Consider the following 1,088,392-nt stretch of genomic DNA (forward strand, 5'->3'; position numbering starts at 1 on the left):
TTTAGAGAAACAAAAAGTAGCAAAACACTAAGGGCCCGATGTAGGTAATCCTCATTTACCGACTCTAGAATACCGAATTTTACCGATTCGGTATTCTAGATTCGGCAAATGAGATGTAGCTAAAAATTCTGTATTTTTTACCGAATCGGTAGGATTCGGTAATTACCGAATCGGTATTTACCGATTCGGTAATTGCCATTGATTCCTATGGGCCTTGAGGCCCATAGGAATCAATGTCAATTCCCAATCGGTAAATACCGATTCGGTAAATTTACCGATTTGGTAAATTTACAGATTTGTCACATTTTCTGGCCCCTACATCTCCATCTGCAAATACCGGTCAGTAACGGCCGAAATCGGCCGTTACCGACCGGTATTTGCCGACCTACATCTGGCCCCTAAGAGTTTTATTCGTAGTGCATGATTTTACAAAATGTATTGTTATGGTTTTAATTAACTGAAACAATAAACCTTTTTCTATCGTTACACTGCTGATGACGTCACATATTACATCACTAATGACATGGTCAGTGACATCACTGATGAGATCTCAAATGACATCACTGATTACATCATCCACTTAATATCTGATACACCTCCTCACACCCTAATATAACCTTTCATACTCTCACTCTAAAATACAGACTACCATTCTCAAAACCATAGACACACCAATAGAACAAGACACCAGCGCACATCTGATTCAGTCTCTATAATCCTTGCGCATTTCGCACCAACATTTAAATCAAAAAGCTTTTTTTCTTCCTCCGCACAAACACTCCTTTTCAATCCAATGGAGTGGTGTAGACAAATTTTAAGACTTTATTTCGTTAAAATCAAGTGCTTCACAGCCGACGCGCGTTCAGCCCCCTGCGGGCTTCCTCAAGGCGGATTTTCAATATGTTCAACACCGTACTTGTCAACACTTTTATATTCAGTAGTCCTGTAGTCTTGCGGTATCTCTATTTTTCAAAAGCCAGCTTCTGGATTGAAATGTTGGTGCGAAATGGCCAAGGATTATAGAGACTGAATCAGATGTGTGCTGGTGTCTTGTTGTGTTTTAGAGGTTGACACTCTGTAACACCATTGGTGGGCAGATTGTCTAAGGCTAATGCTTGAGGCGGATAAGCATTGTACACCATAGCTGCACTCAATATTTAAGAAATACAGGTTTATGACATCGCTTATGTACAGGCAAAGACGCTTAGTGATGTGCTGATCAAATATAGAAAATCCGCCTTTCTTGAGATGTACACATCAATAGCAGTTAGTATACACACACTCACTGATTCATAGATCAACACACTCACCCACTCACTCACCCATACAGTCATTTATTCACAGTCACTCGTCAAAACAGCCACTGATATATGCACTCATATCTATACAGACACTCACACACCACCACTCCCCCTAAGTTACTCACCCAAAGAATCAATCATACTGCCATGTGGAGAAGTGTGGCTCAATGGTTAGAGCGGCAGACCCTGATGCAGAGGTCTGGCCCGGGACCAGGGTTCAATTCCTGCCTTGGCTGGTCTCGGTGGATCTTGGGCTCATAATTCCTCGGACCTGATTTCTCGCCTCGGTGCCTACTCTAAGCATGGGTCCCACGCTGCAACTCTGGGCAATAGCTTCCTTAGTCTCCACAACGGCCCCCTACAGCGCTAGGGATGCCTGGTTGCACCCTGGGGATGCCCAGGAGTGGACATTTCACGGGGAAAAACCAGGAAGGGTTCCCTAACGGTATGAGTACAGCGCCAGGACACTCAGGAGTATCAGTGCGCTTTACAAGTACGGCTACATTTACATTTAATTACCTATACAATTATACACACACCACCTCACTTATTCAAACAGATACTAACACATACTTACTCTTTAATACTCTCTGTTACTGCCTCTATGGACCAAGATTATAAATACCTCCCTCCTTCAAGGAACCATCCCAGAAATCTTTAAAACAGGACAGGTGTCCCCTATCTTAAAGAATCCAACGTCCGACCCATCAGACTTAAATAACTATCGCCCGATATCCAACATCCCCCCACTCTGGCCAAACACTTAGAAAAATGTGTTCACACGCTGCTTAGCAACCACATTGAACAATTCAACCTGCTCAACCAATACCAATCAGCCTTCTGTGCAAGTCACAGTACAGAATCAGCCATGACCCACATAATCAACGACTCACTAAAAGTCCTTGACCAAAACGAAGCCTGTTTACTGATCTTACTTGACCTTTCATCGGCATTTGACACCATCAAGGGCGACAACCTGCTAGCGCTCGTGAAATACAGAATGGGATTATCGGGACCTGTGCTTACTTGGTTCACCTCTTTCCTCCAAAATAGATCTCAAAGATTCAAGGTTAATCAATCCTTATCCAAACCTGTCCCAGTCACTTTAGGAGTACCGCAGGGATCCTCCCCCTCACCTTTCAACCTTTTCATGGAACCACTCACCAAATTTCTCAGCCTCTCCAATGTCCACTATCACATGTACACAGATGACACTAAACTCTACATAAAGATCCACTCACTTGAGGGTATCAAATCTCTCAACTCAACAATACAAAAAAACTCAAACCTGGTTGGCCGAAAACCATTTGAAACTAAACACCTTCAAAACTGAATTCCTCTTAATCACCCTTCCAGCCAATCGACTATCATCCTCGACTGGCTGAATCACCTAACAACACTCAAAGGTCAACCTCTCATTGTCGGCTCAGCGATATCGCTGGGAGTCACGCTGGACAGAAACCTAAACATGTAGAAACATATCAGCACCTCTACAAAAGGAGTACATTTCCACATGACCACCCTGAGAAGACTGAAACCTTTCCTGCCAGCAAATGACTTCAAACAGGCAGTCCAAGCTCTAGTAATCCTAGAGTGGAATATGGGAGTGTCGCTCTATACGGCCTTCCCACATCGGCGACGGCCCCTCTAAGAGCCTCAGTCAACTCAGCTGCTTGACTCATCGCAGGCTCCAACTCCCGGAGTCACTTTAATATCTTCTTCCCTCTTTAAATCTGGTCACAAAACTGAGAGACAGCGATAACAGAAATACACTGCTACCTCACAGAAAATTCCAGTTGAAGTGCGCCACGCTCATAGAGAGCGAGGGCAAGCACAGCTGTGTTTGACAGGAGGTGAAACACTAGACCGCCAACTCGCTTGGCCGTCTTGAGCAACCATCTTGAAATACCGTGACTGCAAGGGAAACATACCCTGTAACCACAATGCGACCAAACTAAAGGGAATGGCTCTACGAAGTCTAGAATAGAGGCGCTTATACATCTCACCTCGTTCAAAACGTGTCTTTAGACTTTTATGGGTCCATGCCGGATCACTCCTGACAAGAATTCATCTGAAAATCGCATGTATGACGCACAAGGCCTTACATCACAATACTCCGAGTTACCTAGCTCAGAAACTGGCACTCTCTTGTGGTGATAGTTCATTCAGGTGCTCCAGGAACCTTGTTCTAAAACCACAATGGTTTGCCAAGAAGAAAACTTACAACCGGACCTTCTCAGGAATGGCTCCCAGGATTTGGAATGGTTTGCCCACAGAAACAAGACAGAACCCTTCTACTGCCTCCTTCAAAAAAAGAAGTGAAATTAATTCCTGAACTACTTACTTATCACTATAATATAATTATTAGTTTGTATTAGTTATCACTATGTATTTGAATCACCTATATTTTGCTATGCTTGTATTTATTTCTTACATCTACCCTGTAAAAAGCTTCCCGATACACGCAAGGGTCTTGTTCGCGCTATATTTATTTATTTATTTTGAAGGTTTTATATAGCGTGAACAAGACCCTTGCAGATATCAGAGCGCTTAATGATGTGTATGCTTTGTGGCAGTCAGTGCACGCAGAGGGCAGCCAATATGTGAACGGCAAGTGTGCCTGCTACAGGGAACAATAATTGTAACATTGGAAACATGAAAGGGGGCGCATGAACACAACTTATATAAAGAAATGCCTTAGGTGGAGTAAAGTTTAAATACTAGTGCGTTGAGGTGATGCACAATGTTATCATAGCTGTTAGTGAAAATGTCCTGCGGCAACGTGGCCTCCCCTTTACGATTGTGTCAGTCACACCTAAAACAAGACTTCAACAAGTCCTATACCCCTTAAAAGAAAGCCCAAAGCCAAACCAATATCCTACCAAAAAAGCCCTACTGATGGTCCACACTAAAAATTGCAATACAAGTAAAAACAAAAAAAGTTTGAAAAAACAAGCACTGCAACAGGAGGCAGCACTAACAAAACTGTGGCATTAAGGGGAGGTGGGAGGGATGAATGCTATATTAAAATGTAAGCAGCTATGGTGCCAAAGCTAGACACAGACAAACAGTAACAGAGCAGGAAACCTTGAAAAAAATAGTCCTCCAAAGAACAGATATAGAACCAGAGCATAATGATAAAGTACTTAGTCCCTGCTCTGTTGGAGGGACAGAAGGGAAAAAGGAGAGACAAAGAAGCAGAACGGACACCTAGCAAACAAGGATTTTTAAAAGGCAGAGACAAATGAAAAGCAATGACAAGCAATGGGCAAAGTTGAACTCCACCAGACATATACAGCGGGTCGCTAAGAGACAGCCCAAGCTCTGTCTAGGCTCGAACTAAAAACTATAGAATGACTCAAGAACAACTCTTTTATACTTTCCCACCTCTTACATAAAGACAGTAATGATGTGATGAATTTTTTTCCAGAAATGATTTAATGGGGTAAATATTTTCAGGGTGTAATATTTTAATGCTGAGAAAGCGGTCATAGATGCCAAAATTCACAATTTTGAGGGAAGACTAAATTTTGAGAGCTAAAAGCACCTTTATTTTAGCGGGTTCCCACTTAAAATTGCTTTCACTTTACTGTAAGTCAGAAAGGAAAATACATGTCTCACTTATTTTTTCCGAAATGTCCATCTTTGCTTGTATCATAGAAATAAACAATCTGTTTATGTAAAATTAAATTTTGATCAATATTTTTGATTAAAATATTGTAACAACTTGCTCACACGTCATCATCGTTATGCCTATTTTTATTAAAACTATGGCGGAAGAGTAAGGCTGCCACTTTATTTGATCAGTAATTTAAATGGAAGCACATTTATCTTTCCATAAAAAAAATCTCTTTTGAAGCACATTTTTCCAAAACAATGGCAAGATCAAGTAGTTAGTATAACATGCATTGCCATAGATTTTAGACGTCATTAGTGATGTAATATGTATAGTCATAAGCTGTTTACCATAGCAGTGCAAGTTATTCCTATGCCAATTACATATAACTGGTGAATTGCATTTTTGATTTAAAACCTAAGGATTAGAAGATCAACATATAACTCCAAGTTAACCTTTGTTTTTTTTTCAGTGAATTCCTAAGGTTTATTAAAGTACATTAAAATATTAAATATTACTACCCTATTTAAGTATAACTCCACTGTAATCTTTGTTTTTTCAGTGAATTCCCATTGATTAACCTAAAGTAATATCTGCTTGCAGCGTCTGTGGTCAACCCCTCCGCCAAGAGCCAGAGGATGTGCTTAATGGGGGGGGGGGGGTGATTCCTACAGCCAACACCCTGTTGCAGAGTGGCAACCAATCATGGACACCCATCCCTCATCTTCCTTTTTGTTTTCCAGTTACCGCAAGAGTGCAGGGGCCCACACAGGCTCTTGTCAGAGTCCCGTGGGACAGACTCACTGAATGTTTACGTTTTTGGTCCCCAATGTGGGCCACCTCTGGGGCTCCCCGCTTAAGGTCCAGGAGTCAGGGTGCCCTACTCTTCCCCTACTTTTCAATTTTTAAAAAAAGTTTCAGGACACAAGGGCCGATTCATCTAGTGCTGTAATGGAGGCCAAAGCATTTTCTTTCATGTTGCGGCCAGCCAATGACATTGTTCGGTACTGCTGGGTCCCATGTATAAAACCGGTATATGTACATACCTACACACAAAAACACACACACATACATATACATATATATATATATATATATATATATATATATATATATATATATACACACATATACACACTTACAGACATACATATAAATATATAAAACTATATACACATACCCTTTTGTTTCCAATTTTTCCATTATTACAATAATTTTTTTTGCTGAAATGTTACATTTAAAAAGTTACATTTTGACAATCAGCAATCACTAATACTAAAAGTAGCATTTTCATTACTGTTTTAGTTTTTTCACTTATTTAACTGTACTGAACCATATATAGTGAAGGTAAAGTACATTTCAGTACGTTAATAACTTAATGGCATTTACCTGTGAAGTAATGACTCCTTACGTGATTTCAGCAAAACTTACCTGAGCTGTAAAGACTCCTGATGTAATTAATACCTGAAACGTAAAGGTAGCACACACACTGTCTAGATTACAATGGTTTTAGAACTAAAGAGGCAAGGATTTGCAGAAGTCATAAAATATGAGTGAATTCAAAACGAAATACACAGTGCCCCATTCAAATAATCAATTTCTGCTTGCTCAAAATGTTGCAGATATTTTATTTTAAGGTAGAACACTGAATTTCTGTTTACTGGGTGTGTAGATCATAGCCTGTTTGGAGGGGCACTGCTTTATTTTGCCAAGAGTAATGTTTAGTAACAAATTCTATCTTTTGGACATTGTTATTTAGGTTGAACAAATGTCATTTATGATGTACTATATCTTATATACCCATCAACCCCTGCAGTGTCCAATCATTGTGAATGGCTCAACTACCAAATAGTGAGCCAGTAGTACCTTAAGAGAATGTGGTTTCCAGCCTTTGCTTTGAATAAGCTGTGTCCGAAGGTGTCCAAGTGCATGCTATCCCTAACTCCTTATTCTCTCTGTTGCATTCTCCTGCCCAGCCCCAACCCCTACTGACCTTACCAGGGTTTTGAGGCTGGTCGTATATGCAGTTTCCCCCCCTTTTTTTGCTGGGGCATGTACTCTGTCTCTTTGGTGAGGGTAAAGTCTTTCCGGAGCAGTTTAGTTATAAGCCTAATGGACCAAGAATACACAAGGGATATGGTGGTGAGTAACCCGCTCAATTACTACATACTGAATATACTAACCACCTTAGTATGGTATTGAAATGTTATTTTTTTTGTTTAGTAAAAACTATGCAGTAATAGTAAACAAACCGATATATGTATTTAGTCAATTTTTATAAAAGCCAAAAAACCACAGTGCTAAATACGATCCCATAATTGCAACAAACCCAGAAGCCAGGTTTAATGTCTATCAATATTGATTCATGAGCTGTGTACGGTACCCCCAGAATCTTTGGAGAGACAGGCTCTGTCTGGTAGGGGACAAAGTGTTTGTATATCAGGGTCTATGGTTAATATCTCTGGGACAACTGTAGATTGTACGCCTATGGGCATGGAGGGTGATCCAGCAGGGTGCTCGGAGTCATTATATTGGAGCTGTGTACGGTACCCCCAGAACTTTTTGAAAGACAGGTCTCGTCTGGTATGGGACAAAGTGTTTGTATATCAGGACCTTTGGTTAATATTTCTGGGACAACTGTAGATTGTACGCCTATGGGCAAGGAGGGTGATCCAGCAGTACTGGATACTACTAACATCGCTATTCTCCAGCAGGGCAGTAATTGTTCTCTTTTGGGGCCTGGTGTCTCCGGTCTTTCCAGCTGTTATATTGACAGTTGGAATATTGCGGGTACCAGGTCCGAATCAGATTGTCTGGGTTGGACTGAATTTTTAGCTTTCTTTGATATTATCTGTTTACAGGAAACCTGGTGTAGGGACTTTAAAGGATATAATGGTTTTGTCTCTTACCAGTTACCTGCTACCGGTTCCCTATCAGGTAGAGCTAAGGGGGGCCTTTTGATTTTGATTTCTGTCCAAACTCCTCTGCTGGTCAAAAAATATGTACATGTTGGGGTACACTCTCAGATTTTATGGCTGTACAATACAGGAGGCAGGAATATTTTATTAATACATTTTTATAACAACGTTTTTGATGATACTAGGGATCAGGTGGTTAGAGCACTATCAAGCGCATTGGATGACATCCTCAAGGATTCCAATGTGGTCTTTGATTTGTTATTGGCAGGGGACTTTAACGCCACTACCTGCCCACTCTCAGATGCCAAGGTATGTGGGGCGGTGGATTGTCATGGAGATGGAGTCCTCCATAATCAACATAACCATTATGGAGATGCTTTAAACAGTCTCCTTGACTCACATAATATGTATATTATGGTTAACGAGAAAAATGTACAGGAGGAGATTTGCCTCACTTTTACAGGCCGGGGAGCGAATTCTGTTATTGATTTTATTTGTATCTCCTCGAGTCTTGAGGCCTGGGTTATGGCACCTAAAGTTATAGACATCCAGCTTAGTGACCACAATTGCCTGATAGGAGAGGCCATGCTATGGGAAAATAAAGGGACCCCCATCCCGGGGTGTACTATTAACAACATTGAGGCCGTGCGACCTAATGGCACTAGACTCCGGTGGAAGGGGGATAAGGCTGAAATCATGTCCGATTCAATCATTACTAGTTGCCTGGCAGGAATTACAGGGATTTTAGAAGACAATCAAGGTACCACCGGCTCTATTGAGTATTTTATTGGTATTAATGCGGTCATCGACTCCAAGCTTACTAGTACTCTTAAGCACAAGGAGGAACGCCTGTGGGGGTGGTTCAATCCAGCTTGCACCGAGGGAGGAGCCAAGCTCGCGTCCGAGATGGCCGCGTTTTAGCTCGGCTCCGTTCACTCTCCTGTCTGCAACAAATATCCTGTACTTTATCCTGCCCCGGGAAGTATTCCACGATGTGCAGTGGAACGACGATAACTCACAGGCACTTACCGTTTGCTCCGGTGATTCCTGGGTGTCGCGGATCCTGAGTTACGCCCCTGTCTGCTTCGGGGCCTCCGGAGCGGCCGGGCCTGGCACTCCTTGGCGGCACCCGGGCTGGACGGGGTGCGGTGGCCGGCCCTTGGTGGTGGTGTGGAGTCGGTCGGAGGGGCCGATGTGCTAGTAGACCGATTGCGGCCTTCCGGGCCTGGTCCGGCGATCCTGCGGCCCGGTGTTGGGGAGCTGACTTCCATGGACGGGGTTGACCGTACATCTGGCTCGTTTCCCCTTTGTTCTCCGGCCCGGCCATTTTGAGTTCCTCCGCCCGGACTCGGAGAACGGTGCCGGCGGCGTGTGGGGTGCCGGCGCATCGCCTTCTTCTGGTGGCTCCCCTTCCTGCCCTGGTGGCACCTCCGCTGGTGGTTGCCGGTATCCTGTTTTGCCCCGCTGATATCCGGGCGGGGGTCGGTGTTCGCAGCGGCCCCGCCGGGCTTCTAAGATGGCAGCCGGCCCCGTGACTCTCGGCCTTGTGGGGACCGGCGATGCGGGTCCGCCGCGCGGCACGTTTGCTGAATACTGTGAAGGTGAGCCTACGCTTGGCGACATCCTCGCCGCCCTGCGCTCCTGGGGGGCATCCATGACCGCACCGACCGCTATCCTGGAGAGGGGTCCCTTTGTTGGGCCTGCCGGGCCCCCCTCGGTTTGTGCGGCTTCATCTCTGTTGTGTGTTGCTGGAACTTTCCTTGGGGTCGTGGACCTGGAGGCTGCTGTTGGTGTGGAGGTACGGGGGTCCGCTGCGCTTCTTCGTCCTGTGCCTCCTTCTACTCCGGAGGTTCCCCGGCTGGATCCCGTCTGGACCGACCTCGATGGGTCTCTTTTTCCTCTTTTGCCTCACATGGCCAAACGAAGATCCTGTGACGGCGCCGCTGGACCGGCTTTCTCCGTATCCTCATCGGAACTTTGCCTGAAGTGGTTACTGTACTTTTTGGATCATCCGGGTCGCGATCGCTATAACTTGAGTGTACTTTTGATTCGACTCCCTGTTATTCACCTCCGGTTCCATGTGATCTGGTTCCTGGTGTGTTGTACGACCACAGTTTGCGAAAAACGAGGACAGGGTTGAGCTGATCTTGCCTCTGTGGACTGTTCTTTTGTGGTATGGTTGGATGATCTGTTCATAATTGTATGATTATGTTTGATACGTCTTTACGTTCCTGGAGTTTATCCGTGTGTTTATTATCTTCCCGTGGGCACTGAGTATTTTCGGGCGGGGGGGTGGGAGCTGAAGGGATTTTGATTATGTGGCTCCTCTCCCGCTGTTTTTCCTTGTTTTCCCTTCCCCCTCTTTTTATTCTAAGTGATTCTTTCTTTCTTATATTTCTCTATATTTCGGGTTCTAATTAGGGCGACAGGCACGCTGCTGGGGGGTAGGCCATAGCCTTCTGCAGGGGTGCAGGGTGGGCTGTGCGGGGTGGTCTGTTTATTGTATTTTTCCCTGTTCCTCCTTTTGGTTCTATGGCTCTTATGTATCCCCTAATTTCGTGGCGCGGTGTCGGCACGTAGCCCCCCGGGGTGTTTTTGCTGGCATGGCCCTTTTGGTATGTCTGCTGTCACGGTTTACTACGCATTCATTTCTCCTGTTGCCACTAGTTCCATGTGTCGAATTAGTATTGGGTGCTTTGTTAGCCGTGGGGGGCGTGCACTGACGCTGCGCCCTCACTTTCCCCCTCCCCTTTTTTGCTGTCCTCTCCCTCCCCTTTTTTTTTCCCTTTCCCCCCCCTATTTTCTTTTCCTCCTTTGGGTGGTTGTAACGGAGGGCTTTTAGTTTTGTAAGCGTATTTTTCGCTGTTTTATTATTCTGTGCCCTGGTAGTGGTGGGTGGGTGCTGAGCAGCGATTGAGATTGTTCTTGATGTGGGACTCAAGTTCTGCCTTTGCCAAAATGTACTGTTCTCTTGGTCTTTTCCTGTCTACGAGACTTCGGCTTGCTCACGGCCCACCACGGCCCTCTGGACTTTACAGATTGTCTTTATCCTGTGACACCCTTTTTTCTATTATAAAATTAACCTACTTTTATCCTGTCCGTGTCGGCGACTCAAAGACTTGTTGCCTTTGCCTTTCATATGAGCTATTTAGAAATCCTGTTGTCTCTCCTGTATTGCCTCGTATGTCTCCTTATTGTGGTGGCCAGCCCGGTGGGTTGTAGGCCCGTATCTGTGAGCGCCTTCTGTACAATAAAGGTTAAAAAAAAAAAAAATAATAATCCAGCTTGCACCCTGGCCCTAAAGGAACTAAAGTCAGCTTTATCAGTTACGCCCAGAGAGAAGGGTTTGGTTGTAGATCTTAGAGCCAGATACAAAGAAACCCTAAAACGGAGGAAATTGGAACTCCAACAGGAGGCATGGGACAACTTGACCCTGGCTGCTGAATTGAATAATTGTACCCTGTTTTGGAAAACAGTTAATTCCCCATTCCTCAAAGATGATAAGATCCCCGAATTAACTTCCAACGTTATGAAGGAGGAGTGGGTTTCCCATTTTTCTAAAATCTTTGATTCGGACAGTGCATCCAGGGATTTAGGGGATAGGTGGCCGCATACGCCACTCAATATCACCGTCCAGGAGGTTTTAGATAGCATAAGGGTCAGCAAAGGAGGAAAAGCACAGGGTCCAGACGGGGTCCCAATTGATGTTTATAAATTGGTCCCGGAAGTATGGGGGCCTCTGCTAACTAACATCTTCAACGCAGCAGTCCGTAACGAGGTGCCCCCTACCTGGGAAGAATCTATCCTAGTCCCAATATTTAAGAAAGGAAACCGAGGGGACGTTAAGAACTATCGTCCAATTTCCTTGTTGGATTCTTCCGTAAAAGTAATGAGTAGAGTGCTTCTAGTAAATGTAAATGTAAATGTACAGGAATTTCTATAGCGCAAATCACCAAGCGGTTTCTAAGCGCTTGCTTAGGGAACCCGTCCTGGTATTCCCCTGTGAAATAACCCTAGCAGGGTATCCGCAAGGTGAAAGCCAGGCATCCCGCCGCGAGGGGCCGTTGTGGAGATTAAGCAAGCTATTGCCCAGAGTCGCAGAGTGTGAACCCGTGAATCGAGTAGGCACCGGAGCGAGAATTGTCGAGTCCATGGACATTTTAGGACTCAAGACCCCGCCGAGCCGGGAATTGAACCCTGGTCCCGGGCTGACCTCTGCTTCCAGGTCTGCCTCCTCTAACCAGTGAGCCACACTTCTCCAGGTTGGAAGAATGGGTGGAGGCTAATGGCATTCTAGCAGAGAGACAGTTTGGGTTCAGGAAGGGTCGTGGTACGATTGAGCAGTGTCTAAATTTAGACCTGCTCATCGGTAAATATACCCTAGCAAAGACCGGCACTATTTATCTCTGCTTTGCGGATTTGAGTAGTGCCTTCGACCTGGTGGACCATGGCATTCTCTGGGCAAAGCTAATCGAAATAGGGGCACCCGAGGGCATTGTGTTCTTCCTAGCACGTCTTTATGCTAAACTACGTGCTTGTGTCCGTTACAGTTCTAACAGGGAATGTACTACTAAGTTTAAAATCGGGCGTGGAATTAGACAGGGATGTGTGTTGGCACCACTGCTTTTTACCCTCTTCATCAATGAGATTGATTCTTTTCTCAAATCTCTGGCAGTGGATGCTCCCAAAATCAATGAGGACAACGTCCCTGTGTTACTGTACGCGGATGACGCGGTTCTAATCTCACGCACCCCCATCTGCCTTCAACTGCTGATGGATGGCTTTTCGCTATTTATTAAAAGCAGAAAGTTAATGTTAAATAAATCTAAAACTTATGTTATGGAATGCGGGCGAAGGAACAGAAAGAAACAGTTTTCCTTTTTTATAGAGGGACAGAGGGTCCAGGCTGTTGACACTTTTTCGTACTTGGGGGTCACTTTCTCAAATAATAACACTTGGGCCAATGAACACAAGAATGTCCGGGCTAAGATGGCGAGGAGTGCTCATGGAATATTCACAATGGCTACGAAACTGGGAGACAGGCGGGTTCATGACATGCTTAAAATGTTTCAGTCCCGTTGTGTCTCGATTGCCTTGTACGGAGCGGGCATATGCGGCTACGCCACGGCAGGGTCTCTTCAGGTTGAGGAGAATGCTTTCCTGAAGAGACTTTTGTGCCTGCCAAGCTCTGTTTTTAATGTTTTAGTGCACAATGAACTGGGCATTTACCATCTTGCCAACTTGATCCTCCTTAGGCCACTGATGCTATGGCGTTCCATTTGGATAAAAGAAGAGACCTCATTGTGCAGAGCCATTATTTCTGACTGCCTTTCTTTGGACCATCATCTAAAGATCCCATGGTTAAAGTATATTGTGGATAATTTCCGTGAGATCTTTAACATTAACATCACTGCGGATCGATGTGGGACCACTGAGTTGTCTAAAAACGAACTTAAGCACTGTTTTTTACAACAGCTTTCCACCAGGAGACATCAAAAAAGCTCTGAACTCTCAACCTGTGTTCTTTATCATGATTTAAATGAATTTGTGGGTTTTCAACCGTATTTGTCACAGGTGACCTGGAAGGCACATCGGTTTGTGTTGACTAGACTGAGAATCGGAGTAGTCCACAACCTTGTTGCTTTCCCCTCTCAGCATTTACATCCTGCTGGCCCTTGTCCGTGTGACAATACCACCCCTCAAAGCACTGTGCACTTTCTTTTGCTCTGTCAGTTGTACAAATACCTGCGGATTGCTTATTTGAAACCCCTGTTTGTGAAGTTTGGAGTTAGGACAATACGAGACTGCATGAGCCTGCTTTTTAACTTGCATCATCCTGACGTTTGTTTTTATACGGCTACCTTTCTCCTTAAATCAATTAATGTAAGGAAAAGTATGCTTTTTTAACCTTTTTAATTGCTGTATCACCTGCTTTTGACTGTTGTTTTATATTGTTGTCTTTTTATGCTGTGCTTTTATGGACTTGCCTTTTGTTCCGAATAAAGCCTTATGAAATGAAATGAAATGAAAAAAATGATTCATGAATGTAAGGAAGATGTTAGGTAAATGCCTACCAAATGTAGCCGAGGACCTACAGAACGTAAAATATCACAACACGAAGAGATGCAATTGCAAAATTGTCATTTATTGCCTACAAGGGTTATGGGAAAGAGAGAAGTTCACAAGTGCAAGAAAACAAGCACATACCATTTAGTCCTGTACATCATGTGTGAGCAGTACTGAATTTCCATAGTGGGGAAATGTATTTTAACATTTAACAGGAGTTCAGATTCCACAACACCTCCCTTTTGAGCTGCCATTGTGTTGAAAAGGCGAGACTATTACTAGATTAGTTGCCCTTACTATTTTTAATTCAGATCCTTAGAACTCTGGATGTCTTGCACATTCACTGCTACTCTGCACAGTGTGCAAAACCCCTGAGTTGAGCTGTTCAATCCAGGGACCCCCTTGTAGTTGTATCAAATGTGACAAATGAATGGCTGGTGTTTCGGTAATACTCACAGTTTCTTATAATGAAAAATAAAAAATAGACACAGATCAATGAGTTAATTTTGCTCAATAATGAAGACTAAGCAACCTAACGAGTTACAATTACATGGCACTTCATTAAATCATTTTAGAAAAACAGACATTTGTACCTCTAACAATATTACTGCTGCGTGATTTACAGTTTTCAAATTATTGACCTCAACACTTGCTTTAACACAAGACAAAATTTGTATGAGAAATGTCGTCCAAAAATCTAAGCAAAAATTTTACAACTATTACATGCTAATCCCAGGTGTTCTATATATCCAAACCAATAATGAGGACGTCTAAAACATTAAGAGTTGGAATGTCGGAATAGCCTGTGGAATCTCAAAGGAGACTTACATGGAAATGTGCATAGTTTTGCCAACCAAACATTAAGGCAGGCTAAATAAATGCTTTCTAACAATGGTGGTCAGAAGTGTATAAGACCCTGTGGTCTTTGCCATTTTCATTCCATATTAATTCTCAACCTAAATTGCTTTCACCTAATACTGTCACAGGTATGCAGTAAACACACTGCAAAATTTTTTTAGGAGTAAGATTTTAAAAGTTTAAAAGAGTATTTTTCTTCCACCCAAGCCTGTATCACATTACGCATATATGAGTAGGGGATTGGAGAGCAACATTAGGGTGCAATTACCAAAACAGCAGGCTTCTGTATCAGTTCATTTAATAAGACATATCAGAAATCATAACATTTCTTCTACCTTTAGCTAAACTCTTCTAAGGCTTCCTCGGAGCCTATGCTTTTGACAATTTACCCCTTCATTGGCCTTGTGTTACCAAAAACAATAACAAATAAAAAAAAAGGCTACGACCTTATGGCCAAAAGTTGCTCAAACCGTAAACAGTTCAAGTACACAAAAAGGCATGAAAGATGAGAAACCTTCATTTATGACTTTGCTTTCAATTAGAGTATGCCTGACCTGAAATATGTAGCTTAGAGCTAGGTTTCTAATTTGACAGAGCTTAAAGAGATAACTTTTTCATTGTGAACGTAGCTACATCCAGATTTCAAACACATTCTTTGACTGAGTTCCCGCCAAATATTGCTTCCTAATGAAAGGGAAGGCATTTATCGTTGAGAAATGCACAACAATTGCAATCTCCAAAATTCAAAATATAAAAACATGACAAATGCATATCAAATCAAATAAATACAAACAATCCTGTCAAAATTCATTCTGTGGTAAATAAGAGAAAAAGCATAATGGCTTGCCCCCTAAACCCGCTGCCTCAGAAGTGTCACTGCCAAATTGCATTCAGCACCGGTTGTAGATTGGAATTGGTTAACATGTGGCATTCATGGTGTGCTTGCATTTCTTGTAGTTTCGCATTTTTTAAATAGATTTGTACTTGGATAGAGTTTTCATAAATCAGCCTTTTGCTTAGATTTGGACTATAACATTTCAGAGTTGTTAAAGCGAGTTGAGCTGTGCCACTGAGACTGTGAAGTATGTTAATCAGTGATGGGTGCACTTCCTCTGCATGGAGCAAAATAAGTAAACATACAGATATTTGTTTTAATTCTGATGACTAACAATTCGTTAAAATGGCAGAAATAGAGAAGTCTGAAACTTTCTAGAACATTACCAACAGAACAGTTCACATAAAAAGGTCTTTGGCTCATACTTTGCATGCCTACAAAAAAAGAGGCATGTAATTGTCCTAACCATGACAACACTTTCACCACTCAAATTATTTCTGTTCTTGAGGCTTATAAGGTGTTAAATTGGTGTCTGACACTATCTCTATACCGAGAAGTTCAGGAAAGCAGATGGTAAGTAAGATCTGAGGCAATTACCTAGTCACTAGTGATTTAAGGTTGGATAGAAACAGCCCAAACCATTTTATAATCATCTGCCCACAATGGCACATTTGTAGTTCCATATACTTGGGAGAGGAAACAATAACAATACATGCCTTCCTTAGATCTCCAAATCACGTTTCTTTGCACTACAAAAAGGAAGCAAGCTTTAGAGGTACCCTGGAAGAACAAAGATCAAATCCTGCGTACTTACATTACAATCCAGTACTTTCAAAATAAACCACACTTGTGGCGTGAAGTACATTTGTGAGCTTTATGGAAGTTAAGAGCTTGGAAATCTGGCATTTCAGAATGAAACTTTCTGTGATCACCATCAAAGTAAACTGCTATCAGAAAAGTATTTGTAAGTTTGCACTTAGATGGTAAAACCAAATTAAGATAGTAGATACAATATTCAATTGCAAAAGTACTTAGCAGCCTCCAAGTTAATTTTACAATTAGCTAAATCAATTTATTTTACAAGCTAATCAAAATAGAACACTCTTTAGGGAAAATAATACTGTGTCCATAGGCGATCATTCAAAGAGGATCCATGCTTATTCTAACTTAGTCATGTCAACGGAAATATATAACCAGAAAACAGCTAATTACATCAAGGTAACTGGGTGTAGTTTCTGTTACTCTTCCAGCCCATTCCAAACCAGGATGAAATAGGATTCAACTTTATTTGAAACTCGGTGATTCAGACAGGCAAACGGACAGACCATAATGCTTAAATTCATCTGCACGCTCCCCTTAAAAAAAAAGAAATCAGTAAACAAATATTTTCCTGTTGGATACCAAGAACTAAAGTGGGTAGAAATAACGTACACACAAAAGCAAACATGAAGAAAATCTGGTTATATTAGAACCCCATTGTGCCATATCCACATTTACAGCGTTGGTTTTCAAATATCCATAGTCTCTATTGAAAAATGTCAGAGAACAAAAAAAAATATTCAGCTACTTTGTACAAAATTATTTTTTTCTTCTTTTTCCTTTTTACATAAAGCTTCTTTACAGTCAAACTACTCAGTTTTAAAAAGTTGTTTTAAGAAAGGTGTTAAGGTTTTGTTTTTCCTCTGCTTACTTAGGCAGCACTGCTTCTTACAGAGATGAGAGGAGACATAGAGAGTAGAACACAAAGTGAATATTACAAGGAGCAGTATTACAGTTTAAGCTGTTTAAAGGTGTCAGCCCTGAGGAAGCTGCTTTGTCCCGAAAATGTAACACAATTTTGACACAAAATAAATTATGGTGTGTATTTGTTCGCCCATCATACTGTGAAAAAGATTTCAAGTATTCAGGATCGACCAGGAGCCCCTTTCTTCACTCGATGATGTAAAAGGCAATTGAAAAGTAGAAGGGGCCCCCGTTTGAATGGAATGTGCTAAAAAGATACAATTATTCAGACTGAATAATTAGAGTGCTTATTTGCACACGCCCCTTTCATGCCGCTTTGCAGGTGATAAACAAAGGTGTCATCCCTCAATTTCACCAGTTTCACTGCTTTGAAAACTCCACACTCCCACAGTTTTGCGACTGCAGCATTACTGATCACCTGAAATGGCAGCACCAAATGAATACTGCTCCTTTCCACATAGTAACATTATGTAAAAGAGCGCCATGCAACTAAACCTCGTCTCTCTACTTCTCTCGATGTCCTAGTGCGTCAGCTGGCGTGCAGCATCAAATCACTTTAAAATGAGGACTGACAGAATTATTATTTATAAAAACACAATTTTAAAATATACAAGACAATGGACGTTATAAAGGGTGTGTTTGGAAGCAGAGAAGATCCAAAGCAACACCTTGCCTTATGCATATCCAAAAGTACAAAAGGGACCAGTGAAGCTTAATCTGCGTGGTTCCTATACAATCATTACAGGTGAAACTTAAATTCCATTTTATACAAACAGATTAAAAAAATATTGGGAGTGAAGTATGGTTGGAACCTTTGCTCTTGTTGCTTGATAAATGTAGGCAAAGGAGGAGTATTCTGTTAGTGCAGCCCTCCAGAGCAAAACCTATTCCCATCCACCCCTAAATAACAAAGGTATTGTCTACATAGAATATTTTTCCAATATTATTTTACCCTATTATGGACCTCAATATAAATTCATATGTTTACATAGGAGTCTATGTCTAGCACTGTACACATTCACACATCTCCCTGTATATGGTCTATATCAACATAAACCCTTTTATACATAGGTGTAACGAGGTATTGTTAAAGGGATACCTTTAAGAGAACACATCCTATTACTAGATGCTCAGTGCTATGAATCACTGCTAAATCACACCCAACTAATTTCTTATTCTTATGGACAAGTGTGATAGTAGGCACTTTTTGGCAGTCTCTGCTGCTTTTCGACAGTCTATTGTCTGCTGGGCCATTAATTAAACTCGTGCAAGGAATATTCTCCACTAAATACACAAATGGATAGCAAAAGGATTTATCCATAAGAAACAACTGCGCGCCATTTGGGACTGACTGACAATTATGCAAATCAAAGACTGAAATGTGTTCTTTCACCAATAATATACATTTACTGGATAGAATGGAATTTGGTTTGCCTGTCAGTGTGATTTCATTAGATTGATAAGCTAAATATGTGTTTGATCAACCTCTTTTAACTGAATGCCTACTTTTCACTTTAGGTTATGGATATCAGATATTGAGGAAAGAAGTGTGTAAAATATTATTAAGATGTATTGCAGATCAAATCCCGTAGCAGCAAAAGAAGAATAATAAAGGGGAAAATGGTTAACATAGGTAGCCACCACTTAATGGAGTACTGAGGCCATCTGTAACTACAGAGTACTTAATCAAAATGTCCAAACACAGTCCAGTCACAAACCAACAAGTTTCAAATTAGCCCACATGGTTCTTTGCGCATCCAGCTACATAAGGAGAACCTTATAAAAGAGAGTGATGGTTGTTTGGCAACTACGTCAGGAAAATAATTATCTCAAGGCTTATAACAGTACCCAGCAATTACTCCCGAACTCAAAAATCAGATACAGCAACATTGCACATTTTCAGCTGGTGTTTCCCTAGCACATTGGGGATGGTGCCAACAACAATGACCACACAGGCAATTGGCTGAGTCTTTCAACAGGATTGCAAACCAGTTACTGCTCAACCACAAGCAAAATTAAGACCCAGATGGTACCCTACATAAAGGCAGCAGGATGAAGTCTCAAATAGTGGCGAAATTACTTTCCATCTGCTGTAATCTATGTGCTTACTGGTACCAATCTCAGTTCATCCTAAACATTGATATTACAAAATATGTTGCATCTAATCCAGCGTGTATTTATCCAAAAAAACTGCAACAATGCAATTTCTCTGCCTTTAGTTTTTCCTTTTCCTGATACGAGGACACTGAAAAAGCAACATGAGCTGGTACAAATCAGCATGCAAGCAGGGCAAATAAGGTAAAGTTTCCTTGTACTTCAGTAAAATAAATTCTTATATAGCACTAGTACCAAATGAGAGCTGTTTAACGTAGTGACTAGCTCAAGGGGCTGCCAAGTCGGTTTTCACGCTGCCAAGTCGGTTTTCACTCACGAGTGAAAACCGACTTGGCAGCCCCTTGAGCTAGTCAGTCCTTAACACTGAGCTTTTCAGGCACTGTTTCATTGATACGGAGTTGGCCTATGATCTACATAAAGAAACTATGAAAGAAACTATGAAAAAAACGAATGCTACGGTTCCTTATCTGCATCTCAGAACAAGATTTCTGGTACTTTAAGTCAGTAAGTCGGATGGTAAGTAAAATGTATTAAAGAGGCAAGGATTATTTTTTACTCCAATTCAACAAGAGGGATCAAACAAACTTGAAATTTATTGCGGAACCTCTCGAAGCTTTGGGAACAGTCAACAATGCATATTAAAACAAATAAAACATTCTCTGTGTTTTGAAGATTAACATCAATAGAGAGGACATATTTTTCTGTGTCTAGCTCTGCCAGGTCCAGACATGTTGTGCAATATATAATCTTGATGGAAATTTAAAAGTAGATTTGTATCACTCAAAATGGCTTAATGTAAATTGCCATGATATGCTGTGGATTAGGTTTCTGGTAGGACATATGTTGAGGATACCTTTTTAGTTGACTCATTCCTCCAATCAACTTAGTCATCACTAACGACTAAGATGCAAACTGCAGATTTACTAGATTTGTTTATTGAAGCCTGAGATGCTATGGAATAAGTTCACTGAGCAGAATATATAAATAGATGCCTTAACCGTAAAGGTATTCACCTTAGTCAGGAAGTAATGTTTGCCCAACACAGCAACTGGTGCTTTTACATTTTAATAAAAATAGCTGGTTAATTTACCGGCCAACTTCAACAAGAGATTCTGACGATGCATCCAGAAAGACAAGCCCATTTTTTTTCAAACCTGCCCTAGCAGTACAAACTATTCTTTAATCAAAGGTTATATTTTTGGGCCTGATTTAGAGTTTGGTGGCCGGTTACTCAGTCATAAACGCGACTGATATCCCGTCCGCTTCCTTAGTAGTGCATCATATCCAATGGCACTTGTAGGACGGTGGACAGGATACCTGTTTCGTTTGTGACAGAGTAAATAATCACCAAATTCTAACTTGGGTCCTTAGAGTAGAACCCCTCTTTGGTTTTAAAATATTGCCTCGCAGTACTGGGAGAAGGTAATGGTGGCATTTCATGTCACATTTAAGTAAACTACTGAAAATTCGCAATGGAGTTACTACATTTAAATTACAATTCATTTTGACCACTAAGGAATGCTACTTTGAAACAGTAAATGTTTATATTTAACGGATTTCAAATCGTTGCTTTAAATACTTAAAAGCAATAAATGCTAGCCCGAGAAAACGTAGTTTGGAAAATGGGCAAATTAAGAGCTACATAATGGTCTTGTGTCACTTTCTAAAGCTCTCCTCATTCTCTTGCGAACCCTCTTTCCCACACAAAAGCTAAAAAAAAAAAACAACCCAGCCTCCAAGGTACAACAATTAAAAGAAGTACTAATTTAAAACCAGCATGCAAATAATACTTTGGTTCCAGCCCTAGTGTCAAGTTAGACCAAAACGCACCAAAAATGTGCATATTTTCACAGCAAACACGCACTGGAAGGAGCCTTGAAGAAACAGCATAGCGGATGGCCATACTTCACTCCTGTCAATATTTAATTTTACAACTGTACATGTCCATAACAAAAAGGAGGTGGCCCGCGAGGGGCATGGTGTCACTACCTCCGGCTAGGCAAGTGGACACCATTTACAAGAGGCAGGAGCGCAGCAGGAAGTTCAAGCTGCGCTAACAGTGAGAAGTGGTCAGATGGGATGTGAGGGTGTGGACATCCAGTGATCGTATTCTCTTCCATCCAATGCGGATCCAGAGGTCCAAGGACACCGAGTACTTTCATGTGAGTCTTGGAATAGAAAATGTAGTCAATCACGCCCTGGGGATAGAGAAGAAGAAATGCATTGAGATAAAAATAGTGGGTTGCAATTTGTTTAATTTTACAAGACAGACTGACATCTTACATAAACAACCAGATACTCAAAATGAAAAAGTTACTTATGTTTGGTAAAGATCTTCTGGTGGAACATTTATCTACCTGTTGATTTCTCACCTTTTTGAAAACCCCCAGACACCAGGCTGAAGCTGGAAAGTTAGCAAAACATTCCCAAAATCTAGCTGCTCGATGTGGTACATGTGTAGCGTCAATGGAGCCATACAGCATCAACCTTGTGAGTTGGTTTCAGGCCTCCTCCATTATTATGAGCCCTTTGAGTCAGAGACTGGGACAGCATCTGAATTAACATATGTGTTCAGTGCAACATTTTTCTGATTACTACTTCTTCTTGCAGTACTTCTTCTACCTGTAGATTCATCATCTTTTGAAAAGATACCAGGGCATTAACTGCTCCTAACTGGTGTGTCAGGAGAAGTGGTTAGACAAGGACACCCTGCAGCATGGAACGAGAAAAAGGGCCATCCTTTCTACTGCCATGTCCAAGCAGTAGTGCTTTTCAAAAATGTGAAGGGAAGCCAATGTGGCTGCAAACTAAATATCTGCCACAGGATCTCACGTGGCCAGTGCCTATGTTGAAACTTTCAGTATGGTAGGAATTAGTGGTTACTCCTCTAGAGGTTCCTTTTAGCACGAGCATATCACATTGAATGCTCTGGGACGATCCGACGTGACAAGGTCCTCTTCGGTGCTACCCTACTTGCTGCCTACATATCCTACAAATAGCCATTGTCAGAAATTATATATCTTTTGGTAGGTGAAATAATGGGCTACTCCAGGACAGTACAGTCAAAGTAATCTCTCTTTAACTTTAATGGGATGGGGGGGGAGTGAAAAAAGTGTGACCAGCAATAGACTGCCACATATGAAACGGTGTCACTGCCTCTGAAAGGAAAGAGAGTCCTCAGAACCCATCTGTCTCATTAGAAACAGGTGGAATGTGGATAAGCAAACCCCTTGCAACTTGCAGACACGTCTTGCTTAAGTGACTGCCACAAAAAACAGTTTCAAGGGGCAACGGGTAAAAATGGCAACTGTGTAGGGGTTCAAATAGGACCTCCATCAAGAATGTCAAAAACAAATGTAGGTCCCAGTGGGGCATGACAATAGATGCAAGGAGGAAACAAATGTAAGCCCTTTCAAAATTCTTAAAACAAACAGGGGCTTAAGGAAGGAATGTTGATCAGGAAGGTAAATGCAAAAACAACAGTTGATGGACAGAATGCAGAACAATGTCATACATTCACCCCAGTACAGAGATCTGGGCCTAAATCCGTCGTTTTTTTGCTCACCATGCCATTCCTGATATGCATATGGCCATTTCTGAACTGGGGTGGCCTGGTGAGCAAAATAACGATGGATTAAACCCAGATCTGTGACTGGGGGTGAATGTTTTGCCAATGTGCAACATTCAGTCTATCACGTTGTGTGTTTTGCTGTTCGCCCTATGTGGGAAGGCTATGCCCAGACGTGGGTCCCGTGCTCGCTATGCCACTGGAGTCAAGCTATCCTGGCTGATGACGGCTGAAAGCCAGAAACTGGTCCTAGGATGCTTGATTCCGGTCCAGGGAAGACATGGCTTGGCAGTGCGGGCTGGACTGTTCCCATGAGGTACAGGGTCAAGACTGATTTGCATATGGCCATGCCTGCATTGGGGTGGCGTGGTGAGCAAAATAACTATGGATTAAACCCAGATCTGTGGCTGGGGGTGAATATTTTGCCAATGTGCAACGTTCCGTCCATCATCTTGTGTATTTTGCAGGAAAGTACATGAACATTGACAAGGTGTCAATGCAATCTTTATATATGCTTACTGTAGAACTTGCAGGGATAAAATGAAAGAGAAAAAGAAAAATATAACACATCTGAAAAGTCTGCCTTCAAATGATCCAAATTCTCAATTGCACACCAGGTAATGTAGTGGTTCCACTGGGCAGTGTACAAAGAGTACATGGAAGCACGATAAGTTGAAAGAATAACATTGTCCACATCCGGTGGTTGCAGAAAGGTGCTCAGGTCTCCTGGAATTAGACTAGAGACTTTGGAAGTTGGGGTACACAACCAGCAGCCCCCTCCACGACTGGGAGAGGAGGTCCACTTTGAAAGATAGTTTGACAGGAAAGACTGGAAAAAACACAAAAGTTCTATATATCACACACTACTTGGTCAGGCTGAGGTGATTGGAATACTTGGCCTGGTTTTTGGCACAATTTTCTCAACATTCAAGAAGTCAAAAAGTAAGTGGGAAATGTATAGTGAAGCAGAAAATTCCACAACAACCAAAATGTATCCCTTCAAGCTCAATGCAATACAAACTAAGGGGCACAGAACTAAGGGCGGTGTTCATTCTCCCAAGTAGCTAAGTAATCCACCTGTGTACATCACTAGAAGATGATGTTCTGGATCAAATTCGAAGGAAGATGTCACTCATGGTCAGCAATATGGCACCAACTCAGGCAGTTGGCTCTAGTGTTCAGGAATACTGCTAGATGCTTAGTGGCCATGACCTTGTAACCAGGCCCACAGCCTCAGAGATTGAAGCCCTATGCCTCGCTGCTTATTGAAATGCCACATTGTGGTCATTTTGTCAGTCCGAACTCAAAGGGTGAGCAAGATAGAATTCATGGCCAAGGGAATCAACCTCAGCCTGAGCAGGTTTATGAGTAATACCAGGGCCCCCGCAGACCTTAGATCTGCAGATGAGCACCGCGCCCCAGGGAAAATGTAAACATTACTATTATGGCCACTGATGGTGGTGGAAAAAGGTTTCTCTTGTACAAAGGTATCTCATAAGACCACAACAGCAAATCGATCACCATGTCCAGGGGTATTCTGTTAATGTCTGAAGTCACTCTGGCGGGAGGCACCTCTGGAGAGCCATCCTGGGCGCGACACATGTGCCTGGAACTAGAGAAGGCAGACTTTTATGTTCGAATGTGGCAGAACTGTGTCACTTTTAGGGCATACAAGCTGGAAAGATGCCCTAACTGCCTGACAAATGTTCTTCTAGAACGCAAGATCTTCAAATGTACCCAGCACTAACTATTCAGGAGACAAACTTAAGTGTAAAGATGCTGGGCTGTGGTGCAGTACTCCTCCCCACATTAACCCCTTTATCAGTAATGCTGGGTGAACCATGAACATGAATGGATCAAGATTTGTGTACCTAAATTACCTTAACCATGCAGGGGTAATGAATGTCAACCTCAATTTCAACATCTTAGTTGTACTCACACGTTCAAGTGAATTGGAGAAAAGGTACAGCGAAATATCCCTAACCAACTTATCAAAAAAGTAGTTGCCAAACTACCCGATTACATATCCCTGCTATTAAAATAATATTATTTCTTGCTCTTGATTGTTGGTAAAAGAGCGAGCCAAGGAGTTTCCTAGTTACTCATGCCTTGCTGAAGATGTCAATGGTCCAATTACTAATCGCGCATGCCAGTGCCGAAGGTGTATCGTAATTCTATGACAAGACCAGAGGCTTCGGATTGTGCCTTCTTCCTTGGCTTTATTTTTTCACAAAAGCAACACCAAACATTAATAAACTACATCTCCCATGAACACTTGGGAAAAACAGTCTTAAAAGTAGTCCTTCGTCTGTGTCCGCACTCTGGCCAGCTCCCACAGACCCTCAGTGCTGTTTCCTCTTCCTCTTTCTTCGCTGCTCAGAAGCAAGATAAGTCGTTTTTTGATTTTCTCCTCTAGTGTGAGCCTCTAATTTTCAGATATCCCTTATAATCGCGGGACGCTTAATGCGTGCCTAACGCGATTTTGACCCCAGCAAGTAGTGCGGTGTGGTACTCCCGCCACCAGGGGGCAGACTTCCCTCTCTCTGGTCAGCACGAGTTTTCCCCCAGAGATCAGTGAATTTCGAGCGCGGTGCCCTCAGAGAACTTTGCTGCCTTCTGCACCTGGTGTGACACCCTGAGGGATCGGTTTTGCCCGTTTTTTTGTGAGGTTTGAAAGCCCTGGTGGGTCTGTATTAAGGTTGGCTGACACCCTGCGGGGTCGTAATTTGTGCACCTTTCAGTGGTGCTGTGGGACACTGTCCCGGGTAGTTGCCCTGGAACTGGGAAGGGCTGGAGTGTCCCCAGGGCTTTGCCTATACATTGTGTGCCTGTGAGCCACCCACATTGGTCTGGGCTCCCTCCCAGCGTTAATTTTGTGCCTGTTCGGGGTCATTTAAATTCTGCTGCCTGGAGCTCTTGAGTACCTGCTGAGCCTAATTTACCTCATTATGCCGGGAGAGCAGGGCCAGTACCAAGAGGAGGACCCTCTTAATTACGTCCCCTGGGATGATTACTTTTATCAAGCGGTGGACGGTTCCATTTATAAAGCGGTAGATCAGAGGAACAGCGCCTCACAGCGCGTTTGGATGAGGCTTATGCGAAATTGGTGGCCCTTATTCCCACACAGGCCCCCACTCCCGCCCCCTTCCTCCTCCACTCCTAGCAAGAAGCCCTACACTGGAAGGGTTGATGTTGAGGCGTTTGCGCGTTTAAAAAGCGCATTCTCGGCGCAAGAGCCTCCCCAGCTGGCCCAGTTGCCCCCATTTGACAATTTCCCTCCTACACCTAGGACCGCTTCTCCTGACCCTCCGGACGATGGGGACTCCCCAGATACGGATGAGGAAGCTAGATCCTGGCGCCAACTCCGGCCCCTGCAGGGACATCTGATATGTTGGACCCGGACGACATTGTCCACCCTCGGTCTTCGGACTGGGTACCCGGGAACAAGGTAGCCCATTATGTAGCGAGTCGCCTGCGGAAGCCCATTGATAAGGACGCTCGCAACCGCCTTAGGGTGGAGTGCCCACGCCCCACCTTAGAAGGCAAGGTGGCGTTGACTCCTGACATAGGTCAGAAGATGGAGAACTTCTAAGCGAAGTTTATCAGGGACCCTAAAAAGGGTATAGATTGCTTGTGGTGTAACTGCCAAGATAAACTGCTAGACACGGTATGGCCGATGACCAAGATCTTGGACATGGCTGAAGAAGCCAAGGTGTCAGGGTATCAGGGTATCTTATATCCCCGTAGGTTCTCTCTAACTGGGCACAGAGGGCGGTTGTGTTCCTCAGGAACGCCAACTGTGCGCTCTCCACAGAGAGGTGGAGGTCACTCCTTATTAAAATTGAACCCAAGTTGGGTGACCTCGCCTCTTCGGATGCTGGTGCTGTGGCGCAAGGGGGCCTGTTCGGGGACCCCTTCGTCAAGGAGCTAGGCAAGTTCGTGGCAACATTTACCTCCCTTGACAGGGCGCAGTCCAATATCAAGAAGGTCTTAACCCCTCGGGTTTTCAAGAGGGCTGGACGTGGTAAGGGCCGCTTGTTCGGCCATGGCAACAGCTCCAATCGGGGGCAAGGCTCCGGCCGTGGGCAGTTCCAGGATAACGCCAGCTTCAATAACTTCTACCCGACAAGAGGACAGCGGTTCCGTGGCTGAGGAGGCCAGAGAGGCCAGCAGCAAGGTGCTGGAAGAGGTGAGTGTGCTGCCCTCGGTGAGCTTGCAGGTTGGGGGACGCTTGGCGCAGTTCTTCTCTGCTTGGGTTTCCCTCACAAACGATGCTTGGGTGCTGCAGACGGTCCAGGGCTTCCAGTTGGAGTTTCATGGCAGTCCATGTCAGTCTCATCGCCCCCGTCCCATTTCTTTCTCGCAGCGAGATGCAGATTTAGTGCCAGAGAGGTCTTCGCCCTCCTCCAAAAAGGGGCGATTTGTTGCGTCCGTCAGATTGGATGGTCATACTCGACCTGAAGTACGCATACCTGACGGTTCCCATATTCCCCCATCGGCGTTTTCTGCAGTTCCGATGGGACGGTCAGGTTTACGAATTCACCACACTCCCTTTCGGACTCTCCTCCGCTCCGTGGTGCTTCACAAAGGTCCTTCGGCCGGTAGTGGAGTTCTGTGGGTGCGAGGATGATCGTATACCTGGACGACATGCTGTTTCTGGATCAATGTCCCGAACAGCTTTTGTCTCAGTTACAGACGGCGGTCAACCGCCTTCAGGGGTTAGGATTTGTCATCAACGAAAGGAAGTCCTTCCTGGTTCCAGTTCAATGTGCAACCTTTTTGGGGTACAATATAGACTCTGTGGCCTCCACTTTGAGCCTTCCCGCCAAGAAAACGGCAAAGATCAGGCACGAGTTACGTCAAACTCTGGCAAAGCCACAAATATCTCCCCGTCAGTTGGCACGGTTGGTCGGTCTTCTTTTATCGTCGATTCAGGCCATATTCACGGGGTCCTTGCATTACAGAGCCATGCAGAGCCTAAAGGAATACCACCTCAGGCAGGGCCTAACGTACTCTAAACTGATTCCGTTGACGGAGGTGAGGGACGAAATGAGATGGTGGCTTACGCACATGGAGGCCTGGAATGGCCGCACGATATTCGGTTCGGCCCCAGACATAGTGATCGAATCGGACACCAGTCGTGCTGGATGGGGGGCCAGGTGCGGAGAGTTTTCCACAGGTGGCGTCTGGTCCACTCACGAGCAGTCTTTACACATCAACTGCTTGGAGTTACTAGCGGGGTCTTTTGCTGTGCAATGCTGGACGAAGGACAGGGTGCAGTCCTGTGTCTTCCTCAGGATGGACAATGTCTCGGCAGTCCGGTATATCAACCACCTGGGGGGTACCCAGATCCAAGATGCTGGCGAATTTGGCCAGGGAGTTTTGGCATTTTTGTCTGGACCGCCAGGTATCGGTCACAGCAGAGTACCTGCCGGGGCAGGAGAACAAGGTGGCCAATTGGCACTCCCGTCACCTCCTGCATGCCAGTATGTGGAAGCTGGATCCTCAGGTGTTCTCCCTACTGTCGGAGAAGTGGGGTCCCTTCTTGGTGGACCTGTTCACGTCGCGCCTGGACCATCAACTTCCGAGGTTCTTCAGCTGGCGCTGGAACCCTTTGGCGGAAGCAACAGATGCTTTCCTGCAGGAGTGGTAGGGGGAACAGGGGTATGCGTTTCCCCTGTTCTCCATGATAATGCGAGTGTTGGTGCTGTTGCAGTGCCAGTTGGCGAAGGTAGTGTTGATTACGCCATGGTGGAGGTCTCAAGTTTGGTTTCCAGTTCTTCTGGAACTTTCTTGGGATTTTCCAATCCTACTCCCCCTCTCTCCTCATATTCTGCTCAATCCCGACCAGATTCCCCATCGGCTAGTCCAGGAGGGCTCTCTGAGGCTGATGACCTGGAGGATCTCCGGCATTGCTGGCCACTCCCGGGCCTTTCAGGAAAGGCTGAGGACCTGCTCTCCAAAGCATGGGCAGAGGAGGATGAGGAGATATAGGTCAGCCTGGCATAGATGGTGTCGTTGGTATGTGCAACGGGGTTTTGAGCCCATGGGGGCAGATGTGGTCCACATCCTTAATTTTCTGGCCCGTTTGGCTGAGGAAGGTCTGGCGTATCGGTCCATTAATACCTTCCGTTTGGCGATCTCGTCTGGTCACATGGTGGTGCAGGGTTCCCCAGTGGGTGAACACCCCTTGGTGTGCCGGCTCCTGAGAGGGATTGCCTCTCGCTTCCCCCGGAACCACGTTACTTTGTCCTCTGGGACGTGAACAGAGTTTTGAATCTTTTTCTGTCCTGGCAACCGAATAGGTTTCTTTCTCGTAAAGAAGTAACAGCCAAATTGGCAATGCTGCTGTACCTGGTATCCTGCAGGTGTGTTTCAGATGTGCGAGCTTTAGATATCTCTGCCAGAGTGTTCTCGCCGGACGGAGTGTCTTTCACAGTAAGTAGAAGAACTAAATCTCATACAAGGGTTATTTCTTATCCGGCTTTTCCAGACTCCCTTAAATTGTGTGTAGTGCAATGCCTCCGTGCTTATGAAGAAATGACTAATGACTCCTGCCCTCAGAGCAAAAGACAGCTGCTCATTGCGTTGCGCAAGCCGTACAAAGCAGTTTCTTCCCCAACCATTGCCAGGTGGGTGCGTTGGGTTATGCAGGAGGCGGGGATTGATACTAAGCAATTTGGTGCTCATTCTGCGAGAGGGGCGATGGCCTCTAAAGCTTTTGCCCTAGGGGCACGTCTGGAGAATCTGAGGCGGGCGGCCGATTGGTCCTCAGATTCCACCTTTAAAAGATTTTACTTCAAGGTGGTGTTTGAAGTGGCGAGGCTAGTTGTCGACAAGCTTTGAACTGGCATAATCTGTAGGCCTCCGGTCCTGCCATCGAATGAAAATTTGCCTAGCCTTGGTGTTGGTAAGTTTCCATTCTATTGAGGACTCGGAGGCGAGGATTATCCCTCCCAATGACTTCAAAGAAGTGGACCCTCCCCGTAAGATTTTAAGTAATCCATTTATATCCTGTTTCAGCCTGATGTCAGTGATGCACTTGTAAAGTATTCTCTTCTTGTACTATGTTCTGTTGCTTGAGGTTCTGCCTCCGACACTGCCTCTTTTGCAGGGAATGACGGTCCCAAACAGGATGCGTGAAAACTGACCAACATGTGCTTCGCACGAAGAAAGAGGAAGAGGAAACAGCACTGATGGACTATGGGAGCTGGCCAGAGTGCGGACACAGACAAAGGACTACTGTTAAGACTTTGTTTATCCCAAGTGTTCATGGGAAATGTAGTTTATTCATGTATGGTGTTGTTGCTGTGAAAAAATAAAGCGAAGGAAGAAGGCATAATCCTCGCCTCCGAGTCCTTAATAGAATTGAAACTTACCAGCACCAAGGCTAGGCAAATTTTCATTAGTACCCTTAATTGTTTTCTATTTGAGGTCATGATTAATACTGGCACAATAATGGTGCAATCCGTTATTCCAGGCAATTACAACAATCTCTAGTCTATATCAATTTTACAGTCAGCTTTCATGATGCAAAGAAAATATAAAGTTCAAATTTCTGTATTAAAATTATGACTATGTATTCACCTTATTTCAACAGCACAAACTGCTGAAAAACACATCTTACATTATGACTACCAGATAAATAATAATAAACATAGACATAAAGGACTACACATAAATTAAAAACCCGAAGGACTAGTTATATCAAATCTGTTGTGTGCCATTTTGATATAGGAGGTGTTGTTGCTACAGTCCATGCACTTCTACCAGTCTTCCATGAGGTAACATGCATATTGTCCTTTGTGTATTACAAGTGGCCAGCATCAGTTTTAAATTTGTCACAGCTTAACAGCCAATTTGCTAAATGCGTTCACAGTGTGTAGCCGAATGCTAAGTCATCTAAGAGAAGTAGAATCATTGAAAATAGTCTGTACCTTTCAAACAGTGACTGATAAATAAAGTGAACATACTTGCTAAATTCAAAATAAATCAAAGAACTCATTTACTGTATTTCATTTAAATATTACAAAACTATTTAAAATGGTAAACTGAAAACAAACATTTTCTCTGAAGTCTGGCACTGGTACCGACAGGAATTAGAGTTGCTGTCACCACCATCAATGAGCTAAACACTCACTGAATGGCTGAAGCCCAAAACGCAAAAAAGACACCAGGATCCTGGTCCTAACGAAGAAGATACTTACCTTCGGTAACACTTTCTGGTAAATATTCCATCTAAACGCAGACTCTTCAGCTTTGGAATATTTCCCAGGGCCATACCGGACCTGAAAGTTTCACAGCAGTACTCCTGTTGCTGGTGACAGGCAGTTTCACGTTGACCTCATTCGGCCCTGGAGATGAAAGAGTCGAATACAGGTACCACCCTTGCACCCCAATGTCAGTTTCTTACTTTAATCCTTACATGACTTTGGACGTAGAGGACAAAACAATTGGAGGTACGAGTGTGCAAATCACTAATTCAGAACCTCTTTAGATCGTAAAACGAGACCACTCCAAAGAAAAAGGAGGTGGGAGAGCACTGATGAGTCTAATAAAGTATCCACCAGAAGGAACATTACCATCCTTTAAAATAGATTCGAAAGCAGTACCTCCCAAGGAAGAGGGTCTGTGAAGTGGGCTCAGAACCGAAAGTCCTACAAGGGCGAAATCCCATTCCCATCAAAGCAGTAGTGCTTTGTGACCTTGTGCACTGATGTCCTTGTTAAGGTTATTAGATGACAAGATGTCAAGAATAGGCCCTCCACCTGCCGATGCAGTGGTAGCAGCCTTGGCAGAATGGGCCCTAAACCCTTCTGGAGGCTGCTGCCTGGCTAATAGGCGGAAGATCTTAAAACAGAGGATTAGCCACCTTGACAACGTCCTTTTCTGCACCGCATGACACCCAAAAGGCTGGTTGTCCACGGAATGGTCTTTGATGTGATCGATGTAGAAACTCAAAGCTCTTTTAGGGTTCAATAAATGAAGTACCTCCTCCTCTTTTGAGTGATGCGGAGGGGCACAGAATGCTGGAAGAATGATGGGCTGCCCATCGTGAAAAGAGGTAACAACTTTAGACATAAAGGCCACCCTGGCCCTTAACATCAGTTTGTCAGAGAAAAAGGTGGCATAGGTTGACTGCACAGAGCGCCTGGAGCTCTCTCATGCAACCAGCTGAAGTGATCGCAATAAGGAAGGCGGTTTTAAAAGTCAGAAAACGCAAAGAGCAAATGGCACGAAGGGTGTACACACGGGGAATAAGGACCAAATTAAAATCCCACTGTCATCACAAATGGTTTGGGAGAAAACATATGTATCAAATCTCTAAAAAACTGCATCACAACAGGTGATTTAAAGGACAGCTGGTCTGGTATAGGCATAAAGGATGGAAGGGCCGACGTATAACCTTTAATGCTACCCTATGCAAGACCTTGCTGGGCCAAAGATAATACAAACGACAAAGAATCAGACATTTTAGCTTGTAGGCGGTCTGTATTACAGACTGTATACCAGGCTACAAATTTGTCCTGTGCCCTGAATAAATAGATTTTAGAGAGAGATGCCTGAGCGCAAGGATGACATCCACAATCTCAGAAGGTCAACTCCTGACACTGAGTCTCCATGCATGAAGGTGTAGATTCTGTAGGTTGAAGTAAATAGATCCTTCTGAGACAGTAGCCTAGTTGGAGGACAGATTTTCATGCCCAGAAGTACCACGCTCTCCAGGCCAAAACTAGAGGCGTTAGGATGACTAAGGCAGGGTTGTTCATGATCTTCAAAACGTAGGGAAGAGAGCCAGTGGCGAAAAGGCATTCAGGAGCTTTGTGCTCCACTCTAGCCTCATGGACCACTCTACCCTAAATGGGTCTCCTAGAGAGAGAGGGGTCTTGGGAACTACATCCTGCAGACATTTTGATACCGTGTGTTCTTGATGGTGATAAATGGATCCAGTTGGGGCTTTTTCTACTGTCAGTTGATGTCCTGCGCCACCTCAGGATGCCCTAGCCATTTGCGATCTGCAAGTCGTCACCTGCTGAACTCGTTCTGCCTGGCACTTAAAGATTCCGCTGCTATGCGGCTCATGGCACCACCAACATTCTAGGTCTGGACCTACTTAATGGGTTTCCTGAGTAGTTTGCTTGCATGTGCCCAAAGCACCTTTATATACTAGGACAATTGAGGAAGTTGGTTGGGTGGAAACAAACCCTACCTTTTCGGACTTGCCAAATCAAGATGTGCCACTCTTCTCTTTGAAGGAGATCATAGAGGGACTGGGCAAGTTATTACCAGCTAAGATGCACGGGCTGGATAAGATTCCTGGCGACCTTTTTTGCTCCGAGCCCTCAGTCTGGGCACCCTACTTGTGGTCCCTTTTTAACGTTGTTTTACAGGGCATGTCGCTGCCCTCTACTTGGGCAGGGGCAGAAATTATCCCAATTTATAAAAAGGGTTCAACGCTTAATCCAGCCAACTATTGCCCCATAAGTCTTTTAGATGTTAGCCAAAAAATCTTTGCACGTGTACTTCTGGGGCGTTTACAATCTTGTTTAGAAGAGAGTAATGTATTAACACCTCTACAAGCAGGGTATAGGGCCAAGATCTCTACTATTGATCAGATCTTTAGGTTACAACTTATCCACTGGAAAACCGTGGTCCTAGAAGGTGGTAGCCTCTACCTCACATTTGTGGTTCTTAAATCCGCTTTCGATCTAGTCCAGAGGGATCAATTGTGGGATATACTTCTGGACTTGGAAGTTCCAGAGTATCTCTGCTACCAGTTGTAATGCCTTCACCAAGATAATTATGCACGAAAAAGATATGGCAAAAATTTTGAACTTTCTCCCCCCTTCCCTGTAGAGAAAGGGGTGCGCCAAGGATGTGTCCTGGCCCCAACACTCTTTCTTTTTTATAAACGGCCTAATAGAATCCTTGCTGGCTGGAAAAGATATTGATGCACCTAGGTTAGCGAACCACAAAATTCCTGCACTTATGTTTGTGGATGAGATGCTTTTATTTTCCAAATCTCCTATGGGCATGCAAAGGGTTCTTGATATATTTTGCACTTCTTGTAAAAGCCGGGGATTCGAGATCAATTTACAAAAAACAAGTATATGGTTTTCAACGCGAACACTACAAACTGCCCAAATCCCCGACTAGATGGAAGGGCCCTAGAGAGGGTGTCTAGTTTTGAATATTTAGGGATTACACTAACTGTAATTGGAATGGGGGACACAAATTGAGAAAGCTAGTCTAAAACTGACCCAGTCTACGGGAGGTATTATAAAGGTATACAAGAGCTGCACACAAAACTGGATAGGCCCTGTAGCAGAAATCTACAAGACACAAGCAAGGGATGCGGCCTTGTATGTGGTAGAATTATGGGGCAACTGTTCATCTACCTCTTTATCATTGACAGAGAATTCATTTCTCAAGCAATTGTTGGGTCTCCCCACTAGCTCTCCATTAACACCCCTCAGGATGGATCTAGGGATTAGCCCTATAGTAGATGTAGCCTCTTCTAGACCTCTGCTATATTAGTGACGCCTTTGGAGTACCCCCGAACTAGCCGAATACAAAGAAGAGCTGAAGGATGTTGTGATGTATTCCTATAGGTTCTGTATCGATCCCCCTATTCCTGACCCTATTCTGGTTAACAAGTTAACTAGCAGCCATCCCATGAGGCAGAAAACCCCCATGATGCAGGAACCGTTATCTGATTAAGCCACACTACGGCACAGGAACGTGTTATCTGATTAGGTCATAACGCTTGCCATCTAATTAGACAAGCGATATTCCTCCAGCCCCTGATAAGGCATACGGAGTTCTCAAAACAAATCAAACCTATGACAACCTGGGAAAAACCCTGCAGCCATTGTTTTAATTTCATCGAGAACTTCAGCAAAAGAATGTGCTAACGACCAAGTCGTATGACATCCTTATTGACGTATCTATGTCCATCCTTACGTCAATCTCGGCACCTTAAAGGTATAACTATTACCGATATTGCCCTATGCAAACACACGCGGTGGTGACGAGATCGGAGCAGCCAGACTTGCCGAAGCCCAGAGCAGAGCAGACCCCGCTGGCGCAGCCCCGCCTTCCTGACGCGCTGAGAACGAGACGCTGCTTTCTCCTGCCGAGAAATCCAGCTCCGGCGCTTCCGGGTAGCCCTCGCAGGCAGCCTGGAATATCGAGACCAGAGACGAGAGATACCATCCCTCATTCATCCTAGATTCCAGGTACAGAACTGAATAACCCCTCGCAGAGAATTCTTTAGTCAGTCACTTGGCAAAACAAACTTAACTTAAACTGTAACTTTCTATTCCCGCCCACGTATTAGGCTTAGGTCAGGTACACGGGGTAGGCGTAGTTAGAAACACCAGTTGAGTACGATTAGTCAAATGTATATGTGTATGTATATATTTTATCCATTTTAAACCATCATATGGCTTAGAAACCATATCAATGTTTTTACAGTATTATTTTATACTTCTGCTTTTATTGTATGCACTTTACTTAACCATAAGTATTGCAATAATATCGATCCAGTTCTCTTGTATGAGAAAAGAGACTGATCAATAAATAACATCTTTTATTGAACACGCCCGTCTCTTCCTTTTCTCTACAATCTGGTGAGACTAAGAATGCACGTACTGACTGAGTAAAATAAGTCGTCTTTTGTTTTCACACGACTCTAGAGATACACTCTTGATTAGGGGAGAGCAAAGTTGTCATGTTCTATGGTTGTCAGAAACTAAATCCCTTCTTGTCTATCCAGGGACGTTCAACTCCTCCTTGCCTATTCGAGAAAGTTTCTAGTGAACTCTGAGCTAGCTGGCATACCCAAAACTTTAAGTCTAATATCGACAGTAGTAGACCTAGTTAACGTCTGGTCTAGGCCTATACTATTGAAGGTATTATTCCAATGTGCAGAGCCTATTGGGATAATAGGAACTACACTACATGGCGCCCAACTCGTTTGGATAAGGCAATAAAACTAACGTAAGACATTTAGAGTAACTCAGTCGTGCTTTTTCACTCAGACCCCTTTTCCCCATAATACTCCAAAGACGTCTGGAGTGGGCGAAAGGTCATATCCGCCAGACCTCGCAGGAGGGAACTCCTATGTATGGTTTTTGGTTTAATCAACGTTGAAGGATACACTGTTCCAAAATATTGTGCATCTAATCTTTGTTTCCATAAGAAACCTGATCTGCAAACAAAAGTAATAACCTTCCTGTCGGTAAAATGGTAGACAGTGATGATGAAAGAGAGGCAGTTAGGATAGCAACTGAACTCGCAGCAGCTGATAATGCACTGCAAGACGCTGACCAGGATATAATACTCATCCCGGTCAACACAAGAAAATCTATAACTTTAAAACTTATAGAAAATGGACTGACACCTAGAGGTGGCACAGTCATATTCGTAATTGAGGCACACGAATATCGGCAGACAGAGGTATACTATTCATGGATACATTTTCCAGCAGCAAATGCTGTAACAAAGTACTTCCACTATTACAAAACAGAGGAACCTCCAAATGAGTACACTCCTTTCGAGGAGGTGGAAGTACCACTTAAATTTCAAGAGCACCTGCTCTTATTTAATGGCGCCCTAAAACATAATAATCACATCACCAGGCTCGGTCCCTTAGGTAGACCAGGAGCAACGTGGCCGGTCCTAGCCGGATACACACCACATCCAGACATCGAAAGAATGCCTGCACCAGAGCTTTTGATACAGCTAAAACAATTAATAAAAATACATAGACAATTAGTCCAATATGTAATGCGGACTTCAACAATTCAACCAGCAATTAAAATTCCACAGCTGACCCCTCACCAGGGGAACACAAACAAAATTACACCACAGAACATACAATCCTGCCTAGGTAAAGTACCAGCTAAACGGGAACAAATACCATTCTGGTTGGCACAAAAAATCACCCAAATAGAGGCGGTGTTTCCAGACACCACCCCGTTACAAAAACACAGGATTCTGACTATCTGTCTTCCAATGGGAATCGCACCACACGTGGAGGACTGTGACACTTGGGGTAGTCTTTGCTTCCATCTACACAAAAACGCACGGTGTTCCATCCATTTCGGTAATACCAGATGTGCTAAAACAAATTCAAGACGAATACGGTCCAGAACCTGCCTTAACTCTTGGTATGAAATTACTAAAAGACTTCAAGCAGGTCTCGGCTATATTATTAGCCAACATAAAGGGAGAAGCAGCAAATGTGGCGATCCGCCAGAGGTTAAAGGAGACAGATATAGCAGACCAACCAGCTGAAATTGCCAGAATTATAGAAAAGTCCTATGAGGAACTAGGTAGAGATAGTTTAGGTGGAATACCAGTAAAACCACAACTGATTGAAAGTCCTGAAAAAATATTTTTTAATAATAATTCAACATCACAAAAAAAGAGCTGGGATGGAAACAAACCATCCAATCCTAAAGAAAAGAAATTCCAGTCCAGAGGAAGGTCTCCTCGGCGAAGAGAAAAGTCTCCGAACCAAAGACACAGGTCACCCCAAAGTGACCCCTCTGGGAAAAGATACAACCTTAGAAATAGGGATAATATAAAGAAGCCTGATAGATATCAAGACATTGATACACGTCCCTCTCAATCTTTTCAGACTTCCTCGCAGAAATCGGAAAGAAGAGGACGATCAGAACAAAGAGAAGAGCACGCCAAGTCCAACGACAAGGAACCTGCTCATCTAAAAAAGAAACTACAATTTCCAAAAAAGAAGGTAGCCAGTATCAAGGTAGTTAACAATGCCGAGAATACTGAGGACACAACTGAAAAACGGAGAATGGGCTCAGACAATGCTAGACAGCGCAGCAGAAGTGAGCATAGCTCGCAAAGTCCTTATGAATCATCTGGAGACAGTGGACACGAATGAATATCTTCAAGTGGAAACTGCAGACACCAGAGTTAGCAAACCTCACAAAATATATGAAATAACTTTACGTATAGAAGGGGATAAGACTAGAAAAATAAGGGGACTATTTTGGGATAATCTCTCCAAGGGCTATGACATCCTTCTAGCTGAAAAAGACTGGCCACCAGAGTTTGTCAGGGAGTGCCCTCATGGCGAAGAAATAATTATGCCTGCCTTCTCAAATCATATCCCAATTCATAAAAAATATACACTTGCCAGAAAGTGGGCAGTAGCTCAAGCTCCTGCTTTATATAAAAATCATGTAGGATGGGATGAGGACTCTCCTCCTCACAAAATCCAGTTAAAATCACAACCTACTGCACAAAGACAGTACCCAATTAAGCAAGAAGCTAAAAAACAGGTAAAAGAAATCCTAGATCAGCTAGAATACCAGGGGGTGATTGAAACTTGCACCTCACAAATGAACAACCCTTTGTTTCCGGTCTCCAAACCAGACAATTCATATCGTCTAGTTTTGGATTACCGACACCTTAACTCATGTTGCAAAACATTTGCAGTACAAAACTCGCATAGTGCTGCACTAATGAATAACATAGTGCGCAAAAAATACAAAACAACATTAGACATCTCTAATGGATTCTTTTGTCAAAACATAGCACCAGAGAGCAGATATTTGTCTGCGTTCTCAATAAATGGCACTCAAAAACAATTCTGTCGGTTAGCCCAGGGGTACAAGAATAGCCCAGGGGTATTCTCAGCGAGAGTAACAGAGTTACTACAAACATATGATGACGAAGCATTATCTTATGTCGACGACATATACCTAACAGATGATGACTTGGATACTCACTTGAAGAGAGTGAACACCATAATACTTGGGTTCGCAGCAGAGGGTTACAAATTCAACTTTAAAAAATCCAGAATTGCCCATCTGACAGTCCTGTTCTTAGGATATGAATTATCAAGTGAAGGCAAAAGCCTGGCTGACAATTTCCTAGAGAAATGTGCCGTACTCCAAGCACCTAGAACACTAAAAAACCTACAGTCAATTCTAGGCTTCCTAAATTTCGGAAGAACATACATTGCAAACTACGCAGAAAGGGTCAAACCCCTTTATGATCTAATAAAACCAGATTTTAAAAGAACCAATTGGACTCAAATACACACAGAAATTCTGAGATCCTTACAAACAGACATGTTAATTAAAACAAAATTAGAAACACGTGATAACACACGCAATCTTGTGATTCGAGTCATCCCAGGAAGATGCGGATTCACATACCTGACCTCTAATGAGGGAGAAAAGGTACCAATTGCATTCAAATCACACTTGTACACAGAAGCTGAAAAGAAATTCAGCATTAAAGAAAACATTGTTCATGCAGTTCAAACCGCAATAGCTAAAGAAAAAGATAAAGCTGACGGTAGACGTATCACAGTCATAACAGCAGAATCAGCCTTTGAGGCATTAACAACCCCGTGTAATTTACCAACCACAGCATTGAATCCAAAGTGGATACAATGGGTGAATTCAATTACAACGGACAAAGTATACTACTACTTTGATCCTGAACTAAAGGAATAAAAAAATCTAGAATATGAAAGAATATTCCCTCTGCCAGCCGACATTCTGCCATTACGACAGTACGCCTGTGTAATCTATACAGACGGACATGCTCAACCCTCCGTTTGGGGAGAACAAGCATACAACCCCACATGTGAGATTACAAAAGAAGTGTGGCGCGGAGGTAAACTAAGACCTCTATTAACAAAAACACACTCAGTAGAAACTAATTCAGAACAACAAACTGAAATATTAGCATTGAAAATGGCGCTAGATAATGCGGATCGCGAATTCCCGACACTTATAGTGTCCGATTCATATTACTGCGTCAAATCATATAACAAGGATTTGCAGACATGGATTCAAAACGGTTACAAAGATGACACAGGTGCAACAATAAAGCAAAAACTGCTTTGGGAACAAATAGTTCTTTTACAAAAAGAACTACCAAAGACTCACGTGACACACTCACTGAGTCATCAGCGTGATGGCGTTCACGTTGCAGGGAATTCATTGGCTGAAACAGCCAAAGCGGTAGCAACTAAATCGGCTTCCGTAGCTCGAAAAAAGCGTACAGTGAAGTATATTGACGATGAAACAGTGCTGGCGGTGAAAACGTCATCAAAAGGCGACTGCTCAGCGCTACCGATCAACTATCCACTCAATTATACATACATAATCGATGCAAACTCCGTCCCTTTTGCTCGAATCCCTGGAGTGGGGGATACAGTGATTCCAAACATAGACAGGAGAACCTTGTTAATTGCAGACGCACATATGGGCGAGGGTCTCAGACACCTCAAACTAAAAGATTCTCTGGAAGAACTACAATCAGTGTACTGGTGGCCAGGCATGAGCCTGCAGCATGACATTTTTGTAAAAAAATGCCCAAACTGCAACAGAGATCGCAGTGGCGAGAGAAACGGTATACTACCGTGGCGTTTCACTCCAGAAAAAATCAACAGTAAAAAGCAAAGCGTCCGATTAACATATACAGGCTAGTTTCCACTTATAATGTAGATCCTCAGCACTCGGCTGACGTCTGGACTGTTATACAAAGATTAGCAAGTCTAAATGGCATATACGCTAGGAACATGCTACGTTTGACCAATGTTTTCACATTAGCCCTCAAGCCTGTGGGGAAACATGGCCAAATGTGCATAGCACAGCGGGATTCTTCTCACTTCCTTCCTGAGGGATACGGGATGGTGTAAAGAAAAAACCAAGGCAGAAAGCAATCTATAACGGAAAGGGTATTAGGTTCGGGAGCTGGGTGGGTCAAACATCTAATAAGTGTCCAACGTAGTCTAAATAACCTGCCAAGAAATTCTCTGAAGGGACTCAGTCCGTACGAATTATTATTTGGAACTAGGATGTTAGTCTTAGACCTCGACAGTCAGACTTCAGTGGTGAAGGAAAAAAGCTTTGATATCAAAGATCGTTTGGCTATTTTGCAGGACTTAAACGAAACAAGAAAAGACCTGAGCAACATAAAGTTGAAACAGCAGCCAACAACCACTGAAGAACCACCACCTGTCCCAGCAAGACCTGTCTGGATTCCAAAAGTCGGGGATCTAGTCAGAGAAAAGATCGCGGTAAAGAAGGAATTTGGGCCTTCTTACAGAAAAGCAGTTCCTGTCTTGTCTATCAACGGGACAAGATCAGTTGTACTACCGCCACTTGCTGGTAAAAAGGAGAACCGAGTTGTATCCATCGACCTGGTAAAACCACAATCATGTGGCCGATAACAAACAGTAGGCCAAGTGGACTCCCAATAAGTAGTAGAACACCAAGATTTGCTACAAACACAGAGGTTCAATCTAAGAGGCTAATCACATTCGAAACGCCTACAGAAGAACAACAAGGACTATGCAACAATGCAATGGAACTTAGACCTCTGAAAACCCAAATAAAAACATTTAGCAGAGACACACCAACCTACAATGAAGTAACAAACGAATATGCAAGAAAAAGTAATCCTGAAGCAATTGGAACAATTGACAGAACTGCATCCGGCTACTTCATTAACTTCGATGATTCCTCTGAAGACCTAAGTGAATCAAAAACACAGCCATCAACAAAAACCTTTAAAGATAAAGTTAAAGTACTTTTGAAACAACTGAAAGAAACATATCTGATTTCTCCATGGATTGAATTTTGGGTGGGTTTTGGTGCATTTATCCTCATACTTTGGCTCATCATGGTACTAACTTTGGGACGCTTCATTGAGGGAAAATATGCTAAAATGGACACAGCAAGTCAGAAAATCAACTTGATCCTCAAACCACACACATCTTCACACGTCGAGAAAAGAGAACTTTCTTCAGTCAACTTCACAGCCAATCCTATACCGGGTGGGGTAGCATGGGACAACACTGACTACGAAATTTATGGACCGGTTGAAATCCTGAAATATCCACACCAAATTAAGATCTCGTTGAGTGACTTTGTAAAACCAAGCTCATTTGCTGATGATTGGGACTTTGAAAGTATAAATAATATGATGTCTGACTTAGTAATGTCTGCTAAATTTACCAAACATGATTATTTGCAGGGTTCGACAAATTATGATAGTATGTACTGTTATAACCACTATGGTAACCATTTTCTACATAGATCTGCACAACCTAGAAATGTTTTAAATTATAATCAATGGGAACATTGTGCAACCCCTCCAAAAGGAAGCTCAAGAACCGTTTATGACAAATATTCATACTTTTCAGGTTTTAACACAAGTAATGCTGAAACATTTTATTTCAAATTGTCAAATAAGACAGGGACAAAGACCATGATAACAAACACGAAATTGATATATTCAGACTCATTCTTTGAACAAATGAATACTTTTGGTTTTGATTATTGGGACAAAAATGTTGAAGTAAAAAGTGTTTGGGGTACAAAAGAATGGCAAGTACAGGGTGTAGAATCTTTGTTTCGAGCCTGCATGATCCCAGAACAAATTATATTTATAAATGACACTGTTCAACAAACCACCTGTCTTGGCTTAGCCAAAATCAAAGACTTAAATAAACCGTCTATTCCAAAACCAACAATGAACAGCAATAGCTCTACAGATGAGGAGATAGACGTAAATTATGTATTAAACCAAAACAGAACACATCCTGATTGGAAACAGTGGTTGATCTGGCCCACAGATACTAATAACTGTCAAGATAGATTCCTGAACAAAACACAGGGGTTCAAAATGACCAGGCCAGACCCTAGATATTCCCAAAGACAACACCCAGGGATAATAACCACCTACAGTGTGGGCAAATTATGCCTTCAGTGGCTACAAACTTCCACACTGGCAGAAATTAAGCAACACCTAACTTTACTTACTGATGGTGCTGACTTGCATGATTTCATTATGGGACCGCGCAAACAGCGTCAGAAACGTTTCATAGCAGCCTCTGTATATGCAGCATACAACGAGGCCTGGAAGGTTACTCAAATTGAGACAGCGGAAAGAATACGGGAAATTGACCGTATTCATTTGGAAAAATCACTTTCTGTAGTGGACAATGGGTTAATGACTCTGTCCTCCAGAATTTTTTCTCTGGACAGCATTGTGTCTTCAGCAATCGACATATTATCGCAAGACTTACTGTTGTTACAACACGGTCAGTCTCAATTGCGTTCTATTGTACAGCTTGGCTGGACGTTACAAAATCTGCGTTCAGGCTATGTGCCTTGGCGTTTAATCAACACAACGTCACTATTCAATATCTTTAACCTTACTGATAAACAAATCAGTATGGCACAAAAGGGTGCTGATTATACAATCCTGAGCATTGAGAAACTTGAGAGATTACCAGTGACAATGTCAGAACGACCTGTCAGTGAATGGATAATACATGGGATAATTAATATTCCAATATCAACCTTCAGGTTTCAATACTGCCAAAAATATATACAGGCTGGCATGTACGAAAAATTGGGAAAGGGGTACATTAAAACAACATGGAACCTGCCCTATTCACATGCATGTGTCAGTAATAAAGGACAGAAAGTGTTTCTTAGTGGCAATAATTGTGCGATGTCACTAAGCGGTACACTTCTGTGTAACGGAATTAGTTTGCATGGAGCCTGTGAAGGGAACTCAAATAACCTTTCATGTTACCAGCTAGGCACACCTGCAACAGAAATAGAACCATTCTTTCAAAGACTCTATAATGGGAGTTATGTTCTAATTGTGGACCGCAGATGTTGTAGTCTTATGCCCGGGACTCCTTATCTCGTAACTACGACTGCGAAGGTCAAGTGCTGTGGACGCTTATTGTTCCCCAGCTCCCTTCCAGACAGGGAGGCAAGGGCATGGCCCAACTTGAAAATTACTTCTATTCGAATAGATACTTTAAGCAGAATGAAAACAGTGCTTCTTCAGACGCCGACCAAGCTCACGTCATCAAAGGAAACGTATGATCTCCTAGTCGCAAGGACGACTGCAGAGATTCACTCATTGCTATCAACTAGTTCCCCCATACATTTCGCAGAAATCCTGAATGAAATCTTAAATATTTCTGATACCAGTGGAGTCTCAAAGGTATTTATTTATTTTTTTTTTTATTTATTTATCAAACAATAGCACATTACATTGCAAACAGGGCCCTTCACCTACATCCCTTCTCGGGCCGGCGTTAGGCCAGGTCTTCTTAACAACGAGACAGTAGTGTTTACAACAAGGGTACCAAGAAGAAGCTCCCAGCTTGGAATTGTCCAGTGTACAAGCCGGTCGGTGAGGTCCCAGTCTCAAAGGTATTTAAGACAGTATTTTCGATGGCATTAACACCATTCAAAGCCATACTGGGTATTTTTCCAGATTTCGTCCATTCGATTTTTGGCGGACTTCCCCTCATTTTGGGACTAATTGCAGGAATCCTATTCTTAGTCCTAATATTTCGTTATGGCAAACCGTGTCACAGACAAAACACCTGCGACAAGGGAAGAAACAATCCGAGCCATTGGATACCGGGACCGGATATCAAAAATCCTGGGACTATACCGGCTTAGAGACCTGAACATGACTTGGTTTCTTTCATTTCGACCAATGTGGCATCGATGTGTTTTACCTGTATTAAGGTGCTTGCTATGCGGAGAAGAATGCGTGTTAGACACCTGTCTGACACTACAATCAGATGCGCCAATGGATGCAGAAACATTGTTGAGTCCAATAAAGGCTCATGCTTTGTGCTGCCCTCAACGGCTACCAATCCTGATGACGGCATTCGTGGAAGCTTCACCACTACGATTAAGGGGTAGTGAAGTTCAAGATGAAAGCAGCATTGATCAGGTACGACCTTCTGTCAGCAATCCAAATCATAACGTCAATGGAGACAATCATGCGCACGAATGCATGGTTACACCTTTTTCCGAGTTAGTGGAACTCTCCCAGGAAGCTGTTGACAGCTTTTTCGACAGTCTAAATGATATGATGTTCTCACCAGAGCAGAAATAGAGACTTTTGAGCAAGCTCGTACACGGCGTTCCCTGAATTTGGCCTTCAACTAGAAAAGCAAAATACCATGAACAATTTTCCCTCCAGTTCACGGACAGCAATTTTTTCAGCAGCCCCAAAATATTTTTGCATATTTTTCGGGACACTATCTTCTGCTTAAAGTAAGAACTATTCTTAGAGAACTGATATTTCTAATTTTAGATAGTTTATAGACATTATCTGCCCGCTGGTATGTTCATAATTATTTTATTCTGTGATGGAATGGTCTCGAACCTTTTTTCTGTATTAAGAGCCATTTCATGTGTAAATTCTCATATACAAATTAGTGATAATGTATAGATATGCGTGATTACTTTAGCATTATTCTACAGCTTGAGTGCATATATTACATGTGACTGTTTTTTCCGTATATTTGATAATTTCAAAATGCATTTATGTATTTTGGGGTGGTAAGGTATACACGATACTCTACAGTATGTTTTACTATGCATAGATTCGTAAATATGTCCATAGTTAGCGTGGAGTGGGTGTGATGTATTCCTATAGGTTCTGTATCGATCCCCCTATTCCTGACCCTATTCTGGTTAACAAGTTAACTAGCAGCCATCCCATGAGGCAGAAAACCCCCATGATGCAGGAACCGTTATCTGATTAAGCCACACTGCGGCACAGGAACGTGTTATCTGATTAGGTCATAACGCTTGCCATCTAATTAGACAAGCGATATTCCTCCAGCCCCTGATAAGGCATACGGAGTTCTCAAAACAAATCAAACCTATGACAACCTGGGAAAAACCCTGCGGCCATTGTTTTGATTTCATCGAGAACTTCAGCAAAAGAATGTGCTAACGACCAAGTCGTATGACATCCTTATTGACGTATCTATGTCCATCCTTACGTCAATCTCGGCACCTTAAAGGTATAAATATTACCGATATTGCCCTATGCAAACACACGCGGTGGTGACGAGATCGGAGCAGCCAGACTTGCCGAAGCCCAGAGCAGAGCAGACCCCGCTGGCGCAGCCCCGCCTTCCTGACGCGCTGAGAACGAGACGCTGCTTTCTCCTGCCGAGAAATCCAGCTCCGGCGCTTCCGGGTAGCCCTCGCAGGCAGCCTGGAATATCGAGACCAGAGACGAGAGATACCATCCCTCATTCATCCTAGATTCCAGGTACAGAACTGAATAACCCCTCGCAGAGAATTCTTTAGTCAGTCACTTGGCAAAACAAACTTAACTTAAACTGTAACTTTCTATTCCCGCCCACGTATTAGGCTTAGGTCAGGTACACGGGGTAGGCGTAGTTAGAAACACCAGTTGAGTACGATTAGTCAAATGTATATGTGTATGTATATATGTTATCCATTTTAAACCATCATATGGCTTAGAAACCATATCAATGTTTTTACAGTATTATTTTATACTTCTGCTTTTATTGTATGCACTTTACTTAACCATAAGTATTGCAATAATATCGATCCATTTCTCTTGTATGAGAAAAGAGACTGATCAATAAATAACATCTTTTATTGAACACGCCCGTCTCTTCCTTTTCTCTACAATCTGGTGAGACTAAGAATGCACGTACTGACTGAGTAAAATAAGTCGTTTTTTGTTTTCACACGACTCTAGAGATACACTCTTGATTAGGGGAGAGCAAAGTTGTCATGTTCTATGGTTGTCAGAAACTAAATCCCTTCTTGTCTATCCAGGGAGGTTCAACTCCTCCTTGCCTATTCGAGAAAGTTTCTAGTGAACTCTGAGCTAGCTGGCAAACCCAAAACTTTAAGTCTAATATCGACAGTAGTAGACCTAGTTAACGTCTGGTCTAGGCCTATACTATTGAAGGTATTATTCCAATGCGCAGAGCCTATTGGGATAATAGGAACTACACTACAATGTTATGAAGCTACAAGGTGCAGGAAAACTCCCTAGGCTAGCCTACATTAGGAACACTTGCCAGGTTTTGGGGAGGGTAAACATGTGGACCTCTGGAGGAGAAACCTGTCCTAAGATCCCCAGAAAGGTACTCCTCGAGACCTAGTGCACAAATGTGCATTATGTTGTACATTGAGAGATAAAATATATGATGCTATAGGCAGTGGTGCACAAATGTGCTCTGTGTTGTACACTGGGAAGTATTATGAAGTTCTTACTATTGGCTTTGACATGGCCTCATGTCATCCTGAATTCTGACTATGCCTTGCTAGAGCATTTCTGCTCACACAGACAGGCCACCAGAGTGGTTGGGGTTAATCACGTTCAAGGTTTGTTTTGTGAGAGATTATTTAATGTACCCTGGAGAGCTTTCGTAAGCTTTGTTAAGATAAAGGCTGGAACATGTGAGAATGTAGAGGGAACGTGGGAACTCCTCTTGCCGTGGAATGCTTGCCTGGAAACTGGCAAGTTCCAGTAAGTTTCTTTAGCGCAGAGGGAAAGACTCTCAAACCTTCTAGTGATTTGAGATTATAAACCTGAGGGTTGTGGACTTAGAAACAGGGATTTTGGAATCAGAATGGGGACGGACGCGACTACCTCGCCACAGCGGAACCCTGGTAGCTGAGGCTTTTATCCCCTGCTGTTTAAACCCCTGGTCTGGAGTGAGCTGAGATGCAGTGTTTGCACCAGGTGAAGTGTTGAGTTTTGATTATTGCCATTTTGATCTGTGCCAGTGGCTTTGATCATTTGAGATGTTTTCTTTGTGATGTGTGAGTGAGCCAAGGTGCACATCCAAAGTAATAAGTTGATGTATTTAGTGTATGTATATATATATATATATATATATATATATATATATATATATATATATATATATATATATATATATATATATCTTTCTGATCTCTTGCAGGACGTCCCGTATTATTTGCTTGAGTTTTATCTCATATTATTAGCTGCTTATATTTCATATTATTCTCCATGTATTTAATTGTTGCATTTAGCAAGTGTGTTATTATTGCTCCCCAGAGGAGGGGATACGATACTGACCCTTAGAAGAATGGAAAGTAAATGGATAACTAAATTACATCAGTAGACTCAGGCTTAAAGGTGGACAGAGAATTCCATGTGTTTTCCACTGATTAATACCTTTACATGACATTTAGGGGTGTTTTTCCTTTCTGTATTTATCAATAGCATTGTCAACAGTATACTCTATATTCATGTATGTTTATCTAGTTTAACATCTGCCAACTCATACTCATATGAGAACATTGTGATATCAAATATACTTCCTCACACTATCCTGTACTAGTCAAGAAATGTGGACAGAGAAGTCTGTCTTTCGAACTCACTAAAAACAATGTTTGATATCCATAATATGTATGAAAGGTAGGGGTGTACTATTTTCTGTATGCCCAATAACACTGTCAATATTAATTCTGTATGTATTTATGTATCTTTTGCTAACATCTGCTGACTCATATGCATATAATCTTGAACAAAGAAAGAAGAATTTTTTAAACATGTGCATATAAAATGTTTGAACATATGTCTAATGTATAGAAAAATATTTAATGCAAACATACATATTTTTTGAATGCATCTTCTCTTAATATATTGTTAGGATACAGTCTTTAACTTTGACTGTTCACTACATAGGATCAGCATGGCTTTATTTACATCAAATATGGTGGGAACACACTATCACAGTGCAATAAGAATGTCCTCTCAATAAGAGGTATGTGAGCTAAAATTGATGATAAATCCAGTCAGGTTACTAATAAGATAGTCTGTCTGGTGCGATAATCCGCTGTGTTTACAACAAGACAACATGTCTTTAGTATGGGGCTTTTCTTTAACACAAACAATGAGTGTAGCATGATACAGCAATATTTATTATTTTTCTTATGTTAAGACACATACCTGGCTTTGCCCTTAACCTAATCTTCGGAAAGAATGAACACAAACTTATATAATAGGATGCTATGTTTGCCTATACTTTTCAGAAAGGAGCTTACTACGGACTCCGTTTCTCTTACTTTATATTTTTGGACTGGTTCTCGAACATTCTGATATTTAGGTAAGATATAGCTACCAGTATCACTCTTCCACCCTGCAACAAGACTTAAGATTTTTTTGTCTCTACTATTTTGTTTAATTTTACCACAGGGGTGAGTTATTTTTATTTTGAGTTTACAAATCCTCTTATTATGTAACTTTACATATGACTTACTTGCCTCAGTCTTCTGTGCAGACATTTCTCTTCTTATTTAATACAAGAACTTCTTTGATCCCTAAAAGAAGTATTTGCATAATGTATATCCAACTATTAGTCTATATTACTTTGTCTTTGACCACCACGGTGTTGCTCTTTTTCAGTCTTTGTACCACCCTGACATCATGTGCTATCTTTCTTTATATATAGTGACTCAACCCACTCTTTGACTTGGGATCAGTGGCCTCTTACCACAACTTACTACTGGCAGCGCTAACTGCTTGCTCATTACCATCAGGTACACGTAAGGGATCTATTTTGGTAATATACAACTGTACATAGAATAATGGGTTACATGACCTATACTTTTGCTTCTGTGTACCTACTAGTCCTTTTTTCTTTCACCAGTTATGCAGTGTGCTACGACACATCGTGTGATGGTGCCACTTCCAGGGAGTCTGCGGCAGATCATAACAGATTACATTTGGATCCTTTTAGATGAACTTGTGATTGCTTACTTGTCTCAGAAGACTATTATGTCTCTACTCTGGAGATCAAAACAAAGGTTCACATAAAACGTATACTTTCTGCTTCTGTCCGTTATATAGCCCCTCACTTCTTTTATTAATTGTACCGAATGCGATTACACATAGTTAGAGGAGGGAGTCTCCTATGGGGTCTGTGGACGACCCTCACAGATGGCATCCGGATCCTTCAACTTGCATTTCAGACTGCTTTTCTAGATTTATTGAAGGTTGGTCTTATGAGATTATTGTGTCTCTAACTTTGACACTTTCTCTACTGTGGAGACGGATACACTTTTTAATACACTTTTTATCTTGCTTGGAAACAATGATGTCTGGCACTACAGGCTGGGACCTTTTCCTTTCTTCTCTATTGGGTGTTGACTGAAACTGAGTTCTATGCAAAGGTTTTTCTTCACTTATATCTTTTTACACTTTATATCTAATCACAGGTGTTGGCTTTCTAATCTTACTATCTAGATCCCAGTATCTTAGTCTAAATAAAATTTCACATATAACTTCAGATTTTTTTGCTTGTCCATGTTCTCTGTTCTCATTTTTCTTACATTGGCTCCATAAGTTTCATTTTTCTTTTTTGTCTCTTATATATTAAGACTTGTTTTAATTAGTACCATATTGTATAAATCTCAAGCCTTAAAAAAATTACATTGTGGTGAAACACGTGTTGGCTGTCTCCGAAGAAAGAACCTATAAAAGTTAAATATACTGAAGAACACAAGATTGCTTACTTTGTTAATAACCTGTACTACTATTCAAGCTTAGTCCTTACTGTTTGGACCATTCCCGAAGGAGATGATTGCCAGAGGCAATGACATTTCCCAGGATTTATCCTGAACACCAGCTTTAAGAAAGGACTCAAAGTGTGTAGAACAGGTAACACTCAACAGAATTTCGGTCCGAGAGTTTGGGTGGCTTTGCCATACATGGACAGTTCACAGAAAACTCCTCTCACAAACTCCTTTACTAGATGTGCAAAGCTGATATTAAGCTTTCAAAGTCAATCTAAACCTAAAAAGTGCTACAATGTATGCTTAACGTAGGTTTTTACTGATAAATACTAGTGTACAGATTCAGTCGAATATAGCGGGTAAAGTAGTTTTATATTTATCTACAGTATTTTTCTATAGTACAGTTTCACCAACAGGTATTAGTGCGCTTTACAAGTAACTGCAACCACATATACCAGATAATGTTTTAACCGCATTAGCAAGAAGATCAATTGAGCTATACAAATGCCAGATATGATTAACCTGTTCAAGAAGATGAACTAAATTATGAGGGTGAGGGGTCAAGCTGATAGAAGGGAAAGGGGAGTTAAGGAGGGAGGGTAGACAGATCATAAGTTACTAAAGAATACATGACTGTAAGCAGTGACTTGGAGGAAGCAAGTTACATAGGAATTGAAAATGGTTCAAAAAGACATAATACAGAAAAACCAAGTTAAGTATGGATATACTTAAATTAAACTGGTGCTGATGTTGTATAACTCAGTGATGTTAATTGGTCTAGAGAGCTCTTGGTTCAGGTATACACTAAACAGGTGGGTCTTGAGTCTCTTTCATAGAGAGGATGTCTGGCGCCATTACTAAATTGGGTAGGAAGGAAGTTCCAGTTCGAAGTGGCGGCAGCAAAAAATGACTGTCTTTGAAATTTGGGTGTTCAATAGTGAAAGAGTCCTTGTTGTGTGAGAGTTTGGAGCTACTGGATATTTTTAAGAATTCTGTTAGTCTGCACATTTGAATGCTTTTGAATGTGAAGTATCTAATTTTTTTAATAGATTCTAACATCAAGGGAGAGCCAATGGAGATCTCTCAGTATAGGGGACATGCAGTTACATTTTCTTTTCTCTGACATCATTCGGGCTGTGCAGTGTAGGACCAATATCAGGGGTTCATGGTTTTTGCTGGGTGGCCAGTTAAGGTGGAATTTCCTGTGTCTAATGTCGATATTATGAGAAAATGTGTGACAGTCTTGACTTGATCGTTAAAGTCCAGGGACCAGAGGTAGATTCGCAGAATTGGGCCATTTGGGACAGGAAAATGCTTTTTTCAAATGTACAAAATGCGATTTGGTAACTGTTTTATTGAGTCGGAATTTGCCTTTATTTTTGGAATCGGTCCATTTTGGTCATCCATTCCAAATACCGAATCGCTATGGTATGTATTACTGTTTTGCAAACAAATTCCAGTTGCAAAACAGTAATATTTTATCACCATTTTTAAAGTGGTGGTTATTCATTTGCAAATGAGGTCCTCTTGGGATCCTTTCCCCTTTCAGAATGTTGACAAAATATGTTTTAACAGTCAGTACAGGGGATCCCACACGGACCACTGCCTGCTCTTGAAAAACGTCAACAATTCATTTTCTTCTTTTTAAATGCACCTCGTTTTGCTTTTAAAAAAATGGACTGCATTAAAAAAAAAAACATGGTCTGCTGTGGGTTAAGATTACCAATCACATGTGACAGGAATGTGATTTAAGAAGATACATTAATGTAGTATTTTAAAAAAGCAGTATAGCCTCCTCGAAAACGAGCAGAACTAACACGAATTAGCTTGAGGGCTGTAGCGCGCTGTATGCGGAAAAACCTACCCAGTCTAGGAAACCCCGGAGGTAGTGATTGGTGATCTTTATGAATACATAATATTAGACTCCAACCACTATGTATATTAGGGAACCTTAGTGCAGATGAATTGCCACATGATCATCATTGAAATATAGTGGCAAGAAACATGTTGACCCAAATGTACACTAAAATTCGAGCTGTTACAGATCATTATCTCTGCTGACACCCACCACCATTTTTAATGAGACAAGTGGACTCGCCTTTTAAATTTCTTGAGTACACTCAGTCTATTTTAACACGCACTATTACCCATATGTAGTACCACCTACACCAATCTAACCGGCAGCCCCACTCCCACACTTCACATAAGGCATAAAAATAAACGTTCTCTGGCAAAAAGCCCCTTTGTGGGTGCCTGTCAAGCATTGCAACACCGGCCCGACGAGAAGCAGGGCCTATGATTAAGCTCAACACCTTCTCGGGTGTTTGAGGGCCCTTGCTGCTGAGCGATCAGACTCCCCAGGTTGATTCCTGAGTTCACAATAGCATAGTCATTACCTTTCTTCAAAAGGAACTGCATACCCCTTGGTTAAAGTATTGATGCCTGTAAATTATAATTAGGGGTCATTTACCAAGCGTTACTGTTGAAGCTGGGGATCTGATGCACCAATAGAAGACCTAGAGGTAACCCCCTCCCCCCCTTTATTTTCTCTCCCCCCTTCCTATCCTTCCCTCCCTTTCCTCCCCTACCCTCCTACACCCCCCCCCCGCTCTCCCCCTTCCACGTTGCCCCACCCCAGCGACACCTTGGAACACATAAAGAGGTGCACAAAGTGCTGACACAGAGATAACTGACAAGGGAAAGGGAGTGGCAGGAAATACACTGAATGTTATTCTTATAACTAATGCAAACATGGTGCAGTGCAAATGTGAACAGGATTTTCAAAGTGCCAGGGAAGTTGAGGGTGGGGGGTTATGCCTATAACAGGGGGAAAAAGAACTGCAATGTTATGTATAATTTGTGATTGAATAGACATACGGCATATAATGTATGACAGATGCAACGATTTAAAATGTAATTGCTACTGAAGAATGCAGAAATAAAAATATTTTCAAAAGAAAAAAAAGTGGTCATTTACCAAGCCTACATGGGTGATCAAAATGTGCCATGCCACAATCACTGGTGATGTTTTGTACCTAAATAAAGAGGATGTAGTCTTACAGCTAGAGCGGTCGACCTCGAAGATGGGAAACCAGGTTCGAGTCTCAGCAACGACGCTCAACATCCTGTGATTCTGGGCAAATCACGTAATCTCCCCGTGCCTACAAAAATGAATGTGTCCTTCTGTAACGAAATTGGTGCTCATGCAAAGCGCTCTGATACCCGATGTCTCGGGGCTAGTATGCGCTATATATAACTATAAAAAACAAAACAAAATGTATATGTATCATTGCCCCACTCAATATTAGGCTTTTACCATTCAGGTCCCAGTTTAGGAGCCAGGTTAAAACCTGGCTAATCCTTCCCCAATAGCAACAAATCACCTTATTGCCTCCTCCAACGCCAAGACGCCTCAGCATTCATGAACTTTATAAGCGCTTTACTTACTGAAACACAATTTCCGTAACGTGATAGCGTTTAGAATTGCCAGCTGCCTGGAAGTCCCATTGAGGGCTCATTTGAAGTTTCAAGCCCAGCCAGGGCTCCAGGAGCCCAGATACTTTCTCTATCTTGAGCTCCATTCTCCAGGCCACCGTGTCCCAAAGTGCCTGGGACGGAATCTCACAGGCCCTGGGAGGCTTTCGCTGCTTGCCAGGTGCAAAAGCTCTGACCAGGTCCAGGTGTTGTATAGCGTTTTAGGACCCTAGTGAAATTTTCCCGATTCATGCCCTTATATAGGTATGAAATACTGTATCCTTTTATAGGCAAGAAATCATAACCATATTAAGACATAGCTCAAGTAGTCCTAATACGGCTTGGCTACTTCCACTAGTTCTGAAAATCTACAACGTTTTCTTGGAAAAAACCCGCCTTCAGCAGTCAGGGACTTCCCCCTGCATATTAAGTTATCCAAGAAATCATGGAGTTTTCAGAGAATTAAGTTTCTGATGACATTATTATGTCCAATTTTACGTCAAACTCGACACCTTCAAGGTATAAATATGCCTACACTTGTCCAAACAAACAGACGGTGGTTTGGAGCAGTTAAGACTATCTACTTGCTGCAAGTGCCGAAGAAAGCCAACCCTCCAGCTGATGCACTGAGAGACGCTGTACTTACTCCTGCCGAGAAATCCAGCTCCAGTGTTTCCAGGCTACCCTTGCAGGTTACTGGGAAATCGAGTCCTGAGAGAGAGATACAAGACCTCCTACATTCTAAAACCAAGGTACGGAGCTGATTAGACCCTAAGAGAATTCTTGGAATAGATTCTTGGCAACTAATACTAAAACTAGGCTACACCTCACTTACTTATTCCCTTGTACTAGACCTAGGTTAGGTACACCAGGGTAGGCATATTTTAGAAGCACCAGTTGAGTACTTTTAGTCATTATTTATCACTGTATGTATTTTATGCATTTTAGGTATCTTATGGCTTAGAAACCATATCATGCTTTTACAGTACTATTTTATAATACTCTTCGTATTATGTGCTCTGTACTTTACAGCAAGTATTACGATTGCAGCAGTTCATTTCTTATGCTTGAGAAAGAAGACTGTTCAATAAATACCCTTTTATTGAAAACGCCCGTCTCTATTTCTCTGCACCTCTGGTGAAACGAAGCATGCACGATTGACTGAGTGAAATAACTATCTATTGTTTCCGCGACTCTAGAGATATATTTCTTATTCTTGGGAAACAAAGTTGTCATGTTTTAAGAGGTTGTCAGAAACTAATCCCTTCTTGTTCATTCGAAAAAGTTTCTAGTGACCTCTGAGCTAGCTGGCACACACACAATTAAGTCTAGTATATTCGGTAGACACCTAGTTGACTTCAGTCCTACGTCTAAACTACAGGATACACTATTCCAATGCACAGAGCCTATTGGGAATATAGCATCTACACTACACTGGGTCAGATAGATCTCTTGCAGGTCTGGGGCTGGAGGCCCCCAGCCGGGGCCTCCGTTCACCAGCCCTCAATGTTCTAAAGTGCTGATGACAGGGTCCCAGGAGAGCTCTTTTGCTCGGTCAGGTGAAGAAACTGATCGGGCCCTAGGTCCGAGCTCCGGCCTGCACTGGGCTTGAACTTTCCATCCATGAGCTTAATTCTTTGGCTGCTCAGGACAGGGTCTCACAGGCCTACCATGCCAGGTAAGATACACTGATTAGGCCCTTGAACCTCTCTCCTTGTTGCCGTTACTGCAGGGGAAAACTGTTCTACCTGCCAGAACTGTATTGCCCTGTTATTGCCCACAGAAGCGGTGCTTTTTTTCCAGTACCGCGAGTGAAGGCTTCTCCATAAGGGACTACATCGCCCAGGCGTCCTTGCGAGGCGCGCACTGCAGACGTCATCTTGCAGTGCCCGGAGGCGCTTAAAACACCGGCGGGCTTCCCGCAGCGCGGGTGTGCCCGGGCACTGCCCGGGCGAAGCCAAGGCCGGGCCCATCCGTGCCGGTCATAGCTTGACTAGACTGGGCCACCTCTCTGATATCTGGACATTGATAGATTCTTAGCTGCTTGGCAAGCTTAATTACTAGAGTGGTTGGATTTTTTTTCCTTCTTTTTTTCACTCTATTGTATCTTTTGTTTGGTGACTTACATTTTCCTTTTCCCCATAGCTCCGATAAAGGGAAGTATCATGAGTAAATGTAAGGGGCCCGCTGCCACACTAGATGCGTTCATTATTAGGGCAGAATCTCTATTAAATCATGAGATTCAAATTGCCGAAAGGAGACTATCCCTTGAACCAATACACTCACAAAGGTGCTCACCTAGGCTCTCTGGCACACCACATTTATCACCACTGGTTTCCTTAGACACAGGAAAGGAGGATGGACTGGTTCTTAATTGTTCTAACCTATCTGGTTCTACAGGGCTAAATGATACAACCAGTTGGCCAATGGGAACCAGATTAAGAAACCAAAACCAGACATTGGTGAATAAAAGTAGATCCTAAGTGTGCAAAAAAGAAAGTTCCAGCTCCTAGGAAAGCTAGGGCTAGGGCTGTTGGGGGTTCAGCACAAGGAGGGAAAGAAAAATCTAGTCTGGACCCTACTAGAGTTCTCGTGAAGAGTGTATGTACCCAGACAGAGCCCCATGGTGACCAAAATTACCCTGCCCCAGCCAACTACCTCAGGGATCTCGAACCTATTGTAAAGCGATCCCTGGATTCCGCTAAGGAAGTTATGTTATCCGATATAGTGGATCATATTAGTGAGGCGTTAAGGCCGCTGGAAGAGAAGTTGGGCCTATTGCAAAATACTATGGGACTGCTGAGCTCTGGTAGCCACCTATTTGGTGACTGTGCTCAGAAGAAAGGGATGGATAAAACACACGGAGACTCACCAAAAGATAGTGCACAAGCAGTAATTAGGTCCATCCCGCTTGAACCGGAGATAATTACATGCCACGATAGGGTTAGGAACAGTCCTAGATTACACAACAAGCCCACAGTAGACAATAGAGCAGTAGCAATGGTGTCTGAGATAGGAGCCAGCATTGAACCTCAACGGAAACTAGGAGGCTCCCGATATGGTGTTCCAGTTTGTGATAGACGTGGCACCTAAATAGACAAACCACTACTATTCAGTCCTAAAGGTACAGACCTAATCCCGAATGAGGATGTTTTAAAGATTTCAGCTGCCTCTTGTCCCTATACGCTACTTTTAACGGGGATACCGGCGCTTAGGAGGGAACGGAAAGAGAATTGGAGGAACTTGAAAAACAAAGTGATTGATTGGCTAGTAAAATTCAGGCACTTCAACCCAATGAGAGAAGCTGATATCCTAATGGTACGTAGGGTAGGCTGGGTGGGAGAATCTAGGAAGGACATCAAAGGGGATTGTGTGGTGGTAAATTTTAGGCGTCCACACATGGTTAAGACCATTCTAGCCACCAACGATATGACTGATTTGGGGAATACCAGCATTAGCGCACTACCGTTGGGCTATTTTTATAGACCGACGGAGAGAGGTAACATAAATAGTAATGACCCAAAGGTTTAATTGAATAATTGTTTTGAGGTCTAATCAACTCTTGAAGATCTGGATTGACATCTAAAGTCTACATATCCTGGGTTGGAAATATCTACAGCAACCAAGAATGAAAATTGTTTGGAAAGGAGACTTGCACTTGACTCACGAAGGGCGGAGGTCCATCAGCCATATGGGCCAAGGGATCCTAGGGCTGAAGTATTTACTCCTATGTCGGCAGGTCACTGTGAACCACAGGTGGCAAAGACAGAGGTTCCTCTGTTTAATATGCTAGACATTACTGATCCACCCATAAATACTGGGATTTTGGGAAACGATGTACTGCGGCCTAGGGCCTCTAGCAATACATCGAATCTGCATGTTACATCTTGGAACATTGCAGGTTTAAAGAGGAATATGTTGGATCTAACTTGGAATGATTACATAGAGACTAATGATGTGATACTCCTGCAGGAGACCTGGCTCTTAGACACACCCCACAGAGTTGGCTTTAAAACATTTTGAATGAGTGCGAGCCCCTCAGGAAAGGGAAGACCGTCGGGGGACTGGTGATTTGGATTCGGGTTTCCCTAGATATTATCATTGTGCCTCTGGATGTACCGTCTCAGGATATATTGGGCCTAAAGCACAAGTTACTACTTGTGTAACGATATATCTGTAAGAGACATTAGTTAGTGATAGATTCCTTACCTTAGAATATCCCCAGGCGTCAGACTGGATCCGGAAAATTTTGCGTAGCAATACCCCTGTGCGCCGGCAGGCGTCGTCCACGGCTCCGCGTCCGTTGTTGGCGTCATTAGCGCCGGAATGACGTCGTCAGAGTACTTAGACGCAGCCCTCGCGCGCTGACGTCAGTTCTGATACACAGCTTTTACGCGCCAGATACGCAGAGCCATGATAGAACCAACACTGGTGCCATGAAACTAGGGCCCTGAAAGGGGATGACCTTAACCCTAGATATCGGTTCACACAACAGGGAGGATGGGTGGTTCGGTAAGGAATCTATCACTAACTAATGTCTCTTACAGATATATTGTTAAACAAGTAGTAACTTGTGCATCTGAAAGAGGCACGTTAGTGATAGATTTCTTACCTTAGAATAGATACCCCAGCAATACCAACCCCGGTGGTGGGTCTGCGAACCAATAATCACACCAGAAAGTCCTGGAGGACGGAACGGACAAAGACGCCATCCCTCCGGACTTGGCTGTCCAGGCAGTAGTGTCTCGCAAACGTGTGCAGCGAGGCCCACGTAGCTGCCTGACAAATGTCCTGCAAGTCGTAGTCGCCGTGGCCCGAGTGGAATGAGCCCTCAGCCCCACAGGAGGTTCCTTCTTGGCAAAGGAGTAACACGCCTGGATGTACAAGATGATCCACCGAGAGATGGTCCGCTTGTGCACCGCCAGTCCCTTAGCGCACACGTAACCAACAAAGAGTTGGTCATCCACCCGGAACTGGCGTGTGCGATCCAGATAGTAAGAGAGCGCGCGTTTCGGGTCCAGAAGGTGGAGCCTCTCTTCCTCTTTCGAGGGTTGCGGAGGCAGAAAGAAGGTGGGCAAGGTGATGAGACTGCCCGATGTGGAAGGCCGTGACAACCTTGGGCAGGAAAGAGGGTCTCGTCCGCAACACAACCTTGTCCGGATGGACAGAGAGGAAAGGAGGTGTGGAAGAAAGAGCCTGGAGCTCACTCACTCTCCTGGCAGAGGTGATGGCAACCAGGAAAGCAGTCTTCAAAGTAAGAAGACGGAGAGGACAGTTATGGAGCGGCTCAAAGGGAGCACACATTAGGTAAGTAAGTACAAGGTTCAAGTCCCACTGGGGCATCACGAAAGAAACAGGAGGAAACGTGTGTGATGCTCGTCAAAAACCTATTTACAATTGGGGACTTGAACAAAGATGGCTGATCAGGTAGCCTTAAGAAGGCGGAAAGGGCAGAAAGGTAGCCCTTGATAGTGTCCAGAGCAGACCCCTGCTGGGCAGGAGAAAGAAGGAAGAGGAGAACCTCAGAAAGGGGGGCAGAGAGTGGATCCACAACCTTTGCTGTGCACCATGCCACAAATCTGTTCCACCTGCAGGCGTATACCGACTTTGTGGAGGGACGCCTGGCTGCCAGAATGACATTACAGACTTCAGGAGGCAAGTCAAATGGCCTCAACTGTCGTCGCTCAATCTCCAAGCTTGTAGGTGGAGACTGGACAGGTTCGGGTGGAGGACCGTCCCCTGCTGCTGCGACAGAAGGTCCTCCTGAAGAGGCAGACAAATCGGGGAATCGACAGACATGCTGAGTAGCTCTGGATACCAATATCTTCGTGCCCAGTCCGGAGCCACAAGGATAACCTGGGACCGGTCGCGCCTGATCTTCTTCGGCACTCTGGGCAGAAGTGGTATAGGCGGAAAGGCGTACAATAGACCGCAACTCCACTTGCGACGAAAAGCGTCTCCGAGCGAGTGCCGCCTTTGAAATTCCAACGCGCAGAACTGACATTGCTCGTTCTCTTCTGTGGCGAATAGATCTAACCAAGGCTCTCCCCACTGTTGAAAGAGACCTTGCGCCACGTCCGAGTTTAGACGCCATTCGTGATCCATCATGCACCGACGGCTGAGTTTGTCCGCCCTGGCGTTCAGAGAACCTGCCAGGTGTTGAACCACCAGGGTCACGTCCTGATGTTCCAGCCACTGCCAGAGGCGTAGAGCCTCCTGGCATAGGGTCCACGATCTTACCCCGCCCTGTTTGTTGCAGTACCACATGGCGATGGTGTTGTCCGTGAACACCTGCACTACACTCCCCCGGACAGAGGGGAGGAATGCCTTCAGCGCAAGACGGATCGCCACCAGCTCCAGAAGGTTGATGTGGAGCTGGGACTCTGCCGGAGACCAGAGGCCTCTGATCTCCGCCTCTCCCATGTGGCCTCCCCAGCCCTGGAGGGACGCGTCCGTCACAACTACGTGTTCCGGGTGGGGTAGGGAGAGGGATCTGCCGCTGACCCAATTGCGGTCCGTGAGCCACCACTGCAACTGTCTTGCAGTGCCCTCCGAGATCAAGATATGGTCGGACAAGTTGCCCTGGTGCTGGGCCCACTGAAACTTCAGGTCCCACTGCAGAGCCAGCATCCGCCACCGGGCGTGATGCACCAGAAGGATGCAGGAGGCCATCAGCCCCAGAAGCCGCAGCGTCAACCTGACCGAGACTCGGGATAAAGGCTGAAAGATCAGAATCAGAGCCTGAATATCCCAAACCCGCTGTTCGGGAGGATAAACCCAAAACTGCACTGAGTCTAGAACCGCTCCGATGAAGAGGAGCTTCTGAGAGGGACACAGGTGTGACTTCGGCACATTGATGGAAAACCCCAGCAGGTGCAGGAGATCGGTCGTAGTCTGGAGGTGGCTGACGACTGTCTGGGGCGAGCCCGCCTTCAACAACCAGTCGTCGAGGTAGGGGAAGACTGAAACCCCTAACCTGCGCAGATGAGCTGCGACCACCACCATCACTTTCGTGAACACCCGTGGGGCGCTGGTAAGGCCGAAGGGGAGCACGGTAAACTGAAAGTGCTTGTGGCCTACCGTGAACCGCAGGTAATGCCGGTGGGCCGGCAGGACGGGGATGTGGAAATAGGCGTCCTGCAAGTCCAACGCTACCATCCAGTCTCCTGGGTCCAGGGCAGCGAAGACCTGAGCCAAAGTCAGCATCTTGAACTTCTCCTTCCGTAGGAAGCCGTTGACGTTCCGTAGGTCCAAGATAGGGCGTAAGCCCCCTTTGCCCTTCTTGGGTACCAGAAAGTAGTGGGAGTAACAACCACACCCTACTTCTGGCCCAGGAACGCGCTCGATGGCCCCCGTGGCCAAGAGGGCCGTGACTTCCTCTTGCAGAAGTTGCAAGTGATCCCCCGACACTCGGTGGTATTGCGGTGGCATGTTCAAGCACACACAACCTAAGTATGTTCAACGGTTGGTTGTGTATCTTTTGATGGAAGGATAAGATCAGACTTCACTTTAGTTGTTTCTTTCCTTGTTTATTATATCCATTGACAGAGTTTGTTTATACACGAAAACCAGCCGACACGTGTTTCGTCAAAAAGCGGGGTAGACCCGTGACTCTTCAGGGCTGGGGAAATAAAGTAAAGTCAGAAACTATTTTTTTGTAATGGTATGGGAGTGAAAATGGATGGGTACGTGGAGGACGGTAAAAGGATGGCCAGAGTGAGGGGATGTGCTGGGAAGGAGAAAAAAAGACTATAAGAACAGTCATTAAGAAGCGTGGACCCAAAGGTGGTGCTAAAAGACGGGCAGAAGGTGATTCTATGACGTGGTGAATACCCGAGTGTGACATATAATGCATAGTGAGTGCGATCTAAGATCTGTGTAGTGGTGAGCTGCTATTTGTATTCATCATAACAGTATTAATGCAGCGACGCAAGACGCAAAACCACATGGTGTGTGTCATGTGGGGACAAGGTGACAAATTGAAAATCCAACCAAACTTTAACATCAATAATGTTCAGCAGTTTGTGCTGTAGAAAAAATTGGGAAGAAAGCATAAAATCGAAATAACATAATATATACAAGTAGTACATGTTTGGAGTGGTGGTGCGTGGAATGTGGTGACCTTAAATAATCATGCACAGTTCCATAGTTCATTTTCTTATTTCAATGCTTAGTGACTGATACGACGCATCTAAGAAAACATACATTTGCAAAATTTCTTTTCATGATATTGGTAGAGTGGTAAAAAATATATATGCGAAATCAATCATTTCCTCAAGCTTAGTGTATTGTAAGATCAGCAGGCCTCATCTTCATTCTGGGGTATCTATATTCATACTAGTACATGTGTATGTTTTCCCTAATCATGTGTAATGTAATTTACTTAAGAGGTGAGGATGATGCATGTCATAAAAGACTGGTGTGCTTGGTTTGTACCTATGGCGAGTAGTGCACACGAACAGAAGCAGAATCATTCTTTCGGGTTTGTTAATTATGCTTTCTTTAGTGGTGCCAGTAAGAATCCCGTTAGAAAGACTTTGGTTGTGGTTGTACAAATCTACCACTCCCAGGGTTCTACATGAAGTAGTCGGAGACGAAAATGACGGGACAATAGGGTGAAGAATGTTTAACAAAATGCGTAGGCCTACCTGTCGGAATTAGGGCTGCGGGCAGTATCTATAAGTTAAAAAAAAAAAACCAGAAAAAGAAGGGGTGGCATGGATGATAATGGACAAGTAAACTGTGAGTACTTAAGCAGAATATTAAATAACTACGCGTTAATCAGGGTAAGGAGGAGGTTGGACTCACCGTCGGACCGGTGATAATTCCAACCCGGTCCTAGTCGGGTGTCAAATAATATACGTGGACGTAAAGGGAGTACTTCCTTTGTGTCCAATGGATCTATGAAGTATAGATTGTGCCGCCGTCGGGTATGTGGTCGGTCACACAGGGGCAAGCAAATCCGCTTGGCCCATCATTTCAGCTGTAGTGAAAAAATATATATTGTTTAGTAAATTCCCGCGCTCATTTGGGAAAATAACAAAAAGCGGGTAATTAAAAAACGTTCGTCTCTCAATAGTATAGTGGCCGTCTATTTTACCTTGTTGCCAAGCCGATTTAGAGTGGAGTCGTCTGTCGGTTCTTCGGAGTGTGTGAGACCCGAGTACCATGCGTGGCTAGTATTATGGCGAATATGAATGACGTCATAGAAAGGCGCTAGGCTGCCAGTAGAAAGACTAGAATGGTATTTTCTGGTTGTTGATTACAGAGGGAATACTAGAGGAAAGACTATGCGAACCCAATGTTAAACGAGGCATGCTCGTTTCATAAAACTCCACCAAGGTTGCATTTCGAATGTGTGTGAGTTTATTATAAATCATCATGCTATAACTTAAATTCTGGGAAACTACATGGCGAGAAGGATACATAAATTAAGCAAGGCAACATTAGCGTTAAGTTTTATGAAACGAGCATGCCTCGTTTAACATTGGGTTTGCATAGTCTTTCCTCTAGTATTCCCTCTGTAATCAACAACCAGAAAATACCATTCTAGTCTTTCTACTGGCAGCCTAGCGCCTTTCTATGACGTCATTCATATTCGCCATAATACTAGCCACGCATGGTACTCGGGTCTCACACACTCCGAAGAACCGACAGTCAACTCCACTCTAAATCGGCTTGGCAACAAGGTAAAATAGACGGCCACTATACTATTGAGAGACTAACGTTTTTTAATTACCCGCTTTTTGTTATTTTCCCAAATGAGCGCGGGAATTTACTAAACAATATATATTTTTTCACTACAGCTGAAATGATGGGCCAAGCGGATTTGCTTGCCCCTGTGTGACCGACCACATACCCGACGGCGGCACAATCTATACTTCATAGATCCATTGGACACAAAGGAAGTACTCCCTTTACGTCCACGTATATTATTTGACACCCGACTAGGACCGGGTTGGAATTATCACCGGTCCGACGGTGAGTCCAACCTCCTCCTTACCCTGATTAACGCGTAGTTATTTAATATTCTGCTTAAGTACTCACAGTTTACTTGTCCATTATCATCCATGCCACCCCTTCTTTTTCTGTTTTTTTTTTTTTTTTTTTAACTTATAGATACTGCCCGCAGCCCTAATTCCGACAGGTAGGCCTACGCATTTTGTTAAACATTCTTCACCCTATTGTCCCGTCATTTTCGTCTCCGACTACTTCATGTAGAACCCTGGGAGTGGTAGATTTGTACAACCACAACCAAAGTCTTTCTAACGGGATTCTTACCGGCACCACTAAAGAAAGCATAATTAACAAACCCGAAAGAATGATTCTGCTTCTGTTCGTGTGCACTACTCGCCATAGGTACAAACCAAGCACACCAGTCTTTTATGACATGCATCATCCTCACCTCTTAAGTAAATTACATTACACATGATTAGGGAAAACATACACATGTACTAGTATGAATATAGATACCCCAGAATGAAGATGAGGCCTGCTGATCTTACAATACACTAAGCTTGAGGAAATGATTGATTTCGCATATATATTTTTTACCACTCTACCAATATCATGAAAAGAAATTTTGCAAATGTATGTTTTCTTAGATGCGTCGTATCAGTCACTAAGCATTGAAATAAGAAAATGAACTATGGAACTGTGCATGATTATTTAAGGTCACCACATTCCACGCACCACCACTCCAAACATGTACTACTTGTATATATTATGTTATTTCGATTTTATGCTTTCTTCCCAATTTTTTCTACAGCACAAACTGCTGAACATTATTCATGTTAAAGTTTGGTTGGATTTTCAATTTGTCACCTTGTCCCCACATGACACACACCATGTGGTTTTGCGCCTTGCGTCGCTGCATTAATACTGTTATGATGAATACAAATAGCAGCTCACCACTACACAGATCTCTTAGATCGCACTCACTATGCATTATATGTCACACTCGGGTATTCACCACGTCATAGAATCACCTTCTGCCCGTCTTTTAGCACCACCTTTGGGTCCACACTTCTTAATGACTGTTCTTATAGTCTTTTTTCTCCTTCCCAGCACATCCCCTCACTCTGGCCATCCTTTTACCGTCCTCCACGTACCCATCCATTTTCACTCCCATACCATTACAAAAAAATAGTTTCTGACTTTACTTTATTTCCCCAGCCCTGAAGAGTCACGGGTCTGCCTCGCTTTTTGACGAAACACGTGTCGGCTGGTTTTCGTGTATAAACAAACTCTGTCAATGGATATAATAAACAAGGAAAGAAACAACTAAAGTGAAGTCTGATCTTATCCTTCCATCAAAAGATACACAACCAACCGTTGAACATACTTAGGTTGTGTGCGCTTGACCTTGCATACAGACATACAGAAGGCAGAGCTCCTCTCCCCCTTCTCTCCCACAGAACAGGGTTATCTCTGATCAAGCAGCACCAACAACTACTAGCTACAAAAATTACCTTATACTCACTATCTGTTGAGCGCCGTGCTATTTCTGAATATTGTGATAACCCTACGCTGAACTGTGTATTGCGGTGGCATGGCTGGAGGGGCCGTCTCGAAGAGGAGGGAGTAGCCCCTTCGGGCGATTCGCAGCACCCACCTGTCCGACGTGACAGTGCGCCAGTGGAAGAGGTGATGGCGAACTCTGCCCCCCACTGACGTCACATGGGCCTGAAAGCACGGACTAGGAGGGTTTTGAGGCGGGTGCTGCAGGGGAACGTGTGGACTGGCCTCGCCGTTGTCCCCGACCGCAGCCACGGCGGTTTCTACGGCCGCCACCGCGCTGTGTAGCAGTCTGCGGTACGTGGCTGCCAGCACGAGTGGGAGCGCCCCTTCCTTGGCCACGAAAGGAGCGAAAGGCACCAGTTTGCTGGCGTGGGGCCGAGAGGCCCAAGGACTTGGCCGTAGCCCTGGAGTCCTTAAAACGTTCAAGCGCATGGTCTGCCTTGTTGCCAAAGAGGCGACAGCCATCAAACGGCATGTCCAGGAGTGTGGCCTGGACATCAGCCGAAAAGTTGGCAGACCTCAACCAGGCGTGGCGTCGAACCGCCACCGTTGTTGCCATCGCTCTGCCCAGTGAGTCCGTGGTATCCAGCCCACACCGGATGAAATAGCGCGCTGCATCTCGACCCTCCGCAAGGGCTAGGACGAGTTTAGCCCGGGCCTCCTCCGGACATTGTGGCAGCACGTCCGCGACCGTGTCCCACAGGGTGTGGGTGTAGCGGCCCAAGAGGCATGCGGTATTGACTGACCGCAGTCCCAAACTCAGGGACGAGAACACTTCCTTTCCCAATTGTTCGTACCTCTTGGATTCCCGATTGGGCGGAGCCGTCGGGAATGCGGTCTGGGAAGTGGAGGCCTGGATGACCAGGCTCTCGGGGGTGGGATGGGTGGACAAAAAGCAAGGGTCGCCCAGGGCCGAGCGGTAGCGTCTGGCCACGTTCCTATCCACAGGCTGACCTGTGGCAGGCTTGGACCAAGTGCCCACAAGAACATCACACAAGGCTTCATTAAACGGCAGCAGAGGCTCAGTGGAGCATGCTTGCGGTTTAAGGACCTCAGTGAGGAGGTTAGTCCTCACTGCGGCGACAGGGAGCATCAGGCCCAGGGCCTTGGCCGCCCGCGTCAACACTATACTGTAGGCAGCCCCCTCCTCCGTAGCCACGGTGGGAGGGGAGACAAATCCAGTGTCTGGCAAAGTGTCAATTCCACTGTCCTCCCCAAGCTCATATGTCCAGTCCTGTTGAGACTGGCACTCCTGTGCCAGAGGGTCCACAGACCCCTCCCAATCACCCTCGTCACCCATCTCCTGCAATTTAGGATCAACAGATGGGGCCGGTTTGTGGAAATAGAAATCTCCATACGACGTCGAGAGCGGCGCCGGAACCGAATCAAGGGTAGGATCGGGGACGGCGCCCGTAGGCGGCGACACCCGCAGGGCCGGCGCCGGTGAGGTCGACCGGCGACAACCCGGATCCGGAACCGGATCCAGTTGGGGCCTGCGGCGCCAGGACCGAAATCGCCGGCGGCGCCGGGGCCGAAGCACCTGACGGCGTCGGAGCCAAAGCACCGACCCGCTAGGCCCTCCAGCTGGGGCGTTGGGCCCGTAGGCGCCACGGGACCCGGCGGAGGAGGGAGGGACCTCATGGCCATGAGGTACCGCTCGAACTCCTCAGGCGTTGTACCGTGCCCAGGGACCGGAAGGTATCGGGCAGGTGGCGACGCCCGCGACTCCATCGCGCGAGCGAAGGGGTGGGTCGGAAGAACGATGACGTCTCTCCGACCGCTCATGCCTCTTACCTGAGGACCTGGATCCTGAAAACCAATGCCGACTCTCGGAGCTACGAGGGCTCCAACCCCACGACCGGTCCCTCGACCTCCTGTGGGACCGGGACCTGGAACGGCGTGGGGCCGACTGCCGGAGCTCCGTTTGCTTGCGAGACCGCTCCCGTCTGTCCTTAGACGTCAGGGCCCGGCAGTCGGAGCAGGTGCGGTCGTCGTGGTCGAGGCCAAGACACTGAAGACACCGGCGATGGGGGGTCGGTAACCGACATCAGTCGGCTGCACTTGGAGCAGGGTTTGAACCCGGGCATCCCTACCGGCACCGTAGGAATCGAAGACTCGAGTAGAAAAATGATCAAAAAGACCAAAAAGTTTAGTCAAAAAATAACTGAGGGGTAGAGCTTCTCCAGATCTGCGCTAGTCACTGTGACGACATGAGAAAGGGAGGAGTAGTTAGGCAGCTGATGATAGACAAGCAGCCCCGCAGTACAGGGCTGATACTGTGCACGCACAGGGCTGCTTTAGAATGTGACGCTTTTAAGCGTCATTTGTGGGCGGTCCCAGAGGACCCCCTTCTTTTGCAGAATAGGGTTGTCAGCTTGTCAGCCCATACTGCTTAACTTTTAATGCTTCCAATAGACACATGCATTAAACCTGCCTGACGTCATCTGAAAAACAGACCAGGCAGGCAAAGACAGGGAATGATTTTAGGATCATTCATTTAAATAAGATATGAATTACTTTTTGCAATTATCATCCAAATCACTTTTAATTAGAAGGGAGTAGCCCCTTCGCCCACCCCCAGAAACCATAGCTGCTGCTGTGGTAGCAGGGTATGGCTCCCGGCTAGAAACACTCCTTAAATAATGGAGGCTCACTTTCTGAGGGGAAGCCTGATGGGCAGTCTCACCACACGGGTAATGGATGGCTGATGCTGCTTTCCTCCCACCTCCCCAGCACTTGCAGGTGAGTGAATTTTGTGAGAATTGCATGTGACTCTTGGCAGTGGATCACTCAGCTTGTGCATCGAGGCATGCTGCTAGCTGCGAGAATTAATGTGAAGGGCAGGACATATTAATCATCTACACTATCAATGCACCTTACAGCCCTGGCTTCCTTACGAGGGGTCTACACCTGTCTGAGGGTCGCTTGAACGTCACTTGTCATTGAGCACTCCCAGGGCACAGATGGGGCTGTCACAGGGGGGCTCTGCACACTTCATCCTGCCATGGTCAGACATCTGATCGCTCGTGACAAGTGCCCTTCCCACACCCAAGTTACCTCCACAAAGAAATGCTGCTTGTGCACCTGACCTTCCCCACCTTTGGGGTGGGCACCTGGTCAGCCCTAGGCCTGAAAAAACTCTGGAAGCCTGACTGTGTGCTGTGCATGGCTGTCTGTGGTTTCCCATGGCTGCCGATGCGCACAGCCTCCACTGCTCAATTTTGCGGCTGGGAGAGCCACCTACCTGTCCACGAATGCTGGATTCCATGCTGGCTCCAATTGGCTTTGCTATCCGATCTGGGAAAGGGTGTGCTGATGTGACTCCTCCTGTGCGCAAGGGTTGCCCATTCTACAGTCCATAGAATTGGTCTGTCTCCCCCATTCTTCGGCATCAGACTATGACCTCAGATGAAACGTGGCAACCCAATGAATTTAAGTATATTACTAAGCAGAGGAAACTAAACTAATCAAAATGTCCTTAGTTAAGGTGAATGAAGAGGGAAGAGCCCAGCACCGAATAGTCACCCGGAGTGGGTATGGGAATATGGCGCACAGACATCTGACTCCCTGGCATCGCTTAGGAGCCAAGTCATTCTGATCAAGGCTTACCTCAGGAGGTGGTATTAGTCCAGTAGTGGTCCTGGGCATGCTGGGATCAGGTCTTCTTGAAATCAGGTTGCTTGAGAATGCAGTCCAAAATGGGTGGTGAGCTTAATTTAGGGCTAAATATAGATGTGAGACCAACAGCCCATAAGTACTATACAAGAAAATCAAAATACATTTTGAAGAAAGAGTTCGAGAGGGTCGGTGCCGTGCAGTGCTGTGGAACTTCGGTTGGCCTGTGACAGCAGGCCTCTTGGCCAGTACATAGAGCTGCTTGCTTCAGGCCTGATTGTAGATGGAAGGGAGCGCCTCCAAAGCCCTTAGTGTGCCGCATGTGTGTGGGGCTGCTGGTGCTAAATCATTTGTAGACAACCAAATTCTTGGTCAGGATTTGTGAATAGGAGAGCAGCTACCTTGCTGTGATTGACTGAAAGTCATTTTCTGAGTCAAGCTTTTCTATCCATCCATGGGTGCCCATGCCTCCCTGGGGTCCAACTGCTCCTCAACTAGTGGGAGGGACAATCTGTGGGAGGGTGCCTGCACTACATGCTGCACAGCACAGTGGCCTCCCCCTCCTGTACTGCTCTGCCAGGTGCAGGGATGGGGCCACGATCCCTCGTAGCTCAGCAGGCTGACCAGAGGGCCGTAGCCAACATCAGCAGTCGTCCGGAGGCAAGGAGCATCCTGAGCTCTGGCCTTATCGTCAGCTGCCGCCTGTGTACTCTGGTCGACCCGAGTCATCTGATAGCCGGGATCGTCAACCAGGTGACCACAGGGTGGTTAGCAGACTAGATGGCTGGTTGGTGGCTGGCCAACCAGATGACTGGCTGGCTGGTGCAACTAACTGGGACTTGTGTCTCTCCTGGTTCTGTAAGCTTGGGGGCTCAATAGTTGAGGAAAAATGGCTTCCCAGGCAGGCCCGAGCAGAGAGGGGGTTGGCAGGGGGCTTAACTATCCTTAGCGCCCCAGGCTCAAGCATCAAGGAGGTGGAAGGCACCAACACCGGGCAACCTTAGCCGATAGACTGGGGTAATAGTCCCTTACCAGTACATGGTTGCTGTGGACTGGCGAGAATTCTTGTGTCCCTCCAGAATGTGGAGCGGAGAAAGGACCCCTGTGAAGGCTCCAGGGAAAGGAGGCATTGGACAGAGGAGGCGTATGGGGCTCATGCAGGCTGAACAGTTCCAGTAATCTCCAATGAGAGTTGGACAAAGTCATGGCTGTGGCCTAGGAAGCCTAGTAACCGCAGGCCAGGGCTCCAGTTACTGGCATGGTCATTTTTCCTACCCAGAGCAGGGTGGCGTTGGGCATGGAGGAGTCTGGGACTCCTGCAGGATGAAAAGCAAACGTAATTCCCATTAAAGACAGCCAAAGCTATGGCTTTCCCTTGGGAAGCCCAGTCCCCTCAGGCCGGTGGTGTCAGCCAGCAGGACCTGCCCGGGGCAGGGTGGGGCCCCAACTGCAAGGGTTTGGCAAGTTTCAAGACGTCCACCAGTTTGCTGTCTGGCTATTATATTGCCAAAAACTTCACCAGTGAAATTTCATTATTAAGGCAGATCCAGCCAATGGACAACTATGGATGATGAAGTGAATAATTATTGCACAAGTGCTATATATAATAAAAATATATACAGGTGATTGATAGAGACATTATAATTTAATAGAGACATTGTAATGTAACAAGCAACACAAGTTAAGAGTGTCAAAAACCCACAATAAAATTAAAAAACAGTCCAGAGTAAAAGTTTGCCTACATTTCGACCCACAATACAAATTTAATCAGAAAGGGATCAGCATCAAGAAGGAATAGTGTAGGAGGCACCAAACAATTTGCGGCCACAGTCCTACGATCCTAGATGTGAAACATATACAAACTTTTACTGTGGACTGCTTTTTAATTTGATTGTGGATTTTGACAGTTTTAACTTGAGTGTTGCTTGTTACATCATATTGTCTATATCAGTCACATGTACATAATGTTATAATGTATAGCACTTGCACACCATTTATTCACTCAAAAAGGAGAAGGAGGGGGCCAGTGCCTGTGCTCCTCAATAATGAATCAATACTAATAAAGGGCCACTGTCCCTAAGAAAAGACAGAGGAAGTTGTTTTAGAGAGATCGGTAAGGAAGTCAAAGTGACTTTTACCTGGTGCCCTCACACAATCCGAGGGATGTCATGCTTCATGATAGGGACATCCTCCTCGTCAAAAATGACACCTTAATAGTGTTTTAAAGAATTTCCAATATTAACTAACCTATGAGAGGAGTAGGTCTCACAGTAGTGAAAAAGGAATTGTCAGTATCAGGACATGCAAAACTTAACCATACATGTTCTGCCTTTTACTTTCCTAACTCCTTGCCTTATGGGCTACCTAGGGCCTAACTTAGGAGTGACTTATGTGTAATAAAAGGGGATTTTAAGGCTTAGCCAGTAGTTGGAAATGCCAAGGCGAAGTGGAAGTAAACTGCACATACAGGCCCTGAAATGGCAGGCCTAAGACATGTTTGAAAGGTTACTTGTGTGGGTGGCACAATCAGTGCTGCAGGCCCACTAGTATCATTTAGGCTACAGGCTCTGGGTATATAATATACCACTTTACAGGGGACTTACAAGTAAACCATATATGCCAATTAAGTATACACCAATGTTTAGGCGAGAAGCACATGCACTTAAGCACTGGTCAGCAGTGATAAAGTGCTCAGAGTCCTAGGGCCAATAAAAAGACTCAGCAAAAATAGGAGGTAAGCAGGCAAAAAGTTTGGTTCAAATTAACTAAGCCACTAAAGTACGAGTTCAAGTCAAGTCAAAAGGTAAGTTTATTTAGATCATAATCTTTAAACCAATATACAATATACAGTACTATATGCATTAAAAAATATTATCTATTGACAACACTTCAACAAAACTCTCATTAAAATCTCATTTCTTAAAAGAAGGGTGTAAATGGCGTTCTCATAATCATATGACATTTGGAGAAGGGTGCACGTATTGACAATTACTCCAAATGATTTTTGTCCTAATAAAATTCTTAAAACAGGTTTTCTCTAGACATAATTCTATCTAAAACATTAAAACCTAATCCTAACTTAATATAAAACTCTGTACAACCTTTATAAACTTCCCAAGTGCAATTGCAATATCAAGGTTTGGGAGTTCGGTAATTAGCTCGAGTGCTTGTCTCCTATTTCTTATATCATATTTTATAAATATTGGACGCAGCCAAAGTTTACGCTGTTCTAAAATATTTATACAGTCCAACAAAAAGTGCACGGTATCCCCTTTTGTACCCAGCCTGCATTTACAGTGCCCATTTGGGTCCAATATTTTGGTTTTGAGTTATTTGTATGATATCCATGGGTTAATCCCAATGCGTAATCTTAGGATTTCTTGTCTATACCACGGGTTAGGCAACAGATCCAAGTAAGGGAACCAGGTTTCCTTTCCCCATGCGTTCATCATAAAATCCACTGATATTTTATTTCCAAGATATTCCCTGTCCATGCTTCTAGTAACAGCTTGGGCATTGGATCTTAGTTCGTGTTTTGAGCACTCTATTGTCAGTAGGTCCCGGGATATATCCACTTTTATATTTCCACAGGCTAGTAGCAATCTCTCCCTACACATTTTTGCCCAATTTAGGTCACTTTGTTGTATTTCATTTCGGCAGCACTGTGCAACCTTTTGATCATTTCCAAGGCGATTCCAGAATCTAATTACTGCACATTGTGCCTGGACCCCCCAAGCAGTTGTCCCTAAATCCGTTCTTATGACTTGCACCATTGCCGATTGGGGTAGGGACAAAAGCTTTTTCAAGCATTTTCCTTCCTCTACGTCCCAGACTCCCTTACCGCTCAAATAAAGGATTTCTGCTCCATTGAGGACTTGTGGTGGAATCCTCGCATTAAAAGCTTTCAATAGTGGTCGATGCGACTTGTCCCCATAATCCCGGTTAAACATTTTTAAATTTTTTTTTTTTTTTTAAACAAAAAAGTCGTTTTATTGCATGAAATCAGCCCTCTGAGAGAGGCCTCCTTTCAGGGGAGCGTGAAAGAAAAAACTTATATTTGCACAAGATGCAAGAAGTGCCTGGGAACAGGCATCCTCAACCCTTTAGCACCGCGTCTGGACTTTATTTTTGGGGCAGGCTCTAGGATGAATGTCTTGCAGCCATTTCATTGGCTGTCAGCTGATTGAATGCCAGAAGCACTGGGAGCCCATATTGGATTCTGGCAGTGTACAAATATTTGATATGAACATTTGGCGTGAAGGTGTGCTTTGGTTGTTTTTTCCTAGTTGTCAGAAGGGTATTTAGCAGGGAAAGCAGGGAGGGCAATTCAGGGGAGATAGGCAGAGGATGGGACGGAGCTCAGCCTTTCCTGGAAGCACATAGACCTGGTCACGGTTACAGAAGAACCCTCTGGTGACACGGGTAGTGTTGCACCCGGGCCCTTGCGCCAGCCGAATTGAGGGAGGTGCGCAACACTGGATGCAAGTGTCAAAAAAGCGCATTCCGTATGAAGAGAATTTAGTACTCCCCTTTGCCAATAGCTACCTGAAACTAAGTCCCATAGAAATTGGCTTGGCTTGGCTTGCCAGGAGAGGCTGAGCTGACGGAAGGCACTTGGGAACAGTGAAATGTTTTGTTGGGTTATTCAAGGCTTGGTGAAGAAATCGGATGACTCGGACGTGACCTTCCCGTCTTTGGTCTCCACTGTCTTGACCAGGACAGTGCGCTTTGTCCTGGAGCTCTCCAGTGGTGCAGCATTCACAGCGTAGGCGCCACTCGAGAATGTATTGCCATATCCCGATCCAAAGCCGCTGCCGCCATATCCACCACTGCTGTATCCACCACCGTACCCGCTGCCTCCGTACCCGCTGCCGCCATACCCGCTGCTCACTGAGTATCCGGAAGTCTTCGTCTGAATGCTCATGTTCTGCATACCCGATTCAAACCTGTTCTCCTCTCCTTCCAGCAGCTTCCTGTAGGTGGCGATCTCAATGTCCAGGGCAAGCTTAACGTTCATCAGCTCCTGGTACTCGCGGAGCTGGCGCGCCATGTCCTGCTTGGCCTTATTCAGGGCTGCCTCCAGGTCGCCCAGTTTAGACCTGGCATCTTTGACAGCAAGTTCTCCACGTTCCTCAGCCTCGGCGATGGCAGCCTCCAGATTGGCACGCTGATTTTTAAGGGCATCAATTTCAGACCCGGCAATTGAGGTTTGTGCCTTCGCTTTTTGGGCTTCAAGGTGTGTTTGCCAATTCAATTTTTTGTCTAACCACACCCCAAGATATCGATATTCATTTACCAGTTCTAGTTTAAGATCCCCTAAAAACCAATTAAACTTAGATGCTTTTTTCCCAAAGCATAACATTTTTGTCTTGTCTAGATTTACCTTTAAAAATAGCTTTTTACAATATTCATTAAAAGAGTTTAGTTTCCTTTGAAGACCGATTTCTGTTTGATCCACTATTACTAGATCATCTGCATATAGCAGACACGGCACCTTTTTGCCATCCATCCTTGGGCTGGCGCTTCCCTTTACCTCAAGGCATTTGGGTAAGTCTGATAGAAAGATGGAGAATAACTGGGGGGCCAGTACGCAGCCTTGCCTTAGGCCGTTTCCGATAGGAATTTTCTGTGTCAGTGACCCCTCAGTGTCCCTAATCACTTGGGCCCAGTTTTCCCGGTGTAGTTCTTTTAATACCGTCAGTAAGTCACTTGGGATATTTTTCTTTATTATTATCTCCCAGAGACAGTCCCTATCCACCGAGTCAAATGCGGCTCGGAAGTCCACGAAGCAGCAACAGAGTTTTCCGTTCTGCTCCGTCGACTTCCTTGTCAATGCCCATAGGGAGAAGCAGTGGTCTATCGTTGAATGTCCTGCTCTGAATCCTCCCTGTTCAATCGGAATTACTGAATTCTCCTCAACCCAGTCGTTCAGTCTATTTAAGACTAGTTTTGAAAAGACCTTTTCCCTATGTCTAAGAGGTTTATCAACCTGTAGTTTTACGGTTCACCTGGGTTACCCTTTTTATGGATAGGTCTAATTATAGCCCCCTTCCAATTTGTTGGCATTTTTCCCTCGGTTAGGATTAGTTGGAAAAGGTGAGAGAAAAACTTTGCCCACCAGTTTGTTTGAAATTTAAGGATTATGGCTGGTAGGTTATCCGGTCCTGCCGCTCTGGTTAGGTTCAGTTTCTTAAGTATTTCTGCCACTTGATCTTCTGTAAAGTCTAATTTAAAATCATTTGAGATTTCCTGCCAACTTGGTGGCACTCTTGCTCCTGAGACCCGTCTGGCTTCATACAATTCCCTTATGTATTTATCCCAGGCTGCCTCGCTTATGACGCAAATCAAGTCTCCAGCTGGGGGAGATGATGCTGCTTTTATCAATTTCCAAAATTGTCTCAAATTCTTATTTTCAATTGATTCTAGCAGCTCTCCCCAGCATCTCTCTTTATACTCCCTTTTTGCGTCAAGAACCATCTTTTTAAACTCTATTTTTAGAGAGGTTATATATTTTTTCCTTTCTTGGTTAACTTCTTTCTTTTGTTTTCTGGCTTCTGCCCTTATCTCCCTTTTTTTTATTTGGCAGTCCATTGAAAACCATTTCAGACGGCTTGCGTGGTTATTTAAGCTTTTACTTTTAGTCTTTTTTAATTCTATCCTTAGACATTGGACTGATTGGGCAATTTTCTTCTCATACCATTCTAGCTTTAGCTTTTCTAAGTTTACTAGTTCTGTTTTTTGTTGAAACACTTAACTTTTCCACATGTTCTTCGGTTACTGTAGTTGTTGCTCTTTTTGGGTACTCCATTTCTTGGTGAATCACCTTTTCCCTTGGTTCCACCCTTCCCCATTTTAGTTTTACGGTGAGCAAGTTATGATCACTACCCTCACCGTGAAGAACATTAAAGTCCTGCACTAAGGGGAAATTCCAAGCTGGCATAAGGACATAGTCAATTGGGGAGTTTTGTAATCCTTTTTTAAAAGTCTTCTTTGCAGGACAGTCTGTTTTAAACCTGCCATTTAGACAAAAGAGTCCCTTTTCCCCCCAAAAATTGACCAATTCCCAATCCGGCTTTGAGGGGTCACATTGTGGAAAATTAGCGTGGCTTATTCCATAAGTATCTAATAATTCTGTGTACCAACGGTCGGTCTTCATTGGATTTAACTTATGGTTAAGATCCCCTAAAATTAATATTATGTCTGAGGAATACCTTTCAAGGATATCCTCTACGTCCTGTTTGAAATTTCCCATCTCTCTTACATAGTCACCTACATTGTCCCACTGTATATATACATTTATGATAATTAGCTTTTCATAGTTCTTATCCTGGGAGAGATGGTTTATCCTGCACACCAATAACCATTTACATTTTACTTCTAACAATGACACATTTCTTACATTTTTTGTTGAAATAAGTCATTATTCCCCCCGAGGGGCGGCCAAACCTTTGTCTCGTTGCTGGGCGATTTAGCTGATAGTAGCCCTCGAAGATAGGGGTTTCTCCGCATGCCCAAGTCTCCTGTAGGCAGGCAATTGCTACTTCATTTACTTCATTCTTTATTTGTTCCCTTTTTAGGACATTGCCTAACCCGTTTACATTCCACGTTAAGAGACTTAGGGCAGACGGCACCCCCCTCTCCTATTAGATCTCGCTTAGTCCCCCAGCTGCCCCCCTTCCATCCATATCGCACTCAATTGAGTCACCTCCATAACTGCAATGGCTCCAGTTGCCCCACCAATCCTCTTTTGCAGTATTATTAATCACTATCCTTAGTTGGTTACCTGCTTCATCTTTGCCCTGGTGTAATCTCACCTGTCTCTTCCTTAAGCCTGCATGACAATTTAGGAAGTCCCTTCCTGAAAGTACCTTACCCCTTAGGTCTTTTTCAGTCAGCACCTTTACTCCCTCTTTAAGGATCTCACTGGCTGCCCTCAAATCTTAATATAACCATACTTTTGTTATATCCCTGCCTGGCATGCTGTCGATGAAGCCCACCTGTCTTAGATCTTTTGTATCAATCCCACTCAGGCTTACACATTTAGAGAAGATAGCTAAAACTTTTGATCTATTTAGGGGTTTTATTTTCCTTAACTTCTTACCCCTTTGGGCATCCTCAGCTGATTCTAGGTAGACCCATTTATTGTTCCCCTGATCATCTCCCATCTCTAGGGGTGCTATGGTTGCCTGTCTTGGACCTTGTTTCCCGGTTGCACCCATTTTTATCTCAATTGACTGGGATATATTTCCCAGGTTACGATATCTCGGGAGGGTCTGCCTTTGGCTTTTCGGTGGAGTGGTGATTCTCTGGCTTAAAGGTTTGTTCTTTTGTATTTTCTCTTTTGGGTCCTTACCAGTCTGCCTCTTTCTCTGTGTAATTGGGGTCTTCCTTATCGCTTCCCTTTCCGAGGGACTGGTCTGTACAAAGGACCGAGCCATTACATTTAATGTACCTCCTGTATCCTTACTCTTGATCTTTCCCTTAGGCGCTACCAGTCTGGCCTGTTTTTTGCCTACCCTACCTTTGGTATAGGCTCTTCCGTAGTCACGTCTCCTTCTTACCACCATTGGGCACCTAGATATATATACATTATCTGGGGGTTCTACAGGCTCGCTTCTCACGGTTTGTTCAGTTACTTGGGGAGTTCCTACTGGTCTTAACAAGGCAGGGATTTGGCCTTTGATTCCAGTCAACTCATACTGTATTTTCTTTAAGTATTGTTTTTGGGCATTCAAAACCCCATTATTCAACAGTGAAACTTCAAGGATCCCTTGCAGAATTTTTTGTAACATTAGAAGGAGGTCCATCATTGATGTGGTGGGGGCAGTTAAAAGGTCGGGTCCTGTTGGCTGTTTCGCTCGGGGTTTGTTAGGTTTCCATTTTTTCCAGAGATCTGCGTATTTAACCTATCTCCCCTTTCTTCACTTGATGGTACTTGGTTGGAGTTTGCCCCCAAACAAAACTTGTCTCAAGGCTGTCTCTTCTCATATGCTCTTCATTCTCTGCAGTTTGAAAGGAGGACAGTTTTGGGGATGATGAGAGCCGAGGTAACAGCAGATTTGAGTTCTGACTATGGATTGATAAGTTTATTAGCAGGGGGTTCTCCCGCTCGTCTTCCAGCTCACCTTCCAATATTTTTTCTGATGTTTTTTCTGATGTTTCTCTCTGGTTTTGATCCACTTGAGGCCCAACATCTGCATCTTTGTTTGTTGTCTCGAGGTCGTCCTCCTCTTCCGAGTCTACATTGATTGCCGTTGGGATTTGAGCCTTATAGTGTTTACCTAGAAAAACCTTTACAGGGTTAGGGGACTCGGTGGTCTTCTTTTTAGGAGGTATTAGGGTGCGCCCCTTTTTGCATAAGGGGCTTTTTTAGATCCTTTTTTACATTTCCCTTGCTTGCGTCTCCCCACGGAAATATCCTCTTGAGACATCAGACTCTCTTGACTCTCTTCCCTTGATCTGGATCCTACTAGTATTTCGCTCATCTCCAGGCTGTTTTCTTGCACGTCTTCCCGTGCTTTCTGTCTTAAGTTGGGGGCCATGCCCTTTGATTGGTATATACCGGGGGGGGATTATTACTTTATCCCTATTAATTTCCTTTTCTTCTTACTTTGCAGTGTGGATAAGAATCACCAGTTAATATTTGCTTGAGGCATACACACTTTCACACTCCTCCACACTGTAGCTCACTTACCTCTGTTGTGCACTGACTGCCAACCTGCCTTGCCCAGAGTTGGTTGGATTCCCCCCCTTCTTTTCCTTCTGGGCAGGTTTTTTCCGTCTTTTCCCCTAGCCTGGGGTAACTAGGAAAAGAAAAAAAAAGAAAAATCCAGTGGTTCCTGTTTCGGGCGTATTTCCTTCTACACGCCCCCTCGGTCGCAATTAGCATCTGCTCACGCCCAGGTTTTCTCCAGTCCCAACTGGGGGCACTTGGGAGCTTTTCCGTGCGTCACAGGCTTCACCCATACAGGGGGTGCGAGGTTGGGGGTAGTTAATTTGGCCTGCCGCTTTCCGTTCCTCACTTCTTTACTTTAGTGACCCGAGCAGGCTGCAGGAGATGTGCCCCTCTGACCTTACAGCACACCCCGGCCGTCTAGCATTCCGTGTCCGCCCAGCACTCTGCGTCTGGTGTTAGCGGGATTACTCGCATTCAATGTCTGTTGGGGCTGGTGCTTTTATCGCACCGCTTTCCAGCATTTTCCGGCGTTCTCCCTGTAATCACCGCGTGTAATTATCGCGGTTACAGGCTACACACCCTCGGTTTGTTTTTAGCTCCGCGGCCGCAGCCGCGTTGTCCACGGGGTTCTCGCGCCGTTCACTCCGGCGTCTCCTCCGTGTTCGACTCGTTGAGCCTTCTCCTCCTCCAATGACGACATCGGTGCTCCGTTCTCCGTTAGGCAAGGCGGGGCATGGCACAACAGAGTTCAGGATGAATCCCTTCAAGCTTCAGGAAGTACAAGTTGGTCTAAGGGGCTGGGCCCCTGTGGGCCTTCTGTCCTGTCCAGACTGGCGGGATCTTTTCGTAGACCCTCCTTCCCCGGGTGTATTGATAGAGTATCTATTCTACGTGAGGGAATCTGCGGCTAGTAGTCTCTATCAGATGTACGAGTTACTTACCTTCGGTAACGATGTATCTGGTAGAGACGATTCTAGCTGCAGATTCCTACACGTAGAATTATCCCCAGGCGTGAGACTGGATCCGGAAACTTATTATATGAGAAGGAAGATGGAAGGAAACCTCCTCGACCTGGAGCAGCCATCGCAGTGGGGCATAGGAACACCAGAAGCCCCACCTTCCCAGAACCAAGAGGATGGAAGAACAGCAACCAGACAGAGCCACCGTGAAGAAAAAAAGAAGGCACTCACAGAGGACACTGCCCCCACCAGAAGGCGAGTACCAAGGACCAGCCCTGGGGTCCTCGCAGAACGGGGAGGAAGAGCAGGCCGTGAAGGAATCTGCGGCTAGAATCGTCTCTACCAGATACATCGTTGTAGGAAGGTGGATACCGGACTATGGTTACCCCAGATTTTTTGCCTTGTGTTTAGCTGGTTTTCGACTTAGTTGGCCTGGGATCCTGCTAATCAGGGCCCCAGGCTATCTGCTCTCTCTTAAAATGGACTCCATGTACCCTAGGTGCATAACTAAATTGGTACTGGACACCTTATCAGACCCTGTACAGTGCACTATAGGTGCCCAGGGCATAGGTGCATCCAAGGCCTACCAGGGGCTGCAGCATATCTTTTGCCACCCCTGGCTGGTACTTAAATCGACACAACTGGCTGTTCACACAGCTGGGGCAAGGTGGTGTACTCACCCCTCGCTTAGATATAGTATACCTATGTCTAAACCTATATCTGGACACATAGACACCTATAAGTCACTCCTATGGCAGGCCTTTACAATCCTCGAGGCAGAGTGCTTGGTTTTATGTGAGATGGTGCTCTAGCATGAGCTGAGCCTGTCTGCAGAGGTCGGAACCATTTCCGTGCAGCTGTTCCAGTGATACTGCCATACCATATACTCTTAAGTGCATTATAATCCTCGCGGTTATTGCTAACTTTGGTTTGGCTTTATCAAAACATGTCGTGTTTGGGGTCATACACTTTGGAATACTAACCCCTCGCCAGTTCTGGCGACGGGGGTAGCATTCCACCCTTCTAGAGGGAGAAGACATGTTACTTTACTTAAAACGTGGTTAATCCTAACCAGAGCCTCAGCATCACAAAATGGATGCTGCTGCCCCGACACAAGTCTGACCTCCTGCTGCTGACCGAAACTTGGCAGGGGAGGTCTGGACAAAGGGTTTCCTGTCACAGGGAGGTGCTACACCACCCCAGACTGAAGATAGTGGATTGGAGCAGGGAGGGTTGAAAGAAACTAGACACTGCCTGGGGCGCACAAGGCGTCCCAGGCAAAATCCAGTCAAACCGGTTCTGGGGCACTCCAGCCCCAGTCCTGGCGCGAAACTGGACAAAGGGAAAGGGGTGTAACCACCCCCTTCCTGGGTCCCACCCATAGGAGGGACCTAGCAGGTAATCCAGCCCCTTGATTTGGAATAAAGGTAGGAGCTGTGCAGATGCACATCAGATTATCCAGACTGAAACTTATGAAACGAAACTCTGGACCCTTCGACATCCCACTCGACATGAAAGACTGAAGAATCTCCCTTGTGGTCAAGGAGTGACCACCCTGTGCAAACAGGCATCATCCAGCACCTCGACGTTTGCTTTGTTGCAGTTCCCGCCGGAACTCGAGCGACAGAGATCGACAAGACCCAGCGTGCCTGCCTTCTAACAGCCCTATCCACAGTCCCTGCAGAGCTGAGACCCGTGGAGGCGACCTGAAGCGTGGGGCCGGCCATCTTGGAAAAACTACGAAGCGCTGACCGTGCAGCATCCGAGGCTCCCTCGAAGCTGTGCATTGGAGTTTGAGAAGCTCCAGCCCCGAGCAGCTTTTGCACCGAAGCTCCCCCTCCACACTCATCGGGTGCTGCGTGGGGCCCTTTTGCATTTTCCTGCTCGATGCGTTGGTCCGGTCGCTTGCCCGTTGGCTAGTGGCCCCAGTACCGACGAACCTTTGAATTTGCTCTGCTAGTCTGGTTGCTCCAGACTGGCCCTCGCTCTCCTGAAAAGGAGCACCCGCTCAGACCTTGCTGGTCCGAGTAAGAAGCGATCTTCGAATCCTGCGTGGGTTGCATTTGCCAAGGCCTGTTGACTCCGATCCGGAAGCCGACACCGCCGACAGCGAGAGACTTCGCGGGACAGCTCGTGATTCACTCCAGGACATCCTCGGTGCCCCAGAGACCACGTGGCAGCAGAGACAAGCTTCACAACGAGCACCTGATTGCGCCCGACATTGTCTGGTTCCTTCCTGGTTCCTTCCTGGTCACTGGCTAGTGACCCAGACTCTGTCCCCTCTGCTTTCAGGTACTCTACATCTTCGATCCACCCTTGGATCACACCGGACACTTCTCTTCTGGACGCCTGCAGCATCTTCATCTCCAGGCACCATAGATCTTCGTGACGAAACCCGACACATCTTTGCACCTGTGCACCCGCTTCCTGTGGGTGAGGTAACTCTTGAACGCCGGTGCTCCTGTAGTGGTTTACACCTCTAGTGTCTAAGTCTAAAGTTTTGTCCTTTTAGTCCAGTCGGAAGACTCTTAAAACTGTAACTCGATAACTTTTACGCACCATTGACTTTTTATTGGTGCATGCGTGTGCTTTTAGCGCTGCACCCGAATCCCGCGGGCTACTCCGGTCCTAACTGCTGTTAGTCCAGTGTAGTCCCAGCGATTCCCAAGGCCCTAGGCCTTAGCACTGATCGATTAGTGATACTTATACCACTTTTTTGATATATGGTTTGAGTGGCCACCGGTCTCATCCATAATTGTGCAACTTTCATATGTTATATTGTGCTTTTGTTTAAACGCTTGTGCTTCTTTACTCAAAGAGTATTAGGGATTATTCTGAGAATAAATACATATATTTTTATAATATAGACCTTGTGTGGTGTCCTTTCATTTGATATTACAGGATTGCATATGGTAAAACAGCTGGCTTCACATGTCCTCTTGAGTTAAGCCTTTAGGCTGCTTAATCCATGCTACCTCTAGGATAGCTGGTCTTTAAGGTTGACTTACAACCACCACCATAAGGGATTGTTTGGACTGATATAAGGTGCCCCCAGAATTGGAGACATCATACATCAGACCAACTTCTCACAATCGTTATCGAAGGTAATTAACTCGTACATCTGATAGAGACTACTAGCAGCAGATTCCTTCCCTGGGGAAGGAGGGTCTACGAAAAGACCCCACCAGTCTGGACAGGAAAGAAGGCCCACAGGGGACCAGCCCCTTAGACCAGGGAGGCAACCTCGTCCCTACCAGGCAGAGGACCCCCACAAGTCAAAAGCCAGCAGCCCCAGAGGAATGTAGGAGGAAGAAGGAGAGTGGAGGCCCCTACACTCACACAGAGGAACCAAGGACAAGGCCGGAGAGGCCGAGACACCCCACTCCAACTCCAGGGCAACCGAGTTTCCACCCAACGCCAGGACAGGCAGAGGAACAAGAAGAAGCCCCAAGGGCCCGAGGAAACCAAGGAAGAGGCAAGCCCACCCAGAGGGATGTTAACAGCCCAGCCAGAACGGCAGTTAAACCATAAGCCGCCAGAATCATGAAGGACACTGAAGCAGCCCAACCCTCCACACAAGAGCAGGAAGGAGAGGAATGGCCGGACCTACCACACTACAAGGGCCGCGCACACAACCTCAAGAAGCAATAGCAACATACAGAAATGCCATGAAGAAGGGGCACCCGAAGGCGACCAGCACTCCCTAGCAGAGCATAGCTATATAACAGCTACCACTACCCCACATAGGCTACGGCACGTCGCGAAACATGGGGAATCCTCTTTGGAAGAACCTCCGCAACAGAGGAGAAAGCAAAAGTAAAGCACCACGGGAAAAACAGCCCCGGGGAAGGCTTGACATCAGCCCAAGAAAAACAGAAGGCCTAATCTCAGGGCCAAGTCTGTGCAACAAGTCCAGCAAAACACACACACACAGGCAACAAGGTCCGTCCAGCAGCCAACAATGCCAAAGGTCCATCAAGGACCAAATGGCCAGCAAATATCGCCTCCAGCAAAGACGCCCAAAGGGCCTAAACCCAGCTCAGTTCAGCAGTCACCGAGGAGGGGAAGGAGGAGGAGGAGGAGGACAATAAGGCGGAGGAGGAAGAAGCCCCACCAGGAACCTCTGGATGGCAGAGTCAGCAGGAGCATGGAACAACAGGCTGCCATTAAACGGAAAGTCAATGAGCCGTTCCCGAATATTCTCAGGGAACACGCCATCCCGAAGCCAAGCATGGCGACGTAGGGCGATGGAGGAAGCCATAGCCCGGCCCAACGCCTCCGAGATGTCCAGAGCGGAGCGGAGAATAAACGCCGCTGGCTCTCTGCCATCCACAGCATGATGCCATAAGTCCACCTGGACAGTCTCCTGGGAAGTCGCTGGACGCAGAGACTCAGCTGAGTCCCATAGACAACAGGAGACCCTCGCCAGAACACACAAGGTGTTAAGCCGCGCTGGTCGAGGCGAACATGTTGCGCCCCCCAGAGTCCAGCCAGCAGACCTCCCGGGATGGCGGAGTCAACAGTGGCGGCACAGAGGAAAAAGCGGTCCTCAAGAGCGGACTGGCCGGAGAGGGATGGAGCGAGAGGTACACCGGGTCACGTGGACCCGGAAGGTGACCTGCAAAAGGTGTTGAGGCACCGGATCTCCCGAGGCAGGACGCCTCCAAGCTCCCTCCAAAGTAGAAAGGAGCGAGCCCTCAAAGGAAAGTAAGATCTCCCTCCCACCAGAGCCCTGGTGGAGAATCTCCAAGAGATGGTCAGTCGGAAAATGAGCAAACTGGTCCCCCATGCGCAGAATGCCCACTGCTGTGGACACCGCGTGCGCGAAGGCCGCACCCGCCTCTGTAGGTCCCTTCGGAGAAGAAATCAGCTCCTCCGTGGGCGACGGCTGTAGACTAAGACGGCCGTCCACAAAGCCAAGCGGGACGGGCAAGGGCCAGAACTGAAAGTCAGAAAGCACCGAAGAATGGGGTATCTGCTGCTCCTCTGACGAGCACTCGGCCTCAGTTAGGGCGGGGCCGCCCTTCGACGCCAGGGAAAAAGACACCAGGCGGCGGGCGGCCAGTCTCCGGCGAAGAGGACACCAAAATGCAGCCAGCCTCCGAATCAGAGGGAGCGCCTGAAGACTAATCCGCTGCATGACCTTGGCATGGAGCCGTGGAGTTCGACCCTGAGGTGGGACGCCCACACCATCCGGCAACGAAAGAGAGGCCGGGGACTGGAGTGGGGCCAGAGCCTAAGAGGCCAAAGGGTGGCGCTTGAACGGCACCGACTCGACCTCCGACGAGGCAGCCACCTGCGTGGAGGGACGAAAGGGACCGGGGGAGTGACCCAAAGTCCTCCGCCAGCCTGTGCCCATAATGTAGCGGAGGTGGTCCGGCGACCCATGTGGAGGTGCCAAAGATGCCTCAACCTCCCACTCACCTTCCGACGCAGCAACCGACTTCAGGGAGGAACAAGAAAGGCCCGGAGGGGGACGGGGAGTCCCCATCCCACCGCGGCCCATGGCGGGACGAGAAGAGATCACCGACCCGTGTGGCGCAGCCGGAAGCAGACACCGGCACCTGGATGGCGTAAGCTCAGCCTTGGACGAGGCCTTCGCCTTCCCAGAGGGCCGAGTGGGACTCAGGGATGCGACCCGAGCCCCGGCGACCCCGGAGGGAGTCCCACGGAGACTCCCGCGTGACTTTGCAGTGAGGCAGAGGCTCCGTGGTGCGAAGGAGGGACCCCAGAGGGGCCGCACCCCAACAGCACCACATCCTCCAAGCCTGGATCCGAACCAGTCGGCGCCGGGGCTGAAGCCACCGGTGGCACCGCAGAGGGCCCCGCGCAAAGCGAGGGAATCGTCGGCGCCCCAGGAGGGGAAGGAGGAGGAGACGCCAGCGAGGCCCGCAAAGCCGCAGCGTACATCTCCATCTAGACTCTCGACGCCCCCTCACCAGCAAACTGTGGATAGGACAACACGCGGGGCCGCATCGCCCGTGGAGAGCCCATGCCCCTGGAGGGCCAAAGACCAGCCCCGGGAACAGACTGCGACACTTACGCACCGGGGAGCGACGCTCTCGCGACATCAGAGAAGGACGAGGACGACGACCACGGCTGTATCTGAAGCTGTCTGCCAAAGCTGATTGAGGGGAGGAGGTCGACCTGGAGAGATGCGCCGAAAGAAGTTTCATGCGGCGCTCCCGCCGCGACTTCGGCTTCAACGGCTGACACGCCTCACAATCAGTGGTGCCGTGATTCTCTCCCAAACACCACATACAAATGAGATGAGGGTCCGTCACCGACATAAGACGCCCACATAACGTGCAAGTTTTGAAGCCCGAAGGCATTCGCACACTTTTCCACCAGATAAAAGACAAGTGGTAAAGAAAAAAGGGCCCCAAACAGTCCCCCAGCAAGACCGGATCCGCGTTGCAAGCGGAAAAGGAAAAAACTGATGTAGGCGCGCCGGGGCGAGGCTTATGTGACCTCGCTGACGTCACGTGCGCGGACGACGCCTGGGCAGTGTCGCGTGTTGTCACCCCGCCCCCGGCGTGCAGGGATGCTGTAGTAAAAAGTTTCCGGATCCAGTCTCACGCCTGGGGATAATTCTACGTGAAGGAATCTGCGGCTAGTAGTCTATCAGATATACTACTACACTAACACATATTTAGATTTAGATATTTAGGTAGTAAGGAAATAGGGTGTATAATATGTAGGCTTTCCTGTTTTCAGTTTCTATTTTTGGTAAATTCTGGTGATGTTTTGTCAGTGTTTTCCAGTGATTTCAATACTTTAAAAAAACAGTGCTTTTAAGTGGTTACTCATTTTCGCGCAATAAAAAACAACTACAACAGTGTTTTACCGGTGTTTATGGAACACTTTGCTTTTTCCATTTTTCTTCAGAAATTGTATACTGCTCTACATTTCAGAAGCTTAATAAAGTCATGAAATACTTTCCATTGTCCTTTGATTCTGCAGCTCAGATTTAACAACCATTTGCAATGCAATAGGTCTTGCATTTATGCGAGTTTAAGCTATTGGCATTGTAAATGACAAAGCCTTTTATTTACGTTTTAAAAATTAAAACAAAAATAAAAGGCATTGTTCTTTGCAATGTCAATAGCTCAAACTTGCGTAAATACGAGACCTATTGCATTGCAAATGCTTGTTTTAAATGAAAGAGTGAATTTGTCACTCAGCAAGGTGGAAGTTACAGTCTGTGTTCCAGAGTCGCTACCCCTCTCCTGCTCAGAGTGTTGCATTGCATTGCATCATCGATATAGCGCCCTCACACGTGTAGTGTGCGCAAAGCCCTGTTTGGCACTTCATTTGGTGTCTTTCGAAGGAATGGCTGACTGCGCACATATTGCATTTTCTGCATTGTCTTCGCATGGGTACCATTGGCCGCCTGTGCCATAGGAACCAATAACTAAATATGGTGCCCCCCCAGCTCACATACAGCTCCAATACCTTTGGGTCGAGTTCCCGCTATATAATACTGCAATGGCTGCTAAAGTGAATGGAGGGTGAGGTCTATTGCGACTGCGAGGTGTCTGAAATACAAGTGTACTTCAATTAAAGCCCTGTGCTGTACATCGCTTAGAAACGGCAGAAGTGCGGTATGACGTGCCACATAAAACAAGCTACCATTTGTATTGTTATTAAAGTGAATTGATACTTGGAAGAGAGGTTCCCCATTTCTTAAACCCTCTGAAGAGACAGTTCCGCTCATGAGCCCAGTGTGCGTAGGCGCTTGTCCCCCAGAAAGATCCCACCCCGGGAATGGTTGTGCTGTTTGTATGAGACTTGACTGTGTTATGCATATAAGATCGAACTCTCTAGACTTTGAAAACAGAGAAAGTAAATATGAAAGTCAGACCTACATGGAAGTAGAACCTTCCTTGAACACCGGTGACACGCCTCTTAAGTTGACGGTGTGCAAGCAATGATTGTTTACAGAGCTAATAGTAAAATCTCTATGATGTTTCAAAACAATATCAAGAGGATAGTGCATAGTTACACGCTAAAGAGGAGAGTACCAATAGCACGATGCCATGCCAACCTCGCACACATCAACTGCTAACACATAAAACACAGGCAGGCACTGGGGCACTCCTGCACTCCCAGCTCCTGACAGGGCCTCTTTTTCACTGCAGACATAGAGGCATGTCTACAACTGCAAACCATAGGTACAACCGGAGGCTTCATAGAGAAGGGCACTCTGGACTACCGACAACACCCAGAGAGTGCGAACATGCAGGTAGGTGTTACTACCAGGGATCAACAACAGACAAACGCCGGCCTTCTATGAACCCAGCGGAAGAGATTGTGTCTGTTCCTAAAACAAAGCTGTTTAAAATGTAAAATTTCCGAGTCTCCCGCATGAATTGGGTCTCATCTCTATTGACCTGTATGATTTAGCCCTGAGTCCCGAGATTCGCCCCAAAGCTTTCAAATGTCACCAGCTGCCACTGCATAAACTTCCCTTCATGCAGAACAAATACAAAGCTTTCGGCTGCAGTACAGTGGAGAAGGCCTGGGCACCGGAAGTACACGTTTCACTTTCACTCATACATGCGACCGGCATCAAGGAAGGACAGACACACACACACACCGGGCTTCCTTCATGCACAAGCTTCCCTAATACACAGCAAGTACAACATGGGGAGACGCAGTTCAAGCTTCTCCCACACACAACCCACACACACACTAGGTACAGCACAGGCAGCAACAGTACAAGCATCCTCCATGCATAAGCTTCTCCCGAACACAGATGGTACATGAGGAGACTCAGTGCAAGCTTCTATTACACACAGTCATACACACACACACACCAGATACAGCACAGGCACCTGCAGTGCAAGCATCCTTCAAGCACACGCTTCCCTCGTACACACCAGGAACAACATGAGGAGACGCAGTGAAAGCTTACATCACGCACAATCACACACACACACACACACACACACCAAGTACAGCAAATGTAGCAAAAGTTCAAGCGTCCTTCGTGCACAAGCTTCCCTCACAAGCAGCAGGTACAGCATGAGGTGATGCAGTGCAAGCTTCACTCAGATACATGGTGGTTTAAAGTTCTATCACACACAATCACACACGCACACCAGGTACAGCCGAGACAGCAACAGTGCAAGCATCCTTCATGGACAAGCTTCCCTAATACACAGTAAGTACAACATGGGGAGACACAGTGCAAGCCTCTCCTACACACAATTGCAGACACACCACATACAGCAGTGTAGGAAAGTGGGGTATTATGCAGTGAAGCTGGGTAGGCTTCACTATGCAATACCTTCACGCCACCTCAAGTAGGTCCTTTGGATTCACTCTATAGCTCAGTTCGGTTAGTGTGACCCAGAGCAGTCAGGCTTTACTAGAAGAGCAGGTGTTAAGAATTTCAGAGTACCAACATAGACAATATGTAGCTGACACAATTCAAAAGAAATTCGACACCAATTCAGACAAGCATTGGCATAGCCAATAGGTCTCACCTTTGGGACCTTATACGTGTTTAGCCATGCAACAGTTGATGTTGTTGCACCAAGGATATTGTGCTGGATAACCAAACACTTATAAGGTCCCAAAGGCGAGACCTATTGGCTATGCCAATGCTTGTTATATAGGTGCTAGGAAATGTAATGTTTGTAGTATGATGTATGCACCTTGATTTATGCTATAGATGTGCTTTTATGCTTATTAGGTTTTTACCTACTGTTTTATTTCTCTACTGTGGTCTAGGTTTGATTTATTCCCTACTGCAGGTTATGTTATTAAGTTTGTTTCCTAATCCAAGTTATGTTTAGGAGATTGTGGTTTATCCTATTTTAGCTTATGAGGTGGGCGCAGAATAGAGTTCTCGCCTTATGTGATACTGTACCTGTTATGATTTCTATTACAGGTTGACGCTGAGTATAGTGTCTGCCAGTGATTACTGGTTGTGTTCTAAGTTCCTGATTTATTCTTACCTTTACTATTCTTTACCAAGTGCTAATTCTGACAGTGGCCCACGTTGCCCTGTCGTGTGTAAATAATCCCTTGTAAATATTGCCCGTGCCAGTTGGCACAGTGTATATTGTGTGATTACTATCCGATGTGTTTTTATTATAATACAAAGGCTTTTTTTAATATATAACCTTGTGTGCTGTTCCTTTTGCGGTGTGCCTAGTGTGTTGTTACTGTGTGTGTTGTGCAAATGCTTAACACACTGCCTCCGGGATAAGCCTAACTGCTCGTGCCAAGCTACCAAGGGGGTGAGCAGGGGTTATCTTTGGCGTGTAACTCCCTTTCCCTGACTAGAGTGGTGGTCTCTGCCTGGCTTTGGCGAAAGCCTTAGTCAACCAGAGATCCCCATTTCTAACACACATGCTGTGGTCTTGCCCTACCATGTCAACCTACTGGTCACAAGTAACAAAGATTATAAGCGAGACAATGGGGGGCCCTACCCGATGCTCAGTAGAGAGTTGTTTGTTGGGCCTGTATCCCCGCCCAAAAAATGGCATGGCAAAGACTAAATGTATAGACCTGGCCCTCTTCGCAAAACGTCAAATAACAAAATGATGGAAGTCCACATCCCCCCCAAATATTTCAACCTAGTGAGAAGAAGTTGTACAATGGGGAGGGACGGAGAGAAGTGCACTCAGCAGGGAGGGATACAGAGGCCTGAGAAAGAAACCAATAGCGATAGAATGGGACACCGCCATTGAAGCTTTCAAAAACAAGGACCAATCGGCCACTTGAACATATTCACTTTTACTCCTAACTTCACTCACCAGTACATTTAGCTCCTAGCTAGGGCCAGAAAATCGTCATAAAAGTGCAAAGATGAATAACTAAACAATGAGATACATATACGCCCCAAATCTGATACCTCTTCCCATGTACACCAAGGGTCATGCCCCTGGACGTCCATGTAAGACGAACCGAATATAAGGAAATGGTAAACCCAAACGCAACATAAAAGACACAAACAGGGCCACTGTTAGTACTCACACTCTGCAGAAATACAAGGGGTCACAAGAGGAGGGGAGTTGGGAGGGAGTTACACATTTCATGAGTCTTAAATGTATAGTACAATCATCTAGCTAATTCATAATAAATAACATGAATGTTTTTCTTTTTTCCATAAAAAGGTATTGTAAACACGTAAAACTAATGTTGTTCTTTCTCTACTACCAAAACTATACATGTAAATGTCTCTACGACCAAAGTTATACATGAAAAATAAGCCTATCAAGCCACAATGTTCAAATTATATACCTTATGCTGTATGTGATCAAGAAATGCCAATAAAGTTTGTTTAAAAATAAAGGAGTCTAGTCCCAGTCAGAAGTTAGCAAGGCTGAGTTGTCTTCTTGTAACTCTGCACTAGCCAATGGGGCTACTAGCCTTTTCCACGGGATAAACGGCAATTGCGTGTTTTTACTGTTGTAACATGTAAAAGTATGTCTCGCTTTTAAATAAACAGCAACCTGCCTTAGGGCTCGCCAGGCCTACCTTAGGTATAACATACAGATTTAAAAAAGGAGGATTGGGCTTTGCTATTGCTTTAAATGGCAAACTCGAGATAGCAGTTTGGAAACTGCCCTTCCAGTCTGTAGTGGCAGACTGGGAGCCATGTTTTACTTTTGCCACACACAGGGCAGGACCGGACTGGCCATTGCGGGCACCTGGCTATCCCCTGGTGAGCCGCAAGGGTGGGGGCCGGTTTTGGGCCCCTGTGGGTCGTTTTTGCAGCATAGCTGCAAAATCGGCCCTGTAACAAAATCGACCGAAAACCGGCCCCAGCAAAGAGCTTGGTCATACCCCCAACCTCCCCCCTGGGGGGATGGCCGGGCACTTTGCCAGGGCCGGTTGTAGTGCCCAGTCCGGCCCTGACCCAGGGTGCTACGATCAGTGCTGCAGACCCTGGGATGGTACAAAGGGGGTGGTGATGGACAGAGCATCTGAACCAATCAAACACTCACACCCAGTCAACAGATCTGGGTTTAATCCATCACCGTTCTTTAGCCCACTCTGCCACCCCAGTTCAGACATGGCCATATGCAAATCAGTCTGACCCTGTGCCTCATGGGAACAGTCCAGCCCGAACTGCCAAGCCATGCCTTCCCTGGACCGGAATCAAGCTTCCTAGGATCGGTTTCTGGCATTTCAGCCATCTTCAGCCAGGCTTGCTTGAATCCAGTGGCAAAGTGAGCAAGGGACTCACGTCTGAGCATACCCTGCCACACTTACAGCGGCCAAAAGCGGTACAAAAGGGGGTGGTGATGGACGGAGCATCTGAACCAATCAAACACTCACACCCAGTCAACAGATCTGGGATGACACTAATTTACAAGTCCTGGGTACCATATACTAGGTACTTTCAAGTAAGTTAGCTTATGCAAAGTGAGTGTAAGTCAATCAAACATACACACTTTGTGGTCATGGCACAGGCACTGAAGTTTGGTAGGCAGCATCAGTCCAAAACGTTGGGCGTTACCATTAAGGGTGGGCAGTGAACTCGGCTCCGCCGATTTTTTGTCACTACGCGAGTGTGCAGTTGAGAAAAAAAAACTGTCACCCACCGGCGGAGCGAGGTTTGCCTGTGCCGGCACCCACCCCTAACTTTTACCTATTTGTTTATTCCATTTCCCCTAATTATTGGATTCTCGTCTAGCTAACAATTTGTTGTGTACCTCCTGTCCGAGAGTGAGGAGATGGAGGGTGGCATGGGGTAATGGAACGGAAAGCGAGACAGCGAGATGGAAAGAGGCTTGTTATGGAGAACGAGTGAGGCCCAGGGGCAGAGAAAAGAAGGCTGGCGCTGGTATCAGGGAAGCACAAAAAAATTGAGGAGTGGGAAGAGAGGGATGAGAATAAAATGTAAGAGAGAGAGGTGTGAATGAGTAAAGCAGGGGAGCTAAACAGGAGGCATGTTTTAGGGGAGGAGGGATGTTTAGAATACTTTATATGAGCCGGTATGAATCGCTGCATCTTGTCAGACTTGCGTCTGCACCTCTTTCCAGGACACTAGTCATGTGGCCTGCCGATGGAAATGGACCCACTTCGTACACCCACATTACACCCTGGCTCCAAATCAGCCCTGTTTACAAGCAGGTACCGATGGGTTTTCAAACCCTGATAAACTGGTTTCTTCGTTGCCAATGCAATACGAATGCAAGCTATATGATGTCAGTTATCCGTACAGGACTCGGATCCTGGCTGTCCAGTCTCTGGCCCCATGTCCATCAGGCATGGAAGAGCCCTGGCCTCTCTGGGCAGTCCCTCCCCTCAAGGTTGATGGCAGGTCCGTGCCACTTATGCCAGGCACAGTAGAGACCCTGCATGTCTGCCCTCAGTGCTCAACTTGACATCACCTTTTAGGCGCTGGCCTCCATTATTGGAGGGTAGAGAAGGCTGTGAGTTTCCACAAGAAGTATAGTACTATAATAGTACTACTAATGGCAGGACCGGTTCTAGGACTTCTGAGGACCCGGGCGAAAGGGAAGATATGAGGCCCCTCTAATTGCATATTGCATCACAAGTAGTCTAGCTTTTGGGACCTTATAAGTATTTAGTTATGCAGCACAATATCCTTGGTGCAACAACATCAACTGTTGCATGGGTAAACACTTATAAGGTCCCCAAAGCGAGACCTATTGGCTATGCCAATGCTTGTTGTCCAGGTTACTGATATCCACATTAGGTCACTTCAGTGAGGCCAAATAAGATCAATAGTACTCTGATGTCACTTTCTGTGATGTCACTTCTTGCTGCTGGGCCAGTCATAATGATCCATCCCTGCTGCTGCCAAGGACAAAGCGGTACAAAAGGGGGTGGTGATGGACGGAGCATCTGAACCAATCAAACACTCACACCCAGTCAAGAGATCTGGGTTTAATCCATCTCCGTTCTTTAGCCCACTCTGCCACCCCAGTTCAGACATGGCCATATGCAAATCAGCCTGCTCTGTCCATCACCACCCCCTTTTATACCGCTTTGTTCGCCATAAGTTGGCAGGGTATGCTCAGACGTGAGTCCCTTGCTCACTTTGCCACTGGATTCAAGCAAGCCGGGCTGAAGACGGCTGAAATGCCAGAAACCGGTCCTAGGAAGCTTGTTTCCGGTCCAAGGAAGGCATGGCTTGGCAGTTCGGGCTGGACTGTTCCCATGAGGGACAGGGTCAGACTGATTTGCATATGGCCATGTCTGAACTGGGGTGGCAGAGTGGGCTAAAGAACAGTGATGGATTAAACCCAGATCTGTTGACTGGGTGTGAGTGTTTGATTGGTTCAGATGCTCCGTCCATCACCACTCCCTTTTCTACCCTCCAAGGACAGGACTCTTAAACATCAGAAAGTAATTTGAGCAGAATGCATTTCTATATTTTAACCAAGAAAAGGGAGGAGCTTGGCGGGCATCCGAGATGGCCGCTTGAGCACAGCGCTCTCCGGACCCTCGCCGCTCCCGGCATTTTATCCTGGCTGAATCCTGATTTCTTGCAAGAATTCGTGTAGGGGACGTTTGGCTGATTACTCTGGCACTTTTCAGAAATCGATTTGGATCTCGTATTCCTGAGATATGGTGCTCTGAACTTTTGGGCTCCGCCCTTGAGGTGCGCCCGGGACGGGGTGCGGTTCTGTAGCCGTCCTGCAATTGAACAACAACGGCAGGAGATCTGGCCTTGTGGGTCCCCCCTTCCTAAGTTTCGGTTTCGATTCCGTTCCGACTTGGGCCACGGAGGTGGATGTCGTGTTGCGACTGAGACTTGGAGGCAGATCGGCTGTTGGGCTTTCTTGTGACCTATTTGCTGGCTTGGCGACCTCTACCCGAGTTGTGCCCCCTTTTTCATGTACTTTTGATCCTGTACTTTGAGTGTCGGGCCCGTCGAACCTGGTGGCTTGTCCTGTGACGCATCTTCAAAATGGCGGGCAGAGGGGACAGAGAGACGCGCAAGACGAAAACACCTCTGCGCGGAGCTCCAGTTCAATCAAATGTCATGGACCGTTATACCCATTCTAAGGGGTCCCCCGGAGCTGCCCTGCCTGGTTCTAGTATAGCGTCCGAACGAGTTTTGGAAGAGTCGGCGGAGCCCTCCCTACAGGATATCATGGGCGCCATCTCGGGTGTGAGGGAATCCATCGGCCTACAGTACGAGGCCTTGGCCCACAAACTTGACACCGTGGCTATTGAGGTGAATCTGATTCGTGCTGATCTCGGCAAGACGAATGAGAGGGTACAATCACTGGATATTAAATCTTCTAGCCTTACGAATGACGTCTCGGAGCTCCAAACAGAGATTGGCAATCTCCGTCGGGGGAACGACTTCATGACCCGTCGCCTGGAGGACTTTGAAAACAGGGCGCGTCGCTGCAATGTTCGCCTGGTTGGTGTACCGGAGAACCCTGAACCCCACTCGGTGGATCTCCTGGTTGAGGATCTGGTCTTGAACCATCTGGCCCCTTCTGGTCTCACAAAATTTTTCACGGTGGAACGCGCACATCGTGTTCCAGGGGGCAAAGTCAAGCCGGGAGCCCCGCCGAGACCCATTGTAGCGAAGCTTTTTCATTATAGGGACCGGGACGCTATCCTGCAGGCCTCGCGGGTGAAGGGCCCGGTGGCCTTTGAGAATGCTACGGTGAACTTTTACCCGGACTTTTCCCAACAGGTTCAGAGACAACGTATGGAGTTTCGTGGTGCCAAGAAACGTCTTCGGGATCGGGGCCTACGTTACGCCATGCTCTTTCCCACCAGACTCCGGGTCGAATACAATGAGCGTACCCTTTTCTTTGATCGGCCTGATGCTGTTAATGACTGGCTGGACTCATTGCCTGACCGTCCTCCTGAGACGGACTCCGCCGCTCACCCTGGTGGTGCCGAAGGTGGTGTGGAGATCTAACTGTTCGGCTCTTATGTCTTATTTTGAATACATTCTCAGGAGTGTTGGCCGGCGTCCCTCTACATTGTGATCATTCTGTCTTTTGTTTGTTATTTTTGTTCTTGCTGAGGTCGGGGGGAGGGTGGAACGGAGACCTTTCCTCCTCCGGGGTCTTTGTGTAGAATAGGGGTTCTTGGGCGACAGGCACACTGCAGGTTGGGGTGGCTCTTTAGCTTTTTGCAGGGGTGCAGGGTGGGGGGTGTTTCTCTTCAGTTTGGGGGAGGGGGGTTGGGAAGTTTTTTCTTTTCTGTGTGTTGTTTTCAAGGCGAGTTGCTCCTGTGTTTGCTGCTGTTTCTGATGTCTAGCTCATGGACGGGGGGTCTTGGCTCGGGCGGCTGGGATGGGGGGTAGAGGGTTGAAATTTCTTTCCTGGAACGTTAATGGCCTGGGAGATCGTATTAAGCGCAGTGTGGTCTTAAAATGTATACGACGTTTGTCACCGGACATTGTTTTCATGCAAGAAACCCATTTGATTGGTAATGTTTGTTATGCAATGAATAGATGGGGCTACCGCCTTGTGGCGCACTCGGGGTTTACCTCCGGATCTAGGGGTGTGGGTATTCTTGTTCGAACCTCCCTCCCCCTGGCGATCGATGAGGTGATTCATGATGACCGTGGGAGATATACTGTCCTGGTGGGTAGGTATGAAGGCCGCACCCTATCTCTCTTCAATGTTTATGTTCCCCCGGGTTTGCAGACCTCTACTTTTACTGACTTGGGCCGTGTTTTGTTAGATCTCCCTGATAGCACTCTCTTTCTGGCCGGTGATTTTAATTCGGTGCTTTCCGGCCTTCACGATCGCCATCCCCCTAGAGATACCCCGCAGGCTCAGCAGTGGTTGGGTGGGTTTTTAGATACCTTTGGCCTTGTGGACTGCTGGCGATTGTTGCATCCTACTCAGCTCCAATACACTTTCCATTCTGGGGCTCATGGCAGTCTGTCTCGGCTGGACTATTTCCTGATGCCCGCAGCCCAATCGTCGGCGGTTCGTGAGATTTTACATTTGCCGAGGGGTATTTCTGATCACTCGCCGCTCTGGCTTCGTTTCGAGGTTGGGGTAGAGGCGGCGGGCCGAGTGGCTCCCATTAACCCTTGGTATCTTTCCTCCCCTGAGACTCGTACCCTCTTGCTCAAGTCCATGGATGCATATTTCCTGGAAAACGAGGGGTCGGTCTCTTCGGCTGTGTCCCTGTGGGAAGCCTTTAAAACTGTGATTCGTGGACAGGCCCTTTCCTTGATTGTTGAAGCTAAGAGGGCTGGGAGGAGGGAGGTGGTGGACCTTGAGGGGGAGATATCTGCTTTGGAGGACGAGTTGGAATCTGGTGTCACGCCTGAGAAACTCCATGCCCTGGGTCTAAAACAGTTTGCATATAAATCTCTGGTCACTGACGCTGCAAAGGTGATGTTTCGTGAGCAGCAGGGCAGATTGTACGATGTGGGTGACAAGGCGGGCAAACTCCTAGCGTGGTTGGACAAGAAAGAAAGAGTTAATCGTGTGGTGCCCGTGATTCAGTCGGCGAGTGGTGAGAATGTGATTGATCCGACCGCCATTGTTGATCGTTTTGCGGAATATTTCCGTGTGGTATATGCTCCCGTGTCTGTGAGGGATGTTGCCGACTCCCGCCTTCTTCTGCGTGATATCACTTTGCCCTGTGTCACCGACTTGGACCGTATTGCTTTGGACTCCCCTTTTACGAATGATGAGATAGCCAATGCAGTTCGATCGCTCCGTTCGGGCAAAGCATTGGGCCCGAACGGTTTGCCTATTGAGTTGTACAAATTACGCCCCGATAAGGTGGCGCCGTATCTCCGCGCCATGTTTCTGGAATCTCGTGAGCGGAACATACTTCCTTATGATCAGCGTCTGGCGACAATCGTCGTCATTCCCAAAGAGGGTAAACCACGTGACCTCTGTTCCTCGTATAGGCCCATATCCCTATTAAATGTTGAACCTAAGGTGTTGGCTAAACTTTTGGCGACCCGTCTCCTTTCGGTTCTTGGGGAGTTGGTCCATCCGGATCAATCTGGCTTTATCCCGCATCGCAACACTGCTCTGAATTTACGTCGCCTCCACGGCGCGCTGGCGAGGGCGGGGCTTTTGACTGAACCGGCCATTTTGGCGTCCTTGGATGCCTCCATGGCCTTTGATACTGTGGAGTGGCCCTATTTGTGGGCGACACTTGAGAAATTTGGATTCGGGTGCGAGTTTATTAGCTGGGTTAGGCTGTTGTACGCGGAACCTCTGGCGCAAGTTGTAGTGAACGGTAGAGTGTCGGCCCCCTTCTCCTTGGGCAGGGGTACCCGTCAGGGTTGCCCCTTGTCCCCTCTGTTGTTCGCGCTCGCTCTTGAACCGTTGGCGGCCTGGCTCCGTTGGGAACCGTCCCTTAAAGGTATTCGTTGGGCCCCGGATTTCGAAGACCGCGTCTCGCTTTATGCGGACGACATCCTCTTGTATCTTACTTCTCCTCGCAAGTCTTTATCTGTTTTATTTGACGTTCTTGCGTCCTTTGGCGCTAACTCAGGCCTCGTCATCAACTGGTCTAAATCCTGTGTATACGTTTTATCTGGTATCTTGCCTCCGTTGCCGAGTAGACTTCCTCTTCAGGTGGTCCGGGATGGTTTCAAATACTTGGGGGTCTTTGTTACCTTGGATCCGTCCCTTCGGTTTGATCGTAATCTCCTTCCCCCGTTGCTTAGGCTCCGTTTGGACGTTGCCCGTTGGCGCAAACTTCCCCGGTCTCCACTGGGTCGGGCGGCCCTGTTTAAGATGATGTCACTACCGCGGTTTCTCTACGCTCTCCAGAATTATTATGATCCTATCCCTAAGACCTATTTTCGGGAGATTGAGAGCCTTCAGAGGCAACTTATTTGGGATGGGCGACCGCGCATTGCTCTCGCGAAACTTTCCATCCCGTGGTACGATGGGGGCATGGCGCTCCCCGATATTAAGAGATACTACTGGGCTTCCCATCTGTCCGCTATTAATCACACTATGTTCTCGCCGGGTCGCAATCCGGCGTTTGAGATGGATAAACTTCAGCTTCCGGGAGGTGACTTTAACAGAGTGCTCTATTCTCGCTCCGCTGGGCGCCATCTTGTGGGACCTACTTTGACTGCTTTGACGGTGTGGCGTGCTGCGAATGTGAGCCTGGGCTGGGAGGATCGCTTGACGTTGGCGACGCCGCTTTATGCTTCAGAACGTCTGGGCGGTCTTTGGTCTTCCAAGGGTTTTGACCGTTGGGACTTGATTGGGATCTCTAAAGTGGGGGATGTATACTCTAAGGGTTCTGTGCGCCCGTTTCAGGCCCTCCAGGCTGACTACGGCCTGAGTAGTCGGGAATTCTTTCGTTATTTACAGATCAGGCACGCTTTGGTTTCGGTGTTTGCTCCTGGTGAGATTCCGCCTGACTCTTCCCCACTTGAAGACCGTATCCTTGACGAACATCTTCCTGATAGCACTATCTCCCTGATCTATAAAAAGTTGATTAACAATCGGACTGACTTATTGGCCCGACTTCGGGAACAGTGGATGGGAGATGGGTTGGAACTTGATGATGAGGATTGGCAATCGGCCCTCTCCTCTCCGAAGGAGGTGGCTATACCGGCTCGACTCCGTCTGGTCCAATTGAAGATCCTTCATCGGGTGTACGTGACGGGACCGCGACTGATGGTGATGGGCTTTTCCTCCGATGGACTGTGTAAGCGTGGATGTGGTTTGCGTGCTACTTTCCTGCATATTCTTTGGGAGTGCCCGATGGTGGCTGCTTATTGGGTGGCTGTGCTTGATCTGATGACTGTGGTGACAGGGATATCCTTGCGTCCGGAACCTCGTCGCTGTCTTTTGAATGTTTGGGAGCCCACGGACTGTTCGGTGGCACAGACTAGATGGGCCACCCTGGGCTATATGATTGCGAAGCGAGATATTGCGCAACTCTGGGGGGCCTCCGGGCCCCCTGCCCTCTCGCAATGGGAGGATAACATGGATTGGTCCATGTTCCGTGAGAAAACTGTCTATGTGGCCAGGGGCAGACCCAGGGCATGGGTGAAGGTGTGGGGTCAATGGAACGAATACCGTGGCGACATTTGTACTCCTCCCCTTGTGGACACTATCGAGATTACCCTGTCTCCTTAGGCTAGCGTTCCCGGAATCTTCATACAGGGACTGAGCTGGTGTCTCCGGCTCTCCCCCCTTCTTCTTCCTGATCTCTGCGCCCCTCCCCCCCCCCCCCCCCACTCCGAACTCCTTAGTGCTTAGGATATTGCTACTGCACTTCCGCTGCTGTCCCCCCCGTTCGTCCCTTGGGCTGACCTTCAGTGATACACTCTCGCCTTTTTGTATGTTTGTTCTTTCATATATATAAAACCTGTTTTTTGACCTGTATATAATGTGGAGTATTGCATTGTTGATTGACGGTTACCTCTGCGGGCATATATGATATGTGTCTACTCCTTTTAGCGGCTGGCCCGTGTGGTTGTAGGCCCATCCTTGTACCTTTTTGCTTGCTCAAATAAAGGTTTTAAAAAAAAAAAAAAAAAAAAAAAAAAAAAAAAATAATAATATATCAGATTAAAAAAAAAAAAAAAAAAAAACAAGAAAAGGTGGAGAGAAAATCTACCCAGCTACCTGACAATGCCTAAGAAGTGTGATGCCCATTTAAAACTCAATTACACAGGCAATGTGGTCTGGTGAGAGCCTGGTGCTCAGCTTACATCTTGTGAGGGTACAGCAGGCGCCAATTCAATTCAGATATACACTAAATGACAGACATTTAGCAAAATAGTTAGAGCTGCATGCAACCCTTAAGCAAACAGGAAAGAAAGGTGAAGGAAGTTTCTGCAGCGGACAGTATAGGGAAATTCAAATATTCCAAATAATAAGCGACGGAAGAGCATTCTTAACAGGAGGGTGCGATGGCACGCTTCTGCTGGCCTCAACGGAAAGACATTGCAAAAACTGGGAAGTTTGACATTAAAAGCACTTCACACGTCAGCTGGTAAGCAGCGACTTCACGGAGGCCCAGCACATACACTGTGTGGCTGCACGGCATGTGATAAGAGAGGGGCAACTGTAAACTGAAAGCAGCCTCCCACTGCCAACCAAGCGCAGCAGGGCAGCCGCCACCAAACAGCACCAATGAAGATGCAGTGCGCATTAGTAGGAACATCTCCACAAGGACGGAAGGCAGCCGCACACAACGAGAAGGCACAGAGACAGAAGACACAAAGAATCACGCATGGTCTCTGCCGGCGAGAGCAGGCACAAGCCTAGAATTATCCCGGCGGAACAATCTTGGCAGAGATGGGGGCCAAACACACTCCTAGGGAGCGCTCTGCATTGAGACTATGCCAGGGACGGGCTGCTGGGCATCAAGCACTCACTAGCATGGTTGCACACGATAGGCGCATGAAAAGCATTTTCCAGAAAGCCATACTTCACCTCTTCCACACAAAAGGGACAAATTTGCCGCCAGGTATGATGGTTTTTGCACAGCTTCTCCGGACTCCCAGAGCTTTCTCTAGATTTCCCCTGCAATCACGGCCCCAACCCTCACACTGCAAGTATGCTGTCTACATTTGCTTCCCAAATGTCTCCCTCCAGTCACATGAACTCAGCAAAACAAGCCCACGTAACACACTTTACACACATGTAACAGACTATAAAAACTAACAGATAAAGGCAAAGTCACGCAAGAAGCCTCGGAAAACAAAGGTACGCACCAAGGCTCTGAAAACACAAATTTCAAAATACTCTGTGGTGGGGGAGGGGCTGTTAACTGAGGGGGAGCAGGAGGTGAGTCTGCGAGTGGTACGCGCGGCAAAAGTGAAAGTGATCGCGAGCGATGTGTGCCGGTCGACCAGAGTGAAAATATTTGTAGCGGTCTACTGGTACAACCACGATGAACATAAGCAAATACAATAGTACTGCAATTGCGGTGGGCAGTAGTAAACTGCTGTTCACAATTGAACTGCGCCAGTGTAGTGTTACGTTATTTTTGTTCTCGGCTGAAGCAGTGTTTGGAAAATGTTGGAACGTTCTTTCTCCACAGCTCAGGCTCGCAGCTAGAAGTAGAGGTTGAGGAGGAAGGGGAGGGGGCAAGGGGGCTTCAATATGATGAGATTTTAAATAACAATGTGGTTTGGTGGCGTTGCCTTTGGTGCTTGGAAATTTACGATAAATGGCTTCCTTTGCAGCTTGTTTAATATTTAATACATTTGTGAAAAATATTATGGAATTTAAAACCAACTTTACAAGGGGATTTGGTAAAAACTGAATAGAATGTAAGTTCGCTGGGTTTCAAAGGAGACAAGCATTGGCCGCGCGGCCGAGAAAGTGAAACTGACCGCGATCGCGCGAATCCCAGGTAACTAAGGAAACAAGCATTGGCGCTGATTTGCTGACGGCAAAAGTGAAAGCCAGATGGCATCTCTGCTCGTCATTGTGCGCGTAACCACATGCTCTATGCCACCCAGAAGCTGTGGTCGGCTTTTTAAAGCCCACTCACTAAATGTTTCCCTGGTGCAGCGCATGCGCTGGCTCAGGTGAGACCTAAAAAGATGAGGGGATAGAAAACAGGTGAGCAAATATCCATTTCTTTCGTGTGCAAATATCCATTTCTTAAAAGGAAAAATTGCAGTCAAACAATGAGGAGAGAATGAACACATAAAAATACAATTCTATTGAAACATAAATAGAGTAACTCCAACATTCTAGATTATTCTTGTTGAGTGGCTCCCTTGTATTGATTCATTTAAGGAAGGCCAAGTATCCGGGCGTATTTAAAGTGGAGGGATGCTGGAGATTCAAGGGGTTTTCAAATCACTGTTTAGGTCTCGTGTGGCATACTGCGCACATGCGCAGTCCAGCTTGCGAGATTTTATATTTTAGAGTGTACTTCACTAGTGGGGGTTAAGCCCCGCCCCTCTTCTCCATTAGCTGACAACCTAAACGGTGGCCAGCCATTGGAGAAGAGGTCCCAGTTGACGTTCTTCTTTGTCTTTTAGCCCCGTCCTTTTCAGACTGGGTTCCTTGGCTTGCGTTTGTGGTAAAAGCTTTCTTATCTTCTTTATGGGTCCAGATGGCCCCATAAAGAAGATAAGAAGCCTTTTAAGTCAGCAGGAAGTCCGGGAGCCCAGTCTGAAAAGGACGGGCTAAAAGAGAAAAGTTTACTCGAGCGATGATTCTAGAGTTGTGGTAGATCGAGTTGATTTGGTATTTCGTTCGCGAGCGATGATTCTAGAGTTGTGGTAGATAGAGTTGATTTGGTATTTCATTTTCATTTCCTGGCCCGATCCTCGAAAGCCTTGCTTTTATCAGTAGTAGCGAAGAAAGATGGAGGATGGATCGCCAACCCCGGAATAAGAGGAGAGAGCCCCCTCCACGCGCACACACACGCCGCCCTCCCTCCACGCAGACTCACATCACCCGCCCCCCCTCACAGACTCACTCACTCTGCCCGCCCCATCACGCACACTCACGCCCCCCTTCACGTACACACAGGCCGCCCGCCCCCCTCCACGCACACTCACGCCCCCGCCCGCCCCGTCCTAGTTGCCCATCACTGCCATGGAGGGAAGCTGCCGGTGATTAATGGCAACGCTGCCACCCTGACCGAGCAAGCAGAGATTGGCATCTGGCCTCAGCCCCCTCCCTCCAGGAGCCATCGGGACACCCGCTGCCCCAGCAGCAGCCCCTCCTGCTGCAGCAAAGCCTACCCTGCTGACCCAGCCCCCACCCCTTCCTAGAGCCCCAGCACTTGCCCTCCCCATACCATAACACCCCACTGCTTCCACCTTGCCCCTAAGGGACCTCTTCTGCGCTAGCAATCCCCTTTCCCTGGCCTCCCTGTATCCTCTGACAGCTTATCCCGCCCCCCGCAGCCCTACATCCAAAACCACCATCCGCTATCACCCAAGCACCCACCCGCTGCTATAGCAACAACCCAGCCACTGGGGCACCAGCTGCCCCTTCATCTATCCTCGCTAGCCCCCAGTGCCCCCAGTACCGCAGACCTGGCACCCCCAATTGCCCCTCCCGCACCAACATCCACCGTTCCCAATAGCACAGCACCCACCTGCTGCCTCAGCAACCACCCTTTCGCCGCTGCAAAGAGCCATCCCCTGACCTCTGTGACCCACCCCTTGTAACCCCCCACAATGCCACCCCCACCCGCCTCGACAGAGTAAGAGCCCGGGACCGCACTCCCACCAGTGACCTGCAGGCTCTACGCTCATTCAGCTGTTTTACTGGAATTCGAACCTGGGTCCAGCATATTACACATTCACAGATCGTCGCAGTCCGTGCATCAACCCTCTCAGCTATCTGAATTGGAATTTCCTACCAGTAGTTAGCGGACAGAAGTCCGCATCGGGTGCACAACCCACTCGGCTATCTTACCAGGACTGGAATGGATTTACACGTGGCACCCAGACTGTGGTGAACAACTCTGCGATCTGACTGTAGTGGAAGCCTGGGAGCTGTTACTGCAAGCTCCAAACCTGCCAAACTACCTTGCTTGCACTGGGCCCGCAAATGGTGCACGCACTTCTGCAGCTGGCACTCTTGATTTGCACTGACGCTTCTGAACCCCCATCAGGGCACTCAAAGCTAAGACCTGCACATTGCACTTGGACCTTCCAGCGGCAGGTGCATTAACCCACTAGCCTTTCATATTGGAATTTGAGCGGTATGTCGCTTTGATTTCCCCTCGGGTGCTTCGCCAACCTGGACTAGCATCATCGTAGAACTGGACCCCCTGGCCTCGCATCGCCGCCCCAGGTGCATAACCCCAATGGACTAGCTTCCCAGGAGTCGAGCCTGTGACCCGGGGGCCGCACCCGGATCTCCGCCGCAGGCGCCCGAACCACCCTGAAGATGCTGCCCGGCTCCATTTAGATCTCCGGGGAGAGCCGGTCCAGCGCCGCGGTGAAGGACGTAGTGGACAGCCTGCGGGAGAACTCAGTGCGCCTGCTCTTGCTGCGCGGCTGCCGCCTCTCCGACCGGGACTTCGGGCACGTCTGCCGGGGCCTGGCCGAGTCCCACTCCCTGGCCCAGCTCAACATCAACCTGGGGGTGGTGGGCAGCCTGGAGCGGGTGCGGCTGCTGGCCGAGGCCCTGCAGACCAACCGCTCGGTGCAGTCCCTCTTGTGAGTATGAATGACTCTCTGATTACCACTACAACAGGTGTGTGTTTATAGCGCCTAGTGCCACCAGCTGTATTCAGTCAGTCAAGAGGTCTTTATTCGATTTGCATCATAGAAGACAAATACATATAAAAAAAAGCAATTCATACACTTTTACATATAAGATAATAAATACATTACATTTTAAAACCATGTTAAAAAAAGTATTACATTTTTAGACAATGATGAACGAGAAGACCCCTTGCTACATAAAAACAATGCTACTTTAAAGCTAATAGTCATAAAAGCTGTACAATGGGAACTTCATTTGCCAAGGTTACGGGTTCGGATTGACCACGCCCAGCTCACAAATTTTGCTACACCAATAGCGATGGAGGGGGAAGTATCAGTTTTAAGAATCCTAAACGCTGCAACAGCAGATCTGGTGCCTAGTAACCGACAAACTGGTAAAAGCCAAACTTTCCTGGGTAACAAATACTTGGGGCAGCAGAAAAAAAGATGTTCAATGTTCTCTACTGCTGTTACACAGAAGGGGCACTTATCACTACCACCAGTTGTCCATGAGTGCGTGAGCCCCCACACAGGTAACGAGCCTACTCGTAGTTGGTGGTACAGTTTGCGATCGTTTGGCTTGGTGATTAAGTCCCAATAGGCTTCGTATTTAGGGACATCTTTTACGACCAAAAATTCCAGTGACATGGTAGGACCATCAACCATAGCGGATCTCCTCTCAGTGATCCAATGCCAGTAAATATCTTTAAGTGCCTTTTTTGAAGGAAAGGTCGTGCGTGCTGGATCAACCCATAGTGCCTCCAGGTTCAAATTTTTCAGGAGCATCCTGAGGTGACAGAACCAGGGTACCCTGTGAGACCCTTCAAGACCCCTCACATCATCGATGGCCTCAGCGAACAGGGATAATTCCGGTGTAGTCCACAGACGACGCCAGAACGCCAGTGGTCTATACCGTACCTCATCCTCTATGGATTTGACACCTAGATCTAGCTGCAGGGGTAAGCAGGGTGTTGATTGTGGGAGGCCAGTTGCCATTCTCAGGAACCTATTCTGAGCCACCCTCAAAGAGGATAAATCACTATACCCCCACAGTTCAGCACCGTAGATAGTTGCAGGAATTACCTTGGAACCATAAATTTTAACCAACGTTGCCATGGGTTTGGTGAGAGATTTTGCATACTCCTTCAATAAGGCTCCCCCAAGTTGCGCATGGTTCAGGGTCATAAGATCCATTTGAGGTTTCCAGCTCAAATTCTCACTTAATGTGACACCCAGGTATGTGAAAACCTCCGTTTGATCCAAAATGGCTCCGCTCATCGACACCTTGGCCTTCACAGCCTTGGGGCCTCGCAGAACCATAAATTTGGTCTTATTGACATTCACCTCTAACTCGTGCTCGCTGCAAAAACACTCAAAACGGGCCAGGGCGGACTGTAGTCCCTGCCTCGTTTTAGAAATAATAAGAGTGTCGTCCGCGAACATGAGGAGGGGAATTTTCCTTCCAGCAAGGGTGGGCGCGTCCGTTGGATAGTTAGAAAAATACTTGGTCACCCCATTAATAAACAAGGAAAAAAGGGTGGGGGCCAACACACACCCTTGTCTAACCCCCTTAGCAACTTTGAAGCTGTCAGTGACTTCCCCTGGACCACCCCATCTTACTTTGGCGTAGGTGTTTGAATGCAGATTGATCAGCAGCACCACCAGCTCTTTGGGCATGCCTAAATCCAGCAAGACTTCCCAGAGCTTAATCCTGGGTACAAGGTCGAAAGCTGACCTGAGGTTCACGAATGCCGCAAACAACAGGCCTCCCCCAAGATGGACCACCTTCCAATATAATAGCATAAATCAAAAAACTTGCTCTAAGGTCCCCATATGTTGCCGAAAACCCGCCTGGAGAGGACTTAAAACATCATGGTCAGAAATCCAAGTCTGGATCCTACCCAAACGAAGGCGAGCCACAATCTTTTGTACAGCATCAATGAGGCTTATGGGTCGATAGTTGGCCGTTACTGAGCTGTCACCCTTCTTATGAATGGGGAGGATCTCCGCCCCAAGCCATGATTCAGGGACTTTCGCACCCCTTGCCAAAGCATTGGCCAAGAGAACAATATATGGGACCCAAAGGTCCTGTTCCTGCTTAAACATGTCAGCTGGTATGCAGTCAGGACCTGGAGCTTTACCCCCCGGGATAACCCTTAACACTGCCCTCACTTCAGTAGACGTAAAAACCAAGGCTTCGTTGGAGGTAATGTGCATCAGATTTGCGGGACTGGAAACATTCTCTTTGAATTGATTCCCATAGTACTCAACCCATTCCCTTGGCTCAACACTATTTGAGGGGGATCTATCCTGTGGGCGATTGCCCCATTTAAGCTGCCGCCAGAATTTGGTCATATTATTACTCTGGCAAGCCTCCAACAGTTCCTTCCAACAGGTCTCGTCCCAATTCTTCTTAGCAGTGGCCTGAACAGCTTTATAGGTGGCCCTGCAACTACGGATTAAGGTCTGGTCTCTTAACTTTAAAGCCGCGTGTAGCGCCTTTTGTGACTCCCTGCAGGCGCTGTCATACCAGGTTAGGGGCTTCGGCTTGTTCCTACTAGGGCCAGTAGATCTAATAAAGAAGGTTTTAAGATTTAGGAAAAGATCCCTATGTAGTGAAGTAATGTTATCCAGAAGGGCCGACTCCTGACTGAACCCGCTGATTTGGGTCATTGTATCCCTCAACATGGATCTAATCCTTAACAGAACCTCCTCATCCAGGGCTATTTTGGGCCAACTAACCCTTCTTTCATTGTTGGTTAATAAGACCTGTGGCAAGGACGCCTCTGCCACCGTGGGCTCTGCAAAAGCACCTTCTTTAATCGATAGACCCAAGGGATTATGGTCACTCTCGGCTCTATTTACTACCACCATATCCAGCAAACTGGGCCACATTTCCACATTCACCAGGATATAGTCAATGCGAGAGACAGATCTACCATTATCAAAAGTCATTGCCCCCATCCTATCGGACTTCAGACGCCCATTAACTGCACGCATTCCCTGGTTCAAACAAAGACCCTTCAAAAATATGGCTGATTGAGACCATTTCTTGATGGGTTGTAGTTCCAAACCCGGGATGCCCCACAAAGAATCCTCGTCTTCGGTGAGCATACCATCGTCCAACCCCATAGGTTCGAAACAGGTATTAAAATCCCCCAATACCACCCTATTTGAATTCACCGGAAGTGAGCTTAGGAATCCGTCCAATACCAATGCAACAGGAGAGCATTTTCCCCCTTGGATACCCCGCATATAGGTATTTACAATCACCATATTCCATCCAGAAGACGAGATTACCCGTATGGCCAACATATCTGGGTTATCCAATGGGAACTCCTCCACTGTTACTCCTGCATGTTGGCGTACCCAAATAGCTAGACCACCCACTGGTCTGCCCCTTGCACCCTTCACAGCTGGTCTAGAATAATTCAGAAACCCAGCACGAAAAATACGCCCGATGGCCCAGGTTTCCTGGAATGTCCAAATGTCAGAGTGGTCTATAAAGGTCCCCCAATCCGGCAGATCAAGCTTTGATTCAAGTCCAGCAATGTTCCAGGAACATATCCGTAACTTCGGCAGACACAGGTTGGTTACCCCCTTCCCCACTCCTGCCGAGCCAAATATGGCTGGGCATGGTGGACAAAGAGTAGGGCTAGCATCAAAGCAAGAAGGTTGGGAACTTACAGGCAAGACTGGAGATAATAAATCACCAAGGATGGCTTTGTCAGCATTTAAACCAACGGATAACCCCTGTTCAGATCCCTCAACAAATATACAACAATCAACGGAAGGGAGAACAGTTTTGGGCTCAGTAGATAAAACAGGTAAAGGCCACTCATATGCTGGTTCTGATAGTGGGTTTGATCTAGGAGTTAACGTACCCGGTGGGCTGCCAACAAAATGCCCCAGCTGTCAATCGCACCCATCGAAGCAGGAGAAGATATTAAATCTGTTGGAAGTTTCTAACGGGGTAAATGGAATCAAATGGTCCATTCTCCTGTTCCCATACGCTTGGTCCAACCTCCCTGGTGGCATACAATAGTTTCTAGCAGGCACTGTATTCCACCCAAGGTCGTTCCTAATGGGCAAAGGTCTAAAGGCTTGCCCTGTGTAGCTGTTGGTGGATGGCATATACATATTAAGTTGAGTGTCAGCTAAACCTCCCGGGAAGAAGGGGGGGGCACACAAGGGATCTTGGGTAAAAAAATGTTAGATCGTGTGGAACTATGGCACTGCTCGAGTTCCCCGAAGACCCGTTCAGTATAAGTCTGACTGCCTCTGGGTCTCTAAAGTTTATAACTATAAGGCCTCCCTTTAAATTTTTTTCCCTACTGCCCAATCAGGGGATGCGCCTGACGTGAACAATCTCTCCATTAACATAGTATGGGAGTGGTCTGTTTAGTCCCAGCCAGTGCAATGTTTTGTTTTTTAGTTGGGAGTACCCCTCCCTTTTACCAACCTCTAGGGTTGGGACGCCAGTGAGCACGACCACAAAGGGCACAGAATCGGGGGGCAATTCAACATTAGGGCCCTGCAATTTATCATTGATAGGTCGACTCAACCTTCCCCGACCCGCTCGTTGGTTAGGGGGTGTCAGACTTTCCCCTCCCTTCTGAGGTTCTCTAACCGCCAATGCAGATGATTTTACTGCTGTCACCAAAGGGACCTGTTGAACAACTTGCTGGGTAGCTGGTACTCCCGAATGAGTATTAACGGGGAGATAGTTAACTCTAGTAGTGCCCTTAGCAGGACCCTTGGTGACAGCCAGGGGCTGGACAGGAGCAATTTGGGCCTGAACTGTGACCATCGATGGAGGGGCTGGCTTATCGTTAATCAATAAGGGCCCTGCCCCTACATTATCAACAAACAAAGACTCAAGATTCCCCAGCCTTTGTTCCACCCTCTTCAAAATATCCAATATTGGGTGCATAAAGGACCTAAGTAGGAGCTCGATAGACTCACATGGAATGTTGGACATTATATCTTTCTCTAAAGGGGGATGGGCTGACCTCGTTTCACATACTGAATCAGTGACAGACATTATATCAGATGTGTCTAATACCTCAATGGACGGTGGTACCAGCACCACAGGGGCCGGTGACACTCCCACAGAAATATCTTTGGCCTTAAACTTAGATACAACTGAAACATTAGATTTTAATGATTTGCCGAACTCTAAATGACTGAGCTTGCATCTCTGGGGTGCCCCCCCCCTCTTCTCCGTTTAGCTGGAGGGGGACCATGAACTTTGGGGACGTTGGGCAACTTGCCCTTCTTTTTAGGTAGCTCCCTGGCTGGAAGAGAAGGCACATTAGATACATTTGGACCTGTAGTATAAATACTTGGGGACACCGCAATGGGTGTAGGTGTGGTATTTACAACAACTGGATGCGGTGAGGTGTCTCTTAGGAGTAATGGAAATTTGTCCAAAGACAGTGGGTCCTCGCTGGAGGGGACAGAGTCAGAGTCCGGCAAAGTGGGAACGGCCATCAATTCCAACAAGGGTCTAGTTTTCATTGATTCGATGAAGCGATGTCGCTCGGACCTGCGCTCTGCCATCTCAATATCCTTGTCCAGCTCCGTAAAAGCCCTTGTGAAATAGCCCTCTAGTGTTCCTTTACTACTACCCCCCGCAGACACCGATTTATCACAATTAGAGGTCATAATGGATATGTCCTACCTACCCAACTGCCTGGGGGGCTTGTAAAGGCGAAAGAGGGGTGTCCTGTCCCGTCCTCCTCCGTCCCCGGACGGCCACAGACAGCCCGCCCTCTGCCCGGGCTCAGCCCGGCGCAATCCCGCGCGCGATCCCGCGACGCGAGGAGTGCGCGCAATTTCAAGCGCCTCCGGTGGCGGGAAGTGACGCTGTCGGCTCCAGCCGCAATGCCCCCAGGGAGTTGTGGTTCCCCTCGCTCCGGCCGCTAAGATGGTGCGCGGCGGCGAGGGAACCAGCGGGAGTGATGGTAGGCTCTCCTGAGTCTACTTCAGCGGGACCACGGGCTCCTGGATCCTGCCCCAACAACAAGGTCAGTGAACTTCCACCCGCTCCACCGGGAGTGCGCGCAATTTCAAGCGCCTCCGGTGGCGGGAAGTGACGCTGTCGGCTCCAGCCGCAATGCCCCCAGGGAGTTGTGGTTCCCCTCGCTCCGGCCGCTAAGGTGGTGCGCGGCGGCGAGGGAACCAGCGGGAGTAATGGTAGGCTCTCCTGAGTCTACTTCAGCGGGACCACGGGCTCCTGGATCCTGCCCCAACAACAAGGTCAGTGAACTTCCACCCGCTCCACCGGGAGTGCGCGCAATTTCAAGCGCCTCCGGTGGCGGGAAGTGACACTGTCGGCTCCAGCCGCAATGCCCCCAGGGAGTTGTGGTTCCCCTCGCTCCGGCCGCTAAGATGGTGCGCGGCGGCGAGGGAACCAGCGGGAGTGATGGTAGGCTCTCCTGAGTCTACTTCAGCGGGACCACGGGCTCCTGGATCCTGCCCCAACAACAAGGTCAGTGAACTTCCACCAGCTGTATTCATTATTGCAGGTTCATACATATGTGCAGACAAACACTCGTGCAGTCCCTCTTGTGAGTATGAGTGACTATCTGATTACCACTACAACAGATGTGTGTGTATAGCGCCTAGTGCCGCCAGCTGCATTCATTATGACACGCTTGTATTATGTGCAGACAACCGTGGTGCAGTCCCTCTTGTGAGTATGAATGACTCTGATTACAACTGCAATTACAACAGATGTGTGTGTGTATAGCGCCAAGTGCCACCAGCAGCATTACTTATAGCAGGTACGTACGTATGTGCAAACAACCGCTCGTGCAGTCCCTCTTGTAAGTATGAGTGACTCTCTGATTACAACTGCAATCACAACAGATGTGTGTGTATAGCGCCTAGTGCCGCCAGCAGCATTCATTATAACAGGCTCGTAGTTGTGCAGACAACCGCTCGTGCAGTCCCCCTTGTGAGCGTCACTCTCTGCTACTACGGATTACAACTGTAATGTTAATATGTGTGTATGAAGGTATAGCGCCTAGTGCCGTCAGCAGCATTACTTATAGCAGTCCGCTCTCCTGCTGCCCGTGGGAGAAGAAGATGGACAGGCGCCTGTGGCTGTAGATGAGACTCAACATCTTGACTTGCGTAAACTGCTAGCTGTGTCTTTGCTAGCTGCGAAGCGCGGTGGAGACAAGGTGCGAGAAGTGCGGGAGGCGGGTGTCTTGGGTGAGAAAAGCAAGGGTAAGACCCGCGAAGGAGCAGACGACAAGATCACAGATGGCGACGTGCAATCCAACCGGCAGATTTACTACACTACCCACAACACCTTCCCCGATCTCCAGGTATCGCTCTTTCGGGCCAGCTAATGACAGTAGCCCCGTGTGTGTGTGTGAGAGAGAGAGAGAGATTGTGAGCTTGCATATCTCTCAAGTCCCAACTACTGTTTGGTGGTCACTGGCAACTTCCCCACCACAAGATTTCTCCTATAGTCCACCATGCAAACCATCCTCTCACTTCATACAGTTGTTAATCTCCACTGATTTCAACAATGCCAAAATTTAAGACTAACAATCTAACCTTCGTTGGAGTATCAGCAGTTTAGTGGCATATCCTTGCGTTTGTAGTGCATGCCCTGTGTTATGAAAGTTGATGTTTTGTTGCCTTTTTCCATTGTGTCTATAAATTAACCTCCTTAATTAAACATTAATCATATCCTTCCATACTACCTTGCCCACCTAGTCCTCATGACTGTCTTCCCCAGTACTTGTTTGATGTAATCCATGTCATCATGTTATATGATTTACAAATTAACTTCCTAATCATCATATAATGTGGGGCTCTGTGTGTGTGTGGGGCTCTGGGTGTGTGTGTGTCTCTGTGTGTGTGGGGGGCACTGTGTGTGTGGGGGCACTGTGTGTGGGGGGAACTGTGTGTGTGGGGGGCTCTGTGTGTGTGGGGGGCTCTGTGTGTGTGGGGGGCTCTGTGTGTGTGGGGGGCTCTGTGGGTGTGGGGGGCTCTGTGGGTGTGTGTGGGGGGCTCTGTGTGTGTGTGTGTGTGTGTGTGGCTGTGTGTGTGTGTGGCTGTGTGTGTGTGTGGCTGTGTGTGTGTGTGGCTGTGTGCGGGGGGCTGTGTGTGTGTGTGGCTGTGTGCGGGGGGCTGTGTGTGTGTGGGGCTCTGTGTATGTGTGTGGGGGGGGTCTGTGTGTTTGTGGGGGGTCTGTGTGTTTGTGGGGGGTCTGTGTGTGTGTGCGGGGGTCTGTGCGTGTGGGGCTCAGTGTGTGTGGGTCTGTGTGTTTGTGTGTGGCTCTGTGTGTGTGTGTGTATGGCTCTGTGTGTGTGTGTGGGGCTCTGTGTGTGGGGCTCTGTGTGTGTGGGGCTCTGTGTGTGTGGGGCTCTGTGTGTGTGGGGCTCTGTGTGTGTGGGGCTCTGTGTGTGTGGGGCTCTGTGTGTGTGGGGATCTGTGTGTGGGGGGCTGTGTGTGTGTGGGGTTCTGTGTGTGTGGGGTTCTGTGTGTGTGTGGGGTTCTGTGTGAGTGTGTGGCTCTGTGTGTGTGTGGGGGGGCTCTGTGTGAGGGGGGGCTCTGTGTGAGGGGCTCTGCGTGTGTGTGGGTCTGTGTGTGGCATTTGCGAGAGATTAAGCTATTGGCATTGTAAATGACAATGCCATTTATTTATATGTTTTCAAAACCAACACATAAATAAAAATGTTGTCATTTACAATGCCAATAGCTCTAACTTTTGCAATGGCGAGACCAATGCATTGTAAATGCTTGTTTTAATTTGGTGTTAGAACTGTAGGACGTGGTAGAGGCAGGATGGCAGGATTCTGCCTGGATTCTCAAACTCCCCAAAAAGACAGCACCACTTTTGTTTATATTTCCAACTTTATGGGGTTGTCCAATTTGGGGAAAAGAGGCCAGTCTCTCCCCATAGTTTACTATACACAGTTGTTAGGCTGTGTAGAGGTGTCAGTGAGATCACAGTGTCTTCTTACACCCTACTATGCACTGTTATACTGTTAAAAGGTCTAATTTGAAGTCTACTTTATACCCACACTCCACTAATGGGGACTATAAGGCATAAGTACTGTAATAATGGAAATTGTAAATTCTTAAAGTTAATATATTTGTATCACCAAGGTCAATCAGCTTCAATGACTGCTTTATTGAGAACAGCCAGAGTACTTTATTTGATTTATCCAATTTAATCAATTTGATCAATGCCAGTGCATTATGCGCTAGCTCCGATGTAACACAAATCCTACGCCACTATAATAAGGGGCGCAACTGGGCCTTCAAGGTTACCTTTTTCATGCCCACATCCATAAAGGTAATAACGGGGTACTCTCTGGGAGCTCAGCCAGCTCTCTGGCAGATTTTGCCAACCCTGTTATATCGCCATACCCCCAAAGCTTAACCCCTTACAGTGCAGCACCAGAGCCTTGGCTTCCTAGATTTTCAGAACAGGATCAATGGGCCTAGTGTAGCTAGTATGCAGTTCCTTTAAAATGACTCCAGCTCTTTATATATGTTTTAGCATAGCAACATCAAGGCCCCCAGGATAAGTTGGATGTAAGTTTGATCCTCAGATTTGTAAAAGAGTCTACCTGGTCCAAAAACTCTCTACCTAGGGTTAGCTTTCCCTTAAATCTTATGCGATGAATGAAAGATATAAATTGAGTCTTGTCAACAATTATGTGCAAGCTACGCTTCACACAAAAATCACTCAAGCTAGCCAAATGTTTTTGGAGGCCACTGTGTTTTTTAAATGAACAGAGTGGCATCCGCAAACAACAGCAACAAAACTTTACCATTCACCAAGCTTGGGGCATAAGCCCCAACATTTAAAAGATGATTAGCCAGCCTATTCACATAAAAAGAAATTAAGGTAGGAGCTAGAACACACCCCTGGTGGACACCATTTAATACTAGAATTTTTTTTGTCAATTGTCCCTGAGAGTCCCACTGTATCCAGGCAAAATTATGTTCATGTAGTGTGACTAGCAGAGATAATGTATCAGAGGGCATACCTATTTCTTCTAATGTCGCCCACAGCTTGCCTCATGGTACAAGATCAAAAGCAGATTTTAGATCGACAAAGGTGACAGAAATGTCACCCTTGCCAATTAGGACCGTCTTTCAATAGATGATAGCAATACACAAGACCTGTTCAATCGTTGAGGTCTTAGATCTAAACCCTGCCTGCAGGTGGATTATTATATCATTACTATCCACCTAATGCAGAATCTGGGTCATAACCATACGGCAAAACACCTCCGCACCAGTATATATTGGGCCCACACATTTACATCATGCAAAACAAATCTACAGGCACACTGTCAGTGCCTGACGCTCTCCCAGAAGAGAAAGTTTCCAAGCAAATGTAAAACATTCTACATGCAGAAAGGTGGCAACATAAAACTAACTATGGGGGGTACCAATAATACCTTATTCAGAAGTGGGGCCTCTTCTTGGTATAAGGCTGAGAGATGGGTTAACCATTATTGTTGCTTAATATATTTCATGGAACAATTCATAATCAAATTTTCCAAGCTAATCAATACCTCTAATGTCTTAATTTGTTCAGAATTACAAGAAAGCGCTTTTATTAACTTAATTCCAAATACACACTCTTGCTGGTAGATTGCAAGAGCCGAACAGAAAGTACAGCCCAGTCGGAGTCCACAAAGGGAATTGTGTGTTCAACTCTAGCAAGCATCTCGAGAGATCGTAAAAATATTATTGCTTTATATATTTAATTAAACAAATCATAATCAATTTTACTAATGTAATCAAATAGACGATATCGTGAGAGGGTTGGAGAGCCGACCAGGAACCACATCCCCTTCGGAATCCACGCAGGGTATGAGTGTCCAACTCCAGCAAGCGTCTCGTGAGAGCCACCAGCTTTTTAAAAAAAATGTATACAACCATATTTTAATAACCTTTTTTTTTACAGATTAACATTACATAATAAGTAAACCCATGGAAAAAACTATAAACAGTAGATTAAAACTAAATATAGAACTCTAATCAATAATCAAACATTAAAAAAATTGATTTATATAATCAAATGTAATGCTATGTAATATTGAAAAAATGTTTAACTCTGTTTCTAAATTATATTTACAACTTTAAGCCAAGTTCCTAAAAAAAGTGAGTGTCAGTTTCAAAACAAATAACCTACAATGGACAGCTTTTAGCTTTATCAAATACCTGAAACTCACCGAACCTACACTGAAAAATTACGTTGATATCAGTAAAAAACTGGGTCCTGCAAACAGTGCTTACTCTATGGAGAGAGTTTATGTCATACCACACTGTTTGCAAATGATGAAACTTTCATAAGAAACATACCAAAGACTATTAAAAAGAATCTACTAACATACAGTATATGCAACAATTGTCAAAAAAGACACAATTTGCTTAAAAATAGCCAACATCTGAAGGTGCTAAACATACTACTATCTGCACCCTTTATGCTGTAGTGAAACCCAGCCCAGGTACTCAACCAAACAAGCACACGTATATAGATTAGTACCTGGTGCACACAGTCTTAAGTTGTGTAGAAATTGTCATGCTGACATGATTCTGCCTAATAACTCAAGGCTGCTTAGAAAAGTTTGCATCAACTACGTAAAAACGTACCCTTGTTGAAAACGTTTTCTGCAGTACCTAAAACTTGTGTGTAACATAATGAACACAAGTCGTCAACTGTCACCTGCACACAGAATTACTCTTGAATACAAAGATATACAATATGCTCAATACCTCTACACACCTATGGTTCATTAGGAGCAAATGTGTTTTGTTCCATCTTGTCTGCGACAATGTGGAGCACATGGCTCCTTCTTTCACACACTCTGTGCCTGCTCCACCATACAGCTATATTGGAAATCAGTCACAGATACCCTCACAAGAGTCAGCGGACACCCTGTCCCTTCCGGAACCCAAACAATGCCTACTGAACATCTGGGAGGCAACAGATCTTACAGCCATGGGACAAATATGGGTGATATTGGGAATGAGGCTAGCAAAGCGTAGCATAACTGGATACTGGGGGTTGGCAACCACTCCTACCCACGTGAACTGGTGCAAAGACATGGATATGGCGGCAGAAAAGACGGTATACGTGCACAGGGGATGTCCAAAAAAGTGGATAAAATTGTGGGGAGGTTGGAATGCTTATAGAGGCGGAATATGCAAACAGCAGACAATGTCTGCTGACCCAGAACTATAATCAGACGGATGACTTCTGTATGTATAGAGATATGAATGGAGGGTACTAGGTGCATGTACGGTTTAAATACCAGCAGTGTCGACAACTGCCAATGATATGTATTACTGTACTGGATTACTTTAATAACTGCATAATTGTGCAATGCCATATATTCTAAATAAATATGATTACAAAAAAAATTAGTTTTGTAAACACTTACACCCATTAGCTGGACCCATGCTGTACACAATTAGGTAGACAAGTAATATGGTACTTACCAGTTAAAATGCAAACTATAAAATAAACTAACATACACCTTGGATGATGTCATGAGTGATGTCATGAGTGACGTTATTTGAGATGTCATGAGTGATGTCATAAAACATATCATGAATGATGTCATATGTGAGGTCATAAGCAGTGCATGGCGGGGGTGCAAGTCATAGTTAGTGTTACTAACTTTAACTGGTGAATGTCTGTGTTTTTTTCTTTTAGTTCAAAACGTTAATGTTCAAACTCACAAATTCACCTAACTGAAACGTTAATTTAACCTTTGGATTTTTCCAGTAAATAAAGTATATATACACATAAAAAAGCAACATTTAAAAAAAATTCTCTGTAAATTTTAAGGAAATTGCAATTGGAGGCTTAAAATTATGTTGGTACCCTCATCTTGACTTGGGGGAGCAGCTCAAGTGGAAAAAAGAAGATCTAGTGTGGATGATTGGTGATCTCAATTGTAGCACTGGTATACGCTGACAAAAAGTGCATGCATTCAGAGCAGAAAGAGACAATGATGTGCTAGTGTCCAGCATACCGCTTCAACGTTTAGAAATAAAACTACATTTTGATACCCTGAAACCTTCTCTTGATGTTGTTTTGGATGTACTCTTGTTTCTGTATTTTTGTGTATTGTTGTGAGGTTTAAATCATAGAAATTGCTTAGGTGGAGGTATTCAGGTTCCAGCAGTGACTAACATACACGGTCTTGGAGGAAACTGACTGATACACGGAATAATTTTCAAGCATGTGGTGGGGTAGAGGCAACAAACGTATTCAGTATGAGGATCATATGAGGATACTTTTCAAGTCTAAAGAACAAGTCCTCGAAAGAACATCTTTACATTTACAGGAGAATCAGCTATTATCTTAAGTAAGGAAAATAGCAAAGACTTTTTCCCTCCTTGGAAACAGCTACAGGCTCAATGGAGGAACTTTGATATGCCTATGGTTATGAATCGGATCATATATGATGGAAGAAAAGAAGAACGTCCTCAAGGGTTTTATTATATTCATTATAACAATATAATGATATTGGGGCGGAGCATAGCCGGCAACCGAGATGGCTGCCTGAGTCCGGAGCTCTTCCGCTCTGAACCGCCATCCTTCATTTATCCTGCTGACTTAGAACCCTTAACGGGGCGTCTCTGTGCCCAGAAGTGATCGTGATCGCTGTGGTCCTGTTTGCGGCGGAGAGGCTGGAGCACGTCGCCTGGGGGACGGAGATCTGCGGCCCGGTGCGGAGGCGAGTGGCAGGCCTGTGAGACCGCGGTCTCGATTTCCACGGCGGCCGCCCCTGGAACTGCACCCGCCGGTGCGGAGAGCTGCGAGACCCTGTGCGGAGGAGGGGGACGCGGCCCAAACTTTGGCGGTGAGCAGGATTGCGTGATTGGCGCGGGGGGGGTCTACCTCTCCACTTGCCCCTGGTGTGGACTATTCAAGAGCCTGACGCTGAGGCTGATGAGCGGAATGGCTGGGGCCTGAGGGGCCTGGAGGTGCAAAGAGACACCTGACCTCGGTGGATATACTGTGACTGGGGAGAGCTGCCTGGGTGCATCGTGAACGCCAGTACTTGCTTCCTCCTTAGAGCACCCCATTGGTGTTGTGCAGGCGGTTGGATGCAGCAGAACATACTTTTCACGCATTAGCGGCTCCCTATTGATTGAGACAGGGGACCCTCTCCCCCCTGCGAGGCCTGTGTCAGGGAGACCGGTGTACCCCCTTGCCTGCGCTTTTATTGGCTGCCCCGGGCCCCATTTGATGCCAGCTTTATTTTTCTCCCCAGTTTGTGGGCTTGTGAGTGGTCATAGTGGGAGGAACTCGGCGCCCCTGTGGATTACTTGACTTTACTTGGATATTCGAGCGCAGCTCCTACCTGTTCACCCCTTTTGCTGATATCGGGCTGCTTCCTGACGACTTGCTGGACACGTGGGGGTTGCGGGTGCTCCTAACTCTCCTGCTGCACCGCCTCTCCCCCCCTGAGGGACATTACGACTCACTTGGCCCGAACTTTACTGGCGAAGTGTGCATTGACCGCGGAACTGCGCTTGGGGCCTGGAGGGGCTTCTACCTGCAACATGGGGCGACAGGATAGAACACAGTCGAAGCTCTCCTTTACGCAGAAAAACTCGAAGGCGGCGGATGGCGCTGGGAGTGGCGGCACGACTGATGGGGACGTGCTGGAGGGGACGCAACAACAGGACCTTAGAGAGATACTCCTAGCCATGGAAAAGAACCTTCAGGAAGGCATGACTGCTATTGGCACGAAATTGGATGCCCTAACCTATGGTATGGATCGCATGGCTGAGAGGCTGGATAAGCATGCAGAGATACTGGATATGTCGGAGCGTCGCCTTACTGAGGTTGAGGAAGCCCACACCACGCTGGAGTCGGACAATAGACAGATTGGCAGGGCTATGCAGTCGCTCCTGGATAAAACTGAGGACTTGGAAGCCCGTTCGCAACGCTGCAATCTGCGCGTTACGGGCCTTCCGGAGAGCACTCCTACGGGTAACATGGAGCTTTTTATGGAAAACGTGCTGAAGAAACTGCTGGGAGATGATGCATTCTCCCACATGTTTGTGGTGGAGAGGGCGCACTGCTCCTTGGGGCCACGGCCGAAGTCAGGGGCTCCCCCGCGACCCATTATAGCCAAGCTATTGAACTATCGGGATCGGGATGTTGCACTTAAACTGGCTGGAGAGAAACAGCCTTTGCAGTATGAAGGCTCCACCTTGTCCATCTATCTTGACTTCACGGCTCGGGTCCAGGAAGCCCGGAAGCAGTTTGCCCCTATGAAACGCCAGCTACGAGATCTGGGTGCAGATTATGCGATGCTATATCCGGCAAAATTGCGCGTCAATCGACAGGGGGAGTCCCTGATTTTTACGGACTCTAAGGCGCTGCAGAAGGCCCTGAAGGACTGGCAGCGAGAGAAGCGACAGCTGAGACAGGAGGACGACGATCTGGAAGGGGGCTCCCTGGAGAACCAGGACTGATTGAGACATGCTGCGAGCTGATTGCTGTAGGATGGGACGCCTCAGGTTTGGTTGATGTTTTATTAACTTTAGGCTGGCAGAGGTATCTTCTGGCCCAGGGGACCTGGTGTCCCCCAGACTGCTGTGTTTAACATCTATTTCTCAGGTATTGACAGCTCTTTTATACTGAACTTGAACCATTTTGCCTTGAACCCCTGATGTCACTGCACCACTCTCAGGGCTATGTATTTGTCTGTAAATCATTGCCTGCTGGAATACGCTTGACAGCGTGCCCTTCTTTGTTGCATAGCTGCGGTTGCACGGATACTCCTTTGGGCCCAGTGAACTATTTTGATGTGATGCCCTTCTGTTCTTATGTCCTTATGGTTTTCCAAATGAGTGCATCGTGGTGTCATTGCCACGCTTTCCTTTTTCAAGGTTCTGGGGCGGGGGGGGGGGGGGGGGGGGGGGTGACGGGGGCAGTTTTTGTGCTAGTTTTGTTGGGTGCCACTGGCACGTGTTAGTTCGGCTACTTCTGCCCTCGTGTGCTTACCACTGCTACAATTGTTTCTTTTGTTGGTGGGGGGGTGGGGGGCTGGTGGGGGGGGATGGATGTTGTGTGGGTGGTGGGGGTGATTGTGGCTGTATTGTTGTTGGGGGAGGTGAGGGGGTCTGCTGGTTGGGATGGACGGATGAGCGTGGCCTAGTTGGGGTAGGGCAGGCGTGGGTGGGGGGGATGGGGGATACTGTTCTGGGGGGTTTTCTCAGGCTTTGCAGTATGAAGTTGCTGTTGTTTGAGGCATGTGGGCGAGCTGGATGGGGTGGCAGAGAAGTGCACACAATTTCCCGCGTTTCTGCACGGAGTGTGGCAGGTGTGCTGTTCCCTATTTACATATGGCAGGTGCCATGACGGATGCGGAGGCGGCTCCTGATACACTGCGGCTCCTTACATGGAATGTGAGGGGCTTAAATGATCATCGCAAGGTCCGCAGAGTTCTCCAATATTTGGCAAAGCACGGGGTGGATATTGCGATTTTACAGGAGACGCACCTTCCACCAAATAGTCCCATCCTTGGTTACAGAGGGCTCCGTGGTAATGTCCATGCTGCAGGTTTTACTACTCATGCCCGGGGGGTCCTCACTTGGTTTAATCCTGGGTCCTCCCTTGCTTGGACACCGGTGAACACTGATAGTGAAGGCCGTTTTGCAATTACGATCTGTTCTGGTAAAGGATTAGACAAATGTATAGTGAATACCTACGGTCCCAACTTTGATCTCCCTAGTTTCTACACTACTTTGGCTCAGAAAGTACACATGCTAGTTGACAGGGTCGTTTTCTGGGGAGGGGATTTTAACTTGACTCTACGCCCGGAGATGGATAGGTCGGATGGCCCGGCGCGGACACCTTCGGCCTCTGCAAGCACATTGTCTACGCAATTGTCTAACCTTGACTTGAGTGATGTTTGGCACCATAGTTATCCGCTACGGGGCGGATTCACGCACTACTCAGCTCCTCATAATATACATACGAGGATAGACTATTGGTTTGTGTCCTCCTCTTTCTTTCAGAACATATGCTCCTGTGAGATCTTCCCGCGGACCTACTCGGACCACTCGCCTTTGCTGCTCTCTTGCTGTGTGCCGGTGCGGCAGATTCCACCTTTTTCCTGGCGATTTCCCCCCTACTCCCTGCTCGACCCTCTATTCAAGGAGGAGCTTTTTAAGGCACTGGAGACTTTTTTCGAGGCTAATGTGGGCTCTGTCGATTCATTCCAGTCGGTCTGTGAGGCGTTTAAGCTCTACGCTAGGGGAGTTACTATTTCTAAACAGGGGGCATGCTGAGGTCGATTAGGGGACACCTTGCACTCTTGGAACGGAAACTTGGAGATTTGGAGGAGCTGCGATTACGGTCTGGTGAGGATTCTGTTGATCGGGAAATTGCTGGGGTTCTATGGGAATACAACGATGAGGCAGACTTGGAGATTAAGCACCTAGGGAAGTATGCTATTGCCAGGACTTATTGTGAGGGTGAGCGGCCAGGCGTGGTACTGGCCCGCTTGGCTAGGCAAAGCAGGGAGAGCTCTTCCGCTCCGATGATGAGGTCCGGGGAGCGACGAGATAACTGCGCGCTTTCGGGACTATTACGAGGCCCTGTACGCATCGAGGGGACCTGCCCGGAGGAACGAATAGTAGGCTATTTGTCGCACATACAGCTCCTGTGGCTCTCTGACATGGACCGTAAGTTTTTGGCTCACCCCTTTGAGAAAGAGGAGATCGAGTTGGCGCTGTCCTCCATGAAGGGTGGGCGCGCTCCAGGCAGTGATGGCCTCACGGTTTCCTTTTATAAGGCATTTTCCGACCTGCTGATTCCCCATCTGCTTAGCTTGTTCGGTGATATGGCCAATTCGGTTTCCATGCAGCCCTCCATGCGTGAGGCTATTATTGTGGCAATCCTTAAACCGGGCAAAGACCCGAACTAATGTGCCTCGTATCACCCACTATCTCTAATGAATGTGGATGCGAAAATCTTTGCTAAATTGCTCTCTAACCGCTTACAGCCTATGGTCACTACTCTGGTGGCCCCAGAACAGTCTGGGTTTGTGCCTACGCGCAATCTTATTTATAATATTAGAACGGTCTTTGCTGCTTTCCAACACACTCGCCCGGAGGTGCCGGCGGTTGCTGTATTTTTAGATATGGAAAAGGCATTCGATTCGGTGGAGTGGACTTTTCTGCACCACGTTCTTCGCAGGATGGGTGTTGGCCTTCTATTCTTGCAGTTACTATCGGTCCTATATTTTACGCCGACGGCCCGTATACGAATTGGCCCGCTGACCTCGGACCCCATACAGGTTGGTAGGGGCACGAGACAGGGCTGCCCGCTTTCCCTGATACTTTACTCTCTGGTCGCTGAGCCCCTTGCCTGCGCCCTCCGAGAGTACCATAGCCATAGAGGTATCCGCTTCCCTACGTACAGGCTTATCGTTTCCACTTATGCGGATGATACGCTCCTCTATGTTAGGGACCCCGAGGATCATCTCTCTCCGGTGCTGCGATAGGTTGTTCGGTTTGGCGCTCTCTCTGGTATTCGAGTGAACTGGGCGAAATCGACCATGTTTCCGATTACAGCGGCCACGGTGCAGTTTGACCCCGAGTACCCATTACAGTGGACCACTGAGGCGGTCCGGTACCTTGGTGTCCGGCTCCATACTGATTCGGAAATTGTTCTCCGGGAAAACTATGGCTGCGCTGTTTCAAAGCTGGAGGACGATGTGGAGAGATGGATTTCCCTCCCGCTGTCTCTTCTGGGAAGCATTGCGTTAATGAAGATGGTGGTGCTCCCACATTTTCTTTTTCTGTTCAACACTATCCCTATGGTTCTATCTGTTCATTTTTTTCGTAGGCTCCAGTCCCTGTTGGTGCGACTTGCATGGGCGGGTAAGCAGCCCAGAGTGGCTTGGCATATCCTGGTATGCCCGTATGCGGCGGGAGGCCTCAACGCCCTGGACTTGGAACTTTGCTACAGTGCGGCGCAGTCCGCTCATGCCTATTCGTGGATTCACGGACCGCAGGCGCCCCTTACGTCCGTATTGAGCAGATAGTCGCTGCTCCGGCCCCTCTGCCGGCCCTGTTGATGCAATCTCGAGATCGCCGTACGGGACTGGTTGATTCTCTGCTGTCGGTTACCCACGCCTGGCACTTCATGATGAACGCCCAGGCATGCTCGCTGCTATATTCCCCAAGCGCGAACCTTGAGTGGTGCTACTGGCTGAGTCCCTGTAAGGAAAAGGGAGTGATTCTGGCCCTGCGACGGCTTGGTATCCTTAACATGGGAGAAATATTCTCGGGCGGCGCGACGAGAACCTCTGGACGAGGTGGCTAACGAGGTTGCGGACCCCCCTTGATGGCGCGCTTTCAGTACCACAGGGTGCGCAGTGCTCTGTGAGGCCTTCTTGGGCCTGACATGACGGAGCCGGTGGCGGTGACTACCTTTGACTATGTGGTTACTGTCAAGTCTCCACAGAAATTAGTTTCCAATCTCTATCGGATAGCCCAGACGGAGTTATATGCGGACTACACTAAACCACGGCTGGCCTGGCAACGCGATCTTGGCACAGATCTGGCCGAGGAAATTTGGAGCTATTGCTGCGCCAGTGTCCACAAAATCTCCCTTAATGGCCGCCATAGACTCACGCATTTCAAATTCTTGAACAGGACGTACTACACGCCGGAGAGGCTCCATAGGTAGGGGCTTCGCGACCCCCCAGAGTGTGAGAGGTGCAGGGCCCCCCTGGCAGATTTCCTTTATGCAGCATGGTCATGCCCCGTGGTCTTCTCCTTTTGGCAATCGGTTTATACTGAGATTAACAAGGCTGCGAGCCTGACATTGACCCCGGAACCCTTACTGGCCCTCCTGGGCTATTCCAAACCCTTACGCCCTTCCCAGAGACGACTTGTAGATATGGTGCTCCTTATGGCCAGGCGCTGTCTTGCCAGAGCTTGCTTTAGGAGTGTGGAAGAGGGAACTGGTTTATTGCTGCCCCCAAACTGAGCTGTATAGTGAACTGATGCCCCCCAAGAATAGGCCTAAAAACTTCTGGGCGACAATACTGGAGGGTGCGTTCACTTCGGATTCTCCTGCTGGGGCTGACGGAGCTGAGGATGAGGTGGAAATGTTATTTTATTCCTGCTTATCATGTTTCACGCTCTCTAGGAGTGCCTTCTCCTGAATCGCCGCTGGTCCCCCGGGATGTCGGCTTCTTGGCTGTGTATTACTAGAGATTGTTGTTTTGATACACGCTGCCGGCCCCTGGGTTGTAGGCACGTAGCTGTGTTACATGTGCAATATTCAATAAACCTTTTGAACTTTGAAAAAAAACAAAAAAAACCAATATAATGATATTTCTATTATAATACGTTTTTAAAATATTCATTATCTATAGCTGAAACTAAAGATGCACTCTTACAGCACATTTTGCAGTGAAAAATTATCCAGAGTTAAAGATTTTGCTGTGAAAAGAAGAGCTCTGCTCCGAGAATCAACCTAATTGACTTAAATGTACCCACTGACAATGAGGCGAATGACAACTAAAGAAATACATGTTAATACTGCTATTTTCAAATGTTATCAGGGCTTCCTTGCTTGACGGCGGGGAATGATTCAAGTCAAGTTAATCTCCAAAAAAATCCAATTCTGAGCACAGCAGGGAAATACGCAGGTGGACCAAAAAAAACGTGGGTGGCTTAGAAAGATGTGGCCAAACAGGATGGGGTATAGGAACATGCATTTAATTCAGTCCACCCGTTTCTCAGCATTACCCTCAAGAACTGAAGTGTACTTATATTATGGGTGGACCTAGAGTCCAAAGCACCTGAAGCACCTAACCACGATAGTGAAAACAGTGTGCAAAGAATGTCCAGCTTCAGATTCTGCAATGCTTCTCGCTACAATTTATCAGAAGTAAAAGCAGTCCCCACTGAACCAACGATATGGCGATAATTTACACTCTATTATAAAGAAAGTTAGGAGTTTAAAACCAGTTCCTTGTGGATGCAGATAACCTGCTCTTACCTAGTCAGACTCATAGGAAAAATGGGTGTTACTAACTAGTAAGTTGACAGCTTTTAAACAACAGTGTTTTCAGTTGGCAACCAATGTACCCTCTGTAGGAAGGTGGATATCGGACTATGGTTACCCCCAACTTTTTGCCTAGTGTTTAGCTGGTTTTCGACTTAGTTGGCCTGGGATCCTGCTAATCAGGGCCCCAGGCTATCTGCTCTCACTGTAAAATGGACTCCATGTACGTTAGGTACATAACCAATTGGGAATTGGGTCACTTTGTGAGCCCCTGAATAGTGTACCTTAGGTACCCAGGGGATAGGTGCATCCAAGGCCTACCAGGGGCTGCAGCATATATTATGCCACCCCTGGCTGGCCTTCCAAACTGACACCACTGGCTGATCACTCAGCTGGGGCAAGGTGGTGTAATCACCCTTTGTAAATGTAAATGTACATGTATTTATATAGCGCAAATCACCGACACGGTATCTAAGCGCTTGCTTAGGGAACCCGTCCTGGTATTCCCCTGTGAGATACCCTGGCAGGGTGTCCACAAGGTGAAAGCCAGGCATCCCGCCGCGAGGGGCCGTAGTGGAGATTAAGCAAGCTATTGCCCAGAGTTGCAGAGTGTGACCCTGTGAGTCGAGTAGGCACCGGAGCAAGAATTGTCGAGTCCGTGGAGTTTTTGAGCCCAAGACCCGCCGAGGTGGGGAATCGAACCCTGGTCCACGGCCGATCTCAGCTTCCGGGTCTGCCGCCTCTAACCACTGAGCCACCCTTTGCTTTAGATATAGTATATCTATATCTAACCTATATATATATATAGACACATATACACCTATAAGTCACTCCTATGGCAGGCCTTAACAATCCTGAGGGCAGAGTGCTTGGTTTTATGCGAGATGAAGCTTTAGCATGAGCGGAGCCTGTCTGCAGACCATGTCCTTATAGCTGTTCTATGATATAGCCTTACCATATACTCTTAAATGCATTATAATCCTCGTGGTTAAATGCTAACTTGGGTTTGGCTTTATCAAAACATGTTGTGTAAGGTGTCAAACACTTTGGAATACTACCCCCTCGCCAGTTCTGGCGACGGGGGGAGCATTCCACCCTTCTAGAGGGAGAAGACATGTTGTTCCTGTTAATCCCGGTTAACGTTAACCAGAGTCTCAGCATCACAAAATGGATGCTGCTGCCACAGACACAAGTCTGACCTCCTGCTGCTGGGAATCCTTCCCGCGAGGGAGGCTTGGACAATAGGTTTCCTGTCTTGGGAGGTGCTAGCACCACCCCAGACAGGCCATAGTGTATTGGAGCAGGGAGGGCTGAATGAAATGAGACACTGCCTGGGGCACACAAGGTGCTCCATGCATAGCCCGGTTCAAACCAGTTGCTGGGGCACTCCAGTCCCAGCTCTGGCGCGAAACTGGACAAAGGGAAAGGGCTGTAACCACCCCCCTTCCCTGGTCCCACCCATAGGAGGGACCTAGCAGGAAATCCAGCCCCTTTGATTAGTATAAAGGTAGGAGCTGAGTCTAGAGACTTTAGATTCATCCTGAACTGAAACTTGAAACGAAACTGTGGACCTTCGACATTCTACTGCAACTAGAAGACTGAAGAATCTTCCTTGTGGCCAAGGAGTGACCACCCTGTGCAAACAGGCACCAACAGTGACTTGCCGGTTTGCTTCGTCGACGCTCCCGCCGGAGCCCGAGCACAGAGCCAGACAGGAACTGGACTTCCAGACTTCTCTGACCCCGATCCACATCCACAGGAAAGCTGAGATCCGTGGAGGCGACGAGAGACGTGGGACCGGACATCTTGGAAAACCTGCTCATTGCTACTTGTGCAGCTTCTGAGGCACCCTCGAAGTTGTGCATTGGGGATTGAGAAGCCCCAGCCCCGAGCACCATTTGCACCGACGCACAGCCCTCCACACTCACCGAGTGCCGCCTGCTTGTGTTTTTGTGCTCGACGCGCCTTTCCGGTACTTGCCCGTTGGCTAGTGGCCTCTGTGAAGGCGAACCTTTGAACTTACACCGCTTGCCTGGTTGCTCCAGGCTTGCCCCTGCTTCCCTGAAAAGGAGAAGCTCCCCAGACCTTGCTGGTCTGAACAGAAGCTCATCTTCGATTCCTGTGTGGGTTGCATTTGCCAAGGCCTGTTGACTCCGATCTGGAAGCCGACACCACCGACAGCGAGATCCTTCGTGGGACAGTCCGTATCCAGCTCCTGGTCATCGCCGACGCCTCCTGGTCCACGTGGCTGCAGAGACAAGCTTCACGACATCACCTGATTGCTTCACGACATCGCCTGGTTCCTTCCTGGTCACTGGCTAGTGACCCAGACTCTGTCTCCTCTGCTTTCAGGTACTCTTCATCCTCGATCCACCCTTGGATCCAACCGGACACTTCTCTCCTGGTCGCCTGCAGCATCTTTTTACAGGTCTCCATAGGATTCAGCGACGAAACCAGACACAACTCGACACCTATGCACCCGGCTCCTGTGGGTGAGGTAACGCGAGTACTCCGGTGCTCCTGTGGGTATTGACTATCCAAGTGTCCTGGTTTTCAGTAGCTTTCTCTTAGTTCATCCGGAAGTGTCCTAAATCAGCTAGTTTCTAATCCATACGTTCCCATTGTATCCCTATTAGAACCCGCGTGTATGTTTAGACACTGCACACGCTTCCCGTGGGCCTCCTGCTTCCCAACTATTGTTAGCTCAGTGTAGCCCCAGCGATTCCCTAGGCCCTAGGCCTACTCCCTGTTCGTGACGTGGTTCTTATACCACTATTTTAGTATATGGCTTGCAACACCCCTAGGGCTCAACTGTATTTTGTGCAACTTATTGTATGATAATTAAGTAACTTTTTATGAGATCAGAGGACAAAGCACATAACGAGTTCAGAGGGGTTGTGTTAGTAATAAATACATATATATATTATATATAACCTGTGTGGTGTCCTTTCATTTGGTTTTCAAGGGGTTACATATGATAAAACAGTTGGCTTCACATGCTCTCTGAAGTTTTAGCCTAAGACTGCTTTGTCCATGCTACCACTAGGATAGCTGGTCTATAAGGTTGACTTTACAACCATCACCATAAGGGTTGTTTGGACTGATACAGGGTGCCCACTAGAATAGTGGACATCCCATATAAGGCCAACTTCTCACACCTTTCAGTACTTATGTAACCAATTTGTCTGAAAACAGAAATCAGCTTGATATGTTTCAGGCCCTTTATATTTAAAAAAAACAAATGTAAGTAAATAACCAATGTTAGAGCCAACTTTGCCATTGTAAGTAGTTAAACCATGTACCAAGCTTTTGACTAGTAATTTCCTAGCCAAGATGATCATCCCAATACCTTAACTGATAACCAGTTTACAAGTATCCATTAGCGGGTTTAAAGTGTCTCTTAACCAATTGGTTAAAGTTCACAATAAACATGTTTCAAACTGATCCGATGCAAGATTACACTTTTTAAGTCCTAAAAATAGAGCAAGCCATCTGGAGAACCCTCTGGCATTCCTGGCTTTAGTAAAAAACAAAATGCTAGTACTATCTTGAGAAATAAAGCTACACATCTTTTTCAGCCTCAAATCAATGGACACATTCAGGAACTATATTCTCAATGTGCCATATGAGATCTTAATTCCAAGACCTTAATAATGCAATACTCTTATTTGGGGTTTCGACTCTGTTTTTCTTTAAACCGGATTACAAACTGTATGTAAAAAGTGCCTGAGGGGTTTGCCTGCATGATTCGCACAAGATAAAACCTCGCACTACAGTGCAGGTAAATGCTAATCACGTGCTGTTTGAACCCTTTAAAGTGGTGAATAACATACATTACTTGCGCACAATTTCAATATTAGGTGGAGCAAATGTTCAATGAAGTACAAATTATACATTAAACTCAACTTAACCAAGATTCATCAGAATTGGGGTGAAACTCTTCTGTCTACAGAACTACTTAAACATGGATTTTCTGGCTAGGTCAGTGCTCAGTTTCATTTGCCTATTCTATAGTGATTAGCTGCTTATTTGTGTACGTATTCCCCAGTGCTATGCTGTTCAATGTGTACGTTATATTCCGAAACAGGAGGGTGGGACAGAATGGCATGTAATTGGAAAAAATTTAAGAAAATAAAATGCATTTGGGCATCCAAGTGCTATAAACAAATGTGTACACTCTTAAAATACATCTAGATTCACATGACTGCTAGAATTAAGTTAACAATCGTAAACAGAACTCAAAGTTGCCGTATCGTGACACATCTATTTTGAAACTCGCATACAAGAGCCAAGCCATAAGCTACTTACCTTCGGTAATACCCTTTTGGGTAGCTATTCTATCTAACCACTGAATCTTCACCTTCTGAATCTACCTAGCAGGCGGACTGGATCTTGAAACTCCTGCAATGGCTCCTGTGCACTATCAGGAGTCACCATAAGCCTCTGTCGCAACTATGTTCTACCTCTGGACATTATGACACAGAGCTGTATACAGGTACCTTGCCTGAGAAATTACATAGGTTTTTTTTTGTGTTTCCTGCACTTTCAAATGCAGTGCATGTTGGAAGGATTGAGAACAGTGACAATGTGCAAAATCTAATTTAAAGCCTTAATAACTCCCTATAGTCTACTCCACAGAATGGAAAGGGGAGGGGGCGGGTGAGGAATCTGCAGTTAATATGAAGCATACACTAGGAAGCGCATCACCAAAGAGAAGTAACTCACTCTTCTGATCGATACTTCCAACTGCAGTTTCCCCAGCTTGTGAATCGATAACAAGGCAATGCCCTCTCCAGGAAGGTCAGTCTGAGGAGCAGACTTCACACGATGAAGTACCAAAGGACCAAGTGGGCAAAATGACACGCCCTGCTGTTGTGATATACGTACTAACTGGAGAAAGTATGAACGGGATCACCATGCAACTGCCTGGCAGATGTTCAAAACAGTGACCGCCAAAGCGACATTTGGGCTGAGGTTTTTGCCTTGATAAAAGGGGGCATAAAGCCTTCCGGAAACACAACTGTCTGATGCAGAGAACAATCCACCGCAAATGGTCTATTGTTTAAACGGAGGGAAAAAAGAGCAAATTGAATAAAAAGGGCTAATCCGGCAAATGAAAAAAGCCTGAAAGGTCCGACAAATAACCTTTAATACTTCCCACAACAAAGCCTTGTCAGGCAAAACAGAATACAAACAAAGGGACATAAGACATCATAGCCTGCAGAAGGATCCACATGATATCCCTCGCACCACACAACTAACGTGGAACAATAGCCTAATTAGACTGAATTTATGGAAGAGTGGCAGGTAATCCGGACGACATCCGCCACTTTGACTGAAGATCACAGAAGGGATAGAAGATCTTCCCGAAGAGGAAGCTGAAGAGGAGGGTACTCATGGAGAGTCACCAGGTTCAAGTGTCAATCTAGAGCCACGAGTATTAGCTTTGCTCAGTACCACCTGACTTTCTTTAGGACGGATTGGATTAGCAGCAGAGACTGAAATACATATAGGAGGCCGGAATAACCACTTAAGATGGAATGCTTTCCCTAGAGATCCTCCCGGAGGAAATTCTTGAGTTAAAAATGTTGAACATTGAGTGACCTGTTTGTGAAGAGGACACGCCGTGAGGGCAACGGCTCCTGCGGCTCCTGCCCAGTCCTGCCATTATCCCTACCTGCTATTACCAGGAAGCCCCGAGCGCCGTGAGGGCAACGGCCGGGCTAAACTCCAACTCCCAGCTGCCCCTGCTACCGGCACAGGAGTGAGCTCATCGGCGCGCCTGGAGGCGCCTTAAGCGGAGGGAACACCTCCCGCACCGCAGGACGCGCGCGGGAGAAGCTCGGGAGAAGCCCGGGCAAAGGGCGGGCCCTCTTTGGCCCTCAGTGGTCGGAAGAGGTCGGGTCGGGCCACAGACCCTGGATCTATTTCAAGAACTATATCATTCATGTGAGACTTTGGACTCATTAGTAAGTTTATTCTCTGTTAGTATATTAATTGCTTTATAGGTTTAAACTGTGATTTTACTGGTGGTTTGATCTACTATTTTAAACGTAAGAGTAAAGCTGTTAGCGTAATGTCTAGCCATACTAAAGACATGCCAGTTGCTGGTTTGAACACTATGGATAACTTTTTGGTTAAAAAGGTTAACCATATCAACAATGAGCGCACGGCCTTTTTAGGACGTAGTAATCTTCCTGTATCACCTGAAAATATGCCCACTCAAGTGATAGAAGGGACAGAGGGAATTACAGAAGGGAACCCATACTCAAGTAGTGAAGGGGCAGTTAGGACTGTGGTACAGGTACATGCGGAGGTGCATTCAGATCTGCAAAACTCGTCTATTGAAGAATCAGACTCGGCCCCTCCAACACTAAGACCAATAAGAAAGTGTAGAAAGACCCAGGCGAAACGAGGGGGAAAAACTACAACAAAAAAAAGAGCGGATACTTCCCGTCCTAATGTTAGTAAGTATATTAACGCTGTTATAGGTGTTAGTAATTTGGAGGGTAATAGTGAGGGGGGTTAAGCTTAACTTCAAATCACTATGAGAACCTGATTAGCACACTACCAAGTAAGATGGAGGAGAAAATCACGGAATTGGTTAATCCACTACTAACTAGACTGGATGCAGTAGCCTCTGAGGTTGAAAGGCTGGGAGGACTGTTGGCGGCACATCTGGCTCCTGCCACTGCCCCAAAAACTATTCCTAACAAAGTTGTGAAGGGAAAGGCAGACAGGACCGAGAGTGTGCAGCAGCGGTGTCCCCAAGGCTTGGTAGAAACCAGGGCTGTTATTAATCCGTCACCAGCAATCCAGACAAAAAAACAAGCACCAGCACTTTTGAGTAGCAGATCAGTGCCAACCCAGAGAATAAAACTTAGGAATGTAAATATTCCGCCTGACTGTGTGCCCTATGTGGTGGTGTTGACAAATGTCCCATGCTTTGAAGAACATCCTGCTCTACCACATGGGGAGTCTAAAGAATCACTGAAAAACAGAACAGTGGCCTGGCTAAACAAAAATTGTGGTTTTCCAACTCACTATTATGACCAAATTATTTCAACAGAAAGGGTCAACTGGGTTGGTACCTCGTGTAAATCAACAACTGGGGACTGTGTGGTTATTAATTTCAAACATCCACAACATGCTGCTACAGTGTTATTGCGTGCATCCTCACTAGTGTATAGCCCAAATAGTGTTTGTGTGCGTCCATTAGGATATTTTTATTCGCCAGGGCCAATTACCCCCAAAGATTCTGGAAGTTCCAGGCTAATGTCCCAAACTCGTCCACCCACACCGGCAGCACCATACATGTATAATACTGCTAGCCATGGGGTGAATGGATGGCAGATGCCTGTACAGAATAATAATGCTGTTGATCAGAGTTGGAGAGGGTTTAATATGGCCACACAGAATAGATTTGAAGTGTTCTCGGGCCTGGATGCTTGTGATTGACTGGAGGAGCATGAGGGTCAAAGTATTGCACGAACTCCAGTAGATCAGCCTATAGAGGCAAGACATCTCACAATACACAAAAATATTGTTATTTGTTTGAATGTTGCCGGGCTGGCCACTAAGATGCAAGATGAGAACTGGATTAAATATATTAAATGTTTTCAGATTATATGCTTACAAGAGACTTGGTCAGTAGAGTGTGACCTTTTTATTGAAGGTTACAAGGCATACTTTGTACCTGCTACAGCAGTAAGCAGAGGCAGGCCAAAGGGGGGGGGGGGATGGTCACGTTTATCTCTGTAGCTATGTCATGTACAATACAAAGAAGGGCATCAAGTAACCCTGGTATTCTAGGCTTAGTTTTAACCAGAGATAATTGTATGGTTGGTCTGATCAATTTTTATAATTCTACTAATACATGCACAGCTTCTAATAATCTAAAAACCTTAAATAACTATGTTAGTTCATCAATGAAGGACTGCTCACATAACCTAATGATCATGGGTGATTTTAATGTTCACCCCTGCGGGGACCCCCTAAGGAAAAATCTTCAGGAAATCCATTGTGCTAGACATGAGGGCCTGCACTTGGAACATACATTGGAGGGGGACTTTTTTAATGATTTATTATATGACCATGATCTTACTTTAACAATGGCATTGTGTGATCCCATGAAGCGCTTTGATATTCCAACTTTCAAAGGGCATGGGAAAGGGACATTTATAGACTATAAGTTATTAACAATGCCAATGCAGGTTTTTGCAGATTCATTCTCTATCGAAAATAATGAATTCAGCGATCACAATACATTGACTATCCACCTTAGGGGTCCCTGGGTGGCTAATACAAGTTGTAGCCTGTCCATGGGCAGGGTAAGGACAACGGATGGCAGACGCCGCCTAAAATGGGCTATGTGTACTCCTGATCTCATATACAAAAACATCAAAGATACCTGTAGTGCTGAAATTAATAGCTGCACTCAGGATGACTCTAATCCAATGCAGGTCCTGTCTGCATTTCAATGTCTTACAGACAAAGTTTCTATCTTAATGACAGACCCAGCAAAGAAGTCTGGGATAGAGGGACCGCGTTGGTTTAATCAGGAATGCTCTAAAGCTGCGCGCAACCTAAGGTCTGCCTTGGCAGAAAACCCCCGTAACAAGGAGACAGTCAAAGGGTGTCGCAAAGAGTTTAAACTAGCCACTGCTACTCGCAAAGAATCTCTGAGGAACGAGGCGTGGAATGAGATCTTGGATCCACAAACCCTGAAAAATAGTTCTAGATTCTGGGCGGTAGTCAAGAAACCATTCCTGGTGCAAGATCCAGGAGAGGGACTAGAAAGTGTCATAACCAAGGAGGAGTGGGTAGTACACTTTAAGCAACTATATGGCGGCACGGTGGACAATATTACGAATACCGACCCCGATAACGGGGCAGCCTCCTTCAGAGTAAATAGAGGAGAGGTATTGGAAGGGATAGAGGTGCTTACAGCTGGTAAAGCGCCAGGGCCTGACGGGATACCCCCTAACCTTTTTAAATCTGATCCCAATTTTTGGGCACCGATTGTTGAAGCTGTTATTAATGCGGCCGCTAGAGTCGGGTGCCCATTTTCTTGGGGGGTTTCCACCATTGTCCCAATTTTTAAGAAGGGGGACAGGGGCAGCCCACTCTGTTACAGGCCTATCTCCCTAATTAATTCCATGGCTAAAATAGTGGGGAGAATCGTACTGCAGAGACTTTCCGACTGGGTGATGGATAATAACATCATGTCTATCTCACAGTATGGCTTCTGCAGTGGCCGATCAACCATAACACAATGTATACACCTTTACTCAATACTCAGCAAATACTGTATTGCCCAAAAAGGCACAGTCCACATAGCCTTCATGGACCTATCCTCAGCCTTCGACTGTGTGAACAGGGGAAGGCTTTGGGGTTCCATGAGGGAGAAGGGAGTTGACAGTGGGATTGTGAATTTTCTCGTTGAACTACATAGCAATACAAGTGCGAATGTTAGGTATTCCCAAGAGTTGTGCGTAACTGAGAATTTTAGAACTGGGAAGGGTGTGCGCCAAGGTTGCATGCTAGCCCCTTTCCTTTTTAATTTTTATATAAATGAACTTGATAGAGTTTTGCAGGAGGTGAAAGCTGATTGTCCTAGGGTGGGGAGAAGGCGTATTCCCGTTCTTTTATACGCAGATGATGCGGTCTTAATATCTAGAACTGAAAAAGGTCTCCAATTGTTACTTAATGCTTTTAAAAAGTTTATGGAAGAAAGAGATCTGCTGGTTAATAACTCCAAATCATTCATTATGCAAGTTGGTAATCGACCAAAAAGACAGTACACATTTAAACTAGATAATGTAGTAATTCCATTTTCCAATACATTCTCTTATCTAGGAGTTCTTTTTGACTCTAAACTGTCGTGGGGCCCACAACTTGCAAAGAAAAGATGTGATATGGTTAGGGTTAATGCTTCTATTTTTAACTTTGCTTCAAAATTAGGGAAAAAGCCAACGCTTGCAATGATGAAATTATATGATGCTAAATCAGTAGCAACTGCAGTCTATGGTAGTGAACTCTGGGGTTATATGGCTTGTGAACAACTACAGATTGCAGAAAATGCATTTTTTAAACGCCTGCTGTGTGTCCCGGCCGCCACTTCCAACTTTGCAGTTCATGAGGAGTTAGGAGCAGAATATTTGAGGGATGTTCTCTCCCTGCGCCCATTGACCTGCTGGCTGAAATTATGGCTGAGCCAAGACATCCCCTTAACACACCTGATTGTAAATGATTTCATTTCTCATGATAAGGCACTAGGCACCCCATGGTTGAAGTATTTAAAAACCAGTTTCTGTGATTTGGGCCGCCATGAACTATTCGATCGTCCGACTGAAATTGTAAAAGGGGATGTTGAAGCAATTAAGCAGTCCTTTCTTCTGCGACGGAAGGCTGCAGGGAGGGTGCTGAGTTACAGAAAACTAGTGTAAGGAAATATATCATGGCTAAAACCTGTATGACAATGGAGCCTTACCTACTCGGTACATTTAGTACGCATGAAAAGTTTCTGCTAACAAGATTTAGATTGAATTTGTTCCATCATCTGCTTATAAGACCAAACAAATATGCTTTTAATAAACTTCCTGCATCCTGTGGCTGCGACGGAAAGTCTCCACAGGACATGTTACACTTTATGTTTTTATGTAGATTCTATGAATATCCGCGTAAGCGTTACCTGCTCGTTCTTTTAAAGAAACTTAATTTTAACCAGATACGACCATCCTTTTTATATTTACAATTGTTGCATAGTGATAGCATCCTCCAAATAACTGAATTTTTAAAATTGTCTCTTAGAATGAGAATTTGTCTGGATCAATGAATGTTAATATATTAATGAATTACAGTTCAGTTCTGTGGAAGTAATGTAGTTAGGGAAACATTTTGTAATTACATTTACTAATGTTTAATGTATGTATAGTATGAAATGTGTACTTTTATGGTTGAATCAAACCGAAATAAAGTCTCTTTTGAATTTGAATTTGAGTGTTTTCTGAGGTAGCAAAAAAGATGGACGTTTTTCTCCAACATAGGCGTTGGAGAAAAACCTATGATATGGCTAGCAAGAAAGTTTATAAAGAATCACTGGCGCTTTATAAATCCATGATCATAAAAGCAAAAAAATTATTCTACACAAACCAAATTGACCAAGCTAAAAACTCCAGCAAGCGATTGTATGAAATCACCAAAACATTGTCAGGTAACGCCCCCGACCTTATTCCCCCTCCGTCACAAGCACTATGTGATGCCTTGGCAAAATTTTTCTTCACCAAGGTGGACGATATATACCAAGCCTTTACCTCTAAACCACCTATGGTGCACGCGGCTCCACCCTGCTCCCCTCCGGCAAATGCTTTTACTAGTTTTCACACACTTACAGGTGACCACATAAGGACTATCGTCTCAACTATCAAAACAGGTTCCGCTCTTGACCCCTGCCCTTTCTCAGTCCTACCACCAGTTATGGAGTCCATCATACCAGTGTTGACACAAGTCTGTAACTCCATTCTGTCATCAGGGAGTTACACGAATTCGTTAAAAAACACCTTATTGAAACCTTTATTAAAAAAACCCGGCCTAGATAAAAACGAATTGAAAAATTATAGGCCGATTGCCAGTCTTCCTTTTTTAGCCAAAGTGGCTGAAAAGGCCATGAACTCCCAATTTTCAGACTATATTGAGAGACACCGATTGCTGGATGATACACAATTCGGCTTTCGGAGGTATCATGGGACCGAAACTGCCCTTATTAAGGCAGCAGACGATGTCAGGGCTATCCGGGATCAAGGTGGGACAGCAATCTTAGTATTGCTGGATCTATCAGCAGCCTTCGACACGGTCGACCACAACATCCTGGTCGACCGTGTCGGAAAGCTGGGCATTTGTCAGTCTGCCAGAGACCTGCTTGCCTCCTTTCTCGCTGACAGAACTCAAGCGGTCACTCTTGGACCTTTCCAATCTGCTCAACTCTCGCTGCCATGCGGGGTTCCCCAAGGCTCATCCCTTAGTCCGACACTATTTAATATCTATGTGTCGGACCTTGCCAATGTCATCAGAGCATATGGGATGAGCCTAACATCCTATGCGGACGACACGCAGTTGGTATTGGCCATCAAGGGAGATGGAGGACAAGTGGCACAAAACTTCAAAAACGGATTGCTTGAAATAGGAGAATGGATGGCTACAAACTGCCTCAAGCTCAACTCAGAAAAAACTGAGGTAGTTATCTTTGGACCTCTTCTCCCAGTATGGCCATCATGCTGGTGGCCAGCAGCCTTTGGTTCACCCCCCACTCCGACAGCCAAAGTCAGGAATTTGGGAGTCATTTTTGACGAAGGTCTCAGTTTTATGGACCATGCAAACAAAGTGGCAACTACGGCCCACTATAAACTGAGAATAATCAGAAAGATTCGCCCCTTTCTTCCGGAGGCATCAATTAAAACATTGGTTAGTTCTCTAGTTTTGTCATCTCTAGACTACTGTAACGGTCTATTTCTGAATGCTCAGGTCAGGGTCACAACAAAGTTACAGTCAATACAGAATGCGGCTGCACGCCTGCTTTCTGGAACTTCCAAATTTGATCCTATATCAGAGACGATAAAGCGATTTCATTGGCTAACGATCCAAAACAGAATAAAGTTTAAGTCCTTATGCATAGTCTATAAGGCACTCAACAACCAAGGACCGCATTCTTTTAAGGATCAACTGAAACCTTACATACCCTGCAGACAGCTTCGCTCTTCCACTTTACATCAACTAGTGATCCCACGATCAAAAACAGTGTCCTGGGTGACCGCTGCTTCCTAGTGGCTGCACCCAAACTATGGAACACTCTTCCTCAAAACATCAGGACAAGTTCCTCACTCTACCAGTTCCGCAAACTTTTAAAGACATGGCTGTTCAATCAATGAGACTTTGAGTATGAGTATGAAACGGATGAATTGTTAGCGCCGAGACGCCTGCGGGTATTCGCCGCGCTCTACAAATGTCAAAAATAAAATAAATAAATAATAAACAAAATAAATAAATCTACAGTGTGCATGTCCCACCTTGTGAAGATACCCTGTGTCAACTCCAGATGCAACTTGTGACCTGGAAGATGAAGCCTGCTGAGCGAGCTCATCCACCTGATCTTGAGGGACCCCACCAGGAGATTTCACCGTCAGGGAGACCTTGTGTTGTTCTGCTACTGTACAGCCTCACATCATTCAGACAGAGCTACCCTGCTTGCTGCAGTACCAAATGGAGACTGTTGTCTTTTAGCAGTGAGGTCAACCTGCTTTGACGGAAGGATAAATGCCTTGAGGGCCAGGCAGATTACCATGCACTTCCAAAATACTGATGTGATGGAGCTGCTACATGGGAGACCAGAAACCTCTGATCTCCAGGTCACCAGGTGACCACCTCAACCATCAGTGCAAGCATCAATCACCACTGATATTTTGGGAGGAAGAGGGGACATGCGTTTCAGGTTGCCATACACCTCCCACTACTGAAAGTCTTTGGCTTTGAATAAAGATGGGCTCCTACCTCCGAAAAGACTGATGTAAAGTCCTAAGGTGCCAATATCAGGCCATAGATAGGACTGTAAATTAGAAGTAGTCCGACCCAACTACAAAGCAAAGATAATTTTTGTGGGCCTGCAGGTCCAGAACATTAAAATTGACATCCTGCAGTTCTAGGGATATCGCCCAGTCCTTAGGATCCAAGGCCAGCAAACCTGAGAATGTGTCATCATTCTGAACAACATCTTCTTGAGGAACAAGTTCTATTTTCTGAGGTTTAATATTGGTCTCAGACCCTCATCTTTCTTTGGGGACCAATAAATACCTCCCTACCTTGGGTACAATACTGATTGCTCCCTTGGTAACCAACATCACCACCTCTTGGAACAGAAGAGCAACACAATCTGCAAATGTCTTGAGCAAAAAATGGAGGGGAGTGAGATGGCAAGCACAAAAGGGAAAGGCATAACCTTGTTAAACAATACTGAAGGACCCACTAGTCTGACATAAGCGAGTGCCAGTGGGTTAGACATTGCTTGATAAGACCTTCCTGGGGGGCCATTGTTGGCTGATGGAGGAAATACTAAAAGGGCTTAGTGGCAGACATGCTGAGAGAGGAGGGGAGGGCTGCTGTTTATGATTTTATCCCTTTCAACCGCCCCTGCCCTTGGAGGCAGGAAAAGTGTAAAAAGGATTTGACAGCTACCTCTACCGTTAGGTAAGGCCCCGGGAATTGCCTCAGAAACTTGGAATACTGTTGATGGAACTGGCAAACAAGGATAGGCAACCAAAAGGCAACTCTGCTGTCCTTAAATGTGTTCCAGGAAAAAATGTGCCTTTCGCCAAACAAATGAGCCCTGGGCATATCCATAAGTGAGGCTTAGATGTCTTCAGAAAACCCAGTGGCACACATCCAAGCATGGCATCTGGTTCCTACAGCCCGTGCAACACAATCTGTGTTATCCAGGTGGGACCACAAAATAGATTTTGCCGAGGCCTGGAAATCCTTGGACTGTCTGAGCAAAGGAATTCCATGAGATTTCAAGCAAAGCATGTAAAATCTCACTCCCAATGTCCAGAGGGCATAAGTGACAGGACCCAATAGACAAACATCATTCAAGGAACTGTGCACTAAGCTACTGGATGAAAAGACTCAAGACCAAAATGCCTTTTCTCTTTACTCCTCTGTCCGGTCGGAAAATATGTTGGATTTACTTTGCTTCAAGGGGCCTGAACTAGAAGAATCTCAGAAGTAGGATACTGTTTTAGGAACGTTGGATCACCTGCATTTGAGCTTGGGCCATCCAGAAATCGACTGACGTACTGGCATACTGGAGCAGCCGCCACAAGTGAATCAGTCCAGGCTTCCTTTCATGGTAATGAGGGCTTCAAAAGCTAGACCACAATATTTTGGCTGGATGGTTGGCCTTAGTCTCTGTTGTAGGAAACTGCTGATTTAGCACCTTACAGCTCTTCATACCAGCATTGTAAAAGAAGCATACTATTTTGTAGGGATCCCTAAGGGTAAATACAATTCTGTCTCTAGCAAAGGTTGCATCATTGTAATGAGAGGGGAGCAAGAGATCTGGCTCTTCATCATCCTCTTCACTGTGGGGAACATGCTCAAGATCAAAGACGACAATCAGAGCAAAATAGGTTGGGTTTTTTAGCTCCCGAAACACTACCTCTGAGGCTAAGAAACAGGAGGAGAGTTTTCCACATACTGAGGTTAAGTCTTGTTTATTGTATAGTGCAACATTGGCACACCCTAGCTGAAGTCAGTTCAGCATCTGAGATCAGATTAGGAGTGGAATCCTGTACTGGCATCTCTGGAGCCGGGATTGTGCGAGTAATCAAACAACTGTTGAGTCATGGCCTGACAGTTTGTATTAGTACAGGGTTAATCTGTGTCAGTAGAGGATCCGGCAACTGAAGGCCCTGACAGATTTGTGAAGCCAGGAGGTGCACATAAGAAATCCATGACCATCCCGAAGAGCTGTAAACAGCATGGCTTTCTTTTTTTTTTTTGAAAACCTTTATTGTACAGAAAGAGCTCACAAATACGGGCCTACAACCCACCGGGCTGGCCACCACAGAGCCGAATGTCAGGAGCAATGCACAGAGTATCACAGTATACAAAGGCAAAGAAACAGGAGACATAACAAGCATCTTAGAGCAATCACAGGAGATAAGAATTAGAAAGGCAGTTTTCTCATTTTTTAAAGGACGGGTTAGGGAGCACAGGAATACGGCGGGCCTAGAGACAAACCAAAGGGGCGGGGCCGCGGCGGGCAGCAATACAATGATCGTAAAAAACACAGGAGAAACAAATACGAAATAGGCATACCAATAAGCACCGGTCAAAACAACAGACATGAGGAAAGGCCATCGCACACATCGTCCAATGCCCGCCCACCGCAGCTACCACCTATCCCACCGAACAGCACAGAAAAGGACCCAAATACAAGAACAATACGAAACGGACCCCCAATAAAAGGAAAGAACCCCACCTAAAGGGGGGGGGGGGGGGGGAAAGAAGGGGGAAGAAGGAAAGGAAGGGACTCTTATCCAAACACCCGCCCCCGGGCGACGAAACAGGAAAACAATAACCCGGTACAAAATAGACATTAAAAATACAGAAAACACACCCAGCAAATCAGAATCATCGTGATACCGGAAAAATACCCCAGAAAGACACCAGGGGGACAGACGACGAGACAGAGCCCCGAAAGAAGGGATACACAAGGGCCATAGAACCAAAAAGGGAGAAGAAAGGAGGAAAAAGATCCCCCAAAAACAGCAACAGACCCCCCCACCCACCCCACAAGCCCACCCTACACCCCTGCAGAAGGCTACGGCCAACCCCCCAGCAGCATGCCTGTCGCCCTAAATAGAACCCGAAATATAGGAGAAAGAAACAAGGTAGAAACAAAGGCAAAAAAGAAGGGCCAGGGAAAGGAAGGAACATTACGCACGGGAGAGGGCAAAAAACAGTATTATCTGCAACCATCCCACCACCTGTGAAAAGGGGAGAGGCAGAGCCCACGGGAAGTTAAACGACATCAGGATAAGTTTCAGGAGTCCCACGAAGTTACACAACATCAAAACAGCACATGTCGGTCATAGATCAAAAACAAGTCTACCGCATATAATAAGTCATTTCAGCCCTGTCCGCTTTTGTCCAAGGTTGTAATCATCCAAACAAACAAAGTCCAAACGACGAGGGACACAGGGTTCAGGAGGAAATCCAGCGGCAGTCCTGAGGAGAAACGTGAAAGAAAATACGGAGGATATAAAAAAGTTACGGTACAATCTTCGCACCGCAGGCACAGTTCTATGGACAGGTCCAACGAGGCAAGTCCAGCTGGGTCGGCACAGGCGCCCCGGCCGGGGAGCCGACGTGATGAGAAACAGAAAGGATCATCGAGGCCTGGACAGGATGCAAACGGACCGCAGCCCAGCGGCTGAGGCAACAAAGCAGGACGACGAAGGGCGTCGGAGAGTCTCCAATTCAAGGATGCGGTCTCCGCCGGAGGCACAGAGACCAGGAGCACACCAGCCGTACCCTGCAACAAGGAAGCAAAATCCAACGATGGGGGCCCGCATAAATCGAAAAGTGGGTCCGCCTCCACAGGGGAAACAGGCGCAGCCACGGAAGTCCGCCAGGAGTATAGTGCATCCAGGACAACATGAAGTGCAGGAAACCCTTCACAAGAGCCGACATCCGGGCCGTGTGGCGGGCCCCCAGTGCTCGCCCAGGCCCGGCAGAGACTCCCAGGGCCGGCCGCCATCTTAGGAGCCCAGCAAGCCCTCGGTCGTCGGGGGCCCCGGCCGGAGCAACACCAAAGCAAAAGGAGGTCAGCCGAACTGCGGCGAGGCGCCCCAAGGCAGGAAGGAGACCCACCAGAAGAAGGATTTTCGGCGGCCCCCTCGTGCCGCCGGCCCCGTTCTCCGAGCCCGGGCGGAAAATCCAAAATGGCCGGGCCGGGGAACAAAGGGGGGACCAAGCCGGATAAATGAGGAGGCTCTCCCGCAGGAGGCAGCGTCCGCACCTCGAGGCCCAGGCCAGTCGGGTCCGCCAACGGGCACAGCCGGCCTATTCGCACATCAGCCCCCGCAACCAGAACCACAGCGCCAGCAAGGGCCGACCATCGCGCTCCGCCACGTCCCGTCGCTGCCAGGAGGTCCAGGCCAGTTCGCCCCGAAGGCTCCGAGCGGGACCACCGCACAGGATCGACAGCACCCAGGATCACCGGAGCAACGGGTAAGTGTCCGCAAAGTGCCCGCGGTACCGAAACACCGCAAGGAGGGCTTCCCGGGGCAGGAGAAATACAGGATAATCGAAGAAAACAGGTGGTTGAACGGAGCCGAGCTAAAACGCGGCCATCTCGGTCGCGAGCTAGGCTCCTCCCTCCAGCATGGCTTTCTTAACACCTGCAGTTTGCTGCAGATTCAACAGTGGCCAGGAGAACTTGTGGCACATCGGCTCAGAACAAAAATCAGATCAGAGTCTGGCTTTTTGAGCGCTGCCTATAAACCCTTTCCTTAGCGTGAGAGCATAGAAGAGGTGAAGCTCCCCATCTTGGAACTTGTTTCCTTTCTGACTCGTCTTACAACTTGTTTTTGGACTTGCCTCAGGTTGGTGAATGGGAATGAACCTGGAGCAGCCCCAAACTTGGAGTGGGACCGACCCGGTTTCTTATGCTCAGTGATCTAGAATGTAGCTTCTTATTCTCAACTGCACATTCGCTGCATCAATAAGCGTTGGTTATTGGACAGGCTTGGTACTGCAGCATCAAAATAAATGGCTTCCAGGCCCTTAAATAACATTAGCTTTCAGCAAAATGTAAACAATGGAGTTTTTGGGTCACAACGACCCTGCACACTGTCAAAAAAGTTTAATAAAAAACACTTCTGAAAGAAGTTTGAAAATTTGAAGTAACTAAACGCCAGAGCTGAAGAACTGACATCACTCTTACATACCGCTCTGTCATTTAATTTATTTTTTATTTTACAGAGTTTAATATAGCGTGAACTTGACCCAAGTCTGGTATCAGAGCGCTTTACATAGCACCAGTTTCGTTACATGAGGACACATTCATTTTTGTTAGGCACGGGGAGATTAAGTGATTTGCCCAGAATCACAGGATGTTCAGCTTCATTGCCGAGACTCAAACCCAGTTCCCCAGATTCGAGGTCGACCGCCCTAGCTGTTACGCCCACTCCTCTCCCCGAGACATCCGGTACAAAGGCTAGACGGAGTCCAGTGGTCCAATCTGCCAGCGTGCAGACCCTATGCACATGTTTCCGGATCCAGTCTGTTTCACTTGAGAAGAGGCAGAATTAGATGAATCTGTGATTAGAAAGATCCATCAGAATGATACTTACTTTGAAATCAAAGGTATAATTGGTGTAAGGCATCAAGTTGTTTTCATAGGCGCTCCTCAACTGAAAGCCATGAGATATTCTCCCATCTGAGATAGGGCCATTCTTTCCATTGTTGTGAAAGTTCATGAGGCATTCATTGTATCGAAGTTCCTTAAAGTCTTTGTGATTGTCCGCAACTACTCCACTGCTCAAATATTCCACAACGCCTATGCATAAAAATAAAAAAGGCAGAGTTTAATTAAGCAATCTGAAAGAAAAAAATGTTGCTTCAAAACACTGATTATTTGTAGTGGAAAGCCAAGTCTGGTGGTGTAGGTTATTCAGTCACAATTTTGGTGAGGCTTAGGTAGCTCCTCACCTTATTATGCTCTAACTTTGGCAAAGAGTAAGACATTATCATCCTGTCACAATTGAAGTGTTACATGCAGATGTACCATTAGTTATAAAGAACAAGTAGCCAACGTCAGTAATGTTGTTTCTGATGACTACTCTAACCACAGATTCCTTACCTTTTGATTCTTCTCAAGCTCCAGTCTAGATACAGTAAATGGTTGGCAATAATTCCAACCCACCAGTAAGTGACACAATCAGATTCCATGGCGGCTCTGTCCCGCCACTGGAAGTGACACAAAGCTGCAGACAGGTGTCAGTTTATCAATAGAGAATTCCAAACTCGGCATAGGCTCACACAAAGCATGCGTAACAAGCATTGGCATAGCCAATAGGTCTCGCCTTTGGGTCCTTATAAGCGTTCAGCCAGTGTTCTTGGCGTTGCCAATGTTTTCAAGCTATGTTATAGAGCATTGTGGCTGCTGTGCAGAATGTTGAAAAGTTATAATAAAAAAGTATTATAAGTATTTTTGTTACCTTGTATATAACCAAGAAGATATTATGTACAACGGAATGACCCAATTAAAAAAAAATGACAGTGTAAAGGTGGTTAAGTTAAGAATCATGATATTCAAATTTAACTGCGATTTTCTGTGATTGTAATTTCTTACCAATAGCTTTGATCGCAAGTTGTTTATTATAACATTTTCAACTGTGTAAAGCGTTCTGACGTGTACAATAAGAGGTCGGTGCTATAAAAGTCCTCAAAGAAATAAAGGCCTTGCATACATCTTTGTGATACGCTGCTGTATCTTGCAAACTCTTATTTTGGTTCAATGCTTATTCTGTGACAATAATAAGTGCATTGAGAAGAGTCCTAAAGTCTGACATCCAAAATCGAAAGGGAGTGCACGCTTGGACATCATTTTTTTTTCTAATTTGCAAGACGTTTTTATTGAGTAGATCAAAGGGGCGAGCAAGAGTTTTCTGAGATATAATGTCTGTGTTTGGGGAACCCATATAGGGGTGAGAAGTGGTTGTGAATGAGCGCCCCGTACGTCTGGCCAGCAGCGTGGAGCCTCTGTAAACAGCCGGGTGACACGAGCACAGACGCATCAGTCACAGGAGCCAGGCACGGCCGACGCACCAGTGGATAATGGTGCCCTAACTTGAGACTTTAAGCAAAGCCAGATAACCTCATCTCACATAATGTCCGCGTGTTAGCCGCCCTGTAGTGCGGCCACTTCAAAGGGAAGAAGCGCCTCACAGCCCTTCCCCCACAAGCCCACTTGTGCATAGAAACAAAACAATGTCAGTTCCCTAATCTTGGTGGGAAGAAGAGCACATGGGCAATATGACTGATGAGGCTCCTGTTTTCAGTTGTACACGACGTAATGCGTACAACTGTTCCAACGTGCGGTGAATGAGGTGTTGTACCCAACTAGAGCTGTTTATTGTGTTTTATTTCTTTTTCGGATCACTAAATGGTTTTACGGAAGAAGAATCAATTGATTTACCTCTTTAAAATCAAGGAATCAGATATAAAACATTTCAATTTGTCAGATGCTTCTTTGATGGGGAGGGGTCCTTTTTATAAGCTTTTATTTACATCTTCCAATAAATAAAAACGAGGAATGCAGCTGCCACCCTGCGCGCCGCTGCTCGCTCCCTCAAGCAAAACTGTGGAAGTGACACATTGGAAAGGAGGTGGGACATGCACCCGCCTTTGGCCATTTGCATGCTTTCATTATTGAAAGCCACACACAAAGGCCAATCCAATGTGTGGGAGGTGTGTGGACGGAGTGAGACCCACACAGTAAAGTTTGCTCACAAGAATCCTCCCATAGCACAGCCCATGTGCGCTGCGCTAGGCTCGACCTAAAAAGGATAAAGACCAAATTAAGGTCCAGCTTTAGCATAATAAGAGGAGCAGGTGGAAACATATGAAAGCCATTTAATAAATGCATCACAGTAGGTGACTTAAATAAAAAGGGCTATCAAGCAAAATAAGAAATGTCAAAAGGACTGATAAGTAATATTTTACTGTGTCCAGCAAATCTTTGCCAGACCAAAGACAAACAAAAGAACATCAGGCAGCTTAGCATGAAGAAAACTGGCCTGTCTGTCCTCACGATAGGTAACAAACCTAGAAAAGAGGTAAGAGTAGATGGACTAAGTTCATAGAAAGAATGCGAGCACCCAAAAATCAGATCCACCACCTTTAGTACAAGGTAAAACCCCCTTAGTAAGTTCCATTCAATCTCTATGGATGGAAATGTAGATTGTGGCTCTAGACTGCAGTGCAGGAGTCTACCTTTCTTTTGCGACAGAAGGCCATATTGAGGAAGCACTGAAGTAGAGGGTAGATGCACAGAATAAACAGGCTGGGATACCAGACTCTCTTACCCCAATCTGGGACTATCTAGGCCCCATCCCTCCAGACTTTCTCCAGGACCCAGGGGATCAGAAGCAGCAGATGAGGTAATGCATAAAGTAGTTTCACTGAAGGTAGAAAACATCTCCAAAAGACCACCGAGGAGAAAACCCTAAGGTGCAAAAGGATCAACATGGAAGCTTCACAGTGGTAGCATAAAGATCTGTAATGGGCAAACTCCACTGAGGTATGATGCCCTGAGTCCCCTTCAGGAGCAGAAGACGCCTCTGTGTTAGTCCACCCTGGTGTTCAGGGAATCCACCAGGTGATTGACCATTAGAAGGATCTAGTGGATACCCTGCCACACCCAACACTCTTGGAGGAACGAGAGAATAAATCCCATAAACAGCCTTGCTAGTGTCAGTAGCACATAGAAATCATGTTTTCCTTAGAACCTGGAGGGATCTTCCATTTATTTATTTATTATATGAGGTTAGAATAGCACACAAATCTCTCTTGGAGTACCGCGGTGCTTGCGCAAAAGGCCATAGCAGAGTGAGATTCGGAACAGCCATGTTTTCAGCAACTTCTCGAAATTCGGGAAGTCGGCAGATACAGCAATAAATGGACAGCCTTTTCCAATGATCGGGGGCTAGGTACGAAAAGGACCAGCAACCATATCTAACCAAGCAGATGTGAGGGGTCTGGAGAAGGGCTTTATTGGAAGACTTTACATGTATCGGAATAGTATCGGAGTCTGCAGGAGAGCAGGAGAGGATTCATAGTAGCCTTTCTGTGTGCAATATCATTGCTTGAAGACGCTTTGTTTCCTGATGGGCATCCAATGCAATTTCTTTTTGTAAAACGTATGTTTATTGGCATTTTGTTAAGTAAACAATATTTGCTTTACAACAACAGGAGCATCAGTGTCATATAGTACAGTACGCGTGTAACAAGAGGGAGAGAGAGGACTAGATAGCTAGTCCGAGTCCCCGAGGGTTTATATGTGATTAATCAAAGAGGACTAGCTTAAGTTGAACAGAGTGTTACAGTACTCTAATTAGTTCTGTCACGGGCACCTTGTTGGTGTATTCATGAAGCCCTCACCCACCAACCTAGTTGGTGGCATGCTTCATCATCGGGCCCACCCAGTGATACCTAGTATGTCCCGGGTGCGCTACGACGCCTGATTACAGCGGAGCTGGTATATTGCTGAGAGTGCAGTGAGTGAGGTTGAGTGAGTTGTGATTTAAAACGGCTTGGTGGTGGTCCCAGTACCCGAGGGTAAATTAAATTTTAATAACTGGGCCGTCACCAGCGGTTAAAAGTAAGGCTACAGGACGCGTGAGGGTGGCGAGTTACTGTCCCCTGCGTCCTTCAGATGGTCGACATGTTTCAGCCAGTGCCTTAAAGTATTCTGGCTGAAACATTCCCATACGCTGCTGTGCCAACTGTGGAAAGGGGATAAGCTATAATGATCTGTACAGTTTCAAATAGTTCAGAGGCTTAATAAGTCCTTTCCTCCACTATGTGGTTTCACAGTCCATAGCATTGTATCAAATTGGCGCTCCACCCTTCCAACCGGGAAGGTACTCCAAAGAAAAAATGAAAAGGAAAAACAATTAACCCAATAATCCCCCTATCCACTCCATCCTCCCACTAACAAGGTGTGTGGTGGCGACTCTACTGATGAGGGCTGAGTGTAAGGCTGGGCAGAAGTGTAGGATGTTAGAACTGAAAGAGATGCATGTCTCTAATAGACGGGGCACACCGCCATCGGCAGGCCCCGTGTAAGGAAGGCAACTAATGGACCCCACCTATATTCAAAGCTTTTGTAATCGTCGCGGAATATGTCTGCCATTCTTTCTAGGCAGAGGAGTTTCCAGAGTCGCAAATGCCAGACTGAAAAGGTAGGGGCTGCCTTCCTCATCCATGCTGCTGCAATTGTTACTTTCACTGCACCTATACATGTCCACATGATGGCTTTGTCAGCCCTGGTCTGGTGTTCTAGAGAGGGATCTTGAATACCTAGGAGGACTCCCTCCATGGTGGTCGGTATAGGCTATCCCAACATGGTTTTAAGTTGAGCTAAGATTTCCTCCCAGAAGGGTCCTATGGTGGGGCAGTCCCAACAGATATGTTGAAAATCCCCCAGAAGCCCACAGCTCCTACAACATCTATCTGATGTGTTTGTGAAGATTTGTTTGAGTTTGGCAGGGTAAAGGTACCAGTCCAATTGAGTTTTCAAATGTGCTTCCCTGAGCTCTAGGGAGTGATTAAACTTCGATATATCGGACCAGAGTGCCGCCGATTCCTTTGCGTGTATGTTTAGCTGCAGTAGGCCCTCCCACAGAGACATGTATCTCGGTTGAGGCATGTGTATGGTGGAAAGTAGATACTTGTAGAGGAAGGAGTTCACCCCTTTCATTGAACCCACTGTTCTCACATACTTTTCAAACCCCGTTTTCTCCCTAGTGGCATTATCCCGTATGTGAGGGGTGAGTGCCCAATGTCGAAGGTAGTGGAAGTGTTTTTCTGGTGGTAAGTGAAATTCCCGTCTGCAATTATCAAAGGTTAAGATGTCGTAGTTATGGAATAACTGATCAAGCATAAAGCAGCCTCCTTCTCTCCAAGCGTCGAGCGGGCTTTCGTGTAGGGCTGGCGGAAAGGCCAGGTTAAAGTAGATCGGGGTGTATGGGAAAGGGAACGAGGTCCACGCCTCATCTCCTGATATTGAGTCCCATACCTTCTGTACAGTGCGCTTGGGGGTACTAATTCGATAATTCTCGTTTCGGTGCCTACTCGAGTCACAAGTTCACACTCTGCAGCTCTGGGCATTAGCTTGCTTAATCTCCACTACGGCCCCCCGCGGCAGGATGCCTGGCTTTCACCTTGGGGACGCCCAGTACGGGTATCTCAGAGGGAAAAACCAGGACGGGTTCCCAAGGCAAGCGCCGAGATGCCTACGGGTAATCGAGCGCTATATAAGAACGCATAATAATAATAATAATAATACTAATGTACACATTTGCTGGTCGCTCTTTCTTAAGTTTCCAAATCAGACCCCATACTGTCCTCCCCGCCACTCCCCGGTCCATATGAAGCCAGTGTTTCCCTGATTCCCGTTTAATCCACTCTGTCACAATTCACACTTGCGCCGCTTTATAATATAAACCTATATGTGGCAGTCCCACCCCTCCCTTCATCTGGGGCTCCGCAGAATGGAGAAGGATAATCGCGCCCGTCCTCCTTGCTAAATTAACTTTGTGAGCAATGATTTGATTTTAGACAGAAAGGTTGAATCCAAGTTTATAGGCAAAGCCTGAAAAAGATACAACAATTTGTGCAGCAGTGTCATCTTGACCGCGTGAATGCGGCACAGCCAAGAAATTAATAGGGGCTTCCACCGCTTAAGGTCATTCTGTATTTGAAGAAGCACAGTCGGGAAATTGGCTTTGTAGAGCCCTTCTACTCGAGGTGTCAGTTGGATCCCCAGGTATTGTAGGGAGTGGATTGACCACTGTAAAGAGGATTGGGAATGGATAACGCGCGCCTCACCGTCCGGTATTGTAAGCTTAAGTACGTAGGATTTGTCAAGATTGACCATGAAGCCGGCCATGACTTCGAATTTGGCCAGTTACAGCTGCAGGGCAGGTAGTGAATGTGACGGATTCGCGAGTGTCAGGAGCACATCGTCTGCAAAAAGCAAAATTTTGTGATTGTCCCCTCCTAAGGGTATGCCCTGTATCGCCAAATTGTTGCGGATGGACATTGCGAATGGTTCAATACTCAGGGCAAAAAGCAGGGGTGACAGAGGGCACCCCTGCCTGGTGCCTCTCGTAAGGGAGAATGGGGCCGATAACACCCCATTGACCTAGACCTGGGAGAGGGGTTGGGAGTAGTTGGCCTTAATCATGCGGATGAATTTGTCTGCGAAGCCGAAAGCCGTAAGGACCCGAAACAGGAATGCCCAGTCCACCCGATCAAATGCCTTTTCGGCATCAAGCCCCACCAAGACAGCTGGTATCTCCCTTTTGTTGGCTTTCTCAATTAGATGAATTGTACGTCTAATATTGTTGTGTGTCTGGCACCCCTTAATAAAGACAGACTGATCGGGGTGGATCAGATCTGGAATCAAGTCTTGTATCTGGTTCGCATGGATAGTGGAGTACATCTTTGCATCCAGATTTAAGAGAGCTACTGGACGGTAAGAGGCACAGAGCTGTACTTTTTTCCCGGGCTTGGGGATGACCATGACTACTGCTTCGGCCATCGAGGGGGTCACTTCACCTGACTCTGCCATCTGGTTAAAAAGGTTTGTGAGGTGAGGGATGAGGTCGGGGGCGAAGGTTTCATAAAAGTGGGCTGTGAGGCCATCCAGCCCCGGGGCCTTGTGTAGTTTAAGAGCTGTGATGGTCGCTCTCACCTCTTCCACAGTGATTGAGGCCGTAAGTTTATCATTCGTGGCTTGTGAGATTCGGGGGAACCGCAGGGCCCAAACATAGCTGTTCTGCAGGTCCGGTTCTCAGGGTTCCTTGGTGTAGAGTGTCTTGTAGAATGACCCAAAGAGGTCTGCCTTTTTCCTGTCTTCATGCACTAGGCCATTATTCCCATCCCGCATGCCCCCAATGTATTCCCTCTCACGTTTCACTCTGAGTTGCTTCGCTAAGTGTTTGCCTAGCTTGTTCCCTTGAGTGTAAGAGATGTGGCATAGTTTTAAGAGCGTGTATTCTGCCCTATTATAGATAGCCTTTAACTTGCCGCGCAGTGCTGTGAGGGAGTGCAGAATCACCCTAGTGGAATTGTTCTTGTGTGTTTGCTCCGCCTGTCCTAACTCCCTCTCTAGTCCTTCCCTTTCCCGCACCCGTTGTTTATTCAGGGAGGAGTTAAGTTCTATAAATTTACCTCGAATAACCGCCTTAAAGGCGTCCCAAGTGTTACCCGGAGAGGTGTCTTCCTGCCTATTCACCTTAAAGTATTCTGTGATTGCTTCTCGTAATTCTGTACGCAATACACTATCTGGTGTGAGAGAGATAGGGAAGTACCATTTGGGGGACGTAGTTGGGGCAGATCTCGACTGTAAGCAGATCGATAGCGGACAATGATCCGAGATGGCAAGGGGGAAGATCTTGGCCTCATTAAGCTTGCCCACCAATCGCTGGTTGATAAAAATGTAGTCTAAGCATGAGTAGGTGTGGTGTACGTGCGTATAAAATGTGTAGTCTCTAGTTTGGGGGTATAGGGTGCGCCAAGCGGCTCGCAGCCTAAAGTCGTGCATTCTTCGCTTAATTTCTGCAGGGAAAGAGCCAGTTTAGGATCTGTGTGAGTGAGTGCTGTCTACATCGGGTTGCCAGGTAAGATTAAAATCCCCCATTAAAATCATTGGCACTTCCACAAAGTGTTCAAGTAGAGATTGAGAAAGCTTGTTTGGCCCGCGTTCAGTGCATACGCTGCTATAAAGGTGCATAGTGTGCCCCTTAGTGTGCCTTTAACCAGGATCATCCATCCCTCGCTGTCCGACTGGATGTCTAGCTGCTGGAATTTCGTCGAATTGTGAAATAATACTGCCACTCCCCTTGTTATGCGCTGACTATTTATAAATAAGGGGGTACATTTTGTGTTTAAGCCTCAATTCATCAGCTTTCTGTAAATGTGTCTCTTGGAGAGCCACTATGTCGAAGTGGTGATCTGTGAGGTACTTCCAAACCTTTTGCCTCTTCTGTGGGGAGTTGAGGCTCCTAACGTTCCACGAGGCTATAGTAATTACCCTCTTTCCCAATGGAACCCCCCCTCCCTTGCCTAGAACCACTCCCTCGCATCTTCGTAACAGACATTGTGGAAAGAGTACCTCCATGCCCCTGCTGTAGTATACAAGCATCTGCCATAACGCCCTCTTGTAAATTGAGTAGAGAATGCCATCACCAAACCCCCATCCCACTTAAGTAAAAAAAGAAAAAATACAATCCCCAATAATACCAACAGGAACATGTGTCGAGTGGAAGATGATTCCTCGACTGTAGGTGGAACTAGGCCTGGGCAGCAAATTCCGTTCTGCTCCCGGAATTTGCGGAATTTGGGTAATTTAGCGTTCCGCTGAGAACGTGAAATTGCCCAAAATTCTAAGTTCCGCGGCTTTGCGGAATTTTTTGCTTGTTAGCATTCTCAAACTGTGTATTCGCGAGATATTTCCACCCGAGCACGCAAACAGCGATTGCGAACAGGAAAAAAGCATTGCGAACAAGCAATTCCGCGTACTTGTGGAATTTCTGCGTGTCCACTGAGATTTCTTACCGTTTCGCGGAATTCTGCGTTGAGCGACTACGCAAATTCCGCCCACCCCTAGGTGGAACCACCTACTCAGATGGGTTGATGGATGGCGTGACCAGAGTTCCCAGCCGCATCCACCTCGGGGGCTCCCAAGTAGCTCAGTTTGCCGATTGCATTAGTCACTGCTCTTGATCATCGTCTGGTTTCTCCCAACTTGAAGAACCTCCCGGAGATCAAGCAGATAATGTCTTCACTGCCATCGATATGTCTCTCTGGGCTCAAACACAAGGATCGGTGCTCTTGTAGTTGTACGCTCGCAAGTAGCTTAGCAAAGTTCTCACTTGTGGTTACCTCTCGTGGACGTGTACCATTTCGCAGAGGATTAGCTATTTTGGCTAGTCCCCTGTGAGTCATCTGCCGCTGATTCACGTTCAGTAACCTTAAGGCCCAGTAGGTTCAGACCTTCTTTTAGGTCGGTTATGTGGTGTTGTTTGCTGTTAAATTCGTAGCTCAGGCCGAACGGATAAGGCCAGCGATACCTGACTTTGTCGTCTCGTAACTTGGGTGTGATGGGTCAAAACTGCTGCCTCCTCGCTAATGTTGTGGGGGCCACGTTCTGATAGATGCTGTAAGAGTGCCCCTGGAAGGAGATTGTGTTATTTTTCCTAGCGGCTGAGAGGACTGCCTCCTTCACCTTGTAGGAGTGAAATTTCTCAAGGACATCTATCGTGCGTTTCCGTTCTCCGCCTGTTGGTCCGCCGACTCTGTGCGCCCTCTCAAGCTTGATTTTAAGGACTTGTGGACTGACAATTTCAGCTAAGAGGTCTTATAGGAACGCTTCCTGATCGGGCCCTTCCGCTCCCTCCTCCAGGTCTCGGACTCACAAGTTGTCTCGCCTTACCCTTCTCATATTACTCTACTTCAGTAAATTACCATAAAAGAGGTACAAGATGAATAAAACATTAGGACATTAAAATCCTAAAAACCATTCAAAATACAGGATATATCTAAAAAATAGGCATAATGTATGAATAAAAAAACAACACATTAAGTCTGATGCAATAAAATACCACTGATAAAGGTTTCCATGCATATAAAATCATACATTTTGTGTGATAAAAGTGGCTTTGCTATCTGTTGAAATAGAAACCATATTTTTCCTATTGAGCCACAAGCAGTATTAATATAAATCTTGAGATTGCAAAGATCAAAGATGGGGCTGGGTCTGTTGGTAAAACTCTTCATGTCACCTCATTTTTAGTGGTGCCAAGGTTCCTACATATAGGGATCAGCCATTTTGACCATGCCCTTCTATTTGGACAAAAGAACAACATGTGGGTTACTGTTTTCTTCTCGTGTCCACATGATGGGCAACCCAGCTCTGTAGGGATAGCAGATCCTGCGCAGCCTGAGGTGAATGCACAAAGTGGAAGTGTACCATATCGAAACTGCACATATTGCTTCTTTGCCAAATTAGGTTACATTTTGTCTAACAAAGATTCAGCATTATATATATCCTTGACCACAAAAAAGGAAATTGTTGAGTGCCCTGTGGAAGTGTTGCTAAAAGAATGTTAAGCTTATAGGACTCATACTGACTTTTTAAATCCTTTGGACTAATACCTGGAAAAGATCCCTCAGTATTGTGCCACAAATCGGCTAAGCCTGAGGATGCATCGGGCTGCCAGACCCTGCTGTCTGAATTCTGGGACCTCATGCCCGCTATATCCAGCCCACTCGACATATGGGGGCCCCCAGGGTCATACCTCCTGGCCCGCTCCCCCATTGCCCTGCTACCTCTCCTGCGATCCCCGCTGGCACCCCGCCTGCGGTGGCCACCGTTGTAGGATAGTAATTGGCCTTCCCCCCCGTCCCTATCCCTTTCCAGCTGGGCCCGTCCCTCCTGCCTGGCCTGAGCGCCTCCTATTAATCACTGTTCACTGTCCAGACGTACCGACATAACATCTGTCATGTAGTTGTTTTCTGATATTTTGTATTATTGGCCCTCCTCGCTATTTTCAGTTATGCTCATGTATGTGGTGCTTTGATTCGGTGCAAGAATGTAATCTGTATGCAATTTTGCAATAAAGGTTTTTTTTTAAGAAAAAAAAATTGGCTAAGCCGATCCCCTCAAGTAATTCTTTTATAAATTTAAACCACGGAAAATTAATAGCACTGGGGTGTTTAAGTATTTCCTCCATCCCACCGCGATAATGTGACAGTTCAGGAATGGCCAACAGTCTCCTCCAAAAAATTCAAAGTTAGGACTTATCCCTGTGTTCAACCTCAAAGGAGAAAAAGGAGTGCTAGCCGGGAGGCACAATAATTGCTGCAATAAAACAATTCTCAACCAATTTCAATGTTTTTGGATATATGAGCGCACCCAGATCTCGAACCTTCATATTGAACTGCTCCCAATGCCTGGTAAGAGTACAACTGGAGGACCGGAGAGACAAATTTGCAATGAGACCCTTTTTGCAACATTTGAAGCCTCACAACATGCTGCTCCATTTTAAGCCTCCGTTTTGCGATGTGGTTGGCCCAATTCATATTCTCATCAAGTGTAATTTCGAAGTATTCAAATAAGTTAACTTTATCAAGAGGGATACTATCCAAAGTAGGATTTGGGTGTGTTGTATGACATGGGTTAAAAACCAGATACTTTGTATTACTAATAATAACGTCTTGCCCTCTGAGCACACCGAACAATGTTAAATTGGTCCAATATTTTCTGGATCCCCCATCAGCATTTTTGCTAAGAGAACAATATCAGCAAACCCTCATGTTTGCTAGTTTGGGGACATCATTGTCACAGCCATCAAGATATACAACCAAGTCAAGGGCGGGGCTAACAGGATATCAGTTGTTTGTTAATAAAACTTTCTAACATTTTTGCAAGCAGAGGCAGTAGTGAAATTGGCTTGTAGTTTGATAAGACCTCATGATTAAGTAAGGGTTTTTGAGGAGAGGAGATACTTGGACACACTTGCATTCTGTTAGTACTTTTGCAGAGTCTAGAGAAAGGTTGAATAGTACCATTATGGATGTTGCTAGATAGTGTGCAAGACTAGTCCCGACACTGGGAAGGCAAAGATCATAAGGCGAGCTGGATTTTACGAGCGCTAACACCTTCAACAATTGTTCCGTGGAACAGCGATCAAAGTCACCCAAGCTGGCAGTAGCACTGGCGTGTGGATGGTTCCAATCGGTTTCCATGTCTAAGGCAACAAGGCTAGAGGGGGCGGGGATGACCCCTTATAGATGGTGTCGATTTTTTTGTTAAACAAATCTGCGAAAGAGTTGTAGAGTATTTGATAAACTGGGCTAGTGGTCATGCAGGCGCATGGTTTCAGAAAAGAGTTTAGCACTTTATAGAAGTCCTTAGAGGAGTTGCCTGCTTATGCTTTGATGGAAGTTAGGTTTGTCCTTCGTGCCATTTTAATCGAATTATGATAGTTTCTGAGTATAGCCCGGTATGCTATTTTGTTAGTGAGGGATTGTTGAGGAACGCCATCTGTGCTCCAGGCACTTACATTTCGGTTTTTCTAGCTATAGGTTTTCTGTGTACCAGGGAGTGTGGCTTCTAGGAGCAATAAATGTCTATTTTTTGATAGGGGCTAGATGCTCAAAGGTACCGATGAGCGAGTTGTCGTAGACAGGAAGGGCAGTATTCATCTCTAAATCAGGTGACAGAGTGAGGGCCTTAAAAGTCTCAGAGAAAGTGGTAGAGGAGACCATCTTCCAAGAGCTGGGAGGTGTAAGCTCCTCTTTGTTGGTCTTACTTAAGGCATTCTTGCATGCACCAGATGAAGTAATCAGGTGATGATCGGAACAGGTGATGGGCAAGGGAGGATTACATGTTGTTTCCAGTATGTTTGTAAAAATAAAACTGAGTGTTTCCAGCTCTGTGTGTTGGGCCCATCACAATTTGTTTGAGCCCAACAGTCTTCATGTCAGCTAATAGCTGTCTCACACCAGGGACATCATTGTCCTAGGTGTGATAGTTAAATCACCCAGCATTAGAAATATATCAGTGGCCAGAATATGAGGTGCAATATAATCAATTAGAGTCTGGGAAAAATCTTTCCTGGTGCATGGCAGACAACAGATCAGAGCACCTCTCCAGACCTCAGTGACAGAGATTGTGATTTTAAAAAGACACATCTCTATCCATGCTGCGAAAAGGATGTCAACTAGTTTGACTTTTATAAAGTCATGAAAGACAATAGCGATTCCCCCTCCCAAACGCTCTTCTCTGTCTAGTTTGACCAGATAGTGGTGTTCAGGTATGGCAAAGAGAATATAGGTAGAGGTGTGCTGCAGAGCCAGTTCTTTGTAAAAAAAAAAAAAAACAGAGCTTAGGGCAGAGTGTGGAGATAAGGTTCCATATTTCTATAGTGTGCTTTACCATGGACCTAACATTGCAATAGAGGCCATCTATTTTCGTTGCGTTTCTATGTGGAGAGGAGTGTCTCTACTGCATATGAGCCTTCGGGGGAGGCAATGTAAGAAGGATAGAAGATAAAGGTGTTGAGCTTAGAAAATTATCAATCGCCACAGGCAGGGAGTCTAAGCAGGAGAATCTACATTGTGTACATGCTGCTGGTTCGTCTAGAGCCGGGAAGGGATGAGTGCAGCATATCACCTGTTTATTAGCTTTTATTTGAAGCATGTGAATTTGGTTTACCTCATTGGGGGAAAACTGCAGATTTAGATTTATATCTATGCTTACCATAGGCTAAGGGCAGGGGAGAAATAGGGAAAGGTGCAGGGGTTCTGGCGTCTGGCCTCATCTAGGCGTGGTCAGGCGCAGATGGGCTTGCCTTTGGCGTATCAGCATCCTGCAGCTGCTTAAATGCAGTACCCTGCTGATAGCCCAAGAGTCACCCACCTACCCAAGATGGCGGAGGTTAAGTGGCCAACAGTAAGTAGGGAAATGCCCACAGAGGCTCTCTCTGCAACAAACAGCTAGGCCACGACGGACCGGAGAGCAGAAGGAATGAGGTGAGAGTAATACAAGTAGGAGTAGTGAAGTTAAAACAGCAGAATTTAAAAAATGAATAGCGCAAGTGGTGCGAATGACACCTCAGGTAATACACAGTGTGTCAAGGAAGGCATGGAAGACAGAAAGGCTTTGAGGCCTAGGCTCATGGCACACATCTCCAAAGGGCTGATATGATGACACTGCTCCTTTGAAGGAGGAGGGGCGCGCAGCAAATGTGATGAGCTGCAGCATGGCAACGACAGAGGCCAAAAGAGCTCAGCTGCAGTCATACTGGAGGGCCAGATGGATTTATGGGGCAAAACGCCTCACCAGAGGACCCGGACCCATCCAGAATAACTGCAGCATCGCCTTCTCAAAGGCTCTATTCTGTAGCACAGTAGTGGTAAGCACATTGACTCTAATTCTGACATTTAGTCCAAATCGATGCTGTTGCCGGAGTCAGAGCTTTTGAATACTGATTGTGCAATGGAATGAAAACAGCAGGAAGGATTTAATCGGTTTGACCTTCTTATGCATCCATTGCCACTTGTCTTCCTACTTTATCCAGGACTTACCAGAGTACAGCGGTTTGGATTGGTTTCGAGACATCGATGAGGACCGGGCCCACCTCTTATGCCGGCAACAAAGCTTGGCTCAACACCATCTGATGGCCTTCGGTTGAGGGAGAATTTGTCAAAGAACTTAAATACATGATTGAAACTAAGGCACCATAGACTTAACCTGTTGGGTTTTATGGACTAAACGGTTCCATCCTCAGCCACGCTGCTCATGTGCTAAAGACGGAACCATTCTGTCGTAGCACCCACCCAATGGAGAAGCACTGGCACTCCCTTCGTGCCTGGCTATCTATGGGCCCCAACCGGGGATGGCAGCCAAAGCGTTCCACTGCCACTCCCGCACTCCCCTGGTGATCTGATGACGTCAGCACTCTTAATTCTAAAGTAAGGAATCTGCATCCAGATAGATTTTCTACCAGATGAGGTGTTACTGAAGGTAAGTAACTTGTTCATCTGATAGAGATTCCTTACTTTAGAATAGATACCCAAACAAAACCTCCCCGGAGGTGGGTATGCGGACCAATTTCACCAGAGAAAATCCTGCAAGACTGAGTGGGCAAATCCCCATCCCTACAGACCTGACTGTCCAGGTAGTAGTGCTTGGTAAACCTGTGCAAGGAAGCCTCTGTTGCTGCCTGACAGGTGTCCAGGTCCCGAACTCTGCATGTTAACGAACTGGCAAATGCAAAAACAACAGTTGATGGACAGAATGCAGAACAATGTCATACATTCACCCCAGTACAGAGATCTGGGCCTAAATCCATCATTTTTTTGCACTCCACACCACCCCAGTTCAGACATGGCCATATGCAAATCAGCCTTGACCCTGTGCCTCATGGGAACTGTCCAGCCCGAACTGCCAAGCCTTGTCTTTCCTGGAACGGAATCAATCATCTTAGGACCAGTTTCTGGCCAGAAACCGCTCCTGGGAAGCTTGATTCCGGTCCAGGGAAGACATGGCTTGGCAGTTAGGGCTGGACTGTTCCCATGAGGCACAGGGTCAGACTGATTTGCATATGGCCATGTCTGAACTGGGGTGGCGGAGTGAGCTAAACAAAGGTGATGGATTAAACCCAGATCAGTTGACTGGGGATGAGTATTTGTATTGTCAACGCTCCGTCCATCATCACCTTTGGTTTTCCTTGTTCGCCCTAAGTTGGCAGGGTATGCTCAGACGTGAGTCCCTTGCTCACTTTGCCACTGGAGTCAAGCAAGCCCGGCTGAAGACTGCTGTAATGCCAGAAACCGGTCCTGGGAAGCTTGATTCCGGTCCAGGGAAGACATGGCTTGGCAGTTCGGGCTGGACTGTTCCCATGAGGCACAGGGTCAGACTGATTTGCATATGGCCATGTCTGAACTGGGGTGGCGGAGTGAGCTAAAGAACGGTGATGGATTAAACCCAGATCAGTTGACTGGGGGTGAGTGTTTGTATTGTCAACACTCCGTCCATCATCACCTTTGGTTTTCCTTGTTAACGCACTGGCAGCAGCTTTAGCTCTGGTGGAATGAGCAAGCAACTCTCCTGGGAGTTTCTTCTAAGCCAACGCGTAGCAAGTTTTGATACAGAGCACAACCCATTGTAAGATGGTCCTCATCTGTATAGCCCATTCTTTCTCCGCTCCAACATACCCCACAAAGGGAGATCATCCACCAGGAACTATCTTGTGCGGTCAAGGTGTAATGCCTGAAACCCCTTGGCAGCACCTGCGCAGCCGCATCCCACAGAGCGTGAGAATAGCATCCCAAAAGGCATGCAGTGTTCACAGACCACAATGCCAGGCTGGTGGAAGAGAACATTTTCTTGCCCAAGTTGTCCGGCTTCTTGGATTCCCAATCTTTGGGGTGGTTGGGAATGTGCTAGGATTTTAGTGGGAAGTGGAGGCTTGGACTAACAAGCTCTTTGCGGTAGGGTGTTCTGTGACAAATTTGGGGTCACCTGGAGCGGGCGGTGGACTATATGTCCTGCTCACAGGAGCCTCTGTGTTTGGCTTGGACCAGGTGGATGTGCGATGATGGTATCAACCGAGTAACGACAGGCACATGTAGGTTTGACTGCTTGCCAGGGAGAACAAAAGACCAAGGCAAACCACCAAACGAAACAACTGAATTCATTTTGACACTGCCCCAAGATTACAATAAAAGTCAACAGTTGGGCCATAACCTTTATCATAGACAGTGTTGCGTTGATTAATATCATTCCGGTCCAGAAGTTCAATAGCTTGTCTCCTGTGCCAAGCCTCAACCCATCAAACAGGGTGGTATACACGTGGGCTGCTTCTAAACCATTGCAGAGTCAAGAGTCATTCACATCGACGATGCAACTGTCATGTATTCCTATAGGTTCTGAATCGATCCCCCTATTCCTGACCCTATTCTAGTTAAACTAACTATCAAGTTAACTAACAGTCAGCCCATGAGGCAAGAAAAGCCCCCATGATGCAGATACCGTTATCTGACGCAGTCACACTACGGCACAGGAACGTGTTATCTGATTAGGTCATAACGCTTGAGATCTAATTAGACAAGCGACATTCCTCCAGCCCCTGATAAGGCATACGACGTTCTCATAACAAATCAAACCTATGACAACCTGGAAAATCCGTGCGGCCATTGTTTTGATTTCACAGAGAACTTCAGTAAAAGAATGTGCTAACGAGCAAGTCGTATGACATCTTTATTGACGTATCTATGTCCATCCTTACGTCAATCTCGGCACCTTTAAGGTATAAATATTGCCGATCTTGCCCTATGCAAACACACGCGTGGTGACGAGACGGAGCAGCCATACTTGCCGAAGCCCAGAAGCAGAGCAGACCCCGCTGGCAGCAGCCCCGCCTTCCTGACGCGCTGAGAGACGCGCTGCTATCTCCTGCCGAGAGACCCAGCACCGGCGCTTTCGGGCAGCCCTCGCAGGCAGCCTGGAATATCGAGAGCAGAGAAAGAGATACAATTCCTCATTCATCCTAACTTCCAGGTACAGAACTGAATAACCCCTCACAGAGAATTCTTTAGTTATTCACTTGGCAAAAACAAACTTAACTTAAACTGTAACTTTCTATTCCCGCCCACGCATTAGACTTCGGTCAGGTACACGGGGTAGGCGTATTTAGAAACACCAGTTGAGTACGTTTAGTCAAATGTATGTGTGTATGTAAATATATTTTAATCATTTTAAACATCATATGGCTCAGATCCATATCAATGTTTTTACAGTATTATTTTATACTATTGCTTTTAATGTATGCACTTTACTTAACTATAAGTATTGCAATAATATCGATCCATTTCTCTTGTACGAGAAAAGAGACTGATCAATAAATAACACCTTTTTATTGAACACGCCCGTCTCTTCCTTTTCTCTACAATCTGATGAGACTAAGAATGCACGTACTGACTGAGTAAAATAATTGCCTTGTGCTCACACGACTCTGGAGATACACTCTTGATTAGGGGAGAGCAAAGTTGTCATGTTCTATGGTTGTCAGAAACTAAATCCCTTCTTGTCTAATCAGGGGAGTTAATTCTTTCCTGAACATTCGAGAAAGTTTATAGCGAACTCTGAGCTACGCTGGCAAACCCAAAACTTAAGTCTAGTATCGACAGTAGTAGACCTAGTTAACGTCTGGCCTAGGCCTTTACTGCTGTAGGTATTATTCCAATGCGCAGAGCCTATTGGGAAGATAGGAACTACACTACACAACAAAAAACAGTATCAGTGCATGCTCAAATTCACGTTCTTCAAGGAGCTTTGTCCAGGTCATGCCTACTCAGATGGCACTGCTGCTAATATGAGACTGGTATTTCTCAATTCCAACCTCCACGCTCAATCTGAAATTGTGCGTCCGTTACTTTAATTGTTTCATGGCCTAGGAAGGTTTAGGAAAATGAAGGTGCAACTTCATATTAATTAGGATTTTCGCCTTATCGCCCAACGGCACCGCAGAGTCGCTTTTCACTGGCGAGAAGCCATTGAGAAAGAACTAGAAACGCTGTTGAGACATGACATTATTCAGCGCTCCACCGGTCCTACGCCACGGGTCTTGCCCATATTGGTGGTGCCAAAAAAGAATGGTGGAGGTGCAGTGCACCTCTGTATTGATATGTGCCAAGCCAACAAAGCAATCGAGAGCGAAAGACATCCTGGTCCACACATAGCAGACATGATCATGAAGCTGAACGGTACTTAAGTCTACTCCCGTCTTCACCTGAACAAGCGATACCATCAACTCGATTTGGAAGAACTGTAGGTACATGACTTCTTTTTCGACTCATGTTGGTTTGTTCAGATACAAAAGGCTGAGTTTTGGAGTGTTGTCAGCTGCAGATAAATTTCAGGATGTTAATAATAATAATAATAATAAACAAATGTATAAAGAGCATGGCTACACTAACTAGTGTGTCCCGGCGCTGTCATACATCAAATAGTTCAACCTGTCACACATGCTTTTAATTATAGTGAGGAGATACTGGTATTTAGAGCAAATCAAAATGAACATGACAAGGCTCTTACACATGTATGCCAGATACTTGCTGATGCAGGTCTCACTCTGAGCGCAGCAAAGTGTGAGTTTCAGACGACCAAACTTAAATTCTTTGGGTTCATATTCTCTGATGGGGGAATGACTCCTGAGCCAGATGAAGTACAAGCACTGTCAGCTACTTACCCAAAGGTCGCCATGCAGAGATCCTTCTTAAACATGGCCAGTCATAGCTCAAGGTACATTTGTTACCTTGCTACAGTGAGTACGCCATTGAGAGGCTTGACACAACGAAATGTCCCTTTAGAGTGGTTTTCTGAATGCGATCAGATTTTCGAAAGGAATAAAATATGGAATTGAGAATGCAACTGCAATGGCCTGTTTTGACCCCAAGTTACATACTAAGATCACAGTCAATACAAGCCCGATGGGCCTGGGGGCAATCCTTGCTCAAAATAACGTCATCTAATTGCTCAGATACACATTCTGGCCTATACCAGTCAATGCCTGTCTGACACAGAACATGCCTATTCTCAGCCAGAGAAAGAGTCTGGCTGTAGTGTGGGTCTGCTAAAATTTGTATGTGTTTCTAAATAGAAAACGTTTCACTATCATTATAGACCACAAGGCGCTGCTCACTATTTTTGGAAACCCAAATGCCAAGATGCCCCTGGCGTTGGGAAGGGGGGTTGAGACTGCTAGAGTATGAGGATGCAACTGTACACAAGCCGGGTAAAGATTAGAACCCTGCAGATTACTTTTCATAAGTACCGCTACATTGTTACAGTTTGACATCGGAAATGGGTGAGGAGAACATTAACTTCATTGTGAGGTCCAGCAAGGCAGCAGCCCTATCCATTGGATAGGTTATTGAATCTACTTATCCTCCAAGACTTAATTCCAACTCTGTCGTGGAAGAATGCTCAACCATTTGCAGACAATGTTGAATTTAAAAATTTCAAAAATGTACTGAATAAAATGTCTGTTAACAAGGAAGGTTTTGTTTTGAGAGGCCAGAGAAGCGTCATACCCGAGAGTCTGAGAATGCAAGTCGATGAACTAGGCTATGAAGGACATTGGGGCATTGTAGCCACCAAAGGAGCTCTAAAAGACTGAGTGTGGTTACCATGCTTAGACGAGTGAGTTAAAAGGGAACTAAAAGAGTCCCATCTTTGCAACTGCCTTTCCCCCAAAGTGACGTAGCCCACTGACAATGTCTGACCTTCCTGCACATTCTTGGAAAAGAATTGCAGTTGATTCTTTGGGCCTTTAGGAAACATCCATCATCTCATGGTAGTCACTGATGCATATTCATGCTTTCCTTTAGTAGACAAGTTATCATCTGCAACCCATGACAAGGTCCATCAGCATCTGGACAATATCTTTGCAGCATGGGGCATCCCTGCCATTCTCTAATCTGATAATGGTCCTACGTTCAACAGCAAATAATTCAATGAGTTTCTAGTCAGACTAAATGTCAAGCATCAAAAGAGCACACCTCTGTGGCCCCAACTCCAATGGTGTTGTGGAACGATTCATGGGTAACCACTAAAAGGTGAGTCAACAAGCATCGATGGAGGGAATTGAGTTAAACCAGGCCCTGTGTCAAGCCCTCCAAGTGTGTCGTTCAACTTATTAATCCAAAGTCCTGCCACTTTGCTTTTTGGGAGAGCCATCAGAACCAAACTCTCACAATGGATAGTAGGCCAATCCTTGAATACTGAGAACGTTCATGTCACAAACAATTCTCAAAAGTGGAAGATGTAAACGTATGACGTTCGATATCGACGAGCTCAGTAAACAGTCTTCAATCAAGATGACAGGGTCCTGGTCAAGCAGAAACAAAAGCAGAAAACAGACACTCTGTTGTTTATTCTCCGAGGGTGGTGACATGCAAAGGACACATGGTGATGGCACATCATCTTGGAAAGTCCATCACATGAGACTCGTCACACTTTAAGCACCTACCTCGATGTTCGTCAGCTCCTGCAATCATGAATGAAGCAATCATGGCTAACATCCCAGCTCAAGCAACAGAACCTGTGCCCTTGTAACCAATCAGAGTACAATCAGCAATAACTTGCAATATCCATGGCCTGAAAGATAGGTGCAAGGCAAGATTAGCAGCCGCTCATCTGAATTGTCATTGGCTAGATATCTGCTTTTTACAGGAATTGCATTTGACTGAGCACACCAGCATGCGCTTGCGACTGGGGTGGATTGGGGTAGAACACATGGCGTGCTACTAGAATTACGCATGGGGGTTGCTACCCTTATCAGCAAGAGCTTGCCCTGGCGTATGCAAATGGCCTTATGCGACACGCAAGGAAGGTATGTGATGCTGGCTGGCACACTTGGGGTGCCCACTCAGGCTCATCTCCATTTATGGCCCTAACGTAGATGACCCTGACTTCTTTGCAGAGATTTTGAGACTGATAGACACCCTGGGGCCCGGCGTACTACTATGGGGAGGGGGCTACAATGCAGTTCCTGACCCTAGGAAAGACAGGTCGGGCAGTCCCCGCCGCCCACTTCCCAGAGTGGCAGCGCAACTCCACTCCATTATAGTAGATAACGAGCTGGTAGACATTTGGAGGAATTAGAATGGAGACAGAGAGGAGTGTACATGCATCACTTCCGCTGGCCCCTCATGGTTGAGGATTGATTACTGGCTCGCTTCCTGGGATGTGGAGGCTTGGGTTTTATGCTGCTGTACACTTACCTAGAACCCTCGCAGACCATTTCAATGTGCTTATCGAGCTCTCCATGCTGGAGTGCCCAAGCAGGGTGTTCGGGTATGTGGCTGCTGTCCGGAGCCCTGCCGGACCAGGTGTTTCGGGTGGCCATTAGGGCTGCAATAGTGGTATACTTCGAGCTTAATGTGGGCACCGTGGAGTCCTTCTCTGTCTTGTGGGAGGCATTCAAGACGATAATAAGAGGAGAATGCATAGCAAAGCAGGCAGGGGTTCAGCGCTCCATTAGAGGACAGTTGCATCATATTGAAAAGGAGATACAAGACCTAGAGCGCAAATGTTTTACCACCAATAACGTAGAGGTGTTGAGCCGCTTAAAAGGCAGGATCAGAGAGTTTGAAGAGGCAGCATTGAGAGAAAACTATTCTTTTCATAGGGAGGAGAGCGCCAGGAGGTATGGGGACGGAGACCAGGCAGGCAAGACCCTAGCTGGCCTACTTAGAAAACCCTGGGCGAGTGATCATATTATGGCACTCCACACATCTGAAAATGTGACAATTGTGGGTCAGGAAGCGGAACAGGCAGAAATGATCTCATTCTATTCCTCCCTTTATGATGTGAGGCAGCTGCAGGCCCCTTCAGGTCTTGAGTCATTTTTTAACCTGATACCGCTGCTCTGGCTTGGTGATGGGCACGGGCGTTTTCTAGATGAGCCGTTCACGGAGGAGATGGTGAATCAGGAAATCAGAGCACTCCCAGGAGATAATGCTCCATGCCTGGATGGCCTGTCAGCTGCGTTTTATAAGGAATTTGCAGCATTACTGGCCCGGCATCCTATAAATATGTATGGGGAGTCACTGGAGTGCCTGGCCCCCATCGCTTAGAGAAGCACTTATCATTACAATATTAAAGCCTGATCAGGATACGCAGAGCTATGAATTCTACAGGCTGCTGTCCATGATCAATGTGGACAACAAAATCTTGGCCAAACTAATTGCTTCGCAACTCCTCAATATGCCTCCTTTCATAATGCGGCCAGATCAACCCAGTTTTGTCCTGGGTAGAGCAACAACGCACAACCTGTGCACCTATTTCCCATCCTTCAAGAGACAGCGACTACGCTGAAGGCAGCAGCTATTTTCCTAGACGCCACCAAGGTGTTTGATTCTTTTGAATGGCCATACCTATTTGCGTTGCTGGCCCACCTGATAAGCCCTAAATTCATTCAGCTGGTTGGACTCCTCTATTCTCAGCCTACTGCGAGGCTCCGAATTAATGGGGTGACTTTCCCATGTTACGGGTCTCTCAATGGATGAGGCAGTGGTGCACGCTCTTCCCCATCCTCTTTGCTATGGCCATGGAGCTGTTGGTGCCCCACCTTAGGCAGCAAGCACCATACCCACCGACGTTTGGCCTTCATGCCCCAGGTGATACTTGCCTCCTTGTATACAGATGATGTTACTCTATATGTGAAACCTTGACACACTGATTGAGAATTCATTAGATTCTGTAGACTATCAGGCATGTTCATCATTTGGGCAAGGTCAGTGATTTTCCTGCTTAGGGAGCCCACTGTGCAGTTTCGATCAGAGTTCCCCCTTCGCTGGGCGAAAGGCATAGTGAAGTATTTGGGCATATGGCTAAGCCGAAAAGTTGATGTGCTATGGAGAGCGAATTATGGTCGCCTGATGGACTGGCTGGAGCGCCATCGATAACAATGGCCAAGGCTGACACTGTCCTTGGTGGGACGCTTGGCCGTTGCCAAAATGGTTATATTGTCCAAATGTCTTTACTTTTTCATTAATCTTCCCCCTTCCTCTTTCCAGCAGCTTCAGGCGTAGGTGTTCGAACATGATTTCATTGGCATGGGCGGGGAAACAACCTAAGGCCTCCTGGGAGACACTGATGCTTTTTTTGAACAGGGTGGACTGGGTGCACCAGACATGGACATTTTTCTTTTTGATAATCAACTTTATTTGCGTTTGAAAGACCAAGCATACAAAGGACAGCATGTAAGTACATAGTATTTCAAAGTCCATCTTTGGCAAACAGCAAAAGTCCTGGCCATGATGTAGCACCACCGAGCGTACCACCCCACCTGAGAAGCAATGTAATGAGGTAGGAAAAAAATCAGACATGTGACTCAAGACAGTAGGTTTAGCCATTTGCCCCATACCCGAAAGAATTTCTCAGGGCATCCCCGGGCCTCAAAGAGGGGCTCCTCTTGGGCTGCGCACCAATCCACCCCTTGTCGACACTTTCGTATAGTAGGGGATTTGGCCTGAGCCCAAACCGCAGCGACGTCTCAATTAGCCACCAGTGCAGTGCCCAGAAAGCGCTTATTGGCTCTAGAGCCGTCCAAACCATCAAAACCACCCAGAAGAAGGATTAGAGGATCATGAGGGACCTGCCACCCCAGAGTTTGTGTGAGTTCAGACACCACGTCTGACCACAATGGAGCGAGCCAAGGGCATAACTAGACGACGTGGTAGAAGTCGGCCGAGGCTTGACCACATCATGTACAGTCTAGGGAGGGATGCAGTCCTGCCCTGTGTAAGCGTGCTGGGGTGAGACAAGCCATGTGTAGGTAATATAGTTAGACGAGACGCAATTTAGAGGAGGATGTTGGAACTGGGGTCACCAGTCCCCTAGGGTAGCATGGCACGAGCGGGTAGGCATCCGAAAGCACATGTGTTAAGCGATCATGCAGCACACACTCACACTGAGACAGAAACCTGGGCACGCAATAAATGACTCCACTCCAGAGCTTGTATAAAAACAAGTGATTTGTATTAAGATAAACAATCAGATAGACAGAGCAGGATCAGGGAAATCTTAAATTCATTTAAAATACATGTGTCTCAAAACTTGCGATCAATATTAGATGAATAAATATCCGTTCTGCAATAGATATTAAATATTGGATCAATAAATAGTTAAATACATTTTTAGTGGGACACAGGCCCGACCTACGCCTTGCTTCTTGGTCAGTACCTGAAAGGAATACATCTCAAAGTCATAAGAACAACACTGCATTAAGCATCAATATCCATTTCCTCAGGTAAACAAAGGGACAGTTCCATAACAGAAACATCTCCCCGCTGTAGGAATAAACAATTCGTTAAGTGTAGTTCAAACATTTCCTTAAATATGAAACATTTCATTTGCCACAAAAGTATGTGGACGTAACTCTCCTCCTGTAATAGGAATTAAACATTTCATTAAGAATAATTATTCCATATAACAAGGTTGGGCATCCCTTTGGGAGAACTTCTCATTGGGCCCAGCTAACCATTGCATTAGCCAGCACTAACTAGGAGAAAACATTGCAATCTAGGTAACCATCCCCTTGTGCAGGTTTAACTGTATCAGGGCTACACCAACATTCCATCAGGGAAGTAGAAATCCCTACATTGAGCAGGTGTAAGTAGATCTCTGTTATAGCAGGGGTATGAGACCCTTCCCTGGGCAGGAGTAAACATTGCCTCAAATGAGGTCAACACCTTTCATTAGGCATAAAGTATTTCTTTAGGCATCACACACCATCCTATTACCTGATGCCTGAACAGGCAGAGCCTTCCCCCTATTAATCAGGAGCTTACAGGTAAAACATTTCCTGCAATAGAGATAATCCGTTTAGCAGAAGTAAAACACTTCACTGAGGGTAAAACATTTCATTAACCATTTCCTTAGGCAGGAATGAAACTCCTATGGCAGGAATAAAAACACGCCACTGCGGATAAAACATCTCATTGGGCAGTGTAACTATATCCTTATAGCATGAACGTTCCCCTACTCAGCAATCAACAGTTAACAACTCTTCAAGGCAGAGATAACCGTTTTTAACAGGCAAGCCTGAGCTTAGAAGACTTGGTTTATGCATGTAAAGCCTTTTAGTAAATGTAAACATTTCTTTTAAAGCAAGGAGCACCTCACTCCATAACTGTGGGCATGTGCTTCACCTTTCAACCAACATGAATAAATGTTTCATTAGTCAGCAGACACAGTTCATTATGCAGCTGTTGGCGTTTCCACCCCCAGGCCAGGATCAACATTCTAATTCCTACATTAAGCAGGCATAAACCTTTCAGCACCCAAGAGTAATCCTGTAAATAAGTAGAGGTTATAACACTGGGGCAGGGGTGTAATAAAACTTCTATAGTTCAGAATAATCCTGGTTCCAAGCAGGAATAACCACTTCAAAACTCTTCCCCAATCATAGGTAACATCCCCCTAATCAGGAGTAAACATTACAGGGAAGGAATCAGGCATAGGCATTTCATTAAGTAACTTATAAATAGAACATTACTCATTGCTAGAGAGCAACATCTCATTAAGCAAGCACAAACCTTGCTTTAGATTAGTAAAACATTTCTGTTAATTAAGGTGAACATTTCAATAAGCAATTCAGTAAAGCATTCTCAATGAGCATTTTACTATGCCTTGGACTCCCCTATGCAGGGCTAAGCCATCGCAGGTGAACTCAGTATGTCTTTAGGCCTACGCAGGAACCAGGGCCCAAACAGTTCATGAATGGCAAGCCTGTCCTCAGGCATAAACAGTAACTTAATGGCCTCCACGTCACTAGAGGCACATAGGGGCCAACAGGTGGGCACTTAAGGTCAAAAATACAGCATTTCTCTGGGGCCTACAAGAGAGCGCTTGGAGGCACAATTACAGCGCTTCTATGGGACATTCAAGAAAGCGCTTGGAGTGAAATTACAGCGCTTCCCTGGGCACTACCTCAGTTCCTCACATGACAGCGCTTGGCCACAGGCAATGCTGGGGACAGCGCTTCAGCAGGCAATCAGGTTTAGATAATAGCACCCTCCAGGTACAGCACTTCACAAGGCAGCAACCCCCTTCAGTACCTCAGCACTCTTCACAGGGACAGCAAAGGAGCGTTGGGGGAGCAGGGAGTCAGCGCTTCACAAGGCAGCAACTTCTAGAGCCACAGAAGTTCTTGGTGACACAGCGCTTCAGGGGGATAGCGCTTTTCAGGATTCACAGCGCTACGATATAGCAGGCAATTCACAGCAGAGGTAGCGCTCGGCAGACAGTTCATTCCAGGTAGCGCTGCTGAAGGGCACCACAGAATATAGCGCTTCAGGCAGGAATCACGCCCAGGATTCTAGCGCTTCACAGACAGCAGGGTGCAGGGCTATAGCGCTTTGGCCCACACGAGGTGGGGGCAAGACCAGCAGGTCTAATAACATTCAGTTCAGGGTGCTGCAGTTCAGGCAAATATAGCGCTTCAGAAGGCAGAAACCCCCTCCATTACTTCAGCGCTCTTCACAGGGTCAGCAAGGGCAGCGCTAGATATACAGGACAGGTGACACCCCAGTAGCAGGTTAGCAAGGGAGACCCCAGGTGACATCAGGAAACGCAGGGTCAGTACCGCGCCAATACCTGTTTGCTTCTTGAAAAGTCCTGTGATGATTTAATTTCTTCTTAGCGCTTTAGGTTTCTTGCGCCCTTGTAAATAGAGGCTTAGTTTCTTGGTGGCGTGATGTTTTTTGCGCCCTTGTAAATAGAAGCTTAGTTTCTTGTTGGCGTGATGTTTCTTGCGCCCTTTGGTTTCTTGTTTCCTTGAAGGGGGTTAAGTTGGTGGCGGGTGTTAGATCTCCTCAGCCAATCAAGTGGTCCCTGGGGGTTCCCTTCCGCGGGGTTAGGTCAGTGGGGGGGCGGGGGGGTACAGGATGCCTCAATACTTGTAAAGCAGCACTCTAGGCCCTGTCATTTCCAGCATCATAAGACCCTGCCCTGACCCCCACTGCCTATCCTCCTGCGTAGGTTCTTCCCCAGGTCTTCCCCTCAGTCACTCTGACAGGAAAGTTTTCCTTCCTTTCCTTATACAGTGCCAGTTGACAGTTGGCAGTGGCAGTTGGTGTCACCTCACCTGTTCCAGAAGGTTCCAGGGGGTTCTAGGAGGTTCCACCATTCTACCTGTGGGCAGGCTGGCAGGCTAAGTTGATACATTGTTTGGAGGGTTCCAGCCAGGCCCTAGCCTCTAGAATGCGCCCACTAACCCCGCTGCTGTAAATAAGAACAATTCCCAACAGGTATCAATTGGAAGACAATTTCAGCAGGTGTATGCAATATGCATTACAAAAGGAAGAAATAAGGAGTCACTGCAATTTTAGGAAACAGGCGGGTATTATTCACCACTTTTAAGAGCAAGGCGGGTCTGTTGCAAAGTTATACAGTTAAACAGCACTGTACAGATCAATTGGTGTGACAACCCGGTGGCACTTGGTGAAGGTGATATATACATGAATATATACAGTGAATAGTGGTGGTAGTGCAAGTGCTGGGGTGAAACAGCGTGGTCGGCGCGTTGTGACAATAAGTGAAATATACAGAGTAATGGCTCCAAGGATCAAGTTGTAATCACTTAAAACAAGAATGAGTCAATTTTCAGGAGTACAAAACAAGTAGGGCTCAATAAAATTAAGCTGTGTGGTCGACGGCGTTTCGATCCCCGTCAGTCGGGATCGTCATCAGGACTGGGTTGTCGAGGGAACAGTGCTGTAGGGTAAGAGAAGGGCTAATCAGTAGGGGTGGAGGTGGCCGCATGTAATTAAGTTTGGGGTTAGAGGCGCGCTGGTGGCTGGCAGGGGAGAAGCCACTGGGAGAGAGGGGGTGAACCTGTGCGTTAGGTAAGCGCAGGCGGCGTGCAGGTAACTGGCAGGTAGGTAGGAAACTGGCTAGGGTGTCAGGAGGTAGCAAACAGTCTGAACTACAGACCGAGTCTAATGGTGGCGGGGGCTGTGCATCGGTATGAAAGCGCGTGTAGCAAAATACTGGCGCCACTGTTTAAATCACTTACATGTCCGCCCAAGGCAAAGTCGTGCGGATGGAGGGGCTGGTATGTAGGGTCCAATGCTGCATGAAAGGGGAAGCTTAATTAGAAATAGGATGAGGCAATGGAGCGAAACATGTCCCCAACAGGTAACCAATAATTACCTGAATGGCGATTTGGAAGGCTTGAGGCAGCGGGGGTGATCGGCGTCTGAGGAAAGGAAAACGGGGCAGAAATAATTAGAAGGCCGGATGCAAGGAGCTGGCCGAATTAGGTGGGGTCGCACAAGGAGTGCGAATGGCTTACCTGAATGAATCAGGACGCCGGGGCGACTATCGCGAAGGCAGCGTCTGGCAATGAATGCGGGAGCTTAGCGCGGTCCGGTAGCAGCGCTAGGGAAGATAGCCGAAGGAAAAGGGGCGGGGTGAGCGAGGGAGCACTTAATCTCCAGACCACAACCCACTCAGATCCCCACTGACTTCATCATGGACCTCCTACGGGTCGCCCTGCAGAATAACTATTTCATGTACAAAAACATCTTCTACCTACAAGTGAAAGGAGTATCTATGGGCGCTTGCTTCGCACCGAACTTTGCTATTCTATTTGTTCACGACATGGAAAAATCTTTGATCCTAAACTCAATCAATCTGTACCGGCCCCAAAAAAGAAACAGTTGAGTCAGTTAATCCTCATATTTTATGAGCAGATTTTCAGACAGGACCCCCTTTTCTGGTTTGTAATATTTTGGGGTCATGGACTCGGAGCGGGAATTTGAAGTACTTGATAGCCACACCGAATCCTTTAGCGTGGAATATTGGGCTATACAATGGCGGCCTTCACCAGATCTGCTTACTATAATTGATAATATCTCTTCCATAATTTCCAGGAGTTGACTTTCCTTTGTGGTGTTCCTTAGAACTGAACTGAAGCCTGACCGGGGCAGGAAGCCTGACCGGGGCGGGAAGCCTGACCGGGGCGGGAAGCCTGACCGGGGCAAGATGGCCGCTGCATCGTTGTGCTGAGAGGTCGCACATTTCCTCTCTCCCACAATGTGCTAATATATTGAGAGAAACGCCGCGCTACCCATGAAGGAGATTTCTTTTAATGGAGATCGGACTCAGTTGGATTAAAAGAGTATCCCCTAAGAAGCAGGCTTTGCGGTTTGGACAGGCTTGGGTCCGTATAAGGGAAGCAGTGTTGAAACTTTTATCCAAGCATCTCCATATGGCTCCTAAACCACCCACCCGCATGGTTAATCTGGAGAAAGGAAGCGAGAGGGGTAAGAAACTACCTGACACCCCTGCGACATTGAAGATAGGAGCAGCTGGGAATTCAAAGGTGGATACCTTTCCAGGAAAGAATACTGGCGCGATAAGAAAGACAATCCCCCCCCCGGCGGAGAAAGCGAAGAAGGGAGAAGTGCGGAAACAAAGCGTGAACCCCAAACCAAACAATGCAGGTGAAAGCCGATCTGCGAACAAAAGCAGCTCAGCAAAAGGAGACGAGCAAAGGTCTCGTGAAACGGGGCTGCGTCAACCTACCATGACGGAGATCCTGTCAGTGAAACTCCCCGAAGCAGTAGCAGCGGTGATGCCGGATTCCCTCCGCGAAACAGACGCTGTCACTCTGGTTGCTGGAAACGTCCTCGAGGACGCTGACGGAGAAGACGCTGTGAGGGCGGTTGCCAGGCAACGGGCTGAGCCGGCGCGGAGAGCAAGTCAGTGTACTGCAGCAGCGCGGACTGACGGAGCACACGCTGGAGCAGAGCAGCTGGCTAGAGATGGAGGTAAAGGGGAGAGCGAGTGGGAGCACGGCATTGGAGGCATTGGAGAGGGGAACACAGGCACAATTGGAGGCACTACAGCGGATATGCTTGGCGCTCTAATGCAAGTAGAAAAGGAGATAAATGATTCAAAAAAAAAAGACTGGCTCATGGGGCAGCCAAGAAAGCTTAGTAGGGCAAAACCTTCTAGGAGAAGTAGAAAGCACCAAACATCCCCAGGGGGGGGACGGGGGGGGAGTCTGCACTTCCCTAGAGGGGGAAGGCGAGTTTTATTCAGTAAATGAAGATTCAGATTCAATATCATCGCCAGAATCTAACACAGAGGAGGATGAGGGCACTGAATCAGGTATAAGTACGTCTGGCAAAGAGTCTACAATGAGGAAGAAGCATGCCAAAGTAGAGAAACGACTCCTATGGGACTACTCAGCGACTTCACAAGTATACCAGGAGGACGACGCACAGGCAAGCATGGCAGAGGGAGCAACGGCTGGCAATACCCCCTCTCAACGAGACCCTTTCCATACTTTATTTGTGACTCTCAAACAGATGCAAAGCGAAGCAAGAGTAGAGAGTCGCAGAGCGAGGCAGGCGTCAAAGAAAATCCAGAACAGCCTAAGGAAGGTCAATAAACTATATGATGAGCTGGTGGACCGGGTAACAGAGGTTGAGGAGCGCACCGGCAAGCTGGAAGATGATGTTGGGAGATGGCAGTCATTTAAGTCGGAGCAGGAGAAAATGGCAGAGGACATGCGTTGGAAGTTGGAGGACTTCGAAAATAGACAGAGGAGAAACAATGTCCGTTTGCTGGGTGTGGCGGAAGGGTCAGAAGGGCAGGATGTCAGGCAGTTCGTGATAAATCTCTTGAGGGGGGCATTTCCAGATTCCCAGTGGCAGTGGGAAACGGAAATACAGAGGGCCCATAGGTTCCCATTCACAGTAAGGAAAATGGGGGGTACAGGAGGAGTAGGAAGAGACGGGCAGAAAAACCACCCGAGGGCAATACTAGTGTACATTGGAAATTTCTTGCTCAGAGAGGAGATTTTGAGCAAAGCAAGGCCAGAGAATAGGAGGACCTATGAGGGCAACACCTTTTTTGCCAGGCCCGACTTCTGTCATTTCACTGTAGAGAGGAGGTGGAAGCTGAGGCAAATGATTGCACCCTTTCAGGCTCTTGGTATGGAGGCGTATCTACTCTATCCTGCCAGACTTAAAGTAATTGTGAGAGGGAAAACCTGGATGTTCACCTCTGAGATCAAAGCAGAGCTCTTTTTAGAAGAGATGAGGAAGCAGAAAGGGGGGTAAGAAGTACAGGCATGCATAATGAATCCGGTTAGGAGATAGAGGGATCTATGGGTGGCACGGCAAGGTAACCGGTTGGGGGAGGGAAGCGACTTGCACAACACAAGGCGGGCACACATAGGTCTATTACTGACCTATTTGCCTGTAAAGGGGAGGGGTAGAGCAGGGGTGGAGAGGGAGGGAGGGGGGGAGTGTGGGGGGGCTGGAATGGCAATAGTTTCTTTATGATTATGATTATGCACATTGTTATGTTTTTGAGAGACACTGAAAGTACACAGCTTGGTTTGTTGACGATAAATAATGTTCATCATGTGTGGTATTCACCAATGTTAATACAATGGCATGTAGGATAGCATCAATTAATGTATGTGGTTTAAATGACCCAAATAAGAGGATGAGAGTGGCTGCGTATTTAAAAACTTTACGGCTGGACTTGATATGTTTGCAAGAAACCTATATAGAGCTAAGTAGGATAAATATTTTGGAGCAACTGGGGTTCAGGCTAATGGCTAGCTCCAAACAAGAAACTAGGACTAGAGGCGTAGCAATTTTGGGTAGACAGAGGGATGTGGTAGTGGGGAAGAAGAAGGAAGATAAATGGGGAAGATGGGCTATCGCAGAAATATGCTTCAAGGGTCAGAAATTAACATTAGTTACAATCTATGGATCTACCGAAGATGACCCAGAGGTATTTCAGTTCCTTGATGCGGAGCTGCCCCAGTGGCCTGAACCCATAGTCTGTTGTGGAGATTTTAATATTCATGACCTAGAGAGCTCATTCACACGAACAGATGCAGTTTATAGAGGGAGGAAAAGGAAAGTGTTTAGGGCTCTGGCAGATATGGTTCTGCATAATGCCCTGATTGACCCTTGGGTAAAACAACATCCTCACCTTGATGGAAGCACCTTCTTCTCTGCCCCACATAAAGTACTGGTTAGGCTTGACTACTTCCTGATAACTAGTTGCTTATTATCTGTGACACAAGTGGAGAAGCTTCCTAGGGTGATTTCAGATCACAGTCCAGTGATTCTCACCATTAAAAGTAATCAAACACCAAGAACACCTACACAGTGGACTTTTGAGAGAGGCCTTCTAAAGGATCCGATATATAAGGAACACATGACGGGCTGGATTAAATGGTTTTTGGATATTAATAGGGGGACAGCAGCCTCAGGAATAGTATGGGACACATTTAAGGCGGGAATAAGGGGAGAAACAATTAGTTTTGTCCTGGGAAGACAGAAAAGAGAAAAGGAAAGGAGAGAGATGGTAGAGCATAGACTGTTAAGAGAGGAAGGAAATTTAAGTAGGGCTATAAGACATAATCTACCTCTAGAGGAGTGTCTGCTTAGAATTATAGCTCTAAAAGCTGAAGCAGTTGAAGGACTGGCTAGGCAGGCGGCAGACAATTTTCTGACCAAAAAGGAAAAAACATACGAGCTTAGCGAGCAGGTGGGGCGCGTATTGGCAATTAGAACTAGGCAGAGAGCAGCTGAAGCAGGAGTGAAAGAAATACGGGACGCACAGGGAGATTTGGTCATGGAGTCTAACTTAATAAGAGATGTCTTTAGGAAATTTTATGCAGACTTATACACTCCAGAAGATCCACCGAACCTAGTGGAGATTGACAAATATTTGAGCGATATATACCCACCGATGTTATCAGAAGAGGATAGGGAAATATTAGATAGACCGATACAGCTAGACGAATTGGAGGAAGCTCTTGGTAGCTTGCCGATAGGTAAAGCGGCAGGGCCAGACCAGATTCCGCTCGAATTTTATCAAATATTTAAAAATGTGCTCCTGGGAGATATGTTTCTAATAATGCAACAAGCACAGTTAGGGGAACCCAGTCCAGAGTCATGGGGAGGGGCTGATATAATAGTTATTTTGAAAAAAGGAAAGCCACCAGAAACACCGGGGTCGTATAGACCAATCACATTAATGAACTCGGATGTCAAAATATATTCTAAAATTTTAGCAAAAAGACTGGCTGGGATTATAGAGCAGTTAGTAACCCCTATCCAGCATGGATTCATTCCCGGAAAAGGGACTACGCAGCATGTAAGGACTGTGATTACGATGCTTGATTCTGCAGATATCTTAGGGGACCCTGTCGCTGCACTCTTCCTTGATGCCGAGAAGGCATTCGACAGGGTCGCCTGGGAGTATCTTTGGCATGTTATGAGGTGGTCCGGGATGGGAGAACCTTTCATAAAAGCTATACAGGTACTTTATAACAACCCAACAGCAAGAATAAGAGTGAATGGAGGGCTCTCTGACAAAGTAAAAATTGCTAGGGGGACTAGACAGGGGTGTCCCTCCTCTCCCCTGCTGTTTGCGTTATATTTGGAACCATTACTGCGAAGACTGGAAGTTAATGAACAGATACCACCGATGAGGATAAATGGCTGCACGGTGAAGTCCTTAGCCTACGCAGATGATGTAGCAATTTTAACTCCTAACCCTACTTCAGCTATAACAGAGGTGGAGATAGAGGCTCAGAGGTTCGGTAAGATATCAGGGTACAGTTTAAATAGAGCAAAAACTCAGATTATTAAGAACAGATATACTGTATGTGCTGATGACAGGGTGGTTAATTCAGCCGTATATCTAGGAGTGTTATTAACGGCGAGCCTGGGTAGGATAGTAGAGATGAATTTGGCCCCTCTAATAGATAAAGTCAAAAAAGATCTAGAGAGGATGAACAATTTGCACCTCTCTCTCATGGGATGCACGAATGTTATCAAAATGCTAATCTTGCCTAAATTTTTGTATTTTTTTCGCACTATTCCATTAGTATTTGAGGCTAAATGGTTTAATGTGTTAGAAAGGGTGCTTAATAGATTCATCTGGGCACATGGAAAAACTAGAAGAGCTTACAGATACATGACTCTACCGAGAGAGGGGGGTGGGGGGCCCCCGACTTCAGGCTGTATCAGATGGCCACAGCATTACAGTATATGCAGGGGTTAATTGGGGGTGGAGGAAGCGATATAGGGGTTACGACTATGTCTACAGAACTCTATGCTATCGTACTGGGGGCAGAGGCAGAAAATAACTTTCTAAATAGGGTTGAGTTTGGATACCACAAAAGGACTAGATTCAAGACTGTAGTGGCAGCATGTAGGATATGGAATGTATTCCTTAAAAAAATGGGGCTGGGAAGATATAATAGGTACGTTAGACTTTACAAGAACAAATCTTTCCCGGCAGAAGTCTTTGCAGATTCAACAATGCTAGGCTGGACACAGAAAGGGATAGAACAGATTGGGGATGTAATGGATGGGGATGGGATAGTCCAGTTTGCAGACCTTACTGTGAAGTATGGGATTGAGAGGAAGGACTTCTTTAAATACCTTCAAGTAAGGAGTTTCCTTTGTCATAAGCAAGGTGGTAGGTTGGGGTTTAATAGTAATGAAGTAATGGAAAAGATAAAAGTAGGAGGGGACTGTACAATTAGATCTTTTTATGCAAGTTTAGCAAAAGGGAAGATGGATGACTTGGAGAAAGTTAGCAACAAATGGGCTGGAAAATTGGGTGGGGAGTCCGGAAGTTTTCAAGAATCCTTGGATCTGGGATGTAATATTTTGTGTTCGGGTCCCCTGCAATCGCAGCATTATAAGACGTTATTTTCGCTGTATCATACCCCCGCCAGAATAGCTAAATGGGGAGGCACCACTGGCACTACATGTCCACGCTGCAATGCAGGAGATGCAGATATTATTCATATGTTTGCTACCTGCCCTCAGCTTTACACCTTGATTAAAAGCGTAGAAGATTTTCTTAGTAAAACTCTTGATATAGGAATTAAACTGACACCTAGGATGATATTGTTTGGGATAGATAATCAAGATGGATTTGAACAGAAAGAATTCATGTTTATAGCTACTGCAGTTTTGAGATTGACAATAGCAAGAGTATGGTTAGACAAGATACTCCCTGGAATGCAAGTTTGGTTGGCAAACTTATTAGCCAGCTACAACCTTGAGAAAGCTATATATGCACGGAGGGGGAAAAAGGGAAGGAGACTTGGGTTGAAAATTTGGGAACCAATAACCAAATGGAAAGAAAGGATGGCATTATAAGATAATGTGAAAGAATAACGAATCTTAAATGGTGCTTTATGATACCTTTATAGTGTTTATACTGTCTTGAAAACTTCAAACCAGAGATATGTAAAAATATTTGATGTAATTTTGCAAAATGCATAAAAGTATGATGTGTAATACAATGTGCATGTTAAGAATAATAAAAAAACTTTAAAAAAAAAAAAAAAGAAGAAGAACTGAACCAGTGGCGGGCATGTTCGTATTTTTGTAATCGCTCTCCTGTTATCTCCCCTTATTTGTACCTGCATCCAGCTCAAGGAAACAGGCAGGATACTTGCTTACCATGGGATCAACAAGTTGTATACCCCATTGTCACAACTGTGTCTTGCTTTTAAGCAGTGCATTAACTAGGTTAAAATCAGCACTGCTGGAGCACAGGGCAATGCCTAATCCATGCATGGCACCCTCATATAGTTTTCCGATCATAGAGGCAGTGCTGGGTAAGTAGCATGATTTCACATAGGGATCGACATCTCCCAGGTTCATGATTTTCGAGTTGTAAGCTTTAGAGCAACATAAGGAGCCAAATGCAAGCCAGAAAGTGGGGGAGGCAACCTGTAGAAACCAGGTGTGGCCTTTTTGAATAGCAAAATCATCAACCTGTTTGCAGCGGAAGGCTCCAGATATTCCAAAAGCAGCTTTTGAATAAAGTCTGTTTCAAAAGAAGATGAAAAAGGAAGATCCAATCATTGGGGAATGACAACAGACTCCTAGAACTGTCCCATAAGATGGACGTCTCTCTACATGACAAATAAGAGGAACTAAAATTCTAGGGATCTTTATGGTGACGGGACCAGGAGACTTACCTGCTGGGGAAAGGGAGACAGGGACTGTGTGCCACAGCAGGCCTTGGTCATAAAAGCTTCGCTTCCCATTTCCTGATCACTTTAAGGTAAATCAGAGAACGCTGATCACCAGTAGCAAGTACCACTGAAGGGTCATACCTCATCTTCCATGGTGGAGGAGGGTGGGTTCTCTAGTGAATCGAGAAAAGTTCTTCGAGCTGCAAAACTACACCGACAGGTAAGAAACTATTCGTTTTGCAGCGTGAAGCTTTTCTAGATTCACTATGCTGTGCATAGACTTTGTAGCGGTTTGCTAGTCTTGTGGTGGCTGGGTGGAAGATGAACCTTGGTTTGTAAATAGATGCTGTAAGACCTTTTATCCTACTTGTGCTTCTTTGTTCATTTGGATCTCAACACAGTAATGTTTTGTGAATGTGTGAACTGAAGACCATGTTGCAGCCATGCAAATGTCTTGGTTTGGAGTGTCAGAAAGGCAATTGTTGCTCTTTTCTTTCTTGTTGAATGCGCCCAAGGTGCTTCTTCGAACGTGTGTCCTGCATACTTGTGACACAGTTGTATAACTTGTGCTATCCATCTTGCGATTGTGTTTTTGGTTACTGGTCTTCCCAGAAACGTTTTTGCAAAGGATACAAATACATCCTTTGTTTTCCTGAATTCTTTAGTTCTTTCCACATATTACATGACTGCTCTTCTTGTGTCAAGTGTGTGTAAAGCGCTTTCTGCTTTGTCCTTTGGATTTTAGAAGAAGCTTGGTATCTGTATACTTTGATTTATGTGGAATTTTGATACCACCTTTGGCATGAATTGTGGGTCTGTCCTCATGACAATTCTGTTACCCTGTATCTGAAAGTAGGGCTCATGTAGTGTTAGTGCCTGCAGTTCGCTAACTCTACGTATTGATGTTATTGTCACTAGAAATGCTGCTTTTATCGTAAGCATTTGCAGCGTTGCTTTGTGCAGTGGTTCGAAAGGTGCCTTCATTAATTGTGCTAGAACAATGTCCAGATTCCATGTTGGTGCTGGTACCCTTTTTGGTGGTGCAATTCGCTTTGCCCCTTTCCATGAATCGTCTGACCACATGTGAGGTGAAGCTCTTTCCCGTTTCCCCTCTTGTGCACGCGACAATTGCTACTACGTGTACCATTAGTGATGTAAAGCATAAATTACTTACTGTATAACATTTTCTTGCAGCCGGTTTTCTAGCTTCTCTTAGAACAGCCATTGTGCTTTCGGGTACTTATAGATATGCAAATTCCATGTCTTCAGGAGCCATGCCGCTAGGCTTAAGCTCTCTGGTTCCGGGTGAGGTACTCTCCCATTTTGCATTGTTAGCAAATCTTTTCTTCTTGGAATTTTGTGCATTGACCCTTGTGAAACTTCCATTAGTTCCGAGAACCAGGTCTGTCTGGCCCACTGTGGTGCTCTGAGAATCATTGTCATCCTGCTGATTCTGCACTTGCTGATCACTGTGTTCAGCAATGGTATTGGGGGAAAAGTGTATGCAAATATCCCTGACCAGTCTATCCATAGCGCATTCCCCAGGGACCGGCTGCAGGGTCGCCTGGATGAGTAGTTTTGTCATTTTGCATTCTGTGGTGTTGCAAATACGTCTTCCTGTGGGGTCCCCCCACTTTTTGAAAATCTTCTGGTCTTCTGTTTGGTTCAGGTCCCACTCGTGGGATGCTGCTGTTTGTCTGCTCAGTCTGTCCCTTTCTAGATTGTCCTTCCCTGGTAGGTGTATTACTAGCATATCTATTCCGTTTGGGATCGCCCAATCTCCACATCTGCTGTGCTAGATTTTAGAGTGCGACAGAGTCAGTCCCTCCTGGTTTGTCGATCTAGAACATAGTTGTGGTGTTGTCTTTTTGTATCAACACCTTTTTCCTGTATAGCTCCTTTTGAAAAGCTTTTATGGCTAAGAACACGGTTTTATGTTCCAAGATATTGATGTGTTTCACCGCATCTTGTGGTGTCCACAATCCTCTTACCTTTAGATTGCCCATGTGCGCTCCCCATCCTATTAGGGAGGGATCTGTTGTTATGGTCACTGATGGTGTTGGAGGTGTGAAATGCCTCCCTTGTGCTATACTTGCCTTGTTCCACCATGCCATTTCCTGTTGAACTTAGTTTGTGACAACCACTAGATCCTCCCAACTCCCTGTAGCTTGTGATCATTGTGTTTGGAGCCATTCTTGAAATGGTCTCATGTGCAGACGGAAGTTGGGAACTAAGTGAATGCATGATGCCATCATTCCTAGTCATTCCCCCCCCCCCCCACAGTCCTCACTGTCAGACGATACCCCTTCTGGTATAGATGAGTATCCTTTATTAGAGCTGTTATCCTCTTGTCGTTGGGGAATGCTTTCCCTAACACAATGTTTATTTCTGCGCCCAAGAACAACTTCTTTCGTCTTGGTTCTACTAATGATTTTTCCTCATGTATGGAAAATCCCAGCTGAAGTAGCGTCTCCATCACTTGTTGTATATGCTGTTTGCATATGTTTTATGAGTTTGCTCTTAACAGCCAGTCGTCTAAGTAGGGGTAGACATGAATTCCTTGTCTTCTCATATGTGCTGCGACTGCTGCCAGGCACTTTGTGAACAATCTTGGCGCTGATTTTAGTCCGAAAGCTAGCACTTTAAACTGGTAGTGTTGTTTAATTATGACAAACCTCAGGAAACGCTTGTGTTTTCTGTTTATTGGGATGTGTAAATACGCATCTTGTAAGTCTATTGTTGCCAGGTAATCTGCCCTTTGCAACTGAGGTACCACTTCTTGTAGTGTAGTCATTTTGAATCTTAGCGTTTTGACAAACTTTTTTAGAAATCTTAGGTCTACTATTTGCCATAATGATCCGTTCACCTTTTGAATTAGGAAGTATGTTTAATACACTCTGCTGTTCCTTTCGCTGTGCGGTACGCCCTCTATTGCATGTTTTCTCTGAAGTTCTTTCACCTCCTTGACCAGGTGAGATAGTTCTTCTTTTGAATGTGTCCTTTGCCTTGGCCGTCTGTGGTTATTTCTTTCCATTTTTGCTGAAAAAGTGTAGGAGGCAGAAAAAGTCTGCCTCCTACTGGAGTGGTATGTTGGAGGAACTGTAAGTTTGTCTTTTTGTTTGTTTGTACCGTCACTGTTGGTTTTTGTGAGAGTACCTCTCTGTGTGTGCAGTCACTTGCTAGATGTTTGTTGTCCACCCCTTTGTGGCTGGCCTCTGCAACCGGGATGCCCTCCAAAGGACCCTCTTCCTTGAAATTGCCAACCTTGTTGCTGTCCTTGTTGTGTACTCTGGTTCCCGGCCTGGTATGTTTGCTGGTAACCTTGGTGTGAGGTAGTGGGTTGTTGTACCTCTCCCCGCTGGTCTTCTCAACGGTGTGCCTCTACGCATACCTCTGAACTGCAGGGCTCCCATGGACCTTGCTGTTATGTTGTCCTTTTTTAGTTGATTTAGTTTGTCATCAACCACCGTTCCAAACAATTGTTCGCCATTGAATGGAGAATTAATTATGTTGCTCTGCACTTCTGGCTTGAAGCCCGATATTGTAAGCCATGCGTTTCTTCTTTCTGTTATGCCAATCATAATTTGCCTGCTTGATGTTTCGGCTGCATCAATTGCTGACTTCAAACATGTGTTAGCAATGTTTTTGCCCTCTTCCACTAGGTGGCTTGCCCTTTTCTGGAACTGTTCTGGTAGGTTTTGTCATTAATATCAAAGGGAGAGAGAGGAACAAGGTATAGACTAGTTAATTTCCCTGTTGGAGTATAAAGATAATCAAGAGGAGCTAGCTATATGTATAGGAATTCTGTTGGTGTATGTCAGAAAAAAACAAATTTGTTTTATATGAAGGCCCTCACCCAACAACCTAGTTGGTGGCATGGTTCATCATCGGGCCCCACCCAGGGCACCGAATGTGCCTCGGGTGTGCTGCAATGTCTGTTTACAGCGGAGCGGATTGTAATAGGTGAGTGTGCAGTGATGGTGTTGTGAGTGTGGAATAAAAAGCTGTTTAAAGGGTCCCAAGGTCCACAGGGTTTTTTTATTTGTGGGCTCTTGGCAGTATTTAAAAGCAAGGATATGGATGTGATGTGGAGGTAATCATGGGCTCCCACATCCAGTGTAGTCAACTAGTTTCAGCAAGGCCTTGTGGTAAAACTGGCTTTCATCAGGGCCATTATGTGAGTTTGCGAATTAAAACAGGAGTATACAGAGTGGGTACAGGCTCCTATGTGACACACACGCTAAGGTGCGAGAAGTGTATGGGATGGTTTCCTCTAGAGTTGTACTCTCATAGCCAAAGAGTCTGACTCCATGAGTCTCTGGAGAGGGGTCCAGCTTACAATCACACTTTTGTCTCAGCTCAGGACCCGCAGCTCCACCTACTTGGCCATTACAGGAATTCCGTCGGTCTGGTAGGTTTTGTGACAGTTCCCCAACCTCCTCCCAGTATTAGTATGCATGCCTGTTGAGCAGAGCATTAGAGTTTGCAATGCGCCATTGATTTGCCACAGCTCTCTCCATTTTCTTTCCTACGAAGTCCATCCTTTTAATTTCTTTGTCTGGAGGTGGTCCCACTGTGGTGGGCACATAGGCCCTTTTTCTTGCTGTTGAGGCAATGATAGAGTCCGCTGGTACTGATCCCCTAATGTATAAAGGGTCTTTTGAGGAGTGTTTATATTTTTTCTCCGCTCTTGGTGTTAGGGCCTTGCAGACAGCAGGCTCCTTGAATGCCTCTTTCCCCTGGTCTAAGACACTAGGCAGCATTGGTAGGAATTTGTTCCTAGATTGTGTAGGCATCAGGGTTTCCAATAAAAAACAAGCTTGACGTTTCTCTTCTTCTAGCTGAACCCCATAAGTTTCTGCAGCCTTCTTTATTACCTGATTTACATGCCAATGTCATCAGGGGGTGATGGTCTCGAAGGGTACGACTCTACAGACTCTTCCGGCGACTCTGCGTTGAGGTCTTGCCATTGGAGCTCTTGAGTCTCCACTTTCGACGATTCTGCGTATGCTTGTTCGTCCTGTTCGGCATCTTCCCCGAAGAAGTAGGAACCTTCCTCTTCTTCCTCAATTATTTCGGGGGTTCTAGGTGGTATGGCATCTTCGGCAACCCTTTGTGTTTCGGTTTCCGTTGATCTCGGCCTAATCTTGTAGTGCTTCAAGCTTTCGTCGGTCTATTTTGCGCTGGAGGATATTCGCCATTTCGGCTTCAAGCCTTCTCCTATACTTCTCAATCTGGGCCTCGTGTGTTTCGGCGCCGAAATTGTCCACTTTTCGTTTCTCGACTGACGACGCCAGGGCGGTCGTCAGATTTTGCTTCGGTCTCTTTTTTTTGACGCAGAGGCGTCCTTTTCCAGACTGTTCTTTGAGTTCTTGTTTTTTTTAGAACCTTTTCTGCTCCGGAGTCCTTATCGAAGAATCCTACGGTCTGCTTTTGCTTGGAGGCAGCTACTGTCAACGAATGCTTCGACGCCGAGGATCCTTTTTGTGGTCTAGAGTCTGATTTTCAGGACTCTTCTGTTTTTTTTAGAGGTCGACAACTCTCTTACCTCCTTCAAAGTCTTCTTTTCGACTTCCACGACCAATACCTTGGTGTCCTTGTCGCCTTCTGGTCCTTTGGGGACATTGTCTTCCTCCTCGCTGGAGAGGCCCAGGTCTTGCAGTGTTGACGGTGGTCCTTGGCCCTGCACATTGTAGTTTGCGCGCCGCTGTCTTTTCCTTACCCTCAACGTCTTCGGGGTGAAGACGGAGCAGGCGTTACAATTGTCGCTTCGATGATCCAGCGGCAGGCACAGGTTACTGACTGGGTGTGAATCCTTCTGTGTGTATTTGTGGTGACAGTTCTTGCAAAACTTGAATGGCGTCTTGTTCATTACCGCGCCCAGGGAGCCCCGTGCATGCGCATTCTCCGGTCAACGAAGTTCTAGATTTTCCTCTTCTCGTCGAACTGCAGTTGATGGCAAGTTACCAGTGGAGATGTAAGACCCCGGTGTTCTGTTCTCCAAAGAATTTTCTCCGTTTTTACATGAATCTTCTTCTTCAACTCGAGAGCTTCTCCATATTGATCCAGACCCAACGGCGGAAATAAGAATCTAAAGAGGGCTACCAAAGGTGGGGCTTCCGGAGGAAGTCTGTCGACATCACAGAGACACCAAATGGTACTACGTCGTCGACGCCCAGCAACAAAAAAAGAAGAAATACTACAATTCCGGACTCAACCACTAGATGGCGGAATAATGCACAGCATAGTAAATACAGAAAATATTCACGCTGGAAAACCTGACATCTTAGGAGGAGAAATGCTCAATACACTTGACAAAAAGGAAAAATTGGGACAGTAGAGATGTGCTTTATAAAGCGTATGTGTTGTCATGTCCAGGGAAGAGGGTAAAAGAGCTGCAGTGGGGGCTACCTGGTGTCACAAAGTTATTGCTCTGAAATTTTCTGGCTACAGTCTGATACCTATGTCTGTTAAAAGGGTGAGGAATCTACTGGAAAAATTGTGCATCAGAGTTCACAATACTCCTAACTCATACACTTATCATCCAACGACTCCTTCCCGTCTTCCCTCTGATCCTATCATGCCAACCTCTAATTCTACTCATATACTAACAACAAAGCAGATTCAACCTGAGATTGACAGGATATTAAGTACCGTTTGATGTTAATTAAGATCTAAATCCAATAGAGACACGGCCAACCCAAAACACCTTAAAGATTACCTGCTCCTTGACTGTAAATACCGTCATAGGCTCATCCCAACTTCTCAATAAAGTGAGCAATATATTATTGCCACTCCACATTTTTGGGAAACACCATTCCCATCAAAACCAAACTAATGAACATCTTGATATTCTAGAACTCAGAAATAAGTCAACCACAAAAGAAAATGTTACTTTTGATAAAGATATTTCAAGTTCATATCTAATCTCCCCGCATATGCCTCAAATTATAACTTATCCTACCAGGTTTCCGACTGTCCCAGAAAACTTTTCCCCAGGAGTACCATTCCAGCACTGCAATGTGGCGCCATTCGTCTTCAGCCATAATTCCAAAGCAGAATGTGATGACACTGGAATATATCAGGTGTCAACTGGCATGCTGGCGTCAGTTGCCGAAATGTCTTCTGCGCCCCATTGAAGAGTGAATAAGGGTAATTAAGAGTAGCAACAACCGCGACAAATACAGAACACAATATTTGTCATACCTTGAGAGCTTGTTAATCACAGAACTATCTCGCAGGGAATACGAGAGGGCAGAGTGGAATCTGCAACAAAATAAGGTACCCACCAGAAGGAAAATGTTTCTCATCTATACCAGTCCGTATGTAGCTTGTTTTTCAAACTCCTGCCATCTAGTGTTGGCCTCGAATGATAAAAGTTGCTTTTATTTTAAGAAGGGTTTTCAGTTTCTTGCGATATCTCCCCTCTAACCTATAATACACCAGGCCACAGACTCCCCACCTCAGACCCTCCTTTCTCCCTGGATCGTTAAGTGTATATTTAGAGGAGCAAAGAATTATAAGGTCTTGAAATCGAGAGAAGAAACCTGTAATAATTGTGTGAGTATGAATGATGCTACCACTTGTGTAACTCTCAACTCGCATCCGGGGAGCCAGGTAGGGCGCATATGAATCTACAGCACCATAACCTGCAAACCGATTATACCGGGTAGGCAACATTTTCTTTTTCAGCACCTGATGCGCTAGTTCATTTGCTGTACATTGAATGAATAGTCCCTACATCCCCGAAGGGGTAGCTTGTGAGCTGAAGCAGGAGACTTGAATAACAGTACTTTTAGTACAGGTTGTCCAACTTGTGATTTTTGTCAGGTCTGAATTTCTACACAGTAATGCTTAGTGAAAGTGTGTAAAGATGATTATATAGCAGTTGTGTGTATATCTGCTAGCAGAATGTTACCTAGGAAGCCACCGCGACTCCCCCTGTGAGTGGAATGTGCCCTCCGTAAACTATGTAGTGATCATTCGTCTTTGTGATTGTGAATGCATTAAACATTCCACTCAGCAAGCCAAGTCTTTCAAAATACAATTAGCAAAAAGGTTGCACAAATAGTGGTTTGTTTTTCTTACTTGAGAGGGTACAGTTAACATATTACGTAACCTTAATCCTCGGAATTTAACATGTGACAAATATCCTGCAATCCGGGTTCCTTACATTTCTCCATCTTCAGATGCTTCTGAGTGCCCTACGTTTACTGTTATGTCCATCCGGGGATCCTATACCAAGTTCATCCCACCCTTTGTTTATTATTTTTTGGGGGAGTTTTATATACAGCGAATTGGACCCGAAGGTTTCCCAGCTCTTTACATAGCACAAGTCGCGTTACAGAGGTTAGGCACGGGAGATTAAGTGAGTTGCCCAGAATCACAGGAAGTTGAGCGTCCCTGCCGAAACTAACCCGGCTCCCCAGATTCAAGGTCGACCGCTCTAGCCCTTAGGCCACATCCTCTACCCTTGATAACCTTTCCTTTTTCTTGATTTTTAGTGTTGTCTATTAAGTTATTGAAGAAGGATTCCTGCACTTGTTTTGTGCATGAACATGTATTCGGGTGAATGAGCTGTAGTCCTTGAGAAGCTCTGAGAGAAAGTCCCTCTCGAGATTTGCACTTTAAGCCTATACCCTTTAGTGTCGGGTGTGCATAATATGGAAACCCCGATGTTTTTGTGCGGGCTGTAGCCCAAGACTGTATTGAGTATACTTTGAGGTTTGATGTTTGGGGGTTTTTATATAGCGCTCTGTCACTCCAGGGAGCATCCTGGCGCTTTTGACTTCATAGCTGATAGATTATCTGAGTACAAGTTGTTATGTGACGTTAGACCAGAGTTTTGCACTTTGATTCTGACAGACCATAGATCCAGGTTTTTAGAGATTTTTTGAAGATCTGTTCTGATGTAGTTAAGCGGAGGTGCGTAGGAAGTATGTTCCAGGCCTTGGCTCCAAGAACTGCCAGTGATTTTCCGCCCTTAGTGGCAAGTCTAAACTTGGGGACAGTCATCAGATTGGCCGTGGCTGACCTGAGTACTCTAGTAGGATAATATCTGTGAAATATGTTGGACAGATATTTTGGGCCACGGTTGTGGAAACATCTAAATGTGATCACAAGGATTTTGAATAATATACGCCTCTGGATGGGAAGCCAATGCAACTTGTCCAGGGCAGCTGACGCTGACGATTTTCTTGGCCACCTTAAGACCAGCCGCGCCGCCGCGTTTTGAACCATCTGTAATTTATGCAGGGTGGATTTTGCCACCCCTGCATACAGACTATTACAGTAGTCAATTCTTGATGTAATTAAGGCAATTGCTACTGTTCGGCGGGCAGACAGCGGCAGGTAATCAAAGAATTTGCGTAGGCCTTTTATGATGTTAAAACAGACAGCCGCTACTTCTTTAGATTGTTGTTTGAAGGAAAGCATGTTGTCAAATTTTATGCCCAGGTTACGAGTTGCATTGATGGTATTTGGAGGAGCTTCCTCATCAGATGGCCAGCAGGTGTGTGGAGAAAAGAGATTGTTTTTCCCAAATGGTAGGATCTCTGTTTTAGCAGAGTTGCATTTAAGGTGATTATCGTGCATCCAGTTGAAAGTCGCAGTCAGACACTCTGTTAGAACCCGTTCGGCCTTATCTATATCATCCTCTAGGATAAGGACCAGTTGAGTGTCGTTGGCGTATGCAACCGTATTAACATTATAGGAGGCAATTAAATGGATCAGGGGTGCGTTCCAAACTTGTTCTTGAGTTTTCTGCCTTTTCCGTTAAGTGAAAGTAGTTTGAATGTTGCTTGTTTTGTGTCAGCTCCCTGTCAGTATATTCATTGTCATTGCTTTATGGAGATGGCTAATGGTAGTGCGGACTCGCCTGTCCCTACCCTCACATAGTGGGCCGGGAAGTCACACAATCTTCAAAACATCTGACATTAAATGGATGAGGTCTTAGGCCATTCATCTCTCTAAATATACTGGCATTGCTCAATTTCTCCATCTACCCCCCCCCCCCTTCACTTGAGTTTATTATCATATGAAATGTTGAGGCATTACTAGGCCTTTCCTATGTTCCTGTGATAGCCTTTGTATGTGCTCGACAGTGGACACAGTTTCATGGTTATTTTTGGAAGACAAGTGTTAGGCGTTATCCATGATACCTCATTTTCTTGTCGCCGAACTGTCCCTCTGGCATTTCGGAACTGTCATGAATGATCTCTCTTCAGGCCCATCGTTCCTTGGACTGGAGTTCTTGTCTCTGTTATCAAGACAGATGCTTCCGTTTCCAGTCAGCTTCATGCCATTCAGGGTTCAAACTAGCCTTTCCACACTCCTTATTAGGAAAATTGCAGCCCCACTGGGATTAACCATCTATATAAGGCTTTAAGTGGGATGAAAAAACGGGGGGGTCTCTCAAAGGGGCGTGGCCACTGTAATCAAGGGCGTGGCTTAAAAACACATAAGTTAAAAATCTGTGCTTACCATAGTGTGCCACCCGACTTGTATTTTGTTGTTTCTGTCATCGCATCGCAACATCATACCTACAAGAAGTCAGGACGATTGGCTTTATCAATGGTTGTTAGTGGCATAAGATAAATAAGCCGCAAATATGGCTTGTGGTATTTAATATTGAAAAGCTTCCACTTAAAGCCCTGGTGACACCACGACAATGTTGCTGCTCCTGAGTTTCAAAAAGAGAAGGGAAATCCTGAGAGAAAATGACTCTCTTTAAAGGATTTCCCTTCCCCTACATTGTGCTCAGCACCGGTAAGACCCAGCCCACTTAAAGCCCTGCATCTACATTAAATAGGGCGCGTTATCAAGCTGCCGCACGGCACTGATGCTCCTCCGAGGACTGCCCGCAACATCCTTCTCATTGAACACTCTACCTGCATGAGCTCAGGGCTTTATGTTCCAACCACACAACCCTTAACCACGCATGGCTGAACAACAATGCGGTTTTAACAACGACTGCATCTTAACCACACATGCCTTTACAATGAATTTAGTTGTAATGACATATTTGGTAAAGGAATATGCGTGGTTAAGATTCTGCACTCCCCTGCCTTCATGGTTGCACCATGACTTGATTCCTCAAGTGGACCTCGCTCATAACTTCCTGTGCGGCTGATGCTGGAGACCTCCCTCATATTCACACACTTACTCTGGCTGCTTAGGGACTCCTCATTGTTACACTGTCAGTGCAAGCATTGGTGGTAGCTGGTGATCTCCTCTTTTGGCCTCCATTTGTGGTCCACTTGCGGCCTGTTGTACAGCCGGCTGACCCTGCGCGCCTTCACTCTTCGCTCAGCATTATGGGGAGCTCTCCTCCCATTGTTTGCACCATGCTGTTCGGCAGTAGCTCGTGCTTGGATTACCTCCATTCAGTGCGATTGCCTGCTGTTCCTTCTCCTCCCACCTCAGCTTTTTTCTGCCTGACCATTCCCCCTCTGTCTTTTCTGCTGCAGCTGCTTCGATTTGTGCTGCTAGTTCCTGTGTATGGTTCCAACACTCCCTCCTTAGTAAACATGTGCACACTACAATGGGATGTGGAGATCCAAACAGAAACAACTTACCATTGAACCAGCTTGGACTCCATGCCATCAACGCTCCCCTCCGACTCCACTAGCACCTCGGAATATGTACAATGGCTGGCCCCCGCACTCCTTCCCCCTCCCCCCTCCTCCCCTGCCCTCCCGTGGCACTGCAATGATTATGGCTGAACTCCGAGCCGACATTAAGGTGATTGATTCCAGAGTTGATATTCCGACACAACGTTTTGATGCCATGTCTGAACAACTCAACCGTCAAGGTGTGAGGCTCGATGGTGCGGAGGGCAGAGTTTCGGCAATCGAGGATGGCAAGGCTGAAACAGTGAAGCTCCCTGAACGTATGGAACAAATCCTCAAGACCAGTGCAGCTAAAAACGAGGACTTGGAGGCGAGGTCCAGTCGTAATGATATCCGTATAGCTGACATATCGGAATATAAGACGTCTATTACTGACACCGTTCAGGTCGGAAAGGGCGCATCGAACACGGGGTCTCCGGCCTGTTCCAGGGGTGCCACCGTAGCGGATTATTGCTAGGCTCCTAAATTTCAGAGATCGCGATAATGCATTATAATTGGCCCAAGACAAAGGTTCACTGCAATATCAAGGATCTGTAATTTCTCTCTTTCCGGACTGTACTCCAATGGTTCAAGAGGCCTGTAGCAAATTCACAGTCGTTAAACGCACTCTCCAAATGATGGGGCTAAAATATGAAATGCTCTATCCTGCTCATCTTCGGGTGGAACTTTATGGCTGTCACCTTGTTTTCTACACCCCTGCAGAGGTTTTACAATTCTGTAAGAAGCACTCCTCCGACATGTCTTCACCTGGCGGGGTCCAGATGCTGCCTCCTCTGCTGTCCTGTCACCTTCTTCACCTGATGCGCTCCTGCCGTAGCTTGTTTTGCACATTTTGCGGACTCATAAATCTGGTCGCCCTTCAACAGTCTTCTAGATGTGTTGTCACTTCATTGATAAGTGCCTTTTGGTCCAGAAAGCAATGTTTTGTTTTTGTACTGTATGATCTTTCATTGCTCACTTGTTTGATGACCGTTATTATTGCATGCTTATTGCTCTTTTTGGGCTTTGCTCCCCGGGGCGTTGTCACCCCCTATGGTGTACACCACTATGTCTGTCATTTTATTTTCTTCTAGGGTTATTTGGGTTCTCCAGTCTCTGTTTCAGCTGGAGTGGGATACAGTTGTCTGTTGTTTTGCACTATTTCTCGCTGAAGCTTTTCTAATGTCATGGTACGTTGCAGGTTTACCCTCACAATCTTTGCTTGTATGCTAAATTGATCTCAGATATTATGCCTTCAACCACTGGTAGAGATTCAGTACTTTCAATCTCCTGCATGACATGGAACATCAGAGGTTTGAATAATCCCAGAAAAGGCAAACAGGTCCTCGCTTATTTACACTGCCACGGGGTACAGGTGGCCTTTCTCCATTAAATGCACCTGGCTCCCCGACCAGATTGCAATTATGCATCCTCATGGTATACTCATTGTCACTTCTCTCACTATAGTTCTTATTCAAGTGGGGTGTGAATCGTGATACAAAGCAGTGTCCAATTTCAGGTGATACGGACTGCCTTAGACCCTGATGGTCGTTATTTCTTTGTATTGGGGAGGATAGCGGGTCGGTCAGTCTTGCTTGTTAATGTACATGCACCAAACACGGACTCTCCTGATTTCTTTACTGACTTATCTTCTCTAATCAGCCAATATCAAACTGACTATATCATACTGAGCGGCGACCTATATCTTACCCTACAGCCAGAGCTTGATACCACCGGCTCCACAGCAGTTACTAAGCCTCATTCCCTACAGACACCAACTGATCTTCTTGACACATTTCATTTATCAAGCCCAAGGCGTCATAAATACCTGAGTCAGCGTGATTACACTTTTTACTCTGCCACACATAACGTGTGAACTCGTATTGATCACTGGTACATGTCCCAAGGTGCTCTCCTGTGGCTGCATACTATCGCAAATTTTCCCCAGACACTATCAGACCACGCTCCTGTGATGACCACCTTACACGTACCCTTACATGTCCCAATGGTCCATCACTAGCGTTTTCCCTCTAATGCACTGTACGACACGGTCTTTCGTTAGGAAGTCCAGGAAGTTATTATTGAATTTTTCTCCACCAACGTTGGCTCTGTGGTGAGCCCCTCTAACCTGTTGGAGGCCTTTAAGGCCTGTGTGAGAGGAATCTGTATCTCAAAACATTTGGGAGTGCTACGCAGTATTCGGACCGATCTTGCTATGGTAGAGAGCAAGCTCCGGGCATTAGACTCCGCTGTCAGGGACGTGACACACTTGCATCAACGCTATGATAGATCTAAATTACTACACGAGTTCCATGACCTCGCAAAACATGAGGTCGCTTACCTGGAAAAGTATGCTGGAGCGCTCTGCTATGGTGAGAGTGAATACCCCATCGAATGCTTGCTTGTTTACTTCGTCCCCCTTACTATGCCACATATGTAACCCACTTGCAGCGACCGGACGAAACAGAAGTCACGGATGAGGATACCATTTTGGCAGACTTCACTGGCTACTACAAGACACTTTACAAGTCTCGTTCGGACCTCAGCCAATCTGCCAGTCTGGATTCCTATTTTGACCGTCGTTTATGATGGAGTATGGGGCAAGGGGGATGTACCGGCATCCTGGAGAACAGCAATTATTGAACCTCTACATTAAAAAGGCTCTAGCAACGATCCTGCCAACTATGATCTAATTTCACTAAGGGATTAAGCCAGGAAGATCTATGGCAAATTGCTCCTAAATTTTCAGAAGATTGGGTAGAAGAAAATAAAATTATTTCATCACTACAAGCTGGCTGCAGGAAATCGCAAAGCTACGATACTATACAATACTGCCATAAAATACATGTACCAAAAAAAGTGAAACTGTATATGACGTTTATTGACCTCAAAACTGTATTCGATTCAGTGGTCAGACCATGGCTCTGGTGTAACTTGCTAGGTTTGGGTCTCCTAGAGAAACTTGTGACTGCCATAAAACTTCACAGGAGAATCTCATCCACAGTTAGATATGAGCCTGGTGGAGAAACCACAGTGAGCTTTGGGATCAAGGTTAGCATCAGACAGGGCTTCACATTGACACCAGCCCTGTTTAACATCTTTATTAACAACGGGGACAAATTTCTACTGCCCTTGAATTTAGATGTACCAATTGGTGAGGGGAATAAAGAATTCCACCTGACTGTTTGCTAACAACGCAGTACTCCTGGCCTGCACTGACCTGTCAACGCACAAATCAGTGAGAGGATTCGAAGATTATTGTAATGCGAAGTACCTCATGATTAAGCCAAAGAAAGCTAAGTTTATGGTCGGAAACTGCAGGCAAAATTCAAAGAATATATTTAGAATATATAGTAGATCCCTGGAACATGTGGTCTGCTATGACTATTTAGGCATCAGAGTCGATAAAAAAGCTGTCCTGGACTAAGCAGCAAGTAAAAAGTGAGTCACATGGAGGCAGTGGTCACAGGATCCTATGGGGGTAGAGCTATGGGGCCATAAAAGGTTGCAGGCTTGATCAAATGTGAAAAACATTCTAAAAGATGTTTATTATGTCTCAGCTCATGCACCCCAATGGTTGCACTTAAGATGGACCTAGGCATGACAACTATTGAAGCATATTTGTCTCTTAAACCAGTTTAATATTGGTTAAATAGATGAACAACACAGAGCTTGAAAAATACAAGAGAGTTACATGTAAATTATACAAAACCAGTAACTCCTACAATTTAACTTGGTACAATCATGTTACAAAAGGACTGTTCTCATGCCGTCTATTTTACTAAACAGTATAAGAGCAGTGCCAAGGTTGGATGGGTCTGGCAAGCACAGCGCTCTGTCGGAGAACGATAGGGCTGTGTGTCTGCTTTTTTCCAGCTCCATCATATCATTGGTTCCGAATGCCTGAATTGCACATTTTAGGCTGGCCTTAGTGAAAACACCGGCCAATCTTACATGCGCAGTCCAGTTTTCATAACCTCAGCTGGTCCTGGTCGTCCAACAGCAAGAGAGCTGTAGCCCCTAGCGGAAAAATGAGTGACAAAACGGGTAAGTTTTAGTTTAACCCCTTGCCTGCGCTGAACGTTCCCCGCTAGTGCGGAACGTTCTATTACGCGGGCGGGGCCGCGACGTCTAACGGACGTGCGCAGCACTACCGAGGTAGTGCACGCGACGTCCGTTGGGCGTCGGCAGCAGCGATGGGGTTAATAATGAATCTCTCGGACTGTGGGGGCTCCCAATGAGGGGTCAATGCCCCCACAATCCAATAGAGGAAAAGCCCCTGGCAGATGGTCAAACAAAATCAGTGGCACAACCATTGTAATTGGAAACAGGGATGAGAGGAAAACGCAGGACACTTTATGATGCTTTGAACTATTTCCTTGCAGGCCAGAAGGCACTTTCTGTGTCCTCTTTTTATAAACAATAATGTGAGGTATAGTAAGGCTGCAATTGTATTTTGTCTCTGCACTGATTCCAACTCTATTTTCCTCCCAGCGGCTTCACACTAAAAAATTCTGATTATTGTAATTAAATGGAGAGGGTAGAGGGGTTTATCCGTATCCCTTCACCTCATTGCCTAGTCTTTAATAGGGAGCATTACTTAATACAGATAGCCAGCACTCTGATTCCAGTTATATCATACCTTAGATTCTATGTCAGAACTGGAGGCGAGGATTATGCTATTCTTTCTCCACTTTATTGAAAAGCAGTCATTTTAAGTTAACAAAACAAACTAATATTCCCATGAAACATAGGGAATTTAGAAGAAAAACGATAGAGTGTCCATAGGTAGAGTGTCCCCTCTCCACTGCACCAATCACAGGGCTCCGCTGTATAGATAGTCCTCTGTTACCGTCCATTCCCCCTCTTTCTTCGCTGCTTGCAGCCAGATAAGTCCTATTTATTTCACTCTGAGTGACTTGTTTCTATTGTGCTGGTTTCTTAATGATTCGTGCATACTATGCTACTGTTTATTTAAATTCTTCATTACTGTCGAATTTGTGGTATGTTCGTAACTGTCTTAGGGCAGAGTGTCCTCGACCCTCTCTAGAAGGTAAAGTGGCGGCCACCCCTGACATCAACCCTCGCATGGCCACTTTCCTTCAGAAATTCGTCAAAGATCCTAAAAAAGGCATCAACAGGTTTCGGCAGGCTTGCCAGGTCAAGCTCCTGGACGCTTTGGGCCCCATTACCAAAATTCTGGACATGGCAGAGGAAGCCAAATCCTCCGGGTTGTTGATCTCCCCTGAGAATCTCTGCTCCTGGGCCCAACGCATAGTGGTGTTTCTTGGAAATGCCAACTGCGCCATTTCGACTGAGTGGCGCAGGTCCCTCCTGATTAAAGTGGACCCCAAACTTGGGGATTTGGCGGATTCCGAGGCAGGCCCCGTCGCCCAAGGAGGCCTCTTCGGCGAACCTTTTATGAAAGAGCTGGGAAGATTTGTAATACCTTTACATCTCTCGACATAGTGCAATCCTCTATCAGAAAGGTGATTCGCCCTCAGGTTTTTCGTGGAGCCGGCTGAGGCAGGGGCCACTCGTCCGGCCGCCCTAACCAACACAGAGGACAAGACTCCACCAGGGAAATTACCAGGACAAGCCAGGTTCGGAAAATTTTACCCTACAAGAGGACGTCGAGGCAAGAACCGAGGTGGTAGAGGCTGTGGCGCATCCAGCTCTTCCTGTGAGTGTTGTCCCTTCTTCCCTTCTAAAGGTGGGGGGCCGCCTGGCTCATTTTATCCAGGCCTGGACTCCTCTCACGGGGATGCTTGGGTTCTCCAAACCGTGTAAGGGTTTCACATAGAGCTTCACGGGGAGCCCTTCCAGCCGGTCCCGCCCTGGCCTCTCGTGTTTTCCTCTGCCGAAGCCGTGCTGGTCGATCACGAGGTGCGTTCTCTTCTGGACAAAGGGGCTGTGGTAGAAACCCTACCCCATCCCAAGGGTTTTATCAGAAACCTTTTTGGGGTGGACAAAACGGACGGGGTTCAAAGGCCCGTCATCAACTTGCACGCGTTCAACGAGTGGTTGGTTTAACGCCACTTCAAGATGGAGGGTATCCATCTTCTTTGCAACCTGCTCAGGTCAAACGATTGGCTGGTGCGTCTCGATCTCAAGGATGCCTACCTGACCGTGCCCATCTTTCCCCCTCACCGGAGGTTCCTACAATTTCACTGGTGAGATAGGACATACAAGTTTGCAACTCTTCCTTTCGGTCTGTCCTCCGCTCCTTGGTGCTTCACCAAGGTTCTCGGTCTGGTGATCGAACGTCTGCGGGCGTCCGGCATGCGACTCATAGTTTACTTGGAAGACATCTTGTTGATGGCACAGTGTCCCACGACCTTGACTCATCAGCTCCAGACGGCAGTCAACCTGCTTCAAAGCCTGGGCTTCGTGATCAACGAAGCAAAGTCCACACTCGTCCCTTCTCAGAGGGTCATTTCCCTGGGGTTTTCGATCGACTCCCTGGCGATGACTCTCAGTCTACCCTCCTGCAAGTTGACAAAGATTCGTCACGAACTCCAGAGAGCGCTGGCGCAACATCAACTCTCTCTCAGACAGCTGGCCCGCATCATGGGACTTCTGTCGGCGTTGATTCAAGCCATCTTTCCCGGGCCATTTCATTACAGGGCCCTGCAGCGCCTCAAAGCCCATCACCTTCGCAAGGGCTTCTCGTACTCTCGCAAAGTGCCCCTCTTGGCAGAAGCCAGGGAGGAGATTCAATGGTGGCTCTCCAACATGGAGGCCTGGAATGGACGTGAGATTTTTGGTTCCACGCGCGATATCCTTATAGAGTCGGATGCCAGCAGGTCCAGTTGGGGGGGCGCTGCGGCAAGTTCACGACTGGAGGTGTGTGGTCACCACAGGAGCAACAGTTGCATAGCAATTGTCTGGAGCTCTTGGCAGGGTCGTTTGTGATCCAATGCTGGACCAAAGATTCAGTTCGGTCCTGTGTACTGCTCAAGATGGACAATGTATCTGCGGTTGGATACATCAACCATCTCGGGGGCACGAGGTCGAGAGCGCTCTCGGACATGGCGGCAAATTTTTGGCAGTACTGCCTGGACTATCATGTGTTCGTTACGGCGGAGTACTTGCCAGGTCAAGACAACCAGATAGTGGATTTTCGTTCTCGCTATTTTTACGACGGGAGCCTGTGGAAATTACCCCCTTGGGTCTTCGTGGACCTCCAGAGACTCTGGGGACCGTTCTCAGTCGACCTGTTTGCCTCCCGGCTGGACCACCAACTTCCCCGGTTCTTCAGTTGGGAACCGGATTCCCTGGCGGCGCAGACAGATGCATTTCTTCAGAACTGGAGGGACGAACGAGGCTATGCCTTTCCCCCATTCCCCATGCTCACGAGGGTCTCAGCCCACGTTCGTCGCCAGAATGCAGACGTAGTCCTCGTATCTCCTATTTGGAGGTCTCAAGTTTGGTTTCCGGTTCTTCTGGAACTTTCTTGGGATTCTCCAATCCCACTCCCCCACTTTCCGACTCTTCTGCTCAATTCAGACGACGTTGCATACCCGCTGATTGCGCATGGCTCTCTCGCTCTGATGGCACGGCGGATTACAGGGGACGCTGGGCGGTACCCGGCCTTTCGGGTGCGGCTGAGAGGTTCATGTCAAAGACATGGTCAGATAGCACCATCAAATGATACACTCTACTTGGAGGAGGTGGTGTCGTTGGTGTATGCGACAGAGTCTCAATCCCATGGCAACAGATGTGACTTCTATCTTGAATTTTTTTGTCAGCCTGGTGGAGGAGGGCTTGGCTTACAGAACCATTAACACCTTTCTTTACGCCATCTCAGGGGGTCATGCCATGTTGGACGGTTCTCCGGTGGGCGAGCACCCTTTGGTCTGTCGTCTTCTTCGGGGCATTCGCCTTTCTCTGCCTCCTGAGCCTCGTTACTCCAGACTCTGGGATGTTAATCAAGTTCTGAACTTGTTCCTTTCCTGGGAGCCTAACAGGTTCCTCTCGAGGAAGGACCTATCGGGGAAATTGGCAATGCTTCTGTGCCTTATTTCATGCAGAAGGGTTTCAGACGTTAGGGTCCTGGATGTTTCCAGTAGGATCTTTTCTTCCACGGGGGTCACTTTCACAATTCGGTGACGGATGAAATGTGGGACAAAGTCCGTCTCGTACCCTGCGTTCCCAGATACTCAGAAGCTGTGCATGGTCTCTTGTCTCAAAGCGTAAGAGGAAATGTCAGAGGAGTTTCATCCACCCAGAGAACGGCAATTGCTTATTGCGTTGAAGAAACCTCACAAAGCGGTTTCTTCCTCCACCATTGCTCATTGGGTAAGGTGGGTGATGCAAGAAGCTGGAATTGACCTTCGGCGCTCACTCTGCTAGAGGAGCAATGGCCTCCAAGGCATTTACCCTGGGAGCTCATCTGGGAGACATTCTGAATGCAGCAGACTGGTCTTCAGACTCTACCTTTAAGCGGTTTTACTTCAAACCGATTATTAATATGGCTCACTTGGTGGTGAGCAAGCTATAAACAAGCATAATCCTCGCCTCAGGTACGGACAAAGAATGAAAAATTTCCTAGCTCTCGTAACGGAAAGTTTCAATTCTATTAAGGACTCAGAGGCGAGGATTATCCCACCCAGGGTTCATGTTTCTCAGTGATACCTTCCCACCTTCGTATCGGGGTAAGTAACAGCTTTGATATTTTGGTCTTCATTATCATCTGCTGTTTGCTTCGTTGTACTGTTTCCCCTACAGGTTAAGCCTTAGCCATGACTGTCGCTTATACTCTATTTTGGTCCGCAGGCGATTCTGGTAAACAAGATTCATGAAGCCTCCTGGCTGGCTGACCTACAGCGACGAAAGAGGGGGAATGGACAGTAACAGAGGACTATCTACACAGCGGAGCCCTGTGATTGGTGCAGTGGAGAGGGGCGCTCTACCTATGGACACTATCGTTTTTCTTCTGTATTCCCTATGTTTCATGGGAATAGTAGTTTGTTTTGTTAACTTAAAATGGCTGCTATTCAATAAAGAGGAGAAAGAATAGCATAATCCTTGCCGCCAAGTCCTTAATAGAATTGAAACTTTCCGTTAAGATAGCTAGAAATTTTTCATTATACCCAATATATGAGTCTCTGGTTAGCATCAAAGTATAAAATGTAATCTGCTCGCCTGATTATCGAAGGGCAGCAATAGGAACATGTTTGCACTTTACCTCTATCCACGGATGGCCATCAACCTGGCTGATAGTTCACCAATTTCTGACATTTATCTATCCATATAGATAAAACTAGGACAGTGGCTTATGCTTGTAAGGATGATTTTACCTCGCAATAGCATGAAGCACTTTAATAGCTATTATTACAGCTGACATTGACATTCATTAGTATCTAATTTTTAATAATTCTTTGCATGATTTGTTTTTAGTCCATGAAGCTTACAGTTGTTTTATATAATTCCAATAGGTAGCACTTTATTAGCCGATTTTCAGAGTGGAGGATACTAATGAGCCATTTGTTCCTATCTTTTTATAACCCTCTGTACAATGAGTTATTATGTTTATCTCAGTCATCTTTTAGTAGCCAGATTACAGCTATCAGGCCTCATTTTATTTTTTTAGTGATTTTCAAAAACCTTTATTTAAGGTAATCAATAGTGAACACAGCCTGGCGTCTAGAACCCTAGCAGGGTAGGGTAGAGACTGACAGACCCATCAGGGGAATCAGCATAGGAATAAACAGCAAGTCGCCTACAACCACTTCAGGCCGGTCGCGTAAAGTCAAACATTGCACGCAGGCTAAACAAGCTGCAGAAGGGTCTTATAGCTGAGCAAGGCATGTGGTTTTGTAATATAGTCAGGAACATGTAAGTTCGATCTTCAGGGGCCCCAGGAAGGTGCAATCGGGAGTGAGGGATCGAGAAGGGTGGTCGCACCCCTACGGGGGTATCTGCCCCAAGCATCCCTTGGTGTGTTAGCTAGCCCACTGTGTCAGATGTACTACGCATTAGAATGTGTGAGTGCTCCTGTGGCCAGGGTGGCGTTAAGAAAAAGTAAAAAGAGAAAAACTAATCACAATTAAACAGAGGCGGAACAAGCTGCAGTGTGGTATGTGGCATGGGGCGTCTAGCGTGATCAGGGCACTAAAACGTGTGGTGGGATTGAGGGGGAGGGATCAGTGTCCGGTGTATCCGGAGCCATTTGCGGAGGTATCTTTCAATCGTTGGCAAAGGGCTGAAGGGCCCTCAGCCTTGGGGGGCTAAAGCAAGTAAACTCAATGGGCATTAAGTAAGAGATCAGTGGCTGCCAGATGCGGTGGAATTTCTATTTAGCGTTGGCTATATTATTAGAGTCTCTCGATTGCCAATATGTGCCACACTCTGACAAACCATTGGGCCACTGAGGGGGGACAAGTTTTTTTTGTGTAAAACTTTTATTTTTCGTTTTAAGAAGGAAAAAAAGAAAGAGAGAGAGAGAAGGAAGAAAGAAAAAGATCATCAGCGACAATCCCGCACAGCCCCTCACACAGGAGGTAATCATAGTGGTTAGGACGCAAGGCATTACTATCAACAGAGTGCACATCATACAGATCAAAAGGCCGAAACTGGAGGTCTCTAGGCAGTCCCAGCAATTTCCGAAGAGAGAGGCGTAAAGCAAAGGCAAGGCAGTGTAGGGCAGTCATATAAGAGGGTAGGCTACAGCAATCATCGTAGCCGATAGCGCAGTGCGTACGTCCGCCGCCAATGCTACGAGATGTGATGAATGATAACAGAGATCAAGGAACAAAACCCCCCTCCCCCCTCCCCTCAGTGGTGGTGACAGCATTCATCTCATCAGGCAAACCAAAAAACAACACTCAGACTTGGAATAGGTGGAGGGCTCGAAACGAGGCTGGACAGACAGCGGACGGGAGTCCCCTGGAGAGGAAACGCACCAAGGGTCCCCAGCGAAACATAAAGTTCTTGAAGTTACCCAGGAAGATGTCCGCCACCCGTTCCATGCTCAGCAGTTTCCATAACCGTGCATGCCCCAGGGAGATCGCCGGGGCCTCTAATTTCTTCCATGCTGCCGCCAAGGTGAGTTTAGCAGCACCGATACACAACCATAGAATTCGCTTGTCTGCTCGGGTCTGGTGTTCGAGCGCAGGGTCTCGAAGACCCTGTAGTGTAGCTCCTATCTTCCCAATAGGCTCTGCGCATTGGAATAGTACCTACAGCAGTAAAGGCCTAGGCCAGACGTTAACTAGGTCTACTACTGTCGATGCTAGACTTAATTTTTGGGTTTGCCAGCTAAGCTCAGAGTTCGCTAGAAACTTTCTCGAATGTTCAAGGAAGGAATTAACTCCCCTGATTAGACAAGAAGGGATTTAGTTTCTGACAACCATAGAACATGACAACTTTGCTCTCCCCTAATCAAGAGTCAATCTCGAGAGTCGTGTGAGCACAAGGCAATTATTTTACTCAGTCAGTACGTGCATTCTTAGTCTCATCAGAATGTAGAGAAAAGGAAGAGACGGGCGTGTTCAATAAAAGATGTTATTTATTGATCAGTCTCTTTTCTCGTACAAGAGAAATGGATCGATATTATTGCAATACTTATAGTTAAGTAAAGTGCATACATTAAAAGCAATAGTATAAAATAATACTGTAAAAAAATTGATATGGTTTCTGAGCCATATGATGTTTAAAATGATTAAAATATATTTACATACACATATACATTTGACTAAACGTACTCAACTGGTGTTTCTAAATACGCCTACCCCGTGTACCTGACCTAAGTCTAATGCGTGGGCGGGAATAGAAAGTTACAGTTTAAGTTAAGTTTGTTTTTGCCAAGTGAATAACTAAAGAATTCTCTGTGAGGGGTTATTCAGTTCTGTACCTGGAAGTTAGGATGAATGAGGAATGGTATCTCTTTCTCTGCTCTCGATATTCCAGGCTGCCTGCGAGGGCTGCCCGAAAGCGCCGGTGCTGGGTCTCTCGGCTTGAGATAGCAGCGCGTCTCTCAGCGCGTCAGGAAGGCGGGGCTGCTGCCAGCGGGGTCTGCTTCTGCTCTCGGCTTCGGCAAGTATGGCTGCTCCGTCTTGTCACCACGCGTGTGTTTGCATAGGGCAAGGTCGGCAATATTTATACCTTAAAGGTGCCGAGATTGACGTAAGGATGGACATAGGTACGTCAATAAAGATGTCATACGACTTGCTCGTTAGCACATTCTTTTGCAAAAGTTCTCTGTGAAATCAAAACAATGGCCGCACGGATTTTCCAGGTTGTCATAGGTTTGATTTGTTATGAGAACGTCGTATGCCTTATCAGGGGCTGGAGGAATGTCGCTTGTCTAATTAGATCTCAAGCGTTATGACCTAATCAGATAACACGTTCCTGTGCCGTAGTGTGACTGCGTCAGATAACGGTATCTGCATCATGGGGGTTTTCTTGCCTCATGGGCTGACTGTTAGTTAACTTGATAGTTAGTTTAACCAGAATAGGGTCAGGAATAGGGGGACTGATTCAGAACCTATAGAAATACACGACACCCACTCCACGCTAACTATGGTCATATCTACTAATCTATGCATAGTATAACATAGTACAACATACTATAAAGTATAGTGTATACCTTACCACCCCAAAATACATAAATGCATTTCGAAATTTTCAAATATACTGAAAAATTGCAGTCATATATATTGTATGCACTTAAGCTATGAATTAAATGCAAAAGTAAACACGCATTGTTATGCATTATTGCTTATTGGTATATGAGAAATACACATGAAATGGCTCTTAATATGGCTATACAGAGAGGAAGTTCGAGACCATTTCATCACATAATAAAATATTTGTGAACCTACCAGCGGGCAGCTAAAGTCTATATAAAGTATCTAAAAATAGAAATCTTAGTTCTCTAGGAATAGTTTCTTACTTTAAGCAGAAGATCAGTGTCCCGGGAAAAAATATGTAGAAAAATATTTCAAGGGGCATGCTGAAAAAATTGCTGTCCGTGAACTGGATTGTAATTGTTCATGTGACTTTATTTTTAAAGTTGAAGGCCGAATTCAGGGAACGCCGTGTGCGAGTTTACTCAAAAGTCTCTATTTCTGTTCTGGAGAGAACATCATATCATTCAGGCTTTCGAAAAAACTGTCAACAGCTTCATGGGAAAGTTCCACTAAGTCGGAAATAGGGGTAACCATGCATTCGTGCGCATGATTTTCTCCATTGACATTCTGATTTGCATTGCTGACAGAAGGTCGTACCTGTTCGATGTTGCTTTCATCTTGAACTTCACTACTCTTCAATCGTAGTGGTGAAGATTCCAGGAATGCCGTCATCAGGATTGGCAGCCTTTGAGGGCAGCACAAAGCGTGAACCTTGGTAGGAACCAACAGTGTATCTGCATCCACTGGCGCATCCGATTGTAGCGTCAGACAGGTGTCTAACACGCATTCTTCTCCGCATAGCAGACACCTTAGTACAGGTAAAACACACCTTTGCCACATTGGTCGAAATGATAGAAACCAAGTCATGTTTAGGTCTCTAAGCCGGGAGAGTCCCAGGATTTTTGATATCCGGTCCCGGTATCCAATGGCTAGGATCGTATCTTCCATTGTCGCGAGAGTTTGATCTGTGACATGGGTTGCCATAACGAAAAATAAGGACTAGGAATAGGATTCCTGCAATTAGTCCCAGGATCAGGGGAAGTCCGCCAAAAATCGAATGGACGAAATCTGGAAAAATACCCAGTATGGCTTTGAATGGTGTTAATGCCATCGAAAATACTGTCTTAAATACCTTTGAGACCCCAGTGGTATCAGAAATATTTAAGATTTCGCTCAGGATTTCCGCGAAATGTACGGGGGAATTAGTTGATAATAATGTATGTATCTCTGCAGTCGTCCTTGCGACTTGTAGATCATACGTTTCTTTTGATGACGTGAGCCTTGTAGGCGTCTGAAGAAGCACTGTTTTCATTCTGCTTAAAGTGTCTATTCGAATAGAAGTAATTTTCAAACTGGGCCATGCCCTTGCCTCCCTGTCTGGAAAGGAGCTGGGGAACAAAAAACGTCCACAGCACTTGACCTTCGCCGTTGTAGTGACTAGATAAGGAGTCCCGGGCATAAGACTGCAACATCTGCGGTCTACAATAAGAATGTAACTCCCATTATAGAGTCTTTGAAAGAATGGTTCTATTTCAGTTGCAGGTGCGCCTTGCTGGTGACATGAAAGGTTGTATGAATTCCCTTCACAGGCTCCGTGCAAACTAATACCGTTACACAGAAGCGTGCCGCTTAGTGACATAGCACAATTGTTGCCACTAAGAAACACTTTCTGTCCTTTATTACTGACACATGCATGTGAATAGGGCAGGTTCCAAGTTGTTTTAAGGTACCCCTTTCCCAATTTCTCGTACATGCCAGCCTGTATATATTTTTGGCAGTATTGAAACCTGAAGGTTGAGATTGGAATATTTATGATTCCGTGGATTATCCATTCACTGACAGGTCGTTCTGACATTGTCATTGGTAATCTTTCTAGTTTTTCAATGCTCAAGATTGTATAATCAGCACCCTTTTGCGCCATACCGATTTGTCTATCAGTAAGGTTAAAGATTTGGAATAGTGACGTTGTGTTGATTAAACGCCAAGGCACATAGCCTGAACGCAGATTTTGTAACGTCCAGCCAAGCTGTACAATGGAACGCAATTGTGACTGTCCATGTTGTAATAACAGTAAGTCTTGCGATAATATATCGATTGCTGAAGACACAATGCTGTCCAATGAAAAAATTCTGGAGGACAGAGTCATTAACCCATTGTCCACTACAGAAAGTGATTTTTCCAAATTGATACGGTCAATTTCCCGTATTCTTTCTGCTGTCTCAATTTGAGTAACCTTCCAGGCCTCATTGTATGCTGCATATACAGAGGCTGCTATGAAACGCTTTTGACGCTGTTTGCGTGGTCCCATTATGAAATCACGCAAGTCAGCACCATCAGTAAGTAAAGTTAGGTGTTGCTTAATTTCAGGCAGTGTGGAAGTCTGTAGCCATTGAAGGCATAATTTGCCCACACTGTAGGTTGTTATTATCCCTGGGTGATGTCTTTGGGGATATCTAGGGTCTGGCCTGGTCATTTTGAAACCCTGTGTTTTATTCAGGAATCTATCTTGACAGTTATTTGTATCTGTGGGCCAGATCAACCATTGTTTCCAATCAGGATGTGTTCTGTTTTGGTTTAATATATGGTTTACGTCTATCTCTTCATCTGTATCAGAGCTATTGCTAAACATTGTTGGCTTCGGAATAGACGGGTTATTTAAATCTTTGATTTTGGCTAAGCCAAGACAGGTGGTTTGTTGAACAGTGTCATTTAAAAATATCATTTGTTCTGGGATCATGCAGGCTCTAAACAAAGCTTCTAAACCCTGTACTTGCCATTCTTTTGTACCCCAAACACTTTTCAAATCAACATTTTTGTCCCAATAATCAAATCCAAAAGTATTCATTTTTTCAAAGAATGAATCTGAATATATCAATTTTGTGTTGGTTATCATGGTTTTCATCCCTGTCTTGTTTGACAATTTGTAATAAAATGTTTCAGCATTAGTTATGTTAAAACCTGAAAAATATGAATATTTGTCGGTTCTAGAGCTCCCTTTTGGAGGTGTAGCACAATGTTCCCATTGATTATAATTTAAAACATTTCTAGGTTGTGCAGATTTATGCAAGAAATGGTTGCCATAATGGTTATAGCAATACATACTATCATAATTTGTAGAACCTTGCAAATAATCATGTTTTGTAAATTTAGCAGACATTACTAAGTCAGACATCATATTGTTAATACTTTCAAAGTCCCAATCATCAGCAAATGAGTTTGGTTTTGCAAAGTCACTCAAGGAGATCTTGATTTGGTGTGGATATTTCAGGATCTCGACCGGACCATAAATTTCATAGTCAGTGTTGTCCCAGGCTACCCCACCAGGTATAGGATTGGCTGTGAAGTTGGCTGAAGAAAGTTCTGGAGAAAGTTCTCTTTTCTCGACGTGTGAAGATGTGTGTGGTTTGAGGACCAAGTTGATGTTCTGACTTGCTGCGTCCATTTTAGCATATTTTCCCTCAATGAAGCGTCCCAAAGTAAATACCATGATGAGCCAAAGTATGAGGATAAATGCACCAAAACCCACCCAAAATTCAATCCATGGAGAAACCAGATATGTTTCTTTCAGTTGTTTCAAAAGTTCCTTAGCTTTGTCTTTAAAGGATTTTGATGATGGCTGTGTCTTTGGTTCACTGAAGCCTTCAGAGGAATCATCGAAGTTGATGAAGTAACCAGATGCAGTTCTGTCAATTGTTCCAATTGGTTCAGGATTTTTGTTTTTTGCATTGTCACTTGGTACTTCAGTATAGATTGGTGTGTCTCTGCTAAATGTTTTTATTTGGGTTTTCAGAGGTCTTAGTTCTATTGCATTGTTGCATAGTCCTTGTTGTTCTTCTGTAGGCGTTTCGAATGTGATGAGCCTCTTTGTTAGGACCTCTGTACTGGTAGCAAACCTTGGTGTTCTGCTACTTATTGGGAGTCCACTTGGCCTACTGTTTGTTATCGGCCACATGTTGTGGTTTTACCAGGTCGATGGATACAACTCGGTTCTCCTTTTTTCCAGCAAGTGGCGGTAGTACAACTGATCTTGTCCCGTTGACAGACAAGACAGGAACTGCTTTTCTGTAAGAAGGCCCAAATTCCTTCTTTACCGCGATCTTCTCCCTGACTAGATCCCCGACTTTTGGAATCCAGACAGGTCTTGCTGGGACAGGTGGTGATTCTTCAGTGGTTGTTGGCTGTTGTTTCAACTGTATGTTGCTCAGGTCTTTTCTTGTTTTATTTAAGTCCTGCAAAATAGCCAAACGGTCTTTGACATCAAAGGTTTTTTCTATTACCACTGAAGTCTGACTATCAAGGTCAGAGATCAACATCCTAGTTCCAAATAATAATTCGTACGGACTGAATCCCTTCAGAGAATTTCTTGGCAAGTTATTTAGACTACGTTGGACACTTATTAGATGTTTGACCCACCCAGCTCCCGAACCTAATATCCTTTCTGTTATAGATTGCTTTCTGCCTTGGTTTTTTCTTTACACCATCCCATACCCTCAGGAAGGAAGTGAGAAGATTCCCGCTGGGCTGTGCTCATTTGGCCATGTTTCCCCCCCAGGCTGGTTTGCCTGAGTGAAAGAAATGGTCGAACGTAGCATGCTCTTAGCGTATATGCCATTTAGACTCGCAAATCTTGTATAACAGTCCGGACGTCAGCCGAGTGCTGGTGATCTACATTATAAGTGGAAACTAGCCTGTATATGTTAATCGCAAGCCATTCTTTTTGCTGGTAATATTATCTGCCTTGATTCGACGAGGTATTAAACTGCTTCTCTCCCCTCTGCGATCTCTGTTGCAGTTTGGGCAGTTTTTTACAAACATGGTGTAGTGCAGGCTCATGCCTGGCCACCAGTACCGTGATTGTAATTCTTCCAGAGAATCTTTTAATTTAAGGTGTCTGTGACCCTCGCCCATGTGTGCGTCTGCGATTAACAAGTTTCTCCTGTTCATGTTTGGAATCACTCTATCCCCCACTCCAGGGATTCGAGCAAAAGGGACGGAGTTTGCATCGATTATGTATGTATAATTGAGTGGATAGTTGATCGGTAGTGCTGAGCAGTCGCCGTTTGATGACGTTTTCACTGCCAGCAATGTTTCACCGTCAATGTATTTTAATGTACGCTTTTTTCGATCTACGGGAGCCGATTTAGTGGCTGCCGCTGCGGCTGCTTCAGCCAATGAATTCCCTACAACGTGAACGCCATCACGCTGATGACTCAGTGAGTGTGTCACGTGAGTCTTTGGTAGTTCTTTTTTCAAAAGAGCTACTTGTTCCCAGAGTAGTCTCTGCTTTATTGGTGCATCTGTGTCATCTTTGTAACCGTTTTGAATCCATGTCTGCAAATCCTTGTTATATGCTTTGACGCAGTAATATGAATCTGATACTATAAGTGTCGGGAATTCGCGATCCGCATTATCTAGCGCCATTTTCAAAGCTATTATTTCAGTTTGTAGTTCTGAATTAGTTTCTACTGAGTGTGATTTTGTTAATAGAGGTCTTAGTTTACCTCCGCGCCACACTTCTTTTGTAATCTCACATGTGGGATTGTATGCATGTTCTCCCCAAACGGAGGGTTGAGCATGTCCGTCTGTATAGATTACACAGGCGTAATGTCGTAGAGGCAGAATGTCGATTGGCAGAGGATACGTCTTTTCATATTTTAGATTTTTAGAACATTGTCAACCATGCTATGCTTGATAATTCATATCCTACGTACAAGACTGTCAGATGGGCAATTCTGGACTTTTTGAAGTTGAATTTGTAACCCTCTGCAGCGAACCCAAGTATTATGGTGTTCACTCTTTTCAAGTGAGTCTCCAAGTCATCGTCTGTTAAGTAAATGTCATCGACATAAGATAATGCTTCATCATCATATAGTTGTAGTAATTCTGTTACTCTCGCTGAGAATACCCCCGGGCTGTTCTTGTACCCCTGGGCTAACCGACAGAATTGTTTTTGAGTGCCATTTACTGAGAATGCAGTTAAAGATCTGCTCTCTGGTGCTATGTTTTGACAAAAGAATCCATTGGAAATGTCCAAGGTAGTTTTGTATTTTTTGCGCACTATGTTATTCATTAGTGCAGCACTGTGTGAGTTTTGCACTGCAAAGGTTTTGCAACATGTGTTAAGGTGTCGGTAATCCAAAACTAGACGGTACGAATTGTCTGGTTTGGAGACCGGAAACAAAGGATTGTTCATTTGTGAGGTGCAAGTTTCAATCACCCCCTGGTATTCTAGCTGATCTAGTATTTCATTTACTTGTTTTTTAGCTTCTTGCTTAATTGGGTACTGCCTTTGTGCAGTTGGTTGTGATTTTAACTGGATTTTGTGAGGAGGAGAATCCTCATCCCATCCTACATGATTTTTATATAAAACAGGTGCTAAGGCCACTGCCCACTTTCTAGCAAGTGTGTATTTTTTATGAATCGGGATTTGATTCGAGAAGGCAGGCATAATTACTTCTTCGCCATGAGGGCACTCCCTGACAAACTCTGGTGGCCAGTCTTTTTCAGCTAGAAGGATGTCATAACCCTTTGAGAGGTTATCCCAAAATAGTCCCCTTATTTTCCTAGTCTTATCTCCCTCTATACGTAATGTTATCTCGTATATCTTGTGGGGCTTGCTAACTCTGGTGTCTGCAGTTTCCACTTGAAGGTATTCATTCGTGTCCACTGTCTCCAGATGATTCATAAGGACTTTGCGAGCTATGCTCACCTCTGCTGCGCTGTCTAGCATTGTCTGAGCCCACTCTCCGTTTTTCAGTTGTGTCCTCAGTATTCTCGGCATTGTTAACTACCTTGATACTGGCTACCTTCTTTTTTGGAAATTGTAATTTCTTTTTTTGTTGAGCAGGTTCCTTGTCTTTGGACTTGGCGTGCTCTTCTGATCGTCCTCTTCTTTCCGATTTCTGCGAGGAAGTCTGAAAAGATTGAGAGGGACGTGTATCAATGTCTTGATATCTATCAGGTTTTTTAATATTATCCCTATTTCTAAGGTTATATCTATTCCCAGAGGGGTCACTCTGCGGTGACCTCTGTCTTTGGTTTGGAGATTTCTCTCTTCGCCTAGGAGACCTTCCTCTGGACTGGAATTTCTTTTCTTTAGGATTGGATTGTTTGTTTCCATCCCAGTTCTTTTTGGGTGAATTATTATTATTAAAAAATATTTTTTCTGGACTTGTAGTCAGTTGCGGTTTTACTGGTATTCCACCTAGACTATCTCTGCCTAGTTCTTCATAGGATTTTTCTATGATTCTGGCAATTTCAGCTGGTTGGTCTGCTATATCTGTCTCTTTTAACCTCTGGCGGATCGCCACGTTTGCTGCTTCACCTTTTATGTTGGCTAGTAATATAGCCGAGACCTGTTTGAAGTCTTTTAGTAATTTCATACCAAGAGTTAAAGCAGGTTCTGGACCGTATTCATCTTGAATTTGTTTTAGCACATCTGGTATCACCAAAATGGATGGGACACCGTGCGTTTTTGTGTAGATGGAAGCAAAGACTGTACCCCAAGTGTCACAGTCCTCAATGTGTGGTGCGATTCCCATTGGGAGACATATAGTCAGAATCCTGTGTTTTTCTAATGGGGTGGTGTCAGGAAACACCGCCTCTATTTGGGTAATTTTCTGTGCCAACCAGAATGGTATCTGTTCCCGTTTAGCTGGAACTTTACCTAGGCAGGATTGGATGTTCTGTGGTGTAATTTTATTTGTGTTCCCCTGGTGAGGGGTCAGCTGTGGAAGTTTAATCGCTGGCTGAATTGTTGAAGTCCGCATTACATACTGAACTAATTGTCTGTGAATTTTTAGTAGTTGTTTTAGCTGTATTAACAGCTCTGCTGCAGGCATTCTTTCGATGTCTGGATGTGGTGTGTATCCGGCTAAGACCGGCCACGTTGCTCCTGGTCTACCTAAAGGACCGAGCCTTGTAATGTGATTGTTATGTTTTAGGGCGCCATCAAATAAGAGCAAATGCTCTTGGAATTTGAGTGGTACTTCCACCTCCTCGAAAGGAGTGTACGTTTCAGGAGGTTCCTCTACTTTGTAATAGTGGAAGTACTTTGTTACAGCATTTGCTGCTGGAAAATGTATCCATGAATAGTATACCTCTGTCTGCCGATATTCGTGTGCCTCAATTACGAATATGCGAAAAGGGGAAACAAGGGAACCCTACTCACAGCGGAACCAGGGCAAAGTGTATATCCAAAGAACAATGGTTCCTGTGGCATACGAATATATAGAATATACAATACTCGACAGCTTAAATAAGCAATATTCACTTGTAACAGAGAAGGGTTTGGCAGAAAAAGAAACACACATATGCAAAATTTATAAGAAAGACTTCTTATATTTCAACTCATGAAAAGTATCCATATTTACAACAGCAACACATATACAAAAGGTTGTATGTACAGTGTAAAGTGCAGTGCGTCCCAAGTGATTATGTGAGCAAAAACAAACACAAATAATGAATGATCTATACAGTTTTGCGTTATGGGTATTTACACAGGGAAATGACCAAGCAATCTGATACAATAATTGTTAGCAGTGACTATATGAAATCACAAATCACTGTGCTAATAGGTTCCTTCCCTATAGCGTCGACGGCGTTTCGACCTGCTTGATGGAGGTCTCGTCAGGACTAAGCAGTGAGGGACATCTAGGGAAAAGGTGAGAGTGGTTTTTAATATGTGTGGTTGCTGTACTCTGTAATATTGTGTGGACTTAAAAATGGGGATTAAAATACCTCGTAGTGTCTCGGCTTAACGCAACCCATGCGTGATAAAGTAAATTAAATCGGACTTACAGTGTACCCAGCCATCAAGCAGGTCGAAACGTCAGATTGCTTGGTCATTTCCCTGTGTAAATACCCATAACGCAAAACTGTATAGATCATTCATTATTTGTGTTTGTTTTTGCTCACATAATCACTTGGGACGCACTGCACTTTACACTGTACATACAACCTTTTGTATATGTGTTGCTGTTGTAAATATGGATACTTTTCATGAGTTGAAATATAAGAAGTCTTTCTTATAAATTTTGCATATGTGTGTTTCTTTTTCTGCCAAACCCTTCTCTGTTACAAGTGAATATTGCTTATTTAAGCTGTCGAGTATTGTATATTCTATATATTCGTATGCCACAGGAATCAATTACGAATATGACTGTGCCACCTCTAGGTGTCAGTCCATTTTCTATAAGTTTTAAGGTTATAGATCTCCTTTTAATGACCGGAATGAGTATTATATCCGCGTCTGCTGCTTGCATGGTAGCATCAGCATCTGCGAGTTCAGTTGCTAATCTAACTGCCTCTCTTTCTTCATCACTTTCTGACATTTTACTGTCAGGATGGTATTATGTTTGTTTGCAGATCAGGTTTCTTTATGTAACAAAGATAAGATGCACAATATTTCGGAACTGTTTTATCCTTCAACGTTGACTTGACCAAGAACCATACATAGGAGTTCCCTCCTGCGAGGTTTTGGAGGATATAACCTTTCACCCACTCCAGACGTCTTTGGAGTATTCGGGAAAAGGGGTCTGAGTGAGAAAGCACGACTGAGTTACTCTAAATGTCTTACGTTAGTTTTATCGCCCTTTCCAAACACGTTGGGCGCCATGTAGTGTAGCTCCTATCTTCCCAATAGGCTCTGCGCATTGGAATAGTACCTACAGCAGTAAAGGCCTAGGCCAGACGTTAACTAGGTCTACTACTGTCGATGCTAGACTTAATTTTTGGGTTTGCCAGCTAAGCTCAGAGTTCGCTAGAAACTTTCTCGAATGTTCAAGGAAGGAATTAACTCCCCTGATTAGACAAGAAGGGATTTAGTTTCTGACAACCATAGAACATGACAACTTTGCTCTCCCCTAATCAAGAGTCAATCTCGAGAGTCGTGTGAGCACAAGGCAATTATTTTACTCAGTCAGTACGTGCATTCTTAGTCTCATCAGAATGTAGAGAAAAGGAAGAGATGGGCGTGTTCAATAAAAGATGTTATTTATTGATCAGTCTCTTTTCTCGTACAAGAGAAATGGATCGATATTATTGCAATACTTATAGTTAAGTAAAGTGCATACATTAAAAGCAATAGTATAAAATAATACTGTAAAAACATTGATATGGTTTCTGAGCCATATGATGTTTAAAATGATTAAAATATATTTACATACACATATACATTTGACTAAACGTACTCAACTGGTGTTTCTAAATACGCCTACCCCGTGTACCTGACCTAAGTCTAATGCGTGGACGGGAATAGAAAGTTACAGTTTAAGTTAAGTTTGTTTTTGCCAAGTGAATAACTAAAGAATTCTCTGTGAGGGGTTATTCAGTTCTGTACCTGGAAGTTAGGATGAATGAGGAATGGTATCTCTTTCTCTGCTCTCGATATTCCAGGCTGCCTGCGAGGGCTGCCCGAAAGCGCCGGTGCTGGGTCTCTCGGCTTGAGATAGCAGCGCGTCTCTCAGCGCGTCAGGAAGGCGGGGCTGCTGCCAGCGGGGTCTGCTTCTGCTCTCGGCTTCGGCAAGTATGGCTGCTCCGTCTTGTCACCACGCGTGTGTTTGCATAGGGCAAGGTCGGCAATATTTATACCTTAAAGGTGCCGAGATTGACGTAAGGATGGACATAGGTACGTCAATAAAGATGTCATACGACTTGCTCGTTAGCACATTCTTTTGCAAAAGTTCTCTGTGAAATCAAAACAATGGCCGCACGGCTTTTCCAGGTTGTCATAGGTTTGATTTGTTATGAGAACGTCGTATGCCTTATCAGGGGCTGGAGGAATGTCGCTTGTCTAATTAGATCTCAAGCGTTATGACCTAATCAGATAACACGTTCCTGTGCCGTAGTGTGACTGCGTCAGATAACGGTATCTGCATCATGGGGGTTTTCTTGCCTCATGGGCTGACTGTTAGTTAACTTGATAGTTAGTTTAACCAGAATAGGGTCAGGAATAGGGGGACTGATTCAGAACCTATAGAAATACACGACAACCCAGTAGAACATGGGCCATGGAGTCAGCGACAGGGTAACCTAGAATGTCTTTGATATAAGACAAGATCTCTTCCCAGTACGGTCGGATAATCGGGCAATCCCACCAAATGTGGCGGAAATCCCCAAGAAGGCCGCAGCCCCTCCAGCACCTGTCAGAAACAGCTGGGAAGATGCGATGTAGGCGGGCGGGGTGCAGATACCAATCCATGAGAGTCTTAAGGTGGGCCTCCCGGAGCTCCACGGAATGGTTATGCGCAGCAATGTCCCGCCATAGACTCGACCACTCAGCACCCGAGATGTCTCTACCCAGGAGGTCCTCCCAGGTACTCATATAGCGGGGTCGAGGCACCACCGCGGAAGTGAGCAGGAGATTGTAGAGGAATGAGATGACTCCCTTCATAGAAGAGGTGCGCAAAAGGAAGGCCTCAAAGACGGAGGGGGGTCTCTCGTGGCCGCCGCATGGACCGCAGGGGACGTAGCCCAGTGGAGCATCTGGACATGGTGGAAGCGCTCGTATCGCGGCACTTCATAGTCTCGCATACAATTGTCAAAGGTGAGAGTAGCGTGGCCATGAAACAGATGTGTGAGAGCGCAACAGCCACCCTCCCGCCAGAAATCAAAGGGTCCTTCATGCAGCGCCGGAGGGAAGGCCGGATTAAAGTGTATTGGAGTGAAGAGAGAGGGGAACGTATTCCAGCGGTCATCACTAGTCACCGTGTCCCAAACCTTTAAAGTAGTGCTAGTGGGTGTACTAATGTACGCGTTCCTGGGCCTGTCGTGTTTGGGCATCCATGCCAAATCCCAAATCGAGCGACCCGCCACACACCTGTCCATGTGCAGCCAGTGCTTTTACGAGAGTTGTTGGGACCACTCCACCAATACCCGCAACTGTGCAGCCTTGCAATATAAGTGCATGTCAGGGAGGCCCCCTCCTCCTTCCTTCGGCGGTCGGCGAAGAGTGGCAAAAGAGAAGCGTGCCCTACCTCCTTGCCAGACAAACCGCAGCATCTGGGTCTTAAAAAGACGGAAGAAATCAGCCTCAAGCGGTATAGGGAGGGCCTGGAAAAGATATAAAAACTTTGGGAGAAGAACCATTTTAAGGGCATGGATCCTACCGAGCCACGAGATGTACTTCGGCTTCCAGCGCTCCAGCTCTGCACGAGTCTGCGCTAGCAGCGGGGGAAAGTTAGCGGCGTAAAGCTGCCCAATCGAGGGAGTACAGGAGAGATCGAGAAGCCCACGCCAAGGGCGTTAAGGGCCGTAGTTGATCCACCTCCGCCTTGGAGAGTGTAAGATTAAGGATAAAGGATTTATCATAATTAACTTTGAAGCCGGCCACGCCCTCGAAACGTAGCAAAACTCGCTGGACGTGTGGGAGGGAACGGGCCTGGTCCTCAATAGAGAGGAGGACGTCATCCGCAAATAAGGTGATCTTATGCTGCTCCCCGGAGAAGGGGAGGCCCCGTATCTCTTCATGTTCACGAATCGCCAGCGCCAGGATACTGAGGGCGAAGAGCAAGGGGGAGAGGGGACAGCCCTGCCTGGTGCCCCTCGAGTGTGTAAAAAAGGCCGAGAGGTGACCGTTCACCGCAACTCTCGAGCGAGGGTCGCTGTAGTTTGCTCTCACCATCGAGATGAATGTAGCTGAAAAACCGAAGGCCTCCAAGGTGTGAAATAAAAAGCCCCAGTCCACCCGATCAAAGGCCTTTTCGGCATCAAGGCCCACCAGGATCGCCGGAATCCGGAATCTGCGCGCCTTCTCAATTAGATGGATGATCCTCCTCGTGTTATCATGGGTCTGGCGCCCCTTAATAAAGCCAGATTGATCGGGGTGAATGAGAGCCGGCATCAGGTCCTGGAGCCTCCCTGCTATGATGGAAGAGTACAATTTGGCGTCGATGTTGAGGAGGGCAATCGGCCGGTAGGAGGAGCACTTGGATGGGTCTTTCCCCGGCTTTGGAATAATGGAGATCACGGCTTCGGCCATGGAGCCCGTTGTCTCCCCAGCGTCCGCCATGGTGTTACAGAGGGATACCAGATAGTCGCTTATCTCAGACGCAAAGGTCTGGTAAAAGAGTGAGGTGTAGCCATCCGGCCCAGGGGCCTTGTGGGGCTTCAATTTGGCAATAGCAGCCAGCACCTCCTCTCTAGTGAACGGGGCCTCCAACAATCCATTCCAATCCGCGGAGACTCGGGGCAGCGGAAGCTCCCCCAAATAGGTTCGCTGGGCACCAGGGTCAGAGGGCTCCCCCCTGTAAAGAGCTTCGTAGAAACGGCCGAAGAGCTCGGCCTTGGCCTCATTTCGATGGTGCAGGGTCCCTGCCGAATCCAGAATCCCCCCCCACATAGTCCCGCTCCCGTTTGTCTCGAAGCTGACGAGCCAAATGTCTCCCCACCTTATTCCCCTGGGCATAGGAGAGGCGGCGAAGTTTCAAGAGGGTGAACTCCGCCCTGTTATTATAATGGGCTCTAAGCTTCCCCCTGACCGCCGTTAATGGGGGAAGGGTCAGTCTAGAGGGGTTCTGCTTATGCTTCTGTTCAAGAACGGAGAGTTCACTCTCCAAATCCTCACGTTCTTTACGGCGCAGCCTGTTAAGTTGGGCGTTAAGGGCCAAGCAGGTGCCTCTCGTGGAGGCCTTAAAGGCGTCCCAGGTGGTAAACACCTACGTGTCAAACACGGGATTAAGATCGAAAAATTCACGTATGGACTTGCGCAGCTCCCTACAAGAGGTGTCACCCCGGACAAGCGGGGCCGGGAAATACCATTTGCGGAGGCCATCCCCCCTCGCTGCCCAGTGGAGGCCTAGCACTAGCAAGCTATGGTCAGAAACCGAGAGCGGGAACACACGTTCGTCGCGGACATCTCCTCTAAGGGACTGGCTTAAAAAAATGTGGTCCAGGCGGGAATAGGTGTGGTGGACATGGGAAAAGAAAGTGTAATCTCGGGAGAGGGGATGGAAAGAGCGCCACCCGTCCACCAGCCCCAGATCACCCACCCGCCGTTGAGTAGCAGCAGAGAATACCGATCTCTGACTGTGAGAGCTATCCACATCCTTGCACCAAACCAGGTTAAAATCAGCCAACACAAACAGGGCACCTTCCACAAAATCTTCCACCCTCCCCAGTAGATCCTGCAAAAAGCTATTCTGGCCCACATTCGGAGCATACACCACCACAAAGGAGCACATCCTATCAAATAACAACCCCTTGACCATCAGCCATCGCCCCTCCTTTTCGCTGCGCACATCTAAGGGCTGAAAGTGAAGAGTAGATCGGAAGAGAAGGGCAACCCCCCTATGCTTCGAGGTGGCCGAGGATCTATATATAAGGGGGAAGTTTTTATGTTTGAGGCGCAATTCGTCCTTGCGCGCTAGGTGAGTCTCCTGGAGACCCACCACATCTAAATGATAGTCCTGCACGTATTTCCAGATTCTCTGACGCTTTTGCGGGAAGTTCATACCTTTCACATTCCATGTGCCTACACTAAGTACCATGGCGTAAGTAAACCTCCTACCTCGCTGCGCACATCCTGCCAAAAAACCCCACTAATCCCCCTCCTTGACTGGTGTCGCTCCACAATAATCAACAGCAGTCCAACAACATACAACCGTCCACACGCATCCATCTAGGTCACCACCACTGTCCCCCCATTCCCCAACACCCCCCCTCCCCGCAGGAGCCCACCCAACCAACAGCACCCCCCCCGGTCCTTGAAACCCCCTCACAGAACAACAGAACAGGGGGAAACACAGGGGAGAGGCATGGGAAAAGCTCCCCAAACATTTTAAAGAAGTCGACAGTTCCAGATCGTAGGAAGAATCGGGCCGCCGTAGGGAACAGGGGCCCGGGGGATAGTCAGTGATCCCCCAGAGGACCGTACCGGGGTGTCTTCCCAAAAAGTACATAAGTACCCATGGTTCCTGATCTGAAGGTGTCCCTCCGACACAAACCATTCAGTCGACCAGAGGTCAGGCCGCTCCGGAGCTGCCCTGTGATGAAGCCACCGTGACCGTGGTCACGGACGCGACTGCAGCCCCCCGCTCATGTTGACTAGCTGCAGGATCCGGCCTCCTCAACGCGGTCGCGTTGCCCAGAGGAAGAGCGTCTTCTCCGCCTCGACGGGGAGCCCCCCACCTCTCGGGGGAGGGGGGGGGGGACGTCCTCCAGTCCCAGGATATCTTTAGCAGCCTGCAAGGATCGGAGATGGACTAACCTATTTTGCCATCTGAAGATGAGCCGGAAGGGATGGCCCCAGGAGTAGGCCACATTTTGATCGCGAAGGAAGGAGGTAACTGGTCGAAATTCGCGCAGTTTCTGAAGAGTCGAGGCCGCCAAGTCCCGAAATTGCAACTCAGGAAGCCCCCGTGCCTTCTTAAGTATGCGTTCTTTCAACTGAAAGTCGTGGATACAAATGAGGATGTCAGGAGGGGGAGCCCCGCCGCTTCTAGGCAGGCCCACCCAATGGACTCTACCCATGCGAATTTCGTGAAGGTCCTCCTCTCCTAAAATCTGCAGGAAAAGGGCCTCCACATAGCCCCGCAAGTCTCCAGCCTCCCCATCCCAGGGCACCGCTCGGATGCGGATGTTATTCCGCGGGATCTATTTTCCAGGTCCTCCGCATGGGCCTGGAGATCTAAGTTCTGTTCTGTGAGACGGATCACGTCCTGCTGGAGCTGGTGCACTTCGTCAGCCACCCCTAAGTCGTGGTCCTCCAACGTGGCCACCCGTTCGCCAATGTCATCCACATCCCTCCTCACCTCGCGGAGGTCCGAGGCGAGTTGGGAGCGGAGCTCCGAGATATCCTCCTTAATGGCGGAAAAGAGCTCCAGCATGAAGGCTTTGGTGGCAGGCGCTTAATCGTCCCTTGGTTTAGGCGAGGTGCTGGGACCGGGCGATGCCGGCTGCTGAGAACTCCTCGGAGGGGCGTCTTTGCCCGGTTTATCTTTACGCTGCCTGTTAGCCATGGCCTCCGCTGATTGAGGTCACCACTCCAGAGGGCGCTGAGGACTGTCCGCTCAATTCCGCTGCGGTAACCTGAGGGCAGGTCCCAGTGCCAGGAGCAGGGGCGAATACTGGTGATCCGACGCAGGGCAGCTAGCGAGTCAACCAACCGTGTGGTGGAATCAACACTTTTTCAGGCAGACGCCCGTCGATGAGCACCCGGCAGGCACCGGTTGGCGTCTCACGTTGCGAAGATCCACTCTAGGCCTTCGGTGCCCTGTCTGCCAGATGGGTGGGCAAGATCAAAGTCTCCGCGAGGCGGTCAAGCAACGGGGTGGACCAACCACACGCGTCGGTCTCAGCACTGGTCACACTCCATATCACGGCCACTCCCCACCCCACAGATAAGCCAGAGGGGGGGGGGGGGTCTCACCCTGCAGATCACTGGTGCCCTTCCGTGCAGGCGAGGCTCATGGTTGTATGCTGGGGCCTCGGTTGTGCCAGGTCTCTCCCCCCACTAGGCCCACCTCCAGCAGTCCACAGAGCACCTCACCTCTCACTGAGGAACCGGGCGTGCCCGTCGCTGTATGCCGCTCCTCAAGCTGTCCGCCGGCTCACCGTGAGGAGCCCTCCGAAGAAGCCAGGGTCCAGGGCAGGAGGGCCGCACCGGGGGTCCGAGGGAGCTGCAGGCCCGCGATCCCCAGGCTCGATTTTCGCTGCAGTGGCTGCCGTGTCACAAGGCCTACACGGGACCCAGGGGTGCCGCCTCAGCGTCGTCAGGGAGAGTCACTGGCCTGGAGTAGTCCGCAGTGTGTTCCGAGTTGAGCGCAGTCAGGAGAGCCGGGCCCCCAGCCCCGTGGGCCCAGACTAGCGCTGCCGACCAGTAATGAAGGCCGGGGATCCCCGGGCTAAATTTCCGCGACCACGGGCCGCCAGGCAACCACCACTCTTCTCGCTGCCCGGTTCGCCCTGCAGGGGCGGAGGACCGGCTGCACCGTCGGCAGGAGTTGGCTCCACGAGGGCGTCTGGGGTCCGTCGCCAGCCCGCCGGGGCAGAGAGCAGGTCGTAGGGTCCGATGGGCACAACGCACGGTGCCCCAGGCTGGAGCACCGCGCGAGGCCCGCAAAGGCTCCGGAGGCACTGTCCGTCCGCCGCCCTCCGTCGCTGGCGCTCCGGGAGTCCCCAAATTCAGCACCGGGGGTCCGGAGGATAGAAGCGGCAGGGGGTACAAGGTCCGACGGTCCAGAGGGGTGCTATACAAGGCGTTACAGGGTTCGGCGTCGGAGGGACTTAAAAACACGTCCTACTCCGCCGCCATCTTGGCCACGCCCCGGGGGACAAGGTTTGTTTCCATGTACACGCTAGAAGCTGGAGCGCTGCTAGGAGCAAGTGGCGTATGAGGGCCAAGTCCACCCGGTCATTGCCCCCAGGGTGGAGGGACGTATACCTAGTATTACCAAGTGTTGCAAATGTGGGATCGGGTACCCCACAACGCCCTTAATATGTCCCAGGACCTCTTTCCAAAAGGTGGTCATTACCTGGCAGGAACACCATTTGTGATGTAGAATGCCTTCCTCCTTCCCGCAGAGCCAACAGAGGCTGGGGACTGTGCGGTATATAGCAGCAAGGCGAGAAGGCGTATAATACCATTGGAGAATTAGCTTATATGTGGGTTCACAGGAGGCAAGGCGCCGATTCCTTTTTTAGGATGTCCTGCCATAGCTTATCCCAGTGTTGCAGCATCCAATAGGTTTTGGGGATTAGTCCCCGGGTGCCCTCAAAAGCAAGTACCAGTTTCTCGAATAGGGTGAAGGGGCACGTCGCCGCCGCCGCACAAATCTCGGGGGCAGAGAGCCAGTGCCTCAGTTGCACATACTGATGTCGCACCGTGCAGGGCAGCATGTATTCGAATTGGCATGTATCAAATGTTTTAACGTAATCCCCTATAAATAAGTCGCGAATCATCCGGCACTCCTCAGCCCGCCATCTACTGAACGTGTGTTGGGAGGCCCGGGCAGAATTCCGGATTTGGTGTGATGGGGGTGTTCGGGATTGGAAATGAAGTCAGATCCTTTGTAACAGCTATTTTATCCCAGACTTCTAGGACTGTTTTAGTTGGTGCCGCAACATACACACTTCGGGGTCGGGCGTGTTTAGGCAGCCAGGCAAGGTCCCACAATTGCCGGCACGCCACTGCACGCTCCGTGTGGAACCAATGCTTCTCACTCTTCAGCACGACCCACTCGGAGATGTATCTCAAATAGGCTGCCCAATAGTATTACTGTAAGTTTGGGCATGCTAGGCCTCCTCTATCACGCTGGCGCATTAATAGTGAGGGCGCTACCCTCGATCGTTTCCCATTCCACACAAAGGCACACAAGTCACTCTGGAAATGCTGGATGTCCACCTGTGGGATTGGTGTTGGCAGTGTTTAAAATAGGTATAAAACCTGCGGTAAGATGTTCATTTTAATAATGTTGATGCATCCCAAACATGAGATATGGAGGGGCTTGCACCTCTGAAGGTCAGCAGGCACTGAGCGCTGGCAGATCGCCCAGTTTGTGCAGGACCAGGAGGCGAGCCTGGGGGTGATCTGAATCCCTAAGTACTGGATGGAGTCCACCGTCCATTGGAAGGGGGCCAGGCCGTGCAATACTATGGCCTCAGGGATCGTAATATTGACATTGACATTTAAGATAAATGATTTAGATTGATTTTGAAGCTGGACACAGCTTCAAAGGTCTGAAGGCTTTCAACTATACATGGGAGCGAAAGTTCAGGTTGAGTCAGCATAACCAGGAGGTCATTAGCGAACAGATTGATCTTGTGGACTTGGCTCTCAAATATTAAGCCCCTGATCCCCTCTAGTTCTCTCACTCGGATGGCCAGAGGTTCCACTGCTAGCACGAAAAGCAGGGGCGAGAGTGGGCAGCCCTACCCAGTGCAGTGATATTGGTCCTGTAGCCCGCCCATTTACTGAAATGCAAGCTGTTGGGGCCACATATGACGCCATGATTTTCGCGAGGAAATCCCGCCCAAGGCCGATCTTAGTCAGCACAGCGAGGAGATAGGACCAGTCTACCCTGTTGAACGCCTTCTCCGCATCAAGCGAAAGTAGGCACCTGGGGATATTCAGGCGTTGAGCTTTTTTGACATGGTGTGCTATGCAGCGGACATTGTCCGCGCCCTGCCGGTGGCGGATAAACCCCAATTAGTCGGAACTGATTGGGTCAGGGAGGTAGGGGTCGAGGCATGTGGCTAATATTCTGGTAAAAGTCTTGGCATCCATATTGAGCAGGGCTATCGGGCAGTAGGAGCACTGCACCGGGTCCCTGCCTGCCTTAGCGATAAGGGAGATATCGGCCATTGCCATGGTGGGGGTGAGGCCTGTGTCACCTGTGAAGGAATTATACGGGCATAGGAGGTGTTCCTGCATCTGTAGGAGAAAGGAGTGATAAAAAAGCACAGATAGCCCATCTGGCTCTGGGGCTTTACCCAGGGCAAGACTCTTAACAGCGGTACAGAGTTCTTCTGCTGTGATGGGGCTGTCTAGGAGAGATGCATGGTTTGCGGACAAAGGTTCCTACTCACAGTCAGTGAGGTAGGAGTGGAGTCTCGTGGGGGAGGGGTTCTTCCTGAGAGTAGAGCTGCTGATAGTAGTCTTGAAACACCTCAGAGTTGTCCTTCTCTGCTGTTGCCCATGTAGTTGTACCTGTCTAGATTTTGGCGATGTGTGTTTTTGCCTGGCACTGCCGCAGTTTACGGGCCAGTAGCCTGCCCACCTTCTCCCCTACTTCATAGTATTTCTGCTGCAGGGCCAGCAGAGCGCGCTCCTTCTTACCAACGCGGTAGGCTCGTAACTGGCCACGCAATAAGGCTAGCTGCCTATTAATACTTCTGGTTGGGGCCACTTTGTCCGAACACTCTAGCATCTTGATCTCTGCTGTGAGTTTCGATTCTACTAGTTTCGCTTTCCTCCCTCTAGCAATGGAAATGGACATTATTGTGCCCCGGATCGTCGCTTTGAACCCATCCCACAGTGTGTGCAGAGAGATCTTGGTTGAGGTGTTGAGGTGGAAGTATTCCATGATACTCTTTCGTATCTCTCCCACATCTACCGAATCCCGTAGCAGATGCGACGGCAAGTGCCATTGGGACGGGCAGGCCGGTCGAGAGGACTGATCTTCCAATGTGAATTCGAAATGAGCGCAGGCATCTAAGGAGGGATGGTGGGACAAAGGTGTAGTCAATACGTGAATAGGAAGTGTGCACATGGGAGTAGTCGCAGTAGTCCCGTATGTCCGGGTGTTTGCATATCCAGGCGTCCACCAGACCCCATTCTTCAATGTCCCTCGTGAGGTGTGCCGACATTGCCCCAGTGTTGTGAAATGTCGTGTTACTCCAGTCAAGGGTAGGGTCCCAGACCAAATTGAAGTCCTCGTCCACCCCTTCAAGCTGTTCAGCTAGCACGCACCTAACGTACACGTCTTGGACAGTGTTTGGGGCACAAACATTAAGTAGCATCAGCTGTCGTTTCCCCTGCTGCAGCTGCAGTTTTAGATATCAGCCCTCCCCATCCCGGGTCACGGAGGTGTAATAGTTGGTCTTGCACAGCACTACCACTCCCAGAATCTTAGAGGAGCATATGCCCAATATCGTTGGGGATACTTCGGATGCGCCATGCAGTGTAAGTCTGCCTTCATCAAGTGGGTCTCCTGCAGCATTATAACGTGTAGGTCATGGTGAAAGATGTGGCGCCATATTTGCTTGGGCTTGTTTAGAGAATTTAGACCCCAAACATTTAAGGAGAGTAGTCTAGTGTCCCCCATAGGAAGTTGATGATGGGGGCATTCCCAAGTTATGTGCTGTGTTGACTTTGATAGGCAAATATATATTATGTTATAGGTCGGAGCTACCATCCCCGCACCCTGTGTGCGCCGTTCTGCCACTTTCAGGCGGAGTGAGTCCCTGTCCTTCAGGCCTTCATCCGTGTAGAATGTCAGCGCATGTGGAAGGAGTCACCAGCCCGCCCATATCTCCTCTCCCCATCCACATCCACAATGACTCTGTTTTCATTGTTACGACTGTCGCCATGTGCAACCGGTAAAAACATCCAAACTAACATTAAAAACCAACAGCGGGCCAACAGGGCCCAGCAATACTTTCTCTGACTGAGTAGACCGGCACCAAAGTGCTCTGATGCCGCTGGAGGGGTCGTCCTCTTCAGGAGAAGAATCGGGGAGGCCGGTCATCAGGGGTGTAGATGGAGTGCCAAAGTACATTCCATGCAGGTCCAGTGTGTCCTCGGGCCCGCCAGTTACCTCTATAGTTCCTGGGCGAAGAACTTGTTGCCGACTTCAATGCTGATTTGGCATCTCTGCTCGGTCAGGACCAGGTCTTCGTGCATCTGATATGACGTGTTTCAGGGTGGGTCACCCTCAGGGGGATTCAGCAGTGGAGTGGGCAGGGGAGGGACCTCTGCTAAGCGAGCAAAGGTGGTCGATGACATCTATTTTTTCTGCTTGGGACGATATTGGTGTGGCTTGCTGTTTATTGGTGTGGCGTTAGGGTATTCTTGTCCATCCGGGCTTGAGATCACGGTTTGAGGCGCCCATGGAGGTAGAGCTTTCCTCTGCAAGGCAGTCATCTGCTATACCCGGCAGCGTCTTGGCCTCTTCCAACGAGTGAAGAGAACGGCGCCTGGCCTTCCATTGGAACAGGAGTGCAAAGGGATGACCCCACTGGTATCGGATACCCTGATCCAGCAGCCTGTCTGTGATAGGTTTAAAGTCTCGTCTTTGAGGAGAGTGACCGACGGAAAGATCCTGGTAGAGCTGGACCGTGAGCCAGTACAGTACAGGCAGTACAGTACTATTCTACTCATGCTTTGTCACTGACCTTAAAATGGCAGCCGTCATGCACGGTCTAAAACAGGTACTACTGTTTCTGCCCTGTAAACTCGCTATTCTGCTCGAACTGATCAAACTCTTCAAGTTATTGCACCCTGTATCTGTATGTGTACGCACCCTGTGACCTCCAGCTGGTAACTGTGCCTCCAAAATCAATCAATCTGTGTTCAGTACCTATCGAGTACCTATCAAGGAAGTTGTGTCTAGTGTCCAAGTCTGGAGTGACTAGTTAATTAATCAAGATAAGACAACCTGTATCTAACAGTCAGGAACTTCCAGGAAACAGTATTTCAGTGTCTACTAGAAATCAGGCCCAGCCTACACCTAATGTTCAGCAACTACCAGTGATTAAAAAATAACAACAGTAACAACAGTGATTGCCAATGTGAATACATACCTGTGTGTTCCAGTGTACAGCAGCACACCAGTGCACACCAGCGTCTAGCTGTGCACACCAGCACACAAGTGCACACACCAGTGTACATCAGCGTCTAGCAGTGCTGTTGCAAACAGAGCAAATAGAGTAAACACTGAAGAAAAACGGTAATCACCCAAAAATGGCCGACAAAGAAGCCAAGAACCTCAAGAGACTAAAAGCTGATCTTCCAAATCCAGGTTCACCCACTAAAGGCAAACGTGACATCAACACAACGATGGATACCATATTAAGTAAACTAGCAGAGGTCCATGATCTTGTAAAATAAACGAAAGAAGAAATCTCTGCAATTAGACAAGATATTTTTGATACCAACGTCAGACTAACAGAAACAGAGAACAGAATCAGCCAGTTAGAAGACACTGAAGCCAAAGTGTGTAAATCCCTCAAAAACCTAACTATCACGACAGACTCTATCACAAAACCTCTGTTAGGGCTCGAAGACAGAAACAGGAAAGGGAACTTAACAATTTTTGGAAATCCTGAGGTGAAGAAAATCATTCAGGCTCATGTATCACTTTTTTGGAAAGTTGGTTTGCCCAAGCCACTAACGTGTCTTTCAATGAACCCCTAGAGTTTGACAGGGCCCATCGGGTCCCAACATGAATCACGCAAAATCAGAAAAATCCAAGACCAATTGTATGTAAACCTCTCCGATATCAACACGTGGAACAGATCCTTGCCTTCATGCGTAAAAATAACCATATCCTCTGGAAGAACAACAATATTTTTATCTCTCAGGATTACAGCAAAGAAACGGTTGACACTAGAAAAGGGTTCCTAGCACTTTGACCAAGATTAAAACACCTGAACTACCAGTTTGCCTTTGCGGGTCCAGCAAAATTATGTGTAATGATTCAGGGATCTCCCCACTTCTTAACAGACTGAAAAGGTTCCTCGACGGACCAGATGATCTTTCTATAGACACGGCAGCCTCTGGGTCTTCTTCATAGTCTCTTAAAGCTCCATTATATCAAATCTCCATTATATCAAGAACCCTGTAGCGAGCTACTTAGCGATATTTTGAACTTTTTCAGCCTTCATAAGAATATGTAATCTTCTGGCCTCATCCGAAGCTACATGACCATCACTGGATACTCACAAAAGACTCTTTAATCTAACTTGATGTATTAATGTTGCAGGCCTTTGATTCTTATTGAAGGTTGACACACAAGAGGATCTCTATTGACCGTCACCTGCTCTTCATTGACGTCATTTTAAGCTAATCTAAGCAAACTTGATGTGTAACCGTGTTCTGTGTTAATGGCGCAGGTCAAAGTCTTATGCCCGGTTCGAATTTCCAGTCCTTATTGAATCTGGCTTTTATACTAGACCCTCAATACAGGACATCAGGTAACTTGTTATTGTTTATCTAGTTCGATAACTCTTATCGTCCACCAATAGCCTCTGCTAGATTATGGGGTTAAAATTCCATTACTCACTTCACTCAATGTTATACTGTTAAAATACGTAATGCATAGACTAGCAGTACGTTTATGTACTGGAACAGCTACATTATTGGGCTACAATTCCACTACCCACTTCCCTCTATGCTAGACTGTTAATATGCAAAATGCATAGACTAGCAGTACGTTTATGTATGGCAATGAGCCATATCACACTCTAATTGCACTAAGTTCTCAGTTCTTAGATTCTAAAGTTAATATTCCTTAAGCCATAGCCTGGACTCATGCGTCCAAGACTCTTTTGTCTGGCTTCCATGGGAGGAGAGCTCTCTTCCCTTGTCACCACATCAGTTATCTACCTTCAGGGTTAGGTGGGAGGGTTAGGGTTGGGGTTTTGGATCTTATTTTTGTTATTTTATTTTTCTTTACTTGCTGTTTTTGTCATGCTGTTCATAATTGTTTTCCTTACTCAAGTGCCTTGCCTCTGTCCTCAAGTGACGAGTCTCGCAGTGATTTTCACAATGATAACCTTGCACATACAGGCGATACTACATTGAAAGGTATGCTTTATATACATGACGTATCTTCTCACCCAAGTGCCATGTTCTCGCATTCAAGTGCAATGTTTTACAGTACTATCCTTGTATATTTACAGGGTGTCTTGATGAATAGTAAGCATCATATAAGTGACATGTTTCTTTACTTAAATGCCAGACGTTTTTACTCAAGTGCCATCTTCCGCTGTGATAACCTTGTACAAAAAGGGAACAACCCACCATGTGGTATACTTCACATTTTTCTCTCAAGTCAAATGTTTTGCTGTGACAATCTTGTTTATGTATGTGGTACCTCTTCGAGTGGTACATGAAGTGTACAGATGGCCGATCAATACAACCTCTTCTCATATTGTGAGTAAACCATACAAAACTTGCTTCGGAGTTAGAGAATCAATTATAATGTATACAATGCACTTATGAGGTCGCAAATTTCCACAGGTGCTTTAGCCCATAGCAATCTCAAGATAGTCTCACTGAATGTTAAGGGCTTAAATCACCCTATCAAAGGAGGAAAGATCCTTGATTATCTTCATAAACAGAAGGGTGACGTTTTCCTACTGCAGGAAACGAAGATCGACCCCATACAATTTACAGTGATGTTGCTGGCTCTGATGCAATAGGGAAGAAAAACTGTGTCCTGAATTTGGTAGCTAAATATCGAACATAGATATAATGACAAGCACATCTGACACTAAAGGGAGGTGTATCACAACAAAATTGACAAAGGACAATACTGAATTTTACATTACTAATATTTATTGCCCCAATAGGGATGAATTGGACTTTTGGGAAGATCTAAGCAAACAAATTGAGACAATCCCAGATATCCACATATTAGCGAGTGACTTTAACTTGCCCATGGACCCGACCTTAGACAGGGATTCACGTTGTCCTTTTCGTACCAACAAATCCCACAAAGCTCTTATTAATCTTTGCACACGCTTCAACTTGATAGGCACTTGGAGGTTACAAAATCCCACAGGGAGGGAATATACCTTTGACTCATCCCCACATAACTCCGATTCACGCATTGATTACCTATTTATTTCAGGCAACGCCATAGCCAGGATAAAACAAACTTCGATTGAACAGAGGGTGATCTCAGACCACTAATGTATTAGCTTGTCTATATCTGACCCGAAGCTTTTTAAAAAGCAACCTCTCCGTAGACTCAACAATGAAGTCTTAGAAAAAGAATCTCATAGGCAAATCATTGAAAGCGCGATACAGAACTACCTCATGGTTCATAAAATAGGAGACATGTTGGACATCACAAGATGGGAGGCATTGAAGAGCACCATTAGAGGAGAGATCATTGAAATTAGAACTGCCATGAATAGAGACTCCAATACCAATCTTGAAAAATTTGAAAAAGAGATTGCCATGCTAGAAGAAAAACATATAATATCCAGAGATAGCATAGTCTTGAATGAAATAGTCAAAAATAAATATGTGTATGGGACACCAGCAGAAGCTATCATAGCACTAATCCCTAAAGAGGGGAAAGACCCAACACTCCCTAAAAATTACAGACCGATATCTCTAATGAATTTAGACTTCAACAAAATATATGCAATGGTCCTTGCTAAGCGCCTTCAAAAATTTCTACACAAACTCATTCACCCTTCACAAGTTGAATTTTTAAAAAACAGACTATCCAGTGATAATACTCGTATCCTAGCTCATGTCCTAGGGAAAGCCAAACTTACTGACTCGCATACAGTCGCTATCACTTTGGATGCCGAAAAGGCTTTCGACAAAGTTGATCGGGCATACTTGAAAGCAACACTTGATAAATTTAATTAGGGTGAGAAATATAAACATATGGTAATGGAACTATATTTTAACCCCTCGGCAAAGGTCAGAGCAGGAGGTTGCCTCTATCTTCTTTTAGATTAGAACAGGGTACAAGGCAAGGCTGCCCTTTTTCACCCTATCTATTCCTCCCTGCAATTGAACCTTTCCTCTATCATCTTAGGAACAATCAACAGATCACAGAGATACGTTTCAACAAATGCACTGTCAAAATAACTGCGTATGCTGACGACGTGTTAGTTGTCTCCGAAAATGTGGAAGGAGCTATCCCGGAACTTATGTCCTCAATCGATGAATTTGCTGCAGTATCTCGTTACAAGTTGGATAAAGATAAGACGGGGGTTAAATTCCTGAACAACCTTAGAGGGAAAGAAATTATTGGTAACTCGGGCCTCGTATGGCAACCTAAGTGCTTTAAATACCTAGGCCTAGACTTCATGAGAGATCTGATCACCACCCTTCAGACCAATGAAAATGCTTTCAAAAAAATCTCTTCACTGTTAGATGGCTGGTCACCTACATTTTTATCCTGGTTGGGAAGAGCTGAGACATTAAAAATGAGGATTACTCCTCTTGTTAATTATCTAGCTAGCATGCTACCTATGACGTTTTCAAATGACTTCTTGAGCAGGATTTATAAACTTAACATGTTTCTTTAGCAAGGTAAGAGACCCAGAATATCTATGAAAAAAACTTCAATTACCCAAAGAATAAGGTGGTCTGGGCCTTCCGAACTTTAGGAACTATCAAACCGCGTATCTTTGTAAACAGGGATCTAACTGGCTACTCGCTAAGGCTGACTACACCCCAGTCTGGAAGGACATAGAAAGATCAATCATTAACGATATGCCTTTGCCTGCTCTCCTCACCATGGATATATCCTTACCCCACTCAAATTATATCTCGCTTAATACTAAAAGAGCCCTACTACGGCTGGAACGCTTCTCCACATTCAAAATTAACAAATCCAACTCATCCTCTCTCTGGCACAATCCGAACCTGAAGGTTGATGGAGGTATGCTCTATTTGTGAACACTGGTCTAAAAACGGCATTAATCTAGTCAAAGACATATTTACAGGAACACTCCCCTTACCCTTTTCCATGCTCCAGTCTCGTCACGGGCTAAACCCGATAGATATTTATAAATTCCTAAAGCTAAAATCTCTCCTCACGATGCACGCTATTAAACCTTCTGATCCGTCGATACTATCAAGGATGCTACAGCTACAAAAGTCAGGACACACAGTCTCTAAAATATATAAACTTCTATCCCCTAAGCCTTGCAAATCTCACATGAAGTGTGAAGAAAAATTGGAATCCGAAGCCAACTCTAGCAATATCCCATTCAATTGGGAGAAGATACACATCACCCCCTTCTCAAATTAAATCTCTCCAATATTATCGCAAAACAAGCTGATGCTAATAAATAGGGCATACTGGACTCCAGAGAGGATTCAATCTCAGTGAGAGCCCTACATGCTGGAATTGCAAATCTCACGTAGGTAACCATGCCCACATGCTCTTCCATTGCCCTATCCTGCAAACATATTGGCATAAGATCTACAAATGTATAGGCAAAACCTTCAACATAACCCCCCCAAGGGAATTTTCCTATGTCCTACTAGGTGCTCTGGACCCTAAGATCACAGATGTGAATAATCGATACTTGCTAGATCTTATGCTCACTTTAGCCTGTAAAATTGCTTTGAACAGGTGGAAAAACTCCAAAGAAGTCTCATTTAGGATGTGGCAAGAATGATTATCCTTCCTTAGAGGAGCAGAAAGCGTTGCACTCCACGCCTCTCCCTGGCGTGAATCACACCGGAAGCTGTGGAAGTCCCTTGACGCCTTCTCTTTCTTATATGACCCTCCATGAAAGTAGACTCAATTTCTCATAATGTAATACTTATAGAAGGTTATATTCGCGATGACACTCCTGTACTTTATTTTCCACTATTACAATTATGAAATCTGTACTTGCTTAATATACTTGTACTGTATAGTAGTTTTATTACTATCCAGGTGATAACTATGCTTGGCTATCCACATGTATGCCACTACAGCTTCACTGCGACCAACATGGCAAGGCACTTGAGTAACTGGTTGCTTTCTATTTGTCTTCTATTTACTTTACCTTATATTTCTTATGATTTGTCAGCTCTCCCATTTTCGTTTCTGGTTATCATCTCATCATTATGTTTATCATTATTATTGTATCACCATTATTTATTTGTTCATTTCTTTAAAATTTAATAAAAAAAGGACTTGTGATATAAAAGAGCTGGACCACGTGCCCTTGGAACTTGATCTCTGTCTTTTTGTGGGCCGCAAATAATCTCTTCTTTTCAGTGAAGAAGTTCACCCTGGTCAGGATGTCCGCCCGCTGACTTTTCGAGCCGTTTGCATGGAGACTCTGTAGGCCCGATCAAGGGCAAGTGGGGATGTATCATTGTCTCTTCTGCACCGGCCGGGACACCCCGGATGCGAGTATTGTTGCGGCGACTCCTATTTTCTAGGTCTTCCTGCTTAGTCTGGAGCTCAGTGTGTTGGTCTTCCAGTGCACTGACGCGCTTCAGCAGCATCTGGTGATCTTCTGACCTGTTGTCCACAGTTCGCTGCAGGTCGTCTACCCTGTTTCCAATCTCAGTCAACTCTCTCCAGATGTCGCAGAGGCCCAACTTAAACTCCTCTATACGGGAGGAGATGTCCGCCTGTATCTCCAGTAGGAAGCGGCCCATCCCCTGCATGATGGGCGCGGATGGTTCGCCTCAGGCCGGCGTCGAGTTCGAGGCTGAGGTCTGCATTGTCTCTCCTGGCTGTGGGGCCTTGTTCCACAGGGATGTTAACGGATTGAATTTGAGTGTCTTAGAGCGTGTCATAACAAGTGACTGGCAACACTATGGCACAGGACTCCACGTGTAGGACCGCTACTCCATTATAGTTGCTGCCCGACAGCTGGGGTAGCTGAGTTGTGAGTAGATAGAGGGGCACCTTGTTCTCAATAGCACCCTCGGGCGTCCCAACCTTTCTAGTCAAAGTCCCATGGCACTCTTCTGGGCTGCCACTGCCCGGTACTGTGCTTCAGGGTAGGGGATGGGAGCTCCGTAGTTCCACAGGAATGGTAGTCGAGAGGGCAGCTCCCACCGGCTATCGCAGGTACACCAGGGGTCACCACAGGTCAAATGTGTGCTGTCTTAGTAGGCTCCTTCCACGTCACCCAGCTTTAGCTTACCCGCAACCTGCAGCAACCTGCAGCCTCCCAGAAGGCCCACCACCCCACCGCTTCACGTGTGTCGGCAGGAAGGGCCACCCCAGTCCAGTTCAGGCGGTCCAAGCAGCAGCGTGGGTTATGCGATGGTGACGTTCCCTCGGGGCTCTGGGCTTCGTGCTACAACTGAAGGCACCCTGCCCTGCGCCAGCCAGCCAGCCAGCCAGCGGGGGAGTCTAGTTCCACACAAGGCCCAGCCACTGTCCTCCGCAGGGTTTTCAGTGCACAAGCCTCGACCTACCGCCTCTCCGGCTGCCGGGGCCCCCTGGGTGCAAGGGCTGGAGTCCACTTCCAATAGGCCAGTCTAGCAAGGCCCGGTGTGCTTATGGTGTTGCCTACCAAGAAGGGCACGGGCCCCCACTAGCCTAAATATGGCGTGTTCAGGCGCAGGCATGATCTTCTACGGGGGGCACATCACGGATGTCTAGTCTAAAATGGCTTGTTTGCCCCCACCCGCAAGTCGCGTTGGTCCAGGGGTGATGGTCGCGGTCCGTCAAGGCAACCACGACCCCAAACTCTCACCAGGCAAGTTGTAGCAGGCCCTCCGAGCAGTCGCTGATCCCTGGAGTCCGCTCGCGTTCCGCTGGTTAAACCGCAAAATGGCAGCCGCAGATCGTGGTTCCCTGCTGCTGTACTTTCGCGTTACAGGCCCGCCCCTGCCGCCCCAGGAGGAAGAGGTGCTGTCTGGCAAAGTCACTGGGGGCTTGGTTACCCCCTGAACGGGCTGTCTCAGGCTGTTATGTTATGTTAATTTCGATTTATATAGCGCCAAATCACCGACAGGTCTCTTAGCGCTTGCTTTGGGAACCCGTCCTGGCTTTCCCTGCGAGATTACCCCTACTGGGCATCCCCAAGGTGAAGACCAGGCATCCCGCCGCGGGGGGGCCGTAGTGGAGATTAAGCAAGCTATTGCCCAGAGCTGCAGAGTGTGAACCCATGATTCGAGTAGGCACCGAGGCGAGAATTATCGAGTCCGTGGACATTTGGGCTCAAGACCCTGCCGCGTCAGGAATTGAACCCTGGTCCCGGGTCTGACCTCTGCATCAGGGTCTGCCTCCTCTAACCAGTGAGCCACACTTCTCCACTGGGGGCATTCAACAACCCGTGGGATACGGCTGCCGACTGTAGCACTAAGATGGAGGCTGCCGACCTACGATCGCTGCCGTGGATTCAAACGATTCGAGGATCCAGCCGCTCGGTCAGCAGTCAGGTAAGCCCCCGCAGGTTCCGGGAGTCGTCACCAGAGCTTCCGACCACCAACACTCCTTCGGTGCGCTGTGCTGCAATATAGCGGGCCTCAGTGAGACGAAGTTTGCCGGAAAAATGCCTCACTCCATTGCTCCCATGGCCATGCCCCCAGACTCATTTACTAAGGAAGAGATATTTTATTGATTTAATGTAATCCTTTTAATCATCATATGTTGCCTTACTTATGAGCATTGCACTTTACGAGCCATCCATAAGGATGACGATAGCTGTAACAATTTCTTGGGTCTTCCCTTTACGCCATCCCATTCAGGAAAGTCACTTGGACTGTTTGGTAGTTTCTTATATTCGGTGATGATCATGAGGGAGATATTTTCTTGATTTTTAATAATAAGAACACTTAATAAAGATAAAAATGGACTTGTAAAATGTTGAATTATAGCTATTCTTTGTATAGTTACAATACTCTTGCTTTTGTTTTGTTCTATTTGATTTTTTTTTAATTTGTAACCAGTTATTTCATGATGCTTTTATAAAGCTGAAACAATGAAGAAGTTGTATGTTTACATTGCTCCACAAGTCAGTTATTCGCACTGTGGCCTCATTGGACTGCAGCTGTCTCCACCACTGCAGGTCAGTGTGCTTTGCTTCTTTGATGCCATGCTGGTCTATCCAATGCGTAGGTGGCTTTGCTGTGTTTTAGGCATCAGACAGTCAACTTTCTCCACCTTAGTCATTCCCTGCAGGAGGAATTTGATTGATTCTGGCAGGTCTGACCAGCAAGGGGCACATGGAGCAATACAGAGATGATTCTATTGCCCCGCCAACTTTAGGCATAGTCCTGGTATCGGTTTTGAAAATAATCAATTGTTTGCAAAAATGTTATCCATACCGTGGCCTTCGGTCCCTGACATCACATGAGTCTGGGGCAAAGGGTACTGAATGTAGCAGTTGACCTAAAGGTATGTTTGTAAAGTTTAGCTCTGCTATTAATCCCTTTACTATGAGTGTCGGCCAATGGCCGACACCCGCACTACCTCCCCAATGAGTGTTGGCCCCGACACCGCAGAACTGTATGTAAGAAAAGAGCCACTCTTGTGATTTTGGCACCCTATGATGACACTCAACCACCACCATTTTAACTGACTTTAGTGTGTTATTTTACCTTAGCCTTAATGTAGGTTGGTCCTGCATATGCCTGCTTCTCTTCTGTCCTGTAATCTTGCTGTCTTTCAATGGGAGCTGTTACAGAGTGGAACAGTCTTGACAAGAGCAGAGCGTGTGGGATGTGCATTTGAAGACGTGCAGTTGTGCAGGAATGTGTATTGTATTGTGCTTTGGTGAAAATTATGAGTTCTTACTATTGGCTTTGACATGGTTTAATGTCATTCTGTTATCTGACTTTACCTTGCTTTATGGCAGTGCTTTCTATTTATTAGCTTTGACATGTTTTCATGTCATCTTGCTTTTCAATTCCATCTTGCTTTGGGCCTTTCTGTGTGCATGGCTTAACTAACTCCATTTTCATGACTGAAGCTATTTTCTGTGCTTGCACGTAGCTGCAAAGTGGGGAGGGCATGTTCTACTCTTCTTCCAGTTTTTCGCACTTTACTGACTAGAGAAAACTTGTTCTTATCAAAGGAATGTACATGGTCTGTCTCAAAGCCATAGCAAAGGCCTGATCAACCGATGCCGTGGAGCAGACTGGTACGGGCTCTCATGAGAACGAGAGGCAGAGGCTTGCTAGAAGCTTCGTTCTGTTCGGATTTGTATTAAAAAGGGGAACGTCCACTGGTCTGGCAGGAGTTTGGATTCTGAGTGAGGGCAGACGTGTCTATCTCGGATTGAATCCTGATTGCTGAGCTCTGATCCCCGGCTGTGTGAAGACTCCTCCCGGCCAGAAGTGCACAGTGTATGCATCAGGTGAAGTATTGAGTTTTGTGGTTATTGCCACTGTGATGTGAGCCAGTGGCTGTGATCGTTTGAGGTGTTTTCTTTGTGGTGTGGGAGGTGCAAATCCAGAGTGATCCTCTACTGTATGTATGTATATATATATATATATATATATATATATATATGCAAAGAACTCCACAAACGCCACTTCCTGATCCACCCAGGACCGGCGAGGCAAAGTAGGAGACGGACCACGTAGTTCACAGGCTCTTCACTTTATTGTAGCTGGTAAAAACAGGAGGGCAATACGCGTTTCGGGCTTCAAGAGCCCTTGTTCACATGCAAAGAACTAGTGCAGCTTTTTGTTTTTTATAATGCTCGAGTGACCACATTGAACACCGCCCTTCCTCTGGTCACATGACCATAGACATAGACAACATATACTGTGAAGTAAAGGTTATTTACTGTGCAAATACGCAAAAAGACGTTCTGGCATACTTAAACTTTTGTCAGTTAATACTAGACAAAATAGCATTTATCATTTCATACATAGAAGTAATTTTATGTACACTATTTAAAATGCAATTTCATATATATACACAAAGTTCATATATAAATACACATCTGAAAAGTGCGATATAACAGGATAAATCCAAAAACAGAGCCAAAAGAACGTTTAAACTCCATAATAAAATATCACAATGTCGTTAGGGCTGGTTCAGAATAAAGTGCGAAATGCAGTGCTGGACTAGATCCGTGTCTAACTGTGCAAAAAGTGCAAACATACGTGCTGTAGGGATTCACAGTATTTGGATTCTATAAAGTGCATGATAAAGTGACCTGTCTGAAAAATTCATAAATGCTTAAATTAACAATTGGGAGTCCTCATAATTTTGTCATTTATAAAAAGCATCAATATAAAATATTTAATACAGGTAAAAAAGCATTATGTTAAAAAGTGATAAAAACACCCAAGTGCTAAAAAATCCTAAATGGTGATAAATATAAATAACTATCTAGAGGTTAGGAGTTAATGACTAATGTACGCCGTGGATAACAAGGAACTTGACTATCCACGGCGAGTTGACAAAATTAGATGGAAATAGAATAGTACCACAAAAAGTCGGATTACATGAATCGGTAAGGCCAATAATCAACTCTAGGTAACAGGGAACCTGACTACCTGAGGATAGAGAATATAGAATCAAGGGATACAGTTTTTATAGGAAATTGCGCAAATCTTCAGTATTATTGAGTCCGTTAGGCCACTTACTATCATATTCCAGAATGAATCGAGATTCTAGTTGCCTTAATTTTAGTTCTCGATTACCACCCCTTCTAAAGGGTGGTACTGAGGCTACCACATAATACAATAGGCAATTAACATCTTTGTTATGTGTGCTCTGGAAATGACGGGCCACCGGATAAGATTGATCACAATGCAGAATAGCTCTGATACGCTGCAATATTCTGACGTGCACCTGCTGCTTAGTACTGCCAATATAATTGAGGCACAGGTGCACGTCAGAACATATACAGCATAATCAGTCTTGCATGTGTGATTTCCAACAATAGGCGTTTCCTCTGTTTTGAAAGGGGTGCTGTAATGTGTTTTGTTGCAGCCAAACTGGCACGCTCTACAAGTAGAGCATTTGCGAAACCCCGAAGCTGGTTGTAACCAGATGACCCTTTGTTTCAATTCTGGGCTACTCTTGTCAAGTATAGTGCCCATACTCTGTGCTCGCCTGAATGTTACCAAGGGTTTAGTGGCCAACATACTTCCTAATACTGTATCAGTCAAGACTGTGGGCCAATTACGATTAATTATTTGTTTGATCTTTTTTTCTTGGTTGCTGAATGCAGTGATAAATCTCGGGCAATTATTGGAGATTTCTCCTTCAGGGGTTACAGGCTTCAATGTGTTTTCAGAAACTTTTGGGAATAGCGAGGACCAGGAACGTTTATCTGCTCTAGCCAGAGCACGATTAAACACAATGTCAGAATATCCTCGAGCTTTTAGTCGTATCCGTAGATCTTTAACACATTTAAGAAAGTCAGATTGAGTGCTACAAATTCTTTTGATTCTGAGAATTTCTCCCAAAGGTATATTGTCAATGGTGTGCATAGGGAGGAGACTGGACGCATGCAGGGTTGTATTGCCTGCAGTGGCTTTTCTGTGTAGGGTCGTTTGTAACCTGTTATATATATATATATATATATATCTTTCTGATCTCTTGCAGGACGTCCAATATATCTTATCAGTTATCAGTTATTGCTTGTTTAATAATCAGTATAATTATTGATTCATGCCATTTAGATTATAGTTTGTTACATATATTTCAATCTTATGTATTTGGTATCTGAGGTGCGGTTTCTTTTGTGTTAAAGTCTTGCAGTGCCAGGAGTGGTAAGACATGCTCAATAGTGTATATTATTCAAAGGTGCAGTGGTATATTTGCCTCCCAAGTGGGAGTGCAGGTATTGGGTGTGGCTTATTGGTGAGAAGCCACATTCAAAACATTTTGGCATAGTCGGCAGGATGTAAATGTTGATTTATAAGGGGAAAACATGTTTTTCTAGAGAATTAAAGGCAGGCTCTCAGATTCCAATTGGAATTCTGGGAAGAAGGGGCTGGATTCCCTTAAGTGTTTATTATAAAATGCATGAGAAGTATGTTTAGCTGCAGCGTGAATTTGAGACATGAGAGACACGGTTTGTTGAAGCCCAAAAATACCTCTGCAATGTTAACCTGTCAGAATAAATTATTGCAAAGATAAGTGGGAAACCAGGGGAGGCGCTAGGGGGCGCACAGCGGGATGGCTGCCTGAAGAGACAGCTCCGCCGGGCAGACATAGGCCCAGCGCAATTCCAAGCGTGAAACAGACGAAAAAAAACTGTAGCTGTGCAGCATCAAGCGTGGGAATGCATCGGGCGGCCATGTGAGCAACATAATGAGCTGCCGGTACGAGAAACGTGAAGATATGAGCCAAAATTTGCGGCGGCGGCTGCGAGGTAAAATGGCGGCCGTGGAGGAATGCTAAGACTGAGAGACGCGAGATCGGAGATAAGGCGGAGATGCTGCGTACACCCAGACAAGGCGGAATGCCCGACTAAGCGGTAGGAGCGGCTGCATAACATAGGAGGCTGGTGGAGCTCCCGATGATTTAGAGGCATATAACGGCATAAAGACGGGACTCTAACGAGGTAGATCTTACGAATCCAAAATGGCTGCGCCCACTGCTCAGAGTGAATTGAACATCACCGTAAGGTAGGAGCAGCTTTCCACCACCACTCTAATGCAACTTTGTCCTCAGCGCTATGAACTGGCTACACACAACAGACTGCATGGGAGAGGTGGACCCGCAATAGTGGGGAGAACAAGAAGCACATCCCCTGCGCATGTGAATGAGACGTGGAGATATGGGGGAGAAGCTGGTCACTATCACTGCGAAGGCGACTTGACCCCACCGCGTAGCAGACAACAACGTACTGTAAAGATCCTCCCAGCGCAGAAGTCCACGTTTTAACCAGGAGCTGCGGGAACTGGGCTGCTGTTGCATGCCTTGCTAAATAGCGCATCTGAACCGAGCTACTATAAATCTGGGCATAGCCTCTTCCCGCCAAGGACTTTGAGAGATCAGCCATTTTGTAGGACCCAGGAAGCGGCGAGTTGAGGTCCCTGGATGACAGAAAACGGGGAGCAAGGTAAATGTAGCGCGACGAGCCCAGGTAGATCCCATATGTTGAAATGCGGCATTATTGCGGGGCAGAAAGAAGACACCACACGTGCCATCCATAACTATAGCCAGGGCTTGCAATTTACGAAGGAGGCCTCCGGTGGTCAAGTAGGGGGGCAGTGAGCGGAAGATTTGCAGCATGTGATAACCGACCATCTTGCGATATCGCATACCAATTGACTCTCACTGAAATATTGCAGACAACTTCTCGAACCTGAGGGGAAAGGGCGTAGGGTGCTGCATATCAACCATCTCTTACTACAAGCGCGCCAAACCGCCACATGCAAACGGGGTCCCCGCCACCTGATCTCAAGTACAAAACGCACACTTCTTGAATACCGGTGCGTGAGTGCCCCATAAACAACCACAATGGGGAAACCAGACATGCAGCAAAAAAAAAGCTCAATTTTGAGTCCCGCAGAGCAACACGTGGCCCAAATGCAAATTCGGATGCGGATACTGAAGCAGATATGGCCACAGAGAGTAGTATGGAAGTCATTCTGAAAGCCATCCAGACAAATTTGCAACACATCAATGGAAATCTTGACAGCCTCACATGTAGGGTAGACAACATGGCCGACAAGCTAGACAAGCAGGGGGAGCGGTTGGATGCAGCCGAGAATCACATTTCGGCGGTAGAAGATGAAGCACATGTCACAACGGGTAAATGGAGCGGTATGGACAAAGTGCTCAAGGTGATTAAAGCAAAAGCGTTAGAAGCCCGCTCACGTCGGAACAATGTAAGGATCGCAGGGGTCCCGGAATCAACAAACACGGGCCGAATAGAGACCTATGTGGAGGAATTGTGCCGAGACGTATTCGGGGCGGAAGCGTTATCACCGATTTTCATAATAGAGCGGGCGCACAGGTCCCTAGCGCCACGGCCGCCACCGGGTGTCCCACCAAGACCTATTATATGATCCTATCACTCACCAAAGACCCTAACACCGCCAAAACCAACTTACACGAAGGAATGAAAGAAGTAGCCGAGTGGATGAAGCACAGCCGTCTGAAACTGAACTCAGACAAAACAGAAGTCCTCATCTTAGGTACCTCCCCCTCCGCCTGGGATGACTCTTGGTGGCCAGAAGTCCTTGGAAAAGCACCCATCCCGACGGACCACGCACGGAACCTGGGCGTCATACTGGACTCCTCACTCTCGATGACCAGACAAGTCAACGCCGTTTCATCATCTTGCTTCAACATTCTTCGCATGCTCAAAAAAACATTTCGCTGGATCCTCACTGAAACTAGAAAAACGGTCACCCACGCACTGGTCACGAGCCGCCTGGACTACGGAAACACACTATACGCCGGTACCACCGCAAAACTCCAGAAAAAACTCCAACGCATCCAGAACGCTTCAGCCAGGCTCATACTAGACATCCCGCGTAAAGAACACATCTCTGGTCACCTGAAAAACCTCCACTGGCTCCCCGTAAATAAGAGGATTACTTTCCGCCTCCTAACCCACGCACACAAAGCACTTTACGAACTTGGGCCCGAATGCCTCAACACAAGATTGTCCTTCTACACCCCCTCCCGTCAGCTGCGATCCTCCAACCAAGCCCTTGCCACTGTACCTCGCATCAACAAAACCACCATGGGAGGTAGATCCTTCTCCTACCTGGCAGCTAAAACCTGGAACTCACTTCCCACTCACCTTCGCCTTACTCAGAACCACCTAGCATTCAGAAAGCAACTTAAAACTTGGATATTCGACAAGTAATTCCCCACCCTTCCTCTAGCGCCTTGAGACCCTATGGGTATGTAGCGCGCTATATAAATCTCTTGACTTGACTTGACTTGATATTGTAGCCCGTGTGCTAAACTATCATGATTGTGACAACATACTAAGGATGGCGCGCGAGAAAGGGCAGATCAACTACCAAGGCATTCAGCTACAATTCTACCCAGATTATACCATTGCGTTACAACAGGCACGAAGAGAAATCGCTGCCGCCAAGGCGAAGCTACGGACCATGCAGGTAGACTACGCCATGTTATACCCTGCGCGGCTAAAAGTGACATGGGAAGGCAAACCGACGATTCTTACTACTCCTAGGGCAGCTCAGGAATTTATTTTAAAAATAACGAACAAGCGAAAAGCAATGGATCGCGAGGACAAATAGCGGGATTCCGACTAATTGGGACCAAACGCTGAACTGTTATTACACACTGCAAATGTGGACATCTCCACCGACGTGGAGGATGCATGTAAGCTGGGTCTGAGTTGGGCAGGATTACGGAAACAACTGTTGACACAGCCTGGAGGGGTAAGTGACCACATTCTACTATCTATCTAACACCAGGAAGAATCTGAACTCTATACACCCGCTGCGAAGGGGGAATAGTGATATTTACAGCATGCTGTTGACACTATGACTGTACTAATACACTGGCGATGCTGCACAGTGGGACAACTAAGCATGGCCTGGCCCAAGGCAGGACTTGTTACACTGCAAGATAGTGGCTATTGCAGGCGGTCGGGGGTCAGTCTTGGTATTCTTTACCCCCTAACAGTTTCAGAGATCTGCTCTAAGTATGGTCCCCGGGATTGATATGTCTGGAACCTACGGCCAGGGAATGAAGGTCGGGGAAGGTGGGACACACTACGGGAGGTAAGGATCATAATTGGGCTGCACGATGGGACAACTGAAACCACACGCCCCCGGACATGCACACAGCTGATATACTGTGAACAACTACTGTTGCTCTATGGACACCAGTGACACGATTGAGCAACATGCTTTGATGGCTGTGTATGTGCGGTGCAAAGGAACGTTTCAATAATGCTATTATGCCGTTAGATTTATTACCAGTTACATGACTAGAACGTTTGTTATCAAATGCGTCTGTGATGATTACTAATGTTTGCCCCCATCCATTAAGTTGGGTGGTGTAATGTACCCTCGGTGGACCTCCATATGGGTGTTCCCCAAATACTTTCTGGTGAGTTTGGGTGTTATTTTTGGATTAAGGCTTTGGCATTATTAGGTTGCTGAAGTGGGTGGGGAAGGGTTCAATGGGGGGATTGTTAAATTTTACGGACTGAAGCATTTAAGATGCATTGCTGAGATTCATGATGTTAACCATATTTACGAAGGAAGTTCTGTACTAGCACTTGATGGATATAGTGATATAGGGAGACAATTTCTGCATGTATGTGGCGGAAAATTAGATAACCCAGCAAGATGCCGATAGATGACACACACACAGGCAAACTGCGTCTAAACTTCATCACCTGGAACATTCGAGGCTTCACAAATCCCAAGAAAATAAGACAGGTATTTGCTTGTCTGGATCGCTGGCGTATAGACATCGCACTGTTGCAAGAGACCCACATTGCTCCGAACACTCATAAATACATAGGTCACAGATGGGCGGAAGCATCGCACTCCTCTACATATTCCTCATATTCTAGGGGGGTCACCACTATGATAAGAAAAGGTACAAATTTCAAAGTGGAACACATGATAAATGACAAGAATGGGCGGTATGTCATACTCACGGGAATCCTACGGAGGCAGCGGGTAACATTGATCAATCTATATGGGCCAAACGTGGATGCACCTGAATTCTACACGGAGGTCTGGCAGCACTTACATGATAAACAAGATACCACACTGCTTTGGGGTGGAGACCTTAATCTGGCATTGCATGATCATATGGAGTGCTCAGGCAACACTACTGAGTCGCATAGGCAGGCACGGGCGAAAGTGTTAGATATCATGACTGAACTTCACATACGCGATATCTGGAGGGAGAGACACCCAGCCACTAGAGAGGCTACACACATAAATGCTGCATATGGTAGTTGGTCTCGCATTGACTACTGGCTAGGCTCAGTTCACACACTACCTTGGACGCGGGAGGTTTAACATATGCCCAAAACTCTATCGGACCATAACCCAGTTTTCCTATCCCTCCAGATTCCACACTATTCCCCACCTCCGTTCAGCTGGCGTTTCAACGCCAAAGCACTCACTGACACGGTATATGCAGACACAATAGCAAAAGCTACTGTCGAGGATACATGCCTGTTATAGGAGGCTTTCAAGGCCACACTAAGGGTAGTATGCATTAGTATGACGGTGGGAATATTACGAGACATTAGGGGACACTTGCGCTCTGTGAAGCTCGGATGAAATTGCTTGAAACACAATATGAATGTACACAGGATCAGTCTCTACTAGGAGAGCTAAGGCAGGTACTGACAGAACATCAATCCTTCGCCGAGGATGAACTCAAATACATTTTCAAGCGCCCCACAGCTAGAAGGTTCGGCGAAGGAGGTAGGCCCGGCAGGATGCTAGCCTCAAAAATATGTGAAGGGCGTTGCCCACAAATAATAACGCAGATCCGGAAAGGTGATGGATCCATGTCCACAGACACTGAGGGTATCCTCCAAGGGTTTGTGCATACCTATAGTGAGTTATACTCATCACAACCTACAGCACCACCAGCGGAGGTTATGTCATACTTAGAAGATGTCGCCATTGCATGGCTTTCGGACACAAAGGAAATATCTGGCGCTGCCGATAACAGTGGAGGAGGTAACGGAGATCATTAAGACAATACCAAATGGAAAAGCACCAGGCCCGGACGGGTTTACATGTGAGTTTTACAAAACATACGTTGACATGTTAGCCCCGCATTTAGTAGCAATGTACGGTAGTGCCTTCAATCAGAATATACTGTCTCCAACCCTGCGTGAAGCAGTGATAGTAGCCCTTCTGAAACCCACTAAGGAACCTGAATTGTGCGATTCATATAGGACCTTTATCACTAATAAATGTCGATTCCAAGATTTTGGCCAAGATTCTTGCTGTTAGGTTGCAACCTCTCATGACCAGTCTGGTTCTACCGGATCAGTCTGGTTTTATACCGTCAAGGGCCACCACACAACACCAGGACACTGTTTACGCTTTCACACTATTTAACACCAACCACCAAAGCAGTAGCGGTTATGTTAGATGCCGCTAAGGCCTTTGACTCTATCGAATGGTCCTACCTCCTCACAATATTAGACAGGATGGGATTCCCCCAAATGTTCCCGAAACGGGTAAAGTTATTATACACAAAACCGGTAGCCAGAATTAGAGTGAATGGGTACATGTCGGAACCGTTAAACATCGCCCGAGGGACAAGACAGGGATGTCCGCTATCACCCCTTTTATTCGCCCTGGCCTTGGAGCCACTAGCTTGCATAGTGAGGCAAAAGCATAAACAATCAGCTCTGCAGTTCCCCTCTAGGCCCTTACATATATCACTGTATGCAGATGATATGCTACTATATGTCCGTGATCCTGAACAAAATCTGGCACCACTATTGAGGGAATACATCAAATTTGGAGGGCACTCAGGACTACAAATAAATTGGGCTAAGTCTTCGATCATTTCCCTAACAAACACGACCCAGCCACATACAACGGAGTTCCCCCTAGAGAGATCCGATTAAGTACCTGGGTGTATGGTACCACAGAAACCCGGAGATTGTCATACGCACCAACTATGAACCGGTAATATCCTCTTTAGAGGATAAAGTTAACCGATGGATACAGCTACCGCTATCCCTAGCAGACCGTATTGCGATTGTAAAAATGAATGTATTACCCAAATTCCTTTATTTATTTAACAACATTCCCATTACCCCTCCTAAAGAAGTTTTTAAACGCATCACATCGCTAGTACTAAAATTAATATGGGCGGGCAAACAGGCACGCATTGAGTTACAAACCCTGACACTGCCCTATGCTAAGGGGGATCTGGTGTACCGGACTTCTTGCTATACTATCTGTGCACTCAAGTACAATACGCTACATATTGGTACCACCCGATACCGTACTTAAGGCACACAGCAGTGGAAGAGGGAGACGCACCGCCAATACCCTTAACCGCTGTTATAACGCACCGACGCCCACCACTGCATGCTGAAGACATTAACACAATTGACACAACTAATGCAGCATGGCGCCGACTAGGACGGTTAACCCATAAGATACCATTATATGCTCCGGCGCTTCCAATACATGATCATCCAGAGCTTTCAGTAACTGGGGAGAAGGTAGGCATGGAACTGCTACAGCAGGTAGGGATAGCCACTTTGAGACCTCTATCACGAAGGGAAGTTTAAGACACTGCAAGACCTTTCTTACGTAAAGAATCAGACGCTGCTGTTCCGCTTCACTTATTACAGAGTACAGGAAGCCATTAAGGAATTGTACTCAGAATACCCTGCTGAACCAGCGCGATTAGACACCCTACAACTGGTATTAACTTCACCGAATACTACACACTTAGTCTCTCGACTATACACTATAGCACAGAATGAAATTCCTATTACCACTAATAAGGCAATGGAGAGATGGAATGCGGTGCTAGATGACCCGCTTACAGAATTGGAATGGCAAGCTTGATGCACTTTAGTTCGGATGCTTACACCAAATGGGAATCTGCGAATACTGCATTACAAATATTTGCATCAAACATACTATACGCCAGTCAAACTCCTTCGATATGGACTACGATAAGAGGCAAGGTGTAGCAGGTGTGGGTTAGAGGATGCTGACTTTGCTCATCTTGCGTGGCACTGTCCGAAGATTAGAGCCTACTGGTTGGAGATCACCTCATTAATCACTGCAATGGTGGAGATAGAAATAGTGTGCAATATGCGTACATGCTTATTAGGGCTAGTTGTAAATGTGAGATCTGTAAAGAAGATATTTTGTGCGATAGTGCTGTTATTAGCCAAACGCCAGATTTCAAAATGTTGGTGTAGTGTAAAGATTCCCGCAAAAACAACAATTGATGGACAGAATGCAGAACAATGTCATACATTCACCCCAGTACAGCGATCTGGGCCTAAATCCATCATTTGTTTGCACTCCACACCACCCCAGTTCAGACATGGCCATATGCAAATCAGCCTTGACCCTGTGCATCATGGGAACAGTCCAGCCCGAACTGCCAAGCCATGTCTTCCCTGGACAGGAATCAAGCATCCTAGGACCGGTTTCTGGCTATCAGCCGTCTTCAGCCAGGATAGCTTGACTCCAGTGGTGTGGAGAGCAAAAGAACGATGGATTAAACCCTGATCTGTGACGGGGGTGAATGTTTTGCCATTGTGCAACATTCCGTCCATCATCTTGTGTGTTTTGGTGTACAGATTCCCACCATCAAGCAATGGATGCATGATTTGACCTACTCTAGAGATACGTTGGCGACCGATGAAGAGGAACTACATGTGAGAGCCCGACCTAAAGACTATTGGAGGTTTTTCACAGATTATGTACGCACCAATTCCGTTACTTAATTACATACCTTATTTGTATCCTTCTCCCCAATTTAGGCAATGTAGTATGGAAACAGACTCTTTTTAATATATATTAACGACACATAGAAGATAAATGCAGAAATGTAATGGTCCGTAATGGTTGTTATGCTTGTACCTGGTTTCTGTTTTTGACATGAAAATCAATAAACAGATTAAAAAAAAAAGATAAGTGGGAAACCTACCAGACTGTGGCAAAAAAAGGATATGGTTTTTATCATGCAAAACAAGTATAGGAAAAGCAGAGGAAGGGTTCATAGGAGAACAGTGCGTTCAAAGGATGGAATTGACTGGAACCCTGAAATGTGGGATATTCTTTGTTTGACGTCTTTGGAAAAAGCGCTTGAAATTGTTTGGTTTCTTTAAGAACATAATGAATAAAAAATAAAAAAGAGCACTTGCAATTGCTTTGCTAGGAAAATTAATGAATTTGGTATTTTTCTGAAAATGCCTGGAATGAGTTTCGTGTTGTCCTGGTTGTTCTTAATTTGTAAAATGTAACAAATGTAAAAAGTATGGTCTGATTAGAAATACTAGAATGTACAATATTTCAACATAGGAAGTTAATCAACATGAGAGAAATGTTAGGAAAAAGAAATGTGCATTTAAATCAAAGGCAGTTTTGTGACTGTTCAGGCCAGTATGAATTTGTGCTGCACAGACACTCATTTAAATGTGCACTAGGGCAAGAGAAATACAGACTCATGGTCTGACAGGGGGCAGTTTATAGCTTTGAGATGAAATACAGTCTGTATTTCAGTGATGGTGAAGTGCTTGCGTCTTTAAGATAGATGTTTGGGAGGCTTGCAGTGAGATCATTCAGCAGCACTGAGAAGAGGTCAGGCTTTCTGTGAAGACTGAGGAGGAATTCCTACGGGAGGGGTCATCCCAGCTCCTCGCCCCAGCAGACAGACAGCTTCTTTGAGATAGATGTTTGGGAGGCTTGCAAAGGCGCAGGTCCCCCCCCTCCCCCCAATAAGGAGAGTCGCAGAGCAGACGAAAGTTGGCAGGCATGCATGGCACTTCGGCCTTGGAGGAGATGAGGTGGGGGCTAGAGGCAGCAGAGGAAGAAGGCTCTGCTTGTTATTTTTGGCAAGGGACCCAGCAGGTTCCGCGGAAGCCTTAGAAAGGAGGGGCAGCGCTTAAGGGGGATAGAGAGACAGCACATAGAGAGCAGCTGCTGACAGTTTGAAAGAATGAAGTAGGAGAGAGGATACACAGAGAGTGAGTTTGAGGGTGTTATTTTACGAGCAGAACAAGTTGGAAGGAAAACTGTCCTTTTGCAAACCTTGTAACAGATTTGAATATTAGATGAAGAGATGTATTTGAAGAGAGAATCAAACATGTACCCAAGCCAATTGTTCCGACCAGCTAGGATGAGTCAGATGTAAAAAAAATGTGAGTTTAGAGAACGTGAGGAAAATTAACAGACCATTTTAAAAAAATGTAATTTAACGATCGCTGTTCGTAGGTATAAATTAGACATGTTGATGAATAATAAATTCTGTTTTACAGAAAGGAATGTTATTATAGTAAATGAATGTAACTCTGCACAAGCAGTTTGTGCAGAATGCTTTTAAAATGTGGTCAATCTAGAAATGGGACAGTGTATTTTGTGTGCCAGTTCAAGAGAAATGTGTTATTTTTTGTTTTGGTAATGAACAGGGAAAGGAAAAATATGTTTTTTTTCTAATAGTTACAGATATTTTTATGTGTTATTGCGCATTGACAGATGCTGAACAGAGGGCGATAAAATAAAATACAATGTGATCTCTCAGGTCCTAATGAAAAGTCCAGGCGTGGAGATTGAGAATACAAGATTCCCCAGAGTGTGCTGCAAAATGCAGTTACGGTGCACGAGAGAACCTTAAATTTCCTTACAGATGACCAGACTAAAATCTTGGAGAAAGAGGTGGTGACACAATTCAGATTTGGTGTGCATACCTAAATAAGAGCACCTAGTCAGATAAAGATCATACAAACAGGTGGGTAGAAAATGAAGGGATTTCCCCTAGATATATTCAGGATTGTGATTCTTATGTGCCAGAATGCACAAGCCAGACAAGTCCTATAGAAGGTGAAATGCCGGTTGAGGAAAGGAAAATTACCGGAGTAGATGAAGTGTCTTGGTTTTCTGCCAATAGATAAAGGGAGCACGTATCCAGCAGTGAGTGGAGAAATAGTCAGGAAGGAAACTGCCCCAGCCCTTCTTGCTGTGCAGAGAAAAAGAGAGTTTCACCTCAAAACAAAGGATTCAGAGATTAAAGAGTGGGTAGAATTCTCAGACAATTCCTCAAAGCTAGAGGAGAGCTATGCAGACAGTGATGAAAATATTGTACTTCCAGAAATGCAAGACAGAAAACGTGTGCTTTTGAAAAATGTTTTTTTGCAAGAAGAGTGATGCTTGTTTCTTTTTTCAGATCATCTTACTGCGGCGCCTTGGTGTGCGTGGTGCCCAGTTCCTGTATGAGTGGGATCCCCCCCCCCATTCCCTTTGCCCTACTCCCTCAAGCCTGGAGTGATCATCGGACAGTGAAAGCTGACATCCTGTGGCTGAACGGACCGGATGGGGTCCTCCTTTGCAGAGCGAACTGAACTGATGTGTTGCAGATGGAGATTACGCGACTAGCGAGAAGGCTGCGTGTCTTTTACACAGACTTGCTGAAATTGTTTTATTGACATGAGATGAAAACATAATGCATGAAGGCTGTGTGTCTTTCACACAGATGAACTGTTGATTTGAACACAAAAGAAGGTGAACAACTGAGACGTTGTGTTGCACTTTGAGCACATGCAAAAACAACAGTTGATGGACAGAATGCAGAACAATGTCATACATTCACCCCGTACAGAGATCTGGGCCTAAATCCATCGTTATTTTGCTCAGCATGCCATTCCAGTTTGAACCCAGCCATATGCAAATCAGTCTTGACCCTGTGCCCCATGGGAACAGTCCAGCCCGAACTTCCAAGCCAGGTCCTCCCTGGACTGGAAACAAGCATCCTAGGACCGGTTTCGGGCCTTCAGCCCTCATCAGCCAGGATAGCTTGATTCCAGTGGCATGGAGAGCACGGGACTCACGTCTGAGCATACCCATCCCACTCGGGGTGACAAAGGCAAAAACAGCAGTTGATGGACGGAATGCAGAACAATGTCATACATTCACCCCAGTGAGATGTTAGCATATAAATAAATAAGCTTCTAGGGGAGCGATGGAATATAGTTTCTGGTAACAGATATAAAAAAGTTCTAAGGCTCCAGCCTCATACGTCGTTATTTCACCAGAGTACATTGAAATATTGATTATTACTTTGCTGCTTCTAAAGTGGCAAATTCAAGACCTACAGATCTGACAGACATTAAAATGACTTTAAATAATTCAATTCAGCAGCAAGTTGCAATCAACATCGTAAATTTTGCAACTAACATCAGACTCAATTGACAGGAAGCAAGTATCAGTCAGTGCTTAATTTATCACAAAACAAATGAATGCAAAGGCCCTTGTCAGGAGGCCAGTGAAGTTTGCACCACCCACTGCCCTTGCCAGCGCTGCCAATGACTTTAGCAACACAACTACTAACTATCACACTCTTACAAGTCTGATAATTCAGACTATTCCAGGCCCCCAAAGCTATAAGAATGGCTTGGGTGGCAGGTATCAGTCATTTTTATAGTACAACTGTTGTTGTGCTCATCTCTAAATTAAGCAGACAGCGCCACCATGTGGAGACAGTTGACAGTTGGTGTTGACAATTAAGTGCCAGTGCCGAGCACCGGAAGCCACCAGCTCAAATTAAGCACTGGTATAAATATGAGGTGAGTCAAAAAAAATCATACTGACTTGTGGAACAACATCTGTAGACTCACCTGAATCTGGCAAAGAATTGAGATCAGCACACAAAACCAGCGGAATGGCATTGAGATCCATTGGGGGGCTGCTTGGTCTAATTGCAGACTTCTCTAGGATCATTTTAAGCTCAGAGATAAACATCATTGTCTGAATCAGCTTCACATCTGAAAATTCCGGGTCCCAGTGCATGTGTGCATTTGCTACTAACAGTAGTTGTTTATCCGCAGTATTAAGAGGCTTCACTCCTGTGCAAAATGAATAAAACATTATCAATGAAATATATGTAGACTGCCAATTTTTACACTGACAAAGTATTCATTAAAAACAGTATACTGGAAAATATCAAACAGGCAAAATAAAATGTTGGACATAAGTGTACGTGATTGATACAGCCACAGTTACACTCCACAGGTTGGTGTAATGGTACAATGTATCCGATATAATGGAACAAGAATTTGTATATTACATTCTCATTGCACAATAGGTTTGGAGGCAAGTTGTTTAGCAAATATTTGGAAAAATGTTACTTCTCTTGTAACTATGTTTGTAGCCTGTGGTGCTTCAAATTCACATGCTCTGCATACTCCTGCCAACTAGTGTTGGGTTCAACCTGTAAAAGTTGTTTTTCTTTGAAGATGATTATAGTCTTGGGATGATTTGTGACTTTTCCCCCCCAGACTCACAAGGCACATGGACAAAGGATTTAACCTCTGATTGTGTTTTCCCTCTAATGAGAAAGTGAAGAATCCAATTGGAAACCGAAGTAAGAGGATCAGAGTGAAGCAGCCATTTACAATGTAATGTATGTATTGTAAAAACACACAAGTTACTACTTGTATAACGATATATCTGTAAGAGACCTAGTTAGTGATAGTTACCTTACCTTAGAATATTCCCATGCGTCAGACTGGATCCGGAAAGTTTTTCATCAGCAGTACCCCTGTGCGTCGTCGGTAGGTGGCGTCGTATGGCTCCGCGTCCGTCACCGAAATAACATTAAAGAGACTACCTAGGCGCCACCCATGCACGCTGACGTCCATTCTGTACACGACTTTCCGAGCCAGGAACGCAGAGCCATGCAAGAAACTGACCACTGGTGCCATGAAACTAGGGCCCTGAAAGGGATGACCTTAACCCTAGAAATCAGTTTGCAGAACGGGGAGGATGGGTGTGGCGGTAAGAATTCTATCACTAACTAATGTCTCTTACAAATATATAATTACACAAGTGTTAACTTGTGCATCTGAAAGAGACACGTTAGTGATAGATTCCTTACCTTAGAATAGATATCCCAGCAATACAGACCCCGGTGGTGTATTACACCAGAAAGTCACGGAGAACAGAATGGCCAAAGAAGCTGTCTCTCTGGACTGGATTGTCAAGGCAATAATGCTTGGTAAACGTAGCTGCCTGACACATGTCCTGCAAGGGAAAACCGCGTCCCAAGGCAGTAGTGGCTGCCGTTGCCCTGGTAGAATGGGCACGCAGCCCCACAGCGGCTCCTTCTTAGCCAACGAGTAACATGCTTTTATGCACAGAACAACCCACCGAGAGATGGTTTGTTTGTGCACGGCCCGACCTTTTTTGGCGCCCACGTAGCCAACAAAGAACTGATCATCCACCCGGAACTGTTATGTGCGCTTTAGATAGAATGAGAGCGCACATTTTGGGTCCGGACGATGGAGCCTCTCTTCCTCTTTTGAAGGATGCAAAGGCGGAAAGAAGGTGGGCAAAGTGATGGTCTGCCCGATGTGGAAGGGCATGACAACCTTTGGCATGATAGAAGGACGGGTCCTTAAAACCACCTTGTCCGGATAAACAGAAACAGAAGGAGGTTTGGAAGAAAGAGCCTGGAGCTCACTCACTCTTCTGGCAGAGGTGATAGCTACCAGGAAAGCCGTCTCGAGAGTGAGAAGACGCAAAGGACAGTTATGAAGGGGCTCGAAAGGAGCACACATCAGATACGTCAAGACAAAGTTTAAGTCCCATTGAGGCAGTATGAATGGCACGGGAGGAAATGTGTGCGTAATGCCTTTCAGAAAACGGTTAAGAACCGGGGACTTAAAAAGAGAAGGCTGATCTGGAAGCCGTAGAAAGGCAGAGATGGCCAAAAGATAACCTTTGATAGTGCCCAGAGCAGAGCCCTACTGGGCTAAGGATAGAAGGAACAGAAGGACCTCAGAAAGAGGGGCAGAAAGGGGATCCACAGCCTTTGCTGTGCACCATGCCACAAATTTGTTCCACCTGCAGGCGTTTACCGTTTTAGCGGAGGGACGCCTGGCTGCCAGAATGACATCACAGACTTCAGGAGGAAGATCGAAAGCTATCAACTGTCGCCGCTCAATCTCCACGCATGGAGGTGGAGGCTAGACAGGTTCGGGTGGAGGACCGTCCCCTGCTGCTGCGACAGAAGATCCTCCCGAAGAGGCAGTCGAATCGAGGGATCTAATGCCATGCTGAGTAGCTCGGGATACCAGTATCTTTGTGCCCAATCCGGAGCCACAAGGATGACTTGGGCCCGGTCACGCCGAATCTTCTTCAGCACTCTGGGCAGAAGTGGTATAGGTGGAAAGGCATACAACAGACCGCAACTCCTCTTGCGACATAAAGCATCGCCGAGCGAGTGCCGCCTTGGAAATTCCAAAGCGCAGAAATGATGACATTGCGCGTTCCCTTCGGTGGCGAATAGATCTAACCAAGGCTCTCCCCACTGGAGAAAGAGACCTTGCGCCGCGTCTGAGTTCAGGCGCCATTCGTGATCCATCAAGCACCGGCGGCTGAGTTAGTCCGCCCTGGCGTTCAGAGAACCTGCCAGGCTTTGAACCACCAAGGTAATGCCTTGATGTTCCAGCCATGTCCAGAGGCGCAGAGCCTTCTGGGATAGGGTCCACGACCCCACCCCGCCCTGTTTGTTGCAATACCACATGGCGGGGGTGTTATCCGTGAACACCTGCACAAAACTTCCCCGGACAGAGGGAAGGAATGCCTTCTGCGCAAGTCGGATTGCCCGGAGCTCCAAAAGGTTGATATGAGCGCCGGGACTCTGCCGGAGACTAGAGGCCTCTGATCTCCGCCTCTCCCAAGTGGCCGCCCCATCCCAGGAGGGACGCATCTGTCACCACTGTGTGCTCCGGTTGGGGAAGGGAGAGGGATCTGCCATTGACCCAATCGAAATTCGTGAGCCACCACTGCAATTGTCGTGCAGTGCCCTCCGAGATCTGGATATGATCGGACAGGTTGCCCTGATGCTGTGCCCACTGAAACTTCAGGTCCCACTGTAGAGCCCGCATATGCCACCTGGCATGTTGCACTAGCAGGATGCAGGAGGCAATCAGGCCCAGGAGCCGGAGGGTCATCCTAACGGAAACCTGGGATAGAGGCTTAAAGATCGGAATCATAGCCTGAATATCGCGCACTCTTTGCTCAGGAGGATAAACCCTAAACCGCGTTGAATCCCGAACCGCTCCGATGAATGGGAGCTTCTGAGAGGGACTCAGGTGCGACTTCGGCATGTTGAAGGAGAACCCCAGCAATTGCAGGAGTTCGTCCTTAGTCTGAAGGTGGGTGATAACTGCCTAGGGCGAAACGACTTCAACAACCAGTCGTCGAGGTAAAAGGAAGACTGACACCCCTGACCTGCGCAGATGAACTGCGACCACCATCATCACTTTCGTAAACACCCGAGGGGCGCTGGTAAGGCCGCAGGGGAGCACGGCAAACTGAAAATGCTCCTGGCCTACCGTGAACCGCAGTAACGCCAGTGGACCGGCAGCAGGGGGATGTGAAAATATGCGTCCTGTAAGTCCAATGCTACCATTCAGTCTCCAGGGTCGAGGGCAGCCAAGATCTTTTAAACTTCCGGAGGAAGCGATTGACGTTCCTGAGGTCCAAGATGGGGCGCAAGCCCCCTTTGTCCTTCTTGGGGACCCGAAAGTAGTGGGAATAACAACCACGTTCTACTTCTGGGTCAGGAACGCGCTCGATGGCCCCCTTGGCCAAGAGGGCCATGACTTCCTTTTGGAGAATGTAGGAGAGTAGGGTCTGCTTTCCTATGGTCACACCAATTTTTGCTTTTTGCTTCACTGGTTTTCGACTTAATGTGGCTGTGGGCCTGCTAATCAGACCCACAGCCTGCTGTTCTCTCTCTAACTTCACATACATGTACTTTAGGTACATCACCAATTTGGTATTGGGTCACCTTATCAGCCCCTGTACAGTGTACTATAGGTACCCAGGGCATAGGTGCATCCAAGGCCTACCAGGGGCTGCAGCATATCTTTTGCCACCCCTGGCTTGCCATCCAAACAGACACAACTGGCTGATCACTCAGCTGGGGCAAGGTCGTGTAATCACCCCTTGCTTAGATATAGTATACCTATGTCTAAACCTATATCTGGACACATATGCACCTATAAGTCACTCCTATGGCAGGCCTTTAACAATCCTGGAGGCAGAGTGCTTGGTTTTATGTGAGATGGTGCTCTAGCATGAGCTGAGCCTGTCTGCAGCTTTCGGAACCATTTCCTTATAGCTGTTCCAGGGTATTGCCATAACATATACTCTTAAGTGCATTATAATCCTCGCGGTTATTGCTAACTTTGGTTTGGCTTTATCAAAACATGTTGTGTAAGGTGTCATACACTTTGGAATACTACCCCCTCGCCAGTTCTGGCGACGGGGGTAGCATTCCACCTTTCTAGAGGGAGAAGTCATGTTACTTTACTTAAACGCGGTTAAATCTAACCAGAGCCTCAGCATCACAAAATGGATGCTGCTGTCACAGACACGGGTCTGGCCTCCTGCTGCTGACCGAAACTCCGGCAGTGGAGGCTTGGACAAAAGGTTTCCTGTCACAGGGAGGTGTTACACCACCCCAGACAGGAGATAGTGGATTGAGGCAGGCAGGGCGAGTGAAACTAGACGCTGCCTGGGGGGCACAAGGCTCCTCATGCATAGCCCAGTTGAAACCGGTGCTGGGGCACTCCAGCCCCACCTCTGGCGCGAAACTGGACAAAGGGAAAGGGGTGTAACCACCCCCTTCCTGGGTCCCACCCATAGGAGGGACCTAGCAGGTTATCCAGCCCCTTGATTTGGAATAAAGGTAGGAGCTGTGCCCATAGACTTTAGATAATCCTGACTGAAACTTTGAAACGAAACTCTGGACCCTTCAACATCCCACTCGACGTGGAAGACTGAAGAATCTCCCTTGTGGTCAAGGAGTGACCACCCTGTGCAAACAGGCACCATCCAGCGCCCAACGGTTTGCTTTGTTGCAGCTCCAGCCAGAGCTCGAGCGACAGAGATCGACAAGAACCGGATTCCCAGACATCCAACAGCCCGATCCACAGCAAAAGCAAAGCTGAGACCCGTGGAAGCGACGTGAGACGTGGGACCGGCCATCTTGGAAAGACTGCGTAGTGCTGACCGTGCAGCTCCCGAGGCACCCTCGAAGCTGTGCATTGGGGTTTGAGAAGCCCCAGCCCCGAGCAGCTCGTGCACTGAAGATCACCCCTCCACACTCACCGAGTGCTGCATGGGGCCCTTTTGCATTTTCCTGCTCGACGAGTCTGTCCGGTCACTTGCCCGTTGGCTAGTGGCCTCTACGACGACGATTCTTTGAAACTACTCTGCTGGTCTGGTTGCTCCAGACTGGCCCACGCTCCCCTGAAAAGGAGCCGCACCTCTGACCTTGCTGGTTCGAGTAAGAAGCGATCTTCAATTCCTGCGTGGGTTGCATTTGCCAAGGCTTGTTGAGTCCAATCCGGAAGCCGACACCGCCGACAGCGAGAGCCTTCGTGGGACAGCTCGTGATCCACTCCTGGTCATCCTCGATGCCCCAGAGTCCACGTGGCAGCGGAGACAAGCTTCTCGACAACCACCTGATTGCGCCAGACATCGCCTGGTTCCTTCCTGGATCCATCCTGGTCACTGGCTAGTGACCCGGACTCTGTCCCCTCTGCTTTCAGGTACTCTACATCTTCGATCCACCCTTGGATTCAACCGGACTCTTCTCTCCTGGCCGCCTGCAGCATCTTCATCTCCAGGCTCCATAGATCTCAAAGACAAAACCCGACACAGTTTGGCACCTATGCACCTGCTTCCTGTGGGTGAGGTAACGATACAACACCGGTGCTCCTGTAGTGGTTTACACCTCTAGTGTCCTAGTTTTAAGTGGAGGTTGATAGACAAGTGCACAGCTGGTATTGCCAAAGTTAAAGACAAGTTCAATATTTGAAGTAGGTGCTCCTAAGGTGTCGTCCTCTCCCCGAGGGACGAGTAAACATAGAAAATGTGGTAAGATATATGTTGGGAAAACAGAAAGTAAAATCAAATTACGTCTCAATGAACACAAATCCAACATCCGCACTAACAATCAAAAATCGACTGTAGCAGGTCATTTCAATGATATGAAACATTCTGTTTCACAACTCAAGTACATGATTTTAGAAATCATAGATAAAGTTGAAGGACGTGATAACAACAAATTTTTACTTCAAAGAGAAAACTACTGGATCTATAGACTTCAATCCATGAAACCATATGGTTTAAATGAACGGATCGAATTTTCTTGTTACCTATAACAATCCCCTGTTGTGGGGGCATCAGTTCCGGACAGTTTCCTTGTTATAGTATTAGGCACCTAAAATAAGTTTTTGTCATTATATATTCTTTCTGTTTTATTATCACTTATTGTATATACGTATATATCTGTGCATTTACATTTAGATACGCTCTGTAGCGCATATCATGTAGAACCCCCAGTCCCATTTCTAAGTCCATGTTCCCGGTCACGTGATCGGCACTCTGAGCCCGTTTATGCTTCCGCATTAGCTTCACTTGTTATTCCTAAGCGTTCCCGTGACCCAGTGAGAACACACTTGATCTTCTCCTAAAGTAAGTTTAGACTCAAAGCTGAGCAAACCCGCACCTGATAGCGCTGCGTTTAACATTAGCAGCATTATGCGCTCGTTTACCACAAGCCACATTTGTTAACAACTTTTGTCTAAGAACGGTCCGTTTTGCTTAACTTCGTTATCGCATTTTCATGTAACATCACAGTTTATGCCTCACTCGCTTTCAAACCGTTCCCTTCACTTTCACCATGGTTAGAGTGTTTGTTCACTTGTTAAAACCCTAGTCACAGAGAAAAAACATGTTTCATCATTTATATGTTTGCACTCTTTATAGACTTATTGTTTGCTTTGTTTGAAACAGTATGAACATCATACTTGGGTGTTTTCACATGTCGTTTTTTTAGTTGCTCCCAGATGAAGGGCATCGGCCCGAAATGCATTGGAGCTGGAGTAAATAAATCATTGATTTCATAAAGAAAATTCAGTATGTGGGAAAACATACTTTAATGCTTATATTGGATTAATAAAAGTATCCACCAACTTGCAAAAGTTTACGAAGATTGGTTTTTGGAAACATAGAGGTTTGAAATCCTCCAACATAAGAGTGCCCTAAGGGATGCAATCAATTTTCAATTGACAGCACTTTATTTTCTATGTTTACTCGTCCCTCGGGGAGAGGACGACACCTTAGGAGCACCTACTTCAAATATTGAACTTGTCTTTAACTTTGGCTATACCAGCTGTGCCACTTGTCTATCAACCTACACAGTGTTTTCTATCGTTTCTACCCACTTGACAAGGAGCACGCCAACAAACTGCACGATGAATTATGAAGAAATAGCACGCTCTACAGAAGCTAGAGCGGACACATTTACCTTCGGCATAGAGGAAGCTAACAGGATCTATGCCTTAATACAAGACGACATTACACAATCTTCTACAACAAGGAACAAAGAACAGAACGCTAAACAACTGTTATATTTATCAAAGCGGAAAATTAACCAAACATTACATGCAGCGACACTGGTAAAATATCATAAGACCCTGCGCATCCCCAGAGGCCTACAAATTGCCCTCAAACCCTCACTATGTAAGAATTCTAAGCCATTTCAAGACAAATGGTATGCCATTCTCAATAAGTGTAGCCTTGATTTGATCCTGCTAATAGTGGAAGAGTTATCTAAAATCATCGTCGAAATTGAAAAAGAAATAGCAGAAACTACTGAAGAGCTGACTAAAACCATGCCTACTGAAGAATGGGATAATTTCATCACAGACATCAAACAACAATTAGAATAACACCAGAATGAGATCAACACCGGAAAATTAGAAAATTCAGGCGTGATACGCTCGACTATAAACTGGATGAAGTATACACCTGGGCGGAGGTGTATACCCAAAGGAGACGAAACCGCCCATACACCCAAAATACAGATACATCCTCGTCGGAGAGCGACATCAATGAACGTCAACGTAAGTTTAGACAACAAGGCGGTCGCTCTCAAGGACCACGACAAACAGAAAAATCAAATGAACAAATACCAGGCACATCAACAGACTCGAACACAACTCCTTTTTTAGAACAGGCAGGAGAACAAGACGATCCAGGAGGACTAAAACAAAAAAGTGCTCCACAGACAAGAAGTGTGACCTTACCAAAGGAAAAGAAGAAGAAATAAACAGTGAAAACCAACTGATAATTAACATTTCTGATTACACGTTTACGAATCAAGAAATCAAACTTTTACAAAGAGGTACTTCCTTCGTACCAGCTACCAAATCAAACTTATTGGAACTGGAAATCAGCACCTTCAAACTGACTAGGAAATTAAGACTTAGAAACTTTTTTGAGAACGTCATGAGCCCACAAGATGAGAAAACAGATGACCCATTATTGGGTTTTAAAGTACCTAGCACTTTCCAGGCTCCTGTAAGCCATAAAACCATTGATTTATTCGAACAACTCATCAAAAAAGATCTGACCACTATTAACTACAATAAAGTCACACATAAGAATATCACCCGAAAGGATCAAGATCGACTGAAATCCATTGCCAACAACGAAAAAATGACTTGTACAAAAGCAGACAAAGACGGCGCGATAGTCGTCATGAATTCATCCATGTATCATCAAAAATTAAATGATCATGTTTCTGATCACTCGATCTATATGAAACTACCAGGAAATCCCACACAACAATTTGTTACAGTGTTGAAAGACATTGTTGATAGAGCTCACACACTAGGCATCATTGATCAAAGAACAAGAAACTTTTTAGTGCGATCTCATCCCAGAAGTCCGTCAATATATGCCATGCCAAAAATACACAAAGACTTGATCACCCCACCAATTCGCCCCATAGTATCTACTCGTGGAAGTATCCATGAACCAGTGGGACAATACCTTGACCGCAAACTACAACCTATGGTTCAATCTTTGGCAAGCTACATACGAGACACAACAGACTTTCTTTGTAAATTACAGAATCTTGTAATCAATTCAGATGAGACATTGTGGTTGTGCACTGCCGACGTCAGTGCCCTATACACATCCATTCCACATGCAGAAGGCCTCGAGGCCATGGAACATGTCATTTTGAAATTAAATTTGGATGAACCAACGAAAGTTTTCCTGATGGAATTAGTAACCTTTATATTATATCAGAGCTATTTCAAACGCCAAGACGACTGGTATCTGCAACTAGTGGGCACCAGCATGGGCAATTGCGCAGCTCCAGTCTACGCGAACATTTACATGGGCGAGTTCGAGCAAACTAACATATGGTCCAATCCAGATTGGAGTAGACATCTAAAAATGTACGTATGCTATATCGATGATTTGATTATTTGTGGAAAGATACCAGAGAAAGTTTGGAAAGAGTTCTCATTGCATTGAACACTGCCAACAATCGTATCAAATTCACATGGAACATTGAACCAGAAACCATTACCTTTTTGAATGTCCGAATTACACTTAAAGATAACAAAATTAACACAGACATATTTCGAAAATCTACAGATCGCAATAATGTTTTACGTTATACCAGTTTTCACCAGGCATCCTTAAAAAAACATCTACCCAAGTCTTAGTTACTTAGAGTGAAGCGCATAACATCGGATCCCATTGTGGCTGAAACTCGCATTGAGGAGATGACTGACAGATTTCGTTTAAGACGATATCCCAATCAGATATTGGTAACTGCTAAAAATCAGATCAAATCACTCAACCGCCAAGAAATTCTACTCAAACCCAGATCAAAACCTAAAAGTGACCGCATGGTCGTTGTTTCCAAATTTTCTAATGTGAGCACGACATTTGGGAACATTGTACTGAAACATTGGCCGCTATTACAATTAGAAACGGATTTCAAAGACATGTTCAAATCTCAACCGTTGTTTGCCTATACGAGAAGAAAAAATATGGGAGAAATCCTTAAGCAAACCAAAACCATCAACCCAGTGTCAAGAAGAACAAGACCGTGCAATAATTGTAACAATTGAAACACAATCATCGGCAACAAGTTAACACACCCGATGAAAGGTCATGACATTTCTTTACATGTCACAGCCACCTGTGACACCAGCAACGTTGTTTATCTTTTAAAATGTCCATTTGGTAAGACATATGTTGGGAAAACAGAACGTAAAATCAAATTACGTCTCAATGAACACAAATCCAACATCTGCACTAACAATCAAAAATCGACTGTAGCAGGTCATTTCAATGATATGAAACATTCTGTTTCACAACTCAAGTACATGATTTTAGAAATCATCGATAAAGTTGAAGGACGTGATAACAACAAATTTTTACTTCAAAGAGAAAACTACTGGATCTATAGACTTCAATCCATGAAACCATATGGTTTAAATGAACGGATCGAATTTTCTTGTTACCTATAACAATCCCCTGTTGTGGGGGCATCAGTTCCGGACAGTTTCCTTGTTATAGGATTAGGCACCTAAAATAAGTTTTTGTCATTATATATTCTTTCTGTTTTATTATCATTTATTGTATATACGTATATATCTGTGCATTTACATTTAGATACGCTCTGTAGCGCATATCATGTAGAACCCCCAGTCCCATTTCTAAGTCCATGTTTCCGCTCACGTGATCGGCACTCTGAGCCCGTTTATGCTTCCGCATTAGTTTCACTCGTTATTCCTAAGCGTTCCCGTGACCCAGTGAGAACACACTTGATCTTCTCCTAAAGTAAGTTTCGACTCAAAGCTGAGCAAACCCGCACCCGATAGCGCTGCGTTTAACATTAGCAGCATTATGCGCTCGTTTACCACAAGCCACATTTGTTAACAACTTTTGTCTAAGAACGGTCCGTTTTGCTTAACTTCGTTATCGCATTTTCATGTAACATCACAGTTTATGCCTCACTCGCTTTTAAACCGTTCCCTTCACTTTCACCTTACAACATGGTTAGAGTGTTTGTTCACTTGTTAAAACCCCAGTCACTGAGAAAAAACATGTTTCATCATTTATATGTTTGCACTCTTTATAGACTTATTGTTTGCTTTGTTTGAAACAGTATGAACATCATACTTCGGTGTTTTCACATGTCGTTTTTTTTAGATGCTCCCAGATGAAGGGCATCGGCCCGAAATGCATTGGAGCTGGAGTAAATAAATCATTGATTTCATAAAGAAAATTCAGTATGTGGGAAAACATACTTTAATGCTTATATTGGATTAATAAAAGTATCCACCAACTTGCAAAAGTTTACGAAGATTGTTTTTTGGAAACATAGAGGTTTGAAATCCTCCAACAGAAGAGTGCCCTAAGGGATGCAATCAATTTTCAACTGACAGCACTTTATTTTCTAGATTTAAGTGGCTAAGTTCTAGTCCAGTCGGAAGACTTCCAAAGCAGTAACTTTATAACTTTTACGCACCATTGACTTTGCATTGGTGCATGCGTGTGCTTTTAGCGCTGCACCCGAATCCCGCGGGCTACTCCCGTCCTAACTACAGTTAGTCCAGTGTAGTCCCAGCGATTCCCAAGGCCCTAGGCCTTACCATTGTTCGTAAAGCGGTTCTTATACCACTTATTTAATATATGGTTTGAGTGGCCACCGGGCCTATTCATAATTGTGCAACTTTTGTATGTTTAACTGTGCTTTTGTTTAAACACTTGTGCCTCTGCACTCATAAAGAGTACAGGGGATTATTCTAGTAATAAATACATATATTTTTATAATATATAACTTGTGTGGTGTCCTTTCATTTGATATTAAAGGATTGCATATGGTAAAACAGCTGGCTTCACATGCACTCTTGAGTTAAGCCTAAGACTGCTTAGGCCTATGCTACCCCTAGGATAGCTTGTCTATAAGGTTGACTTCCAACCACCACAATAAGGGTTGTTTGGACTGATACAAGGTGCTCACTAGAATAGTGAACATCATACATCAGGCCAACTTCTCACAGAGAAGCACAAAGTGATCCCCCGACATGCGATTGAATTGAGGTGGCATGGCTGGGGGGGTAGACTCGAAGGGGAGGGAGTAATCCTTCCGGATGATTTGCAGCACCCACCTGTCGGAAGTGACAGAACTCCAGTGGGGGAGGTGATGTTGAATCCTGCTGCCCACTGGTATGAGGTGCACCCCAAAGCTCGAACTAGGAAGACTTTGAGGCGGATGCTGCGGGAGCAGAGGTTAACTGACCCGCACACTGGCCTGTGCCGCCAGGGCGGCCTCCACGCCCACGGCTTCGCTGAGTTTGGTTCGGCGCAGGCTTCTGACTGAAGAAGCGGGCAGGGGCGCCCCTTCCTTGGCCACAAAAGGAACGAAAGGTAGACATTGCTGGGCGTGTAGTGGAGAGACCCAAGGACTTGGCCTTAGCCCGAGAATCCTTGAAACGCTCCTGCACACTGTCTGCCTTATCGCTAAACAGGCTAGAACCATCAAAAGGCATGTACATGAGGGAACTCTGGACGTCCCCCGAAAACCCAGTGGATCGCAGCCAGGCATGGCGACGCAGGGCCACTGAGATCGCTGTCCCTAAAGAATCCGCAGTATCCTGCCCACACCGATTGGCGAACTTCAGGGCATCCTTCCCCTCCGCAACAGCTTGGGAAAGTATAGCCCAAACCTCTTCCTGGCACTGGGCCAGTGTCTGCGCCACAGCATGAGAGTAGCGGCCCAAGAGGCATGCAGTGCTGAATGAAAGCAGCCCCAAGCTGGCAGAGGAAAATAACTTCTTTCCAAACTGCTCCAGCTTTTTTGATTCCTTATCTGGCGGGGCGGTAGGGAACACACTTTGTGAAGTGGAGGACGGAATGAACAGGCTCTCCGGAGTCGGATGATTTGTCAGAAAGGCCGGGTCACCCAGTGCCGGGCAATGAAGCCTGGCCACGTTCTTATCCACACGAACCCCTTTGTCTGGCCTAGACCAGGTGCCCATCAAAACATCCATCAAGGCATCATTAAACGTGAGCAGAGGTTCCAAAGAACTTGCCACCAGCTGAAGCACCTTAGTAAGGAGGTTGGTCTTGTGAGTGACAGTAGGCAGATCGAGGTCAAGGGCCTCAGCTGCTCTACGGAGCACCACAGTATATGTGGCACCCTCCTCCATGACAGCGGGAGGAGACATAAATACAGGCTCGGAGGAGAGGTCAAGGCCACCTGCATCCTCTGAGTCCTCCGCCCACTCATGTTCAGACTCGCACTGCCGTGCAAGAGGGTCCTCCGACCCCTCCCAGTCATCCCCCTCCTCCACAGCCCGAGGCACAGGCGGCAGCGGAGGGGGAGGCACAAATGCTCCAACGGCGCCGATCCGGCTCCATGTCCCAACCCGGAGCAAAATTGTCCGGAAATTCACGCAAGTGCGGAGGTGGGACGAACGGAACCCATGGCGGCGCCGGGAACAGAGCTGCAGGGGGCGCCGGGCCGGAGTCGCCTGTGGATGACCCTGTGGCGCCGACGGCGGAGCCGGTGGCAAGCAAGGGCCCTCAATAGGGACCGCGGGGCCCCAAGGGGCGCCGGCTGGAGCCCTACGCCTGAAAAGGCTGTCCATGGCGGCAAGAAAGTCTTGCACCTGGGCCGGAGTCGCTGACGGACCCGGATAGGGCGGGTAGGCCGCGGGACTCCCAGGCTTCAACGGAGCCGCAGGTTGAAGGACCCCTGGCCCCCTTGTCCGCGTCCGGAGACCGACAGGGGGACGTCAGAGAGCGAAAACGCTTCTTCGACCTTTTTCTTGTGAATTCTCTTACCCGATTCCTAGGGTGAAGACTTTGACCCCGAGGAGCGATGATGATGGCTCCACGGTCAGACACTCAAGCGACCCCTGGACCTCGAACAGTGCGGAGACGGCTGCCTGGCCTCCAGTAGCTTTCGGGACCACTCCCGCAAAAGCCTTCGGAGCCATGGCCAGACAGTCGGAACATGACCGGGAGTCATGGTCACGCTCCATACAGTAGAGACAGACGCCATGGGGGTCGGCCACCGACATCGTACGGCGACATGCCCTGCAGGATTTAAACCCTGGCATCCCTACGTGGCACCAGGAGTCAAAGGCTCCAAATAAGTAGAGACGAATAGCAGGGCTGCTGCTGACGAAAAACTTTCCGGATCCAGACTGATGCTTGGGGATATTCTAAGGTAAGGAATCTATCACTAATGTGTCTCTTTCAGATATCTGAAGCATGCTGCTTGCATCTGGGGAGGTGGGAGCATGCATGGGAATTTAAAACACTATAAGCTCTACAAATTGATGGTTACAAGGTAAAAAAAATCTGTTTGTAGCATGTGCTGCTGTAGATCACATGTTCTACTTAGACTAAAAAGCAAGGCTTCAAGGCAGGTGAGGTAGATATTTAAGTACTGTCTGGCTGACCTGTGGTTTTTGTGGGTCATGAATGTCTATATAGTATTGTTTTGTGAGAGTCAATGGTGTGAATCACAAAGCATCTTTGCAAATATCTGCTAATGGTATGTTACCTATGAAGGCCGCAGTGGCTTCATTTTATGAGTAGAATATGATCTAGGCACTGAATGTAAAGTATGCTTATCTTCAACAATCTATACGAGAATATATTTGTTATTCCATCTAGCAAGACTTGACTGTGAGATGGGTTTCCCAAGTGTATTTTAGGAGAACAATTACCAGTTGTTTGATCTTTTGAATGATTTGGTACGGTCATTTGGTACGGTCAATATAATACACGAGAGCCCTCTTTATATCTAATGCATGTAATGCTTGCTCAGCCAGTGGAGGTAAAAATTTGGCAACTCAATGGATTGATTAGCATGGTAAGGGGAGATCACCTTTAGCAAGAAAAGCAGATTTGTCCTTAAGACAACCCAATCTTTATGAATCTCAATGAAAGGATATTCCACTGTTAAGGTCTGCAGAACAAAGACTGTACACAATGAAGTGAATGCTATTAGAAATGCGACCATGCATGAAAGATACTCCATTTCACAATAATGTAAGGGCTCAAATGGAGGTCCCATAAGTCTAGTGAAGAATTCATTAAGGTCCCAGGGTACAATCGTTGGTGTTCGTGGAGGAATGGCCCATTTTAAGCCTCTTCATAAATGCTTCAATTATTGTGATCTTAAATAAAGAAGCGTGTTTTCTGTTTTGCATACAAACAGCAACTGCTGCTAAATGAAGACTAATAGGCCCTGACTTTCGCAAATGTAACTGGAAGTTAATGATTTCTTGAAATTAAGCTTTAAAAAGACTGTGTTTGCGTACTCATATAGTAGTAGATAAAGCGCCTCCATTTTGCAGCATAATACACGCGGACCGCAGGTCTACAAGCCATTACTAATAGCAAGAATACCTCACTGCCTTGCCCAAGTCAGATTGAGGAGTATGAGTGTCCACAACATTTGTCTCAATTTTCTCATTGCATTCTCTGCCCACAGCACAATGTAATGTGGTACGGCACAGGGGCAGTATCATGCATAGATGAGGAACACACAGACACAGATAGATAGTGGAAGCGGATACGGGCACGTGCGCTCGACTCCTTTTTGTTACTAGGGTCACATAGCCAGTGACGTCTGTGCTGGATGCATGTGGGATGAGTGTAAACCAGCCCTCAGGGAATAGTTAAAAAAAAATTGTATTAGAAGCTTCACTGTCAAACACAGACATTTGCCTACAACCCTGGGGCCGGCGGCATGTCCTTATGAACAGTTGTACACAGCTAGTAAGCCAACAACCCAGAGGGCAGGCAGCGTTCATGTGCTGATAATTAGAAGAACCATCTGTGCATTCTGCTCTCTAAGCAGAAGAGGTGTGTCTTATCAAATTCTGTAGAGAGAATGACTAAAATTGGTGGCGTTCTCCAACTGCTACAATGAAAATGTTATGAACTAATCAAATTCTTTTTTTTAAGGTCACATGCAATCGCGCACCCAGCGCGCAAGAAGACCGCACCCGATGCGATTTTGAGAAACTGATCGAATATTTCTTTAACATTCATTTGCTCTTTTTGTACTCTTTCCATATTGCACCATTCCCTCCTTTTTTCATTTTTCACCCCAACCCCCACCCCCCCTCCCCGTGCCTCCCCCCCCAAACCACCCACCGCCCCCCGTGCCTCCCCCCCAAACCACCCACCTCCCCCCCCCAAACCACCCACCGCCACCCATGACTAAAATGGGTGGCGTTCTCCAACTGCTACTATGAAAATATTATGAACTAATCAAATTCTTTTTTTTTTAGGTCACATGCAATCGCGCACCCAGCGCGCAAGAAGACCGCACCCGATGCGATTTTGAGAAAATATATTTATTATAATATAAGTTTATTACAGTGAGGTTTAGGAGGGGCAAGATGGCGGCCACTTAGCTGTGGCTGTAACGGTGCTGCGGTGAGGCTGCTAATCGAAGGGGTAAAATGACCTTCAGCATTAACTGAACGCCGACTTACTGTTCGCCGTGTCTTTGCCACAGGTCTTGAAGTGGAGCAACGATCAGGGGGCTTCTTGGGGGCATGCTGGCCGCGTTGTCCTGTCGCGGATCGGTGGCTCGTGTGCTGCGTAGACTGGCGGCTGTGCTGTCGGCCCTCTCCCCTGGCTCGAGACGCCGTGGCCCCTTTGGAGGGCGGAGCCTGGCGCAGAGACCGCTACAGAGGGAAAGTTTGGAGTCCAGGTCAGAACGCCCGAGGTGGAAGCCGTCTGGTTGCTTGTGTAGGCGTCAGAGGGGAAGCGGAGTGCTTAATTTGATAATGGCCCCGAAAATAAATCAAAACTCCAAAGAAGCCTCAAAGAAGAAAAATCTCCGAGAGGATGGCGAAACCAAGGCGACAGGAGCGCAGACGCCGGACAATTCTAAGGAGAAACAACAGCCTTTGACCCGGACCCGGCAGGCTACAGTTTCAATAGCCGAGATGCTCACAAAACCCGTTAAGGAGAAGGTGGCAGAAGCAGCAGGGGGTATGCCCGTATTGGTAGAACAGGCTGTGGCTGAGACTGAGGCACCACAGGTACACCAGGATGTATGTAGCAAGACTGTCAATTTGGAAAATGCTGTTACTCAAGCTGAAGTGCCGGCGCAGGGCAAAGGGAAGGCGCTTGAGGGGCCAAAGGAAGGAGGGGGGTCCGGTGACCCCATCAGAGATCAAGGAGTGACAGCAGGGGTGGCGACCGACCCTCTAGAACAGACACAAGCACAGAGTCCTATAGATGCTATGGAAGCTGGCGGAAAGGAGCGTGCTCCATTGGAGCAGGGAGAGCTCGGCGAGGTCACTGGGATCGGAGCAGGGGAGGGGGCTTAAAGCGAAGCCTTTTTCTCAGCCTCTGATGGCTTAGAATGGTCTGATGAGGAGGGAGATGGTGACAGCAGCTCCCTGGGGGACTCAGAGAGCGAATCAGAGACGGGACACCCTGCAACCGCTTTGAAAACATCAGCAGCCACAGCGAAGGACCATTGTGAGCTGAGTTGGGACCACTCTGCCTCAATATCTTTACAGGATAGCCCGGGTATCGAGAGAGCACAAATGTCGCTATTAGAAACAATCCATCAGGAGATCATAGCCCATAGGGAAGAGACACGCCAAGAAAAACGCAAATCACAAGCAGCTATGAGGAAAATGAGGGGCGTGGTCAGGAAGTTGTCCAAGGCCTGCACCAATACCGGGGATAGAGTTGCAAATTTGGAGGACAGGATTGTCTCAACAGAAGCAGAGGTGGAGGTGGCGGTGGCCAAGATTAACGCTCAAAGCTCTTAGGTTGTAGACATCCAATGGAAGCTCGAGGAGATGGAGAACAGGCTCCGCAGAAACAACCTGAGAGTTCTGGAATCCCGGAGGGATCATAAGGGTCCGACATCAGGACATTTATGATAAAGCTCTTTGAACAGGCGCTTCCCGAGTTAAAGAGCTGGAATTGGTCCAATGAGCTGCAGAGAGTTCATCGTACCCCCTTCAAAGTCAAAAAGAGTATGAAAGAAGGGGTCAAACCCAGGGCGATCCTGATCTTTTTAGGAAACTTTATGCTGCGACAGGCTATTTTTGATTTAGCAAGGCCCAATGCTAAATGAGGCTGTGAGGGGTTTTCATTCTTCGTGCGGCCAGACTTCTGCCACACGACGGTAGAAAGACGTTGGCGCTTAAGAAGCCTGATTAAACCCTTCCAGGACAAAAAGATGCAGGCATTTTTAATAAATCCGGCGCAGTTGAAGATTATTAATGAAGGGAGGACATTGTTTTTCTCATCTGAGATTAAAGCAAAGGAATGTTTGGACTCCATAGGAAGTTAGGAAGTCTGCTAGGTTGACTGCTGCTCTAAAGATGATGGAATGGGATGCTGGCTTTCGGTTGTTGCTGAATTTAGTGCTCGACTTTTTGTAGACTGTAACATTTTGAGCTGCAAATGTCTGGTAATTGTTGGGTGTTTTTGATATAGGTAGCTCTCACCGCACGCACCGTGGTCCATCACACGCACAGACCAGGTCTGAGCGCCTCACAGAGTAGGGTAGTTGGGGGGTGGTGGGGTTGGGGTTGGTTGGTTAGGGGGGGTGGGGTGAAAAATGAAAAAAGGAGGGAATGGTGCAATATTGAAAGAGTATAAAAAGAGCAAATGAATGTTAAATAAATATTCGATCAGTTTCTCGTTGTAGGTGATTATGTTCAATCAGATGACGAACATTAGAATTTGTACAATGAACGTGGGCGGCCTAAATGACTGGAAGAAAAGGCAAAGATTAGAATATGTGGTGCAGCACAACAGAATAGATGTTCTCTGTCTTCAGGAGACCCATCTCCCCTGGGCTAAGAGAAATCTATTACCTTTAAAAGGATTCAAACTGGTGGCATGCTCAACACAATCCTCAACTATTAGGGGAGTTGCCATTCTAGCAAGAAATGCCCTGGGAAAGGCTAGGAAAGTGAGAACGGATAGTAATGGTAGATGGGTAATTGCTGAAATGGATCTGGGTTTTACAATTTGTGGTATATATGGCTCGAATGATGACGATCCCAAAATGTTTGACTTCTTAGAAGTAGAGTTGGCTAGTTGGCCTACCCCATTAGTAGTTACAGGAGATTTAAATATTTCATCAGAGTGGGGTAATGGAATATTCTACGCGGGACGGAAACCCAGAGTTTTTAGATCAGTCCAGGCCCTTATCAGCTCGCATGGGCTGCTAGATGTTTGGCGAACTAAAGAACCCCAGAATCCCGGCTATACATATTTCTCAAATCCTGCTCAGAAGTATTCAAAATTAGATTATTTTTTTATTTCTTCTTCAGAAATTGAGAAGGTGGAGATCATTAAACTCCCAAGAGCCATCTCAGACCACAACCCGTTGTTGTTAATATACGATCTGAGAAGAGTGGAGAGGTCAAAGTCACCTTGGACATTTGAAAGGAGATTGTTGGCAGACGACAGGTTTGTAGATCATTTGAATAAATGGGTGGGAGAATACTTTGCAGCAAATAGGTATAGCACATCACGGAACGGGGTCTGGGAGGCTTTTAAAGCCGCTTTAAGGGTAGAGACGATTAGCTGCTCAGCCAGGCTTAGAAGAGAGGATAGGGCGGAGGTAGAGAAACATATGGGCAAGCTTTCTACCGCGGAAGAACAGCATATCAGAGATATTGCCTCCGGTGGAGATGGTAAGGAAAGCCACAATGTTTTGGTGGCAGTGAAAGCGGCCTTGCAGAAGGAGGTAACACAAAGGGCAATAAGGGATTTTCAAGCTTCCAGAGCAAAAAGATATAAAACAGGAGAGCAAGCCGGTAGAGTCCTTGCCCTATGGCTAAGGCAGGAAAAACCTAAAAATCACATCACTTGTATTGAGGAAGATGGAAATACCTACACGGAAATTAAGGATGTTCTGAGGGTGTTTGAGAATTTTTATAAAAAAATTGTATGATGTGGGAGAGACTGAGAGTAACCAGAGGGAGGAGTATCCAGATAACGGTCCTTGTTTGAATGGTGTAACCAGAGCAGACCTTGATAAAGATATATCACATGCTGAGGTCCTGGCTGCACTGCGGGAGCTAGCGCCAGGAAAAGCCGCTGGCCCAGACGGGATCCCCCTCGAGGTGTACAAAGCATTGGAAGGTGAGATCGTTCCAATATTGGTCGACCTGTTTAATGGGATTGTATACTCAGGGGTTGTACCTGATTCGTGGAAGGAAACTAACATTATAATCTTTCACAAGAAGGGGAAGCCAGCAGAGAAACCAGGATCCTACCGGCCAATATCACTGATTAACACCGATACAAAGCTCTATTCAAAGTCCAGGGCCAAGCGGTTGGGCAGGATCATTGGCGACCTCATCTCCCCGTTGCAGCATGGGTTTGTTCCAGGACGGGGCACAACAGACCATACATGTAGAGCTATAACCCTATTTGATGCCCTTGATGCCACGGGGGGGGGGGGAGGAGGCCGCTATGATCCTGCTCGACGCAGAGAAAGCGTTCGATCGCGTTGATTGGGGCTTTCTCTGGGGGATATTGGTAGGAAGGGGTTTTGGTGGGAAAGTCATCAGAGCGCTCAAAGCCATCTATGTGGATCCGACTGCGAGAGTTACGGTTATGGGAGAAAAGTCGGATAAATTCTTTATTAAGAGAGGTACGCGCCAGGGCTGTCCCTGCTTCCCTATCCTCTTCTCTTTGCATATTGATCCCCTCATCCAGAGAATATTAGAGAACCCAAATATTCCCCCTGTGATTTTTAATGGGCATGTCAATAAGTTACTAGTGTATGCTGATGACCTGGCTATATTTACAACGAACCCCCAGCAGACATTACCGGTTCTGGTACAGATGGCGAAGGCTTTTGGTGCTGGCTCTGGGTACCTCCTAAATGAATCTAAAACACAGATAATCTGTTCAAAAAATATTGTGAAATCTGATTCTAGATTTGTGGAGTCAGCGGTTTATTTAGGGGTAAAAATTAATGCATCAGTTGAAAGAATTGTAGAAGAGAACTACCTCCCTTTAATCAAATCTATAGAGGTCGAATTGAAAAGAATAGACGTACTGCATCTTTTTTAGGGTCAACGCCCTAAAAATGGTAATGTTCCCCAGAGTCCTGTACCTCTTTAGGGCTATTCCCCTTCTTATAGATGATAAAATAATGAATAAGAAGGAGTCCGTCTTTATAAAGTTTATATGGCAGTACGGCAAGATTAGACGTTCTACTAGCTTTATGTCACTGCTGAGGGAGAGGGGAGGTATGGCACTCCCGAATCTTAGATGATACCTTTGGTCTTGCCTCCTAATCCAAATGTCTATCTTGTTTCAAATTGATGTTAGACCCGTTGGGGAAAATTCAAACTCTGGCATCCAGGGACCACCCCCAATCTATGAGATAATGTTGGGGAGGAATGCCATTGGTATTTTGCTTCGTGAAGTCGAACGCAGACTTTATAAAAAGGCTCGCTACAAGACTTTATATGGGGCCTGGTCTGTTTGGAAAACTATTTCGAAACATTTCAAAGCCCCGAAAGTAAATTCCTATCTTCATCTGGCAAATTCATGTCTTCTACCACAATTGAGGACAGATAGGAATCTTCAGGCTTGGAATTGAATGGGGGTTAAGACTATTGGAGATGTTATGGAGGGGGATGGGATTACAGGGTTTGAGACTTGCAAAAGCTGTTTGGCATCCCAGCTAATCATTGGTTCCTTTATGAACAAACTACTTGTACTTTAAGGGGCCTAAGACCTAAGCTGAAGCCCAAAGTAGATATTCCTGTTGTCGAGGCCCTGGTTAGAGGGCATAGAAGGATTAAAGTGATTTATGACCATCTGGTAGTGAGGATTCAGGATGATATCGGGAAAATGGAAAGTGTTTGGGCTACTAAACTGGGCAACCCCGATGTCGATTTAGACCTTGCTCTTGATTTGAATAAAAAGCTTTTCCGGGCTTCTAATCTACGGGCCCTGCATTATAAAACAGTTTTTAACTTGTACCATACTCCGGTTAAATTATCTGCATGGGGTGTCAGGTCTGAGGATTGTTGCCTCAGATGTAATTCACCTCAAGCAGACCTAGTACATATGTTCGTCACCTGTGATAGGCTGGACCCACTTAAGGACGAGATAATGAAATTCTGAGAGGGGCTGCTAGGTCACAAGATCGATCTATCCCCTACGCTGGTATTAATGGGTACAGACTCAAAATTGGCTCTGGAAGAGGATGAGGAAGCCCTGGTTTTTATGTCAGTAGCTGTGCTGCGAATACTGATTTCAGCTGCTTGGAAAGATGTAATTGCACCCTCCTTTCAGATGTGGCTCTCGAGACTCCTGGGTATTCATAATAGTGAGTCATGCCTATATGAACTCAAAGGAGTTAAAAAGCGGGAGATGGGAAGACGTCTCTGGGCTCCCGTTTTGAAATGGAGGGAAGCTAGAACTAGGATATGAGCTGAAGTCAGAATTTTATCGGTATATTAATTTGAATGCTAATGAATTTTATCCCCATATCATGAACTATACATCTGTTTATATTTATCTTGAATATTATATCTTCGTCGTTATATTTCTGTATCAAATCTTAATGCTCTATATGTGTCTATTTAACTGCTTATTCCTTGTATTGCACCTTAACCCTCAATAAAAAATAAAAATAAAAAAAAGTTTATTACAGTGAGAAATATATAAATGTTTAAAATATTTTCGATTATAGCTTGCTCTCATATACATTTTAAAGTTATTTAGATCTAGTTTTGAGACTTAAAAAAAAGAGGGAATGGCATACCCGGCGCGACACCATAGGTCTATGAATTAACACAGGGCCTGGCAGCGTGCACTCATCACAAATGCAATGCGCAGCGGGCGCGACCCCATACGTACATGACGTAACGCACGGCTTGGTACTGTGTACCCGTCGCATACCAAAGTAGCAGCTGGCGCAACTTCATGCGTATATGAAGTTATGCGGGACGGCGTGTCACGAACCAGTCGGATACGAAATGCACATCATTTACGAGTTTAGCAATATGGCGGATAGGATTTGCGTGCTGATGGACCTTGGTACACTACCGACCCGACCCACAGAGCATGCGAAGACCCACCTTGAACTTTTGAGACCTCTGATCTGGACCTTAAAATCCTGGGGCGGCCCCCTGAATCAGAACGACTCACAGAAGGTAACTAAGAGCATCTACTCAGAACTGAACGTTTGTATAAGAAAGGAATCTATCAGCCCGTGGAACACCTGGCTTCTATACCCCCTCAGGACCACCTATCTCACGGGCCCTCTGGAGATTGGAAGCGCCCCCTGAGAAAATAACCTACCGGAGGATGCACCATATATCTACGTAGTTATTTCCTTGAAGCAGAATCAGTTACTCCACGAACTCTGACCGTCCAAAGTAACCCTCCCACATAGTGTGAAAAAGTGTGTACCTGTCCCTGCCCCCCCCCCCCCATGGCCCTCCTCGCCCTGATGAAGGTGCAGCCTAATTAGGCTCAGCATCGAAACGCGCGTTGGCGTGACCCACATGGATGGCATCTATGTAGCTCATGTTTTACCATCTTGTTTACTGTGTATTGCCTCCATGTTACAGTTTCAGCTCTAGCGGCTATTGGAAAACCTTTTTTGCAGGCTGTCATGTATCTCTTTAATGGTCTATGTATGAATGTGTAAATATTGTATTGCCTGAGGTTGTGAGTGAGAGTATCTGTAGTGGATGACTGTGGGAGTGTGTGGGACTTGAAGAAATGTACGTCACTCTAAAACTCTTATGGCACACTGCATATTAGATCCTAAATCAATTGGCGTTTTATATGTTTTTTCTAAGCACCTATGTGGAATCTTCTATATCTAGTCTAGCTTAATCAATGATAAATAAAATATATATTTTTTCAAAAAAAAGATGTATGGACCCTATGTGAATCAATGTCAGCTCTGATATGTAACCTCTTGTCACCCTTTGTTTGAGTGTGAGGATCCCCTAGTGGGACCTTGAAATTGACCCTGGCAGGGTTTCCTTCGTTTCTATTCAGCGGTAATATGTGACGTCATCAGCAGTGCATTGTGGGTGAGCGAGTTATAGTTAGCTCAACTAACTATAACGGGCGAAATTGGACAAGCACAAGATACTTGAACATCATGAAGGCTGAGGAAGGGCGAGTGACAACCTGACTGGGAGTGGCCATAACATCAATATCTCCTGTGAGAACGAGAAGCCATTGAAACTGGCACTGATGAAGCCAGTTGAAGGCTGAAACGAGTCTGTCAAACGCGTTTTTTTGACTTCACCTACTTGTGCAGGAAACCGCAAATAAAGCCTTTTATCCCTGGAGCTGCGTTGTCTCTCATTTCCTACTTGGAAGGGAGTCTTGATGTTCATATATAGGCGTCTTGATGTTCATATATAGGAGTCTTGATGTTCATATATATATATATATATATATATATATATATATACGGTACGCGTAAGCTTATGGGTAAGTGTACGGTGAGCTCATATAGATATAAATGTGTTTTTGAAGATAATTTTCATAAAAACCACTGGAGCAATTTTCACCAAACATAGCAAAGGCACATCTGCGTACCAGCCCCTACAATTTTGCCAAATTTGGCGTGATTCCGTTCAGCGGTTCGGGCTGTAGCCTTGTCAGACCGTCCTATGGAAATTAACATGGGGAAAACACGTTTTGGGACCCCCCTTTTTTCTCAGCCCCCACTTCACGAATCCACCCGAAACTTTCAGGGAAGGAGCGCAGCGGAGCTGGCCAAATTTGTGGAAAATTACACGCAAATTACTCCACTGGCGCCAAAGTTATTCCCAATAGAATGTTGTGGTAGCCAATCCTAACTATATATACCTAGTGGCTATCGCCAGTAGGGAGGGGGGGGGATAGATATAGATATATATATATAAGATGCCGGTTCTTATGGGGTGACTGCTGGCAAGATTATCGAACAAATAAGGGATTGCACCCTTTCAAAAGGCTTCCGGTGGCTTCCTCGCTTTGTGCTTCCTGAAATTGACTGAATTTAAACGGCCTGCACGGCCGTGAGGAGAGGTCCACTGCTGGATTGCGGGCCCGTCCCGGCTTAGCAACAAGCTGGGAACATCGGGAGGAAGGTGTGCTTGCTCCATTTCAGGGCTGGAGTCAGCACAGGTGCATTTGGTTATCTACAAAGCAGGGCAGCAACAACATGAGAAGCAGGCACCAACCCACATGGGGAACATTATTTGCACGAACTTAAAGAATGTAAAAGCGCACCTATTTGGCATTACAGAGTACACGGACTACGAACACCAGAAGGCTGCAGTAGCGCCACGCCCACTGGGGGAGGTGTTTGGAACTTAAATTGTGCGTGTGCAGCGCGGATTTTTTACTTCTTTTTGCTGCCACTGATGAAAGGACATTCCGTCCTGAAACGTGTCTGGCTGAAGTAAGAGATGCCGGTTCTTATGGGGTGACTGCTGGCAAGATTATCGAACAAATAAAGGATTGCACCCTTTCAAAAGGCTTCCGGTGGCTTCCTCGCTTTGTGCTTCCTGAAATTGACTGAAATATATATATATATATATATATATATATATGTTCACTGAAAAAAACGTAGGTTTGACATGTTATAGTTAGCTGGACATTTCACTCATATAAAACCATTGAAATTCGCTGAAACGCGTCGGTGTGCAGACTGGGCTCTGTTGAATAAATTGTAAAAAGAAAATCAGGTTACTGAGTGCGGCGCCTGCTTGTTGCAAAAAAAAAAAAAAAATATATATATATATATATATATATATATATATATATATATATATATATGTTTTTTTTCCCCCCCTGGATTCCGCTACTCCTCCACTGCTTGAACAAACGGAACGGACCACCGAAATGTGCAATTTTCAGTTGTTGATTTTCAAAGGTGCAAGTCTCGCCACAACGCGTTTCAGCCCACCACAGGCCAAGATCACATTTATATATCTGTTCAGTATTCAGTAGTGTGTGTGTGTGTGTAAGTGTAATAAAAGTACAAAGGGTAGTCCAAAAGAACTTTGGATCACTTGGGACTAAGGTACCTAGTAATAAAAGCTAGTTGGTAATGGAATGCCCCGAGGCAGCCAGCACTGGCTCCCTGTAAGATTTGTTAACAAGCATTTACAATGCAATGGTCTCGTCTTTGTTAAAGTTAGAGCTATTATCATGGCTCATGACATTATTTTTGTTTTTAAAACATAAATGAATGGCATTGTCATTTACAATGCCAATATCTTAATCTCTCGCAAATGTGAGACCTATTGCATTTGCACCCACACCCAGAGCCACACACACAGCCACACACACACAGAGCCACACACACAGACAGAGCCACACACACACAGACAGAGCTCCACACACACACACAGACAGAGCCACACACACACACAGACAGAGCCACACACACACAGACAGAGCCACACACACACACAGAGCCATACATACACAGACAGAGCCACATACACAGACAGAGCTCCACACACAGAGAGCGCCACGCACACACACACACAGCGCCACACACACACACACACAGAGCGCCACACACACAGAGCGCCACACACACAGAGCGCCACACACACAGAGCGCCACACACACAGAGCGCCACACACAGAGCGCCACACACAGAGCGCCACACACAGAGCGCCACACACAGAGCGCCACACACACACAGAGCGCCACACACACACAGAGTGCCACACACACACAGAGTGCCACACACACACACAGAGCGCCACACACACACACAGAGCGCCACACACACACACAGAGCGCCACACACACACACACACACACACACACACAGAGCGCCACACACACAGAGAGCACCACACACACACACACACAGAGCACCACACACTCTCAAAAGCTACAACGACCTTTCTGCTTTAACTCTGTTAATATGTATTATGTTTTTGTGCAACACTAATCACTCTAACTTTATGTAATCTGTAATGAGTATGTAATTTGTAAATATGTAACTTTCAATATGAGTAACCGTAGTAGCTATACGTACTGTCACTTACTGCCGTGTTACAGTACATTTTTTATGTAATGTTTGTGGCTCTGTTGTAAAGCGCTTTGATACCTCTGGTGCAGAGGCTATATAAAAACACATGCATAACAAGCAGGGAGTCTGGTGAGGAACTGAAAAAAACACTAAAAAGAGACATTTACCAAACTCATACAATGTGTCAAGATGTCCAGGGGAACATACGTCATCGAGCTTCCTGCCGTCTGTGAGTGCCTCTACCACTTGGTGAAGGGACCCAGGACTCGGAGTGCTTTCAACGGAAGCCGGAAGCCGTAGAGAGCAGAGGAGCAAAGGTGGAGCACGATCGGGTGAGCAGGGAGTCAGCGAGTACACCTCTCCCGCCACCTGCCACCCGCCACAGCTGGGCCAAAGCTCAGCTCAGCTACAACTGCAGAACCACCGTCACCGCCACATTGCATTGCCACCGCTACCGCCGCTGCAGCCAAGCAAGGGGAAGGCTTGCGCGGCGGAAGGCAGCCGGGGGACGAGCCACAGGCCGCGAGGGAGAAGCGCGGTGCAGGGCAGGGCACCGGTGGAGGCTGCCGCGATCGGGGTTGAGAGCTGTGCGCCGCCGCCGCAACAAGACCCACCAGGACCACCGCAGTTGGGTCCTCTAGCCACCCCTGCCACCACCATTACTGGAACGCCGACGCCGTCGCCGCAGGGAGAGTGATCGCGGCTGGAGGTGAGGCGAGGCGAGGTGGGGGGCGTGCTGTGGGACAACCGCGGGTCGAAGACAACCTGCAAGTGGAGTTGGGAGTGGAGTTGGAAGCACAGAGGGGGTCGTGAAGAGGGATTGAAGAGGGATTGAGCCGGGCAAATTGTTCAGGATAGCGCCTGCTCTCCCACCTCCGACCACCTCCACCCAATAATCAAACAAGAACAACAGAATAAGCAGAGCCTCACTCCACAATGCGGTCTGGTAGGCTTAAAAAAGAAGCAGCAAAAACGCGTAAGAAGACTAACAAAGATCTCATAGAATCACCTGGGGAGCAGGAGACGTTGCAGGTGCTATCCCCACCCTCTTCACAGCACCATGGCTACGAATCTGGCCCTTCTGGCCATACCACTAAGATGGAAACTTCAATTCCCCCAGCAACTTCCACCAAACACCCCAATACGCAGAAAGAAATCACCATTGACGCAAGAAAGAGGACTCTCAGAGACTTTTTTAGGAAACCAGGACTCAAAGTCCAAACCTTAACTAACCACAAAGAATTATCGCCTTTACCAGCTCAGTCCTTTCAAAAACCTCTTGACGCTACTCCTGTTCAGATTGAAGTACAGGTACAGATCCACGAACAGTCTTATATTCCGGGTACCATCATATCCCTAGACAGTGACTATGCAAGAGACGAACCCTGGACGTCAGAACAAAAGGGGTCAACACCAGCTACTCAGCCCGGTGGCATATTCTCCACTGAACAACAAGCCCATCAACCAAACCAGGGTCAATGCCTATCGCCAATATCAATTTCAAGTGAAGACGCCCCAAGCAACAACGGATCACCCCTGCAGCAGGAAGCCAATCTACACGTAGATATCCCATTATCTTTAAGAAACAAAATACAACTCACCCCACAAGCAGCACAGTGGACCAGGACAATTCCGGGCACCATCAAACCGTTAACACCAACGACACCACAAGTTCTGGTCCTTCAAGAATCACCAATAGGCAAGAAAGGAGAGCCTAACGATCACTCCCTGTTAGACCTATCCTTCTTTAAAACGGAAGCAAACAAAACAAAAATTGAGACTGAAGGCTGCGATCCCACAGCGGTTGACTGCATTACCGTCTGGCCCCAGCTCCTGCAAACCCTACAGTCTACAGTATCCGCATTAAACTACCACTCAGATAAACTTGATTTACAAGTCGACCTTTTAAACACATTAGGTGTTTACACAGCAGGGATCGACAACAAACTGGAAGGCCTGAATGCCCTAATCACAAAAGCACAATCCAAAGTTAACCTGACTCAAGCGATATGCTGCTGCTCTCCAATTATAGACAGCTTGTCTAAGCTTCCCCAGTTTCTCACCATGGTACTGATAGAAATAAGGAAATTACCATCAGGTGCACATGAGACATCACATCGGATACGTTCGCCCACAAATAACGTAAGCAGCCAAAAAACTACGGACCAGAGCACAAGCGAGAAAAAAAAAAAGTAACGGCATCAAAGACCTACCAGCAAAATCCGATATTCAATCGACTCACGTTTCAGCTTCAGTAACATCTCTAGATAAGCAATTGGCTCCTAAAGAGTTTAGTATCTTTCATACCATCAAACCAAATAATAAAAACAATATTATGTCAATAACAGAAACAACGCCTACGTCTGAGACAAAGTTAGACAATGACACCGGAGACATGGTCCCGCGACTGAGTCTAGCGACTAAACCTCCTCAAAATCATCATCTAAGCAAAAGGGAAAGGAAGAGACTAAGGAAAAAACATAATAGACACAGTATAGAGGTTCCCCGTTACGTTGAAAAAGACATTACACGTCGCAGCTCAACCAATTCAGTGAGCCTAGACAGCACTCTTTTACATCACAAAATTCCCCTTTGCAGGCGAATACCGTGGCAACCAGTAAGACGCAATTGTCACCCATCCTCAGAAAAACCCATAAGGACTTATCGGCAGCTAGGGGCGAGGTCCCAGTTAAGTCTCTACACCCCCCGACGTCAGATAACCTTGAAAGAATCCTAAAACCAGAAACACTGCCCCACACGGCCATAATCAAGCAAGAAGACACAACAGCTACCACAGACATGGCCAATACATTAAGGGAGAACAAAAACAGGGCAATGATAGCCCAGCGCGAGGATGAGCACAGGTTAATATGTAAAGAGACCTTTCAAATAACGCTATTCAAGAATCAGGACACAACACAAATAGGTAAATACCCCCCAAGAATTGAGGACCCACAACCCCAACAAGTGAGCCAGAAGCAACAGTTACTGCATACCCGAAGAAGAGTTGATTCACCACTGGTAATAGTCAAACAGGATTATAAGACCCCAGGTCAGGTCTCTACAACCCCAACCCCAAACACGAAAGTGTTATTCATCCCTGAATACCACACCAAAGGACCTCATGAATAGAGGGAACATTCTGAAACTTTTTAAAAATATTCCCGAACTTCACCATATTGAATCCAATGACATACTTTCAATTGAATTCACACCTACTGAAGGTATCCAATCCTCTGAATCAACGTTAATTACTTTTTCATCTACAGCAATCATGGAACAAGTCTTATCAATGTCTGACCTATTCAATTCATGGGGAATTAAAATAGTCCAAAGGCCCGAACCACGGTATCCATCAGTTCTTGCAAAACCACCGGCCGTATCAGATCGACCAGGCTCTTCAACTATCTCAATACTACGATCTGCAAAAAGCCGATCCCCAGGAAAGGCAATACGCATTGGAACCGAGGAGGTTAAAACGACGGTGCCTGACTGGGGATGGCTGCCAGGGGCTCTGAACAGGGGTAACCAAAATTGAACCAGTACCCAGTCCGGTCTCTCAGTATGTTCATGGAACATCAGTGGTCTTACCCCGAAACTCCAATCCATCGACGTGATAAAATTCTTAAAAAACCATGAGATCATACTACTGCAGGAAACATGGTCCATGGTTAGCCTCCCAATAGAAGGATACCTGGAATACAGAGTCCCAGCCCAGAAGTTGCACAAATCCGGTCGACCCAGCGGTGGTCTCACCATCTACATCTCAGTTAAGCTAAACGTCAACATCGTAAAAATGACACTCAAGGAAGACTGGATCCTCGGGATAAAGATAGATAACACGAACACACCGATACTCTGTTCTTGATCAACGTTTACATTTCACCAAGCACCAAGGATAAAAAAAACGAAGTTCAGTCATCTAATACAGACTTTGTGTGATCTGGAAAACAATTACAACAGCCCGGCCTGTCTAGTATCCGGCGACTATAATACAAATCTTTTTCAAGAACCCCCAGAAGACCATGTAGCTCCCTGGCCCGACATCCTTGAACAAACAAAACCCCCTGGCACCAAACATAGCAACATTGGTGAATACATGGTTCTTCAATTCAGTGCCATAGGCTACACAGGCTTGAATGGTCGCTTCCCTAAGGACAATCCACCGAACCGGACAAGGTCAAACGGGCGCATCCACTCCTTCCTAGACTACACAGTTTGCAACAAGGGAATCCTCCCCCTGATCGAGAATTATACCATCACCGCTCGAGGTGACAGTGACCATCGTCCCCAAGTGATCACAATGTCATTTAATCCAGCACATCACGCTACAATCAGCCAAACTTCAAGAGGAGACCACTCTGAAAACCTCAAAAGGCTGAAATGGTCAGATCCAATAATACCGGCAATAATGACTAAATGTAGAGACCTGCAAAATCAAAGGATCACTAACGAATTACCACCAGTTATGGGCTCACTTCTCCGAGGAACTGCTTAAAAAATTTCCCCGCACCTCGGGAAACTCCACAAAACGTAATCTAGCAACAACAACAGATGAAATCAAGGAACTAAAATCAAAACTTAATAGCACGGTACGACAAGTCCGTAGGTACCCCGGGGAAGCCCATACATTTAATAAGTACAAAGCCGCCCAGAAAGCACTTTGACAGGCAATATTTCACGAAAAAAATAAACGCTCTGAACAGTTCTGGGAAAAATTGTTGCACGCGAACAAAAGTCATAATCCAAAAGCTTTCTGGTCAATTCTAAATTCCAAAATACACAAGCAAGGAGGACTAAGCAGCGCCAAAATCTCTGAAGCCGAATGGGTACTTTATTTAACAGCGCATTTTGAAGAGCAAGAGAAAAAAGCCGGCTCACTCGTCAACTTACCGGCAATGGCTCAACAACTCAATCGCTACCGAGTGCTGGACAATACAGATGCGGTTCAATCAAACAAATTAGTTGAATGTAACTCAAGAACTCCACAGGCATTCAACACTAAATCCTCGTTTCAGATTTTAGAACTATCGGACAACGCATTTACAAATCCGAGAATTACGAGGGATAAAACAGCCCGAGCTATAACAGAGGGTCGCGCTGACGGAGCCCCAGGGCCGAATGGCCTACCACAGGCGCTGTTTAAGCAAGACACGGAATTCTGGGCCCATCAACTGGCACCCCTTTTTTCCCACTGCTGGTCTAATTCCGAACTACCCGAATCATGGCGCGGCGCCATTATACATCCAATTTTCAAGGGAGGTAAGAGATCAGACCCAAAAAACTGCAGGATGATCACCCTATTGGATGTAGAATCGAAATACTACGCCAAACTGCTCCTTCACGACCTGGCATCCTGGGCAACAAAAAAACACCGAATACCTTTTAACCAGACAGGATTCGTGCAAAAATCAGGCACAATAACCAACTTACTCGCAATATCGACCTTGATGGATAAAACGGTTGCCTCCGAAATGTTCATGCATGCCTGTTTCGTGGACTTTAAGGCCGCCTTTGCTCGTGTGCCTCGAAGCCTATTATGGCTCAAACTACGGAAATGGGGGATTCCTCCAACACTGCTACGAGCCATAATCGCGCTCCACACTAATACCTGGATCCGCATAAAACTTGGGGACGGATCACACACATCAAGGAAAGTATTAACATCACGCGGAGTGAAACAAGGCTGCGTGTTAGCTCCTCTTCTTTTCAACCTCTTTATTTCTGACCTGTCAGAGTCACTCGATGAGGTTAACTCTCATCCACCAAAACTCGCTGGGGTAAGAGTTAGTAACCTATTGTATGCAGACGACCTGGTTCTGCTGAGCCACACCAGGGTTGGCTTACAAAGACTCCTTGATCAATTGTCCCTTTACACCATCAGAAACAAATTAGAACTGAATCTAACGAAGACAAGGGCAATCACGTTTGGGTCAAGGAAATACAGAGGCGGCGGTTGGTTATACAATGGTAAGAAGGTAGAAAAAGCGAACACTTATAAGTACCTGGGGGTCCACATGGACAGAAGGGGCTCCTTTTCTGAACATAGAGATGAGGTAGAAGCCAAAGCTCTGTCTATCCAGGTTGCATTCAAGACACTCGCCAGACAACTCTCTGGGCCATCCCTGACCCCTCTCATTACTGTCATGAAGGCAAAAATCACTGGCTTTCTTACCTACGGCCAGGAGATTATGCAAGGGAAGGACAACAGTCTTGTGAATAAAATAACAACTAGAATATTCAAACAAGCGTTGATCCTGCCGAAATCCTCATCCCCTGCTCAAATACGCCTTGAGTTCGGCCTTCAAGACCACCACGCGGTAGGGGCAGGAACATTCATCAGGCTGTGCAATAAGCTGCGTAGTTCAAGAAAAGGAAGCCTGGAGGCCCTCCTGTGGCAGGAAATTTCCGTTGGTCAGCTAGGTGGAACATACCGGCGCTATTTACATGACTCATTAAAACTCCTGGACTCGGAGGAAATTTGGAATTTGAATCCATCACAGCAGGCACTCAAAATCTATATAAAGAGGAATGTTCGCCTCTGGTCCTTTCACTCGGACAGAGCTCAACTTGCTAAACGTAAGCACGCCTGGACAATCATTCCATGGTTTAAGCCAGGGGTCATGGCCCCATACCTGTCATGCACCTACTCCTTGTTATGGAAAAAAAGATTCATGGCCCTCAGAATGGGCAAATGGCCATTCTTGTACCATCTGCCGAGCTGGAAACTTGCAAATACCGAGGTAGCGTGCAGGGGGTGTGGTAGTGACAAGCAATCAATCGAGCATGTGGCATGTCACTGTCCAGTACTTCTCGACGACCGGAAGTCCATGTTAAAAAGCGAATGCAACAAACTGGGCATACGTACATGCAGACAAGCCATACTCGCATCAATGAACCCGGACAACCCAATGCTTAACATTCGGTTTACCAAGTTCATGACAAGAGCAGCAACAAGATTTTCAACTGGAAATGCCAACAAGTAAACCATGGTCAACATTAAATGGGATGCTCTACCCCTACGTACCGTGAAATAGCAGCCGCTCGAGGCTGCATTCTTTCTTTATATAGACAATTTACAGACACTATGCGTCTCAGGATCATTAAGTCATCATACGTAGTGTTCTTACTGTTTCGACAGATTGGTGTTTTTAGCAGTGCCAACTATGTATCTTCATAATTCTGGCTTTCGCCTTGTGTTCATTTTTTAGTAGACGCTAACTCATACGGGACAATAACGGCTCCCAAGTGTCCTTTTTTAAATGACTAATAAGTTGCTAAAATCATGTGAATTAATTTTATATCGTTTTTTAATTTTTTTTTTATATATAACCTCAAATGAATGCTACTTTTAATATTCTGTGATGCTACAAACGGATGATTGTAATGATTTTAATTAATCAAACAATAAAGTTTTACGAACCTCATCGAGACACAGACATAAGCCATGCATCCATTCCTGGGAGCCTTCTAAAGTTTGCCCATTACTTGGGCGCGCCAACCAGACCCAGACGGACCCTGTTCAGTGTGTGCTGCCTCGTGAAGCCACTAGCTACTAACCGGAAGTGGGCACAAGCAGAGCTGTAGTGCATGCACCCCCACCCCCTCCCCTCTTAATCCAGTGCAGCTCACAAAGGCACGCCTCAAGGGGGTGCAGCCAGAAAGCTAGACTCCCCTGGGATTCTCAGGGCAACCATTCAAGCACACAAAGGCAACAGCTTTTCCAGGATCTAGAGTAGACCATCTCTGGGGGTATGGAGGGGGGTCAGCACCCAACCCTCTGGCCGAGGAAGCTTGCATTTGAAAGGATGCGACAGTGCTTCAGGGCTGCGCCCCGCGGTGCCTTTGATTTCTTTCTCTTTGAACCTGCAGTCGGGAATCAGGGGGGAGGGGTGATGGAAGAGGGGGTGGGAGGGAGACGACAGGTATCTTAACAACTGATGAATTGGCGCGCTGGCAAAAAAATTTAAAGGCATATTTATTTAAGATCACACGTCTGTCTTCGCCAAGCATATTATTACAGATGGTGCGAGTATCCCATATGTTTACGGTTATGTTACAAAACTATGCTAACCACCACACTCACTGCTATGTGCAGCCTTTCTGCTTGAAATACAACTACATTACATACATAAATACATTATACATGTGACTTTAGAGATGATGAAAAAGGCAGGAAGTAACTGGAGGTGGTGTAGAGGGAGACAACCACAGAAATTTCACTTTGGTGCAAGAGTCCCTGGGCTGCGGGAAGGCAGGGAAGCTGTGGCATGATATGTATTCCCCAGTTAAGTGGAGAGAGGAAACTGACAACATGACTTCATCCCTGAAGAGATATTATCAATGTATTTATAAAACGCTTACAATGAATCCATTGGGCCGCTTAGCACTTTGGGAACCGTGGTGCGTTTAGGGATGTGGGCTATTTGTAGACTGGAGATAATCTGTCTGTTGACATCAAACATAATTGTGTTTCGTATAATTTTGAGATGAGTCAGAAGCTCCATATGTCACGGGGCAGAGAGATTGAATAATCGCCGATGACTTGTTGGCGTGAAAGTATTTATTCCTACTGGAGTGGGAAATGTCGATGTCCACTCTGGTAAAGAAGCTGATTTATTCATCCATGGGGGGAGGACTGGTGGAGAACCCATGGTCTTTCACCTGAGCGGAGGAGATATCTAAATATTTTATAGAGGAAGATCGTACTAACTCCTAAACATCATAATAACATTTTGTACTCCGAAGTGCATCTCTTAAGCCACTGTAGGAATCATAAATTGACTTTTAGATTTCCTGGGAGAGGACGCGCTCCAGCACCTTCCATTAATGTTGGGAGAAATCTAACACAAAAACCTCTTTCTGGACTGCACTCCAGGGATAACCTCACTTTGGATGCCCTGTCAGTTGACATGGAACTCCCTCCCCATCCACCTCCGGCTGACACAGGACCATCTCGCCTTCAGGAAACAACTCAAGACCTGGCTGTTCCAGCAGTAGCGAACTCCTCCCCAAAGCGCCTTGAGACCCTTCCGGGTGAGTAGCACGCTACACAAATGGTATGATTGATTGATTGATTGATTGAAGGGAGCCATCACGGTGTTTTCAGTGGGGAGATTAATCACTGCATCATTAATAGGCAAGAGGCGCTCTGCCTCGGCTGGTAAAAAGGTAATACCTCAGCCGCTCTTTCTGTATGGCAAGAAAGAGAACTCACTTCCAAGGGGAGAACGGATTTGCAGTTTCTTTCTGAAGGGAACTGTCCTAATAAATATACCACACCCTCTTCCACCACCCAGGGCAGATGCTGGCAGTGCTCACTGGATCGCTCTCCCGGCTACAGCGAGGAGCTTTGGGCTGATCCCCACGCGTGCCCCTCACTCCCAGCCCGTCTTGCACTCACCATGGTACAAAGGGAGGCCAGCTTACGGACTGTCATCAGTGTTTCCATCGCTTCCCCGCCGCCGCCATCTTGGAAGGAGAAGTCGGTGCCAATGAATGAGCGCTGACGCCAGCCAGTCCAGCAGCAGGAGCGTCTCGGAAAAGGGTCCGGCTGCACACTAATATTTCCCAACGTGTCCGTCGGCTAAAGGAATCCGTGCGGTGAGCGGATAGGTTCCGGCCTCCGGGGTTCCGGCCTCCGGGAATAGTTACAGGCAGACTGGGATCACGAGGAGAACATCAGAACGGGAAGCGGACGTATCTGCGGTTGGAAACTGAAACATTCAGTGTTTCTGGCGGTCTGGTATTACGTTGTAGAAGGAAATGGGCAAAGGCATACACAACACGCCAAAGCAGTTATTTCCATGGAGGCACGTTAATCGAAATAGCATACATGGCGGTAGTAAGACAGGCGCCGCACGCTGTTTGTTGTGTTAACAGTGGGAACAGGTACGAACATGTAGTTACGTTTCAGGAGGCATTACACTGTCATGAACCTCGGACCACGCCATGAACACCACCATGTTTCTCCGAGGTCCAGCAGAAATGGATCGGAGTAACGCCCGTCATTTTCAGACTGGGGGGGTATTTTCTTTCTCTCCTCTTCCCATTACCTAGAATGTAAAATTACAGGCAATGGGAAGAGGAGAGAAAGAAACGAAAAAACACACTCCTCAATCCAAAAAAGACGGGGTTTAAATGGAAAGACAAACCTCTTCTCCAAAGGCTGGCCTCCGTTTAGGAAGCCAGCCGAATGGAGAAGAGGGGCGGGTTTAAGCCCCATACTCTAAAAACATATAATCTCGCCAACGAGACTGCGTAAGCGCAGCCCACGCAGGCCGAGACCTAAAAAGGTAAGAGGGACTCTGTGGACATTGTACATGGTACATGAAACACACAAAAAAAGGTAATGGGAGGAATGCTTGCAATTTATCTAACCACTGGTGATTGCTTGGGGTAGCATCCCAGCCCATCGTTATTTTGCTCATTTGTTCTGTTGCATTTACACCCTAAGTGGGAAGGGTATGCCCAGACCTAGGTTCCGTGCTTGTTATGCCACCGGTTTCAAGCTAGCCTAGATGATGAGGGGTGATGCCCCAAAACCAGTCCCAGGATGCTTGTTTTCTGGTATAGGGAGAACCGGTCTGGCAGTTAGGGCTGGACTGTTGCCATGGGGAACAGGGTAAAGGCTGATTTGCATGTGACTGGGTCCAAACTGGAATGGTGCCGCAAGCAAAATAACGAAGGCTTAAACCTAGAAATGTGACTGGTGGTGAATGTTTGACAATGCTCAACAGTCCACTCACCATCTTTTTGTGTCGACATTGTACATGGTGCCAGGATTTACAAGAGGATGCTGGATTTCCGTAGCACAAATTGAAGAGGCAACTCAAGTGCCTCCACTGCCTTGAGCACCACTCATGTGAATATACAAACTTTCTCAAGAAGAGGGTCCAAAGGCTACATGATATTAACTTTAGGGGACGAATCTAGGCCACTGGCATAGTAGAACCCAACATAAATGTGATAAGAAAGTAGGAGATCATCAGTATTCCTATCTGTGCACCTACATTTCAGATTGGATATTTCCATTACATTGAAATCCAAGCAGATGAGTTGTTCTGTGCATGCAAATAAGCAAAACTGAGCAAAGGGTATGCAAGAGGCTGGTACTCATAGGTGGCCTTTACATTCTCTCTAGCTATCTAAATGTCTTTTGTATTCTAGAGCTTAGGTGGGTCCAAAACCTGCACTAAAGGCTACATTGGAATCATTGTTAAAGCCAATTAAACCAGTGCTTTGGCCAGAAGGTTTTGTGGGAAATGAAATGAAATGAAATGAAATGAAAAAGAAATTTATAAAGCGCTCTGTGGCCAAGCGGCTTCCTGGCGCTGAGGAACACATCGAAATCTGCCTAACTGGTGCGAGAGAGATTAGACCGGGAAAGCCTGAAGAAAGAAAAAAGTTTTGAGGGCTTTCCGAAAATGAGAAAAAATAGGAATGGAGCGGATAGAGAGGGGAAGAGAGTTCCAAATTTGTGGAGCATGCACAGAGAAGCGGGTGCCCCCTGTGCGGGACTTACGGAAGCGGGGAACGTGAAGAAGAGAGAGGGAAGAAGATCGGAGGGAGCGGGGAGGGGCGTGGGAGGAGATCAGAGAATTGATGAAGAGAGGAGCGGACCGGGCCTGCGCCCGAAAGGCCAGGCAGGCAAGTTTGAACTGGGACCTGAACTGAACGGGGAGCCAGTGAAGGGTTTTTAGGGCGGGAGTGATGTGAGAGAACTTGGGTAAACGAAGGACAAGACGGGCCGCCTGGTTCTGGATGGCCTGGAGACGACGGGTCTCGTAGGCAGGAATGCCTACATACAGGCCATTACCATAATCCAGGCGGGATGTGATAAGGGCAGTGATGATAACTTTAAGGGCATCAACAGAAAAAAACCGGGAGATCTTACGGATGAGGCGGAGGGAAAGAAAACAAGAGGATACTACAGAACTAATGTGCGCATGCATCGAGAGGTCATTGCTGACCTTGATGCCCAGAGTCCGGACAGAGGGAACCGGGGAAGGTGGAGGACCAAAGGAAAGGGGCCAGTGGGCCGAGGACCAGGGGTTAGAGGGGCCACCAGTGAGGACAAGCTCTGTCTTGTCAGGGTTGAGCTTCAAATGATTGAAGCTCATCCACTGAGAAATAAAGACAAGAGTTGACCTGAGCTTGGGAAGAGAGTGAGTGGGAGAGGATAGATCAAAGACGAGCTGGAGGTCATCAGCGTAATTATACACTGAGACCCCCAGCTCAAGAAGAGAGGAAATGAGGGGGCGGATATAGAGGTTGAAGAGGAGGGGGGAAAGAGAGGAACCTTGGGGTACCCCACACGTGACCGGGAGGGGAGGGGCCGAGAAAGAGGAGAGATGGACTGCCTGCGAGCGTCCCTGCAGAAAGGACGCGATCCAGGAAAGGGCAACGCCCTGAATGCCCGCTGCGCTGACACGGTCAAGAAGAATAGTATGATCGACCGTGTCAAACGCAGCGGACAGATCCAAAAGGACTAAGGCCTGAGGAAGGTTACCATCGGCCTTGCCCTTCAGTTCGTCAAGGACCGCAAGGACCACGCCCTCAGTGGAGTGGCCCGGTCGAAAGCCGGCCTGGTGGGAGGCCAAGATGTTATTCCCCTCGATGTAGGAAGAGAGACAAGATGTTACATGGCTCTCGAGAATCTTCCCTAGATAGGGGAGGAGGGAGATCGGCCTAAAGTTCGATGGAAGGGAGGGATCCAGGCCAGCTTTCTTCAGGATGGGAAGCACGATGGCAGACTTGAAAAAAGAGGGGACAGAACCCAGAGCCAGACAGGAGTTGAGGAAGGTTAGGGGGGGGGGGGTGGGACAACTAGTGAATAAGGTTCTGAGGATGCGAGCAGGTGCGCAATCCACCGGAGAGCCGGACTTGACCTTAGCAAGGAGGTCAAGAAAAAGCTCAGGTGAGATGGGTGTGAAGTGATCAAAAACGGGGGAAGAAAGGGGGGGATGGTCCGGTATATCAGGGGGAGGAACAATCGGGATGTTGGCCTTAATGGTGGTTATTTTATTGATGAAATAGGTGTTCAAGGAGTGACAGAGGGATTGCGAAGGAGCAGGGGAAAGACCAGCACGGTCAGAAGTGGCCAGGCTACGGACCAGAGAAAAGATCTCACGAGTAGCGACAAGGCCTGTGGACGAACGGAGTTGGGAGGCAGGAGGTCCGAGGTACCAGAATCGCTAAGCTTGAAGGATCTGGCATACTCTTGGAAGCAAAAAGGTCCTAAAAGGGACGAGGAACAGTGCTGAAGATATCCAGCATGGCTTCCTGAAAGGCAAATTAAATAAGAGAATGATTAGTAGATAGAGCCAGAAATTGTAGTTTACGCCCCCCGAGTCTCTGAATGGTCCTGGGAGCTGGGCAATCACCTTACAGTGGTGTTTATGATTCTGCAGGGCGACCCTTTGGAGGACCGCTCTATGTGGTGATACTTATTAGAGGGAGCGAAATAGTGACCTTATGGGGTGTTCTTCCACGCCCAATCCAATAACAGAGTGACTTGCTGCTCCCTGATGACTTTCAGGTGCATGTAGGTATAGGATTCCCAAGTTGAGGGTGGTGGTCAGCCCCCAGACAGCATGTGCAGCATGTGCAGATGTTTTGTGGATCTGACAGATGCCATTCAAAGGTGCTGACAGAGCTTCAAACCAGAGCCCCGAGGAGATGACATGTGACGATTTGCTGTTGAAATGTTTGAAGAACTTCCTAAACACTGAAAAAGAGCTCCAGACCTGCATAGTAAGACATGTATAGTAGGAACGTATAGGTTTGTGTTCTCGCTCCCTAGACTGTTGTTGGTTGGTGCTACCTAGTGAGTCTGGAGGAAATTGTTTTGAATCCAGTTTGGCACATGAGACGTTGATTAATCTGTGGCAATATGTATCAATCAGAAGGCTTTAGTTTGGGTAGCTCTTCCATTCTTCACAGGTTGAGATCTCAGTTTTGGAAGAGTTACACGTAAGGTAGTTATTAAAGATTCTTTTTTATTTATTTATTTATTTGTGTATTTTATAAAGCGCACAGCTGCCCCAACGGGGAGATCTTTTGTCCAGATCTCAGAGGCCACTTCTGTTTTAGTTATATGATTCATGTGTCTTCGATGCAGAAGGTTTGATTTGAAGACTTACTGAGGACAAGTAAGACGGCAAGCTTTAGTTTGAAGAGGAGTGTTGAAGAAACTGAGCCATGGTGCACTCCAGAGTCGAAGGTAAAACACAGTAATGAACAAAGAAATCGAGACCATGCTATAACTGCCGTATAGTTATATAGAGATCTAAACAAGGCTGCTTCACCAGGTGCCAAGTTCTTATTCCAACCTCCTAGATAAAGCCCACCTTTGCCACCTGTACCGGAAGGCAGATTCCCATGTTGGGGCTCTACAGAGATTGTATTTTTCCACAGCAAAGAGACACTTTAATTCATTGCTGGAAGTCTATAATATGAAAATCCCCCCGATCTTATCATATGCCATGGAATATTCTCAAATGAAAACGTGGCAATCTTTAAAAGTAAAAGAAGGGACCATTCTTCGATAATTGATAAAAGTGGCACAGTCGGTCCCAGTTCAAGCCCTTCGTCTTGAGCTATCGGTTACGGGAATTTTCGTCAGAGTAATTTGTAATATTATCAGGTGGGCATACAATCTGCTACATGCAGCCCCAGACACCTTAAGACATTTGTTAAAATTTGAGTTTTTTAGAGAGGAAGCGTCTGGGTACAGAGTGGACTCCAGCACATCTGAAACTGTTTTTGAGACATCTGGCCCCTAGAATTAGTTTTGAATCTGATAAAGATCACTGTTGTCAATTGAAGCACTATAAACGGTTCGCTGAACAAAAGGAATTTAAAACTTTTGTCCCGTACTCGTTTTTTCAATTAGAGCATGGTGTAAGGCGGTGTATTTTACTTTTACGTTTGGGCATACTCCCTTTAGCTACTTTCTCAGCTAGCTGGGATGGTACTAATAACCCTAAAGGTATATGGGAACTTTGTAAAGATGGGCAACAAGATTTGCTCCACGTTCTATTAATCTGTCCTAATGAGAGCATAGTTAAGGCCCGCCGACGTTACATAACCCCAATTCAACTAAAGTATAACGCTTTCTCTGCTCAAGATTTGATTACATTGTGTAACTCTCCGGTTAATGAATATGTTTGTCATAATCTGTTTACGTTTTTAAAAACCTTCTTGAAGCTGTTTTAAACAAGAAGTACAATCCAAAGATTTTATTCTATTCTATCAAATCCACTGTAATGTTGTCTGAGTTGGTGGCTGAACATCACCACTGTACCATCTTGTAGTGAGTTTAAAAAAAGCAAAATTGTTTAGCTAAGTATTTTTATGAGTATTTGAAATTATTGCAATTTTGTATTTGTTGACCTCAGTTGAGGTCTGGATCAAATAAAGTTTTACAAAGTTTATTGCCCCTATAGTAATGATCTGGTTGCATACTGGTCAAAGCTGTTGGACTGATCTTTCAGTAGCAGAGCAGTGACTCCATTTATGATTATCACTGTTTTCAGGTCAAGCCAGGCTAATATCAGGGCTGATTAAGTGTCTCTACATATACAGAAGCCTGATGGTGCTGAATACTTTGTTCAGTTTTGTGAATCTAACTTGCATCTGTAGGTCATTTTATGTTTTTGATCAGCTGTCCAATGAAGATATCTTTAGGTTGGAGGGGAAGGTGTCTAGATTTGGTTAGCAAGTTGAGATTCATTCTTGCTTGGGAGGCAGCTGTTGTGCATAGCATGATGTCTTTCAAGGTTTGTGTTGCATAAGAAACTGCCGGTAATCCAGGTTGCATGCTTGCCTTGAACAGTCTTTGAACTGGGTGGGAGCCCAAACGCCTCTTGTCTTTTCATTTATTTAAGGTAAATTCATATCCTAATAACGCACCCCAACCAAGCCGGCATCATAAAAGGGAGAGAAACCAGGGATAACAAAGAAAGCCCTACAACTGATGGACATTGCATAGAAGCAATTGAAGTGAATGGCTCTGCTCTCCAGGCACATCGACAAAGCCTTTGTAGTGTTGATTGAGCGTTAATACCGTGAAGGCAGTACTAACATGAAAGGACTTTGAGGAAGGGCTAATAAACTGGGTCCTAGTGGGATACACATCACTTAGTGCTGCAGTGAGGGTGAACTGGAGATTGCCAAAACTAATATACATCTACAGAGGTACAATGCAGGGGTGCTAACTATTCTCGTTACTTTTCACAATGTGTATTAAACCAGTGGGTGAAGGATTAAATACATTAGGAGTACTGAAAGAATCCTATTGGTAATTGACACTTTCAATATGCATTATTTGCATTTGACATGTTATTGACAATACAACGTCCAAAACACACCTATTACGAGAATCTGATAGCTTCCAAGTAGTAGTGGGTTTTAAAAATCAACACGACACAATCTGAGGTAAACATTAGTTAGAGATACAGCTGCATTTTCAGCACACCACACCACTGAAATGATCTAGCTCATACACACATACGGACCTTTTCAACAAGCTCCTCTCTCTCTGCTACTTGCCTTTTTCCTCTGCTACTGTTACATATCTAGGACCGAATACTGACAGCTTCTTCTTTTTAATTGCATGGAGATACTAACCCTACAAGCTGCAGGGGTGTACTTCGATCTGAGGCACAACATGCAGTTGTCATTTGAATCCTAAAGGGACATCATGTCGCATCTGTGACAACATCAAAGTTTTGGAAGACCATTTTACCTAGTCACTTTCTAATGTGGATGAATTTTGTCAGTGAGACAGCGTGCAGTGGATCAGTGTCAATGAAGCACAGAAAAATGGGAGCGAACACCAGCTCTCCAGATGGCACTTAATATTTTTTGGTGTCGTCATGTCCACGTGTGGAGGCGTGGCTGGGGTGGCATTGCACCCTTTGATGGCTAAGGAAAGCAATTGCTGGGAAAAGATTTTCCGGACAAGTCAGAAGCTTGAAAGGATAATTCATAATGGAAAGAATATGTGGAAAAAGGTATTCTTCTAGTACGCTACCAAACAGACATTGTGAAAAATGTGTGTACTTTGACTGCATTAGCCAAAAGGTGTCCGCTGCCATGTTCATACACTATTATAAAACATCCATTTCCGGTGCCTGCTTCACTAGACTCCAAAACGTAAAAAAAGAATCCGTTTTTAGTTACCTAGTCCATTTTTACGTAGCACATAAAGCAAGCACTCTTTAGACATGAAGTCTATTAAACATGTATTAAGATCTTAACCCACCATTAGCTGTTATAATATTTGGCATTTCTATACCGCAGCATTTAACAATTACTCGTGCCTCTTGGCACTAAATCAATGATTGGCCTGTAGTGACAAGGGTAGTACTTTTATATATTGGTTACATGTTTGTTTTTTTTTTAAATGCAAGCAAAACAATAAGAAACCAGGATTGCTCACCTCCTGTAAACATATCTTTATGGACCTCCAACAAAACAGCCACTCCAATGTTGTCCTTCGTCATAACTCTGTTCAACATGGCTTCTGAACCGTCGGAGTTTGCCATTGCCACTTGGTTGAATTCAACAGTGTGCTTTTGCACTAAAGTAAATCTAAAAAATCAAAAGAGTTACAGAAACAAGGTCACTTTTGGGTTTCCACTCCCTCACCTAAGGATTACCAACATTTGGGCATTCTTTGCACCCAGTGTTAAAAACGATTTTCGAAATAAAGGATGCTCAGGCTAAGTCTACATATTTTCTAAGCACATGCAATTCTATTAATGGCTTATTTAAAAGTAGAAAAATTTGCGTTTTGTGCTTAAGATAAAAAGCGGGGAGATCTATTTGTAGTTTCTGCAACGGTCTCAGCTGTCTCCAGTTGCATTTTGAGAGGAACTACGGTTGATCAAATAGGCTTCAAAATTCTGTCATGGAATATTGCTGGAACCCACACGAAACTATTCAATCCTAACTGGCTTGCTGTAGTTAATAATGCAGAAATTATTTTAATGCAAGAAACTTTGTCTAAAGAGGAATTTGGTGTCAATGTTTTTTGTACACTTTGTTGTACAGCTACTTCATCTCGGGTAGGAAGACCTAAGGGGAGTCAAGCCATCTTGTTCTCTGAGAAGTCACAGTTCTTTCTACCAGAGTAATTTATTTTACTTCCAATTATCAGCTGGTGTCATTGCAGATCCCACGATATAACCGTGCCTAAATCTGCAGCTGATTGTTGGCAAGTATGTTGGGCCCAAGAGGAGTTCCATTCACCGTACATTTATGGACCTCTCCGGTGCCTTTGACTTGCTTAGCATAGTGAAGCTCTGGAACATTGTGGTATGGATGGGAATTGATCAGGTTATAATTGGATTGGTCCAAAGGATACTTTGGGATACCATAGTCAGGGTCAGATATGGTACAGACAGTGACGTTTCCCTATACTATAGTTGAATATTCATTAGGAGTCAGGCAAGGTTGTGTGATGGCCTCCTTACTGTTCCTTATGTATATTAATGACCTAGAATACTATTTGGGCAAAATAGGGAAAGATCAACCCACAATGAAGTCTAGTGTTATACCCGTCTTATTGAATGCGGATGACCCAGTACTAATCTCAAGAACTTCAAATAGCCTGCAACTCCTCCTAGATGCTTTTCATAGCTTTATGGGGGGGTTGGATCTTAAAACTAATTCCGCCAAATCTTATGCATTGAGTATTTTTCCCAAAAATGTTAAATAATGGGTTTTTTATTTGGGTGGGTCAGAAATTCTTAGAGTGAAGACTTTTACTTATCATGACTTTCCTTTGGACTATAATTTACATTAGCAAAGCCTATATAATATTAGGGCTAGTCAATGCCAAAGAGCTGTGGAATCAGTTTTTACCTTTTCCTTTCCAGCTCAGGCACAATCCGGTTTGAGAAATTATCAACATCTATAAAAGTATTTCTTTGACGACCTATGGAATAGGTGTTTGTGGTACAAGGGTGCTGGGCCACTGCAGCAGGTTGAGAAGAAATTTTTGCCAGGACTATTGGAAGTCCCTCAATCTACTCCATCTTTTATGTGCCATTCTGAGGTACGTCCCCATTGGAGGACAAAATAAAGCTGGAACCCCTACTTCTTAGCCTCAGAATTTGGGGGGCACACTTATCAAAAAAGTGTTGGCAGACTGCCTCTCCCTGGATAATGCTGTGGCATTCCCTGGATCAAGTACATTAAATCGGGGTTCACAGACCTAGGTCTTACGAGGCTCTTTATTAAACCTGAGAATATAAAAACATCTGCAGTGTTACAGGTGAAAGATGTTCAAGGAAAGGCAAGGTAGATTTTATCAGACGAATTTTGATTAACTCAGTTCCAGTGTTAACTATAAAATCAAAACATATTTGGGTTGTGAATTTTATTTATCAGTTTGCAATGTGAATTCGATGTTTTATCTTACAAGATTTTCTTTTAATATGTTGCATTTGTTAGCGGCTTTTCCTAAGAAAGTTGTTTGGATCGCAACACTGCCAAGATGCCCATATGATAATGTTCCTTTACAAAGCACAATGCACTTAATTCTTTTTTAGGCTTATGTTCTTATGGAAGGAAACATTTTATGATCCCAATTCTGCGTGCATTTAAGATTAGACTTTCTTGCAGTAATTGTGTAATAAAGATCTGTGCATTGCTTTGGCAATTTTTGCTCATTCTGTGATGGGGATTAGAAACGGAATGGGTCAATGTAATCATGTGAATTTTTTATCTTCTGGTGATTTATATCTTGTGCTGCTGAATTTGAAATTGTGAAGTTTTAATCCCTAAGCCTAAGAATAGATTTTTTAAATTTTGTGTATGCATTTAAGGTTTTTAATAAGCCAAATAAAGTTCACTTGACTAGACTGGTTTCAAACATGTTACTGTGGACGCGCTGGTTAAAGCAATTACACAAGGGTCAACTTTCAAATAATGTAACAAAAACTCTATGAGGCACTCCACTGTATCATTATATAACCCCATTCCTGGTACTTGGGGCAGTGTAGGAATAAGGGAAACTAGTAACAAATACAATGATTAACAACTGTAGTTCATCTCGATCATCTAAAGTAGCCTACCTGAAAACGACAGAGTAACTATCTTACCTCCACCAGCTAAAGGAATGGCTCAAACATCATTCCTGACAGACAGAGGGCAATAAAGAGAGTTCACACTAACATGGGATTTGCAACCCTAAATTAAGGTACCAGTGGTAACAAGACATTCACTTCTTGTTATCGCTAGAAGGACCTTGGTGCCTTCAAATCTGAATGAAAACACATTCGTTTTATTACACCAAATCTTTCGATTTGCAGGCTGTAAGAGCTCACCTAATTTGTAGCTGGAATACTTTGTTATTAATTTTCTGTAACTGGCTTAGTCTGCGCAAAGTGGCTTGGCTGTCATCTGGAGAAAAAAAAGTTCCACTCATAGGATTATGCCTTGCTCCCTGGGGCTGCCAAGCTTGGCTATCACAGTATCACAGATTTCACAGAACCCTTTCAGGGGAGACGGTGCAGAACTCTCTCAATATGCCACAATGCTCTTTGGCCCCCATGCAGGTACATTTGTTCTCATCTCCATAGGAAGTTAGACCCAAAGACAGTTGCATGGAATGCATTCCTTAAATTATGGTAAGATATTATACTTCCCCTTTTCTCCATAATTAGGAGGACTATGTTTCATGTCAGGAGGGAGAACGTTCAGCACATCTCAGGTCTCCCTTTTGTTTTCAAATGTAGCCTGTATTCCAATTGGTTTTTAAATTGGGAAGGAACATGCTACTTACCAGTATGCATCTGTTCTTGGTATGTTGAGCTGCAGATATCTACACTTTGCATTAGATCGCCACCTGGTGTTGGGCTCGCATGATTGCATGTTGTTGTCGTCTTGGAAGAAGTCTTTGTAGTCACAAGATAGGTGACTCCTCCCTTGGACGATAGTGCGCATGGGCATCGGCTCCATCCTTAGATTGTTTTTCGCCATGATGAAAATGATGGAGTTAGTAGAAAGAAAGAAGGGATGTCCATGCGTGTATATCTAATTAAGATAAAACTGGAACAGATACAGGTCCCGGGGAGGCGGGAGGGCGTGTAGAAATCTGCAGCTCTACATGCCAAGAACAGATGCATACTGGTAAGTAGAATTTTCCGTTTGTGGCATATGAGCTGCAGATTCTACACTTTGCATCGATTGTGCTGCAGTGTCTCCCCTAGTGGTGGTCACCTGTATCCGTTGCAGTAGTTTGAAAGAGAGTTTTGAGGACAGCTTGGCCTACCGCAGCTTGGTGCTTGGCTTGCACATCAACACAATAGTGTTTAGTGAAGGTGTGTGTTGTAGACCGTGTTGCTGCCTTGCAGATGTCTTCTAAGGGAATGCTCCCTAAGAAAGCCATGGAGGCTCCTAGTTTGCGTGTAGAGTGTGCTCTAGGAGGAACTGTTAATCTGCGTTTTGCCTTGTGATAGCATATTTGTATACATTTAACAATCCACCTTGCAATTCCTGATTTAGAAATGGGGTTGCCTTTATGTGGTGGAGAGAAAGCTACAAATAGTTGCTTTGTTTTGCGAAAGGATTTGGTCCTATTGACGTAACAGAGAAGAGCTCTTTTGACATCTAGTGTGTGTAGAGCTCTCTCTGCTATAGAGTCTGGGTTTTGAAAAAACACTGGTAACTCTACAGATTGGTTTAGACGAAAAGGAGTAATTACTTTAGGAAGGAATTTAGGATTAGTCCTTGAAACCACTTTGTTACGGGTTAATTGTAAGAATGGTTCTTGTATAGTGAAAGCTTGAATCTCACTAACTCTTCTAAGAGAGGTAATAGCAATGAGGAAAGCTGTTTTCCATGTGTGAAAATGCAGTTCACATTTGCATAAAGGTTCAAAGGGGGGTCCCATGAGCCTGGTAAGCTTTTATTGCTGGTACTCTAAACAACGACAGATTTTGTCTGTTTTGTAGATATGCCGCAATGGCTGCAAGATGTAAGCACATAGATGAATATGCTAGATTACATCTCTGTAAATGGAGAAGGTAACAGATAATATTTTGGATGGAAGCATCTAAAGGATTATTTTGATTATTAGTGCAGTAAATTGCAAATCTTTTCCATTTAGCAGCATAGCAAGCTCCAGTAGTAGGTCTTCTGGTTTCTTTAATGAGATTCGTGCAGTCTGGTGGCAGGTTAAGGTAACCAAACTCTAAGACTTCAGGAGCCATATCGCCAGATTCAGTTGGTTTGGGTCTGGATTTCTGCTGTCTCCATGGTTCTGCGTTAGCATGGATGGGGTCAGACGTAGTTTTTGGTGTGGAACTAGGGATAGTTCTAGTAGTGTTGTGAACCACGGTTGACGTGCCCATGTGGGAGCTATTAAAATGGATTTGAGCGACTGTTGTCGTAGCTTGCGCACTATTAGTGGTATTAGTGGTAGTGGCGGAAAAGCACACGCAAATCTGCTGACCAGTTCATCCATTTCGCATTGTCCTTGGACAGCGGGTGTGGGAACCTGGCGGCAAAGTTTGGGCATTTTGCGTTTTCGTGTGTGGTGAACAGATCTATGTCTGCATGACCCCACTTGTGAAAGAATGGTAGAAGAACTTGTGGATGTAGTTCCCATTCGTAAATCTGTTGTGTCTGTCGACTTAACAGATCTGCCATCTGATTGTGAACTCCTGGAAGGTGTTCTGCTAGCAGATATATCTTTTGTGGAATGGCCCATCTCCAAATGTTCTGTGCAAGCTGGGACAGTTGCAGAGTGAGTGATGTGGAGCACTTTTTGTTGAGTGGTCCATTTCCCCTGAGTTGTATGGTGTAGGAGATGGGCTCCCCATCCTGTGAGCGATGAGTCTGTTGTAAGTACTATTTGTGCAACAGGTTCGAGGAACGGCCGCCCTTTTGCCAAGTTTTTGGTGTTCCACCATTGCAGAGAGCGATGTGTGCGGCTGTCTACCAACACCAGGTCTGTAAGTTGTCCTTGAGCCTGGTTCCACTGTTGTGCTAGACATTCTTGTAACTGACGCTTTTGCAGTCTTGCATACGGTACAATAAAAATGCAAGATGCCATTATGCCTATTAGTCGCATGAACACTCTGGCTGGGAGAGAGTGTTGCTGTTGAAATTTTGTGACTAAGGCTTGAATGCTCTGTATCCTGGCTGGACTGGGATACGCTAGAGCTGTAGACGTGTTTATTATAGCCCCTAGGTACTGATGTACATGAGGGGGCTGAAGATGTGACTTGGTGTCGTTGATTGTGAACCCTAAGTCGTGTAATGTTTGAGATGTGTGTTGGACACATTGATTGAATGACTTGGCTTTTATGAGCCAATCGTCTAGATATGGGAAGACATGGATGTGTTGTCTTAGGAGATGTGCTGCTACTACTGCTAGGCACTTTGTAAATACTCTTGGTGCAGTTGTGACCCTGAATGGAAGGACTTGGAACTGATAGTGCTGTCCTTCCAGTACAAACCTTAGATACTTCCTGTGAGAAGGATGTATAGGAATGTGGAAGTAGGCGTCCTTTAGATCTAGTGTAGTAGTGAAGTCGCCTTGTTGCAGCAATGGGAGCAATGGGAGCACTTGTAAAGTGATCATATGAAAATGATCTGAGTGTATATACCGATTGAGGGGCCCGAGGTCGAGAATTGGTCTTAGCGTCCCGTCCTTTCTGGGTAATAGGAAATACAGCGAGTAAACCCCTGTTCCTTGATGTTGTAAGGGAACAATTTCTATTGCGTCTTTGTGAAGTAGTGATAGAACTTCTTGTTTTTTTTCTTGTTGTATTTCTTTTTATTGAAACAAACATCAGCAGAAAATGTACATTACAGAGGGTCAAATACCACAGCCGAGAATACATCTTGGGATCACAGGATAAACAAAACTCAAAAACATATCAGAACTTCACGGAGAGGGGAAATCATCGGGGACAGCATTCATGGATGGTGTGCATATTTCTCCTCTGTAACTGTTCCAAGGTCCCCAGATCAAAGACAATTTCCGAGGGCGGTTTTCTCCCTGAACAAACACCAATCTAAATTGTTTACTCATCCTTCCAAGGAGGGGGGCTGCTCCGCTCCCCACAGCTGGGCGATATTCCGCTTGGCGATCATATAACCTAGTGACCCATTGTGATGTGAAGTGTTTAAGCCAGTTGGTTCCCATATGCTAAGTAAGCATCTCCTTGCCTCTGGAGACAGGGAAACTCCGAGAACTATGTATGGTGTTATGTATGCTGCGCCAGTAAGCGGTGACGTACTCACACTCCCATATAATATGCATAAAGGTACCAAATAGACCACATTGCCTCTTGCACCGCCCCGAGTCTGAAAGCCCCATATGTACCAATCTAGGTCCTGTAAGGTATACCCTATGTAGAATCTTGAGTTGAACAGTCGAAGGCATGTTGGGATCGCAACCTCCCTAGGAGAGGAAACGGCAGTCTGCCAGTCTTCCTCATCCAGCTCTATACCGTCTTGCGTCCACTTGACTCTCAGCGCCTCAAGGGAGTCAGTCCTATGATTAATCAGTTTTTTATATATATATATGAGAAATCATTTTGTCAGGAAGGTGTCCGTCTAATACTCTATCTTTCAACGGGGAAGCTTCTGAAGGTTCCGTCTTGCCGGGCAGTAATGAAAGGAGGGAATGCCGAACCTGCTCATATCGAAAAAACTCGGAGTGTGCGAGTTCCTATTCCATCTGCATTTCTTCAAATGATTTCATCTTCCCCTTCCTGCAATCATCTCTGACCCTGTAAATGCCTATGAGTTCCCAATTATCGAAGCCTTTAGTCTTCTACAGCTTGCCCAGCTGTTCGGTGTCCCACAGCGGGGTAGCCATAGTCAATCTTTTTCTCCAACCCAATGAGTCCGTGGCCACATGCCAAACATGCACTGAGTGTTTAGTGGGACCTGTTAATGTCACCTTGTTAGGTCAAGAGTATAGGGCTCTGTTATAATTATTGCCAGGAAGAAGCCATTTATCCATGGCATTGCCAGGGTCGCAACCCCTCCATAAGTGCAGTGGTTAATTGCCACTAGATGGGCTGCTCAATAATATCTTTTGATATCCGGAAGGGAGACCTCTGTCATACCAAGAAAAAGTAAGTTTGTAATTCGAGGTCTGCCCTCCCACAACAGACTCGCAGTAGGTCCTCAATTTCACGGAAGAGATGGTACTACCTCCAAGGTATTTTGCAGAGCATAAAGAAAACGTGGAAGAGCCATCATTTTAAAAAGGGTCGCTCTGCTGAATAATGAAAGAGGAAGCTTCGTCCACCTAGAGACATCACTCCTAAGCCGATGAAGAGGGGGGAGAAGATTTCGAGAGTACCTGGCCGAATGCTCCAGGGACACAAAAATCCCCAGATATTTAAGAAATTCTTGTTTGAGCAGTGTAAGATGTTCTGCAGACATTGGACACTCTCTGGGTGGTATGTGTGGAGGGGTAGCTGTAAGTTCCAGGCAGTAGCCATACTGGATAATCTGTCTTACCCACTTGTCTGTTGTGATGGAATTCCAGACAGGTAGGAACTGTGTTAGTCTGCCCCCCACAGGAGTGGAATGTTGTTGGGGGAGCAGCAGAAAGTCACTGTTTGTGGTGGGGGAGGTTTGACTATTGTTATTTCCTCGTCCTCTACCCTTATTGTTGTTGCCTCTATAGCCTCCTCTAAAATATCCTCTATTGGAGGATGTTTGTGTATTAGATTGAAAGGAAGCTGAATTGTCTGCTCCAGCTTGTTTGGAGCCTCCTCTATAAAAGGAGCGACGAAAGGAGCCTCGAGCTTGGGTGGATTGCAAAGCTCCCATAGATTTGGCTGTATCAGTGTCCTTTTTCATTTTTTCAAGTGCTGTGTCTACCTCTGGTCCAAACAGTTGTTGTTGGTTGAATGGCTGATTTAAGATAGTAGTTTGCACTTCTTGCTTAAATCCGGAAATGCGTAGCCACGCATAACGTCTAAGTAGGAAACTAGTGTTTATAGCTCTAGCTGCAGTGTCTGCAACATCAAGTGCACATTTGATTGAGGCATTTGAAACTATCTTGCCTTCTTGTATAAGGTTGTTTGCCTGTGCTTTATATTGGTCAGGTAGATGTTGTAAGAGTGTTTCTAACTGCTCATAGTGAGCCCTGTCGTATCTTGCGAAAAAGGCTTGTGTGTTAGCTATACGCCATGTATTGCTAGCTTGGGCAGCTATTCTCTTGCCTGAAGCATCGATTACTTTACATTCTTTATCAGGGGCGGTGCTTCGCCTGATGTTTGTGAGTTTGCCCTTTTTCTAGCGTTTGACAATACTATGGAATCGAAGGGTAGCTGTCCCTTAATGTAGACAGGATCCCGAGGAGCAGGCCTGTACTTTCTTTCTATTCTTGGGTTTAGTATCCTAATACGTACAGGATCTTTAAATACTTCTGGAGCATGTTTAATGACCCCCTTAATCATAGGTAGTATTTGAACAGATCTGTTCAAAGGTATCTAATAAGAAATCTTCCTCTGGCTCATCTGAATGCATTGTGACCCCATGATAGATGGCAGCCCTATTAAGTAAGTGTCCAAACCCAATATTGTCTTCTGGAGGAGAAGGTTTGGATGGATACGTATGTGGGTCAGGAATATCTGGCACATCCTGTGGGTTTGGGTACTCCCAGTCTGGATCATCGGCTAGGTAGGGAAAAGGCTCATCTGGGTCTACCCCTCCCCCATGCTATACTCATCATCATTCTGAGGTGTATGTGGGGAAGAATGAGGAGGAGAATTATGAGGAGAAATTTGAGGTGAAATGTTAGGAGGAAGAGGAGGTGAAGGAGAAGGAAGTACAGGAGAAGAAGGGTGCATAGGAGATGTGGCAGAGTCCTTCTTCTTGACAGGCACTGGAGGTGTAGGTGCTGTGTCTGACTTCCTCTTCCTGTGTGGTGTAGTGGATAGATGACCTGTCTTTGGATCAATGTAGATCTTCTTTTGTAGAGGATCAGGTTGGAAAAGGTCTTCTCCTTGCGGAACCACTGCTGACGCAGATTTTTTCGGTTCCGGGCGTGGTTCTTGCTTGTCTTTAGCCTTAGGAGCTGTGATAGGGGCCTTTGGTGTAGATTTCGGCACCAAAGGTATTGTCTTTGAAGTCGAAGGCTGTTTCGTGGGCTTGAGAGCATCGGAATCAGGCCTTGTAGGTTTCGGTACCGAAGATACTGGCTTCGGAGTGGAAGCTGGTTTTGTCGGCTTCGAAGCGTCAGAAGCAGGCTTCATTGTTTTTGGAGACATTTTGTCTTTCGAAGTCGACGGTTTCGGAACCGGGACTTCTTTCGGTGCCGAGGGAGCTGGAGGTATCGGCACATGTGGTTTGCTCAGTATGGAGCTAGCAAAAGGCTTGAGTATTTTCTTTGGAGCCGGGCTCGATGGCAGGGCTTTCGAAGTATTCTTTCGGTCGCGACTGGGCCCCGGAGGCGGAGTTGTTGACCTTTGCCTTCGATTTAGGTGCTGGGTATTGGGCAGGGGCAGTAGTACTCACGCGTTGACCCAATGGTATGGAGTCATCGGAGTCGTCTGCCTCGGATACGATTTGGAGATCGTCTGAATCTTATTCTGGAACGAGTGGAACTTCTTCGTCGAAGATATCCACCGGTTCTGGAGTCAATCTCTGCATGTCGTGTCGACGGGCCCTCCGATCTCGAATAGTCTTTTTAGATTGAAAAGATGCACAGGCTGTACAGCTTGACTCGTCGTGTTCTGGCGATAAGCACAGGTTACAGACCTCGTGATGGTCACTGTGTGGAAACTTTGCTCCACACTCAGGGCATCTTTTAAATGGCGTCCTTTCCATGAGTTGTAGGCCTCACGGCATGGATAGGCCCAACGGCCCGTGTCGACGACCGGAATCGAGCTGATGAAGTCGAGTCAATGTTTGTTGATATCGGAAGCTGTTTTGTAAAGTTTTTTCGCGTCGAACTACTATTAAAGGTAGATTTCGAACCAGAGCGGAAAAGTTACATCCGAACCCAGTGGCGGAAAAAACAAACAATCTAAGGATGGAGCCGATGCCCATGCGCACTATCGTCCAAGGGAGGAGTCACCTATCTCGTGACTACAAAGACTTCTTCCAAGACGACAACAACATGCAATCATCCGAGCCCAACACCAGGTGGCGATCTAATGCAAAGTGTAGAATCTGCAGCTCATAAGCCTTGAACAGGATGTTTTCTTTCTCTGTGCTTTTTTACTGTATACAGGTTATCGTTGCTGGTGGAGTAACACAAACTGAGGCTCAATTTATAATATGTATCTGTGTTTTAATAGAGTTTACACCTTAACTCACTAGTGAAGAATAGTGTTCATTGCAATTCACAACAAGCACAAAAGGCTACAGCGCAAAGTTCGTCAAACATAATCAACATCCAATTCCACCATCCCAACTGTGGTGTACTCATTTGTCTGTGCCACACCATGTACAGTGTCCATTCAATGTTATTAAGATTGGACTCCACTGTTAACATATTAAAAATGCATATCCTCAATCATTTATAAAGTAAAAAATAATACTGCTAAAATTATAAGAACAAGTTTATGTGATTCCTTCCCATTTTTTCTGGCATACCAAACACTACACTTATGGGAAATGGCTCTCTGAGCTGCAGCTGTTACAAATCAAACACATTACTTACCTTTGGTAATGCTCTTTCTGGTGGATAAATTATCAACCCTAAGAAACTTCATCTATAAAATATCACCAAGCACTCAACCAGATCTCAAGATTTTCCTTAGTAGTGCTTCCGTGTGCAAGTAGATGGCGTCATACAGCACTTTGATGACTATCTCCTCAAACGCGACAGAGGGAACCTGAAAGCAGAGGGGACAGAGTCTGGGTCACTTCAGAGTGACCAGGGGCTCGGTAGAAGAATACCCACCGATGTCGGGTGCTTCCGGTGCAAAGAAGGGATGCTTGACTCTGCAGCCACAAGGACCTGGTGATGTTGACGAAGACCAGGAGCTGGATGCGAGCTGTCCCACGAAGGAAGTGGTGCAAGCACCAGCTTACACAGGTTGCAGTAGCAGTTCCATGGTCTCTCATGGGTGGCATAATACATGCTTCAGCCCATGGGAGGCCTCTGGGGTACCTATGCCCTGGGTACATGGGTACGTGGGTTCCATATACTAGGTACTGATAAGGGCACCCCATTATCCAATCTGGAGTGCACCAAAGTACATGTATGTCAATTTAAGGGAGAAAGCAGATAGACTGGGGTCCTGATTAGCAGCATCCCAGTCAGACTAGTCAAAAACAGTGAGACATCAAGTAAAAGAAATGGGGGTAACCATAAGAAGCAGAGCCTACTTTCCTACACTATTAACATTGAAAACCATCTTCCTCATTGCGAGCATGTTGGCATGCCACAGGAGGGAATTGCAAGCAGTTTCGGTGCAACCGCCCTACACCACTTTCTTTCCAGACAAGGTGGTGCTGACGACCTGGATGGCCTTTCAGCCAAAATTCATGACTCCCTTTTTACATTAGCCAATTACTCTGCCATCATTCCTTGCTCCTCCTCACCTCTTGAAAATGAAGGGAAAACTCCATGGGCTGGACTGTTAGGTTGGTTTAAGCATTTGCATTAGCCGAATAACTATTGCATTGTGCAGATGATCAGCTTTCTGGGGGTTTGTCAGACCCCGATTGAGAACAATCTCATTTGGTTTAAAATACACTGCTCACCCAGCTGCTACTAATGTACTTGCAGTCTGGAGTTGGTGGCAGCGGGTGGCGCAGTGGCTGTCTGTGTAATGTCAGCGTTGGTTCCTGGTTGTGCCATTCATTCTTGGCAGTCAGCGCTCTAGTGGTTAGCTTTGGCAGCCATTTCAGGTGCGCTGGAGTTTTACTCTGCACACTTCAACTGAAGAAATTCCGGCGGCTAGACGCTCTTTGCCGAGCGCGTCTTTAAGCCCGCAGTTTTCATTTACAGACATTTCCTTAATGTGCTGTAATTTTGGATAACCTTTAGTGTAAATTCCTTAGTGTTGAGGAGATGATTTTGCCATAGTGTTTCCCCGTCTTTTCTGAAGCTGTCCAGAGTCGTCCGTCTACAGAGTCATGTCAACGGTGAAGCGCCGCCTGAGTTGTCAATCTGCAGCAACCTGTTTCTCCAGAGGCGCATCCAGAGTCTTTGGTCTGTGGCAGGTCGGAGAGTTCATTTTGCTCAAGCCATTCCGGGTAGGAGTAACTTCTCGTTTGTCTCAGCTTTCTTCACAAGCGGTAAGAGAACTTTCATTTTTGAATTGCGCTTGTTGAAGAAAATTCCTGCACTACTAAATGAACTTGCCAGACGACAGGAATCTACACTTAATGCAGCGGTGTGAGAAATCCTCAGTTTGGAGTAAAGCTTTCTGAATTAACCCCCGCCTTCAGTCAGTGAGAGCCAATTCACTGCTCTGCATTTTCGTTCAGCCTGGAGTGAAGTTAACTCCGTGTATTGTTTATTCCTTTTTTGGGTCAGTCATTGCTCATGCAGTCGCACCAGGGTTGGACTTCCTGCTATCAATTGTATATGGAGTATCTTAATTATATGCATATGGTTGATACTGTTGTATACCATCACATCTATCTGCTGGTGCAAAAAGAACTGAGACTTTGACCCATCCTTACATATCTACTAAAACTGTGAAGTTCTACAATTTGAAATCTCAGGATTATCATAAGAGAGCAGCAAATTCCACATTAGCAAAAGGTAGGAATAGAGTTAGAAAGATTTTAGCTTAGTAGCCCACGGTGTTTAGAGAACTGTAATAATGATGTGTTTAATGTTTTAGGTGCGACCAGACCTGTATCAGAAGAGTCTAGACGACACCTTTGTGGCAGTCTCTCTTGTCTCTCCACTTCCCCTTTCCCCCTCCTTCCTGGACTTAGAGTACTCTGAGTCCAGGGGTGTTGGGGAGTTGGGAATTATTCAGCTGGGAACCTTCCTTCATGCCATCAGCTGCCACGGAAATCAGAGGAATTCAGGTACACTTCGTGACAGGGTTTCTCTAGACCAAAGAAATGATAGACAGTGCAAAAGAGGATCATATCAAGGTAGGTAATCCTCTCTAGCTGAATCTGCTATGCACTGGCAAAGAAGCACACCCCTAAGGTCCTGTGGGCACACTCCACCAGGGCCAAGGCCTTCGGAACTACTTTGACACGAGCAGTACCTGTGCTAGATAGATGGCAAGCGCTGACACAGACATCAGTGCATACGTTCACTAATCACTACTGCCTTGAGAGTTAAGTCCAATGTGAAGTACAATTTTCCCAAATCAGTTCTAAAGGATGTTTTGATCTGAGTCCATTCCAGAGAGATACAGCTTAAGGGATATCATGGGCCTGTGTAAGTAGGAAGCCACTAAACCTCAGAGGTATAACCAACCTCCTGGTAGCACTAGAATTGGGGTCCCGACCCTCTGAGTAAAGGAGTCCTTCATCCCAGTAGATCATGTGGGACCCACTGGCACTCCCAGCAGCCTCAGCAGCAGCTTGCTGTCTGAGGGGTTCAAGAGAGGGGCATCTGTGCTGCTCCTGACTCAGTTCTGACCTGGAAGGGACCCCTGTCCCCAAGAACTTAACCTGATCAGGTTCAAGTTCCTCTGAGACAGTTCCTTCACAGGGACTGGAATATTCTTCCTCAGGTGACTGTCCCTCACTCTGAGTCTGGGGGGTGAGGGGGGGAGACACTGCCATACCCTTGCTGCTCATTCTCTTGGAAGGCACCTGGACCATTCAGAAACTTCTAAAGGGACTTCCATATCCCATAAGTGAGATATCTCTAAAGACAGAGTGCACATTTCTAGAGCTTGAGAAAGTTAATCTTAGGCTCAGGCAAGAGCAATTGGCACTCAATAAGGAATCATTGGAACTCCAGAGGGCTAGGAATAGATTGGGGCTAGAGTCCCATGGTGGCAGCAACAGTGTCCCAAGAATTACAAATTCACCACACCCTATCACCCACAATGCACTAGGTTGGGTAAAAGATTCAACAAAACCGTGAAGGGCATGATCATGGGCCTCCCAGAAAAGCTTAGGCAAAAATGGGATGTCTTGTTGCCCTACCTTCTCTTTGCCTACAGAGAGGTTCCTCAGAAGGGGGTTGGCTACAACCCTTTTGAACTTCTGTTTGGACATCCAGTTAGGGGTCCTTTGTCTCTAGTGAAAAGGGGATGGGGAGTTACCTCTCAAACCACCTACACAAGACATAGTGGACTATGTACTTGGTCTCTGCTCCAGGATGGCTGAATACATAAAGAAGGCATCCAAAAACCTTGAGGCTAGCCAAGAATTGCAGAAAGCTTGGCTTGACCAAAAGGCTGTGCTGACTGTGTACCAGCCAGGACAGCATTTATGAGTGTTGGAGCCTGTGGCCCCAGCAGCTCTCCAGGAGAAATTGAGTGGACCCCATACCATTCTTGAGCAGAAACGAGAGGTCACCTACCTGGTAGACCTTGGAACTCCCAGGAGTCGCAACAGGGTTCTCCATGTGAACAGGATCGAGCCATATGTTGACAGGGCAGTCATGGGCTTGCTCATGGCTACTGATGAGGGACAGGAGGAAGAGAGTGGCCCACTCCCTGACCTCCTCCTACAGAACCCGAAGATGGTTCAGTAGATGGTGTAGCCTTGGCAGGCAGCCTCACTGAGCAGCAACAGACTGATTACAGGAAGGTCCTGAATCAGTACAGACATATGTTTTCCCTGACTCCTAGTCAGACCACTTGTCGTACCCATGAAGTGGACATAGGTGAAAGTCTGCCTGTTAAAAACAAGATTTACAAGCAACCTGACCATGTCAGGGACTGCATCAGGACTGAAGTCCCAAAGATGCTCAAATTTATAGTCATTAAACCCTCAGATAGCCCTTGGGCTAGTACAGTAGTCCTGGTACCCAAACCTCACACCAACGGTGGTAAGAAAGAAATTTGGTTTTGTGTAGACTACAGGGGGCACAATGCAGTCGCTAGGACTGATGCTCATCCTAGGGCAGATTAACATATTGATACTTTGGCCTCAGCCAAGTTTTTGAGTACATTTGACCTCCCTGCTGCCTATTGGCAAATCAGACTAGCGAGGATGCCAAGCCCAAACAGCATTCTCAACCCATTGTAATGCCTTTTGGTTTGAAGAATGCACCTGCCACATTTCAAAGGTTGGTGAATAAAGTTCTCACAGGCCTGGAAGCCTGTAGTGCAGCTTATCTTGATGATATTGCGGTCTTTAGTTCTACCTGGGAGGATTACCTGGTCCACCTAAGAAATGTTCCCAGGGGGGAGGGGGGGGGGGGTTGGGGGGGGGGTTGTGTCGGAAAGTAGGGTCTGCTTCTTATGGTTAACCCTACTTCTTTGGTTGATGTCTCACTGTTTTGACTAGTCTGATAGGGATCCTGCTATTCAGAACCCCAGTCTATCTGCTTTCTCCCTTAATTTGACATACATGTACTTCGGTACACTCTAGATTGGATACTGGGGTGCCCTCATCAGTCCCTAGTATAGAATACCCCAGAGCCTCCCATGGGCTGAAGCATGTATTATGTCACCCATGAGAGACCATGCCAAATGGAATTCCAGGTCTGCTACTGCCACCTGTGTAAGCTGGTGCTTGCACCACTTACCTCAAATATAGGTTCACTATATATTTATTGGTCACAACACTTAAAACTTATAAGACACCCCTATAGCAGGCCTTTACAATCCTGAAGGCAGGGTCTTGGATTTTTAGTGAGAGGGTGCCCCTGCATGAGCAGAGCCCCTCTACAGCCTTATGAGAAAATTCTCTTGGGTTATCTGTGACTCAGCCGGACATATAGGTAGAGGTGCATTATAACCTTGCGGTAAATGTTATTTTAAAAACTGCTGCATAGAAACATATCGTGTTTGGTATCAAACACCTTGGAATCATATCCCACCCTTCTGAAGCAAGCTTCATGGGGTCACTGGTCTAACCGGTACCAGCCTTCTCGACCCGGCCAGCTCAAAATGGATGCTGCCGACCAGAGACACATTTCTTCCCTCCTTCTACTGAGCTAAGCTTGAGCAGAAGAAGGCAGCACTATAGGCATCCTGTCACAGGGAGGTGTGACCATCTCCCAGACAGGGTTTAGTATATTTGGGCTGGGCGGGTGCACTCAGAGGGCCTGAAAGTCTGCACCTGGGGCACATTTGGTGTCCCTGTGCATAGTCCAGCTCAAACCAGTTCTGGAAGCCATTGGCTCCTGCTCTGGCGCGAACCCTGGACAAAGGGCATGGGTGTTACTACCCCTCTGCATTGCCCCTCCCCTAGGAGGGTCCCCTGAATCTGTCCAACCCTCTCCTGTGGGCACAAAAGGGTTTATCTGGCTGTAAGACTTTAGATTTTACGTGGACAAGATTCTACAAGAAGAAACCACTGACCTTCTGGACACTCTTGACTTCGCTGGACCTTGACTGGGCTCGACATTTTCCCCCTTTCTGTCCAAAGCTCCGTTTGTGCCTTTGCTCCATAAAGGCTCTGTGCAGGACCTGTGGGGCACTAAAGACAACAGAAGAATCTCTCTTGGAGTGAAGGAGTCACTCCCCTGCATTCGCAGGCACCTAACCGCAATTTACTGGTCTGCTGCTCCTAAGCTCCTGCGGACTCCGAAGATTTCAGCAACACAGGAGGTGGGTTTCTGAAGGTCCCTGAGATCGATCTGCCCTCGTGGGGACTACATAACCCAAACCCCTGTGCACCAAATCCATTTGCAGTTGCCTATGCTTGTTGGCGATTCCCGAGCTTGTGCATTGGACTCCGTGTAGTCCCGACCCTGAGCAGTATTTGCACCAAAGTACTCCGGCCTCCCCACACCGAGTGCTCCGTGGCCTGGTACTTTGAAGACTTGCTTGAGGTCCACACGCGACTCCTGATCATTTGGCCTATGGGTGGTCCTGAGCGTCATCTTGATTTCTCTTGGGCTTTCCTGGTTGGTTCAGACGTGCCCTTATTTCCCTTCCTACGTGGGTTGCTTTTGCCAAGGTTTGTTGGTGCTCCAGCCGGACACCGATCCCCTCAGCACTCGACATCCTTCGTGGGACAGCTCGCATCCGGCTCCTGGTCATCCTCGACATCTCCTGGTCCTCGTGGCTGCAGAGTCAAGCATTCATTCTTCGCACCGGAAGCACCCGGCATCGGTGGGCATTAGTCTACAGAGCCCCTGGTCACTCTGAAGTGACCTAGACTCGGTTCTCTCTGCTTTCAGGTTCGCTCCTTCCAGAATCCAGGCTTGGATTCCACCGGACCCTTATCACCTTCACGGCAGCAATACTTCTTTGCAGCTCTCCATTGAGAACGACAGCAGTTTCCGATGCAACTTCAGACCTATGCACCCAGCTCCTCTGGGATAGGTAACTCGGGTACCCACGGGTGGGGTGGCTCTTCAGATTCATAAGTTCCAAGGGGTTCGGGCGAAGTCCTCCTAGAAGGGTCCTTAAACTTTAAAAGTGTAACGCAACTTACCCATTGAATTGTACAGAGCCTGGGTCGTGTTCCCACACTGCACCCAGCCTCCGTGGGGTGCCTGTCTACTCAACTTGGGTGGTACCTTGGGGTCCCAGCTATTCTACGTGCTCCAGACCTTGTCTTGATCTCAGTTGTGACTGTTATACCACTATTTTAGTATATGGTTTGATCTCCCCCTGGAGCCCACTGTGTAGTGTGTTACTTACAACTGTTCTATTGATCTCTCATAGTGTGCTTTGTGTTCTATCCTAGTGTAGATGATGGTAGAGAGTGTTATATTAATAAATACATATTTTTATATAACTACTGTGTGGTTCCCCTTCATTTAGTCATTCAGGAGGTAATATTCTGGTAAAACAAGCTGCTTTACATTCCTTCAAGATTAAGCCTGAAGGCTCGTCTCCACACCTACCACTAGTATAGCTTTCTAAAGGTTATCTTTGACCTCATACATCATAAGGGTCATTTGGACTGGTGCAAGGTGCCCACTTTCATTAGTGGACAGCATATACCAGGCAAACTTCTCACAAATAGTCCTAATTAGCCGCTGTGCATGCACATGAGAAAAAAATATTACAAATGTAAGTCCCATACCTGTATAACAAGTGGTTTGGGGGAAAACATGCAAGTCAAACCTTTTATAAAAATGCATCACAACTGTAACTAAAAAAAGATGTTTGATCAGGCCAACACAAAAAGGAACGTCATATAACTTTTTAATGTGCCCACCTCAAGTCCTTGCTGAGCTAATGAAAAGAACACGCAAAATTACATCAAATAAATTGGTGTGCAACAGGTTGGTGTCGAAGTCTGTCACATGTATCTGGGCCACTTCCATTGAGCCAGGAGCAGAGGGAGAGACTTTGATTTCCCTGAGTTCCAAACAAAAGAATGCAAGCCAACAAGCCCTTGGAGAACACTTGGAGTGAAGGCAGAGTCCACCTCTCCTTAAGCAAAGTTTGGAGAGCAGCAGGTAGAAAGGCAACAAGCAGAAAAGCAGGCCTTCTAGATCCAGTTGAGTCCTTTAAGCAGCACAGCATTTCTTCTGGCAGAGCTTCAGTTACAAGTCTGGTAGTGTCTCATTTTAGGGGGTAAGAGACCCAGTACTTAACCTCAAAAGTGCCTTTGAAGTGAGGGTGACTTCAAAGAAAAGTGCACAAGTATCCTTTCAATCAAACCTAGGGGGTTAAATGTAGGCCTATACATGTTTTAAGCACATATAAACCCCCTATTTTTAAAATATTTTTTAAGAATGTGCGAAATGAGTTGACCTTGGACATGGATCTTATCAAGTTACGAACACCACTTAATTTTAGCAGGTCGTTTCCAGTGCTCGGCACAGGACATAATTGGATTCCGGTGCTCGGCACTGGCACTTAGTTTTCAACACTGCACTTCGGACAGTTTGCAATATGGTGGCGCTGGTCACCTAATTTAGAGATTATTAGAATAACGGTTCTTTATGAATAGAATATACATAAAAAATTACCAATACCTACCTCCACAGCCATTTCTTTAGCTTTGGGGACCTGGAATAATCTGAAATATCGCACTTGAAGGTGAGAGAGATGGTAGCAGTGGTTTTGGCAGCGATGACAGGGGAGATGGGTGGTGCAAGTTACAGTGGCCTCATGGTCAGGGCCCTGGCACTTATTTTGCAAATCAAGCACTGCGAATACTGATTATGTTACGATGGCTGGGATGAGGTTCACAGAATAGCTTGGGCCACACAGTAGGGGAACCGGAACATAGGGGGTATACATTCATACATACACACACACACACACATATATATATATATATATATATATATGCAGCAGTTGTAGCTTCCCAAAGCTCCGTGTAACAACGACCAAGGAAAACCACACAAATCCAATATAGATGAAGGCACAAAGATTTATTTCAAAGTTGAGCTTAACGAATCTGACGCGTTTCGGGCATCCGCCCTTGCTCACAGACGTATATATATATATATATATATATATATATATATATATATATATATATACACACACACACACATATATATATATTAAAAAATGGGCTACTTAATGTCTAAAACAATTGGATGATTTATTTTTGAAACTTGATAAATTTGAACGAAGAGTGGACTGCGGTACTCAGAGTTTCAAGTTAGAATGCTCATTTTGCTAAAGTGTCAACAAAAAATGTGATGATTTTTTACTTTAAATAAAGTGGATTGTACGATGTTTTTTACAACTCAGGTGGTGAGTTGATAAGGTAAGCTCTCCGCCAACTCAACAATAAAGAGACTTATTTACCCATCGCAGCCAAGGAATACCAACAGAGCATGGTGGAATACCATGAGGTGACATCTAAATGGCATAATGAAGGGCTATTAGACATGGATGAGTTCCTATTTTTGAGACGTTTGAACCCCATTATTCCAACATTTTATCACCTGCCAAAGGTGCACAAAAATAAGACTATGCCACCTGGCAGACCCATTGTAGCATCACAAGGCAGCCTTACTGAAAATATGTCCATCTATGTCGATTTCTTCCTTATTCAATATGTGAAGACATTGAAATCCTATATTCGGGATACCACGGACCTTTTGGACAAATTGGCTTCTTTGAAATGGGAGGAGGGGTATAGCATCCTGGTTTTGGATATAACCAGCCTATATACATCAATCAAACACAATGATGGTCTCCTAGCCACGAAATATTTCCTTGACAAACGGCCATTGAAGTATGCACAACACAGTGCAATGGTTTTGGAGTTTGTAGAATTTTGTTTGTCTAATAACATTTTTCTTTTTCAGAAACAGCTGTATAGACAGCTGTCCGGGACAGCGATGGGCACCTGCTTCGCCCCCAGCTATGTGAACTTGTTCGTTGGCTGGTGGGAGGAGCAGGTGGCCTGGGGGACAGACAACAGTGAGTGGACGGAGCAAATTGTGGGGTGGTATCGTTTCATAGACGATTTATTAATCATATGGAATGGACCCCCAGAGAGGGCTAAGGAATACATCACAGTCCTCAATAGGAACGACATAAATCTAGAATTCTCAGGTGAAGTAAGCACGACTTCCGTGAACTATCTTGATATCAACATCTATGTAGATTCAGGGGAATTGAAAACCCGCCTATATTGGAAACCAACAGCGGGGAATTCAGTGCTAGAAGCCTCGAGCAGTCACCCCGTCCTAATCTGATTAGAAGTATTCCCTATGGGGAACTTCTAAGAATCAAACGTAACTGCTCAGATGAAAGGGAATTCCAGAGTGCAGCCGAAAAAAGTATGCAACGTTTCAGAACACATGGTTACAGTCAGGACATTCTGGACAAAGCCCTGGATAGGGCTAACAAGCTTAAAAGAGAAAACCTCCTTAAGACCAAAGAAAGAAAGAAACAGGACTCTAAAAATGGGGGGAAATTTCGATTAATAACTACTTATTCGAAAAATGCAACTCATTTAAAAAAGATTTTGAAAAGGAGTTGGCATATATTAAAGACCGATGAGGCCTTGAGTATAGACCTTCCCTCCAATCCATTAATTACTTTCAGAAAGGCGAGGTCCTTAAAAAACGATCTGGTACAGTCATTTTACTGAAATCCCAAAATCAGCCTTCGGTCCCATGCAAGGCTTTTTCCCATGCGGGAAATGCAAAGCCTGCAAGATCAGCAAACGAGTCCTGAGTTACGAAATCCCTAATGTAGGAGTCCGTAGAAAGATCAAAGGATTCCTTACATGCACTACTCCCTACAGTGTCTATTGTTTAACTTGCCCGTGTGGGCTACGTTATGTAGGGAGTACAATCAATCCCATGAAAATGAGAATACTGGAACATATGCGGGCCATTGCTAAGGGAGATGAGGCATACCCTGTTGCGCGTCATTTTGACAAAGTCCATCAACGCAACAGGGATTTACTCAGTTACTTTGGGCTAGACCATGTTCCCAGTAACCCTAGAGGGGGCGATAGATTGCTACGACTTCGTAGATTGGAGTCAAAGTATATCATTGACATGCACACAAAGCACCCTCTAGGTCTGAATAGTAGTGAAGAACTAGCTGTACATTTGGGAGAATAAGTTCGGACCTGTGTTGTTGGAGGTATTAAGCAGAGTCATTATATATGGATCTAAGGATAGTTTGGTTGAGACATACATGTCTTTGAAATGTATATATTGTACATATTGTCGTGCACAGTATAATGTTGTATATATGGCGAATCCATGTGTCATGTGTATATAGAATTTTCTTTTCTTCTCTTTGTGTTTTCTCCCCCCTAACCTCCCTGGTCTTTCGCCTCAGATGGTCTGATATTCCTCTCATTTCTCCGGTAGTTAATACGTTGTATTATGGGTCGAAGTCAAACACTGGTGTGGGAAATAGGAATTTGAGCGCTTGCCCATCCAGGGCTGAATTATATGTGTACATTTGATACTATATATATTGTACTGACTGTACAGAGTGTTTGCACTTGATGGAGGCATACATACGCCCATCAGAGGGCTCGATTAGTTGTATTATGAATTGTATTATGAATTATTTTACAACATGGATATTGTTTATTCAGACATTTCAAGATGGCGCTCGCTTGCTGTCAGGACTCTGATGGATTTCCCGAGTCCTTTCTTGATTTCAGTACACCGGATCAGTGGTGGCTGGTGACATTTGAAAGTGGTGAGGCGTAAACCTTCTGTGGGAGAGCACTGTGGCGAGCGAGTCCGAAAAATTAAAAGGGGTTACAGGGGTTTTTCCAGAGGGCATGAATACTTTTGAATTTAATAACTGAGTGACGCTTATGAGTTATACCACTTTGAGATCCCTTCTGTGGAGTGCTTACACTAAACCATCGCACGTTAAATAATTTAGGGCATGAATACATTTTATGCAGACAGCAATTGTCTTTTCTATTTTTCACTACAGAAGGCTTTTCTTTAATGTTTTAGTCAAGAAACCAAAGGAAAGCCAGACCTGGCTTTGCTAGTGCTTGTTCTGTCTGGGAAGGCTAACACGCTGCATTGCACAGCACGAGCCAAGAAGAAAGTGAGGATTTTCGATTCACCTGGTAAAACAACATTCTGCCATTGGAGCACTCCTGCCACCTGTTGGGATTTTCAATGGGTGCTTCACAAATACAAATGTCGACATATTTGACGCATTAATAGTCTGTACTGGCCTAGAGTGACATTCGGCCGATTTCCCAACCAGGGGTGGTCTTTGATGGCCCTGCATGATTGGAAAGAGTCGTCCATCTCTCATGCAATAAATAAACAATAAAATCAATGGCTCTGCTACTAGCCTACATACCATATACAGGCCAAGCACTCAAGAGATGGACTCTACCACACAACCCTATCGGCCTGCACTATCCCTACTAATCTTGATTTTTAGAATGTTTGCAGAGAGTGTATCTAGAGAACTCCCCAGAAAGCTACCTGCATCCCTCACTGTTCTTAGCTATCATAGCCGCAAAATGGCATCGGGAGTTACGCGCTCGCTTTTCATGCCAGTGACCTAAAAGTGTTCTCCTCACCCTCAGAGACACCCTGGTCGTTAAATAGATTGTCTCACGGCGTGCTCCTCTTTATATCAGACCCTTACTGACGGCCCCTGTCACTAGGAACACAGCACTATACTTTTGGGGAGCGCCAGGACCCTTGACTTTCTCTCTGGACAGCAGCTGCTTATAATATCTAAAACGCTGCAATCCATTTTCTTAGAATAAAAATTTTAAATTCTAATGGTATGCATCCGTGAGTAATTGTTATCTTCGCATCTTATTTTTTTAAACCTAGTGTTGCCGCTTTTAATTTAAGAATATTGTCAAAAGAAAAATATTTAAAAATGTTTGACTTAGTTTAAAATATTATCACAGTGCTATGATGTTTTTTTAACAATGTCTTCTTAATATGCTGTTTTTTTAGCTTCGAGATCCACATCCCCAATCCAAGATTTTCGGGAAATCCCAATTTTCTCTGGCGGCCTGATGTAATAGTTTGCTAGGACCATTTAGACTGGGTTCTTATCACGTTCTCTGTCGCTCGTAGACCTGTAATTTTATGTCTAGCTCTATAATGGCTGTTGATTGTAGAGTCGTTTAGGCACATTAAAAAGGACATTTTACTTGTATTTCCACGAAGTAAATCAGAAAAAAATGTTAGGGTAAATAAACAGGCCTTCTGCTCGTTAAAAGCCTGGCGGAGCCGAAGCACAGACCTCATTGCAATAAATCAGTGAGAACACTTCTCTACTCATATCGATAAACTATTAACAAAAAGTGCAGGTAAAAAATGCTATACTTTCAACAAACAATAACATTCTCCTATGCAGAATAGAAACGTCACAATTTACAGCACTATAGGGAGAATAACATTTTGAAAACGTACCTAACGCCTCTGCTCCACAGCATTGGAGTGGCAACCCCTAAGCCAATCCTGGAGCTGAGTGGCACAGTTACTCCTCGCCCGCAGCACGCCCATTAGGAGGCCGAGGGGCTCCTAATGGACATGCGCAACCAAGCAAAAACACAAGTGCGCATGAGTGGACACAGTGCGAAAAATCGCCCTCCGTCCCCACTCATGCGCACTTGTGTTGTGCTGCTGCCTGCTGCCCCATTTCTGACAATGCCTGTCAGTCAACATGACGCCAGACCGCCCACCCCCTTCACTCTCTGAAGGGGGTGGGCGGTCCAACGTCATGCTGACTGACATGCATTGTCAGTTCTCCCTCGGCGTCTTTAAACTTTAGTAAACTGAGAGTTTACTTAAGTTCAAAGATGCCGAGGGCGCTGCGGGCGGCTGCGGGTGGGGGGGGCTACGCCCCCACGCCCCAATGGACGCACCGCGCCTGCACCGGATGTTTAAATTGTGCCTAAGATGGCGCTTCGGTAAACATAGATGAAGGTTTCTATCTGTTGGTGAAAATAAATAACCCAAACGAAAACTCCCTCGTGAGTGCCTTTTTTCCGGGAGGACGGAAGTCCTGTGGTACGGATATCGGAGCGGTGATATATATATATATATATACACACACACACACACACATATATATATTTTAAAAAATGGGCTACTTAATGTCTAAAACAATTGGATGATTTATTTTTGAAACTTGATAAATTTGAACGAAGAGTTGACTGCGGTACTCAGAGTTTCAAGTTAGAATGCTCATTTTGCTAAAGTGTCAACAAAAAATGTGATGATTTTTTACTTTAAATAAAGTGGATTGTACGATGTTTTCTACAACTCAGGTGGTGAGTTGATAAGGTAATACTACATAGTATTTGCCCAGTATTGGGTCTCCGTGCATTTCAGTATTTAAATTAATAAGTTGAGTCTATAAGGAAGCAGCAATGTGCTTTTGTTAGGTTCACCTCAAAAAATGTTGCACTATTTGCATTGGTTTCACAATGTCAAATTTGGTTATGTTTTACCTTCTGTTTATATAAAAAAAAGGTTATATTTTAAACTAGGTTCTTTTGAGAGACCACTATTACAACAGAGTGGGATGTGTGGAGTATGAATTGGCGTTTTTCAGTTTAAGTGTTCTTCACCAATGAGCTTCCGTTAGTGAAACATGGCTCCTGTGAAATACAATATAATTTAGCCCTATCTGAATTACCTTATAGCACATCTTCATTCGATTTTTTCTTGGGTCTAGAAAAGAAAGAGTGCTGAGAAAGATTCATTTTGGGAAACCGGTATATACTGCAAAAGCAATTACCCGCTACCGCCCACCGTCTGCAATCTGTGAGCGATCACTCATTATTATTGTAGAATGTGGGAGTGGGTTGTTTGGAGTGATGTGCTGCCTTCACGAGCTATATTGATGTGTTAAATTAAATTTTATTAAAGATTTAAAGAAAATAACATAATTATGATTTAACAAGGCAGTTGCAAAGTCCAGTGAATGTGAAGAAGAAATGTTAGACCTCAGGATTTTGTAATGTTTTTGTTAATTTATAGACAACTTTTTTGGGATTTGACGTGTTTATATTTGGAGACACCAAGAGAATTTTTTTAAATATAATATGAGTAGGTATTCAAAATAAATTGAAAATGATTGAATCTAATTAAGAGTAGACAAGATGGTGTCTCACCTTTTTCTGTCCTTCTAACTTTTGATGTATTTTCATTCAGAAAGACATTCATATATCTTTTCTTGATTGACCTAAGAGGAAGATTATATCAAAACTTAAAGAACAAGGATATTAAACTGTACAAGAACTTGGTAAGAATAGTATTACTAAAGTTACTTGTTATCAGGAGTAAATGAAAATGGGGAATAGTACTAAAATTAGATATTTCTCTTTAGTGATATCTTGAAAAAACAAGCGTGTGCAGAAAGAGAGATAACATTCAAGCGATACTAGGATTCCACTAAACAAGATATGTGCCACCTTAATATTGTTGAGTGAGTGTACTTTGAGACTTAGTGCCCATTGTTTGATACAACTACTAGAGATAATATCGAATTTCAGGATAATAACTGAATATCTTTGGAATGCAATATGTTAAAATTGCACTAGAAAAGGGTTTGATGAGAACACTAAAGAGGACTTCCGTATGATTACACAATATGAAGATTTTGTTTCTTTTTTTTTTATTTGAACCATGTGTGTTATATCATTGATATGAAAAGGAAAATGCTACTTACCAGTATGCATCTGTTCTTGGCATGTAGGGCTGCTGACATTCATATCTTTGCATAGATCGCTGCCTAGTGTTGGGTCCGGATGATTGCACTTTGTTGTCTTGAAAGAGTCTTCGAAGTATCACGAGATAGGTAACTCCTCCCTTGGACCATAGTGTGCATGGGCATCCACTCCATCCTTAGATTGTTTTTCGCCATTGTGGCAAAGATGGAGTATAGTAGTGTAAAGATGGCCATGCAAAGAAAACCCTGCAGCTGCGACAGGCCCCGGGGAGGAGGGTGGGCTATATGAATGTCAGCAGCCCTACATGCCAAGAACAGATGCATACTGGTAAGTAGCATTTTCCGTTCGAGGCATGTGGACTGCTGAATTCATATCTTTGCATAGACTGTATAGCAGTACCTCCTCTAGCGGTGGACGCCTGTCCCAGCTGCAGCAGTTTGAAAAAGAGTTTTGAGGACAGCTTGGCCTACAGCAGCTAGCTGCTTTGCTTGCACATCTACACAATAGTGTTTGGTGAAAGTGTATATTGTAGTCCATGTGGCTGCCTAACAGATGTCTTCTAGTGGAATGTTTCCCAGGAAAGCCATGGATGCCCCCATTTTGCGCGTGGAGTGTGCTCTTGGGGGTACTGTTAGAGTGCGTTTAGCTTTGTGGTAGCATATTTGAATGCATTTAACTATCCATCTAGCTATTCCTGATTTAGGGATGGGGTTACCTTTATGTTGTGGTGAGAAAGCAACTAACAGTTGCTTTGTCTTTCTGAATGGTTTAGTTCTGTCAATGTAATATAACAGAGCTCTTCTTACATCTAGTGTGTGTAAGGCTCTTCCAGCTACTGACTGCGGGTTTTGGAAGAAAACGGGCAGTTCAATGGACTGATTGATATGGTTAGTGAAAATGACCTTTGGCATGAATTTAGGGATAGTACGTAGTAGCACCTTATTTGCATGTAAGGTTCCTGAATAGTTAAAGCCTGTAACTCACTTACTCGTCTGAGTGAAGTGGTGGCAATTAAAAAAAAAACACCTTCCATGTCAGAAATTGCAGTTCACGTGAGTGTAGTGGTTCAAAAGGAGGTCTCATAAGTCTGGTAAGTACTATATTTAAGTTCCAGACCGGTGAAGGTGGATGTTTGGGAGGGATTATCCGTTCGAGCCCTTCCATGAAAGCCTTGATTGCTGGAACTCTGAACAGAGACAGGTGTTGTCTGTTTTGGAGGTAAGCTGCTATAGCTGCAAGATGAAGTCTTATTGAAGAGTATGCTAGATTGCATCTTTGAAGATGCAAAAGCAAACAGATAATGTTTTGTATTGAAGCGTCTAATGGATTGATTTGGTTATTGTTGCAATAAATTACAAATCTCTTCCATTTGGCTGCATAGCATGCTCTAGTGGTTGGGCGTCTTGCCTCTTTGATAATGGTCATGCAATCAGGAGGCTAATTGAGATATCCAAATTCTAAGACTTCAGGAGCCAGATCGCTAGGTTCAGTTGATTGGGATCTGGGTGCCTGATTTCTCCATGGTTCTGAGTTAGGAGATGTGGCGATAGACGCAGTCTTTGGTGTGGTACCAAGGACAGTTCTAGGAATGTTGTGTACCATGGTTGTCTGGCCCATGTTGGAGCAACCAGGATCAGTGTCAGAGACTGCTGACGTAGTTTGCGTGCCACTAGCGGAATCAGTGGGGCTGGTGGAAAAGCGTATGCAAATCTGCCTGACCAGTTCATCCATATTACATTGCCCTGTGACAACAGATGTGGGAACCTGGCGGCAAAGTACTGGCATTTGGAGTTTTCGTTTGTGGCAAACAGATCTATTTCTGGATGCCCCCATTCTTGGAAGAATGGTTGGAGAGCTTGAGGATGAATCTCCCATTCGTGTATCTGTTGGCTGTGTCTGCTTAACAGATCCGCTATTTGATTGTCTTTCCCTGGCAGGTGTTGTGCTAGGAGAAAGATGTTCTTTGGAATTGCCCACCTCCATATGCTCTGCGCTAAGTGAGAAAGCTGTAGAGAGTGAATCCCTCCCTGTTTTTGGATGTAATACATGGCTGTCATGTTGTCCGTCCGGATCAACACCGCTTTGTTGTATATGTGGTTTTGGAACGCTTTCAGAGCCAGAAAAACTGCTAGCAACTCTAAGTGGTTGATATGCAGTGTCTTTTGCTTGTCTGTCCGGAGTCCCTGGACTGTGTATTGATGTAGGTGGGCTCCCCATCCTGTCAGTGATGCGTCCACTGTCAATACTACTTGTGGAACTGGCTCTTGGAACAGTCGCCCCTTGGAAAGGTTTTGTGGATTCCACCACTTAAGAGTTGTATGCGCGACTGTCTACCAACACTAGGTCTTTTAGTTGTCCTTGAGCCTGGTTCCGCTACCTTGCTAGGCATTCTTGTAATGGACGCAATTGAAGTCTGGCATGGGGGACAATGAATATGCAGGAGGCCATCATGCCTATGAGTTGCATGAACACTCGAGCTGGTAGGGAGTGTTGTGGCTGAAACCTTTGGATTAGTGTCTGCATGTTGGCTATCCTGACTGGATTGGTATATGCCTTTGCTACTGATGTATCTATTGTAGCTCCCAGATATTGTTGTATGTGGGAGGGTTGCAGATGAGATTTTGGGTAATTTATTGAGAAACCCAGACTGTGCAGCAGCTGGAGGGTTTGAGACGTATGACTTGCACATTGGATGTCTGACTTGGCTTTTATGAGCCAATCGTCGAGATAGCGAAACACGTGGATGTGTTGCCGCCTGAGGTGGGCTGCCACTACAGTTAAACCAACGACACAACTGCCAATACTGGGCTAACTTCCTTTCTACTGACAAAAGATCTGTTATGAATAAAACATATCAGTCTATTGTGAATTACATTACTAGTTTATTTTCATAGTTTTTTCTGTTAGTCAAATTTTTTTTCATTTTTGGAAATCATTTCTTGTGCATATACAAAATATACACAAAATTGATACAAAATTGAAATGACAAACAATTTCTTTGTAACTATACAACACATCCACTCCAAAACTTCCTAACTGCATGCATTCGACTTACATACATTCAAAAAAACAAATAACATATACCTCTGAGGTATAGGCCTGTGTCAACAAAAGTATTTCATTCAACTGAGAAATTTGATATAACCTGAATTTTTCATTCTGATTTATAAGTTCAAAACAAAAATTTGAACACGCTTCAGTTGCAATAGATCTTATTATGTCCTAAACAAGTTTTCAAATTTTTGTTGACAGTAGACCCTAAAAGGTTGACGCGACTCAAAAACACTGTGTCTTGTTTTATGCAGCGTCTTCTGATACGAACAGCGCAGCGGCTTCACTGTCCTCAAAACAGTCCCGTTTGAGTCGAGTTTCGGAAAAGTGTTAGCTGATATAAGAGCAGGCCCAGTTAAACACCAAACAGCCCGGCTTCGCGATCACCACGCAAAGACCGGGCACCTCAAATCCAAGCACAACGGTTGCAAGACTAATTGAACTAATCCACACCAGTCCCCTGAGAGATCCAACACAGGATTGATAAGAAATCTTGTTGGTCTTAAGGAGAACCCCGCAATAGGGGTTTCAAAACGCGTCGACCCGTTGAATGAAATACTTTTGTTGACACAGGCCTATACCTCAGAGGTATATGTTGTTTGTTTTTTTGAATGTAAGTCAAATGCATGCAGTGAGGAAGTTTTGGAGTGGATGTGTTGTATATCTGCAAAGAAATTGTTTGTCATTTCAATTTTGTATCAATTTTGTATATATTCTGTATATTTTGTATATGCACAAGAAATGTTTTCCAAAAATGAAAAAAAATTTGACTAACAGAAAAAACTATGAAAATAAACTAGTAATGTAATTCACAATAGACTGATATGTTTTATTCATAACAGATCTTTTGTCAATAGAAAGGAAGTTAGCCCAGTATTGGCAGTTGTGTCGTTGGTTTAGTTGATTTGGCTTAGCCTTGCTGGTTAGGAGTCAAGACCCAGTTTTGTTTGCTTGCCACTACAGCTAGGCACTTGGTGAACACCCTTGGAGCTGTAGTTACTCCAAAGGGGAGAACTTTAAATTGATAGTGTTGTTCTTGTATTGTGAACCTGAGATATTTCCTGTGAGCTGGGTGTATAGGAATGTGGAAGTATGCATCTTTGAGGTCTAATGTGGCAAGGAAGTTGCCCTGCTGAAGCAGTGGGAGAACTTGTTGTAAGGTTATCATATGGAAGTGCTTTGATAGTATGTATTGGTTCAGAGGTCTGAGGTCCAAAATGGGTCTGAGCGACCCATCCTTTTTGGGAATTAGGAAGTATAGAGAATATACTCCTGTTCCTTGGTGTTGAAAAGGGACTGGCTCTATGGCGCCCTTTTGTAGCATGGATTGGACCTCTTGCTGTAACAGTGTTATGTGGTCTTTGGACTATAGGACGGTGTTTGGGTGGTATGTTGGGTGGAGTAGAAGTGAGTTCCAGGAAATAACCATACTGGATAATTTGTCTCACCCACCTGTCTGTGGTAATTGCGTTCCAGACAGGTAGGAACTGATTGATTCTGCCTCCGACAGGTGTTGTGTGTTATGGAGGGAGTGTGGTGAACTCACTGTTTGGTGGCAGTGGAGGTTCTGGTGTTATTGCCTCCACGTCCTCTGCCCTTATTATTGTATCCTCTGCAACCTCCTCTATTGGAGCCTTTGTTAAAAGTGCTCTGGGTATTTGACTTGAAGGTGGAGGAGCTTTGCGAAGTGCTGCCCCTTCCTGCACCTCTATATGAGGAGCGACGAAAGGAGCCCCGGTGTTGATGGAACTGAAGCGCCCCCATTGATTTGGCAGTTTGTGTCTTTTTTCATTTTATCTAAAATGCTGTCAACTGCAGGGCCAAACAGAAAGTCTTGGTTTACTGGCTGATTGAGGATGGTGGATTGCACCTCGTTCTTAAATCCAGATATGCGTAACCATGCGTGTCTGCGCAGTAGAACGCTGGTGTTGATAGACCTTGCCGAAGTATCGGCTGCGTCTAGCGCGCATTTGATGGAGGCGTTTGTTATGAATTTGCCTTCCTGAATGAGGTCGTTGGCCTGCGCCTTAAACGGTTCTGGTAGGTGTTGCATTAGAGTCTTGAGTTGGTTGTGGTGTGCTCTATCATATCTCGCTAATAGAGCTTGTGTATAAGCGAGTCTCCAAGAATTAGCAGCTTGTGAAGCTACTCTTTTCCCTGATGCTTCTAAAATTTTAGATTCTTTATCAGGAGGGGGAGCGTCTCCTGTTGTTTGCCAATTGGCTCTTTTACGAGCGTTTGCAACGACTAAAGAATCTAAAGGCAACTGTTGTTTTATATAAGTAGGGTCCGCTGGTGCTGCCTTATATTTTTTCTCTATTCTTGGATTCAGCACTCGTGCCCTAGCAGGATCTTTAAAGATATCTGGCGCGTGCTTGAGGACCTCTTTAAGCATTGGAAGAGTTCTGACATTTTTCTCAGAAGTGGGGAAGGTGTCGAACAAGAAATCTTACTCTATAGGGTCAGTGTGCATATCTACCTTGTGATATTTAGCTGCCCTATCTATAAGCGGATTAAACATTATAGTGTCGTCTGTAGGTGACAGTTTTGTTGGGTATGGGGAAGTATCTGGGATGGGCTGTTGCTTGTCATCATCTTGGTCATCCCATGTGTTATCTTGTTGATCAGGATCCCCAGTGTCATCATAATTGTATTGAGGATCTTCCCCATGTCCTCTCCCTCATTGTGATCAGAGTGTGTGGGAGAGTAAGGAACGAAAGGCATATCAGGCAGAAAAGGAGGAGGAGTGAAAGGCCTTGAGGGAGATGTGCCAACATCTTTTTTCTTTGGAGGAACTGGAGAAGGAGTGTCTTGTGGTAAAGGCCTCTTCTTTCGGTGGTAGACTATCACGTGTCTTGTATCTGGATCGATATATAATTTAGCTTGCTCCTCGGATACTGGATGTGGGTGTAGTTCTTCCTCGACAGTCCGTGGCTTTGGCGTCGAGGGTTTAGGTTTATGAACCTTTTTTGGAGTCTGTGGCTCGGTGCTTTTCGGTGTCGGAGCTTTTTTGGGCTCGACAGCTGATTTAGGTTCGATAACCTTTTTTGGTTCGACTCATTCTTTGGCTTTAGAGTCTTTCTTTGGATCGTCGGCCTTTTTAGGCTCGGCGACTTGTTTTGGATCGACCGGGGCTTTTGGTTCGGTACGTTTTTTGTCCGAAGCCTGGTGTTTCTTTGGGTCGATTTTCTTTTTTGTGTGTTCGGCAGCCTTTTTAGGTTCGTCTGTATCAGTTGGATCGACGAACTTTTTCGGTCTGACGATTTTCTTCGGTTCCGATGGTTTTTTGGGCTCGACGATTGTATTTGGTGCTAAGCCTTTTGGTGCAGAGTTTTTTTGCGGCGTGACGCTCTTCGGTGCCGAGGGTTTCAGTGCCGATGGTTTGTCGGCGTCGACAGCTTTCTTAGGCTGTACACCTTTTGGATCGACGACCTTACTTTTTGGGTCGATGATCTTCGGTTGAGCCACCTCTTTTGGTTGTGCGCCCTTCGGGTCTACCAGTTTTTTTGGTTTGATGACCTTTGGCTGGAGAACTCTTTTTGGCTCGATGACTGTCTTAAGGCCTGGGCTACCTGAAGGAGTTTGTTTGTGCTTCGGAGCCGGGCCGAGAGGTGGGATCTCCAAAGGAATGTCTCGATCTTGGCTAAGGCCTTTCGGCGATGCTTCGACCGGAGCCTTCTTTGTTGGGCTGAGTGGATTGGGGGGCTGGGTACTCACAGTTTTTTGCCCCGGTGTGATCTGGTCATCGGAGTCCGATTGGTCCTCAACGGTGACGATCTCGAGATCGGAGTCGGCAGCTTCGGGAAGCTCTTGGTCGTCCTCGAAGATACTCTCCGGTTCCGGTGCCGACTTCTGCATCTCTCGCCTAGCAGCCCGTCGATTCCGGATAGTTTTCTTGGATCGAAATTGGGCACACGCAGGGCAATCCTCTTCTTTGTGTTCAGGTGACAAACACTTGTTGCATACTGTGTGTTTGTCAGTATGTGGGAACTCCGAGTGGCATTGTGGACACCTTTTAAAAGGACTCCTTTCCATCGACGGAAAGTGCACGTGGCATCAATAAGGCCCAACGGCCCGCGTCGACGACCGGATCAAGATGAAAATCTGGATGGAGTCGAGGGGTACCGAGCGAAAACAATACCGTCGAGTTCGAAGGCCTTTTGGCCTTAGGGAGTAGTTAGTTTCGATTCCGAGCTGGAGTGTAGGAAATAACATCCGAACCCAATGGCGGAAAAAAACAATCTAAGCATGGAGTGGATGCCCATGCGCACTATGGTCCAAGGGAGGAGTCACCTATCTCGTGATACTTCAAAGACTCTTCCAAGACAACAAAGTGCAATCATCCGGACCCAACACTAGGCGGCGATCTATGCAAAGATATGAATTCAGCAGCCCACATGCCTCGAACATATATGTACAACAAACGATGTTCTCTTTTTCGCTATTTTAGCCCTGAAGAAGTGGCATGTATCCCCGAGAAACAAGTGTTAGGTGAAAATATCGAGTTTTAGGAAAACAAGTCAATTTTAAGTATTTGTCGAATTACTTTGCAATGATGTTGAACATTGTTTTCTATATAATGTTTTTCTGTTATTTTCTGTGGCATAGTGCCTGGAGTAAGTTATAATGAAAATTCAATAAATAGATATTTACTTTGGGATTTGGCATATTACTGTCCCAATTAGCTCCCTACGCAATTTTAAGTGTGTATCCTTTCAATCCAGCACTGTCTTCCAGGTTACCTATGGAGGGTAAATCAGCCCTTTGTGTGGGGACAGAACATTACCTATTTAGTGACATGTTAGCCCCTTCCTTCCATCCTGCCCCGGCAGGGCCATCAGAATGCAGATGTATGTAGATGGATACTCGGATACACCTATCCTACCTGTGTTTGTCGCTGTGGAGTCTGTTTTTACTTTTGGTCACCACCTTTGGCACATGCTGCTTCGAGAAATTATTAACATCTTTAGAAGTAAGTGTATTTCTTTACCGACCTTTAGAGCAGGTATTTGGGGGTACAAGGGTGCCATGCTACTACAGCAGGTTGAGAACAAAATACTGCCACGACTATTGGCTGTCCCTCGATCTACTCCATATTTTATATGCCATTCTGAGGTGGGTCTGCCCCCCTTGACTCTCAATCGAAGATGTCCTGTGCCTCCTAGGGATGGAGGCACCATTTATGGTCTGCATGGCTACATTTGCATACTTTGCCCACTCTGGAATTCAGGAATCCTGCTAGTTTATTGGTTACCAGAGAGAAATTATACTGGTCCTGCCACATCACCCAGAACCACACCTGCTCTTTTGCACTGTTCTTGGTTTTAACTAGGAAGAGGTTAGACCCCTATTAAAAATGACCTTCCTAATCCTCTATCCTTTTTAAACTCACCACTTTCACTTTATTTCTTTGCACTGCACTTTTACCCATCATCAGGTTATCACTTGGTCAAGGAGATATTTGTGGGCAGCGACCCTATTGTGGTATAAGGCAAGATCATGGTCTCAATGACCAAGAGACTTAATTGCCTGTGTTGGATGACCAAATGATAACATTGATCATCGCAAGTCCTTTGATGGGAATCCGACGAATACCTCTTGGGTTCTATTTACAAATTATTTTAGACATAGTGTTTTGATAGACATTGTCCTACAACTGCCACTACAGTTCAGTGTTGTCATCAATGTATTTAATACTAATGGTGACGCCTTGAGATAATTTGATTATCTCCTTCTTTAGACCCCTAGGTTTCTTTGTTGTTTACAAGTTGAATGTTGCCATTTTCGGTGGGGCCAACATGCCCTAGCACACTGATTTGTGAATCGGAAGCAGTCAGAAAACCGAAAAAGTGGGGAGTGGTGTTCTAGATCTGTGTCGAAGGGTGAAGAAAGAAAAAATAAACTGATCATGCGCAAGGGTGGCCATTGTATGCACCTCTGCTCCATTTCTTCCAGGCCACACAACTCCACCTGCTCCAATTCGTTCTGGTTGTCTCAGAGTAATGGCAAATCAGAGGGGAAAATGGCACTCCCCTGTCTGGTGCCTCTTTTTATATGTTGCCAAATCTATTTCCAGCACCCTGACCTGTCCCTGCAGGGGCCACAGCTTTCTTTCACAACATTTGAGATTGTGTGCATTTGTGGCACTCTTCTGCTTCTCTCAGCTCTGTTTTCAATATCAATAGCAATGCTTCTCTAATTTTCCTATCTCGGGCTGCCTCAATGAGAATTGTATCACATCCCACAATGTACTTGCACTCACTTCCCTTTGCTACTATCCACTGGAGATCAGCCCAGAGTGGCATCTCAATACTCCTGAAAGGTCACACTGCCCCGCCAAATAACAGCTGGATTGGGGAGAAGGGGGTGTCACCATCTTGTTCAAGCTAAACTGTTTACTCAGGAAAATCTGCAATGTTTGGAATGGGAAGAAGATAGAAGCCACATACAGGAGAAGTGTGGCTCAATGGTTAGAGAGGCAGACCCTGATGCAGAGGTCTAGCCCGGGACCAGGGTTCAATTCCCCGCCTCGGGGGGTCTTGGGCTCAAAAAAATTCCACAGCCTATTCCAATCATGGAGTCCCACTCTGCAACTCTGGGCAATAGCTTGCCTAATCTCCACAACGGCCCCCACAACGCTAAGGATGCCTGGCCTCCACCTTGGGGGTGCCCAGGAGTGGACACCTCACAGGGAAAGCCAGGATGGGTTCCACAGCGGTATTCGTACAAGCGCCTTGAGACCCTTGCGGGTGAGTAGTGCGCTATACAAGTATCAATTTATAATTTTATACACTGCGTATGGTGGTTGGGGTTGAAATACTTCAGTTGCCATGACTCTACTGAGGCCAATCAAAAACAAAAGAATGAAAAACATTTGAATTGAGTGGACAAACGAATTTCCTGGTACAAAACAGGCCTATTTCAGCCCTCTGCTCACCATTGCTACTACTGCCCTGTCCCCAAGGGGAGATGAGATCTATAAAGTACAATAGATAATTTATTTTCTACGTATGGAAAATTTGCAGTACCTGTGCACATTATTCTAATGCCTGGCCCAAATTGTGCCGCTATCTTACACATCAACACCGTAGATACACCAGGCCACAGTGGAGATTAACACTCAAAACCTAAATCCATCCCATTTTAAAAATCGCACATCTATAATTTTTGTCCCATGTTTAGCTCAGCACTCAGGAAAATCCCAGGACAATGTAAGGAGGTGTGACTTGCACGCACTGTAGAAGTTCTCATCACCATGGGCTCCCAGGAGCTCATACTTTTTAGAAATGCCTTGGGTTTGTAGGTTTCCTTGAGTGCCGGCAACCGAGTCCTCAAATACGGCAGCAACCGACATCCCCACAAAAAGATTTTTGAAAACCTTTGCAAGGTCACAGTTTTGGGACTTTCCTCCCTCGGACAATATCCCCACTAAACACGTGTGTATCATTCAGGTGTGGGATTGCTAGTTGATATGGCTTTCGCAGTTAAGCACAAATTCGATGTCAGGACCCGGAGGCGAGGATTAGGCTTTACTCTCTTCACTTTTATAACATAAAGTTACTCCAGCAGCCTTTTTAAGTTTACAGAATGAAAAAGCACTAAAACTACATCTCCCATGAACACCAGAGAGTGACATCAACATGTTCCATTCAATAGCATTACAGTCCAACATATAACATCTTGTGAGGATCTTCCATATTCCTCGGTCTTCACTGCTCCAGCAGCAATGAGATAAGTGCTCCTTATTCAGTTTTTAGGTCTCACCTATTCTATCCCGTAAGGGATTGATAGGCGAGATTACAGTAAGCGGATGTATGACATTACAACGCATGCTTTTAACACGCATGCCTTTACAACACAGTTTTTACAACGCATGCCTTTACAACGCATAGCGCTTAGGGGTGCTGGATAGTGAATAGTTTAATTTACTATTCCAACTCAAGTCCCCGTGGATAGTAGGGAAGGTGCTGGATAGTAAATTAAATCTATTCCTTATCCTAGAGCGCCCCCAGCGCTATGCGTTGTAATGACAGGCGTTGTAATAGTTGCGTCGTAAGGGCACTACGTGGTAAAAGTTGCGTTGTAAAGGATGTTTCCCCAGTAAGCGGTCCGAAAAGTCTACCTAGCTGCGGATCGCTTACAGTTCATGTGAGGCACAATCAGGCGCATTCTCAACAGCTGCCACAACCACGCGCATTCTCAACATCTTCCATTTGCTACCAGACACTGCTCTGCGCTCGCCCCGCGCTCTGCATCAGACTTCAAAGAAAGCCGCTCCGCCACCCAATGCCGCTCCCCCATCCCCGCCACCCAATGCCGCTCCCCCGACCCCACCACGCAATGCCAGAGCTTGTACAGGTCTGATGCTTACTTTCATTCCGAGCACGGTGCCCGCTTCAGGGACACCGCACAATAATATGTTCAAGATAGCACATGTACTGTGCACGCGCTCAATGCAAACAGTCATCTCTGAAGGTGTCTCACGTATTCCATTCATCTACGCCCACGGATTCTGTCAGTTTACTTCCGGTCTTATTCCAGCATCGCCTAACGCAGGAAGTCAGACGTCTCGTGTGTCCGAATTGTGTATGAGATCGAGTCATAATGTTTCCACTACCAGGTCACACTGATGGCAGATTCCGCCCCAGGTTTCTGGTCTGTTTACCACTCGCTAGTCAAGGCCTGTGGTAACAGTGCTGGCCAAGTAATACACTTGAAAAACTTCACAGATAGTTATGCCGACCATGCTACCTACTGGGTCTGTGCCTGTTCAACGGGCAATGCTGCAATGTATACGCAAGTCTCAACGACGTCCTAGACTTACATCGCCCTCACTCTATCTATCTATCTATCGCCCTCACTCTATCTATCTATCTATCGCCCTCACTCTATCTATCTATCTATCGCCCTCACTCTATCTATCTATCTATCGCCCTCACTCTATCTATCTATCTATCTATCGCCCTCACTCTATCTATCTATCTATCTATTGCCCTCACTCTATCTATCTATCTATCGCCCTCACTCTATCTATCTATCTATCTATCGCCCTCACTCTATCTATCGCCCTCACTCTATCTATCTATCGCCCTCACTCTATCTATCTATCGCCCTCACTCTATCTATCTATCGCCCTCACTCTATCTATCTATCGCCCTCACTCTATCTATCTATCGCCCTCACTCTATCTATCTATCGCCCTCACTCTATCTATCTATCGCCCTCACTCTATCTATCTATCGCCCTCACTCTATCTATCTATCGCCCTCACTCTATCTATCTATCGCCCTCACTCTATCTATCTATCGCCCTCACTCTATCTATCTATCGCCCTCACTCTATCTATCTATCGCCCTCACTCTATCTGTCTATCGCCCTCACTCTGTCTATCGCCCTCACTCTGTCTATCGCCCTCACTCTGTCTATCGCCCTCACTCTGTCGATCGCCCTCACTCTGTCGATCGCCCTCACTCTGTCGATCGCCCTCACTCTGTCTATCGCCCTCACTCTGTCTATCGCCCTCACTCTGTCTATCGCCCTCACTCTGTCTATCGCCCTCACTCTGTCGATCGCCCTCACTCTGTCGATCGCCCTCACTCTGTCGATCGCCCTCACTCTGTCGATCGCCCTCACTCTATCTGTCGATCGCCCTCACTCTATCTGTCGATCGCCCTCACTCTATCTGTCGATCGCCCTCACTCTATCTGTCGATCGCCCTCACTCTATCTGTCGATCGCCCTCACTCTATCTGTCGATCGCCCTCACTCTATCTGTCGATCGCCCTCACTCTATCTGTCGATCGCCCTCACTCTATCTGTCGATCGCCCTCACTCTATCTGTCGATCGCCCTCACTCTATCTGTCGATCGCCCTCACTCTATCTGTCGATCGCCCTCGCTCTATTTATCTATCTATCGCCCTAACTCTATCGCCCTCCCTCTATCGCCCTCCCTCTAACTATCTATCGCCCTCACGCTATCTATCTATCGTACCACCACAGCATCACTCGTCGCCACCACAACATCACTCAGTGCCACCACAGCATCAATCTGTGCAACAATTCAACAACAACAGGGTCAAATATGTTCTCTCAATGTTTCAAGCTTTATTACAAATGTCACAAAAAGATGTTAATATTTCACTTCTGTTCTTGGATTTTCGTCACAATAAAATACACTGAACATAATCTTCACAAAAGTGATTTACAAAAGTTTAAGCTATTGCCATTATAAATTACAATAACTTTTATTTAAGTATTAAATATTTAAAAGACCTATTGCATTGCAAATGCTTGTTCTCTTTTGACAGTGGTGAGCGCTACAGGAGTTTACAGCTCCGCGATCGCTCTTAGTTATTGCTGTTGACATAATTATCACCGCGGGAGCCCTCGCTCATACACGGCTATTTGGTATCTGCTATGCCGTAATTATACTGTGTTTGCCTTAATGGTTTTAGGGCTGTGTTGTGGTAATTGTCACCACGAGAGCCCTTGCTCCTACACGGTTCCTTCTGGTGAGTCTCGTGTCACGCGGTGCGCTCTTTCGACCGGGAGGGGGCACTCGTTGTGATCTGTGTGGTGGTACATTGGAACACGTCAGTTTTTGCCTTTGAAACCGACGCATTGTTCCAGCGGCCCTCAACGCACGCGGGCGGAGGATCGAGGAGTGCGCACACCAAAGCATTGAAAGTGACACAAATTCCTACACGGGCTGCAGGGAATAGATAGTGGTTAGCGGTTTCTGCGCTCATGTAGTGAATTCATCCAGGCCAACGAGCCGGTGCCTGAAGGGAGAACACTCTGCGGGGTAAGGCTATTAATTTAATTAAAGAAAGGGACACCTCAAGCACTATACCCCTAAAAAACACAGGGGGCAGTCCCTACATTTCTTCTGGTCTACAAGACTAGCAATATTCAATTGGTCTTTCAGATCTTAAATCCCTCAACCTACGTGGGAAACCTTCCCTGATTACTAATAACCCTTATGGAGTACGAGGAAGTTGGGGACTACATGGAGGAGGACGAAGTTACCTACCTTCCTATTGATGACCAATTTTGAGATGTCATGGATGCCTCCATAATTAGGGCAGTGACGCAGGTGGTTGCCTGACTGGAGAATAGAATAGTGGCACTTCATGCGCAGTGTCAGCAACCCCTCAAAGCGAGGGAAGACCCTATTAGGCCCCTGGCCCTCCCACCTCCTGGACAGGCAGATCCTCCACCTTCCGTCCCTCCTCAAAGTGTGGAAAAACGTAAGCAAGTGTTCCTGGCATTGATTTGGACATGTTTGCACGCCTTAAGAAGGCTTTTTGGATGCCCAACCCATCGTAGACGCCTAGACACCGGGTCCTTTGGGGGTGGCTCCTCTCTCACCGCCTCAGACAGATTATTGGGATGGCGATGATTCACCTAGTAACTCGGACGGAGAGGGAGATGGTTCTAGACCATGGCGCCCGACGGCCACGTCCCTGGGAGGGTCAGACCTCCCTGCAGACACCGCCTTAATCAACCAAAGGGGACTTGCTAAATCCAGATGACCTACTACACCCTAGATCAGCAGAGTGGTGCCCTGCTCCTAAAGTGGCGGCCTATATGGCCAGTCGGCTTAGGAAGTCATTTGACAAGGAAGTGAGAGGCTACCTCAAGGCAGAGTGTCCCCGTCCTGCCCTGGAGGGAAAGGTGGCCACTTCGCCGGAGATAGACCCCAAGATGGCCATTTTCCTTGCTAAGTTTGTACGTGATCCCAAAAAAGGGATTGATCATTTCTGGCGATCGTGCCAGGATAAACTACTGGATGTCGCCAGACCCCTGGCAAAGATCATGGATATGGAGGAGGATGCCAAGGCCTCTGGCTCCCTCATACCCCCAGAGAGGCTGTCCAACTGGGCCCAGCGTGCCATAATTTCTTCTGGGGAAGGCGAACTCTGCGATTTCCACAGAAAGGAGGAGGTCTCTCAATAAGATTGACCCTAAGCTGGGGGAGCTCTCCACATCGGAGGTAGGGACAGTGGCCCAGGGAAATTTATTTGTTGACCCATTCATAAAAGAATTGGGCAAATTTGTTAACACCTTCAATTCTTTGGACAAGGCGCAATCCTCGATCAAAAGAATCTTCACCCACGTTTTTGTCTCAGCCGGAAGAGGTAAGGGTCCCTCGTCCAGCCACCCATTCCAAACAACCTCCAAGGGCGGAGACTCCAGACATGGCCAGTCAAACATTCCTACCAAACTAAGTCTTATCCCTGTCATCGGAGAGGCAGAGGCGACCACAGAAGCAACATCAACGCCACTCAAGGTGAGAGTTCAAGATTCTATGGGGATCTCTATCGGGGGCGGTTGGCCCGTTTTCAGTCGAATTGGAGGAAGTTATCCTCAGATGCATGGGTGTTACAGACAATAGTGAGTTTCCACATGGAGTTTGCTGGACCCCGACCCAAGCCTATCTGCCCACTCCCCTGTTTTTTCTTCCTGAACAGAGAGCGATGGTGAGTCAGGAGATGGACAGCCTTCTGCGGAAAGGGGCAATAAGTTGTTGCGCGATTCACCCTTGGGGTTTTGTCAGCAATATTGTCCAAGTGGAAAAGAGAGACGGGGTCCACGCTCCGTGATCAACCTTAAAGAGTTCAACTCCTGGCTTCTCTTTCGAAATGGTGGGTATTCATCTCCTGCAGGACTTGCTCCAAGTTTACGATTGTATGGTCCGTCTGGATTTGAAGGACGCCTATTTGGTGATACCCATTTTTCCCCCAACACAGATGGTTTCTACAATTTTGCTGGGAGACCGAAATTTTAAAGTTCACCGTCCTTCCGTTTGGCTTTCCCTCGGCTCCTTGGTGTTTTACCACGCTGATGAAACCGGTTATCGAACATTTGCAGGCTCAGGGGATGTGACTCCTCGTCTAACTCGACGATATCCTGTTTATGGACCAATGCCCGATTCGCTCTCCAAACACTTACAGACAGCAGTAGATCTGCTTAAGTGTATGGGTTTCGTATTCAACGAGAGCAAGTCGGCACTAACCCATTCCCAATCGATGGAGATTTTGGGTTTCATGGTGAATGCAACCGAAGCAACGCTCAGTCTACCGCCGAGGAAACTTTCCAAAATTCAACACGAATTACGGAGGACAATATCAAAGACTCGCGTGTCGCTTCAACTGTTGGCACGGGTAGGCCACCTTCGGTCATCCTCTCTCTATCCAGGCAATTTTTTCAGGCCCCCTTCACTACAGGGCCCTGCAACGATTGAAAATAGAACATCTTCGAAAGGGTCTGTCTTACTCGCAGATGATTCATCTATCACATGATGCGAGGGAGGAGATGGGTTGGTGGCTAAGCCATATGGAAGCCTCGAATTGCAGAGCAATCTTCGGATCTCAACCCGACCTCATTATCGAATTAGACGCCAGCAGCTCCGGCTGGGGCGCGCGTTGTGGGGATTATTCCACAGGAGGAAAATGGTCTACCGTCGAACAATCTCTACACATCAACTGTTTAGAGTTGATGGTGGGTTCCTTCACGATCCGTTGTTTGACCAAACAATAAGTGAAGTGCTCAGTTCGTTTCAAAATGGACAATGTTGCAGCAGTACGCTACGTCAATCACCTAGGAGGGACAAGATCAAAGACATTGTCAGATCTAGCTCGAACTCTTTGGGAATATTGTCTAACCAATCAGATTTCCTTGTCAGCGGAACACCTTCCTGGCACTCCAATAAGGTAGCCGATTGGCACTCCCGCCATTGGAGGGATGCCAGCCTGTGGAAATTGAATCCACAGACATTTTGGCAAATCCAGGACAGGTGGAGTCCCTTTTCCATAGACCTATTTGCATTCCGAGTGGACTTCCAGCTCACCAGGTATTGCAGCTGAAGGCCGGATCCACAGGCGACAGATTTGGATGCCTTCTTGCAGGACTGGAGTAAGGAACAACCGTATGCATTTCCCCCCTTCGCCATGATTACCAGAGTTGACAGCTCAAGTGTGCAGGCACGAGGCAGAGGTGGTGGTGATAACCCCAGTTTGGAGATCCAAGTCTGGTTTCCAGTGATGATGGAACTTTCTTGGGATTTCCAATCCCTCTACCCCAGTCTCCGACTCTTCTAAGAGTTCTTCAAGACAATCCTCACCCGCTGGTCCTAGCCGGATCTCTTCGTCTCATGGCCTGGAGGGTTACAGGCGACTTTGGCAAGTCCATGGCCTTTTGTCAGAAGCTTCGTCCTTTCTCGCTAAGGCCTGGACAGAGGCTACAAACAGACAATACAATTCCACCTGGTCGCGATGGTTATGTTGGTGTCATAAACACCAGATTGATCCCTTAGGGGCAGATGTTGTCCAAGTGGTGAATTTCTTAGCAAATCTGGCTTCCCAAGGTTTCGCTCATCGATCTATCAATATCTATAGGTCAGCAATCTCCGCAGGGCATTTGCATGTGGATGGTCACCCGGTTGGGGAACATCCATTGGTCAGAAAACTGTTGAGGGGGATTAGACTTTTGGTTCCTTCTGAACCCAAATATACATCCTTATGGGATGTTAATAAGGTCTTGGAGTTATTTTAGTCTTGCCCCCACAATAAATATCTATCCAGGAAGCAATTGTCCGCAAAATTGGCAATGCTCCTGTCTTTTATCCTGTCGCAGGGTTTCGGATGTCTGAGCCCTGGATAGAACAGGTAGAGTATTTACCCCAGAAGGGGTTTTGTTTCATGTTACTCGTAGGACAAAGTCTAACTCTACATCTGTTTCTTACCCAGCTTTATGAGGCAGTCCTAAGTTATGTGTGGTCCGTGCTATTAAGGCCTATGAGGTGGTATTGCAGGACCTCTGTCCTCATGGGGAGAAACAACTCCTCATAGCTCTTACCAAACCTCACAAAGCGGTTTCATCCCCTACGATTGCCTGATGGGTCAGGTGGGTCATGAAAGATGCAGGAACTGATACTTCCCGTTTTGGAACCCCCTCAGTCATGGCCTCAATAGCTTTTTGTCTGGAAGCCCGTCTTGAGGATATCCTCAACGCAGCAGATTGGTCAACTGACTCCACCTTCAAGACTTTTTACTTCAGACTGGTTCCCTCTCTGGCAAGCGAGGTGGTGGATAAGCTTTAAACTAGCCTAATCCTCGCCTTCGGGTCCTGACATAGAATGAAAAATGTCCTAACTAACATAAAGGAAAGTTTCAATTCTATTAAGGACACAGCGGCGAGTATTAGCCCAACCTGGGAATTTTTGGGAAGAATTTCTCCCTTTCCCTGGATTAGAGATGAACTGTTATACCTATGGAATATTCAGGATATAAAAGTCTGTATGCTTTGAATCAGGATATGAATTGTGTTCCTTTATGATCACGCTGTTCTAATTTGAAATCTTGTTGGTTTATTATTTAGATTTTCTTTACCGTAGCAAGTAATGGACTTCCCTTTTGTTTAAGGAACAATAAGAATAACGATTGACGACTGTCCCAGAAAGAAAGCAGAATATGAAAGATCCTCACAAGATGTTATACGTTGGACTGTAATGCTATTGGATGGACATGTTGATGTCACTCTCTGGTGTTCATGGGAAATGTAGTTGTAGTGTTTTTCTTTCTGTAATCTTAAAACGGCTGCTGGAGTAACTTTATGTTGAAGAGTAAAGCCTAATTCTCGCCTCCGTGTCCTTAATAGAATTGAAACTTTCCTTTACGTTAGTTAGGACATTTTTCATTCCTGAACTTTGTCACAGAAAAAATAAGCAATTCTGTTTTTGAAACAAAGTTTTTTATGCATTCTGGGTAACAAAATGTGGCGTCATTCATACAAAACACTACCCTGGACAACCCAAGGCTCTAGTTTATCCCAGTGAAGGCTGAGCACATGCCCAAATACAATTACCCACATCCCAAAAAACAAATTTTTATTGAGAAAAGTGTGGAAACACTAAAGTAAGACATTTGCTACTATCTATTAAATTTTTTATATTTTCATTTTCCCAGTGTAAGTGATTTACCACAAAAACCCTTTCTGAAATAAACTCAAACTCATCTTGCATTATTGTCAATTAAAAAACGGAGTGGGGTAACATTATATTACTCTTATAGATTGATCCTCAGAGAAAAAAGTTCAAGATGAAACATTGTTTTTTTTGGTTTTCCACACTTGCATTCACTATTTCATTATTTCAACAATTAGATTGTTTATGAAAAGTTAGTGCAACCTTCACAAGTGATGCTCTGTTGAATTATGAATTGTATCTTGTTTTCAGGAATGCATAACCTTCCAGATTCAGCTGCTTATTTCACACCGGTTTCCTAACAAATTGCAAGTAGAAATTAAAGGAGGAAATACCCACCGCCCCTATAAAAATAAACAACAAGCATTTACGATGCAATAGGGCTCGCAGTATTAAAGTTTGAATTATTGGCATTGTGTATGACAATGCGTTGCATAAAATGTTTACTAAACTTTGAATTGGTGAGCAGTGAGAGTGTGTGCAAGAGTATGCTGTTCTTGAAAGCAGTGTGGTAGAGAGTGCAGGAATTTGGGTAACCTGAGCAATGTGGATGATGCACCTCACGCACGGGGCTGATGCAGTTATTATTCACACAGCTCTAAAGCGCTGTATTCACCCCTTCAAGCGCCTGGAAGCGCTTTATTTCACCTAGCGCTTGGGAGCGCTCTACTGGCTAGAGCCGGTGCCCACCCGGCATCTTCTTTGCTTTAAATTGCCGTCTTTGGTCCCTGGAAGGTGCCCACCCATCCAGGGACCCTGTGCCTCCCAGCGGCTGCCACGCCGCAGACGTGGCTGTATTTTATTTAATTCCTGGGAGCCAACCCCGAGATTGTCCCCGCCGCCGCCCAGCCCGCAGTAGGAAGTCAGGCAGGCCGGGGCGGGACCGAGGGACAACAGGAACTCACCGAACTTCCGGAGGAGGAGAGGAGCCCCGCCCGCGGCACCAGAGCAGCTACCGGAGGAGTGTTGAAGGGAGCGAGGCTCCCGCCTGGAAGAGAGAGTCTTGCCGGTGCAAGAAGCCAGGTGACGGCCTCCAGCCGCAACAGGAGTCCAGGTGAGTGCGAGCATCAGGAGGGGGGTCCCAAGTGTGATGTGTGTGCCCGTGTGAAGACCTTTCTAAGAAACAGTCCCGAGGTTGTATTTCAAGGGGTCCCAAGTTAGCGAGGAAGCGGCCCCGGAGGGCAGCCCACGAGAGGCTCACGCCGCAATGGAGGAAATGCAGACGCTGGAAAAAGGTGGCGATAAGGAGGATGTCTCTGTGTGCGCATGCGTGTGTGTTAGAGCAGCTTTCCAGGAGACAGGAGCTGGCTACAGCGAGCGCGTTCTCGTGCACGTGGCCCGCACAAATCGCCTTCTGGCAGAGGAAATGCGCGCGGCCAGGTGCTGTCTCCTGAGAAGCTGAGCAGCTAACAATAGGGTCTATGGCGAGACCGCCCTTCGTGCGGTTAACGCCACGAGCCCTAAAAACAGTGGTGATTTTTCCCCCATTCAACTGTTTTTGAAACCTTGGTAGCGGATGTCCTTAGCACAGCAGACTTTTCAAGAGTCCCACAGAAGGTCCCTCCTTATGTATTCTGTGTCATTCGCAGCCAGGAATGTTTTGTACTGTTGGCCAAACTCACAAAAGGTGATTGAGAAATGCTTGCGAATAGTCTAAACAGTTGCATCGCTTGGGCTAGTATTCCAACACACCATCTTTTTTTTTGGCTACATGCCACCTCAGATTAGATGAAGCAATTAGCAAATTAGCCTTAGTCCTGCTGCAATTGGATGTAATTGGAGAGTTGTTTTGCCTCTTTTGTCAGGAGAAGCTTGGTTCTAGTGGCACACTGAAAATGGCCCCCCTGTCTGGGCATCTTAATGACTACCTAGGGCATTTCATCAGGGGCCTCAACTGGCAGTTCAGGATAGATTGCTCCCATGAGGAGCAGGGTCAGTACTGATTTGCAGAAGAGGGTCCTTTGTCTAGATTGACACAGTGGACAAACCATTATGAACAGGTATGTTATCCGAGCAATGGTCGGTGTTTGGACTATTTGCAAGCATCTTCCCCTCACCTTTTGACTTTTTAATGTAATGCCCTAGGAAGCCATGGGTATGTTTAGAAGTAGGTTCCTTGTTCGCTGTGGCACAGGAAGCTTTAACTCACTGACAAGGTCTAATAAGGCTAATGCAGTTTTGGGGTTGCTGGTGTTCCTTCCCCTTTGGAGTGGGCCTTGCTTGGAAGTATAGAATGGACTATTCCCATATGGGGCAGGTCAGCACTGATTAGCCTAGGGTGAGCCTTTGCCTAGAGTAGCATAGTGTGGGAAAAACAATTGGCCAGAATGCTACACTGATCGATTGCCGATGGTTGCAGACCTATCTTTTCCCTACCACTACTGCTCTGTTATGTACTTCACAACACACTCCTCTCACTGGAATCCAAGGTTTAAGTTTCAATAAATTGAGCGACCCCACCCTAATGCCCCTATCCGTCTGCCACCCCATCCCTAATTTTGATCAACCGCAAAACCTTGCTCTGACTTTTCCCTTTGCCTATTTCAGGTATGTATACCAGCCTACTCTGTGTCATCTGATCCCAATGCTTCGGTTTCATTCTCTTACTGCATATATATCCCCCTACTTCGTTACTCCATCCAAGCCTTCTCAATAACTAGCTGCTCCCTTTCCTGAGAATACCAGCAGTCTGTGTCATTTGAGTTTCTTTTCCTGGATTGGCCTGGGATTTAGCTGGCAGTTTTCTCTGTTTTCAATGTGGCACACCATCTCTGGAGGAGTTAACTTTCACATGCTGCAGGGTCTCTCTTTTTGCTTTTACAATGACGGTAATGGATGGTGGCCAACGCGGTCCGCCATATCCAGGAAATAGACTACACTCCTCCACTCCTTCACCATGGCACCTTACACAACCTACTTCTGCCGACTGCTAGGATACAACCCATGGCTCCTCCGTTACTTAAAACCGCTCTAATGTATTGGAGGAGGACTCTAAAATATACTAGACAGGTATCTCCATACCCTCCCAACATTCCACTACTTGGGATTCCTACCACAACTGGCTTAATCTCCAAAAGAATGCTTTCCTCATGGACCCAGGAGGGGGTGTCAACGCTTGGAGCGTGGTTTGTAGATGGCTCACTAGTGGATTACAACAATTTCCTTCAGGCACAAGGGGTCCCCCCGACGCTATTTCTCCTCCACGCCATGATCACTCATTACGTCAACCTTAAATGGTCCCCAGATGGGATCGAACCCCCTACACATGAACTGGTTCATGCTGTGCACCTGATGGGAGAGGGGCGCCACCTTATTCGTTGGTTGTATAAGGGTATTCAGGCACACACCGGTGTAGAGTTAACTCCGCTTCGAGCTAAGTGGTCAATGGAATTAGGGAGAGAACTTACTGATAGAGAGTGGGCCACAATCTTAGAATTTCCCAAGAAGGTCTCCCGCAATGCCAGATTCAAATATATACAGTATATGATCCTGCATAGAGCATACCTCACACCTCATCGTACTAACAGTATTTACCCCAATTCACAGCTGACTTGTCCCCCGTTGTCAGGAAATGGATGCGGACCTGCTCCATATGTTGTGGGACTGTCCACGCTTACGGATGTACTGGCAAACAGTTGGTTATACTGTGCGGAGAATTACTGGCACAAATGGGTGGTCGGTGCCGGAAAGTTGCTTGCTGGGGTTGCATAAGTGTTCTAAACAACAGAAGGTCCAACATAGATTTGCAGACCTAGCTATGGTCATAGCTAAACGAGCACTCACAATGAGGTGGAAATCTACTTCCCCCTACACTACTTACATGGCACTCGGAGATGTCCAGATGGGGCACTGCGGAGAGTGCAATTATTAGGCAAGAGAAATTCCGGGGCCTGCGCACGATCCCTATATCATTGGAGTGGGATCAAATGCTCGAGACCTTTAGGGCCATAGAGACCTTTACTCCCCCGACATCTCAAGCTCAACCCACGCCAATAACTTCCCCTGCATTCTCCCCGACTCATTCAATTGTATCAGTATGAAACTATGCCATTACGTCACCCTTATTGTCCAAGGGAAATAAACACATGAATATATGCCAATTTAAATGTATACGTGAGCGTAAAAAAACGTTGCTACTTGCATAAGTTTGTGGGACTACAATCTCCAAAATCAATGATTATGTTACTACAGGGACCAGTGCCTTGGGGGGATCTCCTTAGTTTAGTGCTAGAATAAGTAGATTCAAGTTACATAGATAAGTACGAGTTTCTTCTATTTTACCATGTTTTGCCTCATATGATAATCTGCCTATGAGATTCACCAAATGTTTTCTTACCCCCCTCTTTTTCTGTAACGCTTTGCTATTTATTACTTAGGCAACTCCTTACTTAAACTCTATGTATATGTACCTTCATTTGAATATTGGTGCTATCTGAGACGATGCTTAGAAAGGAACACCTATCTATTCCCAATATATTACTGTTGATTTTTCCATTGTACCATGTATCATATTGGAATCGAAACTCAATAAAACTGTTTAAAAAAAAATTAATGGAAGGTGGCCAACTGGCTTTCCTGCGCCGGACTGACTACCACATCAGTGGATCAAACGTCGCCTGGGCCCAAGATTTCATAACCATCTTGCAAGGATTGAACTGCAGTTCTTTTATCTTGTCTCATGAACTGCACTCTAAAAGTTTGAAGTTTGAAGTTTAGAAGGTTCTTAGTAGAGCGCACTGTGACCAAGCGGCTTCCTGGCGCTGAGGTTAGAACAAAGGAGCTCAGAAGATAGCCATAAGGGGTTTAGCAGGAGTACGCTTGGGAGAAAAGGAAAGTTTTTAGTGCCTTGCGAAATTGTGAATAGGCTGAGATGGACCTAATAGATTTCGGAAGGATGTTCCAGAAACGAGGAGCGAGTACTGAAAATCTGGTGCCACCAGTTCTGGTCTTTCGATATCGGGGAATATTGAGAAGGGATTGGTTAGAAGAACGGAGGGAGCGGCAGGGGGTATGGGGGCTGATGAGAGAATTAATGAACCAAGGGGCAGTGCGGGCTCGAGCCATAAAGGCAAGGCAGCCCATCTTAAAGAAAGACCTCTGTCAGATGGGGAGCCAGTGAAGGGATTTCAGGTATGGAGTGATGTGCTGAAACTTAGGGAGGTGATGTATAAGGCAGGCTGCTTGATTTTGAATAGCCTGTAAACGGCGAAGTTCAAAGGCCGGGATACCCACATAGAGGCTGTTCCCGTAATCTACGTGGGAAAGAATCATGGCTAGCACCATGATTTTAAGGGCATCAGGGGGAAAAAAACTGGAAACTTTCCGGATAATCCGGAGGGACAAAAAACAAGAGGAGACCACTGAGCTAACCTGGGCGTGCATGGAGAGGTCCCGACTGATTTTAATGCCCAAGGTCTTTGCTGAGGCCGCCGGCACTGGGGGAGGGCCAAAGGTGGAAGGCCAGAAGGCGGCTGACCAAGGGCTGATGTTAGCGCCAGTCAGGACCAACTCCGTTTTGTCCAGGTTAAGCTTAAGATGGTTGTGGTTCATCCATTCAGAAATAAAAACGAGGGAAGAATGGAACGTAGGCAGAGAGTCAGAGGAAGAGAGATCAAACACAAGCTGGAGGTCATCCGCGTAATTGTACACGGAGATCCCCATGTTGAAAAGGGAAAGAATCAAAGGTTGGATATAAAGATTGAAAAGAAGGGGGGACAGGGAGGATCCCTGAGGAACCCCACAGATGACCGGGCGGGAAGGGGCAGAAAAGCCAGAAAGGTGGACCGCCAGGGACCGCCCTTTAAGAAAAGAGGCGAGCCAAGAGAGGGCAGTGCCCCGAATGCCCGCTGCGTTGACACGGCCGAGAAGGATGGAGTGGTCGACCGTGTCAAACGCAGCTGACAAGTCAAGGAGCACAAGGGCTTGAGGGAGATTAGAATCAGCCCTACTCTTGAGCTCGTCAAGGACGGCCAGGACCACTGATTCGGTCGAGTGGCCCGGGCGGAAGCCCGCTTGATGGGGGGCCAAGAGATGGTTATCCTCAATGTATAAGGACAGGGAGGTGGTAATGTGGCTCTCCAAGATCTTCCCTAAGTAGGGAAGAAGGGAGATAGGCCTGAAATTGGAAGGAAGGGAAGGATCCAACCCAGGCTTTTTGAGAATTGGGTAAACTATGGCCGACTTGAGACCGGTTGGAACAAGGCCCGAGAGATAGATGCGTTGAGAAAAGAAAGGGGGGGGTCGGGCAGTTAATGAAAAGCTCTCTTAGGATGCGGGCTGGAGCACAGTCGGCCGGCGATCCAGACTTAACTTTCTGTAGTAAGACGAGGAAGGATTCTGTCGAGATAGGGGGAAGTGATCAAGGGAGGAGGTAGGCAAAGGGGGTCCGGGAGAGAGGAATGAAGAGGATGCAGGGGGAATATTAGCTTTGATCTTGACAATTTTGTCTATAAAGAAATCATTAAGGGAAGAACAAAGTGCTTGGGAAGGCACAAGGTTAAGATTGACCCTATCAGATGTAACCAAGTTGCGAACTGTAGAGAAAATCTCTTTAGACTTATTAGCAGATGATATTATTTTCTCAGAAAAATATTTAGTTTTTGCCGAAAGAACGGCTCGTTTGTACTCAGTAAGCAGAGATTTATATTTGACACGCAAGTTGGAGCAGTAGTTGCGCCTCCAATGGCGTTCAGCATGCCTGAGGTCCAATTTTAAGGTTTTCAGCTCACTGGTGAACCACTTGTGAGCATCATGCGGACGACAGGACTTAACTTTTCTAACTGGGGCGACCAGGTCACAGGATGAAGACAGCCAGGAGTTCAGGGCATCTACTTGGAGGTCAAGGGAGAGCTCAGAAAGATCAGGGGAGGCGGAAGAAAGGGAAGCGCAGAGAGAAATCAGGTCAACCCGATTCCAATTTCGGGCAAGGATGTTCCTAGGTAAAGGGGGTTTCTCAGATGCGCCGAGGTCGACGGAAAAGGAGATCAAAGAGTGATCAGACCAGGTGCAGGGAAGAATACAGGGAGAAAGAATAGGGCAAGAGATTGACCAGATTTGATCAAGGATGTGACCGTGAACATGGGTAGGGGCATGAACGTGAGAAAGAAAATTTAGACCGAGGAGAGTGGCAGAGAAATCTTTGGAGAGCTGATCTTCCTTAGGGTCACCAGGCCAGAAGTTAAAATCACCCAGCAGGAGAACAGACGAGTTATTGACCACGAGCGTGGCCAAAAGTTCTTGCAAAGTAGATATAAAAGAGGGCATGTTATGGGGAGGACGGTACATAGGTACTATGGTCAACGGATCCAGGAGGTTGACTGAGCGAGCGACTAAAAAGTCGGCGCAAGGTATGGGGGGATGGGGAAGGAGTTGGAAATGAAGGTTGGAGCGAATGAACAAAGCCACGCCTCCTCCGATTTTGCCAGTCGGATGATCCGCCCGAAGAGCATAGTAAGTATCGGGGAGGGGGGAAAGTAGGTCAGGCAAAGAGTCAGCTGAAAACCAAGTCTCTGTGAGAAAGAGGAAATCAGGAGCCTCTGTGTCCAGTAGGTTAAATAATTCCAGCTGATGTCTGCCTGCCGACCGAGTATTAAGAAGGAGGGTAGAAGCAATGATGGGAGTAAAAGGGGGACGAGTCGAGCTAGAGGGCGGAGGACAGTGTGATAAAGGAGTAAGGAGAGTGGGGGCAATCCGATTGGGAGAAGGGACAGAAATGCCAAGTGTGTCAATGTGCTGAAGCAGAGAAGAGGCAATGGGCAGATGTGCAAAAAGAGAAAGCAAGAGTGCAGAGGAATATACAAAAGAAGGTGCAGGGTGCCTGGCCCTGGGTCCCGACCGGTCGCGGACGGGCGCAGACGGGCTTAACTTAGGCGCAACTTCGGCGCGCCGTCGTCGCGCCCGCTGCGCTCGTCCGCTGCGCGGCCGGGGGTGAGGTGTCATGATAACGGTGAGGAAGGGGCGTGGCGGGGGGGGGGGAGTGGCCAGAAGCCTAGTCCGTCAACCCCAGAGCGTCCAAGATGTCAGCCAGCCTCGCCCGTCCCCGCGCCAGCAAGCAGGAAGACAGTGCAGGGGGGCGATCAGCGGGAGGCGCTCCGGAGGGCAGAGGCAGGTAGGAGAATTAAGAACAACGGCGCGTGCCGTTCCAGAGTCAGAGCACAGCTAAAATTGAGAAAACGTTTCTCCCAGGAGAGCCCCACGGGAGGTAGGTGCTGCGTCCAAGTGTGCAGGTTAAAAATGAAGGCAAGCGTAGCTCCCGGCACAGCGCCTCGGGAGGTCTGAGCATCAATGTCTAACAGGAGAGGCCGCCGTTGGATGCCAGAAGAAGGTTGCCGAGGGGGGAGTGGCCAGAAGCCTAGTCCGTCAACCCCAGAGCGCCCAAGATGTCAGCCAGCCTCGCCCGTCCCCGCTCCAGCAAGCAGGAAGACAGTGCAGGGGGGCAATCAGCGGGAGGCGCTCCGGAGGGCAGAGGCAGGTAGGAGAATTAAGAACAACGGCGCGTGCCGTTCCAGAGTCAGAGCACAGCTAAAATTGAGAAAACGTTGCTCCCAGGAGAGCCCCACGGGAGGTAGGTGCTGCGTCCAAGTGTGCAGGTTAAAAATGAAGGCGAGCGTAGCTCCCGGCACAGCGCCTCGGGAGGTCTGAGCATCCTTGGTATGGGATGTTCGCGAGTACGCAAGAAGCCTGTGACAGTTCGGAAGTCCCTGCGTTTCTTCATTCATGCAAACAGATATTGGAATAGTTGCAGTTTACGTCCCATGAAAATATTACATCCTGACATATCCAGTTGGCTCCTGAAACACACAACAAAAGTGTTTCCTTTGGAAGACAATTTTATCAATCATTCAGACGTCCAGCATCTTCAGACTATTCATTGTTCTGGAGCAAGATAGGGTATTCCCTCCTGGGGTCGATGGCATCATGCATAGTCATTGCCCTAAATGCCCAGACTCAAAAGGAGACCTTCACAACAATGCTAAAGAGACCAATGGTCACAGATGAATGACAGTTAGAAAGGCAAATTGATGCTAAGACGAGTTGCAAAACTATCACTGCCTTGGTGGGGTTTTCGGAAAAATCGTCCGAAGTGTAAGACTCAACTAAAACTTCCAGCAGTGAAAGCACTCTCCAAATATAAGAGCAAGGATACCTCAAAAGCTGGATAAAGTCTCGGCTCTGCCACTTTTACTCTCATTGCTAATTGGAAGATGTGCATGTGCAAAGTAATTGTTTTAATGCTTACTCTGAATTCTATATGGTTATGTTGTCACAGCTCATTACATAACATGGGACTATTTTACATTAACAGTAATACAGCCAATGCTAGCACAAACTGGCATTCAGATATACAAACAGCGGAATTGAGTCTGTAGAGGAACAGAAAATATTACTTACCTGTAACCAACTGTTTGTGACTTGCCTGTGTTGTACAGCCACATGCTGCACACTGTCCTGACGTCTACAGGTGGATTTCGAATATTACAAGTTGATTACTTCCAAATGTATGCATTGGTTTTGTCAATGACTCCGGTTTATGTACCCAAAGCTCATCATGCAACAGCATGCATACTTCAATTCAAACTGGGAAACATCATTAACAACGAAGGCATTACTACGCGTAACGTTTACTACGGGGCACTTACCACGTAAACGTCTTTTCCACGCGTATGCCTTCCACGATTGTCTTTACCATGCAATAATCATTCCGGTCGGGAAAAAAAAAAGCGTAGGATTAAAAAAGGGGGGTTGGGGGGTCTCCCCCCCCCATAAAAAAAACGAACCTGCCGTGCCGAAGAAATCAGCGTCGTTAGAGAGGAAGCTGGAATAAACTTCCGCTTCCTTTTTTACGACGTACGAGCAACGTGGTAAAGGTGATGCGGGGAAAACGAATTCCGTTGTAACGCATGCGTGGAAAAGGCATGCGTTGCAACGGAATGCGTAGTAACGACATACAACCTTCAAACTCTGCCATTGTTTCCCTATCGGAATAGGTGTGTGAGCTTTGTGTCTTAATTAGAGTAGGAGATTACGGTGGGAGGTGCATGTGAATCTACAACAACACAACACGCAGAAAAATGTTGGATACATGAAAGTAGCACTGCTCTAGATCATATACTGTGCACCAACTTAAAAGAAGTGTGAAAGCCATTAAGGCTAATAAGGTAGGTAAGAAGTAATCGTTAAAGTAAATAAAGTTTTAAAATTGTTTGACCCACTTGAGCTTTTTTCTTTGCATAAATATGAACACAGTAATGTTTTCTGGATGCATGAATAGATGACCTATTGCTGCCTTGAAAATATCCATAAGTGCGATGTTGCTAAAATAAGCATGTGCGGAATGGCAGTGGTCTGTTTGAACATGCACTATCAAACATTAATGCATCACACAATTCATCTTGTTACGCTGCCCATGAAATGGATAGCCAAGGCATGTGGAAGTAAGCAACACATTTGGCCTGGTTTGCATAAAGGCTGTTCCTTTCGATGTCATACATGATTGATCAACTAATGTCTAGTGTATATAGAGCCCTTTATGCTTTGCTTGAACGATTTTGAAAGAATGTTTGGAGTTCAGTGGTTTGCTTAAAGTAAAAAGGTGATGTAACTCTTGGAAGGAGTTGAGGCTATGTGCAGAAGACCAATTTCCCTATGTATCTGTAGGAATCTCCTTTGGTCTTACACAATTAGGGCATGGAGCTTGCCTACAACGAAAGAAAGTAACTGTGATCAAAAGTACCACTTTCTAAGTGAACGCCTGAAGTGAACTGGAATGTAGTGGGTCAAAAGGTGGACTCAAGCCGCCACTGGCCTCAGGTACCTGAGGCAAGTAATTTAAATAAATTCAGAGGACAGCAATGCTAGAAATGGACCTCACATGTCAGGGAATGTAGCCCCTTTGCCGGCCAATGAGAGGGATATCCTTTCCATGCCCAGAATGTAACCAGCCCGTGTATGAAGGTATGCGGTTCGAGCCCCAGTGTGTGAGAATATTTTGTAGAGATGCCCCCAATGCCAATGCGTTTTGACAGCCCCTTGGCGACTGAGAAGGAAATGTAAGAGCGTTAGGTAAACCCAACAGGATGTAAGCTAGAAACCCGGGCAGCTCTGTGTCGAAGTGTGAAGTAATATCTCGTAGGATTTGATCCCAATAGAATTGCAGCCTAGGAGCCCCACAGAACGTGAGTAAGTGAGCCTAGCTTACCGCACCTGCACCAGCAGTGAGAGCTCTTAAGTGGGTTGTATTTGTAAAGACGCACAGGAGTGTAGTACCAGTATGTAACAACTTTAGGAGCTGTCTCGATTCTGGCCATGTTGAGTGCCGTGTGTTTGGCCCTATAGTATATGTCTTGCCATTCCTGTTGGGTGAGAGCGCGTTCTAGCCCCGCCCTCCCATCTCTTCTGGCTAGGCGCCTTGTATGGACGGGATGGGGAGGGATGGGCTGCCAGATTAGGCTGTAGAGCTGTGATATCTGGTGGGCGTCATCTGAATTCGATAAAAGCCATCTTTCATAGGTGGTTAGATGGCGGGCTTGCCGGCGAGTCTCAGGGTGCGTGACCCAGTGTCTTATCTGGTGGTATCGACAGCGTTCCGACTCAGGGAACCCGGTCCCGCGACGTAAGTCCGCGAAAGAAAGCAGGCGCTCAACGTTGAAGAGATGTCCAGTCGATTTGAGACGCTTTCTGTCCATCGCACATAAGCTTTGACGTTGAGCCCCGGGGAGAAGGAGGGATTGGCTACAATTGGAGTCAGAGGGGATGGGAGGGTGGTAAGATTTCTTTTAAAAGCTATTTTATCCATCAACCAGCATGCATCCAGCTATTTGCACATAACTGGAACAAAGATCTGTAGCAGCTATGTTGTGCAACGCCCTCAACCTATGCCCGAGGCGTCGTTTCCCAATGAAGCCAGTACTGCCTGTCTCTCTCTAGCAATTGTGTCGGATACAGGCAAGACTTCAAAGTCTTTGCACCAACAGACTACCAGCTCCCATGTCGCACACCCTTCTCGGAGCTGGAAGGCGAGGGTGGGCCGTCAGCATCGGCCTCAGATATGTTGAGCAGTTGGCAGGCCTCTTTGACGAATCGCACTTGCTGAATCTTCCCATTGTGGCGGAAGATTAGGCGGAAAGGGTGCCCCCAGGAATACTGTATATAACTTTGCTGGAGGTGCGCTGTGCGAGGCCAGAAGTCTCTCCTCTTTTTGAGGGTGGAAACCGCTAAGTCCTGGAACAGAAGGGGCCGATGACCCTGGAAGGACTCACAGGCCCTAGCTTGTTGGAGGATTTATTCCTTTAATTGAAAATCGTGCACGCATGTGAAAATATCCGGGTGGCGCAGGAGAAAGTCTCCCCAGGCCCACTTGGTGTGTGCGGTCCAGCTTGATTTCCATGTCGTCCGGGGCATCAGGGATCGACCTAAAGAGTCTCTCCACAAAGGCTGCAATGTATTGACCTTCAGCTTCACGCAGAATATTGCGGATGCGTATGTTGTTGTGCCTGGAGCGGTTCTCCAGCTCTTCCGCGTGGGCCTGGAGGTCCAGATGCTGATATTTCAAGCGCAGCACCTCCTGTTAGAGGAGCTCGATCTCCTCATCCCTGCTCATGCTTTGAGTTTCGAGGGTGCCAACCCTGTCTCCGAGGGAGTTTTCGCACCTTCCTGATGTCCTGCGCAATTTCGGCCTTCGTCTGCTTGAAGTTGTCCCGGAGTGACGTAAATAGAGTGTCAATGAAAGCCCTTGTGAGTGGAGTGTCAGCTTCCCCAGAGTCCACCGGGTCGGTGCTTTCTGCCACATTGGGCGCCTGTGGCTGGAGCAGTAGGTCCTTAATAGACCTGTCCTTCTTCCCCCCTTGGCGGTCGCTCCAATGAGGGATCTGTCCGCGGCTCCCTCACTTCGGTCACCGGCCTCTGAGCCCGGGGGATGGGACGCGGAGGGCAACGTTCGGTGAATAGAGCGGTGCTTGATTTAAGTGAGGTAAGGGTTGGCGCTCCCCAGGCTTTCAGAGAATATTGCGCAGGCTAGAAGGGTGAGCGCCAATCTACCGTCCTCTAGGGAATCACACCCGCTCTTTGGTTTCTCCCCATCGGGTAGTCAGCAATGGATATGGCTAGAGAGCGCCTCACGCTGCTCTGCCCTGTCTTTTCCGTCTGATGGCTTGGGTCTCTCAAGGCATAGTTGACAAGGCTTGGCTCAGACCAGTTCAGGTGTGGGTGCGTGCTGGCTGAGCCCGTGTCCTCTGCGAGAGTGGCCCGTGCCCCGGGCACCCCGAGGCGCCCGCCGGACCCAAGTCGCTGCCCCCTGGGTGAAGTAGGCCCCACCTGGTCGACCCTTCAACAACAGTAGGGGCCTACTGGCTGCGCCCCCGACACTGCCCGATCGAGGCCTGCGGGCCGAGGCTTTGCTCCAGCCTCTCTCAAAACGCCCGGGGTGTGGGGGCAGGAACCATGCACACAAAGCCTGCCACCCGGCGCTAGCTCACTCCTCCTAACTTGGTCAACTGTCTCCGTTCGGGGCTGCAGAAGTGATCAATGCCAATGCAGGTGCAGGTGGGGGAGAGGGAGGAACACCAGCAGCACCCCTCGCCGCTTTAGGTTTAAAGTTGGGAGCTCCTGCCAACGCCCCTCCTCTCGTCCTCGGGCCGCACGTCCCTCGCCTCCAACTCCGCGCAGTGCAGTCAGGGGGGCAGGCCGTCAGCGCACCGCTACGTGCTCAGCTCACCAGAGACCGAGCAACCGCCCCGTCCCCAGCCAAGTTGCGTTCCCGTCCCGCACTCTCCACAGGCCTCACTCTTCATAGAGGCGAGGAGGGAGGTCTTGGCGCTCCCTGCAGTTGATGATAGGCCGTGATAGGCCACACCACGAGGGGCATTTTGCAGCCCGCGGCAGAGGCCCAGTAGTCCCTGGAGCTCCACACCACTGCTCGTAGCCCCCTTCTTGGCTCTTTCACAGGCACCCGGGGGGTTCAGGTAGGTAAGCGGGACTGTATGTGGTCTCTGCAAGTCAGAAGAGCAAATTTGGAGCCAAGGCCCAGGATTTGAGCTGGAGCGACGAGTAGGCACGTCCTACTCAGTCGCCATCTTGGCCACGCCCCCACCATTCTGGTTTTAGACAGTCTTCTGTGCCTTTTTTCAACATTCTTTAACAGCTTTTCTGTCCAAAAGAACTTGATTTCTGATTGACTGTTTCATTTGTATAACCGTTACGTAAAACTAACTGTTGATTTTAACGTGTTTAATGTGCTTTTATGATACTGGTGATTGATTATAAAGATGATGATGATGAATTACTGACACATCATCATGCATTATAAAAGTGTTTGTTACTAATTTGTCCATTACAGATCCATTACAAATGGACCTTTCCTGGGCAAACTGATAGAAAGAGCAGCGTTCGCCCAGATGTCACAATTCATTGAAGAGAATGACATACTCTCAGACTTCCAAACAGGATTCCGTCCAGGAAGAGGCACTGAATCGGCCCTCCTTGCCATCTGGGATGACCTGAAGAATATAGTTGACCGTAGCATGGGTTGCTGCGCTACTCCTTTTGGACCTCTCGGCTGACTTTGACACGGTTGACCATGGCATTCTGAAACAAAGACTCTATGAAGCCAGCATAGAGGGAACTGCTCGCGTCATACCTTCAAAACAGAAGTAATGTCATCCATACCCCACCCTTCTCGTCCAAACCATACTCCACAAAAGCATGGGTCCCTCAAGGTCCTATCAACTCGCCCGTGCTTTTCAACATCTCCATGAAGTAATTACCGGTACTGATCAATCAATTTCAATTCATGTGCTATAACTATGCAGATGACACGCAAATACTCCTTCAACTGGAAATCACTTTCCAATTTGCTGTTATGCTGTGACTACCATTCCAGGCTGTCTACTGACACCTTCACTTTACATTATCCATGCCCTGACAAAGCTCATTTCATGAACGAAACGCGTTGGCTGATGTATGTGTCTATGTATTTGGATTTACCTAAATAAAGATTGTTTCCACGAAGAAACTGATCAAGCTTCATTATTAACTTCATAGTACCCTGGGAGTGCACCGCTCCATTGTTTTCACACATCTCACCTGTTTGGGTTTGTCAGTAAGTACGATGTTTGCATTTTTCAAGAAACATGGGCCTGTGATCCTGTCTTTGCTTTGGGGTACTTGAACTTCTACGTACCAGCTTCCAAAGGCCCCAAAGGGAGACCGATGGGGGGTCTCACTATATGGGTCCGCCAGTCCCTGAGGATTGTAGTAAAAAATCTGGAGCTTAACCTTAAAGATATACAGCTTATTAGATTTACGAGGGACTCATCCACCTCCATTGACATTTATAATATATATGCTAGAGGAGGAAGTGGAGGTAAATCTGTAGTCCTATCGTCTCTGTATAGTCTCCTAGACACTCACTCCTCTGGGAATAATATTATACTGGCAGGTGACCTAAATCGTACCTTTGAACCCCTTGATACTGGTGAGGCTTTTTTTAGGTGCGGAGGAAGATAAGATCTGGGATATCCCCGCACTTGATTCAATCCCAATAACTCGTTGGACTGAGGATGTTCTAGGTTTAAATGCTATGTGCCTTGAACACGGGTTAAGGGCTTTGAATGGTCGTACTAAGTCAGACAGAGTGCCAGCCATGACTTTTAATAATGGCAGATCCGAGAGCCGCATTGACTATGTTATATGTAGTATGTCCTTATGGTCATCTATTATTGATATGGAGGTCAAGGAAAGGCCAGAGAGTGACCATAACCCCCTATGTGTTCGCCATAAACTGTGTCTGTTTGATGTTATTGCACCTAGTATTTTTGCTGATCCTTTACCCCCATTGATTGTGCCAACTAATGATTTACGCAGGCTAAGGTGGACTAGTGTTAAAACAGATCAGCTGGTTCTAGAAAAAATAAGTATGGCAACTGATAAGGCTATCACGGCCCTTGAGGGTGAGGTTGCGCTCCCCCTTAGTAAAAACACTGTTACCAAGGTCCATGAAGCTCTTTTTAATGAAATCAAATGCCATTTTCTGAAACCGGTAAATAAAAGGCAGATCTGCACCTATAGAGCAGCAAGATGGTACAATCATGAATGTAGGGTGGCAAGAACATTTTTGGGTGATGCAATCAAAAATAAAAATCTAGAGGTTATTAGATTAGCCAGGAAACAATACAAACAGTGCATAGCAAAAGCGAAAAAAGATTGGGATGAGGCACATTGGAATAACTTAAAAAGTGCAAGTGACCGGAAGGACTCTAGGTTATTTTGGCATTTAGTCAAATGGGGACATGACAGGTTAGAAGAGGCTAGTTCTAATAATGTCCCTCAGGATGCTTGGGTCAAGTTTTTTTGTGATCAGTATGCTTCCAGAGACCAGGCAGCAGATAGAAGAAGTATGCCTTCTTTACCAGCAGAGGAGGACATCTTCACTCAGAGCGAAATAGTTACTGCTCTTAATACTGTTCGAAGTGGGCGGGCTCCTGGAATTGACGGGGTTCCGGCAGATGTTTTTTTGAATGACACTGAAAAATGGTGCAAATACATTTATCTGTTAATAAATTTTATCAGCAGAGGTGCAGACATCCCAGTAACCTGGCGGGGTGCTGTAATTATCACTATATATAAGAAGGGAGATCGAGCTCAGCCTGGTAACTATCGCCCCATTAGTTTAATTGATACTATCCAGAAGGTAGTGGGGCGAGTAATTGTCAATAGGTTGCTAGATTGGATTGATGACAACAACATCTTATCCCCCTTCCAGGCTGGATTTCGCAGGGCAACCAGCACTGTGGATCAAGTCTTCCGTTTCCAACTGATACAGTGGAAGACCGTGGTGCTAGGCGGAGGTAGCCTGTATGCAGCATTTGTTGACCTGCGGGCTGCCTTCGACCTGGTACCTAGGGCTAAACTGTGGGAAGTGCTAGAGACACTAGGTGTCCCTGGGGACCTGTTGACTTTAATTATGCGTTTGCATGAGGGCACCTATGCCAAGATACGCTGGGGAGGGTATGGGAATGACACTGCCGAATTTCCCGTAGAGCGCGGGGTTCGTCAGGGTTGTTCAATGGCCCCTACATTGTTTACCCTTTTTATCAATGGTGTAGTTGCCCGCATGCAAACTCGGGCTGTGGATGCCCCTTCTTTGGCAGGTGAGAAAGTCCCTATTTTAATGTTCGCCGATGATACTTTAATTTTATCAAAAACACCAAGTGGTCTGCAAAAGGCATTGGCAATATTTGATGAGTTTTGTGTTGATCACGGTCTGGAAGTGAATGCGTCCAAGACAAAACTCATGGCTTTTAATTCGCATAGAAATTTTAAATCAAATATTTCCATGAGTGGTCGCATTCTGGAACTTGTAAAATCTTTTACTTATTTGGGGATTCTTATCTCCAGTGGCAACAACATCTAAATATTGCTATACTGAGGCACAAGCAGCTAGCTGGCACTATTATCAAGGAGCATAGGAAATCACTGACAAAACCCATCAAACCTCCCTTGATAATATACGAGGCAAAAGCAATTGGGTCTGCCTTGTATGGTGCGGAGCTTTGGGGGAATGAAAATCTCCAAGAGCTCCAAATATCAGAAAATAAATTTCTTAGGCTGTTAACAGGTACCCCACAGAGCAGTCCGCTATTGCCCCTGCGTTATGAGTTAGGAAGGAGAGAAATTTCGGAAAAGGCTAAATTACGTCCGATTCTATTCTGGCGTAGACTTTGGACTACGCCAGAGCTCTCTCACTACGCGGATGGGTTCATTGATGTTATTAAATCTGACCATTACCATAAAATTAGATGGTTTAAAACATTAAAAATTGCACTGTTTAACTTAGGACTAAATGCTCTATGGACCGATCCTGCTGGGGCTTTATTCCCCACTAAGATCGCTTTAAAAAACATTTTTTGGGAACATGTTGCCAATAGGAGCATGCTTAGTACTAATAATGGGACCTTGACCACCAGTTTCCTAGAAATCAAGACGTATCCCAACTATGAAAAGTATTGGGATTACATCACGATCCCCATGGACAGAAAATTGTTATTCCAACTGAGGGCAGGCTCGCTCCCTCTTCGTAAATTAACATCTAAATGGAAATCTGGGGGCATAGCCACTTGCCCAGTCTGTGGGGTAGGAAATGAAACTCTAGGTCACTTTTTGTTCTGTTGCCCAGTATATTCTGTTCCAAGGCGTGTCTGGTTGGCTCCTATGTGTAGGAACTTAGGCACAAAAAGTAGTATGGTGGCGTTGCGTATTGTAAAATCCACTACTGAAGATTGGATCAATATTGCCATTGCAAAATATTTGGGGTGGGCATGGGTCTTAAGGCAGAGACTGTTGGTAAACTAATCACCCTCTACCAAATTTCCTAGGGACTGCTAGACATATGTCTATTCTCTGTAACCGTTTAATAATAGTCCAGAGATTGCTAAACTACTGTTTACTCTCTGTAATTTTTTAGCTGATCAGAGACTGCTAGATTTTTGTCTATTTTTTTTGCTAATGATTATTTAACGTATCATCGGTTAGAACTTTTAATGTTATGGATTTTAGAGGATTCTCACATTGTCATTACGATTGTTATTCCTCTGGCTTTTTTGATGGTAATGATCTTTGAACCTGTATATATGATGTGTCAGAGTTTTATTAATTGTTTAATTTTTGTAGGTATATTGTGTATGTGCTTTGTCTAAATTGACTCTGTAAATTTAATCGCTTTTTATTATATGTTGTATGTCTTGCTTTTATGAGTAAAACTCGAATAAAGCACTTTGAACTTGAACTTGAACATCTCACCTGCCTTGAAAACCCTGCATTGGTTACCGGTTGCCAGAACATCCACGTTCAAGCTACTTTGTATCACCCACAAAGCAATACATGAAATGGGACCGCTCTTCATCAGGAATAAAATCACCAAACACATTCAACAAAGAAACCTATGCTCTAAAGGGGCATCTCGCCTCAAAATCCCAAGATACAAGAAAAAAACATGGGTGGCTCATCCTTCTCTGTTCAAGCAGCCAAACCATAGAACTCTTTACCCCCAATATAAGATCCACCATCAACCACCTTATCTTAAGAAAACTACTCAAGAATTGGCTCTTCCCCACATAAGCACCATATGCAAACAGAAATTTACAGCATATTCCTCTGTATATAAGCATTTATTTTCACTATAGATAAGTACCTATAGGTGTGTATTGCTTTGTATAAACATGTAGAATAATTATGTTGTTGAAAATAAATACATAAAAAAATAAAAAATCATCTTTGGTATACATGTACTTACTTCCATTGTCCATCCATGTACCTTCCATGTACTTGGATCTGTGTGTCTGTTAAAAGCATATCCAATGCACTATCCTATTTCTCATCCTGTACCTCTATCAATATCTTTAATATACATATACTTACCTCCTTTAAGAATCTATATACTTTCAATGTACTTATGGATCTATATATGTATCACTTTCTTCTAATTTAGCATTTCAAATGCACTACCCTATTCTCAGCCTATACTTCTCTCAATACATCTTCTAGCCCAACCTCTGACTCGTCTCAAACTTCTTTCTATTACTCTTTCCAATGCACTATCCTATCTCTCAACCTACACATCTATCAATATATCCTCTACATCCACTCTCTCATTTATCCCAAACCCCATACCACTTATATGATCCCTAAAATAACCCTTTCTAGACTGTCTACTATTCTACCCCTTCTTGCATCATCCGACATCTCTTTTACTATACTGTTACCCAAAACAAACCTTTCTTAACTCTTCCCTCTTACTCTCCCCCTCAAAAAACCATTTTTACTCATCCAAAAACCTCCTCCTACTGCTATGACCTCAAACAAACAAAACTTCTTTCACTCTTCTGTTCCCCCACTCTCCTTTTCAATCAAAAAAATAGACTAACATGTTCACTTCTCAAATTCTATATTCCACTATACTACTATACCACTAATCCTTTATGGGTTCCAGAGTAGCGTGCTACTCGCCATTAAAGTGTTTCAATACCCCATCAGGGTTACCAGCGCTATATAAATGCAAACCTTTTTCCTTTTCTACCCCTCCCAATCCTTCTCAATGCAAATAACTGACTAACATATCCACCACTCAAATTACTTTCATGTTTCGCCAAACCAATTTAACAGTAATCCTTATGGGTTTCAGAGTAGCGTGCTACTTGCCAATCAAGTGCTTCAAAACCCTATCAAGGGGTAGCAAGCGCTATATAAATAAAACCTCTTTCCCTCTTCTATCCTGCAACCTACCCTTCTCTATACAAATACCTGAATAACATATCCACCACTCAAATGACTTCATATTTCACTATACTAATTTTCAACACTAATCCTTTATGGGTTCCGGAGTAGCGTCCTACTCGCCAGAAAAGCACTTCAACACCCATCAAGGGTAACAAACGCTATATAAATACAATTTTTTTTCCTCTTCTATCCTTCTGCTATCCTTCCAAATCCAAATAACTGACTAACCTATCCAACACTTAAAATGTACTTGCATGTTTCACTATACTTATTCAACACTAAGCCTCTATGAGTCCCGGAGTAGCGTGCTACTCGCGGAAAAAGCGCTTTGACGCCTCGTCAGGGGTAGTACGCGCTATATAAATATAAATGCAATTACAATACTATACAATACATAGCACAAAACAAATAAACTATATAAACAAGAAAAAACAGATAACCATTGCACCTCTTGGCCCAGTACACTTTTACTCACTAAGTTATCTTGCCAACAGCGTTCACACTCCCCAGATTTCCCACGAACCATAATTATATCGGTTTGCTATCAATAACCAGTACTGCAAAATAATGCAGACAGCAGGGTCACCACCAGTTAGATACATAACCGTAACACTCTGACGGTGTCCTTCATATGACCCTCTTTTGAGATAAAACATAATGAACAAGCTCATACTAAAAAACAATAATAAAAAAAGAAGTAGTGTGGTCCCAAGCTGCATCAAAAAATACATTATGGTAGAAGAGATGATTAATACTCTAGATCCAGTCATTCTGCAGCTTATGGTGGGACTCCTCAATTCTTCCCTAATGGAGGGGCATATTCCACAGGCATGGAAACATACCATGGTCTTGCCCCTTCTCAAGAACCCTAATCTGGAACCTGCCAATTGGTCTAATTAAATCAATTTCTATTCTTCCCATCATGGCTAAAATCATGGAGAAGCATGTTATTAGACAACACTCCAGTTTCATGGAGTCCTTCAATCTGGGTTTAGGTTGGGACACAGCACCGCATCAGCACTTCTAGAAGTCACAGAACATCTTAGACGGCTCTTGGATGTGGGTGAGACTTCCGTGCTGATCCTACTTGATTTCAGCGCGGCCTTCAACACTATCTTATCTCACTCTCTAAGAGAGGCTGGCCAATCTAGGTCTCCAGGGTACAGCCCTTTCCTGGAAGCCATCCTTCTTAAGTTCAACACTGCTTAACATCTATGTGTGCCCATTGGCTGACTTGGTGGGAAGTTGTGACCTTACCTTATTTTCATATGCAGATGACACGCAAATAATTTTTTCCCTGTAATCTTCTCAGAATCACAACTCCGCTGCCTCGAACTCCTAATTGGGCTTGGCCACAGCGTAGAAGAACAACTATTCACTTACAACTTAATGGAGACAACGGAGGTCCCCAGCATTGGCCGGAAATCCTGGGCCCTCTTCAGGATCCAGCCCCCAAGGTCAAGAACCTTGGCTTCCTGCTGGACAACAAGTTGCCAATGAAGCCCCAGGTGGCGAAGGTGGCTGCCACCCGTTTCACCATCCTGAAATGGCTGTGGATAATCACCTTGCTACTCCCATTCCCAGCTCAAAGTATGATTATTAAGGCATTCATTTTGGACTGGAGTATGGCAACGTAATTTATCTGGGGGCTGATAAAGCCTCCATCAGATGGGTGCAAGTGGCCAGAACTCGGTGCAAGGATGCTCTATAGACTGCCGAAAAGAGCCTGGGCCTCTCATCTCCTCTGGGAGCTCCATTGGCTTTCAGTAGAGAAGCAAATCCACTTTAAAACCTTGTGCCATGTGCAAAGAGCAAGATGGGGGGGCAGGGAAAGGGTGGGGCTGAGTGAGCAGCCTCTGGGTGCCCACGGAGGGTGCTCCCAGGCAGAAGAAGTGACCGGATCAGTTGTTTAAGAAGAAGGTCAAGGGTCTGATTCCCACAAGTTGCAGTTCTGCTGTAACTTGATTAGAACAGCAAGCTTCAAAGTCGAGATTAATTCATCTGTACCCAGTGCGTAATCATTCTTGGGTTAGTCAATCGAGACATCTCTAGTTTGCAAGGACAAACAGCGCAGAGAAAACCCGGCACGTCTGTTCCCGTTACGTGAATCGACTGACTAACCCCTTCTCCGCCCCACAGTCCTGATGAAGACCCGCAGTGACCCATGAATAGGGCCGTACTAGGGTTGAAACGTCGACGAAAAACATTTGGATCAGCTTTATGGCATTCTGTGGCATAGCTAACGAACGTGGCCCACAGTAGCAACTATACAATGAGAATTTGACTGACCAAACACCCCCCTTCCCCTCTCCCCACTGTATATGAAGTCACGAATGTACCACTGCACGATATATCACTGAGCACTTGAATCTCCTTTTTTTTACAAATCGATGCGCCATTTTTCAGCAGTGTATTCAAATTGTTTTCAAATGCAAATAGGGTATTCATGAATGTGAATAATTCATATAAAATACTTTGATATACCCGACATGGTTTGGATATAATTATTTTTGGGGGCTTTTGGCTTTTTGTTTTGATTGTCCTAATTGAAAAGAAATGAAGTGCCGAGTTAATTCAGTAATTTGTGGAAGTAATTTTTTTGAATCCGACAGAACCATACTTTAGTATTGCCCAGGTTCTGAGGGATACTGGGTTATCCCATTGTAGCTTAATATATTGCTGCTGATCTGAGCACTCATTTTATCATTTTATCATGGCTGAACATTAATTAATTTTCTACAGGAATGTGTCACACAAATAGAAGGAACAATGGTGTCCAACACTGTCTTTTTAGAGAGAGACAGAAAAGTAGCATCTCTCGATGCCTCGTGGAACAAGTTTGGTTGCTGTTTATGCATGGGGTCAATTACAAAGAGCTTTGCGTGGTCCATTTGCCAATGGCTAATATTTAGATGCTAAGTGTCTGCGAAATTACAAAAACAGGGCAGTTACTCCAATTGCCCATAAAAGCAGGACACTTTATGAAGCAGGACACTTTATGAAGGAGGCCACAAGACAGATCGTCTCCAGGATATGCTGCACAATATATTGAGGTGGGTGCTCAAGATACGTGGTGAAAATTTTGGTTTAATTTTCCTCAAGGAATCGTTCTTCGACTCAAGGTCCAGATGGCCCCATAAAGAAGACCTTTTATGTCACCAGGAAGTCAATTCAATTTCAATTCAAGGATTCTTTATTCGATGATTAAAAATCACCATAAAAGCACATACATTATACATAAGTAAAAAATTCATTAAATCATTTCCAAGAACCCGATTACAATAATTATTATTTACATATTAAAAAAGGAAAAGAGGGATTGTGACACTTTAAAACAATTAATAACAACTTTTGAACATCATTCTTCACCTCTGGTTACCCTTAAACGGACCGCCACTTTGATGAAGTTCATTATACAGCATAATGTTAACGGGTCAGATGCTTTCTGTAGGTATGTTAGGGCCTCATTAGCATGTTCCAAATTTGCTTGTTTTAAAATTTTCACTAGAAATCTGCGCCTAGGCATGGTGAAGAAAGGGCAGAGTAGAACAAAGTGAAGGGAATCCTGCGGAGACCTATTGTCGCAGCCGCAGGATCCCTTCTGCTCAATTGTTGTTGAGAACCCTGCTGGTGATGCCAATAACCCTGCTGGTGATGCCAATATATAAGGCAGTAAATTTAATCTGAGGCGGCACATCAAAAATCTATCCTGAGCGTTGTGCATGAGGTACAAATATGGCTCCATACCCTCGACGCTCTTGGCCAGATTGTGAGCCCTCACTGTCTTTTTAAGCCCTTCCGCCTCAGCTCTCTGTTGTGCTTTTTGCTCCAGAAAAGCTTTTTTTACTAACGTCTTATGCTGGGCTGTAATTGCTGCAGGGTTAGTGAAGAGGTTCCTATAGCCAAGGGCCTCTAAGGTACTCTTTACATAATTGAGCCATGGTATTCTCATACAATTATCCCTTTCTAAGCAATCATTTAAAATTTCTCTGCTTAGAGACGCGTCAGGGTTGACCCAAATTTTTAACCAGGCCACTATTGGCCTAAGTTTTACCTGATCTTCTAGGTAAGGCCTCCCTAATTCCCTGTGTGCTATAAAGCCCGCAGTGCTTGGGGGTACCCTCAGGATGGGTTTTAGGTATTTATTTTCCTCCCGCTGAATTTTTACAGTATTAACAAAACCCCATACCTCTGCCCCATAGGTCACTTTGGAGCAGCATATGGAGCTATACAGGTTCATCACCTGTTCAGGGCTCCATCTGCCTACCCTCCTACCATAGCTTGCTATTGCCCCATTGGTAGCGATCATTTTACTGCAGCGATCCTCAACTAGTGAATTAAATTGTAAAGCCCCGTCAAAAAGTACACCTAGATAGGGAAATGTTTTGACCTCTTCTATTTTGTGGTTTCCTATCGTGTACGTAAATTTGGTGCAAGGTTTGTTACCAGCCAGCAGCACATATGATTTGCCCAAATTAACAAAAAGGTCTAGGGAGCCCATAAATTTGACAAAACCGTCAATCAAAATCTGTAAGCTCCTAGGCGTACGTGCGAGTAGGACCGCGTCATTTGCATAAAGCAGAACCGGAATATGACGCGTCCCCACCCTTGGGCAATCTCTTTTTAAATTTAACAAAAACTGCTCCAATTTATTTATATAAAGGGTAAATAAAAAAGGGGCAAGAATACAACCTTGCCGAACCCCACTCTTACAAGGAAATGAGTCGGTCAGCCCCCCCTCCCTACTAAAGCGAACCTTAGCAGAGGTATCGCTGTGAAGTTCCCTTAAGATATTAATTAGGCCACCCTCTATCCCCATGAGGGACATCATGACCCAAAGTTTCTCCCTGTTAACATAATCGAATGCTGCTGCCAAATCCATGAACCCCATGTAGATGGCTTCATTGCTGGCCATGGTGTATTTGGCTGTCAGCATATAGAGGTTCAGGCATTGATCACTGGTGGACCTCCCCGTCCTGAATCCATATTGAGTGTCCGAGAAGGTGTTATTTTCTTCGGTCCACTCGGACAGTCTATTAAGGATCGCCCTTCCCAGGAGTTTGGCCGATACATCGATCAGGGAAATCGGGCGATAACACCTAGGGTCATCCCTGTTGCCCTTCTTAAAAATAGGGACGATTATGGCCATAGACCAGGACGGTGGCAAGCCACAAGTGATGGCAGTATTTATGACCCTGGTCATTATGGGAGCCCAAAGTTCTACACAGCTCAGAAACAAATCAGGGGGGATTCCGTCAGGGCCAGGAGCTTTATTTTTTGTCAGTCCCTCTATTCCTGCCGTGATCTCCTTGATGGTAAACTCTATTACAGAGCCCTGGTGTGAGATCTCGGGATGCTCTTCGCTGCTTCCTGGCTCGTAGTTATACAGTCCCTTGTAATGAGAAACCCACTGTTCTGGGAGAATATTGGATCCTATCTCCGGGGTGTTATTTTCCTGGAAAGTAGGTTGATTAATAATTCTCCAGAACCCGGACATGTCCCTTTTTTCCCCCGCTTCTTTAAGATCTGCCCACGCTTCTCCCTGTAAGGCTAATTTCCTCCTCTTAATCACCCTCTTGTATTTATTCCTGCACACCATGATTTGTAGGGAGTACCTTGGTTTATTCTTAAGGCTGCTTTTGAGCTCCCTCAAGGCCTTTGAGCAGTCTCTGTCGAACCATCGTGGGTTACAGGGGTTCCTTGTGGGCATGCTGGTTTTTAATAGACCATCTATAAGATAAGCGATCTGGTCAAATGCTTCAAGTAACCTCGAGCCTTGAACAGCCATGTCTAAACAATCATCAATGGCGGATTTACCAGAATCCATCAGGGATTTATAGAAAGTTTCCCCGTCTATTTTGGACCACTTTAGTCTCCTACCCTGGTCTGTTACCTTTTCCGTAATTATACCTTGGTATCTGCCTTTTGAGCCCGCCTGATACCACAGCCCCAAGACAAGGGGGTTGTGATCACTAAAGCTGCTCCATTCAATCCCTACACTAATGACTCTATTTATTAAAAGTCTAGAAGCCAAGATATAATCAATAATGGATGAGCATCCTCTGCACTTGAATGTAGGTGGGAGGGAGCCATCCCTCTGCACACCCATCATATTGATAGTGTGCTCTAGATCGTAGTTAAGTCCGAGCTTACTAAAAGCTGACCCATCCGGCGTGTGGGAGAAATGCGGTCCGTTCTCTACGGGGCAATGGGACCAATCAACATCATTTGGGTCCTGAGCCGAGCATAGGTGACAGTTAAAGTCTCCCATGGCCAGCAGAGCAGGTGCCTGCCCCTTTTTCTGAGCTATAATTTCCTGACCCAGTCTATCTTCCAACTCTCCTACAAATAAGGTGTGGTCAACCCCAGCCCCATTGTTATAAATATTGAAAACAGTGAGTCTTAGACCCTTCCCGGTGAACCGTGCTGCTTGTATGGCATGGGAGTTCCAGTCTGGGGTTGACCAGCTGCCCGGGAGGTTTAGATCTACATAAATGGATAGTCCTCCCATGGCTCTCCCCGATCTCGTTTTTTGCGCTGGGACAAAGAAACATTTATACCCCTGCATATGGAAGTTACTGTTATCAAGGGCCCATGTCTCCTGTAGGCTAATTACATGAAAATTGCTAATATAATTACGCCACTCTTTGTTGTTGAATTTAGCTGCCAAACCTGCTATATTCCAGGAAATGAATCTCAGTGCCTCATTGACCTGCTCTGTTCCCCCATGGGGCTCGGGTTTGTTCCACAGTCTCCACCCGACCTGTTTCCAGCCCATTTCTTCCCCCTATGAGTTCAATGGCTGTAATCCTGGGCACGTCTGCCTCAATACTCCTAACCCTACTTGGTGAGGTGTGTTGTACCAGGGGGCTTTGCTGCTCCAGTTCCATTAAAGAATCTACTGTTCTTATAGAGTCCCCTGTTTTTACAGCTCCTGGGGATACAGTTCCCGTTCTGTTGGTAAGTCTGCCCGTGTGTCAATCAACCCCCTCAAGTCCATTCAGGCAATTAAATCTATTGAAACTATGGAGGGGTAACTCCGGGCGAGGATAAACTGGCCGAGCGTTAAAAATCATAATGTCTGCCCCTCCGGGCGACCCTCATCCAGTTATCAACGGTTTGATTGGGGTGCATTGGGGTTTGATTGGGGTGCATTGGGATAGAGGGGAAAAAAAAAGACACATGGAGGGTCTGAATTGTTGATTCCAATGATCTGTTCTTCCCTCGACATATATGCATAACGGTCCCAGCGTCTCTAAAACTCACCAGTATGCAATCCCCAATTATAGATTTGTTTGTTTTGCCCACCCAAGGCACCCTTCTCACCATGATGATTTCATTATTGAGGTGTACCGGAAGTGGTCTGTTCACATTCAACCATTTGATTACCTTACTTTTCAATGAGCAAAAGTTCTCAACTTCGCCCACTTCAAGTGGGGGAACACCAGCCATGACTACCGTGAAATCATTTGCCTCTGGGGGGAGATTGGGCCTACGTGGCCTAGGGGGAGGCTTCATTGGGAGTGGAAGAGCAGTACTACCAGTAGTTGGTATTGAGGGAGCTGAACCTGCAGGTGAAGATGGCCTATTAGGATTAGGCGGACGGGCTGGGACTGAATTAATCATAGAGGGTTGTGGGGGGGGGGTGACAGTGGTGACCTGGGGGGGGCTAAACTAACTGCCCTATTAGGGGGCTTCTGGGGGGCCATTGAAGCGGGAGTACTCTCAGAAGATCTGCCCGGCAGGCCAACCGAGGATTTCATACTATTTAATGTAGCCTCCAAAATGGTGAGTCTAATCTCAACCTTTTTGATGCTCTCGCTAATTGGCAGTAGTAGGGACCTGAGCAAAAATACAAGATTTCCTAGCGGAACAACAGAAGGGGCGACATTGGTAACCTTGTTTACCGTAACATCTATCAAGTCGGCAACAGTGGTAACCTTTTCAGGGGGTGTTAAGTGTTCCTCTTCCAGTGACCTCTCCGGGGGTAGGGGAAGTTTTGTTGTCCTCCCGAAATCAGAGTGGGGGATTTTTGGTTTCATTTTTCCTTGAACACCCCTCGACTTCCTCCTGCGTTTATTCGGTGGGGGCCCATGTTCCCCTTGCACAGAGATTAGCTTGGGTTTAACTTTCCTAGTTTTGGTAACCGGTAGGGGCTGGGAAATTAAATCGATAGTCACACTACTTTGGCTGTTAGAGGGGGTTAAGTTAATGGTAGGGTCAGTCGGGTTGTTGGTACAGTCCCTCAGCAAAAGTGGAACATCATCCAGCGAGGCTGACTCCTCACTAAGTGACATAGAATTATCTCCGAGGGGCCTAATCTTCAAATTTTCTATAGAGCGCCTGCGCTCTGCCCTGAGCTTGATCAAGGTGCTTTCTTTATCCACTTCTCCCACAGCCCGGGGGAAATAATTATCTAGAGTCCTGTTTTTTGCCCCTCCCGGCTTCGTGGGAGTAGCCTCCCTAGCCGGAGAAGGCATAACTAACCGTAATAAATGCAAAAGTAATAAGAAAATTACCAGGAGAGGAAACCAATGTTCAAAACACAAGCAAAAAAGGGTAGACCCAGCCCAGCCTAATCCGGCCTATGACGGCCTTAGACGGTCCCGCCCTTGTCCCGGGCTTCTCCCGGCGCGCTCCCGCTCGCTCCCGCATAGCGGTAGCACGATTCGCCTTTAAACAGACTAAGGCACACTCATAGGCTGATAGGCGGGTGGGCGTGGCCAGCGGGGAGAGCAGCCCAGGTGTGTTCAATCGGGCGCGCAGGGACTCCTGGACACTGGAGTCCCGGCGTTTATGCTCGCAGCCCCGCTGACGCTGTAGCCTGACCCGCGCTCCTCTCCACAAGTTCCCAGTCAAACAGCAGTTTTACGAGCAAGACGCTGCGGGACCCGCGAAGCGGGTCCGGCGAGGCGCTGTGGTAATCCCAGGTGCAGCAACTCACAGGGACACAGGAGAACAATCCAACAACAGGTAGGGCGTGCACACAGCTTCCAAGGAGGTCCCAAAAAGCCGGCGGCAAAGTCTACTTTTCACTCCGTTGGCGGGGGGGCGTGGCCAGCGGGGAGAGCAGCCCAGGTGTGTTCAATCGGGCGCGCAGGGACTCCTGGACACTGGAGTCGCGGCGTTTATGCTCGCAGCCCCGCTGACGCTGTAGCCTGACCCGCGCTCCTCTCCACAAGTTCCCAGTCAAACAGCAGTTTTACGAGCAAGACGCTGCGGGACCCGCGAAGCGGGTCCGGCGAGGTGCTGTGGTAATCCCAGGTGCAGCAACTCACAGGGACACAGGAGAACAATCCAACAACAGGTAGGGCGTGCACACAGCTTCCAAGGAGGTCCCCAGGAAGTCAGTCTGAAAGAGACGGGGCTGTGTCATGGTGAGCACTTGTTTGAAAGATGAGATGGGGTATGTTTTATTGGATTGGTAACACTAAACGTACCAATTTCTAATAGCCGACTTACTTTCCACATGTTATCGCCATAGAAAAAATACTCTCTAAGCAAATACTCTCTACGACTTCAACAAATACATAAACATATTGCGCCTTGTTCTAGAATGGTATGTTAATCAGCGATGTATAGCGCCTATGTGCAGTTGGTATGTTAATCGGCGATGTATAGCGCCTATGTGCCGTTGGTATGGCTGCTACGTGCTATGGCTTGTCTGCTCTGTGCCGTGCCGCACTGACGAGCCTCTAGAAGCATGCAAATGTTCTAATTCACCAGGTCCGAACTGCTCCCGCCTCCCTTACTTTTAAAGATTATATGGGTCATTGGAAATGATACACGTGGCATGTGATTAAACATGTTCCATGTCCATTAAGAGTTCAGAAGGTTAATGAACCTGCTCCCGAGGTATGTAGACAAATCCTGTGCACACGTTTTCAAATTACTTGGTTCTTCTGTAAGAACTCGATGAGTAAGACAAAAGTTCAATAAATGAGGTCGAGATCCAGCGACGTTAAGTGTACGTTTATAGTTCAATCTTGATCAGTACATACGAAATACAACTAGCCGACACGTGTTTCGTCACACCGTGTGAAGGATGTGACTCTTCAGGGCTGGGAAGGACATATGGTATGACAGTAATAAGAAATAGTGACAATAATTGCAGAGCGCATTAACAGGAAGGGGGGTTAAGGGGATAAACAGAGAATAGTGACAATGTGAGCGATTGGATACACCTGTCTATAGGTGGAGACCCTATGTTGTGAAAAGGACATGACAACGTGACTTGGAATGGATAGAAATTACACTCCAAAAGGTGCTGTGACATGGTGAAAATCAGGGGAAAAAAATGATCTGAGAAGAAATAAGCGCGTTTGTAATTTACAGTTAAGGTTAACAATTTCTAGTATTCGTACATAAGAGAAAACAAAATAAGCAAGTGCAAAATGGCACGTATTGGTACTATTCTCCGTTTATCCCCTTTAACCCCCCCTTCCTGTTAATGGTGATAGATAGACAGATAGATAGAGTGAGGGCGATAGATAGATAGATATACAGATAGATAGAGTGAGGGTGATAGATAGACAAATAGATAGAGTGAGGGCGATAGATAGATAGAGTGAGGGTGATAGATAGACAAATAGATAGAGTGAGGGCGATAGATAGATAGAGTGAGGGTGATAAATAGATAGTGAGGGCGATAGATAGAGTGAGGGCGATAGAGTGAGGGCGATAGAGTGAGGGCGATAGAGGGATAGAGGGAGGGCGATCGAGGGATAGAGGGAGGGCGATAGAGGGATAGAGTGAGGGCGATAGAGGGATAGAGTGAGGGCGATAGAGGGATAGAGTGAGGGCGATAGAGGGATAGAGTGAGGGCGATAGAGGGATAGAGTGAGGGCGATAGAGGGATAGAGTGAGGGGGATGGCCAGAGAGAGGGGGATGGACAGAGTGAGGGCGATGGACAGAGTGAGGGCGATGGACAGAGTGAGGGCGATGGACAGAGTGAGGGCGATGGACAGAGTGAGGGCGATGGACAGAGTGAGGGCGATGGACAGAGTGAGGGCGATGGACAGAGTGAGGGCGATGGACAGAGTGAGGGCGATGGACAGAGTGAGGGCGATGGACAGAGTGAGGGCGATGGACAGAGTGAGGGCGATGGACAGAGTGAGTGAGGGTGATAGATAGATGGATAGATATACAGATAGATAGAGTGAGGGTGATAGATAGACAAATAGATAGAGTGAGGGCGATAGATAGAGTGAGGGCGATAGATAGATAGAGTGAGGGTGATAGATAGATAGATAGATAGATAGATAGATAGATAGATAGATAGATAGATAGATAGATAGATAGATAGATAGACAGAGTGAGGGCGATAGATGGACAGAGTGAGGGCAATGGATAGATAGATAGATAGATAGATAGATAGATAGATAGATAGATAGATAGATAGATAGATAGATAGATAGATAGATAGAGTGAGGGCGATAGATAGAGTGGGGCCACTGCAATACAAGAGAAACATACAAATTAATTCTAAATGTATGCATTAAGGTGGTCAAAACATTAATAAACTGTCTTGTTATGTCGCTACCAAAATAGTGAGACACCAATGTTTCACTACAAAAAGAGATAGGTGACACTACCATTTTCTTTACTCTCGAGTGAAGAAGAAAATGAAAAAGTAGAAAGTACAAGAGTTGCCATCACCGATTTGCCTACTTTTCCTGCGTGATCAATAGTGCTCTAAGCATGCTACAGTGCCACCATGCCAAGATGAACTGCACCCAAGAACTAAAGTGAACACAAAAAAACGAAAAAGACAAAGAAACCACCTACTTGACACACAACTGTCGTATGCATGGTGCAATACAAAAAAACATAAAAGCGCAACGGCACGCAGGAGCGCTGCAAAGAAAGTAACCTCCAACTAGACAAGCAAGTGAGAAATAGTCCTGTGTAGTAAATGTAAATTACCTGGCGTTACTGGTCAGACAGCAAACCATCTGGAATTGATACAAAAAGTGCTGTTGAGTAAAGAGTGAAAGAAATTGCAATAAGCCAACTGAAACATCTGTTGAAAGGAAACTAGTGGCAACTCACCGAAAGTTCCACCAAAAAGTCCTTCGCAAGGTTACCATGCGGTTTGATGCATGGCATTCGGGACGCCTCTGCCGCGTTTTAAGGAAGTGCGACCCCGCTGACCTGCTGAGGTCACGTGTCACTGTGCCAGAGAACTAGAGCGAGAAATGAAAGTGAGGGTGGCCGCCATCTTATTGCGGTAACGCAATCATTAAAACGTTAGCAATCTCAAAGGGTATGCCTTGATCCAAAGCGGTGAACAAAAAACAGTGAAACTGCTCAAGTAAAGTATAACACTGTAGGAGCCCATGTTGCAGGCTGATTTCCACCGGTCAATGGGCGCCCATGCTGATACGTAATGCAAAGACTGTTAGAGGAAACAGCAACAGTCTGAAATGAAACCGAGCACAGAAGGTGCAAACTACTATGTTCACGCAAAAGTAGGAACGGATAAACATTGTGAAAAACGAATCCTATCAAAATAATATATAAACGTTCATTAAAACTTATGTAAACAAGACGAGCGTCGGGGAGTGGCTGAAGAGAGCAAAGGAATGGTGGGAGGTAATTCAGATCCTGCTTAAAACAAGCTCTGGCATTGCGCGGCGGGGGAGTGGCTTCCTTTGAAGTCTGATGCCGAGGCTCAGCAAATGGTGTGGGATGTGGCTGGAGATGTGCACGCGCCCAGCTCACATGAACTGTACCGAATCCGCAGTTTGGGGAGACTTTTCAAAAGCCTTACTATAATCTCATCCACCATCCCTACGGGATGGCTTAGACGAGACCTAAAACCAGCCCTGCCCCCTCGCCCCCCACCCTCTCCTTTCCCCAGCCACCCTTGTCTGGCAGAAACGAGCGCACAGCTTGGGGGAACTGGGAGAGAGTACAAATGTAGTGGAGTCACCTGCTGACCCCTGGCCCAGGCCCTGAGGTCTATTTGTTCTGGCCTTCCCATGTTTACACTGGGAGTGCCTGGGGAGCCCTGGGGTAAACACAGGTCGAGCCTGGTCTGGTGCGGGGTGACAAGAGCTACATATGCCAGAAGCATGTGTTACAAGCATTCGCAATGCAATATGTCTTACATTTGTGAGAGTTTACCTATTGGCATTGTAAATAACAATGCCTTTTATTAATGTTTTAAAAACCAACACATAAATAAAAGGCAGTGCCATTTGCAATGTCAATAGGTCAAACTCACGTAAATACAAGACCGATTGCTTTGCAAATGCAATAGGTCTTGCATTGGCGAGAGATTAAGCTTTTGGCATTGTAAATGGCAATGCCATTTATTTATCTGTTTGCAAAACCAACACATAAATAAAAAGTTTGTCATTTACAATGCCAATAGCTCTTACTTTTGCAAAGGCGAGACCGTTGCATTGTAAATGCTTGTTTCTTTAGTGGCTTAGCAGCCCTGCAGTTTCATTAGGTTTGTGCTGTGAACCCAGCCAGCTAGAATGTTTTCTGCTATGTAAATATAGGCATAAAGGGTAGCAATAAGAACAGAAGGTAAGATTAACTTTTTTTTAATAGCCACATTTGGGAGAATTTTCTAGTAACGGTGGGGAAAGGGAAAAAAATCCTCTGAATCAAACATCTTAAAAAATAGAAAAATGCACACTCCCTCAAAACATTTCTCACCGAATATTTGTCTCAAAACTTTTATAGTTTTTTCGTTTCAGTATCTGCGCCTCCCTCCAAAGCTATACTGCCCGCGGGAAAACAAGCCAGCAAAGTCTGTCTAAAGCTTGTTGTGCCGGCCTTCAGGCCCCAGGAAGTAAAGAACATTATCAGAGCCTGCACGTGACCCTCAGTCTGTAATCCCTAAATCGAAGATTCATTTATCTCCAGCTAACAATGCTTTAACGTAGCTTATATACTGCTTGAACATTGCTAAATGTTTTGAAATAAACAATGAATACAGAACCGACTCTTTCTTTCCTTTCATCTAATTATGTTCCGTGAAACATTATTGACTGTTTAAAAGGAACAATGTGGAAATTGCAATATCAGAGCCTACGCTCTGCGGACCTCGCTGCCACTACACTGAGGAAATTCCGGCACCTCAGAAATTGAGTTCACCAGACATTTTGGCTTCTTTTGCCTGTGGGAAAAGCTGCAATATGGAATGACAGTGAGTGGGGTATTAAAGGATTACCATCCCAGAGAGCCTGCACTTGCGACACATTTTTGCTTTTTTCCCCTGTAGTACCAGTTATAGAAAAACCCTATGCCCATGAACATATTCCTTTATAGGGTATTTCATTTTGGTTTAATAAAGTACTTCTCTTTTTATAAAAGATAAGTACTGAATTGGAAAACCATTATTGCATGCTATTTGGTTATTGCTGAGCTCTGAGTCTCTAACTCCCCCTCTCACCGTGCTACCCTGTAAGTCTTGGACTGCCCACCCCACTATTCTGAGTGTCAAATGTTGTAAGGCGAACATGGTGCTCAATTTGCAGCGCTTTAGGAGGTCTGGTCCCAGGACAGCAGCGGTAAAAAGCCTCAACCACCACAATTGTAGCTCAGTAACTCTTTCTTGGCCATTGGAGCCCAAGACTGGTTCTGACACCAGTCCACTTACCTCTAAACTAGATAACTATGCCAGTCATTATAACATTAGGCTCACTCTACCCTCAGACTGCCCAGTCACAGCCTCAGGCTATCCCAGTTCTTCTTCCTTTGCACCCATTCTCTGCCACTTCTCTCCACAGCTCTCGTCCCAATACGCCTGCTTTCTTCCATGTTTGTGTTCTTCCCATTCACCCCAAGGCTTGCCCGCTCTCCCCAGCGTATGTGCGTGAGACCCCCAAATTATGCCGCCTTACCCCCTCACTGAACCCCTCAGAGAACCCACTCTCCAATGGTACTAACACTGTGCCCATTTTCTCCAGTCCGCCACTTCTTCAATAAGCAGCTGTCTCTCTCTCTCTCTCCCTCAGCCTGCCTACTCCCCCTCAGTCTTGCTCGTCCCCCAAACCTACTGGCTCTCCTCTCAAACTCCCCACTGACCCTCTTAGCATGCCAAGTCTCTTCCTCATACTGCCTGCCCAAACCCCGCCATCTCACATTGGTCTGCTCAATCTCCCAGCTCTTATAAGGCTGTCACACCTTACTTTTGACTTCCAGTACTCCTCCTATCCTGCCTGTTCCCTTTCTATGCCCGGTCTCTTCCGGATATGCCTGTTCTCCTTCCAGTCTTATTCGCCATGCTCTCTCCCTCAAGCTAATCTAACCTCCCTATGCCAGCCCACTGTCCCGATCTGCCTTCATGCTCACCTCCTCAGCCTTCTGTTTCTCCTTCAACCAGTCTGCCCACTGTCCCTCAACCTGCCCTCCCACTCTTCTGGTTATAGCAGCTCTCTTTCAGCTTGTCTGCTCCGGCTCAGACTACCGACTCCTACTCACTCTTCTCCAAGTATGTCCACTCCCCATCCAATCTGCGTTATTATGCCTGCTCTTCTAAAGCTTGCCTGCTTTCCCCTCAGCCTGCCTACTTTCCCCTCAGCCTGCTTGCTCACGCCCTTAGCCTACCCACTAAACCTCACACCCTGACCACGATCCCAGGCCATTTCACACTATGCCTGCACTCCTCCACTCTACCACTTTTCCCCTCAGCCTGCCTGCTCTTCTCCCAGTGTAGTGAATGAGCCACTTTAGTGGTCTGATGATCTGTGATGACCCTCGATCACCACCATTGTGTACTGATTTTAGTGTGCTATGTTACTTTAGCCTTAATGTAGGATGGTCTTGCATTACAATAATCTTGCCAAAGAATAGAAGGTGTGGGATGTCGAGGTGCAGAGTTGTTGGTGATGGTGCACACATATGCTCCATAGTGGATACTGAGGGATTAAGTGCATAGTGTTATTTGAGTTAGGTGAATTATGACTTTAGCCTATTGGCTTTGACGTGGTCTAATATTATTCTGCTTTCCAAGTAGTAGAGGCCTATGCTTGAGCAACTCCATATTCTAAACTGCAGCCATCTTCTGAGCCTCTGTAGGTGAGAGGTGATATTTCAGATTACATGTGTTGTTCACCGGCAGTGAACCAGAGCAGACCAGTTCTTATCAGGAGGAATGTGCCTTCTTCGCATTGGCGCCATAACAAAAGCTTGGCCAGCTGCTTTTGGGTGCTTGGTGTGGAAAAGTACAGGAATCTTGTGAGAAAGGTAGGCGGGTTCTTCCAGAAGCGTCGATAGAGGATAGAGTTCTATATTAGAGAAAGGGGGTCCGAGAGAGATTCAGAGTTTCTGAGAGGCAGAGAGATTCTGAGATGCTGAGAGCTGGAGGGATGCTGAGATGCTGGTCTGGTGTTTTGGCGGTCTGATGATACATCACGGTGCAGACGTGTTTGTGCAACAGAGAGTCCGGAACCAACCAGAGAGAGAGGGAAAGAGAGACGGACCCTTCTTCAGATGACAAGATGCCTAAGATTATGGTGAGGTGTTCCATGTATATCTAACTTTATCTAACTATGCTTTTATTTTCAGGCTCTCTGTATATGTACTGTGATGTTTAGTTATTTCTTCCTTTTGTCATCCTATTATCGTGTAATAAAGAAACCCTAGAGCATATCATTTGTTTGCATTCCTTGTGAGGGAAGGTCGGGACCCTTTTTTTTACCAATTGTTGATACGGGAGGGAAATTGGCTCCCATCAGGGATGTCTAAATTACATTGCTAGGAGGAGCATGTGCTGTGTACCCTCTTAGATTGGGAGGTGTTGTGACTTGTTGTTATTTGCGAGCTCCTCAGCAATGGTCTTATATGTTGTCAGTGTGTATTCCTTTCTTGGGTAAGTATTGTGAAATGTGGTGTCTTTCTGGAACCTGAGAACGGATGTGGTAAGTAATGACCTGGTGACTGACAGAAGCACCAAAACATACAGAGAAGCAGGTCGTTACACCCAGTATTCCCAGTCTTTTCCTACTATCCCTGCTCTTTCTCCTTGTGTGCTCATTCCCCCTACTGTCGCTTCCTATTCTCTTACCAGCTTGCCCGCTCTTCCTAATCAACCACTTTCCCCTCGGTCTGCCTGCCCGCTCACCCCTTCTAGTCTGCTTGCCTAATATGTCTCACACTAGCCACTTTCCTAGATGTTATAATATTCTGACAACTTCTACCAATAGCCTGTCTGGTCTCTCCCCAGTATGCCTGATCTTCACCGCCTGCCTGTTCTTCCTCTCCCCACAGTCTGCCCACAATCCCACTCAGCCTACCCATTCTCTCACTCAGCCTACCGGTTCTTCCCTCTGGACTTTGATTTAGTATACCACTGTAGGTCCCAACTAGCTACACACTACAACCGCTTCTTAACATCAAACAATGAAAATCAGATACAAGATAATATTAACAAAGTAAATCCGAGCTCATGTATCCATTTCTCCCTTTAACTTATGCCAGGTCAGGACCGTACGGTCAACCCAATGCAGTAACAATCTAAGTGGACTATGAACATAAAAAATAAGAAATACTATGAAGGGACTGCTGCTGCTGTCGGCCGTTGGACGTCGCGAGCACTACCTTCGTAGTGCTGCGCACGTCCAACGGCCGACGCGGCCCCGCCCATTTTTAAGGAAGTGCCGCACTGCTGCGAAATCGCGGCCGCGGCCAACGGGTTAAGAGTTGTTCAAAGGTGCTAGATTACCAAAAACCATAAACTGTGCACCTGTCTCACACTTATTAACCCATCACATTACTAAAAGCTGCATCCCATAACACAATAATCGCACCTCATGGTCATCACGAACAGCACAGAAACACTTCCGACACAGGATTAACAACAACACTCTTCCCAGCACACACCCTACACATTGTAGTGCACTACGCGTGTAGGCAAGTGCTTCAGCACCCCAGAAAGGAGTTAGAAGCGCTATATAAATGCAGCAATACAATACTAATGTGGTTCATCTGGAAAATCACACTCCATTTAGCTTCTTAACAAAGAATTTACAAGTCATTCATCTACAGAAAGCCTAGTATGTATCATAAGTAAGGCTCCCGGGTTTTATGGTATTTATTTTTTCAACATTTCCGTCTGTATGTATCCATATTTATTTTTTGCTAATTTTTTCTGTTTTTATCCATTTTTATTTTGTGTTTTCTGTATAAATGAAGCTGCAATGGGAATTTTTCCACATTTGACTGATGAACGTATACTCGCATTTGAATGTCCCAAAGGTTTCAGCAGTATACAGTGTAAAAGCAAACACTTGCATTGTGGAATGGCATAAATAACTGAAGATCTGCACTTAATTAAACTTAATTAGGCAATCTATTGTCTTTTTTCCTCTGCCTTACCTCTCAATATGTACACCTACTGATCTGGCACTCATGATTGACCGTAGACAAAAATCATACAAAGAAGACCTATTTTCTGTATTTTTCTGTATTTAAAAATAAATACAGGCAGGAAAATAAATAGTTTTCTGTCTTTATTTATCTGTAAAAATCAGTAAAAACGAAAAACTGGGAGCCCTAATCATATGGTTCATGTGGAAAAGAATATTTTTCAGTAGTATATGAATGTCATATATAACAAGGCAGAGATATCAAAAATAAAGTTGTTAATATTTAAAACTCACTTTTCGAGTTTGAAAAATAGTGCACAGCCATCCACATGCTTTTTTTCCTGCTCACACATGATTTTGGCACGTGACTTTGGGGAAAAGAATCCATCATATCCTCGTTCTTTTAATGCTGGCAGGAACAGTGCGTAGTACTGCTCTGTTTCAACTTCCTGAAGATGACAGAGGGTGACACATTACATTAAAGGCTTTAAAGTTGAACCATATTTAATTCACTTTTCAGCAGGTCATCAGCTGGAGTCACAAGAACAGAGATGCTCTGTAAAATAATAACAGATGTGCATGAGGAAAAACACATTAGTACAAATACAAGAGGTACAGACAGCACTGGTAGCAGTGCAGTGGCCGCGCTGCCACAATAACTGCCTTTCCAACCCCACAACCTTTATCATTATAGAGAAGCCTAGCATTTACTGGAACAATCTTGAATCCCAGTGTAGAACCGGCTTTTTGGAGATCCCCCCCCCTCCCCCAAATAGGGGAGTCAAAGCCAGTGGCGCAGGGAAAACGCCTTGAATCTACGGGTCCTTGCATCAATCATACATTACCAAAAGAGACCAGGACAACCAGCTGTGGAGGGAAGCAAGTCATTTATTAGCTCGAGCTAAGGACAGAGGTCCCAGAATGGTACAAAGACAATTCTACGGAGACTGCTGCTTCAATCCGCAGCGCACACATATTTATAGTACTGGCAACCCCCCTCACACAATGCAAGTTTCTCATCTGTCCAGTTCTAGTTAGGCCTCGTGCTTCATCAGCCTCGGGTGGCACACTCGTGGCCAAGGAGCTTGTGCCTCAGGTGGCGCAATGTTCATTGGATCTGACTTCCGTGCTCACATAGCATAGTCACAGAGCATCTGTTTCTGCTTGCACAACACACACACAGCCTCTGTCTTCCGTCACAAGGTGTAGTCACAGAGCGTCTGCTTCTGGTGGTGCAACACACACAGCCTTTGTTTTCAGGACACAGATGGTGGTCACAAGTCACAGTCGCTGGTCATGAGAGGCTGAATTACCAACAGCTGACAGGAAGTGGCTGAACCTCTGGTGCAACCGGAGGACAAGGTGCATGAGCAGCTTTTGAGGAGGCTCAACCACGAGGAGCAGGGGGTTAAGCAAGGTTCAACAGAGTCACAGAAAGCAATTCGTTACCAGGTTGCCGAGCACATGGCAACACAGAATGAAGTCTTGATGGTCATTTTTAAGCACAGTTCAACAGACCCTCCTTTTGCCATGCAGAGGCAACAATCAGTCAATGTCAATGTTCATCATCTCCTGGACCTCTTTCTCTACCATCATCATGGCATTGTGATGGTGTGAATTCACTTGTTTGTGTGCCAAAGAGGTGGCACAGAATCCACACAGTGCGGGCATGCATTGAACACAAAGGCAGCAAGAGAACAATGCGGCTGCAACGATGGTAATGAAAATCATTATCTTCCATCCCCACTGGGATACCATGCTCCAAAACCAGCCTGTCAGGGACCATGAACCCTCATCCTGATGGATGTCGGAAGCAATCTTGTGGAGCTTCTGGATTGCTTGATAGACTGTTGGTGCATTATCGGGGATATAAATGCAGCAACTTGTTTTGATCAATGTGCAGACCCCTCCACGGTCCGCCAGCACTATGTCAAGCACCATTCTGTTCTGTAAAGTCATGAGGCGGTCGGCTTGAAGTTCAGCCGTGATGTTACTGAGGGCACCGGCAGTTGCGTTGATGGTGGCTTCTACCACCCTGGTGAGATGTCGGAGATTGCGGCTATTGACCACAGGGCCCCAAAATGGGAGGAACCCTTTAGCAAAGTCACCGAATTCTTGGCCAGCCGTGTCTTCCGGATCAACCACACCTCTTTTCTGGATGTGGTGTTTTGCATCGGCTGTGTAGGTGGGGGGTAGCAACCAAGCAATGTAACAGGTACCCGACCAAGACTTGGGCAGCCAGGTGTAGGCCTTGTTCCCACACACAAAGTACGTATTCAGCGAGGACACCAGAGCTGGGAGGGACGAACCATTGAGCTGAAGTGTGTAAGCACAGTCACTTTTTCCCACCCATACTGTTCCGCTGCTATTGATACAGTATTTTCCGGGATGTGGGTAGACAGGGAGATCTCTGATAGGTGGCAGCCTTTTCTTTCCCCCACCATTGTAGATATTCGATGGATAGAAAGACCCATGATTGTCCTCATATTCATTCTTTTCTGCTGAATCTTTGTCCATGCTTGGCCACTCTGCAGCCATGATGTGGCGGAATGCTTGTCTGCTACTGATCTTCCCCAGGGATCGTGTGGATGTGTCACCTGAATAGAATGCGTCAAAGAACACAGTGTACCAGCCGTAGGCCGAACCAGCTCGAGAAAAAGGAGCAGGAATCAGGGACATCCCAGTGCTTGCAGTATGGGGCGGCAACCCACATACCCAACAGTTTGTTGTGTTCACCACGAGCTGGTGCTGGTGTAACATTTGAATGAAAGTGTTGTTAAAGAAAGCTGTCCTTCTGTTCTTTTCATGGGTGGGTAATCATGGGTGGGTAATGACACATGTTGATGGGGGGATTCTGTAGATGTAGGAGGCTCAGGTGCTGCGAGGGCAGCGTGTAGTACCCACCCGAGGCAGGCCAGTCCCAGTGAAATAGTCATTAGTACCATTAGACAGATTGAGTGCCGGCCACGTATTGTCTTCATGTACTCTTGTTTCTTCATTTCTTTGCTCTTCAAGTTTTCAGGATTAATTTTCTTTGTCACGGTGCTGTAGAAGATGGCGACCGGAGCGGACGTGTAGTCGCCCGGCTCCGCCGGCCCTTGCATTCCGCTTTGAAATCCTGATATTTTTCCTGGTTATATCCAGCGGCGGAATGCGTCTGAGGATGTGCTGAGCGCACCGATCCCTTTTTTGACCTTCTAGCGCGCTCGGGTGCTGGGGAAGCTTGCGGTGCGACTCCCGCCCCGGACCCTCGCTTCAATGGCCGCTCGTCGTCGGCTCCTGGAGGCTCGGAGATGATCCGCTCAACTGGATAGCGCGGATGACTCATGCGGCGCCTTTCCATCTACAGCTATCACCACCGCACTGACGCTGATGTCTGCTGCAGACTCCGCTTGTACTGTGACTGCCGACTTGGGCAACTCGTGGCTGGTGTTTTTGCTCCGAAGGGGAGATGGGCGACACATGGTGCCGGGCGACCTAGCTTAGCGCAACCGATTGACCCTTCCTCCGTTGCCCGGCCCGGTCCGAGACGGCTTGCGGGAGGTGTGCCTGATTTGCTCTCGGCGCTGGTGTCTCGAGGACATGCTCGCCCATTCTGCGCCCTCCCCAGATCCACTATCGTGTGACGGCGCCATGGCTCCCTTTGTTCTGCCGCGGCTGAGGAGGAATCCCTCATTCCTGTCTGTGGACAACCTTACCCTGCCAGTGCGGTACATCGACTTGCGAGCACCGGCGCTGGAGCCTACCTCGAGGATCCTGCTACCTTCACTGTCCCACGGGTCTATCCTGGCCGCCCTTCGTGATCTCCGCTCGGAGATGATTGATGGCTTCCAGGCGCTGTGTGCTCGCCTGGACGCCATGAGGTTTGCCGAGACTCGTGAACGCAGCGCCTGCCTTCAGCCAAGTGTGAGTCTGCTTTTGCCAACCCACGGTGCTACACTGTTTCCCTTTGCCTGTGCTGATACTAAACTTGCGGATTCCTCGCCCGGGGCCGACGGCTGGCGGCCCTCTGATCCTGAGACTGCTACATTGTTTCCCCTTTCCTCCTGGCTTGACTTCTTGATGTCGACTATTGCCTGTTGGCCTTCATCCCTCTCCCCGTGGACCTTTTGCCCTTCGGATGCCCTTATTGAACTGAGTTTGGCGGACAAAGGACCTTGTACAGATGGCCGGTGGCCATTTTGTGATCCTGCTTCGTCTTCTTCTTTTAGGCAGCCATGTTATCCTGATGTGCGCGGGGGGAGGGGCTCTCCTGTTGTACTCTGCATTAAGCTACATCCACGATCGGGCCAGGGTTAAGCTGCTTTCTCGCTGCTGACTGCTTTTGTTAATTGAAGGGGATGGGGTTGGCCCTGGCTAATGTGTGTACTGGGCTCATGTCGCATGATGTTTTTATACAACTGCATTGTATGCTCACTTGACTCTGTATCGATGCTTGCCTTCTCTCTTTGTTTTATCTGGGGCGGTGTCTAATCCGGGTTAGAGTTTTGGGATGCGCTTGAGATCAGGCCGGGGATGTGATTGACCTCCTTTGTGTTCCTTCTGCTGGGAGATGGGTGGGGGCCCGGGAGGGGTCGCTTCCACGACGCGTGATGAAACGATTTTTGTGTCTCTCCCTACCTTTTTGTGCCTTTTTCTGTTTTGATGCTCTGTTTTGTTATCGTGGGTGGTGGGGAGTTTTCATGGCCGGGAGCTCGGGTGATTTCGGGGATATAATATGGCCCTCCTTCAATATTAGGGGATTCTTTTCCATTTCTTTCTTTCTTCTCTATATTTCGGGTTTTCATGGGGCGACAGACACGCTGGCGGGGGGGGTAGGCCGTGGCCTCCGCATTGTTGTAGGGTGGGGGGAGGGATTATTGTTTCATTCCTTCTTTCTATGGCCTTCTATTTTCTGCGCTTTTCTCTTCCTTTTTCTGTCCTGGGTCCGGTGCGCCGGTTAGTGGGAGTGGGTAGCACTGCGCGTGGCGTGTATTTCTCATTTGATGCTCCTATTGTTTTGTCTTGATCCGCCATGTTGTTTTCTAGACTGACTTTTGGGGTTAATATCGTACTATGCTGTTACCTACTCCTGATGCGAAGTGATGATTCGGACTCAGTGCTCCTTGATCTTTATTCTTCACTGTTTATGTTTACGTTATAGCATTTAAAATTAACCTTCACTGCTCCGGTTAGCCGAGCGGCGCGTATCGTTTTTGGAGTTGCTCCTTGATTATTACTGTTTCTTCTGGTGCCGCTGGGGCCTGGTATTGTTCGCTATGGTGCTGAAAGTATTGTGGCCGGCCTGATGGTTGTGGGCCCGTATTTGTTCTTGTTTTTTGCACCAATAAAGGTTTAAAAAAAAAAAAAAAAAAAATTTTCTTTGTCACTGTCTGCTTTACCTGGTCCTCCCTAGTGTGCTGCCTGTGATTGGTGGTTGCTTCACCGGTCAGTGATTCCGGTGGCCCTTTTAGCCCGTCCCGGTCCGCTGTACCGGCTCCGGCCCAAAAAAAAGGAATGCCGGTGTATCACAGCCCTGCAGCGATTTTTGGTCCAAGTCAAGCAGAGGGCAGAGACCTTTGTCTCTTCAGTCCTTATTTCTGGGTCGGAGGTTGTACCGAGTGGACCTGGGCGTTGTCTGATCAGAAAATAAAGGCTCCGGCTGCTGAGTGCCCCGTAACCTCAGATGCGGGGGAACGGCAGAATGCAGGATGTCTTCGTCCTCTCGTTCAGATGAAGTCCAGGCAATGTTGGCGTCACTGAAGGGTACAAAGCGAGGGGCTTTTTCACACTTGTCCTCTCCCAGGCCCTCCTTGACCCACTGGTCGTACGGTAAGGGTAGAGGCACCCTTTTGCAGTGCACTCCTTGGACCCAGTTTTTTCTTCCTGCCACCTTCACTGCAGACCTGGTAGCCAGCAACACTTGCTGGGGCTGTTTCCACCTCGGTTCCAAATTCTTTGTTCTCTGGAAGTTCCAGATGCAGACCCAGTCACCGGGTTGGATGGTGTGACCTGGGTCCTCTGGTTTGGGTGGCAGGATGTCTTGTACCTGACGATAAATGAGACGTAGGTTAGTGGTCAATTCATGTAAATAATCAATCAACAATGGGTATTCAATGTCAGAGTACTTCTTGGGACAGGGTACTCCCCAAATATTTGCTGGCCGACCAAACACTATTTCGTACGGACATAGTCCAGTACGGGAATGTGCTGTGGCCCTAGTTGATAGGAGGGCAAGGGGCAGGGCGTCTGGCCAGGATAGTCCTGTGTCAGCCTGGATTTTTGCCATTTTTAATTTCAGTGTTCCATTGTGGCGCTCGACCAAACCTGCTGACTGGGGGTGATTGGCGGCATGGAATTTCTGTCTGATCCCCCATCCCCACACACACTTTCTTCATTATTTCCCCTGTAAAGTGGCTTCCATTGTCGCTCCAGATAATTCTGGGCATCCCAAATCTGGGAAAAAATTCTTTCAACAGTATTTTGGCAGTGCTTATAGCAGTGTTGTCTTTAAGGGGGTAGGCTTCGATCCACTTACTGAAGGCGCACACAACCACCAGGACATATCGGAGATTGTTGCATCTCTCCATCTGTATGTAATCTATTTGGAGCACCTCGAAGGGGTAAGATGGGGGCGCAAAATTCCCAGCAGGGGTTGGTGTACCCTTACCTGGGTTATGCATCAAACAGATCATGCAATTTTTGACTAATCTTTTGGCATATTTTGGGATGTGCTTGTTTTGCCACACCGGAGCTAGCAATTTGCAAATACCTTTTTGCACTAATGTGAGCTGGGTCATGAGCCATAGTGACCACTGGCAACACATAGGCATCGGGTAACAACCATCGCTGTTGTTCAGACAGATCCGTCCAACAGCCATTCTCATTTAATAGGCCTGTTTGCTCTTCCCAGGGAGTCTTTTCCTCTCTAGTCGCCTCTGCCTGTATTTCCTTCACATTCTCAATAGTATCCTCATGCATCCCTTTCTCCAGTACCCAGTTTGAGGGGCCAGCTACATACATACGGGCAGAGGCATCTTTAGCTGTTGCCTTTGCAGTCTGGTCAGCAAATGCATTACCCCTTCCTATGTCATCAGTTATTTTCTTGTGGGCGCTACATTTGATCACAGCTATCTTTGAAGGAAGAGTAGATGCTTCTAACAGCCTGCTGACCAGATGACCATGCTGTATCTTAGTACCGTGAGAAGTAAAAAATCCCCTCTCAGCCCATAGTCGCCCAAAATTATGGGCCACGCCAAAGGCGTACTGGCTGTCAGTGTAGATGTTGACGGCCATCCCTGTACTTAGTTCACAAGCTCTGATCAGTGCCACTAACTCAGCAGCCTGGGCTGATTGGTAAGGTATTCTCTCACTCTCCACTACTGTCTGTAACGTGGTGATGGCGTAGGCAGCAGTTGTGCTACCATCAGGGAGTTTGAAGCAAGAGCCATCCACATACAGGGTACCATCAGGGTCAGTTAGGGGTGTGTCAGTCAAATCCACACGGCCTTTAGTCTCTTCCTCCGTCCGGAGGACACAATCATGTGGCTCAGAACTAGTGTCATCATCAACAATGGGTAGCAATGTGGCTGGATTGAGCGTAGTGCAGCGGCGGATGGTGATATGACTGGCTAAGAGAGTCAATTCATATCCGGACAAACGTGCACTAGTAAGGTGTTGGGTTTTTGTCCTATTTAATAAAGTGTCAACTGCGTGAGGGACCATAACTGTAAGTGCAGTATCAAGGACCAGACCAGCAGATTGGCGAATGGATATAGCAGCAGCAGCTGCTGCCCTCAAGCAACTGGGTAGTGCACGGGCCACGGGATCTAAGACTGCAGAAAAATATGCACAGGGGCGTTGTCTGTCAGCAAAACGCTGTGTTAGCACTGACAATGCGCAACCATCATGCTCGTGTACAAAAAGAGTGAATGGCTTCTGATAATTAGGGGTGCCTAGCACCGGGGCCGAACACAAAGCTGTTTTTAATTCTTCAAACGCATGCTGGCACTCATTTGTCCAAGGGAGTGGGTGCGGAACATCTTTAAGTGTGAGGGCCAATAAAGGTTTAATGAGAAAAGAAAAATTGGGTATCCACTGGCGGCAGTAGGAGGTGATACCAATGAAAGCACGGACCTCCTTCTGCGTCTTTGGTGGGGGCATTTTACTGATTGTTTGTATTCGTTCAGGGGTGAGGCGGCGTCCCTCCTTCGACAGGAGATGACCTAAGTAGGTCACCTCATGTCGACAATATTGGAGTTTGGATAAAGAAACTTTGTGATTGAACTGGGCCAGATGTAGGAGTAATTTCATTGTAGCTTCTTTACACAGCGCCTCTGTGTCTGCAGCTATAAGCAAATCATCAATGTACTGGAGTAGTGCTGTACCTCGGGGTAGGGTCAGGGAATCAAGTTGGCCCTTGAGGGTCTGACTATAAATTGAAGGGCTCTCTGTGTATCCTTGTGGAGCTCTACAGAACCGGAAACTGTGTCCTGCCAATGAGAATCCAAAAAGATCCCTACTCTGTTCCTCGACGGGAATACTAAAGAAAGCATTCTTTAAGTCGATGACAGAGAAGAAACATGCAGACGGGGGAACCATAGTGAGTAGGGTGGTGATATCTGGGACCACAGGGAACTGGGGTACTACTATTTTGCTTATTTCGCGCAAATCAATGACAAAACGATAAACAGGTGGTTTGGAAGGATCGGTGCGTTTAAGAACAGGCAAAATTGGACTATTGCTCACGTTTCCTCTTGTCTCTTCAACCACACCCTTGTCAACGAGTTCAGAAATAATCTTAAGTAATGCCCTTTCCCCTTCTTTGGGTATTTTGTATTGGGGAAGTCGGGGAGCGCGAGCATTTTCCTTCAAGGTAACGGAAAAGGGGGGTATGGACAAAAGGCCGACATCAGTATCACCTTGGGCCCAAAGAGTAGGAGGGACATTTTGAAGTTCCTGGGGAATGGATTCTGGGGAGGCCAAATATACTGGGTGCGTGGTAGGGGGGCCCATAGTGATGTAAACCCCATCAGGAGAGCAGTATATTGTTGCATGTAATCTTTTTAATAGATCTAAACCCAACAAATTTTCGCCACATGTGGAAGTCAAAACCAAAGGGGAATCAACTGTGTAGGGTCCTATCGTTAGTTCCAGTGGTTTTGAAATGGGGCTAGATACTGGGGTGCCAGAAACCCCTACAGAAATGTTATTCACGCCAGACAAGGGGGCCCCAGGGACTTTGGACCTAGCAATAGAACTTTTAGTTGCACCAGTGTCGACCACGAATTTTTCCGTAGATCCCAGTGTTATAACATGAACATACGGTCCCTTCTGGTCAACAAGAACAGGCACGGGTCCCTTCTCTTGTCCTTGGCAATCCTAGTGGGACAAAAACCCAGTCCCTTCTTCAGGCTCATAATCCTCAGTAAAGTAATTGCGGTCCTCATAATTAGCGGTATCAAATCTATTCTCTTGCATTAGGGAGCGCCTGTCCTGTAACTGTGTTCTAGGTCCGCCTCGGCCTCGTCCTCTCTGGGGACGTTGTCCTGTGAAGCGGTCAGCGGGAGCGGAGTGGTTCTGGGCCAACAGGAGACACTCGTCGCGCCAATGACCCTCTTGGCGACAATAAGCGCACTGGTTGGGTCCCAGCGGCGGGCGAGGAGTCACGGGGGCAGATCTCTGAGCTATTCGTTGAAACTTAGGGGCACCTCTGTTTTGGGTCTGGGTCGGGTATGCTTGTTGGAGTAATACCTTTGTCTTTAAGTCTTTAGTCTTTTTATCCGTTCTATCTTGCTCTTCATTCTCCCTATTCTCATAGTACTGGGTCATTGTCAAAACACCAGACGGGGTGGAGATGGGCCATGCGCTTTCTGACATTTTGAGCTTAGTCCCAAGTTCTGGCAACAGATTAGACACAAATTTATCCACAAACAGTCGCTGTCCCCCTTCTGAAGTCCTGTCCTGTCCACTATAGTCATTGAATGTGCTTTTGAATCGTGTGAAAAAGTCAGAGACACTTTCATCTTTCTTTTGTTTGCAAGCAGCTAATCTGTCCCAATTAATACGGTGGGGTGTCAACATCTTTTTCATGGCAGTAAGTATCTGGGCCGGAAGGGCCAAGATCATGGGATCGGGTTTCTCACCGCCAGTTCGAGCTCTGTCAGCTTCCTCAAATTCCTTCCACGTATGGCCAAATTCTGTTTGATCATTATGGCGTATGTTGGACCATACTTCAGTCGGTACTACTTGACTCAGTTGTTCCTGTGTACTATCCATCAGTCTGCGCAAAGTGCGTCGTCTGGGAGTGGGTGGTCTATGCGGAGTTACATAAGGGATATAGTCATGGACCACTGACCAGGCATTCGCTAATAGCCCTGTACTAGGGAATGGTGTTGGATGGTTGTTAACAAGAAATGGGTTGGTCGCAATGGGAGTTGAAGGCATATGACGTTGGACAGGTACGGGATCAGTGGAAGGTGCAACCAGAGGAAAAGAAGGGTGGACTTGCATGGGCACAGGGGCCTGAACAGTCGGGGTGTTGGGAACAAGTGGCTGAGGAATTGGACAAACCAAGGCATGGGCAGGGGCGGCTACTGGAGCAGTAGCGGGGGCCAATTGAGCGGGATACATGACGGGAGAATAAGGTGGAGGGGTGTTCAACATGGAGGACATGAGGGGGTCATCCTCCTTGTCCCGGACCTTCTCGGGGACCTTCTTCGTGATGCAACATCCATCCACCTGCATTCTATTTAATCTATCCTGTATTTCTATACTCTCTTCTATTCTCTGATTATCATGATTCTGGGCTTTCTGAATTACACTCATACGCATTACTTTAGCTTAGTTCCTTTTGAGTTTGATTTCTTTCTGTTTGGACTCCTTGCGCCAAACGCTAAAGGAATCAAGCATTGCAGGCCTAACTTTTCTCTGAAACAATTTCTCCTCCAAATTATCTAGTACAGGAGGCTCAAAACTACCATATATCGGCCATTGCAATTCAGTGTTACCTGTAGTATACTTATGCCAAAGTAAAGAAAACATAATCGGGCCAACGCCATGTTTAGCATAGACTTCATGATTAGGAGTCCCCAAAGGAGGAATCGGACAAGATTCCTCCAATGCGGAGTCCTGCGAACAACAACAACAACAAAATTTCCGGAACTTACTAAATCCAGGCATCTCTAGACGTGTATCCTGGTTCCAAACAACAAAGGGTAAAATCTAATGTTTACAGCATATAACTGTGCTTACCCTTTGGCTTCGACTTTTGCAAAAGTGGAATCAAAATACCAAAACCAAAATACAATTCACCAAAGAAGTGGGCCACTCCCACTCTTACCTGACCGCTAATCTTCCGTCTCACGGCAGGTGTCACAAAGGTCTCGATCTTCCAAAAACTAGGAACCAGAACTGGTGCGTCAGTCGGGGCCGCAGTCGGGTAGCCCACTGGAGGGAGGAATCCCGCAATCGGAGACCTTGGGCCCACAATTACAATTTTCAGCCAATGCAGTGGCGCGCCTCCCTTAGCTTTCGATCACGGACTCCTCACGACCACCAGGCTCGATGGCGACCACCGAAGACGCCCTGAGTTGGGCGCCAAATTGTAGAACCGGCTTTTTGGAGATCCCCCCCTCTCCCCCACTAGGGGAGTCAAAGCCAGTGGCGCAGGGAAACGCCTTGAATCTACGGGTCCTTCTTGCATCAATCATACATTACCAAAAGAGACCAGGACAACCAGCCGTGGAGGGAAGCAAGTCATTTATTAGCTCGAGCTAAGGACAGAGGTCCCAGAATGGTACAAAGACAATTCTACGGAGACTGCTGCTTCAATCAGCAGCGCACACATATTTATAGTACTGGCAACCCCCCTCACACAATGCAAGTTTCTCATCTGTCCAGTTCTAGTTAGGCCTCGTGCTTCATCAGCCTCGGGTGGCACACTCATGGTCAAGGAGCATGTGCCTCAGGTGGCGCAATGTTCATTGGATCTGACTTCCGTGCTCACATGGCATAGTCACAGAGCATCTGTTTCTGCTTGCACAACACACACACAGCCTCTGTCTTCCGTCACAAGGTGTAGTCACAGAGCGTCTGCTTCTGGTGGTGCAACACACACAGCCTTTGTTTTCAGGACACAGATGGTGGTCACAAGTCACAGTCGCTGGTCATGAGAGGCTGAATTACCAACAGCTGACAGGAAGTGGCTGAACCTCTGGTGCAACCGGAGGACAAGGTGCACGAGCAGCTTTTCAGGAGGCTCAACCACGAGGAGCAGGGGGTTAAGCAAGGTTCAACAGAGTCACAGAAAGCAATTCGTTACCAGGTTGCCGAGCGCATGGCAACACAGAATGAAGTCTTGATGGTCATTTTTAAGCACAGTTCAACACCAGCAAGATGACTGGAAGGTAGTGAAAGGCTCTGCTCCACCAAATCAGGTGGAGTTGGGAAGGAAGCCAAGAGTGCTACATTGCTGACTGCTGTGAGAAGGCAGTGCACTGCTGGGGAGTGGGATCAGACTGCTGCAGGTTTGAGAATGCTTCGTTCCCTACCCAAAGAAAGAGAGAACAGACCTCAAGGTGAGGGCGGCAAGGACAAGGGGTTCCAGGCCCAGAGGAGTGGGCAAGCCTCCTGTGAAGGTCTTGGGTCTGGACTCCTGCATGCAGCGATACAGCGACAGTATGGCAACACAAGGCCGACCTTGGCAGTGAGACCTGGAACTCAACATGGCCACAGGCAGGAAAGAGTAAAGTGGTGGCCATGTTAGAAAGGTGTAAAAGCTGAGAGGAATAGCCCCTCCCTAGTTAGTGATCGACTAGATCACCTAAAGAAAACCAGATTTCAGTGTCTGGGCAAAGTGCTGTAAGGTGCATGTAGGGCCAAGCTGAAACAGGCTGTTTCAGTGTGGACTCGAAGCATAGAAACAATAGATAATTGCTTCAGGCACAGAACATACAAGTCAGTAAGTCAATTACAACTTCGGGAGATGTGACAAATGCACCTTCACTGAGAGGCACCGCTATGGTCAGTGGGTATGAGGTGTTAAAGGACCTTGTCGATAGAAGACATCTTCAATGTATATATACACACTATACAATTGAAAAAGCAGGTACATACCACGAGAGTGGGGGATATTACCAAATTGCAAAAATAGAAATTGTACTCAAGTTGAATCTGCAGTGGTCATTTTTCTTAAACTGAGCACCAAGCGAGATAATATTACAATAACAAACGAGGGTGCTGATGATGCAAGGGCATCATACCTCCATTCCAAAAAACACAACACAGTAAAGGACTGCAACACTAAAATGGCAAACACTCACGTGGACGGGACATATGAATGTGGAAATCTGCACTGGGCCCAGACATCCCTCAATTCTGAAGCATACTATTGAATGTTAACAAACAAAGGCATAAAAAATATATACTTTGGCCATCACAGAAAACAGAAGCATCAGTATACAACTGAAGCTAATATAGAATATCCCAAGTAGAAGATGTGACGATAACCAAGAACAGGCAAATAGATAAACAAATATGAGTGGAACAGCAGGAAGAGAAGTTAATGGATCACTAAGACAGATTCAAAAGGAAAATGTCTTTCTACTTGAACTGTCGGAAGACTCAGAAACATATCCAATGGACCTCTTACTGGCGAAGTTGATATCGAAATGTTTACATATCACATTGCTCTAGTGGAAGTACAACATGGTCGTGCTCACTAAATCCTTACAAAACAAAATGACAGGTGCACCTTCAAGAATGCTATGATCCAAGTCAACATGAAATCAATAAGACCAGAAGACTATTGGAAAAGCAAGTAGCAAGATATCAAGTACAATGGCAACAAGATATCCTTTTATCAGGACTTTGGTCAAGGTAAGCAGGATAAAAACACTTTTGAGGAGGGCAGCAATATAGGATTCTCACGAGCATTGGGTTTACATACGAATAAGGCTTGATGGGGAGCAGTAGGAGAAATAAGATATAATAAGTACCTTTGTTTACAGCAACAAAGGAAAGAAATGGGAGCTAAGCTATCCGCTTCCAAACTGTGCTCCACTGTTCATCCCAATAAATACCGGTGGACTTACCAGGTGGGACGCCCTTATTTGTTCGAGGAGGCGTTTGTTACTTGCACTCAGTTTTCTTTTAGTGTCTGTGATTTCTCCATTTACTTTTCCCTTCCTCACAGTTATGATTGAGACTCACTTGTCTCTTACCCTTTTGTTAAATCTCATACCGCTAGGTTAAAATGGAGGTGGTTGGGGGATTTAACAAGAAAATCAACAGGTAATGGACTTGCCCCTATTTTATGGTTATGACCCAAGTGCCCTCACACTGTGGTTTCCGCTTCCTAAACCCAGCGTTTCCCCAAGTGTCTTAGCAGAGGTTCCAGGTAGTCGAAATCTACCCTTTCCCTTCCCTAGCATGCATCTCCCTTATACTAACTGGAATGGCTAGGTTTGTTCACACACCGTTATAGCCACAACCCTCCTGAGTTGTGGTCGGCGTGTCCACGGATGGAGAGGCTGCAATCACCACTCATCTCCTCCAGCTTCCTCGCCTGCCCCATCATCCAGATTCTGTCTCACGCTCCATCCCACTTAAGCAGTGCAAAATAAAAATAAAACTATAATAACAAGAAGATATTATAATTTTATTTGTCTTAGTGGGACTCCAACTCCAGCCAGGTCGTGCAGGGCGGGTCTGGGCTCCCCCACATCAGAGAGAGGAGGAGAGGTTTACACCCCCTCCCTAAGTGCGAATGACGGTTTGGTCGGCCCTCTGGGGCCGTCCAAACCGTCCTGCGCACTTGGCATGTTCTCCACTAGGCTGTGTAGCCCAGTAGGGAACATGCCCAGGCTCCCAGTTACTGGCGGCCACTCAGACCAATGGGCTAGTAGAGTCTGGGTGCTTCTGGTGCTCTGCAGGACTATGGGAGAGACATGCAGCAGCGGTGAAGAAGGTAAGTCACATTTTTTTTAAATCATGATTCTCGCCCCCAGAGTTTGTGACATTTTGCCTCTGTGCGTCCTCCTCGTGGGTCTCTTTGTTCATCTTCGCTCTCCACTTCTGTCCTGCTGATGTACTTTTTCTTTCTGTAGCCACCCCTCTTTCCCTGTAGACTGTAGTTCTTTGTGACTATTTGGTTTTGTTTACAGGTTGGCCCCTCCCCTTTCCCTAACTTTGGTCTTTCTTCACTTTCTAGGTGTTGTCTTCTATGTTACAAGGCTGTCGTCCCTGGATCTCTGCACGTAAGTGGGGTTTTCTATTCCTTTCATTCCCTAGAAGAAATCTATCTGTGGGTTATCGTAAAAAGACATTTACATTGGTTTGTTCTCTTTCCCTTCTACAGTACCTCTGGAATTTGAAAGATTGTTAGGCCAATAAGCATTGGCAAAGCCAATAGGTCTAAGTTATGCAAGAGCTATCGGCGTTTACAATCTGTTTTAGCCATGTTTCACACCAGTGTAGCTGATATGCAGCATGGCTAAACGTTAGTAGCATGGAGTGGGATGGGGTAGGGTGAGGTGAGATACAGTGCATAGTGGATGGGGGTACAGTGGATTGGGGTAGATAGGGGCACAGTGAAGTGGGGTAGAATGGGGTAGATTGTAGAGGGTTACATTTGGGTTAAGTGAGATAGACTAAAGTGGGTAGATTGGCGTAAACTGTAGTGAAGTAGAGTGGAGTAGAGTGGGGTGGGGTTGAGTGGAGTAGATTGGCATGGTATATTAGAGTGTGGTAGATTGGAGTTGAATGGAGTAGATTGAATGGTGTAGACTGGAGTAGGATAGATTTGAGAGGAGCGGAGTGGTGAATTGTGGGGAAAATTGGGAGGAAGGGGGGTAGAGTGGAGTGGGGTATATTGACGTAGAATGGAGTGGAGTGGCTTAGACTAAGGTCGTGTGAAGTCGGTTAGAGATTGAGGTAGAGTGGATTAGGGTGGATCAGGATAGACTGGAGTGGATTGGGGAAGAGTGGAGTGGGGTAGATTGGACTGTAGTGGGTGGATCAGGATAGACTGGAGTAGATTGAGGAAGATTGGAGTGGGCCGGAGTGGGGCAGATTAGGATGGAGTGGGGTAGATTGAAGTAGAGAGGCAAAAATAGAGGCAGACTGAAGTGAAGTGTGGTAGATTGGGGTAGAGTGGAGTAGATTGGAGTGAAGCGGAATGTGGTAGATTGTAGTGGAGTGTGGTAGCTTGGAGTGGAGTGCGGTAGATTGGAGTGGGGAAGATTGAGTGGACTACAGTAGGATAGGTTGGAATGGAGTGGGGATGGGGTGGATCGGAATGGAGTGGAGTGGGGTAAATCCACATGGAGACGGGTAGTGGGTCAGATCAGAGTGGTATATTAGAGTGGGGTAGTTCGGAGTAAGGTAGAGTGGAGTGGAGTGGAGTGGAGTGGGGTAGAGTGAAGTGAAGTGGAGTAGATTGAACTTAAGTGGTTTGAGTGGGAGTTTGGAGTGGGGTAGACTGGAGTTGGATAGAGTGGATTGGGGTGGGGATTGGGGCGGGGTGTGGAGTGGGGTAGAGTGGGGTGAGTTATATTGGAGTGGGGTAGACTGGGATGTGGTAGACTGGAGTGGGAGATTTGGAAGGATTGGGGTAGAGTGGAGTGCAGTGGATTGTGGTGGGGTAGAATAGATTGAGTGAGGTGGATTCAGGTGGAGTGGGTTAGACTGAAGTAGAGTGGGGTAGATTGGGGAAGATTCGGGTGGACTTTGGTGGGGTACATTGGGGTAGGGTAGATTGGGGTGGATTGTGTTGGAGTGGTATAGATTTGATTAAAGTGTGGTAGATTGGACTGGGGTTGAGAGGGGTAGATTGCAATGGAGTCGAATGGAGTGGGTGGACTGCAGTGAGGTAGATTGGGGTGGGTGGATGGGTGTGTGGTAGATTGAGTGGAGTAGAGTGGAGTGGGATTGAATGGAGTGGGTAGACTGGAGTGGGGCAGATTAGAGTGGAGCTGGGTAGGTTAAAGTGGGGTAGGCTGGGTGGATTAGAGTTGGGTAGATTGGAATGGAGAAGGGCAGATTGGGGTCAACTGTAGTGAGGAAGATTGCAGGGGAATAATACCAACAACAAGAGAGAGAGGGAAGAGACACTCTCAGTCCCCCAGGTTCTATTCATAAACAACAGAAGAGTGTCTGCACAGAGAAAACAAGTATCCAGCACAGGATATCGAGAGAGGAAAGGAATCGGCCTAAGAAGGAGTCACTTAGGGATTTTTTAGGAAGCCCTCACTCACCACCCTGGGTGGTGACATGCTTCATCATCGGACCCACCAGGAGAAGCCGAATGCCTCTCTGGTGTGCTGCAACGCCAGATTACTGCGGAGCTGGTTGTGTGACAGTAATGTGCAAAAAATTGTGAATTTAAAAATGCCAGCAGGCTATACCATGCAAAAAACTTTATTCCGAGGTTAGCTGGGCATAGGATAAAATCAATGTGTCGGGAAATTTACCAACTATTGTGTTGGGTGTTTTCCCCTTTAAAGTGGGGTCAACATGTTTCTGCCCTTATGTGTAACGGTATTACGGGGCTTTCGTCAGGACCATGTAATCGTGTACCTCGGTGGTATGGACGCGCTAAGGCCCACCCTTGCCAGAGGACGTGAAAGTTAAAAGTAAAGTGTAAAAGGTTGTGCAAAAAACAAACCAAAAAAGTGGTGGTTCGCAAAAATTATGCGAAACCTGTGGTTTGTTAGTTAAAAGATCCACACTTCATGGGTCTCGGGAGGGGGGTGGTGGCGACAATGGCACACCGCCCGCAACGCCAAACACCCGCTCGGCACCTAGCTGTCTCCTCTACCGGTCCCCTGCATTCGAAGATTGCAGGGGAACAGACTGAAGTGGGGTAGATTTTGGTGGATAGTAGTAGAGTTGTGCAGGGTAGAGTGGAGTAGATTGCAGTGGAAAGGGGTAGGTTGGAGTTGTGTGGCAATTGATAGATTGGAGTGGAGTGGGTAAACTGAGCAATAATGAGTGTTGTAGACTGGGGAATAGTGGAGTTGAATGGGGCAGATTGGTGTGCAGTTGAGTAGATTTGAGTGGGGTAGATTGGGGTTTGGTAGATTGGAGTGGGGTAGAAAGGAGTAGAGTAGATTAGGGCGGAGTTGGGGCAGATTGTAGTGGATTGGGGTGGAGTAGGGGTGGATTGTAGTGGATTGGAGTGTGGTACAGTGGAGCAGGGTATATTGGGTGGAGTAGAGTAGATTAAGGTGTGGTGGGGTGGCGTTGGATAGATTGAAGTGGAGAGGGGTAGATAGGAGAGGAATGGAGTGGAATGGATTGGGGTAGATTAGAGTGGAGTGGGGAGACTGGAGTGGGGTAGAATAGGGTGGAGTGGAGTTTGGTAGATTAGTGTGGAGTGGGGTAAATTGAAGTGGATTACAGTGGGGTACATTGGAATGGAGTGGGGTAGATCAGTGTGTTGTAGATCGTGATAGGAATTAGTGGGATCGATTGGAGTGGAAAGGGGTAGAGTAGGGTAGGGTAAACTGAAATGGGGTGGGGTAGATTGGAGTGCAGTAGATTGGAATATATTTGAGTGGAGTCGGGGGTTGGGTGGATTAGAGTTCTGCAGATGGGAAGGGAATGGGGCTGAGTAGATTGCTCACATGATTGAATGACGTCAGACGTGGAGCCGTAGTGCAGTGCTCTGGAGAGGAGAGGAGAGGAACTAGCAGGGCATTTTTGCGAGCCCGAGTGGAGACCTCAGCGGCCCCTGCAACCAGCATGTTTTGCACCACAAAGCCTGAGTGTGTGCACCCTGCGGCTGGACAGCCAGTTGGAGGTAGTGTAGCGATCCCCCGTCTGCTACCGTACTAATGCTGCCTGCCCCGCCCAACTCTCCTTTCTGCTTTTGATGCCTGTACAAGCAGTTGGAGCTTAAGTGGCAGAGGAGTGAAGAGAGCCGCCGAGTCTCAGCAGGTATCTGTTTTTAGGCATTACCGTGCCTGCTGAGAGGGGACTGAGGAGAGAAGAGCCTCGGGTTTTGCTGGCAGCGAAAAGGCTCGGTGGTACGTGGTAAGCACTAGGCTGCAGGTTTCCTCACGTAGCAAGGAAGCGGCCAGCTTAGGCAGGTGCAGCTTGTGCTTGTTGAGGAGCCTGCATACCTGCTCCCACGGATGCCTGCTCTGCAGCAGTTTCCCTCATTGCTTCCTCATGGCTGTTTTTGGTTCCACAACGACAAGTTGCTGTGAGGCATTTATTTTAGGCTCCTGGCTTCCAGACTATCCCTACCCAGGGATATCCAAGCCCAGTTTTATGACCACAGTGGGATAAAGGGGACAATTGGGGTGGAGCCGGAAGCTGTGAGCAGCATGTATTGGAGATCTTGGAATATGGTGCAGATGAAGCCCTAGGGCCCGGGTCCTCTCTAATAAGGCACAGAAGCTGCCGGCCATAGATCGGTGCAGCTTGCTCCTACGGGGGCGGGCATATGCCACACTCTCCATCGCTCTTCCACCATATGTTTTGGTTGCCTCTTTTGGGGCCCCCCATAGCTGTTCAATCACCATCTTTGATAGTGTTTTGACAGAGCTGATCACTCCAGGGAGGGGAGAGAGAATTGGACAACAAGCGCTTTTGAGGCCAAAGTGCTCTAAGCACCAGTTGTCATCCTATTACGCTATACTGTTTGTACAGACACTGTATTGACCACCTATCAGAGAGAGGTGAGGCGGTGCTGAAGTCAGTTATCTAGTGGAAGAGGCAAATCAGTGGTCTAGTAGCCCTAAGGATTAAGGAAAGCCCCTACTAGTGGCCTGAGCCATGACGGCAAGAAAACTTAGATCTGGTTTAATATTTTCTTCAAAACTATGCCAGAAAACAAAATATAACCCATTAAGTAATAAGGCACCTCATTTGTGAGCTTTAAAGGGTAGCGGAATGATATCAACATACTTCCAAAAAATGTCTGGAGAGACCCCCCGATCGAGTATACTTCCAGTATAGACGAAAATGATGGAAGAGTCGCAAGTCGGTGGGGATATGCAAATTGAGCCGATAGTGGCTGAGGGCGCACGACAGAACTCCATTGAGCTAGACCAGGAACGTTGTAAGAGGGAGGAAAATGTATCACAGAGTGAGCGACCTCACATTCCTACTACCATAGCAGAAACTCAGGACTTCTATATTATTGGAATATACATTACCAGACATTTTGTCTTTTAAAATGAATTCAGAAGTAATACATAAAGAATCAGTATTATTGCCTGAGGTGCCCAAAAGGTAAAAAAACTAATTATTGGAGATATTTTCTAGTACACCAAGTTGTATAGCTTCACTTTTATCAAATATGTCAGGGTCAACTAATTTGGTACTGAACCTGCTTAGTAATATTCCATTGGATTATGTTTGTGTCTATAACTATTTGGTAAATCTTGTCCTTAAAAGGCAAGACCGCTGATAGTGCTGATCATATTTTAGATATCTTATCAGTGATACCTAAGGAATTACCTCTGGAACCAGTTGGAGAGAGTAGCGCTGAGAATGCTAAAAGCTTGAGCATATGTAGTAGGGAAATGGGAGCCCAAACAGAGCCCTGAAAAGGAATGCAAACTAATGGATTTTAAGGGTGAGCTGTCAGACGATCTATCTAAGCTGGAATCTGGCCTCAGAAACCAAGATGTTCTAGGACAAGCATGCTCTAGTAAGGGGGAAGATTGCCCAAATCTAATACAGGATAAGGAGGTTTTTCCTATATTTTAAGAATACACAAAAGAACAAGAAATTGGAACCGGTTAGTAAACTGGGCATTAGAAAGAGAAAAGGCAAAACTTGTAGGCTGAAAAGAAACTGTGCGATAAGGATTGGATTTCCAACAGTGATGCCACAAGAAGAGACCCTTGTTGGGCAATCAGTTGTAGAAGTAGGCTCTGAGGACGACAAGTTTGGGTTACTCCCCTCATTAGTTATCCCTAGCCCACTCAACGAAGAGACAATCCTCATGGGCACCGGGAGTGAGGGGACTAGGCGCCAAACTCGGATCCCTCAGCGGGGTGGTGATTGGCTGCACAACAACAGGCAAGTAAGGGGCACTGCCACAGGATACACCTCCAGTCATGAGGCAAATTCAGAGGAAGTCGGACACAGCCAGGAGGTAACACCTGACGGGCCCACGATCCTCGGCTAGAAACTGCACAAGCCCCAAAAACAAACTCAAGTGGAGCAGAGCACTAACACTTTGGGAACACCCAATCACCCCAGATCAGGAGCCGACTACAGGCCTCAGGGGGGTGAAATCTGCTGGGGCACATAGACGAGAGGACACCACGTAACAACAGAGAACCCACGAGGTAAAGATACTAACAAATCTAACACCAGGGCGATAGTGCAGAAACTTAGACACCCGCCACTAATAACAGCATTGCAAGGGTGGCACCAGATGGCAAAAGACATAGACCCAAAACCACAAAGGGCGGGGAAAATGGATGTTTGCTAAAGTTATGACTGCCCCTATGACGCAAGCTGGGGCTGTGACAGAAATACTGGACAGTGCTATACTGCTGCAAGGGATTCAATCCTCCAGAGAGGTGCTAGAGGGTAAGAGCAACAAAATTCAAATTGATATCAACTTGTTACATCAGGACTTTGCAACCTTTCCGAAAAAATCACGCAGGCACAGCAACAAATATCGGAGGTCGAAGACACCTCTCACACTCTCAGGAAGGAGGTCACGGCCTTGACAATAGCTATGAAGAAGGTGGCGTGGAGGGTTGACGATGCAGAAAATCACGCTCACAGAAAATCTGCGCTTTATCTGCTTCCCAGAAGCAATAGAAGGCTTAGATGCATGCACTGTTCTCTGCAAATGGCTTATGAATTCCCTCCCAAGTGCGCAGTTCTCCCCTTGTTTCGTGATCGAGATAGCCCACAGAATACCAGGACAAAACCCCCAGCTGGAGCACCGCCAAGGCCTTTGATCGCACGCTTTTTAAACTATCAGGATCGAGAGGTCATCCTCAGGGAAATTAGATAGACGGGGGACATCCGGATCGCAAACAACAAAATAATGGTGTTCCCAGACTACTCGAGAGAAGTAGAAAAACAACGCAAGACATTTGACTCAGTGAAAAAAAAGCTGCAGAACCTCCAAATACAGTACATGCTACTCTTTCCGGCCAAATTAAAAGTTAGATTCCAGGCCAAAACATTCTTTTTTTGAACCCCTGAAGAGGCATGGCAATGGATAGAGGAATGCCCTCTCAAAAGAGCATCAGGGAAACAAACTGCAACCTCTAAGAGAAGCCCCCTAAGAGACAGCAGACTCAGATCACAGAGACTAAAACTGAAATATAACACAGCCTGTTTTAGGAGACTACAACAGGGCAACTCCATACCGGAATAGAAAAACCCATTTACACAACACTCCAGGCTTCAGGCTCTGATGACAATCGCTCGGGAGGCAAGGCAGGAAAAAAAGACTCATAAAACTGGGACAAGGCAATGACACACCCCAGAACATACAGAGCGAGAAATGTCATCGTACCCGGATAGTGACCACCCACATTTGCAAAACATTAACCTCCTCGAGGATCATAACCCGGGCGCAATGGCACACGAACCAACACTACAGATTCAACAAGGTGAAACTGAAGAAGGATGACATATACTGGAGCGACCGAGGGCCAAAGGGACAGTAAGCTGGCGGAGAGTTCTCTCCCCCCCTTTGTGTGCATTTTGTTCTTTTCTCCGCTTTCCTTTAGTTCATTCTTTTGCTTAATTCTTTTGTGTTGTTCCTTTACTCTCTATACCATCTCCTCTTTCTTTTTCTCCAAGCAGAGGTTTCAGATGCAGACGCAGAAACTTTGAGTAAGACTTGACAGCAGCCTCCCAGTTCAGTCCGTATATACAAAATAACCAAGGAGATAAGAGAATAGGAACACATTTGGGGATTAAAGGTGGGAGGGCGACGGACCTCTCCAATCCATCTACAACACAGTTGCTCATGATGACCCATAGGGGTAGTTGCGTGGGCGGCGGGGAAAGTGAGGGGGGTAAGGAGGGAAGGGAGTCGGGGCATTGGGAATCAGACAGTTAAGGTAAAGTTGAAATCAGGCAGCATCCATCAAAAAAACATGAGAATCACTTCAAACAACGCTGCTCGACACTCACAGAATCGATATGGCGGCACCCAGTAACGACACATACTCAGTCTTGTCCTGGAATTTAAATGGGTTGGGAAACAAGGTGGAGAGAGGCCTAGTGTCAGCATATATCATGAGATTGAAGCCTGAGGTAATATTCCTTCAAGGAACACAGTGCGGATTCATGGATAGGGGGCATATAAAACGATAGCGCATGCAGGTTTTTCTACCGGAGTGAGAGGGGTCACAATCCTTATCAGGATATCCCCACCATTCAGAATAGAAAGCATGTGGGTGGACCCACATATGGGACAGGAAAGACATTACCCTGATCAGTGTTTATGCTCCCCCACGATTACAGAAACGGACGTTAGAAAAGCTCACAGACATCCTCTTGCAAGCCGGCTCAAATACTCACCTAATAGGGGGAGACTTTAACGATGTCATAGACCCCCCCAGATGGACCACACCACGACAACGACAAGCATCCCCAAATACACACAACTCAAACGGTTTACTGACACACTAGCACTAACAGATGTGTGGCCTGGACAACACCCACATACCAAGGCATACTCATTTTGCTCAGGAGCCCATAGAGCCTTCTCCAGAATTTACTATATTTTTGCCCTGGCTGGGTAAATAACAGAGTCAGAAAGTAGGATATCTGGCAAGAGGCCCCTCGGACCACTCACCTCTTTGGCTCACAGTGGGCAAAAAAAGCCAGCTGACCAGGAATGGCTGGAAACTTAATGCTTGGGAACTTAAAGACCCTAAAGTTGCCGAGGATATTAAAATAGACACAGAAATTTATTTTAGAGAAAACGCAGGATCCATAGAGTCTGCCACAACACTTTGGGAGGTATACAAAAAGGTCCTAAGGGACAGAGCTCAGAACACAATAGCACACAAAAAATAGAGAAAAAGAAGAGATTGCAGAAATCAAATCAAAACTCCTTCAATTAGAAAAACAAGCCCTAACCAGCGAAGATCCTTCGCTAATACGAAATACACAAGTTCTCTGTAGGAAATACTTGGCCCTCGCCCAGAACGAGCTGGTGTCTATATGATGCCAGAGACAAGGTGGGCAGGCTGCTTGCATGGCTCAGCAAGAAAGAATTAGAGGCAAGATGGGTGATCCAGATAGACTCCGAAGAAGGTCAAACCTACAATACGCCCACCAAGATAGAGGCCGTTTTCGCCCTGTATTATAAGACCTTCTACGCGGAACGTTCCCAGGCAGAGAAAGCACAAATAGAAAGATACCTAGCCGAAATATATGTCCCAACATTAGATAAAGAAGAGGCCCAACCACTAGAGGACAAGATAACACTTACAGAAATTAGGGAATCTATTAGCTCTCTGAAACCCGGGAAAGCTCGGGGTCCCATTGGAATACCACCAGAGTTATACAAACAAAACGTAGATTTGTTAAGCCCTCACCTCCTTAATATGTTCACAGAAATGCAAGTGGTAGGCATCTCTCCACGGGATCTTCAAACAGCCATAATAGTGGTAATACATAAAAAGGGCAAGGCGCCAGAAAGGAGTAGTTCCTATCGACCCATCTCCCTATTGAACACAGAGATTACAATTTTAGCCCTTATATTAACCCATAGACTGACAGCAGTCATATTCAGCTGCATCCACTGGGATCAATCCGGCTTTATGCCTAAGAGGTCAACTAGACTGAACTTTGGTAGATTACACAATTGGCTGGAAGTCGCAAGTGCCATGTCTGACCCACATCTAATACTGTCGTTAGATGCTGAAAAAGCATTTGACACAGTCCACTGGCCCTTCCTTATGCTGACCCTCAAAAAATTCAGATTTGGCTCTAAATTCCAACAATGGATAGCTATTCTGTATGAGCAACCTCCAGAGAGTTCACAATAGGACGCGGCATCCATAATTCGGGCACCCCAGGAGATGTCTGGTTTTTGAAGAGATGAGAGTGGGACCACAGATGAACAAATATCCCTCTACGCAGATGACATCCTACTTATTGTTACTAACCCGTCTTTCTCAATTTTGAGCTGTCGCATGGTCTTGTGTAGTTCGAAGCCCTGGGTTGATGGATATACGCAGGATTTCTCCCAATTAATTTTGTATCCTGCGTGTTCCCCATACCATTCAAAGGTTTCAAAGACACGCAGGATACAAAATTAATTGGGAGAAATCCTGGGACAGCTCAAAATTGAAAAAGACGGGATAAAGTACCTAGGCGTATTCCTCTCCGCAAACAGACTTGAAGCTCTAACTCAGAATATTTATTGAGCCATCGCGGAATTCAATGCAGACATAGAGAGATGGAAATCATTGGCCCCGACACTTCTTGGGAAAGTGGCACTGTATAAAATTGTAACACTTCCAAAATGTTTATATCTACTCCAGGACACATATTACCCATTCCCAGAAGAGGTCTTTGTTAGGATAAATGAGACACTGAGGATATTCTTGTGGGACGTGGAACCCCCAGAGTGGCGCTTGCCACTCTGCAGCCAAACCAATATAACTGGGAGATATCGCTTCCGGATATTAGGACATACTATTGGGTGGCCCACTTAATCGTCGCTAACGACTGGGAACATATGCCAGGGGACCACCCTACATATGCATTAGAGCGTGCACAATTGGAGACGTGCCCACACACCCATTACCTTCATGGAGGGAAGGGAGCTAGGTAGCTACAAGCAGCCACGCAGGTTGTGATAAGTGCCTGGAAGAAAGCAGAAAGGCAGATGAAATGGAACAATCGAATCACAAGAGAGACTCCACTCTGGTTAGGGGAGAGACTCTGAGAATTCACAAAACTAAAGGGTTTTAAGAAGTGGGATCTGCTGGACATCTCTAAAATTAAAGACATATTAGATGCTAAAGAGCTCTCCACTTTTTCACATCTCCAACGGGAGTACGAACTGCATCAGAAACAATACTACAAATACATGCAGATGGCATACGCATGGAGGGCGCAGAGAGTGGACATGGAGAAAATCCTCGACTATGCCCTGTTAGAGGGGGAAGACTTCTCATGGGAGAAATCAGCTAGAAAGCAGTTTCATGGATATACAGAACCCTAATTTATAACAAGCCAGACACTCTCATAAAATTGAGGGCAAGGTGGGAACTAGAATTGGGAGCGTGGAATGGGATGGGGTAGATGTGTTCAGAGTCTGTGGTGGGGTGGACTGAATGGATTAGATTGGAGTGGGGTAGATTGGAGCGGAGCAGATTAGGTGGAGTGGATTGGATGGAGTGGAGTAGATTGTAGTAACGTGGAGTGGGGTAGGGGAGTGGATTGGGGTAGAGGGGAGTGGGACAGACTGGACTGAAGTGGAGTAAGTGGTGTGGAGGGGAATAGAATAGAGGGACATAGAGTGGAGTGGGTTAAAGGGGAGTGGTGTTGAGTGGCAAAGTGGAGTGGCATGTCAGAGTGTCTAAGAGCGGAGAGACATGTAGTGGAGTGGAGTGTCATAGAATGGAGTGGCGTGGCGTGGTGTAGAGAAGGAGGGCATAGGGTGGAGTGGCTTAGTCGGGAATATGCATGGTATGGTAGTGCACTGCCATTGCAGACCACACATTTTCTATTGAAAGTACCATTACCTTTGCAGAAACAAACTGTTTTACTGTGCACAAAAGATCATGTGTGGAAATGTCAGCACCTAGTGTATTGATGTGTTTTGATTGTATTCAAATATTTGTTTCTATCACATTTCAGAAATACAAAAAATGTGACTCATTTTACTTTAAAAATTCCGATTTAAGGGGCGTGGCCAAGATGGAGACCTGACCAGATGCGAGATACTGAGGATCCCCGCCGTGGCCCCTCGCCCCTAGTTTTCCTGTGCACATAGTCCCCTAAAACACGCTGTAAGTGGCAGCGGTGTACGTTGGGGCACAGCAGCTACCAGAAAAGGGGGTCTGGCGGGCCAACAGCTCCACGAAATACCCACAGACTGACCTGTTGGGCGTTCCGGTGCTCCTACGATGAAATGGCGCCCTGGTGGTGAACTACTGAGGGCGGAGGCAGGCGTCCTCTCTGGCCTGGAGAGTCGTCTGAGCGGCACGAACACAGCAGCAGACCACCGTTTAGGACTTGCCACAAGTGCTGCGTGGCTCCGGTGCAGAAAGAGGTGGGCGCCGCCCCCTCGATTAGCGTGTATCCGTCGGTGGTGCAGATAGCCCAGAGGCGCGAAAATTGAGTGCGCTGCTCTCCGGTCTAGCAGCGGCGGCGCGGGATCTGACGGGCACATACCTGGCAGGGGGCAAGTGTGGCGAGGGCCCGGCAAGACGGAGGATGACGCGGCGCTCATTAGAGAACAGACAGCCGAGTCACCCAGCTCTGCACTGCGGCCATAGCGGAGCTCCCACGGGGATACGACGTGACCGGGGCGACCCTCGCCTTCCCCGGACCTAAGAGACTGCAGGCAGAGACGGGCGTCCTGCTCATAGTGAGAACCAGCAGAGAGACGCTGCCTCACCAGGGGCTTCCAGCAACGAGCACACTCCGGATAGCGAAGGGTTCCACCAGAAAAGGAAGTAAGAGCCTACTCCGAAACCCACTGGAAGGGACAGGGCCGGCCCAGCAGCATGGCGCAGACATAGAGGGCCCTACTTGTGGCCTAGCGGTGCGGCTGGTGGGCTGATCCGGAGAGGTGGAACGGGCGGTGGTGTCCCACAGTGACGAACCTGGCAGCGATTAATCTGGAACGGTGGGTGATATCAGCAGCGTGAAGTCCCCCGCTTCGGCGGCTCCCGGCGGATGCAGGGCTGGCCCGCGGGCACGGCGCGAAAATTGAGGGCCAGGCTTGGGGCCTAGCTGCATTGTTGCCAGACGGGCGGGCAAGCCGGGAGGACTGGATTTAGTGGAAGCACCCCAAAGTGGATAACTGGAGGATGATGGGAGGCAGTGTGGGGAGTGAGAGGAGAGCAGCGACCTCCCGGCTGAAGAGTCCTGCTAATCGTGTGGCCACCCCAGCAAGCTGAAATCAAGGGCGCTGCTCTGCGGCCTAGCCGCATCCACGTTGGGCTTCAACGGTGCCTGCCAGGCCCGGCGGCTGCCGCGCGGGGCGTTGGGGACGGAAGGTAAGATCAGCGCACAGTGAGAACAAGGCGCCCACCGACACTGACCCCGGGCGGGCCCTTACTGGCGTCACAGCACCCACCGCAGCGTGAGAGGGGCCACTCTGGCAGAGACGGCGACGAGGGGGACAACCTGTAGAACATTCTCTGCACCGCTGGGGGTGTGGCTGCGGGGCCCCAGGGCTCAGGAAAAGTAATCTGGGCGATCCGCTGACAGTGTGACTAGCCCTGCACAAAACCTGGCAAGGTGGGCTCCCATGACTAACTTTTCATGCTGAGTGCGGAATAGGCCCCAGGAAGCACACATCCGGGGATCTGATCGGGCCTGCACTCCTCCTCTTCACAAAGGGCCTCCTTCGCAGAAGCAGATCCTGAAGCAGGACCACCAGTGCCCAGAGCAGGAGAGCAGTGGTGGCGGCTGGGGGGAGCCATCTGGGCCCCACGAGCCAGCATCAAGCGAGAGGGAGCTGGCGAAAGAGAGCGCGCCCGAGAAGGGGGCTTTCAGGGACAGCATTGCAGCAGCGGTGGCGTTGGGGGACCAGTGAGAAGAAACCGGGTGCTCCGTACGCAGCTCCCCCACAGCCTAGGCACGGAGTCTGGTCCCCGACAACCTGCACAGACAAAGTGGGCACAGGAGCGGCGAAGTGCGGCGGAGCATGGCCGGCACAAGGAAGAAGGGTGAGCGCACACTTACTGATATGCTCGCTAAGGGCCCGCTGAAGGGAGATAGAGGGCCCCCCTCCCCAGCAGCATCGACACAGCACACAGAACTGGGCGATGGAGGGGTGCCCATCACAAAATCGTTCCTAGAAACTTTGTTCAACTCCCTGTGGGAGGATTTCCACACGCTATAACAGGAGGTGGCTGAGGAGGTCCGTGAGATACGCCATGAGGTGGACGGTCTAGGCGAACGAGTGGCGGCCGTCGAAGAGGCGGATCAGACCAGAAGTGAGGAAGTGGAACAGCTCCAGCAAGAACTCATTCGCCTCCGGGACCAACAAGTAGATCTCCGGGCACATGCAGAGAATCTAGAAAACAGATCTAGACGCAACAACATTCGGGTGCGAGGCGTCCCATCCAAAGAGGAAGGAGCAAACATCACCGGATACTTGCAAGGCCTGTTTCGAGATATTCTGGGGGAAACCGCGGCCTTTGCGGACGGGGGGCCAAAGGGGTTGCCACGGCTACACGCTCTACCAAGTAACTTCACCACAGGCCTGCGATGCAACTTTCCTGGCCTGGGACTATGATCACATGTTGGGGTTTCGGTGTTGTGGTTAGGGTGGAGGGGTGGGGTTCGGGAGTTCAAAACAGGGGGGGGTGCTGGGAGAGGGATTGGGAGGAGCAGAGGGATTGGAGGAATGGGTAGATTGGGGATGGGGTGGGGGGTGGAGAGGGTGGCCCTGAGGGGGGAGGGACAGGAGGGGACCGGTGTGTCGCACAATAGGGGGGGATCATGTGCGCCGTCAGAAGAGGGCATCTCCCCCCAGGTATCCGCACCTTCCAAAGTAGAGGGAATCAAGTCTGACACCTCCCTAAGAGTCATTACCCTGAATGTAAAAGGGCTCAATAACCCTATCAAGCGGCCGGCCGTGCTTTCATACTTGGGGAACTCAGGTACCTCGGTTTGCTGGTTACAGGAAACACACCTTCTCTCCAGAGCCTTCCCTCACCAACTCAACTCTTCCACTACTGAGAAGAAAACGGGGGTTCGCCATTCTGTTCGCTAGTCACTTTAAAGGCCAAGTGGGGGACAAGGTCGCTGAAATTAAGGGCAGGCTCCTAGCTTACAATGTGCGGGTGGGGGGCATGTCATTGGTCATCGGGTCTGTATGTGTCCCAAACTCGGGGCAAGAGTCCTTCCTTAACCCCTTCGGGGCTGATGACGAGCTGGGCTCGTCATGGCGTAGCCTCCTCGCACGCTCATGACGAGCCCAGCTCGTCATGAGCCCCACCCTCGGGGGAAGCGCCAGCGCTCCCCCCGAGTCAGCCCGATTTTTTTAGTTTCTGCGGGGATGGCAGGGGAAGACCTTCCCCTGCCTCCCCCCGCCCTCCCCGCCCGCGTCATCAATGACGTCAGCGCGCGAGGCGCGCTGACGTCACCGGAGGCTCCTTTTGTTTACCGACGCGCAGGGAAGCCATTTGCTTCCTGCGCGTCGGATGGGAAAGAGGTTTGTTTTGCGGCTGGGGCGGGGGAGATTGCTTGTAACTTCTAACGAGGGAAAGGAAAGGCTTTTCCTTTCCCTCGAGGGCACTTTAGAGGTTTCTTGCTGCACGATCGTGCGATCGTGCAGCAGGAATGTTAGGGATTTTTTTTTTTTTTTCATGGATGATCAATTTCGTAGTTCGGGGAGCGGCCCCTTGGGGAAGGGTCGCTCCCCTTGTTGGGGGAACATTATCTATGAAGTCTTCTCTTTGCTGCAATGTTGTTGAAAGGCCGTTTTTTCTACAAAAATGCCGATGGGGGTCATTTATAAAGTAAAATAATAGTGCTCATTGTAATGAAGGATGCAAGTGCCTCTGTCCTTCATTACTTATACTGATGTGTGTTTCTGAAGTGGCTAAAAAACACACCTGTGCTGCCTAGGCAAAGCTCACTAGTGTTTTTGGCCTGATGAATGTTTTTTTTTTGTGTGCTGCTTTTCAAACACATGCTTTGTCTCCAGTGACCATGTGTGTGTTACTATGCCATGTGCGAAGGGGTCCCTTGAGTGAGCTGTCCATCATAGTGGGAAGCTCACAAATGTTTTTGGGCTGTTGATTGTTACCTGAATTTGTGCTGCAACTCTAGCGCCATCTTTGTCTCCATTGACCATGGGTGCGTTACTATGCAACTGCACAAATGTGCGCAGGGGTCCCTTGAGTGGGCTGTCCATCATAGTGGGAAGCTCACAAATTTTTTTGTGTTGATGATTGTTTTCCTGAGTTTGTGCCGCAACTCGAGCGCCATCTTTGTCTCCAGTGTCCATGTGTGCGTTACTATGCAATTGCACAGATGTGCGCAGGGGTCCCTTGTGTGAGCTGTCCATCATAGTGTTTGGGGTATGCACGAAACATGTCGACGATAGGAGTTGATAGGTACATCTGGACACATTACGTTTAGGGCAGCCTATCTTTCCACCCCGTTTATTACCACCTAGAGGCAAGAATAAAGTTTATTGTAAACCTACTGGGCAGGTATTTCACACATCACATAGTCCACTCCTCAAATACACATGCACCACACATAGTCTAATAAAGTGCTCCTACGTAACTTTCGCAAGTCGCAGCACGCCCCAGCCCGTAGAGGACTGGGATGGCCCCAATGATGAAGCATGTCACCGTGGGGCAACCCTGGTGAGTGAGGGGACACCTAAAAGAGGAGCATTTCTCCCCTTTTTTGTACACAATACCATATTTTCACAATCGACCCCAGTGTGTGTTGGTTGTTATCTGAATAAACTAGCAACGCTCTTAGGTATCTGGAAGCAGAGACCATTTGTTCATCATAGTGGGAAGTTCACAAATGTTTTTGGGCTGATGATTGCTTTCCTGAGTTTGTGCTGCAACTCGAGCCCCATCTTTGTCTCCAGTGTCCATGTGTGCGTTACTATGCAATTGCACAGATGTGCGCAGGGGTCCCTTGTGTGAGCTGTGAATCATAGTGGGAAGGTCACAAATGTTTTTGGGCTGATGAATGTTTTTCTGAATTTGTGCTGCAACTCGAGCGCTTGCTTTGTCTCCAGTGTCCGTGTGTGTTACTATGCCATCGCACCAATGTGTGCACAGGTCCCTTGAGTGAGCTGTCCATCATAGTGGGTAAATTTAGGAAAGATGGTGCACTCCGCTAGTTGGTGGGCGTTGCCAATAGGGGATCTTCTGTGTGAGTTCACATGCCTCTTATGTGTATAAATGGTCAGAGACTGTTGAGAGCAGCAGATGGGGAGAAAGAAGCTCCTGGTCATAGGAACTGTTTTAGGATTGCGCTTGTGAAAATCAAGGATGCAAGTGCCTCTGTCCAGCATCGCAGTTAACCACAGTAATTCTGTTGTCCCCCTCCCCATGAGAATCCCTGATGATGTCAGCGCGCACAGCACGCGCCAACATCTTCAGGGATTCCCAGGCGGTCGGGAAGCCATTTGCTTCCTGCGCCTGGAGGTGTTAGGTTGGTTTTGAGATATTTGGGGGGGTTTGCAAAGAGGCTTCAGGGGAGAGGTAAGTGATTTTCCTCTCTTCTGATGTCTCTTTGCAGGGCATTTCTGGCTCACGGTCGCGCACAGCATTGCGATTGTGCGGTGGAAATGCCCTCACTAGCACCAGGGATTTTATTTTAGATTGTAGGAAGTGACCCATTGTGCAAGGGTCGCTTTCAGGTGGGTCGGATTTTAAATTTAGATGTTCTGGCCCCCCCCCCCCGGTGGGCAAATCAACCCGTACTTTTGTCCGTTTTGCCCTTTTTGATGGCCCATCTGTGTGGATGTGATTTTGGGGGTAAATTTGTGTATTGTTTATTCATTTGTTATGTTGTTTGTGAAATGTAGTATTAAATTATTTTTTTTCTTCTTTGTTTTTGATCCAGGCTTTTGCTGTTTGTATTGGTGTAGGTTGTGGTTCGGTTAATGCTGGTTTTGCAGCTTGTGTAGTTGCATGTGCTTGGTAAGTAAATGTTTTTTGTACTATTTTTCCTAGATAAATGTGTTGTTATGAAAAGTGAAGTTATTGCTGTTTGTGTGGCTTTGTGTTTCTTGATTGTTAACTTTTTTTTTGTATTGCTGCTTGATGTGTACTTTGTCTAATCTATACTTGTTTTTTTTTCTTTCCAGTGGGATTTCCTTTCTTTTTGCTGTGTTTCAGCAGAGTAGGTGCTGGTGAGTCTTCTTATATTTGGTTAGATTTGAATTGTTTTTGAGTGTATTGATTTTTGTGTGAAGACTCTACCTTGTTTACTTCTTCCTTTGCACAGTGTAGGTTGTTGTTCACTTGTGTGTGTAGTCTTCTTGATTTGTAAGGATAATGGCTGCTCGCAGGATTACTGCTAAGCAGGTTGTTAGTTTGCTTTTTGAGTCTTCCTCTGACCATGGTCCAGACACTGACTCCGATTCGGAGCTTGAGTTAGGTGCAGAAGATTCAGGCAGTGAGTTTTCTCTTCGCATGGTATCATCGGATGATGATTCTTCTTCTAGTGCTGATGAAGTGCCTGTGGTAGAGAGGGACATTGATGTGCCGGTAGAGAGGGAAGAGCCATGTGAGCGGCAGCCTAGGTCCTCAAGGTTTCCCTTTTTTTCTCGTCAGGAACAGGCAAGTGTGGTAAAGGCTGCGCCCAAAAGGTTTCACATTGCTGTGGTGCGCCAAAGGTTATCTGGTGCTGCTAGTCTTCCTGTTGTTGAGCAGCATGAGGCATCTGGTGCTGCTAGTCTTTCTGTTGTTGTTGAGCAGCAAGTGGCATCTGGGGATGCGAGTTCTTCTGTTGATGTTGAGATGCAAGAGGCAGCTGGGGATGTGAGTTCGTCTGTTGGTGAAGAGATGCAAAATGTATCTGGGGATGCTAGTATTCCTGTTGGTGTAGTGAGGCAAGAGGCATCTGGGGATGCTAGTGTTCCCGTTGATGTAGTGCAGCAAGAGGCATCTGGCCTGCAGGCTAGGGTGGCTTCTTCTCCTCATGTTAGTGATGACGTCTGGGTTGCCCCTGGCATGGTGCAGCCGGAATTGCCAGACTTCACTGGTGTTCCAGGGTGTAGAGTGGATACTGACAATTTTTTGCCAATTCAATATTTTCAATTGTTTTTTGACGATGAGTTTTTGCAGGAGATTGTGGAGCAAACTAATTTGTATGCAGAGCAGTATTTGAGGGACCACAGTGCCAGCCTTAAGCCCCATTCCAGAGCTACCCATTGGTCTCCCACATATGTTGAAGAGATGAAGAAGTTTTTGGGATTAACTTTTTTGATGGGCTTGCTAAGGAAGCCATCAATGTCTTCTTATTGGTCCACTAGTCCCTTGATGGCAACATCTATATTTCCAGCACTTATGACTCGTGATCGATATATGCTTCTTCTTCGCATGATGCATTTTGTTGATAATGATTTAGCGTTGCCACGCGATCACCCTGATTGTGACCGTCTTTTTAAGATTCGGCCTGTCCTTGATCACTTTGTTGATCGTTTTCCTGAGATGTTTGCACCTGGAAGAGAAATAGCTGTGGACGAGTCTTTGGTGTTGTTCAAGGGCCGCTTGGTTTTTAGGCAATACATTCCTAGTAAGAGGGCACGCTATGGCATCAAACTGTATATGCTGTGTGACAGTGAGACTGGATATGTTTATAATTTCAGGGTGTACACCGGTAAGGATTCCAGCATTAACACTTCTGCTTGTCCGTCCACTTTTGGAGTGACTGAGAAAATTGTGTGGGAACTAGGTAGACGATTATTTAACAAAGGCCACCATTTATATGTAGATAACTTCTACACTAGTGTGCGTTTGTTCAAGGAGTTGGCCAAAGTGGGCACTGTTGCATGTGGCACGATGCGCAGTAACCGGAAAGGTTTTCCAATAGAACTTGTTTGCAAAAGGCTTGTGCGGGGACAGTCTACTGCATTGCGATGTGGGAAGCTTCTAGCTGTGAAGTTTTCAGACAGGAGAGATGTTTACATGCTGACTACTATCCATGACGAAAGCACTGAAGCTCTGCCAGTTCGGGGTGAGACTGCTGAAGTGCGTAAACCTGTGTGCATTTTAGACTATAATAGGCACATGGGTGGTGTTGACAGAGTAGATCAGAGGTTGGAACCTTATGCTGCTCTTCGAAAGGCTTACGTTTGGTACAAGAAGTTGGCTATCCATCTTTTCCACTTGGCATCCTTTAATGCTTTTGTTGTTTTCCAGAAATCTTGTCCTGAGTCAAAGATGCCTTTTGTTAAGTTTCAGGAGACTATAATAGGCAGCCTTGTACTAGTGGAACAGGCAAGTGTGCCAAGATTTGGAGTGGTGGAGGAAGTGGCTAGACTGAAAGATCGCCACTTTCCAGAATACATTCCTCCCACAACTGCAAAAGACAAACCCACTAAAAGATGTAGAGTCTGTTGGCGAAGAGAAGTGCGGAGGGAGTCTCGTATGCACTGTCCTGACTGTCCTTCAAATCCTGGATTGTGTGTGCCAGCTTGTTTTAAATCGTACCACACACAAAAGAAGTTTTGGGAGTTTCATTGAGCTTGTAAGTGTACTGTCTGGTTTGTTTTCTGTAATATTTTTTTGTTTGCTTTTAGGTTTGCATTAGTGCAAAGCATTTAGGTTTTGAATTTGTGTTAGCAGATTTGTAGGTTTCTACATTTGATTTGTGGTATTTCTTTAAAAAATTCTAATTTTGATGGTGGTGTGTGCAGGATTGTGCTTGGATTGTTGGTGTGCGTGGACAGGCGCTTGGCTGGTGGTGTGCGTGGTCTGGTGCTTGGCTGGAATAGTGCATGGATTGGAGTTGTGCTGGGGGGGTTAGTGGATTTTTGCTTGGCTGGCGGAGTGTATGGTTAGGTGCTTGGCTGGCGGTGTGAGTGGAGTGGTGCTTGGCTGGCGGTGTGTGTGGAGTGGTGCTTGGCTGGCGGCGTGTGTGGAGTGGTGCTTGGATGGTGTTGTGTTTGTGGAGTGGCGCTTGGCTGGTGGTGTGCGTGGAGTGATGCTTGGCTGGTGGTGTGTGTGGAGTGGTAGTTGGCTGTCGGTGTGCGCTGAGTGGTGTTTGGCTGGCAGTGTGCATGGTCTGGTGCTTGGATGGTGGTGTGGGTGGACTGGCGCTCGGCAGGCGGTGTGTGAGTAGTTACTTTCTGTTGGTCACTACACACACTGCTAGTTGAGTGACACTCCACACAGTCCATCATTTTGTGTAGTTGCAGTGTCAGAAATGTGGGCGTGTGAAAGTGATGGGCCCTTGAATGGCGCTGTTTGCTGGTGTGAGTGTTGAAATGTGATGGGTCCGCGGCTGGCGGTGTGAATGTTTTGTATGTGTCACGCGTACGAAAGGTGTATGAATGGCCTGTAAAGAGGTTGGTGCCTTGACGTGGCTTTACAGCTCACGAGCTGCGAGTCAGTGGTTCAGTTTATCATACTTTCAATTATACGCAGTGTATTTCATTTTTGATGAAATTACTTGCGTATCCAATTGTATGTACTGAATCATCACTCACCCTCGTGCCAAATCCAACCAGTATGTGTGTGTGCTTGCGGATTAGATGGGTGTGCAGTAATAATTGTTTTTTTTCTAATTTCTGCAGTAGGGTGTACCTTGCCCCTTATTGTGATTGTTGTTATGTGTTGCTTTTCCATTCGGATGGTGTCAATGGTCTGGTTTGTATCAGGTATGAAAGGTGCGTGAATGGCCTGTAAAACGGTTGGTGCCTTGTCGTGGCTTTACAGCTCACGAGTTGCGAGTCACTGGTTCAGTTTTTATGCATTTATTTATTGACAGAGCATTTCATTTTTTTGAAATATCTTGTTAATAAAATTTTATGTACTGAACCATCACTCGCCCTCGTGCCAAATCCAACCTGTATGTGTGTGTCTTTGAGGAATAGATAGCCGTGCTTGAATGTTTGACTTTTGAGTAACTCTGTTAAGGTGTGGTATCCTTTTACTTGGGAGAACAAGGGGAGCGCAGGGTGGTAGGACTTTTTTGCCGGCACGGCGATCCCACGCCAAAATGTTTGGAAAAGTGCTATTTTTACCTATTTTTAAGGTTTGCAAGGAGTTCTGGGTAGGAAAACATTGGTGGACCCACACATGCCATACCTCCCTGGACTCTCCCGGGTGTCTAGTTTTCAGAACTGTTTGGGTTTGCTACTTTCCAAAGAATACCACCCATCCCGGGCCAAAAACTCAGGTGCCTCCCCCCCAAAAAATCAAAGTTATATTGCTTCAGGGTATTTTATATTCACCACTGTTAGATTTGGACCTTTTCCTGTTGCAGCCACTATGGCTACCCACGCAAGTGAGGTACCGTTTTTATCGGGAGACCTGGGGGAATGCTGGGTGGGTGGAAATTTGTGTGAGCCCAGTGATGCCACGCTTTCCCAGACTACAACGTGTGAAAAAATTGATTTTTTTCTGCTAAAATTGAGGTTTGCAAGGGATTCTGGGTAAAGGAACGTTGGCGGATCCACGCAAGCCATACCTCCTTGGAAGCGCCCGGGTGTCTACTTTTCAGAAATGTGTGGGTTTCGTAGGTTTCCATAGATGGCTGTCTCGCACGGGGCCAGAAACCCAGGTAACCCCTAAGTCCACCAGCTTTTGCAAGAGGGGTTACCTGGGTTTTTGGCCCCGTGCGAGACAGCCATCTAGGGAAACCTACCAATCCCACACATTTCTGAAAAGTAGACAACCGGGGGCTTCCAAGGAGGTATGGCTTGCGTGGATCCTCCAACGTTCCTTTACCCAGAATCCCTTGCAAACCTCATTTTTTGCATGGTAAAAAATCAGTTTTTTCACACGTTTTAGTGTGGGAAAGCGTGGCATCACTGGGCACACACAAATTACCTCCCACCCAGCGTTCCCCAAGGTCTCCCGATAAAAATGGTACCTCACTTGCGTGGGTAGGCATAGCGGCTGCTTTAGGAAAAGGCCCAATTCATACTGTGGAGACAAAAACTTTACCTTTAGCCAAATAATCTTATTTTTTGAGGGGGTCACCTGAGCTTTTGGCCCGGGGCTTGGCAGGCATCTTTGGAAACTACCAAACCCAAACAGTTCTGAGAACTAGACACCCAGGGGAGTCCAGGGTGGTATGGCATGCGTGGGTCCCCCAATGTTTTCCTACCCAGAAACCCCTGCAAACCTGAAATTTTGGTCAAAAAACCCACTTTTCCATACTTTTTTGGGTGGGATCTCGCTGCCGGAACAAATGTCCTACCACCCAGTGTTTCCCTTGTTCTCCCGAGTAAAATGATACCTCACTTGTGTGGGTGGGCCAAAGGCATGTGACTTAGGCTGGGGTGCTTAATTTGTAAAACGTAAATATGAGTAAAAACTACTTTTTTCAAAATTTATTTTTGGCGTATTCTGCTTTGGGGCACCCACACAAGTGAGGTATCCTTTTACTCGGGAGAACAAGGGGAACGCAGGGTGGTATGACTTTTTTGCCGACCCGGCGATCCCACGCCAAAAAGTTTGGAAAAGTGCAATTTTTACCTAATTTTAAGGTTTGCAGAGAGTTCTGGGTAGGAAAACATTGGGGGACCCATGCATGCCATACCTCCCTGGAGTCCCCCGGGTGTCTAGTTTTCAGAACTGTTTGGGTTTGCTACTTTGCAAAGAATACCACCGAGCCCCGGGCCACAAACTCAGATGCCCCCCCCCCAAAATCAAGGTAGTTTTGCAATAAGGTAATGTAAATTCACCACCGTACAATTTGAACCGTTTCCTGTTGCAGCCACTATGTTTACCCACGCAAGTGAGGTACCGTTTTTTTCGGGAGACCTGGGGGCACGCTGGGTGGGTGGAAATTTGTTGATCCACGCAGATTCCAGAACTTTCCACCACAGAAATGTGAGGAAAATGTGTTTTTTTGGTCAAATTTTTATGTTTGCAAGGGATTCTGGGTAACAAAACCTGGGGGTAGGCAGGCGAGTCACCCCATCCTGAATTCCCCTGGGTGTCTAGTTTTCAAAAATGTATAGGTTTGCTAGGTTTCCCTAGGTGCTGGCAGAGCTACGGCGCAAAAACAAAAGGTAGTCTTTTTGTCCGAATCGTGCTAAATTTCACTGGGAAATTGAGGTGCGACCATGCTGCGTTTTGCGCTGTTTCATGTCGCAGCCACTATGCCTACCCACGCAAGTGAGGTACCGTTTTTTTCGGGAGACCTGGGGGCACGCTGGGTGGGTGGAAATTTGTTGATCCACGCAGATTCCAGAACTTTCCACCACAGAAATGTGAGGAAAATGTGTTTTTTTGGTCAAATTTTTATGTTTGCAAGGGATTCTGGGTAACAAAACCTGGGGGTAGGCAGGCGAGTCACCCCATCCTGAATTCCCCTGGGTGTCTAGTTTTCAAAAATGTATAGGTTTGCTAGGTTTCCCTAGGTGCTGGCAGAGCTACGGCGCAAAAACAAAAGGTAGTCTTTTTGTCCGAATCGTGCTAAATTTCACTGGGAAATTGAGGTGCGACCATGCTGCGTTTTGCGCTGTTTCATGTCGCAGCCACTATGCCTACCCACGCAAGTGAGGTACCGTTTTTTTCGGGAGACCTGGGGGCACGCTGGGTGGGTGGAAATTTGTTGATCCACGCAGATTCCAGAACTTTCCACCACAGAAATGTGAGGAAAATGTGTTTTTTTGGTCAAATTTTTATGTTTGCAAGGGATTCTGGGTAACAAAACCTGGGGGTAGGCAGGCGAGTCACCCCATCCTGAATTCCCCTGGGTGTCTAGTTTTCAAAAATGTATAGGTTTGCTAGGTTTCCCTAGGTGCTGGCAGAGCTACGGCGCAAAAACAAAAGGTAGTCTTTTTGTCCGAATCGTGCTAAATTTCACTGGGAAATTGAGGTGCGACCATGCTGCGTTTTGCGCTGTTTCATGTCGCAGCCACTATGCCTACCCACGCAAGTGAGGTACCGTTTTTTTCGGGAGACCTGGGGGCACGCTGGGTGGGTGGAAATTTGTTGATCCACGCAGATTCCAGAACTTTCCACCACAGAAATGTGAGGAAAATGTGTTTTTTTTGGTCAAATTTTTATGTTTGCAAGGGATTCTGGGTAACAAAACCTGGGGGTAGGCAGGCGAGTCACCCCATCCTGAATTCCCCTGGGTGTCTAGTTTTCAAAAATGTATAGGTTTGCTAGGTTTCCCTAGGTGCTGGCAGAGCTACGGCGCAAAAACAAAAGGTAGTCTTTTTGTCCGAATCGTGCTAAATTTCACTGGGAAATTGAGGTGCGACCATGCTGCGTTTTGCGCTGTTTCATGTCGCAGCCACTATGCCTACCCACGCAAGTGAGGTACCGTTTTTTTCGGGAGAGCTGGGGGCACGCTGGGTGGGTGGAAATTTGTTGATCCACGCAGATTCCAGAACTTTCTACCACAGAAATGTGAGGAAAATGTGTTTTTTTGGTCAAATTTTTATGTTTGCAAGGGATTCTGGGTAACAAAACCTGGGGGTAGGCAGGCGAGTCACCCCATCCTGAATTCCCCTGGGTGTCTAGTTTTCAAAAATGTATAGGTTTGCTAGGTTTCCCTAGGTGCTGGCAGAGCTACGGCGCAAAAACAAAAGGTAGTCTTTTTGTCCGAATCGTGCTAAATTTCACTGGGAAATTGAGGTGCGACCATGCTGCGTTTTGCGCTGTTTCATGTCGCAGCCACTATGCCTACCCACGCAAGTGAGGTACCGTTTTTTTCGGGAGACCTGGGGGCACGCTGGGTGGGTGGAAATTTGTTGATCCACGCAGATTCCAGAACTTTCCACCACAGAAATGTGAGGAAAATGTGTTTTTTTGGTCAAATTTTTATGTTTGCAAGGGATTCTGGGTAACAAAACCTGGGGGTAGGCAGGCGAGTCACCCCATCCTGAATTCCCCTGGGTGTCTAGTTTTCAAAACTGTATAGGTTTGCTAGGTTTCCCTAGGTGCTGGCAGAGCTACGGCGCAAAAACAAAAGGTAGTCTTTTTGTCCGAATCGTGCTAAATTTCACTGGGAAATTGAGGTGCGACCATGCTGCGTTTTGCGCTGTTTCATGTCGCAGCCACTATGCCTACCCACACAAGTGAGGTACCGTTTTTTTCGGGAGACCTGGGGGCACGCTGGGTGGGTGGAAATTTGTTGATCCACGCAGATTCCAGAACTTTCCACCACAGAAATGTGAGGAAAATGTGTTTTTTTGGTCAAATTTTTATGTTTGCAAGGGATTCTGGGTAACAAAACCTGGGGGTAGGCAGGCGAGTCACCCCATCCTGAATTCCCCTGGGTGTCTAGTTTTCAAAAATGTATAGGTTTGCTAGGTTTCCCTAGGTGCTGGCAGAGCTACGGCGCAAAAACAAAAGGTAGTCTTTTTGTCCGAATCGTGCTAAATTTCACTGGGAAATTGAGGTGCGACCATGCTGCGTTTTGCGCTGTTTCATGTCGCAGCCACTATGCCTACCCACGCAAGTGAGGTACCGTTTTTTTCGGGAGACCTGGGGGCACGCTGGGTGGGTGGAAATTTGTTGATCCACGCAGATTCCAGAACTTTCCACCACAGAAATGTGAGGAAAATGTGTTTTTTTTGGTCAAATTTTTATGTTTGCAAGGGATTCTGGGTAACAAAACCTGGGGGTAGGCAGGCGAGTCACCCCATCCTGAATTCCCCTGGGTGTCTAGTTTTCAAAAATGTATAGGTTTGCTAGGTTTCCCTAGGTGCTGGCAGAGCTACGGCGCAAAAACAAAAGGTAGTCTTTTTGTCCGAATCGTGCTAAATTTCACTGGGAAATTGAGGTGCGACCATGCTGCGTTTTGCGCTGTTTCATGTCGCAGCCACTATGCCTACCCACGCAAGTGAGGTACCGTTTTTTTCGGGAGACCTGGGGGCACGCTGGGTGGGTGGAAATTTGTTGATCCACGCAGATTCCAGAACGTTCCACCACAGAAATGTGAGGAAAATGTGTTTTTTTGGTCAAATTTTTATGTTTGCAAGGGATTCTGGGTAACAAAACCTGGGGGTAGGCAGGCGAGTCACCCCATCCTGAATTTCCCTGGGTGTCTAGTTTTCAAAAATGTATAGGTTTGCTAGGTTTCCCTAGGTGCTGGCAGAGCTACGGCGCAAAAACAAAAGGTAGTCTTTTTGTCCGAATCGTGCTAAATTTCACTGGGAAATTGAGGTGCAACCATGCTGCGTTTTGCGCTGTTTCATGTCGCAGCCACTATGCCTACCCACGCAAGTGAGGTACCGTTTTTTTCGGGAGACCTGGGGGCACGCTGGGTGAGTGGAAATTTGTTGATCCACGCAGATTCCAGAACTTTCCACCACAGAAATGTGAGGAAAATGTGTTTTTTTGGTCAAATTTTTATGTTTGCAAGGGATTCTGGGTAACAAAACCTGGGGGTAGGCAGGCGAGTCACCCCATCCTGAATTCCCCTGGGTGTCTAGTTTTCAAAAATGTATAGGTTTGCTAGGTTTCCCTAGATGCTGGCAGAGCTACGGCGCAAAAACAAAAGGTAGTCTTTTTGTCCGAATCGTGCTAAATTTCACTGGGAAATTGAGGTGCGACCATGCTGCGTTTTGCGCTGTTTCATGTCGCAGCCACTATGCCTACCCACGCAAGTGAGGTACCGTTTTTTTCGGGAGACCTGGGGGCACGCTGGGTGGGTGGAAATTTGTTGATCCACGCAGATTCCAGAACTTTCCACCACAGAAATGTGAGGAAAATGTGTTTTTTTGGTCAAATTTTTATGTTTGCAAGGGATTCTGGGTAACAAAACCTGGGGGTAGGCAGGCGAGTCACCCCATCCTGAATTTCCCTGGGTGTCTAGTTTTCAAAAATGTATAGGTTTGCTAGGTTTCCCTAGGTGCTGGCAGAGCTACGGCGCAAAAACAAAAGGTAGTCTTTTTGTCCGAATCGTGCTAAATTTCACTGGGAAATTGAGGTGCGACCATGCTGCGTTTTGCGCTGTTTCATGTCGCAGCCACTATGCCTACCCACGCAAGTGAGGTACCGTTTTTTTCGGGAGACCTGGGGGCACGCTGGGTGGGTGGAAATTTGTTGATCCACGCAGATTCCAGAACTTACCACCACAGAAATGTGAGGAAAATGTGTTTTTTTGGTCAAATTTTTATGTTTGCAAGGGATTCTGGGTAACAAAACCTGGGGATAGGCAGGCGAGTCACCCCATCCTGAATTTCCCTGGGTGTCTAGTTTTCAAAAATGTATAGGTTTGCTAGGTTTCCCTAGGTGCTGGCAGAGCTACGGCGCAAAAACAAAAGGTAGTCTTTTTGTCCGAATCGTGCTAAATTTCACTGGGAAATTGAGGTGCGACCATGCTGCGTTTTGCGCTGTTTCATGTCGCAGCCACTATGCCTACCCACGCAAGTGAGGTACCGTTTTTTTCGGGAGACCTGGGGGCACGTTGGGTGGGTGGAAATTTGTTGATCCACGCAGATTCCAGAACTTTCCACCACAGAAATGTGAGGAAAATGTGTTTATTTTGTGAAAAACTTAGCTTTGCAAGGGATTCTGGGTAACAAAACCTGGTGGTAGGCAGTCGAGTCACCCCATCCTGAATTCCCCTGGGTGTCTACTTTTCAAAAATGTATAGGTTTGCAAGGTTTCCCTAGGTGCCGGCAGAGCTAGGGTGCAAAAACTACAGGTAGGCACTTTGCCAAAAAAGGGTCAATTTGTAACTGCTAAATTTAGGTGTGACCACGTTGCATTTTCCGCCGTTTCCTGTCGCAGGCACAAGGCCGACCCACACAAGTGAGGTACCGTTTTTATCGGGACACTTGGGGTAATTCAGATTTGTAAATCAACTGTTATTACCAATTGAGCTTTCATGCATTTCTCCCTTTGAATGAAAGACATTGAGTAAAAAAAAAATCTTTATGAAAAATGACCAATAATTCTCATGCTAGTATGAGTATTCCCAACTTTGAAAATGTGCAATTATATACTGTTTCTGAAGTCTATAATTTGTACCCAATTCAGAAATACATAGGTGTCTTTCATACAGATTATTCCATGTATACATTTTCCAAGACAAAGTGCACTATACCCAGTAAATGAAAAAATACCATTGCAAGTTGCTGCTCAGTTTTTGGATCTGGGTTCGTCGGGTTCTTGGTGAAACTACAAGTCCTATATATCCCCACAACCAGGAAGGTCTAACGGATGTAACGGTATATTGCTTTCCAAGAGCTGTCAAAATTAGAAAAAGTTATAGGTGAAAACGTTGAGACAAAAGGCTGTTTTTTTCAACAAAATTTCAAATATTCCAATATCTAACTGTTAGTTTCTATAACGAAACCTTCATGGATTTAGACAAAGGACCCCTTTCTGAATTCAGAATTTTGTCTACTTTTCGAAAATGTAAAGCTTTCCAGGATCCATTATTGCTTTCAAACTCATTTCTACCATTAACTGGAAGGAGGTGGAAAGCTCTAAAAATAGCAAAAATAGGCTATGTCCCAGAAAAATGCCAAAACTGAGTGAAAAATTTCGGTTCTCTGACAAAAGTCTGTCATTCCCTGAAAGCTGAGAAAATGGAGATTTCAGCCCCACAAACCTTTTTGTGATACCATTTTCAGGGAAACACCCAGAGGCTTTCATTTGCAGCCCGTTTTTCCCATTTTTCTGAAAAAAACAAAAAAATCACTATATTTTGCTAAATTTCTGGGCCCCCTCCAAGGGAATCCACAAACCCAGGGCGCCTTTAGAATCCACATGATGTTGGAAGAAAAGGACGCAAATTTGGCGTGGATACCTTATGTGGTCAAAAAGTTACAAGGGCCTAAGCGCGCACTACTCCAAAACGCCAAAAAAAGCCTCAGCACAGGAGGGGAAAAGGCCTAGCAGCGAAGGGGTTAAGGGGTCTCCGTCAGACGTCCTTACTCATCTGACACGATACACACTAGTGGGCGGTGATTTTAACCTTGTGATGGACCAGGACAGAGACAGATCGGACAGCCGCTATGACGCCGCCGGGGCGATGTCCCTGGAGGGAAGGAAGTGGTTGGCTAGTAGAGGCCTGTTAGACATCTGGCGCGAGGCACACCCCCACGCTACTCAGTACACTTTCTACTCTCATGTGCACCGCACGTATGCAAGGCTAGATCATTTTATGGGGTCCCCAGATCTTGCTGAAACAGTAACAGACGTGGACATTGTCCCAGCTGCACTCTAAGACCATGATGCGGTTGTACTCACGATGACCGTTCCCCACACGAAAACACAGAAAGGCAGATGGCGCTTGAGGGAGACCCTTCTACAACGAAAAGGGGTTACACAACAATTGCACTAGCACATCACTGAATACCTTATGCATAACAACACATCTGATGTACCAGTTGCAGCGGTATGGGGAGCACCTAAGGCGGTGGTGCGAGGAGATCTCATAGCGATATCGGCGGCAGAAGCCCGGGACCGCAGAGACAGAAGGGAGGCACTTTCGGCGCAGGTGTCGGAACTAGAGAGAGTACATAGCCGCACCGTGGCCCTCAGGATATGGCGGCAGCTAAAAGCGGCCAGGGAGCAGCTGGCAGGACTAAATTTTGATTGCCCGGAGTATGCAGCCCTCCGGCTGCGACACACTTACTATGTGTGAGGCGATAAAACCGGGCGACTACTAGCGAGCAGCTTAGGGAGCGAGTCCAAAGGTCTAAAATTGCCTCTATCCAGGGCGATCACGGGCAGGCGCTTCAGAAGGACGATAAAATAGCTGAGGCTTTCTGGGCCTTCTATGCCTCACTCTACAGTACCTATCCATAGATTCCGAGGGGGAAACTTACCTCAACGAGGCGGCGGTCACTGCACTTAACGCGGCGAATGCCGCTTCCTTAGACCGACCTATCCGGACGGAGGAAGTGATCTCAGCGATAGCCCTCTTAAAGCCTCTGAAAGCACCAGACCCGGATTTTATAAGACATTTTGCCCGTTAGCGCCACTACTGACCAAGTTATTTATTTCCTTTCAAGGGCCAGGCTCAATTCCTTCTGACATGCTTACGGCTGACATCATAGTATTGCCCAAGCCGGGCAAGGACACGGCGCAATGTGCCGCCTACAGGCCCATATCCATACTCAATCTCGACCTCAAGCTTGTTACAGGGATCCTGGCGGCAAGACTGGGACCGTGTTTACCGGGCATCATTGAGCCCGACCAGTTGGGATTTATTCCCAACAGGCAGTGCAGTGACAACACCAAACACCTCTTACATGTAATCGATAAAGCCCACTTCAACAATTCCGATGCTGTGCTACTCTCTGTCGACGCTGAGAAACCGTTTGACAGGGTGGACTGGGGCTTTCTGGATAAGACCCTGGTGCGGTTTGGAATAGGGGACCGCTTCAGGGCTTGGGTCGCCAGCTGTTATGACGCACCCCGGGCAGCAATCCGCGTCAACGGCACTGGCTTGCACTCCTTTGACATTCGACGGGGCACCAGGCAAGGGTGCCCACTCTCACCCTTACTCTTTGCCCTCTACATAGAGCTGCTGGCTGGTCAGAGAAGATGGGAAACTGAGCTGGAGAGAAGTTTCACAAAGAATGGCGAGATATATATCACAGGGCCCACCATACAGCCAGGAATACGGCCAGTAGGGAGTCTGCAGTTAAGATTATGTCTTACTGGTACTTGATGTCTGCTCGACTAAATAAAGGTAACCCAAACCGCAGCCCTACATGCTGGAGGGGTTGCGACGAGATGGGGACCCTAACTCACCTACTGTGGGAATGCGTAGAGGTGACGGACTATTGGAAGGTAGTTCTGGACGATATCAACGCACACTTTGACACAGATATTCCCCGCTTCCCAGCCTATACATTGATAGGACTCCCAAGCACGCTCACATTCCCACTAAAGTCGATCAGAGGGAAACAAATGGGGTTAGCAATGGGGGCGGCAGTTCAGCATATCCTCTCGCTCTGGGGTACTACGAGGCAACCTACACACACAGGCTGGCTCCATAGACTTTGGTATATATTGGGCATGGAGCGGATTCAGGCAACCCTCACGCAGTCCACGGAGTCATTTAAACCATCTGGCAGCCTTTCCTTACTTTGCTAGCCAAGGAATTTAACTAACTCACTTGTCCGAAATTCACAAGATTGCTGCGACTCACGGACACATCCTCCACAGGGGTGACATCCACATGAGTGGGAACGCGCAGGGAGGCTATCTCTGCGCCTCCACAAGGCGAAGAAGCAACAAACCGGTCAAGGAGGGAAGGGGGACGAGGAGGGGGGAGTTGGCGGTTTCAGGGGGGGGAGGTTTTTTTTGTTACTTTAATGGGTGATTGGGTGCCCCGATTGTTGATGCCTACACTCAACATGCTCTCATGGACACACTACTCCCATATGTCTCTGGAGCTTGTACACCCTTGGCACCGGGGGCAGGTCAGGTATTTGTATGCTGGGAGATTGAAAGGAACCTGAGTTCATTGTAATGTACTATGCCTGATGCACCTGGAAAATAATAAAACAAAGTTAAACAAAAAAGTTGCACATTCTTATACATAGGACTGTACATTTTACACATCAGGAATGGGTGGAGGACCTGCAACGACTAGCTGCGGTAGCGTGGGTGTCGCTAAAGCAATTGTCACAGTATCCTACATTATGCAATTGTACTATTTAGCTGACGTTTGGAGATCAACGCATGCTGCAGCGGCTGAGTACACATTACTAGACTGCACATCACATTATTTCTCGTTTAGATCTCAGGCTAGCGTCACAGTCTGATTGAGAATATCATCTGGGACGTTAGGTAGGTATCCTACCCAGGACTTGGACCATTTGCCACTTATGCTCACGCCAGTCAATCTCACCCCTTTTCAGAGGGTCAGATGCGGGAGGTTAGGAGGTACTTAAATTGAGCAAGTAGGCTAGAGACAGAGAATTTAGGGAAGGGGATCAGGCAGGTTGTTGGCATGGGTTACAAGGGCTCAAAATAGTGACAGATTTTAGGTATCACCACTGATATGGGTGTGATAACGACATCCCCCCAGGAAGTTGTGTCCATAGTTAAGCAATATTACGAGTATGTATTCCCTTTCAAGTCTACTTTTACTCTTTGTGAAATTGCATAGTAAAATATATCAGTCTTGCTTGGGTTCTTAGAGGAAGTCAACTGGCTGAGGATACGGAGAGCCAGTAGAGGTTGCTCCAGGGATGGCCAGAAGCTATACACAGTGAGGAGAACAGACACATTTTGACTGCTGAGAGCCTGGGGCACTTTTAAATACAAGATGTCTGTGAGAAGTTGGCCTTGTATATGCTGTCCACTAATTAAAGTGGGCACCTAGCACCAGTTCAAACTACCCTTATGATGTATGAAGTCAAAGATAACTTTTGGAAAGGTATCCTAGTGGTAGCTGTGGAGAGCAGCCTTCAGGCACATTTTTGAAGGAATGTAAAGCAGCCTATCTTACCAGAATATCACCTCCTGAATTAATTAAATGAAAGGAGAACCACACAGTAGTTATATAAAAATATGTATTTATTAATATAACACTCTCTAGTATCCTCTAACCGAGGATAGAACACAAAGCACACAATACGAGATCAATAGTACAGTTATAAGTAGCACAATATACAGTGGGCTCCAGGGGGAGACCAAACCATATACTAAAATAGTGGTATAGTAACCACGTCTCAGGTCAAGACAAGGTCTGGAGTACATAGAATCATGGGACCCCAAGGAACCACCCAAACCGAGTAGATAGGGACCCCACAGAGGGTGGGTGCAGTGTGCTAACATGACCGCGGGCTCCATACAATTCTCTGGGGAAGTCACGCTTGCAATTTTACAGTTTAAGGACCCTTCTAGGAGGACTTTGAGGAAACCCTTTGGAACTGAAGAGGTTGTAGAGCCACCCCACCCGTGGATACCATAGTACCTGCGCTACCTATCCCAGAGGAGCCGGGTGCATAGGTCTGGAGTAGTGTTGGAAACCACCATTGTTCTCAATGGAGGGCTGCGAAGAAGTGGTGCTGCAGTGAAGGTGAAAAGGGTCCGGTGGAATCCCAGCCGGGATTCTAGAAGAAAGGAACCTGAAAACAGAGGGGACAGAGTCAGGGCCACTTCAAAGTGACCAGGGGCTCGGGAGACGAATGCCACCGATGTCGGGTGCTTCAGGTGCAAAGAAGGGATGCTAGACTCTGCACCCACGAGGACCAGGAGACGTCGACGACGACCAGGAGTCAGATGCGGACTGTCCCACGAAGGATGTCAAGTGCTGAGGGGTCAGTGTCCGGCTGGAGCACCAGCAAGCCTGGGCAAAAGCCACCGACGCGGAAAAGGTTACGGTGTGGACCAGGGGACTCACCAAGCAATTGGGAATCAGGGCACGTCTGGAGTAACCAGGAAAGTCCAACAGAATTCAAGATGACCCTCAGGAGGACCCACCAGGCCGAATGACCAGGAGTCCCAAGGGGACCTGGAACAAGATCACAAAGTACCAGCCCATGGAGCACTCGGTGCGAGGAGGCCGGAGTTTTTTGGTGGAAATACTGCTTAGGGTCAGGACTACACGGAGTCCAATGCACAAGCTCGGGAATCGCCAACAAGCATATGCACTTGCAAATAGAAGCGGTGCACACAGGTTCGAGTTATGCAGTCTCCACGAGGGATACAGGCCTCAAAGTTGCTGAGAGGGCAGATCAACCTCAGGGACCTTCGAAACCCACCTCCTGTGCTGCTGGAGTCTTCAGAGTCCGTAGGAGCTCGGGAGCAGCAGACTGGTTAGAAGCGTTGAGGTGCCTGCAAATGTAGGCGAGTGACTCCTTCACCCAAAGGGAGATTTTTTGTTGCCCTTAGTGCACCACAGGTCCTGCATGGAGCCTGTATGGAGCAAGAGCACAGACAAAGCTTTGGCCTGAGAGGGAGACGAAGTCAGGCCCAATCGAAGTCCAGCGAAGTCCAGAGTGTCCAGACGGTCAGTGGAAGGTCAGTGGTTTCTTCTTGTAGAATCTTGTCCACATGGAATCGAAAGTGCTACAGTCACGTAAGCCCTAATGTACCCACGGGAGAGGGTTGGACAGATTTGGTGGATCCTCCTAGGAGAGGATCAGGACAGTGGGGTGGTTACACCCATGTCCTTTTTCCAGTTTTGCTCCAGAGCAGGAGCCAACGGCTCCCAGAAATGGTTTGGGCTGGACTATGCACAGGGACACCAAATGTGCCCCAGGTGCAGACTTTCAGGCACTCTGAGTGCACCCACCCAACCTCAATACACTAAATCCAGTTTGGGAGGTGGTCACACCTCCCTGTGACAGGATGCCTATTGTGTTGCCTTCCTCTGCTCGAGCTTGGCTCAGCAGCAGGAGGGCAGAAATATGTCTCTGGTCGGCAGCATCCATTTTGTGCTGACTGGGTCAAGAAGGCTGGCACCAGATAGACCAGTGACCCCCGAAGATCGCTTCAGAAGGGTGGAATCATACCTCCCACACTGGTTACCGGTGTGGAGGTATGATTCCAAGGTGTTTGATACCAAACTCAATATGTTTCAATGCAGCCGTTTTCGAGATAGCATTTACTGCAAGGTTAGAATGCACCTCTACCTATATGTCTGATTGAGTCACAGAAAACCCCGGAGAATGGTATCCGAAGGCTGCAGAGGGGCTCTGCTCATGCAGGGGCAGCCTCTTACGTAAAAACCAGCACCCTGCCTTCAGGATTGTTAAGGCCTGCTATAGGGATAACTTATAAGTTTTAAGTGTAGTGACCTATAGAGATAGTGAACCTATATGTAAAGTAAGTGGTGCAAGCACCAGCTTACACAGGTTGCAGTAGCAGACCTGTTGTTCCAGTTTAGTTCTCATGGGTGGCATAATACATGCTTCAGCCCATGGGAGGCCCCTGGGGTACCTATGCCCTGGGTACATGTGTACCATATACTAGGGACTAATAAGGGTACCCCAGTATCCAATCTGGAGTGTACCAAAGTACATGTCAAACATTTTAGGGAGAAAGCAGATAGACTGGGATCCTGAGTAGCAGGATCCCAGTCAGACTAGTAAACAAGCACTGGCGTTGCCAATAGGTCTCGCATTAGGAAAGTTTATGTCATTTACAATACCAATAGGTTAAACTTTCCTAATGCGAGACCTATTGGCAACGCCAGTGCTTGTTATTCTTGACCTTTAAAAGTTGTGAGGCGAGTTCTTTGGCTTTGTAATGCGAACCCTGTTTAAATTTTTAACGGCAAGGGGTGCAACACAAGAATGTTCTGGACAGGCACAGCCCACACCGGCCTTTGTCATCGCGGAAATGGCGACAAAGAAGGGCAGGATGGGTGCTTGATAGCAGCAGAATGGCTGCAAAGGGCACCTCATTATCCGATGCTCAGTTTAACCGCCTGGCGCCAAGCCTGCCTCACATGCCGGTGATATGCTAGGACTGTTCTGAATACCAAAGGCGGGATCCGACCGAGCAGTATTAAACTTTTTCGTTTCCTCATACATTTTTTTAAAAGATCAATCGCAATTACTCACTGAAATGTACATTTTGCAGCAAGATGAACACATGAACATTCAGAGTTGCACAAAGTTTAGAGTTAAAGCAAAAAGATGGTTAAATCAGCACTAAAATAAAATACCTATAACAAGGGAAAGAACAACACGAGTGGTGGGGGAACGCACGCACGTATAAATAAAAACAAGCAAAAGCAAATGGTGGGGGCCTGAAGGAGGAGGGGGTGCGAGGGCTGAGTGAGGATGGGGTAGCAGGGGAGGGAACACGGCCTGGGGGAAGCTGGCTGGGGAGGGGGAGGAGAAATCCAAGGAAGGCTGTGTGCGGGGAGAGAGGGGAGGTGCTGGAGCTGAAAGTACGGCCGGCCGGCCATCCAAGAATAATTAGGGGAGGAGAAGCCGAGAAGCCGCAGAGCGCACGCTGGGCGAAGCCCTTTGATGTGCTGCGAAGATGAGCGGCCGGGAAACTGAAAGTACGGCTGATAGGAGGGAGGGAGGCTGATGCGCGTGCTTGTTTGGTCACGTGGTTCACGTGAACTTCAAGAAAACCGCAGCAGAAAGCCCTTGGTTTGACGAGGATTTTGGCTACTTGAATTCTCGCTCCCTCAATGCGCTTGCGCGCATTGTAGGTCACGAGACCTAAAAACCAGCAGAACACCAGGCAAAAAGTGAGGGTAACCACGCAGTCCGATCCTACCTTCCTACAATGTCCGACACACAAACTACTCTGCTAATCACTACTTTAAGATATAAATCTACGCAATACTACTACAAGCTGATCCAAACTGTTAGCAATGACTGAAGGAGCTGGCTCAGAAACCCTTTCTTTATATTGTTGGAGACATGTTCAAGCTCACTCTTTCTAGACCCAATCAATATAACCATTTATCACCAACAGTCACATTAATTTTCCACTGCCTCCCTGTCTAAACAGACACTAAAATGAAGCTAATCTATCCCATTACATTTGCGTCCTTTAAGTATTTTGACACTGCAGATTGAGAACATCGATCGTGCATCAGTTATTCTTAAACTATAGTACAGAAATACACACAGATAATGGTTCTAAGTATTCACAAATCATCAAACTTTCATCGAAGCCTCTCCACTTTGAAAAGCCCAACTAAACTTTGACCACAATGAGCTACGGCACGAACCTTTTATTTCGGTTACCGTGTAAGAGTTGAGGAGGATTTTGTGTGCATTACCTGAAGGCTAATGATTTCTGCATCGCAATGGATTATTTCTTCCATGATCCCCTTTTTCCTGTATTCCCAATTTAACGCCCAGGACGGGCAGTATCCATACAGCTGCCTGGTGGCATATTTATCACATAATACGTTGTAGCACATGACAGTAAAGGACGCTAGAGGGGAGAAAAGGGGAAAAAATAATCAAATTTCGAACATGCAGAAAGGGAAACAATCGATTCTAAAAGGTTGACAATAAAATGCTGGTTTCATTTTTTCTTTTGAAGCTCTGAAATAAAGAAACTTCCACAGTACATTCGGGCATTTAATACGTTTTTACAAGCTACGTAACACAAGTCGTAAATATTGCTCAGTTAGCAAAAAAATAGACTGGGATGGAAAATGGCACCGGGCTATTAGTTACCAATGTCTGAGATTAATTCAAGCATTTCACCCATCACATTTTTGTTCCTATCCTTCCAGTTGACGTCATCACTATAAAGGTCCACTGTAATACTTACAAAGCATTAAACTCTAGAGTTTCTGACCCTGGGCCTTGCTTACTGGATCAAATGCAGATAAGTATTTCTTATTTTTTTTTTTTATTTATTGTGATTTAATTTACACCGTTACACAGCATTTGGCCTACAACCCTGGGGCCGGCCGCAGTACAATACTCAAATAAATCTTAATGAAACAGCCGTTTCGCCAACAACCCGGGGGTCCAGAGGCAAATCAAAGGATTCAATATGTGTACCCTCCAGCAGTATGCAACAATACAGTGTAAATCACGCAGTTTGATAATTTGAACCTACTAACCTTACTAAGAAGCAATAACTACCCTCCCCACCTTTGCCATGTCACTAAATAAACGTGCATCTTGTGCCCCTACCCCCCCTAACAGTCCATGAAAGTCATCCACCCAACCATTTCCCATTGTCCTACAAGACTACACTACAATTTAAATATAATCAGCTATACCCACACATGTACAGGAGACATCATGACAGTTCATTCTCGATCAATCCGATCTGTGCTTATGTCCGCTCCCCTCTGAGCCAGCCAGTTCACGAATGGCCCCCAAATATCTAAGGGTCTAGATCTCGTTGGCATCAACTCCCAGTAGTTTGACAATTGGTCTGTGCAATATATGACCGCATTGACCCACCCTGCTATAGCAGGCGGTCTGTTTTTTTCCCAGTGGATTGCCACTTGACGTTTCGCAAACAGCAACAATATGGCCACTAGCTTTCGAGAAGGTTTAGGAATCTCAAACACAAATCCCAATGAATGAATGAATGAATGAATGAATATAAAACTTATAAAGCGCAAACTTTGCCCGAAGGCATCAAGGCGCTGCAGACAGGATCAGTGTATCAAAGTTCACAGGTTACTAAAACACAAAGATTATGGGAGATGAGGGCTGAAACAAGAGAAGAGCCAGGTCTTCAAGGATTTCCTAAAGGCAGGATGTAATGCCAAAGTGGAAATTGAGGCAGGGAGCCGATTCCACAAGTTGGCGCCCAACAGTGAGAACGCCCTCCCCCCCATCTGGCTTTCCTAAACCTAGAAACTGTTACCCAATTCCTACTAGCCGATCTCAGGTTCTTGCAAGGGATATATCTGTGAAACAGTTTATTAATGCCTTCAGCACCCCTGTTGTGCAAGGCCTTGTGTACCAGATACAGGGCTTTAAACACAATTCTCCTCCCAAGTGGGAGCCAATGAAGGCTCCTAATGGTGGATGAAACCGCATGAAATTTAGGACGACCCATCACCAGCCTAGCCGCTGCATTCTGCACCAGTTGGAGACGATGCAGGAGTCCCTTTTTATTCCTAAATAAAGTGCATTGCAGTAATCCAGCCTGGATACCACAAGGGCGACCACTGCCTGTTTCCGAGCTGTAAGGGAGAGAAAACAAAAGATCTTCCTAAGAGTCCTTATCATCCCAAAACAAGTTGCAACCGTTCTATTTATTTGTGACTTTAAGGACAAAGAGGAGTCTACAATAATGCCTAGGTTCTTGGCACTTAGACAGGGCACAGGGCAGGCTCCTAGAGAAACAGGCCACCAGGCCTCTGACCAAATATCTGGCTTGTCTCCAAAAATTATAACCTCAGTTTTATCCCCATTGAGTCGAAGATAATTCTTCACCATCCATGCAGCCACCGCTTACATGCAATTATTAAAATTTGCTGCTGAGGCTGAGACACTCTCTGTGATGGAAATCAGAATCTGAGTGTCATCAGCCAATAGTACCATCAAGGGATTAGTCGGCAAGTCGCTATTAACCATATTGCTAATGTGCTTAAAAATCTCTATACAGTATTGCGCAATTGGTCTGCAATACCAGGAAAGATGAGCAAATGTGGCGTATGGTTCCCCACATCTCCAACAATTCAAGTCTGTTCGCAAACCCAATGCGATTTAATTGTAGTGGTGTCCGATATACCTTATGCAAAAAATTGAAATGTATAAGGCGTAACCTATAATTAGGCGAGAGTTGGTCCAACTGTGTGCAGCAAAAATGCCATTGATTGTCAGTGATTGGGATCTCCAACTTCATCTCCCAATCCGCCCTAGATGTTTTAGCGATTATGGGGGACATTTCTTGTGTTTCATTATATATCCTCGTAATTAACTTACTCGAGGATTTGTTTGACAGTATATTTTCCAGGGCCGGAAGTGGTTCCGGAGCAGCCGGAAACCCTGCATTGCGTGCCCGACATGCCGCTCTTAACTGATAATATAATAACATGTCTGAGGCTGTAGAAGGGAGCGGGTCACAAATCATCTGTAGAGTAAGAAAAGTATCATCTGGATCACGACCCGTTACTAAATTATGTTTCCTAGCTCTTTCAGTGGTTGCCCTGTCCATCAATGGCCCCAGGAGTGGGTTCCCCCCCAACGGCATGGCGGAGCAAACAGTTCCTTGCGGCCTGCTCTCTTCGCAATGTGAGTCCAGGCCCATTCAAATGTTTCCACCGTGTTAATCTCTGAATGCTGTGGCTTATAAGGATGATACACCGCTACCTCCAAGGGGGTGGGTGCAGTCCTATCAATTTCTATGGTCACATGTGGCTGATAAGGTGTTGGGCGTTGCCAATAATGAAGATACTGTGCTTGCGAACTATAAGCATATAATTCTATATCTAGGGCCGCCAGCCCTCCCTGAAAAAACATCAGTGTCAACAAATTCCAAGACACCCCAGGCTGTCTACCCGCCCATACCAACTCCAGAAGAATCGCACACAAGCATTTAAAAAAGTGAGTATTTAGGGGCATAGGTATATTGATAAACATGTATAACAGTTTGTGGAAGGTCACCATCTTGGTTATTGCAATGCGGCCCGTAAGGGACAAGGGGAGTTGCCTCCATCTCTGCACCCTCCCTTCTAACCAGTCCACTACTCTCCCATAATTTGACAACCATATCTCCTGTGTAGACCGACTGATCCATATCCCCAGATATCGTGTAGCCTATGTTGCCCATTGGATGGGGAACTCCGTATCGCATTGCTCAGTGGTGTCCGTGAGAGGCATCAACACTGATTTTGCCTAATTTATCTGAATCCCGTTAACCCCCCATAGCGTATTAATTTTCTCATGACAGTATCAAAATTATCCTTTGGATTAACTAGATAAATCGTCATATCGTCCGCATACATGGATATCAACAGCCCCCTGGATGTAAATCCTATACTACCCTGAGTATGGTGTTGTCTTAGTCTAGCCGCTAGCAGCTCGGTAGCAAGGGCGAACAGCAGGGGCGATAGAGGGCAGCCCTGTCGTGTACCTCTCATAATGGCAAACAAATCTGATATTTGTCCATTTACCTTTACTCTAGCCCGGGGTAGTGTATATTACCTGAATCTGTTTGATGAAAATGGGGCTCAGACCCATCCTGGTGAATAAGGCGAACAGAAACTTCCATTCCAATGAATCGAACGCTTTTGTAGCGTCGAGCAGAGCCGCTACTGCCTGTACTTGGGGTGGCAAGTAATGTAATAGACCGAATATAACCCTACAATTATGAGCTGTTGACCTCCCTGGTATAAAACCTGACTGGTCCGATAGCACTATCTGTGGGAGCATGGGCCTCAACCTACCGGCAAGGAGAGTGGCATATATTTTAGCGTCCAAGTTAATCAATGAGAGCGGACGATATGAATCCGGCTTGGTGGGATCCTTATCCGGTTTTAATAACGTGATGATTGTGGCTTCTCTAACCCCTTCCATGCTGATGACGGAGCAGTTCCGTCATCTGCATCGGTTGGGCTGTGCTGATGATGGAACCGCTCCGTCATCAGCAAAGCCCCCGGGGGGAGCGCTGGTGCCCCCCCCTTCCCGGGGCATCGATCAATGTGCCTTAAGCAGGGGTGGCAGCGCAAGAGTTTCCGCTGCCACCCCCGGGCCCCCCCCCACACTGCCTGATGAAGTCAGCGCGCACAGCGCGCGCCGACGTCACTCAGGAAGGGCTGGACACGCTGGAAGCCATTTCTTTCCAGCGCGTCCAGCGAGAGGAGGTAGGTTTTGGCCTCCGGTGAGGTGGGGGGGCTGTTGTTCAGTGCCTTGAGGCATCCGGGAGGGGAGGAAATAGTGTTTCCTCTCCCCTGATGTCCCAATGCAGGGCATTCCTGGTGCAAGATCGCGCACAGCGTCGCAATCGTGCACCAGGAATGCCCCACTAGACACCAGGGAGTTTGTTTTTCTTTATATTGTGTGCAGGAAGCGACCCCTTGGGCAAGGGTCGCTTCCTTAGGGGGGCAAATTAATTTTCAGACTTTTCTGCCCCCCCTGGGGCAGATCGGCCGTTTTTTTGGCCGATCTGCACCCAGGGGGGTAGAAAAGCCCACTAGAGCCAGGGATTTTCAAGTATTTCAAAATCGGAAGCGACCCCTTGGGCAAGGGTCGCTTCCTTCGAGGGGCAAATACATTTTCAGACTTTTCTGCCCCCCCCCTGGGGCAGATCGGCCGTTTTTTGCCCGATCTGCACCCAGGGGGGGCAGAAAAGCCCACTAGAGCCAGGGATTTTCAATTATTTCAAAATCGGAAGCGACCCCTTGGGCAAGGGTCGCTTCCTTCGAGGGGCAAATACATTTTCAGACTTTTCTGCCCCCCCTGGGGCAGATCGGCCATTTTTGTGGCCGATCTGCACCCAGGGGGACAGAAAAGCCCACTGGAGCCAGGGATTTTCAATTTATTAAAAATTGGAAGCGACCCCTTGGGCAAGGGTCGCTTCCTAAGGGGGCACATTTTTTTCAGACTTTTCTGCCCTCCCTGGGGACAGATTGCCCGTTTTTTTGGCTGATTCTGAACCCGGGGGGGGGGGGGGGGGGTGAAAAGCCCACTACAGCCAGGGAATTTGTTTTTATTAAAATTGGAAGGGACCCCTTGGGCAAGGGTCCCTTCCTAAGGGGGCACATTTTTTTTCAGACTTTTCTGCCCTCCCTAGGGACAGATCGGCCGTTTTTGTTGGCCGATTCTGAACCCAGGGGGGGTAGAAAGGCCCACTAGCCAGGGATTTTTGTTTTAGTAAAATTGGAAGCGACCCCTTGGGCAAGGGTCGCTTCCTTGGGTCCACATTTTTTTTTAAAGTATATTCTGCCCCCTCTGGGGGCAGATTGGTTTTTTAATTTGGCCTTTCTGCCCCCAGGAGGGGAAGAAAACCCCACTAGACATCTGGGAATTCTTTTATTTTTAAATGGAAGCGACCCCTTGGGCAAGGGTCGCTTCCTGGGGGCCCAATTTGAAAATAAATATTGTGCTTGCTTCCAGGGGATATATATTTGTTTATGTGTAATCAGCCTTTCTGCCCCCATTTGTGTAGTGACATAGCCTGTGACATAGCTTGTTATAATGTGTATTGTTTTTCTTGTAAAGTGTAATGTTTTAATTTCCCCTTTTTTGTTCTTGTTCTAGGCTTTTGCTCTTTAGACTGTTGGAGTGTGCGGTTTTGTAACTGGTGGTACTGCTGTTTGTGTAGTTGCATGTGTTTGGTAAGAGACCTTTTTTGTACTATTTCAATGTAAATGTGTTTTTTGCAAAGTGTGTAATAATACCAGTATGTTCTGTTTCTTGTGATTGTAAAACATGTTTTGCATTATTGCTTGTGTATTTTTTTCTGTACATTTATGGGTTTTTTCTTCTTTCTAGTGGGATATCGTTGACTATTTGCTGTGTCTTTGCAGAGTAGGTGCTGGTGAGTGTGGCTGTATTTTGTAAGTGAATTGTATAGTTATTCAGTTTATAGATCTTTGTGATAAAGGCTTACATTTTTTTACCTACTTTGCACAGTGTTGGTTGTTGAGTTGTTTGTGCAGTCTCCGTTCTTAGTGAGGATAATGGCTAGCCGCCGGATTACCGCTCAGCAAGTTGTTGGAATGCTTTTTGATTCTTCCTCTGACCATGGTGCTGAGACTGACTCTGATTCTGAGGCAGAGATGGGAGGTGAAGATTCTGGTAGTGAGTTATCTCTCCACATGGCATCGTCTGATGATGAAGATACTCTGAGTGCTGATGAAGCTACTTTTGGTGTGGATGAAGTGTCTGTGTTAGAGGAGGACATTGCTGTGCCGGTAGTGCGGCAAGAGGCATATGGGCTGTTAGACTTCCAGTTGGTGTAGTGAGACAAGAGGCAGCTGGGCAGCAGCCTGAGGCTGCAAGACTTGTCGTTGAAAGTTCTGACCTCTGGGTTGCCCCAGGCATGGTGCAGCCGGCATTGCCTGAATTTACTGGTGTTCCAGGGTGTAGGGTGAACACTGAAAACTTTTTGCCAATTGATTTTTTCAAGTTGTTTATGGATGATGTGTTTTTGGCAGAGATTGTAGAGCAGACTAATTTGTATGCAGAGCAGTTTTTGAGGGAGAACAGTGCCAGCCTCAAGCCCCACGCTAGAGCTACCCGGTGGACTCCCACAAATTTGGAGGAGATGAAAAAGTTTTGGGTTTAACTTTTTTGATGGGTTTGCTTAGGAAACCATCAATGGCTTCATATTGGTCTACTAGTCCCTTGATGGCAACAGCTATATTTCCGGCAGTCATGAGTCGTGATAGGTATTTGCTTCTGCTTCGGATGATGCATTTTGTTGACAATGGTTTAGCTTTGCCACGAGATCACTCTGATTGTGACCGTCTTTTCAAGATTCGGCCTGTCATTGATCATTTTGTTGATCGATTTACTGAGATCTTTGCTCCTGGGAAAGAAATTGCAGTGGATGAGTCTTTGGTGTTGTTCAAGGGCCGCTTGGCATTTAGGCAATACATTCCAACTAAGAGGGCACGCTATGGAATTAAGCTTTATATGGTGTGTGACAGTCGGACTGGATATGTCTCTAATTTCAGGGTGTACACCGGTAAGGAATCCAGGATTAACCCCCCTGGTTGTCCGTCGACTTTTGGAGTGACTGAGAAAATTGTGTGGGAATTTGGTCGAGCATTTTTTAACAAAGGCCATCATTTATATGTAGATAACTTCTACACTGGTGTGCGGTTGTTCAGATAATTGGCCAAAGTGGACACTGTTGCTTGTGGCACTATCCGCTCTAACCGTAAAGGTTTCCCAAAAGAACTTGTTTGTCAAAAGCTTGCTCGGGGACAGTGCAGTGCATTGCGTTGTGAGGAGCTTTTAGCTGTGAAGTTTTCAGACAGGAGAGATGTCTACATGTTGACTTCCATACATGATGAAAGCACTGAACCGGTGACTGTTTGGGGTCAGGTTGCAGAAGCGCGCAAACCTTTGTGCATTTTAGACTATAATAGGCACATGGGTGGTGTTGATAGAGTAGATCAGAGGTTGGAACCGTATGCTGCTCTTCGTAAGGCTTACATTTGGTACAAGAAGTTGGCTATCCATCTTTTCCACTTGGCAACCTTTAATGCTTTTGTTGTGTTCCAGCAATCTTGTCCTCAGTCAAAGATGACTTTTGTAAAGTTTCAGGAGTCTGTAATAGGCAGCCTTGTTTTAGTGGAACAGGTAAGTGTTCCTAGAGTTGGAGTGGTGGAGGATGTTGCCAGATTGAAAGATCGCCACTTTCCTGATCAAATTGCTCCTACAACCTCAAAAGACATTCCCAGTCAGAGATGTAGAGTCTGTTGGCGAAGAGGTTTGCGGAAGGAGGTTCGTATGTACTGCCCCGACTGTCCTTCTAACCCTGGGCTGTGTGTACCTGCTTGTTTTAGAATGTACCACACGCAAAAGAATTTTTGGGAGCATCCATGAGTGGTAAAGTGAACTGGCTGGTCTCTATTCTTTAAAACTTATTGTTCAGTTTCAAAGTTGGCATTTGTGTAGTGTATTTAGATTTAGTTGTTGTGTTAGTAGATTTGTATCAATTTGCAATTTGTTTTTGTTTTTTATTTGTATTGAAAAAAAACTAAAGTATGATGTTGGTTTGCGTGTAGTGTCCATTGTCTGACGGTGTGCATGGTTTGGTGCTTGGCTGGCGGTGTCTGTGGACTGGTGCTTGGCTGGCAGTGTGTGTGGAGTGGTGCTGTCCTGGCGGTGTGTGAGGACTGGTGCTTGGCTGGCGGTGTGCGTGGTCTTGCGCTTGCCTGGTGGTGTGTTTGGGTTGGTGCTTGGCTGGTGGTGTGCCTGGACTGGTGCTTGGCTGGCGGTGTGTGTGGAGTAGTGCTGTCCTGGCGGTGTGTGTAGACTGGTGCTTGGCTGGCGGTGTGCGTGGTCTGGTGATTGGTTGGCGGTGTGCGTGGTCTTGCGCTTGCCTGGTGGTGTGTTTGGATTGGTGCTTGGCTGGTGGTGTGCCTGGACTGGTGCTTGGCTGGCGGTGTCTGTGGATTGGTGCTTTCCTGGCGGTGTGTGTGTGGACTGGTGCTTGGCTGGCGGTGTGAGTGGTCTGGTGCTTGACTGGTGGTGTGTGTGGTCTGGTGCTTGGCTGGTGGTGTGCGTGGACTGGTGCTTGGCTGGCGGTGTGTGGGAAGTGACTTAATGCTGATTACTACACACAGTGCTAGCTGAGCGCCACTCCATGTAATCCATGAGTTTGTGTAGTTGCTGTGTCAGGAATGTGGGCGTGAGAAAGTGATGGGCCCATGATTGGCGTTGTCTGCTGGTGGAAGTGTAGTAATGTGATTGGTCCGCGGCTGGCTGTGTGAATGTTTTGTATGTGTCACATGTATGAAAGTTGTATGAATGGCCTGTAAAGAGGTTGGTGCCTTGTCGTGGCTTTACAGCTCACGAGCTGTGAGTCAATGGTTCAGTTTCTCGTCCTTTCCATTATTAACAGTGTATTTCATTTTTTGTGAAATCACACGCTAATACAATGGTATATACTGAACCATCACTCACTCTCGTGCCAAATCCAACCAGTATGTGTTGTGTGTGTATTTGAAAACTTGATGTCTGTGTAGTTTTTTTTTTGTTTGTTTTTGAAGCAGGACGCACCTTGTCACTTTTTTTGTAAATGTTGTGATGTGTTGCTTTTGTGCCTGGTGGTGTGAATGGTCTTCTGTGTGTCAAGTATAAAAGGTGTGTGAATGGCCTGTAAAGCGGTTGGTGCCTTGAAGTGGCTTTACAGCTCACGAGCTGCGAGTTCAGTTTTTTTGTCCATGTAATTGACAGTGCATTTCATTTTTGTGAAATCTCTTGTTAATAAAATTATATACACTGACCCATCACTCGCCCTCGTGCCAAATCCAACCAGTATGTGTGTGTGTTTGAGGAATAGATGGCTGTGCAGGGATCTTGTTTTTTTTAGTCTCTCTGCCAAGGTGTACATTCCGCCTGCCAATTGCAGATATTGTTGAAAACCCATGGGACTACATGGTGATGTCTCTCTGGTGAAATCTAACAATTAATTTTATCCACAATATCCTGCAAACCTCACAATGTCCATCATATTTTCCTTGCAATATTGCGCCCAAATTGTCACGCTGCACAAGTAAACAACTAGTTTTGTCAAAACTAATTGGTTTAGCTACGGGGGTCACATGGGTTTTTCACTCCTTCCTCGGTTGCCATCTAGGGAAACCTAGCAAACCCACACATTTTTGGAAAGTAGACACCCGGGGGCTTTCAAGGGGGTATGGCTTGCATGGATCCTCCAACGTACCTTTTCTCAGATTCCCTAGCAAATTTTAAATGTAGCTGACAAAAATGTGTTTTTCAAACATTTTTGTGTGTAAAAGTGTGGCATCACTGGGCTCACACAAATTTCCACCCACCCAGCGTTCCCCCAGGTCTCCCGATAAAAATTGTACCTCACTTGCGTGGGTGAATCAAGGATCCGCAACAGGCAAGGGACCAAAACCTAATGAGGCAACATCAAAATTACCTATCACAAAGCAATCTGGTTTTGCAAGGGGGTTCCCATGAGTTTTTGGCCCGGGGCTCGGCGGCCATGTAGGGAAACCTACCTCAAACATACATTTCTGGAAACTAGACACCCGGGGGACTCCTGCGAGGTATGGCTTGCGTGGGTTCCTCAACATTCTCCTACCCAGAATCCACTGCAAAGCTAAAATTTGGCCCAAAAAAAGCATTTTTCTCACATTTGTGTGTGGTAAAGTTGTGGAATCTGTGTGGATCCTCAAATTTCCTCCCACCCAGCGTTCCCTCAGGTCTACCGATAAATATGGTACCTCACTTGTGTGGGTAGGCATAGTGGCTGCAACAGGAAAAGGCCCAAATTGTAAGGTGGAGACTTAAATATTAACTATAACAAAACTACCTTGTTTTGGGGGGGGGGGGCACCTGAGTTTTTGGCCCGGGGCTCGGCGGCAAACTAGGGAAACTACCACGCATGCCATACCTCCCTGGACTCCCCCGGGTGTCTAGTTTTCAGAACTGTTTGGGTTTGGTAGTTTCCCAAGGTTGCCGCCAAGCCCCGGGCCAAAAACTCAGGTGTCCCCCACAACAATAAGGTAGTTTTGCTATAGGTTATTTTTAAGTCTCCACCGTACGATTTGGGCCTTTTCCTGTTGCAGCCACTATGCCTACCCACGCAAGTGAGGTACCATTCTTTGGGGGAGACCTGGGGGAACACTGGGTGGGTGGAAATGTGTTGATCCACGCAGATTCCAGAACTTTCGACCACAGAAATGTGAGGAAAATGCATTTATTTTCCAAATTTTTTAGGTTTGCAAGAGATTCTGGGTAACAGAACCTGGTGGGAGGCAGTCGAGTCACCCCATCCTGAATTCCCCTGGGTGTCTAGTTTTAGAAAATGTATAGGTTTGCTAGGTTTCCCTAGGTGCCGGCAGAGCTATGGTTCAAAAACAAAAGGTAGACACTTTGCCAAAAAAGGGCCAGTTTTCACTGCGAAATTGAGGTGCGACCACGTTGCGTTTTGCGCTGTTTCCTGTCGCAGGCACTAGGCAGACCCAGGCAAGTCAGGTACCATTTTTTTCGGGAGACCTGGGGAAACGCTGGGTGGGTGGAAATTTGTTGATCCACGCAGATTCCAGAACTTTCCACCACAGAAATGTGAGGAAAATGCGTTTTTTTCCTCAATTGTTTAGGTTTGCAAGGGATTCTGGGTAACAGAACCTGGTGGGAGGCAGTCACCCCATCTTGAATTCCCCTCGGTGTCTAGTTTTCAAAAATGTATAGGTTTGCTAGGTTTCCCTAGGTGCCGGCAGAGCTAGGGTGCAAAAACTACAGCTAGGCACTTTGCCAAAAAAGGGTCAATTTTTAACTGCAAAATTGAGGTGTGACCATGTTGCATTTTGCGCCGTTTCCTGTCGCAGGTACAAGGTCGACCCACACAAGTGAGGTACCGTTTTTATCGGGAGACTTAGGGTAATTTAGATTTGTAAATCAACTGTTATTACCTATTGAGTTTTCATGCATTTCTCCCTTCCCAATGAAAGACATTGTGAAAAAAAAATCATTTTGAAAAATGACCAATAATTCTCATGCTAGTATGAGTATTCCCAATTTTGAAAATGTGCACATATATACTGTTTCTAAACTCTATAATTTGTACCCAATTCAGAAATACATAGGTCTCTTTCATACTCATTTTTCCATGTATACATTTTCCAAGAATAAGTGCTCTATACCGGTAAACAATAAAATACCATTGCAAGTTGCTGCTTAGTTTTTGGCTCTGGGTTCGTCGGGTTCTTGGTAAAACTACTAGTCCTATATATCCCCACACCAGGTAGGTCCAACGGATGTAACAGTATATTGCTTTCAAAGAGCTGTCTAAATTACAAGAAGTTACAGGTGAAAACGTTGAGACAAAAGGCTGATTTTTTCAACTAATGTCCAATTATTCCAATATTTAACTGTTAGTTTCTACAAAGAAACCTTCATGGATTTAGACAAATGACCCCTTTCTGAATTCAGAATTTTGTCTACTTTTCGAATATGTATAGCTTTCCAGGATCCTTTATTGCTTTCAAACTCATTTCTACCAGTAACTGGAAGGAGGTTGAAAGCACTAAAAATAGCAAAAATAGGCTATGTCCCAGAAAAATGCAAAACTGTGTGAAAAATGTTGGTTCTCTGACAAAAGACTGTCATTCCCTAAAAGCTGAGAAAATGGTGATTTCAGCCCCACAAACCCTTTTTTGATAACATTTGCAGGGAAAAACCCAGAGGCTTTCATTTGCAGCCTGTTTTTCCCATTTTTCTGAACAAAAAAAACGTTACTGTATTTTGCTTAATTTCTGGGACCCCTCCATGGGAATCCACAAACCCTGGGTATCTTTAGAATCCCCATGATGTTGGAAGAAAAGGATGCAAATTTGGCGTGGATACCTTATGTGGTCAAAAAGTTACAGGGGCTTAAGCGCACACTGACCCAAATCGCCAAAAACTGGCTTAGCACAGGAGGGGAAAAGGCCTAGCAGCGAAGGGGCTAAGAGTGGTGGGAAGCTCACCTGTCTCCATCGCCTTTTGAAATACCTGTAACAGACGGGGGGCAACAATGTCAACATATTCCTTATAAAAGGCCGATGTCAGGCCATCCGCCCCCGGGGCTTTCTCCGCAGGCATTCCCGAAATCACTTGTTTCGCATCCTCAACCGTGATGGGTAGCTCCATGTATTGTCTCGCCCCATCATTAAACCATGCCAAAGCCACTGTGTCTAAATAGTCGGAAATGTCAGACTGCGATGGGTTGACAGGAGAGGTGTATAGTGATTTAAAAGTGACTCATGGTCTGTAGAATCGCCTGCGGTGTCCTGGATATTTCCCCATCTTCAGTGTGCAGTTCGGTGATAAATTCCGATCCCCTAGGAGGATGGAGCATGTTAGAAAGAGTTCTTCCAGCTCGATAACCCTCCCCATATCTACGGGCCTGAGTATATTTTTGCATAAATGCCGTTTCTCGCACTGCCTCCTCTTGAAATTTCGTTAACTTGGACCTCAACTCAGCGCTGGCGTATGGAGTTCTGTAAATGGGCAGAGTGTGAGAGTGTGGTCCGGCTTCGGCATGCTAAACGCGCTGATAATGATAAGGCTTTAGAGATGGCGAGAGCTTGGGAGGCCCTGACTCAGGCCTTGCGAGACTCCCAGTTGGAGGAAGAAGACGAATGAATGATAATCGTACAGGTGATCATCAAACTACAAAACTGATGTGCAAAGCTTTCTGTGCAGCTGGTAATATGCTAAGATATAGAAGTCTGGACATACCCACACCATCGAGAATAAGGGGGGGGAGGGCTTAAGGGGGAATTAGTGTTAAATTAGGGACATGTTTAACGGATATGGATGATGTGATAATTGTAGTATATTGTATGTCAGTATAAACTCCAATAAACTATGTTTTCAAAAAACTTGGACCTCAACTCAGCCATAAATACTGGGGACGGGTTATCACGGATGGTTGATTCTAATTGTGCAATGGTTGATTCTAATTGTGCAATGTCATTTTCAAATTTTGAAGGGTATTGCGTATATCCCTCATCACTTCTGTCTTCAGTGCCATACAATTCCCCCTAGCAACCACTTTAAAGGCCTCCCATAATGTACCAGGAGAATCCACTGTACCCTCGTTCAGCTAAAAAAAATTGACAATTTTCTCTCTAAGCTCTTCCTGAAAGACCAAATCCAACAAGGATCGTGACAGAAACTCCAGCTGAACGGCTGTATATAAGGTAGTGGAACCTATAGTGTCAATAAGACAGGCGAGTGGTCAGAAAAAGTGCGCGGGTAATGTGAAGCCTCTAAGACCCATGCATGCAAATCCCGAGATGTCAACCAGTAATCCAATCTTGACCATGCATTCCGGTGGTGTGTCACGCAAGTTCCCTCCCTAGCTGTCGGGTGTAATGTTCTCCATGTATCCACCAATTGTAAATCATCTTTAATATCCAATAACATTTCAGCAGCCCTAGGATGGTGTTCACGATCCGCAACCCGCCGGTCAGCAGCAGGCGACAGAACAACATTGAAGTCCCCCCCCAAAGTATCGCAACTCTTCCCAATGATTGAATCCCATGCCACACTGTTTGAAAAAAATTCCGTATTGGGACCATAAGTATTTACAATCACTGCCAGTGTGTTAAACAGTGTGCCCTGGAGCAATATATATCTACCCTCCTTATCGAGCACCATATGTCTCTTGCATGGCAATCCTTTGCGTATTAAAATTACTACCCCTCTGGAGTAATTAGAATAAGTAGCCTCCACTACTACACCCCATCTTGCATGCTTAAGTGTGTTTGTGGCTGGTGAAGCAAGAGGAGTTTCTTGTAACAAACATATATCCACCCCGTGCCTACTCAGATAGGAGTGAACAAGTCTAGCTTTCCTTCGGTCATTTAGGCCTCTTATGTTCCACAAAATACACTTATCAGTAGTCATAGCTACTAGTTATGAACCACAAAATTACACACATCGTCAGCATCCAGAATTAAATGTAACCTGATATACAAACAAATAGTGTGTGGTTGCATAGCATCAGACAGTCCTAAATAAACCGCTGCCGCGTAAGAAGGCGGACCCGGTATAGGCAACAATGTGACAAAAACATGTGACATGGCAATAATAACTGTAACAAACATCTCCCTTCCCCCCCCACCTTCCACTCCAACCCCCCAATTAGGTTGAGTCCCATCCTCCCCTGACCCTCCCTGACCAAAACCTTCAGTCCCCAAAAACAAGCAAAAGGGAATCATCCCATAGGGCACGCGAGGTCGCCAGCATACTTCCCCACACTCTTGGTAGGGTGGCCGAGGCCATACCATGTAATACCTTCAAGTACCTTGTTCAAAATGCATCTACATAACCGACCATATAACACAGCCTATCCCAACAGTAGAGGGGAAATGCCGAACTGAAGAACATATAATATTAACTTTAACACATAGTACACTCATATCTGAACAGAGCACATTCAACACATTTACACTTATCTGCGCCTTCTGCAATTCGTCGCGTTGCTTCAGTCATTATCGCTCACAGGCCTATCCGATTGAGAATCAATTTGTGGAGCCAGCTGCTTATGTTCTTTCGCCATCTGTTTGGCATATGCAAGGGCCGCCTTCACGTCCGTGAAGAAGGTGGGCTTCCCATGGCCCTGGATTCTCAACTTGGCCGGGTAGATCAACACATATCTGGTCCCAATCTGCTGAAATATTTTCTTTGCAGGAAGGAACTCGTGGCGAGCCGCCTGTACCTGGAGCATGAAGTCCGGATACAGCGCTATATTGTTTCCTTTGTATTGGATATCTCCCTTCTCCCTGACAAGCCGAAGAATCATATCCCTGTCTCTGTAGTTCAACACTTGTGCCAGGATGGGTCTTGCCGGTGCTCCCGGCTTAGGTCTAGGGCCCAAAGTACGATGCGCATGTTCAATCAGGAACATGGACGATAGTCCCGACCCAAACAGGTCCCGCATCATTTCTTCTATGTATTTTTCCATGTTCTGAATATCCGTGGATTCTGCGACTCCCGTAATGCGAACGTTATTTCTCCTCAATCTCGCCTCCAAATCCTCATTCTTCTGTTTAATGAGCTGCAAAACTCCGTCCATACCACGCAGCTTTCTGTCCATTTCTGTTTGACCCTCTTCCGTTTCCGTGATTCTCGTCTCCATAACGTTCAAGCGGCCATCATGTTTTTCTACTCGTTGGGTGATTCGGTCTAATCTTTCTGCCAACGAGTCCATTTTCGTATCTATCCCCTGTAGACTGGTTTTCAGTTCCCTAAACATGGAACGAATATCATCCTCAGGTGGTGCGGCCACTGCGTTATCTCCAGTCTGGTGCTGACGGTCCACATCGGCATCCGTGGATTTGTTGGATTTTTTGTCGAAGGTAATTTTCGGCTGTCTAGTTTCTGGCTTCCCCATTTCAGCACCTCCGGCCCACAGAGTTCGTACTTTAGACTATGGGCCAAGCAGCGCTGGCACTATTATAATCTTCTCTTCTGTGTATCTGATTGTGCTTGAACAATACAAAGTGCCACCGGTCACCTATGGCACCATGCGATGGGATATTAACTTTCACAATCCCTATACTGAGCTCACGCCCTTATTTCCACCATGCACCTCCAGGGCCTTTAAGGTGTCTGCAACGACTGCGGATTCACTGCCCCTGGGCACCTCAATTAGCTACGCTGCCAGCTCGCACCAGCACGGCTCTCGTCTCTGGCTACACAATTATGTTTGTGCTTACGAGATGTTTCACTTTGAAAGCCTTAGCACTTTTAACCATGGTCCACCTTTGTCACTGGTCTTTCACACAGGACCGCCTATATGGTGCCGCCTCCTACTCACCAACAACTTCCAGTACAGATATGGCTCTGAAATATAGGTGGAGGGGTGAGGATGGCCGTTTCTACACGCTCCCCAGGAACCAAAATGAACGCCTCCCTTGTGCTGTCCCAGACAGTGCCACTTTGTAAGATACTGGAGCCTGTCACCGGAGTCTTTGCACAAGTCCAAGGGCTCCCACGCCCCTTAGCTGTCACTGCTCTCGAGGGCCCTCGTCTGATTGAATCCACGTACAATTGGCGCCCATGCAACTGGACTAATGCCCCCAGGTGCCCAACTCAAAATGGCGGTCGCGCCGTTCCGCGCTGAACCGCCTCACCTTTCCGTGTCTTTTCCAACAATTCCACCGCCGTCAGGGCAGATCTGATAATCGCTGCCCCCGAGCTCCAGCTCCAACCTCTCTCCTCACCCGCATGTAGCAGTCGCGTCCATCGGCAGCCCCGGCACTTCCCGCTGTGTCCCCGTGCCGCGCGAGCAGTCGGCCCGCACCGCTGATGTTCCAGCCGACATCACCACCTTTAGCAGTCGGGTCTCTAGGCTCCCCGGTCCTCCGCGACGTCTCCACTCATCCGGCAGCCCGAACTTCCGGCCGCAGTAATCCGGCAATTTGGCTCCCGCGATCGCCGTACCTCCAACCCAACATCCCGGCTCCTGCTCCACCAAAGCAAAGGTAGGCCTCTTTCCCGATGTTGGTGGGAGTTCCGCCAGATCGTTGTTAGGCACACTAAAACTCGGAGGCAGGCGGTGTCACATATCCGGCCACAGTATTCTTGTAGTTTTGCGCCACTGTACTTGTTGGGGACGGATAAATGTCGGATTAATCGGCCTCAGCCGGCGAAGCCGCTCTAGCAAGCGGCCATTCCGCAGCTAAGCGAAGCCACGCCCCATGCAGATAAGTTCTTGATTATTTGTGCTAGTTGATCATGCATCCTACAGTGGCAACAAGACTATGATGGCGGGATTTGTAGCACTCGCAGGACCGACGTAATCATCTATCAGACAAAAAAATATAATACGGTGCAGACAGAACGCCACAACATCTCTTTCTAGGGACCTAGTGTACAGAAACCAAACATGTTGAGATTCTTCACTCCTGCATCTTCAGGAAAGAACCAAAGACCCTCCTTCTCAAAGCAATACATAACTGCCTCTTCTGAAACCACCTTGTCTAACCTGCATCCTCTTCCTTGTCCTTCTTCTCTATACTCTTTTACTTCAATCTTTGCACAGCACTTTGTTCATTTCACCTATTTTTGAACTATGTAAATGGTCAAATATAATTAAATTATTAAATATCTTTAGCGAGAATTATGCCCAGAAAGGCAACAAATGGCGCCACAGAAAAGATAACGGAACCAGCAAGAAACCGCTTTACGTAATTGAAACAATGTTTTTGCAGTTTGTGTTTTAGTAATAGATTCATTTGCTATGTGCTATCTTTTCATCAATGGGCTGGGGCAGGGCATTCTCGTGTATATGTACAGGTTTAAAATGCTTAACATGAACGTGGAGGACATGCCATTTTCTCACTAACTTGATTATGCCATCATCTGAAATGGCTTAAGTGGCTAATGACATCGGTATCGCTTCATGGATGCCCTGATGAGGCAGTGAAGTCCTAGCATATTAAACGGCTTACAAATTGGCATATCAACAATGAAACTTACATCTATTCCTACCAGCCCCCTCTCAGGGGTCAAACAATCCAGATCAGTTTATAATTTTTTTGTGCCGCATAACACTGGAGCACAGGTGGGTGTTGAAAGGTGGAGAACCACAACGAACAGTTTTGCTACCACCAATAAAGGATTTTTTTCTTAGCTCTTCTATTCTGCACACCCTCACTGCCAGCTACTTGGGAAGTGGATTACACAGCTAAAAAAAAGCAAGGATGGGGAAGGCCGCATGAGCCATGCCAGTCTTCAAGCAAAAAGGTTGCAAAGACCTTCCAATGTCAAAAGCTGCATCTTTGATAGAATCTGTATAGGATGAACAATGCTTACAAAATGCAAGCAGAGAAGTCCAGTTGCTGTCTGATAAATTTCTGAAACAGGAACATGTAACTGATACTGCCATGTCACTGGTGAAATGAACATAATGTCTCAGAGGGGGTTGAAGTCATCTGTGTCAAAAGCTTACAATATGCAGTATCCTCCTGGCAACACTAGTACTTTTTTTAACAGAGCTTGAAGCTACAGTCCTTGCACAGATTAGAGCAACTACAAATTCAGTTTTCCGTGTTAAAAGGTGAATGTGATAAGAGTTCCTACACTCGCATAATCAACAATCATCGTAAGAGCCCAACTGGGGCAGGATCTCTAATAGGAGACACTTAATGTAAATCCATGAACTTGTCTCATAATCATTTAATGGTTATGATTTAAATCTTTTTTATTCACGAGTCAAGTAATGTTACCACAGCTAAATAACGACAGTACACTCTGTAAGTGTCACTTCTGTAAAACAAGAGAAAGAGCGTCGCAGCGCTCTGCATGTGAACTTTTAGGAAATAAAATTAATAACGCTAAACAATAAACGATCCCCAAAGTCCATCCTCTTCCCCTCCCACTACTCCAGTACTCGCTACTGAAATGTTAAGTGTGTCTGCGGTGGTGAAGATGAACGCAGGTTATCTACCCATCGCTTATAGTAGAGTCCTGGGGGAGTTCCGCTGATCGGAGAATGCGCAAGTATTTAGGACACGTGAGATCTCTGAATTGTGTAGATAGCAGTGCAAGAAAGGGGTGCCATATCTCCCAAATGGAAGTCTTAGATGGCACAAGGGAAGATGTCAACGGCTCCATCCCCAAGATATACCATAATCTGTAAAGCCATCCCTGATATGTGGGTGTGTTTTGGGTCCCCCCTTGAGTAAGGATGTTCTGGAGTGCCGCCCTCAGTGCTCGCCCCACTTGCCTTCTCTTTCGGAATTTAAGTGGGTAAGTTAGCTCTACAAGGTTTGGTTTCACAGCCACAGGTACCACATGATTACCAATATAACAGCCAAACCCCCTTTCATAATAGCAGCCACAAGAGATTGTAGAAAAGTGTTGGACTTGGCTCTTCTGGCAGGTTCACCCCTGAACTTTTTGCTTTTTAATGGTGACCTGGTGATAGTGATTTTTGGTTTCTGCGCACTTTTTCCTGTGTCCCAGGGTAAAGTGCGTGCATGTGGTGAGATAGGCCTGCCCTCTCATAGGAATGCATGGGGAATGTATGTGTCCCTGGTAGTTCCTGATGCGTGGGGTGTGCAGGCCCGAGTTTGGTATGTGCGAACTCGTGAGATTGAATGCTGCGCAATGATGTGTGCGGTGTGAATGTGTCTAGTGTGGAAGTGCCACTTCTAGACATGGGTGTGCGTATGCAGCGAGTGTGCTGGCGTGTGATTGGCTGGAGCTGGCTGGTGAGCCTGGCACCAGGAGTCTGGATGGGTCTGTCCCGGTGGTGAGTGGTGAGATTAGCATGTGTGATGTGAGGGAGTGGTGCACCTGGGACCTGAATAGGGATGGGCTTTCCCCACACAATGCTGGCTCCGCCCCCTGTAGTGCGACTGATGACCCTAGCCTGCCTGGTGAATGGAAAGGGTGGCTGAGGAAAACAAGGTGCTCCAAAACCAGCTGCGACTGGTTCTTCCCCCACCCTGCACACAGACAAAGGATTTTACTGTATAAAAAGAGGCTGTGACCTCTTGAAAAATGTTCTCTTCTTGGATCCTGTTGCTGAGGGGGCTGCTGCTGGGCGCCAGGAGGACCGCCACCGGGGATTACCTCCCTGCCTAGGAGGACCATGTGAGCTGGCTCTGGGCCCAGCCTTGCCCCCCCCCCACCTCCTGAAGGACTTTGTGCTGGTCCCCGGACTTTTGGGACCCTAGCGCCTGGAAGCGCTTGATTTTTGCCTAGCGCTTGAGCGCTTTATTTTGCCTAGCGCTTGGGAGCGCTTTTGTTCTCAGCCGGTGCCCACCCAGCATTTGCCCCGTTTATTTGCCAATTATTAAGTACCCTGGCAGATGCCCACCCCGCCAGGGACCTGGTGCCATTTTGTGGTCCCAAGCGAGTGCCCACCTCGCTTTATATGTAAATTGAAGGGGGAGCCTACCCCTCGTGTTGCCCCGTTTCACCGCCGCGGCCGGGAGCTGGGATCGCGAAGAAACCAGAAGTCCCGCCCGCAACCTCAGCGTGGCCCGGAAGTGCTCATGCGGGAAAACAGGAAGCGGACGGGAGCCCACCCTGCACTCCTGTGGCTGGAAGAAGTCGGCTGCATCCTGACCGGGGCTCCCGAGGACGAGGGAGAGCCCCGGACCGCCTTAAGGAGAGGCAGGATTGAGAGGGAGCCTTGGAGGCTCCAAGGAGACTGCGACGTAGAAGAGCCCCGAGGAGCGGGAGCTTTCCAGCCCCGGCCGCCGCGAGACCCGGTGAGTGGCTGCAAAGGAGAGGAGGGCGTCGGGGCACATTGCCGGTGCCCGCCCCTCCCCTCCCCTCCCCTCCAGTGCGGGGGCAATTCTATCGATTTCGAGCCCACGAGAGGCTCCACCAGTTCCGGGGGCAGTTGGTTCTCTCGAGTCCCCCTAGAGGGACTCCACCATCAGTGCCGCCATTGGTTGACGAGCCGCAGAGGCTCAAGGCGGCATATCGGTTTTACGAGCCAGAGAGGCTCAGGGGCATATTTGTTGTTTAGAGCCAGAGAGGCTCTTTGGGGCATAGTCGCTTCGAGTCCCCAGGAGGGGGACTCCAACGGTGGGGGCATTTTGTGTTTAGAGCCTACGAGGGCTCAGGGGGCACATTTGTATTTCAGAGCCCCGAGGCTCCCAGGCCCCCAGTGATTTTGGTGACACCGTTGTGTTGTTAAGCCCACATTGTTTGTTGAGCCACATGAGAGCCAGGAGGCACGCTTGTGCCAGGCTCGAGTTCCCAGCTGCCCAGCACTTAGTGGGCAGCTGCTCCGTTTAGGCCCCTGACATTTGGGACAGTCACTGGTTGTGGCCTAATGTGATTTCTGCGCAATTGTGTTCTGTGCTGCACCTCTGAATGTGTTTAGGCGTCATGTGCTTTCTCCTACACCGCTGAATGTATGTGATACATCATGTGTAATGTTCCTATGTCTATACCCCTAAATGTATGGTGATACTTAGGTGGTTGTTTTCTCCTAGTACAGGTGTTGCTAGTGAGGTCCTGGTTCCCTGTGTAATATTCTCCTAAGGTGGTTAGGGTTGCGTAGGTGGTACTTACCTGTTACTAGTAGTTACTGGTTGTGTGCTCTATTCCCTATCTATTTTTTGCCACAGTAATTTTATATTCTATGTTCTAAGTGCTAATTTCTACAAGTATTCTAAACTCTACAAATGCATATTCCTGACAGGGGTCCAGGTGGCCCTGTCCTGTACATATCCCCTGTAAATTCTGCCCGTGCCTGTTGGCACATTGTAAAGTGTGTGTTTTTATCTAATCTGTTTTGGTATAATACAAAGGCTATTTTTATACATAACCTTGTGTGGAGTTTCCTTTGTGGTGGGCCTTGGGTGTTGTTGCTGGGTGCGCGCGCAAAAGCTTAACTCACATTGCCTCGGGTTTAGCCTTACTGCTCGTGTCACGTTACCAAGAGGGTGAGCAGGGGTTATCTTGGTGTGTAACTACCTTGCCCTGACTTAGAGTGGTGGTCTCTGGCTGACTTTGGCGCAAGCCCTAGCCAGCCGGGGACCCCATTTCTAACAAAAAGCTTAAACAAATACGCAATAAAAGTGCAAGTGCTAAACAAAGTCTACAGAGGCGAGAGACTCCTTTGCCTATCTATACTAGAATTAAAGTGCAAGACATACAGGTTCCAAATAACAATAAGGTCACCTGTACCATCCGAAGGGGACCATTCCCAGCATAGTATTGTGGAATTTGCTCTCAAGAGGTCCTCAAATCGGGCAAAAATGCATCTGGCCTCCCTTCATACAGGCCATTCACGATCCTAAACTCTAACTATAAGATGATTAGTCAAATTCTATCAGATTGTCTACTCCTCCTGCTCCCCCACCTGATGCCCTAAGATCAGAATGGATTTGTGCCAGACAGGAGTCGACGATGAATCTCAGTAGATTACATAGGGTGATGGAGTCCACCTATAGGTCCTATCTATCTTCGAGCCGAATACCATGACCTGGACCTGGAGAAGGTGTTCAACTCCTTGGATTGGGTTTATTTGTGTGAAGTCTTGCTGAGAATAACCCTTGTCGACCGCTTACTTCGAATGATTGAACTGCTTTACACTTTTCCCGGAGTCAGGTCAGGATGGATGTCTTATTTCTAGCACTTCTGAAATAAGCTGTGTCACTAGACAGGATTGCCCACTGTCTCCTCTTATCTTTGCTCTGCCAATGGAGCCCATTGCTATCCGCTTACATTAGGGAGGACAGACCTGGGGTAATCCACTTGGTGATAAAACCCATATTGTTTCCCTTTATGCCAACAGCATGTTGCCTCTATCTGATAGATTTAAGGGAGGACCACTGGGACGTAGGACATCTTTCGTACCGTCCATGGGGTGTCCGGCTTCAAAGTCATTGGGCAAAAGTCCAGCGTATTTCCTCTTTTGCCGCTATACCCCTGAGATCAGTCTGGGCTGTGGAGGGGATCTCTCCACCGGCAACCAACGATATTTTGTTACCTCAGGATCCGTATCAATCACTTGGACCTCGACCTTCTTGACGCCAACAAAATAGGAGCAGTTGTAGCACTAAGAAGACAGGTGACCTTCTGACTCTGTCAGTCATAGGGAAGACCAGTCTTCCAAAAATGATTATGCTTCGAGGGGCCCTATACTATTTCTTCAACCTTCCTACCGTCATTACATGGCACTACATTTACAACGCAGTCATTACATCGCAACATCCCTTACAACGCATGTCACTACAACACAGCCATTACAGTGCATGTCACTACAACGAAAAAAAAAATTGTGATGGCATGCAATGTAAATGTATGCGTTGTAAAGGATGTTGCGATGTAAAAACTCTGTTGTAAAGGCATGTGTTGTAAATTTATGCGTTGTAACATCATACATTCTATTGGCATAGCAGACCGCAGTCTCTAGAAGCACCAGGTTATTCAGTTCTTTCTGATGCACAGAGCCTACTTGACTCATAATAAAGTGAATTTATTGCAGGCACTGACTTCGACTCTCTCCAGTGTCATCTGCTTGGAGCTGATATGTAACATATGCTGTGGTAATAACCTACCCGCACCTAGTACTGGGCAGAGATTATAATGAACCTTAGCCTGGCTACAGGAAATACCCCAGAGCATAGCTGGGAAGCCAGCGCTTTAGGGCTGTTTAGGTGTACGAAAAAGACTAAGCTCATGGCCCGCTTCCTATATCTTGCTTGGCTTTTTGCAAAACACCTACTAGCCTTACACTGGAAGCAAGGGCAGCCCCTTAGGCCTTTATGTAGTGTAGTTAACTCGCAATATGGGTGGAAGCAGAGAGAAGAGCACTAAAAAAGGAGAAGGCGTAGGCTCAGAGGTGGAGTCCCCTCTCTAAGGGCTGGGATGAAATACTAATAGCTTTTCCCACTAATTCTAAAGACGATACCCTTCCTCTCTAGAGCTGCTGCCTAACATATCAGCAAATACAAGACCGTTCCTCAGTTGCCACATACACTCCTCCCCAGACACCCTGATCAACTCTTCTTCTAAGCTCCTGAGAGCAAAACAGACCGAACAGATTGTAGGGTGACCCCACGGTCCTTCTATCATGCCTCTTAGCCTCATTTTATTTGCTGAGTACATTTCAGATGTTAAATGTATGTTGCTCCCAATAATAACTCAATTCAGACCTACCTTACGTGCACCTGGATCCCACACAGGTATGTTTTCCTCTTAATGCGCTACTAAACAGCTGAGTGTTGTTTATCCACCTCAGCCCTTTGGTTGCTGAACATAGTTTCTGTGGTTCTCACTCGGTTTATATTCTTTACTCTCATGTTGCTCCTCGCAAGTAAGCCGAAGGTCTGCCAACTATATTTCGCGGCTCAAGGCGTGATGCTAATACTACTCATTAAATTACAAATATGTACGATCAGATAAATGGAAATACCTTTGGTGACATCCTCATATCATGTTAACCCCCTATTAGGTTTTGAACCCCATAACAACAATACCTTCCACCTACACTAGATACAATAACACAATATAAGAATGTATCATTATCAATAAGACAGGTCTACCTCCTTTATCTGGGAGTCACCACATTAGTAAAAGCAGCACCATGTTATATTTCACCATTTCAGCACCAATTAAATACATGGGGACAGTACCATCATGCAATACCTGTTAAACCCCACCTTTGAAGTCAATAGGGGGTAGTACCTACAATCAATAACATTAATTAAATTGTGGAACTCTGCATTGTTTAATATCAACTTTTTCTATGAAGTCTTAAAATGAATCAAGTGTCCCAGACTCCTAATTTCAGTGTGCTGCTACTACAGCTGTAGGACCCAACTACAGAGATTCCTGTGCTCCCAAGCTTCTTTGGGGCACCACTGAAAGAGAACTATGCAAAGGGATGCCTTCGCAAGGGCTTATGTGGTGCTCGTTCGCCCAATCCATGAATGGCAGAGGCGGGGCTCTCACACTTGGGTGAAGTGCTTTGTTCGATTACAGATGCAGCTTCCCGCCACATTCCTTTTTCGTTACGGGTGCCCCAGTCCCACAAGAGGAACCCAGGGGCATTTTTTCCTTGTTGGGGTCTGCGGGCCACAATACCCCTGACGGTCCCTACCGGCTTCCACCCCAGCAAGTCATTGTATGCTGTGAAGATTCAGCACCCTCATTCTGCCGTCTTGGATTTCCAGCATGGTGGGAGCAGGCTGTGCTTTGGTACCCACCACAGGCAGAAACCGTGCTGCTGGGCATTAAGGCCCCCACACCCGACAGAGAGGCAGGCTATGTGACCAGTCACTGTGACAATGTCCATGGGGATGGGGTACCTGGAACAGTCTCTACAGTGCGCCAGTCCGCAGCAAGATGAGGGTGCCAGGGGTGCAAGTGATTTTGGGGGAGAGAGCCTACACACACCCCTCCACCCAAAGAGGAATTTATTAAATGATGCCCCCCGAAGGACGGATTTTGCTGTTCAGGGTCTCGCTATGCTATTGGTGGCAAGTCTTAACCACCATGAGCATTTACTTCTGTTTTGCTGTCTTCCAAAGGGTACTTTGCACTGGGAGTTGGCTTTTCTGGCTCCCTGCATCTGACCCGCCCTCTGCTGGGCACCTGCTGCTCACTCCTGCTTGGTGGATGTCTTCCACACACCTCCACAGCCGTCCAGCAAACCATTCTCCCTGACGTAGTCCCCAAGCACCACAGCCTCCTAGTTACTTGCAGGGCACTTATATGTCATTGTAGTCAAGGGCTAGTCCCAGAGGAATCATCCTTGGACCCCAGCAGGTTCATTGCCCTAACGGTTCATCAGGGGCATAAGGGAGTCAGCAACACTGGCACTAAAAAAAACATTTTAGTCCTGGGGGCCAGCTGCAATTGAAGTCAGAAAGTTCATCCTTGCAGGGGTATCAGATGGCTTTAGCTTCCTTCTAGCTGAGCATTCTTCCATTACCATTACTGCATGGCCCAGTATCTTCCCATTCGTCTCTCTCATGTAAAGGGGTTTTTAAGTCAGTAATCAAATCAATAGAGTGTAATGCATCCCTGTTCAAATATTTTATCAAGTGTAGGGCGGTTCCCAAGAATTCGCTAAAAAATCAGTAGAAATTGATTCATGTAAAAACCTGGTAACCCAACATCTAGACAACTTAATGAGGTGATGCGGATACTTAAGATTGAGGAGTCTGCTTTAGGGGACGGTGATATCGCACATAGGGCATGGAAGGCAGCTATTAACAAGCAAATGAAAGAGGCTTTCTGGGAACAAGACTTGCGTACCGTTGCATGCCAAGGACTCGCACAGCCCCTAATGGAGTCATATCATTTTGGGAAGCCACAAAAAATGTTTTTCGGACTTCATTACTGCAAATACTAGGAATCAAATCCTTTACATGAGAGTGATTGCGCTATCAATAGATTTTTACCCGCGTTGAGCTGGCTTAGAGGGTGACATCAATTGTGGGCTATGCCAAAACTATCGAGAATCATGGCTCCATTTGTTATGCTGTTGCCCTGCCCTAGAACATCAAAGGAGACTATTGTTAAAACCTATCTTTTTGGCGGATGTATGTCATCACAACGCATAAATTCCCAGCGCAAGTCGTTGTAATGACGTGCGTTGTAAATCCTGCGTTGTAATGGTAGTGCATCTTAAAAGTTGCGTTGTGATGGATGTTTCCCCTTTTTGGCAGAGTGAACTTCTTCTTGTGCACAGGCATCTTCCTTTTGCTTTAGCAGTAGTCTACCTGGGGGGCTGGGGAGATGTGCTAAATGTGTGAATATTTTTAATCAATTTTTGTCGAATGCCTAACGTCAGTTAACAATTATATCATTCGCAATTAGTACTGGGCTACCTGCTCAACAGTAAATAAGAGCGGATTTGGAGAAAAGTGCACCCTTAGAATGGATGCTCCCCAATAGTGCGGATTAAACCTTCTCAGAAGAAATATTTGGCCTTTAAGGTTCCTACAAGAAGATTAAGGTGGGTATTTTTATGGGAACCTAGTTGCCATTACCGGCTGGAGAAGGTAGTAGGGTATATTGTGCTGACTACCTGAATAATGGAATATTGGAGATTTTAGTATTAATTAAGTATTTGACAATTTAGACTATTGTTGTTGATTGTTGATTTATCTTATACTTAATTGTTATGGTTTTTATGCTTATGGTTTTTAATTAACTGTACAATAACATGTTATTATGATTACGAAGTCAGTTCTAGAACCACACACCTTGCTCAATTCTAGAGTGCCACATCAATACTCCTCCCTTAACCCAACCTGCACAGCTTTCTGGGACATTACAATATGGGGACTTCAAGTTGAGAGCCTTACTCTACCCCTACCTGAACCACAAATCTGACCCCTTTCCACCAAAACATGAAAGGTGAGACCCTCCTGTGTTTGGCTCCAGAGGTATGTCTCTCCTCATTTGTTTCAGGGGGCGTGGGCTGTACCAGCCCAGATGCAGTGTTACAAGCTAATTAACAGCTGCTGATTTACTCTACACCCATTCCCTTTCAAGGGAACTGAGCCAAGCACTGTAATGGCCCTATTGTGTGTGTGTGTGTGTGGGGGGGGGGGGGGGGGGGGGGGTTGATTCTCCTACTGGGAAGCAGAATAATTAACTTGGCCCAGTAAGGGGGGGGAGCCTAGAATCTGATTAGGATCAGAGCCAAGGCAATAGGACACATCTTAAAAGTGACATAAGGAGTGAACATATAAAGTGAAGGAGTATGAATCTACACTTTGAGTGCCTGTTTACCCCTAGATTGATACTTTGCTGTACCCTACAGGCCTACGTGGGGCAAAAGTGTACTTTAGTGCTGATTTCACTAATAATGTATAATACAGTCTAAGCACTACATATCTCCAGTATCCACTACAGACCTACACCATAAAAGCTAACTCACATTATAAGACCTACCCCACCCAGGTCACGACCAATCTTTGAAGGCTTTCTCTGCACAGATATATGGTTGCACAAGACGCAAATCTCTCACACGTGTGTACTGTGTAGATGTGTAACCAGCCCAGAGCCTTTCACCCTAGCTGTGCAGCAGTGCCATCATCTTAAAAGGTGGACACTGGTGGTTAGTGCTCTTGGTCCATTTACAAGAATTTACTGCGAGTGAGACTCAGGTGGTGAGGCTCATACATAGTAAAAGTCCAAACAACAGGCGGTCAAATGTGCAAAACATCCTGGGGGAGTGAACAGGCTGAACCCATTTGCTACATATGTGGTTTGTTAACAAGTAGTGGATTTATAAATGTGCGCCAATTGAATGCTGCCTAAAAAGCCATACGGGCCCCTGTCATGTGGTATACCTGTCCTACCTATGCTGTTTATAGGTCCTGGGCAGTGTATGGTCTCATCACCCTGCCCTGAGATGGGGTTAGTCTGCACTTGTTTAGAAGTCATGGTATCAATGGAATTCAAATTTCCCCGACCATTTTATCTCTATTCCTCAGTGCGACAACGTAAGGGGCGTAGGGCATGCCCAGACTGTGTCCCATGTACACTTTGCCACTGGAACCAACAGGAACCCAACTGAAGAGACCCAACTAGGCTAAAACCAGTCTTTGGTTGCTTTTGTTCCGGTTCAGAGAGGACCTGGCTTGGCAGATCAGGCTGGACTTTTCTTATTGAAGCAGGATCAAGGCTGATTTGCATATGACTGGCTTTAATCTGAGGTGGCAAGGTGGGCAAAAAGTGTAGGACTAGGATATGGCCCTAGGTAATTACCAGTGGCTGAGATTAATTCAAGCATTCCATCCATCACTTTTTTGTAGTCCCCAATCTATTGATACAGCATTCGCCTGGGACAGGCGGTTGGGTGCCTATATGCAAAGTTTGGCATTTGGCATTTTCTTGTGTTGCAAATAGGTCTATTTCTGGTAGGTCCCACTACGAGTAATTCATTTCTGCTATCTGTTTTTTTTACCTTCCATTCGTGTGAGGTGCTTGATTGTCTGTCTAGCTGGTATGCCTCTATGCTGCGTACACCTGGCAGAAGTGTGGAAATCAGTGTGGTGTCAATGACGTGGGCTAAATTTGACTGCATGTTGACCTTTTCCATCCCTCTCTGTTGACGTAAAGCACTGTGGTTGGGTTTTCCACCTCTATTTACATTGGTTTCCCCCTGACCTGTGCCCAAAAGGCTTTCAATACAAAGAAAATAGTATTCAGTCTCAAACACATTTAACCTGTTTTACTGCCTTCCTTGGGTTCCACAGACCCCTGATGTTCAGAATTCCCATGTGTGCAGCCTAAACAGTATGGGACACATCTGTAGTAATGCACACAGAGACAGTTGGTTGTTTAATAAGACTGTGTATTTGTGATGTTCTCGAAGATCCACCATTGTATTCCTTTCTGCATCAACCACTCGGTCCAACTTCAGGTTGTTTGCAACCACTGGCACCAGAGACATTCGTGGATTGGTCTTAATTGGTCTTAATTGGAACCTGGCATGTAGAATTAGTAGGATGTGGAAGGCCATCATGCACATCAGTTCTCACTGTTAAAGGCATATTAGAGTTTTCTCTGTCAATGCCAGGATTCGCTTGGTTATCTGGAATGCTTAAACCTCAATGGAATTTAGTATTGCTCCCAAGAATGTCTTTTCTGTAGGTTTAGTGAAAAACCCTATTTGTGTGGAGTTTGCATTTCTATGTTTATGCCCTTTTGGCTTTGCATGAGCAAGTTTGCCTTTACCTGCCAATGGTCTAGGCAGGGGACACATGTAACCCCTGCCGCTTTAAATGCATTGCTACCTCTGTCAGACATTTGGTGAACAGTCTGGGTGCTGACTTTATCCAAAAGGTTAGCCGCCTAAACTGATGTGGGTACCTGGTTCAGGATGAATCTGAGGAGCGTCTTGTGACTACTGTTCACTGATGCCTGCAGGCAGGCATCCTTGAGGTCTAGATTGACCATATTAGTCCCCATTTCTCAATCATGAAATGATATCCCGTTTCTGCCCTTTGCTCCGACACCAGATTGCTCCTCTGCCTGCAAACAGTCCGTGGGGGACTGCAACACTGCACTCGGCGCCTGGGACTCCACTTCCCAGAGTCCCCGGGGCGCTTCACAGGCGCGTCATTCACCTGCGTCAGGAGGCGCTTTAAAGCCATTGTTGGGCTCCCGCAGCGCGGGTCCCATTTCTGCCCTTTGCTCCGACACCAGATTGCTCCTCTGCCTGCAAACAGTCCGTGGGGGACTGCAACGCTGCACTCGGCGCCCGGGACTCCACTTCCCAGAGTCCCCGGGGCGCTTCACAGGCGCGTCATTCATCAGCGCCAGGAGGCGCTTTAAAGCCATTGTTGGGCTCCCACAGCACGGGTCCTGTTTCTGCCCTTTGCTCCGACACCAGATTGCTCCTCTGCCTGCAAACAGTCCATGGGAGACTACAACGCTGCACTCGGGACTCCACTTCCCAGAGTCCCCGGGGAGCTTCACAGGCACGTCATTCATTCATCAGCGACAGAAGGCGCTTTAAAGCCATTGTTGGGCTCCCGCAGTGCGGGTCCCGTTTCTGCCCTTTGCTCTGACACCAGATTGCTCCTCTGCCTGCAAACAGTCCATGGGGGACTGCAACGCTGCACTCGCGCCCGGGAATCCACTTCCCAGAGTCCCTGGGGCGCTTCACAGACGCGTCATTCAGCAGCACCAGGAGGCACTTTAAAGCCATTGTTGGGCTTCCGCAGTGCGGGTCCCGTTTCTGCCCTTTGCTCCGACGCCAGATTGCACCTCTGCCTGCAAATAGTCCATGGGGGACTGCAACGCTGCACTCGGCGCCCGGGACTCCACTTCCCAGAGTCCCCAGGGCGCTTCACAGGCGCGTCATTCATCAGCGCCAGGAGGCGCTTTTAAGCCCTTGTTGCGCTCCCGCAGCGCGGGTCTCGTTTCTGCCCTTTGCTCCGACGTCAGATTACTCCTCTGCCTGCAAACAGTCCGTGGCGGACTGCAACGCTGCACTCGGCGCCCGGGACTCCACTTCCCAGAGTCCCCGGGGTGCTTCACAGGCGTGTCATTCATCAGCGCCAGGAGGCGCTTTAAAGCCATTGTTGGGCTCCCGCAGCGCAGGTCCCGTTTCTGCCCTTTGCTCCGATGCCAGATTGCTCCTCTGCCTGCAAACAGTCGGTGGGGGACTGCAACGCTGCACTCAGCGCCCGGGACTCCACTTCTCAAAGTCCCCAGGGCGCTTCTCAGGCGCGTCATTCATCAGCGCCAGGAGGCGCTTTGAAGCCATTGTTGAACTCCCGCAGCGCGGGTCCCGTTTCTGCCCTTTGCTCTGACACCAGATTGCTCCTCTGCCTGCAAACAGTCCGTGGGGGACTGCAAAGCTGCACTCGGCGCCCGGGACTCCACTTCCCAGAGTCCCCGGGGCGCTTCACAGCCGTGTCATTCATCAGCGTCAGGAGGCGCTTTAAAGCCATTGTTGGGCTCCCGCAGCGCGGGTCCCGTTTCTGCCCTTTGCTCCGACGCCAGATTGCTCCTCTGCCTGCAAACAGTCCGTGGGGGACTGCAATGCTGCACTTGGCGCCCGGGACTCCACTTCCCAGAGTGCCTGGGGCGCTTCACAGGCGCGTCATTCATCAGCGCCAGGAGGCGCTTTAAAGCCATTGTTGGGCTCCCGCAGCGCGGGTCCCGTTTCTGCCCTTTGCTCCGACACCAGATTGCACCTCTGCCTGCAAACAGTCCGTGGGGGGACTGCAACGCTGCACTCGGTGCCCGGGACTCCACTTCGCAGAGTCCTGGGGCGCTTCACAGGCGCGTCATTCATCAGCGCCAGGAGGGGCTTTAAAGCCATTGTTGGGCTCCCGCAGCACGAGTCCCGTTTCTGCCCTTTGCTCCTTACACCAGATTGCTCCTCTGCCTGCAAACAGTCCGTGGGAGACTGCAACGCTGTACTCGGCGCCCGGGACTCCACTTCCCAGAGTCCCCGGGGCGCTTCACAGGCTCGTCATTCATGAGCACCAGGAAACACTTTAAAGCCATTGTTGAGCTCCCGCAGCGCGGGTCCCGTTTCTGCCCTTTGCTATGACACCAGATTGCTCCACTGCCTGCAAACAGTCCGTGGGAGACTGCAACGCTGCACTCGGCGCCCGGGTCTCCACTTCCCAGAGTCCCCGGGGCGCTTCACAGGCGCGTCATTCATCAGCGCCAGGAGGCGCTTTAAAGCCATTGTTGGGCTCCCGTAGCACGGGTCCGTTTTCTGCCCTTTGCTCCGACACCAGATTGCTCCTCTGCCTGCAAACAGTCCGTGGGGGACTGCAATGCTGCACTCGGTGCCTGGGACTCCACTTCCCAGAGCCCCCGGGGCGCTTCACAGGCACGTCATTCATCAGCGCCAGTAGGCGCTTTAAAGCCATTGTTGGGCTCCCGCAGCGCGGGTCCTGTGTCTGCCCTTTGCTCCGACACCAGATTGCTCCTCTGCCTGCAAACAGTCCGTGGGGGACTGCAATGCTGCACTGGGCGCCCGGGACTCCACTTCCCAGAGTCCCCGGGGCGCTTTACAGGCGCGTCATTATCAGCGCCAGGAGGCGCTTTAAAGCCATTGTTGCGCTCCTGCAGCACGGGTCCCGTTTCTGCCCTTTGATCCGACACCAGATTGCTCCTCTGCCTGCAAACAGTCCGTGGGGACTGCAACGCTGCACTCGGCGCCCGGAACTCCACTTCCCAGAGTCCCCGGGGCGCTTCACAGGTGCGTCATTCATCAGCGCCATGAGGCGCTTTAAAGCCATTGTTCGGCTCCCACAGGGCATGCCCGGGCGCTGCCCGGGCGAAGCCGGGGCCAAGGGCGGGCTCGTCCGCGCCCGTTGTAGCCAGGAGGAGGCAGGGCTGGGCCACCCACTTAACATCAGCATCTTCGTGTCCCCAAAGACTTTGTTAGTGACTTTGAACATCAAGTTGCATAGTACTGTTCTGGTATTTGTTTATTTTAACAACTGTTCACATTAGTAACTGTTAATCATGAGCAAGGGCAGCTGTAAGGGGGCAGCGGGATCAGGGGTGGTAGGAACTCTTGATGCTTTCCTTATAAGGGCAGAATCGGTACTTAACCATGAGATAGAGCTCACCCAAAGGAGACTCTCGTTAGATTCTCGTTGTTTCTTCGATGGAGCCTCACTAACTGCCCTCTGTTAATATCAGAAGCAGCAGTAATAGTAGAAACATCGGATGTCCATGCTGAATCGATGCGGCAATCGGCAACTATCATCGGCTGAATTAGTAGATGATTTATCTAATACAGTTGGGGATACTGCCCCTACCCGCCCCTCCCCATCTAAAATTCTTACCCGCCAGCAACGGTTAACTCAGGCAAAGGAAGGGATGGTACCGTTACCGCTGTAGCTAAAACAAGGAAAGCGTGTGGCATGCCAGCTACCACTCACCAGGTCAGCAAAGTTGCAAAAACTAGAGGGACTTCCCGGGGTAAGAAAGGTTATGCGCATGAGGTTACCGTCCTAAGCACACCCAGCCCAATAGGTATTAGTTCACAGGCCTCCTCTGGGCAGGTGTTATCTGACCTGAGAGATCGAATTGTAGCTAAATTCGAAGAAAAACTATTGGCAATGCTTAAACCTATTTCGTCTAAACTCTCTGACATAGATTCTAGATTGTGTAAAATAGAGCATCAGCTTCTTCCTTCTAAACCTACTCCATCTTGTGGAAGGATTAGCGGTCCCACTGCCCTGACTGGGGAATCAGCTGTCGTGTCAAACCAGCCCCCAATTGTGGCTGGTGCAGGCTCCACTATTGTTGCTTAAGCTCCCTCAGTAACTAGTGGTAGTGGGCATGTTTTACAAGCTAATGAGAGGTTGAGGAATGACCCACGTGGGGTCACAAACAAAGGATTGGACCAGGGAGACCTTTATTGTCAAAATAGAGCCGACCGGCTCAACTTACCTCCTGATGCCACGCACCGTTATTTTGCCAAACGTACCCCCCTTGCAAACTGGAGTGGAGGAACATTGGGTTTCTCTTAGGAATCTCCACCATTTAAATATTTTAACAGGGTTGGGTAGTTGTTCATTCAAAGAATTTAAAATGACCCGTAGGATTGCCTGGATAGGGAATTACGCTAAAATCAGTAGAGGTGATTGCGTGGTATTGAATTTTGGGTCTCCGCAGATTGTAAAATTGATTCTAGTTAGGGCTGGAACTAGGCACCTAAGTGGGGATGGCATTAGCATTCTACCTCTAGGGTTCTATTATCGAAATATACCATCAATGGCAAGAGGAAGGGTTGAACGAACGGACAGAACATAAGCCCAGGGAATTTACGAGTATTCCGTACCTACCCATAACAGATTTGAGACAATTTCAAATCTGGAGGAGGTAGATTGACTGGGCCCATTAGCATCAACCAAAAACATCATATATAGCAGGTCTGTTCAAACCGAGGAAACCCTAGCATCAGGCACTTCCAACAGGGAGGGGGAAATACCTACCAAAATTTATGAGGGTACGAAGATACTTAGTTGAAATATCGCGGGGCTAAAGAATAAGTCTTATGATGTTAGATGGAGGGATTTCTTAAGTGAGTCTGATATTATGGGGGTTACAGGAAACATGGGATGACAATAATCTTTTTTGTCCGGATGGCTACACCACCTACTTCACACCAGCAATAGCCACCACTATGGGGAGGGCAGAGGGTGGGTTATTGACACTGATTTCCTTGAAAACTGCAGGTACTCAAACCAAATTGGAAAAAGGCTCACCCTATTGTTTGGCAGTACAGATTGCACTTACCAATGCTCGAACTCTCCTCATTGTTAATTTGTATAACTCTTTTGATAGAGCTTTTGTAAATGAACATTTGGTCAGTTTGCATTATTTCCTTGAACTTTATAATGAGAAAAACACCAATTTCTATTCGGTTATTGTTTTAGGTGATTTTAATGTACATTGTTGCAATGAAAACTGTTATGTTTGGGATAGCCTAGGCCCAGCAGATCAAGGAGAAACCCACTTTAAGCACTCAACGCAGGGAGTTTATCTGGAGGGACTGGTGGCAGAAAATGGTCTAATTTATCCAAACATATTTAATGGGGGTATAGCTGTTCCAACTTTCAAGGGCAAGGGCACGCGCTCAATTATTGATTATATCTTTATCAGTGCAGCGCTGTTCACCAGGGTTAGTGGCTACACTGCAATCTGGTCTACGTTTAGCGACCATAATCCGGTCATTTTGACTTTGGTGGATGATCTCAAGAAACCTGAGAACATCAATAGAACTGTGGGTTTATTAGACATACCGCCAACAGACCAGGCCCGCAGAATTAAATGGTACCTGGTGGTGCCACAGGATTTCCATGCCAATCTACTGATCAAGGCAGGTTGTGAGATGTCTATCTGTTTGAATGAAAGTTCTGGGGATGAGGATGTTCTTGTGGCTTATTCCAAAATTTGTGCCCAGATAGCCTCTGATCTCATACGGCCCTGTAGGGAGCAGGTAACAACAGGGGAGATATGGTTTGACCACAATTGTTCAGCAGCCCATCGGAAGCTGGTGGCTGCTTTGAAATCAAATCCACCAGTTAAGCCCAGTATAGCAGCACTAAAGAAAACTTACAAAGTTGCTCTAGCAAACCGTAAAAAGGAGATTAGAAATTATGCTTGGAAAGAGTTATTATCCATTGACGTCATCAAAAACAGCGGTCAATAAACCCTTTTTCCAAGACTCCTTTAACAATCACCTTGACTGTGGTATCCAGGAGCAGGCCTGCTGCAATCACTTTAAATCAGTGTATGAAGGTGAAGATACCCAATGCGGCGCTAACACCACTTTTCAGATTGAGGCTTATATTTTATCTTTTACAGAGCTAGAAGTAATAGAGGCCATAAACCAGATGACGAGCAATAAGGCCTCAGGACTGGACGGCGTCCCAGCCGATCTTTTTAAATCTGTTGTAAAGACGTGGTCTAAAATCCTGTATAATGTATTTAATAAGGCATGTAAATCTGGACTACCTAGTACATGGTCCAAGTCAGTTATAGTACCCATTTTCAAAAAGGGAAATAGAGGGGATCCCAGCTGTTATCTACCCATTTCCCTTATTGATTCTGCAGTTAAGGTACTTGGTAGGGTGGTACTTAATAAACTCATGGGTTGGCTAGCTGAAACTAAAACCCTTTCAGATCTGCAATTTGGATTTAGGAAAGGCAGGGGCACAACTGATCAATGCCTTAATTAACACCTTTTGATTGGGAAGTATACAATTGCCAAGAAGGGAACACTCTATCTGGCATTCATGGACCTTTCCTCGGCCTTCGACCGAGTGAATAGGTCCAAGCTATGGGTTATGCTCCTCAAACTAGGTGTGGATAAAAATATTGTGCACTTCCTTGCGGATCTACATAGGGATTTATCTGCCACCGTGAGATATGACCAAAAGGGCAACCGCACTGGAGGTATACGTATTGCCAATGGGGTTAGGCAGGGGTGTATCTTGGCCCCTTTACTCTTCACCCTTTATATTAATAATTTGAACTCAGTTCTAGGTGAAGTTTGTAAAGACATCCCGTGTGTAGGGAAACGCCTGATCCCGGCACTTCTCTTTGCGGATGATGCCGCCCTTTTAGCATGAACTGCTGTGGGGTTGCAACTTCTCTTAAATTCCTTTGCTGCTTTTATGAAATCTTTAGACCTCAGAGTCAACTTTTCTAAATCTCATATTATGATAACTGGCTGTAAAGTGAAAGGGGCTAAAACGTTCTACTGCGAGGGGAATGTGTTGTCCAGGGTCTCTACCTTTCCCTATTTAGGTATTATTTTTGACGACCAAGGTACATGGATACCACAAATACAAGCGAAAAGAAATGTTTTGGCCAGATCTACATCAGCTGTTTTGGTCTGTGCACGTAGACTGGGGGCAAGACCAATGCAAGCCCTCTGAAAAATATATGGAGCAAAATGTATCTCCCTCGCGATGTATGGCGCTGACATCTGGGGTATTAGGAATGCGAAGGTAATTCAAGTAGTTGAGAATACGTTTTTTAGAAACCTTTTATCTGTCCCACAATCCACATCTGGCTACATTGTTCATCAGGAGTGTGGAGCTGGTTTTGTGGAAGATTTATTAGCCATTGCACCTCTTTTAAAGTGGATTTCCCTTTGGTTAAATCCTGAACTAGAGCTGAACCGGGAAATCCTAAGAGATTGTCTAGCTCTTGATTATGTGAATCGTATCCCCAGGCTGAGTTATGTCCAAAAGTTGGCAGGGAAACTGGGCCGACCTGAAATATATACTACACCTGAAAACTTGGTGAAAGGGGATACAAAGTGGGTAAAAGATTCATATTTGTTAATGGTTGCTATGGCTAGAGAAGAAATTAAGTTGGTTAAACCGACTGTAATAGCTCACCAATTGTTAATAACATCCTGTGCAATTGAACCTTACCTGAATATTGTCACAAACCCCAATCACCTGTTTTTTATTGGATAGATTTAGGTTGAATCAACTTCATTTCCTCCACGATGAAACAACAGGGTTGGAAAAGGGTGGAGGATCTGGGGATATGTTATTGTGACAATGTTTCTGCCCAGGATACAATGCACTTTATCTTTTTTTGTGAGCACTTTCTTCAAATCCGGATCCGTTTTATTCTCCCAATTTTAAAAAACAAAGGTTTCTTGCAAGGCAAGCCAGCCCTCCTTTATTTGCAGATGCTATCGAATGTGTGGGAGACCTTTAGTATAGCTAGTTTTCTCACTGCAGCGGTCAGATTGAAGAGGAAAAATAAGACAAGTGTTACTCATTCTCATGCTCTAGCTTGAATCAATTAAATCTAATGATGTTCCAAATTGGAAATGCGTTTTTTAAGAAACTATTCAAAATGAATCGATTATTTGTATTAAATGCACCCAATACTTGTAAATTGTTAATGTTATTTATGGCTTTTACAATTTAATTGTATGTAATGTTTAGTACGCTTTTATGGTTTTAATCTTAACCGAATAAGGTACTTTTGACTGACTGACTGACTGACCCTCCTTTAGTGTTGTAATCTTGAACTTATGTGATTTGATGAACCTGATCAGAGCTGAAAGTCCAGAATAGATTTTAGAGTTTGGTCCAGTTTTGGTACTAGAAATAAAATAGACAGAGTACCCTCCCTGGTTGATCTCCTTCATTGGTACTTTTTCTATTGTTTGCTTTTAGAGTTTTTCCACTTCCTGCTGTAATCAAGCTAATTCTTCTTTTATATGAGCCTCCTTGTTGGTGGCCTTGGTAACAGTTCAACACAGTATGCATGTCATACAATGTTTCATTTTTACTTTTCGAAGAAGACTCATCAATCTCTGGAAAAACCCTCCTATTTTTCCCCCTACTGGTGCTGTGACTTGGGCGCCTTTGGCTTGAAAGTCACTTGCCCCCGAGACACTTTAGGGATCTGTCATCTCCTCTACCTTGAAGGAATGTTGTGGCATTGTGGAGAATTGCCATTGTGGGTGGGTAGGGGTCTCTGTTTTGCTTTGCAAAGGCTTCTTACAGTTGAAAGCTTCCTCTTCACACAGCTCTCCTTATCAGTGCAAACCCTCTCTTAATTGGACCGAGAAATAGTAAAGACCCCTAAGGCTTTTACCAATTCATTGTCCAAAGAGTGCCTTCCACTGGTGAGCCAAACTGAGGTTCTCTAGTGAAGGGTGTGTTTGTGACTGACGACTGCACCTACTGCTTGAATCTTGCTTGGACTGGTGCACGATGAATCAAAGCTAAAAGCACTGTCCGAGAATGATTTCATTAAACAAAAACTAAAGTCGGAGGTTCAAAGACCATCAGATACCACTGTGGTGTTATTCCCATGACCCACCAAGTAGCTCCCAGAAACCAAAGTTTTTGGTTTCCGGGAGAGTATGGTCACAACGCTGAAACTTAAAGGGTTTGCTGGAAGGGCACACCAAGAGTTGAGCTTGATGCCTAATTTGACTCAACACAGGAAATCTCATCAGGACATGGAAAGGATTTAAAGATTAACAGCTCTTTGTCATTTCTGTGGGTGGTGGGTCCATGTGTTGTTAGTTGGTGGAGTGATTTGTCAGCTTCAAATAATGACTACTCCATCCAAACTAGTTAAGCTGCTGCCAGCGGTCGATGTTCAACTTCTTAGAGGGACAAGTGGCATTCATCCACACAAGATTGAGCAATAACAGGTCTGTCATGGCCTTAGATGTCTGAGGTTGCACACATACTGCCCTGGATGGACCAGCATGTGTCTAATCTTCATCGGGAGGTGCCGGTTCACACGCTAAACACTGCTACTGATAAAGTTGGAGATAGCCATATTTCCCATGAAAGAGGAATTCCCAGCAGCTCAAGGTCTTAAGCTTGCATACTGCCCGTCGCTACTGCTGATTGGATGGTTTTGTGAGGTCTAGCTTCTGCGCCGCCAGGGTTAGCAATAGCTCTGATAGAGTACAGAGAAGACAGGCAATCTTTTTTTTAATGATTCTTTTTTTTTTAATTGTTGACATCTTCAATAGTTACAAGTACATATCAGATTTTGCAGTATCTATATGATACGAAGACAAGCAATCTTAACTATCTAGAGGAAGTAGAAGTTGTTGCATTATTCAAGTAAGTGAAACTGCGGAAGGATCATTAATGACAGAGCAGCCCATGCAAAAGACAATGCCAGTCCGAACCCGCAACGCAACCAGCCAAAGAACTCAGCCCTCACCTTGCACACAGGCTGGACCAGTGGTCAACAGCCGCTGAGTACTTGGGTGAAAACCAGGCGTGGGTCTGGCTCCTCCATCCCAGGAGGACCCTACCGACAAACAAAGGGAATGGGATGGGTGGCCAAAGTGTCTCAGAGAGGGGCACGTTGCAAGAGGCAGCCCTCCCGAGATTAAACACACATTCACCCAGCACGACCCCGGGATGGAACTGAAGCACAGTTACCCCCCTGGATGGGAACCCCTAAAGGCCCTGTTGCCTGAGGAGTGGTCCATCTCAGGTAGCAGGGCAGCCTGGATGAAAAAGAGTTGGGACCACAAGGAACCTCTACTCCTGTTGACAGAGATGGTGTGCCTCTCTAAGTCACTGAGAACTGAATAGAGGGGTGGGAGGGGAAGCTGCCACATCTACTTTGGTTTCAACATGTGCGCCCACAGTGGGAAGCAGGCGAGTCGCATTGATGGCGTGTGGTAATCTGGCTCTTCTCCCCTCTGTGTCTCCCACCAGGAAAGAGGGGCCCCCAGCCCACCTGCATGGCTCAGGGCTGCAGCCTAAGCTGGGAACTCCTATCGTGCAGGGGGTTTAGCCCTGGCTCTGGTTGACCCATGTGCATTGTGTATGGCCGATGTGAAGGTGCAGCGACCCTCCTTAGTTGCCATTTATTTGGTGACCCATATTTGTGAGGCCAGGCAGGTCCTGTCTGGGACAACAAGTGGTGGAGATGCCTGCCTCTGCTGCTGAGGGAACCGTTCACTCGCCTGCCTGCTGCGGCAGCAAAGTATGGCTCCTGGGCCGAGCACCTTTAAACACTTGTTAAATGGCTGAGGCTGACTTCCAGAGGGAAGGCCTGACAGCTGTGGGGCCATCTTGCTGCGTAGGTGGTGAATTAGCATTGTTGCCTTGCCTTTCTCCCACTTCACCTGCACCCGTAGGTGAGCAAATGTTGCCCATGACTCTTGGTGGTGAATCGCTTGGCTCGCATATCAATGAAAAATGCACCTAGCTGTGATTATTAGTGTAAATTGCAGGACACAGTGATTATCAACACTTCGAACGCACCTAGGTACGGCATGTTCCTCCTGGGGCCAGGTCACTCTGAGGGTCATTTGAAGGTCAATCACCCACGTGTGGCTGAGGCTGCCGCAGGAGGCTCCATAAGCTCAGGCTCTGGTTGCCTGTCGCAGGACCCCCCCCCCCCCTGATCATGGCAGGAGGTATGCCACAGGAGCATCTTCCCCACTAACCATTTCTTTTCACAGCTTGGGCACCTGGCTGTGTTCTGTGTGTGGCTATCTGTGGTGTCCCATGGCTAGCTGTGCGTACAGCCTGGAGCGCCCACTTCAGTCGGCGCCGGGAAGAACCGCTGTCCAATCACAGGTGCTGGTTTAAGCGCTGTACCCAGTGGGCTTTAGTCTCTGATCTGGGAAAGTGTGCACTGCCACCACCCCCATGCAAAAGAGGGGGAACCCTCTCTGCAGCACAGTGATTGGTTTCGGCTCACTCATGCTTAAGCATCCACCTACGACTTAAGATCAGATGTGGTGACCCATTAACATTTAGTAAAGGAAATAAACCTAGATTCCCCGAGTAAGGGCTTGCGAGGAGCCCAGTACCAGATCCCCGCCTGGCGGGGGGCATGGAAAACAGCACATACAAAAGCCCAACTCCCTGACATTGCTCAAAGGGTTCAAGACCGCCTAATAATGGCTCACTCTGCCTGTGTTAGGCTTTTAAGGGTCCTGGGAGTGTTTTTTTGCCCTAATTATACTCGACTGAGTATGATCTGGATCAAACCAGTTTGCTCTCAGATGGGAACTAGGAGACTATCTGATGCCTTAAGAATTCTAAGAACAGATCCTAGTTAATTGTTTGTCTGTGCAGTAGCCAAATTCCTGGGAAGAGCGTGGCTCCTAAGTTGTAGAGCGATGGCAACACACTCTTAATTTCCTTAGCCTATTCAGCTTCAAAAGCTCCTATGGAAGTAACTAGTATCACTTACTGTGCTCTATATACCAACCCACAGAAGTTGGGATCTCGATTGTATGATGGTACCACGCATGCCTGAGCCACGTGGTCTCAATCCCGACCGTGTCTTTACCATGCGTACCTTTACCATACAATTTTGTTTTAAAGACATGAATGGTAAATGGACGTGTGGTAAAGATCACATCCCTGCCCCAAAAAATTGTCCCTTTTCCGTGCCCCGCCCTAAAAATTGACCACAATCCCTAAGAACTACCCTAACCCCAATCACCCCCAGCCCAGAGCCCTAACAACTGTCCTCTACACCTGTAAACTACCCAGACCCAGCCCGGCCTCCAGCCCTGAGGCCTAAAACTGTCTGTTTCTTTTCTTTTTATTTTAGGTTGGGTGATGAGACCACAATAGGGTGATCAACCCTTGGGTACTATCAACCTTTGTTTCACCACTAGAGATTGTTATACTTAACCCAGTTTTTAATTCACATACTCCGCCATGAGTAAGGGTAGGGAATCTTCATTGGTCCTGAAGAAAAGCCATGGATCCCTCCTGGACCGGAAAGGAGTGGAACATGTCGACCTAATCTTCCAAACACTATAAACTAGATTGTCACACTTTGTAACATTGCCCGGACAATCTACACCTATCAGATTTTAATCCTGCCAAGGGAAACCCTGATTAAATATACCTCTGAGTACCCCTTAGGTATTTTTAAGACCACCCCTTTTTTTCACTATATTTATCACTAGAATCCCCACACACCCCCATGTATCATCACGGCTAAAACAAAAGTATCTACACTAAAGAGCCCTCTAGTGGGGCCCGTCGGGCATTGCAGCACTGACCACATGAGGAGCAAAAGCCCGATGATGAAGCATTTCCATATAGGAACTGCCACCCACTTTTGTTCATGCCTAAAATTGACCCCAGCCCTGAAAACTGTCCCTTTATCGCTGCCCGAGTCCTAGAAACTGCCCACTTCCCCTATAAACTACCCCACCCCCTCGCCATGAGGCACAAAACAATCTCCAGGCATGAAAACTATCCCTTCCCCCACCTGAGCCCTGAAACTGACTCCATGCCCTAAAAACTACCCTGACCCCGCCCTGAGCCACAAAAATGTACCCCATCCCTGAACACTACCCCGACCCCCCTCCCTGCCCGGAGCCCTAAAACCCGACCCTCTGCCCTATGAACAACCCAGACACCCCTGAGCCCTAAAAACTATCCTCACCCCAAAAAACTACAACTTCCCCCCAAAACCCATCCCCAGCCCCACTTACCTGACCGCATCCCCTCCTGATCCTTCCTCTTCCTGCTGGCCCATTCCAGCATTGACTCCGCGCACTGCTTTAACCATGCATATGCATGGTTAAGGCATATGCGTGGTTAAGGCAGCCGTGGTTGACTTGCGGGAAAATGGCATGAATGTCTTAGCCTGCGTTGTTAGGGCCTTTTTTTTTTTATTTGAAAGAGTTTTATATAGCGTTAACTAGACCTGAAGATATCTGGTGTCAGAGCGCTTTACATAGAATTAGTTTAATTACACATGGACACATTCATTTATGTTAGGCACAGGGAGATTAAGTGATTTGCCCAGAATCACAGGATGTTGAGCATCGTTGCCGAGACTCGGACCCGGTTCCCCAGCTTCGACGTCAACCGCTCTAGCCATAGGCTACATCCTCTTCCCACACTTTTCCCTGGGATCTCAGCCCAGTATACATAGCAAACCCCAATAAGGTTTTTGGAGAACAAGTAAGTACCTCAAACTTGGTCTGTTCCTCACCCACCCTCCACATTTGATCTTTGGTTCTGATTTATGGTTAATTAGCACTTTAAAATTGGCACTTTGCACCAGTTTTAAAGGTCTGAATATCTTAAGCTGTTTCATTCAAACAAAAGGTTCTGCCGCCAGACAGGTGCTTAGCTGCATGTTTTCTGTCACTATACATCTAGCGGACTTGTATTCGGTTCTGAGACTAACCTGTCAACCTTGCACTTTTAAACTTTGCTGCTTTTGCACCATTATTTAAACATAGCTCCATTGAGCTGACTCAGTGCGAATTTTACCAAGGCACCACACAGCAATTTCCTTGTGGTTGACTGCACCTAAAATGTATGCCATTCCTTCACAAGTACCTCTCTAATACTACAAATACCTTTTCGTTTCTTGAGAGAAGTTCAGCGATAAATGTATACAACTATATGATGTGCTGCTACTACATGCTTAGTTGATTTGCTCATGGCTTGAGATTAATATGTTAACCCTGCACTTGATATTGGGTTCTGTACCACCTTATAAGTGGGATGATTAGCGACAAAATGCATGTAAGTGTATTACATGTTGTCACTACATGCCTAGTTGACTTGCTCTTGGCTTCTGACCATTATGTCAATCTGGTATGTTATATCTGTGCTCTGCATTTCTACCAAAGGCCGCCCATTTGAAATTGTTTTCACTAAACGCAAGAAAATGCACAATGCACTTTAAATAAAGAATACTGTAGACTAGTTGTGTGCTTGATTGCTCTTTATAACCATGTGATTCACTGACAACAGTTTGATGATTATAATGTCCCCTACATCCTCGGCGTGATGCCTGTTAAAACACATGTAACAAATTATATGAAGCACTGTGTTTGCTGGGTTGTACAAATGTGTCTGTATAATTTGCAAGCATTTTAAATGTAATTTTAAGATATTTTAAATGTGACAGTTGTTGGTAACTTATCACATGGATGCTGCATAAAGATTTTAAAATTGGTAAGGGTTCTCGACGCGCCACAATCCGGTCTTTCTTGGAATTAGCTTATTAGGAATGCAGTCCAAAGTGGGTGGTAAAAATCATCTCAGGTTAAATATAGGTGTGAGACCAAAAACCAACAAGTGCTGCAAGGGAAAGTTGCAAAGAACTTTCAACAGAGTTAAAGAGGGCATAAAACTGTCACAAAGTAAACAGATGTGGTACATGCAGTCTGCCTGGAAGATTCAAACACAGCAGGAAGGTCGGTCTCCCTGGAGCGGAGATGCCTTTTGAGAGACCTTTACCTAGGGTCACTCTTTTCCTGCAGGTGGCATCCCGGGGGAGCATGAGTGTGTGTGATAGGACACGAAAGGTGGGAACTATGCCTGGGCAGGTGAAAGCCAGAGGAAACTGAAGTGGAAGTCCATAGTGGTCTGGACGTGCAAATCAGTCATCCGACTTAGGTGTAGGGGTAAAAGACTAATTGAACCTTCTAATAGCTGGTTCCCTTTGAAGTTTTTCTCAGAATAGTTGGAACTGGGAAACCCCAGCTTTATCTGGTAAAACAAATATTCAGAGGTTTTAGGACAAAAAATGATCTTAGCTTATTCTCAAACTTTAAATGGCTAAGAAGCCTACTGGCTGAAGCAGGCACCAGCCTATTCACAGGGAGGCAGCTGTAGGAAGGAGCCTCCTGAGCGCTTATCTCAGAGTGTATGGCCACTCTGGTAGTTAGCGCCTAAGATGGACCTCCTCAGTCTGTAGCACAACGGCTACAGACTGAGGAAGACTCTCATAACCCTCCAGGGAGTGGAGCAGAGATAAGACCTCCATGAAGGCTAAGCCATTAGGCACAGCCACCTAGCAGGGTGCTGTCAGACTGGGGGAATGCGTCCTGGGCACCTTCTGGCTGAGCAGTTACAGTAATCCCCAGTGAGAAGCTGGCAAAACCATGGCTTTGAGCTAGGTCACCACAGGCTGAGGTGATTGCCAGGAAACAGAGCCTCCTCGCCTGCTCGGGGCAGGGTGGTGCCTCATCCACAAGTGTTTGCCAAGTTTTAAGACATCTACCAGTTAACTTGTCGGCTTCAAAATCACGTGTTGGCTAAAAATCACCAGTGGCTTTTCCTTTACAATAAGCGTTATCAGTGACATTTTATTCTCAAGGCTGATCCAGCCATTGGACAAGTGTGGGTTTGCAAACTCAGGGAAACATGTCACCAGCCAAGTAGGCCTAATTTAAATTTCGCACAGACCTAACGTTTACCATAGTGCATCAGTTCCTAGAGTAAATTCTGATTAGGTCTGATTTCCTTAGAATGTTACCATTCATGCAAAATGCACGCAAATGGAAAAAACTGTGATCATTTTATATTGATGTAAGAGCATGGAGTACCAGTAGTATTGTGTTTGGTCTAGTACAGAGAAGCAGTCACTCATGAGACACTGCAGAAAATCAGAGAAAACATTTACCTTATGAGGCGAGCTGTGTGACTATAAACAGAAAGTGTCTCTTGGGTGCCTTTTCCCATACCCTTATTCCTCTCCGCTCTCTTCCACGTCAGTGCCGACCAGTCTTGGACGTGTTTAGTGTTGTATCTTAGTGATGATGTCATGTACTTTGGTCTCTATGCTCACTGGATTCCAGAGTGTGGAATCCAGGGGGCAGTCCAGAGATGCACAGTTACTGAGAAGGTTGGTCCTTAAATGCCTCTGGGGTTGTTGTACTAAATAAACTACTATTTCTACTCTCAACCACTGTACTTCAAGTCATTTCAGTGGCCACGAGGATGGGATCCATTTGAAGAACACAATGAAGAAAAATTGACTTGGACTGAAACTGAAGATTTTCTTCACACAACCCCAGATTACGGCTGAACGTTTTATGAAAGTTTCAAGGTACCTAATGAATATTTATATTATACGTTTTTCTTTTTAAAACAAATAGAACCTTATTTTTGCGCTTAAATTGGAATTTACTTAAGAAAATCATTTGAATCTATTTTTGAAACTATTCTGGCATGTCAACATAGCGCGCAACATCGTGATTTTAATGCCAACTTAATTGCGAAAAATCGTTTTCTCCTCTGTCATATTAAGGATTACAACAGTTTTACAGCGTTACATACTTTAAAAGATGCCGCCATGTTAAGAATTACATCGGAGTAATACATCGGACTTACATCGTTAAATATTTTGAAAAATGCCGCCGTGTTGATTGCCACTACCTTCGCGTGCACTACAGTTTCTTTCCTGATCACCGTGTCACCGCGTTACTGCATCAGCACGCCTAACGCTCTAACGTTGATCAACTGCATCATCACGTTTGACGCTCTCACGTTAAACACGTACTGAAGCGGCCATCTTAGTTATCCATAGCAACCAATGCTATTTCACTCTTCGGATGTGAGCAACCAATGCTATTTCGCTCGTCGGATGTGATTTCCTCATAAACTCGGCAAGTTTACATTTCGGCAAATGTACAATTTGTTATTACTGAAATCATCACATGGCAAAAAATTTAACGCGCATTAGTAAACAAGACTATTTATTCATTCTATGTATACACAGTATTACCATGAGATGAACTTTGAGCATGAGATGAACTTTGAGCAACAGGTGTATACTTTATGAAATAAACTTCTGGTAACAATTATACAAGCAAACACCAACTATTGACAACGATGACTACATTATTTATTTTAGTTCATTTATTTATAATCTATCTCGACAACGGTGACTACATTATTTATTTTAGTTGATTATTTTATCATTTCATTCACAAAGTGGTGTTCTGATATTTACAATTTTATTTAATCAATATGGATGTTTCATCTTCTGTAGTTGCTCCTCCCAAGTTTTTACAATATCCAGGTCCTCCTTCTATGAATTGGGAGGATTGGTCAGAATCTTTTGAGACCTATTTAGAGGCGATAGGCGGTGATGTATTCTTACCATCAAGAAAACTAGCATTACTTAAGCACAATTTAGGTGTCGAAGGCAGAAAAGTTTTAAAAACTCTACCTGTAGTAAATCGTGTTGTTTCAACAGTTATTGATAATGATGGAACTAGTGAAACCAGTGAAACCAGCTCGAATGATACATCTATTGATGTATATTCTGATGCTTTAAAAGCGTTGGAAGAAAATTATGGGAAGAAAACGAGCATTGTAGTTGAAAGACACAAATTTTTCTCTAGAACACAATTGGCTGGTGAAAATGTGCAACAATATGTAGCATGTTTAAGAACCTTGGCCATCACATGTAAGTTCAAAGATTTACACGAAGAGATAATAAGAGATCAATTTATAAATAGAATTAAAAACATCAAAATTCAAGAACGTTTACTTGAGCTCAAGAATCCATCTTTACAGAAAACACTTGATACTGCTAGAAAAATGGAGAATACTTCCCATTATGTTAAAGAGTTAGGTTCTAAAGATGAATCTGGTAATGTTAATGCTTTAACTACGGGTTATAGAAAATCTGATTATAAAAGTGACAACAAAGAGGTTAAACCTAATTTTTCTAGAAATAAGTCTAGTTTTACCAAAAGAGTGTGTTTTAGGTGCGGTAGTCAAAAACACACTGCGGATTTCAATAAATGTCCTGCTAGCAAAGTTACATGCATTAAATGCAAAAAAAATGGTCATTTTGCCAAATGGTGTAGAACTGGTGATTACAGTAATTGGAAGCGTTCAGTAAATCTTGTGGAATCTCATGTTGACAGTGATGATGAAGAATGTGACGGCAATGATAATGATATTGAAGTAATGATGCTGCAGGATGATTTTGTTAATGATATTTCTGAAGATTATTGTCCACCTAAATGTGAAGTGCTAATAAATGAAGTGTACATGATGCTTTGGGCGGATTCATGTTCGCCGTACACTATCATTGATAAAAATATGTGGGAAAATGGAAACAAAGACACCTTAATAACCTCTGATGCACGACCTAAAGGTTATTGTGGCATCAAGTTACCTGTTTTAGGTTATTTTAATGCCAAGGTAACTTTCAAAGGTAGGTCTTGTTCAACTAAAGTTTATGTTGTCGAACAGGGACGTGCTTTATTAAGTTGGAAAGATCTTAAAAAGATGGGGTTAGTATTAAATCCTAATCATCCTGATCAGGTGGTTTTGGCTAATGATTATCTTGAACATGTATTATTAACTAATGAAGAATCATCTTCAAGATGGGAATCTGTTTTTCCCAAATTATTTAGCAAAGATTTAGGATGTTTAATCAAATTTGAACATAAAATCATTTTAAAAGCAGACAATATTCCATCTGTTCATAAGGTGAGGAATGTACCATTTGCCCTACGGAATCCTTTGAAGGAAGAATTAAATAGATTGTGTGATGCCAAAGTAATAGAACCTATTGAAGCTTCAGATTGGCTTAGTCCCATCGTTTTGGCTCGCAAAACCAATGGAAAAATTAGGATGTGTGTGGACCTGAGAGATTTGAATAAAAATATTTGGGTTGATAGATATCCTCTGCCACATATCAATGAAATGATTTCAAGTATTAAAGATGCCATGTATTTCTCATCAATTGATTTGTCAAATGCTTACCACCAAATCAAATTACATTCTGACTCTAGACATCTAACATCTTTCATTACACCTGAGGGTGCTTTTCAGTATCTCAGAATGCCATTTGGATTGGCATCTGCATCCTCAGTTTTCCAGAGAGTCATGTGCAGTATTTTGAAGAATGAATTAAATGTGAGAATATTTCAAGACGATATTCTTATTTGGGGGAAAGATTTACTTTCTCATGACCATGCAGTACACAGTGTGTTGCAGAAATTACAGGATGCTGGTCTGACTGTATGTGGTGAAAAATGCAAGTTTGGGGTGAAAGAAATTGATTATCTTGGTCATACCATTTCCAATGAAGGTGTTAAACCTAAGATGAAATTATTGGAAGCCATTGAAAAAGCGCCTCACCCCATTAATAAAGATCAGTTACGATCATTTTGGGACTTGCAGAATATTACTCTAAATTTGTCCCAAACTTTGCTGACAAAGTGTATAATTTAAGATTACTAATGAAAAAGGGTACTTCTTTTGCATGGTCAACCTTGTGTCAACAAGCTTTTGAGAACATCAAAAATGATATCACAAAAGCTGTAGCTCTAAAACCGTATGATCCTGATCATCCTTCTATAATTGTTGTGGACTCTAGTGCTTATGGTTTAGGTGCTGTTCTTATGCAAAAACACAATGGAGCTGAACGAATTATAGCATTTGCATCTCGCACACTTAAGGGTGCTGAACCTTCATATTCCGTAATTGAAAAGGAAGCGTTAGCATGTTGGTGGGGTGTAGACCATTTCAAGACTTTTCATCCTGATCAGGTGGTTTTGGCTAATGATTATCTTGAACATGTATTATTAACTAATGAAGAATCATCTTCAAGATGGGAATCTGTTTTTCCCAAATTATTTAGCAAAGATTTAGGATGTTTAATCAAATTTGAACATAAAATCATTTTAAAAGCAGACAATATTCCATCTGTTCATAAGGTGAGGAATGTACCATTTGCCCTACGGAATCCTTTGAAGGAAGAATTAAATAGATTGTGTGATGCCAAAGTAATAGAACCTATTGAAGCTTCAGATTGGCTTAGTCCCATCGTTTTGGCTCGCCAAACGAATGGAAAAATTAGGATGTGTGTGGACCTGAGAGATTTGAATAAAAATATTTGGGTTGATAGATATCCTCTGCCACATATCAATAAAATGATTTCAAGTATTAAAGATGCCATGTATTTCTCATCAATTGATTTGTCAAATGCTTACCACCAAATCAAATTACATTCTGACTCTAGACATCTAACATCTTTCATTACACCTGAGGGTGCTTTTCAGTATCTCAGAATGCCATTTGGATTGGCATCTGCATCCTCAGTTTTCCAGAGAGTCATGTGCAGTATTTTGAAGAATGAATTAAATGTGAGAATATTTCAAGACGATATTCTTATTTGGGGGAAAGATTTACTTTCTCATGACCATGCAGTACACAGTGTGTTGCAGAAATTACAGGATGCTGGTCTGACTGTATGTGGTGAAAAATGCAAGTTTGGGGTGAAAGAAATTGATTATCTTGGTCATACCATTTCCAATGAAGGTGTTAAACCTAAGATGAAATTATTGGAAGCCATTGAAAAAGCACCTCACCCCATTAATAAAGATCAGTTACGATCATTTTTGGGACTTGCAGAATATTACTCTAAATTTGTCCCAAACTTTGCTGACAAAGTGTATAATTTAAGATTACTAATGAAAAAGGGTACTTCTTTTGCATGGTCAACCTTGTGTCAACAAGCTTTTGAGAACATCAAAAATGATATCACAAAAGCTGTAGCTCTAAAACCGTATGATCCTGATCATCCTTCTATAATTGTTGTGGACTCTAGTGCTTATGGTTTAGGTGCTGTTCTTATGCAAAAACACAATGGAGCTGAACGAATTATAGCATTTGCATCTCGCACACTTAAGGGTGCTGAACCTTCATATTCCGTAATTGAAAAGGAAGCGTTAGCATGTTGGTGGGGTGTAGACCATTTCAAGACTTTTATTTGGGGAACTTCATTTGAATTAAGAACTGATCACCGACCTCTCATTGATATTTTTACCACTAAAGGTGCTTCAAGAGCCACACCTAGAATAGCAAAGTGGTTATATAGACTGCAGGATTATAATTTTCAAATAAACTATGTTCCTGGTCATAAAAATATAAATGCAGACTGTTTATCTCGCCTTCCTTTGCCTTATGTCAAGGATGATACAACTGACGATAATGATGAGTGGTTAATTGCCAGTATCGAAGAATCCTGTAATAATGCATTTAGTGAACAAGAATGGGTTCAAGCTGTAACCGATGACACCTTGCTACAGCAGATTATCAATAACTTACATGTTGGTGTTGATCTGTCATATCTGGACAAATCTATTTTGGCCGATTATAAGATGGTTTGGCCGGAATTATCTTTTTATGATGGCATTCTTAAAAGGGGTGACAGATTAGTTGTACCTGCAGTTTTGCGTGACAAATTATTGAATTTGTTACATGAAGGACACAGTGGAATGACTAGCATGAAAAGAAGAGCTAGGAATGATTTCTGGTGGGTTGGAATGGACAAAGACATAGACAGATGTGTTAGAAGTTGCCTAGCATGTATGTCTAGTGACAAATCTCACAAATCCCAAGAAACTACTATTTCTGCAACTTCTTTTCCTGAGAAGCCTTGGGACAAAGTTGCCATTGATATTTGTGGTCCATTTCATGTTAAGGGTATTGAAAATAAGTTTGCAATTGTCTTAATGGATTTTCATTCTAAATGGCCTGAAGTGGCTTTTGTAAGGGACATCAAGGCCTTCAATATTATTGAATTTTGCGAAGAAAATTTTCGTAGAGAGGGATATCCAAATGCCATTCAATCAGACAATGGTCCGCAATTTATAGCAGAGGAATTTTCCGCTTACCTTAACAAAGTTGGTGTAAAACACAATACTACCTCTGTATATAATCCAAGAGAAAATGGTTTGATAGAAAGATTCAACCGAGTGTTGAAGGAATGCATTCAACTTGCCAGCAACAATAATGATGACTGTAAAGATGCTGTTAAGGAGATGTTATGGTGTTATAGAAATACTCCCCATACAGCTACGGGAATATCTCCATTTTTCTTGTTAAAGGGGCGTGTGGCTGGATCCAAAGTCAAACCCATATGGATGTCTAGAAATATTCCAAAAGTGACTGACGGTAAGAACCTAGCAATTAGAGTTCGTCAATATCAAAAGAAATATGTTCAAAATCACAATTCTAAGATCAATTGTAGCAGCAAAGCATTTAAGATTGGTGATTGGGTACGCTCACAATTAATGGGAAATCGGAAACCTGGTTCCTCTAAATGGTCCAAACCAAAACAAATTATTCAAGTGACTGGTAATATTGTGAAATTAGATGATGGTAAGCAATGGAATGTAAGAAGCATTACAAGATGTAATGATCTTGAATGCAAACAAATGAGTGGTCTGGTTGACAATTCTCCAAAAACATCTGTTGAGAAAAGAGATTATGTACCCATTTCTGACAATTCTCCAAATACATCTATTGAGAAAAGAGATGATGTACCTATTTCTGTGTCTGTATCTACAAGGCCTAAGTGTAAACCAGTGTGGATGAAGGATTATATCTGTACATGAATTGGAATTGTAACATTCTATATTTGTTGCTCTTTTAGTTTTTTATTTAGTTTATTATTTTATAGTTTGTTTTGTTGTTTTTTATAGAAAGGGAGATATGTTGTATCTTAGTAATGATGTCATGTACTTTGGTCTCTATGCTCACTGGATTCCAGAGTGTGGAATCCAGGGGGCAGTCCAGAGATGCACAGTTACTGAGAAGGTTGGTCCTTGAATGCCTCTGGGGTTGTTGTACTAAATAAACTACTATTTCTACTCTCAACCACTGTACATCAAGTCATTTCATTTAGCTCTGTCAAAGTGGAAGACGACTTGACAGTTCCACGTCCTTCCCGTAGTAGTACATTTATCTACAGTTTAGTGGTGACTGGAGTGTGACACTAACGGCCAGGCTGACGATAGCTACATAATGAAACCAACAATCTAGCCAAATGTGACACGCAAAGTGCTGAAGAGTTTGGGAGACATTGATTCCTGAATGGCTGTCAGCCCACATAATAAAAGACATCAATGACTTTGTAGCTGCAGACTATATGCCTATCCAGATTAGGGGTATTATACATATTTCGACGAAGAGGGGATATCTCTAGTGGAATGTCAAGAGGATTTACACATTTTTGGATGTGAACATCAAGGAGCGATACAAGGAACTGCTGTTATTCACGCACAGGATGACCTATCTGTGCCATGGAATTGGGTATAGAGACGTTTAAGGGAGGATTTATTTATCATATTTGTGCTACTCTGGCACTTTTTTGAAAAAAGGAAAGACTATTTCTGAAACATTTCTTTATAAGAATGAAGATCAAGTTATAATATTCTGTCCAAAATGCAGATCAAAAGCTATATTCAGAAATTTTATTTTTTGAGAAAAACACTTATTTCTAACCTAAGAATGCATTTTAGGGCAACAAATGACCGGGAAAAAAAAAAGTTACCTGAAGGCAGAATTTGGTCTCGCTCTTTTAACGTAATCCATGGCCTCTGAGGAAGCTGTTCTGGGTGAACTAAAACAGACAAATAGCTTTATATTAGAAGAAAACATGGGTTAAAAACGTAGACACTAAAGCTACACATTCAACGTATGTATTTAGGCGTAACTACTGTATAAACCGCAGTTTATGGAAGCATCTCTGGAGTCATAATGTTACTGCACACAGTAGAGAAAACACATGTGCGAACACAGATTAGCATCACAGACATATATGCTATTTGCTTCTCAAAAACTAAGATTATAAAGACCAATATTTCAGAGACACTAAGTAACCTTTAACCATGCACAATGCTTGACAAGTGTGTCAACTGAGGTTCATGGTGTCACCCTGCGAAGCTCACCAACAGAGAGGTTACCCATAACAGCAGCAATTTATCAGCAGATCTAATCCTTGACAAAAAAAATGAAAATATCTGGTAACATTTCTTTGAGGGAAATTACGTAAAATCTGGGTGACATACAGAGAAAAAGACATTTTTGTTTCAAAAATTCATTTCCAAAAAGTGATACGAGCCAAGGGATTTATTTATTTTAGCCCTTAGCCGGCGGGATATGCTATGGCCCATAGAGGTAAGTAGATAGCCTGTGAGCCTCCAGAGCTGAAAAAACAGATTATGTCTCACCGAGTCACCGTTGCTAAATACATACTGAGAATTCTTCACATTTGCAACATATATTTTACACAAATGGCTTCTTTGACATAAAAAAAATCGGGTAATCCCACAATGAAATACAATTAGAAAAGCGCTAACCTGGAGTATACAACAATAACAGGTAACAAATAAATCATTAATTAATGCAATTATTACGAGTGTTAACTGAGAAACAATCCCTAAAAAACAAGCAAGGTACTTATTTTCTGTAACACTCTTTCTGGTGGATACTCCATCAGTTGTAGATTCTTCACCCACAGGATCCGGAGATTTTAGCACGCGAGTAGGTGATTTTGTGAGGCTCTGTGTCGGATCTGTCCTGCACCGAAAGTGATATCGGGCCACAATATACCCACCACCATACATCAGTCACTTTCTTTCCGATATCCGTCTGCGCCATCAAACACAGAGATTTCAACGATCAATTATGCGGATCTGTAAATTGAATCTTTTTAATATGGACTAAAGGTGTCCATTCCATAGGCGGGGAGGTGAGAGAATCTGTGAGGAATCTGCAGTAAGATTGAGTATCCACCAGAAAGAGAAATAACAAAGGAAAGTAACTTGTTCTTCTGATGGATACTTCCAACTGCACATTCCTTCCCTGAATAGATCCTACAGCAGCACCTCCCTAGGTGGGTCATTGGAATTGCTCAGACCAGAAAAAACCTTCAGGACTGAATAGGCAAAATGTGCCTTCCACTGGACCTGGCTTATCTAGGCAGTAGTGCTTTGTGAATGTGTGGACATGACTCCCATGTAGGAGATTGGTAGATTTCCAAGAGTGGCCCTACACATACCAGTGAAGAGGTGGCAGCCCTGGCTCTGGTGGAATGAGCCTGCAGGCCTTCTGGAGCATATTTCTTGACCAATCTATAGCAGATTTTTATACAAAGGACAATCCACATTGAGATGGTTGGTTTCTGTACTGCTCTATCCTTCTTTGTCCCAGAGAACCTATTGAAATGCCAATCGCCTAAGTGATGGCCCCTGGTGTGCTCAACATAGAAGCTCAGAGCTCTTCGGGTCTAAGTAATGGAGTCTTTCTTGCTCCTTGGAAGACTGAGGAGGGGCAAAGAACTCTGGCGGAGTAATAAACTGCCCAATGTGGAAGGGCGTGGTAACTTTCAGGAGGAATGTGACCTTAGTCTTGGGAAAGGAAGCAGTGTTTGGCTGCTGGAGAGTACCAGTGGCTCACTCATACGATGAGCAGATGTGATTGCTATGAGGAAAACTGTCTTCAGGGGTAGTCCGTTTAAAGTACAACTGTGCATTGACTCAAATGGAGTGCGGAGGCAGGGGGCAGAGGTCAGGGAAGGGGCTCAGGGGATTGGGTATCTTGTTGCCTCTGGGGACCTGGACTCTGTTGGCCTAATCGCCGACCTCTACCTAGAAAAGAATGGGAGGTCTGTTGTTACGATGGCAAAGTCTGTTGCAGCCTCTGCAGTATCCCTCGTCCAAAGTCTCGAATAGGTCGAAATTGTTGGCGGTTAAATGCCATACAGTTGGGGCAAGGCCAAGTGTGTACACTGTTGATTTGAGGTCTTTGAAGTGCTCTAAGACGTGGTCTACCTCGTCTCCGAAAAGACTGGTGTGATCAAGTGGCACGTCCATGAGAGATTGTTGGACATCACTAGAGCAAGGTCACTGACATATTGTCAGTGAAATTGCCCTCCCGCCCTCGTAGATCCGCCATTAAGTGAGGTCTTCCCCCAAGCCCCTGCAGTCCCGAGTGTTGGTGTTCGAAGCCCTCCTCCACCCACAGGTTTCACTTGCGCCTCATCCCAGACGGTCAAGTGGACCTCTGTCTCCATTCTCTCGCTCCGCTTTTTCTCTCTTGTTTCACTAGTTTTTTCCTCTCACTTCTATACCTCCCCCCCTTCACTCTCCTTCAGGGTCTTTCCTCCATTTTCTTTCTTTTTCCCCTCGTTTCAAGCTCCCCCTTTACTCTCCTTCTGGGTCTTTCCTCTGTTTTTCACTCGTTTTTTACCCTCATCTCAATCTCCCCCTTTCACTCTCCTTCTGTGTCCTCTGTGTCTTTCCTGCACTTTTACTGCCTTATTTGCACTTTTCTCTCTCTTTTTGCCTTTTTCCTTTTGTCTTTTTCAGCCCGTTTTTCCCACCGCTGCTGCCCCCGCGGCCCCTCCCTCCCAGCATGACCAGTGCGACCGGCCCAATCCAGATCCCCTACATGCTCCCAGCTGTCCAGCCCTCCCCGATCCCTACTTAATAGCAGTCCCTGTGAAGCCGCACAGCGCCCGCATCGCCGGCACGCCAAAGGCAAGCATGTCTGCGCCTGTCCGTGACCCGACTGCGACCAGCGCCAGGAACCCACGTTCTCAATCCAGGCTTCAACAACAACTGCAAGCTAGCATCACCAGCCGACACCCACAGACCCTTCAGCTGTTACCGCTGCCGGCACACCTGCAGCACTGCCAAGACCACGGACCCAGTGCAACCAGCCCACAAGAACACAACCGAACCGAAGACCCTGCAATGCATCCTCCTCAACGTCTGATCCATCCACAAGCACGCCACAGAAATCTGGGACCTCCTTGACAGTACCACCCTGGACGTAGCATTTTTTACCGAATCCTGGACCAACACGACCTCTGGACTGGACATCGCCATCGCCATTTCCCAAGGATACAAGATCTCCATGAAGGACCACCCCAACCGCCAGGGATGAGGATTCGCCATCGTCCACAAATCCACCCTCCGCCTGAGCACACTCCCCGACGAGCCCACAGACCTGATGGAACACCTTCACTTCAAGATACAAGACAGCCCTACCTCCACCCTCTAAGGAACCCTCATCTACCGACCCCCTGGACCACGCGGCCTTTTCGCCAACTTCATCATGGACATCATCTCCCCGCATGCCATCGTGTCCACCAACTACACTCTACTGGGAGACCTCAACTTCCACCTCGACAACCAACTGGACCCCAGCACCACATCCCTCCTGGACAACCTCCACAACATTGGACTCGCCACATCGTGACCGAACCCACGCACTCAGCAGGACACACCCTCGACTCCCTCTTAACATCAGGAAACTCCATCACCTTCAGACACACCACCGAACTCCCATGGACTGACCATCGATGTGTCCACTTCACCTTCAGAACACCCACCATCCACAGACACCAGCACCTGCTCCCACGAAGAAACTGGACCAGAATCACAGACGACCAGCGAACCTCATCACTCAGCAACTCCACCCCAACCATCGTGGAAAACGACGACCCCAACACCGCAGCCCGAACCCTTCATAGATGGATCTCCGACAGCGCCAACACCATAGCCCCCCTCGAAGTAAACAACAACACCCACGCTAAGAAAGCTAGATGGTTCACTACCGAATTTCGAGAGTCCAGGCTTGCCGCCGCCTTGAAAAGGCCTGGAGGAACATCAAATCCACACAAGCCCACAACAACTTCAGAGCTGCCACCAATGCCCACCACCAACTCATCAGAAAAACAAGGAAAAAAGCGATTAAAGACCGAATATCCACTCATGCACAAAACAGCAAAGAACTCTTCAACATCATCAAGGAGTTCGCCCAACCCACCAGCGGGTCCACTGACCTCCCTCCCTCACAAGACCTCTGTGACAAACTGAGCACCTTTTTCCACCACAAAATTAAGAGCATCTACTACAACTCTGACAAAGACAACCAACACACGGAACTCTCACCAACCACCCCCGACACCCTAAAGCCAGAGATCGACAACGGGACAGGCCTTCACCTTAAGACACACTGAAGAAGATGGAGTCAATCCACTCCGGGGCCCCCACGGACCCATACGGACCCCTGCCCCCACCACATTTTCAACAGAGCCGCCGACAACATCGCACCCTTGCTCTGCCACACCATCAACCGCTCACTGGCAACCGCCTTGTTCCCTGACGACTGGAAACACGCTGAGATCAACCCTCTCCTGAAGAAACCCTCGGCGGACCCCACCGACCTCAAAAACTACAGACCCCTCTCTCTGCTCCCATTCCCAGCGAAAGTCACTTAGGAAGCCATCAACAGCAAACTCGCCACATTCATCGAAGAGCACAACATCCTCGACTCCTCCCAATCCGGCTTCAGAAAAAAACACAGAATGGAAACCGCCCTCCTCGCCGCAACAGACGACATCTGTACCTTACTGGACAAAGGAGAAACAGCAGTCCTCATCCTCATCGACCTCTCAGCGGCATTCGACACAGTCTCTCAGCGCACCCTAATACTCAGACTTCAAGACGCAGGGATCTAAGACAAGGCCCTCGACTGGATCCATTCCTTCCTCTCCAGCAGAACGCAGCGGGTCAGATTCTCCCTTTCCTCTCGGACCCTACACCTACCACCTGCGGAGTCCCCCAGGGGTCCTCCCTCAGCCCTACGCTATTCAATGTCTACATGGCTCTGTTCGCCCCCATCGCCAAAACCTACGGACGCAACATTGTGTCATACGCAGACGACACCCAACTCATCCTCTCCCTATCCAATGAACCCAACACCGCCAGACACAACTTTCGAGAAGGCATGGAAGCCTTCGCCAAATGGATGAAAAACAGCTGTCTACAACTAAACACCAACAAAACGGAATTACTCATTATGGGCCCAAAGGCGGACACCTGGAACGACACCTGGTGGCCCCCCGCTTTCGGAATCCCACCCATCGCCTCGGAACACGCACGCATTCTGGGAATCATCCTTGACTCGGAGCTCAAAATGGACCACCAGATCAACTCCGTCTCGTCGTCCTGCTTCCACACCCTCTGCCTCCTACGTCAGACCTTCAAATGGATCCCCCTCTAACACAGGAAGTCTGTCACTCATGCCCTGGTCACCAGCAGGCTAGACTACAGCAATGCACTCTATGCTGGAATAAACAAAAACCTCACCCGCAAGCTACAGAACATCCAAAACGCCTCCGCAAGACTGGTCCTTAACCTGCCAAGAAGCTGCCACATCTCCCAGCACCTGCACACACTCCACTGGCTCCCCATCGAAGCTAGTCACCTTCAAGATGCTAACCCACACTCACAAGGCCCTCCACGACAGCGGACCAGCATACCTGAACAGCCGACTTAAATTCCACGCACCCCAAAGGACCCTACGATCAGCCAAGCTCTCCTACGCCGTGGTCCCCGCACCAGAAAGACCAGATCGGGAGGCCGCGTCTTCTCCCTCAGCGAGGCCAGAGCCTGGAACGACCTTCCGCTCCACCTCAGACAGACAACATCACTCCCCATCTTTGCAAGAAACCTCAAAACCTGGCTCTTCGACAGACCTCCTCCTGATGGACTGTAACCTGCGACCCCCCACCAGCGCCTTGAGACCCTTACGAGTGAGTAGTGGTGCTTAACAAACACCTGATTGATTAATTGACTAGGGAAGCCTGTGAACCTTATTCATGCATGGCGTCTAAGCACCACACTGGTAATAACTGCCCTACCCAGACAGTGAGAGGTGTCAAGGCCCAACCAAAATGGCCATTCAGAATTATTTCTTGAAGATTGGAATGAAGGTCATCTGGGACTGCAGGCAAGATATTGTTAAACAAGCCCCACGACATATCCCAAAAGCAACCAGAATTAACAGATCTGAGGGAAAAGGCTGGCAAAGAATATCCATTCACCAAATTAGTCCACACATTTCGACTCTGTGTGGTGGAGTGGTCAAAAACACAGTTGGGTACAGCTGATTGGTGGAAGCCTGAACCATGCAGCTCTCTGGTGTTGGGCGCTGCAGGAGGAAAGGTGGGTCCCTGGGAGATAGCCTGTATCATCAGACTATTTGTCTGCTAAGAGGAGGGTAAGATCGTAGTTTCAGCCCAGGTGCTCAAAAGAGTGTCTGGGAGGGCCTCATTAAAGGAAAGGAGTGCTTTCGAAGAGGTCTACCCTGGCTTCAGAACCTCACTAAGTACATTTGCTTTAACCTCCACTACGGGAAGCTGGAACTAAAGAACATCTGCCACTTTTCTGATCACTGGGGAGAGGAGTTGGCCTAATGGTTAGGGTGATCGACTTCGAATCTGGGGAACCGGGTTCGAGTTTCAGCAATGACGCTGAACAACCTGTGATTCTGGGCAAATCACGTAATCTCCCAGTGCCTCACAAAAATGAATGTGTCCTCATGTAACACATCTGCTGCTATGTAAAGCGCTCCGATGCCCAATACCTTTGGTTCAGGTTTGCACTATATAAAACTCCGTAAAATAAATGTTTTAAAAACCCTAGTGAACGAGGCAGAATTCTCTGCTGAGAACCCAGTTTGAGAATTGAGGGCAGTGCCAGGTGAAGTGTTGAGGCCACTGGCCTCATGGAGGACTAGAAAAAGGAGTTCATCATCATACATTTGCGATATATCATCTCTAACATCGTCTTCATGTGGCTCTGGACAGGAAAATCGGTGAGCTAGAGAAAGTGTGTCAGAATCAGAAAAGGGTCGCACAAGAGGTGGAGGGGGGCAAGACTTTACTCGTGGTTGCAGCAGATTTGCGGACTAGTTTGAAAGGACTATGGGCGCTTCCTCTCGCATCGTTGCAGCCGGCGTCGATACATGGGAAACCAACATCATTTTCAGTGTTGTATGTAGAATCAGAAAGGGTGTCAGTCCCAGAGTCGGGCACACCCCAGAGTGAGGCTGAGGGGCACAGTCAGAGACGGATCTGCCGGCAGTAACCAGACTGAAGGTCTCCATGGATCCATGGGCCCAAGGAACACCAAAGGGCCCCAGAAGGGTACCAAACATATGCACCACAGCTTCCTTGAAAGCTAGAATCTGCTGTGGTGATGCCAATGAACCAAGGAACTCAGGATTGATCAGGACTAGAGAGAGAATTGGATCCATGGTTGGCAATAGGGACAGAGAATTTGAGGTACCCCAACAATTATGTGATTCAAGGGGAGTCAAGTTTGGACCTCAGGTTTTTTTTTATTTTGAACTTACCTGAGGATTTAGAGTGGGATGACTAGCTCTCTTCAGAAAGGCCATGGGACCAGGAATGCGTCTTCATCCTCAACTGTAACTGTAACTGGGCCTTCTGGGCATCCTAAGGTGCTCAGCAATGTAGAGTTTGACCTTATGGACCCTGAGGGCCTTCAGAATCATCCGAGTGCATTTGTTGCATGACAGAGTTATGTGAGGACCAATGACACCAGAGACCGACCTAGTTAGGGTTTGTTACTAGCATCTGTTAGTGGGAATCCTCACACAGTTTGAAGCCTTTTGTCTGAAGGAGAGTGTTGGTGGGGGAGACAGCATGGGGGACATGTACCCTGCCAACTGGAATCTTTTTGGAATAGTTTTCTGTTAGGTGACAGATCGAGGAAGTGAGCTTTGGATCAGAATCAGAAGGCGCAGAAGGAAAGGAAAATGTGTGTGTGTCGTTATACTGTGGCCCCTAAGTCAACACCGTGGCTAGACCGTTTAGAGGCCGAGCCGCATAACGGCATCTCCAGGCACAAGGGAACTGCTGAGAAAAAAACCTCCTGAGCCAGTCTGGTGCTTGGGAATATTCACAAGGTGAGGAATCAGCGGTTAAAAGTATACATAAGAAATTTTAGATAGAGGCTTCTAAAATTCTGTGGTAGATGCTACTGATTTCTCAAGATGAATCCCAAGATCCCATACCTGTTCCTCTTGCTAGCTGCTGAGAACTCAGCCTGCCTTTTGCCAACATGCCAAGTTCATTGGTGTGATGCTCTTCAGTCCATCCTAGTATACCCTACCATACGATGTTTCTCTCCTGAGCAACTAATATCTGGGTTTTTTACACTGTCATAGTGAGTAATAACATTTACACTCAATTTCCTACATTGCAAGTATGAGTAAATGTGTGACTAGACATTCTTACATTTACAAATAAGAATACAAGATTAATATAGAATAAGGAAAACCAGCCATGTTTGTAGAAGGGAATATAACTTGTGAAGCAAACATTTCTAAAGTAACAAGTAAGCAGCTTATAAATTGGTCAAGCTAGGGGCTGAATAAATACGCATAACAGGTCTGCTGAACAAAAAGCATCAGTGCTTGTTTTCAATTTTATTTGGCTTTTGGGCAGGAATACTGTGAACACCACTAATTGTCAATGCATTGGTAGTAACTACTTTATGTGAGCAAATCTTGAGCAGTGCTGTCATATCATTAGCATCTAGTAATACAATCACTCATCAAAAACGTTCATAGCCTGAAGATTAGTAAAATAGAACTATAACTTGCTATTCGAAGACCATGGTTCTACATTTTTTTATTTTACAGAGTTTTATATAGTGCAAACTTGACCCGAAGGTATCGGGTATCAGAGCGCTTTACATAGAACCATTTGCGTTACATGAGGACACATTGATTTTTTATTTGTTTTATAGTTAGGCATGGGGAGATTAAGTGATTAGCCAGAATCCCAGGATATTCAGCGCCATTGCCAAGACTCGAACCCTGTTCCCCAGATTCGAGGTGGACTGCCCTACCCGTTAGGCCAACTCCTCTCCCCAAGAATTCTAAAGAATTATAGCAAGATTATGTAAAACTAGCACTGTTTATTTTCAAAATCCATAAATGTGTAGAAAAAAGCAAACTGAAATATGTAGGGTCTCAGTTTCCCCATACGTGCTGCAGCTACAATTCGACATGATGAAAATATGTCAATAAAAAAAAACACAACCAGAAGAGCAATTGAATTGGATTGATTATTTACATCAAAAATAAATTAGAAATACAATACTTTAGTACTCTTGGTGAATACTTCCGAGTGCAAAGTATACCAGGTGGTTTATGTTCAAGTTTAAAGCCTACCTTTAGAATTTAGAATATATCATAAGAAATGTTTTAATAAACTGTATAAAAAACAAATCACTGTATTTAGTACTATTATCCATAGATGAATTAGCAAAACTCGCACTGAACTTGCTGATGAAATCAAATCTCTGAAAAATACTTTATAGAAGTAACTGGGTGATTCAAAATGGGATAAAATCCTCACACATATCAAAATGAGACTGGATAACCATAAATATGATGACGAACAAAGAAATAATCATAAATACAGTTGTGACAATTTGACTCCTTAAACAATGAAGTATACAGTTGGTCAGACAGATATTACTTGGAGAACATTAGGTTAAAGAAGACAACCTATAAGCATGATACTATCTCCTGTGAATTGTTATGATGAGAATTGGTCACTGAACAACCCAAGACCTTCTGGTGTAAAAAAGATTATAACATCTTATCAGTAATTGTTTTCTTTTTTTAGAGGAAAATCAAACAAAAACAACAAGGAAGGGAGAAGAATAAAAGATTTGAGGTTTAAGAAGACCTTATAGCAAACGTGTTATCACACATTTTATCAACATCAGAGTAAAGAGCTTGGAAGAGATCTTTTCAACTCCAATGATTTAACATCAAGGAGTTTTTGTTAAACTCATCAGGAAGATTAAAATTCAACTATTCTTCTCAAAAACCGCTCTACTTTGGGTAACAGCAAAAAAAGTGAATGGATTTGGTAATAGGAGTGAAAACAAATAATGTATGTCACTACATGTACAGCAAACCATAAAAAATGTAGGGTTAAGTGAGAAATTAATTGTCAGAGAAGCTGAGAAAGGTGGCACCACTCTCCTAATGCACAGGGAATACTACGAACATAAGGTTACTCAACATTTATCGGATGAAACCACTTACACAAAATTGGAATATGATCCAACTCAAGACTACTCATTGATGACTACATAGGTCATTGGCACTGCTGAGGAAAATGGATGGCTCAAGAGTGACAATAAATAATTCTTATTAAAAGGCAATCAAAAAGTCATCTTTTACATGCCACTAATAATACACACAAGATCTATACTTTACACAGTTACTACTGGGACCTGATTTGATCATTCAAATTATTGCTATCTCTATTCACCCCTCCACAACAGGTAGTGAAACACAGAGTCATTTAATAAAGAAACAAAGGATGTTGTTGAAGAAATTAAATAATTATGAAAATGATAATGAATGGTTAAAGTGTGCTATGTTTATAGTTTAACCACATCGCTGCTTGCTAGTTTCCCCTGCTGTGCTGGACAGCAACGTAAACGGGTGTGGTAATGACGAGCTCAGCTCGTCATGAGCACCTGAAAGGTACATGCCATGACGAGCTGAGCTCGTCATGAGCATGGAAGGGGTTAAATACAAATATTCCACAATAAGAAGGTGTGAAAGTAAGTGAATCAATCAGTTCTGTTAAGATCAGGTATACCTGGAAAGAATAAAACATTTATTGTAATATGCACAGAATAGGAATCTAGACAAGATTCACACAACAAACATATAGTTCTGTACTGTATTACTGAGCTGCACAGTTCCAATATAGTGCCCTAGACACAACCTGCATTAATAAGAAGAACAATACATCCAATAGTTGTGACTGTCTTACCAGTGGTACTAAAAAACAGACCAAAACACCAACATACAGAAACCATAATAATTGCCTGGAATAAACAATAGTGCAAAAGGAACACAAATATATGTACATACTACAGTCATCAAAATGGTGGTAAGCCCTGTGCCCTTCCCTATCCAAATATATAGCTGTCGGCAACAGGAAGCTTCAGAGACTAGAAGGGTATGAAGATGGGCGATTGAGGGGGATTTGTAAACTTCTGTACCAGATGGGAGACTGACAATGCCAACTACCTACATATGTGAGAACAGTGACAACAGTCTGAAAAGTTCAGTGATAGGTAATTCTCAAGGTGGGACAGGCCCCTCGGTGGCCTCCTTGGAATACATGCTCACAGCCCTATCTTTGGACATTAAAAGGGGGTTTGAAGTCTACAGCTAACCAAACTCAAATTAGAAGCTTCTGCGAGTCATTGGAGAGTAAAATTGACGTGTTTTTTTTTTGCAGAGTTTTATATAGCGCGAACTAGACCCGCACCAAATCAGGTATCAGAGCGCTTTACATATTTTCCAGTTACGTTACATGAGGACACACTTTCATTTTAGGCACGGGGAGATTAAGTGATTTGCCCAGAATCACAGGAGGTTTTGGCGTGGTTACCGAGACTCGAACCCAGATCCCCAGGTCCGAGGTCGAGCGCCCTAGCCGTTAGGCGAACTCCTCTCCCCAATTTTGAATTGGGGAGAGGTGAATGCTAGAACGGTGGCCTTGGAAGATACTGTGGCGGGTCTCTCTGTCCATCTTGGTAAAGCAGAATCAGATATCACTAATCTCAAAAAAGAAGATCTTGTCCTCTCTGAGAGATTGGAAGTATTGGAAAACAATGCACGACGAAATAACCTCCGTATTCTCAACATTCCCGAGGGGAGCGAGGGAACTGACATCAAACAGTATGTGATTACCCTCCTAAAGGAAGCTCTGGAACTTGACCAATCTACAGAAGACCTGGGAACAGATATTCATAGAATACATAGGGATCCCTTAAGGAGGAATCCACCGAGATCTAAACTCAGGAAGATCCTGCTTAAGTTCCATACCTACTCTCTGAAAGAACAGATTCTCAACCATTCATTAAAACAGAAGACCCGGAGTGCTAAAGGCTTCCCATTCCAAATAAGATCAGACCTGTCCAGGGCAACCCTGAACAGGGTACAGGGATGGGTGTTGCAAGGTAAAAAATCAGATAGGCCTAGGCAGATTGTGTGTCAAAAATGGGTACGATGTAAAGGAGGCTACTCTATCTATGAATAGTGTATAGATCCTCTCCTGGAACGTCAATGGTCTGCGCACTAGACCTAGAAGGGACAAGATACTACAATATCTCCGAGATTCTAGTGTGCGGGTTATTGTGCTTCAGGAGACTCATCTATTAGAATCAGAGATGGTCTTACTTGCTCAGAAAAATAAATGGATATATTTTCAAGTTTCCACAACTCAGACTATAAATATCAGGGGGGGTTTCGATACTCAAACAGCAAGGGCTCGCCTCATTTCAAAATTAGTGGACCCAGGTGGCAGATGGGTCATTGTGACCGTTAATATTTCGGGGGCCCAGACTACTATTGTCGGATATTATGGCCCGAATCAAGATGACCCTTCCACCCTCAAATCTATTTTTTCTCATCTATTATCGTTTTCAGAACCAACTATCTTGGCGGGTGACTTTAATATTGTTTTGGAACCCCATCTTGATAAATCACCTAATAGCCGTGCCTCAGTCCCTTCTAAAACTAAGACTTTCTTACTTGATGCCATGAAACAATATGCCTATTCTGATATTTGGAGGCTTAGGTCAGGTAAACGCTCAGGATTTTCGTTCCGCAACTATAAACACCGGCATCAGTCCAGGATTGATTTTATCTTGGTCAGTCAAGCATTGAAAGGTATAGTTAAGAACATCCTATATCTTCCCTCTCACTTATCTGGCCATTCTGCAGTTTGGCTGGAACTGGAGGGCATAGTCCCTGTCTTTTCTAGATCATGGTCCTTTGATTGATCATTACTCTTGGAAGATGAGGTGACTTTATCCTTGATTATGGAGACAGAGTGGTTCATGAAAACAAACATAGATTCTGCCTCAATAGGGTGCGTATGGGACGCTTATAAAGCTTTTCTAAGGGGCCAAATTACCAGCAGGGCTGCCTATAGGAAAAAAAATATATAGAGAGGAGGTCTCTACTATTGAGGCCAAAATTGAAAGGTTGCAATCTGAATTAGATCGATCCACTAGCACCTCTGTTGTAACTCCTCAGGAGCTACAAAACAAAGTGAGAAGATTAAAAGGACAGTTGGAAACAGTGTTAAATACACGCTTACTTTACAGGTGGGAGGTGAGTAAAATTGTTCATTTTGAGTATGGTGAAGGCGCAGGCAGGCTCCTCGCCTGGAAAGCTAAGACTGACCAAGTTCGAAATAATATCGGGTCAATCACGCAAGGCAACCTAACATTTACATCTGATGAAGATATTCGGAGGGTCTTCCAGTTGTTTTTTCAAGATATCTATAAAGAGGACAAATGTATTGACTCTTCTTGTATTGAGGCATGGCTAAACAAGATCGCGCTGCCTTCCCTAACTATAGAGCAACAGCGCCACCTCGATCAAATGATTACGCAGGAAGAGGTTAATGCAGCCATTGTGAGCTGTAAAAAGGGGAAGGCGGCACGTCCCGACGGCCTCCCCTCGGAAATTTATAGGGTCTTGGGCAAGGAAATTGTTCCTATTTTGACTCTCCTCTTTAATCAGATACTTCAGGAGGGGGTAGCCCCTCCAGCCTCGTGGGATAATGCATCTATAACCCTGATTCTAAAACCTGGCAAAGTTGCATCTAGGTGTGGGTCCTATAGGCCAATATCTATTCTTAATGCTGATTACAAAACCTTCGCCTCTGTAATGGCCAAAAGACTGGGGCTGGTTGTAGGCGACATCTTGCATCAGGATCAGAGGGGCTTTGTTAAGGTTCGACAGCTCTCCGACTTGACATATCGACATTGCACCTACCGAATCTCTTCCTCTGGCTGTTCTGACTCTCAACGCCACCAAGGCCTTCGACAGGGTTCACTGGTTATACCTGTCGGGGGTCTTGGGTAAGTTTAACATTGGGGAAAAATGTTGTCGAGCTGTGAGGCTGTTAGATCAGAATCCCTCTGCATGTCTTTTGTTGAACGGCACTCTTTCAGACCCCTTTAAGATTACAAGAGGTACGCGTCAGGGCTGCCCCCTTTCCCCTCTTCTATTCGACTTATATATTGAACCTTTTGCCCAACTGCTGAGGGATGACTTTAACCTCAAGCCCTTCAGGTACGGGGAGTGGGAGAGGAAGGTAGCCCTGTATGCAGATGACAACTTGATTTTCTCTCTACTGAGTTGCATGCAGCTTTCCCCTTGGTAGTCAAACTAGCCCAGGACTTTGGAGCGGCCTCTGGGTATGAGATTAACGCTTCCAAAACAGAAACTATGGCCTGGAATATGGGTGAGATCCAGCCAGGGCTGCAGCTTAGTTCTAAAATGAGGTATCTTGGAATTAGCATCCTTCAGGATATTTCCAAAATAGTTGAAACCAATCTTTCAGATGTGGCGAAGGAGTGTCGGAAACTTATGGTGCATGGGCCTTACAACCCTTGTCTGTCTTGGGAAGGGTAAACTTAGTAAAAATTTAAATTTTTCCTAGAATTACGTTTCTTTTTAATACTATTCCCCTTCACTTCAAGGCTGCCTCCTTAGTTAAGTTGCAGAGCGATATTAATTCATTTATTTGTGCATACCACACACCTAGGATTGCTTGGAAAAAACTTAGGCAGCAAAGAGAAAAGGGAGGCCTATCCGCTCCGGATCTTCAGTTGTATGCATGGGCTTTTCAACTCTCCCATTCTCCCATGCTACTGAAAATGCATACTAACATCGGGGCTGGCAGCATGTTCCGGGCCATGCTTAGTGGGGCCATGTTGCCTTGTGAGGGTTTTTTGTTTAAGTTTGGTGACCCTAATTTTTTTTTTTTTATTAAGCTAAAGGTTTTACAGGGCCTAGCTAAGACATGGGCTAAGGTGAGAAGCTCGGTAGCGCAAGGATATCTTTCCAGCATGGCTCCTTTGTGAGATACAGCGGGGGGCCAGGGATGGCTTAAAGATAGACTGGTCTTACCCTTGAGAGAAGCTGGGGTGGAGGTCTGGGGAGATCTGTTTGTGGAAGGGACACTTATCTCATGGGAATCTCTTAGGGATAGAGTTGGTTCTGGCCTCTCCAGGTTTAAATACTTGCAGATGGCTAGCTGGGCCCAGTTGAAGACAGCCACCCAGAGCAAATACCCGGTTGGAGGGGCTAACATCTAGAATACCAGCTTGTTAAAGCCCCGGGAAGGAAGGAAGTCTCTTTTTGGTACCACGCAATATTGGAAGAGGTAGATGGTGAATTTCAACTGGCTAATAAGCTTTGGGGTAGCTCCCTTTTGGATCATGACAATGAACATCTATGGATAAACTCCTGTAAGACACTGTGGGAGGTAGTCAAACCAGCATGGCTCCGAAGGAATCATCTCTTTTACCCTGCACAGGGCTTATTATTCACCTCAGAGACTATCAAAATTCTTAAAGAGCCCCCCTGTGGCTTGCATGAGGTGCGGGACAATAGCTGCTTCCGACATTCATATGTTTTTTGATTGTCCAGTCCTGCCCTTTTTCTGGGATTCCATCGGCAAATCATTGACAACATCTCTTGGCTGCCCCATCACAATCAATCTTTCGTTGGTTATATTCGGTTTGTTGGAGGGCGTGACAGGTCCCGCTAAACAACTCCTTTTCTATGCCATTTTGCTGGCCAGAAGAGAAATATGTAAAAAATCGGAGGAATCTTCATCCCGCTCTTTTCTGGACTGGCAGGCATCAGTATTACAGGTTTCCAGATTGCACCTCTTGAGATCAGGCAATCAAAATAAGCGAGCCTTCTGGAATCTTTTGAAATGGGGGTAGTATAGAGCATAGGGATAGTGGACACAGGTTTTTTTTCTTTTTTCCCCCCCTGTCCTATGATTACGCTGCTCTGTTACTTCGTAGATACATCCGGAGACATCAGGTTGCACCCTGATATGACTATGCTGGTAAAGCCCGGTAAGGCGGCTCCCCATAGGCCTCCATATATGCCTCTGAGTATCCGGTTGAAGGGGCTCTCCTACTCACGGATCTCGGGCATCAGAGGGGCCGCCATCTTGTTCCACCTCAGAGTCTTTCCTGTTTCTTCGTCGTTCGACCTCTCGCTCGCAGCTACCAGGGCCCCGCCGGGACCTGGTCAGGCACTGGGATGCACTGCGGGCTCACCCCAAGTTTCAGGGGGATCCCGCAGCAGTCCGTGGAGAAATTTAACGGATTAGCGGGCGGGGGTCAGGAGCCTCGTTAGGCAGCGACCATCCTCGCCGGCTGCTAGCCACGCCCCTCCTCCCTTCCCTCCCTTTGATTGTGATCATTTTCTGAGATAAAGCCAAAAATGTTGGCATTTCACCAACCCAAGCCGCCGTCGCCATGACACGCTTCTCTGCCACATCAATCCTCTTACTCTACTTCTCTGGGGAAAGTAGTGCATCCTGGTGCATGCACAGAGGCACACTTACTCGCTATGCGAACTACGAGGGAGTAAGGTGGCACTGTGCCTCATGTTTACTGGATCATCAGGAGCTGTCTTGAACTTTTTCTTCAGCCTTCGCCAGCTTTTAAAAAGTTTACAGAGGAACTTTTCAGCATGCCCTAAAGCATAGGAAGATACTGAATTGATCTCGCTGTCTTGAAGGGTGTTTCTATGAAGAAGTGTTCCTCCACACGCATTGTAACATTGTGGTGGTGAACAGTCCTCTGGATTACAGCTTGATAGACAGTAGTGTCATCTGGCAGGGAAGCCTTAGAGGAGTAAAGGTACAGGCCTGATCATCAAGAGTATCAACCCAGTAGTCTTCCCACAGGTACGAACCACAGGTCGGGCACTAAGGGCTCATACTAAGTGTTCCCATGGTGGAATGGGATTCCATGATGAGTCTGTGTGGACGGACTGTGAAGAGGAATGGGGGAGTGAGGTTGGAGAATTGTGAGAAGTCGTGAGGGTGCCAGGGGCGGTGAAGAATCCCTAGGGGCAAGGGGCAGAATCAGAGGGGTGGATGACTCGCATAGAATTTGTCATAACCCCTATTAGAGGGCCACAGAGCAGGAAGGGTTACTGAACCCCAACTGTGGTGGCGGAGGCTTTTTACTCCTGATATCCGAGGGCCCCACCTATTATGGATTCTGCTTAGCTGGGCCAAGTAGCACTTCTGCACTTGACTCCCAGTGGTAGCTGTGGTCTTGCAGTCTAGGCTCCTTTTTGTTGGGGGGGGGGGGGGGGGGGGGGGGGGGGAATCCAAGTAACAGAACATGACTCATAACTCAAAATGAAATGAGTGTGAACAATCAATCAATGTCCAGCCATATACTTGTTTTGTATTAGAAAAAGTGTTTTATTTCTAACTCTACTTATACAAAGAAATGCAACATTCAAATGAGAAACATTCTCTGAGGTCAGGGCTCTAGTAGATGTCCGGCAAATCCCTGTCCCACCCTCCTTCATGTAACATGTTCTGGTTATTCCCCATTCATGGTGGCCACATCAAGGAAATGCACACTATTAGGCCGAACTTAAGAATTTACTTCGCATCTGCAGGATTTGAATCAAAAGTGTCTATGGTGCTACAGCACCTGCAGCAGCGAATCCTCAGGGACCACGAGCCCTAGTTCAAGTGTTACCTGCAGCACTGAAGCATTCAGCGTTACAGCGCGGGCAGTCACAAGATCAGACCCTGCTTGGGGAAGTCGGACTACTTGCAGTACACGCAGCAGCGTCAGGTTCACTCTCCCGAGTGGCACAGACGCTCTCCCCAGCGATTGGAGCAGCTTCCAGCTCAAATCAATGCTGTAAGTCAAGTTCTTCCCAGTGGGGGAATTCAGAACTTTAGCTCCTGGCAGGAGTCCCGCAAGGGTGCGCATCCTTCTTGGCGTACTCGTTGTCCTCAGGGGTCAGTCATGACAGATCTATTGGTGCGGCTAAACCCCTTTGTCACAGCCTCACATCAGTCTCGGGCGATGGGCCAAAGTCTGGGGATTTGATCCCAGCAGCCCCTTCTGGCACACGGAATTGCAGAGTTACCTTTTGGACGCAACACAGACTCCTCAGATGTAATCACCCACAGCAGCACCTCCTGGCAAACTGAGGTCACAGCTCAAGCGTTCAAGATTTCTGGAATGTTGGTCACACATCTTCAACAGTGGCGTCTTCTGGCATATGGCGTCACTGCAGCGAGGCTGTGTGGGCTCCGTACCCTCTGCATTGCGGTCGATACTTGGCACAGTCTATGGTGGCCGGGCAAACGGGGGAGGACAAAAAGAGTACTGCACAAGAACTACGGCCAGATTCATTCACAGCCAAATGCACACGTTACTTACCTTCGGTAACAATATATCTGTAAGAAACATTAGTTAGTTATAGATTCCTTACCTTAGAATTACCCACAGGCGTCAGACTGGATCTGGAAAGATTTTTCGTCAGCAGTACCTCGTCGGTCAGATCCACGTTCGTCGTCAGCGTCGTGGTTGCCGGGATGACGTTGCGGCAGCTACTTAGATGCTGACCTCGCGTGCTGATGCGACTTTCACGACTTTCCGTGCCAGAAATGCAGAGCCATGCAAGACAATGACCATTGGTGCACAAAACTAGGGCTCTGAAATGATGTCCTTAACCCTAGAAATCAGTTCGCAGAACAGGGAGGATGGGTGGGGCGGTAAGGAATCTATAACTAACTAATGTTTCTAACAGATATATCGTTACCGAAGGTACGTAACTTCTGCATCTGAAAGAAACACGTTAGTTATAGATTTCTTACCTTAGAATAGATACCCCAGCAATACCAACCCCGGAGGTGGGTCTGCGAACCAAGATAAGACCAGAAAGTCCTGGAGAACATAACAGCCAAAGAAGCAGACTCTCCGGTCTTGGCTGTACAGGCAGTAATGTTAGGTAAACGTCTGCAGTGATGCCCACGTGGCCGCCTGACAGATGTCATTCAGAGGCACTCCTCTTCCCAAGGCAGTAGTGGCTGCCGTCGCCCTGGTCGAGTGAGCGCGTAGCCCGACTGGAGGCATCTTTTTTACCCAGAGAGTAACGAGCCTTAATACATAACACAACCCATCGAGAAAAGGTGCGTTTGTATATGGCCTGCCCCTGATTTGCACCCATGTAGCCAACAAAAAGTTGATCATCCACCCGGAACTGTTTTGTGCGATCCAGATAGGAAAGCGCAAGCTCTGGGTCCAGACGGTGGAGCCGCTCTTCTTCCTTTGCAGGATGCGGAGGTGGAAAGAAAGCGGGCAAAGTAATGGTCTGCCCGATGTGGAAGGCAGTGACCACCTTAGGAAGAAAGGATGGACGGGTCCTGAGAACAGCCTTGTCCAGATGGACAGACAGGAAAGGAGGTTTGGAGGAAGGAGCCTGGAGCTCACTCACCCTTCTACCAGAAGTAATGGCAAACAGGAAAGCAGTCTTGAGAGTCAAGCGGATCAAAGGGAGTGCACAACAAATAAGTCCGCACAAGATTCAAGACCCACTGAGGCATAACAAATGGAATTGGAGGAAAAAGATGCATTAAGCCTCTCAAGAAACGGTTAAGTACCGGGGACTTGAAATGAGAAGGCGGATCTGGCAGCAGGAGAAAAGCAGAGATGGCAGAAAGGTAGCCCGTCATAGTGCCCAGAGCAGAGCCCTGCTGGGCTAAAGAGAGAAGGAACAAGAGTACTTCAGAAAGAGAAGCAGAAAGGGGATCCACAGCCTTTGCTGTGCACCATGCTACAAATTTGTTCCACCTGCAGGCGTACACCGTCTTTGTGGAGGGACGCCTGGCTGCCAAGATTGCATCACAAACTTCAGGAGGCAGGTCGAAAGACGTCAACTGCTGCCGCTCAATCTCCACGCAAGGAGGTATAGACTGGACAGGTTCGGGTGGAGGACTGTCCCCTGCTGCTGCGATAGAAGATCCTCCCGAAGAGGCAGCCTGATCGGAGGATCGATGGCAATGTTGAGCAGCTCAGGATACCAGACTCTTCGTGCCCAATCCGGAGCCACCAGAATGACTTTGGCCATGTTGCGCCTGATCTTCTTCAGCACTCTGGGCAGAAATGGCATAGGCGGAAAGGAGTACAACAGACCGCAACTCCACTTGTGACGAAAAGCGTCGCCGAGCGAGTGCCGCCTAGGAAATTTCAACACGCAGAATTGATGACATTGTGCGTTCTCTTCAGTGGCGAATAGATCTTACCAAGGCTCTCCCCACTGTTGAAAGAGACCTTGCACCACCTCCGAGTTAAGACGCCATTCGGGATCCATCATGCACCTGCGGCTGAGTTTGTCCACCCCGGCGTTCAGAGAACCTGCCAGGTGTTGAACTACCAAGGAAATGCCTTGATGTTCCAGCCATGTCCAGAGGCGAAGGGCCTCCTGACAAAGGGTCCACGACCCCACCACGCCCAGTTTGTTGCAATACCCTATGGCGGTGGTGTTGGCCGTGAACACCTGCACTACTCTTCCCCAGACAGAGGGAAGGAATGCCTTCAGTGCAAGACGAATCGCCCGGAGCTCCAGAAGGTTGATGTGAAACCCGGACTCCACCAGAGACCAGAGGCCTCTGATCTCTGCCTCTCCCACATGGCCGCCCCAACCCCGAAGGGAGGCATCTGTCACCATAGTGTGGTCTGGTTGGGGAAGGGGGAGGGATCTGGCATTGACCCAATCCTGGTTCGTAAGCCACCACTGCAGTTGTCGAGCAGTGCCCTCCGAGATCTGGACGCAATCTGACAGATTCCCCTGATGCTGCGCCCACTGGAACTTCAGGTCCCACTGCAGAGTTTGCCAATGCCACCTGGCATGATCGATCAACAGGATGCAGGAGGCCATGAGGCCTAGCAGCCTCAGGGTTATTCTGACCGAAACCCGGGACAGAGGCTGAAAGATCGGGTTCATAGCCCGAATATCCCAGACTCGCTGTTCGAGAAGATAGACCGAAACTGCGTTGTGTCCAGAACCACTTTGTTGAAGAGGAGCTTCTGAGAGGGAATCAGGTGCGACTTCGGCACATTGATGGAGAAGCCTAGCATATGCAGGAGGTCGGCGATAGTCTGGAGGTGGGAGACGACTGCCTGGGCCGAGCCCACCTACAACAACCAGTCGTCGAGATAGGGGAAGACTGAAACCCCTGATCTGTGCAGATGAGCTGCGACCACCGCCATCACTTTCGTGAACACCCGAGGGGCGCTGGTAAGGCCAAAGTGGAGCAGGTGAACTGAAAGTGCGGTGGGCCGGCAGGACGGGGATGTGAAAATAAGCATCCTGCAAGCCCAACGCTACCATCCAGTCTTACAGGTCGAGGGCAGACAAGACCTGAGCAAGCGTCAGCATCTTGAACTTCTCCTTCCAGAGGAAGCAATTGACGTCCCTAAGGTCCAATACAGGACGCAGGCCATTGTCCTTCTTAGGAACCAGAAAGTAGTAGGAGTAGCAGCCACAACCTACTTCTGGGACAGGAACGTGCTTGATGGCTTCCTTGGCCAAGAGAGCCGTATCTTCCTCTTGGAGAAGGGCCAGATGATCCTCGACATGCAGGGGTATCGCGGTGGCATGGCTGGAGGGGTAGTCTCGAAGGAGAGGGAGTAGCCCCTTCGGACTATTCGCAAAACCTACCTGGCCGAAGTGATGGTGCGCCCGTGGGGAGGTGATGGTGAATCCTGCCACCCACTGGGGTTTGAGGGGGCCCCCGGAACCACGACGTTGGTTACCATGTCCCCGGCCGCACGAAGGTTGGGTTACTTGCTGCGGCCTGAGGCCCTGGGTGGGATGTAGCGGGGCACCCCTTCCGTAGCCACGAAAGGGGCGAAAAGCAGACTGCACCCGACGGGAGGCGAGGCCTAAGGACTTGGCCGTAGCCCGTGAGTCCTTGCAGCGCTCTAGGGCGTAGTCTGCTTTGTCGCCAAAAAGGCGACGGCCATCAAAAGGTATGTCCATCAAGGTGTTCTGGACATACCCTGAAAAGCGAGTGGACCTCGTCCAGGCGTAGCGGCAAAGCGTTACCGATGTTGAAATGGTCCTGCCAAGAGCGTCGGCGGTATCCAGTCCACAACGGATCATAAACTTGGCTGCATCTCTCCCGGCGGTGACAGCCTGGGAGAGCACTGTCCGGGCCTCCTCTGGACACTGAGGCAGCACTTACGCCACTGTATCGCACACGGAGTGCGAATAACGACCCAAGAGACATGCGGTATTTACGGACTGCAGCCCTAAGCTGGCGAAAGAGAAAATGTTCTTCCCAGGATGGTCCAGCTTCTTGGATTTCTTTTCGGGTAAGGCGGTAGGGAAGGTACCTTTGGAGGCTTGGACCACCAAGTTCTCCAGGGTGGGGTGTTGGGAGAGGAAAGTAGGGTCGACAGAAATCAGTGTCGGGCAGTCATTCTGTCCACGGGAGCCCCCCGTGTTGGGCCTGAACCAGGTGCCCAAAAGGACGTCAGTGAGGACCTCAATAAATGGAAGCAGGGGCTCTGAAGAGCCCGCCGCTGGTTGAAGCACTTCTGTCAGGAGATTAGTCCTGACCGCCACCGTAGGAAGCTCGAGGTTGGGAGCCTCTGCCGCCCTAAGCAACACCACAGCGTATGACGCTCCCTCTTCCTTAGCCACGGTAGGAGACAGCATGCCAAGGTCAGGTGAACTGTCAAGACCACTGGCATCCCCCAGTTCCTCTCTCCATTCCTGTTCCGGATCAAGCCGGTCAGTTAAACGGTCACCTGACCCCTCCTAGTACTCCTCATCTTCCTCTGGGTGCCACTGTGGTTAGAAAGGAGCACCAGGAGTGAACAGGGACATGAAAACCCCACCCAGCGCCAGATCCGGTGTCGGTTGACGCCGGTCCGGCGCCGTGTCCACGTCGGGAAGGAGGCTGGGGTCGACGCCCCCAGGGGGCCGACCGGCGTCGAGCACAGAAGTGGTGCCATCGGAAGTGGCTCCGGTGGAGGTGTATAAGGTCAACCAGCGCCGATCCGGATCCAGGCCTGGATCCAAGGGAGGCCAGCTGGGCCAGAGCCACCGGCCGCAAAGCCCTAGGCCCCCCAACCGAGTCCGCGGGGCCCGAAGGCGCGGCGGCAGGGTCGGTCCGCCAAAAGATGGCATGCATCGCCTCGTAGAATGTACGAAGCTGGGCGGGGGTCGCTCCGGGTCCCCGAAAGAGAGGGAAGCTTGGAGTCGACCCTTCAGGCTCTGCGCACGGAGCCGCGGGAGTGGCACCACCAGCGCGCCTCGTCAAGCCAGCTGACCAACGAGCAGATGGCGAAGAGCGACGATGCTTGCTCTTGCTCTGCGACCTCGAACGGCGTGGAGCAGACTGCCGTCCTTCAAGCAGCTTTCGGGACCGCTCCGGTAAAGCCTTCGGCGTCAACAACTGACAGTCGGAGCACGACTTGAGGTTGTGGTCGAGCTCCAGGCAAAAGAGGCACATGCTGTGCGGATCCGTCACCAACATCAATCGGGTACAGGAACCGCAGGCCTTAAAACCGGGCATCCCTCGTGCACCTGTTCGGAGTCGGAGACTCGAAACTAGACGTCAACAAAAGTCGAGAAAAAAGGTAGTAAAAAAAATGACTGAGGTACCGCTCTTCCCGGATCTGCGGTGGCTGGCACGGAGAAAGAAAGAACAGACGCCAGGGCGGCATCTAAGTAGCTGCGGCGCCGTCTCCCGGCGACCACGACTCCGGCGATGAACGCGGAGCCGACCGACACCACCTTCCGACGCACAGAGGTACTGCTGACGAAAAATCTTTCTGGATTCAGTCTGATGCCTGGGGGTAATTCTAAGGTAAGGAATCTATAACTATTGTGTTTCTTTCAGATACTTACAATTCACACAGGGACTCATCACAGTAGGGCTCCCCACTGGACCTCACTCCCTCCAACACTCTCCTCTTCCTCACAGGGCACACTGGTCTTGAAAAGCAGGCAGGCACTGGTGTTTCAGGGCAGGTGGTTTTGGTTTCCCTGGGTCATATCCTTTAAACTAGCAGGAAAACTAGCAGTCCTTGGCCACAGTCCTGGTCACAGGCAGGAGTCTTGCAGAGTTTCCCCATCTCACACAGCCCGGCTGTATTCTAGGCAGATGACAAATTTTTGGGGACTCACCCTCCCTTTCTTATAGGTTTTTTCCAGACACCAAATATGATTTAGGGTCTGAGTCTTCGAAGTATTATATTGGGGTTCTGCGTCTTTTGAAGTGGACACTTCTCTTTCTTCTTTCCTCTTGAAAGATGTCTGTCACAGCAGGCATGACTCCTAAGATGAGCCACAATAAATTAATTAATGTGACTAGAGTTCACACCTGGATATCAGACACAGAGATATGTGACGAAGCAGTTAATCTCAGGCTCTAAGTTCTACTCTTCATGATTCCCTATTCACATCCATCTCCCTACTGAGATGTGTCCCAACCCCTTCCTTGTGATCTATCATGAATTAAAGAGCAACTTCTTGAAGAGCAAAGGAATTCTCTCCCTTCCCCCCAGCGTGTCCCCCTCCCAGCTCACAGGAATGCAGCAATCCACAAATCTTTCTGGGGGGGATTCTTCTGCTCCTTAGGTCTTCACCAGGAAGACCTGGTTCCACAATGGAACCCAGGGTCCTACAAACAAAAATCACCTTTGCAGGCACATTCACATAGTGCACACTCACAGCTAACTTACTGTCCTGCTCTAATGTATCTATGCATTGTATTCTAGCAAGCACATACATTGAGAACAGACACTTAGTTTGTGTGCACTATTCAGCACTGAAGCTTTTCTATATTCAACAAGGGTGTGCTTATTTTAAAACATACACACAGCACACAAACTCACCATATGCGTGCTGCACAACACTTCACCCTTCATGTACTGTACATGCACCCAGCCCATACTCTTTGCTAAAAATTAGGTTTCTGGTTGGCAGATGTATGCACCCTGTCCAAGCAGGAACCATAATCTAGATACTAGATACACAGGAAAAGAGAACCTGTGCCCACCCTCTGCTAACTTGGCACAAAGCAGTCAGGCTTATCTAAAGAGGCAATGTGTACAGTATTTGTGCAACACACACAGTAACACAAAGAAACACCACAAACATATCCACATAGGGTTACAAACAAACAATTTTATAAGTAATTTCAGACAAAAAAATGTCAATACGTAAGAATAAGTGTAAAAATAACTCTTAGAAACAAATAGCCCTTTAGCAGTTACCTGAGGTTGTGCTGGACCAGAGCAAAGTCAACCGTTCTAATCAACCAAATGGCTAGGTACAGAAGCCACGCAGGCCCAGGGAACAGAGTACCTTGATGTTGGTCGCAAACACAAACAGCAGGGTCGTTGCGTCAATGTCACTCCCACAGTCAAGGGGATGCGTTGATTTCACAGACATGTTGATGGCAATGGGGTGGTTTATGAAGACTGGCGTGGGAGCCGCGATGAGTTGATTCCAAAGCCGATGTGCCGGGTTTCTCCATGCTTGTCAAAGGGATGCAGTGATCATCCTTCAGTGGTGGCGGCGACGAGTCGCTCGATGTGGTGGTTCTGGTGATGCTGCTCAAACCCAAATTAGCGGATTCTACTCCCACAGCAGGGTTGATGCATCTGTTCTGCTTACAGCAGACAGGAGATGCGTCGATTTCACTCATGCAATTACCTGGGGTCCACTTCCAGTGAACCAGGCGCAGGAGCAGGGAGAGAGACTTTGATGTACGAGTCTCACCAACAGAAGGCAAGCTACCAAGCCAAGAAATGCCCACTTTCAAAAAGTGGCAATTCTTAAATAGTAATGTCAAATCCAACTTCACCATTAGAGGATTTTTCATAACCATTCCAAAGATATAAAACATGATACAGCTGCTCCTTTCTAAACAGCAATGACAGTGCAAAAGTGGATTCAATATTGCCCTCCACATGCTCGGCGCCGCTAAACAGCTCATAGCCTTGTACTGGAAAAAACTGAGCCCCCTCCCATTAACATTTGGTTCACGCGTTTGTGGCACATAGTAACTATGGAATTAATTACTGCGCGCTTGCAATCTCGCGACACTCACTTCACCAAAATATGGCAGCCACTGGTCACCTACCTTTATAAAATGGAACACGCACGTCTTTTGCACCGAAGCTCCAGTTCTACGCCTCTTTGAAGACGCGGTGTGCCCACCTGACTCTGAAGGAGTCCCTACATAATCCGTCTGGCCCTGTCCCTCGCCCACCACAGCAGTCCCTGAGGGGCAAGCTGAAAGCCCTATGCCTTTGTCCATCCCCCTCCCCACCCCTCTACCTCTCTTAGATACTGTCTTGGATCACAACTCCTGGACCTCATGATCATTATGGGCTCCACCCCCTGTCCCCTCCTACATGTCCTCGACCCCCCCTACAGTAACTCTTTTTCACTTTCTATTCTATACGTCACCCTTACTCTCTTCCCTGCTAACTACCTCTTTTCTCTTTTTTTCTTCAGGTTTACCTCTTTTCTTTCCTATCCATGTTGAATTTGGATCTTCTTGTTCTCTTTGCCTAGAGGCTTAGTCACATTTGAACCTCTACGCAATGCCTCTTATCATACGCGGCCGGCCCGTCATGGGTTGTAGGCGACTTGCTGTGTAACGTCTGCAATGGTAATTAACATCTGCACTTTTTATGCCTACTCTAAACTGTGTGGCCGGCTCTGCAAAGGGTTGTAGGTGATGAGCTCTGTACAGGTAGACTCGCCCTCTGGTTTTTCCTTTAAAATAAAAACAGATTTAAATCAAAAGTGGATTCAAGAATTCCTAATGTTAACCCAAAGTGGATTAAAGAGTTTCCAATAACCTATGAAAGGAGTGGGCCTCACTGTAGTGAAAAACAAATGTGGGTGTTTTTTCACTACCAGGACATGCAAAGCATGTCCTACCTTTCACTTACAAACCACCCTGCCCAGTGGGCTACCTAGGGCCTACCTTGGTGGCGACGTATGTGTAATAAAAGGGGAGTTTAGGGCTTGGCAAAGGGTTTTAAATGTCAAGTCAAAGTGGCAAGTAAACTGCACACACAGGCCTTGCAGGGGCAGGCCTGAAATAGGTTTAAGAGGGTACTTGTGTGGGTGGCACAATTAGTGCTGCATGCTCACTAGTAGCATTTAATTTATAGGCGCTGGGCATATGGTATACTACTGTACAAGGGGCTTACACGCAAAGTAAATATGTCAATTGTCTATACACCAATGATATGTCTAGGGGAGAAGCACAAGCACTATAGCACTGGTTAGCAGTGGTAAAAATATTTAGAGTCCTAAGGCCAACCAAAAGAATCAGCAAAAACAGGAGGTAAAAGTTAAACTTCTGGGCGAAGACCACTCTGAGGATGACCGGTCTAACATGCCCCCCCAGCTGAAAGTGGGGTGAGCTACCCAACCTTTAGGGAGTTCTCATCAATAAGGTGGAAAAACCTGGTAGACCATCAGCAATGGCGTGATATACCCTTGGTCTGTGTTCCATCCTGAAGTCCATACTATGTAGGGAAATGGACCACCTCAACAATTTTGGATTCTCACCCCTCATTAGCATGAGCCATGAGAGGTTTCTGTGGTCTGCCTGAATCAAGAAGGGAGTACCAAAAAGGTATGATATCAACATCTTCAGTCCCCAGACCACAGCAAAAGCTTTTTTTTCTATTGCACGCCATCAGGAAGTAACCTCCTGGAGATGAAGGTTACAGCTTGGTCTAGACCCTTTTCATTTAGCTGCGACAGTACTGCCCCTATGCCATGTTCTGAGGCATCTGTTTGAACGATATCTTTGGAGACGTCAGGAGCCCTGAGGGGCTATGCACATTGCATTATAAGGGAACCAAATGCTTTTTGGCACACATCTGTCCAAATCACGTTTCTGGGGTGCATCTTAGTGGTCAGCTCTGTCAAGGGGCAACAATGGTGCCATATCCCTTGATGAATCTCCTGTAGTACCCAATGAAGTCCAAGATTGCTCTGACTTCAGTCTCGTTATTTGGGGCTCCCAGGCCATAATAGTCTCTATCTTGACCCGGACGGGCTGCACCTTACCCCTGCCCACCAATTTTCCCCAGTACACCACAGTTCACAGCACTATCTGGCACTTTCTGTCCTTGAATGTCAGGCCTGCCTCTTGTAGAGTATGAATCACTTCCTGGAGGTGATAAAGGTACTCCTTCATGCTGCTACTGTAGATAGCTTTGACAGCCGGATAGGCAACAGAGAAGGCCTCCATAACAGCAAGGACCTGGTTCACCAAACTCCTGATGGTGGCATGGGCATTTTTGAGTCTAAGGCATCACACAAAATTAGTAGAGGCCCTCTGGAGTAGAGACAGCTGACCTCTCCTTGGCACCTTGTTAGGGTGATCTACCTGTGCCCTGATGTAAGATCAAAAGTACTTAAGTACTGGGCAGCCACTAACCTGTCAATCAGGCGATTAGCGCAGAGGATGGGATGAGCATCTGTTTTTGTGACTGAATTTAGCCCTCTATATTCAACACAGAAACTGGGTTTGGGTGTGGTGTTCGCTGAGGCAGCTTTGGGTACCTGTACTACAAGGCTGGAACAGGGGCTACTGGAGGATTCTATCACCCCCAATTTCAGCATTTTGAAAACTATGTCCTTAATGCTGGCCCTCACCTTATCTGACAACCTGTATGACGTATTCTTGACAGGGTGGTTGTCTCCTGTGTCCACATCATAGGTACACAAGTAGATAGTCCCAGGGACGAGGGAGAACAGAGGCATACTGACCCAACACTTTGGGGTAGTCCCTCTGCTGTTCAGGATTCAGACTTGGGGCGAGAACCCCTCCCTCCACAGATAATCTTTCTCCTTGGAGTGCAAGAGGTCAGGGAGAGGTTTAAGTTCCTTTTCCTCTTCTCCACCTGTCACCAACAGCATGGCGATCTCAGACCTATCAAAGTGGGGTTTGAGGCGTTTGACATGAGGCACCATGTGGGGTTGCCTAGGGGTCTTGTGGTACACCCAGTAGGTGGCCGCTCCCTTTCTCTCAATTACCTCATAAGGCCCAGTCCAACGGTCCTGGAAGGCCTAGGGTTCAACAGATTTCATAACCCACAGCTTTTGTTCGAAAATTCCCATGTCGATCAAATTTAGGATATCTTTGCAAGGTCTTAACTAAATATACTGCTCTTTTTAGACCTTTTTTTAATCTTTTATTAAGTTGACACTGGTCCTTCTGATTCTCCTTTTTAAATGATAATCATTTCTTTCTTTACATTTACTCTTCCATACTCATTTATTTGAATGAAATTGATTAAATGTATTGTTTTAATTTTATTCCGTTATTGTATGCTTGTATGATATTTCTTTGTAATATCGAATAAAGCTTATTCTGATTCTGATTCATAACCCACACTTTCTGCCCAGGCTGCAATGCAACAGTGGTAGAATTTTGGTCATACCACTCTTTCATTACAGCCTGACTGGCTTCTAAGTTGTCTAAAGCTTGCTCCCACAACTTAGCCATTTGGCTCCTGAAGCCCACTTCCTTCTGTGGCATCTCTCTGTATGCAAACAATCAGCGTGGCAGAAAGGTATCCCACTTTTTCCTCAAGGCCTCAGGCAAGCCTCTGATCATGCCCTCCAGGGTCTTGTTGAATCTCTCAACAAGTCTGTTTGTTTCTGGATGGTAGGGAGCAGAGAAATTGTAGGTTACCCTACACTCTTTCCACACGGACTGAATATAAACAGACATGAAGCTAATGCCCCTGTCAGACACCACTACCTTGGAGAACCCCACTTGAGTAAAAATCCCCATCAGGCCCTTTGAAAATGCAGGTGCAATTGTGGTCCCTAGAGGGATTACCTACGGGTACCTAGTGGCATGATCCACCAAGACCAGTATAAACCTGTTGCCTGAAGCAGTCTGGGGATCCATAGGCCCAACATTGTTGATGCCCACCCTCTCAAAATGTGTAATAATGACAGGCAGGGTATTAAGGGGGACTTTAAGCCTGTGCTCCATCTTCTCACTGGCCTGGTAGATCATACAGGTCATACAGAACCCATCCGAGGCATTCTTGATCCTAGGCCAATAAAAGAGGGAGACGAGCCTTGCAAAGGACTCGTCTTGGTGTAGGTGTCTTGCTGGAGGAATTTTGTGAGCCAGCTCCATAGGAAGGCCCTGTAGCATTGGTAGACTACTAAGGGCCATGTTGTCCCAGGCACAGAAGCCTTAGGCTCACTGTAAAGGAGCTCGTCCTCTCAGTAAATGTGATGAATACAAGAGGCATCACATGCTGTTTATGCTTCAGCCTGTTGCGTCATGCTGTCAAGGCTTGGACACTTTCTCTATGCTCTACATAACTCTTCATTTGTGAGTCCTCCTTCCACATGCCATCCAGCAAGCTCAGGCAAATCACCAAGGGAAGCAGAGTCCTCCGCAGTGAGCTCCGAGATGGTCAACGGAGGTGTCCCATCCACCTCAACTGGGAGACACTCAGGGGCTGGTTTCCCATGCCCTCTGTTTTTCCCCTTCTTAGCAGCAGGCTGGGTCAATTTTTCAGGCTCCCACCCTTTTTGACTTCCATCCCAAACAGACAGGGACCTTGTTGTGGCACAGATCCACTCAGATAACTCCAACATCTCCACAAGAGCCTTGCATTCCACTTCCTTCCAGGTAGTGTTCTCAAGGTCATTACAAAGCAAACAGTGGCAGGGCTCACAGCGACCGTCAGAAGACCTGAAACCCCACCCCACTCAAATGGAACAAGGGCCTCTGGAAAGTGATCCTCTCTGTTGGCAGCCACCACAACCTGGTGGAATCCTTTCGGAATCACTTGCCCTGGGAACATCAGCAGACTCCTTACCATAGTCATGCTGGCACCTGTACCCCTCAGAGCCTCAACACCATGCCCATTGATGATAACCCATTGCCTATACTTTGCAGTATCTGATGGCACATGGATTTTAGAATCCATCCCCTGGTCACCCAGGGACATTAGCTTAACCTGAGTAAACTGCCCCCCATTAACTGAGACAACTTCCTACCCCAACAATGCTCACCACCCCTGGGACTTTTCCTCCAGTGGGAGGTTGTGCTCTTTTAGACACTTGGGATCCCCCTTGCAGAGTCCATGCTCTCCGCTCTCATAGCACTAGAGTGTTCTGGGCAGCTGACTTGTCAGGGGAGCTTTTCTTCTGGTGGCCAGATTGGGGATGAGAATCAGATTATTTCCCTTATGGGTTGTTTTGGGGGCCTTTAGAGAACTCTGAGCGAATTCCGATCTCACTGGATGGGTTACTTCATCACAACGGTGACAGATATACCGCCTGCCGAAATATAAATCCCATAGGATATGTGATTTATATTTTGGTGTCTAGGATGTCAGTCACTGTTGTGACAGAGTAACCCATCCACTGAGATCTAAATCGGGCCCTCTGTCTTTTTATCTGCCCCTTCTGGTGGGATCCCTGACCACCCTTTTGGGAGCACTCCCTCTCCGATACCCTCTTGGACATTCTGGTGCTGACCCATATGTCCCCCTCCTCAGCAAGGTTCCTGGAGTCAGAACATTTACTATCTAACTATCAGGTTTTGGTGTAGCTCTGTAAAACATTGTACAGCCCTGAATAATCATCTGCGTTGCTGCCCTTCACCTACCTCTTCAGTGCCTTGCTAGCATAGTCCAAGCAGTCCAACCAGCTCTGTGATGCAATCTTGTGACTGGCCCTGAACCTCTGTCGGTATTTCTCAGGTGTTAGCCCAAACTTGTTGACTAGTATGATCTTCATAGCATTGTAGTGTGTGTGGTCCCCCAACTCTAATGTTAGAAGTGTATCCCTACCCACTGTGGGCATGTACCTCCACAAGCTACCATCCCAGGACTCCTCTGGGACCTTGTGCACTCTCAGAGCCACTTCATAGGCTGCAATCCATGTGTCTATTTCATCCCCCACTACATAGCTGGGCACCAAATCCTTGGGTATACAGACTATTGAATCACTAGGAGACAGTGCAGGTATAATGCCACCATTACTGTTGCTGGATCCTAATTCTAGGGATCCTACGCCCAGCTCCTTCAAAGTGAGATCATGTGCCAATTTTTTCTACCCAGGAGCCAGTTTCAACTTTGTAAGCTCCGATTTGAGCTTCCTTTCCTGACTCCTGTCTGCCAGCTTCTCTGGGAACAGGTTCTTGGAGGAGACACTGCTTCCTGCTCTGGGAACCACTACTGCTTCCAGCACATTGTTAGCCCCATCTACAGGTAGTCCCAAATCCACATTGGCATCCAGAATCAGTACATCCTCCCCCTGAGCAATTTCTTGCTCCTCGCTCCTCCTCCACTGGGTTGTCATCCCCTGCTACCTGGGCCTCTGCCCAGGCTCTGAGAGCCTTCTGTAGCTCCACCTTCCTGGTGAAACCCATTGTAGACACTTGAAAATCCTACAGAAATCCTTGGGCTGGAACACAGAGTAAGACACTAAGCTAGTCAGCTCAAAATCAATTATTGCTGATGGAGGTGATGCTTCTCCAGAGAGAGAGACATGGTTTTAGCAGAAAAAATCAAAAAGCCAATCAGAGAGAATTTAAAGGTGTTCGAATTGGTCTTAGTATAGAGTTGTAGTGAACAATGAGTTACTATATGGTATTGCAGAAACACAAGACTATGCACCCTGTCTAAGCAAAAACCACAAGCCTAGTCAGGGTAACCTAGATACACACTAAAAGATAACCTGTGCTCACCCTCTGATAGTTTGGAACAGAGCAGTCAGACTTATCTAAAAAGGCAATTTGTAAAGTACTTGTGCATCACACACACCGTAACAGAATGAAAACACCACAGAAATACACCACACAGAGTTAGACAAACAGACAAGTTTATGAGTAACTTTAGACCAAAACAACAAAAATCCAATAAGTAGAAGTCGATATATGATTTTTAAAAGACTAGGTGTAGGAGGAGCCAAGCGGGAGACCGAAATGGCCGCTTGAGAGCGCAGCTCTGCCGACCTCCCCTTCCAGCCTACTATCCTGGCATTGATCCTGTCGTAGCACCCTGCTCCCGGATCAAGTAGTGGAAGCAACGTCCCAAGCTGCTTTGCCGTGTCGCCTGCGAGGCTTGGATCCGGTGCTGCATCGTCCGGCGTTTTGCGCCTATCCCTGTCTGAAGCCGGGGGCTCGGGTGCAGTGGGAGCCCGCGGCCGAACACACTAACATCGGAGCCGTGGACCGGAAGTCACCAGTCCGGCCCCGTGCATACCCGGAATTCTCTATGGAGTTGTGGCGAGCTTCGCAGACCGCGCGGGAGGGGCAGGGAGTAACCGAAGGAGCCTGGGGCTGATTGACTCGTCTGAGAGGCCCCGTGGAGCAAGAGAGTGGGGCCGCCATGCTTATCGGAGAGGAGCTGTATTGCGGAGCGCTGGCCCGAGAAGGGTAGAGATCGGCTAGTCCGTGGCTGGGGGCCGGCGGTGCGGTCTGCGGTGCCTGCTGGAAGTGGGTGCGGGAGCTGACCCCCCCTGGGGTCCCGGTGACTGTCCTGCGTTACCCTTGTGCCCGAGGAGTTGTTGCTGAATATAGGAGGTGCCGGGGAGGTGTCCACCATACACACTGCGTGAGGAGTGGTGGTGGTCATACAGAAATATCGCTTGAGAGGGGAAGTCCCGGATGGGTGTGAGACAACTGACCCTGGAGGCATATTTACTGGGCGCAGCACTCTACATGGCCATGGTGGGACCCTGCCAGTTGATGAAGGTGCAGGGTGATGTGAGGGTTTGTCCGGCGCCGAGAACCGAGTGAAGCCCTCGGCAGACCCGTGCATCTAACCAGTGGATTGTGGAGGGCAGGTGAGGGATGCGGCTGTCGTGAGGGCATTGTAAAGTTTAGGAAAAAGTGGCACAGCTGCAGTTGAGATTTCCGTGCCCTGCGACGGACGGGTGATCTGGACTGCTTGCTTGGGGGTGGATTTGTGGGCACTAAAAACTGGCGTTCTGCTCTTAATGCACTCGGGTGAGTGGCGGCTGTGGGGCCCTTTCAGCCTCTGGACCGGCTGGGAGATTCGCGCATAGATCCGTGTGATTCGTCCCGGCGCGGATAAGGAGCGACTGGAGCTGGTGTGCTCGGGAGACGCGTGGGGAGCTCTTTCTCCCTAGCCCCTGGTTGTAATCCTTTGTCCAGTATCCGGCAGTGAAGACGTGAAGGCGTCCGGATGGCGGCCAAGCCGGAAACAGAAAAATCCTTGCCCAGATCTTCCAAGGGGTCCAGAAATATTCAAACTAATAAATTGGATTGGTATACCATGCCCAAGGGGTCCCCAGTGGAGGTGAGGAGGGCTCACTCGTCGGGGGGAGACGGAACGGATGCTCCCACTGAACCAACCTTGACGGATCTCATGGCCGCTATCAACGGGGCACAGGCATCCCTTGGTCAGAAAATGGAAGCCCTAGATAACAAACTGAACACAATCACGATTGAGATGGGATTGATACGAGCGGATCTGACTAAGGCGAGTGAGAAAGTCAAACCACTTGAAATTAAGATGAACAGTTTAATCGACGATGTGGCATTGCTGCAGCAAGAGGTGAAAGACCTTAAGGCCTCAAGAACCTTAACAGACCGTAAGTTGGATGAATACGAAGGGAGGTCCAAGCGAAACTAGGGGTGCCTGAGAAATCGGAGGGCCAGACGCCGGATTTATTTGTCGAAGATATTGTCCTCAATCTCCTGAAGCCCAAGGGTCTAAGCAACTTTTTCCACAGTCGAACGTGCTTATAGAGTGCCGGGTGGCAGACCCAGCCCCCGGGGCCCCCCCTTGGCTGATGATTGCCAGGGTCCTGAATTTCCGCGACAGAGATGTGATCTTGCAGACGGCACGGGCGGGGACCCCCTTGCGCTATGAAAACGCAACGCTTTCCTTCTTTCCCGAATTTACCCAGCTGGTGCAGAAACAGAGACAGAGCTTCCTTCCGGTAAAGAAGAAACTCAGGGACAAGGGACTAAAATACGCCATGATGTTCCCGGCCCGCCTGTGGGTGGAACTCAACGGGAAGGCCTAGTTTTTTGATAACCCCGAGGTGGCGTCAGAGTGGTTGGACAGCGTGCATGCAGACGAGCCGGAAGACCGAGGTGGAGAGGATGACCGACAGGAATAAGCATGAAGGAGGCTGTGGGACTTGGACTGTGGTATGGTATAGTTACGGAGCGGGGTGGCTTTACAGCTAATATCTTGCCTAGATCTATTCCACTGAAAATTACATTGGATTGACCTGATTCGAGGAAATGGTAAGAGAGGCTGGGGGGGGGAGGGGGCAGGGGGTTACCGGCCCTCCTTCCTTTTCTACCTTTAGTTAATTTGTAGATTAGTGTTTGGGCGACAGGCACACTGCTAGTTGGGAATGGGCGTCAGCCATGTGCAGGGATGCAGGGAGGGCAGAGGGGGGTTGAAAATGTTGGGATTTTGTGGATTTTAGATTGCATTGTGTGCAGTTATATTTGCAATTTGTTTTCATTTTCTTTTCACATCAGGTGACATAGCTATGATTGAATCGATTCCTTACCATTACAATGTCTTCAGGTAGATAGGGATTAGGGATGAAGGTGCTCAGCTGGAATATGAATGGACTTGGGGATAAAATTAAGAGGGGGATGGTAAACCAGCTGATTAGGAGACATTCATTGTGGTGCTACTGCAGGAGACACACTTTGTTGGTAATCGTTGCATGGCCTTACATAAAGGGGGTTATAAACTGGTGGCACATACCGGATTCACTACGGGATCCAGGGGGACGGGCATCTTAGTGAAAAACTCCTTTCCTCTGACAGTTCAGGCAACATGGGCTGATCAACGAGGCAGGTACATCGGCATTTCGGGATTGTGGGAGGGGAGAATTGTTACTTTTATGTCTGTGTATGTTCCACCAGACCTACAAACTGATACTTTCCGTGACCTGGGTGCGATCTTCCTGACTTTGCCCGTGGGTTTATTGGTGATGGGTGGAGACTTCAATGCTGTGATAGATGGTGATATAGATAGATACCCTGCCCGAGCTATGAAGCCATCTCAGAGGTGGCTTCCCGACTTCCTAGAAACAACGGGGCTCACAGATGTTTGGAGACTGAAGAACCCAAGCGGGGTACACCACACGCACGCATCAGCTGCACACCACACCCTATCCAAAATAGATTATGTACTGATACCATCGGCTCAGGCGGCAACGGTCCGGGAGGTGAGACACTTGGGTAGGGGAATCTCTGATCATTCCCCGATCTGGCTCCGGGTGGAGATTGGTCAAAGCGACACAGGTAGAATCGCCCCCATAAATGCATGGCATTTAAGGGACCCCACCACCAAGAAGGACAATGTCAAGAATACGGAAAGGTATTTCCATGAAAATGCAGGTTCTGTCAATTCTGCACAGACCCTGTGGGAGGCATACAAGACGGTTATTCGAGGGGAAGTTTTATCGCTAGTCGCAGAGAAAAAGAGGAAAGGTCGTGCTGAAGTGGATAGGGTAGAGACGGAGTTGACTAAGTTGGAGATTGAGGTGTCCAAGGATGCGACCCCCGAGGGGACACACCGGTTGAAACTCCTCCAGGACGAGTATAAGGGTCTTGCTAGAGATAGGGCCAAAGCACAGCATGCATACACTCAGAGCAGGATATATGAGCACGGCGGCAAAGCAGGGAAACTGATAGCATGGCTGGAAAAAGGGGAGTGGGCGTCGAGACTAGTGCCAGAGTTGCAACAGGGTGAATTGGATAGGATAACCGATCCGCAAGCTACTGCAAATGAGTTTTCGGAATATTATTGTTCAGTATATACGTCAACAGGGGTTTATACAGAGGCAGATAGTGCCGCGATGATACACGATAGTCGCATGCCTTCATTATCGGAGGAAGACCAGAACTACTTGGATTCCCCTCTCACAAATGATGAAGTAGCGCAGGCCATCAGGGGTGTCCACTCCGGGAAGGCCACGGGCCCGAACTGAATCCCCCATAGAGCTGTATGAACTAAGTGCTAACAGGCTTGCTCCGTTTCTCCGCGCCATGTTTGAAGAGAGTAAAGAGAGGGATCAGCTCCCATATGATCAGCGAGTGGCGAATATTGTAGTTATCCATAAAGAAGGAAAGCCCAGGACGCATTGTTCCTCCTACCTGCCCATTTTTCTACTTAATGCTGAGCCTAAAGTGCTGGCGAAACTCCTTGCGACTAGACTAGTCAAGGTTATTACCACCCTGGTTCACCCGGACCAGTCTGGCTTTGGTAGCGGTGAACAACGCTATTTATGGGTCTCCAGGAGACCCCGGGTACGCGATGGACCGTGGGCAGGTGCCAGGGGGCGACCTCACGAGGGCTTTATATGCCAGGACTGGCAGGTTTCCCCTTGTCGGACCGCCGGCTCATGTAGTGCAGGTGTGGCATGCTGCTACTCGCCATCTTAAGTGGGACGGGAAACTCACACTTGCGACCCCACTATGGAACTCGGAGAGAATGGGCAGCCTGTGGAAAACGAAAGGCTTCGACAAATGGGATCTCATCAGGATCTCGCAGATCAAGGACATATGGGGAAAGGACACAGTTCCTACGTTCTGTGCCCTCCAAGAAAAGTATCATTTACAGGCGAGTGAGCGCTATCGATACCTCCAAGTCAGACATGCCCTACTTACACATATCCCCAGAGGCACCACGCTTCCAGACGCCTCCCCCTTGGAAGATCGAGTGTTAGATGGTCACCTCCCTGAAAAGACTATTTAATTAATATATAAAAACATATTAATCACATGGGAGATCGCTGGCAGCCATTAGGGCACAATGGGGAGCTGATGGCTTGGAAGTAGACGACGAGGGCTGGAGGGAAGCAGTCTTCTCTCCAAGGGTAGTGGCCATTCAAATGAGACTCCGGCTTGTGCAATTAAAGATCCTTCACCGATCGTACGTCACGGGGCCCCGACTGGTACATATGGGTCTGGCGGAGAGTGGGGAGTGCCGGAGAGGGTGCGGGGAGATAGGATCGTTTATGTATATATTGTGGCATTGTGCAGAAGTACAGGAATATTGGGTTAAAATTCACGACAGGATGCAAGAGGTGCTGGGGGTAGAGATGGCACTAGAGGTACACAGATGTGTCCTAAATGTCTGGGAGCCTACGGACATGAGTACATATGGAAAGCGGTGGGTGTCTCTGACATGTATGATTGCTAAGCGTAACATTGCACAGCTGTGGGGTGCTAGCCAACCGCCTGGGGTAGAGAGGTGGATGAAGGATCTGGACTGGTGCATGTACAGGGAGAGGTCGGTGTATGTTGCTAGGGGCTGCCCCGCGAAGTGGGGGAAGGTTTGGGGTGCCTGGAATAGTTACTGGGGAGATATTTGTGTTCCTCCGGTGGGTCGAGACGAAGAGGTAGAGCAGGAGTCCCTGTGATCCCTAAATGTTATTTTGTATGTATTATTTTAATGTACGGAAATGTATACATGACAAATGTGGAAGCGATGTATGTCACCTGATGTCTTTCCTTTTGATTTTGTTAATAAAAAGATTTTTTTTTTAAAACAAAAAAAAGACTAGTTTAAAAATAGCACTGAGGATCGAATATCGTTTTTGGGGTTACTTGAGGTCGTGCTGGACCGGGGCAAGGTCAACAGTTCAAGCTGACCCCGATAGAGCGCGGGCCGCATACAGGATCCATGTTTGCTCGGGGAACAGAGTACCTTGATTCTGGTCGCATACACGAGATGCGGGGTTGATGTTACTCCCCCAGTCAAGGGGGGGAGTTGATTTCACACACGCTTTTATGGCAATGCGTTGATTTCTGAAGATGTGTGTCGGAGTTGTGATGCAATAGTTCCAAAGCCGTTGAGCCGGGCTTCTCCACGCTTGTCGAAGGGATTTATCGATCACCCTTCAGTGGTGGAGGCGATGCGTAGGGCAATGAGGCGGTCCCGGTACTGCTGCTTAGGCCTTAAATGCAAATGAGCCGATTCTACTATTGCAACAGGGTTGATGCATCAGTTATGCTTTCAGCAGACAGAATATGCAAGTATCTGGGTCCACGTCCAGTGAACCAGGCACAGGAGCAGGGGGAGAGACTTTGAATTCCCCGAGTCTAAACAACAGGAGGTAAGCCAACAAGCCCTTGGAGAACACTTGGATGCAAGGCAGAGTCCAGCTCTCCTTAGCATAGTCCGAGAGCAGCAAGGTAGCACAACAGAAAAGCAAGTCTTCCATGTCAGCAGTCCAGCAGTGTGTCATTCTTTGATGCGGCACAGCAGTTCTTCTGACATAGTACAGTTGTAGGTCCAGAAGTGTCTGATTTGGTGGGGACAGAGACCCAATACTTATACCCAAATGTGCCTTCGAAGTGGGGGTGACTCCAAAGAAGGGTCTTTGAATTGCACAAGTATGCTTTCTTCTTTAGCTTTGGCTCTTGGCTAGTCTATCTGTGTGGGTAATTAGCCCTTTGTGAGGGGTCAGAGCATTAAATATTCAGATGCGAGTGTTAGCCTCTCCCTCCCTTCCTGCCCGGTAGAGCCATCAGAATGCAGATGACTACTCAGACATGACCTTATTGTGTTTGTGGCTGTCTAGAGGGAATGCACAAAGTGGCACTGTCAGGCTGGACATATATTGGAGACAGGCTGCAGGCACACAGAGCAGTAAGAGCATAGAAATGCCCACTACCTAAAAGTGTTGTTTTTAAAATAGTAATGTTAAATCCAACTTCACCAGTAAAGAGGATTTATCATTACCATTCCAAAGATATTAAACGCGATACACCTACTCCTTTCTAATCAGGAATTACAGCTTAAAAGTGGATTAAGGAATTCCAAATGTGAAACTATGAGAGAAGTAGGTCTCCCAGTAGTGAAAAACGAATGTGGGTGTTTTTTTACTACCAGGACATGCAAAACCTAAAAGTAAATGTCCTACTTTTTACTTACATAGGACCCTGCCCTGCCGGGTCCCCAGGGCCTACCTTGGGGGTGACCTATGTGTAATAAAAGGATAGTGTAAGGTTTGGCAAAGGGTTTTAAATGCCAAGTCGAAGTGGCAGTAAACTGCAATACAGGCCTTGTAGCAGCAGGCATGAGACAGGTCCGAGAGGCTACTGGTTTTGGAGGGCACAATCAGTGTTGCATACCAACTAATAGCATTGAACTTACAGGTCCTGGGTATATGGTATACCACTTTACAAAGGATTTACAAGTAAACTACATAAGTCAATTGTGTATACACCAAGGTTACCATGTTTAGGGGAGAAGCACATGTACTTTAGCACTGGTCAGCAATGGTAAACGTGCTCAGAGTCCAAAGGCCAACGAAAAGAATCAGCAAAAATAGGAGGTAAAAGGCAAAAGTATGGGGGAAGGCCACCATAAGGATGCCAGGTTGAACACGGTCATTGGACACGCACTACATCTTTCGTCATATATTCCCCACAAAAATATCCAAGCATTGGGTATCAGTTTATGAGTGTTTAACAGAACACAGTCCAATGCTGCACACAAAGAGGTCCATTTGAAAGGATGTTGTTGAATAATCTATATAAATAAAAACTTAAATGCTCGTTTGTTCAAAATCTCAAACCTCCAAAAGTTTTTCACCGATTGCTTTGAAATTTTGACACAACGTTGCATTCAAATATGCGAGTGTTTTTATATACACAACGTTGGGTTCGAATACGCGTGTATCGAATACGCGCGTGTTTCTAATCAAAAGCACAAACAGACACATAAAAATGTCAATGTGCATTTGATAAAAATCTTAAATCTACGAAAGTTCTTCACCGATTGATTTGAAATTTTGACACAACGTTGCATTGGAATACGCGAGTGTTTTTATATACACGTTAGATTCGAATACGCGCGAGTCGAATACGCGTGTTTTTAATCGAAAGCACAAACAGACACATAAAAATGTCAATGTGCGTTTGATAAAAATCTTAAATCTACGAAAGTTCTTCTTCGATTGATTTGAAATTTTGACACAACGTTGAATTCGAATAAGCGCGTGTTTATATATACACAATGTTGGATTAGAATACCCATGTGTTTTTAATCTAAAGGACGAACAGACCCTATCGATTTGGTTGCTGCGAAACAACTACAATAGACGCATAGAGACAATAGTCTACATATACTAGGATGGACAGTTGGTGTCAGGATGGCAGACCGGGAAGTGGGTGGTGAGAGGGGGGAAGTGTTGGTTCACTTGGCAACATTAAGAAAAGGCACATAGAGACAATAGTATACATATATTAGGATGGACAGTTGGTCTCAGGATGGCAGACCGGGAAGTGGATGGAGGGAAGGGGAGGAATTGGCTCACTTTGCAACATTAGCGCATCAGACCGGGAAGTGGGTGGAGGGAGGGGGGAGGAGTTGGTTCACTTGGCAACATTAAGAAAGGACGCATAGAGACAATAGTCTATATATATATATATATATATATATATATATATGTTATCATGGACAGCTGGTGTCAGAATGGCAGACCGGGAGTGGGTGGAGGGAGGGGGGAGGAGTTGGTTTACTTTACAACATTAGCACGTGTTTATATATACACTACATTGGATTCGAATACGAGCGTGTCCAATAAGCGCGTGTTTTTAATCGAAAGGCAGAACAGACCATATCGATTTGTTTGCTGCGCAACAAATACAAGAGACGCATATAGACACTAGTCTACATATATTAGGATGGACAGTTGGTGTCAGGATGGCAGACCGAGAAGTGGGTGGAGGGAGGGGGGAGGAGTTGGTTCACTTTGCAACCCGAACAGACCCTATCAATTTGGTTGCTGCACAACAAATTCAAGGGACACATATAGACAATAGTCTACATATATTAGGATGGACAAAAACATATTGTATACCCACAAGCATTGTGAAATTAAACATATTAGAAATGTGCGCTTACTCTTTTCTTTCTCTTCCATTTAATCAGACTGATCCACAGCAACTCGTGGCTGGGTATAGCTAGTATAAAATATAAAGGACTGCACTATACATTGTATTAATTCAATTATCATATCTGTCAAATCAGTATTCTGCACTCACACAATGTCTTGAAGCAATTTCGAATATCATTGAAAATCGGGCTGATACTAGAGCATATACATCTGAACATGCTTTGGAAATATATGAATTAATACAGGAAACAAATACTTATGGAACACAAGGAGGCTCAGTTACACAACAACTGAAACAACTTGAATATCTATTTAGTAGAGCATTAAACCAAAGACTCTATGCAACAACCCTTATACAATACCATAAATTCAAAAGAATCCCTCGTGTACTAAGACTGGCCATCAAACCTATGCTATTTAGATTCCCATACAATATGAGCTTCATGGAAAAATGGTTTCCCATACTCAATAAATGTTCAGTGGATCTCATCCTTTTATTGAATGACAACTTTCACGTACACTTCGTGAAATGGACGAAGAAATTCAAGACATAAAAAGAGAATTGTCCTCACAGACAGAACCAGATGGATGCATAGAAGATTACACTGGACGAAATACATGTGAAATTGGAGTGTTGCGACAGAGAGCTTCAAGAGAGGAAATTTAAAAGAGATGCAATTGATTACAAGTTGAACGAAGTATACACATGCACAGAGGTGTATGCCCATAAAAGAACATTTAAAAACCAGAATAATCATCTGAGCAAAGCGTTGTTTCAGATCAAGATATAGCCCCATCACACCATCCTATCAGGGTGACATCACAAATTCAGGGTAAACCATCAACATCTACACAACCAGAGAACACACTTCAAACATCAGCAAATGTTTTGTCCATCAGCCCTGATCCACACCAACCGCCAGATACTGGTATCCAGAAACCGCACACATCCTCAGGAACACCCACAGAGGAAAAGGACAAACAAAAAGGTAGGTAAAATTTGAGAAGTCAACAGAACATTTATTGATCAACATTTCATCAATAACATTGTCCTCAAAACAAGTGGCGGTATTAAACAAAGGAACATATTTTGTTCCAACTTACAATACGAATGCTTTGGAATGCGAAATAGCACAGTACAGATTTATGAGATCTCTGCGATAAAGTCTTTTTTTTGTCAATGTTGCACCCTCTGATGTCGTGAAAAATGAACCGGAATATCTTGAATTTAAACATAAAAGCATTAGAGCTCCGGTTCCCCCATAAAACGTTGGATACTTTTGAAACGCTTCTAAAGTAAGATTTTCGAGCAATTAGATTTCAATCTTCTTAACAGAGAAATGTTTCCAAAATAGAATACATTTTAAGTTCTCGACTGCAAATTCGACAATGGTAGTTACAGGTTCCTGCCATATGGACAGTCTTTTTTGGTTTATATCCCCCCCCCTATTACAAGGCAATCGTATCAATATCTCATGTGCGATACAAGGAAAATTGTCAAAAGGTGAAACAGAGCCTCATAGGCATGGCTCAACATATCGCTTGAAGGGTGTTTCAATACAATTTGAACCAGAATGTATTAATTTCCATTTTATATAAGTAACCAAAAAAAAAATATATATATAGAAACCCCTCAACCCAAACCCTCCCTAACCCACCCTCTCCCACTCCTGGTCATTCCGTTATCAGCAATTCTACTATTCCTGGGGAGGTTCCGGAGGTTGTCAGACTATAGGGTATGTACAAGAAATACAATTCATCCGCTTTTCGCTGAAAGGTCCCCACACTGAGAAGGACCTGCATGGTCGTGCGTGTTATTGGGACACTGTCAGCTGTGGAGGGACTGTGTCGAGCGCTTCCAGGGGGATCAGCATGGCTTCCCACTCTAACGCTATGGGATGTTTCCGTAGTCCTCTCTCCTCCTCCCTCCGGAGGGCCGCTCCCTCCGCCTGTCCCCACTGCACTAAGTCCGTCAGCCATGTAGCCACTATGGGGGATCTGGGGGATTTCCATCTCATGGTTATGACCCTGATCGCTAAAATGAGTGCTAGGTCCAGAAATTTCAGCCTGACTTTCTGTTTTCCTGAACGTCTACGTAATCCAACAAGGCAAGGCAGGGCCTTGTCAGGGACTGGCAGCTGTGTCACAGTAGAGAGCGCTCGGCGAACTTCGGTCCAATATCCCCGCAGTCGTGGGCAAGACCACATCATGTGTATAAAATCCGCTTCATCCCCTCCACAGCGAGGGCAGTTATGGGGGGAGTCCAGAAACATACGGTGTATTTTCTTGGGGGTGAGATATGATCTGTGGAGCACCATTGCCTGGATAAATTTAAGCCTGGCATTTCGGGACACCCCTTCGTGGATGTTTTAGTATGACCTTCCACACCTTGTCTGTCAGTTCGGTTTCAGAGTCCTCTGCCCAGCGCGTTCTGAGAGTCGTGAGAGGAATCCCGGCTCTGGCTAAGAATCCTAATGTTGTGTTTCAAATTGTGAACAAAGGACTGGCATTGGTTATGATGAACCAGAACTATTATGTTTAAAAAGTCAACAAACATGTTGCGGATACTTCAACCTATTTACTATTAGACCAGGATCCTACCAATAAACTAAGCAAGGTTTAATCAATTATTCTAGATAATGCAGTACAACTGGAATGGATTAGTGTGACTATCAGAGTATTCCTTACAGTTGAGTTTCCATGAAGGCTTCGACTATACATGTTGCCAAAAATAAACAAGAATTCAGCTGACCTACCATTTAGATCAACAGTTTCAGGATGTAGTTCATTCCATGAACCATTAGGGAAGTATCTTGATCATTTTCTTCAACCTTTTGTGCATCAATGGCACTCATACATTCGAGAAACTACAGATATTTTGAGATGCCTGAAGGAGCTTCCACAGAAAGAGGTAAACAACAGGATACATGCACTATAGATGTGACAGCGTTATATACATCTATTCCCCATCAGGAAGGTCTTGAAGTGGTGGAGAAGGCCCTACTAAAACAATCATAATTAAGAGCAAATAAAGTGTTTCTAATGGAGATTTTACATTTTTTGTTTAAACCACAGTGATTTTGTTTGGGAAGATCGGCTTTACTTACAACAAAATGGGATATTCATGTGCTTTTCAGGAGCGGCAGCATATGCAAACACGTTCATGGTGAAATTTGAGTATGACTATTTTCATGAGGTCCGAATGCAACGAGAATGTTATGACATATTGTCAATTCATATACGATGTTTTTATATGAAATAGCACTCATAACGATTTGATAGCAAACTTAAGAAGTCTCAACTCCAGAAATTCATGGCTACAATTCACTCACATCATCAATAAGTGCAAACTAACGTTTCTGGATGTAATGGTAGAACTTCATAATGAAGGCATAAGGACCAGCATTTATCGTAAACCAACTGATTGTAATAATTGCCTTTTGTATCAAAGTTTCCAGCCTCCGTCTTTGATACAAAATTTGCCTTATTCTTAGTTTCTACAGATCAGGAGAATTACTTCGGAGTCTATGTGTCAAACTAGCATTAAAGAGCAAAAAACACTCTATGAAGCCAGAGGGTATCCAAAGAAAGTCTTGGATGAAGCAGCCAGTAAAACCTTGTCATTGGATAGTAATAATCGGTTAGTAAAATCCAATTACAAGAAATCTGATCACAATATATTTGTATCTAGGTACTCGACAAAGTCTATAACCTTCAAATGAATTATATGTAAGAGGTGGGAGCTGTTACAATTGGAACCAGATTTCCATGATTTATTTCAGATGAAACCCTTGCTCGCGTACATATGAACTAAGAATCTTAATTAAATCTTGACTTCACCCATGAATGTTATTAATCAGCAATAGACAGAGACCAAGAGATGCACCAATTGTATTCATTGCAACAACGTGATCACAGGGAAGACAGTTACACATCCCAGGGCTGGGGAAACAGTGAATCTTTTGCATCCAGTTGATTGCAGCATGTCTATTTATTTATTTATTTTAGTTATAAAGTTTTATATAGCGTGAACATGACCCACGGGGGTATCGGAGTGCTTTACAGTACACTGTTATCACACATTATACATACAATCTGAAATCGCATACAGGACAAAAGAGGTAGACATTGGTGTTTGGATATAATCAGTGGCAAATAGTCATCAGAGAGTTAAAGTTTTAGGATGTTAATTTGTTAATTAGAAACATTTTTGCCTCTTTTTTGATGGCGATAAATGAGGAGATTCTGCGTACATCTGGGGGAAGGGTGTTCCAAATCTTCGGTGCGATACCTGAGAAAGCTCTGCACCCAGTTCTCTTTTTGTGGAAGGATTGAGGTTTTAGTAGTAGTGAATTCGAACTTCGCGAATGTCTGCATCCTCCCGACCGCACTAGCTTTTGTGCCAAATAGCTGGGGGTGTTGCTATGTAGGGCTTTATGTGTCATGCAGGCGATCTTTAGTTGTATTCTCGCCTCATAGGGTAGCCAGTTCAGAGCCTTCAAGGCCGGGGTGATGTGGTTATTTCTTTTTATTCCGGAGGCCAGCCAGTCCGCAGCGTTAAACGATGCCCGGAGCGGTGCTAGCTTGTATTTTGGAAGACCGCATAGAGTGGTATTTCCATAGTTCAGTCTTGGTAACACTAGAGCTTGTACCGCCATTTTTAGATCAGTCTGTGGGAGGAAGGGATTAAGTTTCGTTCGGATACTCAACTGATGATTGGCTCCCTTGGTGGCATTGTAGATTTGCTCCTGCATATTTAAATGTTTGGCCAGGGTGACTCCTAGGGATTTTGTGGAGTCAATGATGTAGGGGGCACAATCAAAGGAAATTAGATGCTTAAGCAATAAGTCTATCTTGGGTGTGTGAGTGAGAGGGAAGATGAGGAGGAATTCAGTTTTCTTGGTGTTGAGCATGAGGTGGTTGCCATTGAGCCAACTTTGGGTATTATGAAGAATGGCGTTGAGGGAGATGAAGTTATCTGGTGAGGAGATTTTCATATATAGTTGTATGTCGTCCGCGTATAGGTGATATAGAATGTTTGCAGAATTCAGCGCATTAGCAAGGGGTTTCACGAGTAGATTAAAAAGGATTGGTGATAGTGCTGATCCCTGTGGAAGTACTAGGGTGACCATGGATGGTTGAGAGAATGATTGCTACATCTTGATTCTTTGGGGTCTGTTGCTTAGGAAGGAGGTGAACCATTGTAACACTGGACCCGTTAGGCTCATCCTTTGTTCAACTAGGGACAGTAGATTGTCGTGTTTAACCGTGTCAAAAGCAGAAGATAGGTCAAGAAATATCAATAGGCACAATTCGTTATGATCTAACATTTTTAGAATGTCATCCATTATGTAAGTGAGTGCTGATTCGGTACTGTGGCCTTGACGGAAGCCGGATTGGTGTTTATCTATGAGGTTGAAGTTCTCAATGTGGTTGCAAAGTTGAATTTGTACACATTTTTCCAATTGTTTCGCCAGAGTGGGGATGTAGGATAAAGGGCGATAGTTGTTGAGGTCTGTGGAGAGGGTATTGGCTTTCTTTAGTATAGGTGTGACCTGCCCTTTTTTAAGGCAGCCAGGTATGGAGCCTTGTCTCAGAGAGGCGTTAACAATTTTTGCCCATAGGGGTAGAATAGAGGTCTTTATAATTTTGAATACAGATGGGGTAGGGGATCAGAGAAATGATAGACATGGATGATCGCTAGCAGGCTACTATAGATTTCGTGTTCCGGGATGGGTGGGAAGGAGTGCCAGTTGGCATTGTTTTTTGGAGCTTCGATCGGAAAGCTAAAAAGGTCCTTGATCTGTGTGTAAAGTATAGTCTCATGGTCAGTAGTTTGTTGGAGGTCTTTCTTGGATTGAATGTCATTTTCAATGGTTCTAGTCTTTTCTAGGAAGAATTTGGCAAGCTTGTCACAGTTAGGGGTAGTCGGGTTGCTTAGCTCCACCACGTTTGGAGAGTTACGCGATTGTTGTTTTTCGATTTCGAATAGTTTTTTGGGACAGTTATTGGCTTGGCTCAGCTGTGTTTTGAAGAAGTCTTCTTTAGCTTTTAAGATTTTTCTGTTGTATTTCTCAGCGCTCTAAGTTGGTATAGGTGATCAGTGGAGAGTGCGGATTTCCATGTTCGCTCAGCTATGCTTAACTTGCGCCGGTCTTAGTTAAGGTTCTCAATGAACCATGGTTTGGAGATTTTGGTGGAGACTTTTTTTGTTGGAGGGGAGCTGTGGTATCAAGGATTTCAAGTATAGTGGCATTGTAAAAGTCTGTGGGATCATGGAAGTCAGCCATGTCTGTTGAGGGGATCAGGGCGGAATTGCATTGGGATACCAAGGCGTTGGGATTAATATTTCGGATATTCCTTTTCCATTGTTTTGTTTTTGTAGGTTGGCTTCGTTTTGGAGTTACCTCACTGTTGATGGAGAAGAAGATGCTGTAGTGATAAGTCCAGTCACATGGGGTGATAGAGTCTAGTGATATAGTGTTTGTTTTCGCTATGATGAGGTCTAATGTCTCCCCCTTGTTGTGGGTTGGGCTGTCACAGAATTGGGACAGATCCTGGTCTTAGAGAAAGGATTTGAGACTGCTTACATCATGATCGCCAATATTGTTCCAATGGAGATTGAAGTCTTCCGGAAAAATCTGCGGCACTTGTGAGTGTCCATTGGCTGTAATGACTTCCATTAGTTCATCAATAAACTTCAGATTGTCACCCAGTGGGTGGTATATTATGTGAAGTTTGCAGATGATGCCCTTGTCATCAGAGATGTTGGTGCAGAGATATTCACAGGAGGATAAGGAGATGGAGTCTGCTTGATTAACTGTGATTGTGTTTCGATAGATGCAGGCTAACCCACCTCTGGGTTTCACAGTTCTATCCAGGTGAAATATATCATGACTAGGGGGGACCAGTAGGTCAAGGATGGGAGCAGAGGAACTATTTAGCCATGTTTCGGTGAGGATGATGATGTCCAGAGCATTCGAGAGGCTGAGATCATAAATGACTGCAGCATGTTTGCTAGCCGATCTGCAATTGATTAGTGCACACTTTAGTTAGCTAGTCGAGTGAGTGAAGGTAGACTGCATTATGTTGACCTTTGTGAGGTTTTCCCTAATGATAGATCTGTAGTTGTGAGTGGGTTCTCTGTAACTCTAATGTAATTTATAGCATCAAGTGTTCTTGTGGTCTATGTATATTGGCAAAACAGAAAGGAAAATTAAGATCTGAATTAGGGAGCATAAATGTAGGACCTGTAACAAAATACTGAATTCTAATTTGGCAGCACATTGGATAGCGTAGAAACACAATCAAGCTCAACTAAGATATCAAGTTCTTGAAGTACCGGAGATCAAGTCGGTATTGTTATGTGGCGTTTTAGGCTCCGAGTGAATTTGCCGATTCATGCCCTTATATAGGTACAATTCACTTTGCCCTAAAAAAGGCATAGAAATCATTCCCTTATTTAAACATAGCCCATGCAGACCAAATACAGGCATGGCTACTTCCACCTGTACTAAACATCACAAACTATTTCTTGGAAAATCGGCTTAAGCTGTTAGGGATCTTCCCCTTGCTAGAATATTGATTTGTCCAAGAACTCATGTACTTTACAAAGAACTACTATTCCCTAGAGGTTCTTTCCTGATGTTATCATGCCAGACTTTACGTCAAACTAGACACCTTCAAGGTATAAATATGCCTTCACTTGCTCTAGCAAGACACAGTGGTTCGGAGCAGTTCGACTATCTACTTGCCCGACGCAGCGCGCTACAGCAAGTGCCAAAGGAAGTCGACCCTCCAGCTGATGCACTGATCGAGAAGCTGTCCTTTCTCTTGCTGAGAATCCAGCTCCAGTGTTTCCAAGTTCCCCTTGCGGGGTGTTGGGAAATCTAGTCCCGAGACAGAGATACCAGACCTCCTTCATTCTAAACTAAGGTATGGAGCCGATTAGAACCTAAGAGAAATCTTGGATAGATTCTTGGCAAAGAAAACTAAACCTAGGCTACACAATACTTACTTTTTCCCTCGTACTAGACTTAGGTTAGGTACACCAGGGTAGCCGTATTTTAGAAACACCAGCTGAGTATTTGTAGTCATTGTTATTTATGTATGTATTTTTATATGGCTTAGAAACCATACAATGCTCTTACAGTATTATTTTATAATATTGTTCTCGCTGTACACATTATACTTTGCAGCCTGCATTACGATTGTAGCAGTTAATTTCTTGTGCTTGAGAAAGAAGACTGTTCAATAAATCCTTTTATTGAAAACGCCCGTCTCTCTATTTCTCTGCACCTCTGTAGAAACGAAGCATGCACGATTGACTCAGTGAAATACTTATCTATTGTTTCCTCCGACTCTGGAGATACATTTCTTATTCTTGGGAAACAAAGTTGTCATGTTTATGCGGTTGTCCGAAATGAATCCCTTCTTGTTTATTCGAGAACGTTTCTAGTGACCTCTGAGCTAGCTGGCACTCACTATTAAGTCTAATATATTCGATAGAGACCTAGTCAACCTCAGTCCTACTTCTAATCTATAGGATATATTATTCCAATGCGCAGAGCCTATTGGGAATATAGGAACTACACTACATGGCGCCCAACGTTTGGTAAGGCACTAATTTAACTCTAGATACTAAAGTAACTCAGTCGTGCTTTTCTCAGAGACCTCTTTTTCCTGTAAATACTCCATTAGACGTCTGGAGTGGGTGAAAGGATAACATTTCCGCCATAACTGAGTAGGACGAAAATCCTATGTATTAGTTTTTTGGTTTATTCAACGTTAAAGGATACAGTTTTCCAAAATATTGTGCACCTTATCTTTGTTTCCTTGAAAACTTGCTCTACAAACTTTCAGTCAACAAAATGAGTGACCCCGAAAACGGTGGCGCTGTAACTGATCCAGCCGTAGCAGGTTTTGACGTTACAGGCTTTAATGAAGCAGACGCGGATACTAAAATCATCCCGGAAAATTTAAGGAAAACCATCACTATAAAGCTTATGACAAATGGCCTATCATTAAGAGGTGGTAGGGTAATTTTTGTAATTGAGACACACGAATATCGTCAGACAGAGGTATTCTATTCATGGATTATCTTCCATGAAGCAAATCCAGTAACACGTGTTTCAATCCTACAAAGAAGAGGAACCTCCAACGGAATACACTCCCTTCGAGGATGTTGAAATTCCATAAACATACCAAGAGCATGCGCTCTGGTTTAAAGGCGCCCTACAACATCAAAATCACATTACCAGGCTCGGTCCACTAGGTAGACCAGGAGCAACATGGCCGGTATTAGCCAGCTATACACCACATCCAGACATTGAAGAAATGACAGGTGCGGAACTATTAGTTCAACTAAAACAATTAATTAAAATTCATAGACAATTGGTTCAATATGTCATGCGGACTTTAACAGTCCAACCTCCTATAAGTATTCTACAACACACCCCTTACCAGGGGAACACAAATAAAATTACACCACAGACTATACAATCAGTCATTGGTAAATTACCCGCAAAACTGAAACAAATTCCATTGTGGATAGCTCAAAAAATTACTCAAATTGAGGAAGTATTTCCAGATTCTACCCCTCATGCATGAGAAACACAGAATTCTAACAATCGGTTTACCAATGGGGATCGCACCACACCTGGAGGACTGCGACACTTGGGGTACAGTGTTTGCTGCCATCTACAAAGAAACACATGGAGTTCCGACTATGGCGGAAATACCAGACGTCCTGAAACAGATTCAAAATGAATACTGGACAGAACCTGTTTTAAATCTAGGTATGAAATTACTGGAAGATTTCAAACCGGTCTCAACCATAATATTAGCTAACATTAAAGGTGAGGCAGCATCAGTGGCGATTCGCCAAAAACTAAGAGAATTTGACATAACAAAGCAACCACAAAAACTGACCAGAATAATTGAAAAATCCTATGAAGAACTAGGTAGAGATAGTTTGGGTGATAAACCAGTGAAACCCCAACTGGCTGAAAGTCCTGAAAAGGTCTTTCTTAAAAACACTCTTACTCTTCCTAAAAAGAAGTGGGAGAACACTAAAACTTCTAAAGAGAAGCACTCTCAATCCAGAGGTAGGTCTCCTCCAAAGGAGCTCTCTGAAACGAGGTATAACCTCAGGAATAGGGATAATTTGAGAATACCGGATAGATATCAAGATACTGATACACGTTCCTCTCGTACCTTTCAGACGTCCTCACAGAAATCGGAAAGAAGAGGACGATCAGAACACAAGGAAGAACGTGTGAAGTCCAAAGACGATCAACACATTCCAAAAAATAAGAAAACCCAATTCACCAAAAAGAAGGTAGCAGGTCTAAAAATCAGACATGCCGAGGATCTTGAGGACACAACTCAAGAACGGGGAGTGGGCTCAGACAATGCTGGACAGCGCAGCAGAAGTAACCGTAGCTCGCAAGATCTTGAAGGATCATCTGGAGACAGTGGACTTGAATGAGTACATTCAAGTTGAAACTGCAGATACCAGAGTTAGTGTACCCCATAAGTTATATGAGATAACACTCCGGATGGAGGGGGATAAAACTAGAAAAATAAGAGCACTCTTTTGGGAGAAGCTCTCTAAGGGTTATGACGTTCTTCTAGCTAAAGAAGACTGGCCACCTGAATTCATCAGGGAGTGCCCACATGGCGAAGAGATCATTATACCAGCCTTCTCAAATCATATTCCAATTCCTAAAAAATACACCTATGCCAGGAAATGGTCAGTAGCCCAGGCACCTGCATTATATAAAAATCATGTAGGATGGGACGAGGATTCCCCTCACCATAAAATCCAATTAAAGACCCAATCAACATGCACCAAGGCAGTATCCTGTTAAGCAAGAAGCTAAAAAACAAGTCAGGGAGATATTAGATCAACTTGAATACCAAGGGATGATTGAAACATGCACCTCGTCAATGAACAATCCTTTGTTTCCTGTCTCCAAACCAAACAATACATATCGTCTAGTTTTGGACTACAGACATTTAAACTTCTGTTGCAAAACTTTTGCAGTACAAAATGCACACAGTGCAGCAATAATGAATAACATTGTGCGTAAAAAATATAAAACCAAATTAGATATTTCTAACGGTTTCTTCTGTCAAAACATCACACCAGAAAGTAGGTACTTGACCGCTTTCTTAATGATGGGACACAGCGTCAATTCTGTCATCTCCCTCAGGGATTAAAGAATAGTCCAGGGTTATTTTCAGCCAGAGTAACAGAGTTACTACAAACATATGATGATGAGGCGTTATCTTATGTCGATGACATCTATCTAACAGACTATGACTTGGACAGGCACTTGAACAGGGTGAACACCATCATATTTGGCTTCGCCTATGAAGGGTACACATTCAATTTTAAGAAATCGCGAATTTCCCACCTCAACGTCCTTTTTCTAGGATACGAGTTATCAAGTGAAGGCAAAAGCCTGGCAGCCAACTTTTTAGAGAAATGGGCGCTGCTCCAACCTCCAAAAACGCTGAAAAACGTAGTCAATTCTGGGTTTTCTAAATTTCGGAAGAAGATACACTCTAAATTACGCAGAAAGGGTTAAACCTCTCTACGAATTAATCAAACCTGATTTCAAAACAGTTAATTGGACTCAAAAACATGCAGAAATTTTGCGTTTAGTGCAAACAGACATGTTAGCAACAACACATTTACAGACTTGCGTAAACGTACGCGACTTTGTGATCCGAATCATTCCAGGAAGATGCAGATTCACGTACTTAACCTTTAATGAAGGAGAAAAAGTATCCATAGCTTATAAATCACACTAGTACACACAAGCAGAAATGAGATTCACCTCAGCGGAAAAAATCCTGACAGCGGTTTAAACTGCAGTAGCAAAAGAGAGAGTAGTCGCACAGGGAAAATGCATAATGGTCATTACGCCTGTACCTGCCTTAGAGGCAGTGACAAAAGCAAGCATTCCAAATGCAAAGGGTTTACATCCGAGATGGATACAATGGATTAATTCTTTTGCTGCAACAGATGTTGAATATGTTTTTGACTCCTACTTGAAAACACAAAAAATTTCTACAGTACGAACAAGAATGTCCTCTGCCCACTGAGATTCTGCCTCTAGAACAGTACGAATGTATAATTTATACAGATGGTTCTGCACAGCCTGCGATTGGGGGCAAACAAGCTTATAGTGCTGTGTGTGCGATTGTTAAACGTCGCTGGCGCGATGGTAAATTCCGACCTATGGTCACAAAAATGCAATCTCTCGGAGATTGTACAGCTCAGCGAGCTGAAGTACAAGCATTCAAGATGGCACTTGAAAATACTGATCACGAATTCCCCACACTCATAGTGTGCGATTCCTATTATTGTGTTCAATCTTACAACAAATACTTACAGAACTGGATACAAAACGGTTTCACAGCGGCAAAAGGTGGCACAATCAAGCATAAATTGCTTCGGAAACAGGTAGTTCAGTTACAAAAAGAATTACAAAAAGCTCATGTGATCCATACACTGAGTCATCAACGTGATGGCGTTCACGTTGCCAGGAATTAATTGGCCGATGAAGCCGCAAAGGCAGGTGTGCAAACTGCTTCCATAGCTGCAATCACTCATTCAAAAATGAAAATAGACAGCAAAATAATGCTAGCTGTCAATGCCACGAGCAATGGCAGCGGTGCAGCGTTACCTCAAAATTATTCCCTCGAATACTCATACAAAATTGATGCAAACTCCGTTCCTTTAGCTCAAATCCCTGGAGTGGGGGATAGAGTCATTCCAAACAGGAAACGAGTAGCTTTGATACACGAAGCTCATTTGGGAGAGGGTCTGATACATCAGGGGATCTCTAAATCCATACTAGAATTAAAAGAGACGTACTGGTGGCCAGGGATGAATGCCCACATTCATGAATTTGCAATTAATTGCCATTACTGCAACAGAGATCGCAGTAGAGAGCGCCGCCAGATACCGGACTATAGCATAGCCAGCCCAGTACAGACACCATTGTTAGACAGCATTAGACGATCTACACGCAGAAGTCAATATGGACGAATGCGGTACCACAACTATTAGGACAGGATTCATTTGGATGTGGCCTCAGCGCTCGGCTGACGCCCAAACTGTTATAAAAGATTTGAGAGTCTTTATCGGCACATACGCATTTGGCACGCTACATTCTGACCAGGGTCCTGCGTTTAGCTCAAAGGCTTACAAGGAGGCCATGGCCAATCTGGGTGTTGCATTGCGGTATTCTAGTCCATTCCATCCTAAGGGAAATTCGGTAGAGGAGAGAAAAAAACGGGACATAAAGCAATCTATAACAGCTAGGGTATTAGGCTCGGGTGATGGGTGGGTCAAACATCTAATAAGTGTCCAACATAGTCTTAATAATTTGCCAAGAAGTTCTCTAGGAGGAATCACTCCATATGAAATCCATTTTGGAACTAGAATGATTGTCCAGGACCTTGATCGTCACACTTCAGTGGTAGAACAAAAATCTTTTGATATCAAAGAACGTTTGGCTGTTTTGCAGGACTTGAATGAAACAAGGAAAAGTCAAAGCAACACATTGCAGAAGCTATCAACCACTGAAGGGAAACCATCCGTACCAGCAAGGCCTGCCTGGATTCCAAAGATTGGGGATCTAGTCAGAGAAAAGATCGCAGACAAGAAAGAATTTGGGCCTTCTTACAGACAACCAGTACCTGGCTACTATCCAAGAGGTTCAAACTGAGAGACTCATCACCTTTGAAGATTCTGCAGTGTGAAAAGAAGGACTATGCAACAAAGCCATGGAACTTGTGCCTCTTGAAACCCAAATAACAGTTCGTCAAGAAACACCTGTATACAATGAAATAGCATCTGACTATACTAATATGATAAGGGAACCTGTGGTTCCAGCGATTTCAACTAATCCTGATGCAATCCCTACAATTGACATTACTGCCTCTGGCAGTTTCATAAACTTTTATACGTTTTCAGAAGATCCTAGTGAACCTGAAACGACGCCAGTCAAAAAAACTTACAACAGAACTCTTTCATCAACTAGAAAAGACTTATCTGGTTTCACCATGGATTGAACTTTGGATCGTGATGGGTGTATTTTTTCTTCTACTTTGGTTGACTATGGTAATTACTTTGGGAATGCTGATAAATGGAAGATATAGTAAAAAGGGCACAGCAACTAAGAACATCAACCTACTCCTCAAACCACACAAATCATCTCATCGTGAACAGAGAGACTGGTCAGAAGTGAACATCACAGCCATTCCTATACTTTGTGGGATAGCTTGGGACAGAACAGATTATGGCATCTTTAGTCCTGCAGAGTTTTTTTTTTTTAAGTTTTTTTTAATACTTTATTTATTGGCATTTCAAAATCAAGACATACAGATGGCAAATTGTTTGACACTCACAGTGACATTTCGATATCATGACAATCAGATGGTAAACAGTGTGACACTCGTACTGCAAATATGATTCAATGGCATTACAACAGTCGTGCAGCGCTCATAACAGCGGCAATTTCCATCCTCCGACAGACGCCTAGGACCTCTTCCCCTCCCACCTTTGAAGATTCTTTGAGTGTTATCATGGCAATCCCACTTCACACATTCGCCAGCAACTAAGCCTCCGCCTAGTGTGTGGTAGCTATCGTCTCCGCCCCAGTGTGTTGTGATGCGTTCTCAGTTGTGTTTTCCGCCTCAAGGTCTGGGCGCCGACCTCAGGGTCGTCGTCTACCTCGGATCTCCTCTCCAGGTACAGTGCCCAGAAGTTCTTTGGTTGGTTACGGGGGGGGGGGGGGTAACAATTCGCTGTACAATCCCGTTTGAGTGCAACAGTATAGCATGTCCTGCGACCATCTGGTCAGTGTCGGAGTGGGCCCTCTCATCCTGGTGAGAGCAACGCAGCGTTTGGCCATAAGAAAGGTCATATCCACAAGCCGGTGAAAATCTGGCGTAACATCTCTGGAATACCCCAGCAGCGGGGAGGGGGCCAGCGACAACCCAGTAGCCCTATTCACCTCTGCGTAAATCACATGCCAAAAGTCCGCAATCTTCGGACATAGCCAGGCAAGATGCAGGAAGTCTGCCGTTTCTGCTCTACACCGTTCGCATCTAGGGGTTTCCCGCAAGCCGTAGCCAAACAGTCGCTCCGGGGTGTAATATACCCTATTAAGGACTTTAAAATGCAATAGCCGATGTCGGCCGTTCAGAGATACGCGCTTAACATTGGCACAACAGTACTTCCACTTGTCCTCCGGGAGTTCCATCTCCAAGTCTGTCTGCCATGCTAAACTTGGTTTAGCATAGTGCGCCGTCTTCTCCGCTAGGGTGGCACGGTAAAGCCGCGATATTAAACGAGCCGAAGACTTAGCCAAAACAGTGTAATCGTACACCGTCACTGTTTGTGGTTCCGTCATATCTTCCCCTAACAAGTTCCTGAGAGCAAGTCTCACTCTATGGAACTGAAAGCTCGTAAGCGGTGGAGCGCTCAGCTCGGCATCACGTTTTAAGTCTTCCCATGTAAGAGCCGCACCGTTGAGGAACAGATCCCCCATGTTAGTCAGGTTCAGTTTAGCCAGAGCTGTCAATACGCCCCTGTCCATGCATGGGCCTAACCACGAACACCACTCTAGCTTCGCCCCTGGGGCGTACAGTAACAAGCAAGCTTGTGCATCCATGAGATGATGCCAGGCATGGACAACAGCGTTAAGCGAATTTAGGAGGCCCGTTCTTCGATCTCTAGATTTGGCCAGACGTGCCTGCAGCGGTGTCGGGCCCGCGACTATTCCTTCAATGCGTATGTGTGGAGCGTCCGCCGGACCATGCATCCAGCCATACGCATGCGCGCCTTGGGCGGCGCAGTAGTACAACTCCAAGTCTGGAGCTTGCAGGCCACCGTCTTCGTAAGGCCGTATGAGAACGTCCCATGCCACCCTAGGCTGCTTCCCAGCCCAGATCAGCTGTAGCACTAAAGTGTGCAATTGCCGAAAAAACATGCTTGAAAGCACCATAGGAATTATGTTAAAAAGAAATAAGAATCGGGGAAGTACTATCATTTTGAGCAATGATATGCAACCCAATAGGGAGAGGGGAAGGCCGATCCACTTATCCACATCATCCTCCAGTTTGGAGATAGCCACTCCAGTACCACCTCTGCATCCATGTGCAACCGTACACCCAGGTACCTGACGGAGTCCGTGGTCCACTGTATAGGGTAATCCGATTCGACCCTCTCCGTAGCAGGAGTGAGCGGGAACATTACAGTTTTATTCCAGTTTAAATGTATTCCGGAAAGCGAACTGAGCAGAACCACTTCCCTCAGCACCCTCGAGAGATTGGTCTCCGGATCCGGCACGTAGAGCAGTGTATCATCCGCGTACGTGGACACTATCAGATTGTATCCAGAGAATCGAATACCACGGTGACCATGATACTCGCGTAGTGCGCATGCAAGCGGCTCCGCAACCAGGGCATATAGAAGGGTGGAGAGGGGTCAACCCTGTCTGGTGCCGCGCTCAATATTGAAAGGCTCAGTCGTTAAGGCGCCTATGCGGACACGTGCCGTTGGGGAGGCATACAGCGTGTTTAGAAGTTTATAAATAGATCTCCAACTCCCTTGCGTTTCAACACCGTACGGAGGAAAGGCCACTCGACAGAGTCAAAGGCCTTTTCCATATCGAGGAAGACCACGATCGCCGCCACTTCCTGCCTCGTATGTTGAAATGCTACAAAAACGGTACGTATATTATAGGTTAAAGTGCGATTGGGAACAAATCCAGCCTGCTTGGGAGCCACAAGTGTCGGGATCAGAGGACTAAGATGATTTGCAATGATTTTCGTGAATATCTTTGCGTCCACATTAATTAGCGACAGCGGTCGATAGGAGGCACAGTCCTCCGGCGGTTTACCAGGTTTGAGAATCGCCATGATAACTGCTTCCCTCATCGTAGGGGGCATCTCTCCCCCCTCCGCCATCTGCTCTATGAGCATCAATAACCTGGGGATCAACAAGTCGGAGAACGTCTTATAAAATGATGCCGGGAAACCGTCGCTTCCCGGAGATCTACCTGCCCGCATAGAGGATAGTGCCCAGACAATCTCCTCTTCCAAAGGATGCACTAGAAACTCACGATGAGTGTTAGTAAGCCAAGGTGACTGGATGTGGGCTAGATAATCCAGTATGCGGTCCTCCGAGGCTGGCCCTCTGGAGGCATAGAGAGCAGCGTAATAGTCCCGAAAAACGGGCCGCCACCTGATCAGCAGACAGTTCTTCCCCAGTGTGTGGGTCCCGCAGTGTGGGCATGGCCACATTTTGCTTCCACTGCTTAGTCATCTTAGCCAGCACCGCTCCCGGGCGCTCTCTCTCTCCATACGACCTGGCGATGGCATATTTCCCAAGGTGTTTTACCTCGGCGTCTGCCTCATCATGGTATTCTCGAAGCGTTTGCTCTAGCTCTTGTGTTAAGTCCACACTGGGATCCCGTAGTTTACGTTCTTCTATATCTTTCAATCTATCAAGTAGAGTCAGGCGGTTCCGTATAGATTTAAGTACACCTGCATGTTTAGAAATAGCTATGCCGCAGATGTACGCCTTAAAGGTTTCCCAGACAGTCAGGAAAGAGTCTACCGTGCCCACATTTCTGTCAAAGAAGTCCTCTATGGCAGTCGCAATCTCCTCACGGAAAGCATCATCCATTAATGCATATGGAGGAAGGCGCCAAGAGAACGGAGGGGGTCTACGCGACGGGGCTCAGAGTGACTAGTATCGGGGAGTGCTCCGAGTAGGTGCGGGGGAGTACAACGCACGACCGTACCATTGGGAGGAGAGGCGAAGAGAGGAGCCAATAGTCAATACGTGTGTGTACGTCATATTGAGATGAGTAGTGTGTGTACCCCCCATGTTCTGGATGTTTAGTCCTCCAAACGTCTTGCACTCCAAAGCGGGTCATCTCAGCCTCAAGGACGTGAGAGGACGCCGAAGGGCGTCTGCTAGGTCCGTCCGACCGATCCAAAGCAGGCTCCCTGGTCATATTAAAATCCCCGCCCCATAGAACCAGTCCCTCTCCCAAATCCCTGATCTTGTTGGCTAGTGTTACATAGTGAGAGGGGCAGTCGAAGTTAGGGCCATATGTGTTGATCACATGGAACGCCATACCCTTACCGGTACATTTCGTGATCACATAGCGGCCGTCAGCGTCCGATTCCACAGGTGTAAGTGTGAAAGAAGATTTTGGATTCACCCAAGTCAGTACACCCCTGGCGCTCGAGGTGAAGCCAGCAGCATGGATGTGATTGTGTAGCCCTCTATACTGTAGTGTCGGACTGTCCGGCCTCAAGTGGGTCTCTTGGAGGAGTGCGATGTCAATCGTGTGTCGCGCTAGGTATTGAAGTACTCATCTAACCTTCCTATGATCATTTAGGCCTCTAACATTCCAAGTCATAATTGTAATGGTGTCAGCATCGTGTCCTTGATGTGTCACGGTGGGGGGCTCGCAAGTGGTATATGACAGTAATCAGTCCAGTGGCCTACTGCCCCGTCCCACCCCTCCAGCCCAGGCAAAAAAGAATTATATGACCAACAGTGCCCCAATAAGCTAACAGTGAACTCTCAAGAATAATCAGGGCAAATCCCCTCACAGCCCAATCTCCACATCTATCTGCATAGCCCCGTCTATCATGCAGCATCAAAAAGTAAAACATGTATTCCCCCGCAGCACCGGTACAGCACTATATAACAGGACCAGGTTCCCATGTCACTGTGCTTGGTGCAGCAGGCATCGCAAAACAGACATTGCAATTCCCCATAGGTAGTTTCAAAAAGCAGAAATAGGAGGGGGGGGGAGAGAGGAAAGCACCTCATCACCCAGCCCCCTAAACTCACTGTTACCCTGTAGCATCATGTCAGTTCGAGGCTTTACAGTGTTGTAGTGGAGCGGCAGTCCATCCGCAATGCATCCGCACCAATGTCCGAGTGCGAAAGTTCACATCCTCCCAGGTCCGCAGCAGAGTGACAGCCCCTCCGATGGGATATGGCATAGTTAATCTTGGCCGTCCATGGGGCCACCCGAGGCCTCCCCTGATAGGCCCATATCCGCTAAGCGATGTCGGTCTCTACGCCAGTCTTTCATGGCTTTCTGCAGTGCTCTCGGGTTCGTGAAAATCATTGACTTCCCCTGTCTGTTGACCCGCAGTTTGGCAGGATAGAGCATTGCATAGTCAACGCCAAGTTCCCTTAGTTGATGCTTCATTGGGACAAATTGTCGTCGGGCCTCCTGTACCCTGGCAGTGAAATCCGGGAATAAGGAAAGCGTGCTCCCCTCATATTGTAGGGGTTGCTTCTCTCGAGCCAGTTTTAGAGCCGCATCCCGGTCTCTATAATTCAGGAGCTTGGCCACAATGGGGCGAGGAGGTGCCCCCGGCTTGGGTCGTGGGCCCACAAACATCCCGGAGAATGCAGACTCGCCCAGTAGTTTCTTCAATAGGGCTTCCACGAACAGCTCCATGTTACCAGTCTGGGTGGTTTCCGGCAGGCCCGTGATGCCTATGTTGCATCTACGAGACCTCGCCTCCAAGTCTTCAGCCTTGTCTTGGAGAACCTGGAGCACCTTGCCCAGCTGCTTATGTTCGGTGTCCAAGGTCGTCTGCGCTTCTTCAACCTCACCGATGCGTCTCTCTGACATGTCAAGGCGTTCGGCATGTTGGTCAAGCAGTTCCATGTGATACGTGAGGGCGTCCATTTTGGTCCCTAGAGAGGCAATGCCGCCTTGCAAGTTCTTCTCCATGGCTAGCAGTATAGTACGTATATGCGGCTCAGCCGTCTCCCCTCCTGTCGCATTCTCAGCTTCCACTCCCTCTGTGTGAGACGGGGTATCAACGGATTTGGGTATCTTACTTTTTTCAAAAGTGAGTTTAGGCTGTGTTCTGTCCTGTCGTCCCATAGCGATCCTCAGTGACGCGCTTTTGCCACCAGCGCTGAAGAAGATGGCCTTAGGATTCCAGCAACCAGTGGCTGGGCTCAGGATATGTGCGTCAGGCCCGCCGCGTCAGTGCACCAGAGATCTGCAAGCTATCCCAGAGGCAAATTTCCCAGGTCAGCCGGCCAGTGTCACCAATCCCCTATCTGCGTCGGAGCAAGGGCACAACAACACACAGAGCTGCGCCGGACTCGCAGTCAGCAGGGGTGCATATGCAGCAGTTTAAACGTGGGGTATACTAATTTTAGTGTCGTACTACCCAGCCCCAGGACCGGTAATCCACTACTGGGCAGGGACGCCTGCACCAAGCTTCAAGATGGCGTCGCTAGTCAGGCGCAATGATATCTGCTCTGGCAATTCTGCTGCCGCCCGCAGCATGTGCCCATGCGGGTCTCACAGCTCCAAGGTAAAGGGACAGCGGGAGGGGAGAGACCCAGGTGTAATCCCACTCTTGTGTGCGCCGCGCTCCAGTCGCACTCACTCAATGCTTCTCTTCTAGGCCTCCGCTCAGACGAGCAAGGGGACCTATGGCGACACCCAAGATCGTGGCACCAATGTCTCACCGCCTATATCAGTGCGTATTCTCTCCAGCCACGTCGCAGGGCACCGCGTCTGCCACCATCCCCCGCGGCACTGCAAGCCTGCAGCAGGCGATAGGCCCAGCAGTGACCGTGAAGCCGGGCGCACAATTTGCACGTCAGGGGCGTCACGGGCCATAGAGGCATGGTGTCTTCACTCGCTCGCCCGCTCCACTTGCCGCCGCTCACCCGCCTGCAACCTCGCCACCGCCTCCCATGCAGCAACACCGCTCAGGACTCCGGGTCGGCAGGCAATCAGTGCGCACACCGCAGTCTCCTATCTCCGGGACCGGGCAGAGTCTCCAGCCCGCTCCCGGTAGGCCGTAGTTCTTTCCCAAGCGCCGCTCAGCCAGGCATCTCAAAACGGCGGACCCGTCGCACAGATCCAGTCGATCTCGGCTCGGACAGGGCGCCGCACGATGCGGAGCAATCGGGGGGTAGGTCAGTGTGTAAAGGGCACCGATGTCTGCAGGATTGTTGGGTGAATCGTGGCCTAGGCGGAGGAGCCCGCGGTTCAGGCGGCCATCTCTGTCGCCAGCTAGCTCCGCCCCCCAGAGCTGTTGAAAGTTCCATACCAATTCAAGGTTTACTTGAGTGACTTTGTTTCATCCAGTACCTTTTCAGATGATTGGGACTTTGAGACTGCTAATAATATGATGTCAGACATAGAAATGTCTGCAAAATTCACAAATCATGAATACTTAGAAGGTTCCTCAGATTATGAACAAATGTACTGTTATAATAACTATGGTCATCATTTTTTGCACAAATTTGCAAATCCTAGAAATATTTTAAAATTAAACCAATGGGAACATTGTCCTACGCCACCAAAGGGTAACTCGAAAACATTTTATGAAAAATGTCCATACCTTTCAGGTTTAATACTTCAAATCCGGAATCATTTTACTTTAAAAATGTTAATAGTACAGGAATGAAAAGTATGTTGACTAATAGTAAGCAAAATTATTCTGCGGCCTTTTATGCTCAGTTGTCTACATTAGGCTTTGACTTTTGGAAAGACAACATTGAGACAAAAACTGCCTGGGGCACAAAAGACTGGCAGGTGCAGGGATCAGAAGCCTTATTTAGAGCCTGCATCATCCCTGAACAAATAATGTTTTTTAATGACACTGTTCAACAGACATCTTGTCTTGGATTAACTAAAATAAAAGATTTAAACAAACCGTTCATACCTACACCTACACCTGATAGTAAGAACACTTCAGAGGGGGTGGTTGACGTAAATACTATTTTCCTTAACAGAACAGATCCTGACTGGAAAAAATGGTTAATCTGGCCCACAGACACAAACAACTGTCAAGATAGATTCCTGAATAAGACACAAGGGTTCACATTCACTAGGCCAGATCCAAGATATGTCCAGAGACAACATCCAGGGATAGTAACATCATACAGTGTAGGGAAACTGTGCCTTGAGTGGCTACAAAAATCTACCCTAAAGGAAGTAAAACAACACTTATCTTTACTTAAAGATGGCGTTGATTTAAGGGACTTCTTACAAGACCTGTGAAACCGTGTCAAACGTTTTACATACGCTGGTATCTATGCCATTTATAATGAAGCTTGGAAAGCAACGCAAGCAGAGACTACAGAACGAATACAAGAAATTGATCGTATTAATTTAGAGAAATCTCTCTGTAGTTGACAATGGGTTAACGACTGTCATCCAGAATATATTCTTTGGACAGCATAGTATCCTCTACCATTGACATAATGGAACAAGACTTGGTCATGTTGCAGCATTGCGTTCGATAATGCTTTTAGGCTGGACGTTACAAAACCTTCGTTCTGGCTATGTGCCATGGCGTCTAATCAACACTACGTCATTGTTTCCTGGATTTAACCTTACAGATAAACAAATCACTTTGGCACAAAGAGGAGCAGACTATACGAGCTGAGCATTGAAAAACTGGAAAGATTACCATTAACTGTTTCTGAGAAGCCAGCAACAGAACGGATAATACACGGTACTATCACTCTGCCTGTAACGATTTTCCATTTTCAGTATTGTTTAAAACATATACCAGCAGGCGTATATGAAAGGTTGAGTAAAGAATACATCAAGAAATCCTGGGATTTACCTTATACACACAAATATTGGAGTGGGGAAAAAGAAGTGTTTCTTAGTGGTACCAATTGTGAAAACACACTAAGCGGTTCACCTTTATGTCAGGGTATTAACTTACACGGGTCTGCGATGGATCCTCGAACAACTTCTCCTGCCACCTGCAAGGTTCTCCAGCTGCAGTGATTGATCCAATTTTTAGGCAGCTTTCTAATGGAAGTTATATTGTGTTGAATGATCACAGCTGCTGTGGCATGTTGCCAGGAATACCCTATCTCGTAAGCGTGTCAGCCAGGGTCACTTGCTGTATGCAAGTATTGTTTCCTAAAACCAAGACAGACGGGGAGTCGCCCTTATGGCCTTCACTGAACATCTCTTCTATACAAATTGATACTTTAATCAGAATAAAAGCCATTCTTTTACAAAAAATGGCGTCACTGACCTCGTCCAAAGAAACGTATGATCTGCAAGTTGCAAGGACTTCTGCAGAGATACATGCCCTTTTATCAACAAACTGCCCTATACATTTCCCAGAAATGTTGGGTTGTATCTTAAACATGTCTGATACCATGGTATTGTACATGTATTTAAGACAGTCTTTTCAGGACTGTTAGCACCCTTTGAAGCAGTCCTAGGCATTTTTCCAAACTTCATGCACTCTGTGTTTGGCGGCCTGCCTCTCATTTTGGGACTCGTAGCAGGAATACTATTTTTGTTCCTTCTGCTCCGATATGGCAAGTCAAGTCACCATCGACACCCAGATCACCTTGGAGAACACCCTCCTGGCAATGAAGTGTCGTGAGCGCATTATACAAATACTGGGCTTGGCTCGTTTAAGAGATCTGAACACCACGTGGTTTCTATCATTTCGACCAATCTGGCAAGATTGCATCTTACCTGTTCTTCGATGCCTGCTATATGGAGAAGAATGCATGCTAGACATCTGTCTGACACTCCCATCAGTCCTACCAACGGAAGTTGATACTTTGCTTGAACCAGTAACGGCTCATGCACTGTGTTGTCCCCAGCGGCTACCAATCCTGATGACGGCATTCGTTGAGAACTCACAGATGCAACATGCTGACGGTGAGATACGTGGAGCAACAGGCACACAGGTACAATCTACTTCGAACACTGCTTATGCGGCTGACGCTGACGGCGATGCTTCTTATCTATGTGCTATTGGTCTGCTTAACGATGTAGTCCAACCTTCACCTACAGTAGTAGACAAATTCTTTACCAGCTTAGAAGATTTGATGTTCTCTCCAAACAATGAGACTAACTTTTGAAGTTGGCACACAGTGTTCTGAGAAACTCTGAATTCGACCTTCATTTTTCAAAACAAGCTTCGAGCTTTAGGACTCTAAAAATTATTTTTTCTATAATCAGACTTTTTCCAAATTTGTATTTTTTTTGGGGGGGCACAAAGTAATCTGCTTAAAGTAGAACTATTCTTAGAGAACAAGAATTCTTTGAAAGACTCCCAAGAGACAATATTTGACCTTGTCCACATTTATACAGTTTATATATTCTGCCATGGAATGGTCTCGACCTTTTTCTTCTGTATTTAAGAGCCATTTCATGAATGTATTTTCGTGATTCATTCGGAAAGCATTTCTTGCATATCATCTGTATGCTTTGAATGAACATTGCTTTGCTCTTTTTTCGTGTACAACCATTTGAAATGCATTTTTTGATTTTTGGGTGGGATTTTAACACATCATGTTTTAGAAATATTTTATGTGTTTATAACTTAGTAATGTCGTACATAATAAAGTGGAGTGGGTGTTATGTGGTGTTTTAGGCTCCGAGTGAATTTTCCCCAATTCATGCCCTTATATAGGTACAATTCACTTTGCCCTAATATAGGCATAGAAATCCTTCCCTTATTTAGACATAGCCCATGCAGACCAAACACAGGCATGGCTACTTCCACCCGTATCAAACGCCTCAAACGATTTCTTGGAAAATCGGCTTAAGCTGTTCGGGAACTTCCCCTTGCTAGAACATTGATTTGTCCAAGAACTCATGTACTTTACAATGAACTACTATTCCCTAGGGGTTCTTTCCTGACGTTATCATGCCCGACTTTAAGTCAAACTAGACACCTTCAAGGTATAAATATGCCTTCACTTTTTTAGCAAGACACGGTGGTTCGGAGCAGTTCAACTATCTACTTGCCTGACGCAGCTCGCTACAGCAAGTGCCGAAGGAAGCCGACCCTCCAGCTGACGCACTGATCGAGACGCTGTCCTTTCTCTCGCTGAGAATCCAGCTCCAGTGTTTCCAAGCTACCCTTGCGGGGTGTTGGGAAATCGAGTCCCGAGACAGAGATACCAGACCTCCTTCATTCTAAACTAAGGTATGGAGTTGATTAGAACCCAAGAGAAATCTTGGATAGATTCTTGGCAAAGAAAACTAAACCTAGGCTACACAATACTTACTTCTATCCTCGTACTAGACTTACGTTAGGTACACCGGGGTAGCCGTATTTTAGAAACACCAGTTGAGTATTTTTGGTCATTGTTATTTATGTATGTATTTTTACATGGCTTAGAAACCATACAATGCTCTTACAGTATTATTTTATATTACTGTTCTTGCTGTACGCATTATACTTTGCAGCATGCATTACGATTGTAGCAGTTCCTTTCTTGTGCTTGAGAAAGAAGACTGTGCAATAAATCCTTTCATTGAAAACGCCCGTCTCTCTATATCTCTGCACCTCTGTAGAAACAAAGCATGCACGATTGACTAAGTGAAATACTTATCTATTGTTTCCTCAACTCTGGAGATACATTTCTTATTCTTGGGAAACAAAGTTGTCATGTTTATGCGGTTGTCAGAAACTAATCCCTTCTTGTTTATTCAAGAAAGTTTTTAGTGACCTCTGAGCTAGCTGGCACTCACTAAAAAGTCTAATATTTTCGATAAAGACCTAGTCGACCTCAGACCTACGTCTAATCTATAGGATATATTATATATATAAGCTTTCAATGAACATTGCTTTTTAATGCGTACAGCACTGATGCTCTTTTCGTGTACAACCATTTCAAATGCATTTTTTGTATCTTCGGTGGGATTTTAACACATGTTTTAGAAATATTGTATTGTTTAGAACTTAGTAATGTCGTACATAATAAAGTGGAGTGGGTGTTATGTGGTGTTTCAGGCTCTGAGTGAATTTTCCCAGACTCATGCCCTTATATAGGTACAATACACTTTGCCCTAATATAGGCATAGAAATCATTCTATTCTATTTACTATTGTGTAGTCTAGGTTTAGTTTTCTATGCCAAGAATCTATCTGGGAATATAGGAACTACACTACAGTATGAAATATCTAACAATTCTAAAGCAAAAAGAAATATATTGATTGGATTAGATGATTAAACATGTGAACCCCACGAGGACTCAATGATAAACTGGAATGAAGTTTTCTTCTAACAGCATAAGCAATATGGGGTTTTCAGTTAGGTCAGAATAAGAGATTTTCTTATACTCAGTTTGGTCATCAGTAGACAATCAGGATGAAAAAAAAATGTGTACACAATATTTTCATTCTAAGTAACTGGCTTTTATTCATTCAATGTATTTGTTATTACAGATGTCGTGCTTAAGCATCATACGACTATGAATTGTCTTTTTTCATCCACATTTCTCTTTTTTGATTTGGTATGATAATACTGATCTTGTGCAGATTGGTGGTTTACTTTCTGATAGAGAGGGTGTTTGAGAACACCTGTAGGGTATTTTCAAGAATGGTTAACACTACATAATTATAAAGGGATTAGGTATATGTGAGGTATTTTTATTGAAAATGGAGTAGGCTGCTTGGGTTTATACACAGTAGTAGCTGCATGATGTTTTTGGCTATCCTATTTTCTCTGGTCATTCTCAAGCGGAACATATTACAAATGATATCATCGCATGCACGAATATTTCATATTATAAAAGGAATGGGTGTTTGTTTAGCATTGTTATTATGGTGGGTTGATCGCCAATAAAATTGTACCAATATTGCTACTGTTTTCAGATTCATTTGGAGGGGGCTTAACAGCAGCATCTCTTTTACTATGTTTACTATTGGGCTCGGCGTGTATTTCAAGCAACATGCATTTAATCTAGGATATCGGCGGTTGCGGCGGACACGAAATGTAAAGTAACAATTTGTGTACTTGCTGCTCTGCGATTGGGAATACGTCCGATAGGTAAGCAACACACCAAAGGGATATTTTATAAAGATGGCAGGTTGAGGAGGGGGTTGTATGATTGATATTTATTTCTTTATTTATGCATGTGTTTTGCAGAAGTGTAGTCTACATTCTGAATGGCCGAAGGATTAAAATCATTATGCTTGATATTCGAAGTGAGTTGGAGAATTGGAAACAGATCCCTCAGAACCATTAGTCATATGTACATGTTTAGGGATGTGGCTTTTTTTGTTGATTACATTATTTTTCCAACTAGTCAGCAGATATAATATTCTGTATGCTCATTGGTATTACCACAAATACTCCGCGATTGCAAAAGATTAGTAACCAGATCCCTGACATTGTTGTTAGAAATAGCGGATTACATATGTTTTCTGGAAGTTTTTATGAGTGAGTCTGTATTCACACATGGCTGCTATATAGCGTTTATACATCTCGGGTAGTTGTCACAGGATGGAATGACATGCGGTCGAAGGGTTTTGTATTTGGTGTCAGCAAGGAGTTCTCCAAATCTTTCACAGAACTTTTTGAACAATGTACCTCGTTACAACACAGTGTGCTTTAGGAGCAATATTTTTTTTTCTTTGAAGCACGAAGTATTATGGAATACTCAGGGTCTGATTCTATTTTTTGCTTGAGTTCACTATTAGTAATATTTTGACAGGTGCAGCACGTTTTGGGTGCAATCTTTTTTCTTATCTCTTTTCTCTATTGGAGCATGAAACATCATGGAATTCTCAGGGTTTGATTTTTATTTTTTGTTTGAACTTATTATTAGTAACATTATCACAGATGCAGCACGAGTTTTATGTATGTATTGAGTTTGCTCAGTTAATTTCATCCTTACTCTTCCATCTTTGTTTCCAGTTGTCCCTGAAGAAGGGACTGTTTTGATCCTGAAATGTATTGGCCGAAGATCCACCATTGAAATTTCTAAGGATCCTTTGTCAATGGCTCAAAAGTGCTTTAGTTAAATTGGAATGTTTAAAGTACTAGACAGTTTGAATGGTGTCTGTACGAATTAGATATTAACAAAATTGTAGTGAAACTGCATAAATATTACTTGGAAATGTGAATATATTATAATTGATACATTCACTAGTAGTGCGCATTGTTTCCCATCAAAATTGTTGCTTGGGTATTTATGCGAATCAGTTTACGTGTGTTTGACAGAACATGGTCCAAGGCTGCACACAAAGAGGTTCATTTCAAAGAATTCTTTTCAAATATATAAATTATAAAGGAGTGCACTATACATTGTATTAATTCACATATTCCCACTGGCATACATACACTCAGCTTATGCACCAATCTCACTGGGAAGATCCCCTTTTGCTAATTTTAGCATCACACTCCATAGAGCATGGTCGTATTCATATTAATCACAAAACCTTTTTTACATTAACTATTTCCGGAGCCATTAATCAGTGCATTATGTTTACATTTCCACCCACTTGACTCTGTTGTTCTTTTAAAGATTCAAAATACGCTCGGCTGCTTTTTGCCAGATTAGAATCCAGTCCCTATTAGGCATGTTGTCGAGCTACAAGTCTGGCCATAACTGAAGGAGGTTGTTTCTCAAATTAGAGGCTTTATTCTCCAGCTTAACGTTCCATATTATCTTTTTCAAATTTGTGACCATTATTTTACTATTATTGGCAGTCTTCCCTGATTTGAACTGGTCGAATTTGAAGTAGAAGACCATCCTCTGGGGATCGTAATCACTTCTCAATCTCTTTATTATCTCGAAACTCTATCAAAGATGAAAATTGGTGTAGTGAATGAAAGTGTAGTCAAATATGGTATGCACAATCGGCCCCCAAAATGTTACTTTAGCAGGTTGGTCGTTTACTAGCTTACTGTTAAGTGACCTTTATCCTGAATCGAACAGAAGATTGTACGTTTTTCTTGTTAATGGAGTCAAATACTTATTCTTCACCGACAGATGTGTATGAGCTATGGGGATTTTATAAGCGGAGACCGGATTCACAGGCCCTGAAATTGGTAATGGTGAGGACAGATGATTTTGATTAAAATCTGTTTATCATGATAAACAGGTGACCAAATTTCCCCAAAAGGGAGCAAAGTTCTGCGAAGGTTGCATGAAATATTGGTAGATTTCCATGTTTCTTGCAAACACTCTACACACTTGTCATTAACAAATGACAACAGATTTCCCCTAGTTAAATTAAGATATCTATCTAGGCCTGCTATATTCCAGGAGATTATAGATAGTTCACAATCTCCTTTACAGCTTCTGGTGTCACTAGGAATTCCCGCTGATGGTTGAAAACGGCAATGGATTTTGCACCCAGGAATCATCTGGTAGTGGCACTGCTGGCTCATGAAATTATAATTCATTGATTTAATCTTTAAATTTACAAATGCCATATTTGAGTTGGGTCTTTATAATTTGGGGCAATCTGTTGTGGGGTGATTGAAGTTACTTGATAAAGTTGTCTATGCTTAAGGAAGTAAGGATATTTAGGTTTTTTGAGTTGTGATACCGTGATCCCCCAGTCCGCCAGATCTTCTCTCCGTGCCCATATTTTTGGGACTGTAGATTGCGCTGACCAGTCATCCTAATGGTTTTTCGGCCACCCTTAGCTTTCTGATTTTGAAGGAAACACACTTTTAACAAAGACGTAGAGTTGATATCTTTTTTTTTTTTTCACAACAGATTTTTATTGAGTGAATTAGTCAAAGCAATCAATGTGGCACCCCACAGTCAGGAGAAACCACCAGGCATTTTGATACATTGTACATCACAGGATCCAAGTCCAATCAAGAATCATGGTAAAATATGAACAATAGAAACTTCCCACCCCCCCACCCCTACCCCCTGAACTCCCACCACCCATGTCCCCGTCCCTCCCGGTTATCCCTCCCTAGCCCTGTGCACGTGTGTAGAAGAAGCAACGTTGTTTGATCATGGTGTGGTACATATGGCGTATGTCACAGGCCCATTGGAAGGTGCATGCCTAGAGCTCTTCCTCAGGTTCCACAGGGGGATCCAGTGTCAACTCCCTATAGTCAGCCCACCTCTTCCATATCTTGAAGTGCTTGCGGGGGCACCCTCGTGCTTCGAATATTGGTCGCTCCAGACCCATACAAAAATCCAATCCTGCTTTCCATGCACACAGAGGAGGGGCCCTCTCGTCCTTCCAAGCACGTGCCAGATCCCTCTTGGCCAGTACAAGCCCCAATAGCAATAAGTGGCGTTTATATACATTCCCCCCAACCCCCTCAAGGATGTGAAGTAGTCCCAGACGATGAGTGCGTGGAAGCTCCCAATTCAGTACTTCAGACAGGCAGTTCCACACGCCCCTCCAGAAACCAGCTATTCTTGGACACACCCATACAGTATGGAGCAGTGAACCCACTTCCGCCCTACAACGCAAGCATTCCGGCGACTCAATCAGTCCAGCCTTCCACAGTCGCTCACGGGTGTAGTAAGCCCTGTGGAGAATTTTGAATTGGATAAACCTGAGCCGTATTGCGATGGCAGTCCCTCGCGGGGACTCCAGGGCCTCCCGCCAATCGTCTTCATCCATGGGGCCAATGTCAGCCTCCCAGGTCGTCCGCAAGGGAAGAAGGGTAGAAGAGCAGTGAGTGACCATCGTTTGGTATATACGGGATACCTTTTTATCTCCGAGGTCGCCCATGAACACCTTCGCCTCAATTGGGCTAAATTCCGGAAGTGAGTCCAGATTGACAATGCTGGGTGTCAGCGCATGTCTAAGCTGCAGATAGCGAAAGAACTGGGTCTGGGGCATGTGGAACTCTGCACTGAGTTCCTGGAACGATTTGAGTGTAACTCCGGACATCACATGTCCCAGCAACGAGATCCCAATCGCGTCCCAGCACTCAAATCCCGACAGTGATGCAAGTTCAGGTAGTCGGCCGTTATGCCACAGCGGTGTTTCGGCAGGTAGTCTATCCCACCAGCCCATACGTCGCAGCGCCTGTTGCCATACAACGAAGACAGTGTTCGTAACTCTAGGCAACTTCCGTCGCAGCCGGGCAGAGTAGAGGAGCGTGTGGAGCGTATCATTACCCATCAATGCGCGCTCCAAAGCGTAGGCTGGATCACCACTGTCGCTGTACCACCAGTCATTCAGGATGAGCAATTGGGACGCTTGATAGTAGGATAGAAGGTCCGAGGTGGCCAGTCCTCCGCAATACGTAGATAAGAAGCACGTACGCAGCGCCACCCTGGCAGCCCCCCCAGCCCACAGGAAGCGTCCCAAGACAGAGTTTACCTGCCGAAACCATTGGGGTGTGACGGGGTGGGGATAATTTTGTAGCTGATATAGAAGGCGTGGAAGCGCCACCATCTTGAAAATCGCGGACCGACCAAAGATATTTAGGGGCATCCGAGACCATGTTTTCACGTCTGCTTGAACCCGCTCCCAAACAGGCAGTACGGTGCGTTCCCATGTGAGGCTCACCGATTCCGACAGGAACACCCCTAGGTATTTCAAACCGCCGACTGCTACCTGCAGTTCCGACGTCCAGGGGTCCGTCACAGCACGACCCCCAAGGACCCACAGGGTGGATTTGTGTAAGTTCAGGTAGAGGCCCGAGACCTCTCCAAAGACCCGCATTATTTCCAACACCCGCGGCCCTGAGCGTCGCAGGTCAGTGAGGAAGAAGAGGACATCATCCACGTACAACGCGATTCTATCAGAGAGGTCCCCGGTCCACACAAAGCCTCGCATCTGTGCATCTATACGCACCCATGCGGCCAAAGGCTCCATGGCAAGGGCGAACAAATACGGGGATAGAGGACACCCCTGCCGGGTTCCTCGTCCAATGCGAAAAGTCTCCGACACCGCCCCCGCGATCCGTACCGCAGCCGTGATTTCAGTATAGAGCAGCTTAACATACAACAGAAATATCGGGCCTAGATTAAGACGGGGCAGGAGCGCAAAAAGGTACGCCCAGCTCACCGAGTCAAACGCTTTATTGATATCGGCTAGCAACAAAGCTGCCTGCTCGCCTGTGGCCCCAATAGCATCCACTGCGGCCCATGCGCGCCGAATATTATGACGCGTTGCCCTGCGAGGCATGAAGCCGGCTTGGTCCGGGTGGACTAGATCTGTTATATAAGGAAGCAAATGATTCGCCAGGGCTTTGGCCAGTATCTTGGCCTCTACGTTGAGTAATGAAATGGGGCGATAAGAGTCATGGTTATCTGGGGGCCGACCTGGTTTCAGAAAGACCACTACTTCGGCATGGCGCCAATCCGGGGGCAGCTTGCCCTGTGCACGTGCCGCTTCAAGCGCACGACGATAGTGGGATCCTAGTTGTACATGAAATTTCTTATAGAACTCACACGGGTAGCCGCTCGGCCCGGGGGCCTTACCCACATTGAGCTGTCCCAGGGCCTCCCCCAGTTCCTCCGCCGTAAGGGGAGCATCCAAGGCCCTCCTGGTCTCATGTGACACTGCTTTAGGAGGCAAGTCATCTATGAATTTAGCCACTTCGTCTACAGATAAGCGGTCACACGGGGCATATTGTATCGCGAAGTAGCTAGCAAAGCTCGCCGCTAATTCGTTTGGATCAGTGATAACCACCCCATCATCGGCCGTAAGGCCTGGCAGCGTGACGGGTTGAAGGCTATACTGACAAAGTCTATGGAGCAGGGTGCATGATTTATCACCCCACTGGTATATCCTACTCCGCGTGGCCAGCCACGCCTGTTTGGCCTCGTCCATTAAGACCGACGCATAGGATTGCTGTGCCTGGAGAAGCAGCCGTATACAGACTTCATCCCCTCCTCCTCGACTCTGCTGCTCTAAAGTTTCTACCAGCGCCGCCGCTGCCGTGATTGCTTCTCGATGCCCACGACGGGCCGCAGTACACCACGCGATGTCCACCCCTCGCACAGTGGGCTTTAAGGCCTCCCATACCACTACCGCGTCAATATCCTCCACTAGGTTCTCCCGCCAATAGTGGTCTATGACTTCTCGAAGATGTTTGACATAGCTAGGCTGCTGGAGATGCCACGAGGACATCCTCCACCTGAAAGGTTGACGTTTTCTAAGGAGTTCCACCCCAATCGACACTGGGGAATGATCAGAAAGTCCCCTTGGTAAGATCTCTGCCGCTCGCACCCTGCACATACACGCCCTGGGCACAAACACATAATCCAATCGTGAGAAGGAACCATGCACAGCAGAAACATACGTGTACTCGCGTACTGTAGGGTGCATATGTTGCCACATATCAACCCAGCCCATTCCTTCTTTCATAGCATGTAGCCTAGTATGGGGGGGGGGGGAGGGGTTGGCCCAAGCAGTTCCTGACGCCTCTGACAGTCCATACATACGTCCATCACCTCATTCCAGTCTCCCCCGACCACCGCCAGGGACTCCGGGATGTCCTCCCATATTGTGAACAGTTTCTCAGCCAGGGCCCACTGTAGAGGGGGGGGGGGGGGCATATACACTCCCAAAGACCACGGGATCTGTACCCACCATACCCTTGACAAAGAGATAGCGACCCTGCGGGTCCACCCACTGCTTCTCATGTACTTAGGCCACCCTACGATGAATTAATATGGCCACCCCTCTGGATCCCCTGGAAAAGCCAGCGTGGAAAACCTGGTGATAACCAAACCGCTGCAGACTGAGCACCCTCGACCCCAACATATGGGTTTCCTGGAGCAAGAGCACATCAGCAGCTGCTCTCTTTCCCCAGCGCAAGACTGCCCCACGTTTTACCTTGTCCAGCATCCCCCTAACATTCCATGTAATCACTCGTAGAGACTCCTCTGGGAGTCTATGTAATACATTAGCCATAATCAAGTGGGACCCACCAAGGAGGCCCTCTGCGCCTACACCACCCACCGCGCATCAACATCTGCATCTTTGAAGATAACACGTGCATTCCCCCCCACCCGCCCCAAGACCCGAACACCACCAGAAAGGCAACATCTGTTTTCTCCCACAACCCCAAACCCCCCCCTCTTCAACTGTCCCCTCTCCTACCGCGAACACCCCACCTCTCCCCCCCCTATACCTCACAAAACTATGAAGTATCTGTCGCGGCATGGGCAATCCCAGGCCCAAAACGGAGGGCCTAAGACCAACCATGCCAATGGATCCCAACTCCCCGAAACCCAGTTGTCACAACCCCCCTCCCCAACAACTCCCACTGAAGCAGGAGAGAGACTGCCCCCAATCGGTCGTCCCCGAGCCACACTCCACACCCCTCCTCAAGTTCAATAACTCAGTCTCGTAATGACGCTGAGGCATCCATAAAGCATCCAGTTCGCCGGGCCTCAGCCGCCCCTTCTCCAACCACCGGGAACCACACCACTAAACAGGGAGCACAGAGTACCTGAGACCATCAGTGTTACTTCCCAGAGTGGTCCGAGTCTTCTGTTCTGCCGCTATCTTGTGTACCGGAGACGGAGGCCGACCGCTTCCGTGATTTGGACCTCCGGTGTCTCCTACTCTTGGTCGGTCGATCTCCTCGTTCCTGCGATGACCCCCTGGAAGAGCCCGGGTTCAGGCCCGGCTGGGCATGCGGCCTGAGTGCCACTGTTTCGTCAGTCCACTTAAAAAGTTCCTCCGGAGAGTCAAAAAACAGCGTTTTGGACTGGAAAATCACCCTCAGACGAGCCGGGTACAGCAGAGAGTATTGAAAATTCAAGCCTCGCAACTTCGCCTTTGCATTCATGAAGGATTGGCGCTGTTGTTGCACGAGCTTAGTATAGTCCGGAAAAATCATGATCTTTCGGTTCTCATACAGGATAGCATCCCTGGTTCTAGCTTCCTTCAAAATGACATCTCGGTCGTGATAATTCAACAGTCTTGCTATCACTGCCCTGGGCCGCTCACCCTCCGGCGGCCTCTGGGTCAAGGCACGATGTGCGCGTTCAACGACGAAGCAGTTGGACAGAGCCCCCGGGGGCAGCCAGCTCAGCAGCCATTGAGCAAGAAACTGTTCCATGTTACCCTTCTCACATCGTTCCGGAAAACCGATGAACCGGAGGTTGTTACGACGTGCACGTCCCTCCGCATCCTCAGCCCTAAGTGCCAGATTCTTTTGCACAGATTCAACCACCGCCATTCTTTTCTTCAGGGAGCCCACGTCGTCCTCCACCACCGAGATTCTGGATTCTGCTTCCGTAATCCGCGCTACAGCATTCCGTAGGTCCTGGCGTATCAGGGTAACATCCGCACCCACCGCGCCTATTTTTGCATCTAGCATATCCCTGGATTGGGTGATGGCTGCCATAAGTGCTGTGTTGTCCGCCCCCCCCCCCTGGGGGGGTTTTGTTGTTGTCCTCCTCCCGAGGGTCCGGGGCCCCCATTGGGTCCTGTAAATTTATCAATGGTCGGCTGCTTGGTTAGGCCACCACCTCCTCCCCTGGTCATGATTGCAGACCACCTGTGGGCCACCGATAGTCAATATAATTGCGGCAGTACAGGATCCCCTATTCCGTCCGTCCAGCCCAATGGGGACTCACTCAGCCGTTCTCCTCTCACCACTGGGTCCGGACCCCGTACCTCTGATCCGGTGCCGCCGCTCGGGTAGGTCAAGGGAGGCCTCAGGATCCACTCCCTCGCCGCCGCCGGCCCGTACGTCCCTTATTGCACTGGCTGGGCCGTGTCTCACCTCCTTGTGCTGCAGGTTCGGCTGCCACTCCTGTAGGTGTCCGGGGGCCCAGGTGAGGGTACTCGCAGTTCGCCGTCTGTCACGGGGCCCACAAACTGCCGTCCCACTATGTTCCAGTCCGCCCTTTGTGAAGGATCAGCAGGGAGGCCTCTCGCCGATCGCAGCGCTGTGGCTCTGTCCAGCCCCGGATGTGGCCACAGCCCGCAGCGAGCCCTGGGCGGGAATCGCGAAACTCGAGGCCCCGGCTGCGCCGGATCCACTAGGCCGCCGCGTCCAGCCAGGCGGGCCCACGGCCTCCCGGACTTCCAAGCCTTTAGCCGGGATCCCGGGTGACAGTGTTGGCTGTCCCTTGTCCCGCGGGGCCGCCTAGGTGCCGGATAATCGGCAGGTCAGCCGAGCCACGCAGGCACCCCCGACCGGGAGGCGCCAAAATCGAGGCCTCTGCTTCCCCGCCGTGCGCTAGGCCGCACTCCTCTCTCCGTCTCCCAGCCGCGTCCAATGAGTCCCTAGCTCCGCGGACCACACCGGAGGGACCCAGGCACCCTCAGCAACAGTCGCCTCACTCGGGGTGTGGTGTAGAGGCTCGGGGACCAGGATAATTAACCGGATGAATCACGGGCAAGCGGGAGCTCTAGTAAGCTGCGACCGCCATTGCCGCTCGCGAAGCCACGCCCCCCGAGTTGATATCTTTTAATTCATCAAAGCAGTTCAGAGGCTTCAGTATATTTAGACGATTAATATGTCATAGCAGCCCTCTGATTTATACAGTGGTAAAAAAGTATTTTTTACACATCTCCTGGTTAGTCTACTGGGCGTCATAAATGTTTATGATGTTGACACAACTTAATTTGCTTCTCGCAACCGAATGACTTTGTGGCACCTCTAGACGTTCTCTGCTTGGTTTTCATAAACAGAGGGCGCTTCCTCCAAATTCATCCCCTAAACCATGGCGGACTGATGGTCCTGCAACATGGTGGATAAAGTTTGCATTCATTGCAGCATGGATATCAACATGGTTAAATTGGTAATATAAAGTGACATTTTCCCAAACAGTGTTACCCCTGTTCAAATGAGTACAAATTACAAAACAATTGAGTATTACTACCAAAAAGTGTGCCACATTATGTCACATAACTTGCTTTTTTGAGCCACATAATTTGCCACATAATTTCCTTTTGGAGCATAATTCCAGTGGCCCTAGCTAAAATGCCCGAAATCACTGTAAGCTACCCATCTCATATGTTTTAAAATGTTACACAGTCATCTACTCCTTTCAAAAATGTTTCCATGTCTGGACCAAAAGTAAACTGCTCACACATTTTCTAAGCGTTTACCCGCTTACTTACATCATGCACTAACACAAGCACTGGCAATGTAAATAATTGTTTCTAATGTGTAGTAGGAAGTTTTATACAGAGAATCACAACAAAATAAAGGTATAACATAGACATTAGCAGTGCAACCTTCCCTAAATCAAATAATAATTTAAGGACAGGTGGTAGTAGGTAGAAGTACGAAAAGGAAAAATCAAACATTTCTAACACACATATGACAGGTAAAACACTGATAAGGACTGTTCTAAGATTCCTATATACAGACAAAAACATACAAAAAGTGAAAAAACCCTGGATAAACAGCCAAACCTCTTGGAGAATTACCCTACATGCATGTACTCTTATAGGATAATGAACACTCCCCTACCTTATGCTTCATTAGAGGGTTCCATACTGGGAGGCGATTAAGGGTACTACTGTTCACTGGTTGTACAATCACCTACTTATAGGTTCCCTGGCTTGGGTATGGTTATGTCACTTATGCAAACATTCTTGGATATATATATTAAAGTTGTATGTGGGCGAGCTAAAATGTTTTTACTTTTGTCTCCTTATCACAATATTAAAAACAGGAGGGCTGAGCAGCAGACCCTACTACTCTTTTACATTGATATATTTTGGTGCTCAAATAATGCCCCTGTGGAGTCTGGCACATCCCCAAGGAATATAGTGTTGCACAAATATTGTGCAACAATCCCTGCTTCAAAGGTAATGTTCAATAGCCTTGGAAGGTAGGCTTGTGGGACGGCAAACTTCCTCTGGGCTACTTCTTGAAGAGGCTTTGTGAGAGACTATGCGCTCGCTGACGGCCCACAATTGTAGCTGTCTGTGTGTGGTAAGAGAGAGAGTGTCTAGGCCTAGAGACCACAAACCATGCACCCAGCACTAAAGCATCTCCTTGCTAGCTACCAGCACCAACAAGGCAGTGGTAGTGAGGCAGTGATGACCGGGTCTCATATTGTCTGTGGGCCCATCTATGTTGCATCCTCTTTGTAAAAGTGAAAGTGTTGAGGAAGAAGCGAACAACTCCTGGCTTAACCTAGACCTCCTGTTCTGCTGCAAGTGTCTCTGATTGTCACTTTATTTATTTATGAGGTAAGAACCTTTACATAAAGGAGGGTCTTTTTGATTGCTTCACTTTGCCACCTAAGATTATATGACCACTAAGGAGTAGAGTAGAGGTTCCTGCACCTAACACAGAGAACACAGTACACTCCTTTTGTTTTTTATCCTAGGTAAGGTACCCAAATGAATAAAGCATCACAGAGGAATCCTTAACCTATTTTAATTCACTCCACTGACATCTACATTAGACTAAGTCCCCTCACCCCCACTGCACCCTTACGGCAAGGAATAAAAGATCTCCGGCAAAGAGCCCCTTTAAGGGTGCCCGTTGGGCATTGCAGCGCTGGCCCAACGAGGAGCAGGCTCAAATGATGCAGCATGACACCTAGCTTGCTGGGTGTGTGAGAGCTCTAGTTCCACAAGGAGGAATTTCCCTCCTTGTTCTATTTGACATGACCCCTGTTTTACTTTCTCCATCAGACACTCCTGTCTAGGTGGACTCAGGTGACTACTACTTCACCTAGGAACTGCGTACCACTCCTTTGTTCCACAAGTGTCTCTGATTGTCACTTTATTTATTTATGAGGTAAGAACTTTTACATAAAAGAGGGTCTTTTTGATTGCTTCACTTTGCCACCTAAGATTATATCACCATATTGAGTGGCCTGAATTATAATAAGCAAACTGGACCCTTTCTGCTTTTTATTGATGACTCAAGAGGCAAGTATATTTGCTTTTTTTCTCCTACACAAGCCTTTATTAAGTATATTTGCTTTGTTTCTCCTACACAAGCCTTTATTTTTTATAGATGGAGAAACATTATGATATATTGAACCATACCTAAAATGTTTTTTGCACAGAGCGCAATCTGAAAGTAATTATTTGAAGGTGCCCACAGATGTGATGATAATGGAAAAGGAGGCACAGTGATGAAAAGTAATTGGCTCGGGTCACACTGTTCGGTCATGCTTGGAATCCAGGATTTAAACACCATTCTGATTAGACATTGTACAATTCAGATCCTGGATGGGCCTGGCATTCTGTCCCCCTCCTGTCATGATAACAATTTTATTAGTGATCCAAGAGGCAAACCAGTTGTCTTGTGCAGCCTCTACAAGGCCTTTCATTGTTATAAATTGGCAACATTATAATATATTAAACAATATACAAGACATGCTTTTATACAGTGTACATCCTGATCTACATTATGACAAGGTGCTCTCCAATAAGATGATGAAAGAAAAGGAGGGAGAGGGAAGAAAAGTAACTGTCCAGGGTCACACAGTTTGGTCAAGCTGGGAAGCTATGATTGAAACCATGGTCTATGTGTCAGGCTCTGGGTTCAACACATGCTTCCGACTGGCCTGAGCATGTTATGCGAGTGCATTCAAACATCAAGTGCATTCAAACATCCCTCTTCATAGAATAGGTACAAATTGGCAGAAACAATCCAAGCTTCCCAACTTCAGAGGTCAGGTGCAGCTAGGGTAGCATCAGGACATGTTTTTGTCATCACAGGACAGGTATGAATTGGGCAGTAGCAGTGCAAGCTTTACTTCCCCACAGAAGAGGACAATAGAAGCAAACCAAGCTTCTCTCTCTCTCACAGAAGACAATACTTGCAATCTTCTAATTATAGAAAAACGATCCAGAAAGACAGACTAGTACCAGTGTTCCTATCTCACAGGACATGACCAGTTGAGGGATGAGAGACATTTAGGTTACAAACAGTTCACTGGAGTGGGTGCTTATGTCACTGAGATGAATGCATAGCTGGATGAGATTAAATATGTACGTTTTGACACCATTCTTGCTTAGGTGATATTCCAAGTCAGCATCTGGAAAATCCTGCTGCTGTCACTTGCCGATCTGCTGTTTGTGTTGATTCCCGGGAGTTCTGTGTATTGAGAAGCAGCCATCAACTAGTAAGTCATTGTTATTGTGAGCAGCCTCACCATAGCATAACTATGATATAGAAAGGCAGATATGTGGGAGCCTCTTCAACAAGCACTGGCATTGCCAATAGGGCTCGATTTTGGGACCTTGTAAGTATTTAGTTCTGCAGCACAATATCCTTAGTGCAACAACATCTACAGTTGCATGGCTAAACACTTATAAGGTCCCAAAGGCGAGACCTATTGGCTATGCCAATGCTTGCTGTTGTAGCAGGGGACATCGTAAACAGGGGGCGGAAACAATATATGTCTGCTGGTGTGTATGGATCCAGATAAGAGGATTACTGATATCAGGGTGTGAAGGAGGGGGAATTTAACTCGGACAGAATACAATCTAGTTGTCCTATACAAACTGACATTACACACATTTGCAAATAAATGCTTATTACAATGCACACATTTTAGGACCAGTGACCTACAGTGAGGTGCCTATAATCACACCATTTATTGAAGGAATCGTGGATTTGTGATTGCCAGACCAAGAACACAACCACTAGAACGGATCTCCTCACTGACTGTTTGAGCATGCATTATCCAGGGTGGTTTGTTTGGCCAACTGTGTCAAGAATATAACTCGAGAGGTCAACGGTTAAGCAGGACTCCACAGCACATGCTCCTCCGGTCTTCTGGTGCAGGGGTGATGGGCAGTGTGGGGGAAGCTTTGACTTCTGAAGACCTCGCTCTCCAGTGTTCTGAGCCCACAGGAACTAAGGACTGTGATCCACTGAGCCATCTTCTAAATTTAACAAGCATGTGGTTAAGTAAACAGCCTGAAAATAAGGTGCGCGCCGCCTCCTCCCGTAATCTGCGCGCGTGATTTCAAGATAGTTCATTTGCAAAGGAGGCACTTTATGGCCCGGTGTTTCTCAGGCTCCCTTGAGCACTTCCTGTGTGATTTCCCCACCCCCTGTTTTGTCTGCTTTAATTAGGATACCTAGAGGCTCGTAATCTCAAATGTCTGTCCTGGGGAGTTATGTGTATACTAAGAAATCACTAATCAATCCGTAGAGTGAACTCCGGAACTCACCGGTCTGAGCCTTTAATGGCAGGGTTGGATTTAACTCTAAAGGCTTTGGCGAACATGTCGTGTCTGTCCTGGGTTTGTTTGTGTGACTGAGATGGCCAGAAAGGTGTGGAAGAAGCACACATTGATCAATGGCTCTTGCTCTAATCCACGGTGGTTGAATTAGGGGTCTGGACCATGAAGCAGACGTCAAGATGCGTGGATGCCTGATTAAGTGCTGAATGCATATCACCAAGCTGCCGAGAAGAGTCAGGCGCACTAAAAGTTAAAAAAAGCATTGGCCGCGCGGCCGCGAAAGTGACACGGCCGTGAAAGTGAACGTGATCGCGGCTGTAAGGGTGCCCATGAGATGGCGCCTGTGCTTGTAAGCGCGCGCCCGCAACTGCAAGCTCTAGTCCTACCAAATGCGTGTGGTAGAATTTTCTGAAGCCCTTACTAAAAGTCTCGCCAGAGCAGCGCATACGCTGGCTCAGGCGAGACCTACAAAGGTTTGGAAAACACTCACAACAGCTACTGTGCAATCCCAGGCTCATGCTACACCTGTTCAAAATGTTGAGGATTGCCAGTGCTATAGAGCAGTCAAAGCCTTATATAACAGCAAAAGGAATGTAGTGGTGGACACCCATCAATTCGAGGGGGCGGTTTCAGTGCATTAATGGTATGATAAAAGAGGGGAGAGCAAAATATAGCTGTTGAAATGCAGTAAGGATTGTAACGATATAAGCAATCCACATCAATGTCAACGGTTTGAAGGCTTCAATCGAAATGTATCTTTTTTAATGAAATGGCATTTGTGCACTGCTTTTTGTAATTCAAAATCACATATGCTTTTTCAATAAAAAATGCAGTTCAGTATGTTTTAGTAGGTAAAAATCCCAATGTGGCAGTTCACAAAATACTAGTACCACTGTCGATCATTCCTAAAATCCTCTAAGATTTAGTATGTATTCGTATTTATATAAAGCAAATCTACATGGGGAGCGACACAGTGGGTCATAATGTTCAGTTACTTGACGAATCTAGGATTCCAAGATTTTTTACGTTAGATGTTTAGCAACTAAATACTTTAGGCCTGATTTAGATTTTGGCGTACGGGTTACTCTGTCACAACAGTAACGGATATCCTGTCAGCTGAAATCTAAATCCCATAGGAAAATATGGGATTTAGATTTCGCGGGCGGGATATCCGTCACCGTTATGACAGAGTACCCTGTCCGCCAAAATCGAAATCCTGCCAATTGTCTTCCTGAAGTATAAGAACACTTGATAATAAATAGCTTCATGACCGTACAAGTTTTTTGTTACTAAGCATTCAAAAGGAATGGACTGAAAAACAAAACCGCACCTGTTGGTCCCTGAAAGAAGGGTCTCGCTGCTTGCCCCCAAAGGGCCTGCATGTTCATAGTGTTCCACCACCCACCTGTATCACACAAAGCATAACGCCCCCCACAAATCATACCCAAAAGCAATGCTTTAAATGGGCTGGTACTCACAGGTACTGAGTACCAGCGCTTCTTATTTTTAGCACTCTGAGAACTGGCCCTTTTCTACAGCCAAGGAGAGTACCGGTACTCATAAACGGTAGGTGCATTGACTGCTAGTGCTGGTGACCTGTTTCTGACAGCCAAGGCACTTCTGTAGCAGTGACTGGTGAATTTAGCGTGGGCTCATTGCATAACATCTGATGTTCACCATCATGCTGTGTTGCAAACACAGGATCGAGGCAGCCAGGTGACAGCGGAATTTAGAAAGCCAAAGAAGGTAACAAGGTTAAAATGGCTTTAATCTTTCCTGATTCTTTTGCATGAGTGTCTGCTTATGTTTGTCTGTTTGCCTATAGGCGGTTTTGTGTGAGGAAAAAAGTGAGAAAGAGGGAGAGAACCGATACACTCTTCGGAGGTGTATTAAAGGAAATGCGTTGAATGCTTTGTGTGTGCACGTAAGCTTGATTTGTTCTGTGTGTGTGCACGCTCGAGAATACACAGTGTTGTGCCAAGCAACAGCAAATAACAGTATGGAAGCAGCAAATATTCTAAAACAAGGAAATGTAAAAACATCACCGCATTTGGCTTTCGTTTTTATATAACAAATTAACCTGTTTTATTTATAGAAACGCATTGCTCATGTGTTTTGGTATGTGCTGCAACTAGTATTAAAGTCAATAGGTATCAGCATGTCTTGCTCTTAGCCCAGCCCACTCGTCCCATCTAAATGAGTACTTGCACTATATTTTTTAAGCACTGCCCAGAAGGGGAGGAAATTTGTGTTCACAAACAGAACCCCCACCCTCCCTTTAAAGATATGAACTACTAGCCACCCGAGAATCATCATTAGGATTCAGGAACAACCTAACAGCAGGATTTTGACCAACAAAGAAGCGCGCCACAGTGGTGCTGAGAGGGCAGTTGCCACAGCCAAGTCAACCGTGTCAAGTATGATACCAGAAGAGGTGAGCATAACTTCAAATTATTAGGGACAGCTAAACTAGAGCCGTGCCAATAGTGTGGTGTGGCTCTAAAAGCCACAACACAACAACAAATATGAATATGATAAAGAAGTAAACATTTAGAATTTTTTAGGTCTGCAATGTCATCATGTTCAGAGGTGGAGTTACTGCTGATAGCACTGGTGGCATTGGAGGGCTTTTGCCCAGTGGGTAGAATGATTCTTGGGAACAATTTATACATCAGTAACAACTAGTTCACTTCCACAATTAGATGCTTTCCACAACAACTAGAATGTCTTCACTCCAAACAGCAACTACACTAAAGTTTATCTGGTTATACAACAGAATAATGAAAACTATCACAACTTTATAAAATGGTAAAATTTCTCTGCCCATGGATACATTTGCAACCAGTGGGGGAAAGAGGGGGTGGGGGCAGGGGGGGGGGGGTAAACTGCCTGGCACGAAGATAGCCACACTATCGTATGGCTTCTTGAGCCAGGCTTTGTAAACGGACATCATCTGCCTATCGGACCCCCTATATGTACCCATTGTTGAAAATGTGCAGGGCGAGATTAACAACTTTCAGTCAGTGCCCCTGGATCCCAATAATATTGCTTGAGTAAGGCCGCTAAGGAGGGGAGGGCCATGGAATTACCTAGCAGTGTGTGCAGCCTGCATGTTGCAGAAGGTGTCATCTGCCCAATACTCTTCCCGAATGTGGATTATATCCACCAGCCGCTCACTGCGACATTGCCAGGTAGCCCCCTGCTACATGACCAGACAGTGCCATCCCCACCTTAGCCACTGGCCAGGGAGTCAGTGCCTGACCAGAGGTTTGTTTTGACATGGCTGGGTTCTGCAGGTGCCTGTGTAGTGTCCCCATGGTGTGCAGAACATTTGCTTCAGACGCCGAGAGGAGAATTACCTTCCAGTGTTCCAAGGTTGGCCCCAGGGGTGTGTTGAGTGCTCGTAAACTGAGCCTGAGGGCTTATGGGCAGTCTTGTGCCCATGCAGCAGTGTGTTTCGGGGGCAGATTTGGTCAGCTCCCACTTCTGACACTTTCCACTTTTTGCAGCCGACCTGGAGGCCTAGCACTTGGGTGCGGGTGCTGGAGGTCTTCATGTGTGTATTACTGCTTCCAGACTACCCGGGTGGTCTTTGAGCCCAGTCTGTAGACTAAGGACTGTTTGATTTCCTGTCCCTGGCTACCCTACATGGTCCACTGCCACTAAAGATTTCCTACACATCTGGCAGCCTATTTATTCAATACCCTCTTGTGGTAACCACCTGGAGTGAAATTTTGCTAGCTTTGCTTGGTGTGCCATTACTGGTGGGGCTTCAGCAACCCTTCTGCTAGTCTTTGCTAAGGGGGTGGGGGGCACCCGAATCATCACAGACTGTAATGGCGACCATGGGACACTCAGACGTCAAATCACTTCTTCTATCGATGCAGAAAGGCCCGCTTGGAGTGAATCATGAAAATCACTTTGGAAAGGTAAGCGGGGCATCTTTCAACAACGGAATCATACATGGTAACTCTTGAGGATAACTCGTTGCAAACGACTGAGAAATTGCTCTGTATCGGAAAGGCCCAGAATGTGATCCGCATTTAGAATGAGGATTTGGAGGCCAGATCCAGTTGTAACTACCTGTATTTTATTGGGTTCCCAGAGTTCACCAACACTGGAGACCTCGCCGCCTACATGGAAAAGCTCCTTACTACTTTGTTTGGGTCTGAGCAGTTTTCCAACCTTTTTGCAGTTGATTGGGCTCACCACTCCTTGGGACCCCATCCGCCACTGGATGCTACCCTGCACCCCATAATAGCTCAAATTTAGAGACTGTGATATGATGCTGCAGCTGGCATGTGAGAAGTAGTCACTGACACAACGGGTACTCGCTGAATACCTCCTCTTAAAGCATAAGATGTGGCAAGGCAGAATCTCATACACCATGTTGTATCCAACATCCTTGAATATAACCTATAGAAACAACCTGCATATCTTTTGCGCTCCGCAGAATGTCACCCATTTATAACATAGATCATGTAAACTGACAAGGGTGCCTCAACTGGCTTCTCCAATACAGAGTACTAACTTGAGTGGCGAGTGACTGCCTCAGACGTAGTCGACCTGAATCTGCCTCTTTTCAATGCACTTGGACTACCTGATGTATCTTCTTGTTCTTCTGCAAATTTAATGTCACTTAATTTGTTGCAATGCCAAACTCCTGTTACTCTCTGTGAAGGTACCACCGGTGCAGTATGGCAGTGCCGTGAAGTCATCTACAGGCCCGGTTACTGCTTACTATGTATTGATGACAGTATTTGGGGATGCTACACTTGACTGACCTCCATGCGTTCCTCTGGCAATCATTACCTGGGACCGCTCACCAATCGATTTCACCTTTATTACGACCGGTGGCTTGCATACTGGTGATTCATAATGGGATTTGTCACCATGTTGTGACCATGGGGGGCAAAGGTTCCCACCCTGGTTGCTCACCTGCACATAGTATGCTTCATCGGTGTGATAACTCTTTTCCACCCCGTCAGGCACATCCCTGTTGGAGGTGTTGGGTCGCTGGCCCTCACAGTTTTCCCTGGAAAGTGCTCTGACACACCCCATGTCATTCATCGCACTGAGCGTGAGAGTTTCTTCTGTCTTTTTGGTGTGTGGGTGAGATGGTGGTATTTTTTTCGCTGACAAGTTGGAGTGGTCAGTGTGGCGAGTTGGCTGTTATTTCGCTGTTTAACACTCTGCATTGACCCCATAGAGTATCGTATTCCTCGCATTAATTACGTATGCCCACACCACACACAGCCAATACATCAACTAAGTAGTCAAATCATGAATTATGCTAACCAAGATAACTGATTACTCATACTCATGATGCCTAAGACTTTAACTACCTTGCAGTATCTTACATGGAGCGAAACAGTGGAATTCCTTCTGCACACCTTCTCTGACTGTGCCCCACTGCACCTTGTACTTCAGTTATCCGCTCTCCAACATCGAGCACTCTCCTGGAATTTATCCTCGTTTGTTCTGCATGATGGGCTTCTTATGGAGGAGGTGAGAACCAAGATGAATTACTTTGCAACAAATAAACTTTCAGTTGATAGTGCGGTGAGTATATGGGATGCCTTCAAGGTCGTCATTTGTTTTTATTTATTTATTTTAGGAGTTTTATATAGCGCTGACACTACCCGAGGGGTTTCAGAGCGCTTTACAGCAACATACACAACAGTACCATAAACAGCCACAGTACACGAATAAACACAGACTCTAGATCAGGGGTCTCCAACCTTTTCTGTAGTGAGGGCTACTTCTGAGCAGTGACAATTGTCGTGAGCTACTGAAGGCTCGGAAACTCGCACATTTTTTGGAGAGACCCCTCTCACGCCCAGTTTCATTGACTTTAAGCCTAATTTCTTCCAAGCCATCATTAACAACCTTTAAACTCCTTACTGCTCTCTTGCCCCCGCCATCATAGAAATTCCTGCCCGGATGCCTCAAAATAAACATACCAGGGACAGGGCAGGCACCTGGAACCAGGGAGGAGTAAATATCAGGACCTCAGACAGAGCAATGACAAAATTGGAGGGGGCAATAAGAAGTCAGTACAGGGTACATTAACAGAGAATAGAGCAGGCAATAACCACGCATGAGAGAGGGCAAGGTGAGGCATCAACGGTGACAATAATGAGGCATCAAAGGGGGCATTAACAAGGAGATAGAACAGACAATAATGGCATACGGTAGGACAATAATAGCACATGGAATGGGTTAATAACCGCGCAATAAATAAGGAAATCACACTACTTCGGGCAGGGCAATAATACTACATCAGAGGGGTGCGTTAAGAGGGCATTAAGGGGGATAACATCGAATCAGAAAGGACAACCATAGGGCCTCAGAGGTGTCAATGACAGAGCATCAGTGGCAGAAATAACAGCAAATTTGATAAGACATTAACAGGACGTCCAGGAGAATAAAAGTGGCGCTTCAGATGGGGGTAATAATAGGCCATCCGAGAGGGCAGAGAGCGAATCAGAGGAGCTATAATTTTATCAAGTGGGGCAATAACAAACCATCAAAGATGACAATGATAAGGCGTCTGCGAGGATAACCAGAAGCGACACAAATATGGCACCACCAAGTGCAATAGTACCGGACACAATAACTGGGGGGGTTATAATATACCATCGGAGAAATGGAGCATCAGGAGTCAGGACCATTATGATGCCCGGCCGCAGATGAGTCTTAGTGTCTGTGTATCCGGAGGCCACAGACGGGCCACGGATCTAGGCAGCAACTCACTCTGGCCCTTAGCTGCTGCACGGCAGGCAGGCTAAGCTCGGGCGAGGCCGTGATTCCGTTACCATTTGCCACCCGGCCCGCAGCTGTCCTGAAAGTTCAGTGCGGGCCGAACAGTGATACTGTCCTGGCGGCCCCATGGCTCTGAAATCCGCGGGTCACATTTCTTTGAAACAACTGCATTTGGTAATAGGTAGGGCCCGGGTAACATTTAGAACAGCTGAGGTAGCACAGTGGTGTCCCCGGCCAGTGTGAGCTGCCTGCACCAGCGTTGTGAACTGCCTGCACCAGCGCTGTGAACTGGCTGCACCATTACTGAATTTGCAGCGTAGCCTGCTAACCATACAGCCCGGAGCTGCCTTACTAAAATCGCTCAGCTCACTCGAATTAGCACGTTTACAGTACAGAAGGCTCCAGTCTGGAGAACAGCATTAAGATGTATATTGCTTACCGATTGATCTACTCCTCGCTTGTCTCTCACTCATCTGCCTTTCTTCCTCCTCTTCCCTTCCCTCTCACAGCTACCTCCTTCTCGAACCTCCACGCAGCCCGACCTGCTTCGACCACCCTTCTCATTCGTCTTTGTTCTCTCCCTTCCCCCGGCTGGTGTTTAGACCCCTTCATCACTGGCACTAGCCTCCGCTTCACTGTCCCTGCTCGCCACTCCGGACACAGTGTCTGTTGTCAGCGGGCCCATCGCACCGCGCTATGCGCCACGTGCCCTGCCCCTGTGATGAGACCTGCAGGCGCCGGCCTGCCAGGGAGAGCGCCTCTCTGCCAGGCAGAAAAAAAAGCAGGTTGCGAGGGTTTGTTGCAGTTCAATACTGCTTGCACCACCTGCATGCTAGCAGGCTTTCCCAGGACCTGCTGCTGTTCACCAGCACACGTCCTGCTGGAGGATCAAGAGCGCAGTGCCAGGCTGTGAAAGGCCGGTAGCGTGGACTGGAGGCTGACATCAGCAATAGCGTCATCTTTAGCCTGCCTCGCCCCAGCCAAGCTCAGTTAGGCCAATCTGAGCGATTGGGTTTGGAGAGGGCAGGCAAGGGCTGTAAAAAAAGGTCCAAGAATAATAAAGGACAATAACAGGCTACAAAATTTAGATGCAAGGCGCAAGCTACTCATGGGGGTTCGGCGAGCTACCAGTAGCTCACGATCAACCGGTTGGAGACCCCTGCTCTTGATAGATATCAATTCAATATCTTGTTATGGGCTAGACAGTTCACAGTCAAAGTAAAGAAGTTTGATTGAGGAGGTGAGGATCAGATCGAAGAGAAGCTTTGCGGGAGTGGTGAACAAGTTACTTACCTTCGGTAACGATGTATCTGTAAGAGACATACATTAGTTATAGATTCCTTACCTTAGAATTACCTCCAGGCGTCAGGCTGGATCCAAAGAATTTTTTGTAGAAGTACCCCTGCGCGTCTTTAAGTGGCGTCAGTCGACTCTGCAACTGTCATCAGAATCGTGGTCGCAGGGATGACGTCAAGGTGTCTACTTAGATGCAGCCCCTGCGCGCTGACGTCAGTTCTGACATGACTTTCCAAGCCAGAAGAGCAGAGCCATGCAAGACACGGACCACCAGTGCACAAAACTAGAGCCCTGGAAGGGAGTCTCTATCCCTAGAAGTCCGTTCACAGAACGTGGAGGAAGGTTGGTGGGGGATAAGGAATTGATAACTAATGTATGTATCTTACAGATGCATTGTTAGCGAAGGCAAGTAACTTGTTCATCTGAAAGAGACCATTAGTTATAGATTCCTTACCTTAAAATAGATACCCCATCAATGCCAACCCCGGAGGATGGTCTGCGAACTAAGTTCACACCAGAAAGTCCTGGAGAACAGAACGGCTAAAAAAGCCATCTCTCTGGACTTAGCTATCCAGGCAGTAATGTTTTGTAAGTGTGTGCAGGGATGCTCACGTGGCTGCCTGGCAGATGTCAATCAACAAAACTCCACGTCCCAAAGCAGAAGAGGCTGCCTTCGCCCTGGTAGAGTGGGTGTGCAGTCATACTGGAGGTTCTTTTTTCACCAAAGAATAGCAGATTTTGATACATAGGACAACCCATTGTGAGATGGCACGTTTGTGCCTGGCCCAACCGTTCTTGGCACCAACATTAAATACGAAGAGTTGATTGTCCACCCGGAAATCATTAGTGCGTTCAAGGTAGAAGGAAAGTGAAAGTTTTGGGTCCAGACGGTGGAGTCTCTCCTCCTCTTTGGAAGGGTGCAAAGGCAAGAAGAAGGACGGCAAAGTGATGGTCTGACCTATGTGGAAAGAGGTAACCACTTTGGGAAGAAAAGAGGGCCTAGTGCAAAAGACCCCTTTGTCCGGATGAAATGCAAGGAAAGGAGGCCTGGAGGAAAGAGCCTGAAGCTCACTCACCCTTCAAGCAGGTGTGATGTTAAGCAGGAAAGCGGTCTTCAAGGTAAGAAGACAAAGAGGACCATTATGTAGTGGCTTGAAGGAAGCACACAAGGGAAGTAAGAACAAGGTTCAAGTCCCACTGGGGCATTACGCATGGAGAGGGAGGAAAGAGACGAGTAATGCCCTTTAGAAAAGAGAAGGCTGATCAGGAAGACGCAGAAAGATGGAGATGACCGAAAGGTAGCCTTTAAGAGTGCCCAGAGCAGGGCCCTGTTGGGCCAAAGATAGACTGAAGAGGAGAACCTCCGAAAGTGGGGCAGAAAGGGGATCCACAGCCTTTGCTGTGCACAATGCCACGAATTTGCTCCGTCTACAGGCGTATACCTTTTTGGTGGAGGGACTGCTGGCTGCCAAGATGACATTTCAGTCTTCGGGAAGAAGGTCAAAAACTGTCAACAGTTGCCGCTCAATCTCCACGCAAGGAGGTGAAGGTTGGACAGGTTCGGGTGGAGGACCGTCCCCTGCTGCAGAGACAGAAGATCCTAGTCTGATCGAAGGATCAATGGCCATGTTTAAGAGTGGGGTACCAGACTCTTCGTGCCCAATCCGGAGCCACAAGAACGACTTGGGCCCGGTCGCGCTTGATCTTCAGCACTCTGGGCAGAAGTGGTACAGGTGGAAAGGCGTACAGAAGGCCGCACTTCCACTCGCGACGAGAGGCGCTACCAAGTAAGTGCCGCTTTGGAAACTCTAACAAGCAGAACTGTTGACATTGCGTGTTCTCTTCGGTGGCAAACAGGTCTAACCAAGGATCTCCCCACTGCCGAAAGGGACCTTGCACGACCCCGAGTAAAGACGCCATTCGTGATCAATCATGCACTGGTGGCTGAGTTTGTCCACCCTGGCGTTCAGTTAACCTGCCAGGTCTTGAACCACCAGGGATATGTCCTGATGTTCCAGCCATGTCCAAAGGCGAAGAGACTCTTGACATAGGGTCCACAACCCCACCCTGCCCAGTTTGTTGCAGTACCACATGGCGGTGGTGTTGTCTGTGAACACCTGCACAACTCCTCCTTTGACAGAAGGAAGCAATGCCTTCAGTGCAAGATTGATCGCGGAAGCTCCAAAAGGTTGATGTGAAGACCGGACTCCGCCGGAGACCAGAGACCCCTGATCACCTCTACCAGGTGGCCGCCCCATCCCAGGAGTTACACATCCGTCACTACTGTGAACTCTGGCTGGGGAAGGGAAAGGGATCTGCCGCTGACCCAATCCTGGTGCGTGAGCCACCACTGCAGTTGTCATGCAGTGCCCTCCGAAATATTGACGCAATTGGACAGATTCCCCTGATGCTGCACCCACTGAAACTTCAGGTCCCACTGCAGAGCCAGCATATGCCAACTGGCATGATCCACCAGTAGGATGCAGGAGACCATGAGGCCCAGCAGCCTCAGGGTCGTTCTCACAGAAATCCGGGATAGAGGCTGAAACATCGGTATCATAGCCCGAATATCCCGGACTCGCTGCTCGGGAGGATAAGCCCGAAACTGAGCTGTATCCTTAACTGCTCTGATGAAAAAGAGCTTCTGTGGGGAAATCAGGTGCGACTTCGGCACGTTGATAGTGAACTCCAGCGTGTACAGGAGGTCCACCATAGTCCTGAGGTGGGAGACGACAGCCTGGGGTGAGCTCGCTTTCAACAGCAGGTAGTCGAAATAGAGGAAGACTGGAACCCCTAATCTGCACAGAAGAGCTGCGACCACCGCCATTACTTTCGTGAACACCCAAGGGTCATTGGTAAGGCCAAAAGGGAGCATGGTAAACTGAAGATGCTCGTGGCCTACCGTGAACCGTGGGTAATGCCTGTGGGCTGGCAGGACGGGGATGTGGAAATAGGCGACCTGCAAGTCCAAAGCTACCATCCAGTCACCGGGATCGAGGGCAGACAGGACCTGAGCCCACATGAGCATTTTGAACTTCTCCTTTCGGAAGAAGCGGTTGAGGGCCCTGAGGCTTAAGATAGGACGCAGACCTTTGTCCTTCTTGGGTACCAGAAAGTAGTGGGAGTAACAACCACAACCTACATCTGGCACAGGGACCCTTTCAATAGCTCACTTGGCCAAGAGAGCTGCAACTTCCTGGCGGAGAAGGGCCAAGTGATCCTACGACATGCAAGTGCTGGTGTCATGGAGGGAGGAGTAGTCTCAAAGGGGAGGGAGTAGCCCCTTCGGACTATCTGCAAAACCCACCTGTCTGATGTGTTGTTTTGAAGTGAAGGAGGTGATGGCGAATCCTGCCTCCTACTGGCCTCTGGTACCCCTGAAAGGCCGGACTAGGACAGTTTGGAGGCTGCTGCATGGGGGCTAATGGGGGCATGGGTGGACTGGCTTGCCCACTGGCCCCCAAACCCGCGTCGCTGGGTCCCACGTTCGCGGCTACGCAGAGAATGGGTAGAGTGCGCAGCCCTGAGGCCATATTTGGTGGAACGTGGTGGGGCACCCATTTCGTAGCTACGAAAGGCGGACTGCGTGTGGCGAGAGTTTGCCGCAAGGTCTAAAGATCAGGCAGCAGCCCTAGAATCCTTGAAGCGCTCGAGCGCTGAGTCAACCTTGTCACCCAACAGGCGACAGCCATCAAACGGCATTTCCAGAAGTCTGGATTGGACATTCCAAGAGAAACTAGACATCCTCAAGCAAGCGTATCGCCTCAAGGCTACCAACGTGGAAATTGTCTGCCCAGAGTCGGCGGTATCTAGCCCACACCGAATAGTGAACTTAGCTGTGCCCAAACCCTCTGCCACTGCGCGGGCGAGAACGTCCCAGGCCTCCTCCGGGCACTGTGGCAGCACTTGCGCAACGGTATCCCAAACCGTATGGGTAGAACGGCGTAAGAGGCATGCGGAGTTCACCAACTGCAGCGCTAAGCTGGCGATAGAAAGTTTATTTTTCCCAAGGTGGTCTGGCTTCTTAGATTACCTATCTGGGGGAGCAGTAGGGAATGTGCCCCTAAAAGACGAGGCTTGGACCACCCCCTCGGGGGTAGGGTGTTGGGAGAGGAAAAGTGGGTCGCCCGGGGTCGGGTGGTGGCATAGTACAATCATCCTGTCCACAGGAGCCCCTGTGCTGGGCTTGGACCAAGTGCCCAGAAGGTCGACGGTGTGGGCTTCATTAAAAGGCAGCAGGGGCTCCGAACAGGCTGCTGCCGGTTGAAGTACCTCTGTCAGGAGGTTAGTCCTGACTGCCACCGTAGGAAGCTCCAGGCCCAAGGCCTCAGCTTCCCAACGCAATACCACTGTAGCCACGGTAGCGGGGGAGAGCAAGCAGAGGTCTGGGGAGGTATCCAAACCACTAGCATCACCTAGTTACTCTTGCTAGTCCAGCTCCTCAAGATGGTCGGCTAAAGGGTCTCCAGACCCCTCCCAGTCCTCCTCTGGCTGCCACTCAGGGCGATAGAGAATGGCAGGGATGAACAGCGGTACAAAAGTTCCCGCCGGTACCGACGTCGGGCGATGTTGGTCCGGCTACGCGTCCAAGTCGGGGGTGAGGCAGAGGCGATGCAGGTTGAGGGCTCAACCGGCATGGGGGGGTGGTAGTCACTGGAATCGGCGCCAGGGAAGGTACCGTGAGGTCAACTGGCACCGATCCAGATTCAGGCTTTTATCCTTGGTGGCCCTCTGGCACTGAGCCGTCGGCATCGAAGGCCCAGGGGCCTCAGCCAAGTCAGCGGGGCCTGAAGGCGCTCTGGCAGAGTCAGGCTGCCCAAAGATGCTGTGAAGCGCTTTGTAAAAAGCTCGAAGCTGGGCAGGGGACGCTCAGAAGCGGCTCCTAAGACTGAGCCGGACAGCGACGACTCTCCGGGTCCTGCATCGTGTCAACTGACAGTTGGGGAGAAGGCGCACATCGATGATGCTTCTTCGCCTTCTTCTTGTACTTAGACCTACCCATGGAGTACGAAGACTTCAATGACGAGTGGTAGTGGCTCCGCGACCGGTCTCAAGACCTTCCTCTTGACAGGGACTTCAAACGACGCCGAGCAAGCTGCCGGGCCTCCAAAATCCAATCTGGATTCAAGCCCCATAGGGGAACCTGACTGAACCTTCGTAGATTATTTGGGATCGTATATGTCACGGAAGCCGGTTTCTTGGACCCAGCGGCCGTCTTCTCATTCGAAGCCAGAATGGCCTTTGATAGCGTGGTGGTACCTGTTAGCTGTCCTGCTCCGCCTGAGGTTTGGACTGAATTTCATTGATTGGGTGAAACTGTTATATGAACCACCATTGGCCAGGGTGAGGGTCAACTTGACGGTGTCCTGGGTGTTTGCTTTACAGAAAGGGACTGGGCAGGAGTCCCCTTGCCCCCGATATTACTTGCCTTGGCCCTGGAGCCCCTGGAGGCATTAGTACAACAGAAACCCCTGATATGGGACATTCTGTTGGGAGACGAATGGGATGAGCGCATCTACTTACATGTGGATGATATGTTACTGTACATGAGGAGACCAAGGCAGTCCATAGACAGAATACTTCAAATTTTCCATATCTTTGGAGACTATTCAGGGTACTGCATAAACTGGGACAAATCCCTGCTGTTCCAATTGGTGGGCGGGGCCTCCCGCCTGACATCCAGATGAGAGGTACCCCTGGAGACAAAGTGTTTCAAATACCTGGGGGTTTACATAACAATAGATCCGCAGGACTTTTATGAGTGGAATTTAGCGACCCAACTAGACAGATTCATAAGGGATGCCCAGCGCTGGCAGTCATTGCCACTTACAATAATGAGCCGTGAGGCCCTATTTAAGATGAGGACACTCCAACGCCTACTGTATATCTTGCAGAACACACCCTATCACATTCCCGAGTCATTTTTCAAAAGATATTAGATGCGAGCTGGGGACCCAACAGTGGAGTGGGGAAACACCGCGCATAGCACTACATAAATTGCAGAGGGGCGTCTATGAGGGGGGACTGGTGATTCCCGACATCAAGATATATTACTGGGCCTCCTAACTGGTCACGGTGAACGATTGGGTCTTTGCGGATCGAGGGGAGCCGGCATATAGAGTGGACAGGTCTGTCGTGGGGGCCAGGGGCTACCTCTGCTTGCAGCTGACAAAAAACCGGATCGGGGTCTCCCGGCACACACATCAACGGTAGTAGGGGCGTGGCAAGCAGTGAGGAAGTATCTGGGCTGGGAGGGTAGGCTAACACCGATGACCTTGATCTGGGATAGCCAGCTGCTTGGCAAGGTGGGCAGGGTGCACAGTTTTGGCAAATTATAACTTCTCGGTTTGGAAAAAATAAGCAACGTCTGGAGAGGGCAGGTATATGTTACATTTGCCAACCTTCAACAGGAGTACGATATGGGGGAAAGGAGAGTTGCCGATGTATCTGCAGTTGGGGCATGCGCTTTGGGGCCATATCTGCTAGGGGGGAGAACAAACAGAAGCGCCCCCCAGAGGGGGGAACTATTGACTGACCCATTGGAGGGAAAAGCAATATTAATATTATACAGGAAAGCAGTGACTAATGCCCCAGACTCCCTTGGACCGCTGAGGGCAGCATGGGAGGGTGAGGTGGGTCCCACTGACGATGAGGATTGGGTGGAGACCATACAGGACCCGATAGAGGTAGAGATCCAGTCTTGATTTCAACTAATTCAATTAAAGATCTTGCATCGAATATACTATTGTCCAACGTGGAGGTTGCCTTATGTCATAAGGGGTGTGGACCGGAGGGGACCTTCTACCATCTTCTGTGGGAATGTCCGTTGAGAAAGTAATACTGGTGCGAAATTGGGAGGATTTTGGCTGCGTTGGCAGTGGTGGAGGTCCCAGTTGAGCCGAAGTGGTTCTTGTTGATCCCAGGGGTCAAGGCCTGGCCTAAATATATGAAACTGTGGCTGAAGTTAGCAGCTGTACTGGCAAAGCGTAGCATCGCAAAGAGCTGGGGGCACCCGCCCTACCAAAAGTGGTGGACTGGAAAACTGATCTAGACTGGTGTTGGCAAGCAGAGCACATGATATACCTAAGCAGAGGGTGTCTGAGGAAATGGTAAAAGATTTGGGAGAACTGGCAGGTTTACCAAGGATTTTGGGGAGGAAATAGTAGGAATATGAAGAGGCTGTTACCACACTATGTTGATGACCCGTTCAATGATTGTTGAAATGATGAATGTAAAATTTAACATGTGGATTAAGATATGTAGAAAATCTCTTCATTGATATCCCAAGACAGACAGAACCTTCTAGATGGTAACATAGGACTCGCAGTCAGATGTCTACGCTCTGATACTGAGTTTTGGAGAAAACTCCCGCTCTCAATGGTGGGCAGATTGGACCTGTTTAAGATGGTGGCCCTCCCTCGGCTCTTGTACTACTTCATAGTACTGCCCATTTCGATCCCCCGAGCAGTCTTCCAGGAGCTCGACTTGTTGATGTTTCTCTGGGCGCAGGAGGGTGGCATTAGCTAAATTACAGTGCCACTCGGATAATGGAGGACTGGCAATACCACAATTTTTAATCTTCTTATTTGACAGCCCAACTCCATTGGTACCCCACAATGGCTTGCAGGAAGCCAATCCCCAGGCAGCACAGTTCCATTTGTCCCAGTACTTCCGAAGCTCATACAAATCTTCCTGAGAACCCGCTATGCAAAAATTTAAAGTAGTGCAGCGATACTGGACATGATGCTTGCAAAAAACACGCATTGTGATCCCCTATTCACTGGCCATCCCCTTGAAGATACTACACTGACTGCCTCATGGCAATAGCTGGAAGGGCCTGAACGAGAGGGTGGAGGCAGAAGCAGAGAAGATGGGTGACCTGTTTGGCGCAGGCGTACTTGTTCCATTTCAAGATTTTTGCGATGAATTTGACCTCCCTTGGGCCATTGTTCACTACATAGGGTGGTGACAAGAGCGATTCAAGCGCATTGGAAATCAGGGTTATCTGGACCACACCTCCACAACATATGGCATCACATGATAAGGGCGGCGGGCACTATAAAGGCACTCACTTGCCTGTCTAGAGCGATACCGGGAGATATATTACAGCCACTGGAGGCCCTGAAGGCTTAGTGGGAGGCGGACCTTTGGACCCTCATTCCAAAAACAGATTGGGGTAGCATTTTAACAAGGGTACCAAAAGTCTCCAGAAATGCTCGAATTAAATTGATTAACTATTTTTCCCTACATAGAGCATCTATGACCCCAGGACATCAATAAATACTCCTCATATATAAGAGGTGGCCTGCCCGAGACGTGGAGTTCAGGCACATGTTTTGGGACTGCCCTACATTAGTAATTTACTGGGTAGAGGTCTCAGAAGTGGTAGCGAATATGATTTCCAGGGAGGTCCCCTGCACAATGGGACATTGTACACTACACTGGTTCACTCACACCACCAGGACAGAGGTAACTAGCAGGTTCCCGGACTTGGCCTTTATCCTGGCAAAGCATGAGATCACGAGAAATTGGAAAGCCCCTGGAGGGCCCAGAATAACACGGTGGCAAAGGGAGCTAGACAAAAGGGCAGGTTAGAAAGGGGGGTGTTACTAAGGGAAGCTAAGAGGGGTATCTGCTCCATTGACACAACACAGGCTTGAGAGACACTGATGGAGTCATTGAGGTGTCACATGGCCTATGGAGACATTGACGTTTTCTCTAAGTTAGCATGAGCACACTGCAGATTGTCCGCTGCTTTGCGCACGTTACTACATGTCTTAATTTTTACAAATGTCTCCTTTGCCGTTTTCACATGAGAACCTATTTTTGTGTTCGCTCTCTGCTGGGTCCTGGGATTTAGCCTGCACATTGTGAGCAAGGTCAAACAACAATGCCCCTTGTTATTTTTTTCTGGCCAGGCCTTAGCACCTAGACAAAACATACCCATGCAGCTGTTGTTTGGGACAATATACTTTGGTCTTATTTGAATACACATATAGGTAGCACACACTTGGAGAGGGACCTTTCTAGGGAGAAGAGCGAGACAGCACCTATGATGTAGATCTACCATTTATAGGCTAAGATATGGGGTCTGCAGACAAAGCCCAGAGATCTTCTAATACATAATGATACTTCTTTTATGCAAGGGGAGGGAGGTTAGGCTATGCAGTCTTTTCATAATTACATCTCCTTTCATAATTTACAGACTAATTGCTATGCTATGTTTTTGTATTATCCATTTTTCTGTTTGTTGTGGAACGTATACTGCATATTAAAACACGTTAGTTAAAATAAACATTTAAAACTTGATTGTCTCTCTGTTAGATCTTATTGTGGACAAGTACAAGAGTGCGAGTGAAAAGGTGTGCCTTGCAACAGCGATTCCTGAGAGATTGAGGAGTGTTGTGTTCTGGGGTGTCTAATAATGTATTTCTCTGTTGTGTTCTGGGGTGTCTAATCATGTGTTTCTCTGAGTGAGTAGGAGAGCAAGTGAGACACTATAGCTAGTCAGTCCTGGGCTCATGGGTACTAAGGTGGTAGGATGACTCAGTCCCTATGCACTAAGGTCCCGTTATCCTACCCATAGTTCTGTTTTTGGGCAGAATCCCTGCAGCAGTGGGACCCAGACCTAGATGTAAGTGCCCACACCCCAGAGGGCTCACCTGTGCCGACTCCCCCTCCACCTTTAGAGCCTTGGTTATACTTTTATTCTAGATGACCCATATCTTATAGCCATCTCCCTCCAATTACGAGTGGTGCGCAGCTAGCAGTAGACTGAGAGGCCTGTGATGTGCTCGCCCTCAATACACTTTTGATGTTTGTTGGAAGTGACTCATGGTGGGAGGTGGGGGAGAGAATTCGGCTTCTGACAACTGTCTATGTTATAATCTGTTAGGTTATGTAACGTGGAGATGTCTGTAACGGCCTATGAGGTGATGTGTCCTTAATGGTAAGCTGCTGCAAAAACCTTCAATAAAATCGGTTTAAAAAAATCTGAACCACTTGCATTTAGTTCAAAATACTCAAATGCAGCATTCACTAGATATAGAAAAATACTACTGTTAAATTGGTGGTTTTCTGCTTGGGAGCACTACTAAAATCTATGGGCTTCCAAAGTTCCTCACAAAGGCATATTACCAATTTAAATGTATGAAGATGTATTACCTGCAAGATTGTCAAGCATGTGGTTCAGTAGCTTTCGTGTCCCATCTGGCTCCTGATATAAGCCAAGGATATCCTGCGATAAGGGATTGCCTGCACATAAAGAAAAACATTCATAATTAGAAAGTTTAATGAACGTGGCATCAAATCACAAAGCGTTGAATTATTATTTAGCTGTGAATGACTCAGTAAACAAGCATTTGCAATCCAATAGGTCTCGCATTTGAGAGTTTAAGCTATTGCCAATGTAAATGGCAATGCCTTTAATTTAGGTTTTGAAAACCAGCACATAAATAAAAGGCATTGTCATTTATAAAAGGCATTGTCATTTACAATGCCAATAGCTCAGACTCGCAAATGAGACCTATTGCATTGTAAATGCCTGCCTTCAGTGTTATCACTTAGGGTGTATTATTGTACCTCTGCAACTAGGTTGTTATAAGCATCTTCAAGAAAACTAGTGAAAGTGTTAATTACTTCTCTTTGCCCTATCATTTCCAATGGCCTGATTCACAAAATGTATAGCAATTATAAATCACTAGCAATCATAAATCACTCTTATTACCATTAGCAGCTGAATTCAGGTACACAGGTTTTAAAACCTAATTTTGAGGATCGAGGATAAACTTACAGATCAGAAATTCCATGCATGACTGAGTAAAGGTATCTGCACAATTGGCTTTAAACCTCCCCAGTCTTAACTTCATGCTTATCCAAAAACATTCCAAAGGCCTTTCAAACCCAATCTGAACAGCCATATTTGGTACTAAAAATGTGGAAGTTGGTATGCATAAAGAATGTTAATAAGGAACAGGCACCCACTTATTTTCCATGGACGTAGTGGAAGAAATTTCGGGACATGAAAGAATATTAGCTCTAAAGCAAGACTCATGAATTTTAAATGAGCCGCACATCATTAATCAATCAGTATAGCGTTTGTGCAGGGATGGAATGTAGGCTTTTCAGAAATGTTCGACCTCCAACAAAGCAATTTTTATGACTCCCATAAAAGGGTGACTTTTCAAATATCATTGGTGTAAACCTGCCTCTCAAAATCACTCAATTTACTGTGAACCTGGACCCAAAATATTAAGATACATAGATATCCAATTGGCTACTTGTGTAAATACTGTTTTGCTAAAATTCTGTTGTTGCAGGGAAACAAACTGAAAGCCTTATTTCTCAGAGAAAGTCCAAAAACAATTTGCAATCATGGAAATTATCAAACATTTTACAGGATGTGTCCCTCAAAGTTACATGTTCTCCTTTGAAACGAGTTACAGTAACAACATTCCATAAAGACATGATCCCACTGGAACGAGAATGCTGAAGGCAGACAGCATTTGTGTGTTCCACATGCAGGGCCATTAATGACGACATTTCTGCCAAACAGTAGAAGACACCTGAGACACCATCTCCATACGTGGCACGCAGTGCACAATACTGCATGTTGACTATTGAAGAAATGTATTGCTAGTCCACTTTTGATCCTGATATCCATATAAATTAAATGTCTTCTGCGTAATCTTCAAATGTGAAAAATGTATCTCAACAGCAGTGGCTTGCTGTAAACCAGGAGAATTTTTCATTAGGGACAAGAACCGCAAGGCATTCATGTAAAATTCACAAAATGTTTAAATTCTCAAAATAACACGAGTTTTCTTAGCTGAGTTAGAAAAAAAAATCCTACTCCTGAGAATGTTCAGTACAGAGTTGGCCTGGGAGGAACAGCCCGCATGTCCAAAATTACGACACAATGATCACTTACTGCTGCCAGAGTTCTAGAGAACGTTTTCACCAATTAGTGCAAGAGTATTGAGGGAAAGGAGGTTAAATACGCACAGTTCTTAAATTGTGTAGTCCAAACAGACTCCCATCAGTCCCCATTCTCCTTCTCAAGCAGTGCAAGTGTAGAGCTGTGCTTCCAGATTGTGAAGGACGATGAAAATATTTTGGCACTGGACAGGGTGGTAACAGTGAGAGAAAGGGGAGGTAGGGGCTATGCCCCAGGCCTCGCCCTTTCTAGGGCTCTGCTCTCTTTCAGCAACATGTATTTATAGATGTTCAAGCCTGCGGTCTTTGATAATAATGAGGCAGCTTGGGTAATCACACCACAAGATGGCGCCGGAAATAAAGATTTTTTGCTTTGGAAGCACATTGTTTTAATACTGAAGAGATAGATGCTGCTAATTGTAGCTAGCCAGTACAGAAGAAGCATCCAACGCACCCAGAAATATGTTTTGGCTCAAGTGTATAGTATGCTGAAGTGCCTATCGGTTCTCAGCTGGGTTTTACTGTTTACCTGCAGAGCCCATACCCATAAAATCAGGCCCCCTCCTTGTCTACATATTCATTTATTGTACATGTGGGGAGAAACAAATCATATTTGGCCCTACAGGCAAAGAGGAAAAATAGCAAACAAGGAAAGAGAAAAGAAGATTTTAATTTTGGTTCATTATTAAATACAATATTGAAAAATGGTTAATTTCAGAGAACCGTGTATCAGCTTGTGTCAGGTCAGTTACGACGAACAAAAAAGCCTTCAAGGAGAGGTAGCGCGCACCAAAATCATCATGAGTGACGTGAGTAACTATAAACCGAGAACTAACGGGGGAGACAACAGAAGCCTAAAGTCCTGGGGCTATACTCCAGGGAAGAAAACAACTTGCAACAAGCCCGGGAGTGCTGCGTGCGTGCGGGCGCGTGCAGTCTGCTCTTTTTCGAAGCAGTTACTCGTGGTTGTGGCGTGCCCCTGCCCGCTCTCGCAGGTGGATGCCGCCACAAGCACGAGGATTTGCTTCGAAAAACAGCAGTATGACGGCTAAAGGTCCTCCTATATAGCGCATGCGCGCTGGGTAGGCGAGACCTAAAAATGATCTTGTTTTATCAGGATGAGGGCACACTTTACCATCTTTAAGAGGGAATGGACAGGCTTCAGGCGCGCAACGCCCTTTGGGTTCAAAGGGCCACCGGCAATGTCTCAAAAATTGCTAATCAGTTGGTCAAGGCGTTATTATACACCGATAATGCTGTTTTAATGGGCAGGATTCCTTGCATATTTTAGTGGAATATTTGTTTGTTTTATGGGCTGCTTAGATCTGTTAACTAATTTGAGCAAATGTCTTATAAAGGTCTGTGGCCCTGGGAAGAGGCATACTGTGATTCTGGCAGTTAGTGGCAACCCCTAAACTGTGTGAGTAATTTCTTGGGATTACATTTGATTCAGTGGTTTCATGGCAGCCCCAGGTCAATATTTCCTGCATGAAACTTAGCAGGGTGGCCAGAGCAATTCTTAATCTCTTTAAGACAACTTGCCGGGGGTCCATTTCCTTGTCTTTAAAAATATACAATCAGAAGTGTGTCTCACCAGTTTATATGGCGCTAGGGTTTGAGGTTACCACAATACTCCCCCCTTATTAATAGAAGATAAACATATTTGTAGAATTTTTTCAATCTTTCTCCTACGAGTTCTCATTCTATCTTACACTCAGAGCTAAATCTACCCTATATGTCTGAAAAGGCAAGGTTGGCTCCACTCCTACTTTGAATAAGAATGTGGACCAATAAGGAGACCAGTTTTATCAGGGAGGAGATTTTGGATCGCCTCAAATTAGATAGCCTTTCCTATTCCCTGCATAAACTGTGTAAAAATGTATTTTCATTAACTTAGCCTGCCAGACTTATTCTCTGCAACGGTCACTTTAACCAACTCTGATAAAGAATTTGTGAAATCCTCTTTTTATATCACGGTCTTCCTCAAAGATTGTACCTGGTGTCAAGAAAAATCTCCACCAAAGATTACCTTTTATCTTTAGATTCTGTAGAACCTGTGTTTTATATTACCCTGGAACGAACGAGGTGGAAGGGACGACTTCTCTTCCACTTTAGGGCAGGCACTAAGCACTGTGTGGAGGCTTATATGTTTCCTAGGTGTTGCTAGTCTTGGAGAGATAGTTTACCTGCTTGTTCCTGTGATAGGACATCTGCACTTAATGTTTTTTGTAAATTTTATAGGCTTATTTCATATATTTTCTAAACCCATTCTAAAACCTTTAGTGTTTCAGAGGTGCATGGACGCCTTATCCTATTCACAGCTCATGGACTGCTCGAAGTGTGCTATAGGGTTAGCTGTTCTGTTTTTTTAAATCGACTGTAAGTAGCAGGAAACCAGTAGAAGGTTGATATACCCGAAGGGGTGGTTTTCTAAGTATTTAAAATTTAGGATTTAAAGGATTTAAGTGCTCAAAGTTTATGCTTTAACTGCATCCGTTCTTGTTTTATACCTAATGAGAGTATTTTAATGTGAAGTGTATTTATAAGCTGGACCTTCTGATTGTAGTTTATATAGTTAATTGTATGTGGCTTTGCTCTTGTATTGCTTATATGATTTTCAACAAACCAAATAAAGATTTCTGATTCACAAGAAAATCTTTTCAACTAAAACCTTTTACTAAGCTTCTGTCAGACACAGCTACATTTACTGAAATGGCAGACATATAGGCACACAGAGACGAGGTAAAATACAGGCACTCTAGAGCAAGGTCCCTTTGTATGTAGAATAGAACTAGCAATAAAAATCGCACTGTAAACTTCACGCACATGACCAAAAGGTACAGAACTGGTAGCTAAATTGTGAACATTCCTCAAAGAGAACAGGTACAGTAAAGCAGGAAGAATGTAAGTATCGTTCACGCACAAAAATGGTTCAACACAAACAGCAATGCGAACTTCTGAATAAAAAACAAAAACCTTTACCAACTGGTTGAGTCCAACCTAGTAAAGCTCTTTCAAATACATACTTTGCCGCCATAAATTCCATTGTTGCCATTTACTAGGGGCGACCCTTACATTGCCCTCTTTTTACTCTCTATCCTTTGTGACCTTTCTACTGCTGTCTCTTGGTTGGAATCCCCATCAATTCTCTATTTTTATTCCAGTTTGACAGCTCCACATTACACCATAAAGGCTATTCTTACAGCCTCACTCATGCTCCTGCTATGCTTCCCCTCACACATTTTCCTTTCGGCATTCTCCTGACCCACAGTCTTTTCCTGGCCCACATTTTAAACAAAATAGTAATAATAAAATAGAACCTGGACCACATCCACCAAATAGGACAACATCACCCCAGCCATGGAACACCTCAACTTCTGACTCCAAACAGACAGCAAAACTACCATCAGGGGCATCTTCGTCTACCATTCTCCATCACCAGTCTGGCCTTCTGCAACTTCATCACTGACTTCATCCCCCTCACCATACACTCCAACAACTACATTTTCCTTGGCGACCTCAACTTCTAACTCGACGGCCACAAAACCAACACTACCAACTTACTTGACAACATTGGACTCATCCAACTCGTCCACGACCCCACACACACCGCAGTCACACGCTTGACCCCATCCTCACTTTCAGCGACCGCATCAGGTGCAGCCACACCCACACCACAGAACTTCCCATGAACAACCACTCCATTGTCCACTTCAAAATCTACAGCTTCGCCTTTAAGTCTTCCCAACACCCCGACCATAGCTAAAGCAAACTCTCAAAGGACACATGGATCAATACCCTCAACACTAATTACCCCATCCCCTCTAACAACCTAGATTAGAACGTCAGAAACTTCAACTGGACCACCAACTGCGCCAACACAGTCACTCCCATCGACATTCATAACGAGTTTTGTAAGGCAGCAGACGCCTCTATACACCTGGAAGTGTCAGCGGCTATGGGCCCCTTTGAAAGACGCCTAATGCAATTGGCGCATTCTTATGCCAGCCCGTTGGACCTCTCCCGTACCAGGGTTAAATCCTCAAGTGCGCTACCAGACCTGCAACGAATGGAGCTCCATCCCCACACACACACTAAGGTGACCCCCTCAATGGACCTCAGTGCGTTCGATAGGCTGATGGCCTTCCTAGAAAGCACAGATCCCCCTGAAGAGGAAATGGAGGATGCCCTTGGTGTGCTGCTCGAACTGCCTTCTCCCAACCATTCCCATTAGGGGGATGGCGACTCTCAATTCAAACAATGAGACAGGTCCCTACAGAGCATGGTATCCCTCTCCTGATCCTCCTAATGAGACAACCTCCATTCCAACAGGGGTTATGTCAAACATGCTTAATCCTGATGATCTTGTGCACACACGCTCAGCAGAATGGTTTCCCTCGGCTAAGGTGGAAAATTATGTCGCAGCTAGACTTAGGAAGCCCCTTGAGATGGAGGGGCACGCCGGCCTTTGGGCAGAATTTCTGGGCCCCACACTTGCCGGCAAGGTGACCTAGACACCAGAAATTGACACTAGAATGGCCACTTTCCTTCAAAAACGTATCCGGGACCCCTAGAAAGGGATCAACTGATCATTGAAGTCCTGTCAGCACAAACTATTGGATGTCATCGGCCCCTTACAAAAATGTTGGCATTAGCAGAGGAGGCCAAGGCTTCTGGTTCTGCGATTTCCCCAGAGTCCCTATACGTTTTGGCGCAGCCTGCAGTCATTTTCCCAGGAAACGCTAATTGTGCCCTATCAGCTGAGAGGCACCACTCTTTGTTAATCAAGGTGGACCCCAAATTTGGAGATTAGGCCACAACAGAGGCGGGGTCTGTGGCACAGGGAGGGAGTTGGGCAAATTTGTGGTCACCTTTACCTACCTCAATAAGGTGCAAGCCTCAATTAAGAAACGTTCCCCCCTTTAATTTTAGTGGGGGCCGGCCGTGGCAGGATGCACACGCCTAGGCGTTTCTATAAACAATCAAGGGCTTCCTCAAAAGACAGGACCAGACCTGCTCTGGGGAGATTTTCCCCACCAGGAAAGGATACAGAGGCCTAACCACAAAGGCGCCTCCAGGAAACAATTCCAGTCGTCTCAAGCAGGTTGTTCTCCAGTCTTCAGAGTTAATGGTAGGAGGTTGCTTGGCTCTTTTCTTGCACATCTGGAAGGCTATTTACCTCAAAGCATACAAGGTTTAAAAATATTGTTTTACTGTTCCCACGTTCAGGTCTCACATTCAGGCCCACTGATCTTCAAAATAAAACTCATACTGCTTTGCTAGACCAGGACCTGCTCCGGAAAGGGCGTCTTCCTCTCCTTCTCTTCACCCACGCTGCTTTCTCAGCAACCTTTCCTAGGTAGGGAAATGCAACAGGGGCCAGCGGCCCGTGATCAACCTCCGGGAATTCTACGGATGACTAGTGTATCCCTACTTCAAGATGGAAAGCATACATCTTCTGCACGATCTCCTGAGGCCAGACGACTGAATGGTGCATTTAGATGTCAAGGACGTGTACTTAACGGCCACCATTTTTCCCAGCGTTCCAGTCTCCTCCAATTCAAATGGTGAGATCAGGTTTACGAGTTGAAGACACTACCATTCGGACTTTCCTCTGCCCCTTGATGCTTCACCAAAGGTATTGAAACCAGTCATTGAGAATCTAAGGGCCCAGGGTTATCGTTTGATTATCTATCTGGATGATCTTCATTTGATGGATCAGAGTACAATTACCTTGTCCCAACAAATGCAGACCACAATTCATCTGTTGGAAAGCTAAGGGTTTGTTATCAACGAGAAGAAGTCACTGATGAACCCCACAAAGCAGACCACCTTTTTGGGGTTCGTGGTCAACTCCAAGGAGAAGACCATAAATCTTTCTTCTCGAAAGACTTAAAAAATCCTACAGGAACTGTGGAAGACATTGTACAAACCCACAACTTCATTACGACAGATCGCAAGTGTGGTAGGCCTTCTCTCTTCCTCGATCCAAGCGATCTTTCCGGGACGGCTGCACTACAGGGCCCTTCAGCCGCTCAAAGCATCACACCTCCACAGGGGCCTCCAATATTCAGAACAGGTCCCGTTGATGGAAGGAGCCAAGGACGAAATGAGATGGTAGCTGGCGCACATGTAAGCATGGAACGAGCGGGCCATTTCTGGTTCGGAACTAATTATAGATCTGACATCAGCAAGTCCGGATGGGCTGCTTGCTGCGGGATTCATATGCAGGCACAAACTGGTCTGCTGAACAGCAGTCACCACACAAAAATTGACTGGAGCTCATGGACGGCTCCTTCGCAGTCCAATGGTGGACCTTTCTTGTTGTTTCTTCTCAAGCTGGACAATCGATTGGCGTTCTGCTACATCAACCATCTGGGGGGCTCCAAATCGAAACCCCGGGTGGACCTAGCCAGAGATTTCTGGGCCTTTTGCTTGGCCAACAATGTGTCAGTGACGGCATAGTACCTCCCCGGCGCATCCAACAGCGAGGCAGATTGGTGCTCGAGAGAAGGGTAAGACTCGAGTCTGCGGCAATTAGACCCGAGGGTCTTCAAGAGGTTAGAAGATCGCTGGGGCGCATTCAGACTGGACCTATTTGCTCCTAAGCTAGACTACCAAGTGTCCAGACCCGCTAGCGGCGGCAACAGATGCTTTACTTAAGAACTGGTCAACGGAGCAGGGGTACATGTTTCCCCCCTTCGAGATGATCATGTGCCTCTCAGCGCAGTTACGACATCAACAGTCGTCCATGGTATCAGGCCATATTGGAGATCTCAAGTATGGTTTTCAGTTCTTCTGGAACTTTCCTGGGATTCTCCAATATTTCTACCCCACGCTACGGATCACTTCCGGGATCCTTTGGGCAATTGTCACCCACTCATGTTGCAGCAGAGAATGTCTCTCATTGTGTGGTGGATTACAGGGAACACTGGTGAGTCCCAGGCCTTTCACGAGAAGCTGAGAACTTGTTGGCCATCACATGGACAGAGGGCACCATGAAGAGATACAAATCCACAAGGTCTACATGGGTTAGCTGGTGTCCTCAATTCAGTGAAGATCCCTTGGGGTGCGATGTTATCCCAGTGTTAAACTTTTTGACCTCCTTGGTTTCTAGGGGACTGCCATACCACAAAATTAATTCATGCACGTCGGCTATTTTAGCAGGTCACATACCGATTCAAGGTGTGAATGTAGACAAATACCCTTTGGTGTGTAAGTTGATGAGGGGGATTTGTCTGGCCCTTCCCCCGGAACCATGATACTTAACCTTGTGAGAGGTCAACAAGGTGCAACACCTTTTTTAAACTTGACAGCATGATGACTTTTTGTCACGGAAGAATTGTCTATGAAATTGGAGATGCTGCTGTGCTTAATCTCTTACCGCATGGTTTCCGAAGTGAGAGCGCTCGATTTTTCTGAGCGAGTGTTTACCCCTCACCCAAGCTTTGTGTAGTTTGATGATTAAAGGCTTATTAAAGTATGATGGAGAAACTCCGTTCCCCAGAAGAACAAGAACTGTTCATAGCATTGACGGTGGATCAGTTGGGTCATGCAGGAGTCGGGCATTGATGTGTCACATTTCAGAGCTCATTCCGTAAGAGGGGCAATGGCCTCAAACGCATTTTCCTTTACTCTAGGGGCTCGACTATAGGATATTTTTAATGCAGCTGACTGGTCTTTGGACTCTATGTTCAAACAGGTTTACTTTAAATTGGTGATTGATATAGCATCTCTGGTGGTTGACAAGCTTTGAACGAGCATAATCCTTGCCTCCGGTCCTGACACACAATGAAACATTTTCTAGCAGTCGTAATGGAAAGTTTCAATTCTATTAAGGACACGGAGGTGAGGATTATTCCCACCCAGGTTTCTAGAAACTTCCCACACAATGGATTCTGGTTATTTTGCTAAAGAAATTACCATTAATTATGATCTGTAGTCTGAGTGATCCTAAGGCCTAAGCGTGCGTTCCCTCACGATTAGAAGTTCAGTGTCTTATTCGATTTGTGTTTAAACTGTCCAAATGCACTGTTAGACGGTGTGATTACGTTGGCTGGTTTCCTACCTTGGGTATCTAAGTGACAGTTGTTATTTTTTCAGGTTTGGAGTTATCTCAAAGGGAGTAAATTTCAGGTCTGGAGCATATTTTGTCACACTCAAGAAAGCGGAGGCTGACCAGGACTTAATCGAGGATATGCACATGACCTTTGTGGTGAGTGATGTGAAAGGTAGTTTAAAATTGAACACTGCTGAAATAAAACGAAAAAAGTAAGAGAATAATGCTCGACTCAGTGTCCTTAATAGAATTGAAATTTTCCGTTACGACTCCAAGGAACTTTTTAATTTGTAATAAGATTTACAGCCTAGAGAATTTTAAAGTGGATTACATATTATATTTAACGAATTATTAATTATACTTGAAACAAAACCACAGAAAGGTAGCATTCAATTATTTAAAGGAAAAGGTGGCAAGTCAATTTAAGTTTACATTTTGTGCTGTAATTTCAATATATGGGGGGGGGAAATAAAAATCACAAAAGAAAAAAAAGCTTCTCCCTCATTTTAACATTTCCCTTACCTAACCAGTTTTTTCATTCATCTAGCCTAAAGGACAGATTCAATATCCTGCACCTCTGACATCGCTCACTTAATCATACCTCAAAGCGTCTCCAAGCAGGGATTATTCTGAGACACCTTGATTTATCACTTCAAAAATTGTTCTGTAAAAAGCTTAGAATTTTGGGGCGGTGGGCTCTTTAAAATCCGTGGCCAAGAACCCTAGTAAAGGACCCCAAGTGGCTCCAACACAAGTGTCAGTTTCTCTATAACTAGCAACAGTTTTATTTGATGCAGCCACTCCTCTGACGTCAATAAAAAGTCCCACCTTCAATGAGACTAACTTGTTTCGCTAACATTAACAGCTGTGCTATTTTTTTTGCCACTAAATTGGTCTCGAACTCGACATCCATCCCCAAAAAATAATCTTCAGCAGTAAGAGGTCAAAGGTGCTTTCTACAAGTCAAATTACAATAAAATACTATATATGCCTTGATGTACAAAGCAATGCAACCTGCTAGCACTACAGAAGCGTTAGTCTGAGTTTAGTGTTTGCAATGCAAATTTAATAGCAATATTTAGTTGAAAAAGGGGTCTTTTTACACCAGTTCACTAATCTGTGCAAAATGTGAGTAATAGTTAGAATATATGACACGCAACAATAGAGAAAAATACTTGTCTTTGCTATACTTAAAACACACATCACAAACAACAACTCATAGATAAACTCTAGCCGAGTTGTGACCATTGCAAAATAATATGTTCAACTTAACTAAATTAAATTAGGCATTAGGCTTTGTTCAAAGTCTGCAAGTATTTGAAGCTAAAGAAACCAGTAGATCAATTTTAACTAATTGTTTGGAACATAAAAACCAAACAAATACAAACAGTTTACAACAGGAATGCTACATTTCTAAGTAATGTAAATACTGTATAAAGATTATCAGGCACATGCCTCAAGGTAGGATTTTGCGAGTCCTTAATTGCGATAATTAAGGACTCGCAGAAGCCTATGCATGTAGGAATCGCTGTAAAAATAGCGATTCCTACACATTCCTTATTTGCGAGTCGCAAATTGCGAGTCGCAAATAAAGAATGGCTTCCCATTCATTCCTATAGGCCTACAGGCCCATAGGAAGGAATGGGAAAGTGCATGCGTAATTTGCGAGTATCAATAGGTCCTCGCAAATTGCACATGCAATTTCAGGGTGCACGGGTGTCAAAGGACACCCTGTTGCACCTCTGAAATTGATCTGTGTGCATATGTTGCGCACACACATGCCCTACATGCGTGCAACATGAAACTTTGAAAAATGCACAAAAGTGCATTATGCCCCCTATTAGGGAAATTGCTATTTTTTTTACTTTAATGCATAATTTAGAGATTACTTAAATTGCGATTTTTGCATTTGGGATGATGCATCTCAAATGCAAAAATACCTGTCGCAAAGGGGCAGATTCTGAGAACCTGTCCGTTTGCGACCGGTTTTTCTTTTGATACATGTGCCTGTATGTGATCAACCAGGCAGCGACCAACATTTGTCACACTTTCAACTAGGCCTGGGTGGTAAATTCCGTTCCGCTCACGGAATGTGGGTAATTTTGCGTTCTGCAGAGAACACTGAATTGCCAAAAATTCTGTGATCCGCGGCTTTGCATAATTTTTTTCTTGTTCGCGCTTTCAAAATGCATGTTCACTAGATAGTTCTCCCAGAACATGCAAACACTGTTCGTGAACAGGAAAAAAGCATCGCGGACGGGCGGAACAAGCAATTACGCATGTTCTCGGAACTTGTGTGTGCTTGCAGAGATTTTTTACAATTTCGCTAAGCTTTGCGTAGCGTGACTACGCAAATTCCGCCCACCCCCACTTTCAACTCCTGCACCATATTAGTCATTAGATATTTCTAAACAACCTTTATATATTCTGGCAGATAGTTCAGAATGAAGGCTTTTCATACTTTTAAATGAAAAATAACCATAGCAATATTTAATAAAGATTTTTGGTGTTCCACTGTTTGCACTCATTAAGACTGTACCAGGGTCGTTGAGGGAACAGGCTGGCAACCTGTCAAAGAATTAAATTCTGGTCTCACTGAATAGTTCTGGGAAATAAATGGGTTTCCTCAAAAATACGAATTTGAGTAGTTAAAATAACAATAATTGTTTAATAAAGAAGTGTGTAAGTTGTCCTGAGTTGATTAACTTACACAGATCAGTAATAGTCTAGTTGTGAATGAGAACACATCTTGAGTGGTGGTGTTTATTCTGTACAGGAGGCTAGATACGCTGACTCCAAGGGCAGATTGGTGCTAGTCGAAAAGCTATCCTAATGTGATTGATAATGCCACCAGTTACTATTCCTCTCTGTAGTGTGTTTGATTTTCTTCTCAAGTCCCGATGGGCATACAAAGATTTACGTGCATTGATGAACTAATATCAAATTTTCTGAATTGTGTTTTGTTCTGTAATGATATTGAGATTTATTGTGTAATTGTGAGGCTTGGTTGAAATTACAATGGATGCGGTACTGAATAAGTCAAAGATTCTATGTCGGGACCAGAGGCTTCCGATTAGGCTTTTTAGGCTTTTCCTTCTTCGCTCTTTAATTTAGTATCAAAACACAGCAGCCCAGAAAAGCTCAAATATATACTTAAATCCCAGAACAAGGGGAATAACGCTTTAAAACACGAAAAAGAACACTAGGATCTCGAGTAACAAAACTACAAATTCCATCAGTCCATTAAGGCAGCACACAGAAATAGTCCTTTGCCAGTGTCCATGACGGATAGATAGGACGTCCCTCCTGTGTCCACTTCCTCTTTCTTCGCTTCTTCGCAGCCAGTTAAGTAGTTATTCCTTTTCTCTGATATGAACTATGTGTGTTAAGTCTATTTGAGTTGTTTTCAGGCATTATCTGCTTGGTAGGGGTGCTCTGTACTGTGATAGTATTTTATCTGTGTATTTGTTTCAGAGCCCCCTTTTGATGGCGGGAACGTTCTCCGTTCTTCACGCGATCTTCCCAACTCTTGCTGTGCGTGTTTGCCCGCTAGGGGAAGCCAAAGAGTCTCGTTGATCCCCAACGCGGTTTCTCCTCACACGGGGAGCCGCGCTGAGGAAAGTGACACGCCGGAGCCTTGCCCCTGCCGCCTCACCTGAACGCCCAGGGTTCCTGCGTCTGTACCTTGCCCCGTCTCACAATAGACGCCCCGCAGGGGTCCGTACGGCGTTTTCAACCGCATTTGACAGCTGAGGGTAATTTTCAGCACAGATAGCGGTCAGATAGGCCGCGCGAGGTACCTGCTTATTTAGCATAATTATACACTTCTGTGGCAGCGCGCAGGGAGGTGGCGGTGACCCGATCTCTAGCAGAGGGTCGGGGCGCTAGGGGGCTGGTGCTACCCCCATTTTCCGGTTTTCAACCGGTTCCGCAAGCTTGACGGGCCTGTGGCCTGCCCACATAGTGCTGTTCTTTACAGCCTTTCCCAGGGCCTCAGTTCTGCTGGTTGCTGGCATTTTAAATCCCTGTTGTTACTAGAATGGATCAGGAAGGTTACTATGAGGAGGAAAAAACTCATCAGTATCTTAACGATGATGAGTTCTTCAACGAAGTAGACAGTTCAATTTACCGCTGCGTCCCGGAGGTGGTAGGCCCCATGGAGGAGCGCCTGTCCACCCGCATTGTGGAGGAGTGCGCCAAATTGGCGCAAGCACATTTAGGGACACCTGGGAACCCCTCACCCCCCAATGGGGACGATCCCCCAGCCCCCAAGAAGGTTTGCAGGGAGGGGGATTCTGTAGCGACGCAAGGTGTGTACAGGGACGCCTTTGAGCGTTTCTGTGACGCCTTTTTGGCGACCGCGCCCACCCCTGCGCCTCTGCCGGCCCCCGATCCCTCAGTCTCTATGGGCACAGTTCCCTCATCACCTGGTGGGATGTCCCCAGCAGACATGGACGATGACGAAGTGTCGGTGTGTTCTTGGCGTCCGTCTGGCTCCGCCGTCGAGTTGCCTCAGGACAGTTCGGGCATGCTGGACCTGGAAGAAATAATGCATCCGTGGTCTGTAGCTTGGACCCCGGGGGACAAGGTGGCGAAGTTTGTGGTGGGACGCCTCCGCAAGCCCCTGGAGAAGGAAGCAAGGAGTTGTCTGTGCGGGGAGTGTCCCAGGCCCACTTTGGAGGGAAAGGTGGCCCTAACACCGGAGTTGGACCCGAAAATGACCACCTTCCTTGCGAAATTCATATAAGACCCTTGTAAGGGCATTGACCGCTCCTGTTAGGATAAATTATTAGATGCGATAGGACCCATAACGAAAATCCTGGACATGGCGGAGGAGGCGAAGGTGACAGGTGCCGCCATTTCCCCCGACGTTCTATCTAATTGGGCGCAAAGGGTGGTCGTCTTTCTGGGGAATGCCAATTGCGCCCTCTTGACTGAACGTTGGCGGTCGCTTCTAATCAAGTTAGACCCAAAGCTGGGTGACTTGGCCTAATCGGAGGCAGGGGCAGTGGCCCAAGGGGGTCTCTTCGGTGACCCCTTTATTAAGGAACTGGGAAAATTCGGTTCAACTTTACGTCCCTAGACAAGGCCCAGTCCAGCATTAAGAGAGTGTTTAAGCAACGTTTCTCTCGAGGGGCCGGTCGCGGTGGGCGCCGCGCGACCGGCCGTGGCGGTCAGCAGTTTGTCAACAAAGGTCAAGGTTCTGGGCGAGGTCAATACAACACCTCGGCCAACTTCACGAACTGCTACCCCACCAGAGGCCAGCGCTTCAGAGGTCGAGGTGGTTTCAAGAATACCTCTGGCAACAACAATTCCAATGGTAAGTGTTATCTCTGCGGACCAGGTCCGCATTGGCGGACGACTAGCATCTTTTCCAGAGGCTTAGGCGGCGATGGGTCTCACAGACGGTCTGCTGTTTTCACATAGAATTTTACGATCATCCCTCACCCCTGCCAAACGAGGCCTCCGCGCCCCGTAGTGTTTTCACTGCCCGATGCGCAGCTGGTCGACGAAGAGGTCTCAGACTTGCTCCGGAAAGGGGCCATTGGCGATCAGCTCACCATCCTTCAGGCTTCTTAATCAATATCTTCCTGGTGGAAAAAACCAATGGTGGCAAACGTCCGGTGATCAACCTCAAATAATTCAACGGATGGTTGGTTTACCATCATTTCAAGATGGAAGGGATCCATCTTCTTCGGGATGTGCTGCTTCCAAACGACTGGATGGTCCGTTTGCACCTCAAGGATGCGTACCTGGTGGTACCCATCCAGCCCCCGCATCGTCGATTTCTACAATTTATCTAGAGTGGTCAGGTGTTCGAATTCACCGCCCTTCCGTTCGGACATTACTCGGCACCTTGGTGTTTCACCAAGCTGCTCCATCCGGCGGTAGAATTCCTGAGGAGTCAGGGTATTCGGATGATTGTCTACTTGGACGACGTCCTCTTAATGGCCCAATGCCACGAGAAGTTGGGGTTCCAGCTTCAACAGACGGATTCCCTACTGCAGGGGTTTGGGTTTGTTATCAACAGAGACAAGTCCAATCTCTCTCCATCCCAGAGCGTAGTATTCCTGGGGTTTGTTGTAGACTCGATCCAGTCATCCTTAAGTCTTCCGTCCCGGAAGACGGCCAAGATTCGGCATGTGTTGCGACAAACAATCTCCAAATCTCACACCTCCCTCCGCCAGATTGCCCGGGTGGTGGGGCGTCTCTCCTCATCTATCCAGGCAATCTTCCCGGGGCCCCTTCATTAATGGGCCCTTCAACGCCGCAAGGCGCATCATCTCAGGAGGGGCGTGTCTTATGATCATTTGGTTCTCCTCTCAGAGGAAGTGAAGGGAGAGATGGCCTGGTGGCTCACTCATATGGAGGCCTGGAACAGCCAGGAGATATTTGGGTCGGTTCCGGATCTGGTGAGAGAATCAGACGCCAGCAGGTCGGGTTGGGGCGCCCGCTGTGGGGAATTCTCCACAGGCGGCACCTGGTCGTCAGAGGAGCAGAAGTTGCACATAAACTGGACAATGCCTCAGTGGTTTGATACGTCAATCATCTGGGCGGCCCTCGGTCTCGAGCCCTAGCAAACCTGGCAAAGGAATTTTGGGACAACTGTCTGGCACACCATGTGTACGTGACAGCAGAGTGCTTACGGGGCCAAGCCAACTAGGTGGCAGATTGGCACTCCAGACACCTGCGGGACTCCAGCCAGTGGAAATTGGATGTTCAGGTTTTCCGAAGGATGAGCGATCTTTGGGGTCCGTTCTCAGTGGACCCGTTTGCGTCTCGATTAGACATTCAGCTCCCGCAGTTCTTCAGCTGGAGACCGGATTCTCTTGCGGAAGCCACGGATGCCTTTCTCCAAGATTGGAGTCAGGAGAGAGCCTACGCATTTCCTCCTTTCTTGATGGTGATGCAGACGGCGGCCCAGTTTCACCGTCAGAAGGCAGAGATGGTGACACCTTTCTGGAGGTCTCAAGTTTGGTTTCCGGTTCTTCTGGAACTTTCTTGGAATTCGCCAATCCGCATCATCTCATAACGCAGAGTTCTCTCCGCCTCATGGCATGGCGGCTTCCCGGCGAAATTGGTTGCTCCCAGCCCTTTCGAGATCAGCTGAGGACTTTTTATCCAAGGCCTGAGCAGTCAGTACCGCGAAACTGTATCGGTCCGCCTGGAATAAGTGGGTCCGTTGGTGTCTTTGACGGGACCAGGATCCCCTGGTCGCAGGCGTCATGCCCGTTCTGAACTTTTTGGCGGAATTGGCATCAGACGGCCTGGCGTATCGCACCATTAACGCAATGCGTTCCGCGATTTTCACAGCTCACCATCTAGTGGAGGGCGCTCCTGTCGGCGAACATCCTTTTGTGTGTAGACTCTTGAGAGGTATTCGCCTTTCCTTACCCCCGGAACCACGCTACTCAGTCCTTTGGGATGTCAATCTCGTTCTGAATCTTTTTCTATCATGGCAACCTAATATGTATCTTTCTTTGAAGTAACTGTCGGCTAAGTTAGCAATGCCTTTGTGTCTGGTGTCTTGCCGAAGGGTTTCTTACATACGAGCTCTGGACATTTCGGCGCAAGTTTTTTCACCGGAGGGAGTGACCTTCATGTTGGGGCGTCGCACAAAATCTGCGTCAAGGACTATTTCGTATCCAGCTTTTTTGGACGCTCCCAAGCTGTGCGTAGTTCAATGCCTGAAGACATGACTTTGGAGCTTCTTCCTCCGGGCAAAAGACAATTGCTTATTGCCTTACGTAAGCCACACAAGGCAGTCTCATCCCCTACCATTGCCAGGTGGGTGCGGTGGATCATGCAAGAGGCAGGAATCGATACAAAATTATTTGGTGCCCACTCGGCTAGAGGGGCCATGGCTTCTAAAGCTTTTTCTTTGGGTGCTCGTTTGGAGGACTTGACGCGAGCTGCGGATTGGTCCTCGGATTCCACTTTCAAGAGGTTTTATTTCAAACCTGTGGTGGACATTGCATATTTCGTGGTGAGTAAGCTTTAAACTAGCATAATTTGAAGCCTCCGGTCCGGACATAGAATCGAAATTTGCCTAGCTTAGTAACGGTAAATTTCAATTCTATTAAGGACACGGAGGCAAGGATTATCCCTACCGGGCCACCTTCAGATGCGATCCGACCCGTACTACAGTAAGAAGTCAGGTTTTGTGTACCTGTGGATTGTGCATTGCTTATGAAGTTGTAATGATTGACTTTGGTTGGAGCATGTGGATGTATCTCACACCGCTTACGCTGTTGTATTTCTTCCACTAGGGAATGAAGGTTCGAACCAGGAACAGTAGGATGTTGGAGTGACTCGTGGAAGAAAGAGGAAGTGGACACAGGATGGATGTCATATCTATCTGTCATGGACACTGGCAAAGGACTATTTCTGTGTGCTGCCTTAATGGACTGATGGAATTTGTAGTTTTGTTCTGGGATTTAAGCATATGTTTGAGCTTTTCTGGGCTGCTGTGTTTTGATACTAAATTAAAGAGCAAAGAAGGAAAAGCATAATCCTCACCACCGTGTCCTTAATAGAATTGAAACTTACCGTTACTAAGCTAGGTAAATTTCAAATCTTGCTAGCGGAGGAGAGGCACAGCCTTCAGCTGATATACCCGCCTATGAAATGCTGGTGGACCAGGGTATGCACACATTTGTGGATTAAAGAATGGCATAAAATGAAAGTGAATTATAAAAAGTTGCAATTTCCAGTGCATATTATGTATGTTGTGAAATATATTAACAATTTGAGGCACGTCATGTTTGAGATGAAGCCGTAGCCAATACCAGCACAATTTGAAGCACCGAATAACATAACATAACAGGTGTATTTGTAAAGCACATGTTCACCCGTAGGTATCTTGGCGCTGAATAACAGATGTTTGTTACCCAACTCAATGGTGCTTATTTTATCGACCTCCGATGGATGAAAGGTTGCGTGGACCTGCTGGGATTCGAATCTGTGACCATGAGGTCAAACACAGGCCCCTGCAGTGGATGTATTAGTCCACTGAGTCACCAGATCCAGCTTGAGAATGAGTGGGAGTAAGTGTGATAAGCGGTTAACCAATGGCTTGATATGAGATTGTTCAAAGTCCTGTGCACACATATATAGTGTAATGAGGGTCAATAGATGAACCAAACGTATTATTCACTGTTCATATTCTCAGAAATTATGGAGGTCGACATCCATTGTGTCATATAAAAAGCGATATAATTCAACTCGATCAGTAAAACAAGAAATTAAATCAGCCGACACGTGTTTCGTCACACCATGTCTAGATGTTACTCTTCAGGGCTGGGAAGGACAAATGAAAGCAAAACTTAAAACAAGGCGAGGCAGAGTTGCCAAAGCAGTGCAAACAATGATAAACACAAAAACACTTAAGTGAATGAAGTGACCACATTCAGAAACACCACTGTAAATGTGGAGAACCTAAGTGACAAAAGTACAACATTAATGTGACAAGTTCGGCATAGAATGAAACCGTATGCAGCGTGTATGTGGATAGTGACATTTAGAATTTCACAAATATAAAAGGTGAGTAGAATTTTTTTTTAAAACACAAAACAGAAAAGGTGAGTAGCACCATATATATGTATACAAGACTGTAAATTATATACTTGGATTCTGTGTAGTCCATACGAATGATACTATGCATTGTAGCGATGGGATATGGAACAAAACAGGAGTATAGCGAACATTTGTATACATTGACATGACTAATAGAATAATTACGGGAGAAACGTGCAAAGTATTCCCTTACGAATTTAAACAACATCGTCTAAGCGGTAAGTAAATAAGAGATTATAGTGCAGTCGAAAGATCAAAATCTCGGAGGACACCTGAGAGAAAAGGAAGTATGTCCATATTAATTATAATTAAGTGCGTCTTTAACTAAGAGACCAGGACCAGTATGGTTGAAGTGCTTAGTAAGTACAATTTGTGTAGTCAAGGGACACGATGAATAGTTCAAAAAGCGCTCGGTGCGAGGCTAGACCAAATGAAAATGCCCTGCTGATGCCTTACATAGGACGAGTATATATATCAAATCATTGCGTTAATGCAATCAAAGTTAAAGCAAAAGCCTAAGTTTTCCAATGTGTATATAAAATTACTGCGTACCTACAATCAAATGATATATCGGGTGCCTAAAACGAAAGATTAAAACCAGAAAGGAGGAGTGAGTCAGAATACAAGTACGCGTGGATCCTAAATTCGTGGCGGGGAACTGAAAGAGTATGCTGCCAATCATACCTGTAGGTTGTTGAGAAGGGACCGGGTAGTTCTGTGTGGGGTGAAAGATAATAAAGGTTAGTGTGTACTGCACGTGTAATCGATAAAATGCCACGAATGGAAAAACTAATGTACTCACCGCAGGACCGGTGAAAATTCCAAACCGGTTGCGGTTCGCCGTAGGCAAGGTAAATAATGAAGTAGCCTGGAGGACGGGTATGTCCAACATGGAGATCTGAGGAGAATAGGAGGGAAATGAGGGGAAATTATTCTATCTCCACGCGGCGAAGGGAAACAGTCAGGCGCTGATCCTCAAGGAACGGAAAGCTTACCTGGGCTCCAGTAGCGGCGTGTAATTCTGGCGTCTCGTGTTCCTGGTAGTGGACATAGAAGACGTCAGGCGGAAGTACTAAATACGCATCCACCCCGAGACAACTAGAACGCTGACCGCTCTATGTTGTATGGTGAGTGTAGATGGGAGGAAACCGATCTCGAAATGCCGAGAACCGGAAGCGAGATCGAGGCACTGTACATGAAAGTGGTTAGACCCACCTACCCTTGTCTTTATACTCTTCCTAAGGTGCACAAACAAGCACCGTTTCCACCCGGTAGGCCTATCATCTCTGGCATAGGGGGTCCGACAGAAAGATTATCCCAATGTGTGGATTTATTTCTCAACCCGATGGTGAGGAACTTACCTTCACACATCCAAGATACCAAGCATATACTCTGAATTTTGGCAGATGTTGGGTGGCAATCCAATATGATAATGGCCACTCTTGACGTGGTATCATTATATACCTCTATTAAAAAGGACCTAGGTCTCAAAGTAATCACACACTTCCTCCACAACAGGCCTGTCACACTATGGTCCCACACTAATATGATCATTTCCATGATGGAAATCATTCTGAATAACAATTGCTTCATCTACAACCATCACTGGTACAAACGAACAAGGGGAGTAGCCATGGGCTCAAAGTTCTCGCCGTCGTTTGTGAATTCATACATGGGCGCACTGGAAACAGAATGGATATGGGGAAAAAGAGGCTCACAATGGACGGAATATATCATCTACTGGGGGAGATATATTGATGATTGTCTCCTCCTGTGGTCCGGTACACCAGATGAACTTGACTCTTTCTGCGCACATTTGAACTCAAACGATATGGATATGAGATTCACCTGTCACTCTACCTCCTCGTGCATATCGTTCTTAGATGTTGAACTTTATATCAAAGATAACACCTTACACAGCAAACTCTATCGCAAAGAGACGTCATGCAATACTATACCGGTCCTGGTCTCTTAGTTAAAGACTGTTGGACCTGGCACCATTGGCGTGGGTCTCCCTTTCATTTTTGTTGCTGTTGCCTCATGTGTTTTGCTCGTGTTAGCTGCTCAGAGCACTGTGCCACTGCCAATCAGTGCCACAGTGCAAGTGCTCCCTGTATAAAATGTATATGGTGATTGGATTCCATGATTGGCTTATTTGGTTTACTGTCAGACCCCAGTAAAGTGCACCAGGAGTGCCGAGGGCTTGTAAATCCAAATGCTACTAGTGGGCCTGCAGCACTGGTTGTGCCACCCACAGAAGCAGCCTGGAAAAATGTGTCTAAGGTCTGCCATTGCAGAACCTGCGTGCATCCTGGTACTGTCATGCTGACTGGCCAAGGGCACCCCCTTGCCAGTCCCTAAACCTTCCCTTAACTTCATATTAGCCACCCCTATGGTAGGCCCAAGGGCAGGGTGCATTGTAAGTGTAAGGTAGGACAAGCCCTGATGTGTGTGGCATGTCCTAATAGTGAATTACAGCCATTTTCATTTTTTCACTATTGTAAGGCTACCTGTTCTCATAGGCCAGAAGGGGCTGTTGGAATTGTTACATTCTATGATCCCAACAGACTCAGGGAACATGGCATAAATTCGAGTTTGGTATGCCTGAACTCAGGATAATAAAATACATCGTTTAGTAAAGGTTGTTTTAATATTCTGTGTTTGCAAATACCACTTTTAGAAAGTTGGTATTTGCTTGCCTAACCTTTTCAGCCCGCCTCTGCTAGGATGTGTATCTGCTGTCTGGTTTCTGTGAGTGACAGGGCTGGGGAATTCCAGGAGACAGGCTGGGGCTGCCAGGTGGTGAATAGGAAGATTACAGCCAGATGGGTGGGAGGAGTGCACCTGGACTGTGAATAGGGCTGTGCTCTGCCACCACAATGCTGGCTCCACCTCCTGTGGAGCGTCTGATGTCTCTGTCTTGCACACTGAAAAGACAAGCCAGAGTCCTGTAAACACAGTGCTCAGAAACTGGACTGAACTAGGCAAAGGCCCCCTGGCCTGAAAGAACAAAAGAAATGTGGTATAAATATTGGAGCCCTGCTCCTAAGAAATTAGATCCTGCTTGAACAAAGAAGAACCTCTGCCCGATGAGAAGGAACTGGGAAAGCTGCAAGGAGGAGTACTGTCCCTGACCTGGGGGATTGGCCTGCAGTGGTTGCCTTGCTGTGAGAGGAGAGGAAAAGACTAAAGAGATGTAGGAGGATGGATATCTGACTATGGTTACCCCAGATTTTTTGCCTTGTGTTTAGCTGGTGTTCAACTTAGTTGGCCTGGGATGCTGCTAATCAGGACCCCAGGCTATCTGCTCTCACTGTAAAACGGACTCCATGTACTCTAGGTACATCTCCAATTGGTATTTGGGTCACCTTATCAGCACCTGTATAGTGTGCCATAGGCACCCAGGGCATAGGTGCATCCAAAGCCTACCAGGGGCTGCAGCATATCTTTTCCCACCCCTGGCTGGCCTTCCAATTTGACAGAACTGGCTGATTACTCAGCTGGGGCAAGGTGGTGTAATCAACCCTTGCTTAGATATAGTATTCCTATATCTACCTTTACATATAGACACATATGCACCTATAAGTCACCCCTATGGCAGGCCTTAATCCTGAAGGCAGAGTGCTTGGTTTTATGTGAGATGGTGCTCTAGCATGAGCTGAGCCTGTCTGCAGCTTTCGGAACCATGTCCTTACAGCTGTTCTATGATATTGCCATACCATATACTCTTAAGTGCATTATAATCCTCGCTGTTATTGCTAACTTTGGTTTGGCTTTATCGAAACATGTCGTGTAAGGTGTCATACGCTTTGGAATACTACCCCCTCGCCAGTTCTGGCGACGGGGGTAGCATTCCACCCTTCTAGAGGGAGAAGACATGTTACTTTCCTTAAACGCTGTTAAAATCAATCAGAGCCCCAGCATCACAAAATGGATGCTGCTGCCACAGACACAAGTCTGACCTCCTGCTGCTGGGAGCCCTTCCAGCACGGGAGGCCTGGACAAAAGGTTTCCTGTCACAGGGAGGTGCTAGCACCACCCCAGACAGGGGATAGTGGATTGAGGCAGGGGGGGATGAAAGAAACGAGACATGCCTGGGGCGCACAAGGTGCCCCATGCATAGGCCAGTTCAAACCGGTGCTGGGGTACGCCAGCCCCAGCTCTGGCGCGAAACTGGACAAAGGAAAAGGGGTGTAACCACCCCCTTCCCTGGTCCCACCCATAGGAGGGACCTAGCAGGTAATCCAGCCCCATGATTTGGGATAAAGGTAGGAGCTGCGTCCTAAGACATCAGATTATCCTGACTGAATTGATACAGAACTCTGGACCTTCTACCATCTACTTTACAAGAAGATACTGAAGAATCTCCCTTGTGGCCAAGGAGTGGCCATCCTGCGCAAGCAGGCACCATCAAGCGCTCAACGACTTGCTTTGTCCGACGCTCCCGCCGGAGCCCAACCACAGAGCCTGACAAGACACGGACTTCCAGACTTGCTTCAGCCCGATCTACAGCCACAGCAAAGCTGAGACCCGTGGAGGCGACGTGAGACGTGGGACCGGCCATCTTGAAAAGACTGCGAGACGCTTCCTGTGCAGCCCCCGAGGCACCCTCGAAGCTGTGCATTGGGGATTGAGAAGCCCCAGCCCCGAGCATCAACTGCACCGAGGATCACCCCTCCACACTCACCGAGTGCTGCGTGGGGCCCTTTTGCATTTTCCTGCTCGACGCATCTGTCCGGTCACTTGCCCGTTGGATAGTGGCCTCTGTGACGAGGAAACCCGAAATCTGCACTGCTGGTCTGGTTGCTCCAGACTGGCCCTTGCTTCCCTGCGAAGGAGAAGCCCCTCAGTCCTTGCTGGCCTGAGTAAGAAGCCCTCTTCAGTTCCTGCGTGGGTTGCCTTTGCCAAGGCTTGTTGACTCCAATCCGGAAGCCGACACCGCCGGCATCTTTTCTCCAAGGCTCCATAGAACTCCACGACGAAACCCGACACACTTTGACACCTATGCACCCGCTTCCTGTGGGTGAGGTAACGCGAGTACTGCGGTGCTCCTGTAGAGATTTACATCCCTAGTGTCCTAGTTTTAGGTGGTTAAGTTCTAGTCCAGTCGGAAGACTTCCAAATCTGCAACTTTCTAACTTTTACGCACCATTGACTTCTATTGGTGCACGAGTGTGCATTTAGACACTGCACCCGCATCCTGTGGGCCGCCCACGTCCTAACTGCTGTTAGTCCAGTGTAGCCCCAGCGATTTCCAAGGCCCTAGGCCTTACCATTGTTCGTGACGTGGTTCTTATACCACTATTTTAGTGTATGGTTTTACGGGCCACCAGGGCCTATCCATAATTGTGCAGCTTATTGTATGATATTAAGTTCTTTGTTTAAACGCTTGTGCTTCTGCCCTCATAAAGAGTACAGAGGATTATTCTAGTAATAAATACATATATTTTTATAATATATAACTTGTGTGGTGTCCTTTCATTTGGTATTAAAAGGATTGCATATGGTAAAACAGCTGGCTTCACATGCCCTCTTGAGTTTAGCCTAAGACTGCTTTTGTCCATGCTACCCCTAGGATAGCTTGTCTATAAGGTTGACTTACAACCAATCACCATAAGGGTTGTTTGGACTGGTGCAAGGTGCTCACTAGAATAGTGATCATCACATACCAGGCCAACTTCTCACATTGGTGTGCAGCGGTTGGGATTTGAGCTTGCTGTTTTACCAATTGTAATCTTTGACAATATCATTTGAAAGATCACATCAAGTACCATAGGTACATATAAACAAAGCTTAAATACTTAAGTTCTACTGAACTTAGTAGTTGTAGACCAAAGGGCTTAGCACACCTTGACTACAACTCCTAGAGAGGTTCTAGTAGGTAAACACTTAGTGTAGGTAGATGCACACACCAAACCTCACTAGTCATGTATGGCACAGGTGAACAAGCCAGTTCTCTACCTGTGGAAAGTGACCCTCCCAGGGCACCCTCCAGCTATGAAAAACTCAGCTTCAGAGAATTGAGTGCCTTGTGTACCTCATGGAGGTTGAAAAAGGATCATAACCCTACCATCCCAATCCTGATAGAAGTCCTAGAGACAGCTGATCTTGAGAAGGCTTCTGGAGCAGGCCCCTCAGGTTGAGGAAATTCGGTTCTGACTCCATTTTGCATTTCACCGCCATTTTGTGTTGCCCTCACTCAGACAGCCTGACGAACAGAAAACTCTTGCCCTTCGTACTGCCACGTATCAAATAACCCCTCTATCCTTGAGGTGAAGTCGATTCCAGGAACCAGTCCGACTCACTAATCCTTATCCAAACTGCCTGTTGGCCTTCAGTATTCTTGTCTCGACTCACTAATCCTTGTTTCAAACCATCTGTTGGTTTTCATTGTCCTTCTTCCCGTCTTATCCTGCCTTGAAAATTTACCTCTTTTACAATACACAAACAGGTCTACCACTGTTGATTAACTCAGGGACACCATTATTGAATCACCTGTGGGTTAGTCAAAACATGACCTAGTGGGTGGATAATTTAATCATGTGACGTCTTGTTTTTCCCAAAAAACATATCCTTTCATTGGCCAAATTTTGCGCATTGGGAGTGATCTAATGCAGGTGTATAAGAATATAAAAGACTGTGAGCCCCGGAGTAAAGGGGCAGTCTCCTGAGAACATACCATTGGTGTACTTCTAGGATCACTGTGCATAGCTGCAGCTAATAAATCCTGTTGTCTACGCTTAACAGAGTGTCCCGTGTCTCTGTACAACAAAGCAGGTGAACTCGGAGATTTAGGCGTGCCCTGCGCCGCTAGGCCCTTAAAGGCCTGGTTCTTCAAGTGGCGCCCAACGAGGGGCGGCATCAAAGGTCGTGGTCAAGCCTGAGGGTCATGAGGAGCTACGTGAGAAAATTCCGGAGGAAGCGCACCACATAAGTGACCCCTGCATGTCAAAAGTGGACCGAAGGTCTTTGCAACACGGCTTGTCCTTTCCGACGGCTGCTGATGACTGCTGCCCTGACCGCCGCCCTGCTTTGGTTCGCGTTAGTGATGACTGGCATCTCGAGACGATAGACGGGCCTCTGTTGGCGTGAGAGAATACTTAGTTAAGTAATTGTGGGTAGCTCCCACATCTTTGTTTTTGATTTTGCTTTGATTCGATTGTTGCAATAACCGAAGCAGAGGGGTGAGTACATTTGTACTGTGTTAAATTGGTTAACCCCTTGATGTTAGTAAGAAGCCAGTGAAATAACGATGCCTGGTTTCAGTAAGTTCAAAAGATGGTGTTGTTGTTGTTTAAGAGATTCCCGACTAGAAGACACTTGTCCAGTGCCTTCGGTAGGGGCTCCAAAATATGAAGTTTATTCCAAACATGGAACTGGTCCTACCATCTTTGTCGACCTTTGGGAAAAATACACGAAGAATGACGGTATTTTACAATGGCTGAAGGATGGTAGTTTTGAGCCATGTGTGTTGGATAATTTAGAGGAAAGACTATTTAAGAGAAAAGCCCGGCCGGCAATGTTTGATTCATTTCGCATTTGGCGAAAGGAGTCAAAACAGAAAGAGATAAGGCAAGCAAAAAGAGATAGAAAGGAAAAAAAATGTCTGTTATACAGGCTGCCCAGCAATTTAAGAACAATGAAACTGATCGTGTGATTGAGGTTTCAGATAGACAACATCGTATGGCAGTAGATAAATGTTATCCAGCTCTGCCTACTTCTCCGTCATTAGATGAGGAGAATGAAAAAGATCCTTTAATGTCCCTTATGTTGTCTGCTCCACCGCCTTATGTACCAGCCTTGGTTCCTTTACCAGTACCTGCTATATTACCTGTTATGCATCCACCTCCACCTCTGCCTGTGCCTCAACCTATGATCCAGTTACTACTGCGGGTTCTGTTGTAATACCTCCTGTAACAACGCTAGTTTCTACCTCTGCGACTGACACAAGCTTCTACTCCACAATCAGTTAGAAGAAAAGATAGTGGGTTCTTATCCGCTTTAACTCCTTTCATGAATAAAGAACGTAATTCCCCTATCATGAAGAGAACTCTTAGAAGTCAGTGTCATCTCGATCTTCATGTAGCAACGATACTCCAATCTCAGGCTCAAAAATGGATGACAAACGGTAATATGAACGGGTCATCCGATATTCAAGATCTAGCTATGCAATGGCCTACATCTACTCAGCGTTGTGTGTTTGATCTCATGTGCGAGGTATTGATTCAAATGTGGGAGAATAAAATACAAGATGGCCCACCTAGGGGATTAATAGAATTGAGAAGGGAAGTAGCTTCTGGAGCAGCAATTGGACAGGATTATAAAGATGCAATATCGAATTTAGTAGCATATAGAGATCTTCTATCTGGTAAAAATTCAGGGACAGAAGGAATTGTTACAACAGACAAATTATATCCTATGCGAGAAGTACAACCAATATGGCGCGATGCTGTGCCAGGGGCTAACCCCCCTTTGCTTGCTCATTTCCAGCAAGTTTGGGTACATGTTCCATGGAAAAGATCAGAAGTTATTGCGTTAAAACAAGCATTACCTGATCCGCGTAAAAACCCAGCAGGATATTATAAAGAATTAGTGCAAACATTGTCCTCTTGCACACTAACATTATCAGATATAGATAGGTTGATGGGTCAAGTAGTTCCATCCGAAATATGGAATAAAATTTGTAGAGAGGATCACGCTGTTGAATTAGGTGGTGATTGGGCTGCTATCCTACAAGCAGATCAAAGACAAGTGGGTGGAGCTAAGCCAGAACCAATGATTACAGAATTGCCCAACAGAATAATAACACTTATGAAGACTCTAATGCCAGCACAAGCAGTTAATTGGGATAAGTTGTCCGCCTGTAAGCAAAAGAAGGATGAGTCTGTGTCTGATTTCTTTACGCTTTTCGAGGAATCATTTGTTGATCACAGTGGACAAGATATGGCTACACCAGGTGGCCAAAGATTGTTTGTGGATAAGTTTGTCTCTAATTTATTGCCGGAATTATCTAGGAGGCTAAAAATGTCCAAAAGTGCGTGGTCTGTGACAACGCCTTCGGGAATTTTGACGATGGTTCAATATTATGAAAATAGGGATTTAGAGGAGAAAGAGAAGTCAGAAAAGAAAAACGAAAGTTCTTTTGCAGCAAGCTTATCCACCTCGTTCTGCTCAGCGCCCGTATCAGCCACTTCCTCAATTTCAGAGGCTGTTACAGAAACCTGAACCCTTTGTTCCAAGGTCTCCTTTGGGTCCTAATCAATGTGCTTATTGTAAGGAGGAAGGTCACTTCAAGAATAGTTGCCCGGTTTTATTACACCGAACTGGTGATATGTCTGGGTCAAGTAGCCGAAGTGGCTATCAGTCAACGCCTAGGGGTAGGGGACGAGGTAGATCATCTTATGATCAGCATCAGCGTTCTTTTTCCCCTCAAACTTCCACGAATTATTTTGATCAGCAAAATACTCAAACTGCTGAATACTACAATGATAATTATTATAACGAGAATGAGAGTCAAGATTTTCATACTAGCTAGGACAGCCATAGACAAAGTGAGGGAGTCATATCAGTTCCAGTGGATTAGAATGCGCCTTATGTTGAGGTAGTTACATTAGGTGTTTCAGAGCCATTTCTATTGGACACTGGTGCAACAAAGAGTTCTATCATTCACTCTAAACTTCCTGGGGCACCTTTGTCTGGCTTAACAAATATTTCCGTAGGATTTTCTGGCGCCCCAGTCAAAAACCCAATTTCTCAACCTTTGCCCATCTCGATAGGTCCTTATGATCTAGAGGCTCCACTTATTTTAACAACTGGTTGTGGGGAAAATGTGTTGGGTCTGGATTTATTAAAAAGATTGTATGCAACCCTACATTGTTCTCCTTCTGGTGTACACCTCACTTTGGGTAGGGAATTGATTTCCCCAGTGTATCTGTCTAAATACAAACTTCCCCCTGAGTTACATTCTCTTCCTACTACTCTTTGGGCTACAGGTCCTAATGATGTTGGCCTTTTGCAAATTCCGCCTTACGTGGTCACCCTCAAACTCAATATTAAGTTACCACGCATTCCCCAGTACAAAGTTTCCAGTGATGGTGAAAAAGCTCTTTTGGCTATTATTTATGATTTGGTTTAGAAAGGTGTGATTGAAGAGACTAGAGGGAATATATGTAATAGTCCTGTTATACCTATTCTTAAACGTACTGATTCTTCCCAACCCCCCTGTTTATCGCTTTTTGATCGATCTCCGGGAGGTCAACAAGATCGTGATACCCCAATTTCCCGTTGTCCCAGATATCACTGCTCTATTGACAACGGTACCTGCTTCTGCTACTTGGTTTTCTGTTATCGATTTGAAAAACGCATTCTTCAGTATCCCCATTGCCGAAGAAAGTAGAGATATTTTCGGCTTCTCTTTAGGAGGCCGAAGCTTCCGATTTACACACGCTCCTCAAGGCTATTGTGAGAGTCCGTCCATTTATAGTCAAGCTTTAAAAACACAGCTCGATACTCTCACTTTACCTTCAGGAGCCACACTTATTCAGTATGTAGATGATTTGTTGATTTCTGCTGATTCTGAAGATATTTGTAAACAGGCTACTATTACATTGTTACGACACTTGGCTGATCTTGACCACAAGGTTTCACCCTCTAAGATGCAATATTGCCGGCAAAAAGTTATCTATTTAGGTCATCTCTTGTCAAAGGAGGGAAGACAATTAACTCCAGAGCGTATCCAAGCAATTGCTCACATGTCTGTCCCAAGCACACAAAAGGAGGTACGTGTCTTCCTGGGCATTACCTCTTGTTGTAGACAATGGATTCCGAACTTTTCTCTGTTAGCAAAACCTCTATTGGCACTCACTCTTAAAGATACACCCCAACCTCTCCCTTGGACTGCAGAATGTCAGAAAAGTTTTAATGATTTACGTACTGTCCTGTGTTCTGCTCCTGTGTTAGGTACTCCTGATTACAGTAAGCCCTTTACACTTTATGTCCATGAGAGAGAAGGTTGTGCATTGTCAGTTTTAACACAACAATTTGGGGATAAGCAATGCCCACATGCTTATTTTTCAGCCACACTAGACCCAGTGGCCAAAGCGTTACCTAGTTGTTTGAGAGCCACATCAGCAACGGCAGTGTCCATTCGACAATCTGCTGGATTGGTGTTAGATAATGCTCTTATTGTCATGGTGGCACATGCAGTAGATATCCTTCTGAATAGGACAAAGACTCAGCACCTCACTAGTGCTCGTTTGTCAGGGTACGAACTGACACTTTTGACTAGTCATGTGCATATTAAACGATGCAATACCCTAAACCCATCCACATTGATACCGATCCCAGAAGAAACAGATACTCAAGAACAACATGATTGTTTCTTCCGTACAGAAGAGGAGACAAAAGGTAGAGTTGATCTAAAAGATACTCCACTCTTGAATCCAGATGGAATCCTATGGGTTGATGGCTCTTGTTTTAAACTCCCCAATGGTGAGACGACCTCAGCCTATGCAGTTACGACTTTGTATACAGTTGTAGAAACTGCACGTATTAGACAGAATTCAGCTCAGGCAGCTAATTGATAGCACTTACTAGAGCTTGTGTATTGGCTAAAGGAAAAAGAGTGAATGTGTTCACCGATAGTCAATACGCGTTTGGAGTGGCCCATAGTATTGGCCGCTTATGGAGGGAGAGAGGGTTTCTCACCTCCCATGGTGCTAAGATACAACATGGCGAGTTGGTGAATGACCTTCTCGAATCACTTACCTTGCCTACTCAGATAGCAATTATCAAGTGTAGTGCACATAAGAAGATTACTGATGATGTGGGTCAAGGAAATGCGTTTGCAGACCAAACAGCGAAAGAAACAGCCAGAGACGTTACAAGCCGCATGTATGTTGCAGGCCCTGCTAGATGGGTCAGACAAGGAGGGATTTGTGGGGACACAATAGAAAGTGTGAAAATGATTCAGGAAGAAGCCACAGAGAAAGAATTGAATGAGTGGAGAGAGACTATAGGAATGTTAGACACAACAGGGTGTTGGACAGAATTGTCTGAACATCAGCGCTGGTTGCTACCAGATGCCTATGTGCTTCCGGTTGTTACCATGGCACATGGTCCAGCTCACATCAGTGCTAAAGGAATATGCAAACTTCTGGCTCCTGTATGGCAGAATGAGGGTATTCCAAAATGTGCACACAATCTAGTTAAACACTGTATTGTTTGTTTGATGCATAACCCAGGAAAAGGAACACCAACCCCAGCAGGTCATTTTGCTCCCCCAACATATCCTTTTAAGGTGTTGCAAATAGATTGTATTCACATGGATCGATGTAATAACCTCAAGTATGTCCTTGTGGTGGTATGTGCCTTTTCTAGATGGATAGAGGCCTACCCCCTAAAGGACAATACTGCTCTATCTACAGCCAAAGTTCTTTTGAAGGAGTTTTTCCCGAGGTTCGGCTTGCCCCGAATCCTCTGGAGCGATAACGGAAGTGAATTCGTAGGTCAGAAAATAGGAAAAGTATGTGCAGGTCTTGGAATAAGACAGAAATTTCATGCAGCAAATCACCCTCAGTCAGCAGGCTTAGTGGAATGCTATAATGGTACTCTTTAACTCAAACTAGCAAAACTACAGGCCAGCACGGGTCTTGCTTGGCCCGATGCTTTACCCTTAGCACTATTGTCCACTCGAACAACTGTTCATTCCCGTATGGGACTCAGTCCCTACGAGGTTGTGGTTGGACGCCCAGCAAATATTTGGGGAGTCCCAAGGCCACAGAAATATTCTGACAGAGTACCCATTGTTAATTGATTATTTACATGACCTCACCACTAAATTGCGTGTCCTTCACCAACAGGTACAAGACGCCTTAGCTCAGGCTTCAACTGATCCTGGACATGGCATACACCCAGGGGACTGGGTGTGTGTGAAAAAGTTTCAGCGATAAAAGAATTTGGAACCTCGCTGGAGAAGGCCTTATCAGGTCTTACTGACAACGCGTACAGCTGTAAATGTGGTTGGCAAAAAGGACTGGATCCATGGTGTGCATTGCAAAAAGGTACCCTTGCCTTTGCCTTATGACCAGAGGGTCCGCGAAGGTATTGGTGATTTTGAAAGTGAAAGAATTCCCCGATTTGTACCTTTTAGCGATGCACACCTATATTGGACTCAGTCTGAAAAAGAAGATGATGACGTCTTGCAGGAAGCTGTCCCACAACCTCCGAGGTTGAACACAACTAATCCAGAGACACTTTTTCAGAATCGGACTGTGCCGAACAAAACCAGATACAATTTGAGATCTAGAGTAACTAAGAACAATTAAGAAATCTACTTTGTGCTTTTTGTGATATTGACCATCTATAATAATAATAATCTTTATTGCGTGATTAATTAAAATCTTTGCAATTACTCAATAAAAACAAGAAGGAAGCAGGAGTATAAATGTAACAATTTTGCAAAGCAATTAAAAACACTTTTAGAAAAGTTAAAAAAGAAGCCGTGCAGCTAGTACAGTACTGTCCGTTAATAGAAAAGTCCTTCGTGATCAGTAGTGACTTTAGTTATCAGAAGAAAATGGTCTTAGAATGCGAAAACAAATCACAATAATTCAAGTTTAGTTACTGGCCTCTGGGTTTAGGGCCGTGCTGACTATTTTCATAAAGCGCACTAGCCTGCAGGCTAGTTGAATGTCTTCTCCCTTGAAGCTCATCAGCAGAGCTTGTCTGCAAGTACGCACACGTCTTTGATTCCAGAGCGGTGTTAGTAGGTTTTTTCGGGCACTATCTAGAGCTTTACAGCTACACAGCAGGACGTCCTCCTTTGCGTTATCACAGAGCCTACACTTAGGATTACAGTCCAATCGCATCCAAGGGGGGAGATGTACTTTGGATGGTATTACCCCCATCCTCAGCCATAAAAAGTCTTCCTTCGCCTTCCTTGAAAAGCCGGTGCTGAGATTATGGCTGTGGTGAGGCGCTGGTGTAGCCTTGAATCACAAACCACCCATGGGACCTCCTGGTTAGTGCTGCTTTGTCCTCTTCCAACGAGATTGTTTTCACAGATTTGTTGACAAGGCGCTTGAAGCAATTGTGTGTACAACTTGAGACCCAAAGATCTTTTAGCACAAGGGAGTTAATGGCTGCTTGGAGGTACACCATTGCGGGGGAGTCCTTGTTTGTTTCCATCTCTTTCCAGAGATGAGCATTCAGGGAGTCTGTTTCAGCGTTCTTTACTTTGTACCAGCATTTTACGTATGCGCCTTTACGTGCAATTTGCTGCTTCTGTAGGCCAAACTCGAGCCTTAGCTGTGCTGGGGAGGTGTACGGAGGGAGCGTGAATAGTATTCGCAATGTTTTGCTGACCACGTTGTCTAAGATGATCTCATCCTTCCCTCTCATACATTCACTACCATATGTTATTGACGGCAGCAATTTCACACGAAATAAGTCTAGCAAGGGAATTAAGTTTAGGCCCGTTATTTTGTTTTTGATGCTTTTTAATGCAATGGCCAGTGAAATCCCTCTGTTCCTTATTGATGTTTCTTGTCGCTTGAAGGAGCCGTTTGAATACAAAATTATGCCCAAATACTTGTATTCTTGAACTATTTCCATTTTGTTGTCCTAAAGAGACCATTGGAATACTTGCTTTTTTGATTTTTGATTTAGTGCCATCACCTTCGATTTTTCCGTGTTTACGCATAACCCGTTCTTTCCGGCAAATTTACTTGTGGTGTTGATGAGGTGTTGCAGGCCTACTGGTGTTTGACTGATTAGTATCAAGTCGTCTGCATAAAGCAGGTTGGACAGCGTAAAACTGCCTAGCTTTGGGGCATGGTGGTTGCAGTTATCCAGATCTTTGGAGAGGTCGGACATAAAAAGGTTGAACAGGGTCGGTGCGAGAACGCACCCCTGTTTCAACCCTTTAGTAGTTGGTATTTCTTTGGACAGATGGTTACCGGCCCCCAGTTTTACTTGGATACAGGTATCTGTATGTAGTAACATCAGTAGTTTCAGCAATTTGGGGTCCACTCCCCACCTTGAGAGTTTTGCCCATAGTTTTCCTCTGTCAACGCTGTCAAATGCAGCTGAAAAATCGATGTAACACACATAGTGGCTTTTTCTGTTTGATAGTGGCATCTGTCAGCAGGTAAAGGGCTAAGATGTTTGTCGTGGTCCCCAGATTTTTTTGAAAGCCGGTCTGATTGATGGAGATCAATTTTTTGCGTGACGCCCATGCTGTTAGTTCTTCCAAGAGAAGCCGCGAGAAGTATTTAGCATCTACATCTATAAGGGCTATAAGCCTATAATTCTTTGCCTCGTTCTTGTTGCCCTTTTTGTAGATTGGGGCAATTATTGAACCCCTCCAGGAGGATGGAAGTTGTTCGGTCCTCCAGGTTTCCACAAAAAGGGGGAGCATTGTTCGGCCCAGTAAGTTGGATCTTGCTTATAGAGGATGGGAGGAATTCCATTTGGACCTGGAGCTCCCTCCTTCCGACCTTTCGCCATTCGACCCTTCAACTGGGCAGTTGAGCCTGTGAAGTTGGACTCTTCGACTAGAGGCTTTGGAGCCATCAGGTTTGCTTGGCAAAATTTAGGGCTTTGTTGGTTTTTGCATTGGCCTTCGTCATTGAAGTGTTTGAACAGAAAATCTGCCCACGTGTCCTCAGTGATGTAGGAGTTCACGCCGTGGGCGTTCGGATTCTCTATTTTGTTGATAGTTTTCCAGAACCTTGCTCTGCTGTTTTTTTAATCATACAGCAGTTTGGCCCAAGTTTGTTCAGTGGACTCCTGCTTGATTCGCCACAGGATTTTGTTCTTTTGACACTTTAATGATCTCAGGTTGGTCAATAGGTTGGTATCACTCCTAGCTTTCCGCAGCTCGCGGAGTGTTCTGTTTATGGCCGTTTTTATTACCCTTAAATTGGAGAATATAAGAGTCTGAGATTGTGTTTTTGAGTCGCTACTGGTACGGGTGGTTGTTTTTTGGCCTGTCCGGACGTCATTTTCTCGAGAGAAGTTGGACTTGGCATTCAAACGGCCGAAGGTTTTCAAGAAGGACTCCCAGGCAGTAATGTGACCAACATTCAAGTCTGCAACACTTTCCCAGCACAGCTTCGCTTCTTTTGCTAGTCGCTCCGGGTCATTGATATTGCACTTGATTCTTTTACATTTTGTTGTGGTCAGTAACTTTGGGCCATTGGTGGGAAATGTTAGAGCTGTCCCTTGAGCCCTTAGTGTCAGTTCTTGCGGGAGATGGTCACTGCAGTCGAGTGTGCCTATTTTAAAGGCTTGAACTAATGTGAACACTGAAAAAGATAGAAAGGTGTAGTCGATCGCCGAGCTGGCGGAAGTGTTGTGAAAAGTTGCTGCTTGTGGTCTGTCCCCCGGCGATCGGCCGTTTATCGAAATCAGGCCCAGGTTTGATAAGTCTTCCATTAATCTTTTTGATAGGTTTGTCAAACTGCCCCATGGACACACTTCCAGTGTGGGAATCCCCCTGGTCAGCAGATGTTCTTCCATTGGCGGATTCTTACCGGATGACTTCGAAAGGAACATATTAAAGTCTCCTGAGACAATAAGATTTGAGTTTTCCGCTTCTGTTATTAATTTAGTCAATTTAGTCACCAGGTGCTTAGCCCCACTATTTTTGCCTTTTGGGTGCAGGTAGATGTTAACCAGGGTTAGTTCCTGCCTAATGGTTCCCAATATTTTTATTTCCAGCTGGACTGCAATGATCCCGTTTTCAATCCCCGAAGTGTTTTTATTGAGAAGTTCTTTTACATTATTTATTGTTTGTATCGAGGTGAATATCATTAAGCCACCTTTCTCGTGGCCAAATTTTGAAATTCTCCTTGCTGGGAGGTGAAATGTTTTATAGCCTTGAAGATGAAATGGTTCTGCTAACCAGGTTTCCTGTAACAAAATTAGATCATACTGCTGGAAGTATGACAGTAGATCTTTATTTGGCGTTTTTGATCCTAATCCGTTTATGTTCCAGGAACACAGTTTTAGTAACGGCTTTGTGTTTGGGATACTACTGTTTCTCTCGTCAAATTGTCATTGACCGGATGGTCTGATGTTGATTGTTTTTGCAATCCAGTCCCATTCTTGATACGGGATCCTGTTTTTTTTCCGGAGGGGGTGCTCCGGTCTTTCGTTCAGCTCAGCTTCCGCGTGCTCCTCTCAATATAGATTTTTTGAGTATGTCTGGCTGGCGTTTGCTCATGGTTGAATTAACCTTTTCTTGGAGATTGCGGAGTAGTGGAACCGGATATCCCAGGTTGAGGTATGGTTTAATTCGAATCCCCCATACTTTTAGTTGTTTTTCTTCCTGTAGGATTTTCTTCCCCAGTTCTCCTGTGTTCCAGATTGTTTTTGTTATTTCCTGCTCCGATAGATGTTTGATAGTGGTAAATTCAACAGTTTCCAAGTTTTGGGTAGTGAGCGTGCTTAAGGATGCAATCGAGTTCAACACTCGAAGGATATTCCTTCGGTTTAGAATATCCTCACGGCCTTTAGATCTATAGACAGGAATGAAGAGTATTGTTTTGTACTCATCGTCGGTGGTAGCCTCCTGTCGTTGTTTATGGTTTATTACACCTTCCAAACTTTGATGTCCATCATAGGTTTGTGAACCCTGCTCTCCCTGGGCTTGTAAACCCTGCTCTCTCTCAATTGATGGGCCCAAATTAGCTGTTAAGTCGCAGAGATCATATTTGTGGTTCTCCGGCGATGGTCCAGGTTTTGTCATGAGGGCTATGTTTTTGACTGGTCCGGAGACTTGTGCTCTCCGGATCAGTGATTCCGTGTCAAGCTTTACATTGGGTTCTTTTTTACTGACTGTTGAAAAGATACAGGTAGCAGGATTCCAGGGGTTAGTTCCTTCAATTGGTTGGGCGACCAAATTGTGAGCTGATAGTGGACCCACCATCTGGGGAAGTAAGGGGGATTTTGCACTTTTATTCGTCGCCCCCGAGTCATCACATTTTCGACCTTCTTCATCTGACCCCTTTATGGTCTGTGCTTCTATATACTTGCTCTTTGGAGAGGTTGCCTCGGGACCTATGAGAGCGGGAGCGGGCAGGGTATTCTCCCCAGCCCTGGGGCTTATATCGACCTACATGCTTCTTTGATCCTTCTCTAGTTCTGTCAACGATTTGTTTACTTCTAGAAAATAAGTTTTAATGGAGCCTGTCTTGTTTCTCCCTTTTCTCTTCATTTTCCTTCTTTGTTTAGCCGTCAGTTGTCTGTTACCCGGTTGATCCTTGCTTTCGACGATTGTTGGTGGCTCTCTAGTCTTGACCTGCTGGTGTTCTTCATGCCGATGGGCGGCTGGGCATCCTGCTTGTTGAAGTCTCAGTTCATTCGAGTCCTTGAGTTGGCCATTTGATTTATTTAGGACCATACTTGAGTTGAGAGTGGTCACAACCTCAGTTTTTTTCCTTGCTTCAGAGTCTGGATTTTTCCTCTCGTCGCTTGCTGTTACCCACGCTTCTCTATGTAAGTTGTTTACGGACTTGAAGTCTGTTAAAAGTTCACTTATTACGTCTGGTAAGGTAGATAGTTTATCGATAATAGAATAACATGTACAGCTCGGTGGGCTGATTGTGGTTTGTGATTGAACTCTTTTGATCAGCTCATTCAAATCTAATAACTTAGTGTCAATATTAATGACATGAGTGGTTAAGCGGGAGAGCAGGTTTAGTTGGATGTCCATTTTGTCCGAATGGTATTCCATTGGTTTTGTCACGAGATTCATGGTATTTAGAAGTGACGCCCAGAGACCGCTCTCTTCTGTCTTTTGAGCCTTTGGTAAGTAATCTGGATTGCTTTCTATGTTTTGAGGCGGTATAGCCCCTTTTCCCTGAGAGTATGTATCCACCATTTTCTCCCATTCTTCAGTTGTCAGGGAGAATGAGTTGGTTCCAAGTGTCCCCGGCGACCGAGCCTGCGGTTTGTTGACGGCAATGTTCTCTGGAGAAACAATTTTGGTTTGTTGCCAATTTACATTTGTATTTGCAATTAGGGTTTGCTCTGTGTATTGGTGGTGGGTCCAGCCCCCACCATTTTCTTGCTCACTGGTTGTGTTGACGCTCTCTTGTCTATTTGATAGGGGATGGCGTATTGAGGTTGGCTTGTTTGTAGCTGCTGGACCCAAGTGCAGGATTGTGATTGAATCTGAGAGCCTAGCTTGAGTTAGGGTATTTGGTTTCAAAACATCGCTGGTTGCACTAATTAGTGGGGCCTGCTCAGTCCGGCTTGTGCCACGGAGGCTGGGTCGAGGTGAGGTAATTTGCTCCAGGGCTTGCTCAAAGGGCACCAACTCAGATTAGCTGGTATGGAGTGGTGAGATTGATTTTGTGGTGAAAGTTGTTTTAAGTGCTCATAGTGCTCATAGAGAGATATCTCTTTGCCTTGGGCGTCGTGCTCGCCAGCTCCAAGGCCTCTTTTTACACTCGCATCCCTGTCGGCCTCTGATGAATTTATTAGCCGCGTGGGTTTTGCTCCGTCGCTCTCAGTGCATTCAACGATGTTTGCTGCTGCACTTCGTTTAAACGTAGCGTCCCGGTGGGACTGTGCTGGGCTTTCGTTGTCCAGGAGAGTTGCCAATGTCGATACCGATGGAGAGTTTCTTCCTGGTTCTGTGCCATCATGTTTTGTCAAGTCAATTATCTCCGGGTGCAGAGGGGAAGGAAGGCCCTTCTGCGTGCTGCTCATGTGGTTTAGCATGGCCCAGCGTCTTTTACAAAGGCAAATTTGGAGTAGATTTTCGGTTGGAAGAAAGGTTTTTTTGGTTTTTGTATGATATGAGTTTGTGGGTCGGTTTGATCTAGCACCGGACCCTCTACTTCGGTGTCCCTGGCCAAAGTGACTAGGATATCATCCTCAAAAGTTTTGCCAGGTCTTGAATGACTTGTTGATTTCTCCAGGCTATCAGAGGGTACCTTGAGTATCTTGTTTTTTTGCTTCCGGTTGGTCACTACTGATGAAACACTCCTTCTTTCTTTGCCCGATCTCATGGTGCCTGCTGGGCCTGCTGTGAGGGGGTTAGGTTAGGCCTGCTGTGTGGAGGTTAGGCTATATTAGACTAGATTAGTGACCCGCGCACAGTCCTTTCGGTCTTTTCAGTCCTTTTCAGCCCTTTCAGGCCATTCAGTTATCACCCCGCAGCATCCCCTGTTCCCCTCCTGCCGAGTCCCGCTTTTCGCTTCTTGCCTCTCGCTAAGTGCTTCTCGCTAATGGTTAATGGAGGGCGTCACGGAATGCTCACAAAATCATAGGGGAGTTTAGCAAATCGCAGGCTCCTTGATGGTGCTGTAGTGCTAAAATGCTGAGATGCTAAGATGCAGACGCAGGCTCTTGCCTCCTTGTGGGGGTGTTCGTGCGAATTAATGGCTCCTTCACTTATATTAACCTATGTTGTGTTACATTGAGTTGCATTGAGTTGCAATGTTGGCACTTAGCTGATTAAGCTGGTAGCTCGTTGGTGCTAAGAAAGAGTTTCAGAGTTCAGAATGCTACACTGCAGGTCTAGAGCTCAGGTGCCCTCGCAACTCTGAAAGAGTAGACTTTCCCTTGTTTTGGCTGCTGCATCAAACACCATGCAGCGTCAGTCGTCCGCCAAACCTCTGGGGCTCTGAGGCTCTGACCGCGCTCTCGAGGGTACCGCTGTGGAGCGCTTTTCCGGCACTTTTTTAAAGGTGAAACGGTTTTCTCGGTATAGTTGGAATCACTCCCCCTCCCCCCGCGCAATATTCGCCAAACTCGGCAGTCCGGCCGCAACCGCAGCTCTCTCACCACGTTAGGTCGGCTCCCAGCTCCCTGCTCCTTCGCTCTTCCAGCTCCTTCGCCGCGACCCTGCTTGACCGTTTCCGGCCCCACGGCCTCTCCTCACGGCTCCAGGCACTGTGGTACGGTATGGTGCGGTGTGCGGCTCGGAAACTCTGCAGCGCTCAGAATGGTGTACCTCCGTGGCCGTAGCCGCTGATGCTTCGCGGTCGCCTGTAGTTGGAGGCTAGAAGCTTGGTGCTCCTCGCGGCTCGAGAGTTGTGGCGTGCAGCGTCTTAGCTCTCTGCTGCACTCCAGTCTACTGACCATCTAATTAGGTTGCAGGGTCGTGGTAAGAGCCTTAGTTAGTGACCCGAGTAGTGGCAATAGGTCTGCGGGACTTGCAGTGTCATAGGACGGCTGATAATCACGGCTAAGTGAAGAAAGAAGACTGCCACGAGCAACATCTAGAAGATGGATTCTGCTATATTAGAAAAAATTATGAAAAAAATATAATGACAAAATATTGCATATTATTATATACCAGATGTGGTATAACATTGTGTATTTTAATCTCTTTATGTATTATATTAGCATGTGTGGGTTGGATTGTTCACATTATACAGCACAAACATATCTACCTCCCAGCCCATAACTTTTTGCACTACTGCTTCCCCACACCAATTTCGTACACTACCGGAGCATGAGCAAATTAGGAGAATGGAATATCTCAACAATTCATTCATTTAATTGTTACACCAGCATCAATTGGTAATCAATACCACCGACTGTTGGGTTTGTGGACTTTTACCCCATAATACAGATAAAGGAAAGCCATATTTAGTTCTCCCCTTCTCCCTAAAAGGATCTGCTTGGGCTTACACCTCTGTTTGCCAATGCCTATGAGAACCAGCATAGACATCCTGTTAGTCCATATAGGGATGGAGTTGACGTTAGTCATGACGCGCTAATAAAAGGAATAGTGGCTATGTCAAAACACTACAACAAATGTAATGAATTCCCCACTGACGAACGACAAGCATACATTGATTGGAACGTGACACATTACGTCACAAGTCTTACAGACAGAGCCAAAAAGAAAAGATCTCCACCTATATATACTGTACCCCACCAAGGTCACCTATGTCTCCAAGGAAGTGGTCAGAGTCTTAAGGCCCAATTGGGAAAGAGCACTTGTAACATTACATATACCTATGCATCCCAAACTTCTCCACCACTGGTAGCATCTCAGGGAACATATTTCGTTTGCCATGATAGAGCTTATACATGGCTACCAGCTGATTTCTCAGGAACTTGTTATATGGCTTTTCTCCTCCCTCCAACATATACCGCTCCTTCAGGACATCATAGAAATAAGTACAAGAGAGATGTCTTTGATCAAAAAGACACAGCAGGACAAGAGGGAGGTGACTTCCTTAAAGGATTCCTCCCATTTTGGGGCCCTAATGGCCAATAGTAGAAATATCAGACATCTCATTCGAGTAGTTGAAGCAACCATAAATTAAACTGTAGGAGCACTGAGTAACATAACCGCCGAGCTTCAGGCGGATCGCCTTATGACATTACAGAACAGAATGGTGTTAGACATCATCCTTGCAGACCGTGGTGGAGTCTGTAAATTGATCGGATCCAGCTGCTGCGTTTACATACCTGATAACGCACCTACAGTATACCAGGCCATCTCTAAATTACACCACATTGCTGAGTCCATCCACCAGGACGAAGGAAGTTGGTCTCTGATGGGATGGTTTTGGAGATTACTGTCCACATGGGGATGGAAAATACTAACTTTCATTGGAATGATTTTAGCTATTGTCTTTTCATGTTGCCTCTGCCAACAATGTGGTCCCGCCATCTGTGGCTTTTGTGCCACCATGTGTGTGCCAAGACCTATTGCACAGAAAGCAGAAAATATACAAATGATGTTGCAACAACAGCTTAAAGACATTATGGCTATTGAAATAGACTCATGTAACATGAGTTTATGTGTTGCCTGCGTAATGGCAAAAGAAGGGTCTGAGGAAATTCGGTTCCGACTTCATTTTGCGTTTCACCGCCATTTTGTGTTGCCCTCACTCAGGCAGCCTGACGAACAGAAAACTCTTGCCCTTCGTACTGCCACTATCCTTGAGGTGAAGTCGATTCCAGGAACCAGTCCGACTCACTAATCCTTATCCAAACTGCCTGTTGGCCTTCAGTATTCTTGTCTCGACTCACTAATCCTTGTTTCAAACCATCTGTTGGTTTTCATTGTCCTTCTTCCCGTCTTATCCTGCCTTGCAAATTGACCTCTTTTACAATACACAAACATGTCTACCACTGTTGATTAACTCAGGGACACCATTATTGAATCACCTGTGGGTTAGTCAAAACATGACCAAGGGGGTGGATAATTTAATCATGTGACGTCTTGTTTTTCCCCAAAAACATATCTTTTCATTGGTCCAAATTTTGCGCATTGGGAGTGTTCTTATGCAGGTGTAAAAGAATATAAAAGACTGTGAGCCCCAGAGTAAAGGGTCAGTCTCCTGAGAACATACCATTGGTGTACTTCTAGGATCACTGTGCATAGCTGCAGCTAATAAATCCTGTTGTCTACACTTAACAGAGTGTCCCGTGTCTCTGTTCAACAAAGCAGGTGAACTCGGAGATTTAGGCGTGCCCTGCGCCGCTAGGCCCTTAAAGGCCTGGTTCTTCAAGGTAATGCAGGAGAAGGAGTAACCCCCACAGATGATGAGGTCATCACCCCAGAAGTTGAAGAGGTAGATGAGGATGATTCAGATGATGGAGGGAATGGCCAGGTTCAGGTCAGAAGGCTTAGCCAGGCTAACCTAAGCTTACATGGGAATGGAGAAGGGTTTCACCTCTCCAGACCTAATAGTAGGCTTCTCCCAGGCAATAGAAGGGAAAGATCTCCTTCCAGGGAGTCTCTCCTCTCTAATGCCCCAAGGGGTTCTCAAAGGGGAATGACTTCCCCTCAGAGAAAAGAGCATGAGGCTAGGATGAGAGCTGTCCAACTTCAAATAGAGAAAGAGGAAACAGCCCTGGCCCAAGCTAAACTTGCTTTAGCAAGGGGACAAAAGTTAAGTGGATTAGATTCCACTGTTGGAAGCAATATCCCTAAGGATAAAGACAGGTCCTATGATCATAGAAACCTGAGTAAGATTGTGCCCCCCTACAAAAATGGGGATGACATCGACAAGTGGATAACTGCGTTGGAGAGGGCCTGCATGGTACAGCAGGTTCCCCAAAGTCAGTGGGCAGCAATCTTGTGACTTTCCTTTTCAGAAAAAGGAAGAGACAAGCTCCTCACAGTTAAACATGAGGATGCTAAAAACTACACTGTCCTGAAGAGTGCTCTTATTGATGGGTTTGGCCTAACCACTGAGCAATACAGGTTGTTGTTCAGAGATACCCCAAAAGCTCAGACTCAGGACTGGACTGATTTTGTAGATTGTGCTACTAAGGCTCTGGAAGGTTGGTAACTGGGCAGCAAAGTACATGACTATAGAGGATTGTATGTTTTGATTACGAGGGAGCAGATCCTTAGTAATTGTCAAAATCAGCTTTTACATCAGCACCTGATGGACTCAGATCTGACCTCTCCACAAGAATTGGGTAAGAGGGCAGACAAATGGGTCAGAACCAGGATTAGGCCTAAGAATCAGGGTGGTGACCAAAAGAAAGATAATTCCAAGACTCAAAAGAAAGGTGGGGATAAATCAAAAGACAAGTCCCCCACAGGGCCCCAAAACTCAAATGGTGGGGGTGGGTCCCAAAACACCTCCTCTGTCAAGAAACCTTATTGCCATGTCTGTAAACAGCCTGGCCACTGGAAGACTGATAGCAGTTGCCCAAGGAATAACAATAAGGAAAATATTCCTCCAAGTAAGACTCCAAAACCTCCTGTTACTATTAGTAGTAATCCCCCAGGTGGTGGGAGTGCCCCCAAGAATTTGGCTGGGTTTACTTTTGGAACTCATGTGGACTCTGGCCTAACCAGGTCCCCTTCCATAGCTACTCTTGTCTGTGAAAATGGCTTGGGGTTTGCCAACTTCACTGCTTGCCCAAACACTTTGAGCAAGTACAGACAGGAGCCCCACATCAATGGTCAGAAAGTTGAGGACTATAGAGACACAGGGGCTAGCATCACTATGGTGACAGAGTCTAGTCCCCTCAAGGCAACTTTTTCCTGGAGCCACATACCAGGTGACTAATATTGATGGAGTGCAGACAAATCATCCCATTGCAGTAGTAAATCTCAGCTGGGGAGGTGTCACTGGTCCAAAGAGAGTGGCAGTGTCTACAAACTTGCCTGTAGATTGTCTACTGGGAAATGATTTAGAGATCTCAGCCTGGGCTGAGGTAGAGCAAGTAACCCATTCCAAAATGGTAGGTCTCCATTGAAAGGTTAGTGGGGCTGTGATGGCCACAGCCCCAATCCAAGAAGTCCTCCCTGAACAGGTTGGTAAGGCTGTGCCAGTCTCAGCCCAATCTCATACAGATTCCTTCCCTGAACCGGTTGGCAGGGCTGTGATGATAACAGCCCATACCCAGACTGAGTCCCTTCCTGAAAAGGTTGGTGGGGCTGTGATGGCCACAGCCCAAACTCAAACAGATTCATGTGTTGTTAAGCCTGAAACTATGGATCACTCCACACAAACAGAGAGCGTTGAGGAGGAAGAGAAATCTCCCTCCCACCAGACTTTAGGAAAGGATCAGCCTCCTCAGGGAACTGATCTTACCCCTTGTGAAGAAACTGCCCCAGAGGTAGTCAGGCCTAGCCTGACAGAGCACCTGATGTCAGTGGACCCTTCCAAGGTGGGACCCAGTCTGGAGCAGGTAACCTGCCCCTCTCTACCCTGCCTCAGTCAGCCATGGGCTGCAGAGGTCAAGGAGGCCAGTGGACCCCAAAGGGCCCCCTGTTCAATAGAACACCCCCATCAGCAGATTAGGGGCACCAAAGCTAGCAGCCCTAGCAAGGTGAACATTTCAAAAACTCATGAGGGATCTCCCTTACACCTAGTTAGGAACCTCCCCCAGATGGACACTGTTGGGCACAGCCAAACATGGGACCCAAAGGCCCCAAACCTGACCTGTCCCTCCAGTAAGCCAACAAAAGGGACCCAGCATCCAGCTGTAGGCAGCCAGATGTTGACCCTGAGAGCACAGTGCAACTCAGTCATGGAAAGAAAGGCATGTAGGGTGGATAGTGATTGGAGGAAGTTGAGCCCTACATTAGTGGAGCCTCACTTCATTACTCCCTCTCAACACCAGCCTTTTACTTTGCCAAAACACACAACAGGTACAGATTCCCTATGGTGGAGACCCTCTGATACCCCTAGGGTGAGGGATTGCTTAGTGGACCATGAGATAGGGGGTAACCATGCCAGTGCAGGTTCCTCCTTATATGGCCACTCAGGCAATATAGGCTTACCTGGTCATGGATAGCCTTATCTCCTTTCGTTTGGGGGGGGAGCGGTTATATAGGAGGATGGATATCCGACTATGGTTATCCCAGATTTTTTGCCTTGTGTTTAGCTGGTTTTCGACTTAGTTGGCCTGGGATCCTGCTAATCAGGACCCCAGGCTATCTGCTCTCACTGTAAAACGGACTCCATGTACTCTAGGTACATCTCCAATTGGTATTTGGGTCACCTTATCAGCCCCTGTATAGTGTGCCATAGGCACCCAGGGCATAGGTGCATCCAAAGCCTACCAGGGGCTGCAGCATATCTTTTCCCACCCCTGGCTGGCCTTCCAATTTGACACAACTGGCTGATTACTCAGCAGGGGCAAGGTGGTGTAATCAACCCTTGCTTAGATATAGTATTCCTATATCTACCTTTACATATAGACACATATGCACCTATAAGTCACTCCTATGGCAGGCCTTAACAATCCTGAAGGCAGAGTGCTTGGTTTTATGTGAGATGGTGCTCTAGCATGAGCTGAGCCTGTCTGCAGCTTTCGGAACCATGTCCTTACAGCTGTTCTATGATATTGCCATACCATATACTCTTAAGTGCATTATAATCCTCGCTGTTATTGCTAACTTTGGTTTGGCTTTATCGAAACATGTCGTGTAAGGTGTCATACGCTTTGGAATACTACCCCCTCGCCAGTTCTGGCGACGGGGGTAGCATTCCACCCTTCTAGAGGGAGAAGACATGTTACTTTCCTTAAACGCGGTTAAAATCAATCAGAGCCCCAGCATCACAAAATGGATGCTGCTGCCACAGACACAAGTCTGACCTCCTGCTGCTGGGAGCCCTTCCAGCACGGGAGGTTTGGACAAAAGGTTTCCTGTCACAGAGAGGTGCTAGCACCACCCCAGACAGGAGATAGTGGATTGAGGCAGGGAGGAATGAAAGAAACGAGACAAGCCTGGGGCGCACAAGGTGCCCCATGCATAGGCCAGTTCAAACCGGTGCTGGGGCACGCCAGCCCCAGCGCCCCGCGAAACTGGACAAAGGGAAAGGGGTGTAACCACCCCCTTCCCTGGTCCCACCCATAGGAGGGACCTAGCAGGTAATCCAGCCCCTTGATTTGGAATAAAGGTCGGAGCTGCGTCCTAACACATCAGATTATCCTGACTGAAACTTTGATACAGAACTCTGGACCTTCTTCCATCTACTTTACAAGAAGATACTGAAGAATCTCCCTTGTGGCCAAGGAGTGGCCATCCTGCGCAAGCAGGCACCATCAAGCGCTCAACGACTTGATTTGTCCGACGCTCCCGCAGGAGCCCGACCACAGAGTCTGACAAGACCCGGACTTCCAGACTTCCTTCAGCCCGATCCACAGCCACAGCAAAGCTGAGACCCGCGGAGGCGACGTGAGACATGGGACCGGCCATCTTGAAAAGACTGTGAGATGCTTCCTGTGCAGCCCCCAAGGCACCCTCGAAGCTGTGCATTGGGGATTGAGAAGCCCCAGCCCCGAGCATCAACTGCACCGAAGATCATCCCTCCACACTCACAGAGTGCTGCGTGGGGCCCTTTTGCATTTTTCTGCTCGACGCGTCTGTCTGGTCACTTGCCCGTCGGCTAGTGGCCTCTGTGACGACGAAACCCGAAATCTACACTGCTGGTCTGGTTGCTCCAGACTGGCCCTTGCTTCCCTGCAAAGGAGAAGCACCTCAGTCCTGAGTAAGAAGCCCTCTTCAGTTCCTGGGTGGGTTGCCTTTGCCAAGGCTTGTTGACTCCAATCCGGAAGCAGACACCGCTGACAGCGAGAGCCTTCATGGGACAGTCCGTGCCCAGCTCCTGGTCATCATCGATGCCTCCTGGTCCACGTGGCAGCAGAGACAAGCTTCGCGACAACCACCTGATTGCGCGCGACATCGCCTGGTTCCTTCCTGGTTCCACTCTGGTCACTGGCTAGTGACCCAGACTCTGTCCCCTCTGCTTTCAGGTACTCTACATCTTCGATCCGCCCTTGGATACAACCGGACTCTTCTCTCCTGGTTGCCTGCAGCATCTTTTCTCCAAGGCTCCTTAGAACTCTACGACGAAACCCGACACACTTTCACACCTATGCACCCGCTTCCTGTGGGTGAGGTAACGCGAGTACTGCGGTGCTCCTGTAGAGATTTACATCCCTAGTGTCCTAGTTTTAAGTGGTTAAGTTCTAGTCGAGTCGGAAGACTTCCAAATCTGCAACTTTCTAACTTTTACGCACCATTGACTTCTATTGGTGCACGCGTGCGCATTTAGACACTGCACCCGCATCCTGTGGGCCGCCCACATCCTAACTTCTGTTAGTCCAGTGTAGCCCCAGCGATTTCCAAGGCCCTAGGCCTTACCATTGTTCGTGACGTGGTTCTTCTACCACTATTTTAGTATATGGTTTTACGGGCCACCAGGGCCTATCCATAATTGTGCAGCTTATTGTATGATATTAAGTTCTTTGTTTAAACGCGTGTGCTTCTGTCCTCATAAAGAGTACAGAGGATTATTCTAGTAATAAATAAATATATTTTTATAATATATAACTTGTGTGGTGTCCTTTCATTTGGTATTAAAAGGATTGCATATGGTAAAACAGCTGGCTTCACATGCCCTCTTGAGTTTAGCCTAAGACTGCTTTTGTCCATGCTACCCCTAGGATAGCTTGTCTATAAGGTTGACTAACAACCAATCACCATAAGGGTTGTTTGGACTGGTGCAAGGTGCTCACTAGAATAGTGAACATCACATACCAGGCCAACTTCTCACAAGAGACTTATCAACTTGTGCTTTCAACAATCTCCAAGGGCTTGTGGGTGAGCTTGCCCCCTGAACGGAGTCACAGGACTATTGGACTCCTCCTACCTTCACAACGAGCTGCTGGACCTTGCCCGATCTTCCCTGCCGCTGGAGCCGCGATCTCAGTGCGCCTCGTACCCCTGTCCGCTTTGAAGTCTGTGCACCGTGTGACTCCGCTCCAACCTGAGCCGTAGCTCGCACCATCCAGCAAGGGACGCACTCTGCTTCACCCTCCCCCTTTGAGCAGCACTGCTCGCCTCCCCGCTCCCACCGTTGGAAGTCTGGATCCGAGCGCATCGCAAGGCTAAGTTCGGCCCGTACGCTCGAAGCATACCGGCCGCCTTCCACCGCACTACTGGGACCCAACAGACCGTCCGCACTTCGGAGTACGGCCCGTACGTTCACCACGTACCGGCTGCTTCGGGGCGCGCTGTCAGCATCTTCAAGGCAACCCCCGCTAGTGAAGGTGCGGCTCGAACGCCGCAAGGACTAGCGAACGCTTCATCTACAGGGCCGTCCACCCCGATCCCCGTGGCCCCCGTTCAACGCCTGGCCTGAGACGCCTGCACCGAGCCAGGTCCACATCGACAAGGGCCTACAACGCACCTGGACCGACTTCACTTCCTACACGCCTCGTCCGAACCGGACGCCTCGCATCTAAGGGTACTGTCAACACGACTCGCACACCCTGTGCATATGCCTCGGACCGGAAAGTCCGCAGCGCCGTTCAGTTCCATTAGACATTGTTTTGAACATCGTGAGAGTCAGACAAGAGTGCGCGAAGCGCACAGAACAAGAAGATACGCCTTTTTAAGAACTCTTATTTGCTAAATAGTATTGTGGCCTAATTTTAAACGTAATTTGGATCTTGTGCTAAGCCTTTATATAAAAGATAATATTTTTTACATAAACCTAGTGTGGTATCCTTTTGTGGTGTTGTCCCTGAGTTACTGTATGTGTTCACAAATGCTTAACCTATAAACGCTTCTGAGATAAGCCTGGTTCTCTCTCCCACACGCTACACAGAGCTCTGGAGTCCAACGTGAAGGGCTATGGCACTATACAACCTTAAAGTCCTTTCCCCTAATGTGAGAGGGCTCAACAAACCAATTAAGCACCGAGCGGTCCTCTCCCTTTTGGAACACTCCTCGGCTGACATTTGCCTCCTTCAGGAGACTCACTTTTTGCCCAAAGACCAGCACTGACTTAGAACACAGGCCTCCTACAGCGAGAGGCGGAGATAAAAGGGAGACTTTTGGTGTATCGCTTCCTGATAGCAGGACTGACATTACTGGTGGGTTCGATTTATGCGCCCAACGAGGGACAGGAAACTTTTCTCCAGACAGCGTTAGCGGCTGCCACATCCAACACTGATCGATACCTACTGCTTGGGAGTGACCTCAACCTCGTTTTCCATAACATAGCTGACCGCTCCTGCCAAAGGTCAGGCCAGGTGAGGGACCTCACCAAGTCTGGACCTGCACACCTTCGAGATCTAGGCCTCACGGATCTGTGGCGACACTCCACCCACGTAGCACCACATACACTTACCATTCCGGGGCCCATAAGTCCTACGCCAGGCTCGACTACTTCCTCTGCGATGGTACCGCGAGCGCGGGAAGTGGAAATCTTGCCAGCCTCACTCTTGGACCACTCCCCGGTGGTGGCCACATTCCTCTTCCCAGCCGCACCAACCCCACAACGACACTGGCGTCTTAGGGAGAACCTTCTCCACACCCCGTCGACAGTATACCGAATTAAAACCGCCATTACGAACTTCCAGACACACAACAACAACACCGACAGGACGAGGGCCACTCAATGGGCTGCCCTTAAAGTGGTCCCACGAGGCGAATTTATTTCCATTGCCACGGCCAACAATCGCGAGCGAGCGCAGAAAAGGGCCGAAATAGCGCAATGGGTGACGGAGCTGGAGCAAATGCACCAGCGCACGGGGCGGCAATTATGCACCGAGCGGAAGATGTTAGCCGCGTTAGATCAGGACGCTGCGGAGTACGCGGCCCTCCAGCACGCCTATTATGCAGGGGGAGACCGGTGCGGATGACTACTGGCGAACAAGCTGCGTGAACAACGCCAGAGGCAGGGGGTACAGGCCATACGGACGGAGCGGGCAATGTAGTCGCGGACGACGCTGCGATAGCGGAGACCTTCGGGTCGTTCTATAAATCCCTCTACCCCAGCGACACTCTCGACCTGCATGCGGGCCCGGCTTATTTGCACGGGGCGCGTCTCCCGTCCCTGAACCAGGCATAGGCGGAGTTTCTGGATCAACCCATAGGCTTGGAGGAGGTGGTGTTGGCGATCTCACGCTTGAAGCTTGGGAAATCCCCTCGACCCGATGGGTACCCCGCGATCTTTTACAAAATGTTCTGTCATCAGGTGGCACCCTTCCTGCGTGATCTTTTTAAATCCTTTGCCGAGCCGGGCGCGATCCCCGCGGACCTTCTAGAAGCCGCCATTTCGGTCATACCGAAACCGGGTAGGGATAGGGCCCGCTGTAGTTCATATCGGCCGATCTCGCTATTAAACATTGATTTCAAACTGTACACCCGATTTCAGGCGAGCCGACTTGCACCTTACATGCAACAACTGGTGGAGCTGGATCAGGCGGGCTTCATACCGCAGCGGCAAACTAGTGACAACACTAGGAGGGTCCTCCACCTCAATGAAGCGGGCTCACGTACGAGGCTAGATTGCATGCTCCTCACTATCGACGCCGAAAAGGCTTTTGATAGGGTGCACTGGCCCTATCTGGAACAAGTTTTGCGTCACTTTGGCCTGGGGGATGTCCTCTGTACTCGTATCTTAAACTGCTACAGGCAGCCTACCGCCACTGTAAGCGTCAACGGCCACACTTCCTCTCGCTTCCCAATTGGCAGGGGGACCCGACAAGGATGCCCCCTCTCCCCTATCTTATTCGCCCTCTATATGGAACCACTGGCGCAGCGAGTCAGGCAGCACGCCCTTATCAAGGGCATTCCGTTCGGAGGAGACACTCACAAAATCAGCCTCTACGTGGACGTTGTATTACTTTCTCTCACCGAACCGGTCCAATGACTTTGTGCGCTTTTTATTGAACTCCATAACTTTGCACTCGCTTTCAAGATCAATACAGACAAATCGATTGCCCTTAATGTATCCCTGCCACCGACGCTGGCAGAGGTTCAAGGGGAACATGATGTGCAATGGTCCTGCACCACGGTCCCCTACCTAGGAGTCCTTCTGGGCCCCACCATTCAAGCTACCATTGAGGCTAATTATACCAGACTTCGCACGCAGCTCCGCAAAGAACTCAGGCGATGGAAGCGCCACTCTCTCTCATGGCTTGGGAGGATAGCTGCCACGAAAATGACCCTTCTGCCACAGATACTTTATCTGCTCCTGACCCTTCCCCTACGGCCACCGAAGGGCTGGATCCAACAAACACAGTCCGATCTGGCACGCTTCATTTGGCAGGGACGCCGCCCACGCTTTAAACATAATATCGCAGTTCTCCCACCTGACCACGGCGGCGTGGGTGTACCGGATCTCCAACTTTATTTTAACACAACCCAACTCCGAATCTTGGTGGAGTGGTATCAACTGGAATTCGGAAAGACTTGGCTCTTCCAGGACCAGGCTATAGCGGGCATGCCCCTCCAGGGGATCCCCTTTCTCCCCAGGCGCCATCGGCCGCCCAACCTCTACGCGTCCCAGATCACAGGCACGGTTATGGAGGCGTGGGATCGGGTCACCATCAAACATGAGTTGACATCGTTCCCCTCCCCTCTAACACCGCTATTTGCTAACCCCGACTTCACCCCGGGACTGGACCCTAAGGCTTTTGCGGCCTTTCGACAGTCTCCGTGCAAAGCCCTGGGACATCTTTTTAATTTGGATGTTATCCTCTCCTTTCCACAGATGAAGGAGGACTATGGCATCCCGGAGGATAGCAGGCTATCAGTTCAGTTCATACGTCTTTATTTCGATTTTTTACATCATAAAAGACAAATTGCCAAAACAATTAAAAATACAAACCAAATCATATAAACACATAATATTTAACAACATCACATTTCATCTTAAGTTCATTAAAACAAGAATTAAACAGGGAGACTTTAAAGACGTAGTATGAAGAAAAAGAATAAAAAGAAGAAAAGGGAACCTCGTTTAAAATTTACAATTAATTATCATGAAGGTGTCTAGCTCTGATGATCCAAGCCCACCCTAAATACTTTGCAACTCCTATGACCACAGACTCAGAGGTATTTGTTCTTAAAACCCACAGCGCCTCTACACTCCCTCTGATATTCAACTGACGACATATTGGCCTAATCCATTTGTTCCTGGCGGCTTGGTATGCCGGACAGGCAAAGAAAAAATGACCCACATTCTCCTTTTGGTCATTACACCAGGGACAGTACTCAATTGTATGGCCAACCCAATTCTTAGTAAAGGACCTCACAGGTAAGGACCCTACTCTGAACTGGTGATATAATTTTTTGTCAAGGCTTTTGGTAATAACATCCCAATAGTTCTCAAGTAAGGGATCCAATTTATGAACCAAAAAACAGCGCGTTAAGGAGGTGGTGTCTGACAGTACAACAGAATGAGTTCTAACCGAGGCCCAGAAAAGCATTTTATATTCTTTTTTGGATGGAAAAACAGAGGACCCCGGATTAACCCACAATTGGCTAAGTCCCATGGATTCCAGCATTACTTTCACTTCCTTTAGCCATGGGATATTACCTGAACCCATACTTGATTTCACATCCGCTATTTCATTAGCAAAGAGGCTAAGATCCGGAGACGTCCAGGTCCGTCTCCACAGTGCTACAAGCCTATATTGTGCCATTTCGTTTATTGGTTTACAACCCATATCCAATAGAAATGGTTTAATTGGGGTGAATTGGGGTAAACCTACCAGTTTACGCAAAAATGTGTTTTGTGCTCTTACTAGGGGTGCTCAGTCCTTATGACCCCAAAGGTCGGCCCCATACAAAATAGCAGAATTAATTTTTGCTTCATAGATCTTTAATACTGGTAAGATCCTTTTGGTCAAAGACAATCGTTGTTCCTGGATCAGGCAACCCATTAGGCGAACAGATCTTAGGTGGAGTGCCTCAACTTGTGGCTTCCAGCGAAGGCGATAATCTACGGTCACGCCAAGGTAGGTCATAACGTCCACTTGTTCGAGTCCGACTCCATTCATACTTGCATAACTTTTGATGGGGCGGTTTTTGGTTAGGACCATAAGGCTCACATTAATTTGGTTAGGACCATAGGCTCACATTAATTTGGAGGTCATTTAATTTGCAGAAATCCTCAAATCTATTAATCGCCTTTTGGAGGCCGCTACGAGTCTTCGAGAGAATTAAAGTATCATCTGCAAAGATGAGCAATGGGAACTTTGTCCCACCCAACATGGGAGCGTCAGTTGGTGTGTTTTCAAAAAAGTTTACCACCTGATTAATAAATAGTAAAAAGAGGGTAGGTGCCAAAACGCACCCTTGGCGAACACCCCTCGTGACAGGAAAACTTGCCGTTACCTGCCCCTGTTTCCCCCACCTTACTTGAGCAAAATTTTTCTCATACAGTCTAATCAGGATTTGGAGTAATTCAGATGGCAGTCCGATCTTAGCCAGGACATCCCACAGTTTTGTCCTGGGCACCAAATCGAAGGCAGACTTAAGGTCCACAAAGGCTATCCTATATACAGGTGTGTCATTGGGCACTCCACCCTGAGGTTCGACCTGGAGCACAACGACCTCTAACTCCCTACGAGAAATGGCTAGTCACCCGCACTTCCGAGAAGAAATTAATCTCAGACCTGTATCAACACCTCCTCCTCTCGAGCACTTACACTTACAACGCAGGCAGATGCCGGTGGGAGCGGGAACTGGGGAGGGCCTTCAAGCATAAAGAATGGGGCAGTGTCTATCACAGAGCACGGCATTCCGCATATCACGCTGGACTGACCGAAACCCTGACTAAAGTGGCCACCTACTGGTATCACACGCCTGAGCGCTTGCATCTGTTTGACCCCCGCATCAGCGATCGCTGCTGGAGAGGGTGTGGGGAGTTGGGCACACTGGAACATCTGCTCTGGAACTGCGACCACCTACAGGGGTACTGGGGCACGATATTGGATGACAGACTCACACTTAGACACCCAACTTCTCCGATTCCCTGCTTACATCCTGCTGGGATTGCCGAATGCCCTGATGTATCCCTTGAAGTCACGGAGAGGCTGCCTGATCGCTATTGCACTAGGGGCGGCCACGCAAAACATCTTAGCACACTGGAGGACCCCACAGGCCCCCCCCCACATACAGGCTGGTTACACAGGCTGTGGATGGTGCTTGGAATGGAGAAGCTATCCCTGGTACAGGCTGGTCGGGGAGACGAATTCCCGGAGCTGTGGAGGCCATTCTTGACTCTCCTCACAGGGGAGTTCCGTGAACTGAGTTGCCCCCGATACCTACGCCTTCTCCGATTGACGGACACCCCAATCCCGGATCAGAAGGCGCCCAATCGCAAACTGCAGCCACGCGCTGATGTTACTCTCACTCATTGACTTTCCTTTTCATAACAGGGTTATCCTTTTGCTTTGTGGACAAAGGGGGCAGGGAGGGGGGAGGGACCTGTTGTTTTGTTGGGGGTTGTTATCTGTGACCTACAACGTCGAATTGCTTCCTCTAGCACCGATTATACTTATTATTATTGCATTGAAGCTTACTGCCCTAAACATGCTTGACACAGTTAGGTCATGTTGTTTTGTCTCTTGTGAAAACTCAATAAAAGATTTAAACCATAAAAAAGAATTTCCATTCACGAACTTTCTTGGAGGAGTATATGTGCATGTACCTTGGTCAATGAGTGACCTGTGGACTTTTACCAAGAAATATTTGAAGCTTCAAGAGGAGCTAGAAAAGTGGTATACAGAAAGGAAAAGAATTAAGGCTATTTCAAAGGGCTTTGGGAGGATTTAGATGCATTGTTTTCCATTGTAGTACCTTTTTAATTGTAGATCGAGTTTAAAACTAAAGTTCAGTGGCCCGAGGAAGACCAGAGAGTTGTTCAGAGTATTAAGCATTCTCCAATTGTCATGTGAAAACAAATAGATTATTGAGCATTTGAAAGGAAAGCTGCCTCAGAAACCAGTCAAGTGGTCGAAAATCATGGGAGCCACACAAAATTCTGATGAGTCCATGCATGATTATTATGAGGGATTAATGCAAATTTACAGGCAGCAAAGTAGAGTCTATAATCAAGCAAAATAAAAAGTGTGGCAGGATTTTATTTCAGCTTTTGTGTTGGTATTACGTCCGACAGCCAGTGTACATATACAGCTCAGTATAATATGTTAGCAAGAAAAATCATTTGATGAGATCCTTGTCGATACAAAGTGATGTTGTGAGCTTTGTGATGCAAAAAAGACAAAGAAAATGGCAAAAGAAAAGCTAATGGTGGCTCTGAAGAAATTCTTTCAAAAAGGTTGATGAGGAGTGTTTCAAACACCATCACCAGATGGTGTGCATGGTGGAAACAGAGGTCCTCGCAGCTAGAGGATTTCCTAACAATTTTGACACGAACACTGCAAATAACGACGGACAAGTGGGAATTGGGCCATGTCATATTTGTGGTAAGGAAGGTAACCAGAAACAAACTTGCAGATTTAATCCAAATAGATTTCAAAATGGTTACAAATGGTTCCTAAAATGCTGCAGAATGTGAATCAGATGACAGAGAATAGAATGATGCAGTCAGTGAGCCCAGCCCTACAGACCTCTGTGTAGAACATACAGAATGCATGGAAGTGCAAGTGCAATATGCCTTCAGCCCCAATCATACAGCAACCGATGTAGGATTTCAGCCAAATTTGATAGTCCAAATGAAAATTCAGTAATTTATTTTGATAAACAAGCTTTTAATGAGTTTTAGACCAGTACCACTGGTGAAACAGTAGAGCAAGGCACACATAATACAATTGACACTCAACAATAAAGAAAAACATTTGTCCTTGCAAAAGATAAGTAGTCCATAAAGGGCAAGACATCCAGCAATTGTAAGACCAAACATTTCTGCATAACTCACCAGCATAAAGATACGACCAATTAAGCTGTTCAAGCCATTTCCCCCACACCCATGCATGTTTCCGATGGCAGCTAAATGCTTTAAAGACCACCAGCTCTTGCTGCGCACACTAATCGACACCCCTTTTCCACTTTAACAGAGTGGGTGGTCTAGAGGCCATCTACTGCGAGGCGATATCACGCTTCGCCACCAGGAGGGCGGTACAGAAGAAGGACCTCTCAGCTCTTGTAACCCCTGAACCCTCAAACAGCCCAAGAAAAACCAGTAGGAGGGACAGGGGACCTCCCATCCCAGGACCTCCGACAACTCCTGGGTCACCCCCGTCCAGTACTGGAGCACGTAGTCGCAGGCCCAAACCATGTGATAAAAATCTGCTTGGTCAGTTCTGCATCGAGGTATGTCGCAGGCTTGCTCGGTGCAAATGGAATGGAGAACGATATACATAGTAAAGGTAATGGATTTGAATGAGATGCATCTTGGCGGAGGTGGTGAGCTCCCTTGGACCATCAGTGCATCTTGCCAGTCCACGTCTTCCACAAAGCCTATCCCGCCCTCCCATCGGGTCCTAAGGTGGTACAAAGAACTGGGTGAACTGATAATGAGCGTGCGATAAATCTGAGAAATCCTGCCCCTGCCCATGTGCCCCATTAATAGCTTGACTTCCAAGCGGTTAAACTCCGGAACAGTATCGTTGGAAGGGAGTTTGTTTTAAAGGCATGTCTGAGTTGAAGGCATATGTAAAACTGAGCATGTATGAGGTTGTAAGCCTGCTGAAAATCGTGAAAGGATCGCATATGCATCCAGACCATACATCTCCCTTTCTTGTGATGCCAATGAGGTTCCAGGAGCGGAAGCTGCTATGAAATGCTGTTTCCTTTAACCAAATGCCGTGCCAAAGCGGTGTCTGTTGCATAAGTTAAGTCTCCTAGTGGACATGGTGCAGGGCCACCCTCCATGCAAGGTACACCACCAGATTCACCAGGGGCAATGAAAGAGAAATTGGCGACCCGCAATGCATGGCTTGAAGATGGGAGGAGTACAAAAGGGAGAGCTCTACCCCGTAGGTGGGGTCCAACCACCCCCCGTTGCACCAGTCGTGGGTGACACGCAGATGAGAGGATAGCTAGTAAAGATAGAGAGATTGGACATATCCAGGCCTCTGCCACAGGGCCCCGTTGACAGTGCTCAAGGGCAATATGCAGCCTAGAACCCCAACAAAATGTTTTTGTTAAGCTGTCAAGGGCAGAGATTCAAGTTTGGGGAAAGTGAAGTGGTAAGTTCTGGAAAACAAAGGAAGCGTTGGAGAATCATCATTTTGTAGAGGGCAATAAGGCCTAAGACGTTGAGGGGGAGGGTACGCCACCTAATGAGGTCTGAGTTGGTTTTCTGGATCAGAGGTTGGAGATTAAGGGCCCAGTGTATGGTGATCCATATACCCAAGTATTTAAAGCTGAGCTTACACAGGGGGATTATTGCTTGGCAGTCGAAACAGTCCGAGTCGGTGCCAAAGGAACAAACACAGACTTAGAGGGGTTCATACGTAGACCGGATGCCTGCTTGAACTAGTTAAGCATCATGAGACATCTGGCCCACTCACTGCTGGCTGGGCAAGGTATAGCAGGATATCGCCTGTGTACAACGTAATGTGGTCCTCGTGGCCTATACCCTACCTCCAGCCAGTGTAGTGGGGATATGTATTGGATGAGTGGGGCTAGAGACACTATTGCAAGAGCAAAAAGGAGGGGAGACGGGGGGAAACCCTGTCTGGTCCCCCGGTCTATGGGGAAGACGTCGGAGAGGACTCTGCTACCTGAACCCGGGCAGTGGGATTGGAGTAAAGCATCCAGAACATTCACCGAAATTTGGGCCCAAGGCCTGCCCTGGCCAGCACCAACTGGAGATAGCCCCAGTCCACCATGTTGAAGGCTTTCTCGAAATCAGTAAGAAGTAAAGCTAAGTAAAGGGGCAATTGATGACGTTGGGCCAGGGCCACATGCAACATATGGATACAGTGTCTTGTGCTCCGGAATGGCATGAAGCCACATTGGTCCGGGAGCACCAGTCCCGGAATGACTTGCCTAAGCCAGTTCACCTAAATCGGCGCAACCATTTTAACTTCGCAGTTGAGGAGCGATATTGGATGGTAGTCCGCGCATGAGGTGGAGGGGGGCTGCGTCTTAGGTATCATCCCTATAGTGGCTGAGTCCACCTCAGCTGGAAAGGACCCTACTAGACCCGCCTCTCGGTAGAGCTGCAAAAGATAGGGAGGTGAGGATAGGGATGTGTTAATAGTATTCCATGGAGTAACCATCGGGGCCCGGAGCTTTGCCCGGCGCCATACCAGACATCGCCTCTTCGGTTTCTTCCTCTATGAGGGGCTCATCTAGAGAACGGGCCTCAGAGGGGGATATGCGGGGAAGGGGGAGTGAGTCAAGGAAGGCCTGGGATACCATCAGGTCCCTAGCCATGAGTTTAGCGTATAATTTTTGGTAGTAGTGGGCGAAGGTCAGAGCCTTCTCTGGGAGGGAATGCTGAGACTGACCATGTGCATCAAGGACCTAGGGGAAAATCCTGTTGGCCTGCTGATGGGAGATCAGCCAGTAGATTAGCTTCCCATTTTTGTCCCCCCAACCATAAATACTGGCTGCAGAGGTGCTTGGATGCTTCCAGGGAGTGTAACCGAATGTTTTCCCTGATCAGGGTCAACCGGCAGGCAATGTCCACCTGGTCCCTAGCCTCCAGCTGTTGCTCCAGCAGGAGGGCCCCACCTCCAGTCGAGCAATGAGCGCCGACCGGTCCTTGTCCTGGTCCCTAATATAGCTATTAGAGAGACCTCGCATTGTAGCTTTACTTGCGGACCATAATGTTTCCACCTTGGGCACGGGGCTAGCATTGGTCACAAAACAGGACCGGAGCTCAGACAGGAGGGGGCGTGTGAACTCTTTGTCCTGAAGTACCAGGCGTTTATGGGCCACATGGGTCGCTGGCCCATCATTGGGTGACCCAGGTGCACAATTAAAGGGGAGTGGTCTTAAATACCACGAGCCAGAATCTAAATCTTGATCAGTATTTGTCAATTAGGAGCGGGTAAGAAGTCCAGGTCTATCTGGGAATGAGTGTGGGGAGCTGCTGCGGTGTGTGTAAAGTGCAGAGACCTTGGGTACCAGAATCTCAAAGCGTCGCAAAACCCCCAGACTGTGGCCCAGTCGGTGAGACAATGGGCTCCAATCCCGTGGGAAGCTGTGGGGTGTCCCAGCTGTCTGCACCAGGGTTAAGCACAGTGTTAAAATCGCCCCCTATCACCGTGAGTCCCAGCGGAAGGTGGGTGAGGAAACTGGAGAGATCCTGAAGCCCGGAGGACAGATATATTATCGAGACCATTATCACCGCTTTACCGGCAGTTTCCTGCCGATAAAAGCGGCGATAATGTATCGTCATTTATTGATAATATGGCCCATAATCCCTTAATGTACAGAGACGCACAAAATGATATTAAACAAAAAAACATAACAGCATGCATTATAGCAAAACGCATTAACTACTATAAAACGTTTAACAACGGACGAATATAGGAGCATATTATCAATACAGGCGATAACATTAACATTTTATCGGCAGTTTCCTGCCGATAAAGTGGCGATAATTGTATCGCAGAGTCTTGATAATATACCCCATAATTCCTTAATGCAAATGTACAAAGATACACCGCACATACGCACTCCCATACAACTTTTCAACTCACCTTTCAAATTGAATTCTAGATTAACAACAATACCACTCACACAGTGGATATTCTTCTACAAAATCTCTCTAGTTCAGTGTTTGCAGCACAAACGTGAAATTGAACATTTTCCCTCTCATTTTACACATACATACATATAAATAACCAAATAAAATCCTGTGCACATTAATTCAAAGGAAAACACACATTTCTATTGGTTTAACATTCCAAAGCTTTCCAACTAACAACACTTTCAACCCTTCCCCATTCCACAATCTGCCAGTTACCATAGAAACACTTCAGGGAACACCTAACTCAGCACACAGGTGAAAAGTTCATCATACATTGTTGAAAATTGAAACAGCAAGTATGCTTGACTGGAGAATATACCAGCTTATTTTATGTAACGTTTTTTTCTATTACTTTTTCTTAACCAATAAAAATAAGGCTTTTAAAAAACAGAAACATGCAACCTAGTTTTCTGTAAAATGTTGTCAAACAACCAATCATTTCTTTAGTTTTTTCAAAACTGCATGTTGTCCACCATTTTAGAAAAATCTTACTTTTCAAACTACCCATTTCATTTACAGACGTCATCAGAGTGCATCCAGACCTCTCTTCAAAATGCTTACAGTGTAGATTGTGGGACACAGCTATATTTTCTGGAGCCAAAGGTACGCACAACAGAAAAGAATTGACATGGACCTAGGTTTACCAAATGTGGACATTAAATGGATTGGACAGAGAGGATTAAAGTGGCACCAATTGATGCCATTGGTGAAATCCTTTATGCATCTCCAACACCCTGACCTCATAATTGTGCACTGTGGTGGCAATGACCTAGGCACTCTGACTGGGGTAGCTCTGGAAATGCTTATGAAGGACACCTTTGCACAATTGATTACACTGATCCCCAAAACTGCCTTTGCATATTCTAATATATGCCAAAGGCAGAAATGGAAGCGGTACAACCATTATTGTCCACAGTTTGAAAAAGCTAGGAAACATGTGAATAAATATGTTTCTGCCTTTGTCCGAGACTACCAAATGGGGTCCATTTACAACAACAATCTGCGTTTCAATATGCATGGCATCTATAGGAGAGATGGTGTACATTTTACAGATGAGGGGAACAGAGTCTTCCTCATAAACTTAAGACTCTGCATCGGTACTTACTTGTAGGTACTACAATCTCCCAATAAACACAACGGCTATTTTTAGAGCCACACAACACATAAACAAATACACTTCATAAATATCTAAAATTATTTTTATTTTTCTTGCTTTCGTTCGCTTACGTGACGACTTTCAACATTCAAGCTGTACGTCGTCCATACATGCTTGGTACGCGTACAATAAATCTACCACCCCCTGAGCAATAGTATAGGTTCAGAATGTTTCTACCCTACCCACTTTCCTTATTTCTCAACTTTGTTTTACTGTTTCCTTGTGACTCGGCTGTCGTGAAAAATAAGATGGCTGCCAACACTTCCTGGTTTGGAGTATTGACAGCCAATCCGCATTCAGCTCCTGCTCGTAGTTGTACGGATTTCGGTACGCGTACTGCACGATTTTTCTTGAAAAAAAAATAGCCTAAACATCCAAATACGACCCCCTGAGCAACCGTAAAGGATCAGAATGTTTCTACCCTGCCCCCTTCCCTTATTTCTCAACTTTGTTTTACTGTTTTCTTGTGACTCGGTGCTACCGAGGCACAAGATGGCCGCCAACACTTCCTGGTTTCGAGTGTTTATATTATCAAACCCATTATCACCACTTTAGCGGCTCTTTCCTGCTGATAAAGTGGCGATCATTTTGTCGCCCAGGCTTGATAATATGGCCCAGAGTGCATAGTGTACAGCAGCTTCTCTGTAAAATCTATAATTACCTTCGTGCAGTGACAACAGATACCTTATAACAGTCTGACAAACAGATACACAACCTTATTACGCCACTTTTGAGTCACTTTTAACATGGGTAAAGTGAAGCAAGGAGCTTGTAAATCTACGTCTCACTTTTCAAGAAAAAATCTCAACTCCAGACTCTGCGAGACAGTTTTAATGTTCTTTTCTCTCTCTTTCTCTCTCTCACTCTCTGTGACATCATTTCTCTTTCTCTCTTAAACTTATAGACACTGCTGTCTACTTGCACATGTAGAAGAACAACCCAACTGAAGTTGTGAATTCCACTGGCTGAAGTCTTTGGCCGCAGTGTTTATACAACGGTAAGCACAGAGGCCTAGATCTACAAAGCCTTCATAGCAATGCATTAGAAATAAGTCGACATATTTACAATCCCGTTATGCCACTTTTGTGTAAGTAACGCAGTAGGCACTTCCATATAGACACCACTTGACCGCGGCATTATAACAAGTGAAATGTACGAGGCACACTGTACACGTAAAACCATAGAGTTACCTTGACTTGTAATGCTTCAGCTCATTTACTCACATCTACATAATTCTAAACTCTCATTTTCTTTTTGGTTTTCCAGATTACCAATCGGACATCTAATGAAGTCCATTTAACAATTTGCTTATAATATTGTTTGTTAATAAACTTATTTTTCTACTTGTTTGCAATATAGTTATAATTAAGTTTCGTTTAGTTATTGTTTTAATAAAAGTTAATTTAAAAAAAGTACATACTTCTTTTATTTTGTGGGGGGGGGGGGTATGATGGTCCACAATGGAAATAATGTTGAAATAGTATAGTAAGATATTCAATACTAGGATTGAAAACTAATGACCTCTATTTCCTCTGAATAGACTACAACTTCGAAAAGAAATCAAAATAATACGAAACAATGTGTACCACATTTATAAACCTTTTGCAACATTTTCCCACGCAAACTTACCCCCCTATAAAATTAAATGTTTGGGCCTCAATCACACCCCTCAAACCACGGAAACAATCACCCCACAAAGATTTCTATATTGTATGAGGAGCTGCGTGGCCCTCCGCCTACTGCCCTGGAGTCCACGATGCCCAGGCCAGGTTGCTGCAGTGTCTTGGGGGGAAACAGCCATTACAACGCGGTCATAACCACGCGTGATCGTCACCACAAAGCCATTAGCATGCATTTCGGGCCATATTATCAACAAAACGAGATAGATTATTGCCGCTTTATCGCCACTTTCCTGCTGATAAAAGCAGGGATAATGTATCGCCTTTTGTTGATATCGCGTTTTGTTGATAATATGGCCCGAAATTCGTTTTATTAATGTAATTGTTTACTTACCTGCAATCATCCAGATTCCGTTGTTTATCACCCCTCACCCTGCCCCTCCCCCGACCCCCTCTGCCTGCCCCATCTCAAGTCCCTCCACGGGCCGCGGCTGAAAGACGCGGTTGCGATCTAGTCATTTACCACAGAGTTGTGGGGAATCCTTGGTGAGGCGCGCGCTCACTAACGAGTGCGCACTTCACCGAAGACGTTCCGGAGTTCAGACCCGTTTTCAATTGCTCCTTAGACATTCGTGAAGAGAAAGACGTTCATTTAAGTGACTCGAGTACTCATAATATCTCGATGTTAAATCAAATATATTGTTGCTAGGGGAGAGAGGGAGGCATTTGCCCTAAAAGGATTGCACAATGCACTTGCACTTTTTGTAGGGGAGCTTTTGGTAGGCACCCCTCCGGAAATTGCCTAGAGCACTTGCACTTTTGTATGATGGGGTAGTGCGTTTCCCTTTCCCCAAGACCCTATTATGATTGAGATTAACTCTTCTGTGTACCTCTTTTTAAAATAGGTTCTCTGGACAGCCCATATTGTGTTTTATCTGAAAAAAGATCTTTTGCATTGAAATGATGTATCCCAGTGTTTAGTTTGCTGTAGGAAAAGGTCCTTTCTTTTAATCGCTGGTATTTTAGTATAAAATTGTACTTGTATTCTTATTTGGCATTTCTGTATGTAATGAATGATGTTTTTTTAATGTATTTTATGTTGAATTCTTCGGAATTCTAAATCATAATAAATACTAATTGAATTGAATTGTGAAGAGAAAGTGGAAATATTTCTGTGAGAGTTAAAGAACGTTGTTTGACAAGTGAGTAAGTAAACTTACCTGACATTATAGACAATATTGAATGTACTCAGTCAATGTATTTTCTCTAACTTAAAACAAGAAACGATAAAATTTGTTTTAAGCAAGGTCTTAAGGGAAAAGAACACATTGAGTTAGGAATAGTAGGAAGACTTTTGAATTGAGAAGGAACATTAATGAAAAACACAAGATATTGAAGGATTGAGAGAATAGATAACAAGCAACTGCATAAAGAAAAGTTAATAGAAGAACACGAGGAAATTAATAATATAAAAATTAGACAATAAACTGAGAGGCCTAGGTTAATGAATGTTACGTAATTATAGGTTATAAGCAGTGAGAAAAATAAAGAACCATAAACTACAAGTTTGCAGATAAATACTAGAGGAGAGGCTAGTTCGAAATTGGAAGGGGTAGGTAATTAGTAGGGTTAGACTAAGTTATAGATGAGGAATAGAGATAGAGTAAACACATGAAGTATTCAAAAAGTAGTGTGATAATGATGTCTAAATATACACAGATACACAGTGTTATTCTGGACAATGAATACTATATTTTCCATTATAGTAAAACACATTTACTATTTTGGAAAGGGTAAGGTGAAAAGACATATTCTACATTTTTTGTAGTGTATTTTACTATAACAGCCTGAGTCTTTTCCTATAGTCATAAGGAGTGACTGCTTTCAAAATTTAAGAAAAGCTAAGAACAGGATATCCTTATAAGTAATTATATTTGTATAATTTTGCAAAGGACTAAAACTCTACTAATGGAATGTTATTAGATAATAGTATTTATACAGTATTTTTTTGTAGGCCAGAATAGGTGAAAACTGTAGTTTTGTATTATATATTACGAAAAGTGATAAAATTAACTGTTTATATTTTTATAGAAGGAGCAAGAACATAAAGGAAAAATTATGGAAAGAGAACAGCCTCATACTCAGGAGATTTTGGATATTACTTTGAGTATAATTGAAGAACTAATTGTATCTGTCACAGGCAATGAGAGTGAAGAAGGGGAAATTAGTGCTGCAGGCATGAGTTGTGATTTTGAAGACAAAAGCTTTGATGGAGATTTTGTGGAAGTTTTAAATTATGTTGAAATTTTAGTACAAATTACATCAGAAATTGCTGACGAGGAAATTGATCTGAATGACATATCTGATGAAGTTGCATTGGAATGTCTGTTAAATTATGAGATGTTACAAGAATAAATGTATTGTTGAAAAATAATAAAGGTTTGAGCACTATCTACTAATGTATTTATTGTACTAAAAGTGAAGCAGTTATAGATTCAGTTATATATTCTTTAAATGTTTGAATTGATTTAAAATATGCAAAGTGAGTTTGAGGGTATCGATTACTTAAAATCCGTATGGAGTATTCATGCAGTCTTATATGCAGCTGCAAACTTGTGTTTTATGCCTTCAATTGCCCAGTCTGTATCCTTAGACTTCCTGCAAACACTGTGACACTGCTGTTTTAGTATTGTAGTGAGCCAGTCAGCAGTATGTTCTTTTTCATTGTACCGTGGTAAAACTGAAGCTGTAATAAATTTAGTGAGGAACTTTCTTTGCAGAAGTGTAATGATCCAGTCAGTATTTAGATACTCATGGATTAAAAGAAGCCTTAGTGCATAGGCTGTTTCAAACTTCTATAGACTGTGCATGCACTGTCCTATGCACCAGCAAACTTATGTTTTATACGTTCAATTCCTCAATGTGTATCCTAATACTTCCAGCAAACATTCTCACACTACTGTTTCAATATTGTAGTGAGCCATTCAGCAGTATGTGTTTATCGGAATACTGTGGTACAACTGAGGCTGTTATAAATTCAATCAGGTTCTTTCCTTGCAGTCTTGTAATCATCCACTCACTATCTAAGTACTCATGCATTAAAATAAGCCTTAGGGCATAGACCGCTTCAAAACCCTTATAGATGATGTATGCAATCTTCTATGTACTTGCAAATTTGTGTTTTATACGTTCAATTTACTAGTTTGTATCGTTACACTTCCAGCAAACACTCTCACTGTTGTTTTAGTTTTGTAGTGACTCATTCATCCGTATGTAGTAAACCTATCACTACATTAAAACACTAATGGGCACATATACAATAACTGGCATATCCCCAGGAATATGTCAGTTATTGTGCTCCCTGACACCACCACCATGGATGCGCTGTATTTACAATGCGGTGTGCCATGGGACAAAAATGGCACATATATGTGATGTATCTGTGCTGTAAAGGTGGTGCATTGTTTGAGTTATGTTGGAAGTGCAACGTATCTCCAGCAATGGTCTAGGGGCTCTATGCTCAGACTGCTGTGTCAATCCTTACACCTGCTTCAAGGTAGTGCAGGGTTTTGACACAGCATGAGCGCAAAAGTGACAAAGTGAAATCTTGTAGATTTTAGTCAGCCACTTTTAGGAGGTGTTCCTGCGCAGGAAAACCTCCCCATGTAGGAATGTGTCCTTCTGGTACAGGGATTTACAATGTGACATACCTCCCAGATACATCACATTCTAAATACCACATATCGTGGTGCATCTTTTGCACCACTGCTTCATCAGAAAAGTGATGCAACGGTGGTGTAAAAGAGGCACAAGGGTGTTGTAAATCTTCCTCTAACAAACACTTAGAAATTCACCGAGGCAGTTTTACTAGCAGTGCATTCTTTTTGAATTTACTTTTGTTATTATTTTACATTAAAAATATGAAATGTAACTTTAAAAATAAAATAAATATATTTATAATAAAAATGTAGGAAATGACTATAAAAGAAAAATATAATAATTAGTATATTTCAAAATTATCATTCACAAAACCTTTGAAATTAACTGAAAAAACCATAGGTTTCACACACGTTATAGTTAGGAATTCGCATTTAAAAAACCTTAGAAATTCACTGAAAAAAACCATAGGTTTCACCCATGTTCTAGTTAGCTGGACATTTCTCTCATACAAAACCATTGAAATTCCCTCGTTATAGTTAGTTCAGCTAACTATAACTCGTGTGCCCGCAATGCACTGCTGATGACGTCACATATTACATCACTCATGACATGGTCAGTGACCTCACTCATGACATCACTGATGACATCTCAAATGACATCACTGATGACATCATTGATGACATCATCCAGTGAATGTGTGTCTTTCTGAAAAATAAATATTTTTTATATATGTATATCTAAAGGTCGATGGAAGAATAAATGGGTAAATACGTGTCTGAATGGATGGTTTTTTTTTGTAAAAATGATTGCATAACTGACTTATTAAGTGTATCTTAGAGAATACATGTATTAGCGAGTAATGTTTAAATATGTAAATATCTATATCAGTGTCTCACTTGCTCTATAAGTGGCTGCATGGGTTGCTAAGTAGCTACATGAGTGTGTATATGGATAAATAGTTGTTTTTTTTAGTACAAGTGTCAGAGTGTCTGTATGGTTCGGTGGGGGATATTACTTAGCGCATACATACATGAATGAGTGACTGACTGTTTGTATGTGTTTTGAACACAGCATGTCTGCAGGACTGTGTCGTGGATGAATGTGTGTATGTGTGTGTAAGTGAGTGAATGACTGTCTCAATAGTGTCTTTATGAGTAACTACATATGTTTTAAACTAGTATATCTGAAAATGTATGTATATAAGTGAGTATATATGAGAGTGAGAGATTGGAAGAGTTCCTGTATAAATAAGTATGTGTTTCTATTAGTGATTGTTTAAGAGAGTAAGTATGTGTACGTTTCTGTAGAAGTAAGTGTAGTGGTGTATGTATAGCTGTATATGCAAGTACATAGATGTTTGATAGATTATTTGCATGTGTGAGTATGTGTGTGAGTAACTCTATGTATGAGTGTAGGTGTGTAACTGGATGTATAGGTATATGAGTACATATGATGAGTGAGTACATGTATGAGTGACTATATAGAACTGTTGGTGAATGAGTGGATGTGTATGTAGATTTTGGCATTACTGAATAGGTTGTTCTAACTGGTATTGGTATCTCCATTGTTTTGAAATGTTTAGTTTCTATTTTGAATGTGTGTATCAAGGGTTATATTACACTGAGAGGAGGTATGCCACTCTTTCACAAGGATGATGTCATCAGTGATGTCATTTGAGATGTCATCAGTGATGTCATGAGTGATGTCACTGACCATCATGTCATGAGTGATGTAATATGTGACGTCATCAGAAGTGCATTGCGGGCGCGCGAGTTATAGTTAGCTGAACTAACTATAACAAGGGAATTTCAATGATTTTGTATGCGTGAAATGTCCAGCTAACTATAACATGGGTGAAACCTATGGTTTTTTCCAGTGAATATATATATATATATATATATATATATATATATATATATATATATACACACACACACACACACACACACACACACACACTCAAATCTGAAATTCCTCAAGTCATTGCTAGCGGTTCTCTTGGGTCAAATGCTAAATATTAAATTCTTTCATAGAGCTGCAGTTTCGCAGGACGTCACTAAAGCTTGCTCCTAAGTCAGATGCAAAAGCATTCAAACACTCTCATGAACCTGCAGTTCCCATAGTCTTTACTAATTTTCCCTCTCAAGTCAAATGCAAAAGCTCTGATATTCTTTCATGGAGATGCAGTCCCGCAAGTTATTACTAGGTGTCCCCTACAAGTCCAAGGCAATTCTCATGTGAGGTTGCAGTTTATTACTAGGTTTCCTCACAAGTCAAGTACCACAGAATTTACATTCTTTTGTGACGGTGTAGTTCCAAAAGCCGCTACTAGGTGTCCCTCTTGAGTCAGATTCAAAAGCATTGAAATTTTTATATGGCGCTGCCGTTCCACTAGTCATTATTAGGTGCCCCTCAAAAGTCAAATGCAAAAGCACTGACGTTCTTACATTAAGTTGCATGTACACTAGTACTTTTTAGGTGTCCCTCAAAAGTCAAATGCAAAAGCCCTGTAATTCTTTCATAGAGTTGTAGTTCCACAAGTAGTTACTAAGTGTCCCTCGAGTCACAGGCAAAAGCCACGAAATACTTACATAAAGCTGCAGCCCCACTTATGACTAATGTGTCCCTATGAATCAGATGCAAAATCATGGAAATTCTTATATGAAGCTGCAGTACCACTACTCGTTACAAGGTGTTCCTCACAAGTCAAACACAAAAACACTGATATTTTCTAATGAAGCTGCAGTTCCACTTGTTTTTGATAGAAGTCCAGCTCAGTCAGTAGCAACTGCTTCAAATGACCTGCACCAAGCTGAGAGGGTGTGACTTTAGTACATACATCTGCATAAAGAAGAAGAAATGGTGGCAGTGGTATATTTAAGACAGACAGCACCTCAGCTATGTTTGCAAGAGAGTCTCCTTAATTCTTACTACTTTATCAGTGTGCTCAATGTCTTGTACCGTGCCACCCACAGTAATCGCTTATATATAGCAGGAAACCCCCTATATATTAATCATTTTGAACATATAGACAGAGCACAACACAGGAATCTTTATAGACTGGTTGAACCCAACCAGTTAGCTTATTTAATGCAAAATTCTTCCAGTAAAAAACTGTTCAGCAAACAAAAATCTTAACAGATGTTTCGTGGTTACAAGATTGACGCAGCCACAGCCGACACGTGTTTCGTCGTCTTTCACGACTTTCTCAAGGCTTTCAAAGAAGATTGCTGTTTAATGTCAAGATTACGGGTCTTTAAAGGTAACTCAGACACGAAGAAGCTGGATATATTGGTCCAGAATGGCCGATCAAGTGTTCTCGCATCAGTGAAGAATACTCTTCTAATTCTTTGGGTTAGAATAGTAGAAGTAGTTAGTGATTCCAAAAGCGAGGAAATCAGAAATTGAATTTTAATCACCAGGTATTTCCTCGTTCGTACTCCTTAGTAAATCAAGAGGATCCGATATAATAAAGTGATGGTGTATTTACGATGTCCAAAACGGCGGGACACGAAATCAGTGCAACTCCATAGCTCGTATTCAGTTTTAGGCTCCAATGTCTGAGAATTCAATCCACGCCGTATCTTTCTTTGTAGGTATAATGCATCGAAACACGTGTCGGCTGTGGCTGCGTCAATCTTGTAACCACGAAACATCTGCCAAGATTTTTGTTTGCTGAACAGTTTTTTACTGGAAGAATTTTGCATTAAATAAGCTAACTGGTTGGGTTCAACCAGTCTATAAAGATTCCTTTGTTGTGCTCTGTCTATATCTTCAACATAGATCTGCATACAAGTTTACTATTTTAATAATGTGTGCTTATTTTCCATAGGATTTTCTTTTTACTACAAGTGGCTCATAATAATGAGTAATTTCAGATTTCAATACATTTCTTGTTTTTTGTAAACAAAAAGCTTTTGATCACATCCTACTATTCATAGGAACATTTATACACTGGTGAGTACAAGTACATTTAACTATCTTATTTTTATTGTTTATGTTTCAGTGGGTGTAACCTTTGTCTTTGAGTTGAGAGGAGTGTATTTTGCATACCTACAGTAGTGGTATAATACCTCAATAGGGTAAATGTAGTTACACAAGAAGTTACTAGTGGGCTTTCTCAACTGGTTGAAATATCAAACATAAACCTCTGAGGGAACATCAACGACATGATCGGCTATATAAGCTATATTTCCCGGATTATATTTTGTGTGCTGCTGTGTCACATATATATATATATATATATATATATATATATATATATATATATATATATATATATATATATATATATATATACACATATACATATATATACACACACATATACATATATATGTGCAAGCGAGTCCACCTGCCTTGGAGAGTTGGTCTCTCTCCCTTGGCTAGACTTTTGGATCACCATGGGATGGATGCCTACGTTCCGGAACTCAAAGTGCACCTTCGTGCCCCTACACTACAACTGAGCCACCAGTCCTCTTGGCAGATCCCTCCGGCCACTCTGCAGAGCCCTCATATATCGACAATAAACTGAATATTGTACTGGCAGCTATAAAAAAAAAAACAGGTCTTCTTGGAGTGCAAGATACACTGTAGCAGAAGCTCTCAATCGATTACATGCAGTAAGTTAGCAGATGAAGTGTGCACATTTGAGCAAACACTTGCCATGCTACAGCCACAGGCTCAAGAAAAGGAGACGCACCTGCGGGTGCTCAATGACCGGATCAACATCCCGGAGGACAGGGCAGAGGAAGTGGAAGGATGCTCCAGGAGAAATAACATATGCATGGTGGGCCGACTAAAAAATGTGGAAGGGAAAGATACAGTCACCTACGTAGAACAATGGATGTGGGACATAATCCCCCTACCCTGCTGTCACCGTTTTATTCAGTTAAGGGAGATAGTTTCCCAGCAAGTAAACCCCCTCCTGGAGCCTGTCCCAGGCTATTGGTGTTCCACCTAGTACATTATCAGGATTATGATTACATCCTTAAAGAGGTTCACAAACATGCCAAAGTGATGGTGGCTAAAGCATGCATTATGTTTTTCATTTTATACATTGGCAGTGCAACTCTAATGGAGTTTATTTCTAGCGGTCAAACGCAAGCTCAGTGATCTGGATGTGAGGTACTCTCTACAGCACAACTTTGTATTGCTTTTAATGGGAAAACACACTTTTTCACTGACCCCAAAGAGGCTTTGGACTTTACTGAACTCTAGGTTTACATGGTTTAACCCATCCCAATGAGGAGGGGGGGGGGTGGAGTGGGGGGGGGCTCATCAGGAAGGGGGAAGAAAACAGCGCCGGGTGGAAGGGCTCCCCACGAACAAGACAACGGTGATGAGTGCTGCAGATGGCTGCGATGATGCATGATCCTGTTCAACACTCAGACCTGCAGGAAGAGTCAGCCAAGTCCTCGAGAGATGATAGCTCCTCACAATCTGCCTTCAAGATGGATCCAGTCGTGCCACCGGAAGTAACTCCTTAAACTGTGGGTGAAATCCTCTGAAACTCACTGGGGATTCCTTTGATATGTCAGTTACTAATATATAATGTCTCTTTGCAGCTGTCCATCCTGATGTTATTGCTCTTATTATTACCACAGTACTATTGCTTCTCATTCTCAAGCAGTTGTATTTCACTTATAATATGATGATGGGGCGCAGGACTCAACAGCGCACAAACCACATCTTAGGTGTCGTGCCTACACTTAAATGGTGATGATACTTAAATCTCACACTGGGGTTTCTACATACTTGCCACTCGCACATTAACCCTCTACATACTTGCCACTCGCACATTAACCTATCTCTTAGTTAGCTTACTGCATCAGGCACATGATGTTTAATGGTGTGAGCAGATACATAATGTCTCTCTGCCCCAATGGTATTTTCAGTTCTGCTATTAATGTTTATTTTTTTATTTACATGCCACTGCCCTGTTGCCCACACTTACACAGAACAAATCCTGCTCAATGGATGGCCTACGCCTCACTAGCAGTGACCGGTCACCATACACCCATCAATCAGTGACATGCACTAACATCCTCACCCGGAATTTGCGGAGCATGCACACCACCTCTTGCAAATACTCTTTTTATTCCTACATATGATACCGCGTATTCCTACATATGTCACTGCTCTTCACACACAACATTTTTGCAGGATTTCATTTACGTGTGGAAGCTGCAAAACTGCAGAGGCGCAGACAGGTTTATTCCACCAACTACTCCACAGGGAATGGGTAACAGCTTCAGTGTATTAAGGATAGATCTGGATCGCTCCCACCATCTCCACGCACAGCAGCTACGTTCAACGTCCAGATACTGACTGGCTTAGGCATCGGCAATTATCAGACATATGGTGCCTGTGTAATGCACACACAAGGATATATTCTTTCCACACGATCTTTATGTCCGCATTGACCAACTGATTTGCACCCCTCATGTGCTCCCATAAATAACACATTGATTATTTGGGACACACCCATTCAGACCACAATCTTCAACATAGACAGTTGACTCAGACAGCGGGCTCCCCCATCCCCACATGGAGATTACAACCAGCAGCACTAAAGGACCCCCCCATTCGACCAGCACTTGGCACCACCATAGCAATTATTTTGAGATGACTAGATTGATTGAATGGGACACATTTAAGGTGGCCCTAAGGGGACACTGCTTAGGTACCAATTGGAACATGCACAACCACCTTTACAAGGATATTACTCAGATCAAATGTAAACTGCTAAGCCATAAAACCCAAGCTTGCAGGACCCGGCAGGCAGCGGTTGTCTTGTGACTGCGCAGCAGGAACACAGTGCATTACTGGAAAGGCTATGTTGTCTCCAATATACAGCTCATTCTGTTAGAACACATGCTGGGGCTGACAAATTGGAGTCACTGCTGCCGTGGCTTATATGCCAAGACCAACCTAAGCATCCCATTACAGAACTGCAAGCTGCCACCGGAACAATTATACAGACAAGTGACATACATGATGAGTTAACACAACACTACACTTTACTATATCAATCAGTGATATCCGCGACCACAGAAGGAACTGACTCTTTCTAGGCTGGCGTACTCCTGCCTCAGATCACACCGAAGCAGTGAGCAGAGCTGGACACCCACATCATACTCTTTGAGATACAGGAGGCCATATGTGGTCTCCTGGGCAGGATTGTCTCTCAACTGAATTTTACAAGGTATATTCCCCTATTGTGTGCCCCCTTACCTGCAGATATTATATGACAAAGCCATACTGGCCAGCTGGCTGCCTGCCTGCTACTCTGTGAGGCACTGCTCATATCCCTCCCTAAGCCGGACAGAGACCCTAATGAATTAGGCTCATTAAGACCACTGGCATTCCTCAATTCAGACTATAAGGTGTTAGCCACGGTACTAAATGATTACCTGGCACATTTAGTCCCAACATTATGACACCTGAACCAGAACGGGTTTGTTCCGGTCTGTAACACCTCGCTCACTTTTACACCGATTATTTCGGATCCTGGAGAATGCCCCCGCTCCCGCCCCAGGCAGGATGAATGGTGCTGGATCCGGAGAAAGCTTTCAATTAATTGAAAGGGGCTTTTTTTTATTTCATGTGCTGCCACGCTATGGCTTAGGGCATCGCTTTATTCAGGTGGTAAAACCTCTTTATACTCTGCCACCTGCCAGGGTGAAAACAGTTTCCCTTATTTCTGACCAGGGTTGCCCACTGTCTCCATTGCTTTTCCCTGACAATTGAGGCGCTAGCGCTTGCCCTGCGGACCCACGGCCAGAGTTGGGGGATACCACTAGGCGACGGTCTCCACTCGGTCTAATTGGACCTGGACGACCTACTTTTATACCTCGGGGATATACATGTTATTCTGACTGTAGTGGCCAAAATATTTGACTGCTTAACTGACCTTTCGGGCCTTAAGGTCAACTAAGCCAAATCATGCCTCTTTCTTTTTACCCCCACGAGACCAGACCCTTCTTTTTGCCTCAATGGTGTTCAACTGACCTGGCAGCCCACCATGTTTCGCTATCTGGGAATACACGTCTATCACACCCCTGCTCACCTTTTCAACTCCAACCTCACTTGTGTAGTGTCATGGTAATGGGTCAAGATGAGGTTTTGGAGGTTGCTGCCGCTCTCTGGGGGGGGCGGGGGGGGGGGGGGGGGGGGCGCATAGCAACCCTAAAAATACTCATGCTGCCCTGTCAGTTATATTATTTCACCACCCTTCCCTTCTATATCACGGCAACCTTTTTTTAATCCCTTTAAACATTGACGTAGGAGTTTATCTGGCACAACACCTGTTGCAGGGTGGCACGGCACAAGCTTTATTTGCCTATGGATAGGTGTGGACTGGGTTATATTTAATCTTTTTTAATTTATTCTGAATTTCGGAAAAATGTCGAGTTGTGATTCATATTGATCTAAGTAAAACTAGTATTTAGTATATTAAGACATAGTTGTTTTTTAAATAAACATAAAATGCCATATTGTCATATGGTTCCGATCCCACTCATAGCCAGTGATATTCAATGATGAAGAGTAATTTAAGATAAGAAAAGGCATTACCATAAATAGAAAATACTAGTCTGGAAGCTAGGACATAGAGACAACATTTTGATTTGAAGGGTACATAAAATGATGCACACAACATCTATCTAATGGATAAAGAAAACCCTCGAAATTACTTATATGCTAACCTTTTAATCCTAGTGTCTGCAGCTGGAACAGTCTTCCAAGTTCATAAGGCAAAACCCGTAACAGATTGTTATTTAAAAGCAATTCCCTGCAGAAAAAACAGAGACCAGATTAGAATTTTAAAAGTAATTCCCCGGAGAACATTAAAAGAAAAGCTTAGAAAGGTGATATATAACTAACTCAGGAAGACATGGATAGAGATTGCGAAACTAACATGTTAAGAAAGTAGAATTATGAGAGAAATCACAATGCCATGATAGGATATCAAATGTCAGATCTAGCAAAGACAATCAAAAACACACTGACAAACATAAGGAAGGCTCCCCTACCCTGCTGGATGCGTATCACACGGAGATCACACGGAGATTCTCATTCAAGTCAAGTCAAAAAGTAAAGTTTATTTAGACCGTAGATCTATAAACCATATAAAACATACACTGTGTTTATTTTAAAAGGACATAAATTCTTACAAAAGAAACAGCCTCTTATTCCATTATAACTCACAAATTTTCATAGAGGCCATCCTAATTTGTTAAAAATGCGTTCAACCGGGAGAATTGACTCACTCGGCATAGACTATTTGATCCAATATACTAAAATCTTATTTTTAAAAACATAAAAAAATAAAGCTTAAAATCTCAATTCTTCTTACCCAGTCTATCCCTCAGATCCCTCTTACAAAAACAACCTTTTAACAGCCTGAACAAACTTTGCCACAGCTATTGTAATATCAAGGTAATGCATGTCCGTAAGGAGCTCAATTGCTTGCACACGAGACCTGGTATCATATTTTAAGAAAACCGGTCGTAAAAACATTTTTCGTTGGTCTAGCAATTTTTGACAGTCCATTAAAATATGTAAGCAATTGCATTTCATACCAATCCTGCATGTGCATCTACCATCTGGATACATCAGTTCTCTTTTCAATTTGTCATTTGACCAAACAGGATTGATGCCAATTCTTACCCTTAGTTATTCCATTCTAAGCCATGGGTTTGGTAAAAAGTTATGTTATGTTATGTTATGTTATATATGATTGTAGCGCGCACAAATACTCAGGAGTGTCCTGGCGCGAAAATGAACTAAGGCCTAGGGAGCAGAGATTAATTAGATGGGTTGGTTAAAAAGGTGAGTTTTGAGTAATTTCCTAAAAATCCTGAGTATGCCGCAGTATGTCAGGAAGACTGTTCCATAAAGTGCCTTTACTGAAAGCGACTGGCCCCCCATTCTAGAACGACGGCACGGTGGAGTAATCATCAATCGGTGAGAAGCGGAGCGCAGAGAATGGCCGGGGTTATAGAAGGCCACAGGCTTCATAATATAGGAAGGTCCTGAGTCATGCAGGGCTCAATGGGCTAGTGTAAGGGCATTGTACTGCACCCGCTGGGCCCCGGGAAGCCAGTGTAGGTCACACAAGTGTAACCTCACACTGGATCTCTTAGAGATGTTAAATAAGAGTCTGGCCAACGCATTCTGAATCAATTGTTGTTTATTCATTAGGTATCCAGGGATACCGATGAATAAAGCGTTGGCATAATCGAGCCTGGAAAGGATAAGTGCCCACGCCACCATTTCCTTCGCCGGCTGTGGTAGTATAGGAAAAAACCTTCTCAGCGTCTTGAGTGTGCCAAAGCAGACACCCGTAAGCCTTTTGATATGCTCTGAGAACTGGAGATCTTCTCCGAACCATTTCCCTAAGTTCTTTGCCGGGCCACCCTCAGAGCGTGGGCAAAGAAAATCCGGAGGCCACAGGGCTTCTCTGAAAAACGGAGGAAATAGGCCATACAACAGTATCTCGGATTTCTCTTCGTTGCACTTGAGTTGTGCCCATGCCAGCCTTGTGAACATGGCTGAGAGGCACCTCTGTGCAACCCCAGTACTCAGCTCAGAGCCTTTCCAGGTAAATAGTAGCTGGGTATCATCGGCGTATGCCATGATTTTAGCACCCAGCTATTCTGCCAGGAAGATCAGCGGAGTCAAATAGATATTAAAAAGCAGAGGACTCAAAGTAGAGCCCTGAGGGACTCAGTTGATAGCTTCCTGGCAGAGGATGAAAAGGGGGGCATCCAGACCTGCTGGGTGCGCTCATCCAAGAAAGTCTAAATAAGGGTACCACTTCTCTCTCATCCAGCTATTTATCATAAATCGCACAGACTCTTCATTTTTCAAATACTCCATGTCCTTCAGCTTAGATAATTCCTTCCCTAAGGCTTTAAGTTCACTTTTCGATTCATCGATTCATCGCTATGCAGGGACTGTGGATCAATAGTCGCCTTTAACTTATCACTTATCACATGGTGTATAGTAACTTTCTTGCTACTTTCGCCCATTTTAATTCACTCATCTGGATCTCCTTCATACACCATTGTGCCACTTTGATTCTTCACCTGTTCCCAGCCTTTTCCAGAATCTAATTAGGCTCACTTGCACCTGGACATTCCATGTGGTCATGTCTAGCTCTTGTCTAACTGCCTGTATCATTGAAGAACTAGGCAATGACAACAATGCCTTTAGACATTTCCCTTCCTCGCTGTCCTAGGAACCTTTTCCCCCTAGGCATAGTGCAGTTGTGAGGGTATCATTGCATTGTAAGCCTTCAGCAATGGCCTGTGGAACATGGAGCCATAGCTGCGATTAAAATTTTTCAACCCGCGAATTGCAGTTAAGGCTTTTACTTTCTGGGCTTCCAGGTGCGTGCCCCATTTTAGAGATTTGTCTAACCATATTCTGAGATATTTATACTCGTTGACTATCTCTAATTTCTTTTGCCCCAAGATCCAATTGAACTTTTGTTTTCTCTTCCCAAAACACAGAATTTTTGTTCTGTCCATATTAACTGTGAGACGTTTGGTTGCGCAGTAAGTACTGAGCACATTCAACTTCCTTGCAGACCCAATTCTGTCTGATCCAAGATCACCAGATCGTCTGCGTACAGAAGGCAAGACAACTGCTTTCCATTTACTTTTGGGCTTGCACTTCTGTCAGTCATCAGAAAAGAAGGTAGGTCTGCAAGAAAGATTGAAAAGAGCAACGGGGCTAATACGCAACCCTGTCTCAGGCCATTATTGATCGCTATCTCCAGAGTCAGACCCCCCTTCGTATCTTTAATGACCTGAGCCCAGTTCTGACTATGCAACTCCTGAATTACCGCCAGGAGTTCCTCCGGGATGTTGTAGCTTCTTAGCGTCTCCCAGAGACACTCCCTGTCGACTAAATCAAATGCTGCTCGAAAATCCACAAAACAGCAATATAATCTTCCTTGCTTCTCCATGGATTTCCGTGCTACAGCCCATAACGCAAAGCAGTGGTCTATTGTTGAATGCCCCTCCTTAAAACCACCTTGTTCTGCTGGCACTATTGAGTGTTGCATGACCCAGTCTTTCAATCTGCCAAGAATTATTTCAGAAAACACTTTCACTCCAATATCGAGCAGATTGATTAATCTGTAATTCTTAGGGTCCCGCCTGTCACCTTTCTTATGGATGGGCCTGATCACAGCCCCTCTCCAGGATTTCGGGATAATTCCTGAATCCAAGACCGCTAAGAACATCCGGGAGAAAAATCGTGCCCACCAATCTAGCTGTGTTTTTATTATAACAGCTGGTAGGTTATCAGGCCCTGCAGCTCGGGTTAAATTTAGCTTCTTAATAGTTTCCTTCACTATTTCTGGGGAGAAGGCTGGCTTTAATTCTTTTGCTACCCTTCCTCGGAAGGCTCTTACCATACTCATTACAGACACATAGTTTGCCTTATATAATTGGCCTAAGTGATCCTCCCAGGATGCCTCTTCAACTACACAGCTCATAATTCCTGGGGTTCGCCCCGAGGCATCCTGAATCAACTTCCAGAAACCTGTAACGTTTTTTGTTTCTATTGTTTCCAGAAGATTCTCCCAGCATTTTTCTTTAAAAATGCTCTTCTTAGACCATACTAATGTTTTATATTCTTTCCTTAGTTTAAGTAATTTATAGTGGCCCCCCTGCTCGACCCTTAGACGCAAGGATCTTCCAACTCTTATTATCCTTTTTTTTCCTCTACACACAGAGTCGAACCAACTTCCTTGCTTTCTTCGACTGAACTGAATATTTTTATTACTCTTTTCCTTCTTTCCTAAATCAATTCTGAGGCATTGCACAACCTGATTAATTTTAGCCTCAAACCACGAAACCTTATGATCCCTTGCTTCCTCCATGGTTACATTCTGTTGGAAACTAGCTAGTTTCTCTAAGCATTCATCCGTTAGTTTTGTAGACAGACGTTTTGGATAAGACAGTCTACGGGAGGACTCTTTCACAGTGTCTTATGGGCCCCCATGTTAGCTTACAATACAGGGCATTATGATCACTTTCATTACGCTGTATTACCGTAAACATTTTTACTCTGGTGTAATTCCAGGTGTGTACAAACACAATCTATCGGGCAGTGTTGGTTACCTTTTCTAAATGTCTGATTTGCTGGGCGGTCAGATTCCATCCTACGATTTAGACTAAGTAATCCCATTGATCCCAGGAATTTTCCTAGAGCGTTATTTTGTTTATTCATTTTACAATTAGGGAACCAAGCTGTCCTTACGTTGTATAAATTTTCAATCTCACTGAGCCAAGGGTCTAATTTTTTAGGATTTAATTTATGGTTAAAATCCCCCATAATGAGCAGCACCTCGTTTCCATACTTATCGCTCAACGAGTTCATTACATCCTTAAATAACACCATTTCCCTTTCATACCAATAGGATTAATTCACTAACCAACACCCATTTACAGGATGTTGTTATTAACTTCACTCTTTTTGCAATCCTAGTGGAGACCAATGTCATAATCCCCCAACCTCTTTTTATTAGCCGGTTTATGAAGTACAAAACCCTCTATTACCAGGGTGATGTCGCATAGCCAAGTTTCCTGCAGGCAGATAATGTCTGCCTGCAGTGAGACAAGTTAAATACTTTCAGACTTTGTTTGCCCTATAAACACATTTATATTCCATGAGATTATTTTTAGGCTATGCGACAACCCACTTCCCGAATCAATCTCACTAAGGCAGCTGGGCTCGTTCAAAGCCCACACGGGACTGCTTGTAAAGCTATCTCCTGGGCTCCAGTTACCCCAACTATTTCTGGGTTCTGGGTTCTCTATGACTATGTTTATATTTGCTTTTTCTCCACATAACCCTATTATCAAATGTACTTGCCTTTTCCCAAGGCCGGCATGGCAATTCAAGGAGGTACTATCAGGCTGATTTATCCTTTCCAATTCAGTTTCCGGTATTAGCCTGATTCCTTCCTTTAATAATTCTTTTTCTGCTTTTAAGATTGCAGTTTTTACCAGCCCCGGGTAGACTTCAACTTTCGTATATTCCTTGCTTCTATTGTTATTACTAAAACCGACCTGCCTCAGATCTTTTGACTCAATTTCTCTCAGGCTTGGGCATTTTGAAAAGGAAAATAGGAGTTGAGAACGGTTTAAGGGTACAATTTTGCTTAGCTTTTTCCTCCCCTTCTCCGGTTCTGAGGGTTTAAGGTATTGTAGTGTAGTTCCTATATTCCCAATAGGCTCTGCACATTGGAATAATATATCCTGCAGCTTAGACGTAGGACTTATGTCGACTAGGTCTCTGCCGAATATATTAGACTTAATTGTGAGTGCCAGCTAGCTAAGAGGTCACCTGAAACGTTCTCGAATAAACAAGAAGGGATTAGTCTCTGACAACCATATAACATGACAAGTTTGTTTCTCCAGAATGAAACGTATCTCTAGAGTCGTGGAAACAATAGACAGCTATTTCACTCAGTCAGATGTGCATGCTTCGTTTCACCAGAGTTGCTTAGAAATAGAGAGACGGGCGTTTTCAATAAAAGTATTTATTGAACAGTCTTATTTCTTAAGCATAAGAAATGCACTGCTACAATTGAAATGCTAGTTAAGAAGTACAATGCGTATAATACGAATAGTATTATAAAATAGTACTGTAAAAGCACGATATGGTTTCTAAGCCATAAACATAGAATACATAAAATGCATAAAATACATACAATAATAAAAGAGTGGCTGAAAGTACTCAACTGGTGCTTCCAACATACACCTACCCTGGTGTACCTAACCTAAGCCTAGTACAAGTGAAGAAGTAAGTGAGGAGTATTTTAAGTTTTAGTATTTCTCTGCCAGGAATCTGTTCAAGAATTCTCTAGGGATCTAATCAGCTCCGTACCTTGGTTTTAGGAAGATAGAGGGCTGGTATCTCTCTCTCGGGACTCGATCTCCCAGCAACCCGCAAGGGCAGGTTGGAAACACCGGAGCTGGATTTCTCTGCAGGAGAAATGAGAGTCTCTCAGTGCGTCAGTTGGAGGGTCGGCTTCCTTCAGCACTTGCAGCAGCAGGGCATCGGGCAAGTAGTTAGTCGAATTGCTCCTGAACCACCGTGTGTTTGATTGAGCAAATGTAGGCATATTTATACCCCTGAAGGTGCCGAGTCTGATGTAAAATTGGACATAATATCGTCACTGGTCACTCAATTCCTTGAAACCTCCCGGATTTCTTGGATAAATTAGTATTCAAGCAGGGGGAAGTTCCTGACAGCTGAAGGCTTCTTTTACCACGAAATCAATGTGGATTCTCGGAGTTTAGTGGAAGTAGCCATGCCATATTAGGGCTGCACAGGCTATAACTAAATAAGGCAATGATGCTTTATGCCTATATAAGGACTGGGTGAATTATACCTATATATGGGCAAGAATCTGGAAAAAATACACTAGGGTCCTAGATTCCCACATAACACCCACTCCACGAATATTAAGTTCAATAATACATAAGCAGTGAACATATTTCAAAGCAAAGTGTTTACAATCCCACCCCAAAATACAAAAATGCATTTTCGAATAGGTTCGTTCGCATGAAATGAGCATACTGAATGCCTTAAGTCATAGGCATCACATGAAATCAAATATAAACTATGAGCATATATCTTCACTTTACATAAAACAAAAGTACAGTCATTAATTGATACCTGAGATCAGTTCCATAGCATAAGTTTTTAACTGTGTTTGTTTTCGAGGTTGAAGCCAAATATTGTCATTTAGGAAGTTCAAACACGAAATCTTGTTCTTTAAGAATAGTTCTACTTCAAGCAGATTATTCCGTGCCAAAAAGTTCTATTTAAGAAAGAGTTCAAATTAGTGGATTGTTTTTGAAAAAATGAAGGCCGAATTGCAGAGTTCAGGGAACGCTGTGTGAAATAATCAAAAGTTATTCTCAGGAGTGTCAGCAGAGTCGGGAGAAAACATCAGATCATCTAGGCTCGAAAAAAAGTTGTCTACCGTGGTAGGTGAAAGTTGAACCACTTCATCTATTAGGTCAAATGTGCAGAAGTGGGGAGCATTGCCGTCAGCGTTTGATGCATTAGCAATGTCTGTTGTAGATGTTACCTGTATGTCTGCAGTTCCTTGTATCTCACCCTCAGCCAAACTTGCCGGTGAGATCTCAATGAATGCCGTCATCAGAATCGGCAGCCGTTGGGGACAACACGATGCATGAGCCGTTACAGGACCTAGCAAAGTGTCAACATCCGCAGGCAGGACTGATGGAAGTGTAAGACATATGTCCAACACGCATTCTTCTCCGCAAAGCAGGCATCGAAGAACAGGTAAGATGCAATCTTGCCAGATTGGTCTGAATGATAGAAACCAGGTGGTGTTCAGATCTCTTAAGCGAGCCATGCCAAGAATCTGGTAAATTCTCTCACGATATCTAATGGCAAGGAGGCATTGTTCCATGGTTGTCTGATTGTTGTCGGCTGCTGGACTTGCCATAACGGAGCAGAAGGAATAAAAATAGAATTCCCTCTACCAGTCCTGAGATGAGAGGAAGGCCGCTGAACACAGAGTGCACGAAATTTGGAAAAATGCATAGGACTGCTTCAAATGGTGCTAACAGTCCCGAAAAAATCGTCTTAAATACATGTGTGATGCCGCTGGTATAAGACATGTTTAAGATTTGGCTTAACATTTCTGCGAAATGCACTGGGCAGTTTGTTGATAATAATGCATGTATCTCTGCAGAAGACCTTGCTACTTGCAGATCATACGTTTCTCTAGACGAGGTCAGTGGCACTTTTTTCTGTAAAAGAACGTTTTTCATTCTGCTTAAAGTATCAATTCGTATAGAAGAGATATTCAGTGAAGGCCATATAGCTGTCTCCCTTTATGTCTCTGTTTTTGGATACAATACTTGCATACAACAAGTGACCGTGGACAACACAGTTACGAGATAACTTTTTCCTGGCAACATGCCACAACAGCTGTGATCATTCAACATAACGTAACTGCCATTTGATAGCTGCCTGAAAACCGGTATTATCGTAGGAGAGGTTGAAGCGTGCAGGTGGCATGAAAGGTTATTTGCAGAACCGTCACAGGCCCCGTGTAAATTAACTTCATTGCACAGAAGTGTACCACTTAGTGACTTTTTGCAGGTATTGCCACTAAGGAAAATTTCATGTCCCCCATTCCAACAATTGTGTGTATATGGTAAAACCCAGGTCGACTTAATGTATTCTTTACCCAACCTTTCATACAGGCCCGCTGGTATATGCTCTAGACAATACTGAAACCGGAATGTCGTGACTGGAATTGAAATGGAGCCATGAATTATCCACTCAATCACAGGTTTCTCGGAAACTGTCCATTTTAATCTATCTAGTTTTTCAATGCTCAGCACCGTATAGTCTGCTCCTCTTTGTGCCAGAGAGATTTGTTTATCTGTAAGGTTAAAAACAGCAAACAATGACGTTGTATTGATTAGATGCCATGGCACATAGCCAGAACGCAGATTTTGCAACGTCCAGCCTAACAGCATGATAGAACACAATTGAGACGGACCATGTTGTAACTTTAGTAAGTCTTGTTCTATGATGTCTATAGCAGATGACACAATGCTGTCCACAGAATATATTCTGGAGGACAGAGTCATTAACCCATTGTCCACTACAGAGAGTGCTTTCTCCAAATTAATACGATCAATTTCTAGTATTTTTTCTGCAGTTTCTATTTGCGTCACTTTCCAAGCTTCGTTGTATGCCGCATATATACCGGCGTATATGAAACGTTTTTGCCTTGGCTTGCGAGTTCCCATTAAGAAATCTCGCAAATCATTGCTTTCTACAAGTAAAGATAAGTGTTTTATTTCTGGAAGTGTAGATTTCTGAAGCCATTCAAGGCAAAGCTTCCCTACACTGTAAGTAGTTACCATCCCTGGATGTTGTCTCTGGGAATATCTTGGATCTGGCCTATTCCATCTGAATCCTTGTGATTTGTTCAGGAATCTTTCATGACCGTTATTAGTGTCTGTTTGCCAGATTAACCATTTTTTTCCAGTTAGGATCAGTTCTGTTCTGTTTTAGCATATAGGTTATGTCTACCTCCTCATCCGAAGCGTTATTACTGTCCGGTGCAGGTTTTGATATGGACGGTTTATTTAAATCTTTTATCTTAGCTAAGCCAAGACAAGAAGTCTGTTGCACAGTGTCATTTAAAAACAAAATTTGTTCTAGTATAATGCAGGCTCTGAATAGTGCTTCTAAACCTTGTACCTGCCAATCTTTCGTGCCCCAGACAGTTTTTGTCTCGATGTTGTCTTTCCAGTTGTCAAACCCTAAAGTAGACAGTTGAGCATAAAAGTTTGCAGAATAAGTTTGTTTAGTATTGGTCAACATTGTTTTCATTCCTATGTTATTTATATTTTTTAAAATAAAACATTTCTGGATTTGTAGCATTAAACCCTGTAAAGTATGGAAATTTTCAAAGAATTTTCTCGAATTGCCTCTTGGCGGTGTTGGACAATGTTCCCATTGATTGTAATAAAACACATTTCTAGGGCTTGCAGATTTATGCAAATAATGATGACCATAATGATTAAAACAATACATTTGTTCATAATCTGATGACCCTTCTAAGTAGTCATGTTCTGTAAATTTAGCTGACATTTCTAAATCTTTCATCATGTTGTTAATAGTCTCAAAGTCCCAATCATCAGAAAATTTACTGGGTGCGACAAAGTCACTCAAAGAAACCTTAAATTGATGTGGAAGCTTCAGAAGCTCAACCGGACCATAAATGTCATAATCAGTTCTGTCCCATGCTATACCACCAGGTATAGGAACGGCTGTGATGTTCACTGCTGACAGTCCTCCTTTTTCACGATGAGATGATTTGTAAGGTTTCCGGACCAAGTTGATTTTCTTACTTGCTGTGTTCATAGTACTGTATTTTCCATCAATCATCCTTCCCAAGCTCAATGCTAGCACGAGCCAGAGCAGGAGGAAAAGAACACCCAATCCAATCCAAAATTCCACCCATGATGAAACCAGATATGTTTTTTCCAATAGATGAAGGAGTTTTGTTACTTTTACTTTGAGAGTTTTGTTTGCTGGCTCATCTTCAGGTTCACTGGGATCCTCAGAAAAGTTATCGAAGTTGATAAAGTAGCCAGAGGCAGTTCTGTCAATTGTTGGTATTGCATCAGGATTACTTGAAATCACTGGCGCTGTCTCTTCCCTTGTCATATTTGTATACTCAGACGGTACATCATTGTAGACAGGTGTTTCTTGACGAACTGTTATTTGGGTTTCAAGAGGCATGAGTTCCATTGTTTTATTACATAGTCCTTCTTTTCTTACTGTTGGTTTATCAAAGGTGATAAGTCTTTCAGTTTGAACCTCTTGAATAGTAGCTAGGTTTGGTCTTCTGCTACTTCTTGGGAGTCCACTGGGCCCACTACTTATTATTGGCCACATGATTGTGGTTTGACCAGGTCGATAGATACAACTCTGTTCTCCCTTTTACCAGCAAGGGGCGGTAGTACTACTGATCTTGTTCCTTGGATGGCCAAGACAGGTACTGCTTTTCTGTAAGAAGGCCCAAATTCCTTCTTCACCGCAATTTTCTCCCTGACCAGATCCCCAATCTTTGGAATCCAGGCAGGCCTTGCTGGGACAGGTGTTTTTTCTTCAGTGGTTGTTTGCTTCGGTATGGTATTACTCAGATTTCTTCTTTTTTCGTTTAAGTCCTGTAAAATAGTCAAACGATCTTTGACATAAAAAGGTTTTTGTTCCGCCACTGAAGTCGGACTATCGAGGTCTTCGATTATCATTCTAGTACCAAACATTAATTCATACGGAGTGACTCCACCCAGAGAATTTCTTGGCAGATTGTTAAGACTATGTTGGACACTTGTTAGATGTTTGACCCACCCATCACCCGAACCTAATACCTTAGCTGTTATGGATTGCTTTATGTCACGGTTTTTTCTTTCCACTACCGCATTTCCCTCAGGATGGAAGGGTCTAGAGTACCGCAATGCAATGCCCAAGCTGGCCAAGGCCTCCTTGTAAGCTCGAGAGCTAAACGCAGGACCCTAGTCAGAATGTAGCATGCCAATTGAGTATGTGCCGATATAGACTCGCAAATCCTTTATAACAGTTCTGGCGTCAGCCGAGCGCTGTGGCCACATCCAAATAAATCTTGTCCTAGTAGTTGTGGAAACAAAGTTGTCATGTTATATTGTTGTCAGAGACTAATCCCTTCTTGTTTATTCGAGAAAGTTTCTAGTGACCTCTGAGCTAGCTGGCACTCACAATTAAGTCTAATATATTCTGCAGAGACCTAGTCGACATAAGTCCTACGTCTAAGCTGCCTTCCATTGAGGTTTTTACTGCTAGTAACGTTTCACTATCTATTACTCTTTTCGAACGAGTGATTGTAGCTACGGAAGCCGTTTGCACAGCTGCCTTCGTGGCTTCATCAGCCAATGAATTCCCTGCAACGTGAACGCCATCACGCTGATGACTCAGTGTATGAATCACGTGAGTCTTTTGTAGTTCTTTCTGCAAAAGAACTACTTGTTCCCAAAGCGTTTTATGCTTAATTGCGCCCCCTTTTGCATCTTTGAAACCGTTTTGAACCCAGTTCTGCAGATACTCGTAAGATTGTACGCAGTAATACGAATCGCACTCTATTAGTGTGGGCAATTCGCGATCGGTATTTTCAAGCGCCATCTTGAAAGCCTGTATTCAGCTCGCTGAGCTGTACAGTCTCCGAGTGACTGAGTTTTAGTGATCATAGGTCTGAATTTACCTTCGCGCCAACGACCTTTAACGATCGCGAATGCAGCACTATAAGCTTGTTTACCCCCAATTGCGGTCTGTGCTGATCCGTCTGTATATATTATACATCCGTAATGTTCTAGAGCCAGAATTTCGGTCGGCATTGGACATGCGTACTCGTATTGCAGGAATTCTTGTTTTTTTTTTAAATAAGGGTCAAACACGTATTCAACGTCTTTTGCAGCAAGAGAATTAACCCATTATATCCCTCTTGGATGTAAAGCCTTAGCATTGGGAATGCTTGCCTTTGTTACTGCCTTTAAGGCAGGTACAGGTGTAACAATCAATATGCATTTACCCTGCGCCAGAGTTCTTTCTTTTGCTACTGCAGTTTGAACCGCTGTCAGAATTTTTTATGTTGAAGTAAATTTCATTTCTGCTTGTGTGTACAAGTGTGATTTGAATGCAATTGGTACCTTTTCTCCTTCATTAAAGGTCAGGTATGTGAATCCGCATTTCCCTGGGATGACACGGATCACGAGATTGCGTGCATTGTTGCGTGCACCTAATTGTGTTTTTGCTAACATGTCTGTTTGTACTGAACGCAAAATTTCTGTAGGTTTCTGAGTCCAATTTGTTGGTTTGAAATCAGGTTTGATTAGTTCGTAGAGAGGTTTAACCCTTTCTGCGTAATTTAGAACATAAGTTCTTCCCAAATTCAGGAAAGCAAGAATTGACTAAGTTTTTCAGCGTCTTTAAAGGTTGGAGCAGCGCACATTTCTCAAGAAAGTTTGCTGCCAGGCTTTTGCCTTCACTTGATAACTTGTATCCTAAGAATAGGACGTTGAGGTGGGCAATTCGTGATTTCTTAAAGTTGAATTTGTATCCTTCAGAAGGCAACCCAAGTATTATGGTGTTCACTCTTTTCAAGTGCACGTCCAAATCATCATCTGTAAGATAGATGTCATCGACATAAGATAATGCCTCATGATCGTACATTTGTAGTATTTCTGTTACTCTGGCTGAAAATAACCCAGGACTATTCTTAAATCCCTGGGGGAGACGGCACAATTGCCGCTGTGACCCCAAGATTGAGAAAGCGGTCAAATGCCTGCTTTCTGGTGCAATGTTTTGACAGAAAAACCCATTTGAAATGTCTAATGTGGTTTTATATTTTTTGTGCAGGATGTTATTCATCAGTGCTGCACTAAGTGAATTTTGTACTGCAACAGTTTTGCAACAAGAGTTCAGGTGTCTGTAATCCAAAACTAGACGATATGTATTGTCTGGCTTGGAGACAGGAAACAAAGGATTGTTCCTAGATGAGGTGCATGTTTCAATCACCCCTTGATATTCAAGTTGATCTAAGATCTCCCTGACTTGTTTTTTAGCTTCTTACTTGACTGGATACTGCCCCTGAGCAGTAGGTTGATTTTTTAACTGGATTTTGTGGTGAGGAGAGTCCTCATCCCATCCTATGTGATTTTTATATAATGCTGGAGCATGAGCTACTGTCCATTTCCTGGCATATGTATATTTTTTATGAATTGCAATGTGATTTGAGAAGGCTGGCATAATTATTTCTTCGCCGTGTGGGCACTCCTTAACAACTGCAGGAGGCCAGTCTTTTTCAGCTAGAAGTATGTCATAACCCTTGGAAAGCTTGTCCCAGAAGAGAGCTTTTATTTTTCTAGTTATGTCCCCTGAGGAAATTCGGTTCCGACTCCATTTTGTGTTTCACCGCCATTTTGTGTTGCCCTCACTCAGGCAGCCTGGCGAACAGAAAACTCTTGCCCTTCGTACTGCCACGTATCAAATAACCCCTCTATCCTTGAGGTGAAGTCGATTCCAGGAACCAGCCCGACTCACTAATCCTTATCCAAACTGCCTGTTGGCCTTCATTATTCTTGTCTCGACTCACTAATCATTGTTTCAAACCATCTGTTGGTTTTCATTGTCCTTCTTCCCGTCTTATCCTGCCTTGCAAATTGACCTCTTTTACAATACACAAACATGTCTACCACTGTTGATTAACTCAGGGACACCATTATTGAATCAACTGTGGGTTAGTCAAAACATGACCTAGGGGGTGGATAATTTAATCATGTGACGTCTTGTTTTTCCCCCAAAAAATATCTTTTCATTGGTCCAAATTTTGCGCATTGGGAGTGATCTTATGCAGGTGTAAAAGAATATAAAAGACTGCGAGCCCCGGAGTAAAGGGGCAGTCGCCTGAACATACCATTGGTGTACTTCTAGGATCACTGTGCATAGCTGTGCATAGCTGCAGCTAATAAATCCTGTTGTCTACGCTTAACAGAGTGTCCCGTGTCTCTGTACAACAAAGCAGGTGAACTCGGAGATTTAGGCGTGCCCTGCGCCGCTAGGCCCTTAAAGGCCTGGTTCTTCAAGTGGCGCTCACGTGGGGCAGCGTCAAAGGTCGTGGTCAAGTCCGAGGGTCGTGAGGAGCTACGTGAGAAAGTTCCGGAGGAAGCGCACCACATAAGTGACCCCTGCATGTCAAAAGTGGACCGAAGGTCTTTGCAACGCAGCTTCTCCTTTCCGACGGCTGCTGATGACTGCTGCCCTGACCGCCGCCCTGCTTTGGTTCGCGTAAGTGATGACTGGCATCTCGAGACCATAGACGGGCCTCTGTCGGCATGAGAGAATACTTAGTTAAGTAATTGTGGGTAGCTCCCACATCTTTGTTTTTGATTTTGCTTTGATTCGATTGTTGCAATAACCGAAGCCGAGGGGTGAGTACATTTGTACTGTGTTAAATTGGTTAACCCCTTGATGTTAGTAAGAGGCCAGTGAAATAACGATGCCTGGTTTCAGTAAGTTCAAAAGATGGTGTTGTTGTTGTTGTTTAAGAGATTCCCGACTAGAAGACACTTGTCCAGTGCCTTCGGTAGGGACTCCAAAATATGAAGTTTATTCCAAACATGGAACTGGTCCTATCATCTTTGTCGACCTTTGGGAAAAATACACTAATGATGGTATTTTACAATTGCCGAAGGATGGTAGTTTTGAGCCATGTGTGTTGGATAATTTAGAGGAGAGACTATTTAAGAGAAAAGCCCGGCCGGCAATGTTTGATTCATTTCGGAACTCGGCACCGCGGTGGGACGCGGGTGCTGCCCGCACCGGGAACAGAATCGCCAGCGGCGCTGCCCGGGAGTCGCCATTGCCGAGGACGGCCTCCCAAGCTATTAGACGCCGGCGGCCCCAGAGGAGAGGGTGTGCTGCGGTGCCTGCGCCCTGACTCGGGGGCTTGGTGACAGAAGCTGTGGGACCCTCCCGACACTGCCGGGAGGCCGAAAATCGTCTTTTTATCAATTGAGAACCGCCCTTGGGTCGGGGAGACCTAGCTGGGCGGGGGCGGCCCTGTCCAGGCGGTCCCCCCGTGCCCTCGCTCCTTGGATGTCTGTTTCAGGGGGTCCTGTGCTGTGACAGTACAGCGCCGAATGGAGAAACCTTCGCTGATGCCACGACCTGGTGCTTGGAGGCCCGGTTAGCCAACAGTTGATGGTGCTGGAGGAACCCTGGAGTGACAAGGGCAGCAGCACGACGGACTGGAGGGCCCTGTGGGGACGGTGCTGTCCCTCCTCCCCCTCCCCACATCGTAGGACTCCATATCAGGTACCCTTGGAGTGATCACGCTGACCGGAGCGGACCTGGGGCCACCTCAGTGACGGCGGTGACTGGACCTGCACCTGAATCCTGATTTGGAGCCCCGAGGTGCACCCTGGATGACGGCGCTACTGAGGAGCGTTGGCGGAGGCTCCCTGCGGCTGTGGGTGCCTCGGAGACTTTCCCTCGTAGGGAACCCTCCCATCGGGTGCTTGCTTTCCCGCACCTCGACCTAGGGGAGAGCTGGCCTCAGTGGCAGGTGAGAGCAAGCGTGGACATTCACCCCGACTCACTGCCCTACTGCTCTGTGGCCGGATCGTGGTCCTGGAGGGCTGCTGCACGGAAGACTCATTGGAGTACTTGACCCAGCCCCCTGATCGGACTGCCCCGGCGCTGCGGGGCGCTGTGCTTTGTTGGGGGCGCACACCCCGAGAGGAGGACTGTGGCGTGCTTGGTTTGGCGGCTGGAGCTGGGGGAACGGTGCTCGTGGAAGCCCCATCGTGATGGAAAGGAGTGCCGCAGTGGAGGGTGTGGTGCCGGCGAGGCGGTGAGCGCCCATTTCCTGGCGGACCTGGTGGAGGAGACAGGTGGGACCCTATCCCTAGCGGGCAGTGCCTGGTGCTGGACCCTCAATTGCTGCGCGGTGAACAGTGGGTTACCATAGTGGTGAGACCGGGCGACGAGACTCCCGAATACTGGGGAGACCCGCCGACGCTCGCCCTAGCGCCCCTGGTGGTGCTCGGCTGGGAGCGCTTGACACTGGGTTGCCGAGCTGGGCCGCTGACTTTGAGACTGGGCCATGGGGAAACCGCGGCGCGTTCCGGAGCCAACACAAACTGACCCTGTTGATGATTCGCACGACTCGCAAGACCAAAACCCGGCTGGGGGTCCGGCTGTGGGCCTACAGCAACAGCAAATGGACCAAATCCTGAAACCATAGCGGACACAAAAGAATCATTGCACCAAGATATAACGCAAGTCTCTACAAGCCTTGGCCTGTTGCGGGCTGACCACGGCAAGCTAGCGGATCGCGTCAGGAGCACGGAACTTACGCTTGCAACGCTGGAACCCGCACAGAAGGCAACGGACGTGTCACTGAGCGATCTATCGAGCAGAGTGCAATTGTTGGAAAGGAGGGCCGAGGATGCAGAAGGGCGCAATAGACGTAACAACATAAGGGTGGTGGGCCTTCCCGAGAAATGTGAAGGGGACAATATGGTTGGCTTCTTGGAAAAGTGGTTGCGAGAGGTGGTCGCCCCTGAAGGCTTATCACAGTTTTATACCCTGGAGAGGGCTCATCGTGTGCCGGCCCGGCCCGGCCCCCGACCCAGGGCCGCCCGCCCAGACCGGTGGTCGCGCGCCTGTTCCACTTCAAGGACCGCGATCTCATACTGCGGAACGCCCGGACGGCTGGCCCCTACAAAGTGGACAATGCCTCAGCCTCCCTCTACCCTGATTACTCCCAGGAGGTCCGGTTTTCCTTTCTGGCGGTCAAGAAGGCCCTCCGGACAGAGGGTATACAGTATGCTTTGTTCTTCCCAGCACGCCTGAAGGTGATGGTAGATGGGACTGCAACCTTCTTTGACAGCCCCGACGACGCTTGGCACTGGCTCGAACAGTATCGCGCGGGCAAGGATGGCCCGGGAAAATGGGACTCAGACACTGAGATGCAACCAAGATCTCGAAGAGGCCGACGCACCAGGAAACGTGGGGCGAAGGGACAATCGCCATCAACCTCCCAGACGGGGCTGGAGAGGCAGGCGGAGCTACAAGCGGTAGCGATCATCTCCGGAGCGGCGACTACGGCCCAGCTGGAGGAAACGGCATCCCAGCAGGGGTCGGAGGAGGTGGGCTCGGAGGGATCCAAAGAGGACAATGACCATCTGCCTGAGGTTACTCCACGGACTGCCGATGGCCTGCTGGACGAGTGTTGATACCTGACTCCAACCTGTGAACAGTAAGGGGGGAACGTACGGACAGTGGGGCCACGCCGCTGAGCGGGGCGGACATGGTCCTGCAGGAGAGAGCGGGGGCTGGGCCCCCGGTTTGCGCGGGAGGGCGTCCTTTTGGGGGGGAGGGGAGCTTTGATTGGGAGGGGGTCACCTTGGGGGCGGGGCGCTGCCGGGAGGGGGGGATTTCGCATATGAGGCCTGACCATTTAACTGGACGAGTGACACTGTTGTCCGGCTCGTGCTGGTGCTGGACCACCCCCTCTACCTCGCACTTACTGTGAGACTCTGGTAGCTACCAGGGTATTTCCCTTAGTGGGTCTGTGTTTGGATGGGTAACTATGGTTTAGAGCCTGTTCTGGGGAAAGTTGGGGTGGGGGGTTGTTGGGGAAGTTTTGATAAGGGGGGGGTTGTCGGTGTGCCCGTTAGACTGTGTTGGATGGTGCTCCGTGACATTATCCTATGGCGACCCGACTTGAATAAAGTGTGTCACTTGGAATGTGCGAGGGCTGAACTCCATGCGGAAACGATATAAAGTACATGCATATTTAGTTCGCAGAGGGGTCCAGGCGGCCTTCTTACAGGAAACGCACCTTGATCAGACAGAGGGGCGGGCATTACAGAGGAGATGGAGGGGACAGTTGTTTTATACCACCTACTCTGCCTTCGCCAGGGGGACTTTAATCTGGGTGAGATCAGGGGTCCCTTTCCAGCCTACGACCACTATTATAGACCCGGAGGGGAGATATGTATTGGTGCTGGGCCGCCTGGACGGCAGGGATGTGACCTTCAGCAGCGTCTATGCTCCAAACTCCGACCACGCCGCATTCTTCGTGCGGCTTTCCGGGAAGTTAGCAGCGTATCTAGTTGGAATGGTGTTTATGGGGGGGGGGACTTTAATTCAATCACTGACGTGGAACTAGATCGTTCTCACCCCCCGCTGGCTCAGTTGGCGGTAAGACGAGTGGCCAGGATACGAAAGGACTGGCAGGAAGGGTGGGGCCTTGTGGATGTCTGGCGCGCGAAACATCCCGTGGATAGGGACTATTCTTTTTATTCGGTGCCCCATGATTTACACGTGCGGCTCAATGGCATTTTGTGCACTCCGGGGGCGCTGGACCTCACGTGCCATAGCGAGTACTTGGCGAGGACACTCTCGGACCACAACCCCTGCCTGATAACCGTGCTCTGGCCGCGGCAGCGTGGCGATTGAATCCGGCGACGCTGGAAGACCCCACGTTTGCAGCAGAGCTCGGGGAGGGTATAGAGCGCTACTTCTTAGACAACTCCAGGACGGCGTCGAGTAGGGCGCATGAGTGGGACGCCTTTAAAACAGTGGTGCGAGGGTCATGCATCTCGTCCGTAGTTGGGACGCGTAAGGTGCTGTTGCAGGATATAGACCGAGCGGAGGCTATCCTACGCCAGGCGGAAATAGATGGCCACACGAATGGGTACGACCAGGGTGCGATGACGGCGGCACGCGAGGAAGTGGCCACACAGGTCGAGCGGCTCCGCTGCTACGATTATAGAGAATATATGGTCCGAGCCCTTGCTGAACGAGATAAAGTAGGGACGTTATTGGCCTGGCTGGCTAATCCCGCGGTCCGGGGCTCCCCAATATTATCTCTGACCACACCTAAAGGGGACCTGGTCTTTTCACAAAAGGAGGTTAACAACCAATTTTTGGAATATTACACGCAGCTCTATCAGAGCAGGATGAGGGACCCCCCTGATGGTCTGGATGACTATCTAGAGGCCGCGGGGCTGCCACATTTGGACCCGGAACAGGGCGCCAAGTTGGGGGAACCCATCTCGCCAGGAGAAATTAGGGCCGCGGTCAAACACATGGCTCGGAGAAAGACGCCGGGGGCCGACGGACTCCCGGTGGAGTTCTATGCAGCATATCTGGATATCCTGGTGCCACACATACAGTCGGTTTATCAAGAGGCGTGAAAGTTGGGCAGGCTGCCGCCCACCATGAGAGAAGCGATCATAGTACCGTTACTGAAGAAGGGTGGGGATCCCACGTCCAGGGCTGCGTACCGACCGCTCTCCATGCTCGCAGTGGACTACAAGATCCTCAGTAAGATTTTGGCCAAGCGTCTCTTAGACCACATGGGCACTTTGGTGCACCCGGACCAATCGGGTTTCATCCCTGCCAGGAACACCGCGACGTGTATACGACGATTGATCCAGGTTATGGGGGATGGAGGAGAGGGCTCGATGGGGACGGCAGTGCTGTCGGTGGATATCGAAAAGGCGTTCGATAGCGTGGAGTGGTCGTATTTGTTTCGAGTGTTGAGGGGATTTGGTCTAGGGGATCATTTTATACGCTGGACCAGTCTGTTGTACAGCTCCGCCACGGCGAGGGTTTGCACGGGACGCACTATCTCTGCGGCCTTTCAGGTGGAGAGAGGTACTCGTCAGGGCTGTTCTCTGTCCCCGCTACTGTTTGCACTAGCAATTGAACCGCTCGCAGCGCATGCCCGCCAGGGTCGATTGTACGAGGGAGTCTTGCTGCGCGGGGAGCCTCATCACATATCTTTATATGCGGACGATCTCCTCCTATACTTGGCTGATACAGGGGACGCCTTGCAGGGCGCCAGACGATTGCTTGGTGAATTCAGCCGCTTGTCAGGTCTGCAGGTGAACTGGAACAAGACCTGTTTGTTTCCCCTATCCCGTGGGGCTCGGATGCCCTCGGCACTTGATGGCCTGAGGTGGGAACCCGACTGCCTACCGTATTTGGGTGTCCGCATATTTCACACCCCCATTGACCTCTTTGACGGGAATGTGGGCAGCGCGCTGAGAGGGCTCAGAGGCAGTATAGCGTTCTGGCGTACTCTCCACATATCGGTGGCTGGGCGCGTAGCGCTCTTGAAGATGGTAGCGCTCCCACGGCTGCTTTATTTTTTCCGTACTTTGCGATCTGGATCCCCGTTTCCTTTTTTCGGACGCTCCGGGCGATGATGACAGAGTTTATCTGGGGATCTGGCAGACGGCGGGTGGCGTTGGCCACCCTGATGATACCGAGGGAGGAAGGGGGGCTGGCGGCCCCAGACTTCGAGTGGTACTATCTGGCGGCGCAGTTGCAATGGCTTACACAGGCAATGGCGCGAGAGTTTAGGGGGCCTGACGGACTGCGGGGTAGGGTCATCCCCAGACACGTACTGTCGTTTATCATTCTCCGGCAGAAGCTCCGATTGGACCAGCTCACCCTCGAGGAGCGCACCCTCCAGTCATGCTGGATGCGTAGTCAGAAGCGCGCAGGGTTCGCGAGCCAATATGCCCCGGAAATCCCCCTGGGTATGTGCACGTCCCTCCCTCATGGTGGGGACTGGTCGGCATTGGCTGGCTGGGAGGAATGCGGGCTCCACATGATTGGGGATTTATATAGAGACTGTGTCTTGATGTCTTTCCCAGCCTTGCAGGAGGCCTTCGACCTGCCGAGGGGGGATTACTTATTGCACGCTGCCCTTGTGGCGGGAATTCAGAAACAGTGGAAGATGGGATTGTCAGAACCCCCACCATCGTTGGGGTGTCAGTACGTCACTATGGCGGCGGGTACGTTTAAGGCCATCACCTGCTTGTATCGGCGATTGTCCACGGAAAACCTTTCCCCTCTGGATAGCTTGAGAGGTAAATGGGAGGATGATCTTGGTAAGCCCATTCCCGAGACGACATGGTCACAGTTGTTGAGACGGGCCTGGAAGGGCACGCGCAATGCCAGGTTTCAACTGGTCCAATTTTATACTCTCCACAGGGCCTACCTAACCCCGGTAAAAATCCAGCAGTATTTTGGGGGAACTCAATCGCTGTGCCCTCGGTGCAATGCAGAAGGCGCTGATTTTGGTCACATGTTTTGGTCCTGTGTGGGGTTAGGCTCTTACTGGGTGGATGTGATGTCATGTTTGAACCGAGTGACGGCGCGTGAGCTGGAAACATGCCTTTTGTTGTGGTTTCCGCACACCCCCAACACTAAAGTAACGAGCAAGTTTTATGATTTAGGTTTAATTATGGCGAAAAGGGAACTTACCATGCACTGGAAGACGAGGACGGGTCCTAGCTTTGGGAGGTGGAAGGCGAGCTTCCAGCACTGGGCGGGGGGTGAGGCGACGCTTCGGCTCCAGCTGACCAGGCGTTCCCCTAATGACAAGGCGCTGGAAGTTGCAAGGGCCTGGGGAGCGTTAGTGACGGAACTCCAGTCCCCGGTTGAGCTGGCCGACGAAGACGAGGTGCAGGCAGATGTAGATTAGGGAGTGAGGACCAGAGCAGGGGATCCCGGGAACGCAGAGGGGAATGTTTTAGATGGGGACACTTAAGTACATATAGGGAGGAGCTAAGCGCTACACGACACCATTAGAAATACTGAGAATTCAGGAGGGAGACTCGGAGCACATGAGTACAACCAGATGGAATGCACTACCTATTGAGATTAATGATGATGTTATCTCGCATTGAATTGGGTTAAGTTTTGTGGAATCCAGGATTGCAGGCGCTTTGTAGCAAGGAGACACTTGAGGGCACACTGACAGGGGGGTGGGGGTAGAGGGGGAGGGGGATGGAGGAACTAGGGGGGGGGGGGACACAACATTGAGTACCGGTTAATCCTGTTTTTGACATTGTATATTGAAATGCATACAAGTTCTTATTGCATGTGATGTCTCACTGCTAACATGCTGCTTGCTGACTCAATAAAAAATAGATTTAAAAAATGTTGATGGGTCAAGTAGTTCCATCCGAAATATGGAATAAAATTCGTAGAGAGGATCACGCTGTTGAATTAGGTGGTGATTGGGCTGCTATCCTACAAGCAGATCAAAGACAAGTGGGTGGAGCTAAGCCAGAACCAATGATTACAGAATTGACCAACAGAATAATAACACTTATGAAGACTCTTATGCCAGCACAAGCAGTTAATTGGTATAAGTTGTCCGCCTGTAAGCAAAAGAAGGATGAGTCTGTGTCTGATTTCTTTACGCGTTTCGAGGAATCATTTGTTGATCACAGTGGACAAGATATGGCTACACCAGGTGGCCAAAGATTGTTTGGGGATAAGTTCGTCTCTAATTTATTGCCGGAATTATCTACGAGGCTAAAATTGTCCGAAAGTGCGTGGCCTGTCGCAACGCCTTCGGGAATTTTGACGATGGTTCAATATTATGAAAATAGGGATTTAGAGGAGAAAGAGAAGTCAGAAAAGAAAAATAAATACCTCAAAATGAAATTTCTTTTGCAGCAAGCTTATCCACCTCGTTCTGCTCAGCGCCGGTATCAGCCACTTCCTCAATTTCAGAGGCTGTTACAGAAACCTGAACCCTTTGTTCCAAGGTCTCCATTGGGTCCTAATCAATGTGCTTATTGTAAGGAGGAAGGTCACTTCAAGAATAGTTGCCCGGTTTTATTACACCAAACTGGTGATATGTCTGGGTCACGTAGCCGAAGTGGCTATCAGTCAACGCCTAGGGATAGGGGACGAGGTAGATCATCTTATGATCAGCATCAGCTTTCTTTTTCCCCTCAAACTTCCACAAATTATTTTTATCAGCAAAATACTCAATCTGCTCAATACTACAATGATAATTATTATAACGAGAATGAGAGTCAAGATTTTCATACTAGCTAGAACAGCCATAGACAAAGTGAGGGAGTCATATCAGTTCCAGTGGATCAGAAGGGCCTTATGTTGAGGTAATTACATTAGGTGTTTCAGAGCCATTTCTATTGGACACTGGTGCAACAAAGAGTTCTATCATTCACTCTAAACTCCCTGGGGCACCTTTGTCTGGCTTAACGAATATTTCCGTAGGATTTTCTGGCGCCCCAGTTAAAAACCCAATTTCTCAACCTTTGCCCATCTCGATAGGTCCTTATGATCTAGAGGCTCCACTTATTTTAACAACTGGTTGTGGGGGAAATTTGTTGGGTCTGGATTTATTAAAAAGATTGTATGCAACCCTACATTGTTCTCCTTCTGGTGTACACCTCACTTTGGGTAGGGAATTGATTTCCCCAGTGTATCTGTCTAAAGACAAACTTCCCCCTGAGTTACATTCTCTTCCTACTACTCTTTGGGCTACAGGTCCAAATGATGTTGGCCTTTTGCAAATTCCGCCTTACGTTGTCACCCTCAAACCCAATATTAAGTTACCACGCATTCCCCAGTACAAAGTTTCCAGTGATGGTGAAAAAGCTCTTTTGGCTATTATTTATGATTTGGTTCAGAAAGGTGTGATTGAAGAGACTAGAGGGAATATATGTAATAGTCCTGTTATACCTATTCTTACACGTAGTGATTCTTCCCAACCCCCTGTTTATCGCTTTGTGATCGATCTCCGGGAGGTCAACAAGATCGTGATACCCCAATTTCCAGTTGTCCCAGAGATCACTGCTCTATTGACAATGGTACCTGCTTCTGCTACTTGGCTTTCGGTAATCGATTTGAAAAACGCATTCTTCAGTATCCCCACTGCCGAAGAAAGTAGAGATATTTTCGGCTTCTCTTTAGGAGGCCGAAGCTTCCGATTTACACACGCTCCTCAAGGCTATTGTGAGAGTCCGTCCATTTATAGTCAAGCTTTAAAAACACAGCTCGATACTCTCACTTTACCTTCAGGAGCCACTCTTATTCAGTATGTAGATGATTTGTTGATTTCTGCTGATTTTGAAGATATTTGTAAACAGGCTACTATTACATTCTTACAACACTTGGCTGATCTTGACCACAAGGTTTCACCCTCTAAGATGCAATATTGCCGGCAAAAAGTTACCTATTTAGGTCATCTCTTGTCAAAGGTGGGAAGACAATTAACTCCAGAGCGTATCCAAGCAATTGCTCAAACGTCTGTCCCAAGCACACAAAAGGAGGTACATGGCTTCCTGGGCATTACCTCTTATTGTAGACAATGGATTCTGAACTTTCTCTGTTAGCGAAACCTCTATTGGCACTCACTCCTAAAGATACACCCCAACCTCTCCCTTGGACTGCAGAATGTCAGAAAAGTTTTAATGATTTACGTACTGCCCTGTGTTCTGCTCCTGTGTTAGGTACTCCTGATTACAGTAAGCCCTTTACACTTTATGTCCATGAGAGAGAAGGTTGTGCATTGTCAGTTTTAACACAACAATTTGGGGATAAGCAACGCCCATGTGCTTATTTTTCAGCCACACTAGACCCAGTGGCCAAAGCGTTACCTAGTTGTTTGAGAGCCACAGCAGCAACGGCAGTGTCCATTCGACAATCTGCTGGATTGGTGTTAGATAATGCTCTTATTGTCATGGTGCCACATGCAGTAGATATCCTTCTGAATAGGACAAAGACTCAGCACCTCACTAGTGCTCGTTTGTCAGGGTACGAACTGACACTTTTGGCTAGTCATGTGCATATTAAACGATGCAGTACCCTAAACACAGCCACATTGATACCGATCCCAGAAGAAACAGATACTCAAGAACAACATGATTGTTTCTTCTGTACAGAAGAGGAGACAAAGGTAGAGTTGATCTAAAAGATACTCCACTCTTGAATCCAGATGGAATCCTATGGGTTGATGGCTCTCGTTTTAAACTCCCCAATGGTGAGACTACCTCAGCCTATGCAGTTACGACTTTGTATACAATTGTAGAAACTGCACGTATTAGACAGAATTCAGCTCAGGCAGCTGAATTGATAGCTCTTACTAGAACTTGTGTATTGGCTAAAGGAAAAAGAGTGAATGTGTTCACCGATAGTCAATACGCGTTTGGAGTGGCCCATAGTTTTGGCCACTTATGGAGGGAGAGAGGGTTTCTCACCTCCCATGGTGCTAGGATACAACATGGCGAGTAGGTGAATGACCTTCTCGAATCCTTACCTTGCCTACTCAGATAGCAATTATCAAGTGTAGTGCACATAAGAAGATTACTGATGATGTGGGTCAAGGAAATGCGTTTGCAGACCAAACAGCGAAAGAAACAGCCAGAGACGTTACAAGCCGCATGTATGTTGCAGGCCCTGCTAGATGGGTCAGACAAGGAGGGATGTGTGAGGACACAATAGAAAGTGTGAAAATGATTCAGGAAGAAGCCACAGAGAAAGAATTGAATGAGTGGAGAGAGACTATAGGAATGTTAGACACAGCAGGGTGTTGGACAGAATTGTCTGAACATCAGCGCTGGTTGCTACCAGATGCCTATGTGCTTCCGGTTGTTACCATGGCACATGGTCCAGCTCACATCAGTGCTAAAGGAATATGCAAACTTCTGGCTCCTGTATGGCAGAATGAGGTTATTCCAAAATGTGCACACAATCTAGTTAAACACTGTATTGTTTGTTTGATGCATAACCCAGGAAAAGGAACACCAACCCCAGCAGGTCATTTTGCTCCCCCAACATATCCTTTTGAGGTGTTGCAAATAGATTATATTCACATGGATCGATGTAATAACCTCAAGTATGTCCTTGTGGTGGTATGTGCCTTTTCTAGATGGATAGAGGCCTACCCCCTAAAGGACAATATTGCTCTATCTACAGCCAAAGTTCTTTTGAAGGAGTTTTTCCCGAGGTTCGGCTTGCCCCGAATCCTCTGGAGCGATAATGGACGTGAATTCGTGGTCAGATAATGCAAAAAGTATGTGCAGGTCTTGGAATAAGACAGAAATTTCATGCAGCAAATCACCCTCAGTCAGCAGGCTTAGTGGAATGCTATAATGGTACTCTTAAACTCAAACTAGCAAAAATACAGGCCAGCACGGGTCTTGCTTGGCCCGATGCTTTACCCTTAGCACTATTGTCCACTCGAACAACTGTTCATTCCCGTATGGGACTCAGTCCCTACGAGGTTGTGTTTGGACGCCCAGCAAATGTTTGGGGAGTCCCAAGGCCAAAGAAATATTCTGACAGAGTACCCATTGTTAATTGATTATTTACATGACCTCACCACTAAATTGCATTTCCTTCACCAACAGGTACAAGATGCCTTGCCTCAGGCTTCAACTGATCCTGGACATGGCATACACCCAAGGGACTGGGTGTGTGTGAAAAATTTTCAGCGATCAAAGAATTTGGAACCTCGTTGGAGAAGGCCTTGTCAGGTCTTACTGACAACGCGTACAGCTGTAAAGGTGGTTGGCAAAAAGAACTGGATCCATGGTGTGCATTGCAAAAAGGTACCCTTGCCTTTGCCTTATGACCAGTGGGTCCGCGAAGGTATTGGTGACTTTGAAAGTGAAAGGATTCCCCGATTTGTACCTTTTAGCGATGCACACCTGTATTGGACTCAGTCTGAAAAAGAAGATGATGACGTCTTGCAGGAAGCTGTCCCACAACATCTGAGGTTGAACACAACTAATCCAGAGACACTTTTTCAGAATCAGACTGTGCCGAACAAAACCAGATACAATTTGAGATCTAGAGTAACTAAGAACAATTAAGAAATCTATTTTGTGCTTTTTGTGATATTGACCATCTAACCCTTTTGGAACTGAAATCTTTTGGGGGGCATACCTTGGTGGACCAGGTCACAGTAACCAGCGCAGCTCCAACGCTCCCCTCCGCCGCCGCAAACCCAGACCAGCGGCCGCAGTGCGAGGGGGGCGATATCGGCCCAAAACTACACTATCCAGACGCCCTAACGGCGGAACAAGCCGCCACACGGATTTCCTGCGCCAGGAGGCGCTTCAAAAGGACTCGAGCACCCGCGTCGCGGGATCGCGCGCGGGTCGGCGCCGGGCTAAGCCCGGGCAAAGGGCGGGCCCTCTGTGGCCCTCAGAGGCCAGAGGAGGTCAGGTCGGGACACTCTTCTTGGTCGGTCTCTTGGGACTAAAGACATGAATTAAGGTATGCTTAATTAGAGACCAACCACCCAGAGCCCATCAACGATTGTTCCTGTTTATTTTTCTTTTTTTAATTTATTTCCAGTAGCCTCTTAGTCTACCTAGATATCCATTGGTTCCATACTAGGTGCGTGCAGTTGGGTCATTAGCTTGTCACATCATGACCTCTCTAAAGGGTCAGCCAAACAATCCGCCTCTCAAGGAGGGTCACTTAAGGGGACACTGGACTTATATATAACTAGGGTAACTTCGGCTTTTGAGTCAATAGAACATAGCCTCCCTAAAGACACCATATGTAGCGAACGATCCCCTCCGATCTCAATCGACTCACCAAACTCTTTACTACAGAGGGAACTAAATGCAATTTGCAAAACCAGGTATATTCCCATAGAACAGGGAATTGAACAAACCGGTTCCACAACATGCCCTATGGGTATTGGAAGCCCCCAGCTTAGGAATTCGCACCAACCTAATAAAAGTCCATTGGAAACTTCAGTCGGAATAACAGATAAAATTACCACTCAGGGAGCACATCCTCAGGTTTCTACCCAGAACATAAAACGTAAAGGTATGAAATATAAGGGGAAACCACCGAAATACCAAAAAATAAACTTAAACCCCTCTTTGGTTACTGCCACTACCACCCCCGAGACACCCAAAGCATGTCAAATACTGGAAACCCCTATATCCCTTTTACCATCTATTCTGTTGGCCCACTTTGAAGAACTGGTAAAAACTCTATTATCCCCGCTTATTGAAAGGTTAGAGAGAATTGAGGAAAAGCTCTCAACAATAAACGAAAATACCAAGCCAAACAAGTCAAACAACCAATTTCAGAGAATAGCTGTCTCAAAAACGTCTGACATCACTGTACACAGCCAAATTGCCCAGAATAAGCCATCAGATCCTGTACGATCAGTTATTAAAAACAAGGAGGTAGCCAATGAACTGACAATGGCCTTTAGCTCTGTTCCCAGAGCTGGGTGGTCGAAAGTAGGCAAACGTTCTGAGGGGCTAGCCGTGAGCAATAAATCTATAAATTTACCACCAGAGGTAGCACCCTACGTGTGTGTCCTCTCGGGAGTGCCTGCGCTCGCTACCGGAAAAATTGAAGGTCACCAGGACCTCAAAAACAAAGTCCAGTTTTGGCTGACAAAGAATAGACCGCTTCCATCCAACATTAACGGGACAATTCTAAATGTCAGAAGGGTGGGGTGGATAGGCTCCCGTCCCAAGAACACAGCGGGAGACCTGGTCATTGTCAACTTCCGGGATAACCTGGTCATCCCTTATCTACAAAGCTGGGAGCCACAAAGAGGAGATGGGCCCATATCAACACTTGAATTGTGCGATTTTTATCCGAGAACTGCATATTCGCCAATCACTAGGTTGAGTGTAGAGGGATACAACGGGGGGGCAGGAGGGGTCCTGTATCAACTAGTTACCAGCAGTTACCCACCTGTAATTACTAGAACCTACCTCCTGGCCCAGATATGTTACTCTGATAGGACAAGGATATTGCTCCTACCAACTCTGTATTGTCTGATTGTAAGGAAAACTGATGTATTTTTACTTTAAATTTTATTGGTATTCTAATGTAAATTAATTTTGTATGCTTTTATGGTTAATAATTTTAACCGAATAAAGTACTTTTGATTTGATTTGACCATCTAATTAGGTTGCAGGGTCGTGGTAAGAGCTTTAGTTAGTGACCCGAGTAGTGGCAATAGGTCTGCGGGACTTGCAGTGTCATACGACGGCTGATAATCACGGCTAAGTGAAGAAGGAAGACTGCCACGAGCAACATCTAGAAGACGGATTCTGCTATATTAGAAAAAAATAATGAAAAACATATGACAAAATATTGCAAATTATTATATACCAGATGTGGTATAACATTGTGTATTTTAATCTCTTTATGTATTATATTAGGATGTGTGGGTTGGATTGTTCACATTATACAGCACAGACATATCTACCTCCCAGCCCATACCTTTTCGCACTACTGCTTCCCCACACCAATTTCGTACACTACCGGAGCATGAGCAAATTAGGAGATCGGAATATCTCAACAATTCCTTCATTCAATTGTTAAACCAGCATCAACTATTAATCAATACCACCGACTGTTGGGTTTGTGGACTTTTACCCCATAATACAGATAAAGGAATGTCATATTTAGTTCTCCCCTTCTCCCTAAAAGGATCTGCTTGGGCTTACACCCCTATGTTTGCCAATGCCTATGAGAACCAGCATCGACATCCTGTTAGTCCATATAGGGATGGAGTTGACGTTAGTCATGACGTGCTAATAAAAGGAATAGTGGCTATGTCAAAACACTACAACAAATTTAATGAATTCCCCACTGACGAACGACAAGCATACGTTGATTAGAACGTGACACATTACGTCACAAGTCTTACAGACAGAGCCAAAAAGAAAAGATCTCCACCTATATATACTGTACCCCAACAAAGTCACCTATGTCTCCAAGGAAATGGTCAGAGTCTTAAGGCCCAATTGGGAAAGAGCACTTGTAACATTACATATACCTATGCATCCCAAACTTCTCCACCACTGGTAGCATCTCAGGGAACATACTTTGTTTGCCATGATAGAGCTTATACATGGCTACCAGCTGATTTCTCAGGAACTTGTTATATGGCTTTTCTCCTCCCTCCAACATATACCGCTCCTTCAGGACATAATAGAAATAAGTACAAGAGAGATGTCTTTGATCAAAAAGACACAGCAGGACAAGGGGGAGGCGACTTCCTTAAAGGATTCCTCCCATTTTGGGGCCCTATGGTCAATAGTAGAAATATCAGACATCTCATTCGAGTAGTTGAAGCAACCATAAATGAAACTGTAGGAGCATTGAGTAACATAACCGCCGAGCTTCAGGCGGACCACCATATGACATTACAGAACAGAATGGTGTTAGACATCATTCTTGCAGACCGTGGTGGAGTCTGTAAATTGATCGGATCCAGCTGCTGCGTTTACATACCTGATAACGCACCTACAGTATACCAGGCCATCTCTAAATTACACCACATTGCTGAGTCCATCCACCAGGACGAAGAAAGTTGGTCTCTGATGGGATGGTTTTTGGGATTACTGTCCACATGGGGATGGAAAATACTAACTTTCATTTGAATGATTTTAGCCATTGTCTTTTCATGTTGCCTCTGCCTACAATATGGTCCCGTCATCTGTGGCTTTTGTGCCACCATGTGTGTGCCAAGACCTATTCCGCAGAAAGCAGAAAATATACAAATGATGTTGCAACAACAGCTTAAAGACATTATGGCTATTGAAATAGACTCAGAGTAACGCGAATTTATGTGTTGCCTGCGTAATGGCAAAAGGAGGGTCTGAGGAAATTCGGTTCCGGCTCCATTTTGCGTTTCACCGCCATTTTGTGTTGCCCTCACTCAGACAGCCTGACGAACAGAAAACTCTTGCCCTTCGTACTGCCACGTATCAAATAACCCCTCTATCCTTGAGGTGAAGTCGATTCCAGGAACCAGTCCGACTCACTAATCCTTATCCAAACTGCCTGTTGGCCTTCAGTATTCTTGTCTCGACTCACTAATCATTGTTTCAAACCATCTGTTGGTTTTCATTGTCCTTCTTCCCATCTTATCCTGCCTTGCAAATTGACCTCTTTTACACTACACAAACATGTCTACCACTGTTGATTAACTCAGGGACACCATTATTGAATCACCTGTGGGTTAGTCAAAACATGACCTAGGGGGTGGATAATTTAATCATGTGACGTCTTGTTTTTCCCCAAAAACATATCTTTTCATTGGTCCAAATTTTGCGCATTGGGAGTGTTCTTATGCAGGTGTAAAAGAATATAAAAGACTGTGAGCCTCGGAGTAAAGGGGCAGTCTCCTGAGAACATACCATTGGTGTACTTCTAGGATCACTGTGCAATCCTGTTGCCTATGCTTAACAGAGTGTCCGTGTCTCTGTACAACAAAGCAGGTGAACTCAGAGATTTAGGCGTGCCCTGCGCCGCTAGGCCCTTAAAGGCCTGGTTCTTCACCCCCTCCATCCAGAGAGTCACTTCATATAACTTGTGGGGTACACTAACTCTGGTGTCGGCAGTTTCAACCTGAATGTTTTCATTCAAGTCCACTGTCTCCAGATGATCCTTCAGGATCTTGCAAACTATGGTTACTTCTGCTGCGCTGTCTAGCATTGTCTGAGCCCATTCCCCGTTCTTGAGTTGTGTCCTCAGAATCCTCGGCATGTCTGATCTTTATGCTTGCTACCTTCTTTTTGGAAAATTGAGCTTGATTACTTTGGTGAACGGGTTCTTTGTCTTTGGACTTGACGCGTTCTTCTTTGTGTTCTGACCGTCCTCTTCTTTCTGATTTCTGCAGTGAAGTCTGAAAGGTACGAGAGGAACGTGTATCATTATCTTGATATCTATCAGGTTTGCTTAAAGTATCCCTATTTCTGAGGTTGTACCTCTTTTCAGAGGGCTCCCGTTGGGGAGACCTACCTCCTCGTTGGGGGGGATCTTCCTCTGGACTGAGAGTATTTCTCTTTAGGAGGTGTCTGTTTAGTATTCTCCCACTTCTTTTTAGTAGTAGTGAGATTATTTTTAAGAAAAGTTTTTTCAGGATTCTCTGTTAGTTGTGGTTTTAGTGTTTTCCCGCTCAAACTATCTCTACCTAGTTCTTCATAGGATTTTTCAATAATTCTGGCAAGCTCATAAGGTTGCTCAGTAATGTCTGTTTCTTTTAATTTCTGGCGGATTGCCACTGATGCTGCTTCACCTTTAATGTTGGCTAATAGTATAGCCGAGACCTGTTTAAAATCTTTCAGTAATTTCATACCTAGATTTAAAGCCGGTTCTGGACCGTATTCATTTTGAATCTGTCTTAGAACGTCTGGTATTACCGCCATGGACGGAACACCATGTGTTTTAGTGTAGATTGAAGCAAAGACTGTACCCCAAGTGTCACAGTCCTCTATGTGTGGTGCAATCCCCATAGGTAAACAGATTGTCAGAATCCTGTGTTTCTCATGAGGCGTACTATCAAGAAATAATGCCTCTATTTGAGTAACTTTTTGTGCTAACCAGAACGGGATTTGTTCTCGTTTTGCTGGTAGTTTACCAATGACTGATTGTATAGTCTGTGGTGTGATATTGTTTGTGTCCCCCTGGTGAGGAGTGTGCTGTGGAATTCTTACAGCTGGTTGGACTGTTAATGTCCGCTTGACATATTGAACCAATTGTCTATGTATTTTAATTAACTGTTTTAGCTGAGCTAATCATTCTGTATCTGACATCCTTTCAATGTCTGGATGTGGTGTATGGCTGGCTAGTACCGGCCATGTTGCTCCTGGTCTACCTAGTGGACCGAGCCTGTTAATGTGATTTTGATGTTTTAGTGCGCCTTTAAACCAGAGCTGATGCTCTTGGTAAGTTAATGGAATTTCAATGTGCTTGAAAGGAACGTATTCCGCTGGAGGTTCCCCTGCTTTGTAGTAGTGGAACCCTCGGGTTCCTGCATTTGCTGCTGGAAACTGAATCCATGAATAGAATACCTCTGTCTGCCGATATTCATGTGCCTCTATGACAAAGATTACTCTGTCACCTCTTGCTGATACTCCATTATTTATCAGTTTGTAAGTTATACTTTTTCTTACATTTACCGGGAGCAGGGATCCATGTCATTTTCTAGGATTTCAGCATCATCTAAGATCGCTTGAGCTGCTGCTGCAGCTCTATCCCATTCGGTATCACTATCCGGCATTTTAGTCGGCTGAGAGTTTGCAGAACAAGTTTCAAGGAAACAAAGATTAGGTGTACAATATTTGGGAACACTGTATCCTTCAACGTTGTATAAACCGAAAACTAATACATAGGATTTTTCGTCCTACTCAGTTTTGGCGGATATTATCCTTTCACCCACTCCAGACGTCTTTTGGAGTTTTTACGGGAAAAAGGGGTCTGTGTGAAAAGCACGACTGAGTTAATCTAGTATCTAGCGTTAAATTATCGCCTTACCAAACGTTGGGCGCCATATAGTGTAGTTCCTATATTCCCAATTGGCTCTGCGCATTGGAATAATATACACTGTAGCTTAGACGTAGAACTTATGTCGACTAGGTCTCTGCCGAATATATTAGACTTAATTGTGAGTCCCAGCTAGCTCAGAGATCACTAGAAACTTTCTCGAATAAACAAGAAGGGATTAGTCTCTGACAACCTTATAACATGACAACTTTGTTTCCCCAGAATGAAACGTATCTCTAGAGTCGCGGAAACAATAGACGGCTATTTCACTCAGTCAGATGTGCATGCTTCGTTTTACCAGAGTTGCTTAGAAATAGAGAGACGGGCGTTTTCAATAAAAGTATTTATTGAACAGTCTTATTTCTTAAGCATAAGAAATGCACTGCTACAAATGAAATGCTAGTTAAGAAGTACAATGCATATAATACGAATAGTATTATAAAATAGTACTGTAAAAGCATGATATGGTTTCTAAGCCATAAACATAGAATACATAAAATGCATAAAATACATACAATAATAAAAGAGTGGCTAAAAGTACTCAACTGGTGCTTCTAACATACACCTACCCCGGTGTACCTAACCTAAGCCTAGTACAAGGGAAGAAGTAAGTGAGGAGTATTTTAAGTTTTAGTATTTCTATGCCAGGAATCTGTTCAAGAATTCTCTAGGGATCTAATCAGCTCCGTACCTTGGTTTTAGGATAATAGAGGGCTGGTATCTCTCTCTCTGCAAGAATCAGGAAAAATTACACTAGAGTCCTAGATTCCCACATAACATAACCACTTTTTAACACTTGATTCTAACTCTTTGTAGCCCAAATATTTCTTACCCCTCTTGTCTTTCTTTATGGATGGAGTTTTTATTGTCCTTGGAGTTTTCCACCCTTCCCTAGACACTTTGAAAAATCTTTCACCTCCTCCAGATTTACCCATTCACCCAACATTTTCTCCGGTCTTCCTACTTTACCAGTGAATCTTTGTTGAGCCCTTTCCCCCCTTAATTCCACCTGTCTCGTGGTTGGGGGCCCCCCTGTATTCCTCCTATTATTTAAGAGAGCTCCTCTTTCTTGTGGAGTTTCATGAGGCCCCGCTCCCTTATCCGCTCCTTTCTTTGAGCCTTTTTTTTCCTTTTTTTTGCAGGGGTTGTCTTTTTAAGTTTAACCTTGTGTTTAAACGCTTATGCCATGGGTGTTCTCCCAGTCTCCTGATTAGCATTGGACATTTAGATATATATACATCCTGGCAATTATTCCTAGGTTCTGCTTCCCCTGCCCCATCTTGAGTGACAATGTCTGGCACTGATCTAACCACAGATGGCATTAGCCCCCTGATGCCCTGTAATTCGCTTACAGTTTGTGTTTAAGTGTAGTTCATGGGCATTTAATATTCTATTGTTAGATAATGTACCTTCTAGCAGGCCTTGCAGGGTTTTTTGCAGCATTAGCATTAAGTCCAGCATTGAAGCCGAATATGTTGCTGATATGTCCAAACCCAAGGTGCTATTGCGCACCAATTCTTCTAAAGACTTGGAACCTTGCATCAGCGATTGGTCTATACTTTCCTCTAATTTGGTCTTCTCTCCGAGTCCATAGTTCCTTTCAGGTCATACTCATCCTTAGAGCCATTCTCCTCGTATTCTACTTCAGCCGAAGCGCTCATAGAAAATATCCTTGGCGAAGAAGAAAGTCTCGGTTCCAGGTTAATATTAATTTGATTAGTATAACTTTGGTCTATCATTAATTCTTCTATACTTGCGGCACAGTGAGCATTTGCTTCTTGATCTGTTGACAATTCCTTCTCATTGGTCTAAGATTTGAGGGGTGTTGGCATCTTCTTAAAATGTTTACCCACAAAGTCTTTTATTGATTTTGATACAAGACTCCCCCTTTCTCGCTGACTTGTTGATGGTCAAGTATCGTTTTTTTCTTTATTAATTTTCTTTGTGCGCTCTTGGCAGTCTCCTCCAAATCCGAACTTACAACTTGAACAGGCCTATTTAGTTCCGTTTGCTCGTTATTCGGAGTCTGGAGCTCTTTTGTTGCTTTACTTGTTTTTAACTTCTTTGGTGCCATTTGTCACTTATATATTATATCTAGGGCTCCCGGTTTTATGGTATTTATTGTTTTCACATTTCCGTCTGTATTTATCCATATTTATTTTTGGGTCATTTTATCTGTATTTATCCACATTTATTTTTGACGCAAGAATAAAAACCGCTAAAGCTAGTATTTTTCCACATTTATTTAAGTTGGCATGCACACTTGCACTAGGTTGTTATAGCTTGTTAAAGCACATCAACCTTGCAGAATTGTATCTCATGGATGCGTCCACATCTCTTCTGGGCCTCTCTCTGTCTCCATGGCATTGCACTTCCTCTGCAGCGGTTTCACTTCTCGAACAACACTCCCTGAAGCTTTCTCTCTCATTGCACTTCACCCACTGCACCTCTCTCTCCCAAAACACATCATTGCTTGCAACAAACCCAGCCTCTAGGGACCTTCTAGCCAGCAGATGTCTCTACCAAGTCACCTCATACTTGCAGTTCTCTATCTCTGCCCACATACCAACAAGCATGTCTCTCACTCCTCCACTGAGCACAACACCGCCTGCAGCTTTCTCCCATAACAGCCCCTCCATCCTCCCTCAAGGAGCAAATTGCGGTCTCTGAACATTCCCCCCTCATCCTATCACTGCTGTTAGCGCTCACTCGTGTCATATTCACCTTGCACAACTCTCTCCAACTATTTAGCACAACAGTGCATATTTCTCAAGACATATTTAGCAAATTGCTCCCAGTGCACATCGCAGTTCCTAAGAATCTCTTCCCTACGGCATATGTAAACCCCTGTGGATTTTTCTCCCTTGGCACATCACCCTTGCAGCTCTAGCTCCCAATCTCAGCGTCAAACAGCGATGGCCTAACTTTGCGCTTCCCTGCCTCGCTATGTGCCACGACACTTTGCTTATGTCCCCAGGCCTCCGTTTACATGTGACCCTCCTTTCTTGTGTTTAAATGCAGTGCCCCTCCCCAGCTACAGTTTAGATCACATCGACTACACCCAGGGCCACCTCTTTCAAAAAACGTCCTGCCTTTCATTAAGCAACCCTCCCTACTCACCGGCCCACTCCGATTTGTGACAAAATACTCTCAATTTCAGTTGTGCCCTATATCCCCCACACGTGGGACCTAAAAAAAAAAGTTGCTGGAGCTGCAGCCGATGTCCTATGGTGTTTTCACACCTCTTAATGGACATCGGCTGCTTGCACTGCTACAACAATTGGATTGTGTGAACTACCGCTGTGAGGGGTGCTGGAGTGTCTCTGCAGACACAGCGCTGCCAGTTCCCCCGTCTCTGGAGCAGTTTCAGGCCATCAGTTTCCCATTTCTTTTGGCTGCCCCTGAGAACCTACGACTCGAATTTTACAGCGCACAGAGGCAGGCGGAGCATTGGTTTTGTTAGTATTTAGCTTTAATTATATCTTATAGACTGAAATGAACGTGGAAGGGTAAAAGGCTGGGGGCAAGCAGGGAAAATGTATGAGGCAAATTAAATCCAAGCCACTGATCCTCCGCCTCCTTGCTAACGCTCCAGAACTTTGTTTCTCCCCTGTTCTCTGTCACAGATATCCCCTTTCACGTTTCCCTATTCCAAGAGCAAGCCTCTGGCGTTTTGCTTAAGAATTAGACCATAAATAGAATCAAGAATTTAGAAAACGCCACTTACATCTGCTGTGTGGTGAGGTGTCAGGCTAGCCGTGTTTTTACTTTACTGTTCTGCCCCTCGTTATTTGAGGCTATAACTCAAAGACGCAAAACTTAGACACTCCACTGACGGTGCACAGAAGCTGACGACCACAACAGCAGAGGGCAAACTCAGGTGAACTCAGAATCACAGATTCTCATAAACTTGGATTTGTCTATGGGATTTCATACAGCTAAACAATGAGAATGAGCTGAATACTGTATCATTCAACTAGCATCCTGTTAACATTAGGTAGGCTCTCAGAAGAAAAAAAAGAGTATGAGTAATCTTTTAAATATGACCATGACAATTTACACATAATGCTTTGACCCTGATGATTTGTCGATACTCTTGTGACTTTCTCCCGATCGAGTGTGATAATAGGTACAATCTCCCACCGGGATCCATGTTGAAGGAATGATCGCAACCATAGTAGGTGGAACATATTTTTTCATTTAGAGGTGACGAGTAAAAACCACACCATATAAGCCCTTATGAGCACTGTGTTTATGCCACGACTCTTGGTTCTTTGCACGACTATGAGAAATTGTTTTATGAATGTTTGATTCAATCACATGAAAACTGTGCTCGCAGTCACCAAGAATGCAGCGTGACATGCAAGAGCACTGATCTCGTTGATCGTGATCACGCCTAATGAATGAGTGGATTGCAGTACAGTAATCATAGCTGCCAAGGTTTCAGATTGCCGTGTGTGACATTTTCATAATTTCAGTGTAATTATGAGTGACATTTCAGCGACTATGAGTGACACTTTCTCACGAGCAAAATCAATCCATGAAGACGAGGGAAAGGTCTCAATATCAGAAATTACACCTGCCCTGCCAAGTACAGCGCATCAAGAATTTGATTAACTCACACATCTGGCAAGTTTTTAGCATGCATACCAGTGACATTTTTATGTTTATACTCATTTTACATTTTATCAAGAAAAGTTAGAAAGAATGCCTGGATGGGACAAAACAGCAAAGCATCATCTATGTATTGTAACACCTAGATTAGATCACCAAATCCACCATAGGACAGTTTCCGATTTCTAAAGCTGTGTTATTTAAAAAATTAGAGGAACCACAGTGCTATGAAACCAGATGCACAATCTGGTTTCATAGCACTGTGGTTCCTCTAATTTTTTAAATAACATTCAAAATCTATTTTATTTCATTCATTGCAACAACCAACTGCCCCACCATCATTAACAACCTCAAAAAACTCCTTACTCCTCTCTCGCCCCCCCCCCCCTCCCCATCATTGAAATTCCTGCCCGAGGCGACAACATAAACATACCAGAGACAGGGCAGAGAACCAGAGCCTGGGAGGAGCAATAACAGGGCGTCAGAGGAGGAAATAACACAACCCCAGCCAGGGTAATAACAACATCGGAGGGGCAATAAGAAGGCATCAGAGGGAGCATTAATAGGGAGTAGAGCGGCCAATAATGAGACATCAGAGGAGGTATTAATTGTACAATAGAGAGGGCAATAGTAACATCCGAGTTGGCAGCAATCATGCATCACAGGGGGTATTAACACAGAGATAGAGCAGTAGAAAACGGCATAAGGCAGGACAATAATAGAACATGGAATGGGTTAATAACAGGGCAATACATAAGAGGAAATCATGCTTCGAACATGGCAATAATACTGCATCAATGGGGGCGTTAAGAGGGCATCCGGGGGCTTAACATGGCATCAGAAAGGACAATGATAGGGCCTCAGAGGTGTCAATAACAGAGCATCAGTGGCAGGAATAACAGCAAATTAGATAAGACAATAACGGCGCCCGAGAGAATTAAAGTGGTGCTTCAGATTGGGTGGTAATAGCGCATCTTAGAGGGCAGAGGAGCGAATCAGAGGGGCTATGTCTTCAAATGGGCTAATAAGGCCTAAAAGAGAACAATACCAAGGTGTCTGTGAGGGTATTCCGGACACGACATTAATATGGCACTACCACCAACAAGGGCGATAAACAGGCACTGGGCTTCACAGTGGGCAATAATGGAGCATCAGCGAATATGGAGCATCAGAGAATTTGGAGAACCAGGACCCGAAATATCGACATGATACCTACTTGGGCCGCCTCCTGGTCGGAGATAAGTCCTAATGTTTGTGTGTCCGGAGGCTGCAGATGGGTGACACTTCTAGGCAACACCTTACTCCGGCCTGCTAGGGCTTGCTGCAGCACTGCAGGCTGCGGCAGGCTGAGAACAGGTGAGGCCGTGTTTACGGGACCATTTGCCACCCGCCCGAGCTGCGGCCTCCACACGGTGATTGGGCTTTACAGATAGAAAGAACACACGAGCCTCTGCACTGACTGCAAGAAATAAAAGTGAAACCAAACTAAACACCAGCAGGAGAGGGAAGCCTGACGTGCTGAACATGCGGGACCCTGCACCACAACTTCAAGAAGACAACAGCTTCAACAAACAGCTAAACTCTATTATTAAAGAAAAATGTTTCCTACCTTAGAAATCGAACCAACTTAAAATTTTGGAAAAAGAAGGCCCCTGCACTTCGAGGAAAGCAAAGCCGATAGTGTCACAACTCTGTGCTACACCATCCTGTTGCTGCCTTGAAATGTCGAGGGCACTGGGAGGACAATCAATCTTCTGCCAATCGGCAGCAGCTCCAGGTCAATTGGCAGGAAATGAAGGTGGACATAACATAATGATTGATGCCTGCCTGAGTCCGGACCGTGCAACTTAATCAGAGTCTGTTCACCACTTGACCAGCGTTCCACTCTAGCTGAGAACGCCAATTAAACATAGTAATACCCATGTGATCCTCGGCAGATAATTGCCCCAGGTGGTCGCCAAAAGGTAATCAGTGACAGTAATAGGGGTGAGTGGGATGGCGCCAGATAGTCAAAAATAGCAACACAGGAAACCGCGTCACCTTTTGGCTGGATACATTGACTGCTAGCTGGAACTGCAGACCACAGGAAATGGCTTTAGCAGGTCTCAGCTGGGAGCTGTGTTTAGCGGGGCTGCACAGGGGGCCGCGGCGGGTTGCCATGATGCTTGAGAGCCTGCGTGCGCCGCAACCTGCCTGCACTCTAATCCCCCGCGCTTCTGAACTTCCTGCTTCCTCCGGACGTGACAGCCCATCCCGGACGGCACATCCGGATTAATCCTGGCCCCTGTGGTGCTCCACCGTCATTGACAGCTCTGAGGCTGTATCGACTGAGCAGGCAGCCCGGGCGCCGGCCCCCCTGCAGACTGCATCAAATCGAATTCTTTATAATTTCGTTTCCAGGGCAACAGTGAACACAGTCGGACTCTGGCAGAGCAGAGAGATACATTGTAGCGCGGCGCCGCTCACGAGCTCAGAGAGGAGCTCAGCTGCAGTGTCTGGTGGTTAACTGTTTAGGCACGGGGCTGAGCAGCACTCTCAGAACTGTAATGAGAGCCCGGGCACAGGAGCTGCTGGCGCGCTGGCACAGGTGGCAAAAATGCGTGACAAATGCATTCAGTGCGGTGATGCGGATCACCGCACTGAAATGCGTGAGTGTCACACCTGTTGCGTGACGCTTGGCAGGACTGAATACAGGCACATAGATTTTTCTTTCACACACAATTCTGAGACTGTAAAGGCAAAGGTTGCATGAACGTAGAAACTCAGCACAATTCCACACAAGGACTATGATGCACTGGAAACACGCACTGCGCCAAACTCAGCATCCACCTTAACTGTTGTTTTAACTATGACGTATGTCTCTTCTTGATTTTCTTTCAGATATACTGCTTCGGGTGCAAATCGTAAGTTAAGAATCCACCCCACTTACACACACTTTAGGGTGTGCGCGTTCACTTCACTTGTTTAGGGTCACCACCGGCCCTAACAGCACTGATCCTGAAGAAAGCTGCCTTACATAGATTTGATTGGATGTAACAAAGACCATTTCTGGATGTCTGAGATAATTTTTTCTCTTTCTCATCCACCTTTGTTTTTTGTCCTACACCAGCAACTCACTTTTAGAATTCATCCTTATCAGGCAGAGGATCCTGGAGGTAGTTTAAAGATTCCCACCCACTAAATTCACTTGTTCACTAAGAAAAATCCCTTTCCGCTGTAATCAAGCACCGCAGCACACCGAGGAGGCACTCAGACCCCTAGGTGGGAACCCGATGATGAAGCATGCCACCAGCTAGGTTGGTGGGTGAGGGTTGTATAAAAAGCCTACTTTTTTTCTGAGAGACTACTTAATGTTAGCAGAAAGCTAGTTAAATGAAACAGTATTCAGCTCGTTCTCATTGTTTGGTACAAGTATTTAGGAGAGAAGAACGAGCATTTGTTCTCCTCACTCTCCTTTTTTGTTTAGTGTATTAAGGCAGTACACAGCTGTGAGAGTTTATTAGTACACACCCCCTCCCTGGTTTAGGGGAATAACAGTCATGGCTGAAAACCAGGGTCTCACCTTTACAGAAGATGGCATAATACAAATTTTACCAGACAGTGGGTCCAGTGAGGGCATCTCCGAGGCAGAACTTGGGGCGTCGTGATGATGGCTGGCAGATCGCCACCGGCGGCTTGGGGGTGGCGATCCGCCCACCATCCCAACTTGATTTATGGTATTGTGGTGGACGGAAAGTCCATCTGCCGCTTTTCCACTGGTCGGCATTTGTTCCGATTGCCGACTCGGCAGATTGGGGCCTTAATATGGTGGCGGTGCCTAGCAGGCACCGCCAACCTTATTAGGATGTGTGTCTGCAAAGGCCTTTCCATGGCAGCGATGCCACCATGGAAAGGCTGGCGGGGATTAGCTTTGGGGGCCCACTGGGGCCCCTGGAGGGTTCGGGGGTCTGCACTTGGGGGTACCTATGGTACCCTCCTACATTGCCATAAACAAGGTGGCAGGCACCACGTGGTGCCTGCCACGTTGTGCATGACAATGCACGACATGCCATTTTGGCATTGTAGCGGGTGCTGCTCACAGCGTATTAAATTAGTGCTCGAATAAAGTACAGAGACATTACTTTTCTGATTAATTACAAAATGTTTTTACAAAGCTGGTATCATCTCGAGGTGCAAAGCTATAAACATGTGTCCTTAACGTAATGAGGATACAGCATTATTGTTCGAAGTATTACACATATTTCCAATCGGAATATACAACCATAGTTAATTTATACACAGTGCTTATGCACATTTAGTATTAATTTTGCATGTCACTAGATCAAGGATATGTCTAGTCAAAGCCCTGACTAACTAGTGCTTGTTATATATGGGCCTAAAGTTAGTATACATAACTATTATGACCTTGTGGGATGGATGGTGCATTCATATTTATCTTTAGTAAATGAATGATGCCACAATGTGGTGATAGTTTTCAACCTGTTTCACTTATCATGATTGATACAAGGGTTATTTCGACAAAATGGATACAGTTCGATTACATTTACATCCCTAGTGCCAATCTATTAACAGTATCTGTATTCATGCCTGGGGAAATCATGTGAGGACTTAGCAAGCTAATCTATACATATATTGTACATGTTTAGATGAGTGATAAGACGGGTCAGTATCCTAGATAGAAAGGGTTACGAGAGCTGCTCTAAGTTATAAGTTCCTTAATGCAGGCTAATGAATCTGCGCCAAGCCTCAAGGCTGTTCAACCCTTTCTGGATAGACTCCCATTTGTTGATCCACTTACATTCTAGAGATTGTAGGATGAGTGAAATGTCTCCCCCTCATGGGGGCTTCCTGGCTTTCTCTATCACTTGCCACTTCACATTGTCAGTTGAATGAGATTTCTCTTTATAATGTTCAACAAGGGGAGCGTTCTCCACTTGACATCGAATTCGACTGTAGTGTTGGCAGATGCGTGCCTTCACAGGTTGAGTTGTCTGGCCTATTTAAATCAAGCCACAGGGGCATCAGATACAGTAGATCACATTGGCCGTGGAACTAATGGTCAAATCACAAAGTGTGATGTATGTGTTGCCATGTGTGAACGGTTTTGTCTCTAATGTGTACCTACAGGCGACACAACCCCCCTATTTAAAATGCCCAGTCAAAGGAGGGAGTGACCAAAGGTTGCGAATGGTGCTCTTGGTTTTGATGATACTAGTGTCTGAGTGTACTAGGTGATCTCTTATGTTTTTGCCTTTTTTTTTTTTTAAGAGAACAGAGGTGAATGGGTTACGTTTGCATTATAGAAAACACTAAAAATAAATAAAATAAATTCTTGACAAGCATTGAAGGTATTCAGTGTGGGCCAATGTCTTTTGATGGTCTTCTTCACTTGAGTACTTAGTGGGCAGAAGGTGGTCACACACACACACACACACACACTGTGGTCAGTATGATTCTTAATAGTCATCGTAAGTAATGCCTCATGAGGGCTGAACCATGCCCTCTTCATCGAGGTCTTCACCAATCTCTTGGGATATCCTCTTTCATGTAGTCTGTTGCTCAGTACAGTTGCTTCTCTGAAGAAGTCTTCTTTTTTAGTGCAATTACACCGAAGCCTTTAAAACTGGCCAGATGGTAAACCATCCTTCAGAGCCTTGGGATGGAAACTATTGTATTGTAACAATGTGCTACGATCCGTAGGTTTACGGTACAATGTAACATTCAGATGATTATCACGCCATTTAATCTTGAGGTCCAAGAATGGGACCATCTCTTTATCTTTGTTGCATGTAAAATTCAGTGCAGACTGACATTCATGAAGGTATGTAATAAACAGTTCCAAATTTTCTTCAGTGCCTGTCCAAATGGAGAAAATGTGGTCGATGTAACGCTTCCAACACCTGATGTTATTATGGAAGGGATTAGCCACATTATTGATGTCTTTATCTTCAAGGTCACAAACCTAGATTTTAGCTAGGTTTGGGGCACAAAATTGCACCCATTGATGTTCCAGAACATTGTTGGAAATGGGTGGTGTTAAAACTGAAATAGTTCATGGTGAGTGCTATTCTAGAAGATCGGTAATAAACTTGTTAAGAACTTCAAGAGGTGCTGGGCGAGAGTCCAATAAATAACTGATGACAATGATGCTGTCCAACTGGGGGATGTTTGTATATAATGAATCAATGTCCATAGTGACTAGCATCTCTTGCATGGGGTTATATTCTATACCTTCTACCAGATGTATCATATAGGTGCGGTCTCTGACGTATGTCGGTAGGGAAGGGACATAATCCTCGAAAAAACTGTTAATGTAGTGTCCAAGGGGTTCAATATATGTATAGATTAGCTTGCCATGTCCTCACATGATTTCCCCAGATGTGAATACAGACACTGGCTAATAGATTGACACTAGGGATGTAAATGTAATCGAACCTTATCCATTTTGGCGAAATAACCCTTGTATCAGTCATGACAAGTAAAACAGGTTGAATAATGTCACCATATTGTGGCATCATTAATTTACTAAGGATAAATATGGAAGCACCTTCCATCCCACAATGTCATAATAGTTATGTATACTAACTTTGGACCTAAGAATAACAAGCACTAGTTAGTCAGGGCTCTGACTAGGCATATCCTTGATCTAGTGACATGCAAAATTAATACTAAATGTTTATAAGCACTGTGTATATTTTAACTATGGTTGTATATTCCAATTGGAAATATGTGTAATACTTTGAACAATAATGCTGTATCCTCATTACGTTAAGGACACATGTTTATAACTTTGCACCTCGAGATGATACTAGCTTTGTGAAAGCTGTCCTATACAGCTATAGAGGAGTCTGGTACCTTGGCCGTCACCTACCCAGCTGGACATCTGACATTGTCTTCCACGTCTCCCCGTTCGGGTCTCCTTCCCTCTCCCTCCTCCTCCATCTGTTTCTCGGATTCAAACTGTTGTAACTATGTAAATCGGTAACTCGCTGATCCAACTGATATAACTATGTACCCTGTAACTCCCTGATCCTCATGTAAAGCGCTCTGATACCTCCGGGTCTAGCCAGCGCTATATAAAACTTTGCAAATAAATAAATACAATTCAGAAAAGTAATGGCTCTGCCTTTTATTCGAGCACTAATTTAATCTGCAAATATTTTAGATACAATAATGGGTTATTGAATGTGGAAGCCCCGATATTTGAGTTACACACATAGTCCACCGTAACATTCAGGACACCTCTAATATAGCCGCCATACTCACCTATAGTTTTTGTTCTATTGCACATGTGCCGGTAATCCATTTCCGGCTCACACACTACTTGGCAAATGTCTGTGTCGGCGTCCCGCACAGAATACCAGACTCCATGTAGAAGCGCGAACCAGTGACATTGAATTAAGTAGCCTCCCCCACCTTCGCTTTTCATGCTACACCCTGTAGATTAATCACTCGGTTTATGGTATTATCGCTTGTTTTTCAGTTTCGTCCTAGTACCCTTACGGACGACAGGCAACGATATTTGAATGGGTTTCAACAGTTAACCCTCAATGCTCTATTGCCAATTAACTTGAAATATCAATATTGGGGTGAGTTCAGCCCACATCCTCCTATCTTCACTGTGAATGGGGCTAGTACAATTATACTATACACTCACTCCTGCTTTACCCCTTTTGCAGGATTCATATTCATGCTCCTGCTCGCTCTACATACATAACTATGTCCGGTAAGCTATCACTCTTACCACTTGATGTAGGTGGTCACGTGGACACTCTAGTGACACAATGCAGATTTACTCATGTGTATCCCCAATAGGTAGTCTTCCCTACTGTCCAGAACTACTCTAGAAATAGATGCCCAGAGTTGACTACGGTAAGCCCAGCGCACCAGTTATTTTTTGTCTTAGCCCATCCAATGTTCATGATGTATTCCCTTGCCACACTGATACTTTCCCCTTATTAGTCCCCAAATACGTTGTCCTGAAGAGACATCATATCAAGAGAGAGTCGAAACGTCGTTGACATCATTAAAAGAGAGAGACAGATGAATACATTATTCATTATGTAGAACTCATTATTTTACCAATAACCTGTTCACCTTTTACTCAGCCATCACCACGTTAGGTTATGCTCACATCACTGGGGCTCACAAATCACCACAATGTGCAGGTAATGTATACTTTCCATTTTTTGTGTGTAAGGAAGTACATCTGTGGAAATTATTGTGACTAGTGAATACAATCTTCTTACTTCGCCTTAAGTGAGAACGAATAGTTTTCTTACCTGTCGGTATAGTTTTGCAGCTTGAAGATCTTTCTGGATTCACTATGCTGTGCATTATACTGCGGTCTTGTGGTTGGGTCCGGAATCATAGTCTTTTCTTTTTTTTTTTTCGTAGCCCAGGCGGGCGTCGGCGTCACACCTCCTTGGGTGTATTTCCGGTGACGTCGGCATGCTTCCTGCGGAAGCTCCCACTCTAGGGCGCCATCTTCGGATTCTTTTTTTCCGTGTTTGTTCTGTTTCCGAAGTAATGGCAATGTTCCATTAAGTGATTTACCGCTTTTAACCTTGAAAGTCTTTTTTTTTTTTTGTATTTGTCTCTGTTTTTAACCACCTTTTCTCTCTCCAGCCTCATCTTTCTGGTGGAGGTGGGTGGGTTCGCTAGTGAATCCAGAAAGATCTTCAAGCTGAAAAACTATACCGACAGGTAAGAAAACTATTCGTTTTGCAGCGTGAATCTTTCTGGATTCACTATGTTGTGCATAGATTTTGTAGCGGTTTCTCATTTCTGTGGCGGCTGGGTGGAAGATGAGCGTTGGTTATTGAATATGTGTTGGAGCACCTTTTGTCCGACTTGTGCTTCCTTGTTCATCTGTATATCGACACAGTAGTGCTTCGTGAACGTGTGCACCGAAGCCCATGTTGCCACCAGACATATGTCTTGTATGGGTGTGTTAGCCAGGAAAGCTATTGTAGCACCCTTTTTCCTAGTGGAGTGGGCACGTGTCCCCTCTGCTAGTTCTTGTCCTGCTCGCTTGTGGCAGAGCTGAATTGTTTGTGCGATCCATCGTGCAATAGTCTCTTTGGTTACTGCTTTCCCCATGAAACTGTTGGCGAATGACACAAAGAACTGTTTCGTTCTCTCAATGTAGTGCATGACTGCCCTTCTGGCGTCCAGGGTGTGCAGAGCTCGCTCTGCGCTAGTGGTTGGTTTTTGGAAAAAAACTCGGTATCTGTATAGACTGGTTCATGTGGAATTTGGACACCACCTTCGGCATGAAGTGTGGGTCAGTTCTCATCACAACCCTATCATTGTGTATTTGTATGTAGGGTTCTTGTAGCGTTAGTGCCTGAAGTTCGCTTACTCTGCGTAAGGACGTTATTGCAACCAGGAAAGCTGTTTTCATAGTTAGCATCTTTAGGGAGGCCTTGTGAAGTGGTTCAAAAGGCTCTTTCATGAGTTCCGTTAGGACTATGTTCAAGTTCCATGCAGGTGGCGGCACCCGCTTTGGTGGTGCGATCCTCTTCGTTCCTTCCAGGAATCTTTTCACCACCTGTGATGTGAAGAAACTCCTGCACGTTTCTCCTCTTGTGTAGGCGACTATCGCTGCCAAGTGAACTCTTAATGAGGATGAACTAAGGTTCTTCTCCAGCAGGTGCATGAGGTACTTTAGCACTGTGGAGTCCTTCTTCATTTTATTGTGAAGTTTTTCTCTTCTGCACCACATTGTGAATCTTTTCCACTTCGCAACATAGCACTTCCGAGTGCTGGGTTTTCGTGCCACCCGAAGAACCCTCAGGGTGCTTTCTGGTAGTTTCAAATGTGCAAACTCTATGTCCTCAGGAGCCATGCCACCAGGCTCAGGCTCTCTGGCTCTGGGTGCAGCACCTCTCCGTTCTGCATGGAGAGCAGGTCTTTCCTTTTGCCGAATCTGTGGGGTGCACACTGTGTCATCTCCATTATCTGCGAGTACCATGTCTGTCTGGCCCACTTCGGCGCGACCAGTATCAGGGTCATGTTGCTCGCTCTGCATTTGCTCAGCACTCTGTGCATCAGTGGTATCGGGGGGAAAGCGTAAGCAAATGTCCTGGACCAATCTATCCATAGGGCATGCCCCAGGGATCCCTCCTCGGGCTGTCTGGATGCGAAGTTTTGGCATTTTGCATTCTGGCGTGTGGCAAAAAGGTCCACTGATGGCGTTCCCCATCAAATTTCCTGAACTGGTGTGAAAACTGTTTGATAGAAGACAACAGCCCCAAGGAATGTGCCATACCTCTTCTCAATTTATAGCGTTTCAAAGGTTGAGTCCACCTTCCCCAACAAAAGAGGCTGGACTCATCAAGGAGCATATACAGTAGCAAAGCCTATTCATTGCCATGGAAACCAGTGGACATCAGCCAGGTAGGTCTGCAGAGGACAGTATTAATACTGACCACTCTGCCAATGCAATCTGTGCTATCCAAAGTGGCACAGATAACATACTTAGCCACGATCTGCACTTCATGTTTCATTTGAGACCAAAGAGGCCAAAAGATCCCCCGGGACTGGTGGCAACATCCAGCTGGCAGTGTCTCACGTTGGCATGTGTCTAGTATCGCAACAGATGAGCAAGAAGGTGGGGGACGACCACGCAGCTATGAGAGTATCTGTGAGGGTATCACTAACTGAAAGGAAGGACTCAAATGTTGCTGTCCCAGGCTGTAGAATTTAGGTAAAAACATCTGTTTTAATCTCAATGGAGGGCAGCTATAATTCCAACACTTCTGCTACCCGAGAGTGGGTCTTGTGGCCAGAGTTTAAATCTGTACTCTAGTTGGTATGGGCCAAGAAACTGGTCTAAGTTGGACAGACCATACCGAAAAGGGACCGATCTCTGGTTACCCAACTGGAAGGCTCTTCTGTTCACAGGGGACCAAAGGTGTGCCAGAGGGCGAGTCTGGAACGTGTTGAACATTGGAGCATGGTCTCCTCGAAGGCCTTGATGTGCACGAGGTCATTGCCACTTTGGAAATTTGAGGCGCTTCAGGATCAACTGAGGGATCCAGTCAATGGATGGTGATCTTAAGCGAGTGGGACTTGCATCTGGATGCCCTTGCTCTTTCTCTTTAAAGTTAGAGGGGTGAGATTGAGTCAAGTCTCACTTTCCTTTCTTATGCCTGTGCTTGGACCTGAATTTATCGTAGGACTTTGGGCAGAAAGTGGAGCATTAATGGGAGTGGCACCATAACTGTGACAGGACCCGTGACTTGGAGTAGGATTTGCACGTCTGCAGCAACTACTTCTTGAGTTCAACAAAATACAACTTTGTCTCAAATCAGATACAATAAGGCGCGGATGTACGACATTACAACGCATGCTTTTACATCGCATGCTTTTACAACGCGGTTTTTACAACGCATACCATTACAACGCATAGTGCTTTTAGGCGCTGGATAGTGAATTGTTTAATTTACTATTCCAACTCCAGTCCCCGTGGATAGTAGGGAAGGTGTTGGATAGTACATTAAACACATTCCCTATCCTAGAGCGCCCCCCAGCGCAATGCGTTGTAAAGGTTTGCGTTGTAAAAGTTGCATCATAAAGGCACTGCGTGGTCAAAGTTGCGTTGTAAAGGTTGTTTACCATAAGGCGCACTTGTCACACAACTATCAGTTGTGTCTGTAGCCCAGGCGCCAGACTCACCTTGTGTGGGTCAGTGACACACATCTGGTTTCACAGTCACAGCAGGGCTTGAAGGTGGTCATTTTTGGTGGGGCAATCGTTTCCTAGCAAATTAGTGAATTGCTTTTGGTATTGTCGCCAAACCAATAAGGTTGGGAGCGTAACGTCAGATCCATGTTGATAGGTACAGAAAGAAAGGAACGGATGTGGATCTGCAGGGATGGCTCTTATATGGGGCTTTACTCCAACACTTCCGAGGTGATATGGAGCCAACAGGGAGCCACATGATGTTACATAGAGGTGTTCTGGAGCATTGTATACACAATTTTCTGGATCCAGTGTGGCACCTGGAAAATATTTAATGATGGATTTTGGAAAAGGGAGTGGTGATGGACAGAGTTTCTGAAGGATGCAGAATACTCCTACCAAGTCAAGAGATCATGGTTTTAATCCATCACCGTTTTTTAGCTCACTGCACCATCCCAGCTCAGAACCTGGCTACATGCAAATTAGTCTGTTCCTGTCCCAGTGCATAATGGGAACAGGGCAAACCAAACTACCAAGCCAATTCTTATACTGGGAAGGAAACAAGCTTCCGGGGACCGGTTTCTGGCATCACAGCCTTCGTCGGCCCGGCTTGCTTGAATCCTGATGGTGCAATGAGCAAGGGACTCACGTCTGAGTATACCCTCCCACACATAGTGTGGATAAAATCGATTTTGGAAAAGGGGGTGGTGATGGACAGAGTTTCTGAAGGATGCAGAATACTCCTACCAAGTCAAGAGATCATGGTTTTAATCCATCACCATTTTTTAGCTCACTGCACCATCCCAGATCAGAACCTGGCTACATGCAAATTAGTCTGTTCCTGTCCCAGTGCATGATGGGAACAGGGCAAACCAAACTACCAAGCCAATTCTTATACTGGGAAGGAAACAAGCTTCCGGGGACCGGTTTCTGGCATCACAGCCTTCGTCGGCCCGGCTTGCTTGAATCCTGATGGTGCAATGAGCAAGGGACTCACGTCTGAGTATACCCTCTGTATGGACAGAGTTTCTGAAGGATGCAGAATACTCCTACCAAGTCAAGAGATCATGGTTGTAGAAACTCTGTCCATCACCACCCCCCTTTTCCAAAATCGGTTTTATCCACACTATGTGTGGGAGGGTATGCTCAGACGTGAGTCCCTTGCTCATTGCACCATCAGGATTCAAGCAAGCCGGGCCGAAGAAGGCTGTGATGCCAGAAACCGGTCCCTGGAAGCTTGTTTCCTTCCCAGTATAAGAATTGGCTTGGTAGTTTGGTTTGCCCTGTTCCCATCATGCACTGGGACAGGAACAGACTAATTTGCATATAGCCAGGTTCTGAGCTGGGATGGTGCATTGAGCTAAAAAACGGTGATGGATTAAAACCATGATCTCTTGACTTGGTAAGAGTATTCTGCATCATTCAGAAACTCTGTCCATCACCACCCCCCTTTTCCAAAATCAGTTTTATCCACACTATGTGTGGGAGGGTATGCTCAGACGTGAGTCCCTTGCTCATTGCACCATCAGGATTCAAGCAAGCCGGGCCGAAGAAGGCTGTGATGCCAGAAACCGGTCCCCGGAAGCTTGTTTCCTTCCCAGTATAAGAATTGGCTTGGTAGTTTGGTTTGCCCTGTTCCCATCATGCACTGGGACAGGAACAGACTAATTTGCATATAGCCAGGTTCTGAGCTGGGATGGTGCCTTGAGCTAAAAAACGGTGATGGATTAAAACCATGATCTCTTGACTTGGTAAGAGTATTCTGCATCATTCAGAAACTCTGTCCATCACCACCCCCCTTTTCCAAAATCAAATATTTAATGATGCACATGGATATACGGAAAACGAAACTTAGGAGACCAAAGTGAACCATTTGCGCTTCAGAAAAAAATGAAATCCTTAGTAGGAATAGTTTGGCCCTGATTGTGATAGAGGGTAGAAAGGGGGTTAGAATGTGCTGTTTAGTTATCCAGGTTGAGTCAGTGTTGGCAACAACTCAGACTGTAGGTGGGAGGAAGAACCAACCATACACTATATACTTCAAGTTATCAATACTATATAGAATTAATTAATTTTATTAGTTGAGGTATTAATTACAAATTCTCCGTCCAGAACAGAATATGGCTGTTGATCACAACCAAAGGCATGTAGCTTTATTCTACTTATTCATCAATGGCTGGAATTACATAACTAAGACCATAATATTGCAGACATGGTTGGATGAGTTAGGAATGAGGTAGAGACTGTACTGTGGGGAAAGAGGTTTATAAAAATGTAAAAAGTTGTCTTACATTCAAATCTCAAAACAATCCGCAGTATTTTATATTCAAGATTAAATTATAGCCACAACAGAATACAGATGTTTGGGCACGAGAAAGTAGGGGCTTGTTTTAAATTTGTTGGTGCTCTAACATTAAAAAAACACACAAGGGGTACTAAGGGTCTGAAAGGCTGGCAAAGAGAGAGTCTACTTGTTAGACAACACAATTACTACCACTATGATATGTATAGACAAAGTTGTGAGGAAAGAAAGGACATAGAAAGATGGAACTATAGAAGACCCATCAGCCCACCCGTTGGCGGAGCTTCATCATTTGGGATTTTTTTCCTCACTGGTAACATCCAGAATCCTCACTGAACAATCATGAGGAAGAACTGGCATCCAAATTACCGGTGTGTGCCGCCACAGGAAGAAGGTAAAGAGCTGTGGGAAAGTAAAAGTTGCAGTGCAAAAAAAGGAGTGTGGTGCAAGAATTGTGAGTATAAAATTGCCTATGAGGATGCCAAAAGAACATTTTTATTAATGAGGCCACCCAAATGGCAAGATTAAAACGCAGAGTGAGGGTAGTGTTTAAAAAATATAACTACCAAGTGGTCTAATCGCTGGTCAACATGTTTCAGCCACCAAATGGCTTTCTTCAGGACCTATGAATGGAACACTACTGCAACGGTGAAAAAAACTGCTCAGAAAGAACCAGAAAAAACACACAAATAGATACAACCATGTGTACCAGGAAGACCTACCCAATGGTTAGCGTCTGATTGGTTGAAGGTGTGGTCTTATTTGGATATTATCCTCTCCCAAACTTGGATTGGGAATGGCCTCACCTCGCCTGGCACTCGCTCAGGTCAATGAGGCCCCGCTCTGTGCGTCGGTGCCTCCAACCCCCTACTGAGCCGAGGGGAAGGTGCTCTAACATTCCCTCATACAATTGTGTTCCACCCTACTTCAGAGGATGTTTAGAGGACATTGTTTGATAAGTTGTGTGAGATGCAAGGATACAAGGTTTTTACAAGTGAATAAAAAGAATATTTCACTATCTCATAGGGGAGAGATTTGTAGAAACCCATCTGTGACTCGCATACTTTTAATAGTTAGTTATCTGGCCAATTATAAGAAAAAAGAAAGATGACCTTGAATTTTATAAGACTGGTAAAATGAACAAGGGGAATGGAAGGCATAGGTGACGAAGATTTTTTAAAAGAGGAGATTAAGAAGTAGCCTGATGAAATATGCAGCATATCCCTTGATCACCAGAGAAATCAGTACAACAGGACAGAAGAGTATGTAATTTATTTTAAATTATTTTTGGTTTTGGGTAAGCTTATCACTGGACTTTTTTATGAGATGCTGGATATACAATTTATATCTCGTTCCTAAGTCGAAATGAGGAGTGGTGTGGGAGGTGGTTGGGAGAGATTTGTTTTTATAAAAAAAGGAAGATCAATTTCTAAGGTGGCTCATTAATGACAATCAACACATTGACCTATTCTTGCATCACAGCTCTTTAAAACAGAATCTCACAAAATCTGTTAACACAGAGCTGAAAACTAACAGATCTTATCAAAATAAACAACAAAAAGCAAACAGACAATGGGGAAGTCAGATGCATGTAACTGATTAATTACTATTTACTGCTTCTCAACAAGTTAAGCAAATTCTAGCAACATGAACATCTATAGAAAGATTTTTTTTTTTAAATACACATTTTGAAGCACGTGAAATAAAAAAATATATATGAAAGCAAAGAAACTAGGTTGCAAACATTAATTATGAAGGAAAAACAAAGGAAAAAGACTGCATTGCCTTTTTCAAGGGTCTACCAGGTTATAGGCCAGTGGAGAAATTTTCCACTATGCAATTTTTGTGCTTTTAAATGTAAAAATCTTGCCTCTGTTTTTATACTTAAAATGAGACTTTGACTGAGGTAAGAGCAAAGATACACCACCTTTGGAGCACATAATTACAGATCGTTGAAAATTCAATCGTGGCTTTCACTACATTACCTGAGTGACACCATGTTTCCGAGCTCTGCTGGTAAACTTCGGAGCTTGTTGGATGACAGGTCCAAGTAAACTAAATTGTGAAGTTTCGAAATGTCAGATGGAATTCGTGAAAGGTTATTATCACTGAGATGGAGAGCAGTCAAATGTGTCAAGGTCCAAAGAGATGTACTCAAACTACGCACTCTACCTAGAAAAAAGAAAAAAGGAAGGATTTAAAATCAATTTTATCACTAAACCAATGCCAGTACACGTTAAGCTATAAGAACACATTACCATCAACTTAAATTCTCTAAAAAACTGTTATTTCATTGTTTGTCCATGTCACAATAATAGCACTAGGTTTCTAAACACATCAGAAGCTACTCAGAACTTTCAATTATCTTTACTTTACACACCTGAATCAATTTACTTGCAACAAAGCTTCTTAAAAACTTAACACCTGAAAGAATTGCTGTAAGCTAAATTTGACTGACTTGACCTGACTGAAAAATAAACTAAACTCAGCAGGCAGGAAAGCACTACACGTTTCAAGTAATGAATTTGAAAGCATTATGTCTTCATCACTACTTCATTTCACTACTTCATGCAGCATGCATCCTTCAGTTTTTCCAAATAATACAACAAAAAACTAATTTTCAATCAATCAATCAATACCACTTTATTTCGGCAAGTTACAGCCATAAAAGTACAATTTCCCTTTCACGTTTTGCAGCTAAAATAGTATTCTTAAAATGTGCCCTTGCTGCCTTGATGCTCGTGTTGCCCCCCCTCTCGTAGGTTTGCCAAAAGCGAGTTTTTGGGGTCTTTGCAAACCCTATTATACCAGGGGTTATTGCATCTAGCTTTCTTCCTTTTGGGGATTGACTCGTTAAAAAAGAACCCTGCCAGGTTGCCTATCAAATCCAAATGATTATTCCCCAACTCCTCAAGGTAGTGACTAGCATCAGCACTTTCAGTGATAAGGCGTGCCCTTTCTAAGAAGGGAATAAAAGATTCGTACAGGGATGCCATTGCCTCCAGAGTTTGTGTATAGGTGGCCCATCGAATCCTTCTACCCCCATCTGTTAATAGCAAGTCAGGGGGAGGTATACTATTGTCAGCATGAACAGATTCCAATTTGGGCAGTCCAAAGTTATAACCATAGGGTTATGGTCACTCTCTGTGCGAGGGTGCACCTGAAAATCTAAGATCCTATGCAAAAAAATCCACATTTACCAGGGCATAATCTATAGTGGAGTTCTGGCCCATCCTCCCAAAGGTAAACTTGCCAGTTTTGTCGCCTGAGAAGCGACCATTACAAGCCCTTAAAGAATGGTTAAGAGTGAGAGTAGTCATCTGCAGAACTAAGGGAGTCCAAGCCTTGATTGGACTCTCTTCACTCGTGATGGGGTGGGGAAAGCCAATTAAGGGTTCAAAATGGCAATTAAAATCCCCCCCCAATGATAAAGAAGACTTGCTCGGACAACATGGTAAGGAAGGCCGCCAAAGAATCTAGCGTCTGTGAAGTCTGTCCATGCCTAACAGGACGAGAGTAATCATTGATAACAAACTTTAGGGAATTATTAGGGGAGACCATGAAACATAAGATGTCCGGGGAGTGGGTTTCTATCAACTTTACTTCACATTCAAGAAACTCTACTTTCGCTGCAAATGAAATTCCGCGTCTTATGTAATGACCTGGTTCACATCAGCGGCACGTCTATACGGAGGCATCCGGCTCTCTTGGAATTGACACAGCAGGAACGACGCTTATCAAGCTCCTATTTATAGCTCTAACGCCCCGCGAAAGTAGAAAAGGAATTGCTGAGAACAACCTCAATATCTGTCTTACAACAGAGTTCGAAATTAGGTCATCCTTCCCAGATACATACATACGGAGCAGTCTCAAATGACGAAGCACTGGAAAGCAAAAGGCAAATCAATCTTAGTATCAGAGTTTCTACTACGTGTGATTTCTCCCACACAGGATTAGGCTACCGCTATGCTGTAAAGTTTCTCTGCTCATAAGAAAGACAACGAGCGATCTCTTCTTGATAGAAAAAAGACATCAAAGAACCCCTTGTTTTTTAATACAGAGTGTATATATATTTTTTTGTAGTTTAGTTTTATGTTGGCCCTGAAGGAGGTGAACCAAATCATACCAATCACCGAAACGTACGTAGGCCATACGCATCTGAGACCCCCACACAGAGAGCAATAACAAAAAAAGAAAAAAGAAGAACAGTAACAAAGAGATTGGAAATTGTATAATATCATGAATAAGAGACTTTGAATACTTGGTCCTGTAAAACTCACAGGGGATTCTCAGCAGTTTAATTGTTGTTCACTATTTTGTGCCTTATTTGTCAGTAGTGTAAGGGTATAGGTTGGTGAGTGAGTGTTGAAGAGTGCATGATGGAATGAGTGGTACGAGCTTATGGTGACTTTATGGGGTTCTAATCAAAAAAGAGTTTTCACACTACAAAGAGTATGTCACATAGATTTATTTATATGAAATGTTGATAACCATGAAAAAACCCTTTTTATATAAAAAATGAATATTTACTTAATACGACAAAAAAGAAATAAATGGAAAAGTAAAAAATAATATGTCTAAATAAAATAAAAAAAATTCTACTATATATTGCATCCTCTTTGAAATACTTTGTGATTCAATCGCTAGATTAAAATGTATAGGTCAGACTAGAGGTATCTTTTCATATTTGCAGAGAACGAGGCTTTATCCATCACAATCCCCGCAAGGTAATCCAAAGAAAATGTGACATGTCTTCAATGTCTGAAGCTTGACAAGAACCAAAATGATGCTGACATTACATACAACACAGTGAAAAATAGATTAACATGTACTCTAATGCGCCAAGCCCCAAACCGCTGAAAGTGAAACTATGTCCCTATTTGGCAGCAGCCGACAGACTATCGGTTTATTGCTGCATCTTATACTCCCTACTTCGAACAGCTGTATTCGGTGCTCTATGTATCATATGCCGTCTTAAATTTTGGAACTTGTATAATGATCTTGGTTTGTTGTAAAGCAAACAGATATAAGGATGTAAAGCGTACATTTGCAACTAAATGCCTTATGTAACTATCTGCTACTTTGTAATTTTGGACCTTATTTAACAAACTTTATCCACTGTAAAGTTCTCTTGCACCTTTGGGTAATGTTGCGCTATATAAAAAAAGCATAAATACATAAAATGGAGGTCAGAGCAGGTGAAGGCAATGCACAAAAAATGGTAGATCCTCTTATTGTGAGGGCATTGGCGAAACAAAGAGCACTCTTTTCTGCTGCCTAGAGCACGTATTGCCCCCCTACTGCGGATAAGAGGAATTGCGTTGGCGCTTCCAAAGTAGGCAGAGTTGTCAACTTTTTGACTGTGATACCTAAAAAGGCACCAAATACTTTATAAGAATAAAGTTGAAATTAAGCATTCCTTTTAGCAACAAAAACGAGCATTGGCAGCATGGCCGTGAAAGTGATCGCCATGCACTTAATGACCCGTGACGGAGGAAAGACAGATGGCGGCTGCTCGCAAGCGTAACCGCAAGCTTGAGGCCAGCCTGTGGTAGCACTTTTAAAATCCACTTACTAAATATCTCGCAGAGCAATGCATGCGCTGGCTCAGGAGAGACCTAAAAACAAAGTGCTGATAATATTTATGTAGGGAGATTGAACTATTTTTCACCCAGCCCTTCAGTGCTCTTAATTTACACTTGTTAAACTGGAACTGATGGAGATGCGAAGATCTGCTCAAGACCACTCAGGGTGTCAATCAGAAAAATATTAACTTAAATCCCGACTAGCCTTCAAAATCCAACAGGGATTCCCTCTCCTCTGACGGCTCTCAGTCGAAGGGCCCCAAGCCAGGAGCACTATTTGGCTTTGGAAGTTAAAAAGTGGGTACTGTTTTTACATCCTAAATTGGAAGATAATCTAAATGTCTGACTCTTAGAGTTGCTTTTGCAAATAGCTGGTTTTATAGATAGGGAAAGTGTCGGATGGTTTTGCGATTTTGAAGCACCTGGACTTCAATTGAGATGCAGTTCGCACTGCTCATGCATTGTCATACCCGTTGCAATCATCGATAATACATAAAAACACAGTTTACACTTGTTAACTAAAATAACAAGCATTTGTAATGCAACAGGTCTCACATATGCAAGTTTCAGCTATTGGCATTGCTTCTCTGACTAGTGTGAACATGGGAGTATTTCGAGATGATCCGTAAAGCTGTGGCAGAGAAAAAAAAAAAAAAAAAAAAGAGGGTCCGAAAACACATTTTCCCCATTCATTTTTTCATGGGAACTTTAGACACAGCTTCAGCCCAAAATGCTGAACGCATCCAATTTGGCAGAAACCTAATCTTGGCCCAGAAAGAGTGGTTTTTTGTGATTTGGTGTAATCCATTCAGTCGTTTTTGGGCAATTAATACTCACATACTTTGTTTATTTCAAGCCGCAGAGCTGAAAGATCTCCTGCTGAGATCAGATTGGCTGCCACCTTGGGCCTGGTGGAAGAGTCCCATCGGGACCCAGAATGGTAGTTATATAGGTTTTAAATGTTGCTTATAATTCATGAAGGATCTGTGAATCTGCTGCAAATCTCCTTTCAAATAAGCTACAGAGCCAAGGGATGGGGTCCCTAAGGGCCTTTAAAGGATATGGGAAGGTGCTGCATGCCCCCCATCTCCTTGTATATGAGCTAAGCCCGTAGACGATGGGGCCCTCACCTTTTTTTAATTGAATTTAGCCATGGGGTAAGGAGTCCCCAGGGAGGGGAGGCCTCAGCCCCCAGCTTCCCTTATTAATTACATTTCGCCATAGGGGATGGGGTCGTCGGGGCCTAAGGAGGCTCGGGGAGGGGGAGGCTGTGTGCCCCCTCTTAATTTCAAAGGCCGTGTGCAGCTTGGGGTTCGCTGCATGCTAGGGGGTTTGAGGGGAATTGGCCATAGGGCACTGCTAATTACCCCACGTATTATATCACTCAGGATATCTTCATTTACATCATTGGTAACATACCACTGCAACATTTGCAATGAAATTGTTGATGAGAAAACTGCATGGCTGGGGAGTGAGTTATAGTTACCTTAAAGCATGAGTTCTAGTTACTGGAGATAACTATAATTCTAGGTATTTGATGAGTGATGTCATGAGTGAAGTCATATGCAGGTCATGGAGGAGGTGCAAGTTGTTATTCGTGCTGCTAGTGAAAACTGGTAAATTTCGATATTTTTTTTATAGTTCAAAATGTTAAAGTTTTCTCTGAGCAATTCACCAAACTATAAAGTTACTTTAACATTTGGTTATTCAGGAAATGTCTAAGGTTCTTTTTATCACACACATAAGTATAACGTTACGTGAACCTTTGGCTTTACCAGTGAATATTATATAGATAGAAACTGTCAACTCCCATGATATTTGCTCCAAGAATGTTTATCTTCTTAGTTTCAGTAACTCACATATCGAGTAATGTTCTCAGCAGTTTTATAGTCGTATTAGCTATATTTACATACACTTCATATCTATAGTTCACAAAGGCACTAATCAGTTTTGTCTATAAAGTAAACTATTTGTTTTTTTTTCTGTACATACATTTTTAAGGCATGGGATAGATCTCGCAAGGGCTTGCAAGATCGTAGAGTTATACATTTCATTCTAATCTATAGTACAGAGTTCTTTTTCATGTGGTCAGTTATTATTGAATGCTAATTTTTGATAACGGAGTCATTACAATATTTATATTATAGTAATTTTTCTGATAAATTTACGGCTCTCGTGAGCTGATCGCATGAGACAAACACACAATCTCCTGCATGGACTACGAGGCGGCTGTACTGCCTGTTCGGCTCTCTCGATTCGCTTGCTAGATCATACATTTGGTATTAAGTGTATAACAATGTACTTTTATAATTTTGAGAGAGTAAAACATGAGGAGTGTTGTTTAAAGTTAAAAACAAGTTGATGTATTTTTGGATTTCATATATAAAGAAAGTTCTGTTTTTATGGTCTTGCGAGCCTCTTGCGAGACACGGGAGAGGAAAGACATTAAAAGGAAGGATTATGATTGGTTTATTTGGATGATTTTATTTAGCAAAGAAAGATTCCTTCCTTGTTGCTTTATTTACCTATTGGGTTTTGCTGTGATTAGACCTTTTTGGCAAGCTCTCTGACATTGCAAATTTTCTGTAACTAGGATGTCAACCTCCGATTCAGATGAACAGCCTAGTGCTCCTCCTACAACTCTGCTACCTCAGCTACCTAAGGAGTCCTTACTGTGGCAATTGTTTTTGAATGAAGCTGGAGGGAAAAAACAAAATAAAAGAAATCAGCCAAATAGGTTGTATGCAAAATTTGCAAAAAATTCAGCAGGGGCAGCAGGAACAAGCAATGCCACATGAGAACCATTGAGATGTAGCAAAATTTGACTTGAGGGCTATGCACCCTCAACGCCCTGCTCGGGCTGAGTTACCCGGTGCTGCAGAGGTGCCCACATCTTTTCAACCAGGTAACACTCTGCCTATACTCAACACACACAGATTTCAACCCTGCTTATTTGAACAAAGCTCTTTTATGCTGCTTATGGAAACAGATTAGGTTTTCTTCTGAGACAAGCAGGGTTACACAGGTCAAGCTTTTCCAAGATAATAATTGCCCACTTTGGCAGTAGGTTTTTTTTTTTTTTTTAATTTTAATTTTGTTCTCCACTTTATTTTGAAAGTGATTTTGTTTACACCCAGTTTTTTGTTATTGTTGTACCCTTAAAATAAAATTTAAAATGTAAAATAACTGAAAAGAAAATTGTTAAAAAATGTTACAAAAACAAACTCTTTTCAAAGCTACCTACAATTTCATCATGTATGTTGTTTGTATTATGTTACATTTTTTTAGGTCAAGCCTGGGCAGTACATGCGCTTCTCTGCGACATGCTGTATTGAAGTATGGAATAATAGCCCTGCCCACATTTGTTATTGGATTGTGTCATTGTCCTTTGCAAAGGCTGGCTTCTGATTAGTTAATCGGCTGGTTAGTCCCACCTTAGTACCAGCTTGTCTTCATTTGTAACCTCCAATGAGGACTGGCCCTTTTACTTCATTGTTACACGGTATGTCTTTTTTAGTCTGGAAGCACTATTTTCTTTAATGTGTTTCTCCTACTGTAGGCAGGACATGCTTTCCTACAACATTCAGCACGGCATGCGTACTTTCACTTTCCAAGCAGCCGGGACAATGGCGGCCACTTCTTTGAATAGGTCTTGCATTTACAAGAGTTTGAGCTATTGGCATTGTAAATGACACTGCCTTATATTTATGTGTTAATTAGTAAAACAGATAAATAAAAAGGAAGAAAACGAGTTACTTACCTGTAACTACGGTTATCCAGTATTGGTATCTTTCATAGATTCACATGCCTGAATCATTCCCCGTCGTCGAGGCGGGAGTCCCACGGTAAATAATATATATAATAGCAGTGCCTAAAATTTCTTGTAGTAGGCTGGAAAAGCCCAAAGGCCTAACTAGGCCTCAAAACGTAGCAGCCTATCTACATCATTATGTAAAAACACCTGAAATAGTAGCCTCAGCCAATCAGCTGTCCTCACCCTCTAGAACCTCCCAGCCCAGGCAGTTCTCCTCAGATTTTCCCAGCACAAGTGAGAATTAGTATCCATAGAAAGAACTGCCCTACCGGGGAGGAGGGTAGGTGCATGTGAATCTATGAAAGATACCAATACTGGATAACCGTAGTTACAGGTAAGTAACTCGTTTTCTTATCCAGTATTAGGGTATCTTTCATAGATTCACATGCCTGAATCAGAATAGCAAGCAGTAACATCATGTCTGTCGATAGAGGAAGGTGGGAGACAAAGAAAAAACATATATCTATCCCCACTCAACCAGGAAGGTAATATAGTACAAAACCTGTTTAACATAACATATGCATCAAAACCTTCAAAATATGACTGATAGGACAGCATTATAAATATGTAAACTTTAAAGCAGTATAAGAAAGACTATAAGCTATCCAACCTTAATGAAGAAGATGCTGCAACACTGCATCACCAACAGCTGTGTCATCCTGAACCGCCGACTGCAGACAGTAATGTTCGGTAAAAGTGTGGACACTTTTCCAAGTAGCAGCTCGGCAAATGTTCTCCAGCGTCACTCCAGCGAAAAGGGCCGTAGATGTCGACACTGTTCTTGTGGAATGAGCTTTGACCTTCCTTGATAAAGATCTGTTGGCCTTGTCATGACAGAAGGTAATTGTAGAAGACAACCACCTGGCAATAGTTGCTTTTGTGACAGCTTGACCGAAGGTGGTTCTTCCATAGGCAACAAAAAGTTGTGTAGATTTACGGATGTCTTTTGTTTTCTGCAGATAAAATTTCAAACACCTTTTCACATCCAGAGAATGTAAAACCCTCTCTGCAGGAGTTTTTGGATCCGGGAAAAAGGTTCTGAGTTTGCCCGGTTGATTAATGTGGAATTGAGTTGGCACTTTAGGAATGAATTTTGGATTGGTCCTAAGCGTAACAAAGTCCTTAGAGAATTGCAGAAAAGGGTGAGTAATAGTGAATGCCTGTATTTCACTAACTCTGCGAGCAGAAGTAAGAGCCAACAGGATTGCAACTTTCCAAGTCAAAAACTTCAGTTCCGCTTTATGGATCGGTTCAAAAGGCCTTTTCAGAAGTTGGGAAAGAACAACATTAAGATCCCACTCCGGAGGAGGAGGACGAACTGGAGGGAAAGCCCGGAATAGTCCTTTAAGGAATTGTTTGATCAAAGAGGATGAACATAAGGATGGTTTGTTGGAATTCTTCCTGAATCTGGATATTGCTGCCAGATGTACTTTAATAGAAGAAAAGGCTAGACCTGACTTAGCCAATGACAGTAGGTATGGAAGGATGGCTTCAGGAGGAGCCTGAAGTGGATGAACCTCATTATCTCCACACCATGAACAGAACCTCTTCCACTTGAAACGATATGTTTTGATGGTACTTTGCGCACGTGCTTGCGACAATATCTCCCTGCAGTCCGAGGAGATGTTTAGGTCTTTGAACTCTAGGAAGTCAGGAGCCAAGCGTGCAAGTGCAGCGATTGAGGATCTGGATGATGGATTTGACCTCCCTCTCTTGTCAGCATCGACACTGTCGGTCTGAGCCGAAACGGAGGTTGTTGAGATAGTAGGAGAAGCTCCTGAAACCAAAATTGCCTTGGCCAACGTGGAGCAATGAGGATGAGAGTGCAGTGTTCCCTCTTCATCTTTTGCAGCACCCTGGGAATGAGCGGAATCGGAGGATAAGCGTACGCAAACATTCCGGTCCATCTCATCAGGAGGGCGTTTCCTCTTGACCCCCGTCCTGGGAATCTGCTGGCATAAAACAGGCACTTGCTGTTCTGCTGTGTGGCAAACAAATCCAGCGTCGGCTTCCCCCAAAGCCGAAAAATGTTCTCTACTTGATGTTGTTCGAGTTCCCACTCGTGACAGCCCACAAACGTTCTGCTGAGACTGTCTGCTAGAGAGTTGCGAACCCCTTGTACATGCTCTGCCCTGAGGGATATGCCGTGACTTAGGGCCCATTCCCACATCTCCTGAGCTTGCAGTGACAGGGTAAGAGATTTCGTTCCTCCCTGTTTGTTTATGTAGAACATGCTGGTGGTATTGTCCGTACGCACCAGCACGGACGAATTCACAATCCTTGGTAGAAAAGCTTGTAGGGAAAGAAAAATGGCCCTTAGTTCCAAGATGTTGATGTGCATCTGTTGGTACTGATGAGACCATCTTCCCTGGATCCGAAGGTCCTGAAGGTGACCTCCCCAACCTTCCATGGACGCATCCGTAGTCAGGGTAAACTCCGGAATCTCTTGGAGAAAGGTGAGGCCCGGCGACAAGTTGTGTGCCTTTGACCACCAGAGAAGAGCCTGTTTCATTTTGACAGTGACTTTGATGCGGTCGTCAAATGATCCCTCGACCTGCTTCCACTGACGAAGTAACTCTTCCTGCAACTGTCTCATTCTGAGTCTTGCCATAGGAATGAGGTTGATCGCAGATGAACACATCCCCAGAAGGGAAGCATATATCCGAACTGAAAGTGACTTTTTTGCGGATATCTGTTTTGCTAGTTTTACGAGCTTGTTTTGTCGCTCCTGTGTCAGGTATGCCTTGCACTGGCATGTGTCCAAGACTGCACCCAGAAAAGTCAATTGTTGACGAGGTTGGAGCTGAGATTTCTTGGAATTGAGGGTCAGTCCTAGATTCGAGAAAAGTGAAAGCGTTCTGCTGACCGCTTCCATTGTCGATTCTCTGGTTGGACCTTTTAACAGCCAGTCGTCGAGGTATGGGAACACCTGCATTCCCAGGGACCTCAACATTGCAGCCACTGGAGCCAGGCATTTGGTGAATATTCTGGGGGCCGATTTTAGGCCGAACGGGAGCACTTTGAACTGGAAATGGACGCCGGCCACTTGAAACCTTAGGAATTTGCGGTGGTTCGGGTGAATAGGGATGTGGAAATATGCGTCTTGCATATCCAGAGAAGCCAGAAAGTCCCCTTCGTTGAGACAATTCAGAATGTCCTTCAACGTCACCATGCGGAAACTCTGTTTCTTTAGATATTTGTTGAGTTTGCGCAGATCCAATATCGGACGCCACTCTTCCAAATTTTTCTCCACGAGGAAGAAGCGAGAATAAAACCCCATCCCTTTTTGAGAAGGAGGGACTCGTTCTATCGCATTCTTGCGTTGCATCTTTAAGGCTTCTTTGAAGAGTAAGCGCAGACGAGGGGGCGGCGTTGTTGGAGGCTTCTGCAAAAACTCCAAAGTGTGTCCCTTGCTGACCAAATCCAGGACCCACTGATCTGAAGTTATCTTCCGCCATTGGTGGTAAAAGGCGGAAATCTTGGCGCCCACGGGAAGGGAAAGGTGAGTGGCTGACATCCGGCAAAGCTCATTGGCGCTTGTTAGAATCTCGCCCTTGATTGCCTGAGCGTCGTTTCCCTCCTTGCCGAGAGAAAGAACCAGAGGCAGGCTGCCTGTAAGAAGATTGGTAATAGGGCTTGTTGTAGTTAGATTGATACTGTCGATTTTGTTGGTTGGAATAATTGCCTCTTGATGAGTAACCACGGCCTCTTGCTCCTCTAAAGGACCCCCTCTTGTATTGCAGGGTTCCAAGAGATTTAGCTGTATCGGTATCAGTTTTAATAGCCAATAAAGCGTCATCAATGTGCTTCCCAAACAATGACTCACCATCGAATGACATGTCCAAGATTTTGATTTGGACCTCAGGTCTGAAAGTGGTTGACTTGAGCCAACCTTGACGTCTAAGCACAATTGCTCCAGCCAATTGTCTAAAGTTGGTATTAGAAATGTCCAGGGCGCAATCAATAATTTCTGATGCCGCCCTTTCGCCTTCTTGCACAATTCTGCGCACCTCCATCTGTTGATCCTCCGGGATCAATTCAAGATATTCCGTGAGCTCAGACCACATTTGTCTATCATAACGAGCCAGGATAGCTAATGAATTAGCAGCCTTAATGGATGCTGCTGCATTTGCTGAAAACTTCTTTCCAATTGCATCAAGCCTTCTTCCCTCTTTGTCAGGTGGCGTTGAAATGGGAGCAGAAGGATTTTTGGACTTCTGCTGCGCAGCCTGAGAAATGACCGAATCCGGTAGAGGGTGACCGATTAAACAAGCAGGAGTATCAGATGGTGCTCGATACTTTTTGTCTATCCTTGGCAAGACTGCCGGAATGGAAGCTGGAGTTTATTATGTTGAGACCTTCCTTTCATATATAATCAATAATAGGTATGGCCCTGACCACTCTCCGATATCCCTCTTTAAAGTCATGTAAAAAGCAGTCCGACTGCTCAACTGTGACAACTAACTCAAATCGATTAGCAGCTCTCTGCATAATATTGTGGAAACCCCCAATATCTTCAGGTGGAGAGTCTGAAGGACGGGGAGGAGGTGGAGAAGGCGTAGGGATGATATAATCCTCCCAAGGATCCACCGGAGTGTTATCCGGTAACTCTCCCTCTTCCCTGCTGTCTTCACCATCATTGGAAGAACTGTCTACAACTTGAGGAAGTGGAGCAGTATGTTGTTGTGGCGACAATGGAGCTCCTGGCGACGGAGGCCTTGGCACAGTAACTGGAACAGGTGACCCAGCGGGCGCAACTTCATTGGATGGAAATCTCTGGCGATAATCTGCCAACATAGCCTGCAAATCCTGTATTAAGGAAGTTGGTAAATGTGTCGTGTCCTCAGACCGAGGAGGTCTAGTATGAGGTGACTGATATGGTGTTGAATAAACGTCATGCATATATTTCTTGAACTTCCTCTTCATCATCCTCCTGATATTTAATATTTAATTGAGAAGGGTGACGGGCAATCCCAAAGGGACCATCATCCTCTTCCCCTTCATCCGACTCTTCTTGCATGTATGTCTCCAAAAGGTGCGATGGCAAAAGTGGAGAAATATGGGAATAATCCTGCCTTTTATACGTTTTCATTTGAAAATGAGTGAATTGTATCTTTGCTGGAGGGGAACCATGCATTCGATGAGCAGAAGTCCCGGTAAACGGATTCTCCGTCGACGGTCCTCTCAATGTAAAAGATCTTGCCGTCGACGAGGCGGTCAATGGTATCGTCGTCGACGAGTCCTTCGTAGTCGGGACCGTCGATAATGTCTTCGTCGACGAGTCCTTCGTCGTCGGAACCGTCGATGATGTCGTCGACGGGTCCCTCGTCGTCGGGACCGTCGATGGTATCTTCGTCGACGAGTCCTTCGTCGTCGGGACCGTCGATGGTGTCTTCGCCGACGAGGCCTTCGTCGTCGGGACCGTCGATGGTGTCTTCGCCGACGAGGCCTTCGTCCTCGGGACCGTCGATGGTGTCTTCGTCGACGGGTCCGACGGAGTTTTCGTCGACGAGTTCTTCGTCGACGAGACCGTCGATGTCTTCGTGGACGACGAGGCCGTCGATGGTGGCTTCGACGACGAGTCCTTTGGCGTCAATGGTTTCGTCGACGACGGCCTTGTGGTCGTCGACGGAGCAGTAGATTTAGTCGACGGGGCCTTCGTTGAGAAGGATTTCGACGACGGTAACTTGGATTTAGACAGCAATGGTGGTACAGACATCAAAGGTGACGTAATAGCTGAAGTGGTAACCATAGAAGTAGAAGAGGAGGTAGAAGTCCAAGTAGTAGTAGGTACAGACACCAGAGAGATAGTCTTAGCCTGGGTTGTACTCACAGTTGAAGAAGCCGGTGCACTCTTAGAGGGTTCTGAAGCTTTCTGAGAGGTTTTAAACTTTTTCTGTCTCTCAGGAGAAGCATTCTCTGTGGATCTAGCTCTCTTGCTAGAAGTAGAGGCTTTGTCCTCATCATCTGTGGATGAAGACTTCAACCACAAAAGAACCCTTGCCTCCCTATCCCTGATGGTTTTCTGAGGGAAGGTACGGCAAATTCGACAGTCCTTCACCACATGTGAAGGGTGCAGGCAATAAATACAGTCCGAGTGCTTGTCATCCACATGGACTCTCTTCTTGAAGCAGGTCCCACAAGGTTTGAAAAGAGCCTTCTTTTCCGACATTTTAAGGTTTGAAGATCAAAAAACTGAGTAGGCACTCAGGGAGACTCCCTTACACACGAAGTGCGGTGAAAATCTGAGGAGAACTGCCTGGGCTGGGAGGTTCTAGAGGGTGAGGACAGCTGATTGGCTGAGGCTACTATTTCAGGTCTTTTTACATAATGATGTAGATAGGCTGCTAAGTTTTGAGGCCTAGTTAGGCCTTTGGGCTTTTCCAGCCTACTACAAGAAATTTTAGGCACTGCTATTATATATATTATTTACCGTGGGACTCCCGCCTCGACGACGGGGAATGATTCAGGCATGTGAATCTATGAAAGATACCCTAATACTGGATAATTGTCATTTACAATGCCAATAGCTTTAACTCTAGTAAGTGCGAGACCTATTGCATTAAAATGCTTGTTTTTCCTCTTGGTGACTCTTGTGAGAGCCATGATGCTCTCATACATAGCATGGGTGACTCTCGCAAGAGGCTTGGAAGATCCAGGCGCACAGTCCTCCATGACCACTTCGAAGGGGAAGTGTTTGCTCCATTACGCTCGCGAGCATTTCACAAGAGAATACTTTCATGATGGAATTTGTATATTTATTGAAAATATTCTGTTGTAATATTTACCGGCATGCAAAATACGCTCGCGAGAGTCGCCACGTTTAACGTTGAGAGATAGCATACCTGTCAGCTTGTGGGTTCTAGAGGGAGGATGTGACCGCATACTTTAAGGGTTTTTCACCGCTTTTGCCGCTGTCATTGCACCAGGGGACTCCAGGTCCCACGAGACACTGCTGCCTGAGGGGGGAGGTTCTGCACAGACGCCAGCGCTCAAAAGTGTGCAACGCCACCCGCGACGCGGGTTTTTCACCGCTTTTGCCGCTGTCATTGCACCAGGGGACTCCCGGTCCCACGAGACACTGCTGCCTGAGGGGGAGGTGCTGCACAGACGCCCGGGCTCAAAAGCGCGCAACGCCACCCACGTCGCAGGTTTTTCACCGCTTTTGCTGCTGTCATTGCACCAGGGGACTCCAGGTACCACGAGACATTGCTGCCTGAGGGGGCGGTGCTGCACAGACGCCCGCGCTTAATAGCGCGCAACGCCACCCGCGACATGCGCAGGCGGCGCCCGGCCAAAGCCCGGGCCAGTTTGAGCCCGTTGGAGACTGGAGGAGGCCGGGCCGGGCCCCCCCTCTAACGCTCACAATACCGTAAGGTCAGCTTCATTGTTTAACTGTTTTGTCTATTTGTGCAGTGGGGTTCAATATCTTGTGTCAATCTATAGTCCAGTATCCAGCCTATGACGACAGCACGGGAAAGGGAAGAAAGCTGTGATGGGTGGGAATGTTGCCGTGACACTTGATCAGTTTATAACCAGAGCTACGTCAGTGCTAGTTCATGAAATTGCCCTGACTGAGCGTTGCCCGCCATTGGACCCCACGTATCCCAAACGATCATCTTTGGGGGGCCTAATGTCGGCACACTCACCCGAGCAGCACTTACCTGCAGATACCGACCTTAGTGATCTGGGAGAAAGTAATGGACAGTTGCCAAAGAACTCAGCGAATACATCTATAATGCAGGAGTTCCGATTTACTGTCCGTCTATGGACTTAATTTCAACGGACACTGCTAGTGGCACAGCCACACGTGCCTCCACAATATCCGTGCCCAAACAATTATTTCAAGCTGCGGACCATGCATCAGGACCAGCTCCTAAGAGGAAGCGAGGAGGGGGCCCACAGAGGGGAAAAAAATCCAAAGATGCCTAAAATTAACAGAATTTGGAGAGACGGCGATTACAGCTCTGCCAAGCACAGCAGTACCTCAGACAATGATTCCCTCATTAGATACTTTGACTATGGACTCTGCTGGATGCGTTTTGCCCCAAGCAGAAGATGGATTTTGGGCCAAAGTAGGGGCCCTTATTACGTCATCTATGCTGCCATTTCTCGATAGGTTTTCATTAATCGAGGACAGACTGGTAAAACTTGAACAGTTGACTGTATCTAATTTTGATCCTATAAAAAAAGCTTTGGGGGGGAAGCCTTAGGCCAAATGATGAGGCAACGAATGTAACCCGAGATTCTGTCATCTCCAATCCTTCATTGTCCACTCCAACTATATCTAATATACCGGCTGTTCCGTCCTGTGGGAATGACGAAGCTGGCACGACCACCTATAGCGGTGCAGTGGCACATGGAGGAACAGGTCGTCCCTCGGGGGCGAGAGTAGACTCCCCTGGGAAGGGGACCGGCCCAAAAACCACTGGGAAGAGACAAGGAAATACCTAACACTAGTGAAACTAAACATACCCTGCCACGTATCGATTTACCCCCCGATTCTTCACCATATGTTGTTTTATTGGCTGGGGTGCCTGAATTGGAAAAAGGTAGCATAGAAACTTATACTGAATTAAACAATAAATCCATTCACTGGTTAAACAACAATAGACCCCTCCCACCCCAGGTGCATAGTGAAATCCTATTTGTACGTAGAGTGAGTTGGGTGGGACAGAGAGTGAAAGATAAAGCGGGTGATTGTATTGAGATTAATTTCAGGGATGGGCAGGTGGTTCAATATACTCGGTATTGGTATCAGCCAAGTGCGACAACTAGTATCCAGACTCTCGACCTACGCTGTTTTTATCCTCTTCCATTCCTAACAGAGAGATTTGGAAACCTAGGTAAGAAATGGGATGGGAGAGCCCAGTTAGGTAGTGTGTCGATAACAGGGGAGGGAACGACAACATATTTTTTGCACCTAGTGTCCCTCTCAGCAACAGATTTAGTGTATTAGATCAGGTGGATTGACTGATCGTAATTGACCTTTGCCCACCTATTATGGTTAAACAGCTAGGTAAATGTCCCTGGGTGTGGGAGTTGAGGCAATAAACCAACAGGTACTGATAAGAAATGAGTTGGTGAATGAGGAGATTAATAAAATCACTAAAGATCGTGCTCATGAGGTTTTATTTAGCTCCCCTGTTGGAGAGACGGGGACATTTTCTGCTGTACCTCAGATTTATATCTAATAATTAGTGAGGTGGTATTAACCCACCAAACATTAGGAAGAGTTGATAATAATTTTGAGGCCCTAGAGGTTGTACATAGTGGAGAATCGGAGGGGAGCCTGCCTTTAGTACCACAACAGAGGGAGCATCCTCTGGTGACTGAGTTTTTTTTTTTTTAACTTTTATTGAAGAAATAATAGAGCAATTACAACATTTTTATGTTCCTGTATCACATATAGACAGTGCCTGTCCATCTTCTCGAATATCTAAAATGCATTTGTATCTTGTATCACATTTTCCGGACATCATAACAGAATAGGGATGAATCCCAACAACGAACTCACAGTCTCTCACGGAACCTGAAAGAACCCTTTAAACCAGAAAGGAAAGTAAAAGGGCAAAAGAAAGGAAAAGACAAAAAACAGCAAACAAAAAAGAAAAAGAAAAAACGCCATCCACATCAGAGTCCATGCACTTCCTCCGGTATCATAAGTCTATCCGGCCTGTGGACCGAGCCACGCATCTTGAGCAGGTGTACCCCACCCACATTCTTGTTAATAAGCTGAGGTCCCTTCCTGGTTGAGTAGGTATGTCCTCAACTGCTCCCAAATGTCCCTGGGCCTGGAGATCTCGGGCAGTGCCTCAGCATAGGTCACCAAGTTATCTCTGCAATACACCAGGTCTTTAAGCCATAGTCCCGCTTTCGGCCTGCTCCTACCCCCCCCCCCCCCCCCAGTCATAGCTACCCTACGAGCCGCCACCAACAGTGCAAGGCGCACAAACTTGCCATTTACACCTTTAACGTGAGGCACACAGCACAACAAACAGGCAAGTGGCTCACATCGCAGCCCCACATTCACCATTTCATTCAGACAAGTCACCACTTTTTCCCAGAATTCCTACACCGCTTGGCAATCCCAGGCCAAATGCATGAAGTCCGCGGTGTCATGGCTACAGCGCCTACACCTTGCATTCGTACGCAGTCCATATCTCTGCAGTCTCATCGGGGTATAATAAACCTGATGTATGTATTTAAAGTGTAGAATTCTTAAATTGCCATTCATACAGAACGTTCCAGTTAGCCCACAAATGTGTTGCCAGTTTGCTTCCGTGATGGGTTCAGGCAGACATGCCGACCACTTCTCCCAGCTGCAATCCTGGCCCTCTACAGTCTCAAGCTTTATGAGTTTGTATAATTTTGAAACCAGTCCTTTATTGCTGGGGGAAGTGAGAGCGTATTGTAAGGAGGTCAGCGTGGGTGGCTCTTGTGGATATGTGGGATAATGTACCTTGAGTGCCTGACGCAATCTATGTATCGCAAATCGGAACATCAGTGACTGGTTTTAATGTAAGTCAAATCGTCATCCGCTAAGATTGAGCCATTCATCATCATCATCAGGATTCTTTATTCGATGATTAAAAATCACCATAAAAGTACAAGCATACAATATATATATATATTCCCCCCCCCCATTTTTTCCCTTTCTTTTAAAAAACAATTAAATTTACATGAATCCCAATATTATACAAACAAGTGACAATATATTAAAAAGGAGGTAACTGGTCTTTAAAACCTATCACTGGAATATCAAATTTCAAATCCCCCCCCCCCCTCTGGTTGCTCTCAAACTTACCACTACTTTGATAACATTTATAATGCAGCACAGTGTAAGGGGATCAGTCGCTTGTTGTAGAAAGATCAAGGCTTTTTGGGCACTTTTTATATTAGTTTGTTTTAAAATATCAACCAAAAATCTACGCCTGGGCTCAGAATAAAAAGAACATAACAATACAAAATGAAAGGAATCCTGCGGAGACCTATTGTCGCAGCCGCAGGTTCCCTTCTGCTCAATTGTAGACGAATACACTAATGGTGATGCCAATAAATACGGTAAAAGATTGAGCCTAAAACGGCTCATTAAAAACCTGTCCTGAGCATTATATATCAAATATAAGTAAGGTTCCATGCCTTCTGTGATCTTTACAAGGTTGTAGGCACACACTGTAGTTTTGGCCCTTTCTTGCTCTGATCTCTGTGTAGCCCTGTATGCAAGAAACTCTTTTTTTACAGGCATTTTATGCTGTGGGGTAATCGCTGCGGGATCAGAGAATAGCTTCCCAAGGCCCAAAGTTTCCAATACAGTCTTGACATAACTGAGCCACGGGATTCGCATCCATTTATCTCTACCCAGGCAATCATTCATGATTTCCCTACTTAACATTGCCTCTGAGATTGAGCCATTCACATAAACATCCGCCAGCACTCTGAGTCCCGCCCCAGCCAAAAGTCGAAGTGACGGTGTTTCCTGTGTTACGGACAACTCTGCATGGTACTCTTAAGTGTAACGCTGGTGCGTAGAGCGGCAGTTTCTGCGCCTGCTGTCCAGTTTTCCCCCAGGCGGATATGGTGGTATCCACTGAGTTAATTTCCTCCCTCGGAGTACCTCGTCTACGATGTGTGATGACGCTGTGCAGCGGGATCGGGGCCGCATCTCCCTCCTCTACCGCAACATGTGGCGTGAAGGCGTGTTCCCTGTACTAGTAATATAGATACTGTGCATGTGCACTTAGGTAATACACATAGAAATCCGGAGCTTCGAACCCGCCTCTCTCATAACTCCTAGTTAGAGTCGTCCATTGTACCCTTGCATGTTTACCTCCCCATGTCAGCCGAATCAATTGGCCCCTTAGCATCTTAAAACATTGTTGTGCAAGTACTATGGGAATATTAAGAAATAAATAAAGAAATCTCGGCAGCACCACCATTTTTATCAATGCAATACGATCTGCTAACGACAGCGGCAAAGTTATCCAACCATCCACCTGCGATTCCAACAACGTGTAGGCCCTGCCATAGTTTTCCCTTATCACAATCTGTGGGTCTCTGTGAATCCAGACCCCCAGATATTTGACCGGTTCCGCTGTCCATATCAACGGGAACTCCAACTCCGGACAGGAAGTCGAGGTGGTCAGCGGTATGATAAAGGACTCGTCCCAGTTTATGACGAGCCCCGAGAGATGACCAAATCTGATATATTCTCTGATCAGTTGTGCTAAGTATCTGGACGGGTCTCGAACAAAGGGAACCATGTCGTCCGCATAGAGTGAAATACCCACCGGGCGATGGTTGAAGTTAAGTGCCGCCTCTCGGTGCCTCTGTCTGACCACACAAGCCAGGGGTTCTAAAATGAGCGCAAATATTAATGGCGATAAGGGACATCCCTGTCGCGTGCCCCGCGTGATAGGAAACCGTTCCGACGTGAGTCCTCCTATTCTCACCCTCGCACTAGGTTTGGAGTACAACACCACAATCCACTGCAGAAATAATGGTGGGAACCCCATACACCGTAAGATATAGTGAAGGTAGTGCCATTCGACCGAGTCGAACGCCTTGGCTGCGTCCATAAACACAGCTGCCGCCTGTAGTTCTGGCTCCAAAACGTGAAACATGGAGAAGACCGTACGCAAATTATAGGAGGTAGATCGTTCGGGTATGAAACCTGATTGATCAGGCAGTACCAGTTTCTGCATTAGTGGTTGAAGGCGAGTCGCCAGTATCTTAGCCAGAGTTTTAGTATCTATGTTGAGCAATGATAAGGGGCGATATGAATCGCATCTGTCTAACGGCTTGTCTTTTTTGTGCAATGTAATCACCATTGCCTCCCGCAACGAGGGGGGCAGTTCCCCAGACTCATGAGCCTCTGCATACACCTCGAGGAGGTGGAGGTCTGCGTATGTTTTATAGAATTCCACCGTCAGTCCATCTGGACCGGGTGCCTTCCCTTTAGCTAAGGTTGCAATCGCGGTTTTCACGTCTTGTTCGTCTATCGGTAAGCATAGATATTCTCTATGAGCATCAGAAAGCTAGGCACATGCCACGTCCTCCAGGTATGTATCCATATCTGCTTCCGACGCTGTCCCACTGGACTTGTACAGCTCTGCATAAAACCCACGAAATTGCTCCAACACAGCTCCCTATTCAACATGTTCACCTCCCCGATCATCTACTATTCTGTCTATCCTCGGTTGTTCCAGACGTGTCTTGATCTTAAGCGCCAGGTTCCTCCCTGGTCTGCCCCCCTCCCCGTATCTCCTAGCCGTGTGTCTACGCAACAAGTATTTCATCTCCGTGTCTGCTAGTTCCTCAAATTCCCCTAGCACACTTTGTAACTCAGCCAGCGTATCCGCTCTGGGATCTGCCTCGTATTTGCTCTCCAGTTCGCGTAAAGCAGTCTCCTTATTTCCTAGTTGCGTGCCTATATCTCGCAATATGCAAGCCGCTGTACTAATGCAGACCACCCGTATTGTAACTTTGAAGCGCTCCCATAAGGTGGCAGCCTCTGCCACAGACCCCTTGTTCAGTTGGAAGTATTGTGTGATGGCAGTTCTGACTGTCGACTCATACACCGGGTCTAGCAGGGCTTCAGAACGCAAGCGCCACGTGAACGGGGGACGGCGCATTGAGGGGAATACCACTTCTAGTAGTACGGGATTATGGTCCGACAATGTACGCGCCAGCGGCTGAATCTCCCCTACCCAGTCCATTACATCCTCCCCCACTAGCCAATAGTCTATCCTCGACCAGCTGCCATGGGCTGGCGTCGCATGCGTACCCGCTCTCACCTGTGGGTTCCGAACCCGCCACGTATCCAGCCTACTGAATTCCTCCATCACACATCTCAACGCCTGGGCCACTTTGGGAGTACGATGCCTCAGGGGGTTAGACTTGTCTAGCTCCGCATCCAGATAAGTATTAAGATCCCCGCCTAGAAATACTGGGACCTCAGGCCACTCTCTCAACACCCCACGCATTTTCTGAACATAAGTCACATCATCTGCAATGGGGCCATACATATTAATAATAGTAACCATTCTTCCCTTCAGTTTGCCACATACCATCACACATCTCCCATCCTCGTCCACATATGTGTGCAGAGGCTGGAACTCCACTCCCCTTTTTATCAGTATCATGACCCCCCTGGCATAGGCCGAGTAAGAAGCTGATAGTCTAAAGCCCGCCCATTTGCCGGCTATTCCCCCTCTGTATATTTGGTGAGATGTGTCTCCTGTAATAGAGCTATGTGAATTGCGTGCCTATCCAAATACGTCAGCACCTGTCTGACCTTCTTCGAAGAGTTCAGCCCCCTGATGTTCCATGTCAGCAACTTAATTGTATCCATCATGTCCTACCAGGCCACAATAACTAATTGTACATTTATAACACCAGTCAGGGTGCTTCACGTGCCGGCCCAGGCCTATAATCATCCAGCCTTTTTCCAAGTATAGGAGAGTGCTCGTGTGGATCAACAAAATAGAAACCAAAACAGATACTACATATAATGAACCCCTTACCCGTCCCTTCCACCCACCACCACTCCAACCTCCCAATCAGGTCGAGATTTAGTCCCTCCCCCCCAACAATATTCATGGAACTCCATGTGATTCACCAATCGGGGAGCTCCCGCTAGGGGAAGTGGGCCAGCAGCGAACCCCCACACTGTAGTGTGGTCGCCGACCATCCATCAATTTGCCTCCCTCACCCGCCATTTTCAAGCAGGCCTTGAACATAGTGGCCCTCTCAGTGTATTAGTCAGTTCAACAGCTTACATGGTCAATACATTGCAAATCACCCTCTTCCTATTCTGGGCAGGCCAGAGTGCCCGCAGCGCATCCACCCCTCCGCCCAACCACTCCTTTGTCAGCGCCTAGTTCCAGCTTGATCAGTCCTAATATATCTCCAGCTTGATCAGTCCTAATATATCTCCACCTAGTCCGTATCATTTAGACCAGAGTCTTCGAGTGTCTTGTCAGTTAGTGGAGCTGTCTTCCTGCCCTTGCAGATATGTTTAGTAAATTTCAACGCTGATTTCGCATCTGTAAAGAAATGTGCCTGTTCCTCATGCGTGATCTTTAGTTTGGCTGGGTAGAACATAGAGTACGGTACGGAGGCCTCCCGCAACAGTCTTTTCACCGGCACAAACTCCTTCCTCGCCGACTGCACTCCAGAAGTGTAATCTGGGAAGAACGATAGCTTGTCACCTTTATACATTATCGGTTCTTTAGCCCTGGCCTCACGTAGCACCACATCTCTGCCTGCATAGTTCAAGAGGCACGCTATTATAGGCCGTGGTGGTGCTCCCGGCTTGGGTCTGGGGCCCAAAGACCTGTGAGCCCGCTCCACTATCATGACAGCGGACAGGGCTGATCCAAACAGTTCACGCAGTAGCTCCTCCACAAACGTCTCCATTTTGGATATGGGTGTGGTCTCCGATAGGCCTATAATTCGCAGGTTGTTACGCCGAGAGCGCGCTTCCAAATCCTCATTTTTGGCGCTTATGACCGCCACTATCTTTTCCATCTGCAGAATCTGTGTCCTTGATTCAGCTTGCGCATCATGAGTGTCAGAAACTTGGTTTTCAGTTGCTCGTGTTTCTCCACCTTTTTCTTAACCACATCCAATCCGGCAGCTAGAGCTTCTATCTTGCCATCAATGGTTTTCATGCCAGCTCTGTTTTCCAATAGTATAGATCGTGTGTCGTCAGCCGCATCCTCTTCTGAGCACAGGTTCCCACCCTGCACTCCACCATCGCCCGCTCCTTCCGCTGCACGTGTGCTGCGTTTGTTTTCAAATTGTAGCTTAGCCTGTCGCGGTTCTGTCTTCCCCATGGTTGGCACCCCTTCAGGGTCGTGCTCGGACTGCCTCTATGTAAGGGCCCCAGCTCAGGTGTAACCTGTTGCAGGCGGGGACGCCTCCTCTCCTGCTTTGTCTCCAAGATGGCGCAGGTGAGGTCTCCGCTGTGCCCGGTAGAATGTACTCTCAAATTGTATGCAGCCCTGCAGTGTCTTGTTCAGGGCCTCTCCCCGCAGCAACGTGTGGCTTAAGCAGCGCAGGGCCCCCCAGTCGGCCGGCCCCGGAGCCCAGGCCAACAGTAGCACTGTCCACTACTCCACCGACCACCAGGTCAGGCCAGTAGCCCCCCCCCGTTCATCCGGCAGCCCCCGGCAGCCACCCAGACCCCCCCCAACCCGAAAACGAGTTAGGGCTGATCCCGGTCTCCGCAGGCAGAGCCCCCAGCTCCCGGAGGATAGCCCCCGACCTTCACCAGATCCCTGGGAGAGCAAGCACAAGCCTACGGCCCCCACCACTCAGCGTCCGGTTCGGCACCGCGCCTCAGCAAAATGGCGCCCGGTGTCAGCTCCGCCGCCCAGCAGTCTAGCCCCGGCCCATACAATTGCCCCACTCACCACTGCCAGGCTCCTCCGACCTCCCCTTCTAGTGGAGCCCCGTCACCGCCTCGGTCAGCCACTTCTCAGCACTGTCTCGGGCCTCCTCTGCAATGGAGCCGCATACGTCCTGGGCCGCGCCCCGCCTCTCGATTCCTCGCAGCTCGCTTTTACGTAGGGAACTTTTGCCGGGCAAGCCGAGGGCGGCGCAGTCACCACAGCCGCACTCCCCTTCCGGGCAACCAGCGCGATATTCCTACTTCTCCCGGTTCGCCGCCGATTCAGCAGTACACAGCCAGCAGACCGCTCACTCCCATGGACGCCGGCTCCGGAGCTCGGCCGTTACCATCTAATCGCCGCCATTTTCCTCCGGCCGGCTCTGGCTCCGTGACCGCAATATGCTCACTTCTCGGCCACTATTCCTGCCGTATTTCCATCAACACGACCCCCCAGCAAAGGAGTCGATGTTGCGCCGTGTTTTAGTTGCGGGTGGGGCCTCCGTTATAGGATGGTATCATAGGATGAAAGAATCGGCTAGCGGAGCTCCTTCACCAGGCAGCCATTCCGCTTCGCGCCGAAGCCAAGCCCCCCCCCCCCCCCTCTGGTGACTGAGTTTAAAGAAAGACCACATAGTTCTAGGATCCTGTTGTGGAATATAGCGGGTCTAACGGCTAGAATGGACCTCCCAGATTGGGGAAATTATATAGATTCTCATTAGATATGCCTATTCCAAGAAACTTGGGCACTAAGACCACTATATAGAGTAGGCTTCCCTGCATATTGTGAAGCGGCGGTGAAGGGTCCAAGGGTTGCCCCTCGGGGGGATTGTGGATCTGGGTTGGTACCCATCTGGGTTGTATGGTCAAGAGGGTAGAAACCCATTCCCCCGACATTCTATGTATCCTCCTTACCCATAGAAACCTTCAAAAGTTGGCCATCACCAATGTCTACTCTCGCCCAGTAAAGTATGGGCAGACGTCACCGACGTTAGATTGCCTGGCTGTTCTCCTTTCTACGTTGTCCGGGAAAGCCTATGTTTTAATTGGTGGGATTTTAATTGCCATTTTGAACCCCTCAATGGCTTACCATCATCTATCACCAGTGATGAGGACTCAACTTGGTCTATCCCTGCGTGCAATGCCTACCCGATAAGGGGGTGGACTCCACTAGTATTGCAATTAACCTCTCTTACGCTCACCTATTCGTTGAGGGCATGCAATGTTCGGTTTCCTGATGATAATCCTGGGCATTTTACTTTTGATAGAGATGGTCAGGCAACAATAATTGATTACATCCTGATAAATGAGGAAATTTGGCATAAGGTTTCAAATTTTCTTGTGCACCCTCGTGAAGAAAGCGACCATAACCCATTGGTCTGGACTTTAGATAGCCATTTATAGGAAGCAGGGCAAGGCTTGGATAATCCACCACCTCACAATTTAATTGTGGTTGAAGGAGGGAGAAGAATCCGCTGGGGTGCAATAGTACAATCCTCAGAAGTAATGTCCACGATGTATAACTTTATTATTCCTCTCTTAGAAAAGGCAAGTCTCGTCCCTGGAAATAGTGCCAACCCAGAACCCGGAAAGGATCTAGGTAAAATCCACCAGGACTTGATTGCAACTATGGCAGACTTTTTTTAATAGTAGTAAGCCTAATAAGGGTAACCAACGTAGAGAAAAAAGCCCCTCGTACAACAGAACATGTAGGGATGCAAAGAGTGCCCTGTTGTTAAGCCTTAAAGGGGGGGGACAGTAAACGAATAAGGGAAGCAAGGGCGTTTTAAAAAAAAATCTTTTAGCTGCTAAATCTGAATGGGAAATTGAAAGATGGCAGGCCATTAAGAATGCCTTAGACGATAAAGATACAAGAGGCTTCTGGAATTTAGTTAAAACTGGAAAAACTGAGGGTAGGTCTGTCATCGAGCCCAATATTGGTGAGAACGTCTGGCGTGCTAATTTTAAAGCTTTGTATTCAAGCCTACACAATGGATCTAGTGAGATAAGGATATTGGTTAGCACCCAAACCTTTGACTCCCCCGGAGACATACCTCCTTGTACTTTGGCCGAGGTACTAGCAGCCCTGGCCAAAGTACTACCAAATAAAGCTTCTGGGCTGGACAGGATCCCTGGGTACCTATATAGAAATGAACAGGTAGTGTGCGCTCCATACCTGCAGACTCTATTTAATGCTATCATTTATGGCATGCCACCCCCACAACTTGGGCAGGGGCAGAGATTATTCCTATTTATTAGAAAAGGTTCCCCCTTAGAACCAGCAAATTATAGGCCAATTAGCCTTATTGACGTAACACAGAAGATCTTCGCTCGAGTGTTATTAGGAAGACTTCAGGAATGGATAGAAGACCTTAATATTCTAACTCCCCTACAAGTAGGCTTTAGACCGAAAACATCGACCATAGATCAGTTGTTTAGACTTCAACTGATCTATTGGAAACACATAGAATTGGAGGGTGGTAGTCTGTACCTTACATTCGTAGACCTTATATCTGCGTTTGACATGGCAGACCGTGATCAGCTGTGGGGTCTATTGTTTGACATGGGAGCCCCACCCTACCTTTGCCAGCAGTTCAAACGCCTCCATGAGGGAACCTTTGCCAGGGTAAGATTTGGCAAGAATGGGGAATTAACAACTCCCTTCCCCGTTGGAAAGGGTGCGAGACAGGGCTGTGTGCTTGCGCCAACCCTTTTCTCACTCTTCCTAAACGGGCTAATTAAAGATCTTCTTGCTGTCAAGGATATTGCCTCCCCAAAACTAGCAACTAGCATACCGCAAATTTCCTGCCTTAAGGTTTGCGGACGACGCCCTGCTCCTCTCTAAATCACCTTTGGGGATGCAGCGTGTCTTAGAGGAATTTAGCCTGTTTTGCAAGAAGAGGAATTTGGAAGTAAATATAAAGAAAACAAAATATATGGTCTTTCATGCAGACTCTTTTTTTATTTTTTTAAATATCTTTACGATTTTCATATTTTTTCTGCAAGCATATCAGCATATAAGTAAATCAGACAAAGTGAAACAACAGCCAGCTTAGATAAACATAAGAAAAACTCATCATCTTGCTCGTAATCAACAATCTACAATCTGATCCATAAAACAGTTATATTTCAAACATAAGACAAAAAAAGGAAAAAAACGAGAAAAAAAACAAAGAGACAAAAAAGGAAGAAAAGAAAAACAGCATTTGAGCGGTGTTAACAACATTAGATTTCTCCCCAAATTAATCAATCTTTACTTTCCATTTTATTAGAGGAGCCCAAATGCAATGTCCCAAAAACTTCAATTTCCTACCCTTTCTATCATACATTGCTCTCTCTATTGTATATATAGAGAGTAGGCGAGCCATCCATTGCTGAAAGTGGGGGGTAGGGGATCTAGGCAGGCAGAAGCAATTTTAATCCTTAACACAGCCATAGCGATAAAGAGAAACCAAAATGCGTTCTCCTCTTGGGTCACACTGCTTACTCCTAACAGAATTAATTCATAGGATAATTTTATTTTAACCCCAAGAGACCGATCTAGAAATTCCTCAATTAATTTCAGTAGCTCTTGCAGGCATGGGCAGGATGCAAACATATGAACCAGATCCGCATCCAGCCCCCCACACCTGGGACAGGTTATACCAGATGACCCGCCCCACTGAGCGATTCTGCGAAAATACAGTTCTAGAATACTGTGCCTGAAGCCTAGCGGAGCATACAACCGACTGACCCAGCTCTAAAGACCTCAAGAGTACACCAGGAGCAGTTCCCACTCGCTCAGCCCACTTAGCCTCCTGTTTAGTTAGATCATCTTGCTTTAGACTTATTAATTCTGTATATATATCAGCTTAATACCCCCTTATTTCTTCCTTGCATAACATCAACAATAGCATAACTCTCAAACCTGCAATCCCCCCCGTTTTTTTTCACAAAAAAGGTGCGGATTTGTAGATTACAATTCTCCAACAAAATCTCCAACTGTATATCACTAAATTGGCGAAAACCATCTTTTCCAAATAAGTCCCCAGCCTTTTGGACACCCTTGGCGTCCCATCCTGCCAAAATTTCATTAGAAAAGATTTCGGGAAATGCGGGGTTTTTATATAACACCGTGTAATAATTAAATCTGCCCAGACCGATCTTCTTTAAAGCCCCCCAGATCTTAAAAGCAGCAATCAAAGTCTTACATTTAGTTTTTTTGTAGTAGCTGGGCTCTGAATTTTTTTTAAAAACACCTCCCGCATTTTCACCCAGTAGCAATTTATAAACATCCAGTTGTTCATTTCCCCCTTCCATATCCGGGGGACATCCCCCTGTGAGTACCCCCATATATTGTAGAGCGGCGGCCCGGTAGAAATCAGGGACCGAAAAATCCCCCTTTCCCGTGGCAAAGACATAAACCGCAGTGCCCGCCTCGTTTTACCGTGTGCCCAGAGAAACCTATTAAATAAGCCTTCTAATGTAATAAACCAAAATTTTTGAAACTCCAAAGGGATTGCTCTAAATAAGTATAAAAGTCTTGGTAAAAAAGTAATTTTGGGGGGGGGAGGAGCTTCGCGCGATTCCAAGATGGACGCGTGAGCTAAGGGCTCCCGAGACCCTTTCCGCCTCCCGCGATTATCCTGTGAAACATCCTGATTATGACGACGGGTACTTTTTATTGATGCCCTGCTGATGTCCATGTCTTTTTCAAAAATTGATTTGGCCGCCGGGTGTCGGACTTACTGCATTCTGGACTTTGAGGCCTACATCGTACGCCAGCCGGGGGCTTGAGTCCCCGAGGCACCCAGGTGGCAATTGAACAACAACGGCTGATGAGCCACGCCCTCTGCCCCTGGTGTACTTTTGGTTTCGTTTTTGGTCGCTGTTGTGAACGCCCAGTCGCCGATCGGCGCTCCAGCTCTGTTCTCGCTGCCGACCTTCAGCCAGCGATGTGTCCCTATCCTTTCGCCGGTCCGAGCTTGCCAGGACGGAGATCGTTTTGGCTAAATTCTACAGATCCCGTTGGAGCACATTGCCTGTCATGGCGGGCAGGGCAGTCATCGAGAGGCGCACCGCTAGAGGCCCGTCCCGAGGGGGGGTCCCCCAATCTCAGACCATCGATCGATTTACTCGACCTAGGGTCTCCCCGGGCGGGTCGAGTGGTGCCCTAGAGGAAGCTGGTGATGGTACTCCTGAAAGCGAGGAGCCAACTCTGAAGGACATTATGGGCGCTATTGCGAGTGTCCAATCCACCATGGGCCAGCAATATGAAACCTTGGCGGCCAAGATAGATACAGTGGCGGTCGATGTCACCCTCATCAGAGCGGACCTGGGGAAAACCAACGAGCGTGTCAAATCCCTTGATATCAAGACGGCTAGTTTGACCACAGAGGTCTCGGATCTCCTGACCACAGTCCACAATCTTCGGACTACTTGCGAACTGTTCGCCAATCGGCTGGAAGATTTCGAGGGCCGGGCCAGACGCAATAACGTCCGCATCGTGGGTGTCCCGGAGAACTCTGCTGATTTGCCTGTTGATATCCTGGTGGAGGACCTCGTGCTGAAGCATTTGGCACCGAAAGGTTTAAGTAAATTCTTTGCTGTGGAGCGAGCTCATCGTGTCCCGGGTGGTAAGCCGAAGTTGGGTGCCGCTCCGCGGCCCATAATTGCCAGGCTCTTCAATTTCCGTGACAGAGATGCTATCCTACAAGCTTCGCGTACGAGTGGACCAACTAAATTTGAGAACGTATCGATTGGTTTTTACCCGGACTTCACTCAGGCAGTCCAGAAACAACGAATGGGCTTCACGGGTGTGAAGAGGCGCCTCAGAGAACTGGGACTGAAATATGCTATGCTTTTCCCGGCCCGCTTGCGAATTGAGCATGGAGAGCGTGCGTTCTTCTTTGACCGCCCCGAGGTGGCTAGTGACTGGTTGGACACTTTATCGACGCGCCATGAGGGCCCGGAGAACTCGAGAGGCGCTGAAGGAGGTTCGGAGGACCAGGAGCAGTGAGTCTACATCGGCGTGCCTGATTCTATGGCAGTGGCTCAGAGACTATGTCCTGTTATGGTGTGAATGCCCGGGGTGGTGGGGTTTAGGGGATCTTCCTCCTCTGGGGACTTTTCTCTCTTTTGTGTAGGTTAGTTTAATGGGGCGACAGGCACACTGCAAGTTGGGATGGCTTTTAGGTCTACCGCAGGGGTGCAGGGAGGGGGGTTTGAGTTTGATGGGTTCACTGGGGGTGGTGGGGGGGTTCTTTTCTCTTTGTTTGTTTCTAGGCTGTGCTTTGTTTTACATTTGCTATCCTGTGGCTGTTTCGAGGTGGGGAGGGCGGTCCGTTTTCTTCTGGGATGGGGGGTAGGGGACTTAGGGTGTTGAGCTGGAATGTTAATGGTCTGGGGGACAGGATCAAACGTGGGATTGTACTACAATACTTGAAGAGATGTTCACCGGATGTGGTCTTGCTCCAGGAGACCCACTTGGTGGGCAATACATGTCATGCACTGAACAGACGAGGTTACCGTTTGGTGGCTCATTCCGGCTTCACCTCTGGATCGAGGGGGGTTGGTGTCCTGGTTAGGAACTCCCTCCCCCTGGAGATAGATGGCACGGTGTTGGACGATAGAGGCCGTTACGCAGCCGTTCTGGGGAGATGGGAAGGGAAGTTGATTTCCATACTGTCTATTTATGTTCCGCCTGGCCTACAGTCTACTACCTTCGCCGACCTGGGTGAGGTAATTCTGGGTTTGCCTGATGGATTGCTAGTGGTGGGTGGCGACTTTAATTCTGTGGTGAATGGGGAGAGTGATCGTAGCCCCCCCAGGCTCCTCCCTACATCGCAGCTATGGATGGGGAAATTCTTGGATGCCTTTGGGTTGGCAGACTGTTGGAGACAAATGCACCCTGGCCGGCTTCAGTACACTTTCCACTCGGGAGCCCATGGAAGTCTCTCGAGACTTGATTATATCCTCGTGCCGGTGGTGCAGTTGGTCTCGGTGCGTGAAATCAAGCATTTGGCTAGAGGAATTTCAGACCACTCCCCGCTATGGCTCCACATCGATATACATCTGGGGGCTGGGGGCCGGATTGCCCCGATCAATCCATGGCATTTTCAGAACCCCAAAATCAGATCTGAGGTGGTCAAGTGCATGAACTTTTACTTTACTGAAAATGAGGGATCGGTGTCCTCCCCGGTCTCCCTATGGGAGGCTTATAAAACTGTGATCCGTGGTCAGACCCTGTCTTTGATTGCTGGTGAGAGGAGGCGCAAAAATGAGGAGGTGGAGAACTTGGAGTCTGAGATTGCCGTATTGGAGGAACGGTTGGAAGCTGGGGTTACACCCGAGAAACTGCATGTCTTGGCTCTTAAGCAATCTGATTACAGGGCCTTGGTGACTGACTCGGCTGAGGCAATGAATCGTGTGCAGCAAGGACGTCTGTATGATGTGGGTGATAAAGCGGGGAAGTTGCTTGCTTGGCTGGATAGGCGAGACAGAATGAATCGTGTTGTGCCTGTAGTTGAGAAAGTTGATGGAACGAGAGTCGTGGACCCGGTTGAGACAGTTGAGGTGTTTGCCCAGCACTTTCGGGTTGTGTACGCGCCGGTTTCGAACATGCCGGAGGAGGACTCGCACTTGCTGCTTCGTGATCTTGAGTTGCCTAGTCTCTCGGAGTCGGACGGAGTGTTAATGGAGGCTGATTTTTCCATTGATGAGGTTGCGCTCGCTATACGCTCCCTTCGCTCGGGGAAGGCCTCTGGTCCCAACGGTATACCGGTTGAGTTATACAAGCTATGCCCGGATAAAATGGCGCCGTATCTGCTTAGTATGTTTGTGGCATCGCGAGACCTTGGATTCCTTCCCAGGGACCAGAGGCTGGCCTCTATTGTGGTTATCCATAAAGATGGCAAACCGCGCGAGCGCTGTTCATCATATCGCCCGATCTCACTTTTGAATGCTGAACCCAAAATATTGGCGAAACTTTTGGCGAACCGACTGATCACGGTGATTAGCGAATTGGTTCACCCTGATCAGTCTGGTTTTATCCCCCAACGCAATACTGCGCTCAATCTTCGTCGTCTTCACGACGCCATCGCGAGGGCGGGGTCTCTCAGCGAGCCGGCCATCTTGGTTTCTCTCGATGCCTCGATGGCCTTTGATACGGTTGAGTGGCCATATTTGTGGGCTACTCTTGCCAAATTCGGTTTTGGTCCAAAGTTTATTGCATGGGTTAAACTCCTGTATGAGCAGCCGTTGGCGCAGGTTGTGGTTAACGGTAGGGCCTCGGAGCCCTTTGTTCTCGGGCGAGGCACGAGGCAGGGATGTCCTTTGTCACCGCTATTATTTGCACTTGCGCTCGAGCCCCTTGCCGCCTGGCTCCGTTGGGAACCTTCACTAAAGGGTATTCGGTGGTCCCCTGACTTCGAAGATCGTGTATCATTGTATGCCGATGATATTTTATTGTACCTGACGTCCCCCCGTAAATTACTAGGAGTCCTTTTTGATGTTTTGAGTTCCTTTGGACGTAACTCCGGGTTGGTTATCAATTGGTCCAAGTCGTGTATCTTCCCCCTGACCGGTGCTCCTCTTTCTCTGCCCCGAGTATGCCCGATCCCGGTTTCTAGTGATGGCTTTAAGTATTTAGGGATCTATATTTCACTTGACCCTGTGATACGCTATGAGCGTAACTTGCTGCCTCCACTCGCCCGGCTTCGGTCGGACGTCGCTGCATGGTGTGGTCTACCCTTGTCCCCCCTGGGACGGGCGGCCCTGTTCAAAATGATGTCTCTCCCCCGTTTTTTGTATGCCGTACAAAACACACTTGATCTAGTGCCGGCTAGCTACTTTCGTGAAATCGAGTGCCTCCAGAGAAAGCTAGTTTGGGCTGGCCGACCCCGTATTGCGTTGGCTAAGCTTACGTTGCCCTGGTACGATGGGGGCATAGCGTTACCTGATATAAGAAGATACTACTGGGCATCTCAACTGAGCGCTGTGAACCATGCCATGTACGGTCCAGTCCCGAATCCCGCATTCGGGATGGACTGGTGGCTGTTACCCGGGGGAGATTACTACAGGGCTCTCTACTCTCGGGGCGCTAGAAAGAATCTGATGGGACCCACTGCAGTGGCTGTGCGGGTGTGGGGCAGCGCGACCGCGGCTACTTGATGGGTAGATAAGCTGACCAGGGCGACCCCTCTGTTTGCCGCGGAGAGGCTTGGTGAATTGTGGACGTCAAAGGGATTCGATAGGTGGGACTCCATCGGAATCAGCAAGGTAGGTGACCTCTGGGTTAAGAATAGAGTTAAGACCTTTGCTGAATTGAAACAGGAATACAGTTTGAATGACTCGGAATATTTTCGATACCTCCAGGTTCGTCATGCCATTGGGTCGGTTTTTCCGGCCGGTTCCGATATTCCGGAGAGCTCCCCCCTGGAAGACAGGGTGCTGGACGGACATATTCCAGACAGCACTATCTCCCTTATTTATAAAAAACTTATCAATACTCGATCTGACTTGCTTGTTCAGCTTCGTGGTACCTGGACTAACGATGGGCTGGAACTGGATGATGAGGATTGGCAGGCTGCGATATCCTCTCCCAAAGAGGTCGCGATTCCGGCGCGTCTGCGACTCGTTCAGCTGAAGATTCTGCACCGAGTCTATGTCACGGGTCCGCGATTGATGCATATGGGTTTTTCTGAGGATGGGCTGTGTCGACGTGGCTGTGGTATGATTGCTACCTTCCTCCACATCGTATGGGAATGTCCGGAAGTTGTGTCTTTCTGGACTAGAGTGCATGCGGTGATGAGTGAGGTGACGAATGTTGAATGAACTGCCTGAAGCCAGGCGCTGTCTCTTGAACATATGGGAACCGAACGATTGCACTGTTGCTCAGACTCGGTGGGTCACGCTGGGAAACATGGTCGCGAAAAGGGACATTGCACAGTAGTGGGGATCTCAGAGGGCACCATCAGTTTCCAAATGGGAAGAAAATATGGACTGGTGCATGTTCAGAGAGAAGATTGTTTATGTCTCCCGTGGCAGGCCCAAAAAATGGGGTAGGATATGGGACCACTGGAACTCATACCGTGGGGAGATATGTGATCCCCCTTCACTGGTCCCCCCGACGCTCCTTGTTCTCCTTGAGTATACGTTTCGGCTCCCTCCTGTATCACATTATTGATATGTTTCTGGCTCTGGGTCCCCCTTTCCGCACCCTCTCCTTTATCTCCTGGAGGTTCTCCTGTTTTTCCATATTGTCCTTGATTGCCTCTCCCCGTATCATGTGGAACAGACACAACAATTTAGGATGCAGCCTAGTTTTCTTCTTTTTCTTAGATATTTTTGTTTGCTTGTTTTAAAAAATGAAACCTTTCCATATCTTATCGTTGTAGATTTGACCAATATCGTGCGCCATTGCTGCCGGACCCTTGGTTGTCGGCTGATGAGCTGTGTAATGCTATACTGCATCTTTGATATGTCGCTGGCCGGCCCAGAGGGTTGTAGGCCTGTACTTGTATTTTCTTTCTTGCTGAATAAAGGTTTAAAAAAAAAAAAAAAGTAATTTTGATAATGTTGCAACGCCCCACCAACGATAAATGAAGATTGTTCAGCCTATCTAAATCCAGCCTAGCCTTTATAATTACTGGTTTTATATTTTTAGCCACTAATGTTCCAAGATCTGAAGTAATCCGTATACCAAGGTATACAGCCGTATCAGTAACACGGGGATCCTCAAAATTAATTAAACGATTCGCAATTATTTGAGTCTTCAGAGTCCCAGAGAATATGCCAAACTCTGATGCTAATGACACAACCGCTTCAATAGCTAATTTAGGATCTGAAGAGACTATGGCCACATCGTCCGCATATGCGAGGACTTAAGTTTCAATCCCTTGACTGACAACTGGGAAGATTCTGCCGTTAGCCAAAAATAATCGAATTAAAGGGTCCATATAAATGGCAAATAGTAGAGGGGATGAGGGACAACCCTGCCGTTTCCCCCTCTGTATATCAAACGGAGGAGTATAATTGCCATTTATCTTTATTCTAGCAGTGGGGGCCTATATAAGACTTGAACCGATTGAATAAACCCCTCACCGAGGCCAAACCATCTCATTGCTTCCCAAAGGAAATCCCAGGAGACCCTATCAAATGCTTTCTCCGCATCTAAAAGCAAACGGCCATAGGGTCTCCTGAGATCTCCATTACATCAAAAAGCGTAATCATCCGTCGTATATGTTGTGTTGTCCCTGTCCCATAATAAACCCATGTTGGCAAGGGTGAATAGTTTTTTTTAATATTCAATTTAAACGCATGGCCAACACTTTAGAAAACACCTTGACGTCACTATTCAGTAACGTAATTGGACGGTATGAACCCGGCTCCCTAGCTGGTTTGTCTTTTTTCAAGAAAATCACAACGTCTGCTCCTGCCCATGATTCCACCTTTTTGTGCCAGTGTCATCACCTCTATTAGATCAGGGCCTATGTAATCTTTAAAGATTTTATAAAATTCAAGCGGGATCTGGTCGGGGACAACAGCTTTTCCGGAAGGCAGATCTTGCAAAGCACCCATTATTTGGTCTTGGGAGAATGGCCTCTCTAATTCTTCCCTATCTATGCGGTCTACCCTCTGAAATGGTATTCTATCTAGGTACTCGCGAATGTCCTCCAACGCTACCCCTGCACCACTAGAATATAACTGATGATAAAAAAGCCTAAAGGACTCCCGAATACCTACAGCATCGGTAATAACCCTCCTGCTACCATCATAGATTTAGGAAATCTCACCCGCTGAGACTTTTTGCCTAGTTCTAACAACAAGCATTTGCCCCACCCGCTCATTAAATTCATAGCTCTGTTATTTTTTAGCCATATATATCTCAGCTGTTTTTTGGCATAGTGATCCCCAACTTCCACCTTTTTCATGGCTAATTGCACTAATAGTTCATTAAGCGCTTCACCCGAGTTAATCACCATCACTAATACTTCCTCAAGCCTAGCCAGCTCCTGCCTTATTTCAGCTTCCCTGAATCGCTCCCCTTTCTGCCGACGCAGGCTTTAGCTCAATGTCTCCACTCTCACAGCGGCCTTGAACGCATCCCAGACAATTCCAACCCTAGAAGATACTCGATTATACTCCCAAAACTCCCTAATCCACCCTTTCATATATGAGATATAATCAGGATCATATAATAACCTCCATTCAAAGGTCCATCCTACATTTCTTTTTTCTAGCATTGTAAAATTGACATTCAACACTAATGGGTTGTGTTCCGAGATAGTTTGGGGATACTTCTCAATCCCTGCATGGGAGATACACTGATTAGACACAAAAAAATAATCCAGGCGGGAAACAGCCTTGTGTGGCACAGAAAAAAAGGCCCTACTTGCATTCAGGGGTTTCAGGTAGGACCATGCATCAACTAATCCGTTATTATAGATTAAGTTGGTCAAGGCGCAGCCCACCTTCCTTTTTTCCCCTGTGTATTTACTAAGTGGGTCACCCCAGCGTACCCCCAGACCATTAATATTAAAGTCCCCACTGATAATAATGTTACTAAACTAGAATCTAAAAACTCCAATATCTCCGCATCATCACATGTGGACCCATATACCGAACAAAGTGTAAATTTAAAATGGTTTAACGAGCATTCAACCAGCACCCACCGCCCCCATTGATCAGCAGACTTTGAGCACACTCGCATCATTCCTCCGAGTTAAAATTGCTACCCCCCAGGTTCGTGAGCCCTGCGTTGTGTGAACCAATAATTTAAAGCCAAGCTGTTCTGATATGCGTGCTCTGCAACCCTCAATATGTGTTTCCTGAATACACACAAAGTCCACATGTAGGGGGTTTAACCAAATTGCTACCTTATTCCTCTTGGCCTGATCATTAAGGCCACAGATATTTACTGTCAAAAACCGTAGAGCCATGTTCCAAAATTCTGAACACCATTACCACCACTACCACTGATCCTATTTACGATAACTCTTTTACATTCCGGGTTTCTGGTTATCACCTGAATCACTTTACCTGACCGGCTACAGTTCTTTTGAGTCCAACTATGCTCTCCCTCACAAAGTCTTGCCCCACAAGGTACCCCTTGCAGTGCTGACTGCTTGCATACCCTCACCTTGTGCGCCCCCCCAAAACTGTCCCCCACCCCCAACCTCCCATACAGGCAGCTAGGTCAATCATGACCTAGATATGACCGCTGAGACTCCTTCCACATCAGCGCCTGCCCCCCCCCCCCAAAAGAGACCCCGCAGCCCCACAAACCATGCCCAACATGTTTCTTCACCCCCGCACCAGTGCAGTGACATACTAAACAAAAAGCCAGCCAAACAATTAGTAATCCTCTAATCAAATTTGAATGTCTCTGGATATATTAATGCCAAATTACAACAAGTCTCAATCCATTCCAATGCAGAAAATATCAGTCCTTTCCAGTGGCCCCCCTTTCAAGAGTATTACAAAGATGTTCCTGCTCTTAAATCTGTAAATTCTTTAAGAAAATCTTGGGCCCTAATTTCTGAAAAAAACATCCTGACTCTTCCTTTGTAGATGACTTTAAGCCGTGCAGGAAAGAGCAGAAAAGCTTTGCAGCCTGCAGTCTGAAAGGGGGTAATCAGTTGGCGCAGCCTCCATCTTCGCTCAACCGTCGTGTGGCAGAAATCCGGTCGAGCAAAGAATGTGTGCCCCTCAAATGATCTTTTAGAGTCCGGTCTGGCCCGATCCATAATTGCCTGTCTTAGCAAAAAATTGCCAACAAAAATCAGCAGGGCTCTAGGCTGACCCCGTTGATTTTTGGACTGGGCTTTTTTAAACATTGGAAATCGATCCGCACATTGTATTTCTGATTCCCAATTCCATTGCGCCAGCTCTGGGAAGGCACCCCTCAAAAGCTTCACAACAAAGGTCAGGGCATTATCTCCTTCAATTCCCTCCTCCAATCCGAGAAGGCGAATACTATTACGGTGCTGCCGATTTTCAAAATCTTCCATCTTCCTGTCTATATCACAAGCTTGTTTCTCCTGGGCAGCTTTGAAGATCTGGATTTTCTCGACCTCCTCCTCAACAGCTGCAGTGCGATTTTCTACATGAGCAATTCGATCTGCCATGTCCAAACATAATTTATTCGTCTTCCTAATAGCCCCTTGAAGCTTCTTGGTAGCAAGCTGAGATCTTTTACTCTCCTGCCTAGCCTCCTCCTGTATTGTTTTAAGAGTCGTATATAATAATTCAAGTGTCGGCGTAGGCATAATGCTGCCTGAATTGCTGACCCCACCTCTAGCCCCACCACCAAGCTCTTTAGGGCTATTACTATTCCATGCTGTTAAAGTGGATTCGGAGTGATCCCATTCCAGCTGCCTAGTAGCTGAATCTGAGGATCTGCCTTTGGCCCTGGCTCTTCGCCTTGAACTTGGGGGTTTACTGTGAAGTCTTTGTAATGTATCTGGGGACTCTTCACCAGTATCGCTTTCTTCAGAGGTCTCCTGCTCGCTAGCCTGGGATGCATCAGTGTCATCATTTAAGGAAAAGAACTCATTCCCCTCTGGGGAGAGCAGGGAGGGGCTAGCCCAGGTCGAAATAGCCCCTTGATTGTGTGCCAGGTTGCATAAAATATCATCCTGATTCTTACTAGTCTCCAGGCTCTGAGAGGGATTCAAATACGTTGCCAATTGCTGCACACCGGGAGCCTCATCACTAGTATCCAGCACTGCGAGTTCTACCAATAACAATGGGTTTAATGGTGTCAATGGGGTCACATACAGCTTTACCCCCCCCCCCTTCCCCTTTCTCCCCGTCAGTCCCGTTTCCCAGGGTGCTCATGGTTGGCAGTTGATGTTCTTCTTCCAGAGCAGCAACAGTGTCCACTCATCCATGCTGACAGAATCCGCTCCCACAGTTCCTCCGTTTTGTGCAGAGCAGAAGGCGAAGACGTTACTCCAGAACTACCTGTCCCAGAATGCACCAGACTCTCTCCCGGAAAAACCATCTGGACAATCTTCTGCTGGGGTTCTGAGTTGAGGGTCGAAATACTATCGGGAGGGATGACCGAAACGTCCGGGGCTCCCACTGAGGGTGTCACCAAGGTAACACATGAGCCACCAAATGCTTCCAGTACAGTGGGCTGGCGCATTGTGCCTTCCCCAGCATTAGCTGTCCGCAACCTTGTCCCGCTGGCCACACCATCTTCCTGATTTTTTGAATCGTCGATTTTTTTTTTTCGGGCCGCCGCGCCAGGGCTCCTCCAGTTTCCCAACAGTGTCAGAGCTCAGGGATTGATCCTTCTTCTCATTACGTTTTTTTACTCCCTCGTATCATCTTTAGCCCCTCCGGTCTCACTCACAAGGTTTTTGCCAACATCCTTCCCGGCACTCTGGACTTTTTGTCCTTTAGTATTCTTCGGAGCCATACTGAGCCGTCACAGCTTTTTAAAATATACAAAAGTTTTTAGCAGAAACAGGACCAGTGGTGCCTTCCATCTCCTAATGACTTCGTAAGAGAACTGTAGATGTGGCAGTCTAGAGCGAACAAGCTGGCAGCTATGGTGATTCATGCAGGCTTTAGTGTGACTTCAATTGGGCATATCTTCCTTTCAAATTTTCAGCATTCTGTTTCAGCAGTGTCTCAATGATGAAGAGAATGGACGGCGCCGACTTAGTGAGTTCAGTCAGCGGCCATCTTACCCTTTCATGTCGACTCCACAAACTGTCCGCACCCTAAAATGGATGATAGTCAAAAATAGGAACCCTTGCTAAAGGTCTATCTGGGTCTTACTCTAAATTATAAAATGGGTTGGGGACCACAAATTAATAAAGCTAATTCAGGCCATTGGGGGGGGGGATCTTAAAAGTCCATAAGAGCTGTGATCTAAAGGTTATAAACCCACCTGTAGAAATCTATAAGGTCCAAGCAAGGGGGGCTTCTATGTATGGGGCCAAACTCTGGGGACATTGTCCAGCCAATGTCCTAACCGTAACAGAAAATAATTTTAGAAGACAACTTTTGTGCCTGCCCAAAAGCACCCCCTTAATAGCCTTAAGGATGGACTTTGGTATTATTCCCATTGGGGACCTGATTGCCTCTCGTCCACTCCTTTACTGGCGACGGTTGTGGAGCACACCAGAGTTGGGATACTATAGGGAGGAACTAAAGGCTATGATGTCTGCTTTGGGGGCGGGAATATTCCGTGGTTGTCTTTCATTAGGAGTTCATTTCGTGCATTGGGGAGGGACGACCTACGGTCGGTACCGGAGGAGTCATGCCCAGCTATTTCCCAAAAATCTTTAGCAACTGCCTTGAAAGAGTATAAACTGACACGTATTTTGCAGACAGTTGATTTGTCTAGCCTAACTTATGGGTTTTCTGGATGCAAAACCCCACTATAAAATGGAGTTGGTGTTCGATTCTATTCAACCACCAGCAGCAAAGAAATTGTTCTTGCAATTTAGGTACGGGATGCTCCCGCTACATGCGTTGACAAACAAGTGGGCGGGCGCCACTAAACATCTTTGTCCGGGGTGCCTAGTAGAGGAAGACCCTGAAATTCATGTGTTATTCTTCTGCTTCGCATACAAAATGGCCAGGTCAAAATGGGTCATTCAACTCTGTAGAAACCTGGGGATAAGAAACCATAGAGAATTCTACAGGGCTTTAAAATCTGACACTCACCCGGTCTTTGTTGTTGCAATCTCTAAATTTCTATTTGCTATGTGGTGTAAACGAAGGTATTTGTTGAAAGACTGATGTGAGAACTAATAACACCCGCTTTTATATGATTATCACTGTGATCCTAAATTCTGCAAAAATATAGGCTGTGAATTTCTTTTAGCATTTTTTGTTTAAATTATATTTTTAATGATCTTTTATAATTGATTATATTTTTTAATAGTGATGAAAATGAACTAGCTATTATAGCATTTGTACTCGCCTGCTTCCACACTGGTGAACACTGACCCCAGGGGTCTTGATCCTCTTGATCCTCTGTACGTTGGCACCAGTCTACTACTTAGCGGTTCTCATGATACTGTATTTCCTTCCCTTTTTTAGTTTTTAATTAATATACTAACATATGAAATGTAGAGGCTGTTATTATGTATGTGCTTTTATGGCTGCAACAGCCGAAACAACGTTTTTATGATGATGATGATGATTTATAATTTATATGCACCAGATTTCAGATTTCGATATTCGTCATTTTTTTTCTTTTTAGACAAACCTGCAAGATTCTTGTGAGAATATAAAATTACTTTAGAGAAAGAATTTTCATTTTTCTTCAATACAATACTCATCTATTACAATCCCTACCACTAGACTATGGTAAGAGACTGGCCTCTCCACTGAGACCTTGCATGAAGATAACTAGTGTGTAGAGTAGGATGAAAAGAGACACTGCTCTCGCCATTCGTACCTTTCCCCAGGTTAAGTAGAATGCAAAGTAGGGTGGGGATGGTACTCACCTCACATATAAGACCTCACTACTCCATATGAAGTATAAGCACTAGCCTCCCCACTGACACCTATTTATTAGTGTGCGGGAAAGAATTCCACTGTCCATTCACAGCTCTCCTTAAAATCAAAGATATGTACAGTAGTATGTAGGGAAACATTGTCTTCTGTACTAAAACCTATTTCCAGGACAACTTGGATGTACAGTATGGTGTAGTGAAACAGGGGCCTAATAGAGACTTTGATATGAAAACGCACTGCTCTCTCAGGTGAGCCATCTCCACAGAGTAACATATGTCCAAACTAGGCTGCGGGCAGAAATTGTTCTCTCTGCACATATCTCTCTTCATACTGGTGAATGTCCATAGTAGAGTATAAAATGGAGAATTCACTCTGTTCAGAACTGTGTCTTGGACAACTTGTGTTTATATTTCATTGTGGAGGCATACTTACCTCTGTTTTAAACACCTCTCAATGGCAACATGCACACATAATGTGTGCACAGCAGCTGATAGCAGTGTGTATTCGTGTATAAACATACATTTCTCTGTCTCTTGTACCACACTTCCCTATACTACAGCATACAACACCTCACGGTTGCATCTCAAGTAACCATACCGGACTAGCAAAATAATTGGCTTCTCCATTTCAAGACTCTGTAGGATAAAAGTTGTCCATAGTACCAATCTGTAGGAAAGTAGGATCTGTTATTATGGTTACTCCCACTTGTTGCCTGGTGCTATGCTATTTCTGACTAGTCTGACCGGAATCCTGCTAATCAGGACACCAGCCTCTGTGCTTTCTCACGTAAATTGGTTATGGTGAGTACTTAGGTACCCTGGTGCCTGACCTCGCCGAAAGGACGTTTTGAATCGGATAGCGGCAACATAAGTCGACCGAGCAGTGGGTGGTAAACTCAACGATAGACAGCCATAGGCTAACAATACTTAACATAAACGCAAAAGACCAATAGCTATGTCCATCTCAGTAGAAGATCACATATGTCGCTTACATGTACATGGCGATTAGCAAAAAAGCTTGTATGACGCCGGACACTGCAGCTATCAAGACCTCCACCACTTTTGCTGCCGTTTCTTACCTTTGAGAGCAATCATGTCAAGTCCAACAGGTTAGAGAGCCCCAGTTTTCATGCCAGTGGAGCCGGAGTAGCTGAAATTGCAGGGAGAGGAGGTCCTTTCCCCGCATGGTTCCTGGCAAAAGAGGTTGTTTCCTGTATACACAGGCTACAATGCCCCTTTGAGTTTCAGAGGAAACTGTAGTGATTGATGTTAAATGTGACATAATGTGGTCCTTACATAGGACAATGATGTTCTGGACACCACAAATGTGGTACCTGCCTCTGTTGCGAATCTACCCTGGAGGGTTCCCTCTTTCAACATAATGGTATCTCCTGGAGGCACAATGCATTCAGTAATTGCAAAACGAAGTTCGTAGTTTACGGCATTATATGCCCATGCCAACACCTATACATAGGCAAAACCAATCAAGAGGTACGCCAACGTATCTCACAACACAAATCCAGATTAAAAAAGAAAGTTGAAAACGCCCCACTGGTGCAGCATTGGACATGTATGCAACACGAAGTAAGTGACCTCAGATGGACAGTGATATCACGAGTCGAAAAAGACTCGCGAGGTGGTGACTGGAATTCACAACTGTCCAAAAGAGAAGCATTCCTTATAGTAAAATTCGATACGGCGACATCAGGACTTAATGAATTGAGAGAAATCTTTAAACTGTGATTCAACCGTAGCGCTGCCAATGCAAGTCTAAATTATCTTGTCCACCCCTGTGCAAGCCTGTGGAGATGGTGGTGAATTCCACCCGTATGAAAATCAAGAAGTAGGTATTCATATCTCTACACTAACATCAATGTTTGCTAGTGTCCACCGCTGTTTTAACATTTTTGCTATCACCCGTAAATCATGGTTTCTTTTTATTCGATATTCCACTCCCCCACCCCGGTCCGTGTTTTGATTCCCACCTTTCCCCTGTCTGAGTTAAGGCGGTGCCTCGCTTTCCAAACCAAATAAAAGATCCGTCGTAGCCTTGTCCTGGCCTGCAATACGCATGCGCCCAGGTGTAGTGCTGACTTGAACGCCACCGGTCGAAACAGCTGCCCGTAAACCGCAAGTAAGTGTATGGTTCAGAACCATTCCCGCCCCGTTTTTCAATATATGAAGTCTGCCAAGAAATTGAGGCTCATAAAGTTTTTCTCCTTGTTCTCCTAGCTCGCAGCTTGGCATCTTCATTTATCAGGCCGTTTTCCTCTCCCGCACTTATGGCGGTAAGCCTTGATAATAAAAAACATCTATGAAACCCCGTTACCTTTTAGACTGAAATCGTTAATACACTTGTTTTAACTGGCCGTTCTAGGTCCCCTGAAAGATGCATCATCCCTGGCCCGTCCCGATTGCATGAACGTCCACAAATGTGGTAGGCCGATGTAAACTTTTGGCGCTACGCCATTTTCACAATGCTGCAGCTAACTTATCGCTGCTGGTTGACACGCTTTTTTCTTCACCTTTGCATATTCCAGATTTGAAAAACAATCCATTATTTGAAATTGGATTAGACTACAGGCAACCGGACAAACGCATACACCGGGTAAGAATTTTCAAACACAGCTCCGCTTCTTTATAGATCATGTCCTTCTCAGCTCCCCAGTAATTTATCTCTCTCATTGTTGCTTAGATAAACGTTTCGGTGAAAACCGCTCCATTCAACCACGTGTACCGAAGTCTGAGAGTACTAGTGTTAGGGTGAGAATCTTTTCCTTTCTTGTTTTTTAAAGAGGTCATAGATAAATCTCAGTCTAAAACTAATTTTTTATTCCAACAGGCATGTGTATGCACTGCCCCCCCTTTTTGGTTCATTGATTCGCTACGGAGATTCTCCCTTTCTTTGCATACGAGGTAGGTAATAAGGGGGATACCCTTCATAATAATAAAAAACAAGCATTTACAATGCAACGGTTTCGCCTTTGGAAAAGTTAGAGCTATTGGCAATGTAAATGACAATGCCATTTATTTATCTGTTTTCAAAACCAACACATAAATACAAATGTTGTCATTTACAATGCCAATAGCTCAAACTTTTCCAAAGGCGAAACCGTTGCATTGTAAATGCTTGTTATTATAGCCATTACTAACCCTACCCCCCACACTAGAATAACTATTGGTTAGACTTGCATGGGAAAATTTTGAGCATGGCACCACCAAATCAGAAGTTGTAGCATAGGCAGAGAGAGTAGTAGTCTCTCAATGTGGATTAAAAGTACATAGACAAGAAGGCTCTTCCTTTTTCATAAAAGATCGCTGACTCTGCCTTAACTTTAACCTTTATTCATAAGGTTGAGTTCAAACACAAGATCTCCATATTCTTTTTTAGGTCTCGCATGCGCTGCTCCGAGACATTTGGTATTGGGGTTTTCAATGTGCTGCCTGGTGGCCTAGCGCTTGCGTTCACGTGAGCTTGTACGCACGCAGCTGCCATCTGCCTCCCTTCCAGCACGATCACTAACTTTTTCGTGCTGCTGCGCGCGCATCACTAGCGTGTTTTTTACGCGTGCGCATCACTAGCGTGTTTTTTTTTACATTACTAAAGCTTCCCACATCACGCGGCCAATGCTTGTTGTAAATGGAGGATTGTTTTAACTCTGATGAAGACGTAGCAACATAACAGTTATCCTAACTAATTTTAACTAAAATAATAATACTTACACCACTTACTACAACCAACAATTACGCAGATCGAAGCACAGCTCAATAGCATTAAACTAGCTCCCGTTTGAAAGAATTGTCTTACAAAAATCTGAAAACTGCTCTGAACATGCATACATTGATTTTGTGTCTGGAGTCTACAGAGCTTTGATGGAAAAGCGGCCTGCGCGTACAGGTTAAGAGGGTTCGTCTCTTCAATATTAAAGGGAGAGGATTAGGCCTCGTGGCGCTCTGAAGGCTGGGCCAATCGGGGGCAGGCAGGAGGCCGGGCCCGCACCTGTAATGCTAGCTTGTGTTTGTGTGATCATTAAGTTGGTATTCCTCAGATTACCGCCTGCGTGTCTCAGCCTGCCATTAGTCCAATTTGCATGGCTAATCAAATGACGCGGCGTGCCAGTGAAGCCGGCCATTGTTTCTTGACAAACCCCCAAGGTGGCTGACCCTCATTTGGTTCTGGTGTGGTAAATGCAAATGTATTTTTAAATGACGCCAACTATTTGAGGCAATGGCGGCCCGTGTTTATCGTGTGTTTTACTATTCAGGAGAGTGGTGTGGCGCCCTTAATTTCTGATCTTACGTGTATTATCTTTTTGTTTTTATGGGTAAGGTGGTTTGGGTTTTATTGTGTTGTTTGTGTGGACATGGCCTCACTTTTGCTGTAGAAGAGGCACGATTGTTTTTCCAGAGTAAAATAGCTCTGCTGATTTTCTCTTTTCAAATCCACTTCTCACGTTTTCTTCAAGTTGTTGGCTGTGTGTATATAAATAAAAACAAGCATTGAAAATGCAATAGGTCTCGCAATAGAAGAGTTTAACATTTTTCGTTTTGCAAATGGATGAGTGGCGTTGTGTGGATGAGTGGCGTTGCGTGGATGAGTGGCGTTGTTTGTGTGAGTGGCGTTTGTGTGAGTGGCGTTGAGTGGCGTTGCGTGGTTGAGTGGCGTTGTGTGTGTGAGTGGCGTTGCGTGTGTGAGTGGCGTTGCGTGTGTGAGTGGCGTTGTGTGTGTGAGTGGCATTGCGTGGTTGAGTGTCTCGTCTTCATAAACATTGGACAGAGTAGCGGATTGCCTAATTGACAAAGGCCACATAAATTAGACAAACGGAAATCCAGGTAAGCACACACTGACACGGGAACTGAACAGAAAAAGACAAGCATGCACATGCATTAAAGGACATACACACAAGCCTATGAAAACACATACAATGCTAAACTAAAGCACTAGTTAGTCAGATGAGACGTTATGCAAACCTTCTTTACACAGTAATCCCGCACCAAAATTAAATAGCAGGGCTAGATTTTCCTAGAGGTTAGAGAAGCTATGTGGCCTTTAATTGAGATAGATGGCTGCGTATGACAACTCCATGTTTGTTCTGGAGTGGTTTATTGTCCCAGGAGAGCCGCAGAGTCTCATGTGAAGCAGAGGCTTGAGGAGTGTCTGCATTTTGGCAGCCCCTTTATAACAAGCATGAGATGGGACCCGAAAACACTGGAATGAGAAGGGGCTGAAAGGAGCTAGTGACAGAGTTCAACTGGAGGAGAGGTGGGCAAAAACAATGAAAAGGTGGACAAGGGAGGAGAGAAGGAAAGGTGACAGAGAACTGCTGGAGGAGCAAAGAGGAGAAAAGAAATGCGACACGGCGGGCAGGGGAGGGGGCGGAGCGGGTAAGAAAAAAAACAAGACGGAGGGAAAGGCAGATAAGGGGAGGGGAAGCAGACGGTTGGCAGTGTCCTCGGCTCTGAAGTAAGTGTTTCTTAGCACATGTGTTTGCAGGGATGCCTATCATCAGGAGAAAGGGGTCGGAGGAGGCGAGGATCGGCCGTAAGCATGTGTGCTTTCTGAAAAACAAAAATGTTAGGGGACGGCTGGGGGGGAGGGGTAAGGATAAGCTGAAAACACAAGCTGCAATCACTTGTGTTTTCAGCCGATCCACGTTTAGTTTGCAAAGCAACTAACGAGGATCAGCTGAAAAAACAAGCACTTGCAAACTAAAGTAGGATCAGGTAAGTTAAGTGAAATAAAAGGGTGGCAAATAAATGTTTGGATTTTTGTAACGTGGTAATAATTCAGCCCAAAATGGCTGCAAGGCTGAAAGATGAAGCCGAGGCACTTATGTGAAGTGCTTGTAAGCCTGTGAAGTGAACAAACAGCGCAACGAGGGTTAGGTGGGAGATAAAAAACAAAACAAAGTGAGGCTGCAGGCATGAAGGTTTGAGACCCGGCATAGGCTCAACAACCTGGGAGTGTGGGCAAATCATTCGGTCAGCACAGAGCATGATGGCTTTATTGAGGGAGGCCCCCTGCGGCAGGGTAAAACCCCCGCTGGTGGCATATCACTCGGTCAGCATGGAGCATGTTAGCTTTATTGAAGGAGCCCCCCCGCTGCATGGCAAAACCACCCGCTGCTGTGACCGCATGCATACGCAACGCAGTGTAGGCGGAGGAAAAAAGCAACACGAGGTCTGGTGTTGAAAAAGCGAAAGAGCCGTAGGCGACATGGTAAAAAATACAAGCAACATGAGGTCTGGTGTGGGGAAAAGAAAAAGCGCCATAACACACTGATACAATGCCTGGTGTTGGAAAAGCGGAAGCGCCGTAACACACTGATATAATGTGCGGTGTTGGAAAAGCAAAAGCGTTGTAAGATGTAGTAGCACACACGCAAAATGAAACCCCGCAATTTGCCAAACTGTAAGCAGCTGTAAAAGCGAAAGCGCTGTAAGACGGAGGGAAAGGCAGATAAGGGGAGGGGGGAGGAGAAATGCGACACGGCGGGCAGGGGAGGGGGCGGAGCGGGGAGAGGGTGTGAAAACAGCAGGGGCCTGGAGTGCGGCTGAGGGAACTGATGTGCACGCGCTTTTAAGCTCAATGCACATGCGCATTGAGCTTAAAAGTCACGGGCACTGCAAGGAATCGCCACGATTCCTTGCAAGTTAGTTAAAGAGTGGTTAAGCCCCAATAGTCTCGCAAGCTCGATGCGCATGCGCATCGACAGGCGAGACCTAAAAAGCAGCCGGAGAGAGAAGGAGAGAAAGAGCGAGGCTGAGAGTAAGACAGCAATGCGCAGTCACTGTAAGTGCAAGGAGCTGCAGTTATAACCCTGCTCAGAAAAGACTGCGCATGCAAAACAGTAAAGGTTACCACGACTCCACTCGGGAGTGATATGCAATGTCTGCTGGGCATCGCATTTCTTCCCTGTTATGTGTATGTGTGAGAGCCTATTTTATGTAGTGCTACAAGGGCAAAAATCAAACTGCCAGAAGCTGCAGTGCCCTCCACTCAGTCTCCCTTTGTTGTGGAGCTGTGACTGGTAAATAAAAAAAATTAAAATAGAAAAACAAGCGCAAGAAGGAATTACAGGACTGCATATTGGGTGTCACACTGTATATATGTCTCTTTGTTGCCCAGTCGGTGTGCAGTCTTAATGCAGGGGTATTGGCCATATGTCCATTTTACACTTCTAGGTTTTCTGCAGAACTTGTCTGAAGAGAAAATAGGAATAAATGTTTTCTGTTAGACCAATAACAGCAACATTATTATTAATTTGACAACATATTATTCTTATATCCAGCTCAACACAGCTTCCACATTTGAAACGTTGTGAACACCACGTTTTATCACCTAATGCATTCACTGCAAAGATAGTCTGTAAAGCCAATCAGCCATCTAAAGAGATCTCAAAAGGGTGGGACTTGTGCGACCTTTCTTCCCTCCGACCTCCATTCAACCGGCCACTAATACACTTCTGTGAGGTAGCAAGCGTTACAGAGGAAAGTGATTTTAACATTATCATTGAGGAGAGAATGTCCATTTACTTGCTTCCAGTACCCTCCTCAGCACATATAGGTAGCTTACACATGTCACCACAAAGACCAGCAACGACAAGAACTGCACGCTCCTAAACATGAAAGTAAACCCTGCAGCCTGCACTCTCTCTCTGCGCTTTAAATGGTGCACCATTCCATTTGCTCAAGTCACAATCAATGCAGGGGACAAAAGCGTCCCCCCCACCTCCCTTCACCCCAGCATTTCAGTGCCGTACATGTGGAGAAGCCATGGTCCACAGACCACATCACTGCCTGTTAATCGAATACATTTGGGATTTAAAGCACAGATTTCTTCGGAAATAAGCAGGGACATCGTCTCCACTGCACCATCCTGTGATACCTGCGATTCTATACAAGTCACTTATGTCTCCATGCCTAAAAAAAACAAGCATTGGCATAGCCGATAGGTCTCGCTTTTGGGACCTTGTAAGTATTTAGTTATGCAGCACAATATTCTTGGTGCAACAACATTAACTGTTGCATGGTTAAACACTTATAAGGTCCCAAAGGCAAGACCCACTGGCTATGCCAATCCTTATCTCTTTTGATATTGTGCCACTAGAATCCAGCTACGCCCAACTGACGAGCGCCAAACTGCGTAAAAGCGATTTTGAATTACTTATGTTCCGGATGGACTGTACTGTACCTAATGGAGTACGGTCAACTGATGTACATATGACTGCATAAACCAGAGGCGCAACTAGAGCCAAATTTCGAGGGGGTGTGGGGTTGGGGCTAAGAAAACATTTCGGGAGGGGCAGAAACTTTAAGCAACAGGTGGAGTGGGGCTGCAGGGGTCATAGAAGGGGTGAAACAACAACAAAGTCTCATTAACATGCCAATGGTCTTTTAAAGACCTGTGAAGTGCTCCGGTGCGGGTGTGTGTGTGTGTGTGCCCGGGAAGCAGTCTCATCCCGGGCTGCCACACACTCTGGGGAAGAGATGAAACCCTTTGAGCCCAAGGGATGTTGCACACCTGGCATACATGGAGGTGGCCTGGTAGGCAACAGAACGAGGATTTGGAATGCCACCTCGAGCGATTGCCAGCGGTTAGACCTATTGCAAGCATTCCTTCCATCACATTTAGGGTGTGTACTAAAAATTGGTACTATGTATGTGTGTAAGTCTGTCTTTTTAGCTAGAATTTAGATTATGGAATTTCTTTTGTTCCCATCTTTTACTATTAGTTTGCTGTCTCCGACCTAACTTTGATTCTTAATCTTAAAGGTGTGTTCAGTCACAAGATATTGCTTTTCTCGTTTGATATGGTACTTCCTGTTAGTTATATACTAACCCGACTTTTTATACTGCACGTTCAGTTAAAATGTAGATCTCATTCAAATTCATAAACTAGGTAAACTGAAGTTTAGTGCAACAAGAAAACAAAATATTCCATACAGAACATTTTAAAAACGATTTGGTAAAAGATACAAGAACTCGCTGAAGAATGGCTCGACAAATCGATGTGATTGAATAAGGTTTACAGGGCTCGAAATATTCATAGATTAAGCAATCACTTAAATCAAGCAGGCATTTACTTCATAACAGACGACTGTTTTCTCTTAAATTAACCCCCCCCTCATAACTTACACGCACAACTTACTAGAGACTACAAAAGCCGTAGTAGAGCTGCAACTTTATATCTGTTTCTCAACCTTTTAGACTAACACACTTTAACGGTCACAAATCCCACCGCGATAAGGCTTCAACTTTATATGCCACCTTGAGAACGGAAGTTAGGCAAAAAAAGCACACCTCAACACCACCACACTGGTACAAACAGGAAGTTTTGAACACCGGTGGTGTAGGTTGGCCCTTATGCCACAGAACTTAAAATATGCAAAACAGATAGCCTATTAGCCCATGCATTTCACGTCAACACAGTTAGCATCCTGCATAAAGCCAGTCGATGAGCCAACCAAGTACTAGAGTAGCAAATCAAAAGGACTTTTTAAACCCCATATCAAGGTTTACTGGTTCATTGACTCCTAGGCATCCAAGGAGCACTTAACAACACTACCCCCTCCACCCACAACAGCATTAAACTTTTTACAACTCGAGCCAAACAACAACCAACCTCTATCACGAGGAAAGATTACACTTTGAAACAACGGGTCGTCTAGGAATACATTGCATTCCTCTTACTCCCACCACAAGGGTGGACATTACTCGTTTCCAACGAACAATTGTCCTTGCAACAGTATATCAACATATTTAGCATCAACCTAGCCACATCTAAAGTTGGAAATAGTCTCCTCACACAATAAAAAAATCAACAACAAAAAAAATCTTTGACACCTCACTAACAGGTTACCGTTCGAACACCGTGTATCACACCCTCTCTGCAGCAAATAATCTAGGACTTGCTTTCATTGTCGATTGGTATAACTTGTCCACATTCGCTACTGCAAGGCGTGGATTGCTAAACTTTATGATAAACTGATGCAGACAGCCCAGGGCAACAGGTGGCACCTGAAACAGTTTGAATAACGGAATATGTACGACGATGACATCAATTCCTTCTCCCTCGTACAGCCATGTTACTCTGCTGTCTGCAGACTTTTTATCATCGCGTCAATTAAGGGTACCTACTGCTTACAGCAGGTCTTCCTAACAAAGAAGGTACCTACCAACTACTTTTTAAGGAAGCGTTGCTGTTCAGGGAACTTCTCTTTATGCATTTCAATGCAGAGTAAAAGCATAAGGCATTATTACACATATAGTGAGACTATCGACATAAGATTTAAGTAAAGTGCCATCCTGATTAACTACAAATGTTCTAATGATGCTGATGTTCCGAAATGGATGGAGACACCTGGGTCCAAGCCTAAAGTTCCAGAACAAGGCATTGCATTGCTGAAAAGTGACACGCCGGGTGCACGTCATATCTTCGGTCCAGTTCAGCTGGGACCTGATGCTCTACCAGCATACTTGTACTTAACTGGTACACAGGATGTGAACGGTGATACATACAACTGAGCATTAGAAGTTGCTTAGAACTGCAAGCCGAAGGTGACAAGGGGTGCGGCTGCATAACGGGTTGCATGTATAAGGAGGAACACTTAAAATGAGCGGGAGTGCGGAAGCTTGTGGTCTCTGGGTAAAGGGGAGGCCGCGGTGGGAGCAGCTAGGGGGAGAGACAGGAACCGCAGCAGAGCTGTCTCGGAGGGTAACAGCAGAGGTTGCCCGGCACTGACCACTACAAGGAGCGGGATCAGGGGCGGCACAGACCGGGACGGTAGAGTACCTGGGCACGGGCGGAGCGACTGAGGTAGGGAGCAGAGAGGAGCAGGTGACGCGAGTACGGCCCGGGTGGCGCCTGGGCTGCACCGCGGAGGCTGTTGTGCGACAGGGTCTAGACGACTAAGCCTGCTGTCATAACGAATCTACTCACCTACACGGATCCCATTCCAATCACGGATGGCTCCGTTTGTCCTTAATCCAGGAAGCCGGGTCGGCGATAAACACCCGAGTTTCCGCCGAGAACAATTACTCAGTACAAATCCAGCATCTTCCCACTTGCTTCGCTCTAGCCAACCCACTGTCGAGAGGCGGGCACGTGCAGCAGCTAAAGACTAGGGATACGTGAGCTTTCTACAGCCAATGAACAATTGAGAAGCTTTCTTCCAGCCTATCCCAGACAAGATTCTGATTTTCGGGCTTTGGCAACCAATAAAATAACTAACAAGAGCACCTTCAGCCATTCCTAGACCATAGTACAAGATCCGGGGTTTCTAAACCAATGAACATATGACAATAGCCCCTAGCCAATCTTACAAGAGGAATTTCTGCAACAACAAATCCCACAGTACTAGAATTTCATCCCCATCTACTTGGTTGGATCAGAACACGTGGAGGCTGGAGGCAGAGATTGCCTCTTTACAGTATCGTAGGACAAAAGGCTTCTTGTTAACAAGCCAGGTCCCGGGCCCCGCTGTGATTGGCTGACGTCACGGGGGTGTCCCGGGCCGGCAGCCAATCACAGCGCGGCCCGGGAATGACGTCACGGGGGTGTCCCGGGCCGGCAGCCAATCGCAGCGCGGCCCGGGACAAAGGGGCGGGGCTTAAAAAAAGCACCAGAAACGCCCCCGAATCACGTTTTCGTGAGAAAGCGCGATTGACAGCCTCTGTCTCCCAATGGCTAGTCTCCATTTATGGAGCTAGCCAATTGGAAACAGAGGCGGTCCGAACCTCACTACTGAAAACAAAAGATTTCGATCTGGGAGGGGCTTTGCCCCTCGCCAGGTCGAAACCTAAAAAAACCGTATCTGACTTGCATCCCATCTTAATTGACACCGCTTTATACCATTAGATTCGGACACAAGCGCTAGATTCTGACGCCCCTTCTTCCATCAGGCATTCATGCTCTTTGGTAAGCTGCTGGGGGATGGAGTGGGTCCTGTGACAGGTTTTCTGATGGTTCGGTCCAGTGATTTTAGAATTCATTTAATCACAGTCTTTTCTTTCTTTTTTCTCATTCTTCCTCTCTCCTGGTTTAGATACTACTTGAGGCCCTGAAGAGAATCCCAAGAGACAGAGTGGGATTCGAAACGCATAGGCTCCTGCCACATCGTGTCTGCAAGAGCGACAAGCTATTTAATGAAATTTCCCTTGCCGCTCACTAGGTGTACATTACCTATAGCTAATAATTTCAGAAAGATTATCTTGATAATTTGATTTAACATCTAGGAATGTACCTTGAAAAAACCATTTGTTTCTAATATTACTGTAAAATCGTTCTGCAGACGGTGGCTTTTTTCTTTTCTGTAACAGATTGTACATAGAGTATATAGATTGTTGTATATATGTTTGTAGTTCCTTCCCCTGCCTGGTTGAATGCTTTTGTACGTATGTGATATGTATGATATAATGAATGATTTATGAATCCCTGTTCACTTTTCTTGTTATGTATTATGTGTCCTTCTTGAATATGCAATTTCGTATGAAAAATTAAAAAGTATGATTTTTTTAAAAAAAATGCTAAAATAAAAAGCTATCAATTAGCAATTCCCGTTCTTGAATGTTTTTTCAAGTTCTGTTGGGCTAGTTGTTTATTGAAATTACGTACATCAGTACTGGCAACCCACTTTTGTTTTTTGATTCTGGATTTGTAAGCATCTTCAATTTCAAATAAACAACAATATCAATATAGGTTGTGTTTTTAATGCCCTAGATTAAAATTGGTGAGTACGTAGAGATCTATGCATTTATACATTTGATGTACTTGTGATAAGTTGCCAAATAACATCATAGTAAATAGTAAACACATTATATACTCTTTACACCTGGAGATATGTATGTACTACGTGAAAACAATACAAAATTACGCTAGCTATGTGTAGTCCCGGGAGTGGGGCGGGAGGCAGGATGGCGGCCGTGAACACGGTCGTGTAAGCTCGAGCTCCCGGAGTTCTCCCCTGCCCCATAGACCGTGCTACAATTCTAACCCTTCGTTATGGTGCACGCAACTACGCTAAATCTGGAGTGAATTGTGGAGTGACAAGGTCGGATTCAACGTACAGGCATTCTGTGGAGTGCCTGTCTTGTGGTGGCGGTGTCCCGTGTAGCTCTCTAGCGGCTGCTGGAATCAGTGAGGCGGACCTCCAGGTGTACTTGCGTTTCCACGGGCTACGGAGGTTGTTGACGGAAGGCGAAGGAAAATCTAGAGCCACCTCGACTGCACACTGCACTACAGTGCCCCCAAAATCTGGATGCGGCAGAGCACGGAATACTATGGAGGCTGCTGATATTGTGGGGGCACGAGATGCTGAAAAAAAGAAATGTGACCCAAACTCTGCAAAAAAGGACGGAGCTCGTGTGGAGGGCTACAGTAAGAAGACACTACCCTCATTGTTTCCAAATGTAAAACCGAGGAAGCAGCTCCCCTCAGCACAAACAAGCCCGGGTAATGGACAGAGCAGCAGCACTGGTAAGAAGGGGTAGATTCTTCCGACCAGATAGTCTAGCTAAATCAGGAGGGCTCAGCTTGTGACACTCCCCAGGGCATGTTAAACGATGGAGGGGATGTAATGGGGGAGAACGGTGCAAAGAATGGTGAACTGGTCCCTGAGAACTGTGATTTGGTGACAAAGGAAAACAGCATAGTAGTCTCGGGTATATCAACCGGTCTAGGGAAAGATTTGGAACATGCTATATATAACCTGGATATGCTTGAGAAAAGCAAAATTCGCAACCAGAATATCACTAAAGAAAGTGACTCCGGGGACTACCCCTTTTTTTCAATGTCTGATCCCTCAGACACCTCTGGTGATGAATCTGAATCAAACACACTAGGCAAGTGGAAAGGTGGCTCCCCTGATATTGGGCGTAAGGAGTCTGGCAATGCACAGATGGATGATGCAACACAGTGGGGTACTGACTCACTTGGTACACCAGAAAGTAGCCCTAAGACTGTGCAGAAGAGGGGAGGCTCAGGCGCAGCTTTTCAGATGGCCGAGAGCACATACCCTCTTCAGTGGGATTATTCCTTCTTGGGTGAATCTGGGACCAATGGAGTGATTAATGGGACACAACCAAATCAGGATGCTGTGGAGAACCCAAAGATATTTCTCTCGCTGTTATATACCAAAGTATAATGGCCCATAGGGAGGAGACAGGCACTGAGAGCCAGCGCACACAGAGGGCTTGCCGCAAACTCCAGAACTCGGTACGAAGGATAGCTAAATCATGTTCCGAGTTTGTGGACAGGTTTAATGAGGCTGACACACGCATTTCAAACTTGGAGGATGAACTAGCAGTGCAGAAAGCAACAACGGAAGCTTTGCGTACTGCAAAGGAAGATACCCTCTGGAAGCTCACAGACCTTGAAAATCACCTTCGGCGCAGTAATCTTCACATGCTAGATATTCCAGAGGGGGCAAAGAGGCAAGATGTACGGAAGTTTAACATTGAGCTCTTCTTCTAGGCTTTTCCAGGACTAACTCAGTGGGATTGGAATAGGGAGATACAGAGGGCACACAGATTCTCTTTTACACAGCGCACGAGACCAGGTCAGAACACTACTAGACCTAGGGCTATTTTAATAGCAATTAATAACTTTCTGGCACGGGAAGCAATCTACGATCTTGCACGACCGGACTGAAAGAAAAGTGGGAAAGGGTTAGAGTTCATTGTATGCCCAGATTATTGTCCTCAGACTAGAGAAGAGATGGCAACTACTCCAGCGTATTACCCCGTTTTAAGATAAAGGCTCACAAGCTTACCTATTGAATCCTGCTAACCTGAAGATCAACTATAAGGAACATGTGCGATTCTTTACAGCAGAACTAGCGGCCAAAGAATACTTGCAGTCTCTGTAATAAAAGATTTTTAAAAAAGAAGCACGGTGTCTTTGGGTTCAAGAGGAAGATGGCGGCAGGCTGACGCCAGTCGTGTGAGCTCCGTCCCGATCGGGAGAGTACCTGGTCATCTTTCTGAAGTACCTGCGCCTTTTCAACACGGTGCACGAGAGATCACTATGTGCCCTATTCTCACCAAATCTGTCACTTTGCTTCTACGGCTTTCGCTGGGGAGACAAAAATCGATGCTCCGAGCTGGGTATACTAGGACCCGGAGACCAGATGGGCGTAGCCTGTGAGTCCAGCGCGGCGTGTGACGAGCATGGAGGTCTGAACGCTACAAGCAGAGCCGGCATATGGAGGAGAATCCAGGGCGCTGCAGCAAGGGTTTACCCCAGAAGACGCGGGATTCTAGCGGTGAGCGGGTATCGTTCCTGGGACAGAGAGGTGGGAGGAGAGCTGTCTGATGCCCGCTGTGTGCTCATATCAGACAAGCAGCATAGAATTCTTGGGGGCAGCAATAAGCTACAGTCAGTGGCACAGGCTTATTGCTCTAGATCCACAGGTTGTGAGGGGATGGACTCTGATGCCGGTATAATTTCTAAGACCCCCTTAGTGTCCTCTAAAGAACTTTGTCAGCAGCAAGAGTGCATAAAAAAGCTTAATAACAACCCAGAGGTTAAGAAAACACTACAAGAGACCGTGGGTGTGGCCGTAGCTCCCCCAGCCATAAGGAGTAGAGATCTCCTTCGTTCCTTGCCAGAAAGGGAATTTTTGCAATTTTCCTCCCTAAACCAAGCTCGTGGTCTGTTCCCAGTTCCTCTGACTCCACGACAAAAAAAAAAAAGAAAGAGAGGAGGGGGGGAAGCAAAAACGAAGAGGTGAAAAAACAGAAGAAAATATCAGCCGTAGTAAAACCGGCCCCCTCCTTAACATCTTACTTTAAGATAATGGAGAGAACAGTGTCTAATGGAGAGAACAGTGTCTAATATAGATACAGCTACTAAGCAGATGATACCTCAGGCCGATTTACAAGTGTCTACTATTACTGGACCCTGCTCGGACGTTATCTTGCACAATAGGTATGTTCCCCTACTTACAGAGCCAGAGACAGACTTAAGAGATGATCTCACGAGCATTGTTCTACAGGGGGATGAAAGGGAGAACGCCAGCCTCCATACCTCCACTGAGCTTCTCTCGGGGTTAGCTTCACAGGCTTCAGTCAGTATAGCTGGCAAGCTTCCTTTTGACTGGTTATGATGAGAAGGATCTCATCTAGTTGCGCACAGTTCACCTGGTGTAATCCTACACCTTAAACATTTATCAATGTCAACACAAAAATAAGATTGTGCATCAGTTATTTAATTTCATATACTGATTCATTCGTAATCAAGAGATGCCATACTCTGGTACAAACTAAATTCAATTTAACACATTATCATTTTGTACAATATGTTCAGAAATCAACATTTCAAAATCATGTTATAACCACTCATAATTCATAGCATATGATTATTTTATATGTTCATGCCCAATGCATTTCGGCACCAAATAGTGCCTTCATCAGGGGCTGATCTGAAAAAAACGAAACAACAAGACCTGTAAGTGTACTACTTTAGACATATGTCATGGGGGTGTGTATTGAAATGGTCTTATTTGACACCTCTCATAATTGTTAATGTGTTCAGTCAGCTGAAAGATGAAAAAATAAAAAGCCAACGATAAACAACGATGTAGAAAAGTCTAGAGTATTACCACTAGAAAATCAAATTAGGCGGCTTACCCTGTGCTTTCTGGGACTTGATACCCTAAAAATTAAACAATTTGTGGCAATCCAAACGTTAGGTTTTTAATCATTCGTATTTTGCACCTATAGTCACAAAAACGAAAATAATGAATAAATATTCCTACCTTAACTGAGTAGATTATGCTGATCTATAAACATATAATATGGCGTTAGAACCTGGTATGAACTCTCAAATGAATTTTATGGTATTATAACCAATTCCAAGTCCACATACCTCTAAAGTGGTTTGTTCTTTTCCTGAATTTAAAGAGAACGAATTATTTACAAAGTGCGTTAATTCAAAGGAAACACCAAAGTGTCCAAATTCATTTTCCAGGAATAACGCTATGTTAACTACCTTAATGGAGCGTCGCCAATGTTCTGAACAGTATTCTCAGACCGCGTCCTCCGTGCGAGTTCAAATGACCCGCGCCATTACTAATGTTTATCGTGTCAAGTTGCGCGTCATAAGCCGACACTAAAAAAGGACTGAAAGAGAAACGTTCTCAGTTTACGGAAATCGCACCACGCCATCTTGAAGAGTGGAGTGTTCGTATTTAGTAGATATTAAAATATCTTCAAGAGATGCCAGATTGCTTTAAATATCGAGATAATGACTCGACTGATGAAAAAATTAAAAAAATGTTTTATGTCTCATATTCAATGTTAAGGTTGAATCTTCAATATACAATATGATCAGCCTTCATATTACCGCTACTGGCGATGAGTCGCAGATGTTAAATGATTCTTTTAGGAACGATCATTGCAAAAATGTGTAAGACGAAATGGTGGGCCAACAATCTTATTTTTGTGTTGACATTGATAAATGTTTAAGGTGTAGGATTACACCAGGTGAACTGTGCGCAACTAGATGAGATCCTTCTCATCATAACCAGTATTTTCTCACTACGGGCGTGACACACCTGATTAGTTGCAGCACCGCTTGATTAGGTTGAATAGTTAGTTTAAAACGGAGTGCTCCTCACAAACCCTTTAAACTTTATTTGTTATACAGTCACACAGTGGGGAGGCACCCAACGTCAAGATGCAGTTTGACAATATCACAGCAATGACGCACAATAGGGCTAGTACGATGGCTTATACATCAGAACAGGCTGATAAAATTTATGCCTTGATACAGGAAGTAAGGACAATGGATGCTCATGGGGGCTCTATCAGTCAACAACTAAAACAACTTGAATATCTTACCAGACGTCAGTTAAATCAGAAAATGCATGCATCTACATTGGTGCAGTATCACAAAGCTCAGCGAATCCCTAGAGGCTTACGACTGTCAATTAAACCAATGCTGTTTAGGTTTAATTTAAATGCCAAATTCATGGAGAAGTGGTATAACATATTAAATAAGTGCTCATTAGACTTGATTCTTTTGATTATTGAGGAACTTTCCAAGACAATCCGGGAACTTGAAGAGGAAATTTCAACCTTAAAAGCAGAACTTGAGACCAGGATGGAGATTGACTCATGGCAAATGAGCATTGACGGATTAACCCAGAAACTTGAGAAATACAGTAGGGAACTTCAGGAAGGTAAACTTAGGAAGTATAAACGAGACACCATTGATTATAAACTTAATGAAGTGTACACTTGGGCGGAGATCTATGCTCGACGACAATATCACCCAAAAAAAGTCCAAACAGCGACACACTCCTCAGAGGAGAGTTCAGTTACTGAAAAGGAAACGTCAATTACCCGAGGACCAGTTCAACTCACTGATCAAAATCTGGCAACATCTATGGAGGGTACTCAACAACCAACCACCAGTGGCAATGTGGCTTTTTTGTCCCAAACTCAGAATCAAGGGTTACAACCCACGGATCAATCAGGAGTCATGACAATAAGCGAAAAACCAGGCGAGGAAATAGCAGGAACATCTCTAAGGAGTGGGAGGACAGTAGTCTGATCATCAATATATCCTCAACAGTTCTCACACAACAACAAACAAGAGTGTTAAACAAGGGTCTATCTTTTGTTCCTAGAGTTAGAGCTAGTGAAATGGAATTGGAAGGAGCTTTCTATCGATTCACGAGAACACTGAGATTAAAACATTTCTTCAGTAACATAGCACCATCTGTAGACACAACACAAACTGAATATAACATACGTTTCAAACCTAAGAGCACTTACCAACCGCCAATATCGCATAAGATGCTTGACACATTTGAAACAATGGTAAAAAAGGATATACAAGACCTGGATTACAAGTCAATTAAACGTGGTAACCTTACAAGATCAGAAGAACGAACCTTACATAATCTGGCTATGAACCGAACAATACAAATACAACCAGCTGACAAAGGAGGTGCAATGGTAGTAATGGACATGCATTTTTACACTGCAAAAGTTGAGGAGCATGTTTCTGACAAAGATACATATCAACTTTTGGACAGAGATCCCACGGGATTATTGCAATCAATGCTTAAAGATCTATTGCAAGGAGCACTCGAGCAAGAATGGATTGATGACAAGATAAAAAGTTTTCTAACCACGAATCATCCACGCTGTCCAAAACTTTATATGCTCCCAAAGGTGCATAAACATCCTACAAACCCACCATGTAGACCAATTGTCTCGGGGTGTGGGTCCATTTTTGACCCCCTCTGTAAATTTTTGGATATTTTTCTGCAGAAGTTTGTTCAAAATTGGAGATCTTACATAAGGGATACAAGCGATTTTTTAACTAAAATCTCGGAGATCAAGGGTCAAATGGATGAAAGTTGGATCCTTTGTACAATAGATGTAATCTCTTTATATACCTCAATTCCACACTCAGCCGGGCTAGATTCAGTGGAATGGGCTCTTCTGCAAATGGAGGATATACCCACAGATAAAGTGTTTCTTTTGCAGTTACTGAAATTTTGTTTGAACAATAGTTCTTTTGAATGGAACCAACGGTTTTATGCTCAAATGACGAACATCTATGGGCTTTGCAGGGGCCCCTGCATATGCAAATATTTTCATGGCGCAATTCGAGGCAGAACATTTGTTTGGAACTACAGTGTGGTCACAAATTAAGATGTACTGTCGCTTTATAGACGACATTTTTCTTGTCTGGCAAGGCACCGAGGAATCTTTACTGGAGACTATACATCATCTCAATCAAGTGAACCCCAGGATTCAATTCACTCACAAAATTGACCGTAATACGATGGATTTCTTGGACGTGAGGATTCATAAACACCCTACGGGTTTCAAAACAGAATTGTACACGAAAACAACGAATCGAAACAGTGCATTGCAATATACCAGCTTTCACCCGAGACGATTAGTAGAGAATTTACCCTTCTCTCAATTCATTCGCATCAAAAGGATTTGTTCACACACAACAACAAGTGAGGCTAACATTGAGAGGTTTGTCCAAAGATACAAAGATCGTGGATATCCAGAGCAAATTGTGGAACGAAGTAGAGAGAGAGTTTCACAAATATGCAGACAGACATTGTTGCAACCAAGACCAAAAATCAATCAGGACAGAATGGTGTTTGTGACAAAGTTCACCACAGCATCTACAAAAATTAAACAGATTATCAACCACAGATGGGAACTTTTGTCGACAGAGCCAGATTTTAATGGTATATTTGCTCAGCAACCGATGCACGCCTATAAGAGAGGACCCAATATCAGACAGATACTGAAACGTACAGTGAAGGAGGATCGATATAATGATTGCAAGGGAACAACTCGATGTTTGAACTGTGTAAACTGCAATAACATAATCACTGGCAATACCTTCTCACATCCAACCACTGGTAAAACCATCAAATTGAGGCACAGTAGTGATTGTAACACTCAAAATGTAATTTACGGGATCAAGTGCCCATGTGGTAAATTGTATATTGGTAAGACTGAGCAGAAGTTTAAGACAAGATTGAATGAGCACAAAAGCAGAATACGTAACCAATATTTATCATCACCGCTCGCTATTCACTGGAAAGAATCAAGTCACACGATCTCCCAATTACGGTGTTTCATCATAGAAAAAGTGTCAATTCAATCTGGAGTTGACAATAGGCAGCGACTCCTTCAACGAGAGATGTATTGGATTAAATATTTGCAAACAATGCAGCCAAAGGGGTTAAATGACAGATATGATTTATCGTGTTATTTGTAGGAACCTAGACGTTGAATATCTTCTGAATTTACCTGTCACAATCATCTGTACTAGGTATAGTTAACCTGAGAAATGATAGGTTTCAAGTTAAGGAATGCATCTAACATGTATAGGTAATGATTTATGATTGGTTTGTTTTATCATGTTTCTTTAGGCATTGTTACATATCAGATCTTAGCTCAATGTACAGAAACGCATAGCGTGAATCACAAAATATGTTGGATTTGTTCATGGTGTATTTATGAGATTATCGTAATTACTGTTTATAATGTTTACATATGTCACAGTATTTTTTACACACATCTACACATACACTTCTTTTCATTCATTTTATGCTTTTCTAGTTCATATAGGTTACTTTCATTTATTGACACATCTATTTTTCCCTTAATCCATCTTCTTTTGTTGGCCCACCATTTCGTCTTACACATTTTTGCAATGATCGTTCCTAAAAGAATCATTTGACATCTGCGACTCATCGCCAGTAGCGGTAATATGAAGGCTGATCATATTGTATATTGAAGATTCAACCTTAACATTGAATATGAGACATAAAACATTTTTTAAATTTTTTCATCAGTCGAGTCATTATCTCGATATTTAAAGCAATCTGGCATCTCTTGAAGATATTTTAATATCTACTAAATACGAACACTCCACTCTTCAAGATGGCGTGGTGCGATTTCCGGAAACTGAGAACGTTTCTCTTTCAGTCCTTTTTTAGTGTCGGCTTATGACGCGCAACTTGACACGATAAACATTAGTAATGGCGCGGGTCATTTGAACTCGCACGGAGGACGCGGTCTGAGAATACTGTTCAGAACATTGGCGACGCTCCATTAAGGTAGTTAACATAGCGTTATTCCTGGAAAATGAATTTGGACACTTTGGTGTTTCCTTTGAATTAACGCGCTTTGTAAATAATTTGTTCTCTTTAAATTCAGGAAAAGAACAAACCACTTTAGAGGTATGTGGACTTGGAATTGGTTATAATACCATAAAATTCATTTGAGAGTTCATACCAGGTTCTAACGCCATATTATATGTTTATAGATCGGCATAATCTACTCAGTTAAGGTAGGAATATTTATTCATTATTTTTGTTTTTGTGACTATAGGTGCAAAATACGAATGATTAAAAACCTAACGTTTGGATTGCCACAAATTGTTTAATTTTTAGGGTATCAAGTCCCAGAAAGCACAGGGTAAGCCGCCTAATTTGATTTTCTAGTGTTAATACTCTAGACTTTTCTACATCGTTGTTTATCGTTGGCTTTTTATTTTTTCATCTTTCAGCTTATTGAACACATTAACAATTATGAGAGGTATGAAATAAGACCATTTCAATACACACCCCCATGACATATGTCTAAAGTAGTACACTTACAGGTCTTGTTGTTTCGTTTTTTTCAGATCAGCCCCTGATGAAGGCACTATTTGGTGCCGAAATGCATTGGGCATGAACATATAAAATAATCATATGCTATGAATTATGAGTGGTTATAACATGATTTTGAAATGTTGAAATGTTGATTTCTGAACATATTGTACAAAATGATAATGTGTTAAATTGAATTTAGTTTGTACCAGAGTATGGCATCTCTTGATTACGAATGAATCAGTATATGAAATTAAATAACTGATGCACAATCTTATTTTTGTGTTGACATTGATAAATGTTTAAGGTGTAGGATTACACCAGGTGAACTGTGCGCAACTAGATGAGATCCTTCTCATCATAACCAGTATTTCTCACTACGGGCGTGACACACCTGATTAGTTGCAGCACCGCTTGATTAGGTTGAATAGTTAGTTTAAAACGGAGTGCTCCTCACAAACCCTTTAAACTTTATAAGCTTCCTTTTGAGGCAGCTGACCCATTAGCAGGTATCGGCCAAAGAGTAGAACAGCAACAGAAAGCGGAAGGGGAAAATATGGAGAGCTTATTTAAATCCTTACGCGAAGATCTCCTGGCAAAACTGTTACCCAAATTCGAAATATCTGAAGGAAATCAGAGAGAGATTACCCAGAAATGTACCAATCTTGAGAGTAAACTGGACGATATCTGTACAAGAACAGAAGTCTTAGAGGGGGAGGTAGCTGTTCTTACAAGGGTCTCGCAAGCACATTCAAAGACAATATCTGAACTGAAAGCCCAGAATCAGACCCTGCAGCAGGATATGGAGCGTCTGGAGATCCATACAAGACGCAATAATTTGAAATTCTTAAAAATTCCCGAGGGGGCCGAAAATGGAGATGTAAAGACTCTGATTTGTAAACTTTTGAGAGAAGGAGTTCTGAAGGATAGACCTGACATTAACCTTGAAAATGAAATGAAGCGAGCTCATAGAGATCCTTTTCGTCGTCATCCTGATAGGAATGCCCCTAGAAAAATCTTGGTAAATTTCTTATCATATTCAGTCAAGGAATTAATATTAGGTAGGGCCCTCGTCGATTCCACGCTTCAGATCGACTCCTCCAAGTACTTAATCCGTTCAGATATTGGCAGAGTGACCGCACAAAGACAGTGGGAGCTGGGGTCTCGGATGCAAGAATTAAGAGGGTTGGGTGCGCAAGTTATGATTAAGTTTCCTGCCTCACTACGGGTGGTATGGAATAATAAGACATATAACTTTACGTTCCCTCAGGAAGTAGATAGTTTCATTATTAGCTTGAAAGAAGCTCAGAGATAGTTCGACACCACAGATCTTTGATCATGAGAATTTAGTGGGCCTCATTGTTAGACTACAGTTTATGTAGGAAGCTTAAAGGAGCAAAATAAAAAGGAAGGACCGGAGGAGAGTAATACCTACAGACGAAAAATAGAAAGAGGAGGAATTTTTTTTTTTTTAAATAAATAAATAAATAGGTAAAAAAATAAAGATAAAACCTTATACAAAAAAAACAATATAACTTAGGGTGATAGATGGGTGTAGGTACATCTTCTATATATAGTGGCACAGTAAGGACCAGAACCCCGATCGGGGGAAGGGCCCCAATGGCGATACAATCGCCAAAGGTAATAAGGGGTGGTTCCTCATGGGGGGAGGTGGGTGGTGGGTGGGGGGGGAGGGGCACTAAAGAAAAAAAAAAATTCCTCATATATCCAGAAATGATGAGATAGGTATGAGCCAATTTGTGTTTAAAGTAGATACCGGAGCGGATAATGAAGCCAACTATACAACTGATAATCTCGTCTCCGCGATAAATAAGGAATATGGAGAGTAAGATAAAAATAATAAATTGGAATGTTAACGGATTGAGAGAGAGTAAGAAACTTGGCAGAATCTGTGAATTTTTAAATAAGTCTGGGGCCCATATTCTCCTCTTAGAAGAAACCCACCTTGAACAGCAGGAATGTAGGACAGCCTTTAAAAATCAAAAATGGATACAGGACCTCCTTTGCTCTCAACAGAGTGGCAATACCAGAGGAGTGGCGATAATTACGAGAATTAATAGTGGGATAAGAGTCGAGAAGTACGAAACTGATCATACAGGTAGATGGCTGACTGCATCATTAGCCATAAAAAACACAAAATTGACATGTGTAGTATACTATGGACCAAATCAGGATTCTCCAGAGGCCTTGACTAGCTTAAAAACCAGTCTGCTTGAATTAAATGCTCCCATCATTCTAGGTGGCGATTTTAATCTTGTTCTTGATCCAAGATTAGACCGGACCTCTAAGGTTGCTTCGCCTCCTCTACCTAGATCCAGAAGAGAGCTTAGAAATATTATGAGGGATTTTAATTTACTAGATGTCTGGAGGGTCAAGAATCAGAACAACAGGGACTACTCATTCTATAGCTATAGACACAGACATCATTCACGTATAGACTTCTTCCTCATTGATCAAAGACTGCTTCCTAAGATTTTGTCTACCTCTTATATGCCGGCAATATTATCTGATCATTCCTTGGTAGAATTAACAGCTACATTTCAACAAAATACTCAAGTTAGGCGATGGACCCTGGATAGATCCTTATTATTACAGGAAGACCGAAAGAATGACCTATTGATAATTATGGCTGAGTACTTTGAATTTAATAAAGCGACCGCATCAGATCAAACAGTATGGGAAGCTTTCAAGTCATTTCTAAGGGGGGTACTTACAGCTAAAATGATAAGGAGAAATAAAACCAGGAATAAGTTAGAGGAAGATTCCTTACATAAAATAAAACAAAAAGAACAAGAACTACAGAAAGCCTCCCTAGAACAGCACATTAACCTGATATCCATACAGAAGGAACTCGAGAGTTTAAAAACTAAGTATCAGGCTAATCTAGATAAAATTATGAAGGAGAGATGGGATACGAGCAGACTCCAAAACTTCTCCTATGGAGAGAAATGCGGCCGAATCCTGGCTTGGAAGGCTAGATCTGATCGTACCAGGAATCAGATAAGTAGATTAAGAATACCAAGCTCTGGGGACATATCTTTTGATAATGGTGAGATTTTGCAAGAAGTTACAACATATATGCAGAACTTATATATGGGCAATATCGATAAAACATCGACTGGAGATGCCGTTCACTGGTTGGAGGGGTTAAACCTTCCACATCTAACTGAGACAGATAGCCTATCTTTGAGTTCTCTGATCAAAGAGGGGGAGGTCTTTGATCAACTTAAGAGAATGGCTAGGGGAAAGGCAGCCAGCCCAGATGGGCTTCCGGCTGAAATATATCAAATAGGGTCTGATATCTTAGTTCCCATTCTTACGGACTTATTTAATAAAATACATCTAGCAGGAATGTCTACTCCCCCGACCTGGTCTTAGGCCACGGTCACCTTGGTTTTAAAGCCAAATAAAGACCCTACAATGGTTGAGTCGTACAGGCCAATCTCGCTGCTAAACACAGACTATAAAATCTTTGCGGGCGTGTTGGCAGCGAGATTGGCCAAAGTAATTAAGTCCTTGGTCCATGAAGACCAGAGGGGCTTCATGCCTGGCAGACAATTGAATGAATTGACTTTCCAGGCTATTGCGGCAATCGACTTTGCTACAGATGAAAAATCCCCCTTAACTATTGTGGCCATCGATGCTGCCAAGGCTTTCGACCAAGTTGACTGGTTGTACCTATGGGAAGCATTGTCAAAGTCTGGTATACCAACCAATTTTATAACATCCGTAAAAGCATTATATCTTCACCCTAGAGCCAAGTTTCTTGTAAATAACTTACTTACAGATTGGGTCCAAATTACACGCGGCACCAGACAGGGATGACCCCTCTCCCCTTTATTGTTTAATTTATATCTAGAGCCCTTAGTTATCCAGTTAAGATCGGATGCTCTAATCGAACCTTTCCGCATAAATGAACTAGAATTAAAATTTGCTTTATATGCGGATGACCTTTTAATGTTTACATCTAATCCTGTAATATCTATCCCTCAACTATTCCATCATGCACAGGTCTTCGGAGAGGTCTCAGGATATAAAATCAACAAAGAAAAAACCGAGGTCATGCAATTGAATCAGGAGGATCAATACCCTGGAACAAAGTCGCGGATGAGATATCTAGGCATACACCTGGTTCAGAACATCTCGGAGACATCCAAAGTTAACCTGGATAGAGTATACAAGGATATTAATGTACTCTTAAATCGTTGGTCGGCTCTACCACTGAACATCTTTGGGAGGGTGAACCTGGTGAAAATGATCATTCTACCAAAAATTACTTTCCTTTTTAATTCGATCCCGTTGTCATTCAGTCCCAAGGATATCGCTAAATTGCAGGGACGAGTAGGATCCTTCATTTGGAATTCTAAATCACCCAGGATTTCCTTGAAAAAATTGAGAAGGAAAATGAAGACAGGTGGACTCGCCATGCCAAACATTCTCCATTACTGCCATGCCTTTCATTTTAAAAACTTTAGGTCAATGGCCGATAAAGCTGATACATCCTGCTTGGGTATGCTCTTTCAGGCCCTATTACATAACATCCCTCTAGGTCATGAATCTTTTTTATTTAAGTTTGGAGACCCAAAATTCTACAAGAAGGTCAGACTAAAGGTCTTGGGCACAGCTCTGAGAAACTGGGTGGCTGTAAGAAAAAAATTAGGTATCCCTTATTATTCAACTCTGGCTCCAATATGGGATTCCCCGGGAACACCCGAATGTCTCAGAGACCAATTATCACTTCCCCTTAAAACAGTTGGTATTATGCAGTGGCAGGATATTCTTGATGGTTCAGAACTATTAGGGTGGGATCCACTTTCTCGGCTGACAAACGGAACTCTCACTAGGTTCAAATTTTATCAGCTCTCTAGCTGGTGTAGCACCATATCCTGGGGCCCTATAAGTAACTCTAAATTTGAACTTGTTAAGAAAAAAGGGAGCTGGACAAAGAGATTTCCTTTTGGTATGAGGCACTAAACGAGAAAGATGAAGTCACAGAATTAGAACTCAATAAACTATGGGGGGAAGCAGCAGTTGGGCAATCTAACAATATACTAGCTCTTTGGGGGGATTCTTTTAAATTATTGTATACAGTGGTGAAACCAGCCCCTTTAAAACGAAATCATCTGTTCACCTTATATAGAGTATACATATCCCCCAAGAAATTGGTTAAGTTTACAAACCTTGAATATTGTTGCCCACGTTGTAAGTCTCCCTCTGCGGATGATCTGCACATGTTTGTCGGGTGTCCGAGACTATCTCTTTTTTGGTCTAAGATTGAAGAATTTATAACGGAGGTATTGGATATACATTTTGTTATTACTCCCATGACTATTCTTTTTGGCCTAGAGATAGGGTACCAGCTGAAGGAGATGAGGACTAAATTCATATTTTATGTTATGATCTTAGCTAGACGGGAAATATGCAAGTCCTGGAAATCAGAGAATGCTCCCATCTTTGCTGACTGCCTTAGATATATTATATATATCAGTGAGTCCGACATCGCATGTGATATATCTAGCCTTGCTAAGACCTGGGCGGCCCTAGTTGCTTGGCGGAACCGTTGAGATATATTCCTATGATTTCACCTGGGTACTGTGGGTGCTCCGTCTCCAACCCAAACCTAACCGAGGGCAGATCAGATTAACGGGCATGGAGTGGACCCAGCAAACAGTTGTGTCTGGAGGGGGATTCTCTTTTCCTCTCCTACTCTGGATCGAATTCCCTGGATTTGGATCTTGAGGTTGGCACACCGTAACGTGGAGAGGTGGAGATACCCTATCCAGAATACCCATTACTGGTATATGAGGAATAAAAAAAACGAATTAAAAAAAAAAAAAAGAAGCACGGTTACCGTCAGGCTACACACACAGATTTATTGTATGGGGGCTAGTTGGGTCTGTTGTTGAATCTAAGTTGATTTCTGTTCCCTTCTCTCTTTAATGCGGTTTGTTTTCTATTTTTCAAATGAGAGGTGTGAGGAAGGGAAAGCTGTTAATAATGCACAGTATAATGTGGGGCAGAGGGATCCGGGGGGGGGCAGAAGCTTGTCCCATCTCAGAGACCTTGAGTCTCCAAGCCTCTTGTTTGGGGAAGGGAGGGGGTGGGTCAGGGTTTCGGCTGAAGCCTTGTGTGGTGAAGGTGTGGGGTTAGGGGATGGACGTATGGTGGGGGGCACAGGGGGGTGGGCGGGCCACTAGCTAAAACAATCCATGATAGCGCAGTGAAAAAAAGGATGAAATTCAGTGGTTTTAGGTTCACAGTCCTAGAGTACACCGAAAAGTGGAAGATGGATGGGGGACAGGAATTCGGATCTGCTCTCTGTATGTGGGCTGAATAATTATAGTAAGAGGCAACGGGTAGCGACTGACTTGTAGGTGCCCCAACTAGACTTAGTATGTATTCAAGAAACCCACAATCCATGGGGCAAAAGAAAACTACTGGCTGAACTAGGATTAACTATATTAACATGTACACAGCAATCCACTACTACAGGTCGCGTAGCGATATTGGCAAAGAGCTACATACAAGGGACAGGAAGAGTGCTGGCGGATAACGATGGGAGGTGGGCTATCGTCGAATGTATAATAGGCAGTACAAAGTGCACAGTCTGCTCTGTATAAGGTTCGAATTTTGATGAGGCACCAGTAATAGGAGGGTTGAATGCGTAACTAGCATTACGGCCAACTCCGTTAATCTTGTGTGGTGACTTAAATATACACCATGCACCAAAGGGCTTGCAGGAAGACATTAAACGATACAATGGCAGAAAACCTAAAGTATTTAAAGCACTCCAGCATCTATTAGCGGATCACGGTTTAGTTGATGAGTGGGCGGCTTTACGGGGGTTTGATCCTGGATTTACATTTTATTCACATCTGCATCAGAAGTTAGTGAGACTGGACTATTTTTTTTTAATCAAGTCTAATACTTTCTGATGCTGATATTCAGGTGTACCCATGGATCACATCAGATCATGGACCTCTTGTATTGAATTTACGGCAGGAACTAGGCCTAGATGGTTTACATTTGATAGGAAATGACTACTGAATGAAGGGTATGTAGCACACATGAATGAGTGGATTAGACAATTTTTGGCCATAAACCGTAATTCCAAAGGGACTGGCTTTGTCTGAGATGCTCTTTAAGCTGGTTTTAGAGGGGATACCCTTAGCGTTGGGTTAAATAAGCAGAAGCAGATGAAATTGGCACTTCAGGAACTATACAGTGACCTTACAATAGCTGAAGAAAATCTCATGCAGGTGATTCAAGCAACGGGGGATATTGCATTTTTGCAAACAGATGTAGCTCGCTGCAAGGCCAAATAAATCTACATTGGAGCAAAGAAGTAGCTAGGAAATATGCTATTAGTAAGAAACAAAGCTACCAGTATGGGGAGGCAGCCGGACGCTGTGAGGCTCCCCAAAGAATTGGATCTGTGGTTGATTCTTTGAGCAACTCTGTAGATACAGATGTTGGGATTTTAAATGTTTTTCATTACTTTTATGACGCACTTTACACTGGAGAGAACCTTGATATGCAGGCTGGTGAAACACTGCTGCAGAGCCTTAACTGTAGAAATTTGAACCCTCAAGATGCAGAAATGCTAGAGGCTCCCATAACTACCGAAGAGCTGGAAGAGGCAATTAATAGTTTAGACACATGCAAAGCGGCAGGGCCCGACGAACTCCCGCTGGAGGTATATAAAACCTTCTTTGGAGAGCTTAAGGCTGATATGTTTGTCACTGTTCAGCAACCACAAATAGGTGCAGCGCCTTTGACTTGGGATGAGGCAAGCATAATTGTTTTTAAAAAGAAAGAAAAGCCACCTGAACAGCCTGCCTCCTATCGCCCTATATCGTTATTAAATTCGGATGGCTAAATCTATGCAGCATTTTAGCGACCCGATTGGCGGATGTGCTAACCCCGATGGTGTTGAGTCGACAGCATGGGTTTATACCTAAGAGGAGCACAATCAATCATTAATAGGGTGGTAACCCTCCTAGACATAGCTAAGACCACGGGGAGCAAATTCAGCTTGATTTTATTAGACGCTGAAAAGCGTTTGATTGGGTTGCAAGGGAATTTTTATGGGCAGTACTGCGACGATCAGGTTTTAGACCAGGTTTTATTACAACTATCCAGGTTTTAGATTGGCGCCCGAAAGCCAAAATGTGCATAATCGGCCTTGAATCAGATCTTGTATATATTATACAGGGCACAAGGCAGGGATAAACATGCTCCCCCTTATTGTTCTCACTATATATCAACCCTTTTTTAATGATGCTAGGGCAAAACGCAGGGATAGAATCAGTCATTTGGAGGCAAGAGCCCTATTGGGTTTTCACGTATACGGACGATGTTGCGGTTGTTACTTCAAATCCTATAATGGCTATGCCCAAGATAGAACAGCTGATGCTTGAGTTTGGAGCAGCCTCAGGATACAAACATAATGTGTCTAGTACACAAATTCGGTGTTTAAATCAAGTGGGCTATAATGACCATCACATTTTGAGTGAGGCATCATACCTGGGAATCAAATTAAGGACTTGCCTAAAGACACTTGTGGAGATCAGTTGGGGCGATATTTTAAACTCTGTACGGAAACAATTTGATCATTGTGAATGTCTGCATCTCTCATTGGTGGGGCGTACAACATTCGTAAAATGTTACTATTACCCAAGATTTTATATTACTTTAGATCTGTTCCATTAAAAATTTCCCGTGTCTAATTGTCAGCACTTCAATCAATTTGTGCTAGGTTTTTATGGGCACACGGGATGTCTCGCAGTGCTATGAGGTTATGGTTCTCTCCCGCGAGAAAGGTGGTTAGGCAGTACCGGATTTTACCTTCCATTATTATGTGTGCATACTGCAAAATATGAACATATTATTAACTGGGGAAGAGCCTCTTAGCACCGCCGAGTCTCCCTCTATATATCAGATGCTATTGAGCAGCGATGCATAAAATCGATTGTTAAGGAGGCTGGAGCCAAGTTATTATAAAAATAAAACAGGTTTAAGGTTTTAAATGCCGCCTATAATGTGTGGAAAGTTGTGTGAAAACACTACCAACTTGAAAGGGTCTCCCATTATACTCCGTTTGCAGTTACAGCGCTATTGCCATCTATATTTTGGGATAGGACCATTGACAGATGGCAGACCAAAGGTATCCAATATATTGGAGATCTCCATGCTAATGGAACCATGATGTATTTTGAGATGCTAGCTGAGAAATACTGCCTCCCTAGATCTCAATTCTTTAAATATCTACAAATTCGTGATTATCTATGCAAAAGCCGATGGCGGATTGAATTAAATCCTTTAGTTGAGGCGGTGCGGAAGAATGCACGCATCTGCATCTTATACAACTTACTATTAAACACTATGGGCGGTAATCTGGATATGCACAACATCAAGTGCGACAATAGGTTAGGGTGCCAAGGTACTCGGGTGGAACACTCCATCGATTTGGCTGGGAGGTTATTGATGTCTGCTAATCTTCGTTCACAACATTAGAAGACTGTGTTTAACCTCTAAGACACCCCAGCTAGGTTGTTAAAAAGGGGAGGGGCAAACGATGGAAAGTGTTTTCGTTGGGGACTGAGGATGCAGACATTGTGCACATTTCTTTTTACATGTAGGCACCTAAGTAACTTTTTGGAGCACCTAGAGACATTTTTAGCAGAAATCATGTGGGGTACAGTAAGACTGTCTGCTTCCCATCTGCTGCTGGGGGTGGCTGAGAGTGACAGGTGTGATCAGTTGGTATATAAGTTCCGATATTTGATTTTCTTAGCTACAGCCGTAGCCAGATTATGCATTGCTTCAATGTGGCTTCCGACTTTTGGAGGGCCAGATTTTTTAGCATTTTTATCTAGAGCATAGTTTATATGCCCTGAAAGGCTCCCAAAAGAGGAAATTGGGCATGGAGATATGGGGCCAGTGTTGGCATATATGGAAAAATGAACATTTGCATCTTGGTTTAACCTCAAATTATTTTGCATTCGCACTTTAAGGAATTGTTATTGATTTGAGATTGATAATGATGAAATATGTACTTTATGTTATTAATTAGCTAACTACTGCCTAACCATCTTGCTTATTTTTAGGACTGTGTTTGTTAAGGCTGCCGATTTTATATGTGTAATACAACTATTATGTATTATAACAAAAAAAATATTTTAAAAAAGCTATGTGTATAGTTCCATAAATCATTCAGTCTAGATCAGGCCTCTCCAAACTGTAGTTCTGGTGCTACCAGTAGCTCCCAGACCCTTTCAGAGTAGCACACAGCTATGAGGTCACTTATTGGATGGGTACAAATTGACCCTTGTATTGTAAAAGTTGAGGAAAGGTGGTGTTCATGTAAGATGATAAGGCTACAGAGTGTAAGGCCTGTCGTTGAGCAGTGCTCATTCAGAATTATGGGTCAGGCTGAGGCAGACTCACAGGGTCATACATCTGAAGAACTGAGGTACAGCTGTCAAGTAAATATATCCTTTGCAGGTCAAAATTTGAGGTGTTCTTAAAGTATTTCTCTGAATACTTTTAAATGGACAACACTTAACCCCTTGCCTGCGGGGCTAATTCCCCCGCTGTGCTGGGGGGTGCGCACAGCACCCCGGTGCTCATGACGAGCTGACGGGCTGAGCTCGTCACGGCCACACCCGTTTGGTCAGAACGTTCAGCACAGCAGGGGAATTAGCCCCGCATGCAAGCGTTCTGACCGTTATGACGAGCTCAGCTAGTCATGAGCACACGGCCACCGTGGCTCATGACAAGCTGAGCTCGTCAGGAGCATGGAAGGGGTTAAAAAGAGAGTTCTCCAACTTCTTGAGCTAACATTTCTTTTCTGTTGGCTCACATTTCAAAGGATTTCGTGTCTAAACTTCAGGCCCCTTATTCACAGTGACCACTATTCACTGTGCTATAATTATCAATGTTTAGCCCTTAGTAGCTCACAACTTTTTGCACTGATCTAGATGATGTCACAGGCCTGAATATGTGTATTTAGATCATGACATGGGATGAGAATGGGAAATTGGTCACTATTAAAGTGTGTATGAGGCTATTTGTTTAGGTCAGCACGTGACAATACACATATTGTACGCTAACTTAGGAGTTATGCTACTGATAGCTGTAGACAATTTTTGTGACCACAATCCAGACAAAAAGTCAAAATATTATTGTTTGTTCTTTCCTTTCATGTATCCATACAGGTCAAAGCCCATCAGAAGCAAAACATATAGAAGGCCATTGCCAGGAAGGTGCGGACCTTGGGAGTCTACAATCGGCACAGTATCCATTGTCACAAGAGGTGGGAGGACCCAAAATACTGGACCCATAAGATTGCTGAAATCCAGCTAAAGAAGTCCTCTCAGTGTGTAAGGGGCGCGCACCACACCCTAATGGCTCACGTTTTTTAGGTGGCCCATCCGCAGCTTGATTGGCACTTGAAGGCCCAACAGCAGCAACAAGGGGGTAAGTTCTCATAAGATTTACACATGTTACATGAGCCATTGTTTTGCACCAGCCAGGATGTTTGCCATCATCAGTCAGGGTGACCCATGTCCAACGCTCAAGAAGAGTTTTTCAAGTTGTAAGATTTGGACACGGTGTATGGTGATGATTTGCTTGGTCTCTGGTTTTTGGATAATTATCCCTCCTGATTCTGATCACAACCAATGGACTGTTCTGAGTAGACACATGGCTGCCTAGACTCCACATATACATAATGCTGTTTGATATCATGAGGGACAGTTGTACCAAACAGGCAAAACTTTATTATGTCAGGTGTTATGCTCCTTCACTGATGTGGATGGGGTAATGTTAGGCCTATTACAGGTGACACGCAAACTAGGCACTTATGATATAGTGGATGTGCCAACCGTTACATTGTTAAGTTGGGATTCTACGCAAACCAGAGTGAGCATGTAATCCAAAATGATTAGTGGCTGCAGAATTGATGGCTACATATTGGTATCAAGACATCCAAATTGTATTCAGCATCAGAAATTCTCTTTCATACATGTTAAACAGTGACAGATTTGAATGATGTTTTACTGCTTCACAAATGTCTGTAAGGCAGTCTGCTTTCGGCCAAATATTGATATACATACCATTTTTGAGGAAATGCAGACAGGAATGTGTACACAATGGTGGTGAAGTAACAAATACCCAAAGCTATTCCTTTGTCATGTCCAGATGAACTGTCAATGATGGAGTAAAATGAGAACATTGAAGGTATTTTGGAAGATGGAATGATCCATTACATATATGTAGGAGTATCCCATCAGGAGAAATGAGATTCGGGACAAACTCATTATTAAATCATTATGCAAATGTTGAAGTGTATAAAGGTATAATATGTTGCATATTGCGATTCGCATTTCAATCCTTGAAGTAAATATCATATATGAATGATTAGTGTGATGTTCTACAACATTTTCAGTTAAGTGAAAGCCAGCATATTTAGTGAAACCATTTCACAAAGAGACAACAAAGTTCAAATAACTAGAGATATTTAGGAGTTAAATGTGAAGATGCTTTTGCTCTGTACTGAAGTGTGCTAGAAATGTTCAATGGGCTATGTATTTACTTATGTTGTAAAAGTAATTTGTCAATCCCCACAAATATTCCTTTTACATTGTCTTTAACAGCATAGGTATGTAGATCTTATGTGATACATTTATAAGCTACCTCAGTACAGAATTCAGGATTGCTAACATTGTGGTGGGAGCATGTTGTGTGCAGCTCTGCTCTTAAATATATAAATTTGGAAACTGTTGAATTGTATTACTGGTTTAGAACCGGTTTGCTCAGTATTCGCTTTAAAAAAAAAAAACGCTGTTTTTATTTTTCTGTATGCATTTGCACTTTTAAGCACGCTGGTTTCAAACGGTTAGCTTTGCACTTTGCACTTACCCTTGAGGCGCACTGACTCCCCGGTCCACCGCAGCTTTCATTGCTGATTGATGTGGAGGGAGGAATAGCGCTGGCACTTCCTGGTCGTTCCACGACGGGCGGCCATTTTGTCAGGGTGTCGGTCTAGTCTCCCAACCCTCCTAACCTACAAAGACTCTGGTTTGTAGCGCAGCGGTGACGCGCAGCGGGAGCGCCTTTAACGCACCGAAGAGGCGCCTAAGAGAAGCCAGTCTGTGCCAGTCCGTGACAGGACGGGGCTAGGGGCTTAGGCTCAGGATGGTCATCTCTGTACCTGTAAGTGTTAATTGTATGCATAAGATTACATACTCTGCTGCCTCACTACGCCATATGCAAACATCCTTTCATGGAGACCCTGTGTGCTACCAGGGTCTATCTTTGGAAGGACCCTTTTCTTGTAAAAATTGCCGTTTCCAGAGTATGGATGCTCCGCCCCGGATGGAGCTATTAGCTGTGCCCGCTTCCCCGGCCCCTATTAACACCGGCTCCCGTAATAAATGTCTGCTATGTAACGTTAGATCACTGCCTAAACATTACATGCAGATCTGGGATCTTATCTCAGAGGCAGAACCTGACCTATGTTTCTTTACCGAAACTTGGTTAAAACCCCACACTGCACCTACTATTACCTTGGGAATACCGGTGGGATACAAAATTATCTGTCAGGATAGACCCATAAAAAAGGGAGGTGGCCTAGCCATCGTGCATAAAGATAGTATCATGGTCTCCATTCTTGAGCAATATTGCTCAGCAAAGATGGAGATGTTGGTTTTTAAAATCAGTACCTCGCCGAAATGTTTTATGAACGGTGCTTTGGTCTATCGGCCTCCTGGACCTATGAACAATTTTTCCAACACGTTATTGGAATTATTGGCCCCCCATGTTAATGGCGAAAAAGACTTTTTATTATTGGGTGATTTTAATATACACGCAGAGCTAAAGGAGGAAAAAGAGACCCAGGACTTCTTAAATGATCTTTTTTCATTGGGATTCTTGCTCCGCAATAAAGGACCCACCCATAGGGCCGGACATACTTTGGACCTCATCCTGTCCAGGTTTCCTGGAATTGAGTGCTCTGCCCCTATTGTAAATCTATGGACGGACCATTTTACGATAGAATTCTTCACCCCTGAGATAGGACCTACTCCTAAAAGATCTACTCAGATCCCTATGAAACGGAGACAATGGCACAAGATAACTAATGAATCTTTGAGGGATGCCTTCTCTATTCAAGATCATGCCACAACTAGCGATATTGATGTGGCACTAGAGAAATATGAAAAGGCAGTAACCATTGCCATTGAGCATATAGCTCCAATGAAAACCTTTAAAACCCGCCCGACGAAAAATCAGGAGGTATGGTTCTCAGAGGACCTGAGGTCCATGAAACGTAGAACTAGAAAACTAGAAAAAACCTGGCGTACATCCCATTCGGAGTCAGATAAATTGGAGTATCAGAGGGCGCTAAAATTATATCACAAAGCTATTCGAACAGCTCGTAAGCAACATATTACCTCGCAATTAGAGGCGGTAGGAAATGCGCCGAGGATGCTCTACCAAATACTGAACTCCTTCCTGAAGCCGGCAGCATGTGAGAGTGTTGACACTTCATCTCAACAACTTTGTAATGATATTTCTTGTTTCTTCACGAACAAGATTGAAACCATCTATGAAAAGATCCATGCCTCCATTGCTTCCATTGGACATGTTACTTTTCCCACTGTGGTCCCAGCGAGTAAAAAGATCCTCGCCTCCACTTTGACAAATTTTCCTAACATCACCTTGACTGAAGTGGAGGGACTTATTACAACTATAAAGAGTGGGAGTCCTATGGACCAGCTTCCACCGAGAGTGATGGTTTCAGTGAGGAGCATATTAGCACCAGAAATCCAAAGTTTGGCCAACCTCTCTTTGGACACAGGCCGTGTCCCTCTAGAGTGGAAGAGAGCCCAAGTGCGACCCATCCGCAAGAACACCGCCACTGCGTGGGCTGACATGACCAATTTGAGACCCATTTCCCTTCTACCATTCATAGAAAAGCACGTCAACAAGCACTTGTCTAATCACCTGGAACACACTGGTGCACTAGATCCATCTCAGTCGGGCTTTAGACCAAAATACAGCACAGAAACAGCATTGCTGTCGATTACCGATGATCTACGCATGCTCCAGGACAAAGGAACATCAGCTGTCCTGGTGCTGCTGGATTTATCGGCAGCTTTTGATACCATCTCACATGAGATTTTGGTCGAGCGTCTGACTGGGAGTGGACTAGGGGGCATGGCACTGGCTTGGCTAAAGAGCTTTCTTTCGGATCGAACCCAATGTGTCACCATGGGAGATTTCCGGTCCGAGGAGACCATGATTACTAAGGGGGTGCCACAGGGCTCTTGTTTGAGCCCTACATTATTCAACATCTATGTGGCCCCCCTGGCTAATATCCTGAGAGCCTTTGGTTTTTGCCCAGTGTCATATGCTGACGATACCCAGCTGCTCTTTCCCTTTGACCATCTAACTCCAGAGTTATTACACTCTTTCTCTGAGGGGATGAGAGCAGTTTCCCAATGGATGTCTTTGAATATGTTGCAGTGCAATGTTTCAAAGACAGAGGTTATGCTTTTCGGTGAGGCTAAGATCTACTGGGCTCCTGACTGGTGGCCTTTAGATCTAGGCCCAGTCCCTGAGCCTAAGCAGATAGTCAAGAACCTAGGGGTCCGTCTGGAACAAGAACTCAGCCTGAAGCAGCATGTTACCAACCTTGTTGGATCTTGCTTTCGAACCATAGGATTGCTGCGCAGAGTTTTTCCACTGCTTCCAGACACCATCAGAAAGACCCTGGTCAAGGCGTTGGTTATCAGTCGTCTCGACTATTGTAATGGCCTCTTGTTGTCAGCTAATGAGGAGGATCTGGACAGGTTACAGGTCGTGCAGAACACTGCAGCTAGGCTGGTTCTAAATGCCCCTCCCAGAACATCATCAAAACCTCTTCTTGCCAGGCTTCATTGGCTTTCCATCCGTCAGAGAGTCGTTTTTAAGATCTGCTGTACGGTACACAAAGGACTTCATGGTTTGGGTCCCTCTTATCTGGCAGACAAGTTTGTGCCGTATGTCCCTTCCCGTGCTCTACGGTCCAGTGATCAATTGCTTCTCACGATTCCTAGGATCAAGCGGGCAAGGCAAGGGGGTAAGGCTCTGTCTGTGAGGGGACCGAAGATATGGAATGGTCTCCCTCTCCAGCTTAGGCAGCTTGAAAATCATTTGGCCTTCAGGAAAAAGCTGAAGACGTTCTTGTTCCAGGTCTAACCATACAATTTAAGAACTGGATTGCAGCCATGTAACTCGATCCCCTGCAGGTTCTGCAGTCATATAGCGCGGAGATACTCCCCTGGGAGTTTATTCAAGCGCTTTATAAACACGCAAAATAAATAAATAAAATAAATGTATTATTTTTTTTACTTGACATAAAATTTAGTCACTTGAAGTGAGTGTTACCATCAAGAAACGTCCCAACAAAGGTAATCTGTTTTCGGTTTTTGCTAATGTTTGTAAAACATTGCAGTATATCTACGAAGACATTAATTCATATTTTACTTATTGTTAATAAGTATGCAGATTTTAGGGCCTGCTGAACATAGTATAAAGGTATTGTTGGGGTATATACTTTTTGGTGACATCAGTTCCTTATTCTAAACAACAAAGGCATATCATTCTGAGGTGTGGAACAGTTACTGAAGACACATAATAATGGATAAGAGACAACATCATATGTGATGTAGGGGTGCTCATGGGGAATGCCATAACTGTGACAAAGTGTATTTTGAAAATGTTGCCTACATGCATTTGCTTATGTTAATGTAGGACCAAAGTTTGAGAGGCTTGAAACAGGTAAAATCTGAAATCTTGGTAACTGTTATGTGGTCAAAGTTAATGATCTTTTCGATTTACACAGATCCAAAAACACTATTGTATATGTCATTTCAGCATCATACGGAGCAGCCGAAGTTGCCAATGTACGTGGGGAAGCAGCTGGCCACAGTGATTCCTGTACCGACACCAAGGTACACAGTCATGAATGCAACAGAGACCACCAGTGACTAAACATCTTTATCAGAGGCCTCATCCAGCAAGCACTCTATGGTGGTAGCGGGCCCTACTACTACAGTTACACCTGCATCCTTGTCCACCACCTAGAATACCATCTCCACCCTCCCTCTTGCCCTTTCCCCTAAGTTAGCCTACCCAGGCCTGCTAAATAGCCTGCCATCTCCTTCGCTACAAGCACCTTACCCCCTGTCCCTTCCCCCAGCTGCGTTGAGTGAGGAGGCGACTGACCTCCTCAGGAATATTTCTGTAGACAAGATTGCACTACTGAATGCCATCCAGGGGCTTGGCAGCCAATCCAATTGTAACAAATGGTAGCCTACTTGGAAGGAATTCACAGTGCTATATCTGGCCTAGGGAGGTCTTTACAAGGTCTAACCTCCTCACTGACTGCAGTCTCCCAACGATCTTAACCTTTAGCCCTATCTCCCACCCTATCAACACAAAACAAAAACACCCTGGCACCACTTCAACCCCCAGCACAACCAGACACTGCACCCACCACCAGACACATTCACCACTATCACCATCACAGCCTCAGACACCACACCCACCATCACTGCCACATTGACCATGACCACACCCAGCACCACCACAGTACACACCCTAAAAACAGAAATGCTCACACTCACCCATACAACACACACCAACAAAGCAATACACATGCACATCACGACATACACCAGACACTCAGACACCTACACCATCAACGGACACTTGCACAACAGACACTTCCCATCCCTCTACCTCCCAACACCCTCCTGACCATCTTACCCATTTTTCCAGTGAAAGTCTTCTGTTTGGCCTTGCCCTGAGCCCTACAACACCCACCCCTCCCAAACCCACACCTACCCCTTCCACCCTGCAACCCATCCCTTCAACATCCCAAACCACCCCTCGAAAGTAGAGGTTTCACAACAAAAAAAGGAACACACTTGCAGTTCCAATTCCAACTAAGTTTTCACCAGGAGAAACAGAATATTTCTCCTATTACTGCAGATAAGAAATATTGCTACATTCAGCCCTGATTTTTCAATGCTGGAGAACCATTTTCCACACAATTGTTCCTGATAAAATACATATTTTAAACTGTACTCACCAGAGATTTCTAACTCTGCCCAGTGCGATTTCTTGCCATCTGCCACCTCCTCTGCTGACATAATTGTGTAAATTCTGCGAGGATCTGGAGGATCATATTTTTCTTTTGGCATCCCTGTTAGTCTGGATGGGAAAATATGCAAATTATTACCAAAATGAAACAAGAGCTGCTTAGGAAAGCACTGCATCTATTTTGTATGTCCCGAGAAGTATATAAACACTTTAAGAGAATTTAAAATTTCAAATGCACATAATATTAAGAAGGAAAGTGACATAAATAGAAATGGTTTATAAATAACAAAATACTAATATTACTAAACAGTACAACATCTTAAAATGTTCTATTGATATTGTGTAACAAAACAAATGCCTCAAGGCCTTTTACATTCTACAAAGGCTGTAAGTTTATATATGCATTATTCAGCTGGAGTGTGGCATATGCATTTATGGAGTTTATCCCCAACATAAAAAAATTACTTTCATGTTAAGACCATTTCCAGTCTAGCAGAGCCACACAATATTTTTCTTAATTTATGGCATAAACATTACCGACTTCTTAAAAAAATAGGCAAGACCGAACTACTTAGGTAGAAAGTATTGGTACAGGAAATGTATTGATGGAAAAAGGTTGAAGTATAGACACTAATGATGGATTTAATTTCAAGACATATTAGCAAGATATCTGGGCCTTTCACACTTTATTGCCTTACTTCTCTTATTTATTTTTAACTAAACCCATTGGAATTAGCATACTAACGGGTTGGTCTTGTGAACTTACGCCTGGACTTCCTTCTTACTTCTGTCTATTTAAACTTCACATATTTTACCTATCTGCTGTAACTGCGATGTTATTTGAACAGGTGTGAATTTTTCCTACATTTTATTTATACTTCTGCAGTAACTGTATAACTAAACATTTTGGAATCCCCATGTAAAGGTGGATATTGTTATCTTTGCCTATTTTAGTACTTCACTGTCCTATTCTTCCAAGCACAATTCAAAACAGCTATTTTCGATTGATTTCAGTGGCAACCAACAGACAAATTCCTAGCTTCACTAGTTATTGGCTTTCTACTTGCTGGATGTATTCAATCGGTATACGTAGCCTGAAGTTTCACAAAGAATCCCCCTCGGAATTGTACTGTCATAAGGAGATTTCATTAAGCAAACTATGTGTATCAAAATACTAGACCAAGAACTAGGTCTGTTTGAACTCTAGTACGATTCTTAATTAGAATTTGTATTAGACCTTACGCTCTAACACTCAAATGGTTCTATTTCGGACCTAACCAACATCCTTGCTAGCTTCAAAAGTTATGATCGCAGCCTCATGCTTTCAGCAACTCCTTTTTCCCCCTTGAAAGTTAATTCATAAAATTAAAACCATCATACAAACACAAAATAAATCAATCATGGCCACTGAAAGTCATCACACTCATTACATAAATCATACATTATATCGAAATCCAATACATCAATTGAACCTCAGATTTTGGCCATTTGAATTTCTAATTCATAAGCTGCCAAAAATTCCTTCCACCAATCCTCATAATTAGGAGAAGAAGCAGATTTCCAACTCTTGCAATCGTCAGCCTGGCAATGGTTAAAGCATAGAAAGCCCCGTCTGTTACTCCTATACCTAGCAGAACCATTTTAAGGGGAAATGAGGCCCCTGTATATTGTACAGAGTCTATTTGCGAGAAAATAGAAGACCAGAATTCTTCAAGTTTATGACAAGTGACAAACGTATGAAGATTGTCAGCTGCTGTGCTCGAACAGTGTGCGCAGTAATGAGGTGTATTGTACCACTTGTTTAGAGGGGCTAATATAAAGAAGAAGCGATAGACCTGGCCTCGTAGTCTAATTGGTGAAATAACCTTACAAAAGCGAGCAAGGCTACTAGCCAGTTCTTGGTCTGTAACATGCTCAGTTACACTTATAGACTATTTATCAGTCCATATTCCTAGGTCACTTGACCAGTGTTGCACCAGGCATTTCTACCTCTCAGAGATGTTAGCTTGACGATTATAAAAGATTAATTGTGCGAATTCTGACTGAACCAAGGGAGCTGTAATACCAAGCCAAGAGGTCTAATTTGTAAATATTAGAAAGTAATTAAAATTATTCCTTAAAGTCAGTAAACAATTTCAACCCACATTTATCAAACAAATCCCCAAGAATCTGAACTTCGGCCTGACTCCAGGTATCAAAATACAGAGTCATAAAGCACTACGGTAGTGCAGGGTTATCCAATAGTGGAGTATGGTCGTGAAGAAGAAGAATCCCCAAGAACCTCCTAACATTCTTCCAGATCTTGGTAAAAGCTTTGTTCTGCTTCAATCTGACCTTCTTGAAAAATCTCTCCCTGTTAAATTTACTCCTACTTTTGCAGCGATTTTTCATGATGAAAATGGCAATGAGCCAGTTATTGGAATGAGAGTCGTATAGTAATCGAACCCGATTAGCGATATTGACCCAATAACAAAGAAGCCAATCCGGAACTGCGATCTACCCCTGAATGTAGGTCATTTTAGGAATTTAAGAGCACCAAATTCTTTTTCCCCTTTCCAAATAAATTGAGTTAGTGTGGAATTCAATGGTTTGACATATTTGTGAGATATACAAGGGTAGTGCGTAGAACAGAAAGAATTTTTGGAAGGATATTCATCTTAACTAAGTTTATTTGGCCAATTAGAGAAATGGGCAAACACATCCACTTGACAAACTGTGTCTTGATCTGTTGTAGTTGTGAAATATAATTGTACTCATATGAGATTGTGGGAGCAATAGTGATACCAAGATACCTGGCTTTAGTTATCACTAGAGGATCAGAACCAGTGGTCCCACCTACCATAATAAGTTGCGGGCATTAAGTTTAGAACCAGAGATTTTGCCAAATTCTAAAGCAGTTTGTTAAATTATGCTAATTGTTGGGTCATTGCTTTGTGGAAAAAAATATCATGTGCATATATATATATATAAAGGAGAAGCCAATGCTAAATTCGGATTAGTGGAGATCTACCTTCGTAAGAGCTTAATATAAAGCTCCATATATAAGTCATAGAGGGCGGGCATGAAAGAGCAGGCCGACCTGCAGAGCACCTCGAGTAACAGAAATGCAGGGAGTAAGCTCCTGTAAATATTAATACGAGCCTTAGGTTATCGATATATAGCTCGAATCAATTTAATACAATTTGGGCTATTATTGAATTGTGCTAGTAGTTCCCAGAGAAACTTCTAAGAAACCTTGTCAAATGTTTTCTGAGCATGTAATAGTATTATATTCAAAGGTTCTTGCAGAGATTCAGCTCTGTCAATCAGGGTAGTGAGGAAGTTTGAAAGCGGAGTTGTGTCCCCTGCCATGAATGAAGCCATATTTTTCTGGTGATGTAAGCCAAGAAACAAACTTATTGATCAGATTAGCCAGCACCTTTGTAAAGATGTTGGAATAGGTATTAAGGAGTGAAATAGGTCAATAAGAGGTACATTCGGAAGGGTCCTTATCTTTTTACAAAAATATTATTATTGTGACTTCATTCCAGGAGGAAGGGGTACAGCCCGAAGTCCGAATTTCCTTAAACACCTCCAAGAAGAATAGGGTAATTCTAAATACCATAATCCTGTAGATTTCGGACAGAATATAATCTGGCCCTGGGGCTTTCCCTGCCGACACGTTGGAAATTATATCTATAACCTCTTTCTTTGGAGAACTCCTCACGAAGCATAGTATTATTCCCAGTTTCCAGTTTAAGGGTCTGAGGAAATACTGAATGACTTTATGGCTGCTCTCTTAATTCTCCTGATAGAGTCAAACATAATATGCAGAAAACATCAATGGAATATCGGAGCCTCAAGAGCAAACCCAGCCAGCCTTGTCCCCAATTTGAGTGATCGCAATTTCGGCATGTCAAGCTTGCTTAAACATGCAACAACTTCCTCGACTTTTCGTCTATTTCACAGACCAAGGCTCGGGTTTGAAAAGCTTTTTCATTGATCTTAGCAGTTAATAAGCCTCGTAATACAGCCACATAAGCCCATGATTTTTAAATACGTTTCTTGCGCCACCCCTGAATGGGACACGATCTGTGCAATATGGAACTTAATTAAAGTGTTCGGCTGCCTTCCAACAGAGCCATCTTCTTTGTTATATGCCTGTGAAATCTGGGAAATAAAACTGTCAGACATGCCTCTAATAAAAGCTTTCATAGTATCCCAGACCACAAAGGGATGAGCTGAGCCTTGTTTAATTGAAATAAATCAATGCCTAAGTGTACGTAAATATTGAACATATTCAGAGCAGTCTAGAATATATTTCGTAAAAAAACAGCCACATGAGTTTGTGTTAAGACAGTTGCTTTCCCATTACACCAGGTTTACGGAGTGATCGGAATATAGAGGATGCACCATTTCTGTGGAACAGAAGGATTTAATATAGCCACTAATCAAGCAGAAATCTATCCGGGAGTAGTGTCTCCGAGTTCTAGAGAAGAAACTGTATTACCGGGTAATGGGTTTGACTTTTCATATATCAGCTAGACTCAGGGTGCGCATCATGTCCAGTATATTTATTTATTTATTACATTTGTATGGCGCAACAGCTACCCTGAGGGTTTCCCGGCGCCTTGGATCTGTTTAACTGAACTAGGAATATTGTGGATGCTACTGATTAAAAAGCCAGGCGTTGACTCCCCTTCGGTATTGGAGGTAGCTAGGTTCCAGACGCAGTTTGAGTGGAAGAGAATTTCACAAGACTGGGGCCAAATAAGGAATGAGCGTCCGCCCAGGCGTGCTCGTTTAAACCTGGGGACAACAAATTTGGCTTGTGACATGGACCGAAGAGTGCGAGAGGGCAAGTATTTCTGGGCCAATTTACATAAATAGGTAGGTGCTTCCTTCACATTAATCCGAAACATATAGCAGAGTGCTTTCAATTTCACTCTAGTATACTAGCCCAAGTTCTGCTTATGCGTCCTGTGTGGAACTATTAGAGGTAAGCGCAGGATTTAAAATATAATGAAAGTCGCCAGTTGTTCGGGCGGGGGGGGAGGAGGGGGGCGCGTGATGGTTTCTCGTTAACACACAGTTTAGCATTTAGAACTCCTGTGCATGTTTTTGATCACCGCATGGCTGTGGACCTGACCAGTTGCCTCATGTTATAGCCTTGTCAAGATGTTAATTCAGTGAACTGTGGATCCATTCTGCAGGGCGAAAGAGATGAACTCTGGTATCTATTTGAGTCTGTCTCTAAGATTTAGGAATTTGTGCAATAGGTTACCTCCGCCAATCGCTGCCAGAGTTTTTTTGATTACAAGTTTTGAGTATCACTTTATTATTGACAGGGCTCGAAAAATCATGAACCTGCAGGTATAGTAACTTTAATAATCTGCTCGACCTATCTATAAGGTACTTGCCCCGTGACATGGTCTCTAAGTGATTGTCACACAGTTCACTGTACAAAAGCCCCTAACTTCAGTCACAAAAAAATAAGTTAATGTGGGAACACAAACGGACTTTTGACCTCTGTCTCTGAAAGTCGGGCAAATAGGACAAGATAACAATTTAAAGGCATCTTAATTGCTCGTTCACTTAGTGAGCAAGCAGAACACCTGTTGTCAGCTCGCCAGAAACGGTGAGAAGCCCTAAAATTAGCTCGTTCTGATTAAATCTGGCTTTACATAGCAAGTGGGTTTTTCGAGCCCTGATTAAATTAATGACAACGGTTTATTTCATTGGGGTTGTACAGCGCTTCAAGCACTGTAGAATGTACTTTACGACGTAATTTGTGGCCGAGCTCTAGATTGTTCCAGGGACACTACAGATCCTGGGAGGGTACTTGGATGTACAAAGTGTACTCTATTTTTAATATAATTTGTGCACTACGTATTCACGTGCAAGTTAAATGTATGCGGATGGCTGTATGATTCTGAAATCAAAACACATTTGAAAATAAGAAAAAAAGACACCAGTTGCACAAAGTGGCATTGCTTAGTTCTAGCTTCAAATTAGCGAAAAACGTGGGGTTCTGAATATCAATGCATATAAATTAACCAAAATACAACGAGTACTACTCCCCTGATTGACTATTTCCCCCCATTACCCACCTACCCTTCCAGTATACTTTGGAGTGTTAAATCTTAAGAGATTTATTGAAAATGATAATAGAGACCCCACTCTGACCTCAACAGTGTGTGACACTGATTATATTATGTATTCTCGGTATAATATACCCTCTACAGCATTTAGACATCTTGTGAATTTCAGCCTGCTTCTTAGTAAGATGGTTCTCCGGTAAAAAATATTTCCCTTCTTCCTCCTCCTTTTCAGGCCATTGAAGTTCAAAGATAAAATATTAGCCATTATCCTTGTCACTTTTCTTGCTACCTGTAGCCAATTTAGCAGACACTGCCCTATTTCTAGTTTTTAAATATTCATAAACTCCCTTGTTTTGGTTTGACCCAGCCACTCTTCATCCACCCTCTACTCCCCATTCCCCTTCCTCCCCCTCCACACCCATCCCAAGGCCTCCAGGTAGGCCCAGCAATGCTTGGGGATGAAGAGCCCCTTCCACTTGGGAAGCCACTCCTGACATCCAGGCAATAGTAGAGTACCATATCCTTCTCAAGGAAATAGTCTCTGGAATAAGTGCAAGCCCCCTTCTTCCCTCAAATTTCTCCTCGTTGTTGCGCTCTTGAATTATGCATCAAAATCAGAGGATTTTATTTTGATGCTAATTCATCTTATAAAAACTGTTGGATTTGCTCTGGTTCAGAAAATATAGTAAATTATCCTTTCCAATTGATTTTCAGAGAGGAGCCCCTTGTAAAAGAGACTAGAATTGACAAAGCCTTAAACCTGGGAATGAGAGCCCTCATCTATCACATCCTAGATGCCATCTCGTAGGCCAAGTCCTGAAATACGGAAAAATAATAGCCCTCTGTTACAGTTAATCCCCTCCTCTCCCTGGCAAAAGTTAGTATTCTCTGTTTAATATTAACATCCTGAAAATAGACAATTATTGGGCGAGGTCTGTTTCCAGCTTTATATGGGCCCTTTAGAGCCCTCTGTGCTCGTGCAATGGTCAGTAAGTCAGCAGGATTGTGTACACTGTTCTCAGAGTTGCAGAGAACAAAGATAGAAATAAGCTGAGCAAGACATTTAATCATAGCCGCCCCTGTGCGATCACTACCATCTGCTGACTCTGACCCTTGTGGCACTCCCACCAAGCACAGGTACGATCTGCTAGATTCATTCTCAAGCTTCTCACATATACGGTCAGGAGTTTTGATTTGATCTCCCATAGCCTCTTGTTTCTTTACAACCTGAGAAGAAACATCCTCAAAAGTCTGCAGCTTAGTTTTGATTATTTTGCTAGTATCCACAAACTTAGTTATTTGTTGATCAATAGAGAGAACTTTGTTGGAGAGACTTAAAGGCGTGCTAGACATCATCTAATGATCACTGTGAGAAGTTGGCTTGATATGTGATGTCCACTATTCTAGCGGGCACCCTGTATCAGTCCAAACAACCCTTATGGTGATGGTTGTAAAGTCAACCTTATAGACCAGCTGGATGTATGACATTACTACGCATGCTTTTACATCGCATGCCTTTACAACGTAAGTATTACAACGCAGTCCATTACAACGCATAGTGCTTTGGGGTGCTGGATAGTGAATAGTTTAATTTACTATTCCAACTCCAGTCCCCGTGGACACTAGGGAAAGTTATTGGATAGTAAATTAACCTATTCCCTATCCTAGAGCGCCCCCCAGAGCAATGCGTTGTAATAGTTTGCGTTGTAATGGTTGCGTTGTAAAGGCTCTGCGATGTAAAAGTTGCGTTGTAAAGGTTGTTTACCAGACCAGCTATCCTAGTGGTAGCATGGACAAAGCAGTCTTAGGCTAAACTCAAGAGGGCATGTGAAGCCAGCTGTTTTACCATATGTAACCCCTTTAATACCAAATGAAAGGACACCACACAGGTTATATATATATAAAATATATGTGTATTTATTACTAAATTAATCCTCTTAACTCTTTATGAGGTCAGAGGCACAAGCACATAACAAGAGACTTAATTATCATACAATAAGTTGCACAAAATACAGTAATGTCCTAGGGGCACTTCGAACCATATACTAAAATAGTGGTATAAGACCCACGTCACGAACAAAGGATAGGCCTAGGGCCTGGAGAATCGCTGGGGCTACGCTGTACTACCAAAGGATAGGGAGTAGGAGGCCCACGGGATGCGTGTGCAGTGTCTTTACACACACGCGAGTTACCATAGAGTTAGAATGGGAACGAAAGAAATGGAAACTAGTTCTTTTAGGCACTTCCGAATGGACTAGGAGAAAGCTACTTGAAAGTTAGACACTAGGATAGTCAATACCCACAGGAGTACCGAAATACTCGCGTTACCTCACCCACAGGAAGCGGGTGCATAGGTGACAAAGTGTGTCGGGTTTCGTCGCTGAATCCTATGGAGCCGTGAAGAAAGATGCTGCAGGCGGCCAGGAGGGAAGTGTCCGGTTGGATCCAAGGGCGGATCGAGGATGAAGAGTACCTGAAAGCAGAGGGGACAGAGTCTGGGTCACTAGCCAGTGACCAGGATGGAACCAGGCGATGTCGCGAAGCAATCAGGTGATGTCGTGAAGCTGGTCTCTGCAGCCACGTGGACCAGGAGGTGTCGACGTCGACCAGGAGCTGGATACTGACTGTCCCACAAAGGCTCTCGCTGTCGGCGGTGTCGGCTTCCGGATTGGAGTCAACAAGCCTTGGCAAAGGCAACCCACGCAGGAATCAAAGATGGCTTCTGGATCAGACCAGCAAGGTCTGATGGGCTTCTCCTTTTCAGGGAAGCAGGTGCCAGTCTGGAGCAACCCGACCAGCGGTGTAGATTCAAAGGATCGTCGTCACAGAGGCACTAGCCAACGGGCAAGTGACCGGACAGATGCGTCGAGCAGGAAAATGCAGAAGGGCCCCACGCAGAACTCGTGGAGTGTGGAGGGCTGATCTTCTGTGCAGTTGGTGCTCGGGGCTGGGGCTTCTCAATCCCCAATGCACAACTTCGAGGGTGCCTCATAAGTTGCACGGAAAGCAATTCGCTGGCTTTCCAAGATGGCCGTTCTCACGTCTCTCGTCGCCTCCACGGGTCTCAGCTTTGCTGTGGCTGTGGATCGGGCTGCAGGAAGTCTGGAAGTCCAGGTCTTGTCAGGCTCTGTGCTCGGGCTCCGGCAGGAGCGTTGACAAAGCACACCACAGATCGCTTGATGGTGCCTGCTTGCACAGGGTGGTCACTCCTTGACCACAAGGGAGATTCTTCAGTCTTCTATCTTCAGGTAGAACGTCGAAGGTCCAGAGTTTCGTTTCAAGTTTCAGTCAGGATAAACCTAAAGTCTTGGGACTCAGCTCCTACCTATATACCAAATTTAGGGGCTGGATTACCTGCTAGGTCCCTCCTATGGGTGGGAACAAGGGAAGGGGGTGGTTACACCTCTTTCCCTTTGTCCAGTTTTGCGCCAGAGCTGGGGCTGGAGTGCCCCAGCACCGGTTTGAACCGGACTATGCATGGGACACCTTGTGTGCGCCAGGCAGTGTCTCATTTCATTCAGCCCTCCCTGCCCCAATACACTATGGCCTGTCTGGGGTGGTGCTAGCACCTCCCAAGGCAGGAAACCTATTGTCCAAGCCTCCCTCGCTGGAAGGGCTCCCAGCAGCAGGAGGTCAGACTTGTGTCTGTGGCAGCAGCATCCATTTTGTGATGCTGAGGCTCTGGTTAACTTTAACCGGGATTAGTAGGAACAACATGTCTTCTCCCTCTAGAAGGGTGGAATGCTACCCCCGTCGCCAGAACTGGCGAGGGGGTAGTATTCCAAAGCGTATGACACCTTACACGACATGTTTTGATAAAGCCAAACCAAAGTCAGCATTTAACCGCGAGGTTCATAATGCACTTAAGAGTATATAGTATGGCTATATCCTAGAACAGCTATGAGGACAAGGTTCCGAAAGCTGCAGACAGGCTCAGCTCATGCTAGAGCCTCATCTCACATAAAACCAAGCACTCTGCCTCTAGGATTGTTAAGGTCTGCCGCAGGAGTGACTTATAGGTGTATATGTGTCTAGATATAAGGTTAGATATAGGAATACTATATCTAAGCAAGGGGTGATTACACGACCTTGCCCCAGCTGAGTGATCAGCCAGTTGTGTCAGTTTGGATGGCCAGCCAGGGGTGGCAAAAGATATGCTGCAGCCCCTGGTAGGCCTTGGGTGCACCTATGCCCTGGGTACCTATGGTACTCTGTACAGGGACTCATAAGAGTGACCCATTTCCCAATTGGTGATGTACCTAAAGTACATGGTGTGAATTTAGAGAGAGAACAGCAGGGCTGTGGGTCTGATTAGCAGGCCCACAGCCACATTAAAGTAGAAAACCAGTGAAGCAAAAAGCAAAAAGTGGGGTGACCATAGGAAAGCAGACACTACTCTCCTACATAACCCCCCCCAAACGCAGGGACATTAGACTAACCATGACCAGTTGTGTCTTCATGTTCTAAGTGGAAGTACCTGGAGAGACTATCTGCATTGCCATGGTCAGTCCCTGGTCTGTGCTCCACGGTAAAGTCCATCCCCTGTAGGGAAATGGACCACCTGAGCAGTTTGGGATTCTCACCCTTCATCTGATTTAGCCACAAGAGGGGCTTATGGTCGGTCTGAATTTTGAAGTGAGTGCCAAACAAGTATGCTCAACTTCTTCAGGGCCCAAACCACAGCAAAGGCCTCCCTCTCAATGGCTGACCAACATTTCTCTCTAGGGGTCAGCCTTCTGCTAATAAAAGCAATGGGCCGTTCTTGACCATCTACATTCAGTTGTGAAAGCACAGCTCCCACCCCCAACTCAGAAGCATCTGTTTGGACAATGAACTCTTTGGAGTAGTCAGGACTCTTCAAGATAGGTGCAGAGCACATGGCCTTCTTTAGGTCATCAAATGCCTTTTGACAGCTTACTGTCCACTGAACCTTTTTTGGCATCTTCTTTGAAGTGAAGTCATTAAGTGGTGTCACAATGGACCCATAATTCTTAACAAACTTTCTGTAATAACCAGACAGGCCCCAAGAAAGCTCTGACCTGTGTCTGGGTGGTTGGAGGAGCCCAGTCCTTGATGGCCTGGATCTTACTCTCCAGTGGTTGAACCTGACCCCACCTACAAGGTGGCCCAGGTACACAACCTTACTCTGCCCTATATGGCAATTTGTGGCCTTGATAGTTAGGCCTGCCTTCTGCAGAGCCTCTAAAACCTTCTTCAGGTGGATCAGGTGATCCTCCCAGGTGGAGCTGAAAACAGCAATATCATCAAGATAAGCTGCACAAAAGTCATCCAACCCAGTGAGGACTTGGTTCACCAACCTTTGGAAAGTGGCAGGTGCATTCTTCAAGCCAAAGGGCATCACCACAAATTGGTAATGACATCCTGGGGTTGAGAAAGCAGTTTTGGCATTGGCATCCTCGGCTAACCTGATTTGCCAATAGCCTGCTGTCAAATCAAATGTGCTCAGAAACTTGGCAGAAGCCAATCTATCAATGAGCTCATCTGCTCTTGGAATTGGGTGAGCACCTGTCCTAGTGACAGCATTGAGACCTCTATAGTCCACACAGAACCTCATCTCTCTCTTACCATCTTGGGTGTGAGGTTTTGGTACAAGGACTACTGGGCTGGCCCAGGGGCTCTCTGCTGGCTCAATTACTCCCAGCTCCAACATTTTCTGTACCTCAGTCTTTATACAGTCCCTGACATGGTCAGGTTGCTTGTAGATCTTACTCTTCACAGGCAGACTGTCACCAGTGTCCACCTCATGGGTGCACCAGTTAGTCTGACTAGGTGTCAAGGAAAACATGTCTGAAGGACTGTAGAACTTGTCTGCCGTCCTGTTGCTGCTGGCCAGTGAGGCTGCCAGCTAAGGCCACACCATCAACTGAACCATCATCAGGGTTCTGAGTTAGCAGGTCTGATAGAGGGTCACTCTCTTCCTCCTGTCCCTCATCTGTAGCCATGAGCAAGCCCATGTCTGCCCTGTGAACATATGCTTTGAGTCTGATGACATGGAGCACCCTGTGGGGGCTCCTGGGAGTTCCAAGGTCCACCAAGTAGGTGACCTCTCCCTTTTTCTCAACAATTGTGTGGGGTCCAGACCATTTGTCGTGGAGTGCTGCTGGGGCCACTGGCTCCAGCACCCACACCTTCTGTCCTGTCTGGTACTCAGTCAGCACAGCCTTTTGGTCATGCCAAGCTTTTTGAAGTTCTTGGCTAGCCTCAAGGTTTTTAGAAGCCTTCTTCATATACTCAGCCATCCTGGAGTGGAGACCAGGTACATAGTCCACTATGTCTTGTTTAGGCTTTTTGAGAGGTAACTCCCATCCTTCCTTCACCAGACATAGGGTCCCCTTACAGGATGCCCAAACAACAATTCAAAAGGGCTGTAGCCAACCCCCTTTTGTGGGACCTCTCTGTAAGCAAACAGAAGGCAGGGTAGAAGGATGTCCCATCTTCGCCTAAACTTTTCAGGTAAACCCTTGATCATACCCTTTAGGGTCTTGTTAAATATTTCAACAAGCCCATTGCACTGTGGATGGTAGGGTGTAGTGAATTTGTACTTTACACCACACTCCTTCCACATTGCAGTTAGATACCCAGACGTGAAGTTTGCACCTCTATCTTAGACAACCTCCTTTGGAAAGCCCACTCTTGAGAAAAAACTCCCAGGAGGGCTCTTCCCACAACAGGTGCTGTTGTGGTCCTTCGGGAATAGCTTCTGGATACCTGGTGGAATGATCCACTACCACCAGTATAAATCTGTGCCCAGAGGCTGTTTGGGGATCCATTGGTCCAACAATGTCAATCCCTACTCTTTCAAAGGGTACCCGCACCACAGGTAGTGGTATAAGGGGGGCCTTTGTTGTGCCACCTGATTTGCCACTAGCTTGGCAGGGTACACAGGAGCGACAAAACTCCTTGGTATCTTCTGACATATGGGGCCAGTGAAAGTGAGGGACAAGCCTGTCCCAAGTCTTGTTCTGGCCTAGATGTCCTGCTAAGGGAATATCATGGGCTAAGGTAAGAAGGAAACCCCTAAAGGCCTGAGGTATGACCAACCTCCTGGAAGCACCAGGCTTGGGGTCTCTAGCCTCAGAATAAAGAAGTCATTCATCCCAGTAAACTTTATGGGTACCTGTAGCATTCCCTGCAGCCTCAGAAGCAGCTTGTTGTCTGAGGGGTTCAAGAGAGGGGCAGTCTAACTGTGCCTGCCTCAAGTCTGCCCTTGAAGGTCCCCCTGTCCCAAGAAACTAAACCTTGTCAGGTTCAAGCTCTTCTGGGACAGTTCCTTCAGGGGTCTCAAAATAAGCTTCCTGAGAAGGCTGATCTTCAATTGCAGGCAGGGGGGAAGGCACTGCCTTAACCCTACTGCTCTTTCTCTTGGATGGCACTTGGTCCATAGTTTCAGGTTCCAAGGCCTGTTCAGTGTGGCACTTTTTGGCCTGTGACCTGGACACAGCAAGGACATGAGCTGATATGCCTAACACCTCTTCATCAGTCCTATACTCCACTTCTGACCATACTGAGGATTCAAGATCATTGCCCAACAGACATTCAACTGGGAGGTCTGCACTTACCAGAACTCTTTTGAGGCCAGTTACCCTCCCCAGGAGAAGTTAACAACTGCCACACTATGTGTAGTAGTGACGTTGTTTGCATTGGTCACCAGGTAATTATCACCCAGTACAATCTGTCCAGGGTCCACAAAGTTAGGTGTCACCATGGTGACACTGGCACGTGTCCCTGTAGGCCTAAGCCACTTTGTCATTAATCAAAGGTGTTTGCCTGTACTTGCCCAGAGTACTGGGACTCACAGTAGAGGACATAGCCATGTCCACATTACAGACAAGAACAGCCTGGGTTGGTATCCTGACTAAGCCAGAATCCACCTCAGTACCCATGGTTAACCCCACTATAGCCTTGGGTTGGGAACTACCACTGTTAACTGTACTAGGGAGTGCAGATGCCTTAGGGGCTACAGTGGTAGGGGCTGTACCTTTCTTGGTGCACTCACTAAACCAGTGAGAGGCAGTTTTACAATAATTACACCAAGGTTTCTTTGGACCTTCTTTCTTCTTCTTCTTGGAAGTTTGGGACCCCCCCCTCATTAGAATTTTGGGGGCCTGATGAAGACTTCTGGTCTTTTGGTTTCTGATCCCCACCTTTTTTGTCTGCCTTTTTCTGATCACCACCTTGGACCTGGTTTTTCTGCTTAACCTTGGTTCTGACCCATTTGTCTGCCTTCTTTCCCAATTCTTGGGGAGAGGTCAGATCTGAGTCAATCAGGTGTTGGTGCAAAAACTGGTTCTGACAATTGTTAAGTATTTGCTCTCTCATGATCAAATTATACAATCCTATATAGTCCTTAACTTTACTTCCCAGCAACCAGCCTTCCAGAGCCTTAGTGGCACAATCAACAAAATCAGTCCAGTCCTGAGTCTGTGTCTGTGTCTTCTGGGTATCTCTGAACATCAACCTGTACTGTTCAGTGGTTAGGCCAAACCCATCAATCAGAGCACTCTTCAGGACAGTGTAATTGTTAGCATCATCATCACTAACTGTGAGGAGTTTGTCTCTTCCCTTTTCTGAAAAGGAGAGCCACAAGATAGCTGCTCACTGACTTTGGGGTACCTGCTGTACTTTGCAGGCCCTCTCCAAAGCAGTTATCCATTTGTGGATATCATCCCCAACTTTGTAGGGGGGGGGGGGGTGACAGGGAGCTGCGGTTTCTGGGCAAGTACCACACGGCACGCCAATATGGTGAAGGGGATAGGCCGGGCAGATTACTGGCTCAGCTGCTCCGCCCACCACGACAAGCTGCATACATCACGGACATAATTGGCTCACAGGGCACACACCTTTTTTCCACCCCCGATATATGTGACACCTTTCTGGCTTACTACCGCCGCCTTTACACTTCCGCCCTACCGGGGGACCGCCAAGACCCAGGGTCGTATATTAATGAAATTGCCATGGTGTACTTAGAGAAGTACATGCAAGACTTCCTGGCCGATCCCATCACACCGGACTCTATAATTGAAGCCATTGACTCCCTGAGGGGCTCTTCGGCGCCTGGTCTTGATGGCTTCACGGCCGACTTTTACAAAGAATATAAGGAAGAACTGGTACCTAGACTTGTCGAAGTTTATGCAGAGGCTTTGGAGACCGGCGTTCTCCCCCCCAACGCTCCGTGAGGCAGTCATTGTTTTGCTGCCCAAACCGGGACGCGATCCCACGGTCTGTAGCTCCTACTGACCGCTTTTGCTCCTCAACCTCGACTATAACATTTTGGCCAAAGTGCTGGCGATAAGACTGGCGTTGCTGGTGGATACTATTGTCTCACCGGCCCAGTCCGGCTTTGTCCCCCATAGGTCTACCTCCCTGAATCTTCGTACGCTTTTCTCCGTCTTACATAGGATCGACCCCTCCACTCCGGCGGCGGCTGTATTTCTAGACGCCGAAAAGGCGTTCGACACTCTGGAATGGCCTTTTTTCCTGTCGGTGATGCGGCGGATGGGCATGCCCGCGGTGTTTGTTGCCACGGTTGAGCTGCTGTATACTGCCCCCACGGCTCGCATTCGCTTGAATGGCACCATCACTGAAAGGTTTAACCTCTCTAGAGGCACCCGGCAGGGATGCCCCTTATCCCCACTCCTCTTCATCCTTGCTATGGACCCCCTTGTGCGACACTTTCAGGAGAGACATCTCCATAGGGGACTCCAATTCCGCACCGGCCCACTCTTAGTCTCGCTATATGCAGACGACATGGTCCTGTATGTCCGTACCCCAGAGGCCAACCTGCACTCCTTGCTGTCAGAGATCGCTCGCTTTGGCGAATACTCCGGCCTCAAAGTCAACTGGCACAAATCGCAGCTGTTTCCGCTCACCCCCGCCACCACGCGGTGGCCTTGCTCCTTCCCACTGGAATGATGCGAGGACTCTGTTAAATACCTGGGGATCCACGTGCACCTTGACACAGTGTCCATTATTCGTCTGAACTACGGACAAGCCCTAGATTTTTTGGAAGACAATACGGACCAGTGGCTCCGTCTCCCTCTGTCTATGGCTGGCCGGATTGCTATCGTAAAGATGGTAGTCCTCCCCCGTTTTTTGTACCTTTTCAACAACATCCCGATCCCTCTCACCAAAATTTTTTTCACCCAACTTCACACTGCCCTGTTACGGTTAGTGTGGGGCGGTAAAAACCCCCGTGTGGCTTGGCGCACATTAACTCTTCCATATGAGAGAGGAGGATTTGGGGTACCAGATTTTTATCTTTATTACTTGGTCGTGCAATGTTCGTATGCGCACACTTGGTTTCACCCGGATGCTAGAATCCCACATCTGAGACCGGAGGCTGATGCGGCGCTCCCAGTGTCACTTCACGCAATCCTCCCCAAGGGCCTCTCTCGTGACCCACATGACATACACCCGCTGTCCACCACTGCCTGGGCCTGGGACAAGATGAGGCGCTTATTACACATAGACAAATTGTATTCCTCTGCTCTTCCTTTACCCAACCCTCACTGGCTCCCCATAACCAGCGAGTCGGTGATTCGTCGTACGCTGTCCAAATTCCACATACTCACAATCGGCGACCTGTTCCCTGATGGTCATGCTTTCTCTCTGACAGAGGACTCCCGCTTCACCGACCGAACATTCATGGATGCCTTCACTTTAATGAGACTCTGCTCAATGTTACGAGCTGAATTTCCCACATTCCCCCTTCCCCCTGAAGACAACCCCGCCCTTACATTTATAATACAAAACACGTCAGGGGCGCATGTGGTGTCCAAGCTCTACAAACTGTGCTTGGCCTCTCTTCCAGCTTCAGACGGGGTGGTGCGCGCTGCATGGAAGCGAGATCAGGGCACGCAGATTTCGGACGACCAATGGGAGGCATGTTGTACTGTGACCCGAGATGTATCCATGGATAGTAGACATAAGCTCATACACTTTAAATTCTTGCGAAGGATGTATCACACCCCGGCGCTTGCTCACAGAATCGACTCCAGTAGGCCCCACTGCTGCCCCAAATGCGACACCCCGCAGGCGGACTTCGCGCACCTGTCCTGGACCTGCCCTAGGTTACACACTTACTGGCAAGAGGTACACCGGGTGTTGGGCGACATGTTGGGACTGACGTTGATTGCTACTCCTGAAATTGCGTTGCTGGGCTACGTTACAAATTTCCCCCGCCATCTTCGCAGATTGGCGTCCATTTGCTTCCTCTTGGCCAAAAGGAAGGTGGCACTGCTCTGGTGCGCGCGGCGCGTTCCGACGCTCGCTTCATGGCTCAGGAGTGTGGCCTACAGCAACGTGAATTGTGTTGACTATTCAGAACACCTTCCTACTTCTTCCCGCCCAACTGACATTTGGGGTCCATACCGACAGTACATTGCGAAACTCACTCAGGAAACGCCTTCCCAGTCGCTTCATCCTGTCACGCCAACAGGGGTGGGCTAGAACAAGAGCTGCTTAGTGGCCACACTCGACAACACCTTGCTGTGTGGGCTACTTGCGCTTGCCCCATGCTCCGAGCGGCTGAGTGTGTGTCGTCTGGTGGTGCTATGTCCATTACACCTATTGTAGCGTCCCGACAACCACTCATTGCTCACGCGTTTCCTATGCAGTTTGGACTCGCCCCCAACATTGGCTCGCTCAGGCAGGCGCCCCGGGCAGTACACAAGGGTACGACTGCCTGTACTGTTCACTGCCTTTTCTTATTAATGCTCACCTGTGTTTGTGATTTCTTGATGCCCATTCCAAGAGATGCCGGGGGGGGTCGGGTGACACTTGTTGGGTCTGTACTGCTAATGTTGCCCATGGGGGTATTTGACACATCGCGAACTGGCTGGCTGTATTGGTCTTGCAATCTCATAGATATGATTTTTTTGTTTTGGATTTATATTTCTGTTTCACATTTCTGTGTTTTGTACTTCTGTTTTATGCTTTTTACGGCTGTATTTCAAAATGTTACCCTTGTATCATTCAATGATAACTCCGCAATCCTGATGAATACACCAGTTTTCACCGCGCGATATTATATAAGGCATCTGATGATTCCGATACTTGCTATGTCATTGATATTTTGTTACACTGTGGATTGCTTATCACGCTTCAATAAAAAATATTTATTAAAAAAAAAACTTTGTAGGGGGGGCACCATCTTACTCAGGTTTCTATTGTCATATCCTTAGGGATATTGCTGCCACCAGTGGACTCTAGTCCACTTAACTTTTGCTCTCTTGCATGAGCAAGTTTTGCTTGGGCTAGGGCAAGTTCTTCCCTCTCTATCCTGATTTGGACTTCCCTCATCCTAGCCTGGTGTTCTCTCCTCGGAGGGGAAGTCATTCCCGTCTGAGAACCCCTTGAGGCATTGGAGTGGGGAGATTCCCCTGAGTGGGATCTTTCCCTCCTATACCTCTGGTTAAGTCTACTGACATGTCTGTATGGGGCTTGTCCCTCTCCAGCCCCATGTAGGCTTAGGTTAGCCTGGCTAAGTCTCCTAACTTCAACCTGGCTGTCTACCTCATCCTCAGAATCTTCCTCCTCCACTACCTCATCATTATCTATGACAGTAGGGTCAGGGGCATCATCTGTAGAGGGTAGGACCTCATCTGTATTACCTGTAGGACCTGTGCCAGAGGCCTTGAGAAACTCAGATTCTTCTAAGAGTTCTATCAGGTGCTGAAGGGTAGGGTTAGAACCCTGTTTCAACCTCCTTGAGGTACACAAGTGTCTCAGCTCTCTGAAGTGGAGTATGTCAAATTTGGAGGGTGCCCTTTGAGGGTCACCTCCCTCAGGTAGAGATACACTAGGTTCACCTGTGGCTGACATTTTCTAGTGAGGTGTGGTGTGTGCACCTACCTACACTAAGTGTTTTCTTACTAAACCTCTCTAGGAGTTGTAGTCAGGGTGTGCTAGGCCCTTTGGTCGACAACAACTAAGTTCAGTAGAACTTAAGTATTCTAAGTCTTGTTATATGTACCTATGGTACCTAATGTGATCTTTCAAATGATATCTCAAAGATTACAATTGGTAAAACAACAGCAAGCTCAAATCCCAACCGCTGCACACCAATGTGAGAAGTTGGCCCGATATGTGATGTCAACTATTCTAGTGGGCACCCTGTATCAGTCCAAACAACCCTTATGGTGATGGTAGTAAAGTCAACCTTATAGACCAGTAATCCTAGTGGTAGCATGGACAAAGCAGTCTTAGGCTAAACTCAAGAGGGCATGTGAATCCAGCTGTTTTACCATATGTAACCCCTTTAATACCAAATGAAAGGACACCACACAGGTTATATATATAAAATATATATGTATTTATTACTAAATTAATCCTCTGAACTCTTTATGAGGTCAGAGGCACAAGCACATAACAAGAGACTTAATTATCATACAATAAGTTGCACAAAATACAGTAATGCCCTAGGGGCACTTCGAACCATATACTAAAATAGTGGTATAAGAACCACGTCACGAACAAAGGATATGCCTAGGGCCTGGAGAATCGCTGGGGCTACGCTGTACTACCAAAGGATAGGGAGCAGGAGGCCCACGGGATGCGTGTGCAGTGTCTTTACACACACGCAAGTTACCATAGAGTTAGAATGGGAACGAAAGAAATGGAAACCAATTCTTTTAGGGCACTTCTGAATGGACTAGGAGAAAGCTACTTGAAAGTTGGACACTAGGATAGTCAATACCCACAGGAGTATCGAAATACTCGCGTTACCTCACCCACAGGAAGCGGGTGCATAGGTGTCAAAGTGTGTCGGGTTTTGTCGCTGAATCCTATGGAGCCGTGAAGAAAGATGCTGCAGGCGGCCAGGAGGGAAGTGTCCGGTTGGATCCAAGGGCGGATCGAGGATGAAGAGTACCAGAAAGCAGAGGGGGCAGAGTCTGGGTCACTAGCCAGTGACCAGGATGGGACCAGGATGGAACCAGGACGGAACCAGGCGATGTTGCGAAGCAATCAGGTGATGTCGTGAAGCTGGTCTCAGCAGCCACGTGGGCCAGGAGGTGTCAACGACGACCAGGAGCTGGATACGGACTATCCCACAAAGGCTCTCGCTGTCGGCGGTGTCGGCTTCCGGATTGGAGTCAACAAGCCTTGGCAAAGGCAACCCACGCAGGAATCGAAGATGGCTTTTGGATCAGACCAGCAAGGTCTGATGGGCTTCTCCTTTTCAGGGAAGCAGGGGCCAGTCCAGAGCAACCAGACCAGTTGTGTAGATTCAAAGGATCAACGTCACAGAGGCCACTAGCCAACGGGCAAGTGACCGGACAGACGCGTCGAGCAGGAAAATGCAGAAGGGCCCCACGCAGAACTCGTGGAGTGTGGAGGGCTGATCTTCTGTGCAGTTGGTGCTCGGGGCTTCTCAATCCCCAATGCACAACTTCGAGGGTGCCTCAGAAGTTGCACGAAAAGCAATTCGCTGGCTTTCCAAGACGGCCGGTCCCACGTCTCTCGTCTCCTCCACGGGTCTCAGCTTTGCTGTGGCTCGGGCTGCGGGAAGTCTGGAAGTCCAGGTCTTGTCAGGCTCTGTGCTCGGGCTCCGGCGGGAGCGTCGACAAAGCAAACCGTTGATCGCTTGATGGTGCCTGCTTGCACAGGGTGGTCACTCCTTGACCACAAGGGAGATTCTTCAGGCTTCTATCTACAGGTAGAACGTCCCAGAATGTATTGTGCATATAACTGAATGTTGTCTTATAGAGCAAACTCCCAAATTGTATTTGCTAGGAGACACAACTGTTTTTGCAGAGAATACATGGTAGTCATGTTGTCTGTTTTGATTAGGAATACTTTCCCTATTAGGTGAGGAAGGAAAGCTTTGATGGGTAGATGAACTGCTAGCAGCTTTAGGTGATTGATATGTAGAAGGGATTGATTGTGTGTCCAATGCCCATGTACAGTAATTTGTTAGTGCTTTCCCCATCACGTCATTGATGCGTCCGTTGTTATGGTTATTTGAGAAATTGAGTCGATAAAGGGCCGTTCCTATAAAAGACTTTCGGAGTTCCACCATTGCAGAGACTGGCAAACCTGACTGCTGATCACCACTAGGTCCTCTAACTGACCCGCCGTATGAGACCATTGTTGTATTAAGCAAAGCTGTGGAGGGCGCATATTGAGTCTAGCATGAGGTACTATGGCTATAAATAATGCCATGGTTCCTATGAGATGCATAACTGTTCTCACTGATAACTGATTTTGAGGCTGAAACAGTGGCACCTGGTTGTTGAAAGTCTGTATTTTGGCAGTATTTGGGTAGGCTAGTACTGTTTGACAATTTAGTATAGCTCCCAAGTAAGGTTGGATATGGAAAGGATACAGGTGCGACTATTCTGAATTTATTGTAAAAACTAGTTGATGTAGTAAATGTATTGTTGTTTGTGTGTGGTGTGTTGAAAACATTTGTGATGTGTTGCTTTCGATAAGCCAGTTGTCTAGATATGGAAAGACATGTATGTTTTGCCTGCACAAGTGGGCTGCTACCACTGTTAGACATTTGGTAAACATTCAAACCCTTAAGTATTGCCTGTGAGCTGGGTCAGCCGGAATGTGACAACAAGCATCCTTTAGGTCTAACACCGTCATGGATTCTCCCTGTGGAGAAGTGGTATGACATTTTGAAGAGTGACCATATGAAAATGTTCTAAAAGGATGTACTTGTTTAGAGATCTAAGATGGATCTTAGAGCTCCATCCTTATTGGGTATGAGGAAGTACAGGTAATAGACTCCTGAGCCTTGTTGCTGTAATGGCACTAGTTCTATTGCTCCTTTGTTCAATAAAGCTTGAACTTCCTCTGAGTAGCTTTTGATGTTCTGTTAATCTGTGAGTGTGAGGTGGAATGTTTGGAGGTGTTAAATGTGAGCTCCAGACAATAACCATGTTGGATAATATCCAATACCCATTGATCAGATGTGATATTTATCCATGCAGGAAGGAAGTATTGTAGTCTTCCTCTAACAGGTGTTCTGTAATCGGGGGAAATGATAGGGGAGTCCAGCCTTGGTGTAGGTATTGTTTTTGCTAAACTCTCCTTTGCCTCTACCAGTATTATTGTTTCCTTTATAGGACTCCCTATAATATCCCCTAGGAAAGGTTAGCAAATAGTCTTTATCCTGAGTAAAACCAATAACATTGAAGAGTTTGTAAGTGTATAGTTATGGAAAACCTCTTCTTTTAACTCCAGGTGTTCACTTCCTTTTTTCAGTAGAGTTACATCCAATAGTACATCATTACACTTAGTTGATACAGTCACAGCCAGATGGTAAATGTAGCCAAAACGTTTTTCCTCATTGGGTCATCACCCACCAACGTTCCAGGGCCACAACAACAACAAGAAATGCAACCCATAACTATCTATGGTATTTTGGTATCAAGGAAGTGAACACCTGGAATTAAAAGAAGAAGTTTTCAACAACCCTACGCTTACGAACTTAAACGTTATTGTTTTTGCTCAGGATAAAGACTTTTTGCTATTTATGATTTTGGGGCTTGTTAGTCCACAAAATTTTGAAACATGGGGTGGCCGTTTCTATTTTATCCTTATGAGCACTTAGAAGATTATGGGAATGTTAATTTGCTGTACGGTATTGCACAGAATTTGACCCACATCATAAAACTCTAAGAGAGGTTGTATGAATTTGTGTTTTGTTCTAGGAAGTGGATTTGTCAGTGGAGGTTTTTTTCTAAGAGAGTATCCACCTGTCGTCCAAAAAGATGCTCTCCATCGAAGGGAAGGCCTAGTACATTTTGTTGTTCTTTTTTTTGTCTTGAAATCAGATACTCTTAACCAGGCATGGCTTCTTACTAGAAAGCTAGTGTTTATTCCTCCAGCCCAGTGATTCCCAAACTTTTTAAACCGCAGGTCCCTTGACCTATTTGCAGTTGACCGCAGCTCCCAATAGTGTTACCTTTTTTTGGCGAGAGAGGGGGCTGTAAGCCTGGCCTTCGGAGCCCTTCCATTATCTGCTTGAAAATATTTGGGGTGGAGCTTATAAAAGTTTTGTAATCCTAGCTGTAACAACATAAAATAAAATTGTTGTTTAATAAGAAAAACTTTAACTGGGTAAGTCAGAAACAATACTCTTCAGCACTGGGGTCTAAATATGGAATAAAAAATTGTGTTTTAAAAAACCCTAGCTGCATGTTGGAGGAGAAGATTTTCTCATTGGTGTCATTCAGTTTAATTTCAATTAATCAGTCAGGGAATGATTACATGCAGTCAGCGCTATCATATTGGTTTTGAAAATGCTTCATTAGGTTGAACACAGGTAGGTTCCATTTCTTTGACCTGATGACATTGTGATGCACGTTTGCTGGATAGGATTGGTTTCTCTTTGACCTAAATTTTGCCAATAAGCAGATTCACAAGTTTATATGTGGCATGTGTTTTAGGGCTGATCTGAAATTGTAATTGTAAATGTATTTATATAGTGCTTACAACCCCGGTGCGAGGCATTGAAGCACTTTTTTGGTGAGTACCAAGTTTCTCTGGAACTCAAGATGAGTAGTTGGTAGGTTAATACAATTTTGTTTTCTTTTCTTGTGCATTGGTTCCGTTAGGTTTGTGCACTCGATTTCACATGTGCTTAGTAGAGTTTGGAGTAGGGATAGGAGTGGAACTGAAGAAAAAAAAATACTTTTTTTGCAAATATTGGTTGTGTGTGCTTGATAGTTGAGTGGGATGGTTGAAGGGTGTGAAAGAAGTTTGAGAAGGATGTTTGGGAGTTTATAGTATTCAGAATAGTGTTAGGTGAGACAGAGAGAGGAGGGATGGGAAGGACAGAAGGGATTTTTGTATACCAAAATGTAAATATTTTATACATGCATTTATATACGATTATCTCAAGAAGGAACATAAATATTGCGAGCGGTTATCTTCCATCCATTGGATAAGGTGTTCTTATGGTCAGGTCTGCTGTCATGCTCTTGCAGGTGCTGAACTTTTGTTTAGAAAGAAAGGGAGACAGTGGTAGCACTTGGTACTCTAATCAGAACAGAGAGCGCACATCTACTTCCACACAATGCCGGCAAGTTAGAGGAAGGCAATGTCTGACATTGTGAATGCTCTCAATTGGACTGAACAGAGCACATACAATGCCCTTCAGAGGTTCATGCACCCAAATGGTGGTACTTATAAAGAGCAGTTTTCACTTTTGGCATTGCTGCATTAAAGATGTGTTATTAGCATGCCTCCTTTGTCTGGCCAGTGTGTGAGTGTGTTTGTATGTAATAGTGGGACATCATTTGCTTTGGCGGAGCCTCCCCATGTGGCCAGGGGCCATTTTGTAAAGTCTTGTGTCCATATAGGCCTGCTCGAGTTCATTGTTTTCCCTGGCCTCCTGCTTTTTGTTGTTGTGACTTGTGACCATGAGGCTGGTGGACATTTTGTGGAGGCAGTTAGTGTGCTTGTGCCAAAGGCCAGCATTACTTTCCTTTGTTTGTCTTGACTTATTTCGTCCATCCATTGTCATATGTCAGCAGCAGCTCCCTGAATGCTGCATCCCATGTGATGCACAATGCCAAACCTTTACATTTGTATGTTTTTTGTTCTTTTCTCCTATCATTCCTGAATGTACTGTACACCATGAAAGCCCTTGTTGTTGTCAAAGTCACATAAATGGCTACACTATTGTTAATTGTTTTAAACATGTAGGTAATACATTTAATAATATTAATAACACTAACAAGTGTAACCACCCACTAAGTTATATTATATTTGTTTGCACTAGTAGTAATTGAACCACAACAATGAATGCCAGATGTCACTAATTTTCTTCCTGCTTCTATGCTTTTAGGTGCACAAAAGGAGGAGACAACATCACCCATTGTACTGCCAGACAGAAGTCCTGCTGCGCACGACGTCATGTGACGTGTGACCACAGAAATCTCTTCAACTTGTGCCACTAGGCGCTGCTGACATCTTCAAGATGGCCCTAAAGAAAGGTGCCAGATCGAGTACCAAGAAAGGTGTCAATGAGAAGAAGGCACTGCCACTTACCACCATCGGTATGTCACCCAAGACCTTTTTTAGGAACCAAAAATTGCGAATGCAGCAGTGGTGCCTCGGGAGCAAGCTGAGAACACCACACCCACATCAGTGGACCCACCCCACCAACCTAGGCCCAAGCCCATGTCTGTCACAGAGGGAGCCAGTCTAATCACGAGCCCAACGCCGACGAGCAGTGCTGTTAAAAGGGACTTATGGTTATCGCAAAGTAGTAACCCAATCAATGCAGGAAACTCAGATAAGTCGGCAACAACAGCTGTAACCACCTCCAATAGTAGTTGTTCCTCTCGAAGTAGAGGCAGTTAAGGAGATCAAGCTTCCTGCAGAGGAAAAAGAAGAGCAAGCCACTCTTTCAGAAGATCCATTGTTTTCCAAGTCACCAGCAAGGAAATGGCGGGTTAGATTATCAATGTCTTCTGCAAGCCCCCCTTCTGATGATCTAGACGCCACTTGGAAGCCACCTCAGTCTGAGAATGAGATACGCCATGAGAGGCTAGGGAAAAGGAAGGTTCCAGAAAGCCTTAGAGTTATGGAGGTGGAGGTGGAGGTAGATGTAGAAGAGGAGGATGATGATGACGAGCCAGTCATCATGGACATTAGCCAGGCTCCAGTGGAGACTGACATTACCCCATCCCAAATTGCTGTGAGGGATGTGGCACGGATACCACCTACACAGATGCCACCAACACCTCCTACAGCTGCCATATTTATAAAGTCCCGGAAGTGACCTACATCCACAACAACCACCTCAGTAGAAGTAGGTACTGCAGAGAATCAAACGTCATGCCCACCTACCAGTTCATCTGACATTGCAAGTGGCACCAGCAGCGTCAGAAAGTTGACCTCCCCAAATTGGGACTTCTTTTCGGTTAGCAGGAATTAGGTGAACATTGCTATATGCTCCATTTGCGGAGTAGGTGTTAGTCAGGGTAAGCATTTTACAAACTATGGCATCGGAGGTCAAACAACCCATCTGAGTATACTCCACATGATCCAGTGGGAGGCGCACCTTAGCGGCCAAAAAACTGCTAGTGTTGTTGGGGGAGGGGATGAAGAAGATCCGATCAGGGAGGAAGGTGAACAAGAGGGAGACATTTTCTCTGGTACACAAAGCAGCCCTGTCCCCAGCAGTGCAGTGGTACCGTCCACATCATCATCAGCAACATCGCAATGGCACGAGTCAGGCTGCGACAGCAAGGGTCCAAGGCAAGAGAGTACTGTGACAAAAAAACACGCATTGAGCCTAACAATATCTGGTCTCAAGAAGTCACCTGAATCAGTGGCTGTCACGTTACGGCGTAGATAGAGGTTGGGGATACATTTAGGCATGTATGTATGAATCGAATACGAATGCATGAGGAATCTGCACTACATCTCCCATAATCCTGTGGGGGGGCCTCAGCTGGCTTTATATCTGAGCCCTACTTAAGCACTGCCTACAGGAGGCTCGGTGTGTGTCAATGACGAAAGCTGTACTTGGACGTTCGATATGCAACATGGTAAACCAGCCCGGAAAGGAGGTATTCGCCTTCTGAATGCTACGTCTTGCAGCCCTGAGTCGTGAAGAAACGATTTGCTGGCAAAATGGACGTACCTGGACTCTTGTGTCTTTTTTTTTAATCGAATGTGCTGGTGCGTGTCCTGGAGCCGTTAACCGGCTCGGAAGAAACATCAGACTAAACACCACCGGATACCTGTGACAGGTTTACACACGTGCTAGAGCGCGTCTCAGAGCCGCCTGAAAGGCTCGGATCAGGAAGGGCAATTACTTTTGTTTATCTGCACACGCGCTGTGGCGCGTAACGGAGCTGGTGTGAAAGGCTAGAATTCCGTGGTTATTCCTTGCCTGCATTTATTTTCGATCATTGTTTCTCAAACGGGCTGAAGCACACCTAGAGCTTTCAAGAGGCTCTGATTACACGACTGCATTGTCTTCTTTAGCAGCACTTCAAACTGCATTATCTGCAAGGCATAAACCAGGATTATTTTCAAAAGGGGGGGCTGAGAGCTGGGTTATGAGGTCCTGCACAAAGGGTACCAAATGAGGCTAGAATTTAAAGAAGGTGTGCAGTTCCTATGTGAGTGTGGGGGAAGACATGTCTTTCTTCGTGATGCCCTCACACACCCGAGAGGTGTCATGCTTCATCATAGGGCTGTTGCCCCTCGTCAGGCCGGGGCAGCAATGCCGGTGTTCCAGCTGAGGCGGGGTAGAAGGAAGGTCACGGAAACCAGGCCTGGGTATATATGATTTTATTTTTATAAATGTTTTTTTCTTCCGTAAAGTTAGTCTCTCCTGGGCTAAAATGGCATGGTCCGTGATTTCTCTTCCTCTGGGTGGGCTTCCGGTCTCTTGGTCTTTGCTGGGACTTCTTCTCGGTACCGACCCTCCAGCTCGGGACATGTGAAAACAAAAAGTGATGTGGAGATCAGGGACTATACTTTCTGGGGAATAGGTACCACCACCAAGGGACCTGGGGTGTGGGGGTCACCTAGTGCACGAGTATCTTTAGTGAATGCACACAATACACTTAAATGATGAGGGCACGTGTTTCGTGGGGAGTGGGGAGCAGCACACTACAAAGTGAGCCCACGAACGTCTCACTCGGCTTTCCCCTCAGACACTCCCGCCTCCCCAACCAGCCTGACATACATTCCCGTACCTGGCTGAGCCACACTCCTCCTTGGTGAGTGTGGCTGGGCGGGTCACGGTGTCGGTGGCCTCCAGGCACAGCAACGTCCTGGATTGTCGTCTTGCTTCTTCCGCTTCTCGCCTCCGTCGTCCGTCCGTCTTCGTCCTTTTATCCGAGGCTCAAACGCTCTCCTCGACAGTATCCGACCTCGTTGGTGATGTCACACGCCATCATCCTCTCTTCCTCGTTTTTCTCCAATCCCTGGAGAGCCGCGTCATACAGGGGTGTATCTTCCTCCTCGAAGCTGTGCAGCTTAAAGGGACAGTCTTCGGATTCCTCACGGTGTCCGGCCCACAGCTCTGCAGCGTTTATTGGCCACTCGTTCTGGTAGGGGTGCAAAGAGGTGAGGGTCGGGTCAGCGATCCACCACTCGACTTCAAGCCCGTTTCCCTCGGTAGGTTCCGACCCCTTTCTACAGCCGGACAGGCTCCGGAAACCGGGGCTCTTTGTCGGGGATCTTTTGAACAAGAAGCCGTAAGGTGCGTGTGGGTATGAAGGCTAGGTAGTGCACAGTGAGATGAAGAGCAGTCCTCTAGAATCAAATTTTAATAGAAAGGTAGCTCTACCCCAACTAAAAGCAAGAGTGAGCCCCTGTGTGGACGATAATGTTCCTAAGGGGCGGTTTATGTGTGGAAGGTCGACATGTTTCGTGCCTAGTCTTGCCCCTAACTGGTCAACCTAGCCCCCACACCCGCACGCACCTTACGGCTTCTTCTACAAAAGATGCCCGACAAAGAGCCCCGGTTTCGGGAGCCCATCAGGCATTGCAGCACCCGCCTGATGAGGGGCAACCACCCTATGATGAAGCATGACACCTCTCGGGGTGTGTGAGGGCATCACGAAGAAAGACCTGTCTTCCCCCCACACTCACATAGGAACTATAAACCAGGATTATTCTTGTGTGTTTGAACACCTGAAAGTACCTACAGCAGAGTGTACGTTTTCTATACTTGAGGACCCTTATCAGAGCGAAGTATTTCTTTACATACTTTGTTTGAAGGCAATAATGCTGTAGGATTAGGCGCAAGCTCAGTACACTTCCAATGAAGACCAGATTATTTCTTTTATGATTTCTTTTTGGTTTTTGTGGTTTTTTCATTAGCACAAGTGCGGCATGATGAAAACGTAAGTGCTTACACATACCCTTTACGGTCTTATGCTAAATACATGCTGTGACAGTTATATATATATATATATATATATATATATGTGTTGTGCATCTATATTGTTATAGGGAACACAGGGCTAGTCAGCTGGAGTGACAGGAGTAAGGTCTACTACTCCCCGTACATTCCCATCGTGTGATTTCGCTGCCACATCTTTATTGTTTCCTTTGTCCCTTTTTTCCCTTTCCCCTTTCATGGTCTTGTCTGTTGAGTGATAACTATATACTCACAGGTCACTCCATATCAGGGATAGGGTTACGCAGCATCATTCATTACTCCAGCTGTATCCGGCTTCACAGGTTAGTGGTTACCTGTCGGGGGTCTGACAGATTGACAAGCCCACAGTGAACTACAGCCCGAGCGGTGAATACTTCCACTGTACTTACTTCAGTGTTAAAGAACTTGACCGCTTTGCGGATGGAGGTGGATGCCTTCCGTGGGGAGAGTCTAGAGTTAAGGAATGAGATGGGCACTTGGAGAAGAAAGGTTGCAGGGTTATCTCGTGTGACCTCTACCGATATTAGAGGGAGCAGCTCTTATATTAAGGACTAGATGCTGCCTCCTCCCTTAACGGCCCACAACACTGTTTCTAGAAGCACGGATCACACTCCGGGAGGGGGTACACATGGCACCTGGCCCTTCACCTCTTCCTTTACGAACTCGTCACCTGCAGGTCTCTCCTCCGTGCATCTAATACAACCAATGCAGCAGCCCCTTGCCCCTCCCGAAAGATTCTTTGGGGACCCCAAGAAGTTTAGGATCTTTCTAGGCCAATGCAGGCTGCAGTTCATGTGCAAACCTGCTGTGTTTCCTACTGACCAGGCCAAGACGGCCTTTGTTATGTCCTATTTGGGTGGGAATGCAGCTAGCTGGTCCTTTACCCTGATAGAGAGAAACGATCCTGTCCTGTATAACTTTTCGGATTTCTGCATTGAAGGGGTGCAGCGGCGTCGGCGCAGGTTGCGCCTGCACAGTAAGTGCTGCGCTGAGATTGCGGCCTTGGCTGGAGGGGGCGACGTGCTCAAAAAGGGCGCACATAGCTTTGAGGGAGCCTGCTGGTCCGAGTGAAGGGCTGAGACCCGGCGCTATCACTGCGAGGTGGCCATTGAAGAACGGACAGGCCGCGCGTAACTGCGCCCCTGGGTTGTCTGGCCCCCACAAGCACAGTGCCGTGTGGCGAAGCGTCCTGCTGGGCATTACGAACATAAATGCAGTGACACACTAAACCCCGGGGGGTCCGCTGGTGGCACGGAGCGGCTGTGGCCGCAATCAGTGGAGGACGAGGGCCCGAAACACTAGTGGGCAGTACTGGATGCCTGGGGCTCGGGCCTCTCGAACATTGGGTGACCTACCTGCGTGAAATATAAACCAGGGCACGGCGAGACATCAGTGGGTGGACCAGGGCCCGGATCTATACCCTGTGAGACGCGTGGCAAAGGTAGTCGCTGGCCACCCTTCAGCCCGGATCCTGAGCCGGTTTGGGCCCGCAGACAGCCATCATCCCCGCCGGGAGGCGCGGAAGCCCAACACCAGAGTGCCCTGCTTCGCCATGCGGCCCAAAGGGGGAACGGTGACCCAAACCAACAAGCTGGACCAATACGCTGTGGCAAGAACGCAGCAGCAATCCGTTGGGGCGGCAAAGGACAGTAAGGATCAGCCAGAACCATCCCTGAATTCCATCATGACCGCAATCCAGACCCTAGGCGCCAACCTCGAGACAAAAATTGACAAGATCTCCATCGAGGTAAACCTGCTACGCGAAGACCTGGGGAAAACCACAGAGCGGTCCAAGACTAACGAAGGGGACATAAAGACGCTACAGGCCTCTGAAAAACGGCTGGAGGACAGGGTGAACGAGCTCGTTCACCAACATCGACAAATGGCGATGAAGCTCGAGGATCAGGAGGGGAGGGCCCGAAGGAGTAACATCCGCGTGGTAGGTGTACCGGAAGGACTGGAGGGAGACAGCATGGAGCGGTTTCTGGACCACCTAATCCTTCGCCACCTAAAGCCCAAGAGACTATCTAAGATCTTCACCATAGAACGGGCCCACCGAGCCCCGATCCCCAAGCCAAAACCAGGGGCCCCACCGAGAACGATCATCGCTAAAGTGCTTAACTATAGAGACCGCGACGCGATCCTCCAGGTCACCAGACAACATGGAGACCTGCAATACGAAGGGGCAACAGTCCGATTCTTCCCTGACTTCACATTGCAAGTCCAGCAGGAACGACGCTCCTTCCAGGGGGTCAAGGCGACGCTTCGTGAACGAGGACTCAAATACATGATGTTCTTCCCAGCTAAGCTGAAAATAATTTCGGGAGGTAAATCCCACTTTTTCACTTCGCCAGCAGCGGTCCAGGAGTGGTTGGACGCCGCGGCACCGGAGGCATGGGCAGGGAGAGACATCAACAACTGGAGAGAACCCGGGGCCTCCTCCCCTGGCTCAGCAACTGGGAGAATGGAAGGGGAAGAACAGAGCCAGCGATCCTGGCGTTCCAGGTCTAACAGTCCCCGTTGGGGCTTGCCCCGGGACAATACAGCGAGATGAAGACACAGACATTGGTGTCTTGACTCTTCGAACAGTAACGTATAATGTAGTCATTGTAATGTTGGGGCTGATGTAACTGGGTAATTTACGTGTGACCTGAGACTCTGGGACTACCTACCAGTATTTCAATGTACTTCAGACCCGAGGAATTAACGTAATGGGGCAGCACGGGAATGTCGGCCAAGGAGGGGGCCGGCCAACGCTTTCCCACAAGAAGTTCCTCGGAGAGGGCTTTCCTCTCTCTCCGGGGTGGGGTAGGGAGACAGGCGCTCTGCTAATTGGGCAGGTGGGCAGTTTGAGAACCCACAGAGCAGGGAGCAGGGAGCAGGGTGGGGGGGACTGTTTTACAGGGGGGGGAGGGTACAATACACAACATTGGGGGGAAGGGAAAGGGAGGTTCCACAACTGCTGTAATGATCAATGTTTGCATTAACCATGAATGTTGGGGGGGTAGCTGGGAGGGTAGGGGAGTTGGGGAGGTTTTACGGTCATGTGTAGTTCCCAATGTCAGAATCGACCCGGGCACCATAACGCAGGTACAAGTGATTTCACACAGCAACGGTTATGGCTAGGAGATGGGAAAAAAGTCTCAAAGTTCTGAGCTGGAACGTCAACGGGCTGGGAGACAGACTCGAACGCACCATAGTCCTGCAATTTGTTAAAAGGTTTCAGCCGGACGCAGTACTGTTACAAGAAACACATCTCATGGGGAACACATGTCAGGCCCTCAACAGGTGGGGATATACCCTTGAAGTTCACTCCGTCTTCACCTCAGGCTCCAGGGGTGTAGGGATTCGGATACGTCGATCACTGCCCCTTCACATAGACCACACTGAGTCAGACCCTGAGGGCCGCTTTGCAGTAGTATCCGGCAGATGGGAAGGTTACCACCTGAACCTGCTCTCTGTATACATCCCACCGGGCCTCCAAACTCAAACTTACACAGATCTGGGCAAATTGCTACTCTCCCTCCCTGACGGTCAATTGGTAATGGGAGGAGATTATAACGCTGTAGTGTCAGGTACCCTGGACAGGCCTCCTCCCAGAGACATACCACAAGGGCAGAAATGGCTGGCGGACTTCTTAGAAGCCTTCGGCTCACAGATGTCTGGCGGCTGCTACATCCAGCAGATACTCAATTCACCTTCTTTTCCGGGCCACATCGCTCATTCTCCCGCCTTGACTACATCCTCACTCTACTACAACACAACATAACGGTACAAGAAGCAAAGCACCTTTACCGTGGCATATCTGACCACTCGCCGGTTTTTACACATTTAACGTTCGGGACTCGACGTGAGGGCTGCATCGCACCAATAAGCGCTTGGCACTTAAAGAATGAGGAGACTAGGAGGAAGCTAACTAAGTCTATTACCCAATACTTTGACAATAACGTAGGGTCGGTGGACTCCCCAGTTACCCTATGGGAGGCCTTTAAAACCGTGATCAAGGGGGAGGCGTTATCGGCCATCGCAGGTAAGCAAAAAGATAAAGAAAAGCAGGTTGCCACAGTAGAAGGAGATCTGGCGGTGCTAGAGAGGGAAGCTCGTGAAACTGGGGCAACTGACGTACAACATAGACTGCAGCTCAAAATAATAGAATATAGGGAACTAGTTACGCAGAAAGCTCAAACAGTAGCCAGACATAAGATGGGAAGGCTATATGACCAGGGCGACAAAGCTGGGAAACTTATAGCGTGGCTCGACAAAAAACAACAGGCCAATAAAGTAGTGCCAGAAATCCAAACGGCCTCAGGGACCGTAGTAACTGAACCCCGGGAGATAGTGGCCGAATTTGCACGACACTACAAACAGGTTTACAGCCGGGAGTCTGACCGTCCAGAGGAGGACTCGGTAGCCCTCCTGACGGACATCCAAATGCCTTGCCTGTCGGAGGAAGACCGAGAAGCCCTTGAGAGCCCACTCAAAGTCACTGAGCTACAACGTGCAATTGCCAACCTCCGCCCGGGCAAAGCCCTAGGACCCAACGGCCTCCCAATAGAGCTCTACAAATTAAAGCCTGATGCCCTCAGCAAACACCTAAAACACATGTTCGAGAAAAGTAAAGAGGCGGGACTGTTGCCACGGGACCAACGCCTAGCAACTATAGTGGCAATACCTAAAGAGGGAAAACCTAAAGAGTCATGTGCCTCCTATAGACCGATCTCGCTGCTTAACGCGGAGCCCAAAATCTTGGCCAAAACACTGGCAAATCGACTTCAATCGGTCCTGTCCACCCATGTCCATCCGGATCAATCAGGGTTCATGCCCCACCGCAACACCACACTTAACATTCGACGCCTCAACGGGCTACTCGGGCAACGACATAGGTTGCAAGAGGATGCGGTGGTGGTCTTTCTTGACGCCACCATGGCATTTGACACCTTAGAGTGGCCCTACATGATCGCAGTACTTCGTAAATTGGGCTTTGGACCGAATTTTATATCATGGATACGTCTCCTTTACACCGAACCGCTGGCCCAGGTGGTGGTAAATGGTAAGGCATCTGAGGTCTTCACCCTTGAGAGAGGGACTAGACAGGGCTGCCCTCTCTCTCCCCTCCTATTCGCGCTTTCCCTTGAACCGCTCGCGGCCTGGATAAGGCAGGATGTCTACCTTAAAGGGATAGCCTGGACGGAAGGATGGGAGGACAAGATCTACCTATACGCCGACGATATCCTTCTGTACCTCTCCAAACCGCGTAGATCTATTATGGCGGCGCTTGACATCTTCACGAGCTTCGGGCGAAACTCCGGATTTCGGATAAACTGGAGCAAATCCCATCTTTACGTACTCCACGGGGACCCCCTCGAGGCTCCCAGCCACTTGTCCCATAACAGTGGCGGAAGACGGCTTCAAATATCTGGGAGTCTTCGTTTCTACAGACAAGACTCTGCTGTACAAAAGAAATCTACTGCCACCCCTACGACGGCTCCAACGAGACGCTAAATCCTGGCAGCAACTTCCATTGTCATTGCTGGGCAGAGCGGCCCCTTTTTAAGATGATGGCGCTGCCGAGATTTCTCTATGCGTTGCAGAACTACCCCGACCTAGTACCCAACTCGTATTTTGCAGCAGTCGAAACGGCGCAGCGAGACCTCCTGTGGGCAGGGGCGCCTATAATCGCATTGCGCAAACTCACACTGGGGTGGTACGACGGTGGAATCGCCCTCCCTGACATCCGCAAATATTACTGGGCAGCCCACCTCTCGGCGATCAACCAAGGGACATATAGTGACGGGAACGACCCCGGGTACGGGATGGACAGATGGCTACTTCCTGGGGGGAATTACGAGGTCGCACTCTACTCCAAGCCAGGTAAACACCAACTCACGGGACCGACTCAACACTCAGTACAGATATGGCACATTGCTCAGCGGAAACTAGGGTGGTCAGATGTCCTCACTATGTCAACTCCACTATGGGCCTCCGAAAAACTAGGCAACCTGGGGCGCACCAAGGGGTTCTGTAACTGGGACCTGATAGGAATCTCACAAATCAGAGACCTCTGGGGCCCTAAAGGAATCCACACGTTCGCCCACTTAGAAGAAACATACGACCTAGCTCATACCGAACACTTCAGGTACATGCAAGTGCGACATTCCCTGCAGGCGAACATTCCACCAGAGACTACACTGCCTCAGACCTCCCCACTAGAAGACAAATTATTAGACGGGCACATTCCAGAACACGCCATCTCTCTCACATACAAAAAATTAATCAACAATCCCCCCCGACACGCTCCTTCCCCTACAAGAGAAATGGGTCGCTGACGGGCTAGAGATAGATGAGGAAGAATGGATATATGCTCTTGCCTCACCTAGGGAGGTGGCGATCTCGGCCCGATTGCGGTTAATCCAACTGAAAATTCTTCAGAGTGTATATCTCATGTACTAGGCTGCAAGCGATGGGGAGAGGAGGAGAAGGGCTCTGCAGAAGGGGATGTGAAGGGACAGGCACCTTCTTCCATATACTGTGGGACTGTCCGAAAGTGCAAAGATACTGGAGACGGGTGGTGCAGTGTATGCGGGAGGTGTTGGAAGTAGAGATCCGCCTTGAGGCTAAGAGAGGTCTTCTGAATATTTGGGAGCCCACGGACCTGTCCCCAAAGGGGAAAATCTGGGTGACACTTGGGCAGATGGTGGCAAAGAGAAACATTGCTAGATTGTGGGGAGCCCCCAATCCACCGAAACTGATAGACTGGCAAAGCGACATGGATTGGTGCATGCTGCAAGAAAAGACTGTATATACAGCGAGAGGGTGCCCCCGCAAATGGGGAGAAGTATGGTCAAGCTGGAACGACTTTAGGGGAAACATATGCGAGCCTCTCCATGTCCCACAGATCGGCTCGGAAGACATAGGCTAAACTGTTTTTTCCTGTGGCTATAACTGTGAGAAATGTATAAATTACAGATGTATTACTGGTGCTGTAACGGATTCGAGACTAATGTAACTTACTGACCATGTTTGTTTCTTTACTTAATAAAAAAAGAATTTAAAAAGAGGTCTTAGCATTGGTTTCGTTGCCACAGACAATAGCAGTAATATATAGTTACGGCCATGGTCGATAGTGTCTATTTCAGGGTCCTGTGTTTGGCGCACTGCATTAGCATCATTGTTCAAGACTTTCTGAAAAAAGAAGATAGAGTCAGCAAATTACTGACCACCTGCATAAGACTCTGCACATATTTCAGCCATTCTTCTAAAGCCTGGAAGCAGCAGAGGATCATTCAACGTGATAATAGAATGCCAGTTCAAGCACAAATCCAGGAGGTGCCAACACGTTGGAACTTAACTTATTAAACGCATGAACATCTGTTTGAGCAGTACAGACCAATCAATTGATATGTAATGCTAAGAGGGGATGCTACTGTGAAAGGCATGATCATATTGATGGACCAATGGAGCCTAGTTAAATGCCTGACAGATGCTACTTACTTTCGAGGTCTTTAAACGTGAAGTCAGCAAGGAGGACAGTTCTATGGGCCAAGCTATCCCATTGTTGTAAATGCTACAGGAACAGCTGAAATGGGTGTCTGCAATGTACGCAGGTGTGGAGGAAAAAAAGAAGCATACGAATTGGTGGAGAGCTCAACCCTTCCCTTATCTGAAAACACAAGTGTGCACAAAGCGCATTATGTCATCAAACCATTACATTTGTGCCACAATTCTTGTCCACAATACAACCATTACTGCACACTTTCCTTCATTTTTCAGACAGGGATGTTGCCAGCTACAAAACTTTCATAGCTGTGCAAGCCAGTCAGCTAGAAAAAGAACGGCCGGGAATTAAAGACCTACTCATTCAGGTCACAACAAGTACGGCAGGTCAGCCTTTAAGTTCAGAGCCTGAGGACAGTGCGGTGGCTCACAGCAGCCAAAACCACCAACAACGACAAGAACAGGGGCATCAGCCCCAATATCGGGACAAGAATGGTTTCTACAGGCAGGGCTTAAGTCCAGTGCTGAGGCAAAGGCAAAAGAGGCAGAGCGAAGCGGAGCACCCATGAGCATTGAATGGATGGTCCAGGCCTATCTAGATGACCCAACAGAGGTCTACTTTGATCAAAACCCATTGCTGTATTGGTATGGGAAAAGGCGCCAATGGCCAGTGCTCAGCAGCTGGCGATAAAGTATATGGCTTGCGCTGTCGCAAGTGTCTCTGCGGAACGTGTTTTCAGTGCTGCTGGTGCTGTGCTGGCAGTGAGAAGGACCAGTCTCTCGCCCCAAAATGTGGAGAGGTTAACCATGATCAAAATGAATCAGCACTTTATACCACCAGATTACACCATACCAGAAGTAGCACAGCAGGAAGAGGATGACGGCGACTCCGGTCATGGAAGTAGTGTGTTAGGTGACCTACTTCTGGGTGAACCACCAGAGTTTGAGGACGAGCTCTACTTCCTTCACAACTAGGCTTTCAAGTTACTTTCTTTCTTCCTTTTTTTATTTTTTTTATTTTATTAAGAGATAAGGCAGTTATACATATCCAGACATATATTAATATATCATTCATAATATGCTATAAATTAGTAATCATTATTCATAGATAATACCATACATATTTAGAAGTATAAATATAGAAATTCATAGTATGCAGTAAAATCAATCAGAGCTGTACAAAAGTTAATAACATACGATCATGGTTTATAAAAATGTGTTATCCCAACATGGCTCATGAATCTGAATTCCTCCAGTTCTTCACTGGTGCCCATATATTCCTACCAAACTCTTGCTTCCTTCTTCCCTTAAATTCATATAGGCATGCTTCCAGATTATGAATAGCCAACAACCTAGACAGCCACATCTGAAACCTAGGGGCATTAGGATCTTTCCACCCAGCAGATATCAGAATTCGAAGTACTGCAACAGCTATAAATAACAGTGCTTGTGCGTGTTTTCCAACCTTAAGTTTGGCGTCTGAACCTAAAAGGATCAGGGTGGGGGATAGGTTGATATTATTACCTAGCAACCCCCTCAAAAATGTTATCTCAATACGAATTAGGGCCAGACTGGGGCAACCATGAAACATATGCACCAAATCTGCTGGACCCGTGTTACATCTTGGGCACTTATCATCTTCCCTTAGCCCCCATCCATACAGTTTTGCGGGTGTATAATAAAGGTTAAACACCGTCTTGTAATGTTGGGCCCTCAAATTTGAGGCTCGGAATATTTTATTACTTAAGAGTAGGGCAAGGTCCATATCTACATCCGGGTCCCCCAACTTATGCGACCACGCCACCTCCGTTTTTTCTAAATCATCTGGTAGCCCAGACACCAAAAAATTATAGGCGGTACCAATCTTCCTTCCCCCTCTTTTTAAATAATCAATCAGTTGACTATCTGGTGTCAGCACTAATTTTGGTCTTATTGCAGATATGGTTTGAGCGACTTGCCAATATAACAGCCAATGATTTCCAGGGATCCCAAATCTCCGCTGTAGTTCATTGAAGCCGATTATATCCTTGCCCAACATGATATCACCCAAACATCTTATCCCCTGTATCCTCCATATAGAACAGTTCTCATTCTGGCCTAGATGAGCGAATAGGCTTGATTTCCACAGGCTCGTGTTAGCATTTATTTTAGGGATTCCCAAGGTTTTACAAATGGTTTTCCACGTCCCCCAAACCCCTTCAATGATCTTATATCTTGTCCTACTATAGAATCTCCGTTCCACTTCGCACTGCAGTAATCCACATGCCTTTCTGCCCAACAGTAGCTTCAAAATGGAAGGGGGATCTTCATTCTCATTGGATCCTACCGCTGGCAGAGGTTCGGGCTGGAACAATATATTCATTTGTGTAAGGAGGCATGCCAGATGGTAAAATTTTAGGTTCGGCAGCGACAGACGGCCTCTATCCGCCGGTAGTGATAGATAGTTAATAGAGCGCCTAATTTTACCATACTGCCACACAAACCTAACAAATGTGGATTCTATTTTCTTGATCATAGTTTCCCCTAAAAATAGGGGAATAGCCCTGAAAAGATATAGTATTTTGGGGAACATGGTCATTTTTAGGGCATTCATCCTACCTATCAGGGATAAATGAAACACATCTATTCTTCTTAGTTCTGTTTCAATTGAGCCCAGCAGTGGAAGATAATTCTCTTCAACCATCCTCGACGGATGAATTAATTTTGACCCCGAGATATACGGCACACTCTACAAACCTTTGATCACTCTTCCTGATGTTTTTAGTACAGATGATCTGGGTTTTCCCCTCATTCAGCTTATACCCGGAGCAGCTGCCAAATTCATTAGCCAATTGTACTATCTCCGACATTGCTTGATGGGGGTCCACAGTTGTTATTGCCAGATCGTCTGCATAGGCTAACAGTTTGGTGGTGAATCCGTTAACCACCACCGGGCTTATTTGTCGTGAGGCCAGGATTCTTTGTATAAAGGGGTCGATGTACATAGAGAACAGAATCGGGGAGCAGGGACACCCCTGGCGCGTCCCCCTCTTAATTGTTATTTTGTCCGATTGATGCCCAATCACTGAAACTTTAGCCACCGGATTAAGGTACATAGCTTTAACTGCCCTCAGAAAATTGCTACCGAACCCTCTACCTACCAAAATGCCCCAAAGATAGTCCCAGACCACACGGTCAAAGGCTTTCTCCGCGTCGAGGAGGATCATAGCCATCTCCTCTCCCGCGGCACCCTGAGCATCAAACAAAGCTGATATGGTCTGTGGTGCCCCTCCCTGGCACGAACCCGTGCTGCCACGGAGATACGAGCTGGCCAATGATCTCCCCCAACCTACTCGCCCATATCTTTGAGTATAGCTTTGTATCTGAATTAATGAGTGATATGGGACGGTATGATCCTGGTAGTTCCCTGGGTTTCCCCTTCTTATGGAAGATAATGATTTTCGTCTCTTTCCAAGATTCTAGTACATTCCCTGTGTGTAAAATCCCGTTAAATAGATCAAGCAAAATAGGGGCAATCTGACATTCCCTGTGTGTAAAATCCCGTTAAATAGATCAAGCAAAATAGGGGCAATCTGTTTTTCTAAGCACACATATACCTCGAGGGGAATCCCATCGGGACCTGCAGCCTTACCCGCAGCTAACTCATGAAGGGCCTTTATTACCTCTGTAATCTATAGATCTTTTTCCAATTCTTCCCGATCCTGCACATTTAATCTCGGACCGCTGTCCGCATAACCCGAGCTTTGCTCGCCTGTCTGCTCCTCTTCGTCGTATAGTTTTTTATAGAAATCATGAAATACTCTCAATATCTCTTTAGGCTCTGTAAACTCGATACCCTCTTCCTGTATGCACGAGATTAGATTTTTTGTCCTTTCCTGTCTTATCTGCAGAGCCAGAGCTCTTCCTGCCTGCTCCCCTGTCTCGTAGCGTCTAGCCCTTGATACCTTCTAGCCTTCTCCATAACTATTTTCTGGAGGTTAGCTTTGAAGTTTGTGATTCTTGTAAGGCTTCCATGACCCTCCTGCCCTAAACTGATTTCCCTAATATGCTGTTTTTCAGCCATAGCAAGCCCATTCATCAACTTCTCAACCTCTTTCCTATCCTCCCTCCTAAGCCTAGCTGAGCAGCTAATTGTTTCTCCCCGTAGCGAGGCCTTGAAGGCCTCCCACACCAAATTCCTGGATGAGCTATACTGGTTGGCATCATAAAACTCCTCTGCCCACTTTCTGGGGTGTTCTACAAATCTGGTATCTAACAATAACTTGCGCTCAAAAGACCAGCTGGTTTGTTTCCTCTCTATACTAGGTATTTTACAGGTCATAATCAGAGGATTGTGGTCTGAAATTGATTTAGGGAGTTTCCTGATGTCAACCTTATTCGTTTCCACGGAGGAGATCAAAAAGTAATCTAGCTTGGTATATTTCGCATTAGGGAAAGAGAAATAGGTGTAGCCTGGATCAAGAGGCTCCTTATACCCCCAGACGTCCGTAAGCCCATGGGAATTCCTAAGGGAGTCTAGGGCTCGGAACACCCTTGGTTTCCGCCCCGAGTAGCCCACCGGATCGTTCCAATCCACCGATACATTTAAGTCCCCACAGACTATTATAGGTGTTGGCCAATTAGCTAGCTCTCCCTCCAGAAAATCAAAAACCTGGGTCGTCTTGGTTTGACCCATAGACCACACAAAGAGTGTACCCAAGGTTGAGCTCTACTATCGCCCATCTACCGGAGGTATCGGCTTTATGTCTTTTAGCCCCCCCCCAGATAAGGTTTAGCCAATATGGCGACCCCTCTTATGTTTGATGTTTGTGTAGAGCAGGATAGAATTTCATACCCCCTCATTTTCATCATATTTCGTTTAGCCCGAGGGAGATGGGTCTCCTGCATACAGAGGATATCAATGTTATTATACTTTACAAAATACTCCACGTTATGTCGTTTTCTCACATCATTCAGGCCGCCTACATTAGCTGTGCAAATATTAATGCTTGCTATGTTTACCATACTTTTGATCAAGTTCACCCTGTAGAGCCTGGGTTGTGATTATCTTCTGCAAAAAGCTACTAGCTCCGATACGATCTTCTTCAAAACTCCTTATCTCCATTTTTTTTTTGCTTTCTCCCCTGCCGTCCCTCCCCCTCCCCCCTTCCCTTTCCCCCCACCCCCCTACCCCAACACACCCCCACCCTTACTCATGAGGCGCTCAGACCTGGTCTGTGCGTGCGATGGATGCAGTGAAAACAGTAAAGCCCTTCCAAAAAACAATACTTTGCCCATCCTAATTCCCCTTACCACCCTCTACATTGCTATACCCTACCAACCGGTGACCCTTTGCTTATATTTATACTTCAGAGCTACTACCATGACCAGCCGGCCTTCTTAGAACCCCGAGTCTGCTGATTTACTTCCCTTGGGAGTCCAGAAACTCTTTAGCTTTAATTTCGGATGAGAAATAAATCGTTCTCCCCTCATTGATAATTTTAAGTTGCGCCGGGTTTATCAGGTAAGCCTGCATCTTCTTCTCGATGAACGGTTTAATCAATTGTCTGAGTCGCCAGCGTCTCTCCACTGTGGCGTGGCAAAAGTCCGGACGAACAAAGAAACATACCCCGTCCACATTCCTCTTGGCGTCTGGTCTTGCCTTCTCCGAAATTGCCTGTCTGAGCAAAAAGTTACTCACAAAGATAAGAATTGCTCTGGGTTTATCATCCCCCTTTGCCCCCCTTTTGATTTTGAACGGGAAGCGGTGTGCTCGTTGAATTCTGCGGCCCAATCCCAGCTTGAGAGCTCGGGGAATGCCTGCCCGAATAGTTTAATGACATAGGCCCTTGTATCGGACCCTTCCATTTCTTCAGGTATCCCAAGGATCCGGAGGTTGTTACGCCTAAGCCGATTTTCCATGTCCTCCAGCTTCCACTGGATGTCTTATTTGGGAATTTTGAGCTTCGAACTTATTGGTTGCCGCTGCGGCCTCCACCTCTGTCGAGACCACTCTGTCTTCGAGGTTAGTCACTCGATCCCCCAAGTTGATGCAGGCCTTGGATAGCTTCCTTACTACACCCTGCATTTTCCTTACTGCCGCTCTAGACTTTCGACTGTCCTGCCAGGCTTCCTCCCTGTGGGCCAGGATCTCTTTATGGATAGTCTCCAGATGCGACATCTGGGCCGCCGCTCCCCCCGGACTACCCTGCAGGGGCATAGCCGATGAATGGTCCCAGCTTAGCTCGCCTTGAGAGTGCTCTCGAACTTTATGTGATTTCACGGTCGTCACCGGTAAGTCCAGCTCATGATCGCTTTCTGAGTCCAAATCTGATCCCCGGTTAGAGCTATCCTCCTCCTCTGACCATTCGCCCCCTTCCGACACTGAGAAGAAGCATTCACTCGGGACCTTTTCGTTCTCTTTACATTTTTTTCTTCAGGGTGAGCTCCCGGATACTCCTGGCATACTTTTGGCGCCTCGGCCTGACTGTCTACTATGTGTTCAGCCTCGTTCTTATCAGCCCGATTCATCTGATTCACTTGACTTACATCACCTGGAGGTCCAGCATTTATATCTACTACCTCACCTTCAATCATCTCAATCGTTTTGTTGCTGTTAGTGGCATCACTCTCTGCGCTCTCAAAAATGTTAGACTTTAATACCTTGGTACTTATGACTTCCCCAGGTTTCACTTGTTCTGGTCCACCTTGGAGCACAGGGGCCACATCCTGATCGCTTGGTATTAGTGCGGCTACATTCTCAGCTATCGATAAGACATTCCCCCCTCCTTCCGTTGCTGACGGGGTATTTTTTAATCCCTTTTCCTTAACCACCTTTGAGAAAAAGTCAACAAAAGGGGCAGTGGGGGCCGCAGCCATAGCTTGTCTTGTTCTAGACGCAATTTGCTTCTTTACCTGAGGGGACTGCATTTTCGGCTCTGCTTCTGCTGGTGTAGTTGGCACCGTCTTCTTTTTCTTTTCTGTGGCTGTTTTGTTCCCAGTATTCACTTTGGGAGCCATTGCCTTGATTTTGCTGTCTGCTCCGTAGTTCTTTTTATTTTTCTCTGTCACAGCTTCCCTCGCGTTCTGCTCCACTCCCGACTCTGCCGATTCTGCTGCTTCTGAGTCAGCTCCTGAATCAGCTGCTGACTTCGCCTTCGTTGATTCACTACGCGGAGTTTCACCCTCGCCCCGCCTCTTCCTCCTCCACTGAAGCCGAAACACAGTGAGAGCTGACCGCGACGATACCAGGTCGCTCCTTCCAGTCCTGCCCGAGTCAGCTTTCCTGGCCCACCTCCTTGTCTCCGACTCTGCAAAGCTCCGCGGTGTCTCACCGGCAGCCCGACCACAGGCACAGTCACGAACTACCATGGGGTTTCGGATCAGCTCGCGGATCAACTGCAGCACCGTGCCGTGGGTAAGCAGGAGAATCAGCAGTTTCTCCCGGCCGCTCGTGCCATTCGTACCCTAGGTTATATCTCCAAAGCTGCCACTGTTACTTTTTGCTTATTTCCCCGCTTCCGCCGTCATAGTTACACAATGTAGAGTTTGGCAGGGTTCTTCACGGGCTCCACTGTTCGGCTGCTTTCGGCCACAGCTAAGCGGCCGCCATCTTGCCTCGACATTACTTTCTTTCTTCCTTTGACACCCAAAAAAAACAACAACAAAAAAACAAAAAGATATAGCTGAGGAATATTATTTACTTTATTATTTTTTTGTATCACTGTATTTCTGGTTCTAATCACAACAAATCCATCACCACGTCTTACTCTTCTAGTGCTGGATTGGAGTTGCAACTGTGTGCAGTCAGGTAAGTAGTAAGTCCACTCCTTCTGAATCGCCCTAAATCCATTTCCCTCAAGCAGGACACTGGATGGAGAATACATACAACAAATGTGAAATGTGTGCCTGCCTAGAGTCCAAACTTGACTATATATCTATCCTTTCTGAGCTTAGAGGGACTGCCCCGGAAGAACACGTAAATGATGGCATGCATTGCACGCTGAGTGATTGGTGTTTGTTGTGCATGATGTCTACTAGTATTCAACACACACAAAAAAGTGACTCAAGTCAATCTTTCCCTTCTTGTTGTTCAATAACAAAATTGGACTACTGCAGGCCGATGCACTGCATTTTGAGTCTGGACGAGTCTGGACTCACTCAGGACACTTTTGGTACAGAGTTGGACACCATGACCATACCATACTCAGTAGTAAGAAGAAGTAAGGGCCCTGCTCCTATTGTTGGATATACCTGTTGGAAACAGACATGATTTAGCCATGCCGCCTCTCAAAGTCTTCTTGTTGCATTACTTATTAATTATGCAGTTTAACTTTTCTCCTTGATTTTGTAATATACTTTTTGTTTTTCCATCTACAGACTGGCCTTTACCCTGCGCTATGCTGAGAAAAACAACTCACACTTGCCTTACCAAACAGTATCCGCCATACACCCAAGATTGACTCACGGACGGATAGTCCCATGAAGGACCAATTGGAAGGCGGAGCTGCAACTCCCAATTTGGCAATAATTATGGTATCATTTCATTTGATTTATTTTTTCTATTCAATCATCATGACTGTGTGTGTTGTTGTTTATGTTTGCTTATATTGGACTCCTACAGATATTTTTTAATTTTATTTGCTATCTTTCAAAGGAAGCCCGGTACAACTGAACATAAAACGTATGTAACTTGGGTCTCTCTGGGACAGGCAGGCAAGGCAGTTGCATGATTAATATACTGCCCTGTACTAGTTTAGTACTACTCCTCATCAAGTCCTCATCATGCTTGCATTTCCTTTCTCTCCCTTAACAGATTTATGATGGTCGGATGCCAAGATGAATGTGTGTTGTCCATGTGAAGTGTTTGTCTTCGTCAAACCTTTCCCTTCAATCTCCCTTCTCAACCATTCATCGAACCCTAACCCTCCTCCCCCAGGCTGTGTGATTTATATATAGAGGTGTAACTAAAATAGATTCACACCAATTATTGATCACACACTTGCTGGGGTGGATCTGGTGAAAGCAACACTAACTCAAGGCAGCGCGAGCGTCTTCTTCTGCTCTAAGTATACATACTATAGCCCACACAGGCAATATATAAAGATTAGATTGGCCACCCATGTACAGTATTCGATAATAATTTTTTTCCAGAGGAACACATTTCATCATGATATAATTGCCAACATCGAGTCATCAATCATCCTAGTTCCAGCAGTAAAGGTTATGCAGCCGCTTGTCCACTTCATAGCTCGAGTCGACTTCAGTTTGCAACTTGTACTAGGCTAGCCCTCTATTTGGTTTTATTTTACTTAAGCATTACTTATCATCATGGTTTCTTGTTTGGCAGTCTTCTTGTGTACTGTACTTCTACTACTCGTTCCCTAGTCTCCCTCAGGTGACTGCTGTCTCAGTTTCTTTTTTTGCAAATGCTACTGTCAGTGTCTACTACTACTACTTCTACTACCACCACTATGGCACCTTGGGAAACCAAACCATACCCATGCAGTCATCGCTTCACCTATAAAGTATAAACATCAATCACGGTTAAGAGAAGAAGTGTGGGAAGGCATAATGTATATACACACCCTTACAAGTCCATAGGGGTTTTAGTTGCAGACTACATAGAGTAGGAGGAGAGACTGACAGTACTAGAAGGACAAGTGAGGGTACTGCATCTATCTATTGGTGTGTTACACTATCAGCAGATTTCAAACAAAAATTGGCTGCAGCCCTGCAGCAAAGGAAACAGTGCAAAGTAAAAAAGTAATCTGCCACAAAAGATTTACATCATATGTAAACTATAAATAATGTATTCCCCCAACAAATACACTAGAATGAAAAAAAACACAACACCTGATCCACACTCTCCCTAACCCCCAACCAATGCCCAGCAGTAAGTCTAAATGTCCATAAATTAAAACATCAAAATGTCCATTAAAACAAGCATTGGAAATGCAATAGGTCTCGCAGCATTAGAGTTAGTGCTTTTAGAATTGTTTATGGGTTTTTTTGTAAATCTTTAGCATTTTTGTTTCCTGTAGCCAATGCTAAAGAATAAAAAAAAAAAAGCCATAAACATTTCTAAAAGCTCTAACGGTGGGAGACATTTTGGAACACATGTACGTGTAATGCCAATTACTTCCAATTGGGTACAGGCAGACACGCTAATTCGATACTAGGAGTAAGCCCAAGATGATGTGCCCTCACGTGTATGTGATGGACAACACACTTGTAAATAAGTTATTAAATTAAACACCAAACAAGCCTTTACTTTAAGTGTCAGCCCTGTGTCACGGAAACCGCTGGTGAATCAAGATTGGGCTGTGCAACTAATCACAGGATAGTCAGGCGCTACACATTTTGCAGGAACCGTAAATAAGGTGTACAGAATTGATGCCAATTACAAGCCATAAATAAACAGATGGGACATGGGGAAGAGTGGCAAAGGAGTTTGCATATAACAAAACGTGCCCTCCTGCGTCTCCCATCGAAACTTCAGATATTAACTGCTACCAACTACAGTAGAGTTCTCTCAGTAGAGTAGCACACACCCAAAACTGTGCAGATCGATCCAGCTTGACTTCAAGAATCAACTGCCTAAAAAGACTGTAGCACACTGACCTGGACTTAACGATACGTTATTAAGCGACTTTTTATAACTAACACTCTCAAATGCAAAGCAACCCCTAAAAAAGAAAGTCTTGGTCGGAAATAAGCTTGATCACGAAAAGAAAACCTTTTTCTCGGCATAACGGAGCAAACAAACTCAGACACTTGCTGAGGCAGCATAAGGAAAAGTAGCAAAACAAGACGGAGGGAAGAGAGGGGAGGGGGGAGGAGAAATGCGACACGGCGGGAAGGGGCAGGCAGGATGACTCAGGGGTGGGGGCGGAGCGGGCTGGACTTAACGATACGTTATTAAGCGACTTTTTATAACTAACACTCTCAAATGCAAAGCAACCCCTAAAAAAGAAAGTCTTGGTCGGAAATAAGCTTGATCACGAAAAGAAAACCTTTTTCTCGGCATAACGGAGCAAACAAACGTTATTAAGCGACTTTTTATAACTAACACTCTCAAATGCAAAGCAACCCCTAAAAAAGAAAGTCTTGGTCGGAAATAAGCTTGATCACGAAAAGAAAACCTTTTTCTCGGCATAACGGAGCAAACAAACGTTATTAAGCGACTTTTTATAACTAACACTCTCAAATGCAAAGCAACCCCTAAAAAAGAAAGTCTTGGTCGGAAATAAGCTTGATCACGAAAAGAAAACCTTTTTCTCGGCATAACGGAGCAAACAAACTCAGACACTTGCTGAGGCAGCATAAGGAAAAGTAGCAAAACAAGACGGAGGGAAGAGAGGGGAGGGGGGAGGAGAAATGCGACACGGCGGGAAGGGGCAGGCAGGATGACTCAGGGGAGGGGGCGGAGCGGGGCAGAGCGGCATGTGCGTGTGAACAAGCCGGGCCTTTGAAGTGAAGCTAAGCTTCACTTCAAAGGTGTCGGAGGAATGCGGGCGGCTGTGCACGCGCTTTTAAGCTCAATGCACATGCGCATTGAGCTTAAAAGTCACGGGCACTGCAAGGAATCGCCACGATTCCTTGCAAGTTAGATAAAGTGTGGATGAGCCCCTATAGTCTCGCTTGCTCGATGCGCATGCGCATCGACAGGCGAGACCTAAAAACAAGTTTTCCCCAATTACCACCCACCAAAAAAAAAAAAAAAAAAAAAAAGATTAAAAAAGGGGCAAGACAGAGGTCTAGCGGCGGGCTCCCCCGACCTTCCGCTCTAGGGTGTTTAAACGTTCCTCAATCCTGGCCTCTAGGCGCGCCATCTGGAAGAGCATGCAGCGCTGAAATGTCTTGCATGAACAACAGGGGTGGGCAGCATTTTTTGGAGTACGGCGGCTGCCTGCCAGACCACAGCACCGTACCAACGGAGGCACTGGAGGGGCCTGGCTGGGGCCCGGGGCATTGGAAGAAGCTGCAGCTGCTGCCTCCTGTGCCAGAACCACCAGCCACCGATATTCGTCTCAGATGGCCTCCAGCATCCGTTGCCGGGCCCTGGCTGCTAACTCCTGCAGAAACAATTTTTAGAGATTCTAAAAAGATTATATAAAAATAGAGTCTTACAAAATTTGATTAAAAAAATGTACAAAAATCAAAAGGGAGATAAGCATTTTACAAACAAAAAAAAGGAGATTCTAAGCCTGATTGAAAACTTTAAATACAATAATGAAGTCTATGGAGGAGAAATGGAAAAGAAAAAGAATTGTGAATAGAACTAACTTTTGTAAAATATTTTCTAGGGAATGGAAGCATACTTCTAGTACGGAACCTTTTTTTAATGAAGAAAGCTATTTTCAACAAAATACATTAGTGCATGCAGTTGATACCTGTGGTCGTTGTTACAAACTTAAAAATTGTTCTCCAATTGAAAAAGAATAGATGGTTCCTAGAAATGTGGAATAAGTAATAGCTGAGGAAGTGCAAGGAAGGCGTACCCAGGCTCCAGTGTTTACATGGTGTTGTAGTAGTATTTGTAGTTAACCACAGGTATCTCTTGATATATTATTACATTTCTTAAGAGAATATGGGAAAAAAGGTGTGAAACTGAAGATTAAGATATTACAAAGACTGGATCCTTACAAAGTGAGAAAATACAGGTTTGCAAGGTCATTCTCTGGATTGTCTTTCTAGGAAAGTGTGTTAAAGTAGTTTTCATCATTTAAGAATGTTAGCAGTACATAATTTCGAAATTCTGAAGTTAGTTAGAAGATTATACTACATGAAAAGTTTAAAGTAGTTTCTGGTGAAATTCGAACTATGTTTGTATTTGTTGCAGACACAGTCACTATAAAATTCAAAATAGGAATGTAGATGTGTTTTTAAAAAGTGAAAAGGAAAACAATGATAAATGGAGAGAATTTGCTGTTTATTGGTTTGTGGAAGTTAGTTTTGAGTACGATAGTGAACAATGTATTTGTAAATATTGTTACAATAAATTAGAAGAGAACACAATGCCAGCTAGAGGTGTTTAGAATGACCTACAATTAGTAGCTATATCTCCAGAACGTAAAGATTTAAATACATATGAGTCCATCCTTATACAATTTGTGCACCCTTTTCACGCTATAATTCGTATGGAGCCTAAAACAAGTAAGCTGCCTCCAACAGATCTACAAAGAGGTTTAAAAGGAAGAGTTGTGTATTTGCCTTTAGATTTTAAGAAAAATGTTGAAACTGTTGGTGTAAAAAGAGAGGAAAGTGAACCTGTAGTCATTCTTGTTAATGGTGTACCTACAAAAAGTAGGAAAATATAGCAAGAGTTAGTAGATGTTACCAAAGTCCAAAAGGCTACATTATATCTGGTGCAGAACAATATTTACTATAAAACTGTAAATGTAGAAGAACAAGAAATATGTTTAGAAGATGAAACTGATATTGCAAGTAGACAAATAGAAAAAGTGGAGAAGTCCAGAGAAGAAGACATTTATGAACATTACACTATACACCCTCTACGCTCAAAAGAAGTGTTAGGAGACAGTACTGATTTGCTCCAGATGCAAAAAGCAACAGGAACTCCTATGAGTGTATGGGAAAAAAAAATTGGAAGCTCGTTTTCCACAGCTGTTCCCTACTGGAAAAGGTGGACAATATGATGAACGACCTGTTCAGATTCCAGCTTCAGAATATCATACTTTATGACTGTACTCAAAGATGCAAGATTTAGACAATGTATTCCATATTTGTTTCATCTTTTATTTGAAAGTGACCTTTCTGCACTTTCATATGCAGTGAATCACAAATTAAAAACAGGGATTCGGGCGTGGCTTGCCGATCAGAGATGGCAGTCGCAGCTTAGGCGAGCTCCGACCGGCCCACTAATTATCCGACGACTATCCTGCCCCTACCCCGATTTCAGGTGCCTCCATCCTGAGCACGGGGTCCGGGACCGAGTGGCGGCGCTCCGGTGTCTTGTGCGGAGCTCGGAGGGCCCGAGACGCTGTGCGGTGCGAAGCGCCCGTTTGAGGCCTAGACCAGGGGAACGGAGCCGGGGACCTAGAGTTTCGCGTCCCAGGGCTCGGACGCACTGACGGCGGCCTGGGGCCACAGAGAATGGCCGGCGACCGCTGCATTCTGCACGGCTCCTACACGTCCTGGTAGGGCGCCGGGACAGGTGCTGGCGGCGGAGACCTGGTAGTGGAGAGGAGCAGTCAGGGGCAGCAGCTGGGATCCGTCAGGAGGCCTGATAACGGGCCGTGAGACCGGCGCCTGGAGTTTCGTGCCCCCCGTCCGGGGTGTGCAGCGGCCATCGAGGTGCGACGGTGGGGAGCAGGTGGGCTCCCGGGGGACAACCACGGACAGCTGCGACGCCCTTGCAGCTGAGGGACACTATTTGGAGCTGGGGCAAGCGGTCGCTGGACTGCCCTGCTAGAGAGTGACTGCCATAGCGGGAGGGGAGGTTTTACCCCCCCCCCCTTATTCCAATTGGGATAGTCGTGCACTGGGGCTGCGGCGGCCGCACAGACTCGGGGGGCAGGTTGGCTCCCGGCGAGCGCCTGAGGGGTGTCCTGCAAGACCGGGGGCTGCCTGAGGTCATAGGGCAGGCCTCGTGGGGCCAGCAGTTGAATACATTCCTCCTCCGGATCGCTCTGGGGCGTTGCGGTTGGCCGTCCCGGGCCCCCCCCCCCCCCTCAATAGTCTTTGGGGCCATACGAAAGACTCTTAGTCGGCCACCGGGGAGACCAGGGGCCATGTGCCGGGAAGTGGACCGCCCCCCCCTGTTTTTCTTCATCGGAGTGCCAGCACAGGGGGTTTGGACGGCCGGGGCTTCTAGTGAGCGGTGGCTGACGCTCTGCAGTTGGCTTCTCTGTTAGGCCCCGGAGTAAACAGCGACATCCTCAGCGGTGCGACTAGCGGCTAGAGACCCTCAGAAGCCGGTTTCGACTACAGTGAGAGAAGGCTTGTGGCCTGGGGGTCCAGATTCGGAAGCGGATAGCCTTATTGCTTGACCGACCATGACCAGGGGCGGAGGGGGCAGTGGCCCCGCAAAGCAGGGCCCAATAGATAAATACACAGGGCCGAGCGGGGGAGCCGGAGCAGTTGGTGGCCAGAACACTGAAGGACCTGACAACGCGGCGCTGATGGCGGCGATCACCCCCCCCCCCCCCCGAGTCCCTGTCGCGCTGCTTCGTGATAGAACGGGCCCACCGAGCCCTGGTTCAGAAGCCGCCTATTGGAGCCCGCCCCAGACCGGTGATTGCCAAACTGCTTAATTATCACGATAGGGACACTATCCTGAAGGAGGCGAGGGCGAAAGACTCTCCGACATGTGAGAACCAGAAAAATCTTGATTTTCCCGGACTATACCAGGCTGGTGCAGCAACAGGGGCAATCCTTTATGGCGGCTAAGGCACGGCTACGCGCTCTTAACCATACCTACGCCCTAATCTACCCGGCCCGCCTGCGGGTGGTGTTTCAGTCCCAGACGCACTTCTTCGACACTCCGGAGGAAGTTTTTCATTGGATGGATGAAACTGTGCAGTTACGAGCCCACATGCCGCCGAACCTGGACTCCGATTCATTCCAGGGAGGCTCACAGGCGCAAACGGCTCGAAGTGAACGGAAGAAGGGGCACTGGAGGTCCAGGTCCCGGAGGCGTTCTGATCCGGGAGGAGCTATATGTGGCGGAACAACGGCGCAGGAGGGGGAACCTAGTGTGGATCCGTGACTGTTCAGTTACCCTTTGTGGGACCCTGGTATGTACTCACTTCCTATGCCAGGGTGGTCATGAGAGACGTTTTGCAGTGGTGGCCTCCGGGGCATAGGATCCTTGACGCTTGCTTCCACACGATGTTGTGTGACATTCTGAGGGAATTGGTTAAGGGGTTGGGGGGTTGATCAGGGTGGGCCTCCTCCCTGACCGGTTAGTTGTTGGGGGAGGGTTCTGGGTGCACGGGGGTGTTTTTGGGAATCCATTGGTGTGGACGGTCTTGACCCGATCAGCCTTGAAAAAGCCCACGGCCTAAATAGGCCCTATGGGCGAAACACGTGTCGGCTGTCCTTCCATACAGAGGATACATTCAATAAAACTTTAGCACGTTAAACTTTCAAAGAACGCCTGATTTTTCATATGTATTTCTGTTGACAATTGTGAGGGCACAATCCTCTACCTTTTTTTGTACTCATAGTTTTCATGTGTGTGCGTCCCTCGGGCCGGTCTCTGGGACTCTTGAACTGTGCAATTAGGGATGGCGGATGAAGGTTCGGGGCTGGTGCTGCCAATGGCATCTATGCGTATACTTAGCTGGAATGTACGGGGGCTGCTGGATAAAGTAAAGAGAGGAGCTGTCTTGAGGTGGGGGAAGAGGGAAGGGGCAGATGTCCTATTGCTCCAGGAAAGGCATATGCTTGGTAGCAAAGTACTCAGCTTGCAGCGCTATGGATACCAGCAGGTGTATCATGCAGGGTTTGCCAGGGGGTCCAGGGGGGTGGCTGTCCTGGTGCACCCCCGCCTGTCCTATACTCATGAGAAGCAGTGGATTGACCCACAGGGCAGGTACATATTTGTCAAGGGTATGTTTGGTGCGGAACCTGTCGTGCTGGGAAGCGTGTATGCCCCTCCTCCCTTGCAGTGGTCATTGGTGGAAAGATTGTTTGCAGTATGGGCGGATATACCTGAGGCGCTGGCGGTGCTAGGGGGAGATTGGAATGATGTGATGAGTGGCCGGACGGATCGCTGTAGGCCCGGGGGGGGGGGGGGGGGGGGGGAGACACGCCCACTAGGCTGTGTGACATGGCGCGGGGCTTGGGCTGGGTTGAGACTTGGCGGCACCTACATGCCCGTGCCCGGGAGTATACGTATCTCTCAGCGGTTCATGGGTCCTTCTCTCGCTTAGACTGTGCGTTTGTCCCCAGTGCGTCGCTGCCTAGGGTGAAATCGGCGGCCATTCTGCCCCGGGGTTTGTCGGATCATTCCCCAGTTGCGGTGGATGTCGTGTTGGATAAGGGAAGGCAGCCATTCCGGTGGCGCCTCTCCACGTGGCATCTCCAGCACGAAGACTATCAGAAACACATGAGGGAAGCTATCGCCCACTACTGGGCGGATAACGTGGGCACAGTGGCTAATGTAGTGGTGCTCTGGGAAGCTATGAAACCCACGTTGCGCGGAATCGACATTGCGTGGTGTGCGGCGGCCCGTCGGCAGCGTAAAGATGACCTCGTGAGGGCAGCGGTGCGAGTTGAGGCCCTGGCGGCTCGTTGTAATAGGGCGGAGGAGAGTGGTGGGCTAGGGCAGCTGCTACTGGCACAGCAAACATATGCGTCCCTGCTATTGGATGAGGCTCGACAGGTATGGCTGGCGACGCGTAGTAGGGTATACCAGTGGGGTGATAAGTCGAGCACTATGCTCCATAGACTTTGCCAGAACGCGCTGCAGGCACAGGTATTACCCGGGCTCACGGATGAGGCTGGGGTCACGATTACAGAACCGTATGAGTTGGCGAGTTATGTTATGTTATTAGATTTTTTAACGCAACAGCTGCCCCAGCAAAGGGGCGTCCCGGCGCTGCCAGATCAAGAAACAAAACAGAAGCCATCCAGAAAAACTTCAAGGGGGAAGACTATGGTGATGGAAACAGAAAGGTTTTAATGGCCTTCCGGAAGTCTAGCATATTGTCAATGCCACGGATATAGGTCGGCAGAGAGTTCCATAATTTAGCTGCCAACACCTGGAAAGAGCGGCCACCCATGCAACGCAGTTTGAAGCGCGGCACCTTCGCCAAATGTTGCCCCAGCGAGCGCAGACCACGCTGCGGGACATACCAGGTCAACAGAGGGCACAATAAGGCCGGGCTCTCGGTCTTCAAAATCTTAAAAGCCATCACCAGGGCTTTAAACTGGATCCGAGATGAGATCGGTAGCCAGTGTAGTTTTTTCATTATAGCTCTGACAGAGCACCATCGAGGGAGCCCTATCAGAGTTCTCGCGGCCATATTTTGAACTCTTTGCAGGCGTAGGATCTCAGATTTATTAGCACCCAGAAGCAACACGCTGGCATAATCCAAGCGTGAGGATATCAAGGCTTGCATGATGATGGTTGGTTCAAAATATTTCAAGATGGGTTTGAGGCCTCTCAGCAGACCCACGCAGGTAGCTGCCACTCTCTTCGTGTGGGTCTGGAAGGTTAGTGAGGAGTCCATCCAGACTCCCAAGTTCTTTACAAGAGTCATTGGTATTTCGCCCAGCGATGCCGGCCACCAATGCTCAGACCAAAGGGCGGTGTTCTTCCTGCCAGCAGGACCTCGGTTTTGCTGGTGTTGAGCTGCAAATAGTTGTCCGTCATCCACTGGGCAACAGCTGTCATTCCATCTCTAAACCTGGTAGCCGAGTCAGATGGCCCTTCAGATAAAGTGATGACCAGCTGGGTATCGTCTGCATACGATACCAGGTAAGGCCCCACTTTTTTGCTACATCGGCCAGGGGTTGCACATAAAGATTGAAGAGTGATGGACTAAGTGCAGAGCCTTGTGGGACCCCCTGACCGATAGGGTGAGGCTTAGAGATGAATGGTGGAGCTGAGACCCGAAAGGATCTCTCCTCAAGGAATGATCGAAACCACTCTAGGGCGGAACCCGTAATCCCTATCGCTTTCAGCCGAGATAAAAGGATGTCATGAGATACCGTGTTGAAGGCAGCACTGAGGTCTAATAGAATCAGGGCTGCACTCCGACCGGCATCAAGAATCATCCTCAGATGTTCAGCTGTAGCAAGTAGGGCAGACTCGGTGCTATGTCCCGGCCTGAGCCCGTTTTGAGACGGATCCAGGATATCATTGTTGTTCAGATAATGGGACAGCACTTCACTAACATGGGCGTCCGCAATCTTTGCAACCCACGGAAGGAGAGAGATGGGCCTAAAGTTTTCTAGCTTAGAAGGGTCTAGAGAGGGATTTTTAATAATGGGAGAGACCCAAGCCTGTTTCCAGGCTCTAGGTACTTTAGCAGAGGAAAAGGATAGATTAATGATGTCGCCAAGTGGCTGTTGGAAGTGCGCCAGGGACTCCAGAAATTGTGTTGGCCTCATTGGATCCGCTTTCACCTTCCTACAGAGTTTACCTAGCTCAGCATCAGAGATTTTAGGGATGGTTTCCAAGATAGGGCCATTTGCAGGGTACTATGCTACACAATATGCTCCACGGGAGTGTCTTCCGGCGGACGCAACAGATAGGTTTATAGCAGATTTACCGCGGCGGGCATTATCAGACGAGACACGCGACTGTCTTGAACTCGCCTTAACTGCGGAGGAGCTGGGTGAGGCTCTGGGTCAGCTTAATACAGGGAAGGCGCCAGGACCTGATGGATTCCCTTGCGAATTTTCTAAACAATACCAGCTTCAGTTGGGTATGCACTACAGGGTGGCGCTGGAGGCGGCTCGAGAACAGGGTCGATTACCGACGGACTGGTGACACGCGGAGGTGGTAGTGTTCCTAAAGCCGGGTAGACCCCCGGAGAGGCATGAATCTTACCGCCCTATCTCCCTCCTTAACATAGAAGCCAAAATATTGGCCAAAGCTCTGGCTAATCGCCTCCTTCCCTATATCTCGGAGCTGGTCCACCCGGACCAAGCCGGGTTTATGCCACATATAGCAACACGACATAATATTAGACGCGCTCAGATTGCGGTGGAAGCTGTGAGGAACACCGGGGAGCAGACGGCCCTTCTGTTGGCTGATATCGATAGGGCGTTTGATTCCTTAAGTTGGACATACCTGTTTGCGTTGCTGCCACGCCTTACCTAGGGCCCAAGTTTCTGTCATACCTTAAATTGCTCTACACAGATCTGATGGCGTCAGTGAGGGTGGCGGGGGCTACCTCTGGTAAATTCCGTATAGGGCGAGGCACCCGACAGGGCTGCCTCCCTGTCGCCTTATCCATTTGCGCTAGCCATGGAGCCATTGGCAGCATGGGTGCGCATTGATGCGCAGCTGAGAGGCTTCGAGTGGGACGGTAGGCCGTCGGATAGGATTGCATTATACGCGGATGATGTCCTGTTCTTTATTACAAACATTAATAGGTCGGGCCCGCGTATCCTGGAGATCATGCGGATTTTTGGGGAAGTGTCCGGCCTCTATCTCAATCCGCGTAAGTCCACCCTATGGGTGCTGGGCGATCTGACGGGCGTTGGCTCGTGGGCCTCGGCATTACAGGTGGCAGTGGGGGGTCTTAAGTACCTTGGGGTCTTCGTGTCTGAGTCGGCTGTTGTGTCATGGGAACATAACATAGTACCCGTCTGGGACCGGGTTTGTAAAGACATGAAGACGTGGTCCCGTATGCCTCTCACTATCTATGGCCGTTCGGCGATTTTTAAAATGGTTGCTCTCCCGCGACTGCTGTATCAACTGCAGAACCATCCACATCCCATCGCCCCCCTTTGGTTCCGGCAAGTCAATTCGGCGTTGGGGCGTTTTTTATGGCAGGGGGTGCGGTAAGAGTGGCACTACGTACTTGCTTCCTTTCCACATACTGTGGTGGTCTTGCGACATCGGATATCCTGTCGTACTATCAGGCCTCCTACCTACTGATCCTAAACGAATGGTGGTACGGTGATAGGGCTGACCCGGCCTATGCCCTAGAGCGCTACCTGATGGGACATGATGCCCTCCATAAGATCCTATATTCAGCTCGGTTGAAAAGGCGGCTACCGCAGGCCACGCAAGTGGTTTTTCAAATCTGGAGACAGGTGCTGCATCGTATGGGTTGGTGGGGCAGGTTGACGAAGGAGACCCCTCTGTGGAACAATGGTCGCTTCCCGGCGCTGGCCTCACTGCGAGGCTTTGGGGGATGGGACTCCATAGGGGTTTCAACGCTAGGGGGTGTTATGTCTGGCGTAGTCCTTAAATCCTTTCAAGCTCTTAGTGAAGAGTTTGACATGCCCAAGACCCAGTTTTTTCAATACTTGCAATTTCGCCATGCCCTTGCGCCTAGTTTGGTAGGCCTAGACGCCTTGCCAGAATTTAGCCCTCTTGAGGCGAAGGTGTTTATGGGGGACCTAGTTGATAAGAAAGTATCTCGCATTTACCAGACTCTGATCACGCATTGCTCCTCCTCCTTACAAAAGTTGAAAGACTCCTGGGAGCGCGATGTAGGTGTACTGGAGGAGGAGGATTGGAGGGAGGCTCTGGAAGCGCCCCGGGGGGGGCGGCGATAGCGGTGCGCCTTAGGCTCATCCAATTTAAATATCTGCATAGGGCATATTATACGAGGGAGAGATTGTGGAAAGCGGGATTGATTGCGTCACCGGATTGCGTGAGATGTGGTAGAGAGGTGGGTACCTTGTTTCATACGGTGTGGGCCTGCGAGGGCTTGAATAGGTTTTGGAAGGGGGGTATGGGACTGCTTGTCTGAAGTGCTGGGATGGGACCTCCCCCGTACCCCCAGGTTGGGACTCTTACACGTGCTGGAGGAGGTGGGGGGCAATGTGTAAAAGAGGCATCTCCTTTTGTTGGGCCTTACCACCGCCAAACGAGATATAGCCCAGGCCTGGAAAAGTACGAGAGCACCCCCAATATCGGTATGGAAGAAGGGATTGGATTTTTGTATGGGGTTGGAACGTCCTGTATTTGTAGCCCGGGGATGCCCTAGAAAACACTACAAAATATGGAAGAGATGGGCAGATTATAGGGGCCTTGACCTAGATCCACCAGCGGAACCCGAGGATGTGGCTGAGGGAGACACTGGAGGTGGTACCTGAGGAGACGTATACACAGTATTATTCGATGTCATGCTTTGGAACAGAGACACACACGTGTTGTGGGCTGGGGTGGGATCCGGGTGGGGGGGGGGGATGTTGGGGGGGGGGGGGGGGTTGGGTAGGGACTGGGAGGGAGGGGGAAGGGTTGGAGGGGTGTTCAAAGGTGATCAGTGGTGTGGAACGATTTATGTCTTTTGATCTGCTTGCAGTAGTCTCCTGACTGTGGAGTGCTGCACTTGTGTTGCACCTGATCATTGCCAGAAATAAATAAAAATTATGTTAAAAAAAAAAAAACAGGGGTTCATTTTTGGGATCTTTCTGCAAAGCAATTGATGGACACAGTTCAAAAAAGAGATGAACAATTAGAAACACAGTTAATTAATTTGATTGCATGTCAACGAGGCACTAATGAATATTGGAATCGACGTCATGGGGAACTGAAATGTATGTTAAGGAATTTAGGAACCCCTAAGTGATTTGCCACACTTAATGGTGCTCAGTATGCATGGGATGATTTACTAGATTTTCTACGACAAGCAAATTCAAAATATACAGAATATTAAATTGAAGACGCCTGGATCCTGTAAATGTGTCAAGATATTTTAATAATAGGTTTGAAGCTATGTTGTCTTTTATCTGTAATAAAAAGAATCCACCTATTGGTGAAGTTACTGATTTCTTTTGGAGAAAGGAATAGTAAGCTAGAGGTGCACCTCATATTCATTTGCTGTTAAGGATCAAGATTGCACCAAAATTTGGTATGGACAGTGATGAGACTGTTTTGTCTTTTATTGAACAATATGTTACCTGTACCATAAGAAAAAGCAGGAAACAAATTGAGACAGCAGGTTTTACGGTTTCAAAATCATCGATGTGAAAAATATTGTTGACGGAAATACAAGTCAAAGGAAAATTTTTACACAAAATGTCGATTTGGTTTTCCACGTCCAGCAATTTCCAAAGGAAGAGTGAACAATTTTATGTCAGCAGCGAGGCATACTATCACTCGAAAATCACCAAAAAATGCTTAGAATATAAAAAGAACAGATGAATCCAAGTACATTAATGATTACAATCCAGTAATTTAGACGATGTGGAATGCAAATATGGACATACAGTATGTTGCAGATACCTCAATTGCTGTTGCCAGATATGTTACATCATATATTACAAAATCTGAGAAGACAGAATTGAAAGAAATGTGGTTAGACGTTTCTCAAGAGAAGACGCTTAGCAAAAATTTGTACAGCTTAAGCTTGAAGATGCTTTCACATCGAGAAATTGGATCCTACAATGTTTGGATCAATTGACATCTGCAAGTTTATATTCAAAGTCAAGAGGAATCATCTGGATAAGTTCAGGTCTTGCTGCGACACAAAATCGAGTTTTGAAATCTGTACAAGAAATGTAATACTTTGCATTGAATGATCCGGAAAATACAGATATTCTTAAAACAAATATGTTGGATACGTACTATGCAAATAGAAGTCCACACCTGGAAAAGAAATGTCTATATGAAATACTGCAACATTACAGTTTTAAGAAAAATGTTGCGGAAAATATAAATGAAGGAAAATATGCCATAATTGGATCTTAAAAATGTTTGGTAAAGCATGGCAAAGGAAATCTGATTAATCACAGGAAACTAAGTTGCGATATTCCAGATAAAAGGGAGTTGTTCTATTTAGCTCTTCTGCAACTCTTCAAACCTTGGCGGAGTGAAATGGAATTACTTGGAGATTTTGACTGCTATGAAGATTCTTTTCAATGCATGTAAAGATAGCAGTCAATGTACCATTTTTCCAAATTATTTCCAAATGTTGAACGAAGAGATTAATCAAGAAATTTATATTGGAGCTGAAATACCTAGAGGTAGTTCTCAAGATAGTCGGAGTTAAGCTGCACAAAGTCAAGATCCACTAGGAGAAGCCATACTTGAAAATGAAGCGGCAATAGCAATGAGTGAACTGGAAACGGTAATTCAACAAACACTACAGGAGAATATTGATTTTAAAAAACTTAGAAGAACAACTGAATACTGGACAGAAAAATATATTACTAAGTTACACAACAAATATAACACAGACTACTGCATGAAAAGAGTGTTTGCCAATGTACATCATTCAAACCTATTCTTATGTACATCAGTGGGCAAGCTGGAACAGGAAAAGGTTTCTAGATTAAATGATTAAGTTATCTACAGAAAACAACAGATTTATATTTATCGTGTGTTGTAACTGCTCCAACTGGATTAGCAGCACACAATATCAAAGGGATTACATTACATTGTTGACTTATGTTACCAGTAGAACACGAAAATAAGTTGGAATATCACAAGCTATCTGGAGAAGCTTGTTTCGAAGTTTCAAGAGTACTAAAGAAAGGAAAATACTAATTACCAGTATGCATCTGTTCTTGGCATGTAGAGCAGCAGAGTTACACACTGTGCATAGATCGCCACCTAGTGTTGGGCCCAGATGTTTGCAGTTGTTTTTGTCCTGAAAAGTTCTTTGGAAGTCAAGTGATAGGGGACTCCTCCTTTGGACCACATTGCGCATGCGCATCGGCTCCATCCTTAGATTGTTTTTCGCCATTAGGGAAATGGAGCTTTGCAAGAAAAGGAAGGATGTCCATGTAAGCTGTATCTAATTAAGATAATACTGAAACAGATAAGGGTAGCCGGGGAAGCGAATGGGCGTGTGTAACTCTGCAGCTCTACATGCCAAGAACAGATGCATACTGGTAAGTAGCAATTTCTGTTCGAGGCATATGAGCTGCAGATTACACACTGTGCATAGATTGTATAGCAGTACCCACTCTTAGCGGCGACCACCCCTATCTGTTGCAGTAGTTTGAAACAGTGTTTTGAGAACAGCCTGACCTACATTAGCTTGTTGTTTAGTATACACATCTACACAATAGTGTTTTGTGAATGTGTGCGGTGTAGACTATGTAGCCGGCCAATGCGGAATCCATGGCTTTTATAACCTCTGAGGTGGACATTGCAATCACCGCTATGGAGGATGCAGCCTTAGTGACTCCAGGGTCAAGGGAAATAACTGATATTCATGAAAAACTCTTTTCCCTCCTAAAACCGCATTTTCTGAGGCCCTGCAAGATAAATAGCAAACAACCACCTAGACTAGCCAAATGGTATAATCACCAGTGTAGGGAAGCCAGGCTAAGCTTGGGCCGAGCAATTCGGAGTAGGGATGGGGTAGTGATTAGTGGCGCCAGAAAGCATTACAAGGCCAGCCTATCCCTAGCTAAAAAACTATGGGATGAACAGCATTGGGCCGAACTAAAGGAGGCCTCAGGGGCAAAGGATTCTAGGTTATTCTGGAACATTGTCAAGTGGGGTAGAGGTGGAATTCCAGACAAACCCGGTAACAACGTCCCAGAGGGTGCCTGGGTAGATCACTTTAAACCCCAATATGCAGAGACTGCTCAGTATAAGGGTATGGAAGCAATTCTATCAGTATATTCCACTGGGAATTTATTCACTCTTAAAGAAACCGAAGATGCTCTATGCACTGTCCCCGGGGGAAGGGCCCCGGGTTTAGATGGCGTACCAGCTGATGTTTTTATTAATGATAAGGCGCGGTGGGACAGATATATATTCCTTTTGGGAAATGCCATTGCGAAGGGATCGGTCGTCCCGGAATTATGGAAGGGAGCGATCATCATACCCATACCTCATACCCATATACAAAAAAGGTGATTTGTCTCTTCCAGTCAACTACAGGCCGATAAGCCTGATTGCCACCGTTCAAAAAGTGGTAGGTAGGATGATGGTTAACAAATTGATGGATTGGGTTGACGAGAACAATGCTCTGTCCCCTTACCAGGCTGGTTTTTGGCGGGCCACTAGTACAGTTGACCAGGTGTTTCGTTTTGCTCTGCTACAGTGGGGGACAGTGGTGCTAGGCGAAGGCAGTCTGTATGTTGCTTTTGTCGACTTGCGGGCTGCCTTCGACCTGGTCCCAAGAAGAAAGCTCTGGGCAGTTTTGAGTGAAATGGGTCTCCCGGCTGAGTTACTTACCCTGGTAATGAGGTTGCATGAATGCAACTTCGCTAAAATCCAATGGGGCATGCATGGTGAATCCTCTGCCGACTTCCCGGTTGAACGTGGAGTGCGCCAGGGGTGCGCAATGGCTCCCCTGCTTTTCTCATTATTCATAAATGGGATTGTGGCTCGAATGTTGGACGCCAGTGTAGATGCGCCATCGTTGGCGGGCCTCAGGGTTCCGATCCTGATGTTCGCCGACGATACGCTAATTCTATCCAAAACTCCAGGCGGTCTGCAGCGAGCTCTGAACATCTTTGATTCTTTTTGTGGGGAACATGGCCTGGAAGTCAATGTGGGTAAGACCAAGGTGATGGCCTTTGCACCAAAACGCAGACCCAGGCCAAAAATATTTTTGAACAATTGTTTGCTAGAGGTGGTTACTGTATTCACCTATTTTGGGATACAGATAACAAATGATTCGAGATGGTCCCAGCATATAGAAATGGCGGTCTTGAGACACCAACAAATCTCGGCGGCACTTCGGGTGGAGCACAAAAAATCCATGTCCAAACCAATAAAACCCGTTTTGGCAGTATATGAGGCCAAGGCTCTTGGGTCTGCTCTATATGGGGCAGAGCTGTGGGGCTTTGGGAAGCTTCTCCCCTTGCAGACCTCCGAGAATAGGTTTTTTAGGGGAATTACAGGACTCCCGCAGAGCACCCCACTGACTCCCCTTGGCCTTGACCTGGGGAGGAGAGCAGTTATAGTGATCTAGTGAGGTTGCGCCCGAGTCTTTATTGGAGACGCCTCTGGACTACCCCGGAGATCCTGCATTACGCAGAGGGGTTTTTAGCCATAATAAATGCTGATATCTTTCATAGGATAGATTGGCTAAAAAATCTTAGGTCTTCCTTATGTGATCTTGGTCTCTCAAATTTATGGGATAATCCAACCGGGGAGCTCTTTCCAAGCAAAAAAGCGATTAAAGATCTATGTTGGGATCATGTAGCCGCAAGAGTCTGGAGTAAAACTAAATCTGATTCCATGACGGGGCGTTTTGTGGAAGCTAAACTGTATCCAGTCTTGGAACCCTATTGGGATAGCATAACCAACCCTGGGGACAGGAAGCTCTTCTTCCAGTTAAGATCGGGTGCGCTTCCATTGAGATCACTGACAGGTAGGTGGAGGAGCTCCTCCGCCCTATATTGTCCAGCCTGTAGTGCATCAAATGAAAGTATAGGCCACTTTTTATTTTCTTGTAAAGCTTATGCCACTCCGAGGAAAGTTTGGCTAGTCCCCGTTTGTAAAAATCTAGGGACATCTAGGGGTGTAGAGGCCTTACGAATTATTTGTACCTCCACTCATATGCCTGTAGTTTTAGCAACAGCTAAGTATTTGGGTTGGGCATGGTCTACTAGACGGAGGGCTGTTCCCGAGAGCATACTGAATGGAGCATCCTTTCTGGCACCCGTGTAATTATGTATCAAAGTTTTATATCTATTTGTTTTTAATCAATTGTGTATGTCTGTTTAAATCTTTTCTAAACTAGTGTATTTAACGAGGAAACAATTGTTTAATGATGTATTTTAATGTATGCTTGTGCTTTTATGAGACTAATCCTCGAATAAAGCCTTTAAATCTAATCGAATCGACTACGTAGCTGCTTTGCAGATGTCATCTAAGGGAATGTTCCCTAAAAATGCCATTAAAGCCCCTATTTTCCTTGTAGAGTGGGCTTTAGGAGGAACAGATAAAGTGTGTTTAGCTTTGTGGTAGCAAATCTGTATGCATTTGACAATCCATCTACCTAACCCAGATTTTGATATAGGGTTGCCTTTGTGTGGTGGTGAGAAAGACACAAAAAGTTGTTTTGTCTTACGAAAGGGTTGTGTCCTCTCTATGTAGTATAGCAATGCTCTTTTGACATCTAGGGTATGAAGAACTCTTTCTGCTACTGTCTGTGGCTGCGAGAAGAAAACGGATTGATTGAGATGGAAGGGAGAAATGACTTTGTGAAGGAATTTTGGATTAGTACGCAGAACTACCTTATTGTGATGCATTTGCAGGAAAGGTTCTTGAATGGTTAGTGCTTGTAGTTCACTAACTCTCTGTAGAGAAGTAATAGCTACTAGGAACGCAACCTTTCATTTTAAAAATTGCCGTTCACATTTATGTAGAGGTTCGAAGGGAGGTCCCATTAGCCGTGTGAGAACAATGTTCAAATTCCACACTGGTGAAGGTGGTACTCTAGGGGGAATTATTCTCTTGAGGCCTTCCATGAAGGCTTTATTAGCAGGCACTCTGAACAGAGATAGATGCTGTCTGTTTTGTAGATATGCTGCTATGGCAGCAAGATGATAATAGACATGTAGGCTAAGTTACATCTTTGGAGGTGTAGTAAGTATCCTATGACGTGTTGAATAGACACGTGTAGGGAATTAATATTGTTGTTGTAACAATATATTACAAAGCGTTTCCACTTAGCTGCATAGCATGCTCTAGTGGTTGGATGTCTAGCTTCTTTTATGACGTTCATGCAGTCAGGAGGAAGGTTAAGATATCCGAATTCTAGGATTTCAGGAGCCAGATCGCAAGGTTGAGCTGAGCTGGGTCCGGGTGTCTGATCTCTCCACAGTTTTGGGTTAAAAGGCATGGAGATAGGTAGTTTTTGGTGCGGTACTACCGACAGTTGCAGCAGTGTGGTGTACCACGGCTGTCTGGCCCATGTTGGAGAAACTAGGATGAGGGTTAGAGAATGCTGCTGTAGTTTGCGTACTACTAGTGGCATGAGTGGTAGAGGCTGAAAAGCGTACGTAAATCTGCCTGACCAGTTCATCCATGTCGCATTGCCTTTGGACAGTGGGTGTGGATATCTGGCGGCGAAGCTTGGGCATTTGGCGTTTTGGTGGGTTACAAAGAGGTCTATTTGAAGTTGTCCCCACATCTGAAAGAATGGTTGAAGAACTTGCGGATGAAGTTCCCACTCGTGGATCTGTTGTGTCTGACGACTTAACAGATCTGCTATGGTGTTTAGTACTCCTGGAATATGCTGGGCTAAGAGGAATATGTTTTGAGGTATAGCCCACCTCCATATGTTCTGTGCTAGCTGAGAGAGTTGCAGGGAGTGTGTTCCGCCCTGTTTCTGTATGTAATACATGGCTGTCATGTCTGTGCGGACTAACACAGCCTTGTTTGATATTTGCTTTTGAAAAGCTTTTAATGCTTGGAATACGGCTATAAACTCCAGATGATTGATATGGAGTAACTTATGTTGTGGTGTCCACCTGCCTTGCATGGTGTGTTTCAGTAGGTGGTCTCCCCAGCCTGAGAGCGATGCGTCCGCTGTCAAGACTATCTGAGGAACTGGCTCGAAGAACGGTCGCCCTTTGGAAAGGTTTTTGGTGTTCCACCATTGGAGAGCGATGAGTTCGACCATCCACCAACACTAGATCAGTCAATTGAACCTGAGCCTGGTTCCATTGGCGTGCTAAGTACTCTTGGAGAGGACGCATTTGTAGTCTTGCATGGGGCACTATGAAAATGCAAGAGGCCATCATCCCTATGAGCTGCATGAACACTCGAGCTGGAAGGGAGTGTTATGGCTGAAACTTTGTGAGAAGAGCTTGCATGCTGGCTAACCTTACCGGAGTGGGATAAGCTAGCGCTGTCGAGGTGTTTATTGTGGCACCGAGGTATTGTTGTACTTTGGACGGTTGCAGATGGGACTTGGTGTGGTTTATTGTGAACCACAAGTTGTGAAGCAATTGGATAGCGGCATGGGTGTGTTGTACACAGTGGTTGTAGGAGCTGGCTTTTATGAGCCAGTCGTCCAGGTATGGGAAGACGTTGATGTGCCGTCTTCTTAAATGTGCTGCCACTACTGCTAGGCACTTGGTGAATACTTTTGGTGCTGTTGGGACTCCGAATGGGAGTACTTTGAATTGATAGTGCTGCCCGTCTATTACAAATCGGAGATACTTCCTGTGAGCCTTGTGAATGGGAATGTGGAAGTATGCATCCTTGAGATCTAGAGTAGCAAGGAAGTCGTTTTGTAATAGGAGTGGAAGAACTTGTTGGAGTGTGACCAAAATGGTCTGACTGTATGTATATGTTTAGAGGTCAGAGGTCTAGAATAGTCCTTAGAGAGCTGTCCTACTTTGGGATAAGAAAGTATAGGGAGTAAACTCCCTTGTTTTGTTGGTGCAGAGGAACTGGTTCTATTGCACTTTTTTCTAGTAGAGATATTACTTCTTGCTTTAGCAGTAATAGATGCTCTTGTGTCATTGGACGCTGTTTGGGTGGTATGTTTGGAGGGGGGTAGATGTTAGTTCTAGACAGTAACCTGATTGGTTAATTTGCCACACCCACCTGTCTGATGTGATGTTCCAGACAGGAAGGAATTATTTTAGTCTTCCCCCCACAGGAGTGGAATGGTGAGGGGGAAGTGGAGGTAAGTCATTGGGTAGGGGTGGAGGCAGAGCGGGAGTTGTTAGTTTTGCCTCTGCCTTTGTTATTGTTACCCCTGTGACCCCCTCTTTGGTAGCCCCTAGTGAAAGTGGATTGGCTAGGGGTCTTACAGGAAGTGGAGGGGCTATCGGAAGAGTAGCCTCTTGTGTTTCCTCTGTATGATGAGCGACGAAATGAACGTCTGGGAGCTTGCAACTGCAAGGCTCCCATAGATTTAGCTGTGTCGGTATCCTTTTTCATCTTCTTTAAAGATACATCGACATTAGGGCCAAATAGGTGTTTCTCATCAAATGGCTGGTTGAGAATGGAATTTTGGACTTCAGGTTTGAAACCTGAAATGTGTAGCCATGCATGCCTACGCAAAAGGACACTGGTGTTAATTGCCCTTGAGGCAGTATCTGCGGCATCTAGGGCACAACGAATGGAAGTATTGGTGATAGTTTTACCTTCCTGTATGAGTTCATTGGCCCTATTTTTATATTTATCTGTTAGATGCTGCATTAAGGATTCCAGTTCATCATAATGTGCCCAATCGTATCTTGCTATTAGCGCTTGAGTATTGGCAATGCGCCATATGTTAGCTGCCTGTGACGCTGTTCGTTTGCCGGGGCGACAAGGAGTTTAGACTCCTTATCTGGTGGGGATGCCTCACCTGATGTTTGTGAATTGGCACGTTTACGTGCAGTAGAGACTACAAGGGAGTCTAGCGGTGCGGGGCCTCTAATATAGGCTGGATCTTTAGGGGCAGCTTTGTATTTTCTCTCAGTGCAGGGGTTGAGGACTCTAGCCCCGACAGAATCTTTAAATACCTCTGGTGCATGCGTAATGACCCCCTTAAGCATTGGCAGAATGGAAGTGGAACTTTGTGTGGTGTCAAAAGTGTCCAATAAGAAATCTTCCTCCACAGTGTCTGTGTGCAAGTCAACCCCATGGTATTGGGCAGCCCTATGGACCAGTAGGTTAAAACCTATAGTGTCCTCTGGGTTGGGGGGGGGGGGGAGAGGCCTGGAGGGATATACATCATCCTGAGGGACATAAGGAGCATCAGGGGTGGTATAATCATCCCATGGGTTACGTGACTGAGGGGGACTATTGGTCCCTATTGGGTCATCTGCACCCCTACCTGTGTCATCAGAGTCTGTATCTACATCGTCATCTGGATTAGGGCATGGTGTAGGAGAATGATGTGGTGGAAGAGGTGGAGGAGGAGGAAGATTATGTGGAGGAGGTAGAGAAGGGACCCTTAATGGAGAGGTTGCAATGTCTCTCTTCTTAGGAGGAGGAGGAGGAGGAAGAGGTGCAGGCGCCTCTAGTGGTCTCTTCTTGGAGCTAAGAGTCATTTGGCCAGTATTAGGATCCTTCACGAGAGCCTTTTGAGTAGGATCTGGTGTAAAAAGCTCTTCTGTGGAAGGCAGATCCTTCGGTGTTGAAGTTCTCGGGTCCGGAGGCTTTTAGTGCACTGACTCTGTAGCTGTTCTAGGGTCTTCCGGCTTAGAACTGTGACTTTTTGAAATGTCGTTGACCGGACCGTGTTTTTTTGGTTCCGGGAGCTTTTTCGGCTCCGAAGCATGGGAGTCGGGACCTTTAGGCAATTTTTTACTCGCCACCGAGTGCGGTGTTGGCGTTGATGAGCCGGCGCCAGTCTTCGGCGCAGAGTGCTTGGGTATCGAAGCAGCGGTCGGCATGGATGAGGAAGATGGCTTCTTTTTCGGTGTCGGTAGCGGATCGGCACCGGGAGTAGGCTGACTCGAGCCTGAGCCGCCTGAAGGCTTAGTAGGCTTCTTTGCTGAAGAAAAGAACTCTATAACTTGCCTTAAGCCAACACTGAAAGAATGCTCTACATTCAATGAAGAACTGTTGAAACTAGAGAAACAACCGATAATGAAAATGGTAGCTACTGATCAAATAGAACATGAAGGAGTAACTATTCTTCTGTCAGAGAAATTACAGTTAAAATTAGACTCTTTGGAAAAATCAATATCTAAGACTGCTGGTTTGGAAAAGACCTTGTATGTATGTGTAAACTGTCAGGTAATATTACGGCGTAATTTAGATGTTGAGAAAGGTTTAGTAAATGGAGCAATAGGGAAAGATGTTGACTTTGTTAGTTATCCAAATAGTAATGGAATTGAATTTTTGAAAATTAAATTTGATCAGATTGAACAGGTGAAACAGATTGGACATTGTGGTGTTCGTTTCTTGCTTGTAAAAGATGTGTATGTTCGTAGAAAACTGTTTCCGTTTTTTTTAGCATATGCAGTGACTATTCATAAATCTCACGGATTAAGTGTTGACAGTGCTTTGGTTACCACAGGAAGTTCTGTGTTTAAAGAGGGTATGGCATATGTTGCTTTGTCTCGAGAAAGAACATTATCTGGATTGTATTTGATTGATTTTGATGAGGAAAAAGTTAGTGCAGATCTAAATTGTGTAAAAGAATACAATAGGTTAAGAAGACTCTATGCTCCTAACTTAGGTGAATATCCTATTAATGATAAACGTTTGATATAAGCAAAACGAAAATATGAGAAATATTCTAGTGAGGTTACAAAGAAGAAAAGAACTGGAAAGAATGATGAGGATGGAAAGAAAATGGAAGTGGAGATGGTTGCTAATATTGTAGGCTATCAGTTAGAAAATAGTTCAGGTATCAACTGCTACGCTAATGAAATTGTGAACGTTGTGTTTTTTTATAGAAAATCTACAGCATGCAATTACGGAAAATCAAGAAAATAGATTCTGTTCTTTGTTACATCATGGGTTTGAGAAGTTGAAAACTGAAAACGAAAATTCATTCTGCTTTTGGCGTGCGGCATCTTTTGGATATATGTTCTGGTTCTTCACAATTTACACAGAATGTTCAGCAAGATGCTCAGGAATTTCTTATGTTTATGCTTGCAGTATTGGAAGATGAAGGAATACAAATTGAAAATCTGTTTGGACTACGTTATAGATGGGATCATACATGTGACAGCTGTTTATTTTCATCTACCACTAAAATAGACACTGAACAATTTATATATTTGACAATACCAGATTGCAGAACAGTGTCTTTCAATGACTTAGTGAAATCAGCTAATCAAGATATGGAATGCACTCAGTGCAAATCGGAAATGTTGTCAACATTAATTATAGAAAAATGAGGACAATATATAATTTTAATGCTACAATGTTGTAGAGGAGATGGAACAAAATTGGAAACCAAACTTAAAAATTTTGTGGCAGGTCAAGTGTCAATTTTAGGAAGAACTTTTGAAACAGTGGCTATTGTTTTCAAAGAAGGACCTACTTCAACATCTGGACACTATACTGAGTATTTAAAATGCAATAAAGGATGGACACTTTTTAATGATACACATTTAGAGTTCAAATGTAGGTTGCCTAATGAACTACCAAATTCATATCTAATATTTTTGATGACAAAATTCTGAGAAGATGTTAACATAAATTACTGAGTATATTTTGGATATATTCCCTACAAATAATTTCATTTAAAAAAAATAATTTGGCCTATTGGGAAGATGTGAATATGAATTCAGAACTTTATCTTGGATATCTTTATTCAAAATGTTTTTAGAAACATAATTCGGCCTATTGGGAAGATGTGGAGTGTTACGGTTTGAATTATTGATACTGTTCTTTTATATTGCATTTGGAAAATTGTGTTTAAAAGAAGGTTCTGATATATTTGATCTTTGTATTATAAAGAATGTGAATAAGGATGTTCATTTGTGAAAGTGTAAATAGTTGATTTTCATGTAGATATTTTGATGACAAATTCGTTTTTTTAAACAATCTTATTGATTGTATTTTTTTGACCGCTGTTTACTGATGATCAAAATTGAAATCACGGTGTATGGAGGAATTCAATAGAATCTGAAAACAACAAAAAAGGCAAAGTGAATATGTTAGGTTATTGTAAAATAATGTGTTCTTAAAACTATAAAAAATTAAATGTAATAACACGATTTTTTTCTTCTCTTTTACAGGTTCTACTACTAAAGTTTAAAATATTTTACATTTACATTACAAAAAAAAAAGAAGTAAAAAAATATTTCAATCAGTTTTATATCTACTTCAAAACAGGTAAGATTAAGCCACCCAAGCACTAGTCATGCACTGCTACAATCACCTGTGCAGTACCCATCAATAGCGTCCCGTGGTGGGAGTGCTGCCAGGCGCGGACATGGGGCGGAGGAGGGGCAGGGTGGGGGTAGTAAACTGTGGAATACGGTCACACAGAGGTAAGTACAGAAACAAATCCATAAAACGAATTTCGTTGGATGTGCTGCATTGCGAAATCTACTCATACAATGACCCAGGCACTAACACATGCAGTGTTAATATAAACTGTGCACTACCAATGCAGATGTCTACCCACCTACACACAACGTATTCACTCCTCCAATTACCCAAGTAGTATATTTGCAGTAAAAAATTCCCTGTTACTTCCTTTGCAGTCCTCCAATCACCCATTGAGCACCATCTACTTAGGCAGCCAATACCAAAGAAATTCTAGAACTGTAATCTTCCAGTCACTACCAATGTACTTATTAACTCCTTGCTTTATGGATTTGCTTCTGTACTTACCTCTATGCTGTCTTCTAATAACCCATCCACCAACATGTATTTACCCAATCACTCCGCCACAACACAAGCACTTATAAAATCACCATGTAGTCTTCTTGCAGCACTAAAATGATGCAGTTAGTACCCAGGTACTCACGCAATAACCTAGCTACTAACTCACACACAGGTATATTACTCCAAGCACTATACTTAGACATTTAACCACTTTTATACTACTAATTCACTCCTCCAATTAACCAAGTTCTACCCATGCAGTCCAGGAATCCACCTGTCACTTCCCATTCAGTCTTCCAATCACCCATCCAGCACTATATACTTATCCAATCATTTCGCTCTTTTTTTCTTATTTTTTGTTTTTAAATTTTTTTGTTTTTATGTTTTAACTATTTTGTTGGTGTTTTTGGAAAACAAAAAGGCAACAGGCTAAACTCTTAACTTTTGGAATTGTAAAATCATTGCAAAAAAAACCCCCAAAAATTTAGCAGCGATTGTTCTTTGCTGGAGAACAAACAGCATCCACAGAGTGTTTAGCTGATATAAAAAGTTAGCTATACTGCTGTGTGGGACTTACTAGAGGTAATAAAAGGGGTAGTTGGCCCCCAAGGTTGAGATTGGGGGCTAACTACCCCTCCTGTTACATCTACTAAATCCCACACAGTGGGATTGCTAAAAGGTGTTTGTAGGTCACGCTCACCTATCTCCACCACTCTGGAAATGCAACTGCTATGTTATAGTTAGAAATGAGTATTTGAAAAACTTTTAAAATTCACAACAAAAAAAACACATCGGTTTTAGGGACGTTATAGTGAGAAATTAGCATTTTAAAAACCTTTGAAATTACCAGAAAAAAAACATAGGTTTTGTAGACGTTGTAGTTAGTTGGGCATTTCACACATACAAAACCAGAGAAATTCTGCTGTTATAGTTAGTTGAGCTAACTATAACTCGTGCCCCCGCAATGCACTGCTGATGACGTCACATATTACATCATTCATGACATGGTCAGTGACATCACTGATGACATCTCAAATGACATCACTGATGACATCATCCATGTGAAAATCATCTGATGCACTTCCTCACACCCTAATCTAACCTTTGATACACCCACTCTAAAACACAGACTACCATTTTCGAAACAATAGCCACACCAATACCAGTTACTACGTACGCACTCACTGATTCCTAGGTCTACACACACATCCACTCATTCACCCATACAGTCACTCATACATGCACTCATCAATACAACACTATCATATGCACTCATACACACACACACACACCGCCACTCATCCAGTAACTCACACATCTAGTCAGTCATGCAAAGAATCAATCACACTTCTATTTACTCACCTATATAGTTATACTCACACCACCTCACTTATTCATACAGATATTAACGCATACTTACTCTCTTATACAATCACGGATACAAGTACACACTCATCCATACAGCCACTCACAATCACCACTCTTACATTTAGTTATTTATATACACCAATCACATATACTGCCTTTTACTTATGTAGTTACTCGCAAATTTACCACCGAGACATCCATTCACTCACCAACACACTCACAGACACATTCACCCACCGATACAGCTGTTTCCACATGCACTCTTGAACCCATAAACCCAGTGAATCAATCACTTAAACATGTATGCATAGAGTCACACACGTCCCACGCATCCACACACACACTCAGACACCCATACAAATACTCTGGCAACCAATCAATAACCCATATAGACACTCATGCAGCTGACCGACTAATACAGACATTTACACAGTGTAGTCACTAACCCATGCATTCAGTAAGACACATGTAATAACTCACTTAAACAGTCAGTCACGCACCTACTAAATACTCCATCCAAGCACTTATACACCGGCTCATTCTTCAATACACCTTGGTATATATATATATATATATATATATATATATATATATATATATATATTCACTGAAAAAACCATAGGTTAGAGACCATATATAGTTAGCTGGACATTTTATTGACATAAAACCAATGAAATTCCATATATAGTTAGTTGCACTAACTATATATCGTGCACCCGCAATCCACTGCTGATGATGTCACATATTACATCATTCATGACATGGTCAGTGACATCACTGATGACATCACTGATGACATCTCAAATGACATCACTGATGACATCACTGATGACATCTCAAATGACATCACTGATGACATCATCTAGTGTCTGTGTTTTTGTAAAGTTTAAATATGTTTTACATATTGAAGAATGAGTGGATGTATGGAAGACTGAGTGTGTGTGTGGCTGGCTGGGAGGTGTGTGACTCTGTGCATATCAATGTGTACTTGTATCAGTGATTGTATAAGAGAGTAAGTATGTGTTAGTATATGTGTGAAAAAGTATGGTGGTCTGTGTTTAACTGTATAGATGAGGAAATCGAAGTGTGATTGATTCTTCACAGGACTGACTAGGTGTATGAGTGCATATGATAGTGTTGTAATAATGAGTGACTGTATGTATGAGTGATTGTATGAGTGAATGTGTGTGTAGACGTAGGAATCAGTGAGTGCGTATGTAATAACTGGTATTGGTGTTTCATGATGTCATCAGTGATGTCATTTGAGATGTCATCAGTGATGTCATTTGAGATGTCATCAGTGATGTCATCAGTGATGTCACTGAAGTATGGTGTTCTGTGTTTAACTGTATAGATGAGGAAATGGAAGTGTGATTGATTCTTTACAGGATTGACTATGTGTGTGAGTAACTCCATGGATGAGTGGCAGTGTGTGAGTGTCTGCATAGGTGTATGAGTGCATATGATAGTGTTGTAATAATGAGTGACTGTATGTATGAGTGATTGTATGGGTGAATGAGTGAATGTGTGTGTAGACGTAGGAATCAGTGAGTGCGTATGTAGTAACTGGTATTGGTGTGTCATGATGTCATCATTGATGTCATTTGAGATGTCATCAGTGATGTCATCAGTGATGTCATTTGAGATGTCATCAGTGATGTCATCAGTGATGTCACTGACCATGTCATGAATGATGTAATATGTGACATCATCAGCAGTGGATTGCGGGTGCACGATATATAGTTAGTGCAACTAACTATATATGGAATTTCATTGGTTTTATGTCAATAAAATGTCCAGCTAACTATATATGGTCTCTAACCTATGGTTTTTTCAGTGAATTTTCAAGGTTTTGTAAATGCAAATTCCTAACTATATATGGTCTATAACCTATGGTTTTTTCAGTGAATTTCATTGGTTTTTTAACAGCTAATATCTGTAGCTGTAAAATGTATTCTTCTTTAAATCCAAAAATATATTTTATATGTTTATTAATAACTTTTTTTTAAAATATTTTTTTTTCTTCGTTCCCGCTTCGCGAATCGGGAAGCTTCCCGTTAGCTGACCTTGATGCCGCGAAATAGACCACGAGCCGGTAAACGTTTCTTTACCGCAACTGCCGCGTTAGAAAACAACATCGTGACGCCTCCCGTCCGCATGACGTTTCGCGTTGTCGCGTGATACGGCATATAACGTGCTACGTTAGCGAACTCGTACGCTTACCGAGTCGCAAAGCACAGGTTTCTGGAAGCAAACCGGGAGGCCCTGCAAAGCGCGTAACATACACACAGCAGGTCATGTGACTTGGTAATAACACTTTTCATTGGTTCATTTCACTTTCGGTTTCCTAATGATGTAAGACTAGGTCATATGATCTAAAATGAACACTTTTCATTGGTTGAGAACTATTTTTTTTCCCAAATGGTGAAAATCCCTCCTTCTTTCCTCACTCTGACTTTCATCATTGTGAGAGAAAGACCCTTTGTTACCAGTGAGCAATGGCTTCTTTACTAGCTTCAGCTGGTGCTTCCCCACCACCTCCACCACTTCCAAGGAAGAGTGGACCACCTGCTAAAGTTATAATTCAGCAAGAAGACGAAGAAGAGGAACAGGACGACCTAGATAATCTCCCTATTATGGCCAGAAGATCTGTTGTACCGGAAGTAACGGGACCAGAGGGCAGGGAGATGGTGCCAAATATACAAACGAGATTTCGTGAAGTAAAACAAGTCTGCCTACATTGCAGTGGATTCATTTGCTACGCAGAAAGTAGCATCACTCTGATCAACAGAGCTATTGACAATCATGCTCATGTTTGTCCGAAACTCCCCAAACAATAAATTCTTTTTTTTTGTTTTCTTGCTCCTGTTGAGCCCTTTACAATGAATCGTTTTCGTTGACCCCTCCGAAAAAAAAACAAAAAAATTATAAAACTGTTCAGAAAAATTCAAAAAAAGTAAAAAAATGTTCAGAAAAATAATAAAAAAAATATAAAACAACAAAAACAATTTAAAAAAAAGTTCTTTTCAGAACTACCTCCCCGTTATTAAAAAATTGGTACAATATTTGCAACTGTGCCAACCTCTATTTCTCTTAGTTCGCTTCCCAGTTCGCTCCCCGGTACGCGAACCGGAAGCGAACCCAAAATTTTTTTTTTTAAAAAAGAACAGCAAGTATAAGGGAAGGAAACAGACACTTATGTTAAAAGAAAGACAGCTATAAGGGAGTAAACTAGAGATACTATTACCCGTAATCCACTGCTGATGATGTCACATATTACATCATTCATGACATGCTCAGTGACATCATCAGCAGAGGATTGCGGGTAACAGTATCCCTAGTTTATTCCCTATAGCTGTGTTTCTTTTAACATAACTGTCTGTTTCCTTCCCTTATACTTACTGTTCTTTTTAAAAAAAATTTTTTAGATCAGTCAGAAACAGTGAAAGTAATGAAATATAAAAGACTACGTAGAATATGAGGACTGTATGCAACAACTTTGACACTTACAGAAGCCTCACCTTCTCCATGCCTCCTACACAGTTCTACATGTACATCATAAATGCAAACAGAACAGAATTAATTATACATGTTAAATGGTTTATTTTTGCTGTTCTCAGAATGTATCAAATTTCACTAAAACAGTGACTTGAAGGTATTCATCATATAACAGCGGGGAAAAAAAAACACAATCAAAATGATTGTGTTTAAAAAACCCATACAACATTACAAATCAGAATTCAGAACTCCTTAAAGTTAACTTACTTTCCATGACGGCCAAGGATGTCCTATGAACAGCTTACACTCTGTTGTGCTGTTATTACTTTCAACCCGCCACTTTCTGAAAGAAAACCTCCATCGTTTTCAAAAACATGTTACATACAATAAATGACTTCTTGCTCTCTACCACAAGATTCCACAAGGCCAAATCTTGTCAGAGCCATGTATAACTCTTGGATTTCTTGTTAGCCAATCCCGTCTTTTCGCATTTCCACAACTTTCAGAATTAAAATGTTGAAGATCATTTACACAATCCTGGACTAGTAATATCTTCCCCTTCTTCCTCAATCATGTTCTACATTTCCTATCACACTGATACTGCTTACTATGAAGCAGACTTACACTACCTTTATGACTAGTACAATTATTTAATTCTCTACATCACTTTTAATCACAAAGCAATGTAAAACAGTAGACAGCATTGCAGACTTACATTCCCTCTACTCCATGTTTTGATTGGCTGCTTCAATTAGCTTATAAAAAGAAACAGTTTTTCTGAACTCATTCAAAGTGCACGTATTTCTCCATAAAGTCCAGTGTTATGGTAAGAAGTTATGTCTCTGTACTACACTTATCCTCAAGGCCAAATCGTGTAGGAGCCATGAGAACTTCTTGAAATTCCTCAGAGCACATCCCGAGATTCTTTCCCTAAAATTTTGGTTTTAAAAACACCAGGTAAGAGTTTTTAAGGTCAAACGGCAATTTTTTTGTGAAAATTAAAACAGAATCATTGCAGAATGACCAGCCATTTCTACACTTTAAATAAGCTGTATAATGTCCTGATGTTATTGAAGGACCATCATGATATATAATTGCTACAGTTACAAAAGTCCTTCCTGATATTGACAACTGTGAAGCCACAACATTTTTAATTAAAGTTGTCAATTTTGTTCCATCAGGCCTACATCGTTGGAACATTAAAATGACATACTGGCCATATGTTCGTATAAATAATGTGGACATCATTTCAGATTTACATTGGCTACACTCCATGTTGTGATCAGCTGCTTTTACTAGCTTATTAAAAGAGACTGATTTACTGTCTGGCAAAGTTAAATATATAAATCTTTCTGAGTCTACACTAGTAGTACTTGATACCCTACAGTTCTCGCAGTCATGCTGCCATTGATAAGAAAGCCCAAACAGGTGATCTACATCTACACCTTCATCATGCAATACATCAAGCATGTACATTAAAAACTCCTGACAATCTTGCTGACTATTTTGAGAGAATTGTGTTTGGCCTGAACATCTGTCTAACAGATTTCGAATTTCAGACACACTTTCTATGTTTGTTCTATCAGTGCTACATTTCTCTAACACAGAATTTAACAAACTGCAAAATCTTTGATCAGAATTGACCACAATCTCTTCTTTTACATTTTCTAGAGAAAACAAAACATTAACTACTACATTAGCATAGCAGTTGACACCAGAACTGTTTTCAAATTGAAAACCAACAACATCTTCAACAGAATCCTTTTTGTTTCTGCTTGTAATTTCAGGTTCATCGACTTTTCGTCTTTTTGCTACAACCTCCCCAGTATTGGTCACATTTCTTCGTTTCCGGCCTACCACACGTTTCTCAAACAAAGGATACTGAGGCAAATGTGGCGCATACTCTCTTCTCAACCTATTGTATTCCTTAACACAATCTAGATCCGCACAAATGTTTGTGACATCACACTCAATCAAGTACAATCCCGATAAAGTCCTAACTCGTGACAATGCCACATATGCCATACCCTCCTTGAACACAGAACTGCCAATATTCACCAATGCACAGTCTACACTTAAACCTTGCGATTTATGAATTGTCACCGCATATGCCAAGCAAACAGGAAACTGCTTACGACGAACATATAAGTCTTTTACAAGCAAAAATCTAGCAGAACAACGAGCAATTAGCTGTACTTCCTCAATGCCATCAAATTTAATTTTTAAAAATTCAATTCCATCTCTATTTCTGTATTTCACAAAATCAACAACATTACCCATTGATCCATTTACCAGACCTCTTTCAACATGTAAATTCCTTCTTAAAATTATACGGCAGTTCAAGCACACATTCAGAGTCTTTTCAAAACCCGCAGTTTTAGATATACTCTTCTCTAATGAATCCAATTTTGTTTTCAGATTCTCAGACAAAATAATTGTTGATCCCATATGCTCTACTCTGTCAATAGCTTCCAATTTCACAATCTCTTGCTTTTCTAAATGCAACATTTTGTTGTTGAATTTGGCACATTCTGCAAGAGTTGGCATCAAACATATTCCAGATTTTTTCTCAGTAACTTTCTGAAAAATATTCTCAGGCACAACATCTTCGTCTGGATATAAATTTGTCAGTAATCGTGCATGTAAAGCTTCTTTCCCATGCTCGGTCACTTTTCCAATTCTAACATCTTGTAGAATAGTCTTGTAAACTTCATCCTTTGCCTGACGCATATTTTCATGCAGTTCAGCATAATTGAAGTTTAACCATATATTGACGTTGCCAATGCTCCCTAAGCACTTCCTGGTATCTTCATGCGTGAGCATTTTGAACACAGGTTGCCCTTTCACTGGTGTCAGCTGCAGAAGATCTCCGAAAACAATGATGTGTTTGCCACCAAATAACACATCATACTCTGTTTTGAGAACTTCTTGCATTCTCAAATGCACAAAGGCAAGCATGACATTGGAAACCATGCTTACTTCGTCAATGATAAGAAGTTTCATTTTCCTCAAGACTCTTGAAACTTCAAAACAAGCATCTCCAGATAGCTTGTGATATTCTAATTTGTTGTCATGCTCCACTGGCAGCATCAGTAAACGATGTAAAGTAATCCCTTTAATGTTATGTGCTGCCAGTCCAGTTGGAGCGGTGACAACACAAGACAGCGATGACTCTGTCCTTTCCTGCAAATAACATGAAATTGCTTTAATAAGGAAACTTTTTCCAGTTCCCGCTTCTCCACTCACGTACAGTCGGACAGGCTTCAACGACGTACATGAGCACTCTTTCTTGTCATGACTTAATCCATGATCAATTTGCATGGTAAGTTCGTCATATATTTTCCTCTGCTCAACGTTGAGTTGTCTTTCCAACTCTTCTAAGTTAACCGCATCCTCCTGAGCATGTGCCATGGCTCTTTCCACTTCATTCATAGCAGTGGCAGCTTCATTTTCGATAAGAGGTCCTCCTAGTGGATCCTGACTCAATGAAGCAGAACTCTGACTGTCCTGAGAACTGTCTCTGGCAATCTCGGCTGCAATCGTTGCTTCCTGCTCCATTTCCACATTCAACATTTCTACATATTTGGGAAAAGCAGGACATTCTATGGTCTCCTTGGCAGCATTGAATGAGTCTTCGTAACAAAGGAAATCTCCAAGCAGTTCCTCTTCTGCACGCCAAGGCTTAAAAAGTTGCAAAAGTGCTAAATAGAAAAACTCCTTTTTTGCAGGAGATTCGCTACTCAATTTTCGATGGTTTATCAAGTGGCATTTTCTTTGCTTGACCAGACATCCCTCACTTCCTATTACAGCATACACTCCTTTCTCAGTATCTTCTTTGATGTTCCTCTTGAATATGTAATTTTGCAGAACCTCATACAGACAAACATTCTCGAGGTGACTGCTTCGATTTGGATAATATGTATCCAACATGTTGCTCTTCAAAATGTCGGTACTGTTTGGCTCCTTTTCCGCCAAATACTCAATTTCCCGCACAGGTTTCAGAACTCGATTACGCGTTGCAGCAAGACCAACACTCGCCCAAACGATACTCCTGGACTTGGCATAGAGACTTGCTGAAGACAACCGGTCAGAACATTCGTAAGCTCCGATTTCTCGATGCGACAACATCTTCAGACTGAAACTGTACAACTTCTTGCTGAGGCTCTTTTCATGGGAAATGTCCTCCCACATATCCTTCAATTCTGTCTTCTCTTTTTTGGTGATGTAAGATGTCACATACCGAGCCACAGCCATACAGTTATCAGCCACAAACTGTATATCCATGTTAGCATTCCACATGGACAAAATCACCGGGTTGTAGTCGTTAATGTACTTAGACTCTTCGTTCCTCTTCAAATTGTATGTGTTTTTAGGTGATTTCTTCATCACATTATGTCGCAGCGAAGACATCAAACTGTTCACTCTTCCTTTAGAAATCACCGGTCGTGGAAAGCCGAAACGACATTTGGTGTAGAACTTGTCTTTGTTCCGGAATTTACGACGACAGTACTTTCCACATCGATGGCTTTGGAAACGTAGAACTTTTTCTCGTAGGCTTTTTTTCTCCTTTGCGTTTGGAACAGCACACGTAGAATACTGTTCTATGAAACTCATCACTGAGTCTTCTGCATCCGTTCCAAATTTAGGTGCATCCTTGATCCACAGCAACATATGTATATGAGGAGCACCTCTTGCTTGGTACTCCTTCCTCCAGAAGAAATCCAACACCTCTCCAAGAGGTGGATTCTTCTTATTCATGATGAAAGACATCATACCTTCAAATCTATGATTGAAGTACCTACATACATTGACTGGATCCAAAGAGCACAGTTCTCCGGGTGTCTTGAATTCGATGTTTTCTACGTTAGCATTTGCCTCTCGTAGAAATTCAAGTAAGTCTTCCCAGCCATACTCAGCACAGCTCAAAGTGAGGAACCATGTGGGAGTTCCTAAGTTCCTTAGCATACATTTTAAATCACCATGACGACGGTACCAGTACTCATTAGTACCACGCTGACACGCCATGAGATTAATCAGGTGAGAATCCAAAATACTGTCTTGGACATTGACTTTATCCATAAAGTCACTTGCCGAGATGTTTTGCATGTGTATACCACTTTTCAAGATGTGGTTCACTGCATATGACAGTCCAGACAGATCGCTTTCAAACAGGAGATGAAACAAATAAGGAATGCATTGTCGAAACCTAGGATCTCCTGCATACAATCGCAAAGTCCGGTATTCAGAAGCAGGAATTTGATGAGGTCGCTCATCATATCTTCCTCCCTGACCTGTTGGAAAAAGCTGTGGGAAACACCGAGCTTCCAAACTTTCCTCCCAAACACTAATGGGACTCCCTTTCGCTTGTTTCATTTGAAACAACTCAATAGCATTCCCCATGACTTCCTTGGAATGCAAAGGATGAACACTATAATGTTCATATATTTCTTCACTAGTACAGGGTTCTACTTTCTCAATTTGACCAGCACACAAATCGCTATCCTCTTCCTCACTTACTTCCTCTTCTGCAACATATACATTTTTATAGTACTTATTATATTTTTTCAAATACAATGTTGCCCTTTTGACTTTCCTAACATCTACTAAATCTTGCCATATTTTCTTATTCTTTGTCGGAACCCCATTAACTAAGATAACAAGAGGTTCCTCTTCCACTTTTTCTACTCCAATTGTGTTAATGTTTTTCTTCAAATCTAGAGGCAAATAAACAACTCTTCCCTTTAATCCTCTCTGTAAATCTGATGGAGGCAATTTCCCTGTCTTTGGCTCCATTCTTACAATAGCCTGAAAGGGATGGATACTTTGAATCAAAATAGATTCATAAGTATTTAAATCCTTCAATTCAGAAGGAATCTCAACCAATTCCAGATTATTATGAACTGCTCTAGCAGGCATCTGGTTTTGATTTAATTTGTTACAACAATAAGTACACACACGTTGATCCAATCCCAAATCAAAACAATTTTCTACCATCAAGTATGTTGTAAAATCCTTCCATTCACTATTATTTTCCCTTTCACTTTTTCCATATAAATCCACTAACTTAGTCTGATTCTTATAATAAGTGCGTCGACAACACACACAAGTGAAATTTGGCCTCTCACTTGATTTCACCTCAAACGTCGCAATTTCCCTCTGGAAATTATCTGTACTGGAAACCTGTACACTATCTTCCACATTACTCTCTTCTTCTTGGTCAATTTCAACATTCTCCTCTTTACTTCCAAAGTAACAAAACTCAATTTCTTCACATATATTCTTCACATCTATTTCAGAACCATGCAAAAGAGCAGCGCATAATTGTTTAAGCATAATTGCTGGACTCTTAGCATAATACAACATTCTAACTAATTTCCTCACTTTATTATGATGCACTGCTAGCATCCTGAAATGATGAAAAACACTCTGGCATACTCTCCTGGAAAGACAAGCCAGTGAATGACCATGCAAACCTATCACTTCTCTCACTCTGCAAGGATCTAATTCTTGCAACAACTTCATTTTCTGCTTCAAACTGTTCTTACTAAATGACCGTATAAAATCACAAAGCAAATTGATGGAATCCTGTCGTACACTGCAAATACTACTACACTTCCAGGTGTACACAGGACCCTTAGGACGTCTCCCTAAAACCTCATTACCTAACACCTCTTCTATCTCTGTTGTCACAAGTTTTTCTTTTTCAACTGGACAACCATCTTTCACTTCATAAGCTCGACCACTGGTGTCAACTGCATGCACCAAATCATTATCCTGGAAATAACTCTCCTCATTAAAAAATGCCTCAGAGCTGGAACTATGCATCCATTCTCCAGAAAAAACTTCACAAAAATTACTACGATTAACTATTCTCTTCCATCTACTATTTCTTTTGAAATCATAAATTACCTTGTTTAGCTTCCGAATTCTATTGATTGTCAAAATAAATAACTTACGTTTAATTTCAAATGCCTGATCAATAACTTTCTCAACAATTTTTTTTATCTTATAAAAAACCACTTTCTGCTGACCTTTCTTAATATTTTTTAACAAATTCCCAATTATCCTGTTGCGGAACATTCGTTTACGAATATCCCTAAACTCTTGTTTCCTTCTACTTTCATGCATAGAGTTATCTCTTACTCTAGCAGTAACATTTCTCATTGGCCTTTCCTTACCATTTGAATTCTGTCTCCTTTTCTGGAGTGAAACATTTTCTGTAGTAATATTTTTTTTACTACACATATTTCTTATGACTGTTTTTCGACTCTTACCCGGTGCTTTCTTGGTGACTTGACAAATCTTTTTGTTAGAGGACTGCTGCATTCTTCCATGGTCCTGCTGTCTTTGACGTTTTGCAGCCTTTCTTACTCTTTCTTTGCTAGGCATCCTAAAATCTTGAAATAATCTGCAGTTGAATCTGTGGTAAAATATAATAAAAAATGTTATTAACCACTATTACCCAACAGTAAATTAATAACAGTCATCAAAAACTTAACACACTACTTAAGTATATAATATACTGAAGCCTATCTCCAATTTTTCACTGAACAGGACTCATCTCTTCTTAACCTTGGATAAACCTCACCTACTCTGTGTCCCCTGCACATAATTAAATGTAAAGGGGCAGATTTATATTAACTAGCACATCCCCAGGGATGCACCAGTTAACGTGCACCGCTGCTCTGCCACCCACGGTGTGCCGCATTTACAATCAGATAGGACAAAGCTACATCAAAACCCTGCGCCTGCTTGAAGCAGGCATAGATCTTGACGCAGGTAGGCTGAAAGCTAAAGCAACAACTAAGTATCGTGTGCAGAAGTTACAAAAAAGGAAAAATGGCGTTTAAACCAGTAATGAGCCCATGCTAACGTAACACAGTGTAAAAATATCCAGGATCTACATCAGTTTGGGGTTCACGAACCTGGCAGGTACAAGGCACTGAGGCTTTCCACCGTGCATGTCTCATCCCAAATCATATGTTGTTTGTGAATGAAACAATTTCCCAGACCAAATGCTTTGGATTGGCTACTTCTAAAAAATTAAACACCCCTACTATCCCGGAGTTAGAGGAATATGATGGTTGGAGTAATTTTACTCGTTGTCCATTAAAGATTTACAGGCCCTACTCCGTAATTCTTCCTTTAACATTTCCAGTATAAATCCAAAAGGTTCACTGCTTTGGCAACGTGCCTTATCCACGGTTTAATAACGCTGCCTTTTGCTTTATATAAGTTTTCAAATTGTATGAAATATATACCAATAGGTCGTTATTAACCTTTAGGTAGTGGTTTTCTTCATGAGGTCTGGTCGCTTCCATACACATACAGATTTTCAAAGATGATCAAGACCTTTATCTGAATGGAGAGGAATGCACTGAGACGCCAGATCATTCACTAATGTGTAGGCACATACAGTTACACGGTTCATGCAACAAACACCGACCAAATATGGCTTGCGTGTTGCAAGGCACGCCAGTTCCTGCTATCATCCCCACGTTCAAGTTCTTGGAAAATGGTAGTTATTTGATGCTCAATAATGAAGATTGTTCTGGGTTAATTAAAAGTATTCATTTTATCGTAACAGTAAATGAACGGGTTATTTGCTGCAGAAATGTTCTATTTCCTCCCACACATGAACATAGGGAGTTTTCAATCTGGCCACAAATACCAACCTTGGGAGCACATTTCAACAGCATGGCAAGAATAAGAGCTCTTTTGTCTCAGAGAGAGGTGGCCTTGAGTTCGGCCCGTGAAACTTTCGTGCTTCACATAGCGAACACCCGTACAGAGGTGCAGACCCTTTTAAATACAGATTCGACTTTGCATTTCAGCAAGATTACCCATTCATTTCCATGCAGCAGGAGGCCCATAGGAATGAAGGTGCAATTTGCGATTAGCAATTACCTCATCGCAAATTACGAATTTTTCCGACGGTGCAGGGGTGTCTCAAGAACACCCTGCTGCACCCCTGAAAAAAAAATTTGGGGTCATATGGCGCACATAAATTTTGAAAACATTCCTTTACCTCAAAAACGATTTTCAACTCATAATTTGAAAACACTGCACATGGGGAAATGACTTAAAATGTCCTTAAGACACATAAAAGCATTTTTTGATTGCCTTTGCAGCATGTTTCAGTCACCTTTAACATGCCTATGTAACGGAAACATTCAAAATCTAAATTTGCCATGCACAGGTGGGAGCATATTTACAAGCAATTTGCTCCACACACAAACTTCTTACATTGAAATGGGAAAAATAACATCAGAGACTCTCAATTACCTTATAAAGAAGCAGACACCATTATGTCCTTCTCATCAATATTAAAACCATTGCTTTTTCTCAAAAACGATTTACAAGTCATAATTTGAAAACACTCCACAGCTCCTATGCACATAAAAGCCCCGTCAGTACTAATACTTCACATTTTCTCCAATTACAATTTCTCAAAGAAACAAAATCTATTTGTGAAACACTTGAGACAAAGCAACATTTGAAAAACACAACTTTCTTCATAATTTTCTCCTTAAAGCACACTATTTTCTATCTAAATTAAAGAAATTTTTTCTCACCTTAGCAAGTACTTTGAGTTTCAAAACAGTCTCAGAAACACACCAATTTGTCTTCAGCAGAGCAAAAGGTATGCACTCCAGAGTCTGCAGCTATCAAAAGCACAGAAATGCTGTAATTCCTCACACAGATCTCTCATGTCACCCAATCAAAACTCTTCCCTCACTTTTTTTCAAAGCAAAACCCTTCCCCCCTCTGCCCCCTCTCTGCTTTTTCTGCATAGCAACCACCTCTTGCAAGACCTCTCACACAACAATGTTGCAATTGAACTCTGAACTCTCAGTGCACCTGCATATCCAAAGCATTCTTTCATTTAATGATTTTTTCTTCGCCACTCAAAATACATCTTTCAACGAACTCATCCATGCACACTAACTTTCTGTTTTCAGCAATCAAAATCCACCAATCACTCTTACTGCTTCATTAACACAGAAACTCCTCAGTTTTTTTCATTTTACACTCTCATTTTTTCAACTGCCATTTCATTGCCACACTTCATCTGACTGCAGGAGAACCTTCTCTCGCCATGTTTTCTGTCTGGATTGTTGGACATAGCTACATCTATTGGGCTCAAAGGTACGCTGAAAACAGGAATTTACCTAACCTCAATTTACAAGATGTGGAAATTAAGTGGTTTGGCCACAGAGGATTAAAATGTCACCAATTGATACCATTGGTGAAAACCTTTATGCATTTGCCAAAACCTGACCTGTTAATTGTGCACTGTGGAGGTAATGATTTGGGCACTTTGACTGGGGTAGGTCTGGAAATGCTTTTAAAGGACACCTTTGAGCAATTGATGGCACTTTTTCCTCAGACTGCCTTGGTATATTCAAATATATGCCAAAGACAGAAATGGAGGTGGTCGAACCAATTTTGTCCACAAATTGAGAAATCGAGGAAGCATGTAAACAAATCTGTTTCAGCTTACATGAGAGACCATGGAATGGGCTCCCTGTACAACAATAACTTGCGTTACTACATGCAAGATATCTACAGAGCAGATGGAGTTCACTTCTCAGATGAGGGCAACAGAGTTTTCACTCTGAATTTAAGACTGTGCATTGGTACCTACTTATAAGTACCTAAATGTACCATAAACCCAAAAGCTCTTCCTACCCTACATCTGATCACTCACAATTATTATTTTACTCTAACTTTTTTCACTAATTTTCAAGAAAGTACGCTCCCCAGACCGCTTCCCGGTTCGCGAACCGGGCGCACTCCACGCAAAAAAACTAAAAAAACGGTATATTTTTTTTTTGCCCTGCGAGACCCTTTCAAAGCCTCCACATCAAACCTAGGGGGTCAGGGAGGATCTACTATGCCCCCTTATGGTCATTTGCCCCTTCGCTTTGGCCTCCTCTTGTCTCTCGATCCTACCGAGAGACAAGATGGCGGCCGCTACGGACTGTTTGGAATGTTTACAGACGCCGAAAAACCAATCAGCTTCGCAAACCTCCGTAACGCGAAAAGTACGAGAAGCGGAGCGCTGTTACAGATATATATCTTTTTTTGAACGTTAATTTCTCAAAATCCACTAGAGCACATATATTGAGACCTAGCAAAGGCACATCGGGCTACCAGTCCCTACAATTTTGCCAAGTTTCGTGCAAATCCATTCAGCCGTTCGATTATTATTATTATTATTTTTTTTGCCCCGCGGTGCCCTTTTAAAACCTCCACATCAAACGTAGGGGGTCACCGACGATCTACTATTCCCCCTTATGGTCATTTGCCCCTTCGCTTTGGCCTCCTCTTGTCTCTTGATCCTACCGAGAGACAAGATGGCGGCCGCTACGGACTGTTTGGAATGTTTACAGACGCCGGAGAGCCAATCAGCTTCGCTTCGCAAAGCTCCGTAACGCGAAAAGTACGCGAAGCGGTGCGCTGTTACAGATATATATCTTTTTTTGAACGTTAATTTCTCAAAATCCACTGGAGCACATATATTGAGATCTAGCAAAGGCACATCGGGCTACCAGTCCCTACAATTTTGCCAACTTTCGTGCAAATCCATTCAGCTGTTCGATTATTTTTATTTTTTTTTGCCCCGCCGGGCCCTTTTAAAACCTCCACATCAAACCTAGGGGGTGAGCGACAATGTACTATGCCCCCTTATGGTCATTTGCCCCTTCGCTTCGGCCTCCTCTTGTCTCTCGATCCTACCGAGAGACAAGATGGCGGCCGCTACGGACTGTTTGGAATGTTGACAGACGCCGGAGAACCAATCAGCTTCGCTTCACAAAGCTCCGTTGCGCGAAAAGTCCGCGAACCAGAGCGCTGCCCGGTCCCCTGTTACAGATATATATATTTTTTTAAACGTTAATTTCTCAAAATCCACTGGAGCACATATATTGAGACCTACAAAAGGCACATCGGGCTACCAGTCCCTACAATTTTGCCAAGTTTCGTGCAAATCCATTCAGCCGTTCGGGCTAAAAGTGAGGCCAACCGCCCTATGGAAAACTCAATGTTAAAAACACGTTTTGGGACCCCCCTTTTTTCTCGGCCCCCCCTTGACGAACCCCCCCAAAATGTTCAGGGGCTGCTCAGAAACAAAATGTGCCATTTTCCTGAAAATTTCAGCCAATTCCGTCCACAAACGCCAAAGTTATTAGACATAGAATTTTCAAAAAACCCATAGAGAAAAAATCCTAACTATATATACCTACTGGCGACCGCCAGTAGGTAATATATATATATATATAATACATACTTAAACTTTAAAGAAAACCACAGTCCCTGGATAATGACATCAGTGCAGTCATCAGTGATATCACGGACCATGTCAAGAATAATGTAATATGTGACATCATCAGCAGTGCATTGCGGGGGTGCGAATTATAGTTCTCAACTAACTAGAACGGCGGAATTTCTCTGGTTTTGTATGAGTGAAATGTCCAACTAACTATAATGTCCCTGAAACCTATGGTGTTTTCAGTGAATTTCAACTGTTTTTTAAATGCTAATTTCTAACTATAACGTCCCTGAAACCTTTGTTTTTATCAGTGGAAAATGTTTTTTAGGTTTCGCCTGGCGTCCGCTGCGCAGCAGCGTTCGCGCAGGCGAAATCTGTTGAGCTACACTATGTGGCAATGTCCCGCCTTAGTCTACCATTGGCTAGCTCCATAAATGGAGGCTAGCCATTGGCAGACATTGTTGTCCGTCACTCTTTCCCCCGTCCGGACGCGAATCGGGGGCGTTCCCGTGCCTTTTTTTAAGTCCCGCCCCCTTTTTTCGTCACCCGCCCCTCACCCGCCCCTTTTTTCGTCATGGCATTCGTCACGGCATTTTGTTTTTGTTTATGGTTCCAATTCACCCACCCCTCACCCGCCCCTTTTTTCGTCATGGCATTCGTCACGGCATTTTGTTTTTGTATATGGTTCCAATTCAGAGACACTTATTTTGCCTGACCCTAACATGGACGTCACGCCGACATTTGACCACGCCTCTTCTCACGACCGCCTCCTCAGCCAGTGACAGGTGCCTGTGTCGCGAGAAGACGTGAGAGGTAGCAGAGGAGCAACAGCAGAAAGTGAGGGGTCGGACAGGACCCCCAGAGCCGCCGCTGCCATGGCGGCTCTGCTCCCCGTGGACAAGAGAGCCACTGCCGCCCAGCTCAAAGCAGAGCTCACACGGGGCGATTCGGGCTCCGCTGCGCGGCGGCTTCGGGAGCTGCTGGACTCTCTGCTGGCCGCTGGGCGGCTGCCGGCTGCAGGGCAGGAGGACGTGCTGAGTGGTGCCGCTGCCTTGTAGCTGGCGGAGATAGTTTTGAGGTGTTCTGCCAGAGCGTGAGAGCCTACGACAGCGCTGCGCTCTGCGGCCTGGTCTGGACCACCAACTTTGTGGCGTACCGGTGCCGGACTTGCGGCATCTCTCCCTGCATGTCCCTGTGCGCGGAGTGCTTCCACCAGGGCGAGCATGCCGGACATGATTTCAACATGTTCCGCAGCCAGGCAGGAGGCGCCTGTGACTACGGAGACAGCAACGTCATGCGGGAGAGTGGGTGAGTGTCTACAGTCTAGCATTGTGCAGAATAGCCTAGAGTCTGCTCACTTGCGGCCAACACGTCCTGCACACACACCTGCGCTACCAACTTCTGCCTTTATTTGGCAATCCTATAACCTTTAGTGACAGCCTCTCCTGTTTGTCAGTCTCTCCTGGTTGTCAGTGACTGCTTACAATGCTATGCCATCCCTACGTGCCTATACTTCCCTCTCTATGTGTTCCAGCCGCTGCGCCTCAACTCCTTGCTGGGGAGTACCAGCACACCCTACACTTGTGTGCCTACTCTCTCATCGTGACAACACTCAATCGGCCGTACGACCCACCAGTCTTCCTGCTACTACCAGCTTCATTCCTTTGCTTTCTGTGCGCTTGTATCATCTTCTATCTAGTCTCTACATGCACTCCAAAGCTTCCTGCCGCAGGAGTTGTGGAATTTTATAAAAAATATACTCGATTGCTTCCGAAATCTACTCATCACGTTAACAAAACAAAAAAACTTTCGCCTTTTGGTGTCATGCAGAGGGAAGACACATTTCGGCAGCATTCCCATTATACAGGAGTTTTGGTAACTGCGTCTCTTATTGTGCTATGGCTCATGTACTGTTAGGGGTTGGAATCCATCAAGGTTCTAATTTTACCACCTTTCTTCAAATCTGTTTAGACACCGGTCATGAGCTGAGCAGAATGTAATTCCCATATGGAATTCTGTTCTGTTCAACATGAGTGAGCCTTCGTTCACATACCTATATATACTGCGTGTGAGCACAACGGATACAATTTTACCAGACAAAACGATCCAACTGGTAAAATCAGTTTGGTAACCGGCTGCATTATAACGTGGATCCTTTTTCCTGCCCTACCAAACCCTCAGAAATGTGAAACTGAAAGCATGTAATGCTGCCCCCTGCCTGACTACAGTCTCTCCTGCCAACTCTGCCATCCTCCTCCTTGCCACACTGCAGCCCCCATGTTAATGACCTACCCAGAGCAGGGGATACATGTTAACGATAACACTGAAAGAGAAGGGAATATGAATTCAGGTAAAACCAAGCCTGCAGGCTTAGTCCCCATTCCATAGGGATAAACAGGTAATTGCACAGTACTGATGGGGTGTTATACTTGGTTCTGGTTTTTAAGGGTGCAGATTTACCACCGCATTAGTTCTGTGCCAACTCTTAATCTCAAGTGTGTAGGGGAGCACGGAGTGGTTGTTCCAAGGTTGGAATGCCTTGTGAGTGTATGCAAACCCACAAACTTACATGTGAAAGGGTACTCAACAACTCCTCTCCAATTTCTTTCCACAATGGAAATGGTTGAAAATCTACTCCTAAACTTATTCATGTTAGAGAATCCGGAGTTAAGAAAAGTACATTTGCAATTGGTCACCAGAGTTTCGCATGAGCAGATACAAGTGCACATATTTGCTTATGTTAAAAAGTATCTCAAAAACGTTTGCTCAGTATATATATATATATATATATATATATATATATATATACACACACATATACACACACATACACACATACACATACACACTCTTGTGAATTCTTGAAACTTTTAAATATACACTAATGCCAAGACATATACTTAAGTGGCTTTTTAAAAGGCTTAGAAAAAACAATTCGCGTATCAGACATGTTTTACTAAATGATGACCCACATAAATAAAAATGTTGTCATTTACAATGCCAATAGCTTTAACTTTTTCAAAGGCGGAACCGTTGCATTGTAAATGCTTGTTATATATATATATATATATGTCTCTGCCGCTTTAGATACAGGTGTCATTCCCTAAATAGGTGTCCTGGAGAAAGGTACTTACCAATGACAAACAGGTCCACCCCGTGATGACTGGCCAACAAGTCCACATTCGCCACTATGCTCACAAGTGGAAGATCAAAAATTGTAAGGGCCCTTCACAGTGACATTAACCATGTGCTCAACTACCAAAGTGGTTGAAAGGAAACAATGTATGATCCAGCTCACAGATGTTCCCCGACCCATCAATACAAGCTCCCTAACAGACACAAAAGGGAAAAGAGGATCACCGGCAATCACCCCTCCACCCCGAGCTTAGACAATTTCTTGGACTCTACAACTGGACAGTTATGTATTTCTATCATCTTTTTCCTTTTTTGAATTGCTGTTTTAACAATAATTGTTTTAGATCTTTCATGTTTTCCAAATGATATTCTTAGTTTTTCTTTGTTTTTTTTTATGTACGCAGGATCTATGGCTGCACCCAGTTTCTGTGGTCCACCTTCAGCCACACTTACTTTGATATACAATTTGGGATTAGGGAGGAGTAAGTACTGGCACCTAATCATGGCTGCAATAGGACCCCAAGACTGAGAGGGGAGATATTTTAGAAACTTGCAGGCCAGTATAAACAACCATTATCAAATCAATAGGTTTTGCCTACGCAAGAGCTATTGGCTTTGGCAGTGTCGGAGCATGGTTCCCATCATGGCTTAATGTTAGGGGGGGGAGCTCTACGGCGAAGCCAGTGTTGATCACGAGGGGTAGTGATCCGTTTTCTTAGGATGGGATTATTATACATTAAGAAAAAACTTTTCATCACCGTAAAAGCAAAACCAAAAAGCAATCCAACAAAAAATGTAAGTACACATTTATGAATTATTCTCTTTTGAATGAGGGTAGGAAACTTGAGCCAATGGCGGGAGGGTTCTAGGCAAAACCAATATTAAACAATAATAACAAAACTAAATGATAACCGCTATCCATAAATGAGTGCGAGGTGTGCAATCTATTTAAACCGGTCTGAAGTTGTCCAAAGCATGAAGGATCCAGGCATGGCTGCGATGTCTGAAACTCACAAATACAGAAAAAGCATACAAGGAAGAAAGAAATAAAATCTACTGTGTTTAATTATCTTACCTCCAAGCTGAAATTCGCAGTAAAGGCCCGCATGAAGACAGTGCCAAAAATGCCACACAGAGCAAGGAGTGGACAGTCGACTGCATTTTTGTAACAAGGAGATGGATGGAATACTTGAATTAATGTCAGCCACTGGGGAGAGCTTGTGGCTACATCCCAGTTCATCGTTTTTTTTCACCCACCATGCTGCCTCCAGTTTGGACCCAGCCATAAGCAATTCAGTCTTGAACCTGAAAACTTGAAACTGCCAGGCCAAGTCCTCCCTGAACCGGAACACAAACAATCCAAGACAAGTTTCTTCCTTATTAGAGATAATCAGTCAGGTATGGCTTGGTTCTAGTGGCACAGTGAGCACAAGACCCACGTCTGCATTATTCAGCATCTTCAAACCTGTTGCCCTGACTTTTGGGTGCTTATTTTCTGGTGGGGTGGCCAAGGGCACAAGCATCAACGTGGGAAGGGGTGGGGCCAAACAAGCAACGGTGCCCGAGGGTAATAAGAGGGTGCAACTAACAGGAAAAAAGTTCATCTGGAAGCAGCAAGTAGTGCAATGACAGTTGGCAAGGGAAGCAGTACTTTGATCATGCTCAAGTGCAGGAACAAACACACAAAGAGAAGTGAAGCCGGAAATAGCGGACCAAAGAGAAGCAAAGAAATGAGTGAAAATTAAGCCAAATAATGGTAGCAATGTGCGGGCTCTAGACCTCCTGTAGGTAAACAAAATGTCTCAAGCAACAGCACATCATGCGTGGCACCAGGTGAACCCTAAAGTATAGCGTTTGGGGTAGGGGTACGAAACTGGCAAACTAAGGACAAACCAATTAAAAGTGCCCCCCCAAAAAACATTTAGAAGTGCTAGGGTGAAGACAGGCGAGGGTTTAAAGGAGGTGCAAGATTTGTCCTACCGGACCATGCAGTACTTTACCATGCAGGTCAGAACAACACAATCCGAGCGCAAGCTGCATGAAAAAACAAACAAGAAATCAATCAGTATTTGGTCCATACTCCAGGGAGGAAAACAAACACACTGAGACAAAGTGAAGCCCACGTGAAGCTGACACACGTTCACCAATGAAGAGAAGGAAAATAAGAAGGACAACAAAGCCAATCAATGATATGTAATGGCAGGCTAAAAGCTCCTTTTTAAAAAAAAATAAACAGATCAGTGCATGGGACAGTACATGTACTGTCTCAGGCGAGGCCTAAAAAGGAAAGACCAACTTGAGCATTACTAGCAGATACTTCCTTAATTCCGTAGCAGCAGTAATTTAAATTTAGGGTGAAATAGGCTGGTTAATTTCCTCTGATAATTTATTACAGAGTGCCTACCCCATGCCCTAAACTGCCAGCCAACAAAGTTCCATCACTGCTGTACACTTTGAAATACTCCTTAATGTGAACTAACCAAGTAACGATGAAGGGAGCTTTCAATTCAGGTATGTGGAGTACGATATGCCCTCTGAGAATCTCAAGAAAGAATTAGAACAGGCTAAAACTATTAAGGCACTTTGAATATTTCTTCAGACTTAACTTCTGACATTCCTAAGTAGAGTACATAGCAAATGCTAAAATTACTCACTTCAAGACTACTCAATTTACCGATCCTAGAATGAGCAAAGGCTGGTCAGCTTTGCTAATTGCAGACGCCTGCCTGCAAGCCAACATTTCAGTAGGTTGATCAAAGGTTCACCCTGTAAAGGTGGGAAAATGGACCAAGCAATAGGGATTTACATAGGGTGAATAAACCAATAATATACATACTACCAACACATAGGGCACTACTTTTAGGCTTGCTAAATAAGCTGAAGAAAGGGGGTTAACTAGCCAGGTTGGAGCTTCGAATGCTAACTTGAGCACATAGTAGGACATTACAAGATTTTAGGCAAATCATTTAATCTCCTTGTGCCTAAAAGATGTAAATATGTGAAACAACCGTTTAAAAAATTAGTGTTTTTTTAAAGCCTATATATCCACATCATAGAACCAGAGAGTAGGGAGGACGTCCAAGCCTAAATGGCTATGGCCTTCTGTCTCACCAGTGCAACTGATAAACCGATCTTAACACAGGAAAACCTACAAGCTATGAAGACCATGCACCCCCAACAACACTCCAGGCCCAGTTGGGCTCACAATAGGCTTTTATTGAGATTGTGTACCCTATCTCATGAAACCCCTTACTAAACAGTTCACCTTTAAAGATGAGCCAGGCATTACTCCCACTATGAGCGAGGTGGAGTGGTTGTCATCCCTAAGAAGGGCAAACCATGTGTTGATTGTAAATCATATAGACCGATAGCTCTGCTGAGCACGGATATTAAGCTCTGTATCAAGATCCTACCTTGTAGATTACACAAGGTTTTTTCTGCACTAGAAAAGCCAGACCAAGTGGGCTTTGTTAGAGCCAGACAGAATGCTGATAATGTCAGGAAAGTGGCTCAGCAGATAGAATAATGTCAACGAAAATGGATCCCGACGTTCCTAGCATCCCTCAATGCTGAAAGAGCATTTGACAGAGTGAGCTGGGATTTCCTCATTTCCTCAAAGTGATACTGGATAAAATTGGGTCCGATCCAATCATGAAAAAATAGATTCTGCCAAACTCTACACAGCTATAGCCAAAAATTAAGTCAGCGGATTTGACTCTGACAAATTTAAATTCCAAAGGGGAAAATGAGAAAGCATGAAACTGCTCTGCCTGAGATCAAAGCGCCCAGGAGACTTTGAGAGGGTGTCAAGGTTAAAAATCAATAAAGATAAATCATAGATTGTAAACATCTCGATGAAGAAAAATAGATAAGTAGTATTACGAACCCTCTGCCCAATTAAATGGACAATATTTCTCATAAAAGGTATGTGACTGCACATTACAGGCTCAGTGGAAACCTGGACTACAGCAAATTGGTCCTTTTGGTCCTTTCCTAGAGCCTAGAAAATGTCATATCTAAATATGTGAAAGGGCCACTACATCTCCTGAAAGGGGTGAATCAATGCAGTAAAAATTAACCTCCTCCCCCACTCACAATATCTGTGTCAAGCTTTGCCTACATCGATTTCCCCAACAGACTTAAAAGCTGTTCGTGATCTAGTGGTCAAGTTCATATGCAAAGTACAGCCAGTGAGGGTTTGTTTAATAATAAAAAAAGAAACCTGTTGTCCACAATGTATAAAGGGGGTTCAAGCTGATCAAATATCATTCAATACTGCAATAACCTACAGATTTGAATATTTGTGGGTGACCCCTCCAGAAAGTCAGAAACGTGCTGATTATTTATGGATTTATCACTGGTGGTCAACACCCTTTGGGTCATTCCATGGCTAACATAACAAGTACACCAAAAATCACTTTACATCTTAGAAACAACTAAGACATTCCTAATGATACGAGATAAAAGTGGCAATACAGCACAGTCTGACTACAGCCTTAGTCCCCTACACTCCTTTCCATTCTAACCCCTCTTATTTCCCCGGAGATGAACTTAACAAAATGTATGGGCTGGCAAACATGAGGCTGCACAACAATAAGTGCCATATCAGAGAAGGGAAAAAGAAAGTCGTTGATGGTCTGAAAGAAAGCTCATTGTAGCATTTGACAGGGACAGAAGGCAGTATAGCCAGATCAGGTATTGGATCAGGCAATGTTTTGGGGTTTCTGTATACTAGGTTTTCTGATCTAAATTGTTTATGTTTTAAAATCCATAAGCACAAAGCAAACTAAGACAATATTTAAAGAATGAAATCCAAGGATTCAAATATCAACTCGGTTTACCTTTTGTCATATATGGGAAAGCATCATCTTAATAACCTAACATGCACATTTGTAGGATTCATTATGCAACTGTTCTTGAATGTGTACCCTGAGATTTGTGCAAATTGTGTGGAGTGGTTGGAGCTAAAAAGATGCATAGGCAGTGGGCTTCCTGCGACATCCTGTAATGACTTGCTAACACCAACACACACTCACCCAACAATCAAGTGGCGGTTTAGCTAAGTGGAATACTCACTAAGCTTCTTATAGGGAGACTGGACTCTAATAACACTGGAGAAGACATGAGGGGGAGCGGGGGCAAAAGTGTGCTATACGTCTGGGTCGCAGCAACACCCTTCTTGGACCTAAGCAAGGATGGAACCCATCAATCAAGAGAAATTTGTACAGCACCGTTTGTCACCTGTGAGGGCATCCAGGTGCTTGCTGCTGGGGTCAGTCGAAAAGCTAGGTCTTGTGCCCCTTATTGAAGTTGGTGATAGAGGGTGCAGTGCAAAAGTGGAAGAATGTTCCAGGCTTTTAAAGCGAGATGGGCGATGGAAGGATCTTCCTCCGGTACGGAGGGATCTCCGTGAGGGCGAGGTGTGCAAAGTGGAAGTTCCTAGGTTCCTAGGTGGTCAGTGGAAATGCAGGCAGTGTTCAAGTAGGCAGATCCTATGTTGTGGAGGACTTTGTAGGCATGGATCAGGAGCTTGAATTGGCTCTCTTCCAAACTGGTAGACAGTGGAGGTCCTTCAGGTACTGGGTGATGTGGGTTCTCTTAGGCAGGTTGCTCCGTCTGCATGTTGAATGGGCCACAGATCATTGGAGACTGCCTGCTCTGGGGCTGCGCGGGCCGCCGGCCGCGCCTCTTTCATCGCCGCTGCCCGATGGAGCCCAAGGTGAGCCTGTTCAACGTCGGCGGTCAAATCTAACCGCGAGTCAGCTGCCCTGCTCTTCATTTCCGGGTGTGGATTCCGGAATCGCGGGCTTGCCTCAGGCGGCCGAGTCTGCTGTGGGACGTGCTGCGGTGGGCCTGGGTGCGCGAGGCCTCCTTCCCACCTCCCATCTCCTCGCTTGCAATGGGGCCCTGAGCGTACGGCCTGTCGCCTCCCGGTCCGCCTGCCTTGCCTGGCGCTGACTGAATGCCGTCCTGTAGGCCCTGGCTGAGACTGCAGGCTTCTAGACTGTGGTGAGCGGCCTCTCCGGATCCCCGGGGGCTGTCCTGGCAGTGACCTCTGAGAGTCATTACCGCGGTGGTGGCCCGGTGTGGAGCGTGTACGTGATATGGGGCCTGCATGTTTGGTGGCCCAAATGGGGCTGGAGAACACAACCGCCCAGCTTTTTGTTGTGCACCCCACTGACTTCCTCACCTGCTTGGACAGGGGTGTCTCCGGCTTGAGGCTTGCTGTGCAACGGAGGGCTGGGGACACCTGCTGGGGGGTGGGGGAATCACCACCTACGGAAGCAGGCGGGCTAGGTCTTGGTGCGATTTGTGGGTGGCAGTCCCCCCCCCCGGTCGCTACTCCCAGCTACCCTGGGGTATTCGACTGCGCTTCGAGTTGAGGTCTGGAAACCTACTGGCACACTACCTGCTCTGGACTGGCATACTTAATTTTGTCCCACTCAGCCTGCTCCAAGATGGCCATGGATAAGCCTACCGGGGCCACGTCTAAGCAGTGAACTGTGGACAAATACACGTGAGCTGCTGCCCAGTTACCGGGTCCTGAAACGGGCGCAGTACCTGTCCCCGACAATGCCAAACTACTGGCTGCTAATACACAGTCATCTTCCTTCGCCAGGACCTTCGCAACGCACTTCAATGAATTACAGAAGCAGAAACATGAATCTCTGCGACGGAGGATACCGTGACGTGTGGCCTGGCGGCTGGAGTGGAAGACGCGGAAAGGCAGAGCTCGACGAAACAACCTCCGCTCCATGGGCTTTCCATAGGGCTGTGAGACGAACGATGCCGCGTCCTTCCTAACTAAATGGCGTATGGAGTAGCTTCCGGTTGACACCCTCTCTTCTTGCTTCAGCATCGAATGGGCGCATCGTGTGTTACAGCAGAAGCCGACCCCCGGGGGCATGTCCCTGTCCGCTGATCGCTGGCATTCTCAACTACAGAAACAGGGATATGATTATCCAACAGGCTCGGCTCAAGGGAGTCCTTACATATGCCTCCTAGCCCATCATGATCTTTCCGGACTAGACAAAACTGGCTCAACAGCGGCGGCAGTCGTTCACTGAGGCCAAAGCTCGCCTAAGCTGTCTGAAAATTCAGTACTCCTTGCTATTCCCGGCTCCTCTTTGTGTCTCATACAACTCACGAACCTACTTTTTTGACTCACCTGTAGAAATCTTCAACTGGATGGACGAATCCATTCCGTGCAAGACCAACACCCCTCCTGGCGCAGACTCGGACGCCTCATTGGTGGGTTCCGGCCGGTACCCGTCCAGACTCATCGTGAAGTAACCGCGCAGGTCACGCTCGAGATGGAAACCGCAACCTTGTAATAGTTCTCGCAGGCGAACAACGGAAGGTCGCCAATCCCAGTCGCCTACATGAGAAAGAAACATTCTCGAATCGTACCCGTGTCATATCTCCCTCGATGGCAACTCATATGTGGGTCACTTAGGTTCCTGTACATTGGGGTGAGACTGGGCGATTTGATGTACACATTATGTTTTATTGGGATCCATTGGCTGGGAGCGGACCATATCCCCGCGTTGGGGTTGGGAGGCTGGCTATGCAGCAACAGATGCTTCATCAATATTGAGATATTGGGTCGGGGGGGGTTGGGTTTTGGGGAAACATATGTTTTCTGTTTATGTCCGAGCTATACATCCTTTTTAAGCTCCACGCGCATTATACCCGCTTGCTGGTCAAGTTGCATGAGATACACCCAACATGACGGACGCTCAGGATAGGCGCTTGACCTTCATTAGTTGGAATGTTCACAGCTTACTAGATAAGATTAAGAGTGGTGCGGTTCTCCGCCAGGCTAAGGGACACAAGGCTGACATCCTAATGCTGCAAGAGACACAACTCTTAGGTAATAGGAAGCCCTGCCTAGCGCACTTTGGGTTCGCTCAGATCAACCACTCTTGATTCACTAGGGGCTCTTGGGGGTGGCGATATTGATCCACCGCAGACTGGCATTTGTTCATGACCAGTCCTGGTTTGTTTCTCAGGGCAGGTACTTGGCGGTGTCAAGCATGCTCTATGCTGACAGTCTCACTCTGGTCTGTGTGTATGCCCCCCCCCATCTCTATCGCCGTCCTTGGTGGAGCGGATTGCCTCCTTTTGGACTGAGTTTCCAAAGGGTCTACTGCTTGCTGGGGGCGACTGGAACGACATTATGCATTCCTTCATGGATAGATGGCGCAGCGTTGGGCATCAGACAGACACACAAGTCAGAACTCCATGCGCTGACACAGGGATTAGGATGGGTAGATACCTGGTGACATATACCATATGCCCCCTATGGGAAAGTCATACACAGACTTGTCAACCACACACAACTCCTTTTCACGGGGGCGCTAAGTGGCACATGAGCAAGAAGGCTGCACAAGCGTGAGGCTCCTGCAGCTCGGTCCACTAATCCACTCAACTATCCTGCCTAGGAGGTCCTAGGATAAAAGCTGCTATGCCCGGTAGTTCAGCAAGACCTGGAATCCGTGAGGTGTAAGCGTGGAGCAATTTAGACGCCCCTTTCAGCAGCACCAACGTCTTTACCAACTGGCGGCACGGGCGGCCTGTTGTCCCTGGAGCCATCTCGGGCAGCGTGAGGTACGTCAGCGCCGTGGCACCCAGGCTGCATACCTGCACAGCAGTGACGTTCTTGAAAGCAGAGGGTGTGTGTCCGAACTTTCATACTGCCGCTTATGCCTGTCACCTCTGTGAGCTCAACTTCCTGAGAACTGGTGACCCACTGCTGCTCTCTGTTGCCTACGGTGCGTTGCCCATTGTCACCGGGAAGACTGGCAAGCGACAGGTAACACCACCATTTGTATCAGGCTTGGATGCGACCACCTCCCCGTCCCAGCATGTGGGCGTACAATCACTGGCTGTGACTGCTCCCAACTCGGAGCACCTAACATACCGGCACGACCTTTGTGACTCCGCTAATGATTCCAGGTTGGCGCACACCATATACCGCTGCTCACCACTTCCTGCAATAAAGGGATACGTGTGGCCGGCAGGAAAACAAGCGCAGGGGAAAACAAAAAAGACCACAAGCCTTGCCAAGCCGTAAGCCTACCTTCACACGCAGCAAAATAGTCTGTAGCTCCCGAAAGCATCTTGGGCGTAATGAACTACACGACCGTTGGGGGTGTCCACGTGGAGCCTAGGCCGATACCCCGCTCGACCCTGGCGCCATTACAAACAGCGAGGGAGACTTTGTGCACTGCAGCACTGTGCGCACCTGCTAACTTCTTCAGGGCATTCTCTCTGGAACTTACGGCCCAAAGACATCTATTGTCCCCAACCAAACTTGCCACGTTCAGACCGCCAAACGCCCACAACCTCATTAAAGGTGAGCGTGCTGATCCGGCCTCTCCACCCTATTCGTTTGGTTGGCCCCTCAGCCCCTGTGCAGCATACAGACTTGAACAACTGGTTTTGCCAACCTACCTCTCAGAATGCCCAATATGCCGCTGTGATTAAAGCAACAGAGAACGGTGCACCCTTGCTAACTTGCCACACGTCAGCTCCTAATAGCAAAACATAAACAGCAACCTATGCATCTTACTACGTAAAATTGTTGTTGCAAAAAATGAAGACCTTGAAGCGCGCAGCAAGAGGAACAACATCCGAGTCATTGGCATTCCAGAGAGCACCAATACAGGCCGGATGGAGGAGTTCATTGAGAGACTGCTGGGAGAAACAATTGGCGCAGAATCCTTTTCTCCCCAATTTATAGAGGAAAGAGTGTACCGTTCTCTTGGCCCCAGGACTCCACCGGGAAGCACGCCGTGCCCTATCATTGCAAGGCTGTTAAATTACCAAGACCGCAATGTGGCCCTCAAAACAGCATGTGAAAAGCGACGGCTCACCTTCGAGGGAAACACGTTTACCCTGTATCCTGATTACATGGCAACTGTTCAAGAAGAGCTGCATAAGTTTCTGCCTGCTAAACAAAAACTTTACCAAGCACAAATCGATTATGCTCTCATGTACCCTGCCCACCTGCGGGTATCAGGGCAAGCAATATTTCTTCACTAATCCACAACAAGTGGAAGACTTTCTGAAGCGTATCAAACGTCACAACTCCCACTCTCCTCAAGAACCATCATCGAGACCACCCTCCCCGGCTGAAGAATAATTGGAACATCGCACTGCGGAGTTGCTGAGAAACTATACCCTTGCAACGGCTAATGAACATTGACGCACAGATTTGGGAGTCTGAAGCTTCGAACCAGATTAGTGACCTTCTAGGGCTATATGACACTTGGCACAGAGCATCCTCGCCCTCGAGTTTGGCCTCTCCAACAACTCGCAACTCTGAGGGCAGGGTGTAACCGTGCATGAGCCTAGGAGTTCCCTTCGAAGGCACTCCCCCTTTTTGCTGCAGAAAAGCATGCATCCTGTTTCTGTTTATTTGGGGACTTTAGTGGGGGGAGGGAATGTTTTTTCTGGCATGATTGGGATGCTACAGTGGGTGGGGGTGGGAATGGGACTGTTCTTGAAGTTTGACACAGCACCAGAAGTAAAATACGAAAGGCAGTGGCATTACAACTATTCTATCCATTTCACAGAAATTGTACGAACACTGCGCTACACATTATGTACTACCTCACTACATGACTAGTCCAGTGTCTAATCAGAACTTACATATCCTCAAGTGAAACGCCAGAGGATTAGGCGACCCACGGAAACGTCAGCAGGTTTTAGCATATTTAGGCCAGCATCAAGTCCATATTGCACTGCTCCAAGAGACTCACTTAAATCCTAGACACAATAGTACTTTTGCACATAAATGGGCAGACCATAGAATATTCTCCTCCTACTCTAGAGGGACATCCATACTCATCAAAAAACGAACTTCATTTGCCCTAGCTGGTTCGGCACAGGATCAAGACGGACAATACTGCATTACGTGGGGCAAATTAGGTACAGAATGCATCACCTTGGTATGTTGCTATGGCCCAATATTGATACCCCGGATGTCTTTGCCATGCTCTGGGGGAAAATTATGGAGATAGGCTCTACTCACATTATATGGGGGGAGATTTCAATACCAATCTCAATCCTGCTATGGACAGATCTAAGCCTGCATCACATCATTACACATCATTACACTAGATCACACAAGTGGAAGGGGTGTGGCGCAGCGACCAGGACCACTGACTCCGGAACCCGGGGCTCATGGTTCGATCCCCGGGGCCGGCGGCAGATCAGCCCAGCACCATGTGACTGTGAGCAATAGCTCAGGTAATCTTCCCCAGGGCTCCCAGCGCCTTGACACCTTCGGGTAATTGTTCACGCTTTACAAATACTGGACATACTGAACAAGGTGCTGCAAGTCATAGTGACTGACAACGGATTATTGGATACTTGGAGCCATGCCCACCCGCAACCCACTGAAGGCACACATTACACAGCCATGTACGCATCTTGGGGCCGATTGCATTACTGTCTAATATCACGTGGCCTAGGCCCATTGATCATAGCCATTACACATCTAGCGAGAACATACTCAGACCATTCTCCTGTAAAGCGGACGCTCAAACCCCCCCCCCCCGGGATATGGTGCTCCATGCAGTGTCTGGAGATTATCACCCCCTCACGCTGCTTGACGCAGCATTCCATAGCGAACTAGGACAGGAAATCAAAGATTTTTTCCAGAAGAACATGGGGTCTGTGGACAGTGTGGAAACAGTTTGGGAGGCCTTTAAGGTCACAATCCGTAGGTTTTGCATCTCAAAAAGTTCTGGAGTCCTGCGCGACATCCGAGGAACTTTGAAGTAACTAGAAGCAGAACTGAAGAGACTGAAGACTCTGCTCTCTATGGGTGCAGATGGAAAGACCCAACGCGGGTCTTCCCAAACCATTCTCCCCCTGGAGGTTATTAACAAGCCGTGAGCGTGCACATCCCGAAACAGGAAGTTCGGGAGCGTCACGGCTGTCGATCGGTGGCTGCAGAAGACAGGAGTGGTGGCTGAGGCCGCCGATGCGGTGAGTGGGGCTTAGTTGTAGGGGGGGGCGGGTGTGTGTGTGGTGTGGTGTGGTGTGGTGTGGTGTGGTGTGCATGTGTGTATTTGCGTGTGTGTATGTGCGCGCGCGAGTCTGTGTGTGTGTGTGTGTGTGTGTGTGTGTGTGTTCGTGTGTTCAAGGGGGTGGCTGGCTGTGTGGTGTGTGTGTGCATGCTAGCCAAGCGAAAGCATGGGCTGTGTGTATTTGGAAGCGCGTCTGCGCAAGCGCGTCTCTTTAGAGAGCGTCGTCATGGCTGTCGCGCGGTGGCTGCAGAAGTCAGGAGTGGCGGCTGAGGCCGCCGATGCGGTGAGTGGGGCTTAGTTGTGAGGGGGGGGGGGGGGGTGTGTCTGTGTGTGCGTGTTTGTGTGTGTGTTCAAGGGGGGGGATGGCTGTGTGTGTGAGCGCCGTTAGTGCATGCTAGCCGAGCGAAAGCAGGGGCTGTGTGTGTATATGGAAGCACCTCTGCGCAAGCGCGTCTCTTTAGAAGCGCGTCCACAGACACCAATTGGCCCGTGCCCCGGTCTGTACCACTTGGCAGGCAAGACGACAACAATAGATCTCGCAGGCGACAGCGCTTTTGCGCTGCATCACCAGCAAGACCTAAAAATGATAGGGTTGTAAAGTGGTCCCCGGGTCATCTCTGAGGCGTCTGCTCACTTGGGTCACATCACTCGACTTATGGCAAGTCCCTGTAGCTAAAGCTCTGTCGACGATGCACACACATATCTACCTGCCCTACGTCCCGGGGCGTAACTTGGTCAGTAGGTGGGAGGGGTGGGGGGGCTTCTGATTTCCCAACAATCATCCCCGGAGCTTTGTTGCGCATATTTCATGTGCTGAGCATTGAACGAGGAAAGCGCCCCTTTTAATGTTTTCTACAGAATGGCCATCGTATGCGCGTGCAGCGTTCACGTCAGCGAATCAAGAGGTAAAGGCAGCCTGTCACGCTGACGTATGGCGCCTTGACCCCAGGGCTGCAAGAGTTAGTTTCGAGTACGTGAGAAATCTGTACTCACCTTTGTTCAGCTGACTTAGTCCAAGATTAGCCCGAATGCCCCATTTTGTACAACTTGAACGTGTTTCTTTTATTCTTCGGGGCTCATAAGCACGTGGCAGTACATTAGCTAGCCAAGCGAAAGCAGGGGCTGTGTGCGTCTCTTTAGGGAGCGTTGTCACGGCTGTCGCGCGGTGGCTGCAGAAGTCGATGCGGTGAGTGGGGCTTAGTTGTAGGGGGGGTGGGGGGGTGGGGGTGGGCGTGGGGGGGGGGGTGGGGGGGTGGGGGTGGGGGGTGTGTGTGTGTGTGTGTGTGTGTGTGTGTTTATGAGCGGGTGCGTGTGTGCGCGTGTTTATGAGCGCGCGCGTGTCTGTGTGTGCGTGTGCGTGTGCGTTCAAGGGGGGGCTGGCTGTGTGTGAGTGCGCGCGCAGTTAGTGCATGCTAGCCAAGCGAAAGCAGGGGCTGGCGTGTGTATACGGAAGCACGTCTGCGTAAGCGTGTCTCTTTAGAAGCGCGTCCACAGACACCAATCGGCACGTGCACCGGCCTGTACCCACTTGGCAGGCAAGACGACAACAGACAACAACAATAGATCTCGCTGGAGACATGCGTCGCCAAGTGCAAGACCTAAAATCGGACAAGTTTCATGCTATTGCGATCACTTGTGGGCTGCGAGGGAAAACCAAAGATCTGAGGATATTAAGTAATAATGGGTTGAACGATCTTTATGTCCCATTGTTCAAGCGTTTCTTTTTCGGTGGGAATGCGATGACCATTTCTTTTGTAAAAGAAAATAATTTTGTTTTTACATTGCATTCATCATTTGGCACAGAATTGAAGGTAATAAAGTCTTTATCACTTGAAGTTATATTTCTGAGGCTTGGAATTGCTGCGAATAGCTTTAGTAAATTTCCCCTATTAAAAATGTCTTCTTTGCCACATGGAGTATTTTTGGGGTATAATGTAACACAGTTTGAATTGCTCACTTCAAAAATCAACAAGATTAGCCCTCGTTTGCACTCATTGTCCCTCAAGTAGATGTTCTATGTACTTGCCAGACCAGTCTGTTGCTGCTTGATGTCGATGGGACACGGCAGCGTGGATAGGTTTTCCAGTGGCTTTACTTCATTGTGGATGAAATTACTGACCACAGAATTTGGAGAACGGTTAGGCATATCTAGAGCATTGGGGGGGGCCCTGGTCCGTATGCAATAAGACTGATACAGTGGCTTGTCCCCCGCTTTTACCATTTTTGGAGCAAGTGTTTGTGAAAGTTCATTCCCCTTTGATAGGACAATGAACTTAATCCAGGAATGAGTTTATAAAGACTGAATGAACAGACACTTGTTGTTGAGGGTGTCTTCTATTTTCTTGGTCCACAGGTGGAGGATGCCCAGATGACACAAGGTTGTCTGAATTGGAGGGAGGTAGCAGCTCTGTGGTGATGACAGGATTAGTTGGCTGTTACATGACCCCTAATCCAGCCGAGCACCTCACGACGAGAAATGTAATATCAGAGGACCTCTTCAAATATCAATCGTGATTTTAGATTCTTGGATGTTGTTAGTATCTTCACACTTCTGCCCCAATTTAATGATGATGGTAAACAAACTTTGTTGAGATGAGGAGCTTTTTCTTGATTTTTTGTTACGTTTTCTCTGGCGTTTTTTTATTTTTCTTTGACATGATTGGAGAAGTTTTAAATGTGCATGATTTCTATTGGCTTGCTTGGTGGACTCAGCGAGTGGTACTGCCACCATATTGTTCAATTTTCGTATTTGTCAACCCTTGCTGGATATGGGATATCGCCCACCCAGATTTGGATGCCATCTTGGTGGTTTGAGGTGTCTCAGAATCCATAGTTTCTTCCACTGAATGATCTGAGGGTGGCCTATTGGCCAGTTTAAAAGTTTCAAGCCTCCCTTTTCAGGTCAGCTGTTACGGAGGACATAACTGCAGGGGGGGTCTGACGGTTTTTATAGAAGGTGAGAGCAAAAGCATGTGACCGCTTTCGCTGGCTTTCATCACTGCACCAGTGTGATTAGGGAGTTTAGGTCATCACATTTTTGATTAACGGTTTAGGTATAATCTGCCAGATTTTCGCAAAATTATTATTATCGCGTGGGATCGTTCTGCCATCTGCAACCCAAAGCCAGTCATAAGATTAACTTCATAACCCAAGAGAACGGACTAATAGACAAATGGCGAACCTGGCACTCCAGCACAAGAGAGGGTACATGCATCTCCTCGTGCAATAACGCCTGGTCTAGGCTAGACTTTTGGGGGCAGATGTATCAAGATTCCATTTTGCGATTTCTAAATAGCGATTTTTAAGGAATCGCTATTTAGAAATCGCAAAATGGAATGTATGTAGAAAATCGCTATTTTTTTGCGATTTCTTAGTCTTCCTTATTTGCGAATTCGCATTTTGCGAATTCGCAATTAAGGAATAATTTCCCATGCATTCCTATGGGCCAGGAGGCCCATAGGAATGATTGTGAAATAATTCTCAATTTGCGATTCGCAATTTGCTAATCGCAAATTGAGAATAATTTCAAGGGTGCAGGGGTGTCTCAAGGACACCCTGCTGTACCCCTGAAATGTGCATGTGTGTGCATATGGCGCACATACATGCCCTTTGGGCATGTGTGTGCGTCACATGCCACCTTCAAAAATGCCAAATTGTGCATTATTTAAAGAATTCTCAAATTACCATCAACTACAAGTTGGTGGTAATTTGCGATTTCTTAACCAAAATTCGCATTTCAAAAATGCTACATACATAGCATTTAAGGAATCGCAAAATTGCGATTTCTTAAATGCTATGGCAAAATAAGGAATCGCAAATTTTTGCTATTCCTTAATTTGCGATTTTTTGATGCATGCCAAAACATGCAAATAGACCGTTTTCGATTCGCATAGGCTGAAATTCTGAGAATTTCGGCCTTTGCAATTCGCAAAAGGCTTGATACATCTAGGCCTTGGCTTGCCGCCGGAGATATAGCAACTTAGACTATAGACATTCGCCACATGCCACGCACTTTGTCTGATCATGTCCCAGTCCTGCTCAGTTGTAATATTCCACAGTCCATCCCGCGGACTTTCTGCTGGCGTCTGCTCCTAGGCGCCCTAAGTGAAGCAGTGTTCAGGGAAGAGATATGCTCGGAGATCATACAATATTTTTCCATAATCGAAAAGTCAGTGGACTCTCTCTCCACACTATGGGAAGCCTTTAAGGCGGTGATAAGGGTAGCATGCTCAGCTAAGCCACCTAGGGTACTAAGATCGATTAGAACGACACTTGAAAGGATAGAAAAAAATATTTCCATGGCCAAACTTCTATACTACCTAAGTGGTACACCCAAGCACCTTACAACCATTAGAGAGAAAATTACTGACTACGACGAAGAGGCAGTTAGGGAGACACTCTTTCTGGGGAAGCAGGCCCGGGGCTACAGGTATGAAGAGGAAGACCGCCCGGAGAGCCCTAGCCAGTACACTCAAGCAATCACGCACCTCGTCCTATACCACCGAACTACTAGATAACGACTAATCAAATAAGAGCGCAGACTACAACACTAGAAAGACTAACTGACTTTTACACCTCTCTTTACACTGCCACACAAGCCAGCCCGAACCCAGAACTGAACTCTATAAAGATCTCACTTTCTGCTGTATCCAAAGTGAACAAACTAAAAGTATGACCAAAGAAATGATGCCACGGAATATACCGGAATTTAGAACAGTAGTGCATAATCAGAATGCCTTGCAAAATTACATAGGTCCAACAACCGGGAACAGAACAGAGCAAGACCAAAAAACTTTACCCAGCTTAGTTAGGAATACAAACCAAAAAGAAGATATCCCTGCGAGAAACGAACTGGGGGCTGATAGGACAGACGAATCGATGTATATAAAAACCTGAGATACTCTAGTAATTGAAAGAAGTGGACAGAACAGGCTGATTACTTATGAGGAATACAGAACGTCTGAGGACAAAAAAAAGCGAAACAAGCCTCCTAAAAAATAAGCCTGCTCAAATTATCTTTAAACCACTTTATGAATCAAGAGTAACACACAATATCCTAAATAGAGGAAATATCCTCTGATTAATGAAAACTATAACATCACTTGAAAAGATAACATCTGAGGATATTGAATGTGTAGGTTTCCAGCCTGATCCCGTAAGAAGACTTCCACTAACATTGATAACAGTGGCCACTGGGCCTATAGCGGAATCAACTTGAAAGAGTATGGAATCTTCCATAGAAGGGGGATATTAATCAGCCCATCGCTTCCAAAGGTCTATCCAACACCGTTCTTAATTAAAGGAAGCCCCTGAAAACAATCACACCCTGAAAAAATCAACTGTTTTTTCCATATTAAAAAATCTCCTGGGCAAAACAAATCTTGAAGAAAAAAAGGGTCTAATATATTTAAGAGAGAAAATACAAATGGAGTGAATGAAAAATGGATCATGACAGCTTTACACGATAATAAGGAACATTGACAAACTTCATCACAGGCAGTACAACAGGAACAGAGCACGGTCACCTCTATAATAAAGATTTGCTCATGGAATATAAATGGGATTTGTAAAAAACTAATTGATGCTCAAATACATGGATTATCAAATAATAGTCAAATAATACTATTGCAGGAACCATGGGCAATGGACCCATTCATGTTATTGTTTTTTAATTTCAAAAGATTTTATTAGGAGAAATTTTTACAACAGTACAGAGTAAGCAGGACGGAGGCAATGCTGGTCATGTGGTTACATGCGTAAATACTGATGCATAGTGGTTTTCTCCGGCGCTTGAGTCATGGTTATACATAATTAACTTGAGTCTTTAGCGTTACGTAAGGGAACACATGCGTTGCCCCGTCTGACGGGAGAGATAGTGTATGTAGGTAAGTAGGAGGAAGACGAGAGTGGGAAGGAGAAGAAACGGACGTAAGTGTGGCGTGTTGTAGGTGGCTTGACTACAGGGTTTGCTGTCAGGCGGCTCCAGGGATGGTGAGGGGTTGTGCGGGGGGGGCTTGAGGGTGTCTGGCTGTGTGGTGCAATCACGGCGGTTTTTGCGAGTCAAGGTATTTATCTAGGGAGAGCCACATCTCATTGCCCGGCCCCACTTGGGGTGTTTGGTTTTTTGTTATGTTGTCTGCTCCCCTTAGGAAGGTGACCCAGTTGAACCAGACTTTGAAAGTGGCTTTCCCCGTGTCCTTCCAGTTGGAGAGGATGGTCTTAGTTGCCGCCGTGAGGAGTAGGTCAATGAGGCTTCTGTCGTTAGTTGATTGTATCTCTGGGGCCGTGAAAGCGTTTGTTATGCTTAGGAGGTCAAGTTGTTGAGTATACCCTGTTACGTTGTAGATGAAATCTCTTACTTTCTCCCAGAATGTTTGAACTTTGGGGCAGTGTACAATCATGTGTGCTTCGTTTCCCAGTACTCTATGACCTTGGTGTTTAACCTGGATGTTTTTGCCCTCAGGAGCTTATATAGGTGTGATGTTTGGTGCCAGACTATGTTGAGGTTGGTTAGGTATTGGTGGATTGATGGTGTAGCTTTGCTTAGTCCTGCTTTGGTGATTGCCGCCTTTACTTTGAGAAAGTTGTATAGTTCTATATCTGGGAGGTCGTGTGCCTGTTGTAGGCTGGCAAAGGTGGTGGGGGACCAGTGCTCCTCTAGTTGGGATGGGGTAGAGATCCCTCGCTGGGGCCAGGAGGCTAGGTAAGTACGTTATTTTTATATTTAATTTTTGTGTTGAACCAAATGGATTCCCATTTCGTGTTATTTATGCTCCTATCCGTTCTTTTGTCTACCTGTAGGAGGGCGTTTTTGGTGTTCTTGAGGGTTGTGTTGCTTGCTTCTGGGTGTTTGTTAGTGAGGAGAGCCGCTGGGTTGAGACCGCCCAGCAGAGCTCTTTCTAGTTCCAGCCAAGCTGGTGTATAGCCTATGCATTCCTTGTCGTCCCTGTGGTGGTCTAGCAATATTCGTACTGATTGAGCTAGAAGTAAAACACGAGCAAATACAGTCGAATAATTGAAATCTGCTTGCGGTAAAGCTACGATATAAAGCTTGCAAAAACAGGTCATACAAAACTCTAATTTTAGTCAACAAATCTATACCTCCAAAACAGACCTCCAAGAAATGTTCTTCTGGAGCAAATCTTGGAAGAGCCCTTACCTGACTGCATCGTAACAGGGGATTTTAATATAAACTTGTTACTACCCTTTGTGCGGGATGATTTTGTTCAGTCACAAAATCAACAATGGGAAATCCCGGAACCAACAATGGAACCTAGAACAACTAATAAACAAACTAGAATGGGGAGAAATTTTGTAATGGACATGGAAGCGCTGGGACTCAGAATATTAAACGGTAGATTCTAAACGGACAGTCCACCTGCTTGATCATTCCAATCATGTAACGGTAATTCACGCATTGATTACACACGGACATCACTGTGTACTTTCAACAAAGTGACAACATACCGTTTGAATAAAGTCCAGGACAGCGATCTTAGTCAACAAATTACTGAGATAAAGCTTTACTGTCCAAAATCTCAAAAGTATCAAACAATGCAAGGCCAGACCTGCACCATCAATTACAGGAAACTTATATGGAAAACTCATAATGCGGAGGAGATTATAGCAAAAGCGAAAAGTCTAGCTGAAGAATGTTTTAATGCAAAAACAACAGGTGATGGACAGAATGCAGAACACTGTAATACATTCACCCCAGTACAGAGATCTGAGCCTAAATCCATTGTTTTTTTGCTCACCATGGCATTCCAGTTTGAACCCAGCCATATGCAAATCAGTCTTGACCCTGTGCCCCATGGGAACAGTCCAGCCCGAACTGCCAAGCCAGGTCCTCCCTGGACTGGAAACAAGCATCCAAGGACCGGTTTTGGGCTTTCAGTCCTCATCAGCCTGGATAGCTTGATTCCAGTGGCATGGAGAGCACGGGACTCACGTCTGAGCATACCCGTCCCACTCGGGGTGACAAATGCAACAAGCATTTACAATGCAATGGTCTCGGCATTATTAAAGGTAGAGCTATTGGCATTGCTGATTTTTTTTTATCATAAATAAATTGCATTGTTATTTACAATACCAATAGCTTAATCTTTAAATAAATGGCATTGGCATTTACAATGCCAATAGCGTAATCTTTAAATAAATGGCATTGGCGTTTACAATGCCAATAGCGTAATCGCTCGCAAATGCATGACCTATTGCATTTACACCCACACAGAGGCACACACACAAAGCCCCCCACACACACATACAGAGCCCCCCAGACAGGGCCACCCACACAGAGTCATTCACATAGAGCCACCTACACAGAGCCACCCTCACACAGACAGAGCCACCCATACAGACCACCTACAAAAAAAGCTATCTACACAGAGCCACACACACACACACACACAGAGCCAAACACACACACACACACACACACACACAGAGCCAAACACACACACACACACACACACACACACACACAGAGCTCACAGCCCACACCGAGCTCACAGCCCACACAGAGCTCACAGCCCACACAGAGCTCACAGCCCACACAGAGCTCACAGCCCACACAGAGCTCACAGCCCACAGAGCTCACAGCCCACACAGAGCTCACAGAGCTCACAGCCCACACAGAGCTCACAGCCCACACAGCTCTCACAGCCCACACAGCTCTCACAGCCCACACAGCTCTCACAGCCCACACAGCCCTCACAGCTCTCACAGCCCACACAGCTCTCACAGCCCACACAGCTCTCACAGCCCACACAGCTCTCACAGCCCACACAGCTCTCACAGCCCACACAGCTCTCACAGCCCTCACAGCCCACACAGCTCTCACAGCCCACACAGCTCTCACAGCCCACACAGCCCACACAGCTCTCACAGCCCACACAGCTCTCACAGCTCTCACAGCCCACACAGCTCTCACAGCCCTCACAGCCCACAGCCCACACAGCCCACACAGCCCACACAGCCCACACAGCTCTCACAGCCCACACAGCTCTCACAGCCCACACAGCTCTCACAGCCCACACAGCTCTCACAGCCCACACAGCTCTCACAGCCCACACAGCTCTCACAGCCCACACAGCTCACAGCTCTCACAGCCCACACAGCTCTCACAGCCCACACAGCTCTCACAGCCCACACAGCTCTCACAGCCCACACAGCTCTCACAGCCCACACAGCTCTCACAGCCCACACAGCTCTCACAGCCCACACAGCTCTCACAGCCCACACAGCTCTCACAGCCCACACAGCTCTCACAGCCCACACAGCTCTCACAGCCCACACAGCTCTCACAGCCCACACAGCTCTCACAGCCCACACAGCTCTCACAGCCCACACAGCTCTCACAGCCCACACAGCTCTCACAGCCCACACAGCTCTCACAGCCCTCACAGCTCTCACAGCTCTCACAGCCCACACAGCTCTCACAGCCCACACAGCTCACAGCCCACACAGCTCTCACAGCCCACACAGCTCTCACAGCCCACACAGCTCTCACAGCCCACACAGCTCTCACAGCCCACACAGCTCTCACAGCCCACACAGCTCTCACAGCCCACACAGCTCTCACAGCCCACACAGCTCTCACAGCCCACACAGCTCTCACAGCCCACACAGCTCTCACAGCCCACACAGCTCTCACAGCTCTCACAGCCCACACAGCTCTCACAGCCCACACAGCTCTCACAGCCCACACAGCTCTCACAGCCCACACAGCTCTCACAGCCCACACAGCTCACACAGCTCACACAGCTCTCACAGCCCACACAGCTCTCACAGCCCACACAGCTCTCACAGCCCACACAGCTCTCACAGCCCACACAGCTCTCACAGCCCACACAGCTCTCACAGCCCTCTACGCTTCACACACTCTGGAAAGGTGAGTTGCTTTTGCAAAAGGTGGAAATTTGGTGTGGTGAGTCTGAAATAAACAGGAGGCAAACAACCAGAAACACGAAAAGGTGTAAAGGCCCCCTATTCTCTTGTGACACCAAAGGCAGATCAGTTTGCAGAAAAGTGTATTATTCCATACACATCTTGAACCCACACAAGGTCCTAAGTACAAGCAGGTCAGCCAACAAGGATGTCAGTTGTGTAAGCATGAGTGATAAACACTGCATCATTAACAAACCAGTATGCCGCCCATCATGTAGTAAAGAGGATTTCTGTAATGCTAGCGAGCCTGGAAAATGCTCTGAAGGATGAAAGACTACATAAGCCCACTAAGATTTGAAGCTGCAATCTGCAGCTTGCACACAGAAGCCTGCATGCAGCAGGCACATAAACTAAATTAACTGAGTCTGTATTAAACACTAGACAGGGCACAGGAATACAGAGCAGACAGGACACGAGGCTGGTGTGTCACAGAAACAGGAGGCAGGCATGGCACAGAAACAGCGGGCAGGCATGGCACAGAAACAGGAGGCAGGCAAAGCACAGACACAGGAGGCAGGCAAAGCACAGACACAGGAGGCAGGCAAAGCACAGACACAGGAGGCAGGCAAAGCACAGACACAGGAGGCAGGCAAAGCACAGAAACAGGAGGCAGGCAAAGCACAGAAACAGGAGGCAGGCAAGGCACAGAAACAGGAGGCAGGCAAGGCACAGAAACAGGAGGCAGGCATGGCACAGAAACAGCGGGCAGGCAAAGCACAGACACAGGAGGCAGGCAAAGCACAGACACAGGAGGCAGGCAAAGCACACAAAACAGGAGGCAGGCAAAGCACAGAAACAGGAGGCAGGCAAAGCACAGAAACAGGAGGCAGGCAAAGCACAGAAACAGGAGGCAGGCAAAGCACAGAAACAGGAGGCAGGCAAAGCACAGAAACAGGAGGCAGGCAAAGCACAGAAACAGGAGGCAGGCAAAGCACAGAAACAGGAGGCAGGCAAAGCACAGAAACAGGAGGCAGGCAAAGCACAGACACAGGAGGAAGGCAAAGCACAGACACAGGAGGAAGGCAAAGCACAGACACAGGAGGAAGGCAAAGCACAGACACAGGAGGAAGGCAAAGCACAGACACAGGAGGAAGGCAATATACAGGAGGAAGGCAATATACAGGAGGCAGGCAATTTACAGGACTGGCACACCAGAGGTTCTGAATGCAGACATAGCAAACGGGGAAGGGATGGTAGAGATACACCTGGCAACCATTGCACAGCGCTAGCAAGCTTGCCAGCCAGGACAAAGACACATTTGGCAGCCAGGGCACAGGACCAAAGGGAAGAATGGACATTGTGCAATGAATAGGATTACCAGATGACGACATCAGGCCACGTGAGCTGTAGTCCTGTGACTTACCTTAAACCATTGTTTTCGTGCATGTCAACCCCAGCACTTCCATTAAACGGAAGCAAGACTACAATTTCTGGAACACACCCATTTGTTAAATAAAACATGGGGTCTGAAAAGGGTGCTCTGGGATCATCAAGTGACCCAATGGGCGAAGCCAAAATGGCAGGTTAAGCTGCTTGTGTATTCAGTTTTAAAAAAGTGTGCTAGATTAAGAACGTGTAGTGGGTCGCTGTGCCAACCCTGGGAGCCTGTGCGTCACAAGCTTCGCCCTTTCAGAGAATTTCATCCTTCCTGTCCTGACTCTGCTTATTGTGCCAGAATAGATCGCTTGTTTTTGGCACTGCGAGTCTTGGGTAAAGTGGGCGCAGTCATTTCCAGGAATTGCCTGTATCTCGGATTCATTATATCTCAGAAATGGTCTGTAAGTAAAGGGTTACAGGTAAATTCGGATACCTCAACCCCTGCCGTCTGAGCCGTGTCTTTGTTCTAGAGCAGACACTGGGAGCTGCGTTCGTGAGAGCTGGGCTCACTCGCAGAGCACAACTCAGATTGTTGGTCAGGTAACCAGACATCATTTTCAACATCATACAGGTAATGGGGGAAGGATCCCGGGCGCGAGGACACGATAGGAACAAGAACCAGAGAACAAATGGGCGGGTCGGGGGTGCAGCGGGAATGGGAGGGCACGACTGAGGTCACTGTAAGGGGCTGGTATGGTTCCTGGGGAGGGATGGAAGGCACCAAGGATTTTAAGAAGAATGAATCACAAAAGGGCAGGGGGTGGCACAGAAGCCGTGTTATTAAGAGGGTGGATAGGCATCAAGAAGGGAGGGGTTGGTTGCGAAAAGAGACATTGCTCAATTGTGGGGGTCTCAGAGGGCACCATCAGTCCTCACCTGGAAAGAAAACATGGACTGGTGCATGTTTAAAGAAAAAATCGTGTATGTTTCCCGTGGTAGGCCCAAGAAATGGGGTAGGATATGGGGTCAATGGAATTCGTACCGAGGAGAGATATGTGCTCCCTCCCTTACTGAAGCTCTCGACACTCCTCAATCTCCTTGACTGTGCGTTTTGGTTTCCCATTGTGTGTGATGTGTTGCTTGCTCTCGCCCCCCCCCCTCTCCCAAGATCTCTCCTTCTTCATAGCACTGCTTATTGTTCGCCTTCTCCCCCTGCCATATGAGACAGTCATTACATTGCAAGATACCGCCTCGACTCTTTTTATGTTTAGTTTTTGTTGTTTATCTTATATAAAATGTGAAACCTTTTATTTATCCTCTTATTGCCTAGAGCTCTGGATAACATCATGCTTTTTCGCTGCCGGGCCTTTGGTTGTCGCCTGATGAGCTGTGTCTTATTGTGCTACTGTTGTTGCGTATAACTGGCCGGCCCTGGGGGTTGTAGGCCTGTAACTGTATTCCTTTTCTTATAAATAAAGGTTTTCTAAAAAAAAAAATTAAAAAAAAAAAAAAAGAAGGGAGGGGTTGCACGAGCCAAACCCCTCCCAGACGTGCGAGTGGTCTTTGTCCCTCCCATGTCACCTGCGCAAATCACTTAATATCCCCCTGCCTAACAAAATAAATGTGTCCGTCTGTAAAACAACTGGTGCTAATGTAAAGCGCTCTGATACCTTCGGGTCGAGTCTGCGCTATATAAAACAAGCAAGAGCGATGTGGAACCCACCCGCGCTGGGGAAAAGGCCCGTGGGCCGGAGGTGAGCCCAGGTGCTGTGATTGGCCCCAGGGGGTCGCGGATGCCAGGAGCGACCCCCCCCTTATGACAGCAGCGCCAGCGGAGTCCACCCGCGGCCTGCCTGCACCGTCCCCCGCCGCACCGTGTGTGTGAAGTGCGGCGGCGGGGTGAATAAACATTAAAGGAGAGCTGCCCAGATTAAGGCGAGGCCAGCGGAGCCCACCCGCGGCCTGCCTGAAGCGTCCCCTGTCCCCCGCCCCGTGTGAGCAGAGGAACTGCCGCGGGCGGGGAGAGTGAAAGTAAAAATAAACAGAGCCCACCCGCATGAACTACACTCCATCAAGCGGAGCCTACCCGCTATGATCGCTAACTTTGCCCCACCTGTAAAAGCGCCAGGCCCTGGGAGGGTGAAAGGGGAACAGTGCCAGCACCCTCCTCCGCCGCGCAGCAAGTAAGCTGTGAAGCTGCGGCGGCGGGGGTGAAGAAGTTTGAAAGGGAGCGCCTGCAGCGTGTGAAGAGCTGCTAGGCGCCATGAAGTAAAAGCGGAGCCCACCCGCATCAAAGTGCTGACGAAGCTATGCCCTAGCCGAGCGCCTGCAGCGTGTGAAGAACTGCTAGGCGCCATGAAGTAAAAGCGGAGCCCACCCGCATCAAAGTGCTGACGAAGCTATGCCCTAGCCCCCTCCCTCTCCCCCCCCCCGCGAGAGAAGCAGGAGAAGCTGCCGCGGGCAGGGAGCGGGAAAAGTGAAAAGAATTGAGCCGGCGGGTGCTCACCCCGGGTAGCGCAAAGAGAAACCAGTCAGAATGCCATGCGCTTTTCATTGCGGCCCGCACACTACACTCCCGGGATGCTTCCCTTAATGATACAGAGAGGGGGTGAGGCTCGCCAAGGGAGGAGGCAGACAGAAATACATACCGAACACGCACACAAGTAACGAGGCACAAACAGGGGGGCAGAGGCTTACCTCATGTCCTGGTAGACGCTGCTCGAGCAGCAAAATGGCGGACGCAAGCTTCCGTATTTTTTGGAATCGGGGGCGTGGTTTTGAGTGACAGACAACGTCACTGTCTAAAGAACAGCAAAACTTACGCCCCCAAATCCGAAAAAGACGGGGCTAAATCGGAGTGACGCATCTCTCCTCCAATGGCTGGCCTCCATTTAGGAAGCCAGCCAATGGAGGAGAGACGGGGTAGGGAGGCGGGTTCTTAAGCCCTACTAAGAAGCATTAATTCTCCGACCCCAGACTGCGCAAGCGCAGCCTTTAGGTCCTCGACCTAAAAACCACAGGTGATGGACAGAATGCAGAACACTTTCATATATTCACCCCAGTACAGAGATCTGGGCCTAAATCCATCGTTTTTTTGCTCACCATGCCATTCCAGTTTGAACCCAGGCATATGCAAATCAGTCTTGACCCTGTGCCCCATGGGAACAGTCCAGCCCGAACTGCCAAGTCAGGTCCTCCCTGGACTGGAAACAAGCATCCAAGGACCGGTTTCGGGCTTTCAGCCCTCATCAGCCTGGATAGCTTGATTCCAGTGGCATGGAGAGCACGGGACTCACGTCTGAGCATACCCGTCCCACTCAGGGTAAAGTAAAGTAAAAAAGTAAAGTCCACATTTGTAAAGCGCACAATCACCCGTAAGGGTCTCTAGGCGCTGGGGGGCCGTCGGGAAGATTAAGCGAGCTATTGCCCAGAGTCACATGGTGCTGGGCTAACCTGCCGCCGGAGCCGGGGATCGAACCGTGGTCCCCAGATTCCAGCGTCAGTCGCCCTGGCCCCGGCGCCACACCTCAGGGTGACAAATGCAAAAACAACAGGTGATGGACAGAATGCAGAACACTGTCATACATTCACCCCAGTACAGAGATCTGGGCCTAAATCCATTGATGGCTTGGTGAGCAAAAAAACAATGGATTAAACCCAGATCTGTGACTGGAGGTGAATGTTTTGCCATTGTGCAACATTCCGTCCATCATCTTGTGTGTTTTGCTGTTCACCCTATGTGGGAAGGGTATGCCCAGACGAGGGACCCTTGCTCACTAGGCCACTGGAGTCAAGCTATCCTGGCTGAAGACGTCTGATAGCCAGAAACTGGTCCTAGGATGCTTGATTCCGGTCCAGGGAATACATGGCTTGGCAGTTCGGGCTGGACTGCTCCCATGAGGCACAGGGTCAAGACTGATTTGCATATGGCCATGTATGAACGGAGGTGGCTTGGTGAGCAAAATAACAATGGATTAAACACCCAGATCTGTGACTGGGGGTGAATGTTTTGCCATTGTGCAACATTCCGTCCATCATCTTGTGTGTTTTGAAGAATGTTTTAAAGCAACAATGATGAGAACAGTAACGGTCCAATGGGAAAAATATACAGAGAAGATAGTGAGTTATAATGAAAAAACATCTGGTGCAGAAAGAAGAAAAAAGGCCCAGAATGGAACAAGTGAACCTAACATCTACCTCCCATATACTGTAAGAAAACTTAGACGTACGAGAAATAGACTTGGGAAACAGTTAATTAAGTCTCAGTTTAATGAGGAGATACAGATACTATTAAAAAATACAAATTACAACCCGAGGAAATTAATATGGAATGAAAAAAACAAAGCCAGGCAAGACCTGTGGACAAAAATCTTCCACGCAAGTACTTTAACAAACTCACTGGAGTTCTGGAAATTGATTAACGGTCTAGCTAGACCAAACAAACAGGCTGTAGGGTCTGTCTTATCTGAAAAAGAATGGGTTACGTTTCTTTTAGAACATTTAAACCCAGAAACCTCAGTATATAACCAATGTACGAATTAGGAAAAGAGGATAAAAGAGGACCTGGAAGGTGACTGTGAAATATATATAACCAACTCACAGGTGGCCAAGTTGATAAAGAAACAGAAGGATGGGGCCCCCGGTCCCAACGGTATTCCGTTTGCACTATACAAGGAAGCATCAGATTTTTGGTCTACCTACCTGACCGATGTCTTTAACGAGGTGGTTCGGAGTAGAGTAACTCCAAAATTGTGGAAAGGATCGCTAATAACACCAATCTTTAAGAAAGGAAATTGGCAAATGCAGGAAAACTATTGGCTAATTACCTTGCAAGATACGAATGCAAAATTGTTTGCTGGGATTTTATTGGTAATTTTAACTGATTGGGCAAAGGAGAACCAGGTATTGCCCCCGAACCAAAAAGGCTTGATCAAAGGCCTTGGACCATCTACAATATACTAACATTATTGGTATTAATTGATAAGGCACTATTAGTAAAACAACCCTTATACCCGTGTTTCGTAGATTTCAAATCTGCTTTGGACTGTGTTGACAGAGAGCTTTTGTGGGATAAATTTAAAAAAAAACAAGGAATTCCGGATACTTTGCTAAAAATGATCAGGCTTCTGCACTCTGAAACCTGGGTTAGGGTGAGGATTTGTGATGGAAGCATACTAACCAATAAAATTCCTACAACAAGCGGTCTTAAACAAGGGTGCGTTTTGGCCGGAGAACAGCCATTACAACGCGGGGGTTACCCCGCACTACCATTACAACGCGGGGATTACAACGAAACTCGTTACAACGACTTTCGCTGGAGGGCGCTGTTGGATAGGGAATAGTTTAATTTTCTAGCCAACATCTTCCCTACTGTCAACGTGTGCTGGAGTTGGAATAGAAAATTAAACTATTCCACTATCCAGCACCCTCCAGCGAAAGTCGTTGTAACGACTTTCGTTGTAATCCCTGCATTGTAATGGCATGCGGGGTAAATGCAAGCGTTGTAATGACATACAACCGTTTTGGCCCCCTTATTTTTTTTATTTATTTTTAGCTGGTCTCTCTACTATGTTGAACGAAATCAATGCACATCCTCCAAGGTTAGCCTACAAACAGATATCCAATTTGTTGTATGCTGATGACGTCCTACTCTTAAGTCATACCAAAATTGGAATGCAACTATTAATTGATGGCTTTTTTAAGTATTCAAAAGCAAACGGTATGGTAATAAACGAAGCTAAGACCAAAGTAATGGTTATTACAAAAAACGTGCAACTTAAATCTAAACACAAATGGTTTTTGGAACACAAAGAACTGGAACAAGTTGCTATCTACAAATACCTTGGCGTTATTTTTAACGACAATGGAAACTTCCTGCAACATTAACAGGATATTATAAGGAAAGCAAACACCATTGTCACAGCATTCAGAAAACCGTAGGAGACCGGTCTTATCACCCTTTCCTAAAAATAATCGCTGCAAAACTACTCCCTACTTTAACATATGGTAGTGAGGCAATCAATGGAAACAATTCTGAGATCATTAACACGGCTGTCGCTAAAGCATACAGAATTTTATTCTCCCTGCCAAAGAATGCCTCACAAGCTCAGGTGCGGTTGGAATTTGGGCTAAATAATCAACTATATGCAAGGAAAGGACAAATACTGAAAGTTTGCAACAGAATAAAAAATTATCATGATAACCAAATGTCTCATATACTGTGGCAAGAAGTAAAAAAATAACAGAAATGTATGTCTCCTCCTATTTAAATAGGTCAATAGAAGAATTCGGTAGAACATCAATTTGGAATACCAATATCACACAGGATAGCTTCAAAAAAACAATAAATAAGCTTACCAACCACCTTTCCATGATAAAGGACAAAGATATGTAAGTAAAAAGAAACCATGCGTGGCCAATCGTAAATGGATTTAAGGTGAAAAAGGTGCAAAAATATCTAGAAACATCGTGGTCCAAGAAAAATAAACAGATTTTTAGCAAAGCTAGATTTGGTTGTTTGCCAGGACTATGTCACTTACTACCGTGGAAGAGATCAGAAGAAGAAAATCTATGCAGGCTCTGTAAATTAGGACAAGAACACATTATTCATTTACTGTGTCTCTGCCAGGATTTGGAAAGTGAAAGAAAAACTACACTTAAGAGACTGCTTAATATACGTGGTGTAAGGACATGTAGGCAAGCCCTGATTGCATGTTTAAACCCTGAAGATTTAGGAATGAATTCCGCATTTGTGAAATTTCTACCTGCAGTAGAAAATACGTTGGATGCTTTTATTGGAGTTACTTATCGATTGAGTTAACATGTTTCAAATATAATCAAGTCTTTGCACATAATGTTAAATGATCAATTGCTTTATAACCTAACGTGTATGATATATAATGAAGTCTCTGGATATAAATTGAATGATGGATTGTTTTATAATTTTAAAATTTGCTGATATTTTAGCTATTTTTGTAAGATTTTAACAAATCAAACAAAATAAAAATTAAACTTGAAACTATCTAGACTCCATTGATCTGGTGTGATTAAGTGATGCACACCGTGCCTATCTTGATGAGCCATGTACTGTGGAAGACATTATCCAGGTTATAAATGGCATGCTATGAGACAAAGCCCCGGGACTAGACAGGCTGCCAACTTCATTCTATAAAGCATATGCAACAGAACTCACCCCCACCTACTGGCAGTATATTAGGAACCGCTTAAGCGCAGCTCTCTACCCCTGACAATGCACGAAGCAGTGATCATTTCGATCCTAAAGCCAGACAAAGCAGCTAATAAATGAGACTCTTCCCGCCCACTCTCACTTATTAACATTGACTCCGAAATTCTTGCCAAGCTGATCGCTGCTAGGCTGCAACCTCTTCTCCCACTCATTGCCAGGCCGGACCAATCAGGATTCATCACAGGCAGGTCCACAGCACATAATTTGTGTACCTTTTTCTATATACTACATCAACTAGATCCGCAACTGCCAACACTCATGGCCTTTCTGGAAGCAACCAAAGAGTTCGACTAGAATGGCCATATATATTCACTATACTGTACAGAATGGGAATTAGTCCCAAATTAATGCAGCTAATCCAATTGCTATACACCGGGCCCACTGCCAGACTTGGAGCGAATGACTCGATATCTGATTCATTCCAGATTACACGCGGCACCAGATAGGGGTGTCCCCTTTCACCCCTGCTCTTTGCAATAGCCATGGAGTCTATTGCTGCCAGGATGCTCCAGCAACATACGGCAAGGGGGCTGGGAACCTCAGATAGAGGGTTAATAATATCAATGTATGCTGATTACATTACTCTATATATACACACAAGAACTCGAGAAGAATCTTAATCCTGCACGGCGTGAGATCCTCCAATTTGGAGGTATGTCTGGTGTACAAGTAAAATGGGCTAAATCGACGCTCCTACCCTTATCGGCAGCCCCAATCGTGCTGGACCTTGAATTCCCAACTGGCTTGGGCCAAGAGAGCAGTTAAATATTTGGGGATATGGCTCAGTAGTGACCTGCAAGAAACATGGCGCATGAATTATGGCCGACTGATGGAGTGGCTGGAAGGCAAAATAGCGACCTGATCTAGATTACCGCTATCTTGACAGGTAAAATAGCCAATGCAAAAATTTTAATATTACCGAAGTTCTAATACTTATTTGCAAACATACCGCTTGTAGGAGGATGGATATCTGACTATGGTTACCCCAGATTTCTTGCCTTGTGTTTAGCTGGTTTTCGACTTAGTTGGCCTGGGGTCCTGCTAATCAGGGCCCCATGCTATCTGCTCTCTCTGTAAAATGGACTTCATGTACCCTAGGTAATACCTAATTGGATATTGAGTTACCTTATCAGCCCCTGTACAGTGTACTATAGGTACCCAGGGCATAGGTGCACCCAAGGCCTACCAGGGGCTGCAGCATATCTTTTGCCACCCCTGGCTGGCCATCCAAACTGACACAACTGGCTGATCACTCAGCTGGGGCAAGGTCGTGTAATCACCCCTTGCTTAGATATAGTATTCCTATGTCTTAACCTATATCTGGACACATATGCACCTATAAGTCACTCCTAAGGCAGGCCTTAACAATCCTGAAGGCAGAGTGCTTGGTTTTATGTGAAATGGTGCTCTAGCATGAGCTGAGCCTGTCTGCAGCTTTCGGAACCATGTCCTTATGGCTGTTCCAGGATATTGTCATACCATATACTCTTAAGTGCATTATGAACCTCGCGGTTAAATGCTATCTTTGGTTTTGGCTTTATCAAAAACATGTCGTGTAAGGTGTCATACACTTGGGTATACTACCCCCTTCGCCAGTTCTGGCGACGGAGGTAGCATTCCACCCTTCTAGAGGGAGAAGACATGTTACTTTTCTTAAACGCGGTTAAAATTAACTAGAGCCTCAGCATCACAAAATGGATGCTGTTGCCACAGACAAAAGTCTGGCCTCCTGCTGCTGACCGAAACTCCGGCAGGGGGGGGGCCTGGACAAAAGGTTTCCTGTCACAGGGAGGTGCTAACACCACCCCTGACAGGAGATAGTGGATTGGGGCAGGGAGGGCTGAATGAAACTAGACACTGCCTGGGGCACACAAGGTCTCCCATGCATAGGCCAGCTCTGGCGCGAAACTGGACATAGGGAAAGGGGTGTAACCACCCCCTACCTGGGTCCCACCCATAGGAGGGACCTAGCAGGTAATCTAGCCCCTTGATTTGGAATAAAGGTAGGAGCTGTGTCCATAGACTTTAGATAATCCTGACTAAAACTTTGATACATAACTCTGGACCCTTCGACATCCTACTCGATGTAGAAGACTGAAGAATCTCCCTTGTGGTCAAGGAGTGACCACCCTGTGCAAGCAGGCACCATCAAGGGCTCAACGGTTTGCTTTGTTGCTGCTCCAGCCGGAGCTCGAGCGACAGATCGACAAGAACCGGATTCCCAGACATCCAACAGCCCGATCCACAGCCACAGCAAAGCTGAGACCCGTGGAGGCGACGTGGGACCGGCCATCTTGGAAAGCCAGCTAATTGCTTTCCGTGCAGCTCCCGAGGCACCCTCGAAGCTGTGCATTGGGGATTGAGACGCCCCAGCCCCGAGCATCAATTGCACCGAAGATCACCTCTCCACACTCACCGAGTGCTGCGTGGGGCCCTTTTGCATTTTCCTGCTCGACGCGTCTGTCCGGTCACTTGCCCATTGGCTAGTGGCCTCTGCGACGACGAACCTTCGAATTTCCACCGCTGGTCTGGTTGCTTCAGACTGGCCTTTGCTCCTCTGAAAAGGAGCAGCCCATCAGACCTTGCTGGTCTGATCCAGAAGCCATCTTCGAGTCCTGCGTGGGTTGCATTTGCCAAGGCCTGTTGACTCCAATCCGGAAGCCGACACCGCCGACAGCGAGAGCCTTCGTGGGACAGTTCGTGCCCGGCTCCTGGTCATCGTCGATACCTCCTGGCCCGCGTGGCAGCGGAGACAAGCTTCACGACAACCACCTGATTGCGCCTGACATCGCCTGGTTCCTTCCTGGTCACTGGCTAGTGACCCAGACTCTGTCCCCTCTGCTTTCAGGTACTCTACATCTTCGATCCACCCTTGGATCCAACCGGACTCTTCTCTCCTGGTCGCCTGCAGCATCTTTTCTCCAAGGCTCCATAGAACTCCACGACGAAACCCGACACACTGACACCTATGCACCCGCTTCCTGTGGGTGAGGTAACGAGAGTACTCCGGTGCTCCTGTAGAGATTTACATCCCTAGTGTCCTAGTTTTAAGTGGTTAAGTTCTAGTCCAGTCGGAAGACTTCCAAATCTGCAACTTTCTAACTTTTACGCACCATTGACTTCTATTGGTGCACGCGTGTGCATTCAGACACTGCAGCCACATCCTGTGGGCCTCCCACGTCCTAACTGCTGTTAGCCCAGTGTAGCCCCAGCGATTCTCAAGGCCCTAGGCCTTACCATTGTTCGTGACGTGGTTCTTATACCACTATTTTAGTATATGGTTTTAGGGGCCACCAGGGCCTTTCCATATTTGTGCAACTTTTGTATGTTATATGAAGTTCTTTGTTTAACGCTTGTGCTTCTGCCCTCATAAAGAGTACAGAGAATTATTCTAGTAATAAATACATATATTTTATAATATAAAACTTGTGGGATCCTTTCATTTGGTATTAAAAGGATTGCATATGGTAAAACAGCTGGCTTCACATGCCCTCTTGAGTTTAGCCTAAGACTGCTTTTGTCCATGCTACCCCTAGGATAGCTGGTCTATAAGGTTGACTTACAACCAATCACCATAAGGGTCATTTGGACTGGTGCAAGGTGCTCACTAGAACAGTGAACATCATATACCAGGCCAACTTCTCACACCGCTACCACTCAAACAAGCTTTTTTCAAGGAATTAAGATTCCTACTAGTGACCCACGCATGGACGGATAAACATCCATGCATTTCCCAGGAACTATTGACGTTTCCACTATTGCAGGGAGGGATGGGGGCACCGGATTTCGAGCTATATGAGCTATGTGAACAGGCTCAATACCTCCACTACTGCATCCACCCAATCCCTTTCCAACCCCATGTAGCGGTGGAAAAATATATTGTTGCGCCTGCTCTGCTAAAGGTCCCCATATACTAAACCATCAAAAGACCAAATGAGGAAATAAGTGCAGTGGAAACCCTGCGGTGGGCATGGGAGGGACTCAGACGACGTGCAAACGTCCCCTTACTTAAGTTACCTTTCAATGCCGCTAGCATATCACCCGCTAATTCCCCCTTTACACGACCAAGGAACCATACAGCGAGCGCACCAAATGGGACAAGCCACTTTCGGAGACCTTTATCCAGGGAATTCATTCCTGCTCCGCCCACAAAGCCCTGATGATTCCCAGATACCTATCCTGGAACTATTTCTATATTACCAACTTAGAGCCACCTGCAGACACATATGTACTTCCTTCCCTACTGCACCGCCAGCATTGACGGCGCTAGAGAACATATTAGTCAATCCATCGCCCAAAAAAATGTTTCACACGCCTATACAATTATATGTGCTCTTTTTATTCCACCCACCACTGTACTCCAACCTAGACTCCTTGTAAACTTGGAATTTCGCCCACAGAGATACCCTGACTGCTGGCCGAACTACCCTTATTAACTTAATTGTGAAGGCCTGCGCGTCTCACAAAACTACGTGAGACTCGTTTATATCTCCTGCCATAGGTAAATCCCCGTTCACACTGCACTTTATTTATTAGTACGCACTGCGCCGTTTTTAAATCACACGTGGCCTAAATGACTACCCGGTTTTCCAATCACCACTCACTACTATGTACTGCGCCGTTTTCCAATTACCCCTCACTACTATATACTGCGCCGTTTTTAAATTTTGTATAAGCATGTGATTATGATGAAACCCGTCCTCCCGAACCTAGGCCGGACCAACCCACCTATAGGACTGGGTCACGCGCTTTATACTTGAGAAAACTATGTATAACCACCTATATAGTCCTTACGTGGTTCTGACATGATTCGCATATCTATATCACCCGAGCATGAAATTAGCACAGCAATAACCATAAAATCTCCGGTTTATTCACAAATGTCACTGATTCTATGCTGAAAACATGCCTAGCTTATTTTTCTAAATATGCTTTACACCTTTTTCTCCCTGTGTGTATCTTACCTTTCTCCCATGTCCTTTTAAAATGTAAAAGTAACGTAAAAAGGCGCAGCATATTACTGTCAAGACTACAATGTATAATTCTATTGTCCTGAAGATGATGCCTGGTATTTAATAGTGGCATCGAAACGTCGTCGACACTGATACACCAAGATTAAGCTGTATTAGAATGTGCAATGGTGTTTAAAAGTTGATATATGTCTGTGTAAACTGAGTACAAGTATAGAGATCCATTTTGGCTTGCCTTTTGGCCAATCCCTTTCGTTGTTTTGTCTTGTGTTTTGTGGGTAACGGCTGTGCCCACTTGTTATTGATTGTTTCTTAAACGCTACTTATTGTAAAATATTATGAAAATAAATTCTTGTCAGGCTGGACAAAAAAGTCATACTTTCTATTTAGCGTATGATTATCTCCCCTTGTTTATTCTTTTAGAATAGGGACCACTGTTCTTTATAATATGACACGCCTATACAATATCACGCAGACAGCCTCACCTGCTACGATGACTAAAGCGCTAGAGCAATGGTGCGTGGATATAGACCCACCCCCTACTGCGGAACAATGGGCCTTATACTGCTCTCAGCTCAAATACCTCTCCCCTCATTACAGACTGAGACTTATACACTTCAAATATTTCTATACTGAATATATGGCACACCAATACAAATACACAAAATGGGACTGGACACGAACTGCTGGAGATGCAACTCTGCACAAGCATCATTCCTCCACCTAGCATGGCTCTGTCCATCCATATCTCAGTTCTGGAACAAAGTAATTGAAGCTATAAACAAAGTAACGAGATCCCACCTGGACCGTACACCACTAGTAGCTCTACTGGGATATATCAAAGAATCACCCCCTGGCATTAGCCGTCTGTCGGCCATGATGCTACTCTTAGCCAAACGCAGGGTCGAGATGCACTAGGGATCAACCAGCACACCTCAAGTTGACACTTGGATTCATGATATTACCTACTGCCAGGAACAGCCTACCGCATCCAGGCCCAAAGATATTTGGGCCCCATTTGTGACATGTGCCAACACACGTTAGGAAAAGGTAACACCCACACCACAAGAGGAAATAGGCACACAACCGCCTTTCGCAGAGCAGCCCGTACCCGGGGTCCAAAGACAATATGAGGGCTCCATAGGGCCAAGTAGCGCACACATATCGCGCGCCACACAGGAACAAGGAGCTGGCCGAATGTCAGTTCACCAAATCAGAGAAACCGTCATGCTTACCTGTGCAATATTCCATTAACTGCTACAAGAGATCAGGTACAGTGCTTTGAAATAGTGTGCACCCCATGTATGTAATCAACACTGTACAATGCAATTTGATGAAGCAATGTGAAATACCTGGCAGCAGTGCATGCTACTTTTGCTGTGTTAATTCCATGACTGAAATGTACTGTTATTTGTGTTAAAAAAAACAATAAACAAAAAGGTAAAAAATAAAATTAAAATAAAAACATGAATTGCCATTAAATGACGCACAACAGTCATTAAAAGTGTCAGGAATCTCATCGACTAGAAATCCCAGGATCTATTTCATATGATTTAAACTCTCTGGCTATGCTTCTTTAGAGATATATTTCCCTTTAACATTTGGTGTAGGGGCTGAGAACTTTTCGGAATCACCAGATAAAAAGACATCAAAACAAATAATGGTGTCATCAGAATAGCTTATACCAGTCCTCTTCTTTTTGAGAAAAGCCATCGTCTTTAATTTAATTCTTCTAATATTTTCGTCAGTCATTGGTAGTCCTGCCCTTCCAGCACCTAACTGGAGAGGGAGATTGTCATCCTGATCTAGATTTCCCTGAAGAAACAAGCATTGAAAATGCAATAGGTCTCGCCTTGATTAAGTTAAAGCCATTTGCTTTGCTAATGGTATTGTATAGCAAAGCAAATGGCTTTGACTTAATTAAAGGCAGGACCTATTGCATTTTCAATGCATGTTCATCTTACATTCTACCCCTAGGCGCGAGTATCCAAGGAGTGACTGAGTCTGAATGTCAATATCTTTGGGCGGCTTAGAACCCCATTCACAAACCAGCAGAGCGGAAATCTGTTGTGAAGAAGGTTCCTGGACATTATGAGGACGTACATGGTTAGATTCACAGAACATTCACCTCTATGAGTTGAAGTCTGCATCTCTAGATATAGACAGAGATTCACTCAAAGAGCGAGTGCCTTCAGAATGGGGGGAGTGCAGGGTTCTACTTGCAGCTGGGAAGGGTCAGATTCTCACTCACTGCACAGGCCCAGGAGCTAGGCCATGAACATTTAAACAGAACGATTAAGGACAAAAGAGTGGTTATGTTTTATTAATTCTTTCGCTCCAATTTCAGAATCATATGAAAAACGGTGCCATTCATACCTGTAGTTATCATCATAATCTCAAATGTACATGTTTACGAACTGGATACTCTCAGGTGATTAGAGCGCTATACAAATCAATTTCCCAGACATGAAAGTTCTAACTGTAGCCTCCCGCATAGAAGCCCCTGACGCCCAAGCAAAGACGGCACACGAGGGATCCATGTCCTTCCCACCTCCTCGCAGCACCGTTCCTGTGTCACCGGCCCCCAAACTGCGGGAGTATGCACGCACATGACCTGAAACCTTTGTCCCTGCGTAGCACGTGGCTCCCGTGCCAAGATCCCTCTGCAAGAGCACCTTAGGGGAACAATTGGAAACAGCCAAACATTGTTTTCCAACTCCAAACTGCTGAATGAAATCCCTGCCAGCTCCAGTTGTACATGTAATGAGATGCGTGTTCCGACTTTTAGCGACGTGCCCATGCCTCCCCCAAAGACCATGATACTATTGCACAGTGCCTGTGTCACCCGTTGTTGTAAGGTTGTGCTGTGTCATAATGTATTTTATTTATTTTACTTCGCTTGTGTAGCGCGAACTCCTCCTAAGATAATGGTGTGCTTTACATAAGCACCCGTTCAGTTACATTGCACATGCTTCTATTTCTATTTAGTATCATGCACCCTTATAATATGAAAACGGTGGCCCTTGGCCCTGAGAGCCCCCAGGAGAGTGGTAAACCCACAATGTACTTTCACCAGCACCAAGAAACCGACACCCTCAAGACTGCGCAGTTCATAGTAGACATTTATTTCCCGCTCCACTTTTCTCGTGAAGCCCAACGCTCCATTCCTCTCCCTTCTCAACATACTCTGTTACTGCACGTGTCTGGCCAGTAACATAGTATGTTGAGAAGGGAGAGGAATGGAGCGTTGGGCTTCACGAGAAAAGTGGAGCGGGAAATAAATAAATAAAGTGAGCGGGATGCCTAAAGCGTGCGCCGCGTTTTAAAGTAATGTAAAAAGTGGAGGGGCAAATAAATAAATACAAGCCGATCACCTTGCAGACCGCAGATGTTATCGGCAAGCCTGTTCCGTTCCGTTGCATCTAACATTGAAACCACAACCAGAAGGAGGCGTGCTCGCGAGAGGCTGCAGAGCACGCGCACACGTTCCAGCCAGCGACGGAGGCGTGGCGCGCACCGCCTCCCTGTGCCGCGCCATGGATCTCGTCCCCTTTTGCGATTCCCAGTGTGCGGGGGCCTGTTTCTTACGCCGGGGGCCTGCAACCGCAGCCCTGTAATATGTATACATGTACACGTGCAGTTGCACGCGCCATTGTTTCCTTTCAATTACGACTTCATGCGCACACTTCTGTTAGGTGCGCATGATGTCTAATGTTGCTAGCATTGTATTATTATTGTTTAAAGATGCATTCTCGTGAGGGCGCCCTGACTCTCTGGCATGGACGGTTGTACTTGTCAGTTACCGTTCATGCTCCGGAGAGAAAGGACGCACTCCCGTGATGTTCAACAAGCTACTGGATTAAATCTACTATTTTACCTGAATACTCTCGTGTGGATTATTTCCTGCCTTAAACAACACCTCTTTACAATTGGCGACGATTTAAACCGGAGCACAATTTTGAGACAGAAAGAAACTGTAAGTTTATTTTAACAAAAAAAGAATAATGCTTACTTGTGGAAACTAAACCTAAAATACATATCTGACCTTATAAAATAAAGGAAGTACTTAAACTTTATTTTCTGAAAGGCAAAGCCTTTATCATTAATGGCAAAACAAGAAATATTTCAATTGGAACATTTTTTACCTCACCAAGGTAAACCTAAAGAACCTTTGAAACTCTGGATTAAATCTTTTGAAAACTATTTGGTAGCCATAGATGCAGAGGACTACTCAGCTAAACGCAAACTTGCCATTCTATACAATTTCTTAGGGAGAGTTGGACGTGAAACTTTTAATAACTTACCGGTCACTATTCCACCTCCAAGTGGTGGTGAAGGATGGAATGTCTATACAGATGCTGTTCAGAGATTAAATAAGAAATTTCTGGAACAACCTAGTGTAATGCTAGAAAGATTTAACTTTAGAAAGAAGAAACAGAGTTCAGATGAGTCAGTTGAAGACTATATATCGATTCTCAGGAATTTGGCATCTGAATGTAACTTTGGAGCAGAACTAGACTATCACATCAGAGACCAATTTGTATACTCTTGTTTTCATAAAAAAATACAAGAGAGGATTCTTAGTTGCAGAGATCCAACATTAACTGAAGTTATTATGATAGCAAGGGAATAGAAAGATCCATCATTACGTCTACTTGTCTGAATCAGGAAAATGTTTCTCCTATTAATGTTGTTGAACATGATTCTTCTGTTAACAATATTTCTTACAGGTCACGCTTTAGCAAGCCTTTTCAAACAAGGCAAAACAAAGGTTCATCATTATGTTCCAGATGTGGAGCGAAATCGCATTTAGGTGACAGCCCCATTTGCCCAGCGTTAGGTAGAAAATGCACAAAATGTGGTAAAACTGGTCATTTTTATAGTGTTTGTAGAAACAAGAGAATTGTTAGAGTGAGTGCTTTAGACACTAGAGAAATTTCTAATGAAGATTCTTCTGAACATAATCTCATTCTTTCTGATAGTATGGAAAGAATGATGCTTTCTATTGATATTGTAAATATGAGTATCTCTGAGAAAAAGGTCAAGGAACCTTTAGGTGAATTTATAATTGGTGTTTTAAAAATAGAAATGATGGGTGATTCTGGAGCACCAGTTACGATCATTTCAGACATACTATTTGAAAAACATTGGCCTAGCAAAAAATTGGAAACATTAGATATTATTCCTAAAGGTTATGGGGGTAAAATCATTGAAATGCATGGTTATTTCCTTGAATTTGTGTCTTGTTTGGGGAGAAAAATGTATACAAAAGTGTATGTGGCTCCTCAAGGTAAGCACATTATTGGATGGCAAGATCTGGCTAAGATGGGACTAAAGTTAGTTCCTGGTGCTGAAAATCCCATTCAAATCAATTATGATGTTTCTATTGATGTTGTTGATAATTTTGAAGAGAATGATGTTTCATCTTTCAAAACAAAAATTTTAAGTGAATTTTCAGATGTGTTCACAACACGCATTGGTAAGATCACAAAGGTAGAGCATTTTATAAAACTAAAGGAGAATGCTATCCCCATTGTACATAAGGCCAGGCCCATACCTTTAAGCGTGAGGTCTGATTTGAAGATCTTACTTGATAAATTAGTAGAAGAAGGGATCATAACTCCCACAGACTCCTCTGAATGGGTGAGTCCCATTGTTATTGTGCGCAAAAAAGATAATTCGATTAGTTTGTGTGCTGATTTACGCTCACTGAATAAAAACATACTAGTAGATTGTCACCCATTACCGGAAATTCAAGATCTTTTATCAAATATTTCTGGTGCCACTTGCTTTTCCATTTTAGATTTAAAATCGGCTTATCACCAAATTCCTCTTTCCACTCCTTCCACTGACCTCACGACCTTTATAACACCCTTTGGTGCATATAAGTACCTCAGGCTGCCTTTTGGCTTAGCCTCTGCGGCTAGCGTCTTCCAGAGGTTCATGGATCACATGTTGGCAGGTATTACTTCAGTTCAAGCTTACCAGGATGATGTCCTGATTTTCTCTAAAAATCAGAATGAACACATCATTACTTTAAGAAAAGTACTTGAGAAGTTTAAAGAATTTGGAGTTACACTGGGTGCAGATAAGTGCAAATTTATGGTTCAATCACTAGATTATTTAGGACACACCATTTCAGCTTCTGGAATCAGTCCCAAATTTTCCCTCACAAAGGCTATTGACGAAGTGGTGGTTCCTCATACCAAGGATTTACTTAGGTCATTTCTGGGTATGACAGAATACTATTCTAGATTTATATCGAACTATGCACTGGTTGTCCAACCACTACGCCTTTTACTTAAGAAAAATGTTCATTTTACATGGAATGATGATCACAAAGGGCGTTTGAATTAGTGAAGAAATTAATTATTCAAGCTCCTGCCTTGTCTCCATTTTCACCTGGTTTTAAATGTTTATTATCAGTGGATGCGAGCCAAAAAGGACTGGGGGCAGTCTTATCCCAATGGGTAAATGGGAAAGAGAACACTGTGGGTTTCTCTTCCAGATCTCTCTCTATTGCTGAATCTAACTACAGCACAATAGAGAGGGAGGCTCTGGCTTGTACCTGGGCTGTTGAAAAATTTTGAACTTTTATTTGGGGCACACAGTTTGAAATTTTCTCAGACCACAAACCTTTAATTCATTTATTATCAGGAAATGGCACAGGTAAAGCGTCATCAAGGCTGTTAAGATTATTGTCTCGCTTGCATGAATATAATTTTATTATCAAGTATATACCAGGTGGTCGTAATGGTAGAGCGGACTGTTTGTCTAGATTATCATTAAAAGATAGCTACTTGCCCACAAGGTGTGATGATGTAGAAAGTGTGGTTGCCACTATTGAGGATGTTATTTCTAACCTTCCTCATGTAACAAAGGAAGATTGGTTAAAAGCTTTTGTAGAGGATTCTACTCTTCAGGCTGTTAAGAACATGATTGTGACTGGCTGGCCTAGAGAAAGGTCCTTACCATCTACTTTGAAATCTTTTGCACAAGTCAATGAAGAACTTTCTATAGTAGGAGGTTTAGTTATGCGTGGAGATTTGGCAGTACCCCCTGTTTCTTTACGAAAAAGGATTTTTGACATAGCGCATGAGGGCCATTTAGGCATAGGAGCAACGGCTAGAAGATTAAAAGAAAGTTTTTGGTGGCCTGCTCTAGAGTCTAATGTTACTGATTGGATAAATGCCTGTGGTACATGTCTTGTCTCAGACAAGCACTGGAAGATTGCGAAACTCCCTCTACACAATGTACCAACACCTGAGGAAGCATGGGTGAAATTGGCACTAGATTTTGCAGGCCCGTTTGATCTCCTTCCTAATAATAAAAAATACATTTTGGTGTTAGTAGATTATTACTCAAAATGGGTGGAATTTGAGTTTTGTTCTTCAGCCTCATCTGCTTCTGTGATTAACTTCTTGACAAGAATTTTTATGACTGAGGGTTTTCCCAAAGAGTTGGTCACGGACAATGGTTCACATTTTACCTCATCTAGTATAGAAAAATTTTTGTTGTCTCATGATGTCAAACATTTAAAAGGTGCTTTGTATTCCCCAGCAGCCAACGGTTTAGTTGAACGCATGAATAGAGTAATAAAAGAAGGGATACAGACAGCTTTAACTGAGAGAGTTCCTGTAGATATTTTTCTAAAAAAAAAAAAAAAAAAAACTTTGGGCATATCTTGTTACCCCACACTCAACATCTGGAGTTTCTCCCTTTAGACTTTTGAGGAAAAGGGAACCCAATGGTACTCTGTGTCCTTCATGGATCAGGGATTTGAAGAAAAGTGACAATTCATGTTTAGTTTGTAACGATAAAGAGAGGATGCTCAAGAATGTTGCTTCCAAACAAGCTGTTCAAAAGAAATATTATGGTGGCAGGAAATGTAAAAATGATTCTGATTTTGAAATTGGAGATTGGGTGTTAATTAAGTCTCCAATGAAAGTCAAGAAGGGTCTCTCTAGGTTTTCTCTTCCTGTACAAGTTTTAAAAACGTCAAAGGGATCTTTATTCCTTGGTCAAAGAGGCAGGTGGAGTAAAAGAGTTTTGGTGAGGTGGACACCAGATCAAGCTAAAAGAATTATTGAAAAAAAGAAGTGTTACAAGATGATTTACACTTTTCACATTTCTTGGAAGATTTAGGCATACAAAGTGAGTTTCATATTGAACCGGTTTCCCAAAATTCAAGTTTGCAAAATAGTTTAGACTGTCAGGTTCAATCTGCTCCTCCTCAGGATCAGGAGTTAGGAAACTCTTCAGTTAATCCAACAATTTCAAGTTCTGTAAGTAATGATCTGGAATGTACTGAACAAATAAGACCCACACGTAATTGCTCTTTTCCTTCAAGGTACAAAGATTTTTATTTATCTTAATTTTTGTTTATTTGTTTATGAAAGGGGAAGGGTGATATATGTATACATGTACACGTGCAGTTGCACGCGCCATTGTTTCCTTTCAATTACGACTTCATGCGCACACTTCTGTTAGGTGCGCATGAAGTCTAATGTTGCTAGCATTGTATTATTATTGTTTAAAGATGCATTCTCGTGAGGGCGCCCTGACTCTCTGGCATGGACGGTTGTACTTGTCAGTTACCGTTCATGCTCCGGAGAGAAAGGACGCACTCCCGTGATGTTCAACAAGCTACTGGATTAAATCTACTATTTTAACTGAATACTCTCGTGTGGATTATTTCCTGCCTTAAACAACACCTCTTTACAAGCCCTCAGCGATGTTGGCGGAGGCTGGCGGGGATGCGCCCCCGGTCTGGGGGAAGCTGCCGGTTTTGCTGCCACTCTCGCTCCTTCCCCTGAAGGTATGGCAGATCTCACGATGCATGGGGCGGGGGGTGTGTGTCTGTGCAGGGGGGGAAGGTAGGGGGCAGCGGCGTGTGTATGCGTGCGTGTCTGTATGTGTGTGTGTGGTGGGGGGGATGCAGCATGTGCCTGTGTAATCTGTGTGCAGGGGTGTGGGGGCTGCCTGTGTGCGCATGGAAATATGAGGCACGGCGACGTGCGCGCCCACGAGATAAAATCTCCGCCAGGAGAAGCTCGTAACACTTTGCAGTCCACATTACCCCAGAAGTGACTACATAAGTTGTCTCGCCCTAGACAGAAGCTTTTTGCTTTCGTCTAGGCGAGACCTAAAAAGGAGACTAAGAGAGAGACATGCCTCCGCTTAGATGGCTATTTTCCCATTGCCACTCAAACTTAAGAAACACAAAGTAACAAACAGTGGCCCACCCAATAGGTCATGCCTTTGGAACCTTATAAGTGTTTAACTTTGCAGCACATTATCCTGGGTGTTGTTCCGTAATTATGGTCATGATTCTATGCAGTGAACATGGGTGATAACGACCTTCCAGTGACACCCCTCCAGTAAAACAGCATATGAACAACACATGGACATATTTTTGGTAGAGATATTACTATAATAACATTTCCAGACAGGTTATTGAGCTTTTCAGACTGTCCATGGGTCACTTAGAGGTTAGCTCGAGCTGTTCAGCCAGTGCACAGACGAGCATCCACAGGCAAAACTATTGCTGGTGCAGTAGGTATAGCAGCACTGGGGCCCAGTCCACCACAAATATGGGTGTATTTTGCTATGCAACCCTGCGGTGCCTGTGGTCCTTGCCTGTATTATCAATCAGCAGTTCTATACCGCAGCTGTCTCTTCGAGACATGCTCTATGTACAATACGGGCTTCTAGCACTGGCTATCCTTTTTTCTTGGTTCCTTTACTGTCCTTTGTAAATGCCGGCTTTTGTTTGGTCAATAGGCTTAGTAGTCCCTCCTTTTGGACTTTTGTATCCTCCGATGAGGACTGCTCCCGTTACATGTGCTCTGCTATTCAAGTTATTTAGGATACTTTAAGAGCACTATTTTTGTTGGCCTGCTCCTGTTAAGTGTTTGTGTTTTGTTTACTTTGTGACCCAGCCTCATGAAAGGTTTACGGCTGCTTTATTTGCCGTGCTTGATCTTGCTTTACGAGCACCACACTCTTGTTTTTTTATTTACTTTAGGAGCCGTGTTTGCGTTTGTGTTTTACTTTGGGCAGCTGCTTCATTTGCCGTGCCCCCACCCGACTTGTTTGTTTATACTGAGAATGTATCAAGTGGCTAACCATAGCTGAACAGGGCCTGTATATTTCTGGAAAGTAGGCAGATACTGTGCGTTGCAGCTGTATTCATTCATTCATTGATTGTCCTAGCAATTTGGGGCCCAGGCAAGACGAGTTGTACGATAACACACTGGATGTAAGATGGTTTGGGCTCTAGTGATGTAACTGTATGGACCAAGAGAGGCGAAACAATCGCTGAAGAAAAGCGTAGGATAAGTTTTTGTGGTTTTTTTTTATTTGCAACATTACCCTGGGGGTCCACATACCTTTTGCTGGCGGGAGAGAGGAGACGCCGTGAGAGGGAGCGCCGAGCACAGGAGCAACACCATCACTGCTGCCGCTGCCATCAGTCGCGTCCGCCGCTCCGGGACTCCATATCCCGGCAGCCTTTGCGGCGGCGCGATCCCTGACGCGGTAAACGCGCCAGGAGGGGCGATTTAAACACCAAGCCCTCGGTGGAGCGGGGGGTCCACATACCTTTTGCTGGCGGGAGAGAGGAGACGCCGTGAGAGGGAGCGCTGAGCACAGGAGCAACACCATCACTGCTGCCGCTGCCATCAGTCGCGTCCGCCGCTCCGGGACTCCATATCCCGGCAGCCTTTGCGGCGGCGCGATCCCTGACGCGGTAAACGCGCCAGGAGGGGCGATTTAAACACCAAGCCCTCGGTGGAGCAGGGGGTCCACATACCTTTTGCTGGTGGGAGAGAGGAGACGCCGTGAGAGGGAGCGCTGAGCAACACCATCACTGCTGCCGCTGCCATCAGTCGCGTCCGCCGCTCCGGGACTCCATATCCCGGCAGCCTTTACGGCGGAGCGATCCCTGACGCGGTAAACGCGCCAGGAGGGGCGATTTAAACACCAAGCCATCGGTGGAGCGGGGGGTCCACATACCTTTTGCTGGCGGGAGAGAGGAGACGCCGTGAGAGGGAGCACTGAGCACAGGAGCAACACCATCACTGCTGCCGCTGCCATCAGTCGCGTCCGCCGCTCCGGGACTCCATATCCCGGCAGCCTTTGCGGCGGCGCGATCCCTGACGCGGTAAACGCGCCAGGAGGGGCGATTTAAACACCAAGCCCTCGGTGGAGCGGGGGGTCCACATACCTTTTGCTGGCGGTAGAGAGGAGACGCCGTGAGAGGGAGCGCTGAGCACAGGAGCAACACCATCACTGCTGCCGCTGCCATCAGTCGCGTCCGCCGCTCCGGGACTCCATATCCCGGCAGCCTTTGCGGCGGCGTGATCCCTGACGCGGTAAACGCGCCAGGAGGGGCGATTTAAACACCAAGCCCTCAGCGTCGCGGGACGCGAGCGGGACGCCCGGGGCGAAGCTCGGGCAAAGGGCGGGCCCTCTGAGGCCTGAGGAGCCTGGCCTGGGCCATAAACCCTGGACGGATTCCCCTAGATCCTTCTGCGAGCTCTGCAAGATAATACTGGCCATGACCCATCGGGAAACCAGAAGTATGGCCGCTGCAGGAGCCAAAAAACTTACTGGCACATTGGATGACTTTATTATCCGTACAAACGCACTAATTGATGAAGGAATTATACTAATGGATAGGAGAGTTTCCCAAGACTTGGCAACGGCCAAGCGATCCTCTCTGGGCCTCATCGCCCAGGCTCAGACACCAAACACTGATTCCCGCATGAACGCCCAGGCTTTAGTACACAATATCAGGATGACTGGGGCTCCGGATGTTACAGACACCCTCCAGGACCTGGAGGCCTCTCCAAATCTTAACCCCCTAACAGAGAGCGGAGTTCATCAAAGTGAGTTCAACTCACCCAATACGGAAACCGCTATTAATGAAAGGGGCCGGATAGAAGGGGCAATCCCTAAACATAAACGAGATGTTAACAAACCATCCATTCTTAAAGGGAAGAAGGTTCAAATTGCCCCTAACGATCAAATGGTCGCCACCGACCCTCCTATCATGGACAACTCACTAGTAGAGCCATCTGTTCCTATGAGGGAACCGCATTCCACCAAGAATGGCCTACCCTTGAGCCTCCCAGACGATACTATCATCGATCGTAGCCTAGAGGAAATCCTGGAGTTGAGTGGGGAAGTTGGTAATCCAGTAAGTTCATCACAGGAGGGGAACGGTGTAAGTACAGATTACATTATTATTGTCAATATGTTAAAAGCACTGCTTGAACCCATAGAGATGAGGCTACGCTGCCTGGAGACTATCCTAAAGAATATACATAAGGATATTAGTGCTCCTAGTTCCACCATGAACAATAAATCAGCCCAGGTCATCAACCCACCCAAAACGGCCAACAAGCCATCCGTGGTGGGTAACAGAGCCCTGGAGACCAAAAGTGCTGACCCCGTGAAATCAAATAACACTTTAAAACAGGACGGCACTAAAAATAAGACTCCTGTAACAATTGCAACCCACAAAAACTATCAAACCCAGAATATGACAAAAACTAACCCAACCCCTCAGGTGTCACTGAGTAATTGTACACCACAGCCCTCAAAATCTGATGTATTCACCAGAGCCAAGGGCACGGCTCGCAGAAACATCCATCTTCCTCCGGATGCTTCTCCCTATGTGGTCATTCTTACCGGCGTTACTGTAATTTCTCCAACAGAAGTGGAGTCGTACCAGGCTCTAAAAAACAAAGTATGCCATTGGCCATCTAAAAACTACCCTCTCCCCCCAAACATACCAAGCAACATCCTAATGGTAGAGAGATCCCCGTGGGTGGGAAGCAATAGGAAGAACTTGCAAGGGGACTGCGTAGTGGTCACCTTCGAGAATATGGAGGCCGTGGACTTCATATTCAACAGTGGACCTCCGAGACACCTAGAAAACACTGTGACTGCTAGACCCCTTTCCTATTTTTATCTACTAGAAAATCAAGCTGATAACCGATGGAGCTGGCTAAAGGGAGCACACGACTTTAATCCTAGACAGAGATTTACCCCCCGTGGGAATTACATCACCAGGGATGGGAAGAGGGGGGGGACGGGGGCTGGAATTTGGTAAGGAGAAGAAGAGGTAGACCACATCAAGGCGTCCCCTTTGTTGGGTCGTATCATACCCAGCCTCAGAATCACCATTACTCCGTAAACAGGCTAAATAACCCTCTCTACTTTCCAATGGCAAATCGTTTTGATTGTCTGTCAACCACAGACTGGGTTGACTGACAAATACAGGACTCTCCAATAGGACAGTACCACCAGAGCACCCTCACTCAACCACGCACGGCCACCACTATGAGGAATTTGAAAAAATCAAACTCATCTACAATGCCTGACAAGACCCTTCTTGCTGGCGAGATTCGGGGGTCGCCTACGATGCCTAACCATTATCCATTATACTGTAAAATTCTTACCTGGAACGTGGCGGGCTTAAACGCAAAGGTGTTAGACCCTATATGGCAAGGGTTCGTTAGCCAGTATGATATTTTGGCACTCCAAGAAACATGGGATACTACAACAAGTTTCTCAATGGATGGCTATTCCAGCTTTTTCACTCCTGCAGTGTCGGGCTTAAGAGGGAGAGCCAAAGGTGGCCTACTTACATTGTGCTCCCTGAACTTGGCGGGGGTCTTTAAAAAACTAGACTCCGCACCTACGAATTCGCTAGTTGTGGAGTGGACTCTGTCAGACTCACATACTCTTCTGCTCATCAACTTTTATAATTCCAAAGAGGTCTCCTGTGAGAATGAGCATTTGATTTCTTTGCTAGACTTTTTGTCAGTCTATAGACAAGATTGCATTTCCGTCCCAGAGATGGTAATTCTGGGTGATTTTAATATTCACCCCTGTGAGGGGGATTGTCACAATGACAGATATGGAGGATTACCGACCGAGGGCATCCCCCACTTTGAACACACGAAGGAGGGTGAGGGCCTTGAAACTTTCCTTGCGAACTTAAACTTATTCGAAACAGACCAGGGTAAAACTGAGCCTAGAGCACCAACCTTTATCGGGAGAGACGCCAACACCGTTATAGACTACATCTTTGTATCAACCGGGGCTCTGGCTAAGGCATACGAGTATAGGGTGGTAACTGCTAGCTTCAGTGATCACCATCCTGTCCTCTTAAAGCTGGACCTAGATTGCTTCCGGACTGGGAGTACAACTGGTGTGGCGGGCCCAAGAGACCTGACGACTAAGGATCAGGGAAGGCGACTAAAATGGGAGAAGATTGTTCTGGAGCAATTCTTTCAAACACTAGTCCAAGAGACTGAGGATAATATGGCTGTTTGTTTAGATTCATCTGCCTCGGGCTCTGATGTAGTGGCCGCCTATGTGGAGATATGTGCGAGTATCACCAAGAATTTGGAGTTAAGTTCGGGCTCGCAAGGCAGAAAGAAAATCCATAAATGGTTCAATAAGGAATGCTCGCTAAAGCACTCCACCCTGTTGAAGGCATTAAAACACAAACCTAGAGACAGGTCTCTAGTGGCAAACTTAAGGAAAGAATATAAATCTGCAGTTGTTAAACGCAAGAACCAAATTAAGGAGGAAGCCTGGGACAGCTTATCAGACATTGATGTACTGAGAGACAGCAAAAAGTTTTGGGCCATTGTGAATCAGCCTTTTTTCTCCGAGGATGGGAAGACTGACATGGAATGCGTGATTGAAGATGCTAGATGGCTTTGCCACTTCAAAAAGATTTACGACTCCACGGTACCAACTTCACCGGTCAGCGCCCACGGTCCACCCAATTTGGTTATGGAATTTAATACAACGGAGGTTGAAAGGGCGATCAAAAACACAAGTAAACACAAGGCCCCTGGACCTGACGGGGTCCCTGCAGATCTCTACATCCAGTACCCGCAATTCTGGTCAAAAATATTAACTAATGTCTTTAATGCGATACCTGCAGCTGGCTTCCCATCTACCTGGTCCACCTCTATCATTGTTCCCATATTTAAAAAGGGGAACAGGGGGGATCCTGCCTGCTACAGGCCAATCTCCCTGTTGGACTCTGCTGTCAAGATTCTGGGCAGAGTCATTCTGCAAAGACTCGGGGATTGGCTTGAGGAGAGCGGGATCCTCTCCGATTTGCAGTATGGTTTTAGAGCACATAGGGGGACCATGGATCAATGTTTAAACCTTCACCTTATTATCAGCAAATACACCGTGGTGAAGGGGGGGCATCTTTATTTGGGTTTCATGGATTTATCTTCTGCCTTCGACCTGGTTAACCGTTCTAAGTTGTGGTTTATTTTACGAGATTTGGGTTTGGACTCCACCTTGGTTAATTTCCTGCACGATCTTCACCAAAATTTGTTTGCCTCTGTCAGGGTAACAAGGGAGGGAAGATGCACTGAGAAGTTTAGATCAGGGAGAGGGGTCAGACAAGGGTGCATACTTGCCCCTCTCCTTTTTACTTTGTACATCAACTCCCTGGGGAAATACCTGAATTCAGCAACCTTGGACATGCCGCGTATGGGGGGGGTCACCTATCCCGGTCCTCCTATACGCGGATGATGCCGTCCTTATAGCCCGAACAGGTGTGGGCCTGCAAAGACTATTGGATCACTTTGGTGGTTTTATGGAAGCGCTGGACCTAAAGATTAATACAGCTAAATCGCATGTTATGGTTACGGGCTCACAGAATAAGAACACGAAGCTCAGGTCCTTTAGCTGTAATAACTCCCCAATCTCGAGGGTACCCTTTTTTTGTTATTTAGGCGTCACCTTTGACGAAAAAGGAACTTGGGGTGCCCAATTGAAACTAAAAGAGAACGGAGTCAGTAGATCCACTGCAGCACTCATGCATTTCTCCAAAAGGCTTGGATCAAGACCCATGGAGGCGATGACTCGCATCTATAGATCCAAATGCTTGGCAATCGCATCTTATGGGGCAGATATATGGGGTTATGTTTCAGCCCCAGGTATACAAGCTGTAGAAAATAAATGTATACGTACCTTGCTGTCACTCCCGAATTCATCTCCCACATATTCAATCCATAACGAAATAGGCTTGGGATATGTTACTGATCTCTTAAAAATGTCTCCACTGTTATGCTGGATTAAAACTTGGACAAATGAGGAGATCACTTTGAACCGTTGCATTCTAAAAGACTGTATGGCCTTGGATAAAGCAGCGAGCATACCCTGGCGGGCGTATGTTAGAGCGGCATGCGCAAGGCTAGGGCGCCCGGACATGTATTCTTTACCACAGAGCCTCAAGAAAGAGGATGCAAGGTGGGTCAAGCAGCATTTTCGTAATATGTTGGAGACAGAGAGGGAAGCGGCTGAGCTTCGCAAGCCAATGGTAAGGACATTATACCAACTCTCGTCGTCCATGGCTATGGAACCTTATCTGAAATATGTAACCAAACCATACCACCGTTTTTTACTAATAAGGTTCAGGTTTAACCAGATACATCTTGTGCTTGGCTCATATACAAAATGGGGTACTCCAGAAAATACCCCACCCTGTTCCTGTGATTCCTTTTCCACGCAGGATACTCTCCATCTAGTTATGCTTTGCAATCATTATAGGGCGGCCCGTAAAAAATTCCTCCTTCCAATTCTGAAAGATCTGAACTTTGTCCAGGTACGGCCGGCCCTCCTATACCTACAGATGTTGAACTCGGTGCAGGTCACTTATAGTGTAGCTTGTTTCTTGGTAGCAGCTGGCAGACAAAACAAAACTAAACTCGCTCCGATAAACAATCTCCAAACCTGATACTTTTTTGTAAATTTTGTACGCAGTGAAATTGCAAAACATTCTGGAAAGTGTATTCTCCTTATCTAAATTTTTGTGAACTTGCTTTTATCTAATAACTTTCTCTCTTTTAATGTATTTTTTTTAATGGATTCTTTCTTAGGATTTGCAATCATCTTTGAAACTTTAATTGTAAATGTAATTGTTTTTTAATTATATTTTATTGCTTACGAACTTTGCACTGCTTTTATGGTTTTAATTAACCGAATAAAGTTATTTGACTGACTGACTGTATCAAGTTTGAAATGGAAAACGTGGCAACACTGTTTTCGAACATGCAAGATGCTGTAAATTGATTGGCTGGAGAAAGAGCAATGCCCTTCCACAACAAGTATTCTATTCCTATGCTGCACTAAAATCAAAAATACATGACCCATAAGGCATTGTTTATTTATTTATTTATTTTATTTATTTTGAAAGTTTTATATAGCGCGAACAAGATCTTCGCAGATATCAGAGCGCTTTACAGAGGAGGGGAGCATATATATATATAGATACCTCAATAGTGTTAAAAGTACAGTGAGGTGATATCATAAACAATCAAGTAAGTCAATTTCAAAGTCGAACAAAAATGCAAAGGGTTCGAACAAGTAGTACAGATCAGTATCGAGTCTTTGAAGTTGATCCCCAGTAGTGGTTCAAGTGTATTTAGCCATGAGGATCGCTTTTACTTCTTTCTTGAAAAGTATGGTAGAGGGGATGAGCCTGGTTTCAGGGGGGAGTGAGTTCCAAATCCTGGGAGCCATTCCTGAGAAAGAGCGTTTATACGTTTTTTCTTTGCGGAATCTTTTAGGCTTTAGCAAAAGATTGTTTGTGCCTCTAGTGTTTCTGGAGCCTCCAGAAATCGTCAGCTTCTGAGCGAGGTATCTAGGTGAGCTCAGGTGGACAGCCTTGTGCGTCAAACAAGCGATTTTCAGGTGTATTCTGGCTTCAAAAGGCAGCCAGTTCAGGGATTTGAAGTCAGGGGAAATGTGTGAGTGTTTTTTTGATCCAGTGATAAGTCTCGCTGCAGCGTTTAAAGAGGCTCTATATCTTTTGTTTCACTTTTTACAATTTGCTAGCTTTCAGGTTATGACTGCGACTCTAAAGGGCATGCCCTGGAGCCTGGACATGTCTCCCAGTCTAGCCGACTGATTACTAAAACAGAGTCCGACAAAATATAAACAAACATCCTTGTTATGAAGGTACTAGAAGAGATTTTTGTACATTTTCGAGTCAAAGTGGCTCCGAGGGGCGGTGGCATATCAGAAAATGAAGTAAGTGACTAAAAGAGGTAGATTTCAAGATGTTTTGACAGGGGAGGTGTTGGGGGACCAAAATAGTAAGCATCAGGTTGGATACATGTTCTTACACTTTTGACAACTCTCTATGTATAGTAACAAGATTTACAACCCTTCATAGATCACAAATATTGGCTAGGACACTGTGTCATTCATGGATGGCCACTTAAGGGTGTGTATTGAACTATGCTGTCTCCCGAGAGATGCCAGATGAGGGCAGATCTGCGGACATACTATGTCATTTCTTCGGCATGCTTCAGTTTTCCTATCACTGCCCACAAACACACAATGCTGTACAAGAGCGTTCTTATGAATGACAAACATAAGCCACCATCACTAAGAAACCGACAGAACCCCCTCCCCCCAAACCTGAACTTCATGAACACCGGCATAAAGGGCTGTCTGGCTCCAGCCCCCATTATTTGCGCAGCAGACACTCCCAGTACTGCACAACCTCTTACCAAGTCGCACTCCAGGATACAAGTAGTAAGTCGCATAGCAATGGCAGCATGGGCCCTAATGCAGGATTGCGGCAAAGGAAAATTATTTATGCTACATTATGGTTGCAAGTCAATGTACATTACTTAAATGAAATCCAAAGTATTGATGAGGAGTCACTATACAACTACAGGTAATGCATATGGTTTGCGTGTATGTGTTTTGCATAAATCTATTAATATGCAAGTTAAGGGCAATTAAAAATATTATGTGGCTGTTTTAATGTTTAGCGTATAGACAAAGCACAGTTGTCCCTAATCCTGCAGACCGCCCACATAAATAAGATTCATAACAATACAGTGTCTAGGAAACTTACCCCAGCATTAGAAATATAGAATATCAAAGCCCAAAGAAAATTGGCCCACCAGCTGGTCTACCAGCATTTAATGTTCTGGCATCACCTTTGGACAATTGAGGAGCTTGCCCCGTACCGTGTGGTGATTAGTGACCTTCTGACACAGTCCGAAGTTATAACAATCACTTGGTTTAGTGCTCTGAGAAATCTGTTGAGAAAATTAAGGATGGAGGTTTATTGGTCAAGTCCTGAGGAGTTGCGTTCAATTTCCGAAGTGCAGGGTCAAAACCCTCTATTGGGAGTCCACCCTGGTGAAAGATGTGACAAATCTGGTGGGCACTCTGACCCAAGAGTTTCTGAACTTTAAACCTCTTCCATTGTTTGAGGAAACAATCTAGGAAATGGTTCCTCCCCTCACGTAAAGTATTCCTCCAATTCAGATACAAGTCCCTTCCCACTTAACTGTTTTGTAATAAGTGGCGAACTAATGATTCCTCTGATAATACATGTCCAGCTTGTAAAGGAAGCTCGGAAACCGGAGTCCATCTTTTATTCTTCTGCATTCTTTATAAGACCTTGAGGAGAAAGTGGAAAATTCCCTTGTGAAGGCTTATGGGTCCTGGCCATTACCTCGATGTGCTGAGGATGTTCTCTACAGAAACCAGTAGAGTAATAGTCTTTGACTTTGCTACAGTTTTGTTAGCTCTATGGCTCAATTATATCCCTATATGGAAGAGATGTTATTTTTTAATGATTCTTATGTTTTTATGAATTGTTAACTTGTTTCTTTTTCAATGTACTTTTAAAGATCATTGTGATCGAAATAAAGTCATGAATATGATGTAACTATCAATGGTGTAGCATGTGCAGTCGCACAAGAACCGTGGATTTGGGGTGGTGTGGGTCAAGTACATCCACATGTTTACTGTCTCTTAATGCCCAACAAGAGAATAGGTGGCCCATTCGTTACTTTCACTAAGGCCCATGGCACCTGCACTTTAGTACTGCATTCACATGGTTTATTTTATTTATAAGGTTTTACATAAATGGATAAAGGTAACCAGTAAATCTAATAATATATTTAAAGCAAAATTTAAAGCCCACTAATTTTCTCACACAAAAAATTACACTGGCCTTCGGTGGGAACTGTGCACGGATCTAGTTGTATGTAACCTATCTGGAAAATTACTTCATCCACTACTCACAATCACCGACCAGGAAAACAATGTTGCCAGTGTAACACTATTACCCATCTTAAATGTTAAGTAAGAGCTGCCTTCCCAACCTTTCGCTACTGCAACAATTTTTGCTAACAACCTAAAACATTGCAAGGACTGGTGAGGCCTACTACATGCAATGCACATGCAAAATGGTCTCCCAAAGACGAAGAATAAGTTGTAGAGATCAAGCCTATTTTACCACTCGCATCCACGCAGAAACTCCAAACAGGGGCCCCTGGCATTGTGTTGTGACACGAGATGCCCAGGAATGGAACCGCCTCAGCGCGAACCTGTCTTTCTGCCCTGTACCCACACGATGACAGTAAAGTGCTCCACCTACTAATTGGTTAGTGTTGTATTCTTCGGCACCACGACTGATCCCAGTCAGAAGCGCGGGTCTGGCACTAGTGGACCCCTGTAGGAAAGGTGGCAATATGTACCAACTCGGATACTGAGCCTCTCACCTGCATTCAACGCACCGGGGTGTACCCTCCGACTGCTGCGGGCACCGAGCAGACGACGGCTATAGCGACAAACACTGCACATGTATGCAGATTACCCTAATACAAGGGTACTGACTTCGGAGGCAAAACTATGCGTAGATATAAACCCAGCTGCTCCGGACCTGGATGCCAATGTTGCCGATTCTAAAAATACAGTACCAGCGCAATCCCCTCTGGAAACACGCACAAAACAAGCAGTAACCCTACTAGAAATAGCCCAAATCATTGCACGCTTACTGCCCTTTCAACAATATCAAACAAGCACTGGCAATACAGGAATGTTGCATTGCAATCTGAAGCATTAGAAGTAAACAGCATGGGTGTGTCTATCATTGATCCCAACATTTTAGAAGAGGAAAGTGAAAGATTTTAAAATATATTCGGGAGAATGCCTTTCTCCCACTGACTTTTATTGAAGCAATACGTTCAAACTTAAGCCGATCGATAAACAGTCAAAGTGATCACAAACGCCTGGAAGGGAAGCACTTTTTTGTGAAAGCACGCAACTTCTACCCAATCATCATCATCATATGACGTTATTCAGTCATTTGTACAAAAACCATCAAAGTAGATTCTACCCAATCCAAACATGTACTCCTGCATACCAAGGTATCCAGAGATGATCACATAATTGTCTGGTGACATCTGTGCTGTCAAGCCAGACCACAAAAATGCTTTCAAACACCGTGATGTACATTTAAGAGCTGTACTCCTTTGAAAGTTTCTACATTTATTTAACATGTATTAAAATATTCCTTATTATTTGCAGCTATTTTAGTTACATGGTCCACATAAGACTACAGGCCAATTCAGGTGGGAGACTGACGGTTGGTAAAACCAAAATGGCTTTAATTTAGCTGTTTCTCGCTCGTAAGTGTCCCCGTTTTAATACAAATTAATGGAAGATAGATTCTCCAGATTTTTTTTTATCTCCCTCTTTCTGCTTTTTCAGTGTTGGATGGTATGTGATTCATGCAGCCTGCTGCTTTGTCAGATGTCACTGAAGTTTGACGCGTCACCCCTGTCTTCCACACTATAGAATGGCTTCTCATCGAAGCATGGGCTCAGTTTCAGACAAAATGCAGCACTCATGAATTGGTAGTGAGTGTAGAACAGATGGGTGAGAACATTGAATGGGTGAGGTGTTTTATAATAAAATGTATGTTACATGGTTGTTGTTCGTCTATTGGTGAGTTATTTGTGTGTAACTGTATTTCCTGTAAATGAAAAACAAGGTTGGAAAATAAAAAACAGTTTTGAGAAATTCACCTTTTGTTGAGACCATTGATAAATCTACAGTGGCCTCTAGTGCAAAGTTAAGTGTTAAATAGATCTCAGTACTGGCATTTGTTTGTATTTATGTATTACTATTGGCTCAGCCTTTCTGAGTGGAGTCAAGGCCCGTGGTTGTTTCTTGAGCACTCATGGAGCAGCTCACATTATATGCGCCACAATCTTTATTAACCATGTATTAATTTGTGTGCAAATTGGAAGTCTATTCTTCCATCCCATAGCATCATTCGCACGATGCCATACTTGCACCGCTATCTTGGTAGGGCCAGTGAGCAGCCTCCCTGCGGATTTCGTATAAAGTGCCCTGTTGTAGTCATCACCAGGCAGCAACCATCTATCCATTTCGAACGCGGGGTTAGACGCGGGATCGTACATACCGTGATTAATCGCCCCCAGTTGAGAGGCCCAGTAGTAGCGCTTACTATCCGGGAGAGCGATTCCACCGTAGTACCAAGGAAGTGTCAACTTGGCAAGTGCTATGCGAGACCGTCCACCCCGAATCAAGTGTCGCTGCAAGCTTTCAATCTCCCGAAAGTAGCTGGCCGGGATGGTATCGCAAGTATTCTGTAGGGCATACAAAAATCGGGGCAGGGACATCATCTTAAATAGAGACGCACGCCCAAGCGGGGACAACGGAAGTTTACGCCATCCCACAACATCGGATCGCAAGCGCTGAAGCGGGGGCAGCAGGTTACGTTCATAGCGGACCACAGGATCTAAAGTGATAAACACCCCCAAGTATCTGAAACCCCCGTGCACCACCTGTATTGGGCACCCACGCGGCAAGAGAGGAGGGTCTCCCGAGAGAACATACACACAGGACTTGGACCAATTGATCACGAGGCCAGAATTTTTACCGAAGGAAGTCAAGACATCGTATAGTACTATTAGCAACTTCCGAGGCGACGTGAGGTATAACAGGATGTCGTCAGCATAGAGCGATATCCGGTCCTCGAAATCAGGGGTCCAGCGTATACCCTTCATTGACGGCTCCCAGCACAGCCAAGCCGCCAAAGGTTCCAAAGCAAGGGCAAAAAGAAGCGGAGACAACGGGCACCCCTGGCGAGTACCCCTTCCGAGAGAAAATGAGCCAAAAACACGACCATTAACAACTACCTGGGCCAAGGGGTCTTGATATAATAGTTTCACCCAACTGATGAAAACTGGGCCAAAACCAAACTTGACAAGGACAGCCCAAAGGTATGGCCATTCCAGCGTATCAAACGCCATTGTGGCATCCAAAGAAGCCAAAATGGCCGATTCACGCAGCAAGGACGCTCTCGCGAGGGCGCCATGTAAACGGCGAAGGTTCAGTGCCATGTTCCGGTGCGGAATAAACCCGGACTGATCCGGATGGATCAGATCGCAGACAACAGAGATTAAACGATTCGCAAGCACTTTAGCAAGGATCTTAGGCTCAGCGTTTAAGAGCGAGATAGGCCTGTACGACGCGCAGCAATCCCGCAGCTTCCCTTCCTTGTGAATGACGACGATAGACGCAAGCCTTTGATCGGATGGAAGGGTATCCATGTCTAGCGATTCTAAAAACATCGAGCGAAGATGCGGTGCTATTTTGTCTGGGCGCAGCTTATAAAGTTCGATGAGAAGACCATTCGGACCCGTGGCCTTTCCTGATCTCACAGAGCGGATTGTGATCGCGACCTCCTCGACAGAGAGTGTCGCGTCCATCAGTTCCCTATCCAGTTCCGACAAGCTGGGCAAAGCAATGTCTCTCAGAAGCAGATGCGAATCCTGTTCTGGTCTGTCCGACACTGGGGAGTATACGGTTTGAAAATACTCAGAAAAACACTCACTCCACAATCTCAACCGGGTCAGTCACTCTCACTCCATCCGCCCTCTCAATCAAGGGAACCACACGACTAGCCCTCTCCTTCTTGTCCAACCAAACTATCAACTTTCCGGCCTTATCACCCACATCATACAAACGGCCTTGCTGCTCTCTACTCATCACCTTGGCGGCATCAGTGACCAACGCTCTATAGTCGGTTTGTTTGAGGCTGAGGAGGTGCAACCTGTCCTGGGTAACATCAGATTCCAGCTCTCTTTCTATGTCTGGTATCTCAGTTTCAAGTCGGACCACTGCCTCGCACTTACATTTCTTAGCGTTATTAATTAACGATAAGGCGTGGCCGTGGATGACCGCCTTATAGGCTTCCCATAGCGAGACAGACGATGACACAGACCCCACATTCTCCACAAAATAGTGGTCAAGTGATTTGATCAGCTCCGTACGGATCTTGGGGTCTCGGAGATACCAAGGGTTGATCGGGGCTACCCGGCCCTCATTTCCCGGTCCTGTTTCCATTACAAGCCATAAGGGGGAGTGGTCTGAGATACCCCTAGCCAGATGTCTAATCTCCTTAACAAGTGGGGCCTGAGTTGCGGGCATCAGGATATAGTCAAGCCTCGAAAGACTACCATGAGCACCAGAGTGGAAGGTGTATTGTGATTGTCCAGGGTGTAGCAGCCTCCAGCAATCTATTAGTCCCAGGGTGTCAAGGAAGCCACTCAGCCAGGACTGGGACCTCCCGAGGTCCCTGGGCGGGTAGCGATCGACATTTCCGGAGACCACAGAGTTAAAATCGCCACCCACCACAAGGATGCCTTCCGGGAGCCCCAGTATCACCCTCCCCAGGTCAGCAAAGGTCGTTGGCTGAAGGCCAGGCGGGACATAAACGGAGAGCAAAGTGACGACCTTCCCCTCCCACCGTCCTGTAATGGCAGCATATCGCCCCCTATCGTCAAGGACGACAGCATCTATCTCAAGGGGGAGGGAGACTCTAACCAAGATACCCACCCCCCTAGAGCCAGTGGTGAAGCCGGAGTGTGCCAGGAGACGGTAGCCCCTACGATTCATAGCCTGGCAGGTATTGCCCATCAAATGTGTTTCTTGCAACAGCACAACATCAGGGGAAAGACGTCTCAAGAGCTGTAACACCACGCCACGTTTTATCCTGTCCCCCAACCCGTTAACATTCCAACACAGCAATTTTAGCCCCCTACCCCCATCCCTAACGTAATCGCAGCATCCACCCCACATTAGTCGCAACAGCCCAGTCCAAAAGTCCATCAATATAGTGCCTTGAAGGGAACAAAACAACAACAACTTCCCCCCCTCCTCCCCCAAACCAACCCTTAAAACAAGACCCCCCACCCTGCACCCCTGTGTTAGACTCAAAGGCCCCCCCAACTTGCAGTGTGCCTGTCGCCCTAGCAAATAACTAATCTACGGAAAGAAACCCCAGAGGAGGAAGTGACCCACTCCCTCGGCCACCCCTGGAGGACCACCTTAATTAAGGCAAGTTAAAAGATCTGCAAACCATGCCGAGAAATCTATATGCAGTCCAACGAACCCAAGTCACATTACTATTCCTGGTCCATCAGTCCACCCCCAGCTCCACCAGAATGTTCAGAGTGTTCCTGTGTGTCGAGCCAGTCACTTGCAGCCTCAGGGCAATCGAAGAAGAACGTACGATCTCCATACTCCACACGTAGCCGGGCTGGAAATAGCATTGCGTATTTCATGTCCCTGTCTCTCAATCGTCTCTTCACTCCCTGAAACACCATTCTTTGCTTCTGCTCCAACTGAGTGAAGTCGGGATAGAAACTCACCGTCGTATTCTCAAATTTCGTGGGGCCACCCAAACGAGATGCCTGCAGGATAGCGTCCCGATCACGGAAATGAAATATCCTAGCGATTATGGGCCGCGGGGTAGCACCCAGCTTAGGTTTACCACCCGGCACTCTGTGCGCCCGCTCCACAGCAAAGAATTTACTCAGGCCTTTGGGTGCAAGATGATTGACGATGAGGTCCTCCACGATGAGGTCGACATTTGAGTTATCTGAATTCTCAGGGACACCCACAATACGAACGTTGTTCCGCCTAGAACGACTTTCAAAATCTTCCAAACAACGGGAGAAGGAGTCATTAGAGGCCCGTAGATCACAGACCTATGTTTGTAGATCGGAGACATCCGTCGTGAGGCTAGAGGTCTTCAAGTCCAGGGATTTAACTTTTTCGTTCGTTTTAGCCAAATCCGCCCTGATCAAGGTGACATCGATCGCCACTGTATCCAGTTTGTGCGCCAGGGTTTCATACTGCGCACCGATTGAGGCCTGCATACTCGCAATGGTGCCCATAATATCGTGCAGAGTCGGGTCTTCGTCCGCCGTAGGGTCATCTCCCTTGTCCGCCAGGGACTTGCCCGTTCCACCGGGGGAACCCTTAGGATGAGTGTATCGGTCCATGACATTAGATTGTATGGAGCCCCCATGGTAAACAGTCTTGGTCTTCCGCTTTTCAACCTCGGGCTTGCCGGCCATTTTGGAAGCTGCGCCCCCGAGGGGACCCCGAGATCTGGTGAAAATGGCTACGTCGCAAACACCCACAGATGCTCAACCAAAGGACAGCGTGGTCCACGTCACACACTGAGCGGTGATATACAGTCCCGGCCCTGAAGTGGGACCGCGAAGTGAAGCAGTCCGTGGGCGGCTGGGCCAAGTCCGCTGTGTAGAAGGGTCCGGGGCAAAAGCGAAACGGAAAGCCAAACCAAGTCCAGGGTCGAAAGTAGGATCAGGGAAGCTGCTGTTGTTCAATTACCTTCCAGGCAGTTCATCAACTCGAGCCCGGGGCAGATCCGTGGAGCAGGCCAGGAAAGTTTAGACCACCATAAAATCGGTTTTCTCAGACCAAATCAAATTTTGAAAGCAACTATCATATCAGTTGGGTTTCATCTTCGATGATCCGTAGTCATAACCAGGATTATAGTCAGGATAAATGCAGGAGGTGGCGAAGGTCTGAGAGCCCTGTGCTCACGCGACCATCTCGGTTGCGCGCGAAGCTCCTCCCCCCTAGGTGGTGATTTTAATGTAAAAATCCCAAAGGGTATCTATTCAGCAATTGACCCCACTGACACGACACGGTTATGTCACAGAGGAGATCCGTTACTAGATCTTTTAAGTGCCAATAACTTCTTAGATGTTATGGAGCTCGCAGCTGTGCTTACTAGGGAGGGCCACATAGTACTCATCTATAGAGGTAGGGGTTCAGCCTCTACTATCGATTACATTTTAATTACCGCTTGTTTAGAAAACTGTGTGTTAAAAGCAGAGGTAATTCCAACACACCAGGGGGACCACAACCCGATTAATTTGACTCTGAGCCTCACTTCCAGACCAACTTATGACAATGTGCAAGCTGCCAGTGATTTGACTCCCACTACTGACAACCTTAGGCTGGTTTGGCGTGGTGTAGATAACAAAACGGTATTTGATAGGATGGTACGATCTTACCCTGACCTGATTAACACCTGTTTGACGTTCAGAGAATGTAACCCTGAGGTAGTTGGTGCTTTTTACAGCTCTGTACCGGTATTAAATCCTTGTTGTCTAGGCCCAATAGGAAAACTCACTTAGATTCAGGCTGGTTTAATGCCAATTGCTCCTCAGCTAACAGAGCCCTTCGAAGGGCGCTTGCCAACAAACCTACAGACAGCTCTCATATTAAATCACTTAGGCTGAGTTATAAGAGAGCTACCGCAATCAGAAAGGAGGAGATTACGAAAGAGCACTGGGACAACCTCTTCCAGGCCAACACTCTAAAAAATGGCAAGGATTTGCGGCTGGCTGTTAAAGGCATGAGGTCTCTGGGAAACTGTATGTCGTCAATCAGCTGCAATATTTCCAGTGAGTCTTGGGAGGCCAATTTTAGTAAGATCTATGCTTCCCCCTCTGCTATTAAAAAAGAATACACCAATTACAAGGGTCCCGATTGACTTATCGGAGGTAGAGGAGGCTATTGACCAGAGCCTGGGATGCAAAGCCCCCGGGCCTGATGGTTTGCCTATTGACCTTCTCAAATGCCACCCTGATTTTTGGGCGCCACTATTGCTAAATGTTTTTAATAACTTAACTAAATCCCCTATACCCCACACTTGGTCATCCAGTATTATAGTGCCAATTTTTAAGAAGGGGGACCGCTCAAATCCGAGCTGCTACAGGCCGATCTGCCTGATTGATAATACTTTGAAAATCTTGGGGAGGGTACTGTATAACAAAATTAAGTCATGGGCCGAAGAATGTCATATTTTACACCCGTGTCAGTTGGGGTTTAGGAGTAACGTCGGCACTGTGGAACAATGCCTTAACCTCAACTTGATTATTAACAAATATAACATAGCAAAGAAAACTCCTGTGTATCTGTCATTCATGAACCTTACGTGGGCTTTGATTTTGTCAACAGATCTCGGCTGTGGGCCACTCTTTTAAATTATGGATTGGAAGAGTCCCTCGTCTCTTTTGTTAGCTTATTTGCACAAAGATCTACACGCCTGGGTTCGCATTAGCAGGGATGGTGAGGTCTCTAAAGCCATTGAGGTAGGTAGGGGGGTCAGGCAGGGGTGCGTCCTGGCTCCCCTCCTATTTATCTTATACATCAACGATTTAAATAAGTCTCTGGTAACACTAACTCGTGATGTCCCACTTATCAACGGTATTAAAATCCCTGCATTGTAATATGCCGATGACACAGTGCTGATGGGGCGTACCCCAAAAGCTCTCCGCTCCTTGGTCCGTGGTTTCGTAGAGTTTATGGCAGCCCTGGATCTATGCACCAATTTAAAAAAATCATTTTTAATGGCGTGTGGGTCTAAGAAGTATTTTAACTCATCTATAGTTTTAAATTCTGATTGCTTACAGAGCACTCGCACTTTCCCATACCTTGGTTTGGTATTTGCATCTAACGGGTTGTGGACTGACCACGTGGCCTATTGTAGGAGGAAGTTCACAAATTCTATTAACACGATACTCGGGCTTCCTAAGCCAAGGAATATAGAGGTGGTGCCTGCAATTATTAAGATCTTCAGACTCCAATGCATACCAGTTGCAACGTACGGTGCTGAAGTCTGGGGGCATACTAACAGTGCTAGCATTCAGGGTGAAGAGAATAGATTTTGTCGTAAAATCCTTTGTGTACCCATCTCATCATCTAAATATGCTAGTCACTGTGAATTAAATCTGCCATACATTGAAGACTACATTAAGGCTCGCCCTGCCCTATTTTGGTTGAGAATCTGGAAAAACCCTGCTGCTCAACTTACCAGAGAGATAATCTTAGATTGTCTGAAATGCAACAGGGGGATGGGCATTCCATGGCTGGCTGCTGTTCACAAAAGCTTAGCTAGTGTGAACCATGAATCTGTATTCTTAGATCCCTCAGAACTTGGTACCATTGGTAGTAAATCCCTTCAAAGGACCCTCTATGCATCATATAAAAGTGCTAGACTGGTCACAGACCGTAAAAAAAGTCAGTCGCCAGATATCTGCATATTGAGAACGTCCCTCCCGCGGTCTCTAGTTATCTTTCAAAACCAATTGGCTGCTGGGAAAGGGGCCTACTCTTCCGGCTGAGGACTGACACTATGAAATTTATGCTCTCATTTCCCGTGGGTTTTATTCCTAATCTTGACCTTCCGTCCTGTCCGTGCAATAACCAACACAAACAATCGATGCTGAACTTTTTATTTTTCTGTTCTTACTATTTAATTCTCACCAAAAGGTTTTTGATTCCTTATTTTAAATCTTCAGGTGAGATTGATTATAAGGCAGCTTATGGGATGGTGATTGCTCTAAGCGATGATGAATTAACCATTCGTGTTGGCTCTTTTTTGAAGGCGGCGGTGCGCACCCGTAACTCTATGCGCCCCTGCTGAATTATAGCACTTTATTTCATGATTTTTAACCGGAATTGTCAAATGTCTTTTTAATGATCTGTCTCATTATTAGATTGTGCACTGTATTACTGGAGGTCTAATTTAAAATTTTATATGATGCCCTAATTGCTTTTCTGTTTTTGTACTTTTATGGATATGCATTTTTTATCCGAATAAAGTTTATATTGATTGATTGATATAATGAACTTAGTGTTGGGTAAGTCGAAGATCTAGCACACCCTTTCTACAACCTCAGAGAGTTTAGTTCCCACTAAGGTAGGTAGGTGCAACACCGCACCACACTTAGTAGTTCAAAGAAGCTTTATTTCGATATTCAAAATAATATCATAAAAGCAAGCATTATTAAAAACAAATATATAATCACAAAGTGCCAATTGCATTACCATCATAGGTATAACATATATTTTAAAAACAAACAGGGGTATGATCTCAAAGTGCCAAGTGCATTAAAAGCAAAAAATAACAATAGAACAACAAACAAGAGGAATCTTATACATTAAGATCTAAAAGGTTAAAAAGGTCTAAAATACATAAGTATATATCATATATTACATCGAGTTCCTAAACTTTACCAAGAGTTTCAGAAAATTGGCTAGGGTGTGGGCCACTTCCATATTTTCCAGCCGTTGTAGTCCACAAAAAGCGTTTCTACAAGACCGGAGGCCCCACTCCTTAAAAATTGGTTTAAGGGGAGGAGCCAAGCTCGCGTCCGAGATGGCCGCGTTTTAGCTCGGCTCCGTTCACTCTCCTGTCTGCAACAAATATCCTGTACTTTATCCTGCCCCGGGAAGTATTCCACGATGTGCAGTGGAACGACGATAACTCACAGGCACTTACCGTTTGCTCCGGTGATTCCTGGGTGTCGCGGATCCTGAGTTACGCCCCTGTCTGCTTCGGGGCCTCCGGAGCGGCCGGGCCTGGCACTCCTTGGCGGCACCCGGGCTGGACGGGGTGCGGTGGCCGGCCCTTGGTGGTGGTGTGGAGTCGGTCGGAGGGGCCAATGTGCTAGTGGACCGATTGCGGCCTCCCGGGCCTGGTCCGGCGATCCTGCGGCCCGGTGTTGGGGAGCTGACTTCCATGGACGGGGTTGACCGTACATCTGGCTCGTCTCCCCTTTGTTCTCCGGCCCGGCCATTTTGAGTTCCTCCGCCCGGACTCGGAGAACGGTGCCGGCGGCGTGTGGGGTGCCGGCGCATCGCCTTCTTCTGGTGGCTCCCCTTCCTGCCCTGGTGGCACCTCCGCTGGTGGTTGCCGGTATCCTGTTTTGCCCCGCTGATATCCGGGCGGGGGTCGGTGTTCGCAGCGGCCCCGCCGGGCTTCTAAGATGGCGGCCGGCCCCGTGACTCTCGGCCTTGTGGGGACCGGCGATGCGGGTCCGCCGCGCGGCACGTTTGCTGAATACTGTGAAGGTGAGCCTACGCTTGGCGACATCCTCGCCGCCCTGCGCTCCTGGGGGGCATCCATGACCGCACCAACCGCTATCCTGGAGAGGGGTCCCTTTGTTGGGCCTGCCGGGCCCCCCTCGGTTTGTGCGGCTTCATCTCTGTTGTGTGCTGCTGGAACTTTCCTTGGGGTCGTGGACCTGGAGGCTGCTGTTGGTGTGGAGGTACGGGGTCCACTGCCTTTCTTCGTCCTGTGCCTCCTTCTACTCCGGAGGTTCCCCGGCTGGATCCCGTGTGGACCGACCTCGATGGGTCTCTTTTTCCTCTTTTGCCTCACATGGCCAAACGAAGATCCTGTGACGGCGCCGCTGGACCGGCTTTCTCCGTATCCTCATCGGAACTTTGCCTGCTTTGCCTGAAGTGGTTACTGTACTTTTTGGATCATCCGGGTCGCGATCGCTATAACTTGAGTGTACTTTTGATTCGACTCCCTGTTATTCACCTCCGGTTCCATGTGATCTGGTTCCTGGTGTGTTGTACGACCACAGTTTGCGAAAAACGAGGACAGGGTTGAGCTGATCTTGCCTCTGTGGACTGTTCTTTTGTGGTATGGTTGGATGATCTGTTCATAATTGTATGATTATGTTTGATACGTCTTTACGTTCCTGGAGTTTATCCGTGTGTTTATTATCTTCCCATGGGCACTGAGTATTTTCGGGCGGGGGGGTGGGAGCTGAAGGGATTTTGATTATGTGGCTCCTCTCCCGCTGTTTTTCCCTGTTTTCCCTTCCCCCTCTTTTTATTCTAAGTGATTCTTTCTTTCTTATATTTCTCTATATTTCGGGTTCTAATTAGGGCGACAGGCACGCTGCTGGGGGGTAGGCCATAGCCTTCTGCAGGGGTGCAGGGTGGGCTGTGCGGGGTGGTGGGGGGGTCTGTTTATTGTATTTTTCCCTGTTCCTCCTTTTGGTTCTATGGCTCTTATGTATCCCCTAATTTCGTGGCGCGGTGTCGGCACGTAGCCCCCCGGGGTGTTTTTGCTGGCATGGCCCTTTTGGTATGTCTGCTGTCACGGTTTACTATGCATTCATTTCTCCTGTTGCCACTAGTTCCAGGTGTCGAATTAGTATTGGGTGCTTTGTTAGCCGTGGGGGCGTGCACCGACGCTGCGCCCTCACTTTCCCCCTCCCCTTTTTTGCTGTCCTCTCCCTCCCCTTTTTTTCCCTTCCCCCCCCCCTATTTTCTTTTCCTCCTTTGGGTGGTTGTAACGGAGGGCTTTTAGTTTTGTAAGCATATTTTTCGCTGTTTTATTATTCTGTGCCCTGGTAGTGGTGGGTGGGTGCTGAGCAGCGATTGAGATTGTTCTTGATGTGGGACTCAAGTTCTGCCTTTGCCAAAATGTACTGTTCTCTTGGTCTTTTCCTGTCTACGAGACTTCGGCTTGCTCACGGCCCACCACGGCCCTCTGGACTTTACAGATTGTCATTATCCTGTGACACCCTTTTTTCTATTATAAAATTAACCTACTTTTATCCTGTCCGTGTCGGCGACTCAAAGACTTGTTGCCTTTGCCTTTCATATGAGCTATTTAGAAATCCTGTTGTCTCTCCTGTATTGCCTCGTATGTCTCCTTATTGTGGTGGCCAGCCCGGTGGGTTGTAGGCCCGTATCTGTGAGCGCCTTCTGTACAATAAAGGTTTTAAAAAAAATAAAAAAAAATAATTGGTTTAAGTAGGATCTTTCTTGGAACCACATAAAATTTACAAAATAAAATACAATGCATATTAGTTTGGGGGGAGAGATCATCACAGGGACAGGGCGGTAAGTCTCTCGACCAGTCATTACAGGCTGGGAAAGTAATTAAGCGATAAAAAGATCCCAGTCTAAACCTTGAGAGAAGCATTCTAGTGTAGCAATTAAAATCACTTGCAAGATACAATTGGAGCCCCGGTTCAGAGGTGATTTGCAGATAAGCTAGTACAGAGTTTTAAAGTTTTTCCGTAGACCCTCTTTTGTTCGCTAGATAGTCCATTGCCAATTTTCGCAGGGCTTTCCTAGGCATCGTTTCCATACTAGGGGGGTTCCTAAAAAACTCGGGATGGCCAATCTCGATCAGCATTGTTTCCACATAAGACTGCCATTTAATTTGCCTTATACCATCAAGGTTTAGGCAGTCAGAAATTATATTGCGATTAAAGGCTGTCTCGGGGGTAACCCACAGCTTATGCCATAGCAGGATGGGCTCAATCTTTATAGTATCAGAAATATAGGGGAGACCCAATTCTATATGTGAAAAATAGCTAGCTGAGGATTTAGGGACCCCCAGAAGATATCTGAGGAAATAATTTTCAGATTGCTGTATTGAAGTTATAGTATCAATCCCCCAGATACCAGAGCCATAAGTGGCCGTATATACACATTTAGCCTTGTATATTAAAATCAGCTCCTTGACGGGTCTACCCCCAATTTTTGCCCCGAAATTCTGCAATGCTCCGATCGCCCTAGAAAATGCTAATTTTCTAGAAAATGCTAATTTTCTAGTTTTAATTGCTGTATGCCAAGAGCACTTCCTGTCGAACGAAATCCCAAGATAGGGGAATTGGTCTGTTGTCTCTACCCTTCTACCCTCGATGAATATGGGACAGGGTGCTTTCTTTGTACCACGGCCACAGGACATAGAAAAGGTTTTTGATATGTTAACCTTAAGACCATTTTCCCTCATAAAAAGTTTAAACTTTGAGACAGCCCTCTGTAAGCCCAACCTGGTTTGCGACATGATGGCAGCGTCGTCCGCATACAGAAGAATGGGGACAGGGTGACGCTGGACTGAGAGGTAATCATGCTGAAATCCCTTGAGGTGGTCGCCAATAGAGTTAATATAGAGGGAGAAGAGTAGGGGCGCTAAAATGCACCCCTGTCTCACCCCCCTCTTGATGGAAAATCTTGACGAGCACTCCCCTCGTTGTCCAAAGCGCACCCTCGCCCCAGCATTTCTGTATAATTCCCTAATGAAGTTAAGGATTGGAGGTTCCATACCCAGGTCCCCGAGTGTGGACCATAACTGATTGTGGTCGACACAATCGAAGGCTGAACTCAAATCAATAAAAGTAATCAAAGGTTCCCTTTCTTAGCTTGAGTATACTTAGAAATTAAAAAATACAAATTTAGACTCTGCTCAACCGTTCCCATACCAGGGCGAAAGCCATACTGGAAGCTAGATAAAATGTTGCCTTCCTCAGCCCATTGTTGCACACGCTTTAAAATAATGTGGCCAGCTACCTTTATTAGGGCATCAAGAAGGGAGATGGGGCGATAGCAAGTTGGATCATGCCTGTCCCCCTTTTTAAATATAGGGACAACTATCGCCTCTAACCACGTTGCGATAAGTTCATGAGTGTTGGCACAATTCATCACAATGGTTAATAAAGGGGCCCAGAGATCAATTTCAGCTTTAAAAACATCGATAGGTATCGCATCCGGGCCCGGTGCCTTGCCTGATGGGCTGTCCCGTATAGCCAGAGTGACCTCCTCACAAGTAAAGAAAATATCCAAGGGGAGGGTTCCCAGGCAGGATCTACTATTAACGCAAGGCGTGGGAAGAGCCGGAGGAGATAGATGAAAGGGGAGTGGATTATCATACAGATTTTAGAAGTGAGCCACCCAGATATCCCCGTTTATGGCTATGTCTATCGGCTCAGAATCTTTTTTCCGGATATAGGGGGCATTTACGGCCTTCCAAAAGGCAGTTGGATCCCTGTTTTCAGAGGCAGATATTAGTGCTTGCCAGGTCTCTTGCTTCATGGATTTCTCCCTATTCTTAATTGCTCGGCGATAAAGGTGTCTGGCCTGTCGGACCTCACATGGGGATCTAGGTGTGGCGTGTAAAACCTTTTTTAGGGATTTTAGCGCAGATGTGCAATTCTTATCAAACCACCCTTTGGATTTGTTTGGGCCTGACCTGAACTGACGGCAGAGTAGATGTTTTAAGGTTGCTTGTATCCTTGAAAAAGAATCCAAAATTTTGGAGGGATCTTCCAGGGGGGATAAACAGATGTTAATCTCTTCCTTTCTTGACATAAATAATTTAGCAAGAAGCCCAGCGGGATCAACCTTATCCCATTTGAGGGTATAGCCGTTGGTACGCCCAAGGGAAATAGGTTGTTGATAGAGGGAGCAATTGTCCCTAGATGCCTGCTTATGTAATAGCTTGTTTATAGTAAATGAGATAGCATAATGCTCGCCATAAATATCATCTAAGATTTTCCATGATGACAGTAAATGGGCGTGTGTTTTGGCGAAGAGCGTAAAATCTATTACGGTGTTGCAACCCCTCCCATGAAACGTTGGCTGAAATGGTAGAGGTGGTGAGCATAAGTCATTAATGTATGACAAATTGAAATAAAAAAGAAAATTATTCAAGATGTCCCCCGTTTTAGAATGAGTGAAATGATTCGGAGTATCATCCAAAGAGGACCCGAGGCCGCAAATTCCCTTCGGGTCATACTGGCAGATATTACAATTGAAATCACCCAACCAAGCAAGGACGCACTCCCCCCCTTCAGATTCTTTTAAAGTGGTAATTGTGGTAATTGTGTGACTCAATTCATCTATAATTCGTAATAAATTTTCTAAGGGCACATTATTATAAAAGTTTATTAAAATCAAGTTAACAGAGTTACCCCATCTGATCATTACAATCTGATAAAATTCAGTGGGGATATGTTTCAACACAGTAAGTCCACTGGAAATACTAATATAAACACATAGACCGCCCCTGTTTCTTCGCTGGGCACTTACTGAGGCTGGTGAGTGAAAGGTCTGAAACCCAAGAAGATGGACAGGATTTAGTACCCATGTTTCCTGGAAACAAAGGATGGTTTAGTTACTAATTAATTCCAACCATGGTTGGAAGCCAGTTTTGGTTGCCAGACCTGCCACGTTCCAATTAAGAACTAAGTGGGGGGGAAGATTCAGGTATTTGAGTAGGTTTCATAAAAGCGACCCCTTTTTCTTCTCCAATACTGGTGGAACATGGTATAGTGGATAAGAAAGTATGTTGTTCTCTAGCCTCCCCCGCTTAGTATTCTAGTAAGGAAGGGAACTCTTTGGAAAGGGAGTACTAGCTGCTTGAACTTAAGAAAGCTAGGCTTAGGCTCAGGAAAGAACAGTTGGCCCTTGACAGAGTCCCTAGAAGTCCAGAAGCCTAGGGAGAAATTGGGACTAGCATCCCACAGTGGCATCAACAGTGTCCCTATAATTAAGCAACATTCCTTTGACCATAGAAACCTGAGCAAGATTGTCCCTACCTACCATGTTGGGGGTGACATCTGCAAATGGATAACTGCTTTACAGAGGGCGTGTAAAGTGCAGAAGGTCCCTCAAGAGCAGTGGACAGCTATCTTAAGGTTCTCCTTTGCTGACAAAGGTAGAGATAAACTCCTCACTGTTAGAGAAGAGGGTGCTGACAATTACTTAGTTTTGAAGAGTGCTCTCATTGATGGGTTTGGCTTAACAACTGAGCAATAGAGGATTAAGTCCAGAGATACTGAGAAGGCACAGAATCAGGACTGGGTAGATTTTGTGGATAGTGCCATGAAGGCTCTGGGAGGTGGTTTACTTGGAAGCAAAGTGCAGGACTACCAAGGATTGTACAATTTGATTATGAGTAGCCTGTCCGGAATTCGGTTAAAACCGACTCCCCCTACAGTACACCTCCGGATGAAAATCAGGTGACCCGGTTTAAACCGAGTGTCACTGATTTTCATAGCTGGCGTGGATGGAGATCAGCTGTTGTGCTCTGCCGTCTGTTTTACTGTGGCCGCACCCGAGTACTTCACAGGTCTTTAAAAAGACCATTCATTTAATGAGGCTTTGATGTTCTGTCGCCGCTTCTCAGAGTCCCTGGGGGCGGGGCTGAGCACAGAAACATCTTCATTGCTTGCGGTGTTCTCCCATGTCTGGTAGCCGGCCCTGCACCAGGGAGCTGGGAAGCAGACACCTATTGGGCTCAAACGGGCTTCAGTCCCGTCCCCCCTCCCACCTCCTCCCTCCGTAGTGTGTCAGCCCGGGTTGAGCAGCCTCCAGGGCACACACAAAGACACGTTTTTGATCTGCCAGCCGCACCCGAGTACTTCACAGCTCTTTAAGACCATTTACTTGTTAATGAGGCTTTGTCCGCAGCCTCCAGTGACTTTTCACAAGAGGTGGCTGGAGGCATGCCAAAGCCAATGTCTAATAGTCACTTTTTACTTGAATCCTTCTTTTTGATTAAGCACTTTATTTTGTGTGTAGTTTTATGTGCTGTAATACATTAATAGTGAGCAAGATTGCATTTTGAAAACACGGAGCGAATCTTCAGACAGAAAGAAACCCTTGACCCGTTTAGCTTTCCTGATGCGTTACTTTTATTTAACCAGTGTTGTTGAACGATTTAAGAAAATAAAAAGGTTAGGGGTGTGCAACAACAATCTCGAGCAAAAACCAGATGGTAGGGGATCTAATTTTCAATGTGTGCCACTAGATTGGATGCAAAATTAGCAAAACGTCCCACTTTATTGAAATGTCGAACACGCACAATCATGTCACAGGAGACAGGCATGCTCTCATGTTGATACAGCCATTGCGTAATCAATCATGTGGTTTGACATTAAAATAAATATACTTCCAAGGCGCGTGCAGTATTCCCATTATGAGACACGGCGGGCAGGTGGGGTTAAATAGCTTTTGCCCGGAGACACATCATCCCTCCTTGAATATTCCACACAGCTGCACGGTGATTAGCAATGGACCGCTGGGTGCTTACCTAATGTATTTGTTTTTTCATAACCGTTTTGATATGGGGAACGCGCTGCCTGCCTCCAGTGACTTTCCACAAGAGGTGGCTGGAGGCATGCCAAAGCCCTCATTCGTAAGGATGTGTCAGTGTCCATAGCAAGGGCTTCACGCCATTGGCCCTCATGACCATGGCATGTACTAATCTGGCTTCAATCCCTTTATTTTCCCACACAGGGTGTTATTTTCATTTGACTCATCCCTACATGAGTGGCAATGCACTGTCCCCACGGTTGTCTTTACGACCGCCTAACATTCTTTTACAAGTCCCTGGCAGGTCTCCTACACACTCTGGAGTGGGACTGTAAATGATACATATGCGGATCAGAAAACTCAGCGTGTTTGCCAAAATAAGTGGCAGGGCAACAGAAACCGTGACCTGGCTGCCGGTAAACCCCAAAGAGAAGCAAACTTTGTTTCTTTAGAAAGTTAAAAGAAACCCTTAAAACATTTTCCAAACTGCGGAGCACTTCCTCCACACTAATCAACAAAGAGTCGCCAGACTTTAAATCATCATCAAAAGCACAAATGTCCATATCCTCTGTGCAAAGGTCACTGGCTGAGACTCCATTACAGAAACTTTGCTTGTCAAAAAGCTCTTCGGTTTTGATATCACCTCCAGCACTACTATAAACAGCAGGCTAGAGACAGTTGGAAGAAGGGCAGTAGTTTGTTGATGTCAGAAAAGTGCTGCGGGTCCCCGGGCTGATAATGGAGCACCAGGTGGACTGCGGAAATGTAGAGAGCAGTGGCATTAACCGGGTTCATTGCAGACGCTGCTGCACCGAGGGAAATCAAGGGGCAGAAGAAATGCAGTCAGGCGGAGAGCACCGTGCCCCGAGGGCAGCCCCGGCAGCGACGCCCCATGCAGCAGTAGTTTCCATGCTTGATGCATGCATTTGGAAGCAGTCAGTTTCTCAAATGCCCAAAGGTAAGTTCCTATGCCTCAATCATTCGAAGTGCAGTTGCCAGTCTTTTTGGGATCTCTAGTGTGCCAGACCTAAGAACCCAAAATTTGTGAGTCTGTGCACCACCACCCTTTCTCTTTGAAAATGACTTGTTTCCCTGTGCCCAGGAACACTGAAAACTTAACAGTGTTCTGATTTAGCACAAAGCATGTACATGGATGGTTACTAGTGTCCTCTATAAACTGCAGGTGAAATATTAGGATACAGATGAGATGGCACCACCTTCTGTTTTGTAGTATACCCTGGTGTCATTTTTGTGAATGTGGTCTGGTAGTTTTATTTTGTTTCTGGTGGGAGGGAGGGTTAAAGCCATAGGAAGAATAACAATGTGATGTATATGTTGAGTCTGTACTTTACACAGGCCCATAAAAAGAATTAATTCCTCTTTGAAACGACAAGACTGTCTGCGATACACATACTAAACTAAAATGACCGTGACATTTAATTAAGAAATACGACGACATATTTTCTCCCTCTCCCGTCATTTTCTTTTGCCCATAGGCGCCTCTCCATGTAAAGACAGAGCCAATATTAGTCAATTAAAAGTCCCTACACAAAAACGTTCGCGTAACTGTCAATAACACACTCAGTCAAATCCAAAAGCTACAGTATATTCATCACCAACTTTATTATGAAAATGATTGTTTTGCTAAAAGAAAAATGATTGTTTTGTTAAAACCAAACAAAAAAGACAATATTTTGACCGCCCAAGACCAGTTCGGTGTCTGTAACTGGTGCATCGACAGACGCAGGACATCTAGATTCGATAAAACTGTAAACCAGGTCTTGTTACTTGGTAGAATTCGTCAAGACACCCTCCCCTTCAAATAGCTGACCACCTACTCTCTCTTTGAGAGCATCTTTTTTTTTAGCCTTGTGTCTACATAACAAGTACAGGGGTACGTTTCCATCTTTATTTACTACTTGAGCTAATTCACTTGTAACCATTCAAAGTATGTTGTTAGTTCAGGAAGGCATTCTCTCACGGCTCCAAAACCACAGGTCTATCTAGTTTAAAATTCGGTAATGGTGACTTGTTTGAATAAGTGTCTGGCATTTCCATAATTTCCTTATTACGTACAGCACGCTAATTATTTGAAGTGTGCTTATTACTAAGGAGAAATCGCACACTAATAAAGATGAAATTGTCTTTTTCTGGGCTTATTGCAGACCACCCGGCCATCCTTCACGCCGAGAGTAGCGCTGATGTCCAGCAGGCGGGGGCTGGGGTAGATGAGGGGAGCAGGAGTTTGATTTATGTTATGTTATGTTTAAGTCTCTTTTATAGCGCACGGCTACCCCGAGGGGCGTCCCGGCGCTTTGGCAAAGAGAACTGCGGGGGAGAACACAACACACTGCGCGCGGAGGCCAAAAGAGCTTCAAGCCGAGAAGAGCCAGGTTTTCAGCTCCTTTCTAAAAGAAAGGAGACTGTTTGCCTTCCTTAGGGAGACAGGTAGCTCATTCCAGCAGCGCGGGGCTAAGTGGCGGAAGGAGCGCCCTCCGATCCGGGTAAGTTTGACAGGGGGTACCACGGCTTTGGCCAACAAGGCCGACCGTAGAGTCCTCCTCGGCACGTAGAAGGCCAGACGCTTCCCAATATATTTGGGGCCAATCGAGTGAAGGGCCTTAAAAGCCAAAGTCAGAACCTTAAAGGTAATTCTTTTTGCAATAGGCAACCAATGCAGTCTCGTTAACAATTCCGAGGCTTTCGCCCTGCGTGGAAGCCCGAAAATGGCTCTTGCGGCCGAGTTCTGCACGCTCTGCAGATGGGCCAACAGATATTTAGGCAGCCCGAGATACAGGGCATTCGCGTAGTCCAGTCGCGAGCCAATTAAAGACTGCACAATGATTTTTTTGTGTTGCAGAGACAGCAACGGAAGGAACTTCCGTAGCATTTTCAAAATGCCAAAGCATTTCCCAGTCAGTCCGATGATTTGGGGTCTGAAAGAGAGGCCGTCATCACACTGCACACCAAGGTTTTTGGCTTTTACAGAGGCAGCATCGGGCGGAAACATGTCCTGGGGCCACCAAGTCTTCCAGCTGGGATCTAGCGGACATCCAAAGAAAAGCAGCTCCGATTTATCGGAGTTGCATTTCAGACTGTGCCGCCGAAACCAGTCAAAGACCGCACCCAGGCATTCCCTGATCAGACCACCATCAAAAGCCTCTCCCTTTTTAAACGTAAAAAGGAGCTGGGTGTCCTCAGCATAGGATATGATCCGGGCACCGAAGGACTCCGCTACCTCCGCCAGAGGAGCCATATAGATATTAAAAAGGGTGGGGCTCAGGATAGACCCCTGAGGAACCCCCACCTCTAGTGGGGGCATTTCAGCGGAGAACGGAGGTGCCCAGACCACTTGTCAACGGCCGGTCAGAAAGGATTTAAACCAGTTCCACACCGTCCCACGGAAGCCGATCTCCCAGAGTCTAGAAAGGAGACCGGCGTGGGGGACGGTGTCAAACGCCGCTGACAAATCCAGCATAACCAAAATGGCCTTCCCCCCCCCCGATCGAGCGACTCCCTGATGGCATCGGTGATCTCGAGCAGAGCTGTCTCCGTGCTAAAATTAGCACGGAAGCCCGATTGAGAATCATGTAAGATGTTATTGCTCTCTATAAAGTTGGAAATAGTGAGCTGTACATGTTTCTCGATCACCTTTGCCAGAGCAGGGAGAAGGGAGATCGGCCTGTAGTTAGCATGGACAAGAGGATCCAAAGTGGGCTTTTTGAGTAGTGGCAGGATCAGAGCATGTTTCCAGGCCAAAGGAACTTCGCCCGTGGTCAGGGAGAGATTAAGCAGCGGATTAAGCAAGCTGTTGATTGCAGGCGCTATTTTTCCCAGACACTTCGCTGGGCAAGGATCCAACGGCGACCCAGAATGAAGCCGGGATAAAAGATCAAGGGAAGTAGAAGCGGATAGAGAAGGGAAGGACGAAAGGACTGGACTCCTCACAGCTAATGGCGAGAGGAGAGAAGTCCGTTGACTTCCAGTTAGACAAAGACCAGCATCCGGGAAAGAGTCCTGAATAGACTTGATTTTGTTAATAAAAAAATCCCCAAGCTGGTTAATCCAAGTTTCGGAGTGAGAATGGGAGGGCGAACTCGAGGAGGGGGAGATGAACTCCTTTATTATCCTAAAGAGTTCTTTGCTCCTGTTTTCCGCCTCATCAATTCTACGCTCCAGATAAGCTTTTTTTCCATCGGAGATATGCTTATGATAAAGCCTAATCGCCTCCCTATATTTGAATTTGTCGTCCGGATCATACTTGCGCCGCCACAATCTTTCTGCTTTCTTGCAATCTTGACGCATCTTCCCAAGGGAAGGAGTGAACCAAGGGGCCGAGACATGTCTGGCCTCAGATTTAACTAGCTTCCCCGGAGCTAGCTCATCAAATCTGGCTGCCAGCCACTTCTGGACTGAATCTAAATTTTCCTCCAGATTACCCGAAAGCCGACAAGGATGACATCGGAGAGCATCGGACAGCATTTCCACCGTAACTCGATGAAATGGCCGCCCCAGCCGATTCGCAACTTTCAGCATTCTCAAACCGGTCATAGCAAAAGAAAAAATACAGAAATCTATTAAAAAATGATCCGACCATAAAACAGGACGCGGCAAAGACACCTCAATCATCCTGGTCGAAAGAATCTGATCAATAGTATGGCCTTTAGCATGAGTGGGGCTGGTAATATAAGAAACCAGCCCTAAAGGAGCAACAATATCCTGCAATTTAATAGTGTCAGGATCTGAAGCATTATCCATATGAAAATCCAGATCCCCCAACAGGATGCAGTGCTCCGATCTGAGGCAAGGCACCGAGAGTGCCGTCTGCAGATCTTCAAAAAAAGAACCAGGGGGGCCAGGGGCTCTGTAGACAAGGATCCCAGTGCACGTTTGACAGGGAGAGAGCACGAGGATAAAACCTAAGGCTTCACAACCTGTGATATTATCAACGGCAAAGGTAGAACATGGGACACTCTTATCCACAATCAAAGCCACACCTCCGCCTCTACCTTCCACTCTATCCTTCCTAAAGATGTTATAATTGGAAGGAATGGCAGTCGCCAGATCAGGGCCGGAGCACTCTCCCAGCCAAGTCTCCGTTAGGAACAGGCAAGATGTTTTTGAGCCGGACAGCAAATTCCAGATATCAACGGAATGTCTGCTAAGTGATCTAGTGTTAAGGAGAGCGCATTGATGGCGTGTGGGGAGGGGCTCAGTGGCGGAATCCATCGAAGCGGAGACCCGCCAGCCACAGGTCGAGCAACCCTTCCTAAGGGTGCGACCGCACGGAAAAATATGATGGCAGTTAAGTGACTGTCTGCGCAGAGCAATGAGCTCCGAAGAAGTGTATGAAAACATGCAGACCGCACAAACACACTACCCCACAATTACTAAAAGAGTCAGATAGTGCCCACAGGCCTACCTCATCCGCCTCCGAGACGCTGACGAGCGCAGACGGGCAGGACTCTGGCACTACTCAGGCGCAGGGAGTGCGCTACAGCTGCGCGTCACCGCTGCGCGCCAAGAGGCGAGCTTTAAATAGCCTGCTCTCAGCGTCCACAATCACAGGGACGCTCCAAGATGGCGTTCGCTAATCCCTTCCCAAACCAAGATGGCACTCACCACCCACGACATCCCCGGAACCGGACCCGCTAAACAGCGGTGGGTCTTCCTGAGAAATTATGGTGCAGGTAAGGGGCAGGACAGGCGATAAAAGCAAGGAAAAAGCAAAACAAAAATTGAAATAAGATCCACAAAACGGGCGCTTTAAAATGATGCAGAGCAGCGCTCTAGGCGCGCGCGACCAGCAGCGAGGCGCCGAAGCAACTCTCGGCCACAGGACACCTTTACCAGGCTGCCCCCTCGCTGAGCTCGCCTTAAATAGCCTGCTCTCAGCGTCCACGATCACAGGGACGCTCCAAGATGGCGTTCGCTAATCCCTTCCCAAACCAAGATGGCACTCACCACCCACGACCTCCCCGGAACCGGACCCGCTAAACAGCGGTGGGTCTTCCTGAGAAATTATGGTGCAGGTAAGGGGCAGGACAGGCGATAAAAGCAAGGAAAAAGTAAAACAAAAATTGAAATAAGATCCACAAAACGGGCGCTTTAAAATGACGCAGAGCAGCGCTCTAGGCGCGCGCGACCAGCAGCGAGGCGCCGAAGCAACTCTCGGCCACAGGACACCTTTACCAGGCTGCCCCCTCGCTGAGCTCGCCTTAAATAGCCTGCTCTCAGCGTCCACGATCACAGGAACGCTCCTAGATGGCGTTAACTAATCCCTTCCCAAACCAAGATGGCACTCACCACCCACGACCTCCTCGGAACCGGACCCGCTAAATAGCGGTGGGTCTTCCTGAGAAATTATGGTGCAGGTAAGGGGCAGGACAGGCGATAAAAGCAAGGAAAAAGTAAAACAAAAATTGAAATAAGATCCACAAAACGGGCGCTTTAAAATGATGCAGAGCAGCGCTCTAGGCGCGCGCGACCAGCAGCGAGGCGCCGAAGCAACTCTCGGCCACAGGACACCTTTATAGTGGTGCTTCTTTCTGCTCGCACTTTGCTGGTACACTTCGGTTGTATTTAACTGATCATGTTGATAAGCACCTCCGGCTGAAATAGCAAACCAGTTATCATTCTTTTACAAAAACATGTTTTTGTAATCAGTGTGATGCTGCAATGGCAAGATTTCAACTTCACAAACTCAAACACTTGAAGCATAAACTCTTCCATAAACCTTGAAAATAACAGCAGGAGAGGATCTAGTCTAATGGTTAGGGCCGTGGACCTCAAATCTGGCGAACAGGGTTAGAGTCTCGGCAATGACGCTCAACATCCTGTGATTCTGGGCAAATCACGTAATCTACCCATCCCTAACAAAAATGAATGTGCCCTTGTGTAACGCAACAGGTGCTCACGTGAAGCGCTTCAATACCTTCAGGTCAAGTTAGCACTATATAAATCTGAGGGGGGAAAAATAGCAGTGAAAACCAGCCTAGCTTTACTCAGAGCTGTGCCATCATGCTACATGATGTGTGAGGAGTGCCCAAAACCATACACATGTCAAGCTCTCACTTTCTTCAAATGACAACACATTGATTCTAAATGAACTATGAGAACTGCCTGCCTTGCCTACAACGCCCAACACCCCCAGAAATCTCTAATTTCCAAAAAGTTCTCTCTGTACTCCGCAGTTCAAGAGGTGTGCCTTGCGCAAAGCCTCCCTTTTCAGGCAAATTTCTGAAAGTGCTGACTTAACCTTCGACTTGTCAAAATGTATTTAGACCTCATATACACTGTACATAGACTGTCTATATACCATGCATCAATGAAGAAAGCAAGCAATAATAAAAGCAAAGAGTTCCATAAACACCAGTAAAACACTGTTTCAGTTGTTTTTTTTGGCGCGAAAATGAGTAACCACTGAAAAGCACTGTATTTTTGAGGTATTGAAATCACTGGAAAACACTGAAAAAACACCACCAGATTTTACCCAAGAATAGAAACTGAAAACTGGAAAGCCTAATTATGAGGGAGCAGATCCTTAGTAATTGTCAAAACCAGCCTTTGCACCAGTACCCGGTGGACTCACATCTGACGTCTCCCCAAGAATTGGGAAAGAAGGCAGATAAATGGATCAGAACCAGTGTTAAGCTCAAGAACCGGGGTGGTGGTGATCAGAAGAAAGATACTTCCAAAACCCAAGAGAAAGGTGGGGATAAGTCTAAAGAGACGTCCTCTGAAGGTCCCCAAAAGGCCTTCTCTGGGGATGGTTCCCAAACTCCTTCTTCCCCTGGGAAGAAACCTTATTGCTTTGTTTGTAAAAAGTGATGCCACAGGAAACATTATTCTGATTGCCCCAAGGTCAGCAATGAGGAAAATATTCGTCCTACTACTATAGCACACCCTCAAGTGCTCCAAGTAGCAACGCCCCAAGTAGTAGTAACACACCCAAAAGATTAGTTGGGCTCTCAAGGGGTATAGAGGTGGAAACTGGCTTAACCAGATCGCCCCACAGGCCTCCTTAGCCTGTGATGGTGGCATGGGGTTTGCCACTTTTACTGTGAGCCCCAATACTTTGGGCAAGCACAGGCAGGAGCCTCTGCTTAATGGGCAGAAAGTTGTGGCCTATGGGGACACAGGGGCTAGTGTCACCATGGTGACAGAACCTGGCTCCCCCTTCAGCTTTTACCTGAGTACAAATACCAGGTGACCAACACTAATGGTGTTAGAACAGATCATCCCATGTTCATAGTCAATCTTAGCTGAGGACTGGGTCACTGATCCTAAAACAGTTGCAGTGTCTCCAAACTTGCCTGTATATTTCCTCTTGGGCAATGATTTGGAAACTTCAGCTTCGGCTGAAGTGGAACTGAAGGCCCATCTAGGAATGTTAGGCCTCTCTGAGAAGGTTGGTGAGACCCAGAGGGCCCCAGTCCAACCACTGAGAAATTCAGGAGCAGTGGAGCCCGAAGGAATGGCCCACTCTGCTCTACCAGAGAGCACAAGGGGGAAAGAAAAGTCTTTCTCCTCCCAGACTTTAGGTGAGGGTCCGCCTCCTCAGGGAACTGACTCTACCCCTTGTGAAGTAACTGCCCCTAAGGAGGTCAGGCTTGTCCTGGCAGAGCCACTAAGGGCAGGAGAGCCTTCCTATGAGGCACCCAGTCTGGAGCAGGTATCCTGCCACTCTCTACCCAGCCTCTGTCAGCCTAGAGATACAGAGTCTAGGGATGTCAGTGAACCCCTAATAGCCCACTGCCAAGAGGAATATCCTCATTCACAGATTAGGGACCCCCATCCTATTAGTACTAGCCAGGTGGATACCCCTCAGCAATCTGAGAGATCCCACTTACCCTTAGCAAATGACATCCCCCATATGGACTTTGTTGGGCAAAGTAAAACATAGGACCTTCACTGGCCCACCATTGCTCCAACCAGACAGAATCAACAAAAAGCTATAGGCAGCCAGAGGTTGACGTCTAGGGATAGGAATAAGTCAGTCATGAAGGAAAGAGCTCAATGGTGGCCAGTGCTCTGAGGAAGCTGCGACCAACCCTGTTAGGGCCTCACTTCCCTAATCAGACACTCCACCAGCCTCTTTCTTGGCACCAACAGATATCAGGTAGACACCCCAAACGTTTGAGAGGATCCAAGACCCTACAGGGAAGGAACTGCTCAGTGGTCCATAAGATACAGAATATTCATGTACATGCAGGGCCTTCCTTATTTGGCCACTTAGGAAATAAAGTCTCAACTAGGGAAGGTTAGCCTTATCTCCTATCGGTTGGGAGGGGGTAATGTAGGAAGGTAGGCTCGTCCTGCATGGGTACCCCCACTTTTTGACTGGTGCTATGCTGTTTTTTGACTAGTCTGACTGGGATCCTGCTAATCAGGACCTCATTGTATCTGCTTTCTCCCTAAAATGTTGTGTTCAGAACCTAAGGTACATTCCAGATTGGATACTGGGATACCCTTGTCAGTCCCTAGTATATGGTACCCATGTACCCAGGGCATAGGTACCCCAGAGGTCCCCCTTGGGCTGAAGGATGTATTATGCCATCCATGAGGGAGCATTCAAAATGGGCCTACAGGCCTGCTATTGCAGCCTGTGTAAGTTGGTGCTTGCACCACTTACTAAAGGTATAGGTTTACTATATCTGTGGGTCACCGGACTTAAAACCTATAAGTCACCCCTATAGCGGGCCTTTACAATCCTGAGGGCAGGGTGCTTGGTTCTAAGTGAGAGGGTGCTCCTGCATGAGCAGGACACCCCTGCAGCTTACAAAGTCCATTCTCCCAGGTTGTCAGTGAAGGAGCCATATACTATATAGAGGGGCATCGCGTAATTACACGGTGATTATCTGGAAACTGGTTGCAACAAATCCTTTGGTATCAAACATGTTGGAATCATACCCCCACACCATAAATGGTGTGAGAGAAATGATTCCAAGCACTGGAAGAGCCCTCTGTTAGGCTCTTAGTGATCCCAGTACCAGCCTTCTTGACCCGGACACCACAAAATGGTTGCTGCGGACCAGACAGAGGTTGTGTGCACACCGCGTTTTTCACTTTTATTTTTCATTTAAACGTTCATTATTAAAGATGCGTGCGTGAACTGGGCAGTGCCTTGCCCTGTTTGACACTGACGATTCAATGTAAAGGTGGGGAACATTGATAATGCTCCACTCCCAGTCGCACTCCTAGTCGCACTGCGTGAAAGGATGTATCATCCTTTTTCAAATTTCCACATATGCTTTAAGTGATGTAGTCATGAGGGAGGGATTGTATTCACACGGAAGTGGAGGCTGGGTGGCAAGTGTTTTCCTGACAGGTAAGGTTTAAAAAATGGAGTGCGTGAATCTTTGCTGGTTTGAATTGGGTGGGTGTCAATGCATGTGACTGAGAGAGTGTTTAGCCAGGGAATGAGAGCAAGGCGCAAATGCAGGATAGTAGAGGAGAACGTGCGATTAGAGATGCGAAGGATCGGGTGATACTGATAGTATGTGCTTGGTAACACACGCGGTTGATGTATCGATTAGTTTAAGAATGGGAGCGTGGGTAGAATGCAGGGAGGCAGAGGGGAGAGAGAGGGGAGCGATCGGGATGATTACGTTTGTGGGCACATGTTCGTTAGGAGGTGACATTATTTTAAACACAATTTAGTGTGCGGGGGAAGTAAACCTGTTGGGCACATACAGGAAATAGGCAATAACTACTTTGGTGGTGTTTTGCTTTGGTTTTTGTTTTGATGATGTGTATGTGGAATGTGTTGCACGGTCACAATGTTTCACAAATGTAAGAATCACAAGTATAATGAACTGTATATGTTTTATGAAGAATAATACAGTAATGAGGTGTTTTGTCTGAAATAATTCATTTGCAATTGCCGCTGATGAAGGGCTATCACAAGCCCGAAATGCATTGGGTGCTAATAAAGATATGCTGTCTTGGATGAATCTTGTGTTCTGATCATATTCTTGAGGAGGTACGGATGGGCACATTTTGAATATGTGAAATATTCAAAACGCAAGAAAAATTATGCTTGTGGATTACAACAAAGAAAAAAGAAAAAATTGGGATCATTCAGTTGTTGAACTTGGACTAAAAACGGAATAAATCATATGTGGAAATTTGAAATAGGATGATACATCCTTTCACGCAGTGCGACTGGGAGTTATCAATGTTCCCCACCTTTAAATGCTGCCGACCAGAGACACATTTCTGCCTTCCTGCTGCTGAGGCAAGCTCGAGCAGAGGAAGGTGGAACAATAGGTATTCTGTCACAGGGAGATGTGACCACCTCCCAGACATGATTCAGTGTATTGGGGCTGGGTGGGTGCTCTTGCGAGCGCCTGAAAGTCTGCATGAGGGGCACATTTGGTATCGCTATGCATAGTCCAGTTCAAACCAGACCTGGCTCCCGCTCTGGTGCGAAACTGGACAAAGGACATGGGAGTAAGCTCTACCCTGTCCAGACCCTCCCCTGGGAGGGTCCCCTGAATCGTTCCAACCCTTTCCTTATCGTACTTGAGGGCTTACCTCAGTGTAGGTCCCTAGATTTGTCATGGGATAAGATTCAGAACAGATACCACCGCACTTCTACCTTCTGGGCACTCCGGACTCGCCGGACTTTGTTTGGACCTGACTTCATCTCCTTTCCAGTCTGCTGCATCGTCTGTGCCTGTGCATCATACAGGAATCTTCCAAGGCCTGTGAAGCATCAAGGACTACTGAATTAATCTCCCTTGGAGTGAAGGAGTCAACACTGCCGACTGGTCTGCTGACCTAGAGCTCCTACGGACTCCGAAGGGTTCAACAACACAGGAGGTGAGTTTCTAGATCCCGCAAGGCCTGAGCTGTTCTCTCACCGAGTTTGAGGTCAGTATCTCTTGTGGGGGCTGCAATACCAGAGCCCCTATGCACAGCTTACTTTTGCAAGTGCAAATGCTAATGCTTGTTGGCATTTCTGCAGAAAGTGCATTAGGCTCCAAGTAGCCCCAACCTCTGGCAACTTCTCCTGCAAAACTCTTCAACCACCTTGCACCGTGTGCTTCACGGACTGTTGTTTTGTAAAGCTGCATGAGGTCCTCCTGCGACTCTAGTGGCTGATTGCTCTGGGCTTGCCCTGGCTCACCTGCTTGTGGTGAGTCTCCTGGACTTGGCTGGTCCTCTTCCTGCAACTGACTATAACTCACATGCGAATGCACTGCCAATACTAAATCATTCATTGTTTGTTGGATGTATACGGCTAGTCCAGCTGGGATTTGAGCCACCACAAGAGACAGCGGATCTGAGGTGACTACAAGTGACTGTCACATTCATACTGGTGGGGCCACAATGAACGATTTAGTATTGGCAGCGGATTTGCATGTGAGTTATGGAAGTCAACCCACTGGGGTAAAAATTTGCTTTTAAGGCGAGCGAAACCAAAACCCACTGGGGTAACACAAGTGCAGCACTATAAATACCAGAAGGCACTGCACCTAGCAGGGAGTGTTGGTGGGACATCCCCCATTAAAAATGTAACAGGCCTATCTTCGCTCAATGTTCCTAGATAGTAGGGAGAAAGGTACACTTCCCATAGATGAAAGGATAGCCAACATCGTGGTCATCCCAAAAGAGGGTAAGCCCAGAACATGCTGTACCTCCTATAGACCGATATCACTGCTCAATGCAGAACCTAAGATCTTAGACAAAATATTGGCTACACATCTGGTAAAAGTGATTGCTAGTCTAGTCCATTCTGACCAATCAGGCTTTATGCCACACTGTAACACTGCCTTAAATCTCTGCAGATTGCATGGTGTGCTGGGCAGAGCTATAACTATCCTAGAACCGGCAGTGCTGGTGTCGCCACCATGGCGTTTGATATGGTGGAATGGCCGTATGTCTTCACAGTATTAGACAAACTGGGATTCAGACCCCAGTTCGTGAGCTGGGTCCGTTATTATATTCAAAGCCCATGGCTCAAGTTGTCGTGAACAATCGCAAATCAACAACTTTTCAACTCAGCCGTGGTACACGCCAGGGGTGTCCTTTATCACCGCTCCTATTCGCTTTAGCTCTGGAGCCCCTGGCGGCATGGATCCGCAGGGATCCGGTGATTTGCGGTATGCGCTGGGCTCCTGACTGGGAAGATAAGATATCACTATACGCAGACAACATACTGCTGTATCTGACCTCCCCGAGAGCGTCTCTGATATGCCTGATGGACATCATAGCAGTGTTCGGCACATACTCTGGGTTTACCATAAACTGGTCCAAATCCGTGGTTTATGTCCTGCAGGGAGAGCCGCCCGTCCTCCTGAAGGGCTGCTCAATCCAGATAGCATCAGACGGTTTCCGCTATCTCGGCATATTTATCATGTTGAGCTCCACACTCTGCTTCACGCCAATTCAGAGATTGAAAAGAGTTATCAAACACTGGCAGTCATTGCCCCTCTCATTGTTGGGTAAAGTTGTCCTATTCAATATGATGGCTCTGCCCCGCTACCTTTATGCCCTCCAGAACTTAATAGATCTAGTTCCCAAAACATATTTTAAAGAAATAGAGAATCTCCAAAGAACTCTCTTATGGGACGGTAAGCCCCGGATTGCCTTTGCAAAGCTCACCCTTAATTGGTACGATGGAGGCATCAGTCTCCCCGACATTAAAAAATATTATTGGGCGGCCCATCTCGCTGCTATAAACCAGGGGATGTACGGTCGTCCTGATGATCCTGGGAACGCCATGGATAGATGGCTTCTCCCAGGAGGGAACTGTAATAGAGCACTCTATTCGAGGCCCCATAAGTACACCCTTACAGGCCCGACTGCACACTCAGTCTGCATATGGCATGATGTAAACAAACACCTGGGTTGGGACTGCAGACTCACACTGGCTACCCCACTCTGGAATTCCAAAAAGCTGGGAAGCCTGTGGCAAACCAAGGGGTTTGATAAATGGGACCTCATCGGAATTTCCCACATTAAAGACCTCTGGATCAAAGACAAAATCCTCCCCTTTACCTCCCTACAACAGCAATATGGTATGGCAGACACTGAGCGTTATCGGTACCTCCAGGTTCGACATGCCCTTCACCCCCATCTCGCTAATAAGTCCCCCCTCCCTGACGCCTCCCCCTTGGAGGATAGAATCCTCGACGGCCACCTCCCCAAAAAAAACTCCTTGATATACAAAAAGCTAATAAATAATATGGAAGACCCACTCCAGTCCCTCCAAGACAAACGGTTTAGAGATAGCCTAGAACTGGACGAGGAAGACTGGCGAGAGGTGGTCTCCTCCTAGAGAGAGGTAGCGATACAGGCCAGGCTGCGATTGGTGCAACTTAAAATCCTGCATAGGATTTACATCACTGGGCCAGGGTTGATTCATATGGGCAGAACAAATAGTGGGGAGTGCAGACGGGGGTGTGGAGAGGTTGCCACATTTATCCATATTATATGGGACTGTAAACACATACAAACATACTGGCAGGCTTTACACCATATTCTTCGTGAGGTGCTTGCGGTTGTTTTGCAGCCGGAAGCGCGTAGGTGCCTCCTAAATATTTGGGAACCGACAGACCTCACCTCTTACACCAAACAATGGGCAACCCTGGCGGTAATGATTGCAAAAAAGAACATAGCACAAAACTGGGGGGGCTCACCTACCGCCAACAATAGGTAAATGGAAGGAGGATCTAGACTGGTGCATGTTCCGGGAAAAATCAGTCTATGTCGCCAGATGGTGTCCCAAGAAATGGGCCAGAGTGTTGGGGTCTTGGAATTCATATAGAGGGAATAATTGCGCTCCACCTGCATTCCTGAATGAAGATTAGACTCTTGTTACCCCCTAATGTTCATATATTATTCACTGTGAATTGACTCTCCGTGACCCAGGTCGGAAACCTGGGAGTTGTATTGTCTCCTGCACTTGAGAAGATGTAATGTGCTATGTCGATACTCTTTAATAAAAAGAATTATAAAAAAAAAATTTAACAGGTGACTGCATTGTTTGGCTGTTGGACTCACACACGTACGGCCGCCGAGTATGGATTTCTTGCTCATGATGTTTCTGCTTGTAATCCTCATTAAAAGGCTGTAACCTACCTGGAAGTGCAATTCGCTTTGAGGGCAATTTTTTTGTTGGTTTTACTTATTAAAAGTTGTAGTTTTTACACATGATTTGAGAAACATTATTGCCCCAGTCCTAATGACAATGCTAATAATAAACTAAGAGGCAAGTCAGGTGTCATGTGTATCCTAAATGCTGCTAGATTTGTATTATATATGGAGCACACGTTTAGCCTATTAAATCAAACAAAAGAGTTTTTCTACAGTAGACATGCTGAACAAACATATTTGAAGGTGCTATCATATGTGATGAGGAAGGAAATGTTGGCTCAATGAATTAAAATGTTCGCCTAGGATTACATAATTTTAAAACAGATTATGGGTCAAGAGCATTACAATTTGGTTGAGTAGATTATTTAAGTCACTAGACTTGCAGTTCTGGTAACATTATTATGATTTTTCAAGGCCTGCCCTAACTCTGTTACTCTCTCATATTCCTAAATTCTCAAGTTAGTCTCTTGAACGTTTCTGCCTTTTACCCTGAATCTTTACTTGGTTCACGACAGGCTGGCACCTTTTCCACTTTCAGATGTTAGAGCAGTTTCTTTATGGAACCAATATATCTTCTATTTTACGTTTTGTACTTTATATTGATTTGCATGTCCTTTACTGAATATATCTTGGAAGACTGATCAACAATACTGGACTTTTATCCTTATTTGATTAATTGATTACTGAATGAATACACTTGTAACTTTGACTAATTGCTTAACAAACCTTTAAGGTTGGAAGCCATCCTCTTTGTCATTCTTGTGGAGCAAATTGTTTTCACTGTAATTTGAAACTGATGTTCTTTAGTTACCTACAAGAATACACTTCCAGGTAGTAATCAAAGATCCATTTATACAGCAGTTCCTTGAATCGCTGCTATGGGGGAACACTGCTATTCACTTAGCTCCTGCATTATTTTTAATCTCAGTGGGTGGAGGGCAATCAGTATTGTTTTAAATCGTCTTTGGTTTTTAAACTGTTTTGCTCTGAACACCTACCTGATTCTATTGCCTGCTCTTACGCCCAGGTCCACCGCAGCCTTGTGGCTGATTGTTGTGGAGGGCAGAGACGAGAGCGACGACCGGAAATCCTCACTTCCGGTAGCGCGCTTTGAGCCGCCATCTTGGACGGCGGTCTAGTTGTTTTGCGCCGCATCCTTTACTTAATCAGGGCTGATTTGTGAGTGCACTGTTTTTACAGCAGTTCCTTGAATCGCTGCTACAGGGGAACACTGCTATTCACTTAGCTCCTGCATTATTTTTAGTCTCAGTGGGTGGAGGGCAATCAGTATTGTTATAAATCGTCTTTGGTTTTTAAACTGTTTTGCTCTGACAACCTACCTGATTCTATTGCCTGCTATTACGCCCCGGTCCACCGCAGCCTTGTGGTTGATTGTTGTGGAGGGCAGAGACGAGAGCGACGACCGGAAATCCTCACTTCCGGTAGCGCGCTTTGAGCCGCCATCTTGGATGGCAGTCTAGTTGTTTTACACCCCCTGTCACCTATTTTAGTCTGACATGGAGCGCGTGCGCAGCAGACACGCGCAGCGGGCGCGCCGGCGGCGTGCCAAAGGCAAGCCCTTCTGCGCCCGTCCACGCCAGTCTGTCGCCTCTCGCCAGAAGTGCTGGCTGAAAATCGACAGGAAGACGCATTTACTCCAGAGAGGCCTTAATAACTTTGAACTCTCCAGCCGATCGGTGCAACAGTTCCCCATTACACCCTCTGAGTGCCCCTTCCAGCTGCCCGTGTGGCATGTTTGCACTTCCCAAACCTTTGCCCATTCTTGTCCCTTTTGCCACGCCTCTCCAACGACGTCAAAAAATACTGCAGCTGAATATGAGATCATTAGTCAAACACCATGCTGAAATATACGACCTTATTATTGACGAAACCCCAGACATATTGTTTCTTACCGAGACATGGCTTAATGAAGACTTGGTAGCTGAGCCTAATTTGGCTCTACCCGCAGACTATTCTATCTGCATGATAAATAGAGAGACTAGGGGAGGCGGCATTGCTGTGATCACCAAATCCTGCTATTCCTGTCTCCTCAACAAGATCATAATAGTGGGATGCGAAGGCGCTCGCTTCAGCATCTCCGTGAGTACACACATTACCCTTTCTGGGTTACTGATATATAGACCACCGGGACAAGCTACCGGTTTCAAAAATGCACTGCTAGAGACAGTCGGAACGCTTGCTATGGGGACGGCTAATTTTAGCATCTTTGGCAATCTAAATCTCCATTTTGATCTTGCACAGGACCAGACTATCTGCGGCTTGCTTTCAGACTTAGCTGCATTCCAGCTCTATCAATTGGTTGCAAGCCCTACACAAAGAGGGGGACATCTATTAAACCCCATTTTCACGAACATTGAGGCTGCCACGGTGGCTACCCCCACCCCTGTGGCTTGGTCTGACCATTTGCTGGTCGAAATGACCTTCCCCATATCAGAACCACTATGTAAGAACGTCCAACGGTCTGTCTACAAATGACCTTGGCGAAAGCTTCAACTAGAAGATTTCCATGCACATTTAAGGGTAGACCCTTTGGGACCTTTCAATAATGTCGAGGCAGGCTACGAGATGTTCTGCGCTTGGATCACTCGGGCACTCGACTCCTTTATCCCGGCGACCTGGTTTAAGGGCCGCTCTCAGGAGTCTAGCCCCTGGTATAATGACACCCTGATTATACTGAGGAAGGTGTGTAAAAGAAATGAGCGCGAATGGAGGAAAGACTATTAGGCACATGCATCATTGTTGGCTTTTGCGATTTCTTAATTGCGATTTTTAAGAAATCGCAATTAAGAAATCGCAAAAGCCTATGCATGAAGAAATTGCTGGAAATTTTGCGATTTCTAAACATTCCTTAATTGCGACTCGCAAATTGCGACTCGCAATTCAGGAATACCTCCCCATTCATTCCTATGGGCATAAAGGCCCATAGGAATGAATGGGAAGACATTCTCAATTTGCGATTAGCAATTAGCGAATCGCAAATTGAGAATGCGATTTCAAGGGTGCAGGGGTGTCCAAAGGACACCCTGTTGCACCTCTGAAATCAATCTGTGCACATATGTTGTGCACACACACGCTCTAACGGCATGTGTGTGCACAACATGAAACTTTGAAAAATGCACAAAAGTGCATTTTTCAAAGTTTTCGCAAATTACCATGAGGTTTAACCTCATAGTAATTTGCTCCCCCTAATTGCAAAATTGCTATTTTTTAAACTTTCATGCACTGCATTTAAGGAATCGCAAAATGAGATTCCTTAAATGCAATCACAATGTGAGAATTTGCAAATATTTGCGAATTCGCAAATTGCGAGGGCCTTCACCCTTCATGCATCCCAAAAGCTGATTTTGCGATCGCAAATGGCCAATTTTTGCAATTTGCACCGTTTGCGATCGCAAAAAGCTTTGATGCATGTGCCTGCATGACCCTGGAAAAAAAGCACATTATTTGGCTGAACTTAAGTCATATCATAGAGCCATTTGCAAGACTCGGGCGACCTACTATGCCATCGAGATTAAACTTAGTCTTAACCTTGCCAAATTCATTTTCAAAGTCCTAAAAGATCTCAGTGCCAAGAAAACCTCGGTGCCTATAACTACTTCCGAACTCCATTGTGAAGAACTCGCCTCCTTCTTCGTGGAGAAAGTACGTGCGATCTACCGGTCCTTTCCTCCCATGACTACTTCTATACTCCCCCAGACCAGGGCTGGTCTCTAGCCTTATGGTTATCCTGGAAATTTCCTATGAGGAACTGAGTAGGCTGAGTGTGAAAATTAAATCCGGCTCTCCTGCCGATTCACTTAAGCCTGCTCAGCTCAGAAAATCCTCCTCGCTCTGTCTGACGCCTTTGCGCCAGATAATTAATTCCTCTTTTTCGTCCGCCATTGTGCCGGCAAAATGGAAACAGGCCTGGGTGTCTCCCATTCTAAAAAAACCTACCTTGGACTCTACGAAGCCTGAGAATTTTAGGCCCATTTCTCTCCTTCCCTGGGTGGCGAAGGTTGCGGAAGCTCATGCTAACAACATTCTTAACTTCCTGCTCTCCAATAACATTCTGGATGCAACGCAACACGGCTTCCGCGCCAGTCATAGTACAGAGACTGCACTTCTGGCCACGGCGGAACACCTGTGGACCATCCTCGACTCTGGTCAAACGGCGGCACTGATCCTGCTGGATCTTAGTGCCGCCTTTGACACGGTCTCGCATGAGGTTCTGCTTCACCGTCTAGAGGAGGCAGGGATTTCTGACCTGGCTCTTGAATGGTTTAGATCTTTCTTGACTGGAAGATCTTTCCGTGTCTCCACTCCTCCTTTTTTATCCCAGGCGCATCCTATCGATCAGGGTGTCCCCCAGGGCTCGGCATTGAGCCCTACATTTTTCAATCTCTAAGTTCAGCCACTAGCTGCAGTCCCCAGGCAGTGGGACCTCACCATGGTCTCGTATGCGGACGACACGCAGCTAGTGGTTGCTCTAACTGAAGGCTCGACTCTGAATGTCTCCAGGTTTAAAAGCGGCCTCACGGCCGTGGCAGACTGGATGACGTCTCATTGTTTGCAATTAAATGCAAACAAAACAGAAGTTCTGCTAGTCGGCAAGAACAGTGACTTATTGGGTGACCAATAGTGGCCTAATACTTTGGGTAAAGCCCCGCTACCGAAGAAAGTAGTCAAGAACTTGGGGGTGTGGATGGACTCCTCTCTTAGTTTCTGCTTCCACACAAAAAAAGTTGCTGCCACATGTTTTGGTATTTTACGAGGTCTTAAACCTATTCTAAATTTTTTTGATGCATCTACTAGACAGCTGATGTTTCAGTCCACTATTCTCTCTCCCTTTGTAATCTCCCTGAATTCCCCAGGCTCGATTCGATTACACAAAGACGGATATATGTATATATATAGATGAACACAAGTTGTACAGTTACGTGGTTTTTGAATGGTGAAATGAGAACACACCAATCAAGGCAAAACAAGGCAAATGATAATGAGGTCCCATCTAGACTGTTAAGGTATCAAGAGATAATGGGGTTAACCGGATGTAACTATACCACGTGTCGTATAGTCTTTTGCAACCCTCTGTCTCAGCCGGCACAACTGAGTGAACAAACAACGAACCAACCGTCCTCCGCATGAATACCAGTCCTGGTACTCGCCAACGGAGGGCACTGTGCTAAGAAACGGCCGAAAATGCCGCTTGTATGCCGTCTTGGATTGTCCGGTTCGCCAAGGGAAATGCTTATGCCTGATTTGTGCAGATCCCTGCCCCCTACATCCAATGCGGGAATGCCAAGCCTGGCACTCAACCGCGGGTGTGATCACGAAATCTCAAGAGAGCAGCCGCTCTATCTTGATGGTGAAAAGAGGCTTGAAGGTAAAACTGAAGAACGCTGGCAATCACCTTCTTGGTGAGCGTTTCAGTTATATCCTTGTGGGACCGCGGGAATGCCAAGCCTGACACTCGACCGCAGTGCGCTCGCGATGTGACCCATAGGGAGCCTCCGTTCAACCCTGAGATGCTAAGAGTACTCGGGGTCTGCAGAGAACGCCGGTGAACACCTTCTGGCGTGCGTCTCTGCGATGCCTCCCCGGGAATGCCAAGCCTGACACTCGACTGCGAGGAATCCAAATAGAAGTGTAAGAGAGCAGCCGCTCTATCTTACCTTCCCGGAAAGGACGGAGCGTGGTCTGTGAAACTGGCAACTTCCTTTGTCTCGCGTCTCCGTTCCTCAAACCAAGACATGCTCCGGCAAGAGTCAAAATATCCGATGCTCATTCTCCGTAATGGGCGTCTTTTATGGGCGGCTGCTACTGCGCGAGCTCCGCGCTCAGCCTGCTGGTTCCTGTAGTTCGTCCAAGCTCCGTGATACCATCTCATTCCGCTGATGGCTAAGGGGAAGGAGCGAATCCTGACAGTACATCCTCCGTCTCTCAAAGGCGCTCCACAGGGCCCGCTTTTGCAGGATACTTCCTGTAGAAAGACGCCACCAGCCTGGGCGCGTGTACCCCAGAGGCAGGCTCCCACGAATGTTCCTCAGGGCCATACCCCTTCCACGCCACTAGGTACCACAGCCTGCTCCTTCTCCATTTCGAATCAAGTATGCCATCCACTTTATACTCCTGCTCCGCATCTACCACCACAGGCAAAGGCGGGGACTTCCGCAAAGAGGTGGAACGCTTCAACAGCGATATGTGGAACACAGGATGGATCCGCATCTGGTTCGGCAGAGCCAGTTTCATGTTAACAGGGCTCACACATTTGGTGATGCGATATGGCCCTATGTACTTCGGATGAAATACGCTGTGCTTGCGGAACCGCAGCTTCCTGGTCGATACCCAAACGTAATCCCCTACTCTGTACAAAGGCCCTGGCCTCCGGCGTTTGTCAGCGTAGTTCTTGTACGTCGCCTTGGCGGCCTCCAAGCGTTTCCGAGAGAGCAATAGAGTGTCCTTGATGTGTGCAACCCTACTGGACGTTTCCGGCACCAGCCGGGTCTTGACCGGGTGCTCGAACGGGAGATAACAGGGGTGTTGACCATAGTTGCAGTAGAAAGAGGATACCTTCGTGGAGCTATGTGTGGCGTTGTTATAAGTGATTTCCGCAAGCCATAGCAAGTCAACCCACTCTTCTTTCCCTTGATCAATGAATCAACGCAAGTATTGCTTGAGAGTCTGGTTGAAACGTTCCGTCTGCCCGTCTGTCTGCGGGTGGTAGCTGGTGGATAAGGCAGACTTGACGTGTAGGTCCGAGCACCATGTCTTCCAGAACTGTGCCGTGAACTGAGAACCCCTGTCGGACACGATTACGCTGGGCAAACCGTGCAACCGCACATGCTTCAACAATAACATGGCCAGTTTCCCTGCCGAGGGTACTTGCTTGCAAGCAATAAAGTGTCCCATCTTTGTGAGGTATTCCAAAACAACCAGGACCGCAGAGCACCCCTGATCCACTGGTAATCCCACAATGAAGTCCAAGGATATGTTTTCCCAAGGTCTGGAGGGCGTTGGTAGAGGCTGTAACAACCCTTGCGGGCGGCCATGGTCTGATTTCATGGTGGCGCAGATCCCGCAGGCAGCGATCCAAATCCTGACGTCCGCTCTCATGGTAGGCCACCAGAATTGTCTGCCAAGACTATCAATAGTCTTCTCGACCCCGAGATGACCTGCGCAGGGGGGAAACGTGACACCAACTAAATGCTTCCTTCCGAAGCCGCGGCGTCGGTAACAACAGGTGGCGGCCATTCATGGGAATCCCGTCCCTAACCTGCCACTCCTTGTGGCACTGAAGCCATGTTCTCCACATGGAAGAGCGAACACCGAGCTGGACCCCTCTAAGAAAAGCCTCAGGCTGTATTGCCCTCAACACAACAGCCGTACGGAGTATGGAATGGATAGGAGCAGGAAGCGGCGTTGAGATGGTTGATTGCCGTGAAAGAGCGTCGGCTTTCTTGTTGGCCGTACTGGGTCTGTACGTGATGTGGAAATGGAAGCCGCAGAAGAACAGCATCCACCTTAACTGACGGGGAGAGAGGTGCCTTGCCGCCGTCATGAACTGCAAATTCTGGTGGTCTGTAAACAGTCACCACGTGTCTGGCCCCCATCAACAAATGCCTCCACTCGGTGAAGGCGTCCTTTATAGCCAATAGCTCCTTTTCTGCGATGTGGTAATTCCTCTCCGCGTCGTTCAGTTTTCGGGACATGAAGGCCACCGGATGAAGCAAACCAGTGGGAGCATGCCGCTGCGAAAGGATGGCCCCCAGAGCCACCTCGGACGCATCCGCCTCCACCATGCAAGGTAGTTCTGGGTCAGGATGGGCAAGAACGGGAGCCGTAATGAACGCCCTCCTCAGGGCAACGAACGCTTCCTGCGCTTCGGGGGTCCACCTGAACATCTGGGATTTCCTTAGCAAGTGCGTGATAGGAGCCACTAGCCCAGAGAAACCGTCGATTAACCTACTATAAAAGTTGGCGAACCCGATGAAGCACTGCACATCCTTAACACACTGAGGGGTAGGCCAGTCTTTTACCGCCTAGACCTTGCGTTCCGCCATCTCCTGTCCATCAGCACTCAACATCAACCCTAGGAATTCCACAGATGTGACATGGAAATCACACTTGCTGAGCTTGCAGAACAGCATGTTCTCCCGAAGTATCCGTAGCACTGTAGAGACGTGTTTCACATGATCCTCCACTGTATCAGAATAGATGAGGATGTCATTGATGTATACAACAACATAGATATCCAGGATATCGCGCAACACATAGTTTAAAAAGTACTGAAAGGCAGCAGGGGCGTTGCAGAGCCCAAACGGCATTACAAGGTACTCGAAGAGCCCGAATCTGGTCTTGAATGCCGTTTTCCATTTGTCGCCGCTCCTCATGCATACGAGATGGTAGGCCCCCTTGAGATCGAGCTTCGTATATATCCTGGCCTTTTTTACCTGTTCCAACAGGACGTTTATGAGTGGCAAGGGGTATCTGTTCTTGACCGTGATGGCATTCAGAGCCCTAAAGTCCACACAAGCCCTTAGTTCCCCATTCACTTTGGGGATGAAAAATAGGGGCGAGGCTGCTGGGGATTTAGACGGCCTAATGATCCCAAGACCAAGCAGTTTATCCAGGTATGAGCGCAGATGGATGTTTTTAGGTTCTGTTAAGGCTTAGAGTCTACCGCTGGGCACACATGCCCCAGGAACCAAATCAATTTGGCAGTCATATATCCGATGCGGAGGGAGCACCTCAGCTTGTATATCATCAAAGACATCCATATATTCCTGATATGCATCGGGAAGGAATACTGCCTTTTCAGCCGCTGTGGCTACCACCTGTATCGGGACCAGATCCCGGAAGGGGTGTTCCGGAGCCATACTGCAGTGTAGGAGGCAATACGGGGAGGTCATGCGAATTTCACTGTTTTCCCAGTTGATAGAAGGGTTATGCTTCCGGAGCCATGGCAACCCTAGAATGATTCCGTACTGAGAAGCCCGTATGATGCTAAAGTCGATTACCTCCTCGTGCCAGTCCCCAAACCGCACACAAACTCCTCCCGTACTTTGGCTGATCAGACCCGAGACCAGCTTACGCCCATCCACAGCGTATACGTTCTCAGGGAACTCCTTGGCTAGAGGAGCAATGCCCAGACGCTGTGCCTCTGCTTTATCCATGAATTGACCAGTGGCCCCCAAATCGATCATGGCAACCACAGGAACCCAATCCGCCCGTACTCCCACTTGAATGGTAACGAACAGATGCTGAAGACGCACTCGATCCATGCGTGACAATGAAGGGATACAAACGTGACTCCGTGAGGCCCCTTCACTATTCAGGGAGTCCGTTAGTTTTCCGCCGGAGCGTCCACCAGAGTTGTCACCGACCTGTTGGTCCTATATCGACTGCTCTTCGGTTTAGCCGGGCATTCCCTCATGAAGTGTCCCTTCTTGCCGCAATACAGGCAGAGACCTTGTTTGCGGCGTGATTCCTTTTCAGCAGTAGTAAGACTAGCTCTGATGGCCCCAATATCCATTGGTTCTGCCCGGGTTGATGGAAGTGCGTTGGCAGGCCCCTGTGACCCGAACGGGGGGGGAAGGCTTCCCTTTCCTCTTATGATCACCCCTTCGCTCGCTCAAGCGATGATCCAGGCGCAGAACCAGACTAATAAGATCCTCACAGGTCGTGGGCTGTCTGTCGATCTGCGCTATAACATCCTTTAAATCATCGCTCAACCCTTGATGAAAGAACGCTGTTTGTTTTGATGAGGGCCACTTGGTCTCTGCCACCAAGCGCCTGAAGTTGTTCAAATACTGCAACAGATCATTACTGCCCTGGCGAAGTTCCAGCAATTCCCTGTCTGCTGTGTACGAATCAGCCCTTCGGTCGAACACCTTCACGAACTCGTCCTGAAAGGCGGTCCAGTCGTATAGGAGAGAGTCGTCACGACTCACCAGTGGCACCGCCCATTAGGCGGCATTTCCTGCCAGATAGGAGATGAGGAAAGCCACCCTTGCTTGGTTAGTGGGGAATGACTTCGGCTTACAGGAGAGATGCAAGGCCACTTGAGTTAGGAACACCTGTACTGTGCTGGGATCCCCACTGTATCTCTCAGGCGTGGCAAGAGGTATGGAAACAGGCATCTCCACCACCACCGATGATGGAGGGGCCGGTGATGGGTTTCCGGCATTGAAAGGGTTTCTGTGCATTGTGTCTAATCTGGCCCACAAATCCGTGGTTTCTAGCCGTGATGCAGCTAGTTCGTTCTGTACAGCCGCCAAAGCAGCTAAGACGTCATCCATGTCTGCCATGTGTCTTCAATCCGATCAGGAGGAAGATTGAGTAACGTAGGTCGAATATTATGTAATCTCCCTGAATTCGCCAGGATCGATTCGATGACACAAAGACGGATATATATATATATATATATATATATATATTTTATCCAAGTTTGCCCTTAGCAATAAGAGGTCACACAGCAGCACTTCGCCATCCGGCTCTGTTGTGCAGACAGCTTTTCAAAGACGCCAGTTACATATCACATTCGCCAACGCGTTTCAAGGCAGAAAGCCTCTTCTTCATGGGCTGCCATTCACCACATTAACGCTCGCATTTACCCATTTACTGACTTCTTTTATTTTCATTTTCATGACCCCCAATGGGCGTGCCTCTACGCTCAGTCCATCATGTATTATGGGGCATGTAGTCATCGGTGCGATAATGTTCTTTCCTTTAGTAAGTTTTAATGTGCTGAATCATTGAGGGCATTTATAATCCTTGGTAGGCGACGTTTTGAATAGCTGGCTTTTCACGCACTGAATTGCTGTGCCCTTCAGGTCCAAAAGTTACAGAACCCGGCTCTCCCAGCTGACAGAAGGTTCTCGTACACCTGGTGACGGTGCTCCTCTCGACGGCCGGGCCGCCGTAAGAAATATTTTATCTAAGTTTGCCCTTAGCAATAAGAGGTCACACAGCAGCACTTCCCCATCCAGGTCTGTTGTGCAGACAGCTTTTCAAAGACGCCAGTTACATATCACATTCGCCAACGCGTTTCAAGGCAGAAAGCCTCTTCTTCATGGGCTGCCATTCACCACATTAACGCTCGCATTTACCCATTTACTGACTTCTTTTATTTTCATTTTCATGACCCCCAATGGGCGTGCCTCTACGCTCAGTCCATCGTGTATTATGGGGCATGTAGTCATCGCTGCGATAATGTTCTTTCCCTTTAGTAAGTTTTAATGTGCTGAATCATTGAGGGCATTTATAATCCTTGGTAGGCGATGTTTTGAATAGCTGGCTTTTCACGCACTGAATTGCTGCGCCCTTCAGGTCCAAAAGTTACAGAACCCGGCTCTCCCAGCTGACAGAAGGTTCTCGTACACCTGGTGACGGTGCTCCTCTCGACGGCCGGGCCGCCGTAAGAAATATTTTATCCAAGTTTGCCCTTAGCAATAAGAGGTCACACAGCAGCACTTCGCCATCCGGCTCTGTTGTGCAGACAGCATTTCAAAGACGCCAGTTACATATCACATGCTGCTGTGTGACCTCTTATTGCTAAGGGCAAACTTGGATAAATATATATATATATATATATATATATATATATATATATATATATATATATCGCCACAAAGAGTTCCATTTTACTGGGAGCTCCGAGCCTGCAGGGCGGGCTCCTCACACAGGAATGGAGATCCTGTCACTTAGTGATGCCACACGAACAACCATGGAGCCCAACACCGACTGATGCAAAAGCTGACTTTTATTTCGTCAGGAACACTGCAGCTGTTAAAACACACATTAATTAGTCCTGACGCGTTTCAGCGATACTCCGCCTTGTTCACAGGTGGGTGTGTTCACAATATGTTCCAAGTGGACTTTGGCCCGCAGCATGCTAACTACGGGACCCAGAATGCACCAGCAAGGTAATTTCGCTTGTAAATAGGAACTTCTGCATCTTGCCAATAGCGTGATATTATCCCTTAAAAACAGTACATTCTGCCATCAGCTGGGTGCATGGAAATAAGTTTCAGGTAAATGTCTCACCATGCTGTAGTGTCCCAAATAAATGCTGACGCTGCGGTGTTGCAGGCGAGAGGAAGGCACCTCTCACCTCTCCCTTTCTTACACAAACAAACTGCCACGTAGCCTCTGGAAATCCTTTTGCGGCTGGCAGCGTTAGTAAGCGGCTCATCCCCCTCATTAAATCGCCACAAAGAGTTCCATTTTACTGGGGGCTCCGAGCCTGCAGGGCGGGCTTCTCACACAGGAATGGAGATCCTGTCACTTAGTGATGCCACACGAACAACCATGGAGCCCAACACCGACTGATGCAAAAGCTGACTTTTATTTCGTCAGGAACACTGCAGCTGTTAAAACACACATTAATTAGTCCTGACGCGTTTCAGCGATACTCCGCCTTGTTCACAGGTGGGTGTGTTCACAATATGTTCCAAGTGGACTTTGGCCCGCAGCATGCTAACTACGGGACCCAGAATGCACCAGCAAGGTAATTTCGCTTGTAAATAGGAACTTCTGCATCTTGCCAATAGCGTGATATTATCCCTTAAAAACAGTACATTCTGCCATCAGCTGGGTGCATAGAAATAAGTTTCAGGTAAATGTCTCACCATGCTGTAGTGTCCCAAATAAATGCTGACGCTGCGGTGTTGCAGGCGAGAGGAAGGCACCTCTCACCTCTCCCTTTCTTACACAAACAAACTGCCACGTAGCCTCTGGAAATCCTTTTGCGGCTGGCAGCGTTAGTAAGCGGCTCATCCCCCTCATTAAATCGCCACAAAGAGTTCCATTTTACTGGGGGCTCCGAGCCTGCAGGGCGGGCTCCTCACACAGGAATGGAGATCCTGTCACTTAGTGATGCCACACTAACAACCATGGAGCCCAACACCGACTGATGCAAAAGCTGACTTTTATTTCGTCAGGAACACTGCAGCTGTTAAAACACACATTAATTAGTCCTGACGCGTTTCAGCGATACTCCGCCTTGTTCACAGGTGGGTGTGTTCACAATATGTTCCAAGTGGACTTTGGCCCGCAGCATGCTAACTACGGGACCCAGAATGCACCAGCAAGGTAATTTCGCTTGTAAATAGGAACTTCTGCATCTTGCCAATAGCGTGATATTATCCCTTAAAAACAGTACATTCTGCCATCAGCTGGGTGCATGGAAATAAGTTTCAGGTAAATGTCTCACCATGCTGTAGTGTCCCAAATAAATGCTGACGCTGCGGTGTTGCAGGCGAGAGGAAGGCACCTCTCACCTCTCCCTTTCTTACACAAACAAACTGCCACATAGCCTCTGGAAATCCTTTTGCGGCTGGCAGCGTTAGTAAGCGGCTCATCCCCCTCATTAAATCGCCACAAAGAGTTCCATTTTACTGGGGGCTCCAAGCCTGCAGGGCGGGCTCCTCACACAGGAATGGAGATCCTGTCACTTAGTGATGCCACACGAACAACCATGGAGCCCAACACCGACTGATGCAAAATCTGACTTTTATTTCGTCAGGAACACTGCAGCTGTTAAAACACACATTAATTAGTCCTGACGCGTTTCAGCGATACTCCGCCTTGTTCACAGGTGGGTGTGTTCACAATATGTTCCAAGTGGACTTTGGCCCGCAGCATGCTAACTACGGGACCCAGAATGCACCAGCAAGGTAATTTCGCTTGTAAATAGGAACTTCTGCATCTTGCCAATAGCGTGATATTATCCCTTAAAAACAGTACATTCTGCCATCAGCTGGGTGCATGGAAATAAGTTTCAGGTAAATGTCTCACCATGCTGTAGTGTCCCAAATAAATGCTGACGCTGCGGTGTTGCAGGCGAGAGGAAGGCACCTCTCACCTCTCCCTTTCTTACACAAACAAACTGCCACGTAGCCTCTGGAAATCCTATATATATATATGAACACAAGTTGTACAGTTATGTGTTTTTTTAATGGTGAAATGAGAACACACCAATTAAGGCAAAACAAGGCAAATGATAATGAGGTCCCATCTAGACTGCTAAGATATCAAGAGATAATGGGGTTAACCTGATGTAACTATACCCCGTGTCGTGTAGTCTTTTGCAACCCTCTGTCTCAGCCGTCAAAAACTGAGTGAACAAACAACGAACCAACCATCCTCCGCATGAATACCAGTCCTGGTACTCGCCAACGGAGGGCACTGTGCTAAGAAACAGCCAAAAATGCCGCTTGTATGCCGTCTTGGATTGTCCGGTTCGTCGAGGGAAATGCTTATTCCTGATTTGTGCAGATCCCTGCCCCCTACATCCAATGCGGGATTGCCAAGCCTGGCACTCAACCGCGGGTGTGATCACGAAATCTCAAGCGAGCAGACGCTCTATCTTGATGGTGAAAAGAGGCTTGAAGCTAAAACTGAAGAACGCTGGCAATCACCTTCTTGGTGAGCATTTCAGTTATATTCTTGCGGGACCGCGGGAATGCCAAGCCTGACACTCGACCTCGGTGCGCTCGCGATGTGACCCCGAGGGAGCCTCCGCTCAACCCTGAGATGCTAAGAGTACTCGGGGGCAGCAGAGAACGCCGGTGAACACCTCCTGGCGTGCGTCTCTGTGATGCCTCCCCGGGAATGCCAAGCCTGACACTCAACCGCGAGGAATCCAAATAGAAGCGTAAGAGAGCAGCCGCTCTATCTTACCTTCCCGGAAAGGACGGAGCGTGGTCTGTGAAACTGGCAACTTCCTTCGTCTTGCGTCTCCGTTCTCTCAAACCAAGACATGCTCCGGCAAGAGTCAAAATATCCGACGCTCATTCTCCGTAATGGGTGTCTTTTATGGGCGGCTGCTATTGCGCATGCTCCGCGCTCAGCCTGCTGGTTCCTGTAGTTCGTCCAAGCTCCGTGATACCGTCGCATTCCGCTGAAGGCAAAGGGGAAGGAGCGAATCCTGACACCCTTGGACTACGCCAGCTCCCTGCTTTCGGGGGCCAATCAAGCTGATATCACCCGGATGCGACGCATCCAAAATGCGTACACTAGAGCCTTAGTTGGTCTTCCTGGTTTTGTTCCACCGTCGACACCATCCGGAGGCTTCATAGGCTCCCTATGGCACAGCGGATCCAGGTTAAGACGTTATGTCTTTCTTTTAAAATTCTGGAACTTGCTACATCTAAACTGCTCTGCAACCTATTGACCCTGTATGTCCCTGTACGTGCATTACGTTCTTCGGGACAGCACCTGGTTATGGTGCCTCGGGTGAAACGCTGTCGAGCGGGAGGTCGCTCCTTCCGCTATCTAGCAGCAAAACTGTGGAACTCGTTACCGGTCCACATACGAGAACTGGATAACCTGCTAGATTTCAGGAAGGCAGTTAAAACTTACCTCTTTTCCCTAATATAACTTTTCCTGGACATTGTCATGCTGGGCTCCACCGTAGTAGTCTGTTCCTTTAGCTGCTGGAAACGCCGGGACGCCCCTTCGCTGGGGCAGCTGAACGCTATATAAGCTGTTACAACATAACATAACATAACATAACATATGACCAGTGGCGCATATCTGTTTGATGACTAAACCAGAGCTGAAAGGCACAGAAAATTGCACATAATCACTCACAAGACACATCATAACTCTATGCCCTCCTATCTGTCCAGGAAGCTTAAAGTCTTGATAGATCGCTTTGCTATGTGCAAATTCAGTTTTATGAGGAGCTCTCTGATTAATTTTTAGTTCTGACTGCGACTAACATCAAAATCCAATACATTTCAATAAAGTGAAGCAGTTTAGGCTCAACAAGGAAGACCAGGATTGGTTAAGTTTCAAACCATGAAGGTTAGTTAAAAGATTAGCAAAGTGACAAACTCAAATCATCAAATTAGTCATGATCAATAATCACTACATGAACGCATTAGTCAATATAATCAAAGAAATCCAAAAGTAATAGACATAGACAAACTATTCAAAGTTGTCTCAAAAAGGAAAGTTAAGCAAGATCAGTTTTCTCATAAAGGGGATACCATATTCTGTTAAGTCATGGAGAGGTTCTGCTGAGAAATCTGGAAAAAATATATCAGTCTAAGAGTCAGACAAAGAAGATGCTGCTGAATATTCTACATTGTATTAGCTTAAAACATACAATTTTACCATTTAATACATCTATACACGTTATTTATTCAAACTACTACACAATGAGACTACCCTTCAAACTTGCAGTTATTTTCAACATAATGTGTTTCATAGGACAAGCTTTGCTCTGCAGGTGCATCACAACAGCTGGCAAGTACAGTATACCAAGATTGCATAACAGAAAGCATTTTACATGAGAACAGAACACCAAGGGCACACTGAGATAAAACCAGTGGAGTCGACTTCTCTTGGAATTAACAGACACATTAAGAAAGCAAGATGGGAACCAGAAATTAGACATGGGGCCTACATTAGTTATGGTCAATCGAAATGAAATGAAATACATTTATAAAAAGCACATGAATACCTGAAGGTTCAAGGCCTCAGTGCTAGACCAGATGAAGGGAAAGACTATCAAACTAGAGTCTTCAGTAAGGCCTGAGGCTTATATAGTGAAGAGCTAAGTTTTAAGGGCTTTCCTAAAAGCCATGTGGCTTTTCAGGCTCCTAAGGTGACGAGGAAGGGTGTTTCATAACTTACAGGTAGATTCATCAAGCATTTTTGCGAGCGCAACCGGTGCGAATCGCAAAATTCGGCCGTTTGCGCCCGCAAAAATGGCATTTGAGATTCATCAATGGTTCATGAACTCGCAATTTTAAAAATCGCAAATAATTGCGATTTCTCATATTGCGATCGCATTTAAGGAATCTCAATTAGACATTCCTTAAATGCTATTCATGAACCTTTTAAAAATTGCGAATTCGCTATTTTTTGCAGCTATTTACAGCTAAGTCTGACTTCGTGGTAAATAGCGAAAACTTAGAAAAATGCACTTTAGTGCATTTTTCTAAGTTGTATGTTACACACACACATGTCCTTTGGACATGTGTGTGCGCAACATCAGTCTACATTGACATTTCAGGGGTGCTACAGGGTGTCCTTTGGCCGTTGGGCCCATAGGAATGAATGGGGAGTCATTCCTTATTTGCGATTAGCAATTTGCTAATCGCAAATAAGGAAGCTGTAGAAATCGCAAATAATATTGCAATTTCTACATGAATCCCGTTTTGCGAGTCCTTAATAGCGATTCCTTAATAATCGCTATTAAGGACTCGCAAATCTGGACATTGATGAATCTGGGGGTTAGTGGCTGCTGAGAAGGATCTGTCACCTCATTTTGCTAACCGAAATGTGAGGAACACCACCAGGTTATGTAGACGAGCAAAGAGATCTGGTTGGCACATACTAGGGAAACATTGCTCTGATTGCGTTAGGTCCTGAGTTATATAATGCCTTGTGTGCAATGCACATGGGCTTAAACATGATGTGTTATTTCACTGGGATCCAATGAAGCTTGAATAATTCCTCTGAGTTTGACTGAAATATAGGGATACTCATAATCAGTCTCTTTGCTGCATTTCAACAAGTTTGGAGCTTGGTCAAAGGTTTAAGTAAATCACATTACAATAGTCAGGTCGTGAGGAAATCAGTGCCAGAAAAAAACGACTTTGCGCGCTGACACCAGGATGTCAGGAAAAACTTTGTGGAGAATCCTGATGATGTTAAAGCATGTAGTTATGGCTCAATTACCTTTCAGATCAAAAGCAAGATGTAGGTCTACAAGAACACCCACATCTTTTGCCGAATTTGCAGGTGCGGCAAGGTTGCCAACATATCTGCCCTCCAGTTATTAATTGAAATAGATGGTTGACCTAAAAAAAATGATGGCTTCCATTTAGTCAGCATTTAATTTTAGACAATTTGCCCTCATGTATTTGGCAACATCCTTCATGCAGTTGTTGAAGCTGGCGGATATAACATGTCTTTTATCTCTGATAGACATAATTATCTGTGCGTCATCTGTGTATGAGAATGCCTGTAAGCCAAAAGACCGAATCAATTTAGCCAGTTGGCATACAGATTAAACAATGTTGGGCTTCGGAATGATCTCTGAGGTACTCCACATGGCAGAGTCAAAGAGCTTGATTTAAAGTGATCATAGGTTACAATTTGAGATCTCTTTGTTAGGAAAGATTCAGAAGCTGTAAGGCTGAGTCCTTTATACCTACATGTATTAGTCGGTCAGTCAGTAGGGTTGGGGAGATGGTATCAAAGGCTGCGGACAGATCCAATAGGATCAGTGCAGCAGCCTGACCCATATTGACTAATGTTCTAATGGGATGTATGACATTACAACACATGCTTTTACCACGCATGCCTTTACAATGCGGTTTTTACAACGCATGCCTTTACAACGGATGTACGACATTACAACGCATGCTTTTACATCGCATGCTTTTACAACGCGGTTTTTACAATGCATACCATTACAACGCATAGTGCTTTTGGGCGCTGGATAGTGAATAGTTTAATTTACTATTCCAACTCCAGTCCCCGTGGACACTAGGGAAGGTTATTGGATAGTAAATTAACCTATTCCCTATCCTAGAGCGCCCCCCAGCGCAATGCGTTGTAATGGTTTGCGTTGTAATGGTTGCGATGTAAAGGCACTGCGTGGTAAAAGTTGCGTTGTAAGTGATGTTTCCGCTTTACAACGCATAGTGCTTTGGGGCGCTGGATAGTGAATAGTTTAATTTACTATTCCAACTCCAGTCCCCGTGGATAGTAGGGAAGGTGTTGGATAGTAAATTAAACCTATTCCCTATCCTAGAGCGCCCCCCAGCGCAATGCGTTGTAATGGTTTGCGTTGTAAAAGTTGTGTCGTAAAGGCACTGCGTGGTAAAAGTTGCGTTGTAAAGGATGTTTCCCTTCTAATGCTATCAGTAGCTGAGGCTGAGGCTGTTTCTGTGCCATGGCTGTTACTGAATCCAAAACAGGAGGAGTCCAATAGTTCCCGCTCCTCAATAAAGGACATTAGCTAGACATGCAGATGTTATTCAAAACATTTTGTGGGTGGAGGGAGCAGAGATATAGGGCTATCATTTTTTAAACCGTTGGTATTTAAATTCGTTTTTTTCAACAAGCGCCTAACTACTGCTTCTCTCCACAAGCATGGGTAGCGATCTGTGGTGATGGTCCTGTTCATGACTGAGGTCAAAGGTGGGGCGATTGTGCTGGCAAATAGCTGAATGGCTTTAGGTGGGCACGGTTCGAAAGGGGGCCAGGACTTGACGTTAAGGAGGTGGAGCTCTGTTTGATCTTCTAATATTTGCATGAAGGAAGAGAGGACCACTTCATTCTTTGTCGTTCCATCTCTACTTTCTCTAAGGTTTAACTTTGCCTGTGAATAGGAGTTTGCAGAATTTTGTGTATCATGAATAGGGGAATCAAATTCTGAATAGATGGTAAGGATCTTCGATTGAAAACAGTTTGCCAATTTATCACAGGACTTCTGGGATCTATCCATTTTGATAGGATCTTTAGGTGAGCACAAAAGGTTTATCACTTTGAATAGTTCTCTAATGGAGTTGGCGGTATTCATTTTGTTGGTGCAAAAGTTTGATTACTCCTTTTTGATTGTTAATTTGTAGTCCCTAATGAGAGCTCTATGTGCAATTATTTCCTGGGCACCATAATATTTCCGCCAGTCTCATTTTTGCCACCAACATGCTTGTCTAAGCTGTCTGAGCCGGTCAGAGAACCACAGGGCTGTTGACAGCTCCCTATGCCTCTGAGTGGCCTTAAAAGGGGAAACCAAGGCCAAGGCAGAACTGATCCAGGATGAGACCTCCACTGTGACCAGATCAACATCCTCAGGTTCAGTTCTGTTGCTAGTTCTGAAGGCAGTAGAGAAGGTGTCTACAGATAGAAACTTTCAATCTTGTTGACCACTCTGTTGTTGGCTCTGCTCGAGTCCTCATGCATAGGCTTCCAAGGGAGTGTAAAACCAACAGCATAGTGGTCCCGACCAGTTAAAAGGGAGCACTTCACCAAGTTGCAGCCAGGAATCATTGAAAAAGATTTCAGCCAGTATATACCCTGCGCTATGTGTGGTAGCATCTACCAGTTGGGAAAGACCGAAGCAAGACATGGTGTCAAAAAGTGACACATTCTTTGCATGTGGCATCCTCTAAATTAAAGTTATAATCGTTAATATTGTAAAATTAGCTTTCTCTAAGTATGGTTCAATCAATTGGCCAATTTCTAGAGTGAAGACTGATCTAAGGCCTGATGTTTTCTAAACTAGTATGCCAGAGAAGGATTTTGTGGGCTAGATTTTTTAATGTGAAGTGTAAAGCCTCACAGGGATTCAAATCCCGCAGAGATTTCATAAAGAAGTGCTACCTTACTTTATGGATAATTACAAGACCTCGTCCTTGTCTATTTTCTGCATTGTCTGAGTGTCATATACCCCGGGGGAATGGCATCCGCCAGCTCAGGGCCAGAAGAGTCACAAGGCCATGTTTCCATAACTAGGACACAATGAGGGTTTTAGGACACAAATTCTATATTGTTTTTGATAAATGACCTAGCGTTAATCAGGAACTCTCTAAATTTCTCCTATTTGAAGCTACTCTCCTTCTTTAGTGGCCCACTCTCTAGATTACTATGGGGTTTGTTGGGCGCACCAGGTGAAGGAAGAGCAATCCAGATTGGGAACCCGCATGATTTGCAGGTCAGTACCTGTCTCCAACAGAGCCCGTTAATGTAAAACAGAGAGCAGCTTAGTAGTGTTCCACCACAATTTCTTACGCATCCGAAAGTAAGGGGGCCTCTTCTGGTGCAAAACAACCAGGGTTTCTGGTGCATGGTGTAGTCATGGACAGGCGCAGAGGGACTTGCCTTGCCCAAAATGGCGGCTAACACATCAACCAGGAAGTGGGACAGAGGACAATTGCTCTCTCTCCACAATCGGACAAGCCATGGACGACCAGCGAGCAAAAAAGAGGCAAAATAAGAGGCAGTGCCCCCGTAATGCACAGGAGAGCACAAGTGAGCACGTTTTAAGTATTTTGGTTTTTAAGGATTAAAAGCAGTATATTGTGGTCAGAGAAACAATGGGCTGTTGGCAGCTTCCTATGTCTCTGAGTCACTTTAAAAAAGGGGCTACCAAGTCCAAGGCAGAACTGAGTCAGGGCATCTGACATTTACACAGGACAGTCACCATGACTCCAAAATAACTGAAAATCCTCTTATTTCAGAAAACAATTAGATGAAACAAACCAGGTCATAGTGATTTGACTTTTCTGTTTTTACTATGACTATTTTCTCTGCCTTATTTGAACAATAACTGTTTCAAAATAAAAATCCTTTAAATGTTTTCTGCCCGTTCTCTAAAGAAGCATTCTCTGGCCCTTGGGTCAAGTTTGTTCTATACTGAACCACAAATAAATTAATTGATTCATGTAAGCAAAAGGTCTAGACTGCAATACAACAACTATGTATTCCAGATATTAGGGCTATTTAAGAGGTCCTTTGCACCGTTTTCTGAATTCTCTTTTAAAAAAAAATTCTTTGATGCCCATTGATTCTGATGTAACGCCATTGGCTCCCACTGCAAATTCACATAATCTCCATAACTAGCGGCATCATTTAAAAAGCCATCATGACTAGCACCTCGCTTATCTTGCAGACAAGCTCACCATCTCTGATGCTTCTGGGCATCACCATAGTCAAGGCAGCACCAGACTGCATATTTAGAAGGGTGAAAAAGAAAAAGGCAGAAGGCTTTTTTCATCAATGCACCCAGGATCTGGAACAAAATCCCCTATTGATCAAGTCCTGCTTAAACACTGCTCCAATTTAGGAAAGAGTTGAAGACTCACATCGCAGTTAACCCCTTGGGGGCTAAGGATGTGCTGGACATGTCCTCAGTTTTGGCGCTTGGGTGCTAAGGACTTGTGCAACACTTCCTAGGACTACCCCCCACAAGGGAAGCACTGGCGAGCCACCCTCACTGCATGCCCCACCAAGGATGCCACTCCTGATCCCTCACCATGCGATCTGATGAAGTCAGTGCGCATATTGCCAATGTCATGGCCAGGGGCGTGCTGAATGCCATTTCTTTTCAGCGTTTCCAGGAAAGAAGATACATTTTCTCTCCCAGAAGGGATCGGGAGGGCCGAGAGACACCTGGGAAAAGGAAAGAGTTTTTCCTTTCTCCCCCAGTGTCTCTCTTCAGTGCTTTCCAACTGCAGGATCACAGGTGGGAAGCCGACCACCGTGCAACAGGAATGCACCCACTAGACATCAGAGATGTCTTTTTGTTGCAGGGAGTGGCCTATTGGGCAAGGATCACTCCTCATTCTTTGGGCACATGTTTTGACCCGCTTCTGCCCTTTTGGGCGCAGAACAGCCATTTTGTAGGCCGATTTGCTTCCAAAGGGAGTGGCAAACTACCAAACACCAAAGAGTGTGAAATTTGTTATCATTAGGGAGTGCCCCCTTTGGCAACAGTCTCTCCCCATTTTTAGTGACATGTTTTGGCCATTATCTAGCTTGCTCATTTTTTAGGCCAATCTGCCTCAATGGGGCATAAAATGACTAGACACCAGGGAGTGTATTGTTTATGAATGTTTAAGAGTGTCCCATTGGGCAAGGGTTGCTTCCCATTTCTAGTGATATGTTTAGACTGTTTTCTGCCACCCCTGCCTTAAAATGTCCGATCTGCCACCAACGTTGGGGTGGAAAACCACAAGACACAAGGAATTTTTATTGTTTATGTATGTTGCTGATTAGCTCCCCAGTATTGCCCACACATGTCCTTTGTTTTCTGCTCTACCTGGGGGCAGATCAGTCATGGAAGGGGGGGCAGAAAACAACTAGACATCAGGGAATACGTTTCTGTATGTGTGTGAACTTGCATTTGGCTGGAAGTGTGTGTGTACTTGTATTTGGATGGCAGTGTGTGTAAACTGGCGTACTGCTGGCACTTGGTTTGATGGTGTGTTTGAGCTGGGGTTTTTGTGTGTGGACTGGCTTCTAGCCAGCAGTGTGTGTGGTTGCCATTTTTTATGGCAGTGTGTGTGAACGGGCATTTCACTTGTGTTTGGCTGGTGGCTGGGGTATGGGTCACTCCCTTCTGGGGTACTTATTTCTTGCTTTTGCTTTGCTCCTTCCTTGGGGGCACATCAGGCGTTTGGGAGGCCGATCTGCCCCAGGGGCACTCTTCGTAGTATTTTATAATGTTAACTGGTTTATTACTTGTCATCATTTGCATTTGTGATCTTATTGTTTTATTTTTCCTTTTTATTGTAGTGCAAAGCTTTTGATTTCCTTGGTGGCAACTCCTGTTTGCGGTTTCGGCACTGGTAAAGATGCAATTTTGTAGTTGCATGTGTTTGGTAAGGAAACGTTTTGTAATGTTTCCTTCAAATGAGTATAATTGCCTTGCTTCAATGCTTTACATTTTTTTTTTAAATCATTGTAGCATATTTAGTTTATGATTTTGTTTTTTCATATCCATGTTTAGATTTGTGAAATATCTGTATTGTATTATTTTGTGTATAATTGTTTGGGTTTTTTCATTTTTAGTGAGATACATTTGATGCTCGTCAATACAGAAAAAGTTTTGCCTTTCAATTTCTTCCATCTGTTTATTGATTATGTGTTTTTGGATGATATTGTTGAGCAGACTATTTTGTATGAAGGACAGTTTTGGAGGGACAGCAGTGCCCACTTAAGACCCATTTTAGAGCTACCCTGTAGACTACCACAAATCTCCATGAGATTAAGCAGTTCTGGGTTTTAACTTTTTTTCATGGGATTGATAAGGAATCCATCACTTTCTTTATATTGGTTAACTAGTCCCTTAATGGCAACTGGTATATTTTCAGCAACTATGAGTCAAGGTAGGTATTTGCTTCTGCAGCGGGTGCTGCATTTTGTGGATAATGCTACAGAATTGCCACAAGATCACCCTGATTGTTACTGTCTCTTCAAGCCTCTGCCGGTCCTTGATCATATAGTAGATTGTTTCTTAGAGATTTATGTTCCAGGAAAAGATAGATAAATCTTTGGCATTGTTCAAGGGACATTTTGTTTTCAGACAATACATTTCCAGCAAGAGAGCACATTTTGGTATTAAGCTGTATATGCTGTGTCATAGTGCCACTGGATATGCATATAATTTCATGGTGTACACCACTAGTGAGTCTACAGATGGAAGAGAAGTCCACATGGTCACAGCTATTCATGATGAAAGTACTGGGCTGTGACTGTTTGGGGTCATGTTGCAGAATTGCACAAAAGTGTGAACTCTAGACTACAACAAGCACATAGGAGGTATAGACAGAGTAGATCAAAGGTTGGCGCCTTACAATGCTTCTTGATAGTCCTATATTTGCTACATGAAGTTGTCTGTTCATCTATTTCATTTAGCATCCTTCAATGCTTACGTTGTTTTCAAAGATCATTCTCTAGGATCCCTGATGATCTTTGTACAGTTTCAGCAGTCTGTCATAGGCAGCCTTGCTGCAGTTGAGCAGGCAAGTATTCCTAGTTTGTGTGGAATGACATTTGGCTGTCAGTGTGTTTTTAATGACCAGCAGCAAGTCAGTACACACATAGCGAAATGCCAGGCCAAACATTCAGCAAGCTGGGGGGTGGTGTGATTGCTGTGTCTGAACTGGCGTCTAGCTGACGGTGTGTGTATCTGTCGTCTAGCTGGTGATGTGTGTGAACCAGTATTTGGCTGGCGGTGTGTATGTGTAGTTACTTGCTGATGGTCACTACACACACACTCGGGGCTGGACTGGCCTTAGCAGGCATAGGGCGTTTGCTCAGGATGCTGGAAGGGTGGGGTCCAGTTCTGTTACTGAGGCCCGTTTTGCAGCGATGCTGGGATATCGGCCCCCAGTAACAAAAGCAACAGAGCTGGGGCCTGGTTTTGTTGAGCAGCAGTGCTTCACGCTTGCCACCCCCTGGAGGGTGGGGGCCGGTCCAACAAAATTGCCAAGGCTGCTTTGGGCTCCCAATGTGGCCCTGCACACACTGTCAGCCAAACGCCAGCCCACACACACTGCCAGCTAAACAGCAGTCTACACACTCCGCCAGCTGCCAGGTGGTGTGATTGTGGTGTGATTGCAGTCCTGTGGGCATTTGATATGGTGCCATTTATTCAACTGAGTGTTGCAATGTGCTGGGTCAATGGCTGTCAATGTGAATGGTCTTGTGTGTGTGACACATTAAAAATGTGTGAATGGTCTGTAAAGGGGTTGGTGCCTTGTTGTGGCTTTACATCTTATTAGTTTTAAGTCACTGGTTTAGTCTTACCAATTTAAAATGTCCTTATGAACAGTGATTTCTAAGTTTTCTTTTGTTAATAAAATATATATTTTTAACTTTTCAATCTCCCTAGTGCTAAATCCAACCAGTATGTGAGTGTACCTGAGAAGTAGATGGCGGTGCAGAAATATTTGTCTTTTCTGTCTTTCTCTGCCAGGGTGTACATTGCCTCCAGGGAAAATTAACCCACCCAGATATTTCCATAAACAAGACACCAGGGGGACTGCAAGAGTGTGTGTCTTGCGTGGATCCTACAAGGTGTTTTTTACCCAGAAAGCCTTGCAATCCGTTAACATAGGCTAAAAACACAACTTTTATTCCAAATTCAGTTCTCAAAAATCAGAAAGGAGCCACAAATGTCCTGCCACCATGAGCACCACATGTTTCCCAATAAAAATGGCACCTCACCTATGTAGGTGGGCCTAGCGCCCGCAAATGTGCAGGGTCCATGACGCAATGTGGCAACATGAACAAAAGTGGTAGTTACAGTTATTGGGCCTGGGATCTGCGGCCACCCAGGGGAAACTACCAAACCCAGGCTTTCCTGAAAATCAGACACACAGGGAAATACATGGTGATGTGTCTCTTGTCGATCCCACAAAGGTTTCTTACCCACAAGGCCCTACAAACCTCACAGTGTGCATAAAATCGCACATTTTCCTTATATTTCTCTGAAATTATCTTCCTGATTTAGAAAGAATCCACAAAATTCCTACCACCCAGAGTTCCCCCACTTGTCCTGATAAAAATGCTGCCCCACTTGTGTGACTGGGCCCAGTGCCAGAGATAGGAATGGATCAAACTAAGGTTAATAGGAGTCTTCACAAAGGGACACTTATTGACCTTTGTTTGATACGTTCCTGTCGCTGGCAGTCAGCCCAGCCACACAAATGACATATAATTTTTATCAGAACTGTAGGAAAGTAGGATCTTCTTTTATGGTTATCTTCACTTTTTGCCTGGTGCTATGGTGTTTCTGACTAGTCTTAGTGGGATCCTGCTAATAAAGACCTTAGTCTCGGTGCTTTTTCCCCTAAATTGGTTACGGTGAGTACTTAAGAACCTCCCAGATTGGCTACTGGTGTACAATTATAAGTCCCTAGTATATGGTATTGAGATACCCAGGGCATAGGTATACCCCTTGGGCTACAGCATGTATTATGCCACCCACGAGAGACCACTCACATTGTGACTATGGATCTACCATTGCAGCCTGTGTAAGCTGGTGCTAGCAACACGTATGACAGATGTAGGTTTCCCTCTATCTGAGGTCACTGCACTTAAAACCTATAAGTCACCCCTAAGGCAGGCCTTTAAATCCTGAAGGCAGGGTGCTCGGTTCTAAGTGTTAGGGTGCCCCTGCATGAGCAGGACACCCCTACAACCTTCGGAGTCCATTATCCCGGGTTGTGTGTGCATCAGCCATTATCAAATGTAGAGTGGCCATGCATTATTACGCGATGGCTAACTCCAAACGGGCTATAACGAACTCTGTCATGTTTGGTATCACAACATGTTGGAATTATACCCCCACACTGTAAACACTGTGGGAGATATGATTCCATGCACTGTAAAGCCCTCAGTGCTCCCGGTACCAGTCTTCTAGACCCGATCAGCACAACATGGCTGCTGCCAACCAGAGACACGATTCTGCCCTCCTGCTGCTGAGCCAAGCTTGAGCAGGGGAAAGCAGAACAATAGGTATCCTGTTACCAACCTTCGGCGATCGACCGCTGACAACTCTCTGGACCGTCTGGGAAAGAGGGCGTGGACCTGGGAAAAATGCGTTGCAGTCTACCGGCCGTAAGCCAAAAACGTGAGAAGGGAACTGCAGTTTCAAGAAACCTGTGCGGCGCGTCACACACACACAGGAAACGACATCGCTCCGTGACCCTGAGGGCTATGAAAGCTGGCACACATTGAGTAAAGATTGCAGATTATTCCTGTTTGCTGGGAACTCTAAGGATGAAGGAGTTGGTGTTACAGAGTGTCCGGTGTGGTAAGGGTGTCTCTGACACCGCCTCCCCTGCTACTCACGGCTCGAGTATACGCTACGAGTTTGTTATTTCCAGCATATCGTTCTGCAAAAAATAAAGAATTGCTAAACCTTCGTAGATACCAGGTGGTATAGTATCTGCTTTCTAAAGACTATACCAAGTTCCTTTTCTACTTACTCAACTGCTGTTACTGACTTGACGGTGTGTTATGATGCCAATAATCCACCTGAAGCATTACCCAAAGTGAACAACCATATGCCATTTGTATGTGTTAAATGTTGTGTGTTTTTGTCCGTAATATAGCAGGTGGTCAGTCAGAGGTTGAAGCCAAGCCTTATCCTTCCTCCCTTGTGATGTTAGGCATTGCACAAACATTGGTAGGTAATAAGTGGATTTGAAATATTATCAATCTTTTGGTTATCTACCTGTTAAGCTTGGCATAATCATATTGTTTCTGTTCACAGTACTCTTTGAATGACATTTGGAACTATATATATATATTGTCAAGTTTAGTCAGAAAGGTTATAGCCCCACTTAGAAACACTTGCCACTAACCTTTTCTTGTCTTGCCTGCGGGGACCACAGCTTGAAGAGGGACCTCCCAGTTCCCTCAAGCGTCAACTCCCCCAAAGTGAGTACACACATGTAGGAGAGAATACACTCAGGGGAAAAGGGAAGGGGATAAAATAATAGAGGCTTCTGATGATAGGGCACCCCTCTCGGTCTGGTCTCAGGTAAATGGTCTCAGTCCCCAGAACAGCTATTGAGACAAAAAGAAGAGTTGTTTACCATACACAGGGAGGTTGTTCTACCTCGTAATACAGGACTACTACTAAGAACACTTACTCGATGTTGGGCGCCGTAATCCCTCTCACCAATCACATCGACTGTGACTGATACATCCGATAACGAAGCTCTAGACTGTTGAAATCACAGTTCTTGAACAGTTATGGTACCGGGAAAAGTCTCGAGTCAGATTCTGAAAGTAGCACGAGAGGTTCTATGTAGTTAACTTCACTACGGTCCCTTGAGTAAAAATACCCTATGGGTGCCACTCGTCAGTAATACAAAAAGAACATAAACAAAAGGTCTCGCTAGCACAGCTGCGCGACCCCTACCTCCTCCAGCGGGAAGGCAAGCGTCCGCGGAACTCCGGCGTCGTCCTCAAAAGCGGGAAGGCAAGCGTCCGCAGAACTCCGGCGGCGTCCTCAAAAGCGGGAAGGCAAGCGTCCGCGGAACTCCGGCGTCGGTCTCTACTCTCCGGCGTCGTCCTCAACAGCGGGACACCAGCGGACATCAGGCTTTGTCAGGGAAACAGGAAGGATTGACAAGCACCCTCCCTTTTCTGGGAGGTGCTTATGTACCCTAAATAACTACATTTAATGAGGGTCAAAGAAAGGGGAATATTTAAAGACCTCTATGTCCCAAGCCCCTACTACAGCTAAACAACAAGAAAAAGGACGATAGGGTCTACAAATGGTGTCACAGAGTGTGAACTGGAGAGGGACTAGTGATGCAGCTATACCTTTTGAGTAATACCCAAGGCTAGAAAAAATTCTAAAAAAGTCTCATCAGGCCACCCTGATTGGTGGAGTATCGTCACTTGAGATTCGTGAAGGATCCAACCATCACCCTGACCATCATCTGATGGTGTGGAGGTGGATACCAATGGTATACTCCAGCCTAAGGTATCTCAAAGGTGGTACTGATATAGTGCAGTGCAAAAGAATTAGTGAAATAAAAATTGATCAATGAAACAAAAATATGTTTAATAAGGGATGTTCCAGTGCCAATAATTAAAAACAAACACGTAGGTAGTTAAGAATTTATGGCTACCCCGTTGCGTGGTGCAGGAAGGTCAACATGTTTCTGCCATGAGGACTAATTTATCCGGCTTTCATCAGGACCTAGAAGGATCGAATGCTACTGCAAAGAACCAAATATGGTGTGTGATAAAAAATTATATATATGTGATAAATGTGATCAGACAGTACAGAAAGTCGTACTACCAGGACCTTGGAGCCCCAATGTATCCTTGCGAAGTAGACCACCAATTCTCACCCAGCTTTCTGTGGGTGAAGACCTCACCTCTACCGGCAACCGCTCGGGTATGTGAGGCCCCGCTCTATCCGTCGGTACCTCTCTCCGGCACCTCTCGGATGTACTGTCTGATCACATTTATCACATATATGTACCCTAGCCGTCACTGATCTCCGGACCGCCTGAACCCAGGGGGTTCTGGGAGATGTAGTGCGGCAGTGTACCTGACGCCTAGCAGTGCTGCTTGAAATCGCTACATATATTTAGTTCCATAGAAGACGCTTTAGCCAACAGGAAGTGCTTGATGAATTCTAATCGTCCTTTAGGCTACTGCAGGAGCTTGTTTTTTTTCCTTTACAGGTATAAAGGGATATAGGAAACCTATGAGTAACTGTAAGATCTGTTTATACTGTTTCCTAAAGATGGTGTTATAATCAAGTCTTTCTTTCCACAGATCTACCTCCCTGCTGTTCCCTTCCTCTCCTTCCCCCGATTGACCACCTTAATCTTCCGTGCTATAATGGCAGGTCGTAATTGAGAGTGTCAATAGGTGGACATTATCCTGTCACATGGAGAAGGTATGACCATCTCCCAGACAGGGTTTAGTGTATTGGGGCTGGGTGGGAGCACTTGCCAGTGCCACTCAGTCAGCTTGAGGAGCACAATTGGTGCCCTCCTTGCATAGTCCAGTTCAAACCAGCTCAGGGAGCTGTTGGTTTCCGCTCTGGCGTGAAACTGGACAGAGAACATGGAAATATCCTCCCCACCGGCTGACCCCTCCTCTGGGAGGGAACCCTGAATGGTCCCAATCCTTTCCTTAGGGTACTTAAGGGCTTACCTGTAGGTGTGTCCCTAGATTCGTTGTGGGACAAGATTCATTTCAAGATACCACTTCTTCTTTGACCATCTGGTCATGGTGCAGCGCTCACCCAGAAATATCACCAACCCAGGATCCAGGTCACTCCGGTGGGGCCCATAACACCGAAGTACAACACACCTAGTCACACACAGACTTTACCCCAGACCCTTGCAAATATATCTATAAACACAATGGGCTGAGTGAATTCTCTCCTATGACAGGATACCTTTTAAGCACAGATTTTAACACCAACATCTGTTTTTCCTCAATAATCCTACTAAACTAATCTATACATCAATGTACCCCGCCAATTAGGTCGATGGACCAATTAGTTGAGCAAGTTGATGGTGATTGTCAAGACCAGCTTAACCTCACTACAACAATACATTGATTTGCATAATTAATTGACTCTAAAGAATCACAAACACCTGAAATCATTTAAAAGATTTTATGTTATTAATTTGCATATATGAAAATTAGCATTTATTCTGTCATTAATAATTCTCACTGAGCATTGCTATTTATTCAGGAAATAAATCAAGAAAACTATTTAATAAAGACATGAAGAGAAAATTCAGGTTCACATTAATTCCATTATTCTCTAAAATAAAACATCAAACCTTGGTCAATGCAACTGAAAGTGAAATTCTGCATTAAAAGACCAGAGAACCATAGTCAAAACATGCATTACATTCTAAAGATTTCTACACTAAAACCTGCCTACCCAGCATCTTTTAAACCCCAACTATACTTACTAACCCAAGTCTCCTCGGACGCAGTCTCTCACCCAGGCTTAGTGTCCCGCAACAAATCTCCAACCTACAGGGGTTTATCAGTGGGCCTTCTGGCATAGTTTCAGGCTCCCAGCATTTCTGCAAACAGCTGCAGTGCAGAGAGCATCTCCCTCTGCGATCAGCTCCAGTGACATTAAACCCCAATTTTGCTCTGATATTTATACTGTATTTGCTGGCTCTCTACCCTCAAATATTTCAAGCCTTTCTCTGATTGGTCATGACATTGCAATTATTAGCAATTATTAGCCCTCAGGATGTTCGTTAATTGTATTTGTTAATTTTCAGGATGTCCATGAATAACTTTCTGATTAAAAGGCTGACAGATACAAATTCGACTGTCCATGCATTTCTTAACATCCAGGATGTCCGTGACCAACTCTGTTTGACAAACTGATAAATACACTTTCGACAGTTCCTGTTCCTCATCAGGCCTTTTTAAATGTTCATTTTCAGTGATTCAGCTGTTTCCACGTGGTCATTTTTTGAAGGCATTTGTCTTTTGTCCTTGGCAGACATTCAGCTGTTCTCGTGGTTATCATTTTGGCCCACATCCACTCACCAGCATTCATGTCAAAATGTCCTCGAATATAGTCAGCTGAAGTTGCAAAATGTTTTCAGTGAAGACAGAGCATAGACGAGCTTTCTCTCAGCAAAATGATGTAAGCCTTTCTACTGCGCAGAACCGGGGAAAGCGAAGCCATTTTGGAATTAGTAACCCACCAAAACTACGATAAACAGAAAAAGAAAATGTAAATACACAGAATATAAGTGTTTTCTGTCCCCCCAACCACCAGTGCTAATATTTATCCTTTAAAACTGTTACCTAGCAGAAAAGCATCACACTGCAAGCCATTAAAAATAAAGCAGAAAAGCAACATGCAAATGCACAATGCACATTACAACACAGACATGCATTATTACACCACTTAAATGCAGAAACTAGATTAAACATGCATTTTACATCACTAATTAATATGTTAATCAAACCTGTTAGTGCAAAGCATTTCCCACCTGTAATGTGTGTGTTTTGGTTAATACACAACAATCAAAATTAATATATTACTTTATGGGGGTGATTGATCTGAATGAGGTACACACAAAATCTTCTGTATCTCTCTCCATCAGTCACTCTGGTCTTCATTCTGGGCATCAAGACTGCAACTAGGAAGACTCCTGCTGCCCCTGGTCTTGTCGCCCTGCTCATCTGCTACAACGCCTGCGCCTGTATTCCATATAGGAACCTACCAAGGTGTGTGGACATCCAAGACACCTGAAGAAATCTCCCTTGAAGTGAAGGAGTCATTTCCCTGCATCTGCAGGCACCGCAACAAAGCTGACCGGTCTGCTGATCCTAGCTACCAAGACACCAAAAGGCTCTGCAACACAGGTGGTGGTTCTTCACATCCCTCGAGGCCTGCCCAGTCCTCTCACCAAGTTTGAGGCCAGTATCCCTCGTCGGAGGCCAGTATCCCTCGTCGGAGCCACAGGAACTGAACCCCTGTACATCATGTCGACTTGCTGTTGCAACGGCTTGTTGGCTTCCTTCCTCCAAGATCTTCAGGCTCCAAATAGCCCCAACCCCAAGCCTCTCCAGTGACCAAGATCTTTGTCGTCACTGCAACTCTTGCATCATGGGCTTGCATCTTTGGTGAGCTGCTCGAGGTCCTCTCGCGACTCCAGTGCCTCCAGCCTGTGTGTCTTCCTGAGGGTCATCTTTGAATTCAGCGGGCTCCCCTAGTTGCTCGGGGCCTGCTCTGACTACCCGACTGTGAGTCAACTGGACCTGGCTGATCCCGACAATGAAACTTCTTTACTTTCCACGTTGCTTGCTGTTGCAAGGCTGGTTGGTGCTCCTGACGGACACAGACCCCTCAACTCTCGACATCTGATGCGGAACAGCTCGTGCATGGCTCCTGGTCTTCCTCGGCATTGCCTAGTCCAGACAGCGGCAATTTCAAGGTCAGCGTCAGCTCTCCTGCAACACTCGACATTGGTGGGCATTTGTCTTGTGTGCCTCCTGGTCACTTCTGAGTGGCATAGACTCTGTCCCCTCTGCTTGCAGGTACTTCTAAACTTAAATCCACCTTTGGGTTCCACCTGACACTTTCACCTTCCCCAGCAGCGGCATCTTCCTGAAGCCCTATATTGAGTTTGATAGCGGTTTCTGACGCCACTTAACACCTATGCATCCGGCTTCCCTGGAGTAGGTATCCTGGTTCCTAGGAGATCCCCGGGTGGGGTGGCTCTCTAACCTCCAGTCCTCCACTGGGTTTCTTCAGGGTCTACTTGGAAGGGTCCTTCTCCTTTAAAATTGCAACCGCGACTTACCCATTGACTTGTTTTGAGCCCGCGGTCTTGTCCCCACTCTGCACGTCGCCTCCGTGGGGGTCCTGGTTACTTACCTCGAGTGGTTCCTTGGGTCCCCGGCATCTCTACGTCTTCTGGGTATAGTCTTGACATAAGTCGTAGTTCGCATACCACTATTTTAGTATATGGTTTGGTCTCCCCCTAGTGACCACTGTGTATTCGTGCTACTTACCTCTTGACACTCTGTTTGCTGTTTGCTGCAAAGCGCTACGCTGGTCTTGCGCTTACCTACCGCTCTTGCACCTTAGAGCTCGCCGCACCCGCTCCGCGGGTGCCGCTTCGTCGTGGGACCTTGTGCTGACTTTGCTTGTTTCCTGTGGGGGCACCTTTGTTGGGAAGTCGGGGCCAGCAACGCTACAGGGCTGCGAGCGTGCAGGGACTACCTGATCCAGGTGTCCCTGCGAGACCGAGTCCAGCTTCCGGTCCGCTCTCCCTGTAGCTCCACCCCCCGCCCATCAGAGGGTTGTTATAATCACCTGGCCCAGCCCTGGACCCTTGGGACACTCTGTTTGCTGTTTGCTGCAAAGCGCTACGCTGGTCTTGCGCTTACGTACCGCTCTTGCACCTTGGAGCTCGCCGCACCCGCTCCGCGGGTGCCGCTTCGTCGTGGGACCTTGTGCTGACTTTGCTTGTTTCCTGTGGGGGCACCTTTGTTGGGAAGTCGGGGCCAGCAACGCTACAGGGCTGCGAGCGTGCAGGGACTACCTGATCCAGGTGTCCCTGCGAGACCGAGTCCAGCTTCCGGTCCGCTCTCCCTGGAGCTCCACCCCCCGCCCATCAGAGGGTTGTTATAATCACCTGGCCCAGCCCTGGACCCTTGGGACACTCTGTTTGCTGCAAAGCGCTACGCTGGTCTTGCGCTTACCTACCGCTCTTGCACCTTGGAGCTCGCCGCACCCGCTCCGCGGGTGCCGCTTCGTCGTAGGACCTTGTGCTGACTTTGCTTGTTTCCTGTGGGGGCACCTTTGTTGGGAAGTCGGGGCCAGCAACGCTACAGGGCTGCGAGCGTGCAGGGACTACCTGATCCAGGTGTCCCTGCGAGACCGAGTCCAGCTTCCGGTCCGCTCTCCCTGTAGCTCCACCCCCCCGCCCTTTCCATCTACTATAAACACTGTTTGTTCTCCCGCAGCGCGGGACGCAGCCCGGGGCAAAGACCGGGCTAAGAGCGGGCCGTTTGAGGCCGTTCGAGGTCTGAGCGGTCTGGTCTGGGCCCCTTCTCTAACGCCCTAGCATTGCCATTTTCTATACCGGTATTGCCCATTACCCCCGTCTTGGCTGGTAGTCTACCTTTTCAATTATGTGTACTCGTGCTAGCCGCAGTAGGGCAGCTAAGGGGGGGTTGGTTCACAATGGTCCTATGGACGACTTTATCACACGCACAAATATTGCCATAGACCAAGAGATTACCAAACTCCAAACCCGAGTCTCTCTAGACTTGGCGGCTGCTAGGAACTTTTCGTTGGATTTTGCTAATTCCAAGAAATCTTCCCTGGGGCACATAGCATCAGCCATCACTCCGAAGCGTATGGACAACCATCATTGTGTAACAACGCTGGCGGATGTTCATGACACTCCGGTTTTGCCTATTTCTTCGCCACCCTTGTGTCCACTACCTTTGTCCGTAAGCCTGTCCACTCCTGTGGTTAGTCCTCATCACCAACTTACCTCCATTTCTCATTCTCAAGATTTTTCTGATCCGTCCACTTGCTATGATACACTGAATAGTATTAAGGACACTCTGCACAAAAGAAAGCGTATCCCTAGATCGACCTTCTCACGCAAGAAGGCCAAAATTATGGGGGCACACATATTCAACGCTGCCAACATCCCTGTTAGTGGTAGATTAGGAAGACATGACACCCTGCCACAGGCTCCTCGGTGCATTGATAATGATGGTGTAGCACCGGTAGCCACTAAAGGCAATATACCCATAGAGAAAACAGACCCCTATTTAAATGACCAGGAGGGGAGGGAAGGGGAATTCATAGGAGTAGTTTGGGAAACCCTAAAAAGTCTCTTATTCCCCCTCGACTTAAGGCTCTCTCGAATTGAGAACCATCTCTTAGAGATGGAGAAAAGTATTATAGCCTTGGCTACACTTGGCTTAAGAGGTCTTGAACACCAAGGGTTGATAGAGAACAACATAGCTCCTCAGGTTTTAATCCCTTCCCCTATAGCTTCGCATAGTTTAACTTCCCACCCAACTGCGCCTTGTCCCACACAGCCTATTCCTAAAGCCCGTACCAAGGGAGTCGCTACTACAAATCCTGCACTCCCTTCCGGGGCTATTATCCCAAATGCTTCCACCTCTCAAACCCACACTCGTACCAATATGGCTGCTTCTAGAAGGCAGAATTTTAGTAGTACCACCCACCGGCCTACACAGGGCTCCCATAACAAAACTATCCCTCGTCCTACCTTGGGCCCATACAATAAGAGTAACTTTCGAGGGGGTATATTGATCTCCCTCCAGAAGCCAATGATTACGTGGTGGTTTTGACAGGTGTGCCGGAGGCAGCGATTGGCCACCGTGAAAACCACTGGTCTTTAAATAACAAGGTAATGCATTGGCTCAACACGCACAGACCGATTCCTAATGGCCGGACGAGTAGAGTCAAAATGGTACGTAGAGTATCGTGGGTGGGTCCCACAAGGAAATCGATACCCGGTGATTGCATAGTCGTGACGTTTGAAGACTCGCACACGGCTAATCATATTTGTTCCTGGGCTGTTGAGGATGAGGGTTCATCCATTTCCCCGAGGCCATTGTCCTTCTTTTATCCACCTCGAGATGTATATTCCCATGGGGGCAATTGGTCTTTGGTTCGCCATCAGCCCAGATGGGGGTATTACACTAAAGAGCACAATCCAACTAGAAGCTGGCTTGGGTTAACAACCTCAAACAGGTATGACTGCCTTGAGGATGTTGACTGACTGCCTAAGCCCCTTGAGCCGGCATTACCCGCTCAGTTTTCCGCCCCTCTGGTGGAAGTTGGTTTTCCTCCCTTGTTGACTACCCTTGTTGGGACTAGTCCTGTCCCCCCTATTCTACCCGGGGCGCAGGCCTTGTCCGTACAGGGTTTGCTGCATTCTCCCAGCACCATCAGTACCATTAGTGCCATTCCAACTGTGTGCGAGACAGTTGCTGCTTCGACGTCCCTCACATGTCCTCTCCAGTTTTCCCGGACTCTCGGTTCTAACACTGACCCTCGTGTCCTTGCCCCCTTGACCTGCAAGAGTTCCATAGATAATCCCCAGCTGAAGATCTTAAGTTGGAATGTGGCAGGGCTTGCACGAAACATCGATAAGCCAGATTGGAACTCTTTTGTGGACCCATTTGGGATCTGCCTCCTTCAAGAAACCTGGTGCTTGGAGCCCCTCCACAGGGTAGGTTTTACGACCTACTCTGTGCCAGCATCCAAATCACAGGGCAGTAAAGGCCGTCCATCTGGTGGACTTCTCATCTGGGTCAGTGTTGCACTGGGTCTATCCATAAGACACATAAACACCCAATCTCCTGACCTCATGAGACTCACTATACAGTGCCCCGGGGGCAGGAAGTTAGAGGTGTTCAATGTGTACCTTAGGGGGGCCAGGGGGGGGAAATCATTGTTATCTTCAACTGGAGTTGAAGAGGAGCTCAGTGGCTGCAACATTGATTCCCTCGTTGTCCTGGCTGGTGACTTTAACTGTTGCTTCGAACCGTTAGCCAGCGAGGATATCCTGGACATCTGGGAAGATGATGCTAAGAGAGGTATTCCTTTGCTCGTTCTTGACCCAATTAAAAAATGGTCCCAGAGCGTCATTGATCTTAACTCTCTTTGTTTAGAACATGACCTTAGGGCCACTAATGGCCGATCTAAATCAGATTCTAGCGGTGCGCACACCTATAATAGGGTGGGCCACACCTCTAGAATTGACTATATACTGCTAAACCATAACTTATGGCAGTATTTTCATGACATGGTAGTTCAACAAACAACTGATAGCGACCATAATCCTCTGGTCCTCATCCTTGCCCTCCCGTGGGAAGCAGGGAATCCATCATTGCCTCGATCTAATTGGAAATCTTCCCACGAAGTTGTACCATCTAATTGCGGCAGGCGATTAAAATGGGCTAAAGTTGTTGCGGACGAGGAAAGAATGGCCCAAGCTGGGAATATAATGTCAAAAGTAAAGCACCAGTTAGGCGAGTCGGATTTTGCCAATGATGTCCTTACGGCATTTACAGAGACTATTGCCACCCTCAGTAATTTGTTTATAGTTCCACAGGGTAGGGCCAGAGCCCTTCGGAGAACGGCAACCAAGGGTAGAGACCAATGGTACTCCTCTGCCTGTCGTGCTGCTAAAAGCGATCTCATCCGGGCGGTTGGAAATAAAGACTCTGCTCAGATCACACTCGCTAGGAAAAGCTATAGAAAAGCTCAGGCAGTGGCAAGGGATACCCATGAAGAGACCTAATGGACGCTAGCTCTAAAAAGGACACAAGGGGTTTCTGGGCTTTGCTCAGAGCTAGGGATAGGCCTGTCGACTCACTGTTGACATGTAACATTACAGGGGAGGCCTGGTTTGCACATTTCTCCAAGCTCTACTCCATTCCATCAGGGGTTCCAGGACAGAACAGGGGTTCCAGGCACAGTGTGCTGGCAGCTAATACAAATATTAACCACAACTTCACAGCCAAGGAGGTTGAAGGAGCAATTAGGTGTCTTGTTCCTAACAAGGCGGCAGGGCCAGATGGTGTCCCTGGTGATCTGCTCCCGATCAATGCGGAGGTGTGGAGCTCATTCATTGCCCTCCTTCTGAATGAGGCCATGTCCGGTGGAAGCCTCCCGGACTCGTGGAGGGGTGCGGAAGTCGTCCCGATTTTAAAAAAAGGCTGTAGGGACGACCCTGCCATCTACCGCCCTATAAGCCTGCTCGATTCCACCCAGAAGGTAGCAGGCAACGTAGTTTTAGGGAGGATTTTGCAGTGGGTTGAAGAAAATCAGGTTTTGTCTGACTTTCAGGCCGGTTTTAGATCGGGAACTGGCACTATTGAGTAGACATTCCGACTACTAATGCTCTATTGGAAAGTGGTCATACTGGGAAAAGGCAGTCTGTATCTCGCATTTATAGACCTGCGGACTGCCTTTGACCTAGTCCCACGTAACCAATTGTGGGCTGTCCTAGGGGGTTTGGGCATACCCCGGTACTTGCTGGCCTTGCTTATCAAGTTCCACGATAGCAACTTTGCACAAATCAGATGGGGCGCACAGGGCCAAAAAACATCTCGTATCTCTGTAGACAGGGGTGTCCGCCAGGGGTGTGTGCTAGCCCCCACTCTGTTTTCACTCTACCTAAACGGAGTGGTGGAGCACCTCCTTAAACATCCAGCAGACGCACCCTCCCTGGCGGGCAGAAAGATACCAACTCTCCTGTTTGCAGATGATACCCTGTTGATCTCGAAAACCCCGTTAGGCCTCCAAACGTTGCTTTCAAGGTTCCAGGATTTTTGTGACTCCAGGGGTTTGGCTATTAATATAAGCAAAACCAAGTTCCTGGTCTTGAATCCCCCTAGGAAGGCAGTCCATCCTCCAACCCTTGACTTAGTCCCACTCGAAAGGGTAAGGGAATTTGATTACCTAGGCATCCGACTCTGCGACTCTATGAGTTGGAAGGCTCATCATCAAAAAATCATTCTGACTCATAGGAGGGTCACAGGGGCATTATTAAAAGAACATCGTGCCTCACCCCTAAAACCCATTGGGGTGATATTAGATATTTATAGGGCAAAGGTGGTGAGTGCGGCGTTGTATGGGGCAGAGCTTTGGGGTACGCAGAAATTTGATACCTTAACTCATCTTGAGAACAAATTTCATAAAGATCTAATGAGGTTACCTCACAGTACTCCCACTCTCCCTCTCGTGCTTTACACAGGTACACGCCCCATATCCGAGCAAGCAAAGCTACGCCCCCTTTTACTGTGGGCTCGAATATGGAATGTACCAGAACTCTCAAGCTACGCAGACGCTCTGCGTGAACTCCTCTCAACCCCGGGCTGGCATAAGGTTGGTTGGCTCACGGAAGTAAAGCGCCTCCTTTGCGAACTGGGCTTGGGAGACGCTTGGGCCAACAGAACTTCTCCACCTAAACAGCTGTTAAAGAAATTATTCTGGTCTTGGGTGGCAATTGAGAGAGCGAGTCACCCTAAACTTTGCGGATCTGCTGATGAGTTTTTGCTTATTAAAGATCTCCCCATTAGAGAACCTTACCTGGACCTGATCTCCAACCCGATGGATAGGGCATTGTATTTTAAATTCAGGGTTGGAGTCCTCCCTCTAGGAAAGTGGACAGCGAGCTGGAAACCACCCTGGCAAACCATTTCGTCCTGTCCTTTTTGTGTTAATAGGGTTGAGTCCATTGCCCATCTAATGTTTGAGTGTCCAGCGTATGTTGCACCTCGCCGTAGATGGCTGAAATCTCTTTGTATGAGGCTGGGCACCCGGTCTCACTTGTAGGCCCTAAAGCTTCTAAGATCGGATGCTCGCCCTCTGTTTGCATGTTGCCTGGCAAAATTTCTGGGCTGGGTATGGAGGATAAGATCAGTGAGGAAATCGCTCCTTCAGTAAGGTCACCCACCCTGTCTCAATTTGTTTTTGCCATTGGATGCTGTGTTCCCATCCTTTTTATGCTTGTAACGACTGTACATTGCTGTTTATTGTATAATGTGTTTTAGAGGGTCGAACTGTTTAATTGTTGTATATTTTAACTTGTTTTGTACTGTAATGCTTTTAAGAAATGACAAATATTTCGAAATAAAGCTATACAACAACAACAACTTACCTGTTTTTATTGCAAAGTATTATGTGCATTGTATTTGTGTATATCTCCGGGTAGGAGATATCTGAATGTGTTAGAGAGTATCTTACAATAAATACCTATTTTTATAAATATACTGTGTGGTTCATTTTCACTTAATCTAGACCAATATGATTATACTCTGGGAAAACAAGCTGCTTTAAACTTCTTCTGGATTATGCCTGGACTCTCCACAGCTACCACTTTGAGAGCTTTCTAAGGTTGTCTAAGACCACTAAAATCACTAATAGCGTTGTCGGGATTGGTGCAGGGTGCCCACTTACATAAGTATGCATCATATATTAAGCCAGCTTCTCATAAGGAGACTTGGAGGAATGGTAGGACATTTGTGGCTCTCTGCAGATTACACAACTTTCCATTGCAGAAATCTGAGGAAAATGTGTTTTAGTTCAAGTTTGAGGTTTGCAAAGGCTTCTGAGTAAGAAAACCTGGTGAGAGCCACTCAAGTCACCCCAACCTGCATTTCCCTGAGTGTATAGTTTTTAAATATGTGCAGGTTTTCTAGGTTTGCATTAGTGCCGGCTGAGCTAGGGCCCAAATTCTACAGCTAGCCACATTGCAAAAAAGGGGCCAGTTTTCAGTAGAAAAATGTGATGTGTCCATGATGTGTTGTGGGGCCTCTCCCGTCGCAGCCGCTAACCCTATCCACAGAAGTGAGAAACATTTTCATGTGGAGACTGGGGGGAGTGCTGGGTGGTAAATGTAATGTAATGTAATGTAAATGTAAATTGATACTTGTATAGCGCACTACTCACCCGCAAGGGTCTCAAGGCGCTTGTAGGAAAAACGCTGTGGAACCCATCCTGGCTTTCCCTGTGAGGTGTCCACTCCTGGGCACCCGCAAGGTGGAGGCCAGGCATCCTTAGCGTTGTGGGGGCTGTTGTGGAGGGATGACTGACATAATATCGACCTCACAAATATCGAGATACAAAAATATTGAGTCAAAAAAATCGATTGACAAAATATCGACTCCCTATCTTCAAACAGGTAAGTACCAAAATATCGACTCCAAAATATCGACGTACAAAAATATAGACTGTCAAAATATCGATTTTTTTAAATGTCTTAAAATTAAGTTAAAACTAATATAGTAATAAATATATTTAATATAAACTTAGAAATAATTTTTTTTTTTTTAATTTTAATAAATAATTCATATAATTAAAAAAATTATATCACCAAAAATAATACATATATATATATCTATATATATATATATATATATATATATATATATATATAAAAACATATTATTTTTTTTTTTTTTTTTTTTTAAAAACCTTGATTTGAGTAAGCAAACAAGTACAAGGATGGGCCTACAACCACACGGGCCGGCCGCCAAAGAGGAGTAGACACATATCATATATGCCCGCAGAGGTAAAAGTCAATCAACAATGCCATACTCATCACTATTTACAGGACAAAAACAGATTTTATTTATATGAAAGAACAAACACACACAAAAAGGCGAAAGTGTATTACTGAAGGTCAGCTCAATGGACGTAAGGGGGGGGACAGCAACAGAAGTACAGTAGCAAAACTCTAAGCACTGAGGAGCTCGGGGGGGGGGGGGGAGGGACACAGAAGTCAGTACAAAAAGGGGGGGGGGGAGGGCCGGAGACACCAGCACAACCCCTATATGAAAGGTTCCAAGAACGCTTGCCTAAGGAGACAGGGCAAGCTCGATAGTGCCCACAAGGGGAGGAGTACAAATGTCGCCACGGTAGTCGTTCCATTGACCCCACACCTTCACCCATGCCCCGGGTCTGCCCCTGGCCACATAGACAGTTTTCTCACGGAACATGGACCAATCCATGTTATCCTCCCATTTCGAGAGGTCAGGGGGCCTGGAGGCCCCCCAGAGTTGTGTAATATCTCGCTTCGCAACCATATAGCCCAGGGTGGCCCATCTAGTCTGTGCCACCGAGTAGTCCGTGGGCTCCCAAACATTCAAAAGACATCGACGAGGTTCCGGACGCAAGGACACACCTGTCACCACAGCCATCACTTCAAGCACGGCCGCCCAATAAGCAGCCACCATCGGGCACTCCCAAAGAATATGCAGGAAAGTAGCACGCAAACCACACCCACGCTTACACAATCCATCGGAGGAAAAGCCCATCACCACCAGTCGCGGTCCCGTCACGTACACCCGATGAAGGATCTTCAATTGGACCAGACGGAGACGAGCCGGAATAGCCACCTCCTTCGGGGAGGAGAGGGCTGATTGCCAATCCTCATCATCAAGTTCTAACCCATCTCCCATCCACAATTCCCGAAGTCGGGCCAATAAGTCGGTCCGATTGTTAATCAACTTTTTATAGATCAGGGAGATAGTGCTATCAGGAAGATGTTCATCAAGGATACGGTCCTCAAGGGGGGAAGAGTCAGGCGGAATCTCACCAGGAGCAAACACCGAAGCCAGGGCGTGCCTGAGCTGTAAATAACGAAAGAATTCCCGACCACTCAGGCCATAGTCAGCCTGGAGGGCCTGAAACGAACGCACAGAACCCTTAGAGTACACATCCCCCACCTTAGAAATCCCAATCATGTCCCAACGGTCGAAACCCTTGGAAGACCAAAGACCGCCCAGACGTTCTGAAGCATAAAGCGGCGTCGCCAACGTCAAGCGATCCTCCCAGCCCAAGCTCACATTCGCGGCACGCCACACCGTCAAAGCAGTCAATGTAGGTCCCACAAGATGGCGCCCAGCGGAGCGAGAATAAAGCACTCTGTTAAAGTCACCTCCCGGAAGCTGAAGTTTATCCATTTCAAACGCCGGATTACGACCTGGCGAAAACATAGCGTGATTGATAGCGGACAGATGGGAAGCCCAGTAATATCTCTTAATGTCGGGGAGCGCCATGCCCCCATCATACCACGGGATGGAAAGTTTCGCGAGAGCAATGCGCGGACGCCCATCCCAAATAAGCTGCCTCTGAAGGCTCTCAATCTCCCGAAAATAGGACTTAGGGATAGGATCATAATAATTCTGGAGAGCATAGAGAAACCGCGGCAATGACATCATCTTAAACAGGGCCGCCCGACCCAGGGGAGACAGGGGAAGTTTGCGCCAACGGGCAACGTCCAAACGTAGCCTAAGCAACGGGGGAAGGAGATTACGATCAAAACGAAGGGACGAGTCCAAGGTAACAAAAACCCCCAAGTATTTGAAGCCATCCCTGGCCACCTGAAGAGGAAGTCTGCTCGGCAACGGAGGCAAGACACCAGATAAAACATATACACAGGATTTAGTCCAATTGATGACGAGGCCTGAGTTAGCGCCAAAGGACACAAGAACGTCAAATAAAACAGTTAAGGACTTGCGAGGGGAAGTAAGGTACAAAAGGATGTCGTCCGCATAAAGCGAGACGCGGTCTTCGAAGTCCGGGGCCCAGCGAATCCCTTTAAGGGACGGTTCCCACCGGAGCCAGGCCGCTAATGGTTCAAGAGCGAGCGCAAACAACAACGGGGACAGGGGGCAACCCTGACGGGTACCCCTGCCCAAGGAGAAGGGAGCCGACACTCTACCGTTTACCACAACTTGTGCCAGAGGTTCCGCGTACAACAACTGAATCCAGCTAATAAACTCGCACCCGAATCCAAATTTCTCAAGAGTCGCCCATAGATAGGGCCACTCCACAGTATCAAAGGCCATAGAGGCATCCAGGGACGCCAAAATGGCCGGTTCAGTCAGAAGTCCCGCCCTCGCCATCACGCCGTGAAGGCATCGCAGATTCAAAGCAGTGTTGCGATGCGGGATAAAGCCAGACTGATCCGGATGGACCAAATCCCCGAGAACCGAAAGGAGACGGGTCGCCAAAAGTTTTGCCAAAACCTTGGGTTCAACATTTAACAGGGATATGGGTCTATATGAGGAACAGAGGTCACGTGGTTTACCATCTTTAGGGATGACGACAATTGTCGCCAGACGCTGATCATAGGGAAGGATGTTACGTGCACGAGATTCTAGAAACATGGCGCGAAGATACGGCGCCATCTTATCGGGGCGTAGCTTGTACAACTCAATAGGCAACCCGTTCGGGCCCAACGCTTTGCCCGAACGGAGCGAACGGATAGCAGTCGCTATCTCATCATTCGTAAAAGGGGAGTCCAAAGCAATACGGTCCAGGTCGGTGACACAGGGCAAAGTGATATCGCGCAAGAGGAAGCGGGAGTCAGCCACGTCCCTCACAGACACGGGAGCATATACAACACGGAAATATTCCGCAAAACGATCAACAATGGCAGTCGGATCAATCACATTCTCACCACTCGCAGACTGAATCACAGGCACCACACGATTAACTCTTTCTTTCTTGTCCAACCACGCTAGGAGTTTACCCGCCTTATCACCCACATCGTACAATCTGCCTTGTTGCTCACGAAACATCACCTTTGCAGCGTCAGTGACCAGGGATTTATATGCAAACTGTTTTAGACCCAGGGCATGGAGTTTCTCAGGCGTGACACCAGATTCCAACTCGTCCTCCAAAGCAGAGATCTCCCCCTCAAGGTCCACCACCTCCCTCCTCCCGGCTTTCTTGGCTTCAACAATCAAGGAAAGGGCCTGTCCACGAATCACAGTTTTAAAGGCTTCCCACAGGGACACAGCCGAAGGGACCGACCCCTCGTTTTCCAGGAAATATGCATCCATGGACTTGAGCAAGAGGGTACGAGTCTCAGGGGAGGAAAGATACCATGGGTTAATTGGAGCCACTCGGCCCGCTGCCTCCACCCCAACCTCGGAACGAAGCCAGAGCGGCGAGTGGTCAGAAATACCCCTTGGCAAATGCAAAATCTCACGAACCGCCGACGACTGGGCCGCGGGCATCAGGAAATAATCCAGCCGAGACAGACTGCCATGAGCCCCAGAATGGAAAGTGTATTGGAGCTGTGTGGGATGCAAAAGTCGCCAGCAGTCCACAAGGCCAAAGGTATCCAGAAACCCACCCAACCACTGCTGAGCCTGCGGAGTATCCCTAGGGGGATGGCGATCGTGAAGGCCGGAAAGCACCGAATTAAAATCACCGGCCAGGAAGAGAGTACTTTCAGGGAGATCTAACAAAACACGGCCCAGATCAGTGAAAGTAGAAGTCTGTAAACCCGGGGGAACATAAACATTAAAGAGAGATAGGGTGCGGCCCTCATATCTACCCACCAAGACAGTATATCTCCCACGGCCATCTTGAATCACCTCGTCAATTGCCAGGGGGAGGGAGGTTCGAACAAGGATACCCACACCCCTAGATCCGGAGGTAAACCCAGAGTGAGCCACAAGGCGGTAGCCCCATCTATTCATTGCATTACAAACATTACCAATCAAATGGGTTTCCTGCATAAAAACAATGTCTGGCGACAAACGTCGTATACAATTCAAGACCACACTGCGCTTAATACGATCTCCCAGGCCATTAACGTTCCAGGAAACAAATTTCAACCCTCTACCCCCCATCCCATCCACCCGAGCCAAGACCCCTCTTCCACGAGCAAGACACCAGAAACAGCAGCAGACACAGGAGCAATTCGCCTTGAAAACAACACACAAAAAAGAAAAGAACTTCCCAGCCCCCCTCCCCCAAACTGAAAGGAAACACCCCCCACCCTGCACCCCTGCAAAAAGCTAAAGAGCCACCCCAACCTGCAGTGTGCCTGTCGCCCCATAACCCCTAGTCTACACAAAGACCCCGGAGGAGGAAAGGTCTCCGTTCCACCCGCCCCTGACAAACATCAAGAACGAAAATTAACAAAAGAAAGATAAAATAATCACAATGCAGAGGAACGCCGGTCAACAATCCTGAAAATGTATTCAAAATAAAACATGTGAGCCAAACAGTCAGATCTCCACACCACCTTCGGCACCACCAGGGTGAGCGGCGGATTCAGTCTCAGGAGTACGGTCAGGCAAGGAGTCCAGCCAGTCATTAACAGCATCTGGGCGATCAAAGAAAAGGGTACGCTCATTGTACTCGACCCGAAGTCTGGTGGGATAGAGCATAGCATAGCGTAAGCCCCGATCCCGAAGACGTTTCTTGGCCCCACGAAACTCCATCCGTTGTCTCTGAACTTGTTGGGAAAAGTCCGGGTAAAAGTTCACCGTAGCATTCTCAAAGGCCACCGGGCCCTTCACCCGCGAGGCCTGCAGGATAGCGTCCCGGTCTCTATAGTGAAAAAGCTTCGCTACAATGGGTCTCGGCGGGGCTCCCGGCCGAACTTTGCCCCCTGGAACACGATGTGCCCGTTCCACCGTGAAGAACTTCGTAAGGCCGGAAGGGGCAAGATGGTTCAAGACCAGATCCTCAACCAGGAGATCCACCGAGTGGGGTTCAGGGTTCTCCGGTACACCAACCAGGCGAACATTGCAGCGACGTGCCCTATTTTCAAAATCCTCCAGGCGTCGGGTCATGAAGTCGTTCACCCGACGGAGATTTCCGACTTCTGTCTGGAGCTCCGAGACGTCCTTCGTGAGGCTGGACGATTTAATGTCCAATGATTGCACCCTCTCATTCGTCTTGCCGAGATCAGCACGAATAAGATTAACCTCAATAGCCACGGTGTCAAGTTTATGGGCCAAGGCCTCGTACTGTAGGCCGATGGATTCCCTCACGCCCGAGATGGCGCCCATGATGTCCTGTAGGGAGGGCTCCGCCGACTCTTCCAAAACTCGTTCGGACGCTGTACTAGAACCAGGCAGGGCAGCTCCGGGGGACCCCTTAGAATGAGTATAGCGGTCCATGACATTTGATTGAACCGGAGCTCCGCGCAGAGGTGCTTTCGTCTTGCGCGTCTCTCTGTCCCCTCTGCCCGCCATTTTGAAGATGCGTCACAGGACAAGCCACCAGGGTCGACGGGCCCGACACCCAAAGCACAGGATCAAAAGTACACAAAAATGAGGGGCGCAACTCGGGTAGAGGTCGCCAAGCCAGCAAATAGTCCGCAGGAAAACCCAACAGCCGATCTGCCTCCAGGTCTCAGCCGCAACTCGATAGTCACACCCGTGGCCCAAGTCGGAACAGAATCGAAACCGAAACTTAGGAAGGGGGACCCACAAGGCCAGATCTCCTGCCGTTGTTGTTCAATTCCAGGACGGCTACAGAACCGCACCCCGTCCCGGGCGCACCTCAAGGGCGGAGCCCAAAAGTTCAGACCATCATATCTCAGGAATAAGAGATCCAAATCAATTTCTGAAAGGTGCCAGGCTGATCAGCCAAACGTCCTCCACACGGATTCTTGCAAGAAATCAGGATTCAGTCAGGATAAAATGCCGGGAGCGGCGAGGGTCCGGAGAGCGCTGTGCTCAAGCGGCCATCTCGGATGCCCGCCAAGCTCCTCCTCCCTAAAAACATATTATTAAATAAACATATATAACATTTGTAGCGTAGCATAGAAAATGGTTAAAATTTATTGTTACAACTATAGTGAGTTCAACATTAGCAAAAGTGTTGGATAGCGTAGAGGTAAAATGTACTATTCCCACTCCAGTGGGTGCAACAGTAGGGAAAGCGCTGGATAGCGTAGGGGTTAAAATTACTATTCCCACTCCAGGGATGTATGACGTTACAAAGCATACTTTTACAACGCCTACCATTACAACAAAACTTTTACAACGCAAAAACTTTTACAACGCATACATTTACAACGCAAGATTTTACAACGCATATACCTTTACAACGCATACCATTACAACGTAAGTATTGGTAAGTATATAATAATTTTTTGAATATAAATTAATTAAAAATATTATAATATAATTTAATTTTATTTAATTTTATTTAATAAATTTAATTTAAATGTAATTTTACTTTATTTTTACAAAGTACCCCTGTACCCCAAAAACCCAAAACTGACCCTGAACCCTAAAAATACCCCTTTACCCAAAAACTGAAAACTGACCCTGAACCCTAAAAATACCCCTTTACCCAAAAACTGAAAACTGACCCTGAACCCTAAAAATACCCCTTTGCCCCAAAAAACTGAAAACTGACCCTGAACCCTAAAAATACCCCTTTACCCAAAAACTGAAAACTGACCCTGAACCCTAAAAATACCCCTTTACCCAAAAACTGAAAACTGACCCTGAACCCTAAAAATACCCCTTTACCCAAAAACTGAAAACTGACCCTGAACCCTAAAAATACCCCTTTACCCTAAAAACTGAAAACTGACCCTGAACCCTAAAAATACCCCTTTATCCCAAAAACTGAAAACTGACCCTGAACCCTAAAAATACCCCTTTACCCAAAAACTGAAAACTAACCCTGAACCCTAAAAATACCCCTTTACCCAAAAACTGAAAACTGACCCTGAACCCTAAAAATACCCCTTTACCCAAAAACTGAAAACTAACCCTGAACCCTAAAAATACCCCTTTACCCAAAAACTGAAAACTGACCCTGAACCCTAAAAATACCCCTTTACCCAAAAACTGAAAACTGACCCTGAACCCTAAAAATACCCCTTTACCCAAAAACCCAAACATATAACATTTTAAAAATAATTATATACTTACCAATACTTACATTGTAATGGTATGCGTTGTAAAGGTATCTGCATTGTAAAAACATGCATTGTAAATGTATGCGTTGTAAAAGTATTTGCGTTGTAAAAGTTTCGTTGTAATGGTAGTGCATAGTAAAAGTTGCGTTGTAAACGTTGCATACCCACTCCAGTGGGTGCAACAGTAGGGAAAGTGTTGGATAGCGTAGGGGTTAAAATTACTATTCCAACTTCAGAGAGTGCAATAGTAGGGAAAGTAAATACTTCACAAATAGATATAAATAACATAAATAGTAATACCAATTACAAATAATTAAAATATTTTACAAGTGTATAAAATATATTAAATATTTATTTATAAATACAAAATAAAATTATTTAATTATAAAAATTGCCTACTCATACTAATTAATTACCTATTAACAATAAATTAATTTACAATTTAAAAATTAATCAATTAATTTAAATTAAAAATTATATTTTAATTTATTTCCTATTAATAATTAATTAACAATTAATTCAAAATAAATACCAATAAATTAAATGACATATTTAATTAATCAGAATTAAATTACTTCCCACCCTATTCCCCTATAAACCAACAACCCGCTACAGAAAATAAATTAATGAAATTAATATATTTATCAAGTAATCAATTACAATTATTTACCAATTATATTTTAATTAATTACCAATTATTATTTAAGTAACAATTAATTCTAAATAATTAACAATGAATTAATTAACATATTTAATTAATTATAATTAAATTACTTACCTTCCCATTCCCCTATAAACCCACCACCCGCTACAGAAAATAATTTAATAAAATTAACATATTTATAAATTAATCAATTTTAATTAATTACCAATTATATTTTAATTAATAACCAATTATTAATTAATTACAAATTATTTCTAAATAAATATCAGTAAATAAATAAACTTAATTCCCACCCTATTCCCCTATAAACCCACAGCCCGCTTCAGAAAATAAATTACCAAAATTAAAATATTTATCAATTAATAAATTATAATTAATTACCAATTATATTTTAATTAATTACCAATTCATAATTATTTAACAATTAATTCTAAATAAATATCAATACATAAATTAACATATTTAATTAATTATAATTAAATTACTTCCCACCCTATTCCCCTATAAACCCACAATCCGCTTCAGAAAAATAAATTACCAAAATTAAAATATTTATCAATTAATAAATTATAATTAATTACCAATTATATTTTAATTAATTACCAATTAATAATTATTTAACAATTAATTCTAAATAAATATCAATACATAAATTAACATATTTAATTAATTATAATTAAATTACTTCCCACCCTATTCCCCTATAAACCCACAACCCGCTACAGAATAATATTACACAAAAAATTACAAATATTATTAATTTACCTTAAATTGGATATTTTTGTTGTCTATATTATGTCTAGTCGATATTATGTCCATTCTATATTTTTGATTCGATATTATGTCCATTCTATTCGATATACATTTTTTCTAGTCGATATTTTTGTTGTCTATATTATGTCTAGTCGATATTTTGTCCATTCTATATTTTTTACTCGATATTCTGTCCAGTCGAAATAAACAACTCGATATTGTGACCGCACACCGTTGTGGAGATTAAGCAAGTTATTGCCCAGAGTTACAGAGTGGGACTCCATGATTGGAATAGGCACCGAGGCGAGAATTATCAGGTCCGTGGAATTTTGAGCCCAAGACCCGCCGAGGCAGGGAATTGAACCCTGGTCCCGGGCTAGACCTCTGCATCAGGGTCTGCCGCTCTAACCATTGAGCCACACTTCTCCACAGACTTCTCACAGACTCCATACGTTTTCCTCACGGACATGTTAGGAAAATTGTTGTTTTTAGTCAAACTTTGAGGTTTGCAAGGGCTTCTGGGTAGGAAAACCTGGTGGGAGTCACACTAGTCACCCACCCTGGATAACCCTAGGTGTCTAGTTTTTAAAAATGTACAGGTTTGATAGGTTTCCCTAGGTGCTGGCTGAGCTGGGGCCCAAAACCTACGGCTAGCCACAATGCAAAAAACGGTCAGTTTTCAGTGGGAAAATGTGATATGTCCTTGTTGGGTTTTAGAGCTTCTGCTGTTGTGGCCACTAGCTATACACACAAGTGAGGTACCATTTTTATTGGGAGACTTGGAGAATGTAAGTGGTAATAAATATGTTGCTCTCTGCAGATTCCAGGACTTTCTATCACAGAAATATAAGGAAAATGTGTTTTTTAGTTAAAGCTGCGGTTCCCAATCTGTGCACCAAGGCTCCCTGGTGCACCGTCAAAACAAGCCAGATACGCCTCAAGCAGAGGTGCTTTGCACATTGCATTCCTCTGGGTTGAAGGCAAAGCGTTGTCTACATTCTTTTAAAGGTATTCAATAGTCGCAGTGCGACATCGGAAAAAAAGCGTGCTAGCAAAATTACCTCTCCCATGGAGCTAGTATGAAGATTTTGCGCCAGTGGATTCTACTACAGATTTTGCTACTTCTTCCAGGAATCAGAACTTTTTCATTTCCCTTAACTTCTAAATCACGCTCAGTAGTTTGCAGCTGGATCGGCAATGATGACGTGACTCATGATCCTTGAGTGACGCTCAAAAGTCACTCTGATGAACGCTGCTGCTTTACCATGTACATCACTCCTCTCTCCACTGCAGCATTGAGGGAGATTGGTCTGCTAGTGAAGCGGTCTTGGTAAATGGGAGACCTTACTTACTAGAAACTTTGTAAATCTGTCCTTGGAAAGCAGCACGTTTGGCTCATTGGACTGGATATAAATACTCATAGTTATGTGAGGAATGACAATCAGGGACAGAAGTCTGGGATAACACAGGGTGGCTGCTGGGGAACCAGGCCTCAAACTCTTGAAATCCCAATAAAAAGACCTCTCAACTGAGGAAAACAGACAATTTCATGGACATGCTTAATGTGCAAACACTTGCACATGGCCAGCAGTTAGATGCATGCCCCTACCCTGGAGGAAGAGAGAGTCTAGTCTGCCCCTTCCCACCGGGCACTATCTGGCACATCCCCAGATTTGTGCCACATGCCTTCGACTTGACAATAAATAAATACCAGCATTTGTAAATCGCACAGCTACCTCCAGAGAGGTGTCCCGGCGGTGGAGGCCGTCAGGAAGAGTCACATGGTTCGGCTAACCTCCCGCAGGCGATTGAACTGTGAACTCCGTGGTCTGGAATCAGGCCCCCTGGCTGCTGCACCACACCTCTTCCACCCTCTGCACAATGCTCTGGCACCCATGCAGCTGCCTTAGAAACGGTCCATAACCTAGAGAGTAAAGTGTACTGTTGTACTCACCCCTGCCCGTCCTTGATATAGATGTATGTCCAGACCGATTCTGAACAACTCAATATATTCTGAAGACACCTGAGGAGTTTATAAGAAATTTCAAAACTTCCTCCAATGCAAGGCACCCTACCACTAACCTAGTGTCTAATTGTTCAATTTCAAGAAAAAACGTCAATACACCCGATATCATATGAAAGAAAGAATTTTGTGTCTACACAAAGTTTGTGAAAACATGTGAGAAAAGTAAGAAAGTACCTCACAGTAGTAACGCCAAAGGGGGCTTGCTGGTTGGTACTCACTAGCTCACCCACTTATCATCATTGGTAGCTTTCTTACACAAAAGAAAAAGTATGTTCTTCTTCATAGAATTCTCAGAGGTGAGAAAAGGGAAAGAAACAGTGAAAAGCGTGTGTAAATGCACTGTCAATACTTGTGTCACTCAAGTTCCCGCTGGTCCCCGTGAGAAAAGAAATGCAATTCTCAATATTTAAAATGAGATGCAACTCACTTGCTAAGTATAATTTTATTTGGTGCCGTGAGCGTCCTCAATTAAAAAATAGTTTATTTTAAACCATTTTCACAAGCAGAAAGCGGACATGTTTTGTTGCCGCCTATTTATGCAACTTCATCAGGGTTGTCAGGGTAACCAGTATTCACCTCACTTGTGACTCACACCGGACCTGTGGTTGTAGACATTAAAAAGAAGAACGTGCCAAATGTAAAAACCACCTTACTTCCAAATGCACTTCAGGGTTGTCTCAAAACTGCTCTAAATGTGCATAATTACAGAGTGGTTGCTGTCATCCCTCATACCTGCAAGCCACACCAAGAAATATACATGCATTAAATATAACCCATGTTACAATAATTACATGCCCTCATTATGTGACCCTATTTAAGACTCTCTCAAAACTATTGTCAGAATTTTCATCCACCATTTTTCGCTCATGCAAAGTTAAAAACACCCCCTCTGACACAAATACTCTGCTCAATCGTGGGCCTGTTTGCATCACCCACAACTTCCGACAACAATTGGCAAACCCAAATTTATAAATACATGGAACTATGGGAGCTTGAACCAAGGAGGCGTCCCTGTCCTCACCCCTGCACTTAAGCCCCAAACGAGCCCTCAGCCCCTTACCGCTACCGCATATAGCCAGCAGCTTCGGGCTCTGTCCCGAAGATCTTCTGGGGACGCGGGGGTCTAGAATTTAAACACAGCCCTCGGTCAGGTGTATTTGTAGACTGTTGAGTGTAGGGCGACCAGACTGTATACCCCCTTGTGCTCCTTTTGTGTTTATGGTTTTTGTACGGTGGCTCAGCCGTGAGGGCATTTCAAAAAGGTTTTAATATCGAATGATCGTGCCAATTGTAAATAACGATACCTTAAAGAGAAGGGCGTGTCTGTTGTTCAGACACTGTAAGTGATTTTACCCGAGGTGGTTGGTTACAGCCATTCTGTCAATGATATGGACAGGAACTGCCTTGCCTTCTCTGATGAACAGATTGCATTAATTCTATCGGGTCCCTCTCTACTGCCTGACGCCCCACTAACTAGCAGTACAACAGCTAGGGAGGAGTGGGATAAGTTAACAAATACAAAGAAACGCCAAATTCGCATGGCCCTTCATGGGGCATTAATGACTGAATACCTACGTGCTGGTGCAGCCCCACCAAGTCTAATTGTGAGAATTGAACCAAAAACTTTTCTGGAAGATAAGCAGTTCCGAGTGGCCTGGAGCTATATAGCAAACAAGTGCACTTGTGATTGACTGATTTTAATTATTAATACTGCGAAAAGGGTAAGCGAGAACTGCTGAAGGAAATCCTTGAATTAGAGGAAACCAATAAGAGGGACACTACAGTTACTGATGCCAAAGAACAACTGGCCTGTATTCAAAGTGACCTCTTAGACTATATGTAGGAGAGTAGGGTCTGCTTTCCTATGGTCACCCCACTTTTTGCTTTTTGCTTCACTGGTTTTCGACTTAATGTGGCTGTGGGCCTGATAATCAGACCCACAGCCCTGCCGTTCTCTCTCTAAATTCAACCCCATGTACTTTAGGTACATAACCAATTGGTATTTGGGTCACTCTTGTGAGTCCCTGTACAGTGTGCCATAGGCACCCAGGGCATAGAGGCACCCAAGGCCTACCAGGGGCTGCAGCATATCTTTTGCCACCCCTGGCTGGCCTTCCAATTTGACACAACTGGCTAATCACTCAGCTGGGGCAAGGTGGTGTAATCACCCCTTGCTTAGATATAGTATTCCTATATCTACCTTTACATATAGACACAAATACACCTATAAGTCATTCCTATGGCAGGCCTTAACAATCCTGGAGGCAGAGTGCTTGGTTTTATGTGAGATGGTGCACTAGCATGAGCTGAGCCTGTCTGCAGCTTTCAGAACCATGTCCTTGTAGCTGTTCTATGATATTGCCATACCATATACTCTTAAGTGCATTATGAACCTCGCGGTTAAATGCTATCTTTGGTTTGGCTTTATCAAAACATGTCGTGTAAGGTGTCATACGCTTTGGAATACTACCCCCTCACCAGTCCTGGCGACGGGGGTAGCATTCCACCCTTCTAGAGGGAGAAGACATGTTACTTTTCTTAAACGCGGTTAAAATCAACCAGAACCTCAGCATCACAAAATGGATGTTGCTGCCACAGACACAAGTCTGGCCTCCTGCTGCTGACCGCAACTCTGGCAGGGGAGGCCTGGACAAAAGGTTTCCTGTCACAGGGAGGTGCTAGCACCACCCCAGACAGGAGAAAGTGGATTGGGGTAGGGAGGGCTGAATGAAACTAGACACTGCCTGGGGCATTCAAGGTGTCCCATGCACTCCAGCCCCAGCTCTGGTGCGAAACTGGACAAAGGAAAAGGGGTGTAATCACCCCCTTCCTGGGTCCCACCCATAGGAGGGACCTAGCAGGTAATCCAGCCCCTTGATTTAGAATAAAGGTAGGAGCTGCGTCCTAAGACATCAGATTATCCTGACTGAAACTTTGAAACAGAACTCTGGACCTTCTACCATCTACTTTACAAGAAGATACTGAAGAATCTCCCTTGTGGCCAAGGAGTGGCCATCCTGTGCAAGCAGGCACCATCAAGCGCCTAACGACTTGCTTTGTCCGACACTCCCGCTGAAGCCCGACCACAGAGCCTGACAAGACCCTGTTCGCGCTGGTTGGCTGGCGTTGAAGTTGTTAAACGGACCCAGTAAGATGATGACTCAAGTCGATGTGGAGAGGTTGCGGCATGCCTCGGCCCGTGAGGGAATGCTGGGACCACGGGGCGTGGCAATAAATGAAACTGCTCTCACGCTGCCTGCAACCTATAACGCACAACCCCAACGACTGCAGAACCAAAATCCAGCCAAATAAAATCCCAGTGTCCCTCCCGACCCGCCCACTGTACACAATAAGTACCTCACATTGATTATGAAATGAGATTTTATACATGGATATTCTTATATGTTAGAGAATGGTTACTAATAAATTGAAAGTAAAAATGATTGATTGGTTCTGGGATGTAATTTGCCAGGGAAGGGAACCCGTGGCAAGGTTCCTATAAAAAAACAGGCAGTACAATTGGAGGATGCAAAGTAGTTCGACCTAGTAGGAAAATAATTTTTCACCAAAAACACAAAAGGGAGACCAAAAGTAAGTGCCAGTAAGTAAAAGCGCTCTATAGCAGTAGATTTTCGATGTCAGATCAGCAATGGGGCCAAAAATAGGCAAACCTAACGAAAGGTACGCTCAAATGAAATGTAACTCTTATATAAAGTGACAAGAAAAATCAGTTAAATGAAACCATGATGTTTATGAAAAAAGTGTATTGTACATTTTTTGTGAAAGCTAGTTTGCACATTAACTATAGTGAAAAAGCAGCATATGTGGGACTCAAACCTTAGAGCCTATGTTTAAATATAACGTCGAGAGAAGTATTAAGCCTAATAGTGTGTTTGCCTAAGGCTGCTTTGTTAACTGATTGGGGGCGGTGGGGCAGGCCTGCAAGGTGAGTCATGATCTTACCTGGGTGCTGTTGGCCACCGGGCGGTACTGGCTACCAACTACTGCTCTGCTGCCAGCAGCGGTAGAAGTGGGCGGGGACGGAAGAGCACGGCGTGCCCCTACTTCTAAAAATTATTTCTACTTCTTTCTACTTCTTTCTTTTAAAAAAGCATCCCGGGACGGCAAAAATAGTCCTACTTAAACCGATAACTTTTTTTCAGCTTCCAGGGGCTGCTCGCACTTCTCTGTTGAACTCCAGAGGCTGCAGCAGCCCCTCCCTGAGCTAGCACAGACTGCGGGCAGGCCTATTGTCATTCCGATTAAGGCTGATTATCGCCTTTGGAATGACAATGCGCCCGCCCGCTGCCTGCCGTTAGCATATGCTAGTGAGATCTGCATGAGGTGTCTCTGGTATCTGGGTGCTCTCCCCCCCCCCCTTGCCCTGCCCTGGCCTGCCCTGCTCCTGCCTTCTTCTTCTGCTGCCTGCCCGGCCGGCCCGCTCGCGCCTACCGACCTCTGAAGCTTAGCTGCTGGCCAGGCCCAGCCCTCAGGTCAGGTGAGTCTGCAAGCCTAGGAGGCTGGAGTAGTGGTCAGATGTGTCGGTGGCTGGCTCCTGTGGGTTCAGGCGCTTGGACTGCTCTGTGCCCACCCGGACCTGGCGCAGTCCGGGGACCCGGAAGCTCTCTCTACGTCAGATTGTCTCTGTTTATAGTATCTTCTGCTTAAGCCACCTTGCCCTTTTGCGCTCTCTCTGTCTGTCACTCTGTCTATAGAATCTGCTATTCGTCCTCTCTGTCACGCTCCCTCTCGCAGACTTCCTGTCTGTCTCTGCAATTATTGGCCGATTTTAGCTGCTGCCTCTGTCTCTTTTACCACAGGCCACTAGAATGAGTGATTCCACGACCATGGTGTTTTCTGCTTAATTATCTGTTTGCCCCACTTGTCACATGACGCACAATATGCTGCATAATTAGCACTTTTCACAGAAAAATGTTTCTACCTCAAAAGGATGAAAACGCTTGGTAGGGTTGACTGCTCACCTTTCAACTGTGAATCCCTCCATACAAGTGCTGAGCGGTTACAAATAAAGCGCACCCTTTGCCCACATAGTATTACTGCCTTGAAAAGGATAATGCTGTAAATAATACTGACATAGAATATGCCGCCTGTGGCCAAGTTTGGTCTTCTTTAGCCACATAATTGCAAGTGTCCCTGTTTATAGACAACTAAACCCTATTCCTTGAATCGTTTTTCGGACTCTGTCTTTTTCTTTCCATCGGTCCTTCTCTCTGTCTCCTTCTTCCCTCTCCACGTCTCTTTCTTTCATTGTTTAATTATCTCTGTCGTTCTGTTTGAGTTTCTTTATTATCCCATAACGCTCTCCCCCGCTCCGCCCCTGTAGCTTTAGAACTCCTGTTATTCCCTTTCTCTTTTCTTTTCTCTCACACTGCCCCTCTCTATGGCTACCTCTTAATCTTCATTTAACTCGACCTATGTATGTGTGCCTCCGCCCCCAGCCGTCTCGCGTCCCTCTTATGAATAAATGAATGATGAAGGATGGAAGGAACTTGCACTCGTATAGCGCTGCTCTTGGAACTGAATAGTTTTTAGCTGCTTTATGGCTTGGAGAAGTATCAACATCTTCACTGTCTCTCACTGTGAGCCAATTGAGCTCCCTTTGGTGAAAGTGCATACAATCGTCAACCACTACCCCAGACTTTTGCTGGTGGTAATTGCATTGGTGAAAATGCCCAAAAGTGATCGACAGCCGCAACAGTAATCCAGCTCTCCTTTATGTTTTATCCCACTTCAAATGTCTAAACCTGAAGTTAAAGTCCTGCGCAAACACAGTAACAGAGAGTATGCTACAGGGGTGTACCTCTGGACTTCACACAGAAGTCATCGGAGGGGACTGCTCTCTAGGGCTTCTGAGCTCTTTGTTGACTTTTACCGGGATCACTTTGTTTTCTCACTGCAACATTTCTGAAATAGAGTTCACTTTTGTGATAAATTATTCTCGAACTTTAAGAAGGTGCTCAGCTTGCTTTTACCATAGTCATATAATTGTTGCACCCACGAGACAATAGATATCTCCGGAGTAGTGTCAGTGGATGCCCGAGTGTGAGTGTGCCATAAGAGCTGTGTAAAACCGAGTTGCACCAGTGCAAGTCTGGTGAGTTCTCCATTAGAGTTGTGTAAATACGATCTGTGCAAACTGGGGATGCTCCATAGTAAATCTCTGTGAGTCTGTCATACGATCCGTGCAAACTGGGGATGCTCCATAGTAAATTGTGAGTCGGCCATACGATCTGTGCAATCTGGGGATGCTCCAGAGTAAATCTCTGTGAGTCTGCCACAGAGTCAGTGCAGTCTGGAGATGCCCCAGTGAAAATCTCTGTGAGTCTGTCACAGGGTCAGTGTAGTCTAGAGATGCCCCAGTGTAAATCTCTGTGAGTCTGCCATACGATCCGTGCAAATTGGGGATGCTCCAGTATAAGTGTTTGTGCTATGAGATCTGTGTAAATCTGAGGCGCCACAGTGCAAGTCGGCAAGAGCATGCCATAATACCCGTGTAAATCAGAGTTTTACCAGTGCAAACCTTGGTGAGTTCTCCATGGAATGCGTGTACATTTGAGGTGCTCTGTTGCAAGTCTCTGCGAGTGTGCCATAACATCTGTGTCATTTCGAAAAGCTCCAGTTCAAGCCCCCTGGGTGTGCCACAGTGCTTAATTTGTAATAGAATAAGTGCCCGTGCCCAAAACTTTGCTCTGAACCCCGCGGCCGGTGCAATTAAATATCAGCGTACTGAAAGCCAAGGATGCGTGGTCTTGAAACAGCCTCATGCCTCTTTATTCTGCTGCCAGACACTAACTGTCCCTTTATCTCATCCTTACACACTCCTGCTTTCTCCCTTTATAGTGGGTTTTTCGTCATTCTCTTCCTCTGTCTTTCTGCTTTGTTCGTTTTTCAGTCTCTTGTTCTTTGGTGCCCAAAAATAAGTGCTGGTGCTCCCCACCGGCAACCACCGGCTCAAATTAAGCACTAGTATGCCATAAGATTTGTGTAAATCAGAGGAGGAGCTTGGCGGGCATCCGTGATGGCCGCGTGAGCACAGCACTCTCCGGACCCCCGCCACTCCCGGCATGATATCCTGAACATATCCTGATTTCTTACAATGGTTAATGAAGAGGAACCTGGGCTGATCCTAATATTGTTTTTGGATTTCGAATTGGACCAGGGGCACCGAAGCTACGTCGACTCAAACTTTCGGGGCCCGCCTTGGTGGCGCGCCCGGGTCTTGGTGAGGCTCTGTTGCCGTGTCTGAGTTGAACAACAGCGGCAGGGGGACTCGACCCATGGGCCCCCCTCTTAACTTTCGGTTTCGATTCTGACTCAGACTACGTCTTCCAACGGAGGTGTCTGGCCGGTGCTGAGTCCAGCGGCGCGAGGCTACAGTTGCACCTTTTGCCTGCTTCGTATCCTTCTGGGCCGGTTCACACCTCGACTTGCCCTCGCTGCTGACTTTTTTGGCTCCGGCGCCTTGTCTTCCTGCGGCCATTTTCACCAGGTCGCGTGGGTCCTTTGGGGACGCGGTCTCCGCTATGACTGGCAGAGGGGACCAAGAGAGGCGAAAGACCAAGACGCCCCTTCGCGGGGGCCCGGTCCAGTCTAATATCATGGACCGATACACACAATCGAAGGTGTCCCCCGGTGCCACCTTGCCTGGCCCGAGTGCAGTGGGGCACCCTTTGGAGGCTTCGGCGGAGCCGTCCCTGCAGGACATCATGGGCGCCATCTCTGGCATGAGAGAAACCATCGGCCAACAATATGAAGCTCTGGCCCACAAAATCGATACTGTGGCTATCGATGTGAACCTGATTCGGGCCGACTTATCTAAAACCAATGAGAAGGTGAAGTCATTGGACCTCAAGTCATCTAGCCTCACGGCCGACGTCTCGGAGATGCAGACGGAGATCGGCAACCTCAGAAAGGTGAACGATTTCATGACTCAGTGCCTGGAGGATTTTGAAAACAGGGCACGGCGTTGTAACGTGCGTGTGATCGGTGTTCCGGAAAATCCTGATCCGCATTCTGTTGATCTCCTGGTTGAGGACTTGATACAAAACTACCTTTCTCCATCCGGATTGAGCAAATTCTTTGCGGTGGAACGTGCCCATCGTGTTCCGGGTGGCCATGGCAAGCCGGGCGCACCGCCGAGGCCCATTGTCGCAAAACTTTTTCATTATAGGGACCGAGACGCTATCCTGCAGGCCTCGAGAGTTAAGGGCCCGGTGGCCTTCGAAAATGCCACGGTGAACTTTTACCCGGACTTCTCACAGCTTGTGCAGAGACAGCGAATGGGCTTCCGTGGAGTTAAGAAGCGTCTTCGGGACCTGGGTCTGAGATACGCCATGCTTTGTCCTACCAGGCTACGAGTGGAGTACAATGAACGGACCCTTTTCTTTGATCGACCTGATTCGGTGAATGACTGGCTGGACTCTCTGCCGGACCGGCCTAATTTGACTGATCCCACCGAGCACCCGGGTGGTGCCGAGGGTGGCGTGGAGAGCTGAACTCGTTATCTGGGCCCCTGTTTCCGTATCATGTTATCTCTTCCTGGGTTCTGTACTTGAGCGCATCCTTTTTCTATGTATTCTCTTCTCCCTTTCTTTCTGTCGGGGTGGCGGGTGGGACAGAGCCTTTTCCTCCTCCGGGGTCTTTTTGTAGAACGGGGTTTTTTGGGCGACAGGCACACTGCATGTTGGGGTGGCTTCTTTGTCTACTGCAGGGGTGCAGGGTGGGGGGTGTTTCCTTGGGTGTTGGGGGGTGGGTTGTTGGGGAGTTTGTAGTTTGTGTTTTGTTCTTTCAAGGCGATTCTATTTTGATAATTGTACTTTCAGTGTCATGCTCATTGGGGGAGGGTTCCTGCATTACTTCGTGGGATGGGGGGTAGCGGGTTGAGGTTTATTTCATGGAATGTCAATGGTCTAGGGGATCGTATAAAGCGGGGGGTGGTGTTGCGATGCCTGCGACGTTTGTCTCCCGATATTGTCTTTCTGCAGGAGATGCACCTAGTGGGCAATACTTGTCACACGATGAATAGGTGGGGCTATCGTCTTGTTGCGCACTCAGGGTTTACAACGGGTTCCAGGGGGGTGGGCATCCTGGTCCGGGCTTCCCTTCCCCTTGCGATAGATGATGTAATCCTTGATGATCGGGGGCGCTATGCCGTCCTCGTGGGACGATATGAGGGCAAAACCCTTTCCCTGTTTACCGTCTATGTGCACCCCGGCTTGCAGACCTCTACCTTCTCTGACTTGGGCCGAGTTCTGTTGGGCCTCCCTGATGGTGCTCTCTTTATGGCTGGTGACTTTAATTCTGTTCTCTCTGGTCTAAGTGATCGTTACCCCCCTAGGGATACTCCTTCGACCCAATTATGGCTGGGTGGCTTTTTGGATACTTTTGGTTTGGTGGACTGCTGGAGACTTATGCACCCCACTCAACTTCAATATACATTCCACTCTGGGGCCCATGGGAGTTTGTCTAGACTAGATTACTTCCTCATGCCAGCTGAACAGTCATCGGCTGTCCGCGAGATTATGCACCTCCCCCGGGGCATCTCAGACCATTCTCCGCTCTGGCTCTGTTTTGATGTGGGGGTGGAGGCGGCGGGCCGGGTGGCTCCTATCAACCCTTGGTACCTGACCTCCCCTGAGACCCGTGGTCAATTGGTTACGTCCTTGGACAACTACTTTCTGGAGAACGAGGGGTCTGTCTCTTCTGCGGTGTCCCTATGGGAGGCTTTTAAGACTGTGATTCGTGGGCAGGCCCTGTCTCTTATTGCTGAAACCAAAAAGGCAAGGAATCGGGAGGTGGTGGAGCTTGAGATGGAAATACTTGAGATGGAGGCTGACCTGGAATCGAGTGTCACTCGTGACAAACTCCATGCCCTGGGTCTGAAGCAATTGGCCTATAAGTCTCTGGTCACGGATGCGGCCAAAATGATGTTTAGAGAGCAACAGGGTCGTCTGTATGATGTTGGAGACAAAGCGGGGAAATTGCTTGCCTGGTTGGACAGGAGGGACAGGGCGGATCGAGTGGTGCCTGTGATTCAGACTTTGAATGGTGTGAGAGTGACAGACCCGGTTGAAATAGTGGAATGTTTTGCGGACTATTTTCGTGCGGTTTACTCCCCAGTGTCGGAAAGGGATGAAGACGACTCTCGCCTCTTGCTGCGCGACATAGCTTTGCCATGCCTCTCCGATTTGGAGCGGTCCTTTATGGAGGCCCCGTTCTCTACGGACGAAATCGCGACTGCAATTCGCTCTCTCCGTTCGGGCAAGGCTTTGGGCCCGAACGGTTTGCCAATCGAGTTATACAAACTGCGTCCTGATAAGATTGCGCCCTATCTTCGTACAATGTTTTCGGAGTCCCGGGAGCGGGGTGTTCTCCCTTATGACCAGCGCCTGGCTACGATTGTGGTAATTCCTAAAGATGGTAAGCCCCGGGATCTTTGTTCGTCTTATAGACCCATCTCCCTGTTAAATGTCGAGCCTAAGGTTCTTGCCAAACTCTTGGCTACTCGCCTCCTCACGGTCGTTAGTGACTTGATTCATCCGGACCAATCCGGATTTATCCCGCACCGTAACACAGCCCTTAATCTACGTCGCCTTCATGGAGCCATCGCGAGGGTGGGGCTTCTGACGGAGCCGGCCATTTTGGCCTCGTTGGACGCCTCGATGGCCTTCGACACGATAGAGTGGCCCTACCTTTGGGCGGCTCTTGAGAAGTTTGGTTTTGGCCCGGGGTTCATCGGATGGGTGAAGCTACTGTATACGACCCCCTGGCACAGGTCGTGGTTAATGGTCGAGTGTCGACTCCCTTTCCCCTTGGTAGGGGGACCAGACAGGGGTGCCCCTTGTCTCCACTACTTTTTGCTCTCGCATTAGAGCCGCTAGCTGCGTGGATTCACTGGGAGCCTTCCCTCAAGGGTATACGTTGGTCCCCAGATTTTGAGGACCGTGTTTCGCTTTACGCGGACGACATTCTTCTTTATCTTACTTCCCCGCGTAAATCTTTGAATGTCTTATTTGACGTTCTCGCCTCGTTTGGTAAGAATTCTGGTTTGATTATAAACTGGGCTAAATCCTGTGTCTATGTTATTTCAGGTGACCTGCCCCCATTGCCGAATAGATTTCCCATCCAGGTTGTTCAGTCCGGTTTCAAATATTTGGGGTTTTTTATTACATTGGATTCCTCGCTCCGGTTTGAACGTAATCTCCTTCCCCCGCTTCATAGATTGCGGCTGGACGTGGCTCGCTGGCGTAAATTACCCTTGTCGCCGCTGGGCAGGGCTGCCCTTTTCAAGATGATGTCCTTACCGCGATTCCTTTACGCACTCCAGAATTCCTATGATGATATCCCCGCTACTTATTTCCGAGAGGTCGAGAGTCTACAAAGGCAACTGATTTAGGACGGGCGCCCACGTATCGCACTTGCGAAGCTCACCATCCCTTGGTATGACGGGGGCATAGCACTTCCTGATATCAAGAGATATTATTGGGCTACTCAACTGTCTGCCATTAACCACTCGATGTACTCCCCGGGTCCGGATCCGGCCTTTGAAATGGACAGACTCCAACTGCTGGGTGGTAACTTTAATAGAGCGCTTTACTCTAGGTCGGCTGGGCTCCACCTTACGGGACCAACTAGGATTGCGGTTAGTGTGTGGCGCGCTGCGAATGTGAGCTTGGGGTGGGATGAACGAGTGACGCTGGCAACTCCGCTTTTTGCATCTGAGCGTCTGGGATGTCTTTGGACAACGAAAGGGTTTGACCGTTGGGACATGATTGGAATCTGTAGAGTGGGTGACGTGTGTGCGAATGGGGCGGTGAAGTCCTTCGAGGCCCTTCGAAATGATTATGACCTGAGTGATAGGGAATTTTTTAGATATTTACAGGTCCGTCATGCCCTCACTTCTGTTCTGACTTCCGGTGCCGCCATCCCTGAGTCCTCCCCCCTCGAGGATCGTATCCTGGATGGCTATCTCCCTGATAGCACTATTTCCTTGATTTATAAGAAGCTGATTCACAATCGCGCTGACTTGCTCGTTCGACTTAGAGAAGCGTGGGTCGGCGACGGGCTGGAATTAGATGATGAGGATTGGCAATCGGCGTTATCTTCTCCGAAAGAGGTTGCCATTCCCGCCCGTCTCCGTCTGGTTCAACTCAAGATCCTCCACCGGGTGTATGTTACTGGTCCTCGTTTGGTTGCGATGGGTTTTTCCCCGGATGGCCTATGCAAGCGTGGATGTGGGATGAGTGCTACGTTCCTTCACATTATTTGGGAGTGTCCGAGGGTGGCTGCCTATTGGACTGCGGTGCTTGCGGTGATGGCTGACGTGACTGGAATTGCACTGGTGCCGGAGGTCCGGAGATGCTTGTTGAACGTGTGGGAACCTACCGACTGTTCGGTGGCCCAAACCAGATGGGCGACCCTGGGGTATATGGTTGCGAAGCGGGACATAGCGCAACTTTGGGGCTCCCACAGGCCCCCCACTGTCTCTGTGTGGGAAGAAAACATGGACTGGTCTATGTTCCGCAAAATGACCGTCTACACAGCTAGGGGCAGACCTAGGGCATGGACGAAGATCTGGTGTCAGTGGAACGCCTATCGCGGAGATATTTGTGCTCCTCCCCTGGTGGAGGCCCCTGATGTTCCCTTATCACCCTAGGTTGATGTTCCTGAAATTTCATGTACTGTCCTTTGGCTTGATTGACCTCCCCGCTGTCCCCCCGCCTTAACTTGTCCTACTGATTATGACTTCGTATTCCTGATTAGTGGTTTTCCCTCCCCTCCAGGGCTGACTCTCTGTGTATTACTCCTCCGCCTTGTTTTTTATGTTTGTCGTTTTGGTGTGCTTTAAAATAAGAAAATTGTCTTATCCTGTTCCATACTGTGGGTGACATTTTGTGTCCAGTTTGTGCCTGACCGCCGGAGTGGCGACCACTGTTTTATACCACATTATGCTTCGATCTTAGCGGCCAGCCCGTGCGGTTGTGGGCCCATCTCTGTACACATGATTTTGTTGCTCAATAAAAGTTTTTAACCAAAAAAAAAAACAAAAAAAAGATTTGTGTAAATCCGAAGTGCTGCATTGCAAGTCTATGTGAGTGTGCCATAAGACTTGTGTACACCAGAGGTACTCCAGACCAAGCCCCTGTGAGTGTGCTGGGAAGTTTGGGAAATCTAAGATGCTCCAGAACAAGCCGATGTGAGTGTGCCATGACACCAGTGTACATCGAAGGGGCTACAGTGTAAGCCTCTGTGAGTGCACGTGTCATAAAACTTGCGCATATGTTATCTTCTGCTAGCCAGGCATTGATATCAGTCAATGTTGTTTGTTTATAAGGTCGCTACACGCATGTTCTCTGGGACATGGCCATTGGAATCTTTCTGGGGGTCCTGGAAAACCTTAGGACCTCTCTTGCTCAGACGAATCATTGCTGACGAGACGCAGGCAAGCATGTGTTTCATGCCGTCCTAGATACTTCTGATAACAGACGCTCTTGAAATGTTTTCTTGTAACTGATGTAATTTGTAACCGATGTAATTTTGTGGAACCTTATGTAAAGCGCTCTGATACCTCCGGGTCTAGCCAGCGCTATATAAAACTCAAAATAATAAAAATAAATAAAATCCTAGTTAGTGATTACAGAGCTTTCCCCAAGCAGAGTACTGTGGGGACTTGCCACCTTGTGTAATTCGTCAATGTTGTACACAGAGTGACCTGCGCAGGAGCAGTGATGGGAAAGAAGAGGTGACTGGGCAGGAGAGGTGACTGGGCAGGAGAGTTGACTGGGCAGGAGAGTTGACTGGACAGGAGAGGTGACTGGGCAGGAGAGGTGACTGAGCAGGAGAGGCACCAGGGCAGTAGAGGCGACTGGGCAGTAGAGGCGACTGGGCAGGAGAGGCGACTGGGCAGGAGAGGCAACAGGGCAGGAGAGGTGACTGGGCAGGAGAAGTGACTGGGCAGGAGCAGTGACAGGACAGGAGAGGCGACAGGAAAGGAGCGATGAACGGGCAGGAGCAGTGAACGGGCAGGAGCAGTGAACGGGCAGGAGCAGTGAGCGGACAGGAGCAGTGAACGGGCAGGAGCAGTGACCGAGCAGGAGCAGTGAACAAGCAGGAGCAGTGAACGGGCAGGAGCAGTGACGGGGCAGGGGAAGTGACTGGGCAGGGGAAGTGACTGGGCAGGAGAAAGTGACAGGGCAGGAGAAGTGACTTGCCTATTTATTTATATCCCATTGCATGACATCTACTGATGTGTCTGCAAAGCATACCTGTTGCCCCAAATTTGTGTCCTGAATTTTGACCCCTTGTCCTGAACTCTTACACACACCATCCTGAATTTGCACCCATTCCAGTTGGCCACCCTAGTCTGGAGTGCCAACAACTTCCTCCCCCTTCCCTTCTATCTACAGGCACACAAACTAGTTTATTTTAACACACTGACTACACTGAACTGAGTACCTGTGCGCCCTAAACTGGAAACACATTGAATAACACAAGAGACTTGGGATTAGACAGTGCCGCCAAATCTGGGACTAGTAGAAAGGCCATGAAGAGGCAGAACACACGGCTTCTATTCTAAAGAGCTGGGTGATCCTCTGCCTTGACAAAGCACCGTCTCGGTCACGCTGCTTCCAATCCACTTATGGCAAGCGTGTCTCTGAACCAGCAAGAGGAGAGCTTAGCCTCTGGCACAACACAGGAACCTCTGCATCAGTAAGGGTTCGGCTGGATTTTCTCCAGCCTGGACCCAAACCCATCTCTGCACAATACAACTTCTCTTCAACTCAAAGTCACAGGACTGCAGATGCCATGAATGCATTCTGCCTTTACTTCTGTTCTGTTCGGCATGGCCCTAAAAAATGAAATTGGCTAGAAGTTAAAAAAACATTACATTTCTTGTTAGAAAGATTATGTTAAAGGTGCAAACTTTAAAACATCTGCCAAAAGATTATGCATAGTTAAGCACAGGCAGGAATTGTACAGGAAGATCAAAAGGGTAAGTGGTCCTGTGTGAGGGTCCTTATGAATAACATTAATGTGCTTACCTCAGAGGTCTACCCAGATACCTTCTTTTGTGTACCAAACATGCTCATGTGTGTCATTCAGGCAGGAACCCAATTCAAAGGATATTCAGGAAGAATCTGTATCTTACACTAACAGTGATCCATGACGTTTATATCTAATAAGTATACATATCTGCAGTATTGCATTGAAAAAGGTAACTATGCCGGACTGGCCGTTCCAGGCATCAGGCGTTTCCCAGGACTACTGGAAGGGTAGGGGCCAGTTTATTTTGGGGGGACCGATTTTGTACAAGTGCAGGAGTTTTAAAAACACAGCAAAGTTCTTTGTATATTCAGCAGGTTTTGGTCAACAATATAACTTTGGTGCCAAGATAACTTTGGTGATCAATGTACCTGCTGGAGAGAGATGGGAATGTGTTTTGTCTAGTGGCTGTTTTACTCATATAAGGTAGCGCAGAGGGGTAATATGCCTGCTGCAAAGAACGTGTACCATGCATATCAAAGAGCAATAATTTATGTGCATAGTTCAGTGGGTACTGCTTTGTGTTCACTTCTCGAATGAAAGTACACTAGAATACATATGACCTGGCAGTTTGGGCTGGACTGGTCCCATTGGGTGCAGGATCAAGACTGATTTGCATATGGCTGGGTCCAAACTGGAATGGCATGGTGAGAAAAAAACAATGGATTTAGGTCCAGATCTCTGTACTGGGGTGAATGTATGACATTGTTCTGCATTCTGTCCATCAGTTGTTCTTTTTGCTTTTGTCACCCCGAGTGGGACGGGTATGTCCAGACGTGGGTCCCGTGCTCTCCATGCCACTGGAATCAAGCTATCCTGGCTGATGAGGGCTGAAAGCCCGAAACCGGTCCTAGGATGCTTGTTTCCAGTCCAGGGAGGACCTGGCCTGGCAGTTCGGGCTGGACTGTTCCCATTGGGCGTAGGATCAAGACTGATTTGCATATGGCTGGGTCCAAACTGGAAAGGCATCGTGAGCAAAGAAACAATGGATTTAGGCCCAGATCTCTGTACTGGGGTGAATGTATGACATTGGTCTGCATTCTGTCCATCAGTTGTTCTTTTTGCTTTTGTCACCCCAAGTGGGATGGGTATGCCCAGACGTGGGTCTCGTGCTCTCCATGCCACTGGAATTAAGCTATCCTGGCTGATGAGGGCTGAAAGCCCGAAACCAGTCCTAAGATGCTTGTTTCCAGTCCAGGGAGGACCTGGCCTGGCAGTTTGGGCTGGACTGCTCCCATTGAGTGCAGGATCAAGACTGATTTGCATATGTTGCACGCTTTACATAAACCTGCATTCTCTATGAGTGTTTGCTTTTTCCTGAATTAAACCTAAAATAAACATGTTTATCCATTGTTTGAATTAAATAACCTTATACGCTGTAACTGGTCAGTGAAATGCTAAACGTACTAAAAATTGCAATGTTTTGCTATATTTAGCCACACCCCTGACTCCGCCCACTGATCCAATCTTCGGTTATTCCCGCCCCCTGATTCTCCACCCACAGTTCCCCTACTTTTTTTTCCCCACTTCGACCACTGGCTGCCAGTCCCTTAACACCAACGTCGTCGGGGGAAGGTGGGGTCGCACTGGCTAGCACTCAGAGTGAATAGTAAGTAACTGAGGCGAGTTGAAAGGCCGCCCGTGGCCCGTTGAACCACAATGACTCTGTGGTGCGGGGTCAGATGCCATGTGTGCAGATATGTATGCTGGGGCGTGGCAATGCGCAATCAAATATGCGCATGTTTCCTCCTGCCGCCCAACCCCCGCAGAACTAAAACCCATCCCAATTCAGTGTCTCGACCCCAAGGGCCGGGAACACTGCTAAGGGCCGCAGCCGCCTCGCCAACACATAATCATCAGAGACAGTCCGCTGACTGCAGATTGCTGAGATTGCGTCTTTGAGAAGCTAGAGATTCATTCATCATTCATAAAAAATCTACATTTTCGCCTCTTGGAATCTTCTGTTGATATCCTGATAATCGGCGTAGATCTGGACTTTTTGGGCCTACGGTGGACACCGCTAACCAACCCCGCTTGCTGTGGACTTCTTTGTTTGTTCCTTGCAATTTAAAGCGCCTAGATGAGACAGAACCGAAGAGTTGTGTTTTCTGTGCCTCCTGCCATGTTCTGACTTTCTCTGAGTTTACTTGCTCTTCCCATCTTTTTGCATTTGTCTATTTATGTTCGATTCCTCTCATTCCAGCGATTGGACGATTTAAAAAAATAGATCATGTTTATAACCTAACTTTTAAATTAGACAGGGTAATCAGGCCGCTGCAAATTCTGAAATAAACCATTTTCCTGGCCGGTTGCCCTTTTTTCTCCCGATCTGCATCCTAAATCTATAAAGAACTGCGGGCTCCGGGAGACGACCCCCTAGGCCCCCACCCCAGACGTGATGTTTTGAGTTAAACCTGAGAGCAAGATGTTTAGACCCTACCATCATCCTGCGGCCGAGGCAAGAGTTGGCAGATGTGAGCGCCATTACCAGCATGTGCATTGTTTAAATTTCCCAAGCCGGCGCCGCGGCACTGAACACCAGAACACTGCTCTAGCCCCGCCCCCGGTAGTGGCAGACGATCCGGGTGAGATGTCCACATTGTTAACTCAAGCATACTGATTTTTCCAAAGTTATGACACATAGGGATGCCTTCAAGTTCCAACGGACCCTTCCTGGTGTGTATGAATGAATGAATGAATGAATGAATAAAACTTTATTTGTGGTTACTCAAAACCATTAAATAGGACATCAAACTATAATAAAACATTGTTGTCAAGCAAAAGGAAAAGAAAAAAATTTAAAATGGATAAAACGTAAACATAATTAAAAACTGCGTTCGTTAGACCGTTTCTACGAGGGCTGAAAAGTCTCGATGGTTTGAGATTCATTGTTCCAGGCAAATGGCCTAGCTGTTAGGGGCCGTCAATTTCTGGCGTGACTGTTGGATGAACTTGCTAAACACAGCCATGTCTTTCACTGTTTCCATTGTGAATAGATGGTAGACGGCCTCTTTATAGATCTAATGCCATGTCTAAGTAGGATTGGCTTGAGGTAAAGATTGCGCTCAGAGGACAGCCCCGGACAACAAAATAGAATGTGTGCAAAACTTTCTTGTTTGTATTTGCATAGCCGACACTCCGAGTGCCTTGTCTCAGGTGACCTCGTAGGGTAGAGGTCTTTAAGGGGGAGAGGGTGTAGTCTGAATGCTAATATCCTGTTTACTGCTTGTTTACCCACAGCTTGGGTAAGGTGGAGTTTCGAAGTCTGTACTATCTGCGGAAGTTTTAGGGACTCATGGAAGCCTCTTGCTTCCAATGCTTCCAGGTCAGTTGTGCGCGAGTAGAGTTGAACCTGTCTTTTTATTGCACTTTTAATTGCAGCGTAGTTGATGAACTCGGGATCCCAGTTGTCCATTGCAAGATACAAGGCTTCTTTGGCGGAGGAGAGGCTGTTTGACCACGGATTTCCTGCTTCCAGAAAAATATTCTTTATACTAGATTTCAGAGAGTTCTCTGGTGCTGCAGTGGTAAGGTAAAAATATTTGCTCATTGAGGCCAGTTCTTCAAGTTTTTGTTGTGTCAGGCCAAATTCGAGCCGCACTAAGGTATTTCTGGTGCAGGTGGGTAAATTGAATAGCTTTTTATACCTGAGCAGTGGATTTTTTCCAGGGCGCTAGATAGTTTTCCTGGGAAAGCCTGTTGTGCATAGTTCAATGATGGAATTAGCTTCGCCCTTAGTACTCTTTGTATTGCTGTTGTTGTGGGGCTGTGTAAGGTTGCATGCAGCTTCCCGAGAGCGTATGAGATGCATTTCCCTTTTGCTCGTATTTTGTTCAGGTGTACTCCTGGGCGCCCTGTCTTGCTGAGCCAAACTCCCAGATAATTGTATTGTTGTATACAGTCCAAAGTCAGCTTTCCTATCCTCCATTTAGTCCGTTTTTTTCGGAAAAGGCCCAAATATTATTATTTTTGATTTGGCTGCATTCACGATCAGTTTGTTCTTTGCATTGTAATTGCCCAGAGACGTTGGAGCTTTTTGAAGCCCGATTTTGGTATGATCTAATAATACCAGATCATCGGCGTACTGCAGTAATTGAATCTTGGTATGACTGAGCCGCCGTGTTACTAGCGATGCTCCGATCAGAGCTTTGCCCATATCTTCAGTATATAAGTTGAATAGCATCGGAGCTAAAACGCATCCTTGCTTCAGTCCGCGATTGGTATCAATTTTCTCTGTGGCTACTGAGTTTGAGAGTTTGATTTTAACCCACGTTCTGGAGTATAATGATATGATGGCTTTTAATAAAAGAGGGTCGATGTTCCAGCTTTTCAATTTCTGCCAAAGAATAGAATGGTCAACGCCATCAAAGGCCGCCGAATAGTCTATGAAACAGGCAAAGATGGGGAGAGATTTTCATGCCACAGCCTTGTATGTTAAATAAGAGAGCGCTATGATGTTGTCTACTGTAGAGGCTCCTGGTCTGAACCCTGTTTGGTAAAAGGGCAGAAGGCCCTCCTTGCTAACCCAATTTGAAAGGTCCGCTAGTAAGGTACTTGCGTAGGCCTTTCCCTCAATGTCAAGCAGGGCGATCATATGGTAGTTTTGAGTGTTGGATTTCGGCCCTTTCTTATGAATAGGGTGCAGTAACGATCCCCGCCAGGAGTCCGGGACATTCCCCGTCATTTGACATTCGGCGTATAGCGCGGTCAGATTTTCAGTCCAAAAGTCTGTATCATGCCTGAATAAGGAACCTGTCCTGCATAACTTTGGGTATGCGGGAACGGTTTTTTCAAGTCCCAATAAAAACTGCCACAAAAATCACGGAAGAACTGACAATAAAAATACAAATCATAGAGACTAAACTCAATAACATGGTGCATATAACTGTATACAAGCAACGGCTCGAAGAAATCAACAAAGAAATGAGCCAGACTGAAGAGTACCTAACTCAACAGAAATTGCAAAAGTTAGGAAAAGAACTAAAGAAATTCTCCTTGGAAAAAGTTCATCCTTATAGCAGTAAGGATTTCAACCCAAATGATAATGCATCAAACTACAATTCTAACAGTGGTTCCTCAACGGATGGTTCTGACTGGAGTGGGGATGATTTCTCCATGAATCAAAGAGAAAGAAATTGCAACAGGAGAGGTAATCGACGAGGCCGGAATTATTGGCGTACACCACAATACCCACTGAATCCAACGATGATTCCCTTCCCACCTTTCAACCCCCATTTTCAAGGTTGGGTAGACCCATACTTCCACGGTCCCCCCAATGAACGCACAGATGCAACAACTGAATTACCAACAAGGGCCCTCTTTTTTAGGGAGAGGCCAGAACAACCGGGGACCAAGACAAAAAGGTGTAACCTGGCAGGACCAAGCTCGACAGGTGCAAACCAGGAGTGTGACCAGAGGGAAGGCAGGAACGAGCACAACAGCTTCGTAGTAAACCTCACAGATAAAGTCTTGACGGAAGACCAAGAAAAGGTCCTTAACAAAGGCCTTGGGTATGTCCCAACACCAAACCTGGACTTTTTAAAAATGAAATGCGAGGTTGCAGAATTCTGCCGAAAACTGAAGTTAAAATCATTTTTCAGTAACCAAAATTCCTCAGACACCGGATGGCGATACCACCCTACGTAAAAAATCCACTTTCTGTCCCCTTAACTCACAGGTACCCATCGAGATACTGACTTTCGAACAAGCAGTAATGAAAGATATAGATGACCTGAAAGATACCGTGAACAAACCCTTCCAGAACCTCTCGAGAGCCGAACAACAGGTGTTAAATGAACTGAAGAATGATGGTGACATCATCATCAAACAAGCAGACAAAGGGGGGGGGTAGTCCTCCTATCGAAAGATGGCTACAACCAACAATGCTTAGATCTATTATCTGATCAAAAATTTTACAGAGAGATCAACATTGACCCAACACCAAGACTGCAAAGGACCATCATGTTAATGGTGAACGAAGCGGAAACAAATTACTGGATCTCTAAAAAAGAGGCAGAATTCTTAGAAACTACGAACCCTCGGATACCCTATTTTTATTCCTTACCTAAGACGCACAAGGAACGTGTCCCCCCACCAGGCAGACCCATTGTCTCGGGTATCGGTTTGGTTTTAGAACCATTATCGCAATTCGCAGATCAATACCTAAAACCGATAGTCCAAAGAACACCAACTTATCTAAAGGATACAAGGGACCTCCTTAATCTCCTAAAAGATTTTCAACTACTCTGAAGAAAACATGATTTTGGTTGGACTCGATGTCGAAAGCCTTTATACTGTCTGCCACAACAAGAGACTCTAGAAACTTTGGAGAATATTCTTTTCGACAAAGATTGGGACTACAAGACGCCCAGGCATTTTGTTTTGGAATGCTGCAAGATGGCTCTCACAGAGAACTATTTCAAGTACAACGACACCATGTACCAACAATGCCATGGTACGTCGATGGGAAGCACGTTTGCTCCTAGTGTAGCAGGCCTTTATGTCAGTAACTTTGAGGTAAAGCACATCAACAACCCCATCAATCCCTATCACGAACAAATACTATTTTGGCGTCGATACATCAACGACGTCATCTTAATCTGGAAAGGGGACCTGGAGAGTTTTAAAAACGTTCATAACTGGATCAACACACGTGATGAATGGCTCAAGTTCACGTACACAGCCAATAAAAACACCTGGACTTTTTGGACATCACAATTTATGTAGAGGGTGAGACTCTACAGACAAAGACTTTTTATGAACCTACATCCAAGAATAGCCTACTTTCCTACCAAAGTTACCATCCTAGACCGTTAAGGGAGAATCTCCCTTACAGTCAGTTCCTGAGGCTGCACAGGAATTGCAGCAATACTAATGATTATAAATTACAGACGAACAACCTTGGAAAAAAGCTTGGAGATAGGAATTACCCGAAAAGAATCATTGGTAGGTGCAAGAAAAGAGCACGAAATCAGAACAGAGAAGGGCTCCTTGAACCGACGCTGCGAGAACAAGAACCCGACATCTTAACGTGTGTAACCACCTACGGGCCTGCAAGTAATAAACTAAAGAAGAGTGTAAATAAAAACTGGAGAATCCTAACCTCAGCAAACATACAGTGGCCCAAACCCAGGTTTGCAAGCAAAAGAACTAGAAACCTGAAGGACATGTTGGTACATACAAGACCCATTCCGAAAAAACCACCAGCAGTCACAAATTCACCGTGGGATACCCGCCCAGTGGTGGGACACTACCCTTGTGGCTCCTGCTCTGTATGCTCTCTAACTAAGGTCACAAAAGAAATACAACTGTTGCCAGACTTCAGATGGAAGTTAGTGAACCACACCAATTGCAATACGAGACATGTGATCTATATGATCACATGCCCATGTAAAAAACTCTACATTGGCATGACGTGTAGAAAAGTCAAACAACGCTTATGTGAGCATCGAAGCAATATCAAATGTAAAAAGATCACTACTAAGATGTCTAATCATTATCTGGAAGCAGGACACACAATAAATGACCTGGAGTGGGTTGTTCTGGAAACACTATCTAATAAAGACCACAATGCAGAAAGGATACTCTTTGAAAAGGAACAGAGATGGGTTGTGAGAAGTTGGCCTGATAGGTGATGTTTCCAATTCTGGAACCACCTATTATCAGACCAAACAATCCCTTATGGTGTCTGGTTGTAAGTCAACCTTATTAGACAAGCTATCCTAGGGGTAGCATGGACTAAGCAGCCTAAAGGCTTAACTTAAGAGGTCGTGTTAAGCGAGCTGTTTTACCACATACAATCCTGTAATATCAAATGAAAGGACACCACACAAGTATATATTATAAAAATATATGTGTTTATTACTAAAAACAATCCCCAGTATTCTTTATGAATAAAGGGGCACAAGCGTTAAATCAAAAGCACTGTTTAAACATACAAGTTGCACAATTATGGATGAGGGCGGGTGGCCACTCAAACCATATACTAAACAAGTGGTATAAGAGATGCCACTCGAGCAGTGGTTAGGCCTAGGGCCTAGGGAATCGCTGGGAGCAGTCAGGACAAGCAATGCTGAAGTCGGGAATGGCCCTCGGGATTCGGGAGATGTGCGGAAAGCGCACGCATGCACCAATGTTAACCAATGGTGCGTAAAAGTCATAAAGTTAAAGTTTAAGGACACTTCCGCTGGACCTAGAGGAACAAAACTTAACACACAGACCCTAGAGATGTGCACCAGTGTGGGAACACCGGCGGAGCAAAGTTACCTCACCCACAGGAAGTGGGTGCACAGGGTCGAAGTGGCGTCGGGTTTTGACACGCAGGCTCTTGGTGCTTGAAGCTGAAAGGGCTGAAGGCAGGTTGAAGATGAAGTGTCCGGTGGAGTCCAAGGGTGGACTCAAGTCGAAGGGTACCTGAAAGCGGAGGGGACAGAGTCTGGGTCACTCAGCAGTGACCAGGGTGGAACCAGGACGGAACCAGGCAATGTCGGGCGCAATCAGGTGGTCGTCGAGGAGCTTCTCTCCGCTGTCACGTGGGCTCTGGGGCATCTGCGACGTCCAGGAGCAGGTCACGATCTGTCCCACGCAGGCTCTCACCGTCGGTGCAGTCGGCTTCAAGTTTGGAGCAAACAACACTTGGCAAGAGCAATCCACGCGGGATCGGAAGATTGCTTCTCACTCGGACCAGGAAGGTCAGAGTCGGGGCTCCTTTTCAGGGGAGCTGGTGTGGATCTGGAGCAACCAGATTCACGAGTTTTCTTTGTAGTTTCGTCGGCACAGGGACCACTAGCCAGCGGGCAAGTGACCGGGCCAACGCGTTGAGCCAAATGGAGCAGAAGGGCCCCACGCAGCACTCGTCGAGTGTGGAGGGCTGAACTTCGGCTCAGGAGTAGCTCAGGGTGGGGGCTTCTCAAACCCCGGTGCACAGCTTCGAGGGTCACTCGTGGGCTGCACGGTCAGCGTCTCGTGGTCAATTCAAGATGGCGTGCCCCACGCTTCCGGTCGCCTCCACGGGTCTCAGCTCTGCAGGGACTGTGGATCGGGCTGTTGGAAGGCTGGCAAGCTTGATCTCGTCGATCTCAGTCGCTCGAGTTCCGGCAGGAACTGCAACTGAGTAGACGTCGAGGGCTGGATGGTGCCTGCTGCTGCAGGGTGGTCACTCCTTGACCACAAGGGAGATTCTTCGGGCTTCCACGTTGAGATGGAGGTCCAAGGGTCCAGAGTTTCGTTTCTAATGTTTCTTCCAGGAAATCTGATGTGCATTGGCACTGCTCCCACTCTTATTCCAATCTGGGGGGCGTGATTACCTGCTAGGTCCTCCCCTATGGGTGGGACCCAGGAAGGGGGTGGATACACCCCTTTCCTTTGATCCAGGCCGCCCTGGCACGAGGGCTGGAGTGCCCCAGAACCGGTTTGGCCGGATTATGCAAGGGGCAGCCTTGTGCGCCCCAGGCAGTGTCTGGTTTCTTTCAGACCTCCCTGCTACAATCCACTATCTCCTGTCTGGAGGGTGGTGACACCCTCCTGTGGCAGGAAACCCTTTGTCCAGGCCCCATTTGCTGAGTTTCGGTCAGCTGCAGGGGTCCAGACTCTTGTCTGTGGCAGAGGCATCCATTTTGTGGATCTAAGGCCCTTTTAGAAATTAACCGCATTAAAGTAAAGGAACATGTCTTACCCCTCTAGAGGGGTGGAATGCTATCCCCGTCGCCAGAACTGGCGAGGGGATAGTATTCCAAATCGTATGACACCTTACACGACATGTTTTGATAAAGCCAAACCAGAGTTGCTATATAACCGCGAGGATTATAAGGCACTTAAGAGTATATGGTATGGCATTATGCTGAAACAGCTTAGGGAGTTGTTCCCGACAGCTGCAGACAGGCTCAGCTCATGCTAGAGCTCCATCTCACATTAAACCACGCACTCTGCCTCCAGGATTGATGAGGCCTTCCATAGGAGTGGCTCACAGGTTTATATGTGTCCAGATATAGGTTTAGATATAGGTATACTATATCTAAGTAAGGGGTGATTACACCACCTTACCCCAGCTGAGTGATCAGCCAGTTGTGTCAATTTAAGAACCAGCCAGGGGTGGCAAAAGATATGCTGCAGCCCCTGGTAGGCCTTGGTGGCCCCTATGCCCTGGGCACCTATAGTGCATTATACAGGGGCTGACAAGGAGTCCATTTCCAATTGTGGTATGTACCTAGGGTACATGGAATCCATTTTACAGAGAGAGCAGATGGCCTGGGGCCCTGATTAGCAGGGAACCAGGTCAACTAAGTCAAAAACCCAGCTAAACACAGGCAAAAAATCTGGGGTAACCATAGTCAGGTAGCCACCTTCCTACATAACCCCCCCCAAACGAAAGGAGATAAGGCTATCCTTGGCCAGGTAAGCCTATATTGCCTGAGTGGCCATATAAGGAAGTACCTGCACTAGCATGGGTACCCCCTGTCTCATGGTCCACTAAGCAGTCCCTCACCCTTTGGGTATTAGAGGGTCTCCACCATAGGGAATCACTACCTTGGGTGTGTTTATGCAAAGTTAAAGGCTGGTTTGGATATGGAGTATTGAAGTGAGGCTCTACTAAGTTAGGGCTTGGCTTCCTCCAATTATCTTCCACCATGTGTGCCTTTCTTTCTTTAACTGAGTTGCACTGTGCTCTCAGGGTCAACCTCTGGCTACCTAAAGCTGGAGGCTGGGTCCCTCTGTTTGGCTTGCTGGAGGGACAGTTCAGGTTTGGGCCCTTTGGGTCCCAGGTTTGGCTGTGCCCAACAGAATCCATCTGTGGGAGGTCCCTAACTGTTTTTAAGGGGGCTCCCTCAGGAGTTTTTAAAGTTTTCACCTCACTAGGGCTACTAGTTTTGGTGCCCGTAATCTGTTGATGGGGGTGCTTTATTTGACAGGGGGCCCTCTGGGTCTCACTGTCCTTCTTGTCCTCTGCAGCCCTGGGCTGGCTAAGGCAAGGGAGAGAGGGGCAGGTTACCTGCTCCAGACTGGGTCCCACCTGAGAAGGGTCCACCACCATCAGAGGCTCTGTCAGGCCAGGCCTAACAACCTCTGGGGCAGTTCCTTCATCAGGGGTAAGATCAGTTCCCTGAGGAGGCTGATCCTGTCCTAAAGTCTGGTGAGGGGGAGATTTCTCTTCCTCCTCCATGCTCTCAGTTTGTGTGGAGTTATCCATCATTTCAGGCTTCACAACACACATATCAGTTTGAGTTTGGGCTGTGGCCATCACAGCCCCACCCACCTTTTCAGGAAGGACATCTTGAATTGGGGCTGTAGCCATTACAGCCCCACTAACCTTTCCATTGGAATTTACCATTCTAGAATGGATTTCCTGTTCAACCTCAGCCCAGGCTGAGATTTCCAAATCATTACCAAGTAGGCAGTCTACCGGCAAGTTTGATGACACTGCCACTCTCTTTGGGCCAATGACACCTCCCCAGCTGAGACTTACTACTGCCATGGGATGATTTGTTTTGATGCCATCAATGTTTGTTACCTGGTATGTGGCACCAGGTAAAAGTTGCTTAGAGGGGACTATACAGTCAGCCACCATGGTGATGCTAGCCCCTGTGTCTCTAAAAGCTTCAACTTTCAAACCATTGATGATGGGTTCTTGTCTATATTTGCTCAAAGTATTTGGGCAATCAGAGAAGTTGGCAAACCCCCTGCCAGTCTCATAAACAAGATCATTTGGGGATGGGGACCTGGATAGGTCAGGGTCCTCCTGGGCTCCAAAAGTAAACCCACCCAGATTCCTGGGTGTGCTCCCACTTCCTGGGGGATTACTGCTGACAGTAACAGGAGGTGTTGGAGCTGGCTTTGGAGGTATATTCTCTTTATTGTTATTCTTGGGACAAAAGTTGTCTGTTTTGTAATGCCCAACCTGTTTACAGGCATAACAATAAGGCTTTTTCTCTGTTGAAGAAGTGTCTTGGGACCCACCCCCATTCTTGGAGTTTTGGGGCCCTGGGGAAGTCTTTTCTTTATTTTTATCCCCACCCTTATCTTGAGGCTTGGTAGACTCCTTCTTCTGGTTACTGTCCTGATTCTTAGGCCTAATCCTGGTTCTGACCCACTTGTCTGCCTTCTTTCCCAATTCTTGGGGAGAGGTCAGATCAGAGTCCACCAGGTGCTGGTGTAAGAGCTGGTTCTGACAATTACTTAGGATCTGCTCCCTCATAATCAAATTATACAATCCTGTAAAGTCATGTACTTTGCTGCCATGTAGCCAACCCTCCAGAGCCTTAGTAGCACAATCTACAAAATCAGTCCAGTCCTGTGTCTGTGTCTTCTGGGTGTCTCTGAACTTCAACCTGTACTGTTCCGTGGTTAAGCCAAACCCATCTATTAGGACACTCTTCAGGACTTTGTAATTGTTTGCATCCTCATGTCTGACAGTGAGGAGCTTATCTCTCCCTTTCTCTGAAAAGGAGTACCATAAGATTGCTGCCCACTGTTCCTCAGGAACCTGCTGTACCATGCAGGCTCTCTCAAGCGCAGTTATCCACTTGTGGATGTCATCCCCTTCCTTGTAGGGGGGCACAATCTTTGTCAGGTTTCTACTATCATAGGACCTGGGTTTCTCTTTAGGAATATTGCTGCCACCAGTGGCATCTAAGCCACACAATTTTTGCTCTCTTGCCAAGGTAAGTCTAGCTTGAGCCAAGGTAAGTTTAGCTTGAGCCAGGGCTACCTCCTCCCTCTCTATTTGGAGTTTGACAGCCCTCATTCTGGCCCTATGCTCTGTCTTCTGAGAAGCAGTCATGCCTCTCTGAGATTCTCTAGAGGCACTAGAAATATGAGAGTCCCTTGAGGGAGATCTCACTCTTCTGTTGCCTGGGAGAATGACATGGTTGGATCTGGGGAGGTGCTGGCCCTCTCCATTTCCCAGTAGGTCTACGTTGGCCTGGTTAAGCCGGGCAACTTGAACCTGGCTACCCCTCTGATCCTCTTCTTCTTCCTCCTCTGGAGTGGTATCAGTTACAGGGGGGTTCACTCCTTCTCCTGATTCTAAGGGGGGTTCATTTCCCTTCTCTAAGTCATCCTGCTCTAGAATGGCTATCAGGATAGGACATGTGGGACTTCTGCCCCTTTTTAACCCTCTTGATATGCACAAGGCTATCAAGTCCTTTCGGGTTAGTTTGTCATAGCTGGAAGTTGCCTTGGTAAGGTCAACTGTCACAGGAGCAGACCCTGAGGCTTTTCCTGTGTCAGACATGACTGCTAGTGAGGTGTAAGTGGTGCACTTACCTACACTAAGTGTTTTCCTACTGTACCTTACTAGTGAGTTGTAGTCAGGGTGTGCTAATCCCTTTAATCTACAACTACTAAGTTCAGTAGAACTTAATATGCTAAGCTTTTGATTTATATGTACCTAGAGGTACTTGATGTGATCTTTCAATTTGATAAAAAGATTGCAATGGTAAAACAACAGCAAGCTCAAATCCGCACCGCTGCTCACCAATGTGAGAAGTTGGCCTGATAGGTGATGTTTCCAATTCTGGAACCACCTATTATCAGACCAAACAATCCCTTATGGTGTCTGGTTGTAAGTCAACCTTATTAGACAAGCTATCCTAGGGGTAGCATGGACTAAGCAGCCTAAAGGCTTAACTTAAGAGGTCGTGTTAAGCGAGCTGTTTTACCACATACAATCCTGTAATATCAAATGAAAGGACACCACACAAGTATATATTATAAAAATATATGTGTTTATTACTAAAAACAATCCCCAGTATTCTTTATGAATAAAGGGGCACAAGCGTTAAATCAAAAGCACTGTTTAAACATACAAGTTGCACAATTATGGATGAGGGCGGGTGGCCACTCAAACCATATACTAAACAAGTGGTATAAGAGATGCCACTCGAGCAGTGGTTAGGCCTAGGGCCTAGGGAATCGCTGGGAGCAGTCAGGACAAGCAATGCTGAAGTCGGGAATGGCCCTCGGGATTCGGGAGATGTGCGGAAAGCGCACGCATGCACCAATGTTAACCAATGGTGCGTAAAAGTCATAAAGTTAAAGTTTAAGGACACTTCCGCTGGACCTAGAGGAACAAAACTTAACACACAGACCCTAGAGATGTGCACCAGTGTGGGAACACCGGCGGAGCAAAGTTACCTCACCCACAGGAAGTGGGTGCACAGGGTCGAAGTGGCGTCGGGTTTTGACACGCAGGCTCTTGGTGCTTGAAGCTGAAAGGGCTGCAGGCAGGTTGAAGATGAAGTGTCCGGTGGAGTCCAAGGGTGGACTCAAGTCGAAGGGTACCTGAAAGCGGAGGGGACAGAGTCTGGGTCACTCAGCAGTGACCAGGGTGGAACCAGGACGGAACCAGGCAATGTCGGGCGCAATCAGGTGGTCGTCGAGGAGCTTCTCTCCGCTGTCACGTGGGCTCTGGGGCATCTGCGACGTTCAGGAGCAGGTCACGATCTGTCCCACGCAGGCTCTCACCGTCGGTGCAGTCGGCTTCAAGTTTGGAGCAAACAACACTTGGCAAGAGCAATCCACGCGGGATCGGAATATTGCTTCTCACTCGGACCAGGAAGGTCAGAGTCGGGGCTCCTTTTCAGGGGAGCTGGTGTGGATCTGGAGCAACCAGATTCACGAGTCTTCTTTGTAGTTTCGTCGGCACAGGGACCACTAGCCAGCGGGCAAGTGACCGGGCCAACGCGTTGAGCCAAATGGAGCAGAAGGGCCCCACGCAGCACTCGTCGAGTGTGGAGGGCTGAACTTCGGCTCAGGAGTAGCTCAGGGTGGGGGCTTCTCAAACCCCGGTGCACAGCTTCGAGGGTCACTTGTGGGCTGCACGGTCAGCGTCTCATGGTCAATTCAAGATGGCGTGCCCCACGCTTCCGGTCGCCTCCACGGGTCTCAGCTCTGCAGGGACTGTGGATCGGGCTGTTGGAAGGCAGGCAAGCTTGATCTCGTCGATCTCAGTCGCTCGAGTTCCGGCGGGAACTGCAACTGAGTAGATGTCGAGGGCTGGATGGTGCCTGCTGCTGCAGGGTGGTCACTCCTTGACCACAAGGGAGATTCTTCGGGCTTCCACGTTGAGATGGAGGTCCAAGGGTCCAGAGTTTCGTTTCTAATGTTTCTTCCAGGAAATCTGATGTGCATTGGCACTGCTCCCACTCTTATTCCAATCTGGGGGGCGTGATTACCTGCTAGGTCCTCCCCTATGGGTGGGACCCAGGAAGGGGGTGGATACACCCCTTTCCTTTGATCCAGGCCGCCCTGGCACGAGGGCTGGAGTGCCCCAGAACCGGTTTGGCCGGATTATGCAAGGGGCAGCCTTGTGCGCCCCAGGCAGTGTCTGGTTTCTTTCAGACCTCCCTGCTACAATCCACTATCTCCTGTCTGGAGGGTGGTGACACCCTCCTGTGGCAGGAAACCCTTTGTCCAGGCCCCATTTGCTGAGTTTCGGTCAGCTGCAGGGGTCCAGACTCTTGTCTGTGGCAGAGGCATCCATTTTGTGGATCTAAGGCCCTTTTAGAAATTAACCGCATTAAAGTAAAGGAACATGTCTTACCCCTCTAGAGGGGTGGAATGCTATCCCCGTCGCCAGAACTGGCGAGGGGATAGTATTCCAAATCGTATGACACCTTACACGACATGTTTTGATAAAGCCAAACCAGAGTTGCTATATAACCGCGAGGATTATAAGGCACTTAAGAGTATATGGTATGGCATTATGCTGAAACAGCTTAGGGAGTTGTTCCCGACAGCTGCAGACAGGCTCAGCTCATGCTAGAGCTCCATCTCACATTAAACCACGCACTCTGCCTCCAGGATTGATGAGGCCTTCCATAGGAGTGGCTCACAGGTTTATATGTGTCCAGATATAGGTTTAGATATAGGTATACTATATCTAAGTAAGGGGTGATTACACCACCTTACCCCAGCTGAGTGATCAGCCAGTTGTGTCAATTTAAGAACCAGCCAGGGGTGGCAAAAGATATGCTGAAGCCCCTGGTAGGCCTTGGTGGCCCCTATGCCCTGGGCACCTATAGTGCATTATACAGGGGCTGACAAGGAGTCCATTTCCAATTGTGGTATGTACCTAGGGTACATGGAATCCATTTTACAGAGAGAGCAGATGGCCTGGGGCCCTGATTAGCAGGGAACCAGGTCAACTAAGTCAAAAAACCAGCTAAACACAGGCAAAAAATCTGGGGTAACCATAGTCAGGTAGCCACCTTCCTACATGGGTGCACAGACTGGGAACTGACCGAGAAGGACTAAATGTCAATATTCCATTGGGGAGTATCTATAAGTAACCAACAGCCTATGAGCCACCCAACGAACATATTGAAATGAAATCATTGTAAAAGAGATGTCTATTATCCATCCAATAACGTCGGAAGAAGAGCCGAAGAAATACTGAGAACAAATCTCAGAGCCACTGGGATGTCAAAATAAGACCGTTTTAAAAGAACACACAATAAAACGATAACAAAGACCCAGAAATCCATTCTGAAGACTCGGCTGTAAAATTAAGACCATCACGATAATTCACTGTAAATTGCGAGAACTTATTGAATACGACCATTGTAAATATATATTCGAATGTGAACATAATTAAATCGAACACTATGTCAAATGGGTAAAAACGATCGCGATATCAGAAAAAAAGACTATGGGCAACACTGTGTGTCTTTCTACATTGCCATTCATACATAAATGCATGAACCCGGAAGCAATACTGTTTCCGGGACCATCAGTGGCAGAGTCAGAACCAGTTGAATTACGGAGGAACCGCAGGTAGCAGGAGACACAGCGCCGACAAAACCATAACGTATTCAAAACTGTGGTATATGAACTAAAATATGACCTGTCCTTATAGCAGGCCCCGCTGACCCACTTGGATCCTGATGAGGTTTGAATTAAAACCGTTCCAAGGTACGTGGTATGAACGGACACGAAAGATAGCCATGCATGATATGAATGCATCAAGCGTGTGAGTGATTCACCCCTGAAGGTCCATGAAATAGCCTTCTTAACTTTGAACCTCGCGACAATTACGCACAATACCGAGCCTGAGTGAATGTATTTTAAACCGTCCCAGAAGGTATATGAAATGCGCCTTCTGCTGTATGGGTTTTATGAGCTAAAGGAATGTACGTATATATGAAAAATCCCACTGAAGGTATATGAAATGCGCCTTCAACTGTTTGATTGTGACTTCCGAATCGAATTATACCGAGCCAGGGAATATTGGATCACAGTGCCTTCTGGTGTATGAGTCTAATGAGTTAAAAGAATGGAAAAATTCATAATGTATGCATGAAAATTCCCTCGGAAGGTATATGAAATACGCCTTCAACTGTTTGATTGTGATTATCGAACCATATTACATTGAACTAGAGAACAATTGATTACAGCCCAATGAAAGTGCTCAATACCAACAAAAGCTTGCAATAATAGATATCACGCTGTAACGGGTGTACTCGGGGGGGGGGGGGACAACCCGTAGAGTGAAAGGAGGGTCACCCAGAGAGAGAGTTCATGTGGGATAAACGTTTTTTTATTGGGTTGTACTTCAAGGGTTAAGAAAACAACAAGAGTCTCGTGTCCGGAGATAGCAAACAAGTCTTGTTAGGTCTGGAGGCTATTTATGTCCGGCCAGCTTTAGGTCCTTCACTGTAGTCTCCCAGGGTGTAATCCAACAAAAAGGTTTCAGGCTTCGAAGGCACTCGAAAGAAGGAAAGAAAGAATAGCCAAGGTTACTGGCGTGACCGATACTCCGGTTATGACAGAAGGGGGGCGGGGAGTGAAGGGGATCACCAGGGACCGTAACCGATTTGTGCAATGCAGCGTTTGTATACACTCGTGGACGTGATTAGGCTCAGACACACATGTCCCGTGACCACCCTCAACCACCCCTACCCGTTCCCTCCCGGTGCAAAGAACACTCCCCTTAGTCTCGCCCGTACCTTGTGGAGCCACACTTCTCCTCCTGAAGTGTGGCGGGGCGGAGCGGGGTCCCATTGGCCTCCCGGCTTTTTCTTCTCCTGCGGCGACGCGGCTTCTGTGTCCTCTCTCCTCTCCTGGGGCAGTGACGTAGCTTCCGTGTTCTCCCGCTGTACGCTGAAGTCCTCCCGAGGCTCGCTGGACGCTTCCTCCTCTCCTGCTCCGGTCGCGCCGTTCTTCTCAGTGCCTCCGTCGCTCCGGATTGGAGGATCAAGGATGACGTCACTGGCGGAGCTCCCTCCTCCGGGTAAGCCCAGGCTGCCTTAAAGGGAGCGTATCCGTCCTGTGTACGCCGGGGTGGAAAGGAATAGGGGTTAATGTCGGTACCCGACTCGTGGCCGGCAGGGACCCCCTGACACACGCATTCTTCCTTAACACAGAATGCACGATAGGAGATACCACTCCGCCATTGGGCATGCCATTAAAACGAAGTCATACCATATTTGCCAAACATAAGAGAGTTGACCCTGCCCAAGACATAGGGAGACGAGTTAGAAGCGTTTTATATGTCCATGGGATATTCGTTAGTCTTGTAAAACCTGTTAGAACCCCTCCCTTTGTTGAGTCTGTTAAAGCATTTTTATCTTCACAGGTACCTTAGGACCTTTTAGGAACCGCATTAAACGTTGTTCCTCAACACAGATACACTATGCAATTCTTAGGAGTACATCTCACCTTTTATACACTTCACCCCCTGGTCCTGAAGAAAGCCCACCCGACCATCTGGCGACCAAGGGCTGAAACATGTCGACCTACACCATTTTTCTAGTGTGAATGAGTCATAATAACTCCAATTCACCTACATCAATTTTATTGCCTCTCGAAACCAGAATGATAAATAACAGTGTCTGGAACCTAGAGACTTTTAATACACCTTCACTATTTCACGAGCACCATTACTGGTCACTACTGTTTTAACAAAGGGTATTTCCTCCTGGTGGAGGTTGCATAACCACTAAACCCAATGATTATGCAAACACGTGTGAGGGAAAGCGGAGAACAAAGATATACCGCTCAACGTTACCAACATCCAACACGTGAATGAGGGTTTTAATTGGGACTTGAAAGAACCGTTCCCGCATACCCAAAGTTATGCAGGACAAGTGATCCTTCTCTTTTGATTAGACATTATATGAATATAGGGAATTGAACGGATCACGGATTCCTTCCCTCCCCTCCTTGATTAGGAGTGAATAAGGAACCTGGCAGGCCGTTAAGTCCTGGCGCCCCGTTGGGTCTGATTTTTTTTAGAATTGTGTTAACTAAGTTTTTTTCTGAAAGGGTCGGCTGCTTCATGATTTTTGTTAGGTTGGTGGAATTCGTCAGTTGAGTTGCGTTATCCAGATCTATGTTTGATATAGTTGAGCTGCCTTCCTCTTTGTACAAGGTTCTCACGTGAGCTGTCCAAGTATCAGAATCCATTGAATTCTCCCTCTGTGTGCTTCCTTGATTTAAGGTGTTGAGGTATTGCCAGAACTCTTGCGACTTGCTTGGGCTCAGTAGTCCAAAAATCTTTAGCCATTTTGCCTCAATTTGATCCCGTTTTGCGGCCCAAACTTGTTTTGAATGTAATTTTGCTGTTTCTTGAAGGAGTTTTTTGTCCTGAGTTGAGCCAGTTTTCAGGTATACCCTTCGTTTGGTTCGTACTTGTTTCGCACTTTCTCTGATAGCAGCGATGTAGCCAAGATTGTACTTAGGATATGGTTTAGTTTTATTTGTTTTTCCTCTTTGTAGGTGTAGTACTAAGTTATGAGCGAGCAGGTCCCATTCTTCAATTGTTCCCCTATTTGTTTCATTTAGTGTCCCATCCGCCCATGCTTTTTTCCATTCCTCGAACTTGTGAATGGGAGCCGTGCCCCATTTAATCCTACTCACCAAAGTATACAGTTCGACGCTATTTGTTGATCCGATTTGGTTTAACATGTAGTGATTGCTTGCTGTAGAGTTTAAAGTGGTTATTAAAGCCGCATGGTCACTTTCTTTGCGTTGTACCACTTTGTACCCTGTCATTAGCCGACTGCTTAATAGGATGTAATCAATTGTAGTGTGATTGTTATACGTTGGCGGGCAGAGGGCTCCTGGAATGTCTTTTAGGAGTAAGGTTTGGGCTGATGATAGCTGATAGGCAAGCAAGAGGGCATTAAATGCTTCCGTGGCTGGAGAATTGTTGCTTTCAGCAGACATTACCCCAATGTTATGAGTATTGAAGTCCCCAAGAATTATTAATTCCATATGGGCAAATTGTAGGAGGAGATTTTCAATATCGGTTATTAACTTGGAAAGTCTGTCCTTGGCTCCCTATCCGTGAGGGTTGTAAACTTTAATTAACAGTATGGTAAGAGGGCCCTCACTTGATAAGAAGCCTTTCAGGATGCCGGCCATGTATGAGTTTGAAGATGTTTTTATTTCCCTAAATTGTATCTTCCGAGAGAGCCTGATGTATATTGAAATTCCTCCTGACGGTCTACCAAAAATGTTCTCCTTAACAGCTGGTTTGTGATAGTCTGCGAATCCCTTTATTGATACTGGGTTAATAGCCCACGTTTCTTGCATGCAGATTATGTCCATTCCTTCGTGGAACGGGTGTATCGCCGGATGTTGTAATAATTTTGCTATCCCTGCTACATTCCAGGACATAATAGTCGAGCACTGTCTACCAATTATCTCCATTTTTTTGTACCTGGTAGCTCTGCCTGCCGGTAGAGTGGTCTATTCTTGATTGCGAAGGTGCAGGGGTTAGGAGCTGTGATTTAGGGCCCTGGGCACCCAAGACCAGTCTTCAATGGAATTATTTTGTATTGAGCAGCACCGGGTGCCTTTACCCGGGATTGTGGTGACCTTGATTAACCCGTCACTTGTTAATTTTGTGTTTGTTCCACTATAGCTCCCGTGAAGTATGGAGAGTGTTTTTAGATGTGGATTTCATTTCTCCACATTCGGAGTCTTCCTTAGTGTGTCAGGGATCCGAGAGGCGTTTGTTTGCTTCAAGTGGCAATGTTTCAGCGGCATAGGGTATTTTGTCGTCGGTCAATCTGTGATCTTTATGCCCCAGTCTTCCAATACTTTCTTATTTCTTTTTAGTGTGTGAGCCATATCTGGGTTGGAGAAGAGCAGTTCTGTGGGTTCATTGGTGTCGCCTGGTCCTTGGGTGAGGAAGGAAACACTTTCAATGTCTGATGACTTTATACTTTCTAGGCCTGGGAAGTTGGCGAAAAGTTTTAGTATATTACTACGATTAAGTATGTCCCATTTGCCCTGCGAGGCGTATTCCGGGTGGAGGCAACATTTCCGATCGTCCTGTGTTTAGGGAGAGGTTCTTATGTGTTCCATTTGCAGATGAGTCTTGACGGTTTAGGTCATGTAAGAGTTTTTGTGCCAAAACATTAGCATCATCCTCTGCATGGTTTGTGATGGCTATTGACCAGTGGTCTATGTTGTCCGTTTTTTTTTCTTTCCCAAAAACCTTTATTGGGTCATCATACAATACACAGCTCAATGCCTACAACCAGTAGGCCGGCAGCAATCTTACAATATCTGATAACACAGCTATTAGGCCAACAACCTCGTGGGCAGGCAGCATGTCTATCAATGTCAAGAATTTGCCCAAAAATGCGGCCTTAGATAGTATAGCGTAGTATGGAACAGCAGGAGACTAAGCATATACATCGTATAGATTTGTAACTAAAATTTACAGTTAGCCGCATTTCGCAGACAGTCACTTTCCTCTGTCCATATGTTCTGCCTGTATGCCCCTATGTAGTTACGTGTTGTGTCTCACTCAGCCACCCTCTACTGTGTGAATGGAAGCGTATAATGTGCAGCAGAGTAATATCTATTCTGTCTGGAGGTCTGCCCCTCTCTGTCGCAGCCAGTCCGTAAATGGGGACCATATATCTGCAGGTCTAGAGCCATCCGGCATCTGCTCCCAATACCCCTCGAGCTGGTCCTTGCAATGTACAGCCGCCTTTATCCAGGCCGCCACTGCCGGCGGTTGTCTCTTCCGCCAGTGGATAGCTACCTGCCGTTTAGCCAGCAGCAGCATTGCAGCGAGTCTACGTCGTTTCACTGGGACATCTCTCACATACCCCAGCAACGCCAGTCTAATCGACTTCTCAACTGTAGTACCTATTATATGCTCAATGTGCCTGAGGATCTCCTCCCAGTATCGTGAAACCTCAAGACAGCCCCATGCCATGTGTGTGAAGTTGGTAGTATGTACATTGCACCTCCAGCATTTGTCATCGTCACATTACCCCATACGGTGCATCTGTGTGGGTGTGCGATATAAACGGTGCAGGTAATTAAAGTGTATAAGCCTGAGCCTGTAGTTGGGCGACAGATATTGCAGCTGAGTACAGCAATAGCTCCATTGTTCCTCAGTGATGTCTAAGGCTGCCTCTCCATTCCAGGCCACTCGTGATTTGACACTCGTGAGTGGGTTTTCTTTTTGTGTTATATTATATATACGTGTAACCAGCTTGCAGGGCGAAGGATTAGCTAGTATGTTCTCCAACGCTGGCAGCATAGGCAGCTCGTTGGGAAAGTCACCATAGGAGGCCCTGCAAGCAGCCCTCAACTGGTAGTAAAGTAAGGTGTCCGATGCTGTGGGGGCCTCTGAGCCACACATAGTTTGTAACGTTTAAAATTCTCCTGCTGGATACAGGTCTCCCCCTTTGTGTAAGTTGTGCGCCTGCGCTCTTCTAGCTATTGCATCATCTGTCAGAGGTGTGAGTAATGGGTTCCCTTTCAAGGGCATTGACGGGGCATATAATGCATTTATGTGTGCTCTCTTCACTATCTTACCCCAAGCCCATCTAACACTTTCAACGGTGTCAACATCTTGACGTGGGCGTTTATAGGTTGAAAAACCGCCGTGCTCAAGGGAAGAGGGGCAACTCTGTCTCTCTCCATCGCCACATGCGGCTGATAGGGGACCGGATGCTGTCAATAATGCAGGAACTGGGCTTGTGCACTGTAAGCATACAATTCGAAGTCCTGCGCACCCAGGCCACACTGTGCGAATGGCAAAGTCAACACCTGCCATGAAACCTGTGGCTGTTTGTCCGCCCATATCAGGACCAGCACCGCAGTGCGTAGGCGTGTGAAGAAATGCGAATTCAGTGGCATGGGTAAATTTACAAAAAGATATAGCAACTTGGGGAGGATTATCATCTTAGCAATAGCAATGCGCCCCGTCAGAGATAATGGAAGGTTCTTCCAACGCATCACTTTGCTCTCTATCCAGTCTATCGCTCTACCATAGTTCAGAGTCCACAGTTCTTGTAGCGAGCGGCTCAATTGAATGCCCAGATATCACACCTCCTCAGTCGCCCAAGTTATAGGAAATTCAGAAGCAATCGGAGCCGTGTCGTCGGTTAACGGAAACATTGTGGATTTGGCCCAGTTAATCTGTATGCCTGTTAAGCCGCCGTATCTAATAAACTCACGCATTATCGTGTCAAAGTTATCTCGAGGGTTACTGAGATAGACAGTGATATCGTCTGCGTACAGCGAGATGAGGATCCCGCGCGTAGGGAACCCTATGCTTCTGTGGGCATGTTGTTGTCTTAGTTTGGCCGCCAGAGGTTCAGTCGCAATAGAAAAAAGCAAGGGGGACAGTGGGCACCCCTGTCTGGTGCCTCTGGTTATGGTGATGGGCTCAGATGTACGCCCATTCACTGGACTCTGGCAGAGGGCTCAGTATATAGTATTTGGATTTGTTTTAAGAATAGAGGGCTGAAACCTAGCCGATGCAGCAGGGTAAACAAGAAGTCCCATTCCAGGGAATCAAATGCCTTAGTGGCATCTAGCAGGGCAGCTGTCGCCTGTACATGGGGGGCCAAGTCGTGGAGTATTCCAAAAAAGGTTCTCAGGTTATGCGCCGTAGATCTGCCTGAGATGAAACCTGACTGATCGGTCAATGCAATTTGTGGTACCATAGGTGTCAATCTATCCGTGAGCAATTTAGCATAGATCTTTGCATCGAGGTTTATAAGGGACAGCGGACGATATGAGTCCGTCTTAGTAGGGTCTTTATCTGGCTTTAAAATCGTGATGATGATAGCCTCACGAACAGTGGGTGGCAGCTTACCGACCTCCAGTGCCTCTTGGTACATACGATGTAACCAGGGAGCCAGCACTTCTGCATACTCCTTATAAAAGGCAGCCGTCAGTCCATCTGCCCCCGGAGCCTTGTCGCCCGGCATAGCGCTTATGACCTGTCTTATATCCTCTACCGTGAATGGAAGGTCCATGTACTGTCGTGCGCCGTCGTTGAACCATGAAAGACATATTTCATCTAAATAATTGGTCAGATCAGTCTGCGACGGGGACACCTTAGAGGTTTAGAGCTCGGAGTAATACCCAGTAAACTCCTTCAGTATGTCTGGAGGCGTACGCAGCATCGTACCACCAGATGTTTGTATTTCAGCTATATGAGAGTTGCCTCTAGGTGTCCGGAGTAGATTTGCAAGCGTCCTGCCAGGTCTGTCGCTTTCGCCATACCTCCTTGCCTGCGCATGTTTATGTATATACGCTACCTCCCTCTCCGCCTCAGTTTGGTATTCAGTGAGTTTAGATCTTATGTGTGCAAGTGTGTCACATGATGGCCTATCCACCTTCTGCCTCTCAAGGTCCTGTATCTCCCGCTCCAACCTTTGTAAAGTATTGCGAATGTCTCGTAGCACGCCAGTTTTTAGGGCAATACAGTCCCCTCGCACGACAGTCTTAAAGGCCTCCCATAACAGCCCAGGTGAGGCCACCGAGCCTTCATTTAGAGTGAAGTAGTCTTCAATTTTGGCTCTACGGCCCTCACGGAAGACCTGATCACGCAAGGCTCCGGACGGGAACCTCCATGTAAAAGGCTGGGTGTATGCCGGGGGTATTCTAATGTTAAGGTACAGGGGCGTGATCCGACAGAGTGCGAGCGAGGTGTGAGGTTTCAGTTACCCAAGCATGCAAATCCCTGGTAAGCAGCCAGTAGTCTAATCGCGACCAGGCGTTTCTGTGATGCGTTATGCAAGCACCCTCCCTGCATGTCGGATGTGTGGCTCTCCAAGAATCTATCAGAAGGAGATCATCAATTATCTCATGTAGAAGTTCGGCTGCCCTAGGGTGATGCGCGCGTGAGGCCCCTTGTCTGTCAAGTTCCGCAGATAGAGGAACATTAAAATCCCCCCCCCCATAAAATTGCCATGGGGCCTAGTTTTTTAAGCTCATGCCATACCGTGTGAAAAACATCGGGGCTGTCAGTTTTAGGCCCATATATGTTCACTAGGGCAATAGATGTATTGTAAAGTGCTCCCACCAATATTATGTATCTGCCATCCTTATCCGCAATTGTATTATGTGTGCGCCAGTGCAGGCCCCTCCGTAACATTATCGCCACCCCTCTTGAGTAGCTAGAGAAACCAGCTGCGGCAATCGCCTCCCACCTCCTGTTCCTTAGAGTGGTAGTATCAGTACCTAGCATGTGTGTTTCCTGTAAGAAACAAATGTCAATGCCATGTCTAGCCAGGTACGAGTGCGTAAGCCTGATCTTTCGACGATCATTAAGGCCCCGTACATTCCACGTGAGACATTTCAATGTGTGTATAGAATGTGCGTCCGTGCTACCTGCCACCACACAGTCCATGTAAGAACATCTTCAGGCGGCATCCGCCAAAACGTCAAGTGTCGTGCCGAACGGCGTCTCAAGAGGTCCGTACTCAACAGACAGCAAGCCTACAACATACATCTTAAAACAGACATTCTCAGTATACCATCTTGTTTGCGTGCATGGTGACCCACTAAGTAACAACAATGCAACTAGTAACCATTGGCATCCAATAATCCCCCCACACCAACCCCCCAACTAGGTTGTGAAGCTCCTCCCCTCCCACCCCCGCCAGATCCCAACTTGTCGTAAAACAACCAACGCAGGGGATCAGTTCAACGGGTACAGAAACTACGGGAATCATCCCTGAGGGTACGCGGGGTGACCACCTCCTTACCCCGTACTTGTGACAGGGTGACCAAGCGCAGCTATGATCACTGCTTCTCCAGGACCCACCCGAGCCATACCATTTACCGTGTCAGGCAGTCTGTCCAGCTCCCACTGCATGTCGAATGTACACCCCACATCTCCGTAGTGACACATTCCCAGTCCTCAGAACTAATTAGTAAATGCAAAGCTCGTATACCTCATTCAATGTCACTGAGTCTGTCTGACGGTTGCTATTCTTCTGAAGTAGGCCTTCGTTTCTGATCTTTTGCCAGTTCCTTAGCGTATTGAAGTGCTGCCTTTGCATCAACGAAAAATGTTGGTTTCCCTGGACCTTGTACTCTAAGCTTTGCCGGATAAATTAATGCATATTTCGTGCCCGTCTGTTGAAATATCTTTTTTGCAGGTAGAAATTCTCTGCGGGCTGCCTGCACCTGAAGAGTAAAGTCTGGATACATTTCAATGGTGTTACCCTTATATTGTATCTTGCCTTTGTCTCTCGACATCCTCAATATCGCATCTCTGTCCCTGTAATTTAAGATCCGGGCCAGTATTGGTCTTGGTGGGGCTCCTGGTTTCGGTGTAGGCCCTAGTGTTCTATGTGCTCTTTCTACTAGGAACATTGGGGGCAATCCGTCATCAAAGACGTCCTTCAGCATGGTCTCCAAATAGCGCTCCATGTTTGGTATATCCGTGGATTCCGCCACACCCATGATGCGTACATTGTTCCGGCACGATCTCGCTTCCAAATCCTCATTCTTTTGTTGAATTAAGACCAGAACTTTATCCATGCCTCTCAGTTTCTTTTCCAGCTCCGTCTGTCCTTCTTTTGTTTCAGTTACTCGTGTCTCCAGCACACTCACCCTACCTTCCGGCTTGTCAATGCGCCTCGTGATGCCATCCATTCGAGCAGCCAAGGTGTCCATCTTAGCATCTATGGCCTGCAGGCTCATCTTTAAGTCCTGAAACATGTGAAGAATGTCCTCAGCTGGAAACTGTTGTGCTCCTTCTCCTCCAGCGTCCGGCTCAGAGTTGTCTTGAGTAGCAGCCTTCTGTTTCGTTTTGTCAAAGGTGATTTTTGGCTGTCTTGTGTCAGGCTTCCCCATGGTGCCCCAAACTGCAGACCCACTCGTGGGCCAAGTGACAACAAGGTATGCCCCGTGTGGTGACTCAAGCAATCGGTTTACCAGGCCTGGTCGAAACTGCACCAGGCACGCAGATAGCGCGTTTCAGCTGCCAAAATGAATCTACTCCGGCACACCTGCGATCGGGACCCCTCTATGCACACAAGTCTGGAACACACTGCTCCAAAGTATATTGCCAGGCGATAGTCGTCGCTTCAACAGTTTCTTCGCGCTGCCCACTTATGGTATACAGTGCCGCCGTTCCGTGTGTAGGATATACAGATCCGGTCAAAGGCCTGCGCAAACTCGTTCTTCCACCCGGGGTGCAGCATATCTCGCCTTGTTATGCCTCCTCTCCCAGTCTTCCAGCCGACAGCGATCAGGGTCCCCCGTCGGGGTTCAGGAGCGCTCCCGCTTCCGTCTCTACTCGCCAGAGGCTGTGCGGCAAGCCGGCTCCCCTCAAAATGGCGGCCCCGGGCGCGGCGCTGCGCACATAGAAGACTAGTCCTGGTGACACCTATCTCGCCGCTCGAGCCTCTGGTGTTGCGATCACAAGGCGCCGCGGTAATCCGGAGCAAGCCCGGAGCGCCTCCGTCCTGCTCTCAGAGTCCGGTCGCAGTCTCCGGTCGCATGCGGCACAGCCCGATGGGGCTCCACGCGTCTCGTGCTGCTTACGTGGCCTCTCCGGCTCCCTGATCTCAGCCTCAGCAAGGGCGTCACTCACCCAGTCGTGTCCCGGCTGCGGGGGTCAGCTCATCGGCGGGTATTTATGTCCGCGTCGCAGGTGCCAGCGGCGCTCCGTGCAAGCCCACCGCTCCGCCGAGCCTCCGCACCGCTCTTCCCCAGGCTGGGTAGAAATCCAGACCCCGGCTCGGCTCAGTTCACAGGCCGCACCTCCGCACCCCGCAATCGATCGATGCAGCCGTGTCCTCACACCGCGGGGGCTAAGGTCTGCTGGAGAATATTTCGGAGGGCTACCAGGTAGGCAGGCTCTTTGTGGGTCCGAAATGCAGCATCAAATACACGGATAAATGTCGGATTTATTGCTTGGTCGGCAGAGCTGCCGAGTTAAGCAGCCATTCCGCTCGGCAGTCAAGCCACGCCCTATGTTGTCCGTTTTTAATGTCATGGGTAATGCTACCCTTACTCCGTATGCTGCAGTCTTAATGGAGTCTTGAGAGTCCCTTCTGCCTACACCCTGGTTGACTTCCTTTGTTGAAATTTTGATTTTATTCTGCAAGGCTTTGTCCACCGCTTTAGTCAGCGGGAGGCTCTCTGGATAAGGTACCTGGGATCCTGGCAAGGCGTGGCTGCCATCCCGAGTTATCTGTTTGTCGTGTTGGTTAGAGTGCTCGCTGATCTTTGCATCGCTTCTATCCCAAGCTTTGGGCCATTGGCCTATGCCCTCTTTTATGTGGTCACCAATGGTTGATTCAAGATTGATTTTGCCCGGGTTAATTGGCATGATGACTTTTCCGTCTGGAGTTGGTGGCTTTTGGGGGGTGTTGGACTCGAAGGTGTTCTTACTGTAAGTAGGCGTCTCTTTGGTTTCCGGCAATAACCATAGCCTAATTGAGCCATTTTGATTAAAGTTGCTTTTTCTATGTTTGTTCAGCTTTTTTTGTTTTTTCTTGTTTTTCCGAGATAAATGGCCGGTATCTAGGCTTGTCACTTGCAGGGTGTTTAAGTTTGCTTGTTCTTTGGCAATGGTGCTGCACGCATCTGTAGTTGTTTCTAGCGCCCTAGTTGGTTGCCCTACCTCCGTCCTTAGGGTATCCTGCTGGAGTTCATTGCCGTTGGGATGGAAAGTCGGCTGTATTCCAGGCGAAGTGTGGTCCCTGTTGATCAGCTACGATGGATCATTTCTCCTATGCCTGCTGGCTTCTATCTTTAGATCTTCAATGAGAGTATTCATTATCCCTGGACGTTTTTCCAAGCTGAGCAGCACAGGGCTGCATCCGCAGTCCTGTGGTTTAGGTGTAGCTGTGGTATTTGCCTGGGCGCGGTGAATCAGGGAGTTTTGTTCTTCTAGTTTGGAATCTATGCCTGCTATCAGTCCAGCGACTGTGTGAAGGAGGCTTATCTGGACATCCAATTTGTCGGCGTGCATTATAGCAGCATTTACCATTGAAGACAAGACACCTCACCGTTTGTGTTGGTTGCTGCTGCTGGCTCCTGCAGCTGTTCCTTTATTCTACGACTTGCGGTACCCGCTCCGCGGGTCCCGCTGCGCTGCTCCTCTTCAAGGGACACCTGGACTGTGTCTGTGGGCGAACTGATTGCTAGCTGGGCTGCGAGCGCTTTGGGGTCCGGACTTCGTTTCACAGAAGCCCCGGTTCCCCGCGCCTCCCGTCACCTGGCCGCTCTCCCTGCTAGCCGAGCCCCGCCTCCACATTTGAAAAGGTGCTTGGAAGCTGCATTCACTGGGACACCTCACGGTTTGTGTTGGTTGCTGCTGCTGGCTCCTGCAGCTGTTCCTTTATTCTACGACTTGCGGTACCCGCTCCGCGGGTCCCGCTGCGCTGCTCCTCTTCAAGGGACACCTGGACTGTGTCTGTGGGCGAACTGATTGCTAGCTGGGCTGCGAGCGCTTGGGGTCCGGACTTCGTTTCCCAGAAGCCCCGGTTCCCCGCGCCTCCCGTCACCTGGCCGCTCTCCCTGCTAGCCGAGCCCCGCCTCCACATTTGAAAAGGTGCTTGGAAGCTGCATTCACTGGGACACCTCACCGTTTGTGTTGGTTGCTGCTGCTGGCTCCTGCAGCTGTTCCTTTATTCTACGACTTGCGGTACCCGCTCCGCGGGTCCCGCTGCGCTGCTCCTCTTCAAGGGACACCTGGACTGTGTCTGTGGGCGAACTGATTGCTAGCTGGGCTGCGAGCGCTTGGGGTCCGGACTTCGTTTCCCAGAAGCCCCGGTTCCCCGCGCCTCCCGTCACCTGGCCGCTCTCCCTGCTAGCCGAGCCCCGCCTCCACATTTGAAAAGGTGCTTGGAAGCTGCATTCACTGGGACACCTCACCGTTTGTGTTGGTTGCTGCTGCTGGCTCCTGCAGCTGTTCCTTTATTCTACGACTTGCGGTACCCGCTCCGCGGGTCCCGCTGCGCTGCTCCTCTTCAAGGGACACCTGGACTGTGTCTGTGGGCGAACTGATTGCTAGCTGGGCTGAGAGCGCTTGGGGTCCGGACTTCGTTTCACAGAAGCCCCGGTTCCCCGCGCCTCCCGTCACCTGGCCGCTCTCCCTGCTAGCCGAGCCCCGCCTCCACATTTAAAAAGGTGCTTGGAAGCTGCATTCACTGGGACACCTCACCGTTTGTGTTGGTTGCTGCTGCTGGCTCCTGCAGCTGTTCCTTTATTCTACGACTTGCGGTACCCGCTCCGCGGGTCCCGCTGCGCTGCTCCTCTTCAAGGGACACCTGGACTGTGTCTGTGGGCGAACTGATTGCTAGCTGGGCTGCAAGCGCTTGGGGTCCGGACTTCGTTTCCCAGAAGCCCCGGTTCCCCGCGCCTCCCGTCACCTGGCCGCTCTCCCTGCTAGCCGAGCCCCGCCTCCACATTTAAAAGGTGCTTGGAAGCTGCATTCACTGGGACACCTCACCGTTTGTGTTGGTTGCTGCTGCTGGCTCCTTTCCTGGACTGTGTCTGTGGGCGAACTGATTGCTAGCTGGGCTGCGAGCGCTTGGGGTCCGGACTTCGTTTCACAGAAGCCCCGGTTCCCCGCGCCTCCCGTCACCTGGCCGCTCTCCCTGCTAGCCGAGCCCCGCCTCCACTTTTCAGCCCACGTATTTAAGTTAAGTGCAAACCCCGCGGCGCTGGAGCACGCGGGAGCGTCCTGGGAGAAGCCCGGGACAAGGGCGGGACCGTCTGTGGCCATCAGGGGCCGAAGGAGGCTGGGCTGGGCCAGGTCTCTGTCATTTATTATCCTGTTTACATTGTATTTTGTTGATGTACCCCTTTGGTGCTGTGTAATTGTGGTTATTGGATTAGTCTGCTACCCCAGGTCCAGCCGTCAAGATGTCCAGCCTACTCCCCTCAAGTGTGGGTGTTTCAATCCTAGGACCTCTCGATAAATATTTCGAGAAAGCACACAAGGAGATAGATAAGGAGCTCCTTTTAGCTGAAAGACGAGCCGAGCGGCGTCGTTCTATTGAACACCTTAAGAAATTTCCATTGGCCACACATCCAGATTCAATCAACTCGCAGGAAATGGCCGCACAAGGGGAGACGGCTAGCGAATTGGATATGGTTAGTTTGGACCAAATTCCCAGTATATTTCGGGCTCCAAATATTTCCCCTGCATGTTCTCTTGTTGGTAGTGAGGCCAATACAAACAGCATTTCCTCTGCCTCTGTTTCAATTAGCCTTATAGATCTTAACACCCCAGTCACCCAGACTGTGGCCCAGTCCATGGTTCCAAACCTGCACTCAACCCTTACCAATCGCTCGCTTGCCAGTGTTGGTCCTCGTAAGAACAATATGACACATATTAATAGTGACACTGGTATTAAGCCTAGTAAAACTAAAAGGGTTGTGTGCTCCCCACCTAGAAAAAAAAGAAAAAAGGGTGGTGTTAAAAGAAAGGGTAGCAGTTTACAAATCTCCTCTCCCCTTGGAGCCAATCCCACCAACAAATTTATGGCACTCCCCGTGGTTGAGGCTCCTTTAGTTACTCCTTTTAATTTGAGTTTACCTGATGTTGATGCTACTGGGTGTAATAAGGAGTGCTTAGTCATTTTTGAGAAACTCCTAAAATCATACATGTTACCCCTAATGGAGCGTGTCAAGATACTGGGTGAAAAAGTGGATTGTCTCCTGGCCCCTGTTGCTTTACGTCACCTTACGAGCCCTGATAGGCAGCTTATTCCACCTGCTAAGCCTATTTCACCCCCTAAGTCTAGTGTCATTCCTATTGCCTCTAGCAATCCTTCTAAAAAAATTAATACAAATAATTATAACATTGAAGGAAATACCCAACGTAAAACCCTGGATCTGGCATCTAAACATCCTACTGTAATTAATATGGCCAAGGAGAAACCTATGGTGGGCCAGAATAAGCCATCCTCTGATGGAATAATGCCACCAGCAAATCAAGGGTCTGTAAAACCTGTTAACACTGCTTATAGACAACCTTTAAATCGTAGGAATATTGTAGAACTCCCCCCTGATTCAGCAAATGTTGTCATTATCCTGACGGGCGTGCCCCCAATTGCCAATGGGAAACGTGAAAACAATGCCAACTTAAAAAATAAAGTAATCTTCTGGCTGAAAACTAACAGACCCTACCTGCCCATCTAAATGGGGAAATTGTTTCAGTCAGAAGATGCAAGTGGGTGGGCCTTCGCCCCAAGGATATAGAGGGCGATACTGTGATTATCAACTTTAGGGATCATAGAGTTGTTCCCCACCTCACCGATTGGTATGTGGGAAATAATGAGGGAGGGATTTCTACACGGAATCTCAGCTATTTCTACCCTGAGACCCTACTTAAACCATCGGGTCAAATTCGCTCTAAAAGAGAACACCATTCACTTAAATGGACCAATTTTACCCCCAGCTTTTATGGCCCACCTATCAACCCAGAGTCCCTGTTTCCTTCATATGCACAATCTACTTATAATAGCTCATCACTTACCCCGATTTGGACTAATCCCAAGGCCCAGTTTTTTGGTTTTCCCCCCACAACAGTTTCTTCACAGTTTAGCTTGCCTATAAATTCTTACCCGGCCCCGAACAAACAAAGTAAATATGTTCAGCCCAATGAGAATTGGAATATCCAGTTGAGGAATTTTTATGAGCCCCTATCGGGGCTGGAGTATAATGATTGACCAGCTATCCTAACTAGGGTTAAAGAGGGAAATACAGATTGTGCGGGTAATGTACATGCCCTAGATCATTTACTCTGTTATGTTAAAATCTCAAAGGGTCTATTACCCCAAAGTGTTAAGGGGAGTTTTGCCTTTCTGTGCGGGTCTACTGATGTGGATTTGGTACCTGAACCAGTGTTACCTGTTGACTTAACCATTGAGAGCGCTGATTCAGTCTCAGGTAATCAAGGTGGGCTCCCCTGTAATTATAATGTGGACATAAGGAGGGACGTTGTGTCTACAGATAGAGTCGTCCCTTTGCAAGAAAATGTCGCTCCCCACTGTGAAGTAGCCCTCTCTACTGCTGAAGACCTACTTAGTGCTTCAGCAGTCAGAAATGGTACCATCCTGGGTAGTTGGAATATAGCTGGTCTGGAGTCGCGAATGTGCATACCTGACTGGATCAATTTTATACGTCAGGGTGATGTTTGGTTCTTTCAGGAAACCTGGGTACTCCTACCAATATTCCTCACTGGCTACCTGAATTTTAGCAAACCAGCTATTTAGAGGCCATAGAGGTCGAGCAATGGGTGGTTTGTCAGTTTGGGTCCGTCAGTATGAGGGTGTGACTGCAGAGGAAGTTTATATTGACAGCCCCGATATACTGATGGTTAGTATTAAATCTTCTAGTGGGTTGAACATTTTGCTGAATAATATATATGCGAGGGGTATCCAGGGTGGTAGGGTTTCACCATCCCTCCTCCGTCTGGATGATTTCTTAAGTGATGCCACGGAAGTTGGTCATACGGTTGTAATGGGTGACTTTAACACATGTTTTGAACCATTAGGTATGGATGATGGCCTGTTAACTGAGTCCGAGGATTTGGCTTGGGGGATCCCTAAACTGGAATTAGCCCCGATTAAAAAATGGTCCCAGGCGGCTACTTTCATTAAGGGTTTGTGTTTGGATCAGGGTCTACGTGCCTTAAATGGTAGAGTGCGCTCTGATAGGTTGGGCAATCACACCTTTGGTAATGGCAGACATAGCAGCCGCATTGATTATGTATTAGTGGATGTCAGATTGTGGTCTATGGTAGTGGATATGGAAGTCAAGTCACGTCCGGAAAGTGACCACGATCCACTGGTGGTGGAACTTAGGGATTTCAGTTTCTTTGGGCAAGCTAAAGGCTTGTCCAACCCAGTCCAGGATGAAGTCGTACTCTCCAATGATATGAGGAGGGTACGGTGGCCAAAGATCTCTGTCGATGTTGAAGCCCGTAAAAAGATCAGATCTTTGGTCTCCAATTCATTGGCCGAAATCTCCAAATGTGATTCACAGGAGGCTATTAACACAATCATTACTGACACACACAATAGCTTATTTAAGTCATTAAAACATTTCTTTACAAAGTTTGTCTCTAAAAAGGCCAATCCGGGGAAATTAAAAACTTCCAACTGGTTTAATGATGAGTGCCGAAGGACTCATGTAGAACTGTTTAAAGCTATAAAACTTAAGAACCCAACTTTAATTAGGTTGTGTAGAAAGGCTTTTAATGTTGCCAAACGTTCCGCTAAGGCAAAATGGGACGACGAACGATGGTTATCATTAACAGAGGCATGTAGCTCCAGGAACATGCAACGGTTTTGGCATCTTCTGAAATGGGGTTTGTCGCAGGATGACCGTCCAAGCCCAGCCTCGGTGGATCAACAAAAATGGGTCCGCTATTTTGAGGAACAATTTAGGTGCCTCAATAGCGCGCAGGACAATATCTGCTGGCCACTGACGGTTGATCCTCTAGAATTTACGGCTAGAGATGTTGAACTAGTCTTGAAATCTGTTCCAAGGGGAAAGGCACCTGGTCCTGATTGTATCCCAGCGGATTTATTCACACAGGACCATGATCTTTGGGTACCTTATTTAGTCCAGTTGGTTAACGCCCTGGCCACTGGTGCGAGGGTTCCCGAGTCATGGGCAGGTGTGGAAATCCTGCCAATATATAAGAAAGGTGATCGGTCGGTTCCATCCAACTACCGGCCGATCAGCCTTATAGACGCGGTGCAGAAAATCACAGCCCGCCTTGTTCTTGCCAGGATCCAGGAATGGATTGATGAACATAATGTTCTAACCCCCCTTCAAACTGGTTTCAGGTCTCATGTGAGCACCCTAGACCAGGCCTTTCGTTTTATGCTCCTTTATTGGAAGACGGTGTTTTGGGGCAAGGGCAACCTCTACGCAGCCTTTGTGGACTTGAGGTCTGCTTTTGACCTCGTCCCTAGAGCTGGGTTGTGGAAGGGTTTATTAGATCTGGGTATGCCATCCCCCCTTGTACGCCTCCTTGTGAATTTACATTCATACACCTATGCCCAGGTTCGCTGGGGCAAACCAGGGGAGGTGACGGATAGGTTCCATGTGGCCAAAGGCGTTAGACAAGGGTGTGTCTTGGCTCCCACCCTTTATTCCCTTTATATCAACAAGGTTACTAAATATTTTGATAATTACTCTACAGACGCCCCGTCCTTAGCTGGAATGAAAATCCCCTTGCTCATGTTCGCTGACGACACTCTCCTGATTTCTAAAACCAGACAGGGTCTTCAACAAGCCCTGTCGAGGTTTGAGTTTTTCTGCAGCGAGCATGAGCTCGAGGTGAATGTGACCAAGACCAAATTTATGGTTCTAAGAGGACACAACCAGGTCACCGCAAGGGTTACTTTGGGGGGTACCCCCCTGGAACAAACCAAGTTCTTCACCTATTTGGGAGTTACATTTAGTGAGACCCTAAGTTGGTCACACCAGGTTGAGCTAATGGCTTTAAAACACCTACAGTTAGGCGGTGCTCTGATTAAAGAGCACAAAGGCTCATTCACCCGGCCAATTTTACCTCTAGTTAAGATTTATGGCTCAAAGATACTACCTTCAGTCCTTTACGGGGCTGAATTATGGGGCTTTAGCAAATTGGATCCCTTGAGAACAGCTCAAAATAAATTCCTCAGGGTAGCTACGGGTACGACCTTGGGTGTCACCCAGTGGAGGACCAAGCGAGATTTCGTCCGTTGGCATTCTGGCGACGTCTGTGGTCAACGCCGGAACTCCGCTTTTACGCCAAGGCTTGTAAGGAGGTCAAAGATCTGCCTGGCTCTTTAAAAATAGGTTGGTTTAGGGATTTAAGATCTACCCTAAATGTTCTGGGGTATGGTGACCTGTGGTTAGCTCCGGAATATGCAATCTTTCCCTCCAAAAAAGAATTAAAATTGCACTATTGGGACTGGGCGGTTCATAATAGACATTTGCGCCTGTGTCCCAGCAGTCTTACTAGTCTATTTATTGATTTTAAAGACGTTCCCAAGTTTGAAATATATTGGGACATGATAACAAAGCCAATGGATTGTCAATTATTCCATCAGTTTAGATGTGGTTCGTTGCCATTAAGGGACTTCACTAAAAAGTGGGTGACTGGTGGGATCGGTCACTGTCCGAACTGCCTTGGTCAGGGTGAAAGTATACACCATTTTCTGTTTGTTTGTCCACTGTATATTGCACCAAGAGCCAAGTGGTTAACCCCGGTATGTAGAAGCTTAGGTACCCGCTCGGCTATTGAGGCCTGCAGAATTTTAAGAACCAATCTGTCCCCATTAATTGTTGTGGGTGTTGCAAAGTTTTTGGGGTGGGCTTGGATTCTTAGAATTAGGTTTATTAAAACAACCAACTAGGGGCTCAACAATGTTTTAATGTTTTTTTGTTCTTTTGTAAATTTTTATGTCTACGTCAACTTTGTATTCATCTTCAAGAAGCTTGTATAAGTGATTTAATATGGTTTTAGATGTTTTGTGTAGTTTATAAAAATTTTACCGATGTATATTGTAAACTTATGTCTTTTATGATGCATCAATCGAATAAAGACTTCTTGAATTGAATTGACAAGACGTCATTAATTAGTACAAGGTGATGATCCAATGTGGCCGACTGCCGCTCCGTTGTATGGTCCACCCCCTGACCTTGTGTGCTGTGTCTCATGCCTTAATGATCAGATCCGGGGCTACCTAAGTTTGGGTAGTAAGTTGCTGAAGTTTGGAATGGTTCTGCGTGTACACTAAGAGCAGAAACGCTGGTTGCGCTTACCCCCTTGGTGTTGGGAGGCCCTATTGCCCAAGAATCTTCCTTCTCTCCGTTGGCCAGAGTGTCCCTTGGCGTATCCTGGGGCTGTTGGATTGTTAAAGAGGGTGTGCTGTCTTGCCGGACGTTATTGCTAAGCAGAGTCTGTATTGTTTTTATTTGGGCTATTAGGCCACCCGGTGCTATGAATATTTTTGGTGATAACGGGATTGCCAGGCTCCTAGTGAGGTTGGTTCCTGAAGGATTGAAAGAGGCGGCTGTAGCCGACGTAGTTGTGGCTTTCTCTTGGTCTGCGTCCTGGAACGCACAATTAGGCATTGTGGGGAGAAAAAAGTCTCTTATGTCTCTATTACCGACACTAATGATAGATGTTTTTCTATTGCTGCTGGAAAGTGAGCCCTTGTCTGGCGTTAGCACGTGTGAAAGTGCGATCTGTCCTTGTGGGAGCTTGTTTGCCCGGGGTGGTACTAGTGGCAGATCTCCCGTGTGATCCGCCTCAACCTCTACCTCTACCTCTACCTCCGCCTCCTGTTCCACTTGTGGTTCTTTATAGCTGGTCCCCATGTTTGAGGCCCCTCCGCCGGGGGGTGGAGCTTTTTTTCCTTAAGGCGCTTTGCTGACTTGTGAGGGCGAGGTTTCTCCTGGTGTTGCAGAAGAGTCGAGTTTCTTGTTCTCATCTTTATATTTTCAGCCGGGAGGGGGTCCCGGGTTGAGACCTGGGCTGGATCCTAAATACACCAGGTTGCTCCTATTCCAGGCAGACCTGCGCTACTCCAAGGTACGAGCCCCCACTTGTACCTGTGAGTTTTCACAATCGCTGAGCCCCCCCGCCTGCAGGGCTTGTTGGGCTCTCTCTGGTCTGGTTCTATCCTCCCCTCCTGTTCTGCCCCGCAGGTCACAGTTCCTGTTGCGTTGCAGGGGCTCAGCTTGGGCTTAGCATGTGTGCAAGTCTCTGCTACTCCTGTGGCACGCTGTTTTCACTATGTTTGCTGTGCCACTCTAATTGCTCCTTTGAGGCAATTTGCGGGAATTCCCTCCGAAGATTAAAAACCTGGAGGGCGATTGGTGGGCTAAGGTCGGGCAAGGGTCGAGGAAGCACTCTACCACAGTGATTTCTAACAAACAGGCTGGGCGGGGTGCGACGACCCGGCCTGTGAGCCGTCGCAGCTCCACAGCTCCAACCCCCCGGCCCAAGCGCTGTGCTCCACCCGCTCCCCGCTTAGTGCCGTCGAGGGTCCTCCACGGCTCGGCTCCCCCTCACCCTCCCTCACTCGCGGTTGGGGGGCCGTGTACCGTATTCTGTTGCCGTTTGACTTATGCCATATACGGGGAGGCTGTCCGAAGGCAAGGTACAAGGTGTTTTTCAGAGCAGTTCGATGCACCTCACAGCGCCTCGCCTCGCCGCACCTTTCCTCACCTCGCCGAGTTGCCTTGCCCTGCCACTGCAGTCTCGGCTCGGTCACGGTCTCGGTCTCGGGTCCGGTTATCCGGGGTACTCTGCCAGTGTCACAGGCACGCTGCTTCTGCTTCTGCAGCTTACAGGCTCCTGAGTTTGCGTGTGTTGTCGTGTTACTTTCAAGTTCCATGACAAAAGCCACCACCGTAACAGTAACACTCTGTGCAGAGAAGCTATCAAAATGAATGATGCATCATTGCGTGTAGACCTGGCCCTGATAATTAAGTGCCGGTGCTAAGCACCGGAAAGCACTGGCACAAATTAAGCACTGAAATATAGCGTATATATGGCCCAATGGCACCACAGCGCAAAATTACATTAAGTTGTTTTTAAGTCTCAGCTAGACAGTGCATGCGCTGGATACGTTGTCTCTTCAAGACATGCTGTATCTACTATTTGGGTAAGAGCACTTTTCATCTTTTTCATTGGTGCCTGTTACAGACCTTTGTAAATGCCTGCTTTTGTTTGGTGAATATGCTTATTAGTCTCTCCTTTTGTGTTTTGGAACCTCCCATTCCCCTGTTACATGTGTATAATGAAAGACCAAGGAAAAATCATAATTCTCTCATCTATACCTTGCTGCTCTTTGATTACAGTTAGTAGCTCACTGTTCCATGTTAGGATTTTAACATATACCCTGCTAGTAACAAAGGGATCTCTCTGACAAAAGCACTGACCTATTTAAGCTATATGCACTTTGTGATCTGGCTGGTTCTTTGCAGCAGGCATCTTAACCTTATGTGCTAACATAAAATGAGTTAAAACTTCCACTAGACAAAACTCTTTCTCTTTTCAGGAAGAACATGAATCACCAGAGTTATCTTGAAATGTTTATTGTTGTATGAAAATTCCCGGAGGCCAGCAATGCAGCAGCAGGGGCTTTTAACACCATAAAATACTTCCAAACACAGCGCTCCCTCGAAGAGTCAGCACCCAGTGGGGTGCCATGGGCCCTGGTGCAAGGACGGGAAATGGCACAACTTTTCCCTTGTTTAAAAGTAAAAAACATCTATACTTTGTTTCTGAAGCATGGTTGTGGAAAAGCACACTTTCAATGTCATCAATACACAATAAAGTCCACAAAGCCAGTTTTGATATTCGTTCATTATTCTTGGTTAAAGATACCACAAAAACAGTCAACGTATGTCGTTCCTTCTGACTGTGGAACTACTATAGGGTAAGAGAACGTTTTTATCCATCACATTGAAATGATGATGCACTAATTCCTTGTCGTGTGTTTTTACAAGCAGTCACATGGCAATCAAGCCGCATGTGCTCCACATCTGTGTGATGTTGGTCCCAACCATCTAATAGCGTTTTTTATGCACAATTGGTTGCAATGGGCACCTCTGACCTGGCGCCAAACAGTGCCTGAGCTCTCTTCCGAAAACACTTTTCTGCGCACAGTGTGTACACAGTCACCCTGCTTTCAGACCCCTCCAATACCAAACATGGGGACCTCCCTCGAGTACTTGCAGCCACAGTACTCTGCATACAGACAACTATGCACAATTCCTGCTGTCACTGAGACAGTATTCCAGATGCACTCTTCTGCTATCTCCATGCCCAAACCCTAGAGTCTCTCACTTCGACAGTTTTGTTCACATGACACATGTGCACAAAACGTTATCATATTTTCAGGAAATGGCATTGAAGCCCATCCTTGAGTGTGTGTAACCGTTCACCAGGGCACGCATACATGCTAACCCTCCCGATTCCGACCGGAAACTACTGATTGCAAGGCTAGCCTCCTGTCTCCCGATTCCTGTCTGCAAAAACCTGATTCCTCATCAGGCTTCCAACATGCCAACATTTTGGAAGAGGAAAGTGGATTAAAAAAAATAATAATCCAAAGAATGTATTTCTCCCATTTACTTCTATTACGGGCTGCATTGGGTCTATCGGGTGTATTAAACTTGCAAGTGTGCTGCTGCAGAATAGGAAATCAGAAATTCAAATATCGTTTTTTTCCATACCTGTTTGGAGCACTGAGAAATTGCTATGGCAGGCAGAGAAAGCGTGACTTAAAAGCTGTGCACTTGCTTGCAGGGGGGGGGGGGGGGGGTTATTGGCAGTGCATATTCCGAGTTACACAAGTCCAGCCCCTACTATCTGAAACCTGCTGAGGAATCGGAT

The 1,088,392-nt window shown here is 46.0% G+C and overlaps 1 protein-coding gene and 2 pseudogenes across 2 annotated transcripts; 2 read left to right on the forward strand and 1 right to left on the reverse strand.

Moving 5' to 3' along the window:
* Positions 1 to 17,040: 17,040 nt before the first annotated feature.
* On the reverse strand, positions 17,041 to 948,446 carry CNOT6L (CCR4-NOT transcription complex subunit 6 like). 2 transcript variants are annotated; one of them, XM_078676357.1, is made up of 13 exons: positions 948,221 to 948,431; positions 894,117 to 894,150; positions 800,577 to 800,698; positions 719,003 to 719,189; positions 664,885 to 664,970; positions 589,409 to 589,498; positions 488,170 to 488,238; positions 434,286 to 434,443; positions 382,116 to 382,270; positions 297,519 to 297,670; positions 252,804 to 253,031; positions 144,695 to 144,900; positions 20,028 to 21,650 (listed from the first exon to the last, which is right to left on the reverse strand). In XM_078676357.1, exons 3-13 carry the CDS (start codon positions 800,686 to 800,688, stop codon positions 21,438 to 21,440), a joined length of 1,656 nt encoding a protein of 551 aa, XP_078532483.1. In that variant the 5' UTR covers positions 800,689 to 800,698; positions 894,117 to 894,150; positions 948,221 to 948,431; the 3' UTR covers positions 20,028 to 21,437. The 2 variants fall into 2 exon arrangements, with proteins under 2 accessions (XP_078532482.1, XP_078532483.1); XM_078676356.1 differs by lacking the exon at positions 894,117 to 894,150 and having other exon boundaries at positions 17,041 to 21,650; positions 948,221 to 948,446.
* Positions 68,153 to 68,306, forward strand: LOC144820929 (5.8S ribosomal RNA; annotated as a pseudogene).
* Positions 475,239 to 475,392, forward strand: LOC144820931 (5.8S ribosomal RNA; annotated as a pseudogene).
* Positions 948,447 to 1,088,392: the final 139,946 nt, after the last annotated feature.

This window comes from Lissotriton helveticus, chromosome 2_1 (assembly GCF_964261635.1).
Source record: "Lissotriton helveticus chromosome 2_1, aLisHel1.1, whole genome shotgun sequence".
Classification (NCBI taxonomy): domain Eukaryota; kingdom Metazoa; phylum Chordata; class Amphibia; order Caudata; family Salamandridae; genus Lissotriton; species Lissotriton helveticus.

Coding starts and splice junctions, on each gene's coding strand:
- CNOT6L (XM_078676356.1), bottom strand. CDS start 800,688: ATGCCAAAAGAAAAATATGATCCTCCAGATCCTCGCAGAATTTACACA. Junction 253,032..297,518: donor TAAAGATATGTTTACAGGAG/GTGAGCAATCCT, acceptor CATTTTGCACAG/GAGTGAAGCCTCTTAATACT. Junction 21,651..144,694: donor ATTATACCTTTGATTTCAAA/GTAAGTATCATT, acceptor CTCTATCCCCAG/GGCGTGATTGACTACATTTT.